The sequence below is a fragment of the Mastigoproctus giganteus genome, chromosome 5, assembly GCF_048544385.1.
Source record: "Mastigoproctus giganteus isolate SK-2022 chromosome 5, ASM4854438v1, whole genome shotgun sequence".
In the NCBI taxonomy this organism is placed as follows: Eukaryota; Metazoa; Arthropoda; class Arachnida; order Uropygi; family Thelyphonidae; genus Mastigoproctus; species Mastigoproctus giganteus.
Genome location: NC_143579.1, coordinates 202,880,918 through 203,888,908, shown reverse-complemented (window position 1 = coordinate 203,888,908; position 1,007,991 = coordinate 202,880,918). Strand labels below are relative to the sequence as shown.

The window sequence follows — 1,007,991 nt, the reverse complement described above, 5'->3', positions numbered from 1 at the left end:
TTGCTCAGATGGAGTTAGTGTTAAGTATCCCAAACAATTCAATTTGAAAATATACTTTAAAATAAGACGGAATAATTTGGAAAAAAATTTCATTCTCGGCAACTGGTGCTTACTGTACAGTTGACAGAAGGTGTTCCCCCCATTTTGTAAAATAAAATTCTCATAATCAATAAAAAAAATGGTTGTTCAAATAAATCTATGTGCTAATGAAAAATTGTTAGTATGTGTTGGGACGAAGAGAAGAGAAATAGTGAGGGGAGAATAAGAAAGATAAATTTAGTGTGAAAGAAATGATAAAAAGAAAATCGGGAAAAAATGAATTAGAATAAAAAAGAAGAGAAAACTGGAGATATATAGAGAGAAGAAGATAGATAATGTAATTTTAAATTCTTACACAGAAATTATTACATCGGAAACATCTTTCCCGTTATAATTTTTTTTACAAAAGAATGTCTCATTAAATTTAAGAATCTAATTACCGAAATCATCACCAGAATGGTAATATCAAGGAAGAACATGAATATCATTCCCCCACTCATTACTTCATAAGTTCCGCCAGAAAGAAATTCCTTATTTATATCGTGTTCTTTTTTAAAAAGCCATTAGTACAAACTAATTTTACATGGATTACGAAATGGACTTCGCTTTTTCTCCATTAATCAACGTCATCGTGTTTTTGCTTCTTCTTCTGCTAGAGTAGTTTTAGCCACATTTGGGGCTCTGAACAGTAGCTCATCAATTTCTATAATAGGCACGTGTCTTCCTAGCTACCCCTGATAGCTGATATTACAAATAGCTCCTTGGAGTACGTTAATAGAAACAACTATCGGACTCCAAAAGCCGAATAAAAGCAAAAAAAATAGTTTATTACGTTGCTGTTTTTTTTTTTTTTTTTTTGTTTGTTTTTTATTATTTGGAGCATTAGCAACTAAGGCCATATTGCTCCGGGAATATGCGGTGGTCATTCCCTGACTTTTCCGTATTTGGTGGTAACGGGCTCGAACCCCGATCTAATCAAGAAGCGTTTGCTACGCACTGCTGCTCCTTCCCACCTGGCTCCGGAGGCGCCTATTATTATTACGTTGCTTACCGCACAACATCAACATTAGACTTTTCCAATTATAAAAAATCTCCTATCTGTTGGTGTTATAGTTACACGAACCCTTAACACTAATAATCATCTTTGGTACTCTGATATGATGCTGTTCATTTTTTTTTTTTTTTAGAATAGAGGCTCCCAAACTAACAATTCGCTATATATAAATCCTGCATGATAGCTTTTCTCGACACGCAGATGTTGGGTGAAGAACTTTGGTGGCACTACTTAAAATATAACAATACCCCGGAAAGGAACTACAGATTAAAGGAACACGTGCACTAAGTGTGCAATGCCACAGTATTCGGAGCCAGATTGGGCTACTGGACAAACAAGCATTTTTCCAGTGAGTCTGTGCTTAGAACCAAGGACAGCCTGTTGGTCCAGAAAATTTGCTGGTATCACACCCTTCAAAAGTGCTATACCATTCGTCGCATCGCTACACTGGATTAGATAAATTGTTTCATCATGTTTTCCCTTTAGTTTTGGGTATTAAAAGGCTCTTAGTAACAACAAAAATGGCAAGTAGTTTTAAATCCACCGCAGTAAAAGGATCCCAACAAAAAACTCAACAAGCAGGTAAAACACCGTTCTCAGAAAGGCACACGGGTATAAACCTTTTCAACTGGATCCACTGAAATAGATTATTCACATGATTAAAGTTATCTCATTCATTATCCCTTCACCTAGTGTGATTCGAACAACTAACTAGCTCGCAGTTAGTTTGCGGACAAGATCAGATTATCCATTTCCTTATAAAATGTGTCAGAACGCAAATAATTCACGCTTTCGAGCGATTTTTTAACGATATCCTAACTGCACCAGACTTTCAACATCCTAGTATTCTAAAATGAATCCAAGATTCGGTTAATCAAGAAAAATCAGTCAGAAAACTTAAAAGATCAATTCCTGTCGGAATTCAGTTGTTAAGGTTGCTAATTAGCATCTTCTGCCAAGTGTAACAAAGCAAATCCTTCCATGTAACTGCTCACAAATTCACTAAGGCACCAAATGCAGCTCAAGATACTTATTGTCCACAATCAGGGTGATTTTTAATACTCTTCAGGAAAGAGCAGAAACAGCGATCGTACCTGAACATCTAAGCAGCTATCAGTAAGCAAGAATGTTTATACACTCCCGCCTTTTAGGCGGGATTGTTACAACATTCTTTGGAATCACAGTGTATGAAAACACTTTTCGTTATTTTATTTTATTTTATTTTATTTTTAAATTAACTGTGACAATGTAAGGTATATTTATTTATTTAATTATTAAAAAAAATAAAAAACACTACGAAGTATTTTAAGTTTTTTTTTTTTTTATTAAGGGCTATAAAATTTACAGCGTGTGTTTGTGTGTGTTTGTTATTTAGGAGCATTAGCAACTAAGGCCATATTGCTCCGGGATATGCGGTGGTCATTCCCTGACCTTTCCGCATCCTCCGTATTTGGTGGTGACGGGCTCGAACCCCGGTCTAATCAAGAAGCATGTGCTACGCACTGCTGCTCCTTTCCACCTGGCTACGGAGGCGCCAAATTTACAGCAACAAATATCGAAATGATTAATATTATTAACTATATTGATTTTTCATCAAGATATCCTCCATCAGATTTTACCACTGTCTGACGCAAACACTGAATTCCAAGAGATCTAAAAGGTTTCCAATAAATTTTGTGAATGGATAGACTTGATGGTCTATATGATCCCATAAAAACTCTAATGGGTATGTCAGGCGATTTTGTGCTTCGGGTCATTGTCTTGTTGTAATATAAAATTTATTCCACAAAGTCGAAATCCAGAGGATATTGCACTATGTTGAAGAATGTTTTTATAGCTTTCTTTTCTGGCTCCTCCGTAACCAGGTGGAAAGGAGCAGCAGTGTGTAGCACACGCTTCTTGATTACACCGCGGTTCGAGCCCGTGACCACCAAATACGGAGGATGCGGAAAGGTCAGGGAATGACAACCGCATATCTACGGAGCAATATGGCCTTAGTTGCTAATGCTCCTAATAACAACAACTTTCTTTTCTTAAAATTCCTTCAATTCTGACGATATCACCCACTCCAAAAAACAGAAGCAACTCCAACTCATGATGGAATCACCACCGTGCTTGACTGTACGCCCTAAACAATATGGCACCAGTTTAATTCAGTTGATCGCCTCACAAACTCTACGCTTGGATTAAAAAATTTCAAATTTGAAGACATTCGTCCACATTGCATTTTCCACTCTTCACTTGTCCAACGTTGGTCGCTCTTAGCCCAAGCCGTTTCTTTCAATTTTCCGGTTTTAATAAAGGTTTTTGGAGCGCCACACGACCATGAAGTCCTGCTTGTTTAAGATGCAGTGTTACAATTGATGTAGATAAGAAAGTTTCTCTGTTCCTATTCTCAGTTAGGATTTCAGGGGCAGTAAGTCGTCGACTGCGTTTAGAAATCAGTTTTATGGTCTTATCTCGTGCTTCCGTTGTTACGCGCGATCGTCCCGATTGTGTTTTGTCCTTTAGACTACAAGTCTCCTTTGTGTTTCCTTTCCATCGCCATTCCTGGATCTATTTTAGCAAAACAAATATTTCTATTTTATTTGTAAGATTTAGGTCTTACTGCCAAAGTAACTAGCCAAAGGTCGCACGTTGGTCAGCCACATGTGTTGGAAGGCCATAGTCAGTGTCATGTGTTTGGTATTTTAACACAGAAGCGACGCAGCACATTGGCCCATCTAATCATCCAGTCCAGTAGTACATAGGAACAGCAAGACCAATATCCGTATGGACTAGTACATAATGTTTAGGGTCAAGCGGCACCAGTGGTTTCTCCCAACGGAGCCGACGTTGGGAGAAACCACAAAAATGGCAGCCGACGGCCGTTACTTACTGGGCCCGTACTCACTGCGAGGCACAAGAAATCGCCTTACATGGGCACGTCAGCACCAACACTGGACCACAGGCATATGGAAATCTGTCGTCTGGTGTGATAATCCCGTTTCCAGTTATATCATGCGGCCATGGTACCTGGATGAACTGTTGGTGTTTAGCAGGGTATAGGCCGTTGTGTTATGGTGTGGGGACAGTTTCATGGCGTGCCCTGGTTTCTCTGACCGCCGTTAATTAACGGCTCGTTGGAAATGGCCAACTTTTTATCGCCTCCGACCAAGTATACTCTATGATGACGGTGTAGCCAGACAACTTCGGCTTTTATCAACAAGACAAGCGCCGTGCCACAAGGTCTGACAGGTTTCTACCTGGTTTCAGGAACATGACACTGAATTATCCGTCCTCTCATGGCCGCTTAACTGATCGGATCTCAACCCAATTAAGCATTTTTTGGGACCTATTGAAAAAAGTCATTCGATGCTACGACCATACTGTTGTAACCTGAAAATGTGTGGGCATTATTGGACACTGTGCAATGCATGGGAAGCATTTCCACAGAACACGTCGCAATACTTTGTGGAGTCCATGCCAAGACGCGTACTGGTTCTATTACGGGCAAAGGTAATATATATTCATATCTGTATCTTCCCAAAAATGACAGCTAACATAATAATGTCCATCGCCTATTCTAGAGGTACACCTTGTGGAGAAGTACTGTTCTAGTACTGTATTTAGAAAGCAGAAGAAAGTTTTTCTTCTGCTTTCTAATTGTACAGAGATCGTTCGCCACGTTCACAACGAGTTGCCTTGATATGAAACTGTTTCAAATACTTGCATTTCCCTGTTGATAAAGAGCAGTACTATTAATGTGAATATTGGCCTCTCGATCCTTCCCAACGAGTTGCCTTCAATTACTAATAATGTTAAGAAAACATTTATTTTCCGTCAGTGAAAATTAATTTAAAGAATACAATACAATTCTTTATAAAATCATCACCTAATACAGCATAACGGGAAGCAATATTTATTATTTATTTACTATGTATTAAGTGAAAAAAAGTGGGCCGTATTTTTTAAGACTTGACAAAACAATGTTAATTCACGTTTAAACAGTATCTAAGAGTCTAATTTTAATTAGTTTCCTTCATCTCTCTCTCTCTCTCTCTCTCTCTCTGAAAATGGCAGAGAGAAAAAAAAAATACTAACTGAAAACAGAAGTTGGACCTTCCTTTAAGTATAGATAAGGAGCTTAGGTGAAATATGTACAGGGTAATTGGCAAATCGCTCATCTGTCATTAATTTTATTCTTCAAATATTGTCAATTGCAGAATAAAATCATCTACAATTAACCATATTTGAATTTCGGAATTATTGATATTGTCACGAATTTTATTAAATTTCCACTATTTTATTAAATTTTCAAATAAAATTTGAAAATTTAATAAAACAGTGGACCTGAGGGAGAGCCCTATGGAACTCCGCAATTAACCAATAAAAAAAAAAAAAAAAAAAAGGAGAACGATAATCCATCTGCAGTCGCTGTGGCTGAATGGTGGATCATCAAATATAGTATTTATGTTGTCAGAGGTAAAATCAAATTTCTGTATTAATGTTTGTCACTTGTCTACTTGGTGTTATCCAAGTTGAAAAGTTTCCCTCATATTTATATTTTCCACTTCTCTTTACAAAGTGCAATGAATAGTGCACTTGATGGCACCAGTATCTCAGAATGAGTTTAAACATGTATCAAAAATAAAGTGGAAATATTCGTTGTTACGTACTCTGTGTCGTTGCATTCAAAAGTGGAATTGAGATATTTTTCTTGAGAAATAAGTGGTACGTATTTAATTTGAATGAAAAATTATAAACAGTTTAGAGGCCTTTCGTGTTGTTGTGTAATAACACGACGGTCTTACGGAACAGACAGTCTAAATTGCAATGACAAATGCATGTGGAGGCTGAGGAGTGTTAGTATGGATGCCAAGAGAACTTCATACATTACAGAGCTTTCCCTTCTCATTACAGTAAATAGCTTCATTTGATGTCGCGCGGTTGTAACTGCAGATCCTTCCTTGCCGCCTCCTACCAATTACGGCCGGAGAAGAGATAACCCCGGACAACACTTCGCAACAACCTGTGCGAGTGCCCGTTTGCTGCATTACTCAAAGCTGCCGACATTAACGGACGCCAGCCTTGTTCTGGAGACATGGAAGCAGGTTCCGGGTGTTGTTACTTATGGGTTACAGCTGTGTCGCTAAATTGCGCGATGTCGACCGATTATAACGCGTTTATCGCCAATATTAGAGGCTGGCTAAGGTCGATAGATCACACCTGTCACTTGGCTCGGGTCGTTAGCGGGTTCCGCTCGATGTCTCCGTTCCGATATAACTGTAAACAACGACCTACACTTCGCTCTTCCCTTTCAACGCCAAAGGACAGAATCGTGCTAGCGTCAGGTGGCCTTAGGGCCATGTGAACGCTCATATCAACGTGCCCTTTCAGGATCTGAGCCATAATAGCCGACGTTTAGAACAACTGAGGGCGCTTTGTGCTAGATATTAACACAGAATGTAAAGAGATGCATTTGAGGAATCAAAGTGAGACCCAATTGGACTAGGTTTAAGAGGTCCTATAGAAAGCCGTAATTTCTGATATTATCTGCGTTTACTTCAAAAAGAATTTTGAAGTAAAGTGCCACCTAGTTATATACAAAACCACCTAGTAAAGTGCCACCTAGTAATATACAAAAAATTGCCTGCAAAGACTTTTCCCGCTGTATAAAGCAATGACTGGGCCACATCTTGAGTGTACAATATATATTAGGTTTGGAAGCTTCGTTTGAGGAAGAATGTGGGTCTGTGGTAACTGGTGCAGAGAAGAGGAACAGGAGTAGACAAGGGACATAAAATGATGCTCGTAGTAAGTAAAACTTCAGTTCTGCAAATTGCAGTGTTTGAAAACTAAGCACCTGAAAGTAGGCTTGACTGAAGTGTTTAAGGTTTACTTGGATAAAGTAGAGTAAATGCTGATGGCATCCTTATTATTTCTGGGACAATGCCCACAACAGTACATAAATTGAAAAAGGATGGTTGTAAGATATATATGCTAAAATTCGCTTTCCGCCAGGGAGTGATTGGAATAAACTTCCATCTGGTGAGAAGTGGAGAGTTTGAAAAAATTTAAGGAAGGTGTAGACAGATTTATTAGAAGGGACTGACAGATGATGACGATGTGGATTATTATTATTTTGTTTATAATTTTTTATTTTGGTTGATGCTATATATGAGCGTTACATCATATGCCCCGTTATATAAAAATCCCATAAAACTTCCTGGGGTCACTGAGAATTCGAACTGGGGCATTTTCGTCCGGTACGGGAGGACGGTGATTGGGATGGTAGCTAAAATACTTTATATATATTCAATGAAAATTGGTAGAAATACTACTGCACTTAAAATAACAAACAGGTATAAAATTAAAATTATATGCATACAGTTTGTAATTTCCGTGAATGTGGTACGCTGGCAGAGAATTCATCTCTTAGGCATTTTGAAGTCACAATGATTATTTTATCACAAGTGAATTTGAGGGTTATATGCTTGTCTGTTACTATTCCAGAACAAGATTAATAATTTAGTGCGAAAAACTTTTTGTACTTTATTCAACAGCAACAGAACGTATTATTAAAAATTTCATTAATATTACACAATTAATATAAATTTAATATTAAATATGTTAATTTTAATTGAATCGTTTTAAATAAAAAAACCAAACAGAAAATCGACCACAGAATACAAGCAATTTACAGACAGTATACACGGAGCAATATGGCCTTAGTCGCTGATGCTCCTAAAACCCACAATAATAACAACCATAAGGTTTGGACAGGGGTGAGAGCAGAGATGGGCAAAAATTTCTACCAATAGCTTTGGCAAGGGACCAGAATGCGACTAACATCTGGACAAGAAGCAAGCAAGGTTTCTACTCCTAGCCTGTTAAAAATTAATTTGGCCTGATTAATAACAGCTTTACGATTGTTGCGAACTTTGGTGAAAGCAGAAAATGAACCTGGAGATTTAAATGCATACCGATTGCGATATGCACCATTCTTATCTTGAACAGCTTTAGCACGTTTATTGGTAAACCGAAGTCGATAATTTAAGGTGGTGTGTGGAATAAAGTATTTCTTCCCTATAAGAATAATTTCACTGACACCATCTTAGCAAATTGACATCAGAAGATTTAAAACAGTAATCCAACAAAGGAAAGGATGAACAGAAATCCTTTCAGATCATTCCATTTCGTTTTCTTGTAATGACAAACAATACGAAGCTGAGAACAGCCATGAGAGAAAGGCTTCAGTGGAGAAGAGAATCACCAAGTTGTGATCCGAAGTGTCTAGAGGACTATTCACCTCGACCGTGTACATGGAATGGCTTTTCTTGAGAAAAAGATCAAGAGTGTTGGTTAAGTGGATAGGATTGCCTGGAATTCTGGTAGGTAAATGAACAATCCATGCGAGGTTATTAGTAATTGTAAAAGCCTCAGCATGGGACCGTGTGACTATAAAACTGAAGGCAGGTGAAGTTGTGAATATTAAAATCGTCAAGGAAAATTACCTCACTGTTATAGAGAAGTTGGACTGGAGAAAGTAGAGTTTCAAAGCAGTGAAGTCAAATAGTTCCAAATGATTAGTAGAACTGGGAGATCGATGGAGGCAACAAATGAATTTGACAGAATGGAGTAGAGAGAGTGTAAGAACCCAATCTTACAACTCCATAAAAATAACAATATTTTGTAAAATTTTGAAATTTATTATATTTTAAACAGATAGCATTAGGCAATTTGCTTGCGTTTCCACTGCTGTTTGTTTCAGTAAGAGAGCGGCTTAGCGTTGGCAATAGGGAAGCCAGTTCGAACTAAAACTGAACAATAGGAGTGTCGGTTAGAAGCCGTTTTTTTTACGGTAAGTAGAGCGGGAGCTGCACTGAAGAAAATGAACAAAGGAACACCCACCCCCCCAAGAAAGGGTTCGGACTCCAAAGAAGAAAGGCCCGGGATTATAGAGTAAGCCGAGATCTGGTATCAGAGCGCTGAATAAACAGGCCGACACCGAAGTGGGCTCTTATAAATTTCAAGGGCGGTCACTTCAAAAAGGGCGTGACGAATGGGGTAAGTGAACAAGGACGGTCAGAAGAAATGTTCCAGAAATTTCTTAGCATCCAAATGTCCCCGCTACAACTAAAGGAGCGCGATCTACCAGAACGTGGGCCTAGACAACAGTAAAAGAATTAGACGAATAAGAATAAAAATGAAGAAAGAGAAATAAAAGACGATTGGTCAAGAAAAGGGGGGAAGGATGAACAAAAAGGAGATAGAGGAGTGAAAGGAGAAGTCCGAGAGAATCGTAGGAGAGTCAGACAGAATCGCTGGAGAGCGAGAGAGAATATTTTTGGGGTGTGAGAGTGGTGTTGGAGGTGTGTGGGGAAATTTTTTTAGACGGAGAGTTTTGGAAATGGCACAGTTCAGTGGGTATTGATAATAGCAGAGTGAGGGAAACGATACAGAAGAAAATCGGCTTGAGTTCCAAAGAATGGCCAAAGCAGCATCTCAGAAGCAAAGCCCTTGTGTGTGGAGAGAACCAACAAAGAGCAGTCTAGAGATGTGCACCTAGTGGACCAGCAAAGGCCAGGCCCAGGGAGACAACCGCTGGAAGGAGACCTGAACCCGGAAGCAACCATCCAGGCAGAGAGAAAAAAGTGAAAGTAAGTCCTGAAAATTTTGTTAATGCAAACTGGAAAAAAAAAAAAACGGTTAGAAATGAATAGGAACTGAATAATACGATGAACTGAATACTGTATTTTAAAAGAAAAAGGGGGGAACAATAGTATATAGCGAGGGAAAGAGTGAGTTACCCATCTGTATTAGAAGTATGTGTAAAAGAATGTATTAGATGTGTTATTGTTATTAACAAAATAGTCTGTACTCTTGGGAAATAACCACTAGTTTGTTCATTGCCCACCGAAGGCTCAGAAGGCCACAGAAGGATACATGTACAATTTGATGTTCATGTGTATCAAGAGAGAGAGAATAATGTAATTATATATACAGTATAATTACATATGCTAGTTAAGTTAGTATTTTGTATTGCTCATAGGTTTTAGATGGTTATAAATTCATTGAAAGGAAAGAAATATATGAGAACATTATAATTATGTATAGTAGAAGAAAGCTGTGAGAAATTGTATAATCACGAATTATTTAGTGTTTGTATTTTATTTATGTACCAAACGGTGAAATAAAAAAAATATATGTCTTATCTTTGAAGAGAAACACCACAGCTCTATAGTAAATACCCGGAATTATTCAGGTTGGGGAAGAATAAAAGAAAATCCTCATTACATGGACTCTTCTGATGTTAAAAGAGCTAAATATAATAAATTAATTGAGCAGCAGATAGCTTGTGGACCTTAGAAGGGAAGTGAGGACCTCTGTTCTAGAATTTAAACGTACAGCAATAGCCTATTGAGGTTCCAAGGAAAACTGAAGTTAAAATTGTATTTTAAGATCTCACAATTGTTGAGACAGCCTGGAATTAAGATAGCATATTGATAAATAGTTCCCACAATTGGCTTTAGTTCCCACAAGAGTTTAAGTCAAAGAAGATCGAAAATAGGGGATTCCATATGACTAAGTCTCTTGATAGGGAATATCAGAGCGGACATATGCAAAAGTACCACCTCTGAAGAAAAAGGAATTATACAGCGAATAGTTAAGAAAACCGAGATTAGTAGTGGTTGAATCAACCGATAATTCGGATTTTGTCAGAAAAAGTAAGTGGTACTTGGCAGTCTGTGAAAATGGACATCATTGAGATTGGAACTGAGACCACCTATATTTGAAATGAATTAGGAAATGTTTGGGAGGTTTAGATATTTTCGCATGTAAGTTTGTTCTATTAGTTTGACTATTTATGATGCAATCAGCAGTAAAGAAAAGGTGGGGGAAACGTGTGTATGAATTAATGAAATTTTGGATATGGCGTAAGCAGTGAGATATACCTAGCTCCTTGATATAACGTGGCCGTGAAAATGCCCCCCCCCCAATCACACTACTCGCACTCCCTACAATCACTATATGGCAGAATAGAATTATCGAGATTATACCACAGTGACTAGCTGATGTGGATACCAATAAAGTTACCGATGAGTTCAGTTAGGTGGAATATTTCTAGCGGACGGGAACTAACACCGTTTCAGAGCTGAATCCTGGAAATGTAAGAAAGATTGAATCTCCCATGATGCCCATCATAACTTCAAAAGAGACTAATCATTAGCATTAGTAGAGGCACACGATGCAAGAAAGCAAGCTTATGCAGCATCAGCTACAAAAAAAAAAAAAAAAAAACCTCCCATTTCACCCCTCCATTCGTTCCAAATGCTTGTCCACCTCAGCCTTAAATTTATTTAGGCTATCAACTTCCACAACAAAAGATTGAAGTCTGTTCCACCAATCAACTACCCGTATATCTATTCTACAACTGTCTTTCCTCAATTTGAATCTGTATCCCCTCAGGTTCTTAATCTGAGCAAGAGGAAGGATCCCATCAGCTTTCAACTTGCTCAAGCCATTCAAGGCCTTATACACCACAATCAGATCACCTCAAAGGTGCCTACTCTCCAGGCGCTGCAATTTGCAGAACTTAAGCCTTTCTTGGTAAGGGCAACCCTTTGTCTCCCCCCCCCCCTGGGGCGCCTCCGTAGCCAGGTGGGAAGGAGCAGCAGTGCGTAGCACACGCTTCTTGATTAGACCGGGGTTCGAGCCCGTCACCACCAAATACGGAGGATGCGGAAAGGTCAGGGAATGACCATCGCATATTCCCGGAGCAATATGGCCTTAGTTGCTAATGCTCCTAAAAAAAAAAAAACCAAATAACCTTTGTTCCCCCCACCAATCTTATTGTCCTTCTTTGTACTCGTTCTAGCAACTCTAGATCCTTCCTAAAATGAAGTCTCCAGACCGCTACACAGTACTCTAGGTGTGGCCTGACCATTGCCTTGTATAACGGGATAATCACCTCCCTGTCTCTGCTAGCAATATTCATATTTATCACTGACAAGACTCCATGACCTGCTCTGGCAGCCAGTCTGCACTACTCAGCGAACTTCATGTTCCGCCGCACAATTCCCAGGTCTTTTTCATTTTCCACTTCCCTGAGTGTAATATCACACAGTTGGTAACGTTTCTCGTCGGTTATTCCTACCCATAAGCAGTACTTTGCATTTATCAATGTTAAACTTTAGTTGCCACTTCTCAGCCCATTTGCCCAACTTCTCTAGATCTAGTTGGAGTAGCATACTGTCTTTCACGACCCTGCCAACCTTTGTATCATCTGCAAACTTGGACACTAATCCTGATATACATTCATCAATGATATTGATGAATAGAAAACAACATTGGGCTCAGCACCGAACCCTGGGGAATTCCGCTAATAACATTTGTCCACGAAGAGCAGTGTCCATTGCTTACCACTCTCTGTCGTCTCCCACTCAACCATCCCTTTATCCATTGTAGCAACTTAACCCTTAATGCCATATCTGTCAAATTTGTACAGCAGTCGTCCGTGTGTAACAGTATCAAAAGCTTTCCTTAAATCCAAGTATATGATATCAAAATTATTTTTTGCATCCAGTTCCTTTGTAACCACATCATAGTATCCAATCAAATTGGTCAGCCAAGACCTCCCTTTAACCCATGCAGTGTCTTAACTATTATTGCAGTCTTGTCTAGATGATCCTGCAACGCTTCTTTAACCAGGGATTCCATTATTTTCTCAGGAACACAAATTAAACTAACAGGTCTATAGTTACTTGTGTCACCTTTTTGAACCCCATTTGTGAATTGGTGATACATTTACACACCTCCATGGGAATCTCCCCTGAGTCCAAGGAAGCTCTCATAATTATGGCTAAGGGTTTTCTTGCTTCCTTTGCTGCCTCTTTTAATATAACTGGATAGATCCCATCCACCCCAGGTGCCTTTTTTATGTTTAACTTCAATTTCTCCTCCACTTTGCTCTCAGTTATTATAAAATCACTTAGCTCCCTGTTAGAATTTGATAAACTTCTGGCACTCCCCTCATTGAATAACTCCTCATGTGCGAATGTAGATGCAAAATACTCAATAGTCAACCCATCTATGTTAAATGGTCCAATCTAATTCATTCCTATCCTTCTAGAGCTTACATAAGTAAAGAACTCTTTCCTGTTTTCCTCTGCATCCTTTGCCAAGGATTTCTCGTAATCTGCCTTCGCCTGCCTAACCTCCTTTGTACCTTGATTACAGACTAGTTTATATCAGCCATAGGCTTCTCTATGTCGACTAATAGATAATGACATATATGTGCAGCTTAGATGGTAATGATCAGTCTAGGCTAGGGGTGTTACATACCAATCAGATTAGCTTAGTTATTAGGGGATAGGGACCAAGTCAGCTGCGGGCATTTGGTCTATCTCCTGTATGTACGGCGGCTAAGCTTTGAAAGCTGCAGGTGGTAAAAGGAGTGTGTAAGAGGGGAATGACCCTAGAACCCATGTAGGGCAAGCCTACTCCAGGCGGCCGCCAACTTGGTGGTCACATGGACTGGGCCTTCCTCGGAGTGTGTCAGTGGACGAGTGAGCAGCCCAATTGGGTTGAGTCATATAGAGATGAGTGAATAAGGGCGCTGTCCCTTTTCGGTTTTTTTTTTTTTAAGCCGTAAAGGCCACTAGATAGTCCCAAAGCAGGACCAATAAAGGGTCCCTGAAGGGTTAATTCCATAGAAATATCCGGAAACTGGAAAGCACGTCTGGTCTAACCAGTACGCCTATCTACCCACTGATGAAGGCTAAAGAGCCAGAAACGGCACCAGAGGAAGATCTTAATCATCTTTGCAGGAGTGACAGGGTAACAACAGTCCCCGTCAGGGGGACGCATTGCCCAGCCGGGGCATGGAGCTCTGAGTTCGTACGAATTATAACTAATTATCCCTTTCATTCTTCTACGGCATCTTTTCCTCTCCCTCTCTTACTATCACTTTCCTACCTCTTTTTTTCTTTGCTCAGTCTTATAGGGATATTGAGGATAGCTGATATCTTTATCCCATACCATATTTTAAAACGGTGCCGTCTGGGGGCCTGATGGCCACTGAGTTTCCTCGAATAGGTAACAACAGTCTTCTCTACTGGGGAAGCGTTGCCTATTAGAGGAATATATGAGCTTTGAGTATGAGTTGAAGGAGCAACTGTCCCTTTCTTCCTTCTACGGCATTTCCTTACCCTACCTCTCCTACTATCACCTTTCTACATCTTTATCTCTTTTCCAAGTCTAATAGGGATAGTATGAGGATAACCGAGAACTTTATCCCATACAGTCTTCTCTACTGGGGAAGCGTTGCCTATTCGAGGAATATATGAGCTGTGAGTGTGAGTTGAAGGAGCAACTGTCCCTTTCTTCCTTCTACGGCATTTCCTTACCCTACCTCTCCTACTATCACCTTCCTACATCTTTATCTCTTTTCCAAGTCTAATAAGGATAGTATGAGGATAACCAAGAACTTTATCCCATACGATATTTCAAAACGGTGCCGTCTGGGGGTGCGTGATGGCCACTGAGTTTCCTCGAATAGGTAACAATAGTCTTCTCTACTGGGGAAGCGTTGCCTATTCGAGGAATATATGAGCTTTGAGTGTGAGTTGAAGGAGCAACTGTCCCTTTCTTCCTTCTACGGCATTTCCTTACCCTACCTCTCCTACTATCACCTTTCTACATCTTTATCTCTTTTCCAAGTCTAATAGGGATAGTATGAGGATAACCGAGAACTTTATCCCATACGATATTTCAAAACGGTACTGTCTGGGTGGTGGCATCCGCTGAGAATAAATAACAATAGTCTTCTCCACTGGTGAAGTGTTATTTATTCGAGGTAGTACAATACCATGGCAACTCGTTGTGAAGGCATTCACAATATGAGATATAACCAAAACGATGGCAATTTAATTAATTAATTTAACTACTTTGGTAGATAGCTAAGTTAAAATGATGCATTTGCACTAACCTACTAAATTTTTACCTAATAAAAATAACATTTCACAAATTAATTTTTTAAAGAACGTAATCTAATAAAAATGTATTTTACGTGAAAAGCTTTCACGTAGAATACTCTCCAACCCATCACTCTCCAGATCAGTGACTTTGAAAAGGTGGGAACTCTATTTCATACACGAAATAGCGAAGAACTTCAGTGTAATAAACGTTGATAAGGGCTCCATGAATATTTTTTTTGCCTGCTGGCCGGAATTAGGGAACGATAGTCACGTGCATAAATGATATTGAAGTTTTAAAGTGCCTAGTTGACCGATGAAAACCAAGAAAGCTTTTGTTGTTGAGTTAATTTGCATATGAAGAAAAATGAAATATTATTTCACAGTGCGCGCTTGATAGTTCTTTATCCACCCTTAGAGAACAAAATCTTTAGCGCCAAGATAAGGCATTTAGAGGTAGGGCAGTCATCCTCCTTGATGCAGTTCATATGGCTTCTCATTTCTTTTTCATATAAAAGCAGTTATTCCAGCAATAATTGAAATCTTTCATTTGTTACGCCTTGTTCCATTTTGGAGAGGAGCACAAGTTTTTCTTGCATAAATTAATGTATTTTGCTTCACTGCTATCTGTAGATTTCCAGTCTGAGTAGACCGAATATCACTTCGATCCTCTAAGACAGTGGGGTTCTGAACTCTCCTACTCTAGATCTCTATGAGTACGTGGAGATCGTGACATATTAAATTAAAAATCAAACGGAATTTCAAATGAAACTAAATTGATTATCGCCATTAAGGGGGAGGGGATCGCAACGGATGCAGTTTTGGTTCGGCCAAAAACGGGATTGTCAAAGGTAGAAATTTGAGACGCATCGTTCAGCTACGAATTGTGAAAAAGAGAGGAGTGATAATGCCGATTAGTTTCATCCTATTTAGGTTAGAGTAAACAAGCATCTTCTCCTTAGTTTCTCCGATTGTTACTCATTTAACGTAGCTGCAACTTCAAACAGTGTTTGCTCTCATCCAGTCCTTTTAACATAATAAGCACTAGTTGCATTTCTTGATGGCATTCGCCACATTTTATGCGTTTTTATCAAATAACGTACAAACAACTCGTAGGTTATTAGCTTTCATATTGTAGATGCCATTTGAAATACCATTACTTCTGAAATTATTTAATAGAATTTTCCTATCAAGCAGAGCGAGCGTGAAATATTTCCCAAGATGTGCGGTGTTTGTTCGCTCTGAAAATGCGTTTATCTGCGGTACGTAATGTTTCCGTTTGTCAAATCGCTAAGTTTCGGGTGATTACAGCTATTGTTGCCAGAGGGTCATCCAGATTCTATTGCTGTCATTATTGAAGCTTTTGAATACGCATCATAAATATGTCTCGCAGTCGCTGGTCATAATTATCGCTCTCGCTCATTAATTACAATATTTACATTCATTGCTCTAAGCTGCCGAGTGCCCGAAGCATAAAAATTTCAACAAAGCATTCAACACATTTATGCCAACAAATTGATTTCTCTCATTTAGTTAATTTGCTTCGCTTTCAAGAGGATATTTTAAAACGCCCTCGCTGCAGGATTTGCTTATGGAACACTATAAATCCAGTTATCAAAAGGCCTTCTGTCACACAATAATGGCCGTGATTTACTTACTGCAGGTTCAAAACGTGTTATCGGATGTGTTAGATTCAATTGGATATACTGATTTCAAATAAAAGGATTACTTTCTGTGGATAAGATGAATAGTTTCGCGTTTACATATTAAATTTTGGCTGTGGTAATGAGGGAATTTTGTGTATCTGGAGATACACAAAATTACCACAGCCAAAAGTATTGTACACTCACCCCCTTAGTAAGGTATATTTATAGCTACTCCGACTATGCAAAGTAGGAGTAGCTATGAGTGACAAAGAAGCGCTATAGATATCAGTAGCCGCCAGCATGAGTGGAGCATGCAGAGCTTCAAAAAGGTTTGATTTTCGGTTTAGTTGTTGTATGCTACTGTAGTCCGTTTGAACCTTAGAACGTCAGCCATCTGTGCAGAACTTATCCATTTTCATTCAATATTTCCACTGAAAATAGTAAAATTATCAAAGTTTTTGCACTTTTAAAGACCTCGAAGTCATTTGCACAGGTGATAATAATTATTATTATCCAGCAATTCCGAGATTCGGAAAGGAACATGTCCCACGGTATCTGAAATATTTTGGAGGTTCCGCTATACATATAAAGAAAAATTTCTTTTAATTTACATCTAAAATGCATATTATTTCTTTGAAAACCTGCATACCAACTCTTAAAACTGAACATTGTTCACTGCTTCCAAGTGATTTAAAGACCCGAAATCAGGCATGTCACAGAAACAGAATAACTTGCAACAATCCGTCTGCCTAGCCTGCCGCGACGGGAAGGAACCAACCATTCGATGTCATGTATGCAAATTAATCTTTTGTGCCCACTCAGTTAAAACAGACATCGCACATCTTTCTAAACTACGTCGGAGAAGGTTCGCATGTGACAAATGCCTTGGAGAAGACGCTGAAATATCTGAACTTCCTCTGTCTCAGACGTTAACTGATCTCATTCACATTTAAATACTGGTTTGCCTGAACTTATGACCATCGCATGCGACGAAACAGTGGTCAACGGAACACCACCTGACGGGATTGCCAACCACGATATATGCAGCGCTAATCAGTCCAATTCTCCATCGGAAACTAATGAACAAAACTGTGCCTCCACCTCAAACCAGACATAGGTCACAAGAGGTATTTTTCAAAGTGAAGATGATTCTCCAAGAATTAACGCCGAAGCTACAGTGTCGACCCCTCCTCTACAGCTAGACAGTGTAGATATCCTGATCCTCCTAATTTACCAGTTGAGGTCCCAAATTGAGGATCTGAAGGATGAGGTTTACTCGCTGAGGAACCAAAATAAACATATCACTCATATGCTCTCCGACCTCTGCTCTTTGGTGAACAAAAATGGCAAACTGACATCTCAGCCACCAATAATACATAAACGGTCAAAAACTACGCAACCTGTCAAACCTCCTAGCCTTATAAAGCCTGACTCCCATGCTCAAATTCACTCGAGATAATTAGTAGATAGATCTCCAGACATTCCGACTGAGCACATTAGCAGAGCCTAATCATGCACTCAGCAGAAGGCCGGTGACCAACCACAGCTGCAATCTTGTGAAGAAGTATCCCAACCAAAGAACCCACCAGAAAATAACAAACACTCCCTACAAGCCCAAGAACTAAACAGTAATTCAATTAACGCCCATCAAGCTCTGCCTACGTCATATGCCGGTATGCTTACCAACAGCCCTTCGAGAGATACTTACGTTCCATCTGGAGATACACAAAATTCCCTCATTACCACAGCCAACCCTGCCTCAAATTCCTCTGGATGCCTTCCTGATACCAATATTGATTGCCTTCGCAATCACGCTAATATTCAAGTAACCGCCTCCAAACCTCGTTTGACACTGGCCGAGAAATATAACATCTCCGTAGTTTCCACCAGAGACAAGATTTTTGCGTCCAGATTTGGACCTAGAACACTCCCGAATCTATAATGAGAATGTTTAACGAGGAACATAACCTCTCAGTTCAGGTTAAACGACTTAAAAGCCGGCAAACACGCTATGCCTCCTTCCTTATAATGTGTTCACCCGCTGTCTACCAAAAGGAATAGATCCAGCCTCCATGCCCCAGGGTATATACTGTATATCAGACCATTTCCTGAGAAAAAGAGCCCCCATCAACAACCTCAACTAATTCACCCTCGATAGCAATCAATGCTGCAGAAGAACAAGCATGAATACCCCACATTCCGGGCAATTTCTCAAAATGTGCGCAGCATAATTCAAAATTATACCAGTGGTGACAAACATCAGCATCATCAAATTGGTACCATCAGCCTTCAATCACCAATGATAAACAGTTCGGGAATGCTCATCCCAACGTGGGTCACGAATCGACAAACTCGAAAGCCTGCCTTGAATAAAAATACTAGAGACACCTGCCTTAAAAAGGTTCATAAAACTTTCATAATCAGAGTCTTGTACCAGAATGTTAGAAGCCTCCACAACAAACTGGATACCATTGATCAAATTCTGCTTGCTAGTAATATCGATATTCTCTGTGTCAAAGAAACTTGGTTTGAAAAAAGACCATGAATTTTTTTACATCTTGTACTCCAGCTGAGTATAAATCAGCGTTTACTTCTAGAGTTGGCCAAAGAGGAGGCGGTGTTGCCATTTTCTTTAAAAGCTCACAGACCACACTTGTTCTTCAAGTTTCTAGCCAAACACCAACATATGAAGCTCTCACTGTTACTCTCAGCTACCATAGCGTCCTTATAGATGTAATTATTATATATATATATACCCTAGCACCTTCATATGACGCCATCCATCAAATATCAAACTGGATCATTAACCAGCTTCATCCTTCAGCTTTGCACTTTGTCTGTGGAGACTTTAATCTTCCTCATCAGCTAGCTAACCTTCAGCAAATGCTCCTGTCAAACCTATCTTGTACAGGGTTACAAATGATCAACGACCTCCCGACCAGAGGTAACAATCAACTAGATCTCATCCTTGCCTCCTTTCCTTGCACACCTGATTACCTGCCAGAGACTTATTTTAATTCGGACCACGAGTCAATTATTGTTCTTTTACAGATACCTGCTCCAAACTTCAATGTTGTGAATTCAATTAACACTAGAATAATAGGTAGACCCAGATTTTGTGAGCATTGCTAAATGTGTTGAGGCTGCCTCTGCCCTCCCGTGGTCAGTCCTAGAAAACTGCGATCTTGAAATTGCAGTGAATCTACTTACTAATTGGCTTAAGACGATTGCGACATTTGCAGCATCAAAGAGAATTTCTATTATGCTTTAATCTGAAGCTCATATTAAGATGGGGACTCCCCATCTTAATATGAGCTTCATATTAAAACAGCAACTGCACAAAATGTGGAAGCAGTCGCAAAGTGTTCAAGACAGGATAGCCTACTCTAGAGCCCGTGCAACATTCAACAAGCTGAAATCTCAAGCAATTAAGAATTATATGGACACTACCCTTCGTAGAGGAAAAGCCCCCTACTTTGAACAGCCTTCTGAATTTATCCCTAAATCTTGAACCTGACCAGTGGCTAGACTTTGTATCTTGATTTGCTTCGAACTCGGAACAATGTGCTGATCTTCAGACACCAACAACTGGAGTCCCACCTGACACGCTGTCTGCTGTATCAATCTCCAGGGAACAGCTTATTGCTGCCATAAATTCTCCACCGGCTTCTGTTAGGCAGATGCAGATGGAATACCCCAATTCATTATTAAATATCTTAGTCCATACATTTTGGGTCCCATTCTAACCATTTTTAATGCTATTTTGTCAAATCATTTCTTTCCCCAGCAGTGGAACATCTACCTTGTGAAGCCTATACCCAAAATTCAATCTCCTACTCTTCTTAAGCATTACCGACCAATCTCCAACGCCTCAAGTCTTCTAAACTCCTAGAGAAGGTACTTATCCCCATTCTAACTAAACAACTTCTTCCACATCAGCCTCATCAAATCCACTACTCTTTTCCTCATAGATCCACTGTAACTAATCCTTAGCCACCACCAGCTCTATCCTCTCTGCGTTTGAATATTATGCAGAACTTGCAGTCACCTAAGTAGACCTCGAAGTATTTCAACTCAATAAACCTTCCTGTAATGCTGAAGCTACTTTCAGACCATTATCAAATCAAGGGAGACACTCTACAGTTCCTCACTTCACTCCTTCAAAATAGAAGAATCCGGCTTACTGTCCACGGCCAAACATACGAGCGATGTGTCTCTTCAGGCGTGCCACAGGGTGATGTCTTATCTGGGCTCTTGTTTACAGCGCTTATCTCGCCGCTTGTTGAGTCCAGGCATGACACTATGTTATGCTGATGATATGAAACTCCTCACACTGATTTTTCCACATGAAGATCTTCTCATGATAACAGCATCAATTAATAATATACTTCTGGAATTTGCAAACTACCTCAATCAGTTTGGACTAAAAATAAATCCAGAAAAGTCTGAATTTATGATATTCTCATTAAAGAAAACGCCGTCCTATATTCAGCCAATACTATGTAATTCTATTCCCATCGTCAAGAAACATACAGATATGGGGGTTGTTTTTGATCCTGAGCTCTGCTTTGGTAACCACATGGAAAAGCTACTTACCAAGGCAGCTCGACTCCGATGGATGGCCAAACAGCATTTGCATTATATTAATGAAGTAACCACCACCAGATGGTATATAAAAAGCACAGTATACTCTCCGCTTCTACAGGGTGTCTCAAAAATATTGGTACAAACGTTTAGGGGAGTTAGGTAACATCTAAAGGAATGTGAATCGCATAGGTTAGTTATTTGGTTTTTAGGAGCATTATCAACTAAGGCCATATTGCTCCGGGATATGCGGTGGTCATTCGCTGACCTTTCCGCATCCTCCGTATTTGGTGGTGACGGGCTCGAACCCCAGTCTAATTAAGAAGCGTGTGCTACGCACTGCTGCTGCTCCTTCCCACCTGGCTACGGAGGCGCCGAATCGCATAGGAACCCATAACCGGAAACGTCACCGTAAGTCGGTACACGGCGTTGTTCATCAGTTCGCGAAAGGGAAAATTTCTGGTTTACTCATTTAAGCAGTAGTCGCCGCACAAAGTGCATGCATCGATATACGAACTGTGAGCTGGCAGACATGCACCTAGTGTATGGATTAGCAGAGGGCAATGGACGAGCCGCTAAATTAATTTATGAAGAACGCTTCCCAGACAGACACGTACCGGACTACCGTTTGTTTGCGCGTGTGCATCAAAATTTGTGCGATTATGGATCATTTAGAGGTAACAGGAGTAATGCGGGCAGACCACGTTCGACGCGAACTCCCGCCATGGAAGAAAGTGTGTTGAATGCCGTCCAGAATAATCCTACTAACAGCACACGTGCCGTTGCCTCTGCCTTAGGAGTGTCTCGTTGCAGTATACAGCCTGGACCACATCAGATCACAGAACCATTTCCTTCAAACTAAACAGGCAATTACAAACAACCCAACACTCCCTGTTGGATATCAAAAGGTATAACCTTAAAAAAGGCAAACTGGCAGATTTTTGCAGAACATACAGCAGCTGAGCTGCAAAAACGAGAAAATGAGTGGTCTAGATCAGACAACTGTAGCCCGGACGAGCAAGCACTGACTATGACAAACATTTTAACAAAAACAGCAACCCTGTCTATCCCACGGAAAAAACCGAAGAAGCAGACAGTTCCCTGGTGGTGCCCCGAACTGACTATACTCAGAAGCAAGGTACACCAGGCGAGGAGACATTTTCAATGAGCCAGAACATCTTGGCCACAAAATAAGGTGGATGCACTGAGAGATTCTTATAGAACTCTCAGGAATCAGTATACTGTCCTCATAAGAGACAAGAAAAAGAAATGTTGGAGGCACTTGGTGGGAACTACTGGAAACAATAACCCCTGGGGAGTTGTCTACAGAATAGTGACCAACAAGCTGACAAGAGGAGATGTCTTAGAAACTACTGTCACACCAGAATTGACACGCCCTGTGAATAAAGGCTGCCCGCAGGGTTCAATCCTTGGGGGTCCCAACCCTGTGTTGGGTGGATTCTGTAAATAACATCCTAGACAGTATCATTCAGACTGAAACTGGAAATCATTCCCCCACCCAGCTAAACATTATAAGAGAAAACACTGAATATGACAAGACAATGCCAATATTGAACCTCTGTTCACTATACAAGACTTAGAAATAGCACTATCTAAAACCAAAAACAATAAATGACCAGGTTTTGACCTCCTAAAGGTTGAGATTATCAAAAAATTAGCGGAAATAGCGCCAGATAAATTAATAGCACTATCTAAAACCAAAAGGTTTTAGATAGTGCTATTTTAGATAGTGACCAGGTTTTGACCTCCTAAAGGTTGAGATTATCAAAAAATTAGCGGAAATAGCGCCAGATAAATTAATAGCACTATATAATAACTGTATGACAGAAGGTATATTCCCAAAAATATGGAAACAAGCTGTGTTAAAATTAATCCTCAAAAAACCTGAAAAACTCCCTACTGATCCCAAATCATATAGACCAATAGCCCTACACCCTGTACTAGGGAAAATATATGAAAGACTAATATATAGCAGATTAGCTCAATATTACTCAGAAGCAGGTTTGCATTCCAACAATCAGTACGGTTTTAAGCAGGGCAATTATACGGAGGATGCCATGCACCACCTACTGACAACGGTTAAAATCACAGAGGAGAAATATATGCTGGCAATCTCCATTGACTTTGCTGGGGCATTTGACTCACTCTGGTGGCCTAGTGTCCTTAGGAGACTTCGCCAGGCAAATGCCCCACAAAACCTCTATAAGGTAATAAACAGCTACCTTACAGACAGAAGTGTCTCAGTACGCACTAGGTTCCAGGAATTGACACGCCCTGTGAATAAAGTCTGCCCGCAGGGTTCAATCCTTGGCCCTTTCTTTTGGAACATTGTTCTGGACAAATTTCTGGCCTTGAATCTGGGCCCCGTGGAAAGCCTGGCCTTTGCAGATGACATGATTTTCCTTGTAAAAGGTAACTCACGAGTGGTTGTAGAGGAAAGATCAAATGCCGCCCTCTTGCAGCTGCAGGAGTGGGCACAAATACACATGCTCAAAATATCGCCTGAAAAACCTAAACAAATACTTCTAAAAGGCAATTTGGACATAAGAAGACGTCCACAAATCAAAATTAACACAACCACTATAAAAATGGTAACAGAACTAAAATACCTTGGAGTGGTCTTTGATTCAAAATTAACTTTTTACCCCCATTTGATCTACTTGGCGAAGAAAGTGAGAAATTATGCAGGTATGATTGCCAGGATCAGTCGAGCAGACTGGGGACTCAAAAGGCCTGACCGTTGATCCAAACTGCACCTGTGGCGAAAGTGAAGACTGGGCACACATTCTGGGGCCCTGGCAATCATATACCGTGCAATGTTCCTACTTGTTATCACCTATGGAGCCGGTGCATGGTTCATCCGCTCGGCCATAGTAAGAAATAGGAATAAATTAGAATCGATACAAAGGACAATACTACTCACTATTACCAGAGCATGTCGCACAGTAAGCACACCTGCACTACAGTTGCTGGCCAGAACTCTCCCACTTTACCTGGAAGTAGCCAAAAGAGGCTTATATTATAGATTTAAAAAGGGCATACCCACAGAATTTCTGGGGATAGCCCTTGATACAACCAACACCCTCAATGATGAAAGAAAAAGAACAGCCACAAAGCTCCATGAGCTATGGCAAACAAAGTGGGAACAGGAAACCAGAGGTCTGGTTACCAAACGGTTTCTGCCACGGGTGTCAATGGTTAGCCCAAAGCCACCTAAGTGGTATGCCTCTGGACTTTTTACAACATTTATATTGAAGGTCACGGCTCCCTAAAGGCGAAACTAACCTCCTTAGGCCTGACCGATGACCCAAACTGCACCTGTGGCAAAAGTGAAGACTGGGCACACATTCTATATGAATGTATAATATATGACATCCCCAGAACAGAGCTAATAGCACAGATTTGTCCCCTTCCCAGGGGAGAAGAACATCTGTTTATTATATAAGAGCAAAATTATAAAGCTTTTACATCTTTCACACAGAAAGTATTCGAAATGCGCAGAGCAATGCAAAGAATGGCAATTCAGCCCCCGCAGCAACTAAACAATAATCAATAGTAAAATTGCCCAAGTTTCCCCCACCACGCCCAGACGATGACTTAAAAACTGTTAGGATAGCAGTATTCTGCACCCTGACAGAAACCTGACATAGCAAAACCCCAGGACTACCCTGCCATGTGTAAGAACCTGGGGCCCCACACCAAATAAGTAACCATGTAGGGGAGGGGGATGTACAGGCAGCCAGGGAAGTAGATTAACTGAAAAATATCAGTAAGCTAGTAGCAAGGGGATGCAATGTAGAATGAAAGATAGAATAAATAGGCTGGGCACTGAGTGAACTAGGAATTATGGTAAAAGGGAATAAATGGCAGTTTTGGTAAAAGAGAAAGTGACCTAGCATGAGGGAAAGAGAGAGTGAATGGGAATGAGTGGAAGAGCAAATGTAATTGGTCGAAAGAATACAAAGTTAAAAATAACTTACATTACTTTATATATACTGTACCAACAAACATTTACTAACCACATAAACACTATCACTGCATTCTCTCCTGGCCTGCAAAAAAAAAAAAAAAAAAAAAAAAAAAAAAAAAAACCTTGCGGCTAAGCCTGCACCACAACTGAAGAATAACAGTAAGTTGCGGTGCAGACAGTAAGAGTCGAATAAATGAGATGAGAGCTAGAAGAATGAATAAAAGTGTAAGCGTGAGAGAAAAAGAACACAAACCATAAATGCTACAGTTAAGTACACACTCACCCTAGTTTTAATTAGTATTTAAATTTACACTACACATCATTGCATCCCCTCCTGGTGTGTGAGAAAAAGATGAATGAGTTGAGTGAAAAAAAATAATAATAAAAAAAAAAAATTAATTAAAAAAAAAAAAAAAAAATATATATATATATATAAAAACTTGGAAAAAATTATAAAATAAGAAAAAAGTATTACAAAAAAAAATAAATAAAAAAAAAAATATATATAAAAAAAAAACTTGGAAAAAAATTATAAAATAAGAAAAAAAGAATGCAAGTAGAGTGAGAATGCGGATTATGAATGAAGTAAATGTGTGTCTCCTACCCCCTCGTCTGGTGGGTTCCCCACTGCCAGCTAACATAATCCACCCCCGGAGCGGTATGGGCAGCTTGACCTTCATACCGGATTCGACACTCGTTGGACATGACACCGACGAAGACATTCTTCTGCGGTTTTGCTGCCAACACGCCATTGGCGATCTGAACTGGGTTCCCTTTAAAACCCCATCCCCAGGCAGGGGAGGGAGGAGATGGATCTCTGTCTCATCTCCTCCTGCCTCTTTTTTAATTAATTTTTTTTTCACGCGCTCTGCCTTGAGTTCCCACTCTAGTGCAGCCAATTTAATTAAATTGCTTTTTTCTTCTTCTTATTTCTTTATTTTTTATTATTATTTTTTTATCATTATTATTTAATATATATATATTTTTATTAATTTATTTATCATTATTATTTAATATATATATATTTTTATTAATTTATTTATTATTATTATTTTACTCTTTTTTCCCCCCTAACTGCACCACGGGTGGTTTTTTTATTTATTTATTTTATTTATTTATTTTTTTTTTTGGCTCTTCTGTCTTTATCTCCTCCCTCTGGAATGGGCCCCAAGAGGAATCTGTTCCACCTTCTGGCAACACTAGGTGGGTCAGAGTCTCTCTTGAGACAGTACGTGTTTTTCTGGGACTGGCCCACCTTCCCGTGGTGTGGACGAGTACCCAGAATCATCTGTCCAGGCGACTGATGCTTCTGGGTAGCCAAGTGGCCAGAACATAACAACAGAACACACACACACATAATACACACAAACGTACGTCACACACATATCTGGCCTATTTGTAGTGATACTGTTCTTCAAAGAGACACATGGCGGAGTTGAACAAACGTTCTAGGTGCCGCCCTTACATATACACATGTCCTCCTGCCTAACCCCCATAATTCGCCTGGTGGGGCTCGTCTCCACTGACCTCTTTAGGGATGCCTACTCTATCGTCCCTATTCTTCTATCTGTTCCCCCCTAAGTCTTCAGTCTCTCCCCCCCTCTCTCACTAAATCGACCGAGTACACCCTTAACAATGCCGCCAAATTCTACCGGCTTCGTGTAAATCTCTAAGACAACTAACACTATTAGCTTTTATCTAGCGTATACCCTCACATGTCAAATTTAATAACATCAAAATTTTTCCCGACCTATTTGGCCTTTAACACATCTCTTTAGCGTTCAACCCCAACCAGCTATTTCCTAACAGCAATCCCATTAAGCATTAATGTCAAACGAATTTTTTTTTTTTTTTAAATAGGTCCTAGCCACTGAAATCCCAGGAAACTAGGTGGCAGGACCTGCCAGAGCAATTTGTTGTGATACTGGATACACCCGGCTAGCTTCCACGTGGCAGGGTATGGGCAACGTCGGGCCCCACTAGGGGCCTGACGGCCAATAAGCCGGATAAACAATGGGCACAACATATCAACTGCACAGACACGGCCCACACACTTTCAAGTCTCTGGCTTGACAGTGTACTGTCCTCGATACAGCGAAACACACGCGGAGATGGGAGAAATCCCAGGTGCCGTCTGACACGACCATACCTTATGCGGTGTACAGCGTGTCTGGCACGACGATTCCTTACAGCCCTTTCATCTCCAAAGGGTTCAGTTACTGCTCCCCAAGATCATCCTGCACGTGTGGCTTTTGCGCAGTGGTTTCTCCAAGAAAGTGTTCAAGACTTGAATTTTCCAGCCTATGTTTTAGTCACGGATGAGGCTTATTCAATTAGCACAATGCTCATGTGTGGACTCACAACCCACACGGTGTGCGCCCCCATGCGGCACAACATCGCTTCGCAATAAATGTGTGGACAGGTATGGTCGGTGACTGCTTAGTCGGCCCATATCCGTTACTATCCCGCATGAACTGCGCTAAATATCGGATCTTTCTTGAACAAGTTATACCAGTGTTACTTGACGATGTTCCAGCAAATGTGAGACGCAACATTTGGTTTCAACATGACGGGGCGCCTGCCCATTATGAAAGGTGTGTTCGTGACCATTTGAACAGGCGTTTTGGGCGTCGATGGATTGGCCGTGGTGGACCCGTTGCCTGGCCCCCACGCTCACCTGATTTATCGAGCCTTGATTTCTTTCTGTGGAGGACCCTCAAATCTATCGTGTATGAATCGCCTGTGGAGACGGAAATGGATCTCGTGGCGAGACTCGTCTGCGCTGCTGCTACTGTCAAAGAAGATCCAGGTGTGTTCGACCGTGTCCGCCAATCTATGCTGCGTCGGTGTCACGCATGCATCGCGTCTCATGGTGGAACCTTCGAGCATCTGTTGTAACATCATGAAATGCACCCATCTCGTACTCCATTGTTAATATTATGTCAAATAAATGTTTGCCACTAATTACTGTCTTGTGTCATTTCTGCTTCTTGTGCCTTTGCTACTATTTTCCCGTGACGTTTCCGGTTATGGGTTCCTATGCGATTCACATTCCTTTAGATGTTACCTACCTCCTCTAAACGTTTGTACCGATATTTTTTAAAAACACCCTGTATATGCTACAGAGGTATGGGCATCTGCTGCCCCTAGCACAATTCGACCACTCTTTTATTCTGAGTTTTGATCTTAAAATGGGCCATAAACAAGCAAACCTCCTCCACAGTCAAGGACAACTGAAACAGCCAGTTTGATAAAAATTCACAGGCTTCCCACACTGATTAAGGTAAAATGCCTTACCACAACTGTAAAAATTATCACTGGCAAGATTTTGGCACCATCATTCTGGGACCTGCGCTCTTGGAGAATCCCTCAGCCTTCCCTCAGACCGACTCCAACTCTGTGCCCACATCTCAGCCGTCTTCACCTATCCGAGGTTTCTGCCATTTCAGGTACTTTCATGTGCCCAGTCTTTGGATGCTGACCTTCACAGGTTTTCTTGTGACAGGGAGTACAGATGCATCATCCTTAAATTGTACTTCCCTATCCCTGATCCTTCTCCTTGAAGCTTGCCTTAATGCTGCAAGACAGCAATATGACATGAAGATGGCTTACCAATCAACCTTGCAGTTTTCCACCTATATATTCTTTGTACATTGTGATGTGTATAATTGTATTATACTTTGAGTGTTGAGCTGTATTTACTTTTATTCGTCCACATATGCATTTTTTATGTTTAATTTATTAATTTCTTTTTCTTACATATTGTACTATTACTGTTAACCGCTGGCCTTGTGGCCGTGAAGGGCGACATTGCAATGTATTCATTTGTATTATTTTTATTGAAATGTATCCATTTGTAATATTTTTTATTGCAATAAAGATTTCTATTTCTATTTCCATTTCAGTGTCTTAAATTAATTGATCTATCGAAACATGTGTGCATTTTAACGGGGTTGAGTCAAACATATATCAGTTTAAGCTTGTGGTGAATGCATTTGTATGAGTGAAGTTAATATAATGTAAATAACAAATGTGACTAGAGGTTCCAGAATCCAAAAAGGAAACGAAGAAGTAATTGGTGTCCAAAAGTTAATAAAAATATGATGTTAATAAAAAAAATATGATGTCAAGAAAAATACGTACTTGATGGAATTTTATCAGAGCTTTTGTGGAAGGGTACTATGATAAGGTTCATTTTTTTTTTTTTTTTTTTTTTTGAGTTGGTAAAGAAATATCAGGATTAGGAAGGGGTGTACGCCATCTCCCCTAGTTCCAGAGCTGTTGCGATCGCATATAATGACTTTATTAGAGTTGGATCTATCTTCCTTGAACTACACAAATAAACCAACCACTAGTTCTGAAAAGCCATTTATATCCTTCCCTAAAATTGTTCCCATTTTCACTAATCATGGTATCATGCCTACCTAACAATGAGGATTTTTTTAGGGAATATGATCACCGTTGACAGCCAGAGAATTTTCACAATGCGTTTTCAGGGTAAGACTGTGGTAATAAACCCAAATCTTCTATATTACCTCCGAAGAGCCTCACATAGGTTACAATAATTTTTCACGATGCCTCTTCAGATTATATAAAAGGCTTCGTGACTGAGTTCTTAACTATTGTCGACAGCCAGGCCACTCTACAGTTCTTAACTATTGTTAAGAACTGTAGAGTGGCCTGGCTGTCATTTCCATATGACTTCTCGCTGTTTAGCCCAGATAGCTATCATCTTTGAATTTCAACCTTGAGCTTGCCTTAGAAACATCGCTCCTAATGAAGCTGTAACCTCAGCTTGCGAGTGCCCTTCCAATATCCTGTAATCCACCGCTGTGTATCTTCCAAACGTCTTCATTGTATTCTACAGAAATAAAGAACCTGGTCATATACAGCGTGCAAATCCTTAGATTATAAATAAGTGATGCTGTTATTGTGCGCACTTAGCCGACCTGACTTGCATGTTCCAGAGCTTAAAAATGTCCTCATATTCGGGTTTCTCATGTTAAATTACATCCTTGTATAATTTAACGTGAAGTTTTTACATAATAAGGGGAAAAAAAAACAACTTGGTTATAACTTAACTTCTGGACATCGGTGTAGAAAAATACCATCCGAAATAATATAAGTAAAACGAAAGTGAAGTAGTTCCGTTCTCGAAAAATAAGAATTTTTTTTCAGTAGCAAAAAAAAAAAAAAAAAAAAGTAATCAACATTTTGCATAATTATAATAACCCTTAAATTTCGCTTATGTATTTTTTATTTGGCTCGTCTATGGAAATTTCTCTTAACGTCACCATCCCTCAAAATGTTTCATCTGTTCTAAATCTAGGTGGTTCTGAAGGTTGAAATCCAAAGGCAAATCTTCGCTGCGAAAATTTCATATTTCGTGAAAGAAGCATTAGTCTGTTTTTCAATACAAGGTAACGTTGGTTGCCAATAGCAACGCGATCGTTAGTCTGTGGAAGGTTGTTTACCACATTAACTTTTACAAATATCGGCATTCGGAAGCACTTAAGACAGTCGAATTTAATATTGACTGCATAGTTAATTGAAGTTCTATACATCTATCTTTGTTTTTTGCTTGGACAAACTCATTTCCATAAGAACTAGTGTCTATTGAAATGACACTGATTGCCGCATAGAATCATTACAAGCTGTCATCAAAATACTGTATCAAGAAAAATAGCATAATTGTTATAGTAATTCCTTAAATTTGGTTTATGTATTATTTTAGTTTTTCTCTAGAACGTTTCTCAACGTCAGAATCTCCAAAAATCATTTAATTGATTCTTTCAAATCTAGATGGGCCCTTGACGTTGCTACCGAAAACAGTTTTTTTTTCCTGAAAAATATACATATATTTTTAAAATGTAGATTGTAACCTTACCTTAAGTAATGTAGGTTACCAATAGCAACGCGATCGATCAGCTCTGGAAGATTATTTATCAAGCAGACTATTATAAATGTTGGCAATCAGGAGAACACGCATTTGGAGTTAATATTGCCTGTATGATGGTTGGAATTAATCGAAGCTTAGTACATTTGCTATATTTTTTGCATGGACAAAAAACTAATTCTTATTAGAATAAAGACAGCAGGTGACAGTAAGAGCAGTTATGGATTGTTCATTCCGAGTATCGCTAAAAATCACATCTATCACAGAAAATGACTGTCGGCATCGCTCTGAAGAAAGCCAATATACTGTACTTTGAAACCGTTATACAAATTTGTATGTTTAAAAAAAAAAAAAAAAAAAAAATCGCCGACCGTTTATTATCCCAGAGTAGCAGCATAACACAATTCTCATTCAGAATTGTCTCAAGGTTTTGGGGGAAGAGCCAGCCAACGTGGTACTACATACGACCGTAATTAGATTCTTGTTAAACAAGGGAAAGCATAGTTCATCGAAAAATTCCTGGTTATAGTTTCATTGTCGGCTATTTTAAATCCAAGACAAGATAGCAGGTGGATTCAAGCTTAGGCAACATTGTTGCCTAGTCTGAAATTATAAGAATTTTTACAATGTACCAGTTTGGCGACAAGGCCAAGGATTTCGGATCAATTAAAAAAAAAAAAAAAAAAAAAAAAGACGATCAGAGTATTACAGTATACAAATTGGAAGGTAAAAATATCAAAGGTTACAAAGAAAGTTAACTTGTGAATATTTTAAATTACCACCATATATTAAGAAAAGACATAAATACAATTAATAACAGCTAAATGATACGTTTTGCACAAGTTTTAACAAATTAATAACCAGTTGGTTTTTTTTTCTTTTTTTTTTTTTTGATTTGGTAGTTGTTGGCGCATCGGCTTCTGTGGCCATATTGCACATCCCAAGGTTTTTGCAGTACTTTGATCCAAGCCCGAGGCGGGAATCGAACCCGCGACCTTTGGGTTGCCGGGCAGGTACTTTACCCACTCGGCTAGCCCGGTCGGCTAACCAGTTGGGTAAGGAACTATTTCGTTACATATTAGGATTTCTTCTAGTCCCATTTTAATGAAATTTTGGATGACTACAAATCTTTCTAAAAGATCCAAACAAAAAATATCTTGAAAATCCATCCAGTGGGAGTCATATTGTTATGTGCGCGAGGACACGGAGAAGACAATAGGTGCTTTACATATCAATATGTCAAAAAACTACTTAAAAGTATAAAATGTATTAATAAAAATATAGAAAGGGCCAATACGTATAACTATTAGTAGGTTAAGATAGGTCATTGATTGAGGTGCCCAGAAGCCCTTCACAGCTGACGGGACAGGATTCTTCACTGGAATTCTTCCCAAAGGTTTGAAGTTTTTCTGTCTCCGTTCATTATTTTGATGGCTGTCATTAAGCGTAGGACAAAAGAGCTTGTCTGAGATTTGTTTTTAAACAAGTTCACTGACTATGTATATATTAAGTGCAATAGCATCATTAATACACAGCCATTTCTGAATAAACAGAATATTTATAAGGCGGCATCGTTTTAAGTTATATCTCATATTGTGAATACCTTCCCAACGAGTTGCCATGATATTGCACTACTTCGAATAAGTAACGTTTCACCTAAGGAGAAACGTTACTTATTCGAATGCTACAGAGAACAGTCTCAACGAATGCTATGCAGGTTTTGGCCGGGAATTTGCCTCTAGACTTGTACATTGTGTATCGGGCCCTTTGTTATTACTTAAAAAAAGGCATAGTGGTTTCTTTCATGAATATTACATCTTTCTTAGCTTTAGCTATAGAGATAGCTAAAGCTAAGAAAAATGTTCTAACACAGTTGATTGGTATGTGGCAACAGAGATGGGATCTTAGTGCAACTGGGGAGGTGACTAGATTGTTTATTCCAACAGTTAAATTTACTTATGATAGTAACAACAAATGGTTTTTTCCTTCTATGGTAACATCGTTTATTTTAACTGGCCATGGCTCATTAAATTTTAAACTACATTACTTTGGTCTAGTCAGCTCTCCTTTATGCACTTGCGGTCAACCTGAGACTTGGAGTCATTTATTATATGATTGTAGTTTGTATGTTGAACATAGAGAAAGGCTAAAAGTGAAGATTGGTAATTTAGTTAAGAGGCTGTGAAAGTGACCTTATTGCTAATCAGGATAAATTTCAAGCACTGCAAGAGTTCTGTGTAACTGTTTTTCAACGGAGAAGACATTGGAATAATCTAATGATTACTAATTAAGATTTGGTTATATACATGTTGATTATTTGTGGTTTTTTTTTTTTTTTCCTTTTAGTTTGTTTATATTATGTGTGTGTATATATGTATTTTATTTATTTATTTTTCTTTTTTTTTTTTTTTTTTCGCTGGCTCTCAGGTGTGGGCAGCCTGGGAGCGGGATTGCTGGCACCCACCGGTATAGCACTACTTCCGGTGGGTGCGGGATTTTTATGCATGAGGCACTTAAAATAGAAGACCAGGCCCAGCACCAAGTGAATATGGGCCTATTAGCCAACGGGGAGCGGCTGTGCAGGTGACAGCTTCTCCCTGATGGCGAAGAGACCTTCCATACAGGTCTATTTTGCAGAGGTTCTGCACAAAGTCAACTTTATCAGGTGGAGATAGACGGAAATCTAGGTGCCACCTTAGACATAATAATAATAAAAAAAAATAAAAATCACCTAAGGAGAAGACTTTGAAGGAATGCACACGTTCATTAACTATTTGTGTAGTGTGTATTGTCTGAGGATACAGTAGTTCGATTTTATACAGAATACGCCTAAGAAGATAGTGCCCGCTTGTTCTTTATGGGCTTTCAAGGGTCGTTGGTCTTTTTCAGCTCAGGCCAAAATTTCTGCACTACGTATGGGGGGGGGAAAAAATGTAGCGAGATATGCTGAAAAATCGCCAAAGTATTTCTGAAATCCCCCACCTCCATTGGGTGCGGTATTTCATACGCGAATTGCGCTACAGTAAAATCAGACCCAGGTAATTCAACGTACTGTTCCAGGACTGCTTATAAAGACTATATATTTACAAGCTCTCAAGGTAGAGTTGGGCTTATGCCTGGAAGCTACCCTGATTAAAGAACACACTTACACACACATACATAGACGAGTGTTTAATGATATGTACAGAGCATATAATTATATGCAAATATATCTTGTATATAAATCATGTATATAAATCATGTATATACTTTGATGTACATAATCTTGAGACTGTATATTGTGTGTAATTAATAAATGAATGAAAAAAAATGTATTCAATACAAGAGAACTGATCGCGGAGTTGTGAGAACAACCAGTACCACTTGACCCTAAACATTATGTATCTCTACTCCTAAGAGCTCCTTCCGCCTCATCCTTCCAGATGCTCAATTGGATTGAGATCTGTTGAATGCGGAGGCCACCACAGTAGGATAAAATCACTCACGTTCTTAGAACCAGTTCTGTAGAATTCTGACATTATCCTGTTGGAAGAACCCATTCACAGATGAATATACTGCGGCTCTTTGAAGGAATGCACATGATCGGAAACAATTTCCAGATGACCTGTGCCATTTAAACATTGCTCCACTAGTATCAAGGGGCTCAATGTACACCACAAACACCCTCCTACACCATTAAACCCTGCATTGTTGACACCTGCCTGAATGGGTCTACGGATTTATGCTGCTTTCGTCATATTCTAGTCCTCTCAGTGTGAGACAGTGGGAACCGGAATCTTCAGACCAGGCAATGTTTTTCCAATCCTCTGCTATCCTGTGTTGCTGTTCCTGACCTCACTGTAACTGCATCTGCTTGTTTTTTGCTGACAGGAGCGGAACTTTGTTCGGTCATCGGTTGCGATACCCCATCCGTGGAAAGGTACGACGAGTTGTGGGTTCTGAAATGCTTCTTTGGTTACTAGTGTTGTACTAAGTTGTTATTTAACTGAATGTAGCCATTTTCTTACTCTGCACAGGCCTTGTCAGCCTCTCCCATCAACAAACTGTTTCCGACAACAGAATCGCTGTTAGTTGGATATTATTTGGTAAATGGGCCAATCTCTATACACCCGAGACCCAATAGTACGTGAAAATCCCAGCAGGGTCAGAATTGCAATTTCCGAGATACCCATACCAGTGCGTATGAACATCTCAGAAACTCATACGCACTAACTGTGCCACGTTGAACATCACTAAATCTTTCATCTTACCAATTTCGCCTCGAATTGGTCAAAAATACCATCCTTACGTATCTGCCTACCATGCTTTTGTCGCATGGTACGAACATATGATGCTGCTATTGAAGGAAAGTTACATTTTATGAATAGATGTACTGTACTTAAAATGTGGCTATTCATTATATGTTACTGTTAGTTATTTTAAGCGAGATTCGCTATAAGATTTCACACCATCTGTCTAACTTAAAAAAGTCCAGTCGTTAGCAATGAATGGATGGAGAATGTCAATGAACAGCTCTGGTAGGAACTGTTGTGAGCAGCACTAACGTACACAGTTCTAGAAATCTGTCTTTCTCAATTGTTAGATGTTAATCTCTATTAAAAAGGGCTAAGCCATCTCTTCCACCTAATGTACATTCATCTAAAATCGTGTTTATCTTAATTTTCAAAGTTTTTATTAAAATAGAACCAACTTGTTTAACACGTTTTATTAAAATATTTTATATTATATATAAAAATATAAGAAATTTCTAGAATATTCCAGAAAGGTGTGGAAGACACCTGAATGTAGTAGAAAGTTGTAGATGATTCTTGTGTTTTTGCAATAATATAAATTGAGTAGGAGCTGTAACTTATAAAATCGAACACCTGTCATCAGAAAGAGTGTCTGGTAAAAGTTTTATGTGTTTTGTAATAAACATGGCAAGAAATATGGAACTGAGTGTTGAAAAAAGAAGTGCTATTATAACTCTGTATAAAGAAAGTTATTCCATGATAAGTATCGGCAAAAAAACTAGATGTTTCGATTTAAGTTTAAAAATAGTAAGTATTAAGATTGGATATTTAGTTTTAATGTAAATAAGGTTAAAGTTTGAAGAAACACTGGATTTGGAGATGGGCAAGTTATAGACGTACGTATTTAAATAGCAACTAAATGGAAACAAGTAATTTCGAATAATATAAGAGAGCTAACAGGGACCGCAGCCAGGAATATGGAGGGGGTACCATTTGTGAACAGACGAGAAAGAGTTGTGAGGGCAAGAACAATAGGACTGTGAAACTGGATTACGAAGCATCTCTTTTGATTTAAGTCACCGTCAGGAAATAAACAGGAAATGAGTGGACGTCCAGTGTTAGCGTCAAAAAAGAAAACGGCGTCAGGATGATTAATATTTAGGTAAGTTCGAATATTTAGCAGAGAAGGTGTGAACACGAAAACTGAGTGTTTTGGAGGTGACCAGCAAACATGGAAAGGTCATATTACCGTGTGAAAAAAAATAAGAAAGTTTCTAGAGAGGGATAGCTCAGAAGCTAGGGAGCCGGGCTGTGGTGAGATGTTTTAGCAAATAGGAAGGAATGAAAAATTAAAGAGTATGGGGATTGGTTACGAGTCCTTGGGGAAGGCGTTCCAAACTTGAGGAATAAAAGAAGTTCCGGGGGGGGGGAAGTAACTGAGCAAGGGTCCACTCTCCATCTGACTTCTCTGTGGTCTAAGGGGAGAAAGCCGTGAGTTTGCGGGTTGAAGTGGAAATAGATTTTTTTGGTGGTCGGTTCACATCTCGTGGTAGCAAGATGAAGAAAAAGAAGTCAAAATGGGTGAGAGAAGGGGATAGTGAGGCGTAGAAGACGCGAGTAACTGCGGACTGAAAGCGATGATTTTTTTTTTTTTTTTTTTTTTTTTTTTTGCAAGTATGGAAGAGTGGAAAACATGTGCGTCGAAAGGTTAAGGTAAACGTGAAAGAAGGAAAGCCTTGTCCGGCATCAGAAGGCAATGATAGGGTGATCAGAGTCCCTGGAAACATAATCGCAAGCTGTATCTCCGAAGTTTTGTTGTGTAAGAGCCTACACTTGTGTCTAGGGTACGGCCCGTTGTGCAGATATGTGAGCCAAGAAGAGAAAGAAAGCTTGTCCAGCATTGGAAGGCAGTGATAGGGTGATCGGCATCCCAAGCTGTTTTTTTTTTTTTTTTTTAGGAGCATTAGCAACTAACGCCATATTGCTCTGGGGATATGCGGTGGTCATTCCCTGACCTTTCCGCATCCTCCGTATTTAGTGGTCATTTCGGAACGTAAGTCTGTTCCTGTTTTTTTTTTTTTTATTGAACCCAGAACTCATGGACTCATAATCTAAACTCTGTAAGAAATTGATTGATAGTTCTTTCTAAAGAAAATTCAATTTGAAATAGGCAAGCTAGTTACTAAGGTGAGATAATTTGTTATGAATGTTAATGATCATGAAATAATGTAAGGGTGGTACATGGGTAATAAAGAGAGAAATAGTATAAAATAATTAATAAAGAAATATAATCATAGGGATAATAAGTTGAGGATACGTTAACATGTATCATTAATTTAGACAAGCTGTCGGCAAATGATAACTTGACAGATACGGTTTGTAGAGCAAGACATTTTTATTAATTTTGAAACCTCTTGAATGAAGAGAGTAACTAAGATAGAATGAGTTATCTGTAGTGAATATTACTGATGTAAGAGGATACTAGTTGTAATACATTTCAGGTGTTAAAAGCTAAGAGATCTAATAAAATAATAAAAAAGTTGTAATGGGGCATTCCATGTGTTAAAAGCTAAGAGATCTAACAAAATAATAAGAGTTGTAATGGGTATTACTGATGTAAGCGATAACAAATAGTAATAGATGAGAATGACTGGATATTTATTGAAGATTCATAATATGTAAGATACAATTGATATAAAGTAAAGTGGATAATTTGTAACAGAAAAGGAACGACCTCAAGCATTAGTCTTGAGGGAGAGATAGTGTATTATACTATAGTATGGTTTATATATATAGAAATCGATATGCATATATGTAGTATGTTTTTTATGTAAATGTTGTATATAATGTTTATTAAAAGTTTGTAATTTTTTTGTAAAAAATGAGTCTTTAATGTTCTGCTAACACACTGCTTTACACACCTAGAATCTATAATTTTCTGTGAATTGCAGTTAGATTTGCGTTTTTTGAGCAAATTGAGACTTCAGTAGGGTGGAGGTCTAAGAAAAAGGGAAGCAAAAACAGAACCCCCCCCACACGCTGTTGGGCCAGTCACGGTAGACTCGTGACACCATAGAATGGAGCACTTAACCATGGCTCTTGTCGAGATACTGACATCTGCACAATCATTCTACATTCGAAATCAGAAAAATCGCGACGCCGAACTATCCTTCCTGGCAGAAAATCAAAAAACCTGATAGCCATGTGTGCGAAGTACAAGCTTGTATCAGCCGATCCCGAATTTGAGCCTTCACCAAGCGTCAGAAACCAGTCCATTCCTACACAAGGTAATGTTGACAATGCAAAGCCAACTCAATGTATATCAGTGATTATATGAATAATTAAAATGACGTCTTACTGAATGACAGATCGCAGTGGTTTAGGTAGGAGTAACTAATAGACAGTACATTTCTGTGATTGAATGAAAATCTATATTCTTTCAAGAAGAGAGTATGGCTTCAATATCTCATGGCTATTCACAACATCGTGTTGTTTGGCATTACAAGAATGCAAAATGGGATGACCTGCGAGATTTGTTTTCCTTCGTCGGATTAATGTTTCAAAACATCTGATATCACCGTTTGCTCAGATGGTGTCAGTGAAATTATTCTAGTAGGAATGGAACTCTTTATTCCACTTTAAAATCTCGTCTTTTATCTAAACCTTGGTTTCTCAATAAATGTGCTAAGGCTGTTCAATAGAAGAATGTTGCATATCGTAATTGGCTTGCTTCCAATTCTTCAGTTTCATTTTCTGCCTACATCAAAACTAGCAACAATTGTAAAGCAGTTATTAATCAGTCCAAATCAGATTTTGAGCAGGCTAAGAGTAGAAAACTTGCTTCTTGCCCTAATGGTAGCCGACAATTCTGGTCTCTCTCCAAAGCTATTGGCCGCAAGTTTTGCCCATCTCTGCTCCCACCTCTGTCAAAACCAGATTGTTCTATTGTCACTTCAGCCAGGGATAAAGCTGACCTGCTAGCATCCCATTTTTCTTCCAACTCATGTATTAATGATCTTGGTAAAACACCTCCAACCATTCCCAACACGATCCATTGAATGCCTCCTGTGGTCTTCCGTCAAAAGGATATCAGAAGGATTTTGACGAATCTTGATGCTAAGAAAGCTCCAGGTCCTGATGGTATTTCTCACTTGTTCTCAAAACCTGTGCTCCTGAACTTACTCCTGTTATTTGCCGCCTTTTTTCACTTTCTTATTCCAAAGGTGTTTTCCCTTCAGCTTGGAAATCTTCTCATATCCAGCCAGTTCCTAAAAACGGTGACAAATCACTTCCATCCAATTATCATCCCATGGCAATTACGTCTACTCTTTCTAAAGTGATGGAGAAATCAATTAACCATCAACTCTTAAACTACCTAGAAACTTTCCGTCTGATCAACGATCGCCAGTATGGATTCCGTCAGTGTCGATCCACTGGTGATATTCCGGCTTATGTTATCCATTTATGGACAAATTGACATTTGTCCATAAATGGATAACATAAGTTATCCATTTATGGATAACATAAGTTATCCATAAATGGATAACTTATGTTATCCATTTTCCATAAATGGACATTTATGGAAAAGTTCGGTGAAACAAGCACTTGCTCTTTTCATCTCAAAAGCTTTCGATCGTGTTTGGCATAAAGGTCTTCTTAACAAACTTCCATCTTATGGTTTGCCAACTGTTTTTATAATTGGTTATCCAATTTTCTCTCTAACCGCTCACGGAGGGTGATGGCTCTCTATCTTCTAACTTCTCCACTAATCCTGGTGTCCACCAAGGTTCAGTTCTTTCCCCCACTCTTTTCCTCTTGTATATTAATGACCTTCTTCCGTTTAAAACTTCTATCCGTAGTTTTGCTGATGATAGCACATTACATTCCACTTTCCAGTTTGAGAAACCTCGCCCTGCTCAGTCAGCTTCAACTTCTCGAATATCTGTTACCAATTACTTAAATGCCGTTCTCCAGTAGTGCAAAGACAAGTTAGTTGATTTCAATCCTTCTAAAACTCAGTCTTGTCTTATATCTCGCAAAAAGGATTCTTCTGCTCCTATGCTTATCTTTGGTGACACTCTGATTTCTAGACAAGATGATATATCTAATTTGGGGATTACCCTGATTTCTAATCTCTCTTGGCACGAGCACATTACAAATATTGCTTCCTCTGCATATAAAAAACTTTTTTTTCTCTTTCGCTCTCGGCGTTACTTTTCTTCCAAACAGCTGTTCACCCTGTACAAATCTCAAATCCGCCCCACCACGGAATAATTGTTCCCACATCTGGGACGTTGCCCCCAAAACTCAAATTAATGACTCATCTCTAACAGAGTCTCTCCAATCTCTGTCTCATAGACGTTCTGTTTTTGCTGTATGCCTTTTCTACAGATACTTCCATGGGCACTGTTCTTCTGAATTGGCTTCTATAATTCCCGCTCTCTCTTTCAAAACAGTCCGAACATGTGCCACCACCAGTCAACATCCATTTACTGTCTGTCCAACTTCAAACTCACAGAACCAACTTTTCATCTTCCTCGTTTATTCATTGAACTGCCGTTTTCTGGAACAACCTTCCTTCATACGTATTTCCTGAAAAGTACAGTCTACAGAATTTCAAGTCATCTACTTTCGTTTTCTCAATCTCCAACCCATGCACGGTACTAAGTACTATAGGTTCTAATACCTCTCGTGTTTGGGGTTTTCATAAAAAAAAAAATAAATAATAAATAACAGCTGGAGAGAGAATGTAACAAAATTTTCAAAACAAGCTATTTAAATATTTACCAATTCTTAAAAATAGTTTCGTGTGTACTACATGTTGTAAGTTGAGTTTTTAGTTACTTGAAGAGACATTGGAAAACTGCTTAGAAAGAAACTAAAATCGAACTTCACTGAAAAAAAAAAAAAAAAAAAAAAAAAAATGTTGGTACTGAACACCTGGCCGATGAAAAAAATTAAATAGGAATTCAGAAACATCGCCATTTTAATTCAGATAACGGAATTTACTGGAATCCAAAGTTTGCAAAAATGTTATTCTAATTTCAGTAAATCTAATTTAAACCTAAACAGGTGAAATCTTTCTTCAAAACTAACTCATTCGAAGAAATTTTTTTAAGAATTTAATTAGCAGGTCCGCCAAATCTATGGTGATGGGTCATAAACTGACCAACAGAATCATAGTTTGCCGACCACTAACAAAGTTATATTTCGTATTTGAATGTTTTATAAAACAAGACGATCAGACTACACCACTCTGCGTCAACTCATTCTTGAAACTAACTCTCTTTCTCTCTCTCATATTTGGAGATAGTTAATGAGCGCCACAATATCACGACATCATTTAAAGCGAAATGTAATTTCCCTTCTGTTATTACTTGTTCAGAGTATGAAGCTACAGGGCTGCATGTCCTTATACAAAATACAAATGTTTACAGGAGAAACTGAACGTCTTTTTTTAAGCCTCTGTGTGGATGTATTAGATAATGATGCATTAATTCCTTATTTTCTAAAACGGGGTATACATTAATGGAAGTTTTGCGCTTTTTAAAGATGCCATTAGAAAATCGCATTAAATCCCATTCTTTCATATTCACAAACAAGAATAATGCCTAGAAACGAACACAAGAACCTAATACTTACTGATGACTAACATTTTTGATGCTTAATGTTAATAAGGAAAATAAGAAAAAAAAGAATATTCGAAAACATACAATCTTGATATAAATTGAAGGTATAATCCGCTTAGCCTGAATTACAGTTCAGTTATCTTGGTCAATAAATAATCATTTTCTTTTTATGCTTTCGTCATAACGCGAAGGTGTAAAGTACTACCAAAATAAAATTATATAATTTTCAAATGGTGCAACAGAGGTAAATTTTAAAAATTAATTTATAAATAGACTTCTAAATTTTTAAGCATTTAACATTCTTCATATTATTTTAAACATTACTAGCTGTTATTATTCAAATTATAACATTAATAGAAACTAGAAGGCTCTGCCCCCTGCTAACTTTGCTCGGCAACCACCGCGTACGCTTTTCTACATAATATGTAGAGGTATGACAGAGTAAGTCAAATCTTTTGTACGTAAAAGATTTGATACACCTGTCGAAACGCACTGATCGATATCTAATCAGGAAATTACCTATATAATTATTTATCTGTGCATTTGTAGTGCGCGGCATTCTCAAGGTCGTATAAATATCACTATATAATTATTTACTTCAGTACACAGGTCAATTAGGAAAAGGAATGGTAAAATTTCAGATCTTGGGTACCACTCCATACTTTGAGTAAAAGTCAGGAAGGCAGTGATTGGCAGGTTCCACTCACTGTTTAGCCCCGCCCCGCCGCTTTCCTCCTAGGTTAACATGCCTAGGGTGTTTATCCCCCAACTTGCCACTGTTTTAAAATCAGGAATCGTTTTCCGATTTTAAAACAGCGGGATGGGGGGAAAAACACCCTACCTAAGCTAAGCACCTCCTCCTCGACGACAACAATCAGAAACAAAACGACGAAGGCGCCTCCGTAGCCAGGTGGGCAGGAGCAGCAGTGCGTGGCACACGCTTCTTGATTAGACCGGCTTCCCAGCCCGTGACCACCAAATACGGAGGATGCGGAAAGGTCAGGGAATGACCACCGCATATTCCCGGAGCAATACTTGCTAATGCTCCTAAAAACCAAAATAACAACAACAAAACGCATTCACAATAATCACCCAATCATAGAACTCGACCGTACAATCACTCCGTTCTACGAACACGTCCACTGCACGAGACAAGTATTACTGTACCCAAATAATAAATTTTAGCAAAAGGCCTTTTGCTTCGGGTTCCATAATGCATGAGGAATATTGTTGTATCCGAATGAGCAGGACTAAAATATTTAACTGAAATATTTATAAACTATACAAATATTTAAAATACAGTACGGTATTTACAAAATACTAAGCTATTTACAAATATGTAAAATGCAGTAATTACAAAATACTAAGCTATTTACAAATATTTAAAATACAGTATTTGCAAAATACTAAGCTATTTACAAATATTTAAAATACAGTATTTACAAATATACAATATTCATTAATATACAAAAAAAAATTACAATGGAACATCAAATGTTAGAAATTGAAGCACGTGCACGAGGTTGGTGAACGTTATGGAGGCAATAATTAATTGCATTTGTAGTGACGTAATTGACTCGCCCTATTCTCCCATTAGCTCGAATAAATATCACTAGGAGGAAAACTTTTTTAATGTACAGAGAGATAACGAGTTACCAATATTTAATCAATAAAATCAAATTTAAAAAGTTAGTATATTTAAAATAATTTTTATGCTTTTGTCAAATAGAAATAACATTGAAGTCAGTGGACGCTGCTTATTGCAAAACGCAGGATGTTTTACAGCCAGATTGGTAGGAGAAGTTTGGTATTGGTGTTTTTGGGTACAAAGGCAACTGGGGCCAAAATGGGTCTGGTAGGAGAAGCGACACAGTAATCTCCTTTACCGTGTGCCACATCGAACTGTGCCAAGCAACAGCAGCAAATAACCACATAACGTGTCGGAGTTCAAGAACAAACTTCGACGTTACGTAATCACTTCCACTGCACATGCGTAAATCGCAATAAGACAAAAAATGATAAACTTAAGGCTGATTACAAAAGGTAGGTTTTTTTCTATTTATTAGTATACATCTGATTAGGAGATCATAAAAATTATAACGTTATCCGTGATTACAACAGCGGCGTGCGGTGTATTATAAATAAAATGAAAGGGCTACAACTGGGCAAAAAATAAATATACCATTTAACTTTTAATAATTGAATTTTGGTCTCAAGAAACCGATGACTGAACCTTACAACTTCACAAAATAAAACCACTGAAATTTCATAAATAAAACATTTAAAACACGCAACCTACGCAGATAGGGTGAAAAGTTGCAAAACATTTGCAACTTTTCACCCTATCTAAGTAGGTCGCGAATCCTATGGGGGTCGCAAGCCACAGTTTGCGAACCTCTGCATTAGTTGAAATCCAGATTTTTTTTTTTTTCTGCTTTGTTCTTCTGTGCATACAACAATATAAGACGTATAATGCGGTCCACCCACAATCAATTCTTCAAGGTGTCCCACAGACTGGAAAATTGCTCGTTTTCCTTACAAAGAACAAATCTCAGGCATCGTTTAGCAGATGCAGAATTTTCTGTTACATTTCTATAATGTTCTTCGTGCCGTAGCTAAAGTACCCAAAATCGATGTTCGCAAATCGAAAATGCTCGTGTACCGACTTCACTGCGATGAAAACGCATCGGTTACTGACTCCACAGGCAGCGTATTTGCCAGTTCATCGAAGAACTGCTCGCTCAAGTTCCGTCGAGCGAAAACACGAGACCCGCCGCTAACATTTCATATACTCCGCAGCCATATTCGATATACAGCGGTGAAATCTACATATTTGAATAGTCCGGTAGCCATGGCAACCCAACTGTTACGTTACGCGTTTCTTATCGAATGTCAGTCCCTTTGGTGTTTATTAAAAAAAAAAAAAAAAAAAAAACTAAAATGGTGTTGAAGGCGGAGATACTTGGTTTGTTTATCTCGCAAGTGATTTTACGAAATAAGTAAAGGTAAAACAAACATATTTGTAATCGATAGCAGAATAGCTGCAGGTTGTGTACCACGTACACTCCAGTATTTCTTGGGTAACCATTTTTAAATTTCGTAATCGATAGGGACATATCTATACTGGAAATAGAGTTTTTACTTTATGTAGGACACTGTCGCATTTGTCTGGTCTATCCATACGCCGTGTCTTGTGCGTATCACATGTGGACATGTCTTTTTGTAAAGGGCGGCTCCTAGAACGTCTGTTCTACTCCACCTCGTATCTCTGTGAAGAACAGTATCACTACAAATGAGCCAGATGTGTGTGTGTGTGTGTGTTCTGTTGTTGTCTGGCCGCTTGGCTACCCAGAAGCATCAGTCACCTAGACATGATTCTGGGTACTCGTCCACACCACGGGAAGGTGGGCCAATCCCAGTAAAACACGTACCGTCTCAAAAGAGACTAACTCACCTGATCTTGCAAAAGGTAGGCCAGGTTCCTCTGGGGGCCCATTTCAGAGGAAGAGAGAAAGAAAAAAGAAAATTTTTTTTTTCTTTTCCCCCCCGTAGTGTAAAGTTTATTACACTACGGGGGGAAATCCCGTAGTGTAATAAAAAAAAAAAAGGAAACAGAACTACACTAGGGGAGGGCGGGAAAAAAATTAAATAAATAAAAATACGCTAGTGCAGAGCGTGAAGAAAATGAAATAAAAAAATAATAATAAAAAAATAAATAAATTAAATAAAAACAAAAAAAATTAAAAAATTTTAGATTAATAAAGTAAAATTATAAGCTGCTGTCTGAGGATTCCCATTCGTAGTCTGTCATTCTGTAGGAGGCTTTCCTGCGCGTGATTACTTGTCGAGAAGTTCTGGAAGGAAGCCAGGTTCTCTGGTGTCTGTGGCAGAATGTCCAGTTGGTTTTCAGGGACAGGGATGGTATTTGCTATGTCTTGCCTCAGGTCCTCGTAGAGAGTGCACTCGAAAAGAAGCTGGTACCAATTCTCCTTGGCTCCACAATAGCAAACGTCTATGGGTATTAGACCGAGTTGGAAGAGCTTCTCATTCAATGAGCCATGCCCAGTGACTAGGAATTATGTCTCAAGAGTTAGTGAGAGTCACTTATGCACTGACTTAGAGGATGTGAAAGTCACATCCAGCAGGAATCTCCTTGTAACTGCTCCCTTGGTGGAAGCGTCCAATCTTGTCTGCCAGAAGTTTATCATATCATTATAACAGCGTGTTCTCACAGCCTTAGGGTCAGTGTCCAGGTTTAGCTCAATGTCCAAGATCTTGTTCGGAATTTTCTTGTTGATTCTAAAGGTCAGGCTACGGAAGGTTACATACAGGTCCAGTGGAAGGGTCCCAGTTAAGACTTGGATGGCAGCAGTGGATACTGTCCTACATACCCTATGGGTAGCCAGGAGCACTGTCCGTTGTATAGAGCCTAATTTGCCTATCATTTTTACCAATTTAGCTCGGTGGAACCAAGCACTTTCAGCATACGACACGATCGGAAGGAAGACTGCTTTATAGTACAGCTGAAGCGACCGCTTGGACAGGCCCCATTCGTTGTGATTCTGATTGAGCTTGAAATTTTTTCACCTTGGAGCTGAGATGGGGATGAAAGCTTAATTTATGACCAAGAACCACCCCTAGCACAGTGTGACCAAGAACCACCCCTAGGTCTGTGTGACAATGGGGAGTTGTTTCCCAGAGACTAACTTGCGGAGGCCCTCTGAAGTCCAGCTTATTTTTAAAGATCATGATTTTGGTCTTGCTTGGATTTATCCATAGTTAATTTAATCGCCCCAGGAAGAGAGGTCGTCAAGGACCCGATTAGCGTTGTCTTCTATGGCTTTGCGAGAGCTTCCGGACACGATCATGAGGTCGTCCGGAAAAGCAACAATCTTGGTATTAGCAAAGGAGTGGGAAAGCCAGTCTTGTATGTTCATATTTCACACGTGAGGTCCCAGGACTGAGCCCTGAGGGCACTCCCGGGTGATTGGCCTGGAAACATGATGATATTTTGACTTTAGAATTACTCTTCTATCTGAAAAGTAGCTTTGGAAAAGTTTATAGAGGTGGCTGGAACAGGAGGTGCGCCAGAGCACTGCCCCACCAGACAGTGTCAAACGCACCCTCGAAGTCAATGAAGATGGCAAGCTCAAATTTTGCTTCAGAATTTTCTATGTGCAGAACTAGATCGAAGAGAGCCTCCTCACATGATCGTCCTGGAATGAATCCATACTGGCAGGGGAAGAGCAGATTCCGTACTTGAAAGAGAGCTGTGGTCCTAAGTGCCATTAGCCGCTCCAGTATTTTGCCAAAGTTCGAAAGTAGCGCAATTGGACGGCGAGAGCGCGGGTCAGTAGGGTTTTTGTGCAGCTTCTTAATGAGTCTCAGTAGCGAGATCTTCCAGTCCACAGGAAAACATCCCTCCTGAAGACATTTGTTGTACAATAAGAGTATATACTCCGGCCGAAGCTTGTGGAGACGGAGGATGAAACTGTATTCGGTGAGATCTAATCCTGGAAATTTTTGGATGTTAATATTTTGAAGAACTGCTGATAATTAATTCTTCCAGGGTGAAAAGTTCTGTGATTTCATCTGATTCATAACTGTTGTTTGCTATACGAATAGCAGTATGTTCAGACTAGTCCTGAGCAGAGTCGTCTGGTGACTTATCAAGGATGAGATTGACTGTGTCTTGCCAGTTGGAAGTCTCCCGGGAGTCTGCAACCACCATGCTGAAGATGTCCGGGGTGTAGGTTTTGTCCCTCATGATCTTGGAGACTATGCCCCACGAATTCATCCTACCAGATTCTCTGACAAAGTTAGACCATGTTGCCTTCTTTCTTTCTCGCTGCAATAGCCTATTTGTGTTCATTTTTCTTAGCGATGTAGTCGCTGTATAGTCTTGCTACTTCTGGGGCTGGCCAGTCACGGTCTCGTTAGTAAAATCGGCGAGTTCGGTGGACGGACCGACCGTCTAAGTAAGGTGAGTTCCCGAGTCCACCAAGAGCATACATTCGGACGGAAGACTTTCTTCTTAGTGAATTTATAAGAGGCCTTCAGGAGAGCTTTCTGCAGGATGGTAACTAATTCGTCTGCAGTGCAGACTCTGTATTGGGTTGGATCCGTGAGAGGGAAATATGAGACAATAGATCTTTCGAAAGCTTTCCAGTCAACATTTCTGATGTAAAATGTGACAAAAGTCCGGAATCCTAGTTTCATTGGTGTTTATGGTTGTAGTTAAAGTTATGGAGAACAGGATAACCTGTGATCGCTAATTGTCCAGTTGGGAATGATTTTCCAATTGGAGACTAGAGTGCTAAGGTTCCTTGTGGAAATGGTGAGATCATTGTTTAACTCTCCAGTGGAGCTGCTGTAAGTTGTATACTGACTAGGCTGATTGTGGATCATTAGGTTCCTGCTGATGATGAAGTCCTCAACCAGCATTCTATCAGTTGATAGTATGTACTTGTAGAGAGACTAACAACACGGTGCTCTGTCGAGCTGGATTTGGCCTTAATGGCGAATCTTACAGTGGTTTCAGCTTTCACTTCCTCCCAAGAGAACCTATAGTCAGCCAAGTTCTTGTGAAAAAGGTATTCACTGTGTGCCTCATTGGATAGGTCTTTAGAGGTGTCATAAATCAGTAGCGAGGGATTTGATTTCCTGGTTGGGGTAATGACAGTACCTGCAGTGGCCAGGCAGTTGGAGGTGGAGATACTAGACAAATCTCTTGTGTAGCTGTTTCCAAAAGGACACCCCGGTTTCTGATAGATCTCAGTGATCTTACTTTGATACTTCTGTAGTCAGTCTTGAGTGTGTTGGTGACCAATTCTTTTACATCATTGCTCGTTTTAAGCTCTGAAATCTCGTTGGCCCTCAAGAGCAGCAAGTGTTGTGGTTTCCTTACGGCAAATGGGGGTGTCTGCAGTATTTTGCCTTCTTGAGTAGCGGTCAGGGTTTGTCCAGTGCGAACGACGCTTGCGTAGGAGGTGGCCTCGGTCGAGGGGTTGGAGAATCTGTGGTTCTCAGAGGTACTGGTTTCAGGACCAACAGCGACAGGGAGCTTGGAAAATGTGTCTACCACCTTCTCCAACACAGCGGTCCTCGTTGGCAGCTCTTCATTCACTGCTTTCAACTTATCGTTGTCAATTAAGAACTGAGTAGTAATGGTTTCCAGACTCGACCATAGCTCCTGGGGATAATTACCCGCTGTCTTAGTGAAACGGTTGGTGTCATTATTCAGGAATGAGCAGCAAGAGCAGAATCCGGTGGAGTTTGGATATGTCCTGGTGCAATGAAGTTGAATCAGAAGTGGCTCCTCAAATAGCAGCACAAGGCGGAATCAAAGTATGGTGTAGCAACTAATCATGCCATAGAAAAATGGGTGGGGTGGAATGTGACTCGTTTAAGACAGTCGTAGCCGAGTGGTCATTCATTTTTTCATTCATTTATTAATTACACACAATATACAGTCTCAAGATTATGTACATCAAAGTATATACATGATTTATATACAAGATATATTTACATATAATTAGATGCTCTCTACATATCATTAAATACGTGTGTGTGTGTGTGTGTGTGTGTGTGTGTGTGTGTGTGTGTGTGTGTGTGTGTGTGTGTGTGTGTGTGTGTGTGTGTGTTCTTTAATCAGGGTAGCTCCCAGGCAAAAGCCCAACTGTACCTTGAGAACTTGTGAATATGTAGTCTTTACAAAGCAGGCCTGGAAAAGTATGTTGATTTTACTGTAGCGCAATTCGCGCATGAAATCATGCACCCACTGGAGGTAGTGCAATACCAGTGAGTGCCAGTAATCCCGCTCCCCGGGTTACCCATACCAGGGAGCCAGCAGGAAAAAAATAAATAAAACAACACTAATATTCAATAGTCTGGATGGCACAACTATAAACTTCAAAAATCACAGTTCGACTGAATATTTTCTCATTTGCTGTTCTACATGCACTGGAACCTCCGAACTCAATAAAAGGTACCGTCCAGCAAATGTTCAACTATACGCCATGGATAATAGAACCATTAGAGCACCAGACCCTACGCAATGAATCAGGTCCAGCACCTCAAAATCCAGAAGGGAGTATTCATGATCGTAGCACAGACAACTAACCAGAGCACCAGACCCAACTCCAAGAATCAGAGGCGCCTCCGTAGCCAGGTGGGAAGTAGCACACGCTTCTTGATTAGACCGGGGTTCGAGCCCGTCACCACCAAATACGGAGGATGCGGAAAGGTCAGGGAATGACCATCGCATATTCCCGGAGCAATATGGCCTTAGTTGCTAATGCTCCTAAAAACCAAATAACAACAACATCCAAGAATCAGGTCCAGGACTCCGCTGCTAGCCAGAGGTAGAAACCAATAGTTGAACGCAACGTTCTCCAAAATCACAGAACCGACACAAGGAATCGGGTGTGCCCATATCAAAAAAACGTATACAAATTAATTATCGGCCAGACCAATTTGATCCCGACGTCATAATGCGAAAATACCATAATGACTCCGAGTATTTAAACAGAAAATGAATTTTAATTTCCAAAGGAAAACTTCTCCAGGAGATGCGATTTTGTTGGAACAAATTGCAGAACAAAGAAGACTATTAAAATAAGTTCGATAATAATGATATTAAATAATGTTTTCATCGCTAAATACTACTGAAGTTCCTAGTTTTTGTTTTCATATTTGTATATCATATCTTCATATACAATATTTCTAAATATCATCTACCAATAGCATATACTGAAAGAACCTTTCCTAAAACATTTAACTTTTAAAATATTTTTATTATGAGATAAGGTTTATGTCTCATAAAACTCATAATTAAAGTGTAATATTTATTTTTATAATTCCCAAAAGTTTTATTTTGTATCTTTTAAATTCCATTACACACAAAGGCTTCTGCCAAAAAAAAAAAGGGGGGGGGGGTTCACAACTTCCATAGGTATCGATCCAAAATTTCCAAATTGTCGGCTTTAACTCGTTCCAGTAATTAAGAACTCAATAAATAAAGGAATTTTCACCCCAGGGGCTTACTTCTGGTGAGTATGGGCTTGGCAAACCCATAGTCCTGAGCTGGATATCATCATACTTCTCTTTCCTACTTTCTTGGTGAATCCCTTCTGCTTTTCTCTCTCTCTCTCTTAGGTTAATGCGCAGAATTTTTTTTTTATGTTGGTGCACCACATGGCTAATAATAATAGTAACGAATAATAATAAATTAATTAATAGTAATAGAAATTAATAAATAAATAAACATCGTGAAAGTTGCTCCAAGGGAACTACATACCCCGAGGTCGGAGTGGCGGCAACGCAGATTGTGGTGCCATCTGGCGTCACTCCCGAGAACTACCACCGGACATAAGCCGAAGCCAAACAGATCCACCTCCATAGATGGATGATGTCGCAAAGAAATATTAATCATACTGCATCGAATGTGGCGCAGGGTAAAGTCACTCGCGTTCAGGCCTTAGGCAGAGGGGTCGGTTCGAAAAAACAGAGACAATCTCCCGAGGAAGACAGTCAAGCAAGTGGCGTTATTTCCTTGTATAGCTACCACATGAGAAGGATAAGACCATCCAGCCACCACCAACTGGAAGTGCTTGCCACCCAGGAAGGGAGAAAAAGCCAACGCATGAAGTGGAGCATCGAAATGAATACGTACATCATGCAAGCTGGAGACCGATATGACAACTTACAAGACGAGACTACATACCAAGTGGCTGGAACAATTCCCGTATATTCAGGTCACCAAACAGCGAATAGCGAACCAGAGAACGTCAATCGTCATAAAGAATCTGATAGCTCCTGCAATCTTGAAAAAAATCAATCAGGACGTGAGCGATCAACTACAAAGGATAAAGTATACGGAACCAAAGGAACAAAAGTAAGAAGAAATACAACTCACAGCAGCTGAAGCGGAAAGAGACAAGGTCATGATATCCAGGATAGAGGATGAGTGGAAGAAGGCTCTAACATAATTCGAAGGAATGGACGCCACAAAGACTCACGTGATACCAAAGCAGAGGCCAAATAGAACTTTGGGGAGAGTCACAGACCACCTCAATCGGCACATAATACCGCATTACCTCGACAGCAATGGTGAAACACTGGAGGCCATCCAAACAGCCGTGTTTGTGCTGCGGTAGCAGTCACTAGGATTAATGGAAAAGAAACGAGAGACAAGCAGCAGAAGAACCGAAAACAGAAGGAACCGCCAGCTTGGGAAAGAAGACTTCAGCAGATGATAGAAGAATTAAGAGTCAAGATAGGCCAATTGACCAAGTACCAACAGGGCAATAGGAGTAAGAAATTAATTGGAAAAGTGAAGAGCATCCTCAAGAGAGACAGCATCCACAGCAAACATGAGACAAAAAATCAGAAAATAGGGGTACTTGGACACACTGAAGCAAAACCTCCTTTTTATTGGCAAGAGACTATGCCAATAAAAAGAGAGCTCCCAGAGGAAAATAAACAACCGAATTTACGATGAGGACCAAAGAGGCTTCTACTGGAGTCTCGGAGAAGACGGGAATGGACCAACAGAGCAGAAGACGATTGAGCCCCATGGATAGAACTAGAACGCAAGAAAACCAAGGACGTACAAGAAATGAGAGGGTGGGAGATTCGAGAAGTAGTAGTAAAACAGACTATTAAAAACTCTCACAACTGACGAACTTCAGGAATAGATAACATCCACAACTACTGGTACACGCACCTTACACGCACCTAGCAGAGCAGTTCACCCGAATGATAAGGTACCCAGAGACAATACCGAAGTTTCTCACTCAAGGACTCACATACCTGAAGACGAAGATACAAGAAACCCGGAGAAATATAGGCCAATCACCTGCCTCCCAACAATGTAGAAGATCGTGACCAGCTGCACAGGAAGACATCAGACCACTTCGAGAGACAGAACATAATGGGCGAACAGCAAAAAGGATGCAAGCGGCTGAGCAAAAGATGCAAGGAGCAATTAACCATAGATGCCGCGATTATGGAGCAAGCCTACAAGAAACACCGCAAAATGTACACAGCCTACATCGATTACCGCAAGGCTTTCGATTCCGTGCCTCATAGCTGGCTAACAGAGGTGCTGAACATTTACAAAGTCAATCCGATAGTGACAAACGTCCTAGGAGAAACGATGGCGAAATTGAGTACCACCATTAAGTTCGAAAACATCACAACCAGGCCAATCCCCATCAGGAGAGGAATCTTGTGGTTCTGTCTAGCACTTAACCCGCCATCCACCATGCTCATTAGTAGCAAGTAAGGATATAACCTCAAAGAAGGAAGGAAGAACCTATACACCCTCACCCACCTGTTGTACGTGGATGACATCAAGCTCTACGCGGGGACCGAGAAGCACCTCCAGGTCACCCAAGAATTTAGCAATGATATTAGGATGGAATTTGGTCTATACAAATGCAAGACCGCACACTGCACCAGGGAAAATTAGTTGGCCGAAATTACCAGCTACTGACTGGTAAAGAGATCGAAGCTATGACAGAAGGAGAGACTTACAAATACCTAGGGATGATGCACGCTCAGCAGTTAGCCTGACCGAAAAATTTCATCAGAGACTCAGCCTGCTGAAAGGAAAATTGAACGGTGGGAACACAGTTAAAGTCATAAACACCTATGCAGCTCCAGTACTAACATACACCTTCGGGGTCATAGATTGGACTAACACAGAACTAGAAGACATCATGCGAAAGACAAGGACAATGATGACCAAGAACCGCCAACATCACCCGAAGTCAGCAGTGGAGAGACTAACAATAGCTCGAAAAGAGGGAGGAAGGGGCCTGATAGAGCAACAGAAAACAGTGGTAGTTAACCTGAAGGATTACTTCGAGAACACAGCACCACTCCACCAGGCCATAAGGAAGATAGATAAGTGATATACCCACTCAACCTAAGCGAGGAACACCCACTCACCCAGACGGCACAAAAAACGAAGTTAGAAAGATGGGCAAAGAAGACACTCCATGGCAGACACTACAATGATCTACATTAATATCATACAGATAAAATTGCTTCCAATGCATGACTCACGAGCTAGATGCTCCTCCCCGAGACTGAAGGATTCATGCTCGCCATCCTAGACCGGGTAATTAACACCAGGAACAATAGAAAATACATCGCCAAGGAGCCAGGAGTGTTCAATGACACATGTAGACGACCACCTGGCCTCAGAAACAATCCAACACATCACCGCCGGATGCAAGGTGATCACCCAGACTGAGTACACTCATAGATACAACCAGGTAGCCAGGATAATACATCAGAAGCTAGCAAGGAAATACCAGCTGATCGAAGAAAGTGTACCGTACTATAAGTACGAACCCCAGGCAGTACTAAAGACCCCAACCCACAAGCTGTACTGAAACCGCGCCATAATAACGGATAGGAAAATCCCGCACAACAGGCGGGACATAACCCTTACGGACAAAAATGAAAAGGCTACCTATCTGAATGACATAGCGGTACCCAACACTGGCAACCTGCAGAAAACCCATGGGGGAAAAATCAAGAAGTACACGAACCTAAGACAGGAGATCAAAGAGATGTGGTATATGCAACAAGTAACGATCATCCCGATCATCGTGTCAACCACAGGTATGGTGACAAAGACCCTACACCTAACATCAATAGGTCTCCCAGCGAATACCTACAAGGAACTCCAGAAAGATGCAATCCTGAATACCTGCAGAATAGTCAGAGTTAATCGACTAACACCAGACAACAAAAACCACTCTGTGTACTTGGTAGCAATACCCATCACGAGGTGGAACCCCCAATCAGAGAGAAATAATATGAGCAATAATAATAATAACGCGATGAACCCACGTGCTGAACTTCCGCATTATGAGGAATTGCACGGAGAAGGTGAGGTGACTAACTCACGTGGATGAGCTATCTCCTTCTTTTTTTTTTTTTTGTAGTTTTTGGCGCATCGGCTTCTGTGGCCATAATGCACCTCCCAAGGTTTTTGCAGTACTTTGATCCAAACACGAGGCGGGATTCGAACCCGCGACCTTTGGGTTGCCAGCTAGGCACTTTCCCCACCTGGCTAGCCCGATAGACATCTGGTTCATAACATACTCAAAAAAAAAGTTCACCTATCTTGCTACTGATGAAAAATTAAATGGTATTTTAAAAACATATATAATAAAAATGAAAAAAAAAAAGAAAATTCCTTTAGTAATTTCTTGTTATATTATAAGTAAAATACAATATTTTCATTCAAACGACTTTAAAAAGTTGGAAATTCTGTAGTAGTAGTAGTGGCATGTGATGCAAGAAAGCAAATGTATGAGCTTATGCAGCATCAGCCAAAAAAAAAATCGCACCATTCCCTCCAAATGCCTGTCCAGTTCCTCCTTAAATTTATTCAACCTATCAACTTCCACAACGACAGATGGAAGTTTGTTCCAGCAATTAACCACCCGCTGGCTAAAGGCAAATTTCCGCACATCTATTCTACATCTGTCTTTTCTTAATTTGAATTTATGCCCCCTTAGGTTCGTAATCTGAGCAACTGGAAGGATCCCATCAGAATTCAGCGTGCTCAACCCATTCAAGGCCTTATATACCTCAATCAGATCACCGCGCAGGTGCCTAGTCTCCAGCCACTGCAATTTGCAGAACTTAAGCCTCTCTTGGTAAGAGGATCCCTTCATTCCCCTCACCAATCTTGTTGCCCTTCTCTGTACACGCTCAAGTAAATCTACATCCTTCCTAAAATGAGGCCTCCAGACCTGTACGCAGTACTCAAGGCGTGGCCTGACCATTGCCTTATACAGAGGAATAATCACCTCCTTTTCCCTGCTAGCAAAATTCCTATATATCATTGACAAAACCCCATGACCTGCCCTGGCAGCCTGTCTACATTGCTCAGAGAACTTCATATCTGACTGCACAATTTCTCCCAGGTCTTTTTCATTTTCTACTACCTTAAGTGTAGTACCACACAGTTGGTACGTTTCTCTGGGGTTACTTCTACCCATATGCAGTACTTTGCATTTGTCAAGGTTAAACTTCAGTTGCCACTTCTTAGCCCATCTGCCCAAATTATCTAGATGCTGTTGCAGTAGCACACTGCCATTACTGTCATTAACAACCCTGCCAACATTTCTATCATCTGCAAACTTCGACATTAAGCCTGATATACCTTCATCAATATCATCGATAAATATACAAAACAACAGTGGATCTAACACCGAACCCTGTGGGACTCCACTAATAACATTAGTCCAAGAAGAGCAGCACCCATTGATTACCACCCTCTGTCTTCTCCCACTTAACCATCCTTTTATCCATTGTAGCAACTTACCCTTAATACCATTCTGCTCCAATTTGTAGAATAGTCTTCCATGCGCAACAGTGTCAAAAGCTTTCCTGAAATCCAAATATATGATATCAAAATTATTTTTTGCATCCAGTTCCTTTGTAACCACATCATAATATCCTATCAAATTTGTCAGACAAGACTTTCCCTTAACAAACCCATGATGTCTGAATTATTGCTGCAGTCTTGTCTAGATGATCCAGCAATGCATCTTTAACCAGCGACTCCATTATTTTACCCGGAACAGAAGTTAAACTAAATGTAGTAAAACATTTAATTAAATCTGTAGAAAATCTGTAGTAAAACCCTAATTAAAATAGCTGAAGGTGAAATACCTTCAGCAATTTTAATTAGGGATTTTTAATCCTTTTAGAAATACCTGCATAAAAGTATGAATATGATATTTTAATACCTTATGGTGCCACGATCTTTTAATTAAAAATTCAGTTACATAGCAATATCCTACTATTATTAAAACGCTAGATCAAATATTACAATGGCTTTGGAGTCTGTCTAATTACGACCTTTAGTAATTCATATACGCTGATTTCAAAAATAAAATACATTTTTCTTCATCATATTCATTTTTAAAAATGCAGAAAAATGTTTTTGAATAAAATCCGCAAAAATAATATTGCATTTTTTTTTTAATTACTACAAAATTAACAACCACTGATTACCATTTTTCTACTATGATTGCAAAAAGGTCATCCTCCAGAGGGGTTATGAATGCAGGGCGAAAAATTGCGTTAGTATAAGCAGACCGCCATACGGAGTTATTCTCTGCACTATTTTAGTTAGTACAGGACAATCCAAGTAAAACAAGTCAAAGGGCGTGCTGTGCGCATTTTGTGATGAAACTTGTAGACCAATATTTGTTCTGTTGTTCTGAATAGCTGAGAATTAGTTTGTCAAGAAAAGTATCTGCCCTTTCCGCGAGCTGAGAAGCCACTGAGATGACCTCTATTTTTTCCTAAAGTATAAAACAATAACACTAAAAATAAACATTTCATATCTGAATCCACCATGTGCTATAAAAGTCCATCAGCTTATACTTTCTCTACTCTGAACACAATTACAGAATGATCAAAATTACAGAATGACCAAGATTCTGTAAGTAATCTATATGCATGTGTACATAAATCGCACGGTTCACAAAATACTAGTTTTTGTGAATACAAATGAATTTGGTGAGAGAGCTGTCCCATCTACATATGAAACGCGGAAATTCCATGTTTCATATGTAGATGGGACAAGCAGAGCACGAATTCAGCACTGGACAAGGAAGCAGTGGCCATACGGAGGCAGCCTTACACCATATTCTAAAAATATTGACCGAAAGTCTGCTGGGTCCAGTAAAAATTACTACAAGACTGCTATCCCTTCATATCAACTTAGGTTAAAGAAGCAATTTGAAAAGGAATCACACAAGGATAATAATCTGTGTAAATCAAATGCCAAGATTATTTGATTAAAAAACTAAAAGAATACATTTTCTCTTTGGAGCCATAAACAAGAAAGTTAATTTCAGATGACCAAAGCTTAAAGAAAAAAAAAAAAAAAAACACGGGATGGCTTTAAATATTTTCATCTTTTAGGGAACAAAAAAAAAAAAAAAAAAAATGTCAATTACGAAGAAAATATGGTCATAAATTTCAAAAATTAGAATGCGAGATAAAATTGAAGATTTATTTCTTGCACTTCTATACAGACGTTATTCTGAAAAATCTTGGTTCCGTCAGCAAGGATAAGATTAAGCACTTCCATCAAGATATAAAGAAGCTGGATCGTAAACACAATAGCATATTACTGCTGGCCTTTGAAAGGGAGACATGGATTAATACATTAAAAAAAAAGCCATAAAACATTGATTTAAGACTAAATGACCAAGAATTTATTCTAATAAATCTGTATAAGCCTTTACTTTTATTGTAAAAGTAAAAAAATCAAGTGACGTACGTATTTGTGAAGACCCTATTTATTAAATTTTTAAGTGGAGCTAATGCAGCCTGATTGTTTGCTTGCATAGTGCTGCCATCTATCAATCGAAAGCTCAATCAATAACCCTCTCTCATACTTGGAATACAATATCAAATTCTAAATTAGATAAAAATAACTTTTAAGAAAGCAAACAATTTTCACTGTTAGTATCACAGTTTAGTGAAAATTGTCTGCAACACCATATTTAATTAATTACATTTTGAAAATTAATTAATCAGTTTTCATAGTCTAATTATTTTGCAAAATCTCTCATAAAGTTCATGCTCTCCTCCTCTCCGCTTCCAACTTATTTAGAATAATAAATCCCATTTTCGATTTTTTCAGTGTTTGTTATAAAGTTTCTTGGTCAAAAGAAACTTGAAATGAATTTTAAATTGAAAAAGCTCTTCAACTATCATCACTTATTAATACAATACCGCAAAGTTAATGTGCTTCCTTTTTAACATCCATATGAAACGCAATACACGAGAAAAATACTACTATTAATGTGACATTATCAGGGATTTTATGTTTAAGGTGTTCAAAATAATGTCCACACAAATATGCAATGCCTGCATACTTGCATGGACATTATTGGCTCCTGCTTGTACTAGCAAGCAGAATTTCATGTGTTTTTGCAATGATCCATTTAAAATGCAAACCACTTAGCAACACAAAAACGAATACTTGTTGAAAGTGCCCTCTTGTTCTTGTAGATATGCATTCACCATTTCCTCTGCAATTTATTCAACTTAACAAAGGATACTAGTATTAGCAGTGGCAAATGATTCAAAGAATCAAGCGCACAGCATCGACAACAAAAAATATAATAATAAAAATAAATAAATAAAATAAAACCCTAAGCGAGGAGTCCCTCCCGCCCATTTGGCACAAACGTAGCTAAAAAGATGGGCAAAGAAGACACTCCATGGCAGACACTACAATGACCTCCATCAAGATCACATAGATAAAATAGCTTCCAATGCATGGCTCAGGAGCGGGACGCTCTTCCCCAAGACTGAAGGATTAATGCTCGCCATCCAAGACCAGATAATCAACCCTAGAAACTATAGAAAATACATCGCCAAGGGGTCCGCAGTGCCAGATGATACATGTAGATGATGGCACCTGGCCTCAGACAGAAACGATCCAACACATCACCGCACGATACAACTTAATCACCCAGACTGCGTACACTCATAAACACGACCGGTTGTTTGTTTGGTTTTTAGGAGCATTAGCAACTAAGGCTATATTGCTCCGGGAATATGCGGTGGTCATTCCCTGACCTTTCCGCATACTCCGTATTTGGTGGTGACGGGCTCGAACCCCGGTCTAATTAAGAAGCGTGTGCTACGCACTGCTGCTCCTTCTCACCTGGCTACGGAGGCGCCAACACGACCGGGTAGCCAGGATAATACATAAATTAGCAAGGAAATACCAGTTAACCAAAGAAAGCATACCGTACTAAAAGTACAAACCCCAGGACGCACTAGAGACCAACTCGCAATCTGTACTGGGACCGCACCATAATAACGGACAAGACAATCCCGTATAACAGACCGAACATAGCCCTTGTCGACAAGAAGGAAGAGGCTATATCGGTGTCCAACACTTGCAATATCCAGAAAACCTGTGAGGAAAAGATAAGGAGATCAAAGAGATGTGGCATATGCAACAAGTAACGACCATCCCGATCATCGTCTCAACCACTGTTATTGGTCTTTGTTATGGTGCCAAAGACCCTACATATAACAGTTTAGCAGCAATAGGTCTCCTAGAGCACACGTACAAGGAACTCCAGAAAGTCGCAATCCTGGACACTTGTAGGGCAGTCAGAGTTCCGCGAACCAACAGTAATAACAATAATAATCGAACACAACCAACGACTCCATGCACTTGGTACCAGTACCCGTTACGGTGGGAGAGGGATACTGTAAAGGAGGAGAAATGTTAATAAAAATAACTGCTGAATTTCTATTGCTCAGATTTTAATGAAATTACAAATCCTTTAAAATATAAAATTACATGAGAATCGGTAGTCCAGTTGTTACATTATTATTAGCCGTATAGTGCAAGAAAACAAGGGAAAAAAAAAATCCGAGTTACCCTTGTGTGCGTGGGAGAGAGAGAGAAGAATGATGATACGCAGCTCAGGACCCAGGGTGTGCCAAGCCCATACTCACCAGGTATGAGCCCCTGGGCGAATGTGGACGGACGGGTGAATGAACGAACATGGAGGAGAAAGAAGGCGTACAGTATTATGCATATATGCTAATACAATTAATTAGCCTCAAATTAGTGTTATCAGTTTCGATTTTTCTGTACAGCCACCCCCCCCCATACATGCACAAATATTGTCAGCAGATATTCCTATATGTATATATTTTTTATTTTTTGTTTGCAAAAATGGTCTGCAATAAAAAAAAAAGGTTGTAATGCTGTGTTTTGTAATTAATGACAAGCAAGAGCTCCCTTATAGCTTACATTGTGCTGCCATCTTTTGATTCAAAATAATATAAATTATACTATCATTCTTAGATAAATTGTAGTGGAATAATGTTTTTATTCCATTATGAAATAAAAATAATGGAACAGAAAAACTAAATGTAAAAAATCAGTAGTTCAACAGACAAAATTCAGGAAAGATCATGTACAGAAAATATATAATAAAAATAATGCCAAAACATACATTACAAACCAACAGTGAAGAGATCTGCATGAGACTAATAGGGCTCGAAGCCTAATACTTATTAAGAAAGAAGTACATTCTTAGAACATAATATAAAAAAGGCATCTAAATTTGACCTTAAAAAATATTACAAAGATCATTCATATTAAAACCGCAAAAACAACATAAAACGCATATTTCGCAAAAAAAATCGATGGTAATGTTATGTCAGGTTAATCACCGAAAACGTTCAGCAACACTGAGCATTCACGTGGCGTCATCTGCTGGCCTCATTTATGAAGAGTCAATATTCAAAAACACTTAAGTATTTCTAAGTATTTATGCTGCCGAGGTACTCCTAATCATTTCTCCATTTAACTTAATAACAGGTGGTCTATTCACATCAAGAGAGTCCTTGAGCAACATTTGTTTTGTTTTATTAGTCGAGATTTGAAGTTTATGTGTTTGACACCAGATATTCAAGTCCTCTAGAACTTCATTTGCTCTGCACTCTAGCTCCCGGCGGAAATTACCAAAAATCAGAATAGCAAAGTTGTCTGCGTAAGCTATCTGAAGGATGTTGTCTCGATCAACCGAGAGCCACCCATCAAGGACCATGTTCCAGCACACAGGGCCAAGAACAAAACCCTGAGTGCAGCCCCTAGAAACAGATCTGGAGACAGAGCAGAATCCTGAGGAAACTGATGCTGCGAGAATCAAAGTAATTCGAAAGGAGACGGTAAATAGGAGCAGAGACCCCGGCCTCTCTGGACCTCGCCAGGCCACTCGGCCACCAAACAGTGTCGAATGCCTATTGGAAATCAACAAAGAGACCGAAGACATATTTAGAATTGGAATTTTCAACTGAACTCAAAACCTGACAAATAGCATCAACAGAAGACCTTCCACGTGTAAAGCCAAATTGAAGTGGGGAACTTAGGTTTCTGTCTAAATAGTAATTTAGAAGACAGAAACAATTAATTTTTCCAAAACTTTGCCAAGGATGGGCAGCAGTGCAATGGGCCTGTAAGAGGCCGGATCACTGGAGGATTTGTCAAAGGACTTAAGCAGAAGTTTAAGTCTAGCCTGTTTCCAAGCCAGCGGGAATAATCCCGAAGACAGACAGCCAAGCATTCAAAAGATTTAATATAATTAATGGGCAATTTTTCCAAAATCTTTTAAGTACCTGAAATCGTATACTACAGCGTCGATTGAAGAAGACTTCAGAAATTCCCCCAGTAACAGGCGTGAATCGAACCCAGATCTCTCCATAGAGCGCCAAGTAACAAAACCACAGTCACAAAAAGGCAGATTTGAGTTAACAATCATACCAGATAACCTTAAGTCATGCGAACCAAAATTAATACTGTCGGATTTGCATACTTAAAAAGACCGCAGCAGCCGAGTGACAAGCGCGAGGGTGCATTAGTACAAGCGTTTCAGTTTCCCGTGCTCCAAAACAATATGACTGCTAAATACGGTGATGTTCTTGTGTTCTATATTTTGTGAACTCCTCTAACCATATATGGTCACCCTGGAGTGTAAACAGAATATACATTTATTTAAATAATGATGATTTTAAATAGAATAACCTAATTTCGACGGTTACTGAATTACGAACTGCTGTCCTGCGGTGTGGTTCGCTTCAATACCATCAACTCTTAATCACCACACTGATAATCCGTTGTATGCGCTGTATTGCTGTCAGGGATAGCATATCCCCGAATGGCTACATCCTCCTGTTTGGTAATTTTTCAGAAACGCGTAAGCTAATTAGCATATTTCAGAAATGACATCTTTACTCGTTAGTTCACATAATAATATACCACAGGTGTGTTGCCAATTTGGTAACAACGAAATCACTGGAGAAGAATTTCAGCTAAGGGTTATTCCCGGTTAAAATAGCTTCATCAAACTAATTTTTAACAAAAGGGGTGGGCAATCTCCAAAAATTTAACAGGTGCTAGTTCCCCCCCCCCCCAAACACTATTGTGGCACAGCATTACGTACTTCGGTATCGAATTTCATCAACTTGTATCATTTATTTTGAAAACTACTGATTAATTTATACCTTAACTTTTGTACACCACTGTAATTTCAGCCATTGCGTATGCGATTTTTATTTTATTTATTTATTTATTTTTCTTCACTTTGCACGATAATTAACTCATTATAAATCTGAGTTTAAAATTCTCCAAGTATGTTTCCGTTACTTCTTTACCTACCTCTGATTTAATTTGGCAAGTCATATTAACCATAATGGAGGAAGTTGGAGCAGTGAACTCGGCCAAACGAACTTCGCTTTGACAGTAAATTAAAAGAACAGTTAAATATTAATATTAGAAGTTAACTGAAAACTTATTATATAACTTCCAAACAAATGCCAGTTGCTCTTATCTAATTTGAAAAACTACTAAAATTTCCATAATTTGATAACTAGTGATTGTATTTATATTAATTAAGCCTACTGTAGTTGAAGCATTACTAATTACCTGATTGTTTCTTCTTTACTATGTATATCTTCATTCCATGAAGGAATTAGTTTCTTTAGTTACTTAGCTTAAACAAAACAATACAAAAGTAATGTTCTGCTCCACTGCTTAGTTTTGTTTGTCAATGCTAAAGTTAACACATTTATTTGAAAAAAAATCAGCACAATACTAATTTACACACAAGCTTCTTTACCGAGAATCAAATTTAGTGCGTTCTAGTTGTCGACACTAGCGACATCTTACGTTTTATTTATTAATGTTATTATAAGTTTTATTAAAAATTTATGAGTTTTAATTCCAATATTATTAAATGTTAAATTATTCGAATTTTATGCCATATCGATTAAACCTGCGCCATTTCTTGTTGTTACGGGACTCAAGTAAGGCAGTTATTCAATTTAAAAGAAAAAAGACACTTGTATCTTTTCTAGCCCTGTCTTTTAACTTAAAATTGATGCTTAATTCTTTTTCTACACGTCTGTATAATACTTTGCGTATATTCCTCTGTCCGGAACGCTCTCTGAACTTGAATATCAAAGATGAAAGCAATCTTTTTACCTTCATTCCTTTTGCAGAAAATGGTTTTACTTAGTAGTAAAATTAAGAAAAATAAAAACATAAAAAAAATTGCAGTGAAATTTTGCAAAAAATTTTGGACTGATTTTTAAAATTTCCTTTATTTTTTAGCAATATTGCGTTACAGACTTGGAGAAATATTATTATTATTATTATTATTATTATTATTATTAGCCATATAGTGCAAGGAAGCCTGAGGCTTATACTGCACCAGCCAAAAAAAAAATTGAGTTACCCTGAGAGAGAGAGAGAGAGAGAGAGAGAAGGGAAACACCAAGAAAGAGAGGAGAAGAATGATGATATCCAGCTCAGGACCCTGGGTGTGCCAGGCCCATACTCACCAGATGTGAGCCCCTGTTCCCCACTGATAGTTGAATACTCAAAGACTAAATAAGTTTTTGGCCTGATTACTTTTGCAATAGGTTTTATTTAACAGTAAAACTGACATAGGGAGAAAGAGAGAGAGAGATAGGGGGAAAAAAATTCCAAAAAATTTTACGACTGATTTTCAAGATTTCCGTTATTTTTAAACAGTTTCGTTTGCCTGGGTACATTAGAATAATTGTAATTTTGTACTTTTTTGCTGTGCAATAATTGTAATTTTTTCAAGGGTCCGTCCTGAGTCCGTCCCACTGACACCTTAGCTAGCAGAAAAAGCAGAGGAGGATTTTGTAATCACAGTACTTCGATATTAATCTTTACTTCTTCTCTAAACCAGTCTTGGCGAAATATCCGCTACAGGTACACTAGTTTGTTATAGACTATATTGACAAAAGTACCGTGCACGTTTCAAAGAACTTTTGTTTTTTCTTTTTAGGACCATCAGCGACTAAAGCCATATTGCTCCTTACGTACTGTCTGTAAATTGCGTGTGTTTTCTGTGGTCGATTTTCTGTTTTGCTGGACGAAACACTCGTGTTTCCTGGAGAGAAAACCATGCTACCCTCGCCTAAACCCGACTAACTGAGCCACATTATGAAAAAGGCCCATAAAAATTCCTCTCGTCATCGACAGGACTTAAACTCAGGTCTTTTCCACTCGGTGTGGGGAGTACGGCGATTCTACCCATGTACTATCCACGAGAGCTACAGTATACAATTTGAATTCCATTTATCAATATGTTGGATTGCAAATGAGCAAACTTTTCCCTTTTAAGGGGACGTATTTCCCCTCTCTAAGGGTACAATCAAGGGGGGGGGGGTACAAATTCAAATTAACTTAACGACAGCAACTTGAACAACACAGATCTCTAACACTACTGCACGAGAACTGCTTATGTAATTATATTGTAGAGGAAAGCAGTCACGGCAGTTCCGTGATGTAACGGGGGACGGCAGGGAACTGCCATTCCCCATTACATCACGAGCCTACAGGCGTTGACATGCATACAACGTACTCTCCTCATATTTACTGTCAACCCTTGCATACTAATGTTTTCACAACAGAGCAAAGCTTCACAGCTAAATAACCTTTTCAAATAAAAAGCACTGCTTCCTAAGGAGAAATATGTTTATTAATTTTGTGAAAATATTTGTCTGAAAGATGAACATCTGCTTTATTGTAATTGATGTTTATGGTTTGTTAGATATCACTAAAGACAATGCTTTAAAAATGCATAAACTACAGTTATTTGTTCACTTGTTGAATCTTGTTTATTTCTTAGCTTACCAGCATGGTGTGAGAGAGCTCCGCTATCTGCTTCACTATCAGCAAGGTTAGTAGTAATATTAGTAGGCGTATATAGCAGGGTGGACAAAATAATGGAAACACCTGTGATATGACTTACAAATATGCACTAATATGGCGTTGGGCCGCCCTTTGTTTTTTTTTTTTTTTTTTTTAAAGACTGTATTCTACGTGGAATAGATTCAAATAAATCTTGAACTGACTTAAGAGGAAAATGGGCCATTATTCATGAAGGAACGTTTCATCCTCCTTGAGTGATGAAGGTAGATGAAATTTGCTTCTCACTCTGCTCTCCAAATATGCCAGCACTGGCTCGATAACGTTTAAGTCTAGTGATCATGCAGGCCATGAGAGATTCTTAGCTTCAGTTTCGTACTCCTCAAACTAACGGTGGACACATCTGTGTTATTGAAGCATAGTTAAATATGGCATCTTTTGTGAAAAACAATGTTTGCATCTGATCATTCAGATTATCAAGGTGGCAGTAATTCTCCCATTCGGGGTGATGACAGCACCTAAACAGTACCAAGATATTGCTGTCCAAAAATTGTTGATTGTTTGACGGATGATGCATTTCCTTTGGCATTCGCTAAACGTAAATTCTACTTGACGTTGGAAAAAAGACGTTTCCAATCATTAAGTTTCCACTTTTTGTGTTCCTCACATCATTCCATCCTCTCTTTTTTTTAGCAATAGGGGCTCTGCCGTAAATTTCAGCTTTATGAAGTACCCAACGAAGTGTTTCTCTAGAACCGGGACGTTGAGGCTCACATTGGATTCTGCAGGTATTTTTGAAGCAGTAGTTTTACGTTTTGGTGCTACATTCCTGTTCAGTGTCTGTCGGTCTCTTTCAGTCAGCTCTGATTTTCTGCCGCAATTCATCCAATCAGATTTTGTTTTTCCATACTTTGTGAATTCAGATCACTTCAGATACGATTGAATATCCCTGCATACGTCTCAATGGGTGGATATCCGAGAGGGCACTAATCGTTCAACTAATTCAAAAAATTATGTTCCATGTTTAGAGGGCATCCCTGCCCTCATACGTAGAGTTGCACTTCCTCTTGTCGGTGAAAGAGCAACAATTATAAACGAGACATCACTCAAATTACAAAGGCATGAAGATCTACGGAGAAGTTGTCATATAAGCTCCTTGTACAAAACGAGCAACTTGCTGCCCAAAATAGAATTCTTTCCAAGCTAGTCAGCCCTCTAGGTGTTAGTCTCTCCAAAAAAAGATCTTAGTCCCAAGAAAGATGAGGCCAATATAAATCCCACTTCTAAGACAACAGAGGGTCTCTCATATGCGACAGCTCCCAAGTAACTAAAGCCACCCGCATCGCAAGAACCTAGACACCTAATCCTAGAGTATTAAGGGCAGAGCAGGGTAGCAGTCAAGAAAACAAGCGCTAAGGGAAAAACCGAAGCCACAAATAAGGTCGCAGCAGCAGCAGATTTCTAATGTTAGAGTGAAGAGCATTAGAACCCTAAGGGATAATGGCATTGCCATATGAGACTGCCTTAATGTAAGAAGTGGAGCAGATCAAAAATTGTAAAGTTGTTAAGGAACTGGGACGTCGAGCGAAGATACCCAGGTGGCGCGGATCGAGTCTAGTAATTTTTGATGTAGACAACTCAATAACTAAACGAGAAGTGGTTAATGAATTATTTCAAGAAACCTAGATGAGTAAAAGGATGCTGTAGACGTAAAAGCTCAGCTTAATGGTACTTTTCTATCCGGTCAAGAGCATCAAACTCACTCAACTGAGTTAAAGAGGTTACCCCAATGGCAAGAAGGTAAGATCGTGTGGGAGAGGTCTATTTTGCAGCTCCCACTTCTCCGTCTTCGCGGTAGCACAGTGATATCGTCACCGTCCTCCTCACACTGGGTGAAAAAAGCCCGTGTTCAAATCCCGTCGATGACGCGAGGAACTTTAATGGGCTTTTTTCATTCCTTGGCTGAGTTAGTCGGTCTCGGGTGTAGATAGCAAGGTTTTCCGTCCAGCAAAATAGGCAAATCGGCCAGAGAACACACACAATTTATAGACATAATACACATATAAAAAATTATGGGCGGCCCTAATATAATAGTTTGAGTTTGAGCTCCCGCTTCCCCCTTGCTGTGTGCTTTATTTTGTTATTTGGTGAGGTAAACTGTGGTGTATCTACACCGATATTATATAGTTAATTTAAACCCATGTCATATTATGCCTCGCGCATTGATTCTTCAAATATTGTATCATTCTTTACACCATTTGGCATCTCTCATATTGTGGAACCACTTCACAACTGTGATGGCATGTTTGCATTATCAGTACCGGCCGACCCACCGATGATAGGCCAACAGCTTTGACACGGTGTTCGACTGGGTGGTGGTATCCACTGAGAATAAATAACAGTAGTCTTCTCTACTAGAGAAGACTTCGAAGTAGTGCAATACCTGGTATCTCGTTGGGAAGGTAGCCACAATATGAGATACAATTAAAAAAACGATGTCTTCACACTACGTACGTAGTTTAATTTATGGGTAAACTATGGTGTATCTACACCGATATTATATAGTTTATTTTGTTATATATCCTTATCCCTACACTTCTCCAGAGGGGGGCCCCCCTACTAGTGGTTTCTTTGATCCTTACTCGCCTGGCAGACTTCCTTGTCTAAAGTCCACCACTTTCTTCCTCTGTTGTCCCAACTCTATTACTCTTACGCCTACTAGACTTCCTGGATCTTCCCCTCCTTGCTCTTCAGGAGGTGGAAGTCCCAATAGGCATCTCTACCTCTACTGTCCTGGCCCTGCTTCTGCGGCATTCACTGATGATGAACGGCTCAATCCTCTGTAAGAGAGCCTTCCATTAACTAAGTGACCAAATGAACAACACAAATAACACAGTCACACCTAACTCACAATACCCAAAGCAACACACACACACTCATCTGGCTTTGTAGTGTCTTACAACGTCACCGTGCCACTAAGAGCAGTTTTGTGGGAACCGCTAGCACCGCTTAAAAAATGTCCACTTTAGATACAGTTACCCTGGATGCATTAAGCAAACTAGCAGTTTTAATCATCGATGCACCTGCTAAACGTGCACTAACAATTTGGCCTCATTATCCATAGATGGATAATGTCACGGAGAATTAATAATCATACTACATCGAGTGTGGCTCAGGATAAAGTCACTCGCGTTCAGATCTTAGGCAGAGGGGTTGGTTCGAAACATCAGAGATGGTCTTTGGAGGAAGGCAAAAAAATTATTATATTAGGGTTACCCGTAAATTATTACATTAACCCGTATTCCTCTCTGTAAATTGCATGTGTTCTCTGGTCGATTTGCCTGCTTTGCTGGACGAAAAAAACCCCAGTTTCTGTGGAAAAAAAACATTGCTATTTACGCCAGAGACCAACTAACTCAGCCACGGAGTGAAAAACGCCCACTAAGGTTCCTAGCGTCATCGATGGGATTGGATCCATACCTTTTCCAACCAGTGTGGGGAGGATAGTGACAATACCACTGTGCTACATGCGCAGACTTCCGAGGAAGACAGAGTGTAGAGTGTGTTTAGTTTCGGCACCAGGGGTTTCCCCCATCTCCGCGTAGTATACATTGTGGGTGTGGAACAGAACACTGTCAATGCCAGAGGTTTAAAAGTGTTTGGGTTTTGTATATGTGTAGTGTCGTGTACCGTTGTTCCTCTTGTCATTTAGCCGCTGGGCCCCTAATGGGTTCCAATGTTATCCACACTCTACCCCGTGGAGGCAGACCAGGTACACCAGTATTATAGTTATTTACTCTGGCAGGTCCTGCCACCTAATTTCCTGAGATTTCAGTGACTAGGACCTTTAAAAAAAAACAAAAAAAAGGCTACAGATAGGGGTCAGCCAAAAGGATTACTGATTATGCAACTGATGTTGCTATTAAGTTTTTGGGTTTAGGGCTCAGGCAATTTCGAGATGGTTCAGACGCTGGTTATAAGTTAGAGAAGGGGAGGGAGACTGCTGTAGGCTGGGGAGAAAAGACAGAGATAAGGGGTCCATCGAGAAGATGACCCCCAAATCAGTGGAGCAGACCCATGCCCCACCAGAGAGCAAAGAAAGATGGCAAGGGGGCAAGCAATGAACAGGGGTAACTCCCCCTGCCTGGTGGTGGAGAAAAAGAACCACGCATGGGAGCATGGCAAAGCAAGCTTAATGGCAGCAGCTGAGCTGTGCTTTGGAGTGTCATAGCTGGGACGAAAGTCTCGTCCCATCTTGTCTTTTTTTTTTTTTTTTTTTCAGAGTCTGGCAAGGCTGTCAACTTGGGACTATACGTAATGCGTCCCGCCTGATGTATAAGGTGTAAGGTGTAAGGTATATTGATGTCATGCGGCACCAGGGGTTTTCTCCATCTCTGCGTTGCTTTCATTGTGGGTGTACCAGTTTGCTGGGAATGCCAGAGATTTAATGGTGTGTGGGTATGTACATGTGTAATGTCGTGTACCGTTGTTCATCTGGTCATTTAGCCTCTGGGCCCCTGCTGGAGCCCAACGTTGCCCCACTTTCGCCCCATGGAGGCAGACCAGGAACCCAGTAGACTTAGTTACTCTGGCAGAACCTGCCAGAGTAACTGCCAGAGTAACTCTGGCAGGTCCTGCCGCTTAGTTTCCTGAGATTTCGGCGGCTAGGACCTTAAAAAAAAAAAAAAAAATCATAATATGTATGTGTATATACACATGTATATACTCATTTCACTTGTCTGCATACACCATACGTTGTATGCCTATACACACCGCTGGGGGGTTTGATATTAGGTAGATGGATAGGCCGAGACTGGGTGAAGATTATTTTCAGTGTTGTTAAATTTAGTGTGTGGGGCGTTCGCGTTGTATATAGGTAGAGTAGGAGGGGAGACAGAAGACTGGGGGGTAAAGATAGAAATATGGGAACGATAGAGGAGATGCCCCCAGTTGGTCAGTGAGGCATGCCCATGCCTCACTAGAGAGGAAAGGGGGAGGGGGTTCGGCGAGGGGAGACAAGGAGTCTCCGCCCCACCATGGTAGGGTTGGAAAGGAATCGAGTCAGGTGCTCGATTCTGGTCCCCAACGAGTCTTGGTGGCAACGAAGCTGCATGGTTCAGGTCCGTGTGGCCCTTTTGCAGATCAGTCAGTCGCAGAGTTGTAGACCATGTCCTTTTATTTTATTCTCGTGGGAGGTATGGAATTTGCTGTGGGAATAGCAGCTTGTCCCATTTAGTTTCCAGTTGTGTTGTTATTTGCTTGTTGGGCTAGTGTGACTCGGCGTCTGTTAAACAGTTTCTGTGCAAATTCGGTGAATGCCATATATGGTCCTTTATCGTCCAGAATGAATTGCTCCTGGTCCTTGGGTGAATGTTGTAGTCTTGTCACCAGCTGGCAGCGAATGTCGTCTATTGGTGGCAGTCATACATTAAGTGCGACCAAGTTTCTGGAACGCCACAAGTGCAATTTGGATTTTCAGTTATTCCCAGAGTTGTTAGTTTCGCGTTTAAGGCACCATGTCCTGTAAGTAGGTACGTCACAAACAGACCAGGTGCGTACCAGGTTGGTAATTTAGGTTGGAATCTATCTATATTTGGAAAGAATTTATTTGTTATCCGACCTTTGATGGAGACAACCCATCCAGCAGCAAATGGTCCTGGAGTCTTCTTTTTTCTGCAATGCGGTTATTTCCTGGATCTCCGTTGAAATCAAGATTTGTACAAGCATTGCCTTTAGCTAGCTCATGAAGGTGCCTCTCCTCACCACCTCTAGGTCTAAGGGGATGGTTTCTGCGATGACTTGCAGAGTGTGTGTGCTCACTGTGCTGCAGGCACGAGTAGCAGTGAGTAGCATGATTCTATGTATGGAATCAAGTATTCTTAGGTTTGCAGCTGTGCTGGCCTTTTTGTACCAGGCACCAGCTGCGTATGTTGCGATTCGTAAGAAGGCTGCTTTATAACAAAACATCATCGTTCTCTATTTCAATCCCCAGTCTTTTCGGGCAATTCTATTTATTAAGGCAGTGCAGTTTCTTATTTTTCTTCTTACGTAGTTTAGGTGCGGTTTGAAGGATAAGCGGGTATCCAAGATGACGCCCAGGTATTTGAGCTTTGTGCTGAGCCTTATTGTTCTAGTGCCAATTTTAATTTGGGGTGGCCTGTGGATGTTCAGTGTTCCATTTAAGAGTATGGAGTTGGTCTTCGTCGGTGAGATTTGTAGTAAATGGTGTGTGGCCCAGTCTTGGAGAATTGGCACTGTGCGGTTTGCCAGTATTTCCAGTTTTGCCCTGGAATTAGCTTCTATTGTTAAGATGAGGTCGTCCGCGAAGGCCTCCTGATGGACCAGTTTCTAACAGGAGGTTCCACATTGTTGGTCCAAGTACTGACTCCTGTGGGCACCGTCTATATATTTTTCTTTCTATTTCTTTGTAGGGAGCTTTTATCCTGATTGCTCTGTCGGTGAGATAGCTTTTAAGCACATTGAAGAGGTTGCCAAGAACCCCTGCCTCCCGGAGCCGGCCCAGGACGCTCGGCCAACATGGGGTGTCGAACGCCCCGGCAAAATCAATTGAGATAGCTAGCACGTATTTTTTCTCAGATTCTTGTGCTTGGGCAATTAGGCTTTGGAGTGCATCAACTGTTGATCGACCTGGTTTGAATCCGTACTGGTTTACTGAGGATAGGTTTGCCTGTTGGTAGTGGTGATTTATTCTGGATAACAGTAGCCGTTCAAAAAGTTTACTTAGTACTGTGAGTAGTGTGATCGGTCTGTAGGAAGATGGCTGTTCTGGTGGTTTGTTTGGATTCTTAATTATTAGTTTAACGTTGGCCATTTTCCAATCTTGCGGGTATGCTCCCACTGTGAGGCATGGGTTAAAGAGTTGGAGCAAGAGTTCCGGTTCTATTTCTACGACTTTTTTGATTATTTCCGGCTCCAGGAGGTCTGGACCTGGGCATTTTTTCGCTGCTATACGTGAAGCCGCCAGGATGAGCTCATCCGTAGTGAATTGCGGTTCTGCATTATCTGTTCTATACTTATTATTTTCCCTGCAGGTCTGGATCTGCTCCACCGTTTGTGGTCTTTGTGGGGATGAAAGGTGACATCTAGTATATTGTTTATTGATGCCTCGCACGAACAGGTTTCTTCTCCTTGGGGCGTGACAGTGGTTGTAATCACTTCACCTCTGGGGAACTTTTTTGTGACAACCTCCAGGGGTCAGTGTTCCCTGAGTTTGCTACTAGTCTCTCCCAGGTTTCCTTTTTATTTTTTCTTATGAGGGCGGTATAAGCATTTTGTGCTTCTCTATACAGATTTCTGAGCGCGTCCACCTCCTGCTCAGGGCAAGTTCTTATTGCCTTTTGGAAGTTTGTCCTTTTGGTCTGGACGTCCTTGTGAAGCTGTTGAAGTTCTTGGTTCCACCAAGGTACAGCACCAGGTTTGGGCCGTCTCCGTTTGATTGAGGTGTTTGCAGCCACTGTTATAATTTCGGTGATGGTCTTCTGGAGTTCATCAGTGTTCCCAGCCGTTTTGATTTCTAGCATTTTTCTTTTTTTGTTGTTCTGTGAGGGTTTTCTGGAACAGGTCCCAGTTTGCAGTTTGCAATGCATAGCGTTGGGGCATTCTTTCTGCTGGCGGTTGTCGATTTAGGTTCCTGTTGAGTTAGAATGTCAGGGCCCTATGGTCTGAAGTGATCCAGGCATCCTGGACCATCCAGTCTGGGATGTTTCCTGCTATGTTTCGAATGGCAAGAGAAACATCTATTGTAGCCTCCCAACGGAGGTTGCAAAAAGTTGCCAGCTGCTTTGGTTTATTGAGGACTACGATAGATGAACTCGTAATAAATTCCTGCAGTCTCTGGCCATTCCTAGTACCTTGCCTGTCGGGGGTGTGGCTGTGCAGGCTTGTGATCTACAATTTGCATCCATTCCGATGATAATTCTTTCCCCTCTTAGTAAGTTGGTAGCATGTTGGAGGTATCTGGCGGCTGTGGTGATGTCTTCTCCAGGTCTGCAATATAGCGAGATTATGTACAGGGCACCTAGTGCGGTGATAATTTGAGCGCAGGCCGCCCAGTCCGTGCACAGGTGGGAGACTCTGGTTGCAGTGATGTCGGGATTTCTAATTAGGATTGCAGCCCATGGGGTAGTATCATCTGCTTGTATTAGTTTGTAGTTGAGGGGATACCCTCTGACTAGTTTGGAGTGGGCATACGGTTCTTGTAATATGATTACATCTGCATTAATTTCATCGGCCTTCAGCCTGACTTGGTCGGGTACGGCCCTTGCCCGTTGTGCATTCAGTTGAATGAATTTGATTTTTGTGGTTTTATAGTGGTTATGGTGTGCTGCCATAATTAATTCTGGCTTGGTTTAAACTCTTGTTTTTGATGTAAATAGGACATTTGTTGTCACGAACTGAGTGTGAAGCATCCAACTTCTGACTCTTACAGTTGGCACATGTTGGTTCCTCATCTTTCTTTGGGCAGTCGTAGTCATGGCCTTTGTCGGTGCAGTGACCACAGGTTGGGATGTTATGGCTGCTAGTGTCGCCAAACTCGCAGCATCTGTAACATTTTGGAACTACTATATGTTCGTGGAATCTGTGGCTGCTCCAGTTGATGAAGATCCGCGTTTGCTTTGCTAGGATCTGCCACGCTGTGGGACTGAGCTCGACAACCCAGTTCCTTGTGTTTCCTGTCGCCGGTTTGATGGCGAATCTAGGCATTATTTGCTCTTTGATGTCGGTTTCCGGTAGGGATCTCTGTAGGTTCCAGGCGTATATTTCTGAGGCTAGGTTTTCTGGTGTCATACTGGCATCCAGGCCATAGATTTTTATGTAGGGTCCTTTCCTTTTTAGAGACTATGGGCAGCTGCTGTGATATATTAATAAGTTGGCAGGATTCAGTAAACCACTATTTTTGACAATAAAATACAGAGACCAAAAATCACACAACTTGCTAGACTCGCCCGATGTATACTTGTCACTACGAGTTCGAAGCTTTCAGGTCTGGTCGTCAAGTGTGTGGTTATCACTAGACTGTGTCACTAGTACGGGACTCACCGCGGATTTCTCCCTTTTGTAAAGTCAAAATTAGAGATGTATGTTCACTGCAGTCTGACTTGGGGCCGGTTTCAGGGCTTCTGTCCATTTGGTCGCTGGGTCAGCAGAGCTGCATAATATCACAATTTGCAAAGAGTCTAAATCAGGAAGGTCCAAAACTGTTGTCATTCCTGGAACAGAGGTCCCATCCCAATAACGATAGTAGTCATTGAAAGTCCAGCTTGAAATGGATTCAGCAGAGCTGCATAATATCACAGTTTGTAAAGAGTCTAAATCAGGAAGGTCCAAAACGGTGTTGTCGTTCATGGAACAGAGGTCCCATTCCATTAACGATGGTAGTCGATGACAGTCCAGCTTGAATTTGGGCAAGACCAGTTAATCAGGTGTACGTTCGTTCCAGCGGTAGGGATCTTCTTCTTGTGAAGAGCTCCTGGCAGTATTGCGAAAAGGCCTTGTATTCTCTGTCGCTGTCCAACAAGTAATGCTCCTGGAGTTTTGAATTGAAGTTAATTCTGACAGTGGAGCAAGTGACGCTGTCCCCCGTATTGTTATCACAAAAAAAACCAAACAATTATATTAGGCCACCCGAATATTTAAATTCATCTGCCGTACATTGTGTATAATATCAGTAAATTGCGTGTGTTCTAGGATCGCTTTCCCTGTTTTGTTGGACGAAAAACCGCCTGTTTCTGTGAGAAAAAATCTTGTTATCTGCGCCTGACTAACTCCGCTAAGGAGTGAAAAAAGCCCATTAAAGTTCCTTGGGTCATCGACGAGATTCGAACCCGGGCTTTTTCCACCACTGTATGGGGAGAACGGTACCACTGTGCTACCCACGCAGACCGTATTGTTACCACAGAGTGTAGAGTGTAGAGTGCGTTTATTGTCAAACGGCACCAAGGGGTTTCCCCCCCATCTCCGCGTAGTATACATTGTGGGTGTGAAACAGAACACTGTCAATGCCAGTGGTTTAAAAGTGTATGGAATTTGTATATGTATAGTTTCATGTAGTACCGTCGTTCCTCTGGTCATTTAGTCGCTGGGCCCCAACGTCGTCCACACTCTGCCCCGTGGAGGCAGACCAGGTACACCAGTATTATAGATATTTATTCTGGCAGGTCCACCTAATTTCCTGAGATTTCAGTGGCTAGGACCTAGGAAAAAAAAAAAAAAAACGTAACAAATAGGGGTCAGCCAAAGGGACACTGGTTATGCGGTTTAATGTTGTTATTAAGTTTTTGGGTGTAGGGCTCAGGCAATTTAGAGATGGTTCGGACGCTGGTTATAAGTTAGAGAAGGGGGAGGGAGGCTGAATGCTGGGGGGAAGACAGAGATAAGGGGCCCATAGAGAAGATGATCCCCAAAACAGTGGAGCAGGCCCATGCCCCACCAGAGGGAAAAGAGGGATGGTGAGGGGGAAGGAGCCCATGGGTTACCTTCCCCCCACCTGGGTGTTGGAGGAAAATGACCACGCGAGGGAGCGTGGCAAGGAAAGCTTAATGGCAGCAGTTGAGCTGTGCCTTTGAGTGTCATACCAGGGACGAAAGTTCCGTCCCATCTTGTCTTCATTTTCAGAGTCTGGCGCGCCTGTCACGTGGGACTGTACATCATGTGTCCCGCGCGATGTATACTTGTCACTACGAGTTCGGAGCTTTCAGGTCTGGTCGTTATCACTGGACTGTGTCACTAGTAGGGGTCTTTCCTCGGATTTTTCCCATTTGTTAAGTCAAAATAAGAGATATATGTTCACTGTAGAACTGACTTGGGGGCGGTTTCAGGGCTTCCGTCCATTTGGTCACTGGGTCAGCAGAGCTCCATAATATCACAGTTTGTGAAGAGTCTAAATCAGGAAGGTCTAAAACAGTGTTGTCATTCATTGGACAGAGGTCCCGTCCCATTATTGATGGTAGTCGTTAACAGTCCTGCTTGATTTTGGGCAAGACGAGTTAGTCAGGTGTACGTTCGTTCCAGCGGTAGGGATCTTCTTCTTGTGAAGAGCTCCTGGCAGTATTGCGAGAAGGCCTTGTATTCTCTGTCGATGTCCAACAAGTATTGCTCCTGGAGTTTTGGATTGAATTTAATTCTGGTAATCAGAATGCAGGGAAGGTCCTCATACAAAGGGCAGTCATACATTAGGTGAGTCCAACTCTCCAGCTCTCCACAGTGGCAGAGGGGATCGTCAATGATTCAAGAATTGAGAGTTTGGCTCTGATGGATCCGTGACCTGTTAGCATGAAAGTTGCATACAGGCCGAGGGAGAACCATGAAGGAGACTTGGGATATACCTTGTTGATATGTGGAATAAATTTCCCAGTGATATCTCCTTTAGTGGAGTTAGTCCATCTATCTTGCCATTCTGCCGAAAATGGAGGCTAAGGTGCTTCTTTTCACCATTCAAGTTGTTAGTGGGATCTATAGTATAGGTATAGGTATAGGTATGTTGAGGGTCTGACGGCTCCAGGGATTTCTCCCATCTCCGCGTATGTTCTATGTACAGTACCCTGTCTATGCCAGAGATTTGAAAATAATGTATGGGTCATGTGGTATGTAGTTTTTTGTGCCCATTGTTCATCTGGCCTGTTGGCCGCCCAGCCCCCAGTGGGACCCGGCGTTACCATTCCTAGCGACCGGGTGTACCAAGAGACTAATTATACTCTGGCAGGTCCTGCCACTTACATTCCTGGGATTTCGGTGACTATGACCTAAAATAAAGGTTGGAGCTATCGCTGTCGATTTAAGTAAAATTGCATTTAGAAAGCGCTGCGTGGGGTTTTATGCTGAAAGAACCATTTCTAGAGAGCCTAAAGGGTCGGGCAAAATTTGATGTGTTTTAAATTTGGACATGTGGGGCGGTCGCTGTACAAGAGAAAGTAATGGGAGGGAGGGCGAAGACGGTGGGATAAAATAGGAAGAAGAGGGGTCGGATAGGAAGGTGACCCACATTTTCAGTGGGGTATGCCATGCCCCACGAGAGTGAAAATATGGGGAGGCGAGGAGAGGAGAAGAGCAAATACCCCCCTCGCCCCCTCCCCGAGAGGGATCTATGGTGTGGGCCTTGAAAGTCACTGATGTGCCTTTTGATAGTTGGTAGAGGAACCCGCAACGTATCACCTCCAGGTCCAAAGGAAGGGTGCCTGCCAGCACCTGAAGGGGATGGGTGCTGACAGTACGGCAGGCCCTGGTAACGGTAAGGAGGATAAATATTTGAATAGTTTCGAGCTTCTTTCTGTTTACTGCTATTTTTGCTCTCAGCTACCATATCCCTGCAGCATATGTAATCGCCGGTAGATATACTGCTTTGTAGAACAGCGAGAGTGTGCGGCGATTCAGGACCTAATCCCGCCGCGTAACTCTGGCGACCAAGGCAGTATAGTTTCTTTACTTTGTCTGCAAGTGTTTCAAATGTGAGAGAAATGTAAGTGCTGAGTCCAGGATTATTCCTAGATATTTCTATTCAGTAGTGAAACGTCTTGTGGTCTCGTTTATCTTAATTTGTGGACGTCTTCTGATGGACCTTTTCAGTAAGATGGAATTAGTCGTCATTGGAGAGATTTGAAAATTATAATCCCTTGCCCAGTTTTGTAATATCGAGAGAGAATGATTTGCAGAATTTTCTAGTTGCACTCTGCAGTCTGCAGACACGGCCAGGATCAAATCATCTGCATAGGCTTGGGAGATAACTTCATTCAGGTTAGTGGTGAAGAAGTCATCAAGTACAACATTCCAAAGGAGCGGCCCCACTACAGAGCCTTGAGGACAGCCCTGTAAACCATCTTGAGGGGTGAATCTTGGAGTTAGGATTCTATCCAGAGTCCCGTTTGACTCTGCAGTATGGTGCATTGACATTTATTTCTCTGCCTATGAGGTAGCTTCTTGTGGTGTTATAGAGGTTTCTGGGAAGATCGGCACATCTTAGTCGGCTGAGGACGCTCGGCCACCAGAGTGAGTCGAACGCCCCAGCAAAGTCTATGGCAATAATCAGGAAATATTTTCTATTGGAGTTTGTGGCAGTTGTGGGGATATTCTGGAGTGCCTCAAATGTTGAGCATCCTTGTTTGAAACCATATTGGCTTGTAGAGGATAAATTTGCTGCATTATAATGTACTGTAATTCTACTGTGTAGTAGGTATTCAAAAAGCTTGCTTAGCACAGATAACAGGGCATTCGGTCTATAAGATGGGATTCTTGGAGGCTTGGTTGGTTTTTCAGAATGAGGCGTATGTTTGCTGTCTTCCAATCAGAGGGGAAGACTCCTGTCTGCAGGAAGTGATTGAACAGGTCGAGGATGAGGTATGGGATATGCTCCACAGTCTTCCTTATAATCTCTGGTTCAAGTAGGCCCGGTCCTGGACATTTGTTGTTGCGGAGTCTATGAGTTGCAGTGTGCAGCTCCTCAATAGTGAAGGGCGGCTCTTGATGTTCTGGACTGTATACAGGGTGTTTCAGTTAAACGTTTCAGAACTTCTAAGAGGGGTAGGGTACATCCTGACAACTCGAAATCATATAGCAATGTGGGGTCGGAAATGCTTTCCTGAAGCGGTGTTGTACACAGAAGCACCATAAAGAAAAGAGACCGTAAGTGAGAAATCGTTTTAATAATACATGAAAAGAAGCAAAAGGTACATGGATTAAAGTAAGTGTTCGAAGTTTCTTCCACGGGCTACAATGCACGCCTCACATCTCCGACGCATGGACATCCGAACATTCTGGAATACTCCAGGCGAATTTCGAATTTCTTCGGCAGCTACTGCGATTCTTGTAACCAGCTCCTCAGCATTGTCAACAGGGGTGTCATAAACTAGCGATTTCATATGACCCCAGAAATAAAAATCAAGACATGATAGGTCGGGCGACCGAGCAGGCCAACGCACGGGACCACCACGTCCGATCCACTGTTGACCAAATGTGACATCCAGGTAGTTACGAACATCTCCGCTATAATGGGCAGGGGCTCCATCGTGTTGGAACCACATTGTCTGTTGCGTCGATGCAGAAATCTGTTCATCTCTCAAAAATTGTGGCAATACTTGCTGAAGAAAGATCAAGTAGATAGGTCCGGTTATACGACATGGTAACAGGTAAGGTCCGATGAGGTGATCTCCCATAATACCGGCCCATACATTGACCGAAAATCGAATCTGTGCTGCACGACGTCGCACGACGACTTCTGTGTACAATACCGCTTCAGGAAAGCATTTCCGACCCCACATTGCTATATGATTTCGAGTTGTCAGGATGTACCCTACCCCTCTTAGAAGTTCTGAAACGTTTAACTGAAACACCCTGTATACTGTTGTCCTGGCAGAGCTCTTGTTGTTGACTTATACTAGGATCCATTGCTGGTTGGATAATTGTATTGAATATGTTATTGATGGATCTGTCCCATGAGGTTGTTATGTTACCTTGAGGGGTTATTGTTGCTGTCATTACCTCCCCTCTTGGGAGTTTGTTGGTTATGATTTTATAGACTATACCCCAGGGATCGGTGTTTCCGGTTGTGGAAACTAGTTGTTCCCATGATGTTTGCTTGCGTTTCCTGATAGTAGCCATGTATATATTTCTGGTCTCTCTGTATTGCTGGTGGAGAGTCTCCACCTCTGCAGCTGGCCAGGACCGTCGCATTCGTTGGAAGGTTCTTCTTCGGAAGTTGACCTCCCGCCGGAGGCGCAGGAGTTCTGGGCACCACTACAGGACAGCACCAGGAATAGATTTCTTCCTAGGAATGGCGCAGTTGTTAGCTTCTGTAATTATATTTGTGACTTTTCTCTGGTAGGCATCAGGATCAGTGGGATGGTAATTATTAACTTGCAGCTGCTGGGCTAAGGAGTGCAGCTTCTCCGCGAAAATGTCACATTTTGCTCTGGAGATGGCATACCTTTGAGGGGTGAATCTTGGAGTTAGGATTCTATCCAAGGATCTTGTTATCTGGTACGTTATGGCCCTGTGGTCTGAGGTGGTCCAGGAATCCGGGACGGCCCAACCCACGATGAAATTTGATATATTTCTTGTAGCCAACGTGACATCAATTGTGGATTCCCACAGGATATTACAAAAGGTGGGAAGGTTGTTCGGCCCGTTTAGAACGGTAAGATGGAAATTTGCCAGAAGATCTTCAAGTTTTTGGCTGTTCCTACAGCCATGCCTCTCAGCAGTAGTGCTGAACCAGACAGGCGACCTGCAGTTGGCGTCAGCACCGATGATGATCTTCTCATTTGGGAGAGTTGTGAGGACGATCTATAGATACCTCGTGTATGGAAGTATATCCACCCACGGCCTGCAGTATAATGAGACTATATAAAAATTTCCAAGGGAGCTGATGATATGGGCACATGCCGCCCAGGCTGTGCAAAAAAGGGGGATTTTGGTGAGAGTTATATCAGGGTTCCTACTTGCTATTGCAGCCCAGGGGGTCTCTTAATCAACTTCAGCAATTTTATAGGTGAGGAGGTACTCCCTGACCTGATTTGCATAGGTGTATGGTTCCTGTAAGATCAGAATACCAGAATATCAAAGTTGTCTTCATCTGCTTTTATTCTTAGCTGTTCAGCTACTGCTTCTTTTGCCCATTCTGCATTTATTTGGAGTATCTTCAGGACGCTGGTGTTGTATGGTTTAAGACGTTGGACCATAATCGGTCTTTGATTGATGTAAATTCTTCGCCTTTAAATATATTGGACATTTGTTTTCACGGATAGAGTATTCGTGAGGCATCTTCTGTCTCTTTCAATTTGCACAGACGCGCAGTTTTTCTTTATTGGGGCACGTATTATACTCGTGGCTCTCTTCAGCACAATGGCCACAAGTAGCAGCAGCCTGGGTGCAGGTGTGGGTGGTGTGCCCAAATCTGCAGCATTTAAACATTTGGGTACAGCCATGTGCTCCCTGAAGCGGTGACTGCCCCAGTTTATGAAAACTCTGTCTTGGTGAATGACTGTTTGCCAAGCAATAGGGACAATTTCAAAAATGGACTATTTACACTATTTCCATTCTTGGACTTTGTATGGTACTTTGGGATGATAATCTCCTCCGCGTTGACGTCTGGGAGTGTTCTCTGGATATTTCTTCCGTATAGCTCGTCCCGCACCTGAGTCGGGGTGAGATCTTTGTGAACGTCAAAGACAATAATGGAGGGTCCTCTTTTCTTTGGTGGCGCGGCTATGAGCCCTAGCATTGGTATCTTGGGGTTGTTCATAATATAAGCAGCTTCTTGGCCAGATTCAGTTTCTATGATTACCCCACATTTCGTGTCTTTCTAGTTGACTTGATCCTAGTATTTTGGAAGTCTGTGGTCAATTCTGTCATTACTGTCTGTTTTACTTCCTCACTGGTTTTCGTAGATTCTGGGTGTGTGGGCCTGAGAAGACTCTCATAAAGGAATCACACTTGGTTCCTTTATGAGTCTTCTTTCTTGTTATTGGTACCCTATTTATGTTGTATGAACTGGGTTTTAAATTTCTCAGCGTATTAGCATAAGAGCAGGAGCGCTGTTGCTTTTTAGATTTCCACTCTACTTGATAGGCTTCTAACTTGGCCTGACCCTTCTCGTTTTCAATGTGGGAATTTAGTAAAATGTGTTCCATATTACCCCAGATTTGAATTATTTCTCCTCTGAGAGTAGTGGTGATTTGATTATCCGATTTGGCCATTAGTATTTCTATCTCTGACCTGAGGGCAAAAATTGATCCATAATGGATCCCTCGGGGAGGGTGGACATATCGAAGATGATGCCAAGTAAATTGGCCTCTATTGGTTGGGTTGTGTCTGGTGGTTCATTATATACCTTAGTACAATTCTTAAGGACACTGGGATATGTAGCGTCTGTATCAATGCGCGCTCGAAAGGCAGGTTTGCAGGGCTGGTCGGTCTCTTCTACTTGTTGGATAGAGTCATTCTCGTGCTGTTCCAGTATTTCTTCCTTGGATCGAGATATTTGAAAAACAGGCCTGTTTTGTTTTTTCTTTGCCATAGGCCTTGTAGTGTGCGTTTCGTTTGTGGGGATTATTGATTCCCTTTTTTTAAGTTCTTCATCCGAAGGTCCCAGTTCGGCGGCCTTCAACAGCACGACTACTGGGTTGCACAATTTGCTCTTCTCCTCGGACATATTGCTTATCTTGGTGGCGATCTTTTTTAAGAGATCTCTGTTTCAGGGAGGGCTTTGAATAGGTCCAACGAAAAAAAAAAAAAAAAAAAAAAGTAAAAAAGTTTAAAGCAGCACAGTCTGCTGAGGAAGTAGGAACTGTAACAGGTACCCTCCAATCAGTTTGATTTCCTCTCGTAACGGCACTCAGTTTATTTCCCACCACGAGGCACTGCAGTAATAACGCTAACCAATGCAATATGCGGCCATTGAAGTCTTTGTTCTTTGAGAATTCCATTACTCGAGTTCGTTCGCGGAAGTAAGCAAAGTATCTTGAAGTACAAGTACAACGCAAATTACGCAGGGGGAATCTCCTCCCCAGTAAAAACTCAGCTGTAACCATGGCGAGCAAACTAAAAGACAGCCGCCTCTCCTAAATTATTGCTACGGCGACCGCGTGGTCAGATCCGTAGCTGACAATGTAGAGTACAAGAACGGATACAACTCAATTAAACCCAAAAGAAAAACTACAATTAACTTACTCCATTTGTAGCACTTCTATGGCTGATTCCATCCATTATCAGCAGTGGACGATTAAGGATAGTTGGGACCCCTAGGCAAATTAAATTTGGGGCCCCCCAAAAATAATAATAAAAAAAATAAATAAGTTAGGCAGAAAATAAATGAAATTTTGTAATTTTTGAATTTTTTGCTAAAATTTTCGCTTAAATTAATCAAGATTTTTATGATGTTTACTGAAAACATTAATCTATTTTAGAAAACTATAGGGAAATGTCTTGGCTTGGGGGCCCCCAAAAGCCTGGGACCCTAGGCACGTGCCTCATTGCCTTAATGGGTAATCCGCCACTGATTATCAGGTATTATGAGATTATATCCGGAAAACACAACAAATCATAAACATAAGTTCCAGCACATTCGCAAACCAGCAATCTAAGGAGCAGTAGCAGCGCCCCCTCCGTATTTTTACCACAAGAGAAGGGCAAGACCATCCAGCCGCACCAACTAGAAGTGCTTCCTGTGCAACTGTGTTATTGACCACGCAGGAAGGGAGAAAACGCCAACGCGTGAATTGGAGCATAGAAATGAATACGTACATCGTGAAAGCGTACTATGAAATAACGAAGCTGGAGACGGTTATGACAACTTACAGGGAGAGACTACATAAGTGGCTGGAACGATTCCCGGATATTCAGGTCACCGAACAGCGAATAGCGGACCAGAGAAGGATCATCCTCACGAAGAACCTGATAGCTCCTGCAATCTTGGAAAAATTCAATCAGGATGTGAGTGATCAACTAGAAAGAATAAAGAATACAGAACCAGAGGAGGAAGAATATACCACCACCACCGAACCAGAGAAGGAAGAGCAAGAAGAAATACAACCAACAGCAGCTGATGTGGAAAGAGACGAGGTCATGATAAGAGGACGAGTGGAAGAAGGCCCTAACAGAATTTAAAGGAATGGACACCACAAAGGCTCACGTTATACTGAAGCACAAGCCGAATAGAATATTGTGGAGAGTCACAGACCACCTCAATCCGTAGAAGTATAATTATCAAATTTATAATTTAAAAAAAAAAATTAAATGGAGAAAATATTAGGTTTCAAAATATATATATAAAAAAGTAATAATAATAAATTTAATCAGATAAAAGGTTGAAATAATAATATCATTAAAGAAAAAGAAATAAAATAATTAAGGAAAATAATATAGACGGAGAGAGATAATAAAGGTTAACACTGTCCTAGGGAAATATTGACGCTGAACTTCAACACAGGAGGGTCGTAAAAGTAATTTTGTTGAGTCCAGAAGTCAGCTCAGTAATCCGCGTCTTCTGTTGAAAACCTATGTGGTAAATTCCTGTAGAGCTGAGAAGGCATTTTGATTTGCAATAAGTTAGCTTTCATTTCCAGGAGAGAAATTATGCACTGTACTAGATAATGTTTGTTTTAAATCTTGGTAAACTGGGCCAAAGAATAATACCTGACTAGAGGCTTCAGAGGCACCGCAGAAACAGGTATCTGACGTAGCTTGTTTGAATTAAAGAAGACGAGCGTTCAAAGAACCGTGGCAAGTTAGAATGTATGATGTGAGAAGGCTCGGATAGAACTAAAGCTGATTACTTTTTGAGAAAGTGAATTTAATATCATATATAAAACATCTGGTCAATGCTCCTTTGGTCAAGGAATTCCATCTCAATGATCATCTTTTATGAAGCTCAGTCCAACATTTCGCCTTTTCATTCTTTGAATCGGCAGTGGGATCATAGATCAAATCGAAAAAAGTAATACTACTAGTAGTAGAAGTAGTAGCAGTGGCATGTGATGCAAGAAAGCAAGCTTATGCAGCAACAGCCAAAAAAAAAAAAAAAAAAAAAAAAAAATACAAAACGATTCCCTCGAAATGTTTTTCCAGTTCCTCCTTAGATTAATTTAACCTATCAAATTCCACAACCAGAGATGGAAGTTAGTTCCAGCAAATGACCACCCGCTGGCTAACGGCAAATTTCAGCACATCTATTTTACATCTGTCTTTCCTCAATTTATGTCCCCTTAGGTTCGTAATCTGAACAAGTGGAAGACTCCCATCAGAATTCAGCGTGCTCAACCCATTCAAGGTCTTATACACCTCAATCAGATCACCTCGCAGGTGCCTAGTCTCCATCTGCTGCAAATTGCAGAACTTAAGCCTCTTTGGTAAGAAGATCCCTTCATTCCTCTCACCAATATTGTTGCCCTTCTCTGTACACGCTCAAGCAAATCTACATCCTTCATTAAATGAGACTTCCAGACCTGTACGCAGTATTCAAGGCGTAGCATTACCATTGCCTTATATAGAGGGGCAATCACCTCCTTTTCCCTGCTAGAAAAATTAATGTATATCATTGACAAAAACCCCATGACCTGCCCTGGCCGCCTGTCTGCACTGCTCAGAAAACTTCATATCTGACTGCACAATTACTCTCAGGTCTTTTTCATTTTCTACCACCTTAAGTGTAGTACCACACTATTCGTACGTTTCTCTGGGGTTACTTCTACCCATATGCAGCACTTTGCATTTGTCAATGTTAAACTTCAGTTGCCACTTCTCAGCCAATCTGCCCAAATTTTCTAAATCCTATTGCAGTAACACACTGTCATTACTGTCATTAACAACTTTGCCGACCTTTGTATCATCATCTGCAAACTTCGACACTAAGCCTGATATACCTTCATCAATATCATTGATAAATGTATTCAAAACAACAGTGGCTCAACACCGAACCCTGTGGGACTCCACAATAACATTAGTCCATGAAGAGCAGCATCCATTGATTACCACCCTGTCTTCTCCCACTCAACCACCCTTTTATCCATTGTAGCAACTTACCCTTAATACCATTCTGCTCCAATTTGTACAGTAGTGTTCCATATGGAACAGTATCAAAAGATTTCGTGAAATCCAAGTATATGATGTCAAAATTATTTTTTGCAACCAGTTCCTTTTGTCACCACATCAAAATATCCAATCAAATTTGTCAGACAAAACTTGCCCTTAACAAACCCATGCTGTGTCTGAATTATTGCTGCAGTCTTGTCTAGATGATCCTGCAATGCATCTTTAACCAGTGACTCAAATATTAACCTGGAACAGAAGTTAAACTAGCTGGTCTGTAATTACTCGTGTCACCCTTCGATCCCGCTTTGTGCATTGGGGATACATTTGCACATCTCCAGTCCATGGGGAACTCCCCTGAGTCTTAGGATGCTCTCATAATTATAGCTAAGGGTTTGCTGACTTCCTTTGCTTCCTCCTTTTATGTAACTGGATAGATCCATCCACCCCAGGTGCCTTTCTTATGTTTAACTCCAACAATTTCTCCTCCACTTTGCTCTCAGGTATTACAAAATCATTAAGTACCCTGCTACAATTTTATAACCTTCTGGCAGTTGAAAACCTTATTAACTCATGTGTGAATGTAGATTGAAAATACTTGTTCAGTTTGTTTGGTCTCTGAGATGGACCAATCAACAGTCGAAATATAGTAGGCAAGCCTTTCTACGTAAGATACAGATCCAGAGGTAATAAATCTGCGATAGCTTGCAAAGATGCAGTTGAAACTGTTCTGCAAGTTCTCAGGAGAGCTAGCAAAAAGGTCGGTTGGACACCTTCTAGATTGGTTTGAACAGTTCAGTTCTGTGAAATCACACGCTGGCTGCATATGTAATGATTAGAATAAACACTGCGTAGTTTAGAATTCTGAGGGTTCCCTTTTTTAAACTCCAGTCCTGTCGAGAGATTTTGAATAACATGGACGTAAAAGTTTTAACTTTTTTTGGAAAATAAATTCCGGATCTGTGGTAAGAATTACAAATTTTCGTCAAAAATGATACCAAGGTGCTTATGAGTGGTAACAAGTGGCCGAGATACTCCATTAAACTTGAGAACCGGAGGTATATTATGGTCTAGTTTTCCGTTAAATATCATCACTTTGGTTTTAGTTGGTGACACACTTAATTAATTTTTCAGAGTACCGAGTTAGCCCGTTGTTCCAAATAAGAGCTGTAGCCGAGTGGTCAGGAGCGGGAGTGCAGTAGCAGACGCTCTTTGAGTAGACCGGGGTTCAAGCCCCTGACCGTTGAATACGGTCGATCTGCCAACCCGCACTGGACCAGCGTGGCAGATTATCGTCCGTTTCCCTCAGCATGAATTGTTGAGGAGGCTTCCATCCTGCAGTGGGTTGATAATGGCTGCACTTTACTTTACTTTAATATAGAGAGATCGTAAGTTAACGCAATCATTTGCGTAACGGCCGTGTCGGAGTGAGAAGACAGCCAATCATCAAGGAAAAGGTTCAACCCAAGCACGGTACTAAGTACTATAGGTTCTAATACCTCTCGTGTTTGGGGTCCACATAAAAAAAAAAAAAAAAAAAAAAACACAAGGGGACCAAGAATGGAACCCTGGGGACACTCGAAAAAGAGCTTTAGATACCGACTGATGTTTGATTTGTCTGCGCGGCTAGCACAGTGGTATAGTCACCGTTCTCCCCACACTGGGTAGAAAAGGACTGGGTGCGAATCCCGTCGATGACGTGAGGAACTTTAATGGGCTTTTTTCACTCCGTTGCTGAGTTAATCGGTCTCACGCATAGATAGCAAGGTTTTTCTTCCCAGAAACTTGGGTTGTTTTCGTCCAACAAAACAGACAATTCGACCATAGAACACACACAGTTTACAGACACAAATACGGGTTAATATCAGGAGTAGTGTCGAAGTTTTGCAGATGATACAAAACTTGGTGGGATTGTTAATGACAGTGTGCTACTGCAACAGGATTTAGAAAATTTGGGCAGAGAGGCTGAGAAGTGGCAACTGAAGTTTATCATTGACAAATGCAAAGTACTGGATATGGGTAGAAGTAACCCCAGAGGAACGTACCAACTGTGTGGTACTACACATAAGGTGGTAGAAAATGGAAAAAAACCTGGGAGTAATTGTTCAGTCAGATATGAAGTTTTCTTAGCAATGCAGACATGCTAGCAGGGCAGGTCATGGGGTTTTGTCAATGATATACAAGAATTTTGCTAGCAGGGAAAAGGAGGTGATTGTACCTCTGTATAAGGCTATGGCCAGGCGACGCCTTGAGTACTGCGTACAGTTGAGAGACCTTATTTTACGAAGGCTGTAGATTTGCTTGAGCGTGTACAGAGAAGGACCACAAGAGTGGTGAGGGAATGAAGGGATCCTCTTACCAAGAAAAGCTTAAGTTCTGCAAATTACAGCGGCTGGAGACTATGCACCTGCGAGTTGATCTGATTAAGGTGTATAAGACCTTGAATTGGTTTAGCAAGCTGAATTCTGATGGGATTCTTCCATCTTGTTCAGATTACGAACCTAATGGGGCATAAATTCAAATTGAGGAAAGACAGATGTAGAATAGATATGCGGAAAATTGCCTTTAGGCAGCGAGTGGTTAATTGTTGGAACAAACTTCCATCTGTCGTTGTGGAAGTTGATAGTTTAAATAAATATAAGGAAGAACTGGACAAACATTTAGAGGGAATTGTTGTGTAAATTTTTATTTATTGATTTTTTGGCTGAATCTGCGTAAGCTCATACGCTTGCTTTCTTGCATCCCACGCCACTATTGCCGACCGGGCTAGCCGGGTGGGTAAAGTGCCTGCCTGGCAACCCAAAGGTCGCGGGTTCGAATCCCGCCTCGGGCTTGGATCAAAGTACTGCAAAAACCTTGGGAGGTGCATTATGGCCACAGAAGCCAACAACTACAAAAAAAAAAAAAAAAAAAATGCCATTATTACTACTACTAATAATTAGATAGTATGAATCAGAGCTGTACTACTCAATATGTTCTACGTTGATAATAAAATTAGTAAAATAATAAGAGGAGTTTACCTCAATATAGTGCGTAGAACACTTCCGTATGATACCCTCCAGAAATTAAAACGGAAAAAACGAAAAAATCGACAACTTACCGTTACATTAGAGTAAAATATAAATAATTAAATAATCAATTTAACACAATTCAAATCAATTTAAAACAATTAAAATTCAAATTAACGCAATTAAAAGAATCTAACGAAAATACTGAAAACGATTTTCCTTCCTCGATACACACAAAAAGGAAGGAAAATCGTTTTGAATATTTTCGTTAGATTCTTTTAATTGCGTTAATTTGAATTTTAATTGTTATAAATTGATTTGAATTGTGTTAAATTGATTATTTAATTATTTATATTTTACTCTAATGTACCGGTAAATTGTCGATTTTTTCTTTTTTTTCCGTTTTAATTTCTGGAGGTATCATACGGAAGTGTTCTACGCACTATATTGAGGGAAACTCCTCTTATTATTTTACTAATACTACTAATAATGTATTCAATTACGGGCAACCCTAAAATAATAATAATAATTTGATGTTTTGTTTGGAGATAGACAGTACGTTCAGCAAAATAACTTTTGAACAGAAGGAAGAGATGTTATGATTATTATTATTATTATTATCCGTATGGTGCCAGAAAGCCTGAGGCTTATGCTGCCCAGCCAAAAAAAAAAAATTGAGAGAGGGGTGGGGGAGAAGGTCAGACGAACAAGGGAATCACCAAGAAAGAGAAGAATGATGATATCCAGCTCAGGACGCTGGGTGTGCCAAGCCCATAATCACCAGAATGAGCTCCTCTCTAGAACAAAGAGCGATTCCAAGCGCCGTAGAACACTCTCCCACCGAATTGTCGAAGGACCTTCAAAATCATCATTGAAGTTGATCGTTATTAGGAACTACTTTTGTGGCAGTCCACTATATATCAGGATTCATTTTGTTGTATTTATTTATTATTTTGGGGGGGGGGGGGGGTTGTTGACTGTCGCTATTCGTTTTTGTCTAATTTAAATGTTTACGCAATATATTTTTTTAAACACCAGAGTGCGTAAGAGCGTAGCCGGCTTTCTTGGGTGCAAATTTGAAGGATACTCAAGGGCATACTTTCTGTAGCCGGAAGAATTGTTCCGTAGGGTGTTTTCTTCAGTTAAGATTATATTTAACCTGAAAGATGAACGTCTGCCTTATTGTAATTGACGGTTGGGGCTTGTCAGATGCAGTTGAGGGAAATGCTATTAAAAATGCAAAAACTCCAGTTATGAGTGCACTTGCTGAATCTCCAGGTCAGTACTGTACTTTAGATGCCTCTGGTTTGTCAGTTGGTTTACCAGCTGGGTTAATGGGAAATAGTGAGGTTGGGCATATGAATATTGGCTGTGGAAGAGTCATATATCAGGATATTATTCGAATCAATATGGATGTAGAAAATCGTGCAATACAGCAAAATGAGGTTTTTGTCGAAGCATGTAATCATGCAAAATCACACTCTGGTAGATTACATTTGTTAGGTCTTATCAGTGACGGGGGAGTTCATGGTCATATTGACCACCTTTTTGCCCTTTTGGAAGGTGCAAAGGGTCACAGTGTTCCTAACACGTATATACAGTTTTTTTCAGATGGTCGAGATACCAGACCTACGAGTGGTGTCACGTATGTTCAGAGTGTTCTAAATAAGTTAAAGGAACTGAAATATGGATCTATAAGCACAATTATGGGACGTTATTATGCAATGGATCGTGATAAACGCTATGAAAGAGTTAAAATTGCATTTGAAGGTATGGTGCAAGGAATAGGTGAAAAAACAACTCCTGATAAAGTAATTGAACTAATCCAACAACGATATAATGCTGGCGAAAATGCACAAACAGATGAGTTTCTAAAGCCAATTATTTTGGATGAAAGTGGCTTAATTCAGGATAATGATACATTGATATTTATAAACTTTCGATCGGATCGTGTGAAACAAATAAGTGAAGCCTTTGGTATAGTGAGACATTTTGAAACAGATAAAGTACCCAATAATCTTAAAATATATACCATGACGCAGTATCAAGAAGAATTTCCTTTTACTATTCTTTACCCACCTACCCTGCCCAAAAATGTTCTGTCAGAATGGATATCTGCTAAAGGGCTTACACAGTTTCATTGTGCTGAAACTGAAAAATATCCTCACGTCACCTTCTTTTTCAGTGGTGGTCAGGAAGAAGCTTTTCCAAAGGAGGAAAGGTTACTAGTTCCCTCACCAAAAGTTGCTACATATGATTTAAAGCCAGAAATGAGTTGCATTGAAGTTGCACAAGAAATGGTTAAAGTTATTGAAGCCAAAAAGCATCCTTTTGTAATGTGTAATTTTGCACCACCTGACATGGTTGGACATACGGGAGTATATGCTGCGGCAGTTATAGGAGTAGAAACAACAGACAGAGCGATTGGTATGGTTCGTGATGCATGTGCAAAGAGCAATTATGTTATGTTAGTAACTTCAGACCATGGTAATGCTGAAACGATGATTGCTGAGGATGGCGGACCACTAACATCTCACACAACAAACAGAGTACCTTTCTGCATGACTGGACCAAAAAAATTTAAAGAAATTACTCATAATGCAGCACTTTGTGATGTAGCTCCTACAGTTTTAGATTTAATGGGACTCGATAAACCTAAGGAAATGACTGGTGAATCGCTTTTGGCTCCTGCATAAATATTTAATAAAATTATTTATTGTTTTGTAGCTTTGGACAATATTTGTTTAATATGTTCTTGAATATTAAAATATTTATTTCCACTTATTTAAGTAAAAATTTCCATCCGAATTGAACGTCCATTTTTCGTTTAGTTAAAAAATGTCACTGATACAGTAGTGTTTGTTTATTTATTTTTATTTATTTATTTTTTTTTTGCCTGGAGAGTTAAATTTTTTTTTTTTTTAGACTGTTATTTGGAGTGTTTAAATATATAACTATTATAAAAGTGTTGTTAACTGTAATACTATAGCACAGTTAGAAATTATATTTTTTAGACCCTTGTGATGTACTGTAAATGTTATATGTATAAATATAATTCAACAGCACATTAACTTGAAATGTATACTGCCAGTTGCTGTTTATGGGATGTGCCCATAAATATTGTGTATAGTTGTTATCTAGTTCAGATTTTTAAGATTGTTCAGAGCATAAATTAAATATTTATGGAATGACTTGATTGTTTTATTATATGGAATTGTAGTGTGCTGACAGTCATATTAATCATACAGTGCAAGGAAGCTACAGACTTTTTGCTGCACTAGCAAAAAAAAAAAAAAAATTAATTAATTTAAAAAATTATAAAATGAAATAAAAAATATAAAAAAGGAGATAAACTAGACTATGTGCTTCCCTCTTCATATACAGCAGAGCATCAAAAATTCAAACGTCAATAATCCGAAGGAGCCAGCATTTATTTTCTTTTTATGTTGGTTATTGTGATCATGTTTGCGAATTGAATTTTGATTCTATTAAACGACAATTCTAATAAGTGAAAAACAGAGGAATATTATCCACAGGCTATAAAAATGAAGATATAAAGTACAAATTTACACTTTTATTACCTTGCCAATTAACAAAATTAAATGACACATGAAAATCGACAAATAAACTGAATGCTGAATCGACAAACAATCAACAAACTGATTGCTGTCCAACCCAACTACTCTTGCTAAAAAGAGCAAGAAATCTGGCAGCAAAGAAACAAAGTTCAAAAATGGTGCAACCAAAAATAAGTAATTATTTTCGTTAAAGGCCTATACATATGTGCATTGTGGCTGAAAGTTCAATTTTTTCCATTACCTATAAATAAAAACACATAAGTACAACTTAGCGTTTTTATTTCCAAACTTACTAAACTTTATTTTTTTGTCTGTAGAACAGTATTTTTGATAAGTTCAAAAATCCAAACAAATTGGAGGTCCGAACTACCCCTGTCCCAATTAGTTTGAATTGTTGATGCTCTACTGTATATAAGTTCATATATCTAGTTGACCTTAGAATTCCTCCAAACAATTGGCCTCAACTACTGCAGGGGTAACTTGATTCAGTAATCAACAACTCTCTGGCTGAAAGAGAACTTCCCACTTAATTTATTGCCCCTATTTCTGGATTCATTTATAACTGAAAATTATGGCTTCATTTATTTTCCTACCCCCCCCCCATCCCATAGTTATTTAGCCTACATTTTTACCCACAGCCTACATATTCATAGTCTTTTCTCATACTGTTGCCCTTGAGCAGTTTACCAGCTTTGGACACTATTAAGACACTGTCTGTTTTTCAGTGAGGTCACACCTAAAAAAGAAAAATAGGTCTTATTAGAAAAATAAGTCTAAGAAAAGCTTATCAGACTTATTATCATTATAAATTATATTTTAACAGTTTCAGCAATAATTCTTATTAGGAGTAATAGGTATAGTGATGTAATTACTATGCCACCAGATCTGTCTCCACCGTCTAAGATGTGAGGTGTTAGAAATAAGTCTAAGAAAAGCTTATCAGCTTTTCTTAGACTTATCAGAAAATCTAACAGGAGGGAGGATAATTTGTAGTTACATCTGAACGTAAATATGAAATTTTATTTTCAGCCATTCATTTCTCCATATACCAGCAGTGGCAGACTCTGGCCTGTGGAACAGAAATAAGCTTGAAAGTGAAACAAGAAAATAATGCTTTTGTGTGCCATAGAAAAAAAAAAAAAAAAAATTAACTAAAATTAGTAAATAGTGTTAATTGTTATTATAAAAAGGTAATAGTACTTGCAAGTTTCTAAACAAGGACTTTGTTGCTGCCCAATTTTGTATACAATTGTGAAGTTTTCACTGCTAGTTATTACAGGCCATAAAACAAATGTTTTCAAATAAAGAATCCTTTTCACAGTATAAATCAGGAGCTGGTAAATGGCTGATCACAGAATTAAAAATATAATTTCTGGAGAATACCAATACAGGAGCATATTTTATTCAAGATATACAATGACCTATTATAATTTGTAAAAAATTATAATAGGTCAATATTACGACCTTGTTTACTTTTAAAGTAGTTCATATGGTGGAAAATATTGCCAGCTCCTGGAATAAACCACTTATGAATGGACATGTGCATTGATTTGCCATACATGAAGTATAAAAATACACGGCAATGTCTACTTTCAACAGATGACTGAATTTTTGACTATTCATAAAAATTCAGTCATCTGTAACAATCTGCAACATCTGTAATACATGAACAATATTTTTTTATCATAGTGAGGCAGTTCACTATGAATTATTTTACTTAGCTTTCTTTATCAATGAAAGCTTATAATTTAACGAACTTCTTTCATTAAACTATAAACTATTTATTAATAAAGAAGGCCTGTTTTTATTTATATAAATAGTTGAGTAATTCAGAGTTCTTTAACCGTATTACATGATGCAAGCAGTGCTGTGTCAATTTTATTGACGTGTACTATAACTAGCTGTTCACAGTATCTTGTGTCACTTACGTTAATTATTAATCTAACAGTGTATTGGTTAGGTTATTCTGATTTAGTTTATTAATAATTACTAATGGCAAAATAATGCAAGGAAGCAAGCTTATATACCATCAACCAAAAAAGAAAAACCCGTCTTAACCACTTTATTTTTGCAGCTCTTCTAATAATTTGTTCCATCCTTTAAATTTCTTCAAACTTCCTACTTCCACAATGTGAGATGGAAATTCATTTTATTAATGAATTTTTAAATTTATCCTCTTCTGTGCATTGCCTGAGAAAGAATAAAGATGTCAATGGCATTTAGCTTATTTGGCCCTTTTTAAGACCCACTTCAGTTAGGTCTCTCTGTACGGATGCTCTTTTTTTTTTTTATCTGTGGAATAAGGTGAAAGTGATCCCCATGTGCCCAAGTTTTCTCTATCTGCCTGGTGGAGGGGGTAACCGTGATTAATTTTTTTTTTCTTTTAATAAAACTTCCAATCAAAAACTTTCCAGTAGATAGAAATTCTTGCTTGATGTGATTTCCAGACAGTCTCGTGTAATGGTGGATATGTCTACTAGTCATTTTATTTGTCCATTGGGAGTCTATTTCTGGTGGTTAGGTGGATATTCCATTATTGTCTGTCCACCTATCATTTTGAGGTAAATGCTGAGTGCAGTTTGCAAAGAGTTGGAAGAGGGGAGTACTACAAGTTCTGAAACAAAACAGTTAGGTAGATTTTTTTTTTTTTTTTTTGGCTTTGTTCCAGGTGCAGAGACACTTGAATGCAGAAACTGGAACCAAGGATCTGGTACTTGTGTTTTTGGCAGAATTTCTGTCAAGAAAATAAGCTGGAGATTTCTTTTTATTTTTTTTTTTTTTTTGTAATTTGCAGTTAGCATTAGTAGAGACAAAGGATGGATGGATACCATCCTTTTATACAAGACAGAGAGTGATAATCAATGGACACTGCTCTACGTGGACTAATGTTATTAGTGGAGTTCCCAAGGGTTCAGTGCTGGGCCCATTGTTGTTTTCTGTATTTATCAATGATATTGATGAAGGTATATCAGGTTTAATGTCCAAGTTTGCAGATGTTACAAAGGTTGGCAGGGTTGTTAATGATACTAAAGACAGTATGCTACTGCAACAGGATCTAGAAAAGTTAGGCAGATGGGCTGAGAAGTAGCAACTGAAGTTTAACATTGACAAATGCAAAGTACTGCATATGGTAGTAATAACCCAAGAGAAACGTACCAAGTACCAACTGTGTGGTACTACATTCGGAAGTGGAAAGTGAAAAAGACCTGTCGGTAATTGTGCAGTCAAATATGAAGTTTGCTGAGCAGTGCAAACGGGTTGCCAGGGCAGGTCATGGAGTCTTGTCAATGATATATAGGAATTTTGCTAGCAGAGACAAGGTGATTATCCCTTTGTATAAGGCAATGGTCAGGCCACACCTTGAGTACTGTAGGCCTCATTTTAGGAAGGATGTAGAGTTGCTAGAATGAGTACAGAGAAGGGCAACAAGATTGGTGAGAGGAACAAAATGGTGCGCTTATGAAGAGAAGTTCTGCAAGTTACAGCATCTGGAGACTAGGAATCTGCGAGGTGATCTGATTGAGGTGTAGAAGGCCTTGAATGGTTTGAGTAGGCTCAATGCTGACGGGATACTTCTGCTTGCTCACACTAAGAACCTTCAGGGGCATAGATTCAAATTGAGGAAAGACAGTTGTACAATAGATGTGCAGAAGTTTGCCTTTGGGTAGTTGATTGCTGGAACTGACTTCCATCTGTTGTTGTGGAAGTTGATAGCTTAAATATATTTAAGGCTGAACTAGACAAACATTTGGAGTGACCAGATGGGTGAAATAGGAAGGGTTTTTTTTTTTTTGGCTGATGCTGTATAAGCTTGCTTTCTTGCATCATATGCCTCAACTAATGCTAATATCCCACCCCTGCCATGATAGTTTCTAACCCCAGGGGCTCATATCTGGTGAGTATGGGCTTGGCATACCCAGGGTCCTGAGTTGGATATCATTATTCTTCTCTTTCCTGATGATTCCCCTTCTACTTCTGACACACACACACACACACACACACACACACACTCTCTCTCTCTCTCTCTCTCTCTCTCTCTCTCTCATGGTAACTCGGGAATTTATTTTTTATTGGTGTAGCATAAGCTTTAGGCTTCCTTGTACAATACAGCCAATAATAATAATATAATGCAAGAAAGCAAGCTTATGTAGCATGAGCTAAAAAAAAGAAAACAAAACTTTCCCATTTCACCCATCCATTCATTCCAAATGTTTTTCTATTTCAGCCTTGAATTTATTTAAACTGTCAACTTCCAATGCATTAGGGCTTATGCCTCAGGCTGCAAGAGAGTTAGACTATGCACAAATTATTTGCAAAAGTGGCATCGTTTATATCTCATATTGTGAATACCTTCACGACGAGTTGCCATCACATTGCACTACTTCGAATAAGTAATGCTTCACCTAAAGGAGAAGACTATTGTTACTTATTGTCAGTGGATACCACTATCCAGATGGCACTGTTTCAGGGCTATTTGCCCTTTCTTCAGTGGGTGGCGGTATCCACTGAGAATAAGTACAAATTAACAATAGTCTTCTCCTTTAGGTGAAGCGTTACTTATTTGAAGTAGTGCAATGTCATGGCAACTCGTGAAGGTATTCACAATATGAGATATGACTTAAACTATGCTGTTTTTGTAAATAATTTGCCAATCTAGAATTGGCTGTGTACTAATATGATGCATTTACACTAACTTGTACATAGTCTAACTCTCTCTCATAGCCTGAGGCATAAGCCCTAATGCATTATAGTCTTAATTTATCTTATATGCCATCAGGCGTCTTTCATATTGTGGAGTTATACTTCATAACTGTTTTGCCATGATTACATCACTTGGGTACCTACCCACTCACCGAAGAAGGGCCAAATAGCCCTGAAATGGCACCGGGGGAGCCTGATGATGTCCGGAGTTTCCAAGAATAGGTAACAACAGCCTTCTCCACTTGGGTTTTTTTTTTTTTTTAAGGAGCATTAGCAACTAAGGCCATATTGCTCCGGGATATGCGGTGGTCATTCCCTGACCTTTCCGCATCCTCCGTATTTGGTGGTGATGGGCTCGAACCCCAGTCTAATCGAGAAGCGTGTGCTATGCACTGCTGCTCCTTCCCACCTGGCTACGGAGGCATCTCTCCACTTGGGAAGCGTTGCCTATTCAAGGAGTTTATGAGTTTTTGAGTGGTGTGAGTTGAAGGAGTTACTGTCCCTTTCATTCTTCTACGCCATTTCTTTTCCTCTTCCACTCCTACTATTACTTTCCCTCTACTTTTTGCTTTTCTAAGTCTAATAGGGACAAGTGGATAGTCGAGTTATTATCCCACACGTATACAAAATATCCCTGAATCGGTGCCGTGGTATCCACTGAGAATAAGTATAAATAGTCTTCTCCTTTAGGTGAAGCGTTACTTATTCGAAGTAGTGCAATGTCATGACAACTTGTCGTGAAGGTATTCACAATATGAGATATGACTTAAACGATGCCGCTTTTGTAAATAATTTGCTAATCTAGAATTGGCTGTGAACTAATATGATGCATTTGCACTAACTTGTACACTGTCAACTTCCATAACAACAGATGGAAGTTTGTTCCATCAATCAACTACCCGCTGGCTAAAGGCAAATTTCTGCACATCTGTTCTACAACTGTCTTTCCTCAATTTGAATTTATGCCCCCTCAGGTGCAGAAACTGAGAAAGAGAAAGAATCCTATCAGCATTGATTGAGCTTGCGCAAACCATTCAAGACTTTATACACCCCCAATTAGATCACCTCTCAAGGAGCCTAGCTCTAGATGTTGCAATTTGCAAAACTTAAGCATATCTTAGTAACAGCAACCCTTTGTTCCACTCATTAATATTGTTGCCCTTCTCTGTTTTCGTTCTAGTAGCTCTACATCTTTCTAAAATTAGGCTTCCAGGCCTGTATGCATTACTCAAGGTGTGGCCTGACCATTGCCTTATACAAGGGGATAATCACCTTATTGCTGTTAGTAAAATTCCTATATATCATTGACCAAGAACCCATGAGCTCTTGCTCATGGGTTCATGTCTGCACTGCTCAGAAAACTTCATATTTGACTGCAAAATTACCCTTAGGTATTTTTCATTTGCTGCTACCTTGAGTGTAGTACCACACAGTCGGTATGTTACTCTGAGGTTACTGCTACCCATATGCAGTACTTAGCATTTCTCAATATTAACTTCAGTTGCCACCTCTCAGCTCATCTTAACTTTTCTAGGTCCTCTTGCAGTAGTGTACCATCTTTACCGTCAACAACCCTACGAACCTTCTTATCGTCTGCAAACTTTGTCATTAAGCCTGATATACCTTCATCAAAATCATTGATAAATACAGAAAACAGCAGTGGGCCCAACACGGATATGTTGGGAACTCCACTAATAACCTTAGTCCACGAAGAGCAGTGTCCATTGATTATCACTCTCTGTCTTGTATAAAAGGATGGTATCCATTGTAGCAACTTGCCCTTAATGCCATACTGCTCCAATTTGTACAGTAGTCTTCCATGTGCAACAGTATCGAAAGCTTTTCTAAAATCCAAGTATATAATATCAAAATTATTTTTTGCATTCAGTTCCTTTGTGACTAGATTATAGTATCCGATGAAATTTTTCAGACAAAACTTCCCCTTAACAAACTCGTACTGTGTCTAAACTATAACTGTAGTCTTGTCTAGATGATCCTGCAGTCTTCTTTAACCAGTGACTCCATTATTTTCCCCAGAACAGAAGTTAAACTAACAGGTCTGTAATTACTCATGTCACCTTTTGATCCACCTTTGTGAATTGTAGATACATTTGCATATCTCCAGTCTGTTGGGACCTCCCCTGAGTCCAAGGATGCCCTCATAATCATGGATATGGGCCTGCTTACTTCCTTTACTGGCTCCTTTAATGTAACTGGATTGATCCCATCCACCCCAGGTGCCTTCCTTATGTTTAATTTAACTTCAGTTTTTCCATAAGGAAGGAATCTTTTCATAATCACTTGACCACAGCATTGAGAGGTGTCCAGACAGCCACCTGTGTATGCCTCTATCCACATTCACCCATTTTTGCTCCACAAGGACAATGTAATAACTTATTGATTATTACCTTTAATAACATACACACGTGAAGTGCCTCCACAATAGATCAATGCACTTAGTGACAAACGTAAAATGTTAAGTTATGATAACTTAAAATGTTAATACAATGGTGTAACATGTTTAGATGCAGTTTTATGAAAAAAAAATTAATTCCTTTATAGTGCTTACATTTTTTAATGATTTTACTAAGTCCTTTTTAATTCTTAATTATTTAACCAAGTGGTTGCCAACTTTTTCCTGCAAAGTGCTACATATTATGTTAGCGAAATGTTGTTTGCCACCTAGACATAGATTCAGCCACCCATCTAATCAAATTAAAAAAAGAAAAAAAAAAACATCTGAAACAAACAGAATTCTTAAATTTCACCATTGCAGGTGACATTTAAGTATTCAGCTACAGGCTATAAAAGACTAAAAAAAATCTCATGTGAAAACTACTGTTGGGCTCTCATTGAGAATTAATATCTGCCCTCTACTGATCTGCACCTGACTCCACCTAATATTTTTACCCTGTAAAGGAATTTTATATTAAGTGCTTGAAATAATAAAAATATGAAAACAATTTTACATATAAAAATAACTTTAATATACATTAAAGAACAAATGCTTGACCTCACAGAGTTAGTCATGAGGAACTCACTAATACCCTTCTCCATTTATACTAAACTAATGCTAAAAGGCAGTAAATATGAACTGTAGGTTCTCTTCATTTGAAATTTGGGTGGTAATTTCTGACAGTAAAAGTCGAACTTAAACTGTGTGACATGAAAAATCAGAAATGATTTCGCAAATCATTTGTATAATTTTTTTTTTCCTCATGTGGGAGAGATGTATACAATAATTATGTTGTTTGTTTGTTATTTGGTTTTTAGGAGCATTAGCAACTAAAGCCATATTGCTCCGGGATATGTGGTGGTCATTCCCTGACCTTTCCGTATTTGGTGGTGACGGGCTTGAACCCCGGTCTAATCAAGAAGCGTGTGCTACGCACTGCTGCTCCTTCCCACCTGGCTACGAAGGCACACAATAATTATGTGTGATGCACTTTGCCCATCCTTGATTTAATCCTAGGTCACTCATTTGCATCTATAATAAACACAAGTGCTTGCTTGAATCTGCAACAATGGCGCCTCCGTAGCCAGGTGGGTAGGAGCAGCAGTACGTAGCACACACTTCTTGATTAGACTGGGATTCGAGCCCATGACCACCAAATATGGAGGATGCGGAAAGGTCAGGGAATGACCACCGCATATCCCTGGAGCAATATGGCCTTAGTTGCTAATGCTCCTAAAAACCAAATAACAACAACAAAAGCATCTACAATGAACACAAGTGCAAGTCTAATGGAGTTTATTTTTGTTTTTATTATAAAAAAATTATTTTTTAATTTTTTGTTGAATTGAAAACCCTTTTAATTACTGTATTATCATTTTCATAATTTATCCCACTTCTCATTTGAAATTGCTTGTGTTGTATCATTTTTTTTTTTTTCACTTATCTTCTATTATACACCCCTTCCTTTTTGCCTTTTCATCTGTCAGAATCCTCTTTTGAAAAAAAATTTTTAGAATAATATACATAACTGAATAGTGAGCCAAATTACAGAATGCTGTTGATTCCATATATATATATTTATCATATTTATTACATTAAACATTATTCATTTGTCCCCCTGCCCTTTTAGGGTGGGTGGGAGGAAACAGAGATTTGTTACATGAATGGTATTTGTACACTCCAGCTAATTCCATGAAAGATAGATGTTGTCACTTGTGCACTAGAAAATCTAAATGAAATCAGAAAACATAGTGTCATCATTTAGAGGAAAATTATTTGGGAGAGTATGTGGCAAGATGTGATTTAATTCCAAAGAAAAATGAAGTGGCATTTGTCATATTCCACATGATTCACTTCTTCAGTTTCCTACATCATATAAACATCCTGTTACCATTACACAATGATAGGTATGTTTTTTATGCCTCTTAATTTAGTCAGATGTGTGATTAGTAATCTGAGTGCCTTTTTTACTATTTTTTTTTCTGTAATGCTTTAATGAGATTTTTTATAGCATTGTATTGAACATGTCATTGTGAAAATAGCACATTAAAGTGGATTTTGTTATACAGAAGACCACGAGAAATGATTCTTCGACTGCAGCACTACCCATCTAGGGACAAAGCATTCTTACCCAGTTATGTAGTCAAACAAAAATCAAGTTGCCATAGACCATTATCTCTGCAATTTATGGTAGTGGCTGTGTCCTTGGTTGATAGTTTAACCCTTGTAGCAGCCCTATATTGTTAGGCCACCAAAGGAAACTTTGTTGTACCTCACTGAACCAGTCCTAAAGAATGGTACTTTTTGAACTTTGTAGTCTGAGAAAAATTACAACTAATTTCTCAGAATGCAGTTATAGGGAACACTAATACAAATATACAGTCGGGAATAATACTTCAGCTAAATCTCATTTAAGCCATTTTAAATAGACCGGGGGCCTCTGAAAATGTATAAAAATAGTGAACTCCACATTTTTGTTCACCTGTGCTCTTTCATTTAAATAAAGGTAGTCCAAAAGAAATACTCTTTTTTATTTCTGTTTATTTTACAAATTCTTCATAGTTTTTCTTATAAACTTTTAACAATTTCCTTTATTAGAGAAACTCAGATGCTGCCATTTAATGTTTAATATGTTCCTTTATATAGTGGAATGTTAATATCTAAAAAAAATGTTAAAAATTACCCAACCTGTTTTTCAATACAAGCTTCAGCCCTTGCTATAACACTCCTACAAGCCCTCATACACATTGCAAAGGCAACTCCAGCAAATTTGTCCCAAATTGTTTGTTTTAATTCAGAAATTGTTCATGGTTTCATCTTGTAGAAAAGATCTTTCATTACCCCACAGATAGCATTAGAAGAGGTATATGATGCATGAAAACAAGCTCATGCAGCATCAGACAAAAAAAAAAAAAAAAAACCCCTCCCATTTCACCCCTCCATTTGTTCCAAATGCCTGTCCAGCTCAGCCTTAAATTTTGGGGACTCAAATCTGGTGAGTATGGGCTTGGCACACCAAGGGTCTTGAGCTGGATATCATCATTCTTTTCTTTCTTGGCGATTCCTTTCTACATCTCTTTCTCTCTTGGGGTAACTCGGAAATTTTTTTTTGGCTGGTGCAGCAAAAGCCTAATGCTTCCTTGCACTATATGGCTAATAATAATAATAACTTCCACAGCAAAAGATGGAAGTCTGTTCCACCGATCAACTACCCCCTGGATAAAGGCAAATTTCTATACATTTGTGAGCATTAGCAAGGGCACATGATGCAAGAAAGCAAGCTTATACAGCATCAACCAAAAAAATAAACACCCCCTTCTCATTTCACTCATCCACACACTCCAAATGTTTGTCTAGTTCTGCCTTGAATCTGTTTAAGCTATCAACTTCTACAACGACAGATGGAAGCCTGTTCCACCAATCAACTACTCGCTGCCTAAAGGCAAACTTCTGCACATCTATCCTACAACTGCCTTTCCTCAATTTGAATTTATGCCCTCTCAGGTGATTATTCTGAGCAAGAGGAAGAATCCCATCAGCATTGAGCCTTCTCAAACCATTCAAGGCTTTATACACCTTAGTCAGGTCACCTCACAGGTGCCTAGTCTCCAGACACTGTAATCTGCAAAACTTAAGCCTTTCTTCATAAGAGCAACCCTTTGTTCCATTCACTAATCTTGTTGCCCTTCTCTGTACTCGTTCCAACAGTTCTACATCCTTCTTAAAATGAGGCCTCCAGACCTGTATACAGTACTCAAGGTATAGCCTGACCTTGCCTTATACAAGGGGATAATCACCTTATCCCTGCTAGAAAAATTCCTGTATATCATTTACAAGACACCATGAGCTACTCTTGCAGACCGTCTGCACTGCTCAGAAAACTTCATATCTGCCTACACAATTACCCCCCAGGTCCTTTTCACTCTCTACTTCTGTCAGTGTTAATAGTTACTCTGGGGTTAATGCTTCCCATGTGCAGTACTTTACATTTATCAATGTTAAACTTCAGTTTCCACCATCTCTCAGCCCATCTACTCAACTTTTCTAGATCCTGTTGCAGCAGTGTACTGTCATTAGTGTAATTATCAACCCCGCTGACCTTTGTATCATCTGCAAACTTGGACATTAAACCTGATATACCATCATCAATATCATTAATGAATACAGAAATCAACAATGGACCCAACACTGAACCCTGGGGGACTCGACTAATAACATTAGTCCACGAAGAGCAGTGTCCACTGATTACCATTCTCTGTCTTCTCCGACTCAACCATCCCATTATCCATAGCAGCAATTTGTCTCAAATGCCACACTGCGCCAATTTGTGCAGCAGTCTTCCATGTGCAATAGTATCAAAAGCCTTTCTAAGATCAAAATATATGATATCAAAATTATTCTTTGCATCCAGTTCCTTTGTGACTACATCATTGTATCCAGTCATATTAGTCAGACAAGACTTCCCCTTAACAAACCCATGCTGTGTCCGAGCTATAACTGAAGTCTTGTCTAGATGATTCTGCAATGCTTCTTTAACTAGTGCCTCCATTAATTTCCCAGGAACAGAAATTAAACTAACAGGTCTGTAATTACCTGTGTCTCCCTTTGATCCTCCTTTGTGGATGGGGGTCACATTTGCACATTTCCAGTACATGGGTACCTACCCTGAATCCAAGGATGCTCTTATAATTATGGCTAAGGGTTTGCTTAGTTGCATTGCCACCTCCTTTAATATAACTGGATAGATTCCATCCACCCCAGGTGCCTTTCTTATGTTTATCTTCAACAATTTCTCCTCCACTTTACTCTCAGTTATTATAAGATTATATGTAGCTTACTGCCAGAGTTTAATACACCTCTTGAATCACCCTCCACGAGTAACTCCTCATGTCTGAATGTAGATGTAAAATATTCATTTAATTTGTTAGTTCCCTGAGCAGGATCATAAAGTGTTGAACCATTGATATCAATGGGACCAATCTGATTCATCACCAATCTCAAGTGGACCAATCTGATTCATCCCATTCCTTCTAGAGTTTACATAGGTAAAGAATTCTTTGCTGTTTTTCTTTGCATCCTTTGCCAAAGATTTCTCATAATCTGCCTTTGCCTGCCTAATCTCCTTTGTGACTTGGTTACAGACCAGCTTATATCTGTCATAGGCTTCCATGTCACCCATTAATTTATATGTATCCCATGCATTTTTCTTCTCTGCCACATGTCTCATTAGTTCATCTGACATCCATTTATGCCTAAACCTTGAATAATATTTCTTAGTTGGTATGTAAAGCCTAGTAGCTTCCAAGATTAATTCTTTGAATGCCTCCCATTTTGAATTTGCTGTTGGTAATCATCTGTTGGTCCCGTCGTATATAATTTAAATACTGTCTCAGACCTCCGTAGTCCGCTTTACAAAAGCAAAAACCCTTCCCTTTACCTCTGATGGTAGTTACCTCTTTGAGTAAATCCCACTTCAGCACACTGTGATCACTGCCACATAGTGGTTCCTTTAACTGTAGTTTTTTAATGCATGAAGAATCACTACTGATAATCAGATCAAGAGTATTACTCCCCCTAGTTGCCTCCTGAACATGCTGATGTAGTACTAATGCAATATAGTACTAATAATAGTAATAGCAGCATGTGATGCAACAAAGCAAGCAAGCGTGTGAGCTTATGTAGCTTCAACCAAAAAAAAAATTCACACAACCATTCACTCTAAATGTTTGTCCAGTTCTTCCTTAATTTTATTTAGGCTATCAACTTCCACGACGAAAGATGGAAATTTGTTCCGGCAATTAACCCACTGGCAAATTTCCGCACATCTATTCTACAGCTGTCTTTCCTCAATTTGAAATATTATGCCCGCTTAGGTTTGTAATCTGAACAAATGGAAGAATCCGATTAGAATTATGTGTGCTCAATCCATTCAAGGCCATATACACCTCAATCAGATCACCTTGCAAGTGCCTAGTCTCCAGCCGCTGCAATTTGCAGAACTTAAGCCTCTCTTGGTAAGAGGATCCCTTCATTCCCCTCACCAAACTTGTTGCCCTTCTCTGTACACACTAAAGCAAATCTACATCCTTCCTAAAATGAGGCCTCCAGACCTATACACAGTACTTAAGGTGTCACCTGACCATAGCCTTATACAGAGCTAAAATCATCTCCTTTTCCCTGCTAGCAAAATTCTTGTATATTATTGACAAAACCCCATCACCTGCCATGCCAGCCTGTCTACATTGCTCAGAAAACTTCATATCTGACTGCACAATTACTCCCAGGTTTTTTTCATTTTCTACCACCTTAAGTGTGTACCACACAGTTCGTATGTTTCTTTGGGGTTACTTCTACCCATATGCATTACTTTGCAATTGTCAAGGTTAAACTTCAGTTGCCACTTCTCAGCCCATCTACCCGAATTTTCTAGATCCTGTTGCAGTAGCACACTGCCATTACTGTCATTAACAACCCTGCCAACATTTGTATCATCTGCAAACTTCGACACTAAGCCTAATATACCTTCTTCAATATAAAAAACGAAAGTGGACCCAACACCAAACCCTTTGGGACTCCATTAATTACATTAGTCCACAAAGAGCAGCGCCCATTGATTTACCACTCTCTGTCTTCTTCCACTCAACCATCCTTTTATCCATTGTAGCAACTTACCCTTAATAACATTCTGTTCCAATTTGTACAGTATTCTTCCATGTGCAACAGTGTGAAAAGCTTTCCTGAAATCCAAGTATGTGATATCAAAATTATTTTTTACATTCAGTTCCTTTGTAACCACATCATAATATCCAATCAAATTTGTCAGACAAGACTTTCCCTTTTCAAACCCATGCTGTGTCTGAATTATTTCTGCAGTCTTGTGTAGATGACCCTCCAATGCATCTTTAACTAGTGACTCCAATATTTTACCCGGGACAGAAGTTAAACTAACTGGTCTGTAATTACTTGGGTCACCCTTTTATCCCCCTTTGTGAATTGGGGATACATTTGCACATCTCCAGTCCGGGAGACCTCCCTTGAGTCCAAGGATTATCTCATAATTATGGGCCCAACCGGGCTAGCCGGGTGGGTAAAGTGCCTGCCTGGCAACCCAAAGGTCGCTGGTTCGAATTCCAACTCGGGCTTGGATCAGAGTAAATGCAAAAACTTTTGGAGGTGCATTATGGCCACAGAAGCCTATGCGCCAACAACTAAAAAAATAAATAAATAAATAAATAATTATGGCTAAGGGTTTGCTTACTTCCTTTAATATAACTGGATAGATCCCACCCACCCCAGGTGCCTTTCTTATGTTTAATTCAACAATTTCTCCTCCACTTTGCTCTCAGTTATTACAAAATCATTAAGCACCCCCTGCTACAATTTGATAACATTCTGGCATTTTCAATCCTTAAAAACTCCTCATGTGTGAATGTAGATACAAAATACTCATGCAGTTTGTTTGCTATCTGATCAGGATCAACAGTCGAACCATCGATATCAAGTGGACCAATCTGATTCATCCCCTTCCTTTTAGAGTTTATATAAGTAAAGAAATCCTTGCTATTCTTCTTAGCATCCTTTATTTTTATTATTAGCTATATTATAGTGCAAGGAAGCCTGAGGCTTATGTTGCACCAGCCAAAAAAAATTCTCTATTTACCCTGAGAGAGTTAAAAATAGAAGGGAATCACCAAGAAAGAGAAGAATGATGATATCCAGCTCAGGCCCATGGGTGTGCCAAGCCCATACTCACCAGATGTGAGTTCCTCGCGTAATTTTTGCCAAAGATTTCTCGTAATCTGCCTTCACTTGCCTAACCTCCTTTGTGACTTGATTACAAACTACCTTATATCTGCCATTGCCTTCTGTGTCGCCTGATAATTTATATGCATTTTTCTTCTCAGCCACGAGTCTCATTAGTTCATTTGACAACCAGTTAGGCCTAAACCTTGAACAATATTTCTTAATAGGTATGAAACGTTTAGTAGCTTCCACGATTAATTCCTTGAATGCTTCCCACTTAGCATTTGCTGTTCATAACACCATCGATTGATCCCCTGTACAGAATTTAAAAAAAACTGTCTGAGACCACTGTAGTCACCTTTATGGAAGCAAAAACCCTTTCCTTTACCCCTGATGGTAATTATATCTTTAAGTAAATCTCACATCAGTACACTGTGGTCACTGCCAACTAGTGGTTCCTTTACCTGCAAATTCTTAATACATGAATGATCACTGCTGATAACCAGATCAAGAGTATTACCCTCTCTGGTAGCCTCAAACATGCTGCTGCAGAAAACAATCATCCAATAAATCCACAAAAGTCTTACTAATGTGCGAGTGACCAACCAACAAGTTCCACTCAATATCTGGGAAGTTAAAATCCTCCATTATAAGACATTCTGATTTATTAACACACTCTCTTTCTCTGTACAATTGCACATTGTACTTATTCGAGTCATTAGGCCTATAACACACTCCTACTCTTATTTGTTCTTTCACAGTGCTTATGTCACACCAAACTGACTCAACAGTGCATTGTCCATCTATATCAACTGGATGCACTTATTTTGATTTTATGTTTTTCATAGTTAACAGCATAACCCCTCCTCCCTTCCTGTACACATTTTACTCGCCAAATTCTAATTCTGCACTGCTTATATCTGTGTGACACCATGTCTCTGATATCTCAACAATATCTGCCTTTGATGTCTTGACCAACATTTTAAATTCATCAAATTTATTTACTATACTTCTAGCATTGGTATACATGCATCTATTCTTATTCTTAGTTACCCTAACACATCCCATATACCCACCTGTTTCACGATGACTGCCATCAGTCCCTGAAACCCCCAGCACCCCTCGCTCTAGGCCGCTGTTTATTCTAATAGAAGTAGTGCAAGAATCACCTTCACCTCTGCCTGCGGCTACTTTTAACCTTTTAATCTCTGAATCCCCACCAAGCTAGCAGTTTTCCGACCCACCTAACACTGCCTCGATAGCATCAGCAAATATTCTTGCACCCTTTCTATTTAAGTTTATCCCATCCCTGTAGAAGCAGTCTCTCCTGTTAACAAGCACAGACCATGCTGAAAAAAATTCTACCACATGAGCCTGGCACATCCCTTCCAAGGGCAAATTGATTGACAAGGCTCTCATCATGTACTCCCTCCCATCATGTCTGGGCAGAATTGCAGACAATTTCAAATTTAACCCTGACTCCCGACTTTTTTGCAATATTGACCTGTACTTGTTAAATAAATCTGCAGATCTCCTACTCTTAATGTCATTGGTGGCAATGTGTACAACAATATCACCCTTTGTACCCTTTAAAAAGATGATATATGCTTCACAATATCATCAACTTTTGCCCCTGGCAGAAATACCCTAGTCCTATTCCATCTATCCTTTTTACACAATATATTACCTGTCTCCCTAACAATAGAGTCACCAACAATAACTATTTCCTTTAGGACCAGCACATTCTGCCTTGGAGATTGCCACTGTGTTGCCTGATGCCCAGGAGTGAGCTCTGGCATTGAGTTGGGCAGCTGAGAGCTTGACGGGCCCCTCATATTAATTTCTACAAGGGCATCTACCCTACACCTCAAGCTCTCATAGTTGCCCATTAGAACGCTGAGTTGATGCCTAATTTCTAGACACTCTCTGCACCTGGCACACAAAGACATCCTCTTTGGCTAGATCATATTCTGTTCCAGAGAGTTCGGCAAACATTTCACAAGTTGCATTATTTTTCTGGCTGTGATGCATTGAAGAATCCCCCCCCCCCCCCCGAGTTCTCCCCTGAGTCACAGCACTCCTGCCATTTTGTGCCTGTTGCTTTGCTGCTCTAGTCTGGGGCATGATATTTTAAATTAATAAGATCAATAAATTTAATTAATTAATTGTCAATACTACACTATGTAATAGAATCCTAAATGCACTGACGCATATTACACTATATAATTTTACGTTAGTTCTACCTAGTTACCACAGTTAAAAATTTGAATTCCCTACCACTCTCTATACAAAAACTGGCTGCAAGGTTCGAACGAAACAACGGTTTTACGTATATTAACTAATAACCTACAAAAACTCTTATCTAAATTAAAAATAAAATAACCAGCATAACTAGAACTATAAGGCTACTTATAAAGTACAATATAAAATAATAATTAGATAAATAAAACGGCAAACACATCACTTTTTCAGAGCCTGTAATTCACAGCTGTAATTTTTAAAGAGAATTGGCACCCTCCTTCAATATCATGTCCCATTCCTGATTGCTCCAGAAACATCAAACAAGCAGTGCATTTCAAAAGGCTGTGATTCAGAGGACAACAGCCCCCCCCTCAGTTCTCCCCTGAGCCACAGCACTCCCATCAGTTTGAGTCTTTTGCTTTGCTGCTCTGGTCTGAGTCATGATTTCTATTCCATTTCAAATAAAATTCCAATACAAAATATAACCCTAAACTTATATCCCAATGCAGTTATAACACTATATATACTTATTTCAGTATCGAATATTATCTCCGAGTTACGTTATATGACTTTCTTATCTCCTGTCAAGTTATATGCATTAATTTATAATGTTACGTTTGTAAAAACTAGGTCATTCCTAGGTCAAAACTAGGAATATTATCTCCGAGTTACGTTATATGACTTTCTTATCTCCTGTCAAGTTATATGCATTAATTTATAATGTTACGTTTGTAAAAACTAGGTCATTATATGTATTTAGTTAAAAAAGTACAATTTAATTGACAATGAAATTTAATAAGATTAGCAAATTTTACTGATTAATTTATGCTACTATTCTCGCTATCTAGTTTTCCGTTAAACCTTACGCTATCTAGTTTGAGGTACACTATCGTATGACAATGGCGGCACGTTACGAACGGTAAATCTACAGAAACGAGGTATTAATTTCTTTCAAAATCGTGCTATCTAAATTCAAAATAAACCACGGAGCTTGACTAGGTCTATAAGCTACTTAAAGAAAATAATTTAATCTAACAATTAAGTCAATAAGCCAGATAAATATAATTAAAAACTTAGCGTTCACTGGAGCTGCAAAACTTGTCCAACACGTGGATTAGATACCCTTACTAATCATCAGCTGTCAGTTTTAAAACTGTCTTTCCTCAATTTGAATCTATATTACCTCATGTTTTTAATCTGAGCAAGATGAAGAATTCCATCAGCATTCAGCTTGCTCAACCCATTCAAGGCCTTATATACCTAAATCAGATCACCTCGCATGTGCCTACTCTCCAGGTGCTGTAATTTGCAGAACTTTAGCCTTTCTTGGAGAGAGCACCCCTTTGTTCCCCTCACCAATCTTGTTGCCCTTCTTTATACTTGTTCTAGCAACTCTACAGCCTTCCTAAAATGAGGCCTCCAGACCTGTACACAGTACTCAAGTGTGTCCTGACCATTGCCTTTTACAATGGGATAATCACCTCTCTGACCCTGCTAGCAAAATTCCTATATATCATTGACAAGACTCCGTGACCTGCCCTGGCAGCCCATCTGCACTGCTCAGCAAACTTCATATCTGACCGCACAATTACCCCCAGGTCTTTTTCACTTTCCACTTCGCTGAGTGTAGTACCACACAGTTTGTACGTTTCTCTTGGGTTATTGCTACTCATATGCAGTACTTTGCATTTGTCAATGTTAAACTTTAGTTGCTACTTCTCAGCCCATTTGCCCAACCTATCAAGGTCCAGTTGGAATAGCACACTGCCATTACTGTCATTAACAACCCTGCCAACCTTTATATCACTGCAAACTTTGACTCTAAGCCTGATATACCTTCATCGATATCATTGATAAATATACAAAACAGTGGGCCCAATGCCAAACCCTGTGGGACTCCACTAATAACATTAGTCCATGAAGAGCAGTGTCCATTGATTATCACTCTCTGGTGTTTCCCACTGAACCATCCCTTTATCCATAGTAGCAACTTACCCTTAATAGAAAGAAGTCAAGGATTGTGGTGGCCACTCAATGTAACCACATTGTCCTAGTAACCTATCAGTGAAATTGAGATTTAACCATTCCCTAAATCTAACACCATAATGGGATGAAACACCGTAGTGTTGAAAAAAAATATTATTTCGAAATTCAGTATATTTTATTCAATTATAAAATTCAGTTTGTAACGTCTGCAAATAATTATACTGATTAACAGTCATCAAAGAATATTGGGCCTATTATTTCCATGGATGTGATGGCTGCCCAGACTGTGATTAAGATGTTTTTCCAAAGAAACATTTGCATTAGCATTAGTAAAGGCATATGATGCAAGAAAGGAAGCTTATACAGCATCAGACAAAAAAAAAAAAAAAAAAAACTTTCTCATTTTACACATCCACTCGCTCCAAATGTTTGTCTAGTTCTACCTTGAATCTATTTAAGCTATCAACTTCTACAATGACAGATGGAAATTTGTTCCAGCAATCAACCACCTACTGGCTAAAGGTAAACTTCTGTACATCTGTGCTACAACTGTCTTTCCTCAATTTGAATTTATATCATCTCAGGCAATTATTCTGAGCAAGAGAAAGAATCCCATCAGCACTGAGCATGCTCAAACCATTCAAGGCCTTATATACCTCAATCAAATCACCTCAGAGGTGCATAGTCTCCAAACACTGTAATTTGCAAAACGTAAGCCTTTCTTCATAAGAGCAACCCTTTGTTCCATTCACTAATTATTATTATTATTAGCCATATGGTGCAAGGAAGCCTGAGGCTTATGCTGCACCAACCAAAAAAAAAAAAAATTCCCCGAGTTACCCTGAGAGAGAGAGAGAGAGAGAGAGAGAGAGAGAGAGAGTCAGAAGTAGAAAGGAATCACCAAGAAAGAGAAGAATGATGATACCCAGCTCAGGACCCTGGGTTTGCCAAGCCCATACTCACGAGATGTGAGCCCCTGGGTTAATCTTGTTGCCATTCTCTGTACTCATTCCAGCAGCTCTACATCCTTCTTAAAATGAGGCCTCCAGACCTGCATACAGTACTCAAAGTGAAATATGGGGGTTTACATCAGACCAATACACACAATTATGATAACTGATATGCCTGTTCAGTTTGAAGGTTGCTTCATCTGACCACCATATCTTATCAGGAAAGTCCTCATCTTCACAAACTTTATTCAAGAATATTTCACAAAATTCCAACATGCAAACTTTGTAGCACCCAAGGAATGTAAGGCTTCATCTTGTTCTCTTTTAAGAATACACTGTTTTTACTAATATCCAACTCTGCAGATAGATGTTGACTGGATTTTTGGGGAGTTTGCACCAAGATTGTCTCAATTCATTTGATTTTTCTGCCATTTTTGCTGAAACTGGCCTTACTGATTTTTTTTGCATCATTTACTCCTCTGGTTTCTTCAAATTTTCTGACCAGTGTATGATATTATGACTTTGAACTTGTTGAATCTTAAATTCTGCTAACAAGTGAGCTTCTTTGGCTCCATCATTGTTGTTTTGGTAATAATTTTTAACTGCTACCACTCTTTGTTCCTTTGTTAAATGATAATCCATGTTCTTGAATAAAATTATATTTCAAATCTGAAACAGAAAATTAGAATACGAAAATATTAATAATAACAGAAAAGAGCTGAAAGTTAAGAAGTTATTTGAAATAAACATTACAAGTATAAAAAATTTAAAAAAAAGGTGTTACTTTTGGACCACACTGTATAATGGATGTTTCCCCCCCCCCCCCGTTTAGCTGGAAACTGAGTGTGTTGCACCTGGGCTAGATGCGCAGCTAGTATGCATATTGTGAGAGACAGAAATTGTTGTGACAGAATCCATATGCAACCTAAAAAAAGTCCCCTGTCAACAGTTAACTGTGGCACTGGTATATCAGTTGCATTTAAATAGTTACAGTGAAGTTGTCAGCTCTTCTGGCCATTGATGGCTGTACAAGTATAAAAAATTTATTTTGGCACATTTGACAAAATACAGCGTAAGTTAAAAGTAGCCTCACAACTTGAGGCTACAAGTTTGTAAATGTGTTCACTACAGTCATGTTCTGACAGTGAAAAATGGATAGAAAAGTAGGGTTAACATTTGAGTTTTCACATTAATTTCTTAATGGTTGCCGAAATAGCCAGTTGTGCATTTTCTGTAGTGTAAACAAAAATGGTTAAATACACTGGTTAGAAAAAGCACAATGCGTTTTTGTATGGAAGAAATGAATTCTGTGATGCAAGTTAAGTGTAAATTTCAAACAAAGTTCAGTAAAAACACCATCAAGCAGACATTAAATCTACACTTGTCATGAGATTGGCTACCAGATGTGTAGTGCCCCTGTAAGAAGACCAGTATGCCTACCATAAGTGAGGAAACCATTGAGCAAGGGGATAATGTATCGTTCACAAAAATTGTATCCATGTAGCATAGAACTTGCTGTACCATACAAAGCAGCATGGAGAGATGTGTGAGGTTGAACCTAAAACCATATAAGTTGCAGATGGTATGAGCTATTCTAGCTGATAATAAAATCAGGCATTCTGTGTGGATGCTACTAAGATGGAAGAAGATACTGTAGTATGGTTTTAGGAGCAACAGCAACTAAGGCCATATTGCTCTGTATATTGTCTGTAAATTGCGTGTATTCTATGGTCACTTTTCTGTTTGCTGGACAAAAAAACCTGAAATTTCGGTTGAAAAAACCATGCTACCCTTGCCTGAGACTGACTAACTGAGCCATGTTGTGAAAAAGGTCCATAAAAATTCCTCACGTCATCAACAGAATTTAAACTGAGGTCTTTTCCACCTGGTGTGGGGAGGATAGTGATTCTACCAAATGTGCTTGGAAGAAGATGAACAGCTGCAATTTTGTGTTTAGTGATGATTACATGTTCCACATCAGAGGCAGGGTGAACACACAACTTGAAAGTGAAAAGAAAAAAACCATGCTATGTTTTTTCCTTCTTCACTCTCAAGTCATGTCTTGGAACAGGTCTGAGATAGTCTCAAAGTTACCTGGAGACTAGGTTACTCTGAGGTGATCTGATTGAGGTGTATAAGGCCTCATGGTTTGAGCAGGCTCAGTGCTGATGGGATTATTATTATTATTATTATTGTTGTTGCTCTTATATTATTTCTCCCTGATTGGGGAGGGGTTCCACTCCATGACGGGTACTGCTACCAAGTACACAGGGTGGTTGTAATGTCTGGTGTTACTGTCGGTTGAGGTAATCTCTGACTATCCTACAGGTGTTCAGAATTGCGACTTTCTCAGTTCCTTGTAGGTGTTCTCTGGGAGACCTATTGCTGCTAGGCTGCTATGTAGAGTCTTTGGTACCATACTGGTGGTTGACACGATGATTGGGATGGTTGATACTTCTTGCATATGCCACATCTCCTTAATCTCATGTCTCAGGTTCATGTACTTCCTAATTTTTTCCTCATGGGTTTTCTGGACATTGCTTGTGTTCAGCACCGGTATGTCAATCAGGTAGGTAGCCTTTTCCATCTTGTCCACAAGGGTTATGTCTGGTCTGTTGTGCGGGATGGTCTTACCCATTATTATGGCACGATCCCAGTACAGCTTGTGGGTTCGGGTCTCTAGTACTGCTTGGGGTTTGTACTTGTAGTATGGTACACTTTCTTTGGTCAACTGGTATTTCCTTGCTAGCTTCTGATGTATTATCCTGGCAACCTAGTCGTGTCTATGAGTGTACTCAGTCTGGGTGATCACCTTGCACTCCGCGGTGATGTGTTGGATTGTTTCTGAGGCCAAGTGGCATTGTCGACATGTGTCATCTGACTGGGCTCCTTTGTGATGTATTTTCTATAGTTTCGGATGTTGATTATGTGGTCTTGGATGGCCAGCATGAATCCTTCAGTCTCAGGGAAGAGCGTCTCGCTTGTGAGCTATGCATTGGAAGCAATGGTGTCGATGTGATCTTGATGGAGGTCATTGTAGTGTCTGCCATGGAGTGTCTTCTTTGCCTATCTTTCTAACTTCGTTTCTTGTACTGTCTGGGCTGGAGGGGTTTCCTCGCTTAGGTTGAGTGGTGTTGTGTTGTTCTCGAAGTAATCCTTCAGGTTAACTATTGCTGTTTTCTGTTGATAGACCTGATAGAACAACATCGAATTCTTCGGTGTTGTTCTATCAGGCCCCTTCCTCCCTCTATCCAAGATATTGTTATTCACTCCACTGCTGACTTCAGGTGGTGTTGGCGACTCTTGGTCATCATTGTCCTTGTCTTTTGCATGATATCTTCTAGCTCTGTGTTAGTCCAATCTATGACCCCGAATGTGTATGTTAGTACTGGAGCTGCATAGGTGTTTATAGCTTTAACTGTGTTCCCTCCGTTCAATTTTGCTTTCAGCAGGCTTCTGAGTCTCTGATGATATTTTTCATTAGGCACTTCTTGATTTCCTTGTGCTCTAACTGCTCAGCCTGCATCATCCCTAGGTATTTGTAGGTCTCTCTTTCTGTCATAGCTTCGATCTCTTTACCAGCTGGTAGTTTTGGCCAACTAATTTTCCATGGTGCAGTGTGTGGGTCTTGCATTTTTCTAGACCAAATTCCATCCTGATGTCCTTGCTGAATTCTTCGGTGATCCGGAGTAGTTGCTGGAGTTGCTTGTCGGTTGCCACGTAGAGCTTGATGTCATCCATGTACATCAGGTGGGTGAGGGTGTGCAGGTTCTTTCTTCCTTATTTGAGGTTATATCCATACTTGCTGCCATTGAGCATGGTGGACAGCAGGTTGAGTGCCAAACAGAACCATGGTGGGCTCAGAGCATCTCCCTGAAAGATTCCTCTTCTAATGGGGATTGGCCTGGTTGTGATGTTCTCGACCTTAATGGTGGTACTCCATTTCGTCATTGTTGATCCCAGAAAGTTTGTCACTATCGGATTGACCTTGTAGATCTTCAGGGTCTGTATTAGCCAGCTATGAGGTATGGAGTCGAAGGCCTTGTGGTAATCGATGTAGGCCGTGTATAGGTTGCAGTGCTTCTTGTAGGTTTGCTCCATAACTGCAGCATCTATGGTTAATTGCTCTTTGCATCCTTTGGTCCTCCACTTGCATCCTTTCTGCTGTTCAGCCATTGTGTTCTGACTCTCTATGTGGTTGGTTATCTTCTTAGTTATGCAGCTGGTCAGGATCTTGTAGATCGTTGGGAGGCATGTAATTAGTCTGTATTTTGCCGGGTTTCTTGTATCTTCATCTTTAGGCTTCAGGTATGTGACTCCTCCAGTGAGAAACTTCGGGATTGTCTCCGGGTTGCTTATCATTCGAGCGAACTGCCCTGCTAGGTGCTTGTGTGTGCGCAGGTGAGCTTCTTGTACCAGTATTTGTGGATGTTATCATTCCCAGGGTTCGCCAGTTGTGAGTTCCTGATCGACTGTTTTACTTCTCAAATCTCCCACTCTCTCATCTCTTGTATGTCCTTTGTTTTCTTCCATTCTACTTCTATCCAGGTTGCTCTGCTGTTATGTCTTACTTCACTGCTCCAGATATTTTCCCAGAACTCTTCGATCGTCTTCTTCTTGGGTGGTCCGTTTCCTGCTTTCGCATGTTCACCCAGTTTCCTGTAGAAGGCTCTTTGGTCCTCATTGAAGATTCAGTTGTTTATTATCCTCTGGGAGCTCTCTTTGTATCGGTGTAGTCTTTTGTTGAGTGCGAGGAGGTTCTGCTTAAGTCTGTCCAAGTATTCTCCTATTCTCTTATTTCTGGTCTCATTTTTGCTATGGACGCTGTCTCTCTTGAGGATGCTCTTCACCTTTCCAATCAATTTCTTACTTCTATTACCCTATTGGTACTGGGTCAACTGACCTATCTTGACTCTTAATTCTTCTATCTTCTGCTGAAGTCTTCTTTCCCAAGTTGGCAGTTCCTTCTGTTTTCAGTTCTTCTGCTGCTGCTGGTCTCTCGTTTCTTTTCCATTAATCCTAGTGGCTGCTATGGCAGCACAGTATACGGCTGTGTGGATAACCTCCAGCGTTGCACCATTGTTGTCAAGGTAATGTGGCATTATTTGCCGACTGAGGTGGTCTGTCACTCTCCACAGGATTTTATTTGGTCTCTGCTTGTATCACGTGGGTTCTTGCGGGGTCCATTCCTTTGAATTCTGTTAGGGCCTTCTTCCACTTATCTTCTATTCTGGATAGCATTATGTCGTCTCTTTCCACTTCAAATACTCTGGGTTGTATTTCTTCTTGCTGTTCCTCCTCTGGTTCCATATTGACCATATTCTTTGTGCTTTGTAGCAGATCGCTGACATCCTGCTTGATTTTTTCCAAGATGGCAGGAGCTATTAGGTTCTTTGTGACGATGGTCCTTCTTTGGTCTGCTAATCGCTGTTCGGTGACCTGAATATCTGGGTATTGTTCCAACCACTTGGTATGTAGTTGCGATCTGTACATTGTCATATCGATCTCTAGCCTGGTCATTTCATAGTATGCTCGCATGATATAGGTATTCATTTCAATGCTCCACTTCATGTGTTGGCGTTTTCTTCCTTCCTGGGTGGTCACTAACGCAGTTGCATAGGAAACACTTCCAGTTGATGGGGCTGGATGGTCTTGCCCTTCTCTTGTGGTAGCCTTACGGGGGACAGCGCTACTTGCTCCACTGTCTTGCTCGGGAGACTGTCTCCAACTATTCGAACCAACCCCTCTGCCTAAGGTCTGAACGCGAGTGACTTTATCCTGCGCCACACTCAATGCAGTATGAATAATATTTATCTGCGACATCATCCATATATGGAGGTGGACTTTTTTATTATTATTATTATTATTAGCCATATAGTGCAAGGAAGCCCAAGGCTTATGCTGCACCAGCCAAAAAAAAAATCTGAGTTACCCTGAGAGAGAAGTAGAAGGGAATCACCAGGAAAGAGAAGAATGATAATATCCAGCTCAGGACCCTGGGTGTGCCAAGCCCATACTCACCAGATGTGAGCCCCTGCTTCCTCTTGCTCAGATTACAAACCTGATGGGGCATAGATTCAAATTGAGGAAAGACAGTTGTAGACTAGATGTGCGGAAATATAGTTTATTCTTTATAGAGATGTCAAACATAGCCAAAATTATGTATCCACAATCTATGGATACAGTAGCACACTTTTTTTAGTTAGTATTAGTAGTGCAAAATGATGCAAGAAAGCAAGCTTATAAAGCATCAGACAAAAAAATTATGCACTTCTGCACATCTATCCTGCAACTGATGGTTGCAGGATAGATGTGCAGAAAGTGCTGGACAGGACCGTGCTGAGCCATTTTAGTACCTGAGGCAAGAATGAAAAATTGTGCCCTCCCCTAAAATATTAAAAAAATTTTGATGCCATTTTTACTAAAAAGCAAATTAAATTTATTAAATAAATTTTAAATAAATTTATTGTATTTTAATTAATTCCAAATATACCCAAACACCTTTCACAATTAAATTGCGTATCTTCTATAGAGGTACAGCATTTATGCTCAAGGGCATCGACGATAACTGCCAGGACACAAGTAATTGATGCTATAAAAATGACAACCAGTGGGGTGACAACCATGGTGGTGCCCATGATAGTGCCGGCACACAGAGCTCGGTATCTGTACAGTGCCCCCCCCCCCAGATAGTGCTACCGCACAGAGCTCAATATCTGTACAATGGCGCAACAAAGATTTTCATCTTGCAAAAGCAAGATGATAAGCAGATTGGAATAATCAAAACATAAAATCGAAAATGTTGGCAATTATTTAATCTTTCTTTTGGTGCCCCTTTCAGCTTTTAACCCGAGGCAAGAGCCTTGTTCACCTCACCCTCCACATGGCTCTGATGCTGGAGGATTATCTGATCTTGCAAATTGGTCAGGATGATCAAGGCAATGTGTGCTCATCCAATAAGATAGTGTACCCATCATTTCCATAGATGTTCAAAGTTATTTGGACCTCCACTTTCCAGATCAATAGGTAGGGTGCATTCTGGTTTAATTCTGTGACTACCTCAGTTGCTTGGACCTCAGGCCATTAGACTTTTTAGTGTAGATAAGAACCAGAAATACAGGGTAATTTCAAAAGTCGTACAATCCCAATGAGTAATTAAAATGTATTAATTCTTTTACTATCAGATTAAGTAATTGTTGTTGTTGTTGTTATTTGGTTTTTAGGAGCATTAGCAACCAAGGCCATATTGCTCCGGGATAGGCGGTGGTCATTCCCTGACCTTTCCGCATCCTCCATATTTGGTGGTGACGGGCTCGAACCCCGGTCTAATCAAGAAGCGTGTGCTACGCACTGCTGCTGCTCCTTCCCACCTGGCTACGGAGTGGCAGATTAAGTAATTATAATTACTATAATGATGATAAGTAATATTCTATTTTATGACCACCTTTATAATGCTTGAATGTCTATGTTTGCAATTTTATTCTCTGTATTGGTTTTTGGCACTTCCAAAGTGTGAGGGATTATTTTACACACTTTTGCCTTTCAACAAGTCCCACAAATAAACATGTTCAGATGGAATATGTTATGATGGTACTGGTGTAATTTAACACAAACTATCTGGTATAGATAAGTTCTGTAGATGTAGTCTCATGATTGCTGATCTGAAGAATTGCATATGGCAACAAAAAATTAGAGAAATTAGCATTCATTTTGGATTGTACGATTTTGATTTACTCTGTGGGAATAACTTGAAGAGAAGGATCACTGTAGTGATTCATACAGTTAAACCACTCATGTTAGATCATGTTTGCCAATGGTTGATTACCATTAGGATTTGTGCCACATTACTTCTGGAAGTCATATCAAAATGTTCTATTGTCACTTCCACTGCAACTTTAGGTTTCGTGCAAAACAGTTATTTTGTCAAAGTATAATTTCGTATGTTAAATAAAAAGTTATTAGGCACCAAATGTGTAAAGCTTTTTTTCACTTACCCTGTATTTTAACAGAAACTGCTATTAGTAGTACTGGAATATAATACAAGAAAGCAAGTTTATAAAACTTGCTTTCTTGTCAAAAAAAAAAAAAACAAAAAAACTCCCACATCACCTGTCCATCCGCTCCAATAATTTGCCTAGTTCTTCCTTGAATTTATTCAAACTACCTGCTGGCTGCAGGCAAATTTCCAGGCATGTATCCTGTAACCATCCTTCCTAAATTTATGCCCCTTCAGGTGTGTAGTCTGAGCAGGAAGAAGAATCCCAGCAGCATTGAGCTTAATCAATCAATTCAAAGCCTTAAACACCTCAGTCAGATCATCTGGCAGGTGCCTTATCTCCAGATGCTGCAATATACAGAGTTGAAGCCTTTCTTTGTAGGACCACCGTTTTGTTCCCTTCACCAATCTCATTGCTCTTCTCTGCATGCATTCTAACAGTTAAAATTAAAGTATATTTTAACTATATACTTCCTAAAATGAGGCCTTGAGACCTGCATGCAGTACTCAAGGTACGGCCTAACCTTTGGCTTGTACAATACACTAATCATCTCCTTATCCCTGCTAGCAAATTTCCTCATTGAAAAATCCCCATTAGCTGTCCTGGCAGCCTATCTGCATTGTTTAGAGAACTTCAAGTTTGACTGCACAATTATCCCTACGTCTCTTTCATTTTTCACTACCCCCAAGTGTAGTCCACACAATTGGGATGTTAATCTAAGATTACTCTACCCATATTCTGTACCTTGCATTTGTCAATGTTAAACTTCAACTACCATTTCTCAGCCCATTGACTTAATTTTACTAAATTTTTGTGCAGTAGCTTACCTTGATTACTGTCATTAACCACCCTGCCAACCTCGGTATGATCTGCAAACTTAGACATTAAGCCTGATATACCTTAATATCATTAATTAATATTGAAAACAACAATGGTCCCACCACTGAACCCTGGAGGACTCCACTAATAACATTAGTCCACGAAGGGCAGTGTCCATTAATAACCACTCTGTCTTCTGCCTCTCAACCATTACTTTAGCAATAACTTGCCCTTAATGCAACACTGCTCCAATTTGTACAGCAATCTTTTTTGTGCAACATTATCAAAAGCTTTCTTGGAATCCAGGTATATGATATCAGAATGATTTTTTTGCATCCACTTCTTTGTTACATGCATCATAGTATCCAATCATATTGGTCAGACAATATTGCCCCTTAACAAATCCAAATGTTCCTGCATTACTTTAATCAGTGACTCCATTATTTTCCCCTGGAACAGAAGTTAAGCTAACAGGTCTGTAATTACTCACATCACCTTTTGATCCCCCTTTTTGAATTAGGGATACATTTGCACATCACCAGTTTATAGGGACTTCCTCTGAATCTAAAGATGCTCTTATAATTATGGCTCCTCTCAGTTATCACAATATCATTTAGCTCCCTGTTAAATTTTGGGTAACTTCTCACATTTCTCTCCCTAGAGAATTCCTTAAATGTAGATGCAAAATGTATATTCAGTTAAACCATCAACATCAAGTGGACCAATTTTATTCAACCCCTTCTCCTCTTAATATAAGTAAAGAAGTCTTTGTTGCTTTTCTTGGCAATCTTTTTCAGAGACTTCTCATAACTCCGGGGGCTCACATCTGGTGAGTATGGGCTTGGCACACCCAGGGTCCCGAGCTGGGTATCATCATTTTTCTCTTTCTTGGTGATTCCCTTCTACTTTTGTCTCTCTCTCTCTCTCTCTCTCTCTCTCTCTCTCACTCTCAGGGTAACTTGGGAATTTTTTTTTTTTTTTTTCCTGGTGCAGCATAAGCCTCAGGCTTCCTTGCACCATATGGCTAATAATAATAATAATAATAATAATAATAATAATCTGCCTTAGCAATCCTAACCTCCTTTGGACTTGATTACAGGCTAGTTTATATCTAACATAGGCTTCTGTATCACCTGATAATTTATATGCATCCATGCATTTTTCTTCACCTCTGTAGCCAGGTGGGCAGGAGCAGCAGTGAGTAGCACATGCTTCTTGATTAGACCGGGGTTCGAGCCCGTGAGCCACCAAATACGGAGGATGCGGAAAGGTCAGGGAATGACCACTGCATATCCCCGGAGCAATATGGCCTTAGTTGCTAATGCTCCTAAAAACCAAACAACAACAGCATTTTTCTTCTCTGTTACATGTCTCAATAGTTCATCTGACATCCATTTAGGTCTTAGCCTTGAACTGTATTTTGTAGTTAGTATGAAAAGCCTGATAGCGTCTATGATTATTTCTCTGAATGCTTCCCATTTAGAGTTTGTTGCTAGTAACATCATCAGATCATCCTACTGTATATAATTTAAAAACTTTGAGATCACCATAGCAAACCTTATGAAAGCAAAAACATTTCCCATTACCCTCGATAGTAACTGTCTTTAAGTAAATCCTATATCAGCACACTGTGTTGACTGCCACACTGTGTTGACTGCCACCCAGTGGATCTTTTACCTGCAGATTCTCACCACCAAATACGGAGGATGCGGAAAGGTTAAGGAATGACCGCCGCATATCCTGGAGCAATATGGCCTTAGTTGCTAATGCTCCTAAAAACCAAACAACAACAACAACAACAACCTGCAGATTCTTCATGCACGAAGAATCACTGCTGATAATCATATCAAGAGTATTACTTCCTTTTATTGCCTCTCTAATATGCTGCTGTAGAAAACAGTAATTCAATAAATCCACAAAAGCCTTGCTAAATGTGTGATGACCAACCCACAAGTTACAGTTAGTATCTGGAAAATTAAAATCTCCCGTTATAAGACATTCTGATTTACTGGCCCATTCGCTTTTTCTTTATAGTTATTTGTTATACTCATCACAGTCATTATGCCTATAATACACTCTTACTCTCATTTTTGCTTTCCCAGTGCTTAGGTCACACCAAACTGACTCAACATAGCACTGGTCACCCATGTTAGCTGGATGCACTGCCTTATATTTAATATGCTTCTTAACAAAGAGCATAACCCCCATCCCTCCTGTCCTTTCTAAATCTTTATACTCCCCATCTTTAAATTCTTCACCCCTTATTTCTGAGTGATGCTGGTGTCACTGATATCCTCACAATGTCTGCATCGATGACTTAATCAGTGCTTTTATTATATTTAATTACTATGCTCATAGCATTGGTGTAACATGCAAGTGTATATGCACCTGTTCTTACTCACAGTTACCCTAATGCAGCCCATATATTAACTTGTTCCATTATTATTATTATTATTTTATTATTAGCTATATGGTGCAAGGAAGCCTGAGGCTTGCTGCACCAGCCAAAAAAATTTTCTGAATTACCCTGAGAGAGAGAGAGAGAGAGAGAGAAGTAGAAGGGGAATCACCAAGAAAGAGAAGAATGACGATATCCAGCTCAGGACCCTGGGTGTGCCAAGCCCATACTCACCAGATATGAGCCCCCTGGGGTTTGGCGATATATAGCTAGGCTTGAAATCCTCATCACCTTCCTTTTTGGGCTTTTGCATATTCCTATAGCAGCAGTGTAAGAGTCACTTTCATCGCTGCCTGTGGCTCTAGTTAATTTGTGTCTGTATACCCAAAGTGTTGGATAAAATTGGATAATTTAACACAGGCACTAAAATCAAAAGCAAATTAAAGCAATCAGGCTGTGCTAATTTTTAAAAGTGAATCTTAAAAATTTCCCAAATGCATAAAACAAGTATTATATATCTATGGTTTTTCTTGTAAGCCATAGCCAAAAGTGGCTCTGAAAAGCTAATAGAATATAAAAAATTGCAGCTAGCATCCATCCAGTAACTATAGCCATGTTTGATCTTAAATACTGTGACTAGAAATAAAAATGCATCCAACTCAGGCACCTTCAGCACCACTCAGACATTAAAAGGCCAAGAATAATCTCAACCATGCCAATATCAAAGGATTTGGCAAAATGTGGTAATTATCACTAGTATACCTGAAAACCTTGCTTCCCCTTTTCATTTACAGGTGAAAGTAGAATTTCAACAAGCAATAAAGAAACCATAGATATACAAGAGGAAATCTAAGTAAACTAAATGATGGCATCTTTACTATTTTGCAGATGACACACATACAAGTGGACAAATTTAAATTGAACATAGGATGGCATCAAATTAGATGAATGGAAATTTGCATTCAGCCAAAGAGGGCAAAATACTGAATGCGATTTGGTGCAATGTACACTGAAAGGACAGAATTCATGGGATACCTGGTTCCTGGGCAAACGCAATGTCACCCCTCTTGCTAGTGGATGAACCCACTGCTTGGCAGGTATATAGTACACTACATTAATGTAGATGGTAATTTGATGTCAGTATGGATAAACATAGTGAGTTAACCGGCTTTGAAGGAGGGATAATTAGTGGGTGCCCAATGCATGGGTCACTCTATCACGGAGATGGTACAGAAATGACACTATCCACATTCGACAGCATCAAGAATACGCCATTGTGAGAATAACTCATCGTGCACAGCGCTGTTGGTGGAGAAAAGTAGTGTATGAATGTGGCCATTGGCGTCTGTCTCACATTGTTTCAGCCAATTGGAGAGTGACGGTGGTACAAATCACCGCCGACTTCAACCAGGGAGGTGCCAGAAACATCACCAAAATCAGGGGATCATTAGCCGCAATAGGTTATTATGGGAGCTGCTGACCCACCAGAGTCTCACTGCTAACACAACAACACAGGACTATGCCTCAACTGGGCAAAAGAACATCGCCACTGGACCTTCCTTGGATGATTGGAGACAGGTCTCCTGGTCTGATGAGTAATGGTTCCAGTTATTTTGAGTGGGCAGGAGGGTGTATATCTGGTGGAAACTATATGAGGCTATGCACTCATTATGTCATCAAGGAACTGTTCAGGCAGGTGGGTGGTAGGTAATGGTCTGGGGCATGTTCAACTGGAACGTGTCGGGACCTCTTATGAATGGTCCAGGTTATGTGTCCATCCTTGCAGACCATCTGAATCCCGTCATTGCCAGGCACCCACAGGGCAGTGGACTCTTCCAGCAAGACAGTGCACCTTCCCACAGAGCCGTGGTGGCGAACATGGTTTGAAGAGCATTCTGCAGATTTTACCACCATGGAATGGCCTTCCCATTCACTGAACAGGAACCCTTTGGAGCATCTTTGGGATGCTGTGGAAAAGGCCTTTCGAGCTTTGGATCCAGGAATGTGATGGAATTATGGACAGCGGTGCAGCAAGCATGGATGGAAATACCTATGGAACACTTTTGTGAATTAGTCAACTGAATGCCACCCTGTGTGACTGCTCTTATCCGGGCAAAAGTTGGGCTTACTCGTTACCAGGTAGGTATCCCATGATTTCTGTCCACCCAGTGTACTACACTTTTCTCACAATTTTAATGCTTTGTTGCATTCTGTGATATTGGAAAGAATTTTGGAGAATACCAAACTGAATTCTCAAGAGGAAGCATGTTTTAATTGACTTGTAAAAATTGCTTTTCTAAATGATGTCTGCAGTTCAATCTGTGTAATCCATCAATTTTTTCCTTTGATTATATTTTAAAAAAATACAAAGTTCCAGTGAATTAACATTAGGTTAACTCACTTATCTACAGTTTCTGATCTCTTAAGAAATAAAATTTCTGATCCATTTTTGATCCACTGACCTTATCTCTCTCAAAGTGGGCTTGTGAGTGGATATGCCTCCTGTGTTCTGAAAAGTGGAATGATTCAAGACCAGGGTGGCCATATTTTTAAAACTGGTAAGCTTGACAACTTGAAACGAAATGTGCAGTAGTATAGCATTTTTTCCTTCAAAAAGTAAAAGAAAAATAGAAAATTACAATTAAAATACATTTTCTTATCACTCAATCAATCATAGTATTTATTTGTTATATGATTGTTGTTAATATGTATTTTTCCTATATAAACTATATTATTTATAAGTTATTTTAAAAATAGCAAGGAAGATTACTTTTACTTTATATTTTTTCTTTAGATTTTGCTAGTTTTAAAATTTCTTCTCCTTCAGAAGATTTTAAAAAGTTTTTAAATTCTGAACAGGACATGTTATAGTTTTCTGTCGCCATAAGTTTGGCTTCTAAATTTTCTAATAAAAGATGGTTTCTCTCTTTCTGCCAAGCAGTTTTCATTAAGCTGAAAGAACGTTCTGATGAAGCATTTGAATGTGGAACATGCAGCTCACAATCTGAGAGAAATTATTTGCTTCCAGAAATTTTGAGAAAAATTGCACCCATTTTTTTATCAACATGAATTTTCTTTTCTTCATTACTTCAAATTAATACGTTATGCATGTTAAACAACAAAGAGGAAAAAAGATTTCTCAATTCTCATTTTTGTCTTGTTATTAGAATTAATATCTAACACAATTTAACCCCAGGGGCTCACATCTGGTGAGTATGGGCTTGGCACACCCAGGGTCCTCAGCTGGATATCATCATTCTTCTCTTTCTTGGTGATTTCCTTCTACTTCTTTCTTTCTTTCTCTCTCTCTCTCTCTCTCTCTCTCTCTCTCTCTCTCTCTCTCTCTCTCTCTCTCTCTCACACACACAGGGTAACTCAGAAATTTTTTTTGGCTGGTGCAGCATAAGCCTCAGGCTTCCTTGCACCATATGGCTAATAATAATAATAATAATAATAATAATAATAACATCCATTAGATTCCAATAAGAATTAATTAAAAATGCATAAAATCAACAAATGATGGTATTATTGGGAAGCGGGACTTGAAGTTCTAAATAGGGATAATACTGGCCATATCGGGATGGGAAACCGCCATGTTCAAGACCCATATTGTATAGGATCCATTACCACCCTGTTCAAGACCTGCATTGTATAGGAGCAGATGTAAATTTGGATCTCACATCTAAAGCACAATGATCTTTAGCCAGCTTTAAAGATGGCCAGTTTTGTATGGCTTCTTCAAAGCTATTGACAACCGTTTCATAAAATTCTCAAAAAATTGGTCTGTTAAGCTTGCAAGTCAAATACACTGAACTGCTGCTTTATTAGGTACACCTAGTGAATAGTGATCAGTTTGTCCTTTAACTCTCAGAATAGCCTAAATTCATTGTGCTAAGGACTTAATGAGGTGGCAAAAGTGCTCCACAGAGATTCTGGTCAATGTCTAATTTTTTAAAATTAGATGCTTTTCAAATCTCTACTCCAAAGAGGATGTCCCACCTTAAGGTGTGAATATGCTCTTTGGAGTAGACTGATATGTAGTGAACAGAGAGTCCACTGCAGTGGGCAGAATACCCCTTTAATATTCCTAGAATTAGTTATGTTTGATACTGACCTTGTAACAGAAGTCATTATCCTGTTGGAAGAAAACATTTGCAGAAGGATACACTCCAGCTGTAGAGAAATGAGCCTGGTTGAAATAATGACGGTATACACTGATGAGCCAAAACATTATGACCAGCAAGTCATTACGCAAATTGAAGCAACTGCAGGTGAACTACAGCATGTGCGTGGGTCGGGACACGGTATAAAAAACACCTGATACTTAGCTCCGTTAATCAGTGTTACTCTTATTCTTCAGATGGAAAAGGCAGCGGACTTAAGCGAGTTTGACAAAGGCCAAATTGTGATGGCCAGATGACTGGGTCAGAGCATATCCATCATCTTCATCTTTGTTTCTGTTCTATGGTGGCCCCCAAGACTCTCATCTAAATCCACCTAGAATTATAGTCAAACATGTACTCTATGAATATTACAGGTGGCCAGAACATTATATTCAGACCACCTCACCACCAGGAAGCAGTCACACCTGGGCAGCTGCTTCCTGGCACCCATTCCAGGCATGTTTTCCAACCTGGGTCTACTAAAGCTCTAATTGTGCGAACTGGCACCAATCCTGCATCCACCTGAGGTAGTGCTATACAGGTGGGTACCAACACCCCACACTCAGGCTGACCAAACCCGAGTGCCAGCAAAAAAAAAAAAAATAATAATAAAAAAATAATAATAAATAAATATAATAAAATAAAATAAATAAATAAATATAATAAAATAAATAAATAAATATAATCAAATAAATAAAAAAATAATAAAATAACTAAAAATTATAAATAAAAATAATAATTAAACAAACAAACAAAAAGAAATTCAATTAAATTTCTCCCCACATAACCAAAGTAAGTGGGGGAAAAAAAAAATAGACAGACAACCTGCCATTCCATTTATGGAAAAACACATTGCAATTCTGCACCAAGTAGTCAATACTAATTAATAATTATCCTGGTGCCAGCATCCCGCATTCTAGTAACTCACTAGATTGCCAGCAAATATATAAAATACATAAAATAAAAATAAGTAAATAAAGATAAAAAAATAAAAAAAAAAAATTTAAAAACATTGTTACAAATTTAAAGAAATAATAATAAAATAAAAATAAATAAATAAAATAAAAATCCTCCCCTCCACACGGCCAAATTAAGCCAGGGTTTATGAACTGTAAGCAACAGAAAAGAGAGTTCTCTTCTTAAAAACTAATCTTGCAAAATTTTGTAAGGCCTGAAAGACATCTTTATTATTTAAACATACATATATACTCTTGTCCTCTGACAAGGTGTGGCACAACAAGCATTAACTCCCTCCTGTAGTCCTCATATATGGGGCAATAAAATAAAATATGATCCCACGATTCCGGCAGTGTGCATATACAATTAGGATGAGTTTCTAACCCAAAATAAAACAACTTTTGGTTCAAAGACCCATGCCCTGTAATTAAATATGATGTTATCATATTTGGATAAAACCATTTCTTATTTTTGACATTGTGATTAAACTGCACATTGGGAATAAATAATCTGGTAACTTCTCCTGTTAAACTCTGCACCCCAGGGGATCGCATTTGGTGAGTATGGGCTTGGCACACCCAAGGTCCTGAGCTGGATATCATCATTCTTTTCTTTCTTGGTGATTCCCTTTTACTTCTCTCTCTCTTAGGGTAACTCGGGAATTTTTTTTTGGTTGGTGCAGCATAAGCCTCAGGCTTCCTTGCACCATATAGCTAATAATAATGATAATAATATTGCCACATCTCTACTAATCTACTTCTAATCACTTCCTTTTCTTTTTTAACATCATCCATACAAGTAATATTTACTTGTATGGATGATGAAATGACAAAATGCTCTATAAATAGCATATAAATCTAAAGGCAATACCCCTCCAATTTCCTGTAAAGCATTTTGTTCAAATGGTCTTGCATGCTCTTATAAAAGCCAACATTATTACTCTCTGTAGGGTAATAATGTTGGCTTTTATCCATCTCTGTAGGGATAATAACTTTTCTCAAACTTAACAATATTTACACGCTTAAACCATACAGAGACAGCATATACTATGATTGGGAGATATACCACCTTATAAAATAAACTCAAGACCCTTTTCCCAAGTCCCCAATCAGTTTTTGTTACTCTAATAATTGCTGATGTAAATTTTTTGATCTTATTACTTATATAATCAAGATGCAGGAAAAATTACAATTTGTCATCTAGTAAAATTCCTAATTCCTAACTTGAGATCCCAAAGGTATTTGCTTTCCATTAATTATTAATTTCGGTGGCCTACCATAATCTAACTTGCCTTTCAGCAACATCATTACTGTCTTACTATCTGAGATCTTAAGTTTATTTACACCTGCCCACATACTCAGATCTTTTACTACAACTCCCATTGTCTGCTCTAATACTAACCTGGATTTACCCTCAGTACATATTACTAAATCATCTACATATGCAACCAACTTATAATGCGGAATTTCTTTCTCCAGCCACTGATTTAACACCAAATTCAAAAACACCGGACCAAGCACCTATCCTTGTGGACAGCCTCTATTAATAGATCTACCAAATTTCAAATGTTGTGAATATACTTGAACTCTCCTACCACGTAAATAATTTCTTAATGTTTGATACGATATTTGAGGACAATTTATTTTTCTTCATGAGCATAAAATGCTCTCATACCACACCTTGTCAAATGCACCTTCAAGATCTACAAATAATGCCTGCCAAAACATATTTATTTGTTGATTGTGAACTATAACTCACTAATGTATTTATAGCATCTTCAGTTGAAAGACCTTTTCTAAATCCAAACTGACCCATAAACTCCATTTTAGACTTAATAAACACATGTTCTAATCTTAAAAGTAACAACTTCTCAAAAATGTTTCCCAAATTTGCCAACAGCAAAATAGGTCTGTATCCTCTAGGTTCACTAACAGGTTTACCAGGTTTATGTATAAGCTTTAGAAGGGCAATTTTCCAGAACCCTGGAAAACTATCCGCCAACAAACACTTATTATACATAACTACCAATATTTCAGGATAATATTCATTTATCTTAGTTATACAATTATTTTCTATCATATCCATGCCTGGAGTTTTATTTTCATTTGATTTAGAACATATCATTAATAACTCCTGAGTAGTGAACAATTGTATGTCATTATTTCCTCCATAACTAAAATTATGAACACTAATTTCCCTTTGTTCCTCAGTATCATCATCTATAGTATCATACACAAACAACTCATCTGTAATAGTTTTAATGATTGAAAGCCAATCACAAGTTTCTATATTATTTCAGTTAACCATATTAATAACATTAATATGAGTTTGTCTCTTGAAAATTTAAACTAAAGTCCTCAGGGATCTGTATTCCCTGTTGTCAGTACAAAATCCCTCCATGCAGCTAACTTATGTTCATGTATTTCTTTGTGATATTGTTTCCTTTTATAATTCTGTACAGTTCTTTAAACATTAATGCATCAGCAGAATCTCTACTTCTACATCTTTGATATTTCTTCCTAAGGGTAAACACTTCCCTTCATAAAACCATTGGACCACCAGGGGCTCACATCTGGTGAGTATGGGCTTGGTACACCCAGAGTCCTGAGCTGGATATCATCATTCTTCTCTTTCTGGGTGATTCCTTTCTACTTCTGACTCTCGCTCTCTCTCTCTCTCTCTCTCAGGGTAACTTGGAATTTTTTTTGGCTGATGCAGTATAAGGCTCAGGCTTCCTTGCACCATACTGCTAATAATAATAATAATATCTTATTTTCTCTTTTCCTTTTGGCAGCTAACAGTAAAGCTCTATACAGAGCATTTTGCATATAAAATGCATATCAACAGCATTCAAACTGTTTAATTGACTCAAAATATTATCATCAAAAGATATTTCTAAATAATACTTAAATTTTTTTTCCAGTTAATCCTTTTATACCCACATCTTACATGATCAAATGCCAAATTACTATCTAAATGGAGATCAGTCAGTAATACATGAAACAATATGGCCCTATGGTCACTGTTGATGCCACCAAGCACCACATCCCAATGACAAACTCTCCTGCTAAGTTGCTGATTTGCAATGGTAACAACAATATTCGAACTTCCATGTAAGTTATCAAATGTGGAGGGTTCCCCCTCCACATTGAGAACACTTAAATTATGGTTTAGAATAAATTCTTCTCAGTTTTGACTTGGAATTTGCATCAACAGCAACCAAAAGGTTTCCACTACCCACAATTTCCATAATTGATTCGAGACACTGCAATGCATTCTCAGTATCATGAGAGGGGGGGGCCAGTAAATTGAAGCTAGGTAGAATGATAACACTGGAGTGCACGCAGAATGAAACAGAATGACCATTCCAGGTCACTCTGCGTGCACATACCAGAAATAACAGTGACGTTAATGCTCTTATTAAAAATAACAGTCGCTAATTTAGGTTTATCACTATCTATATACACTGCCCTTGCTGTAATAGGAAGACCAGTCACCTTGTATACTCCTCCAAAACAACCAATATATGACTCTTGGAAACACACAATATCTAAATTCATCTCATAGGCCATAACTCTTGCCTCATCCATTACTGGTCTACTCCTTTGTGCATTTAATTGCATAACATTTATATAATCATCCTCACTATGATATTTAAAGACTCCATATTGCTCAAATAAAAACTCACTATCCATTATTAACCTTCATTCTTGCTATTTCCAAAGCTCTAATATACTCTGGACAATTATTGTTCTGAACCGAATGATCACAACTTTTACCTTCCCTTTTACAATTGACACACATAGGACTCTTATCTTTACAGTCAGCAAATACATGCCCTCTTTGGGCACAATATCCACATGAAACAGTTTTATGGTAACAATAGTTTGCAGAGTGTCCAAAACCAAAACATTTGAAACATTCAGCTATTACTGTGAATTTTCTAAATTTATGTGATGAATAACCAATAAATAACCTATCTTCCTGAAAAATACTCTTATACGTCTGAGGATCAACCCCGATTACCCAATTTATCAACTTGCTTTTGTTACCAGTTTTAAATCTAAATGATATTCCCTCCTTCATTTCCTCCTCAGTGTGTCAATAATCTCTTAGGTTGTTACAATACAAGTCATTTACAATTTCTTCTTGTGTCATCTCCTTCGGTACATCATAAATTAATAAAGTTGAATTAGTCAATTTAATTCTATCTTGGTTAATCCCCTTTTCAATCAGTGCTTCTGACTCAATAATCTTACTTAAACCCTCTTTGTTTCAATCAATAAACCTTTCTTCCTAATTGTTCTTAAATTCCTTAGCTTTACTTCCTTTAAACCCTGTTTTAGAGTTGTAATCACAACATCCTTTATATCCTGACTTGTTGCAAATTTGGTATCATCCTGAGCTCTCAATATAACAATGTTATTTTGATGTGGTTTCTTACTTTTCAAACCCCTTTTTTCAATTTGAGTCTTTTAATACCTTAATATTACCCTCATGTTGGATCAAAACCTGTGAACCTTGATATTTCACCATATTTGCATATGTTTGATGATGTTGCTGTTGATTCTCCAGGATCCCAGGCAGAAATGATTGACCTCTAAATAAATCATAAAATAAAGCAGCTTTTGTCTGCAATTCCTCTATCCTTGCTATTAGTCTTTCATTATCTATTAGTAATGCTGTGGTAATTACTTCTAAGTCTATCCACTTATCCAACAAAATTTGAAACTGCCTTTGTTACCTTATATATAATCCACTTTTAGTTTTCTAAGCTTAGTAATTAACTCATATATTGAATTTACATCTCCCAGCCTATATTTTTGCTCATGAATGTTACTGATCTAATGATATCACTCTCTCTTACATTGGTTCCTGTGCTTCTCCTACTAATGAAATTCCTGTGCTTCTCCTACTAATGATATATCACTGTAAAAGCTATCTATATCAACCTCCAAATCCCCTTGCTGAAAATCTGCCTCATCCAATGACTTAGGTTCAGAGAATAAACACAAGAAACAATAAAACTCTACCCGCAACAATCGGCAATAAATCTGAATTCAGTAATCCCAGTATAACGATCGACGTCTGTTACACACTATTCAACACCTCAGAAATTCCCCAGACATCAATCCCATTGAGCATCTGTGGTCAGAGCGTATCCGAAATGGCACAGCTGGTGGGATGCTCGCGGTCAGCTGTGGTTAATAATTACCGAAAGTGGTCTAAGGAGGGAAAACCCACAAACTGCCGGCAAGGTGTTGGGTGACCATGGCTCATCGATGCTTGAGGTGTGCGAAGGCTCTTCCGGATGGTACGTAGCAACAGAAAGGCAATTGTGGTGCAACTCGACGGTAATTGTAATGCTGGTGACAGGAGTAATGTGTCACAACACACAGTACACCGAACCCTGCTCCGAGTACCCATACTAACCATGGTTCAACGGGGACAACAACTACAATGGGCACGCGAGCATCGAACCTGGACCTTAAGTGAATGGAAGAAGGTTGTCTGGTCTGATGAATCATCTGTCCTGTTGTACCATGTGGATGGCCAGGTACATGTGCATCATTTACCTGGGGAAGTGATGGCACCTGGATGCACTGTGGGAGGAAAACAAGCCAGTGGTGGTGGTGGTGGTGGTGTCATACTTTGGATGATGTTCTGCTGGGATACCCTGGTTCCAGTCATCCATGTGCCAGGCACTCTGACGTCTACCACCTACCTAAACATCATTGCTGACCAGGTACACCCTTTCATGGCAATGGTCTTCCCCTCTGGCAGTGCCATCTTTCAACCGGATAATGCACCATGCCACACCGCCCAGATTGTTCGAGAATGGTTCGTGGAACATAAGGAAGATTTCCAGATATTGCTCTGGCCTCGAAATTCCCCATACATCAATCCCATCGAGCATCTGTGGTTTGTGTTGGAACAGCAACACCGATCTGTGGCATTTCAACCACAGACTTTACAGGAGTTAAAGGATCTGCTGGTTACATGTTGGTACCAGATACCACAAGACACGTAGAAATCTCGTAGAGTCCATGCCTCACCAGGTACGAGCTGTTTTGGCTGCACGTAGAGGACCAACATCATATTAGGTAGGTGGTCATAATGTTTTGGCTCATCAGTGTATTTGTGTTAGAACATTTGTGGATCCTTATGTTGTTGCTGTTGTAGGGCTTTAGGAGCATCAGCAACTAAGGCCATATTGCACCGTGTATATTGTCTGTAAATTGTGTGTGTTCTGATGTCGATTTTCTGTTTGCTGTATGAAAAATCCGAGTTTCTGGAAGAAAAAAACCATGCAATCCTTGCCTGAGACCAACTAATTCAGCCACGTTGAAAAGGCAAATAAAAATTCCTCACGTCTGCGACGGGACTCAAACTCGTGTCTTTTCCACCCAGTGTAGGGAGGACGGCGACCCTACCAACTGTGCTACCCGCAAGGATATGGATCCTTACATGCTAAAAATAAAATAGAATTTGCAAGATAAGTGGCAATTTAATCGAGCCAATAAAATTTGGGAGGTTTTCTATATATACATTTATCAGCATATGGTGCAGTTTTCTTTGATGCATACTTGTTAAAAATAACTTTATTCCAATTTATGCAACCTGGGCCTAAGACCCATATGCACTCATTCATACACTGGGAGGAAGATAACCACGTTCGAATCCCGTCAGCGATGAGAGAAATTTTTATCGGCTTTTTAGTAGCTGAGTTATTCAGTCTCAAGCATAGATAACAAGGTACCCTCCCCTCCCAGAAACTCGGGTGTTTCTTTCAGGCAAAACAGGCAAATTGGAAAGATAACACACGCAATGCACGAACATAATACACTTGCGTAGTTGAACTAACGTTCTGAATGATCTTAAGTGTGACAGTTATTATTTTTTTTTATGCATTCATTCTAAAATAAAATTTTGATTATGCCCTCTAATTTGTATCAGGCAATTATTTTAAAACTAAAATTTTAAAATAACACGAACTTGCATTAAATTGACAATATATAAAAGTATTGAGCTCGGCCATTAGTTTCTCACCAGTGTATAGCAACTCATGTTATCCACTGGATCGAGTTGACATCTTTGCCACGTGTAGGCTGCCTCAACTATTTTAGAGCTCGATATCTACGTTTCAAAACTTTATTCACAAATGTACTAAAAGCCATAAAATAAACTCTGTTACTAAAAAAGAATTTCAAATTTTCATCATGAATGGAGAACGTCTCCTGCTCCAGACAACACCTCGTAGTTAGGAAAACAGAACATGACACGTAGCCCTGTTTCCATTGCGCTGCATTCATACAAGCCCGATTGGATCAAACCAAGCTGATGCATCCTAAATCTCAGACCATGCCTGGTCAATAGGAAACAAGCCAACAACCCAAATTGCATCCACCTTCTTATTTAGTAATTCATAGCCAAGACGCATGGTAGGAAGGTATAGGCCTACCTCCCACAGAATTTATCCATCTGCTCTTGCCAGATGTTTTCTAATTTATCATTTATCCTCCTCTCCAGGAGGAACTCTGCTGGGTGTTTCCTGCGCCATCCCGCGGACATGACCGGACGCCTGAAACTTCAGTGGGAATGTCTCTTCTCGAAAAAGTACATTAAGCCTGCACGAGCTGCAACGAGATCAGTGGGTATCTTTCCCAGATATGAAGTTTTCTGAGCAATGTAGACAGGCTGGCATGGCCGGTCATGGGGTTTTGTCAATGATATACAAGAATTTTGCTAGCAGGGAAAAGGAGATGATTGTACCTCTGTATAAGGCTATGGTCAGGCGACACCTTGAGTACTGCGTACAGGTCTTCTGGAGGCCTCATTTTAGGAAGGATGTAGATTTACTTGAGCGTGTACAGAGAAGGGCAACAAGATTGGTGACGGGAATAAAGGGATCCTCTTACCAAGACAGGCTTAAGTTCTGCAAATTGCAGTGGCTGGAGACTAGGCATCTGCGCGGTGATCTGATTGAGGTATAGAAGCCCTTAAATAGGTTGAGCACGCTGAATTCTGATGGGATCCTTCCACATGTTCAAATTACGAACCTAAGGGGGCATAAATTCAAATTAAGAAAAGACAGATGTAGAATAGATGTGTGGAAATTTGCTTTTAGCCAGCGGATGGTTAATTGCTGGAACAAACTTCCATCTGTCGTTGTGGAAGTTGATAGGTTAAATAAATTTGAGGAACTGGACAGGCATTTGGAGGGAATGGTGTGTTTTTTTTTTTTTTTTTTTTTTGGCTGATGCTGCATAAGCTCATACACTTGCTTTCTTGCTTCACATGCCACTACTACTACTACTATCACCGGGCCTTCCACAGTGAAACCTGCCAACTAAACTCCAGCAGCATAGATTATAATGAGTACAAATACACACTCATAAAGCAAAATTTAAAGAGGGGCTTTGACACTCCCACTTAACTCTAACAACACTTCACAGCATAGCATAAAGTAATTCAATCATCTGTTTTAATCATTCCACATGTTCTTTAAAATACAAACACTGCCCCAGGCAAACACCCAGACAACTGACGCCCATCACGTATCTGCGAAAGACATTCCAACTTCTCTCAACAGGTGGCCCACACGTCCAGTTTGGGCAGGCGACTCGTTATTAATAGATCCTTAAGAATAGCACTACCATTCTCCTAAATTTCCTTTCTACACTTTCCATTCACTAAAATTACTATGTCGTCTGCGTAGGAAATGATCAAGGAATACTAGCATTAGCATTAACAATAATAGAGGCATACGACGCAAGAAAGCAAGCTTATGCAACATCAGCCAAAAAAAAAACTTTCCATTTCACTCCTCCATTCGTTCCAAATTCCTGTCCAACTCAGCCTTAAATTTATTTAGATTATCAACTTTCACGACAAAAGAATGAAGTCTATTCCACCAATCAACCACCCGCTGGCTAAAGGCAAATTTCCGCACATCTATTCTGCAACTGTCTTTCCTCCGGTTGAATCTATGCCTCCTCAGGTTTTTAATCTGGGCAAGAGGAAGAATCCTATCAGCACTGAGTATGCTCAACCCATTCATGGTCTTATTCACCTCAATTAGATCACCTCATAGGTGCCTACTCTCCAGGCGCTGCAATTTGCAGAACTTGAGCCTTTCTTTATAGGAGCACCCCTTTGTTCCTCTCACCAATCTTGTTGCCCTACTTTGTACTCGTTCTAGAAAGTCTACATCCTTCCTAAAACGAGGTCTCCAGAGCTGTACTCTAGGGATGGTGATTATCGCCTTGTACAACGCGATAATCACCTCCCTGTCCATGCTAGCAAAATTCCTATATATATCATTGACAAGACTCCATGACCTGCCTTGGCAGCCCGTTTGCACTGCACAGCTAACTTCATATTTCACTGCACAATTACCCCCAGGTCTTTTTCAATTTCCAATTCTCTGAGTGTAGTACCACACAGTTGGTACGTTTCTCTTGGGTTATTGCTACCCATATGAAGTACTTTGCATTTGCCAATGTTAAACTTCAGTTACCACTTCTCAGCCCATTTGTCCAACTTAGCTAGATCCAGTTGGAGCAGCATACTGTCTTTACTGTCGTTAACGACCCTGCCCACCTTTGTATCATCTGCAAACTTGGGCACTAATGCTGATATGCATTCATCTATATCAATGATGAATACGGAAAACAACATTGGGCTCAGCACCGAACTCTGGGGAATTCAACTAATAACATTTGTCCATGAAGAGCAGTATCCACTGATTATCACTCTCTGTCGTCTCCCACTCAACCATCCCTTTATCCGTTGTAGCAACTTACCCTTAATGCCATACCTCTCCAATTTGTACAGCTGTCTTAATGTGCATCAGTATCAAAGCTTTCCTGAAATCCAAGTATATGATACCAAAATTATTTTAACTTTCATTTCCTTTGTGATCACATCATGGTGTCCAATCAAATTGGTCAGACAAGACTTCCGTTTAACAAATCCATACTGTGTCTTAACTATTACTGCAGTCTTGTATAGATGATTTTGCAATGCTTCTTTAACCAATGATTCCATTATTTTCCCCAGAACACAAGTTAAACTAATAGGTCTATAGTTACTTGTGTCACCTTTTAAACCCCCCTTTGTGAATTCCTGATACATTTGCACACCTCCAGTCCATGTGGATTTCCCCTGAGTCCAAGGAAGGTCTCATAATTAAGGCTAAGGGTTTTCTTACTTCTTTGCTGCTTCCTTTCATATAATTGGATAGATGCAGTCCACTCCAGGTGCCTTCCTTATGCTTAACTTCAACAATTTCTCCTACACTTTGCTCTCAGTTGTTATGACAAAATCACTTAGCTCCTCTTAGAGTTGAATAAACGTCTGGCATTTTCCTCATTGAAAATACCCCTCATCTGTGGATGTAGATGCAAAATACCATTCAGTTTATCAGCTACCTGAGCATATCATCAATCGTCAACCCATCTAAGTTAATTGGTCCATTCTGATTCATTCCTTTCCTTCAGAGTTTACATAATTAAAGAACTGTTTGCATCCTTTGCCAAAGATTTCTCGTAATCTGCCTTCGCCTGCCTAACCGCCTTTGTGACTTGATTACAGACAAGCTTTTATCTGTTTTTTTTTTTTTTTTTTTTTTTTTGGCTGATGCTAGATAAGCTCATACGCTTGCTTTCTTGCATCACTTGCCACGATTACTGTTAGTATTACTATTACTATCTGCCATAGGCTTTTGTGTCACCTGATAATTTCTATGCATCCTATACATTTTATTATCTGCTATGAGCCTCATTAATTCATCTGACATCCGTTTAGGCCAGAACCATAAACAGTATTTCTTAGTTGGAATGAAAAGCCTAGTATCCTCCAAGATTAAATCCCTGAAGGCTTCCCATTTAGAATTGAACGTTGGTAACATCATCAGTTGATTCCACTGTACAGAATTTATAAACTGTTTGAGACCCCTGTCTCAAAGGCAAAAGCTGTTCCCTTTAACCTTTATGGTAGTTACATCTTTAAGTAATTCCAATACTACATTGTGATCACTGTCTTCCATTGGTCCCTTTATCTGCAAATTCTTAATGCGTGAATAATCGTTGCTGATAATGAGACAACAGTGTTACTCCCTCTAATTGCCTCTCGAACATGCTGCTATGTAAAACAGTCATCCAATAAATATCCAATATTCTACGTCACGCTCCAGGAATTGGTATAAAACAATACTTGATTTATTTCTCCCGATGTCGTGCTGTCGTGGTTAAAATAGTGAGTAGAATCGAAGAGGTGGAAAGGATATTGTTCGAGTCCTTTTTACGGGAATAATTTTCACGGGCCTTTTGTGAGACCTACTCACCTGTGTGAGACCGACTAACTCAGCGGTTATGCAAAACGACAACGGCTGGGTTAGTCGGGCTCTTTCAGAAGAGGGTAGCTTGATCTTTATTCCCAGAAACTCGTGTTTTGTGTCCATCAAAGAGAAAATCGACTACACAACACACGCAATTTACAGAAAGTAATCACGGAACAATATAGTCTTTGTCGCTGACGCTTTTAAAATTCTACTACAACTACAATATCGTGGGTAGCACTGTTCGTAGGATCGCCATCCTCCCCACACCTGGTGGAAAAAGACCCGAGTGCGAGCCCTGTCGATTAGTGGGGTAATTTTTTTGTGTTTTTTTCACAAGGTGGGTGATCTAGTCGGTTAATTTACAGTGGCTGCAGTCAGAGGCAAAAAAGTGATTCTTGCGCTGCTTCTAATAGAATGAGAAGGAGCATGGAAAGCAAGACACTTAGGATTCTCAGGACTGTTGGGAGCCAGAGTGGAACAAATAAATACACGGGCTGTGTTAGGGTAACTAAGAGTAAAAACAAGTGCATGTATATCAATGATAGGGGTTTAGTTAATAAATTTGATGAGCTTGAAGAGCTAGTCAAGACATCAAAGGCAGATTTTGTTGGGATATCAGAGGTGTGGTGTCACACAGACATAAGCAGTGCAGAATTGGAATTTGGGTGTACAATGTGTACAGAAAGGACAGATAGAACAGGAAGGGAGGAGGTGTTATGCTGTTAGATAAGAAACACATAAAATCTAAGGAAGTGCTTCCAATTGATGTTGGTGAACAATGCAATATTGAGTCTCTTTGGTGTGACATAAGCAGTTGGCAAGGAAAATTGAGAGTAGCTGTGTTTTATAGGCCTAATGAATCTTATGAGTATAATTAGCAATTGTGCAGAGAAATAGAGTGGGCCAGTAAATCAGAATGTATTATAATGGGGTATTTGTGCTTTCCAGATATTGACTGGAACTGTTGATGGAACTGGAACACTCACTCACACACTAGCAACACTTTTTTGTATTTATAGGATGACTGTTTTGTTCAGCAACATGTTTGAGAGGCGACCAGAGGGAGTAATACTCTCGATCTGATTATCAGCTGATTATGTGTGCATTAAGAATTTGCAGGTAAAGGAACCACTTTGTGGCAGTGATCACAGTGTAGTGATATGGGAATTACATAAAGATGTAACTACCTTTAAGGCTAAAGAGAAGGGCTTTTGCTTTCGGAAAGGTGACTACGGGTGCCTCAGACAGTTTTTAATTCTGTAGAGTGGGATCAACTGATGATGTTCCCAAAGTTGAATTCTAAATGGGAAGACTTCAGGTCTTAATCTTGGAGGCTGGTAGGCTTTTCATTCCAACCAAGAAATACTGTTCAAGGTTCAGGCCTAAACGGATGTCAGATGAATTGATAAGGATTGTGGCAGAAAAGAAAAATGTATGGGATGCATATAAATTATCAGGTGACACAGCAGTCTATAGCAGATATAAGATTGTCTGTAATTAAGTCAAAAAAGAGGTTAGGCAGGCGAAGGCAAATTACGAGAAATCTTTTGCAAAGGATGTAAAGAAAAACAGCAAAGAGTTCTTTACTTATGTAAAGTCTAGAAGGAAAGGGATGAATCGGATTGAACCACTTGACCTAGATGGGTTGACAATTGATGATCATGCTCAGGTTGTTGATAAACCGAATGAGTATTTTGCCCCTTCATTTACACATGAGGAGTTATTCAATGCGGGGAACACCAGAAGTTTATTAAACTCTAACAAGGAGTTTAGTGATTTTGAAATAACTGAGATGAAACTGGAACAAATTATTGAAGTTAAATATAAGGAAGTCACCTGGGGTGGACTGAATCTAGTCAGTTGTATGAAAGGAAGCAGCAAAGGAAGTAAGTAAACCCTTAGCCATAATTATGAGTACTTCCTTGGACTCACGGGAGGGCCCCATGGATTGGAGGTGTGCAAATATATCACCCATTCACAAAGCGAGTTAAAGAGGTGACACAAGTAACTACAGACCCGTGAGTTGTACTTGTGTTCCTGGGAAAATAATGGAGTCACTGGATAAAGAAGTATTATACGATCATCTAGACAAGACTTCAGTAATAGTTAAGACGCAGGGCGTGTTTGTTAAAGGGAGGTCTTGTCTGACCAATTTGATTGGATACTATGATGTGGTCACAACGGAACTGAATGTCAAAAATAATTTTGATATCACATACTTGAATTTGAAGAAAGCTTATGATACTGCTGCAGATGGAAGACTGTTGTACAAATTGGAGTAGAATGGTATTAACGGTATGTGGCTACACAGGATAAAAGGGTGGTTGAGTGGGAGAAGACAGAGGGTGGTAGTCAATGGACGCTGCTCTTCATGGACTAATGCTATTAGTGGAGTCCCATAGATTTCCGTGTTGTCCCACTGTTGTTTTGTATATATTTGAGTGATATTTAAGGAGGTATATCAGGCTTAGTGTTGAACTTTGCAGATGATACGAAGGTTGGCAGGGTTGTTAATGACAGTAAAGCAGTGTGCTACTGCAACAGGATCGAGAAAATTTGGGGAGATGGGCTGAGAAGTCGTAACTGAAACTTAACATTGACAATTGCACAGTATTGCATATGAGTAGCAATAACCCGAGAGAAACGTACCGACTGTGTGGTACTACACCTAGCGTCGTAGAAAATGAAAAAGACTTGGGAGTAATTGTGCAGTCAGATATGAAGTTCTCTGAACAGTGCAAACGGCTGCCAGGCCAGGTTATTTAGTCTTGTGAAAGATATATAGGAATGTTGCTAGCAGGAACAGGGAGGTGATTATTTCGTTGTAGAAGGAAATTGTCAGGCCTAACGTAGAATACTGTGTACAAGTCCGGAGGCCTCATTTTATGAAGCATGTAGGGTTGCTACACTGGTGTGCAAAACTTAAGGACCAACACTATTTCTAAAGGTTAAAACCACAAAATCTTTACTTAAGGTACTCTTTACTGATGAGAGTAAATTGAGTCTCAGCAGCGATTCTGAACGTCAGCTAATCTGGCGAGAGTTTGGCGCATGGTGTCACCCTGCTATCATCACTGAAAGGGATGGATATGGCAGTCGAGGTGTTCTCGTCTGGGGAGGCGTTATCTTGGAATGACGTGGACAACTCTAGATACTGGAAGGAGGTATTGTAACTGGTGCACGCTACTGTACTGAGTTAATTCTTTCCCGTGTGCGTCTGGTACGAGGTGCCATTAGCCCCTGAGTTCGTGTTTATGGATGATAACTCCACACCCCATTGCACTGCAGCTGTTGCTATGCTTTTTAAAGTGAGGACGTTGTTCGTATGGATTGGCCTGTCCGTTCTGTCGTTTTAAATCCCATCGAACACATAATGGACGCTCTGAAGAGAGGCCTAGCGGCATTTCCACACCTACCAGAAAATGTTCACCAGATGAAGATATGCGTTCCCAGAGGAATGGACTATGCTCCGTGAAAAACCTATCAACAATATTGTTCTAAGTATGGACAGGTGGTGCAAAGTCTGCCTCTACATTAGTTGTGGCCATATCTCTTACTGAGGGCTACTTCTTCTCTTCTCTTTGTTCCATTTTGGCACTGATGAATCTGTATCATGGCAGCCAGTGCTATGTTGGCATTTTTGAAGTCCCTCTCTACCGTTTTGTTTCCGTTGTTGTTTCGTTCATCATTTCTGTACCTCACGAGGTTTCTTTGGTATGCATTTCCCATATCCAGGCTACTCCTATGAGAAGCTACAGGTAAAAATCTGACTGGTCCTTAAATTTTGCACAGCAGTAAAGTGTAAAGTGTGTTTAGGGTCAAGCGGCACCAGGGGTTTCCTCCATCTCCGCGTAGTTTACATTGTGGGTGAACCAGTTGACTGGAAAAGCCAGAGATTTAAAAGTGTATGGACTTTGTAAATATTTGATGCCTTGTACCGTTGTTCATCTGGTCATTTAGCCGCCAGACCCTACTGAGGCCCGACGTTGTCCCACTTTAGCCCCGTGGAGGCAGACCAGGTACTCCCTAGTATATAGTTCACTGTGGCAGGTCCTGCCACCTAATTTCCTAAGATTTCAGTGGCTAGGACCTTTAAAAAAAAAAAAAATCGCGTACGCGTCGCGGGGAGTGCTAGAAGTCCAAAATGTTTGCACAGCAGTGTAGAACCAGTACAAAGAAAGGAACAAGATTGGTGAGGGGAATGAAGGGGTCCTCTTATCAAGAAAGGCTTAAGTTCTCCAAATCGCAGCGCCTGGAGAGTAAGCACCTTCGAGCTGATCTGATTGAGGTGTATAAAACCTTGAATAAGTTCAGAAAGCTGAATACTGATGAGTTTCTTCCTCTTGCTCAGATTAAGAACCTGAGGGGTCATAAATTCAAATTGAGGAAAGACAGTTGTAAATAGATGTTTGAAAATTTGCCTTTAGCCAGCGGATGAATGATTAGTGGAACAGACTTCCATCTTTTATTGTGGAAGTTGATAGCCTAAGTAAATTTAAGGTTGAGCTGGACAGGCATATGGAACGTATGGGGGGGGGGGTGAAAAAGGAGGGTTTGTTTTGGCTGATGCTGAATAAGCTTGCTTGCTTGCATTGCATGCCTCTAGTAATGCTAATTCCTCGTTGTCTCGAAATGAAATAACGTCTAGAATCTGTCTGTCTGTATGCTAAAATGGGATTCATCGTAAAACAAACTGTACCCCATTTGTCAGGGCTCCGTGTTACGTGTTCACAGAATGAGTTTTGACGGGCGCTGCGGTGGTTTGGGGTTAATGGTTAGAAATCACTGACTTCCTCGCGTATAGTCCACTTGAAGTGAGTTTTTTTTAACACATTTCGGTTGGAGATATTTTGAAATGTGGCAAAACCAAGAGATAGCTGATGACAAGTCAAGACAGTTTAGTATTCCGTCTTGCTGTTAGAGCGGTCTGTTCTGGTTGACGAACCCCTCGGGAGTCCTTGGACAGCTCTTCTTTTAATGGTTCCTGTCTTCTGAAACTGCTTTCATAATGCCGTGACGACCCTGCGTGTCACTTTAAGTCCGCCTGCGAGGCTGCTAATGTCCAACGGCCTGCCATCTGAAAGAATTATCTATCAGACGATCAGTTACCATCCTGATTACTGGAGACATCGCTATCCCGGGGCTCACATCTGGTGAGCTGGATATCATCATTCTTCTCTTTCTTGGTGATTCCCTTCTACTTTCTCTTTTTCTCTTGTCCACTTGATGTGAATCAGAATTTTTTTTTTTTTTGGCTGGTGCAGTATAAGCCTCAATCTTCCTTGCACCATATGGCTAATAATAATAATAATAATAATAATAATAATAATAATAATCTTCTGAGCAAACAAAAAAAAAAAACGAGAATGAAGTGATGTGGTCGCAACTTGTGTTTATATACGAATGAAAAATATGCATAATGCGCTGCTCTGTAAGGTGGTAGATCGATTTTTTTTGGATAATCAGAATTTGGATAATCAGAAGCAAAAGGCTCAAGCTAATGGAAGTGCTGTGGCTCAGAACAGAACTGAGGGGGGCAGTTGTCCTCTGACTCACGGCCTTATAAAATGCACTGTTTGCTTGATGTTTGCAGAGCAATCGGGTACGGGACATGATACTGCCAAGGGGGATGTCTTTGTGTGTGCGCGATGCAAGGAGTGTATCGATATCAGGCAACAACTCGGCGTTCTTGTGGGCCTATATGAGAGCTTGAAGGACAGGGTGGATGCCCTCGAAGAAACTAAATTGAGGGGCCCATCAAGCTCTCAGCTGCCCACATCAACGCCAGAGCTTGCACTTGGGCATCGCGTGACACAGAGACAACCCCTAAGGCAGAATGCGCTGGTCCCGAAGGAACTAGTAGTTGTTGGTGACTCTATTGTCAGGGAAACGGGGAACATGCTTTATAAAAAAAGATAGGTGGAACAGGACCAGGGTATGTCTGCCAGGGGCAAAGGTTGATGACGTTGTAGAGCGAATATCATCTTTTAAGGGCACAAAAGGTGATATAGTTGTACACGTTGGCACTAATAATATTAAGAGTAGGAGACCGGCAGAATTACTTAACAAGTACAGGTCACTGTTGAACAAAAGCCGAGAATTAGGGTTGAATTTGAAAGTGTCTGCAATTCTGCCCAGACACGATAGGAGGGAGTATATGATGAGAGCCTTGTCGATCAATTCGGCCCTGGAAAGATTGTGCAAGGCTCAAGGGGTAGAATTTTATTCAGCCTGGACTGTACTTGTTAACAGGAGAGATTGCTTCTACAGGTATGGGATACACTTAAATAGAAAGGGTGCAAGAATATTTGCTGATGCTATCGAGGCAGTGTTAGGTGGGTCGGAAAACTGCTAGCTTGGGGGGGGGGAGACAAAGACCAATAGATTGACAGTAGCCACTGGCAGAGGTGAAAGAGATTCTTGCACTGCTTCTATTAGAATGAGCAGAAGCCTGAAAAACAAGATGCATGGTATTTCAGAGACTGCTGGGAGCCATTGCGGTACAAGTAAACACATGGGTTGTGTTAGGGTAGCTAAGAATAGAAACAGGTGCAGGTATACTTGCGTGTACACCAATGCTAGGAGTTTAGTAAATAAATTTGATGAATTTGAGGTATTGCTCAAAACATCAAAGGCAGATATTGTTGGGATATCAGAGACGTGGTGTCACACAGATATAAGGGATGCAGAACTGCAATATGGGGAGTACAACGTCTACAGAAAGGATAGACAGGATAGGAAGGGAGGAGGGGTTATGCTATTAGTTAAGAAACACATAAAAACCAAGGAAGTGAAGCCAGTCGACATCGCTGGACAGTGCAGTGTGGAGTCAGTTTGGTGTGACATAAACATTGGGAGATCAAAATTGAGAGTAGGAGTGTGCTATAGGCCTAATGACTCTGATGAGTATAATAAGGAACTGTACAGGGAAATAGAGTGGGCCAGTAAATCAGAGTGTCTTATAATGGGAGATTTTAATTTCCCAGATATTGACTGGAATTTGGGGGCTGGTTACTCACACACTAGCAAGGCTTTTGTGGATTTATTGGATGATTGTTTTCTACATCAGCATGTTCGGGAGGCAACTAGAGGGAGTAATACTCTTGATTTGATTATCAGCAGTGATTCTTCATGCATTAAGAATCTGCAGATAAATGAACCACTAGGTGGCAGTGATCACAGTGTGCTGAAGTGGGATTTACTCAAAGAGGTAACTACCATTAGGGGTAAAGGGAAGGGTTATTGCTTCCGTAAAAGGCGACTACGATGGACTGAGACAGTATTTCAATTCTATACAGTGGGACCAACTGATGATGTTACCAACAGCAAATTCAAAATGGGAAGCATTCAAAGAACTTATCTTGGAAGCTACTAGGCTTTACATACCAACTAAGAAATATTGTTCAAGGTTTAGGCCAAAATGGATGTCAGATGAACTAATGAGGCATATGGCAGAGAAGAAAAATGCATGGGATACATACAAATTAACACATGACACAGAAGCCTATGATAGATACAAGTTGATATGCAACCAAGTTACAAAGGAGGTTAGGCAGGCGAAGGCAGATTACGAGAAATCCTTGGCAAGGGATGCAAAGAAAAACAGCAAAGAGTTCTTTACTTATGTAAACTCTAGAAGGAAGGGGATGAATCAGATTGGTCCACTTGATATTGATGGGTCAAGTGTTGATGATCCTGCTCAGATAGCTAACAAACTAAATGAATATTTTGCATCGACATTTACACATGAGGAGTTATTCAGCGAGGGGAATGCCAGAGGTGTATTCAACTCTCGCAGTAAGCTACAGAATCTTGAAATAACTGGGAGTAAAGTGGAGGAGAAATTGTTGAAGATAAACACAAGAAAGGCACCCGGGGTGGATGGGATCTATCCAGTTATATTAAAGGAGGCAGCAAAGGAAGTAAGCAAACCCTTAGCCATAATTATGAGAGCTTCCTTGGACTCAGGGGAGGTACCCATAGACTGGAAATGTGCAAATGTGACCCCAATTCACAAAGGAGGATCAAAGGCTGACACAAGTAATTATAGACCTGTGAGCTTAACTTCTGTTCCAGGAAAATTAATGGAGGCACTGGTTAAAGAAGCACTGCAGGATCATTTAGACAAGACTTCAGTTATAGCTCAGACACAGCATGGTTTTGTTAAGGGGAGGTCTTGCCTGACCAACTTGATTGGATACTATGATGCAGTCACAAAAGAACTGGATGCAGGGAATAACTTTGATATTATATACTTGGATCTTAGAAAGGCTTTTGATACTGTTGCACATGGAAGACTGCTACACAAATTGGAGCAGTGTGACATTGGAGGCAAATTGCTGCTATGGATAAAGGGGTGATTGAGGGGGAGAAGACAGAGAGTGGTAATCAATGGACACTGATCATCGTGGACTGATGTTATTAGTGGAGTCCCTCAGGGCTCAGTGTTGGGTCCATTATTGTTTTCTGTATTTATAAATGATATTGATGATGTTATATCGGGCTTAATGTCCAAATTTGCAGACGATACAAAGGTTGGCAGGGTTGTCAAGGACACTGCTGACACTATGCTGCTGCAACAGGATCTGGAAAGGTTGAGCAGATGGGCTGAGAGGTGGCAAATGAAGTTTAACATTGACAAATGTAAAGTACTACACATGGGAGACAGCAACCCCAGAGCAATGTATCAACTCTGTGGTACTACACTGACAGTGGTAGAGAATGAAAGGGACTTGGGGGTGGTTGTGCAGGCAGATATGAAGTTCTCTGAGCAGTGCAGACGGGCTGCAAGAGTAGCTCATGGAGTATTGTCTATGATATACAGGAATTTTTCCAGCAGGGATAAGGAGGTGATTATTCCATTGTATAAGGCGATGGTCAGGCCACACCTAGAGTACTGTATACAGGTCTGGAGGCCTCATTTCAAGACGGATGTAGAGCTGCTGGAACGAGTACAAAGAAGGGCAACAAGATTAGTGAATGGAACAAAGGGGTGCTCTTACGAAGAAAGCTTAAGTTTTGCAAATTACAGTGTCTGGAGACTAGGCACCAGCGAGGTGATCTGATAGAGGTGTATAAAGCCTTGAATGGTTTAAGCATGCTCAATGCTGATGGGATTCTTCCTCTAGCTCAGAAAAATCACCTGAGAGGGCATAAATTCAAATTGAGGAAAGACAGATGTAGGATAGATGTGCGGAAATTTGCCTTTAGCCAGCGGGTGGTTGGTTGGTGGAACAGACTTCCATCCCTTGTGGTGGACGTTGATAGCCTAAATAAGTTTAAGGCTCAGCTGGACAGGTATTTTGAACGAACAGAGGGGTGAAGTGGAAGTGGGTTTTTTTTTTGGCTGATGCTGCATAAGCTTACTTTCTTGCATCAAATGCCTCTACTAATGCCAATGCTAATGCTAATTTGCATTTCAGAATCCTTATTATATCAATTATTCGCTTTCTTCGACACTGTTCATAATAAAATATTCATGAAATACATTTTGTCCTGTCAGTTTTCTCAAGCAGTGTATATTCATACCCGAATATAGAATTCCGTTTCAGAATATTTTGAAGACTAAATGTACAAGGCATAACCAATATTACATAGTTAATTTCAACCCATAACATATTAATTAGTCTTGTGCATTTAGCTCCAAAATATTATCATTATTTTCACCATTTGACAACTCTCAAACTGTGATATTAACTTCGCAACCGTGATGGCATGTGTGCATTATCTGCTGGCCCACCGATGAGTGAGCCAACAAGCTCCGAACCGCGGCTGGGTGGTGGTGCCCACTTAGAATAAATAACAGTAGTCTCATCTACTAGAGAATCGTTATTTATTTGAAGTAGTGCAATACCTGGTATTTCGTTGTGAAGGTAGCCACAATATGACATAAAATAAAACGATGCCGTTACACTACTTATGTAGTTAAATTCATGGGTCAACTATGGTGTATTTACAGAAATATTATATCCGTTTAAGAATATAATGTGTTATTTCAGACCACTATTATGAAGAATATAATAGTGGTCTGAAAAATATCATAAATTTTTAATATTTCTAATTACCGTGAATCCATGTTTTTATAGTAAGAATAATGCTTTCTGCCATTCTAATTTTAGTTTTTCCTGTATCATACCGTAAAGCGGGTATTGAGGTATGCAATAATTAAAATTCCGGGATGCGGGAATCGTGTAGCGGCAGCCTAGAGTAGCAGCGCCACCTAAGGGGATCAAGCTCTGAAGAAATTTCGGTATTTCACCGGTTTCATTCATATATCTAATACGTTAAAAAGAATTATTCAAAGAGTAAGGGATTGTTCATTATTTTATATATTTTTGTATTTGTGTGCAATTGAGCGTCAGTAAGGAAAGAATATGGAATTGTATATATGTATATATATATATTTTATATGTATAGTGAACAGTGATTGAAGTTTTTGAGGTGGTGTATATTAAACACCTGTGTAATCCATTGCTACTGTGACGGAGATTACGCTTGGAATAAGCTTTGCTGTGAACACAAAAATCATCGAACGCGAGGAACGTTCTTTCCAACTTCGGAATATTCTGTTTGTATACTGGGAGTAAGCTATGATATGATTACTTATATTTTGTGGAATTCTTAATATACCAGAAATATGTATATACACTTCTGTTGTCCTTTAAATAACATTGATTCTTAAAAATTCATATGTGTGTACTAGCATTAGGCGTGTATCCGTTGGGTGAGCTTGGCGTATTTATTGATTATCAAGTGTGTATACTTTGGAAAGCTGGGATTTTGTTCGAACGTAAGACTTGGAATGGAGCTGCTTTGCAGAATTTTAAAATGTTGTTGAATAGTGATGCTAGATTTGTAAAAGTAGTTTTCTTAATTAAATTTCTGCTTTAATAGTTAAAATTCGCAATAAGTGTCTTTTTAATGCTTATCCATCAGTTAAATTTTGTTTTATATCTTTTAAGCAGATCATCCGTTTCATTGTAATACCGTTTCTTGAAACGAATAGAATTAACTGAAAGAAAATTCCATTGTTTTTTTACTTGCTTGTAGGAAACCGTACTTCAGAAGCGATGCATGCTAATTGTATATAAAAATGCGCTATTGTATTAAGAATTCTTTCCTTTTACAAGTACTGAATATTCATTACCTGTTCCAGCATTTAGCCAGAGCCAAGGTACAAGTATCCGTATTATCCTTATTGTAACAGCTTTGTAATTTAAGATTTGAGAAAAACATCTATTTAATATTTAAACACTTGCTTCCTGTCATGTTTTTAGTTGGGCCTTCATGTGAAGAGATGAACGTGCCGAAAATGTACTTAAGCTGATTATTACATATTATTGCACGTTTTAAGATAATTATTAAAATGAAATATTTTTGAATTCCTAATAGCGTCAGATAGATAATTCACTTAGCCCTTATGTAGAAATATTTTCTTTCATGAAATGTATAAAAGAATGTTTTAAATAACACAATTTGAATCATTCCCTTTTATTAAATATTTGCTGTGTCAGACAGCATTTTGAGTTCATCATGTTACAGTGGTGAAACACATCGCATTTCAATATTATTCATCTTTAATCAAGTTTTTGGAACCTTTTAAAGTACATTATAGCATGAGGTAACTAATGATATAGAGTCCCTGCTGTACTTGGACTCTGCAAGAAAGATAGCACCAGACCTTCGAAAATTAAACTTAAAACCTTTTTAAAATATATCATTGTTTTAAATTTTGTGCAAAAATTAAAAACGAAAGGAATATAAAGGCATAAATTACTAGAAACCTCAAAGTTTCATGCCACAATAAAAGCAGTCAGAGTGCTTTAGTTGTCATATTAGTGAGTCATACAAGTGGATCTTCATTTTCATGTCTCACTGAATTAACTGCTTGAGAATCCTATGTTATAAACATTCAGTGCTGATTGGTTTCCTAATGGAAACCATTAAGCACTGAATGTAGCTCCACTTGCTTATCACTAACAGAAATGAGTGCTGCTCTTTGCACCACTTATTTCTGTAATAAGTTTTGCAGTACTCTTTGTGGAGTGTGTGCTTTTATAGCCTTGATTGCATGTTATTGAGCTTAAAATCATAATGATGTCATGCTTAGATTTATCCTGTTAAATTACACGAGGACATTGAATTTTATTTTACTTCATGAAAAAATATGCAGTTACATTTAAGAAACAACAACAGAAAACATGGTTGTAATTACTTTTGTACACCAATGTATTTTAGTTATGCATAGATCCTCATTATTATGAGTACCAGCTGCAACCCATGAAAAACTGAGTTGTTTAACACTACCCAGGGGGACACTGTGTTGGAGGCTATACACTATTTTTTCTGTACCAACTTATAACAAAAATTTTCTTTATAGTCTGTTTCCTGACATTTCATCAGTCATTTTGAACAAACATTCCAGCAGTAATGAATGATAATTTCTTAATTTTTTTACTTATGTGGTTCATGGTTTGCATTCTAAGTTTAAATGGAAATTTTAAAAATTTCTTAAACAAATACTAAAGCTCTTAAGAAAGTAGTTGCCATCACTGGCTATTTTTAATTAAAAACTTTTTTTACATAACATCTGCAAGTTTAATCACTGTAAATTGTCTGTCCCAGTGTGTCTCCTAATGGATTAATAAACAAAATAATTATAATAAACAGATAATAATAAAGTAGATCTTTTATATGTTTGATTTCTGAACTAAAACATGTACCCAATTATTAATAATAATGGTCAACATGATTTTTTTCTCTACTAACATAGCTGTTTGCAGTCATTTTTATGCATAGATTTTAAAATTTTGAAAATTTCATATCTCATCAGTTTCTACATATAAATGTGTTTAGTTGTAATATGTATATCATACTACATTGTAAGAAAGTATATATGAAGATTAAGTACTATATTTGATGACCACTCTTATAACATGTGAAGTTTAATATAATTTATTAAGCTTATTGTCCAAACCACTATACATTTAAGGTGACATTTCAGGCACTTTACTGATACCCATCATCGGCAGATGGGTATCAGTAAGATGCCTAAAATGTCACCTTAAATGTATAGTGGCTTGGGCCATAAGCTTAATAAATTATATTAAACTTCACATGTTATAAGAGTGGTCATTAAATATAGTAATTAATCTTCATGTAATGCCTTCATGGCCATGTAATGTCCTTCCCTAACTATATTAGATCTAAAGTAGATATGACATCGATCTGTTATATTAGATGAAGATGTGTTTTTATGTTCTCATAGATGGCAGTAACATTGAGGAGGGTTAATGTGGTCAAACCTTGTCTGCCTCCCACCTTTCTTTTTCTTTCAATAACAGAAAGGTAGTTATAGTGCAAGTATGTGTACAGTTTATCTACATCTGTTACATATGTTTTTTGTACTACATATTTGTTATTTAGCCCGTGACCACCAAATATGGAGGATGCGGAAAGGTCAGGGAATGACCACCGCATATTCCTGGAGCAATATGGCCTTAGTTGCTAATGCTCCTAAAAACCAAATAACAACATTTGTTATTTAGTAAAAAACAAATATTACATATTCGTTTTTTCCATGTTTTGCTTAGCATTGTATTGTTAAAATATTTAAGCAATAGTAGAGGAAGTGTCTGATTCATCCTGACAGTTTCTGCTGTGTGTGAATGGTTTACAACAAAAAACTCTGAGGAAGAAAATCTACAATATTACTAAATGTGCATGTTCTTTGTACTTTAGTTGCAAGGTTGATGATCAGCATAAAACTTGGGCTCCACATATGTGTTATATTACCTGCACCACAAGTCGCCCGTGACCACCAAATACGGAGGATGCGGAAAGGTCAGGGAATGACCACCGCATATCCCCGGAGCAATATGGCCTTAGTTGCTAATGCTCCTAAAAACCAAATAACAACAACAACAACAGCACCACAAGTCTGAGGATATGGCTAACCGTTGGTGAGAACTGTGCAACTATATTGATGATTACTATTTCTTCATGACAGAAATATCAGGGATGTACAGAAAAAGCAAGCACAGCATGAAATACTCTAATATAATCATCTGCAGTTAGGGCCGTTCCATGTAATGAAGACCTGCCAGTATCTGATCCCCAAAATTATGGAATAAGGGTTACCAACCAGAAAATTATAACATGCCACACTTAATCAAGCAAGAAGAGTTGAATGATTTATTTTGTGATTTAAACTTCTTTAAAGAGCAAGCAGAACTCCCAGGTTCTAGGTTACAGTGATGGAAATTACTTGAAGCAGGAAGTAAAATTAGATTATATTGAAAATGTCAGTGTTTTCAAAATATTTTGTTAAGAAAGATGCTATGTGTTTCTGTAAAAAAATTACTGATTGGAGGAAAGCATATGGTAGAAAGCAATCTTGCTATCAATAAAAGTACATGACATGCTAATCAACATTTGAATATAATTAGGTTTAACGTAATAATGAATTTTTCCCAATTGTGCGATATTTAATAGACATTTCTGGAACTTTTAGCACAGAATTCAAAGAAAACATTTTCAAAAACAGCTATTAGGAGTTTCATGTGGATGGAGTAGATTAAGCATGAATTTCTTAAATATTGTTTGGGTTGAATTGACCCCATGCAACTGACTCAGGTTTAAGATAATTGGATTAATCATTGGTCTACAGGAAGTTTCACAAAATACTGTTTTCAGTTTGTGGGATAGTTGTGCAACAGAAAAACATTATATTGTGCAGTAGTGGTAAAAGAGGGAGGAATTTTTACTACAAGTAATATAAATGTTTTTATGGTTGAACGAAAAAAAAGATTCTTCACTCTTGGATTAATGAAGAATTTTGATAAGGCTCTGGATAAAGAAGGAAATGGATTCTGTTACCTAAGGGGAAGTGTTTTCCACTGAAACAGATGCAAAACTGAAGGAAGGAATTTTCATTAGTTCTCAAGTAAAGAAACTCCTTGAAAAAAAACATATCCTGCAGCTTTTCTTCAAATATTTGAAGAAAAGCTGCAGGATACTGAACCAGCCATTTAAATCATTTAAAGCAGTTGTGCATGGCTTTCTTGAAAGAAGGAAAGATGATTATGACTCTTTGGGTGTCATCTTTGCTATAGTGTTATAAAAATATGGTTTGTTTCGGGATATTTTAGGTGCAATAAAAATATGGACTGGATTGTGAAATGTCTTTGAAAATTCATTTTCTTCATTTCCATCTCAGGTTTTTTCCCTAAGAATTTATAGATGTAAGTGATGAGGAAAGGAAATGGTTTTCATTGACCTTGGTACTTCTTTTCCATTATGGACATATCCACAATAGAAAAGCAGTACCAAGGTTGCTGGAATTCTACCATGATAAGAGCTGCCTCCTGCTTTTTAAGTGGGAAAGCAAAATGGGCTATAAGAAAAATTCTCTGAGTAACAAACATTTCTAAGGAAATAGAATATATGTAGTACATTATATTTTTGATGAAGTATTTTAAAATGAATGATTCATTTTAAAGATGCCCTTTGATAACCATTCTTTGTCTTCCTCCACTCAACCATTCCTTTTCCATAGCAATAACTTGTCCCTAATGTGACACCGCTCCAACTTCTACAGCAGTCTTTTATGTACCATACTAACAAAAGCTTTTCTGAAATCATATTTTTTTTGCATCCATTTCCTTTCATATATCGAACAAAATTGGTCAAACAGGATCACCCCTTAAATCCAACCTGCAACTTCAGTAGAAATGTATTCCTGTTTATATTGTCCTGTATTAGGTTAATATAGACAGGACTACATTCTGCCATCCTCGCCACTAAATTCTTAATGTGTGTCTGTAGATGCAAAATACCTATTCAGTTTATATCTACTGTAGGCATCTATATAACCCGATAATTTATATGCATTCCATCACTGGCTATGTAAATAAATGACTGACGGTTATATGCATAGTTGGAAGTTTGTTCCAACAATGAGCAACCTCCTGGCTGAAGGCAAATTTTCACACGTCTGTCCTGTAACCATCCTTCCTCAATTTGAAATGATGCCCCCTCATGTATGTAATCTGAGGAAGGAAGAGAAGAGCATTGAGCTTACTCAGTCCACTAAAATCATTAACACCTCAGTTAGGTCGACTTTCAGGTGCCTAGTCTCTAGATGCTGGAATTTGCAGAAATTACCTTTTTTTTTTTTGGTAAGAACACCCTTTTGTTCTTTCACCAATCTCATTGCCCTTCTCTGTACCCATCCTAGCAGCTCTACATTCTTCCTAAAAATGAGGCCTCCAGACTGATATGCAGTACTCAAGGTGTGGCCTTGCCTTATACAGTGGGATAATCACCTTATCCCTGCTAGCAGAATTCTTGTATATCATTGACAAACCCCCATGATCTGCTCTTGCAGCCTGTCTGCACTGCTCAAAGGACTTCATATCTGACTGCACAATTTCCCCTAGTCTTTTTCATTTTCTGCCTCCTTGAGTGTAGTACCACACAGTTGGTGTATCAATCTGTACTATACCATATGCAGTACCTTGCATTTGTCGATTATAAATTTCAGTTGTCATTTCTCAGCCCATCTGCCTAATTTTTCTGAATCTTGTTCCAGTATCATACCTTGATTATTGTCATTATCTGCCCTGCCAACATTTTTATAATCTACAAATGTAGACATTAAGCCTGATATAACTTCATGAGTATCATTATTTAATATAGAAAACTACAATGGGCCCAGCACTGAACTATGGTCGGGAGGGGACCTTCACAAATACATTGTTCACAAAGAGCAGTATCCATTGATAACCACTCTGTCTTCTCCCACTGAGCCATTATCCATAGCAGTAACTCGTCCTTAATGCCACACTGCTGTAATTTGTACCATAGTATTTTATATGCAAGAGATGGTACGAATGGTACGGCGTACCGGCACCTTTATTAACAGTGACATTTGGATGCAATGCACTTTGAAATTTGTAATATTCTGTAAATTTTTTTCACATGGTTACTTACTATTCAAATAAGTTTAAAATTATTTAACTAAATTTGAATTTTTCACTGCCTATTGTTAAGATATTTTCTTTATAAAACTGTATAACCATTTTTATAATTCTAAATTACTCAGTTGGACATCTGTTAAACGAAGTGCTTTTATAGCAAATTATTTTGAATTCCCCTTGGAAGTTACATTTAAAATACTGTAGTGTGGGGGTGGGGATTTAAAAAATGTTATTACTTATTGTTATTTAATTTATTTAAATAATTTCCTTTATAAATATCCCTTTTTTTTTATTCTATATTTTTTTTCAACCTGTTCCACAATGCTATAAGGACTTATTTAATTATTCCCTGTTTTCCTTATTTTCTTATTTCCTTATTTCCTTATTCCCCCCCCCCCCGTTTAGTCCCCTCCCACTTTACACCTGACTTGTTTGTCTCCTAGAAGATTCTAGACTCGAAGGGGGTCTCAATATTTTAGGTATTCTTCCTCTGGATTGGCTGAAGTTCAAAATGACTGACTGACACTTAAGTACCAAAACATAATATTTATTGACATTATATACATACATTTCCAATCTATAACTACGATTAACTGTGAACTTTATTATGTGTGGCTTTGTTAGACTGCTAGGCCTTATCTGTGTAATTATCCTTGTAATTCAAACTACAGAATTTTCATACATATATACATAACATCATGTTCTTCTTGTGTCTCATCCTTGGGTTGTAACAGATCTAGGAGTTCATTACATCTCATAATCCTTACATCAGCTTTCTTACCAATCAACTGTCCTAGTAGGTTTACAAGCGGCTTTCAGCGTGGTAATAAACAATTTCAAGTAGCTATATATATATATATATACATATTTATATCCCTTTCCAAAATTATCACATACACATATATATTTGAGGAAAATTGAGGAAAAACCTTTCCTCAACTACAGACCTGTTCATCATTCATAATCAACAATGGTAATTAACCGTCTTCCCGTATCTAATCCTATAATTCTTTAATTAGCAGGGCACTCAAGCAGTGTTTTATCCGTTTAAACAATTACTATCACTCTAAGTTATACTCTCTATAAATCCAAATTCACTATAATATCATATTCAACTACAATCCTTTGTTACCTAATTAGTCATTCCCCCAAAATTAACTATTATCTCAAAGTATCCTTTCTACCCATTAATAAACCTTTATCATAAGTCCTACTCTTAATTTCACTACAATTCTGTGTACATGGGTACAATTACATTTAGCTTTCTCCCATAGGTTAACTATTTCCCCTAGAGTCCTTCCATCACTAACTTAAGATTTTTCCTTACTGAACTATCACTTACTGGTTTTCCAAGTGATTTTTCTATTCAGGGCTGCCATAACCATCAGCATAATGGCATAGACTAGAAGGCGGATGGTTGCTCATCCTTGGAATACATCAATCTACCTGAGGTTCGCTCTGTTGAGTTGAATAAGGATCCTTTTCTTACGTCATTCTCTAGAATTCTCATTGGGCGCTCTCCTTCCTTCACTATGAATTTCATCAGCTTCTCACAACGTTGTTGTATTCATTGGCTACTCTGGATCATGTTTCTTCCCCATGGACACATTCTTTCCCCAACTTTAGACTTACGAATTTCTCACAAGGAAAATTTCCTTCCCATTACTAAACCATCTCCCCAAAACTCAGCAACAACTCTGCTACACGACTGTCTTCCTCCATGCACTTCCAAAGACTCCCAAAAAAACTTTTCTTTCTCCTCACTCTGAATTTCAAAATTTCCTACGCTTTTTACTCTGGCCAATCACTGACCTGTACATCCCTTCCCCTGTAATTCCCATTCATCTCCTATACTCTTCCGTGGCCGTGTCTTCCATCCTTTATATGAGGACTTCTGGTCTTCCAGCAATTTCTGGAACTTTCTAGAAAGGTAAACGGAAGTTCCGGTCAGCCAAGAAGTTTCCAGATCTTCTTTGTAACCTCACATCCACACCCATCTATGCCCTGTATTTGCCTGGCTACACCTGTCGTTAATTGCCCCCGTGAAATTTTAAAGTGTGTACTTAAATTTCTTGAGTATCTCCATTACTGAGCTCCATCTCTATCTTAATTGTTTTTGTTTCGGCTCATTGTTCTTTAGGGGCGAAATGTTTACTCTGATCTGTGCTCATTAGCTACGGTCTGCTCCATCAGTGTTTCCTATTGAATTGCGTGTTCGAAACGCTTCCTCCCCGTTGCTATGTTAATCTTCCTCTTGCTTAAAGGTAATAGGTGAGACAAGCACAATTAAACCTGGGACTTATCTGAACTATTGTATACAAATTCTGTTATTAGTTTTGACCATATATATATTTTTAAATGGTTGTCTGTATTTATATTCTTTAATAATTTTTCAATATCAATACCTCTCATTATTAAATAACAGTTGTAAGGACAGGTCCTTACAGTAGTTTCCGTTGAGTGAAGAAAATTTTCATTTAGCGAACAGATTAGGAGAGAATTAACTGGGAACGCACTGTTTGCATTTGTGGCCTTCAGGCAAATTAGGCAATTAGTGCTGCTGCACGAATTAAGAGAGGTAAAAGGATTACCATTCGAAACTTATTTGTACCTGGTAAAATCTATCCGACCACTTGTCCCACATACGGAGAAGTTGCGCTGGTCAACAGTGAGCAGATCAAGGGGTAGTGGGGCTCTGGTCCACCTTCTATTGTGGTGGTGTCCAAACTTTTCCCATACAGGGGCCATATTCAAAGTTAGATTTCTTTAGTGTGTTGCATTTTTCATATCTTGTTGCATGTAAAAGTAAAATTGAAAATATTCGAAAATTTTATTAAGTACATTTAATGAGAATTTTTTTGATAATTAACAAAATTAAAATGCTGTTTTAGTTCACTTTCCGGGCAGGCCGTAGGTTGGACACCGCTGTGAATCAACTGTAAGGGCCCCGTTCGAGAATTAGAAAAGTGATTTTCTTTTACCCCAACAAATAATCATCTGTTGTTTCGCGGAAGTGCGTTATCCACATTTTGCCGTAAATTTTCCATATCTCTGTTTACATGGTCACAGTACCCGAATATCCGAATGACACCGTCATTTTGGACAGTTTCAAAAAAAAAAGAAAAGAAAAGAGAAATATCAAATTTAAGAACTAGTGACAATACCGATGACGAGAGAAGGAAAACGAGGACAACGAAGGTATTTAACCTTCTAAACATGAATTGTTGGCATTTGGTGAAAATAAAGTTAGAAAATGAAACAGATACAATTGGTGGATTTTGGGAATACCTAATTGAAAAGATTTTTTCAGAAGAATTGAAGCATTTGGTGGACGCTCTGAGTACAATACCAATTTCATCGAGTGAATGTGAATGAGGATTTTCACAAATGAATCTGATTGTTAGTCCAACCAGAACTTCATTGATGATAAAAACAATTTCTTCACTGATATTTCCTAAAATTGTAGGCCCACCGGTGATACTCTGATCAAGCAAATATTTCAATTCGTGATTGCTTCGGAAATGTCATTCAGCAAGAGACACACAAAGAGGAAGAAAAGAAGTTGGCATAGGGTGTCGGATGAAAACTTAATAAAAATTTGAATATTCTCCAAAAACTATTATGAAATTATTTTTACTTGTTATTTATTTTTACTTATTATTTTTAGGATCCGTAGTCGAACGAAGGACCCTTATAATGTCACTCGGTTTTCTGTCCGTCTGTCACAGCATTCTATCTCTGGAACCACTAAACCTATTGACTTGAAATTTTACATGGGTTTGTACATCATGTAGGCCAACATAATGCCATATTGACAAAAATCTTTGTCTGAGAAATGTGGATAAAATGTGGGGGGGGGACATATAATGTCGACAATCTATAGCTTATTATACACCATTGGAAAGAGCTCAACTAGTAGGCTTAAAATATAATTTTAAAATTAAAAATGGTGGCGGCAGACAGAAAAATTGAGTAATTTTTGTATCCTCCCCCTCCGTCGCTAATGGAGCTAAAAATTTAAAATTCACATTAGCTTTGTGTTATTCAATACTTATCAAGGGAAAGCTATTCTGATTGAAATATTATCATTTACTTTTTGTGTTAAAATTAAAAAACTAATTTTTTATTGTATTTCAATTCTTTGTACTAAGTAACTCTCCTTTTAGTGACAAAAAGGTTGCTAAATAGTTAGTTAATAATTCTATAAAGGTAATTTATAAATTTTGCGACGAGAAGTATTTTTTAACAATTTTCAAAGCTGGAGTTGTCCTGGCAAGGAGGTACTCGGAGACCAGTGTTGAGGCGGCGGTGGGGGGAATCACCTGTGTGGAGTTTTGCATGGCCCTCACCTGCCAGTCGCTTTTCCTCAAGACTTTAATTTCTTTTCCAGGAAGAAGTCGAGGTCGCTTCTCCCACCCTTGTCATTCACAACAACTGAAAAAACTCAAATAGACGTTTTTGTTAGTTCCTCAGTTTTAGACGAAGCTCGGGTACTAGAAACTTTTTTCCATTTACCATAAAGCTCTATTTGAGATACTACACTAACGACCATTCGTGACTACGGACCCTTCATCCTGAGTGCCTGGCACTCAGTAGTTGAACAATTTATTTACTTATTTTTTTTATATATGTGAATAATAAATTTATGCTTAATAAACTGTGTTACTATATTAAATTTGTTGTTCTTATTACAAAAACATTACTACTAAAGTAACATTATCAGGAAAAAAACAAATTTAGAGTACTTTTCATATCCTTTTAATTTTCAATTTTTCCTGATAGCAAAGAATGAGTACCAGCATTTTTTTTTTTACAAAAAAAGCACTGTGCAAGAGTATCAAAAGCTTTTTTTGAAATCCAAGTAGAGTATATGATATCAAAATTATTTTTTGTATATTTAGTTCCTTGGTTACTTCATCAGATTATCCAATCAAATTTGTCAGACAAGGTTGTCCCTTATCAAATCCATGCTGTGACTGCATTCTTCTCTAGATGGCTCTGCATAACTTCTTTAACCAATGACTCCATTATTTTCCTCTGGAACAGAAGTTAAGTTAGTAGGTCAATAATTACTCATGTTGCCTTTTGATCCACTGATTTTTTTTAAATTGGGATAAAGGCTTCATCTTTAAAATTGCAGCACCTGATGACTATACCTGCAATGAGATATGAATGAGATCTTTAAGGCTTTGAATAGTAATAATAATAGTAATAGCGGCATGTGATGCAAGAAAGCAAGAATATGAGCTTATGTAGCATCAGCCAAAAAAAAATCACACAACCATTCCCTCTAAATGTTTGTCCAGTTCCTCCTTGAATTTATTTAACCTATCAACTTCCACAACAACAGTTGGAAGTTTGTTCCAGTAATTAACCACCCGCTGGCTAAAGGCAAATTTCTACACATCTATTCTGTAACTGTCTTTTCTCAATTTGAATTTATGCCCCCTTAGTTTCGTAATCTGATCAAGTGAAAGAATTCCATCAGAATTCAGCGTGCTCAACCCATCCAAGGCCTTATACACCTCAATCAGATCACCTCGCAGGTGCCTAGTCTCCAGTGGCTGCAATTTGTAGAACCTAAGCCCCTCTCTTGGTAAGAGGATCCCTTCATTCCCCTCACCAATCTTGTTGTCCTGCTCTGTACATGCTCAAGCAAATCTACATCCTTCCTAAAATGAGGCCTTTAGACCTGTATGCAGTACTCAAGGCGTGGCCTGACCATTGCCTTATACAAAGGGACAATCACCTTTTCCCTGCTAGCAAAATTCCTGTATATATCATTGACAAAACCCCATGACCTACTCTTGCAGCCTGTCTGCATTGCTCAGAAAACTTCACATCCAACTGCACCATTACTCCCAGGTCTTTTTCACTTACCACTTCTCTGAGTGTAGAACCACACAATTGGTACGTTTCTCTTGGGTTATTGCTACCCATATGCAGTACTTTGCATTTGTCAATATTAAGCGTCAGTTGCCACTTTTCAGTCCATCTGCCCAAATTTTCTAGATCCTGTTGCAGTAGCACATTGCCATTACTGTCATTTACAACTCTGCCAACCTTTATCATCTTCAAACCTTGACACTATAAGCCTGATATACCTTCTTCAATATCATTGATAAATATACAAAACAACAGTGGGCCCAACACCGAAACCTGTGGGACTCCACTAATAACATTAGTCCATGAAGAGCAGCGTCCATTGATTATCACCCTCTGTCTTCTCCCACTCAACCACCCTTTTATCCATTGTAGCAACTTACCCTTAATACCATTCTGCTCCAATTTGTACAGTAGCCTTCCATATGCAACAGTGTCAAAAGCTTTCCTGAAATCCAAGTATATGATGTCAAAATTGTTTTTTGCATCCAGTTCCTTTGTCACCACATCATAGTATCCAATCAAATTTGTCAGACGAGACTTTCCCTTAACAAACCCATGCTGTGCCTGAATTATTGCTGCAGTCTTGTCTAGATGATCCTGCAATGCATCTTTAACCAGTGACTCCATTATTTTACCTGGAACAGAAGTTAAACTAACTGGTCTGTAATTACTTGTGTCACCCTTCAATCCCCCTTTGTGAATTGGGGATACATTTGCTCATCTCCAGTCCGTGGGGACCTCACCCGAGTCCAAGGATGCTCTTATAATTATGGCTAAGGGTTTGCTTAGTTACTTTGCCACCTCCTTTAATATAACTGGATTCCCATCCAACCCAGGTGCCTTTTTTATGTTTAACTTCAACAATTTCTCTTCCACTTTGCTCTCAGTTATTACAGAATCATTAAGTACCTTGCTACAATTTGATAACCTTCTGCCATTTTCAAACCTTAATAATTCCTCACGTGTGAATGTAGATGCAAAATACTCATTCAGTTTGTTTACTATCTGAGCAGGATCATCAACAGTGGAACCATCGATGTCAAGTGGACCAATCAGATTCATCCCCTTCCTTTTAGAGTTTATATAAGTAAAGAAATCCTTGCTGTTTTTCTTAACATCTTTTGCCAAGGATTTCTCGTAATCTGCCTTCGCCTGCCGAACCTCCTTTGTCACCTGATTACAGATTAACTTATATCTGCCATAGGCTTCTGAGTCGCTTGATAATTTATATGCATCCCATGCATTTTTCTTCTCTGTTACGAGTCTCATTAGTTCATTTGACAACCATTTAGGCCTAAACCTTGAACAATATTTCTTAATAGGTATGAAACTTTTAGTAGCTTCCACGATTAATTCCTTGACTGCTTCCCACTTAGAATTTACTGTTGGTAACATCGTCAGTTGATCCCACTGATATGAAAGTTGGTATTTCAACTTTCATTCCTGTTTCCTTAATCTTGACACAATCACTTGTACATTTCATGTTCTCTTTAGAGTCCACTTCAACCACTACACCTCGATCCCTAATTGTTTGTATTCACCTTACTCTCACATTTTTTAAACTCTGACTTTATTGATTATAAGACCTTTCTTCACATCACTTGTTTTCAGGTGATCACTGTCAGCTGTTATGAAAACAGCATAGCCTTCATCTTTTCCTTCATCTTTCTTAACAATCTCCGCAAAAGTCTCTTTCCCTCTACTAACTGTCTCACAATCTTTTATTCTTGCCCTCAGTACTTGATTTTCAACATTATATTCTTATAGCCTTGGACTTCAGGACATTCCACATATCCTATATCTCATGCATTGTAGCACAAGTAACTTTATTTGCATCCTTAAATAAAAAATCATATAACATCTTTCTCACCTGCTTAATGTCTTGAAATGCTTCCATCAAATCTTCATCTAGATAATCACTTTTAATTTGAGATCGTTTGGCACCTGCTGTCTGAGTCATCATTTCAGCAATTGCTGGTGGATCCACTTCGCTATCCTCACTTTCTGAGGAACTACATATTTTCCTCCTCACCATATCCTCTTTCTTGCATTCTCTCAAGTCTTATTGTCAAGGATTTCAATTTATGTGGAGATGAGTATACCCTGGTCTCCCTTACATCACACTCTATTTCTACTGGCTTTTCCATTTGGACTTTTTGTTTAGAATGCAATGCCATGAACAGTAATGGAGCACTACACCTATATATATATATATATATATATATATATATATATATATATATATATATAAACCTGCAAAACTCTGCGGATAGCTCAGCCTGTACTAATTAAATAGAAAATGTACAAAATTCCAAAAAATTGATGAAAAACCCAAATTGTGAACTATCTACAACTCAATAAATAAAACCTATGTACAATATTGTGTAAATATTGTTGTAAATAAAAATTACATAAATACAAATTTATGCAATATTTACAACTCAGTAAATACAAATTAAATATGTACAATTCAATTCCAACTCTGAAATACAAAAACAACTAACACAACTCAGCTTGAGAAATGAGTCTTTATTTGCACAAAATCTGAGTTCACAAAACAAGAACTCGAGAACACAAAGCCACTGTCCAGTGCTCATGGCCCAGAAATACTATTTCTCAATTCTAACCTCTGTCCAAATCAATAAGTTCAACCTGTAAATCTATAGTCTGGCTCTACTTAGCCAGCCTGGACTAACCTGGCCTCCCACCCTAAACTATGTAGAAGTGAGTCTCCAAGTATTCTTCCAGGCAGAGAACAAGAAAAAAGAAAGTTTAATGGTACAGTTGTATAAATTTGAGATCACTCAAGACAAATACTATGCTGCTTGATTTCAGGGCAATGTGCCGGTGATATGGAAAGGTTTTATTTTTTTGCTATATAAGCTTGTTTTCTTGCATCAATTGCCACTGATATTAATAGCCCTACATGGTGGCCTATTTGGGATGAAACTTTGCCATCTATCATTTCTTTGGAGGGGTCTGGGTGTGATACCTGTTGAAAACTGGTTGAATTTCAGAAGTCCTCTTCATTCAAGCTGCTGTTACCTGATCTCACTGCAGTGAGCACATGTTTGGGCTAATTTCAATATTATATATTTATATGTAGCAATTTAATTTAATGTGACAATTTTCTTTGCATTCACTTTTTTTTGCTTAGCTTAGCCATTCTACTAACATATGCTTAATTTATGTATTTTAATTTTGTTATATATGCAAATGCGCGCGCGCGCGCGCGCGCGCACACACACACACACACACACACACACACACACACACACACACACACACACACACACAACGGTCTCTCAAAAACCTATCTACCTTAGTAATAAAAAACATAGCCTAATATTTTATTTACCTCAATATATATCCCTTAGTTTGATGATTGTCCTTCATTTTGAGGAAAAAGAGGAAACGTGGAGGATAGGTCTTTGTTCTGGTCTCCGAAAATCCATGTACAGCTTTCTTGAGATTGTCATCACATGAAAATCAATGTCCAAGAAAGTGCTTCTTTGGATTTCTGAAGAAGAAATAATCACTGAGCTAGCTGGACTGCAGGGCAGGTAATAGTAATGGCAAATGATGTAAGAAAGCAAGCTTATATAGAATCAGGCAAAAAAAAAAAAAAAAAGAACCAGTTCATCCAGCCATGCCCTCCAAGAATTTGTCTAGTTCTCCCTTGAATTTATTCAGAACCCATCCACTTCCACAACAACAGATGGAAGCCTGTTCCAACAATCAACCACCTGCTAGCTGAAGGCAAACTTCTGCATAACCATCCTTCCTCAACTTGAATTTATAACCTCCTCATGTGTAGCCTCAGCAGTTGGAAAAATGTCATTAACATTCAGCTTACTCAATCCATTCAAGGCTTTAAATGCCTTAATCAGATCACCCTGTAGGTGCCTAGTCTCAGGATGCTGCAATTTGCAGTACTGAAGTCTTTCTAAGTAAGAGCACCCATTTGCTCTCTTCACTAATCTGGTTACCCTTCTCGGCACCTGGTCCAGCAGACCTATATCCTTCCTAAAGTGAGGCCTCCAGACCTGTATACAGTGCTCAAGATGTGGACTAACAATGGCCTTATACAGAGGGATAATCACCTCCTTACCTCTGCTAGCAAAGTTTCTGTATATTGTTGACAAAATCCCGTGAGGTGTCCTGGCAGCATGTCTGCATTGCTCAGATAATTTCATGTCTGAATACACAATGTTATTCAGACATGAAATTACCTCCATGTATTTTTCATTCTATACTATCCCGAGTGTGGTACCACACAGTTGATAAGTTGCTCTGGGATTACTGCTACCCATGTGCAGTACCTTATATTTGTCAATGTTAAACTTCAACTGCCAGTTCTTAGCCTATCAACCCAATTTTTCCTAGATCTTGTTGCAGTAGCTCGCCCTGATGACTTTTGTTAGTCATCCTGCCAACCTTTGTGTCATCTGCGAACTTAGACATTAAGCCTGATATAACTTCATCGATATCACTGATAAATATTGAAAACAACAATGCACCCAGCACTTGAACTCTGGGGAACTCTACTAATAACATTAGTCCACAAAGAGCAGTGCCCATTGATAACCACTCTGTCTTAATCATCCCTTTATCCATAGCAGTAACATGTCCTTAACTCCACCCTGCTCCAGTTTGTACAGTAGTCTTTTATGTGCAACAGTATCAAAAGTCTTCCTGAAATCCAAATATATAATATCAAAATTATTTTTTGCATCCAGTTCCTTGGTCACTGCATCATAGTAACCTATCAGATTGGTTAGACAAGCCTGCCCCTTGAAAAATCCGTGCTGTGATTGCAGTATAATTATATGCCTGTCCAAATGGTCCTACATTACTTCTTTAACCAGTGATTCCATTATTTTTCCTGGAACAAATGTTAAGCTAACAGGTCTGTAATTACTCATGTTGCCTTTTGATTCCCCTTTATGGATTGGGGATATATTTACACATCTCCAGTCCATAGGGACCTTCCCTCAATCCAAGGATGCTCTCATAATTATGGCTAAGAGTTTGCTCACTTCCTTTGCTGCCTCCCTTAATATAATTGGATAGATTCCATATGCTCCAGGTGCTTTTTTATGTCCATCCTTAACAATCTCTCTCTCTCTCTTCCACTTTCTTTTCAGTTATCACAAAGTTATTTAACTCCTTGTTAGAGTTTGATAAACTTCTGCCATCCCCTTCCCTAAATAATTGCTTATGTGTGAATATAGATGCATAATACCTATTCAATTTGTCCGCAACATGAGCGTGGTCATCAACAGTTAACCCATATCAGGTGACCTAGTGTGATTCAACCCCTTTTTTCTATTGTTATTATAAGCATTGAAGTGTTTGCTGTTTTTCTTTGCCAGAGACTTCTCATAATCTGCCTTAGCTTGCCTACCCTCTTTTGTGACTTGATTACAGACTAATTTATATCTGCTATAGGCTTCTGTATCACGTGATTGTTTATATGCATCTAATGCATATAAACAAAAAATATAAATTGTTTATATGCACTTTTTTTCTTTGCCACGTGTCTCAATAGTTCAGCTTACATCCATTTAGGTCTGTCTTTAATTAGATTCCACATTAGTATACTGTGATCGCTGCCACCCAGTGGGTCTTTTATCTGCAGATTCTTAATACATGAAGAATCACTGTTGATAACCAGATCAAGAGTATTTTCTTTCTCTTGTTGCTGCTCTAACATGCTACTGTAGAAAACATTCATCTAAAAAATCTATACGTCTTGCTAATCTGTGAGTCACCAACCCACAAATTCCAGTCAACATGTGGAAGTTAAAATCTCCCATTATGAGACATTCTGTTCTGCTGGCTCACTTGAGATTGTCATCACATATTTCCCTGTATAGCTGTTTGGTATACTCATCAGGTCTATAACACACTCCCATTCTCAATTTTGTTTTTCCAGTGCTTATATCACGCCAAACTGACTGACCATTGCAATTGTCACTGAAGTCAACTGGTGCACTGCCTTAGATTTAATATTCTTCTTAATTAACAGCGGAGCTTCCGTAGCTAGGTGGGCAGGAGCAGCAGTGCATAGCACACACTTCTTGATTAGACCGGGGTTCGAGCCCGTGACCACCAAATACGGAGGATGCAGAAAGGTCAGGGAATGACCACCGCATATCCCCAGAACAATATGGCCTTAGTTGCTAATGCTCCTAAAAAACCAAATAACTATAACTAACAGCATAACTTCTCCACCTATCCTGCCCTGTCTATCCTTCCTGTATACATTGTATTCCCCATATTCAAATTCTACAGCACCAATATCTGAGTGACACCATGTCTCTGCTATTCCTACAATGTCTGCATTTGATGACTGTTTATTTAGAGTGCTCCTGGCATTAATGTACATGCAAGTATACATGCACACGTTCTTACTCTTAGTTACACAACCCATGTATTTACTTGTTCCATGATGACCCACAGCAGGGCCTGAAATCCCAGACAAATTGCTTTCCAGGCTGCTGCTTGTACCAATAGTAGCAATGCAAGAATCACTTCCACTTTTGCTTGTAGCTGCTGGTAATCTATTAGTCTGTGAATTCCCCAAGATACCTGTTGGTAGGTATCTTGGGGAATAGCAGTTTTCCAACCCACCTAACATTGCCTAGATAGTACAGCAAATATTCTTGCACCCTTTCTATTCAAGTGTATCCCATCCCTCTAAAAATAGTCTCTCCTATTAACAAGCACAGACCACACTGAGAAAAATTCTACCCCATAAGCTTTACATATTCTCTTCAGGGTTGAATTGATTGACAACGTTCTCAACATATAGTCCCTCCTATCGTGTCTTGACAGAATTGTAGAAACTTTCAAATTCAGTCCTAACTCGCAACTTTTTGCCAACATTGCCCTGTACTTGTTAAGTAAGTCCTCAGTTCTCCTACTCTTAATATTATTAGTGCCAATATGTACAACAATATCACCTTTTATGGCCTTAAAAGATGATATATGCTCTACAATGTCATCTAATTTTGCCCCTGCCAGACATACCCCGGTCCTATTCCACCTATCCTTCTTGCACAACATATTTCCCATTTCCCTGATAATAGAGTCACTGACAATAACTCTTGTGGGACCAGTGCATTCTGCCTTGAACATTGCTGCTGTGTTGTCTGATGAGGTGGTTCAATTTCTGGAATCCAGTCTCTCATAGTTGCAATTGTTTTATGGGAGACTTGTGTACAGGGGCACTCTAATAAAGAAGCAAGGTGCGTCATGTCAGATCTGCTTTCTTTGTTCCTTTATGGCACCTTTTAAATTTGTGAGAACAGCAGCAGAGATCTCCGGTGATGGTTTGTTTTCTGTGTGTATATATATATATACTATGTATTTCTATTATGGGGCACAGTTTATCAGAGAAATTCTTTCCATATCTCAAAAAATGCTGTTCTTGGTAGGGGTTTGAATCCTGAATTTTTGGTTAATAGTGACCCTGAGTGTTTCACTGCATGGATTTTGTTTTTGATTCCTCTGATGAAATCTGTTTTCAACACTAGTTACAATTTTGTAACTAGTGGCAAAAGGAACCCTTGTGCATATGCATATTTAAATTTCCTCTTATATTTGAGCCCTTCACTGATTCTGAACAAATGTGCACGTTCTTGGCACCCAGGAGAACTAACCTTTGACATGGCCTAAGTGTTTATGGAGGATGGTCGCTACTGAGCTCTCAGAAATATTACATTCTATGGTAGTCATGGACACTTTAATACATTTCTTTTATGTTTTTTTTTTTTTCCCTCCTTTTAATATTTTTAGCACATTTCTGGAGTTTTACTTGCATTGGCCATCATCTTTTGTGCCTTGCAAACTCCATTTAAACTGCCTAGACCAAAATTTTATCTGCTATTCAGGAGAGGCAGCAGCACCATATTCTCACATGTCAGGTTATTGCATTCACAAATAACTATTAAAACTTACTTCTAAAAAAATTTAGAATTAAGACCAAAAATAAAAGTTTTGGTCTTAATTTTAAATTTTTTGAAAAATTAAGATGTGCTGTCAACTCAAGATAATCAATTTCAACCTGTATTTTCTGCCACATGGCAATTTTACTACAAATTGCAACAGGATTATGCTTGTGAAGTGCTATTATTACATGCAGTCATGCTGTAATTAAACAGCCTGAACAACAAAACAAAATGCTAAAGAGAAATAAAAACAGAAATAAAAAAATAGAAGAAAAAAAAAGTAGAAAGCAGATATTCTCTTGGAAGCACAACAGCTTAGAACCTATTTTCAGCTGCAGATGCAAAATTTTGTGTATGGTTTCTATGCTGTTATGCTTCTATGAATGGGTATTGGCCTCCAGTATCTCTGTTTTTTATTTATTTATTATTAGTATTATTATTATTTTTTTTCCCATTATTTCTCTTTAGCATTTTCTTTTGCTTTTTCAGGCTGTTTAATTACAGCATGATTGTAAGTACAGTAGCATCTTGGAAGCATAATACTGTTGCAGTTTGCAGCAAAATTTCCTTGGTAGAAAGCATTAGTTATTATCTTTAAATTTTGGTCCATTCCCTTTTGTCAAAAATCTGATGATGGTCTGATGCTCCAGTTTTGTGACATCTATGTTTTCTTTCATGTTGGTTGCTTTTAAACTCTTCTCTAGTTCCATATTTCACTGTATTGAGTTGGATCTACATAAATAATGATAATAGACATTTATGAGTATGATAAAACTGTATGATATATATATAGTTTTTTATATATCAATTGTATTTATAGTTGAGGTATATAACTTGTTGAATACTTATTTGAATACATGCACATGAGGTGTGATCAGAAAGTTTGGGGGCTGACTATCTTGAAATTGTGGTGTTTTAGTGAGCTGACTTGTTACAACATGCTTGGTGACTCATCTAGACATCTGAATTAGCTTGCATGAATGGAATATTCTTAGTGTTTTTTTACTTTTTAAATGGCTTTATTGAATAGAGAATTTGTCAAATTTCATATCAAATTAGGGACAAGCACAACTGAAATCCATGAAATATTAAAAACAGCTTTTGCACAAGATATCTGTCATTTGAATACTTTTCAGTAGCATACAAAGTTTACATTCCCTTTGAACATTTCACTCCAGTCATCTTGCCATTTTTGTGTGAGGTAGTTGTTTAATCTTTTCTTTTCTTGTTTGTAGGTATTAGACAAGTCCAGATTAAAGCCAATGATCATTGCTTTTAGCGATTTCTGGTGGAAGTACTTGAGTCCTCTTGTGCTGACCTCATGGTGCAGTGTGAGAGCCCCTGCAAGGACTTCAGTCAACAAGCTTTGGGGTGTAACTAGAGATATTGGTGATAGGAGAAGAAAGAGTGTTGTCCACCTCTTTCTTCTCCTGTCCAGACAAGCCAAAGTGATACTGATTGTAGATTCATGAAACATGTTAGAAAAATTTGGTAGGTGTCCTGGCTGATTAAGTACATCATTGGTCGAACTGGAAACTAGTCCTTGGTTCTGTTTGCTAAATGGGCTAGGTTGATTTGGAGGTTTCAGCTATGCCAAAGCCTGGAGAAGCAATCGGTTTCAATGGAGATTAGTATCTACTGACACATTTGTGGCATGTTGTAGGTACTGGATTGTTGGCACAATGTCCTTGCCAGGTGTGATGTACTGGCAGTTCTCGCTTTGAGTTCCCGGGTTTATGGTTTTTTTTTTTTTTTTTTTTCATGTATCAAGTATCAACAAAATCGAAAATATGAACATTAATTGAAAAAAATGAATGTTAAACATTCATAAATACCGCATTCCAATATAGTACGTAGCTGTACAATAAAGTGTACCCCGCTTTGCGGTATTTATTAGTTCCAGAGACACCATATTGTAATGTGAACCCAATAACACATTGTTTTTTGGCAATTTTATATGGCCTAAGGTCATGAGCGTGACCTTAGGCCATATATAAAAGGTCGTGAGCATGGTTTGTAAACTGTATTAGTTACCAATTCAAATCATCAAAATGCACTACACTTTCATTGTTATCATATGTTCCGTTATAAGAATCAATTTTAAACGGATTTGTGATATTTTTCTGAAGCACATTTCTAGAGGTCACGACCATAAAACAATTTGCACTATCCGGTTTATTGTGCTTTTCTGTTACTTTTCTGTTAAGCAATTATAAACGGGTAGTAAACTCGATCTTCTTGCACTTGTGAAAATACTGATAGCTGGAATTGAGTGGTTTTTTAAGTTATTATGAGCGAATGTGTTTGCCTTTTATGGAAATCTTCAATCGTATAAAAAACATAAATAAATTTTCAGAATCTTCTCTTCATTCCTACCCCCCACCCCCCCTTTTTTTAAGCTTCGTAAACTTGTTACTCCACGCGAATACTGTTAGTTGCAATTTGTGTGTGCTGTTAAAAAGTGCTTATGCGTGCAGTCAGGAAATTTATAATTAAAAGAGAAGATTATCTTGGAAACAAATGCCTCTTGAAACATTTCTGAAGAAGACGACTCCTTGTGCAACAAACTGAGCGCTGAGCCAATAATGAGTGATTTAGTTGATGATGATGAAGAATAAACATTCTAACATTTGTAAGTCGTAAATAATTTCTCTATTATAATTTGCTTGATTTTACAGGCTACGTTTTCATTTATTTCGATAAATCAGTCATTGTTTAAACATAAACTAATTAGCTAACTAATTTCATTGTTGAGAATGTAACTCGTATTTTTAATATTGTCTATGGGATATAAATTCCTGCTTTACGAGTTTTCGCTTTATAAGCACGCTCAGAACAAATTAACTCATAAAGTCGAGAACTACCTGTGTATTGATATTAGGTAGAACAATTCGAGCTCACAGATAATGTCAGCACAGGCGATCATAAAAGAACAAAGAGCATTGATTTTGGCAAGAGTGTCCTTGTTTCTAATGATAATTGCTGCTTTCAGGGTGTCATCAGTGGCCTCCACAATTTTGAAGGAAGTTGGGTAGTCTTGAATATGTCCAGAATGTATGTGGGACTCCTGCAGGAGTATAACATCAATACTTTGGCTTTCTTTTTAAGTTGATCGGCAATGTGTTGAGCTCTTCGGGCTTTGTGCTATTGAAACCTAATTTCCCTGTTGTTATTCTGACTATGATGTGCAGCCATAGTTGGTCTGTTGTTGGAGATGCTTGGCTGTTTGGTATACCGGGCAGTTGGGATCATGGATGGAGTAGTCACTAACCATTTTGTTTGACTTGCACTTTTCACATACCGGAGAATCTACCTTTTTCTGAAACTCCTTGTGTGAGTGCAAACAGTGCCTACCTGTGGCCACTGGGCCACAGGTAGGCACTGTTTGCATATGTATGTGATGTGGCCAAATTTTAGGCACCAGAAACACTTGGAAACAGGGAAGTGCCCTCGGTGCTGATGAGACTGCCATCCAGTATATATTATAGGCTGAGAGTTAATAATATTCCATATTGGTGATGCTAGCTCCACTATTCAATTTGAATTAGTATTAGTAACGGCCGCATGGTGCAAGAAAGCCTATGGCTTATGCTGCACCAGCCAAAAAAAAAAAAAAAAAATCCGAACAAAACAATGATAAAAACAAAAAAAAAAACCAAATAAATAATAATAAATAAATAAAATAAAAAATAAATAAAAAGGAAATTAAACCTATCATCCTATGCGTTTCCCTTACCCGAAAGTACTATCCAGATGACCTTTGAATTTCCCCAAACTGTCGGCCTGTACCACCCATGAAGGCAACTTATTCCAGTAATTTATAACTCGCTGGCTAAAATAAAACTTCCTGCAGTCCAATCTAAACATTTCCCCCCGTAACTTGAATTTATGTCCCCTAGTTCTAGCATCATTTATAATCTTGAAAATTTTGTCCTCATTCATTTTACTGATGCCTCTCAGAGTCTTAAACACCTCAATCAAATCTCCTCTAAGTGTCTAGTTTCCAAACTATGCAACCCACATATTCAAAGTCTTTCTTCATAAGGACGCCCTTTTGCCGATCTCACCAGGCGGGTTACCCTACTTTGCACCCTTTCAAGAAGCTCGATGTCTTTCTTTAGGTGCGGTCTCCATACTTGAACACAGTATTCCAAGTGTGGTCTAACATAAGCCTTATATAATGGGATTATCACGTCCCTATCTCTACTTGCAAAAGTTCGATAGATCATCGATAGGACACCATGGGCCTTCCTTGCAACCTGTTTACAATGCTCAGACAATTTCATGTCTGACCGTATCATAACAGCCAAGTCCCTTTCCTCCAGTACTGGGTTTAGTTGAACTCCACCAAGTGAATAAGTTTTTTTTGGGATTACTGTTTCCCAGGTGTAATACCTTACACTTTGTTGGATTAAAGCACAGCTGCCATTTTTCTGACCATTCTTGAAGTCTATCCAGGTCTCTCTGAAGAAGCTCAGCTTGACAGTGATCATTAACTACTCTACCAATTTTAACATCATCTGCAAATTTAGACATCACGCCCTCTATCCCTTCATCAATGTCATTTATGAAAATTAAAAACAACAGTGGTCCTAATACTGATCCTTGGGGAACCCCACTTCTTACATCAACGCGATCTGAGGAATAGCCATTTATCACAACCCTCTGCCTCCTGCCCTGAAGCCATCCTTCTATCCATCTAAGGATTTTCCCAGTGATTCCAACCTGTTCCAGCTTATAAAGCAACCGCTCATGTGGGACTGAGTCAAAAGCTTTGGTGAAATCTAAATAAACAATGTCGAAATTATTCCCTAAATCCAGCTCGTGAGTGACCCTTTCGAAATAGCGAACCAGATTTGTTAAACATGATTTTCCCTTTACAAAACCACGCTGAGTATCCTTGAGAATTTCAATTCGATCCAAATGATCCTGAATTACACTCTTGATCATTGCCTCCATGATTTTCCCTACTACTGAAGTCAGACTGACAGGTCGATAATTTCCAACTTCACTTTTAGAGCCACCCTTATGTATGGGAGGTACATTTGCACTTTTCCAATCCAAGGGAATCTCCCCAGAGTCGGCGCCTCCGTAGCCAGGTGGGAAGGAGCAGCAGTCGCTTCTTGATTAGACCGGGGTTTGAGCCCGTCACCACCAAATACGGAGGATGCGGAAAGGTCAGGGAATGACCACCGCATATCACGGAGCAATATAGCCTTAGTTGCTAATGCTCCTAAAAAAAAACCAAACTCCCCAGAGTCTAGTGATGCTCACATAATTAGCCTCAATGGTTCAATGCACTCGCTTGCCGCCTCTCTTAAGATTATAGGGTATATTCCATCAACTCCAGGAGCCTTACTGGTCTGTAGGCTCGAAAGTTTTTTCATTAAATAATCTTGTGAAATTTCAATATCATTAATTACATATTTTTTAACTTCGCTCCCACAATTTCCCATTGCCACAAAACGTTTTTCATTTGTAAATATCGATGCAAAATAACTGTTGAGTTCATCTGCAATGGCAGCTGGTGTATTTATTACTATCCCCTTTCCCTTACGTAAAGGTCCGATCTGGTTTGTCCTGCTCTTCTTGGCATTTATATATGTGAAGAATTCTTTATCCTCCCTCTTTGCTCTGTTTGCTAGTGATTTCTCATAAACTGCCTTTGCCTGTCGAACCTTTTCTGTGGCTCTATTACACATCACCTTGTAGCTGTTATAGGCTTCAGTACTTTTTATTGCTCTGTAACCTTTCCATATTTCCATAACAAATTTAGCTTGGACGACAAAGTACAGCCAAACCTCACATAATGAGAGTTCGATTAATGCGTTTTTCAGTTGCTGCTGTTTGAAAAAATTATATCACTTTATACGATACTCATCCAGTTAACGTAAATTTTTTTTATGTGATAGTTGAAAGAGATTTGAATTGCACGTTGGATGGGCAATAAACAAGCATTTGCCTGCCTTGGTGTGTTCCATCAACCATTGGAAGCAGAAGTGTTACTTGTTTGTCTCCTGCTAATAAAGTCACGTGCAGACTTGCATTTAAAATTCTAATATTTAAATGCAAAAAAAATTTTAATTTTTAAATGTGCAAGATGAAAATGTTACTGCAAAGGAGATAACACTAAAAGAATTAGATGAAATATATTGATGAAATATAAAACCCCAAACAAAAGGTTTGAGGTTCTCTGCGATATTTATTTTGCCACAGTCTAGAGAAAATTGTTGTCAGTTATTGGAAATTGATTGATGCAAAATAAAGTCAACACTGTTCAAATGATTCTGTTCAAATATTTCCATAACAAATAATTTCTTCATTGTGTATTTTATGCAATAAACATTTAATTCTATAATTATTTTCATTATCTTTTACATGGTATACAGTTAAAGTTATTTAAAAGGTATTTTTTAAATTCTTTATGGACATTCCTTGAAGGTCAAGGACCAATTATAATTTTTCCTATTGATTATTATATTCGATTAACACATTTCCATTTTGTGTGCTGCACTCACGGGACGAATTAATCGCATTAATCGAGGCCAGCCTCTAGTTGTGTATTTTGGCAGGAATCTTCTGAAGGTCTCTTCTCTAGTAATGAAACCACTAGGGTTGTGTTCATATACTTCCTCTAACAACTCTACCCTGGCAACATCTTTGCAGACATCATGAATTATGACTGATGGTCCTCTAGCAGAGGGGGTTTCAGCATGGAGATTTAGTTCTGCAGTAGCATTGGGTTCTAGAAGGGCTTGTGTATCAGCTTTGGTGGCTCCTTCAATTATAATGCCAGTGTTCCTGGTTTTTCTTATGTAGTTAGTTATCAGTGATTTCATGTTTGCTTTTATGTGCTTGGTGTCTTTAATGGCATCTCTGATGGTTTGTGTAGACTCTTTGGCTGGCTTGATTATAACCAATTTAGGTTTAGGTAGGATCTTGTTATTGGGCTTTGAATTTTGATCCGTTGTAATATGAACTGTATTCCTAAGTGCCTGCAAAAAGAGCAGGTATGCTGTTGCATTTGTTTTTCCTGCTCTGTACTGGAGCCCTGTGCTTCTGGTTTTGCTGACATCTTTTCATTTTTAATGTGAAGGTCAAGTAAGACCTTCTCCGTGTTGGTCCAGTTATGAATTATTTGCAACCTAATGGCCACTGAGACACTGTTAGACTGCAGTGCTATCATGTCTCACAATAACAGTTTGTAATCTCTGTGTGACTAGTATTGTGGACTGCAGTGAGATTGGATGGTCAAATCAGATGGTCAGGTGGGTCAGAGTCTCGAATTGAGACAGTGCGAGCTCCGGGACTGGCTCACCTTCCCGTGGTGTAGATGAGTACCCAGAATCATCTGTCCAGGTGACCGATGCTTCTGGCCAGAACATACACATAATACACACAAACGTACACTACTCATTTCTGGTCTTCTTCAGTGGTACTGTTCTTTGCAGAGATACAAGGCAGAGATGAACTGTCGTTCCAGGTGCCGCCCATTACAAAAACACGACCACATAGTGATCATCAGTTTTCAGCACAGATGTGAATTCATTACTGCTCCCGGCACCAGAAGATTGTTCAACAGCCGGACCACTAGAAGATGGTTCAGTAGCCAGACCAAGAGAAACCTCTGGGCTCTTAGTTGGTGAATTATAAGCTGCACCAGAAGGGTATGTGAAGGGGTCTTCTATATCAGTAACTCGCCCTTCAGTTACGGGGTATTATTTCTCATCATAGAGTCTTTCCAGGTGCTGTCTGAAAATCTTCTTCTTTGGAGTATCCAGAATTGGAGCCCCCATTTGTCACAAGATGGCATATTTCCATGAAAGTTTCCACTAGTGCAGTTTTAATCCCTCAGTTTAGTTTAAATGTTTAATACAAGGCAAGGAATGCTGTGAAGTCCCTTAATTATTTCACACCGGGCCAAAATAATGTTCTTTTGGTGTGGTAAAAAATACACAAAATACAAAAAGAGGATAAAATAAAATTGTGTGTGATAAATTTCAATCTTCTCAATATGGATCTAGACTTATTCTTACAGTGAGGTTAATTGTTTAGAAACTATGCCAATTCCAGTGTGCCGATTCTGCAGGATATCATTATGCTTGAAGCTAGTGAGTCCTTTTGCTGAAAAAATTTAGCAGGATCCCTATAGAAGCTTGATTCAGCACTTGTTTGAAAAAATAAATTTCTCCTGATCCTATAGGTGTAAGAATATCTACTGGGGAAGGTTTCTAGCTAGAGTTAGGGCCCTTTTAGATGTTGGGCAACAGATGCAGTGGTGAGTGAACACCAGATGTTATCTCTACACCTTATTGCACTTAACACCACTTTAATATATGTAGTTATGAAAATTTTGACCAGAGAGAGAGTGGTGGATATGGAAGGGTGAAGAGGAGGGCTGAGGATAGAGAGAGAGATATGGACAAGTGGTTGTTGAATTGTTTGCTTGGAGTTGTCCTTAGCAGAACACCGATGATGAAAAAATCTATTTGGCTATGTTATGATATTGACACAATTAAAATAAAGCAATAGCAATGCTAATAATATTTCAATGCAGCTGTTTGACTGCATAAAATGTCCAAGGAGGAGTTCCCTTAGGGAATGTTGATTTAAAAAATAGAAGTTTTGGAGGATTAATTGAGTTTTATGCTAGAAAATCTCAGAAAAGAGCATCTTTAGGTAAGCTTTCATTTTTGTTGGCATTTAAATAAAATCATTTATTTCGTGTACAAGCATTATCAGAAAAAGGATTCTGTTAATGAATATGTAAAGAACCTGTTGTCTTCTCCTCCATGTCCATCCAACTTCATGTAACAACTCAACTCATAGTGGATGGTTTTGTGGTTTTGTCTTTTACAAAGATTTGTTGAGCTATCACAGCTTCCAATAAAATTGAATCAACAGAAATTCAGTAATTTTTTCCCTTTCTTCACCCATATAAAATTTCAAGTTATCAGTATAGAAATATCTTTCTAATTTTTGACTGTTACTTGATAAGGAAACGTCACACTGACACCAAATTTTCAGCATGTGTTCTGTTAACCCTTGAAAAAGTTTTAGGCTCAATTCTGATTTGACAGTCCCCCCCCCCCCCCCCGGTGCCTTCTCCGCTATAGAAATCAAAGTAGTTTTTGATGTTTGAATGCAATTTTCAGATTTTCAGTGTATATTTCATTGCTTTCTGTGAAGCATTTAAGACTATTTACTTCCTTGCATCATTTGTCTTACTACTTTTTTTTTTTTTTTGGTAGTTGTTGGCGAAAAAAGGCTTCTGCGGCCATAATGCACCTTCCAAGGTTTTTGCAGTACTTTGATCCAAGCCCGAGGCGGGAATCGAACCTGCGACCTTTGGGTTGCCAGGCAGGCGCTTTACCCACCCGGCTAGCCCGGTCGGCTGTTACCACTGCTAATAATAATCAAGTTTTTTTCTAACACTCCTGATATTTTGTGAATAAAGATGTAATTTTAGAAGAGATTTGGCTCTGATTACATGCAGACCGGAAGACCATTTAAGTTACTAAGCTTAGTTGGGTTTTTGCAAATCATTTCAGAGCTTGTGTTTGGCAGTTGTACCAAGAAGTGACTCTAACTGGAATAGGCAAACTTCATACCTTTTGGTTTGTTGTTGCGCATTGATTACCATTCCACTTCAGAAATGCTCTAACCTGAGGTCTCCTGATAATTTTCTTTATATAAGCCTTTTTCAGAATTTTATTTTAGTTCTGTGAATCTGTTAAAAGATATTAGGTGAAGCTGAATTTTTTTTTATAGAAGACACTTTTTGTTATGTGAAAACATTATGCTTTATTAATATGGGCTAGGGTTGGGCATAATCGAGCTTCATAATCAAAATACAGGCAGACCTCTCTAATGAATTTCCATATAGCGAATTTTTTTTGATTTCTCCTTGGTCATTACATTGAAAATAATTTCTGTATAATGAAGACAATTTCCGTATAACAAACTGATTTCGAGAACCCCTGGTATGCATTGTTTGCACCTTTAGGCTATAGAGCTGATGCTGTAGAAGGCACAAATTAGGCGCTGAAAGCATTAAGAATTAAGTGCTAAAACATTCCACAATTTAGTGGTGCCTGTAAAACTTATACAACCATCTCTATTGTACTGAGAAGTTGCACCAGTCAACTGCTGTCTGTGTCCACACCCTTGGCAAGGATTAAGGCATATTCCCGACATGGATATTGGCCCTGGTCAGCCTGTTTTCTACTCTAAGTGCCCTATTATAGAATTAGGAGAGAGTGATTTTCCTTTATTATCCATATTGCCGGAAATTCATCTATTGTTTCACAAAAATGAGTCATCTACAGTTTCACTAAATTTCATCTGTCTCTGTTTACATGATAGATACAAGTTGTCCCTAAATCAGTTTTGTTTTAGCTGCTGTGCAAGTAACTCTCCAATGTCTAATAGGAAATCCTTGAGTGTAGTTGAAAAAGTGGAACTGCTTAATAGTGAGAATCGGGTGAAAAAGAAGAAAAAAAAAAAAAAAAAAAAAATTGCTTTAAAATTTTGTATCCCTGCCAGTAGTGTGTCAACCGTTCTGAAAAACCGTTTCTCAATTCTCAAACTGTTGTGAGGAAATGGGACCCAGTCGGAAGCGTGCGAAATTATGCCTGTATGTATGTAGACGTTGTTTTTAAGTGGGTGAAGTTGATTCGAGACCAAAACATGCCGATATTAGGGCCATTAATAAAAGAAAAGGCTATGGAGTATGCATCTTTTCTGGGGCATAAAACATTCCAAGCTAGTTCTAGTTGGCTGGGCAAATTTAAAATGCACCATGGCTTACTTGAAAGAGTTATTTCTGGTGAAAGTTGAGTTGTAATCAAAGAAGACTGTATCCATTGGAAAGAAACAGTTTAAAAAAAATATATATATATGGAGGACTATGAGCCTAGAGACATATTCAACGTTGATGAAACAGGTCTATTTTTCAAATGTTTGCCAAACAAGACACTGACTTTTACAGGTGATAAATGTTTAGGTGGTAAAATATTAATAAGAAAATTAGTCTTGTTGACGCAAATATGGGTGTTAATGAAAAACTGAAGCTTCTGGTAATAGGCAAAGTAATAAATAAATAAATTTTCTGTTTATACTCTGGGATGACCACATGGTCAGAGGAGTTCACAAGGTAGGGAGAATACAAGAAACAGCACTGTATTCAGCAGTCATGGATTTGAAACCGGGTCACTCAAGGCACGTGTACTTATGCACCCGTGCGCTTGACCACTCAGCTACGGTGGCCTTAAACAACTCCGATGTTTCAAAGGAGTAAAGTTGTTAGAGTTGGACTACAACTACAATCGAGGCTCTTTATAGCGATCCTCTTTTTAACATCCCACACATTATAATGTCCTATGTGGTTGGTGTTGACTACAGCTTACAATACCGGTATTTCGGTATTTTTAATTTATGAAACCGGGATACCATTATTCCAATAAAAAAAACGTTTTTCTCAAATTTTGATGACAGTTAATAAAGTAAGGAAAAAACAAGTACTATAATTACTTGAATTCAAGTTTTAAATAAACATTTATTGCAATAATAAATATTCTGAAAAAAAATCATTAAAATACAGTTATTCTAAAAACAAAAAAATACATATTGTTACTGCAAAGTTTAGTTATGTTTAAGCATCCACACTACCTATCTGAATAAAGTGAGCTCTTAAGAAACATAAGCAATCAATAGTATGATCATTTAAAATGGATCTAATTTTGATACATACAGTAGTAGTAGTAGTGGCATGTGATGCAAGAAAGCAAGTATATGAGCTTATGCAGCATCAGCCAAAAAAAAAAAAAAAAAAACACACCATTTCCTCCAAATGGCTGTCCAGTTCCTCCTTAAATTTATTTAACCTATCAACTTCCACAACGACAGATGGAAGTTTGTTCCAGCAATTAACCATCCGCTAGCTAAAGGCAAATTTCCACACATCTATTCTACATCTGTCTTTTCTTAATTTGAATTTATGCCACCTTAGGTTCGTAATCTGAACAAGTGGAAGGATCCCATCAGAATTCAGCATGCTCAACCCATTCAAGGCCTTGTACACCTCAATCAGATAACCGTGCAGGTGCGTAGTCTCCAGCCACCGCAATTTGCAGAACTTAAGCCTCTCTTGGTAAGAGGATCCCTTCATTCCCCTCACCAATCTTGTTGCCCTTCTCTGTATATGCTCAAGCAAATCTACATCCTTCCTAAAACGAGGCCTCTAGACCTGTACGCAGTACTTAAGGCTTGGCCTGACCATTGCCTTGTACAGAGGGACAATCACTTCTATTTCCCTGCTAGCAAAATTCCTATATATCATTGACAAAACCCCATGACCTGCCCTGGCAGCCTGTATGCATTTCTCAGAAAACTTCATATCTGACTGCACAATTACTCCCAGGTCTTTTTCATTTTCTACCACTTTAAGTGTAGTACCACACAGTTGGTACATTTCTCTGGGGTTACTTCTACCCATATGCAGTACTTTGCATTTGTCAAGGTTAAACTTCAGTTGCCACTTCTTAGCCCATCTGCCCAAATTATCTAGATAATTTGATTAGTGGCAGAAAATGCCCTTTCGGATTCTATTCTGGTAGTACTGAGATATTGTACTGAGATAATTGTAGACGATCTCAGTCCATATTTTCTAGGCTTTGAACTTTTTTTAGCAAAAATAGTTAAAATTATTTCATAAATTTCTGACACAAGTTCATCTTTTAAAATCTCATTGGAGTTGGGCAATTTTTTATTTTGGAAAGAATTTGTGGAACGCTGATGTTCTGTTCCACGTTGGTCTTCCCTGGTTGAATTATGTTCATCATTTTCTGAAGGAGAAAGATGTTTTATTCAGTGAAGTATAATTTTCACTATAGTATCTATATTGAATCTGGGAGAGAGCAAAGAGTGGGGATAAGGAATAAAGAAGAGAGCAAAGAGTGCAGTTAAGGAATTCTTCACATATATAAATGCAAATAAGAGGACAAATCAGACTGGACGCATATAATTGCGTGGAATAGTATTAGATACCCCAACCGATGTTACAGATGAACTCAACAGTTACTTTGCATCGATATTTACAGAAGAAAATCCCTTCACGTCAATGAGAAATTATGGGAGTGAAGTTGAAATTTCACATTGAAATTTCAACATTACTGTTGAAATTTCACATGGTGATTTAATGAGAAAACTTTTGCACCCACAGGCGAGTAGCATTAGTAGAGGCATTTGATGCAAGAAAGCAAGCTTATGCAGCATCAGCCAAAAAAAAAAAAAAAAAAACCACTTCCACTTCACCCGTTTGTTTATTCAAAATACCGGTCCAGCTGAGCCTTAAACTTATTTAGGCTATCAACTTCCACGACAAGGGATGGAAGTCTGTTCCACCAACCAACCACCCGCTGGCTAAAGGCAAATTTCCGCACGTCTATCCTACATCTGTCTTTCCTCAATTTGAATTTATGCCCTCTCAGGTGATTATTCTGAGCGAGAGGAAGAATCCCATCAGCATTGAGCATGCTCAAACCATTCAAGGCTTTATACACCTCTATCAGATCATCTCGCTGGTGCCTAGTCTCCAGACACTGTAATTTGCAAAACTTAAGCCTTTCTTCGTAAGCGCACCCCTTTGTTCCATTCACTAATCTTGTTGCCCTTCTCTGTACTCGTTCCAGCAGCTCTACATCCGTCTTGAAATGAGGCCTCCAGACCTGTATACAGTACTCTAGGTGTGGCCTGACCATTGCCTTATACAAGGGAATAATCACCTCCTTATCCCTGCTAGAAAAATTCCTATATATCATTGACAATACACCATGAGCTACTCTTGCAGCCCGTCTGCACTGCTCAGAGAACTTCATATCTGCCTGCACAACCCACCCCCAGGTCCCTTTCATTCTCTACCACTGTCAGTGTAGTACCACAGAGTTGATACGTTGCTCTGGGGTTGCTGTTTCCCATGTGTAGTACTTTACATTTGTCAATGTTAAACTTCATTTGCCACCTCTCAGCCCATCTGCTCAACCTTTCCAGATCCTGTTGCAGCAGCATAGTGTCAGTAGTGTCCTTGACAACCCTGCCTACCTTTGTATCGTTTGCAAACTTGGACATTAAGCTTGATATACTCTCATCAATATCATTTATGAATACAGAAAACAATAATGGACCCAACACTGAGCTCTGAGGGACTCCACTAATAACATTAGTCCACGATGAGCAGTGTCCATTGATTACCACTCTCCGTCTTCTCCCCCTCAACCACCCCTTTATCCATAGCAGCAATTTACCTCCAATGCCACACTGCTCCAATTTGTGCAGCAGTCTTCCATGTGCAACAGTATCAAAAGCCTTTCTAAGATCCAAGTATATAATATCAAAGTTATTCCCTGCATCCAGTTCTTTTGTGACTGCATCATAGTATCCAATCAAGTTGGTCAGGCAAGACTTCCCCTTAACAAAACCATGCTGTGTCTGAGCTATAACTGAAGTCTTGTCTAAATGATCCTGCAGTGCTTCTTTAACCAGTGCCTCCATCAATTTTCCGGGAACAGAAGTTAAGCTCACAGGTCTATAATTACTTGTGTCGGCCTTTGATCCTACTTTGTAAATTGGGGTCACATTTGCACATCTCCAGTCTGTGGATACCTCCCCTGAGTCCAAGGAAGCTCTCATAATTATGGCTAAGGGTTTGCTTACTTCCTTTGCTGCCTCCTTTAATATAACTGGATAGATCCCATCCACCCCAGGTGCCTTTCTTGTGTTTATCTTCAACAATTTCTCCTCCACTTTACTCTCAGTTATTACAAGATTCTCTAGCTTACTGCTAGAGTTGAATACACCTCTGGTTTTCCCCTCGCTAAATAACTCCTCATGTGTGAATGTCGATGCAAAATATTCATTTAGTTTGTTAGCTACCTGAGCAGGATCATCAACAGTTGACCCATCGATATCAAGTGGACCAATCTGTTTCATCCCCTTCCTTCTAGAGTTTACATAAGTAAAGAAGTAAGGCTCCTGTGGTTGATGGCATATACCCTATAATCATAAAGGAGGCGGCAAGTGAATGCATTGAACCATTAAGGCTAGTTATTTATGAGCATCACTGGACTTAGGAGAGATTCCGTTGGATTGGTGTAAATTGGAACATAAAGGCAGTTCTAGGAGTGTAACGGGAAATTACTGACCGGCAAGTCTAACTTCAGTTGTAGGGAAAATCATGGAGGCAACGATCTAGGGTGGAATTCAGGATCATTTAGATGGAAATGGAATTCTGTAGGATATACAGCATGGTTTTGTAAAGGGAAAATAATATTTAACAAATCTGGTTAGCCATTTTGGCAGGTCACTCGTGAGCTGGATTTAGAGAATAATTTCAGCATTGTTTATTTAGATTTCAGCAAAGCATTTGTCTCAGTCCTACATGAGCTGTTATTTTACAAGTTAGAGCAGGCTGGAATCATAGAGAAAATCCTTAGATGAATAGCACGATGGCTTGAGGGGACCAAGTAGTGGGTTGTGATAAATGATTATTCCTCAGATTGGGTTAATATAAGAAGCAGGGTTCCCCAAGGATCAGTATTGGGACCACTGTTGTTTTTAATTATCTTAAATGACATCTATGAAGAGATATAGGGTGTGATGTCTAAACTTGCAGATGTAAAGATCAGTAGAGTAGGTAAGGATTTCTGCCAAGCAGAGCTTCTTCAGAGTGACCTAGATAGACTTCTGGGATGATCAGAAAAGTGGCAGCTATGCTTTAATTTAGCAAAATGCAAGGTAGTAGGGGAACTGCAACCCCAAAATAACTTATACATTTGGTGGAGTTGAACTAAAGTCAGTAGTGGAGGAACAGGACTTGGGAGTTACGATACGGTCAGACATGAAGTTGTCAGAGAATTGTGGACAGATTGCAATGTTGCATGGTGTCCTATCGATGATTTATCGAACGTTTGCTAGTAGAGATAAGGATGTCATAATCACAAAGGTGATTTTATAACCTTTATGTGATTAGATTATAAACAATTTTTTTTAAAAATTAGTACCGAAAAACCCTTATTTTTGTATCAATACCGGTATTTGAATACCAGGAAAAAATGAGTGGTATCCCGGTATTGTAAACCCTAGTTCTGACCAATTTCTCATTAACCTAATGCTGTTTTATGAACAATCGATATAACAACCATTTTCTCATTCCCGGGGAAGTGGGTCATTATATAGAGCTTCGACTGTACAACAAAAAATCTTAGATGACAAGTGAAATTTTTGAACAGTGCATTTTAAATTTTGATAGAAAGATGACAAAAGAAAACAGTGGCTAAAATATCAAAAAAATTTGCTAAAATATCAAAATATAAAAAAGAGAAAAATCATGTTGTCAAAAACTGCCCTGCCCACATTCACTGGGTAATTTTGAAAGTGTGAAACCTGTTTTCTTCCCTCTGAATACATCTTATAAACTGCAGCCAATGGTCCAAGGCATTATTAAGAATTTGAAAATGTAATACCAAAGGTGCATACTGAAAAAAAATACACTGAGAATACCAACCAACCTATAGATTCTGTTATAGATTTGCAGATATGCATATCGGAATTGGGGAAAGTGTGGAGTCAAGATGTGACGGAAACAATGATTAGGAATTGCTTCACTAAAGCAGATTTTGCTGAAATGCCAATTAACAGCAATGAGAAGGATGAACTACTACAAGATATTGAGCAATCTTGGAAAGAACTCCAAGCGAGAGGTTTGATCAGTGGAGAAATTGTTGTTGATGAATTTTTAGGACTTGATAATGATGTCATAGTAGCTAAATATTTGAGTGACTCCAACATTTTGGAGAGTATTCAAAGAGCTAGTGATAATATCGACGATGAGTTTAATGAAAATGAGGGCAACGAAGGTAATGAGGGTAACATTAAACCTTCCAAACATGAAGTGTTGGCAGCATTTGAAACTGCGTCGAGGTCTTCAATGTGAAGAAAATGTGCCAGAAAATATATTTGAGTGTTTAAACAAATTTGAACATTTTTATGAATGACGTATAGTAAAATCCAGTGTACAACAAAAAAACCAAATATTTTGTGATATAATTCTTAAGTGTATTAATATATTGTGTGCATCATGTAAGTAGTCATTTCTTAATATATATGTATTAATAAATTAATTGTTTTAAAATGTTAGAAAATTTAATTCGATGTATTTCCCGTCTTTTACTGTATTTCTGAATGTTGAATTACAGTATTTTTCATTGTTGAAAAGGTCATATTTTTTTATAATGAAATTTCTATTTAACTAATTTTTTTAAATGAACGATCAATTTCATTATATAGAAGTCTGACTGTAATCGAATATGGCATGTTCAAAATTAATTATATGAAAATTCAGTGATTACGAAATTGACAAGGAAAAAAACATGAGTAGAGGAATTCGACATGATGTTATTAAAATTAAAGTGCTGTTACCACTCGGTTAGTAGTTCTGTTCAGTTGCTATATATATGTAGAGAGAGAGAGAGAGAGAGATTCAGGCAATAGTTTATTTCAGTCACCATTGTTTATTTTGAAATTGACTAATTTGAATTTAATTGATTATGCCCATTACTGATAGGTATAATTAAAAGTAAAATATTCATTACTGTGCGCATGCATAAGGAGAGAAATATTTTGTAACTATTTCTTTCTTTCTTTATTTTAACACATGTATAGAATAAATAGAAAGTCACTGGAACTATTATTTGCTTTTGATAACTAGTGCTAAAAACAACAGGCAGCTTTCAGCACAAATTGCCAACAAGTGACCAATTTGTTTTCTTTGTACCCTAACAAAATAAAATATTATACTTTGTATGCACGACAAAGAGATCAGTAAAGAATTATTTATGAATTGAAATAATTTGTCTGATTTAGGGTGTACCAAGGCACACTGTAGTTTTACCTCTGTACAGGGCAAGTTAAAAGTAGCCTTACTTTTAACGACCTTAAAAGTTTGCAGATGTGTTCACTACAGTCAACATATGACAGTGGTAAAAACCGCTAGAGTTAGTCGTGGTTTCTGTGCCCATTTTTTATTGATTTCAGAAGTTTCTACCTACAGCACCAATTGCCAACAAGTGACCAATTTAAAATTTTAAATGACCAATTCAGATGTATAAGGCCTTGAATAGGTCCATCTAATACTCTTGATCTAGTTATCAGCAGTGATCATTCGTGTATTAAGAATTTGCAGATAAAGGAACCACTAGGTGTCAGTGATCACAGTGTACTGATGTGGGATTTACTTAAAGGTATAATTACCATCAGGGGTAAAAGGAAAGGGTTTTTGCTTCTGTAAAGGTGAGTACAGTGGTCTCAGACAGTTTTTAAATTCTGTACAGTGGGATTAACTGATGATGTTACTAACAGCAAATTCTAAGTGGGAAGCATTCAAGGAATTAATCGTGGAAGCTGCTAAAAGTTTCATACCTATTAAGAAATATTCTTCAAGGTTTAGGCCTAAATGGTTATCAAATGAACTAATGAGACTCGTGACAGAGAAATAAAATGCATGGGATGCATATAAATTATCAGGTGACACAGAAGCCTATGGCAGATATAAGCTGGTCTGTAATCAAGTCACAAAGGGGGTTAGGAAGGCGAAGGTAGATTACGAGATATCTTTGGCAAAGGATGCTAAGAAAAACAGCAAGGATTTCTTTACTTATATAAACTCTAAAAGGAAGGGGATGAATCTGATTGGTCCACTTGATATCGATGGTTTGACTGTTGATGATCCTGCTCAGATAGCAAACAAACTGAATGAGTATTTTGCATCTACATTCACACGAGTTATTAAGGTTTTAAAATGCCAGAAGGTTATCAAATTGTAGCTTGTTGGTGTTAAACATAAGAAAGGCAACTGGGGTGGATGGGATCTATCCAGTTATATTAAAGGAGGCAGCAAAGGAAGTAAGTAAACCCTTAGCCATAATTATGAGAGCATATTTGGACTCGGGGGGAGGTCTCCATGGACTGGAGATGTGCAAATGTATCCCCAATTCACAAAGGGAGGATCGAAGGGTGACATGAGTAATTACAGACCAGTTAGTTTAACTTCTGTTCCGGTTAAAATAATGGAGTCAATAGTTAAAGATGCATTTCAGGATCATCTAGACAAGACTGCAGCAATAATTCAGACACAGCATGGGTTTGTTAAGGGAAAGTCTTGTCTGACAAATTTGATTAGTTATTATGATGTGGTTACAAAGGAACTGGATGCAAAAAAATAATTTTGATATCATATTCTTGGATTTCAGGAAAGCTTTTGACACTGTTGCATATGGAAGACTACTGTACAAATTGGAGCAGAATGGTATTAACGGTAAATTGCTACAATGGATAAAAGAATGGTTGAGTGGGAGAAGACAGAGGGTGGTAATCAATGGGTGCTGCTCTTCGTGGACTAATGTTATTAGTGGAGTCCCACAGGGTTCGGTGTCAGGTCCACTGCTGTTTTGTATATTTATCAATGATATTGATGAAGGTATATCAGGCTTAATGTCGAAGTTTGCAGATGATACAAAGGTTGGTGGAGTTGTTAATCACAGTGTGCTACTGCAACAGGATCTAGAAAATTTGGGCAGATGGGCTGAGAAGTGGCAACTGAAGTTTAACCTTTACAAATGCAAAGTACTGCATATGGGTAAAAGTAACCCCAGAGAAACGTACCAACTGTGTGGACACTTAAGGTGGTAGAAAATGAAAAACACCTGGGAGTAATTGTGCAATCAGATATAAAGTTTTCTGAGCAATGGAGACAGGCGGGCAGGGCAGATCATGGGGTTTTGTCAATGATATATAGGAATTTTACTAGCAGGGAAAAGGAGGTGATTGTCCCTCTGTATAAGGCAATGGTCAGGCCACGCCTTGACCACTGCGTACAGGTCTGGAGGCCTCATTTTAGGATGTAGATTTGCTTGAACATGTTATCAAATGAACTAATGAGAAGGGATCCTCTTACCAAGATAGGCTTAAGTTGTGCAAATTGCAATAACTTCAGACTAGGCATCAGGGAGGTGATCTGATTGAAGTGTATAAGGCCTCCTTTGTGACTGCATCATAGTATCCAATCAAATTGGTCAGACAAGACTTCCCCTTAACAAACCCATGCTGTGTCTGAGCTATAACTGAAGTCTTGTCTAGATGATCCTGCAATACTTCTTTAACCTGTGTCTCCCTTTGATCCTCCTTTGTGAATTGCAGTCACATTTGCACATCTCCAGTCCATGGGTACCTCCCCCGAGTCCAAGGAAGCTCTCATAATTATGCTAAGATTTGCTTACTTCCTTTGCTGCCTCCTTTAATATAACTGGATAGATCCCATCCACCCCAGGTGCCTTTTTTATGTTTAACTTCAACAATTTCTCCTCCACTTTCCTCTCAGTTATTACAAAATCATCTAGCTCATTTCCAGAGTTTAATTCACCTCTGGCATTCCCCTCCCTGAATAACTCCTCATGTGTGAATGTAGATGCAAAATACTCATTTAGTTTGTTAGCCACCTGAGCAGGATCATCAATATCCAGTGGACCAATCTGGTTCATTCTTTTCCTTCTAGAGTTTACATAGGTAAAGAATTCTTTGCTGTTTTTCTTTGCATCCTTTGCCCAAGATTTCTCATTATCTGCCTAATCACTTTGTGACTTGATTACAGACCAGCTTATATTTATCATAGGCTTCCATGTCACCCATTAATTTATATGTATCCCATGCATTTTTCTTCTCTGCCATGTCTCATTAGTTCATCTGACATCCATTTAGGCCTAAACCTTGAACAATATTTCTTAGTTGATATGTAAAGCCTAGCTTCCAAAGTTAATTCTTTGAATCCTTCCCATTTTGAATTTGCTGTTGGTAACATCATCATTTGGTCCCACCGTATAAAATTTAAATAGTGTCGCAGATCACGATAGTTGCCTTTATGAAAGCAAAAATCCTTCCCTTTTCTCCTGTTAGTAGTTACCTCTTTGAGTAAATCCCACTTCAGCACACTGTGATCACTGTTACCCTAGTGGTTCCTTTACCTGCAGATTCTTAATGCATGAAAAATCACTACTGATAATCAGATCAAGAGTATTACTCCCTCTAGTTGCCTCCCTAACATGTTGCTGAAGAAAACAATCATCCAATAAATTCACAAACGCCTTGCAAGTGTGTGAGTGACCAACCCACAAATTCCAGTCAGTATCTGGGAAATTAAAATCACCCATTATAATACTCTCTGATTTACTGGCCCACTCTATTTCCTTGTACAGTTTCTTATTATACTCATCAGAGTCAATAGGCTTTTAGCACTCTCCTATTCTCAATTTTGATCTCCCAATGCTTATGTCGCACCAAACTGACTCGACACTGCACTGTCCAGCGATGTCGACTGGCTGCACTTCCTTGGATTTTATGTGTTTCTTAACTAATAGCATAACCCCTCCTCCCTTCCTGTACACATTGTACTCCCCAAATTCCATTTCTGCATTCCTTATATCTGTGACACCACATCTCTGATATCACAACAATATATGCATTTGAATGTTTTGACCAACACCTGAAATTCATCAAATTTATTTACCAGACTCTTAGCATTGGTTTATATGCAAGTATACATGCACCTGTTCCTATTCTTAACTACCCTAACACAGCCCATGTGTTTACTTGTACTGCAGTGACTCCTAGCAGTCTCTGAAATACCCTGCATCTTGTTTTCCATGCTGCTGCTCATTCCAATAGAAGCAGCGCAAGAATCACTTTCATTTCTGCCAGCAGCTGCCGTTAATCTATTAGTCCTTGTATCCACCCAAGCTAGCAGTTTTCTGACCCACCTAACACTGCCTTGATAGCATCAGCAAATATTCTTGCACCCTTTCTATTTAAGTGTATCCCATCCATGTAGAAGCAATCTCTCCTGTTAACAAGTACAGACCAGGCTGAAAAAAATTCTACCCCTTGAGCCTTGCACAATTTTTCCAGTGCCGAATTGATCAACAAGGCTCTCATCATATACTCCCTCCTCTTGTGGCTGAGCAGAATTGCAGACACTTTCAAATTCAACCCTAATTCACGGCAATTAAATATAACAAATTCTTATCAACCCAGAAATTGGCCACCACCCGAGTATTGTTTAGACTGATTCCAAGTTTATAGAAATATTAGCAAATAAAAGATAGTCGTGAAATATTCAGCAACACCAGTGTCAAATATAAGTATACATCACAGTCTGATTTTATTTTATATTTGTGGTGTCTATGCTTACTCTGATTGTTGTTATAGCGTATGGTAAAAATATTGTAAACATTTGTTGGGTAGGGTAAAAACGTGTTGTAGGGTAAAAATATGTTTTATTTTACAATACACAAATTTGTTGCATAACAGTCTGGCTGTGGACAGTGTTGTCATTTTTAACACATATTGTGCTAGATTTGCCTTGCTTTCTCTCTTTCTTTCTTTTTTTTTTTTTCTTAAACGAAAAACTGCAAAGACTAGGAATGAGTTATTACTGTGCTAACAAGAGACACATCTGAGTTGCCCATCCTTTGATCCTCGCATATGGCATTCTGAACCTGACCAGTGTATTGGGAGAGACCCTTCCAGTAATTAACGTTTATTCCGTGTTGTTTAGAATAAGCAGTGACCAGACAGAGTAAAGCATCTACTTTGGTCGCTACAAAGCATTGTTTCGTTAAATTTATGGTTTTGAGGTTTATTTTCTTTTTCACAAGAACATTCTACCCTTGTCTATTGCTCTGTTTCTATACAGCCAACAGGCCCGGACTTTGTCGCTGACCATGAATAATACATTTTATAACCGTTTTATGTGTTCTCTACCCTTGTCTATTGCTCTGTTTCTATACAGCCAACAGGCCCGGACTTTGTCGCTGACCACGAATAATACATTTTATAACCGTTTTATGTGTTCTGTTTTTGTTTGTGGTGGGAAAATTTGTTGCAAAGTTAATTGAATGAATAACTTGAGAAAAGAGAGCGGAAAATGAAACAAAATATTCAGCCAATCACAGATGTTAATTTGCTTTATTGGCAGAAAAAGAAAGTTCTGCAGCTCTTATTAAGCATCATGTACCATTCCGTGATTCTACATTTTCAAGTGCAGTGATTCTACATTTATAAGTTTCTCAGAACATGAAAAAATTTGCTCATTACCATCATTTTTTTCCCCAACTTGTGTTAGAAAGGCAGAAGATGTAAGTAAATTTACTATTCGAGTTAACATCAGTTTCCAGATTTCATTCACAACTTGTGGATTCATAATTTGTGAATGTGGACCATTCACAGATTATGAATGATCCATGACATTGTCCAGTTTTGATACTAATATACACTGTGTTGCTATTTTATTAAGTACCATTCCTGCTGTGCACACAAATGGTTTGTCCCACAGCATTGCAAGTCGTATGACCACTGTTGTGGATATAAATGCAGCAGAACAACCTTTCTAGTATCAGTTAAGCGCACAAACAGTATCAAGAATAGGGAAAAGGAGTGATCTAACGGACTTCGAACGTGGCATGGTAGTAGGTGCAAGATGTTCTGGACAAAGAATCTGAAACAGCAGTTCTCCTGAACCTTTCACGCACCACAGTTTCAAGGATGTATCGAGAATGGTGCAGTGAACAGAAAACATCCTCTTAACGGCACTGCTGTGGAAGAAAATCGCTTGTTGATGAGAGAGATCAGAGGAGGACGGCTAGAATTGTGCAAGCAAACAGATGGGCCACAAGGTCGCCGCACATCACATCAGAATATAACCTTGGTGTGCAGAACAAAATATCGAAATGGACCACTAGTTGCACTTTGTTTCGAATGGGCTACAACAGCCGACGGCCATATTGCGTACCTTTGTTATGAATGAAGAACAAGAGAGCACACCTCCTGTGGGCACAGCAACACTAGCACTGGACTATCAAGGATTGGGAAACAGTTGCTTGGTCTGATGAGTTGAAGTTCCTGGTGCATCATGATGATGGAAGGCTCAGAATTTAGCGAAAACAACATGAATCCATGGACCCGTCATGTCTGACAACTACTGTTCAAGGTGGTGGGGGCAGTGTTATGGTGTGGGGAATGTTTTCTTGGCACATGTTGGGTCCATTGATACCCATAGATTCACGTGTGAATGCCACATCCTACCTAAACATCGTTGCTGATCAAGTGCATCCGTTCATGTTGACAGTTTATCCTCAGTCAGATGGTTACTTCCAGCAGGATAATGCACTGGTGCATAAAGCCCGAATCACTATGGAATGGTTCCAGGAACATGACAATGATTGCGACTCCGTAGCCAGGTGGGAAGGAGCAGCAGTGCGTTGCACACGCTTCTTGATTAGACCGGGGTTCGAGCCCGTCACCACCAAATACGGAGGATGCGGAAAGGTCAGGAAATGACCACTGCATATCCCGGAGCAATATGGCCTTAGTTGCTAATGCTCCTAAAAACCAAATAACAAACAAACAAACATGACAATGATTTTTTTTTTTGATGCAGCGGCCTGCTCAGTCCGTGGACCTCAATCCTATTGAACATCTTTGGGATGAGCTGGAAAGGGCTGTTTGCTGCAGGCCTACACCTCTGTTGAATCTCAAGGAACTGCGTGACTCATGTCTGCATATACTCCATTCCTGCACAACATTTTCAGCATCTTGTTCAATCCATGTCTAGACAAATTCAGGCTGTTTTTGAAGGCTAAAGGAGGCTCAACACGTTACTAGGTAGGTGTACCTAATAAAGTGGCAGCACAGCGTATGTTACTCATTGCACAGTGTACGTAAAATAAAATATATTTCTTTTACTATTCTTTGTCTTCTGTTGAAATTTGACAGAACAATTTGCAATTTTATTTTTCTGGTGTCAGTAAATTTGTTTTGTTATTGAAAATTTATTGAAGGATCATTTACAGATCAGAGAAAGATATATGCATTTCAAAAATTTATTTTTCTTGTCTGCACTTTTTTTCTTGTGCTTAGTGAAAAATGAATGGAGAAGTATGAATAGAGAAGTATGCATTGATTTGCTTTGTGTGCAATGCTATACCAACTTTGTAGTGATTCTGTAATAAGTGAATTTATTATTAAATGTAAGTGAATTTATTATTCCAGTTTTCATAAGTTTATGGACATTCACAAATTATGTATGGTTCATGATGTCGGTGATCATCAAACGTTGTATAGTTTGTAATAATAATAATATACATAATAATAATATACGAGAACTCAGCGTTGTTATGGGCCTATATGAGAGCTTGAAGGACAGGGTGGATGCCCTCGAAGGATTACAAGTGAGGGGCCCATCAAGCTCTCAGCTGCCCACACCAATGCCAGAGCTTGCACTTGGTCATCGCGCAACACAGCGGCAACCCCCAAGGCAGGCAGAATGTGCTGGTCCCTAAGGAACTAGTAGTTGTTGGTGACTCTATTGTCAGGGAAACGGGAAATATGCTTTGTAAAAAGGATAGGTGGAACAGGACCAGGGTATGTCTGCCAGGTGCAAAGGTTGATGACGTTGTAGAGCGGATATCATCTTTTAAGGGCACAAAAGGTGATATAGTTGTACACGTTGGCACTAATGATATTAAGAGTAGGAGACCGGCGGAATTACTTAACAAGTACAGGTCACTGATGAAAAAAAGCCGTGAATTAGGGTTGAATTTGAAAGTGTCTGCAATTCTGCCCAGACACGATAGGAGGGAGTACATGATGAGAGCTCTGTCGATCAATTCGGCCCTGGAAAGATTGTGCAGGGCTCAAGGGGTAGAATTTTTTTCAGCCTGGTCTGTACTTGTTAACAGGAGAGACTACTTCTACAGGGATGGGATACACTTAAATAGAAAGGGTGCAAGAATGTTTGCTGATGCTATCGAGGCAGTGTTGGGTGGGTCGGAAAACTGCTAGATTGGGGGGATACAAGGACTAATAGATTAACAGTATCCACTGGCAGAGGAGAAAGTGATTCTTGCACTGCTTCTATTGGAATGAGCAGCAGCCTGGAAAATAAGATGCAGGATATTTCAGAGACTGCTGGGAATCATGGGGTTACAAGTGAACACATGGGTTGTATTTAGGGTGGCTAAGAGGAAGAACAGGTGCATGTATACTTGCGTGTACACCAATGCTAGGAGTTTAGTAAATAAATTTGATGAATTTGAGGTATTGCTCAAAACATCAAAGGGAGATATTGTTGGGATTTCAGAGACGTGGTGTCACACAGATATAAGGAATGCAGAACTGGAATTTGGGGAGTACAATGTCTACAGAAAGGATAGACAGGATAGGAAGGGAGGAGGGGTTATGCTATTAGTTAAGAAACACATAAAATCCAAGGAAGTGAAGCCAGTCGACATCGCTGGACAGTGCAGTGTCGAGTCAGTTTGGTGTGACATAAGCATTGGGAAATCAAAATTGAGAGTAGGAGTGTGCTATAGGGCTAATGACTCTGATGAGTATAATAAGAAACTGTATAGAGAAATAGTGGGCCAGTAAATCAGAGAGTCTTATAATGGGGGATTTTAATTTCCCAGATATTGACTGGAATTTGGGGGCAGGTCACTCACACACTAGCAAGGCTTTTGTGGATTTATTGGATGATTGTTTTCTACATCAGCATGTTCGGGAGGCAACTAGAGGGAGTAATACTCTCGATTTGATTATCAGTAGTGATTCTTCATGCATTAAGAATCTGCAGATAAATGAACCACTAGGTGGCAGTGATCACAGTGTTCTGAAGTGGGAGTTACTCAAAGAGGTAACTACCATTAGGGGTAAAGGGAAGGGGTATTGCTTTCGTAAAGGCGACTACGATGGACTGAGACAGTTTAAATTCTATACAGTGGGATCAACTGATGATGTTACCAACAGCAAATTCAAAATGGGAAGCATTCAAAGAACTTATCTTGGAAGCTACTAGGCTTTACATACCAACTAAGAAATATTGTTCAAGGTTTTTCAAATATTGTTTAGGCCTAAATGGATGTCAGATGAACTAATGAGGCATATGACAGGGAAGAAAAATGCATGGGATACATACAAATTATCACACGACACAGAAGCCTATGATAGATACAAGTTGATCTGTAACCAAGTTACAAAGGAGATTAGGCAGGTGAAGGCAGATTACGAGAGATCCTTGGCAAGGGATGCGAAGAAAAACAGCAAAGAGTGCTTTACTTATGTAAACTCTAGAAGGAAGGGGATGAATCAGATTGGTCCACTTGATATCGATGGATCAACTGTTGATGACCCTGCTCAGGTAGCTAACAAACTAAATGAATATTTTGCATCGACACTCACACATGAGGAGTTATTCAGCGAGGGGAATGCCAGAGGTGTATTCAACTCTAGCAGTAAGCTACAGAATCTTGTAATAACTGAGAGTAAAATGGAGGAGAAATTGTTGAAGATAAACACAAGAAAGGCACCTGGGGTGGATGGGATCTATCCAGTTATATTAAAGGAGGCAGCAAAGGAAGTAAGCAAACCCTTAGCCATAATTATGAGAGCTTCCTTGGACTCAGGGGAGGTATCCACAGACTGGAGATGTGCAAATGTGACCCCAATTTACAAAGTAGGATCAAAGGCCGACACAAGTAATTATAGACCTGTGAGCTTAACTTCTGTTCCCGGAAAATTAATGGAGGCACTGGTTAAAGAAGCACTGCAGGATCATCTAGACAAGACTTCAGTTATAGCTCGGATACAGCATGGTTTTGTTAAGGGGAAGTCTTGCCTGGCCAATTTGATTGGATACTATGATGCAGTCACAAAAGAACTGGATGCAGGGAATAACTTTGATATTATATACTTGGATCTTAGAAAGACTTTTGATACTGTTGCACATGGAAACTGCTGCACAAATTGGAGCAGTGTGGCATTGGAGGTAAATTGCTGCTATGGATAAAGGGGTGGTTGAGGGGGAGAAGACGGAGAGTGGTAATCAATGGACACTGCTCATCGTGGACTAATGTTATTAGTGGAGTCCCTTAGGGTTCAGTATTGGGTCCTTTATTGTTTTCTGTATTTATAAATGATATTGATGATGGTATATCAAGCTTAATATCCAAGTTTGCAGACGATACGAAGGTAGGCAGGGTTGTCAAGGACACTACTGACACTATGCTGCTGCAACAGGATCTGGAAAGGTTGAGCAGATGGGCTGAGAGGTGGCAAATGAAGTTTAACATTGACAAATGTAAAGTACTACATATGGGAAACAGCAACCCCCAGAGCAACGTATCAAATCTGTGGTGCTACACTGACAGTGGTAGAGAATGAAAGGGACCTGGGGCTGGTTGTGCAGGCAGATATGAAGTGCTCTGAGCAGTGCAGACGGGCTGCAAGAGTAGCTCATGGTGTATTGTCAATGATATATAGGAATTTTTCTAGCAGGGATAAGGAATTGATCATTCCCTTGTATAAGGCAATGGTCAGGCCACACCTAGATTACTGTATACAGGCCTGGAGGCCTCATTTCAAGAAGGATGTAGAGCTGCTGGAACGAGTGCAGAGAAGGGCAACAAGAATTGTGAATGGAACAAAGGGGTGCTCTTACGAAGAAAGGCTTAAGTTTTGCGAATTACAGTGTCTGGAGATTAGGCACCAGTGAGGTGATCTGATAGAGGTGTACAAAGCCTTGAATGGTTTGAGCATGCTCAATGCGGATGGGATTCTTCCTCTTGCTCAGAATAATCACCCGAGAGGGCATAAATTCAAATTGAGGAAAGACAGATGTAGGATAGATGTGCGGAAATTTGCCTTTAGCCAGCGGGTGCTTGGTAGGTGGAACAGACTTCCATCCCTTGTCGTGGAAGTTGATAGCCTAAATAAGTTTAAGGCTCAGCTGGACAGGTATTTCGAACGAACAGAGGGGTGAAGTGGAAGTGGTTATTTTTTAGTTATTTATTTTACTTTATTTTTTTTTTTTTGGCTGATGCTGCATGAGCTTGCTTTCTTCCATCAAATGCCTCTACTAATGCATAATGCTAATGCTATATGTTACTCATTGCTATAGATTTATTTGTAATACTATTCTTTGTCTGAGCAGGTAACACAGTGGTATTGCTACCATTGTTTTCCCCGCTCTGGGTGGAAAGGGCCCCCGAGTTCAAATCCCGTCGATGGGGCGAGGAACTTTAATGGGCTTTTTTCACTCTGTGGTTGAGTTAGTCGGTCTCAGGCATAGATAGGTCTTTCTCCCAGAAACTGGGGTTTTTCTTCCAGCAACAACAGGCAAATTGACCATAGAACACGTGCAATTTACAGACAAAAAAAACACATGGGTAGATGTAATCAATTACGGGAGACCCTAATAAATTTTTTTTTTTTTTTGGGAGCCCCTGTAAGAATGACGCCTTGGGCAACTGCCCTGTTAGCTCGTGCCTTAATCCGGCACTGATCAGGGAAAAAAGGTCTCTGACAATTACATAAGCCCCCAATGAAATGCTCCAATGAAATGCCCTAATACGTCTGTTGGTGTGTATGAACAGCTCATAAAATTAATCAGTGTAAAGAGCAGTACCGGAGAAAATGTACAATGTGCTGAAACAGGAGTTCGAAATACTGTGTTAGGATTAGACATAACTAATATCTGACAAAGGTTATGACAATGGAGCTAATATGAAAGGAAAAGTTTCAGGTGTTCAGGCAGGACTTTTACAGGAAAATTCAAGGCTATTTTTTACTCCATGTGCTTGTCACAGTTACAATCTAGTTCTAGGGGATATGGCCAAAACCTGCCCTGATGCAATGAACTTTTTTGGGACACTTCAACTTCTGTATGTGCTCTTTTCAGCATCAACAAACAAAGAAATGGTCATTTTCCAAAAATATGTGATTAAGGATCTTTGTGTAATGTCTCTCTGTGAAACAAGGTGTGAGTGTCGAATGCAGTATGAAGGCTTTAAGGAATCAAGTTGGTGATTTCGATGATGTGCTTTTGGAAATAGCATCAGAAGATGCTCAAGCAAGAAGTGAAGTTGAATCACTAGCTAAACAGATCAAGGAATAAAAGTTTCTTGTTTCATTATTATTTCTGCATGATTTTTTTGTTTCACGTAAATAAAGAACTGCAAAGTGATTCTACAGATCTTGATACAGCTCATTAAAAAGCCCCTCGTATTATCGACGGGATTCGAACCTGGACCTTTTCCACCCAGTGTGGGAGGACGGTGATGATACCACTGTGCTACCCATGCAGACTAGTTGGTGCAACAGAATTGGAAGTATCTCCAGAATTTTGCACAAGATTACAAAAAAGAAAGAGGCACTTCAATACCAGCCTCCTGTTGAACCTATAACAAATCCTAAGGAAGCTTACAAGGTAAACTGCTTTAATAAAATTGTGGACAAGGCATTGCAGTCTCTAGAGCCACGTTTCTAGCAGTTAATAAAACATAATAATCTTTTTGGTTTCTTGGGTAAATTTCTAAGAATTTCAAAGGAAGAGTTAAGAAAACATGCTGCAGATTTAGAAATCGCACTTTCAGATGCTAAAATCATTGAGGGCAATGAATTGGTCAAGTCTGTGAAGGTGACAGATATTGATGGCCATATGGAAGCACTGAAACCAATTCTTCCAGAATCGTGCTTCAAAAATCCTTTAAATATTTTAAAACTTCTTGCAACTAATGAAAGAGCCACTGGATTTCCGAATTTATTAATGTCGCTAAGAATATTTTTAATGATTCCAGTGACTGGTAGAGTCTTTGGAAAGAAGCTTTTCCCAATTAAAATTAACTATAACATATTAATTAAATAATAAATATTTAAATTATAAATTATACAAATTATTTGATTAAAACATATCTAAGGTTGACAACGCTTCAAAAGAGACTCACCAGCCTTGCTATTGTATTCATTGAAAGAGACGAAGCAAGGAATTTAAATTTTGAGAAAGTCTTCAAAGATTTTGCTGATAAATGGGCAAGAAAAATTTCCTTCTGGTTAGTTTTGGTTGTATTATCAACATTTCTGGTCAATTGTTAACAAATTGTAAGAATATAAAAATAATAAACAATTATTAATAGTTTAGGTTTTTCATTATTTCAAAATATTGAGGGATTAATATTGAATTTTTCAGAGGGCATGCTCCAATCGGGCCCCGCATTTGCTAAGGCCGGTACTGTGCATTACTCTGGAAACTTCATATCTGATGGCATGATTAACCCCAGATCTTTTTCATTTTCCATTATCCATACTATATAAGAAACAAGAAATAAATTAGAAAATCTCCTAGAACAAAAAAACAGTCTGGTACAAACAAAAATAATCCTCTCATACAATAGTCAATTAGCTAGACAACTCAGAAACATTTTCCGGCACTGACCCTCTTATAATAAAATCAGTACATATTTTAACAATTATAAAGACACTTTTAAGTACAATATTGCAGACATCAATAACATAGTATATTTAATTCGATGCCAACATGTAATGCATGTTACCTTGGCAACACTACAGTTAAATATGGTGCCTCAAACATATCTAACACCAGGGCCTATTATCACCAAGCCAGCTTACATACACAATAATTGTAAAAGAATAAGAGAAGTTTACCTCAGTATGATACGTAGAACACTTCCGTATGATACTCTTCAGAAATTAAAACAAATAAAACATTAATGCAAAATGATTACAGTAAAAAGATAAATTGAAACAATTAAAAAATCAATTGAACACAATTAAATAATTAAAAAAAGTTTAAATTAAATTTTAAAAAATGATTTTCCTTTCTGGAGCTGACAACGCTTTTCGACCGTATGTCGTGATCATAGAAATGAAAATTACTGAGTATGTGTGAGCATGAATTTTAAATGGAGATTATTAGTCTTCGTGCATGTGCATAAAAGACCATGAATCGGAGATTAGATGTGGTCAGTGAACGTTATATAGAATTCTCGTGTAATTTAATTTCGATGGTTTCTGCAATTAAGTCTTGTATAATTACATTGGACACTAAGTATTTTGGCCTCGTTGAATAAAAATCTGTTTATCATTAATGGCACGAAAGGCTAATTCTGATGCCGCTGAATGAGAATGACAAACTGAGGATGCATGTTGTTTAACACAAATTCAGAGGACGCTGCATAGATCTTTGATAAGATGAGTCACAATCACTGCAAGAAATGTTGTAAACCAAGTCATTTATTTGTGTTGCGAAAGAGGAAAGAACTGAGTGATTGTTCAGTATAATGTGTAATTACCATATTGATCTGGCCACAATCTTAAATTCAGTATCTTTAAAAAGTGTTAAACTGTTTGTGCCACTGTTCAACGTATGGGACAGAAATAGTATTTTATTGAGTAGGACACAAAAAACTTCACCAGCCAACAATAGTAGCATCAAAAAATACTTCATTTCTGTCCCATAAGTTGAACAGTGGCACAAACAGCTTAACAGATTCTTTAAAGATACCGAATTTAAGATTGTTCTAGACCAATACGAAAATTACATGCTATACTATATAATCGCTCAGTTCTTTCCTCTTTCACAACACAAATAAATGACCTATATACAATATTTCTTGCTGTGATTGTGACTCGTTTTACCAAGGATCTACGCGGTTTTTTCTGAATTTTCATGTTAAACAGCACGTCCTCAGTTTTGCTTCTTGTTTAGCGGCATCAGAATTAGCCTTTCATGTCTTTAATGAAAAACAGATTTTTATTCAACGAGGCCAAAATACTGTGTCCAGCATAATTATACAAGACATAATTATACAATTAATACCAGTATAATTATACAATTAAATTACATGAGAATTCTATTAAGGTTCACCGGCCATATCTAATCTACGATTTGTGGTCTTTTATGTGCATGCACAAAGACTAATACCTCTATTTAAGATTCATGCTCACACATACTAATTTTCATTCCTGTGATCACAACATACGGTCGAAAAGCGTTGTCAGCTTCATGTAGGAAAATCGTTTTTTAAAATTTACGTTAAACTTTTTTAAATTGTGTTCAATTGATTTTTAATTGTTTTCAATTTATTTTTTTACTGTAATCATTTTGCATTAATGTTTTATTCATTTTAATTTCTGGAGAGTATCATATAGTTCTACATATCATATTGAGGTAAACTTCTCATATTCTTTTACAAATATAGAAATCAATGTAGAACATATTGAGCATCATAGCTCTGGTTTATACTGTCAAATACACAATACCATGCAATTGAAGTCAGCCAATGCATCCAATCCACTTACATCAACCAAAAATTGATTCAGCAATAAAAATAATCAAATTACCTTCCACTATAAATTAATCACTTTTGAAGCACTTGTAATAGAATGGTTCAAATAAAACACACAGTTTTTAGTTCTCAATGGCAAATTCCCTACATAAGATTTTTGTCAGTACGGAATTCAAATAACATGAAATTTCCAGCGCACATGATCAAATTGCACCATGGGAACTAGAAACACATAAAAACTCTCCCCCTTTCCTTACCATTGTGAACCAGGCGATGATGATTCTAAAGTTCCCTGTTCTGACCCTTGGACTCTTGAAACCCATATGATGAGCATTGAGAACGGTGCTCTTTCCTCTATGCAGTTTAATTTTAACTGATTTTTAATATCCATGCCTTTTAATTATTTTATCCATTAATACATAAGCAGTTGGGAGGTAAGTTCTAGCATTTTAGGTTGCCGATCATTTTATTATTATACATGATAAGTATCATGAGTTTTTCAGAAGACCAAGTGGTGGTGCAAATAGCTTATTGCTGGGAGTCTATTTCTTTATACTTGATGATTTTCACTGTCAGAGAAAGAAATCAATGACGTATTATCAGGCACATTTAAGAAACAGTGTTCCTTCATGTTCTGCTGCAGAACATGAAGGAACACTTGCAGAACCCCATACACCCAAATAGTGTATTAGGAATCCATCAGCCACTATCTATTAATCTAAAGCATTTAACCTTCCAACTCATAAGTGTGATATGCTTGTCAGTTTGCTGTCTGATGGAGAACTGAAAGTATTCTTCAGTGAGAAATTGCTCCAGAATTTCTGGGTCCATGTTCAGTTTGACTATTCAGAATTTATCTTACAGAGCTACCAAATGCTTGCTGCCATTTCTGTTGATATACAGTTGCAAGTTTGGAGTTTCCAATTTAGTAGAAATCAAGAGTAGGAAAAAGAATCGACTGAATGCGGTACCCTATGTACAGTTTGAGATTCCATCATTGAGCCAGATATAGATATCCTAGTGCAAAGTTTCAAACAATATCACCATTCTCACTTATATGAAAGAATTATTATTATCAGCTTTAACATTAGTCATTATATTATATATGAACAAATAAGCATAATATGACATGTAATAAATAAAATAATTTAAGTTAAAAAATTGTGATTAATCATTGTTTAAAAAATATACTTTAAATTGGTATATAGAAAAAAAAAAGTGGTTTATGGCAACATTAACAAAATTTTTTTTGTATTTATAGAAAAAAGCAACCATATTTGCATGCGCTTTATGGGCAAGGGGAATTATTATGATAGATGATAGTGTGTGCTGAGCACCTATGGTCTGCCATTGCTGAAAGTTTGAGAAATGCTGTCTAGATAAACTGAGCAGATGGGCTGAAAAATGGCAATCAAGGTTTAACATTGATAAACTCTCTACTGCATTTGGGTAGCAGTAATCATAGAATAACGTACTGCTTGGGTGTACCAATCTAAAAGTAGTAGAGTATGAAAAAGGGATAAAGAAAGAAAAGACAAAAGGAGTAATTGTGCAGTATGACATGAAAATCTTTGAGTAGTGTAAATGAATCGTTAGATTCATTTACACTACTCAAAGATACACCATAGATAACTCTTAAGTAACTACGATGGTAGTGTTGGGGGCATCATTTGCTCTGTATCTCATATTGTGCTCTTCCTTCTTAAGAGTTATCTATGGTGTATCTACACAGATATTAGACTCTTACTCTTAACGTATTATGCCTTGTTGCATTTAATTATTTTAAATATTATCATATAAATCTTTTGGCAACTCTCATTGTGTGATTATCTTCACAACTGGGTTGTCATGTCTGCAATACTAGGGTACCTGCCCACCCACCAGGCGCCTCCGTAGCCAGGTGGGCAGGAGCAGCAGTGCGTAGCACACGCTTCTTGAATAGACCGGGGTTCGAGCCCGTGACCACCAAATACGGAGGATGCGGAAAGGTCAGGGAATGACCACCACATATCCCCGGAGCAATATGGCCTTAGTTGCTAATGCTCCTAAAATCCAAATAACAAACAAACAAACAGCCCACCCACCGATGATAGGCCAATAGCTTTAAAATGGTGCCGTCTGGATGGTGGTATTCACTGAAAATAAGTAACAATAGTCTTCTCTATTAGTGAAGCGTTACTTATTCGAGGTAGTGCAATACCATGGCAACTCGTTGTGAAGGAAGAGCACAATATGAGATACAGAGCAAATGATGCCCCCACACTTCCATCGTAGTTTCTTAAAGAGTTATCTATGGTGTATCTACACCGATATTATATAGATATGAAACTCTTACTGTTAACGTATTATGCCCTGTTGCATTTAGTTATTTTAAATATAAATATTTTGTAACTGATATTATACAGACTAAATGAACATTCACTAGAGAAATGCATGTAGCAGGCATAACTAATTGTAACTTAAGGATTAACTAACCACTTACAATCTAAAATTGTTAGCTTATTGAAAAATGAATTTACTGCCCATTTTATAAAGGCATAAATTTCCATTTGTTTATGGAAAGTAGGGAAGCATTCTTTAGGTCACTGCACTTTAATGGTGCTCCTGTAGTAATTTAACAAATTTTTTTGGTTATGAGGTGGAGGTTTGTTCTTTGCTGCTGCTTATTGCTGAAAAATCTTACTGGGTCGAGATCTGCACTTAGAGTATATTGTAGCATTCGGAATGGCAGAAAGTGCATCCTTTGAAAGTGACATGATTTTTTTTGGAGATTTACTTGTTCAAAATTTTTTAAAGAGAATGAATGGTATGCTGTTCAGCCTAGTTTAAATTGTGATTCTTAAGGATTGTTAGTATTATAGTTTTTATTGATGCTATTAATATTTTTGGAAATAATAAATTTTTTAAATTAAAAAATAATTTTTATTAATATTAATTTTTAATATTAATAATTTTTTATTAATATTAAAATTTTTAATACTAATTTATTAATTAATATTAAATTTTTAATTAATTCCATATTAATTTTTTATTTGATATTTCTGCAGGCTGTTTGTCACAGAACATGGCTGTGTAAATGTGGATAAGAGCAAAACAAATATAGTAAACTGCTTGCTATTTAATATGAATTATTAAGGTATGTATATTTTTTGTGTGTAAAATGTTTGTTATTGGAAATGAGTTAGCTAATTTGTTAAACATTATGATATTAATATTATTGACAGATTTTTAGGCACATGGTTTACTTGAGAAAGGGTAGCTATAAATGCTCAGATATTTTTAACTTTTTATGTTTTAGATTTAGCATTTTAATATATATTTTTGATACCAGCTTTGATCAGATAAAACTACCTGAAGCCCACTTTTACAGCTGTTTTATCCAAACAGCACTGCATTTTGCCATAGAACTGTTTTGTAGTATTTGTAGTTCACTGTTTGACTATGCAGGTCAAATTAATAATGATACTCTGTGAGGCAAAGAAATATGATAAGCATAATCTTCACATGTAATGGAGATTGTTTTGCTTTTTTTGGGCCTTAGAGAAGATGGTGTCTTACATTAAGAGGATGGGATCATAGCCATACACACATGATTCTTCGTCAGTAATGATGGAAGAAATAAGAGTGTGGGTCAGCAGTATTGTGTTGGCAAAGATCAAAGCATGCAAGAGCTTGCTGCCCTCTGTGGTCATCATTGAGGATGCAAGGCACAAACTTAGCTGAAACATATTGCATTCACAAATAGTGTGTTAAAGTTTCTTGACGTATATGCCATAAAAAATACTGATTTCAATAGCAACTTTGCATATAGTTAAATCAGCCCACAAACACAAGTGATTGAATTATTGGTTTTTGAAGTTAAAGGGAGGTCAGAGTAAGGATCATCTTCAATCAGCAGAGAGTTCTTTAAACTTTGAAAATCAAGAAAAGTTTTTGAATGACATAGCTTTGACTCTGAAAGCTGATTTTAATATTTTGTGGGTTTTTGTTGTACTTTTTCATAATCTGAAACAAAATTTACAGAATTCACTGCTTGTTAAAATCACTCATTTTAAAATGTGATTAAACACATAAAACGTCTTCTATTTAATGTGTGCTAATACAGCGTGATTGTAGATAAACGATTTAATGTGATACCATGTCTCAGTGAGTCACTGAAGTTAAGGCCACCAAGGTTTTTCTGGCTAGGCACTAGCCACTGGGTTGTAGACCACCCATCTCAGCAACTCCCCTTTAAAGAAACTGTTACTTGGTATGGTTTTGTATTTTTTTAAAAATTTTATTGTTTTTGCAATTACTGCACGAGAGAGCTATCCAGTAATGTGATTTTAAATTTTAATATTACTCATGTTGCTAATTGTATCATGAGTGAATGTTGCCTTCCATGTTTGAGTAATAATAGATTTGTTATTATTCAAGAACTAAAAATAAACCTTTCAAACAAATTGGAAACTTGAAGTGAATATTAGTATCTAACACACACACACACACACACACACACACACACACACACACACACACTCCTCGCCTTACATACTTAATCGGTTTTTTTCATGTACGGAAGTCCAACTTCAGTCTTGTAGATACAAAATAAATGTACAGTACAGTACAATGCACCAAGATTATAACTCCCAACAAACTTCATCACGTACAGCATTTTACGATTTGTAACCGATTTAAATGAGGCTGAAAAAACATACAATGAATAATAATGTATAGTACAGTATTTATTCAAAACTAATTTAATCTAAATAAAATACGTAATTTAATTTAATCTATGATAAAATCACTTTACGATGGACTCTCCAAAATAAAATGCCATTCACTATATGGTATGTAGGAAGTGCCGGTCATTGTGATCACATTTACGAACTGAATTTTAATTGTATTAAATGGCTATTCTAATAAGCGAAAATAAGAAAAATATTATCCACATGCTATAAAAGTAAAGATATAATGCACAAATTTACCAATTAACTAAATTAAATGATGCGTGAAAATCGGAAGAATATTTCCCACAAGTTAGCAAAATAAAAATAAAAATACGCTTATGTTGTTGTTTCTTATTTGGTTTTTAGGAGCATTAGCAACTAAGGCCATATTGCTCCGGGATATGCAGTGGTCATTCCCTGACCTTCATATTGCTCCGGGATATGCAGTGGTCATTCCCTGACCTTTCCGCATCCTCCGTATTTGGTGGTCACGGGCTCGAACTCTGGTCTAATCAAGAAGTGTGCTATGCACTGCTGCTCCTGCTCACCTGGCTACGGAGGTGCCCTATGCTTATGTACATACCTTAATTAATAGTGCAACTAATTGATATTTCTGTTCACTGACTTTTTTTTTTTTTTTTTTTTAGTAAACTTTTAAAACAGTAACAAAATAGTTCACTGTTTGACTATGCAGGTCAAATTAATAATGATACTCTGTGAGGCAAAGAAATATGATAAGCATAATCTTCACATGTAATGGAGATTGTTTTGCTTTTTTTGGGCCTTAGAGAAGATGGTGTCTTATATTAAGAGGATGGGATCATAGCCATACACCCATGATTCTTCACCAGTAATGATGGAAGAAATAAGAGTGTGGGTCAGCAGTAGTGTGTTGGCAAAGATCCTAGCATGCAAGAGCTTGCTGCCCTCTGCGAGCAATCAATAACAAAGAACGCACAAATTGAAACTAACACGATATGTGTAAGTGAGATACGGAGTAATAACTTTACGAAGCTCAAAAAATAGGGATGAAGAGAATATTCTGAAATTTAATTTATTTATTTTTTATATGATTCAAGATTTCAGTGCAGGGGAACTCATTTCACCATAACATAAAATTCCGCAGAATTTCAACTATCGGTATCATTGCAAATGCAATAAGAACAAGTTTACTACCCATTTATAATTACATTGCACTAACAGAAAAGTATAAACCAGAAACTGCTGATCGTTTTCATTGTTTTATGGTAGTGACCTCCAGAAAGCTGCTTTAGAAAAATATCACAAAGGTGTTCAAAATTGATTCTCATAACCAAACATAGCAACAGCTTTGTACGTATCTGCGAGTTGTGCGCAAGTCGTTTGTACGTAAGTAGAGAAATGCCTGTGTGTGTATATATATATATATATATATATATATATATTTATTTTATTTTTAAAAAAAATTTTTAAAACTATTTATATCCATAATAAGCATAAATACAGCCATACCCTGACTTGGATGCTTCACATTTATGACACTTTTCAATTGCCACCATACCCCGACTTGAGACACTTGCTTCACAGTTCCGACATCTTAGCGACATGACGTTACTGCTTGCATCGGCCTTCCACCCGGCATCTCTGTTGTCAGTTTGTTTACGGACAGATTTTTCTTTGCATCTTGTTTATGCATCTCTGTGCTTAAATGAATATTATAACTTTTATTTTACCATGTTGGTGTGATTAAATTATGAAATAACTTAATATACAGTACATTATAATGGCAGATAAAAGTGGTAAGAAAAGTTGTAAGGCTATTACTTTAGATAAAAAGGTCCAAATTATTATTAAACTTAGTGATGGTGTATCAAACACTGAGGCCAAAGGCTAGACTTGGCTTGCACTACAGTTATCACTGTGATTAAAAAAAAAAAAAAAAAATTCTTGATGAAGTGAAAAATGCTGCACCAGTGCATACTCCTTTAATTTGGAAGAGAGCCGAATTGCAGACATGGAGAGACTTTTATGATATGGATTGATGATCAGACTAGTTGCCATGTGCCTTTAAGCTGGAGTATTATTCAAAATAAAGCACAAAGCCTCTTTGATGAAATGAAGGCTAAGAAAGGTGAGGCAGCTAAGGATGCTGAATTTGGAGCAAGTAGAGGGTGGTTTGATAGGTTTAAGAGACGTTCTAACCTACATAATTTCAAAGTGCAAGTGAGGCAGCAGCTGCTGATACTTTTGCTGCAGAAAGCTGGCCACATGATCCTGCCAAAATTGACGATGGTGCTACTCAAAGGATCAGATTTTTAATGTGGATGAGACTGCTGTTTTGGAAAAATATGCCATCTAGAACATTCATTGCAAAGGAGGAGTAAACCATGCTAGGCTTTAAGCCAGCAAAAGATGGGCATATCCTTTTGTTAGTGCAAATGCATCAGGTAGCTGTAAGCTAAAGCCTGTGCTCGTTTAACACTCAGCCAACCCTAGAGCTCTGAAAAACTATGCTAAGACTAGTCTTCCAGTTCTTTGGAAGTCTTTGAAGGCATGGGTTATTGCGTCTCTTTTTGAAGAACAGTTTTGCACCTACTTCATACCAACAGTTAAAGGCTACCGTAAAGACATTAACATCCCATTTAAAATTATTCTCCTTCTAGACTATGCAACTGGACACCCTCGAATGTTAGATGATTTGAACCCTAACATTTGAGTGATATTCTTACCACCAAATACGACCTCACTTCTCCGGCCCATGGATCAGTGTGTCATTACTGCTTTCAAACTTTATTATTTAAGAGGAACGTTCACCAAGTGCATTACAGAAATTGACACAGAAGAAGGAAGTGGGCAAGAAGTTGTCAAGAAATTTTGGAAAGGCTTCAACATCTTGGATGGAATAAAGACTATACGAGATTCTTGGAATGATGTGAAGATAACAACACTGCTAGGGGCCTGCGAAAAGTTATGCCCATAGTTGCTTGATAACATCGAAGGATTTGAAAATCCTATTCCGGAGGTAACTAATAACATTGTACAGATGGAAAGGCAATTAGAACTGGAAGTTGAGCCAGAAGATGTAGCTGAACTTCTGGAGTCACATTCTGAGTCGCTAAGCAATGAAGATCTCCTTGCACTTCATGAGAATAGGGAAGATGAAGAGATATCTGAAGACATGTCAAGCTCTGAGTCTGAAGGGCTAACCACAAAAATTCTATCAGAAGCTATCTGACATTTTGAAATTGGCATGGCTCTTTTAGTGAAGCATGATAAGGCCTTTGATAGAAGTTCAAAATTCAATGCTGACCTTGTAAGGGATTATGCCTGTTACACCAAAATCTAGGAAAAGAAAAGCAGTCTAGCATGCAAACCTCTTTAGATAGGTACTTCAAAGAAATACTAGCACCCACTAAAAGTCCTATTTGACCATCAACATCCACCGAAAGTCCAGTCAGACCATCAACCCAAAGTCTTACTCCTTCTAGACCTATTACTGCTTCAAGAAGTCCATCGAAATCTCCTGCAAGAAAAGGTGTAGCCCTTGATGATTCTACTTATGAAGATATACCCTCCCCTTCAGACTTCCTCCAATAAATTTTTGTTTCTCTATTTTACCTCTGCCAGTCCTAGTAAGAAAAAGCAGACTCTATTAAAGGTAAGTCAAGTGTACTGTTCATTATTTACATTACTATACTACTATATTTTACCTGTCTGTACTGAGTACTGTACCTAGGCCTACTATCCAGTGATTAGTATGCTTACCCTATTTCTCAAAATAAGGCCTGCAGTGTTTATTTTAGTTTTAAATGTGTTATTTACGTTTAAATAACACATTTAAACGTAATGTGTTAAATGTGTTATTAACACATTTAACACATTATGCCTGTAATGTGTTAAATTACAGGCGTAATGTAACACATTACATTATGTGTTATGCACCCATAACACATGGGCTATGGGTGCATAACATGTGTTATGCACATGTTATATGTCCATATAACATATAACATGTTATATGTACATAACATGTGCCTGTTATATGTGCCTGTATATGATGCCTGTTATGCCTGTATATGATGATTTCAATGCGTACATGCATAGTTAAATGAAAAAATAGGCATTGCTTTGAGTTACGACATGGTCTGGAACCTAACATGTTGTAAGTGCCGGGTTTGCCGGTATATGCAGATTTTTGAAATTTTGTGCATTTGCAAGTTTTTTAAACTGGAAAACGGAAGTGACTAACACTTTCATCTTTATATCTTATGCCTATAACTTTTTTTTGGTGTAAATATTTAAAAACATATTTTTAAAAATATTTAATTTTTTTTATTAAAAACAAAAACATTATATACAATATATCGCAGTCCATTAAGAAAAGATGAAATATTAGTATACTCCAAGCAGAATTTAAAACACCCAAAAACTTTTTCCAGAAATTAAAAAAAAAAGTTGTCACTTGTCAGGTTTTCTGCCACTGGCTTTTTTATGACACTGGGTACTATTACTGCAGGCTTAAAGTTAGTATTCCTTAACCTATATGTGCTCAGAAAATAAATAAAAGTTCCTTCTTGTGATCATAGAACTCATGATAAAAAAAAATTTCTCCTACCTCACACTTTCTTAGTACTGTACTTTTCTTTACTTCAGTGAATTATGTGTAATGTGTGTGTGTGTGTGTGTGTGAATATGTAACTTTATTTATATTTACCAGGATGACATTATATGATAGTGATCCTCAATTCCAAAATGGTAACTGCCAAAATAATTTTGGCAGTTACCATTTTGGAACTGACATTATTTTTCATCACCTTTGTAGATTTAAAACTTTAACAGTCTTTGAAATTCATCACTAAAAACATTCAGCATACCTCCAGCTTTTTACTTTAATTATCTTTCTCTCTCTTAGCTTTCCATCTCCTGATTTACGTGAATCAGTACAACAGTTGTTGCTCTTGTAATTACATCCATCATCCATTTCACATCCTGGAACAACTGAAGTTTCTTAATTACTACTGGCTGCAATTTTCAGTCACAACAGGTTATGTTGCCCTCTATCGGTGAATGTTGCCAAGCTATTTTTTTCTGTGCGTTACACATCAGACTAATGTGAAATAATTGCAAAAGGCCTATAGAATACATTTGTCGAAACATTAGGAAAATAAAAAAATTGGGTAAGTACAACTTTATTTTTGTATAATCTAAATTATTTTGCCATTTTCAGGGCTGCGAAGTACCAATGCTTTAAGCAAAACTACCATAAATTACCCGGAGATAAATATTGCTGGTAAGCAATATTTATCTCTTTGTAATTTATGGTACTGTTATGTTTAAAGTATAAATAAATTAAAAACCAAAATGTTAAACAAAGCATAGTATCAGGAAAAGTATATAACAGCTTCCAACATAAAATATCTTTAACAAGTAGTAGTGCAACATAAAATATCTTTAACAACCATGTAGTAATGTAATATCAACAGTTTATTACTGTGTTTAGTCTACAGGCTCTACAAACTTCAGTCTATTATCCTTTGAGTCCAATGAAAATTTGGCCAAAATTTTTTTAATAAAAATATGAGTATTAGAAAAAATTGCCAGCAGATCTATTAACAGTGGATCAACTGTAAACAATCAGATATTTTCTTACAAATTAATATAAATAGGAATATACAAAAATTATATCAGTAAATCAAAGTTTTAAATACTTAAGCAGTTATTTAAATTTGTGATGTCAGATTATTACATTTCAAATGATGATTTATTCATTGTTATATGAGGTCTGGCAATTAAATAATGAGACATCATAAAAGTGCTTTATTGAAAAAATTATTAATTACACAATTCAAAGCAATTTCCTTTAGCAGTTGTACAATACTTTGTGCTTTCTTATTGTGTATAAAATCATCTATGGAAACCATTGTTTATGTGGGTTTTTTGAGAAACTGCCATTTTTTTTTTTTTTTTTTTTTTTTTTTGATATCCTCAGTCAATTGGAAATGGGTAGCTGAGTGATTTTTTTTTAAAATTTTAGAAATAGAACTTGTGCAGAGCAAGATCAAGTGAGTACAGAACATAGTTAAATATAGGAACTTCTTTTTTGGGCAGAAATACCAAACCAATATGGCTTAGTAGTTTCTTTCCAAGTTGTACAGGCACATTGTCTTAATGCAGAGTATAGTCTTTCTCCCACAATTTTCCAGTCTTTTGTTTTCAAATTCTTACTTTCATATTTGTCAGCAGCTGAAGTTAATGTTGTTGATTCCCTGTTTGATCAGGTGGTACATATCCAGCAACGATCACTCCTTTAATATTGAAGAAAACAATGAGCCTTAGCTTGATCTTCAGTTTTAACAATTGTGCTCCCTTTGTCCTTTAAGAGTGACTTATTTTTCATTGCATTACTTACATTTGGTTTCAGGTCATTGGAAAAGCCAAGTTTCATCACAGCTGAAAACATTACTTGGAAAATTTGCAGCTGCTTTGATTTTTATCTAAAATGTCAGTACACATTTGTCTCCTGGTTGATTTTTTGATCTTTATTCAAATTTTTTGGTATCATTTTGGTGCAGACTTTTATGTTCAAATCACCTGTTAAAATTTGCCTTATTTCCTAACCTAGATTTAACACCTTTGATATCATTTTGATGCTCAAATGACAATCATTTCATCAAGAGTCCTCACATTTTCCATATTCTCCAGAATTTATATTATTTTACTAATTTCTGTTTTTTTTTTTTACTAATTATTACTGGTGGCCAGGTAATTTCTTTTACTTCTCTTTCTGGTGAAAACTTTTTTGTACAATTCAAAAATGTTACTTAATAAGGTGCCTTACTTATACATCTTGCATATGAGCTGTTATTTCAGTTACTGCTTTCTTCAATTTTGTTAAAATTTGATGTTTATACTTTACTCATTTTCTGCATCTAACATCATCAGTGCTCATATATAACTTCGATAAAGAATGACTTTCCAGTTAGTCAACATATTGACACAAGCCTTGACACACAACTACATTAAGGTTCAAGTTACCTACCATTCCTGCAGTTACTAGGAATAGGAACTATTTTTAGAAATGTGCATGCAGTATAATTTTAATGGCTTCACCTTGTAATTTATAACAAGGGCATTACTTGGAAAATTATCTTAAAATTAATAATTAATAACACTCATCATCCATGCATATGCGATCGACAATGTGGATAACATATGCATGGATGATGATTTTAGTATACACCGAAAGGACAGAATTCATGGAATACCTGATTCTTGGGCAATGCGACACTGTCACCCCTCTCGCTAGTTTACGACCCCACCACTTGGCAGGTTATAGGTACATTGCATCACTGCATTCACGTAGACTGTAATTTGATGTCAGTATGGATAAACATCGTGAGTTAACTGACTTTGAAAGAGGGATGATAGTGGGTGCCCAACGCATGGGTCACTCTGTTGTGGAAGTGGTACAGAAATTGCACTATCCCTGTTTGACAGTATCAAGAGTGTATTGGGAATACGCCATTTCTGAAATAACATCTCATCGTGGACAGCACTGTGGGCGGAGAAAGGTAGTGCATTAATGTGGCCGTTGATATCTGTCTGACATCGTTTCAGCCATCCGGAGAGTGACAGTGGCACAAATCACCGCAGACTTCAACAGGGGAGGTGCCAGAAATGTCTCCACCAAGACCATCAATAGGTTATCAGAGCCACTGATCCACCAGAGTCCCATTGCTAATTCCATGACACAGGACTTTACGCCTCAACTGGGTGAAAGAACATTGGCACCGGACCTTGGATGATTAGAGACAGGTCTCTTGGTCCGATGAGTCCCATTTCCAGTTATTTCGAACGGACAGGAGGATGCTTATCTGGCGGAAACCGTATGAAGCTATGCACCCATCATGTCAATAAGGAACTGTTCAGGCAGGTGGACAGTTGGAGATGGTCTGGGGCGTGTTCAACAGGCACATGTTGGGACCTCTGGTACATCTAGCCGCATCGCTGAATGGTCCAGGTTATGTGTCCATCCTTGCAGACAGTGTGTCTCTTCATGGTCACTGTGCACCCACTGGGCAATGTACTCATCCAGCAGGACAGTGCGACTCCCTACAGAGCCATGGTGACTAGAACATGGTTCGAAGACCATTCTGCATATTTTACCACCATGGAATGGCCTACCTGTTCACCGGACATGAACTCTGTGAAGCATCTTTGGGATGCTGTGGAAAGGTCTATTCAAGCTTTGGATCCTTCCCCCAGGAATGCGATGGAATTGTGGACAGCAGTGCTGCAAGCATGGATGGAAATACCTGTGGAACGCTTTTGTGAATACGAAATGATGGATAGGCTTAATGATGGATAGGCCCATCTTTCCGGGCAAAAGGTGGGGCTATCCATCAAGTAGGTATCCCATGATTTCTGTCCACTTAGTGTATATGACGTATGGTTCCCAGCAAGTGTCAGGCATGTTTCATGCCTGTGATGCATTAAAAGAAATCAAGGTATTGATAACTTGCTGTTCAATCATTTGCCATTCTTGTGTAAATGTGCTGCTATTAGCAATAATGCTTTTGTGTAATTAAGTTTCAGTGGACATTCTAGATGAGCTGCATTATATCTTTCCAGTGTGTCCCTGATGTGCTTCCTGGATTTAATTTGGGAGAGCAAGCAGGCTGGTCCACAAGGACGATACCATCATCGTTATGGTCTGTTGATGATCCTGCACAGATAGCTAGCAAACTGAATGAGTATTTTGCATACATTCACACATGAGGAGTTATTAAGGGAGGAAAGTGCAAGAAGTTTATCAAACTGTAACAGGGTGCTTAATGATTTCGTAATAACTGAGAACAAAGTGGAGGAGAAATTGTTGAAGTTAAACATAAGAAAGGCTCTTGGGGTGGATGGGATCTATCCAGTTATATTAAAGTAGACGGGAAAGGAACTAAGAAAATTCTTAGCCATAATAATGAAAGCATCCTTGGACTCAGGGGAAGTCCCTATGGACTGGAGATGTGCAAATGTATCCCCAGTTCACAAAGGGGGGATTGAAGGGTGACCTGAGTAATTACAGAACGGTTAAACTTCCGTTCCGGGTAAAATAATGGAGTTCTGGTTAAAGATGCATTGCAGGATCATCCAGACAAGACTTCAGCAATAATTCAGACACAGCAGGGTTTTGTTAAGGGAAAGTCTTGTCTGACAAATTTGATTGTATACTATGATGTGTCACAAAGGAAATGGATGCAAAAAATAATTTCGATGTCATATACTTCGATTTCAGAAATCTTTTGCCACTGTTGTGCATGGCAGACTATTGTACAAATTGGAGCAGAATGGTATTAAGGGTAAGTTGCTACAATGGATAAAAGGGTGGTTGAGCGGGAGAAGACAGAGTGGTAATCAATGGATGCTGCTCTTCACGGACTAATGTTATTAGTGGAGTCTCGCAGGATTTGGTGTTGGGCCCACTGTTGTTTTGTATATTTTTCAATGATATTGATGAAGGTATATCAGGCTTAGTGTCAAAGTTTGCAGATGATACAAAGGTTGGCAGGGTTGGTAATGGCAGTGTGCTACTGCAGCAGAATCTAGAAAATTTGGGTAGACGGGCTGAGAAGTGGCAACTGAAGTTTAACATTGAAATACGCAAAGTACTGCATATGAGTAGCAATAACCCGAGAGAAACTTATCAACTGTGTGGTAGTACACTCAGTGAAGTGGAAAGTGAAAGACCTGGAGGTAATTGTGCAGTCGGATAAGAAGTTTGCTGAGCAGTGCAGAGTGCTGCCAGGGAAGCTCATGGATTCTTGTCAATGATAAATAGGAATTTTGCTACCAGGATTAGGGAGGTGATTACCTTTTGTATAAGGCAATGGTCAGGCCACACCTTGAGTACTGTATACAGGTCTGGAGGCCTTATTTTAGGAAGGATGTAGAGTTGCTAGAACAAGTACAAAGAAGGGCAACAAGATTGGTGAGGGGGAACAAAGGGGTACTCTTACCAAGAAAGTCTTAAGTTCTGCAAATTGCAGCGCCTGAGAGTAATTACGTGTGAGGTGATTTGATTGAGGTTTATAAGGCCTTGAATGGGTTAAGCACGCTGAATTATGATGGGGTTCTTCTGCTTGCTCAGATTACAAAACTAAGGGGCATAAATTCAAATTGAAGGAAAGACAGCTGTAGATTAGATGTGCGAAAATTTGCCTTTAGCCAGCAGGTGGTTAATTGGCGGAACAAACTTCCATCTGTCATAGTGCAAGTTGATAGCTTAAATAAATTCAAGGAGGAACTGGACAAACTTTTAGAGGGAGTGGTTGTGTGAATTTTTATTTATTTATTTTTTTTTTTGGCTGATGCTATATAAGCTCATACACTTGCTTTCTTGCATCACATTCCTCTATTACTGCAGTAAAATGTCGTTAATACAAACTCGGTTTATACAAAGTACTTGTTTATATGAAGCACATGCCATTCCCCTACGAAAGGATAAGCTTTTCTATCTAAATATATTTTTTTATTACAAAGTTCTTTTTCACCACGTGAAAAATAAATATTGTCATTTTGTATGTTTAATACAAATCTTGGCAGAGCGATCCAATTATTGCCCCTGGCCACCTGGCTCCCTACTTCCCGAAGGATGGTACTGACTTGTTAGAAATTAATTTTGTATAAACAAAAGCAGTTTATGGTAGCTACAACGTCAAGTGCAGTCTGAAAAACATCTTTCTGAATGATGAGTTGTTAAATTAATAAAAGAATAAAAAATTTTTCTAAATTGTTTACATGCACTCTCTCGCTCCATGGGAATAAGGTCAGTTGCAATTGTTACCCCAGTTCAAAGAGTCTTGCTATTGTATACAGCAATCTATTTTTTGTGCCATTTTATCTGAGCTGATGTCTTTTTCGGAACTTGTCTCTTTAAATTAATTTAAAATTTGTTTATATTGAATCTTATCTAGCAGTGTTATGGTGACAAAACATGGACGGACAGAATTAAGCCTGGAAATTAAACTAAAAATTATACAAGAGGCTGATAGGACGGATAGAAGCAAAATGGACATTGCAAAGGAATACAACATCCTTTACCTGCTTTATCTATAATATTGAAAAACCGAAAAAGACTTGAAGAAGTGTGTGTGAAACTGGAGCAGCAATGAAAAACAGGAAACGAACTTTGCGGTGGTACCACGAAACTTTGAATGGTACCATCAAATGTGTGCATCTAATTTGCCAATATCAGGTCTGATTTTGCAAGAAAAGGCAAATTATCTAGCTCAGCAACATGGGATTAGTGACTTCAAATGCGGCAATGGCTGGCTCCAAAGATTTAAAGACAGGAATAACTTGGTTTTCCAAAATGTTTGCAGTGAGTCTGGATTAGTTGACAAAGAAAAGGTTATAGACTGGTTGTGTTCTGTATGGTCCATCCTTGAAAAATATGAAGCAAAGGATATTTTTAATCTTGGCGAGACAGGTTTATTTTATAATTTGCTGCCAAACAAAACATTTGCTGTTCGAGGAGAGTCTTGTCATTCTGGAAAATTAAGTAAACAAAGACTCACTGTTCTGTTATGCTACAATTCAGAGGGCAGTACAAAACTACCCACTTGTGATTGGTAAGTTTTCCAAGCCAAGATGTTTTAAAGCAGTTAACCAACTTCCCTGTGATTATGAGGCCAGTAGAAGTGCTTGGCTTACGGTCACAATTTTTCAGTCTTGGTTATCAAAATTGGACAGAATGGTTTCAGAAAAAAAGGAACATTTTGATGATTTTAGACTGTTGTACAACACATTCTGCCGAGACAGTTAAGTTGACAAATATATGGCTACCCCCCCCCCCCCCCAATACCACTAGTTTAATGCAACCAATGGATCAAGGCATTTATAACCTTAAGAGAGAGCATATAGAGCCTGCCTGATAAGGTACTTGATCCGCAATATAGAAGGAGGGAACAATTTGCAGCCAAATTGGAAGGTCTTTGGTGCCATCCGTAATCTCGTTATTGCTTGGGAAAGTATTTATAATGATTTCGTTAAGTGTAATAATCAACTGATTCAGAAAGAGTGGCTTTGGAGAGAACATCATCGAAAAACATGGTTCAGCAGACGAATGTGATAACAACAGTGAGGAATGGAGGAATTTGAAGGAACATATGGATTTTTTGGTGAATTTGAAGAGTTTATGAAGGTGGATGATGAAGTTGCTACCACTGCAATGCCAACACCAGAAGAGCTGCTGTGTACCAAACAAAATGATGATGTTTTTGTTACCAGCGGCAGCGAAAGTGAAAAAGCGTGCACACTGCTATCTAAAAAAGATGCCCAAAATGCATTGAACATAATAGAGAATGTGTTGGCCTGCAGTAACGTTGATAAAGATACAACTATTGCATTTGATAACGTCTGGGCTGTAGTTAAAAGTGCATATAGGACAAAAACTGTGCAAACCACATTGGATTCTTTCTTTAAATTAGATTAATTTATTAAAAGGTTAATGGTTTGTATGTCTCCTTTTATATTAAGATTGTAATTCTTTTTATTGTGATACTAAAATATTGTATATATCAAAATAAATACTGTACAATATTTTCATTTCCGTTAATATTGCTTTTCTCTTAGTTTATCTTACAAATAAAATAAAATCTTTAAAAAATATGTTATTCCTATTACCGTATTGTTAGACAAGGCTTTTGTTTTTATTTTATTAATTTATTTTTGATATTATTATTATTTATTATTATTCTTAGATATACAGTATGTACCAAAAAAAAAAAAAAAAAAAAAAACCCTGTGAAATTTGACACTTTTGAGGGACTTCGTTATTACAAAATGTGAAAATTTAGGTTCTTTGAACTTTTTATTAACGAGATTTCACTTATTATTATAACATATTATATTATGTGATTATGTATTAAGAATTTTATTGAGAGTAATGGAACATATACTCTTAATGACAATAAAGTATTTAAGGGCAAAGGCCTCATGCTATGAGGTAGAATGACTAATATGTACGTTAGTGCAAATGCATCATTTTAACATAGCTATCTACCAAAGTAGTTAAATTAATTAATTAAATTGGCATTGTTTTGGTTATATCTCATTTGTGACTGCCTTCATAACAATTTGCCATGGTATTATACTACCTCGAATAAATAACATTTCACCAGTGGAGAAGACAATTGTTATTTATTCTTAGCAGATACCACCACCCAGATGGCACCGTTTCAAAGCTTGTTGGCTTCTCTTCGGTGGTACCCTTTAGCATTAGCAAAGGCACATGATGCAAGAAAGCAAGTTTATATAGCATCAGCCAAAAAAAAAAAAAAAAAAAAAACCACCCCTTATTTCACCCATCCGTTCGCTCCAAATGTTTGTCAAGTTCTGCCTTGAATCTATTTAAGCTATCAACTTCTACAACGACAGATGGAAGTTTGTTCCACCAATGAACCACCTGCTGGCTAAAGGCAAACTTCCGCACATCTATCCTACAACCGTTTTTCCTCAATTTGAATTTATGCCCTCTCAGGCGATTATTCTGAGCAAGAGGAAGAATCCCATCAGCATTGATCATGCTCAAACCATTCAAGGCTTTATACACCTCAATCAGATCACCTCGCAGGTACCTAGTCTCCAGACATTATAATTTGCAAAACTTAAGCCTTTCTTCGTAAGAGCAACCCTTTGTTCCATTCACTAATCTTGTTGCCCTTCTCTGTACTCATTCCAACAGCTCTACATCCTTCTTAAAATGAGGCCTATAGATCTGTATACAGTACTCAAGGTGTGGCCTGACCATTGCCTTATACAAGGGGATAATCACCTCCTTATCCCTGCTGGAAAAATTCCTGTATATCATTGACAAGACACCATGAGCTACTCTTGCAGACCGTCTGCACTGCTCAGAAAACTTCATATCTGCCTGCACAATTACCCTCAGGTCCTCTTCATTCTCTACCACTGTCAGTGTGGTACTACAGAGTTGATACGTTACTCTGGGATTACTGCTTCCCATATGTAGTACTTTACATTTGCCAATGTTAAACTTAATTTGTCACCTCTCAGCCCATTTGCTCAACTTTTCTAGATCCTGTTGCAGCAGTGTACTCTCATTAGTGTCATTAACAACCCTGCCGATCTTCTATCGTCTGCAAACTTGGACATTAAGCCTGATATACCATCATCAGTATCATTAATGAATACAGAAAACAACAATGGACCCAAAATTGAACCCTGGGGGACTCCCCTAATAACATTAGTCCACGAAGAGCAGTGTCCATTAATTACCACTCTCTGTCTTCTCCCACTCAACCATCCCTTTATCCATAGCAACAATTTGCCTCCAATCGGTCTTCTATGTGCAACAGTATCAAAGGCTTTTCTAAGATCCAAATATACAATATCAAAGTTATTCTTTGCATCCAGTTCCTTTGTGACTACATCATAGCCAATCAAATTAGTCAGACAAGACTTCCCCTTAACAAACCCATGCTGTGTCTGAGCTATAACTGAAGTCTTGTCTAGATGATCCTGCAGTGCTTCTTTAACCAGTGCCTCCATTAATTTCCCTGGAACAGAAGTTAAACTAACAGGTCTGTAATTACCCGTGTCACCCTTTGATCCTCCATTGTGGATTGGGATCACATTTGCACATCTCCAGTCCATGGGTACCTCCCCTGAGTCCAGGGAAGGTCTCATAATTGTGGCTAAAGGTTTGCTTACTTCCTTTGCCACCTCCTTTAATATAACTGGATAGATTCCATCTGCCCCAGGTGCCTTTCTTGTGTTTATCTTCAACAATTTCTCCTCCACTTTATTCTCAGTTATTACAAGATTATCTAGCTTACTGCCAGATTTGAATATACCTCTAGCATTCCCCACCCCGAATAACTCCTCATGTGTGAATGTCGATGCAGAATATTCATTCAGTTTGTTAGCTACCTGAGCAGGATCATCAACAGTTGAACCATCGATATTAAGTGGACCAATCTGATCCATCCCCCTCCTTCTAGAGTTTACATAAGTAAATAACTCTTTGCTGTTTTTCTTTGCATCCTTTGCCAAAGATTTCTCGTAATCTGCCCTCGCCTGCCTAACCTCCTTTGTAACTTGGTTACAGACCAGCTTATATCTATCATAGGCTTCTGTGTCACATGTTGGTTTTTATGTATCCCATGCATTTTACTTCTGTGTCACATGTTGGTTTTTATGTATCCCATGCATTTTACTTGTCTGGCACATGTCTAATTAGTTCATCTGACATCCATTTAGGCCTAAATCTTGAACAAAATTTCTTTGTTGGTATGAAAAGCCTAGTAGCATTCCAAGATTAATTCTTTGAATACTTCCCATTTTGAATTTGCTGTTGCTAACATCATCAGTTGGTACCACCGTATAGAATTTAAATACTGTCTCAGACTACCGTAGTCACCGTTACTAAAGCAAAAACCCTTCCCTTTACACTTGATGGTAGTTACCTCTTTGAGTACATCCCACTTCAGCACATTAGGCACCTCCGTAGCGAGGCGGGAAGGAGCAGCAGTGCATAGCACACGCTTCTTGATTAGACTGGGGTTCGAGCCCATCACCACCAAATACGGAGGATGCGAAATGGTCAGGGAATGACCACCACATACATTTATCAATGTTAAACTTCATTTGCCACCTCTCAGCCCATCTGCTCAACCTTTCCAGATCCTGTTGCAGCAGCATAGCCTCAGTAGTGTCCTTAACAACCCTGCAAACTTGGACATTAAGCTTGATATACCATCATCAATATTATTTATAAATACAGAAAACAGTAATGTACCCAATACTGAACCCTGAGGGACTCCACTAATAACATTAGTCCATGCTGAGCAGTGTCCATTGAAAAGACTCTGTCTTTTCCCCCTCAACCACCCCTTTATCCATTGCAGCAATTTGCATCCAATGCCACACTGCTCCAATTTGTGCAGTAGTCTTCCATGTGCAACAGTATCAAAAGCTTTTCTAAGATCCAATTATATAATATCAAAGTTATTCCCTGCATCCAGTTCTTTTGTGACTGCATCATAGTATCCAATCAAATTGGTCAGTCAAGACTTCCCATTAAAAAACCACGCTGTGTCCGAGCTATAACTGAAGTCTTGTCTAGATGATCCTGCAGTGCTTCTTTAACCAGTGCCTCCATTAATTTTCCTGAACAGAAGTTAAATTCACAGGTCTATAATTACTTGTGTCAGCCTTTGATCCTTCTTTGTGAATTGGGGTCACATTTGCACATCTCCAGGCTATGGGTACCTCCCCTGAGTCCAAGGAAGCTCTCATAATTATGGCTAAGGGTTTGCTTACATGTAATTATTAAAAATATGTAATGAAAATATTACAATAAATATTTTGTAAACATTTAATACTAACTTAAAACTGCTAAAACTACAGGAGCATATGTATGGTGCCTTTATCGCTGTAAAAGATATATTAGGGCTGTGAATATAAATATGTGAAGATGATGGGATATACATATATATCAGGAAATGTGAGGGGGAAAAGAAATGTGAGTAAAGAAGGAACTGTAGGAGAAAGGAGTACCAGACAGAATAAAAATGAAGGAGAAAGATGGGGAAAAAGGAAAGGAAATAGTCCCCAAATGTCCTGAGGCTAATGTAGCTTCCAGGTTATTCACAAATTACCAGGCAGAGGGAGGAAAAAATGGAAGGGGTAGGGAAAAGAAGACTGGGGTATTAGTATTGCTTTTTCTGTTCTTCACCTTCTTGAGTGTAGTATTATTCAGTTGGTATGTTAGCATTAGCATTAGTAGAGGCATATGATGCAAGAAAGCAAGTTCGAACCCGTGATCACCAAATATGGAGAATGCGGAAAGGTCAAGGAATGACTACTGCATATCCCCGGAGCAATATGGCCTTAGTTGCTAATGCTCCTAAAAACAAAAAAAAAAAAAAACAAATAACAATAGCAAGAAAGCAAGCTTATGCAGCATCAGCCAAAAAAAAAAAAAAAAAAACCCACTTCCACTTCACCCCTCTGTTCGTTCAAAATACCTGTCCAGCTGAGCCTTAAACTTATTTAGGCTATCAACCTCCACCACAAGGGATGGAAGTCTGTTCCACCAACCAACCACCCGCTGGCTAAAGGCAAATTTCCGCACGTCTATCCTACATCTGTCTTTCCTCAATTTGAATTTATGCCCTCTCAGGTGATTTTTCTGAGCTAGAGGAAGAATCCCATCAGCATTGAGCATGCTTAAACCATTCAAGGCTTTATACACCTCTATCAGATCACCTCACTGGTGCCTGGTCTCCAGACACTGTAATTTGCAAAACTTAAGCCTTTCTTCGTAAGAGCACCCCTTTGTTCCATTCACTAATCTTGTTGCCCTTCTCTGTACTCGTTCCAGCAGCTCTACATCCTTCTTGAAATGAGGCCTCCAGACCTGTATACAGTACTCTAGGTGTGGCCTGACCATTGCCTTATACAATGGAATAATCACCTCCTTATCCCTGCTGGAAAAATTCCTGTATATCATTGACAAGACACCATGAGCTTCGCTCGCAGCACGTCTGCACTGTTCAGAGAAATACATATCTGCCTGCACAACCACCCCCCAAGTCCCTTTCATTCTCTACCACTGTCAGTGTAGTACCACAGAGTTGATACGTTTCTCTGGGGTTGCTGTTTCCCATGTGTAGTACTTTACATTTGTCAATGTTAAACTTCATTTGCCACCTCTCAGCCCATCTGTTCAACCTTTCCAGATCCTGTTGCAGCAGCATAGCGTCAGTAGTGTCCTTGACAACCCTGCCAACCTTTGTATCATCTGCAAACTTGGACATTAAACTTGATATACCATCATCAATATCATTTATAAATACAGAAAACAATAATGGACCCAACACTGAGTCCTGAAGGACTCCACTAATAACATTAGTCAATGATGAGCAGTGTCCATTGATTACCACTCTCTGTCTTCTCCCCCTCAACCACCCCTTTAGGCGCCTCCTTAGCCAGGTGGGAAGGAGCACCAGTGCGCAGCACACGCTTCTTGATTAGACCGGGGTTCGAGCCCGTCACCACCAAATACGCAGGATGCGGAAAGGTCAAGGAATGACCACTGCATATCCCGGAGCAATATGGCCTTAGTTGCTAATGCTCCTAAAAAAAAAAAAAAACCAAACCAAACCACCCCTTTATCCATAGCAGCAATTTGCCTCCAATGTCACACTGCTCCAATTTGTGTAGCAGTCTTCCATGTGCAACAGTATCAAAAGCCTTTCTAAGATCCAAGTATATAATATCAAAGTTATTCCCTGCATCCAGTTCTTTTGTGACTGCATCATAGTATCCAATCAAGTTGGTCAGGCAAGACTTCCCCTTAACAAAACCATGCTGTGTCTGAGCTATAACTGAAGTCTTGTCTAAATGATCCTGCAGTGCTTCTTTAACCATTGCCTCCATCGATTTTCCGGGAACAGAAGTTAAGCTCACAGGTCTATAATTACTTGTGTCAGCCTTTGATCCTCCTTTGTGAATTGGGGTCACATTTGCACATTTCCAGTCTATGGGTACCTCTCCATGAGTCCAAGGAAGCTCTCATAATTATGGCTAAGGGTTTGCTTACTTCCTTTGCTGCCTCCTTTAATATAACTGGATAGATCCCATCCACCCCGGGTGCCTTTCTTGTGTTTATCTTCAACAGTTTCTCCTCCACTTTACTCCCAGTTATTTCAAGATTCTGTAGCTTACTGCGAGAGTTGAATACACCTCTGGCATTCCCCTTGCTGAATAACTCCTCATGTGTGAATGTCGATGCAAAATATTCATTTAGTTTGTTACCTACCTGAGCAGGATCATCAACAGTTGACCCATCGATATCAAGTGGACCAATCTGATTCATCCCCTTCCTTCTAGAGTTTACATAAGTAAAGAACTCTTTGCTGTTTTTCTTCGCATCCCTTGCCAAGGATCTCTCGTAATCTGCCTTCACCTGCCTAATCTCCTTTGTAACTTGGTTACAGATCAACTTGTATCTATCATAGGCTTCTGTGTCGTGTGATAATTTGTATGTATCCCATGCATTTTTCTTCTCTGCCATATGCCTCATTAGTTCATCTGACATCCATTTTGGCCTAAACCTTGAACAATATTTCTTAGTTGGTATGTAAAGCCTAGTAGCTTCCAAGATAAGTTCTTTGAATGCTTCCCATTTTGAATTTGCTGTTGGTAACATCATCAGTTGGTCCCACTGTATAGAATTTAAATACTGTCTCAGTCCTTCGTAGTCGCCTTTACGGAAGCAATAACCCTTCCCTTTACCCCTAATGGTAGTTACCTCTTTCAGTAAATCCCACTTCAGCACACTGCGATCACTGCAACCTAGTGGTTCATTTATCTGCAGATTCTTAATGCATGAAGAATCACTGCTGATAATCAAATCAAGAGTATTACTCCCTCTAGTTGCCTCCCGAACATGCTGATGTAGAAAACAATCATCCAATAAATCCACAAAAGCCCTGCTAGTGTGTGAGTAACCAGCCCCCAAATTCCAGTCAATATCTGGGAAATTAAAATCTCCCATTATAAGACTCTCTGATTTACTGATCCACTCTATTTCCCTGTACAGTTCCTTATTATACTCATCAGAGTCATTAGGCCTATAGCACACTCCTACTCTCAATTTTGATCTCCCAATGCTTATGTCACACCAAACTGACTCAACAGTGCACTGTCCGGCGATGTCGACTGGCTTCACTGCCTTGGTTTTTATGTGGTTCTTAACTAATAGCATAACCCCTCCCCCCTTCCTATCCTGTCTATCCTTTCTGTAGACGTTGTACTCCCCAAATTGCAGTTCTGCATCCCTTATATCTGTGTGACACCACGTCTCTGATATCCCAACAATATCTGCCTTTGATGTTTTGAGCAATACCTCAAATTCATCAAATTTATTTACTAAATTCCTAGCATTGGTGTACACGCAAGTATACCTGCACCTGTTTCTATTCTTAGCTACCCTAACACAACCCATGTGTTTACTTGTACCGCAATGGCTCCCAGCAGTCTCTGAAATACCATGCATTTTGTTTTTCAGGCTTCTGCTCATTCTAATAGAAGCAGTGCAAGAATCTCTTTCACCTCTGCCAGTGGCTACTGTCAAGCTATTGGTCTTTGTCTCCCCCCAAGCTAGCAGTTTTCCGACTCACCTAACACTGCCTCGATAGCATCAGCAAATATTCTTGCACCCTTTCTATTTAAGTGTATCGCATCCCTGTAGAAGCAATCTCTCCTGTTAACAAGTACAGTCCAGGCTGAAAAAAATACTACCCCTTGAGCCTTGCACAATCTTTCCAGGGCCGAATTGATCGACAAGGCTCTCATCATATACTCCCTCCTATCGTGTCTGGGCAGAATTGCAGACACTTTCAAATTCAACCCTAATTCTCGGCTTTTGTTCAACAGTGACCTGTTCTTGTTAAGTAATTCTGCCGGTCTCCTACTCTTAATATTATTAGTGCCAACGTGTACAACTATATCACCTTTTGTGCCCTTAAAAGATGATATTCGCTCTACAACGTCATCAACCTTTGCCCCTGGCAGACATACCCTGGTCCTGTTCCACCTATCTTTTTTACAAAGCATGTTCCCCGTTTCCCTGACAATAGAGTCACCAACAACTACTAGTTCCTTCGGGACCAGCGCATTCTGCTTGTCTCTGTGTCACGCGATGCCCAAGTGCAAGCTCTGGCGTTGATGTGGGCAGCTGAGAGCTTGATGGGCCCCTCAATTTAGTTTCTTCGAGGGCATCCACCCTGTCCTTCAAGCTCTCATATAGGCCCACAAGAACGCCGAGTTGTTGCCTGATATCGATACACTCCTTGCATCGCACGCACACACAAAGACATCCCCCTTGGCAGTATCATGTCCCTTACCCGATTGCTCTGCAAACATCAAGCAAACAGTGCATTTTATAAGGCTGTGAGTCAGAGGACAACTGCTCCCCCTCAGTTCTGCTCTGAGCCACAGCACTTCCATTAGCTTGAGCCTTTTGCTTTGCTGCTCTGGTCTGAGTCATGATTCTATTAATTTATTATAATTAATTATGTTATGTTATTAATTATGTTAAATATAATTAATTATATTACATTTGTAATCTAAGTCGTTATATGTATTTATTTAAACGTACAATTTAACTGCTAACGAAGTTCAACTAACGCTATCTAGTACGGTATATAACTATCGTATCACAAAGGCGGGAAAATTACGAACGGTAGCGGAGTTGAAACACGTGGAAACCCTTACCGATACTTTTATGCAATTACAAGGCCGAGTAAAGAATAAATACACCAAATTAATCAGAAAATCACAAAATAATGTTATACTACTAAATTTAAATCAAAAGTTTTAGAAAAACAATAATTTCAAATAAATAAATAAGAAAAATCCACTTAGCGGCTTTGAACACGACCGTCTCTAGTAGCCTCGTCAGCAGACTATTATGGAATTACTGCTACCCATACACAGTACCTTGCATTTATATATTTAAACTTAAATTGCCATTTGTCCAAGATTTCTAAGTCTTATTGCAGTAGTATGCAATGATTCTTCTTATTAACTACCTGCTAACCTTGTGTCATCTGTAAACTTAGACATTAAGTTTGATATGCTTTTGGCAGTATTATTAATAAATACTGAAAAGAGTAAGAGACCCAGCATGAATTCTGAGGGACTCTGTTAATAATACTAGTCCAAGAACAGTAGACCCATTAATTGTATAACATTCTTTTACATAGAACAAGATCTCCCCTTAAGAAGTCCATGCTGCAATTGCTGTAAAACTGCATACTCATAAAGATGATTCTGCATTACTTCTTAAGCTACTAACTCCATTATTTTCTAGAACACAATTAGTGCCTACAGATTTTTGCAGTTATTCACTTTGACATTTGACCCCCTCCCCTTTTAGGCAAGACATTTGCATATCTTGTCTGTAGGGACCTCCCTCGAATGCTCTCATAATTTTTGCCGCTTCTTTTAACATAATTTGGCTGTTTCTCACAGCTTTAGTTGCCTTATTACTTTCAACTTTAACAATTTCTCTACCACTTTCTACTCAGTTTTCCAAAAAAGTTATTTAGCTTTTGGTTATAACTTGATAAAATTTTTTAGGGATGGTAGACTTCCATCCCTAAAAACTTCTTCACACATGAAGTAGATACAAAATATTTACTGACTTTGTTAGCAGCCTGAATAGGGTCATCAATAGTTATGTGATTCATATCTAGTTGGAAACGTTTCTTCCCTTAACTTTTACTGCTAACATAAGAAAAGTTGCTTTTTGTTTGTTTTTCTCTAGTTATTATGCACTTACTGGAGAGGGAAAAAAAAAAAAAAAAGAATAATTATTAACAAAATATGATCATGCTGTTGCATATCTAGGTGGTAGATGACTCTCATCAACTTGGGCAATACTTTGCTCATTGGAGGCCTGAAGTGGTGGAACCCATGTTTAGTCTCCAGAGCTAAGTTCCGGTTAACTCTCCCATTTCTTCCATCATGCAGCATAATTGATGTCTTTTGAGATTATTATGATGACCACCATGGCTAGATCCAAACTTCCTTACATTTTGAGGGTACAGCTCTAAAACGGTGTTCACAGGCCGGCCGCTAGTTAGTACACAGGACCAAACCTATTAGTAACTCTCTAGGAGGTTTCCGGATCAGCTAGTGTATAATGTTGCTACTTCTACTCTGCCAGATAGTGACTGGAGGGAATCTGAGTAGTGTGTCGAGGCCACGTTATGTCAAGTATCTGGGTATATTCTCACCATGTGTATGCCATATCCAAAAATTTCGTTACTTCATTCTTTTTCTTACCATTGGATATAACATGAATTGTGAAACTAATAGAGGAAACTTATCTGCGAAAAGATCCAAACCTCCAAAACATTTCCTAGTTCTTTTCACAAATATACGTGGTCTCAGTTCTAATCTCAGTGATGTCCATTTCCACTTAGTCTGCCAACAGAAAAAGTGGAGCATTTTTTCTGACAGAATCTCAGTTATCGATTGATTCAACCACTGCTCATCTCAGTTGCCCAAATTATTCACTGTATGATTCCTTTTGCCTCAAAGGTGGCACTTGTGCATATTACCAAGTCCCTGTCAGAGACTTGGTAATTTGGAATCTCCTCTTTTTGATCTTCTCTGACCTAAAATCTCTACCTCATTCTGTCAAATTCATCTGTTATCTCTATCTTTCTCCCAACTCCACTATTCACTTGGAACTCTTTGCAACTTGACTTTCTCCATTCCAACTTTCTTAACAGTGAGGTAATTTTCCTTGGTGATTTTAATGTTCACAACTCCAGCTGGCTTTCGTTTTCTAGTCACACCGACCCAGCTGGTTGAGATGCTGAGTTTTTTGCAATTACTAATGACCTTGCACAGATTTTTCATTTACCTGCCGGAATACCAGATGATCCTAACCATACAGCCAACACGCTTGATCTTTTTCTCACAAACGAAGCGAGTGGTCCTTTAGGCACCTCAGATCACAATTTGGTGATTCTCTTCTCCAATGGAGCCTTTATCTCATGGCTATTTCCAACCTCTTATTGTTTGGCATCAGAAGGATGCAAAATAGGATGACCTGCGAGATTTCTTTTCCTTGGTCGGATTACCATTTCAAAACTTCTGATATCAACGTTTGCTCAGATCGTGTCAGCGAAATTATTCTTGTAGGAATGGAATCCTTTATTCCACACTCCACTCTAAAATCTCGTCCTTTATTTAAACCTCTGCTTTCCAATAAATGTGCTAAGGCTGTTCAAGAGAAGAATGTTGCATATCATAATTGGCTTGTTTCCAATTCTTCAGTTTCATTTTCTGCCTACACCAGAACACCCAACAATTGTAAAGTAGTTATTAATCAGTCCAAACTAGATGTTGGACAGGCTAAGAGTAGAAAACTTGCTTCTTGTCTTAATGGTAGCTTAGCATTCTGGTCCCTTGCCATAGCTATTGGCCACAACTTTTGCCCATCTCTGCTCCCACCTCTGTCAAAACGAGATGGTTCTATTATCACTTCAGCCAAGAAGCTGACATGCTAGCATCCCATTTTTCTTCCAACTCATGTATTAATTATCTTGGTAAAACACCTCCCACCATTCCCAGCAAACTCCATTCAATGCGTCTTGTTTTCTTCCGTCCAAAGGATGTCAGAAGGATTTTGACGAATCTTGATGCTCAAAACCTGCACTCCTGAACTTACTCCTGTTCTTTGCCGTGCCTTTTTTTCATTTTATTATTCAAAAGGTGTTTTTCTTTCTGCTTGGAAATTTGCTCATATCTAGCTATTTCCTAAAAAGGGTGTAAAATCCCTCCCATCCAATTATTGTCCATAGCAATTACTTCTACTCTTTCTAAAGTAATGGAGAAATCAATTAACCACCCAACTCTTAAACTATCTAGAAACCTTCCGTCTGATCAATGATCGCCAGTATGGATTCCGTCAGGTTTGATCCACTGGTGATATTCTGGCTTATGTTACCCATTTATGGACAAATTCAATGGAAAAGTTCAGTGAAACACAAGCAGGAGAAGAAAGTCTTCTCCTAGGATTTCTTCTTCCTTCCATTCTCCCCTCAATAATTAGCCGTGGAATTGTGTATTTGTTGTTCCTTATCAGGTGTCCAAGATATGCCATTTTTCTTTTCTTTATGTCCTTCAGCAATTTCTGGATTTTTCCAATTCTCTAATGGACACCCTCATTGGTCACTCTTGCTGCCCATGGTATCTTTAGCATTCTTCTGTATGTCCACATATCAAATGTTACTAGTTTTTTCGAGATGTTAGTTTTCAGTTGCCACATCTCGGCACCATACAACAAAACTGTTGTATGGTGCGTAACATCTCAAATCTCAATATCACAGTAGATCATCGAAAATCCGAATGAGCCAGTACGCTGGTGCCATAAAATAATTGCAGTTGGCACCAGTTATTTTAATCATGTTTGCGAATTGAATTTTGATTCTATTAAACGGCTGTTGTAATAAGTGAAAATCAGAGGAATATTATCCTCAGCTATAAAAATGAAGATATAAAGCACAAATTTCTACTTTTCTTTTACCTTACAATTTTCTGGTAAGGTAAAAGATGTTCTTAAAAATTAAATGATACGTGAAAACTGGAAGAATGTTATCCACAGGTGCAAAGTAGAAATAAATGTATGCCTACGTATGTGACTTAATTAATATCATACAATACTAAACATAACACTTTGTAATCTGATATTTCTGTTCACTGACTTTTTTTTTTTTTTTTTTTTGTTGTAAAATTTAAAACAGTAAAAAAAAAAAAAAAAAAAAGATAAGCATCAATCAATAACACATGGAATGCAGAAATTGCAACTAACACGATATGCGCAAATGAGATAAGGAGTAAAATGTTTATGATGTTTAGATATAAGAATGAAGAGTTTCTGAACATTTACAGTTTTATTTTTACCTGAAGTTATGATCTTCTTTGTCTTTTAAAAGGAGGGAAGCAGAAATTTTTAACAATTAAATTGAAGATTCAGATTTTAAACAGACTTTCAAAGGGAGAAAGCGGGTCTTTATTAGCACGATTTTACGAGGTTGAAAGTCAACCATAACAGAAATTAAAAACAACGAGAAAAAAATTTTAAAGTTCACATTGAAACTTGATTCAGATGATGGTGCAAAAAATGATACTGTTTATAAATTGCACGTTCTGTGGTCAATTTTCTGTTTGCTGGATGAAAAACCAGAGTTTTGGAGGGGAAAAACCATGCTACCCTCACCTGAGACTGACTAACTGAGCCATGTTGTGAAAAAGGCTCATAAAAATTCCTCCTATCATTGACTGAACTCGAACTCATGTCTTTTACACCCAGGGTGGGTGGGGAGGATGGTAATTTTACCATCTGTGCTACCAACTTTGTACAAGCAACAAAATGAATAGTCCAACTCAACTACTCATGCTGAAAACAGCGAGAGATCTGGCAGCAAAGAAACGAAGTTTGAAAATAGTGAAGCAAAAAATAAGTAATTATTTTCGTTAAAGGCCTATACATATGTGTTATTTTGACTGAAAGTTCCATTTGTTTTGTTACTTATAAATAAAAATACGTAAGTACAACTTAGTGTTTTTTTTCTTAAACTTACTAAACCTTTTTTTTTTAGTCTCCAAAACTGTATTTTTGATAAGTTCGAAAATCTGAACAAATCAGAAGTCCGAACTATCCCCAGTCCCAATTAGTTCAGATTATCGACACTGTACTGTATTAGCAAGAAACGTTTTTTTTAATAGTCATTTGCATCATCACTGGGACAGTTCATTGTTTCTTTTGAGAAGCATTTTCTGCATTCCAGTTGCTGTTAATTCAGGTTTCATCAGTTTAAATAGTAGGTCTCCCCATTTTGTATCCATCGTGTTTCTCCTAAATATCTTTTTCTTTTAAGTGTAATGTCATTTCTTTTTATTAAAACTTTTCTTCTGTTTTGACATTTCTTCCAACAAAATTCCTCTTTGTGAAGAATTTTGTATCTTAAAGTTTCTTTTTGCCAGTCAGTTACAATTTATTTTCTGTTTTAATACTAGGATTAATTTAGGTGCAGTTGGAATTTTTTATCATAAATATAAAAATCCTGGGTTGTTTGCCTAATGACACCATGATCAAATTTGTCCAGAGAACAATTTATGTGAATTTAAGTTCCTTAGTCATTCTGAAAATCCTATTGCTATGTTTGCACATTTTGTTGCTTGCTTGATTGGTATATTCAGTTTATTATTTAATGCTTCCTTATAAAAATGTTCAGTAACATTAAATACAATGTTTTTATTTTGGCTATGAACAGATTTTCTTCGTTCCTCTTCAACAGAGATGCTAGTTCATCCACTTATATATTTTTGTAATGCTGATCACTTGTGTATACATATAAGACCACGAGTTTCAATTTATGACGCAACTATGATGCGACTACTCCTATTAAAATTATAATTATTCCTGCCATGTTGGCAGAGGAGGGGGGACTATTGTGAATAAGCTATATTCACTATTCTCTCCCAGGGGAACAAAACAATTTTTTTAACATATCTCAGTGGATGGTTCATGGCAACAACCTAAACTACTATAGAGATCAAGAATGACCATGCTTTGCCCCCCCCCCCCCCCCCATTGATGTATTAGTTAAGAGGATAGGCCTGCGTTAAACAACTTCAATGTATTGTGAGCCCACTTGCATGGGCCAATATAAGAATTACATGATCATATCATGTTCCCTCATACTGTAACAGTATTTATTATTCATACACTGATGGTCAGGACATGGTCACATTATTAATTAGAAATAAAAGATAGGAGAAAATGGAGTCAGTATGTTCCTCCAGAAAGGTGACTTTCCATAGCAGACTTTAAACTAGTGGGGAGTTTTTTTTAACTTTGAAACATAAGAATGCTGATTTTTTGCTTTTATCATGCTCCATTGAACTGATTGTGTGGTGTGGCTTACACTCCTTTCTACCCAAGGAATTGCCAGGATTTTGTGCAGTTACAATATTAATACTGTGTAAATTTCTAATAGCAAACTACAAACGGTGTATCCTTCTTTAAAAACTTCTATACTGTTCATTCAAAAAAATGGAGTGATTTATAGTATATCATGTAGAGACTGCAGTGCCAGCTATATCTACTATTCATTCAAAAAAATTGGGTGATTTATAGTATATCATGTAGAGACTGCAGTGCCAGATATATCAATGAGGCCAACCATTGTCTGGAGGACTGCTTAAAAAACTGTATTACTTCTATTGAGAACGCTGATTTTGCCCAATCAGTGATAGCCTTTTAGCATTTGAAATAGTGAATACTGATTTTTCACTTCTACCATACTCCCAAGTGCTTCATCAATTTTCTGTTCTGTTTCCACTTTTGTTGTATATCCAGAGGCATCATAGGTGGGGGGAAAAAACCCAACTCTTGTCCTATTTTGAAATGATGTAATATTATAACTGCTTGGCAAGTTCCTACAAATAGTTGTAGTGCTGCATTTAGTACTTAAGAAAAAACTTGTGAAGTTCCAATTCATTTAAAAAGGAACTAAACTGTACCTTATCATTTACCAAATTATTGTTGTTATTTATCAGATTTCTGAGAGAAACACTTTGTTCAACAAATACAGTAGTATAAAGACTAAAATGCACCATCGGGCATCTCTCATATTGTGGAGTTATACTTCATAACTGTTTTGCCATCGTTACATCACTTGGGTACCTACACACCCACCGAAAAAGCACCAAATAGCCCTGAAACGGTGCCATCTGGGTGGTGGTATCCACTGAGAATAAGTAACAGCAGTCTTCTCCTTTGAGTGACATATTACTTATTTGAAGTAGTGCAATGTCATGGCAACTCATCATGAAGGTATTCACAATATCAGATATAACTTAAACGATGCCACTTTTCCAAATAAATTGCTAATTCAGAATTGGCTGTGTACTAATGTGATGCAGTTGCACTAACTTGTACGTAGTAGTATGAAGATTAAAGTTTTATGTGTATATGTATTAACAACATTACTTAAATTTACTTCACTAAAGCTAAAAGAATTATTTAAATATATAAATATTTTAAATCATTTTAATTATTAAAAACATTTTTTGTTTTCATTTTTAATTTAAAAAAATTCCTGTTTTTTTATTTGTTTTCCTTTTTAATGGCTGTAATAACCGAAATTTTTTCTAACTTATATGTTTTTGGTACTATTGCTGAAATATTTTGACAACATTCCATTTTTTATATATTTAGTTGTGCTTCCTATTTTGTAATACATCAGCTTGTATCTGACTGGTTATGTTTGTGAAAATGACTATATTTAGATATAATTGAAGAAAGCTATCATCATGAATTCTCAAGCATTTGTTGTTCTTTCTGATTCAGTTCTTAGGCATTGCCCATAGAGTTGCTTGAAACTGTGTCTCAACTGCATGGTAATATTTCATTAAGTAGTCGCTGAATTTCCAAACTTTTCATCATCTGGTTTTTTTGACATCAGATCTTTTATGAAATACAGTAATACCCCGAAGTTACGCGATAGGTGGGTCCGACGAAAATCGCGTAAGTCGGGGTACAACTTTGCATATAAATACATATAAATTTTGCTTAATTGGGACCAAGGACTAACAAAAACACTAGTTTAGAAGAAAAATATTAATAAAATTGCAGTTCTTTATACATATTAATACAAAATATGTATTAAAAAAACAAATGACTTAGTAAAAAAGTTATTTCGATGTCGATGGCTTCATAAAATCTAACAAATTCGTCTGACGACACAGCGCGTTCTTTTTTTCACGCAGAATTTCTTCGTAGCAAGTTAATAATTTTTTTATTTCTTGCTTTGTAGCTATAACGCGTTCTTCGTTGGAGTCTATGTTTTCTAAAATTTTTAAGCCCTTTACAATTGAGCCCTTTTCAATTTTCAACCTGTCAAGTTTGCAATTGTCATGTGCTTTTCGCCGTTGCTTCATTTAGGCCTTTAGCACGTGCAATATCACATGGTCTTTCATTTCGCTCAAAGCGTTTCACAATTTCATATTTTTGCTCTATCGACAGAGGTGGACTGGCCATAAGCCTTACCGGGGAAACCCCGGTGGGCCAGTGTGATTTTGGCCATAAACCATAGTATGAGGCCACTATAAATTTTCCCGGGTAAGAATTTTTGACCCAGTCCGCCTCTGTTTATCGATAATTGCTTTTCTTTTTCTCTCTGAATCTGCAGTGTCTTCACCAGGACGCTTCCTTTTCACACCTTTTAATTAAGTATTTTACTCATTTTTAGGGAATAAAGCACAATTACAAAACGAGGAGGCACGCTTGATACGCATAAACAAAGCTGCGCGCATGTAGCAACTGAATAAACAACACCATAAAGGCAGAGATACACTATTAACACCTCAATTAGGGGTTACTACCATAAAACAATAAAAATCCAGTTGCGTTTCTGCTAGTGAAATCTGTTATAAACTGGTAGTAAACTCGATCTAATTGCATTTGCGATTATACCGATAGCTGGAATTGTGTTGGTTTTTACGTTATTATGGTGAAATGTGTTTCCCCTTCACTGATATAAAAAACATAAAAGCAGCAAAGTTGAATTTTGTTCATCTTTCGCTCTCATTCTCCGCCGTCGCACTGTATATCGATAACATATGAAAAACGACCTTGAAGATAGTGGGCGGCAGCGTTACCAAACGAAAAAAACCAAGAACCGCGTAACTCCGAGTTCGCGTAAGTTGGGGTATTACTGTAGTCTACTCTTCCTTTAGTAAGTAAAGGTAGTCTAAAAATTCAGTGAAACCATTATTCAATTTTGGAATTCTTTTATTTTTCTTCATCATGTCATTAGGAGGAATCAGCAGCCTATAATACCACAGTCAGACCAAATACTGTGCAGCTCTGGATCACAGTTTCCAAGTTGGTATCAACTATATGCACCTGAAAAAGGCAGTTTTGTAAGTTAAAAGAGTTTTATTGGGTGAAAGGTAAAACACTACTGGGATATAATGCCCATTGTCGGTAGTATGAATAATAAATTATGTAGCAAAACGCTTAGGGAAAAATGAAAATGTGTCATCAATTAACATCTCTCTTCATTCATACTATATTTTGTTCATTGCCATTCACTTTAAACATTTTCTCAACTCTCCAGGATATAATTGTCAAAGCAGTAAGTGCCATGTGGACATCAGAAATACAATTTGACCGCAGTGGTAAGGGTTCCTTCACATCCCACAAAAATTTTTGTCTTGGGCATTGAGACCAAAGTATGAGATGGAACAGCTTGTCTCTTTTGTTCTCGGTTTTAATGATTGTTTAGAAATTTGCCTTTGTTTCCTTTCATTTAATATTGCTGGATATAATTTTTCTGTTCAGATTTATTATCAGGCTCATGGTTGCAAAAATCTGATTTCAAAATAACTGTAGCACTTTATCATCATACAGTTTTTCTCTACATTTTCTAACAATATACTGCTATTTACACACCTGAATTTTGTGTTCTTTACAAAAGAATATTTGTTTGTATTCTTTATAAAAGTTAAGTTCCTAAAACACTATTAGTTTTTTTCAGTCTTTGACTGAGCTGCACGTTGGCATTCATGCTCTGATCATGGGTGACTGTGGTTGTTAAAAGCTGATAGGGAAAGAGTACAATTTATGGTTTGTCTTGGGATGTTCTATGTGTAAGCTGTACAGTGAGATTAAAAAAAAAAAATTTTCCCCAAAATTTTTCCAAATTATAATCAGAAAAGAAACTTGGTTCTGAGATAATTCCTTTGTAAAGATGTGAATTAATTCCAGTTTAAAGTTTGCCAAAAAAGAACTAGTTCACATGAGATAGTTAGTCCTTTTGTGTCTACCATGATTCGCGTATGAATCAAGGCAGATCTCATTTTTCTTGAATACAGAGGGTCTTTCCTCAGTTATAGGATCTCATTTATAGTTTTCTTGTCAGCACATTCTTCCGTGATTTGTTTTAAAATTGCCACTCTCCTACTCTTATAACTTTATATAGCTTAATTATTTTGTTTTAATTTAACATAGTACTAAAATAAATGTATGCATAATGCAATACATGATATTACTTATATGCATTTTTATTTAAATTCTAGTCAAATAAGAAAACATGAAGGGGCCAGCAGTGAAAACAGTTGTAAGTATTTCATTTTGTCATAAAATAGTTTATATATTAGTGTTGGGGAAACAATGTAAGGAAGTAAAGCTTATATAGCGTTAACCTTAAAACAAAATCATTATTTCTTTTATCTGTTTCATCTTAGTATTCATTCACTCTGTCTTTAACTGTACATAAGCTTTCCATTTCCACTAAGGCTATGGGAATTTATTTCAGTAGTCAAATATTGTTTGAAACAATTATCCTTTCTTAATTTAAATTAGTATTCCTTATCCCTTGCATTCGTCGGATGACTGTTAAAGAGAAAAGATGCCTTCCTGTGTGTATCTGAGCTATCATGTCATTTCTATGCATCAGGTATTTCTATGCAACCATAGAAATACCTGATGCATTAATGTATACATGCTACATTCCATGATTTAGCTAAAGGAACCCCCTAAATATCTGTATATTGAAAAAAAGTACACATTTAGGAGGTTCCTTTAGCTAAATTTTTAATTATTGACTGTTGTTTTCATGAATGCATTGATGAACACAAAACTTTGTATGAGGGGTGGCCAATAAGTATTTACCCTCATCTAGAAATATTTGAGTCAAGGATTTCAAACTTAGATGTAAATTTCATTCTTCTCTATGCAGCTACTTTCTAGAGAGTAACTACTTTCAATTTCCAAATGTCAAAAAAGACTTGAAATGACAGAAATTTGACAGTGGACAATGCTGTGGTGGATGCAGTGAGCAACTGTTTTGACTCGGTTATGAAAGCTAGCAGATTTTGCCAGAAAGTGTGTTAACTTAGGTGGGGGGGGGACTATGTTGAAAAATAAATGGATTTCATAACTTTCCAGCAGATTTCATAACCTTTCTATACGAGGCCAGAAACTTTCAGCCTCACCTCATACTTGAGTCCTTTATAGGGTCTTCTGCCCTGTGTTAGGAACTGGTTCCAAATCTTTCTTGATTTGGCCTGATGACAGGATTCAATATGGAAACCAGAAGCATCGGCAAGTAATTATATTGTGTGGGAGTTTACTTACTTAATGTAATATTGTTAACATAATTTACTTGATAGTAACAATTCATGTAATTAGTGTTATTCATATTTAATTCATTATGAACAACCATATTGCATCCTTCTCTCAACACTTTGTTAGTTTTCGAGAATGTATTCCATGTGTTTATAGCAAGTCTGGGCATACTTGAATTTTTTAAGATGTGTAGATTTAGCTTAGTATAAAATGTTGTTCCTTCTTGTGTTCATTACCCAGGAATGCCTAATGCTTACTCAAAATTGAACAGTGTCAACTGTGTTGAACAGCCTTGTGCAAAGATGATGTTGCCAGGTGTATGAACACCTCTTGTCATTTTGTTTGAGATATCGATTATTGGAGTTTCTAGAAACTTTATTGGAAGGACATCACTTAATATTGTAAATTGTTTTGAATTTTCTTTATACTTTAGTGATTTAACTAGTTTTCAAGCTGTAAGATCTCTCGACAGTTCTCTGCTTTGCCATTGTTACAAATCTTACAAGTGTCCTTTATAATTTGAAAAGAGACATCTTATAATGAGTTTAAAACATCAGGTATTTCTTGGCCACCAAGACTCAAAAAAGCAAGGCAATCTCCATCAAATGTGAGATCATGTTTATTGTATTTTTTGACTCATTTTTTTTACCATTCATTATTCATTTGACTTGCATTGCCAAACAGTGAACCACAAATACTTCAAAACAATTCTAACACTAAAGTGCAGTGCTGTTCGGAGAAAATGGCTGTAAAAATGGGCTGAGGGAATTGGTGCTTGCTTTGTGACAATGCCTCTGCACATTTTTCACTTATCATTCAAGAATTTATTGGGAAGCACTTTATCACTTTGTTCCCCTGTCTGCCATGCCTGTGGGATTTAGCTTCCTGTGATTTTTTTTTTTTTTCTTTTTTTTTTCTGTTTGCCAAAGTTAAAATCCCTGTCCCTCCCTCCCTCCCCAAAAATCACAGATTTGTCATTGAATTGAATTTCAGAATGCAATGCAGCAATTATTAGAAATTCCAATAGAAGGAATGTTTCCAGAAGTTGCAGGAGTGTTGGAATTAGTGTTAATAGTGTCAAGGAGACTACATTAAAAGAGATCTATCTGAATAGTTGATAGACTTCATCATTCTCAATTATTGGTTCAGTCCCAGAAATCTTTTGTCACATCTTTTATCAAACCTTTATATATATACATTTTTAAGGTTTTGTCAATGCAGTATCCACAGAAATTTACATCTCTATATATGTACAGATGCTCTTGAAACTTTATAGAAACACGCTGCTATATATCAATTGTTTTTACAGATTTGAAATTCAGTTGAAATTCAAGAATGAGTTGAAATTTAAGAATTTCTCTGGAATTTCAGATCCAGGATTTGATGACACAATCAAATAATGTATATATTGATATAGCTGATATTACTGTGAAGGAAATATGGAGTAATGATGAATTATTTAAAAAAATTTTTTTTTTAAATATTTTTTATATATATATATATATATATAAGTACCATGTTTCTATATTTTTATTTTAACTATATAGCCTAATATTAGTGCGTGACCTTGGCCTAAAAAGGAAACCAAATATCTACCATAACTAGTGAAGTCATACTTAATCTAAAATTAACATAATAACAAATCAAGAGTATCATGATGCCGTTACTGCATAAAGCTTACACTGAACTTCTGGCTAGTGCCTCTCAGTATATGCGATCAGTAACAACATGAGCCATCTGTTTCTGCGAGTTACATGCCAGTCACACCTTATTAATATATACCAAATATAGTATATAAAATAGCTGAAAAGTCAATTTTGAATTATTTAAATTTAAAATTTTTTAAGCTAAGTTAAGATATGATTTAAGACAAGTTCAAGTTACAGATAGCATAATATGCTGAACTTGCCAAATGTGACTTACACAATAAAATTTTTTTAAGAATGGCTGCCTGGCAAAATATAACTGCTAGCCCTACAGATAGCTTTACTCTTACCATATTTACATGAGTGTTTCTGTTACTGTAGCTAAATGGGCGAGAAAAAGCAAAGGGTATAAGCCATAGAAATAGGTGAAAGGAACAGGCAAAAGCAAAGGTGGTAGTGCCTCAATTTTCCTCGAATTATTCTAATAGATTTCGAGGTGGAAGAAATTAGAGTTAGAAAGTGAATAGGTAAAGACAGCAAACTACTTTAATTTTTTACCGGGGGACGTAAATCCCTGTCCATTAGATAGGGTTCCTGGTAATTCATTGTGTGAAGAATTTTGTGCTGTTACAACTAAGATTAAGCGACTTAGATATATAAGTGAACGCCATAGTAATAGCTAGCATTAAGTATCGCAAGACAATCTTTTAGAAAAAATGCAAAAAAGGCAAAGATTTTACCGATACGTTGGAGCTAACAATAATACAAAACGGCAAAGATTTTTACCGATACGTTGGAGCTACCAAAAACTTGGACTGACTCAGACTGAGAAACGAAGCTCCCACTATACACTCATATGATTATGGAGATAGCATCCACCAATTAGAAGCGATATGAATAAAGGTGATCTCTGGTGAGAGAGAGAGAGAGAGAGAGAGAGAGAGAGAGAGAGAGAGAGAGAGAGAGAGAGAGAGAGAGAGAGAGAGAGAATTGTTCCTTCTCATAGAATAAACATGTGTACAACTTTTCCAGAGTGTAAGACATGGATCAATTGTTCCATGAGAAGTACCTAGTATATACTTATATACATAAGTTCTACCTAAGACATCACTTCAGTGTGACCCTAAATTCCTAACAATACCTTGCAGTTATATATTAACATGCCATAATTTTATTGCTTATAAGTCACTTATAAGTCTATCAAGTGGAAATCTGCTGTACACCAATGGAAACAGTGAAAGGAGTGAAGGTGGAATTGGGTTTCTGGTCCATAAAGATTTTAAAAACAACATTTTGGAATTCAAAAGTACATCACCAAGAGTGTCAAGACTAATACTAAAGATTTCTAAGAGATACAAGCTAAAGATTATAATGATTTATGCACCAACATCGAGCCATGATGATGAAGAGGTTGAAGAAATGTACACTGAAATTGAGAGTCTTCTAGATGAGCAGAAAACCCACTACACTATTATTATGGGAGACTTCAATGCTAAGGTTGGAAAAAGACAAAACAGCACAGAAAGGGGAACTATAGGAAATTTTGGAATTGGTGAAAGAAATGAAAGAGGCGAAAGACTTGTGGAATTTGCAGAATCTCAAGGACTGTCAGTAATGAACACTTTTTTCAAGAAAAGGGTGAACAGAAAGTGGACATGGAAGAGTCCAAATGGATTAACTACTAATGAAATCGACTTCATCCTCACTAATAGAAGATATAATGTGAATGATGTCACCGTCATAAATAAGGTAAATGTTGGAAGTGATCACAGAATGGTAAGATGTACACTTGATATAGATGTAGGAAAGGAAAGGAAAAAACTGACTCGAGTAAATAATACAAAGGTCTTTGAGATAACAGAAGAGGAGAAAAAGCAGTATGTACTGGAACTTAAGAACAAGTATGAGCTTCTGCAGACTGCTGAGGACCAAGATATCGACGAGGAATATTACAACTTTTTGAAAGTGATAAAGCCCAAGAAACCTATAGGGAAACAGAAATCCAAAGAAGAAAAAATTAGTCAAGAAACACTTGTCATGATGAACCGAAGACGACAAATGAAAAGCAAGAAAAACACTGACAGGGAGAAAATTGAGTATACTGAGTTATGCAAAGCCATTAGAAAGAGACTCAGAGAGGACATAAGAAGATTTAACACAAGAAAAGTAGAACAAGCATTAAGGGAAAACAAAGGATTTAAATCAGCAGCCATGAGCAGTAATACAGAAAGACAAATGATACTGAAACTGAAGAATAGCGATGGTGTACTTATAAACAGCAGAGAAGGCATAATTCAAATAGCAGAAGACTACTATAGAGAATTATACAAGGAGCGAGGGAATGATACCAGCAGTGGGGAACATGGATTGCAAAGTAGCAACACATACGATATACCCGATATTCTTCCTGATGAGGTAGAACATGCATTGAAGAAAATGAAGAATCAGAAAGCCCCGGGGGAAGATGAAGTTACTGTAGAGTTGTTAAAATTGGGAGGAAGAGACATAACACAAAAACTGGCAAGGCTCTTCACAAAGTGCATTAGAAAAGGTGTGACGCCTAAGCAGTGGAATAATGCAATCATAGTTTTGCTGCATAAGAAAGGAGATAAATCAGAAATTGGAAATTATAGACCAATTAGTTTGTTATCCCACATCTACAAGTTGTTCACAAGGGTCATTACTAACAGATTAGAAAGAATACTGGATGAGAATCAACCGAAAGAGCAAGCTGGCTTTAGGACAGGATTCTCAACTATGGATCACCTTCATGTAATATCACAGCTAATGGAGAAAGCAAATGAATATAAAACACCATTATGCCTGGCATTTGTGGATTATGAAAAGGCATTTGACTCCATACAGCATAAGGCAATGTTTCGGGCACTGGAAAGACAAGGCATTGATACCCCATATATTATGATTTTGAAGAAAATATACGAGAGTGCTACCTAAGAGTGCTTTATTAGACTAGACAAAGACAGTAGGAAATTTAAAATTGAGAAAGGAGTTCGACAAGGAGACACAATATCTCCTAAGCTGTTTACTGCTGCCCTTGAGGAAGCTTTCAGAAGATTAGACTGGTCGCAGAAAGGAGTCAATGTGAACGGAGAGTACCTAAACCATTTGCGATTTGCAGATGACATTGTGGTCATAAGCCATGATCCCAAAGAATTAGAGGAAAATCTTAATCAGTTATGCACAGCTAGTAAGGATTTTGGACTAAAGATGAATATGGCTAAAACAAAAGTAATGATGAACAAGTATGCCACAGAAAGAGACATAATGATTGAAGGAGCAGTAATTGAAAAGGTGGAGTCATATACTTATCTGGGACAAGTTATTAGCTGTAATAATGATAAATGGCTGGAAGTCAAGAGAAGAATAAATTTTGGATGGATAGCATTCAGGAAATATAGTCACATACTGAAGAGCAATATCCCAGTTTGTCTGAAACGTAAAATAATGGACCAATGTATACTCCCCACCATGACTTATGGAAGTGAAACTTGGGCACTCACCAAAAGAATGGAAGAGAAGCTGAGAACCACACAGCGAAGAATGGAACGAATCATATTGGGAATAAGACTGTTAGATAAGAAGAGAAACACATGGATTAGGCAACAAACTCAAGTAAAGGACATTCTTATCAAAACTAAAGAACTAAAATGGTCTTGGGCAGGACACATAGCTCGAAGACATGATGACAGATGGACTAAGAAAATAACAGAATGGTATCCAAGAGGAGCTAGAAGAAAACCTGGAAGACAAAGGTGGAGATGGATAGATGAAATTCATGAGTTTGTGGGTAGTAAATGGATGTCCAGTGCTCAAAACAGAAGCAACTGGAAAGTTGCTGGAGAGGCCTTCATCCTGCAGTGGATTGAAAATGGCTGATGATGATGATGATGATGATGAATTTTATTGCAATAAAAATAGCTCTACGTAGATGTCTAAATATAAATTTACGAGGAAAGCCATTTTTACATAGCTTGTTGATAAAATCGGTTAGTGATGCTATGATATTAATTCGACTATTGCATATTCTTATTATTCTTAATCCTTGTGATTTAATTACATTACTATGAATTCTATACGATTTGTTTTTGAATGCCAATGCGTGAGATTTATAGTTTCAAATTTAAAGTAGTTTGCTGTCTTTACCTATTCTTTTAACTGTTCGCTTTCTAACTCTAATTTCTTCTGCCTCGAAATCTATTAGATTAATTTGAGGGAAATTAAGGTGCTCCCACCATTGCTTTTGCCTGCTCCTTTCACCTATTTCTTTGGCTTATGCCCTTTGCTTTTTCCCACCCATTTAGCTACAGTAACAGAAACACTCATGTAAATATGGTAAGAGTAAAGCTATCTGTAGGGCTAGCAGTTATATTTTGCCAGGCAGCTGTTCTTAAAAAAATTTTATTGTGTAAGCCATATTCTGCAAGTTTAGCATATTATGCTATCTGTAACTTGAACTTGTCTTAAATCATAACTTAGCTTAAAAAATTAAAAATTTAAATAATCAAAATTGACTTTTCAGCTATTTTATATACTATATTTGGTATATATTAATAAGGTGTGACTGGCATGTAACTCGCAGAAACAGATGGCTCATGTTGTTACTGATAGCATATATTAAGAGGCGCTAGCCTGAAGTTGACGTGCGTTTCAGTTTAAGCTTTATGCAGTAATGGCATCATGATACTCTTGATTTGTTATTATGTTAATTTTAGATTAAGTATGACTTCGCTAGTTATGTTGATATTTGGTTTTCTTTTTAGGCCGTGGTCACACACTAATATTACGCTATATAGTTAAAAATAAAAATATAGAAATATAGGTACTATGTTGAAAAATAAATGTAGGCAAATATAATTTGTAGGCGTATTACATACGCCTACAAATTATATTTGTAGGCGTATGTAATGTTTAATCTAACCTGATGGCATTAATTCGTCTTGACATTTTTACTTTTTATATTTTTACTTTCAGTCATTTTTTTCTTTTCAGTAGTTTTTACATATAATTCAGGTATTGAATTTAATTCTACTATATATATATATATATACATACATACATACACACTGGTGTTCAAAGAAAGTGCATCACCCCTTAAAATTGTAATTGTTGTCCGAATAACGTAAGTATATGGCAAAAAATATTTCTTACAAATTCCATGAGATAAGATTGACACGCATAGGTGATGACGTAATATTGCATCAGCTGTTACTTTCAGCTATATAAGCATGCTCTGCAAGAGTTGCAGTCATTCCTTGCTTGTGTCAGGATGGCAAGTTACGTGCAGTTGATGCCACAAAGAAAGAGTGCTATTGTTGCTTTACATGAGGGAAGGATGTTCTTCCCATCATATTGCTTATAGAGTGTCTTGTAATCAGTTGACAGTGAGTAGATATCTTTCCAAACTCAAGAATACTGGTTCTGCTGAAAAGAAAAAAGGAATTGGACAACTGAGCCTATGCCAAAACAGGACCGCGTTTTGAAGCGCTTATCCCTTAAAACCCATAAAGCTTGTCCGTCTGGGCTGAATAGAGAATGGGAAGAACATACAAGAGTGGCAGCAAGTGCAGTAACAATCAGAAGATGCCTCTTCAAAAATGGACCTGTAGCCCGTTGTCCTAAGAAGAAGTCCCTTCTCACACAAAAAATTAAAAATTCCCAATTGGAATTTTACACCATACAGTCTGGAATACCATCCAGACTGTATGGTATTCCCTACCAGCCAAATGATATGGGGGGGGGGGTGCATTTCGTATCGCGGAGTAGGTTACTTGCAGTTTATAAAAGGTTTTGTAAATGCCGATGGATACCTGGCTATATTGGAAGCCAAATTACTGCCAACCATTAGAGACCATTTCAACCTGCCAAGTAACTGCACCTTTCAGGACAACTCTGCTCCTTGTCATCGGGCAAAAAGTGTAAGTAGGCACTTCTGTACTTACTTTAGCATCATTTCTGTATTAGAGGTTCAACAGTAATGTGTTTACATTTGTTACAGGTGAAAAAATGGTTGGAAGAACAGCCCATTACAACTGGCCAGGAAACAGCCTGGACCTGAATCCTATAGAGAACTGTTGGCATCGTGTGGAATCTGCGGGTGCCAGAAAGAAACCAAAGACCCTTTGTGAACTTCACGAAGCCATAATTGGTGTTTGGAACCACGAACTATCAGTTGATTATCTTCAGAAATTGATCTGTCAATGCCTCGATGGTGTGCTGTTGTCATCAAGGCCAGAGGTGGTTCATCTAAATATTAGTTTGCACCTGGTGAGCTTTTCATTTTGTTTTCCATTTAAAAATTAACTGAAGCAAATTGAGGGCTTCTGATAACATTTCAGCCATAATTGTTGTGTTTACCAAAACTGTTGTATAAAGGTTGCAAATGTTCATTTTGGAATATTTTGAGAGCACCTGTCAAATATTACTTAGCTTTGCTTTAACTATTAATAAATATCTTTTGTTTATATTTCTATTTGTGATGCTAGTCATTAATGTAACATACCATCGCAAAAAAAGGTTAGAAATGTGAAGTGTGTGTGTGTGTGTGTGTGTGTGTGTGTGTGTGTGTGTGTGTGTGTGTGTGTGTGTGTGTGTGTGTGTGTGTATTTATTATTCATTTTTATTTCAGTTTTTGAAAATTTTTTTTCATTTTTTTATTTTATTTTTTTTACAAAATTGATTCTAGATTTACTTTTAACAGTAATCCCACTTCGCTGTTTGACTATAAAGTCAAAGTAGGAAAAAATTGATATTTAAAAAAGCATTTTTATTCATAATGGTAGCATGCAGAAAATGTAGTCCAGAAACCCACTTGTAAAAGGGTTAAAATGGTATAATGTGCGGCCAGCTAGTAACCATCTATTACCAGAAAACCTAGGCATTAAACTTGAAATGTTTGTAACTATATTGTTAATGATAGCAGAAACAAAGACTATCAACTGAATCTTGTGGGATTCAATGGGACTTAATCTTGTGATCTCTCATATTGATCTGTGAAGGGAATGGCCATTTTTTTACTGCTTTAAATTTTCCATTTAACCATGTTTTTTATCCATAGTAATTTATTTCTTATGCCAGTTATTCCAAATTATTACACAGCTATTCTTTCTTATGTCAACTGAAACTACATCGAAAGTTTTGCTAAATTTTAAGTGAGTTATGGCAACCTCTGATCTGCAGGAAGGGTTAGCTGCTGAAGAATTTTTTGGCCCTTAGATTATCTTGAGAAAACCAAACTTTTGTCTTCATCCAGGCTTCTCTTCTGCCTGCACAATAGGTCAAATCTCTACAAGTGCATGTTCAGTAAATCATCAGTAGGACACCATGGACTCTCCTTGTCACTTGTCTACATTGAATGGAGAATTTTGCATCTCTGTATCCTCTTCCATTGATATTCTCTTAGTGTATAAGCTATTTTTGGGTTATTTCTCAAGTGAAACCTTGCATTTTAAAACATAATTGTCACTTGGCATTCCCTGAAACCTTTCAAGTAATTCTGAAAGGGTGCTGCTTGGCACTGGTCATATACTATCCTAAGCTTGATACCATCTGTAAATTTTGATGTCATGCTGTTTATCTCTTCATCAGTGTAATTTAAGGAAATCAAACAATGGTAGTCTCAACATCAGTTATTGAGATACTTGACTTTTAACACTTGCCCAATTGGAAGAGTAGCCATTAATCACAACTATCCTGCAACCATTCTGCGATCTGTCTTGGGATCTTACTTGTGATCTAAACATGTTTCAACTTTTATAGTTGAAACATGTTTTTATAGTTTTGTGTGGTACAGAGTCAAATTTTTTGCTAAGTCCAAAGAAACAAAGTCAGAATTATTTCCTATATCCCACTCATGAGAGATTCTTTCAAAATACAAAGATCATTCAAATTAAAACTGCAAAAGTTGAAAGGTTTTTTATTTATTTTTTTTTATTTTACAAACAATAAGAAAATTGTGCATATCAGTTTTCACTGTAGTCTCCATTATATTGGACACACTTTCTCCAAAACTGCACTAATACCTGGGTTCACTAATACATGGTTGATGTTTTAACCATTTTATGCACTGCCATCTTGACCTCTTCAGATGAGAAGTAACATCTTCTTAGTGCATCTTTTAGTGGCACTAAGAAGGTTGTAGTCACATGAATATGGAGGATGTGATCACCTCAAACTTCAACTCTCTCTCTCTCTCTCTCTCTCTCTCTCTCTCTCTCTCTCTCTCGTATATGATTATCATTATCATGTGATGAGCATTATCATGCTTCTGGGGAACAGACCTCAGGAGGAGATAAAAACAGTTTCTTTTGAATTTCTGGCTTTAATTGTTTCAGCAGCACATCACTTTATTTGTTTTATCACTTGTCACTCTTTCACATCTTGCCAGATAATGTTCCAGATTCTCTTCTTTATGATTCCAGAATATAATGAGTAACACTTTCCCAGTTGATGCTTGACTTATATGGTATCACTCTGAACTTTTCCTTATGCTTTTTGGTGTGTAATTGCGCTGAGGATTCACACATTCTTTGCTCATACCATCCAAGAAGCATGGCATGCACATTGTCATTATTCCTTTATTGGTGTTAAATGCTGAAGAATCAATCAAGCGCCGCACGCATGAGTTTTCTAAGTGAAACACCTCACTAACAATAGTATGTAGTAACTTTGTGCAGTACACTGAGTGGACAGAAATCACGGGATACCTACCTAGTAACATGTAGGCCAACCTTTTGCTCGGATAAGGGCAGTCACACAGTGAGGCATTGAGTCTACAAGTTCAAGAGGCATTGAGTCTACAAGTTCAAGAAAGCATTCCACAGGTATTTCCCTCCATGCTTGCCTCACCACTGCCCATAATTCCGTTGCATTCCTGGGTGGAGGATCCATAGCTTGAACAGACCTTTCTACATCATCCCAAAGATGCTCCATAGGGTCCATGTCTGGTGAATGGGAAGGTCATTCCATGATGGTAAAATCTGTGGAATAATCTTTGAACCACATTCTGGTCACCACGGCTCTGTGGGGGAGGCGCATTGTCCTGCTCGAAGAGTCCATTGCCCTGTGGATGCACAATGACCATGAAAGGACGCAGATTGTCTGCAAGGATGGACACTTAACCTGGGCTGTTCAGAGATGCTTCTAGACTTACCAGGTCTCAGCGTGTGCCAGTTGACCACTCCACAGACCATTACTGACCATCCACCTGCCTGAACAGTTCCTTGTTGACATGTCTGGTGCATAGCTTTGTGCAGTTTCCGTCAGATATGCACTTTCCCATCCACTCAAAATACTGGAAACTGGACTCATCAGACCTTGAGACCCATCTCTAATCATCCAGGGTCTAGTGCCGATGTTCTTTTGCCCAGTTTAGATGTAGAGTCCTGTGTCGTAGTGTTAGCAGTGGAACTCTGGTGAGTTGGTTTTTCCCATAACCTATGGTCTTGGTGGAGACTTTTCTGGCATCTTCCTCGTTGAAGTCGGTGGTGATTTGTGCCACTGTCACTCTCCGGTTGGCTGAAACAATGCGAGACAGACAGACATTGACGGCCATGTTGATCCACCACCTTTCTTCGCCCACAGTTCTGTTCACGATGAGGTGTTATTCCGGAAATGGTGTATTCCCGATACACTCTTGATACTTTCGAACGGGGATGGTGCAATTTCTGTACCACCTCCGTGATAGTGTCCGATGCGTCAGGCACCCACTATCATCCTTCTTTCAAAGTCGGTTAACTCACAATATTTATCCATACTAACATCGAATTACCTTCTACGTGAATGCAGTGATGCAATGTACCTATATACTTGCCAAGAGGTAGGTTAATCCACTAGCGAGAGGGGTGATAGCATTGCATTGCCCAGAAACCAGGTATCCCATGAATTCTGTCCTGTTAGTGTATGATAGTATTGCAGTGCTTTCCTCTTATGATTTCTCCCACTGCTGTCTGACCTCTGGTATCATAACACAGTGTACTTGTGCTATTTGAGGAGAATCCTCAGCACTTTTAGTACTGTTTTTAAACTTCACCCATAGATGTTTTGCTGACTCATCAATGCTTCACCCTGCCAAGCTAACAATCTGACATAAATTTCAGCAGCTTGTATTACTACCCCATTCAAAAATCAGATTATAGATTTTTTTTGCATGTCTGCCTTCTTGAGAATTGACTTTTTACAAATAATGCTTGCATCTCATGTCACATAGATGTACAGCATTTCCAAGATTATTATCAGCTTTTGCACAATATTGTTTTTATGTTGGTTTTATGGTTTTCATTTGGATGAATTTTGTAGCTAACCAGATTTGCTAAGCAAGATGTTCCATTTATTGAACCATGCAGTGTTTCCTCGAGAATACCATTTCATCCTAGTTGTCTCTGTATTGCATTTTTAATCACTGCCTCTTTAATTTTCCTTGCTACTGAAGTTAGACTGACCAGTTTTTAGTTACACTGTTAATCTCTCTCTCTCTCTCTCTCTCTCTCTCTCTCTCTCTCTCTCTCTCTCTCTCTCTCTCTCTCTCTCTCTCTCTCAACTACCCTTGTGGATTGATGACATGTTGGCACTTTTTAAGTCCAAAGGGAACCCCCACCAGGTTCAGTACCACCCTTATAATTAATGTGTGGTGCATTGCACTCACACTACATATATTCCAGAATCTTTACTTTTCTATAGAGTTGAAAAAAGTTCCTTTGATAGTCTTCTATAAGTTCATAATATTTAACAATACTCCCAGTTTCTTCTCACTGTTAAGAGTGTCATCTGTAAAAGTCAATGTGAAAGTTTTCAGTTTGTTAGCAACGTCAGCTGGGTTATCTATGACTTTCCTGTATCCATTATATAAGGCTCCAATCAGATTCATTTTTTCTTTGTTTTAACAACATGAAAAAATTGTCCCTATTCTTTGCTCTCTTTGCTAGTGATTTCTCATAATCAGCCTTATAACTCTTTCTGCAATACTGTTACAAATCAGTGTATAGTTCTTGTTGACTTTAGTAATTTTCATCATACTGTAAAACACTCCTTTACTATCTGTTTCTGCTCCGTTCATCTGATCAGCTCCATATTCATCCCTCTATTATTGACACTAAAAGTAAACATGGTTCCTCTGGATGATGGGATATGTCCAATTTTATTAAAAGAATAGAAAAAGAGTTAAGCAAATATTTGGCCATCATTATGAGGGCATTCTTGCATTCAAGTGCAGTTCCTTATCAATTGGAGATGTGAAAATGGTTTTCCTATTCACAAAGAGGAATCAAAGGGCGAAAGGAGTAGTTGCAGACCTGTAAGCTTGACTCTTGTTCCAGGCAAAATAGTGGAGTCACTGGTTAAAGAATTACTTCAGGACCATCTAGATAGGAGTGCAGTTATAGGACAATCACAGCATGGATTTGGGAAAGGGCTATGTTGTCTTACCAATCTTATTATATACTATAATGCCATAACAAGGAGCTGAATGCCAAAAATAATTTGATATCATATATTTACATTTTAGTAAAGCTTTTGATGTTGTTCCCCATGAAAGATTGCTGTACAAATTGGAGCTGAGTGGCATTAGGGGCAAGTTTCTCCTGGGATAAAGGGATGGTTGAGTGGCAGAAGACATAGGATGCTTATAAATGGGCACTGTTCTTCTTGGGATAATGTTATTAGTGCCCTCCCCCCAAACTTCAGTGCTGGGCCCATTGTTTTCAGTATTTATTAATGATACTACTAAAAACATATCAAGCTTAGTCTAAGTTTGCAGATGATACAGGGGTTGATAGGGTGATTGATGAAAGTAGTCGGATATGCTACTGCAACAAGATCTAGAAAAATTATCAAATTGACTGAGAAATGGCAATTAAAGTTCAATATAGACATGCAAGATAGTGCATATGAGTAGTACGTATCCCATAGTAACATACCAGCAATGTGGTGCCGCACTGAGGATAGTGGAGAACAAAAACACTGGAGGGGTGGGGGTGGGGCTGGGGCTAATTGTGCAGTCATACATGACGTTCTCTGAGCAGTGCAGACAGGCAGCTAGGACAGCTCCTGGGATTTTGCCATCTGGGACATGGAAGTGATTATCCCATTGTATAAGGCAATGGTTAGGTTGTGTACAGTCAGTTTTGCTATAACCCACATTTTTGAAATTCAAATTTGCTCCAACACAACTGATATATTAGGGAACAATGCAGCATAATGCAATGTTTGCATTGGCTCATGTGCGATTTCATCTGAGAGTAACACCAGATAAATGAAAACTCGGCATCAAGCTGAATAGTGACCTGCTCACCAATACATACAAGTTTACAAAGCTTAAAAAATGTCAAATGTGTGAGAACTATATTTTCCAATTACTGTAGTTGTATTGGTCGGAGACACACTTGTCGTTCGCTGTATTCACAAGATAACATGTGATATTGTAGGCCAACTCACGTTTTCAGGAGCTCACATTTTTCTGTTCGAACAGAAATTTTGTGAGTTGGGATAGCGTGAGAAGAGCACATTTCTGGAGATCACTACCATAAAACCGTAAAAACAATTTGTAGTTCCCAGTTCACTGGGCTTTTCTGTTAGTGCAATCTATTATAAATTAATAAATTGAATAAATTAAAAGAAGAATTAGACAAATTAACAGGTGATGTGAGTTTTTTTTTTTTTTTTTTTTGCCAACACTATAATAACTTGCTTCCTTAAATCATTTGCCACTACTTACACTAAATTTCCACGAGTCTTGAGACAATCGGCAAGGCATATAGTTCCCCCCCCAGTCATGTTTGGCCAGAATTGCAAACCAATATGTTGTGACCTAATACATAGCATTTTTACAGCATGGGCCTACATTTTCCCAACAAAGTTCACGTGCTATTAATGTCATTAGTTTCCACACATATAATGATGCTCTCTTTATCTCAAAAATCTATCTAATAACCTGTTGGTAACATCAATTTTAGGCTTGACAGACACCCTGGTTCTAGTCCACCTAATCTAATTACCAAAAATGTTCCCATTAACCTGACAATATTCCGCCATCAAAACTGTGTCCTTTTGAATCAGAGTAGTATGCACTTGATCATTTTCTACTGATTCGATAAGTGATTGTTACACAAAACCTGACACACTCCTTTTGTCTGGCATGCAGAAGATAATCATCAGTTGAACTAGGATTATATATCAGATTGACATTTGAATGTCTGGAACAGGCTATACAAGTGATGAACTCATGATTCAAAGTGGAATTACCTACAACAATCCTGTCTGAGTTGTAATATCCTGTGATGAAGGGTTGCAGTGGATATTGTAGCAACCATTATTTAGATAATTTAACTTAAAAAATATTACAGAATTAGCTTTAGAGAATATTATAGCGAGTAAGCATATAACATAGAATTAAGTCACCTGCGAAACTTAAGAAATTAAACTTAAATGCAAAGAGAAAATATCTTACAAGAATTAAGTTTGCAAGATTACAAATTTTAAATTTATTAAGATATAATAGAAATCAAGTGAATTACGGTGTAATCCAGACATGGTAAACATAACACAGCGCCTACAGAAGTATATCTACTCACTAAATCCTGAATCTGTCACAACCCACAAAAATATGGAGTATACACAAGTATGCTCACTGCAATTCATTGTATTTATGCCAGTAAGTACCACTGAAGGATACCGAATATGGATAATAAGAGAGCTAAAAGGTTTAATTAAAAAAAGAAAAAGCAAGGGATAGTTATAGGCTACCAGACACCAATTCATGTGGCACTTAGTAGTGGCAAATTGTGCAAGGAAATTGTGCTAGTTTATATAGTGACAGCTGGGAAAAAAAAAAAAAAAATGCACTTACTACATCACCTGTCCATCCCTTCCAATGGTTTGTCTAGTTTTTCCTTGAATTTATTCAGACTACTCACTTCTACAGCACCAGATGGAAATTTGTTCCAACAATCAACTACCCACTGGTTGAAGGCAATTTCTGCATATCTGTCCTGCAACTATCCTTTGTCAATTTGAATTTATCTCACCCATGTGTGTGTAGGCTGAGCATGAAGAAGGGTGCCATTGGCATTGAGCTTACGCAGTCAATTCAAAGCCTTTAAACACCTCAATCAGATCTCTTCATAGGTGCCTAGGTTCCAGATGATGCAGTTTGCAGAACTGAATCCTTTCTTGGTAAGACCATTCTTTTGTTTCCCTCACTAATCTCATTACCTTTTTCAGCATCCATTCCAAGAGATCACATCCTGCCTTTATAAAATGAGGCCTAGAAACCTCTATGCAGTACTCAAGATGTGGCCTAACCATTGCCTAATACAATGGGATAGTCAACTCTTTATCCTTGCTGGCAAATCATTGCTGTATATCATTTACAAAACCCCATGAGCTGTACTGACAGCTTGTCTGCACTGCCTAGAAAACTTCATTCGTGACTGTACTTCCCCATGGTCTTATTTTCATTCCCCGCTATCCCCACACAGTTATTTATTACTGTAAGTTAGCCAATCTCTGCAAGTAGTTCAGTGTGTCTTCTACTGCTCATATTCCTGCAGGAAAGTGGCAACCAAGTCATGCAGTGAATTATATCTTCTGTTTTTCACCTCTAGATAACCTGCCTGTGCATTAGCCAGTGTCAATCTGTGGCAAGCCAGATCCCTCTTCAGTCCCTCAAACAAAAACCACACGCTGGGATGACTGCAGTGGAAAAGGGAATTAAGTTCATTGTGAAATCCCTCACAGCAGTTTGTAGTTTTAGGCGACCGTTCAAGAGCTGCATCATGATGATTCCATATTCTTATTGGAAACTGGGGATCTCTACCTGCTGCACCCTCGATGTATGTGGAAAAGAAATACGTGAGCACCTCATTATAGCTATCTTTGTTTGGAAATGGGGCGGCAAGCTCATCAAAGACCACTTCACATCATGGACTGGGACAAAGGTTAATGCAGCAAGAGACTTCAGCCTGAGTTTTATATTTATATCAATTTCAAATTCAGTCTTCAAGCCAACATTGCTGAGTTTCCTGATGAGACTGACAGATGGAAATAGCACCCTTTGACCTCAGTTTGTGGAAAGGCAATCCTCACTGCATTCATGCAAGCCTTCTCAAAATCCACTATAACCTTTTGAGGCACCAGATTTGGAACCAACAACTTCATGATTTCAAACATTCTATTATAAGTATCCAAGTTCTTTTTCTCTAACAAATGTAAATACACGATGGATATAAGTTACCCACTTTGACATGCCATGTATACATTTGGTAAAACATGTTTGGAACTTTATCAAAGGTGCCATCTCCATAAATAGTATCTTTGTTCAATTCAACCAAGAGTTCTTTATCATCCAAAACCAGAATTCTGTTTGGATCATCCACACCTGAATCATGAAGTATCAGTTGACGGTACTTAGAATTAGCATTAGTTGAGGCATATGATGGTAGATGACCTTCATCAACTGATGAAATAACAACCACTTTGCTTATTGGAGGCTTGAAGTGGCGACACCCATGTTTAGTCTCTAGAGCAAAGTTTCTGGCATCCCCCTCTCCCCATACTTCTCCTTCAACCCATGCACAGTACTAAGTACTATAGATTTTGATACCTTTCGTGTTTGGGGTTTTCATAAAAAAAAAAAAAAAATATGATACAAGAAAGCAAGCTTATATAGTATCAGCAAAAAAAACAAACAAAAAACCCCCCTTCCCATTTCACCCATCCGGTCACTCCAAATGTTGTCTAGTTCAGCCTTAAATTTATTTAGGCTATCAACTTCTACAACTACAGATGGAAGTCTGTTCCAGCAATAAACTACCTGTTAGCAAACTTCGGCACATCTATTCTACAACTGTCTTTCCTCAATTTGAATCTATGCCCCCTCAAGTTCTTAGTCAGAGCAAGCGGCAGTTTCTCGTCAGCATTGGGCCTGATCAAACCATTCAAAGCCTTATATACCCCAATCAGATCACCTCGCAGGTGACTAGTCTCCAGATGCTGCAACTTGCAGAACTTAAGCCTTTCTTCATACGTGTGCCCCTTTGTTCCTCTCATCAATCTTTTTTGCCCTTCTCTACACTCGTTCTAGCAACTCTACATCCTTTCTAAAATGAGGCCTCCAGACCTGTATACAGTACTCAAGGTGTGGCCTGACCATTGCCTTTTACAAAGAGATAATCACTGCCTTGTCTCTGCTAGCAAAATTCCTATATATCATTGACAAAACTCCATGACCTGCTCTGGCAGCCCATCTGTGCTGCTCAGAGAGCTTCATATCTGACTGCACAATTACCCTCCCAGGTCTTTTTCATTCTCCACCTCCCTGAGTGTAGTACCACACAGTTGGTACGTTTCTCTTGGGTTCTGCTAGCCATATGCAGTTCTTTGCATTTGTCAATGTTAATCTTCAGTTGCCACTTCTCAGCCCACCTGCCTAACTTTTCTAGATCCTGTTGCAGTAGCATACTTTCTTTAGTGTCATTAACAACCCTGCCAACCTTTGTAACATCTGTGGACTTGGATATTAAGCCTGATATACCTTATCGATATCATTGATAAATACACAAAACAACAATGGGTCCAGCACCAAATCCTGGGGGATCCCGCTAATAACATTAGTCCACACACAGAGCAGTGTCCATTTTTTACCACTCTGCCATCTTCCCACTCAACCATCCCTTTATCTATTGCAGTAACTTGCCCTTAATGCCATACCGCTCCAATTTGTACAGCAGTCTTCCGTGTGCAACAGTATCAAAAGCTTTCCTGAAATTCAAGTATATGATATCAAAATTATTCTTAGCGTCCAGTTCCTTTGTGACCAATATTGTAGTATCCAATCAAATTGGTCAGACAAGACTTCCCCTTAACAAACCCATTCTGTGTCTGAATTATTACAGCAGTCTTGTCTAGGTGATCCTATATCACCTCTTTAACCAATGACTCCATTATTTTCTCTGGAACAGAAGTTAAACCAACAGGTCTATAATTATTTGTGTCACCCTTTGAAACGCCTTTGTGAATTGGGGATACATTTCACATCTCCAGCCCATGGGGACCCCCACCCTCACTCTCAGAGGATGCTCTTATAATTAAGGCTAAGGTTTTCCTGACTTCTCTTGCTGCCTCCATTATAATTGGATAGATTCCGTCTGCCCCAGGTGCCTTTTTTTATGTTTAACTTCAACAATTTTTCCTCCACTTTGCTCTCAATTATCACAAAATCACTTAGCTTCCTGTTAGTTTGTTATACTTCTGGCATTCCCCTCCTTGAATAACTTCTCGTGTGAATGTAGATGCAAAATACTCATTCAGTTTATCAGCTGCTTGAGCAGGATCATCAATCTTATAGTCAGTGAAATCAATCTTATAGATGCAGTGAAAGTGATTCTTGCACTGCTTCTATTGTAATAGAAGCAGTGCAAGAATCACTTTCACTTCTGCCTGTGGGTACCGTTAATCTTTTAGTCTTTGAATCCCCCCAAACTAGCAGTTTTCCGACACACCTAACACTGCCTCGATAGCATCAGCAAATATTCTTTCACCCTTTCTATTTAACTGTATCCCATCCCTGTAGAAGCAGTCTCTCCTGTTAGCAAGCACTGACCATGCTGAAAAAAATTGTACCATGTGAGACTTGTGCACAAGCTCACAAGCTCTCCAGGACTGAATTGATTGATTGACAAGGCTCTCATCATATTGTTTGTTTGTTTTGTTTGGTTTTTAGGAGCATTAGCAACTAAGGCCATATTGCTCCGGGAAATGCGGTGGTCATTCCTTGACCTTTCCGCATCTTCCGTGTTTGGTGGTGATGGGCTCAAACCCCGGTCTAATCAAGAAGCGTGTGCTACACACTGCTGCTCCTTCCCACCTGGCTACGGAGGCACCCTCCTATCTTGTCTGGGCAGAATTGCAGACACTTTCAAATTTAACCGTAACTCATGACTTTTTTCAGCATTGACTTGTACTTGTTAAGTAAATCTGTGGGTCTCTTACTCTTAAGGTCATTAGTGCCAACATGTACAACAATATCAGCGTTTGTGACCTTAAAAGATGATATCTGCTCTACAATGTTAATGTTGTCGTTGTATCTGCTCTACAACGTCAATAACAATGGTGGCAAGTTACGAATGTAAATTTACAGACACTAAGTATTAACTTTCAAAATCGATGTCTAAATTTAAAATAAACCATGGAGCTTGGCTAGAACTATAAAGTTACTTATAGAAAATAATTTAGTATAACAATTAAGTCAATAAAACGACTAAATATAAATGAAAACTTCGCATTCGCTGGAGCTGCAAAAATCTTGACCAACGTGATAGTAACCTCATACCCAATGAACTCTCAGGAATGTCGAAATTTATTGTTGTTGGATTAGGCAAATGACCATTTTTCTGTGATTAAGATTTCTCACAAGGGCATATGGGCCAGTACATCATTACTCAACTCTGAAAACACATTTCCCATTACATTGTGAGGGATAGAACTAACTACTCTCAAGTATTGCTTCATTTTGCTTCTGGCAATGTTGGCTTCTGCTTTTTGAGGACAGGAATCATGACAATGTTCAGTTAGTTGTTGTTACTATGTTGCTATCTTTTGTATTCATAACTGAATGACAATTGAGGATGCAGCAGGTAAAGATCCCCAGTTTCCAATAAGAATATAGAATCATGATGATGCAGCTCTTGAACGGTCGCGTAAAACTACAAACTGCTGTGAGGGATTTCACAAAGCACTTAATTCTCTATTCCACTGCAGTCATCCCTGCATGTGATTTTTGTTTGAACTGAAGAGGGACCTGGCTTGCCAGAGATTGACACTGGCTAATGCACAGGCAGGTCTGTCTAGAGGTGAAAAAGAGAAGATATGATGCACTGTGCATGACTTGGTTGCCACTTTTGTGCAGGAATATGAGCAGGCATAAGACAAACTGAAATACTCGCTGAAATTGACTAATTTACAGTAATTAAAATTCTGTTCAAATCTTTGACAAATAAATAAATCACTGAAGTAAGTCTGAATTAGTTGTTTGTTGGTAAAAAAACCAAAAAAAATTTTTTTTTTCTGTCTTACAAAGTGAAAACTTTGTAAGACCAATAAAAAATAATTTATTTTTATAAATAAAATAAAAGGCTTTAATTGCAATAAAACCAGAGCATTTTATTTCCCGTAATTTCCCTTACAAACATTTACATCCAAATATTCTAGTTTATATTAAAATCAAAAGTTATATTAAAATACATCCTATAGAAGTAGAAATAAAATATATAAATTCAACATTATGTTGCGTTTTGAAATATGAAATAATTTGTTTTTTGTAAACTAAAAATAATGTGAGCATTTTTCCGTGTGAACATTTACCCATGTGAGCAATTTTCCATTTGGGCAATTTTTTTGTGAACATTTATGATGGGTTTTTTCTGCGTGGAATTTTCGTGTGGGCTTTTGTCAGGGAACCAAGCAATAGTCTCTGAAGCCAGAAATGCATATCTATCTATATATTAAAAAAGTTTTCCCCCTAGTGATATTTATTTGAGCCAATGGGAGAAGAGGACAAAGCAATTGCATCATTACAAATGCAATTAATTATTGACAGCCTCCATAACATTTACCAACCTCGTGCATGTGATCCTCTGTCTTATGTTTGATGTTCCATTGTAATGTTTTTTGTATATTAATAAATATTGTATACAGTATTTTTACATAGTTTATTATTTTGTAAATATTTCAGTTAAATATTTTAGTCCTGCTCTTTCGGATGCAACAATATTCCTCATATATTATGGAACCCTTTTTTTTATTTTGGAAGCCTTTTCCTACATGAACTATGTAAATGCAGGTAAATAATTACATTGTGATATTGACTGAAGTCCAGTATAGTATACACCGGCAGGTAGTTCAATGAAAGTGAGGAAGACGGCAATAATTGACAGGTGAAGGCACCTCCCTTTTCTGATTGTTTTGTGTTGTCGAGGTCGGGGGCTTATCTTAGGTATCTTGGAAACCTAGTAGCTTCCAAGATAAGTTCTTTGAATGCTTCCCATTTTGAATTTGCTGTTGGTAATATCATCAGTTGGTCCCACTGTATAGAATTTAGATACTGCCTCAGTCCATCGTAGTCACCTTTACGAAAGTAATAACCCTTCCCTTTACCCCTAGTGGTAGTTACCTCTTTGAGTAAATCCCACTTCAGCACACTGTGATCACTGCCACCTAGTGGTTCATTTACCTGCAGATTCTTAATGCATGAAGAATCACTACTGATAATCAAATCAAGAGTATTACTCCCTCTAGTTGCCTCCCGAACATGCTGATGTAGAAAACAATCATCCAATAAATCCACAAAAGCCTTGCTAGTGTGTGAGTGACCAGCCCCCAAATTCCAGTCAATATCTGGGAAATTAAAATCCCCCATTATAAGACACTCTGATTTACTGGCCCACTCTATTTCCCCGTACAGATACATTGCACAATTTTTACAGTGCACTTTTTTTTTATTGAAATATCGACAAACCTTTTCACTAATCCAGCTAAGCATATTTTATTTCATTATTTGATATTAAATGTATAAAAAAATATATATTAATTTATAAAGGGAGTGAAAAATATTTTTCAGTATTTTAAGGTGCACACAAAGTATTGAGGTTTTGGAACCACTGGCCTACAAGCATTTGTCTGAAAAGTCAACAAGACTTTTCCACAATTCATTTGAGTGTTCTTAGAATTTGGAAGGTAAAAAATAGAAGCCTTATAATTTGGCTGTTGCTCTCAATTCAGGCACATACTCTAAATCAACATATGCTGTTTTTTTGAGTGGTACTTTCATAAGAAAGGTGATTTTGATATGGTAATTGTATGGTGAGGCAAAGCCACACTCCAAGTAAATATATGAAACATCACACATGTATTCAATGAAAACCATGTATATCCCTTCAGAAAGATATTAATCTGCTAAAGATTACTGCACAGTGGTTACTGCATACTTTCCTTTCATGGAATAATCATAATTTCACTGGTAATGTTACAGGACAAAATTATTTTGAAATGTTAATGAACCATCTAGTTCTTGCATTGTGGCTTCTCCCACAAAAGTGGGAGAAGCCACACTTTTAGATTTATTCATTGAGTCAAAAAAAAAAAAAAAGTTATTTCTACTAATCATACTTTTTGTGGGAGAAACCACAGTGGGAATCTTGTAAAATTATAGTTGATATGTGGAGCTGTTGAGGGTGCTGTTTGTGTATGTTATTCAATGGCTGTCATTTTGAACCATGCCTTCTACATTTCCATATTTACACTAATTTTGTAGAAAATTTAAACATAATTTTGGATCATTCTGTGTAATATTTTTTAATTTAAAGTATTTGATATGTAAAACTTTTTTTTTTTGTGTTACAGCTAAAATGTTGAATTTTTTTTTATCAATTCAATAGTGTCAAGCATAAATTTTTCTTTTTTTTTTTTTTGGTTTTGTTTTGATAAAATAAAATACATGCAATTTATGCTAACGGTTTTCGTAGAATCTTTAAAAAAAATGTTTTTTGTTTTTAATAGTTGTATTATATACATATTCCAGTAAAATTATTTATATTTTAGTGTGATGGAATTTACAGCAATGCAAGATTTATCCATGCAGCTGCTTCTCTAGTTGTGAGTAGTCTATATTGATGGAAATCAAAAATATTTGTTGTTTTGAGGAACATTTTCCTTGTACAATAAAACTAGTATGAAAAAGCTTATAGTTATACAATAATATAGTTATTATAATAAGAGATATGTAAAATATTTTTGTAACATCATACAGGAAAATGAGTTTTTTTTTTGAAAAAATTTGCATTCCATCTTATAACTGATGTGATTAAGTTGGACAGTTTCTTTATATAGACCCAAAAGGTGCCTTCAACCATAATCAGTGGAGTTGTTTAGGAAACAAAAAAACTTTTCAAGCAAGAAAGTTTAAGGACTTGTTTTTATTCTACTAAGCTCTTCAAACAAAATAGAATTGAACCTCACCTGGTATTTACTGGTAACTGAATCTTGAAGTGTGCAGTGTAGCTTGTTTTCTGTCAGGATCACCAGTTAATAAATTCAGAGTTGTGCAACACCTGTGTTTACAGCTATATATTAATATTTCTCTTGAAATATTAATATATAGCTGTAAGAATATTACTCTTACTATTTCTGCAGCATTATTTGTCATGAAATTTTTGAAATGTCTACTTGTGTCATGACTTCATCTATCTTCTCAGTTAGTCTTTGCTGTGTGCATGCCTGCCAACTTTTCTGGTTTGGGCAGAAGTATCTTTTTTGATAATAGGGTGTGTCTTCCATTTCTGATGGGTCTAATTTTCTTCAAGTTTTTAGTTATTTTTTGTTTATATTCAAGTTTGTTATTTTTTAAATATGTAGGTTTGTATCATATATTTTCACAGGCATATTTACATATTTGTTTTTTATAATAAAGGTTTAACTTTTGTGTTCTGTGGTGGTTTTTTTTTTTTTTTTTTGTTTGCAAGTAGTATTAATAATTCGGGTTAACTTTTAGTGCTTAATCTTTATTAGTGGCGCTCAGGTTGTATTTAGTGTTGTGTATTGTAGTTTTGTTTGTTGTTAACAGAAGATTAGGTGATTATGTTAAATGTATTAATATTTTTTAAAAGAGAATATTGATTAGGTTATTTTGAGTTTGATGAGCAATGTCGCTGTACTAAGAGACAACTTTAACCAGGTCGTGGAATGTAAAGATTTTGCATTTTTATAGAGACCTGACTTTGGCAAGATCTTTATAAAAAGTCTTCTGTTTTTTAGTTTATAAAAGTTGGCAGGTATGCACGTGTCAGTCTTTGTGGCCAGGATCTTGAAAAATATTGGTTGGGGTGTTGTTATCATATAATTCAAGTCAATTATTCCAGGTATCACACTGCAATCCAAGACAATTAGTAGCTTTATTCAGTTTTGTCTTTACAAGTCCTTAGCACACTTAAATTCATCCTTCAGCAATTTCTTTGAAAGTAAAAATCTAGATTGCATCTTTTAGTATAGTCTGATTCTTTGTAAATTAATCTAATCATCATTTTCACCTGTATACAGAGATGGTCCTGAACTAAAATTAGCACTGGCTGATAGTTTATCTAGAGCCTCACTTTTACATTTATTCATTGAGTCAAAAAAAAAGGTTATTTCTACTAATCTTTTATCCAAGATGTGGCCTAACCATTGTTGATAACGGATATCAAAGTAGAAGAGGGCCCAGCCTTTGTTTGAACCCAGAGGTGGCTTGACCAGTAGTGGTTCTTGTTTTCTATTTTTTTTCAGAGTCATTGTGTGTATGAGAGAGAGAGAGAGAGAGAGAGAGAGAGAGAGAGAGAGAGAGAGAGAGAGAGAGAGAGAGAGAGAGAGATGATCTTGATGCACACTTCTCAGAGACAAAAATATAACCAATACAGAATGTTTGTTCCTTTAGAAAGATATGAGTTGTAAGAATATTTTTCAGTGTTGTTTAGCCTTGTAAGCATATTTAATATGTTCTGCTTCACAATATTTGCATTGATGCATGTTCTTTCTTTCTTTCTTCTTCTTGGTCCTTAGCTGGCAGCTGGGGGAGGCGGTTGGCCACGCAACCAGTATGCTGCTGTAGGTGCCGCAGGGTTTCGGACTTGCTCTGTGATGTTCTTCCATACTTTATGATCCATGGTGTCAGTCCTGGCCTGGTTAAGGTCGAGACGTCGGCTCTTCAAGTCATTTTCCACTTGCTTGGCCCACGTTTTCCTAGGCGCAGTCCGTTGGATGCTCCATTGGGTGGGTCATTGTCTCCAAAGGAGTGTGGATGGTATTCTGTTCGTGCCCATTCTACATACGTGACCAAACCATCTAAGCCTTCGCTTCTGGATTTGGTCGGCAATGGTTGGTTGCTGTTGGCATCTGGCGCGAATGGTATCATTAGTGATGCGGTCACGAAGTGAGATGCCCAAAATCTGCCGCAGGCATCGCATTTGGAATACCTCAAGTTTGTTTAAATCTAGCTTGAGACAAATCCATGTTTCTGATCCGTAAAGGAGAATGGGCAGGATCAAAGTCCGGAAGAGTCAGATTTTAGTCTTTGAGGAAATGTTGGTCCTCTTCCACAGACACCATTTGAGCGAGGCGAACGCAGTGGCCGCCTGTCCAATTCTGCTGTGGATTTCCATGGTGGATGCAACTTTCTTCTCCTGGACCAGCGACCCAAGGTATTTAAAGTCCTGCACTTGCTCAATCTGGACGCCTTCGAGATAGATGGTGGCTTGCGACCCATCTGTTGTCACGGCCTTTGTCTTATCAGCATTGATCTTCAAACCGTATGGCCGGGCAATGTGGGCAATGTCGTAGAGGATGTCCGTGGCTTCAGAGTCGTTACCAGCAAAGATAGCACTATCATCGGCAAACATCAGGTCAGTCACATAGTGATCCTTGTCATATTGTATGCCCCGTCTGTTTCTGAATGCTTGCCTCATAATGGCGTCGACCACGATGTTGAAAAGCAACGGGGAGGCTACATCCCCTTGGCGGACTTCAGTTTGGATGGTAAATTCCTCAGATAAATCGTTCTGGATGCGCACCTGGCTGGTTAAACCATTGTATGCAGTTTGGAGGAGTGTGATGACTTTTCGAGGTACATGTTCGACCTCTAGTAGTTTCCATAAGGCAGGCTGATGGACACAGTCGAAAGCAGACTTAAAGTCAATGAAAACAATGACTGTTCGCTGTCCACACCGGATCCTCTCCTCCATCAGCTGACGGATGGCAAAGATTTGATCACAGCATCCTCGCCCGGGTCTAAATCCCGCCTGTTCTTCTCGACTGGTTTGCTCGCGATGTTTTTGCAGCCTTGACTGGATAATCTTCATAAAGACCTTTCCGATGATGGAAAGGAGGCTGATGCCACAGTAGTTCTTGCAATCCCGGTTATCACCTTTCTTGTGGATCGGTACAGTAATGGCTTTCCTCCGTGTTAGTGGAATTTGTTCAGTGCACCAGATGGTTTTGAGCGGTGAGTGTAGTCGGCGAAGCAGTACATCTCCCCCAGCTTTGATCGCTTCTGTGGTGACTTGGTCCACTCCTGGTGCCCTGCCATTCTTTAGGGATTGTATGGCTGCTTTCACTTCTTCTACTGTAGGCTCAACGTCGACCATGGAGACTTCAGGGGGATCAATCGATAGTGCGGCTTCTGGCGGTCCCTGAGGTGGGTCGTGATTATACAATGCTTTGAAGAATTCACTCCACCGTTGCAAGCGTTCGGATGGTGATCGCACGAAGGTCCCATCAGCATTCTTGATGTTGTCACTAGTCAATTTGGTCTTTCCACTCAGACATCTGAGGGTGCGATAGAGAGTGCGGTACTCGTTCTTGGATGCCGCCACTTCAAGATCGTCTGCCACTTGATTCCAGTATGCTTCTCTTTCCGCTGTCATCCTCTGTCGGACTTCTTGGTTTAGCTGCCGGTACCGTTCGAAGTCGACCAACTTTGCCTGCTTCCGTTTGTCCACGAGGTCGAGGCACTCGTCTGATATCCATGGTTGCGTTCGACGTCGGGCAGGTGGACATAGGGGCTTGGCACATTCCAGGATGGCATCAGAGATCTGCTTTTCTTCTTCATTTATATCCTCGGGCACGGCTAGCGTCTCGAAGCGGTTGCATGTTCTTTACAGAATAGTAATTTCATGCACTGCTGAGTAAAGGTAGTATCAGTAGTGACAAATGATGCAAGGAAGCAACATGCTTTTACAGCATTAGCCAATCCCCCCCCCCCATTTCTATCTCCAAATAATTTCTCTGATTCCTCCTTAAATTTATTCAAACTACCCACTTCAACAGCACCAGGTGGGAATTTTTTCCAACAGTAAAAGTTCTGGCTAAAAGTACAGGCAGTTCCTTCTTTAAGAGTTTTCACTTTGAGTCCCCGGGTTTGAGTTTTTTTATTTCAAGTGGACATAGTGTATTTGCTAGGCAGTTCTTGTGGTTCCCACAAATCTGCTTTAATTACTCTGTGATGCTGATACACAACTTTGCAAAGCCAGTCCGTGTGGGTTATGTGAGTAGCATATCAAGTATCAACAAAATCGAAAATAATGAACATTAATTGCAAAGATATTAGTCTGCCAAACATTCATAAATATGGCATTTCGAACCATGTGCATAGCTATACAATACAGTACTACTGTGCGTGAGTTTGTTCAGGCAGACGAAAGCATCTCACTGACTCACATAACATAAAGCAGTTATCACGCTGACGTTACAAAGAGTGGTTGTGTTGCTCTTCGTTTTTGCTGTCTTGTCTTGTCTTCATTTTATCCCCCTTATTAATACTGTACAGTATGTCAAAACGAAGTAATATGACGGAGAGTGATGTTAATAAAAAGAAACAGCAGAAAATAATAACATTGGAAACAAAATGAGATCATAAGCAAACTTGCAGCCGGAATGACTGTTAACGAACCAACAACATGACGAACCATCAATGAGTGTGCATTTAGTCAGTGATGAGGAAGAATAAACATTCTTTAATATTTGTATGACATAAATAATTTCTTTATTATTATAATTTGCTTGATTTTAAAGGTTATATTTTCATTTCTTTGGATAAATAAATCATTGCTTAAGCATAAAACTATTGTTTTGTTGACCTTTATTTAACATTACTGTGGTAAAATTTTGTTGTTGAGAACGTAACCCCTGTTTTTAACATTGTCTATGGGAAATAAATCCTCCCTTTACTAGTGTGCTAGGAATTAATTAACTCGTAAAGTCGGGAACTACCTGTATCTTTTTGCACATCTATCCTATAATCATAATTTTTCTATTTAAATTTATATCCTCTTATGTGCATCATCTGAGAAAGAGGATGGGTGCTGATGGCATCATTAATCTTTCTTGGATCCATTTAAAGCCTGAAACATTTTAATCATTGTCTATGGGAAATAAATCCTCCCTTTACTAGTGTGCTAGGAATTAATTAACTCGTAAAGTCGGGAACTACCTGTATCTTTTTGCACATCTATCCTATAATCATAATTTTTCTATTTAAATTTATATCCTCTTATGTGCATCATCTGAGAAAGAGGATGGGTGCTGATGGCATCATTAATCTTTCTTGGATCCATTTAAAGCCTGAAACATTTTAATTAGTTCTCATTGCAGGCACCTAGTTTCCAGATGTTATAGTTTTCAAACCCAAGTCTTGGTAAGAGTACTCTTTTCTGCCCCTGATTAATTTTCGCTCTCCTTTGCACTCATTCCAACAGATCTTTATCCTTCCTAAAATAAGGCTTTCAGACTTGTACGCAGTATCCAAGGTGTGACCTAACCCTTGTCTTATTAGTTACAGCAAATAGACTTCAGAGAAGTAACTTGTAATAAAAATTATCATTCACTCAGTGTTATTGCTAACTCATGTGAGGATTACGTATTACTGATAGAAGGAATTGATGCATTTCCATATTCTACAAACATAATACACAAGTTGCAACATGGCCTTAGATGATGCTAATGCACTATGTAAATAACAATAACATGTACATATACGATCACACACACCCCTACCTCTTACAGTTTTGATCCTTTCCTCATCACTAACCCTTCAAAGTACGCAATTACCGTATTTGCCGGACCATAAAACACATCCAGATTTTGGAAAAATATTTTTTTGCGCATATTTGGAATTCAGATTTTTGGTTGGAGTAGCTGAAATGTTTTTTAGCTACTCTGCGGTATTCACAGGCCGGCCGCTAGTTAGTACACCGGACCGAACCTATTGGTAACTCTTTAGGAGGCTTCCGGATCAACTGTTTTTGTGTTCTTTGGCGTAATTCAGCACCTTCAGTTTAAAGTCAACAGTATATGAAAAAGTCTTCTTCCTTATACTCCCAATGCGCCATTAAAAACAAAACCAAACAAATCCTTATACTCATTTCATTAGGGCTTCAAATTTATAACAAATTACAACTGCCATACTGCACGAAAAATGGAAACATGAGCTACTAGAGAGAAATTTCTCTCTCTCTCTCTCTCTTCCCCCCCCCCACTGGTGGCACTGATTTATAGAAGGGAATACTTATTTTTGATGGTCATGGATAAGGTGCATCAAATGATTACTAATATGGGTAATATGTTCTAATCATACTGCTTATTGTTGCATATGCATATCTCATTGGGAAGAAGCAGGGCATATGCTTGGGTGGGGGGAGAGAGAATAGTTAGCATCTTGTATATCAAAAGTAAGGTAGAGCTACATGGTAGTTCCCTGTGTTCCTTTCCAGAAAAAGGGTTTTTAGTAGAAATAAAGGAAGGGTTCTAGAGATCTGTATGACCTCGCTTGGATATATTAAGCAGTACCCAGGGATAGCTGACCTTTTCCTGCAGCACGCTACATATCATGTTGATAGTACATTCCCTAGCACCTATCCATAAACTACAGGAATCAGTATCATTAACTGTGGATCCATGCCACTAATTGTTTTTGCTAACTATGTAAAGCAATTACTGTAATATGTTAAGCACTTCAAATAAAAAAAAAAGTTTAAACAATTTTGTTTATAAAATAAATTTATTTTAGATTAACAAATGAATGTTTGTTCTTACAGGATCATTGGATTATTGTCACGAGGAGTTTGCTAACACCTTATATGTATTAAATTATTGCTAAAAAAGTGATAAATATGAACCACATGGTTCCTGTCATGTTGAACTTCAGGTTATAATGTTTTTCAGTAAAAATCGAATTTAAACTGTATACAGGTAGTTCCTGACTTTACGAGTTAATTCGTTCCTAGCACGTGCTTGTACAGCGAAAACTTGTAAAGCGAGAATTTATATCCAATAGATGTAATGTTAAAAATAAGGGTTACATTCTCAATAATGAAATTTGACCATAGTAATGTTAAATAAAGGTCAACAAAACAATAGGTTATGCTTAAACAATGATTTATATATCCAAAGAAATGAAAACATAGCCTTGAAAATCAAGCAAATCATAATCACAATACTGTTTATGACAGTTCTATAATTTTAAAGCTAGTGTATAATTTTATAGCTTTTAATTTTAAAGCTAGTGACTAATGCAAAAGTCATACCATCAGACAACATTGCCATCCAACACCTACTGCTGGTCCTCTACTTCCAGCTGCAACCCCGTTTATTCCCAAAAATGCATACAACCGAGATAGAATCATTAAGTGGTGGAAGCTATCTGAGCACCAAGCCGAGATGAGAATAATGCTAAGCACATTGCAAATACACCCTGGCCAAATGCCCACAGTCATATGGAACAACATGGCTGCACACATCAGCATTTGCCCTGCAACTGTCTTAGGGACTACAAAACCTGCCCGACGCTACATTGACAAACAAGTCTGGTGGTGGAATGACCATGTACAGCAAGCGATTAAAGTGAAGAAATGTGCATACAAAACATGGCTAAAGACAAGAAATGGCGATGACTTCAAATGCTACAAGAAGCTGAAAGCTGCAGCAAAACAAGAAGTGCAAGCACCAAAGTTGCAAATTACAAGGACCTGTGTGATGAACTGGACACACCTGGAGGTGCGAACAAGATTTACTGACTAGCTGCATCACGCCACTGCTCAACCCAGGACATCAGACACATTGTAAATATCAAGAACGAGAACCAGCAGCTGCTGCGAAATCCAGTTGATATTCTGTTTCCCTGGAAGGTCTATTACATGGAAATATGCAGTGAGGAATACGCACAACCCCAATACCAACTACTGCGGAGATACCAGGACCTGTGCGCCGAACGGGCTAGCCAGGTGGGTAAAGTGCCTGCCTGGCAACCCGAAAGTCACAGGTTCGAATCCTCCCTCGGGCTTGGATCAGAGTAAAATTGCAAAAACTTTGGGAGGTGCATTATGGCCACAGAAGCCGATGCACCAACTAACAAAAAAAGACCTGTGCCCCATCACAGCTGCTGAGGTAGCAGCTGAAATTAGTAAAATGAAGAATGAAAAAGCGACAGGCCCAGACAACATACCAGCTGGTAGGGTGCAGAATTCTTGGCAGAACTTTTTAATAGGATCCTGAGAAAAATGAACTGCCATCAAGCTGGCAAACAAGTATCATAATCCCAATTTGGAAGGGAAAAGGTGACATTAGTGACAGCCTGAACTACAGGCCGATGCGATGCGCCTGTTGTGCCATATGATGAAGATCTTTGAGCACACACTTGATGCACGCACGCATCCGTAGCATCATCACAATCTTGCGAAACCAGTGTGGCTTTGTAAAGGCCCACGTAACAACAATTGCTGCTCATTTGCTGATGAAAAGACACTATGAAAAGAGAATTGGTTCACATGGCATTTTTAGACCTAGAAAAAGCCTTTGACAGCGTGCCACATGAGCTCTTATGGTATGCACTATGATCCCATGGAGTGCCTGAAATCTATGTCCACTGGATCCAGCTGTTGTACCAAAATGTCACCAGCACAGTCTGCTGTGCTGCTGGCACCTCACGACCATTTGCCATCCGTGTTGGCGTACACTAGGGCTCCGCCCTATCACTGCTTCTCTTTATTCTTTGCATGGACACAGTGACAACGGACATCTAGACTGCCCACCCATGGATCCTACTTTATGCTGACAATGTTGTCTTGGCAGATGAAACATTCCAGGGCCTTGAACAGCAGACACAGGAATGGAAAGCACATATGGATAAGTTTGGACTGTGGCTGAACATCAAGAAGGCGGAATACCTAGAATGTGGTGCCCAGACAGATCGCTCAATTACAATCGATGGCCAGACACTAAATAAGGAAGGTCATCCAGTTCAAATATCCAAGCTTGGCACCTCCGTGGGCAGGAGCAGCAGTGCATAGCACACGCTTCTCGATTAGACCGGGGTTCAAGCACATGACCACCAAATACAGAGGATGTGGAAAGGTCAGGGAATGACCACCGCATATCCCTGGAGCAATATGGCCTTAGTTGCTAATGCTCCCTAAAACCAAACAGAGATACCCGAGCTCATATGTTTCCTCTGATTGTGACAGATTACAAGATACTCGGATGCAAGTCAATGCTGCTTGGCTGAAGTGGTGGAAAATCACTGCAGTCCTTTGTGATCGCAAAATTCCAACATATTTAAAATCAGAAGTTTAAAAGGCGATCATCATCATACCAGTGGCATTGTATGGGGTAGAAAGCTGGCCAGCAACAAAGAAGCATGAACAGTCTCTGCATGTCATTGAAATGCGAATGCTCAGGTGGTCACTTGGCTTGACTAGACTGGACCACATCACAAACATGGACATATGAAGGATTCTTGGCATTGCCACTATACATGAAAAGATGCGTGAAGTACACCTGAGATGGTATGGTCATTTATTGCAATAAATAAATGCTGCAGTGTTTAGCATTTATTTATTGCAATTAATGTTCATATTTTCAATTTTGTTGATACCTTGATACTTGAAAATAAGAACTCGTAAACCCGTTAACTCGTAAAGCGAAAACTTGTAAAGCAAGAACTGCCTGTATTAATTTCTGATTTTTTGCATTATTTTCTCACATTGGTAAGTGTGCCACTAACAAGAGCTGCATGTGGCATATGTGCCACAGGGTTAGCCACCCCAAAGTATATAGTGTAGTCTAAAAATAATCATTGCATGCACCTAGTATATGTTCAGACCATAAGATGTAGGGGAAATTTTAAGAAACATTGTTGAGTCAAAAAAGTCTTATGATCTGGCAAATACTTATAGTTCTTATAGTTTCCTCAGATGACAATATTTAATTCTTATAGTTTCCTCAGATGACAACTTGATATGGTCACTTCTTGGTGCTGATACACTATAAAATTCTTAAACAAACAAGCCACTGAAGAGCTGCATGTGGCATTTTTGTGAAGAGCTGCATGTGGCATCCCAGCTTCCTCTGCTTTTAACATTACAAAAAATGCTAAATGGGAAAATACTAAGATCTGTGTTATTTCTGTTCTGTTTTAAAACTCTGAATCCTAATAGTTGCTAAGCTCATATGACTAAAATTACTTTTGTAGAGATTATATTCTTTATTCCTCACTCTATCCTAAATCCTTGTCCTTCATCTAGAACTTGATTTTTCAAGTTTTAGATGAAGAACAAATTCTGAACAATTTTAAATGTGCTAAAATTGTTCAGAATAAGTATCACAATTGGCTAGCATCTCCATTTTGAAAAGCTAAAAGTAGGGTACATACTTCTTGTGCAAAATTGTAGTAGCACCTTCTATTCTTTTGTTAAAACCTTTGTGTGTCACTTTTGCCCATCCGTACTTAAACTTCTATTACATTCTCATGGTTCTATTGCATCTCTTTCAAGAGATAAAGCTGACTTAATAGCATCTGACTCTTCCCTCTGATTCTTGTCTTGATGATCTTGGTCATTGTTGTCCTGTTGTATAGAACACATTCTGTGAACTTTCTCCCTTGGTTTTTTTCAAAGAAAGATTCCTGAACAACCTTGATGCTAAAAAAATCACAGTGCTGATGAAAGCTTTTCATTTTTTCTTAAAACTGTGTATTCTAAATGGAATTCATCTAAATGTATGTGAGATGGACTAATGACACTATTGGCAAAGAAAGAAAATGCACAGGATGATCATAAATTGGCAGGGAACACAGAAACCTATGTCAAGTACAAACTATTCTGCATTCAAATCAAAATCACTAAGCAGTTAGGCAAGATAAAGCAGATTATTTGAGCCTCGATTAAGAATGCAAAGAAAAGTAGCAAAGAATTCCTTGCTAATGTTAACACTAGAAAGAAAGGATGAACCACATTAGCCCACTAGATATGGCATAACTGTTGATGATCTTTTTCAGGTTGCTGACAAATTGAATAAATATTTTGTATCTACATTCACCTGTGAAGAAGTTTTTTTTTTTTTTTTTTTTTTAATGGGAATACCGGAAATACACTGAGTTATTACAAAATCATTAGTTTCATCTTCTAAGTTATAACATAGAAGAATGTGTAAGAGAAATTGTTTGAGCACAAAGAAAATAAGGCACCTGGTCTTGATGAGATCTATCCAGTTGTTATAAAAGAAGTGGCAATAAATAAAAGTTAAGCAAGCTTTTTTACATAATTATGAGAGCACCCTTGGATTCAGGAGAGGTCCCTGTGGATTGGAGATGTGCAAATGATCATAAATTAGCCTTAAATACCTCATTTTCTCATATTCATGAAGAAGGATCAGCGGGCAAAGTGAGTAATTATAGTCCTGTAAACTTGAGCTCTGTTCCAGAGAAAACTCGATGCCTGTCAAGATCATCTTGACAGGCATCGAGTTATATAGAAATCACAGCATGGATTTGTTAAGAGGAGATCTTTAATCAGTCTGATTAGCTACCATGATGGTAAAAACAATATTGACGTCATGCATTTATATTTTGTGAAACCTTTTTGACACTGTTCCACATTACTGTTAGTAGTAGTAGTAATAGTCACATATGATGCAAGAAAGCAAGCTTATAAAGCATCAACCAAAAAAAAAAAAAAAAAAAAACCCCACCCTTCCACATCACCTGTTCATCCCTACTAATAATTTGTCTAGTTGTTCCTTGAATTTATTCACACTACTCACTTCCACAACAACAGATGGGAGTATATTCCAACAATCACTCATGCACTAGCTCAAGGCAAACCTCCATGCATCTTGCAATCATTCTTCCTCAATTTACATTTATACCCCCTCATGTGCATAGTAAAAGAGAGAATGCCATCAGCTTGCTCAAATCCCTTCAAAAGCCTTACACACCTCTGTCAGATCACCTTATTGGTGCCTAGGTTTAAGATGCTGCAATTTGCAGAACTGAAACTTGTCTTGGCAAGACCACCCTTTCTAGTGCCTCCATAGCCAGGTGTGCAGGAGCAGCAGTGCATAGCACATGCTTCTTGATTAGACCGGGGTTCGATCCTGTGACCACCAAATACGGAGGATGCGGAAAGGTCAGGGAATGACCACCGCATATCCCTGGAGCAATATGGCCTTAGTTGCTAATGCTCCTAAAAACCAAATGACAAACAACAAACAAACTACCCTTTCATTCCCTACACAAGTCTCATTGCCTTTCTCTGCACCCATTCCAGCAGATATACATACTTCTTAAAATAAGCATATGCAGTACTCAAGATGCAGCCTAATCATTGCTTTATACAACAGAATACTCACCTCCTTATCCTTGCTAGCAAAGTTCCTGTAAATCATAGACAAAACCCTATGAGCTGTCCTGGCAGCCCGTATCTGCATTGCTCATAGAACTTCATATCTGACTTATGCCCAGGTCTTTTTTATTTCCATTAAATTGAGTGTAGTACCACACAGTTGGTACATTAATCTAGGATTAATACTACCCATTTGCAGTACCCTGCATTTATCAATGTTAAATTTCAATTGCCATTTCTCAGTCCATCTGCCTAATTTTTTTAGATCTTGTTGCAGTAACTTACCCTGGTTACTGTCTTTAACTACACTGCCAGGCTTGTATCATCTGCAAACTCAGATGATTTAAGAACCCTGTGAGGTCGGGATTTGGATGCATAGTGATTTATTGCTTGCACTGACCAAGTGAAAAGAATTTAATTAGTGAGAGAGTAAACATAGTAACACATAAAAAAACTGACAAACAATTTGTAAACTACAGTATTTACAAATATACAATATTCATTAATATCTAGTCAGATTATAGAAAAAAATAAAAATAATGGACTGGAACCCTGGGGACTCCACTAATAACATTAGTCCAAGAATAGTAGTGCCCATTGATAACCACTTCTCCCACTCATTGATCCCTTTATCAATAGTAGCAACTTGCACAAATTGGAACAGTGTGCTCCAATTTGTACAGCAGTGTTTTATGTGAAACATTATCAAAAGCTTTCCTGAAATCCAAGCATATGTTATCAAAGTTATTTTTTGCTTTCAGTTACTTTGTTACTACATCACAGTATTTAGTCAGATTGGCCAGACAAGATTGTCCCCTTAACAAATCCATGCTTTGACTCAGTATAATTGAATTTTCGTCTAGATGGTCCTGCATTCCTTCTTTAGTCAGAGAATCCATTATTTTTCTGGAACAGAAATTAGGCTAGTAGGTCTGTAATTACTCATGTCACCTTTAATTCCCCTATATGAATTAGGGATACATTTACATATCTCCAATCCATAGGGACCTTGCCTCGAATCCAATGATGATGGGGCGCCTTCAAACTCACAGAACCAACTTATCACCTTCCTCGTGGCGCCTCCGTAGCCAGGTGTGCAGGAGTGGCAGTGTGTAGCACACACTTCTTGATTAGACCGGGGTTCAAGCCTGTGACCACCAAATACTGAGGATGCGGAAAGGTCGGAATGACCATTGCATATCCCCGGAGCAATATGACCTTAGTTGCTAATGCTCCTAAAAACCAAAATAACATCGAATCCAATGATGCGCTCTTAATTAAGGCTAAAGGCTTGCTTACCTCCTCTGTTTTTCTTTTAATACAGTTGGATAGATTTCATCCATCCTAGGTGCTTTTCTTATGTTCAGCTTCAACAATTCCTTTTCCACTTTCCTTTCAGTTATCACAAAGTCATTTAACTTCTCATGGAGTTTGATAAACTTTTGGCATCCCCTCCCCTAAAGAATTTCTCATGTGGAAATGTAGATGCAAAATACCTATTCAATTTGTCAGCAACCTGAGCAGGATCATCAACAGTTAACCCATTGATATCAAGTGATTCAATGTGATTCAATTCCTTCCTTCTGCCGTTGATATAAGAAGTCTTTGCTGCTTTTCTTTGCATTTCTTGCCAGAGACTTCTCATAATCTGCCTTAGATTGCATAACCTCCTTTGTGACTTGATTACAGATTAATTTATATGCATCCTATGCACTTTTCTTCTTTCTGCCACTTGTCTCATTAGTTCATCTGATATCCACTTATGTCTAAGCCTTGGACAATATTTCTTCATTGGTATGAAAACCTAGTAGCTTCTATGATTGCTTCGCTGAATGCTTTCTATTTAGAATTTGCTGTTGGTAACATCAACGGTTGGTCTCACTATATAGAATTTTTAAAAACTTTCTGAGACCACTGTAGTCACCCTTATGAAAGAAAAAGCCTTTCCCTTTTTTGTCTTTTTATGTCTTTAATTGTAAACTGTCAGCAGTAAAACAGTCATCCAAGAAATCTACAAAAGCCTTGCTAGTGTGTGAGTGACCAAGCCACAAATTCTAGTGAACATTCAGAAAGATAATCTCCCATTATAAGACATTCTGATTTACTGGCCCACTCTATTTCTCTGTATAGCTGTTTGGTATATGCATCACAGTCATTAGACTTTTAACACACTCTACTCAATTTTGTTTTCCTAGCGCTTATATCACACCAATCTGACTCAGCATTGCACTGGTCACCCATGTTGACTGAATGCACTTCCTTAGATTTAATGTGCTTCTTGATTAAGAGCACAACCCCTCCAAATCTCCTGTCCTTCCTGTATACATGGTACTACTCATATTCAAATTCAGCATTACTTATGTCTGATTACCACCATGTTACTGCTATCTCTACAATGTATGCATTTGGTTATTTTATCAGAACTTCAGTTTCATTAGGTTTATTTACAAGGCATTAGTGTATGTGCAGGTATACATGTACTTGTTCTTACTCTTAGTTATTCTTACGCAACTGATATATTTGCATGTTCCATGATGACCCACAGCGAGGCCTGATATCTTGCTTTCCAGGCTGCAGCATTTTCCAATAGAAGCTGTGCAAGAATCACTTTCACCTCTGCCTGCAGCTCTGGTTAATCTATTAGTCTGTGTATTCTCCTAAGCTAGCAGTTTAGCTTACCCACCTATCACTGCCTCGATAGCATCAGCAAATATTCTTGCTCCCCTTCTTTTTAAGTGTATGCCATCCCTGTAAAAACAGTATTATTAACAAAGACCATGCTGGGAAAAATTATACCCCATCAGTCTTGCACATTCTCTCCAAGGCCAATTTGATTGTCAAGGCTCTCAACATCTACTCCTGCCTATTATCTCTGGAGAGAATTGCAGACAGTTTCGAATTAAATCCTAACTTGCAACTTTTTTTCAACATTGCTCTTTATTTGTTAAGTAAGTCCTATGATCTCCTACTCTTAATATAATTAGGGCTAATAACAGTATCTCCTTTTGTGCCCTTAAAAGATATGTGCTCTACATCATCATCTACTTTTGTCCCTGGCAGACATAACCTGGGCCTATTCCACCTGTCAGGTGCCTCTGTAGCCAGGTGGGCAGGAGCAGCAGTGCATAGCACACGCTTCTTGATTAGACTGGGGTTCGAGCCCGTGACCACCAAATACGGAGAATGTGGAAAGGTCAGGGAATGACCACTGCATATACCCGGAGCAAAAGGAGGTGATTATCCCTCTGTATAAGGCAATGGTCAGGCCACGCCTTGAGTACTGCGTACAGGTCTGGAGACCTCATTTTAGGAAGGATGTAGATTTACTTGAGCGGGTACAGAGAAGGGCAACAAGATTGGTGAGGGGAATGAAGGGATCCTCTTACCAAGAGAGGCTTAAGTTCTGCAAATTGCAGTGGCTGGAGACTAGGTACCTGCGTGGTGATCTGATTGAGGTATATAAGGCCTTGAATGGATTGAGCATGCTGAATTCTGATGGGATCCGGTGAAGCGGTTGTGTTAAGTGCTCCTGATTGTCACTCGATTTTTTATAGTAAAAGTGAATGTTAAAAGGTTCTCACATGTTACAGTGCAACGGCCAAATGGTTCCACCTCTCCCAAGGTGAGTACCTCCAGGATCCGTTTATTATAACGCTTTCAAATTGTGTGTAAGTTTAATCGAACCAGGCACGTTCTGCAGTGGAAGATCGTCGTTTTTCAGCAGTTTCGGATTTCTGCCTACTGGATTGCAGCTCCAGTCAAGGTCAGAGAGGAGTGATAATCCCCCCCCCCCCCTCAGGTGAAGTCCCTTAAAGTGACGTCTTGCCGTAGGGCAAAGCACAGCGTCAGTCACAAAGCCCTTGCACAGTGCCTAATGGAAAAGGCGGCTTCGTGTTCCTGGAAAGCTTTGACGATCCTCCCCCATACAAATTTCTGTCGTCAAAAATGTCGGATTGTAGTGCTTCAATAGCCGAGTTGTCTTGTGAATTGACTTTCTCTGAAGTTCCAGACACCAGTTTCAAGGAACCTCTAGCTATAATGGAAAAACACTGGAAGACAAATTTCCCTCTATAAAAGGACCTTTAAATACTACTCATACGTTTAATGACTCAAGATTGTGAACAAACTGGTAGTGCAGCTATTCTTGACTATCTCTTTGGATTAAAAGCAAATATGCTTGATGTTTTTATAGGGGGCTCTACTGTGACACCTCTTATGTTTGTTGAGATGTCCAAAAATTGGAACAATATGGAAAGGTTAGTGATAGATCTAACTATAGAAAATGAAAAGTTGAGAACAAAATTAAATGATCTCAAAATTCAGAGGAAACAACAAAATGTCTTGCCAACCGTTCCGGCTCCCACCTATGCGGGTGTGGTTGCCTTAGGCGCTGGCAAACAATTTCAGAGTATTGTTAACTTACTGGATGTTCAAACAAAGCACGTACTCATAGTTAAAGCAAATGCAGATAGTAATTGTAAAACTAGTGAGGAAGTTAAAGCTGAAATTTCTAAAAGTCTTAAACCTGAATTTAAAAAATTAAAGATTAAATCAATAAGAAAAATAAGAGAAAAGGGAGTTCTAATCGAAACTGACAACAGCAAGGATCTAAATAAACTTAAATCCTGCCCTAAGTTCAAGGAGTTAAAATTCTCTGTGGATTCCCCTAAAAAATTAAATCCCACTGTCATAATATATGACATACCTAAAGATGTCAATGATTCTGATTTTCTGGAGGACTTATTCAATAAAAACCTTGTGGATCATGGGATTTCCCAGGAAGATTTCGAGTCGGTTAAGGTTCGTTTTAAAATCAGGTCTCGGAACAAAAACAATCAACATTGGGTTCTTGAGGTCCCAAATAAAATTAGGAAAGCGTTCTTGGCTTCAAATTTCAAGGTTTTTGTCGGATGGTCCGTCCATGGTATGAAGGATTTTTTCACAGCATCACGCTGTTTTAAATGTCTTGGCTACGGACACTCAGCTAAAAACTGCCACCAGTCCGAGTTTACCTGTGGACATTGCAGTGACCTGGGTCATCAAATTCAAGACTGTCCTAAAATGGAGGAACCTGTTGTTTGCCCAAACTGTCGGCTTAAGAAGAGGAATGCGAACCGTTCCTTTAAGGACGTTAAGTGTCCTGAATTTGCGAAAGCCCAAGAGGTAACAAAAATTCGGACCGACTTTACCTAACTCTGGAAAGTCTTGTGTATATACTTTACAGTTAAATTGTCAACGGTCTTTATCGGTTGTAAGTGATCTTTCTAAGTTAATGGTCCAACACAAATTTCAACTTTTAGGGTTACAAGAACTGTATTCTTATAAGGGTGTGGTCAAGGGCTTCCCTCTCAGCTGTCGCATTATCTCTTCAAACCCTGTTACGGTCGGTGACCGTGGTAACGCCACCAGGGTTTGGGCTGCCCTGGTGGTTGCTGACCCCCTCATTACTGTAACAAAAATTTCTAGTCTTTGCACCACACATGCTGCATGTGCATGCTTGGAAGGCTGTTTTGGAAAAATTTATGTGGTTTCTCTGTACGCTCAATGTAGTCAGGCTGGGCAGGCCATAGAGCCATTTCTAAATTACATGGAAGACGTTTTGATCCGTTTATCTGGTTTTCCCATCATTTTTATGATGGATGCTAATGCTCACTCTCAGCTTTGGAATAGCCCCACTACAGACTCTAAAGGTGAGCTTTTGGAGGAGCTTATTCAGTCCAATAATCTCACTCTGTGGAATACCCCAGGCCATCCGCCTACTTTTGTTTCTTCCCTGGGTCAATCTTATATTGACATTACCCTTTCAAACTCTACTCTTGGTTATGGCATTTCCAACTGGCTTAGCCATACTTCGTGGTGCTCGAGCGACCACAATGTCATCACTTTTATGATCAGTTTAGGCAAGAATCCTAGGGTTATTAGGTGCTGTTTTGATTTCCCGCGTTTTAAGACAAAACACATTGATTGGAATATCTTTGATGTAAAGGTACATGAGCTTACTTCAGAAGAAATAATCGTCCAACTTGGCTCACTTCCTACTGATATGCAGGTTTCTAGGGTTCAAGAGATTCTAATCACTGTCTGTGAGTCCACTCTAAAAAAGAAAAAACGAAAGAAGAATAGTGTTTCATGGTGGACCCCAAATCTCACAATTCTCAGAAGAAACTTACAAAATGCTCGTCGTAATTTTCAGAGGGCAAAGAGAGTTAACAGGCCCAGAGATGAGATTGACAGACTTGGTGAGTTGTATAAATCCAATAGAAGGAGTTATTTCAATACCATTTTCCAAGAGAAGAAACTTGCCTGGGCAAGGTTTGTTCAGCATAACATAAATGAAGATCCGTGGGGATTACCCTACAAACTTGTTACTAACAAGGTTCATCCCGGCGATGTTCTTTCTTCTATTATTGTAAATGGTAATGAAACTCTGGACTGGAGTTTGTCCATAAATGCTATCTTGGACGGCTTGCTCCACGAGGACACTGCCTCCTGTGAAAACACCATCCAAACTACAATGAGATTAGATCATTTATCTTACCAAGGGCCCCGAACCGAAGCTCCTTTTACGGATACTGAGGTGGAATCTGCTATCTCAACTTTAAGGGATGGTAAATGTCCTGGACAAGATCTCCTTGAGGTTTCTGTACTTAAAAGATTTTGGAAAAATTGCCCATTAATTATATTAAATCTTTTGAATGCTTGTCTGTCTTCAGGATTATTCCCACTGGCTTGGAAACAGGCTAGACTTAAACTTCTGCTTAAGTCCTTTGACAAACCCTCCAATGATCCGGCCTCTTACATGCCCATTGCACTGCTACCCATCCTTGGCAAAGTCTTGGAAAAATTAATTGTTTCTCGTCTTCTAAATTACTATTTAGACAGAAACCTAAGTTCCCCACTTCAATTTGGCTTTACCCGTGGAAGGTCTTCTGTTGATGCTATTCGTCAGGTTTTGAGTTCTGTTCCAATTCTAAATATGTCCTCGGTCTCTTTGTTGATTTCCAAGGGGCATTCGACACTGTTTGGTGGCCGAGTGTCCTGGCGAGGTCCAGAGAGGCCGGGGTCTCTGCTCCTATTTACCGTCTCCTTTCGAATTACTTTGATTCTCGCAGCATCACAGTTTCCTCAGGATTCTGCTCTGTCTCCAGATCTGTTTCTAGGGGCTGCCCTCAGGGCTCTGTTCTTGGCCCTGTGTGCTGGAACATGGTCCTTGATGGGTGGCTCTCGGTTGATCGAGACAACATCCTTCAGATAGCTTATGCAGACGACGTTGTTATTCTGATTTTTGGTAATTCCCGCCGGGAGCTAGAGTGCAGAGCAAATGAAGTTCTAGAGGACTTGGATATCTGGTGTCAAACACATAAACTTCAAATTTCTACTAATAAAACAAAACAAATGTTGCTAAAAGGCTCTCTTGATGTGAATAGACCACCTGTGATTAAGTTGAATGGAGAAATGATTAGGAGCACTCGGCAGCATAAATACTTAGGAATTTATTTTGATGACCGTCTTAATTTCAATTACCATGCAAAATATATACTTCAGAAAATAAAAGCTATGACCTATAAAATTATTAAGATTACCAGGAGTACTTTTGGTGTAAAGAAATCTTCCATTAAATTATACTACTCTTGTATATTTATATCAATTGTGTGTTATGCGGCTGGGGCCTGGGGATACAGAATCGGGAACTCCCTTGTTCAAAAATATCTTACTCAAGCACAAAGATTCTTCCTTCTCGCTGTAAGTAGAGCTTGTCGAACTGTCTCTACAGCTGCTTTCCAGGTCCTCAGTCATCGACTGCCAATCCAATATGAAGTAATGTTACATTATCTTGTATATTGTAGAAGAAAAAATATTCCTGCGATTGTAAAAGGCATAACATATAATACTGACTTGCAAGAAAATGTAGACATTAAAAGAATGAGAAATGAATGTTGTAGAGCATGGCAAAATACCTGGTCCACCTCTACTTTGGGTAGGGAGACCTTTAAGTTTTTTCCCGAGGTTGTTGATTACGACAAGAAAATGGACTGGTTCAATCCTGGTTTATACGTTACGTTTTTATATACCGGTCATGGAAGTCTTAACTTTAAATTGTTCTCACTAGGATTAAGTAACACTCCTCTCTGTAGTTGCGGTGCTCACGAAACTGTTGAGCATCTCGTCTTTCATTGTCCTCTGTACGACGATTTAAGACTAGACTTCCAACTTCTCACAAATGTATTTGACTGCTCCGAACTGCCGAGATTGGTTAACTGTTCTGAATATTACACTGCCTTCTCCACCTATGCAGAGAAATTGTTTAAACGGAGAAAAAGAATTCTTGCTCCTGAGGTTCAGTAAAATGCTAAACTGTTTCTTTCGATTACACTTACCTGATGTATTGATCAGTCTGCTGGACTCCGAAGCCCAGTATTTCACTGTATCATCACTGTATATAGTCTTTTTATGTACCATCATTGTATATAGTCTTTTTATGTACCATCATTGTATATAGTCTTTTTATGTACCATCACTGTAAATAGTCTTTTCATGTATAATTAATCATTATAAATTGTCCACAATGTATAGATTACTTTCAGCGGCGAATAGGGGAAACCCTGGAGCCTGCCAAAAAAAAAAATAATAAAATACTAAATACTTCCACTTGTTCAGATTACGAACCTAAGGGGGCATAAATTCAAATTAAGAAAAGACAGATGTAGAATAGATGTGCGGAAATTTGCCTTTAGCCAGCGGGTGGTTAATTGCTGGAACAAACTTCCATCTGTCGTTGTGGAAGTTGATAGGTTGAATAAATTTAAGGAGGAACTGGACAGGCATTTGGAGGAAATGGTGTGTTTTTTTTTTTTTTGGCTGATGCTGCATAAGCTCATACATTTGCTTTCTTGCATCACATGCCACTACTACTAATATGGCCTTAGTTGCTAATGCTCCTAAAAACCAAATAACAAACAAACAATTCCACCTGTCCTTCTTTCACTATATTTCCCTCTGACAATAGAGTCACCGACATTAACTAGTTCTTGTGGGACCAGCGCATTCTGCCTTAGAGATTGTCCCTGTGCTGTCTGATGCACAAGTGTGAGCTCTAGCATTGAATTGGGCAGCTGAGAGCTTGATGGGCCCCCATTTTAATTCCTTTGAGGGCATCTACCCCGCTCTTCAAACTCTCAAACACCCATCAAAAGGCTGAGTTGTTTTTAATTTATTCACACACTCTCTGCACCAAACGCACAAAGAAACATATCTCTTTGGCTATTTCATGTCCTGTTCCAGAAAGATCTGCAAAAATTGCACAAGTTGCACATTTTGCTAGGCCATGATTTGTAGGCGAATCACCCCCTTTGGTTCTACCCTGAGCCACAGCACTTGTGCTACTTAGTGCCTGTTTCTTTGCTGCTCTAATCTGGGGAATGATTTCCGTTTAAATACCATTTAATTGATCAACATTGAAAATTAATTGTTTAATTGACAATACTATACTAAGCTAATAATATCCTAAATGCAGCAGTACATCTTATGCTATCAAGTTTTACCTTATACCTTACTATCAAGTTCAAGCTATACCTTATGCTATATTGTTATGATCGGAGTTTTAAATTAGTTATATCTTTACTAAAAAGTAAAATTTTTTAGCTAAACACAAAACAATATATGCCCAACAAGTGATTAGAACCTTTGTGGTACTTATTTATCACAATTGAAACCCTACTATTCCACTACGCTACTAGTTACACGTTATGATATTTGCACCAAAACACTGATACAATAGCAGTACGAATAATACCACTTGCATACTTTGGTTACTCACAGTCATAATTTACAAAATCACTAGCTAAATTCAAAAATAAGCTAATGACTAAGACTAGTAAACCATTTGCCAAACACAATTTAATATGTTAATTAATCAAAAAGGTGGTAAAAATTTCCAATTAACTTATCCATTCCCATGAGCTCAATTTTTCAACCTTACACTTAAAATTTGCTGTTGGTAACAACATCAGATGGTCCCACTATATAGAATGCAAAAGCCATTCCTTTTACCCCTGACCATAGTTTTATCTTTAAGTAAATCTTCCATTGGCACACTGTGATCACTGCCGCTCAGAGTGTCTTTTACTTGCAAATTCTTAATGCATGAAGAATCGCCATTAATTATAATTGGATCAAGAGTATTGCTTCGCTAAAATGCTGCTATAGTAAACAGTCATCCAATAAATCCCCAAAAGTCTTTCTAGTGTATGAGTGACCTACCTACAAGTTCCAATCAATGTCCAAAATGTGAAAATCCCTCATATGACATTCTGATTTACTGGCCCGCTCTATTTCTCTTTATAGGTGTTATTCTCATCACAGTCATATAACATACTCCTGCTCTCGTTTTTGTTTTCCTAGTGCTTACGTCGCGCTTAACTGACTCAATATTGCACTTGTCACCCACGTTGACTGGATGCACTGCCTTAGATTTAATATGTTAACTAAGAGCATAAACCCACCTCACATGGAAGATTGTTGCACAGATTAGAGCAGTGTGGCATTAGGGGCAAGTTTGCTGCCATGGAAAAGGGATGGTAGAGTAGCAGAAGGCAGTGTGGTTATAAATAGGCACTGCTCTTCTTTGACTAATGTAATTACTGGAATGTCCCAGGATTAATTGCTCGATCCATTGTAGTTTTCAGTATTTATTAATGATGTGAATGAAGGCATATCAATGTAAATTTCTAAGTTGGCAGATGTAGCAATAGTTGACAAGTGGATAATGATAGTAATCAGGGTATGCTACTGCAACAAGATCTACAAAAGTTTGGCAGATGTGCTGAGAAGTGTTAATTGAAGTTTAACATTGACAAGTGAATATCAGTAATGCATATTGGCAGTAGATATCCCAGATTAATGTATGGTATTGTACTGAAAGTAGTAGAGAATGAAAAAAGACCTGGGGATAATTGTGCACTCCACATTTTTGAGCTCTCTGAGCAGTGCAGATGAGCTGCTGGGAAAGCTTCCAGGGTTTTGTCAGTGATGTTCAGAAATTTTACCAGCAGAGATTAAGGAGGTACAAGGATCAGTATGAAAGCAATGTCTCCTAATTTTTTGCTTTGAAATGTGGCAGCAGAGATCCTTTCACGTGTCACTGAGTAGTCACTAGAGATCTCTAGTTTAACCATACTGAGTGGCACTGCGATTGTTTTTTTCAGACTTTTTTTTTTTTTAAATTGTCTAAAAAAGCCTTTTAGGGTGCGATAATTTAAAAAAAAGTTGAGAAACACTGGTGTAAATCATATTGTGAATCCTAGTAGTGGGGAGTTTGAGTCAGTCCCTGTTATATAAACATGGCACTCAAATAAACCTGTAAGCATCAGAGGCATTGTGATCACCTTCCTGTGCTCAAAGGGGGAATGAACTGCAGAGGATAACTCATAATTTCATTTAAATTGACTGAATCAGTCTTTCTTGCATTCCATTGCTGATACTGATATTAACTTTTACATTTCGATGTGTTTTCTGCAAAAGGAACATTGTTGACTTAGCATTAGAATTAGCATTAGTAGATGCATTTGATGCAAGAAAGCAAGCTTATGCAGCATCAGCCAAAAAAAAAACAAAAAAAAAACCACTTCCACTTCACCCCTCTGTCCGTTCAAAATTCCTGTCCAGCTGAGCCTTAAACTTATTTAGGCTATCAACTTCCACGACAAGGGATGGAAGTCTGTTTCACCAACCAACCACCCGCTGGCTAAAGGCAAATTTCCTCACATCTATCCTACATCTGTCTTTCCTCAATTTGAATTTATGCCCTCTCAGGTGATTATTCTGAACAAGAGGAAGGATCCCATCAGCATTGAGCATGCTCAAACCATTCAAAACTTTATACACCTCTTTCAGATCACCTCACTGGTGCCTAGTCTCCAGACACCGTAATTTGCAAAACTTAAAGCCTTTCTTCGTAAGAGCACCCCTTTGTTCCATTCACTAATCTTGTTGCCTTTCTCTGTACTCGTTCCAGCAGCTCTACATCCTTCTTGAAATGAGGCCTCCAGACCTGTATACAGTACTCTAGGTGTGGCCTGACCATTGCCTTATACAAGGGAATAATCACCTCCTTATCCCTGCTAGAAAAATTCCTATATATCATTGACAATACACCTTGTCTTTCCAGTGCCCATCTGCACTGCTCAGAGAACTTCATATCTGCCTACACAATTACCCCCAGGTCCTTTTCATTCTCTACCACTGTCAGTGTGGTACTACAGAGTTGATACGTTACTCTGGGATTACTGCTTCCCATATGTAGTACTTTACATTTGCCAATTTTAAACTTCATTTGTCACCTCTCAGACCATCTGCTCAACTTTTCTAAATCCTGTTGCAGCAGCGTACTGTCATTAGTGTCATTAACAACCCTGCCGATCTTCGTATCGTCTGCAAACTTGGACATTAAGCCTGATATACCATCATCAGTATCATTAATGAATACAGAAAACAACAATGGACCCAACACTGAACCCTGGGGGATTCCTCTAATAACATTAGTCTACGAAGAGTAGTGTCCATTAATTACCACTCTCTGTCTTCTCCCACTCAACCATCCCTTTATCCATAGCAGCAATTTGCCTCCAATGCCACACTGCTCAAATTTGTACAGCAGTCTTCTATGTGCAACAGTATCAAAGGTTTTTCTAAGATCCAAATATACAATATCAAAGTTATTCTTTGCATCCAGTTCCTTTGTGACTACATCATAGTATCCAATCAAATTAGTCAGACAAGACTAACCCCTTAACAAAACCATGCTGTGTCCGAGCTATAACTGAAGTCTTGTCTAGATGATCCTGCAGTGCTTCTTTAACCAGTGCTTCCATTAATTTTCCTGGAACAGAAGTTAAACTCATCATCATCATCATCAGCCATTTTCAATCCACTGCAGGATGAAGGCCTCTCCAGCAACTTTCCAGTTCCTTCTGTTTTGAGCACTGGCCATCCATTTACTACTCAAAAACTCATGAATTTCATCTATCCATCTCCGCCTTAGTCTTCCAGGTTTTCTTCTAGCTCCTCTTGGGTACCATTCTGTTATTTTCTTAGTCCATCTGTCATCATGTCTTCGAGCTATGTGTCCTGCCCAAGACCATTTTAGTTCTTTAGTTTTGATAAGAATGTCCTTTACTTGAGTTTGCTGCCTAATCCATGTGTTTCTCTTCTTATCTAACAGTCTGATTCCCAATATAATTCTTTCCATTCTTCACTGTGTAGTTCTTAGCTTCTCTTCCATTCTTTTGGTGAGTGCCCAAGTTTCACTTCCATAAGTCATGGTGGGGAGTATACCTTGGTTCATTATTTTACAGTTTCAGACAAACTGGGATATTGCTCTTCAGTATGTGACTATATTTCCTGAATGCTATCCAGCCAAAATTTATTCTTCTCTTGACTTCCAGCCATTTATCATTATTACAGCTAATAACTTGTCCCAGATAAGTATATGACTCCACCTTTTCAATTACTGCTCCTGCAATCATTATTTCCCTTTCCGTGGCATACTTGTTCATCATTACTTTTGTTTTAGCCATATTCATCTTTAGTCCAAAATCCTTACTAGCTGTGCATAACTGATTAATATTTTCCTCTAATTCTTTGGGATCGTGGCTTATGACCACAATGTCATCTGCAAATCGTAAATGGTTTAAGTACTCTCCGTTCACAATGACTCCTTTCTGCGACCAGTCAAATCGTCTGAAAGCTTCCTCAAAGGCAGCAGTAAACAGCTTCGGAGATATTGTGTCTCCTTGTCGAACTCCTTTCTCGATTTTAAATTTGCTACTGTCTTTGTCTAGTCTAATAAAGGATGTAGCACTCTCATATAATTTATTCAAAATCATAATATATGGAGTATCTATGCCTTGTCTTTCCAGTGCCTGAAACATTGCCTTATGCTGTATGGAGTCAAATGCCTTTTCGTAATCCACAAATGCCAGGCATAATGGTGTTTTATATTCATTTGCTTTCTCCATTAGCTGTGATATTACGTGAAGGTGATCCATAGTTGAAAATCCTGTCCTAAAGCCAGCTTGCTCTTTCGGTTGATTCTCATCAAGTATTCTTTATAATCTGTTAGTTGAAGGTGATCGTGAAGGTGATCCATAGTTGAAAATCCTGTCCTAAAGCCAGCTTGCTCTTTCGGTTGATTCTCATCAAGTATTCTTTATAATCTGTTAGTAATGACCCTTGTGAACAACTTGTAGATATGGGATAACAAGCTAATTGGCCTATAATTTCCAATTTCTGATTTATCTCCTTTCTTATGCACTTTGTGAAGAGCCTTGCCAGTTTTTGTGTTATGTTTCTTCCTCCCAATTTTAACAACTCTACAGTAACTTCAACTTCCCCCGGGGCTTTCCGATTCTTCATTTTCTTCAATGCATGTTCTACCTCATCAGGAAGAATATCGGGTATATCGTATGTGTTGCTACTTTGCAATCCATGTTCCCCACTGCTGGTATCATTCCCTCGCTCCTTGTATAATTCTCTATAGTAGTCTTCTGCTATTTGAATTATGCCTTCTCTGCTGTTTATAAGTACACCATCGCTATTCTTCAGTTTCAGTATCATTTGTCTTTCTGTATTACTGCTCATGGCTGCTGATTTAAATCCTTTGTTTTCCCTTAATGCTTGTTCTACTTTTCATGTGTTAGATCTTCTTATGTCCTCTCTGAGTCTCTTTCTAATGGCTTTGCATAACTCAGTATACTCAATTTTCTCCCTGTCAGTGTTTTTCTTGCTCTTCATTTGTCGTCTTTGGTTCATCATGACAAGTATTTCTTGACTAATTTTTTCTTCTTTGGATTTCTGTTTCCTTATAGGTTTCTTGGGCTTTATCACTTTCAGAAAGTTGTAATATTCCTCGTCGATATCTTGGTCCTGAGCAGTCTGCAGAAGCTCAAACTTGTTCTTAAGTTCCAGTACATGCTGCTTTTTCTCCTCCTCTGTTATTTCAAAGACCTTTGTATTATTTACTCGAGTCAGTTTTTTCCTTTTCTTTCCTACCTCTATATCAAGTGTACATCTTACCATTCTGTGATCACTTCCAACATTTACCTTATTCAGGACGGTAACATCATTCACAATATATCTTCTGTTAGTGAGGATGAAGTCGATTTCATTAGTTGTTAATCCATTTGGACTCTTCCATGTACACTTTCTGTTCACCCTCTTCTTGAAAAAAGTGTTCATTACTGACAGTCCTTGAGATTCTGCAAATTCCACAAGTCTTTCACCTCTTTTATTTCTTTCACCAATTCCAAAATTTCCTATAGTTCCTCTTTCTGCACTGTTTTGCCTTTTTCCAACCTTAGCATTGAAGTCCCCCATAATAATAGTGTAGTGGGTTTTCTGCTCATCTAGAAGACTCTCAATACTTTCGCTGTATAGAATTTAAATACTGTCTCAGTCCATCGTAGTCGCCTTTACGAAACCAATAACTCTTCCCTTTGCCCCTAATGGTAGTTACCCCTTTGAGTAAATCCCACTTCAGCACACTGTGATCACTGCCACCTAGTGGTTCCTTTATCTGCAGATTCTTAATGCATGAAGAATCACTACCGATAATCAAATCAAGAGTATTACTCCCTCTAGTTGCCTCCCGAGCATGCTGATGTAGAAAACAATCATCCAGTAAATCTGCAAAAGCCTTGCTAGTGTGTGAGTGACCAGCCCCCAAATTCTAGTCAATATCTGGGAAATTAAAATCCCCCATTATAAGACTCTGATTTACTGGCCCACTCTATTTCCCTGTACAGTTTCTTATTATACTCCTCAGAGTCATTAAGCCTATAGCACACTCCTACTCTCAATTTTGATCGTTCCCAATGCTTAAGTCACACCAAACTGACTCGACACTGCACTGTCAAGCGATGTCGAATGGCTTCAATTCCTTGGATTTTATGTGTTTCCTAACTAATAGCGTAACCACTCCTCCCTTCCTATCCTGTCTATCCTTTCTGTAGACGTTGTACTCCCCAAATTCCATTTCTGCATTCCTTATATCTGCGTGACACCACGTCTCTGATATACCAACAATATCTGCCTTTGATGTTTTGAGCAATACCTCAAATTCATAAAATTTATTTATAAACTCCTAGCATTGGTGTACACGCAAGTATACATGCACCTGTTTCTATTCTTAGCCACCCTAACACAACCTATGTGTTTACTTGTACCGCAATGACTCCCAGCAGTCTCTGAAATATCCTGCATCTTGTTTTTCAGGCTTCTGCTCATTTCAGTAGAAGCAGTGCAAGAATCTCTTTCACCTCTGCCAATGGCTACTGTTAATCTGTTAGTCTTTGTCCCCTCCCCCAAGCTAGCAGTTTTCCGACCCACCTAACACTGCCTCGATAGCATCAGCAGATATTCTTGCACCCTTTCTATTCAAGTGTATCCCATCCCTGTAGAAGCAGTCTCTCCTGTTAACAAGTACAGTCCAGGCTGAAAAAAATTCTACCCCTTGAGCCTTTGGCCCCGGGTGCCAAGCAATTGTGACTGAGCGATTTATCTGTGCCTTATAGTGCGATTTCCAAAAAGTGATATATAGTTCTTTTGTGTTCCTCTCGTTAAGTAATCTATTTATTTTATAACCGCTCTTGCTACAAAAGTACCTGTACAGAGCAAGAAAGGCAAGCCACCTTTCTTTTTTCATATTCTTATTACTTAACCCCCTACTACTTCTCGCTTGGTCACACCAGGCACTGCTCCTGCCTCCCCGTGGCGGGGCCGGAAACCTTGGCAGAAAAGCTCATCTGCCAAGGGCGAAAAGGAGCAAAGATGGAGCAAAATGATTATCCATCTTTAGAGCCGACAAGCTCTCGGCCACATACAGAAATTGACCTTGATATTTCACAACCCAAGAGGTTGAAAACAAATTCAACAACCAAAGAGTTTCCTTCCTTTTTAATTTTACATTCACTTTCAGAACAACCTCTCATCAAATTATCTCCTTTCCTCATCCAGAAACACCTGGAGAGTATTGCAGGATCTCCGAAGAGTGTGAGAAGGCTGCAATCTGGAGACCTTCTTTTAGAAACAACAAAAAGTAGACATTCAGAGAAACTCTTACAACTTTCAAATTTTGCTGGGATACCAATTAAAGTATCTCCCCATGCTACCTTAAATACATCCAAAGGTGTGATTTCTAGTTGGGATTTGTTGAACGTGACAGAGGATGAATTAACCCAAGAACTTCAGGATCAAAATGTTATTGCATCAAGAAGAATCATGACTAAAAAAGACAATAACCTTATGCCTACCAGGAATATCATTCTTACATTTAATTCCCCAAACCTACCATCAACAGTAAAAGCTGGCTATCTACTTTGCCGTTTTCTCCTGTATATACCCAATCCCTTGAGTTGCTACAAGTGCCAAAAGTATGGTCACTCTCAGACAACATGTAGAGGAAATCCAGTTTGTCCAAACTGTGGATCTTCCGATCATACTCAGTCTGAATGTTTGGGACAGAAAAGACATGTCCCAACTGTAAAGGTAACCATCCTGCATATTCTAGAACTTGTGAGAGATGGAAAACTGAGAAACAAATTGTTAAATATAAGGTTGAGAACAAGGTAAGCTTTCAAGAAGCAAGGAAAATAATTGCTCCTACCATGCCCAAACGTACCTATGCAAATGTTGCACAAAAACAACAAACAGTATCCACCCAAACTGAAGTTACCGTCCCCTCAAACATATCAATCTCTGACTGGGCTCGAGCTGTCCTCTCTCAGCAACAGTCCAGTAACCCCAAGCATTCAGATCAGGCAAGTAACACTCCTCTTACAATACCAGCGACATCTCCTACTCTACCGGAAGATCCAATATTAGAAATTCATGCCGGAGAAGAAGAAATGGACACTGGTCGGCCAGTTTTCCTAAAAAAAGACAAACAAAAATTGGAACGTCATAAACCAATCACCTTCAAAAAGCAGTCAGATACATCTCAAACAATTAAACACAAATAATGGCCTTCATTGTACAATGGAACTGCAGAGGCTTTCGTTGCAACACAGATGATATCCATAATCTAATTAACCAGTATTCTCCAGTTGCTCTCTGTCTCCAAGAAACTTACTTAACCTCGCAAATTTCTCCCTCGATAAAGAACTACTGCCTTTATCGAAGAGATCGCAATACAGCAAATACTGCCCACGGTGGTGTAGCAATCCTGATAAATTCAAAGATCCCAACTAAACATATCCCACTTCGAACGGAAATAGAAGCTGTTGCGGTTCGTATAACTCTCCATATTGCAATAACACTAGTCTCAATCTATTTACAGCCAAACCATACTTATTGTTTAAAAGATCTTGAAGACCTCCTCATACAGATACCTCCACCTCTCTGTATATTAGGGGACTTTAATGGACACAATCCCCTATGGGGTGCTTCTAAATTGGATACACGTGGTCGACTTATTGAAAGACTTTTAGATGCACTAAACCTCACCATACTGAATACTGGCACGCACACTCACATTCAGCTCCCAACTGGACATACTTCAGCAATAGATCTTTCCATTTGTTCTCCAGTACTGGTCCCGACCATAGAGTGGTATGTTATAAACGATCCTATGGGCAGTAATCACTTCCCAATCGTATGCAAGGTATTGATAGCACAGACTCCTTTAACTAAACCGTGCAGGAAATGGAAATTTACAAGAGCAAACTGGGCAAAATTTCAGTCATCAATCTCTTTCGATGAGAAAAAAATCCGTCTCCACCGTATTGATGATGTGACAGATTACATCACGTCGCATCTCTTAAACGTGGCTAAAGATACAATACCATTATCAAATCCACCGGGTCGAAAGCACTATAATTATTGGTGGAATGAGGAATGCACCAAAGCAAAAAAAGCAAAAAATAAAGCGTGGAATTTGTTTCGGCAATATCCAATCACAGCCAATCTGATAAATTATAAGAAAGTAAGGGCAAAAGCACGCTTCATACAGAGGTAAGCCAAAAAAGAATCCTGGACCCGTTTTGCATCAACAATTAACAGAAATACAGACAGCAAATTAATCTGGAAAAAAATTAGACAGCTTTCTGGTAAGTTTCCAACCATACCCTCTCCAGTCCTCTCCTGGAATGGGCGAGATTTAACTAGTCCCTCGGATATAGCTAACGCTTTGGGCAATACTTTTGCTGAGATCTCAGCAACATCGGCTTATACTACATCTTTCCAACGAATTAAAAACAGTCGAGAACGGTATTCTATTAACTTCCAAACTGCCCTCATTCTGCCATATAACAAACCTCTACAATATTCTGAATTATTGCATGCCATTAAAACAGCTCGTAATGGTGCCGCAGGACCAGATGGCATCTATTATATCATGCTGCAACATCTTGATGACAAAGCTTTGCGCCTCCTCCTGGTCTTTTACAACCGTATTTTTTTAGAAAAAACTTATCCAGCTTCTTGGCACCACTCTATTGTTTTGGCGTTCCTGAAGCCTGGAAAAGATCCAACCAATCCCCATAACTATAGACCTATATCTCTGTCAAGCTGCCTCAGCAAAATCCTTGAGAAAATTGTCCACAATAGACTCGTCTGGATCATAGAGTCACAACATCTAATGAGCAATAGTCAGCATGGCTTTCGACAAAACAGATCGTGCTTAGATCTCATGATCAAGGCTGAATTTGCCATTCGCAATGCATTCGTTAAACACGAGCATCTGGTAATGGTTACTATAGATATACAGAAAGCCTTTGACACCACCTGGCGACATGGCATACTTAGTGATCTTTATTCTCTCGGTCTACGGGGAAACCTTCCCATATTTGTGCAGAACTTCCTATACACTAGATCGTTTCAAGTAAAATACCAAAACGACCTCTCTACAACTTTCATTCAGGAAGAAGGTGTTCCTCAGGGATCTGTGCTGAGTGCCACTCTTTTTGCTCTTAGAATCGATTCCATCACTAAACAGCTTCCAAACACAGTTGAGTCATATCTTTACGCGGATGACCTTTCCATTTCCTGTCATTCCCAAAGCATGAGATCAATTGAAAGGCAGCTTCAGATATCACTGAATAAAATACAACAATGGGCCAACCTTAATGGCTATCGACTCTCACAACAGAAAACAGTTGCTATCCATTTTTGTCGACAACGCAAACTCCATCTGGATCCTGAACTCCAAATTTCCAACTTCTCCATCCCAGTCAATAGTAACATCAGATTTCTAGGATTAATCCTTGACAACAAATTAAATTTCTTAGACCATATTAAAAATGTACGTACTTCCTGTTTAAAAAAGTTAAATATACTCAGAACTTTATCCGCACTAACATGGGGTGCAGATTGCACCTCCTTACTTCGGCTATACAGGGCATTAATCCGATCCCGTCTTGATTATGGTGCTCCTGTCTATGATTCTGCCAGAGCAAGTGTTTTGCGATGGCTTGATCCAGTTCAACACAGTGCTTTGAGGATTGCACTTGGAGCTTTCAGAACATCACCAGCACATAGCCTCTACATTGACGCCCATGAGCCCCCGTTAACACTACGTAGGAAAACACTGCTACTGAAGTATGCTGTCAAAATACAAAGTTGTGCCTCACATCCAATTCAGTCATACTCATTTAATCCACCATTAGAAAACCTCTACAGAAGTAAGCCTAGTATAGTAAAACCAGCTGGTCTTCGCCTTCTTGAACTGATGCAAGTTTGGAAAGTTTCCATTCATTCTGTACAAGAAGTAGTAACATGCATTCAACCACCATGGACTCTTACTCCTCTACCCACCTGTGACACTTACCTTTGCCAGTGGGGAAAAAATGTTCTTCAAGCATCAAATGTGAAACAGCTTCATGCAACTCACACTCACAAATACTTTGACTTTTCTCCAATTTATACAGATGGCTCTAAATCTAACTCAAATGTTGGAGCAGCAGCAGTGTTCCTAAATACCACTATTTCAGCAGCCCTTCCACCTGAATTCAGTATATTCTCAGCAGAATTATATGCAATTAAACTAGCCTTAGAAAATCTCTGTTCTGACTGCTCATTAAAATTTGTTATTTACACTGATTCCCTCAGCTCAATTATGGCATTATCTAACTCCACAGATAAAGTTCACCCTTTTCTAAATGAAATTAGAAGATTATTACTGCAGATTGAAGAGCGCCACCAAATGATCACCTTCTGCTGGATTCCAGCACATTCTGGAATTTCTGGTAATGAACTGGCCGATAAAGCGGCAAAAAATCCATCTACCTTAGATTTAACCACTATCCCTGTTCCAGCATCAGACTACCCACAAATCATTCGTGATGCATGCCTAACAGAATGGACAGCACTCTGGCACTCTCAAACACATAACAAACTTTTTCAATTTAAACAGGATCCTAGAATTTGGCGTTCCAGTGTCCGTTCATCAAGACGAGAAGAGGTACTCCTTTCAAGATCAAGAATAGGCCATACACATTTGACTCACCTTCATTTACTCACAGGAGATGATCCACCACAGTGTCCACATTGTTTTCTAAATCTGACTGTGAAACACATTCTCATTGAATGCCCACACTATAATCAAGACAGAAATACAACCCTGCTATCTTTGGTTAACCTTCGCAACCCAATAACTCTAGAGAATGTCATTGGTGACAATGCAAATATCCCTGAATTTTTTAACTTTCTGAAGAAAATTGGAGTTTTTAGTCATTTCTGATTTTTGCCTCTTCTAACATAACAAGAAATTCTCATATATTATACATATTATTACAATAAAGGAATAGGCGCATTATAGCCAAAGCAGCTTATGCACCAGAAAACCCCCACAACAACAACAACAACAACAACCTTGAGCCTTGCACAATCTTTCCAGGGCTGAATTGATCGACAAGGCTCTCATCATATACTCCCTCCTATCGTGTCTGTGCAGAATTGCAGACACTTTCAAATTCAACCCTAATTCACGGCTTTTTTTCAACAGTGACCTGTACTTGTTAAGTAATTCTGACGGTCTCCTACTCTTGATATCATTAGGGCCAAGGCGCCTCCGTAGCCAGGTGGGAAGGAGCAACAGTGCGCAGCACACGCTTCTTGATTAGACCGGGGTTCGAGCCCGTCACCACCAAATACGGGGGATGCGGGAAGGTCAGGGAATGACCACCGCATATCCCGGAGCAATATGGCCTTAGTTGCTAATGCTCCTAAAAACCAAATAACAACAACAACATTAGGGCCAACGTGTGCAACTGTATCACCTTTTGTACTCAACGTGTACAACTATATCACCTTTTGTGCCTAAGAATAGACTTACTCACAGAAAACTAAGTTGGATAAGGATAGTTCTGAGGTCTGTTGGGTTTTTCTGGTCTGCGCTTCAGTCCATTGTTGTTGATTGGATGACACACACACACACACACACACACACACACACACACACACACACACACAATGAAGAGATGGTTTTCCCAGGTACAATCATAGTGGCACATTCATCATCGACATACTGAGCTGATTGGGACACTGAATCATTTTGCTAAAATGCAAATTAAATGTGGCTTAATCGTGTGAATCAGATAATTCACAAAATTTCAAATTTTTCTGGTATGAGTCTAAAATAACCTTTAATAGTCTGTCATTTTTCAAGTGAGGGCTTTGGTTACACAATATCCAGGAATTATAGTTATCATCATAAATTGCAAAATTAGGAGAAGCTGGAGGGTCGAGATGTCATTATGTCATTCCACTGTGTCATTCTGTGTCATGTTTGAGAAGTCATCCAATGGGTCTGCTGTGAATTTATATCACACACTGTGCTATCTACACAATTTGCCAAGTCCAAATTGTAGCATCAGTTTTATTTAGTTTGTGTTTCTGCTTTGAAACCATAAAGCATTCTCCTAAATTTGTAACAAAAATGAAGACTTCTGTTTGAACAGGAATAGCTTGTATAAACTTTTCTTGTCTTAGCTATTTCAGACAATAACTTTAGTATTAGTAAGGTCAGATGACGATGTAAGGAAGCAAACTTTATGTATCTTTTAAAAATAGGGTAATAATAATACAGTGGCGCACAAAAAAACTGTATCACTTGTGAATTTTTCAAATAATGTGTTTTGCACTGCATTTGTTAAATGGGGATATATATCTCTGTGAATGAAATCCAATGAAAAGACTCCACCTGATATACCTAATTGCCATAAATATCTTCCCAAAGGGTAAAATGGGTATTAATGCAAATATGAGAAATCATGCAAATGGCAATCATGACAACCAAACATACATTTTATTGCATTTGCGTGTTCAAACTGAGATGACAAGTTAATGTAATAGTATTATGTACTGTAAATCAGCAAAATAAGTCTTCAACATTTTGTTGTTCCTTCTCCAGCTGCAATTATAGCCTTGCAACGATCTGGCATAGAGTTAATCAACTTCTGGATATACAGTTGTCCAATTTTGTGGTATCCGGCTCTTACAATGCTTTCCTGCAGCTGAATCTTGTAGGCTTTTTCTGAGCAATTTTTAGATGACATTATGCACCACCACAATAGAGTTCAAATCAGGCCAGTCCAACACTGTAATGCTATTAATAAACATTTCTGAGGTATGACTGCACCTTAAGGGAGAAAAACGAGGGAAAATATTGGTGTTAGTATGTTTTAAGCCTTGTGAGACAAGAAGACACACACACACACACACTCATCATAAAACTTACCAATTTTGCTGTGTGGCAAGGTGCTGAGTCCTGTTGAAAAATGCAGTTTTGGACGTCTGTGTAGTGATCCCTAATAACGGGTTTCAGGCACTCCTCCAAGATAGCAATGACTGCATTTACCATTCTATTAATAAACTTAATTCGCCCCACCCCTTTGCTTATTGTGCATCCCCAGACCATCTGACTGGCGGATAACTTTACAGTTGGTGTTATGCAATCAGGATGGTATGCCTGCCTCCGATTTTCATCTTCTGACATATCGCTTCCCATCCGAGCCATACAGGTTGAATTTTCGATTCGTCAGAAAAGATGACGGTGTTCCATTGCTCTTTTGTCCATGAAATATGCATTTTAGCCCAAGCAAGTCATGTCTCATTAGTTGGGTCAACAAAGGCTTCTTCTTGGGCCGATAGGCATGCAGACCACAATCCAAAAGCCGTATTTGGATAGTTCGTGCACTTGTTTCAACAACAGTGGCCATCTCAAAGTCCAGTTTTAGATCAGGAGCACTAGCATGGCGGTTACAAAGGCATAGCCATTTCAAATATCGATCTTGGGAAGGTGTAGTCAGTCACTCTTATGGCCTGATCCAGGTCTTCTCTTCACATCACCGGTTTCACGCTTCCAGGATACTGCACCCAGGATACTGTTGACAGCCTATTTTATCAGCGATAGCATACATAGAAAGCTCTTCCTGGGACAGAGCAACAGCTACACTTTTTTCTTGATGTCAACTGAACATATCGAGCCATGCTTACACCTCTGCAAAACAGGATACTAATGAATGTGGTGTATACCCTTCCAGCGCCATATTTATAGAAACGGCTGATGCAATAGAAGCATTACCTGATGCAATACCTTTGCTTTGTGACAAACAAAATTACTGTGATCAAACAATATCTTATACTTTTTGCTACAAATGTTACTTTTTTAATGTGATGCAGTTTTTTTTGTCTGCCACTGTAATTAAAATAAAACAGTTTACATACATTTCCCTTTCCCACAAGGTAATCATCCAATTCTGCTTTAAACTTGGACTTACTGCCACCGCCATGTTGGGAGGTAACTTATTCCAGTGTTTGACAACCTGCTGCTGATAGGTGAACTTCATGAGATTTAAGTCTTCTGTAATTCCCTGAGATTTTATATTTGTATATCCTCGCTCATGTCTCTCCTATGAGGGAGAACAGACCTTCCTCATTCATTTTACCCAATCCTTTCAGTACCTTATTTCCCCTAATGAGATCTCTCCTTAGATGCCTAATTGTCAACCTTTGCAGTCTACACAATGAATGACACAAAGAAGAAATAGCTCACAGTGCTAAGTCATTCTTCATACATGCATCGTTTTGCACTCATCACCCATGTGATTTGCCCTTCTCTGAAAATCCTTTCCAGAATTTCTTTTTCTTAGGCGTGATCTAACTATTGCCTTATAAAGTTGGATAATGGCATCCTTCTTAATGGTTCTTCTGTTTCCATTGCATGAAAAATTTCATGTCAGATTGAGTCACAACATGTCTTTTTCATCTTGAACCACTTTTAGCTCCTCTTCCACTAGCTTGAATACAACTTCAAGGTTTCTGTTCCCCAAACCTTACATTTAGAAGCATTAAACTTTAGTTGCCATTTTTCATACCATACATTCAACTGATCCAAGTCCTTTCGAAGGGCTTGGATTGGTTGCATATGTTTCACGCTGAAGAATAATCATTTACTTCCATTTTTTTTGTGCAAAAAGAAACTTTAAGAATGAATGGCACAGTAGAGAAACAGGCTTATAATGCATACACAACTAAACTACTGAATAGTTGGGTCAGTGTGGATGATAGAAAAGCTGTCTAGCGAGGAGGTTAAGTTATTGTTGAAGCATCGGAGTAACCACTGAATAATGGTGATTGTTGCATGCAAGTCTGGCTAGCTAACAATATGATAAATGGCTTACCATCTCTAACACTTGAAATGCATCTTCCTCCTTCCTATTGCGTGCAGGCCAAGTTAAGGGTTCAGAGCCATCTGAGAAAATAATACATGCTTAGCAACATATGATGAAATATTCAGGAACGCGCACACACACACACACACACACACACACACACACACACACACACACACACACACACACACACACACACACACACACACACACACACACACACACAATGCAGACACGACACAAGCCACCTGCTAGCTTTTTCCTTAAATCTGCACAAAAGGTTGCCACCCTTTCTGAGAGAATTATATAATTTTTCTCTTATAATTTAGTCTCATATGCAATAGTTTATCTAAATATATGTAAACACAAAGTATAAATCAAATGTGGTGTTTTAATTATTGTCTGAATTAAAAACATTTGTGGTGGTATAAGAAATTTTTTGATTTGGAAACCATTACTAAAATTATAAAAATTATGATGTATATTATAATATATTATTGATAGAAATAATTTGCCATATAATTTTAATTTTTCTACTCTGTAGGCATTTTCATAATGCAATGTAGATGTTATTTGCTATTCAGTTAAGTCATCACATGCTCATGTGTTATATTCATTATAGTAATGGATGTAAGTTATACATTCGTTGTTGTATGTATAAAAAAAAAAAAAAAAAAAGGTAAAGTGCAGCCATTATCAAAACACTGCAGGATGGAAGCCTCCTCAACAATTCATGCTGAGGGAAATGGACCATAATCTGCCACACTGGTCCAGTGCGGGTTGGCAGATCAACCGTATTCAGCAGTCAGGGGGCTTGAACCCTAGTCTACTCAAAGAGCGTGTGCTACTGCACTCCTGCTCCTTACCACTCGGCTATGGAGTACAAGTATTTAATGCAAATCCATTACTATAATAAACATACGCATGCCTATATGGGGTTTGTTGTTTATTTTTTTGTTAAATCATTCTTGGCAATTGAGAATAGGAATCCTCTTTCATCACAACTTCAGTGAGTTGTTTGATTTGTGGCAGTTATCCATAAAGATGGATACAGATTACCTACACTCTTTACTCCACAATGAAATCATTTATTATTCAGTAATACATTGCAGCACCTTTATGGGAGCTTTGATCACTTGGAAACTGGATTAAAATCCAGAAGACACGTATAATTCCCAAAAGAGACATATGACATGTAATAATAGTCTTGAACACTGACTCATTTTCTTCACTGCTTTCTAATTAGTAAAAAAAATTACTCCACATTCCTTTGTATGTTATATAACTTGGTAAAACTCCAGGTCTTGAGTACAAATCCATATTTCGACTAACGGTCAGAAACAAAGCAGTGATTGATAGGTGCCACTCACTGATTTCCCCGCACACACATAACATGCCAAAAACATCATAATACATCAGTCTAAATAAAGATAAAGAGAAACGGCAATACAGAATTAAAATAAGTGAAAATAATTTCAAAAATTTCAAAACTAACTATGTGTTTTGCTTAAATCCTTCCTGTAGTCGCATAAAAACTAATTTGTTAAAATATCTCTTACTGCTGTTTTTAAATAGGGAACTCATTTTCCGCTACAAAAAACAGCTGTAAGGTGGTGGGGGGGGATAAACAGCCTAACTGAAACTAACCATAGCAAGGGCTCGGCATAATCTTTGGTTAAAATATTCCTTACTGCTGTTTTTAAATAGGGAACTCGTTTTCTCCCTATAAAAACAGCTGTGAGGCAGGGGATAAACACCTTAAGACTAACGATAGCAAAGGCATTCACAATAATCACCCAGTCACAACTCCACCATACAATATCTCTGGCACCTCCATGGGCAGGAGCAGCAGTGCGGAGCACACACTTCTTGATTAGACCGGGGTTCGAGCCCGTGACCACCAAATACGGAGGATGCGGAAAGATCAGGGAATGACCACTGCATATCCCCGGAGCAATATGGCCTTAGTTGCTAATGCTCCTAGAAACCAAACAACAACAACATCTCTGTTTAAGACCACACCCACTGTGCAGAGACAACAAGCCTATAACTTTGTTATTGAATCGAAAATAATATTATTGTATAGTTGACTTGAATGAAACTATTTTAGACCTGTGGAATGGATTATTATTAATAAAGTTAGATGACATATGAGGAATGTTTGAGTAATTTTTAACCAATAAAATGCAGTTAAGAAAGTTTATCAACAAGTTTGAGACTGTTTTTAATGTTGAGGCTCTTTTGAGAATTATATTTGTTTTTGGGTTTTAATTCAGTTTGCAAGTAATCAAGACTCCAGTAAAGGTGGTGTAATGTATTGCTGAATGATTTTATTATATTGTAAAGAGTATAGGCAATTTCTATAAATCTTTTGGAAAATTCCCCTTTTCACGACTTCAAATTGCTACCCTGTTTTAAATATAATCCAAGAGTATAGTTAAGTCACAGAAACTAACAACATAAATGAATTTCTATGTAGGTTTAATAGAAATTTGTATTGCATTACAGGGTTGCATTGTTCAAGTACAAGTTAAAAATGGAGCCCTGTTTGAAGGTGTTTTTAGAACATTTTCTCAACAGGTAAGTTCATTGTGTTGAGTTTCCAGTGATATTTTTTTACTTAAAATTTTTGCCCTTCTTATAATTCATTTTTCCCTAATTATGTTATAATTAGGGCAAAAATGATTTATATATTTTTCACTTAAAATATAATTGTGAGAGAAAAACAATGGTTTTTCTCTCACAATAGTATGCTAGGATCACATATTGCTTCCTTGAAAGGGTTCTAACCAAGAAGTACCATCCTAAGGAAGAGGTAAAAGTACTTTAGCTCTTTTCTTTCTCTCCATGAATAAAGTACAGTGGATTCCGGTTATTTGGGCCACTGGTTAATCGGGGCAGCCGTTTATTTGGGGCAAATCTTAAAAAACAGAAACCAATCGAGAAAATAGCCAGGGTTTACTTCGTTTAATTGGGGCAGGAGACCGCAGCACTGGAGATTACCCTACGATTGTCTCCGACAGTACCACGTGGTTTGGTTGAAATTCTGGAGGTCACAACCATAAAATAAAAACAGTTAACATTCACCTGTTTATTGGGCTTTTCTGTTAGTGAAATCTATCATAAACGGACAGTAAACTCGATCTTATTGAATTTGCGATAATACCGATAGCTGGAATTCTGTAGGTTATTATGATGAAATGTGTTTACACTTCCACGAAATCTTCAATCATATAAAAAAATTAATTTTCAGATCTTCTCTTCATTCCTATTTTTAAAGCTTTGTAATTCGTTACTCCGTTCTCACTTGCGCGTATTGTGTTACTTGCAATTTGTGTGCCGTGTTCTTTGTTGATTGCTTATCTTTTTACTGTTTTAAATTTTAACCCCCCCACCCATGCCCACAAATGTCAGTGAACAGAAATGTCAACTAGTTCGTATGTACATATTACAGTACGTTATGCCGGAAACTTTGCTCCAGAGACTAAACATGGGTTTCACCACTTCAAGCCTCCAATAAGCAAAGTGGTGGTATTGCACCGGTCGATGAGAGTCATCTACCACCTATACATAAGACTGTGTTGAAATAAAGGGGAGGGGGGAACACAAGTGCTAAAGTGTCTGCAGTTCTCACCAGGCATGATAGGAGAAACTGTGTGCTGAATACTTTGTGGATTAACTCGAGGTATAACGGAACCTGCAAACGGATTAATTTTCTAACAAAAGTTTTCATGGACCAGATGCATAATACGGCTGACAGTACAGGAATAGGAACAGTAGCAGGAAGTGATCAGAGTTCTACAATGGACAATGATGGGAGAGGTAGCAGTAGTTAAGGGCAAAGGAATGGGCTATAATTTCAGGAAAGGAAATTACGACGGCTTAAGATGCTACATGGCCTCCATTAACTGGGTATATATCTTACAGAGAGCAAATACCATTGAATTATAGTATACCTTTAAAACATTAATCACAGAAGCTTTGAATGCTTATATACCATTAAAAAAATACTCCACGAGGAAGATTCCAAGTTCGATGAATAAGGAAGTTGCCAGATTACTTGAGCAGAAAAAGACGGCATGGAAAAGTTACAGAGCAATAAAAAAGTACTGAAGCCTATAACAGCTACAGGTTGATCTGTAATAGTGCCACAAAAAAGGTTAGGCTGGCAAAGACAGATTATGAGAAATTGCTGGAAAAGAGAGCAAAGAAGGGGGTTAAAAAATTCTTCATATATATGAATGCAAAGAAGAGAAGGACAAACTAGATCGAACCCTTATGTAATGGACATGGGATAGTATTAGATACCCCAGCTAAAATGGCAGATGAACTCAACAGCTACTTTGCATCGATATTTACAGAAGAAAAACCCTTTGTGTCAATGAGATATTATGGGAGTGAAGTTGAAAAAAAATGTAATTAGCAATGTTGAAATTTCACATGTTTATTTAATGAAAAAACTTTCAAACCTACAGGCCAATAAGGCTCCTGGGGTTGATGGCATATATCCTATAATCTTAAGGAAGGTGCCATAGGAAGGAAGCCCCTGGCTGTGACGGGACAATTGCAACTTCACTTACATCTATATATGTACATTGTATTCATTTAGTTGCAATAAAGATTTTCTCTCTCTTTCTCTCCCATAGGCTTTATTGCACCATGCGGCCATTACTAATTTCTAATACTAATATTTTTAAAAATTTTTTTTTATTATTATTATCATTGGCCATATGGTGCAAGGAAGCCTGAGGCTTATGCTGCACCAGCCAAAATAAAAAAATTTCTGAATTACTCTCTGTGTGTGTGTGTGTGTGTGTGTGTGTGTGTGTGTGTGTGTGTGTGTGTGTGTGTGTGTGTGTGTGTGTGTGAGAGAGAGAGAGAGAGAGAGAGAGAGAGAGAGAAAACAAGAGTCAGAAGTAGAAGGGAATCATCAAGAAAGAGAGAATGATGATTTCCAACTCAGGACCCTGGATGTGCCAAGCCCATACTCCCAGATGTGAGCCCCTGGGGTTAATTTTATCATATTTTTGATTAATTAACATATTAATTTGTGTTTTATGAAAAGATTAAATAGGATTAATAACATTCATTAGCTTATTTTTAAAATTTAGCTAGTGATTTTTGTAAGTTACAACTAGCTACTCATGCCGCTCTTGTTTCACTGTTTTGTCACGAATATCATAGCATGTAACCAGTAGCACAGAAGAATAGTAGGGTTTTAATTGTAATAAATTAGTAGTTTAAAAGTTGTAATCACTTTTTGGGCATATATGTTTTGAATATAATTAATTTAACATTAATTATTACAAGTGATTAAATAGATAATTAATCAAGCGATTTAACAAGCGTAACTTGATAGCATATATCTCGAACTTGAGAGTGTAAGGTCTAATGTAAAACTAGATAGCGTAAGGTCTAATGTAAAATTAGATATATCACTCATCAGCTTAGTATAGTATTATATAGTCTAGTGTAGTCAATTAATCAATTAAATTTATTAATCTTATTAATTTTCTTTGTTAATTAATTAAATTGTTTAAATGGAAATCATGCCCCAGACTAGAGCAGCAAAGCAACATGCACAAAGTAGCGAGGGTGAATGTGCAACTTGTGAAATGTTTGCAGTCCTTTCTGGAACAGGACATAATCTAGCCAAGGAGAATGTCTTTGTGCGCTAGCTGCAGAGAGTGTCAAGAAATTAGGTGCCAACTCAGCATTCTGATGGGCATCTATGAGAGTTTGAAGAGCAGGGTAGATGCCCTCAAAGGGATTAAAATGGGGAGCCCATCATGCCCTCAGCTACCCAACTCAATGACAGAGCCCACTCTTGTGTATCAGTCAACACAGTGATAATCATCAGGACAGAATGCCCTGGTTCCACAGAAGCTAGTTATTGTCGGTGACTGTTGTCAGGGACACAGGAAATATATTGTGCAAAATGAATAGGTGGAATAAGACCAGGGTATGTCTGCTAGGAACAAAAGTTGATAACATTTTAGAGCACAGAACATATTTTAAGGACACAAAGGGTGATATTATTGTTGGCACTAATGACATTAAGAGTAGGAGATCTGTGGACTTACTTGACAAGTACAGGTCAGTATTGAAAAAAAGCCATGACTTAGGGGTAAATTTGAAAGTGTCTGCAATTCTGCCCAGACACGATAGAAGGGAGAACATGACGAGAGCCTTGTCAGTCAGTTTGGCCCTTGAGTGATTGTGCAGGACTCATGGGGTAATATTTTTCCTCAGTGTGGTCTGTGCTTGTTAACAGGAGAGATTGTTTCTACAGGGATGGGATACACTTAAATAGAAAGGGTGCAAGAATATTTGCTGATACTCTCAAGGCAATGTTAGGTGGGTAGGAAAAATACCTGTCCAGCTCAGCCTTAAATTTATTTAGGCTATCAACTTCCACAACAAAGGATGGAAGTCTGTTCCACCAACCAACTACCCGCTGGCTAAAGGCAAATTTCCGCACATCTATCCTACAACTGTCTTTCCACAGTTTGAAATTATGCCTTCTCAAGTGATTATTCTGAGCAAGAGGAAGAATCCCATCAGCATTGAGCATGCTAAAACCATTCAATGCTTTATACACCTCATTCAGCTCACCTTGCAGGTGCCTAGTCTCCAGACACTGAAATTTGCAAAACTTAATCCTTTCTTCATAAGAGCAACCCTTTGTTCCATTCACTAACCTCCTTGTTGCCTTCTCTGTACTTGTTCCAACAGCTCTACATCCTTCTTAAAATGAGGCCTCCAGACCTGTAAAGGTGTGGCCTAACCATTGCATTATACAAGGGGATAATCTCCTCCTTATCCTTGCTAGAAAAATTCCTGTATATCATTGACAAAACTCCATGAGCTACTCTTGCAGACCGTCTGCACTGCTCAGAAAACGTCATATCTGCCTGCACAATTACCCCCAGGTCCTTTTCATTCTCTACCACTGTCAGTGTAGTACCACAGGGTTGATACGTTAATCTGGGGTTACTGCTTCCCATATGTAGTACTTTACATTTGTCAATGTTAAACTTCATTTGCCATATCTCAGCCCATCTGCTCAACTTTTCTAGATCTGTTGCTGCAGTGTACTGTCATTAGTGTCCTTAACAATCCTGCCAACCTCGTATCGTCTGCAAACTTGGACATTAAGCTTGATATACCATATATAAATATGGTATATCATTCATCAATATCATATATAAATACAGAAAACAACAATGGACCCCACACTGAACCCTGAAGGACTCCACTAGTAACATTAGTCCATGATGAGCAGTGTCCATTGATTACCACTCTGTCTTCTCCCGCTCAACCATCCCTTTATCCATAGCAGCAGTTTGCCTCCAAAGCCACACTGCTCCAATTTGTGCAGCAGTCTTCCATGTGCAAAAGTATAAAAAGCCTTTCTAACATCCAAATATATGATATCAAAGTTATTTCCTGCATCTAGTACCTTTGTGACCACATCATAGTATCGAATCAAATTGATCAGACAAGACTTTCCCTTAACAAAACCATGCTGTGTCCGAGCTATAACTGAAGTCATGTCTAGATGATCCTGCAGTGCTTCTTTAACAAGTGCCTCCATTAATTTTCCTGGAACAGAATTTAAACTAACAGGTCTATAATTACTTGTCACACTTCGATCCTCATTTGTGAATTGGGGTCACATTTGTACATCTCCAGTCCATGGGTACCCCCTCATAATTATGGCTAAGGATTTGCTTACTTCCTTTGCTGCTTCCTTTAATATAACTGGATAGATCCCATTCAACCCAGATGCCTTTTTTATGTTTATCTTCAACAATTTCTCCTCCACTTTCCTCTCGGTTATTACAAAATCATCTAGTTCACTGCCAGAGTTTAATTCACCTCTGGCATTCCCCTCCCTGAATAACTCCTCATGTGTGAATGTAGATGCAAATTACGCGTTTAGTTTGTTAGCCACCTGAGCAGGATCATCAAAAGTTGAACCATCAATATCCATTGGAACAATCTGATTCATCCCATACCTTCTAGAGTTTACATAGGTAAAGAACTCTTTGCTGTTTTTGTTTTGCATCCTTTGCCAAAGATTTCTCATAATCTGCCTTTGCCCGCCCAATCTCCTTTGTGACTAGGTTACAGACCAGCTTATATGTATCCCATGCATTTTTCTTCTCTGCCGTATGTCTCAGCAGCTTCCAAGGTAAATTCTTTGAATGCCTCCCATTTTGAATTTGCTGTTGGTAACATCATCAGTTGGTCCCACTGTATAGAATTTAAATACTGTCTCAGACCACAGTATCCGCCTTTATGAAAGCAAAAACCCTTCCCTTTACCCCTGATGGTAGTTACCTCTTTGAGTAAATTCCAATTCAGCACACTGTGATCACTGCCACCTGGTGGTTCTTTTATCTGCAGATTCTTTATGCATGAAGAATCACTACCGATAATCAGATCAAGAGTATTACTCCCTCTAGTTGCCTCCCGAACATGCTGATGTAGAAAATAATCATCCAATAAATGCACAAAAGCCTTGCTAGTGTTTGATTGACCAACCCACAAATTCCAGTCAATATCCGGGAAATTAAAATCCCCCATTATAAGACTCTGATTTACTGACCCACTCTGTTTCCTTGTACAGTGTCTTATTGTACTCATCAGAGTCATTAGGCCTATAACACACTCCTATTCTCAATTTTGATCTCCCAATGCTTATGTCACACTGCACTGTCTAACGATGTCGACTGGCTTCACTTCCTTGGAAGTTGCCTCTGGTGGGAAATAGCAGTAGTGCATAGCACACGCTTCTTGATTAGACCGGGGTTCGAGCCCATCACCACGAAATATGGAGGATGCAGAAAGATCAGGGAGTGACCACCACATATCCTGGAGCAATATGGCCTTAGTTGCTAATGCTCCTAAAAACCAAATAACAACAACTTCCTTGGATTTTATGTGTTTCTTAACTAATAGCATAACGCTTCCTCCCTTCCTATTCTATCTACCCTTTCTGTACACATTGTACTCCCCCAAATTGCAGTTCTGCATTCCTTATATTTTTGTGACACCACATCTCTGATATTCCAAAAATATCTGCCCTTGATGTTTTGAGCAATACCTCAAATTCATCAAATTTATTTACCAAACTCCTAGCAATGCTGTATATGCAAGTATACATGCACCTGTTCTTATTCTTAGCTATCCTAACACAACCCATGTGTTTACTTATACTGCAACGACTCCCAACAGTCTCTGAAATACCCTGCATCTTGTTTTCCTGGCTGCTGCTCATTTCAACAATAGCAGTGCAAGAATCACTTTCAACTCTGCCAGTGGCTACTGTTAATCTATTAGTCCTTGTATACCCCCTTAATATCATTAGTTAGTTTTGCCTTTAGGGAACCATGACCTGTCAATATAAATGTGCAAAAAGTTCAGGGGCATACCACTTAGGTGGCTTTGGAATAACAATTGCCATCCATGGCAGAAACCTTTTAGTAACCAGACCTCTGGTTTCCTGCTCCCATTTTGTTTGCCATAGCTCATGGAGCTTTGTGGCTGTTCTTTTTCTTTCAGCCTTGGAGGTGTTGGTTGTATCAAGGGTTATCCCCAGAAATTCTGTAGGTATGCCTTTTTTAAATCTATAATATAAGCCTCTTATGGCTACTTCCAGGTAAAGTGAGAGAGCTCAGTCCAGCAAATGTAGCGCAGGTGTGATTACTGTTTGACATACTCTGGTAATAGTGAGAAGTATTGTCCTTTGTATATATTCTAATTTATTCTTATTTCTTACTATGGCTGAGCAGGTGAACCATGCAGTGGCTCTATAGGTTCTGTGAGTTTGAAGTTGGATAGTAAATGGATGTTGGCTGGTGGCTGCACGTGTTCGGACTGTTTTGAAAGAGAGAGCAGGAATTATAGAAGCTAATTCAGAAGAATGGTGCCCATGGAAGTATCTGTAGAAGAGGCATGCAGCAGAAACAGTATGTCTATGAGACAGCGAGTGCAGAGACTCTGTAAAAGTTGAGTCATTAATTAACCTAACTGCTCTCTTCTGAATGGAATCAAGAAGCCTGAGAGAGGTTTTGGGGGCACCACCCCAGATGTGGGAACAATATTCCATGGCAGGGTGGATTTGCGATTTATACAGAGTGAGCAGCTGTTTGGAAGAAAAGTAACGCCGAAACCGAAAGAGAAAACCAAGTTTTTTAGATGCAGAAGAAGCAATATTTGTAATGTGCTTGTGCCAAAAAGTCTGGGTAATCCCCAAAAGAGATATATCATTTTGCCTAGAAATCGGAGTGTCATTAAAGATAAGCATAGGAGCAGAAGAATCCTTTTTGCAAGATATAAGACAAGGCTGAGTTTTAGAAGGGTTGAAATCAACTAAGTTGTCTTTGCCCCACTGGAGAATTACCTGAAGATCTGCATTTAAGGAATTGGTAGCAGATTTTCGAGAAGTGGAATGCAATGGAAAGTGGAATGCAATGTGCTATCATCGGCAAAACTATGGATAGGATTTCCAGTCAATGGAAGAAGGTCATAAATATACAAGAGAAAAAGAGTGGGGGAAAGAACTGAACTTTGGGGGACACCGGCATTAGTGGAGAAGTTAGAAGACAGAGAGCCATCTACCATCACCCTCAGTGAGCGATCAGAGGGAAAACTGGAAAACCAATTACTAAAAACAGTTGGCAAACCATAAGATGGAAGCTTGTTTAGAAGACCTTTATGCCAAACACGATCAAAAGCCTTTGAGGTGTCAAGAGCAACTACTTGTGTTTCACCGAACCTTTCCATTGAATTAGTCCATAAATGGGTAACATTAGCCAGAATATCACCAGTGGATCGACACTGACGGAATCCATACTGGCGATCGTTGATCAGATGGAAGGTTTCTAGGTGGTTTAAAATTTGGCGGTTAATTGATTTCTCCATTACTTTAGAAAGAGTAGAAGTAATTGCAATGGGATGATAATTGGATGGGAGGGATTTGTCACCCTTTTTAGGAACTGCCTGGATATGGGCAAATTTCCAAGCAGAAGGAAAAGCACCCTTGGAATAAGAAAGTGAAAAAAGGCAGCAATGAATAGGAGTAAGTTCAGGAGCACAGGTTTTGAGAACAAGTGGAGAAATACCATCAGGACCTGGAGCTTTCTTAGCATCAAGATTCATCAAAATCCTTCTGATATCCTTTTGACGGAAGACCACAGGAGGCATTGAATGGAGCGTGTTGGGAGGTCTTTTACCAAGATCATTAATACATGAGCTGGAAGAAAAATGGGATGCTAGCAGGTCAGCTTTATCCTTGGCTGAAGTGACAACAGAACCATCTGGTTTGGACAGAGGTGGGAGCAGAGATGGGCAAAAGTTGCGGCCAATAGCTTTGGCAAGAGACCAGAATGCTCGGCTACCATTAGGGCAAGAAGCAAGTTTTCTGCTCTTAGCATGTTCAAACTCTAGTTTGGACTGGTTAATAACTGCTTTACAATTGTTGCGAGGTTTGGTGTAGGCAGAAAATGAAACTGAAGAATTAGAAACAAGCCAATTACGATATGCAACATTCTTCTCTTGAACAGCCTTAGCACATTTATTGGAAAACCAAGGTTTTGATAAAGGACGATATTTTAAAGTGGAGTGTGGGATAAAGGATTCCATTCCTGCAAGAATAATTTCACTGACAGGATCTGTGCAAATGTTGACATCAGAACTTTTGAAACAGTAATCTGACCAAGGAAAAGAAGAAAAGAAGTCTCACAGGTCATCCCATTTTGCATTTTGTAATGCCAAACAACACGAGGTTGGTAATAGCCATGAGATAAAGGTTCCATTGTAGAAGAGACAATCACCAAGTTGTGATCTGAAGTGCCTAAAGGACCCCTCACTTCGACCGTGTACTTAGAAGGGTTGTTTGTGAGAAAAAGATCAAGCATATTGGCTGTATGATTAGGACTGTCCGGTATTCTTGTAGGTAAATGAACAATCTGTGCAAGATCATTAGTAATTGCAAAAGCCTCAGCATCTCGACCAGCTGGGTCGGTGTGACTAGAAAACGGAAGCCAGCTGGAGTTGTGAACATTAAAATCACCAAGGAAAATTACCTCACTGTTAGGAAAGTTGTACTGGAGAAAGTCAAGTTGCAAAGAGAGGAAGTCAAAGAGCTCCAAGTGATTAGTGGAGTTGGGAGAACGGTAGAGACAACAGATGAATTTGACACAATGAGGTAGAGAGATTTTAAGCCAGAGAAGATCAAAGAGAGGGGATTCCAAATTGCCAAGTCTCTGACAGGGAATCTCAGAATGGACGTATGCACAAGTACCACCTTTGAGGCGAAAGGAATCATACAGCGAATAATTTGGGCATCTGAGATGAGCAGTAGTTGAATCAACCGATAACTGCGATTCTGTCAGAAAAAGTACATGGGGTTTGGCAGACTGCAAGTGGAAATGGACATCGTTGAGATTAGAATTGGGACTACGTATATTTGTGTAATGAATTAGGAAGTGCTTGGGAGGTTTAAATATTTTTGCCGATAAGCTTGCTCTATTAGTTTTACAATTCATTGTGCATTCAATAGTAAGAAAAAGTGGGTGGGACATGCTGTATGAAGTAATGAAATTTTCGATATGGCGTACACATGGTAAGAATATACTCAGATCCTTGACATAACATGGCCTCAACAATGCTCCCCGCATGCACACTACTCGGACTCCCTCCAGTAACTATCTGGTAGAGTAGAGGTAGCAAGATTATACACTAGCTGATCCGGAAGCCTCCTAGTGAATAACCAGTAGGTTCGGTCCGGTGTACTAACTAGCAGCCGGCCTGCGAACACCGTTTTAGAGCTGTACCCTCGAAATGTAAGGAATATTGGATCTCACCACGATGTTCATCCTAACCTCAAAAGTCATCAATCATACTGCATGATGGAAGAGATGGCGAAGGGTTGACCGGAACTTAGCTCTAGAGACTAAACATGGGTTCCACCACTTCAAGCTTCCAATAAGCAAAGTGGTGGTATTGCACCGGTTGATGAGAGTCATCTACCACCTAGTACTGCCTGGTAACATAGAGGGGTGGCATTCCTCCATGTGGTGTGGGCACCACACCTCGACCCCTGCTTACGTTGGTTCACACCTGGATGGTCACCCACCATATACTTGTCCATGGAGGTTATACCAAGGATTATTAACAGTCCCACCATCGTGAAGGTGCAAGCAGAGGATTTGGCTGTCACAGACCGTCCGGACTTCACCGAAATTGGGTCCACTTGACTTGAGTGTTACCCGAATATCAGTTCCATCAGTGTTTAGACTCACCGGTAGCAAGTACAGCTTGTCTGGCCTATCTGAGAGAATTTCTGTGACAACTTCAAGGACCAAAGTCTTGTTTGCATACAATAACACAGTAATTCTCTTTGTTATGTTTCATGTTATGAAATTAATTTATTTCATAACATGAAATAAATTAATTTCATTAATTTTATGCATACTTTGTTGGTTGTATTTTTAATATTCAATGCTGTTGGGAAGAAGTGTATAGTGCAGCACTGTTTCATCATAGTTGTACAAAATTGTTCATTTGTAAATTCACCATTTTGAATCACATTATGCGAAATTCAGGACACGCTTCTGTTGCTGTAATGTCATCAAATGCAGATTTGCCTACAAGAGTAACCTGGGATATCCCATGATGAGCCTTCCATCTCCAAAGCCATGATTCAGGAGCTTTAAATGTATCATCATCTCCATTAAGTAGCTTATGAAATTTAAGTGCCTGTGCTTTCAAAATTACTGCATTTATCAATACTCCTTCACTCTGCTTCTGTAGAAACCACTTGCACATTGAGACACATCACTGTTTTCACAAAGTCTAGTTTTCTTCCTTTGGAGGCCTACTTCATCTTCTATGGAGTCCACGAACGCAGTTTTTCTTCCTCTTTCATCCAAAGTTCAGATCGCTCCTTCTGGAATTCTACACTTACGAAATATACCGTATTTTTTTGCCACTCTTAATTGTCAGTAATGTAACTTTTCTTCAACTATAATTTTATTTATTATTATTTTTTTTTGTGACCATTTCTTCAATTCTACTGATTTACTAATTTTTCCATTTATTTATTTCTGATACCCTAGAATTTATGGTGTTTTGAGAAAATGAAATGAATACCAAACTATCTGACCTATCATAGTGCCAAAAGTGAAGTCATGGTTTCTCCATAAATCACTTGTCAATTCATGTATATTTTTGTCTAGACCTTAGCAGTTTTTGCTATCCTAAATGTAACTTCTAGTTGAAGAAAGGATGTCATGTACTGTTATTTACAAAAATTTACTTTGTAACTAATATAAGACACTTGATGAATGGTAGTCTTCCCTTCAGGTAGCTGTTTATAATTAGCATTTCATTCATATAGTTTTTTATTGCATCTCTAGCTGTGGGGAGAAACTGGATGTTTACAGTAATTTGTCTCTGATGAGTCCTGTTGTTTACAAAAATTACCCTGCCACCAGGGTGTACTTTTTACCAGGTGTCCTTTCAAGGCACAAAATTATTTTGAGTCACCTGGACTTTATGGTTAAATGGTTTTTTGTGTTCACATGTTCAAATATTGATAAGAGCTTCTTTAATATTTTTTTATATCCTCTTTTCAATACTGATACAGCATCCGCCAAAGCGGATGCTGTATTTTGTGTGAAAGATAATTTGTTTTACCAGATCTGCAATTTGCGTACATTTCTATGATTTGTTTTAATGTAAATTTAATTTATCGGTAAACAATTTTTGAAATATATTGCATTATCTCGTTGACACAAAAAAAAAAAAAAAAAATTACAAATTTTGAACAAAATTGGAATAATATAATGCAGCAGAACGAGATTCTGCTGCATAGTTGCCTACTAAATTTAGTGAATGACTAGTACACGGTATATAAAATGCTGTGGGTCTGTGTCGCCTTATTCTAGCCATATTGGCAGCATTTTCATAACTTTTGCTCTTTGCATTTTATGATATCTGTGGATATAGGTGAAATCGGAAGGTTTTTTTTTTTGGCAATCATATGCCTGTACTAATGCTATATGAGCTTGCTTTTTTGCATCATGTGCCTCTGCTAATGCTAATAACTGAGATAATTGCTGACCAGGCTAGCTGGGTGGTAAAGTGCCTGCCTGGCAACCCAAAGGTCACGGGGTTCGAATCCCGCCTGAGGCTTGGATCAAAGTACTGCAAAAACCTTGGGAGGTGCATTATGGCTACAGAAGCCGATGTGCCAACAACTACCAAAAAAAAAAAAAAAAAACTGAGATAACTTGTCTAAAATGATTTTTTAAAGATATTTTGCATTGTGATATTCCATGGGAAGAAAACCTAAGACTCTTTCTTTAATTTTACTTATCTTTTTAAACATATCTGATTATTAGCACTAACTGATGAGACTGTGACTTATGTCAGGTGTAGAGTGGAATAGCCATTGAAAAGTATGTAGCTTGTTTTACGTTGAATATTAAAGTTTATTTTGCTTTATTTGCTATTAAATTTATAAACTCATCACAAGTTTTGTGTGAAAGGTAAATTGTTTTACCAGGTCTGCAATTTGCGTACATTTCTATATGATTTTTTAAAAATACGTCAAATTGACTAAGATATTCCAAATAAATTAAAAAAAAAAAAACTTCCTTTACATTCAGAATATATATTGTCATTGCTACCTCTAAATGCTACACCAAGGTTACCTAATTGAATTGTAACAATAAAAAACTTTAAAACAAACTTTTTAAAACATCCCACAAATGATTTTCTTGGTACTCTGTTTTTTTAACTCCATATCAATATGTCCAATTGTTTGACACGTTTTCTTATATATCGACATACATTGGATATGATCCTTTGAGCGCTCATGTTCAGTCAAAGCTCTGCATACCCTTTTCCAGTTGTTGAATCCAGTTATAAACTTATTTCGAAATTATTTGGTCGAAAATAATTTACAAATGAAACAATACACCAGCTTACTAGTGTCAGAAAAAAATTAACCATCCATGCTTTCCTTTGGTTCCATTAATTTTCTCACAGTATAAATTAAATTCTTGAAAATTTCTATAGTGTACTTGGTCACTTTGTGCGTATTTTACTTTAAAATTTTCAATTCTACCTAAATTTATTTATTAAGTAGTATAATTCTACACAAACTTACTACTTGCATGTGTTTACTGGTCATTCTGCAATATCTTCAGAGTAAATTTGAGGCATACCTTTACACAAATTAATATCTATAGTTTGATATACACAATCTTCTTGCCTCTCTGTTTGTTCTGTTATTTTCTTCAAGTTGGTCATGTTTGTCTAATAGACAAGTCTTTATTCCGGTGTACAAATCTTTATATCTTATTGTCCTCCAGAAATTTGTTCCGCTGTTATTTCTGAATTCTTGCTTGCATCAACTGCGGGTGCTGAAAATTTGAGTTATTTTGAGGTTTATTTTTGTCCATTGTTCTTTGCAGACCAAGAGGACAGTAAAAAAAAAATTATGGCATTTATTTCGGTTATTTGTTGTTTGTTTTGCTTCTTTCATTTTGGTGCTCTGGAATCGAATCTTTTCGTATTGGGCGTTCGAGGGGAACTAAATTAACATTAAAATAAAGGAGTTTTTTATATTTCATTATATTTTTATAATGGGTGTTCTAATTATTATTATTATAATTAGTAATAATCATATTATTATTATTATAAAAAATTAATACGGGCAGTTCCTGCTTTACACTTCCCAGGTTTACTAGTTTTTTTTATCAAATATCAACAAAATCGAAAATATGAACATTAATTGCAAAAAATGAATGTTAAACATTCATAAATATCGCATTTCAAACCATGCTCTTAGCTATACAATACAGTGTACCCCACTTTACGATATTAATCCGTTACCATCATATCATGAAAATATCGTAATTTGACCCCAATAACACATTGTTTTTTGGTAATTCATTCCACGACCTCGAAAGTTGAAATTTTTTGCTATATAACTCTCTAAAAGGTCATTTTTATAGTGTAAATTGTATCAGTTACTAATTAAAATGCATTACACTTGTATTGTCTCATCATACGTTCTGTTATAAAAACCAATTTTGAATGGCTTTGTGATATTTTTCTAAAGCACATATCTGGAGGTCATGACCATAAAACAAAAACAATTTGCACTTTCCGGTTTATTGGGCTTTTCTGTTACTGCAAGCAGTTATAAACAGGTAGTAAACTCGATCCTATTGCATTTGAGAAAATACCGATAGCCGGGATTGTATGGGTTTTTATGTTGGTGAAACAGGTTTTCCCTTCACTGAAATCTTCAATCGTATAAAAAACAAATTTTCAGAATCTTCTCCTCATTCTTTTTATTTTAAAGCTTCGTAAACTTGTTATTCCGCGCAAATCGTGTTAGTTGCAATGTGTATGTTTCGTTAAAAAATGCTTATGATATTGAAATTTATAAAGAAAAGAGAAGATTATCTTGGAAATAAATGCCTCTTGAAGCATTTCTGAAGAAGACTACTCCTTGTGAAACAAACCAATAAGTGCCAAGCCAATAATGAGTGATAAATGAGTGTGCATTTAGTCAATGATGATGAAGAATAAACATATTCTTTAACATTTGTAAGTCATAAATAATTTCTCTATTAATTTAATTTGCTTGATTTTATAGGCTACATTTTTATTTCTTTGGATAAATCAGTCATTGTTTAAACAAACTAATTAGCTAACTAATTTTATTGTTGATAACGTAACCCCTATTTTTAACATTGTCCATGGGAAATAAATTCCTGCTTTACAAGTTTTCACTTTACTAGCAAGTGCTAAGAACAAATTAACTCATAAAGTTGGGAACAACCTGTATATTAAAATGGCAAGCATTTTCAGGAAAGTAAGTTATAATTAATTAATATTACAGTTAGCAGCATATTCAATACAATTAATTTAAAAGCTGGTAAAAGAACAATTTAAAAGAAAGAAAATTGCTTTTTTCATTTCATATAAAAATTTGCTGCTATTATGATTAATGCATTTTTAAATAGAAAGGGTGCAAGAATATTTGCTGATGCTATCGAGGCAGTGTTAGGTGGGTCGGAAAACTGCTAGCTTGGGGGGATACAAAGACGAATAGATTAACAGTAGCCACTGGCAGAGGTGAAAGAGATTCTTGCACTGCTTCTATTGGAATGAGCAGAAGCCTGAAAAACAAGATTCAGGATATTTCAGAGACTGCTGGGAGTCATTGTGGTACAAGTAAACACATGGGTTGTGTTAGGGTAGCTAAGAATAGAAATAGGTGCATGTATACTTGCGTGTACACCAATGCTAGGAGTTTAGTAAATAAATTTGATGAATTTGAGGTATTGCTCAAAACATCAAAGGCAGATATTGTTGGGATATCAGAGACTTGGTGTCACACAGATATAAGGAATGCAGAACTGGAATTTGGGGAGTACAACGTCTACAGAAAGGATAGACTGGATAAGAAGGGAGGAGGGGTTATGCTATTAGTTAAGAAATACATAAAATCTGAGGAAGCGAAGCCAGTGGACATCGCTGGACAGTGCAGTGTCGAGTCAGTTTGGTGTGACATAAGCATTGGGAGATCAAAATTGAGAGTAGGAGTGTGCTATAGGCCTAATGACTCTGATGAGTATAATAAGAAACTGTACAGGGAAATAGTGGGCCAGTAAATCAGAGAGTCTTATAATGGGAGATTTTAATTTCCCAGATATTGATTGGAATTTGGGGGCTGGTCACTCACACACTAGCAAGGCTTTTGTGGATTTATTGGATGATTGTTTTCTACATCAGCATGTTCGGGAGGCAACTAGATGGAGGAATACTCTTGATTTGATTATCAGCAGTGATTCTTCATGCATTAAGAATCTGCAGATAAATGAACCACTAGGTGGCAGTGATCACAGTGTGCTGAAGTGGGATTTACTCAAAGAGGTAACTACCATTAGGGGTAAAGGGAAGGGTTATTGCTTTCGTAAAGGCGACTACGATGGACTGAGACAGTATTTAAATTCTATACAGTGGGACCAACTGATAATGTTACCAACAGCAAATGCAAAATGGGAAGCATTCAAAGAACTTATGTTGGAAGCTACTAGGCTTTACATACCAACTAAGAAATATTGTTCAAGGTTTAGGCCTAAATGGATGTCAGATGAACTGATGAGGCATATGGCAGAGAAGAAACATGCATGGGATACATACAAATTAACACATGACACAGAAGCCTGTGAGAGATACAAGTTGATCTGTAACCAAGTTACAAAGGAGGTTAGGCAGGCGAAGGCAGATTATGAGAAATCTTTGGCAAGGGATGCAAAGAAAAACAGCAAGGAGTTCTTTACTTATGTAAACTCTAGAAGGAAGGGGATGAATCAGATTGGTCCACTTGATATCAATGGGTCAACTGTTGATGATCCTGCTCAGGTAGCTAACAAACTAAATGAATATTTTGTATCAACATTCACACATGACGAGTTATTTAGTGAGGGGAAAGCCAGAGGTGTATTCAACTCTAGCAGTAAGCTAGAGAATCTTGTAATAACTGAGAGTAAAGTGGAGGAGAAATTGTTGAAGATAAACACAAGAAAGGCACCCGGAGGGTGGATGGGATCTATCCAGTTATATTAAAGGAGGCAGCAGAGGAAGTAAGCAAACCCTTAGCCATAATTATGAGAGCTTCCTTGGGCTCAGGGGAGGTACCCACAGACTGGAGATGTGCAAATGTGACCCCCAATTCACAAAGGAGGATCAAAGGCTGACACAAGTAATTATAGACCTGTGAGTTTAACTTCTGTTCCAGGAAAATTAATGGAGGCACTAGTTAAAGAAGCACTGCAGGATCATTTAGACAAGACTTCAGTTATAGCTCGGACACAGCATGGTTTTGTTAAGGGGAAGTCTTGCCTGACCAATTTGATTGGATACTATGATGCAGTCACAAAGGAACTGGATGCAGGGAATAACTTTGATATTATATACTTGGATCTTAGAAAGGCTTTTGATACTGTTGCACATGGAAGACTGCTGCACAAATTGGAGCAGTGTGACATTGGAGGCAAATTGCTGCTGTGGATAAAGGGGTGGCTGAGGGGGAGAAGACAGAGAGTGGTAATCAATGGACACTGCTCATCGTGGACTAATGTTATTAGTGGAGTCCCTCAGGGCTCAGTGTTGGGTCCATTATTGTTTTCTGTATTCATAAATGATATTGATGATGGTATATCAAGCTTAATGTCGAAGTTTGCAGACGATACAAAGGTAGGCAATGTTGTCAAGGACACTACTGACACTATGCTGCTGCAACAGGATCTGGAAAGGTTGAGCAGATGGGCTGAGAGGTGGCAAATGAAGTTTAACATTGACAAATGTAAAGTACTACACATGGGAAACAGCAACCCCAGAGCAACGTATCAACTCTGTGGTACTACACTGACAGTGGTAGAGAATGAAAGGGACCTGGGGGTGGGTTGTGCAGGCAGATATGAAGTTCTCTGAGCAGTGCAGATGGGCTGCAAGAGTAGCTCATGGTGTATTGTCAATGATATATAGGAATTTTTCTAGCAGGGATAAGGAGGTGATTATTCCCTTGTATAAGGCAATGGTCAGGCCACACCTAGAGTACTGTATACAGGTCTGGAGGCCTCACTTCAAGAAGGATGTAGAGCTGCTGGAACGAGTACAGAGAAGGGCAACAAGATTAGTGAATGGAACAAGGGGGTGCTCTTACGAAGAAAGGCTTAAGTTTTGCAAATTACAGTGTCTGGAGACTAAGCACCAGCGAGGTGATCTGATAGAGGTGTATAAAGCATTGAATGGTTTGAGCATGCTCAGTGCTGATGGGATTCTTCCTCTCGCTCAGAATAATCACTTGAGAGGGCATAAATTCAAATTGAGGAAAGACAGATGTAGGATAGACGTGCGGAAGTTTGCCTTTAGCCAGCGAGTGCTTGGTTGGTGGAACAGACTTCCATCCCTTGTCGTGGAAGTTGATAGCCTAAATAAGTTTAAGGCTCAGCTGGACAGGTATTTCGAATGAACAGAGGGGTGAAGTGGAAGTGTGTGTGTTTTTTTTTTTTTTTTTTTGGCTGATGCTGCATAAGCTTGCTTGCTTTCTTGTATCAAATGCCTCTACTAATGCTAAATATTAATATCATTGTTTTAATTACTGCTTCATTTAATTTGCTGTATTTCGACAATTTTAAATTTTTTATTCAAAAGAGATTTTAGTAATATAGCCTAAGAGTAATATAACTGATAATGATATTGTTTCAATATAAAAAAATGAAATAAGTAAGTAGACTTGAATCAATTCATATTTTAAGAGCGAGAAACCAAAAAGGTTTTCAATAAAGGAAACGTATGCCACAGCCACTATAGATAACAAAACGTTACATAAGTATGATATTTAAATTTGCTGTTACAACAGAATTGAAATTTATTAAACTACAACACTACTTTCAAAGATATAGATGCATACCTATATTTACACTAGTGTGGGCACTCTTACATATCACACTTTAACTTTACATATCAACTGCTAAATTAAACAACATTTTAAAGTTTTTGGATCTCAGTTTATAGATTCTGAAATCCATGAGTGTTCCAATAAAAATAGTTTCCATAGGATGAATAAAATCGCACTTCTGGCCTTTAGGCAGTAGAGCTGCTGCTGTAGAAAGCATGAATTAAGTACTAAAGGGATTAACATTCCACATTTTAATGGTGTCCATAACACATTTACAATTGCCTCTCCTTACAAACTATACTGAGAAGTCTTGTTGGTCAACTGCTTTCTTGTGTCCATAGCCAGTGGAAAAGATTAAGGCAGATTCCTAATGCAGACAATACACCATGGTTAACCTGTGTTCTTCTGTAAGCACCCTATTAGAGAATTAGAAGAGTGATTATCCAGTATCCTGGAAATTAATCTGTTCTTTCACAGAAATCAGTTATCTACACTTTCAGTAAATTTCACCTTTCTCTGTTTACATGTTAGGCACAAGTGGGCATTAGTTTGGATCAGGGCTTTTTAAAAAAGAAATTTCTTTAAAAATTTAAAATTACACGCTCTATGACCCCCCCCCCCCTCTATGGTGAGGCCTGAGGATAGCACCTTGTGTGCCTGTTCATAAGTATCGGCGGCGGTGCCTCCATAGCCAGGTGGGAAGGAGCAGCAGTGCGTAGCACACGCTTCTTGATTAGACCGGGGTTCGAGCCCGTCGCCACCAAATGCGGAAAGGTCAGGGAATGACCACCGCATTTCCCGGAGCAATATGGCCTTAGTTGCTAATGCTCCTAAAAAAAAAAAAAAAAAAAAGAGAGTACCGGCCCTGCCTGCAACTGAATATATCAAAATGAATATACAGCTATTTTTAACTGATTTTCCCCTCTTGGAAATATGGTAGTAGGATGTACAGTAGATAAGAGTATATACAGTATTCACTTTTTACAGTTTCCAATATGAAATTGCTAGTTATTTGGACACGCTACTTTTCATTTTGGGGAGTCGGGGAACATGATCATATTTCGCAGTATATTCAAAACCATCCATTATGTCGAGGTTGCACTGCATCTATAAATATGCTAAAATGTCTTAATTTTCCAATATAAATTTTGGTTTGTAAGCCTAGTATAACAAAAGATGTATATTCTGTTACTATTATTATTATATTCCATAATATTAATTTTCAGTTGTGGTGTTAACTTATTATATGTTTAATTCTAAGTTTAACTTTATGTTATTGAATAAGGGACCATCCATATATTATTATACATTAGACTTTTATAATAATGGCACCTTCAGGAATTCAAGGTGCCGATTCTTTAGTTATTTTGATTTTTCCATTATCTAGAAAGTTTTTTATTTTTAATATATTTAATATAGAAATAATGAGGCTAAATAAGAAATAGAGAGATTAGAATGTAATTTTATTAACTGCACATAAAAAACATAAACATGTTGATGATCCAATGTCAACCGATCCAATGTATTCTGTCATTAATACACTCCTACTTATGCTCTATTTTCTTTATTATACAAAGTTTAGTCTGCATGGGTAGCACAGTGGTATCATCACTGTCCTTCCCACACTGGGTGATAAAGGCCCTGGTTCGAATCTTGTCGATGATGCGTGGAACTTTTATGGGCTTTTTTCATTCCGTGGCTTAGTTATTCAGTCTCAGGTGTAGATAGCAAGGGTTTTTACCCCCTTCAAAAACTGGGGTTTTTCGTCCAGCAAAACAGGCAAATCAACCAGAGAACACATGCAATTTACAGACACAATACACATGGGTATATATATGAATTATTTTTCCAGGTGACCCTAATGTAATAGTTTGGATTATATCAAGTTTGTCACTAAGCTTTAATGTTCTTTTCTTCTCTATATGAAGTTTATTAACTTTAGGAGCCATAATGAGGGACTTTTAATTTAAAATGAATGTAAAACAGTGGTATAATCTCTGATATCAGTTCAGAATTCAATTTCAACATGGCGAACGTAAACAAATACAGTAATCATGTGACATGCCATTTTCTTTTTTTGGCACTGCAAGACATCTGCGGTGTATGTAAACAACCAATCTCAATGTGCTATTAGCTCAAATATTCTGTTATTTGCGGTGCCGCTATTTCGACAGTCTACTGTATAATGCTTCTTTAAGGAGGTTGGGGGGGGGGGGGGCTGAAATTTTATAATTTGCATCATGGAGTAAGGGAAGTGCTTAGGAGTCTGTTGTCATAGTCAAATTGAAATTTCAAAGTAAATATATATACAGTGGACCACACTTTATGATATTAATCCATTCAAGAGACACCATTGTATCTTGAAAATATCCTAATGTGAACCCAATAAAACTTTTTTTTTTTCCTTTTTTTTGGCAATTCGTTCCAAGACCTCGGAAGTTGAAATTTACTCTATATAACTAAGTTGTTTATCTCTCTCTCTAAAAGGTAATTTTTATAATGGAAATTGTACATGGTCACTAAAAAATTTATTAAAACTAATATATTTATTAAAGCACAACACAAAACACTTCAACTAAAGGATGCAAAAACAAAACATGCAGCCAACACATTTACAAACGCTGCTATTGGCTGAGAGGAAGAACTAAGTGCCCCAGTCAGAGAGATTTGTAAGCCAATTAAGTAGGTGCCGGTTAATGTGATCAATGGTTAGTAGAATCAGCTGCTTTATAGAATCAAATTTCAAAAACCAATTCAAATCATCAAAATGCACTACACTTTCATCGTTATCATATGTTCGGTTATAAGAATTCATTTTGAATGTCTTTCGGATATTTTTTGAATGCACATTTCTGGAGGTCATTACCATAATACAATAAAAACCAGTTTATTGGGCTTTTCTGTTAGTGCAATCCAGAGGCATTGCACTAACAGAAAAGTTAGTGCTGTCTCAAGGAATCAAGGGGCACCATATACCCTAGGAACTCTCCTCCCCTGGTACAATCTTATTATAAATGGATAGTAAAATCTTATTGCATTTGCGATAATACTGATAGCTGGAATTCTGTGGGTTTTTACATTATTATGGTGAAATGTGTTTCCCCTGCCATGATATGCTTTCATTCATATAAAAAACATAAATAAATTTTCAGTAATTTCAATAAACATTCCTATTTTTTAAGCTTTGTAAACTTGTTACTTCCTATCTCAGTTGCGCATATCCTGTTAGTTGCAATTTGTGCGTGCCCTGTTCTTTGTTATTGATTGCTTATCTTTTTTTACTGTTTTAAATTAAAAAAAAAAAAGTCAGTGAACAGAAATATCAGTTAGTTAGTATGTACATATTACAATATTAATTACGCTGTGTATGTAAGTTTAAATTTATTTTTATTTTGCTAACGTGGAAAATATTCCTCCTATTTTCGCTTATTAGAACCGCTATTTAATAGAATTAAAATTTCAATTCACAAACGTTATCACAATGACTGGCTCTTACTACATATTCTATAGTGAATGGTATTTTATTATGGAGAGTCCACCATAAAGTGATTTGGTTGTACAGTGAACCAATCGTGAAGCGGGGTTCCACAGCACGCATGCACAGGTAGTTCCTGCTTTGAGTTCTTTTTTCCCAATATCAAGTATCAACAGAATCGAAAATATGAACATTAATTGCAATAAATAAATGCTAAACATTAAAAATACGGAATTTCAAACCACTCGCATAGCTATACAGTACATTACTACTGTGCATGCATTTATTTGTTCAGGCAGAGATAAGGAGGGAAGTTCAACTCTTAAAGAATTTTGGAAAAAATTCCATATTTTAGATGTAATCAAAATAATACAGCGAGCCTGGGACAAAATTACAGAGAAGAACATGGTGTTTGGAATCAACTCTGTCATTTTTTTTTAATTTTGAAGTATTTCAAGAACTAGCAGAGATTGTACAAAATGAAATAGAAGCAATGGCTAACCTAACCTATTGCAGCTTGAGGTTTCTACAGTACTAATGTCACTGATCTGCTTCCAACATACAATGGAGAATTCACAACTGAAGACCTCCTTGAAATGACAAAATGTGGCGCTGAGGAAAAAGAACATTTAACAGATGAAACACTTGTTCGATCCTTTACTCTCAAGGGACTTTACAAAGTTTTTCAACACATAGAAAAAGCAATTGAGATTTTCGAGTCACAAGATTCAAATTTCGAGTGCACTAGAAAAGTTGCTATAGATTTAAAAAAATGCTTATGCATGCTATCAAGAAATTTCTAAAGAAAAGAGAAGACTGTCTTGGAAACACAACTCTTGAAGCATTTCCGAAGAAGAAAACAACTTCTTGTACTTCCAACAAACCAACGAGTGTCAAGCCAACAATGAATGATGAACATTAAGGAGTGTGCGTTTAGTCGATGATGATGGAGAAGAATAAACATTCTTTAAAATTTGTATGACTTAAATAATTTCTTTATTATTATAATTTGCTTAATTTTAATGGCTATGTTTTCATTTCTTTGGATAAATAAATCATTGTTTAAGCATAAACTATTGTTTTATTTACCTTTATTTAATATTATTTTGGTAAAATTAAAAATAATTAAAAATAAAAATAAAATTAAAAATAGAAACCCCCATTTTTACCATTACGTCTGTGGGGAAAAATTCCTGCTTTACGAGCTTGCGCTAGGAACAAATTAAATCGTAAAGTCAGGAACTACCCGTATATAAAATTTCTGGTTAGGCTAAAAAATCTACGAAATTTATGATGTTTTTTATACCATAGCTATTTCATTTAACCCTTTATGCCATAAAAAGCAAAATTTTTTTTAGATGATGAAATAACCTTATTTCATCATCTATATTATTTTAAGAGTAATCATAATTGTAGCATTGAATACTGTGCCTATTAAAAAAAAAAAAAAAAACAACACAAAAGATTTTTTTTATTATTGCTTACATGTATTTAATAAAGCTCTTTTATTAAAAGAAATGAGTAAACAATAACTACTACAAGTTTTGAGGATGAGGTGTTTGGTAAATATTTATCTTTATGATTTCTCTCAGGAGTAGTTTTTATAAAGCTTAAATTTAATACACTTTCCTCTAGTCATTCCTCAGGACATAGGACAAAGAATGATTCAGGTATTGGTATCAATTAAAAACTCTTAATGTTTTTTATAGCAAAGAATGAGAATTCTGTTCTATGTGGAACTTAGTCTGCAAGGTATATCATGCATAAAAATATAATATATCTTACATTGCTACTTTCTTGAACACATTTCTTTTTTAGAAATTTGTAGGAGTTTAGTTTAAATTCCAAAATGAACAAAAGACTTTTCAAAATCTTTTTATTCATTTAAATTCTTTCATAATTTTCAGAAAACTGGGCAATTCTCATTTTTATATATTAGAAAATTGCATTTTCCATGCAAGATTCTATAATAGAAACCTTGCACAGTAATTTATGGTTTATTGACATTTCCACCATAGAAAACTAATCCTGCATCTAGGACAATTTTCAGAACCGTATTTTTAGAAATAATTCATTTATTTGTCAATTTAAAAATGAGGATTATTTTTAATTTTTGTTTTAGTTTTGTGGCGAGATCTGGGAAGGGAACAAAACCCCAAAAATAAACATAATGAAATATGTAGATAGCATAGATGGCCATTAAAATTACATATTCTATTTTTATAATTTGACTTCTTTTTTATTTATGTGTATATTTTTTTAATAATTGTTGATAATTTTATTTTAAATTTCAGTTTGATCTAGTGCTGGAGATGGCACACAAAATGAGCACTCAGGAATCTCTACCTCTTGATGCAACGCATACAGGAAACAACATGTTAGATTCTATAACATCTCCCAATCATGTTACAGACAAGCTAATTTTCAAGCTACAAGATGTTGTAATGTTGACAGCATCTAATGTTGACCTTGACTATGCAACTAAAGGTATTTTTAATTGATCCATTCATTTACATGTGAGTGTGTGCATGCAAGAGTATACTACATATACAGATCTGCCAACCTTTATAAATCAGAAAATTTTTGATATAATTCAAATTTTGGTCTGAAGGAAAGCATGAAAAGTTTTCTCAAATATACATATTAATAATAAAGGCATAAAACAACAGCAAGAACAAAAAGTCCCTTATACAACCATTCCATTCTATCATGCTTTTCCTGCAAAATACAGCTGCCCCCTTAACATGCCAACAGAATATAAACTTCCTGAGCTCCAGTTTAGAAAGTTAGTTTTCCCAATAGTTAGCTTTTGTATCTCATTTTAGTGTGGGGGGGGGGGTTTGCAAAATTTATTTATTTTGTCACTACATTAAAATGAGATATAAAATCCCCATGATGCCTTATACACTTTAGTAAGACCCCTCTTAGTGCCATACTTTCTGAAGAAATTATGAAATCATTCCGAAGGAGCTCAATTGACTTACATCATTAACCTGGCAGTGGTGGCACCTTGTTTGACACAATATGCCAAATGACGTTATGCCTTTCACTTGTATCACAGAACTTTAACCAACTCCTATATGCAGAGATACAGTAAATCATTGATAAGGCTCCATGCACCATCATGGCCATCTGCTTATATGCATGTTAAGCTTCATGCGTCAGTGTATTGTAACACCCAAGTCTCTTTCCTCATTTACACTCTTCAGTCCTACTCTGCAAAATTTATTTATTTTGTCACTACATTAAAATGAGATATAAAATCCCCATGATGCCTTATACACTTTAGTAAGATCCCTCTTAGTGCCATACTTTCTGAAGAAATTATGAAATCATTCCGAAGGAGCTCAATTGACTTACATCATTAACCTGGCAGTGGTGGCACCTTGTTTGGCACAATATGCCAGATGACGTTATGCCTTTCACTTGTATCACAGAACTTTAACCAACTCCTATATGCAGAGATACAGTAAATCATTGATAAGGCTCCATGCACCTTCATGGCCATCTGCTTATATGCATGTTAAGCTTCATGTGTCAGTGTATTGTAACACCCAAGTCTCTTTCCTCATTTACACCCTTCAGTCCTACTCTGTCTAGTGTATCAATTATTCTGAAGTAATTTTCCAAACGCTGAAACTTACACCTGGCACCATTAAGACATAATTGCCATTTCTCTGACCTCTGTGAAGCCTGTCCAAATCACTCTGAAGGAACTCAGCTAACTTACATAATTTAATCTGGTAGTGTTTGCACTTGATCTGACGGAACCTTTAGCAAAACATCTATTGTGCATTATTCATAGATTCAAAATTAGTAGCTGCTACTGTCTGCCCTTCCCAATCATACATACAGAACCCATGCCCTTTTTTGTTACTAATTTTGTTGTTATGGAGAGTTAGATATAATTCGTTTTATATTTGAATTACTATCTAAAATGATTTTCTTATCTATTATTATTTATTTTACGAAACATGTTGGAGAATAGTAAGAAATAAAGTAATTATGGTTCTGCAAGAAGTTAGATATAAAATACCCTTAACACTAGATATCACACACATGCACCCCCCCCCCTAATATCATTCTAAGTAGAAGTATATAAAGTATAAAAACCACATTTTTTAATTTTTTTTAAACTTAATTTTTTTAATTAAAAAATAAAAGCAGTCCATTAAAAAAAGGTTGAATATTGGTACAGCTAGATCGCGATTAATGCGAGTTCGAATAATGTGATATTTGATTTAGTGTGAATTGTATAATGATACCAGGTCGCGTTTAATGTGAACCAAAATTCAGTTAATGCGAGGCTAGCACAGCTAGCCTCGCATTAGATGATTAGGCTTGCATTAAACACTTGTTTTTAATATGTAAAAACTGTGTGTGTGCGCGCGCGCGCGCGCACACACACACACACACACACACACACACAACTACAGTAGAGATGCCTTAAAAACAGCCTATGTATGGTCTGAGGATGGGTTTTGGCAAAGTTCCCGAAACATTACCTTAATGCATAATGATTTAGTAATAGACTGTCTTAATATTAGTGTTCTATAAGAGTGGTCATTCTAGAAATCTAGATTCCATGGGAAACTACCATGTAACATCCTTCCTCCAACTATATTAAAGGAATTTTTCTTCACAATAGTGTAAGACACCCAGTATATCTGGGGAAAACAATACTCGTGGAAGAGAAATGAATCCTAAGGCTAGCTGCACATTTCTAAAATATTTTTAAATTCCTAAGGCTAGCTGGACATTTCTAAAATATTTTTAAATTCCTAAGGCTAGCTGGACATTTCTAAAATATTTTTAAATGCCAATAATTAGAAAAACTATTTACATGAGAAAAAAAATCACACAATGTCCTGGCACTGCTACTCTCCAAAAAAAGAGAAACTGAAAGTATGCTGTGTGCTAACCATAAGTAGAGACATATGATAGCAATTTTTGAAGAACTTTCACATTAATAAATAAACTTAATGCATAAGCATATTAAAAAAAATAATAAATAAATAAATTTTGTTAGAAAAGAAAACTTGCTGAGAAACTAAATTATACATGAAAACCAGAAAATTTGCAGAACTGTTAAAGTTGGCAGGTCTGCAAGTGTACAGTGGTATATACAGTATTAAAAAAGTTTCCTCTATTGTATTGAAGAAAACTGTAAGTGTACACAGATTTCTGGATATAACTCTCTCACTCTCGATTTATTTAGGCATCTGTCATAACATTAAAACACTTCATAAACAACTACAGTAGAAAATTGTATTCTGCTGCCTAAGCCACATATTCACTGACTATTGAATGCCCTCATTGAATTGGCTGACTCTGAAGCCAGAAATTAATAGGTTTGCTTACCAGTTGCTTTATCACTGCTCCATGATAATGCACAGTCTCATATAATGCATTACATCCAGAACTCCTTATTCTCCTAGATTTGTACCTTTTAGTTCAGATCTTGTCCCCCTGACTTCTGCCTGTTTGGCAGATTAAGAAAATCTTCACTGGCAGTTGTTTTATTCTAATGAAGATGTTCAACAGGCAGTAAAATTGTGGCTTAACTATCAGATTCAACTTTCTACTACAGTGGCACAGAAAATTTGATTGTATTCTATGACAAGTGACTAAATAAATTGGTTATTAAGTGAAAAAGTAGTTGAATATGACCATTCACATGTAACCATTTTTTTTTTATCTCCCTGTGCTTTGTGTGATGTCATAAAGCAGTTTGTTGTTAGAAGGTGGAACCTTGTCTTTTGGATACATCCTCATAATAGAGTTAAGCTTTAAGATGCATTTTCAGATTACGAACCTGAGGGGGCATAAAGTAAAATAGAGAAAGGACAGTTGTAGAATAGATATGCAGAAATTTGCCTTTAGCCAGTGGGTGGTTAATTGCTGGAACAAACTTTCATCTGTCATTGTGGAAGTTGATAGTTTAAATAAATTCAAGGAAAAACTGGACAAACTTTTAGAGGGAATGGATGTGTGAAATTGGTTTTTTGTTTTTTGGCTAATGTTACATAAGCTCATACATTTTGGAAGCTGAACTTTAATTTCATACCAGTAGGCCTCTTTAGACCTTTTCAAATACAAGGTTACAGTGAATGCATTGAGTGAAAGATATATGTTGCTAAGATTTTATTAAAAATAAAAATGAAGATTTTAAGAATAATACTTCACTCTGTATTTAGCAAACTTTTCACTTCATTAGTTCAGATTAAAAGTCTGGAGTGATTGGCAGAGGCATCCAGTTAACTCAGTAATGCAGTAAATCTTTTGACATCATTTCAAATCCACTTTGGAATTTATTTTCAAGTCTGATATTTCACCACCTAGTTGCTCTAATCTGTGAACACTCAATACTACATTAAGGTACAGAAAGTTATTTGGAAATTTTAAATAGCACAGGGGAAGCGATTCTGAAAGCTTACATCAAATTGAGTAATTCTGACTTCAAATATTTTTCTTATATGATATTGTTGCTAAGTTTATAGCATTCTGAACATGTGATATATCTTTGTAATGCCCATCTGTGGGTTGAATAATGAGCAGTAATGTTTACCACAGTCTTTCCTTCAAAATTAGCACTAATATGAAATCTTAATTGGCACATACTCTGTCTTGTTGGAGAGAAATTTTTTATTCTGTTTGAATTTTGGTGTTTCTCTATAAAAATTCCTACAGATGTATATGATTACAACCATAGTATTTGTATCGCTGATTTTATTTGCTTTGAGTATTCATGTCAGCTACATGAGTACTGCTTTAAGTACTATGTATCTAATTTTTAGAATTACACGAACATTCTTGCTACATTTAGGTACAGTGATGGCTAAAGGCAAATTTCTGCACATCTATTCTACAACTGTCTTTCCTTAATTTGAATCTATGACCCCGAAGGTTCTTAATCTCATCAAGTGTAAGTACCCATCAAGTGGAAGAAGTACAAATTTCTGCACATCTATTCTACAACTGTCTTTCCTTAATTTGAATCTATGACCCTGAAGGTTCTTAATCTCATCAAGTGGAAGTCAGCATTGAGCCTGGGCGCCTCCGTAGCCAGGTGGGAAGGAGCAGCAGTGCGTAACACATGCTTCTTGATTAGACCGGGGTTCGAGCCCGTCACCACCAAATACGGAGGATGCGGAAAGATCAGGGAATGACCACCGCATATCCCCGAGCAATATGGCCTTAGTTGCTAATGCTCCTAAAATCCAAATAACGACGGCATTGAGCTTGCTCAAACCGATCAAGGCCTTATACACCTCGATCAGATCACCTCGCAGGTGCCTACTCTTCCGATGCTGCAACTTGCAAAACTTAAGCCTTTCTTGTTATTAGCTGAGTATATTACTACTCTCTGCCATCTCCCACTCAACCATCCCTTTATCCATTGCAGTAACTTGCCCTTAATGTCATACTGCTCCAATTTTTACAGCAGCCTTCCATGTGCAACAGTATCAAAAGCTTTCCTGAAATCAAAGTATATGATATCAAAATTATTTTTTTGCATCCAGTTCCTTTGTGACCGCATCGTAGTATCCAATCAAATTGGTCAGACAAGACTTCCTATTAACAAACAAACAAACAAACAAACCCATGCTGTGTCTGAGCTATTACTGCTGTCTTGTCTAGGTGATCCTATATCACATCTTTAACCAGTGACTCCATTAGTTTCTCTGGAACAGAAGTTAAACTAACAGGTCTATAATTATTTGTGTCACCCTTTGAACCCACTTTGTGAATTGGGGATACATTTGCACATCTCCAGTCCATGGGAATCTTTCATAATTATGACTAAGAATTTGCTTACTTCTCTTTCTGTCTCCTTTATTATAACTGGATTGATTCCATCTGTCCCAGGTCCCTTTTTTACATTTAACTTCAACAATTTCTCCTCCACTTTTCCCTCAGTTATTACAAAATCACTTAGCTTCCTCTTATAGTTTGAAAACTTCTGGCATTCCCCTCCTTGAATAACTCCTCATGTATGAATGTAGATGCAAAATACTCATTCATTTTATCAGCTACTTGAGCAGAATCATCAACAGTCGAACCATTTATGTTAAGTGGACCAGTCTGATTCCTCCCCTTCCTTCTAGAGTTTACGTAAGTAAAGAACTCTTTGCTGTCTTTCTATGCGTCCTTTGCTAAAGATTTCTCGTAATCTGCCTTTGCCCACCTAATCTTCTTTGTGACTTGATTACAAACTAGCTTATATCTGCCATAGGCTTCTGTGTCGCCTGATAATTTATAAGCATCCCATGCATTTTCTTCTCTGCCATGAGTCTCATTAATTCATCTGACATTCATTTAGGCCTGAACCTTGAACAGTACTTCTTAGTTGGTATGAAAAGCCTAGTAGCTTCTAAGATTAATTCCTTGAAGGCTTAATTGATTGATTGATTCCTTGAAGGATTAATTCCTTTCTAAGATTAATTCCTTGATTAATTCCTTCATTTAGAATTCACTGTTGGTAACATCACCAGTTGATCCCACTGTATAGAATTTAAAAGCTGTGTGAGACCACTGTAGTCACCTTTACGAAAACAAAAACGTTTTCCTTTACCCTTGATGGTAGTGACATCTTTAAGTAATTCCCATATCAGTACACTGTGATCAGTCACCTAGTGGTATTACTCCGTCTGGTTGCCCCTCGAACATGCTGTAGAAAACAATCCTCTAATAAATCCACAAAAGTCTTGCTAGCGTGCAAGTGATCAACCCACAAGTTTCAGTCAATATCTGGAAAGCGAAAATCCCCCATTACAAGGCATTCTGATTTACTGGCCCCTATTTCTCTGCACTCATGAGAGTCATTAGGCCTGTAACATACTCCTACTGTCCTACTCCCAGTGCATTCTGCCTTGGAGTTTGCCGCTGTGTTGCCTGATGCGCAGGAGTGAACTCTGGTGTTGAGTTGGGCAGCTGAGAGCTTGATGGGCCCCTCATTAATTTATTCAAGGCATTTACCCTACACCTCAAACTCTCATAGACACCCATCAGAAAGCTGAGTTGGTGCCTGATTTCTTCACAGTCTCTGCACCTGGCACATACAAAGACATTCTCCTTGGCTAGATCATGTCCTGTTCTAGACAGGTTTGCAAACATTTCACATTTTGCACATTGTTTTAGACTGTGATGCGTTGGAGAACTGCTCTCTTCTGTTCTCATGCGAGCCACTGCACTCTGGCTATTCTGTGAACACTGCTTTGTTGCTCTAGTGTGGGCCATGATTCCATTAAGTATAATTTAATTAACAATGAGCTTTAATAAGATTAATAAATTTTTCTGATTAATTGATAATACTTTACTAATCGAACAGATTTCTAATATAGTGCCACGTTTTTCGCTACGTAGTTTTACGTTAACCTTACGCTATTCCACGTCGTATAACAATGGCAGCATGTTATGAACATAAGATCTGCAGACACTAAGTATTAACTTTCAAAATTGCTATCTAAATTCAAAAATAAACCACCGATCTTGGCTAGAACTATAAAGCTACTTGTAGAAAATAATTTAGTATAATAATTAAATCAATAAACAACTAAATATAAATGAAAACTTAGCATTCGCCATAGCTGCAAAAATCTTGGTCAACGTGGTAATAACCTCAAACCCAAATCCATAACATCTCATATTGTGAATTCCTTAACAACAAGTTGCCTATCTTAAGCCTTGAAAAAAAATAATGCTTCCCTGATAGAGAAGACTGTTGTTACTTATTCTCGGGAGCAGCAGTGCGTAGCACACGCTTCTTGATTAGACTGGGGTTCAAGCCCGTGACCACCAAATACGAGGATACGGAAAGGTCAGGGAATGACTACCATATATCCCTGGAGAAATATGGCCTTAGTTGCTAACGCTCCTAAAAAAAAACAAAAAAAAACAAAAAAAAAAAACAAAAACCCAAAACTTATTCTCGGTGGGTACCACCACCCAGATGACCCTTTCAAGGCTATTTGTATCTTCATCAGTGAATGGGTAGGTACCCCAATGGTATAACAGCTAACAAACTAGTTGTGAATTAATTTCACAATATGAGAGATGCCAAGTCAGGTGTAGTTTGATACATATCTCAGTGTACCCACTTACTCTCAGTGGGTACACTGAGAGTAAGTAAAAACAAAGTACACAATCGGATGTACAGTTAAATTGATAAAGGATGACTACAGGATAGATGTCTGAACAAACTATCATCTAGTTTTGTGGAAATGGGTGTTTTTTTTTTAAAAATAAATTTAAGGAAGAATGAGACATTAGAGGGAAAGGTGAGGTGGGTAGTATTATTATTTTATTTATTTGTTTTTGTATGATGCTGTATAAAAAAGATGACTCATCAACCAGTGCAATACCGCCACTTTGTTTATTGGAGGCTTGAAATGGTGAAACCCATGTTTAGTCTCTAGAGCAAAGTTTCTGACAACCCATGCATGGTACTAAGTACTATAGGTTTTGATAGCTTTCGTGTTTGGGGTTTTCATAAAAAAAAAAAAAAAAAAAAAAAAATGCTTCCTTGCATCATTGCCAGTACCACTAATACTAATAAGAGACCATTGAGAGAGATGAGTATAGACAATGTCATGAATCTGTAGATAATGTCACAACAATTGCACTATACATAAGTATTTTTTATGTGTTGTTAAAAAAAAGTGTTAGTACAGATCTACCATTGTTGTGCCATTTGAGGTGATTTGTGTGCTGATGCAATCTAGTGAATATTACAATTTCAGATATTGAAAACACTCATATCATTAATAGTAGCTGTGATTTTATGAATAAATTTCATAAATTGTGAATTTAGAAAGTCAGTTGGCTGCCAAACTGTCATGAATTCCTAAGACCAAAGCATGTTATACTAAGTGTTAGCAAAATCACACCATTTCTTACAATTTATATGAACTGAAGAAGAGGAATGAAATAATAATAGCTTTCAGTTTAGATTCAAGCTCAGATTTATTTTTCTTTTCAGTTCATTTTTGTTTGGTTTGTGTGATGCCCTGAAAACAGTATATTTTAATTATAATTTTATATCTGCATACAAATATCACCTATGAGTACAACATTATTAGATTTTTTTCTCTCCCTTATCTAATTTTATAAATCTAGCAATGAGGAATTTTGTCTCTGCTTCCATTATTTTCCTTTGATCTCCTGTTCTGTTCCTTATAGCTATAATTTTATAATTATGTATTATATTAATAATTTGTTAAATATGTGAAAAGGATTTGTTATAAGGATTATTTTCTTTTCAGACACTTTTATTGACACAAGCATTAGCAAATTTAATGGTCAAGTAGTGGAAAAAGCACTCGAGCCATGGGATGGGCCTCCACCAGCAGAAGATGTAGATGGTCTCAGTGGCTTGGATGGTAATGATGAAAATGCAGTAAGTTATGGCTAATTACAAATTATTTAAATATAATCTAAAACAAAGGCTATGTACCTATTTTACATAATTTATTTTTATTTATTTATTTTTTTGTATGAAAACCTTAAACACAAGGTATTTGAAGTACTAAGTACTGTGCATGGGTTGGAGGCTGAGAAGATGAAAGAAGATATTTGTTGACATTAGACTTGAACTACTGTAGATTGTAATTTTCAGGAAATATATATGAAGGTTGTTCCAGAAAACAGAAGTTGAATGAATAAATGAGGAAGAAGAAAAGTTGGTTTTGTGAATTTGAAGTTGGACAGTAAAAGGATGCTGACTGGTTGCAGCACGAGCTTTGAAAGAGAGAGTTATAGAAGCCAATTCTGAAGAACAGTGCGTCATTAATTGAGTCATTAATTAACCTAACCTAACTTCCCTCTTTTGAATGGAATTTAGAAGTCTGAGAGAGGTTTTGGGGGCACTGCCCCAAATGCGGGAACAATATTCCATGATAGGGCGGATTTGCAATTTGTACAGAGTGAACAGCTGTTTGGCAGAAAAGAAAATAGCTCCAAGAGTGAAAGAGAAAATCCAGTTTTGTAGATGCAGAGGAAGCAATATTTGTAATGTGCTTATGCTAAGAGAGACTAGAAGTTAGAGTAATCCCCAATAGAGATATATGACCTTGCCTAAAAATTGGAGTGTCGTCGAAGATAAGCACATTAGCAGAAAAATCCTTTTTGTAAGATATGAGACAGGACTGAGTTTTAGAAGGATTGAAATCAACCAAGTTATCTTTGCACCACTGGAAAATTACCTGATGATCAGCATTTAAGGAATTGGTAGTGGATATTCAAGAGGTTGTAGCTATTTCCTCAAATGGGAAGGTGGAATGTAGTGTACTATCATCAGCAAAACTGTGGATTTCCTGTCAATGGAAGAAGGTCATTAATATACAAGGGGAAAAGAGTGGGAGAAAGAACCTTGAGGAACACCAGCATTAGTGGAGATGTTAGAAAACAGAGAGCCATCTACCATCTCCCATAGTGAGTGGAGAGAGAAAACTGGATACCCAATTACAAAAAAAGTTAAAACCATAGGTTGGAAGCTTATTTAGAAGAGCTTTATGCCAACCACAATCAAAAGCCTTTGAAATGTCAAGAGCAACTGCTTAAGTTTTGAATTTGTTCAGATGGGTAACATAAGCCAGAATATCACCAGTACAAAGGGTACTAGGAAAGTTTTGCAATACAGCTTTGTTTATTTAATTTTTTCAAAGTAATTTCCTCTACATTCAGTACACCTCTCCATCCTCCGAAACCAATCTTTAAACCAGTTCTGCCAAGTTTCACTAGGGAGTAAAGCACACTCGTTGTCCCAAGCCCGTAGAAGGTCCTCATCACTGGAAAACCGCCTCCCTTTTAGCTTCATTTTCACATGCGGGAACAGTGCAAAGTTGCAGGGAGCAAGGTCTGGACTGTAGGGAGGGTGCTCGAGAAGTTTCAGTCCTGTCGTGGTCAAATATTCGGTGCAGGCTTTGGCGCGGTGAGCTGCAGCATTATCGTAATGGAGGTACCAGGTGTGTCCATTCTTGACTTTGGCCGCAGGTTCTTCATAGATCCAATGACTTTAGGCAGGCATTGTTCAGTATACCATTTTGCTGTGACTGTCTTCTGCGTGTCCAAAACGACACGTTCCACAATTCCACTCGATTTGAAAAATACAGCTATCATTTTCTTCTTTACAGATCGAGATTTTCTGACAATTACGGGTGTGTCGTCATCATCAAAGACCCAAACTTTGTTTTGAGCTTTGGTCGGCAGATCGTAATAGTACAGCCAAGTCTCGTCACCTGTCACGATGTTGTTCACATACCGAGATTGTCCCTTATCAAACTTTTTTAACATCTCCCGGCACCAAGTCACACGTCGTGTCATCTGCTCTTCAGTCAGTTGATGCGGCACCCAGAGAGAACAAAGTTTCTTCACGTGCAAATGATCTTGCAGAATCGAATGAATTGCTGGTGCATTTAGGCCCAAACTATCCTCTATCTGTTGGTAGGTCACTCGCCTGTTTTCGTCAAGCATTTTCCTCACAGCAGTAACGTTTTCCTCCGTAACTGACGTTCGTGGCCTTCCCGGCCTCTTAGAATCCTCCAGAGTGAAATTTCTCCTTTGGAATTCTCTATACCACCTGAATATCATTGTACGATGTGGACAATCATCATCTAGTGCAAGAGTCATTTCTTCTAAGCACTGGTCTATGGTTAAACCACGCACGAAATTATACCGCAAAACTGTCCTTATCTCATTTCGTGACCACGATGCCATCGCAAGCACTTTACACTCTCACTACTAATGAATAACTGAGCCCATCGACTTGGCGCGGCGGCTACTATGCACGTATGAACATGTCTCAACATGCAGCAACAAGCAGCTTCCTGTGATTCATTGTTGCATCATATTGCAAAACTTTCCTAGTACCCTTTGTAGATTGACACTGATGGAATCCATACTCGCGATCATTGATCAGGTGGAAGGTTTCTTGTTTAAGAGTGAATGGTTAATTGATTTCTCCATTACTATAGAAAGTGTAGAAGTAATTACAAAGGGATAATAATTGGATCAGAGGGATTTGTCACCCTTTTTAGGAACTGGCTTGATAGGAGCACAGGTTTTGAGAACAAGTGCAGAAATACCATCAGGACCTGGAGCTTTCTTAGCATCAGGATTTGTCAAAATCCTTCTGACATTCTTTTGACAGAAGACCACAGGGTGCATTGAATGGAGCATACTGGGAATGGTGGAAGGTAGTTTACCAAGATCATTAATACATGATTTGGAAATAAAATAGGATGCTAGCAGGTCAGCTTTATTCTTGGCTGAAGTGGCAATACGACGGAGTATCAAAAAGTTTGTACCCTGACCTAGATAAAATATCAAGTTCATGCATTTGCATGGCAAGAAAGCTCCTTAAATTGATGAAGAAATGAAAGCTGTGTATGGGCAGAATTGTTCATCCTATTACACTGTAAAAAAGTGGAAACGGTAGTTCCAGTGCGGTCATACTACTGTTTTTTATAAACCAAGAGAAGGAAGGCCATCAACATCCACAAGCAGTGAGATGGTTGCAAAGGTTAAGCAGCTGGTGCTGAGTGACAGATGTGTGACAATTCATTTCATCACATATGCAGTGGGAATTAGTTATGGGTCTGCCCACAGCATTTTGCATAACCATCCGCACATGTCTAAGGTCTCCGCACGATGGGTTCCAAGATTGTTGACGCCTTTGATTGCTGACTACACAGTGATATGAGGGCATTATGAAGTAGCGGGTGGTGCCTTTGCAGAAGCAATGTCAAATGCAATGTTCTAGCCAACTGTTGGATTTGTGTAATGTGGATGTTGAGAACATTTTTGATCGGTTGGTGACAATGACAAATGCTGGGTGTACAATGAAGAAACCATTGCGTAGACGCCGCTTTGATTCTCAGGAAGTCATCAATGAAGTGGAATCGTGGTTTCAGGCAAAAAATGCGGACTTCTATGATCAAGGCATTAAACAACTGATCCATAGATGGGAGAAATGTGTTGCTACACAGTGATATGAGGGCATATGAAGTAGCCAGGTGGTGCCTTTGCAGAAGCAATGTCAAATGCAATGTTCTAGCCAACTGTTGGATTTGTGTAATGTGGATGTTGAGAACATTTTTGATCGGTTGGTGACAATGACGAATGCTGGGTGTACAATGAAGAAACCATTGCGTAGACGTTGCTTTGATTCTCAGGAAGTCATCTATGAAGTGGAATCATGGTTTCAGGCAAAAAATGCGGACTTCTATGATCAAGGCATTAAACAACTGATCCACAGATGGGAGAAATGTGTTACTACACAGTGATATGAGGGCATTATGAAGTAGCCGGGTGGGGAAGTGAATACTTCGCATAGTATGATTGAATTAATATTGATCAAGATCAGTGAGCAGTACCATATGCAAGAATTGCATAAATTTTAGCTGGACAGTCGATTAAATTCACCGAACGGTGCACTCCTTCGATAGTTCCTGGGGAGAACACTGCTATACATGGAGAGTACATAGAAAAAGATTTAAGTTCCTGTGAAGTTTCACCTTTCTAGGTGGCGCCTCCGTAGCCAGGTGGGAAGGAGCAACAGTGTGTAGCACACGTTTTTGATTAGACCGGGGTTCGAGCCCATCACCACCAAATACGGAGGATGCGGAAAGGTCAGGGAATGATCACCGCATATCCCGGAGCAATATGGCCTTAGTTGCTAATGCACCTAAAAACCAAATAACAACAACAACAACCTTTCTAGGTAAGGGCATGAGATTTTTGACCCCCCCCCCCCCGGCCCTCATAGAACCATCTGGTTTTGACAGAGTTGGGAACAGAGATGGAAAAAAGTTGCAGCCAATAGCTTTGGCAAGAGATCAAAATGCTCTGCTACCATTTTGACAAGAAGCAACTTTTCTACTCATAGCCTGTTCAAAAGATAGTTGGACTGATTAATAAGTGCTTTGCAATTGTTGCGAGCTTGAAACTGAAGATTTGGAAACAAGCCAATTGCAACATTCTTCTCTTGAACAGCCTTAGCACATTTATTGGAAAACCAAGGTTTAGATAAAGGACGAGATTTTAAGGTGGAGTGGAATAAAGGATTCCATCCCTACAAGAATAATTTCACTGACACAATCTGAGGAAACATTGACATCAGAAGTTTTGAAACAGTAATCTGACCAAGAAAAAGAAAAGAAATCTCAAAGAGATCATCCTATTTTGCATTCTTGTAATGCCATGCAACACGAGGTTGGGAATGGCCGTGAGAGAAAGGCTCCATTGGAGAAGAGACCATCAGCAAGTTGTGATCTGAGGTGCCTAGAGGACCACTCACCTTGACCGTATACTTAGAAGAGTTGTTTGTGAGAAAAAGATTAAGCATGTTGGCTGTGTGGTTAGGAATGTCAGATGTTCTGGTTGGCTGGGCCAGATTAAGAATGAAATAGGCCTCCGACCATATTTAAATTTAAAGCTCCTTTAATATATGTACAGTGGATTCTGGATATTTGGGCCACTGGTTAATCGTGGCGGCCATTTATTTGGGACAAATCTTAAAGAAACAGAACCCAATCTAGAAAATAGCCAGGGTTTACTTCACTTAATTGGGACAACATGCCGTTTGATCAGGGCAGGAGACCACAGCACCGGAGATTACCCTGTGACTGTCTCTGACTGTACCACGTGGTTCTGTTGGATTTCTGGAGGTCATAACCATAAAACAATAAAAACAATTAGCAGTCACCTGTTTCTTGGGCTTTTCTGGTGAAATCTATCATAAACGGATAGTAAACTCGATCTTATTGAATTTGCGATAATACTGACAGCTGGAATTCTGTAGGTTGTTATGGCGAAATGTGTTTACACTTCCGTGGAATCTTCAATCATGTAAAAAAAATTATTTTCGGAATCTTGAAGTTCTGAAAATTAATTCCTATTTTTAAAGCTTTGTAACTTGTTACTCCGTTCTCACTTGCAAATATCATGTTACTTGCAATTTATGTGTGCTGTGTTCTTTGTTATTGATTGCTTATCTTTTTTACCATTTAAATTTTAATCTCCACCCACAAATGTCAGTGAACAGAAATGCCAACTAGTTAGTATGTACATATTACAGAACGTATTAATTATTCCAATTATCACGTATATTCTTTTGATTTTCACATATCATTTAATTTTTTAATTGGTAAGGTAATAAAGGGTAAATTTGTGCTTAATATATCTTTACTTTTATAGCCTGTTGATAATACTCCTCCTATTTTCTCTAATTAGAATCGCTGTTTAATAGAATTAAAATTCAATTCACAAATGTGATCATAATGACTGGCATTTACTGCACGCCGTATAGCAGCGGTTCTCAAACTTTCTGAGCCCACACCTCCCGTGACCTCTAAAATTTTCCTGGTGCCTCCCTTGAAGTAAAGCATCTATAATTGTGCAATTTATTATTTTTAATATGTTAATACAATAATTATTAATACTACATGAACTACAGATTACGAACTAAATTACATTAGTAATTTAGAACTACAACTTCTAAATTACTAACGATTATTATCAGTAAGTAATCATGCCAAAAACAATAAAAAACACAATCGCACACCACTGAAACCATATTTTCAACAATGCAGCTAATGCTATACTATGCAATCTGCCTATATATATATCATACATAGTATGCACTAAATTATATATATTACATTACATCATATCAGTCATAATTCATCAATCCATTTCAGCAAAATGTAATATTTTTTTTTCCAAATAAATGTTTATCTAATGTTTATATCGAAGTTAGAGTGAGATAGGTGGTGGTAAATGCTTTAAAAAATAGGTTATAAAATTTAATGTTATGTTATGAAAATTACATTTCTGTTAAACTTTTCGTGCCTCCTTTTGCACTAATCTGCGCCTCCCAGTTTAGAAATCGCTGCCGTATAGCGAACGATGCTTTAGTATGGTGACTCCATCGTAACGTGATTTGATTGTAGAGTGCACAAATTGTAAAGTGGGGGTACATTGTATTTTTAACTATTTACGTGAAACTTCGGATAATTGGGGCAGCTGCTTAATCGGGCCAAAATGCACTAGTCCCGACGTGTCCCAAATAACTGGAATCGTCTGTATATTACACATACAGTCGGTCCTCGTATAACAAGTGTTTACATTACACGAATTCGATCATACACGATTTATAAATAGGGGAACATTATCTTATATAACACGAACCGAATTCGCTTATGCACAATTTGCCTTTGTGTTTACAAGAAATGGCAGTCGAACGTGGAATCACCCCAACCGAATGCAACACGATAGGAATGAAGAAGATTCTGAAAATGTATTTGTGTTTTATATCAGTGAAGGGGAAACACATTTCACCATAATAACGTAAAAACCAACACAATTCCACAATTCGATATAATCGCAAATGCAATTAGATGGAGTTTACTACCAGTTTATAACAGATTCCACTAGCAGAAACGAAACTGGAAATTGTTTTTATTGTTTTATGGTAGTAACCCCCAGAAATGTGCTTTAGTAAAATGTGCGGTGTTAATAGTGTATCTCGGCTTTACGGTGTTGTTTATTCAGTTGCTATACGCGCGCAGCTTTGTTTATGCGTATTAAGCGTGCCTCCTCGTTTTGTAATTGCGCTTTATTCCCTAAAATTTAGTAAAATACTTAAAAGGTGTAAAAAGGAAGCGTCCTGGCTAAGACACTGCAGATTCAGAGAGAGAGAGAAAAAAAAAAAGCAATATCGATAAACAGAGGCGGACTGGGTCAAAACTTCTTGCCCGGGAAAATTTATGGTGGCCTCATACTACGGTTTATGGCCAAAATCACACCGGCCTCCGGCCCACCGGGGTTTCCCCGGTAAGGCTTATGGCCAGTCTGCCTCTGTCGATAGAGAAAAAATATGAAATTGTGAAACGCTTTGAGCGAAATGAAAGACCATGTGATATTGTACGTGCTACAGACCTAAATGAGGCAATGCTGAGAATTACAAAGAATGCAGAGAAAATAAAAACAACTTTCATAGCGGGAACAACTCAAAGTGTAATTAAAATCCATTAGATTAAGACACAAGAATTGGAAGAGATGGAACGGCTGTCATCTGTTTGGATAGAAAATCAAACAAAAAACAAGTTTGCTTACGATAGAAGCAAAAGCATTAGCAATATTTTATTATGTAATAAAATACGTAAGCATTTTATTACGACTTACGTATTATAATTTATACTTACTTATTATAAAATACGTATTTTATTACGACTATTTTATTTAATATAATAAATTTTTTACGAATAAAATACGTATTTTATTCGTAAAAAATACTTTTTTAGTATTAAAAAATACTAAAAATACATTATTATAATATAATAAAAAATATATTATATTTTTTATTACGTATTTTAATCGTTATAAAATATGTAAGTATTTTATAACAATTAAAATTACCCGATTATTTATTGTGTTTGGTAATGTTTTGGTTCCAAATGTGTGTTCAATCTTGGGTGGTCAGCACCTAACCCCACTTTTCCCATAGGGCCTGTTGTTTATATTGCACGATTTTGCATTGCACGAGGGTTTCTAGGAACACAACTATCGTGCTATACGAGGACAGACTGTACATGTAAAAAGAAATGCTACATGGGTTTTTATATTTATATTGTGAATAATAATTCTTTGATAAAAATGGAAAATAAGAGGTCAAAAATGTTTTATTTTTTTGACTTGAAAAATAAAGTACTAATAAAAACAATTTTAATGGAAACTTTTAACTTATTTATTGTACATTAAAAAGGTACAAGAATAAAATTTACACACTTAAGTTAAGTTGAAATATGCTTTTATATTACACATTTTCTTGGTTTATTATTATTATTAGAAATTATCACTTCTTTAGGAAATATTTACACTGAAAATGAGGCCCTTCTTCAGGTGATGCCCCCAGCCATGACCGGTTTGGCCATAGCATTAACGCAGCCCTGCTGGTAGGTAATTGAACAATCTGTGCGAGGTCATTAGTAATTGCAATAGCCTCAGCATCTTGACCAGCTCGGTCCGCATGACTAGAAACGGAAGCCAGCTGGAGTTGTTAACATTAAAATCACCAAGGAAAATTTCCTCACTGTTAGGAAAGTTGGACTGGAGGGTGTCAAGTTTGAAAGAGCGGAAGTCAAAGAGTTCCAAGTGATTAGTGGAGTTGGGAGAACAATAGAGGCAACAGCTGAATTTGACAGAATGTGGTAGAGAGATTTTAAGCCAGAGAAGATCAAAAAGAGGAGATTCCAAATTACTGTCTCTGACAGGGAATATCAGAATGGACATATGCACAAGTACCACCTTTGAAGCGAAAGGAATCATATAGTGAATAATTCAGACAACTGAGATGAGAACTGGTTGAATCAACTGATAATTGGGATTCTGTCCAAAAAGTAAGTGGTGATTGGCAGACTAAGTGGAAATGGACATCATCGAGGTTAGAACCGAGACCATGTATATTTGTGAAATGAACGAGGAAGCGTTTGGGTGGTTTAGATCTTTTTGCAGATAAGTTGCTCTTTTAGTTTGATAATTCTTGGTGTATTCAGTATGAAGTAATGAAATTTATGGATATGACGTACACATGGTAAGAATATACCTTGCTCCTTGAACTGTGTATATTCTAACATGACTTGTACATACCTAGCCCCTTGAGCTGGGTATATTCTAATGTGGCCTTGACAATGCCCCCTGCATATGCACTACTCACTATCTGGTAGAGTAGCGAGATAATTCATTAGCCAATCTGGAAGCCTCCTAGAGAGTTACTGATAGGTTCAGCCCAGTAAAAAAAAAAAAAGTAAAGTGCAGCCATTATCAACCCACTGCAGGGTGGAAGCCTCCTCAACAATTCATGCTGAGGGAAATGGACCATAATCTGCCACGCTGGTCCAGTGCGGGTTGGCAGATCGACCGTATTCAGCAGTCAGGGGCTTGAACCCCGGTCTACACAAAGAGCGTGTGCTACTGCACTCCCGCTCCTGCCCACTCAGCTACGGAGGCCGTTATGGTCTACTAACTAGCGGCTAGCCTGCGAATACCATTTTAGAGCTGTATCCTCAAAATGTAAGAAAGATTTGGATCTTAGCAAGATGTCCATCGTAACTTCAAAAGACATCAATCAATCAACTATGTGATGGAAGAGATTGGTAGAGGGTTTACCTGAGCTTTTCTCTGGAGACTAAACATGGGTTCCACTGCATCAAACCTCCAATAAACATGGTGGTATTGCACCAGTTTGATAAGAGTCATCTACACTTAGTATTATCTGGTAACACAGTGGGTGGCATTCCTCCATGTGGTGTTGGAGCCACACTTTGATCTCTGCTTATGTTGGTTTGCACCTGGGTGGTCACCCACAGTGTACTAGGTGCCGATTTCAAGATTTGCACACGTGGGACTGTTAGTAACCAGGGTTACTAACAGTCCCACCTCATTTCCTGAGTTACCAATTTCAATACATTGAAATGGGTTGAAATCAGGAAGAATATGTGGAGGGAAAGTACACAACTTGCTGAGACATTCTCATCTCTTTTGTATCTAGCATTTTCTAGTATTTTTGACAAATATGATATAAACAGATTAAATAATATAAAAAAAATAATAAAATTCATTCACTGGGGCCTCATCTTGTCAGGAACCACCAGGTCAAATGATGTTTAAAAAAATATAATAATATTATAATAACTCCTAAGCCCCACAATAGCTTTAGGGAGGAGGCTTTTGAATCAAGTCATCAAACACTCCCAAATAGTTCTCTAAATGGAAACTATACTCAAGAATGTTTGAACAAAATTAGTCAGGAAAATAATAATAATAATAATAAATTAAAATTAATTAGAATTAAATTTAAGAATTAATTTTGAAATTTATTAATTCAAATTTAATTCTCATTATTAATTAATAAATTTAAGAATAAATTTATTAATGTTTGAGAACTGAAAAAACTTTGATGTAGAAAGAAAAAAAGTTATGAAGAATAAATAACACCGACAGCTAAAAATATATAAATCTAATAAAGCCAAGTGGAAGGCTTGGAACTTGGAGTTGGAGACTAAAACCCATATAGAACTTAGAATTCCTTTGTAATCTGCTGGATATAATGTAGACCTGTAAGTTTGACTTCTGTGCTAGTGAAAGTAATGGAGCCAATAGTTAAAGAGCAGTACAGATATTTTCAATTGGAATGGAGCAATAAAGCAATCACAGCATGAATTTATTAAATTTGGGCAGATTTTGCTTGGCTAATCTGATTAACTACTATGAGGCTCTCACAAAGGAACTAGATTAAAAAAATATTTTTAACCTCATATACAGTAAACCCTCTGTAATCCAGATTGGTGAAGTAAAAAGATAGCCCTAAAAGAAAAAAAAAACTTAGAATGCAAATAAATGGAAAATTTAATGATATAGGTAGTGCTGATGAAAATATATATATCACTGTAGTAGAGCCTTTATCTAAAAACTATAAAAAGACAATATATTTATCCATCGATAGAAGACTCGGAAGTTGTACTTGTTTTTGAACATAATAATGCAGGTTTGAAGAAACTGTCAAGTTTTGTCTGAACAGACAAAACTCTGCTGCTGTTCTTTAATTTGGATCTCCCTCATAGTTCTTAGGTGTTCATAATGCAATTTTTGATTTGTTGAAGAGTCCACATAATTGATTACTGCATCAGTGTCATTTTTTGCAGAGCTAAGAAGTTTCTTCTTCATTGTAGTAGATTCTTGTAGTCCATCTAGTTCATTATCTGATTCTTCTTCCATAGTAGAATCCTTAACATCTGCAACAATTTCTTCTTCTGTCAGAAGCTGAAATCCAGGATCTCCTTCCAGTTCAAGCCAACCTTGGATATTTTCTTGTGTTATTTCAGTCTCTCCAGCTGCCCTCAACACACTCTGAAAGTCTTTTGTCCCTAATCCCTTAAAGTCAATATCACCATCTGTATTTTGCAAGAGTTTTTTCAGCCATTCACTGAAGTTTCCTTTTTAGTGTCCCTCCGTACATTGGCCCAGTTGAAGATAGCAGACTTGACATTGAATGATTTGATATTTTCCAGCATTCTTCTTCCTCTTGTGGCGTTATCTTCACTATTCTGTCTTCCAACACTACCATCACCTCATCAAGGAACTTGCACTTGTAGAACCTCTTGCAGGCCATAATGCGATGCCTTGGTCCATAGGCTGTAATGAGGCAGTTGTGTTTGGCTGCAAAGTTAAGCACTTTATTTTACCATCCTTACTGGACATATTTTCAATATCTGGATGTGTGGAAGCATTGTCAAGGATTAGAAGTGCTTTAATCTGGTAATCTGAAATTTCAGTGCTTCTTTCTGGTACCTCTTGACTTCAGGTATGAAGTGGTTATGGAACCAATTCTTTGTAATTTCTTGTGTGAACTAAGCATTTTGCAAGTTGTAGTAGACAACAGGCAATATGCACAGTCTTTTAATGCCCTTAGATTCTTAGTCTTGCTGACCACAACAGACTTTAGCTGATGAGTTACATCTGCATTGGCACAAAGAAATGCTGAAAACTTTCCCTTGCCCTTTTTCCCCCTGGTTTTGACTGCTCTGTACGAGAGGCCTGTGTATTTTCTGGTAGACCATGCCAAAAGTCTTGTTTCATCAGCATTATATATTTGTGAATAGACCTGATTGTATTATTATTTCATTAAATTTTTTTCTAAATGGTTCAACACCTTCAATATCACCACTTAGGGCTTCACCACAAATTTTTCTATTAGTGATATTGTGCCTTTGTCTAAATCACTACAGCCATCCTGAACTGCAAGTAAAATTGTGTAACTTCAAATGCTTTGCAAACTTTCCTGCTGCTGCCCCTAGCTCAACACCACTCATGCCAGTGCCACTTGATCGTGGCTGTGAATACCACTTAAATTCTTCCAGGCAACACTTCTTTTGGCCTTTTTTAATTCTGTCTACTTGAATACATTGCTTTTATCACTCCCCACATCAAATTTTAAAGCAAATGCCTTTATAGTTTTTTTTTTTTTTTTTATATATTATGACAGCCTGTTGGCCAATACCAAATTCTTCAGCAATGTTTTTTCCAGGAACACCAACAAGAACAACTTGTTGTTCTATCACTTTGAGCTTGTTAATGATAGTAAAAGTAACATGTTTTCTTTTTATTCCACTTTTCAATTCTTTAGAACCCATAATTATATAAAATATGTTAATATTTTATATAATTTGTACATATATGCAAATAAAGAAGTACGCAAATGAAGCGATATAAGCAATAACATCCATCCGACTCAGAGTCAACAACAATACTGAACAAGACAATGTAATGTATGTTCTGTCTCTCTCTCTGCGCAGTCAATCAGCACACAGTCAGAGTGATTCATTTGCCTTCCTAAATCCTGTGTGTAATTCAAAGTACTCAAGTGTGAACAGAATTTTTCATATTTCGATCCAGATTATCTGACATCTGCATTAACTATAACTAGATTACCGAGGTTTCTTCTTCGTGCATTTTTGCAATGTGAATTTGCTGCAGTGCGACTGATACATTAGGGAACAATGTGAGTAGAGTGCAATTTTCATGTTTGCTCATACATGATTTCGTCTGCGAGTAACACCAAGTGAACTCAAAACCTGGCACCAAGCTGAACATAGTAACCTACGCAGTAATACATACAAGTTTACGAAGCTTAAAAAATGTCAGATGTGTAAGAGCTGTATTTCCCATTTACTCTAGTTGTATTGGTCGGAGACATACTGTTGTTGTTCACTATATTCATAAGATAACACATGATATTGTAGGCCGATTCACATTTTCAGGAGCACATTTCTGGAGCTCACTACCATTAAAATTATTGGGTTTTCGGTTAGTGTGCAATCTAATTATAAATGGGTAGTAAACTCAATCTTATTGCATTTGCAATTATACCAATAGCTGGAATTCTGTGGGTTTTTATGTTATTATGGTAAAATGTGTTTCCCCTTCCATGAAATCTTCAATCATATAAAAAACAAATAAATTTTCAGAATCTTCTCTTTATTCCAATTTTTTAAACTTTGTAAACTTGTTGCTCCATGTCTCACTTGTGCAATTTATGCATGCCATGTTCACGTTATTGATTGCTTTTCGTTTTTATTGTTTTAAATTTTACAATTAAAAAAAAAAAAAAAAAAGTCAGTGATCAGAAATATCAGTTAATATGTATATATTACAGTGCTGTATTTACTGTAATATTTATTTATTTATTAAAAATTTAAGAGGTTTAAACCTGTGTTAGCAATTTTATAGAGTTTCTAACTTTTTTTAGTATTTTACTTACCAGACTGAACATTTTTTTGAGTGCTCTACCTCTGTACCTATTTTTCCCATAAGCCCTGTTATTTTTAATGCTTAAAATATTGTAATGCAGAGATTTTTAGGAGCACGTGTACTGCGTTTAGCAGAACTGACGGTACTTAGATTTTAGTAAACCTTTTGATATGGGAGTGATTAGTGACAAGTTAATACCAAGAATAAAGTGAAGATTAAATGGTAGGGGATGGTTAAAATGGCTACTGGTCTTTGTAGACTAATATCACGAAGAGCCCAGCAGGGTTCAGTGCTTGAGCCCTATACTGTTTTTAACATTAATAATGAGATAGCTATTTTAAGTGTAATGTATAAGTTTACTGATAGTACCAAGTTAGGCAGAGTGATTAATAGCATTAAGTAGGGTCAACTACTTCAAAAGATCTAAATAAACTAATGTAGATGGACTGAAAAATGACATTTGAGCTATCTTGATAAATGGAATTTTAGTTGCAGTAATACTAGAATGATGTACCATTCTAGTACATTTGGATAACAGTAATACTAGAATGATGTACCATTCTAGTACATTTGGATAACAGTAATACTAGAATGATGTACCATTCTAGTACATTTGGATAACAGTAATACCAAAACGATGTACAATTCATGTAGCGCAAAACTAAAGTTGGTTGTATTATCAATTAACGTCATATCAGACAAGTACCCCATAGTTCTCTTTCATTATAATGGAATCTGCGTCATGGATGTTTCATGTGCACATAAGTACTGCACTTTATGACATTTTTCAAAAATCTCCAGGAAACCTGGGCATTAACTGGTAAAGAAGATAGCAGCAGGCATCCTAGAAATTTGTCTTAACGAAAATAACTGATGAATATACTACTTTTTTTGTTAACTTAAAATATGAATTGCAGATAATTTATCTTGGAGCAGCAGCTAGTGCTTTGAAAGATGCCTTTTTTTTATTAATAAGTTACTTTTTCTTTTGCTTCTTTTTGCCTGTGTGCTTATTTTTTTTATCCTCTGTGCTGTGTATAGATATAATTGAAAGACTAATTTTATGTAAAATAAATAAATTTTATTTTTACCTATACATGTTAGATTTTTATTTTTATTCTTTCAGAATGGGTGGGATGCAACTGAAATGTTTCGGACAAATGAGGAAAAATATGGTGTTACCTCCTCTTATGACAGTTCATTATTGAATTATACGTAAGTGTTTGCTTTCCTTCTGGAGTGCATTTCATTACAATTATAATATTTTCATGTTTAAGCCTAATTTTTAATTAGTTAAAATATGGCAGTGATTAAAATAATATAAATTCTGTGGAATTATTTTTGTTAATAATTTAAACACATTTTGTATGCCTGGTAAAATTAGTCAGTTGTTATATTGTGGTTGGTAGAGAACTGCAAAGCCAAACTTCCCTTTCCAGACATTCTCAGTTGAATTCAGATCCGGAGAAATGGGTGGTCAGGGTAGATGTTGCAAATCTTGATAATGTTGTCCAAGTACAATTTTTGCACAGTGACTAGTTAAAAGGTGAAGTTGGTCCAATACGACAGAATGATATTCATGGAGGTAACACAACCTTCTAATAGTGTGAGCAGACAGTCTGTACCAACAAAACATACCCCATACCAGATACACCACCTTCAGCCGCTTGAGTAGTGGACACGAGACAGTCTGGATCAACGTTCCCTCTAATTTTTTTACAGCTGCACGGACCTGCGATTGCTCTGAGCAGAAAATTTTTACATGACCTGACATCTGCATGACACTTTAAAAGTTTTCTGTAATATAAATAATAAGAGTTAGAGGGGGGGTTTGCCCCTGCTCACTTTGCTTGCCGACCCCATGCCCGCTTTTCTACGTAAAAGACACACCTGTCGAAACACACTAATCGATATCTAATCAGGAAATGATCTATGTAATTATTTACCTGTGCATTTGTAGTGACATAATTGCCCCCACCCATGTACCACGTGACCAACATCCCCTCTTCTCCCGTTGGCTATCCCACCCCACCACACAGCATTCTCAAGGTCAGTGTTTCTCAATCAGTAGTATGTGTACCACTGGTGGTACGTGGAAAAAGATTTAGTGGTACATGAATAATGGATGGTTGAATTTTTTAAATTTATGAAATTATTAAAAATGAAACATTAAAAATTTCCCCCTCTAAAGGTAAATAATTACATGTTTTACCTATCTTTTTTCAATCTAACAGGCGTTCACAAATCATGTGTTGATTTTCAAATATTTTGTTTGTTCAACCTCTGAGTGGATAGCTATATATTTTTCGGAAAGCTTAAAATCGCAATTGAGTCTTATCTCGCGATGTTAATCAAGTTTTTGTAGTTTATTTTGTTTTGTTTAATATTTGTTATTTAGTTTGTTCAATTTTTGTATTAAAAATTAAATAAAAATATGTATAATTTATAACATAGCCTTATTATGCAAATATTCTTCACTTTTTCTCTTATAATACAAGTACATATTTTAATGAGTGATACTGAAATTTTTCAGTTTTGGTTTTGATGGTACCAGTATTAAAAAAAGATTGAGAATTTCTGCTCAAGGTCGAATAAATATTACTATGTAATTATTTACCTCCGTTTACTTAGGTCACTTTGGAAAAGGCCGATACAAACTATATATGAAGGGACCCGATACAAACTATATCGAGTCCCTTCATCAGTTGACATTACAATGGAACATCAAATGATGCCCAGGGTAGTCATGTATCAGACAATGAAGCATGTGCACGAGGTTGGTGAACGTAATAGAGGCAGTTATGGCTCGAATAAATATCACTGGGGGAAAATGTTTTTAATGTATAGAGAGATTTACAATGAAAATTGAAAAACTTCATATTTTGTATTTTATTTATTAATTGAACATTACAATAAAATCAGCACAACAAAGAAAATTATTTCACGTTTCAAGAACTTTTTCTCATCTGTCCTTATTAGAAATCCATTGACTATAAACACTATCTAGATTAATTTAGCACCCAGATGAAAGATAAGTCTTAATCATTATGAGATTATCCAAATGTTCAACTTCCAGTCTGTTTCTATATTTACATTTAATTTAATTCATGGCACTGAATCCACATTGGCATTCAGCACTAGAAGCTTGAAATGTTCCACAGATGTCAATAAGAATTGACAGTTCTTCAAATTCTTCGTTTCTGAGCATGTAGTTCAACATATTAAACGATTTAATTGAACCACTCTTAACCTTCTCAGAAATGACGATTTTCAAATCACTATATTATTGTGGCAATGCTTTCGTTTATTGTAATGGTAGCTGAGTATTTTTTTATTAGTTGTTTAACATTCTCTTCTCCAAATTCAAAATTGGTTGCATTTACCATAGCAATTGGGTCAAAAACTTGCCATTCTCTTAACTCATCAACAGGATACCTATTGTCTAAGTGATGAATAGAATAATAGGCATAGTATCGACATCAGAACTTATAGATGAAAGCAATCTTTTACTTTGTCACTCCAATAAACAGTATGGCCAAGATACTGTGCCCTTTTCTTGTTAATTTTTGCTTTTGCATACTGCAGTGCTTCAAATGTATTCAAACAAATTTTCTGAAGGAATTTACAGAGAGGTGCCGGATCTTCTAAAACATCATTAAGAACAGTTAATGCTATTCGATATTGTGGATTGGTTAAAATCTTCAGCAATAGTTACTGGTTGGATTGTTACATTCATTAACTTACTCTTTACAATGCTGGATTAAAACTTTGTAATTTTTCATTAAAGGAATTACGGCAAAATGTCTTGACAGCTATTTCACTTTGTTTAGTGGTCAAAATGATAAAACATCACATTCTGTGACATTGGCTAATTCTTCTAGCTTTCCTTTTTTAATAGACGACCTACTGAACATTGTATATATTGTTTGTAACAGAGTTTCTATATCCTGCATGATTGACACTTTTTTCCATGCATCGTCTAATCCCAGGTGTTTTCTGTGAAGAACAGACAGATGCTTTATTTTTCATTAAAGAATTGCTTCTACACAATTATTCTTTCCAAGCATAACATGTGCTCTGTCTGATATAAATATCACCATCTTTTGAAGCTCAAGATTGTTCTTGATATAAAATGTTCTTATTGCTTCAACAATAGTTATACTATCACATGTAGTTAGTTTCAAAATATTTCCGAACACAGTTGTATAAGAAGTTTCATTTTCTGTTCGAAACTTAAAATTCAAAATTAAAATTTTCTACTTTCATCAGCAATTAATGTATGGAAAGCAGATTTTCGCAATTCTCCCATTATTTATTTCTGCAGTACAAAACTGATACACTCAACAAATTGAAATGCATAGTTCTTGCTGTGCCACCTCTCTGGTATGTTTACATATTTGGATACGTGTACATGAATTTCTTGCACAGAATGCATTAAAGCATTAATTTTAATTGCTAAGATAATGTTATCAATCAGCACCTTGACCATATTAAAGTTGGACATATTTCTCACATCTTATTCCACTCTTGCTTCACGTTCTTTTTGAGTTACAGTTAACATTTGCAAAATTCCACCTTTCTTCTGGTTGCGTAATTTGGTGACTGCATCTACATGAATTTTCTGGTCGAGATGCCATTTAAGTAATCTAACCTCCATTCTTGTCATATTTTTCCACTATCGAACTCGCCCCCAACTTTCGCTTCCATACAAATGGTGCTTACAACATCGCCAGTATTTAAAAATATCACCAATTGTTATTTTTTGTTTTGGATGCGAAGATGATAGTTCAGTTTCTACTAGCTGCAAAAGCCATTCCTTCTTAAATCTTGCACAAGCTTTGTTCTTCAAAACATTTAACTCTCCTTCAGCCTTTATTTTCGACATCATAAGGATACTAAAAATAATAATTATTATTTGGCAATACCAAACAAATTAATTGTTAAGTGAAGAACTTATAATTTTAGCAAAACTGTCATGAAAATAATTTTATAGAAACAAATTTTTGCCCTGTTCTAACAATTTTTAATAAACATTAGAATTTTCTGTGCAGAGTGCACCTTCCTTAGCTTCTACATCATTATCATCCAGTTTTGTATGCATTCCTTGCAACTGTTGATGGTGCTTACAGCAGTATTTTTAAAAGAAAATTTCAGCTGCACGCCAACAATTTAGCAGTGTGCGGCAGTATTTCAGTTACTGCGCAGCCGCACACCCTCGCAGCTTAGAGGTAACATTGTTCTGGATGCATGTCTTCATGAAGTTCATGCTACACTTTCACCCTACCATTGGTGCAAAAAAGCATAAGTTGAAACTCCTCAAAATCTTTTTCTATTTTTCACACAGTTCAGTCTTGGTATTGGTGGCTCTACTCCAGTTGAATCTTTAGGTTTTTTTTACAGAAAGAAATGGCTTTTATATAGCCACACAGCTACTAAATTTCAGGTTCTTCAACTCCCACCATATAGTTTAGTTGGAAATGGGTCTTTATTTGGCTAAATCGAATTTTTCAGTCATTTGCTGTACAGTGGGTCTTCTATTGTGATTCACAATTCACTTTAAATTCCTGCACTCTCATTCTTGGAGTACTAACATTCTGCTGCATTTCTTCCTTTTAGAACTACATTCTTTGATTTTCCACACATACTTTTGACATATAAGTGATTCCCTTTGTTTTCTCAACATTGGCTCTTGCTAAATTTTCTCCAACAATAACACCTGAAAATTGAAAAGATCATTTGCCTTCCCATGATTGGATCAACTTAGAAACTTCAGGAATGCATACTGTATTTATCTTATGCCAAGGAACTTGTGGTCATATCATGTGACAACTTATATTTGCATAATTTTTTGGGCGTCAAGTATTGAAATGTGCACATTTTGATGCTTGATGCCCAAATGTGCACAAAAAAGTTTCATGTCCCACTGGTGGCCACAAGGTGCCCAATATATTTATAAGGTAAGATGTTGAAAGATGATTGTATTTTGAAAGCAGTGAAATTAGATCATATTTTACAAGTTTCCAATTTTTTGTTTATAAAAAAAAAAAAAAAAAAAAAAAAAAAATGAGCAGTGGTAAAAAAATAAATAACAATTAGCACTAAAAGTAAGAAGGTTTCATAAATGTGTGCATTTGTATTAAGATCTGAAAGTCTCATTTTATGAAGGATGTGGATCTGTTGGAATGGGTGCAGAGAAGAACAAGATAAGCGAGGAGAACAAAAAAGGTGCTCTTACCAGGAAAGTCTTCAGTTCTGCAAATTGCAGTGTCTGGAGACTAGGCACTTGTGAGGAGATCTGACTCTGGTGTCTGAGGCATTGTATGGATTGTGTAAGCTCAATGCTGATAAAATTCTACATTTTGCTCAAACTGAAAAAGAAAAAAAAAAAAAAAAAAAAAAAGAAGTATGGTTGCAGGATGGATGTGCAGAAGTTTGCCTTCAGCCAGCAGTTAGTAGAGTTATAGAAGTAGATATTCAAATACATTCAAGGAAGAACTAGATCTAAACTATTAGAGAGAATGACGGGTAATATGGGAATGAGATAAGAACACTATAGATGTTTAAAAAAAAAAAATGATGGCACTTCATAAGATTAACCATGGTACTAGAAAAAAAGCTTTAAAAGTGGTAGTGTTATAATGGGAATTTACTGTAATCAGTGTGTAGATCTATATTTAATATTGAAGTGCAGGATATTTTTGAAGTACTTCATCATATTGTATAATGTGTTTTATTGAATATTTAATATATTTTTGTAATTACAGCTTAATTTTTATAGTGGTTAGTATGATATACTATGCTAGAAAATATAAGCAGCATAGTATGACTCAGATTGACATAGCTCAAGGAGGGGTGAGAGATGTTTGTATCTGATGCGAATCATTTGTTATTGCTTTTACTTACTGGAGGTATATGGAACTTTCCCTAGCAAATGGCAATGAATTTCTGTGTGCTAGTTGTATGGAATGCAATGATTGTAAGTTGAAACAGCCCATGTAGCTGCGTAATGCAGTGTTGATTTTATTATTGTTAAATTTTGTAAAGTCCTCTGACTTATGTGGTTGTGCCAGAGTATAAACAGAACATTTTAACTTGAAAGAATTTGCATTTGTGTTTTCAGTAACAGGGTGCCATTCCTCGCTTGCTATTCTCATGGTCTGCAGTTATGGACTACTTGTGAGAGCATTCCCTTCCTTTGTCCTGGATACGCTTCTGTATAATTTGGTTGTGATATGTTTTCTGGAAGTTCTGAATAATTCCTTGGTCCAAGGAGCTCGAGCTTTGATGTGGTGTTTTATTGGAATAATGAGCTGTGTAATTATCACTAAACAAAATGATTTTTATTTTTTTATCTACTGTGCTGTGATTCAATCTAATTTCAGAAAACATGTACCAAAAAAAAAAAAAAAAATCATTTTTACCTAAGCTGTATGATTCACAAAATATTGCATAAAAAATGTTTTTACACGGAAAATGCCACTGCTTCAAAGATTTTTCAGTCACCCGAGATGGTAATTTCTCTGTTCTCTTATGGACTACTTGGCATATTATGGTCTAAGTTTTGTGTCTGTGCCATTAAAAATCAAATCAGTTCTAATTTGTTCATGTCATTACCCAAAAGGAAGGTTAATGATTTTTACTACTCTTACTGCCATGACAAGAATAGCATTTAAAAATCATTGTTTTATTAGGAAAACACTTGTAAAACAAACCTGTCTTGTCTATGTTAAATGCTTCGGTAGGGCTGTAATCTTTTAAAATTTCAGATAATGAATTGTGTGCACCATTCATTGCACACTTCACCACTATCATTTAATTTTCTCCATAAATTTTTTGAAATTTACAAGCCAGCCATCTTCCACTTGCCTTAAATCTTTCATGATTAAGATCTTAACAAATTATTTAGCATTTTCAAGAAAAAATGTTTCACACTTAAGTGTGGGAACATTTCTTTAAAGGAATATTTCAAGAAAAATGCCAAGGAAAGAACATGCCTTTAAAGGAACGTTCTTTTCTTGGCATTTTTGCATTTTGCCTTCTTGGCACTGAGAAAAACACTTTAATATGCACATTGATCTATATCTGGATAACCTGAATTTCACAGTTCTTTTGTGGGAGAGTTTACTGTCAAAGCTAATTGCTAGATATTTTGTATTGCTCTATTTGGGTTATTGGTTTCTAAGTTTAGTGACCATGGAGTAATTTGCTTGCTGGTTGATTGAAAAAGTTGATATGTCCATTTATTATTATTTAGATGTACTGTAAGGATGGTCTCTTCTTATGAGAAACTGGTTTGTCAAGTAGTAAGAACTACATCATCTGCATGTATGAACTTTATTTATAGATTAAATGACAAAAAGTGTGAGGACTGAGCCTTGTGGAAGACCATTTTTCACTTTATGGAATCTCTGGTATAACAGACATCAGAGCCAAAAAACTATTCTTGTTAATAACTGTGATTTGTAATGTTTTGTGAAAATTAAAATACCATAGTAGTACAGTATTCAATTTCATAAAATTTTACTTCCCTTAAACAGGTGCTTTGAAAAATTTTACATAAACAGATGTGTAGCACGTTTTTATGGAACAAAGACATAGTCTAAAATTGTACACTTTTGTATTGGTGTTCTTTATTTTAATATTGTGATGCTGAATTTGAGTTTTGTATTTGAGTTTGCATTATACTAGAGTAAGCCAACTGTGAAAGCATGCTTAGTTATCTGATTTTTCTACAGATGTTTCTCTCCAGTTTTAACATATTCAGTGATGCAAATTGAAAGTCATAACCGTATTGAAGGAATACTAAAGCTCCACTCCGTTATTTTTTAGTGTACTTGGCCACAAAATTACATTATAATATGAGTATCTACCATGCAAGTGTATGCATATCTTTTTTTTTTTTTTTTAAACATATATACGACCAAATGATGTTTTGTGTTCAGTTGTAAATTCTTGTTATTACCAGGCTTCTACAAGCACTTTCTATGTACATTCAAAACTTACTGCCAAAAATTGCTAGCTGTAAGCCAAGAGCACCTATTAGTGCTTATTATTTGCAAGTTAAACTCTGTGTGTTGGTAAGAAAAAACATAGGCTAAAGAACAGTTTACTTAATGTCACAGTTACTGAGTGTGAAGAAAAGTTTCTCCATGTGCAAAGAAATAGACAAATGACTATAAGATGGTTTAGAAGGCCTTATGCAAAACTTGATTGGGGCCACTGAAATGTAAATAGCAATTTCTTGAACTTCTTCAAACTTATTGATGGCATTTCTCTATAGGCAAGTGATGTAATAAATAATACTGCATGTGGATTCACAGTAGTTGAACCCATATTGTAGATAATTAAAGAATAATTAATTAGATAAGTTATATTAAAAGGTAATGGATTTGTGCCTTAGCTTGGAGTGAGTTGCAAGTGTAAGTAAATTGGAGTTTTTCTGTAGATCCCAATGGAATTTGTGCATTGGAACCTTGATTGTCAATGCTTTGATCAGCTGTGCATTTGATTATGTGCCAGAACTTTTTTGCCATGACACTTCATTACTTGTTTATTTTTTTCTTGGAAGCTGAATAGCTTAATAACAACTTGTAAAAGGCAAAACAATATAGATTATCTTTATTTGCATATATAAAATGAATACACTGTTACACGAACTCTTCCTTCCTACACGTCGTGTGTTTGTTTTCATTGAAACAGCAGTTAGGTGTCAGACTTTTTTTCTACTCTGTACAGACCTTTTTGTTATAAAATGTCAGCTAAACTTGGAAAATTAGAACTAATATACTCTCTGAAAGTAGTTTCAAAAAATAAATACCAATATCAAATTACTTCCTGCAAGTTAATGTCATCTTCTGTTTTTTTTTTGTTTTTTTTAAGAAATGTAAAATTAAATTATATACCTATATAGATAAAGTTCGCTTTTAGGAAAGTGTATATACAGAATTTCCTGTGAATACGTTGTATTTATTTATTATTATTATTTATTTATTTTTTTTTTTTTTTTGATTAGCTGGTATTCTATTCTTCATTATTAACATATAATCAAGGTTCATCCCACTGCAGTTTCTACAGCTCCAGCAGATTAATAGTATTATTATACTGTTTATACAAAGGGTACTAGGAAAGTTTTTTGCAATACAGCTTTATTTAATTTTTTCAAAGTAATTTCCTCTACATTCAATACACCTCTCTATCCACCAAAACAAATCTTTAAACCAGTTCTGCCAAGTTTCACTAGGGAGTAAAGCACACTCGTTGTCCCAAGCCCGTAGAAGGTCCTCATCACTGGAAAACCGCCTCCCTTTTAGCTTCATTTTCACATGCGGGAACAGTGCAAAGTTGCAGGGAACAAGGTCTGGACTGTAGGGAGGGTGCTCGAGAAGTTTCAGTCCTGTTGTGGTCAAATATTCGGTGCAGGCTTTGGCGCGGTGAGCTGCAGCATTATCGTGATGGAGGTACCAGGTGTCCATTCTTGACTTTGGCCGCAGGTTCTTCATAGATCCAATGACTTTAGGCAGGCATTGTTCAGTATACCACTTAGCTGTGACTGTCTTCTGCGTGTCCAAAATAACACGTTCCACAATTCCACTCGATTTGAAAAATACAGCTATCATTTTCTTCTTTACAGATCGGGATTTTCTGACAATTACGGGTGTGTCGTCATCATCAAAGACCCAAACTTTGTTTTGAGCCTTGGTCGGCAGATCGTAATAGTACAGCCAAGTCTCATCACCTGTCACGATGTCGTTCACATACCTAGATTGTCCCTTATCAAACTTTTTTAACATCTCCCGGCACCAAGTCACACGTCGTGTCATCTGCTCTTCAGTCAGTTGATGCGGCACCCAGAGAGAACAAAGTTTCTTCACGTGCAAATGATCTTGCAGAATCGAACGAATTGCTGGTGCATTTAGGCCCAAAGTATCCTCTATCTGTTGGTAGGTCACTCGCCTGTTTTCGTCAAGCATTTTCCTCACAGCGGTAACGTTTTCCTCCATAACTGACGTTCGTGGCCTTCCCGGCCTCTCAGAATCCTCCAGAGTGAAATTTCCCCTTTGGAATTCTCTATACCACCTGAATATCGTTGTACGATGTGGACAATCGTCATCTAGTGCAAGAGTCATTTCTTCTAAGCACTGGTCTATGGTTAAACCACGCACGAAATTATACCGCAAAACTGTCCTTATCTCATTTTGTGACCACGATGCCATCGCAAGCACTTTACACTCTCACTACTAATGAATAACTGAGCCCATCGACTTGGCGCGGCGGCTACTATGCACGTATGAACATGTCTCAACATGCAGCAACAAGCAGCTTCCTGTGATTCATTGTTGCGTCATATTGCAAAACTTTCCTAGTACCCTTTGTATTCTTCATGTCTGCTTTTCTATCATTATTAAAGGCTATTTCTAGAATATACAAAATTACTAATTTGTTCCGATTTTTGTTTATTTATTTTAATCTCTCTCTCTCTCTCTCTCTCTCTCTCTCTCTCTCTCTCTCTCTCTCTCTCTCTCTCTCTCTCTCAACTTTCATAATTTCTGTTTCTCCATAACTAATTTTCATGCAATATTATCTAAAAATGAATCCCTTGAGGGAAGTTGCAAGAAAATTCTAAAGATCCAGACAAAAGTAACTTTTTTCAGTTAAGATTCTGCATTCTTACCATTGTTTTGGTCTCCTTCCAATTTCTTAAAACTATCTGCTCTCTTCTGTTAAGCAAACAGAACAGAAAGAATATAGTCTTAAAGGGCTGTGTTCTTCAAAATAAGCTCAAAAATTTCATTAGTTCTGGGTAAATGATTTTGTTCTAATTTTTTTTTATTGTTTCAAGAATTACATTTTAATGTTACTGGACTCAACCTGATGGCAGTATTAAAATACTTGTATTTTAGTCTAGAGGCAGGCACACAAACACACAGTTTTCAAGACTCCACATGATTCCAGCAATTTTATGCTTTTCTTCAACTCAGTCCGGCGCCTCCGTAGCCAGGTGGGAAGGAGCAGCAGTGCGTAGCACACGCTTCTTGATTAGACCGGGGTTCGAGCCCGTCACCACCAAATACGGAGGATGCGGAAAGGTCAGGGAATGACCACTGCATATCCCAGAGCAATATGGCCTTAGTTGCTAATGCTCCTAAAAAAACAAATAACAAACAAATCAACTCAGTCCTCATGACTGAAACTCCCTATACCTTTCAAAAAAAGTATTTGATTTCATCATTGAAAATTCCATAAATCTCTGTTCTCACACAAAAAGGAAAAATGCAGGATCAAGTTAATCTTGTTCTTGGAATTATATGTATTTGATGAAAAATATGAATTTAAAATTAGTGGCATATCCCATGTACAATTTTTTAAATGTGCACCCTTTATTTTATAGTAGTGTATCGAAATGTTACATCCATTCAGCATTTCAAATCTACACCTACTGCCTCTCCATACTTGGTATTTTCCATCTCAGTAATAATATCCAGAATTTCCTTTATTTCAGTTTTTTCTACTTTTTCTTCAGTGATGTCTTCTGCTTTTCTGTTGGGCAAATTATTAAAGTATTTATTCTGTAATATACTCTTCTGTTTTAATTTCATCCTTATTTTTGATTATTTTAGTCATAGTTTTTTTCACATGTTCTAAGATTTTTAACTAAATAGCAAAACATTTTTACATCTTGTTGATAACTTATTTTGCACATTTTTTGTAAAATCTTTCCCTAATATATATATATATTACCATTTTCACACCTATCTTAGCTCTCATACATATATTTTTTTATTCCAATAAGGGTTTAATTAGCTTTATTTGCCAGAAATTTCTTACAGTATTTTGTCTAACTTTTAACTTTATCACGGCATTCCAAATTTCCTGCGTTTATAGATCTCACATTGAAACTCACACAAAGATTATTAAATTTTTGCTTGTTCTTCATCTAAAGCCATGTTAGCACCAGAAATGCCACTTAGCTTTCAAGTAAGAAGGTTTCTATATCAAATGTTTGTTGGAAAATGAGAGCTTTTTGATTTTTGGCATCAGTTATAATTTTTTATTTGCTGAATACAAGATGATGGTCATTTCCTGTCTCAGATCCCTTTGTTTTTACCCTTAGACCTCTTCTGTAATGATATAGTCAGTCATTCTTTTCTTGTTTCTATTGTGTTCTCTTCACATAAATTTGTGGATTTCCATGTGGTGGCCTTCTGTGACATGTACATATAATTACATTTTCAAGATCATTTAAAAAAAAAGAATAAATAAAAGGGAAAAAAAAAAAAGAAATTATAATGCATTGATTTTTGTACATATTGCATTAATCTTCCACTAGGTGCTGTCATCTCTTATCTGGGTTTCTAAGTAATTGTAGAAAGAATTTATAATTGATGGCAGCACAAAAATTCTAATTTGAATTTAAAAAAGCAAAAATTATTTGAAATTCAGATCCCAAAGTTGATGTAATTGAATCAAGCCATACATAAATAAGTAACGTGGTCAAGAAGTTCCAAGGTGGGTCACATAGCACTGCACTCAATAAATGCAGCATGATATGTTGTCAATTGAAAGTTTTAACATACATTTATATGTGTAGAAGGGTACTTATACAGTACATGTTTGGTTGCTATGTGCATATGAAATTCATTTATTTTATCACAGTTTCTGAATATGAAAAATGTGAAATCTGGAATATTGCACAAACATTAAATTTTGCCAATGCCTGGAGAAATCTACTTCAAAAGTGCTTGAAATGGCTGATCAAGTTTATGAATAGCATTCTGTTTTGATTGGCATTCTAGATTTAAAAAAAGGAAGAGAAAGTTTGGCAGACGATGTTGGGCGCCGACCGGGCTAGCCGAGTGGGTAAAGTTCCTGCCCGGCAACCCAAAGGTCGCGGGTTCGATTCCCGCCTCGGGCTTGGATCAAAGTACTGCAAAAACCTTGGGAGGTGCAATATGGCCACAGAAGCCGATGCGCCAACAACTACCAAATCAAAAAAAAAACGATGTTGGGCTTTCTGATCTGTAACTGCTCCTATTCCCAGAAAAATCGAAACAGCTGAACACCTTGCATTAGAACTGCTACAACTTTTTATTAAACCTGCAGAAGCTTCAAAGTTTCACATAGAAGTTGTCATGAAATTTTAAGCAATGATTTGAACATGTAAGGTTGCTCAGCATTTGGTACCTTGGATACTTACCGGTGATCATTACAATAAGCAAATTGACAATCTGGCAATCTCATGATACCACCTCATGACAGTCTATTGTTCCTAGAGTTAATCGTCATTGGAAATGTGACTTGATGCTTCCTCTTTGACTCACAAAGCAGGAATCATTGACTTGGGAATTGCCTTATTCACTGCAATCAAAAAAATTTCTGCAAGTGAGAAATTTTTTATAGGCTATCAGTACTGCACTTAGGATTCATTTCCCAAGGTGTCACTGTGAATAGGGAAAAATACAGGTGTTGCACTGTCTATGAGAGGCAATTTGGCAAAAACATTCAGAATGATGGACAATGAAAGATTTGAAGTTGTGGCGCAACAGCAAACTTGCATACCACTCATTTCTCGTGCAACAAAAAAATTAGTAGTGTTGTGCACAGCCCCTTACTTGCCTGACTTCTTGCCATGCAATTTTTTTTCTTTTTATGATGAACAATGTTTATTGAGCTTCCACTTTAGCAGTGAACAAGCGCTTATTGATGCAGCGTACAATGAAAAAACATTAGTGCAGTTTTATCATTGTTGTACATTGATATGATCCAGTGGAAGTGTTAAAATCAGACAGTATTATAAAAGAAAAGACTCTCTCTGCACTATTCAGCCAGAGCAGTTCCTGTTTAGGTTTAATTTGCATAATATGTGAATCTGTGAACTTTTTTGGCTCTGTCACATAAATTCTGTTTGTTCTAACTTTAATCCTGAAATAAACAGGTGTATGGTAAAACTCTCATTGGTCATTGGCTAAGCAATGCAGTGGTACTTGGGAAACTGACCAATGAGAATTTTACTCAGTGATTTATATTTTTTTGTCAGGATTTAATTCGATTAGTAGAGAATAGATGTTGAGCATATTATTGCATCAAAACAAAAGTAGCTGAGTTTTTATGGTTTTTTTAAAAATTCTAATTTGATTTTTAATATATAGTTTTGATTTGCATCAGAATTGCCATTGGTGGTGCGCGCACACTCTCTCTCTCTCTAGCTAAAGAATTCCTATTACTTTAATCGGTGGTGCGCTCTCTCTCTCTCTCTCTCTCTCTCTCTCTCTCTCTCTCTCTCGCGCGCGCTAAAGAATTCCTATTACTTTAAGCTTTTTTCTTTGCTGCTCTTGCTTGATGCATAATTTTATTTTAATTTAAAAATACAATAACCACTAAGACTTATATAATACTGTTACACTTTTCTGCCAATGGCAGTATGTACCACTCTATTACATTTTTGACTTTCTAAATGCTTAGCTAAATACAAAAATCAGTGATTACGACCTCCAAACTATTTATTTACTACAATTTAAGACACTTCAATTAACTACGAAATACTACGTGCCAAAATTATCAATAACAAAGACTCTATGAGTATTAAGTTGTAACTTATGAAATCCTTCACTAATTCAAAATTAAGCTAACGTGATTAGGTCAATTAAAACTATTTATTAAACACAATTTAGTATTATAATTAATTTAAAAAAAGAAAAAGAAAAGAAAAAAAAAAGCACAATCAAAATTTTCCAAAAACTTAATCCATATTCAGGAGTAGGAATTTTCTGTAACAGCACACACTCTTCTTGATACAGAATTACTCTGCAGATTTTTCATTTCCAATGTAACACATATGATATGGCCTAGGGATAATACCCCTTTCAATTTAGAAAGCAGTAAAGAGTAATAAAAGAGCTTAGTTTATTAAAAACTAAAATCATCAATTTTTTTATAAACTCGTTTAAGTTCTTTTATTTTATTAATCTTTATTTTTTTTTTATATTTGTAACTCCTAAGAAATAACATTTACAACATTTACTGTTACTGATACAGTCAAAAAATATGAGCAAAAACACTGCCTTCTTTGTCACAATTATAAAATACCATTGAGAGACAAGTACAGAGACCATGTCATGACTATGTCTTGTGGCATACTATATCATGTAGTACGCCACAACATTTGTGGCAGACTTTACCACAAGGAGTAAGTTGAAAGAGCGAGTGTTTTACACATAAAATTAAAAAAACTTTAGTGCAATTTTATCAATGTTTCCATTGAAGTGATTTGTATGTTGGTACAATCCAGTGGAAGTGTTAAAACCAGACAGTATTATGAAAGAATAAAAGAACTGATGTATGGTGGTCCTTGTTTTGGGAACTGACATTTGTACAAGGAAACATGAAATATAACAACTTATCCCAAGTTATCCTTGGCATTTTATGATTTCTCATAGCAATGCTGTGTGTCAGAGAAAATTTAATCAGTTTGGGGTGGGGGAACTGAATTCAGATCTATTTCTGGTGAAGCTTTGGAAGTGCCCTTGACAGCCAAGTCTAAACAACAGTGACGTTGAAACAGAACTTGGAGTGAGCATTGCTGAAGATGTGCAAAATCTTCAACAGTATCTTCTAGCAATCAAAATCATTTGATGTCTTATTTATAGGTAATTGAAACAGAAATTCACATACGAAAAATCCTAGGTAAGGTAATATTTGAAAGCATATGATACTGGTAAATGATCCTATGGCTGTATTTTAATAAATATGTTTTCAGTGAAATTTCATTACTTCGTAATATGGAATTAAAAAAAAAAACTTTTTCCGAAAAAAATTCTTGTTTACTTCTTACTTTTTGTGAAGATACCCTGCCTTTTCCAAACAAGCTCCCTTTTTTTTTTTTTTTTTTTTTTGCTGAAACATCTCTTTAACTTCCTCCTGCTTACAGTTATATGATCTAGAGCTTTTCAAGACAAAAGTTGTCAGATGTGCATTTATGTTGAAAATTTTTAATTTTTGCAAAATTTCATAAAGAAAGTTCACTCTAGAGTCAGCCCCTCTTAGAAAATTCTCAGTAAATGTTTGAGTACATGGCTTGTACAAAATTGTAGCAGCCTTGTCTTCAGCTAATTCTGTTCTGTCTTTGCCATGCCATTCATTTCTGCTGCTCTCTCTCTCTCTCTCTCTTTTAATCACAAATTTTATCAGTAAATTATCTTAGATTTTTACCCATGTAACTCATAAGTGGAAGACAGTCAATACTATCTTCTATTGTAGTTTTTGCTTATAATTTCACAGAACCAGCTAGCTAAGATACTGAGCCTTTTGCCATTATTAATGAACATACACAACTTTTTTTTTTTTTTAAATGGAAATCTTAAACATGACAGTTTAAAGTTAAATAACCCTTCCCTTGATGAAATAACCCTTCCTTTTCTTCATTCCATTGGAAAATTTCATAGAGGTTAGCATTTAAGGCTTTGGTGGTTGACATTTGAGAAATTGTAACTGTGTAGGACAAGGTTTCTCAAACTGGAAGATGGAATGTAGTGTGCTATAATCAGCAGAGCTGTGAATAGGATTTCCAGTTAGTGGAAGAAGATTGTTATGTTAATATAGAATAAGAAAGGGGTGGGAGAAAGAACTAAACCTTGGGGAACACCAGCATTAGTGGAGAAATTACAAGACAGAAAAGCTTCTACCATTCACAGTGAGTGGTTGAATGTAAAACATTCAACACTCTGAAAGACAAGAGCTTTTTAGAAGGCTTTTATGCTAAACATGATCAAAAGCCTATGAAATGTCAAGAGTAACTGCTTGTTTCACCAAAATTTTCTGTTTCATAGAGAATTTTGGTGAATTCGTTCAAAGATGAGTAAAATAAGCCAGTATATCACCAGTGCATTGACACTGATAGAATCCATATTACTGATCAATGTTTTGATAGAAGGTTTCAAGATAGTTTTTAAGAGTTGCCAGCTAATGGATTTCTTCATTACTTTGGTATGAGTAGTATGAGTAGCGAAAAGGATAATGGGGAACTAATTGGATGGGAAGGATTTGTTACTCTTTATTATTAACTGGCTGGATATGAACAACTTTCCAAGCAAAAGAAAAAACACTGGGGAAATAAGGAATTGTAAAAAGCCAACTCAGAACAGGCATAAGCCTGCACATCTTTTGAGAACAACAGGAGAAATGTCATCAGGATCTGCAGCTTTTTTGATCAAGATTGTCCAGAATTTTTCTGACATCTCTCTCTGTTGGAAGGCCACAGAAAGACCTACCATACCTCCTAGAGTGTATGAGTATGGTTGGTGGCAGTTTATGTAGATCACCAAACAAGAGTTAGAAGAAAGTTAGGATGCTAGCAAGTTTGCTTTACCTTAGGATGCAGTAAAACCATCAGGTTGTAACAGGTGGGAGTATAGATGAATATTAGATGCAGCCGATAGCTTTGGTATGAGACCAGAATCCTCTACTACCATTTTAGTAAGAAGCAAGTTTTCTACTCAGAGCCTGTTCAGAATCAAGTTTGGTTTTATTAATGACTATTTTCAAATTGTGTGATTTGGTGTAGGCAGAAAATTAGGCTGGAGATTTGGATGCAAGCCATTGTGATATGCAGCATTCTTACCTTGTACAGGCTGTACAAAGTAAGAATGTTGCATATTTGTACACATTCATTAGAAAATCAAGGTTTAATTTAAGATGAGATTTTAAGGTAGAATGTGTAATACACAATTTCATCCCTACAAGAACCATTTCACAGACACAATCTGAGCAAATGTGTTTGAAAGATTTATGACAGTAATCTATCAAAGAAAAGAAGAAAAGCAATCTCACAGATCATTCCATTTTACCTTCTTTTAATGGCATATGACACAAGGCTGAGAATGGCCATAAGAGAGAGACTCTTCATTGGAGAAGAGGCTATCACCAAGTTGTGATCAGAGGTGTGTGCAGAACCAGAGAAGATATCTGCAGATAAAAGAACCACTGGGTGGCAGTGTGATTTTGGATTTACTTAAAAATGTAACTACCATCAAGGGAAGGGTTTTTGCATCATAAAGGTAACTACAGTCTCAGACAGTTTTTCAATTCTATACAGTGGTACCAACTGATGATGTTACCACCAGAAAGTTCTAAATGAAAAGCATTCAAGAAATTAAAAATAGAATCTACCAGGCTTTTCATATCAGCTAAGAAATACGATTCAAGGTATAGATGGATGTAAGATGAACTGGTGGGACTTGTGGCAGGAAAAGAAAAAAAAAAGCATGGGATGCATATAAATTATCAGGCGATATAGAAGCTTATGGTAGGTATAAACTAGTTTATAATCAAGTCACAAAGGAGGTTAGGCAAACAAAAGCAGATTACAAGAAATCTTTGGCAAAGGATGCAAAGAAAAACAGTAAAGACTTCTTTATTTATGTAAACACTAGAAGGAAGCAGATGAATCAGATTGGTTCACTTGATATCAATGATTTGACTGTTGATGATCCTGCTAAGTTTTCTGAGAAACTGAATGAGTATTTTACATTTACATTGACACACGAAGAATTCTTTAGGGAAGGGGTTTCCAGAAGTTTATCAAACTTTAACAGAGAACTGAATGATTTTCTAATAACGGAGAGGAAAGTGGAATAGGAATTGTTGGATGGGATCTATCCAGATATATTAAGAAAGGAAGCAAACTGTTAGCCAAAATTATGAGAGCATTCCTTGGATTCAGAGGAGATCCCCACAAACCGGAGATGTGCAAATGTGTCTACAATTCACAAAGGGGGATCAAAGGGTGACAGATGTAATTACAGAATTGTTAGTTTAACTTCTGTTCCAGGGAAAATAATGAAGTCACTAGTAAAAGAAATAATGTAGGATCATCTGGATAGGCATGAAGTTATACTTCAGATTTCAGCATGGGTTTGTTAAGGGGAAATCATGTCTGACCAGTTTTATTGGATACTATGATGTGGTCATAAAGGAACTGGATGCAAAATATAATTTTATCATATACTTGAATTTCAGGAAAGATTTTGATACTGTTGTACATGAAAGACTTGTACAAATTGGAGCAGTGTGGCATTAAGGGCAAGTAGTAGTTGCTATGGATAAAGGGATGCTTGAGTCGGAGAGACAGGCAGTGGTAATCAGTGGACACTGCTCTTCGTGGACTAATGTTATTAGTGGAGTCCCCTAGGGTTTGGTGTGGGGCCGTTGTTGTTTTCAATATTTATCAGTGATATTGATGAATGCATAATAGGCTTAATGTCAAAGTTTGCAGATGAGACAAAGGTTGGCAGGGTGGTTAATGACAGAAATGATGGTATGCTACTGCAACATGATCTAGAAAAGTTAGGCAGATGGGCTGAGAAATGGCAGTTGAAGTTTAACATTGACAAATGCAGAGTACTGCATACAGGTAGCAGTAATTCTAGGGTAACGTACCAGCTGTGTGGTTATACTATGTTCAGGGTAGTGGAAAATGAAAATTACCTGGGGGTGATTGTGCAGTTGGATATGAAGTTCTCTGAGCAGTGCAGACAGGCTGCCAGGAGAGGTCATGCAGTTTTGTCATGATATACAGGATTTTTCTAGCAGGGATAAGGAGGTGATTATCCCATCAATGGAGAATGAAATGATAGGGGCAACAAATCAGTTTGACAGAATAAGCCATAGGAGATCAGAAAGAGAAGATTTCTAAATTAAGAAGTCTCTGATAAGTAATATCCTAGTGAACATAGACCCAAATACAACCCTTTAAGTGAAAATGAATCTTAGAGCAAATGAATCTTAATTAAGGCAACTGAGATTTATAGTATTTGAGGCAATTCATAATTGGGTTTCTGTTGGAAAAAGTAAATAGGGACTGGCAAACAAGAATACCAGTAGCCTTAATCTCTTTCTCACAAACAAACCTTCAAAGTACACAGTTAATGTTGTTGGCCCTCTAGGTACCTCAGATCACAACTCTGCTGATGGATGGTGTCTTTTCTAGTTGAGCATGTCACTAATTTTCTGATTTCTTTGGCACTAAGTTAATGCAAAATATTATGATCTGTGTGATTTCTATTCTTGTTTTTCTTTGTTGGATTACTGTTTTCAATCTTCCATTCCTACTATTTGATCAGATCATGTCAATGAAATTGTTGTTATGAGGGAGGAAGTTCTTTATTACTCGTTCCACCCAAAAATCTCTGTCTAAATTTTCCAATCCTTTTCTCTACCTAAGTTTTTCAATAAATATGCCAAGCTGTTTAAGATAAGAGAACATAGCATATCACAATTGGCTTGTATCCAGATCTCAACTTAATTTCTACTTATGCAATAACAGTTGTAAAAAATTATTAATAAATCCAAACTCAGTTTTGAATAGGCTAAGAATAGGAAACTTGCTTTTTGTCCAAATGTTAGTTGAGCCTTCTGATATTTGGTCAAAGCTGTTGGCCACAACTTCTGCCCATCCATACTCCACCTCCGATACAACCTGACAGTTCTGTTAAATCTAAAGCTGACATATTAGCACCTTACTTTTCCTTTAACTTTTTCATCAGTGATCTTGGTAAATCTCTTACCTTAACACACATTCCACTCAGTGTCTCCCATGGTTCTTTACAGAAGGATATCAGAAGAACCTTGAATAATCTTGATGTCTCCAGGTCCTGATGACATTTCTCCATTTGTTCTGAAAACCTGTACTCCTGAACTTTCTCCTGTTTTGTAACTTTTTACACTCTCTTATTCTGCTTTTTCCTTCTACATGGAAATTTGCTCATATTCAGCCATTTTTAAAATATGTGACAATCCCTCCCTTCCATTATTGTCCAGTTGTGCTTACCTCAACTCTTTTAAAAGCAAGAGAACTCCACCAACATTTAAACTATCTGAACCTTCCATCTGATCAGTGATTGCCAATACGGATTGCCTGTGTTAATTAACTAATGATATCTTGGGTTATGTTACTCATCTTTGGACAAATTCAATTTGAAAAATTTGTAACTTAAGCTGTTGCTGTAGAAAATTCCAAGGCTTTTGATTGTGTTTGGCATAACAGTCTAAGCCAGCTCCCATCCTATTGAATGTTGGCTGTTTTTTTGCAATTGTGTAACTGATTTTTCTCTCTGAGTGCTCAATGTGGGTGATCGTAGATGGCTCTGTCTTCTAACATCTCAACTAATGCTGGTGTTCCCAAGGTACAGTTCTTTTCTCAACTAACTTTACTTATATATTAATTATCTGCTTTCTCTGACTGAATTCTGTCTATAGTTTTTCCCATTATAGCACACTACATTCTATTATTTGTAAAACCTCTGTCTACAGTTTCAACCTCTTGAATATCTACTGCCAATTCCTTAAATTCTGATCTCCAGGTAATTCTTCAACTCAGTGAAGAAAGCTGAGTTAACTTCTGTCCTTCTAAAATTCGGTCTGAAATATCGCTTCCTCTGTCAAAAAACTGGATCTTTTATGCTCTTTGAATTATGTTTTCTTATGAATACAGCAACCTCACACTCTCAACAATTATTTCAGTGGGTACCATTGTAAGTCAAACTGTTATTTTCCATAGACAATGCTATCAATGGCAATTTCACCATGAAAATCCAATTCACACCCTAAAAATACAAAAATTGATTACAAACATGAGAAAAATTTTACTAAACACACAGTTATGTCTTTACTAATATTTATTCACCAAAAGCAAAACTGAATCTGAAAATAAAGTACAGAAAGTAATTTAGTTTCTTAAGCACAGTGTTACTTGTGGTAGGTGCAAAGCACAAGAGAGGAGGCGAACAGGGCTGCATTAAGTTCATCTGGATTTTCATAATACTGTCTTTCAAGGGGGGAGGAAGCAGATTAGAGAATTTCTTTGAGGTGACATTTATTTCAGATGGAGGGTTCTTCCCAATGGATTGGACTGACTGAGGCATCTTAAAATAAGAATTCAGTATTAGAAAAGAGTCCTCGAGTGTAGTGTCAGGATTAAACATGATAATGAAATATTTGCCTCTGCTGACTTAGAATTATTTATTAAAATAAATGATACAAAATTGGAAATTAAAAATATAAATAAATATATACAACAATTTAAAATCACTGGCTGGATATACAATAAAATAAAATAGGATTATATGCAATTAAAATATAAAATAAAATAACCAAATAAAAGTCCTAAAACATACATGCAGTGTATATAAAATAATAGAAGCTTTTGAGGTGGTGGGCTTGTTCTTCAGCTTGATAAGATCAACAATAGTGAACCAAATATATATTGTAAAGGAAAATGCCATGTATGTATGAACAATCCATACTTGTGCATTGAGTATAGTGGGAGAAAAGGAAAGGGGGGGGGAAAAGCAGGAGAGGAGTAAGAGAAATAGAAGACATTAATCATCAGGCTGTATTGCTGTTGTAATGCTTAGCAGCTCTATTGTTAACTTGCCACCTCCCATCGTGCTGTAAAACAGTGGCCTCCATAATAAGGTGAATGCAGGTCCCATTATTACAATTGATGGTGACACTTTCCATTATTATGTGGAATGCCTTTAACCATGGAAGGTGGCATGTATCATGAGCATAATCCAATTAGATAACTCCGATAACTTTGGCATACTCTATTCACTATCAATAACAGAAACACGATATGAGCGTACGCAACATCTACACAGCACTGGCTGTGCTGTGTAAATGCCCCTAAGCCATGTGCAGAATTATAATTTGTAAACTGACTCCAGCACATAGGTTTTTTTTCTAAACTGAAGTTACTAAATGACAACCATTACGTCGAATTAAAACATCCAAAAATGGAAGAGCATTATCCATCTCCATAGTAAAATCAATATATGGAGATAAAGAATTAAGATACTGGAGGAGCATGACTCTGATTCCCGTAAAACAATTGCAAATACATCATCAACATACCTACGACAGTCTGACAGTAATGGGCAAACTTGCAAATAAATCCTCTTCAAAAGTCTCCATAGTAATATTTGCTATAGAGTCACTAACCAGTGTGCCCATAACAATGACCTGAATTTGCTTATATAAAGAACTGCCATACTTGATAGCACAGTTATTCAAGGCCTGACATATATCGTCAGTGGAGAGTGAGGTCATACTGCTCAACATGGAATCCCTGTCCAACAACCGCCTAAATAATGTAATGACAGGATTAATTGGAATAGATGTGAACAGGGTGGCCCACTTCAAAGGAAACCATGGCCTCAGTCTCCATAATATTAAGCTCCCTAACAACTCCCAAAAAGTGAATACTACTTTTAACAGTATAGTCTGTGGTACTGATAAGGAAGGGGCAAGCAAATTAGATAAGTACTTGGAGAATTCATGTCGGGGTGGGGCATAGCAGAATGACTGGTTTATGATCTTAGGTAAACTATAAAACCTGGGAAATTGGCAACCTGATGCATCACGTCTCCACTGCACAGATTTACTAATCTTTTCTAGAAACCATGAATACACTAGTTTGTTCACATGAGACTCCAAACGTTTCAATATTCCAATATAGGAACCACCAATAGACTCGTAAACCCATGTGTCCTGTAGTAAATTCAAAACCTTCTGAACATAATTCCTTCCCTCTATTCAAAACCATAGTGACATCCTTTATCAGCTGATAAAATCAGAAGATGCTGTTCTTTACACAGAGAAATGAGGCATCCTGTGGCCGAGACAAATTGTAGATCATGGATTGTGCATGCTGCAAAGGCCACTGTTGATCATACTTCAATCACTGTCTCTGAAATGTGAGCAATCACATTCCCCCACCCCCATAACAAGTTAAGTAACCAAGGGTTTTCTCAGAATCACTGCAAAATTTATTCCCAAGAACAGAATCCCCTGTTGGTCCATTTCAGTTCCTTGTTACTCAAATTGAAGACAGATTATCAGTGTTGACCGATTCATTCCTTTCTTCCACATGAGAACCACTCATCTGGGAGACTAAAACCTGAAACTTTTTGTTTTCATATGTGATATCTATCCAAAACACACACTGCCTGTGTGCACAACACCTGGGTTAACAGAATAAAAGTTCCATAGTTCATTAAACCTCTAAGTGACTGAATGCCTCTAGTGTTAGTGTAAGACAAATTGGACAATCTCCAATGAAAAACTCTAATCCATATACTTAAAAATATTCAATCCATATCAATGGCATGTCCATTGCGTACATGAATCGGAGAAGGGGCAGCTCATATCAAAATCTTTTTGGAATAGTTTGGACTGTCGTACAGTGATGAGCGAATCTATCACGAGCTTCCATTAGATATAACCTTTGCAATGTTTTAACTGCCAGAGACCTCAGGACCATGTAATAAACGAATATTAAAGAGTTCTTGGATGTCAGGATTAAACAAGATAACAAAATATTGTCTTTGCTGACATCAGATGGTTTATTAAAATAAATGATGAAATGAAATTAAAAATGTAAATAATTACATATGAGAATTTTAAATCACTGACTGTGTACAATAAAATAAAATAAAATAAAACAGGATTATACACAATTAAAATATAAAATAAGACAACCAAATAAAAGTGCTTAAACATACCTGCATATAAGCTAACACTACATATAAAATAACATGAAATGCTTTCAAGGTGGTGGACCGTTTCTTCAGCTTGATAAGATAAACGACAGTGAACCAAATATATATTAAGGAAAATCCCATGCATATTCAAACAATCCACACCTGTATAGTGGGAGGGAAGGGGGAGAAGGAATAAGAGAAACAGGTGTAATCATCACACTCTGTATTACTGTTGTAATGCCTAACAACTCTATTGTTAACTTTCTTTCATCGTGGTGCTAAACAGCGACTTCCATAATGGAGTGAATGTGGAACCTGGCATTACAATTAATGGGGGGACCCACCGTTGCTATATGGAAGGCCTCTAACCATGGAAGATGGTGTGTTATCACAAGCATAATCCAGAATTTCAATGTTAGACAGGGGGAGTCATAGTGGAAGTGCGATTGCTATATGAAATGCCATCACATTCATTGTCCACTCTTTGATTTCAGTTTCACATGCAAATTGTTTTTTTTTTTTTATATATATATCTGCCTCTCTTGATTTAAAAAAAAAAAAACAAACAAACATACACCTTTTGAGATGGTTTTTAGATGCAAATTATATATGCCCTCACCTATGCAGGGGTTGTGGGGATCACATACTTTTTATGACAAAATTGCAGCAACTTTATACACATAAAATGCAACTACTTGTTTAATTTCTGTATTAACATGTTTAATAGAGATGATCTATTAATTTGCTACTATTTATTACATAACCCTCCTATGAAACATTATCAGAAATGGTTACTGTGAACTTTTCTGGAACATAAAATCTTTTACCTCCAATCCTTTATTGGATTAATTGTGACTGTTTTTCATACAGCATTCCACTGGAACGAAAAAATACAGATGAATACAAAAAGCAAGAGGCCAAAGCATCTAAAATCGCTAGTGAAATAGAGAACAGTGCCAATTATAAGTCGCGCATTGCTGTAGAAAATGGAGATGAGGAAGATAAATATAGTGCAGTTGTGAGGCCTGAAAATGCTGCAAATGTAAAGTAAGAAATGTACTTTTAACTTAATATAAAATTGAATTTCAAATTTATTTTATAGATGTTTGTAATGATGATAAAGAGGAGATATAGTATCTACTTTTGTTTTTTCTTTTTAGTTATTTTTCTGAATTACTAAAGTAATAATTTAACTTCCCTTGGGTTATTGACCCTAGGAAACTAGTTAATTTTGTTTAATCTTGAATTTATTAATTTGTCCCTCCACAACTTTTCTGTTTAAAAAAAGTTGTACAGTACAGATTAAGAAAGAAGACCAAATTTTAATTCACGTCAGTGGTTTTCAATCTTTTTGCTATAGTGGAATGCTATCAGTAACACTTGATTCAAAGTTCAGTAGAAATTGAATTGTAACTTTAATGCATTAGAATATAGTCCATGACAGTTAATAAAATGTCACTTCACTGTGCTATCTAGTAGTTCCTATATTTGGAAATGAACTGTAAAAGGCAATTGTCATCATCCCCCATCCTACAATACTCATGTCTGTGCACTAAACATGAATTTTAGTATTCCGTCAGTATGGTTTTGACTTTTTATCATGTAGATTATTGTAGCTTTGATTGTGCTAGATTAAACATCATATGAAAATCAGATGAGTGTGTTTTCATTTTTATCTCTATATGCTAATTGTCCACTTGTGTAAAATTTTTTTCAAGTTGTTGGTGTGTATTTTGCTTTTTTATGTACACAAAATATGCACCAGAAAGTTAATTTTTTAAATAATAACACAGTAGCAAAATACTGATGCCAGATATAGAAAACTTGTGTTTTTTCGTATAAGAAAAGTAGTGAGCAAGATTATTTTCATGAAAACATTTGCCTTTTTAGGTATAAGATTAATCGAAATATGTGGTGAAAGGGGTCTGAGTTAAAGATATGACATTGGCAATGGTCCAACAACACTGATGGACTGTTAGACAAAAAGAAAACAACGATGAGTTAAAGTTTGTAGCAGAGTTTTATAAAAAGGAAAAGGTCAGTCCCTAAATTATATGTATTTAGGGACTGACCTGATATTTTGCTACAATTATTGTAGCAAGATTTCGTGATGCATGATGATGATTTATTATATATAAAATATATAATCAGTTCATTATGCATCACAAAAAATATAAAATGTAATCATTTTGACACGTTTGTTGCTGAGATATTTAGCTGATCAATTTAAGAAGCTTGCTACAGTTAAGCTATGTAATAACATCACTTAAAGGATAATGTCCGTATAATTAAATGGTTGTATAAACTGAAGTAATCTATTCTACGCATGTAATAATGAATGTTTTATGAACATCACAAATTATTGTATTGTAATTTAGTTTTAATAATTGTAGTCACTGACCGAGAGTCCTTATTCCATAATTAAATTTATAAAATAACTGCCTGTACCTGACAGTTATTATTCAAACAAAACAGGTGTATACCCTCTGTCATTTGTATCTTGACCAGCATCATTTTCCTAAGAAATACTGATCATTCCCAATGTGAACAACCTTGTGTCTCAATTTTTCCAAATAGTATACACTTCTAAATCAATGAAATGAAATGTATGGCAAACATCAACTTTATTTCATATATCATGTCCAAGTTAATTTCAGTCTAAGTGATTTCAGTTTCCATGACATCAAGTCTCAATCCTGCCAATAGATCTTTGTGGAGAGTGGTTTTATGTGGAATAGTAAGTCATCCAGTAGTTTTGTTGATTCTCGAGTTTGACCTACAAACTTCTTGTTTACTACTTATACATTGTGAAGTATTGGTTAGTGGTATATCGAGTATAAAATGTTCTGACAGCCATAATATCAAATACGAAATTTCAGCTATATAACATCATTGTTTCAGACATACAATGTCAAATCTGCTTTCAGTTCAATCCATTATTGTAGTAGTAGTAGTAGATGTAAAGAAAGAAAGCTTATACAAGATTAGCCAAAAAAAACCAGCAGACATTTCACCTGTCCATCCCCTCTAAAAGTTTACTTAGTCCTTCCTTGAATGCATCCAAACTACCAACCTCTGCAACACCAGATGGGAGTTCATTCCAGCAATAAACCACCTTCTGGTCGAAGGCAAATTTCTGCACATCTGACCTGCAATCATCCTTTCTCAGTTTGAATTTATGTTCCCTCTTGTGTATAGTCCGAACAAGAGGATTTCTGTCAGAATTGGCCTTACTCAGTCCATTCAAAGCCTTAAACACCTCAATCATATCTCCTTGCAGGTGCCTAGTCTCCAGGCACCGCAATTTACAGAACTGAAACAATTTCTGGTAAGGGGTAACCATTTGTTCCTGTCACCAATCTCATTGCTTTTCTCTGCACCCATTCCAACAGAAATAAAATAAGGCCTCCAGACCTGTAACAGTACTCGAGATATGGCCTAACCATTGCCTTAATATAATTAGATTAAGAACATCTTTTTCCCTGCTGGCAAATTTCCTGTATTTCTTTAACAAAATCCCATGAGCTGCCTGGCAGATGCTCTGACTGCTCAGAGAACTTCATAACTAACTGCACAATTACCTCCAGGTCTTTTTTATTCTCCACTTCCCTGAGTTTGGTACAACCCAGGTGGTACATTAACCCCTTCATGGATTATCCTGAGATATCTTGTTTTTAGTTTTAAAAGTTATTTGGAACTACCCGAAATATCTCAGGATACAATAATACCTCCAAATTAGGACTGAAATGTAATTTCTCTGGCATTTATCTCACTAATTTTGCATTAGATAGGTAAATCCCGAGTTTTCTCCGGATTTTCTTAAGCCTGGCAGCAAACGACTGGCTTTTGTTTTATTTATATTTTAAAGCAGTGTCAGAACAGTAGAGCGCATTCCTGTGCCGCCAGTATGCAAAATATAATTTGCCGTCCTAAATGCAGAATACTGAACCCACGAAAATAATTCGCAAAAACAATATTGAAAAATATTTCGGCACCCTTTTGAACTGCCGCCCGTAAGCGACGCTTACCTCGCCTGCCCACTTTTGGTGGTCATTTGTCAGAATATAGTTAGTTCGCGATTACTGCTTGTGCGCTCCACTTGATTTTTTAAATTTATTTATATAATAATGAGTAATGAAGACTTTTTCTGTGCCTTTCTTTTAGCTCAAGCGCTAATTTATTAAAAAAAATTCTGTATAATTTGCACACTTTTTGGTGTGCCCGAGATAACTTGGGATAGCCCAAATGGGTTAATTACTCCCATGTATTTTCTATGAAAAAATTAATAAATAACACAAACTATACAATGAGTATTCGCATGATGCATACTTTTAATCTGTAAAATAAAAAAAAGTCAATCCGTTACGGCACATTTTCCGGAAAAAAATGTTCCTGGAAGTTAATCTGTGATTACTTCTCCCTATATTGAAGTACCTTGCATTTGTCAATATTATAATTCAATTGCCATTTGTCAGCCCATCTGCCTAATTTGTCTATGTCTTGTTGCAAGTAGCATATCCTGAATACTGTGATTTGCTAACTTTCCAACTTTTGTATCATCTGTAAACTTAGATGTTACCACTTTCACTGCCTTTATACCTATATGCATAAAATGGCACTAGGGGGTGATGTGTTGCTGCATTCGCATGCATCCAATCACTGTCCCTAAACATAAACGTACATTAAATTAACAGCTGCGCGGTACAGGCACATGGATTAAACACTTTACTACAGTAATGTTTGGCTTTTGTTTATAGTCTTGGCACAGTTTTATTTCTTTTTTGCTTGTGTTGATGTTAGTTTATGTGTATATGATTAAACTTTTTATAAAATTTTTTAAGATTTGTTTTGATTTATAGCTCAGCATAAAAGTAAATGTTTGCTTTTAACAGTGAATTCCAAACTTTTAATAAAGTTTGGAACAATGTTATAATTCATTGTTATAATGGAATTCAACCATTATATACAAAATTTTGGAATGCTGGGGATGTTGGAATGTCGATTTTTTTTTCAATATCCCAAAAATGATGGCACATTGAATGAGTTTTCTCATATTTTGGTGGCAGTGAACATGTTAAACATGATATGCCTTCATCAATATCATTACTAAATATTGCAAACAATATTGGGCCCAGCACTGAACCCTGGAGGACTCTGCTAATAACATTAGTGTTGGAAGAGCATTGACGAAATCATAACCACCCTTTGTCTTTCCCTACTCAACCATCCCTTTATCTATAGCAGTAACTTGCATTTAATGCCACACTACTGCAATTTGTATAGCTGCCTTTTATGTACAACAGTATCAAAAGCTTTTCTGAAATATAAGTATATGATGTGAAAATAATTTTTTCCATCCAGTTCCTTTGTTACTGCATCATAATATCCAATTAGATTGTATATGTGCGCCTCCGTAGCCAGGTGGGAAGGAGCAGCAGTGCGTAGCACACGCTTCTTGATTAAACCGGGGTTTGAGCCCGTCACCACCAAATACGGAGGATGCGGAAAGGTCAGAGAATGACCACCGCATATCCCCGGAGCAATATGGCCTTAGTTGCTAATGCTCCTAAAAACCAAATAACAACAACAACAACAGATCGTATATACAAAATTTTGGTGGTACAGACAAAGTTATCCCTTAATGTTGTCCTTAAATCCATGCTGTGCTTCATTATAAACTGCATTCCTCTCTAGATGGTCTTATATTAGTGTTAGTAAGTAATGAAAGAAGGCGAGCTTTATACTTATACTGTTTTATACAATGGAATAATCACATGATGTAAAATGGAAATATACAGGATCAGCCAAAAAGAAAAAAAAGAAGAAAAAAAAAGAAAAACCCCTTCACATTTCACCTATTCATCCCCTCTAGTAGCTTGTCTAGTTCTTCCTTGAATTTATTCAAGCTGGCCACTTCCACAACATCAGACAGAAATTAGTTTCAGCAATCAACCACCCATTGGTTAAGGTCAAACTTCTGCACATCAATTCTGCAACCATCTTTCCTCAATTTGAATTTATGTCCCCTCGTGTATGGTCTGAGCATGAGGATTAATCCCATCAACATTGAGCTTGCTCAATCCATTCAAAGCCTTCAACACCTCAATCAGATAGCCTCACAGGTACCTAGTCAATAGATGCTACAATTTGCAGAACTGAAGCCTTTCTTGGTGAGAGCATCCCTCCCTCCCTCCCTCACCAATCTCATTACCCTTTGCTGTACCCGTTCCAGCAGCTCTACGTCCTCCCTAAAATGAGGCCTCCAGATCTGTATACAGTACTCAAGATGTGGCCAGACCACTGCCTTATACAAAGGGTACTAGGTAGGAAAGTTTTGCAATATGATGCAACAATGAATCACAGGAAGCTGCTTGTTGCTGCATGTTGAGACATGCTCATACGTGCATAGTAGCCGCCGCGCCAAGTCGATGGGCTCAGTTATTCATTAGTAGTGAGAGTGTAAAGTGCTTGCGATGGCATCGTGGTCACGAAATGAGATAAGGACAGTTTTGCGGTATAATTTCGTGCGTGGTTTAACCATAGACCAGGGCTTAGAAGAAATGACTCTTGCACTAGATGATGATTGTCCTCATCGTACAACGATATTCAGGTGGTATAGAGAATTCCAAAGGGGAAATTTCACTCTGGAGGATTCTGAGAGGCTGGGAAGGCCACGAACGTCAGTTACGGAGGAAAACGTTACTGCTGTGAGGAAAATGCTTGACGAAAACAGGCGAGTGACCTACCAACAGATAGAGGATACTTTGGGCCTAAATGCACCAGCAATTCGTTCGATTCTGCAAGATCATTTGCACGTGAAGAAACTTTGTTCTCTCTGGGTGCCGCATCAACTGACTGAAGAGCAGATGACACGACGTGTGACTTGGTGTCGGGAGATGTTAAAAAAGTTTGATAAGGGACAATCTCGGTATGTGAACAACATCGTGACAGGTGACGAGACTTGGCTGTACTATTACGATCTGCCGACCAAGGCTCAAAACAAAGTTTGGGTCTTTGATGATGACGACACACCCGTAATTGTCAGAAAATCCCGATCTGTAAAGAAGAAAATGATAGCTGTATTTTTCAAATCGAGTGGAATTGTGGAACGTGTCGTTTTGGACACGCAGAAGACAGTCACAGCTAAGTGGTATACTGAACAATGCCTGCCTAAAGTCATTGGATCTATGAAGAACCTGCGGCCAAAGTCAAGAATGGACACCTGGTACCTCCATCACGAAAATGCTCCAGCTCACCGCGCCAAAGCCTGCACCGAATATTTGACCATGACAGGACTGAAACTTCTCGAGCACCCTCCCTACAGTTCAGACCTTGCTCCCTGCGACTTTGCACTGTTCCCGCATGTGAAAATGAAGCTAAAAGGGAGGCGGTTTTCCAGTGATGAGGACCTTCTACGGGCTTGGGACAACGAGTGTGCTTTACCCCCTAGTGAAACTTGGCAGAACTGGCTTAAAGATTGGTTTCGGAGGATGGAGAGGTGAATGTAGAGGAAATTACTTTGAAAAAATTAAATAAACAAAGCTGTATTGCAAAACTTTCCTAGTACCCTTTGTGCAATGGAATAATCACTTCCTTATCCCTGCTAGCAAACTTCCTGTATATCATTAACCAAACCCCATTTGCTGTCCTGGCAACCTGTCTGGCCTGTTCAGAGAACTTCATCCCCAAGGTCTTTTTCATTTTCCACCACCCTGAGTGTAGTACCACACAGTTGGTACATTACTTTAGGATTACTGCTATCCATATGCAGTACTTTGCATTTGTCAATGTTAAACCTCAATTGCTATTTCTCAGCCCAACTGTCTAATTTTTCTAGATCCTATTGCAGTAGCAAACTGTCATTACTGTTATTAACCATCATGCCAACCATTTTATCATCTGCAAACTTCAACATTAAGCCTGATATACCTTCATTAATATCAGTAAATACAGAAATATTAATAAATACAGAAAACAAGAATGGGCCTAGTACCGAACCCCGGGGAATCCATTACTATTTAACTAGTGACTCTGTTATTTTCCCTAGAACAGAAGTCACGCTAACAGGTCTATAATTACTTGCATTTCCTTTTGATCTCCTTTATGAATTTGGGATACATTTGCACATAACTATTCCACAGGAACCTCTCAATCCAAGAATACTCTCATAATCATGGCTTAAGTTTTGCTGCCTGCTTTAATATATATAAGCTGTATTTGCTGTATGATTCCTTTCGCTTCAAAGGTGGTACTTAAGCATTTGTCCACTCTGATATTCCATGTCAGAGACTTACTAATTTGGAATCTCCTCTTTTCAATCTTCTTTGGCTTAAAAATCTCTCTCTCTCTCTCTCTCTCTCTCTCTCTCTACCACATTCTGTAAATCTCTTGCCTCTATCATTTTTCCCCCAACTTCACTAATCACTTGGAACTCTTTGACTTCCTCTCTTTGAAACTTCACTTTCTCCAGTCCAACTTTTCTAACAGTGAAGTAATTTTCCTTGGTGATTTTAATGTTCACAGCTGTAGCTGGCTTCCATATGATGGTCTCATGGATCCAGCCGGTTGAGATGCTGAGGCTTTTGCAATTATTAGTGACCACACACAGATTGTTCACTGATGCTGCAATGCATTGATTCCAGCTGTAAAGAAATAAAGTTTTCTCTTGGCCTCCAGGAATGCATCCACTGCAGCAGTGACATCACTCAATGGGAAAATGGATGCCAGCCAGGTATTTTTTTTCGAATTAGGTGAAAGTCTGATGGTGCAAGATCTATGGAATATCAATATTAATGATATTGAAATTTTGCAAGATTATTTAATGAAAAAACTTTCGAGCCTACAGACCAGTAAGGCTCCTGGAGTTGATGGAATATACCCTATAATCTTAAGGGAGGTGGCAAGCGAGTGCATTGAACCATTGAGGCTAATTATGCGAGCATCACTAGACTCTGGGGAGATTCCCTTGGATTGGAAAAGTGCAAATGTATCTCCCATACATAAGGGTGGCTCTAAAAGTGAAGTTGGAAATTATTGACCTGTCAGTCTGACTTCAGTAGTAGGGAAAATCATGGAGGCAGTGATCAAGGATGGAATTCAGGATCATTTGGATCGAATTGAAAATTCTCAAGGATACTCAGCATGGTTTTGTAAAGGGAAAATCATGTTTAACAAATCTGGTTCGCTATTTCGAAAGGGTCACTCACGAGCTGGATTTAGGGAATAATTTCGACATTGTTTATTTAGATTTCACCAAAGCTTTTGACTCAGTCCCACATGAGCGGTTGATTTATAACCTGGAACAGGTTGGAATCCTTAGATGGATAGAAGGATGGCTTCAGGGCAGGAGGCAGAGGGTTGTGATAAATGGCTATTCCTCAGATCGGGTTGATGTAAGAAGTGGGGTTCCCCAAGGATCAGTATTAGGACCACTGTTGTTTTTAATTTTCATAAACGACATTGATGAAGGGATAGAGGGCGTGATGTCTAAATTTGCAGATGATGTTAAAATTAGTAGAGTAGTTAATGATCACTGTCAAGCTGAGCTTCTTCAGAGAGACCTAGATAGACTTCGGGAATGGTCTATCATGGGAAACAGTAATCCCAAAATAACTTATTCACTTGGTGGAGTTCAACTAAACCCAGTACTGGAGGAAAGGGACTTGGCTGTTACAATACGGTCAGACATGAAATTCTCTGAGCATTGTAAACGGGTTGCAAGGAAGGCCCATGGTGTCCTATCGATGATCTATCGAACTTTTGCAAGTAGAGATAGGGACGTGATAATCCCATTATATAAGGCTTATGTTAGACCACACTTGGAATACTGTGTTCAAGTATGGAGCCCGCACCTAAAGAAAGACATCGAGGGTGCAATGACGGGTAACTCGCCTGGTGAGATCGGCAAAAGGGCGTCCTTATGAAGAAAGACTTCGAATATGTGGGTTGCAAAGTTTGGAAACTAGACACCTTAGAGGAGATTTGATTGAGGTGTTTAAGGCTCTGAGAGGCATCAGTAAAATGAATGAGGACAAAATTTTCAAGATTATAAATGATGCTAGAACTAGGGGACATAAATTCAAGTTATGGGGGGAAATGTTTAGATTGGACTGCAGGAAGTTTTATTTTAGCCAGCGAGTTATAAATTACTGGAATAAGTTGCCTACATGGGTGGTAGAGGCCGACAGTTTGGGGAAATTCAAAGGTCATCTGGATAGTACTTTCGGGTAAGGGAAGCGCATAGGATGATAGGTTTAATTTCCTTTATTTTTATTTTTTTTATATAAATTATTATTATTTAGTTATTTATTTATTTATTATTTTTTTTATTTTATTATTATTATTTTTTTATCATTGTTTTTTTTTTTTTTTTTTGGCTGGTGCAGCATAAGCCATAGGCTTTCTTGCACGATGCGGCTGTTACTAATACTAATATGTGAGCAGGTGTATTGCCCTGATGGAACAAGACTCCTTTGCTGAGTTTTGTTTGGTGTTTGCCTTTGATGTTTTCATTCATATGCCTCTCAAGGTTTGTGTAATATGCTCCCGTGATTGTTACCTTTATGAAGGTAATACTAGTAATATTTGTTTCTAGGGGCAAGCAACCATTTCTTCAGTGACTCAAATTCTTCTTGTAATGCACCAAGTTGTAATTTGAGATCAGTACTCTCCTTACATTGATTGCTCAGAAAAGAATTGCCAGATGAGCTAGGTCTGTCTGCTAGACCAACCTTAGAATACATGCCATAGGCTATATAAACAACGAGGTTCCAATTCACACCAAAAATGCCTGCCCCCAGACTTTGTTTTGAAAGTGGGTCTTGCAGCAACCATAATTTAAGTAAAATTTGAACTTGAGAAAGATTACAAAATTTAAATTTACAATGTATTACAGAATTTATGTTAAAAAAAATATTGCAGAATTAAACTGTTAACAAAACAAAACTTAAATCACTAAAGAAGTTAAATTTAACTATCCAACAAGAGTTACGAAGTTTCTGCCAAAATATCGATAGTAAAGGCTATCTGAATATTAAGCTGTAGCTTTCCAAATACTTATCTAAATACAAAAATAAAGTAACCTACATGACTATTGGAATTCAAACTATATATTGACTACAGTTTAGTATATTAAAAAAAAATAAAAATAATAACCTCAAACTTATTTCAAAAACTAACCTGCAATGAAGAGCTTTGGAAATATGCAGCCACATTCTCTTCAGTGATATTCCATAAATGTCCCAAAAAAAACCACTTATCGCCTTGTTATCAGAAGAAATCAACTTGGCTTTCTTTGGAGGAGAGAGAGAAGTGCTGTGTTTCCACTTCAGACTGCCCCCTTGTCTCTGGCTGAATGATATGCTCACTTCTTGTCCATGGTCAGAAACCTTACAAGGAAATTTGCTGGACCTGCTTGGAAATGATGCAAATTTTCACTCACCTTGACAAATATTGCATGCTTTTGATATGCTGCCAACAACTTTGGACACATTGTACAGTGGACCCCCGTGTTACGATATTAATCCATTCCAGAAACACCATCTTAATGTGAACCCAATAACACATTGTTTTTTGACAATTTGTTCCAAGACCTCAGAAGTTGAAATTTTCCCCATATAACTAAGCTATTTATTTCTCTAAAAGGTGATTTTTATAATGGATGTTGTATATATTCTTTAAAAAAATTATTAAAACTAATATATTTATTACAACACAACACAAAAAATCACTTCAACTAAAGGATTCAAAAACAAAACATGCAGCCAACACATTTGCAAACGTTGCTATTGGCTGAGAGGAAGGGCCACGTGGTCCGGTCAGAGACAATCGTAAGACCATCCTATTGTAAAGTGGAATAAGTAGACCCCGGTTAGCATGATTACTGTTTAGTGGAATCAGCCACTTTAATTTCAAATAGCCAATTCAAATCATTAAAATGTACTACACTTTCATTGTTTATCAGACTTTTTTTTTCATTGTTATCATGTGATATTTTTCTAAAGCACATTTCTGGAAGTCATTACCATAAAACAATAAAAACAATTTGTAGTTTCTGGTTTATTGGGCTTTTCTATTATAAATGGGTAGTAAACTCAATCTTATTGCATTTGCCATAATACTTATAGTTGGAATTCTTTGGGTTTTTACATTATTGTGGTGAAATGTGTTTCCCCTTCACTGAAATCTTCATATAAAAAAAACACACAAATTTTCAGAATCTTCTCTTCATTCCTATTTTTAAGCTTTATAAACTTGTTACTCCATATTGCGCGTATCATGTTAGTTGCAATTTGTGTGTGCCGTGTTCTTTGTTATTGATTTCTTATCTTTTTTACTGCCCCCACAATCAGTGAATAGAAATATATGAATTATTTATATATTATAATATTAATTAAGCCATATATGTAGGCATAAATTTATTTTCATTTTACAGCCTGTTGAAAATATTCTTCTGATTTTCATGTATCATTTAATTTTGTTAATTGGTAATGTATAATGTAATAAAGGGTAAATTTTTGATTTGTATCTTTGCTTTTATAGCCTGTGGTTAATATTCCTCCTATTTTTGTTTATTAGAATTGCCATTTAATAGAATTAAAATTCAATTCGAAAATGTGATTGCAATGACCGACGCTTACATGTAGTGAACGGTATTTTATTGTGTAGAGTCCATCATAAAGTGGCACCTCCGTAGCCAGGTGGGAAGGAGCAGCAGTGCGTAGCACACGCTTCTTGATTAGACTAGGGTTCGAGCCCGTCACCACCGGATGCGGAAAGGTCAGGGAATGACTATCGCATATTCCGTAGCAATATGGCCTTAGTTGCTAATACTCCTAAAAACCAAACAACAACCATCATAAAGTGATTTGATTGTACAGTGAACCAATCATAAAGTGGGGTCCACTGTACTGACATGCTTTTTTATCCTGAGAGCACTTTGTTATTATGTGGTACCCACATTAAGATTCCCCCTCACGAGAGACTTGCCTTGACGTGGCGAGGGGGCTTGCATGCTTAAGTGAGACAAAGAGCTGTACGGTGGTAATGTAATTACCAGCAGGGCCTCCCAAGCTGGACGTCTGAATTGAGTGGCCAGACAAAGAGTCTCCTGATGATGGGTGGCAGCAGCAGCAGCAGCATCATCATCAGTAACAATTGATGGCAAAGATCAATTAAGATCTGGTTAGCAGCATTGATTGAATACAAGCATGGTCATCCTGACTAGGAATGGGAAGCTATTCCCATTCCTAAGTGTGAAAAGGAATAGGAAACTATCACACTATTTTCCCCAGGAAATCATCTAGCAATGATGTACAAAAACAGTTTCCAACCTCAGTCCGCAGTATTCTTTGAATGGGAAGAGGGTGATAAGAATCTTCTGGTATTGATCACTTAGATTTTGGACATGGAATGTGAGAAGTTTATATAAACTTGATAAATAGACTTGATAATAAAAAATCATGAAGAACATTTAAATTTGATATTCTTGGTGTTAGTGAGGTCAGATGGCCGGTAAATGTGCTTACAAATGATGGTATGTTTTATTACAGGGGCACTGATGACCGAAATCATAGAGGAGTTGGATTCTTGGTTAATACTAAGGTTTGTAAGGCAGTAAAAAATGTATTACCTTACTGAGACAGAGTGATGACGATTCAAATAACAACAAAATCTTACAACTTAAACACAATTCAGACCTATGCACCAACAGCCCACACAAAGGTGAAGAGGAGATTGAGACATTTTATGAACAAATTGAATCGATGCTACAACTATCCAAGAACAGAAACATCACAATGATTATGGGTGATTTTAATGCCCAAGTTGGTGTGGGTGAATGTAGAGGGATTGTGAGCAAATTTGGACTTTGCAAGAGAAATGACTGTGGAGACAGGCTGGTAGAGTTCGCTCAAAGATTTGAACTGGTTGTAATGAATACCTTCTTTGAGCTACCACTGTGCAGATTTTATTCATGGAAATCTCCAGGTGATGGAGAAAACATATTGTGAAGAATCTGATTGATTATGTTTTGATCAACCATCATTTCAAAAATGGCATGAAGCATTTAAGAACATATCCAGGTGCCAACATAGGTTCTGACCATAACCCATTAATCAGTGAACTGAAAGTGAAACTGAAACGCATAAAAAAGAAGGGTAAAAAACGGATTGACCTATAAAAATTGGAGAAGGACATTAAAAAGAAGATTGAAGACTCGTTAGTGAAGAAACTGAATTGTAGCTTCCCAGAAGACAAATGAAAAATGGAGATCAATTAAAGATGCTGTGCTTAAAGTGGCAGATAATCATCTGAAAGGTGAACCTCTAAAAGCAAAACAGAAGTGGATAATGAATGATATTCTAGAACTGATGGAAAAGAGAAGACAGAACAAAAACAACCCAACAGAATACAAAAAAATTAGAACAAAAATTAGGAAGAAAATAAAAGAAGTAAAAGAAAACTGGATGAGGTCCAAATGTGAAGAAATTGAGAAACTGGAATCCTTACATGACCAATTCAACAAGCATCAAGTTTTGAAAGAGGCATTAGGACTACACTATAAAACTGGCAAGTGAATATTAAAAAAAGAAGAATGGAAAGAAAAAAAAGCACTCAAATTTTTCTTCAGTTTCAACTGAAGAAAAATTTGAGTGCTTGCAAGAATATATCAGAGAACTGTTTGATGACAACAGAAATGAAAAGTTTAACAGATCAGAAAATGTGAAAGGGTCATGTGTCATGGAGGAAGAAGTGATCTTAGCTGCTAAACCCAAAAAGGCAAGTTTTTTTTTTTTTTTTTTTTTGTTAACTGTTGGCGCATCGGCTTCTGTGGCCATAATGTACTTCCCAAAGTTTTTGCATTTTACACTGATCCAAGCCTGAGGCGGGATTCCTTTGACCTTTGGGTTGCCAGTCAAGCACTTTACCCACCTGGCTAGCCCGGGCAGCAAAAGGCAAGTGGTTCTGACAGAAATATTAAAGATAATAAAGTTGGAGGTGTTGGTTGGTCTGCTCAAAAACTTTTATGACACTGGAGAAATTCCCCGAGATTGGTTGAGATCGTCGTTCATACCCATACCGAAATGTGCAAATGCAAATATTTGTTTTCAATTTAGAACAATTAGTTTCATGAGCCCTGCATTGAAGATACCTCTAAGGATTATTATACAGAATCGAATTTATAAAAGATGAGGAATCACCTAGTGATGCTCAGTTTGGCTTCCGACAAGGACTGGATATCAGGGAAATCCTGTTTGCAGTTCGGACTTTAATAGAAAGATGTCGAGTTGTGAACCAAGAAGTATTCATCTGCTTCTTGGATTATGAAAAAGTCTTCAATCGGGTAAGACATGACAAACTGTTTCAAATCTTAGAGAAGATTGAAATTGATAGCAAAGACATCAGAATAATGGCAAATTTGTATTGGGGACAATCAGCAAAGGTATGCATAGAAGGAGAAGAATCGGAAGAGATAGAAATTAAAATAGGAGTTCATCAATGTTGTATTCTATCTTATATTGTTCAACGTGTATGGAAAAGAGAAGGCAGAACAAAAACAACCCAACAGAATACAAAAAAATTAGAACAAAAATTAGGAAGAAAATAAAAGAAGTAAAAGAAAACTGGATGAGGTCCAAATGTGAAGAAATTGAGAAACTGGAATCCTTCCATGACCAGTTCAACAAGCATCAAGAAAGCTGAAGAAATTTTTAAAGAAGCTTTAGAGGGATGTACAGAAGGGTTAAAGATTAATGACAATACAATAAATGTGATCAAATATGCAGATGATACTATATTGCTAGCCATCTCTGAGAATGATTTATAAGCATTAATGGATAGAGTTAATAGAATAAGTGAAAATTTTGGTCTGAAGTTAAACATCAAAAAAACGTATGGTGATCAGTAAGAAAGAAGCATAAACAAAAATTACAATCAAAATGAAGAAATTGGTTAAAAGTTATTGCTATCTTGGATGTATGCTGAGCAAGGACTGGAACCATTCTATTGAAGTATGCTCAAGAATTGAACAAGCACATGCAGCCTTCCTTAAAATGAAGAATCTTCTATGCCACAGTGATCTTATGCTTCATTTAGGTACAAGAATATTGAGATGTTTTGTTTTTTCTGCCCTCCTTTATGGAGCTGAGGCCTGGACACCGACAAAGAAGACCCAGAATAAGTTAAATGTTTTTGAGATGTGGTGTTACAGATGAATGTTAAGAGTGTCATGGACTGATAAGATAAAGAATGATGAGATCATGAGACAAATGAAGAAAAAGACAGAAATAACTAATACCATTTAGGAGAGGAAACTAAAATATTTAGGACATTTGATGATAAATGATGAATATAAGATGTTGCAATTGATAATCCATGGCAAGGTCGAGGGAAATAAAGGAAATCTTGGTTAGCAAACCTCAGAGAGTGGTATGATCAGAGTAATGAGGGTTTGTTTAGGGCTTCTACCTCATGTTTGTCCATTGCAAAGATGACAGCCAACCTCTGCAAAGAGACTGCACACTGAAGAAGAAGAAATTTAGATGAGATGCCTAAGATGCTGGCAATGTATCAAACTGTCACTTGTTTATCACTCATTATGCACAGTCAACAATTTCTGCTGCTCATTTCTACACCATGGAGTAGGAAGGGGCATTGCCTTTGGACTAGGCCCTTTTTTTCCAAATATTGGATGGCTGCACGGTGACTGATTTTGTCCATCTTTCCTCATTTACACAGTTTTGTTGATTGCAGAACCTATAATTAATATATATTACTGAAACTGCATGAAACTTGGTGGGATTACTATTTTAAGTGTTAGACATTAAGTGCAGAAATTTTCAACACTCTACTCCTGCCCTTTCATATACAGGCCATAAACTTTTCAAATTCCCATTTTACAACAAAAAGAAGAGGTGGCAGCCATAGTAGGCAGATATTTAGGGTTATATGTGTGCAGTTCGATGTAAGATTGGGCAGGATAAAAGGATTAAGTAACTCAGAATGTGGCATGGTAATCAGTACCAGACACACAATGGTGTGAGTATCTTGGAAAATGCAACCCATCAAGACACGTTCATGCGAATTCTAACACATTGTCGCGAGCTTGCGACCAAGTTCACACGAGTTGGGTGACATCCCCCCCACAGACACATAACGCACTACCACAGAATATGTCGGCTAGTTCACGAACACCCCCTCACCCAGTATCCAACGAACCGACATATCAACAGGTTACAAATCTTTCCTCGTGTACACTATCGCAGGACCAGATTTCACTTTTATCCAAAGGATTAAATTATAATTTACCACCTCGAAAGCTGCCAAAAAAACAATGCGTAATTGATATTGAATTTGGACTTCGTAGTGTTCCACAAAAAGATGTATTTATTCAACAAGTTAACCAAGTAGTGAATAACATAAAAGAAACGCGACTTCCTAAATTGAATACACATGACAGTTCAGCTTTACGAGAACTTCAAGAAAATAAGGACATTATTATACAGAGGGCAGATAAAGGAGATACAGTGGTAATACTAGATAAACATGATTATATTAATAAGTTAGATTCAGTTGTATCTGATACCTCCACTTATTGTGAAGTGGACCCGACACTGTTTACCAATTTGGTAAATCAATACAATAAAACGTTAACCACATATCGTAAAAACGACTACATTACTATGGTTCAGTTGAAGGAATTGAAGTCCAGAACATACAATATTCCTGCACTTTTTGGTCAGGTAAAATTACACAAGCCTGGATTTCCGATTCGACCTATTGTTTCCTACAGGAACTCGGCATTTTCAGCCTTAGCCACACATGTATATAACATTATAAAACCTTTTAGACAGGTTATACAATTTGGGATTAAGAATTACGATACATTATTTAATAATCTTAAAGACTGTAGACTCGGCGACAATGACAATTTATTCTCATTAGATGTTACCTCATTATATACGAATGTAAACGTTGAATACACATTAGATATTATTTGGGATATGTTAAATAAAAACTCGACACCGATTAATTATACGAAGCTGCCTATAAAGGAGATTTTTCACTTAATTAAACTATTAGTCGAGGCTAACTACATCACCTTTCGAGACAAGGTGTACAAACAAATTTTTGGATTACCAATGGGTTTGAGCCTGAGTGGCTTAATGTCAGAGATCTATCTCTCAACGATTGAGCAGATACATTTGACACCTTTTCGTCCCCGTATCACATACTATGGGAGGTATTTAGACGATGTTCTAGTTATTACCGATAGTAGTAGTACTATCCAAGACATTTTACATTCGTTTAATAATATTCATTCTAGACTCAAATTTACATTGGAAAGGGAAGATACGGATACTAAGTCATTAAACTTTCTAAATTTCACGCTTACCCGGGACTCGAACAAAATACAATTTAGCATCTATCGAAAACCCACAAACACCGGTATGCTTCTACATTATAATAGCTACCACCCGTTCACCTACAAAAGATCGATTATCTTTAATCAATTTCTAAATGCCTATAAATATTCAACGACGGATTCTGCTTTAGACTCAGAAATACAAATATTAACTAGCAGATTCTTGAACAGGGGTTATCCCATTAACACAATAAATCGAATTAGGGTACAAGCTAAGGATAGGATACAAAATACTGCACCAATCAACAATAGTAATATCAAAAAATACTTTATTTCTGTCCCATATGTTGAACAGTGGCACAAACAGCTTAACAGATTCTTTAAAGATACCGAATTTAAAATTATAGCTAGGCCTATACGGAAGTTACACACTATACTGAACAATCGCTCGGTTCTTTCGGCGTTCGCAACACAAATTAATGATCTAGTATACAACATTTCTTGCGGTGATTGCGACTCGTCTTATCAGGGTTCGACGCGGTTTTCTCTTAATATCCGTGTAAATCAACACGAAGCCTCAGTTCGTGCTTCTCGTTCAGCAGCGTCAGAATTAGCCTTTCATGCCATTAATGAAAAACATACTTTTTTATTTAACGAGGCCAAAATACTTAACGTTCAACGTAATTATACGCGACTATTAATTGCAGAAACCGTTGAAATTAAATTACACGAGAATTCTGTTAATGTTCGGCGGCCATATTTGATTTCCGATGCGTGGACCTTTACGCGCATGCGCGAAGACACATAATCACTATTTAAGTTGCAGGTTTAGCCTGATTCGGTAATTTTCATTCCTGTGATCACGACAGTCGGTCGAAAAGCATTGTCAGCTTCAGGAAGGAAAATCGTTTTGAATATTTTCGTTAGATTCTTTTAATTGCGTTAATTTGAATTTTAATTGTTTTGAATTGATTTTGAATTGTGTTAAATTGATTATTTAATTATTTATATTTTACTTTTATGTACCGGTAAGTTGTCGATTTTTTCGTTTTTTCCGTTTTAATTTCTGGAGGGTATCATACGGAAGTGTTCCACGTACTATATTGAGGTAAACTCCTCTTATTAATTTACTAATGGATATCTTAAGTATATCAAACTTGGATCATTAACCAAATAAGATCCATTTCATGAAAGAGGATTGGTGTTCCTAATAAAGTGGGTATTAAACTGCACTTTGCAGAAGAGTATACTTTTTGTGTCTTTGACTAATCTTGTTGCTACTTCTAGTAGTAGTAATGGAGGCATGGGATGCAAGAAAGCAAGCGTATGTAGCATCAAGCAAATGTATGAGCTTATGTAGCATCAGCCAAAAAAAAACAAAAAAAAAACAAAAAAAACCCCAATTTCACACATCCATTCCCTTTAAAAATTTGTCCAGTTCCTCCTTGAATTTATTTAAGCTATCAACTTCCACGACAGATGGAAGTTTGTTCCAGAAATTAACCACCCCTGGCTAAACCAAATTTCCACACATATATTCTGCAACTGTCTTTCCTCAATTTGAATTTATGCCCCCTTAGGTTTGTAATCTGAGCAAGCAGAAGAATCCCATCAGAATTCAGCATGCTCAACCCATTCAAGGCCTTATACACCTTAATCAGATCACCTCGCTGGTGCCTAGTCTCCAGTCGCTGCAGTTTGCAGAATTTAAGCCTTTCTTGGTAAGAGGACCCCTTTATTCCCCTCACCAATCTTGTTGCCCTTCTCCATACACGCTCAAGCAACTCTACATCCTTCCTAAAATGATGCCTCCAGACCTGTACGCAGTACTCGAGGAATGGCCTGACCATTGCCTTATACAAAGGGATAATCACCTCCTTTTCCTTACTAAAATTCCTGTGTAACATTGACAATACCCCATAACCTGCTCTGGCAGCCTGTCTAAATTGCTCAGAAAACTTCATATCTGACTGTACAATTACTCCCAGATATTTTTCATTTTCTACCACCCTAAGTATAGTATCACACAGTTGGTACATTTCTCTAGAGTTATTTCTTCCCATATGCAGTACTTTACATTTGTCAATGTTAAACTTCAATTGCCACTTCTCAGTCCATCTGCCCATATTTTCTAGATTCTGCTGCGGTAGCATACTGCCATTACTGTCATTAACAACCCTGCCAACCTTTGTATCATCTGCAAACTTCGACATTAAGCCTGATATACTTTCACAAATATCATTGATAAATATACAAAACAACAGTGGGCTCAATGCCGAATCCTGGGGGACTCCACTAATAACATTAGTCAACAAAGAGCAACATCCATCAACTACCACTCTCCGTCTTCTCCCTCGTCCTTTTATCCATTGTAGCAACTTACTTAATACCATACTGCTCCAATTTGTACAGTAGTCTTCCATGTGCAACAGTGTCAAAAGCTTTCCTGAAATCCAAGTATATGATATCAAAATTATTTTTTACATCCAGTTCCTTTGTAACCAAATCATAATATTCAATCAGATTTGTTAGACAAGATGTTCCCTTAACAAACCCATGCTGCGTTCGAATTATTACTAGTCTTGTCTAGATGATCCTGCAATGCATCTTCTTTAACCAGTGACTCCATTATTTTCCTCGGAACACAAGTTAAACTAACTGGCCTGTAATTATGTTACTATTAGATCCCCCTTTGTGAATTGGGGATACATTTGCATATCTCCAGTCTATGGGTACCCCCCCTAAGTCCAAGGATGTTCTCATAATTACCCTTACTTACTTCATAATCAGAAGTAAGGAAGGATTTGCTTACTTCCTTTGCCACCTCCTTTAATATAACTGGATAGATCCCATCCACACCAGGTCCCTTTCTGATGTTTAATTTCAACAATTTCCCCTCCACTTTATTCTCATTTATTACAAAATCATTAAGCGCCCTGTTAATGTCAGAAGTTTGATAAACGTCTGGCATTTTCCTCCCGTAATAACTCCTCATGTGTGAATAGGTGCAAAATATTCATTCAGATTATCAGCTATCTGAGCAAGATCATCATTGTGTTAATTAGATAATATTAGATAATTTCATCTGTTCTCTGCAATTATACATGTTATGCATAGCTTTTTGGAAAATCCCTCACTTTGAACTTTAGTTTTCTGGGTGGGTGTGAATTTTTTTCACTTCAACACAGGAGAATTTTCAACAAAGTTTATTTTTCTGGAGACAATTTTTAGTCATGAAGATTAAGCTGTTTCTTTTTGGTGCACTGCACCAATTGGAAAATCATAAATTGTATAATCAAGGCAACCTCATCTGAAATGAATCTTAGTGTAATACCCAGATTGTAAAATTATAAACCATGAGAAAATAACACACATAAGTGAATACAGAATGAATTTTTGTTCACAAGCATGGACTTTTCATGCTCCCCCCCCCCTCCTGATATTGCTGGTTTTTGTCGGTAACAGAGATGAAAATTGAGACCATGCTTGAGATATAAAGATCTTTCAAATAAAAAAAAACAAAAGTTAAATAAAAGTTGTATTTCATCATTGCATATCACTGAAGACTGATATGCAAGGAAACTATGCATATCAGTCTTCGGTGTGTTCCCCATTATGTTTGACACTCTTCTTACAATGCTACACTAATGCTAGTATTCCTCCAGAGAAGAAGCTTTATGGTTGATATTGAAGCCATTGGTGTGCTGCCATTCTGCTTGCATCATCTGACGAGAAGTAAGATTTAATCATAAAAAAAAAAAAATGATAATCATATGGAGCTAAATGAACACAGAACAAATTTTTGTTCACTGGATTTTTCATCCCCCCATCCCCCATGCTGGTTTTTGTCAGTAACAGAGATGAAAATTAAGACCATGCTTGAGATATAAAGAACTTTCAAATAAAAAAACAACAAAAGTTAAATAAAAGTTGTATTTCATAAACAATAAGGAAACTGTGCATATCAGTCTGCACATTATTAACATCATAATATGGAAGATAGGGTAATACTTTGTACTTCAACTCCAAAATTTGATTCAGTGTAGAACGGGCAGCGTGAGGATCATTGTTATCATGCTTGTTGGCACATATTATGTCAGCACAGAAAATCACAATGTTTATTTTGAATTGGTTGCTTTAATTGTGCTCAGAAGCACATCACAATATTTATTACTCATCACTGTTTCCTCTCTCTCTTTCTCATTCATTTATGATTCCAGAATACAATGTGCACTCCCTTAACTTATTCTTGGGTAAGGACTTTCTTCAGTGAGCCTGGTAGTGCCACTTTGAACTTGAATATTTGCTGTCTGGTGTATAATTGTGCACCTAGGATTCATCTCCAGTCACTATGCATTCTAAGAAAGCATCTGCTTTGCACTCTTAACATCGAAGAAATGTGGAATACACATTAGTCTTCCAGTTCTGGTATTACATGCTGAGGAATTCATCAAGCAAAAGTGCTTCATGATTCCAAGCTTTTCAAAAGTGAAAATTCTTGCTAACAGTAGTATTCACTGAACCAAATTAACCTTGCATTCTGTGGCAATTTCTTCAATAGTGCGATGGTTTCCTCGCGAGTTCTTTCCCTGCACTATGACTTTTTGTGTCACTTTCGGTACTTTTCTTAAACGCATTTACTCAACGTAAACTTGCCATTGACTCATGCACTCTTCACCATACTGTGCCCACATTCTGCAATAAATTTCAGTAGATTTTCATCCTTCAGAAATCGAATTGCATGTCCCATCTTTGATGCATGACTGCAGGGATGCCGACAACTTAAAAATTGACTATTTCCAAATAACCAGCAGATGGATGTGCAGTTGCCAACAGACTTCGATCAATAAAAAGAAACAAGGTTATCAACACGAGGTTTCATTTGATGACCTTTGTACTGTCTTCAAAAATTCATGTATATATTGTTTTCACGTTCATAGTTTGTGTATTTTGAAATTTAGTGTTGTAATGAGCTGCAACTTTTTGCAAAATGATTGGTGACTAAACATAATAATGCATGAATCACCTGAAATCTGTGGCTCAGTATAACCTTAGTTGTTTTTGCTCCAATAAAACCAAAATCAAATCAAACCTGAAATCTGTAGTCAGTCTGAATTAATTTGCATTGAACAGGTGTTTTATGCGTTTTGTCACATTTTAAAATGAGTGATTTTATAGAGTATCAAATTTGCATCAAATTTTATTTCAAACTAGGGAGAAGTGTAACTGAAAACCACAGAACTTTAAAAACAGCTTTTGGAGAAGATGCAATGTGTTATTTGAAGACTTTTCAGTGGTTTTCAAAGTTTGAAGAGCTTATCCATTGAAGAAAATCCTCATTCTGGCTACTCTTCAATTCCAGAAACAAACATGATTCAGTTGCTCATGTTTGCAGTCTGATCAGGAGTGTTTGAGGCCTTAACTTTCTGTGAACTTGCTAATGAAATTGATATTTCTTATGGGACTAGCCATTTAATTTTAACACAAGATTTAACAATGCAATTAATTTCAGCCAAGTTTGTGCCTCCTGTCTTTACTGATGATCATAGAGAGTGGTGAATCCTCACATGTTAGGAGCTTCGTCAATATGCTGCTGCTGCCGATCCACACTGTTTCTTCCATCAGTACTGGTGGTGAATCATGGGTGTGTGTGGCTATGACCTGGAAACAAAGGCCCAGTTCTCACAGTGGAGTACTCACTCTCCAATGGAAGCCAAAAAAAGCTAGGCAATCTATGCCAAATGCGAAGATCATGCTTGTCATTTTTTTTGGATCAAAATTAAGAATTTGTCATGCATAGTTAACAAATGGGCCTGGAATATTACAAAACAGTTTTATGGTGATTTCACAATGGTATTTGGAAAAACAGCCAGAAAAGTGGGCTTCATGGAATTTTTTCTTGCAAAGTATGAATAATATAAAATTCTCAAACATTTGATTTAAAAGATTACTGGTCATACTCTGACAGAAATAGACCTTTACTATAGGATAATATGATTAATTGATACAACTTATCCTGTTTAAATTATATCAGGAAGTACATAAATTAAAGAAAAAAGAAATTTCATACACTGTGATAATATAATGATAATATTTGTTGAATGTAGTAAGGCACAAATCACATGTTTATCTGCAGTCAGTCTTGAAACATGGCTTGGTTTAATGGTCAAGCAATAATATAATAATTGGTACAGTAATTAGGTTGATGTGAAAAAGAAAGTCTACATTTATACCTTTAGGGAATTTCCATAGGTAGATACTAAATATCAGATTATTCATTATTTATATTATGCAGTAAACAGTTAGTTTGGAGAGCTTTCGTTTATCGAACATCTCTTGTGAGACAGTCTGCACATTAGAAGGCAACAATCAGTTCAGTGGCCAACAAAGATCAGCCACAATAAAGGGTTCTTCTTTGGGGTATCACTGCTGTTGCTGATGGTGTGCCTTGAAGGTAATTCTAAATTTGGGTATTCACTGTGCATTCAAACAATGAGTAACCAATGAGTATGTTCCTGTAGGAGCAATGGGCTGCTGATTTGCTAAGATCTGTATCAAGCTCCTGCACTAATGCCAGTATTTGGAATGGGAGGAATGTATCTATTAACCTGAGATGGGATAATGAAGGGCTAATGGTGGGGTATTCCACAGAGTAGTGTGCTCTCCAGCAATGTGTGTTTCATATTGGTGGAGTAGAGATCATTCCAGTCAAGAGCTTTACAGTGATAATAAGTTGTTTAGTATCAGTTAGTAAGGTCATAGTAAGGTGCTGAATTTTCAGGGATAAACCAGTGACATGGTTTAATTCTTTGGTTTATCAGGAATGCTTCCAGACATTGCAGAAGCATTAGAATTAGTGTACCATGAGCAGGAGACTATTTTGAAGGCGATCAATCTGAATAGCCAGTAAGCTTTGGAAATGATTGAGCCAGTAAGCTCAATCATTTCCAGAATATTAGTTTGGTCCCTGAACTTTTATGATCACACTCAAATATTAAAATTTACATTGGCAGTGTTAATTAAATATTTTAATATCCATTGACATTATGCCAATTTTATGGTATGAATTGAAGTCTTAGTGTGCTCACTGATTGAAAGTCATGCAGATACTGTTTATGAATCTGCAGCGTAAAACTGTAGTGAAAGAATAATAAAGTGGTTTCCTTTATAAAATGATTGCTTTAATAACTGTTACTTCAGCTTGACTTGTGTGTTGGAGCATGATATAAGAATGGAATTGCTGCAGGTTTTGAACCTTTCTATGTTTATGGTATTTTTATAAGTTCAATCTCCTCATGAGCTTTATAATTGATTAATAAATGCTGTATATATAGAAATGTGTAGAATTATTGTTTATTGAGAATTTTAATAAAATTTAGTGGAAATTTTCTTTTCAGTAGATATATGCCACCTCCTAGAAGAAGGAATATGCACAACAGTAAAACGTCTCGTAACAGTTCTCAGTCATATAGTTCTGGTAGCAAGACTTACCACTCATCTTCTCAGACATTTCATAATACTTCAAATTCAACACATATTCAAAGCTCATATAAAAGCTCAGGGTCTGCTTCTGCACCAAATTGTGTATCTTCATCTCCACGACCAACACCATCAGCCACTCCTACTCCAAGGCAAAATGCAACTCCACAACATGCCCGTCCACAAACAACTGACCAGCCTTCTTTACAAACCCAGGCACAAGAATCACGTGAACCAAAAATCAATGGAGGTAAATAGTGTAATTATGTATTAAACAATTAATCTTTGGGGGAGAGAATTGTTATAAATTTTGCATTTGAAATTATATCAGTGTTATAGTAATAATGATTATTCCACTTAAATATCGGCGCCTCCGTAGCCAGGTGGGCAGCAGCAGCAGTGTGTGTGGCACGTGCTTCTTGATTAGATCGGGGTTCGAGCCCATGACCACCAAATACGGAGGATGCGGAAATGTCAGGGAATGATCACTGCATATCCCTGGAGCAATATGGCTTTAATTGCTAATGCTCCTAAAAACCAAATAATAACAATAATAACTTAAATTTCATAATCATCATCATCAGCCATTTTCAATCCACCGCAGGATGAAGGCCTTTCCAGCAATTTTCCAGTTCCTTCTGTTTTGTGCAATGGCTGTCCATTTACTACCTACAAACTCATGAATTTCATCCGTCCATCTCCGTTGTTGTTTTCCAGGTTTTCTCTTAGCTCCTCTAGGGTACCATTCTGTTATTTTCTTTGTCCATCTGTCATCATGTCTTCGAACTATGTGTCCTGCCCAAGACCATTTTAGTTCTTTAGTTTTGATGAGAATGTTCTTTACTTGAGTTTGCTGCCTAATCCATCTGTTTCTCTTCTTATCTAACAGTCTGATTTCAAATATAATTCGTTCCATTCTTCGCTGTGTAGTTCTCATGTTCTCTTCCATTCTTTTGGTGAGTACCCAAGTTTCACTTCCACAAGTCATGGTGGGGAGTATACATTGGTTCATTATTTTACATTTCAGACAAATTGGGATATTGCCCCTCAGTATGTGACTATATTTCCTGAATGCTATCCATCCAAAATTTATTCTTCTCTTGACTTCCAGCCATTTATCATTATTACAGCTAATGACTTGTCCCAAATAAGTATATGATTCCACCTTTTCAATTACTGCGCCTTCAATCATTATATCCCTTTCTGTGGCATACTTGTTCATCATTACTTTTGTTTTAGCCATATTCATCGTTAGTCCAAAATCCTTACTAACTCTGCATAACTCATTAATATTTTCCTCTAATTCTTTGGGATCATGGCTAATGACCACAATGCACATGTAAATCGTAAATGGCTTAGGTACTCTCCATTCACATTGACTCCTTTCTGCGACCAGTCTAATCTTCTGAAAGCTTCCTCCAGGGAAGCAGTATCTCCAACTTCAGAGATATTGTGTCTCCTTGTCGAACTCCTTTCTCAATTTTAAATTTATTACTGTCTTTGTCTAGTCTAATAAAGGAGGTAGCATTCTCATATATTTTCTTCAAAATCATAATATATGGGGTATCTATGCCTTGTTTTTGCAGTGTCCGAAACATTGCCTTATGCTTTATGGAGTCAAATGCCTTTTCATAATCCATAAATGCCAGGCATAATGGTGTTTTATATTCATTTGCCTTCTCCACTAGCTGTGACATTACATGAAGGTGATCCATAGTCAAGAATCCTGTCCTAAAGCCAGCTTGCTCTTTCGGTTGATTCTCATAAAGTATTCTTTCTAATCTGTTAGTAATGACCCCTGTGAACAACTTGTAGATGTGAGATAACAAGCTAATTGGTCTATAATTTCCAATTTCTGATTTTATCTCCTTTCTTATACAGTAAAACTATGATTGCATTATTCCACTCCTTAGACACCACGTTTTCTAATATATTTTGGTGAAGAGTCTTGCCAGTTTTTGTGTCATGTCTCTTCCTCCCAATTTTAACAACTCTACAGTAACTTCACCCTCCCCCTGAGCTTTCTGATTCTTCATTTTCTTCAACGCATGTTCTACCTCATCAGGAAGGATATCAGGCATGTTGTATGTGTTACTAATTTGCAATCCATCTTCCCCACTGCTGGCATCATTCCCTCGCTCCTTGTATAACTCTTTATAGTAGTTTTCTGCTATTTGAATTATGCCTACTCTGCTATTCATAAGTACACCATTGCTATTCTTCAGTTTCAGTATCATTTGTCTTTCTGTATTACTGCTCCTGACTGCTGATTTAAATCCTTTGTTTTCCCTTAATGCTTCTTTTCTACTTTTCTTGTGTTAAATTTTCTTATGTCCTCTCTGAGCCTCTTTCTAATGGTTTTGCATAACTCAGTATACTCAATTTTCTCCCTGTCAGTGTTTTTCTTTCTCTTCATTTGTCGTCTTCGGTTCATCATGACTAGTGTTTCTTGATTGATTTTTTCTTTTTTTCTTTGGATTTCTTTTTACCTATAGGTTTCTTGGACTTTATCACTTTCAGAAAGTTGTAATATTCCTCGTCGATATCTTGGTCCTGAACAGTCTGCAGAAGCTCAAACTTGTTCTTAAATTCCAGTACATACTGCTTTTTCTCCTCTTCTGTCATCTCAAAGACCTTTGTATTATTTACTCCAGTCAGTTTTTTCCTTTCTTTTCTTACATCTATATCAAGTGTGCATCTTACCATTCTGTGATCACTTCCAACATTTACCTTATTCAGGACAGTAACATCATTCACGATATATCTTCTGTTAGTGAGGATGAAGTTGATTTCGTTAGTTGTTATTCCATTTGGACTCTTCCACGTCCACTTTCTGTTCACCCTTTTCTCGAAAAAAGTGTTCATTACTGACATTCCTCTAGATTCTTCAAATTTCCTATAGTTCCCCTTTCTGCGCTGTTTTGTCTCTTTCCAACCTTAGCATTGAAGTCCCCCATAATGATAGTGTAGTGAGTTTTCTGTTCATATAGAAGACTCAATTTCGGTGTACATTTCTTCAACCGCTTCATCATCTTGGCTCGATGTTGGTGCATAAATCATTTTAACCTTTAGCTTATACCTCTTAGAAATCCTGAGTAGAAGAGTTAAACCTTCCAAACAAAGAAGTAGTTAATCTTGAGTAGAAGAGTTAAACCTCCCAAACCAGCCTTGACACCCTTGGTGATGTACTTTTGAATTCCAAAATGTTGTTTTTTCTATCTTTATGGACCAGAAAGCCAACTCCACCTTAACTCCTTTCACTGTTTCCATTGGTGTACAGCAGATTTCCACTTGATAAACTTATAAGTGATTCATTTCTTCTTCTTGTTTCAGCCAAACCGATGATATTCCAATTTATATTTTCTAATTCTTTTTCCAGCTTTAGTATCCTGTCTTTACCGATGAGCGATCTTACATTGTAACAGGCCAAGTTCAGTTTCCGTGCTCCACTCTGATCCTCTCGCTGCTGTAGGGGGGGGGGGGTGAAAGCCGCTGGGGACTGAGGGCCATTTGTTTCGTTGTGCTGTCATGTGCTAGAGGGTTTGGTCTTTTCCTCTTCACACTGACCAGGCGTCTTGAAGAGAACCACTCTACACGTTCGTTGCCACCTAAGTGACGTAACAGGGCTTACCATCGAAAAGGTGTGCATGAGTGGATTTTAGGGAGGCAGGTCAACCAAACTTCTCCTAAATCTTCTGAAATAGAAAGATATTGGATCTATCAGTGTTTTAGACTGAGTGTCTGATAACACACAGAATGCCTCTTCTCATCTAAGCCCCAATTCATAATATAAGAAACTAATTTAGAAAATTAATGAAAGATCTGTATCTTTCATTAATTTTCTAAAAAAAAAAAAAAAATAAATAAAAGCAGCTTCTGCTTAATAAGAAATTAATAAGAATAAAAATAGTAGATATAGCTATACCTGGGAATGAATTAATTACTAATAATTAATAAATGAGGCTATTAATAAAATTACTAGTATTAATGATTGAATATTTATAATCACAGAATTCTGTGTGGTGTGTGTAAGTAAAGTATATAGATCCAAAATAAATTTACAGCTCATCATGCTATAATGCACCATCTTACAATGTGCATATTTATTTGACACCTTGTCCACTATTACATGCACAAAAGTTTGAAGTTGTGCACAAAAAATACTTCTTTGCTATAATGTTTTTTTGCCAGCTTCATTTCAGTTTTATGATTGTCTATGAGTAAAACCATATACAGTGCCTTCTTAATTTATGCGAGGATTACATTCCAGAATATATCACACAATTTAAATTCACACATAATGTAAATAATCACCAAAAAATGCGATAATAGGCCTATGAGAGTAATTCTTTCATCTAGCTAAGGTCAATAATGGTATGTACCTACCGATACATACCATTCGTTTTCTTTGGTTGGAAGACTAGACACTCTAAAGAAAATGATGAGCAACCAAAGAGATTCATTCATCTTTATTGATTTAGTTATTTATATATTTTGTACAGTAAGAAAAAGGATGTTAAGTATAACCAACATATATATACAATACAAACAACAATTGAGAGGGGTGGGGGTTGAAGAGATTGGTGTGGAGGGTGGCCTTAGGCAATGATGAGAGGGATCGCAGATCTTGCAGCTAACCAACCAGAGACTTCTATTTTACAGACTTGTCCAGTTCCAATATATTGATTTCAAATCCGTTATCCTTTAATCATGTTACAATAGCTGGTCAATAATATGGAGAGGTTGTCCAGGAAACAAACTTTACCAAATAAAACCATATCCAAAGCTGTGGCTGTCCAGCTTCCGGAAAAGCAGACGAGAAGAAGTAATTCTAGGAAGGCTAAGAATTGGGCATACTTGCCTCACACACCTTTATCTATTAACGAATGACAGGGCTGTCAATGCACATCATGTCATGTGCAACTAACTATTCATCATTTATTAGTGGACTGTCCTCACCTTCTCAATATCCACTCAAACAGCTTATAACAAGTATTACATATATAATATTGGTGTAGATACACCATAAATTAAACTATTTACGTAGTGTGAAAGACAATTTTTAATTGTATCTCATATTGTGGCTACCTTCACAACGAGATACCAGGTATTGCACTACTTCGAATAAGTAACACTTCTCTAGTAGAGAAGACTACTCTTATTTATTCTCTGTGGATACCACCACCCAGACGGCACTGTTTCAAAGCTGTTGGCCTATCATTGGTGGGTGGGCAGGTACCCAGATAATGCAAATATGCCATCACAGTTGCAAAGTTGTTCCACAATAAGAGAGATGCCAAATGGTGTACAGAATGATACAATATTTGAAGATTAAATGCACATGGCATAATATTGTGGCTACCTTCACAACGAGATACCAGGTATTGCACTACTTCGAATAAGTAACACTTCTCTAGTAGAGAAGGTAGCCACAATATGAGATACAATTAAAAATGATGCCTTTCATACTATGTACATAGTTTAATTTATGAGTAAACTGTGGTGTATCTACACCGATATTATATGGTAAATTTAGACCCATATCATATTATGCCATGTGCATTTAATCTTCAAATATTGTATCATTCTGTACACCATTTGGCATCTCTCTTATTGTGGACCCACTTTGCAACTGTGATGGCATATTTGCATTATCTGGGTACCTGCCCACCCACCAATGATAAGCCAACAGCTTTGAAACAGTGCCGTCTGGGTGGTGGTATCCACAGAGAATAAATAAGAGTAGTCTTCTCTACTAGAGAAGCGTTACTTATTCGAAGTAGTGCAATACCTGGTATCTCGTTGTGAAGGTAGCCACAATATGAGATACAATTAAAAATTATGCCTTTCACACTACGTACGTAGTTTAATTTGTGGGTAAACTATGGCGTATCTACACCGATATTATATAGTAAATTTAAACCCATATCATATTATGCCTTGTGCATTTAATCTTCAAACAGGTATTACAATAACGTTAGGATTTCCTATTAACCATTAGAAAGACACAATATGGCCCTAGCACCCTATGTGTGTCATTAAATCAGAACACAACAACAACAACAACATCACTATAGTTAGGCGCATTATGGCCTTTGCTGCTCTTGCACGTAAAGCCTGCAAACAAACAAAGAAGCAAACAAGAGGGATCATCATGATCCCTCTTGTTTATTTACTTTGTTCTCTTGAATTCGAACCAGATAGGTGGGGATGGGGATGTTATGCTAACCCTGGAGGTGGAGGGTTCATTTGACTGTCCCTTGATGCATAGACACTTTGACATATGACAATGTCAAAGTAGTGAGGTGTGTAGTGGGAATCCACGTTATGTCAAGGAGCTCAATATATTCTTTGCATGTGTACGCCATATCTAAAAATTTCATTACCTCATACGTCATGTCCTACCTGCCTTTTCTTACTAATGAATACTTCACGAATATTCAAACTAATAGAATAAACTTATCTGTGAGAAGAGTTAAACCTCCCAAACAGTTCTTTGTTCATTTCACAAATATACGTGGTCCATTTCCAATCTCAGTGATGTCACCTTTCCACTTACAGTCTGCCAGTCACAATTCTTTTCAGACAGAATCCCAATTATCAGTTGATTCAACCACTGCTCATCTAAATTGTCCTCTTATTCGCTGTACAATTCCTTTCACTTCAAAGGTGGTACTTATGCATGTGTCCACTGTGATATTCCCTGTCAGAGACTCAGTAATTTGAAATATCCTCTGGCTTAAACTCTTTCAACCCTATATTGTCAAATTCATTTGTTGCCTATGTCATTCTCCCAACTCTACCGATCACTTGGAACCCTTTGAAACTTTACTTTCCCAATACAACTTTCCTGACAGAGTGGTAATTTTCCTTGGTAATTTTAATGTTCACAACTGCAGCTAGTTGAGATGCTGAAGGTTTTGCAATTACTAATGACAGATTGCACAGATTGTTCATTACCTACCAGAATTTCAGACAGTTGTAACCGCACAGCCAAATACATGGTCAAGGTGAGTGGTCCACTCGGCACCGGTGCCTCCGTAACCAGGTGGGAAGGAGCAGCAGTGCGTAGCACATGCTTCTTGATTTGACCGGGGTTCGAGCCTGTCACCACCAAATACAGAGGATGCGGAAAGGTCAGGGAATGACCACCGCATATCCTGGAGCAATGTGACCTTAGTTGCTAATGCTCCTAAAAACCAAATAACAAACAAACAAACCTTTAGATCACAACTCGGTGATGGTCTCTTCTCCATTTGAGCCTTTCTGTCAAGGCCATTCTAAGTCTTGTGTTGTTTCACATTACAAGATGACCTGCAAAATGTCTATTCTTTTTCTTGGTTGAATTACTGTTTTAAATCTTCTGATATCAATACTTGCTCTAATTATGTCAGTGAAATTGAACTTGTAGGGATGGAATCCTTTTTTATGCACTCCCTCTAAATCTCATTCTTTATCTAAACCTTGGTTTTCCAATAAATGTGCTCAGGCCATTCAAAATAAGAATATTTCATATCACAATTGGCTTGCATCCAAATCTCCAGGTTCATTTTCTGCCTACACCAAATCTCCAGGTTCATTTTCTGCCTACACCAAATCTCCCAAGAATTGTAAAGCAGTTATTAATAAGTCCAAACTAGATTTTGAATAGGCTAAGAGTAGAAAACTTGCTTCTTGTCCAAACTGTAGCTGAGCTTTCTGGTCTCTTGCCAAAGCTATTGGCCACAACCTTTTCCCATTTCTGCACCCAACACTGTTAAAACCTGATGGTTCTATTGCCATCGCAGGTAAAGATGAAGTTGACCTGCTAGCTTCCCACTTTTCTCTAACTCTTGTATTGATGACCTTGGTAAACCACTTCTAACCATTCCCAGTACATTCCATTCAATGTCTCCTGTTGAAAGGATGCTAGAAGAATTTTGAACAATCTTTTTGCCAAGAAAGTTCCTAATGGTATTTTTCCACTTGTTCTCAAAATCAGTGCTCCTGAGCTTACTCCTGTGTTGATATTTTATACTTTCTTATTCTTGCTGTGCCTCTTGCTTGGATATTTGCTCAATATCTAGCCAGTCTCTAAAAAGGATGACAAATCTCTCCCATCCAACAATGTTGCACTTTCCTTCAAAGTAATGAAGAAATCCATCAACCACCAACTGTCTTGAAACTGCCCATCTGATCAGTGATCGCCAGTATGGTTTCCATTAGTGCCGATATGTGGTTTGTATATTGGCTTATGTTACTCATCCTTGCACAAATTCAGTAAGTTTGGTGAAACTCAAGCAGTTTCTCTTGGCATCTCTCTAAGGCTTTTAATCATCTTTGGCTTAATGGTCTTCTAAACAAGCTCTTATCTTATGGATTGTCACTGTTTTTTGCAATTGGTTATCCAGTTTTCTCTCTCTGGTCACTCCCCACAATTGATGGTAAGTGGCTCCCTGTCGCTGGAGTTTCCCAGAGTTCAGTTTTTTCTCCCACTCTTTTCCTTTGTGTATTTATGATCTTCAGGCTAGAAATCATATATGTAGATAAAGGATGTTTCTGTTTGCAAAAACTTGTCCTGCACAAACAGCATTAGCTTTTTGAATATCCGCCACGAAATCCTTAAATGCCATGTTCAGAGGGATAAAGAAAACTTAATTAACTTTAATTCCTCTAAAACTCAATCCTCATATTTCTCAAAAAAAAAAAAAAAAAAGTACTGCTCATTTGCTTGTCTTCAGTGACACTCAAATTTATAAACAAGATCACAAGTCTGTACTAGGAATTCCTCTATTTTTTAATTTCTAATTTCTCTTGGCTAAGCATGTTGCAAATATGCTTATGCCATATAAGGGAAGGCCTAAAAATTTTTTTAGTCTTACCTGTCATTAAATTAGTAAAGGCCACCTTCTCTGTGTCAGTCACTGCAAAAGACCAACGAAAGATAAGTACAGCAACAGTATCTCATGAATGTCAAAACAAGTTGACACAGCAAGACATTACTATAAGTTGTTCTATATATGGGTTCAAAAAAAAAAAAAAAGTATTAGTGTAAGTTTACATTGTGCCATTGAGGTTATTTGTATACTGATATGGTTCTATGAATTCTTAAGACTTAAATAGACTGAGTACATCTGCTATGAGTGTATTAAAAAATTTAATACACTCATAGCAGATGTATGACTTTATGAATATATTTGGTAAATTGCAGACTTAGTTTGTTGTTCAGCTAAATTTCTGTTGCAAATTCATAAGACCAAAGTAGGTTTCTTTACACAGTTGAAAGTCCAGCAGTTGTAAACAGAATTCATAGATAGCAAGTTGCCCATCTAGGTTATTGGTTAAGTTAAATATTATATTTAATCATATTTGGAGAACCAAATAGTGTTAGTAGTAATAGTAATCGAGGTGTGTGATGCAAGAAAGCAGCTTAGGTAGAATCAGCAAAAAAAAAAAAAAAAAAAGACAACACTTCACACATCCATTACCTCTAAACATTTGTCCAGTTCCTCTTTGAATTTTTTAAGCTATCAACTTCCACGACAGATGAAAGTTTGCTCCAGAAATTAACCACCCGCTGGCTAAAGCCAAACCTCCACACATTTATTCTACAACTGTCTTTCCTCAATTTGAATTTACCCCCCCCCCCCACTCCCCTCAGGTTCTTAATCTGAGCAAGTGGAAGTATCCCCAGATCACCTCGCAGGTGCCTAGTCTCCAGATGCTGCAACTTGCAGAACTTATTGGTAAGAGCACCCCTTTGTTCCTCTCACCAATCTTGTTGCTCTTCTCTGTACTCGTTCTAGCAACTCTACATTCTTCCTAAAATGAGGCCTCCAGACCTGTATGCAGTACTCAAAGTGTGGCCTGACCATTGCCATATACAAAGGGATAATCACCTCCTTTTCCTGTACATCATTGACAATACCCCATGACCTGCTCTGGCAGCCTGTCCGCACTGCTCAGAAAATTTCATATCTGACTGCACAATTACTACCAGATCTTTTTCATTTTCTACCACCCTAAGTGTAGTACCATACATGTTTTTCTCTTGGGTTACTTCTAACCATATGCAGTACTTTGCATTTGTCAATGTTGAACTTCATCTGCCCAAATTTTCTAGATTCTGTTGCAGTAGCATAGTGCCATTACTATCATTAACAACCCTGCCAGCCTTTGTATCATCTGCAAACTTCAACATTAAGCCTGATATACTTTCATCAATATCATTGATAAATACAGATAACAACAATTGGCCCAACATCGCCCCTGGGACACACCACTGATAACATTAGTCCACGAAGAGCAGTGTCCATTGGTTACCGCTCTCTGTCTTCTCCCACTCAACCACCCATTTATCCATCATTGCAACTTACAATTTGTAAGTTGCTTACAATTTGTACAGTAGTCTTCCATGTGCAACAGTGTCAAAATCTTTCCTGAAATCCAGATATTTGATATCAAAATTATTTTTTGCCTCCAGTTCCTTTGTAGCCACATGATAGTATCCAATCAAATTTGTCAGACAAGACTTTCCCTTAAAAAACCCATGCTATGTCTTAATTATTACTGCTGTCTTATCTATATGAGCCTGTCTTATCTATATCCATAAAAAATAATCTAGTCACTGATTATTATTAATCAGTGACTCCATTATTTTTTCTGGACCAGAAGTTAAACTAACTGGTCTGTAATTACTCGTGTCACTCTTTGATGGACCCAAATCCCACTTTGGTGGAAGCATATGCACAGGTACCATCACACTGGGAGACGGGTATAATAATAATAAATAAATAAATTAATAAAAATTAAAAAATATTATATAAATAAACATTGCTCCAGCGGACCTAACTTCCCCAAGGCAGACAGTGGTGCCATCTGGTTGTCACTCCCAAGAACTACCACTACCACTGGACATAAGACGAAGCTAAATAGGTTCTCCTCCATAGATGGATGTTGTTACAGAGAATTAATAATCATACTGCATCGAGTGTGGTGCGGGATAAACTCACTCGCATTCAAGCCTTAGGCAGAAGGTTCGGCTCGAAAAGTCGGAGACTGTCTTCCGAGGAAGACAATTGAGCAAGTGCTGCTGTCCCCCATATGGCTACAAGAGAATGGCAAGATTAGCCCCACTAACTGTGCTAGTGACCACCCAGGAAGGAAGAAAATGGCAATGCGTGAGTGGAGCATCGAAATGAATATGTTCATCATGTGAGCATAATGAACATATTCATTTCCAGACCGATATGACCATCTAAAAAGTCAATCCCATGGTGACAAACTTCCTAGGAGTAAAGATGGCAAAATAGACTACCACCATTAGGTTGAAAACATCACAACCTGATGGGGATTGTTCTAATCCCCATCAGGAGAGGAATCTTTCAGGGACATGCCCTGAACCCACTGTGGCCACTGTCTAGCACTTAACACACACTATCCACCATGCTCAACAGCAGCAAGTACGTATATAATAATAATAATAATAATATATAACCTCAAAGAAGGATGGAAGAACCTGTACAACCTCACTCACTTGATGTATATGGATAATGTACAAGCTCTGTGGTAACCGAAAAGCAACATACACAACTCTGGGTGGAATTTGGTCTAGACAAATGCAAGCCCCACGGATTGCACCAGGGAAAATTAGTAGGCTGAAACTACCTGCTGCAGACTGGTAAAGGGAACAAAGCTATGACAGAGGGATAGACCTACAAATACTTGGGGATGATGCAGGCTAAGCAGCTAGAGCACAAGGAAATGAAAGCCTGCTGAAAGCACAGCGGAACGGAGGGAACATAGTTAAAGCCATAAACACCTATGCAGCCCCAGTGCTAACATACTCCTTCAGGGTCATAGATGGGACTAACACCGAACTGGAGGATATCATGAGAAAGACAACAAGGATGACCAAGAGCCGCCAATGCCACCCAAAGTCAGCTGTGGAGAGACTGAAATTGCTCAGAAAGAAGTAGCCTAATAGACCTTATGGAGCAACAGAAAACAGTGATTGATAACCTGAAGCATTAATTCAGAAGCACACAGCAGCACTCTACCAGGCCATAAGGAAGATTGACAAGTGGTACCACTGAACCTAAGCGAGGAGACCCCCTCCCACCCAGATGGTACAAATGAAGCTAGAAAGATGGGCAAAGAAGAAACTACAATGACCTCCTTCAAGATCACAGATAAAATTGCTTCCAGTGCATGGCTCACTCATGAGCCATGCACTGGAAGACTGAAGCCATGCACTTGAGACTGAAGGATTAATGCTTGCCATCCAAGACCAGGTAATTAACACCAGAAACTATAGAAAATGCATCGCCAAGGAGCCCAGAGTGTAAAATGACACATGTCGACAAGCCACCTGGCCTCAGAAATGATCCAACACTTCACTGTGGGATGCAAGGTGATCACCCAGACTGACGCAGGCACAACCTGGTAGACAGGATAATACATCAGAAGCTGGCACGGAAATACCAGTTGATCAAAGAAAGTGTACCGTACTACAAGTATGAACCCCAAGCAGTACTAGAGACCCCAACCCACAAGCTGTACTGGGATCGTGCCATAATAACGGATAAGATAATCCCGCACAACAGACCGGACATTACCCTTGTGAACAAGAAGAAAAGGCTACCTATCTGATTGACATAGTTGTACCCAACACTGGCAACCCATGTTGGAAAACCCATGAAGAAAAAATCAGGAAGTACACGAACCTAAAACAGATGATCAAAGAGATGTGGAATATGCAACAAGTAGCGATCATCATGTCAACCACTGGTATGGTGCCAAATACCCTACATAACAGCCTAGCAGCAATAGGTCTCCCAGAAAACACCTACAAGGTAGATAGTCAGGTTCCTTGACTGACAGTAACATCAGACAATAACAACCATCCGGTGTACTTTGTAGCAATACCCGTCACAAGGTAGAACCCCAAATCAAGAGAAACAATATAAGAGTAATAATAATAAAAAAAAATCATAATTAGTAACCTTTGTCATAATTTTAGTGTCATCTTTGTTTTATCTCCAAGACTTATGAAATAAAAAAATCGATATTTATTTGCACTTAATCATATTTTACTTATAGAGGTAACTGGCACTTATTTGTATAGATTAACAGCTTTTTCATTTACCCGAAAAGAAAACTGTATATTATGTTGCTTTGTTATTAGGCTTTCCAGTATATTCTTTGTTTATCAGTGTTGCACACAGCTTGTAAACTTAATAGTAACAAACACTAAATTACTCAAAGCAACACTTTTAATGATTTATGCAGTGAATTCATATAAAATAACCTGCCCTCAAAGTGAATTATAGTTAATTTAGGATGGCCAAGCAGCATAGTTTGGTCCCATATTAATATGTAAAAAAAAAAAACCCATAAGTATGCATCTTCTTGTTCTCCAGAAAAATCAATATCAAAACCTTGTCTTTTATTGTTTTGTTTTCTTTGCAAACAGCAGTAGAATTTTTTTTTTTTTTTTTTTTTGCAAGTAGAATAAGTTAGAATTGAACGTAGCATTCCAAATCCACTAGAAGCATATGTGATCCACTTCCATAAATAACTTCCAGCTTTGGAATACAGGAACTCCCCGACTTACGGAAGTTTGATGACTTTATGTAAGCTTTTGCCGGCCAGTGCAAACTTAAAAAAATCGTGGAAACGTATTTTGCACCACATAGGAATAAATGGAGGTATCGTGAAAATAACACACTTTTTTTTTTTTTTTTTTTTATATAATTCATTCCAAGTCTTTGGAAGTTGAAAATTTCTCTATATTACTAAGCTATTCATCCCTCTAAAAGGTATAATGAAAATTGAACTACTCTTTCATGGTTACCATATGTTCCCGTTATAAGAATCAATTTTGAATGCCTTTGTGATATTTTTCTAAAGCACGTTTCTGGAGGTCACGACCAAAAAATAATAAAAACAATTTACACTTTCTGGTTTATTGGGCTTTTCTGTTCGTGCATCTAATTATAAATGGGTAGTAAACTCGATCTTATTGCATTTGCGATAATACCGATAACTGCAATTGTGTGGGTTTTTACGCTATTATGGTGAAATGTATTTCCCTTCACTGAAATCTTCAATCATATAAAAAACTAATTTTCAGAAACTTCTTTTCATTCCTATTTACGTATTACAATGATGAAGGGAAAGGGACCAACGGAAAGTGCAAGTGCTGGCAGTGCCAGGAAACGAAACAAAATTGATTTAGAAATAAAGATGATTAATTAAGAAGCAGGACAGAGTTTGTCATCTTTTGCAAGGGAATTAGGTCTTGCTGCTTCAACAGTGAATACTATTTTAAAGGACAGTCAAAGGATCAGCGCACTTAAGATCAACAGTGATCACAAAAGAGCGTTCAGGTGCTATATCGAAGATGGAACAGCTTAATAATATGGATGGAAAATCAGATTCAGAAGCGAGTGCCCCTGAGTGAGTCTAATGACCATTCAAGCAAATGCAACAAGTATTTATAAAGATATTAAGAAAAAGTAAGGCAAACCCCAACCCAAATTCGTGGTAAGCAACGGGTGGTTTAATAGTTTCAAGCATCGCGCTGGTTTCCACCACAGTATGCAAGGTTACCAGTGCCGAATCTGCAGCTGCAGAGAAATCTTGCGATATGTTGGAAAAAATTATTGATGAAGGCAGCTATTGAACGTAGCAAATTTTAACGTTGACGAGACTGCTCTGTATTGGAAAAAAATGCCGGATCGAATATACATTACCAAAGAGGAAAATACAATGCCAGGTTCAAGGTGTCAAAAGCTAGGGCCACGCTCTTGCTTGGGACTAATGCAGCAGGAGATTACAGATTAAAACCACTGCTTTTGTACCATTCTGGAAATCCTTGTGCATTTAAGGCTGTCAATAAAACCACCCTTTGGGGATTTAAACTCTCTTTGGGGATTAGTTTAAATGCTGCTTCATTCCCGAGGTTGAAAAATATTGTAAAGACAACGATGTTCCTTTCAAATTTTTTTTTTCTATTAGATAATGCTCCCGGACATCCTATGCATCTAGATGAGTCCACTTCGAACGTGAGAGTAATATTTCTACCACCACACACGACTTCACTCATTCAGCATATGGATCAGGGTATTATTTTGAATTTAAAAGCTTACTGTTGACACACAACATTTGCTCAGGTATTGTCTGCAGTAGACGGTGATAAAAATTTTACGTTCAGAGACTTTTGGAAATCTTACAATATTTACCACACCATCTTAAACATTAATAAGGCCTGGGCGGAAATTACTAAAAGTTGTTTAAATGATGCATGGAAGAAAATGTGCCCATGGCACATAAAAGGCTTCAAAGGATTTGAAAAAGACGAATCATATGAAGAGGATACAAATAAGATTGTATAGGTTGCAGAACTACTTCAGTTGGAGGTTGATGCCAAAGATGTGGCAGAGTTAATAGAAGAAGAAGAGAAGAAATTATCTAACAAAGACCTTATTGACTTGCAGGCAGCGATAGTGAAAGAAAAAAAAATGCTAACGAAGCTCAAGATGAACCAAATGAGGAGCCAAGATGCTTCATCACCAGATGTCACATTTCACAGTGGCTTTTTGTGAAATTGCATCTGCAATGTGAGGTTTGAGAAAATGGATCCTGATAGCGAATGATTCTTAAAAATTAACAGAGGGGTGAATGATATTGCTTGCTTGCCACAAAGAAATCTACGATGAAATTTAAAAAGCCACCGTCCAGTCATCTATTAATATATTCTTTCATAAGGTTGAGCGGCCAACCCCTTCTAAATTTCTACAGCCCTCAACCTCCACAGTGGCGTACTTATCAGCTGAAGACGTCGATTCTGGCAATGATGCTCAAGAGGTAAAACTTATTGATGTTATGCCCTTTTCCTCTCTTTTTTTGTAATTTTATAATTTAAATTTTTTTTAAATTCCATGATTTTGTAAATTTTCCTGTGCATAAGATTAAAAAAAAAAAAAAGAATAAATACAATAAATAATTCTATTTACATATTCGTCGAACATTTCTTTTTTTGAATCAATCAATTTAGCGTGCACAGTTGCGAGTGCTGCACAAGCATGGGGGAAATTCCGACTTACTTAGCGTTCTGTGGAACGCAACCTTTACATATTCGGGGAGTTCCTGTATAATGTTATTGATAAGTTATATAAAAAATACAAGATTCCACAAGAACTCTGTGTTATAGTTTTTTTTTTATCCACAATATAAAAGATATACAAGAAAATTAACAGCATTTTCCACTTCAGAAATCTGAATTGTTATATTGAATATAACTGTAACACAAAATTATTGACAGTATTTCGGCAGAAAATGCAGTTTGCTAGATGTTTTCATTACTCAGTCTCTCCCTATTCTCTGTATCTGTTTACAACTTTATTGATATCAAAAGAAATCAGTCTGTATTAACACAAATTCAGTAAGATCGAGTTTACTGTCCGTTTACGATAACTTTCACTAACAGAAAAGCCCAATAAACAGGTGACTGCTAATTGTTTTTATTGTTTTATGGTTGTGATCGCCAGAATTTCTACCAAACCATGTGGTACCGTCGGAGACAATTGCAGGGTAATCTCCAGTGCTGTGGTCTCCTGCTCCGATTAAACGGCATGCTGTCCCAATTAAGCGAAGTAAGCTCTTGCTATTTTCTCGATTGGTTTCTGTTTTTTAAGATTTGCCCCAAATAAACAGCTGCCCCGATTAACCGGTGGCCCAAATAACCGGAATCCACTGTAGTAACATTCTAAATAGTTCTCATATAGTTATAATATAATATAAATTCAGTTCTTTCATTTTACAATAGTGTTTTGATTTTACTGTTAAGAAAAATTATGGGGCATGTCGTGCTAAATAATTCTGAATGAAAAAAATTATCCTAGCTAACTGCCAGCCTTCTTTGTTCTTGGAAATATAGTGAACCATTACCAGTGATTGCTGATAATTGATGTAATTTCTCAAATACATAATGAAAAGGATGTTCTCTGAGAAACAAAAACAGCTAGTAAAGACATTTTTTAATGATTAAGTATTCTTAGATTCATATTAGAATTAAAACGATTTTACACCTATTGCTTCTTTGTCCATTAATTCTGAAGGTGCATCAAATTGAGATGACATTCAGCAGTAATCCAGTAGGTAAGTTCATGATTCTGTTGGATAATTTGTATTCCACACACTAGAAGAACTTTGAAAATATCCATTACTGTATTCACGAAGTAGAGGAAATGTGTTTAAGATCAGATACCTGCTTTTGAAAAAAGTGAATTCAAGTGATGATGTGAATTTTGCAAAATATTTCTGCCTCTGGGTTGGCAGCAGTAAAATCTATTTACACTCATTAACAGTGTACACTGCAAGGTACAAAGGGTCTGTAATCTTTTTATTGCTGTTTATTGCTGGCTTCATCTTTGAGAGAAGAGTAATTTCACATTAAATAATTGCCCATTCATATAAAAAACTTTCAATCATGTAAAAAGGTTTCTGAGTTTCTTAAAACCTTTTAAAGAAAGTCATTATTCAAATACCAATTGGTTTTTTTTTTCCCACAAAAAAAATTTGGCATTTGAATACTAAATGTTTTAAACAAAAATCTATTTCTTCAGAAGAGACACTTTTATGTATATAAAATCATTGGCTTCAGTAAAATAAAATCTTAATACCTTCTGCTTTTGTTATAAAAATGCAAAAAAGTACTTGATTTTGGAGTATCATTTTCTTGGTAGACTACAAGATTTTGAAATAATATGATTATAGATTTTTTAGAAAAATAATTATTGCCATTATAAACATGATATATTATTCTTATGGCATTTGACAGAGAAAAGTATTAATTAGAGATTTTCTTACATATTTGTGTTTTATGCTTCTAAAAGCTATGTAGAAAACTATTCTGCTGTTTTATGTAAGTTTTTAATAAAATGTTATGTGATGCTACTAGTATAACAGTTTATTCTTATGGTGCTTATTATATTATTGACCAGGAGAAAATATTAATGAGAAATATTCGTATATGACTGTGTTATAAACGTTAAAATATAGAGTTAACTCACATGCCTTCCCGAGTTGTGTTATGAATTTTTTTTATTTTAAATAAAATATGATATATGAATGATGTTATAAATATTTTATTTTTACTGCACATATAGTGCTGTTGACTGAGAAGGAAGAATTCAGCTTGTAAACATTGGTAGCCATACTGTAAGCTTTGAAAAGTTTGTGTAAAAATTAAACTAAGTAACCTCTTGGGCTACAATATTAGAAATAAATGATTTCTGTTACGTTAAGCTGTAGTTTATTGATAATGCTTATTGGAGCAATGAGAAATATTCATAAATGTCTCCATCATGAGCATTTAAATTTGGGATAAAAAATATAGCCATACTTCCCATTTTTAGAATTGAAAATCTAGAAGATGTTAAATGCTGATTTAACTTTTAGCTGGAATATGCTGGAATGATATTTCTAAATTGGTAATAATTATAAATACAGGCAGTTCTCGGGTTTACGGGTTTTCCTCCCAAAGTATCAAGTATCAACAAAATCGAAAATATGAACATTCATAAATACTGCTTTCCAAACCACGTGTGTAGCTATACAATACAGTGTACTCTGCTTTACGATATCCGTTCCAGAGACACCATCGTATCGTTAAAATATCGTAATGTTGAACCCAATAACACATTGTTTTAAAATGTCATTTTTAAGGTCACGGGCGTGACCTTAAGGCCATATAAAAGGTTGTGAGTGTGGTTTGTAAATTGTATTAGTTACTAATTCAAATCATTAAAATGCACTACCCTTTCATCATTATCATATGTTCTGTTATAAGAGCCAATTTTGAACGGCTTTGTGATATTTTTCTAAAGCACATTTCTAGAGGTCACGACCATAAAACAATAAAAACAATTTGCACTTTCTGGTTTATTGTGCTTTTCTGTTACTGCAAGCAAACAGGTAATACTACCTTATAAACAGGTAGTAAACTCGATCTTCTTGCATTTGCGAAAATACCGCTAGCTGGAATTATATGGTTTTTTACGTTATTATAGTGAAATGTGTTTCCCCTTTACTTCAATCAATCTTCAATCATATAAAAAAAAAATAAATTTTTAGAATTTTTTCTTCATCCTTTTTTTTTTTTTTTTTTTTTTTTTTTTTTTTAGCTTTATAAACTTGTTACCCCTCGCGAATCGTGTTAGTTGCAATTTGTGTGTACCTTTAAAAAATGCTTATGCATGCAATCGTGAAATTTATAATTAAAAAGAGAAGATTATCTTGGGAATGAATGCCTCTTGAAGCATTTCTGAAGAAGGCAACTCCTTGTGCAACAAACCAATGAGTGCCGAGCCAATGAGTGATCAACAAGTGTGCATTTAGTCAACGATCATGAAGAATAAACATTGTTTAACATTTGTAAGTCGTAAATAATTTCTCTTATTATTATAATTTGCTTGATTTCACAGGCTAAGTTTTCATTTCTTTCAATAAATCAATCATTTTAAACATAAACTAATTAGCTAACTAATTTCATTGTTGAGAACGTAACCCCCATTTTTAACCTTATGTGAATTAACTTCCCGCTTTACAAGCGCGAGCTAGGAACGAATTAACTCGTAAAGTCGAGAACTACCCGTATATCTTAAGGTGTAGTTCAAAAATTATGCATGCCATTATGTGTTCTAAAAGTACTTAATTATTTTTTCTGTTTAACAATACTATGTAATTGAATAAAAGTAAGTTAAAAGGCATATTACACTATTTAACTAAATACAGTACTTGAAATAAAAGCTTCACCTTTGTGAAGTTTAGAATCTATCTATTACTGATAGTCTAAAAATCGTACATTTCACAGGTGATTTCTTTTCTTCTTCAGAGGCTGTGAAATTAAATATAAGATAATTTGCTTCTTGTTTAACTTTATTATATTTTAAAAAAATAATAATAAAGTTATCAGATGTTTTTTATTAAATATTATCCTTGCTAATATTAGATTGCTAAGTTAAACCACTTCTAATCCTGCTGTTATAAAAAATTTCCAGAAAGCTGGACTGATAAAAGAATAATAATATTAAGAAGCTAAGTAATCATGGAGGGTGGAGTGTAAAAGTATGAAAAGGAAGATAACGTACCCCACAGCCATGTGTATATATATATAAAAATATATTGTATGTAGAAAGTGTGAAAAAGAAGATTTTTGTTTAAACCTATTGAATCTACGGTATACACCAGAAGTGAACTCGACTAAACGGATAAGGGGTGTATCGATATATGGTAGGATGAGGCGACCAGTTAAGATATGAAAAAGCGAGAGACGGATAGTTGGCAAGAAATTAAAATAAAAATAAGAAATGAAAAGGTGACAAATAATTACATTGCAGTGTTTTCACAATTTCAGTTTTTCACTGAAATTGTGAAAAACACTGCAATTTTTATTTTGGTCGCCTTTTCATTTCTTATTTTTTTAATTTCTTGCCAACTATCTGTCTCTCTCTTTTTCATATCTTAACTGGTCGCCTCATCCTATCATATATCGCTACACCCCTTATCCATTTAGTCGAGTTCACTTCTGGTGTATATCGTAGATTCAATAGGTTTAAACAAAAATCTTCTTCACACTTTGTGTGTGGGGGGGGGGGTATTTGGATGAGGTATCGCTGCCATTTGATTGGCTAGAACTAAGATGGATTAGCTGTTAAGCACTGATTGACTGGCATTATTTATGATTTGGTAGAGATTTTTGTGTTTAAGTTCTAAATTGTCTCAGAGGTATTATTTGAGAACTCAGGGCAGCTATAGGGATTATATACTATATTGTGTGCACCAATGTGTAACTGAAATTTGACAGATCATTCTCCTCTGTAGAGGTGATTTATTGCTCTACTGTCCCAGAAGTGGAGAAAGCAAGGGACCTTGGTCAAAACACCTTGCAAACCCAAAATGAAGCTAGAATTTTATTAAAGTCCCCACATGCATCCTGTTTATACTGATCATACTCTTCTTCTCCTTCATAACCCTGTAGTCTTCTTTAATATGAACAGAGGTTCATTGTGTATATTTTTGTTATACTAGCATTAGCATTAGTTGAGGCATATGATGAATAAAACAAGCTTATACAGCATCAGCAAAAAAAACAAAAAACTTCTCATTTCGCCCATCTGGTAATTACAAATGTTTGTCTAGTTCAGCCTTAAATTTATTTAAGCTATCAACTAAAACGACAAATGGTAGTCTGTTCCAGCAATCAACTAACTGCTGGCTAAAGGCAAACTTCTGCACATCTATTCTACGACTGTCTTTCCACAATTTGAATCTATGCGCCCCCCCCCCCCCCAGTTCTTAATCTGAGCAAGTGGAAGTATCCCATCAGCATTGAGCCTGCTCAAACCATTCAAGGCCTTATACACCTCAATCAGATCACCTCTCAGGTGCCTAGTCAAAAGATGCTACAACTTGCAGAACGTATTGGTAAGAACACCCCTTTGTTCCTCTCACCAATCTTGTTGCCCTACTACTTGTTTGCTCTCATTCTAACAACTCTACATCCTTCCTAAAATGAGGCCTCTGGACCTGTATGCAGTACTCAAGGTGTGGCCTGACTATTGCCTTATACAAAGGAATTATCATCTCCTTGTCTCTGCTAGCAAAATTCCTATATGTCATTGCCAAAACTCCATGACCTGCTCTGACAGCCCATCTGCACTGTTCAGAAAACTTCATATCTGACTGCACATTTACCCCAGATCTTTTTCATTCTCCACCTACCTGAGTGTAGTACCACACAGTTGGTACATTTCTCTTGGTTTATGCTACCCATATGGAGTACTTTGCATTTGTCAATGTTAAACATCAGTTGCCACTTATCAGCCCATCTGCCTAACTTTTCTAGATCTTGTTGCAATAGCATACTGTCTTTACTATCATTAACAACCCTGCCAACCTTTGTATCATCTGTAAACCTGGACATTAAGCGTGATATACGCTTAACGTTCATTGATATCATTGATAAATATACAAAACAACAATGAGCCCAACACTGAACCTTGGGGGACTCCACTAATTAGGCCATAAAGAGCAGTGTCCATTGATTACCACTCTCTGTCATCTCCCACTCAACCAACTTTTCATCCATTGTAGTAACTTGCCCTTAATGCTACATTGCCCCAGTTTGTATAGCAGTCTTTATGTGCAACAGTATCAAAAGCTTTCTTGAAATCCAAGTATATGATATCAAAATTATTTTTTTGCATCCAGTTCCTTTGTGACCACATCGTAGTATCCAATCAAATTGGTCAGACAAGACTTTTCCTTAACAAACCCATGCTGTGTCTGAGCTATTACTACAGTCTTGTCTAGGTGATTCTGCATCACTTCTTTAACCAGTGACTCCATTATTTTTGCTGGATAAGAAGTTAAACTAACAGGTCTTTAATTACTCGTATCACCCTTTGATTCCGCTTTGTGAATTGGGGATACATTTGCACATCTCCAGTCTGTGGGGGACTTCCCCTGAGTCCAAGGATGCTCTCATAATTATGGCTAAGGGTTTGCTTAGTTGCTTTGCCACCTCCTTTAATATAACTGGATAGATCCCATCCACCCCAGGTGCTTTTCTTATATTTAACTTCCACAATTTCTCCTCCACTTTACTCTCCGTTATTACAAAATTGTTTAGTTCCCTGTTAAGAGTTAAGTAAACTTCTGTCCTGCCCTTCCTTACAGAATTCCTTATGTGTGAATGTAGATGCAAAATACTCATTCAGTTTGTCAGCATCTGAACAGGATCATTAACAGTCAGACCACCAACATCGAGTGGTCCAATCTGATTCCTCTTCTTCCTTCTAGAGTTTACATAAATAAAGAAGTCTTTGTTTTTCTTTGCATCCTTTGGCAAGGATTTCTTGTAATTCAAGAAATCCTTGAATTACAAGACTTTATGAATTACAATCACTTTAACGAAAACAAAAACCCTTCTCTTTACCCTTGATTGTAGTTACATCTTAAAGTAAATCCCATACCAGTACACTGTGATCACTATCACCTAGTGGTTTCTTTATCTGCAAATTCTTAATGCATGAATAATCATTGCCGATAACACTACCCAACATGATTTTTACCTCCAGCAAATCAGTCGTTGTTTCTGGTCAAGTTTTATGTATAGAATTTAAAATCAATCATAAAAATTTCCTATCGTGTCTCAGTTTTATGATATAGATAGATAACTGGATTCTGTACAAAGATATCATTACTATTTGAAATACAATTTTCAAACTTTTTATTAACTTTTGTTTGGTTTTGTTTATTGGGCTGAAAGTTATGCAAGTACATTACTGTTCTTGCAATATAGTACATTTTGATGCACTTTTCCAGACAAATCAATATTTTTATTAATTTTATTACACCATTCAACTGTTCGATATATAGTGTATGATAAACTACGCTACAAGAATTCACCTTCTGTTCAAATTTACCAATTGCTTTTGGCTCCTCCATAGCCAGGTGGGCAGGAGCAGCAGTGCGTAGCACACACATTTCTTGATTAGACCGGGGTTTGAGCCCGTGACCACCAAATACGGAGGATGCGGAAAGGTTAGGGAATGACAACCGCATATCCCTGGAGCAATATGGCCTTAGTTGCTAAAGCTCCTAAAAATCAAACAGCAACCAATTGCTTTTTCTGTTTTTAGGTTAATGCATTGTGAAAATGGAGAAGACAAAGCACAGAACTTGCATCAATCACCCAGACAACTTCTGCTATGTTTATGGACACTTAACCCCAAAAACTTTGAGGAAGAAAATATACGATGTTACAAAGGTTGCATATTCATTGTACTTCGGCTGCAAGATCGGTGACCAAGAAAAAAATTGGGCCCTGCATATCTGTTGTATTACTTGTACAACGAACTTAAGGCTGTGGTTATATGGCAAGCTGAGAGCATTACATTTTACTTTCCCTATGGTGTGGCTCGAACCCAAGAATCATTTCGACGAGTGCTATTTCTGCATGACAAAAATGAAAGGTATTTTCAAAAAGAGCAAGTACTGCATCAAATATCCAAATAACCAATCAGCAATTAGGCCAGTGTCACACGGTAAAGAACTGCTAGTACCTGTGCCACCAAAATCTTGGGGTATTGGAAGTAGTGATGAAGGTACAGAAGAAATCGTTTTACCAGGTGTTGCAGAACCATGTACTTCACATGATTTGGACTACGAGCCAGAAAAAGAAAAGGCCCCCACACTACATTGAACAAGAATTAAACGACTTGATCAGAAACTTGGGCTTACCCAAAGAGAAGGCTGAATTACTCAGATCTCAGACTACAACAGTGGAACTTACTTGCCAAGGTACAAACATTACAATGTACCGTAAGTGAAATGAAGAGTTTTCAAGATATTTTGCAATGGAAAACAACGTGTGTGTCTGTAGAGACATTGTTAGTCTTATGCACGAACTGAACATTGATCACAATACCTCTGAATGGCGTTTGTTCATTGATGCGTCAAAGCTAAATTTGAAAGCAATATTGCTTCATAATGGAAATACTTTACCATCAATTCTTCTTGTTCATGCTGTTGGCCTGAAAGAAACTTACGATAGCATGTCCCAGATTCTTGCTGCTATACGTTACAATGACTATGTTTGGAATATTTGTAGTGATCTTAAAGTGATTGGACTGCTTATTGGGTTGCAAGGTGGTTTCACTAAATACTGTTGTTTCCTATGTTTGTGGGATAGTCTTGCAACAGCTAAACACTATGTCGTACAACACTGGGACAAGAGAGATGAATTCCTGGCAAAAGCAATGTAAAGTATGTTCCATTGGTTGATCCACAAAGGCTTTTCTTCCCCCTTTACAAGTGTAAAGGGGAAGCTTGGACTGATTAAGAATTTCACTAAGGCACTGGATAAAGAAAGCAGAAGATTTGCAGATTTACTGAAAATGTTTCCAAATTTATCTCATGCAAAGCTGAAGGAAGGAATTTTTATATGTCCTCAAATAAGAAAGCTCCTAAAAGAAGAAGAATTTCAAAGAAACCTGAATGATGTTGAACTGGCTGCATGGAGATCTTTCAAGGCTGTGGTACATGGATTCCTCGGAAAAAGAAAAGAAGAGAACTGTGAGCAACTAGTGACAAACATGCTGAAATGATACAAGAACATAGGGTGCTGAATGTCATTGAAAATGCATTTCCTTCATTCCCATCTGAATTTCTTTCCTGAAAACTTAGCAGATGTCAGTGATGAACAAGGAAGGCACTTCCACTAGGACTTATTTGTAATGGAAAAACGATACCAAGGTTGCTGCCATGATGGGAGATTACTGTTGGTTCCTTAAACGGGAAAGCAATCTGGAGTATAAAAGAAAAATCATTGAGTGGGAAACATGTCTAATTAACATATATTGTGTGTAATAATTACAACCCTGTATCCTGATATTGTATAAAAACAAGGAATTTAAAAATGCATATATCTTTTAATGTAGACATGACAGAAGTAAAAGATTGATATTTTCATAATCAGGACATTAATTTTAACAGAATAACTAACTTTCATTCTAGAGGTATGACGAAAAAAAAATTTTGTTGGTTTGTGTAATCAGATCAAGAGTATTACTCCATCTGGTTTGCCCTCAGACATGTTGCTGTCCTCCAATAAATCCACAAAAGTCTTGCTAGCTTGCGAGTGACCAACCCACAAGTTCCAGTCATTATCTGGAAAGTTAAAATCCCCCATTACAAGGCATTCTGATTTACTGGCCCACTCTTTTTTCTCTGCAGAATTGTTCATTGTACTCATCAGAGTCATTAGACCTATAACACACTCCTCTCATTTTCCATTTCCCAGTGTTTATGTCACACCAAACTGACTCAACATTGCACTGTCCACCCATGTCAGCTGTTGCACTTCCTTAGATTTTGTTTCTTGACTAACAGCATAACCCCTCCTCCCTTCCTACCCTGTCTGTCCTTTCTGTACACATTGTAATCCTCGAATTCCAATTCTGCTCTGCTTATACCTGTGGACACCATGTCTCTGATATCCCAACAATACTGTCTGTGATGTCTTGATCAGCACTTCAAATTCATCAAATTTATTTACTATACTTCTAGCACTGGTGTACATGCAATTATACATGCATCTGTTCTTACTCTTAGTTACCCTAACACAGCCCATGTATTTACTTGTTCCATGATGACTCCCAGCAGCTCTTGAAATCCCCAGCAACTTTCTCTCTAGCCTGCTGCTTATTACAATAGGAGCGGTGCAAGAATCACATTCGCCTCTGCCTGCGGCTACTATTAATCTTTTAGTCTGTGAATCTCCCCAAGCTAGCAGTTTTCCGACCCACCTATCACTGCCTCTATAGCATCAGCAACTATTCTTGCCCCCTTTCTATTTAAGTGTATCCCATCCCTGTAGAAGCAGTCTCTCCTGTTATCAAGCACAGATCATGCTGAAAAAAAATTCTACCCCATGAGCCTAGCACAATCTCTCCAGGGTTGAATTGATTGACAACACTCTCATCATATACTCGCTCTGTTGTGTCTGGGCAGAATTGCAGACACTTTCAAATTTTACTCTAACTTGTGACTTTTTTTCACAAGTTAGAGTAAAATTGTGCTTGTTATGTAAATCTGCAGATCTCTTATTCTTAAGGTCATTAGTGCCAACATGTACAACAATATCATCTTTTGTACCCTTAAAAGATGATATCTGCTCTACAACGTCATCAACCTTTGCCCCTGGAAGACATATCCTGGTCCTGTTCCACCTATCCTTTTTGCATAATATGTTCCCCATCTCCCTGACAATAGAGTCACCGACAATAACTAGCTCCTGTGGGACCAGCACAATCTGCTTTGAAGATTGCCACCATGTTGCCTGATGCACAGTAATGAACTCTGGCTTTGAGCTCGATGGCCCTCCTCATATTAATTTCTTTGATTGCATCTACCCTACTCCTCAAACTCTCATATACACCCATCAGAACGCTGAATTGGCACCTAATTTCTTCACAGTCTCTGCACCTAGCACACAATTGGCTAGATCATGTCCTGTTCTAGAAAGATCCCCAAACATTTCACACTTTGCACATTTTTTTAGACTGTGATGCATTGGAGAATCACCCCCTTCAGTTCTCCCCCAAGCCACAGCACTCCACTATTCTGTGCACGTTGCTTTGTTGCTGTAGTCTGGGTCATGATTCTGTTTAAGTACAATTTAATGAAAATTGAAATCTAATAAGATTAATAAATTTTTCTGATTAATTGATAATACTATACTAAGCTAACAGATTACTAATATAGTTCTACGTATTTCGCTATCTAGCTTTATGTTAAACTTTACGCTATTTCATGCCATATAACTATGGCAGCAAGTTACGAATGTTAAAATCTATGGACACTAACTATTAACTTTCAGTTGCTATCTAAATTCAAAATAATCCAAGAAGCTTGACTAGAACTGTAAAGCAACTTATAGAAAATAATTTAATATGACAATTAAGTCAATAAAAGGCTAAATGTAAATAAAAACTTAGCATTTGCCGGAACTGCAAAATCTTGTCCTACACATGGATAACCTCATACCCAGGTCAACCTATATTTCTGAAGCAGATCTTTCCAACTTTTACTTGAATTCAGAAATAACTCCACACTTCCATATTGCAACTAATACTAATTTTATTATAAAGACCAGTGGAATGAAAACAATAGCATAATGGTTCTGCAACAGTATAAAAATGTGTATAAGTGACACATCTTTTATTGTATATGGAAATCTTTTCAGCTGGGATCCATTCAATTTTGCTCTTTTCAGCAAGTTGTCAAGAACTTGCCATTAGATTTGGATTGATTCATCTCCCTCATTTAGTCATCCAACCCTTATTAATTAGGGAAATCTGATACCTGAACAGTCTTCTGAAGTGCAGTCCCAATTTTCTGTTTTGATAACTTTGGGATTAGTATTAGAAAATAATGAAAGGAAGAAAGGTTATACAGCATCAGCCAAAAATATGTACCTATATATGTTCCATATTACCTTTCCCGTACTTTCTTAATAATTTTTTTCAAAATCTTCCTTAAATTTTCAAACTAATCACTTCCACAACACCAGATGGAAGTTTGTACCAACAATAAACTACTTTCTAGCTGAGAGCAAATTTTTTTGTGAGTTGGATTAATTCACTTGTGTTCTACTATCAATGCCCATAGCTAGATTATGGCATAATCATCAAAAATTGCATTTTTTAATATTCTTATATAAATTATACCTCTTATACACTTTATTATTTGTTATTGATAGAATTAATATCTAGTGTAATAATCTATTGTATTGTTGAAATCGAAACATCATGTTGCTCAAGAATATGGTTTTGGAATTGGTTGAGCAAAGAAACATGTTAACCCTATTCTCTACTTCGTTGATGCTGTTAGAAGCGTTCTTTTGAATGAAACAATTAAGTCAGTTGATTTTTAAATGTAGTAAAGGAAGTTGTGCTGTGTTATGAAGTGATACATACCCTTGAATTGTAAAGGGTATATTAAAGAAATACTATTATATGCATATAATTAATACATATTTAAAGATATTGTAAATTTTATATTGTTATAGTAGAGTTATAATAATAATTGAGTTTATGAACAGGATGCTGCTAAACTCAAACTATGGATATAGTTATATGTAATATAGAAAGATGTTGATAATTTACATGGTGTTGCACAACAAGATTGTCTTAATTTATTAATTAAGATAATTTTATTCTTATGTTTTTTTCATTGAAAGAAAAGAAGGTGATGAAACTTTCTTTGTTACATTTCAGGAATGGAAAATAATCTGTGTGAAACATGTAAAAAAGTTATTGAACTAGAAGTAAAACTACAGTATCTTCCTTAAAAGGTGACTGTATTCAGTATACAAATTAAAAGTTAGGGCTAGCTAATGTATCTGCGTTCCCTCAAAAGCAAAAGTTGTATGATTTAAATAAAATTCTAAATTAGAAGAAATTTATTACACTTAGGTCTCAGTGTACAAAAGAAGGAATCCTAGTCACTCATCATTTGTAATTGGTTACAATCACAAAAATTTATAAAGCACTGTTGATTAAGGCCTGGAACAATAGGTCTTCGTTGGTATGAAAAGCTTTGTAACTTTTCTGGAAGGTGGCACTGGAACAACAGAGAATGGTGTGTTGAGATATGCTAAATAGGAGATAACACAGTTTACTTTGCAAAGGAGAACCCAAGTAATCAAGAGAGCATATCAAGAGTCGGTTCTTAAGCTGGGATGAAGAAACTTCTGCCTTCTGGTCTCTCATAACTTCAGATAAAGAAAGCCAGTTTCTTTATCTGAAGGATGAATCTTTTTTTATTCCTCATTTTTTCATTCTTCATCCTTCATTTGTCATTTTTTATCCAAACAATGAGAGTCTGGTTAATAATTAGAATAATATCAAATGTGTTCTTTTCACTGGAGATTGATTTTACTCATTTAATTCATTTTATTTTGATTTTTTTCTATTTTATGAAAGAAACATGTTGATACTACATATATTTCTTCAGAAACAAAAGGAAAGTGATCTTTGTTTTTGATTTTTTAGAACATTGATTTCCAGCCTTTTTCTCTTGGCAATTCCCTTGAGCAATTGTAGTTTTTGAAATGTATAACTACTTGAATGTATTTAATTTATTAAAAATTAAGCTGCTTATAATATATAGTACGTATGTAATATGTGTGCAATAAAATGTCACTCTTTGATACACCCTTCAGTTTGTAGTTAAATATAGTAATATTTATATGTAATTCTTGAAAGTTAATAAAAAAAAAATTAAAATAAATTCATTTGCCTGAAATTAAAGATACTTCTGAGTTTGATTTGAAGCACTTTAAAATTTGGCTAAACAGAAGACAGAATATAGTCTTAAGAAATCAGAAAGAAACTAAAAAACCAAAACCTAATTTGGGAAATGCTGTTTTAGAATTCCAACAAAAGGGATATGAGGAGAATTATTGAATGAGAAATAGTAATAAAGAGCCACGTAATGCCTAACATTGTTTCTAAGAATATAACTCTCCCATCAGTTTTAATACCCACTTTATACTTCTAATTAAATAAAGTGATAAAACACAACAATATAATTAAAAATGGACATTATGTTGTGTGCTTTTGAAGTATTTTTAATGAGAAAACACTTGCCCACTTTCTGGTAACAATTTTTTTTTATTTTAGATTTATCAAAATATATGGGCTCACATATGCTGAGTATGGGCTTGGCACACCCAGGGTCCTGAGCTGGATATCGTCATTCTTCTCACTTTTTTTCTTGGTGATTCCCTTAAAATTCTCTCTCTCTCTCTCAGGGCAACTTTTTTTTTTTTTTTTTTTTTTTTTTTTTTGGGCTGGTGCAGCATAAGCTTCAGGCTTAATTGCACCACATGGCTAATAATAATAATATGTGAAGGTACAAAGTTGTTTACCTAGTACTATCAATATAGTATAGTGTGTTTAGGGTCTAACGGCACCAGGGGTTTTTCCCCCATCTCCACGTAGTATACATTGTGGTGTGATACAGAACACTGTCGAGGCCAGAGGTTTAAAATTGTATGGATATTGTGGTGTGTAATGTTTTGTACCATTGTTCATCTGGTCTTTTAGCCGTTGGATCTCAAATGAGACCCACTGTTGCCCACACTATTCCTCGTGTAGGCATGAATATACTGAACCTTTATAGGATACAGTTTAGATCCTTTATGAATCCTCTTTGCTAAAATTAAGGGGGGAATACACACACACGTGCGTACAAGGTGTGGCTATTAAATAACGAGACTGCACATGCAACCATACTACACCAAGCACACCTGTGAAACAAGAGCACAGCAGTTGATCTTTAACCTTTTCCTAGTTGTCTGCCAAGTCACATTCTAACCTGCTCATTCTCTTTACAGTGAGACAGGTTTTGTTACCTTATGTTTTTGAAGTTTACCAGAAAAATAACATAAAAAAAACAATTGAACAATGAATCAACCTCAAATTATTAACAACATTAAAAGAAAACATCAACTGAAAGTTACAAGTTGTTGTGTCATGTTTATGGGGAAGATGCTATGTCAAGAGCTCACTTGTTTGAATGGCATAAAAGGGTTTTAGAAGGAACAGAGAATTTGGAAGACAATCAATGACCAAGCTGTCCAGTATTTCAGTGAAAACTTAGAAAATATGGATCAGGTAAGGACATTGATTAGAAGTGATTATTTTTTAAGCATTACAATGGTTCCATCAGAACTGAATATGGACAAAGAAACAGTAAGACAAATTTTAACTGAAAAGCATGTGCTAAGTTGATGCTAAAAATTTTGAATGAAGATCAAAGAACAAGAAGACTCCAAGTTTGTGAAGTTATTTGAAAAAAAAAAAATTGAAGAAGATGCAGACTTTCTGAGTACTGTAATTAGCATTAGTAGAGGTATTGATGCAAGAAAGCAAACTTATACAGCATCAGCTAAAAAAAAAAAAAAAAATCCATTTCACTCATCAGTTCACTCCAAACGTTTGTCTGGTTCTGTCTTGAATTTATTTAAGCTGTCAACTTCCACAACAAATGCAAGCTAAAGCAAATTTCCACACATCTATTCTACAACTGTTCTTCCTCAATTTGAATTTGTCCTCTTATGTGCGCAATCTGATCAAGAGGAAGAATCCCATCAGCATTGAGCTTACTCAAACCATCAAGGCCTTATACACCGTAGTCAAATCAACTTGCAGGTGCCTAGTCTCCAAACGCTGCAATTTGCAGAATTTAAGCCATTCTTGAAGACCAACCCTTCATTGCCCTTCTCTGTACCCGTTCCAGCAGCTCTACATCCTTCCTAAAATGAGGCCTCCAGATCTGTATGCTGTACTCAAGGTGTAGCCTGACCATCACCTTATACAAGGGGATAATTGTCTCCTTATTGCTGCTAGCAAAATTCTTGTATATCGTTGACAAGACCCCATGAGCTGCTCTGTCCGCCTGTCTACCCTGCTGAGAAAACTTCATATCTGACTGCACAATTACCCAGGTTCTTTTCATTCTCCACTACCCTGAGTGTAGTACCACACAGTTATTAGGTTACTCTGGGGTTACTGCTATCCGTGTGCAGTACTTTTCATTTGTCAATTTTTAACTTCAGTTGCCATTTCTCTGCCCATCTGCCCACCTTTTATAGATCCTGTTGCAGTATTGCACTGTCATTAACAACCTTCGTATTGTCTGCAAGCTTGGACATTCAGCCTTGATATACCATCATCAGTGTCATTGATAAATATAGAAAGCAACAATGGGCCCAATACCAAGCTTGGGGAACTCCACTAATAATATTAGTCCACGAAGAGCAGTGTCCATTGATTACCACGCTCTGTCTTCTCCCACGCAGCCATCCTTTTATGTCATACTGCTCTTAATGTCATACTGCTCCAATTTGTTCAGCAGTCTTCCATGTGCAACAGTATCAAAAGCTTTCCTGGAATCCAAGTATATGATATCAAAATTATATTTTTTGCATCCAGTTCCTTTGTGACCATGTCACAGTATCCAGTCAGATTGTTCAGACAAGGCTTCCCCTTAACAAACCCATGCTGTGCCTGAACTATAACTGCAGTCTTGTCTAGATGATCCTGCAATGCTTCTTTAATCAGTGACTCCATAATTTTCCCCGGAATGGAAGTTAAACTAACAGGTCTGTAATTACTCGTGTCCCTCTTTATTCTCCCCCTTCTGAGTTGGAGATACATTTGCACATCTCCAGTCCCGGATAAGGCCATTGATGACCTCTCCTGAATTGTACTAACCAGGTGAAGGACACAATATGGCCCTGGCAGCCTGTGTGTGTTGTAAAACTCTATCACAACAACAGAATCCAAGGATGCTCGCATGATAATAACAAAGGGTTTGCTTACTTCCTTTGCTGCCTCCCTCAATATAACTGAATGGATTCCATCCACCTCAGATGCCTTTATTATGTTTATCTTCAACAATTTTTTCTCCATTTTACTCTCTGTTATTACAGAATCATTTAGCTCCTGCCAGAGATTGATAAACTTCTTGCATTCCTCTTCCTGAAGAACTCTTCATGCCCTTCAAACAGAATGCTCATTCAGTTTGTCAGCTACCTGAGCAGAATCATCAACAGTCGAACCATCGATATCAAGTGGACCAATATCATTCATTCCCTTCCTTCTATATTTAACAAATGTAAAGAAGTCTTTGCTGTTCTTTTTTGTACCCTCTTCCAAAGATTTCTTGTAATCTTCCTTTGCTTGCCTAACCTCCTGTGTGACTTTATTACAGACTAGCTTATATCTACCATAAGCTTCTATGTCACCTGATAATTTGTATGCATGACATGCATTTTTCTTCTCTGCCAGATGTCTCATTAGTTCATCTGACATTCATTTAGGCCTATACCTTGAATCATATTTCTTAGCTTCTATGATTAATTCTTTGAATGCTTCCCATTTAGAAATTGCTGTTGGTAATTCATCAGTTGGTCCCACTGTATAGAATTTAAAAACTGTCTGAGATCACTATAGTCACCTTTTCGAAATCAAAATCCCTTACCTTTACCCACGATGGTAGTTACATCTTTAACTGCTACCAAGTAGTTCCTTTATCTGCAGATTCTTAATGCATGAATAATCACTGCTGTTAATCAGATCAATAGTATTACTATCTCTGGTTGCCTTTTGAACATGCTGCTGTTGAAAACAATCATCCAATAAATCCATAAAAGGCTTGCCAGTGTATGAGTGACTAACCCACAAGTTCCTGTTAATATCTGGGAAGTTAAAATGCAACATTATAAGACATTCGGATTTACTGGCCTACATTATTTCTCTGTACAGCTGTTCTTGTACTCATCAGAGTCATTAGGCCTATAACACACTTCTACCCTCATCTTTGTCTTCCTAGTGCTCATGTCACACCAAACTGACTCAACACTGCACTGTCCATCCCTGTCAACTGGATGCACACTCTTAGATTTTGTTTCTTTCCCAACAGCATAACCTATCCTCCCTTCCTATCCACATTGTACTCCCCAAATTGAAATTCTGCATTCCTTATATGTGTGTGACACCGTCTCTGATATCCCAACAACACAGCCTTTGATGTCTTCACAAGCACTTCTAATTCATCAAATTTATATACTATACTCCTAGCATTGGTGTACATGGAAGTAAAGATACCCCTGTTCTTAATCTTAGTTACCCTGACACAGCCCATGTATTTACTTGTTCCATGATGACTTCCAGCAATCCTTGAAATCTCCAGCACCTCGCTTTACAGGCTGCTGCTCATTCCAGTAGAAGCAGTTTTAGAATCATTTTCACTTCTGCTTGCAACTACTGTTAATATATTAGTTTGTTAATCCCCAGAAGCTAGCAGTTTTCAGTTTAGCAGTTACTTGCAATGAAAGTTATGACCCAGAAACTAAGTGACCAACAGTGCAATGGAAGACAAAGCAATCCCCCAGACCAGAAAAGGAATGAATATTAAAATAAAAAATGAAAACCATGCTGCTTGTTTTCTTTGATATTAGAGGAATTATTATGGCTGAATACGCCCACCAAATCAGACTGTCTATTAAACGTACTATGGCTGCATGAAAAAACTTGAAGGAAGAGACCTGAACTGTGGAAGAATGGAGCATGGCATCCAACCATGTTTCCAGTTTCTGGCCAAAAAAGAAATCCCTGTGTGTGTGTGTGTGTGTGTGTGTGTGTGTGTGTGTGTGTGTGTGTGTGTGTGTGTGTGTGTGTGTGTGTGTGGGAACATGTATGCTACTCACCAGAACTAGCCCCTTGTGACTTTTTTCTCTTCCCTAAACTGAAATGTGTACTTAAGGTAACCCATTTTCAGTCCATTGAAGACATTTAGAAAAAAAAAACCGAAATGTTTCTGTGCTTGAAAGAAATGTAGTGAACAGTGTGTGTGCAAGCCCAAGGCAATTATTTTGAAGGGGATAACTTTTTTTTTTTTTTGTAGTTGTTGGTGCATTGGCTTCTGTGGCCATAATGCACCTCCCAAGGTTTTTGCAGTACTTTGATCCAAGCCTGAGGCGGGATTTGAACCCGCAACCTTTGGGTTACCAGGCAGGCACTTTACCCACCTGGCTAGCCCGGTCGGCGGGATAACTTGTAAGGTACAAAATATTTCATTATAATTATTTTATTGCAAGAGTCTCTTTATTTGTACATATAAAAAGCCAGACATGAAAGGTATTAGAACCTAGTACCATGCATTGCTTAAAGGCAGAGAAGACAGAAACACACATGAAGAAAGGTTGTTTTAGAGAACAGAAGTGGAAAATGATGAAGAGGTAAACTTGGCTGTCTGAGTTTGGAGTTAAACAGTGAATGGATGCTGAGTTGTTGCAGCACATCGCTGGACTGGTTTTGAAGAGAGTGGGATGAATTTCAGATGCCAATTCAGAAGAACATTTCCCATGGAAGTATCTATAAAAAAGGCAAGCACCAGAAACTGAATGTCGGTGAGACAGAGTGAAGGTGTGCTATCATCAGCATTAATTAACTTGACTGAAAAATTAGCATATGAGCAGTAGACTCTTCATTGTGTGAAATAAGACAGGACTTGGTTTTAGAAAGATTGAAATTAACTAAATTTTCTTTGCCCCATCGGACAGTTACAAGAGATTGGGACTTAAGAAATTGATGGTGGTGGGCATGGCAAAGTTTATCAAACTGGGTGGTGGAAAGTTGTGCTATCGTCATCAAAACTACGTATAGAATTTTCAGTAAATAAAAGAGGGTCATTATTATACTAGAAGAAAAGAGTGGGAAGAAGATGGATGAAACTTGGAACTGGTGCTTTAGTTGGAAGATAGAGCTGTCTATCATCACCTACAGTGAGTGGCCAGACAGAAACTTGGATACCCAATTGCAAAAGGGGGGAAAAAATCGGTACGAAGCTTGTTTTGAAGACCTTCATGCTAAACATGAATCAGAAGCCTTAGAAATGCTAGAAGCAACTGATCAGTCTCACCAAACTTTCCCATCAAAATTGTCTAATGTAACATAATCCAATATTATTATCACCAGTGGATCAGTACTGATGGAATCCATTTTAATGATTAGTGATCAGCCAAGATGGATTCCATTAGTGCAACAGTTCCCAACCTTTTTTGTTATGAACCCCTTTCAACATAATATTTTTATTGCGAACCACTAAGCCTATATTCTTTGAAATGGTATAATAGTTCTGAATTTTTATTATAAAATATTACCAGTACAGTACTATGTTTTTATAAGTGATATTGCATAATAATAAAAATTAAGTACCTATACATAACAGTGGTATTTGAAAATGAAAAAAAAAATTAGTATGGAAAACATTTAACACGATATACTGTAAGATAGTAAAATAATTATAAGGAATTGTGGGAGATGTGGTTTCTTTTGTTGGCAGTTCTTTACTTTATATTTAATTTCATTTTACTTTATTGTTTATTATTAGTTATATTTTGTAGTTTACAAAAATATACCTATGTAAATCTAAGCAGATGCCTTTACAGGGTTTTTAGTGTGAACCCCCTGGAACACCTTTGCGAACCACCTGGTGGGAGGCCGACTGGGTAAAGTGCTTGCCTGGCAACCCAAAGGTTGCGGATTCGAATCCCACCTTGGGCTTGGTCAGAGTAGTGCAAAAACTGTGGGAGGTGCATTATGGCCACAGAAGCCAATGTCCAACAACTAGCAAAAAAAAAACGGTAGGGAACTGCTGTGTTAGTGGATAGCTTTCTCCATTACTTTGAATACAAGAGATAGATTTGGATACAAGCCAATTGCAATAGTACATTTATTGGAAAACCAAAGTTTCAGTAAAGAACGAGATTTTAGGATGGAATTGCGGAATAGAGTATTTCATCTCCGAGAATAATTTTTGTGATATGATCAGAGAAAACATTGTGATCAGATGATTGGAGTAATTGAACCAAGTTGCAGAACTGAACCAAGAAAAAAAAGAAAAGAAATTACTCCAATCATCCCATTTCACATTCTTGTAATGCCAAATGACACAAGGAAGTGAAAGGCTCCATTGGAAAAAAAAAAAATAAAGTTGTGACCTGAGGTGCCTAGAGGACCACTAATATTGACTGCATACTTTGAAGGGTTGTTGGTGAGTTAAGATCAAGTGTGTTAGGTTTGTGGTTAGGATTGTCTGGTGTTCTGGTAGGTAAAGGAACAAGTTGTGTGAGGTTATTGATAATCACAAAAGCGTCATCATCTTGACTGATTAACCGGGTCCATATACTTTGAAATTTTAAGCCAGCTAGAGCTATGAACATTAAAATCAAAAAAGAAAATTATCCCACTGTTAGGAAAGTTAGACTGGAGAAAGTAGAGTTTCAAAGAATCCTAGCCAGAGTTCTGAATAATTAGTAGATTTGGGGGAAGGACAGAGGCAACAGATGAATTTTACAGAATGAGTAGAGGGAGTTCATAAAGAACAGAATCCAGATGAGAATGTCTTTATCAAATGTCAGAGTGGATATGTGTACAAGTACCACCTTTGAAGTGAAAGGAATCATAGAGCAAATAATTAGGGCAACTAAGATGAGGAGTGGTTGAGTCAAGCATTAATTGAGATTCTATCAGAAAACATAAGTGGGACTTGCCAGATTGTAGATAGAAATGAATATTGTTGTGATCTAAGAGCATATATATATTTATGAAATAACTAAGTAAGTTTTTAGGAGATCCAGATCTTTTTGCAGATAATTTTATTTTGTTCTGTTAACTATTTGGGGGTGGGGTGGGGACATTTATGAATTTGTGTATAAATATTTGTAAGTATTTGCTTAAATAAATCAAAACAAATCCTTTTGTACTATATTCATATAAAGGCATTTAATTAACTTCAATACATAAATAGTTATGTGTTTATATTAACAAGTATGGTAGAACCTCATAAATCCTGCATTCAAGAATCCGGAATTTTTTGAATATTTCTCAGATCATAGAAAAGGGCTGGCTGAAGGTACAAAATTTATGCATATTCATGCACCGTTAATAATTTCCAAACCCCAATCTCTTTGTTACATATTTTCTAGATTATATATTATTGTTATTATGTATTTGCAACATGTAAAATCATTCATTTTTTGAGACATTCACAATATAGTACTTAATATTACGCTAGTATATATTTAGTTTTTAAGGCAGTTCGATTGCCGAAATTATATTGCACCATACGTACCTCATTATAAAAAAAAATATTGGAGATGATTTTAATATCCCTACCAATGGTGGGATTCAAACCTGTGACTTTCATTTCTTAGGCAAGCAGAAGCCCCAGACAAAAATAGGATAGCAGATTAGGCATCAGAGCTGTTATAGCTAAAAATATTTTTATATTTATATATAGGCACTGAGTGATCTCTGAATTATGACCACCCCTATGAAAACTGAATGCGACCCATTGACTACGTGAGGTAGAGTGCGCAGTTAGTCGACCCATGTAGCATACATAAGTGTCAGTGGTTCAGTGTGTAGTAAAATTCTGAGCTTAATTAGTAAAAGGAAGGATTTATCGGACTTTGATAAAGGACAGATTGTGGGAGCTCGAAGAGCTGGTGCCTCGATTTCCCAAACAGCTTAACTTGTGGGGGTGTTCGAGAGCCGCTGTTGTTAAAGTGTACCAGGACTGGCGTCAAAATGGTCAAACAACGACCTGACGGCAAAATTGCAAAGGTCAGCAAAAGGTTGATATTAGAGGTGAGCGCCAGGTCCGATGACTCATACAGGCACAGCACTGTTGAAGAGTTGACTACCCAATACAACATGGGCCAGCCCGGAACCATATCTGGCATGACCACGCGACCCCTTTCCTAACCAAGGTTCATTGGCGTAAAAGACTTGCCTGGTGCAAGAGCATGCAAGTTGGACATTAGAAGACTGGAAGGTGTGCTGGTCAGATGAGTCACGTTATTTACTCCACACCGTGGATGGTTCTGTACGGATTTGGCACCAACAACATGAGGCTCTTCATCCATCATGCATGGTATCAAAAGTGCAGGCCGGTGGAGGTGGTTGTATGGTGTGGGGTCTGTTTTACTGGCAGGAACTTGGACCCTTGGTGCATGTGGAACAATGTATCAGTGGTCTCTGCTATCGTCAACTGCTTGCTGACTGTGTACACTCCGCTATGTTACACCTTTTCCCGAATGGCAATGGTGTCTTCCGAGATGACAATGCTCTGAGCCATCGGGCACTTGATGTGCAGGAATGGTTTGAAGAACACAGTTCTGACTTCTAGCATATCGATTGGCCTCTGAACTCCTCCGATATCAATCCCATAGAGCACTTGTGGGACACTATGGAAAGGCATATCAGGTATCTGGATACACCAATCACCGCCATATCTGCTTTGCTGACCGCATTACACAAAGCTTGGTTGGCCATACCTCCCAAATGCTTCCGACATCCTGTTGAATCAATGCCACGTCGGATAGCTGCTGTACTGAGGGCAAAAGGAGGACCTACAAAGTATTAGGTAGGTGGTCATAATTCAATGATCACTCAGTGTATATTATGTTATTGTAGTATATTGGGTATTTCATTTAAAAAGCATTAGAATTTATCTTGCTTATTTTTAGGTTTAGGCTGTTCTTCATGTAGACTTTGCCATATTTGGGGTGAAATTTTTGAAATCAGTGTTAAAATTGGACTTAGTATTACTATTTACTGCAAAATCTAAACAGAAACAGTGGTTGTATGGGATGTTTGCCGTTTCATCATGTTTTTGCCCACACTGGCTGTATACTTTCAGTTTGGCTGTTTTCTCCTCGCACTACAATTTGGATTATTATTATTTTTTGTTTTGCATAAAATTTTACATTTATTTCAAGAAGTATACCAATGACCTTTACAGTGAACATAGGGAGCAACTTTTACCACTGAGAAAAAAGCACTGCTTTTTTTTTTTTTTTTTTAGAAAAAAAAAAAAAAAAAGAAACTGCATTTGAATATTTTTTATTAGATAACTGATAAAGATGACAAAATAAGAAAATATGTACATTAGAACTCCGTAAAGATTCTATGCTATATTTTGGCACACCAATTTAGCACAGTGAAGGGTTCCATGGAGGACCTAAATATAGCTTATAATATTTTAGATTGTGAATACTGGGTCAAGGGCTTTGTGCCTTCTAGTATGTTTCAATAAAACTTAAAATTTAGTTACCAGTGAGTTGCATGTCTCCTGATTTAAAATGAACAGCAAACCCAGGGTCCTGAGCTGGATATCATCATTCTTCTCTTTCTTTGTGATTCCTTTCTACTTCTCTCTCTCTCTCTCAGGGTAATTTGGGAATTTTTTTTGGCCGGTGCAGCATAAGCCTCAGACTTCCTTGCACCATGTGGCTAATAATATATTGGTAATATAATGGTAATGATTTCTTTGAATTAACTTGTGTTTTCACTTCATAAAAATATTGCTTCCAAATGAAAAGCTGTTTTTTGTATAGAAAGAACAAAGTTGTTTATCTTTAAATTACATGTAAGAATTATCTGTCATGTGTAAATTGTATAATGACAAGTCTGTAAGAATTCTTTTGATTTAATTGAAATATCATTCAGTGCAGTATATTCAGTAAATGAGGACCTTGGAATGTGTTAATTATATTTTCAAAAGAATTTAGTTTCTGTATACATGAACTCTATTGGTCATGTGACAGTTTGTAGACAATTCATGTGAAGTAAAACTTCATAAATTTGGACAGAAATATTGCACTTTTTGAAAATTTTACTTGGTGAATATAGACAGCAATTCATAAGTCCTGTACTTCATCGTGAGTTCCATTATCTTGATCATCATATGTTATGGACAGCAATGTGTAACTCTGTCATGGATTCTTGAATTAGTGAGGTTTTCTGATCTAGATGAAACTCACAGTATGATTGTACAATTCATTGATAATCAAACTTAAGTATTCTCTCACCAGTCTCATTTAAGTATTAAATTATTAAGTATTTAAGTAGTAATTATTGTGATTCAAAAAATATATATCTATAAACTTGAAAAGTGAGCAGTTATTTATCTTGTTTTGCTTATTTATTTATCTAATAATATCGGTGAAAATACACAATAGATAACTCTTAAACGAAAAAACTACGGTAATGTGTAAAAAGGGCATTTTATCTGTATCTCATATTGGGCACCACCTTCACAACAAGTTGCCATGTATTGCACTACCTCGAATAAGTAACGCTTCACTAAATGAGAAGACCATTGTTACTTACTTAGTGAAGCGTTACTTATTCAAGGTAGTGCAATAATTGGCAGTTTGTTGTGAAGGAGGTGCACAATATGAGATTCAAATAAAATGTCCTTTTTACTCTACTATTAGTTTTTTCGTTTAAGGGTTATCTATGGTGTATTTACACCGATATTATATAGATAATTTATACTCTTGAACATATGATGCCTTGCTGCATTTAGTTTGACTTAAACATTATTTATTTATTTATATTAACTTAAAGCTTAAACGTGGTGCTCAAAAAGTTTAATGAGATGAGCATTATGCTATAGCATACTGCTCATTATCTTATTTGGCAACATTGTTTTATAACTCCATGGGAACATTGCATAATTTTTCTGCAGTTGTTTATGATCTTTGACTGTACTGCCAGCAGAATCCTTCAGTATTGGGTTTAAAAAAACTTGCAGAGGATTATTTTGTCTTTCAGAATAATCCTTGTTTCGTTGTTGGCTAGGTCATTTATTTACTTTTTCTCTCAACTCAGATTAAGTGACTTATACTCCTACTTGAAGCCTGCTGTGAGAGTTTTCTAAGAAAAAGAAACTTGAGTAAATCAGGTTAGCCCATATGATTTTTTAGTATTAGTGTCAGCCCTATGGTACAAGGAAGCCCCAGACTTTTGCTGCACCAATCAAAAAAACATAATAAATAAATAAAAAACAACAAAAAAAACTACCAATTTGGTTCCCCTTGTCATACCTATCCAGCTAACCTTTATTTAAATTTTCCCAAGTTATCAGCCTCAGCTATTTACACATGTAACTTATTCCAGTAATTAACATCTTGCAGGCTAAAAGGAAATTTCCTACAATCCATTCTAAACCACTTTTCTGTAATTTGAATTTATGACCCCTAGTTTTAGCATAATTTACAACCATTAAAATTTCACCTTTATTCATTTTACTATTTCCTCTTAGTGCCTTATAGACCTCAGTTAGGTTCCCTTCTAAGGTGCCTGGTTATCAAGCTGTGTAGCCAACATATTCAAATTCTTCTCTTTTGCAGAATTCACCAAGTGGGTTGCCAGGCTTTGTACTCTTCCAAGAAGCACAAAGCTTTTTTTTTTTTAATTTCAGTCTTCATACTTGGACACAGTATTTCATATGCAGTTCTCATTGACTTATGTGAGAATATGACCTATCTCTACAAGCAGATGTTCAGCAAATCATGAGTAGAACAACATAGCTTCTTCTTGTCACCTGCCTGCACTGCTCACAGAACTTAACATATACAGGGCATTTCAAAAATGATGGTCAATAATTTAAAGATGAAAGTACAAACTTAAAATAAGCAAAAAAGGCGCAGTGAACATTGGGCCGCAAATGAACCGTTCTCGAGATAATGCACATTTTCTGTTAAGATTCGCCACTGAGTATGGGAGCACTAGTTTAGCAAAAGGCTGTGAATCCTTTGCTAAGAGTGGTTTTAATAAACATAAGATAATACATTTTTAATTTTTGGTCTGCTCGTACTCCATGTGCAAAGCCCCCAGTTCTCTAAGGCACTGATGTACCCTGACGAATGTGCACCTGTTGGGCTGCCTTCGGAGGGGAAATGATTCTTGATACAAATGTGCAGTCTCGAGTGCACTGCCATTGACTTTACCATACATGAAGTGCATGTCTCCATACTCTTTGTTGCTGTAACCTCTTTCCATGTTGATTATTCTTTGACAAGTGCTAGTATGCCTGCTACGTCTCAGAGCATTGAGAGAGGGGACACAGAGAGAATGAGCATAACCTAACCTAAACAAACAAGTCAGTGATGGATCCCAACTAGAATATGTGCAATATCTCGAAAATGATTCACTCAAGGACCCTTGTTTACTAGTTTTTTTTTGCATATTGTAGTCTGTACATTTCACCTTTAAATTATTGACCATCACTTTTGAAACACCCTCTATACTGTTACTGTCATATCCATTTCTTCCTCTGCTATTTTTAATTCAACCCCACCAAATGTTTGTTTTGTTTGTTTGTTTTTTTTTTTAGGAGCATTAGCAGCTAAGGCCATACTGCTCCGGGAATATGCGGTGGTCATTCCCTGACCTTACCGCATCCTCCGCATTCGGTCATCACATGCTCGAACCCCGGTCTAATCAAGAAGCATGTGCTACACACTGCTGCTCCTGCCCACCTGGCTATGGAGGCACCCCACCAAATGTACAAGTTATTTTGGGGTTGCTATTCTCCAACAGTAAGAATTTGTATTTTAGCATTAGCATTAGTAAAGGCACATGATGCAAGAAAGCAAGCTTATGTAGCATCAGCCAAAAAAAAAAAAAAAAAAAAAAACCTCATTTCACCCATCCACTTGCGTGTTTGTCTAGTTCTGCCTTAAATCTATTTAAGCTATAAACTTCTACAAAGTCAGATGGAAGTTTGTTCTAGCAATCAACCACCCTCTGGCTAAAGGCAAACTTCCACACATCTATCCTACAACTGTCTTTCCTCAATTTGAATTTGTGCCCTCTCAGGCAACTCTGTGCTCGTTCCAGCAGCTCTAAATCCTTCTTAAAACTAGGCCTCCAGACCTGTATACAGTACTCAAGGTGTGGCCTGACCATTGCCTTATACAAGGGGATAATCACCTCCTTATTCCTGCTAGAAAAATTCCTGTATATCATTGACAAGACACCATGAGCTGCTCTTGCAGACTGTTTTCACTGCTCAGAAAACTTTATATCTGCCCTTGCACAATTACCCCCAGGTCCTTTTTATTTTCTACCACACAGTTGATACTTTACTGTGGGGTTATTGCTTCCCGTATGCAGTACTTTACATTTGTCAATGTTAAACTTCAGTTGCCACCTCTCAGCCCATCTGCTCAACTTTTCTAGATCCTGTTGAAGCAGCGTACTGTCATTAGTGTCATTAACAACCCCTGCCAACCTTCATATCGTCTGCAAACTTGGATATTAAGCCTGATATTCCATCATCAATATCATTAATAAATACAGAAAGCAACAATGGACCCAACACTTGAACCCTGGGGAACTCCACTAATAACATTAGTCCACGAAGAGCAGTGTCCATTTTTTACCGCTCTCCGTCGTGTCCTACTCAACCATCTCTTTATCGATTGTAGCAACTTGCTCTTAATGACATACTGCTCCAATTTGTACAGCAGTCTTCCATGTGCAACAGTATCAAATGCTTTTCTGAAATCCAAGAATATAATATCAAAATTATTTTTTGCATCCAGTTCCTTTGTGACAAAATCATAGTATCCAATCAAATCGGTCAGATAAGACTTCCCCTTAACAAACCCAGGTGCCTCCGTAGTCAGGTGGGAAGGAGCAGCAGTGTATAGCACATGCTTCTTGATTAGACCAGGGTTTGAGCCCATCACCACCATATACGGAGGATGCGGAAAGGTCAAAGGAATGACCACCGCATATTCCCAGAGCAATATGGCCTTAGTTGCTAATGCTCCTAAAAACCAAATAACAAACATTAACAAACCCATGCTGTGTTTGAATTGTTACTGTTTTCTTGTGTAGATGATCCTGGAGTGCTTCTATAACCAGTGCCTCCATTAATTTCCCTGGAACAGAAGTTAAACTAACAGGTCTGTAATTCTTTTTATCGCCCTTTGATCCTTCTTTGTGAATTAGGGTCACATTTACACATCTCCAGTCCATGGGGATGTGTAAATGTGAGGTACCTCCCTGAGTCCAAGGATGCTCTCACAATTTTGGCTAAGGGTTTGCTTACTTCCTTTGCTGCCTCCTTTATTATAACTGGCTGAATCCCATCCACCCCAGGTGCCTCTCTTATGTTTATCTTGAACAATTTTTCCCACACTTTCAGTTATCACAAAATCATCTAGCTCACTGCCAGAGTTTAATTCACCTCTAGCATTCCCCTTTCTAAATAACTCCATGTGTGAGTGTAGATGCAAAATACTCATTTTGTTTGTTAGCTACCTGAGCAGGATCATCAACAGTTGAACCATTGATATCAAGTGAACCAATCTGATTCATCCTCTTCCTTCTAGAGTTTACATAAGTAAAGAACTCTTTGCTCTTTTTCTTTGCATCCTTTGCCAAAGATTTCTCATAATCTGCCTTTGCCTACCCAACCTCCTCTGTGACTTGATTACAGACTAGCTTATATCTGCCATAGGCTTCTGTATCACCTGAAAATTTATATGCATCCCATGCATTTTTCTTCTCAGCATATGTCTCACTAATTCATCTGGCATCCATTTAGGCCTAAACCTTGAACAATATTTCTTAGTTGGTATGAAAAGCCTAGTAGCTTCCAAGATTAATTCTTTGAATGCTTCCCATTTTGAATTTGCTGTTGGTAACAACAGGTGGGCCCACTATATGGAATTTAAATACTGTCTCAGACCATCGTAGTCACATTTACAAGGTAGTTACTCAAAGAGGTAGTTACCTCTTTGAGTAAATCTCACTTCAGCACACTGTGATCACTGCCACTTAGTGGTTCCTTTATCTGCAGATTCTTAATGCATTAAGAATCACTACTGATAATCAGATCAAGAGTATTACTCCTTCTATTTGCCTCCCGAACATGCTACTTTAGAAAACAATCATCCAATAAATCCACAAAAGCCTTAATAGTTTGTGAGTGACCAACCCACAAATTCGAGTCAATATCTGGAAATTAAAATCCCCCATTATAAGACACTTTGATTTACAGGCCCACTCTGTTTCTCTGTACAGTTTTTTATTATATAGTCAGTCCTCGTATAGCATGATAGTTGTGTTCCTAGAAATCCTCGTGCAATATAAATAACAGGCCCTATGGGAAAAATAGGGTTAGGTTCCGACCAACCAAGATCGAACACACATTTGTAACCAAAACATTACCAAACACAATAAATAATCGTAATAAAATACGTATTTTATTACGACTATTACTTGCGATTGATTTTCTATCGAAACAGATGACAGCTGTTCCATCTCTTCCAATTCTTTGTGTCTTGATCTAATGGATTTTAATTACACTTTGAGTTGTTTTTATTTTCTGTGCATTCTTTGTAATTCTCGGCATTGCCTCATTTAGGCCAGTAGCACATGCAAATCACATGGTCTTAATTTTGCTCAAAGTGTTTCAAAATTTCATATTTTTTCTCTATCAACGGAGACGGACTGGCCATAAGCCTTACCGGGGAAACCTCAGTGGGTTGGAGGCCAGACGAGGATGGAAGCCGGTGTGATTTTGGCCATAAACGCTAGTATGAGGCCACTACAAATTTTCCCGGGTAAGAATTTTTGACCCAGTCCGCCTCTGTTTATTGATATTGCTTTTCTTTTTCTCTCTTTATCTGTAGTGTCTTCACCAGGATGCTTCCTTTTCACACCTTTTAAGTATTTTACTCATTTTTAGGGAATAAAGCATAATTACAAAATGAGAAGGCACGCTTGATACACATAAACAAAACCGCGTGCGTGCGTGTGTAGCAACTGAATAAACAACACTGTAAAGGCACACCGTAGACACACTAACACCTCACTAACTCACGTTTTACTAAAGCACATTTCTGGGGGTTACAACTATAAAACAATAAAAACTATTTCCAGCTGTGTTTCTGCTAGTGGAATCTGTTATAAACTAGTAGTAAACTCGATCTAATTGCATTTGCGATAATACCAATAGCTGGAATTGTGTGGGTTTTTACGTTATTATAGCGAAAAGCGTTTCCCCTTCACTGATATAAAAAACATAAATACATTTTCAGAATCTTCTCTTCATTGCTATCGTGTTGCGTTCAGTTGGGGGTGATTCCGCATTCGACTGCCATTTCTTGTAAACACAAAGGCGAATCGTGCATAAGCGAATTCAGTTCGTGTTATATACGATATCGTTCCCCTATTTATAAATCGTGTATGATCGAATTTGTGTTGTGTAAACACATGTTGTACGAGGACTGACTGTATTCATCAGTGTCATTAGGCCTATAACACACTCCTACTCTCAATTTTCCTCACTCAGTGCTTATGTCACACCAAACTGACTCATCACTGCACTATCCAGCCATGTCTACTGGATGTACTTCTTTGGATTTAATGTGTTCCTTAACTAATAGCATAACCCCTCCTCTCTTCGTATCTTGTCAATTCTTCCTGTACACATTGTACTCCCCAAATTCCAGTTCTGCATTCCTTATATCTGTGACGCCACGTTTCTGATATTCCTACAATATCTGCCTTTGATGTTTTGACCAACACCTCAAATCCATCAAATTTATTTACCAAACTCCAAGCATTGGTGTACATGCAAGTATACATGCACCTGTTCCTATTCTTAGCTATCCTAATACTACCCTTGTATTTACTTATTCCTCAATGACTTCAAGTAGTCGCTGGAATTCCCTGCACCTTTTTTTCCAGGCTGCTGCTGATTCCAATAGAAACAGTGCAAGAATTATTTTCACCTCTGCCAGGGGCTACTGTTAATCTGTTAGTCTGTGTATCCCCCCCCACAAGCTAGCAGTTTTCCAACCCACCTAACACTGCCTCAATAGCATCAGCAAATATTCTTGCACCCTTTCTATTTAAGTGTACCCCTTTCTATATAAGTGTATCCTGTTAACAAGCACAGACCAGGCTGAGAAAAATTTGCTGCATTAACACATAGTTGCCAATGTTCAGACCATTCTAGAAGCCTATTAAAGTCATCCCGAGTTGAGTTCTGCTTGGCTGGATTATTAAACACTCCCTGAACTTTGACATCATCTGTAAATTTTAGCATTGTGTCTTCTATCACTTTGTCAATGTCATCTTAAAAGATCGGGAACAGTAATGGTTCCAGTTCAAACTTGACACCCACTTCTAATTTTAGTTAAATTAAAAGAGTAACTATTAATCACAACCCCTTGCTTCCTTGCCTGCAGCCACACTGTGATTCAACTTGCTCACGATCCCAACATATTTTGTCTTATACAGTATCCTCTTTCATGGTGCTGAGCCAAATCCTTTGCTGAAATTCAAATGTCAAAATTATTTCTTATATCCAGCTCATGAGTAACTTTAAGAATAGCTAACCAGGTTGTTTAAATATGATTTTGCCTTTACAAAACCAAGTTGTTTCCTTCTGAATTTCATTTTTCTCTAAATGCCCTTATTGCATTAACTTTTAAAATTGCCTAAATTTCTGACTGCTCCTGTATAAAAAGAAATGATAAATAATTTCCCCAGTCACTGAAGTCAGACCAACCAGTCTGTAGTATTAGCATTAGTAGAGGCATATGATGCAAGAAAGCAAGCTTATGCAGCATCAGCCAAAAAAAAAAAAACCACTTCACCCCTCTGTTCGTTCAAAATATCTGTCCAGCTGAGCCTTAAACTTATTTAGGCTATCAACTTCCACGACAAGGGATGGAAGTCTGTTCCACCAACCAACCACCCGCTGGCTAAAGGCAAACTTCCGCACGTCTATCCAACATCTGTCTTTCCTCAATTTGAATTTATGCCCTCTCAAATGATTATTCTGAGCAAGAGGAAGAATTCCATCAGCATTGAGCATGCCCAAACCATTCAAAGCTTTATACACCTCAGTCAGATCACCTCGCAGGTGCCTAGTCTCCAGACACTGTAATTTGCAAAATTTAAGCCTTTCTTCGTAAGAACAACCCTTTGTTCCATTCACTAATCTTGTTGCCCTTCTCTGTATTCGTTCCAACAGCTCTATATCCTTCTTAAAATGAGGCCTCCAGACCAGTATATAGTACTCAAGGTGTGACCTGACCATTGCCTTATATAAGGGGATAACACCTCCTTATCCCTGCTAGAAAAATTCCTGTATATCATTGACAAGACACTATGAGCTACTCTTGCAGACCATCTGCACTGCTCAGAAAACTTCATATCTGCCTGCACAATTACGGCACCTCTGTAGCCAGGTGGGAAGGAGCAGCAGTGCGTAGCACACGCTTGATTAGACCGGGGTTCGAGCCCGTCACCACCAAATACGAAGGATGTGGAAAGGTCAGGGAATGACCACCGCAAAATCCCGAAGCAATATGGCCTTAGTTGCTAATGCTCCTAAAAACCAAATAACAACAACAACAACTGCACAATTACCCCCAGGTCCTTTTCGTTCTCTACCACTGTCAATGTAGTACCACAGAGTTGATACATCACTCTGGGGTTGCTGCTTGCCATATGTAGTACTTGACATTTATCAGTGTTAAACTTCATTTGCCACCTCTCAGCCCATCTGCTCAAATTTTCTAGATCCTGTTGCAGCAGCATAGTGTCATTAGTGTCCTTAACAACCCTGCCAACCTTCGTATCGTCTGCAAACGTGGACATTAAACTTGATATACCATCATCAATATCATTTATAAATACAGAAAACAACAATGTACCCGACACTGAACAATGAGGGACTCCACTAATAACATTAGTTCATGATGAGCAGTGTCCATTGATTTACCACTCTCTGTCTTCTCCCACTCAACCATCCCTTTATCCATAGCAGCAATTTGCCTCCAATGCCACACTGCTCCAATTTGTGCAGCAGTCTTCCATGTGCAACAGTATCAAAAGCTTTTCTAAGATCCAAATTTCTAAGACCCACTTTTCTCATAGATTGCCTTTATGTATTAGCAATATGTTGACACTGCTCCAATCTGAAGGAATCTCTCCCTTGTTCAGTGATGTCCTCATAATTAACCCTAATTGTTAAACACACCTTGCGACCTCCCTCAGAAGTACTAGTACACACAACTCTCGGTTTATGAACATTCACTATAACAAATGTCACAAATTCATTCAAAATTTCTTGAAATCGCTAATAGATAGAGTTCCTTATAAAACAAAATGCCAAACGTATAGTGAACATTATTGTAAGATTTAAATAAATAAACTTTTGTTTTGTCCTCGCCTTTTTCCCATTATATATATGAGGTCAGCGTTTTTACTGTTTTGGTGTAAAATTTATACGGCCAGATGTAATTCTTGATGCCATCCTTCACCCTTCACCCGGCCTGGGGATATGCGGTCGTCGTTCCCTGACCTTCTGCATCCTCCGTATTTGGTTGTGACGGGATCAAACCCCGGTCTAATCAAAAAGCGTGTGCTATGCACTACTGCTCCTGCCCACCTGGCTACGGAGGTGCCTTAAATAAATAAACCTTTAAAAAATAAATTTATTACAATAATTATCAGAAAATTATTATATGATAATTATGCTGAACTGTTCTTGGTTAATAAAAACTAAGGTATACAACATTTATAATGCATTGCAAAACATTGCTGGTGCTGTTTGTTTGTTTGTTTGTTTGTTATTTGGTTTTTAGGAGCATTAGCAACTAAGGCTATATTGCTCCGGGAATATGCGGTGGTCATTCCCTTGACCTTTCTGCATCCTCCGTATTTGGTGGTGACGGGCTCGAACCCCGGTCTAATCAAGAAGCGTGTGCTACGCACTGCTGCTGCTCCTTCCCACCTGGCTACGGAGGCGCCCATTGCTGGTGCCTTGGGGGGGCGATGTGAAGGAAACAAACTTAAGTGGTGTGTGGAAAAACTTGTGTCCACAGTTTGCAAATAATTTAAGTGATTTTGAGGAGCCAGTAGAACCTGTGACTGAAAAAATTGTTTGCAATAAAATGGACCTCAACCTTGATGTTACTGATATGAAAGAGCTTTAGGATTCGCATTTTGAGGAATTAACAACTGATGAAATAATTAAAATTGAGACACACCTGATATTAGAGCCGTGCCGACGGCGAGATGAACGAGGCTTTTGCTTCAGGTTAAAAGCTGAAAAGGTGCATCAAAAGAAAGATCAAATAATTGCTAACATTTTTGATTTTATGTTTTGATTATTCCAATCCGTTTATCATCTTGCTGTTGCAAGCCCGAAATGTTTGTCGTGCCACTGTACAGATACTGAGCTCAGTGCACCAGCACTATCTGTGGTGCCACCATGGTTAAAATAGCAGAAATGTATTTTAAATAAGTCATATTTTTTTAAAAATTATTTTATTTATTTATTTTTAATATTTTAGGGGAGGGCGCAATTTTTTATTCTTGCCTGGGGTACTAAAATGGCTCGGCTTGGCCTTGCCTGATATTCCACAGCCTCCCAGAATATTTACAAGGCAGAAAATGGCTGCAGCTTTTAAATCAATTTCTGAGGGGTTGGCAATCTTTGAAGAAGATGTAAATATGGAAAGAATTGCATAAGTGAAAAGAGGCATTTATGACTGTCTAACATGCTTTTTTTAAAATTCTTTTCTTATTTTATTTTTTGTTACATATTGTATACGATAAATCATAACGCATATATACATTATTATGAAACGTATTGTATAGGCCAGGGGTGGCCAACGAGTCGATTGTGATCTACCAGCCAATTGTGGATTTAATTTTGGTCGATCATGATGAATTTTAAATATACAGTCTGTTTTTGTTATTTGGTTTTTAAGAGCATTAGCAACTAAGGCCATATTGCTCCGGGGATATGCGGTGGTCATTCCCTGACCTTTCCGCATCCTCCGTATTTGGTGGTCACGGGCTCGAATCCCGGTCTAATCAAGAAGCATGTGCTACGTATACAGTCACCCCTCAATTTGTGCACCTTGTGCAATGAAATATTTGCAATGGTAGATCGTGGCACATTTTGAAGGGAAAAAGTAGATTGCATCACAAATTAAGTTTGCCACTCCTGATATAGACCATTTGGCTTAGTACATGGTTTTAATGTTTTAAAAGAGCTGCTAACATATACGATACGTTTCGTAAAAGCTCAGGAATGCAAGATACACATAACAAACAAAGTCTTGAAATGGAACTCATTCATAAACCAAGAGTTGCCTGTATATGCCAAACAACCCCAGGAACTTTACTTCCCTTTTGGCTCAAATTTTTCGAATAAAAAGTCTGCAATTTCTTTATTGTTAATTTCATACTGTGTGGCCTCTCTTCACTATGAGGAGTCCGGAGTATATACCTTTTCAAATCATCAGCATCATCTAAGACTTTCTCACACTCATTTTGCAAGGGTCTGATCTGATTTGCTCTCTTTTTTTTTTTTTTTTTTTTTCTGCCAGTTTTTTTTTTTTTTTTGGCAAATTCCAAAACAGTATGAAAGAGCATCTCAGTTTATGAATAAGCTGGTTTTTGTAATGAATATCTAGAAGTCCTCGATGTTCATACAAACTTTATTGAAAGAATTATATTAGGCATTACTAATATCGTCCGACAAGTGGTGTTTGAAGTTAAGAAGACTGAAATCATCATCTTCATGTCACGTAGGCCTAGTGGCCTGTTACGGTCTTAAGGTATCTCTAGGTTAGCCTTCCTGGCATTATTCTTCTTGGAATGTATCGGAGAATCTGATGAGGTATCCTAGTTTTATCCATTCTTTTTACATGCCGTAGCCATTTCTGTCTACACTTTTCAATGTATTCAGTTACGGGTCATTTCTAGTCTGTCTATTTTATCCTTGTTTTTTTATGTGGTCTAACAATGTAAATCCTGCAGTTTTTCTCATAAATTTCATTTCAGCAGAAGTGATTCTGCATTCATCTTGTTTTTTGATGGTCCAGGATTCACTTCTGTATATGAATATTAGTCTGGCTAGTGTCTTGTATACTTTTATTCTGGTATATCTCTGCATTTTTGTTGGGTTAGAAACTTGATTGATTTTCTCAATGCTCTGTTTCAGTGTTGAATTTAGTTACTAATATCATTTTCTTTTTCACACGTCAGGCTATAGTCAAAAGCAGTTTATTTAAAGCAGTTTTCTTATTCAACATTTGTATTACCAACACAAATTTTGCTTAGGACGGGATCTTTTCCTTAAAAAGCCATGATTTTTGTTTTTGCAGTTGATATTTCCATGTTAAAATTTTTTTGCACTAAGATTTAGATGGTGTATTGATTTTTTTTTATTTTTATGAAACCCCCCAAATATGAGCGGTATGAGAACTTGTAGTACTTAGTACCCTGCATGGACTGAAGGTTGAGAAGATGAAAGAAGATACTTGTTGACATTAGACTTGAACTTCTGTAGATTGTTATTTTCAGGAAATACATATGAAGGAAGGTTGTTCCAGAAAACTGCAGTTGAATGAATAAACAAGGAAGATGAAAAGTTGGTTCTGTGAGTTTGAAGTTGGACAGTAAATGGATGTTGACTGGTGGTGGCACGTGTTCGGACTGTTTTGAAAGAGAGCAGGAATTAGAGAAGCCATTTAAGAAGAACAGTGCCCATGGAAGTATCTATAGAAAAGGCATCACCTAACCCGAGGCTGTCCCTAGGGCTCCATCCTGGGGCCAGCTGTATGGAATATGATACTCGACGACTGGCTTCTGAGGGACCCCACACACTACTCAGCTTTCTTATGCCGACAACATGGTTATCATTGTCGAGGGCCTCACCCACGCCACCATAGAAACCCAGGCTGCAGTTGTTCTCTCTGCTCTGTCCATATGGGCCACGGAAAATAAACTCTCTCTCTCTCTCTCTCTCTCCACTGAGAAGAGCAAAACCCTCCCATTGAAAGGCAAACTGGACTTCTCCAGACTTCCTACCATGCGTTTTAATAGCTGCCCACTGAAAAACTACTGATGGGTGAAGCACCTAGGAGTAATTTTGGATGACAGGAGAACTTTCATTCCCCATATCCAAGCTATCAAAGAAACGATAAAAAATTACATCATATGTTAGCACACTTTACCTGCAAGGACTGGGGACCAACTCAGCGCCTTCTATATTCAGCAGTGTTCATACCAATTGTCACATATGGAGCTGCAGTATGGTACCACTGAATGTCTATATTTTTATTTATTTTATTATTTTTGTGTTTTTGTATGGGCGGCTTTTGGGGAAGAATTCCCAGGGAAGAAACAAAAACTTGTATAAGATGAAGAGAGGGAAGGAGTAAAGAGGAGAAGGACTGTTCCGGCCCAGGAAAGTCCCAATCCAGGATGGATAGCTAGAACAACAACGCAAACAAATAAATAAATAAATAAATAAATAATAATAATAATAATAATAATAAAAAAAAAAAAAAAAAATTAGTGTGAGAGAGGAGCTTTCCTGGGCTGGGGAGCCCCAGCCCAGGTCAGAACACGAAAAAAAAAAAAAAGAAAAAAAAAAGATTTAAATCCCACAACCTGGTCAAGGAAAGGAATAGAGCCAGGATGTCAGCAAGCAGAATGATGTTAAAGGGAAAAAAAAAATAACAAATAAATAAAAAATAAAGAAAGAAAAGAAAGAGGGATTTTTTTTTTTTAAATTATCCCACACGGGGTGGATAGGAAAAGGCTATCAGGAGAGTGCTAGGGCTACTAGTGCTAGCAGATTATGAGAAGAAGAGAGAGAGTAAAAAAAAAATAATAAAAATAAATAACTAGTTATTGAATTGCAGAAGCTTCTAGGATCATCCTCCTTCTACGCTTGAATACGTCTGCCGCAAAGTGCTGTAGTGCACCTAAGTTCCTTTTGGAATGGACAAGGAGTTCTCCTTGGTCAGGAGAAAATCCCAAAATTGCTGCCTGGAGTTGTTGTCTATGGTCCTCGTAGATAGTGCATTCAAAGAGTAGATGTTCCCAACTCTCGACAGACCCACAGAAACAGAGGTCAGTATTTAGTAGACCTAGTTGGTGGAGTTTCTGGTTGAGAGATCCATGTCCAGTGACCAGAAAGGATGTTTCCATGCTGATTGAGAACCACTTGTTGACCGCTTTGCTGGTTGCGAATGTGACATCCGGTATAAATTTTTTCGTAACAACGCCTTTTGTGGTCGTGTCCCATCTTGTCTGCCAGAAATTGATTAGCTCGTTATAGCAACGAGCTCTTTCCTGTTTGGTATCACTGTCCAGGTTGAGTTCAATATCCAGTATTTCAGTTGGGATTCTTTTCTTCAGACGGTAGGCAAGTCCTTTTAGATAAGGAATAGATCCAGGGGGTTGTTTCCAGATATTACTTGCAATGCTGCAGTTGACACAGTTCTACAAGCACGATGGGTAGCAAGAATAATGCTTCTCTGGATGGAGTTAAGCTTCTGTTTGATTTTGCAATTGGTCGCTCTTTGAAACCATGCTCCTGCAGCATACGTGGCGATAGGTAAGAAAACAGCTTTATAGTATAACTGTAAGGTACGCTTAGAGAGACCCCAGTCGCTTCGGGAGATTCTGATAATTGAGGCAGAGAATTTTCTGATTTTGGCATATAAATGTTGCAAGTGTGGTAAGAAGGATAGCCGGTGATCAATAACGATCCCAAGGACCCTGGTCTGTGTCACCAGGGGGAGCCGTATTCCATCTATCTTGACCTGAGGGGGCCGCCGAAGATCCAGTTTAGTTTTAAAAATCATCATATTTGTCTTGTGAGGATTGATGTGCAGTTTGTTAATCTTAGCCCAGTTGGTAAGGTTAGTTAGTACTAGGTTAGCAGTATCTTCCAGAGCAAGTCTTGAGTGTCTGGAGACAACAATGGTAAGGTCATCAGCAAATGCAATGACCTTGGTGCGTTCAAATGATCTGCTTAGCCAATCTTGTCAAACTACATTCCAGATCAGGGGGCCTAGGACAGATCCTTGGGGGCAGCCCCTAAAGACTGGTCTGGTGATGTGCTGATGTTTTGTTTTCACCATAACTGACCTTTCAGAAAAGTAGTTTCTAGTTAGCCAGTAGAGTTGTGAGGAGCAGTTGGCTAACCGGAGACGCTCCAGTGCACTCTCCCACCAAACTTTGTCAAATGCACCCTCAAAGTCAACACAAACAGCAAGCTCATACTTTGACTTAGATGTTTCTAGATGAAGAACCAGGTCGAAGAGGGCATCTTCGCAGGAGCGGCCAGGCGTGAAACCGTATTGTGCTGGGGAAATAAGATCTTGTGATTGGAATAAGTTGACAATCCTGGGGGCCGTGAGGCGTTCCAGGATTTTGCCTAGGTTGGCCAAAAGAGCAATTGGCCTAAGGGATCTTGGCTCCATTAGTGGCTTGTTTGGTGTAGGTATAAGGTGGAGGAGTGCTTCCTTCCAGTATTTTGGAAATTTTGATTCCAGGAGGCATTTGTTATACAGGAGTAGCAGTAGGCTGGGTCTTAATTTATAAAATCTTTGTATAAACATATACTCAATCAAGTCGGGGCCTGGACATTTTTTGGGATTAATTTTCATCATAGCTGTTTCAAGTTCTTGTGGGGTAAAAGGGTTAGTACTGTTGGATGCTATATAGTTAGCATTGTTTCTTCTGATTGTCATATGTTCTGGCATATCTTCTGATACGTCATCTGGGGGGAAAAGTTTATCTAGTATCTCGTTGACTGAGTCTTCCCAGTTGGTGGTTTCCCTCATAGCAGTGGCAACCGATCCATAGATTTCTGGGACAAAGGTTTTGTCCCTTGTGATTTTGTACAGGAGGCCCCATGGGTTAGTATTACCTGAGTCTCTGACAAATCCAGTCCAGGTTTCTCTTTTGCGAGCAGCAATAGCCTTGGTGTATTCATTCTTCTTTATCAAGTAGGCAGTGTGAAGACGTTCGACATCAGGGGGAGGCCAGTCTCTATGGCGTTGGTATTCCCTCCTGGCACTGTGGGTGTCTTTCCTGAGTTTGCTTAGTTCAGCTGTCCACCAGGCACAGGGTCTTAGCACGATAGTCTTTTTCCTAGCAGACTTGTACGCTGCTTTTGATAAAGAATTCTGAATCTTATGTCCAAGGTCAACTGCTGAGATGTGGTCCAGGCCCTGGATATTTGAATCAGGGAAGTCATTCTGGATGGTGTCATCAAAAGCGGTCCAGTGAACTGTTTTCGTGGAGAACCTAACAAAGTCCTGGGTCCGGTTCGTGGATGTTGAGTCTTTCAGGTTCAGGCAGAGGTTGAATAGGATCACCCTATGGTCACTGAGTGTCCAGTCTGGAATGACAGTCCATTCGCTGACTGCTGTCCTGAGATCTTTGGTCGAGACTGTAATGTCAATGTTGGACTGACCTGATGGGCTGCAGAAGGTTGTTAGCTGGCTGGGCTGATTGTGGACAGTAAGATTCCTAGACAGGATCAAGTCTTCCAGGAGAAGTCCTCGAGGGTCTGAAGCCGGGGAGTGCCAAAGTGGGGATTTTGCATTAACATCTGAGGTGATGACGATAGCTTTGGAGCCAAGAAGGTCCAATGTATGCTCAATATAGTGGAGTGACTCTTCAATATCCATAGATGGTGGGCAGTATAGAGATATTAGATAGAATGAGTGTGAGTAGAATGTTATCTGAATACAGGTTGCAAATTTTGTGCATAATCCATGGATCACCAGTACATCAAGATTTCTATTAAGCACTACAATACAGGATTTTGGGTCCTTTGTAGCAGAGTGGATGACTTTTGCATGTATGGAGTATCCCACAATCTTATCACTGTTGGACATCGGAGTTCTGGAGGCATAGTGCTCTTGGATGGAGATTATATCTATTGCGTGTTCTTCTTCTGCTCTTCTAATTTCGTCAGCAACTGCCCGAGACCGGTGACCATTTATTTGCATTATTCTAAGTTTTGTAAAGGAATTCTTGTTCCTAGAGTTTACTGAGGCCGAATATATTCGGAGTGGTTGTGGTGGTCTATCATCGGCTGACTGTTTCTGTAGGAGGGTTAGAACAGGTTCATCCATCAGCGGTCCTTAGTCTTGCCAGGTCGAGGGCTCTTTGATATTCTGGGCAGGCTGCATCTCTGACCGAGTGGCCATGCTCTTTCTTTCTCCTTTTGCAATTAGCACAGCAAGGACTTTTAATCCTGTGTGAGCATTGAGCAAGCACATGTCCACTGCGGGCACAGTGTTCACATGTAGGAGAGGAGTGTGTGCAATGCTGTGCTGTATGCCCAAAGCCAAGACACAAGAAACACTTTGTTAGTACTGTGAAGGGTCTGAATCGGTGAGCACTACAGCCCAGGAAGATTCTATCATGGGACATGATGTACTTGAAGAGTCTGGGGGACACTGTAATGATGCGATGTGATGCTGCAGATGAGCGAGCCTTCATAGAGAACCTGTACACCATCTCTTGTTTAATCTCTTCAAAAGAGATGTCAAACTTGTCAAGGTTTTTGTTAAACAAGTCCTCCAGTAGTTCTGTATCAGTGATGGTATTGAGCACGTCATAAACAAGGACTGATGGATCGGTGCGTTTAAGCGGGTTGCTGGACAGGCCAGCTGCCTGCAGAGCAGGTGCCATGGAGATTAAGGTCAGATCTTCCTTGTTGGTGGCTCTAAGGAGGACCCCTCGATTGCGAATAACACGTAGCGATTTAACTTTTAGTGTTTTAAAGTCTTTCTTTAGGGTGGTTTGGACCAAATCTTTAACCTCCTCGCTTGTCTTAAGTTGGGAGCCTTCAGATGCCCGCAGCAGCAGGATGTGCTGATCCTTTTTAGTGGCTTGTGTCCGCTGGAGGACTGCTTGTGGTTGCTGACTGATGGGGGATTGGTGTGCTGACCCCACGACGGAAACATAGGATTTTGATGGAGGTCCACTTTGTTTCTCTTTTATCATCTTCACAGGCTCTGGGCCCTCACTTGAGGACAAAGGTAGCTTGGAAATGGTACCAAGAACCTGCTCCAGAATAGCCGTATGGGAGGAAAGTTCCTCATTAGCAGCCTTGAGCTTAGCATTTTCAATAAGCAGGGATGTGGCTATTGACTCTAAGTTGTCCCACATCTCCTGAATGGAGTTAGCAGCAGATGTCTATAGTGCATGCACAACGCCAAATTCAGCAAATTCAACGACTTATTTTACTACAAATTACCTGCGCATGTAGAACGACATCAACTGCCGCCCTACAGGTACTAACAGGCTACCTCCCCTTGGACCTGCACGTCGCTTTTATAGGACTCTCATGCTGTTAAGAAGAATATGGAAGCTGAATTCCTCGCTATTCAAACCTGTACCAATACCGATATCAAACAGGAACATAAACATGTGTGGCTAGAATTGATAAACCTTTGGGAAATAATGGGAAAAATTTGTTGGGCGGAATTTGTCAACCTTTTTAGGAACTGGCTGAATATGAGCAAATTTTCAAGCAGAAGAGGAAACACCTTATTTGTTATATTGCATTTATATTGTACTTAAGTAATTTAATATTGTTCTGCTGGTCTTCAGAATTATGGAAAGTTACATTCTTAGAGAATATAAGTTGAAATGCTGATGCAAGTTTTCCCATAGTGGTTAAAGTATAATGGGATTACATTAGTGGCTGAAGGTCCAACATGCACCTTTTTATAGTTAGGTAATTTTTAGGTAAATATGTAGTTTAAATACAAATCTTTAAGAATTATTTGTACAGTTTTGTTCAAACTTTTGTGTACGGGCAAGGTTCAAAAGAGCCAGACTGATCTGTGTTTATGTGTACAGAATCAAAGACAAAACTGTATCAGCATCATGCACTCAGTAAACTAAGCTTTTCTTTTTTATAAGCCATTAAGGTTTAAATAAAGGTTTGTTTAGCACCAGTGCACATTGGGAGTCAAAGTGACCAGGAGACATATGTCTTTGTGTGCACCATCAGAGGTGAAACCTTAAACAGCACACCATAAGTATAAGCTAAATTACCATTACCAGACATGTTATTATAACATTTATGACAGTTCACTTCTGCTATGAGAGTGGACTTCAATCATACTGCCTGTATTAGATATTGTTATGCATTCAAAAATTTTTTTAAGAGGGAATGAGAAGCTATGTTGACATTTGCAAAAACTTCATATACTTAAAGTTTAGTTCTCAATAAATAAAAAAATAAAAAATATGTTTAATTTTAATAACTGTGAATGGATTACTATTAAAAGTGGTCAGGTATTGGCATTTCAGTTTGGACACTGTATTTGGACCACGAACTTTATCCCTGAGCTGAATAATTATTATTGTCTGTTAAGGCAACTTCAGTTTTGAAAAAGTTAACTTGTTATAAATATAGAAATTCCTTACTTGTTTATGTGGGTGCCTCTGTAGCCTGGTGTGCAGGAACAGCAGTGTGTAGCACACGCTTCTTGATTAGACTGGGGTTCGAGCCAGTGACTATCAAATACGGAGGATTTGAAAAGGTCAGAGAATGACCACCGCATATCCCCAGAGCAATATGGCCTTAGTTGATAATGCTCCAAAAAAAAAAAACCCAAATAAAATAACTTGTTTATATCTATAGAATTATATGTATATTTGTATCCATGAGTTAGAACTAAAATATCAATGTTCTATATATGCTGTCACTCATTCATCATGAAACTAAACTGGGTGCAGTTGTAATGGGAACGTAAAATGTATGATTCTTGTATAGAGCATATGTAACTACTGGATTTATATCAAGATAAAGCTGATAATTAAACAAATGAAAACAAGTGATGGAACTGCATATTTGAGCATAACTTGCAATCAGAGAATTTTTGTTTGTCCAGAGCATATTACAGGTTTTGATTAAAAAGTTCTAAGATTTTATTTGTTTCAAAAGAAGCAGTGAAAAAAGAGGGCCAATTTTGCATAGGAGAGGAATTACATTATTGTTTCTCACTACTACCCAGTATGCCAGCCCAGTAATAAGCAGCATGTATTAAAATTCAGATGTGTCATAGTGTTCTGTCATAATCATAATGAATATAAATGTGGAAGAATAAAATGTATGCATCATAGAACAGAAAAAATGGCTCATAAACCTTCCAAATGTTAAGAACTATATTTGTTGATGCTTTTTTAAGTAAGTGTATATGAAGTGGGGAAATAAAGTAGTAGTAGTAATGGAGGCATGTGATGAAAGAAAGCAAGTGTATGAGCTTATGTAGTGTCGGCCAAAAAAAAAAAAACAACACCCATTTCATGCATCCATTCCCTCCAAAAGTTTGTCCAGATCCTCCTTGAATTTATTTAAGCTATCAACTTCCAGCAATTAACCACCCACTGGCTAAACAAAAATTTCCGTGCATCTTTTCTAAAACTGTCTTTCCTCAATTTGAATTTATGCTCCCTCAGGTTCGTAATCTGAGAAAGCGGATGAATCTTATCAGAATTCAGCATGCTCAACCTATTCAAGACGTTATACACCTCAATCAGATCACCTCTCAGGTGCCTAGTCTCCAGCTGCTGCAATTTGCAAAACTTAAGCTTTCTTGGTAAGAGGATCCCTTTGTTGCCCGTCTCTGTACATGCTCAAGCAACTCTACATCCTTCTTAAAATGAGGCCTCCAGACCTGTACACAGTACTCAAGGTGTGGCCTGACCATTGCCTTATACAAAGGGATAATCACCTCCTCATCCCTACTAGCAAAATTCCTGTATAGCATTGACAATACCCCATGACTTGCTCTGGCAGCCTGTCTGCATTGCTCAGAAAACTTCATATCTGACTGCACAATTACTCCCAGATCTTTTTTATTTTCTATCTCCCTAAATACCATACAGTTTGGTACGTTTCTCTGTGGTTATTTCCACCCATATGCAGTACTTTACATTTGTCAATGTTAAACTTCAGCTGCTACTTCTCAGAGGCGCCTCCATAGCCAGGTGGGAAGGAGCAGCAGTGCGCAGCACATGCTTCTTGATTAGACTGGGGTTCGAGCCCGTCACCACCAAATACGGAGGATGCGGAAAGGCCAGGGAATGACCACCACATATCCCGGAGCAATATGGCCTTAGTTGCTAATGCTCCTAAAAACCAAAAAACAACAAATAACAACAGTTACTTCTCAGCCCATCTGCCCAAATTTTCTAGATCCTATTGCAGTAGCACACTGCCCTTTCTGTCATTAACAACCCTACCACCCTTTGTATCATCTGCAAGTTTCTGGATGGGTGCTCTTGCAGTCATGTTCAATGAGTTTGAAAATGAACAGAAATAGTATATTGTAGTTCAAACTTTCTCCAATAGATGGTGGTACACAGACCATCCAGTAGGATGACAAGTTGCAAGTAACAATGTTTTATTAGTAAAATTAACATTCCATGTTACAATTTTGCAATGGAGCAGTGAACGAATATCAAATTTTTTCTTTAAACTGGGAAATCTGCTACAGGAACGTATGAAATGTTAAGAATTGTTTATGGTCATAAAACATTAAGCCATACCAGTGTGTTTGTATGATACAAGTAGTTTAAAGAGAGATGTGAAGCCGTTTGTAATGACCCAAGAAGTGGGCATCTGTCAACCTCTCAAAATAAGCACAGAGTTGCAAAAGTTTGGGAAATTGTGGCAAGAGATCATCGTTTGATCCTCAGAATGATGGCTGATGAATTGTATATGAATAAGTAGATGATTCCTCAAATTCTGAATGAAGATTTAGTGAAAAGGAAGGTCTGTGCAAAATTGGTGCTGCACAGCCTCATGGATAAGCAGAAGCAACAAAGAGTGTCATCATGTGAAGATTTCATCCAGATTTGTTGAGACGGTCCTAATTTCCTTGACTGTATGGTCACTGGAAATGAGCTTTGGATGTTTCAGTATGACCCAGAGACAAAGCATCAGAGCATACAGTGGACTTTAAAATCATCACCAAAGTCAAAAGTTTTTACAGAAGTCCAGGATCAAGACTATGCTAATCATATTTTTCAGCAAACAGGGTATGTCACAAGGAATTTGTACCTGAAGGGGGAAAGAGAGTCAGTGCTGCAGAAAGACTACTGAAGCACATTTTTCCAGGTGAAGCCACTATTTTGAGAAAAAGGCAGCTGGTTTTTATTGCACAACAATGCTGCCATCCATTTTGCACTTATTGTTGATGTTATGTCATTGTACAGATTAACTGTCCACCCTACTTTCCTGATCTAGTACCAGAGGACTTCTTTCTCTTTCCCAAGTTGAAAACTGTTCTCAAACCTCCAAACTGAGCATCATCTTTTTGGGTGGCTTTGCTGACCTTTTCAGAAACTTTTAGAGTGGTGTAAAAAGTATCAGTCAGGTGGTGATTACTTGGAATGAAAATAAAACCATTTTTGAGATCCTTCAGTTTTTGTTCTTTTTATTATAACAGTGTTGGAACTTTTTTTTTGCTACACCTCATAATTTATGGAAACATTTCTAAAACAGCCAAGAATCTGTAGGCAATATCCTACATATCCTACAATAACCATCGTTATCATCCTTCAATTTCAAGCAATAGTGAAGTGGTTGCTAAAGTTGCAAAAAAACTAATTTTGATTGTTGAACAACCATCTGAGAAATAGCTGAAGAATTGGGATTCTCCTTGGGATCATACAAGGCAATTTTGACTGTAAACTTTGGTATACATTGAAGGTTAGCAAAATTTGTTATAAAATTGTCAAATGATGACCAGAAGGTTCGCCACTGAGAACTGTGTGAGGAGCCAAAAATAAAAGTGAAAATGGACCCTAATTTCATCAGTTGTTGCAGTTTCATCAGGACCCTAATTTCATCAGTTTTGGAATATGAGTATATTGGTATGACCTAAGATTTTAAAATGCATGACAGTTTCCACCAATTCTTTTTGTATTCAGGGCATCTTTCATTTGAATTTGTTGAGAATAGTCAAACTGTAAACCAGATCTATTATAAAGAGTTTTTGATATGATTGAGGGGATAAAGATGGAGGAAAATTCCATTGGCTATTTAGAAATAGTCGATGACAGTGCTTCTATATACACTACTGCATATGGGTGGAATTTTTGTGGGACAAAGAATTTTTGAACACTGGCTAACTTATCTCATTTTGCAATATCATCCTATTTTTGTAGTAATTGATATGTTCGTAATCTGGTGATATGCAAATTGCTTTTAAAATTTGTGTATGGCTGTATCTTGTTTCATTAATCTTCTCAAGCAAGAAGGGATACAGTTTCACAAGAAAGTGAAGAGAAGCTTTCATTTTTTTTTTTTTTTTTTTTTTTTTTTGTACATCAGTTTTGATAGTCTTGACGTTTTGTACAAAGCTAACACAGCCCCTGCATTTTCTTGTTCCAGGATGTTTTACAGCAGGCCTTGAAGCTACCAACATCTTGCTTTCCAGGCTACTGCATGTTTTTATAGAAGCAGTTGAAAAATCACTTTCACCTCTGCCTTTGGCTATTGTCAGTCTATTGGGCTTCATATCCCCCAAGATAACAGTTTTCCAACCCAACTAACACTGCCTCAGTAGCATCAGCAATTATTCTTACAACCTTCCTCTTTAAGTGTATCCGATCCCTGTAGAAGGTCTGTCCTATTAACAAGCACAGACCACAGTGAGAAGAAAAAGTACATCTGCCATGTTCACGAGAAGATTTTGATTACCTACTAAAAGTTCAGAAATGTAGACACTTGTACAATGTTCAAATCAGTATTTCCACTTAAAAAAAAAACACGTTTGTATCTTTTTTCTTGAGAACTGATGCTATGAATGTTTTACAGCAGGCCTTGAAGCTACCAACATCTTGCTTTCCAGGCTACTGCATGTAGCCTGGTGTCATTTAACTTTGGTGTCATTTTATGTATTACTGTTTTAAAAAAAAAAAAGTAAAGTGCAGCCATTATCAACCCACTGCAGGATGGAAGCCTCCTCAACAATTCATGCTGAGGGAAATGAACCATAATTTGCCACGCTGGTCCAGTGCGGGTTGGCAGATCGACCGTATTCGGCAGTCAGGAGCTTGAACCCCGGTCTACTCAAAGAGTGTGTGCTACTGCACTCCCACTCCTGACCACTCGGCTACGGAGGCCGTTTAATGTTTTATCAAACACTAACTGCAAAATGAAAATCTGTATTCTTCTTGTGTCCCCCCCCCCAAAAGGAAATGTATCAGTTGCAAACATCCCTAAGTTTTTGAAAATATTACTTAAAAATTTTTAAGCAAGTATTTTCACATACAGTTATTTTGGATACATTGTATTTGATGTAATCAAATCACCTTTTCCAAACAAAATCTTAACTGTTATGAGCTGTGCCTTTACTGCTTTCACAGCCACAAAAAAAAGTGTTGGTAATGAGATTTAAAAGATATTGAATACAGGTAACCCTCGCTATTCGCGGGGGTTACGTTCATGAGAAATGCCGCGAATACCGAAAACGCGAATACTGAGTTATGGCTCCCATAGTAATAAAGGGGTTCCGTTCCAAAGTATGAAATATATAAGAAAAACTAGTCTAAAATTTTGTCTATGTATGTATTATATGTACCTTCATAATATGACTATATACATAGACAGTACATAGTGAAATGCAAGCATATGGCATCGAAATGAAAATAAGAAACAATTTAATATTAAATGTAATATTTATTAGAAATTTCAAACAAATCTTTCAAACCAGCGTCTTTGCGAGCTAAAAAACCTATACCGCCAGTGCTATCACCAGTTTCGCTAAAGCGTTGATAAGGAGTTTTGCGTTTTCACGAATGATGAGTGAATTTAACGGAATTTTATTTTGAGTTCGTTCTTCTATCCACAGATTTAAAGCTTTTTCCATTTTTCTAATTTAACATCACGAGTTACAGAGCAAATTTTTGAAGCATTTAGCGCGTTTTCACGGACACTACGGCGGATTTTTTCTTCCGATTTCTTGATTGATCGTACCGTTGACTCGTTGATTTTATAATGTTTTGCCACTGAGGAATTAGAAATTTTATCTAATAACTCAATTTTATTCGCTAATGTCATCACCTTCTTTGATATTTTCACATTTCCCTTGTTATTCGTAGTGATATTTTTGTAGGGGTTAGAAAGAACTTGTCCACAACAAAGTTACTTCTTCCGTTAACACACTCGGAAAAAGTCTGTTTTTCACCGCAAAACGGTAGATTATTAACTTTGGTAAGCATATCAATTTATAAATTGATAAATTTATTCAATTTATAAGCATATAAATTAAAAGCAAACGACGAAACCTTCCATAACAAGCGCATAACACATATTGAACTAGGATTAGCGAGAAACTTTCACGCTCGCGATTTTGTCACCCCTCTCCCCCCACCCACTGAGCGCTGTTTTGACCGGGAAAGATAATTTTAGCCACGCTCATGTTTTTTTTATGGCGGAAAATATTCACGGCGCTTTAAAATTCACATTTTTAGGTTTCATTTTATATTAAATCGGCGATCGCGAAACCGCGAATACAGATACCGCGAATAGCGGGGGTTTACTGTATATCATAATGTGTTACGTACTGAACAACACTATATATGAAAGCAAAGAAGTTGTTTTATTCCCAGGTAAATGAGTAAATACTCACTTAAAACATTACACGTATTTGCATGTAGTGTAGAAGTGAAAGCAAGCACATTTATACTGAAACTTGGTTGTTATGCTTATGTTAAAAATTATCAAGAACCAGAGCCACCTAATCTCGCTCTTAAAAATATTTTAATAAAGTTTCTCTTAAGTCATAAGTTATAGAGCAGTGGTTTTTTTTTTTTTGGTTGATGCTATATAAGCTTGCTTCTTGCATCATGTGCCTTTGCTAATGCTAATAGTTGCTTCATGGAACGGTGCCTCTGTTATCTTCCTTCCCCCCCCTCCATTTAAATAATCCCATCAAATTGCTTTTATATAAAATCATGATATACCAAAGATTATATTATTCACATACAGTAAATTCCATAAAATTTGGCACATTATCATTTTGACAATGATAATATAGTAACCATTGTACTGACTATATTTGGTAGTCAGATGGGCTTGAAATGTGGTCCACTCAACTGCATGTGCTTCTACACTCTACAGTTAACCACTCAGCTAGTCGGAACTAAGATGAAAACTGCTAGGACAGCTCCTCTCAAAGTTTACTTTTTCCTCATCAGCTAGCATGTGACAAAATAGTTGTAAGAAAGTTGTTTGACCTCTGCCTTGCAATATACAAAATCAGAGCTTCAGAGTTGTAATGTAGCTAAAATCACCACCTCTTTTGTTAGAGTTTTGTCACTAGAGACTAGCTGCTTTCTATTGAGCAACCAGTTGTGCAGTATCTCATCTTTTAAATGAATGGCCAGTTACCTTTTGGCAAGGACAACTATTTTATAAAGTAGAGAAATACTGTGACAACTCATTACAAAGGCAAGTTTTTGTTCTGTTGTTGTTTGGTTTTTAGGAGCATTAGCAACTAAGGCCATATTGCTCCGGGGATATGTGGTGGACCTTTCCGCATCCTCCGTATTTGGTGGCTCATGTGCTCGAACCCCGGTCTAATCAAGAAGCATGTGCTGCTCCTGCCCACCTGGCTACGGAGGCGGCAAGTTTTTGTTCTGCTCTGAGAATTAAGATCATTGCATTTCAATGCAGTTTACTCCTTGGCATCTTCTTTCTCTGAGGCCATATATCTTTAGCTCTGTTATAACTTTGTATTTCTCTCTTTTAGTGCTCTCTCTTTTATTCAGTAAACTTTAACTTGGTGCTTTTGCTTGTTATACAGCGCTTGTGTGAGCTAGTGACCAGTGGGATGTCACAGCTTAGAGCAGTGGAAAGTGTCCAGTGCAAGTACAGCTACAAATATTTATGCTTGATTAAATCTATGGTTAATCTCTTCAGTGAACAGCAACTTACAGTTGCATGGAAACAATATTTATTATTTCTGTACAACCATGGTTTTTGTAACCTTTATAACTAATCATACAGCTCATCAGCAACATGGCTAAAGTAAGAAGAAAAGGTACAAGTGACTCAAGGTCACTCACTTGGCTTTCCACATCATATGAACACTATGGAAGGAAAGCCTGATGAGTGGCCTTGAGTTGCCTGCTTCTTTCTCTCTACTATAGTTATAATGATGGCAAAAATGAAATTTAGTGATCTCTGTTATTACCTGTCAAAGTTGATTGAATTTTTTCCCGGTACATTATTAAAATCAAAATGCCACGTATGAAGGACTTTTGCAAAGTTTGTATCCTGAGTATGAAGAGTTTATTTGAGGAGTCAGGCAACATGTTACTTTCTAATATAGGCCTCTTAAAGTCAATACACTTTTGGTGCTGATGCTGCAATGTGTTGATTTCAGCTGCAAAGAAAGTTTTTCTCTTATGCCTCCAGGAATGCATCCACTGCAGTAATGATGTCACTATTGATGGAAAAATAGATGCCAGCCAGATATTTTTTTCAAATTAGGAAATAGGTCAAAGTTTGATGGTGCTAAATCTGGTGAATATGGGAGATAGTCGAAGATTTCAAAGTCGCACTCATGCAGTGCAGCCATGGCAATGACAGACTTGTGAGCAGGCTCGTTGTCCTTATGAAACAAGACTCCTTTGCTAAGTTTTCCTTAGTATTTGTCTTTGGTGTTTCATGCAAATGCCTAACAAATGCTGTGTAATTAATCCCATTGACTGTCAAGCATTTCTGTAGGTAATCCAATAACAGTACTCCATCAGCATCTGAAGAAAACCAATGCTATCACCTTGTCAGCAGAAGGAATCGACTTGGCTTTCTTTAGAGGGGAGAAGAGCTGTGTTTCCACTGTTTGGGCTGCTCCTTTGGCTCTGGCTGAAAGTGACGTGCCCACGTCTCATCTGTGGTCACAAGCCTTGCAAGTAAATTTGCTGGATCTGCATGAAAATGATGTAAATGTTCACCTGACTTGACAGCTCTTGAATGTTTTTGATCTGCTGTCAAGAACTTTGGGGCCTGCCATGCCCACACACACACACACACACACACACACACACACACACACACACACACACACACTTTTTCATAGTGAAAAACTCTGTTATTAGTACACATGGTCAGATGAGATGTCCAAGACTCTGGCAGTGCACTAAACTGTCAGCAACTTCCATCTTCCAGGTTCTCCCTCCCTTGTTTAAATTCTGCTGCCCACTTCTCAACCATGAAATAGGAATGAGCATCCTCCCCCAGTGTTGTAACCATATCTCATGAATTGCTTTTGGCATTAGCCACTTTTTCCCAAATATTAGATGACTGCATTGTGACTGATTTTCTCCATCTTTGCACATTCACACAACTTGGTTGATTTCAGACACCTGTAATTAAAAAAAAAATGTTAATTGAAACTGTGTGAAACCTGGCAGTTTACTGTTTTAAATGTTATACGTTAAGTACAGAAATTTTTAATACTGTACCATTACTCTTTCATACTCGGGCTATGAACTTTTCAAATCCCCCTTAAATTGATACAGATCACACGTACCTTATTAATTCCGTAAGAAAAATAATTAATTTTTTCCTTATTCTTTAATGCAAAAAGAGATTTTATCTGGCATCTAATATTCTCTCTTATGCTGTGCTAGGCATGCATTTAAAATGTATAACCTCTATTGTGACTATTTATTGTCATTTATTTACGTTTCACACACTGAACTATTATTTACATTTTAAGCACTGGTACTGTATTTTCTTCAACATAAATATTTACAGTTGTGAATAAGTGCAGTTGTTATTAGTTAATAATTATTTAAATCTACTTCTCCAAAACTGTTCAGCTGCTCGATATACCTACTTCTCTAAAATATGGAAAATTTTAAAATCCTGCAACTCTCAACCCCTAAGGGTGCTGGATTTTAAAGTTTACTGTATATTAACTGCACCCAATGCAGAAATTAACCTTATATTAATTTCTGCATGGGGGTGCTGTAATCTCTTGTTATACCCTTTTTATGTCAACATTTATCTACAATTTTTTTTTTATCTACAGTTGTTAGTTCCTCTAATTGGAGAATGAATAGTCATTTGTTCTCTTTCAAGGAGCAAGTCTTTTAAGCAAAAATAATGCACAGATTGCAATGTTTAGTTGAAACTTTAGTATCATAACCTACTGATACTAATAAAGCATACTTCGCTAACCAGGTTGTTGTAAGATGAATTAAACCATTGTAGTTGTTGAGGCAACTTCATAATATAAAATAAAAAAAGCTACTTTACAAATGGCTGTTTTTTGCTCTTTAATACCTCATCAGTAGGAAGCAGATGCCTACATATAAAATAATTCTTTTGAAAAACAAAGTAAAAACTGATTGTTATTACATAACATGGTGTGCTCCGTATTGATTCAGGAATAACTGCAAGAATATGTGTGGGAAAGGGGGGGGAGTAAATTGAGAAAAAACTTGAAGGTAGAGTAAAAAGCCTAGGAAAAAAAAGGATAATAAGCATGCTTTCCTTGCTCTAATTAATCTGATGGTCTGTAAGTGGAAAATAAGAGAAATCGAAAGCTTGAAAGACAGTGTAACAAAGAATAACATTGTTTTACTACGACCTTCCATGAACTAAGCCTGTCCTCTATTAGTAAGGTTCCTGAAGTTATTTGTCTTATATTTTAGTTATCTTTAAAACAATTAATAAAAGTCTATTGAAAATATCTTATAAACATATTTAGTGCTGATTAGTGGAGGGAAAACATACAAATTAATTCACAAAGTAGTAATGTCAGAAACTTTTATAGGCCTTTTAATTGAGCAATATCTTTGATATTAAATACCTTCTAATACTTGAAAAGCATAATCCATTAACCAGGCTATTATTAAAAGATGATTTTTGAAGTAATATTGAATTTAAGCAATATGAATCAGACCAACAAGTTATACACACTGGCCAAAAATATATAAACCTTTGTAATAAGACAGTCACAGACAGAAGAAATGCAAAGAAAACTGTTATGTGGGGGTGATGACATGTTAATTTGTTGAGTATAAAGACTGCACAGACTGTTCAACTGCAGTAATTTTAAGCCAGAATGGGAAAAATGCATGATCTATCGGACTTTGAAAAAGGTCTTTACCATGGGTGAGCGTTTAACAGGAGTTGCGATTCAAGAAAGGAAAGACATATATAGTTTCTCAAAAGCATCCATCTCTAAGTTTTTTAATGACTGGAAAGCAGGTAGTTCTTCCACATCTTTAAGGTGTAAATGTGGCAGGAAAACAATAATTTAAGAGTGAAGCCATTGTACTCTATGGAAAAATAGGACTGTATGGAAAAATAGAACATCCGGTGTGCAGCAAATAATATCTGAATTCAACCAAGCCCGAAACTGCCCTATTTCAACCCATACCATGAGCAGGCAATTGAAAAATTAGGTATTGGCAGTCACTTGTAGTAGTGCCGAGAACATTGTGATTGGACAATGGAAGAAAGTCATATGGTCAGAAAAATCACAATACAACTTGTTTTTGCAATGATGGTAGGTAGAGAGTGTGGCGAGAACCTCACAAAGTGATGAACCCTGCTTGCCTTGATGAGACAACCCAAGCATCTGTATGTGTATCGCGGTATAGAATTGTTTTGTTGGACCGGACTGGGTTGATACCTATAGAAGGTCGAATGTTGACACAGAGTACCTGAATTTTGTGTTAGATCTACTGCACCCTACAATGTTACACTTTTATCCCAAATTTATGGCCACTTTTTGGATGACAGGTGCAACAGCGCATCATGCAAGAATGGTTTGGAGAACATGACACAGATTTCCACCATCTTTTCTGGCCTCCACGTTCATCTGATCTCAGTTCTGTTGGGAATGTATGGGATATTTGGCAAAGAAGTCCTCTTCCTTCAGCTTTGTCGGAGCAATGTGATATTTTGCTGGAAGAATGGTTACAGTTAGACCAAAATGCATTAAAACCTTATATAATCCATTCCGCGCTGCACACTTACTGTTATTCGAAACAAAAGCACCCAAATTTGATACTTAATAAAGGTTTGTATTTTTTTTTTTTTTTTTTTTTTTGGCCAGTATGTATAAAACAATATTTTGTTTTCACTTTGTTTTTCAAAAATTATATATCTAAGTTGTCTAATTTCCTGCAATTGAAGTTCCAAATAGACACAGACACATCCCTCTAGGAAGTGGATTTATGTCTATTTATATTACAAAATAATTTCAACAGCTATAGATGCCTCCATAGCCAGGTGGGCAGGAGCAGCAGTGTGTGTAGCACACGCTTCTTGATTAGACCGTGGTTCGATCCCATGACCACCAAATACGGAGGATGTGGAAAGGTCAGGGAATGACCACCGCATATCCCCGGAGCAATATGGCCTTAGTTGCTAATGCTCTTAAAAACCAAAAATAACAATAATAAATCAACAGCTATAATGATGTAATTCTTTAGTTCATCTTATAATACCTTGCTTAATGGATTGTGCATTTTTAGTATAGGTTTTGGTATTGATGCTATTGTGTAATAAGAAGAAGTCTCTTTATGTAAGTTTGATTACAACCCACTGAAGTCACTTGCAGTCCTCTACTGAGAAACCACAAAATTTATAAATAGTTCAACAAGCATTTATAAATAGTGATGATTATAAATAGTTCAACAAGCATTACAAGCATTTCTTAGACCTGATAAAGAGAGCCCATGTAATTGTCACTTCATTATTATAGCACAATCTTCATTTTAGTTTAAGCCTTCTCTTTTAGATTGATTAGTTCAGCAACCTGCATAACTGTGAACATTTTAAGATAACCTACATAACTTTATATAAAGGAATTTGTAAGTATAAGGTTATATGTATCTACTGATTGCAACATTTTTGTGATAATCTCTTGGTGAAATGCAGTTAATTGTTTAAATCATTAAGAACTTTTATCTAATATTTAATATAATTAAGAAACTTCAGTGCACAAGCAGCACAAATGCATAATGTACAAGGTTTGTACTGAAAATAATGAGCATCAAATGTGATTATCCATATTTGTATTAAATAATGGCATATTGGGATTGTCTATTCACTAGTGCCATCTGTGCTCCCCATTAAGAATACTGAGCTGTCACACGCACATCATTTGTGTTCCTGTCACGTAATGAGAGAAAATGGCTGCCAAAAAATAATGTATCATTTCAATGTGCAGAGAAATTCCTCTTGGAGGAGGGAAACTCACTGGAATCTATAAGAAACTGTGATGTGTATGAGGATGGCTACATGGGTGCCAGTATTGTCAGAAGATGGATACAGCATTTCAAAGATGAAAATATGGGTATCATTAATCAGCTGTACTGTGATCATATATGACAAGTTTCCAATGAAATGCATTATCATACAGCATGACTACATATTGCATGTTAGACAGTATAGACAATTGCAAAGTTCAGCTGGGAAGTGCACCCCCCCACACACAACTTGGACTTTGTCTCCCTCAGACTACCACACCTTTGGATCTTTGAAAAATCATGAGGGACAAGCAGTCAAAAAACTGTCTGTTTGTGTTATTTGAAAAGCTGAAACAACACTTTTACTGCAGGAGTAGTTTCACCCTTCTACAATGCTGGCAGAAGTGTGTGGATATCATAGGGGTGATGAAGTCAAGGTATTTCTAATTACTATTTTTTCTATTTGCACTTACTTTTTTGTGTAAAATAAGTACACTTGTTAATTTTGATACAATTCTTGTATAGCTGTAATAACAAATTAAGTTTTCTATAAAAGCATTCAACATCTTGTTAGGAGATAAATCACAATTTGCCTTACTCTTGCAGTCTAATAATGAGTAGTACAAATTCTCCTTAACATTTCTTACAGAAATGTAAGAAGAATTTATGCCACTTGTTATAACTTCTTGCAGTCAGCCTGAATTTATTAACTCTAAATTCATAAAAAGCATAGTTAAGAAACCATATAAATATATAACTCTATGCTCATTGCAAATCATTTAATTGCAAAAGGGAAAAAAAAAAAAAATTAAATAAAAACATTCCAAAAAAAGAAAAAAAAAAAAGAGTGTATTAAATATGTGCTGCAGTTTAAAGTTATTTTAAAGTGTACTTACTCAGAAATTGACTGCAATAATTTCTTTACTGCTGGGATTTCAGTACTTCTATGATTTGAACCCATCGGCATTCTTATTTTAATAGTCCAAAATACTGTAAACAGTGCCGACCGGGCTAGCCAGGTGGGTAAAGTGCCTGCCTGGCAACCCAAAGGTCGCGGGTTCGAATCCCGCCTCGGGCTTGGATCAAAGTACTGCAAAAAACTTGGGAGGTGCACTATGGCCACAGAAGCCGATGCGCCAACAACTACAAAAAAAAAACAAACTGAAAACAGTAGTTAACAACAGTATCAATAGAAAAGAGATCTTGAATCATTAGAGTTGGTCCCAGTCATGCTATTCTCCATTCTTGCAGCACTAATAATTATAAGGTGGTAATTGTTGAATTGATTCCTTTTTTTTTTTTTTTTTTTTTTTTTCCAATCATTTTAATTTCAGGAGTGTGCTTTTATCAGTGCTATCCTCTGTTTTTACCTTTGTTGCTTAGTAAACGCTGAATACTAAAATCTGAGCAACAGAAAGTGATCACAGTCAGATTCTGAATACATGTCCTTGTATTACATTTTTAAATACATCATGTGAATATGATCTATATCACTTGTTTTGGAATGTTTTTATCTTGGTTGTCAATGTATTGTAGGTTTAGAAAAGAATGACCAGAAAGCTGTGCAACATGTCACGAGGTTTACTGGTCAGCATTCTGCAGGAAAAGAAAATGTGCATCCAGCAACTCATCAAACCCCTTCATCTGGACATCGAAACAATGATAAAAGAGCTAGGGTCCCAGTTCCAAAAGGTGAGTGTTCTTCAGAATAACTATATATGCCTCATGGTAATTTTACAAAATAAAAATTATGAAAAAAAAAAAAAAAAAGAGAGAGTGAGAGAGAAATTTCAGAGTTTGATTTTGTTTCATAACAGTCATATGCATTTTTTGATTTGCTAAATGTACAACTGTAAAGCACTAATCCCAGAGAAACATACCAACTGTGTGGTACTACACTTAAGGTGGTAGAAAATGAAAAAGACCTGGGAGTAATTGTGCAGTCATATATGAAGTTTTCTGAGCAATGCAGACAGGCTGTCAGGGCAGGTCATAGGGTTTTGTCAATGATATACATGAATTTTGCTAGCAGGGAAAAGGAGGTGATTGTTCCTCTGTATATAAGGGTACTGAGTACAGGTCTGGAGGCCTCATTTTAGGAAGGATGTAGATTCGCTTGAGCATGAACAGAGAAGGGCAACAAGATTGGTGAGGGGAATGAAGGGATCCTCTTAAGTTTTGCAAATTGCAGTGGCTGGAGACTAGGCACCTGTGAGGTGATCTTATTGAGGTGTATAAGGCCTTGAATGGGTTGAGCATGCTGAATTCTGATGGGATTCTTTCACTTGTTCAGAATACGAACCTCAGGGGGCATAAATTCAAATTGAGAAAGACAGATGTAGAATAGATGTGTGGAAATTTGCCTTTAGCCAGCGGGTGGTTAATTGCCGGAACAAACTTACATCTGTAGTTGTGGAAGTTGATAGGTTAAATAAATTTAAGGAGGAACTGGACAAACATTTAGAGGGAATTGTTTTGTAAAAAAAAAATTTTTTTTTTTTTTTTTGGCTGATGCTGCATAAGCTCATCCACTTGCTTTCTTATATCACATGCCATTACTACTACTACTATTACAGAAAATGAAGTGAAATATTTCAGGAAAGTTTTTAACAAATAAATTTTCCAAGATTTGATGAGTTTTTTTTTCTACATTTTAAGTGCAAAATTTGCCTAGTATTCTTTCAGTTTTTTTATTCCAGCACAAAGAACATACAAGGTTGCTTTCTTATATCACATGCCATTACTACTACTACTATTACAGAAAATGAAGTGAAATATTTCAGGAAAGTTTTTAACAAATAAATTTTCCAAGATTTGATGAGTTTTTTTTTCTACATTTTAAGTGCAAAATTTGCCTAGTATTCTTTCAGTTTTTTTATTCCAGCACAAAGAACATACAAGGTTGCTTTCTTATATCACATGCCATTACTACTACTACTATTACAGAAAATGAAGTGAAATATTTCAGGAAAGTTTTTAACAAATAAATTTTCCAAGATTTGATGAGTTTTTTTTTCTACATTTTAAGTGCAAAATTTGCCTAGTATTCTTTCAGTTTTTTTATTCCAGCACAAAGAACATACAAGTTGCTTTCTTATATCACATGCCATTACTACTACTACTATTACAGAAAATGAAGTGAAATATTTCAGGAAAGTTTTTAACAAATAAATTTTCCAAGATTTGATGAGGTTTTTTTTCTACATTTTAAGTGCAAAATTTGCCTAGTATTCTTTCAGTTTTTTTATTCCAGCACAAAGAACATACAAGGTATACTTGATAAGCTAAATGAAAGATTTGAATTAGAAACTGCCTTATTAGAAACCGCATTACTTATTATTAAAAATCATTGCATCATATAATCAAATATTTTCAGCTATCAGAAATGGAATTTAATATACCAAGGCTTGATGGATTTTCCTATGTATTTGAAGTACTAGTTATGTCCCCACTGTATAACAATATTGTACTATACCGTGCCATATTTGAGATTTGAATGTATTTGGATAGTTATCATACTGTTGTATTCTCGTTCATTTTTACTTTGAATGTATCAACTAATGTAAAAATGGGTGGGGAGAGACTGGAAGTCTTAAAGGGACAGATCCGTAGAGGGATAAATGGGATAGTTATGTAATATGGTTATGTAATACCATTTTATATACAGTAATACCCCGACTTACGCGAACTCGGAGTTACGCGGTTCTTGATTTTTTCGTTTGGCAACACTGCCGCCCATTATCTTCAAGGTCGTTTTTAATATGTTATCGATATACGGTGCGACGGCGGAGATTGAGAGCGAAAGATGAACAAAATTCAACTTTGCTGCGCATGAGCTGCACACATACAAGAATTTGTATTCCAATTGTCATATTTATATGTGTGCATTCGAATTCGTGCTCAACGTTTGTCGGAAATTACATCGTTTTCACGAGAGAAATGGATCGCGTCGGTCGAGCCGTATACAGTCAGTCCTCGTATAACACGTGTTCACAATACACGAATTCGATCATACATGATTTATAAATACGGTAATGATATCTTATAATATAACACGAACCGAATTAGCTTATGCACGATTCGCCTTTGTGTTTACAAGAAATGGCAGTCGAACGCAGAATCACCCCAACCGAACGCAACACGATAGGAATGAAGAGAAGATTCTGAAAACGTATTTATGGTTTTTTATATCAGTGAAGGGGAAACACATTTCACCATAATAACATAAAAACCAAAACAATTCCAGCTATCAGTATGCAATTAGATCGAGTTTACTACCAGTTTATAACAGATTCCACTAGCAGAAACGCAACTGGATTTTTATTGTTTTATGGTAGTAACCCCTAGAAATGTGAGGTGTTAATAGTGTATCTCTGCCTTTATGGTGTTGTTTATTCAGTTGCTACATGTGCGCAGCTTTGTTTATGCGTATCAAGCGTGCCTCTTCGTTTTGTAATTGTGCTTTATTCCCTAAAAATGAGTCAAATACTTAAAAGGTGTGAAAAGGAAGCGTACTGGTGGAGACACGTACTGGTGCAAATTCAGAGAGAAAAAGAAAAGCGATTATCAATAAACAGAGGCGGACTGGGTCAAAAATTCTTACCCGGGAAAATTTATAGTGGCCTCATACTATGCTTCAAACAGGCCTCTGAGGTTGGGTATGTTCATATTGTAGTTTTAAATGTTTTTCACCAACCTTATGTAGAAATAAAACACAAAGAAAACAAAAACTGGAATCTTGATAACTGTATTTATAATAAGTTATATTTGTCTGTATTTACAATAAATTATATTTAACTTTACAACTAAAATATATACATATAAAATATACATTAAAATATACTGGGTTAAGAATAATAAAATACATTAAAATATACTAAATTAAAATCGATAAAACCAAAGCTTTCGAAGGCTCCTGCCTTCTTCTTCAGCGGTGTTTTCTTTGTTCTGCGGTGCGTCTTTAAATACCAGCAGGTTCACGGTACTCATCACGTGTTTCATTCCCACGTGTTCCGTTCTCTTGTGTTACGGAATCGGAAGTGGCTCGAGAGTGGGTCATGTGGAACCGTTCATCCCTTCTGAGGATAGTAGCCTCAAAGAGGGGATGGATCCGCATTCCTCTATCTCTATTAATGTTCACTGTGGAACAGATCCGCAAACTCTCAAGCCACTTCCGGTCCCAGAACTTATTCGCCCGATCGGTGATGATAGCCTCGTCCGGGGAGATGTGGTGTTGCTTCTCCCAAAAATGCTCGGCCACGGCGGACTTACCATAGTCCGCACTTCTTATTGCCTTAGTGTGCTCCCCCAGACGGTCTTTGAGACGGCGTTTTGTTTCCCCTACATAACACTCCCCACAATCCGGGCATCTAATACTGTATACGACCCCACTTGCATTCTCTTTTTGAATGGGGTCCTTTACTCGTGACATGATTGTGTGCAGCCTCCGCCCTGGAAGCTGCACACAACGTGTCTGATAATTTCTTAGTATTCTAGTTATGTGATCGGTTAGACCCGGATAGTAGGGAATATATGCAGTGGATACTGGCGTAAAAGATTCGCCTCTCCTCTGATTTCCTTTAATATATTTTTCTATAATCCTCTGGGGGTAGCCACATTTTGTAAGATCCGTCGTGACACGTTCATACTCTATCTTCCTATCCTCGGAGGTACTACAGTGTGATTTTGCCCTGTCAACTAATGTTCTAACCACACTGTTCCTATGATGGTTGGCCTGAGCTGAATTGTAGTGCGAATATTGACCTTTACACATCGATTTCCTATAGACCTTAGTCTTTAGTTGTTGGTCTTCCCTACAGACCAACACATCTAGGAACGCCAAAACTCCTCCTTCTTCTGCCTCCGAGGTAAATTGTATGAATGGGGAGAAGCCATTTAAAATATTCAACACCTGATCTTCACTCCCCTTTCGAATAATTGAAAACGTATCATCTACGTGTCTTTTCCAGGGGCGCATAGGGAGAACACTAACATTAAATATTCTAGCCTCGAGCTCCTCCATAGCTAAATTAGCTATAATTGCGCTAATGGGGGAGCCCATGGCTGTACCATTAACCTGCTTATACATAGTATTATCAAACACCATGGTGGTACTTGAGAGGCATAATTCTATACCTTTCTCAATATCCTCTAAATTTAATTGTGTTCTAGTATTTAGAGTAGTATCTCTCCGTAAGGCCATGTGTGCACAACACACTCCATGGTCAATCGGAATACACGTAAATAGAGATTTCACGTCGAAAGATATCATAATTTCATTCTCTTCTATGCGTTGGCTTCTAATAAAATGCACAAAGTCTTTGCTGTCCTTAATACTAAATTTAGAAAGTCCTACTAATGGAGATAATAATTTGGCTAAGAAACCAGATAGTGCATATGTGGGACTGCCTATAAATGAAACTATGGGTCTAAGTGGTACACCCATTTTATGAATTTTGGGCAAGCCATAAAATCTTGGTATTTGGCTCCCTGTAGCATGCAGTACCCAATATTGTTCTTTGGAAATTTTGCTAGACTTAAGCCAACTCTGTACCATTCTATTCACTTGCCTTTCCAAGCTAAGCAGTGGACTTTTCTGAATAACCTTATAGGTTGTATGATCATTCAATAAATCCAACGCCTTATTTAGATATGCTTCCTTATCAAGAACCACCGTTGCCCTACCTTTGTCCGCGGGTAAGACCACAATGCTATCATCTTCCTTGAGGCTTTTTAGCGCTAATTTTTGCTTCACATTGAGATTAGAGGGGGCATTTTTAGCTTGACTGAGGATGGCTGCTGTTTTAACTCTAATTTCATTAGCCATATCTTCGGGAAGTTTATTTATAGCTCTTTCCACGCCCATTGCTATTTCTGCAACGGGTATTCTGGATGGAATCATGGAAAATTTTGGTCCTAAATTTAGAACCTCCAATTGATCTTTAGTTAGTTGTTTACTGCTCATATTCACTATAAAATCCTTGGCAGTACTATCACTATTGCCTCTAAACCTGGTTTGTTCTCTAAGTCTGTCAAACTTCCCCATTTGTCTTCGTCTATAGATGTCAGAAATTTGTTTTGTTTTAGTTGCCACCACACTAATCACTTCTGACAAGTGCACCAGAGTCATCTTGTCACTACTCTTAGTAAAGCACTGTCTTTTGTCTCTCCTAATGTGGTATAAATTCCTATGCAATTTCTCAATCCATATATTTAAAATCTTCTTTTGATACCACTTGGAAACGTTAAATAGTCGTTCATCTTCAAAAGGTAGCTTTGTTTGAAAGCCTCGAGGTATGAGATTGTGTGTCTTACATCGATGGGCAAACCTCAAATGTTGCTCATGTTTAGCCTCCCTAACACTATGCCTCTGGAATTCTCAGATGCACCGCACAATTGGATGGCCATAGCATCTAAATAATTCTTCAAACAGGCCTCTGAGGTTGGGTATGTTCATATTGTAGTTTTAAATGTTTTTTCACCAACCTTATGTAGAAATAAAACACAAAGAAAACAAAAACTGGAATCTTGATAACTGTATTTATAATAAGTTATATCACCGATCGCGCGAATAAGTTCTGGGACCGGAAGTGGCTTGAGAGTTTGCGGATCTGTTCCACAGTGAACATTAATAGAGATAGAGGAATGCGGATCCATCCCCTCTTTGAGGCTACTATCCTCAGAAGGGATGAACGGTTCCACATGACCCACTCTCGAGCCACTTCTGATTCCGTAACACAAGAGAACGGAACACGTGGGAATGAAACACGTGATGAGTACCGTGAACCTGCTGGTATTTAAAGACGCACCGCAGAACAAAGAAAATACCGCTGAAGAAGAAGGCAGGAGCCTTCGAAAGCTTTGGTTTTATCGATTTTAATTTAGTATATTTTAATGTATTTTATTATTCTTAACCCAGTATATTTTAATGTATATTTTATATGTATATATTTTAGTTGTAAAGTTAAATATAATTTATTGTAAATACAGACAAATATAACTTATTATAAATACAGTTATCAAGATTCCAGTTTTTGTTTTCTTTGTGTTTTATTTCTACATAAGGTTGGTGAAAAACATTTAAAACTACAATACTCATACTATGGTTTATGGCCAAAATCACACCGGCCCACCGGGGTTTCCCCGGCAAGGCTTATGGCCAGTCCGCCTCTGTCGATAGAGAAAAAATATGAAATTGTGAAACGCTTTGAGTGAAATGAAAGACCATGTAATATTGCACGTGCTACAGGCCTAAATGAGGCAACAACGAAAAGCACATGACAATTGCAAACTTGACAGAAGGTCTCAGCTCAATTGAAAAGGGCTTAAAAATTTTAGAAAACAGACTAACTTTTTGCTAGTAGCTATAACGAAGAATGCGTTATAGCTACAAAGCAAGGAATAAAAAAATTATTAGCTTGCTACGAAGAAATTCTGCATGAAAAAAGAAGTTTCTGTGTCGTCAGACGAATTTGTTAGATTTTATGAAGCCATCGACATCGAAATAACTTTTATAAGTAAGTCATTTATTTTTTAATACATATTTTGTATTAATATGTATAAAGAACTGCAATTTTATTAATATTTTTCTTCTAAACTAGTGTTTTTGTTAGTCCTTGGTCACAATTAAACAAAATTTATATGTATTTATATGCCAAGTTGTACCCCGACTTACGCGAATTCGACTTAAGCGATTTTCGTCGGACCTACCTATCGCGTAACTTCGGGGTATTACTGTACATATTTTATATTATTATGTTATATATTGTGGACTCTAGTAGTAGTAAATTATGGCAAATAAATATTTGCAATAGAAAAGACAGTCTTTTGCAGTGGCATTGCTTTCTTATAGTGAGACTATCACTAAGAATTGTCTTATCATTACACTATAGATAAACATTTCCCAAAACAATAAGTATTGGTGTTTGCACTAAAGAAACATGCTTTGTTGCACAAATAGAATACATTTATTAACTTTCATAATTTGGATATACTAAACATCATACACATGGTAAGTTTCTGCTGACGAGGCTACTAGAGACGGTCGTTTTCAAAGCCGCTAAGTGGATTTTTCTTATTTATTGATTTGAAATTATTGTTTTTCTAAAACTTTTGATTTAAATTTAGTAGTATAACTTTATTTTGTGATTTTCTGATTAATTTGGTGTATTTATTCTTTACTCGGCCTTGTAATTGCATAAAAGTATCGGTAAAGGTTTCCACGTGTTTCAACTCCGCTAACCGTTCGTAATTTTCCCGCCTTTGTGATACGATATACCGTACTAGATAGCGTTAGTTGAACTTCGTTAGCAGTTAAATTGTACATTTAAATAAATACATATAACGACTTAGATTACAAACGTAATATAATTAATTATATTTAACATAATTAATTATACATATAACCACTTAGGTTACGTAACATAAATAATTAGTAAAAACAAATAATTAATACATAACTTGATACGAAAGTTATATAAAGGGATTTCGCAGATAACACTCGTTACTGAAACGTAAATATTTCGTAGATAACACTCGTTACTGAAACGTAAATATTCCGTAGATAACACTCGTTACTGAAACATAAATATAGCGTTATAACTGTGTTTGGATACAAGTTTAGGATTTAATTTTGTACAGAAATTGAAATTTTATTGAAAGTAAATCTAAATCATGACTCAAACCAGAGCAGCAAAGCAAAGGGCTCAAGCTAATGGGAATGCTGTGGCCTAGGGGAGAACTGAGGGGGGCAGTTGTCCTCTGAATCACAGCCTTGTAAGATGCACTATTTGCTTGATGTTTGCGGAGCAGTCAAGTATGGGACATGATACTGCCATGGGGGATGTCTTTGTGTGTGTGCGATGCAAGGAGTGTAAGGAGATAAGGCGACAACTCAGCGTTGTTATGGGCCTATATGAGAGCTTGAAGGATAGGGTGGATGCCCTCGAAGGATTACAAGTGAGGGGCCCATCAAGCTCTCAGCTGCCCACACCAATGCCAGAGCTTGCACTTGGTCATCGCGGAACACAGCGGCAACCCCCAAGGCAGAATGCGCTGGTCCCAAAGGAACTAGTAGTTGTTGGTGACTCTATTGTCAGGGAAACGGGAAACATGCTTTGTAAAAAGGATAGGTGGAATAGGACCAGGGTATGTCTGCCAGGGGCAAAAGTTGATGACGTTGTAGAGCGGATATCATCTTTTAAGGGCACAAAAGGTGATATAGTTGTACACGTTGGCATTAATGACATTAAGAGTAGGAGACCGGCGGAATTACTTGACAAGTACAGGTCACTGATGAAAAAAAGCCGTGAATTAGGGTTGAAATTGAAAGTGTCTGCAATTCTGCCCAGACACGATAGGAGGGAGTATATGATGAGAGCCCTGTCAATCAATTCGGCCCTGGAAAGATTGTGCAGGGCTCAAGGGGTAGAATTTTTTTTCAGCCTGGTCTGTACTTGTTAACAGGAGAGACTGCTTCTACAGAGATGGGATACACTTAAATAGAAAGGGTGCAAGAATGTTTGCTGATGCTATCGAGGCAATGTTAGGTGGGTCGGAAAACTGCTAGATTGGGGGGATACAAGGACTAATAGATTAACAGTAGCCACTGGCAGAGGTGAAAGTGATTCTTGCACTGCTTCTATTGGAATGAGCAGCAGCCTGGAAAATAAGATGCAGGATATTTCAGAGACTGCTGGGAATCATTGGGGTACAAGTAAACACATGGGTTGTGTTAGGGTAGCTAAGAAAAAGAACAGGTGCATGTATACTTGTGTGTACACCAATGCTAGGAGTTTAGTAAATAAATTTGATGAATTTGAGGTATTGCTCAAAACATCAAAGGCAGATATTGTGGGGATTTCAGAGACGTGGTGTCACACAGATATAAGAAATGCAGAACTGGAATTTGGGGAGTACAATGTCTACAGAAAGGATAGACAGGATAGGAAGGGAGGTTGGGTTATGCTATTAGTTAAAAAACACAAAATCCAAGGAAGTGAAGCCAGTCGACATCGCTGGACAGTGCAGTGTCGAGTCAGTTTGGTGTGACATAAGCATTGGGAGATCAAAATTGAGAGTAGGAGTGTGCTATAGGCCTAATGACTCTGATGAGTATAATAAGAAACTGTTCGGAGAAATAGAGTGGGCCAGTAAATCAGAGAGTCTTATAATGGGGGATTTTAATTTCCCAGATATTGACTGGAATTTGGGGGCTGGTCACTCACACAGTAGCAAGGCTTTTGTGGATTTATTGGATGATTGTTTTCTACATCAGCATGTTCGGGAGGCAACTAGAGGGAGTAATACTCTTGATTTGATTATCAGTAGTGATTCTTCATGCATTAAGAATCTGCAGATAAATGAACCACTTGGTGGCAGTGATCACAGTGTGCTGAAGTGGGAGTTACTCAAAGAGGTAACTACCATTAGGGGTAAAGGGAAGGGGTATTGCTTTCGTAAAGGCGACTACAATGGACTGAGACAGTATTTAAATTCTATACAGTGGGATCAACTGATGATATTGCCAACAGCAAATTCAAAATGGGAAGCATTCAAAGAACTTATCGTGGAAGCTACTAGGCTTTACATACCAACTAAGAAATATTGTTCAAGGTTTAGGCCTAAATGGTTGTCAGATGAACTAATGAGGCATATGGCAGAGAAGAAAAATGCATGGGATACATACAAATTAACACGTGACACGGACGCCTCTGATAGATAGAAGTTGATCTGTAACCAAGTTACAAAGGAGGTTAGGCAGGCGAAGGCAGATTACGAGAGATCCTTGGCAAGGGATGCGAAGAAAAACAGCAAAGAGTTCTTTACTTATGTAAACTCTAGAAGGAAGGGGATGAATCAGATTGGTCCACTTGAGATCGATGGGTCAACTGTTGATGACCCTGCTCGGGTAGCTAACAAAATAAATGAATATTTTGCATCGACATTCACACATGAGGAGTTATTCAGCGAGGGGAATGCCAGAGGTGTATTCAACTCTAGCAGTAAGCTAGAGAATCTTGTAATAACTGAGAGCAAAGTGGAGGAGAAATTGTTGAAGATAAACACAAGAAAGGCACCTGGGGTGGATGGGATCTATCCAGTTATATTAAAGGAGGCAGCAAAGGAGGTAAGCAAACCCTTAGCCATAATTATGAGAGCTTCCTTGGACTCAGGGGAGGTACCCATTGACTGGAGATGTGCAAATGTGACCCCAATTCACAAAGGGGGATCAAAGGCTGACACAAGTAATTATAGACCTGTGAGTTTAACTTCTGTTCCCGGAAAATTAATGGAGGCACTGGTGAAAGAAGCACTGCAGGATCATCTAGACAAGACTTCAGTTATAGCTAGGACACAGCATGGTTTTGTTAAGGGGAAGTCTTGCCTGACCAATTTGATTGGATACTATGATGCAGTCACAAAAGAACTGGATGCAGGGAATAACTTTGATATTATATACTTGGATCTTAGAAAGGCTTTTGATACTGTTGCACATGGAAGACTGCTGCACAAATTGGAACAGTGTGGCATTGGAGGCAAGTTGCTGCTATGGATAAAGGGGTGGTTGAGGGGGAGAAGACAGAGAGTGGTAATCAATGGACACTGCTCATCGTGGACTAATGTTATTAGTGGAGTCCCTCAGGGTTCAGTATTGGGGCCTTTATTGTTTTCTGTATTTATAAATGATATTGATGATGGTATATCAGGCTTAATGTCCAAGTTTGCAGACGATACGAAGGTTGGCAGGGTTGTCAAGGACACTACTGACACTATGCTGCTGCAACAGGATTTGGAAAGGTTGAGCAGATGGGCTTCGAGGTGGCAAATGAAGTTTAACATTGACAAATGTAAAGTACTACATATGGGAAACAGCAACCCCAGAGCAACGTATCAACTCTGTGGTACTACACTGACAGTGGTAGAGAATGAAAGGGACCTGGGGGTGGTGGTGCAGGCAGATATGAAGTTCTCTGAGCAGTGCAGACGAGCTGCAAGAGTAGCTCATGGTGTATTGTCAATGATATATAGGAATTTTTCTAGTAGGGATAAGGAGGTGATTATTCCCTTGTATGAGGCAATGGTCAGGCCACACCTAGAGTACTGTATACAGGCCTGGAGGCCTCATTTCAGGAAGGATGTAGAGCTGCTGGAACGAGTACAGAGAAGGGCAACTAGATTGGTGAATGGGACAAAGGGGTTCTCTTACGAAGAAAGGCTTAAGTTTTGCAAATTACAGTGTCTGGAAACTAGGCACCAGCGGGGTGATCTGATAGAGGTGTACAAAGCCTTGAATGGTTTGAGCATGCTCAATGCTGATGGGATTCTTCCTCTAGCTCAGAAAAATCACCTGAGAGGGCATAAATTCAAATTGAGGAAAGACAGATGTAGGATAGATGTGCGGAAATTTGCCTTTAGCCAGCGGGTGGTTGGTGGGTGGAACAGACTTCCATCCCTTGTCGTGGAAGTTGATAGCCTAAATAAGTTTAAGGCTCAGCTGGACAGGTATTTCGAACGAACAGAGGGGTGAAGTGGAAGTGGTTATTTTTATTTATTTATGTTACTTTTTTTTTTTTTTTTTTTTTTTTGGCTGATGCTGCATAAGCTTGCTTTCTTGCATCAAATGCCTCTACTAATGCTAATGCTAAGTTATGTTTCGAACCACAGCCCAGTGCCGGGGACTTCTTCAGTAGCAGTCTGTCACTTTACTTAACTTATAGCTACCAAACATGAATAGCACATAGCTCAACAGAGTCATGATGTTGAGTGTATCCAAAAAAAAGTTATAGTAATAAACAAATATTTCTTATACTTATTTATTACTATAACTTATATGATAATATTTTTATTTATTTGTAACACATGCCACCACCTCATTTGGCTATTTCGAGGGCTGTTGTCCTCCTGTTGTTGGGTGGTTCCTACCTACCTTCTTATAGTAGGCAGGAAGCTATCAGTGCACAGCTGATAATCCTCAGATTATTTAACTTGAGAGAGAGAGAGAGAGAGAGAGAGAGAGAGAGAGAGAGAGAGAGAGAGAGAGAGAGAGAGATGTGCATAAATTTAAAATTCAATTGTTTTAGACCACAGAGCTTCATAAACTTTGCAATATTTTAATAATTTTATAGTTATAACCTCATTATGAGAGCATTTTTTAATGCAGGAAAAAACCTATTATTCCTTTCTTGGACAAATGTTCATTTACACTAACTATTGTTATGCAGAAAGGTGTATCAGGTACTATATACTGTTATAATTTTAAAAGTAAGCCAGTTTTGTGCCCTAAACTGATTACAAAAGTCACTTACATATCTAGTGAGGTGCAACTTATTATGTATTATCAGTTGGATAGTTAATTAACTAATCAGTCACTTGGGTCGGTTTATTTTAAATAAATAGAAAATAAAAAGTAATTTAATTAGAAAATTGTATGCATCTCTATCTTTATTTTCTGTTTTGGAAATGCTTTAGTCCATCCAGTGACAAAATGCCAGCTTTCAACAAGGCTTCAGTTTATGCTCACATTAGACAGCACTTCATCCCTGTGCCAACCTAACTTCTAAACATCATTTTAAACATATCATCGTGGTCTTGTCTCTGATGTGAGAATTAAGTCAGAAGAATGCCTCTATCACTGGAGGGATCAGAGTGTCCCTGATACAGAAATTAAATTCTGAGATGCATACAATTTTCAGATTATTTCAGAGAGTTGCATTGAACTGTGATTCTGTAATGTATACAAAAAAGCAACATAATTTATCAGTGAATACATTTAAATTCATAATGTTGAGTGGGCATAGAGGAACCCCCTGCAGCCTTTAAAAATTCACAATGATGCCAGTTGGTTTTTCTTGATTATTATTATTATAAATCCTTGAAAATAAAACTGCTGCATTCATAATGGCAGTAACTATTTTAAAAATAACATTTTTTTTTTTTTTTTTTTGTAGTTTCTACACCACACTCCAATCTTCATAAGCTTATGGATGTTACATAATTGAAAATTCATTTTGAAACTGTTCTGTTTATTTTTTTATTATTTTTTATTTATTTTTTTTAAACTTGGGTTCAAATTTTGTAACAATCTCTTGTATCTTCACTGGTATAAATTTGTTCACAAATGTAGGAGAATACTGTAGACATTTTCATAAGGTGTTATTCTATTTGAGAAAACTCATGAAGAGGAAGAGGATAGCAGAAACAAAGCAACTTATTCGCAGCCTTTGTAATTGTTTCTGAAATGTGCTTTAGCTTAGGGTTCAATCAATTCCAGTTGCAAGATGTGATTTGATATTTCTCCAACACCTGGATGAGATTTCTTGCTCTTATATCTTCCCCTTCTAATCTTATTTCATCAAATCAATGTGAAAGCTCATGCAAGTAATTCAAAGAAAGACAGCACTGTATTAGAATGGATGATCTTTTTATAGCTGAGTGTAGCATTCAAAGGTTGATTACATTTCTTCAAATAGGCCTCTGGGGTTGGGTATATTCATACTATGATTTTTTAGCGTTTCTCACCAACCATTGAAGGAAAAATGAAAACCAAAATCTTAGTAACTTTGTATTTAAATTTATAATAGATTTACAGTGGATATACAAAAAAAATACTGATAATACAATAAAATATACTAGATTCAAAGTGCTAAAATAACTGAAAACAAGTATAATTACATTTACAGTGAATATACAAATAAAATGATAAAATACTGATAATAAAATACTGAATTAAAATACAATAAAATATACTAGATTAAAAGCGCTAAAACAACTGTAGCTTTTGAAGGCTGTAGCGCTAAAATAACTGTAGATTAAAAGCGCTAAAAGTGCTTAAAAATATAACTGTAGATTAAAAGTGCTAAAAAAGATTAAAAGCACTAAAATAACTGTAGCTTAACTGTAGCTTTCGATGGCTTCCACCTTCGAAAGCTACAGTTTATTCGAAAGCCACTCTTCATGAGTTTTCTCAAATGGAATAACACCTTATGAAAATGTCTACAGTATTCTCCTACATTTGTGAACAAATTTATACCAGTTATTTTAGTGCTTTTAATCTAGTATATTTTATTGTATTATCAGTATTTTATTTGTATATCCACTGTAAATTTAATTATACTTGTTTTGTTTGATCTACTGTAAACTTATTATAAATTTAAATACAAAGTTATTAAGATTTTGGTTTTCGTTTTTACTTCAGTGGTTGGTGAGAAACGCTAAAAAATCAAAGTTGATTACATTGCTCAGTTTGATTTTTAAACAAAATGTTTAGATGTTTCTGAGGTGGCTATATAAGAATTCTTTGTGGGCCATATGTTGGACCCTAATAAAAATAAAATATAATCATAATGATAATAAGTATCAGAAAAACAGACAAAAATTTAAAAAAAAATTCATAACCTAATTGGTTGGATAAGTTATTTTTACGGCCAAGCTTTTTAGAAATTTATGTGGCTGTTTGGTATTATTCAGTAACTTTTGTTCCTGATCAATAATACTGTAAACATTGGAAATATAAAATATTGTTTTATGTATAACATTCAAAATAACTAAATGCACAAGGCATAATACATTAAGAGTTTAATATCTATATAATATCGGTGTGTAGATACACCATAGACAACTCTTAAGAAACTACAATATAGTTGTTGTAGGCATCATTTGCTCTTTCTTATATTGTGCTCTGCCTTCACGACGAGTTGCCAGGATATTGCACTACCTCGAATAAGTAATGCTTCACTAATAGAGAAGACTATTGTTACTTATTCTCAGTGAGTACCACCACCCAGACATGTTTCAAGGCTATTGGCCTATCATCAGTGGGTCGGCAGGTACCCTGGTATTGCAGACATGACGACCCAGTTGTGAAGATAATCACACAATATGAGAGATGCCAAAAGGTGTATATGACAATATTTAATCGTTGTGAAGGCAGAGCACAATATGAGAAAGAGCAAATGATGCCTACAACAACTACTTTGTAGTTTCTTAAGAGTTGTCTATGGTGTATCTACACATCGATATTATATAAGTATAAAATTCAGTATGTAATTGGACATTTGATGTTGCTTATGCTTATATTGCTATTGAATGTTTTTACTTGCGGAATAATTAAGCAAAACAAAGTTGTTAATTTTAGAGTGATAAGCTGTGCTTAATAACATTGCAGTTTACATAGTATAAATATTTAAAGATGAAATGCACAACCATAATTATATATGGATTTTAAATAATGAATTTTTGGTTTGCCAACGGGATTAAGCTTGAGCTGCCTAATATTGGAGATCTATCTCTCAACGATTGAACATATACATTTGACGCCTTTTCTACCCCATATCACATACTATGGGAGGTATTTAGACGATGTTCTAGTCATTACCGATAGTAGCACTATCCAAGAGATTTTACATTCTTTTAATAATATTCATTCTAGACTCAAATTTACATTGGAGAGGGAGAATACGGACACTAAGTCATTAAATTTTCTTAATTTCATGCTTACTCATGACGCGAATAAAATCCAATTTAACATCTATCATAAACCTACAAACGCCGGTATGCTTCTGCATTATAACAGCTATCAGCCATTCACCTACCAAAGATCGGTTATCTTTAATCAATTTCTCAATGCTTATAAATATTCAATGATGGAATGTACTTTGGGCTCAGAAATACAAATATTAACCAGCAGATTCTTAAACAGGGGTTACCCACTTGCTACAATAGACAGGATACAAGCCAAGGATAGAATACAAAAAAATACACCAACCAACAATAGTAATTTAAAAAATACTTTATTTCTGTACCGTATGTTGAACAGTGCCACAAACAACTTAACAGATTCTTTGAAGATACCGAATTTAAAATTGTAGCCAGGCCAGTATGGAAATTACACACTATACTGAACAATCACTTGGTCCTTTCTTCGTTCGCAACACAAATAAATGACCTAGTATACAACATTTCTTGTGGTGATTGTGACTCGTTTTATCAGGGTCCTACGTGGTTTCCTCTGAATTTCCGTGTTAATCAACACGGTGCCTCAGTTCGTGTTTCTCATTCAGCAGCATCAGAATTAGCCTTTCATGTCGTTAATGAAAAACATATTTTTATTTAATGAGACGAAAGTACTTAGTATCCAACATAATTTTACGAGACTGTTAATTGCAGAAACCGTCGAAATTAAATTACATGCGAATTCTGTTAATGTTCGCCGGCCATATCTAATCTCCGACTTGTGGTCCTTTATGTGCATGTGCGAAGACAAATAATCCCTATTTAGGATCCATGCTCACCCCTATTCAGTAATTTTCATTCCTGTGATCATGATTTACGGTCGAAAAGCATTGTTAAGCTTCAGGAAGGAAAATCATTTTTCAATATTTTTCATTAAATTAATTTTTTACTTAATTTTTAATTGCGTTAAATCGATTTTTAATTATTGTTAATTATTTCTTGCTGTAATGTAAAATTTTCGATTTTTTTAAAAAATGTTTTCGTTTTAATTTCTGGAGAGCATCATATGGAAGTGTTTTACGTATCGTATTGAGGTAAACTTCTCTTATTCTTTTACAAATATTGATATCAACATAGAACGTATTGAGTGGTAAGCTTGTGTGATAATACAATTATTCACAGTAAATGAATGTTAATGTTGTGCTAACACAATTTGTGTTGCTGGTTCATACTATTATATGTGTTTTAAATAATTAACTATATAATATCAGTGTGGAAACACCATAATTTACCCATAAATTTAAACTACATATGTAGTGTAAAACCATTTGGCATCTCTCATATTGTGGAATCACTTTGCAACTGTGATGGCATGTTGCATTACCAGCAGGTGCCTCCGTAGCCAGGTGGGAAGGAGCAGCAGTGCGTAGCACACGCTTCTTGATTAGACCGGGGTTCGAGCCCGTCACCACCAAATACGGAGGATACGGAAAGGTCAGGGATTGACCACCGCATATTCCGGAGCAATATGGCCTTAGTTGCTAATGCTCCTAAAAACCAAATAACAAACAAACAGCATTACCAGCGTACCTGCCCACCCACTGATGATAGACCAGCAGCTTTGAAATGGTGCCGTCTAGGTGGTAGTATCCGCTGAGAATAAATAACAGTAGTCCTCTCTACTAGAGAAACGTTATTTATTCAAAGTAGTGCAATACCTGGTATCTCGTCACAATATGAGATACAATTAGAACGATGCCTTTTACATTACATATGTAGCTTAAATTTATGGGTAAACTATGGTGTTTCTACACTGATGTTATATAGTTAATAGTATAAATATATATTGATTAATTTTATTCTGCTGTTGAACTTCCTATTTTCATGCCCCAAAAGTTACTAAGTACCCATGAGGAGTATATGTTATTCTTCATTTATTTTATTGATGTAATGGTTAACAAAGAAGAACAAGAAATTTCAGGTGCTTATATGAAAGTTAATAATCATGAAACTTCTGGCAGGATTCATGGGAAAGACTAGAGTATCAATAAAATGTTTACACAGTCTAATTGTTGAAAAGACCACTGGTAATGATGTCGTACGATCATACTAATTACAATTTTGGTTAAAAAAATTTGAATACAGAAAACAGAAAAGGTACTGAAGTGGAAAGACATTAAAGGCAGAACCACTAACACATGTAATCATTTGAGGTTTGTAAATAAACTGATATTTATACTGTTTACATCCTTACTGTACACAGTATATTATACTGTGTCCGGGGGAGCAATATCACCATAGAAAATTAAGTGAAAGATTTCAGGAAAGTTCTAAAGGAATAAAATTTTCAGACATGATATCTTCTGTCTACATTTTCTGTAGCTGATATGTCAATGTACAAGCTAATAATACACTTTCTTTCACAGAGAATTGGCTCAGTCTCTCATTGTACACCAATGACCAATCACGTCACCTCAGGACACTAAATTAATTGAGGCAGACAGTACAGCAAAAAAGGCTGATCTAGTGGGCCTTGCACGTTAATCATAGAAGACAATGCTGGCACTTTGATACAAGGTTTAGCTAATTGACTGAAAAAGTGTTTGCATCAATGAGCTTCTATGAGTTCAGTATGTCCAAAACAAGCACATACTGTCCCGATAGCCACCATGTAAAATCTGTACTTCAGTGTATGTCTTAAATGAAGATTAACCAGATAGGGTTGAGTGAAAGTTTTGTGGGACCCTGGGACAAAAAAATTTCATGGACTTTTCATTTAAAAATAGTATAATATAATTAAATGAATATTTTTATTTTCAGATTGTTGTATCTTAAAATTATGTGACCACAAGACCTTAAATACAAATACACATAATCATTAACAAGTAACATTTCGGACTTTTTTTTTTTTTTTTTGCACCAAATTTTCACACTGAGAAATAATTTCTTTCAACAACTCATTTTCTGTAGATAGTTAGCCATTCCGGGCTGTTTGTTGAGTGCAAATAATTTTTGATCAATTTTAACTTTAATAAATTTTTTTTCTGAATACTATATGGAGTGAATCAGAATTGCATATCATAAATTCAACATTGGATTCCTGAGAATAAGAGGGATTGCAAATGTTTTTGAGAGTTTTTGTGTAACAAGTCCTTTTTCAGAAATAAGGATGTTAAGTTTTGTGGTGTCACTCCTGCAGTCTGAGAAAAGGATGCAAAAATGACATGATTACGCTGGAATACAATAAATAATGTAAAATACATATGGCAGAATCTATGTGAATTCAGGAAATAAAACATATATACAGGGTGTCTCGAAAATACATGGCAAAACTTCAGGAATGAGTTCCTCATATGTAGACAATAAAAATATTTTATATAAACATAGTTCCGGAAATGCTTGGTTTCCGAGTTATTAACCGGAATGTCTTATCTCCCGCAGGTGATTCCCTTCATCACAGGGTACTGACAGAATCTGGTGGTTTTCCATTCCGACCATGTACTCAAATCAGGAGCAAGCGGATATGCACTTTATGTACGGTTTAGGGGATGGCAGTGCTCTGGAGGCTAGTCGTTTCTACCATGAAAGGTTCCCAGAACGAAGATGTCCAGACAGGAAAATATTTGAAGGTATCCATCACCACCTTTGTGAACATGGGACCTTTACACCTCATGCTGCCGACAGAGGACACCCAAGATCTACAACTCCTGACGTAGAGGGTGGACCAAGTGTCTGGCCTCCACGCTCATCTGATTTAAACCCACTAGATTTCCTCTTGTTGGGGGCCATTTAAAGTCATTGGTATATTCGACTCCGGTAGCTGATGTGGAAACTCTTGAATCGAATTGTGGCAGGTTGTGAGACAATACAAAACATGCCAGGAATTTGGCATCGTCTTTGCGAGTCCATGAGACGTCGATGTGAGGCCTGTATTCAGACAAAAGATGGACATTTTGAACAATTACTATAAGGTGATGTGAACAGTTAAGTGTCATAGACAGACCTTCAAAACTTGGAAACCAAGCATTTCCGGAACTGTGTTGATATAAAATATTTTTATTGTCTACATATGAGTAACTCATTCCTGAAGTTTTTCGTGTATTTTGGAGACACCTTTTATATATATAAAGTGCTCATTGCTTTACAAGGTACTGCTTAAGTACAGAGAGAAATATTGTAGTAGGAAGATGGTGCATGTCTTGGTAAACTTGTGTGATAATACAATTATTCACAGTAAATGAATGTTAATGTTGTGCTAACACAATTTGTGTTGCTGCATCATTACACCAATCTATGTTATAAAAGACTTCACATACAAATTCGTGATAGTTTTTAACTCTTATGTTTGCTGAAATAGCTGATATCCATATAGTATTGGTGAATGTATGGGATATGTATTCCAGTGTTACTCATGAAAATGCCCAAATTGATTATAGAATGTGAAAATGCATATGTGTAAACATAGTATATTTATTTTAACTAGTTGTACCTGGCGTAACATACACCATCTCTCTCTCTCTCTCTGATTATGGTGTAAATAGTTTAATCTAGATCCTTCAGTCTTCACCATTCTTGTTTAGCATTGATATAATTCTACAGTGGTCACCTGTGGGATATATGCAGGTGGTTCCCCATCTTCTCCAACAAATATTGCAGCAACCTCTGTTTTGGATGTAGGTGCATTATATTGTCTCTTATCTAAGTCCTGGTCTTCTATAAATGCTCAGCACACATTCATTGTTGGATTTGCCTGGGTTATTTGATGTATTTGTTTATATGACTCAGCAAATGGGTTAATTTGTCACAGCATTTCATCCAATTGTTGCATTACTTCGGCCATACACCCTTGGTTTGATGGTTTTTCAAGCTGTTTTGTTGTTGCTTTAGCAGAATTGAGAATATAAAGTGGTCCATATCCTGGCTTATTTGCCTCTTTCGGATATAGCGGTGAGACCAAATGGTAAATCTGCCCGTGTATTTTAAAACAGTATGGACCATTTCCAGACAGTGATTTAATCTCTGTGCCCTTTGATGCGAATGCCATTGCTAAGTTGTACTCTCTTATATGTTCTCTGTAGTTATTTGCTTTGTGTTTATCCCCTGTAAGCAGCTCTTGTAATAGAGTAGGTGTCTCAGACAGTGGGTCAAGTGAAACCTTTCCATCACAACAGCATTTAGTGTATTTATTAGAAGTGTTTAACTCGTGTCCCCAATATCTTGCATTGCAGTACTCACAGTTGTAACACATATTTCCTATGTCATGCTCTTCCACTTTAATTACAGCTTGTTGATTATTCACATCCGGTACTTCTATTTGATTAGTCCTATGGCGTTTCACCCGTCTTCTCATTTCCAATGTTGCTTCTCTTTCTGCAATGTTTCCTGTCCGTCTTCGTAATTGTTGAGTCTCGTTTTGGTCTCTTAGTCTATTTGATCTCTCCTCTAATGTTTCATTAGCATTTCTTATACATTTTCTCAAAGTTCTTACACACTGTTCAGCCATTTTTACACTTCTTATTAAAATTGAAGGCAATTAAAATAAACATACATCGATAGCTTTCAGGCATAGGTTGCCCTAATTCAGTTGAAAACGTTTAGTACAAAAATTAATAAAGAATGCCTGGTATGGTGGTCATGCAGGCTGACCGCATGAACAATTAGCAGTTGGAAAATTTGGGAAGCATTCCTAAGCGTTTTATATTTATTTTAATAATAATTGAATTATTACACAACACAAGTTTTTGCTGACACTTGCATCAACTTCTTACAGATTAATTGCGGTTACAGATTAATACTTCCCAATTACAGATTAATTGTAATTATAGGTCTATAAAAATAATTATGTAATTATAGGTCTACAAAAGTAATTATAGACCTGTTTACCTTCTGTTCCAGGAAAATTAATGGAGGCACTGGTTAAAGAAGCACTGCAGGATCATCTAAACAAGACTTCAGTTATAGCTCGGACACATCATGGTTTTGTTAAGGGAAAGTCTTGCCTGACCAATTTGATTGGATACTATGATGTGGTCACAAAGGAAACTGGATGCAGGAAATAACTTCGTTATCATATATTTGGATCTTAGACAGGTTTTCGATACTGATACAAATTGGAGCAGTGTGGCATTGGAGGAAAATTGCTGCTATGGATAAAGGGATGGTTGAGTGGGAGAAGACATAGAGTTGTAATCAATGGACACTGCTCATTGTGGACTAATGTTATTATTGGAGTCCCTCAGGGTTCAGTGTTGGTCCACTGTTGTTTTCTGTATTTATAAATGATATTGATGATGGTATATCAAGCTTAATGTCGAAGTAGTGCAATACCTTGTATCAATATCATTAATAAATACAGAAAACAACAATGGTTCCATCACTGAACCCTGGGAGATTCCACTAATAACATTTGTCCACGAAGAGCAGTGTTCATTGATAACCACTCTCTGTCTTCTCCCACTAACCATCCTGTTATCCATGCAGTAACTTTCCCTTTAGGCTACACGGTTCCAATTTTTACAGCAGTTGTTTATGTGTGATAACATCAAAAGCCTTCCTAAAATCCAAGTACAGGGTGATTCACTACCAGTGCGACAAACTTGCAGGAGGTGTAGGGGGCACAAAGACGAATCAGAATCACATAGCATTGCAGGATCCGAAATGCCTTCGTCATGCGGTAGAGGACATTGAACGGGAGGTCGCGTGAACAGCGATCCGGCTGGAAGTTAGCATTTGTGAACCGGTTCCCGAGGCAGTAGGATGGACGTGTATTCAAACGTTGAATTGGCCGACATGCACCTCGCGTATGGAGCTGCGGAGCGCACCGCTCTGCGCTTGTACCAGGAACGTTTCCGGCACAGGTGTGCTCTTCATCATACGATTTTAATTGTATGATGAGAAGGTTATGTGAGACTGGTTGTTTCACGAGAGATACCATGAATCGAGAGCGAATGACGAGGATGCCAGACAATGAGGAGAATGTCCTACGTCTTGCAGAAGGCAATCCGAGTACGAGTACTCGAGCGATCGGCCAACGATTGGGTATTTCCCAATCCACTGTATGGAGGATACTGTCAACAAACCAAACGAGTTCATACCATCTGCAACACGTCCAATCATTGGAGCCTGCGGATTGCCCACTCCGGAGGACTTTTGCTACTTGGTTTCTTCAACAGAAACGGTTCGCAATTGCTGACTTCCAGCGGGATCGCTGTTCACGCGACCTCCCATTCAACCTCCTCCACCGCATGACGAAGGCATTTCGGACCCTGCAATGCTATGTGATTCCGATTTGTCTTTATGCCCCCTATACTTCCTGCAAGTTTGTCGCACTGGTAGTGAATCACCCTATATATGACATCAAAATTATTTTTTGCATCCAGTTCTTTGGCCATTGCATCATAGTAACCTATCAGACTGGTTAGACAAGAATGCCCCTTAACAAATTCACGCTGTAATTGCATGCCTCTCCAGATTGTCCTGCCTTTCTCCTTTAACCACAATTGCATTATTTTTGCTGGAACATAAGCTAACAAGTCTGTGTAATTACTCATGTCACCCTTTTATCCCCTTTGTGAATTGGAGATACATTTCCAGTGCACAGGGACCTGTCCTGAATCCAAAGCTGTGCTCTCATAATTGTAGTTAATACAGTTGATTCCGGTTATTTGCGACACATCGGGACTAGTGCATTTTGGCCCAATTAAACGGCTGCCCCAATTATCCGAAGTTTCACGTAAATAGTTAAAAATACAATGCCCCCCCCCCCTTTACAATTGGTTCACTGTACAATCAAATCACGTTACAATGGAGTCACCATCGTATACTGAACGGTTAAAGTACTGTTCACTATACGATGTGTAATAAGCGCCGGTAATTGTGATCACGTTTGTGAATTGAATTTTAATTCAATTAAACAGCGATTCTAATTAGCGAAAATAGGAGGAATATTATCCACAGGCTATAAAAGTAAAGATATATTAAGCACAAATTTACCCTTTATTACCTTACCAATTAAAAAATTAAATGATACATGAAATTCAGAAGAATATACGTGATAATCGGAAGAATTAATACGTACTGTAATATGTACATACTAACTAAACTAGTTGACATTTCTGTTTACTGACATTTGTGGGTGGAGGTTAAAATTTAAAACAGTAAAAAGATAAGCAATCAATAACAAAGAACATGGCACACACAAATTGCAAGTAACATGATACGCGCAAGTGAGAACAGCGTAACGAGTTACGAAGATTTAAAAATAGGAATGAAGAGAAGATTCTGAAAATTATTATTTTTTATATGATTGAAGATTCCATTGAAGTGTAAACACATTTTACCATAATAACCCACAGAATTCCAGCTGTCGGTATTATTGCAAATTCAATAAGATCGAGTTTACTATCAGTTTATGATAGATTTCACTAACACAAAAGCCCAATGAACAGGTGACTGCTAATTGTTTTTATTGTTTTATGGTTGTGACCTCCAGAAATCCGACCGAACTACATGGTACGGTCCGAGACAATCATAGGGTAATCTCCAGTGCTGCGGTCTCCTGCCCTGATTAAACGGCATTATGTCCCAATTAAGCGAAGTAAACCCTGGCAATTTTCTCGATTGGGTTCTGTTTTTTAAGATTTGCTCCAAATTAAACGGCTGTCCGATTAACCGGTGGCCGAAATAACCGGAATCCACTGTACTATGATTACCTCCTTTGTTGCTTCCCTTAATATAATTGGATAGTCTCATGTAGGTGCCTTTTTTTTTTTTTTTTTTTTTAGGTTTAACTTCAACAAATTCTCTTCCACTTACCTCACAAAAATTCCTGTTAGAGTTTGATAAACTTTTAAAACTCCGCTCTCTAAAGAATTCCTCATCTGTGAATGTAGATGTAGAATACCTGTTCAGCCTGTCAGCACCCTGAGCAGGCTTATCAACATCAATTGGATCAATGTGAATCAACCCCTTTCTTCTGTTAATATAAATAAAGAAGCCTTTGCTAGTTTTCTTGGTATTCTTTGCCAGAGACTTCCTGTAATCTGCCTTGTCTTGCTTAACCTCCTTTGTTACTTGATTGCAGACTATTTAAATGTACCTTAGTCTTTTGTATCACCTGAAAAATTATATACTTCCCATGCATTTTTATTCTCTGCCAAATGTCTCAATAGTTCATCTGACATACATTCAGGTCTAATCCTTGAACAGCATTTCTTGGTTGGTATGAAAAGCTTCTATGATTATTTCCCTGAATTCTTCCCGTTTAGAATTTATTGATGGTAACAACGTTAGTTGATCCCACTGTATAAAATTTAAAAACTCTCTGAGGCTCCTTTACAAAAGCAAAAACTTAGACATTAAAAACAGCACAAGGCACAGCACTGAACTTTGAAGGCACCCTGAATGTAGTGTAAATATGCACTAATCTTCCCACTTCCACTTTGTCCAGGAAGACTAGTGCATATTTACAATCACACTCTGACTCCTGCCACTCAATCATTCCTATATCCGTGGTAGTAATTTAGTGCTACAGTATTTCATGTGGAACTGTGTCAAAGCTTGACTGTGACTATATTATTGTGGTTAATCAGAATGGTCAGGCAAGATCTCTCTCCTTAACATGTGGAACCATTCTTCTCAAAATGATCCTGCAATACTTATTTAATCACCAGCTCCATTATTTTCTCAGGAACAGAAGTGAAGCTTACAGATCTGTGATTACTCTCTTTGCCCAGGAAGACCAGCTGCCTGCTTTGTGAACAAGAGTGATATTTACATATCTGCACTCTATATGGACCTCCCCAAATCCAATGATGCTCTCATAATTATGGCTAATGGTTTGCTTACCTCTTTTGCTGCTTATTTTGATAAAGATTCTGTCAGCTCCAAATGCCTTATTTACTTTTAACTACACCAGCTGCTCTTTCACTTTCCTCTTAGTTATCACAAAATCATTTAAGCTCCCAATCAGACATTGATATGTTTCTAGTATCCGATCCCTAGAAATTTTTTCATGCAGTAATTGCAAAATATTCATTTAGTGTGTTCAGCAACCCGAACAGGATCATCAATAGTTATGCCATTCATATCTAGAAGATCAATGTAGTTTATCCCTTTCCTTCTAGTGTTAACATAAGCAAAAAATTCTCTGCTACTTTTCTTTTCATTCTTTGCCTAAGACTTTCATCTTCCCACTTCCACAACAACAGATGGAAGTTTATTTCAACAATTAACTACCTTTGGTTGAAAGCAAATCTCCACACACATGTTGATTTGATTGCAGACTAGTTTGCACTTGTGTAGGTGTTCAGAACAGGATTAGATGTTTCTTCTGATAATTTATAATCATCTGATGTATTTTTATTCTCTGCCATTAGCATCATCAGTTCATCTGACATACATTTATGACTAAACTGTGAACAATATCTCTTAGTTGATATAAAGCTCATGTTTGGCATAAAGGCATTTAAGAAAGTTTTCATATTATAGTGTGGCTTCTGGTTTTTGCAAATGGATACTCAAGAGTTTTTCCCTCTGGCTAGTTACTGCATATGATAGTAGATGACTCTCTATCTCGTAACTTCTGTTTTCCCTCCTGTGTATATTAATGACCTTCATCCATTAACTGAAAAACTATCCATTGTTTTATTGTGATAGTACACTAAATTTGGCTTTCCAGTTCAATAAACCCTGCTTTGCATGAACATTTACATTTTCCCAAGCATCCACCAAAAGTTCCTTTAATGCCGATCTCTAGTGAGGAGACCAAAACTTACTTAACTAATCTTTCTGAAATGCAGTTTTCTCTTATTTCATATTAAAAATCATCTGCTTCTTTTCTCCTCTTCTTTAACAACATCCAGATTTTTAAACTAGGCTATAAATCTGACAAATATTGTGAAAACTTCTCATAACTGAGCAGTCAGATCTTACACCAAAGGTACCTAGTTACCCGCTGATGAATAGAATCTATGAAACAGTCTATCTGGTTATTTGAATTCATTGAAAATATATAGAAATACTCTTCTCTGTATGGGAGGTGCTGTTTATTTGAAACTTGAAAGTGAGGTAGCTTGTGATTTGCTTTCCACTATGAGGTGTAGAAAGCTATGTACAGAATGATGCTTTCGTACTACTTAGATAATATTTATATTGATCGAAGCTGTGATTTTACATGTAATGAATTCCATGAATGTTAATCAATGACATAAGGCTTATTACAATGTTACACAAAGACATCAGAATACCTTTTGAAGAGTTTTAGATAGAATCTTTGAGTCTTTTTTTTTACTGATTTGTAACTGTGGACAAGCACTCCACTTTGAACCCAAGCATCAAAGCAATAACCCAATAAAATGCACAGGATCTCCACCACCTGAAAAGTTTCATTTTGCCATTTGCAGGAAAGGTAATGATCTCCATTCCCCCACCCTCCACTGTTCAAGGAGCAGTGTTTGTTGATTACCATGTGGTTCCAATCACAGTATGAATGCAAAAAAAAATATGGTGACACTGTATAAGGCCTTCAAGACAATTAATAGGGAATGTATCATAGTGTTCTTTTCTTTACAACCAAGAAAATTCACCAGCACACAGGTCTACTGTTGTGGTGTTTGCTTTAATATACACAGAATTCAAAATCCTTGAACATCTCACTTATTCCCCAGATATAATTTTTAGCAATCTCTTCTTTTCAAAACTTTAGAGCACCTTCATAGAATAAGATTTCAGATCAAAAGGATTTAAACACTCTTGGTAAAAGGGATTTTGCAGTTCAGAGGAACCATGTTGAGCACTGAAATAAAATTGTTTCCAAAAGTTGTTTTCATAGTCATCTATGAATGTTTTGAACTATCCCTGTGTAATATTTGACAATTAAATTCTAGGACCGAGTTTAAAGAAAGCCATATGTTAGAATGAAAAAAACTTTTAATAATTTTCAAAGTTGGCCACATTAAGCAGCTGACACTTGTGAGATTGCTTGTAGGATGGTTGGAAACATTTTTAAACGCATTTGAACTAACCACAACCAATTTCTTGTCACAATTAATGTGCTCTACATCATTAAATTGTTGCTAAACAGCAAACCCATGCTTCAGCATGGATTTGATTTTACACAAAGTAATTTCGGGATAATAAATCATTGTAATAGGGGATCAGCTTGACAGAATGCATGCTAGCATTTTTGTGCAAGCCGACAATCCAGTCTCTTGTGGAGGCCAAAATCTTACTTGGTGAATCCATTTACCCAAACAATCAAAACAAACTCCTTCACTGTCTCATTTGGTGGAACAAATTCCTTGTGAATGATTCCCCTTGCTGTTAAAAAGAGTGCTCAACATGTTTCGATTTTTGAACACAAAATTTGTGTCTTGGTGAGCACGAAAAATTTTGTTTTCAAAAATCAAAAGAATACGTTGATCATCATTCCATGCTGTTATCCTGTTTGTGTATCATATCTTGTTATAATTGAATAAAGTAGGAAGGGATCATCATCAACAGCTTGAATAAACTCTTTTCATGCTTTTGAGTCTGAGCAGCTTTTTATTCTTCAGTCAAACAGTGTGGAATGAACATAGTATAAAGCATTTGGTTACCCAGATCTTCTAACAGAATTGCATGAATTGTTTTTCTGTTAATGTGTTAGTTGTTCTATCATTTGGTGATCATATGCAATCCATGTGTGAATTTTCTGTGGTTCAAAGCATCGTTGGAGATTCACAGCACTTTGTCATCTTCCATATCCTCACAGCAACCCTGAACTTTTAACAGATCAACAAAAAAATATCTGAGTGAGATAGGAGATCATAACCAAACACTTGGAAAAGTGAAACTGAGACCAATTTATTGGTCTCAGTTTCACTTTTCCCAACTGTAAACAAAATTTAATGTTTGCTCCTTTTATCCATAACTTATGAGGGGCATTCTATAAATTATCTACCTACCTATGAAGGAAATGTATAGAGGCAAAAATCTGTTTTTATTTTTCAGTGTAATTCCCCTGAACTTCAATACACTTTTTGTTGGCAATGAGGAAATATCAGACAAAATTCTTTGTTCTATTCATCAAATAATGCAGAAAGAGCAGACTTCAGTTCATTATCATCAGCAATGCGATGTCCACATATGTTTTTCTTGAGGTGTTGAAATAGGAAATAGTCACTGAGGCCAGATCTCGATTGTAAGGTGGATGAGTAAGTTCTGTAAAGTCACAGTCTCTCAAAGGAGCAGCAACAGCATATGACCTGTGCACTGGTGCATTGTCATGAAGAAGCAGCAAATCTCTGGAAAGTTTTCCATGTCATTTTCCCCTTATGACATCTGTTAGGTTGTACGGTAGGGATCCATATGACTCCCCAGTGACTGTCTGCATGTGTTCCTAGTAGTGAATGAACAAAATTCCAAAAGCATCCCAAAAAATGGTGGCCATAATCTTGCCAGCTGAAGGCTGTGTCTGAAAGTTTTGGGTCGGGGAGATCCTTGTGCTTCCATTGAATTGATTCTTGCTTGGTTTCAGGTTCCCAGTGATGAACCCATGTTTCATCACCTGTAACAATTCTGGTGATGAAAGTTTTAGGATCCCTTCCATAAAGCTCTAAATTTCCTGATAACACTGTACTCTGAATTGCTTCAGCACATGGATAAGAAATCTAGGGACCTACCTTGCACTTCTTACTCGTCCTCAAATGTTCATAGAGGATGATTATAACTCCACATTCTATCACATTTCCTAGAGATCCTCCACACCCTGTCACATTCTCTAGAGATTTGGGACACCTTTAAATGTCTGTCATTCAGCAAAAGGGTTTCCACAGCTTGGCACATTACTGAAGTGGTCACTGTCACAGACCTTCCTGTATGTGGATCATCTTCAGTGGACTCTCTACCCCACTTGAATTGTTTTGACCAGAATTTCACCTGGTACTCTGAAGGTGCATGCTTTTACTTCAGTTTGTATAGGGTGTTTTGAAACTGATACTTTACATTTACACTGACTGACTCAGTATGTTCAGTGCTAAAGAGTTATTGAAGGTGCACTTTTGCTATATGCATCCACCATTCCTTTCATGAATGGCTGGCCCCGGGTGCCAAGCGTTTCCGTGGCCAAGCGATTCTCGTGCGATTGAAGAGCGTTTTTCTCTAAGCGACTAGGTTCTCTTTTGTTTTCTCCCTTGCTTATTAAACTTTTCCGTTAAGTAGCCCTACTTTCTTAAAAGCACTAAGAAAAGAGCCCAGAAGAAGGAAAGGATCCTTTTCTTTAATTTAAGATCTGAATCAGTGTCTAAAAAAACGGAATCTCCCTCCAAAAGCATGGGTGTAGATGAGCTGCTAGACAATGAGGAACCCATTCTAGAACTCCATGCAGATGACACCATGGATACTGGACGCCCCACATTCTCAAAAAAGGACCGGAAAAAATGTCCCACGTACAGAAAACAGTCAGATGAATCACTCTCAGGTAAACCTAAATAATGCATAAGATCATACAATGGAATTGCAGAGGACTAAGCAATCATTCTGATGACTTAAGAGATTTAATAGCTCAGTTTAATCCCATAGGTGTATACTTACAGGAAACATTCTTGTCACCTCAAGTTTTGCCAAAATTTTCAAGTTATACCATTTACAGATGAGATAGGAACTCAGAATCACCTGCACGTGGAGGAGTTGCTATTCTTGTTAACGCTAACATACCATCCAGGCCGATCCAATTGAGAACTACCCTAGAAGCTGTGGCAGCTCGCATTGCAGTTGCTACATCATTTACCATTGTTTCCATTTTTATTCCGCCATCTGCACCACTTCTGCTTTCAGAACTTGACAACCTCATTGCACAACTCCCAACTCCAATTTGTCTTTTTGATGACTTTAATGGACACCATCCATTGTAGGGATCGGCCACAATGGATGGAAGAGGCAAATTGATGGAGGAATTCATGCATAATAATGATCTTTATTTATTAAATTCTGGATCTCCTACCTACACCCACTTAGCAACCGGATCTGCTTCTGCAATAGACTTGTCAATTTGTTCACCATCCGTATTTCCAGTCATGACATGGTTGGTATTAACCAATCCCTTTAACGGTGATCACTTTCCAATTATTTGCTCGCTACAAACAAGGGTAACTTCAAATCCCGATCAATGATCCACTTGGCAGTTTAAAAAGGCAAACTGGGGTGTCTATTCTGCCAGATACGCTTAGATTTTATGTTCAAAGACAACATATTGATGATGTAAACACTTACATAACCAATCAGATTCTGACTGCAGCTAAGGCCTCCGTTCCAAAATCCACGCCATATCGAAAACACAGAAATCACTGGTGGAATACAGATTGTTTAATTGCCAAACAGGAAAAAAACCGCGCTTGGAATAATTTCCGCAAGTATCCTACCACTAGTAACCTAATTGCTTTTAAAAGACTAAACGCAAAAGCTAGACAAATTAGGCAGAAAGCGAAACGGGATTCATGGATTGCTTTTGCCTCCACCATTACCAAAGACACGGATACACAGGTCATCTGGAAAAGAATACAGGCACTAAATGGCAGATTTGCTCGGCTGCCCTCTCCGATATTTCATTGTAAAGGGAAAGACATTTCTACTCCCGAAGAAGTTGCAAATGCATTATCAGAATCATTTGCAAAAATCTCAGCTTCTGCCACCTATGCATCCATCTTCCAGAACATCAAAGCAGGGGCAGAACGGTGCGCCGCTCATTCCCGTACAACCAACCGTTTACGTTAATAGAACTTCAAGAATCATTAAACAGATCTTCCAAAAGTCCTGCAGGTCCAGATGGAGTCCATTACATTATGTTAAAGCATTTACTTGGAGAAGACTTGAGAACCCTATTAATTTTTTACAATCGGATCTTCTCTGAAAATGCCTATCCATCTTCATGGCGCCATTCGTTCCTTATTGCCTTACCAAAACCAGGAAAAAATCTTTCCTGTGTTGAAAACTACAGGCCAATATCTCTTATGAGCTGCATGAAAAAAATTTTCGAAAGAATAGTTCATAGTAGACTCACTTACATCCTGGAGTCAGAAAATTTCCTTCCAGATCACCAGTATGGCTTTCGAAAAAATAGAACAGCCCTAGATGTGCTCATTAAAGCCGAGTCTCATATCCGAAATGTCTTTGTCATGAAACATCTAGTCATGGTCAATTTAGATCTTGAAAAGGTATTTGATATTACCTGGCGGCGTGGTATTGTTATGGACCTTTACCATCTGGGGCTTAGGGGTCATTTGCCGGAAATAATTCAAAATTTCCTGCAATTGCACTCTTTTCAAGTCCTCTCTACATCTCACATTCAGGAAGAGGGAGTCCCGCAGGGATCAATACTCAGTCCAACACTGTTTTCAATCCAAGTTAGCAGCATGACACGAGATATCCCAAAAACTGTTCACACTTATATGTATGCAGATGATCTTACCATTTCCTGTCAATCTCAAAGTATGAATACCATTGAACGGCAGCTACAACTTGCCATAACCAAAATAGAACCCTGGACTTCACAGAACGGTTACAGACTGTCAGAAAAGAAATGCACTGTCACTCACTTTTGCAAGAAGCGAGCTCTCCATCCCAAACCTGAACTACAAATAAACAATACTCCAATCTCGCTTGTTAATACTGTTAAATTTCTTCGACTACTATTAGACTGCAAACTAAATTTCCAGGCTCACATCACTTATTTGAGAACTTCTTGTTTAAAGCATTTGAATATATTTCGTTCGGTCTCATCTATATCAAGGGGAGCTGATCGGTGTACTTTGCTGCATCTTTATAGAAGTTTAATCCGTTCAGGACTAGCTTATGGTTGTCCAGTGTATGACTCTGCCAGGAGCACTACTTTAAAACAGCTAAATATGATTCATAACAATCCTCTGAGGACTGTGCTTGGAGCTTTCAGGACTTCTCCGATCCAAAGTCTATATATTGAAGCGCATGATCCCCCATTACACCTGCGTAGAAAAACACTACTGCTTCACTACGCTGCTAAGATCCAGAGTCTACCATCGCACCCAAGTTGGGAGTATCTCTGTTATACTCGTTGGGAAGCCTTCAATGAGAGCAAGCCAAATGACAGACCCGCCTCTCTCAGGATCAAAGAGCTTGTTCAGACTTGGAATGTCAATTTAAATGAAATTTTCCAAGACACAACTACACCTGTCACTCCTTGGACATATGTGTCTGTCTCTCAAAATACATACTTCCTCCTGTGGGGGAAAAATATACCTTCCTGCAATATCAGACAGTTACATTCAGCTCATGCTATGAACAACCATGCCTGTAAAATTTATACGGATGGTTCAAAAACTGAGAGTATGGTAGGTGCTGTGGCAGTTTTTCCTTTATGTACAAGTTCAACCACACTACCGCTTGCTTGCAGCATCTTCACAGCTGAATTATATGCCGTTAAGTTAGCGCTTAGTAAGATAATTGAGCTTTCCATCTCATCTGCCATAATTTACACAGATTCTCTTAGTGCTGTCTCTGCCATAAGGAAGAATTCCTCCATTTCTCATCCTACATTGAAACAGATTCATTCCCAGCTATTCGTTTGCAGTGTGTCCAATCAGTCAGTCAGTTTTTACTTGATCCCTGGCCATTCAGGCATTCCAGGAAATGAAAGTGCTGACTTTGCCGCTAAACATCCTCAGGTTCCTTTCTCTGATTTTACGTCTGTCATACGCAAAGCCTGCTATGATAAATGGTCACAGACTTGAAAAAGTAACACTAACAATAAACTTTACCAGATAAAAGAAGATTCAAAGCTGTGGCTGTCTGGCTCCCGAAGAAACAGACGAGAGGAAGTGGTACTGGCAAGACTCAGAATTGGACACACTCACAATACTCATCTCTTTCTGTTATTGGGTGAACGCCCACCACAGTACTCATCCTGTCAGACGCAACTTACAGTCCATCATTTCCTGGTTGATTGTCCATTACATTCAACCATCCGGTAAAACATTTTCAACAATTTTCAGTCACTTTCTACATTGAATATATCACCTGATTTATCTCGCATCTTAGGAAATGAAGCAAATATAGAAGAACTTTTATTATATCTAGAACATATTGGTTTGTACAGAAGCATTATAATTTAATCTCTCTCTCTCTAACAATATGCTTTTTGTCAATTAACGATGAAGAGGCACAATTTGGCCTTGTGTCGTTAAACCGAACTACTACAACAACAACAACAACAACAACAACAACATGAATGGCCTTTGGCTCATTTCTGTCTTTAGTGAGAAATTTGATGATTGACCGATGCTCCAATTTCAGCAAATCCATAATTTGATACAGGTGTCTTTCTGTTACAGTAGCACAACCTAAAAACATAGTGGGATCAAAATTAGTATGATTCTAGTTGAGATATGTAGGAACATGATAAATCATGAATCATTGAAATATAACTATGGATATATCAATAAATTATCTACCTAAGTACCTTAGGTAGATAATTTATTGAATGTCCTAGTAACACATTGGCAGTGCCTTGAATAACACAGTAGCTCTGACATAATTGCATGTGAAGACATGTATAAGGTGCAAATGATCTTGAGGTGGGAAGCAGTCATGTAGTCAGATGCCATGATGCATTGAATTATGATCCTATGGTCATACTGCTGCAAGATTGAACTCAAGGTCACCATCAAATGTATTTAAAAGGCTGCTAGAATGATTTTGGTACTTTGATTTTTCATTAATTTTAATTTTAAACAAAGACAGTCATATAAATATGTGTCAAATAATGTATAGCGTTAATCCTGTTCTCATTTCAATCTTGATCTTAATAGAAATTTAATATCCACATTCACCCGCTGCTCCCCATCCTACTTTGCTAATCCCTCTACTGCTTAAATAGACTGTATGTAGTCTAGACTTTCGGTCGGTAGAAGCTCTACTGTCATGAGAATGAACATACGTACCGTGATGTGTGCAGTGGAGTCAGACCTGGAACTTATTTGTCAAATGTATGTTTCTTTGTATAACAATTTTAGTTAAATACAGGATTTATATTAAAAAGAGAAGAGTAATGCATGTCCCATTGGCATTAGAGACCATGCTTTTGACTCATTCTCTTTTACATCAGTTTGTATAGGGCATTTTGAAACTGATACTTTATATTGACACAGACTCACTCGATACATTCAGTGCTAAAAAAAGTTATCGAATGTACTGGTTCTATGTATACTCTTGTTCCATCATAAATGTTCAGTTAACAATCCACTAAGGTGAACTTTCCTTGGTGACTGGTTCTCCCCTGCAGACTTAATCTTTTTTTTTTTTTCACTCTATATTTTTCAAATTAGTGATGTTTATGTTGTCATTGCATAAACAACACTAATTTGGCACTTTTCTAGAGTATTTTTTCAATCTTTTATTCAGCTTCATCATTTTTATCGTATGCTTGATTCGTTTATTCCATAATTCTTGCTCACTGATGTTACACTCTTCCTGCTTGCAAGTTTAAATTAAAGGGATATAATAGTAACATAAGTCCCTACTGCCATTTAAACCTTGAACAAGGTAACTTTCTCTGTTGGCAACTTGATGACTTTTTTTTTTTTTGTAACTGCTTCTTTACACTAGTATATCTGTTATTGCTTTTCTCTTACTTTACAAACTTAATAAGTAAGGTCACAGAATGTGAAAAGGATTATAACCTTGTTTAGGCATCGGTGGGAAAAGACAAAATACCAAAGTGTACTACTGTTATAATTAAACACTAATGTATTATCACTGAAAAGTTTCATAAATAATCAAATTCCCATCCTCAGAATGACTAAATTATTCAGGGTTATCTGTGTTTATATCAGTATTCAGAGTAACATCACAACTCCACAAGAAAACATACAATCCAGAATGCCAAATTTCATTTAAACTGGATCAACAAAGTATTTAGAGTTGGATAAATTTCACTATTTTAGAAGGGGTGAAAAGCAGGAAACATTATACCAGACTCTGGATGTATCTTTGATACCAAACTCAAAGTATGCACTAGTGCTTAAAAATTTTAAATGTTATATGAGAAAGAGCTCATACTAAACAGTTACCACTGGTAAGGAAAGCTGAAAAGTGACCTTAAGAAAGATAAGAAACCCTTATGTGCTTAGAAGAATGCTATCTGAAGAATACAAGTCATACATATCCACCAGTTAAATAAGTAAATAATAATAATAATAGTGATATTGTTAATAAAGTGAATGTGACAATAAAATTTCAATAAAAATCTGAATTCAAATCGTCCCATCCTCTAAAAGTCCCAAAATGGGAACATGTAATTATTTTAAAAACCACTAGTGATAATAAATTAATGCTTAATTACAACCACATGGTGAATTATTTATATCAGATGACAAGATTTATCATAAATGCTTACAGCAGGCATGTGTAATGTCACAAAGATTATCATGTGATGTTTCTTGGGAGAAATCGATGACCATGCAGGTATTATTTTATGATAATTTTTTGTGCATTCACAATTGACACTCTCTCTCTCTCTCTCTCTCTCTCTCTCTCTCTCTCTCTCTCTCTCTCTCTCTCTCTCTCTCTCACTCACTTTCAAAACAATCCACTCAAGAGCAACATGCTCTACACTTTGCGAACCTCTGAACTAGGCCAATAAATATATTTTCAGACAATATTAAAATGCATTAAAGTAGAGGGGTGCAAATTTCTGGTCTTCAAGTTTGTCATAGACATTCTCTCAGATATGCCTGACAAGCTGTACTTGCTACCTGGGAGTCTAAAACGCTGATGGAATTGATATTCAGGTGACATTCAAGTCAAGTGGACCCAATTTCGGTGAAGTCTGGACAGTCTGTGACAGCCAAATCCTCTGCTTGCACCTTTACAATGGTGGGACTGTTAGTAATTCTGGGTATAACCTCCATGCACAAGCACACTGTGGGTAACCACCCAGGTGTGAACCAATATAAGTAATGGAGAAATCAATTAACAGCCAACTCTTAAACTACCTAGAAACCTTCCACCTGATCAACAATTGCCAGTATGGATTCCATTAGCGTTGATCCATTGGTGATATTCAGGCATATGTTACCCATTTATGGACAAATTCAATGGAAAAGTTCAGTGAAACACAAGCAGTTACTCTTCACATCTCAAAGGCTTTCAATTGTGCTTGGCATAAAGGTCTTCTAAACAAGCTTCCATCTTATGGTTTTCCAACTGTTTTTAGTAATTGGTTATCCAGTTTTCTCTCTGATCGCTCGCTGAGGTGATCGTAGATGGGTCTCTGTCTTCTAACCTCAACTAATGCTGGTGTCCCCCAAGGTTCAGTTCTTTCCCCCACTCTTTTCCTCTTGTATGTTAATGACCTTCTTCCATTGACTGGAAATCCTGTTCATAGTTTTGCCGATGATAGCACATTGCATTCCACTTTCCATTTTGAGAAAACTTGCCCTGCACAATAGGCTTCAACTTGTCGAATATCTGCTACCAATTCCTTAAATGCCGATCTCCAGGTAATTGTCCAGTAGGGCAAAGACAACTTAGTTGATTTTAATCCTTCTAAAACTCAGTCTTGTCTTATATCTTGCAAAAAGGACTCTTCTGCTCCTATCCTTATCTTTGGCGACAATCCGATTTCTAGGAAAAATGAGATATCTCTTTTTAGGATTACCCTGACTTCTAATCTCTTTTGGCACAAGCACATTACAAATATTTCTTCCTCTGCATCTAAAAAAGTTGGTTTTTTCTTACGCGCTCAGCGTTACTTTTTTTCCTAACAGCTGTTCACTCTGTACAAATCGCAAATCCGCCCTTACATATCATGGAATATTGTTCCCACATCTGGATGGAAACCTCTCTCAGGCTTCTAGATTCCATTCAGAAGAGGGCAGTTAGGTTAATTAATGACTCATCTCTAACAGGGTCTCACCACTCACTGTCTCATAGATGTACTGTTTCTGCTGCATGCCTCTTCTGCAGATACTTCCATGGCCGCTGTTCTTCTCAATTGGCTTCTATAATTCCCGCTCTCCCTTTCAAAACAGTCCGAACACGTGCCACCACCAGCTAACATCCATTTACTGTCCAACTTTTTTTTTTAGGGGTAGAATTTTTTTCAGCCTGGACTGTACTTGTTAACAGGAGAGATTGCTTCTACAGGGATGGGATACACTTAAATAGAAAGGGTGCAAGAATTTTTGCTGATGCTGTCGAGGCAGTGTTAGGTGGGTCGGAAAACTGCTAGTTGGGGGGGATACAAGGACTAATAGATTAACAGTAGCCAGTGGCAGAGGTGGAAGTGATTCTTGCACTGCTTCTATTGAAATGAGCAGAAGTCTGAAAAACAGGATGCAGGATATTTCAGAGACTGCTGGTAGTCATTGCGGTACAAGTAAACACATGAGTTGTGTTAGGGTAGCTAAGAATAGAAACAGGTGCATGTATACCTGCGTGTACACCAATGCTAGGAGTTTGGTAAATAAATTTGATGAATTTGAGGTATTGCTCAAAACATCGAAGGCAGATATTGTTGGGATATCAGAGACGTGGTGTCACACAGATATAAGTAATGCGGAACTGGAATTTGGGGAATACAATGTGTATAGAAAGGATAGACAGGACAGGAGGGGAGGAGGGGTTATGCTATTAATTAAGAAACACATAAAGTCCAAGGAAGTGAAGCCAGTCGACATCGATGGACAGGGCAGCGTCGAGTCAGTTTGGTGTGACATAAGCATAGGGAAATCAAAATTGAGAGTAGGAGTGTGCTATAGGCCTAATGACTCTGATGAGTATAATAAGATATTGTACAGGGAAATAGAGTGGGCCAGTAAATCAGAGAGTCTTATAATGGGGGACTTTAATTTCCCAGATATTGACTGGAATTTGTGGGTTGGTCACTCGCACACTAGCAAGGCTTTTGTGGATTTATTGGATGATTGTTTTCTACATCAGCATGTTCGTGAGGCAACGAGAGGGAGCAATACTCTTGATCTGATTATCAGTAGTGATTCCTCATGCATTAAGAACCTGCAGATAAATGAACCACTAGGTGGCAGTGATCACAGTGTGTTGAAGTGGGATTTACTCAAGGAGGTAACTACCATCAGAGGTAAAGGGAAGGGTTTTTGTTTTCGTAAAGGCGACTATGATGGTCTGAGACAGTATTTAAATTCTATACAGTGGGACCAACTGATGATGTTACCAACAGCAAACTCAAAATGGGAAGCATTCAAGGAACTAATCTTGGAGGCTACCAGGCTTTACATACCAACTAAGAAATATTGTTCAAGGTTTAGGCCTAAATGGTTGTCAGATGAACTAATGAGACATGTGGCAGAGAAGAAAAATGCATGGGATACATACAAATTAATGGGTGACATGGAAGCCTATGATAGATATAAGTTGGTCTGTAACCAAGTCACAAAGGAGATTAGGCAGGCAAAGGCAGACTATGAAAAATCCTTGGCAAAGGATGCAAAGAAAAACAGAAAAGAGTTCTTTACATACTTGAACTCGAAAAGGAAAGGGATGAATCAGATTGGTCCACTGGATATTGATGGTTCAACAGTTGAGGATCCTGCTCAGGTGGCTAACAATCTAAACGAGTATTTTGCATCTACATTCACGCATGAGGAGTTATTCAGGAAGGAGAATGATGTAGGTAAAGTAAACATTGGCAGTGAGCTGGATGATTTTGTAATAACTGAGAGGAAAGTGGAGGAGAGATTGTTGGGGATAAACATAAAAAAGGCACCTGGGGTGGATGGGATCTATCCAGTTATATTAAAGGAGGCAGCAAAGGAAGTAAGCAAACCCTTAGCCATAATTATGAGAGCTTCCTTGGACTCAGGGGAGGTACCTATGGACTGGAGATGTGCAAATGTGACCCCAATTCACAAAGGAGGTTCAAAGGCTGACACAAGTAATTATAGACCTGTTAGTTTAACTTCTGTTCCAGGTAAATTAATGGAGGCACTGGTTAAAGAAGCACTGCAGGATCATCTAGACAAGAATTCAGTTATAGCTCAGACGCAGCATGGTTTTGTTAAGGGCAGGTCTTGCCTGACCAATTTGATTGGATACTATGATGTAGTCACAAAAGAACTGGATGCAGGGAATAACTTTGATATTATATATTTGGATCTTAGAAAGGCTTTTGATACTGTTGCACATGGAAGACTGCTGCACAAATTGGAGCAGTGTGGCATTGGAGGCAAATTGCTGCTATGGATAAGGGGATGGTTGAGTGGCAGAAGACAGAGAGTGGTAATCAATGGACACTGCTCAACGTGGACTAATGTTATTAGTGGAGTTCCTCAAGGTTCAGTGTTGGGTCCGTTGTTGTTTTCGGTGTTTATGAATGATATTGATGATGGGATATCAAGTTTAATGTCCAAGTTTGCAGATGATACAAAGGTTGGCAGGGTCGTTAAGGACAATACTGACGCTATGCTGCTGCAACAGGATCTGGACAGGTTGAACAGATGGGCTGAGAGGTGGCAAATGAGGTTTAACATCGACAAATGTAAAGTGCTGCATATGGGAAACAGTAACCCCAGAGCAACGTATCAACTCTGCGGTACTACACTGACAGTGGTGGAGAATGAAAAGGACCTGGGGGTAATTGTGCAGGCAGATATGAAGTTCTCTGAGCAGTGCAGACGAGCTGCAAGAGTAGCTCATGGTGTCTTGTCAATGATATACAGGAATTTTTCTAGCAGGGATAAGGAGGTGATTATTCCATTGTATAAGGCAATGGTAAGGCCACATCTTGAGTACTGTATACAGGTCTGGAGGCCTCATTTCAAGAAGGATGTAGAGCTGCTGGAACGGGTACAGAGAAGGGCAACAAGATTAGTAAATGGAACAAAGGGTTGCTCTTACGAAGAAAGGCTTAAGTTTTGCAAATTACAGAGTCTGGAGACTAGGCACCGGCGAGGTGATCTGATAGAGGTGTATAAGGCTTTGAATGGTTTGAGCATGCTCAATGCCAATGGGATTCTTCATCTTTCTCAGAATAATCACCTCAGAGGGCATAAATTCAAATTGAGGAAGGACGGATGTCGGATAGATGTGCGGAAATTTGCCTTTGGCCAGCGGGTGGTTGGTTGGTGGAACCGACTTCCATCACTGGTTGTTGAAGTTGATAGCCTAAACAAATTTAAAGCTCAACTGGACAGGTATTTCGAACGAACGGAGGGGTGAAATGGGAGTGGGTTTTTTTTTTTTTTTGTTTTTTTTGGCTGATGCTGAATAAGCTTGCTTTCTTGCATCATATGCCTCTGCTAATGCTAATGCTAACTTCAAACTCACAGAACCAACTTTTCACCTTCCTCGTTTATTCATTCAACTGCCGTTTTCTGGAACAGCCTTCCATCATATGGATTTCTTGAAAATTACAGTCTACAGAAGTTCAAATCTAATATCAACAAATATCTTCTTTCGTCTTCTCAATCTCCAACCCAAGCATGCTACTAAGTACTATAGGTTTTAATATGTCTTGTGTTTGGGGTTTCATAAAAAAAAAAAAGTGTTCTGCTAATCACATAACAGTTATTTCATTTAAGTGTGTTAATTTTTTTCCCTTAAATGACTTCTGTCTTGCCCCCATGGTGGGCAGTTATGGTTTAAACTTTTCAGGAAAAAAAAAAAAATCATCTTCTTCCACCTAAAACCCACAGTTGACAAAATTTGTATTTGTTTTTTTTACCAGATTGGTAATAATGCTGCAGTATTATTACCAATCTGGTAAATTGTTTTGGCAAAATATTTGCCGTAGCCACAGCACATATTTTTCCAAAACTGTTTCAGAGAAGAGGTCGAGATTAATATCGAAGTAATAATAAAAACCTCTCCCTCAGCTCCCTTTGCTACTAATTGAGGTGTTGGTGGGACAGACTTGGGTAATAAAATATATTTTAAAAAATAAAAATGCAGTTCGATAACTTTTCACATATCTGACTATATCGTCCTTTAAAAAAAATTTTGCAATTATTGCACAGACAAAATTACAAAATTTTTGGTGGAACTGTTAAAAATATAATGGAAAATTTGAAAATTGGTCAGAAAAGTTTACTGCAAATTGTTTTTTTTTTTTTTTTTTCTCTTAATTTTATTGCTAAATGAAACCTATTGCAAAAGGATCACATAAAAAGCTCGTTTAGTCCTTGAGTTATTCAAGTACCCATGACGAATGTTTCGCCAAAACTGTAATGAAACTGGTGCTCAACAGTTCTGTTATGCAACTATTAAAAATTAAAATTTTGAAAATCAGTTGGAAAATTTTACTGCAAATTTCTTCTTTTTTCTCCCTCTAATTTTACTGCTAAATAAAACCTATTGCAAAAGGAATCAGGTCAAAAGCTTGTTTAGTCTTTGAGTTATTCAAATTCAAAGAGTGTTTTGGACAGAGGAACCATAATCAAATTATTATATAGATCAGGGGTTTGCAAAGTGTGGCCCGTGTGCCATCTGCAGCCTGCAAGCTTTTTGTATGAGGCCCCTGGCCATTTTTATGATGTTATGTATAAACATGAAGAAAATCTCTGCTAAAATTTTATAAAATCATACTATGGTGGAAACAGTTTAATATGAAATGCTCAAGACTTTTGAAAATATATCCTGTTAACTGAATTCCGTGGTAAAATTTTTTATGACCAGTTACAAGCATGAATAAAAATGAAGGGAATTGGGCTTATAGGTGGGGATTGGTTTGCAAAAAATAATTAGTTGAACAGTAGGTACTGCGAAAATCGCAACTATCACAGTCATGATAACAGATGCACCTGCTAACCCTTCTCTTTCCAACCATTCTTTCATGCAGTGATGGTAGTGATATCACAGCATTATCCCAATATATGACCCACACACAATTTCAATTGTATTTTCATCAATATTGGCCTGCTGATGAAAAAGCTTGAGAACCGCTGATGTAGATTGTTCATTATTGCATTTTTCAAAGGTTCATTTCTTACTTATGAAAACATGACCACAAATAGCAAAATTCAGTACAGTCAGTTCTGCTATAACGCGCATTTTGGCAATGCTAATTTGTTCCATCTTGACTGATATATTAGGGAACAATGCGGGTATAATGTGATTTTTGCGTTGGCACATGCACAATTGCATCTGCGAGTAACATCCGGTGAAGGGAAAACCCGGCACCAAGCTAAACATAGTGACCTGTGCAGCAATACATACAAATTTACGAAGCTTAAAAAATAAATATCAAATGTGTGAGAGCTATATTTCCCATTTACTGTAGTTGTATTGGTCGGAGACACACTGTTGTCAATCACTGTATTCACAAGATATTGTAGGCTGACTCATGTTTTCAGGAACTCACATTTTTCAGTTCGAACAGAAATATCGTGAGGCGTGATAGTGTGAGCAGAGGAGTACATTTGTGGTGGTTAAAACAATTTGTTGTTGTGGATAAAACAATAAAAACAATTTGTAGTTCCTGATTTATTGAGCTTTTCAGTTAGTGCAATCTAATTATAAATGGGTAGGAAACTCGATCTTATTGCATTTGCTATAATACCGATAGCTGGAATTCTATGGGTTTTTACTTTATTATAGTAAAATGTGTTTCCCCTTCCATAAAATCTTCAATCATATAAAAAAACATAAATAAAATTTCAGAATCTTTTCTTCATTCCTATTTTTTAAGCTTTGTAAACTTGTTACTCCATATCTCATTTGTGCATACTATATTCGTCATTATTGATTGCTTTTCTTTTTTTAGTTTTAAATTTTACAATCCAAAAAAAAAAATCAGCGAACAGAAATATTAATTAGTATGTATATATTACAGTGCTATATTTACTGTAATATTTATATATTTATTAAAAATTTAAGATGTTTAAACCTGTGTTAGCCATTTTATTGGACTTCTTTTTTTAATGTTTTACGTACCACACTGAACATTTTTTTTTTTTTTTTTTTTTGAGTGCTTTGTCCCATCCCAATTTTTCCCAATAAGCCTTGTTGTTTTTAATGTGCGAAATGCCATAACATGGAGATTTTTAGGAACACATTCTGTGTTATAGCAGAACTGACTGTACTTTAACTAGGCCAGAAGTTCTCAAACTTTTATATATTGCACTTGCTTTAAATAATTCATAAATTTTTGTGTCCCTTCCAAAATAGGTGCAACTTAACGGATGTAACATAAAATTAACTATATGTATACATACTTTAATAAATTATGTATTATGGAAATTTTCAGTACAATCCATACTTTGCTAAAAAAACAAAAGAAATGTTTCATACTTACAGCATGTGCTCACCCAAAAAAAAGTAAATATACCCCCCACCCAAGGGGAACATGCTCTACACTTCGTGAATCTCTGAACTAGGCCAATGAATATAATATTTCTTAGCCTTGATGTTAAACTAACATCAAAGTAAAGGTGTGCAAATGGTTTTCTGCTAATCATATAACAATTTTCTCATTGAATTGTTTTGTTTCCTTCAAAATGCTATGAAATATGTAAGGGCATAATCAAAACATTCATGACGGACTTTTTATCTTAAAATTGCAGCATCATAATGAGTTTCAATTTGTTGCATAATATTTGGTGACTCTTCTAGGCATGGTAATATATGAATCTGCAGTCCATTTGAATATAAAGTGCTTTATGTGTTTGTTTGTTTCATCACATTTCAATATAATTGGACTTACTTACCCTGTGGTGAATTGGCATCAAATTTTGTTTTAAATTAGGAAATAGTATAACAGAAACCCATCAAATGTTAAAAATTTTGGGATGTAACACATTTTCAGCCAAGTTTGTGCCATGCATTCTTGTTGATGATTACAGTGAGCAGCAAGTTCTTCCTTGTCTTGATCAGTGCACTCTTGCCAACACATGCTTTGTTTTTCCTGTCATTACTTGTAACAAATCATGTGTGTATGGCTGTGAACTATAAACACAGCCCCAGTCTTCTTAGTAGAGGACCCCCTCTTCTCAAAGGTCCAAAAAAGAAAGACAAAAAAATATTATTAAATTACTCTAGGTAGGAGAATTATATTGTCATTCCTTTCTTTCTTCTTTTTTTAATCTCAGTCAAATGCAAAGATCATGCTTATCATATTTAAGTTACTGGGTATTGTTCATTATGAATTTGGCTGCATGGTCAAACAGGAACACTGCAAAATGCTTCTATAGGAATTGCACAATGCTATTCAGAAAAAACAGCTGGAAAGTAGGCTTCAGGGAAATTGTGCTTCCATCATGGCAATGCCCCTGCACACTCATTGCTTTCCATTCAAGAATTTCTTGCAAAGTCCTCCATCACTGATTCTCCCATTCCTCATGGGTAGCACAGTTGGTAGAATTGCTGTCCTCCTCACATCGTGTGAAAAGACTTCAGTTTGAGTCCCATTTAAGATGGAAAGAATTTTTAGGCCTGATGTAGCTGAGTGGTCAGGAGCGAGACTGCAGTCAGCAGCATGCGCTCTTTGAGTTTACCGGGGTTCAAGCCTGTGACTACTAAATACGATTAATGTTTGTATTGACAATTTATTGTAAACTCCACTCACCTGGTGGTCATGCCGGAGTAGTAGTAGTGGCATGTGATGCAAGAAAGCAGATGTGTGAGCTTTTGCAGCATCAGCCAAAAAAAAAAAAAAAAATCACACCATTCCCTCCAAATGCCTGTTCAGTTCCTCCTGAAATTTATTCAACCTATCAACTTCCACAATGACAGATGGAAGTTTGTTCCAGCAATTAACCACCCGCTGGCTAAAGGCAAATTTCCGCACATCTATTCTACATCTGTCTTTTCTGAATTTGAATTTATGCCCCCTTAGGTGGAAGGATTCCCATCAGAATTCAGCATGCTCAACCCATTCAAGGCCTTATACACCTCAATCAGATCAATGTGCAGGTGCCCAGTCTCCAGCCACTGCAATTTACAGAACTTAAGCCTCTCTTGGTAAGAGGATCCCTTCATTCCCCTCACCAATCTTCAATCTTGTTGCCCTTTTCTGTACATGCTCAAGCAAATCGACATCCTTCCTAAAATGAGGTCTCCAGACCTGTACGCAGTACTCAAGGTGTGGCCTGACCATTGCCTTATACAGAGGGACAGTCACCTCCTTTTCCCCTGCTAGCAAAATTCCTATATATCATTGACAAAACCCCATGACCTGCCCTGGTAGCCTGTCTGCATTGCTCAGAAAACTTCATATCTGACTGTACAATTACTCCCAGGTGTTTTTCATTTTCTACCACCTTAAGTGTAGTACCACACAGTTGGTATTTTTCTCTCAGGTTACTTCTATCCACATGCAGTACTTTGCATTTGCCAAGGTTGCAAAGTACTGCATATGGGCAGAAGTAACCTGAGAGAAAAGTACCAACTGTGTGGCACTACACTTAAGGTGGTAGAAAATGAAAATATAAACAAGAGTATAAACAAGAAAATATATACATATCCCCCTCCCCAAGCTAAAAGCTCTTTTGAAAAGTCAGAGGAAATGACTGAGGAAATTATTCAGAATACAACACTATTAGCAATTCCAAAAGAAGCCTATCAGGAATGCTTCAAGAAGTTGCAGAAGCATTGGAATCAGTGTATACAGTGTCAAGGAGCCTACTTCAAATGAAGTTTGAATAAATAGCCAGTAAGCTTATTCATTTCCCAGATATTGGTTTAGTTACCAAACATTTTGATCATACTTTGTATATTGTAACATTGTTATTATAGAAAACTAACAAACAAAATCTTTTTTCCATGGAAAGATATATTATTTTTAGTATTAATAATAAAAATTTCTTTATTAAGGACGAGATGAAAAAGAAGAACTGAAAAAATTTCATGCAAAATTCAAGGTTAGTCCACATTTTATTAACTAGTGTTAAGAATAGTATAATAAAAAAGAGTACTAAAGTAGATTTTTCCCATTATATTATGGTAACATGGTTTCCCTGATTTAATGAGGACTAATTCGAAAAAATTTGCTGATCTCTGTTGAATATAGTTTTTTCTTTCTTTTGCAGTTCATCTTTCAGTTGCAATTAATGTACAGGGTGTGGCTAGAAAGTTTCAAGAATGGTCATGTCAGGCTCTGCTGTAAGAACCAGCAACAAAACTACCAGTGCATATTATAAAAAGCCACTCTAACAACAGATGATTATAATCTGATGTGGCTTTTGCTTCAGATGTGTAAAATGTCTGAAAAAGTTTTGGAGCAGCGTGTAAACCTGGAATTTCTGGTTAAATTATTTTTTTTATTTTTATTTTTTAATTTTTTTTTTTTTTTTTTTGCTCAGTTTTTTAGATTTCATCTTCAGTTAAGATTGATGGTTGAAATTTGATCAGCACACTATATATATCCATCTCCAGCTGCTCTGGTATCATTCTATGTTTGGGTCAAGAAAAAGAGAATTATATGACTAGAAATCTTAACTGCACTAAATCACTGAGGTGAAAATTTTTTTTTTTTTTTTTGGCAAAATCCAAGTGATAACATCCTTTCTGGATGACATCACAGAGGACAAAACATGGATATTTCAGTATGATTATAGGATAAAGTTGCTCCGCAATTTTATTCTATAATCATAGAAAGTCAGACTTCTGTTTGAGTTTCTATTCCCAACTATCCCAAAACTACTTAAAGACACTTCTGGGTCTTTGGGAAGAATCCAGCAGTGTAAATCAAGGCCACAAAAATCAGTATCAGTAAACAAGCTCCACAAATTATTCAAATTGTGGCACAATAAAAATGTGTAAAAATGATTAATTATGTAAACTTCTCTGATTTATGTGGTCACCTTGGAGTTTAAACTGAACTTTTTTTTTTTTTTTTTTTTTTGCAGAATCTTCTTTTAGACCTCTTACCTTCTCTTTAGAGGTGGGGCAAATGCAAATAATTGTAAGTTCAGTTTCAACTTAGTTATAAAGTCATTCTTGGAATGTTCTAGCCACACTTCATGTATAACTTCTTGCCTACTAGTAACTAAACGGTACTGACAATCCCAGATTGAATAGATATTCCATTTTTGTATGGAATATGTATTCGTTACTGAGATGCCACCAAGTGGATGTACATGTCTAACACAAGGTAAAAGTCGCATTTTATGAAATTATAAACCTTCTCAAAGACCATTGTTACTGATAATTTACCAAGGACATTAATCACAGTGATTGGCCTGAACTAAATATCATCAAAGTTTCTTGCGACGACCAACTAACTGGTTAAAATAAATTTATTAAAATAAAAATGATATATACGTAAGATAAAACAGAAATAAAATAAGATAAAAAGTGTTAAAATACAATAAGATAAAACAGAAATAAAATAAGATAAAAGCGTTAAAATGCAATAAGATAAAAGAGTTAAAATATATATATATAATAAAAGCATTAAAATACATAGTAGCTTTCAATGCGAAGTGCCTCTTCATCAGCTAGTTTGTGAATGGTGTACTTCAGTATATATTGATGGTTACAATAGCACAAGTCAGCTGGGCATGATTGTATATCACGAGTCTGGTGAAAGTACAGGCGTGATAGTGTGAGCAGAGGAGTACATTTCTGGTGGTCACTACCATAAAACAATAAAAACAATTTGTATTTCCTGATTTATTGAGCTTTTCAGTTAGTGCAATCTAATTATAAATGGGTAGTAAACTCTTATTGTTGCTATAATACCAATAGCTGGAATTCTATTGGTTTTTACTTTATTATAGTTAAATGTGTTTCCCCTTCCATGAAATCTTCAATCATATAAAAAACATAAATAAAATTTCAGAATCTTCTCTTCATTCCTATTTTTTAATCTTCGTAAACTTGTTATTCTTTCGGTAAAGCAGAATTACTTACATGTGATGATCGTCAGCACTCATCGCACTGCAATACAGTACATTCTATAATAGGGTGTAAGTGTACTCCCCTCGTCCGATTCATAGTACGATTATTGGTGGCTAACACATCCAAAAAAGGAAAGGGTGTTATCAACCTCTGCTTCAATTGTAAACTGAATGACGGGCGGCAGGGAATTGAGATATTGCAGCAGCCCAGATTCTGATCCCTGGGGTACAATTGCAAAAATATCGTCAACATTACGACACCATAGAGTGATTGGAATAGGTAAGTTCAAGCAATGAGCGCTGGTGGTAATCACGTGAATAGTTGCCGATTTAAATATTCCATTGGGGATCAAGATTGTGCTGCTCAACCCAATAATGTTCGGCGACTGCGGAGCGTTCAAAATTAGCGGTTTGCAGAGCCACCTCATGCTCAAAAACCCGATCTTTCAATCTTCTACCAGACTCACCTACATAACACCCGCCACAATCCGGACATGTAATACGGTATACGGAACACTCCATAGGATAGGAGGAACAGGTGTTTTCCTTAAAAATAATAGATTGTAATTTGCTCCCCGGAAGTTGCACACATCGTATATGATGGAGATGCAAAATCCTAACAAGACGTTCCGATACACCCGGATAATAGGGGATCTAGGCAGTAGAGATAAATTGATTGTCACGAGGCGGGTTAGATTTCGTAACAAATTCGTGAGCCCGAAGCTCACATCTATCTAGAACATGAGGTGGTTAGCTGCAATTTAAAAGCTCCGCCCTAATTTTAGAAATCTCCAATTGCCTGTCTCCAGTCGAACTAGAGTGCATCCAAGCACAGGAGAATAAAGCACGAGCAGTGCTGTGTAAATGACCAGGGGCATGCGCAGAGCGATAATTGGTAAATTGGCCTGCGCATATTGGCTTCCTAAAAATGGAAGTTACTAAGTGCGAATCCACGCGTTGGACTAACACATTCAAAAAAGGAAAGGGTGTAATCAACCTCTACTTCAATCGTAAAATGAATGACAGGCAACAGGGAATTGAGATATTGCAGCAGCCCAGATTCTGATCCCCGGGGTACAACTGCAAAAATATCGTCAACATTACGACACTAGAGAGTGATTGGAATAGGTAAGTTCAAGAAAATCTGACTCTCAAGTTCCTCCATGGCAATTGGCCATGATTGGACTAACAGGGGCACCCATAGCTGCACCCTGTATTTGGTGAAACAGAGTCATTGAATATGATCATGCCCCCCCCCCCCGGGTTAAACACAGATTGACAAATATCATATGTAGAGAGCAAGGTTCTATCTCCCAATGCTGTATCTCTGCTCAAAAGATGTCTCGTGCAGGCAATAGCCTGTTGTACAGGAATAGAAGTGAACAGAGAAACCACATCAAAAGAGACCATAACCTCACTCTCAGAAATAATAAAAATCTTTAATATTACACAGAAAATGTGTACTACTGGAAACAGTGTAAACAGATTTCCCAACAAGGCATGCTAATAACTGGGCAACATGTTTAGAAAGTTCATACGTGTGTGTGACAACAAGAAACAATGGGCCGTAAAGGAATATCAGGTTTACGGATCTTTGGAAGTCCATAAAACTGCGGGAGTCGACAACCTGTTGCATGAAGCTTCCAGTGGATGTTCTTGGTAATCTTATTAGCTAAAAACCAAGAATGCACAAGTTTAGGCACCTCAGTAGTCAGGTGGGCAGGAGCAGCAGCGTGTAGCACACGCTTCTTGATTAGACCGGGGTTCGAGCCCATGACCACCAAATACGGAGGATGCGGAAAGGTCAGGGAATGACCACCGCATATCCCCGGAGCAATATGGCCTTAGTTGCTAATGCTCCTAAAAAAAAAAACAAATAACAATAAATAAGCACAAGTTTATTAACTTTAGATTCCAACTTCTCCAACACTTTCGCAGGGGAGTCTTGCACAGTTTCATATAAAACTTCCTGGTCCTGTAATAGAGCGAGGGCTTTACGAATATACTCCATCTTGTCCTTGACAACACATGGATTGTAGGAAATTACAATCTATTATTTTTAAAGTGAAAACACCTATTCCCCTTTCCTACGGAGTGGTTCCGTATGCCGTATTACATGTCAGGATTGTGTGGGGGGGGGATGTTATTTAGGTGAATCTGGTAGAAGATTGAAAGATCGGATTTCTGAGCATGAGGTAGCTCTGTGAACTGCTAATTTTGAATGCTCCGCAGTCACCGAACATTATTGGGTTGAGCAGCACAATCTTGATCCCCAATGGAATATTGAAATCGTCGACTATTCACGTCATTACCGCCAGCACTTATGGCTTGAAGCACTACACGTAACCACCAATAATAGTACTATGAATCGGACGAGGGGAGTAAACTTACTGCCTATTATAGAATGTACTGTATTGCAGAGGCACTTCACTTTGAAAGCTACCATATATTTTAACTCTTATCTTATTGTAGTAGTAGTAGTGGCATGTGATGCAAGAAAGCAAATGTTATGAGCTTATGCAGCATCAGCCAAAAAAAAAAAAAAAAAAAAAATCACACCATGCCCTCCAAATGCCTGTCCAGTTCCTCCTTAAATTTATTCAACCTATCAACTTCCACAACGACAGATGGAAGTTTGTTCCAGCAATTAACCACCCGCTGGCTAAAGGCAAATTTCCACACATCTAATCTACATCTGTCTTTTCTTAATTTGAATTTATGCCCCCTTAGGTTCGTAATATGAACAAGTGGAAGGATCCCATCAGAATTCAGCGTGCTGAACCCATTCAAGGCCTTATACACCTCAATCAGATCACCGCGCAGGTGCCTAGTCTCCAGCCACTGCAATTTGCAGAACCTAAACCTCTCTTGATAAGAGGATCCCTTCATTCCCCTCACCAATCTTGTTGCCCTTCTCTGTACACGCTCAAGTAAATCTACATCCTTCCTAAAATGAGGCCTCCAGACCTGTACGCAGTACTCAAGGCGTGGCCTGACCATTGCCTTATACAGAGGGATAATCACCTCCTTTTCCCTGCTAGCAAAATTGCTATATATCATTGACAAAACCCCATGACCTGCCCTGGCAGCCTGTCTGCATTGCTCAGAAAACTTCATATCTGCCTGCACAATTACTCCCAGGTCTTTTTCATTTTCTACCACCTTAAGTGTAGTACCACACAGTTGGTACGTTTCTCTGGGGTTACTTCTACCCATATGCAGTACTTTGTATTTTAATGCTTTTATCTTATTTTATTTCTGTTTTATCTTATGTATATATAATTTTTATTTTAATAAAAAAAAAAGTTTATTTAACCAGTTAGTTGGTCGTCGCAAGAAACTTTGATGATATAATGCAACCTGACTCACAAGGTCTGTTTTCTAATGGCCTGAAATAAGCTGCAGACAATGTTTCCTTATTTTTAAAAATGGGAATGGAACTTTCTGTCAAATAAATCCCTAAAGAATGTAAAGGTTTTGAGGTTCAGTATGGTTTTGAGGTTTCAGAGAGGTTTTGAATTATTATTGAACCTCAAAACCTTTTGAGGTTCAATAATAATTTTTAAAATCTAAGGTTTTTTCAAAACTATAATGGATAAGAATTCTTATTTTGTACACTGACTAATATTTGTAATTGTTCAGTAATTTAGAAACCATTTAAACTGTTTTAATTCACTGAAAATTTGGAATATAATTAATGTTATTTGGAGGGTTCATAATAATAATTGAAAAATGCTCAAATAAAATCTTAGCTTTAGTAAAAGGCGCCTCCGTAGCCAGGTGGGAAGGAGCAGCAGTGCATAGCACACGCTTCTTGATTAAACAGGGGTTTGAGCCCGTCACTACCAAATACGGAGGATGCGGAAAGGTCAGGGAATGACCATCACATATCCCGGCCTTAGTTGCTAATGCTCCTAAAAACCAAATAACAGATAACAAACAAACTTTAGTACAATGTGAACTCCAATTTATTCAAAATTATTGTGTGCCCAAGTTAAGTCAAAAATGATGGTTTTGAATTATTATTGAACCTCAAAACCTTTTGAGGTTCAATAATAATTTTTAAAATCTAAGGTTTTTTCAAAACTATAATGGATAAGAATTCTTATTTTGTACACTGACTAATATTTGTAATTGTTCAGTAATTTAGAAACCATTTAAACTGTTTTAATTCACTGAAAATTTGGAATATAATTAATGTTATTTGGAGGGTTCATAATAATAATTGAAAAATGCTCAAATAAAATCTTAGCTTTAGTAAAAGGCGCCTCCGTAGCCAGGTGGGAAGGAGCAGCAGTGCATAGCACACGCTTCTTGATTAGACAGGGGTTTGAGCCCGTCACTACCAAATACGGAGGATGCGGAAAGGTCAGGGAATGACCATCACATATCCCGGCCTTAGTTGCTAATGCTCCTAAAAACCAAATAACAGATAACAAACAAACTTTAGTACAATGTGAACTCCAATTTATTCAAAATTATTGTGTGCCCAAGTTAAGTCAAAAATGATTTTTGCTTTAGCCTCATTATCTGATTTTCATAAATTTGGCTTGCTGTTGATTCCTATGAGGCTTTCTACTCCCCCTCATAAAGTTTCCAGAATTTCAACCTCTGCAAGTGTGTGTCCTTTTTATGCATGATACAGGGGATGCACGCCAGCAGCTCTTTTAGGCAGTGCGCATCAGCTATATAAGAAGTACTGTATAAACTGCTTCTGTTTTTGCGTTCAGGTCTCAAAGGTTTATTAGATCAGGTCTAATTGTTTGATTAGTTGTACAGTTCAATGATTTTTTTTTATTAGTGGCATGATGTGTTTACAGTACTGTCGTAATGGCAATAAAATACAATTTTGTATTTTATTGCCATTGCAACAGCCGCAAGGATCATAATGCGAGTGATCCCTCTGCAATAAACTAAAGTAAGCTTATAGTGTTCAAGTACACTAGAAACCAACTTTAAGTGAGAATGGGGACTTTTCTATTCATAAGATTGAATAAAAATAAATATTTAGATTTTTTCACTTCTGAATGTTCTCTTCTAGTCAGTTATGTAATTTATTTTGCATAAATTTGTCTAAAAGGAGACTTACTGTCACACTGACATTTTGTAGTTATCCTTCTTTCTTCAGCCACTTCATTCACTTTATACGAGAATAGACTATCGATCTTCTTAATTTTGTTAAATTTTTACATCCACCCCATTTCTTCAGTAGCTCCTAGAATATTGCATGTACCATTAAAGTGAAGATAATCATAAACATATCAGAGTAGGCTCTAACACCATGAAAGTCTAGGACATCTATGAATTTACTTAAGTGTGGTGGTGGAGGCAAGACTGGAAATGCTAAATGAGTGCAAGTTTTTTATTGAAAAATAAAAATAGCATTATAACTTTCACAGTTTAAAGTTCACAAATGAGGTTGGAGTTCAGATCAAGGCGCAACCATTGCATTTTGGCAGGCTAGTTTTAGTGCTCTCAAATTGGGGTTTTACTAGAAGGAAAACTTGATTCTAAAAGAAAGAGAAAGTGTTTATTAAGGAATCCCATGTCAGGATTGAGCTTTTCTTCACCTCTAAATGGCGATTTTAAAACTTTTGTTTTAAAATCTGAGGTATTGCTCAAAACATCAAAGGCAGATATTGTTGGGATATCAGAGACGTGGTGTCACACAGATATAGGTAATGCTGAACTGGAATTTGGGGAATACAATGTGTATAGAAAGGATAGACAGGACAGGGGGGAGGAGGGGTTATGCTATTAATTAAGAAACACATAAAGTCCAAGGAAGTGAAGCCAGTCGACATCGATGGACAGGGCAGTGTCGAGTCAGTTTGGTGTGACATAAGCATAGGGAAATCAAAATTGAGAGGAGGAGTGTGCTATAGGCCTAATGACTCCGATGAGTATAATAGATATTGTACAGGGAAATAGAGTGGGCCAGTAAATCAGAGAGTCTTATAATGGGGGATTTTAATTTCCCAGATATTGACTGGAATTTGTGGGTTGGTCACTCGCACACTAGCAAGGCTTTTGTGAATTTATTGGATGATTGTTTTCTACATCAGCATGTTCGTGAGGCAACAAGAGGGAGCAATACTCTTGATCTGATTATCAGTAGTGATTCTTCATGCATTAAGAACCTGCAGATAAAGAAACCACTAGGTGGCAGTGATCACAGTGTGCTGAAGTGGGATTTACTCAAAGAGGTAACTACCATTAGGGGTAAAGGGAAGGGTTATTGCTTCCGTAAAGGTGACTACGATGGACTGAGACAGTATTTAAATTCTATACAGTGGGACCAACTGATGATGTTACCAACAGCAAATTCAAAATGGGAAGCATTCAAGGAACTAATCTTGGAGGCTACCAGGCTTTGCATACCAACTAAGAAATATTGTTTAAGGTTTAGGCCTAAATGGTTGTCAGATGAACTAATGAGACACGTGGCAGAGAAGAAAAATGCATGGGATACATACAAATTAATGGGTGACATGGAAGCCTATGGTAGATATAAGTTGGTCTGTAACCAAGTCACAAAGGAGATTAGGCAGGCAAAGGCAGACTACGAAAAATCCTTGGCAAAGGATGCAAAGAAAAACAGAAAAGAGTTCTTTACATATTTAAACTCGAGAAGGAAAGGGATGAATCAGATTGGTCCACTGGATATTGATGGTTCAACAGTTGAGGATCCTGCTCAGGTGGCTAACAATCTAAACGAGTACTTTGCATCTACATTCACGCATGAGGAGTTATTCAGGAAGGAGAATGATGTAGGTAAAGTAAACATTGGCAGTGACTGGATGATTTTGTAATAACTGAGAGGAAAGTGGAGGAGAAATTGTTGAGGATAAACATAAAAAGGCACCCGGGGTGGATGGGATATATCCAGTTATATTAAAGGAGGCAGCAAAGGAAGTAAGCAAACCCCTAGCCATAATTATGAGAGCTTCTTTGGACTCAGGGGAGGTACCCATAGACTGGAGATGTGCAAATGTAACCCCAATTCACAAAGGAGGATCAAAGGCTGACACAAGTAATTATAGACCTGTTAGTTTAACTTCTGTTCCAGGTAACTTAATGGAGGCACTGGTTAAAGAAGCACTGCAGGATCATCTAGACAAGAATTCAGTTATAGCTCAGACGCAGCACGGTTTTGTTAAGGGCAGGTCTTGCCTGACCAATTTGATTGGATACTATGATGTAGTCACAAAAGAACTGGATGCAGGGAATAACTTTGATATTATATATTTGGATCTTAGAAAGGCTTTTGATACTGTTGCACATGGAAGACTGCTGCACAAATTGGAACAGTGTGGCATTGGAGGCAAATTGCTGCTATGGATAAGGGGATGGTTGAGTGGCAGAAGACAGAGAGTGGTAATCAATGGACACTGCTCAACGTGGACTAATGTTATTAGTGGAGTTCCTCAGGGTTCAGTGTTGGGTCCGTTGTTGTTTTCGGTGTTTATGAATGATATTGATGATGGGATATCAAGTTTAATGTCCAAGTTTGCAGATGATACAAAGGTTGGCAGGGTTGTTAAGGACACTACTGACGCTATGCTGCTGCTGCAGGATCTGGAAAGGTTGAACAAATGGGCTGAGAGGTGGCAAATGAAGTTTAACGTTGACAAATGTAAAGTACTACATATGGGAAACAGTAACCCCAGAGCAACGTATCAACTCTGCGGTACTACACTGACAGTGGTGGAGAATGAAAAGGACCTGGGGGTAATTGTGCAGGCAGATATGAAGTTCTCTGAGCAGTGCAGACGAGCTGCAAGAGTAGCTCATGGTGTCTTGTCAATGATATACAGGAATTTTTCTAGCAGGGATAAGGAGGTGATTATTCCCTTGTATAAGGCAATGGTTAGGCCACATCTTGAGTACTGTATACAGGTCTGGAGGTCTCATTTCAAGAAAGATGTAGAGCTGCTGGAACGGGTACAGAGAAGGGCAACAAGATTAGTGAATGGAACAAAGGGTTGCTCTTACGAAGAAAGGCTTAAGTTTTGCAAATTACAGAGTCTGGAGACTAGGCACCGGCGATGTGATCTGATAGAGGTGTATAAGACTTTGAATGGTTTGAGCATGCTCAATGCCAATGGGATTCTTCATCTTGCTCAGAATAATCACCTCAGAGGGCATAAATTCAAATTGAGGAAGGACGGATGTCGGATAGATGTGCGGAAATTTGCCTTTGGCCAGCGGGTGGTTGGTTGGTGGAACCGACTTCCATCACTTGTTGTTGAAGTTGATAGCCTAAACAAATTTAAAGCTCAACTGGACAGGTATTTCGAACGAACGGAGGGGTGAAATGGGAGTGGGGTTTTTTTTTTGGCTGATGCTGAATAAGCTTGCTTTCTTGCATCATATGCCTCTACTAATGCTAATGCTAAAATTACTTTTATTTAAATAACCTTAAAGGTTATTTAAATGAATAACTTTATTTTTTAAATAACCTTAATAAATAACCTTGTTTTTTAAAATTTATTTAAATAACCTTAAAGGTTATTTAAATAAAACTTTCTGAAGCGACTGAAAGGTTTGAGATTGTGTAACCATGGAGGAGAAGATGCCCATATCCCATCTTCTTGTGTTAGTAGGGAGCCAGCCATATAGCTTCTCAAAAATTGAGGAATGCCTGCCAATATGCTAGTGTTAAATAGTATTACATGTGGTATTACTACATTGTAGTATTACTCAGCAGTATTACTACATTGTAGCCATTCCCACTGTCATTTCAGTTTATTTTCTGATCTGTTTTGATTTTACTAGTATCACCCATATTGGAGTAACAAGTTACGAAGCTTTAAAAATAGGAATGAAGAGAAGATTCTGAAAATAAATTTTTTTATATGATTGAATGTTCCATGGAAGCGTAAACACATTTCACCATAATAGCCCACAGAATTCTTGCTGTTGGTATTATCACAAATTCAATAAGATCGATTTTACAATCCATTTATGATAGATTGCACTAACAGAAAAGCCCAATATACAGATGACTGCTGATTGTTTTGTGGTTGTGACCTCCAGAAATCCGACTGTACCACGTGGTTCGGTCGGAGACAATCGTAGAGTAATCTCCAGTGCTGCGGTCTCCTGCCCCGGTTAAATGGCATGTTGTCCCAATTAAGCAAAGTAAACCCTTCATTGATTGAGTTCTGTTTTTTTTAAGATTTGCCCCAAATAAACGGCTGCCCTGATTAACCGGTAGCCCAAATAACTGGAATCCACTGTAATTAACTAACAAAACTAACAAAGTTTTGTTAGTTAATTACAGTGGATTCCAGTAAAAAATACACCATTTTAGATTTTATGTCTTCTGCTCTCTTTAAAAAAATCAGTAATCTGGATTTGTTTGCTTTTGCTTGATAAATCTTTGTGATTTCATTGTATGGAACTAAGCATTTTTGAAGCTCCCTTTTGAACCTTGGAGTCCTTTCATTCAAGAATCTGCATTCAAAAAATAAGATTGTAATTGCTTGGCTAACTATATGCCTTCCCTGTATGCTCTTTGGTTTAAAATTTGGAAATTTCGAATTTTCATCTGCGATATCATCATCTGAATTGATTTGATTTTTCCTCCAATGCCATTTGCGCCAAATCCACTTACCCGGCTTCTTTTTCTACCAGTAATTCTTGAATGTCTTCAGTAATGATTTTTTTTTTTTTTTTTTGGAGCATCAGTGACAGGTCATGTGTGTATATTGTCTATAAATTGAGTGTGTCCTGAGGTCGATTTTCTGTTTTGTTGGACAAACCACCCAAGTTTCCCAGAGAAAAATATGTGCTACCCTCACCCAAGCATGACTAACTCAGCCTCATTGTGAAAAAGACCCACAAAAATTCCTTCCTTCATCGACGGGATTCAGACTTGGTGGGGAGGGGAGTGGTTCTGTGAACTGTGCTACCCACGAGGACTTCAGTAGTCATATCATCAAAACCTTCCCTTCTTACCGACGTAGCAAGTTCTACTATTGCACCAATTCTGTTTTCTGCCAGTTTGACCATATTTCCTGAATGAACTGACTCTGGCCATACATTTTTCCACGCAAATTTCACGGTGACGGTTTTACTTCTTTCAGCAATAAAGCTATGATTCTGATACAGTCCACAATTCAGAAATGTTTCCATGCCTCCATTATTTCAATAGATTCAGAATTGATTTTTTTCCAAAATCCATTGTAACGTTTTTCTGATATAATGAGTTTTAAAGGTAGATGTAATGCCTTGATCTAACGGTTGAATGAAAGAAGTTGTATTAACCTAGTACAACTGTGGTGGTAGAAACATAACTTCAACGTTTGGATGACTTAAATCTTTTGGATGGCCTGGTGTGCTATCCAGTAGTAATAAAACTTTGAAATCTAGATTTTTCCACAAGTTCAATAAATACTAGTTCAATAGCACAGAATGTAACACAGGAATTTCCCAACAAAATAAAATACACGGATTTCTCAATAACTTTTTTTTGACTAGCGAGTAAACAGTGGGGATTCAAAAAGTGTGGAAACGTTGAAAAATTACATCCAACATAATAGCACGGTTTTCTCTGCACAAAAGCTCAAAAATACCCTGTTATGTGAGATTTACCAAAATTCTCTAACCATGTTATATAAGTACCCTGTTGTGTGAGGATTGGCAATTTATCAATTGTGTTAGAGCGAAACCATCTTGTAGCAGTACCATGTTATATGGGGGTTGTCTGTACTCGTGTCACCCTTTATGAATTGGCGTCACATTTGCACATCTCTAGTCCATGGGGACATCCTGTGAGTCCAAGGAAGCTCTTGTAAATATGGTCATTTGTTTGTTTACTTCATTTGCTGCCTCCTTCAATATAACTGGATAGATCCCATCTAACCCAGGTGCCTTCCTAATGTTTAATTTCAACAATTTCTCCTCCACTTTGCTCTCAGTTATTCCAAAATCCCTTAGCTCCCTGTTAGAGTTTGATAAATTTGTGGCATTGCTCTCCCTGAATAACTCCTCATATATGAATGTAGATGCAAAATACTCATTCAGTTTGTCAGCTACCTGAGCAGGGTTCTCAACAGTTGAACCATCAATATGAAGTGGTCCAGTCTGATTCATCCCCTTCCTTCTAGTATAAGTGAAGAAGTCTTTGCTGTTTTTCTTTGCATCCTTGTAATTTATGTCACCTGATAATTTATATGCATCCCATGTATTTTTCTTCTCTGCTACAAGTCCCATTAGTTCATCTGACTTCCATTTAGGCTTAAACCTCGAATAGTATTTCTTAGTTGGGACAAAAAGCCTAGTAGCTTTCAAGATTACCTCCTTGAATGCTTCCCATTTAGAATTTGCTGTTGGTAACATCATCAGTTGGTCCCACTGTATAGAATTTAGAAACTGTCTCAGACCATCGTAGTCACCTTTACGAAAGCAAAAAGCCTTCCCTTTACCTGTGACGGAAGTTATATCTTTGAGTAAATCCCACATCAACACACTGTGATCACTGCCACTTAGTGGTTCCTTTATCTGCAGATTCTTAATGTATGAAAAATCTCTAAGTTTACCCACATTACAAAAATTCAAATTTTTGTTGGGGAAAAAATTCTGACAACTATCCTCAGTGAAATGTATACTTTACCAAAGAAACAAGAATAGTGAGAACTTAGAGCATAAGTCAGTCTATGGAATGTGGTCATCAAAGTGTTAAATGGAAAATATCTCCTCCTTTTCATCACAAGTCTGGTTTATCTGTAAAGAGAACAAGATATTCCACTTCTGATCACAAAGTGGCAGGTGTCCTCTGCTGTCAAGGCTAAAGAAAGTTATTTTTCTCTCATCCATGCCAAGAGGGATGACAATAATATAGATTGTAGGTTTGAGGTGGTAGAGTTCACATGTAGGGACCTAATAAACCTGTTGTTACAGGGAGAAGCAGTTTTAGTAGGTTGTACCATGGCCACATCTTGATCTGGGTGTTGGAGGTATAATTTCTATATCAGAAGCAAGACTTACGTATTTTTCATTACATTCTCTTCTTTGCTGATGCTGTCTTCTCTTGTCTGGAGCACTACTCTACCTTGCAACAACAGCTTCATTAGGTTTCCCCCTACTGACCCAGAACAGTGTGCTCTCTCTCTAATTAACTACAGCAGAATCATTATCTCCAGTTTCAGACCTTCTGCCATCTCATAATCCTGATTAGTTTGTGATACCTGAAGTACAGTCAGTCCTCGTATAACACGTGTTTACACTACACGAATTCGATCATACACGATTTATAAATAGGGGAACGATATCTTATATAACGCGAAGCGAATTCGCTTATGCACGATTCACCTTTGTGTTTACAAGAAATGGCAGTCGAATGCAGAATCACCCCAACCGAATGCAACACGATAGGAATGAAGAGAAGATTCTGAAAATGTATTTGTTCTTTATATCAGTGAAGGGGAAACACATTTCACCATAATAACGTAAAAACCAACACAATTCCAGCTATCGGTATAATTGCAAATGCAATTAGATCGACTTTATAACAGATTCTACTAGCAGAAACGCAACTGGAAATTGTTTTTATTGTTTTATGGTAGTAACCCCTAGAAATGTGCTTTAGTAAAATGTGAGGTGCTAATAGTGTATCTGTGCCTTTACGGTGTTGTTTATTCAGTTGCTACACACGCGCAGCTTTGTTTATGTATATCAAGCGTGCCTTCTCGTTTTGTAATTGCGCTTTATTCCCTAAAAATGAGTAAAATACTTAAAAAGTGTGAAAAGGAAGTGTCCTGGTGAAGACACTGCAGATTCAGAGAGAAAAACAAAAGCAATATCGATAAACAAGGCGGACTGGGTCAAAAATTCTTACCCGGGAAAATTTATAGTGGCCTCATACTATGGTTTATGGCTAGAATCACACCGGACTCCGGCCCACCGGGGTTTCCCCAGTAAGGCTTATGGCCAGTCCGCTTCTGTCGATAGAGAAAAAATATGAAATTGTGAAACGCTTTCAGCGAAATGAAAGACCATGTGATATTGCAAGTGCTACAGACCTAAATGAGGCGACGCCTAGAATTACAAAGAATGCAGAGAAAATAAAAACAACTTTCATAGCAGGAACAACTCAAAGTGTAATTAAAATCCAGTAGATTAAGACACAAAGAATTGGAAGAGATGGAATGGCTGTCATCTGTTTGGATAGAAAATCAAAAAAAAAAGTTTGCTTACGATAGAAGCAAAAGCATTAGCAATATTTTATTACGTAATAGTCGTAACAAAATACTTAATCAAGCAGAGCCACGAAATTATAAGTGTAAAGTCTGCCATAGCTGGTTATGCTTACGTATTACGTATTTTATTATGTATAATAATAAATAATCGTAATAAAATACGTAAGTATTTTATTACGATTATTTATTGTGTTTGTTTGGTTACAAATGTGTGTTCAATCTTGTATTTATTGTGTTTTGGTTACAAATGTGTGTTCAATCTTGGGTGGTTGGCACCTAACCCTATTTTTCCCATAGGGCCTGTTGTTTACATTGCACGATTTTGCATTGCACGAGGGTTTCTAGGAACACAACTATCGTGCTATACGAGGACTGACTGTGTCACTGGAATATTGTGGGGGGGGGAATGAAGGTTCTTTAATTAATATACATATGTCTTTACTCTTCTTTAAATTTTATTTTGGATATGTATAATAATAATAATTCTTTATTAAATATTTCTTATTTGTTTTGTTCCCTTATAACTATATAGACCTCTATTTCTTACACCCCACGTACACATCTGACTTTGCTTCACAGAATTCCAGATTCAAGTGAACTTCTCAATTAATTATAATTCCCTTCGGAAAGGCTTAGTGTTCAAGAATAACAAACTCACAAATTAATAAACAACAAAGTTTATTTACATATATATACACAACATAAATAAAAAAAAACATGTAATATGCATACAAAGTTAAATCAAGGATACCTTGCATAAATTATTCTTATTCCTGTTTCCCTTCACTAGCTAATCTAAGTTGACCATTATATGAAAACACTGATTCATCCTTCTTGCCCTAACTAACTAACTAACTCCTAAGACTTATACACCTTCACCATACCTATTTCACTTCTGGATACAGTTGTGTTCCTTATATTAACAATCGATATGCTACTTTCATCATTATACTGTGTGTTCTCACCATTCTGTTACAATACACTGAAGACCAATCTTAACTTTTCTAAAGTCTCTATTTGTTATTAGTCTTTCAGATGAACCAACAATTCTTCATCAATACAAACATATAATTCAATTATCTATCCTTAAAACATAATCAAAATTTCTCATAGGATTCAATTATCTGTCCTTAAAATATTCAAAGATTCTCATATAATCCTTACTACCCTTCTATCATATTATAATCATTTGAACAACAATTTAATCTGTTTCTCATCCTTCGTTTCTCTTGCATTTTACAATAACCCTTTGTTTTTTACATAATAACTCTGTTAGTATATATATAATTTATTTCAGAGATAAATAATCTATCATTTTACTTCTAGTGCTACCCCCCCCCCCCTTTTTTTTTTTTTTTTTTTTTCTTTTTTATTAATCACTATACTGTTTCACTAACAGTCCTTGTTAACTTACAATACATACTATTATCTTTTTTCTTTCCTTTCCGGGGGGGGGGGGGGTTGAACCATCCATTTTAGGCTCTCAGGCTACCTTCTGGGGATCTTCTTCATCTGTTTTCACCTGAATCTGCTATAGATAATTATCAGAAATTCTTTGCTGCATGGGTCTGGCATCCTTTCTCCACTTTATTCGAGCTACCTTCCATTCACTGCTTCCTTCCTTCTCATCGAGCTACTAATTCCGCGTTTTCGCTCCTTCTCTCGGCTACTAATTCTGCAGATTTCGCCCCCTTTCTCTCCACCTTATTAAAACCTATCACAAGAAAAAACTCATAGGGTGCTACCCTCGTTTTTCCACTCATTTTTGAACCATCCATTTTAGGCTCTCAGGCTACCTTCTGGGGATCTTCTTCATCTGTTTTCATCTGAATCTGCTATAGATAATTATCAGGAACTCTTTGCTGCATGGGGCTGGCGTCCTTTCTCCACTTTATTCAGGCTACCTTCCATTTACTGCTTCCTTCTCATCGAGCTACTAATTCCGCGTTTTCGCTCCTTCTCTCGAGCTACTAATTCTGCGGATTTCGCTCCCTTTTTCTCCACCTTATTAAAACCTATCACAAGAAAAAACTCATAGGGTGCTACCCTCGTTTTTCCGCTCCATCTATTAAGAACTCTTTCAAAAAGAAATCTTTCCAGGGCGCTACCCTTCTCTTTTCCCACCACGACCAAACACTCAACTGTTAACTGACACACATTTCCTACCACAACAGAACCCTCAACTGTCCATGCTACTAACTCATTTTACTTATATCGACGAAAATCTCGACTGCTGTGTCCGCTGACTATTTCATTTTCCCTAGCACCAACAAAAAACTCAACTTAGAATCCCTCTTAACTCATTTCCATAAACACCCACATGAATCTCAACTTTGGGTTCTGACTCTTCTCACATTTTCTAACACAAAATAAAAACTTCAACTGTGTCTCCCCTAACTCATTTCCATAAACACCCACATGAATCTCAACTTTGGGTTCTGACCCTCTCTCTCTCCCTGTTCACTCGCTTTTTTTCATCTCAACTACGTACTGTCCCTTTGTGTCAGTTCCGCCCTTGTTCTGAGTCTTAACCAATCTTTCTCATTTTATCAACTTCCACTTTCTTCTTATTTGTCCGTTTTATTTTCTCAAGCTGATTCCTTATTGCTTGATCTAACTTCTTATTTTAAGAAGTTTGTAAAATTTCTCAGGCTGTCTGTACCTTTGAAGTCAGCCGCTTATAGTTATACTTTAGCAGACTAATTTCCCACGATCTATAAAACTTGCCATTACTGCCAACCAGACGTCAGCCTTAAATCTAATTCCCAGCATTTGTTCCGTATTTACTACCCTGTCTCTTCTCCAGGTGTCACTGATTAAAGAAATGTCCCAACAGTAGCATGGTCCTTCGCACCATTGTTTTCCAGAGTTAACACCTATTACTAACAGCAGTTGCTACTCGTTTCTATTGTTTGGTTTGTCTGTGTGAGCTGGGAGTCGAAGTGTACCTAGGTTGCTAATAGCCTTTCAGCCTACCGCTCCCGTTGTCTAATTTAATCCCTTGCGAGTGATCTTAGTAATATTCTTGACTAGTAAGGATTTCGCTCCCCCATATTGCTATATTATAAGTTTTACTTTAAATTAATCTCACTTTTCTATAAAATAATATATTTGTAAGATTTTACATCTTACAATATCCTCTTTCCTTGTGGATTGTCCAGACTTTCAGTGAAAAGAGACAGACCTCCAGTTACCACTTTGGATAATTACATTCCACATGGCAACCTGTTATCCTGATTATAAGAAATCTTTGGCAAAGGATGCAAAGAAAAACAGTAAAGACTTATTTACTTATAAACACTAGAAGGAAGGGTATGAATCACATTGGTCCACTTGATACCGATGGTTTAACTGTTGATGATCCTTCTCAGGTTGCTGGCAAATGGAATATGTTAGTCATAATTATCACTTTTTTTTTTTTTTTTTTTTTTTTTGCCTACTAAAAGACATACTAAGAGGTTGTCACTTCTCATCAGACGAAGAAGTCAGAATGGCCACTTGTGATTAAGAACCTTCCCATGAATCATTAAGCTTCTTTTCCTCAAGAAATCCAGGCATTAATGCAGGAATTCCTGCACTAATGCTTAGATTCTACAGGGGAAGAGGTTTAGCGATTCAACACACTTCCTTCTACACTTGGAGAAGTATATTTAATGTAATGGGGACTACATTGAAGTTTGATAAGCATAGTTTCCATGTTGTTTCTAAAATACAACTTTGTTTGACTTTTTCAGTTTCTTTTGAATGACCTTTGTACTACTTATCCAAAAATGCACTTCGTTAAAACAAATTCCATTTTAAGGTTAACTTCATTGTTTATATAGTAGTGTTACTTATATTTTAACTGATATGGCAAAGTTGAAATTACCTCTTGTAATTACTCAACTGATTCTACAGCGTAACAGTATTAATATGATTGTCCTGCTAAGTAAAGAAATACAGCTGTTATTTTCAGTAAGCTAAAAAGATTTAGAATAATATAGTGTAATGTGGGTTCATTACACGTGGGCAATGATTCTATATAAATAAAGATCAAATTATATATGAAACTTCAGGTCTTCAGGGAAGGGGGGGTACTCTCTGGAGAGGTACTGCCATTTTTATATAGCATTTTAACTCATTTCACACATAATTGTCATGGTGGAAGAAACTATATGAAAAGCATCACATGATCATTAAAATGTGTGATCTTAACTGTTTAATGCTTAACATAGCAACATTATTTTGTTTCAGTTTTCAGAAGATAAAGAATTTCCTAAACATAGGGAAGAGACAGTGAAGGCCGAAACAGCTACACAAAAGAACACAGTGCCAGCTAAACAGAATGAAAAAGAGAAAGACAAGGAAAAAGAAGTGAAAGAAGAAGAGAGAAATGAAGAAAATGATGAATCTGCCTCTAATGGTGTAGTTGATCCTGCAAAATCCAGTTTGAACCCCCATGCTCATGAATTCGTACCAGGTTCGGGTGTACATATAACAACTGTAAGTGTGCAGTAACTTTTTAATTCCTGTGATCTAAATGATAGATATATACCTGCATTTCACAAGGATGTCCTGAATATTGGCTCGGAAAATTAGAAGTTCAGAATATTGATAAAGACCTATTACTCATTATGCAATTATTTAATTTTAATTTGTAGTCTAAGTGACAATTTTAATTGTTAATATCATTCTAATAGTAGTAGTAATAGTCACTTACCTCCTTGCTTCTGCATTATCTGCATTGGTAATGCAGAGGCATGGATATAACAAAAAGTATTGGAGCAGTACTATTGTTCCAAGAATAAGAAATCAAACCCTCATTTTTATGGTAATAAAGAAGCTTAACGGAAATTTAAGTTGTACTTCTATGTACTGGAAGCATATAACTGTTGCATGGAAATAACATTTAAGGGAATACAAAACATAAAAAAAACACACATTTCTGGAAAAGTTTCACAAATATCTATTCGCGCAGTGTTAAATCCAGAATTACTTTATTAGTGGAGATGAGCCACTGTTTAATAGATATATGTTTACTGTCACAGAAACCTAGAACCATAACTCTGTTAGCTTTCACCTTACCTGAAGGATACAGGAGCCTGCAGCTCCTGTCTTTTATGATAATCAGAAACAACAATGATCCAAGAACCAAACCTTGGGGGACCCACACTTCTGACGTTATATTGATCTCAAGAGTGTCTATTAATCACAACATTCTGTCTTCTGCCCTGCTAGCCTTGCAGTCCATTTTAGAATCTTTTTTGTTAACACAGTGTTCTAGCTTATATAATAACCTCTCATGAGGGACTGAGTCAAATGCTTTGCTAAAATCCAAATAAACTATGATGAAATTGGTCCCTACATGCAGCTCATGAGTAACTGTGTCAGGCTTACCAGTTAAACATTATTTTACCTTAACAAAACAATGTTGTGTGTCTTTCATAATGCATTTATATCTAAATGTCCCTGGATTGCACTGTTAATTATTGTCTCTAAGCTTTTCTCTACCACTGAAATTAGATTGACTGGTCTGTAGTTACCAACTTCACTCTTAAAACTACCTTTGTGTGTTGCCAATACGTTGACACCTCAAATCCAAAGGAATCTTTCCCGAGGTCCAATGATGTGCTATTAATTAACATAAATGGTTCAGTACATCCTCTGGCTGCCTGCCTCAAATTTACTGGGTATATGCCATCAGTTCCAGGAGCCTTACTTGACTATAGGTTCAAACGTTTTTCTAATAAACAGTTATATGTAATTTTGGAATCACTAATTTCATAATAGCTCAGACTCACTTGCACCACCTCTCCTCAACAGGAAGGGTCTTTCATTAGTAAACACCGATGCATTAGCATTAGTTGAGGCATATGATGCAAGAAAGCAAGCTTATGCAGCATCAGCCCAAAAAAAACCCTCCCATTTCACCAATCTGTTCACTCCAAATGCTTGTCCAACTCAGCCTTAAATTTATTTAAGCTATCAGCTTCCACAACAACAGATGGAAGTCTGTTCCAGCAATCAACTACCCACTGGCTAAAAGGAAATTGCCTTACATCTATTCTACAGCTGTCTTTCCTCAATTTGAATCTATGCCCCTCAGGTTCTTAATCTGAGCAAGAGGAAGAATCCCATCATCCCATTGAGTTTTGTGCAACCCATTCAAGGCCTTAGACACTTCAATCAGATCATCTCACAGGTGTCTACTATCCAGCTGCTGCAATTTGCAGAACTTAAGCCTATCTTAGTAAGAGCACCCCTTTGTTCCCCTCACCAATCTTGTTGCCCTTCTTTGCACTAGTTCTAGCAACTCTACATACTTCCTAAAATGAGGCTCTGAGATCTGTACACAGTATTCAAGGTGAGGCCTGACCATTGCCTTGTACAACAGGATAATCACCACCTTGTCCCTGCTAGAAAAATTCACATATATCATTGACAAGACTCCATGACCTGCTCTGGCAGCCCATCTGTACTGCTTAGTGAACTTCATATTTGGCTGCACAATTACCCCCAGGTCTTTTTCACTCTCCACTTCCCTGAGTGTAGTTCCACACAGTTCTTACATTTCTCTTGGGTTACTGCTACCCATATGCAGTACTTTGCATTTGTAAAAGTTAAATTTCAGTTTCCACTTCAGCCCATTTGCCCAACTAATCTAAATCCTGTTGCAGTAGCATAATGTCTTTATTGTGAATAATAATCCTGCCAACCTTTGTATCATCTGCAAACTTGGACATTAAGCCTGATATACCTTCATCAATATCATTGATGAATACACAAAACAACAATGGGTCCAGCACCAAACTCTGGGGAACTCCACTAATAACATTAGTCCATGAAGAGCAGTGCCCATTGATTACCACTCTCTGTTGTCTCTCACTCAACCATCCCTTTATCCATTGTAGCAACTTGCCCTTAATACCATACTGCTCCAATTTGTATAGCAGTCTTCCATGTGCAACAGTACCAAAGCTTTCTTGAAATCCAAGTATATGATATCAAAATTATTTTTTTCATCCAGTTCCTTTGTGACAACGTAATAGTATCCAATCAAATTAGTCAGATAAGACTTCCCCTTAACAAACCCATGCTGTGTCTGAATTATTACTGCTGTCTTGTCTAGATGACCCTACAATGCTTCTTTAACTAGTGACTCCATTATTTTCCCTTGAACACAAGTTAAACTTACAGGTCTATAGTTAGTTGTATCACCTTTTGAATCCCCTGTGTGAATTGGGGATACATTTGCACACCTCCAGTCCGTGGGGACCATCCCTGAGTACAAGGAAGCTCTTATAATTAAGGCTAACAGTTTGCTTACTTCCTCTGCTGCCTCCTTTAATATAACTGGATAGATCCCATCCAAACCAGGTGCCTTCCTTATGTTTAACTTCAACAATTTCTCTTCCACTTTGCTCTCAGTTATTACAAAATACCTTAGCTCCATGGTAGAGTTTGTTAAGCTCTGGCATTCCCTTCCTTCAGCAAGCAACATCACCTGGGTTATCTAAGACTTTCCCACAACCAGTACACAGGTGTCCGATCTGATTCGTTTGACATCTGTGACAGCCAAATCCTCTGCTTGCACCTTCACGATGGTGTGACTGTTACTAATCCTGGGTATAACCCCCCAGCGCATGCACACTGTGAGTGACCATCCAGATGTAAACCAGTGTAAGCAGGAGTGAGGTGTGGCCCCCACACCACACCACACCACATGGAAGATTGCTGCCCCTCTGTGTTACCAGGCAATGAAAGGTGGTAGATGACTCTCATCAACCTGTGGAATACCACCACTTTGCTCATTGGAGACTTGAAGTGGTGGAACCCATGTTTAGTCTCCAGAGCTAAGTTCAGAATCAACCCTTTGCTATCTCTTCCATCATGCAGTATGATTAATGTCTTTTGAGGTTATGATGATCACCATGGCAAGATCCAAACTTCTTACATTTCGAGGGTATAGCTCTAAAGCAGCATTCGCAGGCTGGGTGGCCGCCAGTTAATACACCAGACTGAACTTATTGGTAACTCTCTGGGAGGTTTCCGAATCAGCTAGTGTATAATCTTGCTACCTCTAGTCTGCCAAATAGTGACTGGAGGGAGTCCAAGTAGTATGTATGCGGGTGCCATTGTCAAGGTCACGTTATGTCAAGGATCTGAGTATATTCTCACCATGTGTATGCCATATCCAAAAATTTCATTACTTCATACAGCATGTCCCCCCCCCCCCACACACTTTTTCTTACTATTGAATACACAATGAATTGTCAAACTAATAGAGCTAACTTATATGTGAAAAGATCCAAACCTCCCTGACACTTCCTAGTTCATTTCACAAATATACGTTGTCTGAGTTCTAATCTCAGTGATGTCCATTTCCACTTACAGTCTGCCAAACCCGTGCACTTTTTCCTACAGAATCTCAGTTATGGGTTGATTCAACCACTGCTCATCTCAGTTGCCAAAATTATTCACAGTATGATTCCTTTCACCTCAAAGGTGGTACTTGTGTATATGTCCGTTCCGATATTCCCTGTCAGAGACTTGGTAATTTAGAATATAATTTAGAATATCCTCTTTTCGATCTTCTCTGGTTTAAAATCTGTCCACCTCATTCTGTCATATTCATATGTTGTCTTTCCCAACTTGCCATTCTCCCAACTCCTGTAATCACTTGGAACTTTTTGACTTCCTCCCTTTACAGCTTGACTTTCTCCAATCCAACTTTCCTAACGGTGAGGTAATTTTCCTTGGTGATTTTAACGTTCACAACTCCAGCTGGCTTCCATTTTCTAGTCACACAGACTTAACTGATCGAAATGATGAGGCTTTTGCAATTACTAATGACCTCACACAGATTGTTCATTTACCTACTGGAATGCCAGACAATGTTAACCATACAGCCAACACGCTTGATCTTTTTCTCACAAAAAAACCCCTTATAAGTACAATGTCGAAGTGATTGGTCCTTTAGGCACCTCATATCACCACTTGGTGATTGTCTCTTCTCCAGTGGAAGTTTTATCTCATGACTATTCCCAACCTTGTGTTGTTTGACATTACAAGAATGCAAAATGGGATGACCTGCGAGATTTCTTTTCTTATTTTCCTTGGTCGGATTACTGTTTCAAAACTTCTGATGTCAACGTTTTCTCAGATCATGTCAGTGAAATTATTCTTGTAGGAATGGAATCCTTTATTCCACACTCCACTTTAAAATCTCGTCCTTTATCTAAACCTTGGTTTTCCAATAAATGTGCTAAGGCTGTTCAAGAGAAGAACATTGCATATCGTAATTGGTTTGTTTCCAACTCTTCAGTTTCATGTTCTGTCTACATCAAAGCTCGCAACAATTGTAAAGCAGTTATTAATCAGTCCAAACTAGATTTTGAACAGGCTAAGATTAGAAAACTTGCTTCTTGCCCTAATGGCAGCCAAGCATTCTGGTCTCTTGCCAAAGCTATTGGCTTCAACTTTTACCCAGCTCTGCTCCCACCTCTGTCAAAACCAGATGGTTCTGTTGTCACTTCAGCCAAGGATAAAGCTGACCTGCTAGCATCCCATTTTACTTCCGTCTCATGTATTAATGATCTTGGTAAAACACCTCCCACCATTCCCAGCATGGTCCATTCAATGCTTCCTGTGGTCTTCCATCAAAAGGATGTCAGTAGTATCCTGATGAATTTTGATGCTCAGAAAGCTTCATGTCCTGATGGTATTTCTCCACTTGTTATCAAAACCTGCCCTCCTGAACTTACTCCTGTTCTTTGCTGCCTTTTTTCACTTTCTTATTACAAAGGTGTTTTTCCTTCTTCTTGGAAATTTGCTCATATCCAGCCAGTTCCTAAAAAAGGTTGGCAAACACCTCCTGTACAATTATCATCCATTGAAATTACTTCTACTCTTTCTAAAGTAATGGAAAAATCAATTAACCTCCAACTCTTAAACTATCTAGAAACCATCCTTATGATCAACGATCACCACTATGGATTCCGTCAGTGTCGATCCACTAGTGATATTCTGGCTTATGTTACCCATTTATGGACAAATTCAATGGAAAAGTTCGGTGAAACACAAGCAATTGCTCTTGACATCTCAAAAGCTTTTGATTGTGTTTGGCATAAAGGTCTATTAACAAGCTTCCATCTTATGGTTTGCCAACTATTTTTTGTAATTGGTTATCCAGTTTTCTCTCTGATCGCTCACTGAGGTGATGGTAGATGGCTCTCTATCCTCTTAACTTCTTCACTAATGCTGGTGTCCTCCAAGTTTCAGTTCTTTCCCCCACTCTTTTCCTCTTGTATAATAATGACCTTCTTCCATTGACGGGAAATCTCTCCACTTTGCAGTTTGAGAAACCTCGCCCTGCTCAATAGCTTCAACTTCTCGAATGTCCACTACCAATTCCTTGAATGCTGATCTCCATGTAATTCTCCAGTGTTGCAAAGACAACTTAGTTGTTTTTATTCCTTCTAAAACTCAGTCCTGTCTTATATCTCACATAAAGGATTCTTCTGGTCCTATGCTTATCTTTGGTGACACTGATTTCTAAGCAAAATGATTTATCTCTATTGGGGATTACTCTGACTTCTAATCTCTCTTGTCACAAGTACTTTACAAATATTGCTTCCTCTGTATCTAAAACACTTGATTTTCTCTTTCGCTCTCTGCATTACTTTTCTTCTATACAGCTGTTCACACTGTACAAATTGGAAATCCGCCCTACCATTGAATATTGTTCCCATATCTTCCCCAAATCCTCTCTCAGCTGTCTAGATTCCATTCAGAAGAGGGCAGTTAGGTTAATTAATGACTCATCTCTAACATAGTCTTTCCACTCTCTGTCTCTTAGATGTTCTATTTCTGCTGCATGCCTTTTCTACAGATACTTCCACGTGCACTGTTCTTCTGAATTGGCTTCTATAATTGCCACTCTCCCTTTCAAAACTGTCCGAACACGTGCCACCACCAGCCAACATCCTTTTAATGTCCATCTTCAAACTCACAGAACCAACTTTTTATCTTTTTCGTTTATTCATTCAACTGCCGTTTTCTGGAACAACCTTCCTTCATACCTATTTTCTGAAAAGTACAGTCTAATGTCAACAGATATCTTCTTTCTTCTTCTCAACTTCCAACGGATGCATGGTACTGAGTACTATAAGTTCTGATAACACATGTTTGGGGTTTTCATATTAAAAAAAAAAAAAAAAAAATGCGCCCAATTAATAGATACCATATTGTGCCTTAAACTGTCCAATTCCCCAATGAAATTAAATCCACTGCTTTAACTTTAACTACTGGAACATCTTTCTTCATCTTCCAACTGATATTTGAGTGATCACTACCTGACAATGATTCTTGTACTTTAAGCCCTGTGATGTCATCCGATTCTTGGGTAATGGCAAGTTCAAGAACATTCTTGTCCCTAGTATTTTCTTTAACATGCTGGTACAAATAATAGTCGTCTAATTTATGTGAAATTTTTTTTTCCTATTGTGACTTTCCCTCCCACTTATTCCAGTCAATCTGGTGCAGATTGACGTCACCCATAATATCTTTGCTCTCATTATACCACTCATTATACCTTTGCTTCCTGCTACCCGACACCACACAGATTCTATTGTGGCAGACATATCTTCTTACTCAGCAAAAGCTCTTTTAGTGCTCAGCCATGCTTTTGATAAGAAGCATGATCCCACTACTCCTTTTATGTTCTCTCTCTTTCCTAATTACATTCTACATAGTGGAACTCGTCATTCCCAAGGATGTCAAGTTCCACCATAGTGTAATGTAGAGGTACCACATTTTTGTTAGATCTATTATTTCAGCATTGGCTTTCCTAACTATGAGTTTGAATTCACCTATTTATTGACAACACACTTTTGAAATTATTGAAATAATTTACTACCTCGACACACCAATGAATTTTTTTAATTTATACTTTTCCCTAGCTTTATCTGTACACTCATTTGAAACATTGCCACTCTCAAAACATCTTGCCAACATTTAGAATTAGCATTACTAGAGGCATACTATGCAAGTAAGCAAGCTTATGCAGCATCAACAAAAAAAAAAAAAAAAAAAAAAAAATTCCATTCATTCCAAATGCCTGTCCAGCTCAGCCTTAAATTTGTTTAGGCTATTAGCTTCAACAACAAAAGTTCAAAGCCTGTTACACCAATCAACTACTCGCTGGCTAAAGGGAAATTTCCGAACAAAATACGAGTAAAGATAGTCTACAACTACCTTCCTCAATTTGAAACTGTGTCCCCTCAGGTTCTTAGTCTGAGCAAGAGGAAGAATCCCATCAGCATTCAGCTTGCTCAGCCCATTCAAGGCCTTACCTCAATCAGATCACCATGCAGGTGCCTCCTCTCCAGGCACTGCAGTTTGCAGAACTTAAGCCTTTCTTGGTAAGAGCACCCCTTTGTTCCCCTCGCCAGTCTTGTTGCCCTTCTTTGTACTCGTTCTGGCAACTCTACATCCATCCTTCCTAAAATGAGGCTTCCAGACCTGTACACAGTACTTTAGGTGTGGCCTGACTATTGCCTTGTATAATGGGATAATCACCTCCCTGTCCCTGCTAGCAAAATTCCTATATATCATTGACAAGACTCTATGACCTGCCCTGGCAACTCGTCTGAACTGCTCAGCAAACTTCATATTTGACTGCACAGTTATCCCCAGGTCTTTTTCACTTTCTACTTCCCTGAGTGTGATAGCACACAGTTAGTAAGTTTCTCTTTGGTTATTGCTACCCATATGCAGTACTTTGCATTTATCAATGTTAAACTTCAGTTGCCACTTCTCAGCCCATTTGCCCAACTTATTTAGTTCCATTTGTAGTAGCATAATGTTTTACTGTTGTTAACAACTCTGCCAACCTTTGTATCATCTGCAAACCTGATATACCTTCATCAATATCATTAATTAATATATAAAACAACAATGGGCCCAACAACGAACCCTGGGGAACTCCATTAATAACATTTGTCCTGCAGCGATGATCCTGCAATGCTTCTTTAACCAGCATCTTCATTATTTTCCCCAGAACACAAGTTAAACTAACAGGTCTATAGTTACTTTTGTCACCTTTTGAACTCCCTTTCTGAATTTGGGATACATTTGCACACCTCCAGTCCGTGGGGACTAATCCTGAGTACAAGGAAGCTCTCATAATTAAGGCTAACAGTTTGCTTGCTTCCTCTGCTGCTTCCTTTAATATAACTGGATAGATCCCATCCAAACCAGGTGCCTTCCTTATGTGTAAGTTCAACAATTTCTCCTCCACTTTGCTCTCAGTTATTACAAAATCACTTAGCTCCCTGTTAGAGTTTGATAAACCTCTAACATTCCCCTCCTTGAATAACTCCTCGCGTGTGAATGTAAATGGAAAATACTCATTAAGTTTATCAGTTACCTTAGCATGATCGTCAATAGTGAACCCATCTATGTTAAGTGGTCCAATCTGATTCATCCCTTTCCTTCTAGAGTTTACATAAGTAAAGAACTGTTTGCTGTTTTTGTTTGTATCCTTTGCCAAAGATTTCTTGTAATCTGCTTTCGCCTGCATAACCTCCTTTGTGACTTAATTACAGACATATTTTATATGTGCCATAGGCTTCTGTGTCGCTTGATAATTTATATGAATGCCATACATTTTCCTTCTCTGTCGCGAGCCTCAGTAATTAGGGCGCCTCCGTAGCCAGGTGGGAAGGAGCAGCATTGCGTAGCACATGCTTCTTGATTAGACCAGTGTTCGAGCCCGTCACCACCAAATACGGAGGATGCGGAAAGGTTAGGGAGTGACCACCGCATATCCCGGAGCAATATGGCCTTAGTTGCTAATGCTCCTAAAAAAAAAAAAAATAAATAAAAAAAATAGCAAATAACAAGCCTCAGTAATTCATCTAACATCCATTTAGGCCTAAACCTTGAACAGTATTTCTTAGTTGGAATGAAAAAGCCTAGTAGCCTGCAAAATTAAGTCCCTCAAGGCTTCCCATTTAGAATTCAACGTTGGTAATGTCATCAGTTAGTCCCACCGTATTGAATTTAAAAACTGTCTGAGACTCCTGTAGTCACCTTTATGAAAGGTGACTACCCCTATTAAAATCTGAAAATCTGTTGGTAACATCATCGGTCGTTGCTTCCAGCAAACAACCTGATTATTAGTCACACTCCCTGGTTCTGGTCCAGCTATCCTTATTATGAAAAATATTCCCCATTTCCCCAACAGTAGAATCCAATAAAACTAAATCTCCTTCAACCAGAGCAGTATGCACTTGACTGTTATTTACTAGAACCCAAATCAGAGTTGTATCACTTGTCAGGTCTCAAGATACCTGAGTCCCTGTCATGCTCCCAGTTACATTTGTTTCTAGGGCAAATACTAGTTTCTTCAGTAACACAAATTCTTCTAATAATGCACCAAATTTTAATTTGAGATTTGTACACTCCTTACATCAGGTGCAAAAAAATCAATAGTCAGTTGAGCTTGATTGGTCTAATAGACGGACTTTTGAATACATGCCACAAGCTATACAAACTCATGACTCACACCAGAAATGCTCCCAGGCATTTTCATCTTAGTCGTAATGTCTCTGGGTGATGTATCAAAAGTGGATCTTGTAACAACCATTATTTAGTTAAAATTTGAACTTGAAAAAGATTACAAAACTTAAATTAATAAAATTTTATAGAAATTAAACTGTTACCAAAACTTTATCCACTAGTGAAGTTAAAATTAAGCTTCCCAAGTTTGTTTTAAATTTAACTTTAATAATAAAATTTACAAAATTAGTGAATTAAGATTAAAAAATTACAGAAATTAAATTTAAACAAAAATCATTTACCAGATACTTGACATTAAATCCTTTTCAGTTAAGCTGCTGTAGCCAACTTAAAATACATCTGGTTCTGATTGTTAAACCACCCTTCCAATTTTTGAATCATCAGCAAACTGAAAAAAAAAAAATGTTTTCTGTACTTCTCAATCTCATTGAAGGTAAAGAAATGGTATTTTGTCAACTGCTTATGTCAATTTTAATGCAATTTAAATGTTATTTTGAAATGAATGAAGAAATAAATAATTTATGTACAGTGGTCCTTAGGAACTGTGCACAGAGAAGCATGAAATATAACAAGTTGTTCCAAGTCATTCCTGATAGCAATGTTGAATGTCAAAGAATATTCAAACAAGTGGGGGGGGGAAGAAGAACACTGAATTCAGGTTTCTCTTTCTTTTGCAGTTTTGGAAATGCTCTTGACAGCTAAATATAACTTTTACTCGACATTTATGGAGAGGTACAAAGTCTGTTACAATACCTTTCTTGAAGCAGTCATAATTATTTGATGTCTGAAAGACAATCCAACAGAAAAATGCTAGGTAAGCTAATGTTTAAAAGCATCCTGTACTGGTGTAAATCAATCCTGTGACTGTATTTTAATATACATTGTGTATTTTTTAAATGAAATTTAATTTCTAGTGCAATGTGGACTTCAAAAAAAACCTATTTTTCTCCTGAAAAATCCGTCTGTCTATAAATACCTAGTGTTCAGTTTACAAAAGGCAAAAGTTGGCAGCTATAAGGAAAGTAGTGGTATTGTACTCTATGATGAGTTATCCACCACCTAATGTTCCCTACTTTAATGGAGGGTTGGGAATTTCTCTATGGTGTGAGAAATCCTCTCACTGATAGCTGGGTTATATTTGATGAAGGTATGCTAGTCAGTTTTTATCCAAATCTACCATTTCTGGAAGTGCCACTTTCTTTCTTTAGTCTCAGGTTCTGCTGCAAAGTACTGTTAATGCTTATACAATCATTAGTGGCACTCTGCCACTAATGGAGCATCATGGAGCATCTCTGTCGTGGAGCATCGTTTTCCACAATTGTTGCATCCCATTGTGTGACAGATAGTACTTTTAGATGAATGTGAAAACTTACATGTAAAAGAATTGCTATTGCTTATTTATTTATTTTATTTATTTTTTTACTTATTACAGAATAATCTTTTATTATTATTAATGTAGATACAGTTGTATCATAATGAAACAAAAATTATTGGCATAAATGTTTAAAAAAAATTTACATCATTACTTGGTAAGTGACAAGAGCAGTAATGATGCATGGCCAGCATGATACACATTAGGGGGGGGGGGTAATCAAAAAATTCGTACCCTTACCTAGAAATAATAGCCCTATAAAAGGGAAACTTCACAGGAACCTTAATCCATTTCTATGTATTCTTCGTGTATAGTAACACATTTCTCCCATCTATGGATCAGTTGTTTCATGCCTTGATTATAGAAGTCTACACTTTTTGCCTGAAATCATGATTCCACTTCATGGATGACTTCCTGAGATGAATCAAAGTGATGTCCACATAATGGTTTCTTCATTTCTCGAAACAAGAAGTCTGATGGTAGTGGGTCAGGAGAATAGGGTGGGTTTACCCTAAAAAAGTTCTCAACATCAGCATTAGACAAATCAGAAAGTTGGCAAGAACATTGCATTGGACATTGCTTCTGCAAAGACATTAGCAATCATGGAACTCAGCTGGTGCTGAATGATGTCTGTCACTCAGCACCAGCTGCTCAACCTTTGCAACCGTCTCACTGTCTGTGGACGTTGATGGCCTTCCTTCTCTTGGCTCATCAAAGACACGTGTTCGACCACACTGGAACTTCAGTTTCCACTTTTTTATAGTGTCATAGGATAGACAATTCTGCCCATACACAGCTTTCATCTCTTTGTCAATTTCCTAAGCTTTCTTGCCCTGCAAATGCAGGAACTTGCTCACTGCTCGATACTCTGCTTCGTCAATCATAACATCCTTCCTCAGATTCCGGGTTCTACCTCTGGTGTATGATAATCTACGGGAATGAATTTTGTGTTAGTTATTGAATATGTAAACAACTTATATTAAAAACAGCATCTTCCTACTTATGTTTTATCTAGGTCAGGGTATGAACTTTTTGATACTCTCCCGTATTTTTAATGTACTATAGACATCAGAGGAAATTGGGTTATAAAGACAATACTACAGCAGAGATGGACTCAGGAACAAAGATCATCTTCAGGTGCCAGTATGTAATTACCACATTCTTTTTGGCTCATTGCATTGATAGTCATCTGGGATAGATCTCATCCACCCCCAGGTGCCTTTCTTATGTTTAACAACAATTTCTCCTCTACTTTGCTGTCAGTTATTACAAATCCTCTATTCTCTGTTCACGGCTCTAGTTAAGCTATTAGTCTGTGTATCCCAGTTTTCTTCTACAGTAGCATCAGCAAATATTCTTTTACCCCCTTCTATTCAAGTGTATCCCATCCCTGTAAAATTGTCTCTCCTGGTAACAAGTGCAGACAACACTGAGAAAAATTCTACCCCTATGAGCCTTGCACATTCCCTTCAGGGCCAAATTGCTTGACAAACCTCTTGACATGTACTTCCCTCCTGACTCCTCTCTTCCTAACTTGTGACTTTTTACCAACGTTGTCCTGTACTTGTTAAGTAACTCCTCAGATCTTCTATTCTTAATATCATTAGTGCCAACATTGTACAACAGTATCACCTTTTGTACCCTTAATATATATTTCCCTGACAGACAATAGTCACCGCCAATAAATACCTTCGAGATTGTCGCTGTATTGTCTGATGCTCAAGTGTAAGTTCTGGCATTGAGTTGGGTAGCTGAGCTTGATGGGTGCCATCAGAATTCTGAGTTCGCACCTAATTTCTTCACATTCCGCGCACCTAGCATACACAAAGACATCCCCTTTGCTGGATCTTATCCTGTTCTTGAAAGGTCTGCAAACATTTCACAAGTTGCACATTTTGTTAGGCTGTGATACGTTGGAGAATTACTCCCTTCGGTTCTCCCCTGAGCCACAGTACTCCAGCTGCTTTGCTGCTCTAGTCTGGGGCATGATTTACATTGATAATATAATATATAGTACACTGAGTGGACAGAAATCATGGGATACCTACCTAGTAAACGGGTAAGCCCACCCGGATAAGAGCAATTACATGGTGATGCATTGAGTCTGCTAGTTTGCAAAAGCGTTCCACAGGTATTTCCACCCATGTTTGCTGCACCGCTGTCCATAATTCCGTTGCATCCCTGGGTGGAGGATCCAAAGCTCGAAAGGACCTTTTCACAGCATCCCAAAGATGTTCCACAGGGTTCATGTCCGTTGAACGGGGAGGCCATTCCATGGTGGTAAGACCTGCGGAATGCTCTTCAAATCGCATTCTAGTCACCATGGCTCTGTGTGGAGGCGCATTGTCCAGCTGGAAGAGTCCATTGCCCTGTGGTTGCACGATGACCATGAAGGGATGTAGATGGTCTGCAAGGATGGACACGTAACTTGGACCGTTCAGAGATCGTCTAGACATACCAGAGGTCCCAACGTGTGTCATTTGAACACTCCCCAAAACATTACCGACTGTCCACCTGTCTGAGCAGGTCCTTATTGACATGATGGGTGCATAGCTTCATGCGGTTTCTGCCAGACATGCATCCTCCCGTCACTCGAAATAACTGAAAATGGGACTCATCGGACCAGAAGACCCATCTCCAATCATCCACTATCATCCCTCTTTCAAAGTCAGGACTTCCTCCATAGCCAGGCAGGCAGAAGCGGCAGTGCATAGCACATGCTTCTTGATTAGACCGGGGTTTGAGCCTGTGACCACCAAATATGGAGGATGCAGAAAGGTCAGGGAATGACCACCACATATCCCCAAAGCAATATGGCCTTAGTTGCTAATGCTCCTAAAATAAAAAATTTTAAAAAAATAAATAAAATAAATAATAATTAATTTCAAAGTCAGTTAACTCACGACATTTATCCATACTAACATTGAATTACTGTCTACATGACTGCAGTGATGCAGTGTACCTGTATAGCTGCCGTGCTGTGGGTTTGCCCATTAGTGAGTGGGGTGACAGCGTTGCATTGTCCAGGAACCAGGTATCCCATGAATTCTGTCCTTTCAGTGTATAGAATAAATATAATATAATTAACTAATCAATTAATATAGATCTATATATATAGCATTATTAATATAATATAATATAATCAAACAGATTACAATGTGAAAACCAAATATAGTATACTCGCTTTAAAAGGTACAGTTGTTTGGTTGTTACTGGTCAGGGAGATGTGCCACACTGTGCGTAATGTTAGATATTTCTTCGATAATGTGGTGGAGAACTTACTAATGAAGATATAGGTTAATTGGTTGGGCATCAGATATGAAGGCAAGTGAAATGAAAACAAGGATTTTCATTTTACTTAGGAAGTGATGCTTTATTTTTCAAAAAATATATATAAGTTCATGCACTTTTGCCATCTGTATACCAGCTTTTTAATAAAAGTACACTATGGTATACTTCTACAGTAGAGTAGTTAATTCTTCACTGTAGCTGTTTTGGCAGCCATCATACCAATGCAATAAAAAAAATTTGTCACATTTGGGCCACCCAAGAATTAACTTATGTGCCCATGTGTATTATTTCCATAAATTACATATGTTTTGTGGTCAGTTTGCCTTGACAAAGAACCCAAGTTTCCAGGGACAGAGACCTTGCTATCTATGCCTGAGGCTGACTAGCTCAGTCATGTAGTGAAAAAAAACCCATGAATGTTCCTTGAATCATTGACAGGGTTCAGCCCCAGGCCTTTTCCAACTGGTGTGGTGAGGACAGTGATTATACTCACTGTGCTATCCATGCAGACCATACCAGTGCCATAGATAACAGTGGACTGTACAGTTTTAATCTCACAATGTATATACAGTCCATGATGTGTCCCAAATAACCGATGTTATTTGGGACACATCAGGACTAGTGCATTTTGGCCCGATTAAGCAGCTGCCCCAATTATCCAAAGTTTCACGTAAAGAGTTAAAAATACAATGCCACCCCCCCCCCCCTTACAGTTAGTTCACTGCACAATCAAAAAGGTTACAACGAATTCACCATAGTAAAGTACTGTTCACTATACGATGTGTAGTAAGCGCCGGTCATTGCGATCACGTTTGTGAATTGAATTTTAATTTTATTAAACAGCGATTCTAATTAGAGAAAATAGGAGGAATATTATCCACAGGCTATAAAAGTAAAGATATATATTAAGCACAAATTTACCCTTTATTACCTTACCAATTAAAAAATTAGATGATACATGAAAATCGGAAGAATATAAGTGATAATCAGAATAATTAATACGTACTGTAATATGTACATATGAAATACTTGACATTTCTGTTTCACTGATATTTGTGGGTGGGGGTTAAAATTTAAAACAGTAAAAAGATAAGCAATCAATAACAAAGAACATGGCACACACAGATTGCAAGTAACATGATACGTAAAAGTGAGAACGGAGTAACAAGTTACAAAGCTTTAAAAATAGAAATGAAGAGTAGATCTGAAAATTAATTTTTTTTATATGATTGAAGATGTAAACATGTAAACCCATTGAAGATGGACATGTAAACACATTTCACCATAATAACCCACAGAATTCCAGCTGTAGGTATTATCGCAAATTCAGTAAGATCGAGTTTACTGTCCGTTTATATAGATTTCACTAGCAGAAAAGCCCAATAAACAGGTGGCTGCTAATTGTTTTTATTGTTTTATGGTTGTGACCTCCAGAATTTCAACCGAACCACGTGGTACTGTTGGAGACAATTGTAGGGTAATCTCCAGTGCTGCGGTCGCCTACCCCGATTAAACGGCATGCTGTCCCAATTAAGCGAAGTAAACCCTGGCTATTTTCTCGATTGGTTTCTGTTTTTTAAGATTTGCCCCAAATAAACAGCTGCCCCGATTAACTGGTGGTCCAAATAACCGGAATCCACTGTACTAGCATCTGCATATATTATCCCAGGACCTCAGCCTGCCCTTATCCTGCTCATGAAATTCCTCTGGTTGCTGTTGACATCACTGTTTGATGGCTTCCTTTATTTATCATCTGTGTGGATTCATATCCTACTAGATCATGTTTCATTCTACAAAAATGTGAAAATTGTAGGGAAAACTCCAGGATTTACAGAAGGTACTCAGTCACTTCCTAGAGTAGTTTCTGGTTACCATATGTTAAGCTGCATGTGGTCATAAACTGATATGGAAAAAAATGACACTCATTCAAATTGTTTTTAATGACATGTCACAGATTAACTTTGAGGATTTGTGCTTAAATTTGAGATTATTGTTTCCTCTACACACAAAAGGGAAAAACAGCAGTAAGTAGTAGTAGCAGTAAGTAGTAGTAGTAGTGGCATGTGATGTAAGAAAACAAGTGTATGAGCTTATGCAGCATCAGCCAAAAAAAAAAAAAAAAAAAAAATCACACCATTCCCTCCAAATGCCTGTCCAGTTCCTCCTTAAATTTATTCAACCTATCAGCTTCCACAACGACAGATGGAAGTTTGTTCCAGCAATTAATCACCCGCTGGCTAAAGGCAAATTTCCGCACATCTATTCTACATCTGTCTTTTCTTAATTTGAATTTATGCCCCCTTAGGTTTGTAATCTGAACAAGTGGAAGGATCCCATCAGAATTCAGCGTGCTCAACCCATTCAAGGCCTTATATTAGTATTAGTATTTTTTAGTATTAGTATTAGTAACGGCCGCATGGTGCAAGAAAGCCTATGGCTTATGCTGCACCAGCCAAAAAAAAAAAATAAAATAAAAAATAAATAAAAAAAAATAAATCCGACCAAAACAATGATAAAAACAAAAAAATAAAAATAAATAACTAAATAATAATAATTAATAAAATAAAAAATAAATAAAAAGGAAATTAAACCTATCATCCTATGTGCTTCCCTTACCCGAAAGTACTATCCAGATGACCTTTGAATTTCCCCAAACTCTCGGCCTCTACCACCCATGAAGGCAACTTATTCCAGTAATTTATAACTCGCTGGCTAAAATAGAACTTCCTGCAATCCAATCTAAACATTTCCCCCCGTAACTTGAATTTATGTCCCCTAGTTCTAGCATCATTTATAATCTTGAAAATTTTGTCCTCATTCATTTTACTGATGCCTCTCAGAGCCTTAAACACCTCAATCAAATCTCCTCTAAGGTGTCTAGTTTCCAAACTCTGCAACCCACATATTCGAAGTCTTTCTTCATAAGGACGCCCTTTTGCCGATCTCACCAGGCGAGTTACCCTTCTTTGCACCCTTTCAAGAAGCTCGATGTCTTTCTTCAGGTGCGGTCTCCATACTTGAACACAGTATTCCAAGTGTGGTCTAACATAAGCCTTATATAATGGGATTATCACGTCCCTATCTCTACTTGCAAAAGTTCGATAGATCATTGATAGGACACCATGGGCCTTCCTTGCAACCTGTTTACAATGCTCAGAGAATTTCATGTCTGACCGTATCGTAACACCCAAGTCCCTTTCCTCCAGTACTGGCTTTAGTTGAACTCCACCAAGTGAATAAGTTTTTTTGGGATTACTGTTTCCCAGGTGTAATACCTTACACTTTGTTGGATTAAAGCACAGCTGCCATTTTTCTGACCATTCCTGAAGTCTATCTAGGTCTCTCTGAAGAAGCTCAGCTTGACAGTGATCATTAACTACTCTCCCAATTTTAACATCATCTGCAAATTTAGACATCACGCCCTCTATCCCTTCATCAATGTCGTTTATGAAAATTAAAAACAACAGTGGTCCTAATACTGATCCTTGGGGAACCCCACTTCTTACATCAACCCAATCTGAGGAATAGCCATTTATCACAACCCTCTGCCTCCTGCCCTGAAGCCATCCTTCTATCCATCTAAGGATTTTCCCAGTGATTCAACCTGTTCCAGCTTATAAAGCAACCGCTCATGTGGGACTGAGTCAAAAGCTTTGCTGAAATCTAAATAAACAATGTCGAAATTATTCCCTAAATCCAGCTCGTGAGTGACCCTTTCGAAATAGCGAACCAGATTTGTTAAACATGATTTTCCCTTTACGAAACCATGCTGAGTATCCTTGAGAATTTCAATTCGATCCAAATGATCCTGAATTCCACCCTTGATCATTGCCTCCATGATTTTCCCTACTACTGAAGTCAGACTGACAGGTCGATAATTTCCAACTTCACTTTTATATATTTCAATCAGATCACCGCATAGGTGCCTAGTCTCCAGCCACTGCAATTTTCAGAACTTAAGCCTCTCTTGGTAAGAGGATCCCTTCATTCCCCTCACCAATCTTGTTGCCCTTCTCTGTACACGCTCAAGCAAATCTGTATCTTTCCTAAAATCAGGTCTCCTGACCTGTACTCAAGGCATGGCCTGACCATTGCCTTATTTTTTTTATTTTTTTTTTTTTTTGATTTGGTAGTTGTTGGCGCATCGGCTTCTGTGGCCATATTGCACCTGCCAAGGTTTTTGCAGTACTTCGATCCAAGCCCGAGGCGGGAATCGAACCCGCGACCTTTGGGTTGCCGGGCAGGTACTTTACCCACTCGGCTAGCCCGGTCGGCGACCATTGCCTTATACAGAGGGACAATCACCTCCTTTTCCCTGCTAGCAAAATTGCTGTATATCATTGACAAAACCCCATGACCTGCCCTGGCAGCCTGTCTGCATTGCTCAGAAAACTTCATATCCAACTGCACAGTTACCCCCAGGTCTTTTTCATTTTCTACAACCTTAAATGTAGTACCACACAGTTGGTACGTTTCTCTGGGGTTACTTCTACCCATATGCAGTACTTTGCATTTGTCAAGGTTAAACTTCAGTTGCCACTTCTTGGCCCATCTGCCCAAATTATCTAGATCCTGTTGCAGTAGCACACTGCCATTACTGTCATTAATAACCCTGCCAACCTTTGTATCATCTGCAAACTTCGACAGTAAGCTTGATATACCTTCATCAATATCATTGATAAATATACAAAACAACAGAGGACCCAACACCGAACCCTGTGGGACTCCACTAATAACATTAGTCCACGAAGAGCAGCACCCATTAATTACCACCCTCTGTCTTCTCCCATCAACCATCCTTTTTATCCATTGTAGCAACTTACCCTTTATACCATTCTGCTCCAATTTGTACAATAGTCTTCCATGCGCAACAGTGTCAAAAGCTTTCCTGAAATCCAAATATATGATATCAAAATTATTTTTTGCATCCAGTTCCTTTGTAACCACATCATAATATCTTATCAAATTTGTCAGAGAAGACTTTCCCTTCACAAACCCATGCTGTGTCTGAATGATTGCTGCAGTCTTGTCTAGATGATCCTGCAATACATCTTTAACCAGTGGCTCCATTATTTTACCGGGAACAGAAGTTAAACTAACTGCTCTGTAATTACTCGTGTCACCCTTCAATCACCCCCCTTGTGAATTGGTGATATATTTGCACATCTACAGTCCGTGGGGACCTCTCCTGAGTCCAAGGATGCTCTCATAATTATGGCTAAGGGTTTGCTTAGTTGCTTTGCCGCCTCCTTTAATATAACTGGATAGATCCCATCCACCCCAGGTGCCTTTCTTATGTTTAACCTCAACAATTTCTCCTCCACCTTGCTCTCAGTTATTACAAAATCATTAAGCACCCTGCTACAATTTGATAACCTTCTGCCATTTTCAAACCTTAATAACTCCTCATGTGTGAATGTAGATGTAAAATAGTCATTCAGTTTGTTTGCTATCTGAGCAGGATCATCAACAGTGGAACCATCGATATCAAGTGGACCAATCAGATTCATCCCCTTCCTTTTAGAGTTTATATAAGTAAAGAAATCCTTGCTGTTTTTCTTAGCATCTTTTGACAAAGATTTCTCATAATCTGCCTTCGCCTGCCTAACCTCCATTGTGACCTGATTACAGACTAGCTTAGATCTGCCATAGGCTTCTGAGTCGCTTGATAATTTATATGCATCCCATGCATTTTTCTTCTCTGTCACGAGTCTCATTAGTTCATTTGATAACCATTTAGACCTAAATCTTGAACAATATTTCTTAATAGGTATGAAACTTTTAGTAGCATCCACGATTAATTCCTTGAATGCTTCCCACTTAGAATTTACTGTTGGTAACATTGTGAGTTGATCCCACTGTACTCATCTTTACGGAAGCAAAAACCCTTTCCTTTACCCCTGATGGTAATTATATCTTTAAGTAAATCCCACATTGGTACACTGTGATCACTGCCACCTAGTGGTTCCTTTATCTTCCAATTTTTAATACACGAATGATCACTGCTGATAGCCAGATCAAGAGTATTACCCTCTCTGGTTGCCTCTCGAACATGCTGCTGTAGAAAATAATCATCCAATAAATCCAAAAAAGTCTTACTAGTGTGTGAGTGACCATCCCACAAGTTCCAGTCAATATCTGGGAAGTTAAAATCCCCCCATTATAAGACATTCTGATTTCAGATTTTTCTGTACAATAGTTCATTGTACTCATTCGAGTCATTAGGCCTATAACACACTTCTACTCTTATTTTTTCTTTCGCAGTGCTTTTGTCACACCAAACTGACTCAACAGTGCACTGTTCATCTATATCAACTGGATGCACTTCTTTTGATTTTATGTTTTTCTTAATTAACAGCATAACACCTCCTCCCTTCCTATCCTGTCTATCCTTTCTGTACACATTGTACTCCTCAAATTCCAATTCTGTGTTCCTTATATCTGTGTGACACCACGTCTCTGCTATCCCAACAATATCCGCCTTTGATGTCTTGACCAGCACTTCAAATTCATCGAATTTATTTACTATACTTCTAGCATTGGTATACTTGCAAGTATACATGCAAGTATTCATGCACCTATTCTTATTCTTAGTTACCTCTAACACATCCCATATACCCACCTGTTTCACGATCACTGCCATCAGTCCCTGAAACCCCCAGCACCCCTTGCTCCAGGTCGCTACTTCTTCTAATAGAAGTTGTGCAAGAATCACCTTCACCTCTGCCTGCGGCTACTTTTAACCTTTTAGTCTGTGAATCCCCCCCAAGCTAGCAGTTTTCCCACCCACCTAACACTGCTTCTATACCATCAACAAATATTCTTGCATCCTTTCTATTTAAGTGTATCCCATCCCTGTAAAAGCAGTCTCTCCTGTTAACAAGCTCAGACCACTCTGAAAAAAATTCTACTCCTTTCACAGTCTTTCCAGGGCCGAATTGATTGACAAGGCCCTCATCATGTATTCCCTCCTATCGGATCTGGGCAGAATTGCAGACACTTTCAAATTTAACCCTGACTCCCGACTTTTTTTGCAACATTGACCTGTACTTGTTAAGTAAATCTGCAGATCTCCTACTCTTAATGTCATTGGTGCCGACGTGTACAACAATATCACCTTTTATGCCCTTAAAAGATGATATATGCCTTACAATGTCATCAACATTTGCCCATGGCAGACATACCCTGGTCCTGGTCCTGTATGTTCTGGCAGACATACAGGACCAAGGTATGTCTGCCAGGAGTCAATAGAGTCAACAACAATAGCTAGTTCCTTTGGGACCAGTGCATTCTGCCTTGGAGATTGCCGCAGTGTTGCCTGATGCCCAGGAGTGAGCTCTGGTGTTGAGTTGGGCAGCTGAGACCTTGACGGGCCCCTCATATTAATTTCTTTGAGGCCATCTACCCTACACCCTAGTCCCTGTGAGTCAAAGAATAGCATGAGTATAACCTTCCCATAGCTTTCAAAAACCTTGAATTTATTTAGCCATGGTCATATTACCATATGTTACGTCACTTACCCTCTGGTTCATATAGCCTACTTCATGTGTCATCAGAAGTCATGCCTTTCAAGAAGTCATTTTTTTCTCTTCATATCATGTTAGTTGCTGCAGACAGTCCCATTCACAGATATTTTTCTTCATCATTGAGGTACATGTAAACCCACTTGATACAGACGTTACTACACTACACTACCACCTATTGTGGATGATGGTTTCGGCAGACCTGTGGCTGATATCCAGGTCCTTGGCTACATTATCAACTATTGTACACTGATCCACTTCAGTGACGTCTGTCGACATTTTCCTCTATAATAGTTATGTGAGTTTGTCTTGGGTGGATCATCCTGCAGAGTTTTTCCTTTCTCCATGATAATAATTTACCCATTTATACACTCTTGAGTATAATATGCAGTTTCTGGCATACACCTTTTTCAAACAGAGGAAAATATATATTTCTGCTGGAGAAATTGCCTGTGTATGAAGAACATCACCAACTCTCATGCCTGAATGATTATAATGAATTGCAACATAATTAAATTTTGATTATGATATAATTCGTGGAAGATATGTTATCATTTTTGGAGGGGAGTCGATAAGAGTGAAGTAGCAAGAGCAGGAGCTATTACTGTTAAAAAGAAATTGAGACGTGATACAGGTTGAATATCCCTAATCCAAAATGCTTGGGGCTGGGAATGTTTTGGATTTCAGATTTTTTTTCAGATTTTGGAATACATGGCGTGGTGGAGTTGAAGTAAGGTGGAAATAAAATTTAGATTTCATGCAAAATATTCAGTTTTATTTACCAAAAAAAAAAATGTTGGTCTCTGCTTCCAAAAGAATATAAATGCAACAAATGTTAATTCAAAATTCGTATTTCATGTGAAAAAAAATTCATTTTTATTTATTGTCTTGAGAAGGAACATCACAAGCAGTTAAGGGACCAGGAACTGGGGCCTTCAGGGATGAGGACACATTGTGCTGAATAGCCTTTTTAAATGTTTCTTCCAGGGTCATTTGCCTCATTAACAAAGTTTTTTTTTTTAAATTCCCTCTTTTATTTTGTAAATTGACATTATTTCTTGTCCTGTTATAAAAGCACACTGCTCTAGTCCTTCAATGAGTTCATCACGCTTTTTCACCATGTCATCTATAGGCATTTTTACTGCAGTGCTAACAATGTCACTTTTACCATGAGCTCCTCGACTCAAAACCATTTCAGCCATTTCACCATCAGTCATTGAATGAATAGCTGGAGCCTCATTATCAATGTTAAAGACTTCTTCGATATCCACTTTTTCCAGCTTACTGACAGACTCCAAAGGCACTGTTTTTGCACGTGTAACGAGTTCGGACATCTTTTTTTTTTCCAAATCATTAGCTTCTTCATCATCATTACTGAGCTTAATCGCAGGTCTGAGGTCGTACCAGGCATGCATAACTATGTCTTTAGTCACTAAGGTCAAAGTGTTTGCAACAGTATATACGGCATCCTTCAGGTTAAACTCTTAGCCATAATTTTGAAAGCATCCTTGGACTCGGGGGAGGTACCCATGAACTACAGTTGTGCAAATGTCCCCAATTCACAAAGGGGACAAAGGGCTTCACGAGTAATTACAGATCTGTTAGTTTGACTTCTGTTCAAGGGAAAAATGAAGCCACTGGTTAAGGAAGAAGTGCAGGATCATCTGGACAAGACTGCAGTTATAGTTCAGACACAGCATGGGTTTGTAAAGGGGATGCCTTGTCTGAGAAATTTGATTGGATACTATGATGTGGTCACAAAGGAACTGGATGCAAAAAATAATTTTGATATATACTCGGATTTTAGAAAAGCTTTTGATATTATGGCAAACGGGAGACTACTGTACAAATTGGAGCATTAAGGGCAAGTTGCTACAATGGATAAAGGGATTGTTGAGTGGGAGAAGACAGAGAGTGGTTATCAATGGACACTGCTCTTCATGGACTAATGTTATTAGTGGATTCCCCCAGATTTCAGTGTTGGGGCCATTGTTGTTTTCGGTATTTATAAATGATATTGAAGAAGGTATATCAGGGTTAATGTCTAAATTTGCAGACGATATGAAGGTTGGCAGGGTTGTTAATGACAGTAATGATAGTACGCTACTGCAAGAGTAGCTTACTCAACTTTTCCAGGATCTGGAAAACTTGAGCAAATGGACTGAGAGATTGTAACTGAACTTTAACATTGACAAATGTAAAGTATTGCATATGAGTAGCAGTAACCCCAAAATAACATATCAAGTGGGTGGTACTACACTCAAGGTAGTGGAGAATGAAAAGGACCTGGGGGTAATTGTGCAGTCAGAGTCAGATATGAAGTTTTCTGAGCAGTGCAGACAGGCTGCAAGAGTAGCTTATGGTGTCTTCTCAATGATATACAAAAATTTTTCCAGGGATAAGGAGGTGATTGGCCCCTTGTATAAGGCAGTGGTCAGGCCACACATTGAGTGCTGCATACAATTCTTGGGGCCTCATTTTAGGAAAGATGTAGAGCTGCTGGAATGAGTACAGAGAAGGGCATCGAGATTGAGCGGAACAAAAGGGTTGGTTTTACAAGAAAGGCTTAAGTCCTGCAAATTGCAGCTTCTGGAGGCTAGACACCTACAAGGTGATCTAATTGAGGCGTATAAGACCTTGAATGGTTTGAGCAAGCTCAATGCTAATGGGATCCTTCCTCTTGCTCAGGTTACTCGTTTGAGGGGGCATAAATTCAAATTGAGGAAAGACAATTGTAGAATAGATGTGCGAAAATTTACCTTTAGCCAGCAGGTCGTTGATAGTTGGAACACTTCCATTTGTTGTAGTGGAGGTCAACAATTTAAATAAGTTCAAGGCAGAACTAGACAAACATTTGGAGGTAATGGGAGGTGTGTGTGTGTGTGTGTTTTTTTTGGCTGATGCTATATAAGCTTGCTTTCTTGCATCATATGTCTTTGCTAATGCTAACTCCTTCTGGAAACTTTCCAAACCCATGCCTCTGTTCACTGCTGCCCGCACTGTTCAAGAAAGTGTTTTTATATTTACACTTCATTAATCTAAGGATACCCTGGTCACATGGCTGAATTAATGGTCATGTTTAGGGGTAGTACATGGCATAAATTATTTTTGATGAACATTTCAGCTGGAGGATGAGCAGAACAGTTGTGAAGAAATAACAAAATCTTGCAGTCATTATCCAGTCCATCTTCCCTGCAGTGAGTACAAACTGCTGGTAAAAAATGTTTGTGAAACCAATCAGAAAAGATGGTCCTGGTGATCCATGCCTTTTTATTAGCATAATAATGGACTGGTAAGAAATTCACTCCTTTAAAACAGCGAGGATGCAAGTTTGTTGAAAATGTCAAAAAAAAAACTGATATACCTGGGATCAGTGACAAGGAGAGGAAGCATTTAAGTTTTTCTATAGAACAGAAAGTTAATCTTTTGAAGAAACTTGGCAGCAGTGTAAGTGTGAGATGTCTAAGTGTGGTCATTCCAACTCCAAATGCCACTTCCACAGTGGTGTTTGGTGTTGGAATGACCACCATCCACAACCTGAAGAAAGAGAGGGATAAACTGTTCAAGTTCTAAGCTGAAAGGGATGAACAGAAGTTAATAAAAATAGAAAAACACTGCATAAAGCTATTTTGAAAGAGTGGATCTGTCAGCATCACAGTGAACACGTGCCACTAACTGGTCAGCTGATCATGGAACAAGCAAAGGTTTATCATAAAAGAACTGAAAATTGAAATGAACTGTGAATATTCAACAGGCTAGTTACAGAAATTTAATAAAAGACACAGTATTAAATTTTAAAAGATTTGTGGTGATTAAGCATCTGTTGATCACGAGGCAGCAGTGAAATTCTTTGACGAGTTTGCCAAGGTCATCACTGATGAAAATCTGACGACAGAACAAGTCTATTATTATTATATGGCTAATAATAAGTATGGTAAATCCCAAGCCAAGTTCATGGCAAGCGACAGGTGGTTTAATTATGATGTGTTGGAAAAATCCCTTCTAGATCTCCACAGCCCTCAACTTCCACAGTGGCGTGCTTATCAGCTGGTGAGTTAATTCTGGCAATGATGCTCGAAAGGTAAAACTTGCTGACATACCTGTCTACACTCTCTTTTTGTAATTTTTTAATTATAAAAATTTTTTAATTTTGTACACTTTGTAATTTTTCCTCCGCATGAGATAAAAAAATTGAAATTGAATAAATAATTCTATTTACATGTTCGTTGAACATTTCTTTTTTGCTTCAATCAAATTTGTGAGTGCTGCATAAACATTTAGGGAAATTCCGACTTACGTAGAGGTCTGCAGACCACAACCCATACCTTAATCGGGGAGTGGCAGGTAGCTGTATTTCAAACAATTGTACAAAATCCTTTATTGTGTGGAGTGGAAACCTGGACTTCGAATAGGCGAGGGGGAAAACAAATTGCTCTCCACAAAAATGGATTTTTGTAGACGCTCAACAAGAACTTCTAGAAGAGACTGAAAACAGAATGAAGACATAAGAGTAAATGGAAGTGAAAAAAGAATATTTCTACTAGCGAAGAAAAGTGTTTAACTTAATATGAAAATGTAAAATGGATGCAAGAAACCAGATATCCAAAGGCTATCCTGGAATGGGTACCTCCAGACAGAAGGAGAAGAGGAAGATCTAGGAGGACATGGATGGATGGAGTATTGGAGCACATGGCATCCAGAGGCTTAACTGACCAAGACACCTTGAACTGCCCTTTGTGGTGAGAAAAAATTCCTACCAAAAAATAAATTATAGGCTGAGGAACCCATTGTAAATGGAAACACTCCTCTTAAAGAAGAAGAATGAATTTTGATTTAATTGTGATACAAGGTTATATAAAGGTGAGAAATATCATTCAGCTTGACCAATCATACCTCACCTATACTAATAAAATCAAATTTTGACTGTAGTAATAAATCTACAAATTTAACAGATTTATTTAAAATCCTCCAAGCATTCTAAAAATATAATAAAATTATATGATATCTAAGAAACTTCTGGCTGGAGCCAAACTTAAACTAAAAATTATCTAAAAATGTATTTTACAGAACAAACCTTAACCTCTCTTCCCTTAATGAATGGAATGCAACAGATTTAGTGCTTTCAATTTATGATACATGAAGTTGTGAAACTGAATAATTGAAAGAAAAAAACTTGATATTAAGCTATAAATGAAATAAAAAATGTATTTTAGACTACTAAACAGCAGAACATAAACTATAAAAGTAGCACAGCTGCAGAGAACTATCTATGCAGTATACAACAGTGTCTTCTGTTCATTGAGCCATCTAACATGCTGGACAAGAAGGCAATATTTCCAACCCTCTTGACTACAAAAATCAACATTTTCTTTTTTCAGGATAATGTTTCTTGTTATACTGCAAATGCTGTATGAGAAAGAGAATTTAAACTTTTTTTGACCTCATTCTCATAAAAGCCATTCTGGGATTTTTGGAGATTTATTTTGAACTTTACAGTTATGAAACTGTCATGGGTTAGATCATTCTGGAAAGAAGAATGGCAGGGACTGTTCTGGTGAGCTGTCCAGGTGTTACTTATAAGCACTTATCAACAGATGTAAGCTGTCATCACTAAAACAAGATATAATTTCATACTAGTAAGGCATTTGTGACTGTGTGATTGGCACATTATAGCCTAGGTTGCTGTTATGCCAGTAAACCCAAAACCAAACCAAAATTGTGACTATGATTGTAAGAGTATTATGTAATAAGGTAGTGCACAAAATTTTTTGACAAAAGTATATAGTAAAACCAAATTTAATGTTTTGCTTTTTTTTTTTTTTTTTTTCTCCCCCTTAAATTATAAAAACCACATTTCTTATCTCCATTTTGTTTTATCAGAAAACTTTTTTGTCTTTCTACAGAGTGTTCAAACCCCTACTCCACCTGCAGCACCCATACCTTCTCAGTCTGTACCAACATCTGTACTTCCTCCTCCAAGACCACATACACAGAGTCCGATAGTGGCAGTGCCTCCACAACCTCAAGTACTTACTGGTGTAGGACAACATATGTTTGCTCCAGTCACTCCACAGTATGTAATGCCAGGAACTCCAATTTCTGTACCAATAAATCCCTCATTTCCTCCTGGAGCATCAATGGCACAGCCTCCAAGGTTTAGGAAAGGTATGTTTGTTTAGTATAATGTATTTTCCCTTCTCTTTCTCTTTTTTTCCCCACCCCTTTCAGTATATTAGCATCAATATTATAACTAAAATTATATTCTTAGGAAGGAACCGCTTCTCTACATAGAAAGTAAATAAAGTTTAATATAAAAAATGACTGTGGGATTATGGGATAGTTAAAAAAACAAAAAAACTTCCCACTATGTTAAAAATAAGTGGGTTTTTTTTGTCACTTAACTTGACTTAATTTAAATTGCTGCTCTCTTTGAGGTGCAGGCTGAAAGGGCAGCCAGGCTGGGATCCTGATTACTTAGGCACTCGAACCCCAGCATTATAATGGTGTTGAGGTGCCCAACTCTATTGGTTGCTGGCAGCTACTCTCCTGGCTACCACTTTGTAATCAGTGGAGACCCTTGGGCACCACATGATGTGATTTATGGCAGAGGTGTGACTATTTATTCGCACTCTCTTGTCACTGTAGAACTATTGCTTGGCAGGAAGTTGTAATTAGTGATTGTACCGTGCTTTTTTGTTTTATTTTGAAAGCCAGGCTGTGCTGAAAAAATACACTAGGCCTCCTTAGAGTGTCTCCTCCTACCACACCATTTGATGTTAAATTGCTGTTTGACTCTCAAGTTAGGAACATATTCCTTGCCTGTACAGAGGAAAGCAACATCACTCATGCATTCCACATTCACTGATTTGGACCTCCAGTTTACATTACAAGAGATCAGGGAGGGTTCCATTGGTTGCAGGATTGTTTATAGTTTATTGGCTTTTACCAGTGATGCATTCTGCTATTTGACAAACCTCACAACCATTTTCACCAACCCATAATAATACAGAAAAGTAAATGTGAGTATTTTCAGCTTCATGCACTTTTCCAGAAACTCAGTAGTTGCATCTCACAGGTGCTGCAATTGCACAGAAATTCCTTGTGACCTAAACTACTCTGGTGCTGTCATGTAGGGTGGGGGGCTGGAATAATATAATAGGGTTGCTGTTGCCAGCAGGTTTTTTGACAAACCCATATGCTGATTGGTGCTTCTTAGATATATAAAGGAAAGGTGTTGTCCTGCTCCAACTTGAGGGTGAAACTTAACCTTGTGTCATTAATACCTTCATAGGAAGTGCAGTTGTTACAAGTATAATCCTTCTTGTTTAGGAAAGGCCCGAGTTTGAATCCTGTTGGGATAAGAGAGTTTTTATGTGCTTTTTTCACACCATGACCACAACCTGAGTTTTTATTCCAGCACTGCAGGGTAACCAGCCATAGAATATACGTAATTTACAGCAGTAGTATACTGATGCCCCATGGCCTTAGTTGTCTTAAAATAAAGCAACAGTAATAATGTATGCAGTGCATTACATTTCAGGCTATGGTTCATTTCCCCCCCCCACTTTATAGTTATCTTGTTATTAATTAATTAATTATTAAGATTATAACTTTATGGCACATTAGTAAAACTCTGTAGTTCTACTAAGCGATTCAGTTTAATTACAATATTTACTACTTTTTTATACCTCTCTCTCTCTCTCTCTCTCTCTCTCTCTCTCTCTCTCTCTCTGTGCATGCATGTGCATTGTATAAGCTTTAGACAGTTCATGCATGCTTTGCTTGCATGAACACTAAAGCTAACAAATATTGCAATTACATTTAATATATGAATTTCAAAATTTCATGAATCTATCCATTGGGAATCAAGTTTCTTATGGATGGACTGACAGTATAGACAATAGGTGCTTATACATATGCACACATGCCTAAAAACAAACAAACAGTACATTAATGTGGGAGTGAAATGTGTACAAATACTCCTTAATTTATGGTCCCAGATCAGAAATATATCATATATATATATATATATATATATATATATATATATATATATATATATATATATATATTTCACACACTACTTAAATGTGCAGTGAGTGACAACATCCTGTGACATAGGACTCCACTCAGAACTAAAAATATGACTGTCCTGCCATTCAGTATTCCAAGTATTTTTGCTAACAGAATATGTCATATTGAAATCTTGATAAATTGTTTCACAGTTCATCAAGATTTCAACATTAGTTTTGAAGTCCTGTGTATAATGATCCTTACAGTCTCCTTTCTGAATTTACTGACCTTTCGATGTGGACAAATGTAGTTTTAAAAGTGAATGCTAAATAAAAGAGACACTAGAAGTCTTTTCATTTTGTCATGGGTACAGACTCAAAGTGACAATTAACTGTTTTATGTTGTGTAGTAAAAATTAATCAAAAATCTGGCATGATTCTTGTACTGCATATAAAGCAAATTATAATACAGAAAAACCTCAAAACAATAACAGGATCAAGTTTGGTGACCTTTAGCTGCATTTCATTGGTGTAAAGAACAAAGTGCATAACATTCCGGAAACTTGTATGGTTTCAGGAACAGTCTCAGAAGGATTTCCACTTAATATTACGAAAATTAGTTATCTGATTAACGATGTGTTGGCCCATACTTCTAAATGACAACTTCTTCCTGTCTAAACTTCTTACATTTGCCATAATAGTCCAAATGTGAATTTAAAAAGCATTTTTGGTTCTTGGATAAAGAAGTTCAAGGTAAGAGATTTCTTAACATTAAATATACATACGATTCACAATGCTTTCCAAAAAAGGACTTGAAAAATAGGGTAGTAATACATATTTAATAACTTCAGTAGAGAAATGTTTCAATGATTGGCCTTTATGGTGGAAGGATTTCTAGGAATTTCAGAATAAATTGGTGAATAACTCTTTAACCAACATCTCAGTACTTCTTAGAACAATAGAATGCTTTTAAAAAATACTTTAAGTATAAATATATCAAGAAAAAATTAAGTGCAGGATGCAGAGAAAGTAGTGAAAGTTAAATTGTATGTTTTCAGATAAACTTTTGGATGATGCTAATTACACATTATAAAAGCATTGCAGAAAATTATTTCGAAGGCTCTAAATTGGCGCAGTAGGAGTACACAAGGTATGATAGGAGTTATAAAAACCAATAAAGAAACCAATGAAGAAAAAAAAAAAAAGGCTGTTGGTGATAGAGATTCAAAACTTGGTTTTCTCTTTCACTCTCAGGGTTACTTTTCTTCCAAACAGTTGTTCACTCTGTACAAATCACAAATCTGCCCTAGCATGGAATATTGTTCCCACATCTGGAGCGGTGCCCCCAAAACCTCTCTCAGGCTTCTAGATTCCATTCAGAAGAGGGCCGTTAGGTTAATTAATGAGTCATCTCTAATAGAGTCTCTCCACACGCTGTCTAATAGACTGCTGCATGCCTTTTCTGCAGATACTTCCATGGGCACTGTTCTTCTGAATTGGCTTCTCTAATTACCACTCTCTTTCAAAACAATCCGAACACATGCCGCCACCAGCCAACATCCATTTACCGTCCAACTTCAAACTCACAGAACCAACTTTTCATCATCCTTGTTTATTCATTCAACTGCCGTTTTCTGGAACAACCTTCTTTCATATGTATTTCCTGAAAATTACAGTCTACAGAAGTTCAAGTCTAACGTCAACAGATATCTTCTTTCATCTTTTCAACCTCCAATCCAAGCCAAGCACGGTACTAAGTACTATAAGTTCTAATACCGCTCGTGTTTGGCGTTTTCATTTAAAAAAAAAAAAAAAAAAAAGAGAGAGAGAGAGAGAGAGAAAGAAACTCAAGAAAAGGAGACATTGTAATTACTAATTGCCTTGATAAAAACAAAAGTTAGACCTTTTAAGGAAATTAATTATTCGTTGCATTTTATATATACACCGATGAGCCAAAACATGTCTAGCAAGTCGTTATGCAAATCAATGTCTGTTCCAATATTCCCTGTCAGAGACCTGGTAATTTGGAATCTCCTCTTTTCAATCTTCTCTGGCTTAAAATCTCTCTACCTCATTCTGTCAAATTCATATGTTGTCTCTACCGTTCTCCCAACTCCACTAATCACTTGGAGCTCTTTGACTTCCTCTCTTTGCAACTTGACTTTCTCGACTCCAACTCTCTTAACAGTGATGTAATTTTCCTTGGTGATTTTAATGTTCATAACTCCAGCTGGCTTCCATTTTCTAGTCACACCGATCCAACTGGTTGAGATGCTGAGGCTTTTGCAACTACTAATGATCTCGCACAGATTGTTCATTTACCTACTAGAATACTGGACAATCCTAACCATATAGCCAACACGCTTGATCTTTTTCTCACAAACAACCCCTCTAAGTACACAGTCGAAGTGAGTGGTCCTTTAGGCACCTAAGGTCACAACTTGGTGATTCTCTCTTCTCTGATGGAGCTTTTAACTCATGGCTATTCCCAACTTTGTGTTGTTTGGCATTACAAGAATGCAAAATGGGATTACCTGCGAGATTTCTTCTCTTCTTTTCCTTGGTCGGATTACTATTTCAAAACTTCTGATGTCAACATTTGCTCAGATCGTATCAGTGAAATTATTCTTGTAGTAATGGAATCCTTTATTCCACACTCCACTTTAAAATCTCAACCTTTATCTAAACCTTGGTTTTCCAATAAATGAGTTAAGGCTGTTCAAGAGAAGAATGATGCATATCATAATTGGCTTGGTTCCAATTCTTCAGTTTTATTTCCTGTCTACACCAAAGCTCACAACAGTTGTAAAGCAGTTATTAATCAGTCCAAACTAGATTTTGAATAGGCTAATAGTAGGAAACTTGCTTCTTGCCCTAATTGTAGCCAAGCATTCTGGTTTCTTACCAAAGCTATTGGCTGCAACTTTTGCCCATCTGTGCACCAAAACCAGATGCTTCTGTTGTCACTTCATCCAAAGATAAAGCTGACCTACTAGCATCCCATTTTTCTTCCGACTCATGTATTAATGAATTTGGTAAAACACCTCACACCATTCCCGACACGTTCCATTCAGTGCATTCTGGGGTCTTCCGTAAAAAGGATGTCAGAAGGATTTTGATGAATCTTGATGTAAGAAAGCTCCATGTCCTGACGGTATTTTTCCTCTTGTTCTCAAAACCTGCGCTCCTGAATTTAGTCCTGTTCTTCCTTCTGCTTGGAAATTTGCTCATATCCAGCCAGTTCCTAAGAAGAGTGGCGAACCCCTTCTATACAATTATCATCCCATTGCAATTAATTCTACTCTTTCTAAAGTAACCAAGAAATCAATGAACTGCCAACTCTTAAACTACCTAGAAACCTTCTGTCTGATCAACGATCACCAGTATGGATTCCGTCAGTGTTGTTCCACTGGTGATATTATGGCTTATGTTACCCATTTATGGACAAATTCAATGGAAAAGTTCGGTGAAACAAAAGCAGTTGCTCTTGACATCTCAACGGCTTTCGATCGTGTTTGGCATAAAGGTCTTCTAAACAAGCTTCCAGCTTATGGTTTGGCAACTGTTTTTTTTGTAATTGGTTATGAAATTTTCTCTCTGATCACTCACTGAGGGTGATGGTAGATGCCTCTCTATCTTCTCCACTAATGCTGGTGTCCCCCTAGGTTCAGTTTCCCCCACTCTTTTCCTCTTGTATATTAATGACCTTCTTCCATTGACTGGAAATCGTGTCCATAGTTTTGCCAATGATAGCACAATGCAATCAAGTTTCCAGTTTGAGGAACCTTGCCCTGCTCAATCAACTTCAAATTCTCGAATATCCGCTACCAATTCCTTAAATGCTGATCACCAGGTAATTCTCCATTGTGGCAAAGACAACTTAGTTGATTTCAATCCTTCTAAAGCTCAGTCTTGTCTTATATCTCGCAAAAAAGGATTCTTATGCTTATCTTTGGTGAAACTCCGATTTCGAGGCAAGATGATATATCTCTTTTGGGGATTACCCTGACTTCTAATCTCTCTCTCTCTCTCTCTTGGCACAAGCACATTACAAGTACTGCTTCCTCTGAATTTAAAAAACTTTGTTTTCTCTTTCGTTCTCAGTATTGTGTTGGAACAGCAACACAAACCAGAGGCATCTCAACCATGGACCTTACAGGAGTTAATGGATCTGCTGCTTATGTGTTGGTATCAGATACCACAAGACACATTTAGAAATCTTGTAGCGTCAGTGCCTCACCAAGTACAAGCTGTTTTGGCAGCATGTAGATGACCAACATCGTAATAGGTAGGTGGTTATAATGTTTTGGCTCATCGGTGTGTATATATATATGGAACAGTACTACTTTATATTGTTACAGTTTTAGTATTATAATGGGTGAATGATTCAAGGAAAAGGGGCTTTTTCTACATCTGATATGAAATCAGAATCTCTCTCGCACACGCGCGCGCGCACACACACACACACACACACACACACACACACACACACACACTGTGATCACTCAATTGTGACCGCCCACCTAATACAGTATTAGGCCAGCATTCGCACACAATAACACTGGCCAGCAACAATTTCCTCCGTGATATAATTTTGACAGATTCCTATGACATATGTTCGAAAACTCAGATATATGCTTAAAAAGTTCTCATCACCCTCAGTTTTCAAATATCATAGGTCAATGAACGAAAACCAAGACCTGTCATTAAAGCTTAATTTCCTGCATTCCCATATTGACTTTCTTCCTGAAAACTTGGAAGCGATCTCCTATGAACATGATGAAAAGTTTCACCAAGATTTCTTAAGTGGAAAAAAGATACCAGGGAAAATGGAATCCAAATACTTTTGCAGACCACTGTTGGAATCTTATACAGGAGACACCAATGGACAATTATAAAAAGCAAAACACAATAAAATCAGTGTTTTGTTATCAGGTAAACATTTTTATAAATCGAATTGGTTAACAGACCCATTGTTCAATATTTAATAGTGTATGTAGCATTTTATTTAGTAGTTTTTTTTGTTGTTGTTTTTTTTTATTTAGTTCAGTATTTAGTACTGTATGTAATACAAAAATTCAAGAAATTCTGTATTTTCTTGAATTTCTTCTAAAATTCTGTATTCTGGCCAATTCTGAAAAATAATCATTAATCATATCCCTCTCCCTCCTCTCTTGCAGCCATCTCTAAGTATCTTATCTGTAACCTCTCATGCTGGACAGTACCAAAGTTTTGCTAAAGTCCATATAAACAATTTCAGAATTATTTTCTACATCCAACTCATTAGTGACCCTGTTGAAATAATTAACCAGATTTGTTAAACAATATTTTTTACTTTACAAAATATGCAATTTCCTTTAGAATACACTTTTGTCTTGCCCCTGTACTGCATTATCAATCACTTCCATAAGTTTTCCTACCACTAAAGTCAACTCAGACTAATTATTCTGTAGTAACCAACTTCTTCAATCTAAAAGAATCTCCATTGAGGCTAATGATGATCTCATAATTAATCATAATGGTTCAGTGCACACTCTCTCATCTTTTTTTAAATTACTGGGTGTATGCCATCAGCTTCAGGAGTAGTACTTGCCTTTAGGATTAAAAGTTATTTCTAATAAACAGCCTTCTGTAATTTCATTATTACATATTTAATATTACTCAGCTTTACTTAGCACAGTTTCTCCTGACATGTAGGGCCTTTCGTTTGTAAAGTTTAAGCATTAATTTGCTTCTAAAACTAGTAAATTCTGTAGAATAATCATTGATTGCATCCCTCTCTCTTCCTTCAATTCATCAGCAACATTAGATAGGTTATTTGAGACTTTCTCATATCTATTACATAAGGCTCTGATCTGATTGGAAGTGATTTGTTCTTTAATTCTTTGACTTCACATAAATAAAAATCCCCTTGTTGCTTGTTCTGTTAGTCTGTGATTTCTAATACTCGGCCTTCACCAGCCTCTCCTTTTTTTTATGATACCACTATTAGTTAACTTATTGCTGTTGCAGACTTTGTTTTGTTTCACTAATCATTAACTTAACCATACCATCTTTTTTCTGTTTTATACTGGACGGCTCCTTATGTTCTTAATTGTATTTATGCATTTGTGGCTTCTATGACATTATTATAATGAAAAGTACTTAAGCTTATAACAGCTACAAATTTATTTGTAGTAGTGCCACATAAAAGGTTAGCTGGCAAAAGCAGATTATGAGAAATCACAGGCAAAGAGAGCGAAGAGTGGGAATAAGGAATTCTTCACATATATAAATGCAAAGAAGAGAAGGACAAATCAGATCAGACCTTTATGTAATGGATGTGGGATAGTAGTATTAGATACCCCAGCAGATGTTGCAGATGAACTCAACAGTTACTTTGCATCAATATGTACAGAAGCAAAACCTTTTATGTCAATGAAAAATTATGGGAGTGAAGTTGAAAAATATGTAATTAATGATATTGAAATTTCACACGATTATTTAATTTAAAAACTTCCGAGCCTACAGGCGACTAACGCCCCTGGGGTTGATGCATATATACCCTATAATTTTAAGGGGGGGGGGTGACAAGTGAGTGCATTAAGGCTAATTATGAGAGCATCACTGGACTCGGGAGAGACTCTACTGGATTGGAAAAATTCCAGTGTATTGCCAATACATAAAGGCGATTCTAAGAGTGTAGTGGACAATTACTAACTGGTCAGTCTAACTTAAGAAGAGGGAAACTCGTGGGGGCAATGGTTAAGGGTGGAATTCAGAATCATTTATATAGAAATGGAATTCTGAAGGATACACAACATGGTTCTGTACAGGGGGGAAAATCTGGTTAACTATTTTGACGATATCACTCATGAGCTGGATTTAGATTGTTTTTGATTTTCTTAAATGACATCGATGAAGGAATACAGGGCATAATGTCTAAATTTACAGATGATGTAAAGATCGGTAGAGTGGTTAATGATCACTGCCAGGCAGAGCTTCTTCAGAGTGACTTAGGTAGACTTCAGGGATGGTCAGAAAAATGGCAGCTATGCTTTAATCCAGTAAAATGCAAGGTCTTACACCTGAAGAACAGCAACCCCAAAATGACTTATATCACTTGGTGGAATTGAACTAAAGTCAGTAGTGGAAGAAAGGGACTTGGGAGTTATGATGCTGTCAGACACTAAGTTCTCCAAGCATTGTAGACAAGTTGCAAGGAAGGCCCATGGTGTCCTGTGGATGATTTATTGAACATTTGTTAGTAGAGATAAGCACATCATAATCACATTATCATATAATATGAGGCTATTGTTAGACCACACTTGGACTGCTGTGTTCATGTATGGAGACTGCACCTAAAAAACATCAAGCTTTTTGAAAGGTTCCAAAGACAGGTAACTCGCCTGGTGAGATCAGCAAAAGGGCATCCATATGAGGAAAGACTTCGAATATGTGGGTTGTACATTTAAAACTGGGCACCTTAGAGGACACTCGATTGAGGTGTTTAAGGCTCTGAAAGGCAAAAGTAAAATAAATGAGGATGAAATCTTCACAGTTATATATGGTTCTAGAATTAGGGGACATGAACTAAGTGGTTGAGGCTGACAGTCTGGTGAAATTAAGGGGTCAACTGGATAGTTACCTACAGAAGGAGGGAAATGCATAGGTTTTTTTTTTTCCTTTTTTTTTTTTATTATTATTTATTTTATTTTCTTATTATTATTATTTTACTTTTTTTTTTTTTTTTTTTTTTTTTTGCATAAGCCTTAGACTTCCTTGCACCATATAGCCATTACAAACACTAATACTATTATTATTATTATTATTATTATGGTTGTTCTTATATTATTTCTCCCTGATTGGTAGTTCCACTCAGTGATGGGTACTGTTACCAAGTACGCATGGTGGTTGTTGTTTGGTGTTAATGTTGGTCAAAGAACTCTCTACCTTACAGGTGTTCCAGATTGAGACTTTGTGGAGTTCCTTGTAGGTGTTCTCTGGGAGACCTGTTTCTGCCAGGCTGTTATGCAGTAGCTTTGGGAACATACTGGTGGTTGACACGATGATTGGGATGATCATTACTTGTTGCCTATGCCACATCTCTTTGATCTCCTGTCTTAGGTTCGTATATATATACTTTCTGATCTTTTCCTCATGAGTTTTCTGGGGGTTGCAAATCGCTATATCAATCAGATAGGTAGCCTTTTCTTTCTTGGTGGCAAAGATTATGTCCAGTCTGTTGTGCAGGATTGTCTTATCCGTTATTATGGCACAGTCCAAGTACAGTTTGGGGGTTAGGGTCTCTAGTACTGCCTGGGGTTCGTACTTTTAGCATTAGCAGAGGCATACGATGCAAGAAAGCAAGCTTATGCAGCGTCAGCCAAAAAAAAAACCCCTCCCATTTCATCCCTCCATTCGTTCCATATGCCTGTCCAGCTCAGCCTTAAATTTATTTAGGCTATTAGTTTCCACAACAAAAGATGGAAGCCTGTTCCACCAATCAACTATCCGCTGGCTAAAGGGAAATTTCCGCACATCTATTCTACAACTATCTTTCCTCAATTTGAAACTGCCCCCTCAGGTTCTTAGTCTGAGCAAGATGAAAAATCCCCTCAGCATTCAGCTTGCTTAACCCATTCAAGGCCTTATACACCTCAATCAGATCACCTCGCAGGTGCCTACTCTCCAGGTGCTGCAATTTGCAGAACTTAAGCCTTTCTTGGTAAGAGCACTTCTTTGTTACCCTCACCAATCTTGTTGCCCTTCTTTATACTCATTCTAGCAACTCTACATCCTTCCTAAAATGAGGCTTCCAGACCTGTACACAGTACTCTAGGTGTGGCCTGACCATTGCTTTGTATAACGGGATTATCATTGACAAGACTCCATGACCTGCCCTGGCAGCCCATCTGCACTGCTCAGCAAACTTCATATTTGGCTGCACAATTACCCCAGGTCTTTTTCACTTTCCACTTCCCTGAGTGTAGTACCACCCAGTTGGTACATTTCTCTTTGGTTATTGCTACCCATATGCAATACTTTGCATTTATCGATGTTAAACTCCAGTTGCCACTTCTCAGCCTATTTTCCCAACATATCTAGATCCAGTTGGGGTAGCATACTGTCATTTATGTTGTTAACAACCCTGCCAACCTTTGTATTATCTGTAAACTTGGACATTAAACCTGATATGCCGTCATGAATAATACAGTACACTTTTTTAATATAGTACGCTTTCTTTGATCAACTGGCTAGCTTGCTTCTAATGTATTATCCTGGTGATCTGGTTGTGTCTATGAGTGTACTCCATCTGGGAGATCACCTTTCATCATGTGGTAATGTGTTGGATTGTTTCTGAGGCCAGGTGGTATCGTCGATAGGTGTCATCTAACACTCCGGGCTCCTTAGCAATGTATTTTTTATAGCTTCTGGTGTTGATTACCTGGTCTTGAATGGCGAGTATGAATCCTGCAGTCGCAGGGAAGCGCATCCCACAAGTGGGATGCTCTTCCCCGAGACTGGAAGCCATTTTATCTATGTGCTAAAATGGCTTTCCATAGATATTAATAAATATTTCTAACTTAATAAAGAATAAAAATTTCCATTTTTATTATTGGAAGCCATTTTATATATGTGATCTTGATGGACATTACTGTAATGTCTATCATGGAGTGTCTTCTTTGCCAATGTTTCCAGCTTTGTTTGTGTTGTCTGGGTGGGAGGGGATTCCTCACTTAGGATGAGTGGGATATGTTGCTTGTCTGTCTTCCTTTTGACCTGGTAGAGTGCTGCTGTGTTTTTCTGGCAATAATCCTTCTGGTTGGCTATCGCTGTTCTGTTGCTTGATGAGTCTGTCAGACCCTTTCCTCCCTCTTCCCTATCTATTGTCAGTCTCTCTATGGCTGACTTTGGTTGGTGTTGGCGGCTCATGGTCATCATTGTCCTTGTATTTCTCTTGATACCTTCCAGCTCTGTATTAGCTCAATCTGTGATCCCGAAGGAGTATGTTAGGGCTGGGACTACATAGATGTTTATGGGTTAACTGTGTTCCCTCAGTTCAGCTTTGCTTTGAGCAGGCTTCTGAGTCTTTAATGGTAATTTTTGGTCAGGTAGGCCTTGATTTCCTTGTGCTGAGTTTGCTTTAACTGCTGAGTTTGCAATGTCCCCAGGTATTTGAAGGACTCTTCCCCCTGTCATGGCTTCGATCTCTTTACCAATTTGCAGTGTAGTTTCGGCCAACTAATTTCCCCTGATGCTGCATAAGCTTGCTGTCTTGCATCATGTTCCTCTACTAATGCTAATGCTAATCCATGAATCCTTGGATTTTTATAGACCAAATTCCATCCTGATGTCATTGCTGAATTCTTCAGTGACCTGGAGTAGTAGTCGGTTGCTGCATACAACTTGATGTCTTCCATTTTCATCAGTTGGGAGGGGGGGGTACACAGGTTTTCCCTTCCTTCTTTGAGGTTATATCCATACTTGCTGTTGTTGAGCATGGTGGAAAGCAGGTTGAGTGCTAGACAGAATAAGAGTGTGCTCAGGGCATCTCCCTTAAAGATTCCTCTCCTGATGGTTATCAGTCTGGTTGTGACATTCTCGACTTTGATGGTGGTACTCATTTTCGCCATGGTTGCTTCTAGGAAGTTTGTCACTGTCGGATTGACTCTGTAGATCTTCAGCATCTCTATTAGCCAACTATGAGGCACAGAGTCGAAGGCCTTAGCTGTGTTCCCTCCATTCAGCTTTGCTTTGAGTAGACTTCTGAGTCTTTGCTGGTATTTTTCAATTAGGCAGGCCTTGGTTTCCTTGTGCTCTAGCTGCTGAGCCTGCATCGTCCCCAGGTATTTGTAGGTCTCTCCCTCTGTCATGGCTTTGATCTCTTTACTGGTCTGCAGCAAGTGGTTTTGGCCGACCAATTTTCCCTGGTGCAATCCTTGCATATGTCTAGACCAACTTCCATTCTGTGATATCATTGCTGAATTCTTCTGTGATCTGGAGTAGTATTTTCTGGAGTTGCTTCTCAGTTTCTGCAAAGAGTTTGATGTCATCCATACACATCAGGTGGGTGAGTTTGTACAGGTACTTCCTTCTTTCTTTGAGATTATATCTGTACTTGCTGCTGTTGAGCATGGTTGATAGTGAGTTAAGTGCTAGACAGAACCACAGTGGGTTCAGGGAATTTCCCCTGAAAGATTCCTCTCCTGATGGGGATTGGTCTGGTTGTGATGTTTTCAGCCATAATGGTGGTAGGCCATTTGCCATTGTTGCTCCTAGGAAGTTTTGTCAATATGGGATTGACTTTGTAGATGTTCAGCATCTCTATTAGCCAACTATGAGACACAGAGTCGAAGGCCTTGCGGTAATTGATGTAGGCTGTGTACAGGTTACAGTGCTTCTTGTAGGCTTGCTCTATAACGGCGGCATCTATGGTTAATTGATTCTTTCATCCCTTCTGCTGTTCAGCCATTATGTTCTGGCTCTCCAAGTGGTCTGATATCTTTTTGGTTATGCAGCTGGTCTCTTTGTCTTTAGGCTTCAGATATGTGATTCCTTGAGTGAGAAACTACGGGATTGTCTCTGGGTGCCTTATCATTCGGGTGAGCTACTCTGCTGGGTGCTTGTGTGTGCAAGTGAGCTTCTTGTATCAGTAGTTGCAGATGTTATCTATTCCCGGGGTTCACCAGTTTTGGGAGGAGTTCAGATTGACTTGTTCTTCCTTCCAAATCTCCTACTCTCTCATCTCTTGTACATTCTAGTTTTTCTTCTAGATTTTCTAGGTTTTCTTCCATTCTAGTTCTACCCAGAGAGCTTGGCTGTTATGTCTTACTTCACTGCTCCATATGTTGCCCGAGAACTCCTTGATTATCTTCTGCTCAGGTGGTCCGTTTCTGTCTTTCCTGTAGAAGGCTCTTTGGTCCTCATCAAAGATTCAGTTGTTTATTTTCCTCTGGGAGCTCTCTTTGTATCGGCATAGTCTCTTACTGAATGCAAATAGGTTCTGCTTCAGTGGTCTCATGTTTGCTGTTAATGCTGTCTCTTTTGCTGCTCTTCACTTTTTCAATCAGTTTCTTACTCCTAGTACCCCATTGGTACTGGATCAGTTAGCCTATCTTGACTCTTAATTCTTCTATCTTCTGCTGAAGTTTTCTTTCCCATGCTGGCCGTTCTTTCTTTATTTTTTTTTTGGTTCTTCTGCTGAAGTCTTCTTTCCCAAGCTGGCGGTTCCTTCTTTTTTTGGTTCTTCTGCTGTGCTGGTCTCTCATTTATTTTCCATTAATCGTAGTGGCTGCTACCATAGCACGATACACGGCTGTGTGGATGGCCTCCAGGATTGCACCATTGTTGTTGAAGTAATGTATTATTTGCTAATTGAGGTGGTCTGTGACTCTCCACAGGATTCTGTTGGATCTCTGCTTTGGTATCACGTGGGTCTTTGTGGGGTCCATTACTTCGAATTCTGTTAGGGCCTTTTTCCACTCGTCTTCTATTATGGTTATCATGACCTTGTCTCTTTCCACTTCAGCTGCTCTGGGTTGTATTTCTTCTTGCTCTTCCTTCTCTTGTTCTGTGTTGTCCATATTCTTTGTTCTTTGTAGTTGATCGCTCACATCCTGCTTAATTTTTTCCAAGATTGTAGGAGCTATCAGGTTCTTTGTGACGATGGTCCTTCACTGGTCCGCTATTCGCTGTTCGGTGACCTGAATATCTGGGAATTGTTGCAACCACTTGGTAAGTAGTCTCGACCTGTAATATTATTATAGGTCTCTGCCTATAATAATAATAATATTATGATCATAATAATAATTAATGTTATTATTATTATTAGTGTCATATGATGCAAGGAAGAAAGCTTATAAAGCATTTGCCAAAAAAAAATATATCATCCCATATCACTTACCTAGCCCCCTTCAGTAATTTGTTCTGCTGCTTTAAAAGTATTGTGGATGGTGGGGGACATTGAAAAGTTTGTGGCCTGGGCATGAAAGGGTAGTGGTACAGTGTTAAAAATTTCTGCACTGAATGTATAAAACTTTAAAAAGTAACCCACCAGGTTTCATGCAGTTTAAATACCATCTTTTTTACTTACTGCCCCTGAAGTCGACAGAGTTGTATGAATGAGGAAAGATGGACAAAGTCAGTCACTGTGTAGTCATCCAGTATTTGTGGGAAAAGGGACTAACACCAAAGGCAGTTCATTAGGATAGGGTTACAACATTGTGGGGGGGGTTCCTTCCTATTCCATGGTTGAGAAATGTGCGGCAAAATTTAAACAAGGGAGGGAGAGCCTAGAAGATGACCCATGCTATGGAAGACCTGCAATGTCTATCACTCCAGAAATTGTGGACAGTGTGCATGATCTGGTGAATGAACGATCAATGAGTATCAGTTCAGTACGTTGCCAGCATGTTGGACACCTCGTCTAAACATATATGTATTGTAATAACTTCTCACTATGAAAAAGGTATTCTCGAGGTTCTCACTATGAAAAAGGTAGCACCACAATGGTTCCACAATGGTTCCTCTTATTTCTGACCAGTTGCCAACTGGTCAGAAATAAGAGTTGTCAAGTCAAGTTAACATTGCATTGTTTTCAAGCAGATCCAGCAATTTCCTTGCAAGATTTGTGACCATGAATGAGACATGGGTCCACCACTTTCAGCCCAAGACAAAGGAACAGTCCAAACAGTGGAAACACAGCTCTTCCCACCTCCAAAGAAAGCTAAGTCGATTCCTTCTGCTGACAAGGTGATAGCATCAGTTTGTTTGGGATGCTGATGAAGTGTTGCTAGTGGATTACCTTCAGAAAGGCCAAACAATCACAGAGACTTATTACACAGACCTTGTGGAACATTTGCATGAAAACATTTGAGACAAACACTGAGGAAAACTCAGCAAAGGAGTCTTGGTCCAGCAGTACAATGCACCTGCTCACAAGTCTGTCATTGCCATGGCTACACTTCATGTGTGCAGCTTTGAAATCTTGTACTATCCCTCATATTCATCACGTCTAGCACCATCAGACTTTTGCCTATTTCCTAATTTGAAAAAAATACCTGGCTGGCATCCATTTTCTCATTGACAGTGATGTCATTGCTGCAGTGGATACATTCCTGGAGACCCAAGAGAAAATTTTCTTCATAGCTGGAATATCAGTGCATTGCAGCATCAGTGGCAAAAGTATGTCTACTCCAGAGAGGACTATGTTTAAAAGTAACATGTTACCAGACCCCTCAAAAAAAAAAAAAAAAAAAAAAATACTTGCCTATGAACTTTTCAAAGACCCCCTTGTATATTTTTCTCTTATCTGCCTAGGTAATACAGACCATGTGCCTCAAACTTTGTCTTCTTTTCTGAAATTAAAATCTACCTATACCTTTAGCAACTGAGGATCTCTCTCTCTCTCTCTCTCTCTCTCTCTGCGCCTCCGTAGCCAGGTGGGAAGGGGCAGCAGTGCTTAGCACACGCTTCTTGATTAGACCGGGGTTCGAGCCCGTCACCACCAAATACGGAAGATGCGGAAAGGTCAGGAAATGACCACCGCATATCCCGGAGCAATATGGCCTTAGTTGCTAATGCTCCTAAAAACCAAATAACAAACAAACAAACAATCTCTCTCTCTCTCTCTCTCTCTCTCTCTCTCTCTCTCTCTCTCTCTCTCTCTCTCTCTCTCTCTCTCTCTCTCTCTCACACACACACACACACACACACACACACACGCACGCACAACCAGTTTAGAACAGGTGTTCCTCTATTTTGGTGCAAAAAAATGCTGATTTGCTATTGTGGGGTTGCCTCACATTAAGTTATAAATATCTTTTGTAATAATACCATATGTGAGTATATGGAACACAATAAATTTATATTTCTCATACAGGGTAGGCAGCATTTTTCTGCTTATTTGTAGTTGTATGGCATAATTAATGATTTCATATTCTTCCATGAGTAGAGGGAAAGAGTGGTTCTTTTTTCCCAACCAAGGATCTTTTTACATGCAACATAAACTACAAATAAATTTATTTTTATAATAACCACAACTGTTTGCTATATGCAAATAAATTAATGTAGAGATAAAGTTACAAGCCATGTGTCCCATGTGCACTTCTGTCAAACAGACAGAAGTGCACTGTAATTCATAAGCACAAAATACAACTTAAATGTGGCAGGCAAAGTAATTAGCTAATATTCAGTGATATGATGGATGAAGCATGTAGCAATACCATGAGAGAAGCATGTGAATCAGGTTTCATTTAAGCATCAAGCATGCACTGATATTTGTGTTAGATAGAGATTTAATGAAAATCATTACAGATGCTTTAAGTTAAATTTTAGTTATTCAAAATTAATTTTAAACATTTTTCTTTTAGTTTTTATTTTGCGCTCATATATAATCAGTATTTTGAAGCTCATTATATTTTGTGATTGAAAAATATTAGATTCAAATAAAGATATGATGGTTTTAAGTATATCAACTAATTTTTATATTTTCTATCTCTGCTCTTAAATGTTTGTATTCTGTGCTTTATATTGGCATCATGTTCACTATTCTATGATTATTCAAGTATTTCATTAATTAGTACTTCCAAAAATTAATTTTATATATATATATATATATATCTGTATGCATTTAAATGATTGCTTTACTTTTACTGAATATATGGGTTTTCCATAACAAAGAATAAATGAATAGATATTGATTATAATTAATTCATCAATATGTTCACAAATATTAACAAAATGCATGTTTGCCATATCTGTTCCAAGTTTTATGGTGGAAGTTTTACTATATGTGTAAGTTTCAGGTATTGGTATTTATTATTGGTACTTTTAAACAAAAAGAAATTGTACTTTCGCAAAAATTGCCGAAATAGAGAGATGTTTTTGTAGACAGAGTTCTTAAATCACAGAAAGATTTAATGTGTACTATGAAGCTAAATTTTATTTTGGTAACGGAAATATATTTTTCTTCTCATTGTTTCCCCTCAAATTTTCCAGTTTTCTTTGGCTACACTATCAGAACATTCTGTTCTGATAGTGTAGAGAGATTTGATTTCTGTTCCTAAAACTTAATATTACATCTCTCTAACACACATCCATGCATATGTAATAAAAATTTGATCCTTTCTGTGGAGGACAGGTTATAATGTTTGTTTGGGGGGGGGGGGAGGATTAGTCCAAGGAAACAGAAAAGGAAAAAAGGAAAATTTTAGTTATGTTTTCAGCAAGGTATTTTCATGAATCATAGCAAACATCATTCCATTGTTGTACTCATGGCTTGTTTTTTTTTATTGTTTATTTTTAACAGTAGTTTATGTTATGTTTATACAGACAGAATCTATGCACTAGGTCAGGTGACTGTGGAAGCTCTTAATAACAAAGTTTTACTAAGTTTTTTCCTTTCAGTTTTATTTTATTAAAATCATTACTAATCTAATTAAGTAAAATCTTAATAAAAGACCGAATTAAAAACAAAAATTAATATCTACAGTGCTACATTCTGTTGCATAGCATACTTTATTTCTCTCCCCCCCCTCTGTGCAGTGTCTCTCCACTGAAACAGGTGCAATTTGGTCATAGTAGTCCTTGCACCAAAAAAACCCCACAACAACAACAACATCATTTCTGCCCCCCCCCCACGCCCACCTCTTAGTTATGTGCATTTTTGTATACCATTTGCCACTAACATATACACCCCCCCCCCCCTTTTTTTTTTTTTTTTTTTTATACATGCACATGGTCTTTTCTGGGGATAAAAAGTAAGAATACATATTTTATTATGTCATCTTGGCTTGGCTCATCACGATGAGTAGCCAAATATCATAAAATGTATGTAATATACTGTACTTATTGGACATAAAATTACAAGTTTTTCATCAATTTCAAAATACCCCTGAAAGAATATCCTTATTTCCTGCAGGTGTATCATCTATTTATCCAGAAAGACAGAAGTTCAAGCTCTCTAATGGTAAAATATACTGGATTTTCTTCTGGTGTAAAAACCACGCTGAATTGCTTATAATTTTTACAAATTAAAGCTTTGATAACATCCGCCTCAGAATATGTTTTTAGAAATGATAATTCAGATAGTTTTTCTGAGGAAAGACACCATAAAAGACAGATAATTTAATTATATTTATCTGTCTTAGTTTGAATTAAAATTTCTTTTAGAAATAGTAAAAAGGAAATCTAGGTACCAAAAAATTATGAGTAAAAAAACAGTATGATTAATTAGCAATATTAGAATGTGCACTTCTCTGGGCATGGAATTATTCATGTTTTTTATTTTATAAAATTGACAAGAAAGAAAGGAAAAAACTTAAGCATTTGAAGAATGTTGATTTAATTGCTCTTGGATTACTGAAATAACTTAAAGTGGATACTGAACATAATTTTTCAGCATCCACTGTTGACTATCCCAAGAATTGCTTTTGGCTGTTCATTAAAGTAGATACTGAAAATAAAGCTGTCACATTATGAATTTGAATTTTCTGTCATAGTGTGTTTAATTTACAATAAGTAGACAGTTGAAAATACATTTACATGTATTAAATTTGTTTTCGCAAAATACTTTTTTGCAGTATTGCCAATAATGCAACTTTATTTCACTTAACAAGTGGAGTTTTTGCTTTTTGGCTCTTCTGGCTGTGATGGCAAGCATAGCATGGCATGGCATGCTTGCCATCACAGCCAGAAGGAATCATGAGTTCACTTTACATCGTCTGTCACCCAGTTGACCTGCATTAAAGAGGTTTGAAACAAAATCTGGAAAATTAGGGGGGGAGTACACATCATGCCACTCATCAGTCCTGGAAATAAGCCAAATAATGGATGCATTATTGCAGATTCAACTGCAGTAACCACTGCTCTTACATCTCTGCAATGTCATCTTATCCCCCAGAGTTTAAAAAATAATAATAATAAATATTCTGTTTATAGTCTGAGACAACCATGCAGTCGAAAGAGTTCACAAGATGCAAAGAATACAAGAAACGGCACCATATTTAGCAGTAATGGGTTTGAACCCCAGTTACTCAAAGTATTGTACTTATGCACCCTTGTGCCTGACCACTTGGCTAGAAAAGGGAAACACAGGCACTTTATTTCACATAAAAGTGATTTTGCTCATATAATGAGCCATTTATCATTCGAGAAAACAACTGTCATCCTTCCAAAAACAAGTGCCATCAGAAAAAAGTATATGATAATAAAATTCCAAATCAATATGGAGATTTGGAATTTTAACCCTTAACTGGGCATAAAAAATTTCTAATAATGTGATTAGTAAAGGTTAAAGAAGGAGTAGACAAATTATTAGATGTAATGGGCAAAAAAGCAAAAAGGTTTTTTAAGGTGAAGTAAATAAATAAAATTTTTACACACTGTTGTTTTTGGTCTGAGAGTCACTTTCCCATTTTTATTAAAAACTCTATCTTGTCAGTCTTTCAAATTTATATAGGATCCACCCTCTCTAAGTCCTTTTGCCAAGAGGAGAGAGTACCTCAAAGATCAATGAAGTGGTATGTTTTTTTTTTTTCTTTAAAGTGAATTCTATCGCAGAATAACTTCCTCTATCTCTAAACAGTGCCCTCTGTGTCGATAACTTTACATGTGTTTTCCCAGTCATGTAACATGAGGAACATGAGGGTCATTGAAAGGTGGCTCGAACAAGCCATTGATTGCCTCAACTCTTAGTCATTATTTAAGAGCTTCAAGCTCTCACCACAAAATACTGTTGCATACATTTTTGTCATAAGCATAATCTTCATCCTGAGCCTGATTTGAGGCTTGGACAAAATGCTGTTCCAGTAGTACAAAACATAGAATTCATGGGGCTTGTATTTGATTGAAAGTTGACTTTCTTCTACATATTGATCAACTGTATGCAAAACATAATGGAACTGAACATGTTCTGTGCTATCTCCCCTGCCTCATGGGGTGCAAACTCACACATCTTGTTATGCCTCTATCATGTACTTGTGAAATTTAAATTAGGTTTTGGGTCATAAACAGTTACAGTAACTGAAGCAGTTATCTATAAACTATGCTTTCATACTGAAATCAATACTCACCCTGTAGATGCATCCGTTTTTGAACCATGTTGAGAAAACTTGTATAACTCCTGCCAGACTGCCAACCATCCATTTGGTTTTTCCAAAAGCTACGTATAAACCTACATACTAAGTAGACAAGGTTATCCAATCGCCAAGACAACCCCTTCACAAACTGTGTGACTTCACCGTAAAGAACTGAGTAAAGTCTGATAATCCATCTTCCTTCAGTTTTATTCGCACACTGAGCTGTGAACGTTCTGACTTCTTGCCACAGATGGCTCGAAGTCAGAATCATGTGGGTTCTGCTGTTATCTTTCCAAAGATTACTTTATCTGAGCAGAGATGCACACTTAATATTAGCTTTGGATAACATAAGAACTTGCCAAAACTAATGGTGTATCATATACACTGATTCTTTGACTATATTACAGGTTTTTCTTCTCCAGCCCTCTTCTGGGTTCAGCAGATGATACATTCTTTATGAACATAAACTCTAAAAGGAAGGGGATGAATCTGATAGGTCCACTTGACATTGATGGTTCGACTGTTGATGATCCTGCTCAGATAGCTAACAAACTGAATGAATATTTTGCATCTACATTCACACATTAGGAATTATTAAGGTTTGAAAATGGCAGAAGGTTATCAAATTGTAGCAGGGTGCTTAATGATTTTGTAATAACTGAGAGCAAAGTGGAGGAGAAATTGTTGAAGTTAAACATAACAAAAACACCTGGGGTGGATGGGATCTATCCAGTTATATTAAAGGAGACGGCAAAGCAACTAAGCAAACCCTGAGCCATAATTATGAGGGCATCATTGGACTCAGGGGAGGTTCCCATGGACTGGAGATGTGCAAATGTATCCCCAATTCACAAGGGGGGGGGGATCAAAGGGTGACACGAGTAATTACAGAGCAGTTAGTTTAACTTCTGTTCCGGGTAAAATAATGGAGTCACTGGTTAAAGATGCATTGCAGGATCATCTAGACAAGACTGCAGCAATAATTCAGACACAGCATGGGTTTGTTAAGGGAAAGTCTTGTCTGACAAATTTGATAGGATATTATGATGTAGTTACACAGGAACTGGATGCAAAAAATAATTTTGATATCATATATTTGGATTTCAGGAAAGCTTTTGACACTGTTGCGCATGCAAATTGGAGCAGAATGGTATTAAGGGTAAGTTGCTACAATGGATAAAAGGATGGTTAAGTGGGAGAAGCAGAGGGTTGTAATCAATGGGTGCTGCTCTTCGTGGACTAATGTTAGTCCCACAGGGTTCGGTGTTGGGTCCACTGTTGTTTTGTATATTTATCAATGATATTGATGAATGTATATCAGGCTTAATGTCGAAGTTTGCAGATGATACAAAGGTTGGCAGGGTTGTTAATGACAGTAATAGCAATGTGCTACTGCAACAGGATCTAGATAATTTGGGCAGATGGGCTAAGAAGTGGCAATTGAAGTTTAACCTTGACAAATGCAAAGTACTGCATATGGGTAGAAGTAACCCCGGAGAAACGTACCAACTGTGTGGTACTACACTTAAGGTGGTAGAAAATGAAAAAGACATGGGAGTAATTGTGAAGTCAGATATGAAGTTTTCTGAGCAATGCAGACAGGCTGCCAGGGCAGGTCATGGGGTTTTGTCAATGATATATATAGGAATTTTGCTAGCAGGGAGAAGGAGGTGACTGTCCCTCTGTATAAGGCAGTGGTCAGGCCACGCCTTGAGTACTGCGTACAGGTCTGGAGGCCTCATTTTAGGAAGGATGTAGATTTACTAGAGCGTGTACAGAGAAGGGCAACAAGATTGGTGAGGGGAATGAAGGGATCCTCTTACCAAGAGAGGCTTAAGTTCTGCAAATTGCACTGGCTGGAGACTAGGCACCCGCGCAGTGATCTGATTGAGGTGTATAAGGCCTTGAATGGATTGAGCATGCTAAATTTTGATGGGATCCTTCCACTTGTTCAGATTACGAACCTAAGGGGGCATAAATTCAAATTAAGAGAAGGACAGATGTAGAATAGATGTGTGGAAATTTGCCTTTAGCCAGCGGGTGGTTAATTGCTGGAACAAACTTCCATCTGTCATTGTGGAAGTTGATAGGTTGAATAAATTTAAGGAGGAACTGGACAGGCATTTGGAGGGAATGGTGTGATTTTTTTTTTTTTGGCTGATGCTGCATAAGCTCATACACTTGCTTTCTTGCATCACATGCCACTACTACTACTACATGGATTTGATATCTGTGTCCATAGAGAGTGTATCATTTGCAAATCAGCAATTACTATGAATAATCTTCAGCTGTCAGTTCCCTATACAGATTACAGGAAAATAATATGTAATAAAATATATTCACAAGCTCTGCATAGAACACAATCATCTCACACATTCCTTTCTGTTGAGGGCTGATGACCCGCCTGTGTGCAAGTCCTCTACCACTTTAATTTTTTCTATAATCGAATGTGCAGATTTTAGTAATGCATTTTAGTACTTTTTTTTTTAATGAGAACACCAAACACAAGAGGTATTACTCCAACCCAAGAATGTTACTTAGTACTGTGCTTGGGTTGGAGTTTGAGAAGACGAAAGAAGATGTTTGTTGACATTAGACTTGAACTTCTATAGACTGTAATTTTCAGGAAATACGTATGAAGGAAGATTGTTCCAGAAAATGGCAGTTGAATGAATAAACGAGGAAGTTGAAAAGTTGATTCAGTGAGTTTGAAGTGGGACAGTAAATGAATGTTGGCTGGTGGCAGCACGTCTTCAGACTATTTTGTGAAAGAGAGAGTGGAAATTATAGAATCCAATTCAGAAGAACACCACCCATGGAGGTATCTGTAGAAAAGGCATGCAGGAGAAACAGTACGTCTGTGAGACAGTGAGTTGAGAGACTCTGATGGAGATGAGTCTTAATTAACCTAACTGCCCTCTTCTGAATGGAATGTAGAAGCCTGAGAGAGGTTTTGGGGACACCACCCCAGATGTGGGAACAATATTCCATGGTAGGGTGGATTTGCGATTTGTGCAGAGTGAACAGCTGGTTGGAAGAAAAGTAACGCCAAGAGCAAAAGAGAGAACCAAGTTTTTTAGATGCAGAGGAAGCAGTATTTGTAATGTGTTTGTGCCAAGAAAGATTAGAATTCAGGGTAATCCCCAAAAGAGATATATCATCTTGCCTAGAAATCGGAGTGTCACCAAAGAAAAGCATAGGAGCAGAAGAATCCTTTTTATTATTATTATTAGCAGCAGCCAAGGAAGCCTGAGGCTTATGCTGCACCAGCCAAAAAAAATTACTGAGAGAGAGAGAGAGGGTAAGGGAAGTAGAAAAGAATCGCCAAGAAAGAGAGGAATGATATCCAGCTCAAGATCCTGGGTGTGCGAAGCCCATATTCACCAGATGTGAGCCCCTGGGGTTTTTGCGAGATATAAGACAAGACTGAATTTTAGAAGGATTGAAATCAACTAAGTTGTCTTTGCCCCACTAGAGATCAGCAATTAAGGAATTGGTAACACATAGTCGTGAAGTTGAAGCTGTTTGAGCAGGGCAAGGTTTCTCGAACTGGAAAGTGGAATGCAATGTGCTATCATTGGCAAAGCTGTGGATAGGATTTCCAGTCAATGGAAGAAGGTCATTAATATACAAGAGGAAAAAAGTGGGGGAAAGAAATGAACCTTGGGAGACACCAGCATTAGAGAAGAAGTTAGAAGATAGAGAGCCATCTACCATCACCCTCAGTAAGCGAGCAGAGAGAAAACTGGATAACCAATTACAAAAAAAAACAGTTGGCAAACCATAAGATGGAATCTTGTTTAGATCTTTTTGCCAAACATGATTGAAAGCCTTTGAGATGTCAAGAGCAACTGCTTGTGTTTCACCGAACTTCTCCATTGAATTTGTCCATAAATGGGTAACATAAGCCAGAATATCACCACTGGATCGACACTGACAGAATCCATACTGCAATCGTTGATGAGATGGAAGGTTTCTAGGTAGTTTAAGAGTTGATGGTTAATTGATTTCTCCATTACTTTAGAAAGAGCAGAAGTAATTGCTATGGGATGATAATTGGATGGGAGGGATTTGTCACCCTTTTTAGGAACTGGCTGGATACGAGCAAATTTCCAAGCAGAAGTAAAAACACCTTTTGAATAAGAAAGTGAAAAAAGGCATCAAAGAACAGGACCTGGAGCTTTCTGAGTATCGAGATTCGTCAAAATCCTTCTGACATCATTTTTATGGAAGACCGCAGGAGGCATTGAATGGAGCATGTTGGGAATGGTGGAAGGTGTTTTTATCAAGGTCATTAATACATGAGTTGGTAGAAAAATGGGATACTAGCAGGTCAGCTTTATCCTTGGCCGAAGTGACAACAGAACCATCTGGTTTTGACAGAGGTGGGCAAACGTTGCGGCCAATAACTTTGGCAAGAGACCAGAATGCTCGGCTGCCATTAAGGCAAGAAGCAACTTTTCTACTCTTAGTCTGTTCAAAATCTAGTTTGGACTGATTAATAACTGCTTTTCAATTGTTGCAAACTTTGATGTAGACAGAAAATGAAACTGAAGAATTGGAAACAAGTGAATTACGACATGCAACATTCTTCTCTTGAACAGTCTTAGCACATTTATTCGACCAGGGTTCGAGCCTATGACCACCACATATCCCCGGAGCAATATGGCCGTAGTTGCTAATGCTTCTAAAAACCAAATGACAACAACAACATTTATTGGACACCAAAGTTTAGATAAAGGACGAGATTTTAAAGTGGAGTGTGAAATAAAGGATTCCATTCCTACAAGAATAATTTCACTGACACGATCCGAGCAAACGTTGACATCTGAAGTTTTGAAACATTAATCCGACCGAGGAAAAGAAAAGAAATTTCGCAGGTCATCCCATTTTGCATTCTTGTAATGCCAAATGGGATGACCTGAAACATGAGGTTGGGAATAGCCATGAGATAAAGGCTACATTGCAGAAGAGACAGTCACCATGTTGTGATCTGAGGTGCCTAAAGGACCACTCACTTCGAACGTATATTTAGAAGGGTTGTTTTTGAGAAAAACGGCGAGCATGTTGGCTGTATGGCTAGGATTGTCCAGTATTCTGGTAGGTAAATGAACAATCCGTGCGAGATCATTAGTAATTGCAAAAAGCCTCAGTATTTCGATCAGCTGGGTCGGTGTGACTAGAAAACGGAAGCCAGCTGGAGTTGTGAACATTAAAATCACCAAGGAGAATTACCTCACTGTTAGGAAAGTTGGAGTGGAGAAAGTCAAGTAGCAAAGAGAGGAAGTCAAAGAGCTCTGAGTGATTAGTGGAGTTATTATTATTATTAGCCATATGGTGCAAGGAAGTCCGAGGCTTATACTGCACCAACCAAAAAAAAAAATATATGAATTAACCTGAGGGAGAGAGAAAGAACAAGAATCAGAAATAGAAGGGAATCACAAAGAAAGAAAAGAATGATGATATCCAGCTCAAGGCCCTGGGTGTGCCGAGCCTATAATCACCAGTTGTGAGCCCCTGGAGTTTGGAGAACAGTAGAGACAACAGATGTTTGACAGAATGAGGTAGAGAGATTTCAATCCAGAGAAGATTGAAAACAGGAAATTCTAAATTATTAAGTCTCTGACAGGGAATATTGGAATGGACATATGCACAAGTATCACCTTTGAGGTGAAAGGAATCATACAGCGAATAATTTGGGCAACTGTGATGAGCAGTAGTTGAATCAACCGATAACTGAGATTCTGTCAGAAAAAGTACATGGGGTTTGGCAGCCTGCAAGTGGAAATGGACATCATTGAGATTAGAATTGAGACCATGTATATTTATGAAATGAACTAGGAAGTGTTTGGGAGGTTTAGATCTTTTTGCAGATTAGCTTACTCAATTAGTGCGACAATTCATGGTGTGTTCAATACTGGGAAAAGTTGGGGGGGGGGGACATGCTGTATGAAGTAATGAAATTTTTGTATATGGCATACATATGCTAAGAATATATCAAGATCCTTGACATAACCCGGCCTTGACAGTGTCCCCTCCCCGCATATACAATACTCGGACTCCCTCCAGTCACTATCTGGTAAAGTAGAGGTAACAAGATTATACACTAGCTGATCCTGAAGCCTCCTAGAGAGTTACCAATAAGTTCAGTCTTGTGTGCTAACCAGCATCTGGCCTGCGAACACTGCTTTAGAGCTGTACCTCTGAAATGTAAGAAGTTTGGATCTCGCCATTGTGATCATCATAATGTCAAAAGACATCAGTCATACTGCATGATGGAAGAGATGTGGAAGGGTTGACCGGAACTTAGCTCTGGAGACTAAACATGGGTTCCACCACTTCAAGCCTCCAATGAGCAAAGTGGTGGTATTGCACCGGTTGATGAGAGTCGTCTACCACCTAGTATTGCCTGGTACCACAGATGGGTGGCATTCCTCCTCGTGGTGGGGAAGCCACACTTCAAACCCTGCTTACATTGGTTCACACTTGGGTGGTCACCCACAGTGTGCATGCGCATGCGCAGTCCCACCATCGTGAAGGTGCAAGCAGAGGATTTGGCTGTCACAGACCATCTGTACTTCACCGAAATTGGATCCACTTGACTTGAGTGTCACCCGAATATGTTCCATCAGCGTTTTAGATTCCCAGGTAGCAAGTACAGCTTGTCTGGCATATCTGAGAGAATGTGTGTGACAACCTGAAGGACCAGATGGCTTTTAGCCATCTGCTAAACTTTACTGTTGATTGAATACTTCCAGGGTAATAAGCTTTTACATCTATGCTGAATGTAGCATTGCCATCTGATCCATGGAGGTTAAATTTGGATTCACCAGAGAATATTACGGCTTTCCATTGCTAATTGTCCAATCAGTATGTTCTTTAGCCCAAGTTAGTCATTTTTTTCCTCATGGATTTTGTCAATATGAGCATTTTTACAAGATTAATATATTTTTGGGGGCAGCTCATCAGAAGACTTCATCAGATAGTTCTATCACTTGCATTTACATTAGTATGTTCCCTCTGCATAGATTTTATGTCTGTGGAACTTGCACAACAATCATAGAGGCATCAACTCTTCGAAACTTTATCCTATACTGTAGTACTTTTCCGTTTCAGTCTAATTCCTAGGTAGCTACATGTTGACTAGTAAAGCCTTCCCTATCAAGAGAAATAATTATGCTTGAGTTACTTGAGTACATGCCATACCACTGTTTGAAGACAGATATTAAGATAAATGTTTCTATAAACAAGATGTTGAAATACCACTCCGATATTACAGAATGATGATGCAAATTCACACTAGTTTTACAGGATGATGAGAATATTAAACTTTGAGGGTGATGAAATTTATGTGGCCATCACTATAGCCTGTTATGTTTTATCCAACATTTTTTTTTTTAACAAACAGTTCAGATAATTCCAAAAATTTTATTGAGGGGCTCACACAAGACTAGTCACTTCTTGTAATTAAATCGAGCAATGAAAAATCATCAGTGCCTTGAATGAACTTGGCATGCTTCAAGTCTGAGCAGCTTTTGTTCATCAGTCAGTTTAGAACAATTGTAGCACAGTTTTTGTTTGCTCATATCTTCGGTCAGAATTGTTGAATTGTTTCTCTGTTATTTTGATTCTTCCATTATTTAAAGAAACACTCTGCAGTGGCAGACTTTTTTTTTTAAACCTAATCTGGAGTTTAAAGCATTGTTGTACTTGTCATTTTCAACTTTTATAAAAATAGAATTTTATAAATTCTTTGGTTTTTATTTGCACTTTTCCCCAACTTGAAACAAAATTTAATATTCACTAGCTCAATCACTTAGCACAATAGCAATGCCTCGAACAGTATAACAGTTCTGACATGACTTATTGCAAACAACTTAGGATGCTCAAATGACCATGTAGAGTGTTGTAATAATGTTATAATTTGGTCAGCTACTGCAATATGCTGCATTATCATGATCCTGTAAGCTTTGTCATGTGTGCAGTGAACTGTCCTGAAATTTGTCAGTCCTTATATTTTTCACTTGTAATATTCAAATAGTAGTAGTAGTAGTGGTGGTGGCTTGTGATGCAAGAAAGCAAGTGTATGAGCTTATGCAGCATCAGCAAAAAGAAAAAAAAAAAAAAAAAAAATCACACCATTCCCTCCAAATGCCTCTTCAGTTCCTCCTTAAAAGTTATTCAACCTATCAACTTCCACAACTACAGATGGAAGTTTGTTCCAGCAATTAACCACCCGCTGGCTGGAGGCAAATTTCCGCATATCTATTCTGCATCTGTCCTTTCTTAATTTGAATTTATGCCCCCTTAGGTTCGTATCTGAACAAGTGGAAGAATCCCATCAGAATTCAGCGTGCTCAATCCATTCAAGGCCTTATACACCTGAATCAGATCACCGCGCAGGTGCCTAGTCTCCAGCTGCTGCAGTTTGCAGAACTTAAGCCTCTCCTGGTAAGAGGATCCCTTCATTCCCCTGACCAATCTTGTTGCCCTTCTCTGTACACACTCAAGTAAATCTACATCCTTCTTAAAATGAGGCCTCCAGACCTGTACTCAATACTCAAGGCGTGGCCTTACCATTGCCTTATACAGAGGGACAGTCACCTCCTTCTCCCTGCTAGCAAAATTCCTATATATCATTGACAAAACCCCATGACCTGCCCTGGCAGCCTGTCTGCATTGCTCAGAAAACTTCATATCTGCCTGCACAATTACTCCTATGTCTTTTTCATTTTCTACCACCTTAAGTGTAGTACCACAGAGATGGTACTTTTCTCTCGGGTTACTTCTACCCATATGCAGTACTTTGCATTCGTCAAGGTTAAACTTCAGTTGCCACTTCTTAGCCCATCTGCCCAAATTATCTAGATCCTGTTGCAGTAGCACACTGCTATTACTGTCATTAACAACCCTGCCAACCTTTGTATCATCTGCAAACTTCGACATTAAGCCTGATATACCTTCATCAATATCACTGATAAATATACAAAACAACAGTGGACCTAACACCGAACCCTGTGGGACTCCATTAATAACATTGGTCCACGAAGAGCAGCACCCATTGATTACCACCCTCTGTCTTCTCCCACTTAACTATCCTTTTATCCATTGTAGCAACTTACCCTTAATACCATTCTGCTCCAATTTGCATGTGCAACAGTGTCAAAAGCTTTCCTGAAATCCAAATATATGATATCAATATTATTTTTTGCATCCAGTTCCTTTGTAACCAACCAAATATTCAAGTAATATTCATTTTACTTCTATTAACTCAGTAAATTTCAAATGATTTTGTGTGCGTGTATGCATTCATGCACACATATATACACAAATTTCCAACTTCTCACAGTTATAATATTAAAACACATTTTACAGCTTATTTTTATTTATTGGATTATATATATATATATGTGTGTGTGTGTGTGTGTATGGCTTTATAACTCTGCACTTTTGTATGGTTAAATGTAATAAAATTGAAGTAGACTTTGTTTTATTAAATCTTGTACTGACCTCTATCAGATAGCACAATTATTATTAAAAATAAGTATTTTTAATAATAAGGGAAATGCTCGACGAACATGTAAATAGAATTATTTATTCAATTTTTTTTATCTCATGCACAGGAAAAGTTACAAAAGTGTACAAAATTTCAAAATTATAAAATTAAAAAAGAGAGAGGAGACAGGCATAATGCCAGCAAGTTTTACCTTTCGAGCATTGTTGCCAGAATTAACTCTCCAGCTGATAAGCAACCCACTGTGGAGGTTGAGGGCTGTGGAAATTTAGAAGGGGTTTTTTCCAGCATATCACAAAATTTCACTGCAGCTGCAGAATCGGCACTGGCGACTTCACCACATACTTTAATGTTTCGAAAACCAGTGCGATGCTTGAACCTATTAAACTACCCGTTGCTTGCCACGAACTTGTCTTGGGGTTTCCCATACTTATTCTTAATATCTGCATAAATACTTCTTGCTTTTGCTTGAATGGCCATTGGACTCAGGGGCACTTGCTTCTCAATTTGATTTTCCATCCATATATTAATAGCTTTTCCATCTTCAATATAGCACCTGAACGCTGTTTTGTGATCACTGTTGATCTTAAATGCGTTGATCTTTTATACACGCACTGTCCCTTAAAATAGTATTCACTGTTGAAGCAGCAAGAACTAATTCCGTGCAATAGATGACAAACTTTGTCCTGCTTCATACTGCTTAATTAATCATTTTCATTTCTAAATCAATTTTGTTTTGTTTCCTAGCACTGCCAGCACTTGCACTTTCCATTGGTCTATTTCCCTTCACCATTGTAAAAAGTAAATAGGAATGAAGAGAAGATTCTGAAAATTTATTTATGTTTTTTATATGATTGAAGATTTCAGTGAAGGAGAACTCGTTTCGCCATAATACCGTAATGTTAAAAACCCACAAAATTCCAGTTATTATTATTATTATAAATAGCCATATGGTGTAAGAAAGCCTTGGTGAGCCTTTTGCTGCACCAGCCAAAAAAAAAAAAAATTCAAAATTTCTGAGTGAGTTGAGAGAGAGAGAGAGAGATCAAGTCAGAAGTAAAAGAAGAATGATGATATCCAGTTCAGGACCCTGGGTGTGCCAAGCCCATACTCACCAGATGTGAGCCTCTGGGGTTATCGGTATTATCGCAAATGCAATAAGATCGAGTTTACTACCCATTTATAATAGATTGCACTAACAGAAAAGCCTAATAAACTTTAACATGTGCAAATTGTTTTTATTGTTTTATGGTAGCGACCTCCAGAAATGTTTTAGAAAAACATCACAAAGGCATTCAAAATTGATTCTCATAATGGAACATATGATAACAATGGAAGTATAGTGCAATTTACATTAGGCGCCTTCGTAGCCAGGTGGGAAGGAGCAGCAGTGCGTAGCACACGCTTCTTGATTAGACTGGGGTTCGAGCCCGTCACCACCAAATACGGAGAATGCGGAAAGGTCAGGGAATGACCACCGCATATCCCGGAGCAATATGGCCTTAGTTGCTAATGCTCCTAAAAACCAAATAACAACAACAACAACAATTTCCATTTAAGATGTGACCTTTGAGAGATAAATATCTTAGTTATGCAGTGTATAGCAAAAATTTCAACTTTCGAGGTCTTGGGATGAATTACCAAAAAAAAAAATAATAATAATAATAATAATAATAATAATAATAATAATGTGTTATTGGGTTCACATTATATTTTCACAATACCTCCATTTACTCCTTCGGGATGGAAAATACGTTTCCACAATTTTTTAAAGTTTGCACTGGATAGCAAAAACTTGCGTAAAATCGAATTTACGTAAGTCGAGTATTACTTAAACCGGGGAGTTGGGGAGGCCTGTATAATACAATGAATGCAGGTTCCATTATTGAAAATTATATTAGGACCCAACATGAAAGTATAGAGTGCTTTGAGCCATCAGTGATTGGGGAAATTGTGTGAGCAGTCACCTCAACATTAGTATGAGTTTTAAGCCTGTCATACTGTTTGCTCCATTTATGCTCAGCAAAGCAGAACAAGCAAAATAAGGACTGTTGCTAGCAATTCTAATTCTTCTACCCATCCCACAAACATAACAAACCCCACAATGCATGCACCTTATATGAGCAAAACCACTTTGTGTCAGCAAAGGAATGGAAGTTTTTATGCTGGCAATAAAGGATTGAAGCTTCCTACCAGAGAGTTATACAACCTAATATTGTAACTTCACAAAACCTTGGCAAGTTAACCAGAAAACCTGGATAGCAGGGCATATAAGCATTGACATGCATTTGGTGTTATGGGAATGAGGATGTTGTTGCAGTGTGTCACAACTTTCAGCTCAACCTTCCTTACCTTAGAGATCTTATCGTCTCTGTATGTGGCATAACTAGAATTTGATTCATATTAATGAACATAGGGATGCACTGCTAATTTTGCTCATTCTGACCTTGCCAAGCATTGTTGGAGTTGAATATCATTCTAATATACAAGTTTAATGTACACTGCATTGGAGTGTTGTCGGAATACTGAACACTTGCACTTGTAGAAATGTTGAGGTGATTGACCACCTATACGATTTCCTCCTCCACTCATGGCTTGAAGCACTATATATTTTTGCAGTGGGCCACAATGTACCAATAAATGAACTACATTCATCCTATCATGGAGTCTGCTATTTTACAATATGATGAGCAACATTCTTTTAATGTGTATAGTAGAAAAAAACTCATCCTGAACATGTGATCAGAACAGCAAGAAAATAATAATACATTATTTAATTATTATTATTAATTTACCAATACAGCAATTTAAAAGGGAAGATAAAAGAATCTTAGCTACATTAGAAAATATTTTATATGAAGCAAACTTCCACTAGGATTGAAAATGAACAAAAAGACAGTGAGGAAATGGTAAAAAAACATCAGTTCTGCAAACGGAAAGTTCAGTCATTTTGAATACCAAAAAAATCATTGCCTTCAAATCCCAAAAATTCTTCCTCGCTAATACTGGTATCACTACCTTCAAATAATGCAGTGTCTTTAGTTCCATCAAGGGCATTACTAATTCCAGTCTTCTTGAAAGACTTTATAATTATTTTACCACTTATGTTTCTTCAAGATTCCTCAACCCATTCACACACCCACCTGTGCAGTGGTGGGCCTCTTCATTCTTTCCTGTGGGTGTGAGGTCATGATCGGGGTCTCCCATCCATTTGTTCCACTGTTCTCTCATATTTTGCTTAAATGGGTTGTTTATGGACATGTCCAAAGGCTGCAATTAGCTTGTCAGTCCACCAGGGATGACAACTACTTGTGCATTCAGTTCCCTCACCCTCTTATCATTAGCATTAGATGAGGCATATTATGCAAGAAAGCAAGCTTATAGAGCATCAGCAAAAAAAAAAAAAAAAAAACCTTCCCATTTCACCCATCCAATCACTCCAAATGTTTGCCTAGTTCAGCCTTAAATTTATTTAAGCTATCAACTTCCACAACAACAGATGGAAGTCTGTTCCAGCAATCAACTACCCGTTGGCTAAAGGCAAATTTCTGCACATCTATTCTACAACTGTCTTTCCTCAATTTGAATTTATGCCCTCTCAGGCAAAAGAATCTTGTTAGCATTGAGCCTGCTCAAACCATTCAAGGCCTTATATACCTTGATCAGATCACCTCGCAGGTGCCTAATCTCCAGATGCTGCAACCTACAGAACTTAAGCCTTTCTGCGTAAATGCACCCCCCCCCCTTGTTCCTCTCAGCAAATCTTGTTGCCCTTCTCTGTACGTGTTCTAGCAATTCTACATCCTTCCTAAAATGAGGCCTCCAGACCTGTATAAAGTACTCAAGGTGTGGCCTGATCATTGCCTTATACAAAAGGATAATCACCTCCTTGTCTCTGCTAGCAAAATTCCTATATGTCATTGACAAAACTCCATGACCTGCTCTGGCAGCCCATCTGCACTGCTCAGAGAACTTCATATCTGACTGCACAATTACCCCAGGTCTTTTTCATTCTCCACTTCCCTGAGTAGGTGCCTCCATTGCCAGGTGGGAAGGAGCAGCAACAGTGCGTAGCACACGCTTCTTGATTAGACCGGGGTTCGAGCCCGTCACCACCAAATACAGAGGATGTGGAAAGGTCAGGGAATGACCACTGCATATCCTCGGAGCAATATGGCCTTAGTTGCTAATGCTCCTAAAAAACCAAACAACAACAACTTCCCTGAGTGTAGTACCACAGAGTTGGTACGTTTCTCTTTGGCTTCTGCTACCCATATGCAGTACTTTGCATTTGTCAATGTTAAACTTGTTGCCACTTCTCAGCCCATTTCGCTATATAGTTTTACATTAAACCTTATATATGATATCGGTGTTTAGATACACCATAGATAACTCTTAAGAAACTACAAAGTAGTTGTTGGCGGCATCATTTGCTCTTTCTCATATTGTGCTCTGCCTTCACGACGAGTTGCCATGATATTGCACTACCTCAAATAAGTAACGCTTCACTGATAGAGAAGACTATTGTTACTTATTCTCAGTTGAGCACCACCACCCAGACAGCACTGTTTCATGGCTATTGGCCAATCATCAGTGGGTGGGCAGGTACCCTGGTATTGCAGACATGACGACCCAGTTGTGAAGCTAATCACACAATATGAGAGATGCCAATAGGTGTAGATGTCAATATTTAAAATAAATAAATGCACAAGGCATAATACTTTAAGAGTTTGGTATCTATATATGATATCGGTGTTTAGATACACCATAGATAACTCTTAAGGAACTACAAAGTAGTTGTTGGCGGCATCATTTGCTCTTTCTCATATTGTGCTCTGCCTTCACGACGAGTTGCCATGATATTGCACTACCTCGAATAAGAGCAAATTATGCCGCCAACAACTACTTTGTAGTTTCTTAAGAGTTATCTATGGTGTATCTAAACACCGATATCATATATAGATACCAAACTCTTAAAGTATTATGCCTTGTGCATTTATTTATTTTAAATATTTTAAATATTGACATCTACACCTATTGGCATCTCTCATATTGTGTGATTAACTTCACAACTGGGTCGTCATGTCTGCAATACCAGGGTACCTGCCCACCCACTGATGATTGGCCAATAGCCATGAAACAGTGCTGTCTGGGTGGTGGTACTCAACTGAGAATAAGTAACAATAGTCTTCTCTATCAGTGAAGCGTTACTTATTCGAGGTAGTGCAATATCATGGCAACTTGTCGTGAAGGCAGAGCACAATATGAGAAAGAGCAAATGATGCCGCCAACCAACTACTTTGTAGTTTCTTAAGAGTTATCTATGGTGTATCTAAACACCGATATCATACATAGATACCAAACTCTTAAAGTATTATGCCTTGTGCATTTATTTATTTTAAATTAAACCTTATAGTATTCCGTATCGTATAACAGTGGTGGCAAGTTACGAACGTAAAATCTATGGACACGGACACTAAGTATTAACTTTCAAAATCGCTATCTAAATTCAAAATATACCACAGGGCTTGACTAGAACTATAAAGCTACTTATAGATTAATTTAGTATAACAATTAAGTAATAAAACGACTAAATATAAATGAAAACTTAGCGTTCGCCAGAGCTACAAAAAACTCTTTTTAATGACTTCAGTTCTATGGGTTCTGAACTGATCCCAAATGAGAAGGCATGGTTTTATTACATGAGAAAATTTCCTTGATCACATGTTCATATTTTCCACTATTCTGGAAAAACTACTGCAATTTTCAGAGGTTTGAAAGTTTTTCTTCTAGTATAGAGCAAAGATGAAGCTCCAGGCAAAATTTCAACAAATTTGGTCCAGGACAAGATAAATTGGAATAAATTTTTGTAATACTTTTCACGTGACAGTTTATCGTTACAAAATTTTTGGAATAACGCCAGTAAAAAAACTGGCATTATTCCAAACGTCAACTGGTATACTATTAACACCGTTCTTTTTTTATTTCAGTCACCCACAATGATTACAATTTATTGTCGTGATTATAGTCACTTCACACACAATTAAAGTACACTACTGTACACGGAGACACACTCAGCATCATGAAAGACTGCACAGAACTAACTGGCCTGCCGGTCGTGTCACCTTTTAAAGGGTCATTGAACTATTGAGAAACCTGAAGAAGAATCTTGACGCTTCCATCACCTTCCAGGGCTTTTCTTGTGTTCCCTGGCTTTTGAAAATCTTTGAACTGATTCCAAACAACTCTCCAAGTCCAGAAGTAGCTTAGGGTGTCCCGTTATCCTTCAGAAACAAAAATATTCTGACCGAACAGCAAAATACAACCTGCCTACTCACCTCGATGCCGATCAGGGAGGGCTCACTTCGGCATATAGGACGCAGGGTGATTTTTCAAGGCATTTTTTTCAGGAGAAAAAAAAAAAATGCATCTTATATGCTGTAAAATACGGTATACTGTTTTGTGTCATCCAGTATTAAGTTAATAAAGAAGTCTTCTGCCTTAAAAAAGCTTCTTTCCTTAACTATTTTATGTGTTTACATGGGTCCTTCACCTGTTTTATTTATCTGTATCTTTTTTCTGCTTTTAATATTATTTCATCTATTCTTAAGCTATATTAATTTTTAATTCTTTCTTTCTTTGTATTTATATTTTCATTAATAAAATTTGGTCTGGTGTTGCAAGTGGTCTTTATTGATATATTTCCCAATGCACAAAGCATTTTTATAGCACTCATCCTAGTCTAGATATGGTCCCCAGTGGTTATTTCTTGTTTGGAAATCTGAAAAAAATCAAATTTTCAGATTGGGCATCAATTTTCAAGTAATAACAGTCTTAAGGAACTGTAAATGATTTTTTTCAGAGACCAGAACAAATATCCTCCCCACTCCAGATTTTTTTATTTGTCCCCAAAATGGTAGACACATATTGGTTGGGGTGGGGGAATACGTCTGTGTTGTTTCTTTCTTTCTGAGTGAGGTAGATAGATTTTTGATAGATTTTGAGTGACCCTCATAATTTTTTGTACAATCGAGGAAAGAGTAAGAAAAGATTATGGAAGCGTCTCAGTAATACTTAGTGTGGCAGTCTTGCCCCTCTTACTGTTATATATTAAACAAACCTCATTTAGCGAATAAATAATGTTCGGACGTCTCTTTAATGAACTTCCATATAGCGAAATTTTCTATGTAGCGAACTTTTTTGATTTCCCCCTGGTCATTACATTGAAAATAGTTTCCCTATAACGAACTGATTTTGAGAGACCTGGTTACACATTGTTCGCAGCTCTGGCCTTTAGGCAATAAAGCTGATGGTGTATAAAGCACGAATTAAGAACTAAAAGGATTAAGCATTAATCCCTTTAGCTTTTAATAGCTAAAGGTTTTAATTCCACGAATTAAGAGCTAAAACATTTTACAATTTAATGGTGCCTGTAAAACCCTGCAGGAAGAACTGGCCAACCGTGGTGCAGGATGGAAAAAGATGGAAATTTGGGAGAGGTCTTTGCCCAGCAGTGGATCAGCAATGGCTAAAAAGAAGTAAACCTATACAACTTATACACTAGTATGCCAAGAAGTCCCGTTGGTCCACAGCCATTGGCAAAAATTAAGGCATATTCCTGACGCAGGCATTGGCTCTGTTCGACCTGTTTTCTTCCATAAGCATCCTATTAGAGAATTAGGAGAGAGTAATTTTCCTTTATCTCCGAAATTCGTCTGCTGTTTCGAAGAAATGAGTCATCCACACTTTCACTAAATTTTACCTGTCTCTGTTTACATGGTAGCTACAAGTGATCCCTAATTTCAGCTTTGTTTTAACTGCTGTGCAAGTAACCTTACAGTGTCTAAGAGGAAATCCTTGAGTTTAGTGTGAAAAAGTGGAAGTTCTTAGTAGTGTAGATTTTTTTTTTTTAAATCTACACTATTAAAAAAAATAATAATAATTGCTTTAAAATTTGATGTCCCTGCCAGTAGTGTGTCAGCCATTCTAAAAAACCCTGTTTCGATTCTCAAACTGTTCAAGGAAATGAACGGGACGACCTAGTCGGAAGCATACTAATTTATGCTTTTGGGAAGATGTAGATGAGGCAGTTTTTAAGTGGGTCAAGTTGATTCAAGACCAAAACATGCTTATATGAGTGCTATTGATAAAAGAAAAGGATATGGAGTATGCATCTTTTCTTGAGCACAAACCATTCCAAGCCAGCTCTGATTGGCTGGACAAATTCAAAGAACATCATGGCTTACTCGAAAAAGTTATTTCTGATGAAAGTGGAGTTGCAATCGAATAAGACTATCCCATTGGAAAGAAACAGTTTTGAAAAAAAATATTCAATACTGTGTGGTGATCAGTGGATTTTAAATTTGGATAGAAAGATGACGAAAGAAAACTGAAAAATTGCTTTGATTGTTGACAACTGCCCTGCCCACCTTCACTCGGTAATTTTGAAACTTAAAAGTGTGAAGCTTGTTTTCTTCCTTCTGAATAATTCATCTTAACTGCAGCCAATGGACCAAGGCATTATCAAAAATTTGAAAATGCATTACTGAAGGCACATACTGAAAAAAATTATAATGAGAACAGAAACCAACCAACTTGTAGATTCTGTTTTAGATTTGTGGATGTGTATATCAGAGTTGGCGAAAGTGTGGGGTCAAGATGTGATGGAAACAACGATTAAGAATTGTTTCACAAAAGCAGATTTTGTTAAGTGAAACAAAATTGAGGGCATCATGTAAGTAGTAATTTCTTAATATATATGTATTAATAAATTGTCTTAAAATGTTAGAAAATTTATTCATTCCCACTTCTTTCTCATCTTTTACTATATTTCTGAATTTACAGTATTTTTCATTCTTGAAAAGGTCATATTTCTTTATAACGAAATTTCTGTATAATGAATATTTTCAATGGAACGATCGATTCGTTATATAGAGGTCCAACTGTATATCAAAAGGATTTTACGCTTCCATTATAGACAAATAATGTCAATAATAATCAAGTTCTTGACAGTGATGGTGAACTTTGATTATAGTTGAGTTGCATGACTTGGCCTACTGCAAGTTAGTTTACTGCTGTTGAGTGACTAGAATTCCTTTTTATTTATTCATTCATTTATTCCATTTTCCATCAAATTTACAATATTTGAATCTTGCATTAATGTCATTCTGTATGTCTGTCATATGCCAGTATATGAACTTTATGAATCCTTGTTATCTGCTGTTATCCTTTGCTTCAGAGTGAACTGGGTAACCATTGTTTGCAGACTTAATACCTAAAACAAACAACTGCTGTTAGGAGGTTGCATATGTAACACATAAAAAATATAAATGACATTATATCATTTATCAAAAAATTAATTTTTGGGTGAGTTGGAAAGGAGAATGAACTCCCTGAACAACTTGATAAATAAACCTTTAGAATATGTGGACATTTCTTGAAATGGTAGCTATTTAATTATGATGAAATTTGTTCAGCTAGTTAGCTGTAAGTCAACTAACATGTGGGGGAAGAAGTTCTCTTTAAAAATGCCTTGATATTTTATTTATTGTTCATTTGAAGTTGCTTGGTTGATATTTATATTTTATGAAGACTCTGCATATTGCTGAAATCTATATAATTCATTTTGGATGGGCGTTCACCTCTCTGTTAATAATGATATCTGCTTGCCAATTGGAAAGTTCATTGAATTTCATGAAATTCAATGACCCCCCCCCCTCAATGGGTACTGTGATAGGTAGTGTGATTTTTCTGCCTAGAAACTTCTGGATTTCACGCTGAAATGGAAGAAACTCATCTTTAGAACTCATGGTTATCAGATGTAATGCATCATGTATAATGTTTTGAGCTGCCTCTGCAGAAAGCTGATTAACCTAACCCCACTGAGATTGACATTTCAGAAGGAATGTCCAGAACATCTTTACTGATATTCACCCTCATTTTCCTCCATGCTTTTAATTTGGTAAAAACTAACATATTTGAAACACTTTTTTATTTTTCCTTTTTTTTTTTTTTTTTTAAGGTGAGATATTTTTCCATGTTTTATTTATTCATTCAATGCTCACAGTCCTTAATGGCTCTGTACTCATCTCTTGATTCCTTGTAGCATCTGTAGCTTTCTGTAAAATTCTGTAAATTTTAACATGGTAAATGAACATTCATAAAGGATTTTTTTTATGGTTCTGTAAAGATTAACTTGGCAATTAGTTAAAAAAACTGTATCCTGAAAAATTCCATACAGAACCAATATGTATTTAAAGAAAGGTACTAGAATAAATTTTAATGACACTTTTATTACTTGGTCTCTCATTCCTTCTCTTATTCTTAATAGTGTATTTAATATATACTGTGCCTGATGAAAATAAAGTGAGCACTCATCAGTTAGTGACCTGATTTGTTTCAGACATGTTATGAAATTTGGGAGGTTAAATAACTTATTATGGTCTTACCGAAATGTAGACATGTCAGTTGTGACATGTCTGCATTTCGTGAAATATGTTACAAACAGCTGAAGTTCATCATTTCTCCATTTAATCATGGTCATGTATTTTGACTAGTTTGCATTCAGAGGAGATCACAAATGACATGCCATTTAAAGATATCTGCTAGGTCATTTAAAGATATCTAATAGTGCCTAATATCAAGTACTTAGAATACTTGATATTAGGCACTATTATTGTGTTAAAATTGCTAAGACTACTGGTTAGGATATCTTCTATCAGTATCAACACATGAAAAAAGGGTGCTTACCTGTGAGTCTATCAAGCCTACATAAAGTTATAAAACAGCACACTAAACTTTATATCTGTTAAGCTATGGAGGATAGAGTTGAGCAAAAACTTCCAATCCCAGTATAGAAGCAGCTGATAAGCAACAATGAAAATAATTTTATTTCTCAGCATAATCCCCTAGGAGGGAATATACTTTTCCCCTCACTGCCGTAGCATTTTTATCCCTTTCAAAAAAGCTAAAAAAAAAAAAAAAATTGAAAAAAAAAAAAAACAACTCAAAGCACAAACCATTCATTCATAGTGTGTGTCTATATCACATCACTGACAACGTTCCCCCTCTTCTCTTTAATTTCCGTGTGCATTTTCTAGATTAAACCTGCATAATAACCACCTGATACTTTCTGCACACACAAAATAACAGCCTGGTATTGACTGCATGTGCATAATTATTCACTGTATGATTCCTTTCACTTCAAAGGAGGTACTTATGTGCATGTCTGCTTTGATATTCCCCATCAGAGACTTGATAATTTGGAATCCTCTCTTTTTGATCTTCTCTGGCTTAAATTCTCAGTACCATATTTTGCCAAATTCATCTGCTGCTTCTATCGTTCTTCTAGCTCCACTGATCACTTTGAACTCTTTGACCTCCTTGCTTTAAAACTTGGCTTTCTCCAGTACAACTTTCCTAACAGTGAGATCATTTTCCTTGTTGATTAAATAATGTTCACAACTCCAGCTGATTTCCATTTTCTAGTTACACATGCTCAGCTGGTCAAGATGCTAAAGCTTTTGCAATTACTAATGACCTCACACAGTTCATTCATTGTTCATTTACCTACCAGAATACCCAATAGTCATAACCGCACAGCCAACACACTTGATCTTTTTCTCACAAAGTAAACATGGAACACAGTCAAGGTGAGTGGTCCTCTAGTCACCTCAGATCACAACTTAGTAATGGTCTCTATTCCAATGGAGCGTATATCTCAGCCTTGTGTTGTGGTTCAGAATTTAAAAAAAGGATGCAAAATGGAATGATCTGCAAGATTTCTGTTATTCTTTTCCTTGATTAGATTACTGTTTTAAATTAACAGTGTTTGCTCAGATCATGTCAGTGAAATTATCTTGTTGGGATCAAGTTATTTATCTCACACTCTGCCTTAAAATCTTGTTCTAAGTCTGGTCAGCCTCTGCTGTTGTATGGCTAGTTACCCTCAGGGAAAAATATTTGAAAATTCCAGATTTTTGAGTATCTTCTATATAATAATTTTAATGAATTTGTTGTTTAAATAATTCAATCAATATATATACACACTGGTGTTCAAAGAAAGAGCATCACCCCTTAAAATTGTAATAATCATCCGAATAACATAAGTATATGGCAATATTTCTTACAGATTGCATCAGATAAGATTGTCACGCATAGGTGGTGATGTAATGTTGCATCAGCTGTTACTGGCTTGCAGCCATGAAGGGTATTGTGTACGGCATGTGCGTTTTGTATGCAATAAAGAGTTCTTCTACTTTCAGCTATACGCTCTGCAAGAGTTGCAGTCTTTCCTTGCTTGTGTCAGGATGGCAAGTTACATGCAGTTGACACAACGAAAAAAAGAGTGCTATTGTTGCTTTACATGAGGAAGGATGTTCCTCCCGTCGTATTGCTTATAGAGTGTCTTGTAATCAGTCGACATTGAGTAGATTTCTTTCCAAACTCAAGAATACTGGTTCTGCTGATAGGAAAAAAGGAACCGGACCTAACGAGTCTCTACGATAAAATAGGACCGCATTTTGAAGCACTTATGCCTTAAAAACCCTAAAGCTTCTTCGTCTGAGCTGAAAAGAAAATAGGAAGAACATACAGGAGTGGTAGCAAGTGCAGTAACAGTAAAAAGATGCCTCTTCAAAAATGAACTTATAGCCCGTCGTCCTAAGAAGCCCCTCCTCACACAAAAAATGAAAAAGGCCCAATTAATTCGGTGTAAGGAGCATGTCAAATGGACTCCCGAACACTGGAAGTCAGTTATTTTCTCAGATGAGAAGAAATTCAATGCATGTCTCTGATGGGAGACAAATGATTTGCCATGGACGTGATGAAGAATATCATCCAGGCTGTATGGTGTCTACAGTGAAATTCCCTACCAGCCAAATGATATGGTGGTGCAATTCGTATCGCAGAGTAGGTCACCTGCAATTTATAAAGTTTTCCATAAATGCCAATGGATACCTGGCTATATTGGAAGGCAATTTGTTGCCAGCCATTAGAAACACAACCTGCCAAGTAACTGCATCTTTCAGGACGACTCTGCTCCTTGTCATCGGGCGAAAAGTGTAAGTAGGCACTTCTGTATTTACTTTAGCTTCATTTCTGCATTAGAGGTTCAACAGTAATGTGTTTAAATTTGTTACAGGTGAAAAAATGGTTGGAAGAACGGGTTATTACAACTCTTAGCTGGCCAGGAAATATCCTGGATCTGAATCCTATAGAGAATTGTTGGCATCGTGTGGAATCTGCAGTTGCCAGAAAGAAACCCAAGACCCTTCGTGGCCATAATTCGTGTTTGGAAGCATGAGCTATCAGTTAATTATCTTCAGAAATTGATCTTGTTAATGCCTCGACGATGTGCTGCAGTCATCAGGGCCAGAGGGGGTTTAACTAAATATTAGTTTGCACCTGGTGAACTTTTCATTTTGTTTTCCATTTAAAATGATAAACTAAAGCAAATTGAGGGCTTCTGATAACATTTCAGCCATAATTGTTTACCAAAACTGTTGTATAAAGGTTGCAATTGCTCATTTTGGATTATTTTGAGAGCACCTGTCAAATATTACCTAGCTTTGCCTTAACTATTAATAAATATCTTTTGTTTATATTGATATTTGTGATGCTAGTCATTAATGTAACATACCATCGCAAAAAAGGGTTAGAAATGTGAAATTCTTAGGTGATGCACTTTCTTTGAACACCAGTGTATATATATACTGTATATACAGTGGGGCCCAATGTTCCCTCTAATTTTTCTTATAGCTGCACAGTGCAGAAATGTACCCGAGTAAAAAAAATATCAGACAAGATTAAATATGTGCAATATTTCTAAATATTGTTTTAATTATAAGTAGGGACATACATAATAATTTAAAAGGTTAACAGTAAATTTACACTTTTCAGTTAGTTATTTATTTTTCCTGGAATTTTTATCTTGTGTTCTTTGTAGAAGTCTGTACTTTGTAGACATCATCTACATTTATTGTTGCACCATTAGCTAAATGCAATTTGATTCTCATAAGGTCACTTAAATGATCTTCATGTATTCTATTTTGATTTTTTGTTTTAATTGAATTCATAGTGCTAAATCCTCACTCGCAGTCTGCACTTGATGCTCGAAATGTTCCCATAATATCATAGAGAATGGATATGTTACAAAAAAGTATGAAATTTAAAGTGTCACTGAAAGATCCGGTTTTAGTTTTTTGCAATTATAAATTTTAATTCCAAATATTCTTCTGATATTTTAGAAATAACATCACTTTCATTATTTATAATAAACCTTTAATATTTTTTTTTGCAAGGCGTATCACATTAAGTTTCCCAAAGTCAAAATTATTGCTTTCATTTGTGATAGCATTAATATCAAATACTTTCCAATCATTTAATTCATCATCAGGAAATCTGTTATCTAAGTGATCACATACATGTTTGATAAAGCGAATTATAGCTGCAGTGTCAACATCACTTTGAATTTTTGATAATACTTCTTTCACATTTTCACTCCAGAAAATATTTTTTCCAAGCTATTGGCTTCTTAATTTGTTTATTTTAGCTTTAACATATTGATGTGCTTTGTTTAATCAATAATGTTTAAACAACTTTTTTGTAGATATTTGCAATATCAAAGTGATGCAAACTCTCCTAATACATCATTGAATGCAATTAATGCCACATGATATTGTGAATTTGTCAAAATTTTTAAACAGTGTTTACTAATAGGATCATTACATTTATTAACCTGCTCATTGCAATATTCGATTAATATTTCATAATTTTTTACTAAAGCATCAACTGCAAAATGTCTGGATAACCATCTGACTTCATTTAATGGTCTAAAAGATACAATATAGCGTTCTGTAACCTTTTAGCATTAGCATTAGTAGAGGCATTTGATGCAAGAAAGCAAGCTTATGCAGCATCAGCCAAAAAAAAATAAATAAATAAAATAAAAAATAAATAAAAAATAACCACTTCCACTTCACCCCTCTGTTCGTTCGAAATACCTGTCCAGCTGAGCCTTAAACTTATTCAGGCTATCGACCTCCACGACAAGGGATGGAAGTCTGTTCCACCAACCAACCACCCGCTGGCAAAAGGCAAATTTTCTCATGTCTATCCTACATCTGTCTTCCTCAATTTGAATTTATGCCCTCTCAGGTGATTATTCTGAGCAAGAGGAAGAATACCATCAGCATTGAGCATGCTCAAACCATTCAGGGCTTTATACACCTCTACCAGATCACCTCGCTGGTGCCTAGTCTCCAGACACTGTAATTTGCAAAACTTAAGCCTTTCTTTGTAAGAGCACCCCTTTGTTCCATTCACCAATCTTGTCGCCCTTCTCTGTACTCGTTCCAGCATCTCTACATCCTTCTTGAAATGAGGCCTCCAGACTTGTATACAGTACTCTAGGTGTGGCCTGACCATTGCCTTATACAAGGGAATAATCACCTCCTTATCCCTGCTAGAAAAATTCCTATACAGGGTGATTCACTACCAGTGTGACAAACTTGCAGGAGGTGTAGGGAGCACAAAGACGAATTGGAATCACATAGCATTGCAGGGTCCGAAATGCCTTCGTCGTGCGGTAGAGGACGTTGAACGGGAGGTTGCTTGAACAGCGATCCCGCTGGAAGTCAGCATTTGCGAACCAGTTTCCGGGGCAGTAGGATTGGACGAGTATTCAAACGTTGAACTGGCCGACATGCACCTCGCTTATGGAGCTGCAGACTTTAATGGGCGCGCCGCTTTGCACTTGTATCAGGAGCGTTTCCCACACAGGCGTGCTCCTCATCATATGATTTTCGCATGTGTGCACAGAAGGTTACGTGAGACCGGTTGTTTCACAAGATGTACCATGAATCGAGAGCATCCGAAAAGGCCAGACAATGAGGAGAAGGTCCTACGTCTTGCAGAAGGGAATCCGAGTATGAGTACTCGAGGATTAGGCCAACAATTGGGTATTTCCCAATCCACTGTATGGAGGATATTGTTAACAAACCAAATGAGTTCATACCATCTGCTACGCGTCCAATCATTGGAGCTTGCATATTGCACTCCGGAGGACTTTTGCTACTTGGTTTCTTCAACAGAAATGGTTCACAAATACTGACTTCCAGCGAGATCGCTGTTCACGCGACCTCCCGTTCAACGTCCTCTACCGCATGACGAAGGCATTTCGGACCCTGCAATGCTATGTGATTCAGATTCGTCTTTCTGCCCCCTACACCTCCTGCAAGTTTGTCGCACTGGTAGTGAATCACCCTGTATATCATCGACAATACACCATGAGCTACTCTTGCAGCCCGTCTGCACTGCTCACAAAACTTCATATCTGCCTGCACAACCACCCCCAGGTCCTTTCATTCTCTACCACTGTCAGTGTAGTACCACAGAGTTGATACGTTGCTCTGGGGTTGCTGTTTCCCATATGTAGTACTTTACATTTGTCAACGTTAAACTTCATTTGCCACCTCTCAGCCCATCTGCTCAGCCTTTCCAGATTCTGTTGCAGTAGCATAGTGTCAGTAGTGTCCTTGACAACCCTGCCAACCTTCGTATCGTCTGCAAACTTGGACATAAAGCTTGATATACCATCATCAATATCATTTATAAATACAGAAAACAATAATGGACCAATACTGAACCCTGAGGGACTCCACTAATAACATTAGTCCACGATGAGCAGTGTCCATTGATTACCACTCTCTGTCTTCTCCCCCTCAACCACCCCTTTATCCATAGCAGCAATTTGCCTCCAATGCCACACTTCTGCAATTTGAGCAGCAGTCTTCCATGTGCAACAGTATCAAAAGCCTTTCTAAGATCCAAGTATATAATATCAAAGTTATTCCCTGCATCCAGTTCTTTTGTAACTGTATCATAGTATCCAATCAAATTGGTCAGGCAAGACTTACCCTTAACAAAACCATGCTGTGTCTGAGCTATAACTGAAGTCTTGTCTAGATGATCCTGGAGTGCTTCTTTAACCAGTGCCTCCATTAATTTTCCGGGAACAGAAGTTAAACTAACAGGTCTATAATTACTTGTGTCGCCCTTTGATCCTCCTTTGTGAATTGGGGTTACATTTGCACATCTCCAGTCCATGGGTACTTCCCCTGAGTCCAAGGAAGCTCTCATAATTATAGCTAAGGGTTTGCTTACTTCCTTTGCTGCCTCCTTTAATATAACTTGATAGGTCCCATCACCCAGGTGCCTTTCTTGTATTTAGTGATTGTGAGATGAAAGTGATTCTTGCAGTGCAAGAATCACTTTCACCTCTGTTGGCTACTGTTAATCTATTAGTCCTTGTATCCCCCCAATCTAGCAGTTTTCCGACCCACCTAACACTACCTCAATAGTATCAGCAAACATTCTTGCACTCTTTCTATTTAAGTGTATCCCATCCCTGTAGAAGCAGTCTCTCCTGTTAACAAGTACAGACCAGGGTGAAAAAAATTCTACCCCTTGAGCCTTGCACAATCTTTCCAGGGCCGAATTGATCAACAGGACTCTCATCATATACTCCCTGCTATCGTGTCTGGGCAGAATTGCAGACACTTTCAAATTCAAACCTTGGATTTTATGTATTTCTTAACTAATAGCATAACCCCTCCTCCCTTCCTATCCTGTCTATCCCTTCTGTAGACATTGTACTCCCAAAATTCCAGTTCTGCATTCCTTATATCTGTGTGATACGTCTCTGAAATCCCCACAATATCTGCCTTTGATGTTTTGAGCAATACCTCAAATTTATCAAATTTATTTACTAAACTCCTAGCATTGGTGTGATATTGTGCGGATTTCAGAGACGTGGCGTCACACAGATATAAGGAATGCAGAACTGGAAATTGAGGAGTACAATGGGCTAGTTCTTCTAATTTTCCTTTTTTTATGCCAGACCTCTTCAATGTTGTGTATACAGTTCTAAGCGTCTCTATATCTTGCATAATAGATTCATTTTTCCATGTGTTATTCAGGTAAATGTAATATTTCCTTTTTGAGAATTGCTGCTACTCCATTTTTCCTCCCAAGCATAACACTTGCGCCATCTGACGTGAACATTACCATCTTTTGAATGTCAAGATTATATTCATCATAAAAAAATTTTATTTTTTCTAAAATGTACATACTGTCACAGTTTGTAAGCTTCAAAATATCTCCAAATACTGTTTTGTAATGTGTTTAATTTTTCACTTGAAATTTAAAATACAAAATTAATACTTTTTGTACTGAAATATCAGTACTTTCGTCTACAGTTAACGCGTGGAAAGTAGATTCTGTTATTTCGTTCATGATATTTTTTATGAGAACAGAATTTATACATTCAACAAATTCAAATGAATAATTTTTGCTTCTCCAATTTTAAGTATATCTATAAATTTTTCCATGTGTTCATGAATGTCTTGTACAAAGTTCATTGATGCATTAATTTTTAATGCTAATGTCACATCATTAATTTAACCATATCAAAATTTGATTTCAATCGTTCACTTCTTTCCTTTTTTATGTTACGTACTTCTACAGTTTCCGTCAAAATACTTAAAATTCCACTTTTTCTCAGATTATGTAACTTGGTAACTGCGTCTATATGTATCTTCTGACATTAGATGCTGTTTTAAATAATCTGGTTTCCATTCTTCCCATTTTCTTCCTGTACTAAATTCTCCTGCAACTTTTGCTTCTGCACAAAAAAGTACATAAGACGACACCATTTTCTTTTCTTCATTGTATTGAAAAATATCTCCTAGTTTTAGGCTTTGCTTTTTGTTTGATGATGGAATTTCAGCATCAATTTGTTTTAAAAGCCAATCCTTTTTAAATGTTTTGCAAGTTTTTTTTATTTACAGTATTTACGTCTTCAATTTTTCTTTTGGATATTTTTTTCCTGAACAATTTTAAAATTAAAGAATTTTATTAATTCTCTGTATTTTGTAAATGAAGCTATTATAAAATATTAGGAAAAATCACAAATTTTTAACACATTATTAAAATAGTTTATAAAAATTTGTAAAAAGTTTAATTTTTCATATTTTACCTTCTTTAATAAAATATTAAGTAATACTAAATGTTTTTGATTATACATAAAAAAAAATCCCAGTAGATCCGCTGACATTCTGCCCATATATTTTTATGTATTAATTAGTAAAAATTAATACGTAAAAAACTAAACTTGGAAAATTTTTATGATCACAATACATTTCTTATACACTCTACCCTTTCCTATGCTGACCTTTCCTATTATATGGCATTTTATAACAATAAACTAGCCTTAAAAACATACAATATAAACTACAACTGCTACAGTCCTTTATATATTCGTAATGTAATAATTTTTTTCATATAAATAAAAATCAACACATAACTTTTCACTGTGCACTGTGAATTTGTAAATAAAAGATGTGGGGACATGTCATGTAATAGCAAATGTTATGGCTTAAGCTATTCCCCCCTCCCTTCCTATATCCATTCTTTTGCTAATGCTCCTAAAAACCAAATAACAAACAACAAACAAACCACTAATACTCCTGTCGACATCTAGTATGTTGGCTGTGTGCGTGGGAAGTAAAAGCATCTGTGCAATTTCATAGAAATCAGTGCACGGCCACACACGCGTGCAGCTTTGAGGGAACCATGGCCCCAACATCCAGTGGTAATTTGTTCCACAAATGTTGAAAATATAGTAAGTTGAAACCAATAATACATTGATTTCCTGTAATTCGTCCTAAACTAAATACCAAGAAATAGCTCAATTAGATACTGTCTTCATAGCAACCCACACAAATGCTTCTGCAGTAAACTACATTACAGATAAAATAATGAAAGCATCCGAGACTGCTATACCGAAATCATCATCCAAAATCCGGCTTCGTCCAAAAATGTGGTGGAATGAAGCATGCAACAGTGCTAAAAAGGAAAGGAACAAATATTGGAATCTGTTTTGAAAACATCCAATCACAGCCGACCTCCTACAGTTTGAGAGCCAGAGCTAAAGCTCGTCATATAAGACAAGAGAGTAAAAAAGAAGCATGGGCACATTATGCTTCCACTATAAACAGATCCACAGGTACTTCTGCAATCTGGAAAAAAATCAAAAAGAATTAATGGTAAATACTCACAGTCAACTTCCCCTATTCTCCTTGTTAAAAAGGAAGGAAATTTCTGAACCTATAGAAATTGCCAATGCCTTTAGGTACTTCATTTGAAACACTTTCAGCTGTTGTCACATATGAACCAGCATTTCAGTTGTTCAAATCCCAGACAGAAAAATACATACTAAAATTTAATACTGCCATCCTACTTTCTTATAATCTGCCTCTGACCATGATTGAATTGCATAATGCACTTGCCCGAGTGAAAAACAGTGCTCCAGGTCTTGATGGAATTTATTACACCATGGTCTGTCATTTAAGTGGGGAATCATTAACTGTCCTCTTACAAACTGTATAACAGAATTTTGTTAGAGTATTATCCTGCTAGCTGGTGCCATTCTTATATGCTAGCCTTCCCGAAACCAGGGAAAGATCACACAGATTCCAAAAATTACCACCCTATTTCTCTAACCAGTTTTCTTGGGAAAACATTGGAAAAAATAGTTAACGCTAGACTGACATGGTTTTTAGAGACTCAAAACATTCTAAGTCCAAGTCAGTATGGTTTCTGGAGAAAAAGATCTACACTTGATCTTGTTATCAAGGTCAAAGCAAATATCCAGAACGCGTTCATCAGAAACAAACACCTAGTCATGATATGTTGACATCAAAAATGCTTTTGATACAACTTGGCGATATGGGATTCTTCAGGACTTGCATAAATCTGGACTTCGGGGTCATCTCCCAAAATTTATTAAGAACTTTCTAGGCAACAGATCCTTTCAGGTCCGATTCCACTCTTCATTATCTCGAGCATATGTACAAGAAGAGAGAGTCCCCAAGGATCAGTGTTGAGCACCACACTCATTGCCATTAGGATTGATTCTATTACCAAGTGCATAACTAACACAGTTGATGCATACTTGTACACCGACGATCTTGCCATGTCATGTCATTTTCAAAATATTAGACTTATTGAAAGACAACTACAAGGCACCATTAACAAAATAGTCTCTTGAGCCAAAAATAATGGATATCAGCTTTATAAACCAAAAACTCAGTGCTGTGCACTTCTGTCACAAATGTTCTTTACATCCTGATCCAGACCTTAAGTTGGATTCTCATTGTATTACTTTCCAGCCTAGTATTAGATTTCTTGGTTTAATACTTGATAAAAAATTAAACTTCCTAGAACGTATAAAACATATTCGTACAAGTTGTCTTAGAAAACTAAATTTTCTCAGAGTAATTTCTTCTATGTCATGGGGTGCAGATCGTTACGTGTTGTTACATCTATGTCGCTCACTGATCAGATCCCGGTTAGACTATGGGTCTCCTGCATATGACTCGACCAGGCCCAGTGTACTGAAATGGCTTGATCCTGTACATCATAGTGCACTAAGAGTTGCACTGGGGGCTTTTTGCACATCACCAATCTTAAGCCTCTATACTGAGGCCTGTGAACCACTGTTACACCTTAGGCAAGAAGTTCTACTACTAAATTATGCATCCAAAATCAGCAGTCTTCCACATCCCATGTGGCAATGCCTCTTCGTTCCAAAATGGAGAGATCTCTATCAAACTAAACAGTGTTTCTTGAAACCTAATGACCATCTGGCATTAGGCTTCAAGCTTTGATCACAAGCTGAGGTCTTCAGGATACTAGTAGGCGCCTCGGTAGCCAGGTTGGAAGGAGCAGCAGTGCGCAGCACACGCTTCTTGATTAGACCGGGGTTCGAGCCCGTCACCACCAAATACGGAGGATGCGGAAAGGTCAGGGAATGACCACCGCATATCCCGGAGCAATATGGCCTTAGTTGCTAATGCTCCTAAAAACCAAATAACAAACAAACAATCAGGATACTAGCATGGAAATTCAGCCATGGCAAATGCCTCCAGTACATAATGATAGACATTTTCAGCAATGCGGAAAGAATAACTTTCCCGATATCAACATTAGACAAATACGTATGGCTCACTCCACTCCACCGAGTTTAGCGGTTTCATTCAAATATATACAGATGGACCCAAGACTGGCAGTAAAGTTGGCACAGCTGTAATACTGCCAAATGCCATAATCTCCAAACAGCTCTCCTCAGAATTCAATACTTACACATCTGAATTATATGGTATTCTATTGGCCCTAGAGAATATAAAACAAACCAGATATACACAATCCATCATATATACAGACTCGTTAAGTGCTATTAATGCTCTATAGTGTAAATCCTCCCCTAGTCATCCTCTGATACAGAAAATTTGGGAACAATTATTAAAACTTCATGGACAGCTAATAATATTTTGTTGGAATCCCAGGAAATGAACATGAACAGGCAGATCTTGCTTCTAAAATTACTACAAATGTGATGCCATCTAACCTCAGGACTCCTTATATTGACCATAAGTCCTTTATCAAACAGACATATAAAGAACTGTGGACATGCATGTGGAAAGATCAAACAAATAATAAACTTTTTGAAATCGTGATAACCTAAACAGTGGCAATCCAGCCTGAGACAAAACAGAAGGGAAGAAACCATCGTAGCCAGATTACAGATTGGTCATACGTTCCTCACTCATAACTATCTACTAACAAACAGTGACCCTCCACAATGCAGTAACTTTACTTTATGCCCATTAACAGTAAAGCATATCATCATAGAATGCCCGCAATATCAAAAAGAACCGAAAACAGCTTTTTCCTCTAATTTTCATAATTGCCATCAGTTAACACTAGAGTGTGTCCTAGGAGATCGAGAGAACGTGGATGACATTTTTCTGTTCCTAAAATTGATAAATGAATATCGCCTTATCTGAACCCCTATCACCTGTAAGGAAAACGAAGAAAATATCAGATAGTAATTAGTGCATTATAGCCTAAGTTGCTGATGTACCAACAAATCTAACAACAACAATTTGTCCTAAACTCTTGACAGGCAACCCCAACAACACATAAAATAGGTATTTCTTAGATGTTATACTTGATTTTTACATTAAAAATTAGTGTTTTTATAAAAGATTATTTAATAAATAGTGATAAAACACCTTAAAATAAAAACAAAAAATAAATTACCAATGGTGGTGGGATAGGTAGACTGTTATCAAGTATCTTTTCAGTCTTATCTTTTGCTGTGATACTGGCAAAGAAACTGTCCAAAGTGGACTGTTTTTGAAAACATTTTTATAGTTTCCTGAAGTAAGAAATGACTTCGTCTTCCATTTTGCACATCATGAGTTCAGTGTTTTCAATGTTGGGGATGTTACCACTTCTCTTAAATGTTCCCAACAAGAAATGACAGTCTTCAACTCTTCAGCTGACACTTTTTGAGTGTCCTCTTCCTCTCCAACTCTGTAGTTCCTGTATGAGCATCAGTAAGGTCCTCCAGACTCATTGATTCACCAAGGGTGACAATATCATTTGTCAAAGCACCATCATTTTCAAATCCGTCAAAGTTATGGTTGATTAAGGCTAGATGTTTTTCCAGGCTGAATTTAAGCACCTGGTGTGTTTTTTTTTTTTTTTTATGTAAACCCCAAACACGAGAGATATTGGAACCTATAGTACTTAGTACCGTGCTTGGGTTGGAGATTGAGAAAGCGAAAGAAGATATTTGGTGACATTGGACTTGAACTTCTGTAGACTGTAATTTTCAGGAAATACATGTGAAGGAAGGTTTTTCAGAAAACAGCAGTTGAATGAATAAACGAGGAAGATGAAAAGTTGGTTCTGTGAGTTTGAAGTTGGACAGTAAATGGATGTTGGCTGGTGGCAGCACATGTTCGGACTGTTTTGAAAGAGAGAGCGGGAATTATAGAAGCCAATTCAGAAGAACAGTGCCCATGGAAGTATCTGTAGAAGAGGCAGTCAGCAGAAACAGTATGTCTATGAGACAGCGAGTGGAGAGAGAGAGAGAGAGAGAGAGAGAGACTGTTAGAGATGAGTCCTAATTAACCAAACTGCCCTCTTCTGCATGGAATCAAGAAGCCTGAGAGAGGTTTTGGGGGCACCATCCCAGATGTGGGAACAATATTCCATGGCACGGCGGATTTGCAATTTATACAGCGTGAGCAGCTGTTTGGAAGAAAAGTAATGCCGAGAGCGAAAGAGAAAACCAAGTTTTTTAGATGCAGAAGAAGCAATATTTGTAATGTGCTTGTGCCAGGAGAGATTAGAAGTCAGGGTAATCCCCAAAAGAGATATATCATTTTGCCTAGAAATTGGAGTGTCACTAAAGATAAGCATAGGAGCAGAAGAATCCTTTTTGCGAGATATAAGACAAGACTGAGTTTTAGAAGGAATTACATGAAGATCGGCATTTAAGGAATTGGTAGCAGATTTTCGAGAAGTTGAAACTGATTGAGCAGGACAAGGTTTCTCAAAATGGAAAGTGGAATGCAATGTGCTATCATCGGCAAAAATGGATAGGATTTCCAGTCAATGGAAGAAGGTCATTAATATACAAGAGGAAAAGAGTGGGGGAAAGAACTGGAACTTGGGGGACACCGGCCATTAGTGGAGAAGTTAGAAGACAGTGTTAACATCATTCCAAGAAATTACAATAAGTCTCCCACAGTCTAGGATGTTGGACTTTGACTTCCAGAGGTTGCAGCAAAGCAACTTGCAAACAATTTCCTGGTATAAATTTTCTTCATGTTGCAATCACTTGCTGGTCTATTGGTTGAAGAAGAGGAGTGGTGTTGGGTGGCAAAAAATTTAACTTGAGAAAAGTTGGGATCATGGCTTGATGCCTTTTTGCTCCTACAGTTTTTTTTTATCATCTCCTGCTTCACTTTAATGGAAATTTTATTCTTAACTTGTGCTTTAGGAGTCATGGTTATTTAATTTCAATTTATTTAATTAATAAATTCAAAAATAACTGCAATTAAATTACTGTAATTACAAATAACAAAAATACACTCTGCTTACACAATGAACAAGCATATCAAACAAAAGGTAAATAATAACAAGTGGGAATGTTGTGTTGAACAATAACAAAGACACTAATGTACAAATGATGTTTTGTGCTACACATCTGAAAATTTCCACCCGTGCATTGTTCCAGCTATATTGGAAAGCCATCAGTTCCTGAGAATATTGGATGTTGATGTTATTGGACGCTGAGGCCCCACTGTATATACTTATATCAGTATTCTCCCCCAAAAATTTTGCCAGCTGGGTGGGGGAGTGTAATACTTCGCAATATTATAAAATTTTCTGTTTTTTATAAATGTGACTCAAGCGATCCAGAGCAAAATTTAACATTATATTCTCCTGTTGCATTGATCTCAATCACAGTATGTTCGAATTAATATTGATTAAGATCAGTGAACAGTACCATATGGTACCGCGAGAATTGTTTAAATTTTAGCCAGGCGGTCAGTTAAATTCACCGGGCGGTGTGCCCATTTGATAGGTCCTGGGAAGAACACTGCTTATATATATGTACTGTATAGAAGCAGTGTTTGCATATATACACCTAATTCTGTTTTTGCACGAACTTTTTTTACACGAATTTGATTTAACACGAATTCAAAATAAATATTTCATTCTCTTTTTACGCGAGTCATTTTGATTTAACACGATTTCTATGAATTTTTTTTGCCTAAATTCTAAGAATTTTTTTTTTTATTTGTGGCATATTAGTATCATTTCTATATTACACGCACCAATAGATTAGTGTGATTATCAGCTATTTATTAGTGTGATAGATTAGCTAGTGTGTGCGTTTTGAAATGGGGGCTTTTGTTTACCAATGTGTACGTCTAGGTATCTATGAATCATCAACGTTTTTATTGAATTTTGGTGCACATCTACGGTATTCGTGCATTGTATCTTCGAAAGACATTTAGTAGTAAGTTCTATTTCAAAGTGAAAGAATCTTTAGTGAAATTTGTGCACATATAAATTTATTAATTTTGCCGATAGTCAATAAATTGTAACTTTACAAATTTTTCATACTTTTTTTATTAATTATAACTGAGATATTTTTCGGTAGCCCTTATATAATGTCGAATAATTCGCCTATTACCAAAATAAAAAGGAAAGCGATTTCTTTGGAACTTAAAATTCAAATTTTAGATCGTCTTGCAACTGGACATGGCCTACGTCTGTAAGAAAGCATTTTGGTGTACATGAAGCTACCGTAAGAACTATTAAGAAAAATGAAGCTGCAATTAGGAAGTCGGTATGTTCTGGAACAAAAGTAAGTGTTAATTCATCATCATATACAAGAGATATTGTCAAGGAAAAAATGGAAAAGGCTCTGGTAATATGGATAGAAGATCAGTCACAAAAAAGAGTACCAGTAGATGGAAATGCCATCAAGCAAACAACACTAAGAATTTACAGACAGATTAAAGAAAAGGAGCCAAGCACTTCATCTCAGTTAAACAGAAAGTATGAATTTTCTGCGAGTACAGGTTGGATGATAGGGTTTCTTAAAAGGAATGCTCTTCCTAATATAAAAATTAAAGGTGAAACTGCATCTGCAGATGAATCGGCCACTAAAGTATTCCCGCAGGAACTTGCAAAAATTATTGAAGATGGAGGATACACTCCTGACCAAGTGTGGAATGCAGATGAAACTGGTTTCTTCTGGAAACGAATGCCGAACAGAACGTATGTAGCCAAATCGCAAAAAACTGCTGGTGGTTTTAAGGTAGCTAAGGATCGTGTGACCTTGTTATTTTCCTCCAACGCTTCAGGAGATCGTATGTTGAAACCACTGCTGGTAAATCGAGCCCTAAACCCACGTTCAATGAAAGGTGTAGATATCAATAAACTGCCTGTTCACTGGATGTCAAACAAGAAAGCCTGGGTGACCACTGCTCTCTTTACAGAATGGTTCAACAAATGTTTCGCCCCAGAAGTCAGATGTTATATGAATTTGAAAGGTCTCGAATTTAAAGTTCTTCTGATTTCCTGACAATGCACCCGGCCATCCTGTCTTGGAAACCCAAACGTACAAATTTTATTTCTGCCACCTAATACTACATCTTTGATACAACCGCTAGACCAAGGTATAATTGCGACAATTAAAACATACTACGTAAAACAAACATTCCAACACGTTTTGGACAAATTGAATGATGAAACACTAACAGTCATTAATGTGTGGAAGAAATTCTCAATTATGGATTGTATCAATCAAGTTGGATTAGCGTTAACTGAATTAAAACCAGCAACTTTAAATGCGTGTTGGAAAGCAGTTTGGCCATAATGTGTAAAAAGCAAAGATCCCATCATCCCTAATACGACCGAATTTCCCAACATCATTACAATGGCACACAAAATTGGTGGAGAAGGATTCGATGATCTATCGTTTGAAGATATTGATGAATTGTTAGCCGACAAAACCCTAAGCGAAGATGAAATATTAGAGGTTGTCCTTGGGACCCCTTATCCCACAGAACGTAGTGATAATGAAGAAAATGAACCTGTTCTAAATGCAGATTTAATAAAAGAAGGTCTGGAACTGGCCAGAAAATTAGGTAATCATTTTGTCAAACATGACCCTAATGAAGAACGCGCTGGGAAGTTTCAACGTGAACTGAAGTTGTTGACAGCCTCTTACAGAGAATTATATAACGGCCTAACCAAAACACAAACACAACGATTAATAACTGAATTCGTTCGTAAAAACCGGTGAAACATCAGCACCAGAGGAGATTCGTGCTGATTTTGCTCAAGAGATCACAGAAAGAATTTCATAATAGAGGAAGAAGACCATGTCCACAACATTTCTAGTGATATTCCAGTCGTACGCAAATGTATGCGCCGTTTATTATCAGAAAGTGAAAATAAATAAAATCTTGTTATGTGTAAAACAGATTTTTTTTGTTCATGAAGAATTTTTTTCATTTAATATGCATACAAATTTACTTTAAAACATTTTCATTACATATTATTACATGTGTATTTTGTTGAAATAAAATAATAAGCTTAAAACGAATATTTTTATGTGTTTTTTTTTTAATTATTTTTACTGATTTTTTAGATCCGGAACCAATCGTCTTTCCTTCCATAAATACAATGTCTTTTTTTACACGATTTTTTTTTACACGTATTTTTCAGGAACGTATCTATCGTGTAAAAACAGAATTAGGTGTATTTGGTTTTGCAAAAAGGCTAAGGCTGTTCAAGATAAGAATGTTACATATCGCAGTTGGTTTGCATACAAATCTCTTGGTTAGTTTTCTGCCTACACACAGCTTGCAACAGTTGTAAAACAATTATTAATAAGTCCAAACTAGATTTCAAACAGGCTAAAAGTAGAAAACTTGCTTCTTGTCCAAACAGTAGTCAAGCCTTCTGGTCTCTTGCCAAAGCTGTTGGCTGCTTTTTGCCCATCTACACTTCCACTTCTGTTAAAACCTGATGGTTCTGTTGCTTCCTCGGCTAAAGATAAAGTAATCTTACTAGCAACCTGTTATTCTTATAATTCTTCTATTGGCAGCATTGATAAACCATCTCCTACCATTCCCAGTATGCTCAACTCACTGCCTCATATGGTCTTCTGTCAAAAGGATATCTGAATTACTTTGAACAATCTTGATGCCAAGAAAGCTCCAGTCCTGATATTTCTCCACTGGTACTCAAATACTTCTGAGCTTACTTCTGTCCTGTGTCAACTTTTTTCTCCTATCTTCCACCAGCATTTTTCCTTCTGCTTGGAAATTTGCTCATACCCGTCCAGTTGCTAAAAGGGATGACAAATCCCTCCCATCCAATTATCATCCCATTGCACTTACCTCTACCCTTTCCACAGTAATGGAGAAATCCTTTACCTGCCAACTCCTAAACTATCTCAATCTTCTATCTGATCAGTGATTGCCAAAATCATTATCAATCCACTGGTGATATTTATTCATCTGTGGACAAATTCATTGGAAAAGTTTGGCGAAACTGAAGCAATTGCTCTTGACATTTCTAAGACTTTTGATTGTGTTTGGCATAAAGGTCTTCTTAACAAGCTTCCATCTTATGGATTGCCAACTGCTTTTTGCAATTAGATGTCTAGTTTTCTTTCTGACAGCTCTCTGCAAGTGATGGAGATGGCTCTCTATTTTCTAATTTCTCCACTAATGCTGCTGTTCCCCGAGGTTCAGTTAATTTTTTCTGCCACTCTTTTCCTCTTGTTTATTAATTACCTTTTTTCCACTGACTGGAAATCCTATCCGTAGTTTTGCTGATGATAGCATATTGCTTTCCACTTACCAGTTTGAGAAACCTTGCCCTGCACAAACAGCTCCAAGTTCTCAAATTTCTACCACCAGTTCCTTAAAATGCTGATCTACAGGCAATTCTCCAGTGGAACAAAGGTAATTTAGTTAATTTTAATCCTTCTAAAACTGAAGTCTGTCTTTATATCTTGCAAAAAAGGAGTCTACAACTCCTAATACTTATTTTCAATGATATTAAGATTGCTAGACAAGATCACATATCTCTGTTTGGGATTACCCTAACTTCTAATAGATCTCTTGGCATAAGTACATCATAAATATTGCTTATTCTGCATCTGAATAACTGGATTTTCTCTTTCCTCTCAATGTTACTTTTCTTCTAAATAACTACTCACTCTGTAAAATCTCAAATCCTCCTACCATGGAATAATGTTCCCACATCTGAGCGGTGTTCCTAAAACCTTATTTAAAGATATCTATTAGGTCAGCGCATAATATCAAGATCGAAGATTTGACATGCCTCTAAAAATTTCATTTTCATTCGTTTCTGATCAATATTTGTGGGAGCTATCTTGCTGATAATATATAATTTTTTCAGATAGTGATCTGCTAAATTTGAATGTTGGGAATTTGATTTATCACTTCCTGAGTCATGAATGCTTTTGGTCTGCCACTGTGATGACATTCACAAAACTGTGATGAGGTTCACAAAACTGTCTGCTCATTTTAAACTTGCATGTCAATTTTTTAACTGTGACATATGATGGTTCTCTGTCATCTAAAGTATCAACCAGGTGTCTGTGGATCTTGGCTAAGGTGAGTTATCTTTTGCAAATGTTTGATCATTGGGCATAGCCCATTTGGCTTCATTTTTCAAAAATCAGGCACACTTCACAATGATAATGACCTTTAAAAAATATATATATATATATATATATACAGGGTTGTTAAAATTAAAGTATCCCTATGTTGAGGGCTCTGGAGCGAGTTCTAAGGCTCATACTGAAGAGAAATTTGGACAACAGGTACAATAAAGAATGCAAATAACTACGATATTACGATTGTGCAAATAACTTACGCTATTTGCATAATCGTAAGTTATTGCCATAGCACCACTACTTAGCTCTACTGTACTGTATAAAAGCAAAGCAGTTTCTTCAAAATCATACAGTAGATGTTTGCCTGCACTACAACAGTAATGCCAAAAACAACATTGCAGGATAAAGGCGCTATTAGTGAAGCTGTTACTATCAGAACAGCAACAATGCAGCTGCGGCTATCAGAGAATTCTGGCATCAGAAGCGCATAAGGCGTGGACCTATGACTGTTTGTGCTGTCCGCAAAATGATTGTGAAATTTGAAATGACAGGATATCTTGGTGTTCAACACCAGGTAGAGGTCGAAAATGAGTGGACTCCTCTCGTTTTGAAGATGTGGCTATGGCTGTTGTGAATTTATCAAGTCAATCTATGTGGTAGCGCAAGTTTTCCAGCTGTTTCTCATGAAGTGGACATGCCGTATTCCACTGTAAGGCTAGTATTGCGTCAGGTGTTGCAGTACTATCCTTACAAGATGCACATGCTACAGCAGCTAAAGCATGGTGATGCAGATATTCATTTCACATATGCACTTCAGTTTCTGGCGCGAATGACAGTGGATATCACTTGGCTCTGGAACATCCTTTGGAGTGATGAAGCCCACTTCTGCTTAAATGGACAAGTGAATATGCACAACTGTTGCAGTTGGGCAGCAGAAAACCCATGAGTTATCCAAGTGGGCCCATTGCATTCTCCAAAAGTGACAATGTGGTGTGGATTTACGGCCATATTCATGATTAGGTCATATTTTCTTGAACAGGTAACACCGACCGGACCCCGCACCTGTTCCGTCACTGGACAACGATATTATGAAATGTTGGCAAATTTCGCAATACAAGAGCTGCAACAATGTGGGTGCTTTCAGGATACCATATTCATGCAAGATGGTGCGCCACCCTACATCCACCATTGTGTCCAAAGATTGCTAAGGCAACACAACTTTACAGATGAACGGGTCATCGGCCATTGTTTCCAGACATCTTAGCCACCTCAATCACTGGACCTCACCCCATGTTACTTCTCTGGTTGTGGGGTTTTTTGAAGAACCAGGTGTATCGGGAAGTATGTCAAACTCTGGCAGATCTGAAGGACTGCATTAGATGTCATGTGCTGGCTATTCCAGTAGACATGTTACGTTCTGCTGTAGAAAATGCTGTTCTTTGAATGGAAAAATGGAAACTGTTGTTGACGAAAATGGATGACACATTGAACAATTGAAGTGCTGTTTAAGTGATTTGTATTTTCTAATAAATGGTGAGCACATTCTTTATTGTACCTGTTGTCCAACTTTCTCTTCAGTACGAGCCTTAGAACTCGCTCCAGAGCCCTCTACTTAGGGATACATTAATTTTAACAGCCCTGTATTTATTTTAGATACACATTCTCTCTCTCTCTTGAAATTTTAAAAAAAAATTCTAAAAAGTTTATTTTAATATACTAGCTATATGACTCAGTTTTAAAATTTTCTGTATTATGCTTTGGAATTTTTGCTCACCACTAATTTGAATATCAGAAGCTATTATTTTAGCTATGACAAATATTAAAAATCAAAATGCATGGATCAAACAGATGATTGATAGCAAGTTACATTTCATTATAGTGCAAATTGGTCTGTAGAAAGTTGGGAACAGCACTAGAGCTTGCCCACTTGACTTTGCAGGCTAGGTGGTAGATGACTTTCATCAACCGGTGAAATACCACCACTTTGCTTATTGGAGGCTTGAAGTGGTGAAACCCATGTTTAGTCTCTAGAGCAAAGTTTCTGGCATCTCCCCCCATACTTCTCCTTCAACCCATGCACGGTACTAAGTACTATAGGTTTTGATACCTTTCGTGTTTGGGGTTTCATAAAAAAAAAAAAAAAAAAAAAATTGTTAAATGTTGGCACAATGAGTAATGGTATGAGGTGCCATCCTCAGATCACAAACTATGCAAAACAATTCATGCACATGAACTATGTGCATGAATTATGCACTGATCCAAAAATCTAATAGATTCAATATTTGCATGTTTCCAGGACTTCATCTTGCAAAAGAACATGTTGCTAAATACAAATATATGAGTACTTTCTGAATAACGTTTTCAAATAGATCAAAATAAAACCTGTTTCAAAGAAATATAGCAAAACATAAATGACAGTTCATCCTTTATTCCATGATTAATACAGCTGTTAATATTGTAAGATCATGGGCTAATTCCACAAAATTAAAATTAAATTAGAAGATATAATAAACAAATGGTTTGACTTTCTTTACTAAATCTCCTCTTGGGAGATATGGGAAAGGAAGAGGTAAAATTGAAAATCCTACTGCATTGTGCATAGCTTGCCAACCCCTTGGGCACAGATTTATATGAAAGAAACAAGTAACTTACTCCCTCTATTGTTACTTAATGAGAGGACATTATTTCTCACCTCCTGTGATACACAAGAAATTTGAGATTTCCTTATTTTGTGGGTATATTTGAAACTTTATTTTCATTCTAACAGTGATTTCAATGTACTGTTAACTAAAAATATATATTTAAATATAGTCGAACTTCATAAATCCAGCATCCTTGTGGACATTGCACATTCTAGATTTTTAAAAATTCCGGTTTTTTGAAAGTCATGCATAGAGCCTAAGCTATATGCATATAATCCCTAATTATATCTTATAGTGGGGAATTTTTAACTTCCTAGATATTGACTGGAGCTTGTGGGTTGGTTACTTGCAAACTAGCAAGAATTTTGTGGATTTATTGGATGATTAGGCAAACAGAGAGAGTAATACTCTTGATCTGATTATCAGCATAATTATTTGTGAATTAAGAATGTGCAGATCCAGGTGGCAGTGATCATAGTGTATTGATGTGGGATTTACTTAAAGATGTAACTACCATCAGGGGTAAAAGGAAGGGTTTTTGCTTTCATAAAGGTGACTACAGTGGTCTTGGACAGTTTTTAAATTCTATACAGTGGGACCAACTGATGATGTTATCAAAAGCAAATTCCAAATGGGAAGCATTCAAGGAATTGAGTTACTAGGCTTTTCATACCAACTAAGAAATACTCTTCAGGGTTTTGGCCTAAATGGATGTCAGATGAACTAATAAGACTCGTGGCAGAGAAGAAAAATGCATGGGATGCTTATAAATTATCAGGTGACACCGAAACCTATGGCAGATATAAGCTAGTCTGTAATCAAGTCACAAAGGAGGTTAGGCAAGCAAAGGCAGATTGTGAGAAATCTTTGGCAAAGGAGGCAGAGTAAAACAGCAAAGACTTTATGTATATAAACTAGAAGGAAGTGAGATGAATCAGGTTGGTACACTTGATATTGATGGTTCAACTGTTGCTGATCCTGCTCAGATAGCTGACAAACTGAACAAGTATTTTGCATCTACATTCACAAATGAGGAATTCTGTATGAAAGTGGAGGACAGAAGCTAACAGGCAACTTAATGATTTTGTAATAACTGAGCACAAAGTGGAGGACAATTTATTGAAGTTAAATATGAGAAAGGCACCTGGGATGGATAGGATCTATCCAGTTATATGAAAGGAAGTAAGCAAACCCTTCGTCATAATTATGAGAGCATCCTTGAACTCCGGGAGGTCCCCACGGACTGGAAATGTGCAGATGTATCCCTGATTCACAGAGGGAGATCAAAGGGTGACACAAGTAATTATAGACCTGTTAGTTTAACTTCTGTTCCAGGGGAAATAATGAGGAGTCACTGGTTAAAGAAGCATTGTAAGATCATCTAGTCAAGACTGCAGTAATAATCAAGCACAGTGTGGGTTTGTTAAGGGGAAGTCTTGTCTGACCAATTTGATTAGATATTATGATGTGGTCACAGAGGAACCAGATGCAAAAAATAATATTGATATCATATACTTGGATTTCAGGAAAGCTTTTGATACTGTTGCACATGGAGGATTACTGTACAAATTGGAGCTGTATGGCATTAAGGGCAAGTTATTAGTGGATAAAAGGATGATTGAGTGGGAGAAGACAGAGCGTGGTAAATGGACACTGCTCTTCGTGGACTAATGTTATTAGTGGAGTCCCCCAGGGTTCGCTGTTGGGCCCATTGTTGTTTTGTACATTTATCAGTGATATTGATGATGAAGGTATATCAGGCTTAATATCCAAGTTTGCAGATGATACAAAGGTTGTCAAGGTTGTTAATGACAGTATGCTACTGCAACATGATCTAGAAAAGTTAAGTAGATTGGCTGAAAAGTGGCAACTGAAGTTTAACATTGATAAATGCAAAGCACTGCATATGAGTAGAAGTAACCCCAGAGAAACATACCAACATAGTTAATATGTTTCTCTGGGGTTTCTCTACACTCAGAGTGGTAGAGAATGAAAAAGACCTGGGGGTAATTGTGCAATAAGATTTGAAGTTTTCTGAGCAGTGCAGACAGGCTGCCAGAGCAGGTCATGGGGTCTTGCCTATGATATTCAGCAATTTTTGCTAGTAGGGATAAGGAGGTGATTATCCCTTTGTATAATGCCCTGATAAGGCCACGCCTTGAGTACTGTGTACAGGTGTGGCAGCCTCATTTTAGAAAGGATGTAGAGTTGCTAGAATGAGTATAGAGAAGAGCAACTGGTGAGGGGAGCAAGGGGGGTCCTCTTATCAAGAAAGGCTTAAGTTATACAAATTGCAGTGTTTGGAGACTAGGCACCTGCATAGTGATCTGATTGAGGTGTATAAGCCCTTGAATGGGTTGAGCAGGCTTAATGCTGTTGGAATTCTTTCTCTTGCTCAGATTACAAAGCTGTGAGGAGGCATAAATTCAAATTGAGGAAAGACGGTTGTAGAATAAATGTAAATTTTCCTTTAGCCAGTGGGTAGTTGATTGCTGGAAAAAACGTCCATCTGTCATTGTGGAAGTTGATAGCTTAAATAAATTCAAGGAGGAACTGGACAAACTTTTAGAGCAAATGGATGTGTGAAATGGGATTTATTTATTATTATTTTATTTATTTATTTATTTTTTTTTTGCCTGATGCTGTATAATCTTGTTTCTTTTTTTTTTTTTTTTTTTTTGCATTATATGCCTCTGCTAATGCTAATGCTAAAGTATATGAGGGAAGCTTATTATTAGATAATACAGTTGCTGTTAAATACTCTACTATGAACTGGTATTGAATATCTTACATAATGAATGATTTTGCTAAGCAATGCATAGTGATAGTGACATAGAGTCTAAACAATGTGTGAAACAGAAAGAAAATGGTATCTGACAATTATTAATGGAACATAATGCATAAATTTTGCACCTGCAGTATTTCTTTTCTCTCTCTCTCTCTCTCTCTCTCTCTCTCTCTCTCTCTCTCTCTCTCTCTCTCTCTCTCACTCACTCAACCCAGTACTGGAGGAAAGGGACTTGGGTGTTACGATACGGTCAGACATGAAATTCTCTGAGCATTATAAACAGGTTGCAAGAAAGACCCATGGTGTCCTATCGATGATCTATCGAACTTTTACAAGTAGAGATAAGGACGCGATAATCCCATTATATAAGGTTTTTGTTAGACCACACTTGGAATACTGTGTTCAAGTATGGAGACCGCACCTAAAGAAAGACATCGAGCTTCTTGAAAGGGTGCAAATATGGCTAACTCGCCTGCTGAGATCAGCAAAAGGGTGTCCTTATGAAGAAAGACTTCGAATATGTGGGTTGGAGAGTTTGGAAACTAGACACCTTAGAGGAGATTTGATTGAGGTGTTTAAGGCTCTGAGAGGCATCAGTAAAATGAATGAGAACGAAATTTTCAAGATTATAAATGATGCTAGAACTAGCAGACATAAATTCAAGTTACGGGGGAGGAAATGTTTAGATTTAACTGCAGGAAGTTTTATTTTAGCAAGCGAGTTATAAATTACTGGAATAAGTTGCCTACATGGGTAGTAGAGGCTGACAGTTTGGGGAAATTCAAAGGTCATCTGGATAGTACCTTCAGGTGAGGGAAGCGGATAGGATGTTAGGTTTAATTTCCTTTTCTTTTATAATTATTATTATTATTTATTTTTTATTTTTTTTTATCATTGTTTTATTCGGGGGGGGTATTTTTTGATTGGTGCAGCATAAGCCATAGGCTTTCTTGCACCATGCAGCCATTACTAATACTATATGGATGAGCTATAGTGGGCTCGCGAGAGCCCATTGTTATTTATTTATTTATTTTATTTTTTTTTTTTTTTGAAAATTTGAGAGCCCATTGTTGAAATGATCATTTATTTTACGAATGAAATCTTGAATGCAATTATTGAGTATCCAGAGCCGAAATTACTGTGAGGCGAGCAGGTCCCATTCCCAGCATTGTAATGGTGCAATTGATTGGTTATATATTTTAAAATTGCTTCATTTTTGATTTAATTACAGTCGGAACTCTGTTTAATGAACTTCTTTATAGTAAATTTTTTTGATTCCCCTTGGTAATTGCATTTAAAATAGTTTCTGTTGAACAAAGAAAATTTCCATGTAACGAACAGATTAGGAGAGACAACTGTGTATGCATTGTTCTCACCTCTGGCCTTTATGCAATTTAGGTAATTAGAAAGTGCAAATTAAGGGTGAAAGGGATTACCGTTTCAGAATGTTAGTGGTGTCCGTAAAACCTATGCAGTCACATATCTATCGAGAAGTTGCACTAGTCAGTATGCTTTCCATAGCCAGTCAGAGGATTAAGAAGATTCTCGACATTGTTTATAGCCTCTGGTCAACCTGTGTTGTGATTCCCCTTTACTCTGACAAACGAGCATATGTTTTTTGGAGAAGTGAGTGATCCATGCCTTCCAGTAAATTTCTCCATCTATGTTTATATGGTCACTGTAGCTGAATATCCGAGTGATTCCAATATTTTTCACAGTATTCAAAGAACTAGTGAAAGTAGCAACATGGGGGGGGGATTGAGGCAACTAAGATATTATGTAAACTTTACAAAGATGAAATGTTGGCTGATTTTGAAACTTCACCAAGGCTTTCACTGTATTGAAAAATGTTCTAAACTTTAATGGCATACAGGCAATAATTAAAAAAAAATAAAACTGTATGCATATCACCAATCTCCAAAAAACCACCGTGAATTAAGGATGATTGCTAAAGAACTTGATGTGGAAACTATAAAGATTGATCATGTGTTCGGGCCACGATGTAGCTTGCGGATGGCAATTGCGGTCTGCAGGAATTATCTCGCTTTGTGCAAACATTTTGAATCAGAAGTTAAATATTTCCGATTAATAAATCGACTTTTAAATCTGGAATTTCTTAACCATTTAGCATTAATGATAGACATCCTGCAGGAGCTCTCTTACCTTTCAGAATCTTTACAGAATCACAATGGTAAAAGCAGATAAATTAATTATTCAAACTATCAATGCTATTGCTAATTTAAAAAATTCTGAAGGAAATTATGAAGGTAAAATTGAGATCATGTTGAAGTGGAAAGAATTTCAAGGAATCAAAATTGAAAGTAAGAACAGTAAAGTTACCTCATGACAAGTTATTAAATACATTGTTATCCTTAAAGGATAAGTTATTAATGCAACAGGGTGATTTTAAATTAAATAAAGAAAATAATGATACCATTGAAAGAAATTTAAAACATATGCTACCTGAAAATGTGGAATGTGAAAGAACTTTCGTCTCGATTACAAGACGATAAAAACAGAATAAGAAATTTAAGTTTTCTGATCAAATATGAAATAAAAATTAATAATTTTAGAGATTTTGTCGAAGACTGTTTATCTTTAAAATCGAATGAAATTCCCCTTTCAATTAAGATAGCCAGAAAATATCTTTGAAACCATTGCGATTAGCAGTGCTGAAGCTGAGTGAGCTTTCAGCATAATGAATAATATTGTGACAATTAAACATGTTGCAGATTATGATGACCATACATTTAAATGGAAAACCATTGCTTCAATTTGATCTGGATCATTACATCAAATCATTCCTCTGTAATCATCACTCAGCTATTGAGCAAAGCAGAAGATTGACAACAAATATTAATAAAGAAGTAAATTGGCAATTTTTAGAATAAAATTTTCTTGAATATTTGGGAAATAATTTTTTTTTCATGTAATCTGTGATTTTTTTGTGTACTTTTTCTAGAAAGTTTGTTTTTTTAGGTAATATTTGTTTTTATATTGTGGAATGCCTTGTGATAGTTTTTATGTTATTTGCGATATGGGAAATATTTCATGTTATTTTTTATTCGCAATATTAAAATTTTATCATGAAAAAAATGTATCCATTATATTTCCCTAGTTAAAAAAAAATATGAATAAAAAAGTTGCATGTGTGCCAAGTACACATGGTAGATGGTTTATGCAAAACATCCTTCGCTTTTGTTTTAGGTATTTTGATTTGTATATATCGATTACGAAATAAAATAGCTTTTTTATTGTAAATATTTTATTGATCATTCACAGATTTTCATAATTTCTCGAAGACATGATAAGATGGATTTATGATAACTAAAGTAAGAGATGTGTACTTGAGAGTGCAACATATCTAAATATCTCTGTAAAACAGCACCGATTGATGTATCGATTTTGTAGTTGAAGTAACATATGCAGCTATTAGGAGAATCTAACGATGGAATGTAATGAAAATGCGAGACGAAAAAAAAAATTGTTGACAAATATTTGTATTGTTGCAATCATAGTTACTGCAGTAGTAACTTCAGGAAGCATGATTGTGACGTTATACTATTCAAAAATTCTAAAAAGTTAGAACTCCAGACACTTTCATATCCAGTTATCATCATAAGGCAAGGCATGGTGACCAGGTTTTTAAGTTTTTTTTTAGATAGACCTCGGAACATTCACTTATACGCATGGTTAAGAGGGTAATAAGCCACATCTGTCCACCTCCCTAAATCCTCGAGATATCATATCGGTCAAGAAAAATGCAACATGCACTCTAATCACACTACTAATAGTGTGAGCATGGGAAGCAACTCTAGTGGAAGCCGTGGTTGACACTTCTGTGACCTATATACTCAGTAGAAAGTCTGAAAAACTGCGAGCTCATTGTTAAAATATTCACAGCTCACCACTGCATATGCCCCATTGCATTTAAGTCAGTAATGGTATTGTAATATAACAAATATAAGACTAAACAATGTCAAAAAAAATAAATTGATAAACACATAATACCCCCGTGGTTTGCTGATCGGCTGGCACAAGTTTTCTAGACCGTGAGACACCAAAGAGGCTAGGGGGATATTGACTGTACATTATATACAAGCTTGAATGTAAAAAGATATCAAACTGTTATTATATTGCTAATATCAATATGCTTGTCAATCAGCTTCTTATATTTTATGATATTTAGTGCTTTCTTAAAATGATGGTAAAGGAAAGCTGAAGAGAAATTATTACCAAGTAGTTTATTATGGAGAATTTTGATATGATCTAAAGAGATTGTTGTTGTTGTTATGTATTGGTAGCAATCCTGGTGCATTGAGAGAGACGAAATATGGAGGATGCGGAAAGGTCAGGGAATGACCACTGCATATCCCGGAGCAATATGGCTTTAGTTGCTAATGCTCCTAAAAACCAAATAACAAACAAACAAAGCATTGAGAGAGAGAGAGAGAGAGAGAGAGAGAGAGAGAGAGAGAGAGAGAGAGAGAGAGAGAGAGTGTTATATTTGAATGTACTTTTTTTGAGATGTTGGAGTGCTGTATGTGGGCTGTTGATGTTAATGTCCAGGTCTAAGTAATTAACTGAACAGTCGTTGTTATTTGTTCTTTCCAGAATAAGTTCTGGAGTTTAAATGCTAGCAAAGTTCTGTAGAAATGTAGGGTAGTTGATTAGCAATAAGTTCTATGTACCTGTAAATACTTTTATCTGAGGTTAGGGTGATTTCAGTCCAGTATAGGTTATAGTTTGGTTATATGTCATAGGTTAGCTATGACACAGCTAGCAAGGCTGCCCGTAGGAGTACCTTTTTGCAAGTATATAGTGCTGCCATCAAATATGTAATTATTGGAAATACAGAGGCTGATTAGATTATTCCAATATACAGAATTACAATTTATAATATGTTATGGGCACCTCCGTAGCCAGGTGGGAAGGAGCAGCAGTGTGTAGCACACACTTCTTGATTAGACTGGGGTTCGAGCCCGTCACCACCAAATACAGAGAATGCAGAAAGGTCAGGGAATGACCACTGCATATTCCCGGAGCAATATGGCCTTAGTTGCTAATGCTCCTGAAAAAAAACCAAATAACAAATAATAATTATAATATGTTATGAATTGTAATTCTGTATATTTTATTCAAGACAGATTTTAAACTGGTTAGATCTATGCTAGTAAATAGACTATTAACGTCAAATGTTTGAATGTGTGTGTGTGATATTTCCATCATTCAATGCATTTATAACAGGTATATTATTATTAATTATTCTGCTGTCTGGTAGGATGTCTATAATAGGTTTGAGTAATTGTTCTAAAGCTTTGCAGGTTTATGAGCATAACTGTACTTACAAGAAGTGATGAATCTGAAACCAGTGGGGTTTTTGTGAATCTTGGGAGGGAATGAAGTAAATATAAGGAAATTTGTGGTTATTAATGTTAATTTTTAATTTCTTGCTGAAGGCAATTAATTTTTTGTGATTATACTGCAGTTATTGGTGATAGATTTGTAGGTAGCACTGGAATTAAGTTCTGCATATAATGTTTGGAAATAACAAGTTTTACGGATAATGGCATAGTTACTGGAGGCTTTGTCCACCAGAGTGATGACAAAATGTTTATGTAGATCTGCCAATTGTTGTTTTATTTTGGAAAAATATTTAAATCCAGCAGAAGGGTGCATATGTGGCATTAATGTTTTATAGTTATGTAGTATATTGGCTAGCACTGAATTTATCCCTAATTCAGGCTTCAATTGAGGATGTTATGATGGTAAGAAAGTTTTAAAACAGAAGTTGAGCAAATCTTGATATAACTGCTTTTTGAAACTTGTGAAGCTGATTTTGTGTATAATATTTGGTCTATATTTGAAGCCATAAGACATGATGGTTCTTAGTTCCTGGTTGGGTATAATGTGACCAAAATGTGAATCACAAAGGGTTGGAAGTTAGCCTGATAGCAAATATATTTGTGTGAATCTGGCTCAAGATCAGATTTATCCATATTGGTGGCTAGAGGTTGTAATTACAAGCTATGAGTCCAGATGGTCTGAATCTTGATATTATGTGCAGATTCTGGCAGTGAGTAGGAATAAAATCAGCAGATTTATTAATGCAACTATTGATGTTATGATGTCCAAGCTAGCATTATATTTAAGTATTATGGTAGTATTCTATTGGTTATTCTGAATGATGCTGGATTTTAATTTAAATTTACAAATATCTGTTAAAAGGTGACTTGAAATAAGTAAGATGTGAACTTAAAGTTGAGGATCAACCTGTAAAGAGCCTTTAGAATACTATAATACTATATTTAGTACAAAATAATAGATCATGAATTTTCTGTACATTAAACTGACTGTTGTCCCATTCAGTTATTGTCTGTTGAAAGTCACCAGCTTGTATTTATACGTATCATGGCAACTCATTGTGAAGGTATTCACAATATGAGATATATTTAATGATGCCAATTAATAACTACTAAAGTAGTTGGCTATGAACAGAAATGATGCAATTTCACTAACTTATACGTTTGTGTTTCCTATAATAGTAACAATAACGCTACGTATAAATACAAGATGGGTGACTTTCAACATACAATAACTGAATGGGACAACCGTCAATTCAATGTACAGAAAATTCATATATATAAATATATATTGAACTAACAGAATACTTAATATTACATGGGAGAGACTAACAGAAAAGCTCTATTTTTTTTTATTTTATCTCTTTTTCATTTCACACTTGATGATTTTGGGCCTAGTAAAACAAATATAAAATGCCTCCTAGTTAGTCATTAGCAAAGTATATAATTTCTGAATATAAAACTTTTTGCTAAACATAATATTTTGTTTTTATATTAGGAGCAAAAAAATGCATGAATTCATTTCTTTTCCTACTCTTAAACATGCAACAAAGCATGTTCAAGAGTAGAAAAAGGAGAGAGATTGGTATTTTTCAAAGTACCCAGCCGTATCTGGGAATATCTCTATTTCACAACTGAAGCTTATAAGGGAGATGTTGGATAGGTATGTTCTAAGTCAACATTAAAAATATTTTGTAGCCCAGGGGTAAACGATATTGATTAATGCATATGAATTACTTTCTAAACTGTCTAAAACACTTCATGAATTGAAACTCACTTATTTTTAATAATGTTGAACATGTGAAGTCAAATATTTAAAGAATGCAAAAAGTCAAATATTTAAAGAATGCAATTACATAATGATTGTAATTGCTGAATATTTAAGTTTTATGTATTTTTACTTTGATTGACCATTTTTTTCCCTTTCGGTTATTTATTATTTATTTTTTTTCTTTCCAGTTTCAGAAAAGGTATTTTCACACTTTAAATAAAAATATAGGACAATTTAAAAAGAATACCTTTCAACCTCTATTTATAATACACTAATTCAAATACCCTTCCATAGCGACAACATGACCGGAATTCTGGAAAACTCATGTCCTGCTTAGCCACAATAAAATTATCCCTGGGAAATGATTTTAAAAAAGTAATACAGTTTTTCAAGCTACATAAGATTTGTAGCTGCTTAAATAATTATATATTGTAAGAATGCCATTTAAGTTGATAATAAAGTTTCAATTTTCTCCATAAATTATTTGGTGAGCATGCATGCATTGTACAGACAAAGCACACTCAGACTATACTGATACAATATGACTATTGCATTTTAACAAACTAAATTCAATAGTCACTTTGCCTTTATTACATTTTGACAAATCCATGTTTCTGTGATGATATATATCAATGGAAGAGTAACATTTCAGGTCGCATTGTTATAAGTGAATTTTACTGTACTGTAAAAAAGAAATATCTTTAAATATCTTCAGTTGAACTGAATTTGTTTTACCAGGCTGCTGTGTACAAATTGTTTAAATTGATCATGAGAGTTTAATAAAATAAGAGAAATATAGTTTTGTGACTTATTGAATTTTACTAGAATGTAAAATATACTGTAATCAATAATGATGTAACAGAATTAAGCACTATTATACTGGGCATTAGAATTGCTACTAACTGCTACTTGCAGGGGAAAAAAGGGGGAGAGGGAAAGTGAAATAGTGTTCAATTTTGTTATATTATTACTGATTCCCCCCCCCCCCATTTTAGGACTAAATTGACTTCTCTGGCTCTTAAATTTTTTCCCTATTATTCTAGCTATGCCACTGGCTCTGCAAGCACGTCATGATTTGCCACCATCAATGCACGTTGCTGCCGCCACAGGTCAGCCAATATTAGCTCCAGCAGCAATTCCTGCTCCACAACTTGCTATGCAGTATGCTGCACCTCATGGGGTAATGCATTCTCCTGGTCCACATCAGTCAGCACTGGCATATGCCCCAGTAAGTGAGCAAACTTTTTTTTCCTTTTTTTTTTTTTTTTTTTTGCTGTTAGTATTAATAGTACAACAATGTAAGAAAGCAAGCTTATACAGCATCATCCAAAAAAAAATTTAATTAAATAAAAATAAAAACCCATTTCACCTATTCATCCACTCCAACAATTTTAATTCTTCCTTGAATTTATCCAAACTATCCACTTCCACAATAGACAGAAGTTTATTCCAGCAAGCAACCACCCATTGGCTTGAAGGCAAACTTCTGCACATGTATTCTGCAACCATCCTTCCTCGGTTTGAATTTATGCCTCCTCATGTGCATAGCCTGAGCAAGTGGAAGAATCCTGTCAGCATTCAGATGGTGCAATTTGCAGAACTGAAGCCTTTCTTGGTAAAAGCACCCCCTTTATTCCCCTCACCAATCTTGTTGACATTCTGTTTACCATGCCATCGTTATTGATTACATCCTTCCTAAACTGGCGCCTCCGTAGCCAGGTGGGCAGGAGCAGAAGTGCGTAGCACACGCTTCTTGATTAGACCGGGGTTCAAGCCCGTGAGCCACCAAATATGGATGATGCGGAAAGGTCAGGGAATGACCACCGCATAACCCCGGAGCAATATGGCCTTAGTTGCTAATGCTCCTAAAAACCAAATAACAACATTATTGTAAACTCTACTGACTTGATTGTCATGCCGGAGTATAAACAGAATTTTTTTTTATCCTGCTACCATCCTTGCTCAGTTTGAATTTATGCATCATTCACATGTATAGTCTCAGCAGGAGGAAGGATTCTATCAGCATTGAGCTTACTCAGTCAATTCAAGGCACTAAACACCTCAATCAGATCTTCTCACAGGTACCTAGTCTTGAGACACTGCAATTTGCAAAACTAACGCCTTTACTGGAAAAAGTGCCATTTTTCTCTCATCACCAATCTTATTGCTGTTCTTTGCTAATTCCAACAGATTCACATCTTTCCTAAAGTGAAGCCTGAAGATCTGTACACAGTACTCAAGATGTGGCCTAATCATTGCTTATACAATAGGGTAATTACCTCCTTATCCCTGCTGTTAAAATTCCTGTTTATCATTGACAAAACTCCATGAGCTGTCTTGGCAGCCTATCTGCTTTGCTCAGAGAACTTGATATTTTATTGCACAATTACCCCAAGACTTTTTCCTTCTCCACTGCCCTACGTGTGGTAACACACGACTGGTACGTTAATCGAGGCTTACTGCTACTCTCATGAAGTACCTTTCATTTGTCAGTATTATTAAACTTCAATTGCCACTTCTCAGCCCATCTGCCCAGTTTGTCTAGATCTTGTTGCAGTAGCATACTTTCAAACTGCTCTCCTTCTGGCATATAATAAACTTTTGCATGCCCTTGGAACAGCTTATAATGGTGCTTCCGGACTAGATGGGATCTATTATGTCATGCTACAACATCTTGATGACAAAGCTTTGCACCTCCTCCTGGTCTTTTACAACCGAATATTTCTAGAAAATGTTTATCCAGCTTCTTGACATCATTCTACTGTTTTGGTGTTCCTAACGCCTGGAAAAGATCCAACCAATCCCCATAGCTATAGACCAGTATCCCTCTCAAGCTGCCTCAGCAAAATCGTAGAAAAAATTGTCCACAGTAGACTCGTCTGGATCATTGAGTCCGAACAATTAATGAGCCATAGTCAATATGGCTTTCGTCAAAACAGGTCATGCTTGTATCTTATTGTTAAGGCTGAATTTGCCATTCGTAATGCCTTTGTTAAACATGAACATCTAGTAATGGTTTCAATAGATATAGAGAAGGCTTTCGATACCACCTAGCAGCATGGTATATTTGAGGTCTTTACTCTCTTGGTCTGCGGGGCAACCTTCCTATATTTGTGAAGTATTTTCTACATACTAGATTGTTTCAAGTTCGATACCAACGTTCCCTTTCTTCAGTTTTCATTCAGGAAGAAGGTGTTTCACAGGGATCAGCACTGAGCGCCACACTTTTTGCTCTTAGAATAGATTCCATCACTAAACAACTTCCAAATACTGTAGAGACTTACCTTTATGGAGTTGACCTTTCCATCTCCTGTCATTCCCAAAACATGAGATCTATTAAACGACAGCTGCAGATATCACTAAATAAAATATAGTAATGGGCCAGCATCTGTGGCTATCGACTTTTGCAGCAGAAAACAATTGCAATCCATTTTTGTAGACAGTGCAAGTTTCATCTGGATCCTGAATTTCAAATGTCAAATATCTCTATCCCAATCACTAATAACATAAGATTTCTAGAATTAGTTATGGACAAGCCAAATTTCTTAGAGCATGTTAAAAAAGTGTGTACTGCCTCTCTAAAAAAGATAAACATACTAAGAGCACTATCTGCCCTGACATGGGGTGCAGATCATACTTCGATTATACAGGGCATTAATCAGATTCCATCTTGATTATGGAACTCCCATCTATGATTCTGCCTGAATGAGTGCCTTATCTTGACTTGATCCAGTTCAACACAGTGCATTGAGGATTGCACTTGGTGCATTCAGAACATCGCCAGCACATAGCCTTTACATTGATGCTCATGAACCACCACTATCTTTACATATCTGCACGGAAACTGAACTTGGCCTGTTATAACGTATGATCACTCATCGGTGAAGACAGGATATTAGAGCTGGAAAAGGAATTAGAAAATGTGAATTGGAATATCATCGGTTTGGCTGAAACAAGAAGAAGAAATGAATCACTTATAAGTTTATCAAGTGGAAATCTGCTGTACACCAATGGAAACAGTGAAAGGAGTGAAGGTGGAGTTGGGTTTCTGGTCCATAAAGATTTTAAAAACAACATTTTGGAATTCAAAAGTACATCACCAAGGGTGTCAAGACTAATACTCAAGATTTCTAAGAGCTACAAGCTAAAGATTATAATGATTTATGCACCAACATCGAGCCATGATGATGAAGAGGGTGAAGAAATGTACACCGAAACTGAGTCTTCTAGATGAGCAGAAAACCCACTACACTATTATTATTATGGGAGACTTCAATGCTAAGGTTGGAAAAAGACAAAACAGTGCAGAAAGGGAAACTATAGGAAATTTTGGAATTGGTGAAAGAAATGAAAGAGGTGAAAGACTTATGGAATTTGCAGAATCTCAAGGATTGTCAGTAATGAACCCTTTTTTTCAAGAAAAGGGTGAACAGAAAGTGGACATGGAAGAGTCCAAATGGATTAACAACTAATGAAATCAGTTTGATCCCCACTAAAAGAAGATATATTGTGAATGATGTTACCGTCTTGAATAAGGTAAATGTTGGAAGTGATCACAGAATGGTAAGATGTACACTTGATATAGATGTAGGAAAGGAAAGGAAAAACTGACTTGAGTAAATAATACAAAGATCTTTGAGATAACAGAGGAGGAGAAAAAGCAGTATGTACTGGAACTTAAGAACAAGTTTGAGCTTCTGCAGACTGCTCAGGACCAGATATCAACGAGGAATATTACAACTTTCTGAAAGTGATAAAGCCCAAGAAACCTATAGGGAAACAGAAATCCAAAGAAGAAAAAATTAGTCAAGAAACACTTGTCATGATGAACCAAAGACGACAAATGAAGAGCAAGAAAAACACTGACAGGGAGAAAATTGAGTATACTGAGTTATGCCAAGCCATTAGAAAGAGACTCAGAGAGGACATAAGAAGATTTAACACAAGAAAAGTAGAACAAGCATTAAGGGAAAACAAAGGATTTAAATCAGCAGCCATGAGCAGTAATACAGAAAGACAAATGATACTGAAACTGAAGAATAGCGATGGTGTACTTATAAACAGCAGAGAAGGCATAATTCAAATAGCAGAAGACTACTATAGAGAATTATACAAGGAGCGAGGGAATGATACCAGCAGTGGGGAAGATGGATTGCAAAGTAGCAACACATACGACATACCCGATATTCTTCCTGATGAGGTAGAACATGCATTGAAGAATCGGAAAGCCCCGGGGGAAGATGAAGTTACTGTAGAGTTGTTAAAATTGGGAGGAAGAGACATAACACAAAAACTAGCAAGGCTCTTCACAAAGTTCATTAGAAAAGGTGTGACGCCTAAGCAGTGGAATAATGCAATCATAGTTTTGCTACATAAGAAAGGAGATAAATCAGAAATTGGAAATTATAGACCAATTAGCTTGTTATCCCATATCTACAAGTTGTTCACAAGGGTCATTACTAACTGATTAGAAAGAATACTTGATGAGAATCAACCGAAAGAGCAAGCTGGCTTTAGGACAGGATTCTCAACTATGGATCACCTTCACGTAATATCACAGCTAATGGAGAAAGCAAATGAATATAAAACACCATTATGCCTGGCATTTGTGGATTATGAGAAGGCATTTGACTCCATACAGCATAAGGCAATGTTTCGGGCACTGGAAAGACAAGGCATAGATACCCCATATATTATGATTTTGAAGAAAATATATGAGAGTGCTACCTCCTTTATTAGACTAGACAAAGACAGTAGCAAATTTAAAATCGAGAAAGGAGTTCGACAAGGAGACACAATATCTCCGAAGCTGTTTACTGCTGCCCTTGAGGGAGCTTTCAGAAGATTAGACTGGTCACAGAAAGGAGTCATTGTGAACGGAGAGTACCTAAACCATTTACGATTTGCAGATGACATTGTTGTCATAAGCCACGATTCCAAAGAATTTGAGGAAAATCTTAATCAGTTAAGCACAGTTAGTAAGGATTTTGGACTAAAGATGAATATGGCTAAAACAAAAGTAATGATGAACAAGTATGACACGGAAAGGGAAATAATGATTGAAGGAGCAGTAATTGAAAAGGTGGAGTCATATACTTATCTGGGACAAGTTATTAGCTGTAATAATGATAAATGGCTGGAAGTCAAGAGAAGAATCAATTTTGGATGGATAGCATTCAGGAAATATAGTCATATACTGAAGAGCAACATCCCAGTTTGTCTGAAACGTAAAATAATGAATCAATGTATACTCCCCACCATGACTTATGGAAGTGAAACTTGGGCACTCACCAAAAGAATGGAAGAGAAGCTGAGAACTACACAGCAAAGAATGGAACGAATTATATTGGGAATCAGACTGTTAGATAAGAAGAGAAACACATGGATTAGGCAGCAAACTCAAGTAAAGGACATTCTTATCAAAACTAAAGAACTAAAATGGTCTTGGGCAGGACACATAGCTCGAAGACATGATGACAGATGGACTAAGAAAATAACAGAATGGTACCTAAGAGGAGCTAGAAGAAAATCTGGAAGACAAAGGCGGAGATGGATAGATGAAATTCATGAGTTTTTGGGTAGTAAATGGATGGCCAGTGCTCAAAACAGAAGGAACTGGAAAGTTGCTGGAGAGGCCTTCATCCTGCAGTGGATTGAAAATGGCTGATGATGATGATGATCTTTACATAGGAAATCACTATTGCTTAAGTACGCTGTCAAGGTACAAAGTTGTGCCTCGCATCCCATTCAGTCATTCCTTTTCAATACACCATTAGAAATCCTCTACAGAAATAAATCTAGCATAGTAAAACTAGCTGGTGTGCACCTTCTTGAATTGATGCTGGTTTGGAATGCTTCCATCCATTTCGTACAACAGGTAGCATCTTGTATTCAACCACTGGGTTCAACCTCCTATACCGACCTGTGACACTCACCTCTATCAATGGGGAAATGTTGCAAGCTTCGAATATGTTGCAAGCAGACAACTTCATGCTGTTCACAATCAAAGATATATTGATTTTTCTCCAATATACACAGATGGCGCTAAATCTAATTCAAATGTTGGAGCAGTCGCAGTGTTTCCAAATACCACAATTTCAGCATCCCTTCCATCTGAATTCAGTATCTTCTCAGCCGAACTATATGCAATTAAATTAGCTTTAGAAAATCTCTGTTCTGGTTTTTTAAAATATGTTATTCACACTGATTCCCTCAGCCTAATCTTAGCATTATGTAATTCTTCAGATAAAGTTGATCCTGTTCTTGATGAAATTAGAAACTTGTTACTATAGATTGAAAAACACCACCTATTAGTCACCTTCTGTTGGATTCCAGCACATTCTGGTATTTTGGGCAATGAACTTGCCAACAAAGCTGCAAAAAATCCAACCACCTTAGATTTAACGAATATCCCTGTCCAGCATCAGACTATACACAAATTATTCATGCTGCATGCCTATCAGAATGGACAACAACCTGGCACTCTCAAAATAATAATAAATTCTTGCAGTTTAAACCAAGTCTGAAAATTTGGTGCTGCAGTGTCTGTACATCAAGATGAGAAGTAGTAGTCCTTTCAAGGGCAAGAATAGGTCATACTCATCTTAACCCATGCAGTTTAAACCAAGTCTGAAAATTTGGTGCTGCAGTGTCTGTACATCAATATGAGAAGAAGTAGTCCTTTCAAGGGCAAGAATAGGTCATACTCATCTAACCCACCTTTATTTACTCACAAGAGACGATCTGCCACAGTGTCCACATTGTTCTATAAATCTGGCTGTTAAACACATTCTAATTGACTGCCCTTACTGTAGACAAGACAGAACATCAACCCTGCTATCACTGGTAAATCTTGATAAACCAATAACTTTAGAGCATCTCATTGTGACAAGGCAAATATTTTCGAATTTTTCAACTACCTCAAGCAAACTGGACTTTTTAATCATTTCTGATTTTACAAAAATTTCTCATATCCTTATATTATGAATAGGTGTATTATAGTCACTGCAGCTTATGCACCGTCAAACCCTCATAACAACAACATCAACCATCGCTTTATCCATAGCAGTAACTTGCACTTAATGCCACATTGCTCAAATTTGTATAGCAATCTTTTATGTGCAACAGTATCAAAAGCTTTCCTGAAATCCAAGTATATGATATCAAAATAATTTTTTGAATCCATAAGTCTCATTAGTTCATCTGACATCCATTTAAGTCTAAGCCTTGTGCAGTATTTCTTATTTGGTATAAAAAGCCTAGTAGCTTCTGTCATTACTTTGCTGAATGCTTCCCATTTCCATTTAGAATTTGCTGTTGCCAACATCATCAGTCGGCACCTCCGTAGCCAGGTGGGCAGGAGCAGCAGTGCGTAGCACACGCTTCTTGATTAGACTGGGTTCGAGCCCGTGACCACCAAATACGGAGGATGCGGAAAGGTCAGGGAATGACCACCGCATATCCCCGGAGCAATATGGCCTTAGTTGCTAATGCTCCTAAAAACCAAACAACAAACAAACATCATCAGTTGGTCCCATTATATAAAATTTAAAACCTGTCTGAGACCACTGTTGTCACCTTTACAAAATTAAAAGCACTTTTCTTTATCCTTGATGGTGGGTATATCTTTGAGTAAACCCCACATCTCTAATAATTTTCACCTGGTGTTTCATTTGTCTGCATATTCTTAATGCATGACTCACTGCTGATAGTCATAGTCAAAATAGACCTGTATGACCTTCCATACAGGTCTATTTTGCAGAGGTTCTGCACAAAGTCAACTTTATCAGGTGGAGATAGACGGAAGTCTAGGTGCCACCTTAGACATAATAATAATAATAATAATAAATGCTGATAGTCAAATCAAGAGTATTGATTTCTCTTGTTGCCTGTCTAACATGCTGCTGAAGAAAATAGTCAACTAATAAATCCGTAAAAGTCTGATTTCTGTATGAGTGACCAATCCACAAGTACCAGTCAGTATCTGGAAAATTAAAATCTGCCATTACAAGACATTCTGATTTATTGGCCCATTCTATTTCTTTGTATAGTTGTTTGTTTTGTTCATCACAGTCATTTGTTGTGTAACACACTCCTATTCTCATTTTTGTTTTCCTAGTTCCAATAACAGTCATCTGCATGACATGGGTGGCCATTGGCAATGGCCACCCATGTCATGCAGATGCACTCTTAGATTTAATATGGTTTTTTACTAAAAGTGTAACCCCCTTCCACCCTGTCTGTGCTGCCTATCCTTTCTGTACACATTGTTCTCCCCATATTCAGATTCTACTTCCCTTTTGACACCATATTTCTAATATCCCCACAATGTCTGCATTTGATGATTAACCAGTACTTGAAATTCATTAAATTTATTTGCTTTCTTTAACTGTATTACTTAATTTATTTTTGCATCTTGTATGTAAACAATTTTGTTTTATATTTTGTATTTAATTCTCTGTAACAATCTTTAGAGAGAAAGTGCTATGTTTTGTAACTTGTAAATTTAGTTTATAAATTTTATTGTTATCCTGGGCACCACACGGTAGCCAGGTGGGCAGGAGCAGCAGTGCGTAGCACGCATTTCTTGATTAGACCAGGGTTCGAGCCCGTGAGCACCAAATATGGAGGATGCGGAAAAGTCAGGGAATGACCACCGCATATTCCTGGAGCAATATGGCCTTAGTTGCTAATGCTCCGAAAAACCAAAAAAAAAAAAAAAAAAAAATTGTTATCCTGTTTTGCAAAAAAGTTAATGTCCATATATAAATTTTTAATTAATTTTGAATGTTGTTATAATAGTGAGAAAAGATGATTGATTTGTTGTTTTTACCCTCTTTGTACCATGCATTCTCAGTATTTTCTAATACAGTAGTTCCAATAACAGTCCTAATTAAAAGGGAAAAAATGCAATAAGATGTGCTTTCTGTAAAGTAAGTTATCAAGTTTATTTATATTCTAGTTTAAAAGGGTATGCTTTTTTGTTTATTTCTTCAGATGTATTCCATGATGGGTCCAAGGGTATTACCACACCATCCTGTAGGATTGATGGCTGCATCAAATTATAGTGACAACCCACATATACCCACTCCAGTACAATATAGTAAGTAATTACAGTGGTTTCAACAATTTTATTTTTTTATTAAACATGAAATGGCTTTTATGCTAGTATACCACAAATAGGGAAATAAATGGCTCCCAAGATTACACATTTTAAGAACTGATTGAACTACTTTGAACATGTAAAAATATAAAAATATAAATTCTATTAAACTAGCATTGAGCAATGCACGTGTCACCCATCCTCATGCTTATACAGTAGAGCACAAAAATATGAACGTCAATAACCTGAACGAGCCAGCATGTATTTATTTTATTTTATTTTTTATGCTGATGCCATAAAATAATTGCAGTAAATGCCAGTTATTGCGATCACGAATTGAATTTTGTTCTATTATTTGGCAATTGTAATAAGTGAATATTGGAGGAATATTATCCACAGGCTATAAAAATGAAGATATAAAGCACAAATTTATACTTTTATTTTACCTTACCAATTAACAAAATTAAATGATACGTGAAAATTGGAAGAATATTATCAACAGGTTAGCAAAATAAAAGTAAATTTATACTTAAGTACGTAGCTTAATTAATTTATATACAGTACTACCTAAACATAATTCTTTGTATTCTGATATTTCTGTTCACTGACTTTTTGGTGGGGGGGGACTAAAATCTAAAACAGTAAAAAAAAAAAAAGCATCAATCAAAAACAAAGGACATGGCATGCAGAAATTGCAACTAACACGATACACACAAGTGAGATATGGAGTAAAATGTTTGTGAAGTTTAGATATAGGAATGAAGAGATTCTGAACATTTACAGTTTTATTTTACCATACCGAAGTTATGGTAAAAAAAAAAAAAAAAAAAAAAAAACAGACTTTGAAAGTCTGTTTACAGGCTTTCAAAGTGTGTTTGATCCTGTAAACAGACTTTCAAAGGAAGAAAGCGGGTCTTCATTAGCAAGATTTTACAAGGTTGGAAAGTCAACCATAACAGAATTGAAAAACAACAAGGAAAAAATTTTCAAGTTCTCGTCGAAACTCGATTTGATGATGGTGCAGAAAAATATAAAAACTATGAGAACAGCTAATGACCCATCCCACGAAGATGCTGTTTGTTGTTGTAGTTGGGGTCTGGGAGTATCAGTAACTAAGGCCATATTGCTCCATGTATACTTTCTGTAAATTGCATGTTCTGTGGTCGAATTTTTGTTTGCTGGATGATAAACCCAAGTTTCAGGGAGAAAACCATGCTACCCTCGCCTGAGACCGACTAACTCAGCCACGTTGTGAAAAAGGCCCATAAAAATTCCTCTCATTGTTGATGGGACTCGAACTCAGGTAAAAACCCAGGATGGGGAGGATAATGATTCTGCCAACTGTACTACCCACGAGGGCTAGGTAAGAGCAACAAACTGAATACTGTCTAACTAAACTACTCTTGCTGAAAAGAGTGAGAGATCTGACAGCAAAGAAACGAAGTTCAAAGGTGCAGCAAAAAATAACTATATAATATCAGTGTGAAAATAAGTAATTATTTTCGTTAAAAGCCTATACATATATGTTATTGTGACTGAGAGTTCCATTTGTTTTGTTACCTATGAATGAAAATACGTAAGTACAATTTAGTGTTTTTATTTCTAAACTTACTATACTTTTTTTTAGTCTCCAGAACTGTATTTTTAATAAGTTCAGAAATCTGAACAAATCAGAAGTCTGAACTAAGTCCAAATTAGTTTGGATTATCGATGCTCTACTGTATTAAAACTAGTAACCAGCTCTCTGCCATCATTTTCACAATGGACATTCAATTTTATATCGGTATAGTGATTTTATATATACAGTAGATATAAATGCATCAACTCCCTCAAAACAGCAAATTAAATGGCCCTCAAGATAGAGTAAAAGGAATTACATAATAATTATTAATAAATATAACTTAAATAAAATTGGTAAACAATTGTATGTTTGTTATATTTTATTTGTAATGTTTTATAATCTTTCTGTCATCTTCACACTTATGCTGCGCAGCTTATAATAAGGCTTGATAACTATTAATTATCCACTGGCATCTTGTGATCTGCAAAGAGTAACGTTCAAGTTTATATATAGACAGACAGACAAACAGAGAGAGAGGGGGAGAGGGAGGGAGGGAGGGAGGGAGGGAGGGAGGAAACTTCGATTTATGCAGAATACAAAATAATGGTACTTGCCTCAACATGTTTATTTCATGTTGAATGTTGTAAATTCCTTATTACCATCCCTCTGTTTTTTATTATTTTTTTCTCCTTTCTTTCCTATTTTTTATGGAGTTGTTTGAAGTTAGAAATTCAACATTCATCATCAACAAATAACTTCTGCCAGGTGTATGTTACTATGTTCATTAGCATTAAGAACCAACCGAGGTACTGGAGAAAACAGCATTACCAAACACCCCCACCCCACCCCATTTTGTAACTTTTAAATAACAGCTAAGGACTTGGTCCCTACATGGGTTGATGTTTGGAAAATCTGACCTATCTCCCCCCTCCCATCGCCATTGTGTGCAATAATAAAGAACATTGAATAAATACATAGAGGTGAATGCCATTACTTTTTCCTGTTGAAAATTGGCTTGACTTATGTGATACTATTTAAAACTTTTCTACCTTTCAAGCATCATTGCCAGAATTAACTCTCCAGCTAATAAGCATGCTGCTGCATAGGTTTAGGTGCTGTTTAAGTTTAGAAGGGGTTTTTTTCCAACACAACACAAAATTTCTCTACAGCTACAGAATTAGCACTGGCAACTTCGTCGCATACTTTATTGTTTTGGAAACCAGTGCGATACTTGAACCAATTAAACCACCCGTTGCTTGCCACGAACTTGGCTCGGAGTTCACTGTACTTGTCATTAATATCTTCGTAAATACCTCTTTTTGCTAGAATGGCCATTGGACTCAGGAGCACTTGCTTCTGAATCTGATTTTCCATCCATATGTTCCATCTTCCATCTTTGATATAGCACCTGAACGCTCTTTTGTGGTCACTGTTGATCTTAAATGCATTGATCCTTTAACATGTTCTTTTATACGTGCACTGTCCCTTAAAATAGTATTCACTGTTGAAGCAGGGAGACCTAATTGCGTGCAATAGATGACAAACTTTGTCCTGCTTCGTACTTCTTAATTAATCATCTTCATTTCCAAATCATTTTGGGCAAAGGTAAAGAAAGACAACAAACGTCAGATAACTTACATGGAAAATTAGTTTCTCGATATGGTACACTAGCGCTGCTCGCTCAGTAAAGAGACGGTAGGTGTTATCGGTGTGGAGCAAAGTCGAGAACGATATGTTGATTGACAGGTAGTCGTAGCAAACGATGTGCTGATTGGTGCACGAACACAACACACGATAACATCAGTTTAGTATCCCTCAGAAGCCCTAATGGTAACTTGCCCTAATGAACACTTTCCATAATGGTGAAAAAAGGTCTGGTTACCTCCACTTGAATCCCATGGGAGCTTGAACCCCTCCCGAAATGGAGGGGGTAACCTAACCTTTTTTCTTTAGAATCATGGGTAGACTAGTGCATAAATTGTTTATTAACAAAATATTAATTTTTTATTACTGTACTTTTATTTTTAAAGACACTCGTGCGGACACACACACATATCATAACATCAATCAACACCTCAATAGCTATTAACTATATATATATATATATATATATATATATATATATATAACTCCTCACACATGAGGAGTTATTCAGGGAGGGGGATGCCAGAGGTGTATTCAACTCTGGCAGTAATCTAGATAATCTTGTAATAACTGAGAGTAAAGTGGAGGAGAAATTGTTGAAGATAAACATAAGAAAGGCACCTGAGATGGATGGAATCTATCCAGTTATATTAAAGGAGGCGGCAAAGGAAGTAAGCAAACCCTTAGTCATAATTATGAGAGCTTCCCTGGACATGGGGGAGAGGTACCCATGGACGGGAGATGTGCAAATGTGACCCCAATCCAGAAAGGAGGATCATCAAAGGGAGACACAGGTAATTACAAACCTATTAGTTTAACTTCTTTTCCAGGAAACTTAATGGAGGCACTGGTTAAAGAAGCATTGCAGGATCAGCTAGACAAGACTTCAGTTGTAGCTCGGACACAGCACGGGTTTGTTACGGGGAAGTCTTGTCTGACAAATTTGATTGGATACTATGATGTAGTCACAAAGGAAATGGATGCAAAGAATAACTCTGATATCATATATTTGGATCTTAGAAAGGCCTTGGATACTGTTGCACGTGGAAGATTGCTGCACAAATTGGAGCAGTGTGGCACTGGAGGCAAATTGCTGCTATGGATAAAGGGATGGTTGAGTGGGAGAAGGCAGAGAGTGGTAATCAATGGACACTGCTCTTCATGGACTAATTATTAGTGGAGTCTCTCAGGGTTCATTGTTGGGTCCATTGTTGTTTTCTGTATTTATTAACGATATTGATGATGGTATATCAGGCTTAATGTTCAAGTTTGCAGACGATACGAAGGTTGGCAGGGTTGGTAATGACACTAATGACAGTACACTGCTGCAACAGGATCTAGAAAAGTTCAGCAGATGGGCTGAGAGGTGGCAAATGAAGTTTAACATTGACAAATGTAAAGTACTACATATGGGAAGCAGTAATCCCAGAGTAACGTTTCAACTCTGTGGTACCACACTGACAGTGGTAGAGAATGAAAAGGACCTGGGGTGATTGTGCAGGCAGATATGAAGTTTTCTGAGCAGTGCAGACGGTCTGCAAGAGTAGCGCATGGTGTCTTGTCAATGATATACAGGAACTTTTCTACCAGGGATAAGGAGGTGATTATCCCCTTGTATAAGGCAATGGTCAGGCCACACCTTGAGCACTGTATACAGGTCTGGAGGCCTCATTTTAAGAAGGACATAGAGCTGTTGTGAGTACGGAGAACGGCAACAAGATTAGTGAACAGAACAAAGGGTTGCTCTTATGAAGAAAGGCTTAAGTTTTGCAAATTACAGTGTCTGGAGACTAGGCACCTGCAAGGTGATCTGATTGAGGCGTATAAAGCCTTGAATGGTTTGAGGATGCTCAATGCTGATGGGATTCTTCCTCTTACTCAGAATCATCACCTGAGAGGGCATAAATTCAAATTGAGGAAAGACGGTTGTAGGATAGATGTGCAGAAGTTTGCCTTTAGCCAGCGGGTGGTTGATTGCTGGAACAAACTTCCGTCTGTCGTTGTAGAAGTTGATAGCTTAAATAGATTCAAGCCAGAACTTGACAAACATTTGGAGCAAGAGGATGGGTGATATAAGGGTTTTTTTTTTTTTTTTTTTTTTTGGCTGATGCTATATAAGCTTACTTTCTTGCATCATGTACCCTTGCTAATGCTAATAAAGAATCTTTCTTTCTTTGTTTATTATTTCCTAATCTAAGGTTAGGTTAAAAAAATAAAGAAACTTTTCCTTTTTTCATAACCAAATCTGAATCAACAATATAGTAAAATCACTCATGAACTCCAAAAATCTGCTTTTAATAATGAGAAAAAAATATAATGAAGAACATAAAAATAAATGGAACAAAACTTTTATTAATTTAGTTTTCATCAAAAAATCAACCAACATTTTATTTTTCTTACAAATTTCTTCCATCTTTAAAAGATTCATCACTACTATTACCTGTTTACCGTTCATCACAAAACTATTATGTACCATTCTTTACTCATAAATACACATCATAATGCCAACCAATAACTACACGGTAGCTTGTCATCTGTTGCACCGACCAGCAATCATTTCATCGTTTGCCACGCCTACCTATCAATCAATATATCCTTCTTGATTTCGGCTCCAGACTCATAACACTTACCATCTGTTTACCGAGCGAGCAGCGCTAGAGTCCGGTGTCAGGAAACTAATTTTCCACATAAGTTATCTTGCGTTCCTCGTCGTTCTCGTGTTGGCTTTCTTTACCTTAGTCCAATTTTGTTTTGTTTCCTAGCACTGCCAGCACTTGCTGGAATGAGAGATGATTCTGAAAATTTATTTATGTTTTTTATATGATTGGAGATTTCATTGAAGGGGAACTCATTTCACCATAATACCGTAATGTAAAAACCCACAGAATTCCAGTTATCAGTATTATCGCAAAGGCAGCAAGATGGAGATTACTATCCATTTATAATAGATTGCACTAACAGAAAAGCCTAATAAACCAGAAAGTGCAAATTTGTTTTTTGGTAATGACCTCCAGAAATGTGTTTAAGAAAAAATATCACAAAGGCATTCAAAATTGATTCTTTAGAATTAGCATTAGCAAAGGCACATGATGCAAGAAAGTAAGCTTATATAGCATCAGCCAAAAAAAAAAAAAAAAAAAAACCCTTATTTCCCATCCACTCGCTCCAAATGTTTGTCAAGTTCTGCCTTGAATCTATTTAAGCTGTCAACTTCTATAACGACAGATGGAAGTTTATTCCAGCAATCAACCACCCACTGGCTAAAGGCAAACTTCCGTACATCTGTCCTACAACTGTCTTTCCTCAATTTGAATTTATGCCCTCTCAGGCGATTATTCTGAGCAATAGGAAGAATCCCATCAGCATTGAGCATGCTGAAACCATTAAATGCTTTATACACCTCAATCAAATCACCTCGCAGGTGCCTAGTCTCCAGACACTGTAATTTGCAAAACTCAAGCCTTTCTTCGTAAGAGCAACCTTTGTTCCATTCGCTAATCTTGCCCTTCTCTGTACTTGTTCCGACAACTCTACATCCTTCTTAAAATGAGGCCTGCAGACCTGTAGACCAGTACTCAAGGCGTGGCCTGACCATTGCCTTATACAAGGGGATAATCACCTTATCCCTGCTGGAAAAATTCCTGTATATCATCGACAAGACACCATGAGCTACTCTTGCAGACCGTCTGCACTGCTCAGAAAACTTCATATCTGCCTGCACAATTACCCCCAGGTCCTTTTCTCTACCACTGTCAGTGTGGTACTCTGGGATTACTGCTTCCCCATATGTAGAGGTGCCTCCGTAGCCAGGTGGGAAGGAGCAGCAGTGCGTAGCACACGCTTCTTGATTAGACCAGGGTTTGAGCCCATCACCACCAAATACGGAGGATGCGGAAAGGTCAGGGAATGACCACCGCATATCCCGGAGCAATATGGCCATAGTTGCTAATGCTCCTAAAAAAAAAAACCCAACCAAACCATATGTAGTATTTTACATTTGTCAATGTTAAACTTCATTTGCCACCTCTCCGCCCATCTGCTGAACTTTTCTAGATCCTGTTTCAGCAGTGTGCTGTCATTAGTGTCATTAACAACCCTGCCAACCTTCGTATCGTCTGCAAACTTGGTTTTTAAGCCTGATATACCATCATCAATATCATTTATAAATACAGAAAACAACAATGGACCCAACACTGAAACCTGAGGGACTCCACTAATAACATTAGTCTACGAAGAGCAGTGTCCATTGATTACCACTCTGTCTTCTCCCACTCAACCATCCCTTTATCCATAGCAGCAATTTGCCTCAAATGCCGCACTGCTCCAATTTGTGCAGCAATTTTCCATTTGCAACAGTATCAAAGGCTTTTCTGAGATCCAAATATATGACATCAAAGTTATACTTTGCATCCAGTTCCTTTGTGACTACATCATAGTATCCAATCAAATTTGTCAGACAAGACTTCCGTTAACAAACCCATGTTGTTTCCGAGCTATAACTGAAGTCTTGTCTAGGTGATCCTGCAATGCTTCTTTAACCAGTGCCTCCATTAATTTCCCTGGAACAGAAGTTAAACTGTCAGGTCTGTAATTACCTGTGTCTCCCTTTGTGGATTGGAGTCACATTTGCACATCTGCTGTCCAGGGAAGCTCTCATGATTATGGCTGGTGGTTTGCTTACTTCCTTTGCCGCCTCCTTTAATATAACTAGATAGATTCCATTAACTCCAGGTACCTTTCTTGTGTTTATCTTCAACAATTTCTCCTCCATTTTACTCTCAGTTATTACAAGATTATCTAGCTTACTGCCAGGGCGCCTCTGTAGCCAGGTGGGAAGGAGCAGCAGTGCATAGCACACGCATCTTGATTAGACCGGGGTTCGAGCCCGTCACCACCAAATACGGAGGATGCGGAAAGGTCAGGAATGACCACCGCATATTCACGGAGCAATATGGCCTTAGTTGCTAATGCTCCTAAAAACCAAATAACAAACAAACAAACAAGCTTACTGCCAGAGTTGAATACACATCTGGCATTCCCCTCCATGAATAACTCCTCATGTGTGAATGTCGATGCAGAATATTGATTTATTTTGTTCGCTACCTGAGCAGGATCATCAACAGTTGAACCATCGATATCAAGTGGACCAATCTGATTCATCCCCATCCTTCTAGAGTTTACATAAGTAAAGAACTCTTTGCTTTGTTTCTTTGCATCCTTTGCCAAAGATTTCTCGTAATGTGCCTTCGCATGCCTAACCTCCTTTGGTAATAGACCAGCTTATATCTATCATAGGCTTCTGTGTCACATGTTAATTTATATGTATCCCATGCATTTTTCTTCTGTGTCACATGTCTAATTAGTTCATCTGATATCCATTTAGGCCTAAACTTTGAACAATATTTCCGAGTTTGTATGTAAAGCCTAGTAGCTTCCAAGATAAGTTCTTTGAATGCTTCCCATTTTGAATTTACTGTTGGTAACATCATCAGTTGGTCCCACTGGTTAGAATTTAAATACTGTCTCAGACCACCGTAGTCACCTTTACCAAAGCAAAAACCCTTCCCTTCACCCCTGACGGTAGTTACCTCTTTGAGTAAATCCCACTTCAGGACACTGTGATCATTGCCACCTAGTGTTTCCTTTATCTGCAGATTCTTGATGCATGAAGAATCACTACTGATAATCAGATCAAGAGTATTACTCCCTCTAGTTACCTCCCGAACATGCTGCTGTAGAAAACAATCATCCAATAAATCCACAAAAGCCTCTTGATTTTTTAAGGAGTCTTTATGTGCTGTAATGTAATAACTAAATCGTATGTATAGCTTAGCTTAATTTTCAGCACTCATCTCATAGTAATCTGCTTAGCTGGTGGAGAGATTTACCACATACATAGTGGTTATAGGGTTCTAATAACTTACAGGGATTATGGGTTTAAAACTAAGTTGTGGGCCACAAAAATTTTTAAGAAAGGAAAGTGCACCTTCCATTCTATGGTTGCCTAATTAAATTAAATTAAATTAAATTAAATTAAATGAAGAAAAATAAATAAAGAAAAAATAGAAGCTAATAGTCGCGCACGAGCGACTTTCGAGATTCCTCGTCTTCGGTTAGCTATAGTGGGGGGGGTGGAAAAAGAGAGTGCGCTTGTATTATATACGGGTTGGGTTCCCGAAATGGATTTCAGTGCACGTGGAAACTTAATGCGTGCTAAATTCCAAATGGGGGAGAAATTGGCGGGAATCTTTCTGTTTAACACGTTGAGTGATGTATGGCGCTTAAACCATTCGATGACGAGGGCTTCGTTCTCAAGGATTTTGTAGCTAGAATTTAATTTAATTACTGTGATGGCTGAATCGATGAGTAGGTTGTAATTTTGAGATTGGACGTGTTGTGTTAGTTCTGTACTTGCTGAATTAGTTTTGAAACTATTAAAGTGGTAGTATGCACGCGTTTTGGAAATTTTTGATGTCCCAAATTTTGCTGTTGTACTGCCTATGTAACATGCTTGGCAGTCTGATTGGCATCTGATCAAATATATAATGTTGTTGTAATCTTGTGTCTCGTACTCGTGTGTTGTCTTGTATGAATTGAATTTGGAACTTAATTTGTTATAAGATGTGAATATTAATTTGATATCTGTATTTTTAAAAATCTGTTGAAGTCTTCTAGCGTATTGTTGATGATATGGGAGCGCGATAAGGGGTTTATGTATCTTATTCTTGTTCACATGGTTAATAATTTTGTTTGGGTTATTAGTGTTATTATGAACTTTGGTGATGGTTTCTTTTATTAGTTGTGATGGGTATTTTCTGTCGATGAATTTTTTGGTGAGGTATTCCAATTCTACAGATAGGTCTGTTTGTGTGTGGCTATATTTTACAGCGTTGTATATCTGGTTGTATAGAACTGCTTTTTTGATGTATAGAGGGTGGTGTGAGTGGTAATGTAAGAATTTACCTGTATGTGTGTTTTTTCTGTATATTTTGGTGCCTAAAGATGTGCTTATTTTGTATACAGTGAGGTTTAGAAAATTAATTTTATTATCGGTTTCTACTTCGAGGGTAAATTTGAGTCTTTCATGTGTTGTGTTAAAAATGTTCAGTAAAGTATCGATGGTGGTTCTGTTGCCTATTAAGAGGACGTCATCTGCATACCTCATGTATAGTTTAATTCCTTGGGGAAAAGGGTTGGAGAATTTTTTCTTCGATAGATGCGAGGTAGATCTCGGACAAGGGGGCGGAGATACCGAGGCCCATGGGGAGGCCATACATTGATATTGATGTATCCAAGTTAATATTAATATGCGCAGACTGTTCTCGTGCAATGACATCTTCAAATAAAGGGCTGGTTCACCACCTGAAGCAGATAATATAAATTTGCTCAGTTATCACTGCATAATTCAAACTCTCTTATGTTGCAAACTTATTAAAAATTTTGAAGACAATGCAAAAAGTTATAAAAATTGTTAATTTTATTACATCTACATCTTCACTTCATTATCGCTACAAATTGTTTCTTCAGGAAGTTGAAGTCAATTACGATGATATGCTTCTCCACAGTAATGTATGCTGGCTTACCAAGGGTCACATTTTACAAAGGCTGCAGTCAATTCAGAAAAAAGTAAAATCATTTCTTGCTATTTCCACAGTTCCAGCAGCAAGAAATCATCTAATTTTTCTTCAAGAAGATACAAATTTTAAGAAATTACAGGGAAAGGACAAAGTTATTTGTGAATTGCTGTCAGTTGTACAATCATTTCTTAAGAAACTCAACATATTGTCCTCTGATTTAAATGATGAGGTGCTGCCCTTTCTGTGTATGAAAGAAGTATTGATGGAAGGGCTTAATATACAATTAGATAAAAGCAAATACAATCATTTTCTAGAATAACTAAAACATGAATTCAATGAAAGGTTTCAGGATTCGAAAAGAATTGGAAAATTAACGCAACCCCTCATACATCCATTTTCACTTGAACCAAGTGGGGAATGGACTAATGAGTCAGCAAAATGATTTAAAACTAATAAAACTGCAATGCAATGAGAAATAACTATTTCCAGTATTTTGCTTTGAAGGGTAAGTATTTTTTTTTTTTCTTTTTTTTCTCTCCTAATACGGACTGCAGCGAAAACTAATTTGTGATTAGGCTCTCAGAAAATGCACCAAAATTGATCTTAATGTACACCAGTGTAAGTTTAACTAAATTATGTGAATTAAATTATTATTTAACGAAAGTATGCTGAACGATTTAAACATAGCTCCATATTTTGTAGGACAGTTGCAGAAGTTTGCCTTTAGCCAGTGAGTGGTTGATTGCTAGAATAAACTTCTGTCTATTGTTGTGGAAGTTGATAGCTTAAATAAATTCGAGGAAAATTAGACAAACTGTCGGAGGGAATGAAATGGGAAGTGTCTTTTTTTCCCTTCCTTTTTCTTTCTTTTTTCTTTTTTTTTTTTTTTTTTTTGCTGATGCTGTATAAGCTTGCTTTCTTGCATAATTTGCCCATGCTATTGCCAGTTGGCAGATATAAATTATTTCTAAATAGAACAATATCAGTGTTATATTAAAGTTGTTTTAACTTCAGTCCTCCCTAATGTAAAAGTAAGTGAATAGTGCCAGGAAAGCTCTTTCTCTTATTTAATACTGAAAATTCTTATATTAGTATTAGAATTAGCTATATGGTGCAAGGAAGCCATGGGCTTTTGTTGCACAAGCCAAAAATTTTTCGTGTTTTGAACGAGAAGCATTTTTGCTTCTCGTTCAGCAGCATCAGAATTAGCCTTTCATGCTGTTAATGAAAACATACTTTTTTATTTAACGAGGCCAAAATACTTAGTGTCCAACATAATTATACGAGACTATTAATTGCAGAAACCTTCGAAATTAAATTACATGAGAGTTCTGTTAATGTTCGCCGGCCATATCTAATCTCCAACTCGTGGTCCTTTACGCATATGTGCAAAGACAAATAATCCCTATTTAAGTTCCGTGCTTACCCCTATTCGGTAATTCTCATTCCTGTGATCATGACATACAGTCGAAAAGCATTGTCAGCTTCAGGAAGGAAAATCGTTTTGCAATTTTTTTCATTAAATTAATTTTTAACTTAATTTTTAATTGTGTTCATTTGATTTTTAATTGTTAATTATTTCTTACTGGAATGTAAGATTTTCGACGTTTCAATTGCTTTCGTTTTAATTTCTGGAGAGTATCAGACGGAAGTGTTCTCCGTATCATATTGAGGTAAACTTCTCTTATTCTTTTGCAAATATTAGAAAATAAAATAAATACACCAAAAACTGAATAGTGTAAAGGCGATTTCAAGTAACAAGTTAATTTATCCTTTAACTGAACACTTTCTTCTTTTCTCAAAATTAATAATATGCTTTTTGTTTTTAAAGATAACATATGCCATATATATATTATTCGGCTGTTTTCATTTTTGCTCAGATGTTTATCTCATTTTCATGGTATCTACTTGAACGTAGTACCACTCACAGTCATGAGTAAAGACTCCACTGCTTGGAGGCTAAGTACTGAATATGCTGTGAGGCATGATACAATGCAATTACAAATCACTTTATTAAATAGGTAAGTAACAAACATAAATATCAATGTAAGTAAGTAAAATTAGAGGTGTAGAAGAAGATAGATATAATTCAGGTAAGCAGTCAGGTTTGTGTTAAATACAATGCATTCCAAGATTTCGCTTTGTTAATTTTAATCAACTTGCTTGAAAGTTGATTAAAGTTCAGATGTAATTCTGAAAGTTCATTTTCTCTGCAAGGTTTCAGTACCACAAGTCCTCTACACAGACAGCAATCACATACACATCTGTCATCTTTCCTTAAAAACTGCCCTTGCAAAAATCCTGCAAAGCATCATAACTATTTCTGTTTAAAAGGCATACATGTTCATTACTATTTATCAAATTTGGTATAACATTCTTTAAAGTTATTCTAAATTGTTTCATATATTAAACAGTCTTGCAGAATTTGGCACCAAGACTCCTCACATGACAGTGGTAGAGAATGAAAGGGACCTGGTGGTGGTTGTGCAGGCAGATACAAAGTTTTCTGAGCAGTGCAGATGGGCTGCAAGAGTAGCTCATGGTGTATTGTCAATGATATATAGGAATTTTGTTTGCAGGGATAAGGAGGTGATTATTCCCTTGTATAAGGCAGTGGTCAGGCCACACCTAGAGTACTGTATACAGGTCTGGAGGCCTCATTTCAAGAAGGATGTAGAGATGCTGGAACAAGTACAGAGAAGGGCAACAAGATTAGTGAATGGAACAAAGGTGCTCTTACAAAGAAAGGCTTAAGTTTTGCAAATTACAGTGTCTGGAGACGCACCAGCGAGGTGATCTGATAGAGGTGTATAAAGCCTTGAATGGTTTGAACATGCTCAATGCTGATGGGATTCTTCCTCTTGCTCAGAATAATCACCTGAAAGGGCATAAATTCAAATTGAGGAAAGACAGATGTAGGATAGACGTGATTTGACTTTAGCCAGCGGGTGGTTGGTTGGTGGAACAGACTTCCATCCCTTGTCGTGGAAGTTGATAGCCTAAATAAGTTTAAGGCTCAGCTGGACAGGTATTTCAAACGAACAGAGGGGTGAAGTGGAAGTGGTTATTTTTATTTATTTATTTATTTTTTTTTTTTTTTTGGCTGATGCTGCATAAGCTTGCTTTCTTGCATCAAATGCCTCTACTAATGCTAATGAACAAAAGCATAGTGGACTATCCAACAATCCAAAATAACACGGCATTAAAATTAAATGAGCCATGACCTGTCTCCTTATCCAGAAAAAAAAAATTTCTTAATCTTATTACCTGAAACAAAAGAAACTTTAAGTATGAAGTGTCATGTCACCAATCTTGTATCACTACTCCAAATCTCTTTACCTCATTGTGTCAAATTCATCTGTTGTCTCTACCATTCTCCCAATTCCACTAATCACTTGGAGCTCTTCAGCTTCCTCTCTTTGCAACTTGAGTTTCTCCACTCCAACTTTCCTAACAGTGAGGTAATTTTCCTTGGTGATTTGAATGTTCACAACTACAGCTAGCTTCCGTTTTCTAGTCACACTGACCCAGCTGGACAAGATGCTGAGACTTTTGCAATTACTAATGAGTTTGCACAGATTGTTCATTTACCTACAAAAATACCAGACAATCCTAACCATACAGCCAACATGCTTGATCTTTTTCTCAGAAACAACCCTTCTAAGTACACGGTCGAAGTGAGTGGTCCTTTAGGCACCTCATATCACAACTTAGTGATTGTCTCATCTCCAATGGAGCCTTTTTCTCATGGTTATTCTCAACCTTGTGTTGTTTGGCATTACAAGAGTGCAAAATGGGATGACCTGTGAGATTTCTTTTCTCCTTTTCCTTGGTCAGATTACTATTTCAAAACTTCATGTCGACGTTCGCTCAGATCGTGTCAGTGAAATTATTCTTGTAGGAATGGAATCCTTTATCCCACACTCCACTTTAAAATCTTGTCCTTTATCTAAACCTTGGTTTTCCAATAAATGTGCTAAGGTTTTTCAAGAGAAGAACGTTGCATATCATAATTGTCTTGTTTCCAATTCTTCAGTTTCATTTTCTACCTACACCAAAGCAACAATTGTAAAGCAGTTATTAATCATTCCAAACTAGATTTTGAACAGGCTAAGAGTAGAAAACTTGCTTCTTGCCCTAATCGTAGCTGAGCATTCTCGTGTCTTGCCAAAGTTATTGGCCGCAACTTTTGCCCATCTCTTCTCCCGCCTCTTTCAAAACCAGATGGTTCTGTTGTCACTGCAGCCAAGGATAAAGCTAGCATCCCATTTTTATTCCAAATCCTATATTAATGATCTTGGTAAAACACCTCCCACCATTCCCAACACACTCCATTCAATGCCTCCTGTGTTCTTCCATCAAAAGGATGTCAGAAGGATTTTGACGATCTTGATGTTAAGAAAGCTCCAGATCCTGATGGTATTTCTCCACTTGTTCTCAAAATGTACACCAATGCTAGGAGTATAGTTAATAAATTTGATGAGCTTGAAGTGCTACTCAATACATCAAAGGCAGATATTGTTGGGATATCAGAGATGGGGTGTCACACAGACATAAGCAGTGCAGAATTGGAGTTTGGGGAGTACAATGTGAACAGAAAGGATATACAGGACAGGAAGGGAGGGAGGAGAGGTTATGCTGTTAGTAAAGAAATACATAAAATCTAACGAAGTGCATCCAATTGATGTTGGTGGACAATGCAATGTTGAGTCTGTTTGGTGTGACATAAGCACCGGGAATGGAAAAATGAGAGTAGGTGTGTGTTATAGGCCAAATGAATCTGATGAGTATAATGAGCAGTTGTGCAGAGAAACAGAATGGGCTAGTAAGTCAAACTTCTTATAATGGGGGATTTTAACTTTCCAGATATTGATTGGAACTTGTGGTTTGGTCACTCACACACTAGCAAGAATTTGTGGATTTATTGGATGATTGTTTTCTCTAGCAACATAATTTTGGAGGCTACTAGGCTTTTTCATTCCAACTAAGAAATAGTGTTCAAGGTTTAGGTCTAAGTGAATGTCAGGCGAACTAATGAGGCTCGTGGCAGAGAAGAAAAATGTATGGGATGCATATAAAGTATCAGGTGACACAGAATCCTATGGCAGATATAAACTAGTCTGTAATCAAGTAACAAAGGAGGTTTAACAGGCAAAGGCAAATTACAAGAAATCCTTGGCAAATGATGCAAAGAAAACCAGCAAAGAGTTCTTCACTTATGTAAACTCTAGAAGGAAAGGAATGAATCAGATTGGACCACTTAACATAAATGGGTTGACTATTGATGATCATGATCAGGTAGCTGATAAACTGAATAAGTATTTTGCATCTACATTCACACATGAGGAGTTATTCAATGAGGAGAATGCCAGAAGATTATCAAACTCTGATAGGGAGCCAAGTGATTTTGTAATAACTGAGAGCAAAGTGGAGGAGAAATTGTTGAAATTAAACGTAAAAAAAGCCACCTGGGGTGGACGGGATCTATCCAGTTATATTAAAGGAGGCAGCAAAGGATGTAAGCAAACCCTTAGCCATAATTATAATATTCCCTGGACTCAGGGGAGGTCCCCATGGACTGGAGGTGTGCAAATGTATCCCCAATTCATAAAGCGAGTTCAAAAGGTGACACATGTAACTATAGACCTGTTAGTTTAACTTGTGTTCCAGAGAAAATAATTGAATCACTGGTTAAAGAAGCATTGTAGGATCATCTAGACAAGACTGCAGTAATAGTTAAGGCACACAAAGGGAGGTCTTGTCTGACCAGTTTGATTGGAAGCAATGGTGTCGTCACAAAGGAACTGAATGCCACAAATAATTTTGATACATATACATTAATTTCAGGAAAGCTTTTGATACTGTTGCACATGGAAGACATTGGAAAGGTATGGCTTTAAGGGTAAGTTGCTACAATGGATAAAGGGATGATTGAGTGGGATGTGACAGAGAGTGGTAATCAATGGACACTACTCTTCATGGACAAATGCTATTAGTGGAGTTCCCCAGGATTTGATATTGGGCCCATTGTTGTTTTGTATATTTCTCACTGATATTGATGAAGGTATATTGGGTTTATTGTTCAAGTTTGCAGATGATACAAAGGTTGGCAGAGTTGTTAATAACAATAAAACAGAAAGCTACTCCAACTGGATCTAGATAAGTTGGGCAAATGGGCTGAGAAATGGCAACTGAATTTTAACATTGACAAATGCAAAGTACTGCATGTGTATAGCAGTAACCGAAGAGAAATGTACCAACTGTGTGGTACTACACTCGGGGAAGTGGAAAGTGAAAAAGACCTGGGGATAATTGTGCAGTCAAATATGAAGTTCGCAGAGCAGTGCAGATGAGCTTCCAGGGCAAGTCATGGAGTCTTGTCAATGATATATAGTAATTTTGCTAGCAGGGACAGGGAGGTGATTATCCCATTATACAAGGCAGTGGTCGGGCCACACCTAGAGTAGTGTGTACAGGTCTTGAAGCATCATTTTAGGAAGGATGTAGAGTTGCTTGAACAAGTACAAAGAAGGGCAACAAGATTGGTGAGGGGAACAAAGGGATGCTCTTACCAAGAAAGGCTTAAGTTCTTCAAATTTCAGCACCTGGAGAGTAGGCACCTGCAAGGTGATATGATTGAGGTGTATAAGGCTTTGAATGGGTTAAGCAAGCTGAATGCTAATGGAATTCTTCCTCTTGCTAAGATTAAGAACCTGAGGGGGCACAGATTCAAATTGAGGAAAGCCAGTTGTAGAATAGATGTGTGCAAATTTGCCTTTAGCCAGCGAGTAGTTGATTGGTGGAACAGACTTCCATCTTTTATTGTTGGTAGCCTGAATAACTTTAATTCCTTTCAAATGCCTGTCCAGCTGAGCTGGACAGGCATTTGAATGGAATGGGAGAGTTTTTTTTTTTTTTTTTTCGGCTGATGCTGCATAAGCTTGCTTTCTTGCATCATATACCTCTAGTAATGCTAATGCTAAAAACCTGTGCTCCTTAACTTAATCCTGTTCTTTCCTGCCTTTTTCACTTTCTTATTCCAAATGTGTTTTTTCTTCTGCGTGGAAATTTGCTCATATCCAGTCAGTTATTAAAAAGAGTGACAAATCCCTCCCATCCAGTTATTGTCCCATTGCAATTACTTCTACTCTTTCTAAAATATGGAGAAATCAATTAACCACCAACTCTTAAACTACCTATAAATCTTCCGTCTGATCAATGATTGCCAGTGTGGATTCTGTCAGTGTCAATCCACTGGTGATATTCTAGCTTGTGTAACCCATTTATGGACAAATTCAATGCAAAGTTTGGTGAAACACAAGCAGTTGCTCTTGACATCTCAAAGGCTTTTGATTGTGTTTAGCATAAAGGTTTTCTAAACAAGCTACCATCTTTTGGATTGCCAACTGTTTTCTGTAATTGGTTATCCAGTTTTCTCTCTGATCCACTTCACTTGCGCATGATGGTAGATGGCTCTCTGTCTTCTAACTTCTCCACTAATGCTGGTGTCCCACCCCCCCCCAATGTTCATTTCTTTCTCCCATTCTTTTCCTCTTGTGTATTAATGACCTTCTTCCACTGACTGGAAATCCTATCCATAGTTTTGCCGATGATAGCACATTGCATTCCACTTTCCATTTTGAGACTTGCCCTGCTCAATCAGCTTTAACTTCTCGAATATCCACTATGAATTCTTTAAATACCGAAATCCAGGTAAATCTCCAGTGGGTCAAAGACAACTTAGTTGATTTCAATCCTTCTAAAACTGAGTGTTGTCTTATATTTCTCAAAAAGGATTCTTCTGCTCCTATGCTTATCTTTGGTGACACTGTGATTTCTAGGCAAGTTGATATATCTCTTTTGGGGATTACCCTGACTTCTAATCTCTCTCTCTCTTGGCACAAGCACATTACAAATATTGCCTCCTCTGCATCTAAAAAACTTTTTCTCTTTCGCTCATGGCGTTACTTTTCTTCCAAACAGCTGTTCACTCTATACAAATCGCAAATCCGCCCTTACATATCATGGAATATTGTTCCCACATCCGAGTGGTGCCCTCAAAACCTCTCTCAGGCTTCTGGATTCCATTCAGAAGAGGGCAGTTGGGTTAATTAATGACTCATCTCTAACAGAGTCTCTCCATTCGCTGTCTCATAGATGTACTGTTTCTGCTACATGCCTTTTCTACAGATACTTCCATGGGCACTTTTCTTCTGAATTGGCTTCTATAATTCCCACTCTCTCTCTCTTTCAAAACAGTTTGAACACGTGCCCCCTCCCCCCCAACATCCGTCTACTGTACAACTTCAAACTTACAGAACCAACTTTTCATCTTCATTAATTCATTCAACTGCTGTTTTCTGGAACAACCTTCCTTCATACGTATTTCCTAAAAATTACAGTCTACAGAAGTTCAAGTCTAATGTCAACAAATGTCTTCTCTCGTCTCTCAACCTCCAACCCAAGCACAGTACCAAGTACTATAGGTTCTAATACCTCGTGTTTGGGGTTTTCATAAAAAAAAAATAAATAAATAAAATACAATCCCAAACCTTTATCAGATAACTCATAATATTCTTTTTCTCTTTATTACAGTCTACAGTCAAATATATATCCCATAAAAGTAAGTGAAATGCCCTTATGTAAAAAATAACCGAATGCCCTGTACGCCACAAATAGATTAAGTTGCATGAAGCCCAACAGAACCTGCAAGGCATTGGTGGAAACAGTTCTGCAAATTCGAAACAATAAGAGAATCATTTGGCTTTGAATTCACCATAATTTTTTCTTAAATTTAACATTAATAACCTTTAAGTACCAAACATCTGCACCATATCAACAATCGGAAGAAAGGCTGCTTTGTAATATAATACCAAAGCCTTCTTCCACACGCCCCATTCTGTTCTTGTTATTCAAATAATAACAGAAGAAAATTTCTTAACTTTTTTTCCTAAATATTCTAAATGAGGTAGAAAAGTTAAACTATTGTCTATAATCATGCCCAGGTGCTTAGCACTACTGACCATCAGGACCTGATATCCCCAATAAAAACTACAGGGGGTTTTCCAATGTTAAGTTTACTCTTGAATAGCATCATAACAGTTTGCTTACTGGCTATCCATAATTTGTGTGTGCAAGCCCATTGAAATAAGCTATTCATAACAGTGTTAGCATTATCCTGTATTTCGCGCCTGGAACCTCCAGGAACACACACATATGCAACTCTGTGACACTTTGACATTGGTTCACTTAACCACAAATTTTAAACAAGATTCCAGAACATGGGGACAGAACCCTGGAGACATCCACGGGTTACAAATTTAGAGTGCTCCTTATGCTGTGATCTTATTACAATCTTTCTTCCAGTAAGATAACTGACTATTGCTTTATACAGTAGGTCAGGACAATTGACCTGTCTGAAAGAAAGCAGTATGCTCTGATGCCACATATTGTCAAAGACTTCCTCAAAGTCAATGTATAGCACCAAAAATACATACTAACTGATCAATTGATATAGTCAACCAAATCCTTAATAGCATCCTCTGTTGAACACTGTTTTTTAAAACCATACTGAAATTGTAATTGTAACCCTATATTTTCCAACCATTCTGATAACCTTAATAACAGTAATCTTTCATATAATTTAGCTAAATTTGAAAGTAGTTAAATTGGCCTGTATGCCCTTGGATAAGTGACATCCTTACCTGGCTTAAAAAGTAACTTTATCAAAACAATCTTCCAAATGCCAGGGAAAACACCTTCAAGGTTACACTTATGAAAAAGGTTTAGTACAATTTGTGGATGGATTTCTATCAATTTTAAAATTGTATTTTAATTTTAAATTTGATAGAAAAATTAATATTTTTTAATAATAAATATTTTCCACTAAATCCATTCCTGGTGTTTTATGAATATTAATAGCCTGACATGTCAATTTAAATTCAAGTTCAGTGAACAAATTATTATCAATGCTTCCTACATATAGCCGTGGTGTTTTATGAATATTAATAGCCTGACATATCAATTTAAATTCAATTTCAGTGAAAAAATTATTATTAACATTCCCTATAAAAATATGATTTAAAAGCCTTATATAGGTTTGCTCTTCTGTATCACTTTCAACCATATCCTTTGGAAAAAGCTGCCTGGATATTATGTCCACAGTAGATCTCCAATCCTTCGTTTCAACTCCCCCCACACATAATTGTAGATAATAGAGGATTTACCTGTAAGTTGTTTGTCACTGACTTATAAACTGGGCCCCAAGGATCAGTATTACCAGCCCTCTGGACCAAGTTTTTCCAAGAGTCTAATTTATTGGTAGTAATAGTCTTATGATATAGATTTCTTTTATTTCTATAGACCTTAAAGTATACAGATGCCATAGTCCCCCAAGCCCTGAACCTCTGATACTGCTTCCTCGCATGGAACACCTCTCTCTCCTCATTCAAGCTAATTCATCATTCCACCAAGGCACTATTTTAATTCCCTTCTTTTTCTTTGCTGAGTAATATAGTGCTCTGTCAAGTACATCCTGAATGAAAAAAAGTGTACTCCTCTGCATTCAATTGATTGAGACAATTGCAGACATCATGATTCAGATTCACATTAATAGAATCAATAAACTTGTTGCAATTGATGGTTTTATAGCTAAAGCTAATTTTTTCTAGCAATGATTGATAAACAATATTTTTATCAAAATCTAACTGTATGTTAAACACAATCTATGATCACTTGTAGTGTAATCTGAAATCACCTTCCATTGATGTAACCTTTGTACTAATCTAATGGTTGCAATAGTAACATCAATATTGGATTGACCATGCACATTATCAAATGTATACAATTCCCCTGGTTTATTAATTACAAATAACTTGTGAGTGAAAATGAAATCCTCTAAACTTCTACCCCTGAGATCCTTAGAATTTGCATTCCACAATTGAGATTTGGCATTTGCATCCATTGTTATGATAATATTATTAGTTCCCACAAATCTCATTAAAGAATCCAAATAACCCAAGGATACATCAATATTCTAACTGGGGGAACAATGCAGTGAAACTATATAAAAAGATAACCTCTGAACAGGGATATGCACACAAGTGGCACATTGAGTAGTCAAACCAGCCACCATTATAACATTTAAATTGTTAATTAACACTACAATAGCTGTTTTAGGCTTGTCCATTCTATAATGGATTACCCAACTCCCAACAGGGAAACCTGTTACCTTGTGTTGACCAGCTACGGGCATAGAATATGGTTCTGTAAACAATATGTCAATTTTTTTTTTTCTTGTGAGATAACACCTTTAAACATCAAGAAACATTACTTATTGACTCACCAGAATCGTTAACTATATTTCCATTATTCATTTAATTTCCCTAGCCCTTCACTGTTCAAAAGCCATCTTGTATTCAGGACAATGATTGTCCCTCACTGAATTGTCAAAAGGTCTCCCTTTTCTCTTACAATTAACACAATAAAGGTTTGTCCTTGTTTCTACAATCAGAAAACACATGACCACCCTCAGCACAGTGCCCACATAAGACTGTCTTATGAGTGCACATGTGCAAGGAGTGGCTATATCCTAGATGTTTAAAACACCTTACTACCATAGTGAATCTCCTGAATTTATAAAAATTATAACCTAGGAATATTTTGTCACTGTTCATTAAATACTGCAATAATTTAGGTATCATTCCTACCACCCAGTTAGTTAATTTAGGCTTATTGCCATATTAAACCTGAAGTTAACACCCTGTTGAATTTCTGCTTCTTCAATGCCATACTCTTTAAAGTTTTTGTAATACAAGTCTTTAATGAATTCTTCCTTAGACATTTTCTTGGCGACATCATATATCAGGATTGTGGGATTATTCAGCTTCAGTTTATCATACATAATCCTCTTAGAAACCAAAGTTTCAGAGTTTATTATTTTTTCTAAATCCTCTACCCTTTTTGTTTCCACAGTGACTCCCTTATTTCAAATTGTCCTCAAATTGCATATTTTAATGTCAGTGAAATTGTGTTTAAATGTATTCACAACAGCCTCTTTCATTTCTTGACTTGATGTAAGCTGATTTCCCTCACCTGCCCTTAATAATCTTTGCCTTCTTTTCATTATTTCTCACCCCTCTCCTTGCTTGCTATCATTATCAGCAGCAATATCCCAATTCACATTTCTATATAAACATACATTATTATCCTCTATGTCACCATACACTGGGGGACCTCTTACCTTGTCTATATATGTAGATTGATCACTTCCTCCTACTTGAAATGGCTATCCCTTAATTATATCATCAAATAAATTTGCTCTTAGTTGTAATTTATCTAACCTAACCTTCAGTCTCTTGTTGTCTATAATTAAAGAAGTTGTGATGACTTCCATGTTGACCCATTTGTCCAGGATGTAATTGGAGGCAGCCTTCATTACTTTATTATCTTCATTAGTGGTGTAATAAAAAAAAAAATTTTTTTTTTTTTTTTTTTTTTCAGTTTAGTTACTAACTTGTAACTGGTCGACACATCACCATACCTATTCCTTTGTTCTTGGATACCACACACAATGATATCATTCTTGCCACAATGACTCCCTTGGAGTCATTGTGGAAACAGAAAGGGTAGAGGATTTAGAAAAAATAATGATGTGGTTACAAAGGAACTGGATGCAAAAAATAATTTTGATATCATATATTTGGATTTCGGGAAAGCTTTTAACACTGTTGCTTATGGAAGACTATTGTACAAACTGGAGCAGAATGGTATTAAGGGTAAGTTGCTACAATGGATAAAAGGATGGTTGAGTGGGAGAAGACAGGGTGGTAATTAATGGGTGCTGCTCTTCGTGGACTAATGTTATTAGTGGAGTCCCACAGGATTCGGTGTTGGGTCCTCTGTTGTTTTGTATGTTTATCAATGATATTGATGAAGGTATATCAGGCTTAGTGTCGAAGTTTGCAGATGATACAAAAGTTAGCAAGGTGTTAATGATAGTAATGGCAGTGTGCTACTGCAACAGGATCTAGATAATTTGGGCAGATGGGCTAAGAAGTGGCAACTGAAGTTTAACCTTGACAAATGCAAAGTACTGCATATGGGTAGAAGTAACCCCAGAGAAACGTACCAACTGTGTGGTACTACACTTAAGGTGGTATAAAATGAAAAAGACCTGGGAATAATTGTGCAGTCAGATATGAAGTTTTCTGAGCAATGCAGACAGGCTGCCAGGGCAGGTCATGGGGTTTTTTCAATGATATATAGGAATTTTGCTGGCAGGGAAAAGGAGGTGATTGTCCCTCTGTATAAGGCAATGGTCAGGCCACGCCTTGAGTACTGCGTACAGGTCTTGTAGGCCTCATTTTAGGAAGGATGTAGATTTGCTTGAGCATGTACAGAGAAGGGCAACAAGATTGGTGAGGGGAATGATGGGATCCTCTTACCAAGAGAGGCTTAAGTTCTGCAAATTGCAGTGGCTGGAAATTAGGCACCTGCACAGTGATCTGATTGAGGTGTATAAGGCCCTGAATGGGTTGAGCATGCTGAATTCTGATCGGATCCTTCCATTTGTTCAGATTACGAACCTAAGGGGGCATAAATTCAAATTAAGAAAAGACAGATGTAGAATAGATGTGTGGAAATTTGCTTTTAGCCAGCGGATGGTTAATTGCTGGAACAAACTTCCATCTGTCGTTGTGGAAGTTGATAGGTTAAATAAATTTGAGGAACTGGACAGGCATTTGGAGGGAATGGTGTGTTTTTTTTTTTTTTTTTTTTTTGGCTGATGCTGCATAAGCTCATACACTTGCTTTCTTGCATCACATGCCACTGCTACTACTACTACTATTCTCTCTAACATTAGTCTCTGTACTTTTCCTTCCCCCATCAGTAAAAAAACTATCAGTGTCTAAATCCAAATTCTCATTGGGAAATCCACTTCACTAGAACTCTTCTGATCTGGATACAACTGGAGATCACTGATACCAACCTCATCATCCACCTGTGCTTGCTTCTCGCAAACCATAACCTGTCTAGGAATACTATGTTCACTATACCTTGGCTCCCTTCCTTCATTAATTCCCGACCTCTCATTCTGCCCTACCCCTGCAGACTGAGGTATATTTTCATTAGACGTTTGTTTATCAACCTGACGCCCACTCTGGCTAGTAGAGGGAGTAATCTGACTACCACTTTGACTGACTGCAACTCCTGTGCTGTGTCTAGTAACTCTGCCCTTTTGATTCTTTAATTCTGTCTTCTTAATTCCTTCAGAATGTAATCTAGGAACGTTAGATGGGAATGGGGGAAACACACCAATCTTCTCTTCCTTCCCTCTCCTCTTAATGTTTTCCTTGTGTGAAATCTATCCATTCTTCCAAGGGAATGGTGTGAACAGCAACAAATAATCACAACATGTGAATGCCACTATTATCACAGTATCTAAGTCCACTTCACAGTATTACTCTCAAATTGCCATTTATCCATTGTCCAGTTTAATAAACAGAATATAATATCGTTTTACTTTATAACAAAAGTGGAAAATAAGAGGATCGATTGAAAATAGGATGGCCAAGGAACAGTATGGCTTTAGGCCTGGCAAAGACAAGACACGACAAAATCAGGAATGATGTGATTAGAGAGAGAATTCAAATTGAAAAACTCCAGAATGGGATTGAAATGTCCCGTTTGAAATAGTTTGGACATGCCAAGAGGATGAACAAGATGCATTTGCCAAGAAGAATGCTTGATTTACAATTAAGGGACAAAAGACCAAGGGGGATACCAAGGATGAGGTGGCAGGACATGATAAAGACCTATGTCATTAAGAGAGGAAGAAACTAGAGTGAAATCAACGACAGAGAGAAGTACATGGACAGGGCATGGTGGCAAGGCGTCATACGTTGACCTGTGGAATGATGACTGATGATGATGAACAAAACTCTGAAGCTACATAAGTTCTCACCTATTAAATAAATATTCAAGAGGATGTAATTCTTTTTTCTTCAACAATCACATTCACAAATCACTGTAGCAAACCAATATGGCAGCCACTATATCCTTACTTGAACACAGAAACTTTTGTTATTAATAAACACTAATAATTAACTATCTCAGCAAGAAATAAATGTTAGTTAAACACGATAAACTCAATTAAACTACCCGCCAACGATGACGGGATGATTTAACACTGTTAACTAGTAGAAAACTCAATAATACAACGAACTATGAAAATCACGTCTCTATGTAACGTGTAGTGGGGGAAAAGAAAGTCTCTCATCATCATCTGAAATTTTATCCGTATAAATGGGACACACACACACACACACACACACACATTATCCGCTTACAAATTTACCAAGTTTCTTGTTCTCTTTCATCAGAACCATGATAATAAAGCACTCTGTTTCGTACTCGGAGTGACAGGATGGGAAAGTAATGTGATTCATGGACCACATTTTAAAAAAATGTACTGGTAACCTTGCATTTAACAAAGGAATGTTATAAAACTGAAAAACTGTTATAGCCAATGCTTCATAAATCCTATTTTATATACCAGAAGTTTGAGAATTATACTGGCTTCGTCCAATTTGGAGTGTGTTGTTTACAGCCTTGACATGTATACTCAAGGTATACTTGACATGTTAACTAATCACAAGCAAAACTGTAATGGTGGTAATATGTTCTTTTCTTATAACTGGTAATAATAGTACTGGCTATATATTTCTGGGGTATCAGCAAAAAAAAAAAAAAAACTTGGTCATTCAAAATTTGCTCATTGCTAAAAAGTAACTCTCCAATTTTGCCTTGAACTTTGTTAACTTTTCTACCTCAATTACCTTGGGAGGCAACATATTCCAGTGGCCACAACATTCTTTCCAAAGGTGAATTTCATGAGATCTAATCTTCTGTTACTTCCAAAAATTTTATGTTTGTGCCTTTTTAATCTAGTTTCACCTGCCAGCAATGAAAGTACCTCCCTCATTCACTTTCATTCAATTCTAAAGTAAAATCAAATGGACATTGACACATTTTAGGTGCATTCACGTATATGCATAAGTGCCTTTTATCTTCACCTTATCTTTCCACATGTAACAACTCACCTCCCTGCAGATGGGTTTTCATGAAATTTTATATTTTGGCATTTTAAAAATATTTGTAAAGCTATTCAAAATTTCATTAAAATCACACAAATAGAATTGCCGCAAAATTATTATTCCTTTTTTTCCATACAGTTTGTATGTAAAAAATAAATTCATAGGTTAAATGTAATTTTAATACAATATTGTTAGCTTTAGACAGTCTGTGCATATTTTGCACATATTGTTATGTAAGACTTGTGAAGAGATACACACACACACAAAGAGAGAGCAAAAGAAGAGATTTAAAAAATATATATATACAGGAGAGTCAGCAAATAAGCCTAAATGGCAGAGTTTAGAGAATGTAAAACTAGAGAGTTTCATTAAATGTTCTCTAAAGTTATAATCTTAGTAATTAATTGATAAGGCGATAACTACAGTAGACCCTCGATTTTCCGGGATAGATGGTAAAATAAAAATCCCAGATAATCGATTTCCCGGTTAATTCAAAAATACTGTAACTCCCCAACATACGTTCCAGGACTTCTTATGTAAGTCGAGTTTTACATAACTAGGGAATGACTAATAAAATATTGCTCCTATATCTGTGATATGCCAAAATTACAAAAACCACATAATATCCTCAGAAGAATGAAGAAAAATAGTTATATATTTTTAATTAGTTCAATTAAAAACTTTATCTGGGGACAGCGGTGAAGTTGCTGGAGTGGCACATAAGAAAAGAAGCGCCTCCGTAGCCAGGTGGGAAGGAGCAGCAGTGCGTAGCACACCCTTCTTGATTAGACCGGGTTTCCAGCCCAAAACCACCAAATACGGAGGTTGCGGAAAGGTCAGGGAATGACCACCGCATATCCCGGAGCAATATGGCCTTAGTTGCTAATGCTCCTAAAAACTAAATAACAAACAAACAATAAGAAAAGAAAAGAAAACATTAAAGGAAGAAATTGTACAGTAAAAACTGATATGCATTTTGTAGCCCTAGTTATTATAGTTGACTTCATTGGTGCCAATCGCTTCACCGCTTCTCGTATTCTGTGTTTTTCCTTTATTATTGTGTTCACTTTTGACACAGACAAATCTAAACTCTGCACGATACTTGTTCATGTTTGACCATTTTCAAACATCCTTATTTTAATTTTCTGATCCGAATCGATTGCTTTCCTGTTTTTTTTTGATAGATTTACTAGTACCACTGTCACTTATTTTCTTAGTCGGCACCATGATAACGGTCAAAATGAAATTTTATGTAAAGAATTTCACAGGGTTAAGACAAAAACTCACTATTATCACCCCCATGTGAGCTCACGTTTTACTAAAACACCTTTCTGGATGTCACTACCATAAAACAATTTGCACATTCCAGGTTATTGGGCTTTTCTGTTACTGCAATTGTGATAATACCGATGGCTGGAATTCTGTGGGATTTTACATTATTATGGTGAAATTGTTCTCCGTTCTCTACCATTCTCCCAGCTTCACTAATCACTTGGAGCTCTTTGACCTGACTTTCTCCAGTCCAACTCTCCTAGCAGTGAAGTAATTTTCCTTGGTGATTTTAATGTTCACAATTCCAGCTGGCTTCTATTTTCTAGTCACACTGACCCAGCTGGTCGAGATGCTGAGGCTTTTGCAATTACTAATGCCCTTGCGCAGATTGTTCATTTACCTACAAGAATACCGGACAATCCTAACCATACAGCCAACATGCTTGATCTTTTTCTCACAAACAACCCTTCTAAGTACACAGCCAAAGTGAGTGGTCCTTTAGGCACCTCAGATTACAACTTGGTGATTGTCTCTTCTCCAATGGAGCCTTTATCTCATAGTTATTTCAAAACTTCTGATGTCACCGTTTGCTCAGATCATGTCAGTGAAATTATTCTTGTAGGAATGAATCCTTTATTCCACACTCCACTTTAAAATCTTGTCCTTTTTCTAAACCTTGGTTTTCCAATAAATGTGTTAAGGCTGTTCAAGAGAAGAACGTTGCATATCGTAATTGGTTTGTTTCTAATTCTTCAGTTTCATTTTCTGCCTACACCAAAGCTCGCAACAATTGTAAAGCAGTTATTAATCAGTCCAAACTAGATTTTGAACAGACTAAGAGTAGAAAACTTGCTTATTGCTCTAATGATAGCCGAGCATTCTGGTCTCTTGCCAAAGCTATTGGCTGCAACTTTTGCCCATCTTTGCTCCCACCTCTGTCAACACCAGATGGTTCTGTTGTCACTTCAGCCAAGGATAAAGCTGGCCTGTTAGCATTCCATTTTTCTTCCAACTCATGTACTAATGATCTTGGTAAAACACCTCCCACCATTCCCAACACACTCCATTCAATGCCTCCTGTGATCTTCCGTCAAAAGGATGTCAGAAGGATTTTGACTAATCTTGACGCTAAGAAAGCTTCAGGTCTTGGTGGTATTTCTCCACTTGTTCTCAAAACCTGTGCTCCTGAACTTACTCCTGTTCTTTGCTGCCTTTTTTTCACTTTCTTATTCCAAAGGTGTTTTTCCTTCTGCTTGGAAATTTGCTCATATCCAGCTAGTTTCTAAAAAGGGTGACAAATCCCTCTCATCCAATTATCGTCCCATTGCAATTACTTCTACTCTTTCTAAAGTAATGGAGAAATCAATTAATCAACAACTCTTAAACTAAATAGAAACCTTCTGTCTGATCAATGATTGCCAGTATGGATACCGTCAGTGTCAATCCACTGGTGATATTCTGACTTATGTTACCCACTTGTGGACAAATTCAGTGGAAAGGTTTGGGGAAACACAAGCAGTTGCTCTTGACATCTCAAAGGGTTTCGATCGTGTTTGGCATAAAGGTCTTCTAAACAAGCTTCCATTAGGGGCTCACATCTGGTGAGTATGGGCTAGGCACACCCAGGGTCCTGAGCTGGATATCATCATTCTTCCTTTTCTTGGTGATTTTCCCTTCTCTCTCAGGGTAATTCAGAAATTTTTTTTTTGGCTGGTGCAGCATAAGCCTCAGGCTTCCTTGTACCATGTGGCTAATAATAATAATAACTGTTTTTTGTAATTGGTTATCCAGTTTTCTCTCTGTTCGCTCACTGAGGGTGATGGTAGATGTCTCTCTGTCTTCTAACTTCTCCACTAATGCTGGTGTCCCCCAAGGTTCAGTTCTTTCCCCTACTCTTTTCCTCTTGAATATTAATGACCTTCTTCCATTGACTGGAAATCCTATTCATAGTTTTGCCGATGATAGCACATTTCATTCCACTTTCCATTTTGAGAAACCTTGCCCTGCTGAACCAGCTTCAACTTCTCGAATATCCACTACGAATTCCTTAAATGCTGAACTCCAGGTAATTGCCCAGTGGGGCAAAGACAACTTCGTTGATTTCAATCCTTCTAAAACTCAGTCTTGTCTTATATCTTTCAAAAAGGATTCTTCTGCTCCTGTGCTTACCTTTGGTGACACTCTGATTTCTAGGCAAAATGATATATCTCTTTTGGAGATTACCCTGATTTCTAATAGATAAATCTTAGATAACCATTAGATAAATGGTTATCTAATGAACTAATGAGACTCGTAACAGAGAAGAAAAATGCATGGGATGCATATAAATTATCAAGCGACTCAGAAGTCTATGGCAGTTATAAGCTAGTCTTTAATCATGTCACAAAGGAGGTTAGGCAGGCGAAGGAAGATTACGAGAAATCCTTGGCAAAAGATGCTAAGAAAAACAGCAAGGATTTCTTTACTTATATAAACTCTAAAAGGAAGGGGATGAATCTGATTGGTCCACTTGATATCGATGGTTCGACTGTTGTGATCCTGCTCAGATAGCAAACAAACTGAATGAGTATTTTGCATCTCCATTCACACATGAGGAATTATTAAGGTTTAAAAATGGCAGAAGGTTATCAAATTGTAGCAGGATACTTAATGATTTTGTAATAACTGAAAGCAAAGTGGAGGAGAAATTGTTGGAGTTAAACATAACAAAAACACCTGGGGTGGATGGGATCTATCCAGTTATATTAAAGGAGGCGGCAAAGCAACTAAGCAAACCCTTAGCCACAATTATGAGAGCATCCTTGAACTCAGGGGAGGTTCCCACGGACTGGAGATGTGCAAATGTATCCCCAATTCACAAAGGGGGATCGAAGGGTGACACAAGTAATTACAGACCAGTTAGTTTAACTTCTGTTCCAGGTAAAATAATGGAGTCACTGGTTAAAGATGCATTGCAGGATCATCTAGACAAGACTGCAGCAATAATTCAGACACAGCATGGGTTTGTTAAGCGAAAGTCTTGTCTGACAAATTTGATAGGATATTATGATGTGGTTACAAAGGAAGTGGATGCAAAAAATAATTTTGATATATATTTGGATTTCAGGAAAGCTTTTGACACTGTTGCACATGGAAGACTATTGTACAAATTGGAGCAGAATGGTATTAAGGGTAAGTTGCTACAATGGATAAAAGGATGGTTAAGTGGGAGAAGACAGAGGGTGGTAATGAATGGGTGCTGCTCTTCGTGGACTAATGTTATTAGTGGTGTCCCACAGGGTTCGGTGTAAGGTCCACTGTTGTTTTGTATATTTATCAATGATATTGATGAAGGTATATCAGGCTTAATGTCGAAGTTTGCAGATGATACAAAGGTTAGCAGGGTTGTTAATGACAGTAATGGCAGTGTGCTACTGCAACAGGATCTACATAATTTGGGCAGATGGGCTAAGAAGTGGCAACTGAAGTTTAACCTTGACAAATGCGAAGTACTGCATATGGGTAGAAGTAACCCCAGAGAAACGTACCAACTGTGTGGTACTACAGTTAAGGTGGTAAGGTGGGAGTAATTGTGCACTCAGATATGAAGTTTTCTGAGCAATGCCGCCAGGGCAGGTCATTGGGTTTTGTCATTGATATATAGGAATTTTGCTAGCAGGGAGAAGAAGGTGATTGTCCCTCTGTATAAGGTAATGGTCAGGCCACGCCTTGAGTACTGCATACAGGTCTGGAGGCCTTATTTTAGGAAGGATGTAGATTTACTGTGTACAGAGAAGGGCAACAAGATTGGTGAGGGGAATGATGGGATCCTCTTACCTTAAGTTCTGCAAATTGCAGTGGCTGGAGACTAGGCACCTGCACCGGGATCTGATTGAGGTGTATAAGGCCTTGAATGGGTTGAGCACGCTGAATTCTGATGGGATTCTTCCACTTGTTCAGATTACGAACCTAAGGGGGCATAAATTCAAATTAAGAAAAGACAGATGTAGAATAGATGTGCGGAAATTTGCCTTTAGCCAGCGGTGGTTAATTGCTGGAACAAACTTCCATCTGTTGTGGAAGTTGATAGGTTGAATAAATTTAAGGAGGAACTGGACAGGCATTTGGAGGGAATGGTGGGGATTTTTTTTTTTTTTTTTTTTTGGCTGATGCCGCATAAGCTCATACACTTGCTTTCTTGCATCACATGCCGCTACTACTACTACTACTACTAATAATAATAATAATCTCTCTTGGCACAAGCATATTACAAATATTGCTTCCTCTGCACCTAAAAAATTTTACTCTTTTGCTCGCGGCATTACTTTTCTTCCAAACAGCTGTTCACTCTGTACAAATTGCAAATCCACCCTTACTTATCATGGAATATTGTTCTCACATCTGGGTGGTGTCCCCAAAACCTCTCTCAGGCTTCTAGATTCCATTCAGAAGAGGGCAGTTAGGTTAATTAATGACTCCTCTCTAACAGTCTCTCCACTCTCTGTCTCATATACGTACTGTTTCTGCTGCATGTCTTTTCTACAGATACTTCCATGGGCACTGTTCTTCTGAATTGGCTTCTTTAATTTCCGCTCTCTCTCTTTCAAAACAGTCCGAACACGTGCCGCCACCAGCCAACATCCATTTACTGTCCAACTTCAAACTCACAGAACCAATTTTTCGTCTTCCTCGTGGTGCCTCCGTAGCCAAGTGTGCAGGATCAGCAGTGCGTAGCACACGCTTCTTGATTAGACCAGGGTTCGAGCCTGTGACCACCAAATACGGAGGATGCGGAAAGGTCAGGGAATGGCCTTGCTGATGCTCCTAAAAACCAAATAACAACAACAACATCATCTTCCTCGTTTATTCATTCAACTTCCGTTTTCTGGACTCACCTTTCTTCATGTCTTTTCTGAAAATTACAGTCTACAGAAGTTCAAATCTAATGTCAACAAATATCTTTTTTCATCTTCTCATCCTCCAACCCAAGCACAGTACCAAGTACTATGGGTTCTGATACCTCTACCTCTCGTTTGGGGTTTTCATAAAAAAAAAAGTTTCCCACTTCACTGAAATCTTCAGCCATATAAAAAAAATCGAAATAAATTTTAAAAATCTTTTGTTCATTTCTGTTTTTAAGCTTGACTCCAAAGCTTATGTGCCATGATCGTCTTTATTGATTGCTTATTATTCTGTTTTAAATTTTATAATCCTAAAAAAGAAAAAAAAAAATTAACATAAGTTTGAAGTTACATAAGTTGGGGACTTACTACAGTACAGTATATTGAAAAATGTTCAGCAACCTATGTAAAAAATATGGCGATAGATAAAAAACTTAACACGCACTACTCGCGTGTCCAATACGATGCTTCCCTTTATTTTTTACAATATCACGTATGGTTTGATCACCAACATCATAATGGTTCTTTAGAGATTTAATGGATGCACCGTTTTCAAACTTTTGAATAATTTCAAGTTTTTATTTAATTGAAAGCGCAACTAGTTTATGTTTATCCATCATTTTCGCGATTTCTAAACAAAAAAATTTTTTTTTTATCCATGACATAAAGAAGGAAACAATTTTTCTCTTTGCGTTATGACGAAACAGAACAATCAAAGTGACACGCAAAAACAAACTAAACTTTATTATTTTTATTTTTTTTATTCATTTATTTATTTTTTTTTAGCATGGCGGTTGCTGCTGTACTGTATTTACTTTTCACTTCTGTTAATCACAGAAAAATAAAAAAATATTTAATGTACCTGCACTGCATACATTACCTAACTTGTTAATTTTGGCTCCTCAACTGCTTTGATATTAATGCACTTCATGTGGTGTACTAGTGGTTCAGTTTATTTGAGTTATAGGTGCAACTGAAGAGGCCTTTAAGAATTTCTCTAATGGGATTTGAATCTGAACCTTTCCAAGTGAGCGAGAAGCAGAGCATGCTATAACATCATGGAAGACAGTGCTAATCACAGTGGTCTGCACTCATATCCCATCAAAGGCTGAAGGAATTCTTAGACATCTTAATTGAAGCCTGCAGATTGCCAGTATGTATGTATTGCATACCCTGCCTGTGGTGGCTCCCAGATATGTCCAACTCCACCTGGTGTTACTGTGATGAAATGCAGAACTCTGTAAAATGGGCATGATGTGTAGTTATTGTGCTTGTGATGTGTATGTTAGGCCTCTTTGCCACCAGGGAGCAATCATTACCTGGGCAGCTGCTTCTCAATGCCCATCCCCCAGCACATGGAGCTGGGGGATTGAGCCTGGTTCCAGTCTCTTTTCAGCATCCACTGAAGGTGGTGCAATACTAGTGGATGCTAACAACCCTGTACTCAGGTAGCCCAAACCCTAGTTTAAAAAAAAAAAAAAGAGGGAAAAAGGATTTGAAATGGGGCCCCGGCAGTGCATACATGCACTGAAAAATTCATACAGGAGAGTGCAAGACCCGTGGATGATGAGTTAAAAAAAAAAAAAAAAAAAAAATGAAATTAATTGAACTGCTTAAACGATTTCCTAAGCCACAATTCAAACACTGCATTCCAGAGGAGAGGCCCAAGGACAGAATCCTGTGGGCATCCTCTGGAAGTAGGTTGTATAAGTAAGCGATGTTGAGCAGCAATCTTGATCTTCCTGTCTTGAAAATATGAATGTAGTACTTGATATACTTGAAAGTACTACATTCATACTACATGCAGTGACCTTGGGTGCTCTCTCACAAAAGGGAATCAAAAGTGCCCTCAAAATCAATGAAAATAATCAAGATATAATTAGCTACAGACTCCTTATGATGGTTAATTAAAGCTCCAATAATAATTTATGAAGACAATTGTAAAACAACCTATCAAACAGTTTTCCTAAATTTGGAAGTAAGGAAATAGAATGGTTAGCTTTAGGATCTTGAGGGGATTTACTTGGTTTTTGGAGAATTTTTAGCAATTCTAGATTCTAAATACCTGAAAAGACAACTGAAAAGTGTTTGTTATATTAAGAAGAACATGAGGATATAAGTTTGCCATCTTTTTAATAGCTATAATTTCCACTAAATCAGGTGCAGGACATTTTTTATTTTTTTATTTAGCCACAGCAGACTGCAATTCCATTAAGGTAAATAACTCAGATTTCTGAGTTATTTACCTTAATGTTAGCTTTCCTAATGTCAACCTGCTTAGGAAGATCAGTAGATTGATCATCCTCAGCAAATAATTGCAAGATAATGATGGAAATTGTAGAATCCAAATCAGTTTGTCAGTGGAAGGAGTAGAGCCTGTAAACACATACTGATACAGACATGAATAAAAAAGTACCAAAACAAATGGCACGCCATAGCTAAGTAGCCAATGTGCTTAAAAAAAAAAAAAAACTCAAGAGCATGCTAATTGTGAATTTAAACTTCTTATTACTTAAAATTTCTCAGTGTAATGGAGACCTCCATTTGCATCTAACAAGAACAGATTCAAATACAATATGTAACAAGAGCTTGTTTATAATTAACTGTTTCTTATATGCATTTTGGCAGCAATTGAAGGTTTTATGCTTTTGTGCATTTATATGTACTCTAAGATAAAACAGTATTGTGATATATAAAAACCTGTAGTATTGGTATAATAAGTTTCTGCACCATGAATACCAAATGGAATATCAAATCTCCAGATTTGTTCTGTTATGTTTATAAATATATAGGTCTGAAGCAGCTGAAACATAACATCATCGGTGGCACCAAGTTTTGCAGTGCATATGAAGCAAATTTCAGAATAGCAATGGGTGAACAAGAAATTTATGGGGACCTCACACCTGCTGTGGCAGTTGCAGACATGAGTTGATCTTCAGTGTTGAAGGTCAACATTAGAGTTGGCTTTGTGGTAGTCGTAAATGTATGCCTATACTTAAAGTATGGACAGAGAGAGAGAGAGAGCGAGCCAGCCAGACTGTAAATCATCATGGTGACTGTTACTTTTTGTATGAGGTTAAAAATACTGGATTGAAAAGCTGCTGTTGTGTATCACAGCATGCCATCCTCTGTTGCTCCAGTGCTACACAAAAAAAAAGACATGCCAATTCCCAATCCATCTTCCAGAAAAAATTTTTAGAATTGGATGATGAATCTAGATGAGGGATTACACCTCATAAACTTGTTCAAGTGATGAAGTGCCACATTTCCACAATCAGCAAAGATTGTATGACTTAGCGAAAGACTTAGAACCAAGCAAATCCAGTTATTAATTCATAAAGAAACACCAAGAAATGCAGATAACCAGAATCTTTTTTTGAGCATTGTTTAAATGTTTAGAAATAAAAATTCCTTCATATTATTATTATTAAAGGTTTAAAAACAAGTCTAATAAGTAAAGGTCAGAAAACATATAAAGTTAACAACAAAATATATGAAAACATATTTATTTCAATCCTGCCATACTTAGCAGTTAATTACAATATATTGTTACACATAACCTTGCAGTAGTGATATAGCCATGATATAACCTAAGGCCTGGAAAGAACAAATTCTGAATTTACTGAGAAACTGTTATTTCTTTGTTTTACTTGCGAAGAATTAACAGAAACTTACCTCAGATTTTTTATATTTATTAGCATTTATTTCTTATTAGATCTTTAAACTTTATAAGCTTCCTTTTAACAAAAGTTCTGGACATCCTTTCCATAGTTTCCATACTCTTAGGCTAGAAACAGTTCATGCTGGAAGCAGTTTTTTGCACTTTAGTATGAATTTTGCATCTTCTTATAAATTTTTTTTCTTATTGCTTATGTACATTCTTTTGGCATATGATGATGCTCACTTGTTGGAAAGCCTCATTACACTTTGTGGCTCCAGTAGCATTTATTCTTATCAGATCCTTTTAATTGATAAAGCATGAGGAAGATACATCTTTCGTTGTGAAAGATATCTTTTCATTTTAAGCATAACATCACAGTCTTAAAGGGGTATTTGTTATAACTTTTGCTGATTAGGTATACTCTATATTATTTTGTAAAAGTATGGTTACATCTGGATTAGTGTATCAGCACTGATATCATAGCCATGAAAAACTTGTATAAATGTATGAGGTATGTCACACATTTATATATAAGTACAGATAAAATCTCCGGTAAAAACATTTAGCTTCTCCCATGTCCAAATTTGATGCTGGCATTTGTTTTCACCAATTTCCTATTAAATTGGCTGATTATTTTCATTTTTCTCTGTTGTGCACTTGAGAATAATCTCAAGTGCACAACAATTTGTATGTAAAAAAAAAAAATGAAAAAAAGAAAAGAAAAAATTCATATATTAAATCGTTTTAATGCAATATTTTTAGATTTTAACAGTCTGTGCATGCTTCACATGTAAGACTTACCATAAGAAATTGGTGTTACTTGTGAAGAGAATACACACACACACACATATATATATATATATAAAGAAAAGAGGCTTAAAATATATGGGAGAAGAAGAATAAATATTATATATTCGTAATTAAATATAACAGTTAAATTAAGAGAATGTAAAACTATAGAGCTTTATTAAGTGTTCTGTAAAGTTATAATCTTGGTAATTAATTGATAAGGAAATAACTCTATTTACTCTTTACTTCTGTTAATCACAGAAAAAGAACAAATGCAGGTAATTTAAGACAAAAGTTGAACACTCTTGCTGCATACATTAGCTAACTTGTTTCATTTTGTCCATACGATCATTTTAACTTAAAACATAGAAACAAATGTAAATGTATATCCATGATTGTTGTAAAGACACAAAATGAAACATAAACATGGGTGAATTCCATTCTGCTCTGGAAAAGGCTAAAAAAAAAATAAAAATTGCATGTGGAAGTTGAATACCATATAATTGTCGAATATATGGTAAAATTACCATGTACAAAATATATGTTGCCATGCCAACACAAGAGGCATCTGATACAGTTTGTATGAGTTGACATATCAAGATTTATCACTTAGACAGGTATCATGGAAGTTCTGATATCTGATATCCAGATATAGACATAGCTTAAGGAGACCATATGATGGAATTCTAAAACAGAGGAATTTCAGTGCAAGAGACATTTGCAGTGTATTGAAAATGTCTCTTGCCCTGAAAAATATATAACCTTACATACATGCCATAGTGGCTTCAAGTACTGAATTACTGCAAACATACTTACAGTTTCAGGCACAATACATTTCACTGTGATGAATGTTAAAATAACAGCCAAAATATTTTAGTGGTGTATATTTGGTAATGTATACATGAATGTTCAAATATTTCAAAATTTTTCAATTAATTTTATTACATTCTTAATTTTTTTTTAAATTTAAAAATGTAATAAAATGGGGGTTGGGATATACTGTTTAATAAAATGTGACTCCAGCCATTGTTTTTAAATGTGCATGTTTTTTTTTTTTTTTTTTTGTTTTTTTAATCAACATACTTCATAATTATTTTATAAACTTCTCCTGTCTTCTAGAAAAATTAATTAATTGTCATATATTTATCATCTGAAAAAAAAAGTGGTAATTACCTACTCTGCAATGAATCAGTTTTAGTGAAAAATGCATATTCTTATATTTCAGTGTCAGCAACCCCTGCTCCAGCGGCCATGTCTGCAGTTCCCCATGCATTGTCTGTAGGTGTAATGCCCCCAGTTGGTGGACAACACACCACAGCCTCCACTGTCCATACTCAAAGTCCAGCTATGCATACTGCACCCTCTCCTGTGCACCAAGCTCCTCATTCTGTACCCCACACAAATCCTGTCCCACCTTCAACCCCCACTGGTCACCCTGGAACTACCCCAACTCCCCAACCTGTTGTTTACCACAATGCTCTTACTTCGTTAACTGGGCCCCACTCTTCTAATCTAACTCAGTCATCATCTCATCCACTTTCTCTTCCTCCTCTGATGATGATGGCTCAACAGGCTGCTCCAGGTGCCCTGTCTCATGGACCTCACATGGGTTCATCTGCTCCTCATGTTATACAGGGACACCCTATTCACAGCCAAAACCACAATACTGCTCCCACTGCTGCTCCTTCTCATCTCCTTCCCCATCCCCCCATGGCAGTAATTCCTACTAGCATGTCTCCTGCAGCTGTAGCCAATACCCACTTTGTTCCCCACCATCAAGGTAAGTATGTCATTTTGCAGATGGGACAGTTTTATTCCGTCAATCTTTGTATTATAATGCTTAAAAAGGAAAATATTCAGGAAATGGAAGTGAGCATTTCTTGTATTGAAATTGCTGTTATCTATTGTGGATTTAGATAAGAAAGTAGGTTTTTTTTGTTCAATTTAACACAGAACTTTATTAGATTTTATTAGATCTTTACTTATTTATGAGGATCACTTTGTGAGTAATGTGCAGTGCACATGGGGGTATACTGATGGAATTCCTTTTGAATGTGTCATGAAAACACTAATACAGACATAATACACACAGTGAAGTATGTGACCTTAGATGGCAACATTCCACATAAACAATAATGATTTTAAATTTGCATAAATCAAAATCCAGACTTTAAATTATGTATCATGTTTGTTTTGATAGCATGCTGTATTTTTAATCACATACTAACATTTCACAATAGTGGACAATAGCAACTCAAGTCAAACATGTAATGATCAGTATTCCTTCATCAAAAAAGTTGAATTAGAATGCCACCCTCAAGTATGGCAGATCTTTTACTGGGAATTTTTAGATGCAAAGTATTTTTTAATAAATTTCTACAGCAACTTCTCTCAACATCTTTTTAGGTACTGTTTCATTCATTACACTCCATGTCATATAGTATGTCATTATCATGTTCTTGACTATTGGTTGTTGATAGCAATATTTTATAAACAAGAAAGCATTGCGAGTTTTGCTATATGGATTGCTTTCAGTTCTGGTTCAAAAGTTGGTAGCAATCCACAGTATCATTTCTGCAAACTTCTTGCAAGTCATCATGGATCTCAGTTTGGTTAGTTCTTTCCATATAAAGTTTAAATTTTTAATGAAACATAATTGCATCATGATATTTGACCCAAATCAATGCTAGCCTCCATTTTTAAATGTTAGCATATAAATACAGTACAACAATCTGTCAAAACAAACATATGACACTGTTCATCAAAGTCTGGCTTTTCAAGTTATGCGAAACTCAAAAGGATTATATCAGACACACAGGTGCATTTGTGCATGACTTATAAAATGATTCACATGTTTATCACATTGCTGAATTTGTCCAACATTTTAAATAGAGAATAATTTTTTCCAGTAGAGAGAGAGAGAGAGAGAGGAGGGACTATATTTACTGAAGTATGTTTTACATCCTGATTTTGGAATATATTATTGGGCTCTTCATTTTTACATTGTGAAGTTTTAGACAGAGTGTTTGTGCTTTGCATTATTTGATACAATACTGTCTATGTTAGCATGATTTTACAATTAAATTTAACTTCTGTGATAGAACTTGAAACATTTTCTTTCACCAGTGTTGATAATTGATAAAAAAACAAAATTAAAAGTTAAAGGGAAGTCATCGTGACCATTCATTTCAAGAACAAATTATTCTTCTTGAAATAGTTGAAGTCATTTGTAAAACTGTAATGATGTGATAATTTTTCTGTTAATTGTTTTTGCCATTCTTCTGATTTCAGACTGAATTTCTTATGCTTGAATATTTTGCCTGATCTACTGATATGATTAAAATTGTCAATATTAAACCTTGGTTTTAACACCGTATATTTATTTGTTTTAGTCCAGAAAAGTCATGCTTCATGACAAAAGATAAGCAGATGTACAAGGTGTATCAGAACCCTGGACACACAGGGAAAATGAAATGGTACCTTAATTCATTTATTATTCAAATTTATTGCAATTAACATCCATACATGAATTCTTAGATGAATGTTTTTCTTCAGTGCTGCAATACTCTGGCTTTTTGCTGTTAACCATGGTGTTTATATATTCCCATCAGGGCATTTCAATTCCTGAAATATGTAAAAAGATATCAGAAACGTGTTTTTGTAACCTTAAGAAAATTCTGCACATATTTCCTACGTATCCAGACTTCTAATACACCCTGTACTTTACAAATGCTTTCCCATTTCCTGAAAATTACCATGATATTGACTTCATTAGTGTTCTAGAAGTTTTGTACTAATTCCAGTAAATAAATGTAAATTACATTTTATATTTGATCTGTTTGTAGTGTACATGCTCATATTTCTTATGTACACTGAGTTGGCTTTGCATTAGCAACATCCCCTTGTGTAGGAATGGAGTGGCTGATATAAGATTGTAGTTCTCATACATGCAGACAGTTTTGAGTATCTGCAAGGAAGAAATGGGTTGGTGTTGAGATCTTTCCAACTTCAAACTTGGAATGAATGTGGGGCAAGATGTGCAAATGATAATATCTCAACAACAGTCAACATGGTGTTACAAGTCTACCATGACTGGCAGCAGTCGAAAAACCAGCCAAAGGTGAAGGACAACCACATGTAGTCAACATCCATGGTGAGCATTGTGTGTCTCATCATGTAACAGAACAGCAAAACAGCACAGTAGCCCAGCTAACCACCACTGAGTATAGGAATTGTACAACCATCATGGACTTAGTGTTACAGATCAAGTGGCACTGGGGGTTCCTTCAACTCCGCAAACCATGTGAATTATGTACCGGACATTATATAGGCTATGGCAGTTGATGGCTATCATAGGTATCCGTGCTGACTGCAAGACTGTGCTTTGCATGGGCACATCAGTACCAACACTGGATCACCATGTGGAAATCGGTCGCCTAGTGTAACGAATCCCATTTCCAACCGTATTGTGCTGATGGGTGTATCCAAATTTGAAAAAAGCAATATAAGGCCATGACACCTGGATTCACTGTTGGTGTTTGGCTGAAGACAGTGGTGTTACAGTCTGGAGACTGTTTTTGTGGCATGCCCTGGGTTCTCTGATCACTGTTAATCAGTGGCTCAGTGGGAATGCCTACTTTTCTGTCTTCTCTGACCAAGTACACTCCTTCGTGGTGAGAGTGTATACAGCTGGTTGCTGACAGTGAATTCTCCATCCTTCTAAGGCTGACCAGTTCACCCGATCTCAACCCAATTGAACATGTTTGGGACCTAGTGGAAAAGGACATTCAATGCTATGACCATCCACCTGACAATGTGCAGGCATTACTCGACACTTTGTATAATGCATGGGGTAGCAGTGCCACAAGACACCCGTCTGCAGCGCCTTGTGGAGTCCATAATAACATGTATGGGCTGTATTATGGACCAAAGATGGCACCCACCTAGTAAGTAGGTGTTGCTACTTAAACCAACTCATTATATGTTTATATATTATTATTTTTATTATTATTTTTTTTTTTTCCATATATATAGAAATAATGATCTTAGCCCATGGACATGACATGAGTTTAGTTTAAATTACCAACAATCAAAATGCCAACACTGTAAAATGGTGACAAAAACAGATAATTGAGATTGGCAAATACCTCATCGCTGACACCTGAGAATGGTGAAAATGCTGTCAGCTTCAACTAATTGCCATTACATAAAATTTGTTTTAAATAATTCATTTGAAAAATTTCTGATACAAGATCTTTTGATGAGTTTGGAAGTTACCATAAGGTAATAAAAATTTTTATGACAAAACTTGGATATATTACCAACTGAATATTATTATATGGGAACCAAAATAATTTACTTTCTATCCTACTTTTTGGTGATCAGTCAATCCCATTACAACACAGTCTCGCTCAGAAATAAACTGTTCACTCACTTTGTACACTGGGATAAATAATTTTAATAGATAAGCATTGCTTTACAGACCCTTGCATAATAAATCAGAACAAGGATTATAAATTGGCCTTTCTCTAACTGCTGACATTATATCATATGAAGTGTCTCCAATCTAGTGTCTGGTGTTTGCACAGCCTCACCTTTCCCAATACCCCCCTATATTCCACAACTTGTTTCTGCCTAATGCCACCTTGCTAAATTTCTTAATGTAAAAGGCTTCTTTTATTTATTATTTTTTATTTTTTTCAAAGTCTCTTCTCTCCCTCACCATTACCAGTAAGTTCTTATCACAATATACTTTAATGCATTCCAATACAATTCTACCAATTCTGATTCTTTAGTATTTCATTTGGCTTAGTATTTGTGGTGTTCATCTATGCACATTTGAAATTTTCTTCCTGTCTTTCCTTTGTATTCTTTGCCACATTTATGTGTAGTTTGCATACTACATGTCATTTATTATGTTCTAGTGTCAGATCTTTGAACGAGCCTTCCATCTTATTAATATTAAAGATCACTTGAAGCCCATACTTTTTACAGATTCTTGTTTTTTCACCAGTACCTTTTATGTACAGAATTACTACTGCTCTCTTGTGATCTGTATTGCGTGTTCTGTTATGCTATTGTTTTTGTTGTTAAAATATTTTACTATGAATTTTTTTATAAATTTTTTAAGTACCCATTATGTAATAATAATCCTTTAATAGTGCTGATTTCCTCTGCAATTTTTTACAACTTTTCAAACATCTATTCAATAACATTTTAATAATACCTGTATTAATTTTGTGCAGGTGATTTGACACAAAGTTAAATTGGCCTGAATCCATCATCTTTCTGTACACCTGAGAGCATAACCTGTCTTTCTCTTTAGTCCAGCATGTCCCAGAAAGGCAAACTATTATTGGCCTCAATCTTGTGCTTAAACCTAATAGTCTGGTGAATGCTGTTTAGATACATTATAATGCGGTTTTCATTCTACACTGATTTTCTATAATGCTGTTCTTATATTATAACCTGTATCTCCTCTAACGTTGTCATAACTTTTTTACCAGCGTACTGTTTGTTTCTTCTGATGTAGTCAATGTTTCTTCTGATGTAGTCAATAACATGAAAATGAATAGCAAAACAGTATTAAAACGTTTCCCATGCCAATTTAATTGCAGTACAGTGACTTGTTATGTAGTTTTGAGATCAACATTTTAAAAAATGATCAAGTATATTGCTTGTAATGCAGTGGGGCCTCATACCACGAACTTAATTCGTTCCATGAACCGGTTCGTGGTGCGAAACACGATTTCCCATAGTATCCTATGGGAAATAAATTAATTGGTACCGGACCCCTCCACAAAAAAAAAAAAAAAAAAAAAAGCCACCATTTACATACACTATTTATTCTTTTTCATGGTTACAGGTTCTTCAAGTTCTTCTGCTTTTTTACCATTGAAGAATCTATCCAGTGTTGATTGCTTTTCTCCCTTTTTAAGGAGGCTCCTGAAGTAGTGAAGCACTATGTCATTGTAGAGGTCCCCCACTCTGTTCACTTCATGCTCCTCTATTAACTCCTCCACATCTTCTTCTTCCACTTCCAAGTCCAGGTCCTTAGCTGCTGCCACAATGTCCTTCATGACTTGGGCTCCATTATCAGGTTCTTGAACACAGGCTGGCCATAGGTTTCTCCAGGCAGAGTTCAGGTTACTGACTGACACTTCACACCAAGGTTTTTCTATGAGTCTAATAGTGTGCACAATGTTAAATTCTTCCTTCCAAAATTTCCTCAATGTCATGAAGCTGGAAGCATGGCAAACTTCAAAGCACCTGGTGAAAAGTGCTTTGGTGTAGAGCTTCTTGAAGTATGCTATGACATCTGGTCCATTGGCTGAATTAGAGGTGTAGTGATGGGAGGTAAGAAAACAATCTTCAGGAAGCTGAACTCCAATTCCGGGGCAACTTCTAAATCAAGTGGGTGGCCAGGTGCATTATCCATGGCATTATCTTTTCCTCCAGGTATTTCTTCACTGTAGGTGCAAAGACTTCAAGCACCCAGTCCTTGAAAAGAAGCTTAGTAAACCAAGCTTTTGGGTTAGATTTCCATTAGACTCCAAGTTTACCTTTGACAATTGAATGCTTCTTAAATGCTCTTGGTGTTTCAGAATGATAAACCAAGAGAGGCTTGATCTTCAGGTCTCCACTAGCATTGGCAGCAAAGAGGAAGGTCAGCCTGTCCTTCATAGACTTGTGGCCTGGCAAAGCTTGTTCCTCCTTTGTGATGTAGGTTTTACTGGGCATTTTTTTCGAGAAAAGCCCAGTTTCATCACAGTTGAAGACCTGTTGTGGTAATAACCTTCATCTTTCATGAGCTTCTGACATTTCTTGGCAAATTTATCAGCACTTGCTGCCTCCCCCATTCCTTATGACACTGTGAATGCCAGTCCTCCCCTCAAACTTCTCAAACAATCCCCTGCTTGCCTTAAATTCAGATTTTTCAGAGCTTGGCCCTGGAATTTTTTCCTTCAGGTCAGCATAGATGTGCTTGGCTTTCAGACAGATGTCTTCTTTGCTGATGGTACTTCCTGCCATTTGCCTTTGGTGGATCCGCAGTAGCAAGTTCTCCATTTCTTCAATGATGGGATTTCTTAGGATACTTAAAATGGTCACTTCCTTTGCAACCTCAACATTCTTGATGGTCTCCTTGTTCTTCAAGATGGTGGATTTGTTGACTCCATATTCAATTGCCAGATTAACTACCCTAGCTCCTTTTTCATGCTTGCCAATAATGTCTTTCTTGATTTCAGTAGTGATTTTCTTGAGTGTTTTCTTGGGCTGACTCACACTGACACTTTTCTTAGGACCCATTTTTTGAATCTTTTCAAAATCTTTTTTAAACTCTTTTCAAAAGAAACTTTCAAAAAACAAATTTGGAATTTTCTTGAAACAAAAGAAAGACATGGTGAATAAAACAGAATGTGTGTTGTGTTTGTATTAACCACTTCCCTGATTATCCCGAGATATCTCGTGGTCATGTACGAATTTGTGTTCTTTCAATACTTACCTGAGTGAAGCCATCAGAAGCAGTGAAGGGTCACCCAAGTGAAGCCATTGGCACATGGTAAAGTAGTGCATTCATTGCAATATGGCTCTTGTGGCCATTCACCGGTGGGCGTTTCTTGGAATATTTTTATCTGAGACAAGTGTCAGATGATGCCTGCTAATACCTTGCATATTGTTGTCGCCTGGTATTCTTTCCTGAACACTGTGCTGCACGAGGTTGTCTGTTTTGTTTTCAAGAATTAATTATGTATAATTAATAATGAAGAATTAATTATGGATAATGACTGAAGAATATTGCAGGTCTCATCGGGATAATAATTCTAGGAATATACAACATTGAATACTTTAATTTGTTCCATAATCAAGCACCGTATTACACGGCACAAAAGCAATAAAAATCGTTATTTAAAAAATTAGTATTTTTTTGACATGAAAATAGGAAAAAAATAGCAAAGGAAGAGGTTAAAACCCGGGTTCGTGGTACAAAAAGTTCGTCATATGGGGCGTTCACCATACGAGGCCCACTCTATTTGCATTATTTGCATTTATCTGAAGTCCTAGTCATCACTCAGTACAGTGTTAGACATCGTCCGTAATGGACAGGTTACTCGAATGTTGTATCATAATTAATGCAACGCAGTTACATTTTCGAAGAGTTAATAATGGCTGATAAGAATTAAAAAAGCAACAATGTCTGGACACAGTATGAAGACTACAAGGTAAGAAAAAAAAACTGAATTTGAAAATTAAATTAGACACTTTGAAGCGAATCAATTCCGTTCAACAACAAGTGGATGTGTGCAATAATTTAGGACTGGCAGGTTTAGCTGTAAGAACAATTATAAAAAAATAAAGAATTAATTTTAGCAGTGGGAAAGATAACTGTTCCACTGCAAGTAACTAAATTGGTTAGGGCTAGGCCAGCTATTATGAATGAAATGGAGTCTTCTAAATAATTTTATTGAAGATAATATTATTTAGACAGAATTCCGTTAAGTTAATTATTATTAAAGAAAAAGCAATTAGCCTATATGATGACCTGAAGAAAGCTCACCTCAAAAAAACAAAAGTGGGACCATTTAAAGCTAGTAAGGACTGGTTCCATAGATTTAAACTCCAGAGAGAAACTACAATTGCAGATCAAGGAGCTGAAACTTTCAAAAAAAGAACTTGTTAAAATTATTGAAGAGGGGTGTTACACTTCTCAACAAGTTTTTAACATATGTGAAACAGGAATTTGTTGAAAACGAATGCCTAAAAGAAGTTTCATAATGAAAGAAGAAAAAAACATGCCGGGCATCAAAGCAGCAAAGGATCAGCTGACTTTATTGTTGGGTGGTAATGCTGCAAGGGATTTTAAAGTAAAACCCCTTTTAGGTTACCAGGAAGAGGACCAAAGTACAACCCAAAATCGATCAAAGCTACGAAAACTCAACAGCCCAGGGACATCAGATTAATAAATTCATGATTTTAATTGGCATTTTAAGTTTAATTTTGATACATAATATAGTTAGTTACTGCATAATTATATATATATGGAATGGAGAATATTTTATATGTACAAATTTTTGAATATTAAATATTTTGACCGAAATTTGTGTATTTTTACTACCGTTTATTATTGATTAGGATATATCCTATGGCATAGACCGCAATTCACAAATACGTATATTACATTACGGGAATACGGTGCTAACTTAGCGCTCTGTTTTTCCAGAACGAATTATCAATGAGAAGCAGGGGTCACATGTATTCTGTGAATTTGTGCAATTTTTCCTATCCTTGTTCCCAAAAATATGAAAACATCATCCATGAATCAGACCTATAAAGAAGGCTCACTAGATGGCTGCTTCTCAAATTTCTCCCTGCATGATGAACCCATTATTGATGGTTATCTACGATAACCATCAATAATGGGTTCACCATGCTAAGGCCTGACTTTTTTGTGTATTTTATCTTCGAAGTTAAAATAACCTGGTTCTGAACTTATTTGATGAGATGTATAAAGGTACTATTTAAGTAATATCTTATTGCAGCATTCTTACTTCCAAACCTGCGATTTTTCTTTCTGTATCTAATAGAAAGAAATAATACTAATAGCTTGATCTACTGGAATGTTTGGTAAATATGTCATTAATATCAGGACTTGCTAAAATGTCCCCATTTTTAATTCATTCTTGTTTAATTACTTTGGTGAATTCCTCCAAATTAGTGATTGTGTTCTCCTTCAGCAGTGATAAAAATTTTACCAGCCATTTGGCCATTTTCTGTTCTGGGCCAAAGTTACTACTTACAATGGGCCTTTTGGAATTTTGTGTTAATGGAGGTTGGGGGAGACTGATAAAAGAAGCCTTTTCATTAAGAAATCTAGCCTTCGTGCAGGATAACTATAATGCCTTAGAGGCATGATAATGATTTTGTGCAGAAGGTGACTGTACCATACAGCTATAATAATAATTCAAGTATGATCTTATTTAACTAACAAATATGTAATAAGGATAATTGGGTATACATCAAAGTCTTCAACGTGATTTTCAGCCACAGTGCAACTTTCTACAGATTTTTTTGGGAGAAGACAAGGTCAAATTTTTTTTATTATAGCATTAAGTCATTCTTTTTTACATAATGACGTTGCAATCAGTTGGCATTTCAACTTGTTATAGACCAGTGGAACAAAGGAAAATATGCTAGAATGCAGCCACTTATAAATAGTTCCTACTATAAAGGTTTTATATATATATATATAAAAGACAAATTTGTTTTATAGTTTATCAGCCACATCTTAAAGTGAAAATCATAAGTGTAATAGTGTAAAAATTATGCCAACAACATAATTCTTATTACAAACTTTCAAGTATTGTTAATAATTTATAATATCAATAAAGACTTAATTTTAGTCTAAATTTTAGTTGGTATTCTTTTCTCCTGTTGGTTCACTATTATGACGTTTGGAAATTTGATTTCCTTCCCGTAAACATTCCATGTACTTTCAAACAAAAATTATACCCAGAAATTTTCCGAAGGCCATTATTTTATAACTCCCATAATGGATAAGTACAGATGCAAGAAATTGAAAATGAACAGCCATGTAACAAATGGCAATCCTATTATTTGTCTTATGCTCAGCTCCTGGACTTTAGCTCACAGGTGCCTTTTTTTTCTCTCCTGTGAAGTGCACCATTCATGTAATGTGTAGAGACCAGTGTTTTTATTCATTTGTTTATTCACAAGGTGTTCTATAGGAATGTGGTAAATAATTTTTTCTAATTCAGCCATGAATATAAAATTTTATAATTATATTGTCAACAATACCAACACAACTAAAAAGTCGCCATCTCATTCGACCTTAACTTTGCCAGACTCCTAGTCATGCTGGGGATAATTTGTTCCAGTGTTCTACAACATGCTGCCCAAAGGTGGACTTCATGAGATTCAGTCTTCTGTTAATTTCTAGTGAAAATATGCCTTCTCATTCATTTTACTTATCCATAATAGAATGATACTAAGTTTTTTTTCTGAAAAATAGTAACACCTATTACATGTGTTTGGAAAGTTGTGTTTTTAAAAATGTATTTAAAAAAAACTACAGTTACGAATATGAAACTTCATTTTATAAGTATTGCTGATCAACACAACAGCAACAACAGTGAAAAAGTAAACTCGAAATAAATTCCAGACATGCTATAGCATTTCTGAAGTGTCAGTTAAGGCTGCACTTAGGTTTTCAGATGTGTGGGTTTTTTTTTTTAATAAGTGGTAGCAATATAAATATATTTCCATTTTTATACTAAACACAATATTAACCTTTCCATGAAGTATATATGCAGATCTATACTTTCCATATATGGACTCTGGCAAATATGTATGAAGGTGTTGTTCTAGATGTACGATCAGGAAAGAATTATTCAGAAATACAGTACTGGACACCTTATCCAGAAAACTTGGTACCAGAGGCTTTTTAAATTTTGGGAATAAGGATTTCAGGTTCTTAACACGAGAAATTAGAACATGTGAAAAATAAATAATTGAAAATCTTATGTTAAGATTTATTTTGTCAAAAAAGTATTGTAAATACAAATTTTAATACACTATAATCAGATCAGCCACTTAACAGTAGAATATAAAAATTCAAATAGTTATATACAAAATAAAAGTAAATATGGTACACAATAAAAGATACTAAAAACTTGGTATAGAGGATTCGAAAATTTTCCCTCTTTGATATCAGTCTTCTTCTTCTTTAACTTCACCTTCTTCCCATGTTTATATGGGGTCAGCAAAAAAATAACCATTCCCACGCCGGGAATGGTTATTTTTCCCTCTTTGATATCAGTACTTCTTTTAATAACGAAAATTGAGTATTTGATGTCTTTTAACACCCACATTATGAAATAAAATTTATGTAGTTTTTTCTAATTTTTAATATGAATATGCAATGACTAAACAAGCATTTTTGTTGTAAGCAGTTTCATTATAGTGTGTTGGGGGGAGGATTAATTTTCATATTTCAGTATGCTTTCTCTGCGCTTACTCCATAGATTTGCCAAGTGAGAACGATGAGCACTTAACGTTTTATTGCTGGCAAATATGTTTAAACTGTCCACGTTGGCTTTGAAAAGAATAAATTTCCACTACTGAATGCAAAAGATATGGTTTTTTTTTTTTTTGTTTTTTTTTTTTCATGAAATAAAGATAAATTTTATTGTTATCTTGATTTGTGGCATGGATCAGCTTTTGCTATGTCATGCTTGCCCTCCTCATATCACACTTCAGCCCTTCAACCGCTGACACTCCAGGGGATCTCACAGGCAAGGTTTATTTGTGGTTTTATTTTCAGCCATTTTAAACAAAATATGTTTCAACATGTTAACATAGTTGTTACAAGTTCTCCCTTTGTGAAGGAGGGGGAGTGTAATTCCTGTGTAACACAGCAGCTGTTGATGGTGATTGTTCTGTGTTAGGCATGCCTTCCCCAACTGAGCTTTTTGTTTATTAGATGGTAGAGGGGGGGGCTAGGATTTTTTCACAAAGATCGGTATTTTTATTTAGCTACGCTGTAGTCAGTTATTTTCGTTTAAATAGTGAACACAAACGAAACTTATCAGCATTCAATGTTGCAGTTCTTTTCAGAAAGATGTAAATGTTATAAGCTTTGTTCAACAAACAAATTGTTTGACATAAATGCTATGAAAAGTTGGACAGTGGTGCTATCTGAAATTAGACCAGTTGCAATGTAAATTGTTAACTTTAAAAGAAAGAAGTATACGTTGCCATTACTTTACAGAAATAAAGAGCATTGTTTTTGTCTCACAAGCCTTTATCTGTTTTTGCCATTCCACTTGTGATTCCATAGCTTTGAAAAGGATGTTGCTTGCCATGTTTACAAAAATTTATAACTCAACATATCCCAACAGGTAGCTTTTTCTCATTTTTCCTGTCCTCTCCTTTCAGAGGGAAAACATTCACATTTTGTGAGTTTCCTGTGTGCAGTTGCCATTTCAGTGATGTGTAGTTTTTTTATTTTATTATCGCATATCTGTAATTGAGACAAGATTGGCAAAAAACCAAAAACTACAATAGTTACTCTGGGATAAGTCTTGTTTATAAAATTTAGTTGTCTAACTGGGAGAATGTACCACACAAGGAAATGCAGCTCGGGTGATCCACATTTTGAAACCACTGCATTGTGCAGTTTGTGTATTTGCCCTAAACTGCATTATTTTTTATATTCCCCTTCAGGGACATGATCAAACTGTTATTATATCCAAAACCATGGTATAAGAAGGTGCATTATATCAGGGCAGCACTGTGTTTAATAGAGAAATAATTTGTCATAAAATTTCTCTGTTATATTTTGCTTATCAATGGAAAAAAATTTTTAACATTCATCATGGATCATTCAATAAATTATTAGTATTATTGGTGGCATTCAATTAGTATTAGTGATGGCAAATGATGCAAAAAAGCAAGCTTATACAACATCAGGCAAAAAAAAAAAAAAAAAAAAAAAATTCCATATCCCTTATCCATCCCCTCTAATAGTTTGTCTAGTTCTTCCTTGAATTTATCGGAGCTATCCACTTCCACAACAACAGATGGAGATTTGTTCTAGCAGTCAACCACCTGCTGGCTATAGGCAAACTTTCAACATCTGTCTGCAATGATCCTATCCTTCCTCAGTTGGAATTTATTCCCCCACTATATGTGATATCAAAATTATGTGTGTAGTTTGAGCAGGGGGAAGAGCTATATCATCTCGCGGGCCCATACTCCAGACACTGCAGTTTTCAGAACTGAAGCTTTTCTAGGTAAGAGCACCCTTTTGTTCACCCTTCACTAATCTGATTGTTCTTCTCTACACTCGTTTCAGCAGATCTGAGGCTTCCAGACCTGTATACAGTATTCTAGATGCGGCCTAACCATGATCTTGTACAAAGGGATAATAAACTACTTATCCCTACTAGCAAAGTTTTTGTATATCATTGACAAAATCCCACAAGCTGTCCTGGCAGCATGTCTGCACTGTCCGAAAATTTCATATCTGGCTGCACAATTACCTCCAGGTCTTTTACATTTTCTGCTACTTTGAGTGTAGATGGACACAGTTGATAAATTACTCTGGGATTACTGCTTACCATATGCAGTAATCCCAGAGTAACTTAATTATGGCTAAGGGTCTGCATACTTCTTTTGCTGCCTCCCTTAATATAATTGGATAGATTCTATCTACAGCAGGCATTTTATGTTTAGTTTCAACAATTTCTCTTCCACTTTCCTTTCTGCAATCACAGTCTTTTAGCTCCCCGTTAAAGTTTGATAAACTTCTGGCAACCCCCCCCTCCCCTAAAGAAAAGAGTGTGAATGTAGATACAGAATACTTCAACTTGTTAGCAACTTGAGCAGGGTTATCAACAGTTAACCCATTGACAGTGTGGACCAGTGTGATTCAATATTGTGTTATTTTTTTGTTTGTTTGCTTGCTTGTCACTCCTTTTAATTTTTTTTTTTTTTTTTAATTTATCTTTAATGGCTGTGTATCCAATTGACTTGTTGCCATGACAATGCAGTATCAGTCCCACTATGCCACTTATTTTCTCATACGTAAAATAGCCCCAATCGAAGTTAAACAGTCAGGTATGGGTTTGGAAATTTTTTAATGACCTAAGAGATGATATGCTGTATAGAGGAACAGAAATCGAAAACTTTCCTTTGATAAAAATTTGAAACATTATTTTGCCATTACTGATGAGTACAGTGTGTTGCAAAAATTTTCTGATAAATACAGCCATAACATGTGCATAAAGTGAACCATTTACAGCAGTAGGAACCTTCACCATAAATCAGCAACATCAGCAATGCTGCCAAAGTCATTGAGGAGAGGTCATAGATGGAGCTGGTGAACTACAACACTTCCCAATTCATTTCACAAATATACGTGGTCTCAATTCTAATCTCAACAATGTCCATTTCCACTTACAGTCTGCCATACCCCATGTACTTTTTCTGACAGAATCTCAGTTATCGGTTGATTCAACTACTGCTCATCTCAGATGCCCAAATTATTCGCTATATGATTCCTTTCACCTCAAATATGGTACATGTGCATATGTCCATTCTGATATTCCTTGTCAGAGACTTGGCAATCTTCTGTGGCTTAAAATCTCTCTACCTCATTGTGTCAAATTCATCTGTTGTCTCTACCATTCTCCCAACTAAACTAATCACTTGGAACTCTTTGACTTCCTCTCTTTGTAACTTGACTTTCTCCAGTCCAACTTTCCTAACAGTGAGGTAATTTTCCTTGGTGATTTTAATGTTCACAACTCCAGCTGGCTTCCGTTTTCTAGTCACACCGACCCAGCTGGTCGAAATACTGAGGCTTTTTGCAATTACTATTGACCTTGCACAGATTGTTCATTTACCTACAAGAATAACGGACAATACTAATCATACAGCCAACACGCTTGATCTTTTTCTCACAAACAACCCTTCTAAGTACAACTTCAAACTGAGAGGTCCTTTAGGCACTTCAGATCACAACTTGGTGATTGTATCTTCTCCAATGGAGCCTTTATCTCATGGCTATTCCCAACCTTGTGTTGTTTGGCATTACAAGAATGCAAAATGGGATGACCTGCGAGATTTCGTTTCTTCTTTTCCTTGGTCAGATTACTGTTTCAAAACTTCTGATGTCAACATTTGCTCAGATCATGTCAGTGAAATTATTCTTGCAGGAATGGAATCCTTTATCCCACACCCACTTTAAGGCGTATTATAGCCTTAGTAGCTAATGCGCCAATAAAATCAAAACCAAACTCCACTTTAAAATCTAGTCCTTTATCTAAACCATGGTTTTTCCAATAAATGTGCTAAGGCTGTTCAAGAGAAGAATGTTGCATATCGTAAAATTGGCTTGTTTCTAATTCTTCAGTTTCATTTTCTGCCTACACCAAATCTCGCAACAATTGTAAAGCAGTTATTAATCAGCCTAAACTAGAATTTGAACAGGCTAAGAGAAGAAAACTTACTTCTTGCCCTAATGGCAGCTGAGCATTCTGGTCTCTTGTCGAAGCTATTGGCCGCAACTTTTTCCCATCTCTGCTCCCACCTCTGTCCAAACCAGATGGTACTGTTGTCACTTCAGCCAAGGATAAAGCTGACCTGCTAGCATCCCATTTTTCTTCCAGCTCATGTATTAATGATCTTGGTAAAACACCTCCCACCATTCCTAACACGCTCCATTCAATGTCTCCTGTGGTCTTCCGTCAAAAGGATGTCAGAAGGATTTTGACGAATCTTGATGCTAAGAAAGCTCCAGGTCCCGACTTGTTCTCAAAACCTGTGCTCCTGAACTTACTCCTATTCTTTGCTGCCTTATTTCACTTTCTTATTCCAAAGGTGTTTTTCCTTCTGCTTGGAAATTTGCTGACATACAGCCCTTTCCTAAAAAGGTGACAAATCCCTCTCATCCAATTATCGTCCCATTGCAATTACTTCTACTCTTTCTAAAGTAATGGAGAAATCAATTAACTGCCAACTCTTAAACTACCTAGAAACCTTCAGTCTGATCAATGATCGCCAGTATGGATTCCATCAGTGTCGATCCACTGGTGATATTCTGGCTTATGTTACCCATTTATGGACTCATCATCATCATCATCAGCCATTTTCAATCCACTGCAGGATGAAGGCCTCTCCAGCAACTTTCCAGTTCCTTCTGTTTTGAGCACTGATCATCCATTTACTACTCAAAAACTCATTGATTTCATCTATCCATCTCCGCCTTTGTCTTCCAGGTTTTCTTCTAGCTCCTCTTGGGTACCATTCTGTTATTTTCTTAGTCCATCTGTCATCATGTCTTCGAGCTATGTGTCCTGCCCAAGACCATTTTAGTTCTTTAGTTTGGATAAGAATGTCCTTTACTTGAGTTTGCTGCCTAATCCATGTGTTTCTCTTCTTATCTAACAGTCTAATTCCCAATATAATTCGTTCCATTCTTCGCTGTGTAGTTCTTAGCTTCTCTTCCATTCTTTTGGTGAGTGCCCAAGTTTCACTTCCATAAGTCATGGTGGGGAGTATACATTGATTCATTATTTTACGTTTCAGACAAACTGGGATATTGCTCTTCAGTATGTGACTATATTTCCTGAATGCTATCCATCCAAAATTTATTCTTCTCTTGACTTCCAGCCATTTATCATTATTACAGCTAATAACTTGTCCCAGATAAGTATATGACTTCACCTTTTCAATTACTGCTCCTTCAATCATTATTTCCCTTTCTGTGGCATACTTGTTCATCATTACTTTTGTTTTAGCCATATTCATCTTTAGTCCAAAATCCTTACTAACTGTGCATAACTGATTAAGATTTTCCTCTAATTCTTTGGGATCGTGGCTTATGACCACAATGTCATCTGCAAATCGTAAATGGTTTAGGTACTCTCCGTTCACATTGACTCCTTTCTGCGACCATTCTAATCTTCTGAAAGCTTCCTCAAGGGCAGCAGTAAACAGCTTCGGAGATATTGTGTCTCCTTGTCGAACTCCTTTCTCGATTTTAAATTTGCTACTGTCTTTGTCTAGTCTAATAAAGGATGTAGCACTCTCATATATTTTCTTCAAAATCATAATATATGGAGTATCTATGCCTTGTCTTTCCAGTGCCCGAAACATTGCCTTATGCTGTATGGAGTCAAATGCCTTTTCATAATCCACAAATGCCAGGCATAATGGTGTTTTATATTCATTTGCTTTCTCCATTAGCTGTGATATTACGTGAAGGTGATCCATAGTTGAGAATCCTGTCCTAAAGCCAGCTTGCTCTTTCGGTTGATTCTCATCAAGTATTCTTTCTAATCTGTTAGTAATGACCCTTGTGAACAACTTGTAGATATGGGATAACAAGCTAATTGGTCTATAATTTCCAATTTCTGATTTATCTCCTTTCTTATGCAGCAAAACTATGATTGCATTATTCCACTGCTTAGGCATCGCACCTTTTCTAATGCACTTTGTGAAGAGCCTTGCCAGTATTTGTGTTATGTCTCTTCCTCCCAATTTTAACAACTCTACAGTAACTTCATCTTCCCCCGGGGCTTTCCGATTCTTCATTTTCTTCAATGCATGTTCTACCTCATCAGGAAGAATATCGGGTATGTCGTATGTGTTGCTACTTTGCAATCCGTCTTCCCCACTGCTGGTATCATTCCCTCGCTCCTTGTATAACTCTTTATAGTAGTCTTCTGCTATTTGAATTATGCCTTCTCTGCTGTTTATAAGTACACCATCGCTATTCTTCAGTTTCAGTATCATTTGTCTTTCTGTATTACTGCTCATGGCTGCTGATTTAAATCCTTTGTTTTCCCTTAATGCTTGTTCTACTTTTCTCGTGTTAAATCTTCTTATGTCCTCTCTGAAGTCTCTTTCTAATGGCTTTGCATAACTCAGTATACTCAATTTTCTCCCTGTCAGTGTTTTTCTTGCTCTTCATTTGTCGTCTTTGGTTCATCATGACAAGTGTTTCTTGACTAATTTTTTCTTCTTTGGATTTCTGTTTCCCTATAGGTTTCTTGGGCTTTATCACTTTCAAAAAGTTGTAATATTCCTCGTCGATATCTTGGTCCTCAGCAGTCTGCAGAAGCTCATACTTGTTCTTAAGTTCCAGTACATACTGCTTTTTCTCCTCTTCTGTTATCTCAAAGACCTTTGTATTATTTACTCGAGTCAGTTTTTTCCTTTCCTTTCCTACATCTATATCAAGTGTACATCTTACCATTCTGTGATCACTTCCAACATTTACCTTATTCAGGACGGTAACATCAGTCACAATATATCTTCTGTTAGTGAGGATGAAGTCGATTTCATTAGTTGTTAATCCATTTGGACTCTTCCATGTCCACTTTCTGTTCACCCTTTTCTTGAAAAAAGTGTTCATTACTGACATTCCTTGAGATTCTGCAAATTCCACAAGTCTTTCACCTCTTTTATTTCTTTCACCAATTCCAAAATTTCCTATAGTTCCTCTTTCTGCACTGTTTTGCCTTTTTCCAACCTTAGCATTGAAGTCCCCCATAATAATAGTGTAGTGGGTTTTCTGCTCATCTAGAAGACTCTCAATTTCAGTGTACATTTCTTCAACCTCTTCATCATCATGGCTCGATGTTGGTGCATAAATCGTTATAATCTTTAGCTTGTACCTCTTAGAAATCTTGAGTATTAGTCTTGACACCCTTGGTGATGTACTTTTGAATTCCAAAATGTTGTTTTTAAAATCTTTATGGACCAGAAACCCAACTCCACCTTCACTCCTTTCACTGTTTCCATTGGTGTACAGCAGATTTCCACTTGATAAACTTATAAGTGATTCATTTCTTCTTCTTGTTTCAGCCAAACCAATGATATTCCAATTCACATTTTCTAATTCCTTTTCCAGCTCTGATATCCTGTCTTCACCGATGAGTGATCGTACGTTATAACAGGCCAAGTTCAATTTCCGTGCATGGCAGCCTGGTCGTACCCAGAGATTCTTAGCACCCTCTGCTTCCACTCTGATCCTCTCGCTGCCGTAAGAGGGAGAGTGAAAGCTGCTGGGGACTGAGGGCCATTTGTATTGTTGTGCTGTCATTGCTGGAGGGTTTGGTCTTTTCCTCTTCACGCTGACCAGGCGTCTTGAAGAGAACCACTCTACACGTTCGTTGCCACCTAAGTGACGTAACAGGGCTTACCATCGAGAAGGTGTGCATGAGTGGATTTTAGGGAGGCAGGCCAACCGGACTTCTCCTAAATCTTCTGTAATAGAGAGATATTGGATCCATCAGTGTTTTAGGCTGAGTGTCTGATAACACACAGGATACCTGTTCCCCTCTAAGCCCCTATTTATGGACTAATTCAATGGAAAGGTTCGGTGAAACACAAGTTGCTCTTGACATCTCAAAGGGTTTTGATCGTGTTTGGCATAAAGGTCTTCTAAACAAGCTTCCATCTTATGGTTTGCCAACTGTTTTTTGTAATTGGTTATCCAGTTTTCTCTCTGATCGCTCACTGAGGGTGATGGTAGATGGTTCTCTGTCTTCCAACTTCTCCACTAATGCCGGTGTCTCCCAAGGTTCAGTTCTTTCCCCCACTCTTTTCCTCTTGTATATTAATGACCTTCTTCCATTGACTGGAAATCGTATCCATAGTTTTGCCCAATGATAGCACATTGCATTCCCCTTTCCATTTTGAGAAACCTTGCCCTGCTCAATCAGCTTCAACTTCTCAAAATCTGCTACCAATTCCTTAAATTCTGACCTTCAGGTAATTCTCCAGTGGGGCAAAGACAACTTAGTTGATTTCAACCCTTCTAAAACTCAGTCTTGTCTTATATCTCGCAAAACGGATTCTTCTGCTCCTATGCTTATCTTTGGTGACACTGTGATTTCTAGGAAAAATGATATATCTCTTTTGGGGATTACCCTGACTTCTAATCTCTCTTGGCACAAGCACATTACAAATATTGCTTCCTCTGCATCTAAAAAACTTGGTTTTCTTTTTCGCTCTCTGCGTTACTTTTCTTCCAAACAACTGCTCATTCTGTATAAATCCCAAATCCGCCCTACCATGGAATATTGTTCCCACATCTGGGGTGATACCACCAAAACCTCTCTCAGGCTTCTTGATTCCATTCAGTAGAGGGCAGTTGGTTAATTAATGATTCATCTCTAAAAGTCTCTCCACTCACTGTCTCATAGACATACTGTTTCTGCTGCATGCCTCTTCTACAGATACTTCCATGGGCACTGTTCTTCTGAATTGGCTTCTATAATTCCTGCTCTCTCTTTCTAAACAGTCTGAACACGTGCAGCCACCAGTCAACATCCATTTACTGGCCAATTTCAAACTCTCAGAACCAACTTTTCATCTTCCTCGTTTATTCATTCAACTGCTGTTTTCTGGAACAACCTTCCTTTGTACGTATTTCCTGAAAATTACAGTTTACAGAAGTTCAAGTCCAATTTCAACAAATATCTTCTTTCGTCTTCCCAACCTTCAACCTAAGCACGGTACTAAGTACTATAGGTTCTAATACCTCTCGTGTTTGGGGTTTACATAAAAAAAAAAATTTAAAAAAAAGTAGTTTACACATTTATTGAATGTAGTTATTCCAGTAAATATATAAAAAAAAAAAAAACCATTTATTTTGATTTACTGGAGTAACTGATAATCATAGCAGCCATTAAAATTTCATGAAAAATTTATTGTCAGTCTACCATGTTTGGATAGACAGAGTAACACGATAAGCGGCCTTACTCTGCCCAGTAATCGGATTTTTAAAAAAAGGTTAATCTTTAGAATACGGTACTCTATCCCATGGATCATTGTGAGAGGCAATGATTGACAAGCCTAGCTCCTCCCACCAGTTACTTTCCTCGCATTTATTGGGAGGTCTAGTCCTCTGCATAATTTACCGCTTGTTTGCATTTTTATGTGTTTGCCAGGATGCTTTTCCCATACAGTATACTAATGAGTAACGAAAAAAAGGAATAAGCACACTAACCTAAATGGGTACATATACTAAAGAGGATAGGTTATGTTATGTAGCTGTTTGGGAGGGATTCAAGCAAAAAAAACGTGATTTTAAAGATTAATGGGGAAAAAAAGGAAGAAGCACACTAAACATCTAAATAGGTACTAAAAAGGCTAGGCTAGGTATGTAGCTATTCAGGAGGGATTCACACGAAAAAATTGTGTTTTTCAATTAAACCCCTTTAGGTTAGTTGCTTAAATTCCCTCCCCCGGCATAATCTTTACTATGCAGTACCTCCCCCACTCCATTGCCACCATTGGAAAGGGATTTCCAGGTTTTAATCCAGTGGCTGAGGGGGGGGGGGACACCAGCCTGTAAGAGTCGTACAAGCCAGTGACATCAGGTTAGGCCAGGGTTTCTCAACTGGGGTTCCACGAGAGATCATGATTAAAAAAAAAATAATAAACATAGTTTTTTTTAACTTCATGCAATGCTAGCGCTCGCAGTGATGGACAGTGACTGAGCAGCCCCTTTAGCAATTTCGTTAGAGGTCTTTCAGCCCCTGTATGGCATAGCGTTTGGGTTGGGGTGGCACCGGTGGTTTCTCTGCCCCATTGTTTCTCTTGTGTGGTAGACAACTCTGTAAAAGCCAGAAGTGTATATTGTTTTGTGTAAGTGTTGGGTTGTGTTGTTATCTGGCTTTCTGCTGCAGGACCCCTAGTAGAAACCTCACATTACCTGCCACCACCTTTAGGAGGTAAGCCAGGCAGTCCCGTATTCTCTGGCTGATTTCTGCCAGGGTTGCCTGAGCATCCTGACAGAGATGATAAAAGAAAAAAGTAAGAGTGTGTGGGGTTTAGAGAAGAAAAAGGGGGAGGGGAGAGACAGTCAGAAATATGGGGAATTACATGAAGGAATCCCCAAGGAAGGTGAAATTGAATTCCACCAGGTGAAAAGGGGGAAAAGGTAGAGTGATTAAAGGGCACTAGGCAAGGGAACCTAGTGCAAGTTCACCAAGAACCCTTGGCTGCAGTATTCCGTTGATAGATTCCAATCAGGTATTGTCAGTCCAGTTGGTAACGTCTAAGTCGGTGGTTATCGGTTTCAGCAGATCTGTCTAGAGATGGTCAGGAATTGGCCTACATATAGTTCTGTTACTATTGATGGGCATTGTGGTCCTGTGGGTATAACAGTCGCTGTTGTAGAGCATTTTTTTCGAGTTTGTCTTTGTTGTGCTAGGAGGATTCTTCATCTCCCCCATATGGCAGTACACAGTAAGATTGTGTTCATTTGGTTGAGTCCATTCTCAGTTTTTGACGTGAGATAGGGGAGACCATTGATAATTGGTGAGTGCTGTATTGTATGGAGGGGAGGATGGTAGGCTGATGACATCAGCCTCTCACTCCCAAATAACCTCCCCCAACTGCTGTTGTTGTAAACATTGCATAACGTGGATTGTGTAGGTTAGAAGTGAATTGTATTGTGAAGTTTTCGTATTTTTTGCGATTTTCTCGTTTAGTTATTTATTATGCTCTTCTGTTTTATATTTTATTAGTGTTTGTGTTTTACAAACATGTCTGACGGTCCAGTGTGGCGATTTTTGAAGACGAGGTGTGAGATGGAAGAGGAGGATTCTAGGCCTAGGCCTGCGGACAATTCTGATAAGGTTAGTGATGAAGAATTACAATCTTCTGAGTCATTTCATTGCACTTGTGCAACAAGGGACACACAAAAAGTCCGTCTTTACAATGAAAGCTGCTTATCAATGGGTTTTTCATTGGCTGTTAATCAAAGTTGTCCTATTCAATTGTGCGTTGTCCGTGGCAAACAACTTACAAATGCAGCAATGACTACAGCAAAATCGAAAAGACACTTAACTACAAATCACAGCCATTTGACAAGTATAAAGGTGCTGATTATTTTAAATGGCTGTTGGAATCTCAAAACAGAGTAAAGCCTTTGCTAAAAAAGTCACATTCAGTGAAAAGGCTCAGGAAGCAAGTTATTTAGTAGCAGAACTTATTGCCCAGAAAAGGAAATATCACACAGTTGGTGAGAACCTAATAATGCCAGCATGTAAAATTATAGGGAATAAAATGCTAGGACAAGATGCAGTACGAGAAACTGAAAAGGTTCCATCCTCAAACGTACGACAAGTTGACGTATTGATGGCATGCCACATGATGCTGAAGAGGTTTTGTGTAATAAACTGAAACATGGCTTCTCTGTCCAGGTTGATGAATCAACAGATTTCACCAATAAATATCATGCTCTAGCATTTGTAAGATTTGTAAATGATGATGAAATTCAAAAAAAACTTTTTCTGCTGGAAAGAGCTGCCCGAAACAAGAAAAGGCCAAGATATATTAAATGTATTGTCTTCATATCTGGAAACAAAAGGTCTGTCTTAGAGGAACTGTGTTGGCATCTGAATTATTGATCACCATCAATGGATGGCTGCATGAGAGACCTTTCTTGTTAAAAAAAAAAAAAAAAATCCTGATTTTGTCACAATACACTGCTTTCTTCATAGATAGGTGCTGGTGTCAAAAACTCTTGGAGATGAAATGAAAAAAGTTCTGGATGATGCTACAAAAATGGTTGACTTTATTAAATAAAGACCAGTTTGCTTGAGAATGTTTAAAAAGCTGTGTGAAAACCTGGACAAAGAGCACATAAATCTCCTGCTACAAACAGAAATCTGGTAGCTTAGCAGAGGAAGGGTTGTCAACAGAGTGTTTGAGCTGAAAGGTGAATTTCAGGAGTACTTTCAAGAAAATAGTAGGCCAGATTTTGCTGAGTGTTTTTAAGATGAAGAATGGCTGCAGAAACTAGCCTACTTAGCTGACATTTTTCATCACATGAACCAGTTAAAGAAGTCTCTGCAAGGCCCTGGAGAAAATGTTTTGACTTCAAGTGACAAGATTCTTAGATTTAAAAGGAAACATGTATCTTTGGAAAAATCATGCTACAAAAGGAAATCCTGAAATGTTTCCACTGCTGCTTGAGAGTGAGAAAGGATATCAGCAAGTGTCAAGTCTTATTGAAAACCACCTGGAAGAACTGCAGAACAAAATTGAACAGTATTTTCTCTCCCTTTCAGCACAAGTGTGACTGGGTGAGGGACCCTTTCTCTGAATCTTCTGCTCAGCTTGAGAACTTGACTTTGAGAGAAGAGGAAGATCTTTGTGAGCTGCAGTCTGATTGTGCACTCAAGATGAGATTTATTGATCTGCTCCTAGTTCTGGATTTCTTTGAAAGATTATCCTGCCTTTCATAGGAAAGCAATGAACATTTTGCTGAGGTTTTCAACTTCTTACATGTGGGAGCAAGCTTTTTCTTGTTTAACAAGCATCAAGAGCAAGGACAGAATTTGTTTCAGTTTAAGGTGAAATCCATGTGTGCTTATCTCAAGTTCGACCCAGAATTGAGTATTTGTGCAGCAAAAAACAAGCACAGGTTTTGCATTAAAGAGGTAAATTTCATTCTTTATTTTTAGTTTCAAAAATAACTTTTTATGCATATTACAGGCCTATAAAAGAGATCAAGAAACCAACACATGTGTATAACCATTTTGCAACTGCTAGGCCTGTGTTTCAGCTTGATCATGTCACTCAGTAAGAAAATTGTTTTTTTTTTTTTTTTTTTTCAAAGTCTTGTATAAAATTGTGTCTTAGGCTATGTTTTTATTCATATTGCTTTGGCTTATGGTTTTAGGAGCTTTACTGTTCAACATTGTCAATAAATTTTCATGTTGTAAATAACATTAATTAAAATCAATTTACAACCTTTATTTAAATTTAATCTACTATATAAATTTATGATAAGACTTTTAGGCCAACTGGGATAAAGGTAAAAAAATCAAGTAGGAAATAAATAAAAGGCAAAAACTGAATTAAGCCTCCTTACCTATACTACTGATTTGCATTAGGGTTGATATCTTTTGTGGGGAGGGGGAACCATACAAAGAGTAGGCTAGTAAGTTTGCCAACATAAACAGATCCACAGAAAAATATCATTCTCTACTCAAAAGAGCATTGACAATTTTTATTGGATTATTATATCTACAACTTATTTATCACGCTAATATACCGTGAACTGTAGACATAATAATTTTTATGCAGGGGTTCCCTCAGACCTAAAAATGATTTCAAGGGTTCTTCCAGGGTAAAAAGGTTGAGAAAGGCTGGGTTAGTGTATTCATTCCATTTTTAGTATAATAAAGTACTTCTTTAGGTTATTGTGTTTGTTCCTTTTTTAGCTCAAATCCTTCCTGAATAGTCACATAACATAACCTGAACTCAGCATTTGGTACCCATTTAGATTAGTGTGTTTGTTTGTTCGTTCATTTTTTTTCCATTAATCTTCAGTAAATCTGACAAATTTAAGAAAACTAATTAAAAAAAAAAAAAAAAAAACACTACCCTGACATTACTGGCCTGCACATCGCATTCCTGCTGGATTCGGTCGGTTGAAAAATGGCATTCACAAACCACCGGTAATCAGCAGCCTGTTGCAGCGGGTGGGAGGAGTTATACTTGTTGATCACTAATCACGCCTTGCCAACGATTGATCGGAAGGGGAACTGTACTCTAAAGATTAGCCAAAAAAATTAATAATAATAAAAAAAAATAATGGATTTTATCAAACTTTCAAATTTTAAATAAGGGTATTGTATTTTTCTCTGATAGCAAAAAAATAAATATGGATGTGAAAGAAAAGCATTAAGCACTGTTAGCAAAATTGAATAGAAATGGAAAGAAGAGGAGGTGATGGATATATCCTATTGTGGTGACTTTTCTTAACAAATAAAAATTGCAAGCAGCTTGCTCTCGGTGCCAGTGTTGGACATTGACTCGACAGGGTACAGTATCGAGCATCTTACTCTAAACAACCTGAAAGTATGTGCAATCCTTTATAAAATTTTGAGGCACATAGTATTGAAACGCTTCTGTTATTGGTATAACGGTGACATTTTATATATTGTCAACCCTATTACTCTAAAAACTAGAGTAATAGGGTTGTTAGAAGAGGAGATTCAGCTTTGCTGGTAATATATAATGCTTTTCATCTGATTAATTTCTTTGCATGTTGAAATGGGAGTCACTAAATTTCTGAAGGTGGATCAATATTTGGTGGAGATTGATTATAATCTTGAAAGAAGCAAGTACCAAGAAAAGCGATTTGAGCACTTTTCAGAGTTGACAAATTGAAAAATGTGATGATCAATCACTAAAGTTTGTTCTGTTTGTTGTTAGATGGGTTTTATACAATTAATGCTGTCTTGAAGTTTTTTCAAACATATATTATTATTATTATTAGCCATATGATGCAAGGAAGCCTGAGGCTTATGATGCACTAGCCAAAAAAAATTCCCGAGTTACCCTGAGAGAGAGAGAGAGAGAGAGAGAGAGAGAGAGAGAGGAGAATCACCAAGAAAGAGAAGGATGATGATATCCAGCTCAGGACCTGGTTTGCCAAGCCCATACTCACCAGATGTGAGCCCTAGTAATAATTAATTATGATTAGGCTGTATAGGATGAAATCAAGTGTACTTATACCAGCACTGAGTTCTGGGTATGCCAGTAAATGGACAATTTACATTACTTTAGGCAAGTTTACAATATATAGTTATGATTCACTCATTGGCAAGTATGTGAAATCATATTAGTATTGTAATTATACAAAGAAGCAGACTTTTTCTACATCTGCCAAAAAAGTGATGACCATCCAGTTCCAGCTTGACTTTGCTAAGCTCTCATGCACATTGGGAGTAATTTATTCCAGTGTTGTACAACATACTGTCCAAAGGTGAACTTCGTGAGATCCATCTTCTTGTTAATTTCTAACATTTTACATTTGTAGCCCCTAATTCTTGTCTTATCTTCTAATGAAAATATACCTTTTCATTCATTTTACTTCTACAATTCAATCTGATTTCCTGTAAAATAACTGGTTTAAAAGCTGTTCTTCACATGAACATAGAGTTGTCACCCCTCTAAATGTGACCCAGAATCTCTAGGTTTAACATGTTTGTGGGCTCTAGGTTTTTTATAATTTTTCCAGGGCTATTAGGCTTTTCTGCTATATGAACAACTTTAAAAATATGCAAGGTCACAAAATCATCCTAGCACAATTTTTTATAAGTGTATCTCCATTTTAAATAAAATATGCTGTTTGTAGAATTATTTCAATTTTTGTTATTTTATTTTTTTTTTATTATGAAAATCTTATATACTCACTTAGATGAGTGAGTATATAAAAATTTAAAGTAAATTTATAAACAAAATCAGACAAGCAGTTAAACATTTTTGGCTTCAGTTATTAAATTATTCAAACATTATTTTTATTTCAATGCATTCTGATCAACCATTTTCCGACCTCTGTTTAAAATTATTGCATTGATAAAATCCTATGAAGTGGAAATTGTAAATCTATACAACTATATAGTCATCAGAAAAGTCCTTCTAGTATGTTTTCCTTAATAAATAGCATTTAGCTAATTAATTTGATTTTTTAGTTAAAATGTAATCGAAAAGATGTGAAAAACTTTGACATGCTTCTCCCTACTTTTTAAAGGTACAAATACAGTCATTCCGGTTATTTGGGACACATCGGGACTAGTGCATTTTGGCCCGATTAAGGGGCTGCCCCAATTATCCCAAGTTTCGCGTAAATAGTTAAAAATACAATGGACCCCCGCATTACATTTGATTCACTGTACAATCAAATCACGTTCTGAAGGACTCACCATAGTAAAGTTCTGTTCACTATACGATGTGTAGTAAGCGCCGTCATTGTGATCACGTTTATGAACTGAATTTTAATTCTCTTAAACGGCGATTCTAATTAGCAAAAATAGGAGGAAATTTATCCACAGGCTATAAAAGTAAAGATATATTAAGCACAAATTTACTTTTTATTACCTTACCAATTAAAAAATTAAATGGTACGTGAAAATCGGAAGAATATATGTGATAATCGGAATAATTAATACGTACTGTAATATGTACATACGAACTAGTTGACATTTCTGTTCACTGACATTTGTGGGTGGGGGTAAAAAGATAAGCAATTATTAACAAAGAACACGGCACACACAAATTGCAAGTAACACGATGCGCGCAAGTGAGAACGGAGTAACAAGTTACGAAGCTTTAAAAATAGGAGTGAAGAGAAGATTCTGAAAATTAATTTTTTTATATGATTGAAGATTCCATGGAAGTGTGAACACATTTCACCATAATAACCCAGAGAATTCCAGCTGTCAGTATTATCAGAAATTCAATAAGATCTACTTTACTATCCGTTTATGATAGATTGCACTAACAGAAAAGCCAATAAACAGGTGACTGCTAATTGTTTTATGGTTGTGACTTCCAGAAATCTGACCGAACCACGTGTACAGTCGGAGACAATTGTAGGGTAATCTCCAGTGCTGCGGTCTCCTGCCCCGATTAAACAGCATGTTGTCCCAATTAAACGAAGTAAACCCTGGCTATTTTCTTGATTGGGTTCTGTTCTTTAAGATTTGCCCCAAATAAACGGCTGCCCCGATTAACCGGTGGCCCAAATAACCGGAATCCACTGAATTATAAAATCATAGATAGGGCACCAAGTGTTTTCCTGGCCACCTGTTTTACACTGCACAGTAAATTTCATATCTAATTTTATCAAAAATCCTCTTTTCATCTCGAACCACTCTTGACTCTCTCATCCCCTGTAAATAACTTCTTAAACTTTCTTCCCCAGGTGCAAATCTTACATTTAGAAGCATTAAGCATCAGGTGCCATTTTTCAGACCATATCTGTAGTGCAGCATACAGAAGTTAAGGATCATCTACTACTATTAACTTCCAAGACATGATCTCTCTTTGGCTTTAGTTCTCATTTCTGTTTTGGAACTGATGGATAAATGTTTTGAAATGGGAGTTCAGTATAATCTGATGTCATTTATCCCATCTACCTTGGGGGTAAAGCATGTCATGTGATCATAACCACACACCACCAGAGAACCTTTAGGGGTTGGATTCAAAAACTTGGAAACTGAGCCAGTGACCACTGTAATCAAGTTCTCTTTATGAATGAGTCCTTGTCTTGCACAAATATGGAATTCGCACCAGACCTTCTTTAGTGCAGAAATTGCAACAGTTTGGTTGGGGGTTGCACTGACAAGTTAAAAGTAGTTAAATTGATTCATTTTCTTTCACAATAATGGCCTACTTCTCAGTGTATAGCTGGCTAACAGCATACTGTGAATGAGGAGAGTACCAAGCACATGGACTTGCTCTCTTATTCCTATCTTAACTTGATTAAGCATATGGTGCATGAGCAGGCAGATTGTTGCTCAAGATAATTCCTGTAATCCTCCAACAGTTGGTAAATACTTTGAAAAGGAGTGATCAAGAATCCCTAGAATATTTTGGTCAATGCCCCAGAGGTGTTAAATGTGTCACAATGGCAGGAGACTACACTGTACTAGAACTGAACTTCATGATGCTTGTGAGTTACTACTGATTACCTAATTTTTGTTTATTTTCATTTATTCATTATTCAAGTCCTGTAGTTTTCATAAATAGATACAGTACAATACTTAACTGTGTTTTTCCATCAGTAAATAGAAAAGTTTACATTTTCAAAGAAGCTGGACATGTTTAGTTGCCCCCCCCCCCCCAAATACTGGTTTGGTTTTTGTTTCCAAAATGACCTTGATTTGTGAGTTGCTGAACTGTTTTTTAATGCATAGAAGAGTGTGTGGATTATATTTAAATAAAACTGCAAATTAAGTGTCCACTAATAAAATTGAAGGCACTGAGGAAATAAGTACTATGATAATATATATAAAATTTGTTTATTATAATGTTTAAGTAAGTAACAAGAACATTGATTTTGTTCTGAGTATTATTTTGTTATGCATTAATATGTAAAGCTTATAATCTAATTAGCTTTTCAACTCATTTCTTTCTTTTTTATTTCAGTATAATATATGGCCATAGCTAGCTGAAGAATATGGAACAAATTTTTAGGACTAAGTTATTGTAGCAAATATACCAGAAGAAAATATACAGAAATGAAATTTTCTTGGATCAAACTAATATTTTCAGCTGTAAAAATCTCCTAAATTATTAAAAATAGTATTTGAAGAAAATATTCTCAAAGTAAAAACTTAAACAATGTCTGGTAGCTCTGAACTTTTCAGAGAAGAGAACGAGAGCCTCCTTGTAGTCAGACTTAGAATAAATTGCTTGATGGAAAATTTCCAGTTTGTATTAGTATTTGTTATATGTTCAGTAAGCTGATATCAGTAGGGCAAGTTATTATTTTATTAGTTATGTATGGATGAACAAAATATTTTGAGGAAAAATGTGACCAAAGGATCTTTACTCAGGACTTTTTGTTTCATATATATATATATATATATAAATGAAACTCGGTGAAGAACAGGCTGTTGCCACAACTGAAATCATTTTGTGAACTAGATTAATATAACCATTTTAAATGTTACCTGATACAGTTAAAACTTCAAACATCCAGCACTTTTTGAAAACTTTATGTGAAGAAAAAAAATTTTTATTATTCTAAATTATATATGACCGGGAAACTTGGCTATAGCTTCCTGAAGCAACACACTTCCTGAGAACAATCAGACTCACACCATGACCATGCCTAAATAATTCATTGTTAATCAACTCATGTGTATGTTTCTCATTGACTACTCTCCCATGTGTGACTCATAGAGCCTATCATTCAAACTGGACACAATATAAACTTGAAACATAAGTCCCTCCCCTTTAACTCAATATGTATAGAATGCGATACTGGAAATTTCTTTGATAAATTCATTGTGCTTGTTTTCCTTGACTGTAGACTCATTTCCAGTGTCTCCTTCACTGGACTAATGTTCTCACAAACTTAAAAGAATTTAGAAAAGAAATAACCTAATGGAGTGGAAACAGGGGTTGTGCAATTTGTATGGAGAGAGAGGATAGCTAAAAATATACCTGGGAATATACAGGAGAGATTCAGCCGACAATGAATTCAGCAGGCAAAGGAAGAATGTAGTATTTCAATAACCTCTCAACCTAGAAATCCTGCACTGAGCAGATGTAGCCTCTACACTACAGCAACCAGTGAGCTGCTGTAGTAGTAGTAGTAATGCCTTCCAGGCTGAAGCTGTTACAATGAATTAAAAATGCACAAACGTTCTTCTAATATTCGTATACTTCCAGCAGACTTTCATTATTTATTTGTATATATATTTATGTGTATTCCATATATATATTTATTATTTTGGTTCTATCACCCTCACTCATGTTTTCTCAGTTTTATTCTTTGTGTGGCTGTGTAATTTGTTTATTAAGTCTAATACAACAGTTTTTCATATTTTATGTTAGCACATGATCCACCCCCACTGGCTATTTCCAATAATTTTGCCTTGTTTGGCATTCCCCTTTTTTATCTGTTATTTTTATCATATTCAAAAATCCTCACCATAGTTCCTTTTTTCAAAATTATGTAATTTATAATTTAGTTGTCATCTTTTATATCTTTTATAGGAGACTATCTCAAGACTATCTTTTATATTTTAGGTATGAAATAAAATTATAAGATGCTCTCTCTGCAATGAGAGGTGCTGCCTGTGGATATTTATATTCATATTTATGCATTTCAGTTCATATTTACAGCTTTTCTGATCAGCAAGGTGTTTGCCCAATAATTGCCATAGCATTGGGGCTACAACCACTCATCTCGTTTCTGGGCTGAAGGTTTATGCATTCTTCCTTTGCCTGCAGATGTCTGTTGTACCTTGTAGCTTTCCCTGAAGATACAGGACGTCAGCAACCAAATCTCTACTTCATTTTCCCAGGTATATTTTTGCTATATTTTCTCTGTATACATTACACAACCTCTGTTTCTACTCCATTAGGTTATTTCTTTTCTGAATTCCTTTCAGTTTGTGAGAGCTTTGGTCTAGTAAAAGAGACATAATCTTGCTGCTTTTCCCAGAGATTTTCACTTCTGAAAATTCTCTTCCAGTCCATTATATAATTAATTTAGGATAAATTTATGTCTCCAAGGAGACTAAGTTTCTATCTACCCCTACCCCACTAACCCACCATTTTTTTGATGATTGCAAGAACATTATGAGTATCTTACTCCTGATCTCACAAAAAGCTCTTATGGAATTTGGTATGCATTATGGTCAGAACAAAAAGCATGAAACTAGAAAGTTTCATGCTTTTTGTTTGTTTCCAGCATCACAGCAGTTACCAGCATCACATTCCAAGCCTTAAATTAAAAAATAAGCTTCTCGCTTTTCAAGTGTGTATAATAGAAGCATTTAATCATGATCAAGAGAAACATACATCTTAGCATTTAATTGACATCAATAAACACAATGCTGTGCCGGCTATGGGAAAGTTTCCCAAGATCACCAAACACAGTAATGTAATTGCATGTAGTTGTAACAGTATTGCTTAACAACTCCATTCAGCCATTGTATATTTTTTATAAAGTAGCTGATCTGTACACTTTACTATTAAAGGTCCCTTACAATATTGACTGTGCTGCATTAAAAAAGATAGTTCAGCAAAGCTCTATATTCACCTGAAATCCCCCGGAAAATAAAATTTAAAAAAAAATTGAAATCTTTTGTATTTATTAATCCTTTTTAATACATAGCTACTAAACAAGTAGACTTAACATTGTTTAGTCTCCTTGTTTCCATCAGTGACTGAAATCTAATTACATATAGATTTCAGTCACTGATGGATAAATATTCAGAGCACATCACTGTATTAAAGGTCCCTTGCAATATTAACTGTGCTGCATTAAAAAAAATTGTTCGGTAAAGCTCCATATTCACCTGAAATCCCCTGAAAAAAAAAAAGTTGAAAGCTTTTGTATTTATTAATCCTTTTTATTACATAGCTACTAAACAAGGAGACTAAACGTTGTAATGTAATTGCATATAGATTTTGGTCACTGATGGATAAACATTCAGAGCACATTACTTTATTAAAAGGTACCTTACAATATTGACTGTGCTGCATTAAAAAAGATAGTTCGGTAAATCTCCATGTTCACCTGAAATCCCCTGTGGGAAAAAAAAAAAAAGTTGAAATCTTTTGTATTTATTAATCCTTTTTATTACATAGCTACTAAACAAGGAGACTAAACATAGTAATGTAATTGCATATAGATTTCAGTCACTGATGGATAAACATTCAGAGCACCTTACTGTGCTTGAAACCTTGATTTGACTCAAAAATCAATCTCATTATCAAGAAAACACTTGCAGTACAAAGTAAAGGACTTCTGCAATAAAAAGAAATATGAAGAAATACAGAATCAGGAAAATATAGTGAATACAGGTAGTTCTCGACTTTACGAGTTAATTTGTTCCTAGCGCGCGCTCGTAAAGTGGGAATTAAATCCCATAGACAATGTTAAAATAGGGGTTACATTGTCAACAATGAAATTAATTAGCTAATTAGTTTGTTTAAACAATGATTGATTTATCCAAAGAAATTAAAATGTAGCCTGTAAAATCAAGCAAATTATAATAATAAAGAAATTATATATGACTTACAAATTTTAAAGAATTCTTCATCATCGACTAAATGCACTCTCGTTGATCACTTATTATTGGCTCGGCACTCATTGATTTGTTGCACAAGGAGCCATCTTCTTCAGAAATGTTTCGAGAGGCATTTGTTTCCAAGATAATCTTTTCTTTTCTTTATAAAATTCAATAGATGCATAAGCATTTTTTTAACGGAATGCACAAATTGCAACACAATTTGTGCGGAGTAACAAGTTTACGAAGCTTTAAAAAAAAAGGAATGAAGAGTAGATTCTAAAAATTTATTTGTTTTTCATACGATTGAAGATTTCAGTAAAGGGCAAACACATTTCACCATGATAACGTAAAAAACCACAAAATTGCAGCTGTCGGTATTTTCGTAAATGCAGGAAGATCGAGTTTACTACCCGTTTATAATTGCTTGCAGTAACAGAAAAGCCCAATAAACTAGAAAGTGCAAATTGTTTTTATTGTTTTATGGTTGTGACCTCCAGAAATGTGCTTTAGAAAAATGTCAAAAAGGTGTTCAAAATTGGTTCTTATACAGGAACATATGATAACGATGAAAGGTAGTGCGTTTAATGATTTGAATTGGTAACTAATACAATTTACACTATAAAAACAACCTTTTAGGGAGTTATATAGCGAAATTTTGAACTTCCGAGGTCGTGGAAAGAATTACCAAAAAACAATGTGTTATTGGGTTCACATTACGATATTTTCACAATACGGTGTGTCTGGAATGGATTAATATCGTAAAGCTGGGCACACTGCATTGTATAGCTATGCATGTGGCTTGAAATGCAGTATTTATGAATGTTTAACATTCATTTTTGCAATTAATGTTCATATTAAAAGCCAGAAGCATTATCATAAAACAACAGCACAACTTTGTCTGCAATCTTTTTTTCTTTTTTTTTTTTTTTTTTTTGCTTTGGTAAATCTTGTTCACCTGAAATCCCCTGTGGGGAAAAAAAAAAAAAAAAAAGTCGAAATCTTTTGTATTTATTAATCCTTTTTATTACATAGCTACTAAACAAGGAGACTAAATAAGCAAAGAGGACAGGAAGTTGGGTAATATGACCCAATGGATGTGGCCTGTGCATATTTTGCTTATTAACATACCAAAAAAGATATATACGTGACTGTTGGTCAATTAATGCTTACCCTCACCTTGAAATATTTGAGTTAGGGAATTTTTTTTTTTTCCTGGGACCAGCATAATTCCAGAAAACTAACAACAAAACTGCTACAGCAGATTCCTGCACCATTGCCATTCTTGAATGGTAACTGTGAATGTTTTGATTGTTTGTAACATTCTTTGTCTTCAGGATCAGAATAGCAATCTTTTTGCATCTGTATTTGCATGTGGTTTACCCAAAGGCAGTACCTAGAGGGATCTCATTAATTAGTTCGTAAATTGTTACATGCTGTCTTTCGTGAATAATGTTTCCACTCTCTTCACATTTTCCTCCGTAATGACAAGTTATCAGAATCCCCACTTGAATTGCCTATACCACCACGTGATAGTAGTATATCCTCCACACATATAATGCACCCATCTCCTCATGATTTTTTTCTCCTTGGGGAAACGCAAATCAAATTACAGATCTATACTCTACTTTGATTGTGGTCACACTTTCCTCTTCTGCAGTATCCGTAATAAAATGGCAATTATATAGCTGGTGAAATTTGCACAATTGGTATACAGGTTCTTCCCAAAAAGCTATTCTAGATTTAATTAAATATATTCACCAAAATAGAAGACATGCTCCATTTGTTGTTGTCTCTGAACCCTAGCAGGCTTGGGAGAATAGAAGTCATGTGGAAACGTTTTCTATATATTCACAGATTCAGATGTCTAGTATATCATTGTTATGGGCTCCAGGGTTTCCCCTATTCTCTGCTAAGTCCTCTGTACTGGGCATAGCCTAAGCCATTACTTCTGGCCAGCAACAGAACATATTCTGCCATTGGCCAGACCCAACAGGTGTGTAGCAGTCAGGATGCACCAGACACCAGGTCTAGCACCCCCTGACTCCCATCCCTAGCCACGGTTCTATTATCAATGACTCTTTCTATGTATTCACAACCAACATCCAAAATATTCCATAGTCATCTTTGAAAATGTTTCATTACTTCAGTCAGAGTTTGTTTTTATTGATGCTATTTGTAGCTGTTTAAATTTTCTGCTTGAGCTCTTAAACTGTGTAAGGATGGATTGTTTCTGTAAACATTATCCTCAGGAAGAGCCCTACAAGAAGTTGCATAAATACTTCATAAGCAGTTTAAATCTAGAGTACAGCAGTGAAGACCATATATATATATATATATATATCTGACACATGCAAGAAATATACACTATTGCACTTCCAGTAGTGCAACTATGGGAAGTGCATTGTGGTGTTTTGTTATTTCATTAAAAATTGTTTCATGTTAGACAGATAACTTGTGTAGTCGAGACCTGCTAATTTTCGTAAAGTTGGACAAATGCTAACTTATTGTGATTTTCTCTTGTAGAGGATCTGTGTTCTCATTTTGAATTTAGAATAAATGGTATTATATATATATAAATAAAATAAGTAGTCCAAAAATACTTCTTAATAGCCTACACTATCCTGTTTGATTTAAATTCACACCATTTATTGACTACACAAGTCCAACGTGTCTAAGAAAATTTAAAGACTTTAGGATTTTCATAATTTTTTACACTATATAAAAATTATTTCAGGTAGGTTTGCTGTGGCCTATGTGCATATATTGCATGTTAACATCCCAAACAAGATATATACGAAGATCAGTCAATAAGTATTTACCGTCACCTAGAAATATTTGATACACACACACACACACACACACACACACACACACACACACACACACACACACACACACACACACTATTAAGTCTCATATGCAAGTTAACATATATTTATTTTTCTACATCCATCAGTTACTGAACTAAAACCATGAATACAGCGAGAGGTGGTAGTATGCTGCAGAAAGTTCAGGTCCTATCTGTTATTACATTTTATTTGTAAGGCAAAGAAACAAAATATGTCCATGAGATGAAACTGTGTAAAAAGCCCATCATATGAGACTATGAAAAATTAGAAAAGAGTTTTCAGGCATGGGTAAAAGGCAGTGTGTATGATGATCTAAGAAAAGGAAGACTCATTGCTCAGCCACAGACCCTGCCATTGTGGCTAAAGTGGAACTCTCCTTGAAGACAGACATGCTACCACAAATTTTATAGCAAATGAAGTAAACATTAGCCATGGTCTGTTGTACCATGATGCACGAGTTTCTGTGTGTCTAAGGTGACAGCCCATTGGGTTCTGAGATTGTTGACAACTCTTCAAATTGGATGAATGCTGGGTATTGCAAGGAAGCCACAAGCTTTTGCTGCACTGGAAAAAAAAAAAAAAAAAAGGTATACAAAAATACAAATTGTGCTTCCCTCCCCACACAGGTAACCATCCAGTTGACCTTTGAATTTATTGAAATTGTGAGCCTCAACAACTTGCTGTCTAAAAGAAAACTTCCTGTAATTTGAATTTATGACCCCTAGTTCTGGAATTCTTTATAACAGTGAAAATTCCGCCTTCATTCAGTTTATTAATCCCTCTCAGAGCCTTATAAACCTCAATCAGATCTGAAGTACGTGGTTGCCAAGCTCTATAGCCCACATAATCAGTCTTTCCTCATACGGTCACCCTTTTGCCCATCTTTGGACCTTTCAAGAAGCTCAATGTCTTTTTTTTCAGATGAGGTCTCCACTTGAACACATATTCCAAATGAGGTTTTAGATTTGCCTTATAGGAAGGGATTATGACCTCCCTATTTCTAGGACAATGTTCAATAAATCATTGATAGGACATCATGAGTTTCTCTTTCCTTGCTGCCTGTCTACAATGTTTAGAAAATAGTTATATCTGCCCATATTTTAAGTCCCAGATCCCTTTCCTCCACTGGTTTTAATTCATTCGCACCAAGTGTATAAATTTATTTGTGGGTTGTTACTCCCCAAGTGTAAGACCTTGCATTCAGCAGCATTAAACAGCTGCCATTTAAGGGAAAGTCTTGTCTGACATTTGATTGGATACTATGATGAAGGTATATCAGGCTTAACGTTGAAGTTTGCAGATGATACAAAGGTTGGTAGGGTTGTTAATGATAGTAATGGCAGTGTGCTATTGCAACAGGATCTAGAAAAGTTGGGCAGATGGGCTGAGAAATGGCTACTGAAGTTTAACATTGACAAATGCAAAGTACCTCATATGGATACAAGTAACCCCAGAGAAAAGTATCAACCGTGTGGTACTACACTTAGGGTGGTAAAAAATGAAAAAGACCTGAGAGTAATTGTGCAGTCAAACACGAAATTTTCTGAGCAGTGCAGCCAGGCTGTCAGAGCAAGTCATGGGATATTATCAATGACATACACGTATTTTGCTAGTAGGGATAAGGAGGTGATTATCCCTTTGTATAAGGCAATGGTCAGGCCACGCCATTGCTGCAGTCAAAAATACAGGTCTAGAGGCCTCATTTTAGGAAGGATATAGAGTTGCTTGAGCGAGTACGGAGAAGGGGGCAACAAGATTGGTGATGGGAATGAAAGGATGGTCTTACCAAGAAAGGCTTAAAATGTGTAAATTGCAGCATCTGGAGACTAGGCCTTGAATGGCTTTGAATGGGTTGAGCAGGCTCAATTCTGATGGGATTCTTCCGCTTGCTCAGATTACAAACCTGAGGGTGCATAAATTCAAATTGAGGAAATACAGTTATAGAATAGATGTGCTGAAATTTGCCTTTAGACAGTGAGTAGTTGATTGCTGGAACAAACTTCTATCTTTCATTGCGGAAGTTGATAGCTTAAATAAATTCAAGGAGGAACTGGACAAATATTTAGAGGGAATAGATGTGTGAAATTTTTTTTTTTTTTTTTTATTTGTAAACGTCTTTGGCAGCACCTACTAAATTTCGGACACTAGTAAAATCAATTTGTCACAATTTTGCAATGCAGAAATGACGTCATTTCAGTTTCATAACAAAAACAAAGTCGGGAGAGGAGATCGCACAAAGGATCATGGAAGGTGATCTTGCAGGTCACCTACTAAATTTCGGATGGTAGTAAAATCAATCTGTCACGATTTTGTGACGTGGAAATGACATCATTTCTGTTTCATAAATTAAAACCGAGTTGGGAGAGATTGCACAAAGGATCATGGGAGGTGATCTTGCAGATCCGAGGAGAAAGTGGACAAACATTTAGAGGAAAAGGATGTGTGGAATGTTGTTTTTTTATGTGTAAACATCTTTGGCGGCACCTACTAAATTTTCTAAATTTTAGACAGTAGTAAAATTAATTTGTCACAATTTTGCAATGCACAAATGGCATCATTTGATGTCATTTCCGTTTCATAACCAAAAAAAACAATCAGGAAAGATCACTCAACGGATAATGGGAGGTGATCTTCGATATGCTCAGAGCCGGCATATCGAAGCTGAAACCAGCTGGTTGCAGAAAAATGTTTATGATTCAGGGCATACCACTTAAGTGGCTTTGAGCTAACCATTGCCACCCATGGCAGAAACCTTTTGGTAACCAGAGAAATGGCTATCTTGAGGGCAATGATCTTGGATGTGCTCAGAGCTAGCATAAACCAGCTCTGAGTACATCCAAGATCATTACATTACATGCACTTTGGCCTTACAAGTTGAAGCACATGGAATGCAGGCATTACAGTACCCATCTGTATTACTGAAGTGGTTGTATATTTCCATCAAGAAGCGAATCATAAACGTTTTTCTGCAACCTTCTGGGCTAGTCAAGAATATTTGAATCGGTTCACAATTGGGAGATAAGACTTCAAATTACATTTATGAGTAGAATCTTTTGCATATCATTGGCCGTTCTCATTAAGTTGCAGAAGCCCTCGTTTTCTTTGCAATTGCACTGAGTCAGTTGAGCATGGCGAGCTTTAGCTCCTCATTCATCTCGCTTTTTGGATTGTAGAAGTTTCGAAAGGGGTCTTCTCGCAGTCGCATTACAAGGCTGTGCAGGTCATTATCGCATGCTTCATCAACATCGTTGTCTTGACACATCGTCTTACATATTTCAATCATTTTGCAAAATGTCCAAGTCCGATTCATACAATTTATGATCTAGTACGAGCTCTTCATTGTCGTTGTAAATCTTGACATATTTCATCTCTGACAGTATCTCTGTTTCCTCATTGAGAAATGAAATGTGCAACATTACCCTCTCGTGCTTGTACTCATTGAGATCCTGAGCCAAGTCTAGTTTTGATAGCATATCGTGCGTGGAACCGCATTTCTTGCAGATCTCGTAGCACTGCATGTGTAATTTGCAATAAAGCATGACAGAGTAACATAATCAAAATGATAATATGATTTTAACAATACAAATACAGTCAATTCCGGTTATTTGGGACACATCGGGACTAATGAATTTTGTCCCGATTAAGCGGCTGCCCCAATTATCCAAAATTTCACATAAATAGTTAAAAATACAATGGACCCCTGCTTTACAATTGGTTCACTGTACAATCAAATCATGTTACGATGGACTCACCATAGCAAAGTACCATTTTTCACTATACGATGTGTAGTAAGCTCCGGTCATTGTGTTCATGTTTGTGAATTGAATTTTAATTCTATTAAACAACGATTCTAATGAGCGAAAACAGGAGGAATATTATCCACAGGCTATAAAAGTAAAGATATATTAAGCACAAATTTACTCTTTATTACCTTACCAATTAAAAAATTAAATGATACGTGAAAATCGGAAGAATATACGTGATAATTGGAATAATTAATACGTACTCTAATATGTACATATTAACTAGTTGACATTTCTGTTCACTGACATTGTGGGTGGGAGTTAAAATTTAAAACAGTAAAAAGATAAGCAATCAATAACAAAGAACACGGCACACACAAATTGCAAGTAACACGATATGCGCAAGTGAGAACGGAGTAACAAAGTTACGAAGCTTTAAAAATAGGAATGAAGAGAAGGTTCTGAAAATTAATTATTTTTTATGATTGAATATTTCATGGAAGTGTAAACATATTTCACCATAATAACCCAGAGAATTCCAGCTGTCGGTATTATTGCAAATTCAATAAGATCGAATTTACTATCCATTTATGATAGATTGCACTAACAGAAAAGCCCAATAAACAGGTGACTGCTAATTGTTTTTATTGTTTTATTGTTGTGACCTCCAGAAATCCGACTGAACCACATGGTACGGTCGGAGACAATCGTAGGGTAATCTCCAGTTCAGTGGTCTCCTGCCCTAATTAAATGGCATGTTGCCCCAATTAAGCGAAGTAAACCCTGGCTATTTTCTCTATTGGGTTCTGTTTTTTAAGATTTTCCCCGAATAAACGGCTGCCCTGATTAACCGGTGGCCCAAATAACCGGAATCCACTGTACTTGTATTTTTGCAGTCATACTAGTCAACAAATGGCTACAATCAAATGGGTAATTAGGCTATTGGTCTAACCCCTTCCAAAGGTTGATTTGGTAAACAGCGGACGTGTGTATCCGATTTATCACTAACATTGATTTGGTAGAGTAAGTAACAAGTGCGAGCATAAATTACATCGTTCATGATTTTGGTTCTAGCTGTCATCAAAGATAAAACATCTTCATGTGTAGTAGTACATGTGATTTTTTTTTTTTTTTTTTTTTTTTGGGCTGATGCTACATAAGCTTACTTTCTTGAATCACATGCCTCAATTACTCTACCAATCTTGAAGTTCTGCAGGTGCTGCAGCAATTTGTTCTGCAAATTGCAGTGCCTGGAGGGTAGGCACCTGTGAGGTGATCTGATTGAGGTGTATTAGGCCTTGAATGGGTTGAGCAAGCTGAATGCTGATGGGATTCTTCCTGTTGCTCGGATTACGAACCTGAGGGCACATAAATTCAAATTGAGGAAAGACAGTTGTAGAATGTATGTGAGGAAATTTGCCTTTAGCCAGCAGGTAGATGATTGCTGGAACAAACTTCCATCTGCTGTGGAAGTTGACAGCTTAAATAAATTTAAGGCTGAGCTGGATAGGCATTTGGAATGAATGGAGGGGTGAAATGGGAGGTTTTTTTTTTTTTTTTTGGCTGATGCTGCATGAGCTTGCTTTCTTGCATCGTATGCCTCTACTAATGCTAAAGTCAACTGCAAATTTTGACATCAAGCCTTCTATCCCATCGTCGATGTTTATGAAAATCAGAAAATTGGTCAAAGAACCAATCCTTGGGGAACCCCACTTCTCACTTTACAACAATCATAAGAATATCCATTAATCACAATCCTCTGCCTGCAGCCACCCAGCAATCCATCTTGGAATTTTTCCAGTAATCCCAACATGTTCCAGCTTATACAATAACCTCTCATGAGGGACTGAGTCAAATGCCTTACTCAAATCCAAATAAACTACGTTGAAATTGATCCCTCGTCCAGTTTCTCATGGGATGGACGAGTGCTTTCTCATCTAGCTCATCAGTAACTCTGTCAAAATAGCTTACTAAGCTAGTTAAACATGATTTTCCCTTAACAAAACCATGTTGTGTGTTATTTGGAATTCCATATCTATCTAAATGTCCCTGCACTCTTAATCATTGCTTCTAAGATCTTAATCTCTCCCAGTCCAAAGATGCCCTCATAATTAAACTCAATGGCACACCCCTGGCAGCTTCACTCAAAATTACTGGGTACATGCCATCAACCCTGGGAGCCTTACTTGCCTTTATACTCAAAATTTTTTTCGAATAAACAGTCATCTGTAATTTAAAAATCACTAATTTAATATGGCTCAGCCTCACTCGCACACCCTCTTCTCAGCATTGGTTATTTGGTTGTTTTTTTTTTTTTTAGGAGCATTAGCAACTAAGGCCATATTGCTCCAGGGATATGCGGTGGTCATTCCCTGACCTTTCCGCATCCTCCGTATTTGGTGATCACGGGCTTGAACCTCGGTCTAATCAAGAAGGGTGTGCTACGCACTGCTGCTCCTGCGCACCTGGCTACAGAGGTGCCTTTTCTCAGCATTGAAGGGTGTTTCATCAGTAAAGACAGATGCAATTCAATTCATCTGCAACATCAGCTGGGTTGTCTAAGACTTTTCCCACACTAGAATACAATGGTCCAATCTGATTCACTTTCTTTGTTGTATTCACATACATGAAAAATTCCTTACCCCATTCATTGCTCTCTTAGCCAGTGCTTTCTCATATACAGCCTTGTCCTCCCTAACCTTATTTTTAGTACTATTGCAGATCAACTTGTAGCTGTTGTACGCTTCAGTACCCTTTGTAGCTCTAACTATCTCATGCTATCTTTTTCTGGCCAGTTTCACATTCGTCCATTTCAGCATCTTCTGCAATATTTTCTTAATGGTATGCATTTTTTTCTGAGCAGTGCAGACGGTCTGCAAGAGTAGCTCATAGTGTCTTGTCAATGATATACAGGAATTTTTCTAGCAAGGATAAGGAGGTGTTATCCCTTTGTATAAGGCAATGGTCAGACCACACCTTGAGTACTGTAACAAGTCTGGAGGCCTCGTTTTAAGAAGGATGTAGAGCTATTGGAAAGAGTACAGAGAAGGGCAACAAGATTAGTGAATAGAACAAACGGTTGCTCTTACGAAGAAAGGCTTAAGTTTTGCAAATTACAGTGTCTGGAGACTAGGCACCTGCGAGGTGATCTGATTGAGGTGTATAAAGCCTTGAATGGTTTGAGCATGCTCAATGCTGATGGGATTCTTCCTCTTGCTCAGAATAATTGCCTGAGAGGGCATAAATTCAAATTGAGGAAAGACGGCTGTAGGATAGATGTGCGAAAGTTTGCCTTTAGCCAGCAGGTGGTTGATTGCTGGAACAAACTTTCATCTGTCGTTGTAGAAGTTGATAGCTTAAATAGATTCAAGGCAGAACTTGACAGACATTTGGAGTGAGTGGATGGGTGAAATAAGGGTTTTTTTTTGGCTGATGCTGCATAAGCTTGCTTTCTTGCATCATATGCCTCTACTAATGCTCATTTTTTAGCTGCTATGATTTTTGCTCTAAAGTTATTCCATAATTAAAATATATTCATCCTCACTCTGCATATAGGCCTAGGCTCTGGAGGCATGTATGGGGATGAAGTTGTTAATATATATTCTCACTCTGCAATCTGCCTAATTAATAGATGCCATATAGTGCTTTAAACTGTCGAAGTCTTCTCTTCTGAAATTAAAACCTGTGCTTTTACCTTCAACTACTGCAACATCTTTCTTCGCCTTCCGACTGATGATTGCATGATCACTACCTGACAGTTGTTCCTGTACTTTAAGCCCTGTGATGTCATCTGATTCGTAGGTAGTGATGAGGTCAAGAATATTCTCACCCCTAATATTTTATCTAACATGCTGATACAGTCATCTAGTTTATTTAAAAATTTTGTTCCCCATGTTGAATTTCCCTCCCACTTATTCCAATCAAATAGGGGCAGATTGAAGTCACCCATAATATGATATTCACACTTGCTTGCTTGCCTATTCCATCTTCATCTAGAGACTCTTGTCACACTCTTTACAACCTTCTGGTCCGTAAATTATTCCAACTCTCATTATGCCTTTGCTTCCAACTAACTCACACCACACAGATCCTACACTGGAAGACATAACTTCAGACTCGGCAAAAATTCTTGTTTGCACTCAGGGCTGCATCTTATAAGAAGCAAGACCCCACCACACCTATCTTCAATACGTTATACTTACCATTAAGATTCTTAGCAAAGCTTATTATCTTAGTACTCACTCTAGATCCGTATTGGTTAGGATTAAATTTACATAAACGAAAGTAAAGAGAGTAAAAGTTTTCAATTATATTAATTGATTAATTAATTTAAAAACATGTCTCTGGAAAGAGGGAGTGCACCATCTTTTTCCTGGTTGTCATTTATAAAATTATGTGAAGAAGATTTGCGTGCTGAAAAACCAAGAACTGGACGAGAAGCTTTCGATGTCGTCATCAGCAGTTGGTGAATAACATGTGTTGTAAGTGTTGATTTATAGTATCGTAGTACCCAGGATGCATCACGTTAAACATGTGGAAATTTGATTCGTGTGAGCTGCCATACTGGTGATAGATTCATGGGTAATTTAGTGTTTAAAATTTTGTAAGATCTATTTTGGAGAAACCATTCCATAGCCAGGGCTTCGTACTGGAATATCTTATAATTCGATTTAAGTTTAATTAGTGTAATTGTTTTATTTATTAATGAATCATGATTAAAAGAGTGTACGTGCTGACAGTGTACTGAACTCAGTCCAGCTCTTGGTTTTTCAACATGCAAATCTCCTTCATATAATTTTATAAATGACAACCAGGAAAAAGGTGGTGTACTCTCTCTTCCTAGAGACATGTTTTTAAATTAATTAATTAATCAATTAATATAATTAAACTTTTACTCTTTTACTTTCCTTTATGTAAATTTAACCCTAATCAATATGGATCTAGAGGTGAGTACTAAGATAATAACCTTTGCTAAGAATCTTAATAGATAATCAACAGTACTTCATGCTTTCAGCTGTAAAATTAGTCATCATTATACTTACTACAGTGGTCATCCCCAATTTCTGGGTAGCACCACATTTCTGTTAGCCCTATTATGTCAAAAATCAAAAATTAGTTGTCCTAACTAGTTCTAATTCTGCCATTTTATTGACAACTCTCCTAACATTACTGTTGACACAATTGAGACTTATTCAACACAACAAAATATAGTGGGGATCATGTAATCATGCTATGAGTTGCCAAATGTTTTAAAATGTAAGGGGGGGAATTATTAAACACCAAAATTGTCATAATCACATTGTTTTTCATTACTTTATTTTCATGTCAGTCTTTTATCATGTGTCAAGCAGAAAATACATTTCTGCTTTGCATATTTTAAGGGAATTCAATCCTCATTATGTCTTCAAAAAGACCATCTTTTTTCAACCCCATATGCTGGTATGTAGTGCTTAAGCACCTTGAAAAGGATGATTGATGTTGCTAATTCAGTGGGGGTTGGTTGAATCTTCTTGTGTATAAAGTTTCAAGAAAGCTCTGCATTTAGCATTTTTTGAGCATTTAAAAAATAAAAAGCAAATCTACACAACTTGAAATTAACTGGTGAGCACTAGTGCTGATTTTGACCAGCAGAAGTGTATCATGAAATTTTGCAAGCTATTTACAAGGTGAATTTACCATGTCATCTTCAATGTGGATGAGGCTTCCCATTTTTTTGGAAAAGACTGCCCAGAAGAAATTTTATTTCCATGAGGAAAAGTCCACAAAAGGTAGGTTAACCATTCTTTCAGGAGCAAATGCTAGAATTTTAAATTGAAGCCTATGCTACTATATCATGAAGCGAATCCAAGGGCTCTTGAAGGATATATAAGAAAACTCTTCCTGTCTTGTAGTGATCAAATCAGAAAGGGTGGGTTTTATCTAGAAAGATGGTTTACTTCTTACTTTTGCCCTGCTGTAGAAAAAACTGCACAAAGTGTTGCTGGTTCTCGACAATGCCCATGACATTAGATCAACTTAAACAAGAAGTCCAATACCATTAGAGTTGGATTTCTTATAAAATATACAACCGTGATCTAAAGTGTTTCCCAAACTTTTTTAGTCGCAGAACACTTTTCATCTCACAATATATTTACGGAACACTTCATCTCACAATATATATATGGAACATTTATATATTTACGAAACACAAGTTTAATGGGAGCCAAAGAACTGTTTGCTAATATTTTATTCCATACAATGCACTGTGCATCAGGAGCATCTTTATTTCCAACACATGTAAAGCCAAAATTCAAATAACTGTCATCGTACTTTCATTTTGGTCTTTTATTAGTTGGTCCCTGTTTTTTCACTTTGGATTTTTGGGGAACAAAAGGCTGTGATTGTTCATCCTCATTTTGAAGTCATCACTGCTCGTAACATAATTACCCTCTCCAAGCTCATTTCGGGTAGACTGGATGCTCCTAGCATCAATAGCCTTATCATCCTGCCCACGAAGAACAGCAGAATAACTAACCGGCAAACATCTTTGATCAGACTTGCCCTCAACCAAATCAGCTCGCTCATCCATATGTTTCCAGAAAACACGATTGTACTCCTCAAAGACCTAAATATCAACCCTGAGACGATTTGCGCAGACAAAGCCTATAGATCAAAAGTTTTTGCTGATATCCACAAAATCTTGCAATTTTAGATCTTTCCTTTCACCATCGCTTTACGTGGCTTCTATGTTAGTGGATGATTTGAGCTCCTTCTCCTGTTCCGGACAGCCTGCAGAATCTTGCCAGCATCCCCACACTCTTCTTGGACAGACAAATGTATTTAAAGTATTATGTTGAATATAATCTGTCTTAACTTTTGTAATTAATTATTGATTTGATCTTTTTATATTTTATTTCACCTAATATTGATATTGTATTAATTTTTATAGTTGTGTTTACCCTCCTAGCATTTCATTGCTGTCTAGGGGTGGATGTAACTTTTCTTTACCTGATTAAATAAATAAGTGTGACAATATTCTGTTCGTTTTCATTGACCACAGCTGCAGTACTAGAAGTACTTGCTTCTCGTTTTAGAAAGTTCCTTTTTTCAACCATAAATCCATTGTCATTTATTTTAATAATATTTTGAAATACTGATAATTATCAAAAAAAAATTTATACAAGGAAGTGAGTTTAGTTATGATGTCAGTTCACTTCCCCCTCTCTTCAACCCACGTACTCCAGGCTAAATGGCATATTAGATCACTACATTGCTACTTTTTGTAAATGTCATTACCTCTATACATACTTCTCTAAAAAAAGCCCACCAAAATAAAGTGTTCTGCAGTCTATTTGATTATTAGTCTATGCGAGTATATTAATATATGATCAGTTATTTTATTTCTTTAATTATTAATTACGATTTTACACGGAACACAGTTTGAGAACTGCTGATCAAATGTATGGATGAAGTCACAGTCTACACATTTAAGGTAAACTATTTGAAAAAAAAAAAAAAAAAAGATTCAATGAACAGAAAGATGTTGGGAGATCAACAGTTACATCATGCATGCCATTAACAATATTGGAGAATTTTGTAGCAAAATCAAACATTCAACACTGAATTTAGAATGTATTACGACCAGAAGGATGTTGTTAAGATTTCACAAGATATGAGCTTCTGTGAAGTTGAGGAAAGAAATGTGATAGAGGTATTAAATTCGTTTAGTAAAGCTCTATCAAATGAAGACTTACTTGAATTGCAGAGCATAACAGCATCTTCAGAAGATGAGGGGGAAAAACCTGAAGGACACATCACTATCAAATTAGAAACTAGGACACGTTTACACTTCAACTGATGAAAAGATGGATCCCATAGTAAAAACTAGAATTTGTGTGTTTGCAAGGGATCAATTGAATGTTAAAGTGAAAGTTATAGAGAGAAGAAATGTCAAAATATGTCCAATGTAGTTTGCAGTTATGTTGGACATATTTTTTTAGAAAATTTTCATTACTGGCACCAAGCACAAACATGCCTCAAGTAGAACACACACTGAAATAATGCATCCATCCATCCAGTGAAAGTGATGAGGGGTACCTCCAGCAGAGACCCCTGATAAGTCCATGCAACAAGTTATTTTTGGTGAGTTTTTAATGATCATTTCTCTTTTTTTACAGTTTAATTTTTATTTTTTATATTTTTAGTTTTAAATGAATTTTCTAATTTCTATAAAGTTCTATATGTATACAATTATCAGTTGCTGTACATATACAATTATTTCAAAATAATACTATAGTGGTTGAACTATGAATGAAAAACATTAGTGACATTTTTTATGATCTTATATGTGAAAAAGTTTGCCAAGAGCACATCTTATCATGATTACATTGTGTTCTTATTGAAAAGTAATTTTCATTTGGTGCAGTGATTTTCTGGATCATATCTACTGCACTACACGAAGGATACCTGCATTCATCATACTTTTGGAATTTATGGAAGAGAGATATTGCAAATATAGCAAATTACAGTCACTGCTTTAGAAAGTATGATAGGCTAGTTTTGAAGATCATATCTATGTAATAACATTCTTGGTTTTGAAATTTCAAAAGTATGCAAAACTTAAGGACCAGTCAGGTTTTCATCTGTAGCTTCTCATAGGAGTGGCCTGGATATGGAAAACCATATCAAAGGAACCTCGTGAAGTACAGAAATGGACAAAACAACAAAAACAAAACGGTACAGAGAGACTTTATTCAAAAATGGCAACATAGCACTGGCTGCCATGATACAGATGCATCATGGATGCTAAAGATGGAACAAAGGGAAGAGGTGGTCCTCAGTAGGAGATATGGCCACCCCTAATGTCGATGCAGGCTTCGCACTGCCTGTCCATACTTAGAACAATGTTGTTGATAAGTTCTTGCGGTAATATCGTCCATTCCTCTGTCAGTGCCATCTTCAGCTAGTGAACATTTTCTGGTGGGTGTGGACGTGCTGCTAGGCATCTCACCAAAGCATCCCATATGTGTTCGATGGGATTTAGATCAGTGGAACGGGCAGGCCAATCCATACGAACAATGTCCTCACTTTCCAAATGCATATCAACAGCTGCAGTGTGATGAGGTATGGTGTTATCATTCATAAACACAAACTCGGGGGGCCAATGGCACCTCGGAACAGATGCACATGGAGAAGGATTACCTCAGTACAGTAGCGTGTACCGGTTACAGTACTGCCTTCCAGTATCTGGAGTTGTGTACGTCCATCCATGATAACGCCTCCCCAGACGAGAACACCTCGACTGCCATATTGATCCCTTTCAGTGATGTTTGCAAGGTGATACCGTGTGCCAACCTCTCGCCAGATTAGCTAAAATCCAGAATCGCTGTTGAGAGTACTTTACGCTGCTGTCCATTGCGCTGCTGTCCAGTCCTTGTGTTCGATGCACCACTGTAAATGGTGTCTCCGATGGGCAGGTGTTAAAGGGACACGGCGTACTGGCCGTCAGGCAAACAGTCCACCTTTGTGGAGTTGCCTGGCCACAGTAAACCGCGATATGCTGCGTCCTGTGCAGCTGGTTTGCAGTAGATCCCGCTGTCTAGTGTTGGTCCCTCTTGGCCTGTAGGAGTATATAGCGGTTATCATTGGGTGTTGTTTTTTGTGGATGACCACGACTGGTCCTTTGAACAGCTGTACCTGTCATTCTGAAAGCTGACCACGCACGTGAGATGATGCTATGGATGATACCGAACTATGCAGCCATACTCCTCGCACTTCAACCTTCCTTGAGCTTCCCAATTATTCGACCCCCGGTAAGGTCATTCAGATGTTGTCTACTGGCCATTTTGTTGGCTGTAGCACTGTATGAAACCAATCGAATGTCTGTAACAATTGTGCGCACCATTCAGTAATTTGCACATAACTGCTGAACTGCTGCTTTTATCTGTTTATGTGAGCCCTCTCATCACGATTCAAATTTTTCCATGTGCACCAGCTTTCTACTGAACAGCCACAGTTATGCATATCACCACAGGCTGTTTCATTTGATTTTGTGGTTGTAACCTTTAGAAATAGTGTTGGTCCTTAAGTTTTGCACATCAGTGTACTGTGGTGTGATGCACTCTTTACCAAACTGAAAGCTATAATATAGTGTGTGAGCCAGTACACTACTGGCTAACACATTATACTATACTGTCTGACATCTACACACTATTTGAAATGTATATCCTTGTTTAAAAGTTGTTAAAGGCAAATGAATCATTAAATAGAGCCATTCTGAAAATAAAATCACTTCTTTTTTCTTTCTTAACCAACAAGTTAGAGGGATAATATCCCTTTGTTTAAAAATCAGGAAAGGTGAGTTAACTGAAAAATGGATCAATTTTTAAATAAAAAGAGTGCATGATGCATAACCTTCATATTGTAAATGAACCATATTCAGATCACAGAGTAATCAAGTTCATACAGAGGGCCCACTCTTATTAGCAGTAATGTTTTTGTTAACTATTAAAGGGCATAGAAAGCAAAGTGACAAGTATTGAATCAAAGAAGTGGCTTGCAATAAAATGGCAATGCCATCTCAGATTTTTTCTGTATTTTTATAAATTTACATAAATTGTACCTCAATTACAGTATAATCTTGATTTATTCCATAATCAAGAAATACAAGAAATAATGAACTAAAATGCTTTCTAAACAGAGCATGATAATTCAAAATATAATAGCAGCAACAAAACTTTAAATTAACTTGAAGGCAAGTTAATTTAAAGGTCTATCACTTGTGCATTGATGGAAAATCAGAGCATAGCTCTAAGCTTGCATTCCCAAATAGTTTCATAATTTATTTTAATCTCTATCTTTCTTCTTTTTTTTTTAAGTTAGTAGAATTTATTTCGCATTATGTTAAATTGATTTTGGTCAGCAGGGAAATCTCCATTCTGTCTTTCATAAGTTGTTTTCTAGTTACAGTGTTGCCATATTTAAGCATATGGTTTGTTTATTTTCTCTATATAACTTGCATCAGGAGCATATGTGGTCATTTTGCTTTAATAGCAGATATGATATCAGAAATTCAACCTTAGAGTTTCATAGTAGGAACCGTTCCATGATCAAGTTATTATTGTACCCCAAACCTTTTCTTTTGTTTAGTCATTTCTTTTAGTAAGTGTCTGTGTTCAGTTTGGGCAGTGTGAAGAAGAGTTCCTGGTGTTTTCAGGTGCAAGTTGCACTATACCTATGGATCCCATGCTATTAGCATTAGTAGAGGCATATCAAGCAAGAAAGCAAACTTATTTAGCATCAGCCAAAAAAAAAAAACCTTCCCGTTTCACCCATCCATTCACTCTAAAAGTTCGTCTAGTTCAGCCTTGAATTTATTTAAGCTGTCAATTTCCACAACAGATGGAAGTTTGTTCCAGCAATCAACCACCCACTGGCTAAAGGCAAATTTCCACTCATCTATTCTACAACTGTCTTTCCGGAATTTGAATTTATGTCCCCTCGGGTGTGGAATCTGAGCAAGAGGAAGAATCTCATCACCATTGAGCTTGCTCAAACCATTCAAGGCCTTATACACCTCAATCACATCACCTTGCAAGTACCTGGTCTCCAGATGCTGCAATTTGCAGAAGTTAGCCTATCTTCATAACAGCAACCTTTTGTTCCATTTACTAATCTCATTGCCCTTCTCTGTACTAGTATCTCAACATCTTTCCTAAAATGATGCCCCCAGATCTGTATGCAGTACCCAAGGTACTGCATACAGGTACCTGACCATTGCCTTATACAAGATGACAATCACATCCTTATCCCTGCTGGAAAAATTCCTATATATCATTGACAACACCCCGTGAGCTACTCTTGCAGCCTGTTTGCACTGCTCAGAAAACTTCATATCTGAGGGTACAATTACCCCCCAAATCTTTTTCATTCTCCACTACCCTGAATGTAATACTGCACAGTTGCTATGGGGTTACTGCTACTCATATGCAGCACTTTGCATTTGTCAAAGCTAAACTTTAGTTGCCACCTCTCGGCCCATCTGCTCAACATTTCTAGATCCTGTTGCAGTAGCATACCTTCCTTACTGTCATTAACAACCAACTTTTACATCATCTGCACACTTGGACTTTAAGCCTGATATACCTTCATCAATATCATTGATAAATAAAAAAAAACAATAATGGGTCCAACATGGACCTCTCGGAAACCCAACTAATAACATTAGTCCATGAAGAGCAGTGTTCATTCATTACTACTCTGTCTTCTCTCACTCAACCATCCTTTTATCCATTGTAGCAACTTTCCCTTAATGCTATACTGCTCCAAGTAGAGCAGTCTTCCATCTGCAACAGTATCAAAAGCTTTAAAATCCAAGTATATGATATCAAAATTATTTTTTGCATCCAGTTAATGTGGGACCACATCATACTATCCATTCAAATTGGTCAGACAAAACTTCCCCTTAACAAACCCAAGCTATAACTGCAGTCTTGTCTGTGTGATCCTGCAGTGCTTCTTTAACCAGTGACTCCATTATTTTCCCCAGAACAGAAGTTCAACTAACAGGTCTCGAATTACTCGTGTCACATTTTGATCACCTCCTTTGTGAATTGGAGAAACATTTGCACATCTCCAGTCCATCGGGACCTCCCTTAATCCAAGGATCCCTCATAATCATGGCTAAGGGCCTGCTTACTTCCTTTGCTGCCTCCTTTAATATAACTGAATAGATCCCATCCATCCCTTCATCATTTTATGAAGGATGAAGATTTGCTTGAGCATGTACAGAGAAGGACAACAAGATTGGTGAGGGGAATGAAGGGATCCTCTTACCAAGAGAGGCTTAAGTTCTGAAAATTGCAATGGCTGGAGACTAGGCACCTGATTGATTGAGGTATATAAGGCCTTGAATGGGTTGAGCACGCTGAATTCTGATGGGATTCTTCCACTTGTTCAGATTACGAACCTAAGGGGGCATAAATTCAAATTCAATCAAATCAAATTCAATTTGGTCCTTGAGGTTGTCACAGACATTCTCTCAGATATGCCAGACAAGCTGTACTTGCTACCTGGGAGTCTAAAACACTGATGGAACTGATATTCGGGTGACACTCAAGACAAGTGGACCCAATGACAGCCAAATCCTCTGCTTGCACCTTCATGATGGTGGGACTGTTAGTAATCCTGGGTATAACCTCCATGCTCAAGTACATGGTGGGTGACCACCAGGTGTGAACCAACGTAAGCAGGGGTCGAGGTGTGGCATCCACACCACATGGAGAATGCCGCCCTTCTATGTTACCAGGCAATACTAGGTGGTAGATGACTCTCATCAACCAGTGAAATACCACCACTTTGCTTATTGGAGGCGTGAAGTGGTGGAATCCATGTTTAGCCTCTAGAGCTAAGTTCCAGTCAACCCTTCCCTATCTCTTCCATCATGCAGTATGATTGATGATTTTTGAAGTTATGATGAATGTCGTGGCGAGATCCAATCTTCCTTGCATTTCGAGGGTACAGCTCTAAACCAGAGTTCACAGGCCGGCCGCTAGTTAGTACACCAGACCGAACCTATACGGTAACTCTCTAGGAGATTTCTGGATCAGCTAGTGTATAATCTTGCTACCTCTACTCTGCCAAATAGTGACTGGAGGGAGTCCGAGTAGTGTGTATGCGGGGAGCATTGTTGAGGCCACGTTATGTCAATGCTCTGGGTATATTCTTACCATGTGTATGCCATATCCAAAAATTTCATTACTTCATACAGCATATCCACTTTTTCTTACTATTGAATACACCATGAATTGTCAAACTAATAGAGCTAGCTTATCTGCGAAAAGATCTAAACCTCCCAGACACTTCCTAATTCATTTCCCAAATATACGTGGTCTCAGTTTCAATCTCAATGATTTCCATTTCCACTTGAAGTCTGCCAAATCCCGTGTACTTTTTCTAACAGAATCTCAGTTATCGGTTGATTCAACTACTGCTCATCTCAGACGCCCAAATTATTCGCTGTATGATTCCTTCCGCCTCAAAGGTGGTACTTGGAGCAGTTATTAATCAGTCCAAACTAGAGTTTGAACAGGCTAAGAGTAGAAAACTTTCTTCTTGCCCTAATGGTAGCCGAGCATTCTGGTCTCTTGCCAAAGCTATTGGCCGCAACTTCTGCCCATCTCTGCTCCCACCTCTGTGAAAACCCGATGGTTCTGTTGTCACTTCAGCCAAGGATAAAGCTGACTTGCTAGCATCTCATTTTTCTTCCAACTCTTGTATTAATGATCTTGGTAAAACATCTCCCAACATGCTCCATTCAATGCCTCCTGTGGTCTTCCGTCAAAAGAATGTCAGAAGGATTTTGATGAATCTTGATGCTAAGAAAGCTGCAGGTCCCGATGGTATTTCTCCACTTGTTCTCAAAACCTGTTATTTGTTATTGTTATTTGGTTTTTAGGAGCATTAGCAACTAAGGCCATATTGCTCCGGGATATGCGGTGGTCATTCCTTGACCTTTCCGCATACTCCGTATTTGGTGGTGACGGGCTCGAACCCCGGTCTAATCAAGAAGCATGTGCTACGCACTGCTGCTCCTTCCCACCTGGCTACGGAGGCGCCCCTCAAAACCTGTGCTCCTGAACTTACTCCTATTCTTTGCTGCCTTTTTTCACTTTCTTATTCCAAAGGGTGTTTTTTCTTCTGCTTGGAAATTTGCTCATATCCAGCCAATTCCTGAAAAGGGTGATAAATCCCTCCCATCCAATTATTGTCCCATTGCAATTATTTCTCTTTCTAAAGTAATGGAGAAATCAATTAACTGCCAACTTTAGCATTAGCATTAGTAGAGGCATTTGATGCAAGAAAGCAAGCTTATGCAGCATCAGCCAAAAATAAAAAAAAAAAAAAAAACCCACTTCCACTTCACCCCTCTGTTCGTTCAAAATACCTGTCCAGCTGAGCCTTAAACTTATTTAGGCTATCAACCTCCACCACAAGGGATGGCAGTCTGTTCCACCAACCAACCACCCGCTGGCTAAAGGCAAATTTCCGCACGTCTATCCTACATCTGTCTTTCCTCAATTTGAATTTATGCCCTCTCAGGTGATTTTTCTGAGCTAGAAAGAATCCCATCAGCATTGAGCATGCTTAAACCATTCAAGGCTTTATACACCTCTATCAGATCACCTCGCTGGTGCCTAGTCTCCAGACACTGTAATTTGCAAAACTTAAGCCTTTCTTCGTAAATTACAGTGTCTGGAGACTAGAACTCTTAAACTATCTAGAAACTTTCCATCTGATCAAGGATCGCCAGTATGGATTCCATCAGTGTCGATCCACTGATGATATTCTGGCTTATGTTACCCATTTATGGACTAATTCAGTGGAAAGTTTCGGTGAAACACAAGTAGTTACTCTTGACATCTCAAAGGCTCTCGATCGTGTTTGGCATAAAGTTCTAAACAAGCTTCCATCTTATGGTTTGCCAACTGTTTTTAGTAATTGGTTATCCAGTGTTCTCTCTGATTGCTAACTGAAGGTGATGGCAGATGGCTCTCTGTCTTCTAACTTCTCCACTAATGCCGGTGTCCCCCAAGGTTCAGTTCTTTCCCCCCCCCATTCTTTTCCTCTTGTATATTAATGACCTTCTTCCATTGACTGGAAATACCATCCATAGTTTTGCCGATGATAGCACATTGCATTCTTCTTTCCATTTTGAGAAACCTTGCCCTGCTCAATCAGCTTCAACTTCTCGAAAATCTGCTACTAATTCCTTAAATGCCGAGCTTCAGGTAATTCTCCAGTGGGGCAATGACAACTTAGTTGATTTCAATCCTTCTAAAACTCAGTCTTGTCTTATATCTCGAAAAAGGATTCTTCTGCTCCTATGCTTACCTTTAGTGACACTCCAATTTCTAGGCAAAATGATATATCTCTTTTGGGGATTACCCTGACTTCTAATCTCTTTTAGCACAAGCACATTACAAATATTGCTTCCTCTGTCGCATTATAGCCTTAGTTGCTAATGCGCCAATAAACCCCAAAGCTTCCTCTGCATCTAAAAAACTTGGTTTTCTCTTTCGCTCTCGGCGTTACTTTTTTTCCAAACAGCTTTTCACTCTGTACAAATTGCAAATCCGCCCTGCCATGGAATATTGTTCCCACATCTGGGGTGGTGCCCCCAAAACCTCTCTCAGGCTTCTTGATTCCATTCAGAAGAGGGCAGTTAGTTTAATTAATGATTCATCTCTAACAGAGTCTCTCCACTCGCTTTCTCATAGACGTACTGTTTCTGCTGCATGCCTCTTAGGCGCCTCCGTAGCCAGGTGGGAAGGAGCAGCAGTGCGTAGCACACGCTTCTTGATTAGACCGGGGTTCGAGCCCGTCACCACCAAATACGGAGGATGCGGAAAGGTTAAGGAATGACCACCGCATATCCTGGAGCAATATGGCCTTAGTTGCTAATGCTCCTAAAAACCAAACAACAACAACAGCATGCCTCTTCTACAGATACTTCCATGGGCACTGTTCTTCTGAATTGGCTTCTATAATTTCCACTCTCTCTTTCAAAACAGTCCGAACACATGCCACCACCAGCCAACATCCATTTACTGTCCAACTTCAAACTCACAGAACCAACTTTTCATCTTCTTAGTTTATTCATTTAACTGCCGTTTTCTGGAACAACCTTCCTTCATACGTATTTCCTGAAAATTACAGTCTACAGAAGTACAAGTCCAATGTCAACAAATATCTTCTTTCGTCTTATCAACCTCCAACCCAAGCATGGTACTAAGTACTATAGGTTCTAATACCTCTCTTGTTTGGGGTTCTCATAAAAAAAAAAAAAAAAAAAAAAAAACAATTAAGGAAAGACAGATGTAGAATAGCTGTGCGGAATTATGCCTTTAGCCAGCGGGTGGTTAATTGCTGAAGCAAACTTCCATCTGTCATGGAAGTTGATAGGTTAAATAAATTTAAGGAGGAACTGGACAGGCATTTGCAGGGAATGGTTGTGTGAATTTTTTTATTTATTTATTTATTTATTTTTATTTTTTTGGCTGATGCTGCATAAGCTCATACACTTGCTTTCTTGCATCACATGCCACTACTACCCCAGGTGCCTTTCTACTGTTTAACTTCAGCAACTTCTCCTCCACTTTGCTCTCAGTTATTACAAAATCATTCAGCTCCCTGCTGGTGTTTGATAAACATTTGACAATCCCCTCCTTGAATAACTCCTCATGTGTGAATGTAGATGCAAAATACTCATTCAGTTTGTCAGCTATCTGAGCAGGTTTATCAACAGTCAAACCATAGATATCAATTGGACCAATCTGATTATCACCTTCTTTCTAGAGTTTACATAAGTAAAGAAGACTTTGCTGTTTTTCTTTGCGGCCCCAGGTGCCAAGCGATTTTGTGATCAAGTGTCTTTGCCAGTGAATTTGCGCTCTCTTGAATAAATAAAATCGTCTTCTTTATTTACAGCGTTACACTAACAATCAATTAAATAAGCATCAGTAAAGAAATCACTTTACTTGAACAGGAGGAAAAGTAACCTTCTTTCTTCTTTTTCTTTTATTTTGCATTACTACTAACCCACTACCGCTTGGTCACAAAGGTGGCACTGCTCCTGCCTCCACGTGGCAGGGCTGGTAACCTGGAGGGGAAAAGGTCTCCCTTCCAGGGCGAAATGGAGCAAGAAGTCCGTAAAACCCAGAAAAACACTGGGTGCATAGAAGAAACCTTGACAAGGCAAGAACAAGAGGAGTCTGGTTCTGTCGCAGCAAAACGTCAAAAGACTGACGTAGGCAGAATCCGAACTCCAACCTTCTTGATTATTCATTCAACTGAAGAACAACCAGTTGGAAAGCTCTCTCCATTTCTAGTGCAGAAATGCCTAGAAAGCACAATAGGAACTCCAAAGACAGTTCGTCGTCTAAGATCAGGTGACCTACTAGTTGAAGTTGCCACTGCTCGACAGGCTGAGCAACTACAAAAACTGAAAACTTTTGGTGGAACTTCTATCACCGTTTCACCGCACATTTCCCTGAACACGTCAAGAGGTGTCATCACCGAATGGGACCTCATGAACGTGTCAGACGAAGAACTAAAACAAGAATTACACGACCAAGGAATCATTAATGTCAGACGAATTATGACAAAGAAAGATGGCATACTAGTTCCTACACGGAACATAATACTAACTTTTGACAATCCCAAGCCACCAACAGTGATAAAAGCAGGCTACCTTAACTGCCGAGTTAAACCGTACATCCCGAACCCACTACGCTGCTATAAATGCCAAAAATTTGGGCACTCACAGACAGTCTGCAGAGGAGTAGCTGCCTGTGCCACGTGTGGATCCATTGAACACATTAGTACTGACTGCACAGCCACAAGACCAATCTGTCTGAACTGTAAAGAGGCACACCCAGCATATTCCAAAGAGTGTTCCCTTTGGCAGCGTGAAACAAAGATACAGCGGTACAAAACCGAACATAGCGTAACCTACCAAGAGGCCAAAAAATCCCTACCAGTTCCAAATACTAATAAGCCCACTTATGCACAAATAACCACAAAACACATATCAATTTCTACCCAAACGGAAGTAACTATACCACCAAGTAAATCGCTAGCTGAATGGGCAAGGTCATTGTTGTCCCCAGTACCAACGCCCCAAACGAAAAACAAACAAAGCAAAGCCATAAATACGCCAATCTCAGTACAACCTGATGCCATTCAACAGAATACCACAGTATCTACTACTCCTGACTCAAACCAAACAGAATACATGGACTCAGAAGACAATTTGAATCACGACGAACAGGTTCTAGAACTGTTCTCCAATGAGGACATGGATACAGGGAAACCTTATTTTCCAAAGAAGGGGAAAGTTAAACTTGACCGAGGCAAATCTTCTGTCCCTCGAAAAGAAGTCGAGGGTTCTACTAAACCCAAATAATGCTTACTTTCTTACAGTGGAACTGCAGAGGCTATCGCAGTAACTTGTCCGACATCCAAGACCTTCTTTCACAATATGACCCTATTGCCTTTTGCTTACAGGAAACCAATCTGACACCAAATATAAATGTTTCCCTACGGAAATACATAATACATCGTCAAGATCGTGTTGCACAAAATTCAAACAATCCTGCCCATGGAGGAGTAGCACTGATCATTAACGCCCAGATACCCTCAAAGCCACTCCCGCTAAAAACAAACCTTGAGGCAGTTGCTGCACGAGTTAATATTAACTTTGATTTAACCATAGTCTCACTATACTTGCCACCTAACCAAAATATAAGCTATGCCGATTTAGAAGAATTAGTAATACAACTTCCCAAACCCTACTGTATCTTAGGAGACCTCAACAGTCACCATCCGCTGTGGGGAAACCACAATCTAGACAAGCGTGGTCAAATCATTGAAAAACTACTCGATCAACAGAATCTGATAACACTCAGTAATGGGGCTCACACCTATACACATCTTCCGACAGGATCTACATCAGCTATTGATGTCTCTCTGTGCACAGCAACCATATATCCTCTATTTGGATGGACTATTCACAGCAATCCGCTGGGCAGTGATCATTATCCTGTGATATGTCGCATTAACACAAGCATTCCCCACCTTTCTTATCGGATCCCCAAATGGAACTTTTCAAAAGCTGAATGGGATGTGTACAAGCAGCTAGCAATACTAGAAGAAAACCAGATCCAACAGACATCCATAAACCTGGCAGTAGAATACATATCTAATCAAATACTGCAGGCAGCAGACAAAGCAATTTCAAAACAATCCACAAAAATATCAGCCAAATCAAAAGTGTGGTGGAATGATGAATGTAATGCAGCTAAAAAACAGAAGAACAAAGCATGGAACATCTTCAGGAAGTTCTCAACAACGGAAAACCTCATCCGCTTTAAACAGGCAAGAGCAAGGGCAAAACGAGTCAGGCAGACTAGCAGAAGGGAAGCATGGAGACGCTTCGCATCCACAATTACAAGCACGACAAAAACTCAAACAATATGGGCAAAAATACAGCGGATGTACGGAAAACACCCACGTGTCAACTGTCCCATGCTCACTGTCAATGGCCATGATATCACAAAACCTGAGGATATCGCAAACACCCTGGGTAAAACTTTCATGAATATATCAGCCGCAACATCATACTCGCAATATTTTCAGGCACACAAAGCACAAGCTGAAAAAAAACGTATCAATTTTGAATCAGCATCATTTTCTGCGTACAATCTCCCCTTCACAATGTCAGAGTTGCATCATGCTTTATCGTCTACTAAACTCAGTGCAGCAGGGCCAGATGGAATCCACTACATCATGATAGCAAAACTCACCGAACCGGCTCTCAAGACTCTGTTACTCCTCTATAACAGAATATTCAAAGAAAACACGTTCCCCGACAAATGGCACCATGCGTACATTCTGGCTTTTCCAAAACCAGGCAAAGACCCTACAAATCCGCAACATTATCGACCTATTGCACTCACTAGCTGTATGAGCAAGGTCATGGAAAAAATGGTTAACGCCCGACTAACCTGGTTTCTAGCTCAAAATGATCTCCTAAATCCTGTGCAATGTGGTTTCCGGGAAGGTAGATCCACTCTTGACCTTTTGATCAAGACAGAAATAAACATCCGGGATGCCTTCGTCCGAAAAGAACATCTTGCAATGGTCTTCTTTGACATCGAAAAAGCCTTTGACACTTCTTGGAGATATGGTATTATGCAAACCCTATACGATCTGGGATTTCGCGGACACCTACCACAGTTTATCAGAAACTTCCTGCATTGCCGCTCATTTCAAGTTAGAGTTCACAACCACTTATCTTCAAAATTCATCCAGGAAGAAGGAGTACCACAAGGGTCAGTATTGAGTGCTACTCTCTTCAGTATAATAATGAATTCCATAACACACGACCTACCACAAACAATATCTACTACCCTGTACGCTGATGACTTCAGTATCGCCTGCCATTTGTCTAACATGCGAATGATAGAAAGGCAGTTGCAATGTGCTATCAACAAAATAGCTAAATGGTCCCAAAACAATGGTTTTCGTCTCTCACACCAAAAAACAGTTGGGATACACTTCTGTAGAAAGCGTAACCTACACCAACATCCAGAACTCAGACTAGAAAATCAGGTCATACCAGTGGTCTCTAGTGTTCGCTTTCTGGGTGTGATATTCGACCAAAAACTCACTTTCCTTGATCATATAAAAACGCTCCGGACTAACTGTCTTAAAAAGCTTAACATTTTAAGAGTTCTATCGGGCACAACGTGGGGAGCTGACCGTTACACGCTGCTAAATCTCTACCGTGCACTAATACGGTCACGTCTGGATTATGGTTCTGTCGTATATAGCTCCGCTAGTCATGCGCTTTACGTTGGCTTGATCCTGTACACCACAGCGCTCTTCGTCTTGCACTGGGGGCGTACCGTACATCACCGGTTCAGAGCCTATATACCGAAGCGCATGAAACACCCTTACAGCTACGGAGACAAATGCTTTTATTAAATTATGCCGCAAAACTCAAAGGGCATCCAAACCACCCCACTTGGAATGGTGTTTTTTATCCTAAATGGGAAAACCTTTATAGAGCCTACCCATCAATAAACCCACCAACTGGGATACGTCTTCGCTCACTACAAGTTGACTGGCAAATTGACCTGAGTAAGATACAGCCTACTGCCTCTCATGCAGTCCCGCCATGGATGTATCATATACCGCCGTGTGACTTTTCATTCACAGCCTGGGGAAAACACACCATGTCCCAACAGAACCTGCTACAAATACATGCCACACTGAGAACCCAGCACGGCCAGTACACACCGATCTACACAGATGGATCTAAAACTGAAAAGCATGTTGGTGCAGCAGCAGTATTTCCTAACATCACTTTGTCCAAAAATCTCCCCACCGAATGTAGCAGCTATACTGCAGAACTCTGTGCTATCCACATAGCCTTAAACTACACACTCTCAAGAACAAGACTCCACAGCATTATTTATACCGACTCCATTAGTGCTATCCAAGCTATACAACACAATACAAAAAATGATAACCCCTTACTTAGACAGATCTGGAATACTCTGACCAAGTTAAACCAGAAGAAACAACAGGTTCTGTTATGTTGGATCCCTGGTCACGCTGGAATTTCCGGAAACGAACAAGCCGACCTAGCTGCCAAAACTGCTACCGATCCTATAGACCAATCCTTCACTACACCTATATCTGACTATAAGTACATTATAAATAAGCGATGCCTTGAACTATGGCAACATATCTGGCAGAATCAAACCAACAATAAGCTACTTGGCATAAAAAAAATATCTAAAACCATGGAGATCTAGTATCCGTGAGAACCGACATGAAGAAGTTGTATTTAGCACGATTAAGGATAGGCCACACACACCTGACACATCTTTATTTGCTGGCAGCCACTGACCCACCACTGTGTACAAACTGCAACACTCAGCTCACTGTCCACCATCTACTTATTGATTGTCCCAAGTACAGTATTCAGCGACAAGCTATGTTTATCTCATTTCCCACGACGAACACCTCTCTCAGCATTTCTGATCTACTAGGAGACACACCACATGTGTCCAAAATTTTTGACTTCCTCAAACATATAAAACTATACAACACAATATAAATTTGAATAGCATCTAGACGCAATTCAAGATTTAACATCACCATAGTTAGGCGCATTATGGCCTTTGCTGTCCTTGCGCCCTAAAGCCCCCAAAACAACAACAACAACAGTTTTTCTTTGCATCCTTTGCCAAAGAGATCTCGTAATCTGCTTTTGCTTGCCTATTTGTCACTTGATTACAGACTATCTTATATCTACCATAGGCATCTGTCTCTTCTGATAAATTATATGCATCCCATGTATTTTTCTTCTCTGCCACAAGTCTCATCTGATATCCATATAGGCCTAAACCTTGAAAAGTATTTCTTAGTTGGTATTAAAAAGCCTAGTAGCTTCCAAGATTAATTCCTTGAACGCTTCCCATTTAGAATTTGCTGTTGGTAACATTATCAGTTGGTCTTACTGTATAGAATTTTAAAACCACTGCAGTCACCTTTACAAAAGCAAGAATGCTTCTCTTTTCCCCTGATGGTGGTTACATCTTCGAGTAAAACCCACATCGGTGCAGTGGGATCACTGCCACTTAGTAGTTCCTTTATCTGCCGATTCTTAAAACTGAAATTTGTGCCTTGTAGTTCTAATTACAATTATGCTATTATGCTCATTAAACTATATGCAGAATTCTGTTACAGCAGAGGTCTTATCTTTAAACAAACTGTCACATACATTGAGATTCAGCTTTTATCATAAAAACATTAAAACAAAAGAGATAAGCAATGGCTTCTGCTTTCATTATACAGTAAATTTCATAAATAGTATTGTGGTTTTATAATTTTCTTCCACTGCATAAAAATTATTCTATTAAACAAAATTGGAAAAGTGACAAAGAAGTAATATGCAGTATTTTCAGAATCAGAATATTGTGCAAAAAACAAGTACATTGTGAACAGTGCAATAATGCACATTATTACATCATGCATTACAGTTTTCCAACCAATCAGATTCATACCATAACAGAGTGCTGCCAATGGCTTAAGCATTTGTAAGATTCAACTTACTGATATTGTAGCTGAGGTTCTTTTCTGTTTCATTGAAAAGATTTGGGGGGTTGGAAGATTAGGGTTAGGGCTTTTATCATATCATTTATAAAATATAGAGCATAGGCATGTCAATACAAAAAATATATATATATACAGTGGAACTTGGTTATAACGAGATCACAGCTGTAATGAACAAAAAGGAATAGACAAAAATGAAAAGAGCAACTTAGCTTTTGTGACCACCTGCATTGCATCAGATTAGTGGCCGATTTATGACCTTGTCCTTTCGGGGACTACACAATAGTGAATTTGCATTCCTTATTTACAGATTGTCTTGTATTCACTGAACCATACATTTATTTTGGTACTTCTAAGAATTTTGTCTATGGGACGTCTAAGAACTTTGTGTGCAGATCACTTTACTGTCGGTTTAAATAAAATCAGTTAAAAACAAACCCTTCCTTCGAAAACATGTCTACTAACAAAAGAAGGTGTCGCTCGATTTGCAAAAAAGTCGAAATTATTCGTGAGTTAGAATGTGGTGCAAAAAATGTTGACGTGTGTAACAAGTTTCTTTGTCCTCTTCAACAGTAACAACATTGTGGAAGAATAAACACATTTACATATCAGCAGTGGAAAAGAACATAACTGAAAAAATAAATTAGAAAGTGCAAGGTTACAAACATCTTTGTGTGATGCCAATGAAGCAATGCTTCATTGGCACCACACAAAGAAGTGCTGGATTTTCAATAATCTTGAAGGGTCAAGCGGAAAAATTTTCTAAACACTTTGGACACAACGATTTTGTATGCAACAATGGTTGGCTGGATTAATTTAAAAACCAAATACAAGCATAAGAATATTAATACAAATAATATGTAAGTATATACTAATACTGTATTATTTTTTTTCCTCTCTCATATTTCTTTTGTTTTTTTAATCTATCTTTTATCAAGTTATTGAGAATTTAAAAAAATAGGATAGATTTAACTCGTCACTGATATTGCAACAGTTATAAGAAGGAAATTTTGTTGGTCCCCTGATGCTCGTTATAACCAAGTTCAACTGTATATACATATATAAATTACATGAAAAGTAAAGGGAAGAAAGAGGGGGAAAAGGAAAAAATTTTATGTATTTTATATATATATATATTTTTTATATATATTTATATATTTTCTTTTGATATATTTTGGTTTTGTTCCTCTGTCGTGTCAACCATAAATTACATGTCGGCTTTCTATACATCCTCCCTTGTACCCGTGAAAAATATACGTTATTTTCACGTATATTTTTACTTTGGATGTCTCTAAAAAATTTTTCTTGCTCTCTTTCCCTTAATTTTACTTTGCCTTGGCACATACTTTATGCTAAAAACAGAGGACACTATATTGTTGTTTTTCATGCAATTCTGGTGGTTGACATCGGAGATGCCAGGATTGTGCGATTTGCAACAATATTATTATGTATGTATTTATTTCTATATAGTGTTTAAAACATATTAATTTTTTTTACCCCTTTTTAGTAGCTATACTTACTATGTACTTTAATCTTTCCCTTTTCTTTTATCAGCAGCTATTATTTATCTATACATAACACAATGATGGTCATGTTGTGCCTTCTGTCTATCAGTGGCTCTTGCCCATAAAGGTAGTATAGCTACCTACTTTCATCTTTCCTTTTTTTTTATCTTCCTCCTTTTTCTTTTCTGAACAGCTATTATTTATCTATACATGTACAGTAAACCCTCATTAATCCAGAGTAAATGGGGGGGAGGGGGAGGTCATCCAGATTGGTGAAGCAAAAAATAGCTCTAGAAAGACAAAAAAAAAAAAAAAAAAAAACAGAACACAAATAAATGGAAAATTTAATGATGAGTAGTGCTAATGAAAATAAAACAAAATCACTGTAGGGCATTTATTTAAAAACTATAAAAAGACAATAGTTTTTATGTTAATTATCTTTTGTCTTTTTATACATTACTCAGGCAGTGCTGGTGTCATACACCAACACAACTTGATTGTTTGTTCATTATTTGGATTTTAGGAGCATTAGCAACTAAGGCCATATCGCTCTGGGGATATGCGGTGGTCATTCCCTGACTTTTCTGCATCCTCTGTATTTGGTGGTCACAGGCTTGAACCCCAGTCTAATCAAGAAGCGTGTGCTATGCACTGCTGCTCCTGCCCACGGAAGCGCCTAACACAACTTGATCGTTCCTGTGAATACCACTTAAATACAGCTTCTTCCAGCAACACTTCTTTTGGCTTTTTAAAAAAGCCAAATTTTTAAATAGAGTAATTAAATACACTGCCTTTATCGAATTTGCCCCACATCGAATTTTAAAAAAAATATCTTTATAGATTCTTTTTGTTTTTTAATATCAACACAGCCTGTTGGCCAATACCAAATTCTTCAGCAATTTTTTTTTTCCAAACACTAATGTTAGTGTTTCTTTTTAGTGTTAATGTTTCTTTTTATTTCACTTTTTAATTCTTTAGAACCCATAATTATATAAAATATGTTAACTTATGTGCAATATATACGTATAAAGCAGTACACAAATGAAGTGATATAGCATCAGTTCAACTCAAAGTCAACGATATTGAACAATGTAATGCATGTTACATCTATCTCTCTGCACAATCAATCAGCGTGCAGTGAGAGTTATTCATCTGCCTTCCTAAATCCCATATGTTTTTCAAAGTACTCAACTGTGAACAGAATTTTCATATTTTGATCCAGATTATCCGCCATCCGGATTAACTGTAACCGGATTAGCAAAGGTTTACTGTATATCAGAGTAGTGTTAATGCAATCTTAGTATTCCTTCAGTCTAGTTTTAAATTTTTGTCTGTGTAACAGAAAAATACCATCATGTTGATTCACATAACAAGTAGGAAATGATTATAAATCAAACAAGGTAACAAAAATAACATAAGATGGCAATTGTTTGTGAATGTGTGCACATTCATGCCCTTAACACAAATTTTTCATGATGGTGCATAGTGTTTCCTGCAGTATGTTTGCAAGTTTTTCTGTTTTTGAATTGGCTGAAAGAAGATTGTTGGTGTATTTTATACAAGCATTTCTGTAAAATTTTCTATATGCCTGTTTGCGGTGCTTTTTTTGTGATGGTACGCCGTACCGGCACCTTTATTAACAGTGATGTGAGACATTTGGATGCAGTGCACTTCGAAATTTGTAATATCCATTAAATTTTTCTCATGTTTACCTACTATTAAAATAAACTTAAAATTATTTAACTAAATTTGCATTTTTTACTGTCGATTGTTAAGATATTTTCTATATAAAACTGTATAACCATTTTTATAATTCTAAATTACTCAGTCGGAACTCTCGTTAAAAAGTTCTTTTATAGCGAATTATTTTGAATTCACCTTGAAAGTTACATTTAAAATAGTTTCTGCTGAGTGATTAAAATTTTTATAGCGAACGGATTAGGAGAGAATTAACTCGGTACGCACTGTTCGCATTTCTAGCCTTTAGGCAAATAGTGCTGCTGTGTGAAGTGAGGCCAAAGGGATTGCCATTCTACAACTTAGTGGTACCTGGTAAAACCTATCCGACCACCTGTCCCATATACCGAGAAGTCGTGCTAGTCAAGAGTGAGCAGGTCAAGGTAATTATTCCCAATGGGGTCTGGCCCACCTTCTATGTAGTGGTGTCCAACCTTTTCCCGTACAGAGGCCATATTCAAAAAAATTCAAAGTTCTTTAGTGTGTTACATTTTTCATATCTTGTTGCATATAAAAGTAAAATTGAAAATATTCAAATATTTTATTAAGTGAACTTAATAAAATTTTATAAAATACACAATTACATTTACTGAACAAAACATTTAATGAGAAAATTTTTTTGATAACAAATTTTAAAATGCTGTTTTGGTTCACTTTCCTTGCAAGCCGTAGGATGGACACCACTGTGAATCAACTGTAAGTGCCCCGTTCGAGAATTAGAAAAGTGATTTTATTTTACCCCGACAAATAATCATCTGTTGTTTCGCAGAAGTGCGTTATCCACATTTTTCGTAAATTTTCCCTATCTCTATTTACATGGTCGCAGTACCTGAATATCTGAATGACACTGACATTTTGGATAGTTTCAAAAAAAAAAAAGAAAAAAAATTCAAATTTAAGAACTAGTGACAATACCGATGACGAGAGAAGGAAAGCAAGGACAACGAAGGTATTAATCCTTCTAAACATGAATTGTTGGCATTTGGTGAAAATGAAGTTAGAAAATTGTCAATTAGGTTACAGTTAAATGAAAGAGATGAAATTCGTGGATACCTAATTGATAAGGTTTTGGAAGAATTGATGTATTTGATAAACACTCTGAGTACGATACCAATTTCATCAAGTGAATGTGAATGAGGATTTTCACAAATGAATCTGATCGCCAGCTCAACCAGTGCTTTGTTGATGACAAAAACAGTTTTTCTTCACTACTGTTTCTTAAAATTGTAGACCCACCGCTGACCCGCTTCGATCCAGCAAAATATGTCAATTCGTGGCTGCTTCGGAAACATCATTCAGCAACTGACACATACAGAGGAAGAAAAGAAGTCGGCATAGGGTGTCAGATGAGAACTTAATAAAAATTTGGAATAGTCTACAAAAACTTTATTATGAAATGATTTTTACTTATGGTATTATTTTTTACTTATTTTTTTATATACTTCAATAATAAATTTATGTTTAAACTGCTAATATACGTAATTTGTTGTTCTTATTCTAAAAACATCACCACTAAAGTAACAATATCAGGAAAAAATTTTTAGAGTACTTTACATATCCTTTTAATTTTCAATTTTTCCTGATAGCAAAGAATGAGTACCGGCACCTATTTTTTTACAAAAAAAGCACTGCCTGTTTTAGAAAAAGACAAACTAATGTTAAAACAAAGATAACCTTACAAAGTGTGCAGTGAGACTGCCTGTATAAAATGTGATTATTTTTAACGTGTTATATAGAATTAAATGTGACTGACTGAAACTAACTGGTTGATTTATTTGTTATCATAAGAGGTTCGACTGGAGTATACAGGAAGAGGGCTTTTCTTTTGTATGCTCATTCTTTTTTCCTTTAATTCTAGTGCTGTAGTTTTGCACTTGATTCCTAGATATGGAATGAATTTGATGGATCCTATATAACATATACACTCCCTTCTAATTAGTATCTGGACATGTCAGTTTCACACTGATGCCACTTATATCAATAGCAGTCAGTTCCATTTTGGCTGCTGTGAAGCCCCCCCCCCCATAGGTTGTCCACCAGAAAACAATACACTGGAGCAGCTTCCATTCTCCTCCTGCAGAATAGCAACCAGTTTGAGTGAGTTGGTCTGGCCCTCACATGGTGTTCCAGTTCATTCCATAGTTTCCCAGGATATAAATCAGGACTGTGTGCCAGCCACTCCAACTACATTCACATCCATTGTGTAAATTTATGGCACAAGTCTTTATCCCACTGAAACAGACATAGGTCTCTATGAAAGAATTGCCACATTGTGGGGAACATGGAATTGTCCAGAATGTTACAGTCGGTGTTGGGGTTCCCTGCAAAAGCATCAAAGGTCACACCACAAGAAACAGCCCCCATACCATAACTCCACCTCCTCCAAACCCTTACTGTTCACACAATGTACTCCAGCAGCAGATGTTCTCCAGGCATCATCTCCACCCATTCATCTGTTTGGAATTGTGTGCAATAGTGTTACTCCACAGAACTGATTTCCACTGCTGTATAGACTAATTACACCATTCATTGTACCATGCAAGTTGAGACTGCTGACTGCAGTTGGTGATGTGGCTTGTGCACTGTTGCTCTTCCGTGAAAACCAAGGCTGTGGAGCTCGAGCTGTGTGCATAGTATGGTCACACAGACCTCAACTCCTGCTCCTGGTTGATGTTTTGTAGAGATATCTGACAAGATATTATACTGTTATGCTATATACGGGTATATACCTTCAATATCAACAAAAACAAAATTCAAAGCCCAATAGTGTCGCAATTAAAAGAACTAACTCATGGACAAAACCCCCTACTGTGTCCCTTTTAACTTAAGAACAGTATATCTTCAATTAATTTTTTCCCAACTGTAGTTCCTTCTTTTATTTAAAAGGCATCTAGAAATTAAATTATGAGTCACCTAAGTGAACTTGTAATTAAATTTCTTGTGTAACTAATTTAAATTAACAGTTTGTTTAAAAAAAAAAAAAAAGTACACTAGTATGAGTAGTTTTTTTTTTTTTTTTCCCATATTTTAATAGTAAAACATTTATTGTCATTTATTAAAACATTTATAGTGTTCCAATCTTTATAACCAACATATGCTATTTCTTTAAAAGTGTTCATGTTTTCCACCACCTTTATGAGATTGTCTATATAATTTCATTGATGCCAAAATACTTGAAAATGTTCAAAAATTACAATAAAACTTGTTATACCTTATTTTTGACAAAAATCCTTTTTAGTTTTCCAAAAAACAAATTCTTTATTATATGGCTGAAAACTTCAAAAGGGCTCCCACTCACAAATTTAAAAAAAACTTAGATTGCAACTTAAATAAACCCAAAAAAAACCTAGTTTTCATCATATAGTATAGCAACACAAATAAGATAAAACTTACCATGCAAAAATATCTTTTATTTAATTGTAATCAGAATTTTCATCCCATTCAGTTCCCTCCACATTTATTTTTTGAAGTTCTTTCATTTTTTTCAAACGTTCTTTGTATCTTTTATGACAAGTTCCGTGTATGACTTCTTTTTCCAATTCTGATTTAGGTTTCCATGTATAGCAATTTTGATTAGATCTATTTATCGCCTGTTTTGCCATTAGTCGATTTTTCACAGTTTCTGGTTTAAGGGAGTTTGTGGCTTTTTTTTTTATAGGGTTTACTTGGGAGAAGATTCTTTCTATGCTTGCCGAAGAATGAGGTAAAATAGTTAGACTGGTCATAAAGTTAGATAAAATCTCATATTTAGAATTATTAAAGCCATCTTTTACATTACGTAACAGATACCAAAACTCAGGGATGGTTTTGTAAGAGAAATCTAAATCTTGATTTAAACGAAATGATCTCCATTCATCATCTAGAAGATCTAGTTTGTCTTCGGAAACAAGGTGAGGGAACTGCATTGCTAAATGGAAAATTGAGTACATGGCGAATTGGCACAATCATGTATCACTGCTGGGTCAAGAACATTGAGACTGGCGATAATTCCATCATTTAGAGGAAATCTTTTTCTGATTTCCGTACAAAGTTCAACAAGAAATTTTAAACAATCATTTTTAAACCTGCTTTCACTGTCACCAAGCGGTGTTGAATTTAATAAGGCCATACAACGGCCTCCCAAATATATTTTATTCAGAGGCTTATGATTTATTGCATTGCTTGGATCAATTTTGACCAGCTTGCACGAAGTAATGACTTCTTTTATGAAAAATTTAAGAATATTTTTATACTCAATTGAAACCATTGAATGAAGTAAGTGCAATCTGAAATGCTCAGATTGAAATTCAGTATTCAGGCAGTTTATTTTCTCCAGTACATATCCTAAAAACAACAACATATGCTTAGTTCCTTTGGTGATCATAGTATTGTAAATATTCCCTGCACCATCGATTTTATCAATTTTTGATTGAGACTGAAAATAAAGAACTAACGCATCCCACTGCTCAATAATAATTTTTATTACATTGCCACGGGATAACCAACGTGTTTGTGCTAATTTGGGGATTTTATGCTTAGTATCTACAACATCTTGAATCATTTTGAACTCGTTTAATCTTTTACTACTACGGGAAAAATAACAAGAGATATCTTTTATAAATATTTCTAGATATGATGGTAGTACCTTGACTGAATGACTAGCGCATAATGCAAAAGAATGGCAAACACATCCCATTATAAATACTGATGGTACATCCTTTTTTAGCAATGACTGGAACCCACTCTTAGTACTCATCATAGTGGCACATTTATCACTATCAAAGCCAACGAGATTACTTATTTGAATGTTTTTTCCTATGAAACGATCTTTTACAGCTTGATAAAGCCCTTCTGAAATACCATTTTCAACACAAACAGTGTCAAGTAACACATCTACAACATCAAGTTTTTGAATATCAAAATATCTAACAACAACAGCTAGAACTTGTGATAAAGATAAATCTGTACTTTCATCTATTATCATTGAAAACTTGTTGTTTCTGCATATGTTAGAAATGTATAATTTTTCATGATAGGCTGTGCCATCTTGTATAAGATAAGAGACTTTAGTCGCCTTTATCTGAACTTGTTTTGCAATATTGCTATTATGAAATGCTTTCTTACATGCTTCTATAAGGTGATCACATTGCGCAAATGGAACATTATGCTCAGAAATGAGTGCAGCAATTGTTAACTCTACCTTTGCTACTTCTTCATTCTCGTAGGTTTACGTTTTGTGAAGAACGTGTCTAACGTTGAACTTGTCTTAGCAATATTTGCACTTTTTTTTATGTTTAACTGTATTTTTATGCGCTAGTAACATCGATTTATTGGCATTCTTTAATTTCATATCACAACAAATACAGTAAGATGCACCTTTTTCATTACTGTCTTCTTTCAACCAATCCTTTAATTCCAGATCTTCTAACCATTCATTTCTAAAATTTTGAGTATACCACTGTTTACGCAAAACATAAGCCTTTCTTCTTACGAAGAAAGGCTTAAGTTTTGCAAATTACAGTGTCTGGAGACTAGGCACCAGCGAGGTGATCTGATAGAGGTGTATAAAGCCTTGAATGGTTTAAGCATGCTCAATGCTGATGGGATTCTTCCTCTAGCTCAGAGGAATCACCTGAGAGGGCATAAATTCAAATTGAGGAAAGACAGATGTAGGATAGACGTGCGGAAATTTGCCTTTAGCCAGAGGGTGGTTGGTTGGTGGAACAGACTTCCGTCCCTTGTGGTGGAGGTTGATAGCCTAAATAAGTTTAAGGCTCAGCTGGACAAGTATTTTGAACGAACAGAGGGGTGAAGTGGAAGTGGGTTTTTTTTTGGCTGATGCTGCATAAGCTTGCTTTCTTGCATCAAATGCCTCTACTAATGCTAATGCTAATGTTTACTCATCTTTCTCTGTGGGGAACAAGTTTCAGACATTGTGGGCAATTTGTGGGTATGGCTAATTAGCAATTATCTTATTTAAAATGTTCTATAAAATAAAAAATAAATCACTAATCCATTAACATAAAATAGAAATAGTCACTACAATTTAAATTTATTATATCACTGTATGTAGTATACGCATAAATGTAAAAATCACCCCAAATAATGCAATAATACCACGAACGATCACAAAAGACTGTACAGTAAAGACCGCCTTCCGCCTGCTCAATAGGCTGCGCATACATGTTAGTAGCACGATCATGTATGCTTACATGTATGAACATGTAAGCGTAATTTCATAGTATAGAACCCTGCGAAAACTTTGAAATCCTTTTACATTTGTAGTATTTTGTACAAGCACTTGAGATATTACAAATTATGATTAGAATATAAAATTAAGAAAATTGTAAACTGTTATTAAATGTATTAAATTTTATTGTATTTACAAGAAATAAAAATAAATTTTGACTTAAAATTAAAAATTACCGAAAAAACCCAGATAATGAGATATTTTTGTGAAAAAAACCTATCAACCCAGATGACAATCAAAAAACCCAGATCTGGGTGGAAAAACCCAGGAGTGGGAGCCCTGCTTGTAACGTCTAAACTTAATCCTTTACTTAAACTACGATCATAGCTAAGTATCCTGTTTATAACTATAAAAATTAAGTTGGAAATTCCTTTTGAATTTTTCAAAACATACAATGTAAAATTAAAAATTTTACTTTATTGAGAACTCTCTTCCCTTTTTATCCCCTCTCTCTCTCCATATTACAGTTTCAAACAGCTTGTGGAATGTATACAATGTTTGAAACTGTAAGACAGCTAACATATTAACTCAAAGCAACATTTGTATGGTTCAAGTTTTGAATTAATGTATACTAGCAGCTGTGTTGTAAAGGCACATTGTTTTAAGAAGTAGATGCTACTTTGCATCTACTTCTAAAAACAGTATACATTAATTAAGAATACAATTCTTTATCAGTTCAGTTTATTATAATTATAGTAATAGCCATACAGTGCAAAAAAAGCCACAGGCCTTTGCTGCACTGGCCAAAAAAAAAAAAAAAAAAAAGAGAGTAGATAAGAAAATACAAATTATTTGCTTCCCTCCTCATCCAGTTGACCTTTGAATTTATTCAAACTGTCAGCCTCAAATACCTGCAAAGGCAATCGTTCCAGCAATCAATGACTCTGGTTAAAAGAACACTTCCTACAACAGTTCTAAACCTCCTCCTCCTCCTCCCCTGTAATTTGAATTTATGTCAGCAACTTCTGGAATTCTCCATAACAGTAAAAATTCTGCCTTCAATCATTTTACTAACCCCTTGCAGAACCTTATAAACCTCAATCAGGGCACCTGTGAGGTGCCTGGTTGCCAAGCTCTGTATCCCACATAATTGGAGTCTTTCTTCATATGGTCGCCCTTTTGCCGATCTTACCATGTGTAACTATATCAAAGTAGCCTAGTAAGTTAGTAAAACATGATTTTCCCATGTTGTTTGTTATTCAGAATGCCATGTGTCTAAATGTCCCTGTATCACACTCTTAATCATTGCCTTTGTAGTTACCAACTTCTCTCTTAGAATTGCCTTTATGTATTGGTGATATGTTGGCACTTCTCCAATCCAAAGGAATCTTTCCTCAGTACAAAGATGCCCTCATAATTAACTTCAATGGTTCAATACACTCCCTGGTAACTTCCCTCAAAATTACTAGGTATATGCCATCAACTCCAAGAGCCTTACTTGCTGTTGTTATGGGAGTTTAATGGTGCATAGGCTACTATGGCTATAATGCACCTAGCCTTACTTGCCTTTATGCTCGAAAGTTTTTCTAATAAACAGTCATCAGTAATTTCATATGCCTCAGCTTCACTCGCACAGCCTCTTCTCAGCATTGAAGGGTGTTTTGTCAGTAAAGACAGATGCAAAGTACCTATTCAATTCATCTGCAACATCAGCTGGGTTGTCTAAAACTTTCCCACCCATAAGGGTCTGATCTGATTTGCTGTTTTTCTTCCTTATATTCACATACATGAAAATTCCTCATCTCCATTCTTTGCTCTCTTTTCCAGTGCTTTCTGATATGCAGCCTTGGTATCTCTAACCTTATCTCTGGTACTATTACAAATCAACTTGTAGCTGTTATAGGCTTCTAAACTTTTCATGCTCCATTTGACCAGCCAGTTCTGCATTCATCCATTTCAAGTTAACTTATATGGCACATATGTCTTCTTTATATATACTGGGTTGAGTCACTTGTTCATCTGGGAAGGTCTAGTGGAGTATGAAAAAAGGGAGGTCCAGATACTTTTTGGATGGTAATATACACAAAACAGATGGTGTTCAAAATTCAATGTTGTTTCTGTAGGTATAATCAATAATAAAACAAACTGCAGAGGCACTTTCTTATTAGAGAATTTACTATATAGATGAATATGACCCAACATTTTTTTAATCTCTAGTTTACAAGAAACTAATTGAGGAGCTGAACAAGTAGTAAGGTATATTCACTTTGTAACAGTCTATAAGTATAAAATGAATTGTCTGTCAAGCTCTAGAACAACATCCATGCATCCACTTTGTATATACAATTTATGACAGGCACTTAAGCATGTCCATTAGTGGGACTGCCCTTAATGTCTCAGTTTTGTCAATCCCATTTAATATAACATGATGTCATTTTAAAATTCACTTGGTTATAGCATTTTCATAACATATCTTTATGGATCAAACACAAAAAATTATATACAATAATAAAATCACAATGTTTCAAATCACTGTTATCAGATTTTTTTTCTTGTAAACTGCAAAAAAAAAAAAAAAAACTAACATCAAAGATGGGAGATGTTTATCCAGATAGGAAATGCTATAATAACATAAAGGTTACACTTGTAGAAACTCAGTGTGGAGTTTTGATACACTGAAAGGACAGAATTCATGGCCTGGGCAAAGCAATGCTGTCATCCCTTTCGCTAGTGGATGAACCTATCACTTGGCAGGTATATATAGGTACACTGCATTCACATAATTCGATGTCAGTATGGATATACGTCGTGAGTTAACTGACTTTGAAAGAGGTATGATAGTGGGTGCCCGATGCATGGGTTACTCTATCGTGGAGGTGGTACAGAAATCACACTATCCCCATTCACCGTATCAAGAGCGTATCGGGAATACGCGATTTCCAGAATAACATCTCATTGTGGAGAGTGCTGTGGGTGGAGAAAGGTAGTGGATGAGCGTGACCAGCGATTTCAAATCATTGCCGATTTGAACGAGGGACGTGCCAGAAACATCTCCACCAAGACCCTCAGGCAATCATTAGCCACAATAGGTTAAGGGAGCTGCCCATAACCTATTGCGAGTCCCATTGCTAACACCATGACACAGGATTCTATGCCTCAACTGGGCAAAAGAACGTCGGCACTGACCTCGGATGATTGGAGAGGGGTCTCCTGGTCCGATGAGTCCTGTTTCCAGTTATTTCGAGTGGAGAGGAGGGTGCGTATCTGGCAGAAACTGCACAAAGCTATGCACCCATCATGTCAATAAGGAACTGTTCAGGCAGGTGGACGGTTGGTAATGGTCTGGGGTGTGTTCAACTGGCACATGTTGGGACCTCTGGTACATCTAGACCAAGCCTTCTTGAACTATGGGTCGCGACCCCATTTGGGGTCGCATAGCAAAATTCTGGGGTCGCGAGAGATTTTAATGTCAAATATTTAAATACACGATTTTATAACATCTAGATGTGTATTTGTGCAGAGTCACACTCACACATCTGCACACAAACAAAGGGAGGAATGCGCGCGCACACGTGCAGCGAGACTGTGATTCAATAACACTGACTGTAATGTGAACTAGAGTAGTATTGACGCTCTTCTAGTGTAGTCAATTGTCAGTGTTCCGCCGTAACGAGATTTTAGTTTTTTTTATTTATTCGGTAATTAATAAATCAATTATTATATGCAATATGTTATTTTTATATATTTATTGTATTTTAGGATCATAATAATTTTTGGCCCTGGATAAATGGCTGAACTTAAATAAGAATAGCTATGACGCAGATAATAATGCTACAAACTCTTCTCAGGCAGGACAAAATATTGAAAAACAGGCATCTTATGTGCGAAAAAGAAAATATGATGAGTCTTTTCTTCAATTTGGCTTTACATTTCAAAATTGTAAGGGTAATGAACAACCTCCTTGTTTGATCTGCAATGAATTATTGGCTCCGGAGAGTATGAAACCATCAAAATTAAAAAGACATCTTGAATCAAAGCATGTTTCGTATGTCAATAAACCAAAAGAATATTTTGAAAGACTGTATAAATCTTTAAATAAAGAAAAAAAATCCTTTGAAAAATTTATAACCGTTAGTGAAAAATGTTTACTAGCGTCATATGAAGTTTCATACTGTATTGCTAAAAATAAAAAGCCGTTCACCATTGGAGAAGATCTTGTATTACCTGCTGCTATTAAAATGGTAGAAATACTACATGGAAGTAAATATGGCGATGATATTCGAAAAATTCCTTTGTCGAACGACACTGTCTCGAATAGAATTTCTGATATTAACAAGGACCAATTAGTGCAACTTATTACAAGAATTAAAGAAAGCCCAAAATTTTCAATTCAGTTGGACGAAACAACTGATATTACTAAATTGGCTCAGATGTTAGTATATGTCAGGTACGTTTATAAAGAAAGCGTGGAGGAAGAATTGTTATTTTGTCGTCCTATGGAAGACCATACTACAGGGAAAGACATATATTGTAAAGTTGACGAATTTTTAAAAACTGAAGGTTTAGAATGGAAAAATTGCTGTGGAATATGCACAGATGGTGCAAGAGCGATGACCGGCAAAAATTTTGGTTTTAAATCATTTTTTCAAGCTGCTCATTATGATCATATAACTTTTACTCACTGCCTTATTCACCGAGAGGCCCTTGCAGCAAAAAAATTAGCGCCAGAATTGAACGATGTGCTTCAGGATTACTGTTAAGATTATAAATTTTATTAAGAGCCATGCCCTTAACAGCCGCTTATTTTCAAATCTCTGTAAGGATACGGATTCCAACTACACAACTTTATTATTACTTTGTACATGCAGAAGTAAGATGGTTGTCAAGAGGTCAAAGTTTAAGAAGATTATTGCTATTAAAGGACGAGATCGAAATATTTTTAACTGAACGAAAATGTGAACTTGCTGCTTTTTTTCAAAATGACTTATGGCTATCCAAGCTGTGTTATTTGTCAGATATTTTTGCGAAATTAAACGATCTCAACTTGTCTCTCCAAGGAAAAAATTGCGATATATTTATTTCGAATGATAAAATTGAAAGTTTTATCAAAAAGATCAACATTTGGAAAAGTAGGGTAGAAAAAAATTCGTTCGAAATGTTTTCCAGTGTCGACAAAATTCATTGTAAAACTTTTATTGCAAAAATTATTGTAGATCACTTAAAAGCGCTAGAAACACAGTTCCGTACATATTTTATATTAAATATTGATTTCCAAAAAATAGTTTGGATTCAAAAGCCGTTTTGGATTGGCTTAAGTGAGATTGATCACCTGCCACTTAAAGCTCAAGAGGAATTTGCTGAGCTTTCGAGTGACTCAAACTTAAAACTACAATTTCAAAAAAAGTCCTTGACTGAATTCTGGATCGGAACTAGAACTGAATTTCCCACAATCGCTGATATGGCGTTAAATGTACTTCTGCCATTCAACACCACATATTTAATATTTATGTGAAGTTACTTTCTCAGCTTTAAAACATAATAAATCCCAGTATCGTTCAGCGCTAAAAAATGTTGAAGAGGTCTTACGTCCAGCAGTGTCAAACATTCCACCAAGATTTAATTTGTTATGCAATAAAAAACAAGCACATCCATCTCATTAAATTTTTTACTTTAATTCTTACCACTCAACGACTGCGTTCGAATATATTCGAGCGAACTAAGACGGTCAGAATCCCCTTTTATTTATGTTATTGCAAAAAATGCAATTTTGATGAAAAATAGGGCATATAATTTTTGTAACTATAATAAATACAATTTTACAATTTTTTGTGAAATTTTTAATTTTAGATTTTTGTATGTTTCAAAACGAATTCTAAAACTATATATTTTCATATGTATATGGTTACCTAATAAATAAATCATCAAAAAATATTAATTTATCTTTCTTTTATATTTATATGGGGTCGCCAAGAAACTCGCAATCATAAATGGGGTCGTGAATGAAAAAAGTTTAAGAAGCCCTGATCTAGACATATCTCTGAACAATTCAGATTACGTGTCCATCCTTGCAGGCCATCTGCATCCCTTCATGGTTATCATGCACCCACAGGGCAATGCGCCTCAACACAGAGTCGTGGTGACTAGAACATGGTTCGAAGAGCATTCTGCAGATTTTACCACCACAGAATGGCTTCTCTGCTCATCGGACATGAACCCTGTGGAGCATCTTTGGGATGCTGTGGAAAGTTCAGCTTGGGCTTTGGATTTTTCACCCAGAAATGTGACGGAATTATGGAAAAGCGGTGCAGAAAGCATGGATGGATGAAAATACCTGCGGTACATTTTGTGAACTAGTCAACTCAATGCTTCATCGTGTGACTGCCCTTATCCGGGCAAAAGGTGGACATTCCCGTTACTAGATAGGTATCTCATGATTTCTGTCCACTCAGTGTACATTGTGAACCAAGTCATGAAAACAAAAAAATAATAATAATACAAAAAAGCAATTTATTTGTTCATGTGATATACAAAACACAAGAAACAAAAACTAAACTGGTTGCTATACTTTACATTTTTCCATTAAAGAACTCATTCAATGACAGATGTTGATTGACTGTTACTGACTTTTGGTTCATACTATTTATATACACAATAAAACAGAGTTCCTCTTCATAGAACTGTGCTTTAGAATAAAAACACAGTTCTATGATGAGTATTTTTATTCTAACATAATATGGGAGTTGAAGGGCAATATGCCATATACAGGTAACACAACATACTAATTATGAAAGGCAAAACAGTACTCTCCATGTATTAGAAATAATTTCTCCTATGGTAATTCTCTCCTCAGCCCACATACTTTTTTTTTATTATTTCTATTTTAATATACCAAGGGGAATGCTTCCACTTGGTATATTAAACTATATCTACTACCATTCAGTACACTTTCTAACTCATGGATGTGGGGAGGTTTAAAAGTTTCTAGCCCATTTATTTTTCAACACACTTTCTGGCACAATCCACTACCTTTTGGAACCTGCTCAAATAAAATTCAGAAGATTTTAACTCAAACTAGTTGTTGACTGCATCCATCACAGCATTATCACTGTTGAATTTCTGCCCTTTAAGTTCTTGAGATTTGGAATAGAAAATAGTCCAATGGAGCCAAATCTGGTGAGTAGAGTGGATGCAGTAATAACTCAAACCCAGTCGTGTTTCGGTGCAGTGTCCTGATGCAAGATGACTCCTCTGGCCAATTTCCCTTACCTCTTGAATTTCAGTTGCTTGTGGAAACATCTCAGTAGGTTAGAATAATACCTCAGCACTGATAATGGTACCAAATTTCAGGAAATCAACCATGATCACTACTTCTGCATCCCAAAAGACAGATGCAACTTTCTCAGCTGACTTCTGCACTCATCTTTTTAAGAGGTTCTTTTGTTTCAAGGTTGAAGTGGTGCACTCATGTTTCATCCATAGTGATATACTGCCCCAAACACAGTGCTTTAGGGACCCACCTCGAAGAAACCTTCATTCCTAAAACATTCACAATATCGTGAGCTCACTCACTTACAGGAAATGTTGAATGTTGTTTCAATGTAATTCTGCAGTCTTGCATGATCATTATCAAGAATAGATTCCATTGGCAGGCACTGACACAGTAAGAGACCTCCCACTGCAGCGTGCATCTTCAGTGCTGTCTCGTCTATGCTTAAATTCTGCAACCAAGTTTTTGACCATGGCATATGAAGTACAAGATTCCCCTAATGTTTGCTCTGTCTTCATGAATTTCTTTTAGTGACATTCCTTTTAAATGAAGGTACTCATTTAAAATGAGTGACTCACTTTAAAGGTACTCACTGCAAATGACTGCACAGTGCTTGATTCTCTCAACAGTCACCATCTTCATTCACCTTCCGCAGTTCAACACCCTATTTAAAGAAGACAAATATAGTTACAAACCTGAAATTTTCTATGAAATATAAGAAGAATCATAGCAAAGATTAGCAGTATTGTCTTTCACAAAAATTTCTGCAATATATATATATTGGGCTAAAATGTTTTTAACCTCCCCCAATAAATTAGCGGTCTACCTTTCACAATTAGTATTTTTATTCTATGAATAAAATGCAAAAAATATCAGTAAGTGCAAGGTTAATTATCTTGTAACATATCAGTAAAGAATCTTCAAAATGTAATTTTAAGCAGTTTATTATTGCATATAATAGTCAAAAAATCAAAATTGTGATCTTATTGACAAACAACTTAATAATATACCAATAAATATATCAACAATTATTTTTCATGAGCATGAAAAGATTTTATCATTTCTCATTCCTGTGGATAACTAATAATTAGTTCCAGAAAGTTGGCGGTATACAAGCTTTTTATAAACCCCATCAAGGGCAAGTAAATCTTGATGAGTGCCTGACTCCACTATTTCTCCTTGATTAACCACGAGAACTAAATCTGCATTTCTTACAGTTGAAAGCCTATGTGCAATTATTAATACAGACCGTCCACGCATTGCCCTATCAATAGCCTCTTGAACTAAATGTTCACTTTCTGCATCCAGAGCACTTGTTGCCTAAAAGAGATTAAATAATAATAATCTGTTAAAAATAACATTAGGATTTTAAATTTTCAAAAATCCTAAATATACTATAAGACAACATATGCCAATTATTGTAATAAATGGTAGTTCTGTTCAAACAAAATACAAAATTCTGCCACTTAATATTATTCAAAGAATGTCAAATATATTTTTAAATGGTGTACCATTAAAACACAGGTACTGAAATATTTTGAGAAAAGAACACTACTCTATATTACATTTTTTTTTTTTTTTGTCTTTACTTGTCCGGGACATCTTGTCCCTCCAGTAACAGGAACAGAGCTTATGTTTATATCTAGTTTAGAATGATTGTATTATCCACAAGTCAACCTAAAAGTACTAATATCATTTTTAATTGAATAATACCACCAAAAAGGCAAATCCTTTAATTCATTAAAAACTTAAGACACTGTTGAGATCAATTTCAGATACTTTTCCTCCTCATCAGGCAACAAGTAGCCCCAACTGGCAATCTTGTGTTCAACAGTGAATAAATGTATCAAATCTAAACAGGCAGTCAAGCAATGCATAGAAAAAAAAAAAAAAAACATTTGCGTTCAACACAAATTTGCTAATCAAGGCTACCTGTTGTCTGATGAGGACCCAAATAACTCTGAGACTGGTTACGACAATGCTTTTGAGTTTTTCACGAATAATGGAAAACAATTAGTAACTTTAGGTCGACTCATGAATAACAGTCATTTGTAAAGTAAGCATAAGTCAAACCTCTGTCACTGGAAAGACAATAATTTTACTAAAGACAGAAAATAACACAGGATAGCATTCTTTACTCAAACTATTTCAATACTTGCATTGAAATAGTATCCTGCTTCCTTGCAAATTTTCTGCATTGGGCCAATGTTCATCTTTGATGATAACAGTGATAAAGCCACTAATATCAGAAGTCTCATACATGCAAGAAAAATGCAGCTTGCCAGTTCATTTTCTGCAGCCCTCACATTGATTTTATTCTGATTATAAGATACAGAATAATTCAGTGATACAAGAATTTTTAAATTTAAATACACAAATCTTCAAAAATAATACCAACTGGCAGCCAATATAAGATGTACCACTTTTCTAGAGAAAAGTAAGCAAGTTTTTTCAGCTCACACAGAAATCCTGTTTATTGACTCAACCATTCAAATAAAAATGAGCCCCATCTGCGGTAAAGAGTTATATTATGAAATTATGCTAACTTTTAACACAGTTCTAAATACTGTTTGGGCCAAAGAAACTAAACTCTAACCTCATCAAGTAATAACACTTTTGGATTCATAAGGAGAGCTCTTGCTATGGCTATTCGCTGCTTCTGTCCTCCAGAGAGCCTAATTCCTCTCTCACCAACAAGAGTATCATAACCTTCTTCAAAAGAGGAGATAAATTCAGATGCATTCGCTTGTCTAGATACTTCTTCAACCTATAAAACAACTATGTTATTATATTTATTATTTATATTAATTCAGCATTAAAATTTATTCTTATTCATTCATATGTACACTGAGTGGCCAGTTTATTAGATAGGTTGATCTAACAGTAAGTACCACCTGCTTTACCACAAATTATCATGAAAAGGCACTGAAAGTGGTCCTCACAGGGATGCTAGGTCATGTAGACACTACTGAATTCTGCAGTTCTCTCAGATTTCCCAGCATTCTTACCATGAATCTCCTACTCATTCTACAGATACTCAGTTAAGCTGAAATACAGCAAATGAGTTAGCCAATGGAGTATGATAGTCATCTTCATGCTCCTGGAGCCAATCCCAAACAGCTCATGCTTTGGAACATGGTGCATTAAAAACTGGAAGTAACTGTTACCAGATGGGTTGCTGTTGTTATTTGGTTTTTAGGAGCATTAGCAACTAAGGCCATATTGCTCCGGGAGGTGGTCATTCCCTGACCTTTCTGCATCCTCCCAGATTTCCCAGCATTCTTACCATGATTCTCCTACTCATTCTACAGATACTCAGTTAAGCTGAAATACAGCAAATGAGTTAGCCAATGGAGTATGATAGTCATCTTCATGCTCCTGGAGCCAATCCCAAACAGCTCATGCTTTGGAACATGGTGCATTAAAAACTGGAAGTAACTGTTACCAGATGGGTTGCTGTTGTTATTTGGTTTTTAGGAGCATTAGCAACTAAGGCCATATTGCTCCGGGAGGTGGTCATTCCCTGACCTTTCCGCATCCTCCATATTTGGTGGTGATGGGCTCGAACCCGGTCTAATCAAGAAGAATGTGCTACGCACTGCTGCTCCTTCCCACCTGGCTACGGAGGCGCCTACCAGATGGGTAAACTAAGCATGAAGGGATGCACCTGCTCACCAACAATTTTCAAGTAATTTGATAATAAATGCTTCCCTGTGTTATATTTTTCTCTCTTGCTGTTTGGGAACCCTTTGTTCTCTCCAGTGACAAGCTTGGACTTATACTCACTTTAGAAACATGTTTTAAAACCTCATTTTGACTTGATGCAAGTTTACTATTAGAGATCATCTGCTCTCTGAGACTGATACTAGCAGTAGCTCCAAATTTTTAATGAATAGATTCACCTCTTTTGGTGATGTTATTCAATTAAAAACAGTACAGGCATACCTCGAATAACGAATAGGATGCGTTCCACGAAATTACTTCGTTAAGCGAAACTTCGTTTTCAGAGGTAAAAATACTATGGCCAGAATAGGGATACGTTCCTACGTAAAGAAAATGAAAAGCTTTTTTTTCGAACAAAGAAAAGTTTTATAAAATAAACAGTCAACTTACATACAAAGTGAAATCACATTTTAAAATACGAGTCTACAGTTGATTGCTTATGCTTTTTTTCTCTTTCATTTAACAATTGCCTATACGGAGTTATTGCATTTAACACTGATCGCTTAACAATAAAACTTCTTCCTAAATCAGGATCATTTTCACTAAAAAAATTTAAAAACGTTTTCAATGTCATTTAAGCACCTTTTTAAATCTTTGGTTGTTAACACTTTTTCAGCAGGAACTTCTTTAACTTCGTCTTCGTTGCTAACAAGGTTTTCTAAATCTTCCACTGAAAAACCATCATCTTCTGCATTCAATAAATTTTTAACATCCTCTTCATCGACATTTTCGAAACCTATTGATTGAGCCATCTGGATAACTTCATTTCTAATTTCTTGGATGTTATTTTCTTCTTCTAGTACAACTTCTGGCCATATTTTGAGCCAAACTCCATTTAAGCATTTCTTAGTGACTTCTTTCCAAGAACTATCAATGTTTTGTTTTCAATTGCGTTTTTAATGGTGCAGTTTTTCCAAAACGTTTTAAGTGTCATTTCCTCTTTATCCTCTAGTTCAGTTAAATTGCTTAATGTTCGACGCAGATAATAAGCTTTAAATGATGCTATTACTCCCTGATCCAATGGTTGAATCAGGGAAGTTGTGTTTGCTGGAAGAAACACAACTTTGACAGGAATGCATGTGTCCAACGTGTTAAGATCAGTAGGATGTCCCGGAGCATTGTCTAACAACAAAAGAGCTTTTTCTTCAAAGTTTTTTTTTTTGACATTACCGTTTTACTTCAGGACAAAAGTGGTTAACAAACCAATCAGTAAATAATTCCTTGGTAACCCACGCTTTTCTATTTGCTTTCCATATTACATGTAAATTCATTTTTATGTTACCTTTTAACGCCCTCGGATTTTCTGAATGGTAAACTAATAACAATTTTAATTTATAATTGCCAGAGGCATTTGATCCAAAGAGTAACGTTAAACGGTCTTTGGCTGCTTTGAACCCAGCAGCTGATTTTTCTTCAATAGAAATGAAGCTTTTTGTTGGTAGCCGTTTCCAGAACAAACCGCTTTCGTCAACACTGAACACCAAATTTGGTGGAAAATTTTCACGTTCAATTATTTCCTTTAGTTTTCCTGGAAACTTATTTGCAGCTTCTCCTGTTAATTTTACACTATGAACCCTGGCCCGTTTTTTAAATTTCTCGAACCAACCACGAGAAGCCCCAAAGGTTTCCGTAATTTCTTCAGTTTGTTTAGATTTCAGGTGATTAAACTGGAATATTTTTTTTTATGTTAAATGGGGCTTGAAATTGCGGACTTCGTTATATCGAAGCTTCGTTATCAGAGGTAACGTTAACCGAGGTATGCCTGTATTAGTAATTTTAGATTAACTCATGGATGACAATGCTGTTTGTAACATCCTAAGATTTCCACTGCCAGCTTGCATTGTTGGCACCTAGCACAATGGACCCATTGACTCATGCTGCTGTCAACATATCCTGGTCCTGCTACTAGCACAGGAAAAATGGGACCAGGACTCACTGAACCAACCAGGGCAACCTTTTTTTTTTTTCACTCCTCAAATTTCCAATGTCAGTGTTCCTGTATCCAACTGTTCCCATAGTTGCTTGTTTTTAACGTCAAGAGTGAAACCAGTGAGTCTGCCTGCTCTTATATCCCATCTGTGACGGGGTTAAATGGTGACCCCTTTGCATGCCTCTAATGTACTGAGATGTCATTTAACCAATAATGGAACACCTCTTAGAATGTATGATTTTTTTTTCACTTTTTGTTAATAAACTGTCTCCAGGCCAAAAGAATGCCATTGGCTAGATGTTTACTGATCGTTGGAGCATTCTGGATACAGTGGACACTGCAGTGTGTGAACACGAAGCAGGGTCCCACACACTTGTGCTGACAAGTATGCTAGTCAGCATGCTCTGGCACACGAGATACTGACTATTATACTGTGCTCAAAGTGTTGGCATATTCTCTCCATTGGTGGTAAGGTGGTAATTCTCTCCATTGTGCCTACACACTGTCCCTTAATATCTAACTACCTGTTATATCTTGGTATAGATATGAAACACTGCTGTCATGCTGGGGTAAAATAAAATGAACTAATAAAACTGGCCACTCAATGGTAGTTAAACTCAATTATAATGTCACCTACGGAATCAAGGAATTACATAATTAATAAAAATGATTAATTTTTAATCATTTTTATTAATTGATTAATAAAATGATTAATAAAAAGCATTATTTAACGTACTTATTTCAACTTGTATTATCTTAATGTTTTAAGATAATACTTAACTGTCTTCAGTCAAATGAAGACAGTTCCCCATTAAACAGAACTTTGCACAAGTTTTTATTTGCAATTAATATGCCTGCTGTTTTGTAATCCTGGGATGCACACAAATGAATAAAACTTCTTATTTTTCAAAAAAACAATATGCATATTGCAAGACTGATCCTGTATGCCACTACACAATATGCATGTCCCATTGTTAAATATTGCAGTGGAATGATGGCTGCAATAAAGGGTTACAATGACGCTGGGAACTTCTCTGGTAACACAGTGAAATATAAACAGAAATTTTCTTATTTTTATCTATAAACAAAATAACACTTCAGTGTCAAATAACATTAAATATCTGCTCATCATTTCCTCAAAGCCAAATTTATGGCATTCTAAAGATGGTAATAAAATTCTGTTTCCCAAAATCAAAATTAAACTACCCTTACCACAAATATGTAATTTACAGAGCCAGCAATATGGTTTCAATACCAAAAAACACTATTAGTATCCCTTCTCTTTTAAAAAAAAATAATAATCAGTCTAGCTTACAGCAAAAGTTATTATGTATCAATAAAGGTTATCATTATATAACTTCAACTGATGCTGTTATAGAAGCCAAGCAATCTCCTAGAATTATAAATTTCACACAATTATAAGCAGAAAAATGTGTGTACAAGTTGAATATGTAATTTAGCTCACTCTTAAGATTTAAATAAATACTTTAATGCATTGTTTTAATGATCCCCTCCTATCTTGTAGTGGTAGACAAATGGAGGAAGACTCTTGCTGTTAGATGGCCACAGTATTTGATAAATCGTATCATAGAGCCTCAGAGGATAATCATTCTGTTGTACAGTCTGTTTTTACTGTTTTTTTTTTTTTTTTTTTTTTGGTAATTGTCTGTTATCTTCCACTGGTGTAAATTGCAAGTAACTTTAACCTAACCAGTGTAAATTTATCTATATAATAATTTGCTTATGTCCCTCCATCCAGAATGCTCTTTGAACTTGAATAACTCAAACACTAAACAAGCTTTTGACCTGATTCCTTTTGTAAGGTTGTATTTAGCAGTAAAACTGAGGGGAAAAAATTCCAAAAATGTTTTATTTTATTTTTAATTTTTAGAAAATATAAAATATGTCAGGAGAAACTGCTTCTCAAAGACATCACTGACAACTTTCAAGAACGAAAAGCAGTACAAAGCTTGGAAGAATGATGAAAGGCAGCTGAAATAAGAAAAGTGACTGAAAGTAAAGCAAATAGGTGAAGGATTGCAAGACAAAAAGAAACAGATAGACAATGTGAGCTTGATAGAGAAAGATTTGCAAATAGAGTGGCTAATAAAACTGGTGAGCAAAATCCAATTAAACTTCAATGTAATACTGAAAGCCATGCGCAAGCAAGAGTGAACTGTAGGTGAGTGCAACAAGAATTGTCATAGTTGACAACAATTATCAAATTGCATTTTCAGTCATTTTATTACCTGAGTCTGTCCCACTTGCATCTTAGCCAGCAACAAAAGGAGCCGAGGGAGAGTTTTTTGTAATTACTTTGATATTAATTTTTGTTTCTTCTCTGAAACAGTTTTGGTGAAATATTTTCCACAGGTATTCTAGTTCGTTTATATTTATGTATAGGTTAGACTTACTTGTAACTTACACTGGTGGAAGACTAATAGACAAGTACCTTTTCTTCATCTACCTGATTCAGTATGCAAGTATGGTAAGGCCTGAAGATCCACCTTAATGCTAAACCTTGCCATTCTCTTCCCCCCCCCAACACAAAAACGCAAGGGCATATAGCTTATCAGGTTGACTACCAATATGGCAAACTGCATAGGACAATCATACTGGAAACTGAATTTTGACAAATTGCATAAAGCACACATTCTATATTCTGTACTAAAGGGCTATTTTAGGGAATGTAGGCAGGAGATCTTTGTATATTAGTATTTTACCAAAGAGAATATATGCATTTCAGCAATTGTTATTATTTTTTTTTCTGTTGAAAGTTTGGCTTTGCATAGTGCATGTTTGGTATACATTTCAGCTAATATTTAGACATCTCATATTATCATCAACTTACCTTTGTATAAGGCCATTTTTTTTAACTGAAATAATCTTAAAAAAATTATTTCAGTTAAAAAAAAAAAAAACTAAAGTGCTTCTAACTAAAATGATCTTGGAGACTAACTTTTTAGAACTGGTACCTCAAAAGACTTTCATCATAAACTGAATGTCAATAACCTAATTGTCAAATTGTAGCAGGATACTTAATGATTTTGTAATAACTGAGAGCAAAGTGGAGGAGAAATTGTTGAAGTTAAACATAAGAAAAGCACTTGGGGTGGATGGGATCTATCCAGTTATATTAAAGGAGGCGGCAAAGCAACTAAGCAAACCCTTAGTCATAATTATGAGAGCATCCTTGGACTCAGGGGAGGTCCCCACAGACTGGAGATGTGCAAATGTATCCCCAATTCACAAAGGGGGATCGAAGGGTGACACAAGTAATTACAGACCAGTTAGTTTAACTTCTGTTCCGGGTAAAATAATGGAGTCACTGGTTAAAGATGCATTACAGGATCATCTAGACAAGACTGCAGCAATAATTCAGACACAGCATGGGTTTGTTAAGGGAAAGTCTTGTCTGACAAATTTGATTGGTTTTTATGATGTCGTTACAAAGGAACTGGATGCAAAAAATAATTTTGATATCATATATTTGGATTTCAGGAAAACCTTTGACACTGTTGCACATGGAAAACTATTGTACAAATTGGAGCAGAATGGTATTAAGGGTAAGTTACTACAATGGATAAAAGGATGGTTAAGTGGGAGAAGACAGAGGGTGGTAATCAATGGGTGCTGCTCTTTGTGGACTAATGTTATTAGTGGAGTCCCACAGGGTTCGGTGTTGGGTCCACTGTTGTTTTGTATATTTATCAATGATATTGATGAAGGTATATCAGGCTTAATGTCGAAGTTTGCAGATGATACAAAGGTTGACAGGGTTGTTAATGACAGTTTGTTTGTTTGTTATTTGGTTTTTAGGAGCATTAGCAACTAAGGCCATATTGCTCCGGGATATGCGGTGGTCATTCCCTGACCTTTCCACATCCTCCGTATTTGGTGGTGACGGGCTCAAACCCCGGTCTAATCAAGAAGCGTGTGCTACGCACTGCTGCTCCTTCCCACCTGGCTACGGAGGCGCCTGTTAATGACAGTAATGGCAGTGTGCTACTGCAACAGGATCTAGATAATTTGGGCAGATGGGCTAAGAAGTGGCAACTGAAGTTTAACCTTGACGAATGCAAAGTACTGCATATGGGTAGAAGTAACCCCAGAGAAACGTACCAACTGTGTGGTACTACACTTAAGGTGGTAGAAAATGAAAAAGATCTGGGAGTAATTGTGCAGGCAGATATGAAGTTTTCTGAGCAATGCAGACAGGCTGCCAGGGCAGGTCATGGGGTTTTGTCAATGATATATAGGAATTTTGCTAGCAGGGAAAAGGAGGTGATTATCCCTCTGTATAAGGCAATGATCAGGCCATGCCTTGAGTACTGCGTACAGGTCTGGAGGCCTCATTTTAGGAAGGATGTAGATTTACTTGAGCGTGTACAGAGAAGGGCAACAAGATTGGTGAGGGGAATGAAGGGATCCTCTTACCAAGAGAGGCTTAAGTTCTGAAAATTGCAGTGGCTGGAGACTAGGCACCTATGCGGTGATCTGATTGAGATGTATAAGGCCTTGAATGGGTTGAGCACGCTGAATTCTGATGAGATCCTTCCACTTGTTCAGATTACAAACCTAAGGGGGCATAAATTCAAATTAAGAAAAGACAGATGTAGAATAGATGTGCGGAAATTTGCCTTTAGCCAGCGGGTGGTTAATTGCTGGAAGAAACTTCCATCTGTCGTTGTGGAAGCTGATAGGTTGAATAAATTTAAGGAGGAACTGGACAGGCATTTGGAGGGAATGGTGTGATTTTTTTTTTTTTTTTTTTTGGCTGATGCTGCATAAGCTCATACACTTGCTTTCTTGCATCACATGCCACTACTACTACTACTACCACCTTGTGGTCAGTAACTTGTTGAAAAACATTATGATACAATGTAATAGATTTTCTAAGAACTTTTTGAGTGCCATTTTAAAAACTTATATTGGTCTTCACTTGACATGAATTGTAGAAAATATTATATTTCTCCTTCTGTGTGAACAAATTACAATGGTTAATTTATGTTGTGTTTCAAAGTGAAACTTTATCTCTTACACAGTCTTTTCTCAATTGTTCATTATTTATTTTTTTTACCTGCTAATGCTGTTACATGATAAATAAAATTTCAGCTACTTTTTGATTTGTTTACAGGAATACCATGCTATGCGAAACCACGCTGATCGAGGTATTATTAGTATGTATGTTAATGTAATTCATTCCGACAATTTGATTATATGGGTCGAGTTGCAAAAATATATAGGTGTTTGTTTACCATAAATTGATGCACACGAAGTTTTTGCAAAAAAAGAAATTAAAATGATAAAAATGAAAAATACTAGTAAGTTACAGTACAAATGATTTTATTGCAGTATGTACATACCAAAAGAATATAAGTGAAGTATGCACTGTATTTTTTTTTGAAAAATAACTGATCAGCTTAGTTTGCACAGTTTTTTCTTCTTTTTATCTGCATATATATCTATAACATCGAATATCATTTTGTAACTTACTTTCTTACTTTCATACTTCGTTCGATGTTTGAATCTAGAAGAACTCTCAGCACCATTACATTTCTTCTTTCCACTCATATTTGCATATAAAAGGTGTAATGTTTTTAAAAAATAATCTTTAATAAAAATACACAGTGAAAAATATTTGTACAGCTTACACCCAGTGAATGACCTCACTGCCCTTTATTCCATAACGCATTGGCATCATAATACATACATATCAAATGTATTGGTGCGTAACGCGTTAATTTTTTTTCAATTTGTAAACCACGCTATAGCAAAACCCGCGCTGTTCGAAACCTCACTATGCGAGGTATTCCTGTATTCTGCATCTGGACAGTTTGGGGGATACATCTGCTCGTTTTAAAAGTATTAGTGTAGAGCTTTTATAACTGTTAATGAATCACTTAATTATATAGGACTGGATCTCCCAGCTTACGTTTTTTTTGTGATTGGTCTCCCTACTCCTGTTAAAAGAATAATTGGTTTAATTCTCATCTGCCTGCTGCCTCCCCTTGTATCTCATAGTGTCCACTTGACAATAGTGCTTTAAAGTCAGTCCAAGCACCTATAAACATCCTCATAATATCTTTAGATCTTTAAGATCTTCTGATTCACAATGGTATGGTTACATCATATCAATTCACTTATTATACATTTATTCAAATACAATGTGTATTTTGATATATTTTTTCTTTTTTTGTTTACTGGAGTTTTTGAACATTTACATATGTCATTAAAATCATAAAATATATTAAATTGCACCTCTTCTTCTGTAGCATCCCGACCATAGGCAATGTTTTGCCTCAGTGAACAGGCAAATAGTACTGGTTCCTGTTCCACCCTAGAAATCTGCTTGCGAAGCCAAACTGGATCTAGTTCTTTTATGTCAGTGTTGTCTGAAACATAAATACAAATAACATGAAAGCATCAAAGCACATCTTATATTAAATATATATTTCAATGAGTTGAAAACTGCATTTTACCTGTTTAAAAAAATTATATATTTCTTAATAATTATAATATTCCATAAAATTATAAACAGTACAGTAACACACTAAACATAAATGTTTTGAAAAATTATGTTACAGAATCCATATAAAAATATTAAAACCTTGTATAATTTATCTTCCAATAAAGCATACATTGAAAAATAGATACAGTTCTGTTTTTACAGTGTTTGTGTGTCCATAATATAAATGTATTAAAAACGGTCTATATCAGCAGTTCCCAAACTGTGTGCCAGGATGCTGCAGCAAACTCACAGGGGTGCCACGGGATATTTTAAATTTTTGTGAGAACACAGCGATACTCAACATCTGTTGGACAACCCATGAACTACTAGCTCGAGGTAGTTCACAGTTTCAACATTACTTATTAATAATCCAAACAGTAATGTTGTAGCATCACAGTTACAACATTACTGTTTGGACCTAACTACTTAATAAACGGAATTGTTAGGTATTTCTTTTGGCCTAGGGGTACCGTGAAAAAATTACTGAGACACTAAGGGTGCCGTGAAAAAATTACTGAGACACAAAGGGTGCCGTGAAAAAATTACTGAGACACAAAGGGTGCCGTGAACCGAAAAGGTTTGGGAACCTCTGGTCTATATACAACCATACAAAATTCATCTGAACAAGCATATACAATCCAACTAAAAAAATACTCCTTTCTTGGTATTGCTTCTATGCACAAAAAATGCAGTTCACATAAAAGGTTTAAAATATTTTTTTTATTTATTTTTTTTTTTATTTTGGCAATTTTGAACATAAAATTCAATGACACCTACAGTACTCAAGTACCGTATAAGAGTTTAAGGATAAGAGGAAAGAAGTTGCCATTAGACTTAAATTTTTGAAAATACATACAAAGGAAGGTTGTTCCAAAGAATTGAAGCAGAAAAGATAACTTAGAAAAAGGAAAAATTAATTTTGTGAGATTAGAGTTGAAATTAGTATTAGTCAGGTAAATTTATTAATCAGTTAATTCAAATTTATGGTCACTAGTTCTGGAATCATAACAGGGAAAATTTGCCCTCATTCATTTCACTTTCTCCTCTCAGTCCCTTATACACCTCAATTGGGTCCCATATAAGATGACTAGTTACCAAGCTCGAAACCCACATAATCAAAACTTTCCTCACATGAACACCCTTTTGCTGATCTCACCAAGGCATGTTAACTATCTCTGGAACCTTTCAAGAAGCTCAATATTTTTTAGGTGTCTCCTTAATTGGACACCAGTATTCCAAGTGTGTCAGCATCTGCAAGTATTTCTTTCAAGTGCAGTCTTACAATTTTCTTGTAAAGTGGATTGTAACTTCCCTAGTCTTTACAAGCAAATGTTCAATAAATCAATAGGACAGCATGGGCACACCTTGTTGCCTGTATTTCCAAGTGAAAGACCTCACACTTTGCTGAATTAAAACATAGCTGCCACTTCTCTGAAAATCCCTGAAACCTATCTAAGTTGTCCTGAAAAAAGCACTGGTCATTTACTACTCTCCCAAATCTTGGCATCACCTGCAAATTTTGACATCATACCCTCGTTCCTTCATTGATATCATTTTTTAAAAAAAATCAGAAACAGCAGCATTCCCAAAACTGACCTTTGGGAAACCCCATGTCTAGCATTGGCCCAACTTGAAGAGTAATCGTTAATCCCAACCTCCTGCTCTGCAGCACCTTTTATGTCAGTGTTGTCTGAAACATAAATACAAATAACATGCAATCCATCTAATGGTCTTTCCTGTGTTCCCAAGCTGATCCAGCTTATACAGTAACCTCTCATGTGGGATTGAGTCAGATGCTTGGTAAAATCTAAATAAACAATGCCAAAAGTATTTCTTATATCCAGCTCATGAGTGGCAACTGTCAAAATATAAAACCATCGTTAAACATGATTTTTTTTTTTCCTTTACAAAACCATGCTGTTTCCTACAGAATTCCATTTCCATCTACATGACCCTTGTATTGCACTCTTGATCACTTCCTCCATGATTTTCCCCCACTGAAGTTAGGATGACAAGTCTGTAGAGCTACCTTTATGTATTAGTGATATACTGGCACTTCTATAATCCAGAAGAATTTCTCCTTGGGCCTAATGTTGCCCCCATAATTAATCTTAAAGGAGCCTTACTGACTTCAAGCCCAAAAGTTTTTTTAATAAACAATCCTCCTCTGTAATTTCAATATTATTAACTTCATGCTTTCCCTAAACCCATTATGCAAGGATCTGAGCTGCAATTTTTTTTTTTTTTTTTTTAAATTCACGTGTATAAAAAATTCCTTGTCCCTATTCTTTGTCACTCTTAGTCAACGAATTCTCATAATTAGCCTTCGCCAGCCTAACCTTGTGGTATTACTGCAGATCAATTTGTAGCTAATATATGATTCAGTACTTTTCTGCCACTCTAACTTTCCTATGCAACCTTTTTTGCTCTATTAAACAGGCTAGCTGATTATTCATCCATTTTTAACAAATGCTATACTTTTGTGCAATATTTTCTTAATGGTATATAAGTATTCATGACTTCTGTGACTATTGCTTTAAAAGACATTCCATAATTCTAGTGTATTTATCTTCATGTGCTATCTCCCTCAGTTGATATAGGCCACGTAGTACTTTAAGCTGCCTCAGTACCCTTACCTGAAATTAAAACCCATTCCTTTGCCTCTAACAAAAGCAAGGGAATAGGTTTGCTAACCCTCTCCTCATCATCTCTCCTCACCAGATATTGACTAGTTTATGCATGTGTTTTGAAGAAAAAAGTGGAACTATAGATACTAATTCAGAAGAACACTACCCATGGAAATATCTGTTGAAATGCAGGCAAAAAAAAAACTATATATCACTACGATATAAAGTGAAATGTATTTGCAAGTGAGAGATAATTAATGAACCTGACTGTCTTCTTTGCATGGTAGAACAGAGAGCAAAAGAAAAAGCCTCGTTTTTTGGTTGTGGAGTTACACTTCATTGTAAGCATTGAAATAATTTGAGAACTGTGCACATTTCTCATCATGCATTTGTAATTATGAGATTTCAATCATAAATACAGTATAAATACTGTGGGGAATGCTCAAACTACCTTTGGTAGTTTGAGCATTCAGTTTGAACATTTGAGTGGTTTTCCACTCAAACATTTAGATGTTCACTGCATAACTACACTGATTATTTTGTATGAAGCATAGGACTACACTTAAGATTCACTATTGAACAGGTCAGTGCCTTTTGCACCATGTTTTGTTTGTAGTGAGCTGTCCAAGTCGATTGGCAATGTTTTAATCGTATCTCATATTGTGGATACAATGTGGGGTAGGATGCAGCCGAGTGGTCAGGAGTGACAGTGCAGTGGCATGCGCTCTTTGAGTGGACCAGGGTTCAAGCCCGTGACTGCTAAATACGATAAACACTTGCAGTGACGTTGGGTGAAGAAAACACCAAAATAAAATCAAGAGCGTCAGGCCTGGCCAGCCGGCTTGTAAAAAAAAAAAAAAAAATTTCGCTGGGCATATCAGCATGGAGGAACAAGTATTCCATCCATGTTGCTGGCCCCCTAACCAGGAAAAACAGCGCAGAAAATTTTTTATTGTGGATAAAATATGAGAAATGCCTGATGGTGTGTAATAGTGCAATACCTCAGCCACTCGTTGTGGAGGTATCCACAATATGAGATACAATTAAAATGATGACAATTATCAACTTGGACAGTTCACTATGAACAAAACGTGCAAAGGCACTGACCCATTCAATACTGCATAACTACATATTAAAATTATAACTAGTGGTCATACTGACTGATCATGAATACCCAAACTTTTAGTCACTTATATTGTAGGTAACAATATAGTTTTCTGATCAAAATCTGCTTTTTAAAAGAAAAACATCCCATAATGATACCTTCACATGTACTGTAAGTGTGGTTTTGTTGTGAGTGCAACCAACAAAGTTCTAAGTGGAAGGTACTCGTGATTTCAATGGCATGAGTAATTACAGACCTGTTAGCTTAACTTCTGTTCCAGGGAAAATAATGGCATTGACAAATTCAAGGTACTGCACAATGAGTAGCAGTAATCCCAGATTAATTTTTAAATTTGTGGAATAAACTTAGGGTAGGGTAAAATGAAAAGGACCTGGGGTAGTTATGCAGTCCAATATGAAGTTCTTTAAGTAGCACAGAATTTCCATAATAACTAATACTTCACAGGTATGGAGAATTTACATGACTATTTTTTTTTTTTATCCATATCACCTCCACAGAGTACAATACCTCTTACTGGGAAAATATGCAAGTCATATACAATATAAAAAAACACTATAAAAACTATATAAAAAGCAGCAAAGACTTCTTTACTTATATTAATAGTGCAGACAAGCTGTCAGGTCACTCATGGGGTTTTTTCAATGATATACGAGAATTCTGCTTGCAGGAATAAGGAGGTAATTATTCCATCATATAAGGCAATTGTCAGGCCATCTTGAACACTGCATTCAGGTTTGGAGGCCTCATTTTATGAAGGAGTTTTGTGTTCCCTCATCAATCTTGTTTCCCTCCTCTAATGAAACAGAGAAATGCAATGAGATTGATGAGCAGAACAAAAGGGTGCTCTTATCAAGAAGGGCTTCAGTTCTGAAAATTGCAGCATCTGGAGACTAGGCTCCTGCGAGGTGATCTGATTGAGGTGTTTAAAGCTTTGAATGGCTTGAGCAAACTCCATGCTAATAGGATTCTTCCTCTTGTCTAATAGTTCATGAGGGGGGGGCATAAATTCAAATTGAGGAAGGATGGCTACAGAATAGATATACAGAAGTTTACCCTCAGACAATGGCTGGTTGATTGGTGGAACAAGCTACCATCCATTGTTGTGGTGGATAGTTTGAATAAATTCAGAGAAGAATTGTACAAACTATTTGACAGGATGGATAGATGAAACGGTTTTTTTTTTTTTGGTTAATGCTGTATAAGACTGCTTTCTTGCATCATTTTACCACAATTAATACTAAGACTAATACTAATTTTGTGAGGGGCTGCAAATTACATCTACAAAGTCTATCAAATAACAGATAGGTTGGGAAATACAAGAACTTTGTCCTAGAGCCCAATTGTGGCTCTTGTTAGTTCAGACTGCCAATAAGCAAGGTGGTGGTATTATTCTTGTAAAAAATCAATCACTATGTTACAACACCTAGTTTCACAAAGCTCAGCCATAGCAGCAGTTTCTGGTTACCACAGACCAATAGGTCTACCAAAATCCTGCACCCCTAATCAAACATGGCAGAAGATAATCTTCCATCAGTGCTTGGGATCTTCAATACTGGTTAACATTATGACATGTACAGGCCTCCTTGGCTTTCATCTCTGGAAGAATATTCATGATGTACCTCAAAGGACCAGATACAAAAAGCTTGTAAAACATATTAACATTTTCGGTAAAAATAAAAATATGAATGTAGTTACCAAATAATATTTGGCCTTCATCAGCATCATAAAACCTTTCTATAAGACTTGCTATAGTTGATTTTCCTCCACCAGATGGGCCAACAAATGCCACTACCTGACCAGGTTCTAGTACAAAATTGATCCCCTAGATACAGAAATAAAAAATTTCACCAAATGGATTTTAAGACTATTTTTTTTTTACACTTGTGTATAATTAATTACAATCTTTGTTAATAATTTGGATTCTTAACATAATATAGTATTCTAAATATCTTTTCTCTCTTAACACAATGCATTAATAAAATATAATACAGTCGAATTTGGTTATAACGAGCATGGAAATAATGAGATCACGGCTGTAACAAGCAAAACGCTATAATGATTTTATTTTAAGCATATTCCCATACAATTGCACACTGTTATAACGAGCACATTACATGGATATACCATACGAATTTTGGTAACTATGCAAACATTCTTAATTGCTCCGGTAGTCAAAAAAACCCAATTCTTGGAAGAGACAAAAATGAAAAGGGCGACTTAGCTTTTATTACCGCCTGCATCAGATTATCAGCCAGTTTATGACTTTGTCCTTTCGGGAACGGTAGCTATAAAATAGTACACTGGCATTCCGCTTGTTGCATTACCCTATTTACAGATTGTCTTGTATTCACTGAACCATAAATTTATTTCGGGACTTCTAAGAATTTTGGAAAGGGAACTTCTAAGAACTTTGTACACATTTTGGGACTTCCAAAATTTTGGAAATGGAACTTCTAAGAATGCTGTATGCATTTAAGGACTTCTAAGAACTTTGTATGCAGATCACTTTACTGTCATTTTAAAGTAAATTCAGTTAAAAACGAATCCTTCCTTTGGAAATATGGCTACTAACAAAAGAAAGTGTCTCTCAATTCACAAAAAAATCAAAATTATTTGTGAGTTAGAACGTGGTTTAAAAAATGTTGAAGTGTGTAAAAAGTTTTCTTTGTCCTCTTCAACAGTATCAACATTGTGGAAGAATAAACATATTTACATATCGGCACAGGAAAAGAACATAACTGGGAATAAAAGAAAAAAATTTAGAAAGTGCGAGGTTACAAACATCGATGAAACATTGCTTCAATGGTTCACTACACAAAGAAGTGCTGGATTTTCAATAGACAGTCCAATCTTGAAGGCTCAAGTGGAAAAATTTGCTAAACAATTTGGATGCAATGATTTTGTATGTAACGACAGTTGGCTGAATTGATTAAAAAACCAAATACAAGCATATTAATACAACTCATATGTAGATATATACTAATATTATTTTTTTTTCTCTGATATTTCTTTTGTTTTTTGAATCTATCTTTTAATCAAGCTATTGAGAATTTAAAAAATAGGAAGTAGATTTAACTCATCACTGATATAGTGAGTAATGGTTATAACGAGGAAATTTTGTCAGTCGATGCTTGTTATAACCAAGTTGGACTGTATATGAATTAATAAAATTAATATTCACAATGTAATAACTTATAGGGTTTGTGGCCTTATATTTCTCAAAGTACTTTTAGAAAGAGTTTAAATTCTAAAATTAGTTGTGCACTTGAAATATCCACCACTGGACTTGTATAACTGCATAGTTAATATTTGTGCTGCCAAGTGTAGGATGATGGTTTATTAATCTAAAGAATACAATGACATCGAAAAGTGGGTGTGATATAAGTCAGTAGAGAATTAGTATATACAGATACAATACTGATGCTGTGGTTACAGGAATGTCGAATGAAATCTTTTGTACATAATCTCCATCATGTTCATGTTCCAGGTCAAGCTGTGAGAAATCTAACAGAGAAATGTGAAGCTGCAGGCTGCACATGTAATAGACTGAATAAAAGACAACCTTTTTCCACTGTGGGAACCTTTGTTGAAGCAGAGGAGCAGAAATCCAGAAGGCACTCTGCCAGTACATATGGGCGCCTCCGTAGCCAGGTGGGAAGGAGCAGCAGTGCGTAGCGCACACTTCTTGATTTAGACCGGGGTTCGAGCCCGTCACCACCAAATACGGAGGATGCGGAAAGGTCAAGGGAATGACCACCGCATATTCCCGGAGCAATATGGCCTTAGTTGCTAATGCTCCTAAAAACCAAATAACAACAACAACAACAGCTAGTACATATTTACTGTTTCTCATCAACTACTTTGCACAACAATTTCTTGCCAAGTAGAAAGAGGATGAAGAATTGCTCCACAACATCCTGTGGATAGATGAAGCACAATTTACTGTCAGGTGGTGTGTACACACAAGATTATGTTATTTGCCCAGAATTAATCCCACACACTCATCAAACTACCCCTTCATGACATGAAAGTGGGAGTTTCAAACTCCCACTTTGTGCAATGAACGTGAGAATTTTATGTGAGTTCACCATTCATTTCATCCTTGGTCCATACTTATTTAAAGAACTTAATGCAGAGCAGTGAAAAGTACTTAAGCCTAACAAGTTTATCTGCAATAATACCACAGAAGGGCCTAACCCAGTGGTTTTCAACCTTTTTTTAATAATGGCACCCACCCCTAAGTAATTTATTTTATTTGGCGGTACCCCTACTCAATTTTCTGCCTGTTAGATCTGATTCTGTGTGTGTATATATATACATAATATTAAAAATATATATATATGTTATATGATATTTATTATAATAATAAAATTATAAAAATTACATTTCATAATACAAATTATATATATATATACAGTATATAATTTTATTCTTTATATAGAGGCACTAAATAAACATCAATTATAGATCACCACAAAATTAAAAAGATACTGTACACCTTTTTATAATGAAATAAACATATAAATTAAAAAATAATAATAAGTTTAAGTAACTTAAACCCAAGTTACGTGGCACCCCTGGAATGTTGTTGCGGCACCCCGGTTGAAAACCACTGGCCTAACCCTTCTGCTAAGAGAGCAAAGAACAGGGACAAGGAGTTTTTCGTATATATGTACAAAGAAGAAAAGAATGCAGATCGGACCTTACATAATGGGTGTGTGGAAGTCTTAGATAACCCAGGTACTTTGCATTGTTATTTTGTTAACTGACATCAGGCAGGCATGACTATTGTAAAATGCTACAGTAACTATGGTAAAAATGTTCACAGGAGTGATAAATGCCCCCCAACCATCTGGGATTTCTGTCAATGGCACAATCCTCTACCATCCTTGAAGTATGACCCCCCCCTCGCTAATCCTCAAATTCAACTGCCTAAAACTTTGTAATCGTTTCCTACCTGCCCAGGCACTCCCTAAAATTCAGACATTGCTGTGTCTTGAAATTAACTTGCAGAAAATGGTTACCAATTACAAATACCACTATCCATTCTACTAGAGCGGATTGCATCTGTTCAACTGGAATAAATTCTTCCAAATTTTGTGGCTTAAACTGTGCTAAACATTGACAACAGCCATCACTACTCCGCTTTCAAGTTTTAATGTTTGAAGCTCTCCTTTGTCTGGAGAGAAATTTTTAACATTTTGTCCATGCAGCTGAACTTTAAGAGAATAGAATGGCTGGCAGCTGTTAATAAAAGTGGATAGTACACAGTCATAGTAGTATCTCACCATCCTGACTCCAACAGAATCCAGACTAGCAGTTCGATATGGCACGAGGAATAAGGGGAATTATAAACAGTACCTTTTATTGGAATAAAAGGTAAGAACAATCAAAAGCTCCAGATGAAACTGCTTGACATGCATAAATTGAGCTGTTGGTTGTTGTTAGTTTTACAATGAATTGGCATTTTAGGCTATACTGTGCCAGCACATCACAGTTGTACAAGGGTCAATTTGCATGTTGCACAGGCTGAAAAGCTCAGAATAATTCATTGTGACATTGGCTAACTAAAGCCCTGAATGAAAAGGCCTCTAAGAATTCCTCTTGTCTCCAATGGGATTTGAATCCACATCTCTTCAAATGAGTGACAAATATCAAAATTATTATACTGTCGCTGCTGGATATAATCAACAGGATAATTGCAAAAAGACAAACAAGAGGCAAATATGAGCACATGGTAAGAAGATTCACACAACAATAATTCACAATTAAGATAATAACACTCATAAAATGTTGCTATCAATACAAGTGATGCAGCACCACCTAATATGCTGTTTTAGATGGACAGGACAATGTTCCAATTATATGAAAGCACAACTGTCCTGTTACAGTTCCATTAAGGAAATAGATAACAAATGATAACTACATTTGAATTCCTTCCCCTCCCCATGTGCCAGGTGGCTCCAATTACTGTCAAATGGTCACATGTGGGTGCTCATCTTACCAATTGGTAAGATGAGCACCCACATGTGACCACGTGACAATTGGCAGAATTATGCTTACTGAGATCTTGATAAAGATGGAATATATTGGCTACCAAACTATATGTTACAATAATTGTGTGGTTTCCTTTACTTGGGTGAGAATCCCTTCACAGATCTATAATCAGTGGTTTGGATCATAGTCAATCAAACCATCTACTAATGGGGGGGGGGGGGATAGCCAAATTTTCACAGATTTTAGCATTTGCAAAAAACTCTCTACAGCAAAGTTTTGTTTTATTCAATTGTCACTTCCCTGACTGGTCTCTTTAAATACATCTTCAACAACATGATACAACCAATACAGATCGAGTAGTGGTTCCCAATCACTTTATCACACAAACGGTAAATCAGCAGGTGCATGGCGAGGTACTCTGATACTGATACCAGCATGCTCAAAAATCTTATCTGTGCATTTTCAGTTTTACAATATCATTTTATTCTCTCATCTTTATGATATAAAAATATAATTATGAAAAGAAACCATTAAAAAAAATTATAAAGGTGAAGAGATTTAATTGTATTGTAAATATTTTATTGCAATTAAATAAATATTTAATTGCATTGTAAATATTTTATTGCAATTAAATAAATATTTAATTGCATTGTAAATATTGTAAAAAATTTAGTTGCATTGTAAATTCAATTGTAAATATACAGCTGTATAGTAAGCAGTAACATTTGTGTCAACTATATAGTGGATTTTACTAAACCCTTCTGAAAATAATTAGTTTCTGATGATGTAACAATCGAATCTGTAAAAAAAAAAAAAAAAAAATCAATATCAAAGGAAAATAATTTACTTTCAAGACTGGCGAATCCTGTCTGGAAGGATAAGTAAAATGTAAATTCTTCATTTGTATACCTATAATGAAATCAATATATTATCAATCAGGAATGTTAAATTTTAATTCAATAATAAATGAGTGTGCATCAAAATATAACAATTGTAGTGTCCACCTCATGTACTATTAAACAAGTTCTCTTAGTATTATTTTGTCATAGCTACCAACTTTTGACTTTCAAAAAGCACAAGTTCATTTAAAAAAAAAACCAGGAGTAAAAGAGATTTTTTGGGAAAAGCAGGTGATTTTTGTCAAGTCCACAATGCACTATATTTAAATTTCACTAACAACATATACATTTTATATTAGAATATGCATATATTTGTTTACCAATACAATATGCTTTTAAACTACTTTGTCTATGATTTTTGTCTATGGATTTTTATTTGGACATTCTATTAAACATCAACTGATTTTGATTGCTAAAGAAAGTTACTATTGCAGACTCTGTACTCTTCAGAAATGTGGAATCATAGTTTTTTTTATAACGATGGCCTTGCTGTCTAAACTTGGTTGTCAGGAGCATTTCCAAAGCTTCACTAGAAAGAGATCTGAACTCAGTTTTTGTTTTTCTAAGCTGGCTGAATACAAGGTGTCTGAAAAGTTTTAGGGCTACTTTCTTAAAAAATCGACATCTCAAGGAAAAAATTTATTACCATTTAATCTTCAGAATACATCTCTCATAGCATAATATACCTCTCTGCACAGTCTTACAGCTTCCGGATAGCTATGTGGAAATGATCTTGTGGAATCCTGTACAACTCCCTCATCACACTGGTTTAGATCTCTGAAATGCTTTCAAAATGATGCAGTCAGATGAAATTTCACTTTGGGGGACAGAAAATAATCAACAGGCACCAAATCCAGCAATTACGAGGGATGGTGAAGCATTGTGATGCCCTTTCATGCAAGAAACTGCTTGACAATGGTCGCACTGTATGAAGGTAAACTGTCATGAAGCAAGAGCTGCTCACCTAACTTAGCTGCATCTCGCCTAACATGCCAAATTCTTTTCAACGGTCGGTCCATCACTGGTCTGTAAAAGTCAGAGTTGACTGTCTGTCCTTCCAGTAAAAATCTTTGTGCACAACTCCTTGCAAATTAAAAAAATAAAATCAGCAACATTTTGGTTCAAGACTTTTGGTACCAGAGTTTTTCAGCCTCGGTGAATTTTCTCCAACCCATGCAGCTAATTGTATTTTTGGTTTAGGTTCATATGAAAAACACCAGGATTCATCATTAGTTATGATTTTTTTTGAAAAAAAAGTCTGGATCACTGCCATCTTAATCAAATCTCAACATGCAGCAACTCATTCCTCCTTCTATTCAAACATCAATGTATGCAGTGCAAAGTGCAAGCACACTTCCTTTTTTTTTAAATCTTTGAAGACAATCAAAAGTACGGTATTCTTGCTGATGTGAAGCCGCTCTGCTATCATTCTGAGGGACAGGCAATGATCTTCCATTAATAGCTGCCGAACTTTTTTGATGATCAAGTCCATATGAGACTGGGATGGGCAACCACTCCATGTACCATCCTAAATGTCTTCCCACGCTTCACAAAACCACCCATACCAGCAAAATATGTTGGATCATGATAGTGTTTCATATCCATAAACTGACCATTGCAACTGTTCTAGTTGCACTTTTTCCAAGCTTCAAAAAAAAAAATTTTATCACCACTCTTTACAAAGTCTTTGAATCCACGAAGACATGATTTTACTCCAACTTAAACACAACTTTCCAGTAGAATGCCTTTGTGCACGCTGATGAAACTTGGCACAGAGCCAGTTCAGACTTGATAGTGATTAGTTTAAATGGCTAAAGTGTGGTGCTAGTAGTTTCATTTAAAAATATTAGTCCTAAAACTTTTCAGATACCTTGCATTCTCTCGTATTCAGCACTGCTATGAAGAATTGTTAAAATGACAATGCAAGCATTACTTCTCATAATTTGTTATATGTCAAGCATCTTTGTGCACTTGTCAATTCCCCAAGGGCTACTATACGTCAATTCTTTCTTTTTTCATAATAGCACCTCATAGGTTATCTCACGAAACTGACAGAACTAATGCTGCAAAATATCTATTACTTCATCTATTTATATATATTTAATGACCAAAAAGTACTGGAAACTTGTCCACAAAAAATGCAGAGTTGAAAATGATATGATGCACTGCCAACTGATGAAATTTGTGCTATCTCAGCATTTATAAGAACATCATTTTTCAATAGGAACTTATGCACCATGTAGTAGTAGAGGAATGTGATGCAATAAAGCAAATACATGAGCTTATGTAGCATCATGCCAAAAAAAAAAATTTCACACATACATTCTCTCTAAAATTTTGTCCAGTTCCTCCTTGAATTATTTATTTAAGCTTCCACAATGACACATGGAAGTTTGTTCGAGCAATCAACTATCCACTGGCTAGAAATTCAAATTTCTAGCCATCCTCAATTTGATCTTTCCTCAATTTGAATTTATTCCCCTTGGGTTTGTAATTTGAGCAAGTGGAAGAATCCCATCAGAATTCAGCGTGCTCAACCTGTTCAAGGCCTTATACACCTCAATCAGATCACCACACAAGTGCCTAGTCTCCAGACGCTACAATTTGCGAAATTTAAGACTTTCTTGGTAGGAGAATCTTTTCGTTCCCTCGCCATTCTTTTTGCTCTTCTCTGTACACGCTCAAGCAAATCTACATCCTTCCTAAAATGAGGTCTCCGGACCTGTACACAGTACTCAAGACGTGGCCTAACAGACGTGATTACCTATTCTACAAAGGAGTAATCACATCCTTTTTCCTACTAGCAAAATTCTTGTATATCATTGAAAACACACCCCATGATCTGCTCTGGCAGCCTGTCTGTATTGCTCAGAAAACTTCATATCTGACTGCAAAATTACTCCCAGGTACTTTTCATTTTCTACCACTCTAAGTGTAGTACCACACCGCTGGTACATTTCTCTGGGGTTACTTCTATCCATATGAATACTTTGCATTTGTCAATGTTAAACTTCAGTTGCCACTTCTCAGCCCATCTTTTCTAGATCCTGTTGCAGTAGCACACTACCATTACTGTCATTAACAACCCTGCCAACCTTTGTATCTTCTGCACACTTGGACATTAAGCCTAATATAAATTGGTCCTTGAGGTTGTCACAGACATTCTCTCAGATATGCCAGACAAGCTGTACTTGCTACCTGGGAGTCTAAAACGCTGACAGAACTGAAACTGATATTCGGGTGACACTCAAGTCAAGTGGACCCAATTTCCTCCGCGAAGTCCGGATGGTTTGTGACAACCAAATCCTCTGCTTGCACCTTCACGATGGTGGGACTGTTAGTAATCCTGGATATAACCTCCATGCACAAGTACATGGTGGGTGACCACTAAGGTGTGAACCAACGTAAGCAGGGGTCAAGGTGTGGCGCCCACACCACATGGAGGAACGCCGCCCCTCTATGTTACCAGGCAGTACTAGGTGGTAGATGACTCTCATCAACCATTGAAATACCACCACTTTGCTTATTAGAGGCTTAAAGTGGTGGAACCCATGTTTAGTCTCTAGAGCTAAGTTCCGATCAACCCTTCCCTATCTCTTCCATCATGCAGTATGATTGATGACTTTTGAGGTTATGATGAATATCGTGGCGAGATCCAATATTCCTTACATTTCGAGGGTACAGCTCTAAAACGGTGTTCGCAGGCCAGCCGCTAGTTAGTACACCAGACCAAACCTATTGGTAACTCTCTAGGAGGCTTCCGGATCAGCTAGTGTATAATCTTGCTACTTCTACTCTGCCAGATAGTGACTGGAGGGAGTCCAAGTAGTGTGTATGCGGGGAGCATTGTCGAGGCCACGTTATGTCAAGGATCTGGGTATATTCTTATCATGTGTACGCCATATCCAAAAATTTCATTACTTCATACAGCATGTCCCACCCACTTTTTCTTACTATTGAATACACCATGAATTATCAAACTAATAAAGCAAGCTTATCTGCGAAAAGATCTAAGCCTCCCAAGCACTTCCTAATTCATTTCACAAATATACGTGGTTTCAATTCTAATCTCAACGATGTCCATTTCCACTTGCAGTCTGCCAAACCCTATGTACTTTTTCTGACAGAATCTCAGTTATCGGTTGATTCAACTACTGCTCACCTCAGATGCCCAAATTATTCGCTGTATGATTCCTTCCGCCTCAAAAGTGGTACTTGTGCATATGTCCGTTCTGATATTCCCTGTCAGAGACTTGGCAATCTTCGCTGGCTTAAAATCTCTCTACCTCATTGTGTCAAATTCATCTATTGTCTCTACCGTTCTCCCAACTCCACTAATCACTTGGGCTCTTTTACTTCCTCTCTTTGCAACTTGACTTTCTCCAGTCCAACTTTCCTAACACTGAGGTAATTTTCCTTGGTGATTTTAATGTTCACAACTCCAGCTGGCTTCCGTTTTCTAGTCACACCGACCCAGCTGGTCGAGACGCTGAGGCTTTTGCAATTACTAATGACCTTGCACACATTGTTCATTTACCTACAAGAATACCGGACAATCCTAACGATACAGCGAACACGCTTGATCTTTTTCTCACAAACAACCCTTCTAAGTACACGGTGAGGCTTTTGCAATTACTAATGACCTTGCACACATTGTTCATTTACCTACAAGAATACCGGACAATCCTAACGATACAGCGAACACGCTTGATCTTTTTCTCACAAACAACCCTTCTAAGTACACGGTCGAAGTGAGAGGTCCTTTAGGCACTTCAGATCACAACTTGGTGATTTTCTCTTCTCCAATGGAACCTTTATCTCATGGCTATTCCCAACCTCGTGTTGTTTGGCATTACAAGAATGAAAAATGGGATGACCTGCGAGACTTCTTTTCTTCTTTTCCCTGGTCGGATTACTGTTTCAAAACTTCTGATGTCAATGTACACGTTGGCCCTAATGATATCAAGAGTAGGAGACCGGCAGAATTGCTTAACAAGTACAGGTCACTGTTGAAAAAAAGCCGTGAAATAGGGTTGAATTTGAAAGTGTCTGCAATTCTGCCCAGACACGATAGGAGGGAGTATATGATGAGAGCCCTGTCGATCAATTCGGCCCTGGAAAGATTGTGCAAGGCTCAAGGGATAGAATTTTTTTCAGCCTGGACTGTACTTGTTAACAGGAGAGATTGCTTCTACAGGGATGGGATACACTTAAATAGAAAGGGTGCAAGAATATTTGCTGATGCTATCGAGGCAGTGTTAGGAGGGTCAGAAAACTGCTAGCTTGTGGGGAGACAAAGACGAATAGATTAACAGTAGCCACTGGCAGAGGTGAAAGAGATTCTTGCACTGCTTCTATTGGAATGAGCAGAAGCCTGGAAAACAAGATGCAGGACATTTCAGAGACTGCTGGGAGTCATTGCGGTACGAGTAAACACATGGGTTGTGTTAGGGTAGCTAAGAATAGAAATAGGTGCATGTATAGTTGCGTGTACACCAATGCTAGGAGTTTAGTAAATAAATTTGATGAATTTGAGGTATTGCTCAAAACATCAAAGGCGGATAATTTTTGGGATATCAGAGACGTGGTGTCACACAGATATAAGGAATGCAGAACTGGAATTTGGGGAGTACAACATCTACAGAAAGGATAGACTGGATAGGAAGGGAGGAGGGGTTATGCTATTAGTTAAGAAATACATAAAATCCAAGGAAGTGAAGCCAGTGGACATCGCTGGACAGTGCAGTGTCGAGTCAGTTTGGTGTGACATAAGCATTGGGAGATCAAAATTGAGAGTAGGAGTGTGCAATAGACCTAGTGACTCTCATCAGTATAATAAGAAACTGTACAGGGAAATAGAGGGGGCCAGTAAATTAGAGAGTCTTATAATGGGAGATTTTAATTTCCCAGATATTGACTGGAATTTGGGGGCTGGTCACTCACACACTAGCAAGGCTTTTGTGGATTTATTTGATGATTGTTTTCTACATCAGCATGTTCGGGAGGCAACTAGAGGGAGGAATACTCTTGATTTGATTATCAGCAGTGATTCTTCATGCATTAAGAATCTGCAGCTAAAGGAACCACTAGGTGGCAGTGATCACAGTGTGCTGAAGTGGGATTTACTCAAAGAGGTAACTACCATTAGGGGTAAAGGGAAGGGTTATTGCTTCCGTAAAGGCGACTACGATGGACTGAGACAGTATTTAAATTCTATACAGTGGGACCAACTGATGATGTTACCAACAGCAAATGCAAAATGGGAAGCATTCAAAGAACTTATCTTGGAAGCTACTAGGCTTTACATACCAACTAAGAAATATTGTTCAAGGTTTAGGCCTAAATGGATGTCAGATGAACTAATGAGGCATATGGCAGAGAAGAAACATGCATGGGATACATACAAATTAACACATGACACAGAAGCCTATGATAGATACAAGTTGATCTGTAACCAAGTTACCAAGGAGGTTAGGCAGGCGAAGGCAGATTACGAGAAATCTTTGGCAAGGGATGCAAAGAAAAACAGCAAAGAGTTCTTTATTTGTGTAAACTCTAGAAGGAAGGGGATGAATCAGATTGGTCAACTTGGTATCAATGGGTCAACTGTTGATTATCCTGCTCAGGTAGCTGAGCAGGATCATCAACAAGCAAGTTATTTAGCAAGCGGAAATCCAGAGGTGTATTCAACTCTAGCAGTAAGCTAGAGAATCTTGTAATAACTGAGAGTAAAGTGGAGGAGAAATTGTTGAAGATAAACACAAGAAAGGCACCCGGGGTGGATGGGATTTATCCAGTTATATTAAAGGAGGTAGCAGAGGAAGTAAGCAAACCCTTAGCCATAATTATGAGAGCTTCCTTGGACTCAGGGGAGGTACCTACAGACTGGAGATGTGTAAATGTGACCCCAATTCACAAAGGAGGATCAAAGGCTGACACAAGTAATTATAGACCTGTGAGTTTAACTTCTGTTCCAAGAAAATTAATGGAGGCACTAGTTAAAGAAGCACTGCAGGATCATTTAGACAATACTTCAGTTATAGCTCGGACACAGCATGGTTTTGTTAAGGGGAAGTCTTGTCTGACAAATTTGGTTGGATATTATGATGCAGTCACAAAGGAACTGGATGAAGGGAATAACTTTGATATTATATACTTGGATCTTAGAAAGGCTTTTGATACTGTTGCACATGGAAGACTGCTGCACAAATTGGAGCAGTGTGGCATTGGAGGCAAATTGGTGCTGTGGATACAGGGGTGGCTGAGGGGGAGAAGACAGAGTGTGGTAATCAATGGACACTGCTCGTCGTGGACTAATGTTATTAGTGGAGTCCCTTAGCGCTCAGTGTTGGGTCCATTATTGTATTCTGTATTTAAAAATGATATTGATGATGGTATATCAAGCTTAATGTCGAAGTTTGCAGACGATACAAAGGTAGGCAGGGTTGTCAAGGACACTACTGACACTATGCTGCTGCAACAGGATCTGGAAAGGTTGAGCAGATGGGCTGAGAGGTGGCAAATGAAGTTTAACATTGACAAATGTAAAGTAATACACATGGGAAACAGCAACCCCAGAGCAACGTATCAACCCTGTGGTACTACACTGACAGTTATAGAGAATGAAAGGGACCTGGGGGTGATTGTGCAGGCAGATATGAAGTTCTCTGAGCAGTGCAGACGGGTTGCAAGAGTAGCTCATGGTGTATTGTCAATGATATATAGGAATTTTTCTAGCAGGGATAACGAGGTGATTATTCCCTTGTATAAGGCAATGGTCAGGCCACACCTAGAGTACTGTATACAGGTCTGGAGGCCTCATTTCAAAAAGGATGTAGAGCTGCTGGAACGAGTACAGAGAAGGGCAACAAGATTAGTGAATGGAACAAAGGGGTGCTCTTACGAAGAATGGCTTCAGTTTTGCAAATTACAGTGTCTGGAGACTAGGCACCAGTGAGGTGATCTGATAGAGGTATATAAAGCCTTGAATGGTTTGAGCATGCTCAATGCTGATGGGATTCTTCCTCTCGCTCAGAATTCCATCCCTTGTCGTGGAAGTTGATAGCCTAAATAAGTTTAAGGCTCAGCTGCACAGGTATTTTGAACGAACAGAGGGGTGAAGTGGAAGTGGTTTTTTTTTTTTTTTCTGGCTGATGCTGCATAAGCTTGCTTTCTTGCATCAAATGCCTCTACTACTGCTAATGTTTGCTCAGATCGTGTCAGTGAAATTATTCTTGCAGAAATGGAATCCTTTATCCCACACTCCACTTTAAAATCTCGTCCTTTATCTAAACATTGGTTTTCCAATAAATGTGCTAAGGCTGTTCACGAGAAAAATGTTGCATATCGTAATTGGCATGTTTCTAATTCTTCAGTTTCATTTTCTGCCTACACCAAAGCTCGCAACAATTGTAAAGCAGTTATTAATCAGTCCAAACTAGAGTTTGAACAGGCTAAGAGTAGAAAACTTGCTTCTTGCCCTAATTTTAGCCTAGCATTCTGGTCTCTTGCCAAAGCTATTGGCCACAACTTTTGCCCATCTCTGCTACCACCTCTGTCCAAACCAGATGGTTCTGTTGTCACTTCAGCTAAGGATGAAGCTGACTTGCTAGCATCCCATTTTTCTTCCAACTCATGTATTAATGATCTTGGTAAAACACCTCCCACCATTCCCAACACGCTCCATTCAATGTCTCCTTTGGTCTTCTCAAAGGGATAGAAGGATTTTGGTGAATCTTGATGCTAAGAAAGCTCCAGGTCCCGATGGTATTTCTCCACTTGTTCTCAAAACCTGTACTCCTATTCTTTGCTGCCTTATTTCACTTTCTTATTCCAAAGGTGTTTTTCCTTCTGCTTGGAAATTTGCTCATATCTAGCCAGTTCCTAAAAAGAGTGACAAATCCCTCCCATCCAATTATCATCCCATTGCAATTACTTCTACTCTTTCCAAAGTAATGGAGAAATCAATTAACCACCAACTCTTAAACTACCTAGAAACCTTCCGTCTGATCAACAATCGCCAGTATGGATTCCGTCAGTGTCGATCCTTGTGAGATATTCTGGCTTATGTTACCCATTTATGGACTAATTCAATGGAAAGGTTCGGTGAAACACAAGTAGTTGCTCTTGACATCTCAAAGGCTTTCGATTGTGTTTGGCATAAAGGTCTTCTAAACAAGCTTCCATCTTATGGTTTGCCAACTGTTTTTAGTAATTGGTTATCCAGTTTTCTCTCTAATCGCTCACTGAAGGTGATGGTAGATGGCTCTCTGTCTTCTCACTTCTCCACTAATGCCGGTGTCCCCCAAGGTTTAGTTCTTTCCCCCACTCTTTTCCTCTTGTATATTAATGACCTTCTTCCATTGACTGGAAATCCTATCCATAGTTTTGCCGATGATAGCACATTGCATTCCACTTTCCATTTTGAGAAACCTTGTCCTGCTCAATCAGCTTCAACTTCTCGAAAATCTGCTACCAATTCCTTAAATGCCGATCTTCAGGTAATTCTCCAGAGGGGCAAAGACAACTTAGTTGATTTCAACCCTTCTAAAACTCAGTCTTGTCTTATATCTCGCAAAAAGGATTCTTCTACTCCTATGATCTTTAGTGACACTCCAATTTCTAGGCAAAATGATATATCTCTTTTGGGGATTACCCTGACTTCTAATCTCTCCTGGCACAAGCACATTACAAATATTGCTTCTTCTGCATCTAAAAAACTTGGTTTTCTCTTTCGCTCTCAGCATTACTTTTCTTCCAAACAGCTGCTTACTCTGTATAAATCGCAAATCCGCCCTGCCATGGAATATTGTTCCCACATCTGGGGTGGTGCCCGCGAAAGCTCTCTCAGGCTTATAGATTCAATTCAAAAGAGGGCAGTTAGGTTAATTAATGACTCGTGTCTAACAGAGTCTCTCCACTCGCTTTCTCATAGACGCACTGTTTCTGCTGCATGCCTCTTCTACAGATACTTCCATGGGCACTGTTCTTCTGAATTGGCTTCTATAATTCCCGTTCTCTCTTTAAAAAAGTCCGAACGCGTGCCGCCACCAGCCAACATCCATTTACTGTCCAACTTCAAACTCAGAGAACCAACTTTTCATGTTCTTCATTTATTCATTGAACTGCTGTTTTCTGGAACAACCTTCCATCATACGTATTTCCCAAAAATTACAGTCTACAGAAGTTCAAGTCCAATGTCAACAAATATCTTCTTTCGTCTTCTCAACCTCCAACTCAAGCACTGTACTGAGTACTATAGGTTCTAATACCACTCGTGTTTGGGGTTTACATAAAAAAAAAAAAAAAAAAAAAACTACTTCAATATCATTGATAAATATAGAAAACAGCAGTGGGAACAACACCGAAATCTGGGGAACTCCACTAATAACATTAGTCCATGAAGAGCAGTGTCCATTGATTACAACTCTGTCTTCTCCCACTCAACCACCCTTTTATCCACTGTAGCAACTTGCTTTTTTTTTCTTTTTTTTTTTGTACTTCAGTGAGGAAGTACTTTAAGGCTGCATAATAATTTTGATATCATATACTTGGATTTCAGGAAAGCTTTTGATACTGTTGTGCATGGAAGACTACTATACAAATTAGAGCAGTATGGTATTAAGGGCAAGTTGCTTCTTTTTCTTCAAGGAGAAGTTGCTTCTTCTTCAAGGAGAAGAAGAAGCAACTTGCCCTTAACACCATACTGCTCCAATTTGTATAGGGCCGAGTGGGTAAAGTGCCTGCCCGGCAACCCAAAGGTCGCAGGTTCGATTCCCACCTCGGGCTTGGATCAAAGTACTGCAAAAACCTTGGGAGGTGCAATATGGCCACAGAAGCCGATGCGCCAACAACTACCAAAACAAAAAAAAAAAAAAAAAAAATTTGTATAGTAGTCTTCCATGCACAACAGTATCAAAAGCTTTCCTGAAATCCAAGTATATGATATCAAAATTATTATGCAGCTTTAAAGTACTTCCTCACTGAAGTACAAAAAAACCAATCTTTTCTTGTTTTAGGCTCTCCACAACCTTGTATGACTAAGTTAGAATGATCCTTATGGTTTATTCTGCTATGGTCACAGTTCCCTCTTAACTTTTTTTTTTTCCTCAGTGTGCAGAATAAGTATTGGGCAGAGTCCAATACTTATTCTGTACACTGAGAAACTTTGTGCATAATCAGCTGTGCCATAGTATAAATGGCAATCAGCTGTGCCACTTACACTGTGGCACAGCTGATTGCCATACAAAAATAATTAATGTTTATAATCATTAATAATAATTACATGTGATTTTTATATGTTAATTGGCAATCAAATCTTATTAAAATAAATAATTTAATAAGAGATAACTATAAAGTCCAATTAAATAAATTTTACAACTATAATATTAGCTGTATGAAACCATTTTTGCAGTTTTAACCAATTTTAAAAACTAAAGTGAAAAACTGAAAAATAATCTTTATACACCTCTCATACATCCTTAAATGACAGTAAGACAATGTGTTCTCTTATCATTGAGAGTTATGAGGTACATTTTCTCCCGAAAAATAATTTCTTTGAATTGTTTGTGCTATGGTTCTTCCAAGTTTTCCTGTATGTATATATATATATATATATATATATATATTTAAATAATATTGGAAAAGAAGTATTACTTAATAAAAATAAAAAGGAGGGTACAGCATACATCAGAGGCAGCAAAATGCATATTCCTCTACATGATGCTTGAAATATAGTCATATAAATTAGAATAAGGTTTAAAATAATAAAATAATGCCAGCAGTACGGCAAGACAAGAGCGAAAAAACAAAATTAAACCTAGATTCAAATCTAACAGGGAGGGAAGAGAAGGGTAACAAGAATAAAAATATATTGCAACGGAAACTCTTAAATTAATTTAAAAAATCTAATTATACGAATAATAATTCATTGAAATTTAAAGCCAATTAAATAGAAATTTAGTGGTGCCCCCTCTGATGGGCACTAGGTCCAAATTTATGTGAAATATCACCAAACAGAGATTTAAACCATTCACAATAAAACAAAACAAAAAAAAAAAAAAAATAGACTGACCATTATGCCCCATCTCAACAGAGGACCACAAGGCCAATAATGGTCAGGGAATCGCTGCATTTCGAACGCTAAACAAATCGCCGCAAAGGCGAAACGATCTTGTGATCGTTGCGATCTATAGTTTATTATTCGTTTATAAAAACGAGTTAAGTTTACTTTTGTCAGTAGTGTGGCTTTGTACTGGAGTGCTCTTGTCTGTTCTATTTTTGATTTTCGCTGCATCAGGACCACCGCTGTTCAATTCCCTGCATTGGCGGTTCGATCTGGGGAAACAACACATAACCAGCAGATCCTTTTAACTCCTGTAAGGTCCGTAGTTGAGACGCCGTAGATCGGAGTTGCTGTTCCAACACAAACCACAGATGCTCGATGGGATTGATGTCTGGGGAATTTGGAGGCCAGGGCAATGGAAGCCTTGGAAGTCTTCCTCATGTTCTGCGAACCAGTCTCGAACAATCCAGGCGGTGTGGAATGGCTCATTATCCTGCTGAAAGACGGCACCGCCACAGGGTGTACCTGGCCAGCAATGATGTTCAGGTAGGTGGTAGACATGAGTACCCGGCACATGGATGACAGGTCCCAGGGTATCCCAGAAGAATATCGCCCAAAGCATGACACTGCCACCACTGGCTTGTTTTCGTCCTATGGTGCATCCAGGCACCATCACTTCCCAAGGTAAACAACACACACGTACCCAGCCATCCACATGGTGGAACAGGAAACATGATTCATCGGATCAGACGATCTTCTTCCAATCACTCAAGGTCCAGTTTCGATGCTCGCGTGCCCACTGTAGGCACTGTCACCGGTGAACCCTGTTTAGCGTGGGCACTCGGGGCGGCCTGCAGCTAAGCAGCCCCATTTTCAGCAGGGTTTGATGTGCTGTGTGTTGTGACACATTACTCCCATCACCAGCATTCCAATTACCGGCAAGTTGTGCCACAGTCATTCTTCTGTTGCCACGTACCATCCGGGAGAGCCTTCACTCACCTCGAGCATTGATGAGCCGTGTTCGTCCAACACCTCGCCGGAGGTTTGTAGGTCTTCCCTCCTCAGACCACTTTCGGTAGGTACTAACCACAGCTGACAGTGAGCACCCCACCAGCTGTACTTTTGGATATGCTCTGACCCAGTCGTCTGGCAATTAAATTTGGCCTTTGTCAAACTCAGTCTGCTGTCTTTCCCATCTGAAGAACAAGAGTAACATTGATTAATGGAGTTCAGTATCAGGTGTATTTTATACCGTGTCCCGACCCACCCCACACACACGCTGTAGTTCACCTGCAGCTGCTTCAATTTAAATAACAACTCGCTGGTCATAATGTTTTGGCTCATCGGTGTACAGCATCAGCCAAAAAAAAAAAAAAAAAAACCTTCCCATTTCACCCATCCAGTCACTCCAAATGTTTGTCGAATTCAGCCTTAAATTCATTTAAGCTATCAACTTCCACAATGGAGATAAGAGATACCTCATCTCCATAAAGCATATAAGGCAAAACCTTTTTTCAGATTTTACAATACACAGAAAATCTTGTGTGTCTTCTGAAATTTTACATTGTATTAATTTTGGCATCTTACTGAAAGACATTGCTAATTTGCTCTGCACTACACAAGTTATAAATAATTGCACATAACAGAGAGTGATGCTATTATCACAAACCTGATGGTCAATTACTTAAAAAAAAAAAAAAAAAAGCAGAAATTTGCAATTTTTTTTTATTCAAATTTAGTTTAGTTTTATAATTATTTGGTGAAAATAAACAGAGAAAAACTGAGCTTTTGAAAAGAGGAAAAAGCACTCTGTCACCAATTATATTATGACAGTGAGACAGATGGAGTCAAATCAAGTAAAAAAAAAGATGCATTTCTTTTGTAAATCCAAAGTTGGCAGCTTAGTTTTGTCCTAAGGAAACAGGATGTAATGGTCGCGCAGCTTGAAAACAACAATGGCTGTATTTCAAGATCATTTCAAAATCAAGTTTACAGACCAATTGTAAAAATTATATAGTGCATTGCAATGCATTACCAGGAGCACCATTTCATTCATTCAGGAAAATAATTAGAAGGCACAACAAAAGAGATAAGGTTTCAGTATGGGTAACCCTTTGACTCCTCAAGCTGAAGTAATCATTGTCAGGTTTGAAGAAGTGGCCATTAAACTATTTTCTTCAACCCCCAAAACTAAGGATCTAGCATATTAGTGATGTACTAGTGATACAGGAGTTTCAGTTTCATTTAAACACCACTGATAACGACATAAAATTTCTTGTAGAATATGACAAATAATAGCACCCTCCCAGATATTAAAATCAACATTACGAAAAAAATCAATTGAAATCAACAGTATTTAGAAAAGCTAGAGACAAAATCATTGATTAACTAAAACTCCAATTACATAATCTCTATAACATCTTGTATAAAAAAAAGTTCCTCAATTAAGGCTGGGAAAATCTGTTTAGCGCAGTAATAATGATTAGGAAATACCTGTAGAAAATGCATGTAGTATAAACTGAACATCTATATGATAAAGTGTAGAATGATTCTGTAAGAGTGGACTAATAAGTCTACTAATTAACTAGATTGCCTTCTTCTGGGCAGAGTTTAAGAGATTTTCCATCTTCTGGGCAGAGTTTAAGGGCACTGCTTTAGATGTATGAAAAATATTCCATGGAAGGATAGATTAGTGATTTAGAAGAAAAGTAATGCTGAGAGTAAAAGAAAAAGCCCAGTTTTTCTCCAAAAGGAAGTAAATATTTGTGATAAGCTTATGCCAAAAAAGGTTAGAAGTCAGAATTATCTCCAATAATATGTGTTCTTGTTGATGGATGCAGGTGCATTGGGCTCTTTTTTTTTTCTCTCTTTTTTTTTTGTGAGAAATAGGATACTACTGGTTTTATCCCTTCCTTCTGAAAAATTACTTGAAAATTAGCATTTAAGGAACTGGTGTGAACATTCAAGAAGTTATGGATGTTTGTGCAGAGCAGGATTAATTGAAAGCCAATTAAAAGTGGAATGTAGTGTACTATCATTGGCAAAAATACAAATATTTCCAGTTAATGGAAGAGTTTTAATGGTCTTCAACCATTAAAACTCTAATCTTTTAAATAAAGGATTTTATCCTTATGGTAATAATCTCATCAATACAATCAGAAAAATAATTTGGATTAGAACATTTAAACAGTAGTCCAGTCTGGGGGGGAGGGGGGGATCAAGCAGATGATCCCATTTAGCACTGTTATATTACCAAACAATAAAAGACTAACATTCGTGGCACACAATCTCCACTGTAGAACAGAATAACACCAAGAATTGGTAATGTTCTATTCTGCAATGGAGAGAGTTTTTGTCTGATATTCTGGTAGGTATATGAACCAGTTGTGTAAAATTTGCAAAACCTAAGCCTTTCTTCGTAAGAGCAACCCTTTGTTCCATTCACTAATCTTGTTGCCCTTCTCTGTACTCGTTCCAGCAGCTCTACATCCTTCTTGAAATGAGGCCTCCAGACATGTAAACAGTACTCAAGGTCTGGTCTGACCATTGCCGTATAAAAGGGAATAATCACCTCCTTATCCCTGCTAGAAAAATTCCTGTATATCATTGACAAGACACCATGGGCTACTCTTGCAGCCCATCTGCACTGCTCAGAAAACTTCATATCTACCTGCACAATTATCCCCAGGTCCTTTTCATTCTCTCCCACTGTCAGTGTAGTACCACAGTTGATATGTTGCTCTGGGGTTACTGTTTCCCATATGTAGTACTTTACATTTGTCAATGTTAAACTTCATTTGCCACCTCTCAGCCCATCTGCTCAACCTTTCCAGATCCTGTTGCAGCAGCATAGCATCAGGATTGTCCTTAACAACCCTGCCAACCTCTGTATCATCTGAAAACTTGGACATTAAGCTTGATATACCATCATCAATATCATTTATAAATACAGAAAACAAGTACTTTACATTTGTCAATGTTAAACTTCATTTGCCCTCTCAGCCCATCTGTTCAACCTTTCCAGATCCTGTTGCAGCAGCAGCATAGTGTCAGTAGTGTACTTAACAACCTTGCCAACCTTTGAATCGTCTGCAAACTTGGACATTAAGCTTGATTCAATATAATCATCAGTATCATTTATAAATACAGAAAACAATAATGGACCCAATACTGAACCCTGAGGGACTCCACTAATACCATTAGTCCACGATGAGAAGTGTTCATTGATTACCACTCTCTGTCTTCTCCCTTTCAACCACCCCTTTATCCATAGCAGTAACTTGCACTTAATGCCACACTGCTCCAATTTGTGCACCAGTCTTCCATGTGAAACAGTATCAAAAGCCTTTCTAAGATCCAAGTATATAATATCCAGTTCTTTTGTGACTGCATCATAGTATCCAATCAAATTGGTCAGGCGAGACTTCCCCTTAACAAAACCATGCTGTGTCCGAGCTATAACTGAAGTCTTGTCTAGATGATCCTGCAATGCTTCTTTAACCAGTGCCTCCATTAATTTTCCTGGAACAGAAATTAAACTCACAGGTCTATAATTACTTGCGTCAGCCTTTGATCCTTCTTTGTGAATTGGGGTCACATTTGCACATCTCCAGTCTATGTGTACCTCCCCTGAGTCCCAGGAAGCTCTCATAATTATGGCTAAGGGTTTGCTTACTTCCTTTGCTGCCTCCTTTAATATAACTGGATAGATCCCATCCACCCCAGGTGCCTTTCTTGTGTTTATCTTCAACAATTTCTCCTCCACTTTACTCTCAGTTATTACAAGATGAACACCTCTGGCTTTCCCCTCGCTAAATAACTCCTCATGTGTGAATGTCGATGCAAAATATTCATTTAGTTTGTTAGCTACCTGGGCAGGATCATCAACAGTTGACCCATTGATATCAAGTGGTCCAATCTGATTCATCCCCTTCCTTCTAGAGTTTACATAAGTAAAGAACTCTTTGCTGTTTTTCTTTGCATCCCTTGCCAAAGATTTCTCATAATCTGCCTTCGCCTGCCTAACCTCCTTTGTAACTTGGTTACAGATCAACTTATATCTATCATAGGCTTCTGTGTCACGTGTTAATTTATATGTATCCCAAGCATTTTTCTTCTCTGCCATATGTCTCATTAGTTCATCTGACATCCACTTAGGCCTAAACCTTGAACAATATTTCTTAGTTGGTATGTAAAGCCTAGTAGCTTCCAAGATAAGTTCTTTGACTGCTTCCCATTTTGAATTTGCTGTTGGTAACATCATCAGCTGGTCCCACTGAATAGAATTTAAATACTGTCTCAGACCATCGTAGTCGCCTTTACGGAAGCAATAACCCTTCCCTTTACCCTTGATGGTAGTTACCTCTTTGAGTAAATCCCACTTCAGCACGCTGTGATCACTGCCACCTAGTGGTTCCTTTATCTGCAGATTCTTAATGCATGAAGAATCACTACTGATAATCAAATCAAGAGTATTACTCCCTCTAGTTGCCTCCCGAACATGCTAAATTAGAAAACAATCATGCAATAAATCCACAAAAGCCTTGCTAGTGTGCGAGTGACCAATCCACAAATTCCAGTCAATATCTGGGAAATTAAAATCCCCCATTATAAGACTCTCTGATTTACTGGCCCACTCTATTTCCCTGTACAGTTTCTTATTATACTCATCAGAGTCATTAGGCCTATAGCACACACTCCTACTCTCAATTTTGATCTTCCAATGCTTATGTCACACCAAACTGACTCGACACTGCACTGTCCAGCAATGTCGACTGGCTTCACTTCCTTGGATTTTATGTGTTTCTTAACTAATAGCATAACCCCTCCTCCCATCCTATCCTGTCTATCCTTTCTGTAGACGTTGTACTCCCCAAATTCCAGTTCTGCATTCCTTATATCTGTGTGACACCACGTCTCTAATATCCCAACAATATCCACCGTTGATGCTTTGAGCAATACCTCAAATTTATTTACCAAACTCCTAGCATTGGCGTACATGCAAGTATACATGCACCTGTTCCTATTGTTAGCTACCCTAACACAACCCATGAGTTTACTTGTACTGCAATGACTCCCAGCAGTCTCTGAAATATTCTACATCTTGTTTTCCAGGGTTCTACTCATTCGAATAGAAGCAGTGCAAGAATCACTTTCACCTCTGCCAGTGGCTACTGACAATTAGTTTATGTTTAAACAATGATTGATTTATCCAAAGAAATTATAACATAGCCTGCAAAATCAAGCAAATTATAAAAATAGAGAAATTATTTACTACTTACAAATGTTAAAGAATGTTTATTCTTCATCATCGTCGACTAAATGCACACTCGTTGATCACTCATTGGCTCAGCATTCGGTGGTTTTTGCACAAGGAGTCGTCGCCTTCAGAAATGTTTCAAGAGGCGTTTGTTTCCAAACAATCTTCTCTTTTAATTATAAATTTCACAATTGCATCCATAAGCCTTTTTTAACGGCACATACAAATTGCAACCAACATGATTCGCGTGGAGTAACAAGTTTACAAAGCTTAAAAAAAAAAAAAAAAGGAATGAAGAGAAGATTCTGAAAATTTATTTGTTTTTTATACGATTGAAGATTTCAGTAAAGGGGAAACACATTTCACCATAATAATGCAAAAAAACACAATCCCAGCTATCGGTATTTTCGCAAATGCATGAAGATCGAGTTTACTATCTGTTTATAATTGAAAACAGAAAAGCCCAATAAACCGGAAAGTGCAAATTGTTTTATGGTCGTGACCTCCAGAAATGTGCTTCAGAAAAATATCACAAAGGCATTTAAAACTGATTCTTATAATGGAACATATGATAACGATGAAAGTGTAGTGCATTTTAATGATTTGAATTGGTAACTAATAGAATTTACAAACCAAGCTCACGACCTTTTATATGGCCTTAAGGGCACGCTCGTGACCTTAAAAATGACATTTTAGAGAGATAAATACTGTAGCTTAGTTATACAGCGAAAATTTCAACTTCCGAGATCTTGAAACGAATTACCAAAAAACAATGTGTTATCGGATTCACATTACGATATTTTAATGATACAATGGTGTCTCTGGAACTGATTAATATCGTAAAGCGGGGTACACTGTATTGCATAGCTACGCACATGGTTTGGAATGCGATATTTATGAATGTTTAACATTCATTTTTTGCAATTAATGTTCATGTTCTCGATTTTGTTGATACTTGATACTTGGGGGGGGGGGAACTCGTAAAGCGAGAACTGCCTGTACTACCTTTAGAGAATAAAAGAAGCACAGAGCAAATTATTGAGTGGTAGTCAAGGAAACCAATAATTGAGATTGTGTTAAACAGTAAGTGGGGGCTTAGAAGATTTTAGATGAAAACAGACATCACTGGAATTAGAAATGAGACTATATTTATGAAATCAATAAGAAAGTTTTTTGGAGGTTCATATCTTTTTCAGAAAGCTTTGTTCCATTGGTTTGACTATTTACAATAAACTGACCAACTTTATGGCTGGTACAATTTGCCTGCCAATTTACTAACAGCAGCCATAAAGTTTTGTTATGCATATGTATTTATTACGTTATAGTGGCCATAAAACGCCATTATGTATTCACTATGTATATCTGACACAAAGGTCTGAGATGCAAGATTTTTCAAAAAAAAAAAAAAAACTTTTGGCATCTGTAAATTACATTATAACCCCAACAACGTTTGGTAAATCTTTCCAAAACAATGCATTTCCAATGTCAATAAACTTATTCTATGGTATGATTGAGTGGTTTGTTGAAAATCAACTCAGTAAGGTATATTTCTCATTAGCTGTTCCTAAACACAATTGACATTGTGCTTCATATAAATTTTAAAGTGAATAAGATAAGGATTACATTGTGAAGCTCAAGAAACTGTACTCCAGCTGCTGATTCAACAAGTATGGGAAGGCTTTCCCAAAGTGAGCAATATGCTAGAATTATTTTATTTTATTTTTTTTTTGATTTGGTAGTTGTTGGCGCATCGGCTTCTGTGGCCATATTGCACCTCCCAAGGTTTTTGCAGTACTTTGATCCAAGCCCGAGGCGGGAATCGAACCCGCGACCTTTGGGTTGCCGGGCAGGTACTTTACCCACTCGGCTAGCCCGGTCGGCGCTAGAATTATAATACTCACATTGAGAAATATACATGCAATAAAGTTTCGAAAACGATTTCTATTTCTGGAAATAACAATCTTCACAGAGATTGAATGACAATGGGAAAACATGATATTCTGAGGAAGTAATACAACCAAGTACCTGTGATTGTATATAACAACACTCTATTGATTTTGTGTGCCCACACACGTATATAAGCTTTTCAAAAAGTACCATGTTTCTGAATACCAGATTAATGAGGCTTCACTGCAAATAAAAATAATCCTATAAATGAATTTCATAAACATGAAGTACCTCATAAATTAAAATAAACCTATTGCTAGTTGACATTATAAAATAAGAATTCAATTTTGAAATTAATAATCTGACCAAGTAGAATTCCAATATTTTACAAACACGGGAATATTCTTATTACGTAAGTCACACAGCTGATATTTGTATACAGCAAAAATCAATGACCAATAGTTTTTCTGATTAAATTTCTAATTAATTTTGAAATAAATTAAATTTTATTGATATTTTTGACTTAAGTCAAAAATATCAATAAAATATCTTCAAAATAAACAACAGATAATATACTTTCCACATCACATCATATGAATTCCGCTTCCTACATAGGGAACCATAGTACGTAACTGATAATTCATGATCTTCATTAATCAGGCAATTTGAACCTAGCTTTGCCACTGAGATCAATTCCCCAATGGAGTTAAGAAACTCTTTATATCTTCAAAAGTAAACCAACTTTTTGAATAGCTAAAAAGTATAACTGAGAGGCTTTGGAAACTTACATCCAACAGCTTGGCTTGGCTTTAGACCTCCATACAAAGGAATTTTTGGTTCACGATCCATCAGCTCAAATAATCGAAAAGAAGCTCCAACTGCCTAATAAATTAAGACAGCAACATAAAAAATTAGTTTTCATATTTATTAAACTCGCAGTCAATTTACATAGTATAGAAAGACTGTTGATAAAAAGAAATGGATGATACCTTCTATGAATAATAGAGTAACTTCATATAAGCACTGGATTTTGAATTAAATTTCCACGTGTATAGTTATGATAATCATATTATGATATATTATGATATGCAGGTAAGCTCTATGTGAAACTTTATAAAATGTAATACATTCTTTCCCAGAGAAATTGCTAAAAATGTCTTAGTAAGAAGACTAAATGAAATCATCTCATGGCATCTTTATGACTGTTTGTTGGTTTGTTATGATGTCTACAATAACTGAAAGTTTGACTATGAAATTTGGAGTTTCCTTTTTTATACCATCTTGGTTGAATTTTAAAGCTTCGTTTCCTGTTTAGTCAGAAAAAATATCACATGTATCATTGTATCTTACTCCTGACCCCAATAAATAGTTAATTATCCCTGATAGATAATCTTGGTAAACCGCTTTCTACCATTCCCAGTATAATCCCCTGAATGCCTCCTATGATCTTCCAACAATAGGATGCCAGAAGAATTTTGGACAATCTTGATGCAAAGAAAGCTCTAGGTCCTAATGGTATTTCTCCACTTTTCTCAAAACCTGTGCTCCTGAGCTTACTCTGGTTCTCTGTCACCTTTCTACACTTTCTTATTTCACTGGTTTAACCTTCTGCTTAGAAATGCAGAAGCATGGAATCCAACCAATTCCTGGTTTAAGAAACCTTGCCCTGCTCAAACAGCTTCAACTTCTCAAATATCCACTACCTTAAATGCTGATCTCCAGGTAATTCTGAAATGGGACAAAGATAACTTGATTAATTCTAATCCTTTTAAAATTCAGTCAGACTTATATCTTGCAAAAAGAATTCCTCTGCTCCTAAGCTTCTCTTTGATGATACTCATTTCTAAACAAGATCATATATCTGTATTAAAGATAACCTGACTCCTAATCGGTCTTTAAGCACATCACAAATATTGCTTCCTATGCATCTAAAAAACTGGATTTTCTCTTTCACTCTTAGCATTACTTTTCTTCTAAACATCTGTACAAATCTTAAATCTTCCCTACCATGGAATATTGTTCCCACATCTGGGGTACTCCCAAAACATGTCTTAGACTTCTAGATTCCATTCACAAGAAGGCAGTTAGATTAATTAATGACACCATTTCTTACACAGTCTCTCCACTCTATCTCACAGGCATTATAGGCATTCTGTTTCTGCTGCAAACCTTTTCTATAGTTACTTCCATCAAGAGAATTGTTCTTCTGAATTGGCTTCTATAATTCTAACCCCTCTCCTCTCTCTCTCTCTCTCTCTCTCTCTCTCTTCCAAACCAGCCAAAATCCATTTGCTGTCCAACTTTGAACTCATAGAACTAACTTCCTAATTTATCCATTCAACTTCAGTTTTCTAGAACAACTTCCTTTCACATGTATTTTCCTGAAAATTACAATCTATAGAAATTCATGGCTAATATCAACAAGCATCTTCTTTCATATTCTCCACCTTCTTCTCAACCCACACACGGTCCTAAGTACTATGAATTCTAATACCTTTCATGTTTGGGGTGTTCATTAAAAAAAAAAAAAAATCAAAATCCATTTTTTGTTTCTCCAAAGGAAAAAATCTAAAACAATTCAACAAGTACAGTATATGGGATAGACTGCCTAACTACTGTTTTAGTATTAGTACTGGCTGAAGGCAAACTTCTGCACATCTATCCCGAAACCACCCTTCCCCAATTTTAATTTATGCTCCTTCATGTGCATAGCCTAAGCAAGTGGGTGTAGTCTGACCAATAGTTTTGTCTAGTTCTTCCTTGAATTTATTTAAGCTATCTACTTCCACAATAACAAATGGAAGATTGTTCAAACAGTCAACAACCCACTGGCTGAAGACAAACTTCTCCACATCTATCCTGAAACCATCCTTCCTCAATTTGAAACAAGATTGCTCCTTAACAAATCCATGCTGTGACTAAGTATAAATGCATTCCTGTCTAGAAGATCCTGCATTACTTCTTTGATTCTATTATTTTCCCTGGAACAGAAGTTAAGCTAACAGGTCTTTAATTACTCATGTCACCTTTTGATCCTCCTTTGTGAACTGGGGATACATCTGCATATCTCCTGTCCATAGAGACCTCCCTTGAACCCAAAGATGCTCTCATAATTATGGCTAAGGGTTTGCTTACTTCCTTTGCTGCTTCTCTTAATATAACTGGACAGATTCCATCCACCCCAGGTGCCTTTTTTATGGGTATAATTTCTCTTCCACTTTCTTCAGTTATCACAAAATCATTTAGTTCTTTGTTAGATTTGCTGGCCAAAGGTGTGTTATTGCTCTACAACAAGGCCCTGCACAAATTTGCTTGCTGCTATATCAAAGACAAGCTAATATGCCTTTTAAATTTTGCTGCATCCACCATATTTCCTTGAACTCAACCCTTCAGATTTTTTTCTCTTTCCAACCCTGAACATTTTCCTTATTATGATGCAGAAATTTTATTTCTGAGACTGGGTCATTTTAAAGAGCAACCACAGCCACCACAAAAATAGCTTCTGAAAGTATATCTGTGTAGAAAGGCATTTCCTTGGTTTCAGCCTTCTGTCCCCAAAAGGTTGAAACAAGCAGACAAACAGAAATTTGAAATTTGTTCTTCAAAAAGTTGAAGTATTATCCACTACTTTGTCACATTACGGAAAGAAATATAATTCAGTCCTCCCAGATATAAAAGAAGTGTATCCTGATGGAAAAAACTGGATTTTTTGCAAATTTATTGTCCTCTGTTTATATAAATGTGGATTGCTCATAATCAGGAAAGGCTGAAATACAGAGGAATCATCTACATGCTTATCTTCATACTTTATTACAGCATAACATTTTGAACAAATTATTTTGAATGAATCTACTTTAGTTTAGAAAGACTGTCATGGAGCACAAACATTCAAAAATTACTGCTGTGAATTACGGGCTCCGCAAAAGCGATAAGTGTTTGCCTTTTTATTTACCTAATTGTTATTTTATATTGTACTTTAAACGTAGTCTTATAGTTATTGTTACGCTGGTTATTTTTATTTTTAATTTAGATAAAGAGTTTTTGTAGATTACTACTTAATATACGTAAAACCGTTATTTTGTTCGAATCTTACAGCCATTGTTAGTAGGGAATTCAAATTTTTAATTCTGGTAACTAGGCAGCTCTAACGTATAATTATATAGCGTAATACGCATCACTGCATTTAGGATTCTATTAGATAGTGCAGTATTGACAATTAATTAATTAAATTTATTAATCTTATTAATTTAAAATATCATGCCAAAGACTATAGCAGCAAAGCAACGGGCACAAAGTGGCAGGAGTGCTGTGACTCGGGGGAGAACTGAGGGCGGCAATTCTCCAATGCATCACACCTTAAAAAATGTGCAACTTGTGAAATGTTTGCCGAACTCTCTGGAACAGAACATGATCTAGCCAAGGAGGATGTCTTTGTGTGTGCCAGGTGCAGAGAGAGTCTAGAAATTAGGCATCAACTCAGGGTTCTACGTGGCATCTAAGAGAGCTTGAGGTGTAGGGTAGATACCCTCATCAAGCTCTCAGCTGCCCAACTCAACACCAGAGCTCACTCCTTGGAATCAGGCAATACAGCGACAATCTCCAAGGCAGAATGCGCTGGTCCCAAAGGAACTAGTTACTGTTGGTGACTCTATTGTCGGGGAGACAGGGAATATATTGTGTAAAAAGGATAGATGGAACAGGACCAGAATATGTCTGCCGGGGGAAAAGTTGATGACGTTGTTAAGCATATATCATCTTTTAAGGGCACAAAAGGTGATATTGTTGTACACGTTGGCACCAATGACATTAAGAGTAGGAGATCTGCAGATTTACTTAACAAGTACAGGTCAATGTTGCAAAAAAGTCGCAAGTCAGGGTTAAATTTGAAAGTGCCTGCAATTCTGCCCAGACACGATAGGAGGGAATACATGATGAGAGCCTTGTCAATCAATTCGGCCCTGGAGGGAATGTGCAAGACTCAAGGGGTAGAATTTTTTTTCAGCGTGGTCTGTGCTTGTTAACAGGAGAGACTGCTTCTACAGGGATGGGATACATTTAAATAGAAGGGGTGAAAGAATATTTGCTGTTGCTATCAAGGCAGTGTTAGGAGGGTCGGAAAACTGCTAGTTTGGGGGGATTCACAGACTAAAAGGTTAAAAGCAGCCACAGGCGAAGGTGAAGGTGATTCTTGCACAACTTCTATTAGAATAAGCAGCGACCTGGAGCGAGGGGTGCTTCAGGGACTGGTGGCAGTCATCGTGAGTTTCAGGGACTGGTGGCAGTCATCGTGAAACAGGTGGGTATATGGGATGTGTTAGGGTAACTAATAATAAGGATAGGTACATGTAAATCAATGCTAGAACTATAGTAAATAAATTTTATGAATTTGAAGTGTAGGCCAAGACATCAAAGGCGGATATTGTTGGGATAGCAGAAACGTGGTATCACACAGATATAAGGAATGAAGAACTGGAATTTAGGGAGTACAATGTGTACAGAAAGGATAGACAGGATAGGAAGAGAGGAGGTGTTATGCTGTTAATTAAGAAAAACATAAAATCAAAAGAAGCGCATCCAGTTGATATAGATGAACAGTGCACTGTTGAGTCAGTTTGGTGTGACATAAGCACTGCGAAAGCAAAAATAAGAGTAGGAGTGTGTTATAGGCCTAATGACTCAAATGAGTACAATGAACAATTGTACAGAGAAAGAGAGTGGGCTAGTAAATCAGAATGTCTTATAATGGTGGATTTTAACTTCCCAGATATTGACTGGAACTTGTGGTTTGGTCACTCACACACTAGTAAGCCTTTTTTGGATTTATTGGATGATTGTTTTCTGCAGCAGCATGTTCGAGAGGTGACCAGAGAGGGTAATACTCTTGATCTGGTTATCAGCAGTGATCATTCGTGTATTAAGAATTTGCAGATAAAGGAACCACTAGGTGGCAATGATGACAGTGTACTGATGTGAGATTTACTTAAAGATATAATTACCATCATGGGTAAAGGAAAGGGTTTTTGCTTCCATAAAGGTGAGTACAGTGGTCTCAGACAGTTTTTAAATTCTGTACAGTGGGATCAACTGACGATGTTACCAATGGTAAATTCTAAGTGGATAGCATTCAAGGAATTAATTGTGGATGCTGCTAAAAGTTTCATACCTATTAAGAAATATTGTTCAAGGTTTAGGCCTAAATGGTTATCAAATGAACTAATGAGACTCGTGACAGAGAAGAAAAATGCATGAGATGCATATAAATTATCAAGCGACTCAGAAGCCTATGGCAGATATAAGCTAGTCTGTAATCAGGTCACAAAGAAGGTTAGGCAGGCAAAGCCACATTACGAGAAATTTTTGGCAAAAGATGCTAAGAAAAACAACAAGGATTTCTTTACTTATATAAACTCTAAAAGGAAGGGGATGAATCTGATTGGTCAACTTGATATCGATGATTCCACTGTTGATGATCCTGCTCAGATAGCAAACAAACTGAATGAGTATTTTGCATCTACATTCACACATGAGAAGTTATTAAGGTTTAAAAATGGCAGAAGGTTATCAAATTGTAGCAGGGTGCTTAATGATTTTGTAATAACTGAGAGCAAGGTGGAGGAGAAATTGTTGAGGTTAAACATAAGAAAAGCACCTGGGGTGGGTGGGATCTATCCAGTTATATTAAAGGAGGCGGCAAAGCAACTAAGCAAACTTGGCCATAATTATGAGAGCATCCTTGGACTCAAGGGAGGTCCCCACGGACTGGAGATGTACAAATGTATCCCCAATTCACAAAGGAGGATTGACGGGTGACACAAGTAATTACAGACCAATTAGTTTAACTTCTGTTCCGGGTAAAATAATGGAATCACTGGTTAAAGATGCATTGCAGGATAATCTAGATAAGACTGCAGCAATAATTCAGACACAGCATGGGTTTGTTAAGGGAAAGTCTTGTCTGACAAATTTGATAGGATATTATGATGTGGTTACAAAGGAACTGGATGCAAAAAATAATTTTGATATCACATATTTGGATTTCAGGAAAGCTTTTGACACTGTTGTGCATGGAAGACTATTGTACAAACTGGAGCATAATGGTATTAAGGGTAAGTTGCTACAATGTTGCTAGGTAGAACAGGACCAGGGTATGTCTGCCAGGGGCAAACGTTGATGATGTTGTAGAGCGGATATCATCTTTTAAGGGCACAAAAGGTGATATAGTTGTACACGTTGGCACTAATGATATTAAGAGTATGAGACCGGCGGAATTACTTAACAAGTACAGGTCACTGTTGAAAAAAAGCCGTGAATTAGGGTTGAATTTGAAAGTGTCTGCAATTCTGCCCAGACACGATAGGAGGGAGTATATGATGAGAGCCCTGTCAATCAATTCGGCCCTGGAAAGATTGTGCAAGGCTCAAGGGATAGAATTTTTTTCAGCCTGGTCTGTACTTGTTAATAGGAGGGACTGCTTCTACAGGGATGGGATACACTTAAATAGAAAGGGTGCAAGAATGTTTGCTGATGCTATCGAGGCAGTGTTAGGTGGGTCAGAAAACTGCTAGATTGGGGGGGGGATACAAGGACTAATAGATTAACAGTAGCCACTGGCAGAGGTGAAAGTGATTCTTGCACTGCTTCTATTGGAATGAGCCACAGCCTGCAAAATAAGTTGCAGGATATTTCAGAGACTGCTGGGAATCACTGGGGTACAAATAAACACATGGGTTGTGTTAGGGTATCTAAGAAAAAGAACAGGTGCATGTATACTTGCGTGTACACCAATGCTAGGAGTTTGGTAAATAAATTTGATGAATTTGAGGTATTGCTCAAAACATCAAAGGCAGATATTGTGGGGATTTCAGAGACATGGTGTCACACAGATATAAGGAATGCAGAACTGTAATTTGGGGAGTACAATGTCTACAGAAAGGATAGACAGGATAGGAAGGGAGGAGGGGTTATGCTATTAGTTAAGAAATACATAAAATCCAAGGAAGTGAAGCCAGTCGAAATTGCTGGACAGTGCAGTGTCGAGTCAGTTTGGTGTGACATAAGCATTGGGAGATCAAAATTGAGAGTAGGAGTGTGCTATAGGCCTAGTGACTCTGATGAGTATAATAAGAAACTCTACAGGGTAATAGAGTGGGCCAGTAAATCAGAGAGTCTTATAATGGGGGATTTTAATTTCCCAGATATTGACTGGAATTTGGGGGCTGGTCACTCACACACTAGCAAGGCTTTTGTGGATTTATTGGATGATTGTTTTCTGCATCAGCATGTTCGGGAGGCAACTAGAGGGAGTAATACTCATGATTTGATTATCAGTAGAGATTCTTCATGCATTAAGAATCTGCAGGTAAATGAACCACTAGGTGGCAGTGATCACAATGTGCTCAAGTGGGATTTATTCAAAGAGGTAACTACCATTAGGGGTAAAGGGAAGGGTTATTGCTTTCGTAAAGGCGACTACGATGGACTGAGACAGTATTTAAATTCTATACAGTGGGACCAACTGATGATGTTACCAACAGCAAATTCAAAATGGCAAGTATTCAAAGAACTTATCTTGGAAGCTACTAGGCTTTACATACCAACTAAGAAATATTGTTCAAGGTTTAGGCCTAAGTGGATGTCAGATGAACTAATGAGACATATGGCAGAGAAGAAAAATTCATGGGATACATACAAATTAACACATGACACAGAAGCCTATGATAGATACAAGTTGATCTGTAACTAAGTTACAAAGGAAGTTAGGCAGGCGAAGTCAGATTACGAGATATCTTTGGCAAGGGATGCAAAGAAAAACAGCAAAGAGTTCTTTACTTATGTAAACTCTAGAAGGAAGGGAATGAATCAGATTGGTCCACTTGATATCGATGGGTCAACTGTTGATGATCCTGCTCAGGTAGCTAACAAACTAAATGAATATTTTGCATCGACATTCACACATGAAGAGTTATTCAGCGAGGGGAATGCCAGAGGTGTATTCAACTCTGGCAGTAACCTAGAGAATCTTGTAATAACTGAGAGTAAAGTGGAGGAGAAATTGTTGAAGATAAATACAAGAAAGGCACCTGGGGTGGATGGGATCTATCCAGTTATGTGAAAGGAGGCAGCAAAGGAAGTAAGCAAACCCTTAGCCATAACTATGAGAGCTTCCTTGGAAGCTCTCATAATTGAGAACTTTTGTTCCAGGAAAATTAATGGAGGCACTGGTTAAAGAAGCACTGCAGGATCATCTATACAAGACTTCAGTTATAGCTCAGACACAGCATGGTTTTGTTAAGGGGAAGTCTTGCCTCACCAGTTTGATTGGATACTATGATGCAGGGAATAACTTTGATATTATATACTTGGACTTTAGAAAGGCTTTTGATACTGTTGCAAATGGAAGACTGCTGCACAAATTGGAGCAGTGTGGCATTGGAGGCAAACTGCTGCTATGGATAAAGGGGTGGTTGAGGGGAAGAAGACAGAGAGTGGAAATCAATGGACACTGCTCATTGTGGACTAATGTTATTAGTGGAGTCCCTCAGGGTTCAGTATTGGGTCCATTATTGTTTTCTGTATTTATAAATGATATTGATGATGGTATATCAAGCTTAATGTCCAAGTTTGCAGACGATACGAAGGTTGGCAGGGTTGTCAAGGACACTACTGACACTATGCTACTGCAACAAGATCTGGAAAGGTTGAGCAGATGGGCTGAGAGGTGGCAAATGAAGTTTAACACTGACAAATGTAAAGTACTACATATGGGAAACAGCAACCCCAGAGCAACGTATCAACTCTGTGGTACTACACTGACAGTGGTAGAGAATGAAAGGAACCTGGGGGTGGTTGTGCAGGCAGATATGAAGTTTTCTGAGCAGTGCAGATGAGCTGCAAGAGTAGCTCATGGTGTATTGTCGATGATATATAGGAATTTTTCTAGCAGGGATAAGGAGGTGATTATTCCCTTGTATAAGGCAATGGTCAGGCCACACCTAGAGTACTGTATACAGGTCTGAAGGCCTCATTTCAAGAAGGATGTAGAGATGCTGGAAAGAGTACAGAGAAGGGCAACAAGATTACTGAATAGAACAAAGGGGTGCTCTTACAAAGAAAGGCTTAAGTTTTGCAAATTACAGTGTCTGGAGACTAGGCACCAGAGAGGTGATCTGATAGAGGTGTATAAAGCCTTGAATGGTTTGAGCATGCTCAATGCTGATGGGATTCTTCCTCTTGCTCAGAATAATCACCTGAGAGGGCATAAATTCAAATTGAGGAAGGACAGATGTAGGATAGACGTGAGGAAATTTGCCTTTAGCCAGCGGGTGGTTGGTTGGTGGAACAGATTTCCATCCCTTGTCGTGGAAGTTGATAGCCTAAATAAGTTTAAGGCTCAGCTGGACAGGTATTTCGAACGAACAGAGAGGCGAAGTGGAAGTGGTTATTTTTTTATTTTATTTTTTATTTATTTTTTTTTTTTTTTTTGGCTGATGCTGCATAAGCTTGCTTTCTTGCATCAAATGCCTCTACTAATGCTAATGGATAAAAGGATGGTTGAGTGAGAAAAGACAGAGGGTGGTAATTAATGGGTGCTGCTCTTCGTGGACTAATGTTATTAGTGGAGTCATACACGGTTCAGTGTTGGGTCCTCTGTTGTTTTGTATATTTATCAATGATATTGATGAAGGTATATCAGGCTTAATGTCGAAGTTTGCAGATGATACAAAGGTTGGCAGGGTTGTTAATGACAGTAATGGCAGTGTGCTACTGCAACAGGATCTAGATAATTTGGGCAGATGGGCTAAGAAGTGGCAACTGAAGTTTAACCTTGACAAATGCAAAGTACTGCATATGGGTAGAAGTAACCCCAGAGAAATGTACCAACTGTGTGGTACTACACTTAAGGTGGTAGAAAATGAAAAAGACCTGGGAGTAATTGTGCAGTTGGATATGAAATTTTCTGAGCAATGCAGACAGGCTGCCATGGCAGGTCATGGGGTTTTGTCAATGATATATAGGAATTTTGCTAGCAGAGAAAAGATGATTGTCCCCCTGTATAAGGCAATGGTCAGGCCATTCCTTGAGTACTGCGTACAGGTCTGCAGGCCTCAGTTTAGGAAGGATGTAGATTTGCTTGAGCGTGTACAGAGAAGGGCAACAAGATTGGTGAGGGGAATGAAGGGATCCTCTTACCAAGAGAGGCTTAAGTTCTGCAAATTGCAGTGGCTGGAGACTAGGCACCTGCACGGTTATTTGTTTGTTTGTTATTTGGTTTTTAGGAGCATTAGCAACTAAGGCCATATTGCTCTGGGATATGCGGTGGTCATTCCCTGACCTTTCCGCATCCTCTGTATTTGGTGGTGATGGGTTCGAACCCCGGTTTAATCAAGAAGCGTGTGCTATGCACTGCTGCTCCTTCCCACCTGGCTATGGAGGCGCCTACCTGCACGGTGATCTGATTGAGGTGTATAAGGCCTTGAAAGGGTTGAGCACGCTGAATTCTGATGGGATCCTTCCACTTGTTCAGACCTAAGGGAGCATAAATTCAAATTAAGAAGACAGATGTAGAATAGATGTGCAGAAATTTGCCTTTAGCCAGCGGGTGGTTAATTGCTGGAACAAACTTCCATCTGTCGTTGTGGAAGTTGATAGGTTAAATAAATTTAAGGAGGAACTGGATAGGCATTTGGAAGGAATGGTGTGATTTTTTTTTTTTTTTGGCTGATGCTGCATAAGCTCATACACTTGCTTTCTTGCATCACATGTCACTACTACTATTACTACATTAAGAAAAAGCTTTATCTGAATTTGTAATTTTATATGAAAACAGTGTTCAGAAAGTACCATGTGAAAGGTGGGAAAAAACACTTTGCAAGAGAAAATCTATTTTGGTTCATTTGAAGATTCTTGTAATTCCGGTACTTACGAAAATGTATTTTCGTAAGTACCGGGTGGTTATAAAATAAGTTCCCTATTCAGGAGACTCTAGTCTCAAAATGATTAGAGTTAATGGTGTGAAAATCATTGGGTATGTCATGTAGGGTATGGGGAAGTAATTTGTAGAAGAAAAAAAATTTGTTAAAATTTCCACCACCAGGGGGAAAACGGCGCTGCACATATGTAAAAGTTATTTATATCAAGACATGCTGCTTACGCAAATGACATCCTGTTAGATAAAAGCAGAAAGGCCAACGCTATGATCAATAACCATTATGGCTCTTTCAAAAAAGGAACGTGTTCTTTTAGTAAAACTGTTCTATCAGAATAATAGTAACGCTAATGCAGCACTACGTGAATATCGGAAACTTAAAGGTTTGCATAAAGGACCTTTGATGTCAGTGGGGCTCCGAAAACTAATAAAGAAATTTTAAGTGACCAGGGAGTTAGGTGCAATTCCATGCAGGGGCCGACCACATATCGGAATGGAGGTAGTGGATGAATTGGTGGTTGCAATGGTCAGAATGTGAAACACTGCCAGTCAGTAGTGCCAGAGGTGTGTCAAGAGACTTGAACCTTCCTTGGTCTATTGTACGTAAAGTGCCTCGAATAATTTTACGCTACTTCCCGTACAAGATTCATGTAGTGCAAGAACTAAAGTCTTGTGATCAGCAACACACAAAATTAACCTATTCTATTATTATATAAGCTTATTCATGAGACATACATGCTAAATAAATGTAATGTAACTCAATAATAGATAAATCATCCTTCACTACAATTACCTTGTTTCTAATATATCACCTTCATTGGATAAGATATACCTTTTCTCTACACAAAACAATAAGAGTCTGTCTTATATAAAAAATAAATAAATAAACGTACGCTTGATATATTTTGATATAGTAATAGAGGCATGTGATGCAAGAAAGCAAGCATATGAGCTTATGTAACATCAGCCGAAAAAAATTCACACAATTCCCTCTAAAAGTTTGTCCAGTTCCTCCTTGAATTTATTTAAACTATCAACTTCCACAATGACAGATGGAAGTTTGTTCCAGCAATTAACCATCCGCTGGCTAAGGGCAAATTTCTTTCCTCAATTTGAATTTATGCCCCTTTAGGTTCGTAATCTGAACAAGTGGAAGAATCCCATAAGAATTCAGCGTGCTCAACCCATTCAAGGCTTTATACACCTCAATCAGATCACCTCACAGGTGCCTAGTCACCAGTCACTGTAATTTGCAGACTTAAGCCTCTCTTGGTAAGAGGATCCCTTCATTCCTCCCAGCAATCTTGTTGCTTTTCTCTGTACATGCTCAAGCAAATCTACATCCTTCCAAAAATAAGCCCTCCAGACCTGTATGCAGTACTCAAGGCGTGGCCTGACCATTGCCTTATACCAGTGGTTTTCAACCTTTTTTTAATATCAGCATCCCTAAGTAATTTATTTTGTTTTGCGGCACCCCTACTCAAAAATTTTCTGCCTGTTAGATCCAATTCTGTGTGTGTGTGTGTGTGTGTGTGTGTGTGTGTGTGTGTGTGTGTGTGTGTGTGTGTGTGTGTGTGTGTGATATTAAAAAATATAGTTATATGATAGTTATTATAATAATATAATTATAAAAATTACATTTCTTAATACAAATTATATATATACTGTATATAATTTTATTCTTTATATAGAGGAACTAAGTAAACATCAATTATAGATCACCACAAAATTAAAAAGATACTGTACACCTTTTTATAATGAAATAAACATAAATTTTTGAAAAAATAAGTTTAAGTAACTTAAAACCATATTACATGGTACCCCTGGAATGTTGTTGCAGCACCCTGCTTGAAAACCACTGCCTTATACAAAGGGATAATCTAGAAAATTTGGGCAGATGGGCTGATAAGTGGCAACTGAAGTTTATCATTGACAAATGCATATGATGCTTCATACATTACCATAAAACAAATACTAAACCAATTTAAATAAACTTTACTATTACTTTAAGAAATCACATTTATGAATACTGCAAGTCAAAATAAACCAAATGAAACTAATGTACAAAATCAATCCTTTACGTGTTCTTATTTCTAATGAGAAAGAAAATGTTTCCAATAAAAAAGAATGTGAGGCTACAATGACAGAACAAGACTTCATTAAAGAGAGAGTCTATATTTTGAATAGTTACTTTTTTTTCCCCTTATAAAAAAACTTATCCAGTGGTCACTGTTAATTCTTTCAATAAAGCGGCCTTACCTGCATAAAATCTCCATACAGTGCAGACAGTGTACCAAATGAAACTGCAATCTGAAGTGTGTACAGTAGAAATGCTAAAAATTATAAAATATTTTAACTCATTCGCTATTACTTACACTCGACTGACTCAAAAAATATGCATAAATAATCTTTATTACTAATTAGTGGTGCAATACTTGTAACAACTGATTACTAAATAAGTTTTGATCAACATTGCAACAGGCCAGGAGCATTACAATATTGATAATGAAATTATAAATTATAATTACACTGCAGCAGTCAGAAGATAGGAAAAGGGGAAAAGCTTACCATTATTGGGTGGATGGTCATGCATATACAGAATAATTCAAAAGTAGTCAAACATTTTAAAATTCCATAACTGATTTATATATTTTTTTTTTTGTTTGAGACAAAATCAAATAAAGTGTTTGGTACCTGAAAACTTAAGTTTCTCTTATACAATTACTGATCCTCCACCAGTGATGAGACATCCCACCCACAGTTTATTTCCATCCACTTTCACTACAGCATATCAGGTGTGACACTATTGGGCCACTTAATGTCTATGTGTTAACTAATTATGACCCTCCTCAGGTTGCAGACAAATTGAATGGGTATTTTGCATCTACATTCACACAAGAAATTCTTTTCAGAAGGGGATGCCAGAAGTTTATGAAACTCTAATGAGGAGCTAAATGATTTTGTGACTGAAAGGAAAGTGGAGGAGAAATTGTTGAGGATGGACATAAAAAAGGCACCTGGGGTGGATAGAATCTATCCAATTATATTAAGGGAGACAATAAAAGGAGGTAAGCAAACCCTTAGCCATAATTATGAGAGCATCCTTGAATTCAGGGGGAGGTCCCTATAGACTGGAGATGTGCGAATATATCCCCAACTCAGAAAGGGAGATTAAAAAGTGACATGAGTAATTACAGACCTATTAACTTAACATTTGTTCCAGGAAAAATAATGGAATAACTGGTTAAAGAAGATTAAAGAAGTAATACAGGACCATTTGGATAAGCATGCAATTATACTGCAATCACAGCATGGATTTGTCAAGGGGATGTCTTGTCTAACAAATCTGATAGATTACTATGATGCAGTGACCAAGAAACTGAATGCAAAAAAGAATTTTGACATCATATACTTGGATTTCAGAAAAGCTTTTAATACTGTTGCACATAAAAGACTGCTGTACAAACTGGAGCAATGTGCCATTAAGGGCAAGTTACTGCTATGGATAGATTAAAGAATGGTTAAGTGGAAGAAGATGGAGTGGTTATCAATGGGCATTGCTCTTTGCAGACTAACGTTATCAGTGGAGTTTCTCAGGGTTCAGTGCTGGATCCACTGCAGTTTTCAGTATTTCTCAATGATATTTATGATGGTATATCAGGCTAAATGTCTAAAGTTTGCAGATGATACAAAGGTTGGCAAGGTGGTTAACAGTCATCAGAGTGGGCTACTGCTACAAAATCTAAGAAAACTGGGTCAATGGGCTTGGGCAATGGGTAGCAGTACCCCTAGAATAACTTATCTACTATGTGGCGTCAGGGTAGTGGAGTAGTAGTTATTATCTACTACTCCACTACCCTGAGTAGTAGATAATAACGTATCTACTACTCAGGGTAGTGGAGGATGAAAAAGACCTGGGGGTAATTGTGCAGTCAGACATGAAATTCTCTGAGCAGTACAGACATGCTGCCAGGACAGCTCACAGGGTTTTGTTGATGATATACAGAAACACTGCTAGCAGGGATAAGGAGGTGATTATCCCTTTATATAAGGCCTGGGTTAGGCCACATCTTGAATACTGTATACAGGTCTCACTTTAGGAAGGATGTAAATCTACCAGAATGGATGCAGAGAAGGGCAACCAGATTGGTGAAGGGAACAAAAGGGTGCTCTTACCTAGAAAGGCTTCATTTCTGCAATTTGAAGTGTCTCAAGACCAAGATAGATCTGATTGCGGTGTTTAAAGCCTTAACTGGATTGAGTAAGCTAAATGTTAATGGCATTCTTCCACTTGCTGAGACTACACACATGTAAAAGTAAAGTGCAGCCATTATCAACCCACTGCAGGATGGAAGCCTCCTCAACAATTCATGCTGAGGGAAATGGACCATAATCTGCCACGCTGGTCCAGTGCGGGTTGGCAGATTGACCGTATTCAGCAGTCAGGGGCTTGAACCCCAGTCTACTCAAAGAGCGTGTGCTACTGCACTCCCGCTCCTGCCCACTCGGCTACGGAGGCCAGTGGGCATAAATTCAAGTTGAGGAACGATGGTTGCAGGATAGATGTATGGAAGGTTGCCTTCAGCCAGGGTTGATTGTTGGAACAGGCTTCTATCTGTTGTTGTTGTGGGAAGTGTATGGGTTGAATAAATTCAAGGGAGAAGTATACAAATTCTTGGGAGTTATGGATGGGTGAACAAATTTTTTTTTTTTTTTTTGGCTGATGCTATATAAGCTTGCTTTCTTGCATCATTTGCATCTGCTACTACTGGAAACAGAATCTTTGATCCTGATTTTTTTAAGTCTAAAAATATGTTGCAATTGGTGATTTTAACACAGCATTCAAAAATCCCTGTAGAAATAAATTCAAAGATATGAGGTCTGGAGAACAAAGTGGCCAACCAGTTGATCATCTATCTTGAACAATGCAGTCAGAATGTCATAAATTTTAATGGACCTCAGGTGTTCCATCTTGCTGAAACACATTTTCCTTTGGATCGTCTTGATAAATTTTTTTACTTGTTTTTTGGGACTCTGTGCATATTATTCACACAGAAGTTTTGGGAAAATAAAGCACAATCAATTCAGTCCAGTACTTCAAAGCATTGGATAGGCTCAAAAAATAAAATAAATAAAATAAAAATGTACTAGGTGGTCCTAGCCAACCTTTGACACCTCATAACAGAAAATGTAGAGAATATAAGGTACAATATTATACAAATAAACAGAGAATGATGTGCACACAAACAGTAATATCCTAACAAGTCCTCTTCAGAGCTGAAAATCCTAGCAGTCATTGAACATTCACAGATAACACATAACCTCTCCTTAAAAATTAATCAAACCATTTCAAACAATTCGCTTTTAATGCAATAGCAGAAATAAATTATCATTCCTCCTGTAGTCCATATTTGGGACCAAATGTTCCCAAAGGTTAAAGAACATACCTAAGGCAACAGGTATGACTTCAAGGAGTGTTAGGATAAGACTTCAAGATAGAACTTCAAGGAGAGTGTTAGGAAAGAAGCATTCTGCATGCCTATACCGAAGTAATTCCTCCCATTAGTATGTAAATCAATGAGTACATTATTGATAAATGTTAAATATCTATCAGAACTGATTATTAAAGGTTCCAATCTATCAGTACAAAGTTTCATATGAAAAAAATTTTTAGCTAAAAGCTTTAAGTTTTGTGACAGTTACTAATCCAAATCATAGTTTAGCTGCATATAAATAAGAGGTGAGTTTTGCAAATATATGCAGCATAACTATGGATTTGGAAAAAATCATATTTAACACTATAGCCAATCCATTATTCATAGTTAACAATTCAGAAGAAAAGTAATGCTATGGAATAAAGCTTGGAGCAAGCTGACGTAACACAAATTAAGCAAAATGAATATTATATGGATGTGATATAGAAATGCAAACATATTAATAGAATAAAAAAAAAAGGACAGCTACAAACATAAATTGATCTTTTACTTTCACTTATAGTAGTTAAAAGTGATGATATTTTGGAAGATTAAAAATATTCCGCATTTACAATATCACAAATGTTGAAAAAAAAGTTCATCCTTTTCTTACATTGTAAAAGGTAAATAAGAGGCAAATAAGTAACTTACACATAAGGGCACCCGATGAGATGCCTTTTCCACTTTTTACATTTTCATGCAATAGCACCCCACCATACCAAAGTACTAATGAAACAGCTCCATTAAAACAAATGCCAAAAAGAAGTTCAAAACATCCTATAAAAAGAAACAGAATAAAATTATGTACAGTTATTAAAGTTATCTTTGAATAAAAAAACCATTTGGTAATATAAAATCACAGCATAGCTGGAAAATTCTAAATTCACCTTGATGTCTAAACTTAAGGAACAACCCTAAACAAATACAAATATCAATTCTATTTGGTTTAACATTTTCTGTACATAATTAATTCTTCACTTTTGACTTACTACCAACAAAAAATTGCATTATTCTATATGTTATTGCAAATCTTTCTATGCAAGCCATTTTTGCCCTTAGAGATATACATATCTCAAACTATACTTTACACATTGGGAAAAATATGATTTTGCTAAAATATTCTAACTTCCATGTTATGCATTAAAATAACGTTACAGTAAAATCTTATTTTTTCACAATATCATTTTAATGTAAAAATATATTTTTATGAAATAAAAGTGACTGGTTGGTAAAAAAAAGATTTCAACTTGAAAATTAAACTTGTTTTCTTAATTTTTTTTTCTTTAAATTATGACAGTTTCATAATGGCAATTTTTGTTGCAAGACTTATAGCAATTTATTCACTATAATTTTTATTAGGATTCTATGTACATTGAAATCAAATGCAGTTATGTCTATGCAGATCAAATGTAGTCAGTTCATTTCAGAAATGTATGTATTTCTGTCTGTCTGTCTGTCTCTCTCTCTCTCTCTTTCTCTTTCTCTTTCTCTCTCTCTCTCTCTCTCTCTCTCACACACACACACACACACACACACACACACACACACACACACACACACACACACACACACACACACACACACACACATCCATTTTTTTTCACAATGTTAATAAATCATCACCCTCACTGTTTCAACCTAAGGTTGGGTCAGGTGAGTCAAAACCTTCCATCCTCCGAGATCTTGTCTTCTATCATTCTCTCCCACTCAGTTCCCTGTTTCCACATCTCTAATCTGATCTTTCCATCTCTTCCTGGGTCTTCCTCTCGGCCTCTTCTTGTCCATTTTCATCTCAAACATTCTTCTTGGTAATCTGTTCAAGTTCATTCTTTTCATGTCCAAACCATCGCAAACATGATGTAACCATCTTCTCCCTAAGACTTTATTCCTAAATTCATTCTTATGTCAGTATTTCTTATTTTATCTCTTCTAGTTTTAGCTAGCATAGTACTTAGCACCTTCATTTTCATTGCTTGAATTCTGCTAGAATCATTTTTATTCATTCACCACATATCAACAGCATAGGTCAAAAATAGGGACCAAATATGCCCTATTTATCAGATTTTTACACTTCATTGGAACTTCCCTAGCCCATAACAGGCTATTAACATTACAAAAGAAACTCTGACTAGCTGCTATTCTCCTAGTTATTGCCTTGCAGAGCCTTGCAGCTCTGTCATTTATTAATTACCTAGTTATTTCCATATCTAAGTTGCCATCCTTCGTTAATAAACTTTGTTAATAAACAGGCCACACCTTGAGTATTGTATACAGGTCTGGAGGCCTCATTTCAAGAAGGATGTAGAGCTGATGGAACGAGTACAGAGAACGGCAACAAGATTAGTGAATGGAACAAAGGGGTACTCTTACGAAGAAAGGCTTAAGTTTTGCAAATTACAGTGTCTGGAGACTAGGCACCAGCGAGGTGATCTGATAGAGGTGTATAAAGCCTTGAATGGTTTGAGCATGCTCAATGCTGATGGGATTCTTCCTCTTGCTCAGAATAATCACCTGAGAGGGCATAAATTCAAATTGAGGAAAGAAAGATGTAGGATAGACGTGCGGAAATTTGCCTTTAGCCAGCAGGTAGTTGGTTGGTGGAACAGACTTCCATCCCTTGTCGTGGAAGTTGATAGCCTAAATAAATTTAAGGCTCAGCTGGACAGGTATTTCGAACAAACAGAGGGGTGAAGTGGGTGTTTTTTTTTTTTTTTTTTGGCTGATGCTGCGTAAGCTTGCTTTCTTGCATCATATGCCTCTACTAATGCTAACTCCCTAAGTACTTAAAGTTATACACCACTTCCAACATTTCCTTCCCCAATTTTACACCTTTTACACTTACCTCTCCCCCTGCCTCTATCCATCACTATCTCTTTGCTTTTCTGGCCACTTATCTTTAGACCATGGTCACTAACTACTCTTGCCCAATGTATTAGTTTCTCTTGAAATTTTTTTTCCTTGTTTGCCAAAGGACAACATCATCTGCAAACACTGCTGTTCCACTTTTTATCATCCACTGCTGCAAGGATGTTGTCCATGACAATAATAAGAAGTAATGGTGTAATAGCCTGTCAAAGTCCACTGGACAATGAAAACCAATCTGAATCCCCAATTTTGGCTTCACGTTTGCCTAAACCATTGAGACAAATGGTTTTGAAAGTAAAGTCCTATTCAGAGAATTTTGGAAGGACTTTTATCTACCTTGAAGGGAAAAATGTTGATGAAGTGGCCCATTCAAATTTGAATGGGGTGGGCAGGCGGGTGGGTTGGTGTGTGTGTGTTGTGCTGTTGTTCTATAAAGACCTTCAGTTATAATAGCAAAAAGTTGATGAAGAATGTGAGGTGCAAACTGCTGAAATGGCTGCTTCTTATATAAGGCCTTGACAGCCAGAGTAACTAGTGTTTCACAATGCTGTTGGAACATCACAACTGCAACAACCAAACAGCACTGACTTTAAATTCTTTTCCATAAAATAGTGTGTGTATTAAAAATATATTAATGCTTGAAAATAGTTCCACTTAATTGCATAAAATTATTACTTGGGCATAAAAAATTTTACCTTGAGCTTGGGCTAATTTTTTACCAAAACCATAACTATTGTCAATATCCTTATTATATATTTGTGCAGCTTTACTCTCTCCATTAAAACTACGCACAGTTCTAATACTAGAAATGTTTTCTTCTGCTGTTGCACTTGCTTGTGCCAAGGAATCTTGAAAGCTTTTTCTTACTCTCTGGACGTAAGTACCTAAAATTAGAAAATAAAAAGGTAAATATTTATAGGCAAGAGTGCATGAAATGCTAAGCAACAGTTCAATTAGCTACATCAAATAACATTTTTAAAAATATTAATAAAAATAATAAAGGCTTTTTTTTTTTTTTTTTGTTTACAAAGCTTTCCTCTTTGGAAAGCAAAAATTACCTAAAAGAACTGCATAATATTTATCAAATTTAACATGCACTCCACATGGAAGTGCATGTTACCAATGGTTAATCTTACTGAAAAGAAAATGCAAACTCTAGACACTGAAGATATTTTTGGAACCTTTATTCTCAACTAATGCTAATCAACTTAGCAAAAAAAAGTGTAAAAGTTACTACATTCAGTTAAATCACATGGTGATCAGCATACATCAAATCTCCAAAGTCTGATAAATTCAACTGGTAAGCATGAGAGAGTTCTTTCAGGAATTTGCTGTTTAAAAATATAGTCAGAGTTTTCTTTGTAATACCAAATACCCAATGTTTGTAACCATTCTAAATACTTCCCCATCACAACCCTGTCAATGATAATAAGAATAATAATAGCATTCTTTACTGTGTTAATTGTCTGGCGGCACCAGGGGCTTCTTCCATCGCCACCAACCCAAAGCATTCTGTACTGTGGGTTGTGTCCATTTTGTTTTCAATGCTGACAATTTCATTTCTGAATAGGAGGTACTAAAACTTAAATTGTGAAAGTAAGCACTTTAAATAAAAATTAATGTTGTACTTCCAAAACACACAAAAGAACAATCTGCCTAATACCAACATAAAATACAAGGTCTGATGAAAAGCTCAAAATTTATTTTTCTAATTAAAAAAAAATTAGGGTACATTAATAAATTATATTTTATAAGCCACCACCTTCTGCATAGTTTCATCTTGATGATATGAGCATCTCAATATTTCTGCCTCTTTTGGATGCCTTCAAATGACAGCAAAACAGCTGCTCTAATGATATTCCAATTTTCCAACAGAACGTGACAGCAGAAATCAACTCAAGTGAACTCAACTAAGTGAGCCAGTTCAGTTCTGCTGATGCATTCTGTTGGACAGCTAGAGCTGGGTCGCCAAATATTTTCCTTTCAGCTTGGTTTTGAATTTAGGGAAGAGAAAACAAAAATCACATAGGACAAGGTCAGGTGAATATGGAGGATGGAGTATTACAGGTTGTTGTTATTGTTTTGGTTTTTAGGAGCATTAGCAACTAAGGCCATATTGCTCCGGGGATATGTGGTGGTCATTCCTTGACCTTTCCACATCCTCCGTATTTGGCGGTCACGGGCTCGAACCCCAGTCTAATCAAGAAGCGTGTGCTACACACTGCTGCTCCTGCCCACCTGGCTACGGAGGCGCCGAATATTACAGGAATATATTCATATGATGCAAGAAAGCAAACTTATGCAGCATCAGCCAAAAAAAACACTCCCATTTCACAACTCCATTCGTTCCAAATACGTCTCCAGCTCAGCCTTAAATTTATTTAGGCTATTAACTTCCGCAACAAAGGATGGAAGTCTGTCCCACCAACCAACTACCCGCTGGTTAAAGGCAAACTTCCGCTCATCTATCCTACAACCATCTTTACTCAATTTGAATTTATGCCCTCTCAGCTGATTATTCTGAGCAAGAGGCAGAATTCCATCAGCATTGAGCATGCTCAAACCATTCAAGGCTTTATATACCTCAATCAGATCACCTCGCAGGTTCCTAGTTTCCGACACTGTAATTTGCAAAACCTAAGCCTTTCTTCATAAGAGCAATCCTTTGTTCAATTCACTAATCTTGTTGCCCTTCTCTGTACTCATTCCAACAGCAGCTCTACATCCTTCTTAAAATGAGGCCTCCAGACCTGTATACAGTACTCATATGTGGCCTGACCATTGCCTTATACAAGGGGATAATCACCTCCTTATCCCTGGTAGAAAAATTCCTGTATATCATTGACAAGACACCATGAGCTACTCTTGCAGACAGTCTGCACTGTTCAGAAAACTTCATATCTGCCTGCACAATTACCCCAGGTCCTTTTCGTTCTCTACCACTGTCAGTGTAGTTCCACAGAGTTGATATGTTATTCTGGGGTTACTGCTTCCCATATGTAGTACTTTACATTTGTCAAAGTTAAAACTTCATTTGCCACCTCTCAGACCATCTGCTCAACTTTTCTAGATCCTGTTGCAGCAGCGCACCGTCATTAATGTCCTTAACACCCTGCCAACCTATGTATTGTCTGCAAACTTGGACATTAAGCCCCTTATACCATCATCAATATCATTTATAAATACAGAAAAGAACCATGTACCAGACACTGAACCCTGAGGGACTCCACTAATAACATTAATCCACGATGAGCAGTGTCCATTGATTACCACTCACTGTCTTCTCCCCCTCAACCATCCCTTTATCCATAGCAGCAATTTGCTTCCAATGCCACACTGCTCCAATTTGTTCAGCAGTCTTCCATGTGCAACAGTATCAAAAGCCTTTCTAAGATCCAAATATATGATATCAAAGTTATTCCTTGCATCCAGTTCCTTTGTGACCACATCATAGAATCCAATCAAATTGGTCAAGCAAGACTTTCCCTTGACAAAACCATGTTGTGTCCGAGCTATAACTGAAGTCTTGTCTAGATGATACTGCAGTGCTTCTTTAACAAGTGCCTCCATTAATTTTCCTGGAACAGAAGTTAAACTAATAGGTCTATAATTACTTGTATCACCTTTTGATCCTCCTTTATGAACTGGGGTCACATTTGCACATCTCCAGTCCATGGGTACCTCCCCCGAGTCCAAGGAAGCTCTCATAATTATGGCTAAGGATTTGCTTACTTCCTTTGCTGCCTCCTTTAATTTAACTGGATAGATCCCATCCACCCCTGGTGCCTTTTTTATGTTTATCTTCAACAATTTCTCCTCCACTTTCCTCTCAGTTATTACAAAATCATCTAGCTCGCTGCAAGAGTTTAACTCACCTCTGGCATTCCCCTCCCTGAATAACTCCTCATGTGTGAATGTAGATGCAAAATACTCATTTAGTTTGTTAACCACCTTAGCAGGATCATCAACAGTTGAACCATCAATATCCAGTGGACCAATCTGATTCATCCCTTTCCTTCTAGAGTTTACATAGGTAAAGAACTCTTTGCTTTTTTCTTTGCACCCTTTGCCAAAGATCTCTCATAATCTGCCTTTGTCTGCCTAATCACCTTTGTGACTTGGTTACAGGCCAGCTTATATCTATCATAGGCTTCCATGTCACCCATTAATTTATATGTATCCCATGCATTTTTCTTCTCTGCCATATGTCTCATTAGTTCATCTGACATCCATTTAGGCCTAAACCTTGAACAATATTTTTCAGTTGGTATGTAAAGCCCAGTAGCTTCCAAGATAAATTCTTTGAATGCTTCCCATTCTGAATTTGCTGTCCGTAACACCATCTGTTGGTTCCACCATATAGAATTGAAATACTGTCTCAGACCACCGTAGTCGCCTTTACAAAAGCAAAAACCCTTCCCATTATCCCTGACGGTAGTTACCTGTCTGAGTAAATCCCACTTCAGCACACTATGATCACTGCCACCCAGTGGTTCTTTTATCTGCAGCAGATTCTTAATGCATGATTATGTTGTTTTGGGGACCGGAGATGCAGTGTCTGCAGGAGCATTATCATGGTGATAAAACCATCCACCATTTCTAAACAGCTAGTGGCATTTTTTTTTCACTATTTCTCTCAATTGAATCAGCACTTCTTTATAATAGGCTTATTATCTGAATATTCTGTATAAATTCATAACAAATGATGTCTTGAATGCTGTAAAAACAAAAAACATTGTTTTCACATTTGACTCAACCTGTCATGGTTTTTCTGGATGGGAAATGTTGGTGACTTCCAGCAGGATGAATGGAATTTTTTTTTTTTCGGGTATAGTTGTACACCAATCTTTCACCGCTGGTAATAATGCAACTGATGAAATTAGAGTCCATTTCCATCCTTCTTTTCAGCTTTGTGCACAGTTTGATGGTGAATCTTATGGGCATTATTCAACAACCTTGGAAGAAACTTTGCTGATACTCAATGCATACCAAGCTTTTCGGTTAAACTGCCTAGCATGATCCAAAGGAGCTTCCCAGAGCATCAACAATTTTTCACATAGTTAATTGTTACTGTTTGAAGTTGACTTGAACACCGGACATCTTCATCAGATTCTCGGCCATTTTCAAAATGTTTCAGCCATTGATAAATAACAGTTCAAGTTGTTTCTCATCCATTGAAAAACAACTTACTTAAACAGATGTTAATAACTGCACCACCAAATGCAATTCTTAACATCTGGAGGATTTAACTTTCTTCATGCAATACTTGATGCAAGTTTCATCACCATATTCTTTATGACTGTGATTGAAGCCCAAGACACATCTGAACATCAACATGCACTGCTCGTTACCAGTTTGATAGAGTGGGAAGTGACTCAAACCAGTAATGTGGTGACCTCTCCCTCAAACTTACTCTTCATCATTGTCCTCTACCTCCACTGCTTCCATTGTAATAAATAGTCTTAGGACTTTCTGAGCAGGCCTTGCATGTTATTAACATCCTGTATGTTAATGACATGCAAATATTATTACCTTGGGTTATATTTTTGACTAATGATTCCTTATTATAAGAACTAAATACCTTTAAAAAGCTGTTCTTCTTCATCTTCGTGGCAACTATACAAGATATAGTAGTGATACAAATATTGGCTTAAAACTCATTTTGCTTATATTCTTTTGCAACCACTTTCCCGCCCTAAATTTATCTCTTCACTTAAGGTGTTACTTAAACAATTTCACGAAACTTGTCCAGCTTCTAGTATGTGGTTGTTTGTAAATAAAACAAATACATATTAATGGCCTATACCAGTGTCATGCAACAAACTTATTTTGCTCGCAACACCCTTTATTAAATATAAAATTGATGCAACCCCTCAATGTAAACCCTGAGGGAGGATGACCAGATTTTTAGAGAAGAAAAATGGCATTTTATAAATTATGTAGTAGAAAATTTTATTTGAGTACTGAGAAAGGAATAAAAAAATTGCTTTCTTTTTAATTTGCACATTAAAATAATTGTTAAAAAAAATTTAATTGAATACAGCAAAAACAGATCAAATTCTTATTCTTCAATTAAGATTACAAAACAATTAATGAGAAGGATGAGCCTGGATATATAATATATAATGAAATTAGATATTATATTTTAATTTCAATATTTCAAATTGCTGATCTCGTGTCATCTTCTGGATCAAGTCTGGAACGCTGTTTTGTTTTTATAGCTGTTAATTTTGAGAAAAAAAAACCTCACATAAATATGTAGACCCGAAAGGTAGCAATGTTTGTATCACCATTTTCGATAATTCTGGATACTCGTCTCGAAAAGAAAGCCAAAATTTTTCACAAGTTGTAGACTTGAAACGAGCATGTAATGCTTTGTCAGACGACAGGTCAATAAGATCTTCCTTTAGCTCAATGGTAATTTTGGAACATGAATAAATTTCAAAAGCAAAGGGATCACAAATCCAATACAACTTTTTTTTCTGGAGATACATTAAATCATTTAGAAAAATTCTTAATTAGCATTGTTATGTGGGTGGCAATGATATCTCTAAATGGTATAATGTCAATATTATTGCTATTAACAAAATCAGAAAAGCATGGGAACATGTCAGTATTATTACGCTCAAATTCAGTTTTCCACAGGTTAAGTTTATTTTTGAAAGCTTCTATTTTATCACTGAGTATTAATATATTTGTTCCCTGTCCTTAGAGGCTTAAATTTAAATCATTAAGTTTTTGAAATAAATCAAAAAATTAGCTAAGTTTTCCAAGCCATTTTTGATTTGTATTTGTAAACAATTGAGCAAGGTTCTGATCTGTATCTGATAAAAACAATAATACTTCATGTTTGAAGCCATGAAGGATCCCATTTCATGAAAAAGTATAGTGAAAAGTCTGCTATTTAAGCTTCCACTTTCAATAAAGTTGATAACACTTACTGCATCTTTCAAAACTTCATGCAAATCAATTTGCATTTTCTTTGCTACTAATGCTTCTCTGTGTATAATGCAATGATTAAAAACTATATTTGAAGCAACTTACTTTACTTTGCTTTTTAAACCTTTATTTTCTCCTGTTAAGGCAGCCATCAGTACAAATCGCAACACAGTTGTTCCATGTTAGATCATTTGTTTGAAAGAAAATATTTAAACCATCAAAAATGTTCTGGCCGGTTGTTATTCCTTCCAAAGCTTTGCAAAATGTAAAGTCCATTGGAAAATCCTCCAAAATATCCCCCGTGTAGCAGTATCCGACATATACAATAAGTTGAGCAAGGTTTAAAATATCTGTGGATTCATCTAACTGTATTGCAAAAACTGGACTTTCTCTCAATCGATGGAATAAATTGTAATACACCGCGAGACTGTGTCTCTAGATAGAGGAATGGTATTTTATTATTTAAATCATTGCTGTACTTATCTCCATGCATATCTGAAATAATTTTTATTGCAGCAGGGAGAATGCATCAAATTACAAAGCAGAATAAAGCTTGTGTGCAACCCTTGCTATATACATTTACTGCTATTGCACATTCACACCTCTGGCCTTTACGCAATACAGTACAGGCAATTTAAGAATTTGTGCTGCTGTAGGAAGCATGAAATAAGGGCTAAAGAGATTACCTCTCAGTACTACTCAGCGTTGGAGTAGTACTGAAAAGTATTAATACATACTGAGAAGTCACACTAGTCAGCTGTTTTCTTTGTGCCTATAGCTATTGATAAATTATGGTGTATCCCCGATGAGGTAGGCAGTAGGGTTCATTTGTATCTCAGACAGTTCAAGTAGCAAGGGCTTTACACCTACAGTATTGAAAAAGTAATTTTAACAACAGGTTTTTAGCTTTTATGTACACCAAAAATAAATTTATTTAAAAATTTCTGCGACCCCTTTAATTTATCTGCCGACCCCTCTGGGGGGGGTCACGCACATCACAGTTTGCGCACCACTGGCCTATACGAAGAATATGCTAAACTATGATCTTCAGCATGATTATCCATCCACATGGTATTAACTTTACTCCAAATATATATATTTTTTTTAAAATATACCCACTCCGTTGAAGCCTGCACTGCATAACTGCCCATCCATGCCTCATGGAAAAGAACTTGGTTAGAATCCCATCATGATGGGAGGAATTTTTATGAGTAGATACATGGTTTCCTTCTCTCTCTCTCTCTCCCAATGGGTAACTAGGTTTTTTTTTTTATTTTATTTTATTTTTTAATGAAGCAAACAATGCAAACTACCAATACAATATATGCAATTTATAGCCACTTTAGTTGTTTAGTACAAAAATATACACTCTTTTAAGATTTCAAAATATAAGAGCTATGAAGCCCAATTCTTCCAACTTTATATAATATTGTTTAAATGTAGCTTATTAGCAGTGGCATAGAATGTAAGAAAGCAAGCTTATGCAGCATCATCCAAAAAAAAGCCCTCCAATTTCATCCTTCCATTCGTTCCAAATGCCTGTCCAGCTCAGCCATAATTTTATTTAGGCTATTAGCTTCCACAACAAAAGACGGAAGCCTGTTCCACCAATCAACTACCCACTGGCTAAAGAAAAATTGCCATACATCTTTTCTAGAACTATCTTTCCTCAATTTGAAACTGTGACCCCTCAGGTTCTTAGCCTGAGCAAGACGAAGAATTCCATCAGCATTCAGCTTGCTCAAACCATTCAAAGCCTTATACACCTCAATTAGATAACCTCGCAGATGCCTACTCTCCAGGTGATGCAATTTGCAGAACTTAAGCCTTTCTTGGTAAGAGGTAAGAGCACTACCTCACCAATCTTGTTGCTCTTCTTTGTACTCGTTCTAGCAACTCTACATTCTTCCTAAAAGGCCTCCAGACCTGTACACAATACTCTTGGTGTAGCCTGACCACTGCTTTGTATAACGGGATTATCACCTGCCTGTCCCTGCTAGCAAAATTCCTATATATCATTGACAAGACTCCACGACCTGCCCTAGCAGCCCATTTGCACTGCTGAGCGAACTTCATATTTGGCTGTACAATTACCTTTCACTTCTCTGAGTGTAGTACCACCCAGTTGGTACGTTTCTCGTCGGTTATTGCTACTTTGCATTTGTCAATGTTAAACTCCAGTTGCCACTTCTCAGCCCATTTTCCCACCTTATCTGGATCCAGGTAGGAGTAGCATACTGTCATTACTGTCGTTAACAACCCTGCCAACCTTTGTGTCACCTGCAGATTTGGACATAAACCTGATATACCTTCATCAACATCATTGATAAATATACAAAACAACAATGGCCCAACACCGAACCCTGGAGAACTCCACTAATAACATTTGTCCACGAAGAGCAGTGTCCATTGATTTCCACTCTCTGTTGTTTCCCACTCAACCATCACTCTATCCATTGTAGCAGCTTATCCTTGATGCCATACATCTCCAATTTGTACAGCAGTCTTCCATGTGCAACAGTATCAAAAGCTTTCTTGAAATCCAAGTATATGATATCAAAATTATTTTTGGCATTCAGTTCCTTTGTGACCACATCATAGTAAGCAATCAAATTGGTCAGACAAGACCTCCCTTTAACAAACCCATGCTGTGTCTTAACTATTACTGCAGTCTTGTGTAGATGATCCTGCAATTCTTTCTTAACCGGTGATTCCATTATTTTCATTATTTTCATTAAATAACTCCTCATGTGTGAATGTAGATACAAATACTCATTCAGTTTATCAGCTACCTGAGCATGATCATCAATAGTCAACCCATCTATATTAAGTGGTCCAATATGATTCATCCCATTCCTTCTAGAGTGTACATAAGTAAAGAATTCCTTGCTGTTTTTCTTTGCATCCTTTGCCAAATATTTCTCATAATCTGCCTTTGCCTGCCTAACCTCCTTTGTGACTTGATTAGACTAGTTTATACCTGCCATAGGCTTCTGTGTTGCCTGATACTTTATATGCATCCCATACATTCTTCTTCTCTGCCACTAGCCTCAATAATTCATCTGACATCCATTTAGGCCTAAACCTTGAACAGTATTTCTTAGTAGTAGGAGTGGTAGTAGTGGAATGTGATGCAAGAAAGCAAGTGTATGAGTTTATGCAGCATCAGCCAAAAAAAAAAAAAAAAAAAAATCACACCATTCCCTCCAAATGCCTGTCCAGTTCCTCCTTAAATTTATTTAACCTATAAACTTCCACAACGACAGATGGAAGTTTGTTCCAGCAATTAACCACCCGGTGGGTAAAGGCAAATTTCCGCACATCTATTCTAGATAACCTCTACATCTGTCTTTTCTTAATTTGAATTTATGCCCCCTTAGGTTTGTAATCTGAACAAGTGAAAGGATCCCATCAGAATTCAGCATGCTCAACCCATTCAAAATACTCATTCAGTTTATTAGCTACCTGAGCTGATAAACTAAGCTCAACCAAACTAAGCACTACCTGAGCTCAACCCATTCAAGGTTCCTATATAGTTGGAATGAAAAGCCTAGTAGCTTCCAAAATTAAGTCGCTGAAGGCTTCCCATTTAGAATTCACTGTTGGTAACATCATCAGTTTATCACACTGTACAGAATTTAAAAACTGTCTGAGACTTGTGTAGTCACCTTTACGAAAGCAAAAGCCCTTCCCTTTAGCCTTGTGGTAGTTACATCTTTAAATAATTCCCACATCAATACATTGTGATCACTGTCACCCAGTGGTTCCTTTATCTGCAGATTCTTAATGCATGAAGAATCACTTCTAATTCGAAGCACTGCAGGATCATTTAGACAAGACTTCAGTTATAGCTCGGACACAGCATGGTTTTGTTAAGGGGAAGTCTTGCCTGACCAATTTGATTGGATACTATGATGCAGTCACAAAGGAACTGGATGCAGGGAATAACTTTGATATTATATACTTGGATCTTAGAAAGGCTTTTGATACTGTTGCACATGGAAGACTGCTGCACAAATTGGAGCAGTGTAACATTGGAGGCAAATTGCTGCTGTGGATAAAGGGGTGGCTGAGGGGGAGAAGACAGAGAGTGGTAATCAATGGACACTGCTCATCGTGGACTAATGTTATTAGTGGAGTCCCTCAGGGCTCAGTGTTGGGTCCATTATTGTTTTCTGTATTCATAAATGATATTGATGATGGTATATCAAGCTTAATGTCGAAGTTTGCAGACGATACAAAGGTAGGCAGGGTTGTCAAGGACACTACTGACACTATGCTGCTGCAACAGGATCTGGAAAGGTTGAGCAGATGGGCTGAGAGGTGGCAAATGAAGTTTAACATTGACAAATGTAAAGTACTACACATGGGAAACAGCAACCCCAGAGCAACGTATCAACTCTGTGGTATTACACTGACAGTGGTAGAGAATGAAAGGGACCTGGGGGTGGTTGTGCAGGCAGATATGAAGTTCTCTGAGCAGTGCAGATGGGCTGCAAGAGTAGCTCATGGTGTATTGTCAATGATATATAGGAATTTTTCTAGCAGGGATAAGGAGGTGATTATTCCCTTGTATAAGGCAATGGTCAGGCCACACCTAGAGTACTGTATACAGGCCTGGAGGCCTCATTTCAAGAAGGATGTAGAGCTGCTGGAACGAGTACAGAGAAGGGCAACAAGATTAGTGAATGGAACAAAGGGGTGCTCTTACGAAGAAAGGCTTAAGATTTGCAAATTACAGTGTCTGGAGACTAGGCACCAGCGAGGTGATCTGATAGAGGTGTATAAAGCATTGAATGGTTTGAGCATGCTCAATGCTGATGGGATTCTTCCTCTCGCTAAGAATAATCACCTGAGAGGGCATAAATTCAAATTGAGGAAAGACAGATGTAGGATAGACGTGCGGAAATTTGCCTTTAGCCAGCGAGTGGTTGGTTGGTGGAACAGACTTCCATCCCTTGTCGTGGAAGTTGATAGCCTAAATAAGTTTAAGGCTCAGCTGGACAGGTATTTTGAACGAACAGAGGGGTGAAGTGGGAGTGGTTTTTTTTTTTTTTTTTTTTCTTTTGGCTGATGCTGCATAAGCTTGCTTTCTTGCATCAAATGCCTCTACTAATGCTAATAATCAGATCAAGAGTATTACTCCCTCTGGTTGCCTCTCGAACGTGTTGCTGTAGAAAACAGCCATCCACAAAAGTCTTGTTAGTGTGCGAGTGACCAACCCACAAGTTCCAGTCAATATCTGGAAAGTTAAAATCTTCAATTATAAGACATTCTGATTTACTAGCCCACTCTATTTCTCTGCACAACTGCTCATTACACTCATCAGATTCATTAGGCCTATAACACACACCTACTCTCATTTTTCCTTTCCTAGTGCTTATTTCACACCAAACAGACTCAACACTGCATTGTCCACCAACATCAATTGGATGCACTTCCTTAGATTTTGTGTTTCTTAACTAACAGCATAACCCACTTCTCCCTTCCTATCGTGTCTGTCCTTCCTATACACATTGTATTGCCCAAATTCCAACTCTGCACTGCCTATATACGATAGACACGATAGTGGTATGCCGTACTAGATAGCGTTAGTTGAACTTCGTTAGCAGTTAAATTGTACGTTTAAATAAATACATATAACGACTTAGATTACAAACGTAATATAATTAATTATATTTAACATAATTAATAACATAATTAATTATAATTAATTAATAAATTAATAGAATCATGACTCAGACCAGAGCAGCAAAGCAAAAGGCTCAAGCTAATGGAAGTGCTGTGGCTCAGAGCAGAACTGAGGGGGGCAGTTGTCCTCTGACTCACAGCCTTATAAAATGCACTGTTTGCTTGATGTTTGCAGAGCAATTGGGTACGGGACATGATACTGCCAAGGGGGATGTCTTTGTGTGTGCGCGATGCAAGGAGTGTATCGATATCAGGCAACAACTCGGCGTTCTTGTGGGCCTATATGAGAGCTTGAAGGACAGGGTGGATGCCCTCGAAGAAACTAAATTGAGGGGCCCATCAAGCTCTCAGCTGCCCACATCAACGCCAGAGCTTGCACTTGGGCATCGCGTGACACAGAGACAACCCCCAAGGCAGAATGCGCTGGTCCCGAAGGAACTAGTAGTTGTTGGTGACTTTATTGTCAGGGAAACGGGGAACATGCTTTGTAAAAAAGATAGGTGGAACAGGACCAGGGTATGTCTGCCAGGGGCAAAGGTTGATGACGTTGTAGAGCGAATATCATCTTTTAAGGGCACAAAAGGTGATATAGTTGTACACGTTGGCACTAACGATATTAAGAGTAGGAGACCGGCAGAATTACTTAACAAGTACAGTTCACTGTTGAACAAAAGCCGAGAATTAGGGTTGAATTTGAAAGTGTCTGCAATTCTGCCCAGACACGATAGGAGGGAGTATATGATGAGAGCCTTGTCGATCAATTCGGCCCTGGAAAGATTGTGCAAGGCTCAAGGGGTAGAATTTTTTTCAGCCTGGACTGTACTTGTTAACAGGAGAGATTGCTTCGACAGGGATGGGATACACTTAAATAGAAAGGGTGCAAGAATATTTGCTGATGCTATCGAGGCAGTGTTAGGTGGGTCGGAAAACTGCTAGCTTGGGGGGAGACAAAGACCAATAGATTGACAGTAGCCACTGGCAGAGGTGAAAGAGATTCTTGCACTGCTTCTATTAGAATGAGCAGAAGCCTGAAAAACAAGATGCATGGTATTTCAGAGACTGCTGGGAGCCATTGCGGTACAAGTAAACACATGGGTTGTGTTAGGGTAGCTAAGAATAGAAACAGGTGCAGGTATACTTGCGTGTACACCAATGCTAGGAGTTTAGTAAATAAATTTGATGAATTTGAGGTATTGCTCAAAACATCAAAGGCAGATATTGTTGGGATATCAGAGACGTGGTGTCACACAGATATAAGGGATGCAGAACTGCAATTTGGGGAGTACAACATCTACAGAAAGGATAGACAGGATAGGAAGGGGGGAGGGGTTATGCTATTAGTTAAGAAACACATAAAAACCAAGGAAGTGAAGCCAGTCGACATCGCTGGACAGTGCAGTGTTGAGTCAGTTTGGTGTGACATAAGCATTGGGAGATCAAAATTGAGAGTAGGAGTGTGCTATAGGCCTAATGACTCTGATGAGTATAATAAGAAACTGTACAAGGTAATAGAGTGGGCCAGTAAATCAGAGAGTCTTATAATGGGGGATTTTAATTTCCCAGATATTGACTGGAATTTGGGGGCTGGTTACTCACACACTAGCAGGGCTTTTGTGGATTTATTGGATGACTGTTTTCTACATCAGCATGTTCGGGAGGCAACTAGAGGGAGTAATACTCTTAATTTGATTATCAGCAGTGATTCTTCATGCATTAAGAATCTGCAGATAAATGAACCACTAGGTGGCAGTGATCACAGTGTGCTGAAGTGGGATTTACTGAAAGAGGTAACTACCATTAGGGGTAAAGGGAAGGGTTATTGCTTCCGTAAAGGCGACTACGATGGACTGAGACAGTATTTAAATTCTATACAGTGGGTCCAACTGATGATGTTACCAACAGCAAATGCAAAATGGGAAGCATTCAAAGAACTTATCTTGGAAGCTACTAGGCTTTACATACCAACTAAGAAATATTGTTCAAGGTTTAGGCCAAAATGGATGTCAGATGAACTAATGAGGCATATGGCAGAGAAGAAAAATGCATGGGATACTTACAAATTAACACATGACACAGAAGCCTATGATAGATACAAGTTGATATGCAACCAGGTTACAAAGGAGGTTAGGCAGGCGAAGGCAGATTACGAGAAATCCTTGGCAAGGGATGCAAAGAGTTCTTTACTTATGTAAACACTAGAAGGAAGGGGATGAATCAGATTGGTCCACTTGATATTGATGGGTCAACTGTTGATTATTCTGCTCAGGTAGCTAACAAACTAAATGAATATTTTGCATCGACATGTATTCAACAGAGGTGTATTCAACTCTAGCAGTAAGCTACAGAATCTTGAAATAACTGGGAGTAAAGTGGAGGAGAAACTGTTGAAGATAAACACAAGAAAGGCACCCGGGGTGGATGGGATCTATCCAGTTATATTAAAGGAGGCAGCAAAGGAGGTAAGCAAACCCTTAGCCATAATTATGAGAGCTTCCTTGGACTCAGGGGAGGTACCCATAGACTGGAAATGTGCAAATGTGACCCCAATTCACAAAGGAGGATCAAAGGCTGACACAAGTAATTATAGACCTGTGAGCTTAACTTCTGTTCCCGGAAAATTAATGGAGGCACTGGTTAAAGAAGCACTGCAGGATCATTTAGACAAGACTTCAGTTATAGCTCAGACACAGCATGGTTTTGTTAAGGGGAAGTCTTGCCTGACCAACTTGTTTGGATACTATGATGCAGTCACAAAAGAACTGGATGCAGGGAATAACTTTGATATTATATACTTGGATCTTAGAAAGGCTTTTGATACTGTTGCACATGGAAGACTGCTGCACAAATTGGAGCAGTGTGGCATTGGAGGCAAATTGCTGCTATGGATAAAGGGGTGGTTGAGGGGGAGAAGACAGAGAGTGGTAATCAATGGACACTGCTCATCGTGGACTAATGTTATTAGTGGAGTCCCTCAGGGCTCAGTGTTGGGTCCATTATTGTTTTCTGTATTTATAAATGATATTGATGATGGTATATCAAGCTTAATGTCCAAGTTTGCAGATGATACAAAGGTTGGAAGGGTTGTCAAGGACACTACTGACACTATGCTGCTGCAACAGGATCTGGAAATTTTGAGCAGATGGGCTGAGAGGTGGCAAATGAAGTTTAACATTGACAAATGTAAAGTACTACACATGGGAAACAGCAACCCCAGAGCAACGTATCAACTCTGTGGTACTACACTGACAGTGGTAGAGAATGAAAGGGACTTGGGGGTGATTGTGCAGGCAGATATGAAGTTCTCTGAGCAGTGCAGACGGGCTGCAAGAGTAGCTCATGGAGTATTGTCAATGATATACAGGAATTTTTCCAGCAGGGATAAGGAGGTGATTATTCCATTGTATAAGGCAATGGTCAGGCCACACCTAGAGTACTGTATACAGGTCTGGAGGCCTCATTTCAAGAAGGATGTAGAGCTGCTGGAACGAGTACAGAGAAGGGCAACAAGATTAGTGAAGGGAACAAAGGGGTGCTCTTACGAAGAAAGGCTTAAGTTTTGCAAATTACAGTGTCTGGAGACTAGGCACCAGCGAGGTGATCTGATAGAGGTGTATAAAGCCTTGAATGGTTTAAGCATGCTCAATGCTGATGGGATTCTTCCTCTAGCTCAGAAAATTCACCTGAGAGGGCATAAATTCAAATTGAAGAAAGACAGATGTAGGATAGACGTGTGGAAATTTGCCTTTAGCCAGTGGGTGGTTGGTTGGTGGAACAGACTGCCATCCCTTGTGGTGGAGGTTGATAGCCTAAATAAGTTTAAGGCTCAGCTGGACAGGTATTTTGAACGAACAGAGGGGTGAAGTGGAAGTGGGTTTTTTTTTTTTTTTTTTTTTTTTTTGGCTGATGCTGCATAAGCTTGCTTTCTTGCATCAAATGCCTCTACTAATGCTAATGCTATATCTGTGTGACACCACTCTCTGATATCCCAATAATATCTGCCTTTGATGTCTTGACTAGCACTTTAAGCTCATCAAATTTATTAACTATACTCCTAGCATCGGGGTCCATTTGTTGTTTTCTGTATTTACTGGTGCAAGTATACATGCACCCGTTCCTGCTCCTAGCCACCCTAACACAGCCCATGTATTTACTTGTTCCACTATGACTGCCAGCAGTCCTGGAAATCTCCAGTACCTTGTTTTCCAGTCTGCTGCCCATTCTAATAGAAGCAGTGCAAGAATCACTTTTGCCTCTGCATGCGGCCACTGTTAACCTTTAATCTATGTATCCCCCCATGCTAGCAGTTTTCTGACCCACCTAACACTGCCTCAATAGCATCAGCAAATATTCTTGCACCTTTTCTATTTAAGTGTACCCCATCCCTGTAGAAGCAGTCTCTCCTGTCAACAAGCACAGACCAGGTTGAAAAAAATTCTACCCCCTTGAGCCTTGCACAATCTCTCCAGGGCCGAAATGATTGACAAGGCTCTCATCATATACTTTCTCCTATCGTGTCTGGGCAGAATTGCAGACACTTTCACGTTCAACCCTAACTCGTGACTTTTTTTCAAGATTGACCTGTACTTGTTGAGTAAATCTGCAGATCTCATACTCTTAATGTCATTAGTTCCAACGTGTACAATAATATCACCTTTTGTGCCCTGAAAATATGATATCTGCTCTACAATGTCATCAACCTTTACCCCTGGCAGACATACCCTGGTCCTGTTCCACCTATCCTTCTTACATAGTATAATCCCAATCTCCCTAAAAATAGTCACCAACAATAACTAGTTCCTTTGGGACCAACGCATTCTGCCTTGGAGATTGCCTCTGTGTTGTCTGATGCACAGGAGTGAGCTCTGTCGTTGAGCTGGGCAACTGAGAGCCTGATGTGCCCCTCATCTTAATTTCTTCGAGAGCATTTACCCTACACCTAAACTCTCATAGACGCCCATCAGAACGCTGAGTTAGCGCCTAATTTCTTGACACTCCAGACACAAAGGCATCCTCCTTGACTAGATCATGTCCTGTTTTAGAAAGGTCGGCAAACATTTCACATTTCGCACATTTTTTGAGACTGTAATGCATTGGGGAATCGCCCCCTTTCGTTTCTCCCCCAAGCCACAGTGCTCTCGCTAGTCTGTGATCTTTGCTTCAGAGCTCTAGTCTGGGTCATGATTTCTGTTTAAATACAATTTAATTAACAATTAAATTTAATAAAATTAATAATATTTTTGATTAACTGATAATACTATAATAAGCTAACAGATTCCTAATACAGTGCTTCATATTACGCTATCTAGTTAACTGTATACCTTATGCTATCAGTTCGAGATATATATACGTTAAGCTATTTCTTATCGACTACAATATGGCGGCTAGTTCAACAATATTGGCGCCAACACCGGGAGTCGTAACTTCCAAAAATCACTGGTTAAATTCAAAATAAGAAGCTAACGAACACTACTAAACCTATTTAATATTTCCATAAAACCAAAATAGTATGTTAAATAATGAAGGATACATTAAAAATTAAAAAATACTTATCCCTTTACAGCAGCCAAAAATCCACCGTTCGTACTGTTCTGCGATCCCAGCGCTTATCATACCTTTTTGTAGGAAATTTCTTCACCCGACGCTCACATCAAATTTATCCGATTAATATATAATATAAAAAATTTAAGTTTGTAATGCAATAATATCCATATTAAAAGAGTGTTAATTTATACGGTTTTTTATAAAACTAATCTTGTATTCAATTCCCAATGTCTACTTACTGCTACCAAGGAAGAGCAAAGCGTAGCTGATGTACATCAATCTACCCCAAACTAAACCCATCAGCAACGACAGACTAGAAACAGAAGACAATTGTCAAACTATATTAAAAATATTTTAGAATAGACTTCTTTATAGGTGACTAGGTTATTTCAGTTATGAGCCGTGCTCACAAGAAGTAAAGTGAAAAATTTAACAATATCCACTCTCTTATAATTTAAAATTAGTGCACCGCGACAAGATTATTTTTGTAAACCAATGTAATCGCACTATCCACAAATGCGCATAAAGGTCCATGAATCCGAAATGGTGTTTCAAAAAAAAATTAAATTACAGTTTAATTTAAACTGTAATTCTATAAATGTATGGAGACCAGACACCATTTCAAAACCAGACACCAGATAAAAATGAACATCAGAATACATGCATTAACCAGCAAATGATATCTACTTTTGGTCTCCAGAACAACTTACTTCCATAAGTATTTCCTAAAAATATAACCTACAGAAGCAGGGAAAAAAAAGTTTTTGCTCTATATCTGTGGTACTTTTTTGTAGAATTTCCATAGAAAAGTAGAAGGTGCATTAAAAAAATTAAGGTGGACATTATGCTCTATCAAAAATGTCAAGAGCCATACCATGAATCACTAAATTAACCATTTACACAGCATGGCATGTAAAACGTTTTGCACTTTTGGTCTTGCTTTTTCATGCATTGAATTCTCATATTATCATCATCATCAGCCATTTTCAATCCACTGCAGGATGAAGGCCTCTCCAGCAACTTTCCAATTCCTTCTGTTTTGCGCAATGGCCATCCATTTATTACCCATGAACTTGTGAATTTAATCTGTTCATCTCCATTGTTGTCTTCCGGATTTTCTTTTAGCCCCTCTTGGGTACCATTGTTATTTTCTTATCCATCTGTCATCATGTCTTCGAGCTGTGTCCTGCCCAAGTCCATTTCAGTTCTTTAGTTTTGATAAGAATGTCCTTTATTTGTGTTTGCTGCCTAATCCATATTTGGATTAGGCAGCAAATACAATGTTTCTCTTCTCATCTAATTCTGCTTCCTAATATAATTCATTCCTAGTTTTCAGCTTCTCTTCCATTCTTTTGGTGAGTGCCCAAGTTTCACTTCCATAAGTCATGGTGGGGAGTATACATTGGTTCATTATTTTACATTTCAGACAAAATGGGATATTGCTCCTCAGTATGTAACTATATTTTCTGAACGCTATTCATCCGAAATTTATTCTTCACTTGACTTCCAGCCATTTATCATTATTACAGCTAATGACTTGTCCCAGATAAATATATGAATCCACCTTTTCAATTACTGCTCCTTCAATGATTATATCCTTTGCTGTGGCATACTTCTTCATCAAGTATGCCACAGAAAGTTTGATTACTTTTGTTTTAGCCATATTCATCTTTATTCCGAAATCCTTACTAACTCTGCATAACTGATTAAGGTTTTCCTCTAATTCTTTGGGATCATGGCTTATGATCGCAATGTCATATGCAAATCGTAAAATGGTTTAGTTACTCTCCATTCACATTGACTCCTTTCTGCGACCAGTCTAATCTCCTGAAAGCTTCTTCAAGAGGAGTAGTAAACAACTTTGGAAATATTGTGTCTCCTTGTCAAACTCCTTTCTCAATTTTAAATTTGCTACTGTCTTTGTCTAGTCTGATAAAGGAGGTAATCATAATATATGGGGTATCTGTGCCTTGTCTTTCGAGTGCCCGAAACATTGCTTTATGCTGTATAGAGGATGGCATTTGTGGATTCATAATCCACAAATGCCAGGCATAATGACATTTTATATTCATTTGCTTTCTCCATTAGCTGAGATATTACATGAAGGTGATCCATAGTTGAGAATTCTGTCCTAAAGCCAGCTCGCTCTTTCGGTTGATTCTCGTCAAGTATTCTTTCTAATCTTTTAGTAATGACACTGTAATTGGTCTATAATTTCCAATTTCTGATTTGTCTCCTTTCTTATGCAGAAAAATTATGATTGAATTATTCCACTCCTTAGACATCATGTCTTTCCTAATGTATTTTGTGAAGAGTCTTGTCAGTTTCTGTGTCATGTCTCTTCCTCCCAATTTTAACAACTCTAAAGTAATTTCATCTTCACATGGGACTTTCTGATCCTTCATTATCTTCAATGCATGTTCTACCTAATCAGGAAGGACATCGGGTTATGTTGTATGCAGTGCTAATTTGTGATCCACCTTTCCCACTTCTTGCATCATTTCCTTGCTCCTTATATAATTCTTTATAGTAGTACAGTCAGTCCTCGTATAACACGTGTTTACACTACACAAATTCGATCATACATGATTTATAAATAGGGGAACGATATCTTATATAACACGAACCGAATTCGCTTATGCGCGATTCGCCTTTGTGTTTACAAGAAATGGCAGCCGAACACAGAATCACCCCAACCGAACGCAACACGATAGGAATGAAGAGAAGATTCTGAAAATGTATTTGTTTTTTATATCAGTGAAGGGGAAACACATTTCACCATAATAACGTAAAAACCAACACAATTCCAGCTATCGGTATAAGCGCAAATGCAATGAGATCGAGTTTACTACCAGTTTATAACAGATTCCACTAGCAGAAACCCAACTGGAAATTGTTTTTATTGTCTTATGGTAGTAACCCCTAGAAATGTGCTTTAGTAAAATGTGAGGTGTTAATCTCTGCCTTTACGATGTTGTTTATTCAGTTGCTACACGCACGCAGCTTTGTTTATGCGTATCAAGCGTGCCTCCTCCTTTTGTAATTGTGCTTTATTTCCTAAATATGAGTAAAATACTTAAAAGGTGTGAAAAGGAGGCATCCTGGGGAAGACACTGCAGATTCAAAGAGAAAAAGAAAAGCAATATCGATAAACAGAGGCGGACTGGGTCAAAAATTCTTACCCGGAAAAATTTATAGTGGCCTCATACTATGGTTTATGGCCAAAATCACACCGGCCTCCGGCCCACCAGGGTTTCACCGGTAAGGCTTATGGCCAGTCCGCCTCTGAAAAAAATATGAAATTGTGAAACGCTTTGAGCGAAATGAAAGACCATGTGATATTGCACGTGCTACAGCCCTAAATGAGGCAACGCCGAGAATTACAAAGAATGCAGAGAAAATAAAAATAACTTTCATAGCAGGAACAAATCAAAGTGTAATTAAATCCATTAGATTAAGACACAAAGAATTGGAAGAGATGGAGCAGCTGTCATCTGTCTGGATAGAAAATCAAACAAAAAAACAAGTCTGCTTACGATAGAAGCAAAAGCATTAGCAATATTTTATTACGTAATAGTCATAATAAAATACTTAAGTATTTTATTACGATTATTTATTGTGTTTGGTAATGTTTTGGTTACAAATGTGTGTTCAATCTTGGGTGGTCGGCACCTAACCCTATTTTTCCCATAGGGCCTGTTGTTTGTATTGCACGATTTTGCATTGCACGAGGGTTTCTAGGAACACAACTATCGTGCTATACGAGGGCCGACTGTATTCTGCTATTTGAATTATGCCTTCTCTGCTATTTATAAGAACACTATCAGTATCCTTCAGTTTCAGTATCATTTGCGTTTCTGTATTACTCATGACTGCTGATTTAAGTCCTTTGTTTTCCCTTAATGCTTGTTCTACTTTTCTTGTGTTAAATCTTCTTATGTCCTCTCTGAGTCTCTTTCTAATGGCTTTGCATAACTCAGTATACTCAATTTTGTCCCTGTCAGTGTTTATCTTGCTCTTCATTTGTCATCTTCGGTTCATCAGGACAAGTGTTTCTTGACTATTTTTTTTTCCTTTGGATTTGTTTTTACCTATAGGTTTCTCAGGCTTTATCACTTTCAGAAAATTATCGTATTCCTTGTTGATATCTTGGTCCTGAAATGTCTTCAGAAGTTCAAACTTGTTCTTAAGTTTCAGTACATACTGCTTTTTCTCATCTTCTGTTATTTCAAAAACCTTTGTATTATTTATTCAAGTCAGTTTTTTCCTTTCTTTTCTTTTCTTAAATCTATGTGTGCATCTTACCATTCTGTAATTACTTCCAACATTTACCTTGTTCAGGACAGAAACATCATTCACAATACGTCTTCTGTTAGTGAGGATGAAGTCGATTTCATATAGAATTCACCAAATCATTGTACTCACCAAATGATCATAGCCACCAATTGTCACATACAGCAAAATGTCATGCACCAAATTATCGCACACACTGAACTGTCACATACAATGAATTGTCATGAACCAAATTGATGTGGACTTCTGTTAATTGTTAGCCCACTTTCATATGGGGATTTTTACTTAAATGTGAAGTAAGACTTTCTGTCTTCATTTGTAAATTAAAAAATTAAGCATTTTTTCATTTACAAATGAAGCATTATAAATGAAAAAATGTTTCACCACGTTTAACGGTATTGAATTAAATAATGGAATGGAATAATATTGAAGCTTGAAGTTTTGCCAAAAAAAGAATCGGTTCATTTTTAAAAAAATTAATAGCATCATCATTATTAAATAATATGTTTTAAGGTGTTGTAAGTGAAAGTATTAAACTCAATTTATCAAACAAATGAATGAAAAGCAGATTAAATGAAGAGAAAAAAGCTTTTTGATTCAATCTGATTTGAATGACAAGAATTTTCATTCACTCTGCTTTGAATGGATGATATACTGATCTCTCAAATTGCGGGATTAATGTGCCACTGCCACCACCACCATTACAAGTTTCCTAAATACTACATTACAAATAAGTAATCACTTCTCGTTATCTAGCACTGGGATATGGGGATATGGCACACACACACACATAGTGTGTGCCATATCCCTACTGGAGGAGGGATATTAATCAAATTCCCAAAATTCCTAAACCTAGTCTTTGTGGATAACGTGCATTAAAATACAAAATATGTAATGCAATTTCAAAGTACTCATCGAGAAAACCACTACACCTACATTTGAAGAATGCCAACTATAGCCCCAAATGAAAACTAAAAAAGAAAAAAAAAAAAAAAAAAAAGACCTTAAAGAAACCAGTATGATGAGAATCAAACACAGATCTCTCCATATAAGTTATAAGCAGAGAGGAACACAAATGATTGCTAACATTTAAAAACTACTAAGCTTGTATTTTAAAATGATTATCATCAATAAGTCCTGCTATTATTACACTAACTCATTTTCTCTTCTAAAAGAGTATCTAAAACATTTTGGTTAGGACAAATTTAAATTAAATTAAATATCTTAAGAATTTAAACAGATCTTAAAATCAGTTACCTACCATACTGCACGGTCCCAATGGACACCAAAGGTACCACAGATAATAAAACTCCTGTCAGACGTGGACTTAACCAAAACATAAATGATAAGGATCCTATTATCTGAAGTATACTTCTTGACAACATGGAAATGTTTACCTGAAAAATTCATACAAAATTTTAGCAATTATATGACAAATGCAATTATATAATTTTACTTTAATTTCTCAAATCTGAGTTCAGCTGTTAATTTAATGTAAGGAATAATTCAATAAATAATTTTTAAAAGTGAACTACCTAAAATAAAAAAAGTAACATAATTCATAAGTGAGGAATTATGAAGAATTTACCACCAAGAGGATTTACTTTAGACTCATGCAATTATTGAAGCCTGTGTAGAGAGCAATGGAATTTCACGCGGTACACCACAGCTGTATATAATTTATACACTTGTTACATGAAATCCATTACATAAAGCTGGGGAATAGCCACAAAGAGAAACACAATAGAGAAACACACAATAGAAAAACAGTCAATGCTGTTTATAGAAATCTTGTCTACTTTTAAAAATTTTGGCTATTTTGATAAGTGAATCCACTGTATTATTCAATTACTGTGTATAAAAATTAAATGTAATCAGGAAATGGTAACAGTCATCAATGATCAAAGATGGAATACCATTTGTGAAAATGTCAATATGTTTAACCTAGACTGTTTCTCAAACTTTCAGGTGAAGATAAAAAATATTTTCAGTTGAAACATTTCTTTCTTTCTTTTTTTTTTTTTTTGTTAGTAGTTGGTGCATCATCTTCTGTGGCCATAATGCACCTCCCAAAGTTTTTGCATTTTACTCTGATCTAAGCTCGAGGCAGGATTCAAACCCACAACCTTTGGGTTGGAGCTCGCCAATATGGCTGCCGTTACGAGTAGACACATTTTTACAAGCTCCTGATTTTTGTGTTAAAATATGAGTTTTAAGTGTTTAGTTCGCCAAGAAAAGTGTTCCCATTGAAAGACATTCATCTGAGGATTCCCAAGGCAAGACAACTTTGCAAACTTTTGGAAATTTAGCAAATTACCAGCGTTTTTATCTGTGTCCTTTGTTTGCCAGACTACAATGGTCACCATGTGGCTGGCAGCAGGGCCATAGAGAGGCACCGATTATAAAGCAGAGGCCATGCTGGTAGTGTGCACTTGACTGGGGAGGGTGCCCCAACAGTGTTTTTATCAGGATGAAAGAGAGCTACAACAATTTGTGCTTTTAACTGTCTTAAAACAGCTGAGAAATATGTTTTTAGTGAACTCCCCCCACCATAAACTTTTCATGGTGAGGAACAAACTCTTCTCCAGTGAATTCTATTGTGTTTTTGGCATCACCATCATCTTCAGTAGTCCCAAAGATGCTATAGGGGAACTAATTCCACTGCTCTAGGTGCATTCTAACATTTGTTTGTTTCCCCCCACCTGTGGACAGTGGGGGCCAGCACAAAACCTTGCTGACGGACTGTTCAGCTGCAATTCCACCAACAGACCTGCTACCGGCAACAATCTGCACCGTTTCATGAGCCCTTTCGTGAGAACCCACAAAACCCCGTTAAACCGAATCGGTTCAATAATCCAGATTTTACCCGATATGGCGGGGGAACCTGATAATAACCAGGACACCATGCAGCAAAACCCAAATGATGATCCCATTATCATCGAACACAAGGATGAAGCGGTGGATCCCCACTCTGGGGCTAAGCAAGAGAAAGAATAGGAAGGGAATAGTGCCAAATTCGCAGCGGGAGACATGCTCACACACTGAACCTAAAGAGCCAAAAGAAATACACGTCAACCAGCGAAGTCAAAAAGATGCCAGCAAGGAGGAAACAACCGAATCTGCCTCTGGATCCCACCCTGCCAGAAGGCACCGTACATGAAAAATCAATGTTCCTCAAGGCTGCTCTGGAAACACTGTTCAAGGAGCAAACCAACAGGGTGACCACAGAGCTTAGAGCCCAAATCGTCAACTTGTGGAATAAGCTGGACACACTCCTGATAGAAACTTTCCTAGAGAGTGAAAGAGCAACAGCAAAGCTCCAGACTTATATTGATTGTGGGGCGAACAAAATGCCACAGCACATCCCCACATACGCCCAAGCGCTGAGGACCACAACAACAATAGAGCAACAGCCGATTCCTGCTGCCGCCAGCAGGAAGCAGGGGCCCCTATTACAACGCCCACATCTGCTCATCTTAAGGCCAGCCACACCAGAGACTCACCATACAAGCGAAGAGGTAAAAAACTCGGTAATTACTAACCTTGGTAAGAAGATTTTAAAACCACAAGAATAAAATCGATGAGGAAGACTCGCAATGTTGGCGTCATTATTGAAACTGAGATACAGGAAGAGGCGAATAAAATCACTGAAAACCAGAAAGTGCCCTCCCTGGGTCTCCATGCAGAGATCCCCAAGAGAAAGGGACCGAGCATTGTAGTTTATGGCACTGGAAGTGACCTCTGTCCAACCCAACTACAGGACGAAATCTACAGAAGAAACCTGCAGCACAACATTCCAGCCATCGGTGCTAATCACACCTAAATACCAGACAAAGCCCAGAAGCGGTAACGCCACAAACTGGGTGATTGAGTTAGCCCCAAGAGCCTGGAAGATAATCAGCCAACAGACACGGATTTACATCAACTGGGGCAGCCACCACTTTAGAGAGAGCACGTGGCAGTGCCCAAATGCTTCCGGTGTTGCTGATTCGGCCATACCACACATACGTGTGCACAACCACAAACCTCCCCAACTTGTGAGCACTGTGCAGTCATAGGCCAAAACTACAACTCCTGCACTAATAAAACCGCCCAACCAGTGTGCGCAAACTGCAAAGCCTTAAAACTACCAGCAGATCACTCCATTAGAGACAGAAACTGCCCCGTCTACATAAAAGCCAAAAGTGCTCAACGAACAAGAACCGATTATGGGAACTCTTCATAAAAGCAATAATGCAAACACAATGAAATTTTCTCAACATAATGCACAATGGGCTAAAACTGTTGCCGTGCAACTAAAGAATTCGAGCCCATCACCACCAAATATAGAGGATGCGGAAAGGTCAGGAATGACCACTGCATTTCCCAGAGCAATATGGCCTTAGTTGCTAATGCTCCTAAAAACCAAATAACAACAACAACAGCAACTAAAGAAGAAGGCCAATGAAGACAATTTTGATGTCCTCTTTCTCCAGGAGCCTTACACGCACAAGAAAGAGGTGAAAGGCAGACCTGATAGTTCGCAATCCTGACCTCACGGTAACAAAGATAACTCATCTCTGCAATAAATGGACCGCCTGTGCCCAAATCATCTCCCCATTAGGAGAATTCTATGCAATATCAATTATACCGTTGACCTGGTGAAGACATCCTCCCTGCAATACATTACCTGCAAAACATTCTCCATGAGCTCCCCGATGCCAAAGTAATAGTCTTTGCAGATGTTAACTGCAGGTCACCAGCTTAGCACAGTGCAACCCCTGACCGACGTGGTACTATTAACGGCCAGCACCTCGAAGGATTCCTCACCAACAATAGCCTGGCAATATTAAACCAGCCGAACAATCCGCCCCCCCTTCTCAAGCACATTATGGGAAGCAACAATAGATGTAAGATTTGCTACCTGCTCCATTGCTGGACATATATCTTCATGGAAGGTCAGAGAGAATTGGACAACCTCTGACCACAGAGTTATTACATTCCAGATGCACCGTGCCCTTAACAGACAACCTACACCTAGAATAACCGTCAACAGATTCACCGTTGACAAGGCCAACTGGGAACAATTTCAAGAAGCACTGACTGGCTCTGTCCAAACATTTGACTATGCAACTCTTACCCCGGACCAACACCAACGTGCCATTGTAAACATAATTATAGAGGCTGCAAACGCAACCATCAAAAGGAAGAAACCATCCCCAGGCGCGGTCCCCTGGTGGTGCCCGGAGCTTCAGAGACTCCGACACAAGGTAAATACACGCAGGAAAAATTTTCAACGAGCAAGAAGATCCTGGCCGGCAGCAGAGGTGCAGGTCCTCAGGTAGCAATACCGCAAGGTCAGGAATGAATACACTGCCTTGATCAGAACACGGAAGAAACGATCCTGGGAAATGCTAGTTTCAACTACCGGGAACAAGTACCCTTGGGGGGGTTGTATATAAAGTCGCAATGAACAAGCTACCCAAAGGAGAGGTAGTTCCCTCAACTAAAACACCTGCTGGCTTCTATACAAAATCATGACACCAATCAATAGACAATATCCTCAATACCACCTTTTGGCAACTCCCCACAGCTCACTCCCCGGAGCAGCTCCGTCTCTGCGAAGAAAACGCAAACTACAACCCAGTACAACGCAAAGACCCATTCACACTAGCAGACCTCGACTTGGCGACTGCCAAAATACAAAACAAGAAGATGCCTGGTGAAGACTATCTGGAACCAGAGATCATGAAAAAGGCCGTAGAATACATCCCAACAACTATCCTAAATTTGTTCAACCACTGTCTCTCTGCAGGCTACTTCCCTCACGACTGGAGATCTGCACGGATCCGACTGATCTTGAAGAACAAAACAAAATCACGGGAACTTCCGGAGTTGTACAGACCTATAGCATTATTACCAGTACTGAGCAAACTATTTGAACACTTACTCCACAACAGAATAGAAACCCACTACCTAGAAGCAGGGCTACGATCCCCCAAACAATTTGGCTTTTGTAGAGGCTGCTCCACTATAGATGCCTTGGAACATATAATAACCGCAGCTACCAACTGTAACCGCAAATACTTCTTGATGATCTCTGTCGATTTTGCCGGGGCATTTGACTCACTCTGGTGGCCAAGTGTCCTCAGCAGACTCCGGGAGGCAAATATCCCCAATAACCTGTACCACTGTATCAAAACCTACCTATCTGATAGAAGGGTCTCAGTATGTGCTTCCTACACTCAACTTACTCGGCCTATCTTCCGAGGGTGCCCACAAAGTTCAATCCTGAGGCCACTCCTTTGGAATCTGGTGATGGATGGCTTCCTCAATCAGAATCTCAATGGGGCAGATGCACAAGCTTTTGCAGACGACCTCGTCCTGATGCTGGAGGCGGACAGCCAGGCACAACTGGAAGCCACTGCAAACCGGGCAATTGACTCTCTGCAAACGTGGGCGAAACAGAACCACCTAACGATATCACCTCAATACTCCTCAAGAGTTCTCTCAACAGAGAAGGCCACCACAAATCAAAATAGAAGGAACCACGATTAAACTAACTACAAAACTAAAATACCTCGGAATCGTATTGGATAAAAACTTATCCTTTACCCCACACCTCGTCTATCTTCAGAGAAAGATCAGGAACTACTCAGCCCTCGTAGCACACAAAAAGATTGGGGACTAAGGAAAAGGACCCTGTCTCTCTTTTACAAGGCTTTTTTTCATCCCTGCCATCTCATACACTGCAGGGATTTGGTATAACAAAGCAACCAAGGCTGTCAACAAAAGGAAATTAGAATCAATACAGCGTAGCATCTTGCTCACCATCACAAGAGCGTGCTGCACTGTCAGCTCTCATGCGCTACAGGCCCTGGCAGGATCACTCCCCCTGGACCTGGAAATTGTCCGCTGTGGCATGCTCTTTCAACTGTCCAGAGGTAAAAGTGTATCCTGCATCGGCGATCCAGCCAACAACAGCAACATAGAGAAAAAAACATCTTATCAACCTCTGGCAAACCTGGCAGTCCTGATGGGCAGAATCAACTAAAGGTGCCATAACCCGGAAATTTATCCCGAACATTACCCAAGTCTACCCCCACCAGCCGGCCTGGTGGGGGGGGTAGACTTGGGTAACTCGCTGGGGCTCTACACCACCTTCCTTCTAATGGGACACGGTTCCTTTAATGCCAAACTTTCGAACTTTGGAATAAAATAATCACCACTGCGGTGCCAGTGGTGATTATGCCACTGCGGTGAAAATCAGACATGGACACATCTGATGCATGAATGTCCCCTCTTTGAGGATATAAGATGTCACTTTATAAAAAAATGTTTCAAGCCAAAGGTTCAGAAACACCTTGTACTGTGGGAGGAGGAGTACTACAGAGCCCTCTTGCAATTTGCACACAAACTGTTCAGCAGACTACGAGCACTACCACAACTTCCCTAGACTCGACACTGGAACTCTGACAACTGAAACGGACAACAATGACTAGGACTTAAATGGATAAGATCTAGATCCCATTAGTGACACCATCCCACACTGACATCCTGATTATTGGACCAGCAGTGGAGAGGATCCTATCCCAACACTGACCAACTATTGGACGGGACACTGTCACGGACCTGACGAAGCCACAGCTTTGCTGCATACCGGCTCCCTTGTTCGGCCCTTTGGGGGGAGAGAGAGAGAGATGACGGCTTTTCTGTCTCCTCCCCTCCTTGCCAACCCCACTCTTCCCTCTGGTGGGGCATGGGCATGCCCCACTGATTCCACCTGGGGTCGTCTTCCCTATTGACCCCATTCTTCTGTCTTTATTCCCCCCAATCTTCATTCTCCCTACCCAACTCTATCTGTATGCAAGCGAATGCCCCACACGCCAAAAATAACTGTATCTAAATTACGCTGTTCGCCTACCATTTTGGCTTTTCCAATTCTAGCACAACATCCCCATACAAAAAAAAATTATTTTTTTTTTAGTTCCTAGCCAATGAAATCTCAGGAAACTAGGTGGCAGAACCTGCCAGAATGCAAATTTAAACTAATGGTTATCTGGTCTGCCTCCACGGAGCAAAGTGCGGGCAACGTTGGGCCTCAGCAGGGGTCCAGCGGCTAAATGGCCAGAAGAACAATGGTACATAACATAACACACTCACATGATCCACACACTTTTAAATCTCTAGCCTTCCCAGTGAACTGGTACAATGAAAGCAACGCGGAGATGGGGGAACCCCTACTGCCGTTAGACACTTAACACACTTTGCACTTTTGGGTTGCCAGGCAGGCACTTTACCCACCTGGCTAGACCGGTCGGCACATTTCTTTCAGATACTGAAATTCTTAAGAAAGCAGCAGACAGAAGACTTCAGAAAAGCATCCTGAAGTGCCAAGGAAGAGTACTGAAACGAGAGAATGGCCATTATTTGTTGAGGAAAGCCACTTCACCTGAGGTGTTTTTTTTTTTTTTTTTGTTAGTTGTTGTTATTTGGTTTTTAGGAGCATTAGCAACTAAGGCCATATTGCTCCGGGGATATGTGGTGGTCATTCCCTGACCTTTCCACATCCTCCGTATTTGGTGGTCACGGGCTTGAACCCCAGTCTAATCAAGAAGCGTATGCTACGCACTGCTGCTCCTGTTTTTTGTTAGTTGTTGGCGCATCGACTTCTGTGGCCATAATGCACCTCCCAAGGTTTTTGCACTACACTGATCGAAGCCCGAGGCGGGATTCGGACCCGCGACCTTTGGGTTGTCAGGCAGGCACTTTACCCACCCAGCTAGCCCGGTCGGCCCTGAGGTGTTACACTGCTCATATATTTATTCAAGACAAAAGCAGAACTAATACTAACTCTGGAAGATAAAATAATGTAAACAATCATTATTTTGTGAGAATCAATGAACTCATATTATATTTGTTTGCTTACTGCTGAAAATCAGATTTACATAAAACCATTCTGCAAAATCTTTAAAAAGCAACTAATTTGCTATCAGTTTGCATTAGGAGTCCATGAAAACTAGAGGAAAATACATACATACATACATATATATAAATATATATATATATACAGGGTGTCTCAAAAATATTGGTACAAACGTTTAGGGGAGGTAGGTAACATCTAAAGGAATGTGAATCGCATAGGAACCCATAACCGGAAACGTCACCGTAAGTCAGTACACAGCGCTGTTCATTAGTTTGTGAGAGGGAAAATTTCTGGTTTACTCATTCAAGAAGTAGTTGCTGCACGAAGAGCATGCATCAATATACGAACTGTGAGCTGGCAGACATGCACCCAGTGTATGGATTAGCAGAGGGCCCACACGGTGTGCGCCCCCACGCGGCACAACATCGCTTCGCAATAAATGTGTGAACAGGTATGGTTGGTGACTGCTTAGTTAGCCCATACCTGTTACCATCCTGCATGAACTCTGCTAAATATCAGATCTTTCTTGAACAAGTTCTAGCATTGTTACTTGACGATGTTCCAGCAAATGTGAGACGCAACATTTGGTTTCAACATGACGGGGCGCCTGCCCATTATGGAAGGTGTGTTCGTGACCATTTGAACAGGCATTTTGGGCGTCGATAGATTGGCCGTGGTGGACCTGTTGCCTGGCCCCCATGCTCACCTGATTTATCGAGCCTTGATTTCTTTCTGTGGGGGCCCTCAACTCTATCGTGTATGAATTGCCTGTGGAGAGGAAATGGATCTCGTGGCGAGACTCGTCTTTGCTGCTGATACTGTCAAAGAAACTCCAGGTGTGTTCGACCGTGTCCGCCAATCCATGCTGCGTCGGTGTCATGCATGCATCGCGTCTCATGGTGGAACCTTCGAGCATCTGTTGTAACATCATGAAATGAATCCATCTCATACTCCATTGTTAATATTATGTCAAATAAATGTTTGCCACTAATTACTGTCTTGTGTCATTTCTGCTTCTTGTGCCTCTGCTACTACTTTCCCGTGACGTTCTTGGTTATGGGTTCCTATGCGATTCACATTCCTTTAGATGTTACCTACCTCCCCTAAATGTTTGTACCAATATTTTTGAGACACCCTATATATATATGAGAATAAAAGATGCAGTGGAAACAGATATGCCATAAAATAGAGGAGCATCTTCATTTGATTGAATTACAAGAATCTGAATTATGAAAAATTAGAGGATGTCATCAACTAAATTTAAGTCAAATAAGAAAGCAGACATGTATGAAACAGAAATTAGATAGCTCAAAAAATGAGCATGTGAGTTTATGGCTCTCTTCGAGCAAAAATCTATATAAGGTGGGAGGAATAACATAAATCTGAAAAGACCCCATTGGTACCATCCCTTTAAATGTTGTTAAACAGCTTATAATGCATAATATGTCTAGACACAGGGATTCATTTGACAATTATCTCTTTCCTTGATAGTGAGATTCTATTCAGATACTTATCTTGATTTTATTCATTTTCTAAATCAATCAGAACTAAAGGCAATTGGTAGCTCAGGTAACGATCAATCAAGCTTTTGAGGTAAATATGAAACTGGTGAAGATATTCAGCAGTACACCCATTCAGATAGTGTTAGGCCAGGATTTCTTACTGCAGAATAAGTGCATACATAATTCTAAGAAGAGAACTCTTAAGCATTGCAGATATAATTTCTTTTAGCCAGTGAGTTGTTGATTACTAGAACATGCTACTAACTCCTGAGGTAGTTGAGGCTGACAGTTTGAAGAAATTCAAGGGTCAACTGGATAGTTATCTACATGAGGATGGAAGTACATAATTTGTATTTCCTTATCTACTTTTTTTTTTTTTTTTTTTGGCCAGTGCAGCAAAAGACTGTGGCTTCCTTGCACTATATGGCTAATACTATAATTTTCAGTGTAATCAAGGGATGAAGCAGTTATGATAAGTCTCTAATACCGAAAAATATTAAAAAGGTATTTGGTAAAACAAATAACAGTTTGCATAAGGGTGCAGACAAAGAGGAAATTCAGAATGTCTGCAGAATTTATACAAGAATCAAGAGGTATATGCTTTGCAATATATATATATATATATATATATATATATATATATAAAAAACTGCATATAAAGATAAGTACCCCAGACAAAAAATTTGTCACGTGTGTGTGTAATTTTTCAATAAATAATATGTAACCTCACCTTTAGCACAAATTAATTCATTAATTCTCATTGGCAGGGATTCAAACAGTTCTGATATAAATTCAGTTGTTTTCGCCAATCTGAAAAAAAATTGAGCGTACTCTTCACTCAATTTTCATAGATGCTACTCTTGCATAAGATTCAAGTGGGGGGACCCAGTTCATAACAGTTAACACATCCCCAAAGCCTCGCTGACCCACCAGCATGTACAACACTTGCATACAGTCTGAATGATATGCCTCATTGCTTCTCCTATGAACACAAACCTGGCATCAAAACTAGAACTAGAAACAAAATTTGGATTCATCAGATCATATCATAACTTTCTGGTCATCAATAGCCCATTTTTTAAGCCTTTTACTCATGCTTTTTTATGTGCAGATATTGGTCTTTTTTGGGGCACCCTGCTCCATATTCATGGTATCCAATTCTCACTGCAGTACTGTCTCAGAAATTGGCTAATGAGATCCTTCTTAACTGTCTGCAGCAGTTCTTGTCTTGTTTGAAATTGTTTTTCATTTATTAGATACAATATTCATCATTGATCATGAACACTTAGCACAAGCTCTTGACTTCTGGAGTCTTATTACTGTTCTTTCTGAAACATTGGTAAATTCAACTACTTCTTTAACAGCATATTCTTTAGATCTGCCAAATGCTATCACTTCTTTATGTGACTCACTAATATCTTTTCTGCAACCCATCTTTCATGGTGTCATAGATGGTATACCTGTAAATAGAGAAAGTGTTAACCTTATACTCTAATTTCAATACCGTAAGCAAACAAGCATAAAAATATGTGTTCAATCTGTTATATGCTCTAAATACCACACAAAAATGACAAATTTTTTGTTTGGTGTCCTTATACCTAGAAATATACATGTGCATATGTAATACACAAATGCAATATCCTGACAATACACACAAATGCAAATATACACACACTATAATAAAAAGCAACATATTTTACACATATACTATAAGATAAAATAAATACATCATTATTGTGAGTCTTTCAAACAAATAAAATTCACAACTGTATACGTGGCATTTATACAGAATCTATGTAAATTAATAAATAATTTATGAAAAGTCTATACATTGATAAAAATTATGATACCCTTATGATACCATAATATACATTATTATAGGTACATGAAAAACCATGTGAACAATAAAATAATCAATACGCTAAAATCTCCAATATTTATAACACATGAAAAGTGCAGTAAATGAAATTTTAGAAGAATTAAAATGAGTAAAATAACTTGCAGTTAAGTACGAAAGACACTGAAGAAAAAAAAATTTAGTACTCAGGTTGCAAATCTAAAACCCGCTGGGAAGATTGAAATCAGCAACATGTACAAATGATGTGAAATATTAATAAATTCATTCATTTCATACAATTTATGAATTGAATTTTATCATTTATCATATTGGTAGTGCAACAGCATCATTCATATGGGCATTATCTTTTAAAATCTGTTTTAAAAATGTTATTTGGTTTTTAGGAGCATTAGCAACTAAGGCCATATTGCTCCGGGATAAGTGGTGGTCATTCCCTGACCTTTCCACATCCTCCGTATTTGGTGGTGACGGGCTCGAACCTCGGTCTAATCAAGAAGCGTGTACTACGCACTGCTGCTCCTTCCCACCTGGCTACGGAGGCGCCTTTTAAAAATTAAAGTTGTTTATGCATGGGTACTACACTTCCATCATTTCTCTACCCAGGTAGTATTGACTGCATTGTTTAATTATATCTCATATTGTGAATCAACCTTCACAATGAGTGGCCAAGCTATTGCACTGCTTTGAATAAGTAAATGCTTCACCAGTGGAGAAGACTAATGTTACTTATTCTCGGCGGATACCACCACCCAGATGGCACTGTTTCAAAGCTTGTCTTATTCATTGGTAGGTAGGCAGGTACCCTGTTGTGGCAATAGTGACAATCCAGTTATGAAGTACAAGTCCACAATATGAGAAATGCTTGATGGTGTGTGTGGTTTAATCTAAAAATATTTCTTGGCTAAATGCCTAAGAGTATGGAAGAGTTGTTTATGCATGGGTACTGCATTTCCATCATTTCTACTACCCAGGTAGTATGACTGCATTGTTTAATGAATTTAAACATAATTAATTTAAAGATAATATTAATATTATTTTTAAACCAATTAAGATTTAAAGATTATTTATCTAAGCCACTAAATAAATACAAACATTACTGAGCCATCCAACACTTCTACAAAATGATCCCTTCTGTTTTTGAAGTCCATTGGATACCCCAGATTTGGATAGCTAAAATCAATGGATAATACACAAATAGTCTTGGTATTTCAGTATTGAATTTTCTAGCAAAATCATTGTAATCAGATAAAAAAAAAGATACTGCTAAAAATCCGTTAAAGGCAAATAAAAAAGTAGAGTGTAACAATTAGTTTTGTAAAAATTATGATATGCATGGGTACTACACTGTACTACACTTGTTTATACACTGTAGGAAGTAAAACTCAAAATTTTAATGACTGCTTTATAATCAGATACAATATGATTAAATGCTAGCAACAAAACTAGTATTAAACAGAAATTAACAGATTAACTCTTGGAATAGAGCTGCTTTCATTGATATCTTTCTTCAGTCTCAAAAATTTCAGCTGTCATTATTTCTCATCTAAATTTAAATAATTTATACATTAATGGAAATGGCATTATCTGATTAAAGAAAATAAACTTACAGTAACTGCATTCTGAATAACCTGTGTATCAGAAGAGAGACGATTAGTCAGTTCTCCAGTCCTGAAAAATGTAAAATGAATGCCAATAAGAAATATTGTATTAGCCATATTGCATTTACCTACTGGAAAGAAATGTCAATACAAGTTACAAAGAAATCTCAAGCACAATATGCTAATAAAAATTTCAAATATTTTAAATTTAACATTTCGCTAAAAAACTTCCTATGGAAAAAAAAAATTATTATTATTATACAGGTAGTTCCCAGCTATTATTATTATTATACAGGTCGTTCCTGGCTTTACGAGTTAATTCATTCGTAGCATGCGCTCGTAAAGCGAAAACTTGCAAAGCGGGAATTTATTTCCCATAGACATAATGTTAGACATACGGGTTGCATTCTCAACAATGAAATTAATTAGCTAATTAGTTTATGTTTAAACAGTGATTGATTTATCCAAAGAAATGAAAACATAGCCTGTAAAATGATGCAAATTATAATTTAAAGAATCATCATCGACTAAATGCACACTCTTTGATCACTCATTGTTGGGTCAACACTCGTTGGTTTGTTGCACAAGGAGTCATCTTCTTCAAAAGTGCTTCTAGAGGCATTTGTTTCCAAGATAATCTCTTCTCTTTTCTTTATAAATTTCACAACATGCATAAGCATTTTTAACAGCACGCACAAATTGCAACTAACAACGCGCAAGTGAGATTATCATTAACACGATTAGTTTACGAAACTTAAAAAAAAAATGAAAAAAAAAGGAATGAAGAGAAGATTCTGAAAAATTTGTTTTTTATATGATTGAAGATTTCAGTGTAGGGGAAACACATTTCACCATAACGTTTGGGGTGAGATAAGCTTTGGGAGATCAAAATTGAGAGTAGGAGTGTGCTATAGGCCTAATGACTCTGACGAGTATAATAAGAAACTTTACAGGAAATAGAGTGGGTCAGTAAATCAGAGAGTCTTATAATGGGGGATTTTAATTTCCCAGATATTGACTGCAATTTGTGGGTTGGTCACTCACACACTAGCAAGGCATTTGGGGATTTATTGGATGATTGTTTTCTACATCAGCATGTTCAGGAGGCAATAGAGGGAGTAATACTCTTGATCTGATTATCAGTAGTGATTGTTCATGCATTAAGAATCTGCAGATCACAGTGTGCTGAAGTGGGATTTACTCAAAGAGGTAACTACCATCAGAGGTAAAGGGAAGGGTTTTGCCTCCGTAGCCGAGTGGGAAGGAGCGGGAGTGAAGTAGCACACACTCTTTGAGTAGACCGGGGTTCAAGCCCCTGACTGCTGAATACAGTCGATCTGCCAACCCGCACTGGACCAGCGTGGCAGATTATGGTCCATTTCCCTCAACATGAATTGTTGAGGAGGCTTCCATCCTGCAGTGGGTTGATAATGGCTGCACTTTACTTTTTTTTTTTTTTTAGAGGCAACTACAATGGTCTGAGACAGTATTTAAATTCTATACAGTGGGACCAACTGACTATGTTACCAACAACAAATTCAAAATGGGAAGCATTCAAAGAACTTATCTTGGAAGCTACTGGGCTTTACATACCAACTAAGAAATATTGTTCAAGGTTTAGGCCTAAATGGATGTCAGATGAACTAATGAGACATATGGCAGAGAAGAAAAATGCATGGGATACATACAAATTAATGGGTGACATGGAAGCCTATGATAGATATAAGCTGGTCTGTAACCAAGTCACAAAGGAGATTAAGAAGGCAAAGGCAGTTTATGAGATATCCTTGGCAAAGGATGCAAAGAAAAACAGAAAAGAGTTCTTTACCTATGTAAACTCTAGAAGGAAAGGGATGAATCAGATTGGTCCACTGGATACTGATGGTTCAACAGTTGAGGGTCCTGCTCAGGTGCTAACAAACTAAATGAGTATTTTGCATCTACATTCACACATGAGGAGTTATTCAGGAAGGGGAATGCCAGAGGTAAAGTAAACTCTGGCAGTGAGCTAGATGATTTTGTAATAACTGAGAAGGAAGTGGAGGAGAAATTGTTGAGGATAAACATAAAAAAGGCACCCGGGGGTGGATGGGATCTATCCAGTTATATTAAAGGAGGCAGCAAAGGAAGTAGCCATAATTATGAGAGCTTCTTTGGACTCAGGGGAGGTACCCATAGACTGTAGATGTGCAAATGTGACCCCAATTCACAAAGGAGGATCAAAGGCTGACAAGTAATTATAGACCTGTGAGTTTAACTTCTGTTCTAGGAAAATTAATGGAGGCACTTGTTAAAGAAGCACTGCAGGATCATCTAGACAAGACTTCAGTTATAGCTCGGACACAGCATGGTTTTGTTAAGGGAAAGTCTTGCCTCACCAATTTTGGATACTATGATGCAGTCACGAAAGAACTGGATGCAGGGAATAACTTTGATATTATATATTTGGATCCAGTGGTGGGATTCAGCGGTTCGCACCAGTTCGCCAGAACCGATACCTAATTTTTTGTTGAGTTCGGCAAACCGGTTGTTAAAATGGCACTTGTGATCAGGGTTCTCTCTAAGGTGGGCGCCTGGTATTCTATGCCATTTATTAATTCAGCAAGAAATTTTCGTTTAGTATCGATAAAATGAAGAAAATGTATGTTCTGACTGATGTTTATCAATGGTATAAGCATAGTGCTTTGTTTATAAAAGTTTATGATATGACCACATGTGGACAGAACCAGTAAAAATATTCAAATATATTGGCGCATATCCGCTCCTGCTCTATAATATATTAAAATAAAACATTTTTAAAATTTTTTGCAGTAGCCCTTAAAAGGATGAAAAGGCAACAGAGTTTGACAGATTTTTTTCAATAAGAAACCAAAATCAGAATTTGTTGTATTAGAATTGGCCTTGGATTCAGTTACATCACCAACAATTTTCGTTGAACTAGTTGAATTGGAAAAACAAGATGCAGAGATGATGATATCCAGCTCAGGACCCTGGGTGTGCCAAGCCCATACTCACCAGATGTGAGCCCCTGGGTATATGTTCTTCAGTTATGGAAAGTTTAAATAATGTTGGGCTTACTAAGAACTACTTAGAAAAAAAATGAATAGGATTTTGCTCCAATGGTGCCAGCGTTATGCTTGGGAGAAAATCTGGAGTGAGTACTAGGATTGCAAAAGAGTTTCCAAACATAATAATATGGCACTGTTTAAATCATCGCTTCCATCTTGTTTTAGATGATTCGATAAAGGAAACAAAGCAAGTAAATCATTTTAAAATATTTATTGATAAGATATATACTATTTTTCATCAATCCAATAAGAACCAAACTGAACTTTCCAAAATATCCGAACAACTTGAAATTGAAATTATAAAGATTGGTAGAGTTTTGGGACCAAGATCGGCTGCCTGTAGTTTAAGGTCAACCCTAGCTGTGTGGCACGCTTATCCAGCGCTACATCACTATTTTTATTCAAATAAAAAGTACTTAGGTATGGCTGCCCGTCTTGAAAATATATATTTTATATAACTGATTTGGCATTGATGATTGATATTTTAAACGAAATTTCTCTTCTTTCAAATGCACTGCAAGCAAGAAATATAGACATAATAAAGGCTGAAAAACTTGTGATAAGATCCATTAAAGCATTTCAAATGCTTGGAAAGGAAAAGGTTCCATACGAAAAAAAGTTGATGAATTAATTACTTCAGAAACCTTCAAAAATATAAAATTTGTAGAAAATCATCGATTTGTCTCGGGCTTCCTCGAGAAAGACTTTTAGAAAACATCGTAACAAATTTGAAAAAAAAAAAGACTAATGGATTGTGAACATTTAAAAGCAAGTTGGAGCCAATTTCAAGAGAGGAATAAATTACAATTTCTCAATTTTTTGGAGCCAGATTACTGGAATATTGAAGAAGTACTAGTTCCATGGAAAGCGGCTGAAGAACAATTGCTTATATTTAATGACATTTTTAATTACCAAATTAATATTAATGATTATCGAGATTTCTTGAAAAACGTTTTAAAAAATTCCCAGAATTATGCAATTCCTGAAAGTGTTCAAAGGGCTAAAAATATTGTCAGAACAATTGCTGTAAGTTCAGCAGAAGCGGAAAGGAGTTTTTCAAAGATGAACATAATATGTTCAGAGAAGAGAAGTCGCCTAACTGTTTCTAATATATCAAACACAATGACTATTAGTCTAATCGGCCTACTCTAATGGAATGGGATCCCACTCCTACAGTGGTTAAGGATAAATCACTCAGCCGATGATGCTTGGATAAAAGCGAAGAAAATTGCAAGCGAGGACGCCAATCAAGAAGCAATATGGAAATATCTTAAATAACAGTTTTAGTTTTTTGTCAGGTATTATTTAATATTTTATCATTAATATTTTAAAACTCTTTCTTATAACATAATCTAGTTTTGTGGACCTCTTTTATTGTTCTTATTTAAGTATTAACTGCATGAATTAATAAACTGCCTTTCGGTATATAGTTTTTTTATACTTAGAACGGTCATTAGGGCAGTGAACCGGTTGTTAAATTATTTGAATCCCACCACTGTTTGGATCTTAGAAAGGCTTCTGATACTGTTGCACATGGAAGACTGCTGCACAAATTGGAGTGTAATGTGGCATTGCAGGCAAATTGCTGCTATGGATAAAGGAATGGTTGAGTGGGAGAAGACAGAGAGTGGTAATCAATGGACACTGCTCGTCGTGGACTAATGTTATTAGTGGAGTCCATCAGGGTTCAGTGTTGGTTCCACTGTTGTTTTCTGTATTTATAAATGATATTGATGATGGTATATCAAGCTTAATGTCCAAGTTTTCAGATGTACAAAGGTTGGCAGGGTTGTTAAGGACAATCCTGATGCTATGCTGCTGCTGCAACAGGATCTGGAAAGGTTGAGCAGATGGGCTGAGAGGTGGCAAATGAAATTTAACATTGACAAATGTAAAGTACTACATATGGGAAACAGTAACCACAGAGCAACATATCAACTCTGTGGTACTACACTGACAGTGGTAGAGAATGAAAAGGACCTGGGGATAATTGTGCAGGTAGATATGAAGTTTTCTGAGCAGTGCAGACGGTCTGCAAGAGTAGCTCATAGTGTCTTGTTAATGATATACAGGAATTTTTCTAGCAGGGATAAGGAGGTGATTATTCCCTTTTATACGGCAATGGTCAGACCAGACCTTGAGTACTGTATACAGGTCTGGAGGCCTCATTTCAAGAAGAATGTAGAGCTACTGGAACGAGTACAGAGAAGGGCAACAAGATTAGTGAATGGAACAAAGGGTTGCTCTTACGAAGAAAGGCTTAAGTTTTGCAAATTAGTGTTTGGAGACTAGGCACTGGCAAAGGTGATCTGATAGAAGTGTATAAAGCCTTGAATGGTTTGAGTAGGCTCAATGCCGATGGGATTCTTCCTCTTGCTCAGAATAATCACCTGAGAGGGCATAAAATCAAATTGAGGAAATACTGATGTAGGATAGATGTGCGGAAATTTGCCTTTAGCCAGAGGGTATTTGGTTGATGGAACAGACTTCCATCCCATGTTGTGGAAGCTGATAGCCAAAATAAATTTAAGGCTCAGCTGGATAGGTATTTCGACGAACGGAGGGGTGAAATGGGAGTGGTTTTTTTTTTTCTTTTTTTTTTGGCTGATGCTGCATAAGCTTGCTTTCTTGCATCATATGCCTCTACTAATGCTAATAACGTAAAAACCCACACAATACCAGCTATTGGTTTTTGCAAATGCAATAACATAATGTTTACCTTTTTTTTTTTTTTTTTTATGTGAACCCCAAACACGAGAGGTATTAGAATCTATAGTACTTAGTACCGTGCTTGGATTGGAGGTTGAGAAGACGAAAGAAGATATTTGTTGACATTGGACTTGAACTTCTGTAGATTGTAATTTTCAGGAAATACGAATGAAGGAAAGTTGTTCCAGAAAACGCAGTTGAATGAATAAATGAGGAAGATGAAAAGTTGGTTCTGTGGGTTTGAAGTTGGACAGTAAATGGATGTTGGCTGGTGGCGACACGTGTTCGGACTGTTTTGAAAGGGAGAGCGGGAATTATAGAAGCCAATTCAGAAGAACAGTGCCCATGGAAGTATCTGTAGAAGAGGCATGCAGCAGAAACAGTGCATCTATGAGAAAGCAAGTGGAGAGACTCTGTTAGAGATGAATCATTAATTAACCTAACTGCCCTCTTCTGAATGGAATCAAGAAGCCTGAGAGAGGTTTTGGGGGCACCACCCCAGATGTGGGAACAATATTCCATGGCAGGGTGGATTTGCGATTTATACAGAGTGAGCAGCTGTTTAGAAGAAAAGTAACGCCGAGAGTGAAAGAGAAAACCATGTTTTTTAGATGCTGAGGAAGCAATATTTGTAATGTGCTTGTGCCAAGAGAGATTAGAAGTCAGGGTAATCCACAAAAGAGATATATCATTTTGCCTAGAAATCGGAGTGTCACTAAAGATAAGCATAGGAGCAGAAGAATCCTTTTTGCGAGATATAAGACAAGACTGAGTTTCAGAAGGGTTGAAATCAACTAAGTTGTGTTTGCCCCACTGGAGAATTACCTGAAGATCGGCATTTAAAGAATTGGCAGCAGATTTTCGAGAACTTGAAGCTGATTGAGCAGGACAAGGTTTCTCAAAATGGAAAGTTGAATGCAATGTGCTATCATCGGCAAAACTATGGATAGGATTTCCAGTCAATGGAAGAAGGTCATTGATATACAAGAGGAAAAGAGTGGGGGAAAGAACTGAACCTTGGGGGACACCGGCATTAGTGGAGAAGTTAGAAGACAGAGAGCCATCTACCATCACCCTCAGTGAGCGATCAGAGAGAAAACTGGATAACCAATTACTAAAAACAGTTGGCAAACCATAAGATGGAAGCTTGTTTAGAAGACCTTTATGCCAAAACACAATCAAAAGCCATTGAGATGTCAAGAGCAACTACTTGTGTTTCACTGAACCTTTCTATTGAGTTAGTCCATAAATGGGTAACATAAGCCAGAATATCACCAGTGGATCGACACTGACAGAATCCATACTGGCGATTGTTGATCAGACAGAAGGTTTCTAGGTAGTTTAAGAGTTGGCGGTTAATTGATTTCTCCATTACTTTAGAAAGAGTAGAAGTAATTGCAATGGGACGATAATTGGATGGGAGGGATTTGTCACCCTTTTTAGGAACTGGCTGGATATGAGCAAATTTCCAAGCAGAAAGAAAAACACCTTTGGAATAAGAAAGTGAAAAAAGGCGGAAAATAGGAGTAAGTTCAGGAGCACAGGTTTTGAGAACAAGCGGAGAAATACCATCAGGACCTGGAGCTTTCTTAGCATCAAGATTCATCAAAATCCTTCTGATATCCTTTTGACGGAAGACCACAGGAGGCATTGAACGGAGCGTGTTAGGAATGGTGGGAGGTGTTTTACCAAGATCATTAATACATGAGCTGGAAGAAAAATGGGATGCTAGCAGGTCAGCTTTATCCTTGGCTGAAGTTACAACAGAACCATCTGGTTTGGACAGAAGTGGGAGCAGAGATGGGCAAAAGTTGCGGCCAATAGCTTTGGCAAGAGACCAGAATGCTCGGCTACCATTAGGGTAAGAAGCAAGTTTTCTACTCTTAGCCTGTTCAAACCCTCGTTTGGACTGATTAATAACTGCTTTACAATTGTTGAGAGCTTTGGTGTAGGCAGAAATTGAAACTGAAGAATTAGAAACAAGCCAATTACGATATGCAACATTCTTCTCTTGGACAGCCTTAGCACATTTATTGGAAAACCAAGGTTTAGATAAAGGACGAGATTTTAAAGTGGAGTGTGGGATAAAGGATTCCATTCCTGCAAGAATAATTTCACTGACATGATCTGAGAAAACGTTGAAATCAGAAGTTTTGAAACAGTAATCCGACCAAGGAAAAGAAGAAAAGAAGTCTCGCAGGTCATCCCATTTTGCATTCTTGTAATGCCAAACAACACAAGGTTGGGAATAGCCATGAGATAAAGGTTCCATTGGAGAAGAGACAATCACCAAGTTGTGATCTGAAGTGCTTAAAGGACCTCTCACTTCGACCGTGTACTTAGAAGGGTTGTTTGTGAGAAAAAGATCAAGAGTATTGGCTGTATGATTAGGATTGTCCGGTATTCTTGTAGGTAAATGAACAATCTGTGCTAGGTCATTAGTAATTGCAAAAGCCTCAGCATCTCGACCTGCTGGGTCGGTGTGACTAGAAAATGGAAGCCAGCTGGAGTTGTGAACATTAAAATCACCAAGGAAAATTACCTCACTGTTAGGAAAGTTGGAGAAAGTCAAGTTGCAAAGAGAGGAAGTCAAAGAGCTCCAAGTGATTAGTGGAGTTGGGAGAACGGTAGAGAAAACAGATGAATTTGACACAATGAGGTAGAGAGATTTTAAGCCAGAGAAGATCAAAGAGAGAGGAGATTCCAAATTGCCAAGTCTCTGACAGGGAATGTCAGAATGGACATATGCACAAGTACCACCTTTGAGGCGAAAGGAATCATACAGCAAATAATTTGGACATCTGAGATGAGCAGTAGTTGAATCAACCGATAACTGAGATTCAGTCAGAAAAAGTACATGGGGTTTGGAAGACTGCAAGTGAAAATGGACATCGCTGAGATTAGAATTGAGACCACGTATATTTGTGAAATGAATTAGGAAGTCCTTGGGAGGTTTAGATCTTTCGCAGATAAGCTTGCTCTATTATTTTGACAATTCATGGTGTATTCAATAGTAAGAAAAAGTGGATATGCTGTATGAAGTAATGAAATTTTTGGATATGGCGTACATGTGGTAAGAATATACCCAGATCCTTGACATAACATGGCCTCGACAATGCTCCCCGCATACACACTACTCGGATTCCCTCCAGTCACTATCTGGCAGAGTAGAGATAGCAAGATTATACACTAGCTGATCCGGAAGCCTCCTAGAGAGTTACCAATAGGTTTGGTCTGGTGTACTAACTAGCGGCCGGCCTGCGAACACCATTTTAGAGTTGTACCCTCGAAATGTAAGGAATATTGGATCTCGCCACGACATTCATCATAACCTCAAAAATCATCAATCATACTGCATGATGGAAGAGATAGGGAAGGGTTGGCCGGACCTTAGCTCTAGAGACTAAACATGGGTTCCACCACTTCAAGCCTCCAATAAGCAAAGTGGTGGTATTTCACCGGTTGATGAGAGTCATCTACCACCTAGTAGTACTGCCTGGTAACATAGAGGGGCGGCTTTCCTCCATGTGGTGTAGTGTGGGCGCCACACCTCGACCCCTGCTTACGTTGGTTCACACCTGGGTGGTCACCCACCATGTACTTGTGCATGGAGGTTACACCCAGGATTACTAACAGTCCCACCATCGTGAAGGTGCAAGCAGAGGATTTGGCTGTCATAGACCGTCCGGACTTCGCCGAAATTGGGTGCACTTGACTTGAGTGTCACCAGAATATCAGTTACCTCAACGTTTTAGACTCCCAGGTAGCAAGTACAGCTTGTCTGGCATATCTGAGAGAATGTCTGCGACAACCTCAAGGACCAACTACTCGTTTATAATTGATTGTACTAACAGAAAAGCCCAATAAACCAGAAACTGCTAATTGTTTTTATTGTTTTATGGTAGCAACCTCCAGAAATGTGCTTTAGAAAAATATTACGAAGGCATTAAAAAAATGATTCTTATAACAGAACATATGATAACAATGAAAGTGTAGTGCATTTTAATGATTTGAATTAGTAACTAATACAATTTACATTATAAAAATGATCTTTTAGAGAGATAAGTAGCTTAGTTATATAGCAAAAATTAACCTCCAAGGTCTTGGAACGAATAACTAAAAAACAATGTGTTATTGGGTTCACATTACGATATTTTCAAGATACGATGGTGTCTCTGGAACGTATTAATGTAGTAAAGCGGGGTGCACTGTATTGTATAGCTACGTGCGTGGTTTGAAATGTGGTATTTATGAATGTTTAACATTCATTTTTTGCAATTAGTTTTCAATTTTGTTGATACTTGATACTTGTAGAAAGAAAAAAAAAAAACTCATAAACCCGGGAACTCGTAAAGCAGGAACTGCCTGTATTTTCATATAGGTTAGTGCAAAAGCATAATTTTAACATAGCCATCTACCAAACAGTTAAATTAATTAATTAAATTGGCATCGTTTTAGTTATATCTCATATTGTGAATGCCTTCACAAGTTTCCATGGCATTGTACTTTAATTTTTTTTTTTAATTAATTAATTTAACTACTTTGGTAGATGGCTACGTTAAAATGATGCTTTTGCACTAACCTATAGAAGGACTAACCTATAAGTTAGTCATTCTACCTCGTAGCACGAGGCCTTTGTCCTTAAATATTTTATAGTCTATAACACTGCACACCATCAGGTATCTCTCATATTGTGAAGTTATACTTCATAACTGGGTTGTCACTATTGCAACACCAAGGTACCTTGCCCATCCACCGAGGAGAAGCCAACAAGCTTTGAAACAGTGCCATCTGGGTGGTAGTATCCACTGAGAATAAGTAACAGCAGCCTTCTCCAGTGGTGAAGTGTTACTTATTCTAGGTAGTACAATACCATGGCAACTCTTTGTGAAGGCATTCACAATATGAGATATAACCAAAACGATGGCAATTTGATTAATTAATTTAACTACTTTGGTAGATGGCTACATTAAAATGATGCTTTTGCACTAACCAATGTTAGTCATTCTACCTCGTAGCATGAGGCCTTTGCCCTTAAATATTTTAGTCTATTATATTTTTTAAACATACATTTCAGTAAGAGCATTACACTTTTAAAAGTGTCATTACACAGCAAAATTTTGATCACTAATACCACCCACAAAATTTAAAGCATAAATTTTTATTCATTTTATTTTTTGCTGAAACATCAGAAAAGGATTAGTTTCATAAATTTTATGAAAAAAAAAAAAGTGTTTTATAAATGTTATCCGTAATTTTTAATTAGTATTCAGAAGCAATGCAAAGAAGCTTTTATATTCATACATTTCTCCATGTCTATATAAAATTTACAGTTAGACAAAACTGTAAAACTCTACACAACAGAATACCACCACTATCTTACTATCTTTAAAATGAAAAAAAAAAAAAAAATGAAAAAAAATAATAATTAATAATCTTTAGTACTAAAAACAATTTGCATTATTATCTCACACAGGTGGGGTCTGGCAATCAAGAACAATCTCATCGAGATTCAGTATTTGTTTGTTTAAGCGTTTCGTGGTGCATCAGCGTCTGTGGCTATAATGCACCAAGTCAATGAGATTCAGGGATATAAAAAGCACTGATAAGATAAATGTACATCGGTATCATCACTGACATTACTGTACATCATTTAAAATGTTGAATCAGGCTGGGTACACAGCCCAGTGATAGGATGAACAGGTTTCAGTTCATAGAGAAGATTCATCATCCCAGAGAGGGAACAGTTCTGGTTCTGTTACTCTGAGGAGTAATTATCTTAGTAAAACCACAAGAGTCACAATGATTCCATAATAGCTTAGGAGTATAAAGCTTCTGGCAATTGAAATATTTATAAATAATATAAAGCAAAAAAAAAGTTTGCATAAAATGGTATCATTAAACAACATCTCATATTGTAAAACTCTTCAGAAGCTATCCTATTCATACACTTTAGATAAGTAACACTTCTCCAGATGGAAAGTATACTGTTATTTATTCTCAGCCAAGTGTCACCACACAGACAGTAGTACTCTTTCAGAGGTTACTGCCTTCTCATGCAGGGCAAGCACCTAAATGTAAGAGCTGAGAATCCAGTTGTGATTTGACTCTAAAATATGACAAATGCCAAAGGGTATAGGATGTTTAATTCTGTAAAGCTTAAGAGCATAAAGCGTTAGGCTAAAAAAATATTTATAAATAACATACAGTTAGTTACAGTGCAAAGAATCAGTTTGTATGTAACCATAAAATAAAGCATATAAAATTTGCATAAAACATCCTACACCCTTTGGCATCTCTTATTTTTTTTTTTTTTTTTTTAGGAGCATTAGCAACTAAGGCCATATTGCTCCGGGAGATGTGGTGGTCATTCCCTGACCTTTCCGCATCCTCCGTATTTGGTGGTGACGGACTCGAACCCCGGTCTAATCAAGAAGCGTGTGCTACGCACTGCTGCTCCTTCCCACCTGGCTACGGAGGCGCCTTTGGCATCTCTTATATTGTATGGCCAAGTCACAACTGGTTGTTCAGGGTGCCTGCCTACCCTGAACAAGTATACAGCCTTGCATACTTAGCAGTAGACAGGTAAGCAACCTCAGCATAAGAGCAATAATCTTGTGAAGTTGCCCTCCACTAAATGTTTCCCTAATCATTTGGAGTGCACAAAAAAATGGCAGTAATGTGAAGGATCTCACAATATAAGATATATCGCACGTGTAATGCAGTAAGGCCACATCTCGAATTTTTATCAAAACTGAGTTACGTGTAGGGTAATGATATGGAGATTCAGTTACAATAACTGCAGTAAGGCCATATACTTAGTTTTAATGTTTCTATGGCCATAATGCCTTAAATTTAAGAAAGATAATAATTATCATTCTTAAATTTAAGGCATTATGGCCATAGATGAATATGCAAAATAAAACAGTCAGTGCAGTACAGACTTATCTCAAATTTTTCGAAAGTAGAAATAATCTACAATAATTTTAGTGATCATGTTTTAAAACTTAGATTTCAATGAAATATGGTCACCAAACGTGGAACTGTAACTTAATTACATAATTTATTATCACGAACAATTAGATTTTAATGAAATATGGTCACCAAACGTGGAACTGTAACTTAATTACATAATTTATTATCATGAACAATCACATTCAAATCATTGCTGTGTAAAATATGTAATTTTGGACATGTGGCCCTACTGCATTACATGTGCGATATAATGATACCTTTTCATGCAAACTTACTGTATTTTATAGCTACACACAAATAGCTTTGTACTAATCATGTACAAGTCACAGTGATTTAAACAGATGCACTGGATTAGCTATATGCTTGCTGTTTTTGATGTAATGTAGAGCTAGTTGTGTTGGTTGCATTCTGTCCCGAAGAAGTTGGCATTAGCAGTTTTACCACATTGCACAATACTTTTCACCAAATTTCTGTCATCCATACAGAGTGGATCTTCTAGGAGGAGTCCTTTTGTAATGTGCATAAAACCTTGCACTGCTAACTTTAGTCATAAATTAAGGCATACAGTATGTTTTCTCTGCACCTGGAAATCTATCATTTCTGTTTTGCTTACAGCAGTGCCTCTGGTGGGCACAACACAATTACAGACCAACGAAAAACAATGTATTTCTCATCACTGTTATGTATTTGCTTTCCCCTCAATTCAAAATAAAGTCATTATAGAACATCTGAAATTTTGAGTTTGTTACAGTTACCCTATATTACTAATTATATAATCAAGATTGACATATCTCAGTACTCCCACCCAATTTCAGTACTCTACATCAGGGGTGGCCAACTTAATTTGTGATGTGATCTACTTTTTTTTTTATTCAAAATGTGCCACGATCTACCATCTCAAGAATTTCACTGCACATGGTTAAAAGAGTTAATCAACAAACATTGAAAATTGTTGTTTATAAATTTTAAAATTAAATACAATTCAGAATTCTTATTTTAAATTAGCATATATTTAAATTTTTAATTTATGTGAAGTTTGTGTCTTCATGTCATCTGCCAAGTTTTCAAAATCGGGGATATACTGTGATAAGGTCGACAGTAAAGAATCTTCTGTATGCAAGTCCGTAAGAATAGAGTGATTCTTCGTTTTTTTTTTTTTTTTTTTTCAAATACGAAAAGGCGGATTCACATAGATATGTGGAACCAAAACAGGAATTTAAAAGTTCACTATATTTTTTTACATTTGGGTACTTCTCTCGGCAAACATATTTCCAAAAGTCTTTTTCTGATGATCTGGCTTTTAGGAAGATGTTGTTTCACAATGTAATAATTTCATTTTCAAGTAATATTTTCTCCATGTGAAAAATCTCAGCGATTTTTTCTGCAATTTGTTTCATATCTAAGTCGGCATTAAATGGATAAAAATGCATTCAACAATGTCTTCAATTGTTTTAAAATCACTGAATCTGGTTTCAAAATCATCCACAACTTTCTCAATTTCAGAAACATATTTCTCACTATTAAATTCAAAAACAGGATTTCATATCTGGTAAGTATTTGCTTGGCACACCCAGAGTCCTGAGCTGGATATCATCATTCTTCTTTCTTGGTGATTTCCTTCTACTTTCTCTCTCTCTCTCTCTCTCTCTCTCTCTCTCTCTCTCTCTCTCTCTCTCTCTCTCTGGGTAACTCAGAATTTTTTTTTTGGCTGGTTTTTGACATAAACCTTAGGCTTCCTTGCACCATATGGCTAAAATAATAATATTTTGAAAATGATCATGCATACTTGCAAAATGTTAGAATTTTTTTTCTTTGAGATCCTTAGCCATTGCCAAAAATGGATATTTATATTCAGAAATACTACTAATCATGTCACCCACATTTTAATTTTTTCCTTGTAATTCCAAATTCAGATCACTTAATTTACTGGTAAAATCAGCCAAAAAAAAGCCAGATCACACAACAACTCCGTATCTTGTAGCTGCCGATAATCATCTCCTCTTTGATTTTTTTAAAAATTTTATTCAGGAAATTTTGAAATCTGTAGAAACTTACTCTGACTCAGCCACCTCATATCTGTGTGTAATATCAGATCTGGTTCATTTTCATAGAGTTGCATTTTGAAATATCTCATTTGAAGAGATTGTCCTCTGATGGAATTCACGATTTCAAAAGCTATGACCATAACATTTTTAGTATTTAATCTTTTTCTGGCTAACACTTGTTGGTAGATGATACAGTGGTAACTCAAAAAAATCTGGGAATTCGTCATCCTTTTGGCATAATGCGATGAATCCATTAAGACGCCCCCGTCATTGCTTTAGCTCCATCTGTTGTTACTGACACAAGCTTAAATAGTGGTAATTTAATTTTTTCAATAAAATTTTTGAATGCGTTAAATATATCAAGACCTCTGGTTCTTTCTTTTAACGAAACCATATCCAGCAGTTCTTCTCTAGTGGCAGAATCATTGAAAACTATACAAATAAAAACGAGCAATTGAGCTGCATCACTGACGTCTGTAGATTCATCTAGTTGTAAAGAAAAGGACACACAATTAGCAAATTGAACACGCAATTGTTCGTTCACATTTTTACTCATTTTTTCTATGCATAGCATCACAGTATTTCGAGATAATTGCTGATCTTGAAGAGCACTAAAAGCAGTGCAAATCAAACAACAACATTTTTCTTTTATCATTACAAAAAAGTATTCTAGTTCCCACTCTTGATGAAAATGATACGTTTTACTCTTTTTCGTAGTATTCATTTTAAATAAAAGGGTATTAAATTAACGTATAAGTACTGTCCAGTTATTAATATTAAGTAAACTAAATAAGAATTCGACACATACACTGCTCTCCACAACGTAACTGTGTGAATTTTCACTAGACAAGCCTAGCGGCTGAGCGGCGACAAGAGTAGTCACATGGTTCAGTGGATTTTTAAGAAGCGTATGCAGTGGGGCGCACAATAATAATAACATTTAGATTTTGACTAATCTATTTTTTATATATATTTAAAATTTGTCGTGACGTGATTGACCGAAATTAAAGCCGTGATCGACTTGTTGGCCACCCCTGCTCTATATGATTGTCTGACCATACATCTGCAGGCCGTTCAATTAATTTTATCAGAAAAGTATCAGTTCTTACTTGATTCTCAAAAGTTTATATGACTAACAGAACGTTCAAGGACATACATTCATTATGCATTACTTATCTCTTCATTGCAACGTAACAAATAAGAAAAGAAAATTATAATCATTATGATCATTCCAGAGTTATAACTTCACTGCTAGCAAAGCAGGAATGAAAAAAAGACTTTCAAGAAAGAAAGTGAAAAAGTCCTAAATAATTTGCAGAAATGGGAAAAGTGGTAGACCAGTGGCGTGCAAACTTATTTCACTCACAACCCCCTTTATTAAATATAAAATTGACGTGACTCCTCAATATAAACCCTGAGGGAGGATGACAAGATGTCGTCATCATCATCCTCATCATGAACTTGGTCTGGCTTAGGTCTTTTAAGACTTGTTTCGTTGTAGCTCTTGGAGGTGGTCTTGATCTCACCATCGTTGTCTTGGTCGACCAACATCTCTCTTGCCTGTAGGTTTGTAGTTAAAGGCTAATTTTGGGATCTGGTCTGGGTTCATTCTTTCTATGTGGCTGATCCATTTTTCCTGATACCGTTTTATGTCATTTACTATGTTATCTATTTTTAATTTCTTGTGGATATCTAAATTTCTTTGGTGGTCTACTCTTGTAAAGCCTAATAATGGTCTTAAAAATCTCATTTGTGCTGCTTCTAGTTTGTGTGCATATTTCTTATTTATGACCCAAGTCTCACAGCTGTAGAAGAGAGCTGGTTTTGAAGTGATGTTGTGCAGTCGTAATTTTGTTTCAGTTGTCATTTGTTTTCCAAAGTGGTGTTTAATCATTCCATTCATTTTATTATATTTTTGTAGTTTAGTGTGGATGTCTTTCCCTTCATTTGATATTAAATTTCCCAAATAGGTGAAGTCAGATATTTATTCTATTATTTTATCATCAATAACAATTTTAACTCTTTGTATGTTTTTTCCACATAATCCCATTGATTTTGTTTTTGAGGTGGAGATTTTCATCTCGTACCTTTTACCTATTTTATTAAGTTCATTTGCTGATATCTGTAGTTCATCTGCAGATTTGGAAATTATTACTTGATTATCAGCATATAATATAGTTTGGATTTTATTCCTGTTGTTCAACTGTATTCCTTTGTTAATTGTTTGTTTCCATTCTTTAAGAATTTTATTGATGTAGATATTAAATAAATTTGGTGATAGTTCACATCCTTGTTTCACTCCTTTATTGGTGTTAATTGGGTCTGATAGTTGGCCATTAGAATATTTTATACAGACTTCTGAGTTTTTATATAGGCTTTGGATCGCTTTCCAGAGTTGGGTTGGGATATTTTCCTCACGTAGAATCTGCCAAAGTTTTTCCTGGTTTACATTGTCATATGCTTTTTCATAATCAATAAAGAGCAGAAATGTTGGTAGATTGAATTCCCTTCTTTTCTCCAAAATTTGTTGTAGTGAGAAAATGGCATCTATTGTGCTTCTGCCTTTTCTGAACCCACATTTTTCTTCTTCTAAGAAGAAAAATGTGGGTTCAGAAAAGGCAGATTTTCTGAAAAAAACCCACATTTTTCTTCTTCTAAGAAGAAAAATGTGGGTTCAGAAGAAAAAAACGGGTTCGTTTAGGGACCTGGGGGTGGCAGGCAGATATGAAGTTCTCTGAGCAGTGCAGATGGGCTGCAAGAGTAGCTCATGGTGTATTGTCAATGATATATAGGAATTTTTCTAGCAGGGATAAGGAGGTGATTATTCCCTTGTATAAGGCAATGGTCAGGCCACACCTAGAGTACTGTATACAGGTCTGGAGGCCTCATTTCAAGAAGGATGCAGAGCTGCTGGAACGAGTGCAGAGAAGGGCAACAAGATTAGTGAATGGAACAAAGAGGTACTCTTACGAAGAAAGGCTTAAGTTTTGCAAATTACAGTGTCTGGAGACTAGGCACCAGCGAGGTGATCTGATAGAGGTGTATAAAGCATTGAATGGTTTGAGCATGCTCAATGCTGATGGGATTCTTCCTCTCGCTCAGAATAATCACCTGAGAGGGCATAAATTCAAATTGAGGAAAGACAGATGTAGGATAGACGTGCGGAAATTTGCCTTTAGCCAGCGAGTGGTTGGTTGGTGGAACAGACTTCCATCCCTTGTCTCCCTTGTCATGGAAGTTGATAGCCTAAATAAGTTTAAGGCTCAGCTGGACAGGTATTTGAACGAACAGAGGGGTGAAGTGGTGAAGTGGAAGTGTTTTTTTTTTTTTTTTAGCTGATGCTGCATAAGCTTGCTTTCTTGCATCAAATGCCTCTACTAATGCTAATGCTAAGAATTGTTCACTGTATTTATTAAGTTTATTCTTTAGTATATTAGAGTATAGCTTTGCAGCAGTTGACAGCAGTGTTATCCCTCTGTAGTTGTTAGGGTTATTTCTGGAGCCTTTTTTATGTGACAAGATGTTTAGAGAAGAAAAATGGCATTTTATAAATTATGTAGTAGAGGTTATTTAGTAGGTTATTTCTAGAGCCTTTTTTGTGTGACAAGAAAGGAAAATGAACAATTACAAAACAAAATTAATGAGAAGCATGAGCATGGATAACCGATAATATTTAGTCCATATTTGGATGCAATATTTGAAACTGCTAATCTTGTATCATCTTCTGGATCAAGTCTGAAATGCTGTTTTGTTTTTATAGTGTTAATTTTAAGAAACAAACCTCATATATATATGTAGACCTGAAAGGTAGCTAGCTATCTTTGTATCATCATTTTCAATAATTCTGGATACTCATCCCAAAGAGAAAGCTAAAATTTTTCACAAGTATTCTAGAAAGTTGTAGGCCACCATTGTACAGCATCAATATAACAATGATACATACACCATTGTTACAATATTGGTATAAGAATGATATAAATATAGTATCAATTATAGTATGGTTACAGAATGTTATAAACATGATTTAGTAGCCTTCTATATAATTCCATAGGTGTTGTATAGTTATATTAGAAAACCATAACTGTTTTAAGTCCATAACTATAGATATACATAGTAACACAGATGTGATCTCATAAAGTAATGGTATCACATAGTACATATAATGTAACTGAAAATGGCATAAGTCCTGTTGACAAATAATCCAGATATAATTAATACAATCTCATATCACGAGGAGTTTCCAAAAAGTAAAGAAACACATTTTTTCTATCAATAATATATAATAATACGAAGTTGAAATTACACACCAAGGAATAAGTGAACGTGCACTACTTCTCCACAAAGTCTCCAGTTTTATTGATACGCTTGTCCCGACGATGGATCAGTTTATCAGTTCCAGTACTGAAGAAGTCGGTGCCCACACGCAGTAACCAACATCACACTGCCTGATGAACTTCCTCATCCATGGTGAAATGCTTTCCTGAAAGGTGTTTTTTCAGAGAGCCGAACAAATAAAGTCTGAAGGCACTACGTCTGGGCTGTAGGGGAGATGTGACAGTTTCCCAACGATTACAGTGCAACCACTTGTGAGCAGTGTGGGCAGTGTGTGGAGTTGCGTTGTCGTGCAACAAAATCAAGCCACTTTTCAGGAGTCCTGGTCGTTTGCGTCGAATGTTAGCTTTCAGTTTTTTCAATGTTGCACAGTAAAACTGTGCATTGATTGTTCCTCCCTTCGGCAAGAAATCCACCAACAGAACGCCTTGCTGATCCCAGAACACATCATGTAGCCATGATGACTTTTCAGACACTGGGCAGTTTTGAATTTTTTGCGCACAGGAGATTGTGGATGTTTCCACGTCATGAAGTCTTGTTTGCTCTACAAGGTGAAGTGACGAACCCATGTTTTGCCTGCTGTGACTATGCAAGCAAGAAAATCCTCTCCTTCATCCCTATATTGCAACAAATTCTCCACACACACACACACACACACACACACACACACACACACACACACACACACACACACACACACACACACACACACACACACACACACACACACACACATCCCCATGCGTTTTGCTTTGTCCTCCTCTGACAATTGCCCAACAATTGTCAGAGGAGGCCAAATCGGACACCCAGCAGCAGCAGCACACCTTTTGAAAGCCAAGGACATTGTGAACAGTCAACCGGCTTACTCACATTCACTATTTGTGCAATTTCACTAGCCTGTTTTCAAGAACGATGCCCTTAATGCGTGAAATGTTGTCTTCTGCCTTGCTTGATGAAGGCCTCCCCACCTGATGTCAATCTTCAATATCAACACCGCCTGCTTTAAATTCATTGCGCCAAAAACAAACCTGCTTCTTTGTCATCACCTTTTCGCCATACACAGCAACCAATTCACAGTGAATGTCACTTGGTGAAGACCCTTTTGCTTGCAAAATGCGAATAACTTCATGAACACCTGTTTTGGACCACACTTGCATTGTAGCCACCATTTTGCAACTGGAATCTCCTGTGAGGCGACAGTACCGCAACACTGCACTGGCAGTCTTTTTGAACGTTATTAATGGGTCCATCTGTCCACAGTGTTTCATCTCATTCCCTTTCACTATTATTAAAAAAAAAGTGTTGTCTTACTGTTCGGAAACCCCTCGTATATATACTACATTATATTATACTGGTATCTCTTAGTTTTGTGCAGTATTCATTTATAAATTTAGATTAGAATCATGCCTAAGACTAGAGGAGCAAAGCAAAAGGTTCAAAGCACTCCTATGAATAGTAGATTTGTAATGTATTCTGTTTGTTTTCTCTTTGCAAAATTAATTTTAGCCATACATTATGATAACCCCAGGGGCTCACAGCTGGTGAGTATGGGCTTGGCACACCCAGGGTCCTGAGCTGGATATCACCATTCTTCTCTTTCTTGGTGATTCCCTTCTACTTTTGACTCTTTCTCTTTCTCTCTCTCTCTCTCTCTCTCTCTCTCTCTCTCTCTCTCTCTCTCTCTCTCTCTCTCAGGGTAACTCGGGAACTTTTTTTTTTCCTGGTGCAGCATAAGCCTCAGGCTTTCTTGCACCATATGGCTATTAATAATAATAATAATAATAATAATATAACCAAAACATTCTGATGGGCTTTTATGGGGGCTTGAAGAACAGGGCTAATGCCCTTGAAGGAATAAAAGAGAAGGACCCATCAAGCACTCAGCATCCCAGCTCAACATCTGTGCCCATTCTTGAGCAACAACAACAACGTCCTTAATAGCAGAGATCTCTGGTTCCAAAAGAGGTAGAAATCATTGGTGACCCTATTACATAAAAAGGATCGGTAAAATAGAACCAGAGTAGCCGTTATTGATGCATAAGCGAAACACCATCTCGTGAAAACCTGGAAGACAAAAGTGGAGATGGATAGATGAAATTCATGAGTTTGTGGGTAGTAAATGGATGGCCAGTGCTCAAAACAGAAGGAACCGGAAAGTTGCTGGAGAGGCTGTTGCAGCAGTGGATTGAAAAATGGCTGATGATGATGTCTGCCAGGGACTAAAGTTGATGTTTAGAGCAACTACCTTCTTTTAAGGTCTACCTTCTTCTAATTTCAGTTTTAATGGTACAAAAATTACTAAGGCTATACTGCACCAGGACAAAATTAAAATAAATAAAAAAAAAAGATCAAGATTTTGGTAAACTTTTAAATAGGTTACCTCATCAAAAGGTTATATATACATAAATAAAAGGCAGTATAAGAGTAAAAGCAAATTGTCAATTTTATATAAGTGTATACAGATTAATAATTTATATAAAATTAAAAACTGTTGACATATGGACACTGTCAGATAAAATCTGATCAAATGCACACAGTTCAGTAAGATGGCTAAAAGTTATAAAATGTGCAAATTTTAAAATTGATACATACCATTAAAACATGCTTAATGGAGAAAACGGTACTGAACCACCAACACACATAGAAGGATCACCAGCCCTCAGCATTTGGCTGCAGTATCAGTCAAATCATTTCTGCCAATCCCAATGTGGCTGGGGATCCAGCAGAAGCATATATTGAATCCACCTTTATAGAGAGCATATCTGCTGAACCAGGAAGAGGGTTGGATGAACAGCGTATCTCACTGCTGATAAAGAATGTAGTGCACTCAAGGAAATTGTGTATATAATAAATGGTTGGTATCGGCAAGTTCTTATGTGACTCAAAGCTAACTCTATAGCATGCAGCTCTGCAGTGTAATGCTGCATTCAGGAGGAATCTGCTCAAATATAGTACTGTCTGAAAAGACAGAAGTCAATCCCACATGATTCCATATTTGAGCCATCTCTGTAAACTGGCAAGAAGTCAGAATGTTCAGCTCTGTATGCTGAATATATACAGAGCTGAACATTCAATATACAGATGAAGTCAGATTCTGAGAATCTGACTTCATCCAGTTCTTTAAGGAGAAGTTGCATGCTGGTACTTGAGTATGACAGGGTGGAAACTGCCTTGGTGACTGGACAATCTTGTCTACTGGGATGTTAAGCTGTCTGAGTAGCTTGTGGATATGAATACCAAATGGAGAGTTGGCAGTCTGACAAGTGCCATAAAGATTTTCCCATCATGGCTTAAAAACAGATATCCACATGGGGTGGTCTGGCAGGGAGTTCATCTTAAAGCATACTTTAGAGATAACTGTTTTCACTGAAGTAATAAAGATGGTTCATTTGCTTCAGCATACAGACTTTGGACAGGAGATGTTCTGAATGCACCAGCAGCAATACGAATAGCCTGAGAGTGAACAGGGTCAAGCCACTGAAGGATGCTATTTATAACGAATGCATAGACCCGAGACCCATAATCTAATTTTGATTCAGTCTGCTCTCCAGGAAGTAAAAGGGAGAGAGCATGGAGGATGTTCAACCCTCTCATGCACTTTGTACACAGATGATAAATTATGTTGAAAGAACATCAACTTATTGTCAAATATGAGCTCCAAGAATTTTGTCTCTGGTATTAACAGAATAGTGCTTTGTTCAAGGTGAAGATTACCCTTCAACAAAAATGTAAGAAACGGTCTTCTGGGTAAGAACCTGAAATCACTGGCCCAGGAGTTAAGGTGATCACTCTCAATAACCCTCATGCTGCATGACTGAGAAAATATGCTAAAGTCATCAACATAGAAGACACTGTTTATGATTGTAGGAACTTGTTCAGTAATGGAGTTTACTTTAATAGCAAAGTGCATAAAACTTATAACAGATCCATGTCATACTCCCTCCTCTTAGCATAAGGGCTGAGGGAGAGTGAATCCTACATGAACTTGGAAAAAATGACAGGATAAAAAGTTTTTAATAGAAACAGGAAGATAACCTCTTAGTTAGTTATTTGGTTTTTAGGAGCATTAGCAACTAAGGCCATATTGCTCCGGGATATGCGGTGGTCATTCCCAGACCTTTCTGCATCCTCCGTATTTGGTGGTGACGGGCTCGAACCCCAGGTCTAATCAAGAAGCGTGTGCTACGCACTGCTGCTCCTTCCCACCTGGCTACGGAGGCACCTGTAACCTCTTAGACTGAGGTTACAGAGATCTTTTAAAGTACCAAATCTCCAGGTTGTGTCATACGCTTTTTCCATATGAAAGAAGATGGATACTAGTGCTCTCATTTTAGGAAAGCACCTTGAATATATGTTTCCAGGCTAAGTAGTAAAAAGTGGACCTATTCTTCAGTACTGAATGCCAAAGAGAAGGTCATTTTTGATTCTAAGTACCATATAAGATGAGCACCGACCATTCTCTCCAATATTTAGTACAAAGAACTAGTGAGAGCAACAGGACATTGTTGGGAATTTAGGATTCCCAACAAACAAACTTTCAGGCTTAGCAAAAGAAGAAACAGTTGCCTTGCATCAGGTGTCCAGAAACTGCTCTTCAAGGAAGATTCTGTTGTATAGGAAGAGAAGGTGGTCCGTGGATTTTGATGAAAGGTGTTTAATCATTTCATAATGGATGTCATCTCCCCAATAGTACTTGCCTTTGTAAGGGTGAGAGCTGTTTTCAGCTTGTGAATGAGTGGCATGTTACTCGGTAAACCTTTAATGTAAAATTAAGAGACTATTTTTCATTTCACTGTTTAAGGACCAGAAACTCTACAGAATAAGATGATGTCACTGAGATGCTATAAAATGTTTCCTTTAGAGCATTGGCTACTACAGTTGAGTCTGCAATAGTGCATCCATTACATTCCAGGACCAATGAGGAGTGTGATGTGTATTTTCCCTTCATTTTCTGGATTTTGTCCCTGTCCACCTTAAAGCTGATTGTCTGGGTAACAGAGGAAGTAACACAGATCTATAATTCCTTTTGGCTCTGATGTTGGATATAATGTGCTTCAGTGCATGCACATTTAAAAGCTACAGTACAGTAGCTGGTGTTTTATCGTTAATATCCCCAGGCTTTGTTTTATGCCCTTTTTTTTGCTATTGTGCATTCTGAATTTCACCATGGTTTGGGAAATGGTGGAAACCAGATATATATTTTGGAATTACAATTGCAACTGCATGTATGATACTTTCTGTGATATACGTGACTGCATCACTGAGCCTGTGGCTGACTAGTGAAGTTAAACTTTGCCAGATTTTGAAAGGCATTCCGAATCAGGCTGAACAATTTTCCACCAGGATAGGTTAAAAGGAAGACATAGTATTAAGTAAGGAGGTTATCATGGGAAGTGATCACTCTCATATGGGTTCTCCTCCACTTCCTAAGTAAGTGAATGATAACAGCACTACCCCACAGATTGTTATGTCCACTGAAATCCTCAAGAAGGGAATTTCTGGGGGGTGTAAAGTACTTCTGGGGGATGTTAGTCCTAGGTGGCAAACAGCTAGAGAAGACTGTTAAAAACCCCAATACAAGGCGAATATCTATTGCTTCTGTGGTGGTGGTCATAAATAGCAAAGGCTGAAATGGGGTCTGGCTGCCCATAAGGATAAGTGTTTAGTCTTGGCATTATCTTATAAAGGCCTTTGTGTTGAAAAAATTGAGAAATTGTTAGAACTTTCTGATTCAGAATCTGATTTACTTTTCAGGATCAGGTTATTTTCAATCCCGATGATATATCATGCAGCAGTAATGGAGAAATAGATGACAACCTGTCAACCAGATAGGTTGTCATTTATTGTGGCAGAGAAGAAAAATCCATGGGATGCATATAAATTATCAAGAGACACAGAAACCCATGGTAGATATAAGCTAGTCTGTAATCAAGTCACAAAGGAGATTGAGCTGGCAAAAGGCAGATTATGAGAAATCTTTGGAAAAGGATGCAAAGAAAAACAACCAAGACTTCTTTAATTAAGTAAACTCTTAAAGGAAGGGGATAAATCCATTTGGTCCACTTGATACTGACTGTTGATAATTCTGCTAAGGTAGCTGACAAACTGAATGAGTATTTTGCATCTACATTCACGCATGAAGAATTTTGTAGGAAGTGGAGGACAGACTTATCAAATTCTAACAGGGAGCTAAATTATTTTGTAATAACTGAGAGGAAACTGGAGGAGAAATCATTGAAGTTAAACATAAGAAAGACAACTGGGGTGGATAGGATCTATCCAGTTATATTAAAGGAGGCAGCAAAGAAAGTAAGCAAACCCTTAGCCATGATTATGAGAGCATCCTGGACCCAGGGGAGGTTGCCACGGACTGGAGATGTGAAAATGTATCTCCAATTAACAAAGGGGATCAAAGGGTGACGTGAGTAATTACAGACCTGTTAGTTTAACTTCTGTTCCAGGGAAAATAATGGAGTCACTGGTTAAAGAAGCATTGCAGGATCATCTAGACAAGACTGCAGTTATAGTTCAGACACAGCATGGGTTTGTTAAGGGTAAGTTTTGCATGACCAATATTAGCATTAGTAGAGGCATATGATGCAAGAAAGCAAGCTTATACATCATCAGACAAACAAAAAAAAAAAAAAAAACCGTTCCCATTTCACCCATCCGGTCGCTCCAAATGTTTGTCTAGTTCAGCCTTAAACTCATTTAAGCTACCAACTTCCACAACAGATGGAAGTCTGTTCCAGCAATCAACTAACAACTGGCTAAAGGCAAACTTCTGCACATCTATTCTACAACTGTCTTTCCTCAATTTGAATCTATGTCCCCTCAGGTTCTTAATCTCAGCAAGCAGAAGTATCCCGTCAGCATTGAGCCTGCTCAAACCATTCAAGGCCTTATACACCTCGATCAGATCACCTCGCAGATTATCCGATCGCCTAGTCTCCAGATGCTGCAACCTACAGAACTTAGGCTTTCTTCGTAAGCGCACCTCCTTTGTTCCTCTCAGAAAATCTTGTTGCCCTTCTCTGTACTTGTTTTGGAAGCTCTACATCCTTCCTAAAATGAGGATTCCAGACCTGTATACAGTACTCAAGGTGTGGCCTGACCATTGCCTTATACAAAGGGATTATCACCTCCTTGTCTCTGCTACCAAAATTCCTATACATCATTGACAAAACTCCATTACCTGCTCTGGCAGCCCATCTGCACTGCTCAGAGAACTTCATAACTGACTGCACAGGTCTTTTTCATTCTCCACCTTCCTGAGTGTAGTACCACACAGTCGGTACGTTTCTCTTGGGTTACTGCTGCCCATATGGAGAACTTTGCATTTGTCAATGTTAAACTTCAGTTGCCACTTCTCAGCCCATCTGCCTAACTTTTCTAGATGCTGTTGCAGTAGCATACTGTCTTTACTGTCATTAACAACCCTGCCAACCTTTGTATCATCTGCAAACTCAGAGGACATTAAGCCTGATATACCTTTATCAATATCGTTGTTGAATATTCAAAACAATGGGCCAAGCACCGAATCCTAGGGAACTCCACTAATAGCCTTTGTCCATGAAGAGCAGTATCCATTGATTACCACACTCTGTCATCTCCCACTCAACCATCCCTTTATCCATTGTAGCAACTTACCCTTAATGCCATACCTCTCCAATTTGTACAGCAGTCTTCCATGTGCAACAGTATCAAAAGCTTTCCTGAAATCCAAGTATATGATATCAAGATTATTTTTTGCATCAAGTTCCTTTGGGACACACACACACACACACACCATAGTATATAATCAAATTGGTCAGACAAGACTGCCCCTTAACAAATTGTCTAGATGATCCTGTATCACCTCTTTAACCAGTGACTCCATTATTTTCCCCGGAACAGAAGTTAAATTAACAGATCTATAATTATTTGTGCCACCCTTTGAAACCCCTTTGTGAATTGGGGATACATTTGCAACTCTCCCATCCATGGGGACCTCCCCTGACCCTGAGGATGCTCTCATAATTATGGCTAAGGGTTTGCTTACTTCGCTTGCTGCCTCCTCCATTATAACTGGATAGATTCCATCTGCCCCAGGTGCCTTTTTTACATTTAACTTCAACAATTTCTCCTCCACTTTGCTCTCAAAATCACTTAGCTGATTTTGAGAGCAAAGTTATTACAAAATCACTTAGCTCCCTGTTAGAGCGTGATATACTTCTGGCATCATTCCCCTCCTTGAATAACTCCTCACGTGTGAATGTAGATACAAAACTCATTCAGTTTATCAGCTACTTGAACAGGATCAATAGTTGTTGTTGTTTGGTTTTTAGGGGCATTATCAACTAAAGCCATATTGCTCTGGAAATATGTGGTGATCATTCCCTGACCTTTCCGCATCCTCCGTATTTGGTGGTGACGGGCTTGAACCCCAGTCTAATCAAGAAGCGTGTGCTACGCACTGCTGTTCCTTCCCACCTGGTTACGGAGGAGCCCAGGATCATCAATAGCTGAACCATCTTTGTTAAATGAACCAATCTGATTCATCCCTTCCTTCTAGAATTTACATAAGTAAAGAACTCTTTGCTGTTTTTCTTTACTTATGTAAACTCTAGAAGATGATTGTATACTATGATTGGATTAGAATATGATTGGATACTGTGATGTAGTCACAAAGGAACTGGATGCAAAAAATAATTTTGATAACATATAAAGTCAGTCCTCAACACGTGTTTACACTACTAGAATTCGATCATACACGATTTATAAATGGGGGAACGATATCGTATATAACACAAACCGAATTCGCTTATGCACGATTCGCCTTTGTGTTTCCAAGAAATGGCAGTCGAATGCGGAATCTCCCCAACTGAATGCAACACGATAGGAATGAAGAGAAGATTCTGAAAATGTATTTTTGTTTTTTATATCAGTGAAGTGGAAACACATTTCACCATAATAAGGTAAAAACCCACACAATTCCAGCTATCGGTATTATCACAAATACCATTAGATCGAGTTTACTACCAGTTTATAACAGATTCCACTAGCAGAAATGCAAATGGAAATTATTTTTATTGTCTTATGGTAGTAACCCCTAGAAATGTGCTTTAGTAAAATGTGAGGTGTTAATAGGGTGTCTCTGCCTTTACGGTGTTGTTTATTCAGTTGCTACACGCGCGCAGCTTTGTTTATGTGTATCAAGCGTGCCTCCTCATTTTGTAATTGTGCTTTATTCCCTAAAAATGAGTGAAATACTTAAAAGGTGTGAAAAGGAAGCATCCTGGTGAAGACACTACAGATTCAGAGAGAAAAAGAAAAGCAATATCGATAAACAGAAGCGGACTGAGTCAAAAATTCTTACCCGGGAAAATTTGTAGTGGCCTCATACTATGGTTTATGGCCAAAATCACACTGGCCTCCAGCCCACCGTGGTTTTTCCAGTAAGGCCGGAGGCCGGTGTGATTTTGGCTGCCTCAGTCGATAGAGAAAAAATATGAAATTGTGAAACGCTTTGAGCGAAATGAAAGACCATATGATATTGCACATGCTACAGCCCTAAATGAGGCAATGCTGAGAATTAGAAAGAATGCAGAGAAAATAAAAACAACTTTCATAGCAGGAACAACTCAAAGTGTAATTAAAATCCATTAGATCAAGACACAAAGAATTGGAAGAGATGGAACAGCTGTCATCTGTTTGGATAGAAAATCAAACAAAAAAACAAGTTTGCTTACGAAAGAAGCAAAAGCAATATTTTATTACGTGATAGTTGTAATAAAATACATAAGTATTTTATTACAACTATTTTTGTAATCGTAATAAAATACTTCCATATTTTATTACGATTACAAAAAAAGTTGTAAATTATGATTACAAAAATTGTAATAAAATACATATTTTATTACAATTATTTATTGTGTTTGGTAATGTTTTGGTTACAAATGTGCGTTCAATCTTGGGTGGTTGGCACTTAACCCTACTTTTCCCATAGGGCCTTTTGTTTATATTGCACGATTTTGCATTGCACAAGGGTTTCTAGGAACACAACTATCGTGCTATACGAGGACTGACATACTTGGATTTTAGAAAATCTTTTGATACTGTTGCACATGGAAGACTACTATACAATTTGTAACAGTATAGCATTAAGAGCAAGTTGCTTCTATGGATAAAGGGTTGGCTGAGTGGGAGAAGACAGAATTGTAATCAATGGACACTGCTCTTCACGGACTAATGTTATCAGTGGATTCCCCCAGGGTTCGGTGTTGGGCCCATTCTTGTTTTCTGTATTTATCAGTGATACTGATTAAGGTATATCAAGGTTAATGTCCAAGTTTGCAGACTATACGAAGGTTGGCAGGGTTGTTAATGACAGTACACTAGTGCAACAGGATCTACAAATGTTGGGCAGATGGGCTGAGAAGTGACAACTGAAATTTAACATTGACCAATGCAAAGTACTGCATATGGGTAGCAGTAACCCCAGAGTAACATACCAACTGTGCAGATCTAAACTCCGGGTAGTGGAGAATGAAAAATACCTGAGGGTAATCAGATATGCAGTCAGATATGAACCTTTCTGAGCAGTGCAGACAGGCTGCAAGAGTAGCTCATGGGGCCTTGTCAATGATATACAGGAATTTTGCTAGCAGGAATAAGGAGATAATTGACAATATTCAGGCCACACCTTGAGTACTGCATGTAGGTCTGGAGGCCTCATTTTAGGAGGGATGTAGAGCTGCTGGAATCAGAGAAAAGCAATGAGATTGGGGGGGGGAAGGAATAAAGGGTTGCTTAAGTTCTGCAAACTTCAATGCTGGGAGACTAGGCACTTATGTGGTGATCTCATTGAGGTGTATAAGGCCTTCAATGGTTTGAGCAAGCTGAATGCTGATTGGATTCTTCCTCTTGCTAGGATTACACATTTAAGGGAGCAAAAATTCAAATTGAGGAAAGACAGTTGCAGAACAGATGAACAGCAAGTGGCTGATTGCTGGAAGAAACTTCCATCTGTCGTTAAGCTGATTCAAGGCAACTTAAATAAATTCAAGGCACACCTAGCAAACTTTTGGAATGATTGAATGGGTGAAATAGAAAGGGTTTTGATTTTTTTTTTTTTTTTTTTTTTTTTGGCTGTTGCTGTTCAAGCTTGCTTTCTTGCACATCCCATGCCTTTGCTAATGCTAAAACAAATGCAGGTATGGAAAACTGGAAACCAAAGAAAGTAAAAGATGTTTAAATCAAACTCTTTCCCTTCTCTGTTTTGAACTATGGATTCCATTCAAGTAATTTTCTGATATTCGGGTGACAGTCAAGTGAAGCAGACCTAATTTTAGCAAATTCCAGTTGGTCTGTGACAGCCAAATCTTCTGCTTGCACCTTCATAATGGTGGGACTGTTAGTAACTCTGGGTATATACCCCACATGCAAGTACTGAAATAAGGCACCTAGCATACTGGAGGTGACCACCCAGATGCGAACCAACGTAACCTGGTGTTGATATGTGGCACCCCCCACCACATGGAGGAATGCTCCACCACATGGAGGAATGCTTCCCATCTGTGTTACTAGGCAATACTAGGTGGTAGATGACTCTCATCAATCGGTGCAATACCACCACTTTGCTTATTGGATGCTTGAAGTGGTGGAACCCATGTTTAGTCTCCAGAGCAAATATCTGTCAACCCTTCATTTCTTCCATCATGCGGTATGATTCGTGTCTTTTGAAGTTATGATGAACATCATAGTCCAATCTTAATTATATTTCGAGGGTACAGCTCTAAAACGGTGTTCCAGAGGCAGGCCACTAGATAATCCACCAGACCAAACCTATTGGTAACTCTCTACGAGGCTTCCAGATCAGCTAGTGTGTAATCTCACTGTCCCTACTCTGCCAGATAGTGACTGGAGGAAGTTAGAGTAGTGTGCATGCAGGGGCATTGTTGAGGCCACGTTATGTCAAGGAGCCGGTTATATTCTTATCATTTGTATGCCATATCCAAAAATTTCATTACTTCATACAGCATATCCTCACCATGAATTGTCAAACTAATAGAACAAACTTATCTGCAAAAAGATCTAAACATCCCAAACACTTCCTCGTTCATTTCACAAATATACATGTTCTCGGTTCCAATCTCAGTGATGTCCACATCCACTTACAGTCTGCCAAATCCCATGTCATTTTTTTGACAAAATCCATTTATCAGAATCCACAACTGTCCATTTCAGTTGTCCGAATTATTCGCTGTATGATTCCTTTCACTTTAAAGGTAGTATTTGTGCATATATCCATTCTGATATTCCCTATCAGAGACTTAGTAATTTGGAATCACCCCTTTTTAAATCTTCTCTAGCTTAAACTCTCTATACCACAATGTGTCAAATTCATCTGTTGCCTCTTTTTATCTTTGAACTCTTTGGAACTTGGAACTCTTTGACTTCCTCCCTCAGAAATTTGACTTTCTCCAGTCCAATTTTCCTAATAGTGAGGTAATTTTCCTTGGTGATTTTAATATTAACAACTCCAGCTGGCTTCTGTTTTCCAGCCACAAGGCCCCAGCTGGTCAAAATGCTGATGCTTTTGCAATTACTAATGACCTCATACGAATTGTTCATTTACCTACCATCCTAACCATACAGCCAATACACTTGATCTTTTTTCCCATAAACAAGCAATCTAAGTATACAGTTGAGGTGAGTGGACCTTTAGGCACCACAGATCATAAATTCGTGATGGTCTCTTCTCCAATGCTGCCATTCTCAACCTCGTGTTGTTTGGCATTACAAGAATAAAAAATGCGATGATCTGCGAGATTTCTTTTCTTCTTTTCCTTGGTCAAATTACTGTTCCAAATCTTCTGATGTCAATATTTGCTCAGATCGTGTCAGTAGCCAACAGGGCTAGCCAGATGGGTAAAGTGCCTGCCTGGCAACCCAAAGGTCGCAGGTTCGAATCCTGCCTTGGGCTTGGATCAGAGTAAAATGCAAAAATTTTGGGAGGTGCATTATGGCCACAGAAGCCAAGGCACCAACAACTAACAAAAAAAAAAAAAAAAAAAGATTGTGTCAGTTTGTGAAACCTTGCCCTGCACAAACAGCTTCAACTTCTTAAATATCCACTCCTAATTCCTTAAATTCTCCAAGTAATTGAATTACTGATCTCCAAGTAATTCTCCAGTGGGGAAAAGATAACTTAGTTGATTTTAATCCTTCTAAAACTGAAGGGCTCATATTCACTATGAGTTTTTCAAAAATTTTTTAGCTCTTCAGTATTCTTCAGTGTTCATTTTTTTCATTTTTGTACTGGATTGGAACAGGAACAGCAGAAATAATGCTGGCACACAAGGAGATAAAGGCCCAAATCTAAAATTTTGAAAATCTGTCCACTGGAACTTGAGTTACATGTAAATGGATGGACATGGTGTAGACAACAAAGGCATTATACATATATGCTAATGAACCTAATATACATGCAAGGAAGAAACTCTTCTGGGCACCAAATCAATTATCAACAAATAAATTATAACAAAGGAGAAAAAGGTGAAATTTAAGTAGAATAAAAACTCCTATTCTACACAAACGTACTCGATTACAGTACCTATTCTGATCAAAGAAAGCCACTTCTTGTCTTATGATTGCAAAGAACAATTCTTTACGAATTCTTGCCACAAATCTCTGTCCTGCTAAAGTAAACAGCCATGCTCGAAACATGCCAGCTATGGCTCCTATTATATATATGAGGAGGAGGAGGAGTACTACATTCTTCAATTTCTCTGGAATAATAAAAAAAGCTTTATTAAGATACACATAAACACACAAGATACAGAATATCAAATTCATACTTGGGAAAATATAAAATGCAAAGATCATGATTGTAAAGAGCAGAAAAAGTATATCTGACTGACCAGTATGCAGTAAAGCCAACAGTATATTTGCCTAGTGTGTACATTTGTCCCCAGTAGGTGTGGTACTGCTTGTATCCTCACAAGCAGTACCCTTTAGTGGATACTACATGTTCTTTATATGAAAAATAATTTAAATTTAATAAATGCAATTTAAAAAAAATACTGATATTTATTACTTTAGTTAAAAATTTGGTGAGATCTACATCACAATCAACTGTATGCACATTTTTTTTTAGCCATCTGCAGCTCAAGGAAGCAGTAGTTTATTTTATTAATCTTAATCTTCAATTCCTTATTCCAAATTCTGTTTTTCTTATAACGTTTTTAAAATGCAATTTGAAACAACTAATTCATGTTGCTCTTCTTTTAATTAAAGATGACAGGAATGTAACATAAATCTTATTCCCTCTACTCACCTAGACAGGGTTCGGATCAGAATTTTGCTCTAATGGAAATAACTGACAATCCCTACAGAAAATTCTATTTTTTTCCTTAGATCATATAGCAATTACTATAGCAATCTTACGTGGAACTTGTGATAGTGTAAATGGTACACAGATTAATTTTTTATATAAAATAATTTTTAGTCCAAAATATCATCATCAGCCATTTTCAATCCACTGCAGGATGAAGGCCTCTCCAGCAACTTTCCAGTTCCTTCTGTTTTGAGCACTGGCCATCCATTTACTACCCAAAAACTCATGAATTTCATCTATCCATCTCTGCCTTTGTCTTCCAGGTTTTCTTCTAGCTCCTCTTGGGTACCATTCTGTTATTTTCTTAGTCCATCTGTCATTATGTCTTCGAGCTATGTGTCCTGCCAAAACCATTTTAGTTCTTTAGTATTGATAAGAATGTCCTTTACTGCCTAATCCATGTTTGCTGCCTAATCCATGTTTCTCTTCTTATCTAACAGTCTGATTCCCAGTATAATTTGTTCCATTCTTCGCTGTGTAGTTCTCAGCTTCTCTTCCATTCTTTTGGTGAGTGCCCAAGTTTCACTTCCATAAGTCATGGTGGGGAGTATACATTGATTCATTATTTTACGTTTCAGACAAACTGGGATATTGCTCTTCAGTATGTGACTATATTTCCTGAATGCTATCCATCCAAAATTTATTCTTCTCTTGACTTCCAGCCATTTATCATTATTACAGCTAATAACTTGTCCCAGATAAGTATACGACTCCACCTTTTCAATTACTGCTCCTTCAATCATTATTTCCCTTTCTGTGGCATACTTGTTCATCATTACTTTTGTTTTAGCCATATTCACCTTTATTCCAAAATCCTTACTAACTGTGCATAACTGATTAAGATTTTCCTCTAATTCTTTGGAATCGTGGCTTATGACAACAATGTCATCTGCAAATCGTAAATGGTTTAGGTACTCTCCGTTCACAATGACTCCTTTCTGTGACCAGTCTAATCTTCTGAAAGCTCCCTCAAGGGCAGCAGTAAACAGCTTCGGAGATATTGTGTCTCCTTGTCGAACTCCTTTCTCAATTTTAAATTTCCTACTGTCTTTGTCTAGTCTAATAAAGGAGGTAGCACTCTCATATATTTTCTTCAAAATCATAATATATGGGGTATCTATGCCTTGTCTTTGCAGTGCCCGAAACATTGCCTTATGCTGTATGGAGTCAAATGATTTTTCATAATCCACAAATGCCAGGCATAATGATGTTTTATATTCATTTGCTTTCTCCATTAGCTGTGATATTACGTGAAGGTGATCCATAGTTGAGAATCCTGTCCTAAAGCCAGCTTGCTCTTTCGGTTGATTCTCATCAAGTATTCTTTCTAATCTGTTAGTAATGACCCTTGTAAACAACTTGTAGATGTGGGATAACAAGCTAATTGGTCTATAATTTCCCATTTCTGATTTATCTCCTTTCTTATGCAGCAAAACTATGATTGCATTATTCCACTGCTTAGGCGTCACACCTTTTTTAATGCATTTTGTGAAGAGCCTTGCCAGTTTTTGTGTTATGTCTCTTCCTCCCAATTTTAACAACTCTACAGTAACTTCATCTTCCCCCGGGGCTTTCCGATTCTTCATTTTCTTCAATGCATGTTCTACCTCATCAGGAAGAATATCGGGTATGTCGTATGTGTTGCTACTTTGCAATCCATCTTCCCCACTGCTGGTATCATTCCCTCGCTCCTTGTATAATTCTCTATAGTAGTCTTCTGCTATTTGAATTATGCCTTCTCTGCTGTTTATAAGTACACCATCGCTATTCTTCAATTTCAGTATCATTTGTCTTTCTGTATTATTGCTCATGGCTGCTGATTTAAATCCTTTGTTTTCCCTTAATGCGTGTTCTACTTTTCTTGTGTTAAATCTTCTTATGTCCTCTCTGAGTCTCTTTCTAATGGCTTTGCATAACTCAGTATACTCAATTTTCTCCCTGTCAGTGTTTTTCTTGCTCTTCATTTGTCGTCTTCGGTTCATCATGACAAGTGTTTCTTGACTAATTTTTTCTTCTTTGGATTTCTTTTTACCTATAGGTTTCTTGGGCTTTATCACTTTCAGAAAGTTGTAATATTCCTCATCGATATCTTGGTCCTGAGCAGTCTGCAGAAGCTCAAACTTGTTCTTAAGTTCCAGTACATACTGCTTTTTCTCCTCCTCCTCTGTTATCTCAAAGACCTTTGTATTATTTACTCGAGTCAGTTTTTTCCTTTCCTACATCTATATCAAGTGTACATCTTACCATTCTGTGATCACTTCCAACATTTACCTTATTCAGGACGGTAACATCATTCACAATATATCTTCTGTTAGTGAGGATGAAGTCAATTTCATTAGTTGTTAATCCATTTGGCCTCTTCCATGTCCACTTTCTGTTCACCATTTTCTTGAAAAAAGTGTTCATTACTGACAGTCCTTGAGATTCTGCAAATTCCACAAGTCTTTCACCTCTTTTATTTCTTTCACCAATTCCAAAATTTCCTATAGTTACTCTTTCTGCACTGTTTTGCCTTTTTCCAACCTTAGCATTGAAGTCACCCATAATAGTGTAGTGGGTTTTCTGCTCATCTAGAAGACTCTCAATTTCGGTGTACATTTCTTCAACCTCTTCATCATCATTGATGAAGAGGTTGGTGCATAAATCATTATAATCTTTAGCTTTTACCTCTTAGAAATCTTGAGTATTAGTCTTGACACCCTTGGTGATGTACTTTTGAATTCCAAAATGTTGTTTTTAAAATCTTTATGGACCAGAAACCCAACTCCACCTTCACTCCTTTCACTGTTTCCATTGGTGTACAGCAGATTTCCACTTGATAAACTTATAAGTGATTCATTTCTTCTCGTTTCAGCCAAACCGATGATATTCCAATTCACATTTTCTAATTCCTTTTCCAGCTCTAATATCCTGTCTTCACCGATGAGTGATCGTACGTCCAAAATATACAAGATGTAATTTTTAAAAAAATGTATTAAATTTTTTTTTCAGAAATTGATCATTTAGTAGTTTTCCTTCTTTTAATACAAAAAGTGCCCAACTTACTAATAAATTTTATTTCAGAAGTTTACTAGAAACAAAGCACCACTCAAATTGTATAAAATGTATACCAACAACAGTGCCTGCTGTTCAGTTGCTAAATTTATTATAAATCTAGAAATCTTACAAATGGTGGTTAGGTTCCCTGAATAGTCAACAAAAGTATATTTAACCAATAATTTAGCTAAAGTATATTTAACCAATAATTTAGCTAAAGTATATTAACCAATAATTTAGCTAAAGTATATTTAACCAATAATTTAGCTAAAGTATATTTAACCAATGATATATCTATATTTTTGCAATAAAGTACTGTAATAATTTTAAAAAATAATAAAATAAAAACTCTGAATAAGAAAATACATATTTTTTTCTTTTTATTTTTGGTGAATGCTGTTGCAAGATTTGACCCTTTTACCTCAAAGTCTTACTGTGTGCCAAATACTTTGAGACCATGAAGAGACAACAGCATTTAACATACTGAAGCTATGAAAGTGCCACTTCCCCTAGTACAATAACTTTAAATTTATTATCTTGTATCTTTTTTTTATAAAACAGTTCACATACTATCTTCTGTGACAATATGCTAGATATGGCACTTTTTCCTTTGGAGGAGTCTGTGTTTGAATCTCATCGGACAAATTTTTAAAAGTTTCTCTACTTGGGATTGCAGCTAGCCTATATCAGACAGTTGGATGGGGACAGCTAAGTGTAAAGTGTGTCGTGTTTAATGGCACCAGGGGGTTTCACCCATCCCTGCATAATATATATTGTCATGTGAAACAGTACACTGTTGAGGCCAGAGATTGAAGTGTGTGGGTTTTGGGAGGTGTAGTGTTGTGTACTGTTGTTCATCTGGCCATTTAGCCATTGGGCCCCTAATGGGACCCACCATTGCTCACACTTTGCCCCGTGGAGGCAGACCAGGTACCCAGTAGCTCTATATTTTATTCTGGCAAGCCCTGCCACCTAGTTTCCTGAGATTTCAGTGGCTAGGGCCTAAAAAAAAACAAAACTATCATGGGGTGAATGCTAGAATTAGAAAGGCAAAACAATTTTGAGAACATGATTTAATTTGGACGTAGTTAAAATTTGCAGTGTGGGACATACACTGGCATATAGATAGAGGGGGAGGCTGAAGACTTGAAGGGGCAAAAGGGGGAAGTAAGGGGACGATAGAGAAGGCAACTCCAGGTGGTCAAGTGAGGCAGGCCCATACCCCACTAGGCAAAAAGAGGGGCAGCAGGGAGGAGAGGAGACAGAAAATAGTCTTCCCCCACCAGAGATAGGGAATTGAAGTAGGAATACAGGTAATGCAATACTCCATTTATAACACTAACAGTGAGACTTCATCGACCTAGACAGCATTTCATAGCTATTTGGCTGTCCTGGCATGTGAGCAGAAAGAAAAATCAGTCTGAAATTTGCTGGAGAGATATGAGTAAACACTTATAAAAAAATTTTTATTGAAGTCTGAGCATTTTATCACATTTAAAATTGTCTGGGCAGTTTGTTAGTTTTTTTTTTTTTTTCTTTTGAATTGTTGTTTTAAATATTTAAAATTGTTTTAAATATTTAATTGTTCTGAAAAGATAACTGAAAATATGAGTGAAGGAAAGCAAATGTTCTGACACAACTTCTTCATACATAGGGTATGGAACAAATGAGTAACACAGACTAGTAATACTGCGACTAATATGAGATTACCCACATTCAATTGTGCAACTGCATATTAGAAACTGATAGAAAGGCCATTTATAATGGAAACTTCTCCCATGAACATGAGTTTATTAAAAACAGAAGACCTCAATCTAATCACAAAGAATTAAAAATAACTTAAAAATTCACATATTTCCAAATAGAATATTAAAAAAGCAAAGTCGCTGACAATGTGTCAAGAAGAGAATACGGTACTTTTTTTTGATTAAATATGGATATGGTAACTTTAATCTTCTTGAAGCACCTTCAATACCATGATTGCTTGCAAAACCACATATCTTCTGTCATTAAACTTGCAATACTTGAAAGAATGTGGACTGAAATTTTTTTTTTCAAGTTATTATCTGATATAGTATCAAAATTCAAAATAAAATTTTAAAGTTCCCCATTTTGGCTTTTTCTGATGTACTCTCTTCACAAATGCTCTGTTGTCATGAATTTGTAACATCCACTTAGAGAGTTAAATGATTTTATAAACTTGAAAGTGGAAGAGACTAATAGTTTTATGTTCGTATTTTATGTTTATAACTTTTTTTTTTTTTCCCTTAAGAGAATTAATAAAAGTTTGCTTCACTGAAAGTAACAATTGTGAAAAAAACTAGCATTTTCAAATTTTTGAATGTTTCATTAAAAAATAATTTTAATAAGTATTACAAGAAAAAAGGATAAAATGTGCTTGTTAACAGAAGAGATTGCTTCTACAGGGATGGGATACACCTATACAGAAAGGGTGCAAGGATATTTGCTGAAGTTATTGGTGTTAGGTAGGTCAGAAAACTCTTGGGGGGGGGGGGGAAGGATACACAGACTAATGGACTAACAATAGCTGCAGGCAGAGGTAAAAGTGAACCTTTCTGCTTCTATTGGAAGGAGCAAGATTTAAAAGTTAGGTGCTGGGGATTTCAAGGACTGCTGGGAGTCATGATGGAACAAGTGAATATGTGAGCCTAGAAAGTTAGGGTGACTAAGAGTAGGAATAGATGAAGGAATACTTGCATGTAGACCAAGTAAATAAATTTGATGAATTTGAAGTGCAGATTAAGGCATCAGAGGCATGGTATCACTCAGATATAAAGGGATGCAGAATTTAAAAATGGGAGGTACAAATTTTGGTACAATGTGAACAGAAAGGATAGAGAGGAGGGGGTTATGTTTTCAAGTAAGAAGCACATAAAATGTTAGACAGAGCATCTAGTTGACATGGGTGGCCAGTGCAATGTTGAGTCAGTTTGGTATGACATCGTTGTTGCTATTTAGTTTTTAGGAGCACTAGCAACTAAGGCCATATTGCTCCGGGGATATGCGGTGGTCATTCTCTGACCTTTCCGCATCCTCTGTATTTGGTGGTCACAAGCTCGAACCCTTGGTGTGACTTGCCGAGTGGTCAGCAGCTTGAGTGCAGTAGTACACATTCTTTGAATGGACTGGGGTTCAAGCCCATGACTGCTAAATATGATTAACGTTTATACTGATGATTTATTGTAAACTCCACTGACCTAGTGGTTGTGCCGGAGTATAAACAAGAAAGAAATAAGCACTGGGAAAACAAAAATGAGAGCAGAAGTGTGTTATAGGTCAAATGACTATGATGAGTATAACAAACAACTGTACAGAGAAACAGATTGAACCAGTAAATCAGAATGTCTTATAATGAGGGAAATTAACTTTCCCAATACTGACTGGAACTTGTGGATTGGTCACTCACACACACTAGCAAGAATTTTGTGGATTTCTGATAGATCAAAAGTATACTCCTCTCATTGCCCCTCTAACATGCTGATGTTTTCTACATCAGCATGTTAGAGGGGCAATGAGAGGAGTATACTTTTGATCTGATTATCAGCAATGATTATTCATACAATAAGAATCTGGGACAATGACATTGTATAAAAAGATTACGGGAATCCTGTTGTCTCGAAACTTTACTAGACATATTGGACAGACAACTTATGTGATCGAGACCCACTAATATTCGCAAATAATTTGCAAATATTAGCATGTCTCGATCACACAAGTTGTCTGTCCAACATGCAATAAGAAACTGTAGATAAAAGAATTAGAAGGTGGTAGTGATCACAGTGTATTGATATGGGATTTACTTAAAGGTGTACCTACCATCAAGAGTAAAGGAAAGGATTTTTCTTTTGGAAGGGTGACACTACAGTGGTCTCAGACAATTTTTAAATTCTATACAGTGGAACCAACAGATGATGTTATCATCAACAAATTATCAATGAAAAGCATTTAAGAATTAATCACAGAAATTACTCGGCTTTTTGTACCAACTAAGGAATATTCTTGAAATACCTAATTTAATGCCAGATAAACTAATGAGACTTGTGGCAGAGAAGAAAAATGCATGGGATGGATGCACAAATTATGTACAAATCACACAAATGATCACATGACACAGAAGCCTATGGTAGATATAAACTTAGTCTACAATCAAGTTGCAAAGTAGGTTAGGCAAGCAAAGGCAAATTATGAGAAATCTTTGGTAAAGGATGCAAAAAAAAAAAAAAAAAACAACAGACTTCTTACTTATGTAAACAATAGAAGCAAGGTGATGAATTAAAGTGTCCACTTGATATTGATGGTTCAACTGTTGATGTTCACACAGGTTGCTGACAAACTGAATGAGTATTTTGAATCTAAATTCACACATGAGGAATTCCTTAGGGAAATAGATGCCAGAAGTTTATCAAACTCTAACAGGAAGCTAAATGATTTTGCAATATATTTTTTTTTTCTTTTTTTGTTAGTTGTTGGCGCATCGGCTTCTGTGGCCATAATGCACGTCCCAAAGTTTTTGCCTTTTACTCTGATCCAAGCCCGAGGCGGGATTCGAACCCGCGACCTTTGGGTTGCCAAGCAGGCACTTTAGATTTTGCAATAACTAGGGGGAAAGTTGAAGAGAAATTGTTGAAATTAAAAATAATAAAGGCAGCTAGGGTGGATGGGATCTATTCAATTATATTAAGAGTGGCAGCAAAGGAAGTAAGAAAACCCTTAGTCATAATTATTAGAGCATCCTTGGACTCAGCGGAATTCCCCACAGACTGGAGATGTGTGAATATATTCCCAATTGCAAGAGGGGGGGGGTCAAAGGGTAACACGAGTAATTACTGACCTGTTAGTTTAATGGAAAATAATGGAGTCACTGATTAAAAAAGTAATGCAGGATCACCTAGACATGACTGGAATTATACTTCAGACACAGTGTCGGTTTATTAAGGGAAAATCTTGTCTGACCAATTTGATTAGATACTATGATGCAGTTAAAAAGGTATTGAATGTAAAAAATAATTTTGATATCATATACTTGGATTTTAGGACAGCTTTTAATTCTTTTGCACATAAAATACTGCTGTACAAACTGGAGTAGTGTGGCTTTAAGGGCAAGTTGCTATGGATAAAGGGATTGCTCAGTGGGAGAAAACAGAGAGTGGTAATCAACAGACACTGCTCTTCATGGACTAATATTATTAGTATCCCCCAGGGTTTGGTGTTGGGCCCATTGTTGCTTTCTATACTTATCTGTACTTATCAAGGACATTAATGAAACCATATCAGGATTAATGTTAAAGTTTGCAGATGATACAAAGGTTGGCAGGGTGCTTAATGGCAGTAGTGATCGTATGCTACTACAACAGGATCCAGAAAAGTTAGGCAGACAGACTAAGAAATGGCAATTGAAGTTTAACATTGACAAATGCAAAGTACTGCATATGGGTAGCAGTAACTGCAATGTACCAACTCTATGGTACTACACTCAGAATGGTGGAAAATAAAAGACCTGGGGGTAATTGTGCAGTCAGATATGAAGTTCTCTGTGCGGTGAAGGCAGGCTGCCAGGACAGCTCATGGAGTTTTGTCAATGATATAGAGGAATTTTTCTAGCTGGGATAAGGAGGTGATTATCTCACATCTTCAGCACTGCATATAGATCTGGAGGTCTCATTTTAAGAAGGATGCAGAGCTGCTGGAATGAGTACAGGGAAGGGCAATGAGGTTGGTGAGTGGAACAAAGGGGTGCTCTTACCAAGAAAGACTTCAGTTCTGCAAATTGCAGTGTCTGCAGCCTAGACCCCTGCGTGGTGATCTGATTGAGGTGTTTAAGGCTTTGAATGGATTGAGCAAGCTCAATGCTGATGGGATTCTTCCTCATGCTTGAGGAAGGGCTCTTGCAGAATAAATGTATGGAGTGTATGGAGGTTTGCTTTTAGTCAGTGGGTGGTTGATTTCTGGAACAAACTTCCATCTGTAGTTGTGGAATTTGATAGCTTAAACAAATTCAAGGAAGAACTAGACAAATTATTGTGGAGGGAATTGTTAGGTGAAATCAGAATTGGGTTTTTTTTTTTTTTTTTTTTTGGCCAATGCTGTATAAGCTTGCTTCCTTGCATCATTTGTCACTACTAATGCTAATGTTAACCCATCACCAGGTGCACAAAGGATTGTTCTTCCTCTATGTGCAAGTGTCGCCTTTATTTTCAATCTTTTCTGAACACAACTTCCAAAATACATTTTTTATATTAAAAACACATTTTTAATTAATTTTTGAAATTAAAACTCCCTTTAGACTTCTTATTGAGTGAAATATATCAAAAATCCTCCATACTTAAATGAACACATGCAAGCCTGTCAATAACAGGAGCATATGCTACATGAAACAAAGCACATGCAACAATAGTTTGATTACCGACAATGCTTAAATGTCATCAGGCCAGAGAGCATTTTCAATTGGAAAAAAGCACAAGTCAATAAAGCCAGCTCATTGTCAGTAATTGTATCTGATAGAAGCTAATCAACATGAGAGCATAATTACTAGATTTTCCTAATTGTGAAATTAACAGATGTCTGCAATTTTCAGTGGAGAAATCAATGAAAACCTTTTAAGAAACAGCTATCTGCTGTTTCAGTGGCATAAACAGAGAGCATAAATTGCTGAAATGTTGTCTGGAGTCTCATTGGCCCATTGCCAACAGGCCTACGATTAAATAAAATATGATGGTTGTAGAATTATTATAATTTTATTTATATTAAAAAACACATTAAAGCCATGTAAACATTTGAAGTAAACTTAAAAACAAAATCAGATTAATTCATGAAATTTCTGGCACTGGCATTCTTCATAAAGTTATATTATAATTTATTTCTATGCATTGCGGTTGACCAAAATATGCTTTATTTTCAACCGTTTTCCAGCCCCTACTTTAGAGAATTAAAGGATAAAATTAAGCAACTGGTAAGGAAAGAATGTAGACTCAGTGGTTAGAGATGAATATGGATTAAGTTCAAGTAAGATACCTCTACATATTTATTTTCACTTAAATGAATTTGTTTATCACATAAACAAATAGTGCTGAAGACAAATATTTCTGCTTCAATATTCATTGTTTCTTGAGACGGCCTCATATTCCCTCTATGGTCATGTGTACTACTGGCTGATTGGCTGATTTATTTGTTGTATAGATGAAAATTAGTAAACAAGTTTTTTATGGCTACAGAATGCTAATAAATAGACTGCTTACAATGATTAATTGCAAGGATGTAATGAATGTGAAAGTAATCCCAGATTAGTAACAAATTTAAAACTTTGGTAAAATCCAGACAAATTCTCTTCAATAACTTTGAGCAATATTAATAATAAGTAAAGCATACAGAGAAATACTAGAGGGCAGCAGAAATTAAAACATTTGGCATTATTTTTTAAGTCAAGCAGTTTCTTTAGACGATCTTAGAGATATCAAAATAAGCTTGCAAATTGCTTTTTTTTTTTTTTTTAAAGAAGACATCAAACAGAATAATACAGGTAACCCTTGTATAACACGGTAGTTCGGTTCCTAAAAAAACTCCTTCTGGTGCAAAACCGTGTTATACGGGACTAAGAACCAGTACAAAAAGTGGGGGTTACATTTCAAAAGCTAACAAAAATACATTTTTTTATAACTATTGGAAACTTAATTTTTATTAAAAATAGTAATAACTGAACACATGCCTTACAAACTGGGATACGTATACAGGGTGTCTCAAAAATACACAGCATAACTTCAGGAATGAGTTCCTCATATGTAGACAATGAAAATATTTTATATCAACATAGTTCGGGAAATGCTTCGTTTCCGAGTTTTGAAGGTCTGTCTATGACACAACTGTTCACATCACCTTATAGTAATTGTTCAAAATGTCTACCTTCAAGATGAATACAGGCCTCACATCGACGTCTCATGGACTCATGAAGACGATGCCAAATTCCTGGCATGTTTCGTATTGTCTCACAACCTGCCGCAATTCGATTGCGGAGAGTTTCCACATCAGCTACTGGAGTCGAATACACCAATGATTTTAAATGGCCCCACAAGAGAAATCTAGTGGGTTTAAATCAGATGAGTGTGGAGGCCAGGCAGTTGGTCCACCTCTACCTATCCACCGACCAGGAAACCTTCGATTCAGGTAATTGCGGGCTAGGTGGCTGAAATGTGTGGGAGCGCCATCGTGCATGAAGTGTGCTTGTTTACGAATGACCAGTGGTGTGTCGTCCAAGAAATCAGGCATGTTGTTTTCCAGAAAGTTTCTGTACGCCTGCCCTATGTGTATGTTTGGAAGTATATGGGGCCCAAATAACTTATCACCAAAAACGCCGCCGAGATGTTGAGGCTGAACCGCTGTTGGTGATGTGATGGAAGAATTGCATGTGGGTTTTCCTCAGCCCATATGCTGATTGTGAAAGTTTTGGATTCTGTCTCATGTGAACTGTGCTTCATCTGTGAATATCACTAAGGCAGGAAAGTGAGAAGTTGAACCACACTACTGCAAGAACCACTGGCAGAACATTACTCGCGCAGGGTAATCTGCTGGTGACAATGCCTGTACCCATTGCAGATGGTAAGGATACAGTTGGTGTTCTCGCAACACTCTCCAAATAGTCGAAAGTTGAACAGCCAGTTGCATTGCTATTCTGCGTGTGCTGATTTCAGGAGTGGCATGCACAACATCCAAAATCTTCTCCTCTACTTCAGGAGTCGTAGATCTTGGTCGTCCTCTATCGGCAGCACGAAGTGTAAAGGTCCCATGTTCACAAAGGCGGCGATGGATACCTTCAAACGTTTTCCTGTCTGAACATCTTCGTTCTGGGAATCTTTCGTGGTACAAACGATGAGCCTCCAGAGCATTGCCGTCCGCCAAACTGTACATAAAGTGCATATCCACTTGCTCCTGATTTGAGTACATGGTCGGAATGGAAAACCACCAGATTCTGTTAGTACCTACCTTGTGATGAAGGAAATCACCTGTGGGAGATGAGACATTCCGGTTAATAACTCGGGAACCAAGCATTTCCAGAACTATGTTGATATAAAATATTTTTATTGTCTACATATGAGGAACTCATTCCTGAAGTTATGCCGTGTATTTTTGAGACACCTTGTATATCAGATAATGTTCTTCCTCTTCATCGCTGCTAAGCACAATCAAACAAGAACATTTTCTCTGTTCAGAATATCTTCACCTTTGGAACTTTCTTCTGCACTCTTTAAAAAATCAGTATTCTGGGATTGTTTGCTTTTGCTTGATAGATCTTTGTAAACTGCATAATATGGAGCTAAGCATTTTTGAAGCTTCCTTTTAAACTTTGTGTTCCTTTCAGTTGAAGGATCTGCATTCAAAAAATAAAGTTCTCATTGCATGGCTAAGTTTATGCCTCCCTGTATGCTTTTTAGTGTAAAAGTTAGAACTTCAGAATTTATCTGTGCTATCATCCTCTGAATTGATTTGGTTTACCGATTCCAATTCGACCAGGAAATTTTCAGTCACCAAATTTTCAGAGGATACCACCACCCAGATGATCGTTTGGGTGGTGGTGGTATCCTCTGAAAATAAATAACAGTAGTCTTCTCTACTAGAGAAGCATTATTTATTTGAAGTAGTGCAATACCAGCTATCTTATTGTGAAGGCATTCACAATATGAGATACAATTAAAACGATGCCATTTACACTGCTTATGTAGTTCAAATTTATGGGTTAACTATGGTGTATCTACACCGATATTATATAGTTAATTACCAAAACCCATAAGGATTATGCCTTGTGCATTTCATTTTCAAATACATTATTACCACACCCTTTGGCATCTCTCATATTGTGAATATAACTTCACAACTGTGATGGCTTGTTGCATTACCACGGTACCTGCACACCCACTGATGATGAAGCTTCAAAATGATCGTCTGGGTGGTGGTATATAAAAATAAATAACAGTAGTCTCCTCTACTAGAGAAGTGTTATTTATTTGAAGTAGTGCAATACCAGCTATCTCATTGTGAAGGCACTCATATTAATCATATGCATTTACACTACTTATGTAGTGTAAATGCATATGATTAATATGACGCAACAATGAATCACAGGAAGCTGCTTGTTACTGCATGTTGAGACATGTTCATACGTGCATAGTAGCCGCCGCGCCAAGTCGATGGGCTCAGTTATTCATTAGTAGTGAGAGTGTAAAGTGCTTGCGATGGCATCGTGGTCACGAAATGAGATAAGGACAGTTTTGCGGTATAATTTCGTGCGTGGTTTAACCATAGACCAGTGCTTAGAAGAAATGACTCTTGCACTAGATGATGATTATCCACATTGTACAACGATATTCAGGTGGTATAGAGAATTCCAAAGGGGAAATTTCACTCTGGAGGATTCTGAGAGGCCGGGAAGGCCACGAACGTCAGTTACGGAGGAAAACGTTACTGCTGTGAGGAAAATGCTTGACGAAAACAGGCGAGTGACCTACCAACAGATAGAGGATACTTTGGGCCTAAATGCACCAGCAATTCGTTCGATTCTGCAAGATCATTTGCACGTGAAGAAACTTTGTTCTCTCTGGGTGCCGCATCAACTGACTGAAGAGCAGATGACACGACGTGTGACTTGGTGCCGGGAGATGTTAAAAAAGTTTGATAAGGGACAATCTCGGTATGTGAACAACATCGTGACAGGTGACGAGACTTGGCTGTACTATTATGATCTGCCGACCAAGGCTCAAAACAAAGTTTGGGTCTTGGATGATGACGACACACCCGTAATTGTCAGAAAATCCCGATCTGTAAAGAAGAAAATGATAGCTGTATTTTTCAAATCGAGTGGAATTGTGGAACGTGTCGTTTTGGACACGCAGAAGACAGTCACAGCTAAGTGGTATACTGAACAATGCCTGCCTAAAGTCATTGGATCTATGAAGAACCTGCGGCCAAAGTCAAGAAGGGACACCTGGTACCTCCATAACGATAATGCTCCAGCTCACCGCGCCAAAGCCTGCACCGAATATTTGACCACGACAGGACTGAAACTTCTCGAGCACCCTCCCTACAGTCCAGACCTTGCTCCCTGAGACTTTGCACTGTTCCTGCATGTGAAAATGAAGCTAAAAGGGAGGCGGTTTTCCAGTGATGAGGACCTTCTACGGGCTTGGGACAACGAGTGTGCTTTACTCCCTAGTGAAAATTGGCAGAACTGGTTTAAAGATTGGTTTCGGAGGATGGAGAGGTGTATTGAATGTAGAGGAAATTACTTTGAAAAAATTAAATAAACAAAGCTGTATTGCAAAACTTTCTTAGTACCCTTTGTATATAGTTAATTACCAAAACCCATAAGGATTATGCCTTGTGCATTTCATTTTCAAATAAATTACAGAATAATATAAATAAGAAAAGCAATGCTACATTCTACTTTTCCATCATATTTACCTGACTAATTGACACTGCATTTATATATAAACTAAAATATGACGAGGTATTCATATTCAAATTCCATGTATACTATACCATATTTGCTTGCATTAATCATAAAAAAAACAACAAAAAAACATGGATACTCAGATATTTCTTTGTCTGGGGCTTCCAGAGGAGTAGTGCCAGTCTTGTGCAGAATAAATAAAACCTAAAAATTAACCAGCCATGGTGGCACAGGACAAAGTGGACTGCATTGGACCAATGGGGGTTCAATAGTATGGCTTATATTATAAACACAACAAATGTTATGTTTTCAAATGGAAGTTTTCTTCCACATACTGCTTGGCTGCTTGTTTATATCTGATATATTTATTCACCATTTGAGACCAAGTCACTAATTAAGGCTACCTGTTTGTAATGAGTTGCCCAATTAGATCAGAAACCAGTTACAGTGTTTCTAAATTTTTAAAGACTAATGGATTCATCTGCTGGGTGATGTTATTAAATTAAAAATGATATTAGTTGCATTTAGGTCAACTTGTGAATAAATGTAGAAGTTTCTAAAGAGCATAAACGCAAGCTCTGTCACAGGAGGAACAAAAGTATCCCCCAGACAGTCATATAGAAAAAAACAATGCAGCACTGAGTTTTCCCAAACTACTTCAACAGATACATTTAATATACAGTGGATTCCGGTTATTTGGGCCACCGGTTAATCGGGACAGCCGTTTATTTGGGGAAAATCTTAAAAAACAGAAACCGATCAAGAAAATAGCCAGGGTTTACTTCGCTTAATTGGGACAGCATGCCGTTTAATTGGGGCAGGAGACCGCAGCACTGGAGATTACCCTACGATTGTCTCCGACGGTACCACATGGTTCGGTCGAAATTCTGGAGGTCACAACCATAAAACAATAAAAACAATTAGCAGTCACCTGTTTATTGGGCTTTTCTGTTAGTGAAATCTATCATAAACGTACAGTAAACTCGATCTTACTGAATTTGCGATAATACCGACAGCTGGAATTCTGTGGGTTATTATGGTGAAATGTGTTTACACTTCCATGAAATCTTAAATCATATAAAAAAATTAATTTTCAGATCTTCTCTTCATTCCTATTTTTAAAGCTTTGTAACTCGTTACTCGGTTCTCACTTGCGCGTATTGTGTTACTTGCAATTTGTGTGTGCTGTGTTCTTTGTTATTGATTGCTTATCTTTTTACTGTTTTAAAATTTAACCTCTCTCTCCGCCCACAATTGTCAGTGAACAGAAATGTCAACTAGTTCGTATGTACGTACAGTACGTATTAATTATTCTGAATTTCACATATCATTTAATTTTTTAATTGGTAAGGTAATAAAGGGTAAATTTGTGCTTAACATATCTTTGCTTTTATAGCCTGTGGATAATATTCCTCCTATTTTCGCTAATTAGAATCGCTGTTTAATAGAATTAAAATTCAATTCACAAACGTGATCACAATGACCGGCGCTTACTGCACATCGTATACTGAACGGTACTTTACTATGTTGAGTTCATGGTAACGTGATTTGATTGTACAGTGAACCAATTGTAAAAAAAGGGGGGGAGGGGGTTTACATTGTTATTTTAACTATTTACGTGAAACTTCGGATAATTGGGGCAGCCGCTTAATCGGGCCAAAATGCACTAGTCCCGATGTGTCCCAAATAACCAGAATGGACTGTATATTCTTTTTTACTAAATTACTGCATTGGCCCAATACAGCCAACTAATATGATCCATATTATACACATAACGAATGTTACATTTCAACTACAAATTTTTATTTCACGCACCACTTAACCGCTCATTCAGATTCAATATATTTATTCACCTATTGTCTGATGAGTTACCTAAATGATTATCAGTATTCATCATTGTATATTATTAGTGTCTTCAATTAATATAATGTTCTTTACTTTAAAAAATTCTTCTAAAACATCCTCATAAAAAATATGCCATTACTTCTATTAAAAAACCAAACAACACTGCACTCCATATAATTTTTATAGGCATAAAAATGATTGAGTTTATTGAAACAAGCTGGAAAAAGGCTTTACAGAAAACATTCCAATAACCAAACCATTTAAAGGCCAGTTTTGTTGACATTTCAAAATCCTTGTGATCATTGTCAAGTCTCAAGTACAGAGCCAACCATTATCACTGTCCACATGGTATTGCAGCAACTGGAAAAAGTTACCACAATACCACATGGACAGTAATAACAGTCAGCTCTGTGTACTTCAGACTTGAAATTATCCACAAGATTTCGAAACATTGTCAAAATTGGTCTTAAATGGTTTGGTTATCAGAATGTTTTCTGTAAAGCTTTTTCTCAACGTGTTTCAATAAACTTGATCATTTTTATGCCTATAAAAATTTACATGGAGTGGTTTTGTTTAATCTATTATTAGAATTAATTATTTCACACATCTGTCCTTTTCCCAAGAAATTATACATGCCATCCCCTCCTCATAATGACCAATAAATACTAACCCAGTGAAATAAGGGCAGCACTCACAACATCGCCAAAATAATAAGGAGCTATCACATTTGATCCAGTTGATATTAACAAAGCCAATGTTCCAAGAAAAATCAAACCAGATTCCTGTATAAAAAAAAATTAAAACAAATCTGCATAATAAATTTTTTAAAAATAATAAAATTTAATATATAATATAATTTAATGGTTTATCAATATATTGGTAAACCATGCCATTTCTGAAATACAAATTAGTCCAGACATACCTGAGAATGAGTATCCAACAAATAGAAGGCAGAAGACCATAAAAGAAGAGTATGATCACCTGACAGCTGGGAAACACAGGTTCTCAATGCTGTTAATGAGAATGTTCAAGAACCCCTGATATTGAAGTGCACTCTTCTAGGAGAGAACTCTGTAATTTACCAGGATATGTTGCTATCTTTAAAATAAAACTTTTTTCCATAGATCATTGCAAACATGCTCAATAGAATTTGCTAGCAACTACCCTCTAGGGGGCATTATCAGCCATTAGAAGGAACTACTGTATCCATAAGAAATCGAAACAGATTACCAGACCACCCCTCCATGACAGTACCCTTCTCTAATGTTTACAATCTAGTTTAATTTCTCTCCCTCCCCTCTTTTCCCTCCCTATAATGACCAATGAATATAGAGAATTACACTTTTTAGATATTCTGTATATACAGTGGTAATTATACTGTAGATATCTACTGTTGCAAAATGAAAAGGCTGTTATGATGAATAAAATACAAAAAGGAAATGTGACTTTCCAACTTTCTCACTCGATATACTTCCATTTTAGAAATAAACCATTTAAACAAGTGGTGGGTGTTCAAAAGGTGTACGTGAATTTAGACCAGAAATGCTAAACACTAAAGGGAAAATAGTACCATGTAATTCATACATACACTATACAGAGGTCATTTTCCACGACAAGTTCAACAAGAATAGAACAATGCATTAACTGAACCAAAATATAAAAAGGAAAATTAGGCTGAATGAAGAAATTATAGAGAAATTTCATTCTGTATTGTACTATATAAAATCAATAAAAGTATCTTAGAGAAGAGGGGTAGTTGTATCACTGAATGCAACCTTGGAGTAGAACTGTCAGGTTTTAGCCCAAATAAGGGAGCAACAATCAGATATAGTGAGACAAATTACAGAAAACTCATGGAAACATAAGCAAGAATCTGAATTAAGATTAGGGTTTGCTGATCTTGTGAATGATGTTACCGTCCTCAATAAGGTAAATGTTGGAAGTGATCACAGAATGGTAGGATGTACACTTGATATAGATGTAGGAAAGAAAAGGAAAAAACTGACTCGAGTAAATAATACAAAGGTCTTTGAGATAACAGAAGAGGAGAAAAAGCAGTATGTACTGGAACTTAAGAACAAGTTTGAGCTTCTGCAGACTGCTCAGGACCAAGATATTGACGAGGATTATTACAACTTTCTGAAAGTGATAAAGCCCAAGAAACCTATAGGTAAAACGAAATCCAAAGAAGAAAAAATTAGTCAAGAAACACTTGTCATGATGAACCGAAGACGACAAATGAAGAGCAAGAAAAACACTGACAGAGGGAAAATTGAGTATACCGAGTTATGCAAAGCCATTAGAAAGAGTCTCAGAGAGGAAATAAGATTTAACACAAGAAAAGTAGAACAAGCATTAAGGGAAAACAAAGGATTTAAATCAGCAGCCATGAGCAATAATACAGAAAGACAAATGATACTGAAACTGAAGAATAGCGATGGTGTACTTATAAACAGCAGAGAAGGCATAATTCAAATAGCAGAAGACTACTATAGAGAATTATACAAGGAGCGAAGGAATGATGCCAGCAGTGAGGAAGATGGATTGCAAAGTAGCAACACATACGACATACCCGATATTTGTCCTGATGAGGTAGAACATGCATTGAAGAAAATGAAGAATCAGAAAGCCCCGGGGGAAGATGAAGTTACTGTAGAGTTGTTAAAATTGGGAGGAAGAGACATAACACAAAAACTGGCAAGGCTCTTCACAAAGTGCATTAGAAAAGGTGTGACGCCTAAGCAGTGGAATAATGCAATCATAGTTTTGCTGCATAAGAAAGGAGATAAATCAGAAATGGGAAATTATAGACCAATTAGCTTGTTATCCCACATCTACAAGTTGTTCACAAGGGTCATTACTAACAGATTAGAAAGAATACTTGATGAGAATCAACCGAAAGAGCAAGCTGGCTTTAGGACAAAATTCTCAACAATGGATCACCTTCACGTAATATCACAGCTAATGGAGAAAGCAAATGAATATAAAACATCATTATGCCTGGCATTTGTGGATTATGAAAAGGCATTTGACTCCATACAGCATAAGGCAATGTTTCGGGCACTGCAAAGACAAGGCATAGATACCCCATATATTATGATTTTGAAGAAAATATATGAGACTGCTACCTCCTTTATTAGACTAGACAAAGACAGTAGGAAATTTAAAATCGAGAAAGGAGTTCGACAAGGAGACACAATATCTCCGAAGCTGTTTACTGCTGCCCTTGAGGATGCTTTCAGAAGATTAGACTGGTCGCAGAAAGGAGTCAATGTGAACGGAGAGTACCTAAACCATTTACGATTTGCAGATGACATTGTGGTCATAAGCCACGATCCAAAAGAATTAGAGGAAAATCTTAATCAGTTATGCACAGTTAGTAAGGATTTTGGACTCAAGATGAACATGGCTAAAACAAAAGTAATGATGAACAAGTATGCCACAGAAAGGGAAATAATGATTGAAGGAGCAGTAATTGAAAAGGTGGAGTCATACTTTTCTGGGACAAGTTATTAGCTGTAATAATGATAAATGGCTGGAAGTCAAGAGAAGAACAAATTTTGTATGGATAGCATTCAGGAAATATAGTCACATACTGAAGAACAATATCCCAGTTTGTCTGAAACGTAAAATAATAAACCAATGTATACTCCCCACCATGACTTATGGAAGTGAAACTTGGGCACTCACCAAAAGAATGGAAGAGAAGCTGAGAACTACACAGCGAAGAATGGAACGAATTATATTGGGAATCAGACTGTTAGATAAGAAGAGAAACACATGGATTAGGCAGCAAACTCAAGTAAAGGACATTCTTATCAAAACTAAAGAACTAAAATGGTCTTGGGCAGGACACATAGCTCGAAGACATGATGACAGATGGACTAAGAAAATAACAGAATGGTACCCAAGAGGAGCTAGAAGAAAACGGAGATGGATAGATGAAATTCATGAGTTTGTGGTAGTAAATGGATGGCCAGTGCTCAAAACAGAAGGAACTGGAAAGTTGCTGGAGAGGCCTTGATCCTGCAGTGGATTGAAAATGGCTGATGATGATGATCTTGGAATAAAAAGGTTTTTATAAAAATGGCACTAAAGAACCCCTTCTTTAGTGCCATTACAAATGGAGCACAGGAACATGTTTTAAGGTTAAACTTGGAGAGTGTGGACCTTATTATCATTCCCCTTACCTCTCATATATCCGTAGTTCTCATGGACCATTTAATTAAAGAATGCAAGTTACTGACAAAATTCAGTATGGGAAATGTAAAAATTCAATCACTATTAAACATGGATGATATTGTGCTGTTAAACAATAGTGTGCAAGATCTTCAAGAAGCTCTAAATGAATTAGTTAGTGGTTGTAGAAAATTTGGCATGAAACTTAGTTACACAAAACCAAGTCATGCAAGTTAGGAGAAGCAAGAAAAATTTTAAATGTAAACTAAATAACCAAAAATTAGAAGAAGTAAACAAATAAGTTAGTTTTTGTATATCTAGGAACTGTCTTTATTAAAGACCGAAGATGAGATAGAGAAATAAACAACAGAATGAGTAGACTGTAACTGCTATCCATATGCAAAGTACTGCATATGGATAGCAGTAACCCCATCGTAGTGGACCAACTGTGTGGTACTACACTCAGAGTAGTGGAAAATGAAAAAGACCTGGGGATAATTGTGCAGTCAGATATGAAGTTCTGTGGGCAATGCAGAGAAGCTGCCAGGAGGAAAGCTCATGGGGTTTTGTCAATGATATACAGTAATTTTGCTAGCAGGGGTAAGGAGGTGATTATCCCTTTGTATAAGGCAATGGTCAGGCCACATCCTGAGTACTGTATACAGGTCTGGAGGCTTCATTTTAGGAAGGATGTGGAGCTGCTGAAACGAGTTCAGAAAAGGGCAACAAGATTCGTGAAGTGAACAAAGGAAGTGCTCTTACCAAAAAGGGCTTCGATTCTGCAGATTGCAGCGTCTGGAGACTAGACACTTGTGAGGTGATCTGACTGAGGTGTTAAGGCTTTAAATGGATTGAGCAAGCTCAATGCTGACGGAATCCTTTCTCTTGCTCAGACTACACACGAGAGGACACAAATTCAAATGGAGGAAGGAAGGTTGCAGAACAGACATGCAGAAGTTTGCCTTTAGCCAACGAGTGGTTGATTGCTGGAACAAACTTCCATCTGTTGTTGTGGAAGTTGATAGATTAATGATGAAATGTGAGGTGTCATTTTTGTTTTTTTTCTTTTTGGCTGATACTGTATAAGTATCAGCCAAATTTGCCACTGCTAATGCTAACTCCAGAATGGTTGATTGATTTTGGTTTTTATGGCACATGAGAATTAATTTGAAAGGTATTGAATCTTTAAATATATTAAAACACAAGTTACTTAAAAATAAAATGCTATATTAATATGTACAAATGGCTAAAAGACAAGTAAATTTAGATAAAAATAAAGTCAGGTAAAAAAAATGGCAATATATATATATGACATGTTCTAAAAACATTTATGTGTATAAAGGTTTGTAATTTTTTAAAAAAAGTTAAAAATTGCGACCATATCTTTGTCATTTAAAACCTGATTGAGTGTACAAGGCTCAGTCAGATAGTTAAAAGCACTAAAACATAAAAGCAGTGCATTTAAAAATCTAGGACACTCAATAACGATATGTTTCACAGTTAAAATGGTGTCACAATGCTCACACATAGGAGAGACATTAGCCCTCAGCAAAAAAGCATGCATCAGATAACTGTGTCCTATGCAGAGCTAGAACAACTTCCTCTTTATGGTCCCTACACAGACTAGATGGCTAATGTTTGATTACAGGCTTAATCTCGTATAACTTATTTTCAGCATGCCCATGCCACCAAATCATTTCCCAAGATCCCGATGTGGCTAGAGATCCAGCAAAAGCGAATACCAAATTCCAATTCAGAAAGGAAATGTAGCCTCTGCTGTACTCAGGACAGGACTGGATGAGGATTGAACCTCATCAATGACAAAGCCTGCAATGAACTGAGAGGATCAGTATATATAATGAATTTTTTGTGATGGTGTGTTTATATGTGATCCAAGGCTAGTTCAACAGCATGCAGCTCATCAGTGAATATGCTGCATTTGGCAGGAATCTGCTCAGATATCATAGCGTCTGGGAAGACAGCTGCAAATCCAACACACACCTCTTACTTCAAACCATCCGTGAAGACTGGGAAGTCAGAATGTTCAGATCGGTGTGCTAAAAAGAGCTGTAGGTAGACAGCAGATAGAGTACTATCCTTCCGCCAATTGTTGAGAGAGAAGTTGAAGCTGGGAATACGAGCATGCCAGGGTGGAAGAGATTGTCTAGGTGATGGGTCAACATTGTCTACCGTCATGTCCAAATTTTTGAATAGATCTTGGATATGAATACCGAATGAATGATTGGCAGTCTGACAAATGTACAGATTTTCCCAGTGTGGCTCAAAAATGGGTGTCCACGTGGGATGGTCTGACAAGGATTTCAGCTTGACAGCGTACTGCAGAGACAACTGTTTGCAATGAAGGGACAACAATGGTTCATTAGCTTCGACACAGATTTTTTTCAGGAGATGTTCTGAAAACAATAACAATACAAATAGCCTGATGGTGAATAAGGTCAAGCCACCAAAGGATGCTGTTTCTACCAGACGCTACACCTGAGACCCATAATCTAATTTTGATCTTACAAGTCTTAATTCAGATTCAGGGTAAAGGTTATGCTTATGATAAAATGGATACAAATGGTCTTCTCTGGGGGAGAACCTGAAACCATTGGCCAATGCCCAAGAGTTGAGGCAATCAATGGCTTGTTGCAGTTGTTTTTCAATAACCCTCACATTGCATGACTGAGAAAATATGCTGAAGTCATCAACATAGAGTGTACTTATGGTTGGAGGAAGTTGTTCAGTAATGGAATTCGCTTAATGGCAAAAAATGTAACACCCAAAAAAAAAAAAAAAATTGTGTGTGCCGAGCACGTAGCGGAAGTTAAGTTCACTTCTTTGGAATCTTTTGAAATGTTTATACCACCTCCTTTGTACTCAATGGAGGGGGTTTCCTGTGGTCGCATTGCACATATACGTGCTCTATGTCTTACAACACTCACTATTAGTCTTTGGCATGTTGAATTATAAATTTTTTTCCATTGAAATTTTTTGTGAAATATGGTAGATAATGGCGAAAGAAATATTTTGGTTTTTAAAATTTTAAAATTGGACTGCTAGAAACTGCTGAGATATAGCAATTTAAAACGTAAACACAACAAATGTGTGATTTATGCTGTGGCCGCACTGCAGGTGTACTGATTGCATTGTGCGTCGCTGCTACATATGCCGTCGCATTGCGTCACTTGTGCATCATTTTGTGTTGCATTTTCATGACAATTTGTGTCAATCCACAGACACAAGTTACTCCCATATGAAAACTGCCTGGGCACACCTAAAGAAGTTTCACTTCAACAGATGCTTGTGGTACTCCCTCCTCTTGCAAAAGGCACAAGAGATTTTTTTTTTTGGTAGTTGTTGGCGCATCGGCTTCTGTGGCCATAATACACCTCCCAAGCTTTTGCAGTACTTTGATCCAAGCCTGAGGCGGGATTCGAACCCGCGACCTTTGGGTTGCCAGGCAGGCACTTTACCCACCTGGCTAGCCCGGTCGGCTGCACAAGAGAAGGTGGATCCTAGTCTAAATTGGAAGAGTCGACAGATTAAAAAGTTTTAATAAAAATGGAAGCGACTCCTTAGACTGAGTTTAGTTTATACAGGTCTCTTAAAATACCAAATCTCCAAGTCGTGTCATACGCTTTCTCCATGGACACCAGGTGCTCTCTTTGTAGGAAAATATCTTAAATAGATGTTTCCTGAATAGATAAGTGGTCCAAAGTGTAACTGTTCCTTCAGAAGCCACACTGAATGCAGGGCAGGGAAGGTCTTTGGTTCTAAGTATCGTATAAGAGAGTGTTGGCCATTCTCTCCAATATTTTGTACAAACAGCTAATCAGAGCAATTTGTCGATAATTTTTTTGGAAATTTAAGATCCTTTACCAACTTAGCAAAAGCAAGAACAGTTGCCTTGTGCCAAGTGTCCAGAAATTGTTTTTCAAGAAAGATTTTATTGTATAGGAAGAGCAGATGGTCCATAGTTTTTGGTGCATAATGGATGTCGTCTGGTCTAATGGCACTAGCCTTCGTAAGAGCAATAGCTATTTTCAGCTCATCAATGGTAAATAGCCCATTGTATGGGTAAAACACCCTTGGACGTAAAATTAAAGACTTCTTTTTCAGCTTTACGTTTAAGGACCAGGTAGTGACTGGAGGGAGTCCAAGTAGTGTGTATGCAGGGGCATTGTCGAGGCCACGTTATGTCAAGGATCTGGGTATATTCTTACCATGTGTACGCCATATCCAAAAATTTCATAACCTCATACAGTATGTCCCACTCACTTTTTCTTACTATTGAATACACCATGAATTGTCAAACTAATACAGTAATCTTATCTGTGAAAAGATCTAAACCTCCCAAACACTTTCAGAGAAGTAGAAGGGAATCACCAAGAAAGAGAAGAATGATGATATCCAGCTTAGGACCCTGGGTGTGCCAAGCCCATACTCACCAGATGTGAGCCCCTTGGGTTATATACAATGGCAGTGAATTACTCTTTTTGAGGGATGGTCATATCAGTCTGAGTTCTGATGAAACACCTACCTGCTAAGTTCAGGAAGTGAGTGGGTTTGTTTATATTTGTAGGTTTCACTGCTTTTCTTGCCTCCTGATATGATATGTTCAGCTCTGCCTTAAGTCACTGAATTTCTTTTTCTTCTTTCCACCTCTGGCACGCTCATGAGTAAGTTGGATGTTCTCCTTGGCAGTTGGCAGGTGGGTTTTGTAGCTGAACATGATGCTGTTCCATGGTCCTTTGCAGCACATCAAGTGCATGCAAGGGCTGCACAGCAGGCCAATTGTAAGTGTCCATATTTCTGGCACCTGAAGCACTGTAAGGGATTTGAAACATGGGGACACAATTGATATAGCTTGCTTTGATCTCATTAGGAGACATCAGTGAATTAAACATCAGGATGATGTTTCTATTGGGAACAAGTTTCCCATTCCTACACAGAAATTCTTTTAAGAGCAATCACTCCGTGGTTTTAATACAGAGTAGATTTCCTCCTAAGTAACTTCAGGAAGGTCCCACTATGAAATGACACCTCTTGATGAGTTTACTGTTCTGTGTGGTGTTACAGTAATCAATATTGCTCTGAGTAGCTACTCAGAGTGCCTAACATTTTTGGTTTCAATTAAGGGATCCCCAGAACGAAGTCTCTCTACTGATTTAGGTGAACTTGATAACTCCTCTTAACCCTTCTGTATAAAAAAGGGCGAGATTTTTTCCAATACGTTTCTCGATATTGGAATGGATGATTAAAAACCTTGGGATAGGCGTTGACAGTATTTCAGTTCAAGGTCTCAGCTGCATTAGCATCTTTTGTTTCATTGTTTGTTTTCTCAGATAGGGATCATGTTGAGGCCCAGAAGAAATAAGTTTATCAGTATTCATAATGATTTTTAATTTTAGTTCAGTGCCCGGGCTCCCCATCCATCACAAAGTCCAAATGGGAAGCCCACTACCTGGCAAGCAATAAATACGATTGGGAGCAGGATGCCAGGGCTACCCATACCCGTTCCACCGCCAGCTTGAATCCTATCCCTCAGACCAGGAGGGTAGGGGGTGGCATTGATACAGTTGACATGTATAGGTGAATTCACAAGTCGACTAAACCTGGCCAAGCCTTCCAGAACCACCTGTCTTGTCAAAGCAGGGATCAAAGTTGTGTGTTTAAGCTTGGTCACTCAACCACAGGATTTCCCCTTTCAAATTTCCATGGGTCGCAGCACACAGCAAACACACCAGATGATCCAATGCCTAGGTTCCGGGCTAACATCATGGGATGTTAGCCTGGAACCTAGGCATTGGATCTCAGTGATGCTAATCTGGATGCCCAGCAGCATCACTGGGAAGTGCCTTCACCACGTACAAATGCTCATGTCAAGGGGTACCAGAATGACCCCCACGAAATTGGTGCAAATGAAGCTAGCCAGTTCATTTTTCTACAACCTTGCATGTCATACTGGAACACACTGAAGTTCCGACACTCACAAACAATGTTCAGTATGTTCGGGAGGTAACTAGAGGGAGTAATACTCTTGATCTGATTATCAGTAGTGATTCTTCATGCATTAAGAATCTGCAGATAAAGGAGCCACTAGATGGCAGTGATCATAGTGTGCTGAAGTGGGATTTACTCAAAGAGGTAACTACCATCAGGGGTAAAGGGAAGGGTTTTTGCTTTCGTAGAGGCGACTACAGTGGTCTGAGACAGTATTTAAATTCTATACAATGGGACCAACTGATGATGTTACCAACAGCAAATTCAAAATGGGAAGCATTCAAAGAATTTATCTTGGAAACTACTAGGCTTTACATACAAACTCGGAAATATTGTTCAAAGTTTAGGCCTAAATGGATGTCAGATGAACTAATGAGACATATGGCAGAGAAGAAAAATTGCATGGGATACATAAATTAATGGGTGACATGGGAGCCTATGATAGATATAAGCTGGTCTGTAACTTAGTCAAAGGAGATTAGGCAGGCAAAGGCAGATTATGAGAAATCTTTGGCAAAGGATGCAAAGAAAAACAGAAAAGAGTTCTTTACCTATGTAAACTCTAGAAGGAAAGTACAGTAAAGTCTAGTTTACAGTTCCTATGTAAACTCTAGAAGGAAAGGGATGAATCAGATTGGTCCACTGGATATTGATGGTTCAACTGTTGATGATCATGCTCAGGTGGCTAACAAACTAAATGAGTATTTTGCACCTACATTCATTCACACATGAGGAGTTATTCAGGAGGTTTGATTTGATTTCATTTGATTTAAGAATTCTTGGTGCAAGAGCTACTGCGGCTAAAATGCGGCTGTAAGTTTTTATATAACGGTTTCATTCTAATTCGTATATTGCTGCTAATAATTTCCAAGAGTGACAGAGAATGACTATAGCTTGCTTTAGAGATAATATTTAGTTTTATATTTGATTATAGTAATTTATTTTCTTGAGGAACTGAAAAACATTGCTATATTTTTTCTACCTTCCAGTATGGTTTTGAGAGTGAGGGAGTGATATTTGTTTAGCTCTTTGAAGGAGTTTCAGCGGTCATCTGTAAAAGCCAGACAAGTAATCAGTACATGTTCTACTGTTTGTTGTGTGTGACAGATAGGGCATAGGGGGGATCCTCTCGTCGCAAAAGATAAGAGTGACTGAAACACGTGTGTCCTATCCTTAACCTAGCAAGTATCACTTCATTGCATCTATTTTTATGAATGCTGGATTTCCATGGTTGGAGTAATCTTTTAATCTGATGCAATTTGTTAGTGGTAAGTACTTGCCATTGCTGCTGCCAGTGATGTATCCCACTGTGATCAATAACGTGTTTGTAGTCTGAGAAAGGGATATATTCTGATGCAGAAATATTGTTGTCCGCTTCTTTGGCAGCTCTGTCTGCTTACTCGTTACCATGTATTCCAACATGACTTGGGATCCAGCAAAATGTAATGTTACAATGTTGTTCAAGGAGTTTTGATATTCTGTATTGAATCTGCTGTTGTAGTGGATGTTTGTTAGAACTGATATTTTGTATTGCCATCATGGAACTATGGGAGTCAGTAAAAATTATGCTGTTTTGAAAACCTGAATGGTCGATTTTGTTTAGTGCTAACATAATGGCTTGCAGTTCTGCAGTATAAATGCTACAGTCTTTTGGGAGTTTTTGGGGCAATGTGATGTCAGAAAAGTAAACTGCCACTCCCACATGAGAATCAGTTTTGGATCCATCTGTATATAGAAAGCAATGATCTGAAAATTGTGCCTTATAAGCAACATGCAGCTGTTGATGGTTTATATGAGAAAGGGTTTGTTTGCCCCAAATGTGGAAGGAGAAGTCGCATAAAGGTTGTCTGATTATCCATGGTGGAGTAGACTGCTTCGTCAGCGGAATTATGTTATCTAGGTTAAGCTCTCTCTAATGAGAAGAAGGTTTTTTAATCTCATATTCGCAGGTTTATTGATTCTTTGTCGTTGCTGATAATGTTGTTCCCATTCAGAAGCAAAAAGAGTTTTCTGCAGAGGGTGGTCTGGTAAGGATTTTATTTTAGCTGCATAAGAGAGTAATTGATTTTGTCTTCTGATTTGCAGAGGAGGTTCTTGAGCTTCAGCGTACAGGCTCTGCACGGGTGAGGTGCAGAAAGCTCCAGGGGCTAAACGGAGTGCGCAGTGATGTACCAGGTCGAGCCATCTCAGGGCCCTAGGTCTTGCCGAGTCATAGCCTGGGGCACCATAGTCTAGCTTAGACCGAATGAGAAGGCGATATAAATGTAGTAGGATTGTCCTGTCTGCTCTCCAGGATATAGCAGATAGGACCTTCAAGATGTTCGTTTTCTTCAAACAGTGGACTCTTTATGTGACTGATATGCTCTAGGAAAGTCAGTTTTTTGCCAAAAACTAATCCTAAGAAACGGACACTATTTTTAACTGGGATGATCTGTTCTTTCAGCCTGAGTTCTGGGTCAAGATGGAGATTCCTTTTTCTGCAGAAATGTATACAAGCAGTCTTTTGTACCGATATTATATATCCATTTCTTTCTGTCCATTTTATGACTCTGTTAATGGCTACTTGCAATTGCCGTTCTATTGTGCTCATATGCTGCACTTGATAAGAAATGCTGAAATCATCAGCATAAACAGTTGTAAAGATATTGTTTGGGATTTGTTCTATTATTGTGCTGAAGTGGACTGCAAAAAAGTGTGGCACTAAGTACAGATCCTTGAGGGACCCCTTCTTCTTGATAAAATATATTGGAAAATGTATTGTTCATTCGAACTTGGAAAGTCCGATTCTTAAGGAAATTGTATATGTAGAGGGGTAGATGTCCTCTAAGGCCAAGTTGATGTAATCTTTTAAGTATACCATATCGCCACGTGGTATCATATGCCTTTTGGATATCAAAATTAATCATGACTTGGTGTTGTTTCCTGAGAAAAGCATTTCTTACTTGATTTTCCAGTTGTATAAGTACATCCAAGGTATAGCGATTTTTCTAAAGCCAAATTGTTCTGAGTTGAGAAAATCATTATTTTCTAGATACCATGTTAGTCTATTGTTGAGCATTTTCTCTAAGATCTTGCCTAAGCAGCTAGTCAAAGCTATGGGACGATAGTTCTGTGGGTCTGATAGATCTTTTCCCTGTTTTGGGAGAGATAGTATTATTGCATGGTGCCATTTGTTTGGGAAAGAATTTTCAAGGTATATTTTGTTGTATAGATCTAACAGGGCTAATTGAGACTGTTCATCTAATTGTTGTATCACTGCATAATGGATTTCATCAGGACAGACTGCGCTGTGTTTCGCCTGTAGCAGAGTTTGTTTTAGTTCTGCTACTGTGAGCGGCAAGTTGTATTGTTCACACTGATTGCTAGAAAAGTTTAGTTTTATTTTTTCAGCCTCTTTCTTGTACGTTTTGAAAGCAGTGGGGTATGCACAATTAGCAGATGTATTCGAAAAATTTTCACCAAGCACACTGACTATATCTAAGGTATTTGTAACCAACTGTCCTTTCCAATTTAGCAATGGAGAGGGGTTTAATTGAGAATTGTTTGTCATCCTTCTGATCTTTTTTCCAGATAAGTGTAGCTGTTGTGGAAATAGTTATAGTGGATGCAAATTTCATCCAAGCAGCTTTTTTGCTTATTTTTTGCACTTTCCTGACCTTAGCTCTGGCTCTCTTGAATTTTATCAGATTGTCTGTTGTTGGATTTTTGCAAAAGAGGTTCCAGGCTCTATTTCTCTCTTTTTTAGCTTCCCGGCACCCTTTGTTAGAAGATGTTTTAGGTATTGTCTTTTCCGCAGCTTGAAGCATACTATCAGTAACATAGGCTACTAATGTTTGTACTGATTCTCGTTTAATAATGTTGCAGTCTAACTTGGCTAGTAACCTGAATGTTTCCCAATCTGCATCATATATTTTCCATCTGGAGTGCCTACTGGCTTGGCATGGCATTTTCTTCATGATTTTCAAAATAATGGGGTAGTGGTTGCTGCTCAATGGAATCTCGTGCAAGCTCCATTTAGTCATAGGGAACAGTGTTGGGGAACAGATTGATAAGTCTATTGCAGAACTGCTTTTTTATGGAAGGTGGAAATATGTGTGTGTGTGCCATCATTTAAAATCATTAGGTTGTTCTCAACAACTAATTTTTCTATTTGCTTACCCTTCTGGTCTATTTTGGGATCGCCCCATAGTGGGTGATGTCCATTTAGGTCACCTAAGATGCAGAATGGAGGTGGTAGTTGAGTGATCAGCTCTTCTAAATCCTTAAATCGGAATTCTTGATTAGGGGATAGATATATTGAGGCTATGGTAATGTTGAAGACTATTGCTAGACAGGCTGCAACTGCTTCTAATGGTGTGTTCAATGGTATTGTTTGGGAAGGTACATGTCTGTTAACTAATATTGCAACTCCTCCTCTCGTTGTTCCATTCGTTATGCGATCCTTTCTATATGTGATATAATTTTTGATTATACTATTGTCCTGTGGTTTTAAATAGGTTTCTTGTAGGCAGATACTTTGTGCTGCAATAATTAAAGACAAACACCAGCCAAGGAATTAAAAATTTTTACTATAAAAATAAAAATAAAATATACAGAAATAAAATATAATGAAAACAATATCGGAAGACTAAAATATTACAATAAATTACGATAAAAACGTTAAAAATACCGAAGCAATAAAATTATTTAAAATAAACTGGATTAAAAGTGATAAAACCTGAAGCTACTTAGTGGGTGGTACTGGGTGATGAGGTCTATAACATCATTAGTGTTTGAGTGAAAACCTCGACAGTTCCATTGGATAATCGTATCTGTCATTTGGAGTTAGATGTTCCCTCGGATTGTTTCCTTGGGGCTGATTTAACTTTGTCTACCTTGGTTTTGTCTTTCTTTGAAAAATATGGTCTACCCGTATCCATTTCTTCTTCAGAGAAGATTTTGTGAACTGGTTCCTCTCCTTGGTTTCTTGCATCTGTGTCCATTTGTTCTGCAATCTTTTTTTCCTGTACTACCTATCTTTTTTTTGTTTGCTTTTCTTCTTACATTTTCTGAATTATCTGGTGGGAAAGATAAAGGAGAGATGGTTTGTAAAACTCACGAACCCATTCTGAGATGGATTCTCCTGGGGGGTTTGTAACATCCGTTTGTGCGCCACAACATTTTGAATTGGGTAATTTAATTTCCGGAGCCTTTTTAATTGTGGTAATCTGCGCATAAGAAGGTTTGTTTGCTATATTTATTGTAATCGCCTTTTTAGCTTCCTGATATGAAACTCCATTTTCTGCTTTGTATTTTTGTATCATTTTTTTCCTTCTTCCAAATTTCACACTCCCTTGAATATGCAGTATGTTCCCGTTTACAATATACACATTTATGGTTTCCAGCTGTGCAAGTAGAAGTGGCATGTTCTTGCGAACCACAGTTTGCACATGTTAATTTTCCTCTACATACCATCTGTGAGTGACCAAACTTCTGACAGTTGAAACAACGGAGAGGATTTGGGATATACGGTCTTATATTGCAGTGTAGATATCCAGCTTTTACTGATCTGGGTGATTTAGGCGTGCTGAAAGTGAGTATCAGATTCCTGGTGGGGGTGATTATCCCTTCTTTTTTAATTTTAATTCTTTTAACACTGATGACTCCTTGTTCCTGAAGTTCCATTTGAATTTCCTCTTCGGGCACATTTAGAAGGTCCCATTCTGTAATGACACCTTTTGAAGTATTGAATGTATTGTGTGGGGATACTATTACTGGTATTCCTGCAAAGTTTGTCATTTGTAATAATTTTTCGGAGTGTTTAGCATTAGCCGTTTCTACCAAAATGTCGCCTGATTTTAGTCTTTTCACTTGTTTTGGTGGGCCGACATAACTCTCAAGAGTCTTTTGTATGAGAAAGGGTGACAATTGCCCTACCGCTTTCTCAGTATTTGAATATATAATAATATACATTAGAGATATTAAAACTTTAACGTCAGTTTTTAATCTCTTTGTGGAGACAGAGTCATTTCTATCGCCATTTCTGATTGCCTTAGAGGTGTCTCTGAAAGAATTAGATTTCTCATATCTTGGATCAGTTCTATTCAGGTCCGTTGACCCAGTGGATTCCTGGGTATTGGAGTCAGTTCGCTCCATTTCACCCTGGAAGGGAGAGCTTTTCCCTTCCAGGTTACCGGCCCCCGCCACGTGGAGACAGGAGCAGTGCCACCCTGTGACCAAGCACTAGGAGATTACTAATTAAGATATAACAAAAATTAAAGGGGAAGAGAAGGTTGCTTTCCTTCTTAATATAGTAAAGTTGCTTTCTTTACTATGGATTATTTAATTGTGTGTTAATAAATGCTTTAAATAAGGAAACGATTTCTACTTCAAGAAAGAGCGCTAATTCAGAGCAAAGTCACTTGATCACAGAATTGCTTGGCACTTGGGGCCTATCAGGGAGGGGAATTCCAGAGGTGAATTGTTGTTGTTTGGTTTTTAGGAGCATTAGCAACTAAAGCCATATTGCTCCGGGGATATGCGGTAGTCATTCCCTGACATTTCCTCATCCTCCATATTTGGTGGCTCACGGGCTCGAACCCCAGTTTAATCAAGAAGCGTGTGCTACGCACTGCTGCTCCTGCTCACCTGGCTACAGAGGCACCCAGAGGTGAATTAAACTCTGGCAGTAAGCTAGATGATTTTGTAATAACTGAGAGGAAAGTGGAAGAGAAATTGTTGAAGATAAACATAAAAAAAGGCTCCCGGGGTGGATGGGATCTATCCAGTTATATTAAAGGAGGCAGCAAAGGAAGAAAGCAAAGTCTTAGCCATAATTATGAGAGCTTCCTTGGACTCAGGTGAGGTATCCGTGGACTGGAGATGTGCAAATGTTATCCCAATTCATAAAGAAGGATCAGAGGACAATACAACTAATTATAGACCTGTCAGTTTAACTTCTGTTCCAGGAAAATTAATGGAGGCACTGGTTAAAGAAGCACTGCAGGATCATCTAGACAAGACTTCAGTTATAGCTCAGACACAGCATGGTTTTGTTAAGGGAAAGTCTTGCCTAACCAATTTGAATGGACACTATGATGTGGTCACAAAGGAACTGGATGCAGGGAATAACTTTCATATCATATATTTGGATCTTAGAAAGGCTTTTGATACTGTTGTACATGGAAGACTGCTGAACAAATTGGAGCAGTGTGGCATTGGAGGCTCTGGTTTTTTTTTTTTTTTTTTTTTAAAGCGCATTAGCAACTAAGGCCATATTGCTCTGGGGATATGGGGGTGGTCATTCCCTGACCTTTCCGCATCCTCTATATTTGGTGGTCACGGGCTCGAACCCTGGTCTAATCAAGAAGTGTGTGCTGCTCCTGCCCACCTGGCTATGGAGGCACCAGCATTGGAGGCAAATTACTGCTATGGATAAAGGGATGGTTGAGTGGGAGAAGGCAGAGAGTGGTAATCAATGGACACTGCTCACCGTGGACTAATGTTATTAGTGGAGTCCCTCAGAGTTCAGTGTTGGGTCCATTGTTGTTTTCTGTATTTATAAATAATATTGATGATGGTATATCAAGCTTAATATCCAAGTCTGCAGACGATATGAAGGTTGGCAGGGTTGTTAAGGACACTAATGACAGTATGCTACTGCAACAGGATCTAGAAAAGTTGAACAGATGGGGTCAGAGGTGGAGTTTAACATTGACAAATGTAAAGTACTGCATATGGGAAACAGTAACGTATCAACTCTGTGGTACTACACTGTACCCCAGTTTAACGTATCAACTCTGTGGTACTACACTGACAGTGGTAGAGAACGAAAAGGACCTGGGGGTAATTGTGCACACAGATATGAAGTTTTCTGAGCAGTGCAGACGGTCTGCAAGAGTAGCTCATGGTGTCTTGTCAATGATATAGAGGAATTTTTATAGCAGGGATAAGGAGATGATTATCCAATAAGGCAATGGTTAGGTCACGCCTTCAGTTCACTACGCCTTCAGTATACAGGTCTGCAGACCTCATTTTAAGAAGAATGTAGAGCTGTTGGAAAAAGTACAGAGAAGGGCAACAAGATTAGTGAATGGACCTAAGGGTTGCTCTTACGAAGAAAGGCTTAAGTTTTGCAAATTACAGTGTCTGGAGACTAAGCACCTGTGAGGTGATCTGATTGAGGTGTATAAAGCCTTGAATGGTTTGAGCATGCTCAATGATGATGGGATTCTTCCTCTTTCTCAGAATAATCACCTGAGAAGGCATAAATTCAAATTGCAGAAAGACAGATGTGGGGAAGTTTGCCTTTAGCCAACCGGTAGTTGGTTGGTGAACAGACTTCCATCCTTTATTGTGGAAGTTGATAGCCTAAATAAATTTAAGGCTCAGCTGGACAGGTATTTGGATTGAACAGTGGAGTGAAATGGGAGTGCTTTTTTTTTTTTTTTTTTTTTTCTTTTGGCTGATGCTGCATAAGCTTGCTTTCTTGCATCATATGCCTCTACTAATGCTAAACTGCATTAGTATGAAAAATATGCTTTTCATTTACCTCCAATTTCTATAGTTCAAACTATAAAAGAATATCAGAATTAAATGCTATTTTATTCTGTAAACTTATTCTTCAAACCCTTCTACTGAAAATATTAGTTTGTTTTGCTTACTAGTTAACTCTAATAATATGTTCCTATTTTTCTATCTCCCCTAACTTATTTAACATTCTTCTTGTTAATCAAGAGTTATTTATAGGTTTTTACAGTATATACCAAAACAAATTACTTTTGTGACCAGTGATGAGCATCACTGGTCATGAAAGAAACCAAAATATTTTAAGACTGCTGTTAGCAAAGATGTATTTTATTCTAATTATTAAATACATATCTAAAATTATAAAGTGCACCATTTTAACTATTTCTTGCCTTTTATCTTTTATCACCAGAAAGTTGTTTTCAATTATGTTTATTTTTCACAATCTTTAAAATTTTTACTCATGAATTGAGTGACCATATTTTCAGAGATGGAAACCAAGACAAGATGAATTCTAAAGATACCCTTATTTTTATTATTAGCCATATGATGCAAGGAAGCCTGAGGCTTATGCTGCACCAGCCAAAATAATTTCCCGAGTTACTCAGAGAGAGGGGGGGGGGAATCACCAAGAAAGAAGGATGATGATATCCAGCTCAGGACCCTGGGTTTGCCAAGCCCATTCTCACCAGATGTGAGCCCCTACCCTGAAGAATAAAAATTGGAAATTTTACAGAACTGAACTTAAAAAAGCAAACCAATTAATTTTTATCTGCCTGGCTTTCTAGGGCACCCTAATATTCACTAATATTACTTCATAAAACAGTACACAAACAGATATGCAATTTTTTGTTTTTGCTCTGAGTAATATTACCAATAAATTAACTGCAGGTACACAAAATCAAAATACATTTTATAAAGGAGTCAGTAAGTCAAAGGGAAAAAAAGGAGCAAGCAGTAAACTGTCTCAGTAAAGCACTTATTTTAAAACATATTTACGAAAAACATTTATACACATCTCACTGCATTTATCAAATTCTGAAACTTGCAGCTTAAAAGACATTAGCTGTTTTTGTGGCCAGCAATATCACTTTCAACCTCTGAGCCAGTAGAAAAATGCCACTAAACTGATGCTTAAATAGGCATTTTTCAAAATCATGAAGATATAGTAAACAATGGATCATACTATATACTTCATGATTTTGAAAAATGCCGAAAAAGAACACCATGATAATTCCAGTTACCATCACTTCACCTGCTGATAGCATAGCTTTAAACTTCTTTGTTGGGGGCAAACCAGGTGGCTTCCATTGCACTGGTGCATATTTGGATTCTGATTGAAAGTGGTGTGCCCATGAGTCCATTTTTGACAAGGCAGAGGGCTGAAAATTCAACTATATTTTTCACTAGATTTTTTTTTTTTGTTTATAAGATATTTTTGGTTTATAAAAAAATTTATGGAACTTCAGAAATAATTTGCAATCAGTTGCTACTGCAGAATCATTATCAGTACAGAGACTTCCACTCGATTTCATTTTTCTGTCCTATTTATTTATAAGAAATATTGTGAAGGAACTTTAAATGAATGGTACTGGCAACAGTGTCAAGACTTGAGTATTGATCTGCATAACATTTTTTTAAAAATCAGAACCTATTTTTCTTAGCACTGTTCAGAAAAGTGAGTATGAAAAATGTGTGAGAAAAACTAGCAACATTTTATTTTAATTCTTCGGTGGAATACTGTTCAGTATAAAAGAGCAGATGGATTTTGAAGAACTTACAATCAGGTTAACAGGGAAGCTTGGAAATGCATCCAGGTGCAAGTTTCAAGGACATAAAAACAGAAATATTACTGGAACATTTTCGTGTAGTAAGGGTGGCATTTTCCTATTTACATTCCAGGCACTTAAGGCTTGACACAGTTCTGTCAGCATTGGCAAAGTTGTTTATGTTTTCTTCATTTTTTAAGTAAGATTTTATGTCAACCAGAACATCACATTCAACACTTAAAAATGCCATGCATACTCTGCACTGATCTTCAATTCAAAGTGATCTTCTTTGATTAATGTCCATTCCTTTGAATATTCTTCCTTATAAACTCATTTATGCATAGGCATTTTACTGAATGGACAAATAAATATATTAAAATTTTATGCTCCATTTTTATCAATAATTATAAAATGCTTCTGCTTACCATGATTGTTTCAGGCATAAAAACAGCACAACATGATGTCAATAAGTAGTACATGAAGAAGAGAAATGTACAGTTTGTATTGATGCTTTATTACACATTCCTTGTGCATTGAAAATGTTAGAGGTAAAATGTACAAGTGCTGCTATTTATTACAGTAATCTTCATCAACCATGCTAAATTAACAAAATGATATATTATTAATTTAGCCACCCGTATTCAGGAAATAGCTTTGCATGAAAAAATGGGATAAAACAGTGATCCCAAAATGTTTTTGGGGACACTAGGGCATTACATCCAAATCAGTAGAATACAGCACTTATTTGATTAAAATAATCTTCATTCTTGCAGGAAAAATACTGCCAGTTTTCAACAATATCTTAAACATTTTTTTTTTGAAACAACTGCACTTCTGAATCTTAAAATAGCCATTGTTTTCTTATATGCATAACATAATATTACACAGATATTTATATCAGCATAACAAAAAAATACTTAAAAATATAAGTACACCCATATATTCAATAGATTTATAATTTAAAAAATACAAAATATTATAAATAATTACCATGTTTAAAGAAAATAAGAAAATAAAAAAGCATACAGATATTTAAATTTTTTTAAAAATTAACTTATCAAATAATTTACTGAACCTATTCAAAGTAAACTCAACCTGGTTTCTAGACAGCAAAATTAAAGAAGAAAGAAAATTGTAAATGAACAAAACTGAACATCGGAAAGGTTGCAATCAGCAAGAGAAACCTGTATCAAAATAAAAGTTCACATAACAGTGCAATTCTATATAAATATTTCTTAAGTTCTTACTTTATTTCTTAAAGTTATTTCTTACAGGCTTGGCAAGTGCAAGTAATCTTCGAATGTTAACTTTCTGACTTTCAGGAGTCGCAACTTTTCGCAGTTCTGAGAGCTGCCTAAGAGTAAAAGGGAACACTAGAACCAATCCCAGTTCAACCAGTGAAGTGAATGGACTCAAACAAATCAGTATGAAATAAGTTATATGTTCTTCATTATTAACACAATCAGGAAGACATAAATACAGTACCCATACAGCTTTGGTAATGCAAAAAACTGCAGAACCTATAATGAAAAAAATATTGTTCAAGAACACCTTTTAATTTATAGGCAAAAATAATATAATAACATACACTGTAATGCACTCACAAATACACAATATTTCTAAATTAAAATTCAATTTGAAAGCTTAACTTTTATTTGGCAAAAATCATCAGGACAAGACTGCTTTCAGATGGGATGTGTGCCACATCATCCACAGTATAGCTTGATCCACACTTGTTACTGCACAACCAATTCTGTCATACAGTTCCTCCTAGGAGTGTGGCAGGGAAGGAACATCTAACTTGTCCTTGATGTAAGTACAGAATTAAAAATCAAGGGGCACAAAGTCAGGTAACCATGGTGACAAACCTCCATGTTGAAGAGTTCATCATCATCATCATGAAAAGATGCAACATTTTGGTGATAATGTAGCAAAATTCAGTCTTCTTGGAAGGAAATGTCTCCTATCTCAGTGTCTTTCTGCATTTAGGGTACCAAGAACAGTTCTAACATGTCTAGATATGAAAATCTTGTTGCTGTCAGTGCTGCAAAGAAGAATGGAATTTAAACCTTTTCAAGACTCACAGAACAAAAGATGTTCACTTTAGGAAAGTCACAGGCACATGTTCTGCTCTACATATCTGCAAGTTATGTTAATTCACCTTACCACTTAAGTGAAATGTTGCTTCATTACTAAATACAAATGTCCCAGGAAAGTCTTCATCATCATCAATACAGGGTAACAACTCTTCATAAAGGTCGTACCTATTTGTCTGTCACCCTCTGATAAAGCCTGATAAAGTTTAATCCTATACAGCTTCACTTTATGCCACTTCTTCAGCACTTGTGAACTGTGATTCTAAGAATTTGAAACTCCGGGCTAGTTTGAAACTTCCTGTGAATAAGGTTTCGTGTACCACTTCCAAAATGTTATCTCTGATCTTAGCCAGGATTGCAGTGAAAAACACACCCAGTGTTTGTGAACTATATTTGCACAGGGATAGAGAGTTAGTATTAGTAGGGGCAAATGATGCAAGAAAGCAAGCTTATAACAGCATCAGCCAAAAAAAAAAAAACATACCCATATTCATTTGCTCCAATAGTTTGTCCAGTTCTTCCTTGAATTTATTTAAGCTATCAACTTCTACAACAACAGATGTAAATCTGTGGTTGTTCCAACAATCAACCACCCACTAGCTAAAGGAAAACTTCTGCACATTATCCTTCCTCAGTTTGAATTTGTGTCCCCTTATGTGTGTGTGTGGTCTGTGCAAGAAGAAGAATTCCATCAACATTCAGCTTGCTCAATCCATTCAAAGCTTTAACACCTCAGTTAGATCACCTTACAGGTGCCTAGTCTCTAGATGCTGCAATTTGTAGAACTGAAGCCTTTCTTGGTAAGAGCACCCCTTTGTTCCCCTCACAAATCTTGTTGCCCTTATCTGAATTTGTTTCAACAGCTCCACATCCTTCCTAAAATGAGGCTTCCAGACCTGCAGTACTCTAGCTGTAGACTGACATTGCCTTATACAAAGGGATAATTACCTCCTTATCCCTGGTAGCAAAATTCTTGTATATCATTGACAAAGCCCCAACTCAGAAAACTTCATATCTGACTGCACAATTATTCCAGATCTTTTTCATTTTTCGCTATCCTGAGTGTTCACTAATATTACTTCATAAAACAGTGTACAAACAGAAATGCAATTTTTTTTTTTTTTTTGCTCTGAGTAATATTACCAATAAATTAACTGTAGGAACACAAAATCAAAATACAATTTAAAAAGGTGTCAGTAAGTCAAAGGGAAAAAAAGGAGCAAGCAGGAAACTGCCTCAGTATAGCACTAATTTTAAAATATATTTACCAAAAACATTTATACACGTCTCACTGCTATCATCAAATTCTGAAACCAGTAGCTTAAAAGACATTAGCTGCTTTTGCGGCCAGTAACACCAATCATTTTCAACCTCTGAGCCATTAGAAAAATGATGCCACTAAACTGTTGCTCAAATAGGGCTGTTATGATGGTTGTTATTGTTATTTGGAGCATTAGCAACTAAGGCCATATTGCTCCGGGGATATGCGGTGGTCATTTCCTGACCTTTCTGCATCCTCCATATTTGGTGGTCACGGGCTCGAACCCTGGTCTGATCAAGAAGCGTGTGCTACGCACTGTTGCTCCTGCCCACCTGGCTACGGATGCGCCACTTAAATAGGGCAAATAAATGGAAATCACTGAGGGGGAAAGTAGTAGGAAAGATGATCAACCAAAATCCTAAATGGTCTGTACAGCCTGGGCCTTTTCTGTAGTACCACACAGTTGGTGCGGCATTGTATTATATGCAGTACTTTGCATTTTTCAATGTTAAACAATTGCCATTACTTAGCCCATCTACCTAACTTTTCTAGATCCTGTTGCAGTAGCCCTTGGTCATTTCTGTCATTAACCATAACCTTTGTATCATCTGCAAGCTTAGACAATAAACCAGATATGCCTTCATCAGTATCATTAATAAATACAGAAAACAATAATGGGCCCAACACCAAACAGTGGTGGGCTCCACTAATAACATTAGTCCACAAAGAGCAATGGACATTGCTCTTTGTGGACTAATTGATCCACTGATTACCACCCTCTGTCTTCTCTCACTCAACCATCCATAGCAGCAACTTGCCCTTAATGTCACACTGCTCCAATTTGTACAGCAGTCTTTTATGTGCAACAGTATCAAAAGCTTTCCTGGAATCCTAGTATATGATAAAATTATTTTTTTGCATCCAATTCTTTGTAACCACATCATAGTATCCAATCAAATTGGTCAGACAATATTTCTCCTTAATAAAAACCATGTCTGAGGTATAACTGCAGCATGTCTAGATGGTCCTCCATTACTTCTTCAACCAGTGACTCCATTATTTTCCTTGGAACAGAAGTTAAACTAATAGGTTTGCAATTACTCGTATCACCCTTTGATTCCCCCCTTTGTGAACTGGGATACATTTGCTCATCTTCAGTCCACAGGGTCCTCTCCTAAATCCAAAGATGCTCTCCTAATTATGGCTAATGCTTTGCTTACTTCATTTGCTGCCTCACTTAATATAATTGGATAGATCCCATCTAATTAGTGCCATGATGAGCAATGAGTTGTGCCATGATACAGCTTTCTAACTTATCACAAAGATGTATCAAAGAATTCATAGGGTGATTAAGCCAATTCTGTAATGACATTCTCCTCAAACTTAGGTACTTATAGGCCTGATTTTGTAGTGTCTGCAACACAACTACCATGACGTAAGTTTGTTCAAGTATTGTAACACACTGACATTCTATCATTTCACAACTTAAGTTCAGAAAGTACAAACAGGCTGTAATGACCAATGACAAATGACTTGACTGATATAACACAACAAACTTTCCTGATACTCTTGTGAAATTTTCATAGTTACAAATGATGCCATACTTCATAAACTGGGGGGGGGGGGCACAAATTCATAATAAGGGTTGGGGTCGAGTTATAGCCTGTAGGAAGTTTTCTTTTAACTATAAAGTTGTTAATTACTGGAATAAGATGCCTACATGAATAGATGAAGCCTAGAGCCCGGGAAATTCAAGTCAGCCAAATCAGCATCTACACGAAGAGTGAAACACAGTTTTTTTTTTTTGTTGGTGCAGTGTAAGCCAGGCATAGACTGATACTAATACTCTCTCTCGGCTTTTGCAGGTTAGGCCTAGGCTAATGCTCTCTAAGATTTGCACTGAAATCCATATTGGTGGCTAATAATATCTCTGGTGCCCTCATGAGTGCCAGTTAGAATACAAGGTGTTCAAAAAGTCACTACACATCTGCATGACAGCAATGTGCAAAATGATATGAGTGATATGAGTCACCTTGCACCATCATGTCATGCACTAAGTGGCATATATCAAGGTCAGTTGACTGCAAAACAGTTATTGTGGAGTGCATTAATAATGGTTTTGTCATTGCAAGAGTGTATTTTTTTTGTTTGGGTATATTTTCAACAAGTGTAGCAAGCATACACAAAGCATCTGAGAAAACTTATTTAAGAAATTTCGAAATACACCAGTACCACACCAGCATGCTGTGCGGGCATTAACAGACAAATTTCATGAGCCAGATGCTTTAAATAATGCAAAGCATAGGGGAAGACAACCAAAAGTGACAGAATGGGAACCTCTGGACATTTCAGATTTAATGCTGAAAAGTCCTTCAAAATCAATGCAGAAGTTGTCATGACAGCAAAATATCAATCTTGCAACTGCACATTTAGCAGGAAGAAGCAATGCCTTTTCCCAAACAAAATCACAATTGTCCAAGAATTAAAAGCAGCAGATCACCAAAAACGAGTACATTACTGCCACTGGTTTCAACAGTTTATCACTTAAATTACTGATGGCATTCCAGATCTTGTATTCTTCACTAATGCAGCATGGTTCCATTTGTCAGGGTATGGACATTATGGACATTCTAAATCCACATAGTCTATATCAAACACTTCTCCATCAACAGAAAGTTGGTGTTTCAGTTGCTATATCCAGAAGAAGAAGAATCATTAGGCCTATCTTCTTCGATGAAACAATACCCTCTGAACAATAACTGTTCCAATATTCTCTACCAATTCATCAATGAACTGAATAAGAACAAAATTGAGAATTAATAGTTCCAAAAGATTCTGCCACTGCCCATACTGCTATACAATTTATTACACTCCTACACAAAATTTTTGCTGATCGAATAATCTCAAAAAAAATCTGTACCCCCCCCCCAGTTTGCAAAACTTAAAAACTCACAATCACTTCAAGAACTCCAAACTGCTTACATCAGAGCCATCGCACAAGAACTGAAGGTTTTGAATATAAAATTAACATGTTCAGGCCTGTTTGGATGTCCATGGAGGTCAATTTCAACATCTATTGTAATGGACTACTATTTAAAAAAATAGGGCAATAACAAACAATTCGTAATAATAACATTAAAAACTTACTTTCCTTTGAAATAGGTGTACAGTGACTTTCCAGACACCCTGTACAATGCCCTATCGATAATATCCAGACACTTGCTTATCAACAAATAACCTTTATTTACAGGAAAACTAACTGAAACCTTTAATCTTTATAAGAGGCTCTAGTCTCTACGGAACACTATCAATCAGTTTTTTATAACTGTCCACTGATATGTGTTCTACCATTTAGCCTTAAAAGCTGAGAACCAGTTTCACTCTGCTTTTTGGGCAATCTCTCCTCATATGCACCTGACGATCCAATTCTTCCTAGACATTCTCTATTAGACTGAGTCCAACTTTTCAGTGCACATGTTCTCAAACCAGTCCATCACAACATGAGCAGCATGATACAAAGCATTGTCCTGCTGATAGGTATGGACCTTCCTCAACATGCTACCACAATGTAGGAAACACATTGTTGTTCAGAACATCTAAATAGACCTCAGCATTCATGGTTTTGTCCAAAGCAAACAATGTTCCAGGGCCAAACCATGAAAAACAGTCCTAAACTATCACACTACCTCCAGGATGATAGTCTGGCAGGTAGCTTTCTCTGAGCATCTGCCACACCCAGGAATGACCATCAAGAGGAATGACCATCAGACTGGCAGCAGATCATGTACCACCGCTCCAAAGCACAGTTTTCCAGTGGACTGTTGCTAAAACCTGGTTTCCGCAATAGTCCACTTCCATTTGCAGATCACATCACTTCACCAATCACTGAGACCTTCAGTGATTGGTGAAATGTCAAAAACAGACCATATGCTTATGTGACAACTAATTATCATTCAATACTGGAAATCTGTTAACTCTGTCAATCATGGCATTGTGCATTCACAATCATACTGTCTCTTTGAAGGCCTGTGAGCATATTTATAGTTGTGTCTGATGTGTGGTGCTTGGATAGGATATGATCAACAAATGGGTATCCAGATATTAGCAGTATGACATTGTAGTTTTCTAACATTAAAAGGTGTCCAAATACTGCTAAGAGCAAGGCATATATAAATATATGGTATGTCGATACAGAGGGTTATCCATAATTAAATACTCATTTTAAATATTTAATTACTCCATTGTTAATGTAAATAAAACACCCAATTTATTTTGATTTCAAAGACAATGTATTGTTATTTTAAAACTGAACATCAAATTACTATACTTCTACATTTATCATTTTTTAATCATCCTACAGTTTTTCTGAATGCCTAAGAAGCTTCTTTTGCCAAGTTGGAATGGCAGAGAGAAAGAGAGAGAGACAGATGGCCTTAATGCATCAAATTAGCAGGTTTATTATGTTTTTGATACATAAGTGCAATATAAAAATCACAAATGATAAAATCAGGACTCCTGTTTGGGCGCACCCCATCAGTCCTTGCAGTTTTATCCAACTATATAAAAAGATCCATCTACATAAAAAGGGACAACATCATCTTACATAAAAATCTTTTCACCTGGGTTAAAAATAAAAATCTTTTCACCTGTGCTGAATTTGTTCATCAGATTTTAAATCTCACCATCTATTCTGATCGCATTATGGTTTGACAAAGTCTTTATTACTGTCAACCCAGAAAATATGAAAATGTAATTCTTTACAATGACAACAACTTTATCTAGTTTCTAAAGATAATGTTCAGAAGCATTTCAATTTCTCTTATAGCTATCAAGCTTACTAATGCATTTACACTCATTCAGCATTCAACTGTAAAGAGGGTCAAAAATTGCTCACTTTTAGATTTAACTATTTTACTAATACCTAGTTTTTGAAAATAACATCACAACAAAAATATTTGAACAACCAGTTTTATTTCCTAAATCCCCTCTCCCACTAGGATTGTTGTTGGTTAACTTTTAACCTCTCTGGCAACCTTAAGAAGACTAATTCACTTCAGGACCTGTAGCATCTTTGGGTTTTAGATTAAAAATTAATCTCATTCCCATATTTTTTCCCCACTTGGGGTGTTTGGCAGAGATGGAGAGAAAAGAAAACTGAACATCCTGCTGTATTTTAGTATTTTGGCAAGTACCAGTATGTACTGTGCTTTATTTTCTTCATATAATTTTAGCCATTAAAATTTTGTTTAAAGGCAATGTATTATTGAATTACTTTTTAAATAATTCAATATTCAAGTTTTAATGCAACTTTATGCAATTAAATTTATTTTTGCAAGCATTGTTCAAAATTGTAATAAATGTTTCTTCTTTTTACTTGTCATTTTAAAATCAACTTGATAACAGAATCCCAAAGTGGGTTCAGAAATATTATCCATAAATAAGTAATAGTTTAGTATATTGAATGCAAGATTTCAATAAACTAATTGTTGACTTGACAACATGGAGTTAAGTGTTATTCATTTAATTTAATCTAATTTTAATTAATTGACTATGTAAGTCAAATTTTTTTAAAATACAATTCTCAAGGAAACACATAATAGCTGAGGGCTATTTCCATGGCTAAAATGTAATTAATATGAAAAAGAACGTCTTATCATAAAGCTCCACTCCAAACATTTAGCAAATCTCAGTCAAGCTGTCAGAAAAAATATATATATATTCTCACAGAAACCTGGTTAAATTATAATGTACAATAACTATTTTATTATTAAAAATTAGTTCAGGGCAAAAGCCTGAAACTACAAAACATTATTGTACATAATAGGCATAGCCACTTTCTGAACATAGCTTTGTGCAAACTGGGGTTATTAAATAGTGCATCATTCTCTTATTGTGGAAGCACTTTATTGTGAATTGACTTGCCGCCACACTACTCTAAACAAAGTACTGCCCCAGTGAAGAAGTATATTGCTTTTTATTTAAAGTGCACGCCACTACCCAGACCCAGGTTTTAATTCCAGAATAAAAAGAAATCCCAATTTTTGGGAGAAGAAGGAAAAAAAAACAGCCTCTAACAGGCACTACACAAGAGCAAAAAGTTGGTGGAAAGGAAAGTGAGATAAACATGAAGCATGAAACACATAAGTGGAAAACAGAAAAGAGACCATTATAAACAATTAAACTCTTCACCTCAACTTAGTTCAGAGTCTGATCAGAGTTATTGACTAGTCCCTGCAAACCTAATTTCAATCTTTTTTCTAGAATCTCATTTTGGTCAAGTAGGCATTGTGAAGGCCTGAACAACCCAGTGATGAAATATCCACAATATGTGAGATGCAAGATGTCAGTAAGTGAAGTAGACATAAGTTCAGGGCAAAGGACCCAAGCTATAAAAAGTCATAATAAAAAAAATAAAAAAAAGGCCATGTCAGGCATGGCCTTTTTTTTGTACACAGCTTTGGGCAAAATGGATTTGTTACTCAATACATCAATCTCATATGGTGGAGACACTTATACTATGCAATTCCAGGGCAATTTGTGGCAAAGTGCCTCCTCAATATGACATTGATTCAACAAGTAGTAAACCCAGTTTGCTCAAAGCTATGTACAGAAAGAGGCTATACTCAACTTGCGCAATAAAATTTCTTATTTAACATGAAACAAATTTTCATTTTTACCTGAACAAATTAATAATAACAGTATAAACATCTTCTTCTTTGTTTGTTTAAATGGTAGATGAAATGGATGGTCTAGAAGCAGAAGGCTTACATCCTCTATTCTGTCTATGCAAAAAATGAATATTATTGTTTTAAATGTGTTTACAAACACCAAATCAGCCACCGAACGAGTAAACTTGAATTCAGTTATATTGTCAATGAAGTAGGCATTTCCACCACCTGGAATATAATAAAAGTAGCTAATTTTATCAATTTACAGAATATGACATGTATAGCAGAAAATATCATAGTACAAAGTCAGCACGTGAAAAACAAATTTTGTCTTGGTATGACATATGACAATTTAGCTGTTCAGACTATTATAAACTGAAACAGCTTCAATTTACTTTGTGTAAGCCAAATTTGCACTACTGAAACAAATGCTCTTGCAAGTATCACAGTGGTTATAATCACCATCTTTCCATACCATGTAAAAAAGGGCCCGGGTTCAAATTTTGTAAGCAGGCAAACCAAAGAAATGTGAACAGCTGGTCTTCATGGTATAGAATCAAAGAATCAAGACAATGTGTGTTGTCTTGATTCTGTACTATGATATCCTTAGCATGTGCCTACCTCAAACCTTTTTAGTTATGGGATCCTTTTGCAAACCCAAATTTTGTACAAAATTCCCAATATTTCTTAAAAAAAAAAAAAAAAAATACTGTATGTGTATATATGCAGGTCAACGGTCACTAATCTGGCAGCGTTAGGACCTGTGGGGTGCCGGATTAATGAGTTTGCCGAATCACGGTGGTTATTTTAGCACATACAGTTTACCCAACAGTTAACCAACACCTCATCCTACCTTTTAACACATTGACTGCCAAGCTAGTTTAAGAAAACAATTCCCCAGGGACCAAAAAAATATTTAGCAGATAATTTGATTAGTAATTCTAAAATAAATATTGTAATGTCAGTGTTGTCGTTTTAATATTAAAAAAAAAAAGTCATTTTTTATGTTGCATATATGTGGCCGATGTGGCCCAGTCGTTTACTTTATTTCTTGAGAAGCCATGTGGCCCACATGGCTATTATGGCGGTCGTTTATATGAAGGTCGTTTGTGATTAGTTAATTGCACACGCGGCGAGCACTGCAATAAAACTAATTGCTAAAAAATGAACTCTCAAACGTCACAATAAGTTTGTCAGTATTATTAGAGATTTTGTGAAAACAAGTTCATTAACGTGCTGTAGTATCCATCATAATGTGTCATGTTTTTCCACAAGTTTGTATAAGTGTGTTATAAAAAAAAAATCTAAAAAGGAATGGCTAAAAGAAAATTACTAAAATAAGAGGAACTGAGAGAAATTGCTGGAATTTACAATTAAGCAGAGTTAAACTTTTCACAGACACACTTCTGTCGAGTTTTTTCAGAAGTTCAACTTTATCTGTTATGGACAATGTACGCCGTTTGCACTTTACACCACGAGAGGCACTTCCTTTATGCACTGGAACCATGGCTGGGGCTAAATGTGAGCAGATTATAATAATAAATGCAGAAAAACAAGTGGAAATGGCTTGTCAGTGGTTACGAGTTCACGCCAACAGCTGATGCTGCAACCAACACCACCAAAACAGTAGCAGCAGGTCGGTGCGCTGACCCGGGAAATTTGAAATTACGTTCGTGGAAATTATGTCCAGATTACCAGTGGCCGGATTAGTGATGGTCGACCTGTATTATATATATATTTATATATATAGCCCTTCCCTTGAAAACTTCAATGATAGCAAGCAAAATAAACCACGGCCCCGAGTCTCGGCGTCCCTTGAATGGGGCAGGGGTGCTAAGAATCTCCGAGCTTGCGTCGAAGAATTTTCTGAAACTAGCTACATGGAACGTTAGAAGCCTACTACAACCAGGAAAACTAGCCAATGCTTTACAAGAAATGGAACGCATTAACATCAACATACTTGGGTTAAGTGAAACCAAATGGCCTGGAACAAAGAAGTTTATATCAAACGACCACCACGTCTTCTGTTCCGGAGGAGAAGAGAACACCAAGCAGACGTACGGCGTCGCTTTCGTTGTCCACAAACAACTGGCCAACAAAGTCACCAGTTTCACCCCAATATCGGAACGAATCGCACTACTACAGCTAGCAGGCTTTTTTTTTTTTTTTTTTTTGGTTTTTTTTTAGGAGCATTAGCAACTAAGGCCATATTGCTCCGGGATATGCGGTGGTCATTCCCTGACCTTTCCGCATCATCCGTATTTGGTGGTGACGGGCTCGAACCCCGGTCTAATCAAGAAGCGTGTGCTACGCACTGCTGCTCCTTCCCACCTGGCTACGGAGGCCAGCTAGCAGGCAACAAGATCAACCTGAATGTGCTCCAGGTCTACGCACCAACAGCGGACAAAGACGATCAAGAAATTGAATTGTTCTACGACAAGCTAAGCAACACTTTAAAGTCGCTGAAGAAGCACGACATGACGGTCATCCTCGGTGACTTTAATGCCAAAATCGGTCAAGGAAAGCTACAAAACATAGTCGGAGAACATGGCTTGGGGACACGGAATGAACGAGGCGACAGACTCGTCCAGTTCTGCCAAGAAGAAAAATTTAGCATTGCCAACACTTGGTTCAAACTACCACCTCGACGACTATACACCTGGACCTCACCACAAGACTCTGACAACAATATCGTCAGGAATCAAATTGACTACATCTTAATCAACATCAGATATAAGTCAAGTGTCCTCAATGCAAAAACTTACCCCGGAGCTGACATATCATCAGACCATAACCCAGTAACAGCAACACTACGTCTCAAATTACGAGCAGTCAAACGCACAAGCACAACAAAAAGAATCGACCTGGAGAAACTGAAGAACACCGCCAACAGACGACAAGTACAGCTTCATCTCAACACTACAATCCGATCGATCGAAGCAGTAACAACAGACGTGCAAGCATTCGGGCGTTCACTCAAACAGTGCATCAATGAAACAGCAGAAACCCTGCTAGGACATCAGGCGTCGAAAAAGAAACAACGGTGGATGACCCAGCACATACTAGACCTAATGGATGAACGGAGAATATTCAAAAACAACAACAACCGGGAAAAATACAAAGAAATACAACAAAAGATCAAACAGGAAATCCGGAAGGCGAAGGAAAAATGGATGGAAGATCAGTGTGCAGAAATCGAAGACCTAATCAAGAAAAATGACAACTATAACCTGCACAAGAAGCTTAAAGAAGCTGGAAACATCTACAAACCGGCTCCTATCCCAAGTTTATATACGGACAACAATCAACCTATACTAAGCAAACAAGCCAAACTCGACACCTGGAAGAGCTATATATACAATCTGTTCGGCACCAACAGAAAACCGGCAGAAACGCAACAACAAACACAGGAAGACAATCTCCACATATTAACATCTGAAGTGGAACATGCCATCCGAATAACAAAGCCAGGCAAGGCCTGTGGACCTGATCAGATTCATGTGGAACTGCTGAAACAACTAGACTACAGCAACATCCAACAACTAACGAAATGGTTCAATCAAATCTACAACAACAACGACATTCCATCCGAATGGCTCCAATCCATCTTTGTGGCCCTACCAAAAAAGGCTACCAGCCGGAAATGCGAAGACTTCAGGCTGATCAGTCTAATGAGCCAGGTGCTAAAAGTCTTCCTCAAGGTGATTCAGCAAAGGATAAGATGTAAGTGCGAAAGTGCACTAGGAAACACACAGTTCGGATTCTGCAGGGGACTAGGCACCAGAGAAGCAATTTTCTGTTTACAAATATTGCTACAAAGGTGCTATGAACATCAAAAAGACGTGTATATATGTTTTATTGACTACGAGAAAGCCTTCGATTCAGTAGACCACGACCGCCTAATTGACCGACTGAGAAAACTTGGGCTTGAAAACAATGATATCAACTTTATTACAACTCTCTACTGGAATCAAACAGCCCGGCTTCGCTATGACAACGATCTGACAGACCCAATTCCAATAAAAAAAGGCGTCCGGCAAGGCTGTCCATTATCTCCCATTCTTTTTAACATCTATTCGGAAATGATCTTCGACCAAACACTGGCTGACAAGAACATCGGCATAAAAGTTAATGGACACTACATCAATAACTTAAGATATGCCGATGACACAGCACTAATAGCGGATTCAGAACAAGATTTACAGACCATCTTGAATGAAGTGGACATAGAAAGCCAAGCATGGGGGCTACGAATCAACAAAAAGAAAACAAAGGTGATGAAGGTCAGCAGGACTGCAAGCAAAATCACGATCAAACTAAACAACGAAAAATTAGAGCAAATACACCGCTTCAAGTATCTCGGAGTGCTCATTGATGACCAGCTGAACCATGAGGCCGAAATCAAAAGCAGAATTGAACAAGCCAGGCAGGCATTCACCAAATGGAGAACCCTCCTCACCGACAGAAGCTTGAACATCGTGCTCAAATTACGCACATTGAAATGCTACATCTGGCCAATACTGCTCTACGGTGTAGAAACCTGGACTCTAACATCAGCCACTACAAAAAAGCTCCAGGCCTTCGAAATGTGGCTCTACCGAAGAATGCTGAAAATTCCGTGGACAGCCAAGATAACCAACGCACAGGTCCTGCAGGACATGCACACGGAACGGGACCTGCTCAAAACCATCATCAGCAGGAAATGCAAATACCTAGGTCACATCGCTAGGAACCAACAAAAATATCACCTACTACCACTCATCCTGGAGGGAAAGATCGAAGGCAAGAAACGCCCAGGCAGACCGAAAATGGCATGGCTAGATAACATCAACACCTGGCTTCACATGACAACAGCACAAATTCTACACGTAGCGCTAGACAGAGAACAATATCAAAACGAAGTCGCAAACGCCATTCGGCAGCATTAAAGAAGAAGAAGATATATATAGCATACAGAACATATCAGAAACAGAGGCAAGAATATTGGTGTCTTTCTCATAATTTCGGTGGATGGCCTCTGATGAAGACACTGAAATTGTGGAAAACACTGCAATGTAGCCTTATTTTGGTCGCCTTTTCATTTCTTATTTTAATTTCTTGCCAACTATCTGTCTCTCTTCATATCTTACCTAGTCACCTCATCCTACTATATATCGCTACATTCCTTATCCATTTCGTTGAATTCACTTCTGGTGTATACCGTAGATTCAATAGGATTAAACAAAAATCTTCTTCACACTTTCTACATAATTAATATATATATATATATATATATATATATATATATATATATATATATATATATATATATATTAATGTGTGTGTGTGTGTGTGTGTATGTGTGTGTGTGTGTGTGTGTGTGTGTGTGTGTGTGTGTGTGTGTGTGTGTGTGTGTGTGTACTATCATTGATTTGTATTAAATATTAACATAAATTAAATTATAATAAAGGGAATAAATAAATAAATAATTAGGCGTTCATTAGAGGCAGCGACTTGCAATTCCTCCATATGAAGCTGAAATACCAATATTTTAAATTAAATAAAACATAAGCCAGTAGTATGGCAAAAACTATAGAGCGAAAATTAACATAAAAATAACCCAAATAAACAAACGAACGAAAAAAGAAATAGACATACTACTGGCTTATGTTTTATTTAATTTAAAATATTGGATATATATATATACACACACACAAACAAACACACACACACACACACACACACACACACACACACACACACACACACACTATGGCTGTAGGGTACATTTTGCTAATGCAGTGTCCCTGATCCATAATCAATGTTATCTTCTTTTTTGTACTGTTACTCTCCACTCTCTATGATTACTTAGCTTCTTTTATTATATTATATATATATATATATTACAACAGATCATATTAGCAAGATGTTCTGAGGATAGAAATGTTTCAAATGAGTGGACAACTAATGACAGGGAAGCAAGCTTAAATAACTTTAAGGGTAGTTAGGGTAGTCAGGGTAGTTAGCTAGAACACTAAGTCTTAATTGTTTATACAGTAATGTCAGAAGTGTCGTTAATAAAATGAGTGAATTTTAACTACTGGTTAGGACAAGTAACGCTGACATAACAGGGCTCACAGAAACGTGATGCCACATGGAAATATGGGATGATGAGTTTCAGTACAGTAGGTACAATGTATTCAGGAAGGAAGGGCAGACAGAAGGGATGGTGTGGTCATGCTTCTTATCAAAATCAGCCTGAGTGTAGCGAAAGCTTTCCCAGATTCAGCCATTTCGCATGATAGTATGGTGTGAGATAGTTGGAAGCAAAGCTATAATGAGAGTGGGAGTAATGTACAGGCCAGGTGATTGTGAAGATTATGATGACAGCCTCTATATATACAAATGGAATGGGCAAGTAAGTGTGAAGGTCTTAATTATGGGTGATTTTAATTTGCCTCTAACTGACTGGAGCAAATGAGAAAGAAACTTGACATGGGGGACAAAATTTTTAAATCAACTAGATTGTTATTTGTATCAACATGTCAGGGAAAGTACTATGGAAAAAAAATACAATGAACCAGATGACATAATAGGGCTGACAGTACAAGAACCAGTAGCAGGAAGTGATCATGGAGTTCTACGGTGGACGGTAGAGAGAGGTAGTAGTAGTAGTTAAAGGCAAAGGAATGGGTTATAATTTCAGGAAAGGAAATTACAATGGCTTAAGATGCTACATGGCCTCTATTAACTGGATAGATATCTCACAGAGAGTGAATACAATTGAATTATGGTATACCTTTAAAATATTAATCACAGAAGCCTTGAATGCATATATACCATTAAAAAAATACCCCATGAGGTGGATTCCAAGTTGGATGAATAATGAAGTTGCCAGATTACTTGAGCAGAAAAAGACAGCATGGAAAAATTACGAAGCAATAAAAATTACTGAAGCCTATAACTGCTGCAAATTGATCTGTAATAATGCCACAGAAAAGGTTAGGCTGGTAAAGGCAGATTATGAGAAATCGCTGGCAAAGAGAGCAAAGTGTGAGGATAATGAATTCTTCACATATATAAATGCAAAGAAGAGAAGGATAAACCAGATCGGACCCTTATGTAATGGACATGAGACAGTATTAGGTACCTCGGCTAATGGTGCAGATGAATTCAACAGTTACTTTGCATCGATATTTAGAGAATAAATACCTTTTATGTCAATGAGAAGCTGTAGGAGTGAAGTTAAAAATAAGTAATTAATGATATTGAAATATCACGATTATTTAATGAAAAAAACTTAAGCCTACAGACGAGTAAGACTCCTGGGGTATATGCTATCACATATACCCTATAGTTTTAAGAGAGGCAGCAAGTGAGTGCACTGAACCATTAAGGCTAAATATGAGAGCATCACTGGACTCAGGAGAGATTCCATTGGGATTGGAAAAGTGCCAATGTATCTCCAATACATAAAGGCAGTTCTAAGAGTGTAGTGGGAAATTACCAACCAATCAGTCTAACTTCAGTAGTTGGGAAAATCATGTAGAAAGCTTCAAGGCAATCAAGCAATCATTCAGGATCATTTAGATAGAAATGGAATTCTGAAGGATATGTAGCGTGATTTTGTAAATGGAAAAGCATGTTGAACAAATCTGGTTAGCTACAAGGAGTGGTACAAAAATAATGCCTCCTATTTTTTAAGTCAGAAAATTTAATTCCTACAACTATGCCTTTTACATCAATTAATCCTCAATCAATAATAAACACACTGTTATTTTTTCACAGAGTTACCATCATTTCCTATGTACTTCCACTATCTCTGAGTCAGACTCTGTATTCCGATTCTATAAAAGTCCTTACTCTTGTTTCAGAGGGCTTTGCGAACACTGTGCTCAAGCTGGTCGTCGCCCGCAAAATGGATTCCATGGAGTGCATCCCTCAACAGGCCAAAGATGTGATAGTCGGAAGGTGCAAAATCTGGGCTATGAGAGGGATGAGGAAGAACAGTGCACCTCAGTTTTGCAATGGCCTCCATCATGCACAGACTGATGTGGGGTCATGGGTTGTCATGGAGAAGAACCTCATTAAGGTTTTGGTCCTGTCAAACTCAACGGATGTGGGCGTTCAACTTTTTCAACATTTCCACATATTGATCTGAGTTGATTATAGTGCCGCACTCCAACAAGTCCACAAGCAATACCCCATCTTTACACCAAAACACTGTTGCCACGACTTTACCAACAGAAGGCTGTCTTTTGAACTTCTTGCTCGGTGAATTTTGATAGTGCCGTTCCATCGACTGTCTCTTCATTTCAGGATCATAATGGTGGACCCAGGTTTCATCACCCGTGACTATGTGTGAAAGAAAAACCTCTCCTTCACTCTCGTAGCACTAGAGAAGTTCCATACATATCTCTCCAGGCTTCTCAAGTGTAAGCATTTTCAGGACCGACTGGGTGCTTGATTTATTGATTTGGTTTTTAATGGCACATTGGTAGCTAAGGCCATAATGCACCACCTGACTGGGTGCAAACCTTGTTGTAGCCTAGTTCCTTTATGATGATTATCACAGCAGGTTTCCCTATACCTACTGCATCGCATAATTTGCACGTTGTGATGTGGCAGCTGCCTTTGATAAGAGCATCGATCTGGCTCTTATTGTCTATTGTCATGACGTTATGGGCCGGCACTTCAGGGTTTTTCAAAAATGTCATTTCCCCACTCTTAAAGTGTCTTACCCAAAGTCTATCTGTACTCACATCTACAGTATTGTCACCATAAACATTTTTGAGATGCATCTGGATTTCGATAGGTGTAACGTATGCTTGGTAAAAAATTCAACCACCACTCTTTGCTTGATACATATACCTGCAACATCCACCATTTTGAACTATCCGTGTGCCGCACTCACAAGACTGATCACAGTGCCACTCAGGATGGTGGAACTAGAGACCTCTAGTGACAGGTAAAATGTTCTACAGTGCCACATTTGAAAGCAAAAAATTAAGAGGCATTACTTTCGTACTGGTCCTCATATTTTGACAGGATCGCTCATGAGCTGGATTTAGGAAATAATTTTGACATTGTTTATTTAGATTTCGGCAAAACATTTGACTCAGTCTCACATGAGCAGTTACTTTATAAAACAGAACATATTGGAATCACATGGAAAATCCTTAGATGGATAACAGGATGGCTTCAGGGCATAAGGCAAAGGGTTGTGATAAATGGTTATTCCTCAGATTAGGTTAATGTAACAAGTGGGTTTCCCCAAGAATAAGCACTGGGACCACTGTTGTTTTTGATTTTCTTAAATTACATCAATGAAGGGATAGAGGGCGTGATATCTAAATTTGCAGATGATGTCAAGATCGGTAGAGTACTTAATGATCACCGCCAATCAGAGCTTCTTCAGAGTGACCTAGATAGACTTCAGGGATGGTCAGAAAAGTGACAGCAATGCTTTAATTCAGTAAAATGCAAAGTCTTACACCCGAAGAACAGCAACCCCAAAATGACATACACTTGGTGGAGTTGAGCTAAAGTCAGTAGTGGGAGAAAGGGACTTGGGTATTACGATACAGTCAGACATGAAGTTCTCTGAGCATTGTAGACAGGTTGCAAGGAATACCCATGGTGTCCTATCAATGATTTAGCAAGCATTTGCTAGTAGATATAAGGACGCCATAATCCCATTGCATAAGGCTATTGTTAGCCCACACTTGGAATACTGCATTCAAGTATGGAGGCCACACCCGAGCTTCTTGAAATGGTCCAAAGATGGGTAACTCACCTGGTGAGATCAGCAAAAGGGCATCCATATGAGGAAAGACTTCGAATATGTGGGTTGAAAAGCTTGGAAACTAGGCACCTTAGAGGAGATGAGGTGTTTAAGGCTCTGAGAAGCAAAAGTAAAATGAATGAGGATGAAATTTTCACAGTTATAAATGATTCTAGAACAAAGGGCCATAAATTAAAGTTACAGGGAGAGATGTTTAGACTGGATTGCAGGAAGTTTTATTTTAGCCAGCGAGTTACTGGAATAAGTTACCTACATGGGTGGTGGAAGCTAGCAGTTTGGGGAAATTCCAAGGTCAGCTGGATAGTTACCTATGGGAGGAGGGAAATGCATAAGTTGTCTATTTCCTTTTCTTTTATTATTTATTTCATTATTATTTTACTTCTTTTTTTTTTTTTTTTTTGGCTGGTGCAGCATAAGTCTTAGGCTTCCTTGCGCCATATGGCCATTACTAATACTAAATTCTAATACTAAAAATTGAAATAACAACGCTTCAGTATCATTAATAATTAGACACAGTAAGGGATCCAGCACCAAACATGGACTAATGTTGTGACCCAACTCACTACATGAAAAGCAATGCCCATTTACAATTACTCTGTCTCCTAACACTTTTTGCCATTTCTTTATCCAAACAGTATTTTATCCTTGTAATGCCACATTACTGTTGTTGTTATTTTCGTTTTTAGGAGCATTAGCAACTAAGGCCATATTGCTCCGGGGATATGCAGTGGTCATTCCCTAACCTTTCTGCATCCTCTGTATTTGGTGGTCACAGGCTCGAACCCCGATCTGTCTTATACAATAATTGTTCACATGGGACTGTATCAAGTGTTCTTCTACTTTCATTTAATTCTTTAGTGACTACTTTGACAGCTAATTTGATTAGTCAGACATAATCAAGGGCAGATATTGTTGGGATATCAAAGATGTGGTGTCACACAGATATAAGGAATGCAGAATTAGAATTTGGGGAGTACAGAAAGGATAGACAGGACAAAAAGGGAAGAGGTATCATGCTGTTAGTTAAGAAATACACAACATCTAAGGTTGAATGATTGTTTTAAGAATTCTTGGCGCAAGAGCTACTGTGACTAAAATGCACATGTAAAATTTTTTTACAATGGTTTTGTTCTAATTTGCATTTTGCTGCTAATAGTTTCCAAGAGTCACAAAGTGACTATAGCTTGCTTAAGAGATAATATTTGGTTTCATATTTGATTACAGTAATTTATTTTCTTGAGGAACTGAAAAGCATCTGCTATATTTTTCCTATCTTCCAGTATGGTTTTAAGAGTGAGGGAGTGATGTTTGTTTAACTCTTTAAAGCAGTTTCGGCACTCATCTGCAAAAACTGGACAAGCAATCGGTACATGTTCTACTGATTGCTTATTGTATAAGACAGTAATGTGGCAGTGCCTCTGTAGCCAGGTGGGCAGGAGCATCAGTGCGTAGCACATGCTTCTTGATTAGACCGGGGTTTGAGCCTTATGTCCTCCCCTCGCAAAAGATAAGAATTGCTGAAATGCGTGTGTCCTATTCTTAATTCTTAACCTTGCAAGTATCAACTTCATCATGTTTATTTTTCTGTATGCTGGATTTCCATGGTTGGAGTAATCTTTTAATCTGATGTAATTTGTTAGTGGTTAGTTGCCATTGCTGCTGCCACAAGATCTAAGGAAGTGCATCCAGTTAACATGGTTGGACAGTGCAATGTTGAGTCAGTTTGGCATGACATACACACTGGGAAAGCAAAATTGAGAGTAGGAGTGTGTTATAGTCCTAATGACTCTGATGAGTGTAATGAACAACTGTACAGAGAAATAGAGTTGGCCAGTAAACAAGATTGTCTTATAATGGAGGATTTTAACTTTGCAGATATTAACTGGAACTTGTAGATTGGTTACTCACACACTAGCAAGGCTTTTGTGGATTTATTGAATGATTGTTTTCTACAGCAGCATGTTCGAGAGGCAACCAGAGGGAGTAATACTCTTGATCTGATTATCAGCAGTGATTCTTCATGCATTAAGAATCTGCAGATAAAGGAACCACTAGGTAGCAGTCATCACAGTGTTCTGATGTGGAATTTACTCAAAGATGTAACTACCAGAAGGGGTAAAGGGAAGAGTTTTTGTTTAGAAGGAGACTATAGTGGTCTAGGACAGTTTTTAAGTTCTATACAGTGGGACCAACAGCAAATTCTAAATGGGACGCATTCTAGGAATTAATCTTAGAAGCTACTAGGCTTTTCATACCAACTAAGAAATACTGTTCAAGGTTTATGCCTAAATGGATATCAGTTGAACTAATGAGACTCATGACAAGAGAAGAAAAATTCATGGGATGCATATAAATTATCAAGTGACAGAGAAGCCTACGGTAGATAAAGTGCTACAATTTTTACATTGGTGTCATTAATCTAACTATTTTTCTCTTTTTTTGTAGTCACCAGGATCATTTATTTCTCCAATTCCACTACTATCCAATTCTATATAAAAACATATACCAAAGAAGAAATTCAGTCTTGTGACCCACCACATTTGCACTGCCTGTTTGTTTTTCTTCCTTTGCTGTGTTTATCCACTGCAGCACAGTGATCATGCTGATTTGATTCCTATCACAGACACAGCAACTCTCTATGAAGCACTTTTTTTTATATAGAAAATATACAACTTTTATCACAGAGAGTCGGCTTTTTTTTTTTTCTAGAAAATTACATTTTTACTCCAATATACATGCCAGCCTGAAATACATACAAGTTACAGACATACCAATGCTTCAATGACTTAGTTGTTTCGGTAATTACCACAAATAATCCAACTCTTCCTCTGTTGTTGCAGGCAGAATATATATTTAATTTAACACATGATTAAACTAACACACACAGTGAACCCACTTAATTAAGATGTTGTTTAAGACAACCAATTTGAAAAAAATCTTTACACAAAGGTTTGCACTAAAAAAAAAAAAAAAACAGGTTTGCATTAAAAAAAAAGTAGCAATCATCTCTATAACAGAAAATTTCTTTCATGAGGAAAACTTGTCAGTTTCTTCCAGTTATATGATGTTGCACTGCTCACTACAATATTGTGCCAATCATGGGTGGTAGCAGGTAAGAGCTGGGGAGGGAGGCAATATAGCCTCCCTTTATGATAAAAATAATATAGATTTTTTTTACTGCTCCATGATGATTAAAGCTTAATGATTCCCCAGAATATTATTTTAGCCCACTTTAGAAAATCTTGGGACCTCTCCTGGTACCAAGGCAACTCGCCATGAGTTCCATATGAGAGATCTATGCTATTTACAAGAGGGAAAAAAAAAAAAAAAAAATTTGTTTGTTTATTTAAGTAAAGCAATAACTGAGGCAAAATTGTGAAGGTGGGGACGTATTCCACAGGCAAGACCTATACTATTACAAAATATCATACAGTCTGTTTTTCTTAGTTCACATGTCAGTAATTAAAGTTCTGATAAAAACACATTATGCTGAAAAATATCAGTTACATCAAAACCAAAAGAGGCGTTTCTATAAAAGAAGCCCATTTTGGCCTCCTGAAATTATAGGGAACTCCATGCAGTATCTGTCCTTTTTGTTGCCTCATACAATAAAAGAGATAGCATTTTTAGAAATTCCACCTGGACATTTTGACCATGCTGTCTTCAGACACTAAAAAGGCACAGGAGAATTTTAGGCAAGATTTTCCAGAAAAAAACTGCTTCTTACAGTATAGAAAATATGGTGATCCAATAAATAATTTCTAAAAATAAACTTGCCAGTTATCCAAAGTATGACAATAGTCAGCCAATCCAGAAAAATTAAAAATTTTGCTATCGTGGTAAACCTCACAAATGGAAGGAGATAGACTGCCTTAGGTCTTTTTCTTGAATCGGTTTCTTCATCTCCTGTGAAGAGTACATGAGTTGATGAGCTCTCCATTTAAATGTCTAATAATATTTGATAAGTCCTCCTCTGCATAAGAGTAAGCCCTAGAAGAAAATACATAAAATTAATTTTTGTGAAAGAGTTATTTCCACATTTTGTTTATCTAACAAATTCTTTTAAATCAATAATAAAAAAAATTAGGTATTTTAAAAAATTATTTTTGACAAAAACATGAACCAGAGAAGTGTAACATTAGCATTAGTAGAAGCATATGATGCAAGAAAGCAAGCTTATGCAGCATCACCCAAAAAAAACAAAAAAAAAAAAGCACTCCCATTTCACCCCTCCGTTCATTCGAAATACCTATGCAGCTGAGCCTTAAATTTGTTTAGGCTATCAACTTCCACAACAAGGGATGGAAGTCTGTTCCACCCACCAACCGCACATCTATCCTACGTCTGTCTATCTTCAATTAGAATTCATATCCTCTCAGGTGATTATTCTGAGCAAGTGGAAGAATCCCATCGGCATTGAGCATGCTCAAACCATTCAAGACTTTATACACCTCTATCAGATCACCTCGCTGGTGCCTAGTCTCCAGACACTGTAATTTGCAAAACTTAAGCCTTTCTTCGAAAGAGCAACCCTTTGTTCCAGTCACTAATCTTGTTGCCCTTCTCTGTACTCGTTCCAGCAGCTCTGCATCCTTCTTAAAATGAGGCCTCCAGACCTGTACACAGTACTCAAGGTGTGGCCTGACCATTCCCTTACACAAGGGAATAATCAAATCCTTATCCCTTCTAGAAAAATTCCTGTATATCATTGACAACACACCATGAGCTACTCTTGAAGCCCATCTGCACTGCTCAAAGAACTTCATATCTGCCTGCACAATTATCCCAAGGTCCTTTTCATTCTCTACCACTGTCAGTGTAGTACCACAGAGTTGATACATTGCTCTGCGGTTACTGCTTCCCATATGTATTACTTTACATTCGTCAATGTTAAACTTCATTTGCCACCTCTCAGCCCATCTGCTCAACCTTTCCAGATCCTGTTGCAGCAGCATAGCGTGAGTAGTGTCCTTAACAACCCTACCAACCTTTGTATCGTCTGAAAACTTGGACATTAAGCCCCTTATACCATCATCAATATCATTTATAAATACAGAAAACAATAATGTACCCAACACTGAACCCTGAGGGATTCCACTAATAACATTAGTCCACGATTAGCAGTGTCCATTGACTGGGACACTTTTACGTGGGAGTAATTGTGCAGTCAGATATGAAGTTTTCTGAGCAATGCAGACAGGCTGCCAGGGCAGGTCTTGGGGTTTTGTCAATGATATATAGGAATTTTGCTAGCAGGAAGAAAGAAGTGATTGTCCCTCTGTATAAGGCAATGGTCAGGCCACGCCTTGAGTACTGCGTACAGGTCTGGAGGCCTCATTTTAGGAAGGATGTAGATTTACTTGAGCGTGTACAGAGAAGGGCAACAAGATTGGTGAGGGGAATGACGGGATCCTCTTACCAAGAGAAGCTTAAGTTCTGCAAACTGCAGTGGCTGAAGACTAGGCACCTGCGTGGTGATCTGACTGAGGTGTATAAGGCCTTGAATGGGTTGAGCACGCTGAATTCTGATGGGGTCCTTCCAATCGTTCAGATTACGAACCTAAGGGGGCATAACTTCAAATTAAGAAAAGACAGATGTAGAATAGATGTGTGGAAATTTGCCTTTAGCCAGCGGGTAGTTAATTGTTGGAACAAACTTCCATCTGTCGTGGAAGTTGACAGGTTAAATAAATTTAAGGAGGAACTGGACAGGCATTTGGAGGTGATTTTTTTTTTTTTTTTTGGCTGATGCTGCATAAGCTCATACACACTTGCTTTCTTGCATCACATGCCACTACTACTATTACTATTGCCACTCTCTGTCATCTCCCCCTCAACTATTCCTTTATCCATAGCAGCAATTTGCCTCCAATGCCACACTACTCCAATTTGTGCAGCAGTCTTCCATGTGCAACAGTATCAAAAGTCTTTCTAAGATCCAAATATATAATATCAAAGTTATTCCCTGCATCCAGTTCTTTCGTGACTGCATCATAGTATCCAATCAAATTGGTCGGGCAAGACTTTCCCTTAACAAAACCATGCTGTGTCCGAGCTATAACTGAAGTCTTGTCTAGATGGTCCTGCAGTGCTTCTTTAACCAGTGCCTCCATTACTTTTCCTGGAACAGAAGTTAAACTCACAGGTCTATAATTACTTGTGTCAGCCTTTGATCCTTCTTTGTGAATTGGGGTCACATTTGCTCAACTCCAGTCTATGGGTACATCCTCTGAGTCCGCAGATGCTCTCATAATTATGGCTAAGGGTTTGCTTACTTCCTTTGCTGCCTCCTTTAAGATAACTGGATAGATCCCATCCACCCCTGATGCCTTTTTTAGGTTTATCCTCAACAATTTCTCCTCCACTTTCCTCTCAGTTATTACAAAATCATCTAGCTCACTGCCAGAGTTTACTTCACCTCTGGCATTCCCCTTCCTGAATAACTCCTCATGTGTGAATGTAGATGCAAAATACTCGTTTAGTTTGTTAGCCACCTGAGCAGGATCCTCAACTGTTGAACCATCAATATCCAGTGGACCAATCTGATTCATCCCATTCCTTCTAAAGTTTACATAGGTAAAGAACTCTTTTCTGTTTTTCTTTGCATCCTTTGCCAACGGTTTCTCATAATCTGCCTTTGCCTGTCTAATCTTTGTGACTTGGTTACAGATCAGCTTATATCTATCATAAGTTTCCGTGTCACCCATTAATTTATATGTATCCCATGCATTTTTCTTCTCTGCCATATGTCTCATTAGTTCATCTGACATCCATTTAGGCCTAAAATGTGAACAATATTTCTTAGTTGGTATGTAAAGCCTAGTAGCTTCCAAGATAAGTTCTTTGAATGCTTCCCATTTTCAATTTGCTGTTGATAACATCATCAGTTTGTCCCACTGTATAGAATTTAAATACTGTCTCAGACCATCGTAGTCACCTTTACAAAAGCAAAAATCTTTCCCTTTACTCCTGATGGTAGTTACCTCTTTGAGTAAATCCCACTTCAGCACCCTGTGATCACTGCCACCTAGTGGTTCCTTTGTCTGCAGATTCTTAATGCATGAAGAATCACTACTGATAATCAGATCAAGAGTATTACTTCTTCCACTTGCCTCCCGAACATGCTGAAGCAGAAAACAATCATTCAATAAATCCACAAAAGCATTGCTAGTGTGTGAGTGACCAACCCGCAAATTCCAGTCAATATCTGGGAAATTAAAATCCCCCATTATAACTCTGATTTATTGGCCCACTATTTCCCTGAAGAGTTTCTTATTATACTCATCAGATTCATTAGGCCTATAGCAAACCCCTACCCTCAATTTTAATCTCCCAGTAGTTATGTCACACCAAACTGACTCGACACTGCACTGTCCAGCGATGTCAACTGGCTTCACTTCCTTGGATTTTACATGTTTCTTAAATAATAGCATAACCCCTCCTCCCTTCCTATCCTGTCTATCCTTTCTGTACACGTTGTACTCCCCAAATTCCAATTCTGCATTCCTTATATCTGTGTGACACCATATCTCTGATATCCCAGCAATATCTGCCTTTGTTGTTTTGAGCAATACCTCAAATTCATCAAATTTATTTACCAAACTCCTAGCATTGGTGTACATGCAAGTATACATGCACCTGTTCCTATTCTTAGCTACCCTAACACAACCCGTGTGTTTACTTGTACCGCAATGACTCCCAGCAGTCTCTGAAATATCCTGCATCTTGTTTTCCAGGCTGCTGCTCATTCCAATAGAAGCAGTGCAAGAATCACTTTCACCTCTGCAGTGGCTACTGTTAATCTATCAGTCCTTGTATCCCCCCAAGCTAGCAGTTTTCCGAGCCACCTAACACTGCCTGGATAGCATCAGCAAATATTCTTGCACCCTTTCTATTTAAGTGTATCTCATCCCTGTAGAAGCAGTCTCTCCTGTTAACAAGTAAGGGTTTGCTTACTTCCTTTGCTGCCTCCTTTAATATAACTGGATAGATCCCATCCACCCAACATCAACCAACACAATTTTGCTTATAAAAAGTAAACAATAATTTGTTCTTTTAGAGGGTTACTATATGCAATTAACAACTTTGTAAATTTATTACAATATGAGTTATTACTGGATCACATATCAAATTTACTTTGTAAAAAACACAAAAAGTTACCCCCCCACCATTTTCTAACTTAAAAATCAAAAACTATAAAACAATTGTAGCCATGCCTTATGGCACTTACTAATGGATGTTATGACATGGCATATGTGGATTTTCAGATCTTTAGGTGGAATACACACTTTGTTCAAAATAATGATCTAAAAAAAAATTTGAATTTTTATTCACTCTTACTTTAGTAAGAAATCTGTAGGCCAATCTTAGAGATCACCTTAACTCAGTCCATCTTCACTCCAGCCAGAGGGGTAAAATTATAAATTCTGCATCCCCCAGCAGACTGCCAATTGGCCAACCCAATCTTTATTAACCATGGCAAACCAGCTGCAGCTACATCCCCCACAGTGGCAGTCTTGGCAGTATTATAGCTTCACCTCTGCCTCCAGCCCAATCAACTTACACAAACTAATGTTTTGGGAAAGTTCTCTTCCATTTGCAACATGAGCCAGTTTTTCAAAATACAGAGTTGTTAAAATTAAAGTATCCCTATGTAGAGGGCTCTGGAGCGAGAACAGGTGCAGGGTCCAGTCGGCCGTAAATCCACACCACACTGTCACTTTTGGAGAATGCAACAGGACCTCTTGGATAACTGAGGAGAAGTTTGGACAACAGGTACAATAAAGGATGCGCTTACCATTTATTTCGAAAAAAAAATTAGTTACAAAATTTGTCACTATATTGCGCTGTGGCAATACAAATCACTTGAACAGCGCTGCAATTGTTTAATGTGTCCTCCATTTTGGTCAACATCTAATGCTGTCCTTCAGATCTGCAAGAGTTTGACATCCTTCCACTTTCCCCTGGTTCTTCAAAAAATTCCACAACCAGAAGACGCATGGGGTGAGGTCTAGTGATCGGGGTGACCAAGGTGTCTGGAAACAATGGCTGATGACTCGTTCGTCTGTAAAGTGTTGCCTTAGCAATATTTGGACACAATATTTGGCGCACCATCTTGCATGAATATGGTATCTTGAAGACACCCACATTGCTGCAGCTCTGGTATTGCAAAATTTTCCAACATTTCACAATATCGCTGTTCAGTGACAGAACAGGTGCAGGGTCCAGCTGGCCGTAAATCCACACCACACTGTCACTTTTGGAGAATGCAACAGGACCTCTTGGATAACTTGTGGGTTTTCTGTTACCCAAATGCAACAGTTGTGCGTATTCACTTTTCCATTTAAGCAGAAGTGGGCTTCATCAATCCAAAGGATGTTCCATGGACAAGTGATATCCACTGTCATTTGTGCCAGAAATTGAAGTGCATATGTGAAACAAATATCTGCGTCACCATGCTTCAGCTGCTGTAGCATGTGCATCTTGTAAGGATAGTGACGCATTACTAGCCTTACAGTGGAATACGGCATGTCCACTTCACGAGAAACAGCTGGCACACTTGTGCTACCACTTGATAAATCCACGACAGCCACAGCCACATCTTCAACATAAGAGTCCACTCGTTTTTGACCTCTACCTTGTTGAACACCAAGATGTCCTGTCGCTTCAAATTTTGCAATCATTTTGTGGACAGCAAAAACAGTCATAGGTCCACGCCTTGCACTTCTGACGCTGGAATTCTCTGATAGCCGCAGCTGCATTGTTGCTGTTCTGATGGTACAGCTTCAATAATAGTGCCTTTTCCTGCAACGTTGTTAGCATTGCTGCTGTAGTGCAGGCAAACATCTGCTGAATGATTTTGAAGCAACTGCTTTGCTTTTATACAGTACAGTAGAGCCGAGTAGTGGTGCTGTGGCAATAACTTATGATTATGCAAATAACGTAAGTTATTTGCATAATTAGTTATTTCCAATAAATGGCGACCACATAGTTATTTCCAATAAATGGCGAGCGCATTCTTTATTGTACCTGTTGTCCAAATTTCTCTTCAGTACGAGCCTTAGAACTCTCTCCAGAGCCCTCTATATAGGGATACTTTAATTTTACAACCCTGTATATGTAGTAGTGGCATGTGATGCAAGAAAGCAAGTGTATGAGCTTATGCAGCATCAGCCAAAAAAGAAAAAAATCACACCATTCCCTCCAAATGCCTGTCCAGTTCCTCCTTAAATTTATTCACCCTATCAACTTCCACAACGACAGATGGAAGTTTGTTCCAGCAATTAACCACCCGCTGGCTAAAGGCAAATTTCCGCACACCTATTCTACATCTGTCCTTTCTTAATTTGAATTTATGCCCCCTTAGGTTCATAATCTGAACAAGTGGACGGATCCCATCAGAATTCAGCATTCTGAACCCATTCAACGCCTTATACACCTCAATCAGATCACCGTGCAGGTGCCTAGTCTCCAGCCACTGCAATTTGCAGAACTTAAGCGTCTCTTGATAAGAGAATCCCTTCATTCCCCTCACCAATCTTGTTGCCCTTCTCTGTACACGCTAAAGTAAATTACATCCTTCCTAAAATGAGGCCTCCAGTCCTGTACGCAGTACTCAAGGCGTGGCATCACCATTGCCTTATATAGAGGGATAATCACCTCCTTTTCCCTGCTAGCAAAATTCCTATATATCATTGACAAAACCCCATGACCTGCCCTGGCAGCCTGTCTGCATTGCTCAGAAAACTTCATATCTGCCTGCACAATTACTCCCAGGTCTTTTTCATTTTCTACCACCTTAAGTGTAGTACCACACAGTTGGTACGTTTTTCTGGGGTTACTTCTACCCATATGCAGTACTTTGCATTTGTCAAGGTTAAACTTCAGTTGCCATTTCTTAGCCCATCTGCCCAAATTATCCAGATCCTGTTGCAGTAGCACACTGCCATTACTGTCATTAACAACCCTGCCAACTTTTGTATCATCTGCAAACTTCAACATTAAGCCTGATATACCTTCATCAATATCATTAATAAATATACAAAACAACAGTGGACCTAACACCGAACCCTGTGGGACCCCACCAATAACATTAGTCCAAGAAGAGCAGCACCCATTGATTACCATCCTCTGTCTTCTCCCACTTAACCATCCTTTTATCCATTGTAGCAACTTACCCATAATACCATTCTGCTCCAATTTGTACAATAGTCTTCCATGCGCAACAGTATCAAAAGTTTTCCTGAAATCCAAATATATGATATCAAAATTATTTTTTGCATCCAGTTCCTTTGTAACCACATCATAATATCCTATCAAATTTGTCAGACAAGACTTTCCCTTAACAAACCCATGCTGTGTCTGAATTATTGCTGCAGTCTTGTCTAGATGATCCTGCAATGCATCTTTAACCAGTGACTCCATTATTTTACCAGGAACAGAAGTTAAACTAACTGGTCTGTAATTACTCGTGTCACCCTTCGATCCCCCTTTGTGAATTGGGGATACATTTGCACATCTCCAGTCTGTGGGAACCTCCCCTGAGTCCAAGGATGCTCTCATAATTATGGCTAAGGGTTTGCTTAGTTGCTTTGCCGCCTCCTTTAATATAACTGGATAGATCCCATCCACCCCAGGTGCTTTTCTTACGTTTGACTTCAACAATTTCTCTTCCACTTTGCTCTCAGTTATTACAAAATCATTAAGTATCCTGCTACAATTTGATAACCTTCTGCCATTTTCAAACCTTAATAATTCCTCACGTGTGAATGTAGATGCAAAATACTCATTCAGTTTGTTTGCTATCTGAGCAGGATCATCAACAGTCGAACCATCGATGTCAAGTGGGCCAATCTGATTCATCCCCTTCCTTTTAGAGTTTATATAAGTAAAGAAATCCTTGCTGTTTTACTTAGCATCTTTTGCCAAGGATTTCTCGTAATCTGCCTTCACCTGCCGAACCTCCTTTGTGACCTGATTACAGATTAACTTATATCTGCCATAGGCTTCTGAGTCGCTTGATAATTTATATGCATCCCATGCATTTTTCTTCTCTGTTACGAGTCTCATTAGTTCATTTGACAACCATTTAGGCCTAAACCTTGAACAATATTTCTTAATAGGTATGAAACTTTTAGTAGCTTCCACGATTAATTCCTTGAATGCTTCCCACTTAGAATTTACTGTTGGTAACATCGTCAGTTGATCCCACTGTACAGAATTTAAAAACCGTCGGAGACCACTGTACTCGCCTTTACATCTGTCTTTCCTTTACCCCTGATGGTAATTAAATCTTTAAGTAAATCCCATGTCAGTACACTGTGATCACTGCCACCTAGTGGTTCTTTTATCTGCAAATTCCTAATACATGAATGATCACTGCTGATAACCAGATCAAGAGTATTACTTTCTCTGGTTGCCTCTCGAACATGCTGCTGTAAAAAACAATCATCCAATAAATCCACAATAGTACGAGCCTCAGAACTCTCTCCAGAGCCCTCTATATAGGGATACTTTAATTTTAACAACCCTGTATATGTCATCCCCATGACTTCTGGGCAGAGGAGAATGCCCTCCCTCTCACACAGACACACACATTTCTTTTTTAATATACATAAAACAACTTACTTGCATAGCAACCACTCTAGTTTCATGACAGCTTTCATATTTTCTGCACACCATTTCCTGACATTAAGATTATTAATTTGCCTCAGGTGTGACAAACTCATAACTGAAAACAAGCTAGTTTCTTTTTTATCAAGAATTATCCACCATCTCCCTTTTCATCATAAATTATTCTATTGCACCTTAATGAGGGTATCAAGAAATGTAAGCAATTATATAAGTCTGATTGTCGATTCTAACATTTTCATATCTTGCTATAATTGACAAAAGAAAAGAAACCATTATTCTTTACTGCACAGCAAAAAAATTTATTTCTAATAATTTTAGCATTAGCATTAGTAGAGGCATTTGATGCAAGAAAGCAAGCTTATGCAGCATCAGCCAAAAAAAAACCCACTTCCACTTCACCCCTCTGTTCATTCAAAATACCTGTCCAGCTGAGCCTTAAACTTATTTAGGCTATCAACCTCCACTACAAGGGATGGAAGTCTGTTCCACCAACCAACCACCTGCTGGCTAAAGGCAAATTTCCGCACGTCTATCGTACATCTGTCTTTCCTCAATTTGAATTTATGCCCTCTCAGGTGATTTTTCTGAGCTAGAGGTTGTTGTTGTTATTTGGTTTTTAGGAGCATTAGCAACTAAGGCCATATTGCTCCGGGATATGCGGTGGTCATTCCCTGAATGACCTTTCCGCATCCTCTGTATTTGGTGGTGACGGGCTCGAACCCCGGTCTAATCAAGAAGCGTGTGCTACGCACTGCTGCTCCTTCCCACCTGGCTAGGGAGGCGCCCTGAGCTAGAGGAAGAATCCCATCAGCATTGAGCATGCTCAAACCATTCAAGGCTTTATACACCTCTATCAGATCACCTCGCTGGTGCCTAGTCTCCAGACACTGTAATTTGCAAAACTTAAGCCTTTCTTCGTAAGAGCACCCCTTTGTTCCATTCACTAATCTTGTTGCCCTTCTCTGTACTCGTTCCAGCAGCTCTACATCCTTCTTGAAATGAGGCCTCCAGACCTGTATACAGTACTCCAGGTGTGGCCTGACCATTGCCTTATACAAGGGAATAATCACTTCCTTATCCCTGCTGGAAAAATTCCTGTATATCATTGACAATACTCCATGAGCTACTCTTGCAACCCGTCTGCACTGCTCAGAAAACTTCATATCTGCCTGCACAACCACCCCCAAGTCCCTTTCATTCTCTACCACTGTCAGTGTAGTACCACAGAGTTGATACGTTGCTCTGGGGTTGCTGTTTCCATGTGTAGTACTTTACATTTGTCAATGTTAAACTTAATTTGCCACCTCTCAGCCCATCTGCTCAACCTTTCCAGATCCTGTTGCAGCAGCATAGTGTCAGTAGTGTCCTTGACAACCCTGCCAACCTTTGTATCGTCTGCAAACTTGGACATTAAGCTTGATATACCATCATCAATATCATTTATAAAAACAGAAAACAATAATGGACCCAACACTGAGCCCTGAGGGACTCCACTAATAACATTAGTCCACGATGAGCAGTGTCCATTGATTACCACTCTCTGTCTTCTCCCCCTCAACCACCCCTTTATCCATAGCAGCAATTTGCCTCCAATGTCACACTGCTCCAATTTGTGTAGCAGTCTTCATGTGCAACAGTATCAAAAGCCTTTCTAAGATCCAAGTATATAATATCAAAGCTATTCCCTGCATCCAGTTCTTTTGTGACTGCATCATAGTATCCAATCAAATTGGTCAGGCAAGACTTCCCCTTAACAAAACCATGCTGTGTCCGAGCTATAACTGAAGTCTTGTCTAAATGATCCTGCAGTGCTTCTTTAACCAGTGCCTCCATTAATTTTCCTGGAACAGAAGTTAAGCTCACAGGTCTATAATTACTTGTGTCAGCCTTTGATTCTCCTTTGTGAATTGGGGTCACATTTGCACATTTCCAGTCTATGGGTACCTCCCCTGAGTCCAAGGAAGCTCTCATAATTATGGCTAAGGGTTTGCTTACTTCCTTTGCTGCCTCCTTTAATATAACTGGATAGATCCCATCCACCCCGGGTGCCTTTCTTGTGTTTATCTTCAACAGTTTCTCCTCCACTTTACTCCCAGTTATTTCAAGATTCTGTAGCTTACTGCTAGAGTTGAATACACCTCTGGCATTCCCCTCGCTGAATAACTCCTCACGTGTGAATGTCGATGCAAAATATTCATTTTGTTTGTTAGCTACCTGAGCAGGATCATCAACAGTTGACCCATCAATATCAAGTGGACCAATCTGATTCATCCCCTTGCTTCTAGAGTTTACATAAGTAAAGAACTCTTTGTAGTTTTTCTTTGCATCCCTTGCCAAGGATTTCTCGTAATCTGCCTTCGCCCGCCTAACCTCCTTTGTAACTTGGTTGCATATCAACTTGTATCTATCATAGGCTTCTGCGTCATGTGTTAATTTGTAAGTATCCCATGCATTTTTCTTCTCTGCCATATGCCTCATTAGTTCATCTGACATCCATTTTGGCTTAAACCTTGAACAATATTTCTTAGTTGGTATGTAAAGCCTAGTAGCTTCCAAGATAAGTTCTTTGAATGCTTCCCATTTTGAATTTGCTGTTGATAACATCATCAGTTGGTCCCACTGTATAGAATTTAAATACTGTCTCAGTCCATCGTAGTCGCCTTTACGGAAGCAATAACCCTTCCCTTTACCCCTAATGGTAGTTACCTCTTTGAGTAAATCCCACTTCAGCACACTGTGATCACTGCCACCTAGTGGTTCATTTATCTGCAGATTCTTAATGCATGAAGAATCACTGCTGATAATCAAATCAAGAGTATTACTCCCTCTAGTTGCCTCCCGAACATGCTGATGTAGAAAACAATCATCCAATAAATCCACAAAAGCCCTGCTAGTGTGTGAGTGACCAGCCCCCAAATTCCAGTCAATATCTGGGAAATTAAAATCTCCCATTATAAGACTCTCTGATTTACTGGCCCACTCTATTTCCCTGTACAGTTCCTTATTATACTCATCAGAGTCATTAGGCCTATAGCACACTCCTACTCTCAATTTTGATCTCCCAATGCTTATGTCACACCAAACTGACTCGACACTGCACTGTCCAGCGATGTCAACTGGCTTCACTTCCTTGGTTTTTATGTGTTTCTTAACTAATAGCATAACCCCTCCCCCCTTCCTATCCTGTCTATCCTTTCTGTAGATGTTGTACTCCCCAAATTGCAGTTCTGCATCCCTTATATCTGTGTGACACCACATCTCTGATATCCCAACAATATCTGCCTTTGATGTTTTGAGCAATACCTCAAATTCATCAAATTTATTTACTAAACTCCTAGCATTGGTGTACACGCAAGTATACCTGCACCTGTTTCTATTCTTAGCTACCCTAACACAACCTATGTGTTTACTTGTACTGCAATGGCTCCCAGCAGTCTCTGAAATATCATGCATCTTGTTTTTCAGGCTTCTGCTCATTTTAATAGAAGCAGTGCAAGAATCTCTTTCACCTCTGCCAGTGGCTACTGTCAATCTATTGGTCTTTGTCTCCCCCCAAGCTAGCATTTTCCGACCCACCTAACACTGCCTCGATAGCATCAGCAAATATTTATTACATTTATTATAAATGCATTCCTTTGATTAATAAAAATAAATAACTGCAATATCTTATGATATATATCTAGAGCCCAGTTAAATGCTAACAAAAAATTTTGTACTGATATTAATTACAGTCCAATGACTGCTAGTTACTGTTTTACTAATCTAATATTAAGTAACTCAGCTGCATCATATTTAAGCCAAAATCTGTTGGCTTAAATGATCATAAAAAAAAAAAAGTAATGACAAAAGAATTTTAAAACTTAGTTCAAAAAACCAATTTTATTCATCCTCCTGAATTGCATTCCAGTCTATGCCTACCTATTTTTATAACCTAAATAAAACTGATTATAAACAGAAAGTAACTTTCTTAACAATGAAACTTGGATGGAATTACTTCTTTTAAAAATAATTCATGTTGTATCAAGATTGATAAAGGATGAATTTGTTTTATTTCTGAGAAAATGTTGTTCAATTATTTAGCAACATTCTCTCAAAAATGAAAAAAAAATGTCGCCCAGTTACTTGCCATGCAGTCTGTGCAGCCCCTCTTCTAATATTATAAAGTATCTTCCTCCCACCAGTAATTCTTTGTACAGCCTTTTTATTTTATTTTTTTTTAACAATTATTATCTGGAATTCACTACACATTTTCGGTTATTTCACAAAAAACAAAAAAATTCATTATTGACTAGTAATCATCTCAACTTCGATTTTCTTCCAAAAAGGTGAAACGGGGAAAAGCTGGAACCACAAACAAGTTTAAGACTACGTGTTCCACTTTTTTTACTTCTCTGAAAAGCTTGCAATATATTTATGCAGTATAAATTACAAAAAACTCGCCAACGTGTCAGAAAATCTTCCAACTCGATATACTTCGAAATGTACCCTCACTAATTATCAGTTGTGCAGCATTCCTATGAGAGCCGGAACGGGATATCTCTACACTTGATGCATCTATTCGGAAGTGCTTCTCCCCCACCTCCTCAATTAGTGATAACATTAGCTCAGAATAATCACCTGAGAGGGCATAAATTCAAATTGAGGAAAGACAGATGTAGGATAGACGTGTGGAAATTTGCCTTTAGCCAGCGGGTGGTTGGTTGGTGGAACAGACTTCCATCCTTTGTATGTGTGTGTGTGTGCTATGGGTGTTTATTGGCGCATTAGCTGCTATGGCTATAGTGCGCCTGTTCTTAGGAATATTAAAAAATAACCCAGTTTAAATTAGTTTCAGTTCTGTAGCACCATCCTTTGTAGTGGAGGTTGATAGCCTAAATAAGGCTAAGGCTCAGCTGGACAGGTATTTTGAACGAACAGAGGGGTGAAGTGGAAGTGGGTTTTTTTTTTTTTTTTGGCTGATGCTGCATAAGCTTGCTTTCTTGCATCAAATGCCTCTACTAATGCTAATGCTAACATCAACCTGAAATCATTGATTCCAACTTTTGTTCCCCCTTGCAATCTTGTGTCCGAGAGAGATGCCTCCGCACAACACGATTGCCCCGGCTTCGATCCCTATTCTTGCACACCAACACTTCTATTTCAGCGTCCCATAATGCAAAGTTATTCATATCTTTCAGGTAACGTACTACTTGTGAAAAGTTTTCTTTATCACAACCTAAAAATGGAAGCAGGTGTATTTTGTCCCAAATTTGAGGGTTCAGTGTTAAACAACGTTAACTACAAAATCAATGTATAGAAAAAGCCATTTGACATTTTCTTGGTTTACCGGGAATGTGCTTAAAGCCCAAGCTAACTTGTAAACTAGAGATACAGCTGTGTGACATGCAATATTTGTATAAAGTAAAACTAAAGTTATCTCAAAACAAAAATGCAGTTAACGTTTTTTGACACTAAACCCTCGAATTATACATGTGTCCATGGACCAATTTGTACATTTTCAGATCAATACTTAACTTCAGCACAAAACAAGTTATCTCAGCCGTTGAATGAAAATTCTGTAAAAGACGGAAATACACTCTGGTGTAGTGACGCAAATCAGATTAATTTCTAGTGTCCAAATAAGTTGCATTAATGTCACGTTTAAACCATACGTTATATAAATCACCGAGAAAAAAGTACAATTAAATTTACAAACCTAATGAAAATAACAACTACTTAAAATTAATCCAAATTTTTAAGCTCCGAAGAACAGACTATAAAAAAGGAGCACAACAACTAGAGTCACAGAGTAGTAAGATACAGTATCTTACAACTCTGTGGTAGGGAGTAAGATACAGTTTCCTACTACTCTGTGACTAGAGTAGCACAGTAATTGTGTTTATTGTCCTTTCACACACCATGTGGGAAAAGGCCATGGGCCGGATTTGCATCCCCACGAGAGTAATTTTTACAGCTTCTTTTTCGAGTCGGTAGATGGGGATGGTTGGACTGTTACTTCCCACTCCCCCGAAAATGCGGGACTTTCACCCAGCAAAAGAAGAAAACGAATAATACAATATACACTATTAATGGCTAGTATACAAATTACTGTTATTAAACATCCTTTTATTTTCACATCACTGGGTAACCCCGGAACAACGTGGTTCGGCTAGAAGGGTGTACATTATGCAAATTCGAGTTGGTTACATTGATTGCGATTACAAAAAAAATTGAAATTACAAAAAATCCAAAAAAAATTGAAATTACAAAATACCAAAAAAAAATTGAAATTACAAAATATCAAAAAAATATTCAAATTACAAAAAAAAACAAAAACGGGGAATCCAGGGAAGCTTTGACTGGGAAATCCTTCCCCATAATGCTTATTGTTCATGTAGTAGTAGTAGAGGCATGTGATGCAAGAAAGAAAGCTTTCGTAGCGCCAGGCAACAAAAAGAAAAGAAAAAAAAAAAACATTTCACACATCCATTCCTTCTAAAAGTTTGTCCAGTTCCTCCTTCAATTTATTTAAGCTATCAACTTCCACAATGACAGGTGGAAGTTTCTTCCAACAGTCAAACACCTGCTGACTAAAGGCAAATTTCTGAAATCTATTCTGCAACTGTTTTTCCTCAATTTGAATTTATGTTTATAGACTTCTTTCAGGGTGTCCTGTCTCTAGCGCTTTGGGGTGCAGAAAGATGAGGCATCAGTTCCGAGGGAGTTATACTTTCCGAACGTATTCTCCAGAAACAGTGATCTAAGGTATTGCAAGGAAGATCGAAGAAAAGGTATCGTACTGCACCGGGCTCTTTCTGAGGTCCAAGAGTTTGGTAGAAACTTTCCAGATGTCAAGAGAATCCATTTTACAGCATATACGTTGTGCCAAAGTGTGTAGATTCCTCTCTTTCACGATGGTTTGCAAGCCAAGGTTTGCATAAAGCACGCTCATAGACATGGTAAAATGATAGCCCATCTCCCTGTTTAGCCATCTCAGGAGCCAATATTCAACCCCAAGAAATCTATATAGCTAAGTAGAGGAAGCCCCTGACCATAATACCGATGCGTAGAGCGGTATGAGTGTCAAATTCCTTCGGACGTATTCCAAGAAGAACCCTCGAGGCCTAAGACCAACCAACTCCTGCCGTATTGCTCAGAGCGCCACAAGCATATTTAGCCTGGCCATCTTGAGGTGGTCTTTGAAAGTAAGCCCGTCATCCCACTTCAATCCCAGATCCGTGCAAGAGGAACCTTTTTAATGGCGGTCCCATTGATTGTGAGAATAATTTCGTTCATAGTCCTCCTTTTTGAAAGTCGTCTAAGCTTCTTTCTGAGGATTCAGCTTCAACCCTAGACTGTCTGCGCACTAGCACGGTGGTATCGTCACCGTCCTCCCCACACCGGGTGGAAAAGGCCTGGGTTCGAATCCCGTCGATGACGCGAGGAACTTTAATGGGCTTTTTTCACTCAGTGGCTGAGTTAGTTAGTCTCAGGCATAGATAGCAAGGTTTTTCTGCCCAGTAACTGGGGTTTTTTCATCCAGCAAAACAGGCAAATCAACCATAGAACATACGCAATTTACAGACACAAATACGGGTTAATGTATTTAATTATGGGTAACCCTAAAATAATAAATAATAATAATAATTAATTAATAAAACCCTAGACTTTCTAAATAATCCTGGAGTTTAAACAATACTATCTGATTTTCATGAGCGAATTTTGCTGAATCATCGGATGTGACCAGCTGCTTAAGATCATCAGAGTATGAAATGAAGTTTGGGTGTTTCACAAGGTAGGGCTCTAATGCTGTGGCAAAAAAACCATGATCAAAGAACTCCCGCTTGTGGGATACCAACAGAGGTATTGGTGGCCCTCTCCAATCTATGGTTACATTTACTGAAAATTTTCCTATTGATGAGAAGTTTATTGAGAATAGCAAGGTTACTTTCGATTCTGAAATAATGCTTCAAAATTTTAATTAGCTCTGTTGTGAAATAATGCTTCAAAATTTTAACTAGCTGTGTTGTGAAATAATACTTCAAAATTTTAGCTAGCTCTGTTGTGTTGAGTGTGTCAAAAGCTGCTTAATATCCAGGAATAAGATTTCAAGTTGTTTCTTAGAGTTTAGGGATTTTTGGATTGCCTAGCTGGCCTGGTCATTAGCCTGGTCAACATAAATCTCCGAGAATAACAGTGTAGAGATACTATGGTCTCCCATTGAAGCAGTGATCGACTAAGATGGGCTGTATCGTTTTTTTTTTTCAAACATTTTTAGCAGCCCACAGGAAATAGAGATTGCTCTGTAGCCTTTCGGGTCTTTCGGTTTGTTACTTTTTGGAACTGGTAAATCATGATAGACATTCCAAACTGTAGGTGTGATACAAGTCTCGAGAATACAGTTAAAGATGCAATGCAAGAGGTCAATAACATAAACTGCATATTTTCAGAATAAAGAATGGAAATCCATCGAGACAAACTGTACGTATATTGGAAAGGAAAGGAAAACAAAGGGAATACCTTATCTGTGATGGCCGTTACAGAGAATGGCAGATGTTGTTCTTGCTCAGGATGGAAGGTTGACAGTGCCCATAGTTTTATCGTTTCTTGATCCATTTCCACCTGCTCACCACGTGTGGAAACGATGCGCTTGGAATGCTTAAGCCTTCTCTGAATATAGCTTCTCAGGACTAGCCTTCGGAAGTAGGCAACTACACGAATATCAACAACTACCATTTCCTTAAATGCTGATCTACAGTTAATTCTTCAGTGGAGCAAAGATAACTTAGTTGATTTCTAAAACTTAGTCCTGCCTTATATCTCACAAAGAGGATTCTTTTACTCATATCCTTATCTTCGATTTCTAGGTAAAATAATATATCTCTATTGGGAATTACCCTGATATCTAATTAGTCTTGGTATAAGCAGATTACAAATATTGCTTCCTCTGCATCGAAAAAACTGGGTTTTCTCTTTCGCTCTCAGCGTTACTTTATTTCAAACAGCTGCTCTCTCTATACAAATAGCAAATCCATCCTACCACGGAATATTGTTACACATCTGGGGTGGTGCCCCCAAAACACTCTGTCTTCTAGAGGGCAGTTATGTTGATTAAAAACTCATCTCTAACAGTCTCTCCGCTCTCTGTCTGTCTCATAGATGTTCTATTTCTGCTGCATGCCTTTTCTATAGATACTTTCATAGGCACTGTTTTTCTGATTTGGCTTCTATAATTCCCCCCCCCTCTCTCTCTCTCTCTCTCTCTCTCTCTCTCTCTCTCTCTCTCTCTCTCTCTCTCTTCCAAAGCAGTCCGAACACGTTCCGTTGCCAGGACCGTACTTATAAACAGACGCATGAGACACTGGCCTCAGGCCTCACCATTGAAGGGGGGCCACGCATGGCTCTGTAATCTCAAATTTTTAGAGCGATCTTTGTATTTCAACATATGTGTTTAAACAGTTGGTTAAACAAATATTTTTTTTTTCCTCATTACACTTAAATATATGCAAGTTTTTTTCTTTTTGGACTCTGGACCTCTGGTATCTTTAAAGGTTGCCCCAAAAGTGTTTAGCGCCTCGGGCCAGAGAAGTGTAAGTACGGTCCTGGCCGTAACCAGTCAACATCCCTTTACTGTCCAACTTCAAACTCACAGAACCAACTTTTCTTCTTCATCATTTATTCATTCAACTTCTCCATTCAACTTTACACTTAAATATATGCAAGTTTTTTTCTTTTTGGACTCTGGACCTCTGGTATCTTTAAAGGTTGCCCCAAAAGTGTTTAGCGCCTCGGGCCAGAGAAGTGTAAGTACGGTCCTGGCCGTAACCAGTCAACATCCCTTTACTGTCCAACTTCAAACTCACAGAACCAACTTTTCTTCTTCATCATTTATTCATTCAACTTCCATTCTCTGGAACAAATTTCCTTCATACGTATTTCCTGAAAATCACAATCTACAGAAGTTGAAGTCTAATCTCAACAAATATTTCATCTTCTCTACCTCCAACCCATGAATGGTACTAAGTATGCAGTAACAGAGGACAGTAGAAATAAACTAATATTTTTTGGACACCCGAATAATTAAATTCATCTGCCATGCATTGTGTATTATGCCCGTAAATTGCATGTGTTCTATGGTCCATTTGCCTGTATTACTGGACGAGTTGCCTGGGGAAACAACCTTGTTATCTAAGCCTGAGACAGACTAACTCAGCCATGGAGTGAAAAAAAGGCCCATTAAAGTTCCTCGTGTCATCGACGGGATTCATATCCGGGCCTTTTCCACCAGGTGTGGGGAGAACGGTGATGATACCACTGTGCAAACCCATGCAGACTGGAAAGTACAGATGGGTTGGGTGGCACTGGATTCGCAACCATCTCCACCTGTGTATTCTGTAGGCATACTAGTCCCTTGATGTTAGTCTGAATGTATTAAATATGTGAACGTTAGTGTGTATAATTGTTGTAAAATCAGGCCACTCTGCCATCAGACATCAGCCCCTACATGGACAAGTGCTGCCTGGCGCCTAACAATGGAGCAGGTAGCAGAACTTGCGTCAACTAAACACTGCCTCTGCAATAATTTTTCATTCCAACTAAGAAATACTGTTCAAGGTTCAGGCCTAAATGGAAATCAGATGAATTAATGAGGCTCCTGGCAGAGAAGAAAAATGTATGGGATGCATATAAATTATCACGTAATACAGAAACTTATGGCAGATATAAGCTTGTCAGTAATCAAGTCACAAAGGAGGTTAGGCAGGCGAAGGCAGATTACGAGAAATCTTTGGAAAAGGATGCAAAGAAAAACAGCAAAGAGTTCTTTACTTATGTAAACTCTAGAAGGAAAGGGATGAATCAGATTGGACCACTTAACATAGATGGGTTGACTATTGATGATCATGCTCAGGTAGCTGATAAACTCAAAGAGTATTTTGCATCTACATTCACAAATGAGGACTTATTCAATGACGGGAATGCCAGACGTTCATCAAACTCTAACAGGGAGCTAAGTGATTTTGTAATAAATGAGAGTAAAGTGGAGTAGAAATTGTTGAAGTTCAACATAAGGAAGTCACCTGGGGTGGACGGGATCTATCCAGTTATATTAAAGGAAGCAGCAAGGAGGTAAACAAAACCTTAGCCACAATTATGAAAGCTCCCCTGGACTCATGGGGGGTCCCCATGGACTATAGGTGTGCAAATGTACGGGGAATTCACAAAGGGGGTTCAAAAGGTGACACAAGTAACTATAGACCTGTTAGTTTAACTTCTGTTCCGAGGAAAATAATGGAATCACTAGTTAAAGAAGCATTGCAGAATCATCTAGACAAGACTACAGTAACATTCAAGACACAGCGTTGTTAAAGGGAAGTCTTGTCTGACCAATTTGATTGGATACTGTGATGTGGTCACAAAGGAACTCAATGTCAAAAATAATTTTGATATCATATACTTGGATTTCAGGAAAGCTTTTGATATTGTTGCACATGGAAGATGGCTGTACAAGTTGGAGAGATATGGCATTAAGGGTAAGTTGCTACAATGAATAAAGGGATGGCTGGGTGAAAGACGACAGAGAATGGTAATCAATGAACACTGCTCTTCATGGAAAAATGTTATTAGTGGAATTCCCTAGGGTTCGGTGCTTGGCCCATTGTTGTTTTGTATATTCAACAATGATATTGATGAATGTATATCAGGATTAATATCCAAGTTTGCATATGATACAAAGGTTGGCAGGGTTGTTAACGATAGTAAAGACAGTATGCTGTTCCAACTGGAACTAGACAAGTTGGGCAAATGGACTGAGAATTGGCAACTGAAGTTCAAAATTAACAAATGCAAAGTACTGCATATGGGTAGCAATAACCCAAGAGAAACTTAGCAACTATGTGGTACTATTCTCAAGGAAGTGGAAAATAAAAAAGACCTGTGGGCAATTGTTTAGTCAAACATGAAGTTTTCTGAGCAGTGCAGACGGCCTGCCAGGGCAGGTGATGGAGTCTTCTGAATGATATATTGGAATTTTGCTAGCAGGGACAGGAAGGTGATTATCCCGTTGTACAAGGCGGCGGTCATGCCACACCAAGAGTACTGTGTATGGGTCTGGAGGCCTCATTTTAAGAAGGATATAGAGTTTCCAGAACGAGTGCAAAGAAGGGCAACAAGGTTGGTGAGGGGAACAAAGGGGTGCTCTTGCCAAGAAAGGCAAAGTTCTGCAAATTGTAGCGCCTGGAGAGCAGGTACCTGCGAGGTGATCTGATTGAGGTGTATAAGTCCTTCAATGGGTTGAGCAAGCTGCTTGCTGATGGTATTCTTCCTCTTGCTCAGATTAAGAATCTGAGGGGGGGGGGGCATAGATTAAAACTGAGGAAAGACAGTTGTACAATAGATGTAGTAGTAGTAGTGTCATGTGATGCAAGAAAGAAAGCGTATGAGCTTATGCAGCATCAGCCAAAAAAAAAAAAAAAATTGCAAAACAATTCCCTCTACATATTTGTCTAGTTCCTCCTTAAATTTACTTAACCTATCAACTTCCACAACGACAGAACAGATGGAAGTTTCTTCCAGCAATTAATCACCTGCTCACGAAAGGCAAATTTCCGCACATCTATTCTACATCTGTCTTCCCTCAATTTGAATTTATGACCCCTTAGGTTCGTAATCTGAACAACTGGAAGTATCCTATCAGAATTCAGCGTGCTCAACCCATTCAAGGCCTTATACACCTCAATAAGATCACCTCGCAGGCGCCTAGTCTCCAGCCGCTGCAATTTGCAGAACTTGAGCCTCTCTTGGTAAGAGGATCCCATAATTCCCCTCACCAATCTTGTTGCCCTTCTCTGTACACGCTCAAGAAAATCTACATCCTTCCTAAAATGAGGCCTCCAGACCAGTGCGCAGTACCCAAGGCGTGCCCTCACCATTGCCTTAGATAGAGGGACAATCACCTCCTTTTCCCTGGTAGAAAAATTCCTGTATACCATTCACAATACACCATGATATGCCCAGGCAGCCTGTCTGCGTTGTCAGAAAACTTCATATCTGACTGCACAATTACTCCCAGGTCTTTTTCATTTTGTACCACCTTAAGTGTAGTACCACACAGTTGGTACATTTCTCTGGGGGTTACTGCTACCCATATGCAGTACTTTGCATTTGTGAATGTTAAACTTCAGTTGCCACTTCTCAGTCCATCTGCCGAAATTTTCTAGATCCTGTTGCAGTAGCACACTGCCATTTACAACCCTGCCAACCTTTGTATCATCTGCAAACTTCGACACTAAGCCTGATATACCTTCATTAATATCATTGATAAACAGACAAAACGACCGTGGACCCAACACCGAACCATGTGGGACTCCACTAATAACATTAGTCCACGAAGAGCAGCACCCATTCATTACCACCCTCTGTCTTCTCCCACTCAACCATCCTTTTATCCATTGTAGCAACTTATACTTAATACCACTCTTCTCCAATTTGTATAGTAGTCTTCCATGCGCAACAGTGTCAAAAGCTTTCCTGAAATCGAAGTATATGGTATTGGCTTGGCACACCCGGGGTCCTGAGCTGGATATCACCATTCTTCTCTTTCTTGGTGATTCACTTCTACTTCTGACTCTTGTTTTCTCTCTCTCTCTCTCAGGGTAATTCAGAAAAAAAAAATTTTTTTTGGCTGGTGCAGCATAAACCTCAGGCTTCCTTGCATCATATAGCTAATAATAATAATATCAAAATTATTTTTTGCATCCAGTTCCTTTGTAACCACATCATAATATCCAATAAAATTTGTCAAACAAGAGTTTCCCTTAACAAACCCATGCTGTGTCTGAATTATTGCTTCAGTCTTGTCTAGATGTTCCTGCAATGCATCCTTAACCAGTGACTCCATTATTTCATGCGGAACAGAGGTTAAACTAACTGGTTTGTAATTACTCCTGTCACCCTTTGTGAATTGGACATACATTTGCACATATCCAGTCCGTGGGGACCTCTCCTGCGTCTAAGGATGCTCTCATAATTATGGCTAAGGGTTTACTTAGTTCCTTTGCCGCCTCCTTTAATATAAGTGGATAGATCCCATCCACCCCAGGTGCTTTTCTTATATGTAACTTCAACAATTTCTCCTCCCCTTTACTCTCTGTTATTACAAAATCATTAAGCACCCTGCAACAATTTAATAACCTTCTGGCATTTTCAAACCATAATAATTCCTCATGTGTGAATGTGGATTCAAAATACTCATTCAGTTTGTTTGCTATCTGAGCAGGATCATCAATAGTCGAACCATCGATATCAAGTGGACCAATCAGATTCATTCCCCTCCTTTTAGAGTTTATATAAGTAAAGAAATCCTTGCTGTTTTTCTTAGCATCCTTTGCCAAAGATTTCTCGTAATCTGCCTTCGCCTGCCTAACCTCCTTTGTGACTTGATTACAGACCAGCTTATATCTGCCATAGGCTTCTGTGTCGCCTGATAATATATATGCATTCAATGCAATTTTCTTCTCTGCCACGAGTCTCATAGTTCATTTGACAACCATTTAGGCCTAAACCTTGAACAATAATGTGTGGAAGTTTGCCTTTAGCCAAATAGTTGTTGATTGGTGGAACAGACTTCCATCTTTTCTTGTGGAAGTTGATAGCCTAAATAAATTTAAAACTGAGCTGGACAGGCATTTGGAACGAATGGAGCCGTGAAATGGGAGGGTTTTTTTTTTTTTTTTTTTTTTGGCAGATGCTGCATAAGCTTGCTTTCTTGCATCGTATGCCTCTACTTATGCTAATAACATAATATGCACCTTTATCCTGCACCCATTGGTGGAGGAGCTAGACCAGTGTGTTTCAGCAATCCCACTCCCAGGCTGCCCAACTCGGGAGCCAGCAAAAAAAAAAAAATAAATAAATAAAAAAATGAAAAGAAAATAAAAATAAAAAATATAATAATAATAATAATAAGACGAAGAAGAAAATAAGAAAAAAAATAATAATGAAAAAATTTAAAAAATATAATAATAATAAATAATAAAAAAATATATATATATAAAAATAACTAAATAAAATAATAATGATATTAACACATCTCCACTCATAAACTAGCAGAAGTGTAATATGTCCTGCACCCATGATCTTTTACCAGTGCCAGCACAAAAAAAAAAAAAAAAAAAAAAAAAGGCACTCCTGCAAGTTACAGGGAGAGATGGGGTAAAAAAAACACTCCGATTCAAAACTGGAAACGGGAGCAGTACAACTGCGCAGGAGTAATCTACTCCAACAATAATAAAGCATGCAAGTGTTTTCTCTTATTAAAGACTTGATAACTAAATTCCTAAAGAGCATTATCGTAAGACTTATTACCTATATATACCTGCTCACAACCTGATCTTAATTCAGGTGAAACCAATAACAGTTGACATGACATAATAACAACAGCTTGTCATTAGCTAGTTAAACAGCTTGCCATTTAATGACCCATGCCCTGTCAAAACGTAACGCAGTCGCTTACTTGGATAAAACCAACTATTCTTTTTACTATTATAAAACAAATTAACATCAGGAACAAATAAACGCATAACAGCCCGTTTCACTAGCATCCCAGAGAGCTTGCCACATCGTGACAACTTTCTTCATTCTTCATAACATCCGTCTTGGTAACTTTAATGTTTAATCTTCAAATTCATTTAATAAATTCATATATGAATAATTTAACCCCTTTCTTAAAGAATACCAACAAGATCTATAAATAATATATAAGTCTAAATGAATCCGACCTGCAATAACTGCAGTGCAGCGCATAGCATTCGAAGAAACAGTTTTACTGACTCTACTAAACGCTAACAACATTTATCTTTGAATAGAGGGTAATTTGTTCCTAAATTTTATAGTATCCATTCTTATAGTATCCATACCAAACAATAAATTCATAAGAGAAAATCGGCAGAAATAACGCCTTATAATATAACTGTAACACTCTTCTTTTCAGTCCCCAATCTGTTCGAATAATACGTAGTGGCGGCTGGCTCGTGAGTCTGATGTATGGGTGCTGCTTCCGGCCACTTCTCCCTTCCTGGCTCTGAACAAACCCAATAACCTGCCTACCTATTCCAGCACTCTGTGGGAATCCACAAAAGATATCTCCATAGCTACACGATCCATTTCCAGCAAAATTTCTGGGTGGCAGGTCAATGACGCCTGGACCACCTCAGATCACAGAGCTATTACATTTCAACTCACAAGATCCATTGATCCAACTCCACCACCTCACTACAATATTAGTCGCTATGCCATTAACAAGGCCAATTGGAAAATCTTTTGCTCCACGCTGCAGACCATGATCCAGAACCACAACTCTTCTGATCTTCCAGCACTGTACCCCGACCAACATCAAAAGCTCACAACAGAAATCATCATCCAGGCTTGCAATCAATCAATTAAAAAGAAAAGACCAATGCCTAATGCCATTCCATGGTGGTCCCCAGAGCTGAAGCACCTTCGCCGAATTGTACACTCCAAAAGAAAAGCCTTTCAGAGAGCTCGTACCTCTTGTCCCCCAAATGAGGTCAACACCCTCCGTGAAGAATATCGAAGAGTCAGAAACGACTACACCTCCCTTATAAGGCAGCGTAAAAGATCATCTTGGGAACGACCTGTGAAAACGACTGGCAAAACTGAACCCTGGGGGGGGTGTACCACATCACCACCAATAAGCTCCCGAGGGGCGAAGTTATCCAATCCACTCTCACACCAAAGGGCACTATGACTACATCGTGGGAGCAGTCTATGACCAATATTCTGGACACACTTTTTGGCACAGATACTGATCCTCTGACAGTACAACAGCCAGAAATATGCCAGGCAAACAACACCTACTTCAACAATGCTGTAGAAGACCAATTTACCACCGATGAACTGCAGCAGGCTCTTACCAAAATGGAGAGGAAATGTCCCGGACCAGACCTCATTTGAACCCGAAGTCCATAAAAAGACCGCCCAAATCAACATCCAGTTTCTACTCGAGCTCTTCAATAAGTGCTTGTCCCATGATTCTTTCCCAGAAGAATGGGAAAACGCCAAGGTAAAACTGATCATTAAAAATCCGTCTAAACCGCTCCAACAACCAGAGACATATCGACCCATTGCCCTTTTATCCATGGTCAGTAAACTGTTTGAACGACTACGCCTAGTACGGCTCCAAGATCAGTACACCAAAGCTGGGCTCCAGTCCAACTTCCAGTTTGGATTTCGACCGGCGTGTTGCACAGAAGACGCACTGCAAAGGATCAGCTCTGCAGTCTCAACTTCTACCTTCAAATACTACCTACTAATAGCAATAGATTTCGCAGGAGCCTTTGACAGGCTCTGGTGGGCAAGTATCCTTCGCAGACTTAGGCAAGCAAATATTCCATTAAATTTATACAAATGCATCGAAAACTACTTATCAAATAGGAAAATTACAATCTCCTCAATGTACCGAAGGATCACCAGGTCTATCTACAGAGGCTGGCCCCAGGGTTCAGTCCTTGGTCCTTTTTTGTGGAACATTGTCCTGGATGAGCTCCTTGGACTGGACCTAGGTCCTGTAGCTATACAAGCCTTTGCTGATGATGTGACCATCTCGATTGAGGCTGACAGCAGAGCTTCTCTGGAAGCCAGAGGAAACCAGGCACTTCAAATCCTTCAGAACTGGGCAGCCCTACACAAACTACGATTCTCACCCCAAAAGACACAATCCATTCTCCTGAAGGGATCACTGCAGCCTACTAGAAACCCCACTATCAAACTTCTAGGCCAAACCGTCAAGCTAGTTTCTACGTTAAAACTACTGGGAATAGTACTTGACCCTAAGCTCACTTTCTCTCCGCATCTTGCACACCTCCACGCGAAAGTGAGAAACTACACTGCTCTCATCGCACGGGTGAGTCGTCGTGATTGAGGATTGAAATGACGCACCCTTAAGATTCTGTACAAATCAATCTTCCTTCCCTTCATAACGTATGAATCTGGGGTCTGGTTTCGCAGGGCAACTCTTTACAACAACAAACGTAAACTGGGAACCATCCAGCGCACCATCCTTCTTACTTTTACAAGGGCATGCTGCACAGTTAGCAACCCAGCCCTTCAGGTTCTTGCGGGCTTCCTTCCGCCTGATCTGGAGGTTATTCGAAGGGACCTCCACTGCTGTCTATCCAGGGGTATACCAGCAACTATCCTTGGACACTCCATCAATAACCTGAATGAAATCAAGCAGGAAAAGAAAAAAATTGCCATCCTACTACTTCAGACCTGGCAGGACAGATGGATTGCTACCGACAAGGGCCCAATCATCAAGAAATTTATACCTTATGTGAATGCCGTATTTCCTAAATCTCCAAATTGGTTTTCTCCTGGTCTTTATACCACCTACCTCATTACTGGACACGGATCAATAAACCATAAATTAACATCCATGGGAATCATTGACAACCCCTACTGTGCATGTGGTGAAATAGAAGACTGGAACCAAGTTTGCACAAGCCCTCTTCACAAGACGGAGCACCCTATTGCCAACACAAAATAGGAACAACCCAAACATCTGATCCTTACCTAACTGGCCAACCGATCTTAACCTGGATAGGTTCAACTGGCGTATGAGCCACCTCATTCCTCAGTGGCAACTTGCACATGGCTCTCTTGCTGTCTTATTTATCGTCCTTCCCGGGTTCCCCTTTCAACTAATGGCGCTTATTGCTCCATTGATAACCTGGAGGATGCCTTTGCCTACGTCCTACATATTTCTAGCTATACCCTCCTTTCTTGCGTACACTCTGTACTTCCCCGACTCTACCTTTTTTTTTTTTTTTTTTTTTTTTTTGTCTCCGTTCGTCCAGGAAGCTCTGGCGACCCTGGCGGAGACAAGCCAGAGAATAATGGGCAGACTGGCTACCTCCTAGTGGTGTGTGCGGGCAACGTGGAGTCCCACCAGCAGCCCTGCGGCCAAATGCCAGGACACACAACAGAACCTAACGCAATATGTCATATACAGCACACAACACTTTTCTGGCATTTACAGTAGTACTGTATTCCTTCACAGCGAACATATGGGAAACCACAGGTGGCGCCTGACTCTAATACTGTACTATGCACACTATACCTTGGTTATAAGACATGTAGACATAGATGGTAATAATAATAATAATAAGCAAGTTGAAAATATTAACTGGACACTTACCATTAACAAACTTATGTAATCTCGAAATTTTATTTAAAAATAAAATCCATTCTTCAGTTTTTATTTGTTGAAAATGAATTAGTAACTTTTTCATTCAAGTTTGGTGCACTGTTCAAATCGGCACTGCTCGCTGTGCAGTTCCTTTGACTCGTTTTATCACCTCTAACAAATCAGTACTGGCAACCTGCCAACTAAGCATTGACCCCATTCCACCTAGATTAAACTTCAAAGTGGATAACGATTTTGTCTTTTTATTCGTTTATTATTGAAACGATTATTGGAAATAGAGGATGAGTATACTAGATGCGGGACCTGTTAATAAGAATGTTCATTGCGTTACATTGTTCTTCACAAAATTTCATACAATTCCAAAGAGTAGCCTGCTAAAAGGAAGTAAAGTTAATCCTTGCCTCCAGCTCACTTTACGGAATATTCCCTTGGTTGAATATTTTCGATCACGGTTTTCGTTTTCGTCGAAACTGAACTTAGAGCTCTGGAAAGAGAACACTCAACGTAAAAATGACAAATAATCAAATCTGCCCTATTTGTAAGGTGGTGAAATCAGCTGTATTTCTGAGCTGTCTTTTGTGCAAGAGAGGATTTTGTAAGCCGTGCACTCTCACAGCGTTATGGAAACTGAAAAAAGAACGGCGGAAGGCATGGACATGTGATTTTTGTAACACAAAGAGCGAAATCAACAGAGAAAATGAAACTGTAAAACAACGGAAAGTAGACGGCAGCATCCTAGCCACTGACCTCGATAAACCCACATCACAGACATCATTACAGCCTGCCGAACCTCCTGAATGTGTCTTTACTAACGAAAATGGAACAGAGATTGCTTGTAATGGATCCAACACAAAAACTATGCTGAAAGCCCGATGGTCAATACTGACCAAGTAATCCCCAACGATTTAATATGTAGAAGCCTTATAGACATCATCACTGAACACACGAGAACTATCACAGCCCTACAAACAGATAATGCAAGGTTTACGTCAGGTAAGACGAAAAGAATTTTTGAATACGTCGCTGACCTCTTCAGTGAAAACCTGTTCCTACGGGCGCAAAACATAGAGATCCTGCAAGAAGTATTTCATCTGAAGAGCCAACTTGGAGAACTTAAGGGTATGACTATGAATTGCATCACTTCGAAGCCTCGCCAATGTGTAGGACTCCCATACACCTCTTCTATGCCCACCAACGGGATGACACATAAGAATGATGTACCAGCATACAATCAGACTTCCGCACTGACAAAGAACCCAACGCGGATTCAAAAAGAAACCTATGAGTAATCAACTGATGAAAGTAACGTTGCAAGTGTAGATCCCCTAGATCTTTTTACAGCAGGCCGAACATGCACACCTCACCAACTCGACACACCGAATCAAGCTTTGGACAGATCCATGATGACGCCTACCATTCATTCCAATTCTGTTATTAGAAACTGTCAGAAAACTCCTACAGAAACTCAAAGTATCCAGAGGAAATACAACGAAGGAAAATCACAAAACCCAAGAGGCAAAGACAGTACCGCAGACACGAAGAAAAAAGAGATCGAGAAGATCACATATAACTGAAACAGCCCCACTACTTGGCTCAAGACTAGTGGCAACGTAGCACACGTCGACAAACAACCCACTCGCAAAACCTTATTCATTTCACGATTGGCTCCACACAACCTCTGAGCAAGTTAAAAATGGCATGAGATAATTTGAACATATCTGTCGATGTATACCAACTACCCACAAAATGGCTTTCCTATTCATCTTTCAGATTAGACTGCAACAGTATCCAATACAAAATCCTGTGTCAGCCATCCACTTAGCCTTGAGGACTCATTATCAGGCCCTACTTTCACTCCTCACCCTCCACCAGACTTCAGATGCATAGCCAATCACGCCACGGTCACATTCAGGGCCCAGTCAACCCCCCCTAGCTGACTCAATACCGAAATCATGGATGGAAACCAATTCACAACAATTCCTGTTAGGATATCTTGAAGAAACGTCTCCAGAACAAGCAGAAATAGACCTCAGAAGGTACTAAGGAAAATCTCCAGACATAATTGCATCTCTATATTCTATCAGAATGCCCGTAGCATTCGTAACAAGCTTGAAACAATAGAAGAGCTTTTACTCTCACACAATTTTGATGTGCTCTGCATAACAGAAACCTGGCTTGACCGAAATGAGGATTTTCCGTATGCAGTGTCGGCTGGCAATAACGTGATTCTCTGCCCCCGACTGGACAAAAGGGGAGGTGGAGTGGGACTCTTCTATAAAACACCACACATTCTTGTTACTAAGAATTACAAAAGCTAGTCCACTAAGTTCGAAGGGCTAATTGTGTCATGCCAATTTAAATCTGCTCGCATTGATATTGCAGTTATATACACTTCCCCAGGACACAATGATGAAACTACAGATGAGATAACTAATTGGTTCATTTATGGACTTCGTCACTCGGCAAGGCATGTTATCTGTGGAGACTTCAACTTGTTCATCTTCAGTTCAGAATGCTAAATAACCTTCACCCATTAGGAATCCATCTAATTAATAATCTTCCGACCAGGGTGACCACCATCTTGATCTTGTGCTGTCATCAAGCAACCGCGACCTTGATTCTACAACAGAAATAGCTTTTAAATCTGATCACATGCCAATTTTAATTAACTTATATTTTCTGACTCCAAACTACAACGTCTCGACTAGGGTCCACACCAAGATAATAACGAGCCCAAAATTATTAAATGTTTAGAAGCAGCCACTGCAATTCCTTGGAATACATTTGAGCAATGTGATAATCAACTTGCCTTAGATCTTTTAACTTGCTAGCTAGTCACAATTTCTAATTATCTAGCCTCAAAGAAAATAAGGATCTCCAAACGTACGAGAGGATGGTGGACTCCTGAGCTGAGCAACAGCTTTAAGCTTAAACAGAAACTCTACAAACAATGGAAAGTGACAGGACTAATTCCGTACCGAATTGCGTACTCCAAATGATAAACAAGTTTCAACCGCCTCAAGTCTCAAGGCATAAAACATCTCGTTGAAATCACACTTCATAAGGGCTGTCCATCATACCCACAGAAATACTGTGAACTCCCTCTACAGCTTGATCCTGAAGTGTGGATGGACTTTATTGCACGAGTTCAGCAAAATCACCAAGCCCAGTGATATTCTCATGGCTGATGTTGATGTGCCCAGAGATGCGCTTGAAACCATCGGATTAACAAGACAAGACCTTTTATCTGCGATTAATAAGTTGCCTGCAACTGGTACAGCGGGAATCGACAAAGTACCACAATTTATCATTAAATGTTTCAGCCCATATCTAAATGACCCCTCCTAGTAATTTTTAATACCATATTAAAAGGAGAATTTTTCCCTCCAATACGGAATATGTATTCTGTTAGGCCGCTCCCAAAAAGTTTCCCAGCCAACTGAAGCCAGGCACTTTAGACCCATCTCTCGTTCCTCGTGTTTATTGAAATTGCTTGAAAATACAGTGTTGAAAACACTTACCATGCACATTCTCCCTCAGAGGTCTCAGCAAATTCATTATTCTTTGCAAAACAGATCAACAGTTAGTAACCCGATTATGACTACCAATGCCATCCTTGGATCGTTTGAGGAGAAAGAAATGGTAATCACATATTTTGATCTACAAGCTGCGTTTGATAGTGTTCGCACCCAGCCTTGCTTAACCTCCTTCGAAATTATCACTTCACAGGCAATGTACTGGAGTTTCTGACATCCCTTCTTCAGAATAGAACCATCCAAATGTACATAGGAAAGAAACGGTATACTAGACAAATACAACCAGGCATTCCACGAGGAGTCCTGTCTGGAATTCTTTTCACAGTATCATCTACCCGCTAACACACAATAGAACAGATATGATATTATATGCAGATGATTTAAAGATCTTAACAAAAAGAAATTCGACCGATGAAGCAAAAGACACCACAGTAACCATCAACAAGACCTTACCAGAAGTACAGCAGTACCTCACGAAATTTGACCTGCAAGTGAATCTTGAAAAATTTGCCATTATGGTATTCTCACTTAAAGCCACACCAACCATAATTCAGCCTGCAATTGACGGAGTTCTGAACCCCTGTGTCGAAAAGCAAAGAGATCTGGGTGTGATCTTCAACAGAAAATTAAGATTCCATCATCATATAGAACTCTGTGCTAAATTCAACAAGAAATGGTGGGTTGCCAAGCAGCACTTGCGACAAATTCAGAACACAAACCTGATAAAAATGTATATCAGGATGATTTTCGGAAGTGTACTGTATGCAGTAGAGTTGTGGGGCTCAGCTGCAAACACCACAATTAAACACTAAAAGCCACATAATACTGGCTGCTGAAGTGGGCAACCTGGAAGTGTCATCTCCCACAACAGCAGCACACAACACCAATGGCCAAAGCGCTGAATTTAACCAGGTTTTCAGCATTCACGCACGAGAGGACTCATCTTCACTGTAAAAATGATCAAAGGAAAAGTCTCAGCACCCAAAATTTGGGACGCCGTGTGCTGGCAGATCCCTCAACTAGCACTCCGCTCCACTCCCAAGCTTCTTGCTCTTCCTTTGAGGTTACATTTTAAAGATCGTTTCCTCCCTTATCAGAAGCTCCATCTAGTCTGACTTGTTTAAAATAATAGATGATAAAAAGTATAGACGGCTCATCCTAGATCGGCACGTGGTGTCCATAACTACCAACTGATCTCAGATCGTTATGGCTGGGCACGAATCTCACAGAAAACCGGACTCGAGGAAACTATCTTTTGTTACCACAATTTGTATTATTTTAGTTATTTATATTAGTTTTCCTTCCAAGTCAATATTATCTGCTATGAGAACTTTTTTTTTATATATACTTAATCTGGCTATAATTTAATCTTTATAACTTCCGGCGAGGTTATCTCTGCTGCTTGTTAACTACTGGCATGGTGCTGTCAAGGGTATTGTAGAGTCATGGTACCTGCATGTACCAGTGAACCTTACAATAAAGATGTTATTCATAACTCCATTGACTGTATATTTAGATTTAAAAAGCTGGGTATTATTATTATTATTATTATTATTGTTATTGTTAGCCATATGGTACAAGGAAGCCTGAGGCTTATGCTGCACCAGCCAAAAAAAAAAAAAATTCCCGAGTTACCCCCTGTGTGTGTGTGTGTGAGAGAGAGAGAGAGAGAGAGAGAGAGAGAGAGAGAGAGAGAGAGAGAGAGAGAGAGAGAGAGAGATAAAGGCATTCCGCTGTGCCTACCAACGAACTGCCCCTGGTATTACAGCGGCAATGAAATTCTTAATATTTTCACTTATAAAGACCAGATGTAGCATAAACAGCAATCTGTTCTCTTAAAATTATTCCTAGAGGCTTAACATGGTAAACAGATACCAACAGATACTGTTGGTATCTGCTTACCATGTAGTAAAGCAACTAAGCAAACCCTTAGCCATAATTATGAGAGCATCCTTGGACTCAGGGGAGGTTCCCACGGACTGGAGATGTGCAAATGTGTCCCCAATTCACAAAGGTGGATCGAAGGGTGACACGAGTAATTACAGACCAGTTAGTTTAACTTCTGTTCCGGGTAAAATAATGGAGTCACTGGTTAAAGATGCATTGCAGGATCATCTAGACAAGACTGCAGCAATTATTCAAACACAGCATGGGTTTGTTAAGGGAAAGTCTTGTCTGACAAATTTGATTGGTTATTATGATGTGGTCACAAAGGAACTGGATGCGAAAAATAATTTTGATATCATATACTTGGATTTCAGGAAAGCTTTTGACACTGTTGCGCATGGAAGACTACTGTACAAATTGGAGCAGAATGGTATTAAGGGTAAGTTGCTACAATGGATAAAAGGATGGTTAAGTGGGAGAAGACAGAGGGTGGTAATCAATGGGTGCTGCTCTTCGTGGACTAATGTTATTAGTGGAGTCCCACAGGGTTCGGTGTTGAGTCCACTGTTGTTTTGTGTATTTATCAATGATATTGATGAAGGTATATCAGGCTTAATGTCGAAGTTTGCAGATGACACAAAGGTTGGCAGGGTTGTTAATGACAGTAATGGCAGTGTGCTACTGCAACAGGATCTAGATAATTTGGGCAGATGGGCTAAGAAGTGGCAACTGAAGTTCAACCTTGACAAATGCAAAGTACTGCATATGGGTAGAAGTAACCCCAGAGAAACGTACCAACTGTGTGGTACTACACTTAAGGTGGTAGAAAATGAAAAAGACCTGGGAGTAATTGTGCAGTCAGATATGAAGTTTTCTGAGCAATGCAGACAGGCTGCTAGGGCAGGTCATGGGGTTTTGTCAATGATATATAGGAATTTTGCTAGCAGGGAAAAGGAGGTGATTGTCCCTCTGTATAAGGCAATGGTCAGGCCACGCCTTGAGTATTGCGTACAAGTCTGGAGACCTCATTTTAGGAAGGATGTAGATTTGCTTGAGCGTGTACAGAGAAGAGCAACACGATTGGTGAGGGGAATGAAGGGATTCTCTTACCAAGAGAGGCTTAAGTTCTGCAAATTGCAGTGGCTGGAGACTAGGCACCTGCGCGGTGATCTGATTGAGGTCTATAAGGCCTTGAATGGGTTGAGCACGCTGAATTCTGATGGGATCCTTCCACTTGTTCAGATTACGAACCTACGGGGACATAAGTTCAAATTAAGAAAGGACAGATGTAGAATAGATGTGCGGAAATTTGCCTTTAGCCAGCGGGTGGTTAATTGCTGGAACAAACTTCCATCTGTCGTTGTGGAAGTTGATAGGTTAAATAAATTTAAGGAGGAACTGGCCAGGCATTTGGAGGGAATGGTGTGATGATTTTTTTTTTTTTTTTTTGGCTGATGCTGCATAAGCTCCTACACTTGCTTTCTTGCATCATGTGCCACTACTACTACTACTACTAGTAAAAATTTTGGTGGTCTACCAGTATCTAGTTTCCCTTTAAATACCGTCATTACTGTCTTTGAAGGTGAGACTTTCAGCTTGTTGGAAAGCCGAAGTTACTGAACTAGATAAAATTGCCTCAGCTCTTACTTCAAAAATTTTCCTAGAACTACCAAGTATACACAAGACGAGATCAGCATATGCCACTTTGTAGAAAAACTCATGTTCTAATGATAACCATTGGTTCATTACCAGGTTCCAGACCACATGGTTCAACGCTCAGCCCTGTGGGGGAGCCTCTGGACATTGCTTTCATAAACACCTTGTGCTGAGCCTTCAATAATATCTGTCTCCCATTTAAATAACTAAACACTGTACGGTATAATAATCTAGGACAATTTAATAATCTAAGTGAAAATAAAATACTTGGGAACCAGACACTGTCAAAGGCTCTTTCAAAGTCTACAAATATCGCCAATTCATACTTAAAGTAGAATTGCATATATGAGGAGTCAGATCTCCAATGGCATCAACCACAGAAAGCCCCTTTATGAAACCATATTGGTTTACAAACCTGAAGCTTAATTCCTCAAACAGATGATTTAGTCCAGATAATATCAGCCTCTCATAAAGCTTTCCTAGATTTGCCAACAAAGAGATTGGCCAGTATCCCCGGGGATCACTCAACTTTTTATAGTTTCCTCAATAATTTCAACTGGGCTAGCTTCAGAAGCCAGGAAAAACTCCGTCAATATAACATTTGTTGTACATATTTAACATCACAACTGAGAACAGTTCTACCAGTTTAAGAACCACACAATTTTAGACCATATCAGTACCTGGGCACTTATTAATAGTTATTTGGGAAGCAGCCATACTTAAATCAACTGCAGTAAATAAGTAGTCATTGTCTGGCCCACAATAAGTTATATTATCCTGTCTAATCTTAGTTTGTTCTGCAGTATCATTATGTATGTCATTCTCAGGGAACAAATTGTTAGTTACAACCTGAACAGTAGTATCCCAGTCCATTGTCTCAACTATTACATACGAGATATGTTATTCCTCAAAATCTTATAAACAAGACCCCACTGGTCTGAGTTGCCTACAAGCAGAACTAAGTTACTCCAAGCAGCTGTTTTAGATTTGAAAATCTTTTTATGATATAACCTTTTTTTAACTTTATATAATTCCTTAAAGTATGCAGCTTCATAACTCCCCTAGCTTCTATACCTCTGATAAGATTTCCTTGCATTAAAAACTTCTTTCCTTAAGGATGACAATTCTTCACACCACCAAGGTACTTAGCATTAGCATTAGTAGAGGCATATGATGCAAGAAAGCAAGCTTATTCAGCATCAGCCAAAAAAAAAAAAACCCCACTCCCATTTCACCCCTCTGTTCGTTCGAAATACCTGTCCATTTGAGCTTTAAATTTGTTTAGGCTATCAACTTCAACAACAAGTGATGGAAGCCGGTTCCACCAACCAACCACCCGCTGGCCAAAGGCAAATTTCCGCACATCTATCCGACATCCGTCCTTCCTCAATTTGAATTTATGCCCTCTGAGGTGATTATTCTGAGCAAGATGAAGAATCCCATTGGCATTGAGCATGCTCAAACCATTCAAAGCCTTATACACCTCTATCAGATCACCTCGCCGGTGCCTAGTCTCCAGACTCTGTAATTTGCAAAACTTAAGCCTTTCTTCGTAAGAGCAACCCTTTGTTCCATTCACTAATCTTGTTGCCCTTCTCTGTACCCGTTCCAGCAGTTCTACATCCTTCTTGAAATGAGGCCTCCAGACCTGTATACAGTACTCAAGATGTGGCCTAACCATTGCCTTATACAAGGGAATAATCACCTCCTTATCCCTGCTAGAAAAATACCTGTATATCATTGACAAGACACCATGAGCTACTCTTGCAGCTCGTCTGCACTGCTCAGAGAACTTCATATCTGCCTGCACAATTACCCCCAGGTCCTTTTCATTCTCCACCAGTGTCAGTGTAGTACCGCAGAGTTGATACGTTGCTCTGGGGTTACTGTTTCCCATGTGTA

The 1,007,991-nt window shown here is 37.6% G+C and overlaps 3 protein-coding genes across 10 annotated transcripts; 2 read left to right on the top strand and 1 right to left on the bottom strand.

The window, feature by feature from the left end:
- Positions 1-90,418: 90,418 nt before the first annotated feature.
- On the top strand, positions 90,419-92,238 carry LOC150086019 (2,3-bisphosphoglycerate-independent phosphoglycerate mutase-like). The gene has a single exon (XM_090374335.1). The coding sequence runs from the start codon at positions 90,509-90,511 to the stop codon at positions 92,036-92,038; it is 1,530 nt and encodes a 509-aa protein (XP_090230461.1). The 5' UTR covers positions 90,419-90,508; the 3' UTR covers positions 92,039-92,238.
- A 58,644-nt stretch (positions 92,239-150,882) lies between these two features.
- On the top strand, positions 150,883-727,190 carry LOC150086018 (uncharacterized). 8 transcript variants are annotated; one of them, XR_016546983.1, is made up of 21 exons: positions 150,883-150,978; positions 207,784-207,872; positions 214,340-214,604; positions 241,120-241,160; positions 265,423-265,476; positions 306,194-306,265; positions 330,957-331,149; positions 339,927-340,060; positions 355,097-355,185; positions 380,373-380,549; positions 405,264-405,595; positions 479,910-480,065; positions 526,617-526,663; positions 546,082-546,330; positions 574,500-574,761; positions 589,227-589,325; positions 648,882-649,066; positions 657,835-657,940; positions 696,647-697,201; positions 719,487-719,597; positions 726,910-727,190. XR_016546983.1 is itself a non-coding variant. In XM_090374334.1 (20 exons), exons 4-20 carry the CDS (start codon positions 241,134-241,136, stop codon positions 726,912-726,914), a joined length of 2,742 nt encoding a protein of 913 aa, XP_090230460.1. In that variant the 5' UTR covers positions 151,088-151,256; positions 207,784-207,872; positions 214,340-214,604; positions 241,120-241,133; the 3' UTR covers positions 726,915-727,190. The 8 variants fall into 8 exon arrangements, 1 of the variants encoding a protein (XP_090230460.1); XR_016546984.1 differs by lacking the exon at positions 150,883-150,978 and adding an exon at positions 151,088-151,256 and having other exon boundaries at positions 405,267-405,595; XR_016546985.1 differs by lacking the exons at positions 150,883-150,978; positions 589,227-589,325 and adding exons at positions 151,088-151,256; positions 593,512-593,559.
- Positions 727,191-778,517: 51,327 nt separating this feature from the next.
- Positions 778,518-988,524, bottom strand: LOC150086017 (uncharacterized). Its single transcript, XM_090374773.1, has 16 exons — positions 988,309-988,524; positions 975,407-975,482; positions 948,640-948,887; positions 927,579-927,690; positions 909,790-909,964; positions 877,073-877,133; positions 864,462-864,597; positions 841,432-841,620; positions 838,523-838,648; positions 834,657-834,730; positions 821,260-821,353; positions 800,210-800,271; positions 795,061-795,187; positions 789,363-789,496; positions 780,045-780,215; positions 778,518-778,768 (listed from the first exon to the last, which is right to left on the bottom strand). The coding sequence occupies exons 1-16, from the start codon at positions 988,522-988,524 to the stop codon at positions 778,529-778,531; spliced, it is 2,241 nt and encodes a 746-aa protein (XP_090230899.1). The 3' UTR covers positions 778,518-778,528.
- Between the last annotated feature and the right edge of the window lie 19,467 nt (positions 988,525-1,007,991).

Bases quoted from the DNA above. Each gene is read 5' to 3' on its own strand.
- LOC150086019 (XM_090374335.1), top strand. From the start codon at position 90,509: ATGAACGTCTGCCTTATTGTAATTGACGGTTGGGGCTTGTCAGATGCA.
- LOC150086018 (XM_090374334.1), top strand. From the start codon at position 241,134: ATGAAGGGGCCAGCAGTGAAAACAGTT. The intron at 241,161-265,422 runs GTAAGTATTTCA...TTTATATTTTAG, and splicing joins GGCCAGCAGTGAAAACAGTT to TGTGATGGAATTTACAGCAA. The intron at 649,067-657,834 runs GTAAGTGAGCAA...TTATTTCTTCAG, and splicing joins CAGCACTGGCATATGCCCCA to ATGTATTCCATGATGGGTCC.
- LOC150086017 (XM_090374773.1), bottom strand. From the start codon at position 988,524: ATGGTAGTTGTTGATATTCGTGTAGTTGCCTACTTCCGAAGGCTAGTC. The intron at 864,598-877,072 runs GTAAGTTTATTT...TGAATTTTTCAG, and splicing joins TTATTCAGAATGCAGTTACT to GTAAACATTTCCATGTTGTC. The intron at 789,497-795,060 runs GTAACTACATTC...TTTATGTTTCAG, and splicing joins TGAAGGCCAAATATTATTTG to ACAACACTGACATAAAAGAA.